At 45.8% G+C, this 1,128,924-nt stretch overlaps 5 protein-coding genes across 22 annotated transcripts; 2 read left to right on the forward strand and 3 right to left on the reverse strand.

Annotated features, from left to right (window-relative positions):
- Positions 1–37,179: 37,179 nt before the first annotated feature.
- On the forward strand, positions 37,180–98,593 carry rnf6 (ring finger protein (C3H2C3 type) 6). 10 transcript variants are annotated; one of them, XM_038819141.1, is made up of 6 exons: positions 37,219–37,278; positions 40,343–40,482; positions 49,152–49,283; positions 76,453–76,666; positions 83,507–83,614; positions 94,195–98,593. In XM_038819141.1, the coding sequence occupies exons 2-6, from the start codon at positions 40,405–40,407 to the stop codon at positions 96,009–96,011; spliced, it is 2,349 nt and encodes a 782-aa protein (XP_038675069.1). In that variant the 5' UTR covers positions 37,219–37,278; positions 40,343–40,404; the 3' UTR covers positions 96,012–98,593. The 10 variants fall into 10 exon arrangements, with proteins under 10 accessions (XP_038675076.1, XP_038675072.1, XP_038675073.1 ...); XM_038819140.1 differs by having other exon boundaries at positions 37,224–37,348; XM_038819142.1 differs by having other exon boundaries at positions 37,224–37,348; positions 49,152–49,235.
- A 67,820-nt stretch (positions 98,594–166,413) lies between these two features.
- Positions 166,414–958,848, forward strand: atp8a2 (ATPase phospholipid transporting 8A2). 7 transcript variants are annotated; one of them, XM_038818743.1, is made up of 39 exons: positions 166,414–166,494; positions 183,022–183,081; positions 196,802–196,861; positions 407,736–407,874; positions 422,663–422,762; positions 427,151–427,249; positions 445,220–445,265; positions 452,091–452,131; positions 463,258–463,331; positions 471,335–471,404; positions 472,103–472,230; positions 476,839–476,950; positions 483,252–483,417; positions 492,579–492,706; positions 493,669–493,746; positions 496,136–496,224; positions 497,489–497,533; positions 509,652–509,724; positions 526,733–526,838; positions 530,212–530,294; positions 530,693–530,742; positions 531,381–531,450; positions 533,666–533,750; positions 535,244–535,383; positions 539,131–539,269; positions 547,799–547,863; positions 645,203–645,375; positions 738,314–738,497; positions 740,071–740,181; positions 796,304–796,378; positions 797,737–797,859; positions 819,345–819,423; positions 843,164–843,225; positions 845,343–845,399; positions 846,582–846,689; positions 898,376–898,464; positions 901,279–901,383; positions 934,427–934,515; positions 956,862–958,848. In XM_038818743.1, exons 2-39 carry the CDS (start codon positions 183,024–183,026, stop codon positions 956,957–956,959), a joined length of 3,597 nt encoding a protein of 1,198 aa, XP_038674671.1. In that variant the 5' UTR covers positions 166,414–166,494; positions 183,022–183,023; the 3' UTR covers positions 956,960–958,848. The 7 variants fall into 7 exon arrangements, with proteins under 7 accessions (XP_038674671.1, XP_038674675.1, XP_038674674.1 ...); XM_038818747.1 differs by lacking the exon at positions 934,427–934,515; XM_038818746.1 differs by lacking the exons at positions 166,414–166,494; positions 183,022–183,081; positions 196,802–196,861 and adding exons at positions 278,168–278,503; positions 304,154–304,310.
- On the reverse strand, positions 338,121–338,432 carry LOC119977616 (ATP synthase-coupling factor 6, mitochondrial-like). Its single transcript, XM_038818751.1, has one exon. It carries the CDS (start codon positions 338,430–338,432, stop codon positions 338,121–338,123), a length of 312 nt encoding a protein of 103 aa, XP_038674679.1.
- Positions 958,849–965,036: 6,188 nt separating the features above from the next.
- Positions 965,037–978,522, reverse strand: LOC119977105 (protein shisa-2 homolog). The gene is made up of 2 exons (XM_038817708.1): positions 977,401–978,522; positions 965,037–966,503 (listed from the first exon to the last, which is right to left on the reverse strand). The coding sequence occupies exons 1-2, from the start codon at positions 977,723–977,725 to the stop codon at positions 965,941–965,943; spliced, it is 888 nt and encodes a 295-aa protein (XP_038673636.1). The 5' UTR covers positions 977,726–978,522; the 3' UTR covers positions 965,037–965,940.
- Positions 978,523–1,018,677: 40,155 nt separating this feature from the next.
- nup58 (nucleoporin 58) lies at positions 1,018,678–1,099,545 on the reverse strand. 3 transcript variants are annotated; one of them, XM_038817705.1, is made up of 16 exons: positions 1,099,134–1,099,545; positions 1,088,911–1,089,062; positions 1,086,048–1,086,083; positions 1,085,723–1,085,866; positions 1,080,679–1,080,813; positions 1,074,994–1,075,104; positions 1,073,794–1,073,824; positions 1,067,252–1,067,317; positions 1,066,976–1,067,150; positions 1,065,319–1,065,398; positions 1,061,442–1,061,560; positions 1,058,394–1,058,476; positions 1,048,458–1,048,656; positions 1,045,105–1,045,203; positions 1,028,628–1,028,723; positions 1,018,678–1,019,832 (listed from the first exon to the last, which is right to left on the reverse strand). In XM_038817705.1, exons 1-16 carry the CDS (start codon positions 1,099,199–1,099,201, stop codon positions 1,019,657–1,019,659), a joined length of 1,770 nt encoding a protein of 589 aa, XP_038673633.1. In that variant the 5' UTR covers positions 1,099,202–1,099,545; the 3' UTR covers positions 1,018,678–1,019,656. The 3 variants fall into 3 exon arrangements, with proteins under 3 accessions (XP_038673633.1, XP_038673634.1, XP_038673635.1); XM_038817706.1 differs by lacking the exon at positions 1,028,628–1,028,723 and having other exon boundaries at positions 1,099,134–1,099,544; XM_038817707.1 differs by lacking the exons at positions 1,018,678–1,019,832; positions 1,028,628–1,028,723 and adding an exon at positions 1,030,172–1,030,341.
- Positions 1,099,546–1,128,924: the final 29,379 nt, after the last annotated feature.

Below are 1,128,924 nucleotides of genomic sequence, written 5' to 3' on the forward strand. Positions count from 1 at the left end.
GGGGAGATGGGGGCATCTGTCTGGGCACCAATCTGCGACAATCATCGGTTTGCCCCCGGGAGTATGAATGGGGGGTTTCGGGCATGGCGGCGGGAGGGTTGGGGAGGGTGGGCGATATGTTCCTGGAAGGGAGCTTTGCGAGTTTGAGGAGCTTAGAGGAGAAATTTGGTCTGGTAAGGGGAAATGATTTCAGGTACCTACAGTTGCGGGACTTTGTCCGCAGACATGTCCCATCCTTCCCACGCCTCCTGCCATTGGGGATCCAAGACAGAATAGTCTCTAGGGGGGGAAGGAGGGGAGGGTAGAGTCTCTGATATTTATAAGGTGCTCATGAAGGAGGAAGGGTCCCAGACGGAGGAACTGAAACTCAAATGGGAGGAGGAGCTAGGTGGGGAAATGGAGGACGGGATGTGGGAAGAAGCCCGGAGTAGGGTGAATTCGACCACAACATGTGCCAGGCTCGGCCTGATTCAATTTAAGGTCGTTCACCGGGCCCACATGACAGTGGCTCGGATGAGCAAATTCTTTGGGGTAGAGGACAAATGCGTTAGGTGCGCAGGAGGACCAGCGAACCACGTACACATGTTTTGGGCATGCCCGATGCTTAGGGGGTACTGGGAGGAATTTGCGGGGATCATGTCCCGGGTGCTAACAACAAGGGTGGCAATGGGAACTGGGGTGGCAATTTTTGGGGTTTCAGAAGTCCCGGGAGTCCAGGGTGAGAAAGAGGCCGATGTTTTGGTCTTTGCTTCCCTGATAGCCCGGCGACGAATATTATTGGCATGGAGTGACTCAAAGCCCCCGAAGCCCCGAAGACTGAGTTGTGGCTTACGGACATGTCGAGTTTCCTGGGTATGGAAAAAATAAGTTCGCCCTGAGGGGATCTGTACAGGGGTTCGCCCGAAGGTGGCAACCATTCATTTACTTCTTTGCGGGAGAATGAGCGTCAGCAGAGGGGGGGGGGGGGGGGGGGGGGGGGGGGTTAGAGTAGAATAGGAGGGATAAATTGGCGGGTGGTGCCGGTGGGAGAGGAGCGGGCATGTGCAGTATGTTACGATTGAAGTATTGAATGTACGCGGATGTTTGCACATTTTTGCCTTTTTTGCTTTCTTTCGGTTGATGTCTGTAACTGTTTACAATGCCAAAAAACTACCTCAATAAAATTGTTTGTTAAAAAAAAAGAAAGTGTTCCTCACAGCTAACCTGGCGACATCCAACTTGCTAAACTGTAGAATGGGCACAGTGCCTGGTCTGCCCTAAAAGCCACTAGCCAGCACCCGTGAGGAGGCATACAAGCTCTCGACCAGGAAACACCAAGCCTGGTTCGCCAAGAATGATCAGGAGATCCAGGATCTCCTTGACCGCAAACCAAGGGGTTAATGAACTGGCAGCTCCACCAAATATCAAGTCAGAGGAAACATACCTACAGGCAACTGAAGGCGAAGGTGAAACAAAGAACTCGCAACCTAAAGCACAGATGGTGGGTGGAAAGAGCGGAGACTCAGGAACTCGCCGACAACCATGATGTGCGCAGCTTCTTCAGTGCAACTGATGGTCTATGGTCCGAGTACCCAGGGACCCACCCCACAGATCCAAAAATGGAGAGGTGCTCATGAAAGACAGAGAGGCAGTCAATGCCCGCTGGAGAGAACTTCAAGAACCTCTTCAACCAAGACACAGCCTTTGACGCAGGTGCCCGAGACACCATCCCGCAAGACACTACCCGCCACCATCTCAGCGCATACCCAGCTCGCTGTGGGGTTGAAAAAGCTCTGACAGCTGAAAAACAAGGCCTCTGGCACAGATGGAATCCCCGCATAAGTATTAAAATGTGGTGGAGAGGCAATCTTAACAAGAATCCACAACCTCTTAACCCTTGTCTGGAAGGAAGAATGCATGCCAGGTGATCTCAGGAAATCACCTTAATTGTGACCATCTTCAATGAAGGAGACAGGTCCACCTGTGGAAATTACACTAGGTCTACGAGCACATCAAAGCTTTTTGAGTCAGGGTCATCTGGCTTTTTATCACACTAAACATCTCGGAAGAAGTAACAAGTAACACATGTGCTCCACATAATGTGCCCAGTCTTCTCCGCGAACTTCATAGGGTTTGAGTTTACCAAACAGGGGCATTTTGTTTCTTACCCGAGAAGACGCTCGTTTTAAATTCTGAATGTCGCTTGGAAAAACTTGTTTTTACTCCTCATCACCAATGTAATAACTTCACCGTGGCCAATTTTTCAATAACAAACCCCTTTATTGCAGGAATGAAAAAGGCCATTGCCGCAGCTTACAACACCTGCTTCCAAACCCGGATACCCACAAAGATCCCAGTCCTAGTTGGAACAGTGAGTTTTAAGCTCCCACCATACATTAACTATTGGGTGAGTTACTGCCCGCATAATAAGGGAATTCATATTCCCTGAAGCACATGGGGAGATCTATTGGCAATCCACCATGACCTTGGTGGCCACCATAACAAAGATAAATTATTTCAGTCTTTATTCAAATTAAATGTACATTTCAGAGGCTATAATTGGATAACAGACCACAAGAAGGGCAAGTTAAAAAAACCATATCCCCATTCGAAGCTGTTCAGAAAACATTTTTCTATTTGATTGCAGTGCTGTCAGGGAGGAAATGTGACACCAACCAGGTCAAAAGCAACCCGCTATTGGCATCCGATCCACCATATTGTGAAAATCATAGTATGGTCAGACAAAGTCAACATTGCTTGATAAAAGGGAAATAAATTGACATATCATTGGAGTTTTTTTGCGGCTGTAATTATCTAAGGGGTAAACAGTAGTTGCAGAATACCTACATTTTCAACAGAGATTCAATAAGGTTCCACACAAAAGGTTAATAAGATATGGGCTTATGGAGCGGAGAGTAATACATTAGCATGGACAAAGGGTTGATTATTGGATAGGAATCAAACAGTAGGCATAAATGGGGCATTTGCAAGTTGGCAGATTGTGCCAAATGGAGTGCTACAAGAATCAGTACTGGAGCCTGAGCTATTTGCAATCGGTACTGATGACTTAGACAAGGAGACAGAGAACAGTGGATCTATATTTTGTCATGTGAGAATGCTTTTAAGAATTGGGTGTTTAAGAAATGTACCTTTAAGAAATGTATGTTTAAGCAATGTACGTTTAAGAAAATCGTGATGTCAGAGAGTGGGTGGAGCTGAGCTCAGTTCGGCCATTTTGAGGTTAGTTCTGAGTTTTAGTTTGAAGAAAGCTTGGGTGTGGCTGTGAGCTGCATTGCTGGTGATCTCTGCCATGAAGGACTATCTCTTAATCCTTTGGTGAAATCGGAATTGTAAAAAGGTCTCAGTATTGAATATAAATCTAATGTGCTTCTGTTTGAAGGATTTGTTAAGTCTTTTGGATGTATAAAGGAACAGTTTGCAGGATTGGGTAGTGTTGTATTATTTTCGGGGTTATCTTTGAAGTAAGGGGTGTTAAGAGATCCAATGTTTATTTAAAAAGTTAATTTGAGTTCATGGAATAACATTGTTTTGTTTTAAAAACCACGTGTCCATAATTGTAATACTACACCTGGGGAACAAGCCGTGTGCTTCAAAAGCAACAATCCATTAAAGGTGGGTGTTGGTTGAACTCCATGATACATTTTGGGGTTCTGAAAACACCTCTCCCATAATAGTTTGCTGACAATACAAAGTTAGTCGGAAATGTAAGCTGTGAGGATACAAGAGATATTGCAAAGAGACATAGACAGAGTGAGTGAGTGCGCAACAAGGTGGAAGATTAAGTGTAATGTGGGCAAGTGTGAAGTTATTCAAAAATAAATACAAAAAATGCTGGAAATATTGACCTGAATCAATAGCCGGAATTCTCCGGCCGTTGGGATTCTCTTTTCTCACCGGCTGTGCACCCCCACCTGTTGGTTTCCCGGTGGTGGGGGTGGCTTCAATGGGAAATCCCATTGGGAGTAGAATCCTGCACCAACGAATGGTGCGCTACCGTAGCTACGTGACCAGAGAATCCCACCCATTAACTTTGTTTCTCTCTCCATGAATGCGGCAAGATCTGTTGCAAATTGCCACTCCTTTCCGTTTTTATTTCTGAATTTCTGCATCCGCAGTATTTTGTTTTGTGTCGTGTGACGTTACTCACTTTGGTCGTAAGAATATATAAACAGTATATGTTTTAAAAAGGCATGAAACTTGTAAATGTTGGTGTTCAGACAGACTTGAGCGTACTCATAGAAGGAACATCAAATTAGCAAACAGGTGCAGCAAATCATTAGGAAGGCAAATGCCATTTGAGCTTTTATTGCAAGGGATCGGAGTACAGGAATATCAAAGTCTTCCTACAATTGTACAATTATACAGGACTTTGGGGATATAGTAGAGTGCTGTGTGCAATTTTGGTTTCCATATTTGAGAAAGGATATGGTTGCATTGGAGGCAGTACAGCAAAGGTTCACTTGATTGCACTCCAGGATGAGAGGTTTGTCCCATGATGAGAGGCTGAGTAATTAGGCCTATACTCTCTGGAGCTCAAAAGAATGAGAGATGATTTTTGAAACACAAGATTCTGAAGGGGCTTGACAAGATAGACACCAAAACATTGTTTCCGATAACTGGGGAATCCAAAATACAGGGCAGTCTCAGGGTAAGGGGATGATTATTTTGGATTGATAAGTGAAATTTCTTCCTTCAATGGATTGTGAATCTTTGGAATTCTCTGTTCTAGAGACTTGTGGATGCTCCATATTTGGCTATATTTAAGGCCGAGATAGACACATTTTTGATCTTTCAGAGAATCAAAGGATACAATAATAATATATTAAAAATCTTTATTGTCACAAGTAGGCTTACATTAACATTGTACTGAAGTTACTGTGAAACGCCATTAGTCGCCACATTCCGGCACCTGTTCGGGTACACAGAGGGAGAATTCAGAATGTCCAATTCACCTAACATGCACATCTTTCGGGACTTGTGGGAGGAGGCCGGAGCACCCGGAGGAAACCCACAGACACGGAGAACGTTCAGACTCCGCACAGACAGTAACCCAATCCGGGAATCGAACCTGGGATCCTGGTGCTGTGAAGCCGCAGTGCTAACCACTGTGCTACCGTGTCACCCCATATATGGGGAGTGGGCACAAAATTGAAGTTGAAATCCAAGATCAACCATCTTATCAAGGACAATTCCGATTGGCAACAAATGCTGCACTTACCGGTAATGTCCACATTCCATGAACGATTAAAAAAAAGTAATTATTGGCCAGAACACTGGCGTGAACCTTCCTGCTCTTCTTCAGATAATGTCATGAGATCTTTTACAGAGCTTGGGTTTAACAGCACATTCAAAAGTCAACAGTTATGACAGTGCTATACTCCCTAAGTATTGCACCAAACTCGAAAGATATTCAAAAGATATATTTCATGGAGTTACTCTATAGTTATCACACAGGACTTATAGATAGGATAGTCGATACGTTGCACGCAAATTGGGAACCACACTATGATCTTTGGGGATCTCGGGATGATTCATCAACAACCTGTGTGGTTTGGCTATGAAAGGAGCATCTAACAGCTTACAGTTATGTTAGTAGGATTAATTCTCTGTGGAGCATGGGGGAATGGAAGCAGGTCTGTAGTCACACTTCGACTATCTTGACAGGAGATCATATTCTATTTGAAAATGTCTTAGACTCTGAGAGTTTCTGACAATTGGGCCCCAAATTGTCTAGTGTTCCTGTGTACCAAGCAGAGGACATTCATACTCTTTTTGACTGGGCTTTGTCCCCTTGTTGTGCGGAAGGTAGCACTCTACCAAACTGAAGTGAAGCATTAACCTGCAAATTCCAGTGACAGATTTGTTGGGATTGTAAGGTCATTCATACTCTTTCTGTTTGTAAGAAAATCCATCACAAGGATAATAACTGGAATTGACATGAAAGTATTATGTCTTTGAACAGTGAAGGAAAACAAGGTTTTTATTGTTGTACTGAAGAGCATTTACAAGATTAAGCTGTACTGATTCAATTACTGATCAGGTTGTGTACACCAAAGGCATGAAATCTGAGGAAGTTGATGAATGTAGACTGAAGTTTCGGAAGACTGGATGGGATTGGACTTCAAGTTATTGAGGTCACAAGGCAAGAGGTTGAAAAAAAGTGTAGCCCTTGTCAACTTCTAGTTAATGGCAAAAAATGTCAAAAGGTGAGATGCCACCCATAAGACCAAAGAACAAAGAAGAAAGAAAAGTACAGCACAGGAACAGGCCCTTCAGCCCTCCAAGCCCGTGCCGACCATGCTGCCCGACTAAACTACAATCTTCTACACTTCCTGGGTCCGTATCCCTCTATTCCCATCATATTCACGTATTTATCAAGATGCCCCTTATATGTCACTATCGTCCCTGCTTCCACCACCTCCTCCGGCAGCGAGTTCCAGGCACCCGCTACCCTCTGTGTAAAAAAAACTTGCCTCGTACATCTACTGTAAACCTTGCCCCTTGCACCTTAAACCTAAGCCCCCTAGTAATTGACCCCTCTACCCTGGGGAAAGCCTCTGACGACCCACTCTGTCTATGCCCCTCATAATTTTGTAGACCTCTATCAGGCCGCCCCTCAACCTCCGTCGTTCCAGTGAGAACAAACCGAGTTTATTCAACCGCTCCTCATAGCTAATGCCCTCCATACCAGGCAACATCCTGGTAAATCTCTTCTGCACCCTCTCTAAATCCTCCACGTCCTTCTGGTAGTGTGTGACCAGACTTGAACACTATACTCCAAGTGTGGCCTAACTAAGGTTCTATACAGCTGCAACATGACTTGCCAATTCTTATACTCAATGCCCCGGCCAATGAAGGCAAGCATGCCGTATGCCTTCTTGACTACCTTCTCCACCTGTGTTGCCCCTTTCAGTGACCTGTGGACCTGTACACCTAGATCTCTCTGATTTTCAATACTCTTTAGAGTTCTACCATTCACTGTATATTCCCTACCTGCATTGGACCTTCCAAAATGCATTACCTCACATTTGTCCGGATTAAACTCCATCTGCCATCTCCCCGCCCAAGTCTCCAAACGATCTAATCGATGTAAATCCTGCTGTAAGACTGATAGCCTCTTGAAAGGAAACTAGATATACCAAACAAAGCTTTGGTGATAATATATATTAGTAGCCAGTTTCAAAGTGGATATTGTCTGACATATAATTCACCAATATCTTCCAGAGCAGTTTCATATGTTAATAATATCGGTTACAAGATCATCAATGAAACAGTCACATATCTATTTCATGTTTGAATTAAATCAGGTTTTACTTTAAAGCTTGGTAAAAGATTTCATTGGAAAATTGTGTTTGCAAAGTGGTTGATAAAATTATAAAAGTATCAAAGCTCAAGAGGCCCGAGAAGGCGAATCCAAAAGTTTAATTAGACAACAAAAGTAAAGGCCGCAACGTGGCTTACAGTTCCACGGTCCCAATTAGAACTTCCGTTCTCACCGGTCCTCGTCTGGGCCGGCTTTTAGAAGACGATTTCTACAAGCCCAGCTGATGGGCCTCCGCCCACTAGTGGGGGAGCTCGTATTCCACGAGTTCCACGGGGAGCTCAGTTGGGGTGTCCCCATGGGTTTCGGAAGGGTTATTATAAAGAGCTTTTTGTTATGGCCTTGAAGATCAAGCAATAAAAGGGACAGTAGTAAAAGGATACAAAGTTGGTTGAGTGACAGAAAACTGAGAGTATTAGTGAAGTCATTTTTCAGACTGGAGGAAGGCTCAGGTAGTTTTAATGTTCAATTTGTGTTGCAATTAAATGCATGCTTTAAATGAAGTATAACTGTTCCTAAACGGAGGCAGATTAGGGAATCATTGTTTGAGTATATAGACTAGTTAGTTCACTCGAGTGTCTTTAATGATATATTAATTACCTTGATTGAGCACCGAGGACCTGGGTTCGATCGCAGCCCCGGATCACTGTCCATGTGGAGCTTGCACGTTCTCCCTGTGTCTGCATGGATCTCACACCCCCACAACCCAAAGATATACAGGATAGGTGGATTGGCCACCCTAAATTGCCCCTTTAATTTGAAAAAAAAGGAATTGGGTACTCTTTAAAAAAAAATAATAATAATTTTTTTATTACCTTGAATTGGGTTTACAATGACAAAATTTGCACAAAACCTCAAAAGTATTTTGAACTGTGAGGAGGACAATGATAGACTTCAAGAGGGTATAAGACAGGCTGATGGAATTGGTGAACCACATAGTTGATTAAATTTAATACAAAAGAAGTGTGAAGTGATACCTTCTGGTAGGAAAAACGAGGAGAGCAATATAAAAGAAAGGGTACAATTCTAAAAGGGATACAGGAATAGAGACATCTGTGGAAATATGCGGACACATCGTTGAAGGTGACAGGGCAGGTTGAAAAAGTGGTTGGAAAGACAGATGGAATCCTGGAGTTTATAAACAGAGCCATGGAATATAAAAACAACAATGTTCTGATGAACCTCTATAAAACACCAGTTTGGCCTCAACTGGAACACTGTGCCACGACACTTTAGAAAGAATGTAAAAGATGTGGAGGGAGTTCAGAAAAGATTGACAAGGGTGGTTCCAGGTCTGATGGACTTGAGTTGCATAGATAGATTGGCAAAGCTGGGCAGGTTCTCCTTGAAGAGAATGCAGAGAGGAAATTTGATGGAGATTTTCAAAATCATGATATCTAGTCAAAGTAGATGGAGAGAAACTGGTCTATCACCAACAAGATCCTTCCAAGGTGGAGAGAAAGTGGAAAGGTCAAGAATCAAAAGACACTGTTTCAAAGACTTGTGGTGGTATACCTTGTCCAGAGAAACAATAGCTTGACTTGGGTAGTTATTTAAAACTGGTATATTTACGCTATGTACAATATTCATACACAAGGTGAGCTACTGAGGAGGTGCATCTCTGCTGAGTGTTGCCGGCTTGGTCTGTACAGCCAAAAAATATATGATGTAAGTTGTTAGCAGCCTCGATGCCTGTTCAAGGGACACTTGCCAAAAAACACCATTAGCATTGAATTTGGTGAAGAGGACACTGTTGGCAAGCTTTGCCAGGCTGTCATCCACAGATGCCAGTTCCCTCTAGACTGTTTTGTTTAATTGAGTGAGGTCCACGCACAGTTCAAGTTGACTAAGTGGTTTGGGAACTGGTACTAGCCCCGCACAATCATGTTGGTTGTGTGAAAAGACACTTCTGTGTAGCATGCAGTCAAGTTCCTCTTTGACTTTTGACAAGAGAGGATGCAGTACCCTCTTGGAGGTGAGTAGGTGATGTACCATCAATTGGACGCGAGACACGATGAAGATCCAAACTGTGGCTTTAATCAGCTAGTTGTTAGCCCGGTGGTCGACTACAGAGAAAGGCCGACCGCCGGGAAACCTGGGTACTTATGCCCCGCCTCGCGACCAATTGGCGATCAGTCACATGACTAGTCCCAGCCAATCAGATGAGAGGCACATGACCAGCCAGAGCCAATGGGAAACCAATGTTCTGCACCAATGGCAGTGCTCCCACTCATATCACCACAGTAGGCGCACAATAGTATGGATTCTGGGAGTAGTGAAATATGGTATTCAATTTTTTTGTTTACCAAGTCCCTGGAAGTGTTGTGGAAATTCTTGGCAGAATTCTGTCCTGTTGTCTGATTGAAGGATCTAATATACTTTTTTGTAGAAGGCGGGGTTGTATGCACACATTTGTGCTGAGTAAAGAGATGCTTTGATTAAGAGGTTCTTCGTGATCTGTCCCTTCTTATGGTATAAAGTGGCTGTGATCTGACCTTCATCGTGCAGATTAGTTCCTCTTGGATCTTGAAGTTTAATGTTTGATAGCTGGACCTGAACTAAGTCGAGCCATGCTGTGATCAACCAAAATGGAAACTCCAGTGCCAGTATCAAACTTAAAAGTGGCTTTTAAACCCTTTGACTTCTAAAGTAATTGACGAGAGGTCCTAGTGATGGTCTGTACTTCTCCCAGGACATCTGAAATGACATTTGTTAGTTTGTGGTCCATATTCTGGGTGAGTTGAAGGCTGCATTTGTTGTTGTTTTCTCTGCTTACTGGAGGCTTTGAAGGAACAGAACCACTGGAATGCCTTGTTCTCCCACATTGGAAGTCTTCTGCATTTCCTGCTGGGCAGTGTTGCCCACATTGTAAGCACTTCAAAATGGTTTCCTGTTTTCATCAGTTTAACGGGCTTCCGCATGGATAGAGCTACTGCATTTGGACCTAAATGGTGGATGGGCAACCCTGACACCTTGGTGTGTCGGCAGGTGAGAGGCCGATTTTACTTACTTGGTTGTTTGATTAGTGCTGTGAAATGGTGGAGCAAGGACTCCTGTTTGTGACTACTGTGAACTAGTTGATCAGAACCAATTTGACCAATTCCCCTGGTTTGTGGGAACCATGGTTGAAACTTGTGCGCCCAGCACCAATGTCCCATTTGGTAGTAAAAAATGCATTGAAGTCTGCAAAAAGTGTCTTAAACCTAGCTTGGAAGGATCTTGTTAGTGATAGACCCTACGGGTAAAGGAACAAATGTAGCTGCTGATTCTACTCTTTGGTAAGGAGACCCAAGATTGCTCTCTATCTCACCACATCTCCCAATGTCAGCCTCTGTGTGGGTCCTTGAGACTTTCGAATGGGCGGGGTAGCAGCAGCAGCAGCTTGTCAAGTGGCACTGTTGCAACTTTTTTGTTGGCTCCTGCATTGGTATAAAGAACAAAGAAAATTACAGCACAGGAACAGGCCCTTCGGCCCTCCCAGCCTGCGCCGATCCAGATCCTTTCTCTAAACCTGTCTCCTATTTTCCAAGGTCTACTTCCCTCTGTTCCCGCCCGTTCATATACCTGTCTAGATGCCTCTTAAATGATGCTATCATGCCCGCCTCTACCACCTCCGCTGGTAAAGCGTTCCAGGCACCCACCACCCTCTGCGTAAAAAACTTTCCACGCACATCTCCCTTAAACTTTCCCTCTCTCATCTTGAAATCGTGACCCCCTTGTAATTGACACCCCCACTCTTGGGAAAAGCTTGTTGCTATCCACCCTGTCCATACCTCTCATAATTTTGTAGACCTCAATCAGGTCCCCCTCAACCTCCGTCTTTCCAACGAAAACAATCCTAATCTACTCAACCTTTCTTCATAGCTAGCACCCTCCATACCAGGCAACATCCTGGTGAACCTCCTCTGCACCCTCTCCAAAGCAGCCACATCTTTCTGGTAATGTGGCAACCAGAACTGCACGCAGTATTCCAAATGTGGCCGAACCAAAGTCCTATACAACTGTAACATGACCTGCCAACTCTTGTACTCAATACCCCTTCCAATGAAGGCAAGCATGCTGTATGCCTTCTTGACCACTCTATCCACCTGCGTTGCCACCTTCAGGGTACAATGGACCTGAACTCTCAGATTCTCTGTACATCAATTTTCCCCAAGACCCTTCCATTGACCATATAGTCCGCTCTTGAATTTGATCTTCCAAAATGCATCACCTCGCATTTGCCTGGATTGAACTCCATCTGCCATTTCTCTGCCCAACTCTCCAATCTATCTATATTTTGTTGTATTCTCTGACAGTCCTCCTTGCTATCTGCAACTCCACCAATCTTTTTTTTTTTAAATAATTTTTATTGAAATTTTTACAAAATATAAACTTCTCAACTCTATTAACAAAACAACCGCGGTACCGCCCCAAGAACAATACCCACCCATCTTCAAAAGCAACTACAAACAAAAGAAAAAAAAACAAAAGAACACCCAAACAACAAAAGGGAAAGAGATAACACCCGCCACCTCCCACAAACCCATGTACACAGTTCTCCCTCCCACCGATCCAAACCCCCCCCCCTCCCGGGTTGCTGTTGCTGCTGCCGGCCTATTTCCCTACCGTTCCGCCAGAAAGTCCAGGAAAGGCTGCCACCGCCTAAAGAACCCTTGTACTGATCCCCTCAGGGCAAATTTCACCTTCTCCAATTTAATGAACCCCGCCATATCATTGATCCAGGCCTCCACGCTTGGGGGCCTCGCATTCTTCCATTGGAGCAAGATCCTCCACCGGGCTACTAGGGACGCAAAGGCCAGAACACCGGCCTCCTTCGCCTCCTGCACTCCCGGCTCCACTGCAACCCCAAAAATTGCGAGTCCCCAGCCTGGCTTGACCCTGGATCCCACCACCCTCGACACTGTCCTTGCTACCCCCTTCCAAAACTCCCCCAGCGCTGGGCACACCCAAAACATATGGGCGTGGTTTGCTGGGCTCCCCGAGCACCTAGCACACCTGTCCTCGCCCCCGAAAAACCTACTCATCCTTGTCCCAGTCATGTGGGCCCTATGCAGCACCTTGAACTGTATGAGGCTAAGCCTCGCACAGGAAGAGGAGGAATTCACTCTCTCCAGGGCATCCGCCCACGTCCCTAACTCCACCAATCTTAGTATCATCTGCAAACTTGGTAATCAGACCACCCATACCTTCCTCCAGGTCATTTATGTAGATCACAAACAACAGTGGTCCGAGCACGGATCCCTGTGGAACACCACTAGTCACCCTTCTCCATTTCGGACACTCCCTTCCACCACTACTCTCTGTCTCCTGTTGCCCAGCCAGTTCTTTATCCATCTAGCTAGTACACCCTGAACCCCATACGACTTCACTTTTTCCATCAACCTGCCATGGGAAACCTTATTAAACGCCTTACTAAAGTCCATGTATATGACATCTACAGCCCATCCCTCATCAATTAACTTTGTCACTTCCTCAAAGAATTCTATTAGGTTTGTAAGACAGGACCTTCCCTGCACAAAACCATGCTGCCTATCACTGATAAGTCTATTTTCTTCCAGATGTGAATAGATCCTATCCCTCAGTATCTTCTCCAACAGTTTGCCTACCCCTGACGTCAAGCTCACAGGTCTATAATTCCCTGGATTATCCCTGCTATCCTTCTTAAACAAAGGGACAACATTAGCAATTCTCCAGTCCTCTGGGACCTCACCCGTGCTCAAGGATGCTGCAAAGATATCTGTTAAAGCCCCAGCTATTTCGACCCTCGCTTCCGTCAGTAGCCTGGGATAGATCCCATCCGGTCCTGGGGACTTGTCCACCTTAATGTCTTTTAGAATACCCAAAACTTCCCCCTTCTGTATGACAACTTGACCTAGAGTATTTAAACATCCATCCCTAGCCTCAACATCCATCTTGTCTCTCTCCTTTGTGAATACCGATGCAAAGTACTCATTAAGAATCTCACCCATTTCCTCTGAGTCCACGCATAAATTCCCTCTTTTGTCTTTGATTGGGCTAATCCTTTCTCTAGTTACCCTCTTGCTCCTTACATACGAATAAAAGGCTTTGGGATTTTCCTTAAGCCTGTTAGCCAAAGATATTTCATGACCCCTTTTAGCCCTCTTTATTGCGCGTTTGAGATTCGTCCTACTTTCCCGATATTCCTCCAAAGCTTTATCAGTTTTAAGTTGCCTCGATCCTATGTATGCTTCCTTTTTCATTTTAGCTAGTCTCACAATTTCACCCGTCATCCATGGTTCCCTAATCTTGCCATTTCTATCTTTCATTTTCACAGGAACATGTCTGTCCTGCACTCTAATCAACCTTTCCTTAAAAGACTCCCACATTTCAAATGTGGATTTACCCTTAAACAGCTGCTCCCAATCCACATTCCCTAGCTCCTGCCGAATTTTGTTATACTCTGCCTTTCCCCAATTTAGTACTCTTCCTTTCGGACCACTCTTGTCCTTGTCCATGAGTATTCTAAAACTTACGGAATTGTGATTGCTATTCCCAAAGTAATCACCGACTGAAACATCAACCACCTGGCCGGGATCATTCCCCAATACCAGGTCTAGTATGGCCCCTTCCCGAGTTGGACTATTTACATACTGCTCTAAAAAACTCTCCTGGATGCTCCTTACAAACTCTGCTCCATCTACGCCTCCAACACTACACGAATCCCATTCAATGTTGGGGAAGTTAAAATCTCCCATCACAACCACCCTATTGCTCCTACATTTTTCTATAATCTGTCTGCATATTTGCACCTCTACTTCATGCTCGCTTTTGGGAGGCCTGTAGTAAAGTCCCAACAATATTATTGCACCCTTCCTATTTCTCAGCTCCACCCATATTGCCTCAGTGCTCGAATCCTCCATCGTGCCCTCCTTAATCACAGCTGTGATATCATCTCTGACGAGCAATGCAACTCCTCCACCCCTTCTACCTCCCTCTCTATCCCTCCTGAAGCATCTATACCCTGGGATATTCAGTTGCCAGTCCTGCCCTTCCCTCAACCAAGTCTCAGTAATACCAATAACATCATATTCCCAGGTACTGATCCAAGCCCTAAGTTCATCTGCCTTACCTGCTACACTTCTCGCATTAAAACAAATGCACCTCAGACCACCTGTCCCTTTGCGTTCATCATCTCTTCCCTGTCTACTCTTCCCGAGTCACAATGAGTTTATTATCTAGTACCTTACTGGCTTTAGTTGCTGCCTCTTTACTGACCTCTAACTTCCTAATCTGGTTCCCATCCCCCTGCCACATTAGCTTAAAACCTCCCCAACAGTGTTAGCAAAAGCACCCCCTAGGACATTGGTTCCAGTCCTGCCCAGGTGTAGACCATCCGGTTTGTAATGGTCCTACCGCCCCCAGAACCGGTTCCAATGTCCCAAAAATCTGAACCCCTCCCTCCTGCACCATCTCTCAAGCCACGTATTCATTCTGACTATTATTGAATTTCTACTCTGACTGTCCCGTGGCACTGGTAGCAATCCTGAGATTACTACCTTTGAGGTCCTACTTTTTAAACTTATCTCCTAACTCCCTAAATTCTGATTGTAGGACCTCATACTTTTTTTAACCTATATCGTTGGTGCCTATATGCACCACGACAACTGGCTGTTCACCCTCCCCCTTCAGTATGTCCTGCAGCCGATCGGAGACATCCCTGACCCGAGCACCCGGGAGCCAACATACCATTCGGGAGTCTCGTTTTCGACCACAGAAACGCCTGTCTACTCCCCTTACAATTGAATCCTCTATGACTATAGACCTGCCAGTCTTTTTCCCGCCCTTCTGTGCAGCAGAGCCAGTCACGGTGCCATGAGCCTGGCTACTACTGCCTTCCCCTGGTGAGTCATTTCCCCAACAGTATCCAAAACGGTATACCTGTTTTGGAGGGAGATGACCGCAGGGGACACCTGCACTGCCTTCCTGCTCTTTCTCTGCCTTTTGGTCACCCATTCCCTGTCTCCGTCACCAATTCTAATCTGCGGTGTGACCAACTCACTAAACGTGCTATCCACGACCTCCTCAGCATCGCGGATGCTCCAAAGTGAGTCCATCCGCAGCTCCAGAGCCGTCATGCGGTCTAACAGGAGCTGCAGCTGGACACACTTCCTGCACATGAAGGAGTCAGGGGCATCGGTCGCGTCCCTGAACTCCCACATTGTGCACGAGGAGCATAACACGGGTCTGGGATCTCCTGCCATTTTTACCCTTTACCTTAACTGATTACAAATATAGTATCAAATAATTAATAAGTGAAAGGAATAAAGATTTTACTTACCAATCACAATACTTACCAACACACAAAGAGTTAAATTTTTCCCAGCAACTGCTAATTGGAGCACTTTCCTTACCAGCCAATCAGGTCACTGCTTTGCTGTGATGTCACCCTTCAAGGTAAGTTTTGTATGCTTGTGAACCATACCAGAGTTCATTTTAGTTGTGGGCGTTCCATCAATGACACAAACTCTTGATTAGATCAATCATCACCACTGCCACTATCATATTTCTTACTCTTGCATTCTGGTATATCTCATCTGACTAGAGGGATAGTAACCTGGCTCAGGCAGATACTTCAAACCAGTTTGTTTACACTATGTGCAATGTATACAAGGTAGGCTAGTGGGTGGGTGCATTGCTGCCTGCTTGGTCTGCTGTACATAGTCTGTAGCACATGACTGTTGATGTCACTGATACGCCAGTCTACATCATGCATCAGTTTGCCTATTTTATTAACCCATTACGCAAGACACTTTTGGGTGGGACAGTAGCACTGCTTTCTCATAGCGCCAGGGACCCTGGTTCCAATCCAGCCTTGGGCAACTGTCTGTGTGGAGTCTGCATGTTCTCCCCGTGTCTGCTCTGGTTTCCTCCCACAGTTCAAAGGTGTGCAGGTTAGGTGGATTGGCCATGCTAAATTACCCCTTAGTGTTCATAGATGTGCAGGTTAGGTGAGGTTAGGGGATTAGGGCAGGGGAATGGCCTCGGTAGTATGCTCTTTTGGAAGGTCGGTGCAGACTCAATGGACTGAATGGCCTCCTTCTGCACTCTGGGGATTCTATGGAACAGGCACCTATATGTGTGAAAGTAAATAAACTAATATTGAGAGAACTAAAATCTTTTTTACACAACCAGTGGGATGCACTGCCCGAATGTGTGATGGAGGCAGATTCAATTCTGATGTTGAAAAGAGAACTGGATAAATTCCTAACTTGAAGACATTTGCAAGGCTACAGGGAAAGTGCTGGGGAGTGAAATTAGCAGAGTTGCTTTTGCAATGAGAACCAACACGGACACGATGGGCCAAATTACCTTCTTCTGTGCTGCATTCATTTTCTCTAAAGTAAAGCCTCTTTAGTTCTGATCCAAGGTCATCCTTACAGATGCCAACAAAAAAAATGTTAAGACTCTAAATGGAGTGCACCTCCAGCTGCTTCCAGCAGTTTCCATGGTGACTTATGCTCGAAAGGGTTCTCATGCACAGGAAGCTTCTTAACTGTTGCTGTCATAAGGTAACTTCCAGCTTCCAGCTCATTTGACACTCTGTTTACAAGCTTGGACTACACAGGACCAATTAATGTATTTGCTTGCCACTCACCAAAAAGATGCATTCAATTACAGGAGGGGGTCCAGCACCACCATTATTTAGGAACCCAATTTGCAGGTGAGGTAATTTCGAATAACATCTGCTATTGTAAAGTCCCTGGAGGTACTGTGGAGTGATTTTGAAGATGTTGTCACAAGTTCACGGATATGTCAGGAAGTCCTTACAAGGAGGTCAGAAGATTTGGTGACTTGTCAACACAAAGGTTGTATGGGAGGTAACAGGTGCAGTGTCCCATGGTCAGCAGGCAACAGACTGATGCATGAGACGTTACACAAAGGGCAAGCTGTGCGCTATGCCCTTAACCCAAGTTGGATCCAGATTGCTCCAGCTTCTTGACAGAGACAGGGAGCAGTAGGCTAGCTAATGCTATCAGTACCTTGTTGTGCATCCTTATCAATTTTCTTCTGTAAGTGGACGATGGGGGGGGGGGGGGGGGGGCGTGGGAGCAGCTCGAGGCAGCATCATGTAAAGGTACTCTGGGAGCTATGATAACGACTCCTTTGCCATTCTCGCCGACCCGTTACTCCACAAGTCCGGCGGTGGTGGCGACACTGCGGATTTGGGGACAGTGGATGAGGTACAAGGTGGAGGGAGCGCGGTCTGGACCCCGATATGCAACAATCACAGGTTTGTCCCGGATAGGATGGATGGTGGGTTCCAGACAGAGCTGGCAGAGGGCAGGCATCAGAAGGATGGGAGATCTGTTCATAGACGGAAGCTTTCCCAGTTTGAAGGCGCGAGAGGACAAATTTAATTTGCCGCCAGGAAACACCTTTAAATATCTGCACGTACGAGCCTTCCTGAAAAAACAGGTAGTGGCCTTTCCGACGCTGCTGCCACTGAGGATACAGGATAGGGTGATCTCCGGCACCTGGGTGGGGGAGGGGAGGGTGTCGGATATCTACCAGGAACTACAGGAGGCGGAGGAAACCCCGGTGCAGGAGCTCAAGGGCATGTGGGAGGAGGAGCTAGGTGAGGAGTTGGAAGCGTGTCTGTGGGCAGAGGTCCTGGGCAGGGTTAATTCCTCCTCATCATGTGCCAGGCTCAGTCTAATTCAATTTAAGGTGGTCCACTGGGCACACATGACAGCAGCGAGAATGAGCAAGTTTTTTGGGGTAGAAGACAGTTGTATGAGCTGCAAGGGCAGCCCTGCAAACCATGTCCACATGTTTTGGGAATGTCCGGAGTTTAGAGTGTTCTGGCAAGGGTTCGCGAGGGCAATGTCCAAGGTGCTTAACACACGGGTGGTGCCGAGTCCAGAAATAGCAATCTTTGGAGTGTCAGAAGACCCGGGAGTTCAGGAGGCGAAAGAGGCCGACGTCTTGGCCTTTGCCTCCCTAGTAGCCCGGAGATGGATTTTATTAACGTGGAGGGACTCGAAGCCCTGAAGTGTAGAGACTTGGGTTACCGACATGGCTGGGTTTCTCAGCCTCGAGAAAATAAAGTTTGCCTTAAGAGGGTGTAAGGGTGTTCGCTAGGGTTCTCTCGTAGCTGGCAGCCGTTCGTCGACTTTCTCGGGGAAAATTAAAATGTCAGCAGCAACAGCAATCCGTGGGGGAGGGGGGGGGGGGGAAAGAGTGCTTCATTGGGATGGTGTGGAAAGACTGGGTCGCGTGGGGTAATGTCTATTTAATTGTTATTGTATATTCTCTTTTTGCACTATGTTAATGTTCACTCTAGTTTGTTTTCTTATTATGGTTACTGCTGTTTTATTATGAAAAATTCTGCAAAACCTGAATAAAGATACTTTAAAAAAAAAATTAATATTCTTCTGTATGTTGCCCCATTGAGTTTCTCATCTGAGTCCCCTGCAACAGAACTTGTCTGCGACCTTGCCTTCCAGTAAGCTGACCCACGTTATCCTTTCCCTTTGGCCTGACTGCAGCCCACTCATGCCTGGTGACTTACCATGTGCATTCCAATTCTCTAAGGCTATGCAGTGCCATTACCTAAATTGGTGGATGAGAGATTCAGATAAGTGATGGTTCAACTGCCTAAATATTATGCAGTTGTTCTCTTTGCTCCTCCTGGTTGTGAAGTGCCCCAGCAGGCAGCGGTTCATGTGTGCCTGTATCAGAAAAGGGAAGAAGGGATGGGGAGGAAAGCAGACGGTTCACGACCACATCATCAGCAACTTGCTCATCATGACAGATAATCGGACAAAGGTCTGCTGGGAGTTAGGAAGGGCATAAAGCACCAATGTATTATCATCCTCAATATTTTCAATGACACTGGATGCCATGGCCTCTGTTGCATTTGGCCCCGTGTCCTCCATGCCCTCTTCCCCTGCTTCTCCTCTATCTGCCAGTTGTAGCACTGCAGCTGCAAACTCCAGAACTGTTGCAACCTTTGTGTGAACAGGTCAGCAAAGCACCTGTATTCCCTCTGAGGATGCAGCAACATTTCCTGCCACATCCCAGGAACTCACCACAATACATTCTCCATCACTGGACCCTAAGAACCATATCCTCTGTAGACCTCAGAAGATGCAGAAGCCTTGCCCTCACTAGTTTTGCTCTGCTTCCTTTGTGTACCACCTTGTCCTGCAAGAGATGGGCAGAATTTCAGTGGTTGTGTTGCACTGTGTTTGATTGATATGCCTGCCATAGTTGAGTTGGAGGTATGTGGAGGAAGGAGGTGGTGGGTGTGTGTTATTGGAATGTATGTGAGAGGTGTAGTATTTGCATGTTATACACAAGTCCTAAATATCAGGGTGTGCTGCTGGGTAGCTGAAGGGGTTGTGGTATATTGACATTGGTGATGGGGGTAAGAGATGACATATGAAGATATATTCACGGACCGTGACTATTTGCCTGAGATTATTTGTTTTCTTATAATGCTGCTGGCAGGTCTTCAGGACCATACTCTGGGATTTGACTTATTTGGTCACCTGCTCCCAAACCGTTTTGAGGGTGGTACTTGATGATCTCCTCGCACCCCCACAGAACTATAACATCTCTCTTTCTGTACATCCTCAAGCCCACGGCCTGCAGTGCCTCATCGGTGAACCTGGCAAACCTCTCTGCCTTGCTGTTCCATTTTCCATCTTTGGAATTGCAACAGTAGTATTCAACAGCAGTCTCCTGCGATTCAGTGCAACATTTGTTTAAGAGGGGTAAGCCAATCAGAGAAGCAAGTTGTCTGTTCCTGTGAACACTGCTCAGCACCGAGCTAAGCACTCAGGCAGCAGCAGTGCATGCCCTGCTTACACAAATACTACAATCAGATAAAAGAGGCAGCACCGAATTTGCATGCTGGCGCCCTCCACAGCAATGGCATGACCAGGTCGCAACTCTCAATCCTCACGCTCAAGAAACAGCGGGGACCAATTTCCGGCTTTAAACTAATTTTTCAATTTATGTTTGGATTTGATGTTAACTAGTTAGCATAATCACGGTCTGTCCACACAGATATTACTTTAAAGGTGTTTTTGTAGACTTTGGGGTCGCATCCCAACTTGACTCGAGGAAGTATTGAGGTACTTGAAAGGCGCAGGTCTTATACTGCTTAGTTAGGTGTGGAGTATAACTACAATTAAGTTGCAAATCTGATTTATAAGTGCTCTGATTCCTTGGACATTTTGAGCATTCACAGTATCATTATGATGCAGGAGGCCATTTGGCCCAGTATGTCTGCAGCAGCTCCCGTCGTTCTTCATCCTGGTCCAAGCACCAACAGTTTATTCCCTCACTACTCTGTGTTCTTATAATTAATTTGGAGTTGATTTCTACCACTTTTAAAATAACAGCTGTGAGGGACGTTTACGCAACATAGAAGTACATAACTCACTCATGAGCAGAATTCTAGATTTAGCCAGCAATATAATTGGGATATTGCCTTATTGGAACTGGCAACTCCTGCAATTAGCTGGGAGCTGCACTATAAATTTGTGAGCTGACCTTTCTATTTTCTTACTAAACTAATGCAGACAATGATAGTTGAGTCTGTAAGAGTCTATGGGATAAGTAGGGAATACAGCTGTGGTGGGGGGGGAGAGTTGTGGATATCTTCATCCAGGATGCTGGTCTGTCTTTTCTTTTGGCAGCCTGTGACTCCAGAATAGTTTCTTATTTCAAATTTTTATAGCTATATTCTCCTGTTAGTTAATTCATGACCTTTTGTTCTCATCGTGTATTTTCTTATCCTTACACAACCTTCTCCATTTCTCATTTTGTTCTATGTTTTGAGTAAAACCTGTCTGCTTCACAAATTACCTCACTTGCTCCCAATGTGTGTTCTATTCCATTAAACAGCTTACTTTACCTTCCATTTACAGTTGGCAAAGGGCCCATAACAAAACCATTACCTGGCATTCCCTTTGAAAAATAGAAGACGTGTTGTGTATTTCAAGAATAATCTGTTTTAATTTCGGATTTCTGACAAGTACATTTTTCCTATTTAGATTCTCCTGATCCTGGGCAAATTTCAACTTTGTTGATATTTAATGCATCTCTGCTGCCATCCACTGGTAAAAAACAGAAATCCCAGAGACAAATGGGAGAAATTTGTTTGTTTTGGTGCCACTTCCACAGGCTATGCCAATTCCCCAGGGGAAGGTAGCAATGATCAAACATGGATGTAGCGTTGGTTACACAGATAGTGATCTCTGGTACTGCCTTCCTGGGGAAATCAACATCAGTCTGAAAGAATTAATTTCTTCCCCAAATGACGCAAAATGTATCTACTTGGCATACAAAAGCCTTTCTCCAGGGACAGACTACACCACTTGATGTTACCTCCGAGGCCTGTGTAGTTTTCTCCAAGAATATGCACACATGCAGGTACATCCCACTCTATGTCACCCAAACCCACTGCTCTTTCGTTCATTGGGGACTTGACGTGCGACAGGTGTGCATCAGGACTCCGCGAAGGTTTTGGCACATGGACTTCAGTGGGAATTTCCCGAGGAGCTTCAAAGTCTGAGACAATTCCCTGAAGCCGGGACCCTGAGCTAGAGACAGAGACTTGGGGCAGATCTGAAGGACTATAAAATCTTCAGGAGTCCCGAGAATGCGATATAGACATAGGTTTACTTGGAAAGCAAAAGTAAAGGCTGCAAGTCTCAGCCGGGACAACCGATCATGCCGGTCCCAATCCGGGCCGACTCTTAAGCATTAGTTTCATGAGCCCCAGCTGCTGGGCCTCCACCCCTCAGCGGGGGTGCTTGTATGCCACAGGCTCCAAAGGAAGATCAATTGGGTCATCCCCGTTCTAACATTGCGGGCCCTCATGATTCCTGCACCGTTGCAAATCTTCTTCCTGGACCTCAGGAGAGATGTCTCATCGGACTGCAGTGACTCTTGGCCAATGGGTCTGACCATGACGTTGCTCAGGTGGCAACTGGGTCCAATAGGCCCTTCTCCTGGGGACGTCATTCGCCGGACTGGGGCAGTGCTATGTATATCCATAATCCATGGAGCCCTGGATTCCCTTTTCTGCATTTTCACGTGAGGGGATAATTCTATGGCTCTTTTTAAGTCCAAAGAAGGCTCTGCCAACAACTTATGTTGGGTCTTCATGTTGTTAATGCCACACACTAGGGAGTCTCGCAACATCTCTGGGAGGGTTGGCCAGCAATCGCAATGCTCAACCAGCTTGAGCAGGGGCATCAGGGTTTTCATGACTGACTCCCCGGGATTGCCTGGCCATGTTGAATTGGCACCTCTGCACGATCCCCGACAGTTTGGGATCATAAGTCTGCAACAAGTGCTACTGATGTATCAAAAGTCTTTGAATGTGGGGCTGCTGGGTAGGTAAGGCTTTTGATAACACTGAAAGTTGGAGCTCCACAGGCGCTCAGGAGTATTGTCTTTTGTCGGTCATCTCCTATAAGAAATATGCCCGAACGGAATACCGCACCTGGTCAGACTACTAGGCGCAATCTTTCACGCCCATGTCGAAAGCCTCAGGTCTCCTAAAAAGCAGCATTTTAAAATTTGCCCTGACCTTGCTCTCATGCTGAGGAATTCGTGTGCAATCCGGCATCTAGAAACGCAGCTGTAGTTTTTGCTTGTCACCGTATAATATCTTCAGAAGTCCCAAGAATGTGATATAAGTATAGGTTTATTTGTAAACAAACGTAAAAACCGCAATGCGCCATACAGCACACAAGACCCAGCCAGGACTACCAATCATGCCAGTCCGAATCCAGGCCAGCTTTTAAGCATTATTTTCACGAGTCTCAGGTGCTAGGCATCTGCCCCTCAGCAGGGGAGCTCGTATTCCAATCAACTGGGTCATCCCCGTGGTTCTCGTGGGGTTATTACAAGGACTTAGCTTGACAGTAACCCAGGAAATGTAAGTTTGAAATCTGGTTTAATTCGTAACTCCACAACCGACCACCCCCTGACCTGACTACCCACCTATCCATCTCACCCACGAACTCATCCAACCACTTACCCATTCACTAATCACATTCAAATTCTGGACCTTTACACTTACCTAGGTACAGCAGCTAATGTCGTAAAAAGTTCTCACTTTTCCCAGCTGTGATGGAGTTCCACAGGAGATGTTGCGCTGCAGAAAGATCCTGGAATACATTTGCAGTGGCAAATCCTTCACAGGCAATGGCAATGAGTGGAGCAATGCAGCTGACCAGAAGATTCAGGCCATTGATTTGGTGCTATCTTGATGTATTTCTTCATATCAGCATTTCATCCATGACTTGAATATTAACAATTTCTCTGACTAGTGCCAGAATATACATTATCCTTGACCAGGGCATGCACAACATTTTGCTTCATTCATTCACGCTGCACAGAACTTGTCATTGTTAAATAGGGCTTTATGGGACATCACTCTTGTGGCTTCGGCAGCCAATACACGAGTAGAAATAGCGAGCCATGAGGACGAATCATGTCATATAATGTGGCAAAGTGGACTGAATTGGCCAAAGAGTTGACTGAATTACTTCAGCCAGTTCATGGTGAATTTTACACACACAAAAAAGGATTCCTTCACCTATGTGAAGATTATCCTGGTTTTTTAAAAAATAATTTTTATTGAGATTTTCAAAAAATATCAAAAACAGAAAATAACAAGAAAACAGTATTAACAAAAAAAAGAGAAAAAACACAACCCCCAAAACGAACCCCCCCCCCCCCCCCCCCCCCCCAGCAACTACAAAAAGAAATAGGTAAGCACATATTCAATAAACACATGTACACATTTCTCCTCTCCCTCGAAACCAACCCCCCCCCCTCTCCCCCCCCAGGTACCTAAAGCTCCTCCGTGCCCTTTTCAGTGGGAGCCTACCAATCCCCTCCTCTTGATCCCCTTGTTGCATGACGAACAGCTCACTCTTACCCAGGTTGAGCTTAGAACATAGAGCATAGAACAGTACAGCACAGAACAGGCCCTTCAGCCCTCAATGTTGTGCCGAGCCATGATCACCCTACTCAAACCCACGTATCCACCCTATACCCGTAACCCAACAACCCCCCCCCTTAACCTTATTTTTATTAGGACACTACGGGCAATTTAGCATAGCCAATCCACCTAACCCGCACATCTTTGGACTGTGGGAGGAAACCGGAGCACCCGGAGGAAACCCACGCACACAGGGGGAGGACGTGCAGACTCCACACAGACAGCTTGTACCCTGAAAAGCCCCCAAATTCCCTAAGAATCTTCATCACCTCCGGCATTCCCCCCACTGGGTCCGCCACAGATAGCAACAAGTCATCTGCGTATAGTGACACTCGGTGCTCCTCCCCACCCCGCTGCAGACCCCTCCAATTCCTCGACTCCCTCAACGCCATGGCCAGGGGTTCAATTGCCAACGCAAAGAGCAAGGGGGACAGGGGACACTCCTGTCTCGTCCCCTGGTACAACCGAAAGTACTCCGATCTCCTCCTATTCGTGGCTATGCTCGCCATCGGGGCCTCATATAACAGCCTCACCCAACTGACAAACCCCTCCCCGAACCCAAACCTTTCCAGCACCTCCCACAAGTACCTCCACTCATCCCTATCAAAGGCCTTCTCCGCCTCCCCTTCTACCGGCGGCATCATTATAACATTCAGAAGCCTACGTATATTGGTGTTCAGCTGCCTTCCCTTCACAAACCCCATCTGGTCCTCATGAATGACCCCCGGCACACAGTCCTCTATATTGTGGCCAAGATCTTCGCCAACAGCTTGGCATCCATATTTAACAGCGAGATCGGCCTATATGATCTACACTGCAGGGGGTCCTTGTCCCGTTTAAGGATCAAGGAAATCAGCGCCCGTGACATAGTCGGGGGCAAAGCCGCCCCCTCCCTTGCCTCGTTAAAGGTCCTAACCAACAGGGGGCCCAGCAGGTCTGCGTACATTTTGTAAAATTCGACCGGGAACCCATCCGGCCCCGGAGCCTTCCCCGACTGCATGCTGCTTATTCCAGTGACCAGTTCCTCCAGCTCAATCGGCGCCCCCAGCCCCTCCTCCACCTTCGGAAATCTCAGCCTGTCCAAAAAGCGCCCCATTCCCCCCCCCCCCCCCCCACCTCCACCGGGGGCGTGGACCGGTACAATTCCCCATAAAAGTCCCTGAAGACCCCATTAATGTCCACCCCCCTTCGCACCACATTTCCTCCCCTATCCTTCATTCCACTAATCTCCCTGGCCGCATCCCGATTACGGAGCTGATGCGCCAGCATCCCACTCGCCTTCTCCCCATATTCGTACACCACTCCCTGTGCCTTCCTCCACTGAGCTTCCGCTTTTCTGGTGGTCAGCAAGTCGAACTTGGCCTGAAGGTTACGCCGCTCCCTCAGCAATCCCTCCTCCGGAGCCTCCGCGTATCTCCTGTCCACCCTCACCATCTCCCCCACCAACCTCTCTCTCTCTCTTTGCTCTCCCCTCTCCCTATGGGCTCGGATGGAAATCAACTCCCCTCTAATCACCGCCTTCAATGCCTCCCAAACCGTCCCCACCCGGACCTCCCCATTATCACTGGCCTCTAAGTACCTCTGGATACACCCCCGTACCCGCCCGCTCACCTTCTCATCCGCCAGCAGCCCCGCCTCCAGGCACCAGAGCGGGCGCTGGTCCCTCTCCTCCCCCAGCTCAAGGTCCACCCAGTGCGGGGCATGATCCGAAATGACTATGGCCGAATACTCGGCATCCTCCACCCTCGAAATCAGCCCCCTGCTCAGAACAAAAAAATCGATCCGGGAATAGGCTTTATGTACGTGGGAGAAAAATGAATACTCCCTGGTCCTCGGCCTCACGAACGTCCAAGGATCCACCCCTCCCATCTGATCCATAAACCCCCTCAACACCTTAGCCGCCGCGGGTCTCCTGCCCGTCCTGGACATGGATCGATCCAATGGGGGATCCAGCACTGTATTAAAGTCCCCCCCCAGTATCAGGCCCCCCGTCTCCAGATCTGGAATGCGGCCCAACATGCGCCGCATAAAACCCGCATCGTCCCAATTTGGGGCATAGACATTCACCAGCACCACCCGCTCCCCTTGCAACTTGCCGCTCACCATCACATATCTCCCTCCACTGTCAGCCACCACCTTTGACGCTTCAAACGACACCCTTTTTCCCACCAGGATCGCCACCCCCCGATTTTTTGCATCCAGCCCCGAATGAAACATTTGGCCTACCCAGCCCTTCCTCAGTCTAACCTGGTCCGCCATCTTCAGGTGCGTCTCCTGGAGCATAGCCACGTCCGCCTTCAGCCCCTTCAGATGTGTAAACACCCGGGCCCGTTTGACCGGCTCATTCAGCCCCCTCACATTCCAAGTTATTAGCCATTTCAGAGGGCTCCCTGCCCCCCTCCCTTGCGACTAGCCATGACCAATCCCCTGCCCGCCCAGGGCCAGCGCCCCCTGCTCGGCCCGTTCCCCACGGCGGCAAACCCCCACCCCGGCCCTCCCTGCATACCCCAGCTCCTTCCTGGTCATTTCAGCAGCAACCCGGTACCCCCCCCCCCCCCCCTCAGGCTAGGACCCCTCCCAGCCGAGTTACGCCCTCCATAGCATTCCCATGAGCCAGCTAACTTCTGCTGACCCCGGCGGCTCCCGCCACACCTCCGACCCCTCCCAACGTGGGGCTACTTCTCCTCCCCATACCCATCAGCAGACCCTCCTCTTCCCTCTCCCGTTCTCGCGCGGGGAAAAAAGCCCGCGCTTCTCAGCTCCGACCCCGCCCCCATCCACCCTCAGCACGGGAAACAAAAGAAAAGCCCGCGCTTTCCCCCTGCCCGACCCCGCCTCCTCGAGGGTAGCCCCCCTTGTCGGCCCCCACCACCAGCTCCCCACACTCCAGGTCTACCCCCCAACTCGAGCCCATCCACCGAACCCACGCAAAAAAGACAGCGCCACACAACCAGCTTAAAACAGCATGAAACAGAGAACCCCCCCACACCAAAAGTTAACACAGTTGTTTACAAACCCCCGACCCTCAGTTAGAGTCCAACTTCTCGGCCTGCACAAAGGCCCACGCCTCCTCCGGGGACTCAAAATAAAAGTGCCGGTCCTTGTAGGTGACCCACAGACGCGCCGGCTGTAACATGCCAAACTTCACACTCTTTCTGTGGAGCACCGCCTTCGTCCGGTTGTACCCGGCCCTCCGCTTAGCCACCTCCGCACTCCAGTCATGGTAGATCCGTACTACCGTGTTCTCCTACTTGCTACTCCGCTCCTTCTTGGCCCACCTAAGCACACTCTCGGTCAACGAACCGGTGGAACCGCACCAGCACCGCCCATTGCGGCTCAGTCGGCTTGGGCCTCCTGGCCAGTATTCTGTGGGCCCCTTCCAGCTCCAGGGGCCCCTGGAAGGACCCAGCTCCCATCAGCAAGTTCAGCAAAACAACCACATAGGCCCCCAGGTCTGACCCCTCCATGAGGCCCAGGATCCGCAAATTTTTCCGCCTCGACCGGTTCTCCATCTCCTCGAACCGCTCCTGCCACTTCTTATGGAGCACCTCATGCATCTCCACCTTTACTGCAAGGGCCGCGGCCTCATCCTCTCTTTCGGAGGCTTGTTGTCGGAGCTCCCGGATCTCCACCCCCTGGGCTGTCTGCGTCGCCAGCAGCTTGTCCGTATTAGCCTTCAGCGAGCCGAGCAGCTCCCATTTTAGCTCCTGAAAACAACGCTGGAGAGTCTCCTGCTGCTCCTGCGCCCACTTCCTCCATTCCTCGAGGCCTCCGCCGGCCGCCATCTTGTTTTTCTTCCCCCGCATTTTCTTAGGCGCTGCCACCACTATTTTGCTGGCCCCACTCCTGGACCAGACCATAGAACACTGGGGATCCACTGCAGACACCTTCCCACGTCGGGAACCGTCGATCAAGTACCGCTGGGGGCCCTTAAAAGAGCCCAAAAGTCCGTTCCTGGCAGGAGCTGCCGAACTTGCGGCTTAGCTCCGCATAGCCGCAACCGGAAGTCCGTGAAGATTATACTGTTAAAAAGCTTGGATAAAATAAAGATTGAAGAATTGGATTAAAGGGAATTGATAAGGTTCAGCTGCTCAGAGATTGCTGATATGCAAATTAGCTTAGCAGCAAGGTAAACTGCTATTTACTTGCATAAAGTGGAGAACTGCAAAGCACAGAATTGGAGGTGTTAAAACTGCAGACGGTAAGAGTTCAAAGTGGAGACATAAGAATGCACGTGACACTAACGTGCATGACTTCTAAGACGAGATGCCGAGATGGGATAAGATCAAAAGGGATAAATGATATATCAGTGGTAGAGTTAATTCTGTAGTGGAGAGAAGCACAGCTGATGAACAACTATGACCATAACCGCACCCAGCTGGAAAAGAAGCTCTCCTGAAAGCAGTTAATTGGGTTTTGTATTGTGGCCTTTCTTGTGTTTTATAGTTTAATAAACATTCTTTTCTGTGAATGATTAAAAGACTGGACCTTTCCTCACTGGTTTCCATATTATTTTTTTCATGTTTTTATTCCAAAGTTTTCAATAATTTTTACAAAACACTACAAAAAAGAAAATAATGCAAAGAGAACAAAGCAATATATCAACAAAAAAAACGCTTAACCCTCTATCCAGCTACGAATTTAACAAACAAAGCAATACAAAATGGGGGATCTGCCCCTACCAATAAAGTTAAAACAGCCCATCCATCCGCCCGCCCTCCCGGTTGCTGCTGCTGCTGACCTCCACCTATCGTTCCGAGAGACGGTCAAGGAACGGTTGCCACCGCCTGGAGAACCCCTGCAGAGACAAGGCAAGGCAAACTTTATCTTCTCCAACCTGAGAAACCTAGCCATGTCACTGACCCAAGCCTCCACGCTTGGGGGATTCGCGTCCCTCCACATTAACAAGAGCCTTCTCCGGGCTACCAAGGAGGCAAAGGCCAGAACTCCGGCCTCTTTCGACTCCTGCATTCCCGGATCATCCGATACCCCAAATATCGCTAACCCCTAACTCGGTTTTACCCAAGTGTCCAAGATCTTGGACATAGCCTTTGCGAAGAGCTTCCAAAATTCCGTAAGTGCCGGGCATGACCAGAACATATGAGCATGATTAGCTGGGCTCCCTGAACACCTCACACACCTGTCCTTTACCCCAAAAAACTTACTCATTCTCGCCCCTGTCATATGCGCCCGATGCATATGACCCGGGGCTGGTTTAGCTCACCAGGGGCTGTTTTAGCTCACCAGGCTAAATCGCTGGCTTTTAAAGCAGGCCAGCAGCATGGTTCGATTCCCGTACCAGCCTCCCCGGACAGGCGCCGGAATGTGGCGACTAGGGGCTTTTCACAGTAACTTAATTGAAGCCTACTCGTGACAATAAGCGATTTTCATTTTTCATTTTCATTTCATGCACCACTTTAAATGGAATCAGGCTAAGCCTGGCGCAAGATGAGGAGGAATTGACCCTGTCCAGGGCATCAGCCCACAGGCCCTCATCCAGCTCCTTGCCCAGCTCCTCCTCCCACTTGCCCTTCAGCTCTTCTACCGAGATCTCCTCCGCCGCCTGCAGCTCCTGATATATTTCCAGTATCTTGCCATCCCCAACCCACACACCCGAAACCAGCCTACCCTGTATCCTCCGAGCAGGCAGCAGCAGGAATTCCCCCACCTGCTATTTCACGAACACACAAACCTGCACGAACCTAAAGGTATTCCCCGGGGGTAGCCCAAATTTCTCTTCCAGCGCCCTCTGACTAGCAAAGGTATCATCAATAAACAAGTCCCCCATTCTTTTGATTACCGCCCTATGCCAACTTAGGAACCCACCATCTATCCTACCTGGAACGAACCTATGATTGTTCCGTATCGGGGTCCAAACTGAGGCCCTCACCTCCCCCCTATGCCGTCTCCACTGCCCCCAGACCCTCAATGTCGCCGCCACCACCGGGCTCGTGGTGTACCGCGTTGGCGGAAGCGGCAACGTCGCCAGTGCCCCCAAGCTAGTGCCTATACAGGACGACGCTTCTAGCCTTTTCCACGCCACCCCCTCTCCCTCCATTACCCACTTCCGAATCATAGACACATTTGCTGCCCAGTAATAGCTGCACAAGTTTGGCAGTGCCAACCCACCCCCCTCACGACTGCGCTCCAAAAACAGTCTCTGAGCCCACAGGGTCTTATTTGCCCACACAAATCCCGTAATACTCCTATTTACCCGCTTAAAGAAGGACTTGGGGATGAGAATAGGCAGGCACTGGAAGGCGAACAGGAACCTAGGGAGAACCGTCATTTTTACGGACTGCACCCTACCCGCCAGGGAGAGTGGCAACACATCCCACCTCCTAAAGTCCTCCTCCATCTGATCCACCAGGCTCGCTAAGTTGAGCTTGTGTAAAACCCCCCAACTTTTGGCTACCTTGATACCCAAGTGCCAAAAGCTCCTCTCCACCATCTTAAGCAGGAGTTCCCCCAATCTCTTTTCCTGGCCCCTCGCATGCACCACAAAAAGCTCGCTTTTCTTCACATTTAACTTGTATCCCGAGAAGTTTCCAAAATCCCTAAGAATCGGCATAACCTCCGTCATCCCCTCAATGGATCTGCAATATACAAAAGCAGGTCATCCGCATACAGTGAAACGCGGTGTTACTGGTTTCCATATTAGATCATTCGCCATCACGCAAATGGACCAAAGACCAGAACATGTGTGTGATTGGCCGGCCCAATGGAACACCTGTCTTCTATCTCCAGGAACAATAACCACTCAACCTAGATTTGGTCAGGTGCACCACCTTAAGCTGGATTTGACCAAGCTGTGCACAAGAAGATGTGGATCTCACCATGCACAGGACCTCACTCCACACCTCATCATCCACTATAGGCCCCAGCTCCGTCTGGAGTAGACATGACCACTGGGATCGAGGAGTACCTAGCTGGAGAAAACGTAAGGGAAGCCATCGCTAACGTCCACAGACGAGGTCCCCATCACAACCTCACCATTGAAGAACTACCCTACGGATCCTTGGAAATCAACCTATTAACTATCCAAAAGAAAGATTTAGGGATGATGATAAGGAGACATTGAAACAAAAGCCTTGGAAGAATATTCATTTTATAGACTGGACTCTGCCCGCCATGGACAAAGGAAGGTTGTCCCACTTTTGCAGATCGGACTTAATCTTGTCCACCAGACTATTCAATACAGTAAATACTTTACCCTTAATTACTATCTCTGTTCCCAATTAAACAAGGAAAAACATACAGCTCTCAATCCACCTAACATCCAAAATGCACAGATTAATACTTACTTTCCAGAACAGATTTGGCTCCTGTTAGAACTCCTGCAGACTCTGGCTGGATGTCTTCAGAAAGCTGTTTGAAGTGGTTTGTTTCAGATTTCTTCTATTCCTCAGACAAGTCTGCTCTGCTTTAAATACTATTTAAAAAAAAAACTATACTGCTGCTGAGAGCGAAAGGCTTTACTTGTGGTCTAAAAGGGTAGCTAGATTAATACTCTACTCAAAATGCTTTCTCAAAATGTCTGAATACCTTGGTTCCACCCCAGCAATTACATCATCTCCCCAAGCTGAAAACAAATTAACTGCCCAAGCTGAAACACATTACTCTGGTCAATTTCATCTCTGGCTCCTAAAAGCTTTCTGGTCTTGCAAAACAAGACTATTTTAAAAATCATAATTGCTGCCGTCAACACATTCTAGCCCCAGGCTTTTAACGCTTAAATTGTTAAATGTTTATTATCCAACATTCGTCACAGATTGGACATGTCTACATTTAGGATCTCCCTTTTCAGTGCTTCACACTGGTTTTCCATTGATTTAATCTCTAACAGTGCTGTCCAGTCCATCTCAGCCAAGTTCCTTCTCATTCTTGCAAAATATGCTTCCCCAGTTCAAAACTTATCCTCCTATTTTATCTCTGTCCTTTTACCTGGTAATACTGAATCTAATTGAATTGTGATCACTCTCCCAGATATGGTTGACAACTGTCACTTCACCCACCTGCCCTTCTTCGTTCCCCAAGTCTCGAATCGCATCTCCTCGCGTTGGGTTTGTCACCAATTGGTTGAAAACATTTCCTTGACACACTGCATGAATTATTCTTCCTCAGTGCCCCTTCTATTGTTTGAGTTCGAGTTGATATTGGGATAGTTAAAGTATCATCTACAAGGTGCACTGCAGCAACTCACCAAGGTTCCTGACATTGAGATAGTTAAAGTCTCCTATGATTGCCCTCGTTCTTACACGCAGAAATTTGCCTACCTAATTGTTCTTTCTCCCTTTCACTATTTGGGGGTCTGTAGAATACTCCCAGTGGTGACTCCCCTTTTTGGGGGCAGTTTAGAACCATTTAGTGTATCATCCCGTCTTATAACTGGAATTGATTATTTGACCATTAGTGCTGCCCCTCCTCCTTTTTGATCTCCCACACTTTCATGTCTGAAGACTCTACAACTAGGGATATTGAGTTGCCAGTTTTGCCCCTCCCTTAGCCAGGTTTCCGTTATAGCAATGACATCCTGCTGCCATGTATCTACCTGTGCCTTGTTTGCAATAGTCCTCGAATTGAAGTATAAACAGTTTAACCCTGTCAATTTCCCTTGCTGGACACTTTTGAAACATTGTTTCTCCTGTAATTCCAAGTATATCACTACATCTTCTACATCACTAGATAATGTTCTGCCACCATTTTCTTGATCTGAATCTGACCCTATTCCTGTCACACTAGTTAAATATACGATGTCATCTGTGTTAATCTTAAAACCTGTGTGTAACTGTTCACCTACGAGGGAGTATTGTATTATAATCCATTTTTTCATGTTTAATAAATTATGTTTTCTTATAATCAGCAGTCGTGTGAGTCATTTAAAAAAAATTCAACTATGGAATGTGGGCATCACGGTTAGGCCAGCATTTATTGCCCATCCCTAGTTGCCCTTCAGAAGGTGGTGGTGAGTTCCCTTCTTGAACCGCTGCAGTCCTTGAGGTGTAGGGACACCCACTGTGCTGTTAGGGAGAGAGTTCTAGGATGTTGTCCCAATGAGTGAAGGAACGGCGATATATTTCGAAGTCTGGATGGTGGAGTGTCTTGGAGGGGAACCTCCAGGTGGTGGAATTTCGAGGTATCTACTGCTCTTGTCCTTCTAGGTGGTTGTGGGTTTGGAAGATGTTGTCTTAGGAACCTTGGTGAGTCGCTGCAGTGCATCTTGTAGATGATACACATGGCTGCCAGTTTTAATGTGGCTAGTCCAGTTCAGTTTCTGATCAATGCTAACCCCCCCGGATGTTGATAGTGGGGGATTCAGCAATGGTAATGTCATTGAATGTCAAGGGCCAGTGGTCAGATCCTCTCTTGTAGGAGATGGTCATTGCCTGGCACTTGTGTGGCGTGAATGTAACTTGCCATTTGTCAGCTCAAGCCTGGATATTGTCCAGGTCTTGCTGCATTTGGACATGGACTGCTTCATTATTTGTGGAGTCACCAATAATGCTGAACATTGTGTAGTCATCCGCAAATATCCCCACTTCTGACGTTATGATGGAAGGGAGGTCATTGATGAAGCAGCTAAAGATGGTTTGGCCCAGGACACTACCCTGAGGAACTCCTGAAGTGATGTTCTCGAGTTGAGATGGTTGACCTCCAACCACCACAACCATCTTCCTTTGTGCCAGGTATGACTCTAACCAGCAGAGAGTTTCCCCCAATTCCCATTGACTCCAGTTTAGTTGGGGCTGCTTGATGCCATGCTCGGTCAAATACTGCCTTGATGTCAAGGGCAGTCACTCTCACCTCACCTGACATTCGGCTCTCTTGTCCATGTTTGAACCAAGGCTGTAATGATTAGAAAAAGGTCAAAGTTACAGTCTTTTCTGCCAGGATTCCATTCTGGGATCTTTCCGTTCAGTTATAACTTTGGGCGGTGGTGTCGCACAGTTGCTTCACAGCTCCAGGATCCCAGATTCTCGGCTTGGGTCACTGTCTGTGCGGAGTCTGCACGTTCTCCCCATGTCTGCGTGGTTTTCCACTGGGTGCTCCGGTTTCCTCCCACAGTCCAAAGATGTGCAGGTTAGGTGGATTGGCCATGATAAATTACCCTTGGTGATCAAAAAAGGTTAGCTGGGGTTACTGGGTTGTGGGGATAGGGTGGAGATGTGGGCTTAAGTAGGGTGCACTTTCCATGAGCAGGTGCAGATTCGGTGGGCCGAATGCCCTCCTTCTGCACTGTAAAAGCTATGAAATTCTATAATAACTTCAACTGGGATTGTAACAGGATATTAAGGGAAACAGTTTAGATAGAGAGGAGCTTTTTTGCCACTGGTTGGTCAGTCTGGTACTCTGAACATAGTCTAAATATAGAGCCAGACCTTTCAGGCGTGAAATTGGAACTGCATAAAAGATAGAAATTTCGAACGCTCTTCTGCAATTGATGCTAGATCAATTGTTAAATTTAAAGCTGAATCATAGTACCTTTGGTTAACAAGAATCTAAGAGATAAGGGGGCAAAACCAAGGAGTTGGGTTACAGATCAGCTATGATCTCATTGGATGGCTCGAGGGTTCAAATGGCCATGCCTTGTTCCTATGGATCAGCTATCGCCTCTGATCTTTATCTCCCTCCGGAATATCTGTTCACTTGTGAAGAAAGATTTTGACATCCAAAGAAATTAGGTCTTTCCCCTTCATGAAACCTCCCCAACTAGTTATACCTTCGAGCAACTTGCCTCACCCAGACCAGACTGCTGTGGTGCAGCCCTCAACATCAAATACAACCATGGTCTGTCCCACCACTCCTCTCGCCTTTTTTACTTTATTTGAGAATCACACCTTATTCAATCGCTCTTGCTTCCTCTTCGAAACCCTCAGTCTCTGCTACCCACCCTTGGACCACACCAAATCTCTCACAGACATGTCTTCCCAGCTTCTTTGGCCTCTGTAGAGAGACTTCTCTTTGTTGTGATTTTTTTTATTATTTCAACCTCTATCTCAACTCATCATCCATCACTGGAGTTCATTTTTCTTCTCTCCTCTGATTGCACAAAGTAAATGTAAAATTTTCATTGGCTGTGTTGGTTTCCACTTGGTGCTCTGTTTTCCTCCCTCAGTCCAAAGATGTGCAGGTTAGGTGGATTGGCTATGCTAAATTTCCTCTTAATGTCCAACGGTTAGATGGAGTTACAGGGTTGCAGGGGACTGGGTCTAGATAGGGTGCTCTTTCAGAGGATTGGCACAGACTTGATGCACCAAATGGCCTTCTTTTGCACTGTAGGGGATTCTATGAAAGCAAACTTTTTTTTTTAATTTATAAAAATAATTAAAATGTGTCAAGCAGGAAAATTAATCAATAACTTTTCAGTTAGCAGAGCTGGACACAGATCAAGCCCCAAGTTGTCAACCGGGAAGGGTTGAGCCAAGATGTTGAATTTAACTAACACTAACATTACATTTGGCCCTGGCAGAACTCATGGGAAAGTGGGGGTCGAAAAGGGGTTGCCTTTCAGTCTGGCTTTTCCTCCATTCCCAGTCTGCTGTGTTGATAGGTTTTTGGAGAAGGACGAGAGGGTGTATGTATGTCCAGCTCACTCCTAGTCTCTGGGTTCTCGTTCTCATGCACGCTCAAAAAGACTTGCTCGCACACACAGGCTCGTTCACTCCCCACCAGGGCCCATGAGGTTTGGACACTTTGCATCCTTGCATTCAGGCCTTCCTGACCTCCACCTGCTCCATGGGCCATGTCGCTGTCTCCTACTGTGCAGGATTTCCCAACTTTTGCTCGATTGTCAAACACGTTGCTCCCAGCTTGCCACCCATTTCACCGCTCATCTTCCCTTGCATGGGAAGGCCCACAGCCCAATAAGGAAGCAGCTTGATTTCATGTTCTCTGCCAACTGAGCTTGTATGCAGATGTTGTTTTTGTTTATTTTTTAATTCTGTGATCAATAAATGAACAAACCACCAAGGGGTAATATTCAGGTGAGGCTAGGAGGCTAGGTGATGATTGTCTAAAATAAACTGGACTTTAAAAAAAATTGAAAGAGAGCAATCACTGTAATGGTGTCAAATTGTGCTTCCTCATCTCACTCGGTCTGGGCCTCCAGCTGCCACCTGGTCAGCAGGTGGCTGGACAGGTGCTGTTGCTGCAATGACTGCTGAAACTTGTGGTCTCCCCAACCCATTCTGCCATCTTGACGCCTGTACTTCTATCGGGGCTGGTGCTGTGTGGGAGGATAAGGGAGAATGTGTGCTGTAAAAAGGAGAAACCACTCACCTTCGCACTGCTTTTCCAATCAAAGACTGCATCTCTCCTGAATTTGCTGCGATGGAGCAGCTCCTCAGATTTTGACTTTCATTCAATTTACCTGCAGTTTCAATAAGGTGCATACAAAGTCTTCGGGAGCTAAGTTGTGGCTCACGGGCTGCACAAGCCTGGGGGAGACGTGGAGAATTTTGTTTTGTGGGGTGCAGTGTCAGGATAAGAGAGCAATATTCAGGACTAAGGAGGGAAATTACTTCAAAGTGTTGTAAATTTTTGGCATTCTCTATCCCAGATTATGGATGTGCCATGTTAAATACATTTAAACTGGGATGGACAGATTTTTTATATCCCAGGGAATCAAATGATATAGGGAGCAGATGATAAAGTTGCTCCTATTTCCAATGTTCTTGTACCTACTTTTAAAGTCGGGATGTGCACTCTTTTCTTGAAATTTATCGGAGGGGGTGGCGAGGGCCGCAAGGCCCGGTGCCATCACGTGCGCACACAAGGCGGGACACGGTTCTAGACGAGCACGCACACGCACGGGGCACAATCCCCGGCCGGCTCGCGCCCGAGCCAGGGTCACGTGCTGCTGTAGCTCCGTTCTCCGTGCGCATGCGCCACTGCCCAGTTTACGACCGAAGCAGCAGCTGTGAAGCTAAATCTGTGTCAGCGGCGAAGAAGCGTCTGTGAGGTATCGCCTTTCTCTAACACATTCGGTGCTGTGTGACTGCCTGGGCGTTTCATTAACGTGAAGTACAAAGGTCGAGATTTATTTCAAAAAAAAAATCGACGGCTCATTTATTCAATCTTCCATTTAGCCGTCCTATTTAAGCGGTTTGTTTTTTCGTGGTCCGTTACGGATCAGTCTAACGTGATGGCCTCGTCCCGCCCCTGGTTAAACGATGGTTGGTTGGGTTGTGTCGCAGAAAATGGCGTCAGAGATTATTTGAATTCCGTATGGTCCGTTCGGATGTCAATCGTTTCCTTGGTCGCTTGCGATCACGTTAGGTTGTATTTTGGCTTGTAACATAGGGGGTCCAAAACTGGATTTAAAAACCTTTTCCTTCACATTTTTATATTTTTTGTTGTGGTTTTAGTTTTGTTTTATCTTAAATTCCGCTCCATTTAGTTGCCCGGAGGACCAAGATTTCCTTTAGTCCTAATGTCAGTGAACTCTGCAAACATCAGTTGTGCCACTGGTTTAAGTGTCGATGCATGAGGAGTGAAAAATAAAACTATCTCTTCAATTTTTTGGTCACCTGATCTTTGTTAGTGTATTTGTGTCTGGCCTAACCAGGTTCATTATCCTGATGCAGAACAATCTGGGATAATCCAACACAGGCTGCATGAAGATTTTTATCCCAACACCTAGTGATTATATATTCCAGATAATCTTTTGGAATCCATCACCCAGTGATTATGTATTTTAGATAATTTCCTGCAATGTTATGACATTTTATGTGAAGAACGCTCAGTAACTTGACATCCTAGTCAACATAAAAAATGATCAATATGAAATGTAAAAGTTATAGTTAGTGAGCAATTAATATTAGTAATTAATTAGGTGAATTATTTCAAGGCTACAATCTAATTTTTGGCTGAGATTACTGCTTTAAGATATTCTAATTAATTTATTTATAATGGATTAGTAATGTCCAATCTTCTCAATTTGAATGTTACCAAATTAATTCCTAATATTTGCTTATGCATCATTTGGGACAGTGCAGTACAATTTGCTGTGCAATTTAAAGGAAAGTAATTGAATTTGCTGTAAATTGAGATCCGTGTTCGCCCTTGGTGTTCATCTGACTATAACATCCAGTATATAAATTGTACCGTAATGGTACTTTTCAGATAAATTCTTTCTTCATTTAGTGTACTATTTTTAAGAAGCATTTACTGTATCTTGTGACCCAGCAGCCATTTTGTTGGAAGACAATGCACAGGTCTTGCAAATCTTTCTTGTTTGACTAGCCTCTGAATTTATTAGCAGACTTGATGTTTGGATCAAAGGAATGCTCTGCGGAGCACTCCTAAAGAGAAATACGTGATTTCCATTACACAATTTTTATGACATTCCCAGATTAAAATGTTCAAATTTTGAAGTGACTTTGCAGATTACAGTGCTGTCTGTATCCTGAACTGCCATTTTTCTTTTGCTGCTCTGAATCCTGATACCCTCTGGCATTGAGTATGATCAGGTTGGTGTGTCAGTGCTTATGCATTGTGGCCCAGCTCCTTACTCTTAATTTGGTTGAGTTTTTTCAGAGTGTTTGTTGATGTTTAACATAGTGCAAGGTTTTTAAATCTTCTGAAGAACGATTGTGTCCAAAATAATTGAATGAAAACTTCATATACCCATGCCGATGCTTTATTAAACATAAGTATAGCTGCATTATTTGATTGTATATCCATTGTTTGTCATTTTCACTCCTAGTAAACATGGGTCATTTGGAGATATTGCTTTCTCATGTCTAACATCCATTAAAGAATACCCTAATCTGTCATGTTATGATAATGCACCTTAGGCACAGCATAGAGGGAAAATCTGGGAGACCACGATGACTTGGACACCTTTTGCTGTTCTTGATAACAAGAAGAAAACGGCAGCACATTCTATATTTATGAATAGCTGCTAAAAAATGAAAATCTTAATCTGCATTACAAGCGATTATTAGGATGATGATTGATCTGTGGAATAAAAGGGCAATACTGCAGATGCTGGAAGTATTTAAGAAGTTCTGGCAAAACCTGTGGATTGCAGCTTAGTGAAGACTAAATGTAATCTTTAAATGAATTATGGTCAGTGGCTGGGAGATAATTGGGCCACAGAAAGCTCATTTGGTTTCCATGCTTTCTGACAATTTTCTATTCCATAAGTCCTTATATGCGCATTTCTAATGTAGCTTCATGTAACTTGGGTAAGCTGTAATTGCATCCTCCTACCATAGTTGTGTAGTAGTCCCACATTTGTGGAGAGGGGATGAGAGTAATTACAGTGTGGCAAATTTATATGATAGTTTCCATCATAAATGTGGAATTAAGAATTTATGATGGAAAATGTTGACAGGTGTGTAGATACATGTATACGGTTCTAATATAGATGTGGTAATCTACTAATGTTCCTGGATGTAATCCTTTCATGCATAATGTCATCATTTATTTAATTACAAAAATAAATTCTGGACGGGACTATTGGTTTGGTTTTGCATAATATTTCAAGTGAACAATTTATTTTGGGAAAAGGGTGGCAGTCGCATAGAAACTCGAGTCTTTAAAATGCTTACGGCCTGCCTCAACTCCATCATGAAAGGTAAAGATTCTCTCGAAGGTGTCACCTTTCATTTTTCCGAGGTGGAATATCACTTGAATGGTAAGCGCTTTTCAGGATCAGAATTTTACCATTAACCTCTGGACAAGTCAGGACCATTACATAAGATTTCATAATAACTATATAGTTGAAGCACTTCTGGATCTAGACAATAAATTATGTTGTTTACTAGCAGTGGAATTTGGGATGTATTTTATTAATCGTATCAGGGAACACGCGTTATTCATGGGGTTGAGGCCTTGCATTTGGCGATCGTTGTACATTTCTTAGAAGTTGCATAATGCTGATCATTAGAGGATCTTCATGACTATGTGCATGTTTCTGACAAAATACTTCCTGACCACTTTTTATGATTCATGATATCAATATGTCAGTCCTGCAGCTTCAAAGATGATGCTCTACTCTCTTGATTACTTTCCCGCAGCTTTTTGATGTCAGCATGGAGTTCAGAGTGGCGCAGTGATTATCGTGTAATTGTGAATTAGCATGTCTTTTGCTGGTTCTGACCAACTACATCCATTATCAGAAAGACAAATCCTGGTCTCAACAGTGGATAATTTTCAGGTGGGAATGACTGATAAGACTTATTCTAAGGATATTGCAGACCAACAAACCAGGCACCAGGTCTATGCAGCTGCCAATGGGACATTCATGACAGCAAATAATGTGGTCAGTGCTTTCTTTCCTTTGTATCTGTAGTCATCAACAAACAGCCTGGACCCTGGTATCTCTTTATCCTACTCTAAAATTAAAGGCAAGCCCATTGAAAGAGTACGCTAACCGGTGAATTGTGTACATTTGCAAGGGCACAACAATTACATAATGATCCTAAATCAATTTTTTGTTGTTACAATCTCTTTTTTAAAAAGATTTCAATTTCCAGTGACTGACTTGAATGATCACACAAGTTTCCAAGTTTTAAGACTTTTACTGTAACAAACAAATTAAAATCAACAGCGACTAAACATTACAATATACTAAACTACAGAAAAGCTATCGGGCAGGATCCTCTGGTCGTCGACTCTGAAATCGTGTTTGGCGATAGGCCATAGAATCCATGTTTACGCTAGAATCGGGGGCGGTGCCATTTTTGTGATGCTCCGCCCCCTCAAAAACAGCGTACTCAGAGCCCTGATGGGCTGAGTCCCCGGCGGTGTGGGGCGCGTGTCGTCACAACGTTCGGGGACATGGTGTGCGGCTGCGGACTGTGTCGAGCGCCACCACTGTCGTTCCGCTGGCAGGCAATTTTTGGTAGGTCGGGTCTGTGTGTGGCCAGCGCCATATTGCACGGCGCGGCCACCGCAGGCTGCTGCCGTGCTCCTACGCGACCATGGGCCTGGCTGTATTCGCAGGTAAAGCCAGGGCTTTACGCTGCGCAGCTACTAGCCCCCCCCCCCATCAGATGCAAGATCAGTGCGGGGGCGGCGCCGACTTTCTGGTCATAAGACCAGAAGGATCGTGTGGATATAGCCGCAGAATCGGAGAATACAGCCCATCTTTTTTTTAAACCCCACCACCCCTTGAAAATGAAATGAATGAAAATTGCTTATTGTCACGAGTAGGCTTTAATGAAGTTTCTGTGAAAAGCCCCTAGTCGCTGGATCACTGTCCATGTGGAGTTTGCACATTCTCCCCATGTCTGTGTGGGTTCACCCCCACAACCCTAAAAATGTGCAGGGTAGGTGAATTGGCCGCACTAAATTGTCTCTCAATTGGGGGGGAAGAGAATTGGGTAATCCAAATTTTAATTAAAAAAAAAAAGATGGTAAGTGGAGTACACTAAATTCCATACAAATCTTTTAACCCATTAGCTTCTATGAAAAGAAAAAGCACGTAAACACAATCAAAACCAAATCCCATATCACTGAACTAAAAAGCTTGAAATGCATAGTGCACAAGGATCTTCCTGAAGGTCAGCGAAAAACGCAGAAGTGTGTATGTTCTTTCCCAGTCACTTGGCAATTCATTCACTTGGGATTCCATGACTACCTGCTGGGAATGTCACCCAGTGACCTTTTTATTCCAGAGAAGAAATTTGTGAGGAACTGAAAGCACAAACAAATCCACACGATAAATTTATGCACTGGGGAAGATGATGCTTAGCATCACTCAACAAAGTGATGCTTCAGGCAAGAAAAGGGCGAAGACCAAGGTTCTGCAGAATGGGATTACGTGCCTGATCCAATCATGTTGAGAGTTGATACTTGTTGTTGCCAGAACTATGAGCCTGGGGGAGACAATTTGTTGTTGCCTAACACAAGCTCTATCTTGTACAAACTGCCAATGTGATATTCTGCACCTCCCCAGCTACTACTGCTAGCATTGAAATGCTACCAGTCAGGGCAGCAAACCAGCACTGCCCTTTTCATAACCCTAGACAAAAGCTTACTGAACAGAGGTGTAGACATTCCAGGTTTGTCACTTTACTTATTTGGACAGATTCTCTCATCAGCTTCAAGCTATCACTGTGTTTGAAATTGTTCTGTTGCTGAGTGGTAGCACTCCTGCTCCTGAGTCATATGGTTGTGGACTCGAGTCCCACTCCTGACACTTGAGTAGAAAATCTAAGTTGACAGGAGTATGAACGTAGGGTTGAGATGGATGACCCCAACTAATTATGGAATAGGCTTAAGGTACAGTGTGTCATACTCCTCCTATTTCTCATATTCTTATGAAAATCCAGTCACACTGCCTTTGGATGAGAAATTAAACTGAGGCTCTGTATGCCTCTTCAGGTGGATGTTAAAGATTCCCCTGTATTATTTCATAGGAGAATTGCTGACCCCCCACCCATGGCAATATCCTGGCCACTATTTAACCTTGAACCAGATAATCTATTTAATAGACTTTAGTTATGATTGTATTGCTCTTTGCTGGACTTGCTTTATTGAAATTCCTTCATGGGATGTGGGTATCATTGGCTCAGTCAGCATTTATTGCCCATCCCTGCTTGCACTTGAGAAGGTGGTAGTCAGCTGGCGCCTTGAAGCACTGCAGCCCATGTGGTGTAGGTATGACCACAGTGCTGTTAGGAAGGGAGTTACAGAATTTTGACCCAGTGACAGTGAAGGAACGGCAATGTATTTTCAGGTCCGAATGGTGAGTGGCTTAGAGTGGAGCTTGCATTTGGTAGCATTCTCATGCATCTGCTGCCCTTGTCCATCTGGATGGTCGTGGTCACGAATTTTGAAGGTGCTGCCTGGGGAGTCTTGGAGAATTGCTGCGGTATAGATGGGGGAAAAACTACTGGGACTGTTGGTTGAGAGAGTGAAAATTTGTGGATGGGGTCCCATTCAAGTGGGCTGCTTTGTCGTGAGTGATATCAAGCCTTTTGTGTTGTTGGAGCTGCAACGCATCCAGGCAAGTGGAGAGTTGTTAAGAAATAGTGATGAACTGAAAACCAAGGAAATTGGGAATGTGTTCTGGTGTTGATATGTTTTAAGAAAATAACTATTTTAAAAGGAAACTAGTAAAGGCAGGTCGGCTGAGTTGATGGAACTAATGTTTTCATGTATTATAAGCCTAGCAACACTAAACAGATTTTTTTACCGAGGGCAAGTTAGTAACATTGGAGGATCGAATGTCAAAGGTGTAAGTAAAGATGTTAGAAGTTCAAAGGAAGTGATGCGTTGTGAATTTCACATTTACATTCTAAAAATGAAGGCAATTAGAATTACTTCTGAGGTTAGTTCAGATAAGGGAAAATCAAAAGGGAAACGATTATTTGGGGCAAATTCACCCGATGCAAGCCAGCTGTTTTTGAAAATTCAACCCATAGTTGGAAGCTGTGTCAACTCAGAAAAAGCTATGCTTGGAGAAAAGGCTGTTTGAGAAACTAGTTCTATCCTAAGTCGGAAGGAACCCCGAAAGGTGGAAGTGTCGGTGTGGTACCATTGCTTATTTTTTGCCTATAGTTTTAAAACCTATGGGGTGTTATTTGGGGCGGTTCAGCTCTAAAGTTAGAAAAGAATAAAGGGATTTGGAATTGGATAAAGATGCAGTGTATAGCCATAAGTTATTTAAGTATATTTCTAGTTGACAATCTTTTGCATTTTATTGTTTATAAACATTCAGTTTGTTTAAAATCATCACAAAAACATCCTTCACTGGTCTTCACATCTTTCCTCACATTACAGCATGGTGGCACAGTGGTTGGCACTGATGCCTCACCTTGCCTGGGTTCAATTCCAGCCTTGGGTGACGGTGGAGCTTGCACGTTCTCCCTGTGTCTGCATGGGTTTCCTCCAGATGCTCCGGTTTCCTCTCCAGACCAAACATGTGCAGGTTAGATGGATTGACCATGCTTAAATTGCCTCTTGGTGTCCAGGGATGTGTACATTAGATTAAGGGGTTATTGAGATGGGACGGGGAATTGGGCTTGGAGGGGGTGCTCTTTCTGAGGATTAGTGCAGATTTAATGGGCCAAATGGCCTCCTGCACTGTAGGGATTCATATGATTATACCAAATTGCGCAAATGTTACTTGCCACCTGTCAAGCCTGGATATTTTCGAGGTCTTGCTGCATTTGGACATGGACTTGTTCAGTATCTGAGGAATCGCGAATGGTGCTCAACATTGTGCAATCATCAGCAAGCATCCCTACTTCTGATGGAAGGAAGATCTTTTTAATAAATAAACTGAGTATCAGAGTAATTTTTTCCAATTAAGGGGCAATTTAGCTTGGCCAATCGACCTAGCCTGCACATCTTTGGGTTGTGGGGGTGAAACCCACGCAAACATGGGGAGAATGTGCAAACTCCACACGGACAGTGACCTAGAACCGGGATCGAACCTGGGATCTTGGCGCCCTGAGGCTGCAGGATTAGCCCACTGCGCCACCGTGCTGTCTTTGGAAGGAAGATCTTTGATGAAGCAGTTACAACAGAAGGAACAGTGAGATAGTTCCAAGTCTGAATGGTATGGGTTTTTAATCTTTATCTCTATAATCTTTATTGTCACAAGTAGGCTTACATTAACATTGCAATGAAGTTACTGTGAAAATCCCCGGGTTGCCACATTCCGGCGCCTGTTCGGGTACACAACAGCATGTCTTTTGGGGCTTGTGGGAGGAAACCGGAGCACCCGTAGGAAACCCGCGCAGACACGGAGAACGTGCAGACTCGGCACAGTGACCCAAGCCGAGAATTGAACCTGGGACCCTGGCACTGTGAAGCAACAGTGCTAACCACTGCTACCGTGGCGCCCTAGAGGGGAACTTGCAGTTGATGGTGCTCTCATGCATTTGCTGCCCTCATCAAACTTCTTGTGGTAGACATTGGCGGATTTAGAAGGTGTTGTCCAATGAGCTTTTGGGAGTTTCTGCAATGCATCTTGCAGATGATGTACACTGATGCCACTGTGAGTCAGTGGCGGGAAGGAATGTTGAAGGTGGTGGACGGGGTGCTACTCGTGGGCTGCTTTGTCCTGGATGGTGTCAAGCTTCTCCAGTGTTGGACCTGCACTCATCCAAACAAGTAGGGAGTATTCCATCACTCTCCTGACTTGTGCCTTATAGATGTTGGACAGATTTTATGTAGTCAGGTGGTTAGTTTATTTGCTGCAGAATCCCTCGCCTCTGACCTGCTCTTTAACAATATATGGCTCGTGCGAATCAGTTTCTGGTTAACCCCAGTATGCAGTTTGCTGATAATTCCATTGAATGTCATGGAAAGATGGTTGGATTCACTCATTGCCTTGAACTTGCGTGGAACATGTTATTTGCCACTTGTCAGCCCAACACTGAATATGGTCCATGCCTTTCCTCAGATGAGGACTGACTGCTTCAGTATCGGAGGAACCACGAATGCTGCTGAATTTTGTGTAACTATCAGCAAACACCCACTTCTGATTTTATGATTGAGGGAAGGTCATTGATGAAGCCGCTTAACATGGTTAGGCCTGTGACACTACCCTGAGAATCCCTGCAGCTATGTCCTGGAACTGAGATGATTGGCTTCCAACAACCACAACCATTTCCTTTGTCCTCGGTATGACTCCTATCAGCAGAGGATTTTCCCCCGATTTCCATTGACTGAAAGTTTTGCTCGGGCTCCTTGATGCCACACCTGGTCAAATGTGGCCATGATATCGAGGACAGTCACTCTCGCCTCACCTCTGGCATTCAGTTTTTTTTTATTATCCATGTTTGAACCAAGGCTGTAATGAGATTGGGAGCTGATTGACCCTGACAGAACCCAAACTGAGCATCAATGAGCAGGTTATAGCTAAGCAAGTGTGCCTTCTGTGAAAACTGACTGCCATATACTTCCTACATTACGACAATACTTCATTGGCTTTAAAGGTTTTGAAATGTGTGAAGATTGTGAAAGTTGCTATGTAAATGCAAGTTTTATTTTCTGTTCCATAGGCCACTTGCTTTGATGAATGAGGAGGAGCCAATGGGGTTGCTCATCATAAGTTGGGAACTCGGTCTGATTTAGTATAGGTTGATGTACTTTTAGCCTTTGCAATCTTGAATTTCTGTTATGGAAGGCTGCACTTTTGGGAGCTCTGTTATTGATTTATAGAATTTGAGAGATTGGCACTGGTTAATATCAGTCATATTTTAATTTGTATCCTATCAAACCTGTTTCCACGCTTTCCTGCCAAATCATCTCTTCCACTTCCATTTGGAGGATGAAATTGTGACCCTTTTCATTGGTCTACCTTCTCTTCAATTCACAACTTAAATAGTGTTCTTACTGATGTTAGTAGACCACTCGCTTTTTATATTGGCCACATCAGCTCACTTAGCATCATAGAATACCTACACTGCAGAAGGAGACCATTCGGCCCATTGAGTCTGCACCAACCCTCTGAAAGAGCACTCTACCCAGGCCCACTCCCCTGCCCCATCTCTAACCCCACCTAACCGTTGGACACTTAACGGGCAATTCAACATGGCCAGTCGACCTAACCTGCATATTTTTGGACTATAGAGCAGCAGGAAGAAACCCACGCAGACACAGAGAACATTCAGACTCCACACACAGTCACACAAGGTCAGAATCGAACCCGGGTCCCTGGTGCTGTGAGGCAGCAGTGCAAACTACTGTGCCGCCCAAACGTGGCAAACAGCTATTTTGATTAATGTGGTTTTAAAGCCCAAGGATGACCAAACACCGTGGAAAGAGTTGGAATATGAATAATTGAATGTATTCTCTATTTTTTTGCACCTCCCAGATAGAGGCTTGGTAAAATATATTAAACTGTGCTCTCAGCAGTGTGAATTCAAGCCCTGCGCCAAGACTTGAACACAACTTAGAGTAATGCTTCAGTGCAATGCTGATGAGTACTGCCAACTGCAGACCCTACCTATTAGTCCAGGTATACTTAAAAGATCCTGATAGCACTATCCAAAGAAGAACAGTAGAGTTTTCCCAATGGTTTTTCTGCAGCTGACAAAAATGAATACTTGTTATCTAATTGGAACTTTGTTATGGACACATTGGCTGATCCTTTGCTTTTGTGGCAGTGACTGGAGAAGTTATTCATTGAACGTTCTATGAAATATTCCTCAAGATATACTATATAAATGCAAGTCTTTTCTTGATTAGATTTAAATTGCAAATGCCTCTGATCTAATTATAACTATCGTTATGTGTAATGTGTAGACATGTGGGTGGCAATAGGAATTACTGCAACTGCTGGCGTAATACATTTTAGATTGTCACTTGCATTTAGTTTGCACCATGTTTCATTCCAAGAATAAGATGATATTTAATCCAATCAAATAGCTGACAGATGCATTTTTGTGCATACCTACATAAGAGCTTTACTGCAAGTGACAAAACTTGCTCTAATGGCAATCGTATAAAAAGTGGAAGATCCAGGAAACTACATTTAAGCAAAGTTGGCATTCATACTGTCAGGATGGAATTTGATAATTAGTTATTCATTAAAACACAAGGAATCCGTGTATTAGAAAAATATCACCATGGTCTGCAGCACTGGTTAGTTGTTTTTTTATGTGTCCTTGGGATGTGGCATCGACTGCATGACTATCCTTTATTGCTCATCACAAATTGTCTTTGAGATGGACATAAACCGCTGCCTTGAATCACTACAGTTTGTGTGGTGCAAGTACACCCATGATTAGGTAGGCCATTGGAGCCACACTCGTCCATGCAAGTGGTGAGTATTCCACCACACTCCTGACCCTAGATGGTGGAAAGGTTTTGGGGAGTCAGCAGGTGTGTCACTCAGTGCAGAATACCCAGTCTTTGACCTTCCAGCTACAGTATTTATATGGTCCAGTTAATTAACTGGTTAGTCATGACCCGTAGAATGTTGATTGTATGTTTGGCGATGGTAATGTGGTTGAATTTCAAGTTTAGAGTCTCCTTGTTGACAATAGTCATCATCTTGCACCTGTGTGGCATATATGTTCCTTACCATTTATCAACCCAAGCTTGATGTAACGCTTTGCTGTGTGTGGGCACAGACTGCTTCATTATCAGAGGAGTTGTGAATGGAACTAACACTGTGATCATCAGCAAACAACCCCACTCCTGAGCTCATGATGGGGTAACGGCAATTGAACCAACTGAAAATGCTTGGCCCTGGGGCACTGCTCCGACGAACGCCTGCAGCGATGACCTGGGGTAAAGATGATTGGATTCTAGCAACCATAACCATTTTCCTTCATGCTAGGTATGACTCCAGCCACTGGAGAGGTTTCCCCCTTTTTCCATTACCTTCAATTTTACTTGGGCTTCTTGATGTCATGTTAAGTAAAATGCTGCCTTGATGACAAGGGACTCTTGGCATACATCAAGGGGTTTTGTTTTCCACGTTTGGACTGTAATCAATCCTAGTGTTTTGGATCATCAATCAGATTTTTATAAAGAATAATTGCCTCAATAAGTCAGCAAACAGTGCCACCACAAAATGCCACCTATAAAAACTCTTGAGAGCACCGAAAGGTATCATAGTTCATCGCTACAGATCAAAGAGTAATCACAACACATCTCGTCTGCAACTGCTGAGAAATCTGGTAAGTCACAGAATAATTTCAAAAAAATAAATGCATAATATTATAAAATTCACAGTCCATTATAATATGTATGCATGTACAGGTTGGAAGTCTTACAAATCCTTCAACAATTCCCTGTATCTTTCACTTTTTGCTGCTGGTAACCACAGTAAGTCATTTTGCTTCAGCTGCAATAGTTTCTTTGTCATATTCAGAATTTTAAAAACCCAAGGTAAAAATATTATTTTGATTTTTACAGATTCACCTTGGTCCAAGTAAGAGTAACAACTTGTCTCAAAGTATGGAGGACACTTCTAACACCGATGTTGAAGTCTCCCTACAGGTGATCATCTATAACATCAAAGGTTCAAATAGGCAGTCTGCCTGCTTGGTAAGAGAAAAATATGGCTTCAGTGGACAGAGTCAACACAAAGCTTTCTCTTCAGTGAAAGCTGCAAGGTTGCCCATTTTATATTGAGACGGTGAAGGGCCAAGGCCATCAAGGCTTACAGAAGGCAAGATAAATCAGAAAAAACTGAGACAATGCCAGACTTAAATTTTCAAAGCTTGAAATTGGAAATTCTGGTATTTAGACTTGCTGACACCAAGAAAGGATGAGTTAAATTATGCGTGTCTTGTTTTCAATATTCAGACGAGAAGAACATGTAGGGTGGAATATTTGGATTTCAAAAGATTAAATGAAATTGTAATTGGAAGAAAGAAGCTGGAGATGAGATACTGCTTATTGGAGGACAAGCGCTTTTGTTTTCATCCTTCCCAGGAGCATAAGGGAAATAAGTACTAGTATTTTTCGAGTGCCTTATTGTGTCCTTGTGATATCCAAAAGTACGTTACAGCCAATTAAATTGTTTTACTCTATGGTTAATGTTCTAATTTGTGTATACCTGACAGCTAGTTTGCACACAGCTAGGTTGTCACAAAAAATAAGTGAATTGAGGAGATAGTTTCTTGATGCAATTATGCTGAAATTACATCAAATTTTATGCTAGTTTGATGCTTACTTTGCTGAAGGGAACTTAGCCTGAATTATTTATTTATTTATATATTTTTTTTGCAGGACTTTTAGGCATGTAAAAGCTGGTGTAAAACTAGCACAAATCTGCATACTATAATAAGCTTTTAAAAAAATACTGTATTCCCATCAGAGAATAAAGACTGAAAAATGTTTTTATTGTTGTTTGGTTGAATTTTTTTGTACAAATGAGGCAACTTGCATGTGTGGGGTGTGAAATACCAGCCAAAATTTATGACTGAACATAATTTGAGTATGACATTTTTTAAGGAGAAAGCTGTCTTTTACAAATATGGCATATCTGTACAGCTTGAAAAACACTTACACATGATACTTTTTAGCTTATTTTACTGACCCAAGCAGTTAAAGTAGATATGTATATGGTGTTTCTGACTTTTTAAATTACTAATCAGAAATGCGATCAGTGACATCTCTCTTCCAAATTAGCCACGTTTAGCTAATGTATTGGACAGCACTGACACAGAGCACTTGGACGTTTCACTAGTTACTTGTCTGACAAAAGAAATACCTAAACATAGTGGAAGTGTGAATCTCAGGTCAGTCGGTGCGAACTCCATTTTCTTGGTACTCTGTTGTCTCGTTATGATCTCTGACATTTTAGCACTGAGCTTATTGGAGAGGAACTTGTTCTGGTTCAGCCACTCACTGTTTGCGTGTGCTCCGTTGCTATGTGCTGTCACAAAACAAATTTATATGGCTTCCTTGGTGTACATTTGGGAAGAATCCAACGGTAGTGTCAAAATGTTATTAATATTGGTGAAGTCTGAATTATATACATAATTATCGAACAGCCCTTGGAACATAAAAGTCCTGTGTTGCAGAGCTGTTTAGGATGACGCTCAACAGAAACCACTGCATCTTTTTTCAGACCTGCTTTGCAAAGGCACATTCCAGAGCAGGTGGATGGCAGTCTGTTGTCTACTGCAACCACCACCTCTTCCACTATTATGCAGAACAGATATATGTCCAGTGAAAATGTTATTCCAGCTGTTTAGTCATGAATTATTTTGGATGTTCTGAGACAGTCGGCATTTTTAAGGAGATTGCAGATCTCAGTTAGAAAAATTCAAAAACAAAAATCACAAAGAAAACCTCCATCTAACTCTAGACATGTATTACACAAATATTAGGTTCAATACCGTCTAAAAATGGGACACAAATTTATGTTGATGCATTTTTTGCATAAATATTCTGTATTGGGGCACGGCTCTGTATTGAGCAGCAGAGGATTTTGGCATATCAAAGAATCATAGGGTTTTACAGCATAGCAAGAGGCCCTTTGGCCCATCGCATCTACACTGACCATCACGCACCTAACTATTGACCCCTCCACTAAGGGGAAAAGTAATAATAATAATTGCTTATTGTCACAAGTAGGCTTCAATGAAATTACTGTGAAAAGCCCCCAGTCGGCACATTCTGGCGCCTTTTTGAGGAAGCCGGTACGGGAATTGAACCCGCGCTGCTGGCCTTGTTCTGCATTGCAAGCCAGGTTTTTAGCCCACTGTGCTAGACCAGCCCCTTCCTATCCACCCTATCTATGTCGCTCATAATCTTATACACCTCTGCCTTCTCTGCTCCAGGGAAAACAACCCCAACCTATCCAGTCTCTTAATAGCCAAGGCGATCCAGCCTAGGCAACATTCTGGTGAATCTTCACTGCACCCTCTCCAGTGCAATCACTCCCTTTCTGTACTGTGGTGACCAAAACAGTACACCATACTCCAACTGGGGCCGAACCAGTGGTTTATACAGCTCCAGCATAACCCCCCTGCTTTTGTATTAAATGCTTTGGTTAATAAAGGTAAGAATCCCATACGCCTTCTTAACTACTGTCTTCAGAGATCTGTGAACCTGCACACCAAAGTTCCTTTGATCCTCTGTACTTCCCAGGATCTGACCATTCATTGTATATTCCCTTGCCCTGTTAGTCCTTCCAAAATGCATTATATCTCACTTTTCATGGTTAAATTCCATTTGCAACTCTGCTGCCCAAATAACTAGCCCACTTATACTGAAGGCCTTGTTCCTCACTATTTACAATACCACAAATTTTTGTGTCATCTGCGAACTTACTTAACATACCTCCTACATTCACATCCAGATCATTAATGTGTACTACAAACAACAAGGGACCCAGCACCGATCACTGTGGAACACCATTGGACACAGGTGTCCTGCAACAAAAACATCCTTCAACCATCACCCTCTACCGCCCACCACTGAGCCAGTTTTGGATCCAGTTTGCCAAAATTCCCTGGATCCCATGGGCTCTTAGCTTCTTCATCAGCCTTACATGTGAGGCCTTGTCAAAAGCCTTAGGAAGTCATGTAGACTACGTCAACCGCACTACCCTCATCTACGCACCTCAAAAAAATTCTATCAAATTTTGACAAATAATAATGCTGACTCTCCTTGATTAATGCTTGCCTCTCCAAGTGAGATTAATTGAGTCCCTCAGAATTTTATCCAGTACTTTCCCTACCACTGAAGTTAGATTCACTAGCCTGTAATTTCCTGGTTCTTTCTTACATTCCTTCTTGAATAATGGCATCACATTAGCTGTCCTTCAGTCCTCTTGCATCTCTGTTGTGGCCCGAGAAAATTTGAAAACTTGTCAGAGCCGCTGCAATCTCCTCCCTTACCTCCCACAGCAATCTGGGATACATCTCATCTGACACTGGGAGTTTATCCACTTTTAGGCCTGTTAAAACCTTCTCTCTCTCAACGTTAAGTCATTCAAGTAAATTACAATGTCCCTCCTTGATTTCTATACCTACATCATGCTTCTCCGCAGTGAACATTGATGCAAAGTACCCATTTAAAACCTCAACTATATCTTCCGGTTCCACATAAATTGCCACGTTGGTCCCTTGTGGGCCCTATTGTTACCCTGGTCAACCTCCTGCCCTTACATAAAATAATTTTCCTTTTATTTTACCTGCCAGTGCTTTTAAATGCCCCCTCCTTCACTCTCCTAATTTATTTCTTAAGTCACCCTCTGCACTTTCTATGTTCCTCGAGGGCTTTCACTGTTTTGCGCCCTGGGTATCTGCCATAGTTCATGTGACATGAAAATTCAGTAAAACTAGTGCAGAATTTTGTGCAGTAATTTTCTCATTCAGTGTCAGAATGCAGCTCGTGCCGCATAAGCACTGAGGCCAATCTATTATGTATTGTGGTGGTGCTGATTACGTGGTTCGAACATCAAAAGAATCTTGTGTTTAAACAGCGTCATTTTCTTTTATCTTTTGACTGAGCATGTAAACATCTCATCTAAAAGATGGCATTTCTGACAGTGCAGCACTCCTTCAGAACTGCATTAATGTGTTAAAGTTTGTTGTGGAATTTGAATCTCAATTTTCTGACTGAGGGTGAAATGCTACCAATGGAGCGAGGCTGAACGTCAGTGTCAAAAAGAAAATCCATACTCCCTGCTAGTATCTTTTAGCAATGAGGAAGTTGTGAGAATCTATCTGAAATCCAAGGAGAGGACTGGTGATGAAAAGAGACTAACAATGGAATTAAAAATCTAAGCAACAACTATAAATATAGTAGCCATGATGTTGAGATGCCGGCTTTGGACTGGGGTGAGCACAGTAAGAAGTCTTACAACACCAGGTTAAAGTCGAACATGTTTGTTTCAAACACTAGCTTTCGGAGCACTGCTCCTTCCTCAGGTGAATGAGGAAGGAGCTCACCTGAGGAAGGAGCTATGCTCCGAAAGCTAGTGTTTGAAACAAGCATGTTGGACTTTAACCTGGTGTCGTAAGACTTCTCACTATAAATATACTGCTACAATGTAATGAAATGTCCTGAGGCATTCACAGAAGCATTACAATCAAAGTATGACACCAACCCACAAAGGGAGAAATGACCAAATACATCCTCAAAAGAGGTAGGTTTTAAGACATGTCAAAGGTGGAAGGGAGGAGGAGAGGTGTAGGGAGGGTATTCTAGAGGTTGGGGCCCAGGCAACTGAAGGTACAACACGAATAGTGGAACAATTATAATTGCTGCTGAGACAAACATGAGGGAAGTTTGTCTTGAAAGGACTTTGAGGGTGTTAAGATGCATGAATCAGTAATTATTAGTGCAAAATGACTGAGAGTCATAAGTACTTTGGCATGTGTTAAAGAATGTTTGTGAAAGCAGAGTGGAATCATTGAAAAAGTGGATGCAGGTGAATGAGGGATACTAAGGAACAGAAAGGAAGTGAGAACAGGGCCCTGGGGAGCTAGGTTTATTGACACACGAGTCAAAGGAGGATCCTATAAGGGATAAATTTTGAGTAACTAGATAGCCATGGAGCACATCTTGTTTGGAAGTCATATAATGGTAACTTGTTGTGAAGTGACTGTTGGCAGATCCCCATGATTTATCAAAATGTTAAAAGCAGCATTCCAGTTGTGTAACAAGGTAGCAACATCTTTGAAACCTCTAGCATCTAGAAGAGCAGGTGCGTGGTAACACCACCACCTGTACATTTCCTCTCATTTGCCATCCTGACTTAGAACTATACCTCTCCAGTCACCTGAAGAAGGAGCTGCGCTCCGAAAGCTCGTGTTTGAAACAAACCTGTTGGACTTTAACCTGGTGTTGTAAGACTTCTTATAGAACTATACTGTCACCCCTTCACTGTTGCTGGGTCACCGAATCCTGGACTTTCTCCTGACAGTGCCTGCATGTACCTACACCACATGGACTGCTTTAGTTTATTTAATGCAGCTCCCTACCACCTCCTAAGGTTAGACAATAAATGTTGGTGATGTCAGTGATGCTCATATACTAAAAATACTTTATTTTTAAACCAGACTGTGAAACAAAAGGGGTACAGCCTCCCAACAGGTGTGCATGTTTTTACAATCCACTTCATAGTCGCACCAAGCTGTAGTAGAGCATTTGCCTGCTTGATTGAGAAACTGTGCATGGTAAGCTGACTCTGCTTTATATTGTTACGCAATTTGATTGAACACATGTCCAGAACAAGTTGGTTCTTATGAATCATGGGTTAGGAGGAAACCAGATCACCTGCACTCTGCAGCCTTAGAATGTGAGCACTCTGATCTCAAAGCTTGTAATTAGTCTTCAGATTGACATTACATCAATCTGCCATCTTATGCATGAAGAGGTTATCTAAGTAATAAGTCTTCACTTAGTTAAATCATGCAAACAAAAATACAATTTTGAAAATATTTAGTTGCAGCTTATTGCATTTCTTTAGATCTTGGTTTGTATTTTTAACCCATTTTTATTGTGTTTTCTTGTGTAATAACTATTCATACTGTTTTGTACAAAAACATGTTTAATCATATGCTTATCAACTGCGATAACTGCAAATTTTATCACTTGTGTGTTTACTGAAAGGATTCCCTTGAGGGGGGCAAAGAGACATTCCATTTGGCTTGAGTTGAGAAGCAAAAAGGCTATGATCATGCGTGTGTGTGTGTTCTACAGGCCTACAAATAATGCAAGAGAAATAGAGGGGCATATCTTCTGGGAAATCGTGGAATGGTGCAAGAGCTATAAAGTCGTGATATTAGGGAGCTTAATTCCAATATCAATTTGAGATCCGGTTGGAGTAGAGTGGAGGAATTTCTGAAGCCTGTTCAGGAAAACCGTGACTAGTATGTTCTCCGTCCAAGTAGAAAGGAAGTACAGGTGCTCAGGAATGAGATGGGTTAAGTGTCGGTGGGGGTATACTTGTGTAAGAGTGATCATTGCATCATAAGATTTAGACTAGTCATGCAGAAGTGCAAGGAGCAATCTAAAGTAGTGTCTAAATTGGAAGCGGGCTAACTTGGATGGAGGGATCTGGTCAGGATTAAAATAAAACCAAAGGTGGAAAGGAAAGCTGGATTGGAACAATAGGTGCTCTCAAAAGGAGATGCTTCAGCTACAGTGTAGAGACATTCCAAGAGGGGCGAATTCTAGGGGAACCAAAAGCAGGGCTGATGACGAGGGAGATGGTGAATGTGATGAAACAAAAGAGGTTGTATATTGAATGTCAGGTGAATTCTTCAAGCAAAAAAAGGAGAAATCCAGCCCAACAAATTAGTCAGAGTTTTACAGCACTGAAAGAGGCCCATTGGGTACATCGTGTTCGCACCGACCATCAAGCACCTCACTATTCTAATCACTATTTACAGCACTTAATCCATAACCTTGTATGCTATGGTATTTCAAGTGCTGATCCAAGTACCTCTTAAAGTTGTGAGGGTTCCCGCCTCTGCCACCCTTCAATAATCTTTATTAGTGTCACAAGTAAGCTTACATTAACACTGTAATGAAGTTGCTGTGAAAATCCCCGAGTTGCCACACTCCAGCGCCTGTTCGGGTACACTGAGGGAGAATTCAGAACATCCAATTCACCTAATAAGCACGTCTTTCAGGACTTGTGGGAGGAAACTGGAGCACTCGGAGGAAACCCATGCAGCCACTGGGAGAACGTGCAGACAGTGACCCAACCCGGGTCCCTGGCGCTGTGAAGCAACAGTGCTATGCTACCGTGCCGCCTTGAGGCAGTGAATTCCAGATTCCAACCACCCTCTGGGTGAAAATGTTTTTCCTCCTCCTCTAAACTCCTTCCCAATACCATAAATCTAAGCCTGTCAAGTCTCTCTTGATAGCTGAGACGATCCAGCCCAGGCAACATCATGGTGAATCTCCTCTGCATCTTCTCCAGTGCAATCACTTTGTTTCTATAGTGTGGTGACCAGAACTACACGCACTTCTCCAGCTGGAGCCTAACCAGCATTTGTACAACTCCAGCATAACCTCCCTGCTCTTTTATTCAATGCCTCGGTTAATAAAGGCAAGAATCCCACAGGCCTTCTTAACCACCTTATCTACCTGTCCTGTCTTCAGAGATCTGTGAACCTGCACAACAAGGTCCCTTTGATCCTCTGTAATTCTGAGGGTTTAACTCTTCATTGTATATACTCTTGCACTGTTAGATATCCCAAAGTGCATTACCTGACACTTTTCATGGTTGATTTCCATTTGCCACTTCTGCCCATATAACCAGCCCGCCTATATCGGTGGGAAGCACCGTAGCACCATGGTTTCCACTGTGACTTCACAGCACCAGTGTCCCAGGTTCGATTCCCCGCTGGGTCACTGTCTGTGCGGAGTCTGCACATTCTCCCCATGTCTGCGTGGGTTTCTGTCGGGTGCTCCAGTTTCCTCCCACAGGTTAGGTGACTGGACGTGCTAAATTGCCCTTAGTGACCAAAAAGGTTAGGAGTTATGGGGGTAGGGTGGAAGTGAGGGCTTAAGTGGGTCAGTGCAGATTCGATGGGCAGAATGGCCTCCTTCTGCACTGTATGTTCTATATCGTCCTGTAATCTAAGGCCTTGCTCCTCACTATTTACCATACCACCAATTTTTGTGTCATCTGCGAATTTACTTATCATACCTCCTACATTCATACCCAAACCATTAATGTATATGGAAAACAACAAGGGACCCAGCACCGATCCATACAGAACACCACAGGACACAGGTTTCCAGTCACAAAAACAACCTTCAAGCATCACCCTCAGCCTCTTACCACTAAGCCAGTTTTGGATCCAGTTTGCCAAATTTCCCTGGATCTCATGGGCTCTTACCTTCATCAGCCTCCCAGCACTGGGGTTGTGCCAATGTCACATGAATTGCAGCAGTTCAAGAAGACAGCTTACCACCACCTTCAAGGGCAAGTAGGGATAGACAATAAATACTGGCCTAGCCAATGATGTCCACATCGCATTCAGCCCCAGAGCATTCACTGGGAAGATGTCACTTTTCCCTACATTCAATTTATAACTGGAACAGGCCCCAAACTTCCCAAATAAGTCCATAATTCTCCCCCAGCTTTCCAATACATTAACCATATAGAACAATAAATCATCGGTGTATAAAGACATCCTATGCTCTCTACCCCCTTCACAATCCTCTGTCACTCATCTGAGGCTCAGAGCGCAATCGCTAAGGACTGAATCGCCAATGCAAGCGACAATGGGCAACCCTGCTTTGTCCCCTTTGCAGCCCAAAATACCCCAAATATGTCTCGTTCGTTCTCACACTCGCCATAGGGTACATGTACAATAGCTCTACCCAGGCAACAAACTTTGGCCCAAACCTCCCAAGGACCTCAAACAAGTACCGCCATTCCACCCAGTCACCTCAGGCACTTGCTCCCCCATCCCAAAGGCGTCATAAACACATTCAACGCCTCTAATATTACTAGAGAGCTGCCGCCCCTTCACAAACCCTGTCTGATCTTCTGAGACCACATCCAACGCACACTCCTCCAATCTCCTTACCAATACCTTGGCCAATAGTTTCACGTCTGTGTTCGAAAGCGAGATGGGCCGACAAGACCCACGCTCCATCGGGTCCTTATCCTTTTTTGGAATCAGCGAAATAGGCGCCTGCGCCAGCATGTCCGGCAGCTACACCTCTCCACCGCCTCATTAAACATACTCAAAAGGTGTGGGAGCCAACTTCGCTGAGAACTGTTTCCAGTTTCACCGGCAGTCCAGCTCCCGCCAAAACCACCTTGCCCGCCACAAAAAAATCAATACGAAAGTATACCTGATATAAATGGGAGAAGAAGGAATAGTCCTTCTCCCCCGGGTGCCTAAACCTCCATGGATCCACCAGCCCCATCTGGTCCAGAAAAACGCCAACTCCCTCTCCATCCCCGACCTGGCCATTGATTTATCCAGCCTAGGCTCCAGTACACAATTAAAATCCCCGCCCATGATCAACTGGTGAGAATCCAAATCCGGGATAGATCCTAACAACTTCTTCATGAAGTCCACGGCGCCCCAATTGGGTGCATACACATTCACCACTAATACCCCGCTCACTATCACAAATCTAAGTCCCGGATCCCACACCTTCCTGGCCACCGCAACAACCGTCTTCAAACAAAACAAAATCACAACACCCCCTCGACTTTGAATCAAACTCCAAATGGAACATTTGACCACCTCGATCCTTCCTGCCACATCAGATCCTTCACCTGTAAATGTGTCTTCTGCAGGAAGGTTACCTGTTTTAATTGGACCATTTAGCCCTCGCACATTTCAGATTCCAACCCTCACTGGGGGCTTCTGCCCCCCCTTGCCCATGACGGCATCTTCCAAACCTATGACTACTACTATCTAGAAGGACAAGAGCAGCAGATACCTGGGAACCCCACCACCTGGAGGTTCCTCTCCAAGTCACTCACCACCCTGACTTGGAAATATATCGCCGTTCCTTCCCTGTTGCTGGGGCAGTATCCTGGAACTCCCTCCCTAACAGCACAGTGGTTGTACCTACACCTCAAGAACTGCATCGGTTCTAGAAGGCAACCCACCACCACCTTCTGAAGGGCAACTAGGGATGGGAAATAAATGCTGACCTAACCAGCGATGACAAATCCCGTAAAATGAATTCATTAAAAAAAAATTAAATGGGGAAATTAGAAGGAAATAAACATGCAGTGTTACAGGGGTAAAATGAGGGAAAGGGAACTGACTTTTTCTCAGCATGGTAGCATAGTGGTTAGCACAGTTGCTTCACAGCTCCAGGGTCCCAGGTTCGTTTCTCGGCTGGGTCACTGTGCGGAGTCTGCACATTCTCCCCGTGTGCATGGATTTCCTCCGGGTGCTCCGGTTTCCTCCCAAATTCCAAAGATGTGCAGGTTAGGTGGATTGGCCATGCTAAATTGCCCATAGTGTCCAAAGAAAGTGGGGGTTACGGGGATAGGGTAGATATGTGGGCTTGAGTTGTGTGCTCTTTGTAAGGGCCGATGCAGACTCAATGAGCCGAATGGCCTCCTGCATTGTAAATTCTATGCTTCCTTAAGAGCTGACGTAGATACAGTGGACTGAATGGCCACCTCCTGTCTGCTGTAAATGACATAGATTCTCATAATCTGCTGAGAAACATGTCCTCATCCAGGGTTGCTATGGGTTATCTGTCTTTTCTGGTGTCCAGTGTAGCTCATTTGTGTCATTTTGGCCTGAGCCATAAGGCTAACAGTGCATGTCCCACTGTAGAGACTTGAGAAGAAGTTCTATGCTACAGTTAGGTTCAGTACTGCATAGTCGGAGATGTGCCATATTTTCTAAGAAGTGTTACTTTGATACTCTGTCTTATCTCAGGCACAGAAGGTCCCACAGCAACATTTCCAAGAACCAGGCAGTTCTTCCTTGTAATAAAAAGAAAATTCTGGAAATAATCAACAATTAAGTCAAGCATCTGCATAGAGGAACAAAATTCATGTTTCAGATCAATGATGACACTTTATCATGAGTAATTTTCTGGATTTTCGAAAGGCCCTCAATAAAGTGCCCATAATAGACTAATGAATGAGGAAAGAGAATGTGGAGTTGGGGGTCAATTGACCCAATTGATTCCTCATTTACTTCAAAACTGAAAGAGAATGGGAGTAAAGGATAATCATTGAGTGGCTGAAGGTGAGATGTGGTACTGCACAAGGATCTGTGCTTGACCACTACTGTTCACCATATATATTAATCATTTGGACTTTGCAATCAAAACTGTTTATAAATTTGTGATGACTCCAAATTAGGGGTTCGGCCTTACGGAGGAGGACTGTAACAATTACAGGAAGACATCAATACCTTTGCAGTATGGGCAAAGTTGAACACAGACTAATGTGAAGTAGTACATTTTGGTCAGGAGGTCACTTATTGAAAGGCGCAGGTCTAGACAAATCAAGGAACAAAGGACTCTCTGAGCTTAGCGACACCAGTCACTTAAAAATTGCACCACAGGTTCTCAAGGCTAATTGGAGGAAAAGAAGCGAATCGAGCAATTGACTTTATTTTTAGACGGATAAACTTGCAAAGGAGGAACTTTATGTTGAATTAGTATCGAACTTTGTTTAGAACACTGAAAAGTACTGTATGCAATTCTGGTCGCCCTATGTTACAAGGATATGGAGACGCTAGAGAGGATGTGCAAGGATGATATCACAAATGTGTGTATACATATCGGGGAAGGATTGAAGGGCTGGGTCCCTTGGAAAAAAGAAGAATCGGGGTGACCGAATAGAAGTGCTTAAAATTATAAAAAGATTTTGATAGAGTGGATGCAGAGAGAATATTTGCTTTTGTGGGGAAGAGCAAAACAAATTCAACAGGGAATTGGAAGAAACTACTTTGCAAGGGTGGTAAGAATATGGAACTTGCCGTCACAAAAAGTGGCTGGAGGGAATAGTGCAGATGCATTAGTTGAAGCAAATAATACAGATACATTTGAGGCAGAAGGGAATTGGAGGCTCGAGTGGTACATGTACACCAGCATGAACTAGTTGGGCCATATGGCTTACTTTGTTTGCTATTTTTTCCTATGTAACCTCTACCTTGAAACACAAGCTAATTACTTCAATATGTCCTGCCAGCAGTAAAGATTTCTGCAAATAAGCCCCGAGATCTCAATGTCCCTGCATATTCTTTAGAAGAATGCTGTTATGTCTATATTGCCCCTCCTTATCCCTTCTGCTAAAATACATCTCCACTTTGCATTAAATTTCACCTGCCACCTCTCTGCCCATTCTGTTAGCCCACTGATGTCAGTTGCAGTCGATTGGTATAATTCTCCCTGCCTGCCGCATCCCCAAGGTTTGTATAATTGTCAATTGTATATATTAGCTAGAAATTTGGTTTCATTTTTTCCTTCATGAAATTGCAATATTAGCAGCATGCACTGACATTAATCGTTACACCTGATTTACAGTCCACAGGTTTGGCATTGGTGTTAAGTGGACAAAAATTTATGCCAACATTCGTGCGCATTGGTACACCGTTCTTTTTTTAAAATATTTTTTATTCTCCTTTTTCACATTTTCTCCCAAATTTACACCCACCAACAATAATCAGTAACATATATGTCAATCCCCATATCAATAACAATGATCCCATCCTCCCACCAAACCCCAAACATTAGCCCGCATGTTCACACAAACAAATGACAAAAAGGAATTGGGGATCATCCATAGTCGCCATTAACATACATAGCCCTCCCACCCACCCGCCCCAACTAATGTTCGATGTTATCCAGTTCTTGAAAGTGCATAATGAATAATGCCCATGAATTGTAGCACCCCTCCATCCTTCCTCTCAGTTCAAACTTAACCTTCTCAAGAGTCAAGAATTCCAACAGGTCGCCACGCCAGGGCACAGGGTGGAGAGGTTGCTCTCCATCCCATCAAGATCCGCCTTTAGGCGATACAACATCTGCCTCCGCACCCGTTTCCAACCCTGGCTGGTCCGACACCCCGAATATGGCCACCCGGGGGCCGGGTCCAGTTTCATGTGCACCACTTTAGAAATTACCCTAAAAACCTCTTCCAGTAATCCTCTAGCTTTGGACAGGACCAAAACATATGAACGTGATTAGCGCCCCCCCCCAAACAACGTTCACACACATCTTCTACTCCTTCAAAGAATCAGCTCATCCTCGCCCACGTGAGGTCTGCTCTGCATACCACCTTCAGCTGTATCAGCCCCAACCTCGCGCACAAGGTGGAGGCATTCACTCTCCGTTGCACCTCACACCAGAACCCCTCCTCCATATTCTCTCCCAACTCTTCCTCTACTTTGCTTTGATCCCTTCCATTGGTGCCTTCTCCTCTTCCAAAATAGCTTTGTAAACCGCCGACACTACCTCCTTCTCCAGTCCCCCTGTCGCCAGCACCTCCTCCAGCAATGTGCAGGCCGGCTCCACCGGGAAGCTCTGTATCTCCTTTCTGGCAAAATCTCGAACCTGGGTACACCGTTCTTTTAATGTGTTTTTTAAAAATTCTAAATAAAACTCAGCAGAACATTAAAATCTAAAATGCTAGTAAAACTGGTTCAAATGATCTGTGTAAAGAACCAAGCATATGACTGTTCTATTGTTACTAAATTTGATAGTACAGGCTGTAGATACTGTTTCTCGGGTGCTTGTCTGCCCCAGTGATGTGTTGCCAGAATAGAATCTTGACAGATTTCATGACGGTACTAAAGAAATAATTAGGTTTTTAAAACCAATGGCAGATTCCTCTTATACATTTGTTAACCAACTTCTAGCCCTTGTTTCTCATTCAAATTGGGTATCACTGGCAAACTAAGTTGAACAGTTGGAATTACTGTTCTTTTAATTCTTTTAATCCATTGGGGCGTTTTTTTTAGTCTTCATTGCTGTTGAATGAAACATGTTTGCATTTTTCTATGCCCACTGTCAGCATTATCAAACACCCAATTGTACAATGAAGTTCTCTTTACTGTTGCATAACTCAAACCACAGAGGAGAGCTGCTTAATGTACAGACATAAATTCTACCTGTGAAAAATGTATTTTTAGTGCCATTGTGACTGAGATTGTTAATTAGTGAGAACATTGGTACAGTTGCACCATGCTCATCTAGCATCTAGCAAAGAGATTTTCTTTCCCATCAGTCTATATGGCGGATTTGAGCCAGTTTGAGGTGAAATAATAGTAACCTATACACTCTTGCTTAAATGTGGAGTCCTGACACATTGAGCCACCTGCTTTGCTGAATCACTATATTGCGTGACCATTGCAGAGTGCACATGGCTGATTGCATCGGAGCATGGAGATATCAAATTATTTATTTCCCTTAAGGAAAAGTTTGGGCAATTCTCCTTTATAATCAGTAGATAAACATATTGATTGTGGACAATTTTCAGAAAACAATCTATGCTGATAACCGTGTTTGCTACACATACTTGTGCATGCGCTCACACACAAACTGAGCTCCAAGTTGGTGTTAATTCCTTCTCGGCATAAGAAAAAATGGGGCTTTGACTTCCGGTGGCGGCCATGGAGTGAGCAGTCGCACATTTGGTAGCTCCATTCAAGGTGGTAGTTTTTGGTCCTTTCCCCGCCTGATGGGCAAAGCTTTGGATGGAAAGAGGTGTAGGACTACCCGGAAAAGGTGTAACTCCTCTGCTGTGGCTGGTGGATGGATCCACAAACTAAAAATCGGTTGAGAAGAAAGGAGCTGTTGGATCAGGAGATTCTTCGTGGTGCACCACAGGTTAAGATGGCAAAGGGCCTGTTCTGCCCACCCAGTGGTCAATGGAGTAGTTGGTGGAATTTCTGAATGCCAAGTTCAGCCAGCAGAGGATGGAAGACCTGGCCAAAGTGGTGGAGCCGGTTAAAGCAGGTTTCGAGAGAGTGGAGCAGAGGTTGGCCAGGCGATCCAGAAAGTGGAGGAGGCGATGGGGGAGTACAAGGAGCAGTTGGACTTGTTGGCGGCCGAGGTGGGGTGATGCAGGACGCCCAGAGAAGGCTGAATGAGAAGGTGGAAAATCTGGAGAACTGCTCCAGAAGGCAAAATTTGAGGATCATGGGGGTGCCCGAAGGAATCGAAGGTACGGAGACCGGCACATATGTGACCAGAACGTTGGAGCAGTTGATGGGGGAGGGGACTTTCGACCAAAGTAGTTGAAGGGGGAGGGGGCCTTTGACTGGCCCCTCGAGGTCGACCGAGCGCACAGGGGGCTTTTCACAGTAACTTCATTGAAGCCTACTCGTGACAATAAGCAATTTTCATTTTATTTCATTTTCATTTTGGTTTTGGTGGCGGGGTGTTTGGAGTGCAGGTCCCTTCGTGGGGGGAATATCAAAGGTGAGTGCACCTTTTCTGTGTTTTCTATTGGGGTGGTAGCGGGCTTGGAGATCTTGGGCAGGGCCCACCATGCTAGCTGGGCAGACTAGTTAACGGGGAGGGGGTTGGGTTATCAGGAGGTAGGGGAGTGGGTTGGCGTTGTTTGTTTGATGGGGGAGGGGTTGCTGACAAGGGTGTGGTTGCTGTGCCGCAGCTGGAAATGGAGTAATGGCGGTGGTCATCTGAGGGAGGGCCGCGTGACTCAGGAGGGGGGGCTGGCCCAAAAAGGGATATGGTTCATCGGCAAGGGGGCCTTTTACAAGAGATGCACTTAAAGGTAGGGAATCAAATATGGTTGAGGAAAGGATGGGTAGGGCAGGTGTTCCACTCCGTACTGGACATGGAAGACGAGGGGGGCGGGGAGTGGTGCTGGTGAATAAGCGGATGGCATTCGAGGTGGGGAGCACTATGGCAGATCTGAGGGAGGGAATGTTCGTGATTATGTGGAGATCTGGAGGGGATGTCAGTAGTTCTGGTAAATGTTTATGCCCCAAATTGGGATGATGTAGTGTTCATGAGATGGGTGCTGGTGAAGATTCCTTACCTGGACTCAACACCGGTTGATCATGGAGGGGGATTTTAATACAGTTATAGAGCCAAGCTTGGACCGTCGAGCCCAAGGTCGAGGAAAGTGACGGCAGTGGCGAAGGAGCTGAAGGGGTTTATGGAGCATATGGGGGCCCGCGTGGAAGTTTTGGAGGGTGAAGGAATTTTCATAATTTTCCCATGTGCACCGGGTGTACTCCCGGCTGACTTTTTTGTGGCGAACAGGGCGTTGCTGGCTGGGGTGGTCGATACACACAGCGCTAGGTGGATTTGCGAGTGGACCCGGGGGAGAGAGGGCCAGTGCCCGCAGTGGAGGCTGGATGAGGAGGTCTACGAGCGGGTGAGGGCTGCCATCCGGGGGTATGTGGAGCTCAATGACACTGGGGAGGCGGGGCTGCTGAAGAAATGCAGAGGCTCCAGATGGAGTTCGGATTAGTGTCCATGGGGAAGATGGTGGGGCAGCTGTGGAGGGCCAAAGGGGCAGTAAATGAGTATGGTGAGAAGGCAAGTTGGATGCTGGCCCACCAGCTTAGGAAGCAGGAGGTGGCAAGGGAGATTGGCAGAGTAAAGGACGAGATGGTGGTCTTGGTGGGGATGAATGGGGTGTTCGAGGCTTTTTACAGGAGATTGTAGGAGTTGGAGCCCCCAGCCGGGAGGGGGGGGGGGGGGGGGGGGGGGGGGTGGAAAGAGAGAAAATTCAGCAGTTCCCGGATGGGTTGGAGATTCCCAGGGTGGGCGAGGAGTTGGTGTGGCGATTGGGAGGCCGATTGGGTTGAGAGATGTGATGGGGAGAGTACGGGGGCAATGCAGGCATGGAAGTCTCCGGGCTCGGATGGGTTCCTGGTGGGGTTTTGTAAAATGTTTTTGGGGGGGGGGGGGGGGGGGGGGGGGGGGGAGAGACCTGAGGCCACTGCTGGTGAAGGCATGCAATGAGGCTAGGGAGAGTGGGAGGAACTCCCCCCTGCACTCTCGCAGGCATCCATCTCTCGATATTGAAAAAGGATCGGAATCTAGAGCAGTATGGATCGTACTCTCCGATATCGCTATTGAATGTGGATGCCAAGTTGCTGGCGAAGGTGTTGGCTTCAGGAATGGAGGACTGCATCCCGTGGGGTGATAGGTGAGGACCAAACCATGTTTGTGCAAGGGAGACGGTTTTTTTTCTGAATTTAGAGTGCCCAATTATTTTCTTTCCAATTAAGGGGCAATTTAGCGTGGCCAATCCACCTAACCAGCACATTTTTGGGCTATGAAGGTGAAACCCATGCAGACACGGGAAGAATGTGCAAACTCCACATGGACTGTGCCGAAGTCCCAGTGCTAAAAACTGCATCACCGTTCTGCCCTTTGAAAGGGAGACAGTTGTCAGCAAATGTGAAGAGGCTGCTTAATGTGATTATGATGCCTCGGGAGGGGCAGGAGGTGGAGGTGACTTTTGACCGGGTGGAGTGGGAATATCTGTGGGAGGTGCTGGGCCTGTTCGGGTTCGGGCAGGGGTTTGTGGACTGGGTCCAGTTGCTGTATGAGACACCAGTCGCAAGTGTGCAGAAGAACCAGGTGAGTTCGGGATATTTTGGGCTGCATCGTGGGACGAGGCAGGGGTGCCTGCTCTCCCTGTTGCTTTTGGCAATGGCGTTTAGATTGTCGAAGAATTGGAAAGAGTTTGTGCGGGGTGGGGGGCTTTGAGCACAGGGTTTTGCAGACCCATTGGGGGCATTATAGGGATTTTGGATGACTTTGGCCAGATCTCGGGTACAAGTTGAACATGGGGGGAAAAAAGCGAAGTGCTCCCGGTGAGACCAAAAAGGACAGGAGAGGAGGTTAGGGAAGTAGCTGTTTGTGGTAGTGGGAGCAAGTTTTAGATACCTGAGCATTCCGGTAACAAGGGGCTGGACGCAGCTGCATAAGTTAATTTTGACTCGGTTGGTGGGGCAGATGAAGGGAGACTTCAAAAGGTGCTGGGCAGCACGGTGGCCTAGTGGTTAGCACAACCGCCTCACGGCGCTGAGGTCCCAGGTTCGATCCCGGCTCTGGGTCACTGTCCGTGTGGAGTTTGCACATTCTCCCCGTGTCTGCGTGGGTTCTGCCCCCACAACCCAAAAATGTGCAGAGTAGGTGGATTGGCCATGCTAAATTGCCCCTTAATTGGAAAAAATAATTGGGTAATCTAAATTTATAATTAAAAAAAAAAAAGATGCGATGTGCTCTCTTACTGTCTTTGGCGGGACGGGTGCAGTCAGTTCAGATGACTGTTTTGCCACGGTTCCTGTTTTTATTTCAGAACCTTCCGATCTTTGTAGAATCATTGAATTTACAGTGCAGAAGGAGCCCAGTCGGCCCATCAAGTCTGCACCAGTGCTTAGAAAGAGCACCCTACCTGAGCCCACACTTCCACCTTATCCCAGTAACCCCACCTAAACCTTTGGACAAAAAGGGCAATTTAGCATGGCCAATCCACCTAACCTGCACATCTTTGGACTGTGGGAGGAAACAGGAGCCGCAGAGGAAACCCACGCAGACACGGGGAGAACGTGCAGACTCCGCACAGACAGTGACCCAAGCCGGGACTCGAACCTGAGACCCTGGAGCTGTGAAGCCACAGTGCTAACCATGTTCTACCATGCCGTCCTTTGCCCTAAAGTCATTCTTTAAAAAGGTTAATGCGCTGATCTCTGGGTTTGTATGGGCGGGGAAGACCGCGGGTCAAAAGGGCTTTTGTGGGGGGGGGGGGGGGGGGGTGGTGGGCATGGGGAGGCCAATGGAAGCGGCTTCTTATAGAGGAACGAGCATTGTTAATAGCACCTCTGCTGTTCTCGCCAACCAGGTACTCCATGGAAGTGTTGGCCTCGAAGGTGTGGAGGCCGCATTTGGGACTGGAGGGTGCCTTGGTGTGAATCTGTGGTAATCATAGGTTTGTACCCGGGGGGGATTGGATGCGAGCTTTTGGGGATGGCGGCAGGCAGGGATTGAGGAATTTGGTGACCTGAAGCCAGAGAAGGTCAAGTTCGTCCTGAGGGGGTCGGTTGATGGGTTCACTCTGAGGTGGAAGCTGTTCATTGACTACTTTAAGGAGGATTGAGGAGTCAGCAAAAGGGGAGTTAAAAGGGAGAAGGCAGGATGGGAGGAGGGGCGAGAGTAGGGAGGGGGAAGTGGGTGTTGGTTATTAAAAATGTTGTATAAGTTTGCTTCTGCTTCGGTTTGTTTTTCATGAAAATGCCTGAATAAAATATTTAAAATAAATGAAAAATGGGCCTTTCACGAAACACCCAGAAAACTAATGTCCTCCTCCAAACAGCTCTTACAGCATAACACCATTTTCTGCTTCCAGTCAATTTACATCAACGGTGAGATGCTAAAAAATGTGGCTCATTTTCCTTGCCATGGGAGCTTCCTTCTCGTGAAGACTGTCAAATGTTGAAATCTATCATCGCTCCGCCAGACTGAGGAAAAGAGTATTTGAGAACCAGGATCTTAAACCAAGACTAAGGTCATGGTTTACGGGGCTGCAGTGATCCGCACACTCCTTTGGAGACTTAAGACAGCCCACAGCAGGTGCCCCAAAGCACCGGAGAAGTACAATCAGTCGTTCTGTCACAAGATCCTCCAAATGCTTTCACAAAAAAGGCAGTCCAAAGGCAGCGTCCTCGTCCAAACCAACTTACCCAGCGCCAAGGCACTAATCACTGAATAACATCACCACTAGTTGGGATATGTCATCCTTATGCTTGATACCATACTTCATTGAAGCCATAGAATCGCTACAATGCAGAAGGAGGCTATTTGGCCCATTGGGCCTGCACCAACCCTCTGAAAGAGCACTCTTACCGAGACCCACCACCCCGCCCTATCCCTGTAACCCCACACATTGATCATGGCCATCCCACCAAATTTGCACATCTTTGGTTTCTGGGTGAAAGCCGGAGCACCCAGATAAAACCCACGCAGGCACAGGGGGAATATGCAAATTCCAAGCAGACAGTCACCCAAGGCTGGAATCGAATCCCTGGTAGTCACTGTGCCCCTCCCAAACAAATTGCTCTGATCAGAAAACTCCAACAGAGTTGGAGACTCCCAGGAGAACAGTGGAAACACTTTAGGGATGTCATCAAAGCATCCCTGAAGAGGTCATATAAAGAACAAAGAAAATTACAGCACAGGAACAGGCCCTTCGGCCCTCCCAGCCTGCGCCGATCAAGATCCTTTATCTAAACCTGTCTCCTATTTTCCAAGGTCTACTTCCCTCTGTTCCCGCCCATTCATATACCTGTCTAGATGCTTCTTAAATGACGCTATCGTGCCCGCCTCTACCACCTCCGCTGGTAAAGCGTTCCAGGCACCCACCACCCTCTGCGTAAAAAAACTTTGCACGCACATCTCCCTTAAACTTTCCCCCTCTCACCTTGAAATCGTGACCCCTTGTAACTGACACCCCCACTCTTGGGAAAAGCTTGTTCCTGTCCATACCTCTCATAATTTTGTAGACCTCAATCAGGTCCCCCCTCAACCTCCGTCTTTCCAACGAAAACAATCCTAATCTACTCAACCTTTCTTCATAGCTAGCACCCTCCATACCAGGCAACATCCTGGTGAACCTCCTCTGCACCCTCTCCAAGGCATCCACATCCTTCTGGTAATGTGGCGACCAGAACTGCACGCAGTATTCCAAATGTGGCCGAACCAAAGTCCTATACAACTGTAACCTGACCTGCCAACTCGTTTACTCAATACCCCGTCCAATGAAGGCAAGCATGCTGTATGCCTTCTTGACCACTCTATTGACCTGCGTTGCCACCTTCAGGGTACAATGGACCTGAACTCCCAGGTCTCTCTGTACATCAATTTTCCCCAGAACTCTTCCATTGACCATATAGTCCGCTCTTGAATTTCATCTTCCAAAATGCATCACCTCCCATTTGCCTGGATTGAACTCCATCTGCCATTTCTCTGCCCAACTCGCCAATCTATCTATATTTTGTTGTATTCTCTGACAGTCCTCCTCACTATCTGCAACTCCACCAATCTTGGTATCATCTGCAAACTTGCTAATCAGACCACCTATACCTTCCTCCAGGTCATTTATGTAGATCACAAACAACAGTGGTCCGAGCACGGATCCCTGTGGAACACCACTAGTCACCCTTCTCCATTTTGAGACACTCCCTTCCACCACTACTCTCTGTCTCCTGTTGCCCAGCCAGTTCTTTATCCATCTAGCTAGTACACCCTGAACCCCATACGACTTCACTTTTTCCATCAAACTGCCATGAGAAACCTTATCAAACGCCTTTCAAAAGTCCATGTATACGACATCTACAGCCCTTCCCTCATCAATTAACTTTGTCACTTCCTCAAAGAATTCTATTAGGTTTGTAAGACATGACCTTCCCTGCACAAAACCATGCTGCCTATCACTGATAAGTCTATTTTCTTCCAGATGTGAATAGATCCTATCCCTCCGTATCTTCTCCAACAGTTTGCCTACCACTGACGTCAAGCTCACAGGTCTATAATTCCCTGGATTATCCCTGCTACCCATCTGATGGGATTCCCTGGCTTGTGACCGACCAGAATGGAGTTGGTCCAGGAAGTTACCAAACCCATCAAGAGGCTTCTTTGGGAACTTGCAGGGGTGAAGTTGAGACATCAGAGGCACAAACCTCCAAAATACCCATCTACCCAACCCTTAAGTACAACCTGTGACAGAGTCTGTAAAAGGCATTGGACTGATCAGCCGCCTTGACCCATCGAACCAGAGAGGAAGCAAGTCACACTAGATTCTTTGGGGCTGCCTAAGATTGGGAGAGGCAAGAAAATTCATCTGGAACATAGGGCAGAGTAATGCCTTAAATGTTGTCTTTAAATACATAGATCAGACTTCAACTTGCATAACACTTTATAAACTTGCTTATCATTTTATGTGTATGCTTGTTTTTCATTTTATGTGGTCACCTCCCCAAACATGCTCATCCAATCTACTTGGATATAAATCTCACCTAGTCACAACGTTAATATAAACTGCTGAGAAAGTAAAAACCCCAAAGGTACCTAGTCATCATACTTTGCCAGCTCTGCCTGAGGAGCAAGTGCTTCCACTTTACACTTCATTGCACTTTATTATTTCGGTTTGGATTTCACCAGCGCTATTGGGGATAGGCTAGGAGGTGAGGAATGGTGGCAGTATGCCCAGCATCTTCCCACCACGTGCAAACAGCACAGAAGGTGGCAGAAGGCCTTCTGGCTCAAAGCCAATTAAATCTCCTACCCAGCATTGGGGATGTGGGGGGGGGGGGGGGGGGTTCTGCCATGCCAGGAGACTGCTACAAAAACTTTGCCAGCCTTCCAAGCTCTAATGGGGAGGAGGAGGGGCACTCTTTGTTTAGCTCATATTGGGGCATCTGGCTACAATGACCTACCTGCCCTTTCGAATCTCATCCTCATCCCCTTGCTGGGGCCTGCCTGTCTGGTCATGGCACACCCAGAGCCTGAGGGCATATGTCCATCACTGCATTCTTCTCTAGTTGCAGACCCAAAAGTGGTCACTGCTCCTGGGGTATGATAGAACTGCTGGCCTTGAGTTGGCTGCCACCGACTAGATGCAGGCCCCAGGCCCCACTGACTACCAAAGCAGCATTGCCACCAAAACCTTTGCTTTTGGGCCCAGTGGAAGATTGTGCGCTGGCAGAACTTGCTCACCATCCATTAAGCTGATGGAAATCCAAATACATTCTTCTACTCAATGCCATGTGTGAAGTACATTGGGACCTATTCCACTTTTCCCCTTCATGGTTAGCCGTCATCTGCAATAAAGCTCTCCTACATCTTTATCGCTTGGACATCACAGCAAAATCTGTGGGTAAACTTTGAGTTTGCAAGATGTTTTGTAACACTCGGATCCATCAATAGTGGAGGCCCTTTGAGACACCCCATGTGGTCAAATATTTGCTTACAAGCTGATACTCCCTCACCATATCAGATCTACCACTACAGGTAGTCAACCAGGACTCGGCCATCAATAAAATAATTAGATGTTTCTACTGATTTCAAATGGGACAGGAATTGTATACCTCAAAGTTTTATCCATGGGTCATTCATGACCAAGATCAATGTTCGTGTGGACAAATAGAACTATGCCATGAATTGTTGATTCATACCCATGAACGAAACTATCTTGTGGTCCATGCTGTTGACATCCTAGTGGTGGTTGTGCATTAAGATGGATGGAATTATGTACTGAGTCTGTAGCAACTAACAAAAATGTTGATGGCCTATCCATAGTTTGAAGCATGAGCCAAGGAACACAGCAGGAACACCCTACAGAATTAATCTCAAAAAAGCAAAACTGACAGCTGTCAAAAATTGACTTGAAGCCAGGAAAGAGTAGTAACAGGAACTTGTGGAAGCATAAGCATTCTCAAAAGGAATTCAGAATAGCATGGGACACTAAATGGCGGAAGACAGGCGCTGTGGGTTTGGCGAGGAGCTGCGGATGAAGCAGGAACAGCTGTAGAATATCTCATGGGAAAATATCAGTTTCTGAAATTGTTTACTTCAGCATAAAAAGAGGTAAACTTAAGCGAGAGAAGAAAACAATGGAAAGTTGTTCTGGGCCTCCCATAGTACAGGTGAGTGGTCACAAGAAGGTGGCCTGGAATTGTGAAGCTGAATAAATATTATTACTAATGGAAATTGACGATGAGGATCTGCAGCTATTGAGCTAATGAAGCTCAATCTTGTGGTAGAAGTATATATCGATGTTACTGTGGTGAAACCCAAATAAGGAGCAATTAAATATCTTGCAACATGGAAATTAGTAATTTGACCCAATTGTACTGGTTGGATCAATTGGCCTGTTTCTATAATTTGTAAAATAAAGGGAGGTGATGAGGGATGTTTCTGAAGGAAACATCAAAATCAGTTGTTCTGAGAAATGTCTGTCCATTCAGTTTTGGGGGAGGGCCAGAGGGGCAGTGTACGAGTATGGGAAGAAGGTGAGTAGGAAGTTGGCTCACCAATGTAGGAAGTAGGCGACGCCGATGGAGATCGGAAGAGTGGTACTGGACCCGGTGAGAGTGAATGGGGTTTTTGAGAAGTTTTCTAAGAGGCTCTACGAATCAGAACCCCCCCCCCCCCCCCCCCCGACTGGGGAGGGGGGAGGTAATGCAGCGATTCCTCGACGGGTTAGAATTCCCCACGGTAGTGGAGGACCTATGGTTGGGCTGGGGCCCCCATTGGACTGGTAGTGGGGATGGAGGGTATGGGGGCGATGCAGGCAGGGAAAGCCCCGGGCCTGGATGGGTTTCCTGTAGAATTGTGTAAGAAGTCTTCCGGGGATGTGGGGCCCCTGCTGGTCAGGGCATATAACGAGGTGAGGGATAAGGGGGAAACTCTTTCTCTTCCCCCCCCCCCACATTATCGCAGGCTTCCATATACCTAATATTAAAGGATAAAGACCCGGAGCAGTGTGGGTCCTATTGCCCGACAGATGCCAAATTACTGGCAAAGGTCTTGCCTCGGAGATTAAGGAATTTGTGCAGGGAATGATGGGGAAGACCAGACGGAGTTTGTAAAGGGGAGGCATTTGTCGGCGAACGTCAGGAGATTACTGAATGTGATCATGATGCCCCCGGAGGGACAGCAGGTGGCGGTTGCAATAGATGCTGAGAAGATATTTAATCGGGTGGAGTGGGAGTGTTTGACGGTTCAGGTTTGGGCAGGGGTTTGTGGACTGGGTCCGTTTGTTGTATGGGGTGCCGGTAGCGAGCATACGGTTGAATCGTGTTAGAGGTACTTGGGGCTACACCGTGGGCAAAGGCAGGGGTGCACACTCTCCCCTTTGCTTTTGCCTTGGCAAAAGAGCCACTGGCAATGGCACTTAGAGCGTCAAGGAGTTGGAGAGGGATCGTGCAGGGGTGGGGTGGAGCACAGGGTCTTGCTATAGGCAGACAACCTGTTGCTTTATATCTCGGACCCACTGGGAGGCATCGGGGGAATTATGAATATTCTAGAGGAGTTTGGCCAGATACAAGTCAGACATGGGAAAGACCTCACTCTTCCCCATCGAGGCCAGGGAGCATGAGAGGTGATTGGGCGATCTGCAGTTTAGGGTGGTGGGGGTGAGCTTTAGATATTTGGGCATCCAAGTGGCGCGGGGATGGAAACAACTGCATGAATTGAATCTGGCACGGTTGGTGAAACAGATGAGGGGGGGATTTCAAGAGGTGGGATGTGCTCCCGCTATCACTTGTGGGGCGGGTGCAAACAGTGAAAAGGACAGTACCCTCGAGGCCCTTTTTTTGTTTTTCAGAATCTCCTTCATCCCAAAATAATTTTTCAGGAAAGTTAATGCTTTAGTCTTGGGGTTTGTGTGGTATGGGAAATCCCCATGGTAAAGAAGGTGCTGTTGGAGCAGGGACGGGGTGGGGGGCGGCTGGCCTTGCCAAATATAATGAACTATTACTGGGCAGCGAATATAGCCATGGTTAGGAAGTGGTGGAGAAGGGGTCAGCGTGGGAGTGGATGGAGGCGGTCTCTTGCAGGGGCATGGGTTTCAGGGCATTGGTTGACGGCGCCTCTGCCATTCTTGCCAGCCAAGTATTCCACGAGCCTAGTGGTGGTGGCTGCCCTGCGGTATGGGGATAGTGGTGGCAGCATTTGACGTTGGAAAGTGCCTCAGTGTGGGCGTCGAGTTGCTGCAATCGTAGATTTTCACCGGGATGGGGGTTGGATGCAGGGTTTTAGGGGTGGCGATGAGCAGGGATCGAACGCTTTGGGGACCTGTTTGTGGGCTGCAGCTTTTTGAGTTTAGAGAAACTGGAGGAGGAGTATAAGCTGCCCGGTGGGAATGGGTTCCGATACTTATAGGTAGGGGACTATGTGAGGAAGCAGGTGCCTTCCTTTCCCAAGTTGTCGCCCCTGGGGCTACAGAATAAGTTGATATCGAAAGCAGGAGTGGCGATGGCAGGACGAGTGGAAATGAACGGCAGGGAAGGTGGGGTATTCGGGTAGTTATTTATTTGTTATGGGGTTTCGGTTTGTTCTTACTCTTGTTTTGGTTTGTGTTTAATGTATAGGCAAATGCCTTAATAAAAATATTTTAAAAAAAAGATCAGTTCTTGGGAAAAATGATACATTTGATTCTTTTTTAAGGGAAGTCCATTTTATTGCTGCATGCTAGTATTTTAAATCTAAACTGATACTTTGCATTTTTTCTGTGCTTTGTTAATTAAAAGCAGTGTTGGAAACTGCTTGCAAAGTTCTCCTTTCAACCACTTTTCTCCCAGCTCCTTACCATGAAAGTGTTGATTCTGTGTTTGGGGTACTGTTCTAATGAGTGATAGGTAGGCACCCTCACCCACATGGCTATTAATATGTACATCAATATGAACAGTATATTTTTAAAAATAATTGGCTGTAGGCGGCATCACAGCTCAGCTGGATGTTATCATCATTTGACCACAAACACCAAATTGGAGCAGGGGTAGATGAATACTAACAAGGAGGAGAAATTGGCTGATGTTTTCCTTTCTCTTGTTTTAATTAGCTGAAGCGTTAATGTGGGGAGGCATTTGCAAATTTGGCTGCCAAGAGGTGCTGCAGGATTATTTGCCTTCCAACCTTTCACTATGCAATATGGCTCAGCAAGAGTTTGGCCAGCAAGATATCCTTGAAGATTGGGTTTTAAATCCCCTGCCGTGGATTGTGTTCTAAGTCATCAAACAATCTATCCTTTTTCCCCTATCCAATCAGTATCAATACTTTGATTTTGCAATAAAAACCATTCTGGTGAAATACAAAGAAATAAATGAGGAACAACTGGTTGTTGTATTTTATAAGTCTACCAACTATTCCCAAGGTCGGCAGTGAGCCCAAAATAACAATTTCAGGAAGTGTGCAGGATACCAGGTTGCTACATTATTCAGGAGCCAGTTTTTAAAAAATGAATTTGCAGCAAGGTGAATAAATTGAAAGGTAAGTAGGCAAGTTACATTGCAACCATCAATAAAAGTAAATCAGGTATATTAAAATGGCAGTTAACTAGAAACAATGCAGCATAATAAATTACTGAAAACATTTTTTTTACTGTGAATATGAAGATTTCCTCTGCAATGTGTAGCGAAACTGTGAAAATATAAAATGAGGGACTGAATGTACTTTTGATTCATTTTTGTACATTGCTTATTTGATAACTAAGATCACTATAACAAGTATGTTTTTGGAGTTTCCTGCTTTGGTAATGATGACCTTGCAGTAAGATATAAACTTTGCCTTATTGGTTACTTTGCAGCTAGTTGGAATTCCCAGCACCATGGACCCCCCTAATCCTGCCAATCACCGAGGAAATCAACAGTCTCCCACACAAAATATGAACCGTAGCGAAGATGAGCGCAACCGGCAATTGGAAAGGCTGAGCCGGGAGGAAGCATACTATCAGTTTATCAATGACCTGAGTGAGGAGGACTATCGACTTATGAGAGACAGCAACCTTTTGGGCACTCCAGGTAAACTAATAGCATGTCCCAGAGAACCAGACTTTTTTTTTAAAGTAAGAAAGAAAACACTATTTTGTTAGATTTTCGAACCAAACTAAAACATCATGCTTCAAATAAACTAAGCTCTGTTTTAAATTATGCGTTACAACTTTGCGAATAACCCCCCAAAGAAATTGCAACATATATATCCAGAATATGTTGAATTCTGTCTGGTACAAGCAAGAGTATGTGCCAATGTGGATCAAAATGTAGTCAGATTATAGAGTCGTCTTCTCAACCTCATTTTCCCACATCTTAAACACTGTGATGTGGAGATGTCGGTGTAGGACTGGGGTGGGCACAGTAAGAAGTCTTACAACACCAGGTTAAAGTCCAACACCTAATGAAGGAGCTGCGCTCTGAAAGCTAGTGATTCGAAACAAACCTGTTGGACTTTAATCTGGTGTTGTAAAACTTATTACTAAAGACTGTATGACCGTTCCAGTCTTTTGCTTTTCATATGACCTTCAACTAATTCAAATACAAGCTAGTGATACCTACTTTGCTTCTTGATTTACCTGGTCTTTTCTTTCACACTCTCCCAATTTGGTGATTTCTGACATTATGAACTTTGGCCCTTCACTTTGGTTGCTCACTTGAAACATATAATTTGCTTTGAATTTCACAAACATTTTGAGATTTAAATGCATTATCTTTTCTGTAGATGCAGTGCCTTAATTTGTAAAGCAGTTCAACACTATACATTGTGTACTACACAATTGTAGAAACTAGGAGATTTGCCACAATTTTGTGCTTGAAATGAAAATGTTTGTTAATTGAATTGTCGCATTGATTTTCATGTTATCAGACACTGAGGTAAGTGATGATTAAACACTGCACACTGTAATATCTACACGCCTATACATATTGACTTTTGACTACTTTAGAATCTAGATTGATGTAGGTAGAAAGATTGCAAGCTTGGCCACTATGTTGCCAAAACAAAACATATCAACCCACACACCTCGTCAGCCAAATTTTTCGACCTCCATGTAGATTATAGGAGAGACTCTGAAATATGTTCAGTGCTTCCCGTTCCTTGGTAGCCACTTCTTTCAAAAGGCCACTATTGACGAAGAGATTTAACACCAGATTGACTGTACCAGCTCCGCCTTCTACAAACTACAATGATGAGTGTTTGACAATAAAAATCTCTAAGTCAAAGTGTACGGAGCAGATGTCATCAACACACCCCTGTTCTGCAGTGAGACTGGAAATCAATGCTTCTGTCACATCCTCTGGATTTAAATGGGTGGACAGTCAAACAAAGGCTAGTGTCCTGCTTGAAGCAAAGCATTCAGGAAAAACTGCAAAATCAACTGCGATGGACAATCTCCCCTGCTTTTGCAACATCAAATGGCCAGCCTTCTGGAGTGGGCAAAGTAAACACTTCAAAGACCCTCTGCTGGCCCACTTAGAAGTATACCAGCATCGACATTAATTACTGGGAGGAGCGAGCTAACAATTGTTCAAAATAGCAACAGCCTATCTATCAAATTGCAACATGTTTTGAGTCCAAAGGATAGAGTGGCAGCAGAAGAAAAGAAGGCAAATCCTGCAATCCATTTCCCACAGCTTTGAGATGTCCTGCCCCATATGCCCAAAGGTATGCACATCAAGAATTAACCTCAATCACATGAAGACCCATGCCAGAAACCCTGGACTCTTGAGATGACATCAACCTTGAATCAAGGGACAGCAGATGATGACAAAATATAGTCAATGATGGAGCACCCAAAGCCCTCTTAGGAAGAGAATTCCCTAGCTTTGCAGCCCTTTGATTGAAGAAATGTATCCTCATTTGAGTAACAAATGATTGACCCCTTCTTGAGGCTGTGTTCCCATGCTCTAGATTCTCCAGCCAATGGAAATTACATCTGTCTCTACTCTGTCAAACCCCTTCAGAATTTTGTACATTTCAATGAGATCTCACCTGATGAATCTAGAGCCTTACTAATTGGACAAACGTCCATCCCAGGGGCCAATTTAGTGAAGCTTTGCTGTACTGCCTTCCTCGTGACCCAAACTGCACATACAGCTCTAGGTGTGCCTTCACTAAAACCTGTACAATTTCAGCAAGACTTTATCCTTTTACTCCAGTCCCCTTGCATTAAAGACCAACGTGTTATTTGCTTTTATAATTACTTTGATGTAAAGGTGCACCCAGTCTTTTTGAAGATCAACATTTACAAGTTTCACAGCTTGTAAAAATATTCTGTTTTTATACTCTTTTTATATCCAAAATATCAACAGCTTCACTTGTTGCCATTCACTTACCTGTCTATTTCCCTTTGCAGCCTCTGTCTTCCTCACAACTTACATTCTCACCAGCTTTGTATCAGCAAACTTAGATACATTACTCTGTCTCGTGATCCTAGCCATTAATATGGATTGGATTGGATTTGTTTATTGTCACGTGTACCGAGGTACAGTGAAAAGTATTTTTCTGCAAGCAGCTCAACAGATCATTCAGTACATGGAAGAAAAGGGAATTAAACAAAATTCAAGAGAATACATAATAGGGCAACACAAGATATACAATGTAACTACATAAGCATTGGCATCGGTTGAAGCATACAGGGTGTAGTGTTAATGAGGTCAGTCAATAAGAGGGTCATTTAGGAGTCTGGTGACAGTGGGGAAGAAGCTGTTTTTGAGTCTGTTTGTGCGTGTTCTCAGACTTCTGTATCTCCTGCTCGATGGAAGAAGTTGGAAAAGTGAGTAAGCCGGGTGGGAGGGATCCTTGATTATGCTGCCCGCTTTCCCTCGGCAGCGGGAGGTGTAGATGGAGTCCATGGATGGGAGGCAGGTTCATGTGATGGACTGGGCAGTATTCACGACTCTCTGAAGTTCCTTGCAGTCCTGGGCAGAGCTGTTGCCACACCAGGCTGTGATGCAGCCCGATAGAATGCTTTCCATAGTGCATCTGTAAAAGTTGGTACGGGTTAATGTGGACATGCGAATTTCCTTAGTTTCCTGAGGAAGTATAGGCGCTGTTGTGCTTTCTTGGTGATAGCGTCGACGTGAGTGGACCAGGACAGATTTTTGGTGATGTGCACCCCTAGGAATTTGAAACTACTAACCATCTCCACCTTGGCCCCGTTGATGCTGACAGGGGTGTGTACAGTACTTTACTTCCTGAATTCGATGACCAGCTCTTTAGTTTTGCTGGCATTGAGGGAGAGATTGTTGTCGTTACACCACTCCACTAGGTTCTCTATCTCCCTCCTGTATTCGGACTCATCGTTATTCGAGATCTGACCCACTATGGTCGTATCGTCAGCAAACTTGTAGATGGAGTTGGAACCAAGTTTTGCCACTCAGTCGTGTGTGTACAGGGAGTAGAGTAGGGGGCTAAGTACGCAGACTGGCGGTGCACCGGTATTGAGGACTATTGTGGAGGAGGTGTTGGTGTTCATTCTTACTGAGTGTGGTCTGTTGGTCAGAAAGTCAAGGATCCAGTTGCAGAGTGGAGAGCCAAGTCCTAGGTTTTGGAGCTTTGATATGAGCTTGGCTGGGATTATGGTGTTGAAGGCGGAGCTGTAGTCAATAAATAGGAGTCTGATGTAGGAGTCCCTAATCCGTAATCTCCACCCATACTGACTCTACTTACAATCTAAACTCAGAAGATAATCTTCTCACTTATGTCCTTATCATCATCCTTTACTCTGAGCTGCCACTTCTTTGGCTTTCTGACTGTCTCTTTAAAATATTGTGTACCCAAGAATAATTTACTCTGGGTGGTGGTTGGGGGGGGAATAAATCTACATTTTTTGTTTTCTCCCCTGTAAACTAATGCTTAGCAGATGCCCAATTATTGATGATCTGCTTTTGTGCGGTAGCAGTGTCACTCAACTCTTGATCAGGGCTTTGTGCCAGAAGCAATTAACATGGAGGCTTCAAAATCTTTTGTGTTCCTTGTCCCGAGTTGTCTAAAAAATGTTTTGCTAACTTGAGGCACAACATATTTTTTCATCTTCCAATTTTGTGTATCTCGTGTTGTGCATCCATTACAGGCTGTTGAGTGTAGACATTATATCTTGGGAAATTCAAAGGACCTGACCAAGTTATGCTGTGCCATCCATTCATCCTCCCTCTTCTTTTCCCCACACAGCCTTCCAAAATATACAGAACTACATTGCGTTTGGCTGAAATCATCTGCCAATCTCAGACTATGGAACTGTTTGGCAACGTGACAGTGGATCTAGATATGGTTGTATGTCGAAAACGTATAATTGCCTCATCAGATAAAGTTTTATCAAGGTGAACTGCACTACAGTCATTTAGTCATCCAGCACCTCTTGGAGACATTAGGAGAAGGTGCTTTCTATCCTTCCATTCTTCCCTGTAAGTAATGTAAAATGCTGCAGTTATGCCACTAATTCACCTGAAACCTTACACGAATCTCAATAGTTCTACTTTCATATTGATAATGTGATGGCTTCACTATTGGGTGAATTTTCAGCTAAGAATGTCTTCACTGCATCACCTCGGGGACCGGGATCAGCAGCACACCTCTCCTGTTCTCCCTCTTTTTCTCCCGACTCCTTCAGGGCAGCCATGCAGCAGGAACTCAACCATACGGAGGCAGACTCCCACGATGGACAATACTCTCTCAGTTGCCAAAACCTCCTTGTACACCTCTATTGTCTCCATAAACACCCTGCAACTCTTTGAAAATGGGCCTTGACGACCTGTACCTCAGAGCTGAGATCTCCATGCAGAGCAGCATCTCTTTAGGCAGCCATCATTCGTCGAAGCACATCGCACCGTGAGAGCGCGAGCCCACTCAAAAGCAACTACATCACTAAAGGCATGGCTCCACCCCAACTCGTTCCAGCTGGCATTAACAAGCGAGGATTTAAACGGTCTAACTCAGCTGTATCATGCAGAAACACCAACAACAATTCTTGGGACATAAGTAAACCAAGAAAAGACAGAAAGGAAACGTGCACAAGGTTGGAAAGACTGATTAAAAGATGAGCAGAGGCGGGACTTTTTGCGCATACAGGTACCAACCTTCCCACTCCTGCTACTAAGGGGGATTCAGGATATGGTGGTTTCTCGAGGATGGATAGGAGAGGGGAGTGTTTCGGACATATATAAGGAGCTTATGGGAACAGCGGAGACGCAGACCGAGGCGCTGAAGCGAAAGTGGGAGGAGGAGCTGGGGGGAGAGATAGAGGAGGGCCTATCGCCGTTGAGTAGAGTCAACATGACCGCAACATGTGCCAGGCTCAGCCTGATTCAATTCAAGGTTGTGCACCGGGCTCACATGACAGTGGCCCGGATGAGCAAATTCTTTGGGGTGGAGGATAGGTGCGCAAAATGTGCGGCAGGACCAGCGAACCATGTCCACGTGTTCTGGGCATGTCCAAAGCTGAGGGGATTTTGGCAGGGGCTTGCTGACGTCATGTCCAAGGTATTAAAAACTAGGGTGGCATTGAGCCCAGAGGTGGCGATTTTTGGAGTGTCGCAGGATCCGGGAATCCAGGAGGAGAAACAGGCAGATGTTCTGGCCTTTGCTTCCCTGGTAGCCCAGAGGCGGGTATTACTAGCATGGAGAGACTCAAAGCCCCCCAAGTCGGAGGCCTGGCTATCTGACATGGCTAGCTTTCTCTGCCTGGAGAAAATTAAGTTCGCCATGAGAGGGTCACTGTTAGGGTTCGCCCAGAGGTGGCAACCATTCATCGATGACTTCGCAGAGAATTGACCGTCAGCAGAAAAGGGGGGGGGGGGTAGGTTACTGTACATTAGGGGGTTAAGTAATGGTGGGACCTGTGGGAGAGGGCGGCGGTATTTGCACTATGTTTATATTTTTATGTACATTGTTTATATTGCTGCTGTTACAATGCCAAAAAAACCTCAATAAAATGTTTATTAAAAAAAAGATGAGCTGAAGCTCATGGAAGGACAGCCGCTCCCATGCTCTCACCATGTGATCCCCCCCCCCAGTGCAGTCTTTAAAAAAAAAAGGGATGCATTACAAAGTCTCTTTCTTTAGCCTTTTTATTCACAGAGGTGACGTACAACTGTCAACACTTCCACATTTACTTTTTGTGATAGAATCCCTGTGAGTTTGTTCTTCTGTTCATAACTGTATTCTCACTTAATTCTTGATAATATGAACCTTTTTTTTTGAGACATGGATGCCATTTAATAATTACAGTAAGAAGTCTTACAACACCAGGTCAAAGTCCAACATGTTTGTTTCAAACACTAGCTTTCGGACCACTGCTCCTTCACCTGAGGAAGGAGCAGTGCTCCGAAAGCTAGTGTTTGAAACAGACATGTTGGACTTTAACCTGGTGTTATAAGACTTCTTACTGTGCTCACCCCAGTCCAACGCCGGCATCTCCACATCATTTAATAATTAGCTGCTGCAGAATAATTCCTGCATGTTAGTATATATGAGATTAACTGCTTCACTTAGATGCTGAACTCTAATTGTGACTTTGTAGTGATTGTGTCAAAACTTGATGCCAGCAAAGTAAGTTGATATATATTAAATTTGCTCTATTTCTGCCAGAAGAATAAATCACCATTCACTGTATACAACTGTCTGAAATATCTTGATGCTCGCAGGTCAGAAAATCTGTCCATATAAGTAAGTTGAAGTAGCTTGGATATGAATGTAATCTTAACCTATTGACACTCATTGCAAACTTTCAAAAGCAACCTTTGCAATTGCTTCTTAAACAAATCAAAATGTAACTTTCAATTTATTTTTTCTCCTCCTATGATTTTACCAAGAACACAGATCAAAGTGCCACTGAATATGCTCAATACATTGTTTTGTTATTGCTTCAGGTGAAATTACAGCAGAAGAACTACAACAGCGTTTGGATGGTGCTAAGGAACAATTAACAACACAAAACGGTCTGGGCAACAATGAACGTGAACGCATTCGGACCCAAGGCAAGTTTTGAGTCTGCGGTTTGAATTATAATAGCGATCTTGATTATTCTCAGTACCGTAATACATTAGGATTAGCCAGATAACTATTGCGGACATCAATCAGCGCCACCAACATGGAAAATTTGCACATGAGCATTTAAATCCATTCTATACTCATTTTTCCCAAGTTTCTAGTGATTCTAAAATTTGGTGGATTGGTTGTGATTGAATCATTGACTTTGTGCTTCTCTCTTAAAAGGGCAGTTGAGAGGATTTGAAGAAACTGCATATGACTTTCCATTTGCAGTTGTATCCTCCAGTATTTATCAACATCATTGTTACCTTGTGGAAGGATCCTGCAAAGAATAGACACATTAAGTGGACAGTTTAATGCTGGTCATTTTGGTATTCAGGCTGAAATAAAAGTGTTTATTTTTAGTTTGGACAAATCCTCTGTGAACAATAATGCAAATCAGTACATTGGTTGGAATGCATAAAACATAAAAAATTGTTTCTGCTGCCTACAAAGCTTTCTCCAGCCCAATGATGTTACCCATTGTCAGCTAGGACTTAAGATCCCGATTGAAGTAGAAATCACTCAGCACAGCCTCTCCAGGCTAAGTCCATTAAGCGCAGGAGTGACAAAGGACAGGACGTGCCCCTTTTTAAAGCACTTACTGCCGTACTTGGGTAGGTTTGAATGACTGAGGTCGGGCCTTAGTCAGGTCAGTGGAGGGGGGTCATGGTGCTAAATTGAGTTGCACAGCTGTTAGATCAGGTTTTAAACTCTCAACGTTTACTGGGTTAGTATGCACTGCTGCTCTGCGCCAGGGACCGGGATTTGATTCTCGGCTTGGGTCACTGTCTGCGGAGTCTGCACATTCTCCCCATGTTTGCATGGGTTTCCTCCAGCTGCTCTGGTTTCCTCCCACAAGTCCCGAAAGGCATGCTTGTTAGGTGAATTGGACATTCTGAATTCTCCCTCTGTGTACCCGAACAGGCGCCGGAGTGTGACGACGAGGCGATTTTTCACAGTAACTTCATTGCAGTGTTAATGTAAGTCTACTTGTGACACTAATAAAGATCATTATTATTATGCCGGTAATAAGAAACTCTCGATGTGGGTCCCTGGAAGCAGGTAATCAGCCCATTGTAAGTTTGAACTTCCCAGGCAATAGGATGCACACCTCCCTGTGAATCCAGAGACTGGAAGATTTGGACCAAGGTTTCAATCTCAACTGAGCATTGTGTCCAATTCTAAGTGCTGTAGCTTGGGAATGAGAGGGTGCAAAAAAATTTTGAGAATGGTTCCAGGGATGAGGGACTTTCAGTTAGATGGATAGATTGGATTTGTTTGCCTTACAGAAGATTGAGAGGAAATATAGGCATTTTGAAAATTATGGGGTCCTGATGCAGTAAATAGGTTAAAATTGTTTCCATTGACAGAAGGTTGAAGAATCAAAGGACATCAATTTAAAGTGATTTGGCCATACAAGAATAGGCGCTATGAGAAAAAACCTTTTTGTGTAATGAATAGTTAGAATAGAGAGACTTCATAAAATCCCTACAGTGCAGAAGGAGGCCATTTGGCCCATCAAATCTATGCTGCCCCTCCAAAAGAGCACTCTCCCTAGGCTCACTCCCCCGCCCTGTCCCTATAAGCCCGCACATTGATCTGTGCATTAACCTGTACATCTTTGGACACTAAGGGAGGAAACCAGAGCACCAGGGAGGAAACACACTCAGACATCGGGAGAATGTGCAAGCTCCTCACAGTCACCCAAGGCCGGAATCGAACCGGAGTCCCTGGCGCTGTGAAGCAGCGGTACTAACCACCGTGCCGCCCAATCTTTAATGCGTTGCCTGAGAGTTTTGTGGACGCAGATTCAATCACTGCTTTGTAAACCAAATATTTGAAGAGAGTAGATTTTTAGGGCTGCAGGGAAAAGGCATTGGACTAATGTGACTTGCTGTTGAACAGATCTGGCATGGGTACTGCCCTCAATTGCCCATGTTAACCATTCTATAATTCTATGTACCTTAACAACTTGAAACCTTGTGTATCTAATTTGTTTGTATCAGAAAATGAATGATTGCAATTCTGAACCTTGTACAAATGCATATTGCTGCAGCAATGCCTAACCAACTGAGTGTTTCCAGCATTTTTTGTTTTTATTTCAAAAAAGCACTTTCTCTATTGTGCAACCTTCACAGGTTACAAGAATACCACAATGGTAAGCTTGGAGGCCAGATGAGTGCAAATATATTTTAGTGTCACAGGTGTTGAACTTGATCCATCTGCCGATCTGATCTGCTACACCAATTCATTTGTCCCAAACTGAATTTTTTGCTCCTCACATTATAAAAGATATGCTTCCCATAGAGGGAGTGCAGATGTACCAGACTGATTCCTGGAGAGAATAGAGCGACCAGGCCTGTATTCACTGGAGTTCAGAAGAATGAAAGGGTTCTCATTGAAATATATAAAATTATGACAGACTGGATGCAGGGATGATGTTTCTCCTGTCTGGGGGGGTTTGGTACGTTTCGGCGTGGCCAGTTGGGCGTGGCCGATTCGACGGAGGAATTTTTCGGCGGAGGGACGTTTCGGCGTCAAATTAGTTATAGTCGCAAAATGTTTGTGCAGCCCATTTCTTGTATCTTTTCCTTCCAGCCGCCTCAGATATCGTGTTTGTGCACCAAACTGGGTCTCTTAAAGAAAGGCACCAACATTAAACCAGTTCGCCAGTGATCTACACTGCTGTCTGACTTTACACAGCCGGTGTTACTGAAGATATCGTGTTTGTGCACCAAGCCGGGTCTCTTAAAGAAAGCCGGTGTTACTGAAAGTATTGAAGAAGCTGCCCAGTGATCTACACTGCTGTCTGACTTAACACATTGTGTAAAGTCACAATATCATAAGTAACACCGGCTGTGTAAAGTCAGACCCGGTTTGGTGCACAAACACGATATCTGAGGCGACTGGAAGGAAAAGATGCAAGAAATGGGCTGCACAAACATTTTGCGACTATAACTAATTTGACGTCCCTCCGCCGAAAAACTCCTCCGCCGAATCGGCCACGCTGAAACGTCCCATTCCAATCGGCTACGCCGAACTGGCCCCGCCGAATCGGCCACGCCGAAACGTCCCATCCCCTGTCTGGGGGAAGTCCAGAACATGGGGTCACAGTCTCTGGATATTAGGTCAGCCATTTTGGACTGAGATGAAGAGTAATCTCTTCACTGAGGATGGTGAACCTGTGGAATTCTCTACTACAGAAGGGTGTGGAAGTCAAGTCACTGAATATAATTAAGAAGGAAATGGATTTTTACATTCTAAAGGCATCAAAGGGTACTGGGGCAGAGCAGGAGTACAGCGTTGAGATAGACGATCAGCCATAATCACATTGAATGGCCAAGCAAGCTCAATGGGCCGATTAGCCTACCCTCCTCTCTTCTCTGTTTCTATGTCGTCTCACCACCAAAGTTCAGGAATTATTCAGCCTTTCAACAAGGCCAGTTAAAATGAATGGAGTTTCAAACATTGTTATTTAATTTGCTATGTCTGGACTTTTTCATGTTTCCTGAGAGTCTAAGATGTTGGCTCTTCAGATGTTGCAGCAGCACTATTATTTGACAAAACTCTGCTCCTTTGGCTGTTGAGAAAGCAAGTAAAGCTACACAAAGAAACAAACTGCACATCCGTATAGAAAAAAAATCAAAGAGGAACTTGGAATTTCATATTTAACAAAGATTTTGCCCTAGCAAAGTTGGGGTCATATGCTGTACAAATGATTACTGACCTGTGTAATTGAATTTGCTGTGTCAAAACAAGCTTAAGTGCATTCATAGTTGAGGAAGATGGTGGTGTAGTGGTAATGTCACTAGACTAATAACTCAGGGACCCAGCCTAATGCTCTGGAATCATGGGTTCCAATTCCATCATGCAGCTGATGGAATTAAAATTCAATTAATAAATCTGGAATTAAAAGCTAGTCTCGGTAACGGTGCCATGAAACTAGTTATAAATTGTCGTTAAAAACTCATCTGGTTCACTCATGTCCATTATGGGATATTACGATCCTGTTTTTGTATTTTTGCTCGCAATTTCCTTACCCCTAAATGACCCCCTACTGAAATCTCATGCACTACCTGCAAAACCTCCTTTCTGTAACCCACTGGTAATACCACTCTATTAACTTCTGTCTGAATATGCTACGGTCTCCATTTTTTCATTGCTACATTTATTTATAATGTAATAACACTTTGGTATACACTCAGATTCTATTTCTGTATATGCTTTCTGATACAACTGCTTTATCTCTGAATCTTTCTACTGTAATTCTACCAACTTTCTTGAACTAAAGATATCCACTTCATCCTTCACATGCTCTTGTTCTTTATCAACCATCTGATCAAATATTGTTTCTGATAACTGAACTTCAGCCATTGTATCAGTACTCCTCAAGTTCTCTTCCTCCTGTTTCAACCTGTGGTTTTGCAATCTCATCACCACACAATCCTGAAACACCCCAGGATATTCTTTTTGCAACTGTCGAACTTTCCACCGGCTTTTAAACGCAGTAGGCATCACTCCCACCTGTGATCCAGCTATATCATTACCCAAGATAAATTGTACCCCTGAAAAAGGTCATTTTTCTATCACTCCTACCACTTTTCATCTGACTCTCTAATCTTATCTTACATGGTGGCACACTACTGCTCTCACTACTAATTCCACATGTTACCATCTTTTCTGGAAATACTCTTTCTGAACTACATATCCCCATATCTCTCACAACTGAAGATTGACTTCCTGCTGTATCCCTTAAAATCTTAATCTTCTTACCTACTCCACATTGTATACACGAGTAAACCTTCCTCTCACAAATAAAATCTTAACGTTCTGGCACCTGCTTATCCACCAATTTCTGAAGACGTTGTACACTCTGTTGCACCTCTTCGACTGGAACCATATTTTTTTTACCATGTTAACGGACCCCACTGGTTTATCTTGTTTTAACGAGTCTGACTTCACAGTACTAATTCAGCAGGGGGATGGGAACCTAAATTGTAGACCCAGTGTACAGGATGTTGAGAGTAGTGAGGTCAGGGATAGGGTTAAAAGTTCGAAAGAGGGCACCGGCAAGCAGGACGCTGGTTTGAAGTGTGTCTACTTCAATGCCAGGAGCATCCGGAATAAGGTGGGTGAGCTTGCAGCATGGGTTGGTACCTGGGATCTCGATGTTGTGGCGATTTCGGAGACATGGGTAGAGCAGGGACAGGAATGGTTGTTGCAGGTTCCAGGATTTAGATGTTTCTGTAAGAACAGAGAAGATGGTAAAAGAGGGGGGGGTGTGGCATTGTTAATCAAGGAAAGTATTACGGCGGTAGAAAGGACGCTTGAGGACTCGTCTACTGAGGCAGTATGGGCCGAGGTTAGGAACAGTAGAGGAGAGGTCACCCTGTTGGGAGTTGTCTATAGACCTCCGAATAGTCCCAGAGATGTAGAGGAAAGGATTGCAAAGATGATTCTTGACAGGAGCGAGAGTAACAGGGTAGTTGTTATGGGGGACTTTAACTTTCCAAATATTGACTGGAAATACTATAGTTCGAGTACTATAGATGGGTCAGTTTTTGTGCAGTGTGTGCAGGAGGGTTTTCTGACACAGTATGTAGACAGGCCAACAAGGGGCGAGGCCACATTGGATTTGGTACTGGGTAATGAACCCGGCCAGGTGTTAGATTTAGATGTAGGTGAGCACTTTGGTGATAGTGATCACAACTCGGTTATGTTTACTTTAGCAATGGGCAGGGATAGGTATATACCGCAAGGCAAGAATTATAGCTGGGGGAAAGGCAATTATGATGCTATTCGGCAAGATTTAGGAGGTATAGGATGGGGAAGGAAACTGCAGGGGATGGGTACAATCGAAATGTGGAGCTTTTTCAAGGAACAGCTACTGCGTGTCCTTGATAAGTATGTACCTGTCAGGCAGGGAGGAAGTTGTCGAGCAAGGGAGCCGTGGTTTACTAAGGAAGTTGAAGCACTTGTCAAGAGGAAGAAGAAGGCTTATGTTAGGATGAGACATGAAGGCTCAGTTAGGGCGCTTGAGAGTTACAAGTTAGCCAGGAAGGACCTAAAGGGAGAGTTAAGAAGAGCGAGGAGAGGACACGAAAAGTCGTTGGCGGATAGGATCAAGGAAAACCCTAAGGCTTTCTATAGGTATATCAGGAACAAAAGAATGACTCGAGTAAGATTAGGGCCAATCAAGGATAGTAGTGGAAAGTTGTGTGTGGAATCAGAGGAGATAGGGGAAGCATTAAATGGATATTTTTCGTCAGTGTTTACACTGGAGAAAGACAATGTTGTCGAGGAGAACACTCAGGTTCAGTCGACCAGGCTAGATGGAATTGAGGTTCAAAAGGAGGAGGTGTTAGCAATTTTAGAAAATGTCAAAATAGACAAGTCCCCTGGGCCAGATGGGATTTATCCTAGGATTCTCTGGGAAGCCAGGGAGGAGATTGCTGAGCCTTTGTCCTTGATCTTTATGTCGTCTTTGTCGACAGGAATAGTGCCAGAAGACTGGAGGATAGCAAATGTTGTCCCCTTGTTCAAGAAGGGGAGTAGAGACAACCCTGGTAATTATAGACCTGTGAGCCTTACTTCGGTTGTGGGTAAAATGTTGGAAAAGGTTATAAGAGATAGGGTTTATAATCATCTTGAAAAGAACAAGTTGATTAGCGATACTCAACACGGTTTTGTGAAGGGTAGGTCATGTCTCACAAACCTTATTGAGTTTTTTGAGAAGGTGACCAAACAGGTGGATCAGGGTAAAGCTGTTGATGTGGTGTATATGGATTTCAGTAAGGCGTTTGATAAGGTTCCCCACGGTAGGCTATTGCAGAAAATAAGGAAGTATGGAATTGAAGGTGATTTAGCGGTTTGGATCAGTAATTGGCTAGCTGAAAGAAGACAGAGGGTGGTGGTTGATGGCAAATGTTCATCCTGGAGTTCAGTTACTAGTGGTGTACCGCAAGGATCTGTTTTGGGGCCACTGCTGTTTGTAATTTTTATAAATGACCTGGAAGAGGGTGTAGAAGGATGGGTTAGTAAATTTGCAGATGACACGAAGGTCGGTGGAGTTGTGGATAGTGCTGAAGGATGTTATAGGATACAGAGGGACATAGATAAGCTGCAGAGCTGGGCTGAGAGGTGGCAGATGGAGTTTAATGCGGAAAAGTGTGAGGTGGTTCACTTTGGAAGGAGTAACAGGAATGCAGAGTACTGGGCTAATGGCAAGATTCTTGGTAGTGTAGATGAACAGAGAGATCTCGGCATCCAGGTACATAAATCCCTGAAAGTTGCCACCCAGGTTAATAGGGCTGTTAAGAAGGCATATGGTGTGCTAGCCTTTATAAGCAGGGGGATTGAGTTTCGGAACCACAAGGTCATGCTGCAGCTGTACATAACTCTGGTGCGGCCACACCTGGAGTACTGCGTGCAGTTCTGGTCACCACATTATAGGAAGGATGTGGAAGCTTTGGAAAGGGTTCAGAGGAGATTTACTAGGATGTTGCCTGGTATGGAGGGAAGGTCTTACGAGGAAAGGCTCAGGGAATTGAGGTTGTTTTCGTTAGAGAGGAGAAGGCTGAGAGGTGACTTAATAGAGACATATAAGATAGTCAGAGGGTTAGATAGGGTGGACAGTGAGAGTCTTTTTCCTCGGATGGTGATGACCAACACGAGGGGACATAGCTTTAAATTGAGGGGTGAGAGATATAGGACAGATGTCAGAGGCAGTTTCTTTACTCAGAGAGTAGTAGGGGTGTGGAACGCCTTGCCTGCAACAGTAGTAGACTCGCCAACTTTAAGGGCATTTAAGTGGTCACTGGATAGACATATGGATGAAAATGGAATAGTGTAGGTCAGATAGGCTTCAGATGGTTTCACAGGTCGGCGCAACATCGAGGGCCGAAGGGCCCGTACTGCGCTGTAGTGTTCTATGTTCTATGTACTTAAACCACCAACATTGTAATAAAATGGGACACAAGAAGACTCGATGAAAACATTTAAGTTTTCTTATCTCTCTTCCACGATCATAGGTTTCCTTTTTAACCCGAGGCTAACACGCCGTAATGTCTCCAACTAGACCCCCTTTGCCTCATTTCCCCAGTTTCTATCCTTCACAAATTGAAATTGTCGAAAACCAAACTTTGCTCTATGACCCAATTCAAACTGGCCATTCCATTTCTGTGGCTTGTCTTGCAGTTTTAACTCTTTGCTCTTCCACATAAGTTCTCACTACTGCGGGAAGTGAATCTTTAAATTCCTCCAAAATAATTATTTCCCTAAGAGCATCATAAATTTGGTCCATTTTTAATGCTGTTGTGCACCTATCAAAATTATTTAATTCATGTCTGGCCTGATTCTTTCCTTAAATTTCTAAACTTCTATCTGTGGGCTCCTGGCACTAGTTCACATAAACCACTATGTGGTTTTTCTCACCTCATCGCAATCCCTAGATACCTCTTCTGATAGTGATGCAAACACTTCACTAGCTCTACCTGCCAACTTTGTTTGAACCAACACTACCCACATGGTCTTTGGCCGATCCAATTGCTTCGCCACTTTTCAAATGAAATATTAATAAAAGCTTCCAAATCTTTCTTGTCAAATCGTGGCAGTGCTTGAATATATTTAAACATATTCCTGCTAGACATTGGTGCAGTAGGGGTTAAAAGCCTGCGTTTCTCCTTTCACTAGACTTTCCTAAGGTTCTGCCTTTAACTCCACAATGTTTTCCGTCGATCTCTTTGCAGTTTCAGAAGTTGGAATTCTCTTTATCCTTTGCTCCTCTCTCTTTTTCTTACCCTTTCTTCCTTTGCCAATTTTTCCATTTCTACCTCAAGCTTCCTCCTTTCCAATTCCTTCTGAAAACCCCTCTTTCCTTTTCTTCTGCCATAGCCACTCTCCTTTTCTTTTTCCTACACCTCTGATTAATTGTTTCATTTGTAATTAAGTTCTAGCTAATTCTATTGATTTCGGCTGTATCTGTTTGAATGCTGAATTGTTGGTTGTATTATCTCTATCTTCCTCACCCCTTCAGATATAGTTGACTGCAGCTGTCTGCCAAACCCAAAAGTTTTGTTTTAGTCACCCTTTGTAAACCAGCCTAAGTGGCCACTTCCACACCCAGGAAAATGTTTGCAACTGTACTTTATGCACCACTTGAAAGAAAGACCTGGTTCCACACACACTCACTCTTTAAATTCAATAATCCCAAGCTAAGCAAGGAGTTATATTTTTAAATCCCGGTAAAGAGCCCCCAATTTTATAATGATAGCGGACCAGACACCAATAGAACATACAGTGCAGAAGGAGGCCATTCAGCCCATCGAGTCTGCACCACTTAAGCCCTCACTTCCATCCTATCCTCATAACCCCTCTTAACCTTTTTGGACACTCATGGTCAATCCACCTAACCTGCATGTCTTTGGACTGTGGGAGAAAACCGGAGCACCCGGAGGAAACCCATACAGACACTGGGAGAATGTGCAGACTCCACACAGTCAGTGACCCAGCAGGGAATCAAACCTGGAACCCTGGTGCTGTGAAGCCACATGTGCTACTGAGCTGCCCGAGGCTAGGATACTGAATGGAAACCCCAACATTTTTTAAATATGCAAGACTGTGAGGAAAGGATACAATCTGAACAATGTTAACAATCTAAACAATGCTAATCAATAGTGTGACACAATAATCCTTAATTGCTATCTTTATTTCCACTCAACAAAATAATCTTGGGTCCCAATCCACTTGTAAATACACATAGCACACAGGAATACTTGCTGTATAGAGATGTCTTGGATACTCCACTTGATAAAGAGAGATCTTTTGAGATGGCTTAAAGAAAAAGACCCAACACCCCTGTCAGAATAATGTGAAATCTCTGGTTGTATTTTTACAGAAATTTTCTCCATTTACCTTCCAGCCCAAAAATGAACACTGAAAACCTTAACATCTGACTGCCTCAACCCTGGCTCCTCCCATTAACTGCATCTTACTAAACTGAACACTGTTTCTAATTAACACTCCGCAAGGATGTCTCTAATTAACACTCCGCAGGGACCTCTTAATATAAATAAAAGTCTATTCACCCAAACTTTTACGATGCTTTAATTGCACCCCATGGCTCTAAAAAGCCTCGCTGTCTTCCAAACCAGGATTTTTAAAAAACATGGCTGCAGCTAACCCAGGCTTATAACCCTACTGCACCAAATACATATAATGTAATGTATTTGAAATTTCTACATTCATCACAGGCAAGATATCTGCCATCCTTACCTGTTCTGGCCTCAAAGTGACTCCAGATCCACAACAGTATGATTATCTCTTAACTGCGCCATGAAATGGCTTAGCAAGCAATTCAGCTCAAGGATATTTTGGGATGGGAAACAAATGTTGGACTTGCCAGTGATGCTCACCTTCTGTGAAAGAATGAGAAAGCATTTAATTATTAGTAAGTCATTATAATCTTGCCAGAGGGTAAGCAAATATTCCTGAAAGATTTAATGATGTATTTTTGTTTCCCCTTTAGGCTCTGAAACACCAGGAGAAAGTTCAAATAGCGATTCCCTTCTTGAGTGGCTTAACACATTTCGGCGGACAGGAAATGCCACCCGCAGTGGACAAAGTGGGAACCAGACATGGAGAGCAGTTAGTCGGACAAATCCCAACAGTGGCGAGTTTCGCTTCAGCCTAGAAATCAACATTAATCATGAGCATGAATCTGGCATTGGTCAGCCTTTGGACACATCTGCACTAGAAAATAACAGGAACCAAAATACAGAAAATGCCCAATCACAAAGTTTGTTGAATCCCATTGCTAGTCGCACAAGAAGTCGAACTCGAGCCCAACTCCAACTGGCTAATGAACAGACAAACTCTGAAAGTAATTTTGGAGGCACGTTGAGGATTGAGGAAGTTGAAACCGTGGAAGTTACTCCACCTTTAGCCCGAAGAAATATCAGAAGTGAAACTATTGGAAGAACCACAGATAGGCAGAGGCCCAGGCGGCAAGGTGTAAATCGACAAGCGGGTTTAAGTGTGGCTATTGAACGACAAATTGGTAGACGAAGAGCAAGGCAACATAGTGTTAGAACAATACCTGAAGATTGGAGTGAACCTGTAGAGTTGCAAAGGGACAACATTCAAACCGGAGAGAGAAACCGTAATGTGCACAGGCAAATGGAACAACGCAGATCTTCTCGAAATTTTCACAACCAACGAAGTCGATCGCCTTTGCGAAGAGAAAGTGTTACTGTAAATTCTTTGGACAGACCTCTATCCCACCAGGAAGATAATTTACATCCAAGACAGAGCACTAGAAGGCAACGGACAATGGACCAATCTACCATGACTACTGAGGAACTGCAAACTGTTAGTAGCAATCCTTCTGCACAGTCAACAACTGGTGGAATGCATAGACAAGAAGCTTTGGATGAAGGAGATTTAAATAATTCCAGTGGATCCTCTGCCGCTGTTCGAAGGCATCCAACTATTATGTTAGATCTTCAGGTTAGAAGGATACGTCCTGGAGAAAACAGAGATCGTGATAGTATTGCTAATAGAACTCGATCCCGTGTCCGAATGGCAGAAAATACAGTGACGTTTGAAAGTGACAGTGGTGGTTTCCGCCGTACTATCTCACGATCTGAGCTTGCAGGTATTAGGACTTATGTTAGTACTATTCGTATACCTCTACGTAGGATATCTGAAACTGGACTTGGTGAACCATCATCCATAGCCTTGAGGTCAATACTTCGTCAGATTATGACAGGATTTGGTGAACTGAGCTCTCTAATGGAGAATGATTCTGATTCTGAACTTAACCAAAGAGTTCAGCAGAACCCATCTGATAACGCTGATTCAATTAGCTCGCAGATCAATCCAAACAGCAATTTCTTGAATCCAAATAATGAATCAACTGGCGCATTCACAGGGGACCGATCAGGAATGAATGAAAGCACACAGAACGAAAGCTTTGATAATGCTGCTGAAAGCAGAGAGACCAGACAAATTCGAGACACAAATAGTTTGGTAGAAAATGGTACCCTACCAATTTTACGGCTTGCTCACTTCTTTTTGCTGAATGACGATGATGAAGAGGAACGCCAGAGAGGTCTGACCAAAGAACAAATTGACAATCTTTTGACTCGGAATTATGGAAACATCAGTGCAGAGAATGAAGTTAGTAAAACTTGCAGTGTATGTATTAATGAGTATGCAATTGGGAACAAGCTTAGAAGACTTCCTTGTGCACATGAATTTCATATTCATTGTATTGACCGTTGGCTTTCTGAAAACTCCACCTGTCCTATTTGTCGACAGCCTATTTTGGGTTCCAGTAATTGATTGGGGTGGACGCTGTACACAGTATCTTATCCATTTTGTAAACTTTAAAGCACTAAAAACCTGAGTTATAGGAATTTGTAAAACAAATGTTATAGATTCTATTATAGAACCATGCAATACATTCGTATTGCTTCTTGCTGAAGCTTTATTTTTTTAGACTTTTTTTGTTGAGCTGAGCACTTTGTCATTGGACTGATTAGAACTGAAAAGTGAACCAAGCTGAAGTATATTGTTGTACATTCTTAATCATATCTAATACATTTGTAGATGCAATTATGGTTTGTAGTGTGCTCTTTTTGTTACAAGATAACAGTGCAAATTAACATAAGGCAATTGTCATTCAGTCTGACTGATAGTACAAATCATCTGATGAGCAGAACTAAATTGCCCTTAATCATTGTTTATGATATATAAAATAAAACTTTACAGATTGATAAAATGAGCTTGGTATTCTGAAAATAAAAAACGAGCAAAACATTTGAAAGAGAATATAGACTGATATTTCTGCCAAATTACAATGAAACTTGCTGACATTTATTGCAAACTCTAAATTTGGAACCAATATTCCAAATAAAGAATTTAAAAAAAGATTTAGAGTACCCAATTCATTTTTTTCCAATTAAGGGGCAATTTTGTGTGGCCAATCCACCTACCCTGCACATCTTTGGGTTGTGGGGGTGAAACCCACGCAAACATAGTGAGAATGTGCAAACTCCACACAGACAGTGACCCCGAGCTGGGATCAAACCTGGGACCGTGGCGCCATGAGGCAGCAAAGCTAACCACTGCGTCACCATGCGGCCCTGATAAAGAATAAGTTGATATATTGTTGCTAATCCGTGCCTATAAATGCAATGAAATTTTGTTCCATTCTTCACTTGTCTTCTTCCCCCCCCCCCCCCCCCCATTCCAGAAAAAGGTTTTAATTTATGCAGTACTGCCATAAGTTAAGCAAACTTAGGAACTTAGAAACTGATCAACCAATCTCAGATTTCTTAATGTTTCCTGAACTCAATGATCATACATGAACACTGTTTTTGAAATTACTTGACAAATTTACCATTCTAGCACCTGTAATGGAAGACCACCTTGTGGATTAGGTGAGGCAGTGTGCTTTTAAAACCTTCTCTTTGGAGTTTCAAAAGCACCTGGAAAGAAAAGCTTTCCTTGCTGTTAGACTTTTTTTTTCTGAATTTGAAAACCTAATATAGGAATGTTAATACAAGGATAGCTTGTATCATAAAATTAAGCAATTGGAAAAGGAGATGTGGGTTTCAGGATCACATGGTAGTTTGAAACGGTCCATCTTTTGAAGAGTTATTTGTCCAATGACTTCTGGAGACATATTATTGTCATCTGTCTAAATTTTGTGATGCATTGTACAATAGCAACTTAATAATTCTTCATTTGTCTCTGCCAGATTGCTGAGTCTAACAGTAGCATGGAGTATTAAAGTCCAGGAACATTTACCCAGACTCCTTCAGCATTGGCTTCTTGGTTTGACCACTAAGGGGTGCACTAAATTACTCTGGCCAATTTATTATTTATTTTTTTTTTTTTTTTTTTTTTTTTTTTTTTTGCTGACATCTGTATTCATAGAACAGTAATGGCATCTGTTGACTTGTCCGTAAATGCTGATTATGTGCATGGTGCTACTTCCACTGGGACCTATTATTGGTAGTATCTTTTTGTTTAAGGTGGCAGACCCCTCAGCAAGCAAATTGAGGTCCTATAACATAGTGCCATTTTAAGTTAAAATTGGTTGGATCCATGTGCCATGCACACTCCAACCAGTTTCAGTAGCGATAGAGACCCTGAAAAGATAAGTTTCAAATTTTTTTCGGGGACCAAGAGAAGCAGGACTACCTTGAAATGGCTCCAATCTCTCCAGAAGGAGGAGGTTAAATGCATTGGCTGTTTAAAAGTTAAAATCTATTCCACTTTCTGGTCACACCAGTTTCCCTTCACAACAATAAATTCAAAATCAGATCAGACTCCAGTTTAAAAGCTGTGAAGATAGTCCCACCCTAGTTTCGATGGAGAATCTTAAACTTTAACATTTAAGAACTGGGCCTTTCTGAAGAGTTGTGAAAGTATTTGGTTTGGTCATAAGCATATTATTCTACCTCAGTTGACCCGCCAGTGTTGCTGCAGGTTTAATTTTACATTTGTCTGAATGACTTTTTCCTTTTTCGTATCAGCAGTGTATTTTGTCTAAACACGGATGTCAACTTTTTTGAGAAGCGCTGGAAATATAAAAAATTAATACAGTAAAATGTCCCCTCCAGATGAGATTCACATAGCTATAACATGTGTCGTGTCTGAAGCCGAGGACAGTTTTGTTATAACACAAAAAACTGAGAACACTCTGCGTGTTTGGCAGCATCTGCGGAGAGAGGGAGAGTTAATGTTTCAAGTTCGTATGACTCCTCTTCAGAGTTTTGTTATTTCGCCCATGTATGAATTTTGCATAACAGTTGCCATCTATGATGGCATGGTAGTTCAACAGCAATTGCCTTACAAAGTAAATTTAATTGTTTCGAAATGTTTCTACATAATTAAAAGTAACTCTTTTTAATATACTGAAGATTAGTTTGTCTTAATTTTTCACACTACAGAATCTGATCAAATACTGACAAATTCTCCTTTGGAAGTAAGACCTATTAATGTACCCAATATTCTTCATTCAAAGTTATAGAAAAAAGGCAAAATTACACATTCCATACAGCAAATTCCATGCATGTCTCCCTTTTAAAGCAAATGCAAGAAACGAGGTTTGCATCTGCAAACATTGACTAACCGACTTAATGCTTTTTTAAAACAAGTATTTTTATTCAGATTTTAACATTTTACAAAACAAACACGTTACACCCTCAAATACAATAAACCCCGCACCAAAACCGCACTCCAACCCCCCCCCCCCCCCCCCCCCCCCCCCAAACAGTTGAGGGTAACTAACTCTCCAAAATACAAAATAAACAAACCCCATCTATTGTAGAACACCTAATTTTCCCCCCTTAGGGCAAATTTCACCGTCTCAAGGTGTAAGAACTCCATTAGATCCTCCAGCCATGCTGGGGCACAGGGTGGAGAAGCTGACCTCCACCACTACCAAACCCGCCTGCGAGCGATGAATGAGGCGAAGGCTAAAACATCTGCCCCCGCTCCCACCTGCAGCTCCGGCACGTCCGTCGCCCTGGGTACGGCCCCCAGGGGACCGGCTCCAAATCCACATGCAGGATCGTCGACGTGGTGCTGAAAAATGACCTTCAAAATTTCTCCAACTTCAAACTGGACCAGAACATGTGCACATGATTAGCCGGGCCCCTCCCATACTTTGCATGTATCCTCTACCCCCTCAAACAGCCGGTTTCCGTGTGCACCACCGTCAATTGCATCAATCCCAGCCTCGCACACGAGTTTAAGGCATTCACCTTCCGCAGCGCCTCACACCACAGTCCCTCCTCCAACGCCATCCCAAACCCCTCCTCCTATGACTTGGCCTTAAACACCCTCCATAGACACTTTATCCTTCTCCAAAATCCTCCCATAAATCGGCGAGATGATCCCACCCTCCAACCCCAGTACTGACAGCACCTCTTCCAACAGGCAGGTGCTATCAGAAAGGTCACAAAAACCTTCCTAACAATGTCCTGCACCTGCATGTACCAAAAACCTCCTCACACAGAAATACAGACTTCCTCTCAACTCCTCCAAGCTTGCGAACCACACCTCCAGAAACATTCTGCATCTTCTTCACCCCTCTCTTCCCATCCCCGAAACCTCGCATCCATCCTCCCCGGCTCAAATCTATGTAGTACAGTGGTTAGCACTGTTGCTTCACAGTGCCAGGGTCCCAAGTTCGATTCCAATTTGGGTCACTCTCTGTGCGGAGTCTGCATGTTCTTCACGTGGTCTGCATGGGTTTCCTCCCACAAGTCCCGGAAGATGTGGTTGTTCAGTGAATTGAACAGTCCGAATTCTCCTTCTGTGTACCCAAACAGGCGCCAGAGTGTGGAGACTAGGGGATTTTCACAGTAACTTCATTGCAGTGTTAAGCCTGCTTGTGACAATAATAAAGATTATGGGTATTATGATTCCCGTGGATCAGCATTAGCCTCGACCTCACTCCCAACCTAAAGTACTGCCAGAATTACCTCCAAACCTTCAACGTGGTCACCACCACAAAACGTCACAATTACTTACCGGGGGCATAAGGAAGTAGTGTCGTCATCGCCAATGGTCGCAACCCTGACTCCGTACAAGAACCCGCCTCCACCTCCCTACTCCAGCCCTGCACATTCTCCACGTTCGCTGCCCAGTAATAATACAAGTGGTACAAAAGACTCAACCCCCCAACTGCTGGCCCCTCTGAAGTGCCACCTTCCTTATCCTGGCCACCTTCCCTGCCCAAACAAACGATGAAACAAACCTGTCCACCCCCTTAAAAAAACGACTTCAGCAAAAAGACCAGGAGGCACTAAAAATAGAAACCGCAGCAAAATGTTCATCTTAACTGCCTGCATCTGACCTGCCAGCAGCTGTCCCACCTCAAGAATCCGCTTTCACCCTCCCAACCAGACTTGTAAAGTTCTGCTTGTGAAGCCATGCCTAATTGCAGGCCACCTGCACTGCCAAATACCTGAAATGGGTGGTTGCCACCTGAAAAGGCATCCCCCCACCCTCCCCTCCAACCCTCACTCCTGGAGAAGATACAACAAAATAGTTGTTTTCCCCTAAATTCAACTTGTAGCCCAAAAATGCCCCAAATCTCTTGAGCAGGCCCGTTATGCCTCCCACCGAAGAGTTCAGGTCCAAAATAGATAACAGCAGATCAACCGTGTACATCCTGTGCTCCAACCCTCCCTATCCACCCTCCCCGCCTCACTATCCCCTTCCATAAATCCGAGCACCTCAACGCAATGGCCAAGGGCTCTATCACTAGCGTAACAGAAGGGGGGGGGCAAGGTTCATTCCTGCCCCATTTCCCGATATAGCGAAAAATACTCTGAATTCATATCATTTGTTCATACACACGCCGTCGCATCCTCATACAACAATTTCACCCATGCCACAAAAGGCCCAATCCCAAACATCTGCAACACCTCCAACTCCCTTCCAAATTCAGCAGTCGCCGCACATTCAACGACAACTGCCTACCCTTAACAAACCTGTCTTATCCTTCCAATCAAAGAACAAAGAAAAGTACAGCACAGGAACAGGCCCTTCGGCCCTCCAAGCCTGCACCAACCTTGCTGCCTGTCTAAACTAAAATCTTCTACACTTCCGGGGTCCATATCCCTCTATTCCTATCCTATTCATGTATTTGTCAAGATGCCCCTTAAACATCACTATCGTCCCTGCTTCCACCACCACCTCCGGCAGCGAGTTCCAGACACTCACTACCCTCTGTGTTTAAAAAAACCTGCCTCGTGCATCTCCTCTAACCCTTGCCACTCTCACCTTAAACCTATGCCCCCTAGTAATTGACCCCTCTACCCTGGGAAAAAGTCTCTGACTATCCACTCTGTCTATGCTCCTCATAATTTTGTCGACCTTCAAAGGCATTCCTCCAACTTTAACGCCAACCTTCGCCAGTATCTTGGCATCCACATTCAACAGAGATATGGGCCGATATGACCCACACTCCACCGGATCCTTACCTTTTTAAACAACAACGAAATGGATGCCTGATCCAACCATTGCGTCCTCAAAACATTTCTACCAACAGCAGTGCCAACTTATCCTTGAACGTTTTATTAAAATTCCAAGGGAAAACCATCTGGTGCCCAGCCAATGCTTTTGCCCCCCCCCCCCCCCCCCCCCCCCCCCCCCCCCCCCCCCCCCCCCCCCCCGACGGGGTCAGAGAATACGGCTGGGACCTATCGACCTTCGGCACCAACACTCCCCACCCCCAGTATCAACCTGCGAGTGTCCAAATTTGTAATGGTGGCCAGCATTTTCTTCACAATTTGAGACATATACGTGAACCAGCACCACCAACCTCCCCTCCAACGAGCACCCGTTACTATCACATACACACACCCCTTATCTGCCACCACCTTCTCCATCTGGAACCTCACCCTCTTGCCCACAAGAATTGACACTTCCAGGGCCCTGCTGTCAAAGCCCGAGTGAAATCTGGCTCACCAAATCCTTCCTCGGCCTCATCTGATCCTTCACCCTCAGATGGGTCTCCTGTAGCAGCACCACATCGGCTTTCAAACTCTTCAAGTGTGAGAAAATTCTTGCTCTCTTAACCAGGCCCCCCAGCCCTGCCACATTCCATATCATCTCCCTGAACACTGTGGGAGGTGGTGGCAGAGGTAGTCAGTGCGGCCAATCTCACTAGGAGGAGATAGCTGGTGGTCTGGAGGAGTAGGTGTCACTGGTGAGCCCTCTGCCCTGAGAGGGGCAGCAAACCAGGAAGTGTATCAAAGGCTCCAGTGCAGGTGCCCTCTGGTTGGGGTGAACTCTGCTGAGCCCTGCTTTCTCTGCAATGGGGGAGCGCTTAATAATAATAATCTTTAATGTCACAAGTAGGCTTACATTAACACTGCAATAAAGTTACTGTAAAAGGCCCCAGTTGCCACATTCCGGCGCCTGTTCGGGTACACAGAGGGAGAATTCAGAATGTCTAATTTACCTAACAGCATGTCTTTCGGGACTTGTCGGAGGAAACCGAAGCACCCGGAGGAAGCTCATGCAGACACGGAGAACCTGCGGACTCCGCACAGACAGTGACCCAAGCCGGGAATCGAACCTGCTGTCAAAGCCCAAGTTAAACACCTGGTCCACCCAGCAAAGCCTCATCTAGTCCTTCGCCTTCAGATGGGTTTGCTGCAGCAGCACCGCATTGGCTTTCAAACTCTTCAAAGTGCAAGAAAACGCTTGCTCTCTTCACCAGTCCGCCCAGCCCTTGCCCGTTCCATGTTACCACCCTGACCGCAGGTGTCTAACCCCCTCACCCCGCTATACCCACTACTCCAGGCCCCATTCATTAGGCGGAACCCAGCTCTAACCCTGGTCACTGTCAGCCCCCTGCCCTTTCCCAGAATCCCCCCCAACCACTTCCTCTCAAAAACACCGAAGCCAGTATCACCCCCCCAACACTATTCACACCTCCCAGGCCCATCGAAACCTATCCATACAGGATCCAATGACTGCGGCCCCTTCCCCCACTTTGCTCCATTCACTAGCCAACCTACGTTTGCTCACGAAGTGACCTCTGCCAGAGTCCCACAGAAACAAAACCAACACCAAATCCCCCAAACCTTTCAAACTCCCCACCCCATAATCCCACAAACACAACATAAAATAACACACAAAATCCCAGCCAATCCCCAAACCCTCCCTTCCCCACACAAAAATACGCAACAACCCCCAAATAACAAGAAAAATGAGAGGGGAGATACGTCAAAAGAAACGAAAAAAGATCACAGTCAAAGTCCAAACTCATCTCTGTCACAGTCCTTCAGCCTTCACGAAAGCCTCTGTCTCATCCGCCGTCTCAAAGTAAAAGTCCTTCAAGTTCTGAGTCACCCTCAGCTTCACCAGGTAGATCACTTCAGACCTCACGTTGCTACTATACAACGCCGCCTTCACCCGACCAAAGGCTGTCCGTTTTCTCACCAGCTCTGCCGTAAGATGCTGATATATTTGAATACCAACACCTTCCCACGTGACCTAGATTCTGCTTCGCCCCTCTCAAGACCTCCCACTTCACCTGGTAGCTGTGGAAGCAGATTATCACAGCCCTCAGTTCATTCATCTTTGGCTTCGGCCGGAGTGAATGACCAATGGACCATGTGCAACTTGTAAAGGGAGAGGTCTTCCTCCTGCCCCATCAACTTAGTGAACATCTCCGCAAAGTACTCTGTTGGTAATCCACCTCCTCGGGTATTCCCCGGTCCTCAAATTCTGTCTTTGTGATCTGTTCTCCAGGTCCTCCAGTTTGGCTCTCAGCCCTTTATTGCTCTCCACCACCCTCCTCAGCTCCTCTCCATAAAGGTGAACTGGTCGCTGTGCTGCAATAATGATTCCTCCACCCGCTTCAACACCTCACCTTGCTCTTGCACCTCCATCGATGTCTTAATCAAACCTGCCTTTATCGGGGCAAGAGTCTCATCTCCATTGGAAGTCTCATTTCCAATGTATGTCGAAGTGCTTGGAGAACAACCATTTAAAACTCCCCCGACACCACTTCAGTCAGCTTTTCCACCATTATGGGAGTGGCCCCTCCCGATGAACTAGCACCCGGCCATCTTTCCTCCTGTTGGACTCACAGCCACACTCGCCGACGGACTTTCTCTCGCTCCTTTCCCCTGATTCTTCTTCTGGAACCTCAACAAACAACCTCCTCAGGCCTTCCAACACCTAATCATTCATAAAATCTTCCCATAAACTGGGCATAAAGGGCCAGAAACTCTAGCAGGAGCCACCAAACGTGGGACCTCCACCTACACATCGTTATCGGAAGTCCCTTGTTGCTTCGTTTCTTAGCTGTTAAACTTTGTAACTTTGCACTGTAATTATTTCATCTGGTGAGTTATTTTAATGATTATAAATTCAACAGAACCGAAAATGAGTGAGAAATTCTCATATTTCAGAAACCACTCAGTACATATTGCAGGTTACTTTCAATAAACTTTGAATTACTTTTGTAACAGTTGTGCATGTTTGCGATTTTAAAGTTTCTTCCCAATTGTTTTGCTTGTGGCAACACTTCCAAGTAGCTGCAAGAAGTATTAGCAGTTATTGGAAACGCTACTAGACTGCACTGGGAGAGAGAGTATTTCAGCTGCCAAGTATCCTGACAACGATAACTTCTTGGTTACTTCAAGCATACCTTGGCATTTACGTTTGAAGCCACTGACATTAAAACCACCTTTAGTGTTGTATACCACCTTTAGCAGCTGTGCAATGTATCTCGGGAACTTGATATTGATTGGATCTCTGACTGATTTTGTTTCCCTTCCCTGTCCCTCTACACAGAGTTATTGTGCCCCATTCTCATTTTAGGTGAGATTATCTAAGTGGCTACAGACAGGGAATCAAAGCTGGGACCTTCTAGGTCTGTAGTTCAATACCAAAGTTTAGTGAATATGTCCATATGAGGAAAACTGTTTTTGCATTCCTGATTTATTTTTCCTGTTTGTCAACCATTGATTTGCATGTATATTAGCATATGTATAATTTTCATTATGACAGTCAATATATATTTAAGTATTGCAATTATATAAAAAATATGATTGATGTTTACATAATCTATCTAAATGCTAATCTTGATTCATGAAATAATTGTATGTTTACTATTGATGTGAAGCATTTTTCTATTGGCCTCAAATTTAAACTTTCATTTTAAGATTTTATTAAATTATTTTTATTGTCTGTTTACAGTTCCCCAGACATTTTACGAAGCAAAGAACCCTGCCCTACACATTCTTGGCTATATGTGTTCAGTATATTTTTGTACAGATTGCATTCATATTGTACAATAGAAATATAGACCGGTACATTTAATTCCAGCAGCGCATAAACAAGTGATATATTTGCCTACTGGCAAATACAATAATGCCTGTTTTATTACCATGGCAAAGTTAAATATTCTGGGGATAGTTCCACAATTGGTGGCACCCTTTTACTTACCGCATTATGTAAAGATTGTAACTTGAGCATCGTCATTGATATGTTTTGTTCATGTAAAAACAGGTAAGTGGATTTAAATATTTCTAGCTCTTCACAGCTTATTTAATTTTCAGTAGGCTACTGATATCAGAATCAGCATTAATTATACATGCAGTGGATAGATGTGTCAGTGTAAGACGTTCTTTTTTCAAATCACATTAACATTTTCAAGTCGAATTTTGCATTTGGGTTTAGCGAAGTTTGGTAACATCTGAAAGCCCTTAGCTTGTGTTTTGAATGGAATGCTGAATGAATTAAGGATCACCTTAGATGTAAAACTCTAACAGACACAGGAACTTGTGGCAATTGTATCATTAAAATTTTTTTTAAACCTCTGTACTCCACATTTAACACCTTTGCCTGTGGGAAACTGACTGAGGAACTTTGCTGCGATATTCCCTTGCTTGTTATCTGTGCCTTAACAAGGGGAGTACTTCCTGTACATGTGCCGATGTGGAAATCCATCCAATAAATTCTGAAAAATAGGAGTCTACCTTTAGCAGAAGAACTTGAATGTGTGTCCTCAGTAATTGTTTGTTCTATTACTATATTTTCAGTGCTAAAGATCTGACTTATAATGGATCTTATTTTGGAGCTATTTTATTCTTTCATGTTGGATCATTGGGGGGGCATGGTGGCACAGTGGTTAGCACTGCTGCCTCCCCGGCAGGGACCCAGGTTCAATTCTGGCCTCGGGTAACTCTGTGTGGAGTTTGCACATTCTCCTCGTGTCTGCGTGGGTTTCCTCCAGGTGCTCCGGTTTCCATAAGGCCACAAGAGAGAGGTGCAGAATTAGGCCACTCGGCCTATCGAGTCTGCTCCGCCATTCAATCATGGCTGATATTTTTCTCATCCCTATTCTCCTGCCTTCTCCCCATAACCCCTGATCCCCTTATTAATCAAGAACTTATCTATCTCTGTCTTAAAGACACTCAGTGATATGGGCTCTACAGTCATCTGCGGCAAAGAATTCCACAGATTCACCACCCTCTGGCTGAAGAAATTCCTCCTTGTCCCTTTAGTCTGAGGTTGTGTCCTCTGGTTCTAGTTTTTCCTACAAGTGGAAACATCCTCTCCACGTCCACTCTATCCAGGCCTCGCAGTATCCTGTAAGTATAAATAAGATCCCCCCCCCCCATCCTTCTGAACTCCAACGAGTACAGACCCAGAGTCCTCAACTGTTCCTCATATGACATGCTCTTCATTACAGGGATCATTCTTGTGAACCTCCTCTGAACCCTTTCCAAGGGCAGCACATCCTTCCTTAGATACGGGGCCCAAAACTGCTCACAATACTCCAAATGGGGTCTGACCAGAGCCTTATATAGCCTCAGAAGTACATCCCCGGTCTTGTATTCTAGCCCTCTCGACATGAATGCTAACATTGCATTTGCCTTCTTAACTGCCAACTGAACCTGCACGTTAACCTTAAGAGAATCGTGAACAAGGACTCCCAAGTCCCTTCGTGCTTCTGATTTCCTAAGCATTTCCCCAGTTAGTATCATCTGCAAACTTAGCAATAGTGCCTTCTTCCAGATTATTAATGTATATTGTGAAAGATTGTGGTCCCAGCACAGACCCCTCAGGCACACTACTAGTCACTGGCTGCCAGCCTGAAAAAGACGATTTTATCCCCACTCTCTGCCTTCTGCCAGTCAGCCAATCCTCTATTCATGCTCTGAACTTATTTAACAGTCTCCTATGCGGCACCTTATCAAAGGCCTTCTAGAAATCTAAATAAATCACGTCCACTGGTTCTCCTTCGTCTAACTTCCTTGTTACCTCCTCAAAGAACTCTAACAGATTTTTCAGACACGACCTCCCTTTGACAAAGCCGTGTTAAGTAATGGGTTAAGAGACAATTAGTTGTCTCATTTATGTTAAGTATCCAATAATTGACACTGATATGTAAAGGGATTTCAGGTGGCCTTTGTGTTAGGTGATGTGAAGATGGAGTTTTTTGCAGAGTCTGTTAAAGTGAAATAAAGGTGTTTGTGAAAAGGAGAAGAACTTTTGACTCTTTATACTACAGCAGCTAAATGCCTAACACTCAGTCCTATTTTATCATGCACTTCCAAGTACTCCACAATCTCATCTTTAATAATGGACTCTAAAATCTTACCAATGACCGATGTCAGGCTAACCGGCCTATAATTTCCCGTCTTCTGCCTCCCTCCCTTCTCAAACAGCGGTGTTACATTAGCCACTTTCCAGTCCTCTGGGACCCTTCCTGCCTCCAGTGAATCCTGAAAGATCACCACCAATGCCTCCATAATTTCCTCAGCTATTGCTTTTAGAACCCTGGGGTGTAGTCCATACGGTCCAAGTGATCTATCCACCTACAGACCTTGCAGCTTCCTCCGAACCTTCTCCTTCGTGATGGCCACTGCACTCACCTCTGCACCCTGATTCTCCTGGAGCTCTGGCATTCTCCCATAGTCCATAAATGTGCAAGTTATGTGGATTGGTCATGGTAAATTGTCCCTTAGTGCTCAAAGGTTAGGTGGGTTTACGGGGGAGTGGGCCTACTTAGGGTGCTGTTTGAGGGTCAGTGCAGAATCGATGGGCCTCCTTCTGCACTGTAGGGATTCTATGATTATAATATGATTTATAACTATATTATGCACTCAGATTGACTTCTTACATTTTCTCTCATCCACCCAACAATTCTTTTAAGACACATCAATCTTCAAGTTATTCACTTCTGTGGCGGGACTGTTGTATGAGGCGGTCGGTTAGGATTATATTAATTAATAAAATCAGATCATAGAATTTACAGTGCAGAAGGAGACCATTCAGCCTATCAAGTCTGCACCGGCTCTTGGAAAGAGCACCCGACTTAAGCCCATACCTCCCCCGTATCCCAGTAACCCCACCTGAACTTTTTGGACACGAAGGGCAATTTAGCATGGCCAATCCACCTAACCTGCACTTCTTTGGAGTTTGCACATAACTGGAGTTTAGAAGAATGAGAGGGGATGTTATAGAAACTTACAAAATTCTAACAGGATTAGACAGGGTAGATTCAGAAAGAATGTTCCCGATGTGGGGAGTCCAGAACTAGGGGTCATAGTTTGAGGATAAGGGGTAAACCTTTTAGAGCTGAGCTGAAAAAAGAATGGTGAATCTGTGGAATTTGCAAGCACACAAAGTGTAATTTCAGGAAGAAATTAGATATAGCTCTTGGGGCTAAAGGGATCAAGGGATATGGAGATTGTCATAATATCCACTCATGTATATAATGAGATGCAGACAAGCAGTGATTGACACATAAGATGACCAATGAACACACAACATAGAACAACCAATCACCAGACAAGACACCACCACTATAAAGCCCACGGGCATTAAGACTCCCACTCTTTACGGGACCCAGACACTGAGACAGTCAGAGTGCACAAGTCAGTGGACGTTATTGCCATGTGGTAGCTAGTAGGTCTGGTCGAGCCAATAAGAGGTTGTCAGTAGGATTAGTGGAGTGTCAACCCACAGCTGAACATGTACAGCAGTTAATAGTTTAAATAAAACTGTTGGATCATCTCCGCTGCTAGACGTTTGTTTCTAGCCTGCCTGCATCTAGTTGCAGACAACATCGAATCAACCCGCCTAACACATCATGGTACCAGAGTGCTATTAATCCTGCCGGACCTACCTCGAGTGAATCTGCAACGACCAGCAAGCGGCCATCCAGCAACATGGAAAACATCCAGCCTCTCTCCGGCAACCTCGCAGCCAATTGAAAGATCTTCAAGCAAAAGTTCCTCCTGTATATCGAGGCCTCTGACCTCGAGCAGCATCGGATGCAAGGAAGATCGCGCTATTTCTCGCGACCGCAGGGATCACGCCATCCATATCTACAACTCGCTTACGTTTGCCGATGGATGGCGAAGACAAGACAAAGTTCAAAAGGTCCTGCTAAAATTTGACAGCCACTGCGACATTGAAGTGAATGAGAGCTTTGAACGGTACATCTTCCAACAGAGACTTCAGGGTAAGGATGAACCTTTTCAGTACTTCCTGACCCAGCTCCACATCCTGGCGTAGTCATGTAATTACAGCTCAGCGGCTGATTCCAAGATCCGGGATCAGATCGTTTTCGTGGTCTACTCCTATTCCCTGCGGCAGCAGCTCCTCAAAATCAAACAGATAACCTCTCCGTCGCTATTGAGACGTGCGTAGTCCATGAGCATTCCAAGAATCGTTACTCCCACATCAGGGCGGCTGAGACTGCAAAACTGGCCTCCCACGAGGCAGAACGGGTGCAGGACATTGAACAAATGCAAGGCCTGAGTATTGAGGAGAGTGGCCGTTTTGCACGCTTTCCCCGGGTCCCTACGCATGCACGCCACAACCGGGTGGGCGACGAGGCCGAAACTCTAATGCGCAGGTGCGTACGTTGGCCGACCGCACTGCGCATGCTCGTTGGCGTACGGAACGTGCTGATGTCAGTGTTATGACGTGTCCGAGTTGTGGCTCCGCCCATTTAAAGCGGCAATGTCCAGCCAAAGGACGGCGATGCCTATAGTCCGGGAAGCCTGGCCATTACGCAGCCTGCTGCAGGTCCGCTCCACCGATTATCAGCCAGCGGTCGCAGATACGGTGCAGAAGTATCCGCTCGGTACAACAAGATATGCTCGATGCTGATCCTGACAGCCTAACGGATCCCGATGCTGATTGCCTCAAATCTCCATATCGGATGGGCATCATAACCACACGCGAGCTGGTCCCCACTGCACCAACAACCTGCCTTTCGATCCTCAGTGTGGATCCCGACGACAAGTGGTGAGCTTCCCTCACAGTCAACCAGGCTCGCATCCGATTTAAACTGGACACCGGCGCGTCTACGAACCTCATATCGCAGTCAGATCTTGACAGCATCCACCAGCACACCAACCCCTCGACTACAATGGCAATGCCATAGCTGCCAGTGGATCGTGTCGGCTAGGGGTATCTCCCAAGGAATTCAAGGCAACTTTACAATTCAAGATCATTCGGCCTGACAGGGCATCCCTGCTCGGTGCTCGTGCCTGCAAATTCCTGAATCTGGTCCAGCGAGTCCACACCATGTCCTCGACACCAATGACTGCCTTGGCCGATGTGAATCTCCAGGCCGAGATAGACGACATTCTCACACAATACCACAATGTGTTTGATGGAATGGGCGCGCTCCCATATCGTTACAAAATTCTGCTAAAGCCGAACGCCACCCCAGTGATCCATGCACCATGCCAGGTGCCGGCTCCCCTCAAGGATCGCCTAACAAAACAGCTCCAAGACCAGGGCATCATCTCAAAGGTCACAGAACCAACAGACTGGGTTAGCTCCATGGTATGCGTCAAAAAACCCTCTGGTGAACTCCGTGTTTGCATTGACCTGAATCGCAACATCATGCGAGAGCGCTACCCATCCCGAAGCGTGAAGAGTTGATCAGTGAGATGGCTCATGCCAGATTCTTCACCAAGCTGGACGCCTCCCGTGGTTTCTGGCAAATACAGCTGGACACGTCCAGTCGGAAGCTGTGCACGTTCAACACTCCGTTCGGCCGCGATTGCTACAACTGCATGCCCTTCGGTATCACATCAGCTTCCGAAGTATTTCATCGCATCATGGAGCAAATGGTGGAGGGCATCGAGGGGGTGCGAGTCTATGTGGACGACGTGATCGTCTGGTCCACAACACCCGAGGATCACATTGCCCGCCTCAGACAGGTCTTCCAGCGGATTCATGAAAACGGCCTCCAGTTCAACAGGGCCAAATGCTCATTTGGTCAATCCGCGATCAAGTTCCTGGGTGACCACATTTCACAGCACGGGGTGCAACCTGACTCCGACAACCTGACTCCGATCAACGCCATGAAGACAGCGGAGGACAAGAAGGCTTCCTCGGGATGGTTAATTTTCTCGGGAAATTCATTCCCAATTTGGCAGCCCACACCACGGCACTCCGGCATCTCGTAAAGAAGTCAACAGTGCTCCAGCGGCTGCCCACGCATGAAAAGGAATGGCTCGAGCTAAAGGTGAAGCTCACCATAGCACCAGTACTGGCGTTCTTTGACCCAACCAGGGACACCAAGTTATCTACTGACGCTAGCCAGGACGGCATTGGGGCGGTGCTCCTCCAGCGAGACGACTCCTCGTCCTGGGCTCCAGTGGCATATGCTTCCAGGGCCATGACGCCGACCAAGCAACGGTATGCCCAGATCGAGAAGGAGTGCTTGGGTCTCCTGACAGGAATAGTCAAGTTTCATGACTACGGATATGGCCTGCCGAAGTTCAAGGTGGAAGCAGACCATAGGCCTTCAGTCCACATAATACAGAAGGATTTAAATGACGTGACGCCTCGGCTACAGCGCATTCTTCTCTGTCTCCACCGATATGACTTCGAACTCGTCTACACACCGGGTAAGGAGCTGATCATCGCGGATGCCCTGTCCAGGTGCATCACCACGCCGTGTGAACAGGGCGACGTCATCTGCCACATAGAGGCACAGGTGCAGTTGTGTGCCAGCAACCTACCAGCCACTGATGAACGAGTGGTCCAAATACGTGAGGAAACTGCCAAGGATCCTCTACTGCAGCACGTGATGCAACACCTCGCTCATGGCTGGCAAAAGGGGCAGTGTCCCCAGTTCTTTAACGTTAAGGACGAGTTAACGGTCATTGAGGGAATCCTTCTTAAACTGGACAGGATCGTCATTCCTCAAAGCATGTTGGCTATGGTGCTCAGGCAGATCCATGAGGGTCACCTTGGGGTCGGAAAATGTTGGCACAGAGCTCGCGAGGCGGTTTATTGGCCGGGAATCAACCAGGACATTGCTGACACAGTCTTCAACTGCCCGACCTGCCAGAAGTTTCAACCAGCTCAGCCCAAAGAAACACTGCAACAGCACGAGCTTGTGGCCTCTCCGTGGTCTAAAGTGGGGGGTAGACCTCTTTCACGCCAATGGGCGTGATTACGTGCTCTTGGTCAACTACTTCTCCAGCTACCCAGAAGTGGTGAAATTGTCGGACCTCATGTCTAGGTCCGTCATCAAAGATGCGTTTGCCAGGCACGGGATACCACTCACAGTCATGAGGGACAACAGTCCATGTTTCTACAGCCAGGAGGGGTCCGATTTTGCACGATCCTACAACTTCAGACACATCACTTTCAGTCCCCATTGTCCGCAATCAAACGGGAAGGCCGAGAAAGGGGTCCATATCATCAAGCGGTTGTTGTGCAAGGCTGCAGACTCAGCATCCGACTTCAACTTGGAGCTTCTGGCCTACAGGGCAGCCCCTCTGTCGACTGGTTTGTCTCCGGCGCAGATGCTCATGAACCGCAACTTGAGGATGACTGTTCCAGCCATTCATATTCCAGACCTTGACCACTTCACGGTGCTGCAAAAAGTGCATCGGTCCAGGGACCAGCAGAAGATCGTGTATGATGCTCATGCCACGGATCTGCCTGCGCTGGCTCCCGCAGATGTTGTTCGCGTCCAGTTGCCTGAGGGAGTTTGGTCGGCCCCAGCTGTTGTTATCAGGAAGGCCGCCCCAAGGTCTTTCATTGTCCAATTGGCTGACGGCTCCATTCTCCGGCGCAACAGGAGGGCGCTGCGGAGAATTCCCCGCCCTCCGCCTAACCGCATTGCTCCGCCGGCTATCGTGCCTCCTCCGGACATTTCCTGCCACGAGGACACCGATCTGCCAGCGATCCCGCCTGTCCACGACACCGCCGCAATGTCAGCAATCCCGCCTGTCCAAGTGCCGGTGTCTCCTGCTCCACCTCTGCAGCGATTCACCAGAATTCGTCGCTCGCCTCAAAAACTGAATCTATAGACTTTACTTTTGTAAATTTTGTTCAGTTTGCTCTGTATCTGCACGATAGACACCTTCCCATGTACATATGTTTGTTAACTCACCACTTGTACATAGTCAGGCATGTATATACCTTCACGTTCCATAACTTTTTTTTTAAACGGGGAAGATGTCATAATATCTACTCATGTATATAATGAGATGCATACAGGCAGTGATTGACACATAGGATGACCAATGAACACACAACACAGAACAACCAATCACCAGACAAGACACCACCACTATAAAGCCCACAGGGCATTAAGACTCCCGCTCTTTTCGGGACCCAGACACCGAGACAGTCAGAGTGCACAAGTCAGTGGACATTATTGCCATGTGGTAGCTAGTAGGTCTGGTCAAACCGGTAAGAGGTCATCAGTAGGATTAGTAGAGTGTCAACCCACAGCTAAACATGTACAGCAGTTCATAGTTTAAATAAAATTGCGTTGGATCATCTCCGGTGTTAGACGTTTGTTTCTAGCCTCCCTGCATCCAGTTGCAGTCAACATCGAATCCATCCGCCTAACACATCAGGGATCATGGTATTGAACTTGATGATCAGCCATGATCATAATGAATGGCAGAGCAGGCTCGAAGAGGCGAATGGCCTCCTCCTGCTTCTATTTTCTATGTTTCATTACTCTCGGATTAAGAGTTCCTTTATCTACCGACTGAGTTAGTCAGGTTGTGTGGGGATTCCCTGCATTTGTTCACTTGTTCAAATTAACAGAAAGATGACATTGGGTTTAAAGAGAGCTCCACATGTGACCCTTTAAATATTTCAAAATCACAAACTTCTGTCGTGGCCAGAAAGGCTTCAGGAACAGCTGCGGCTGCACCAACGGCTGCGGCTGCACCAACGGCTGCGGCTGCACCAACGGCTGCGGCTGCACCAACGGCTGCGGCTGCACCAACGGCTGCGGCTGCACCAACGGCTGCGGCTGCACCAACGGCTGCGGCTGCACCTGCACCAACGGCTGCGCCTCCTCCAACGGCTGCGCCTGCACCAACGGCTGCGGCTGCACCAACGGCTGCGCCTGCACCAACGGCTGCGGCTGCACCAACGGCTGCGGCTGCACCAACGGCTGCGGCTGCACCAACGGCTGCGGCTGCACCAACGGCTGCGGCTGCACCTGCGGCTGCGCCTGCACCAACGGCTGCGGCTGCACCAACGGCTGCGGCTGCACCAACGGCTGCGGCTGCACCAACGGCTGCGCCTGCACCAACGGCTGCGGCTGCACCAATGGCTGCGGCTGCACCAACGGCTGCACCTGCGGCTGCACCTGCACCAATGGCTGCACCTCCTCCAACAGCTGCGCCTGCACCAACGACTGGCTGCACCAACAGCTGCTGTGTGGATTGGGTGCATGTTCACAACTGTTCAAGACTCCTTTTTGGTTGGCAACAAGTATTGCAGTGCTCTATATTAATTCCTTTTCTCCGGAAAAGTGATTTCATTCTCCTGCTTCCTTGTTGTTAAAGTGATTATCTTTAAGTAAAACTAGAAGAGTTTTCACTGTGTAGGGTTGCGTGCTAATTGAATAGTTTTGTCTTGATGGACAACATAAAAAGCTACCTGATCCAAAGTGCTGCATGTCAACCCAAACGCCTTACTCTTGGCTTGCTTGCCATTGGCAGAGCTCTAGGTGATAATGCCATCCACCTGAACTCATCAAGCATGGGAAGCCAGCATTCCTGTGGCGAAAGCATAAACTGCACTTTGTACCGGAGGAAGGCAACAGTGCTCCAGGATAGGTGTGATGAAGAGACTGTGACCCTGTAGTAGACCAGGCTGAAGCAGCAATTATGTTAAATATAGAGGCATCGCCCTGCTGAGCATCATGAGAAATGTATTTGCCTGTGTTGCCCTTGTAAGGCTGCACATTCTGGCTGTGTACAGCCCCCCTCCCCTCCCCCAAACTCCAATGTGGTTGAAGACTAATTGACATGATCTTAGTCTGGAAGTTGCAAGAAAAATGCTGTGAACGAAAGAGACCATGGCAGCCTTCATCAATCTCATCAAAGCATTTGACTATGTGAGCAGACCGCGGTCTATTTAAGCAGCTGGAGAAAATTGGCTGCCCGCCAAAGTTGCTCAATGTGTTCTCTTGCCATGACAACATGATGAGTACAGTGAGCCACTTGATGGGAGGAACATCTGAACTCTCAGAACTGCAGTAGGCACGTAAAGTCTTTGCATGTTCTTTTTGCTGTTGTCATGTACCTTAGGTCATCTACAGGTGGCATCTACTTGCATACCAGAATATCCTGAAAGTTGTTCAGCCTTGCTGGAGATTGAAGACAAAGGTGTGCTCTGTCTTCATCAGAGGGTTACTCTGCGCTGACACTGCAGCACTAGCATTCCATACCAAGGGACACTGGCAAATGGAAAGACTTTTTCATGCCTGTAAGAGTTTGGCTTGACCATCTGCATTGTGAAAACAAATGCCATAGTCCAGGACATTACCATTATGCTTCCTTTGATGCCGTAACACTGGAGGCTGTTAGTTTCACATATCTACACTCCACACCAGCAATCTGTAACTTAGCGTTGAAATCAACATGAGCATTGCAAAAGCTTTACGCCTTAATTGAGTGCGGAACAAACTGACTGAGAATGTCAAACTGAGAGTTTATGAAGCCTGTCATTCGAGCACTCCTCTATAGTGATTGAGACTGGGCAACATATGCTAGGTGGGAGAAAAGGCTGAACACTTTCTCCACTGTGTCGGGTGTATACTCAGCACCTCTATGCAGCACAGTGTCACCAATGCAAGTCCCGGTATGTGATAATTCCTCAGCACACACTCCTTGCTAATTCAAAAACGTCTACGAGGACTTGGTCACATTCACTCAAAGATCTTAAGTACTGTGAACTGGCCACTAAGTCACAATCTCCTGGGCATCCATACTTCCACTACAAGGATACCTACAAGTGAGATGAAGATGGTGGATATTGACACAGGCTACTGGAGGTGGTCATAACCTTTGGAGGCTATTTGCAAGGGCATTGGAAGAGGCAGGAAATGAAATAGTTGTCTGAGAAGAGGGCCCAGAGAAAACATGCCAGTGAATCCTGCACCTTCTCAACCTACTATTTTCTTCTTCAAATGATATGGAAAAAGCCACGCTAGAGTGGAGCTCCTAAGCTACACAGCGATGCTTAACCAACCAATGGACACAAACCATTTCCTTGAGATGGTAGGCTGTCTAAACTTTTCTCAGTACTCTAGATGTGGCCTCACCAGAGCCCAGTACAACTGTAGTAAAACTTTGCCTTACTTTTATATTCCATTCTCTTCAGAATAAACACCAACATTCCATTTATCTTCCTAATTATTGCTTACTGATATTTTTGTGATGTATATATCCAGATATGTCTGGACTGCAGAATTCTGGAGTGTCTCCATTTGGGCAGCACGGTAGCATGGTGGTTAGCATAAATGCTTCACAGCTCCAGGGTCCCAGGTTCGATTCCCGGCTGGGTCACTGTCTGTGCGGAGTCTGCACGTCCTCCCTGTGTGTGCGTGGGTTTCCTCCGGGTGCTCCGGTTTCCTCCCACAGTCCAAAGATGTGCGGGTTAGGTGGATTGGCCATGCTAAATTGCCCATAGTGTCCTAAAAGTAAAGTTAAGGGGGGGGTTGTTGGGTTACGGGTATAGGCTGGATACGTGGGTTTGAGTAGGGTGATCATTGCTCGGCACAACATCGAGGGCCGAAGGGCCTGTTCTGTGCTGTACTGTTCTATGTTCTATGTTCTAAGTAATCTGCCTGCCGCTGTGCACAACCTCACATTTTCCCATATCATATTGTATCTGGCTAGTCACTTAACTTTTGCCCTCACCTGAAGATTTGCACATTTGCTCTCACCTGAAGATGCATAAATAACGACGATTGCTATTAGCTTCACTTTTATTTTGGTGGCAAATTTACGGCCTTAATAATGATCTCTATTATTGTCACAAGTAGGTGACATTAACACTGCATTAACTTGCATTAACACTGCAATGAAGTTACTGTGAAAATCCCCTGGTCGCTACATTCCGGTGCCTGCTCAGGTACACAGAGGGAGAATTCAGAATGTCCAATTCACCTAACAGCACGTCTTTCAGGACTTGTGGGAGAAAGCCAGAGCACCCGGAGGAAACCCATGCAGACACGGGGAGAACGTGCAGACTCCGCACAGGCAGTGACCCAAGCCGGGATTCGAACATGGGACCCTGGCACTGTGAAACCACAATGCTAACCACAGTGCTACTGTGCCGCCCTTTTTTGTGCAAGAAGGACAGGTTTGGTACAAATAAATTCTTTCAACTGGTGAATAGCAAGTAGTTCAAACCAGACAAAAGTTTGGACATCTTAGATTTCCGAGATATGGATGGTTGCTTTTTAAATAGTCTTTGGCACACATTCTTCAACACACTAATGAAGTCAGTTACTGTCATGGTGTTACCGTTTAGGCTGGTTGCAGAGTTTTTAAATACTGACCAGTCCACTGATTCAGAGCAGTCCCGTAGGAGATCATCCGATTCCTCAGACCACAATGCACGACTTTCTTTGACGGATTCTCCCACTTCAGTTTTTGCTTAGAAGCCGGAAGCAGGAGCGCAGCCTTGTGGTCAGATTTGCCAAAATGTTGGCGAGCGGTAGGCATGTTTGATATTTGTGTAGCAGTGACGCTGCAGGTAGACGCTGAGATATTGTTTCCACTGGCTGGGAAATCTATAACAGTCTCAGGATATGGGGCTGATCATTTAGGATCGAGACAAAGATAAATTTCTTCACTCAAAGGTTGTGAATCTTGGGAAAATCTCTACCCTAAGGCTTGGTGTTTCAGAGCATCAAGGGTTGATTGGAGTGGGTAAGAAAATGGAGTTAAAACCCATGATTGTATTGACTGGTGAAATAGAGTCATAGATGTTTACAGCACGGAAACCGGCCTTTTGGCCCAGCTTGTCCATGCTGCCCAGTTTCTATCACGAAGCTAGTCCCACTTGCCCGCATTTGGCCAATATCCCTCTATACCCACCCTGCCCATGTAATTGTCTAACTGCTTTTCTTTTAATAAATTTAGAGTACACAATTAATTTTTTTTCAAAGGGACAATTTAGCATAGCCAATCCACCTACCTTGCACATCTCTGGGTTATGGGGGCGAAACCCACGCACGAGGAGAATGTGCAAACTCCACACAGACAGTGACCCAGAGCCAGGATCGAACCTGGGACCTTGGTGCCGTGAGGCAGCAGTGCTAACTACTGGGCCAGCGTGCTGCCCTATCTAACTGCTTTTTAAAGGACAAAATTATACCCGCCTCTACCACTGCCTCTGGCAGTCGGTTCCAGATGCTAACCACCCTCTATGAGAAGAAATTCCCCCTGTGGTGTCTTTTGTACCTCTCTCCTCTCACCTTAAATCTCCTCTCACCTTAAAACTATGCCTTCTTGTTCTAGACTCCTCTACATTTGGGAAAAGATGGCGGCTATCTACCTTATCTATGCTCCTCATTATTTTATAGACCTCTATAAGATCACCCCGAAGCCTCCCCCGCTCCAGGCAAAAAGTCCCAGCCACTCCTCATAACTCTATCAAGTCCTGGTAGCATCCTCGTAAATCTCTTCTGTACTCCTATTTTAACAATATCCTTCCTATAATAGGGTGGCCGGAACTGAACACAGTATTCCCTGTGTGGTCTTACCAATGTCTTGTGCAACTTCAACAAGATGTCCCAACTCCTGTGTTCAATCTTCTAACCAATAAAACCTAGCATGCTGAATGCCTTCTTCACCACCCTGTCCACCTGCGCCTCCACCTTCAAGGAGCTATGAACCTGTACAGTACTCCTAAATCTCTTTGTTCTGTAACTCTCCCCAACTCTCTACCATTAACTGAGTAGGTCCTGCCCTGATTCGATCTACCAAAATGCATCACCTCACATTTATCCACCTGCCATTCATCGGGCCACTGGCCCAACTGGTCAAGATCGTGTTGCAATCTTACATAACCTTCTTCACTATCCACTATGCAACCAATCTTGGTGTCATCTGCAAATTTACTAACCATCCCTCCTACATTCTCATCCAAATCATTTATAAAGAACAAATAGTGGACCCAGCACCGATCCCTGAGGCAGACCTCTGGTCACAGGCCTCCAGTTTGAAAAACAACCCTCCACAACCACCCTTTGGCTTCGGTTGCCAAGCCAATTTTGTATCCAATTGGCTACCTCACCGTGGATTCCATGAGATTTAACCTTTTGCAACGCAACCTACCTTGCGGTACCTTGTCAAAAGCCTTGCTAAAGTCCATGTAGACAACGTCGACCACATTGCCCTCATCTACCTTCTTGGTTACCCCTTCAGAATGCTCAATCAAATTTGTGACCTGACTTTCCCTAATTAGCCCTTGCCTGTCTAAATGCCTGTAGATCCTGTCCCTCAGAATACCTTCCAACAGCTTATTCACTACAGAAGTAAGGCTAACGGGTCTGTAGTTCCCAGGCTTATCCCTACAGACCTTCTTAAACAAGGGCACGACATTTGCTACCCTCCAATCTTCAGGCACCTCTCCTGTGGCTGTCGATGATTCAGCTAGATAACTGGTTACTTTTTCTAATATTTTTATGCTCCTATGTTTACTCTCCACCCACATCCTCTTTCCACACTCGCTCCTACTAGTTTCTGTATTTTCCCTGGAAAAAACTATCCCCCTATTCACTTACAACTACACTTTAAAAATCCCAACTCTCTATCTTCGGCCCTCCATTCACAATGATTCTTCAGCAACTTATTTGTTCAACAGAACCCTCACCACCATCTTCAGACTGAAAAAATTATTATTCTCTCCCACCCTGGCCAAAGGCCTTGTATAGCTCTAATTTCTGCTCCCCTAAGTAAATGGAAACAAACTTGAACAGATACAGTGAATGACTGGTTTAGCCATTCACCCTCTGCTCCCACCCACCCACTCATTGCCCTGAACCTGTACGTTTCTCTTGTTTCTTTCCTACCTCCCTCATATCGTGCCCATGAGCGCTACTCCCTATACCCTGAACCCTACTCGCACTAAAGGCCATCCACATTTCATAATCCGGGCCTGGACACCAGAGTCTACAAGTCTGCGAGGACAAAGGACCCTGCGACCTCCTTTCAAATTCTGAATCGTTAGGACATTAACAAACTCAGGAATTAAGACAAAGGAATATACCCTTTGTCAAAGTCCAAGTGGGAGTCACATGACATGACCAGCTGCTCTTCCTACCACCCCTTTCCCAGTTGAGAGAACCAGTTATACTGTCTTACTGGACTGAAAATCACTCTGCTTGCGTCCATCCTCGAAGCAGCAGCACTGAAAAAGATCTATGTCCAGGTTTAAATGCCTAGCCCCACTTACACTGTTTCAATGGGAACTTCTTAACCTCTCTACCATTGCCTACAAGACTAATTCATCTGTGTGTCTATCAAATTGTAGAAGTCATTTCTAATCAAAGTGAATTATCCAGCATCAGTCTTAGCCTGCCAACCTCTGTGAAAGGATACACCATTGGACTTTGATGCTGGACTCAAGTGAAACAATATTTTCTCTTGTGGTCTTTGCTCTGTTTATCCCGTTTTATTATATCTGTGTCAATGAGATCACGTTTTGACTCTTCTGTCACGTTTGAGTATATGCAAATCAACTAACCCTTCTGAGTTTCCCCAATCTTGAGTTTGCTGTAGGGCTATTAATGTAGAAGTGGATTTCATTTGGAACTTCGCTGATAGGGTTAATATAACAGTTCTGAAAAGCTCTGTGTAAGAGATGTCAACAGGTCAAGGGATGAAATAAAGGGAGTGTGTTCTGACCGTATCTGTAAAAGCAAAGATGTCAGAAGGTTATGGGATGGAATATAGGGAGTGTGGCATTGGTACTAATTAATGTTCTGACCGTATCTGTAAAAGCAGAGAGGTCAAAAAGGCAAAGAATGGAATGAATGGGAACCGTTACTTTATTGCAGAGATAACATAATTAAGCTCGTTTGACCAGTTGGAACAAATAAACATTGAAATGTTAAAGGAAGGGCCTTGGAATGAGATAAGCCAGATGGCCATGGGATACAAAAACCTTTGTATTAATATTAATAGTGACTTGTGCTAATGATTATGTCAAAAATAACCTCCCGACCTCGAAGAATAATTCCATATATGTACATGTTCTGGATCCTTGCCAAATCATAGGTGTATCTAGGAATTTAAAGGGACCACCCCTAAGCTGTGATTGTATAAAGAGACAGTCCATATTTTGGACTTTGGCACTTCTCGAAGGTGGTTACCCGACTGCTTAGAGATTTGTCCCGGCCGTAAATAAACGAATATTCGTTACTGACGTGTTCGAGTGTTTTACTTCTGGACTGACGATCAGATACGTGAAAGCGCAATTCACATTTGGTGGCCCGTACGGGGATCTCCAGAGGGGTCTGCGCAACTAACCGGCGTAATCGACTGAGCTCGTTCAAAGTAGAGGACGAATTTGGCCCCCAACGTGAGTAAAAATTTGTTTTCCACCTTGGTATTCGCCTACTACCAGTTTGATCGTTGCTCAGCCTTGCCGTTGGTTTGTCGAGAAGCCTCTGCGAGATCCAGGTCAGTCCAGCGAACCCGTTTTAAAGAGGGTAAGTGAGTGAACCCTGTGGTTATCGTCTCTAGGGGCAGCCTGGGACTGCCGCCGTGATTCCAGGCAGCGTTCGCTGGAGTTACGGGCGGGGTTGCCAGGACTGCTGGGGGCAGCCTGAGGAGCCGCCGTGATTCCAGGCAGCGTTCGCTGGAGTTACGGGCGGGGTTCTCAGGATTGCTAGGGGACGGTTAACGGGCTGTGGGCAGCCTGGGACTGCCGCCGTGATTCCAGGCAGCGTTCGCTGGAGTTACGGGCGGGGTTGCCAGGACTGCTAGAGGCAGCCTGAGGAGCCGCCGTGATTCCAGGCAGCGTTCGCTGGAGTTACGGGCGGGGTTCTCAGGATTGCTAGGGGACGGTTAACGGGCTGTGGGCTCTGGACGGGACTGCCGCCGTGATTCCAGGCAGCGTTCTCTGGAAGTTACGGGCGGGGTTCTCGGAGCCTATCCCCCGGTGTAACCCATACCTTCACTGAAGAATTTTACCTACTTACCCCTTAATAGCATTGGTGTCCTGGGTCCTGTGTTATTAAGGAAGTAAAGTAAGCTAATAACCACTTAAAATCTGGTCTTCTTGAGTTGAATTAGCTGTTTAAACTCGGCTGCTTTCCTTGTCTTTCTCCAGCAGGCTGTGTCTCTCTCTCTCTCTCTCTCTCTCTCTCCTGTTGCTGTTGCAGAGTGCTGGTGCTTCTGCTCCCTGGGTTTATATTCTCTTTCGAAGAGTTATTAAGTTTTAACGACTGTATTGTATATGGGCTTGTTTCACTTTGATAGTTTAAAAGTATCTTTGATGTAAACATCTTACTACAACTAATTATTCATTTCAGGCATATCGTCTCCTCTCAGATCTGATTTTTAAAAATGCTTTTGTTTCAATAGTTAACTTTTATTTCTGTGGTTTCAAATCGTTTAATTTTCCAATTGTCCCCAGTTCATAACTTTGCCTTTGATTTTGACTTAAATGATGTTTCTCGTAGCCAGGTCATCTCCAATTTTCTTTTAATTAACTTGATGTTCGTAGAATTTTACCCCTGAAATTGACACTAAATTCGACTGCGCATCTTCCATTCTTTCCAGCTGTTTACTAAGAGAGTTTATTTCAATTAAGGTGTGAAACTTTGCCCTTAGCTGTATGCTAAAATTTAACTTGGTTGTGACTTGAAAGACTTGCCTGTTTTAAACATTCATCACTTAATGCAATTGAAACTCTCATCCATGCTTTTTCAGATGCTTTCTGAGATAGTTACATTCCATGAAGGTGTGAGCCATTGTTTTAGCTTACCACATGAAGCCTGTGTGTCTGCTGAGGCCTGCTTGTGAGCAAGTATCTGCATTTTATAACCCTGCTCTTTGCAGCTGCTATTAACCTTTTGTGGGATCTTTCCCTGTACCCTCTCAAACCAGATATTGCCAGACTTTCATGTTTCAAATGACACATTTTTCTGTATTATCAAGAACCCACCGCAAAGAAATTAATTGCCTTGTGGAGGGAATACTGTCAGTCAGTGAAAGATGCATCTATACTGGCTAGCTGGCAGGAAAATGCCTCAAAATTGGGTATTGGCCTCACAAAAGGGGGAATTGTTAAAACAGTAGAGGTCTTAAAAAGGGAATGTAAAGAATATAAGAGACGTAAGAATGCTAATCCTACCCTGGCGCCGGTCAGCAATGCGAAGCAAGGTTGTGAGGAGGGGGACGATGGGGATGAGGAACATCTGTTCAATTGCGGGGGACGTCAGAAGCCCCCACAGCCCCCACAGCCTCCACAGCCCCCACAGCCACCTCCGCCACCGCCCCTGGAATGTGATCAGTATTATGAGTAACTCAGTATGTTCAGAACTACATTGGTCTCAGAATAAACAGATAAAGAATTTGTGCTGGGCAGTTTCGAAACTGCTGCGTTGAAATTGACACTGCATGGCTCCGCAGGGTCCTAGTGCCCGCAGATCACAAACAGTCACTAGCAGAACCGCCTCAAGGAGGCACTCCTCCAGGCCCCTGCCCTTGGTCGACCCTTATATGATCGCCCTTTTCAGCTCTATTGCACAGTCCTTGCCGACTGCGCCACAGCTGTCCTGACCCAACGCCACGGCGACCGCTGTCGCCCGGTTGCATACTACTCCTCTAAACTCGATCCGGTGGCCCTTGGCTATCCTATCTGTACCCAAACTCTTGCAGCTATCTACAACAGCCTGCTATCGGCTGCTAATATTACCCTCCAACAAGATATCACTGTCTATAGTTCCCATTCTGTTACGGCCCTTTTGGGACAGCTACAGACTCAGCATCTCACGATGGCTCGTCAGAATAGATATGAGATTGCTCTCCTTAATAACCCAAAGGTCCAGTTTGCCCACTGCACCACTATCAACCCTGCTAACTTTTTGACGCATCCTCCCACAGACATGCTCGACCCAACTCATGACTGTCTGCAACTGTTGCAGGAAGTCTCCTCGGTTCGAGACGACCTCTCCGATATACCCCTCCCAAGTGCAGATTGTTCCTTTTTCACCGATGGAAGTTCTTCCGTCGGCGAAAGGGGGGATAGACAATCTGGCTATGCAATCATCGATCAAGACGGTGATGGAAAAACAGAGGATTTCTAACCTCCGCTGGTACACCCATCTCACACCAGCAGTTAGTAACCCAGTTATTGCAGGCCCTTATGCTCCCAGACAAGATAGCGGTGATAAAATGCGCAGCGCATACAAAAGGCACAGGACTGGTGGAAACGGGCAACAGGAGAGCGGACGAGAAGGCAAAAGAAATTTCTAAATCGGGCAAACTAATGGTGCCTAGAATGATGAGGCAGACTAAAACCCCCTCGGGAAAGTCCCCCTCTGAAAAACCTATGCCAACCATTGCTGACATAATCCAAATGCAGGAGGACGCTCCTGCAACTGCTGTAAATATGTGGAAAAACTTAGGATGTATATATGATATCGAAAATAAGCTGTGGGTCACCCCGGTAGGACAAACATGTATGACCGATGCATTAGCAGCCTGGGTGACCGAATTTGTACACTTTGCAACTCACTGTGGAGCTCGTGCCACAGGGGACATATTGTTAAAAAGCTGGTGGCACCCACGACTGCAAGAAATGGCCCAACAAATTAGCAGTCGGTGCCTAATCTGTCAACAGCACAACCCCGGTAAGGCCGTCCCCTGTGATCCTGGCACAACCCCCTTACCTGAGGGTCCATTTGAGACCCTGCAAATGGATTACATTGAGTTGGAAAGATGTCAATGCTATAAATATGTGTTAGTCATTGTGGACACTTTTAGCAAATGGATCGAGGCCTACCCGACTACGGATAACAAGGCCTCGACAGTAGTTAAGGTGTTAATGCGAGAAATTGTTCCGCGATTTGGAATTCCAGCCCGGCTGAGCTCTGACAATGGTCCCCACTTCATAGGTCAAATCAATAAGGAATTCTGTGCTCTGCTTGGAATAAAGCAACAGTTTCATTGTGCCTACAGACCGCAAGCCGCTGGAGTGGTGGAAAGGGCTAATCAGACTCTAAAGACTAAACTCGCTAAACTACAAGCAGACACTGGGGCCACTTGGCTCAAACTCCTGCCTTTAGCACTCTTCCAGCTACGTGCCACCCCCGCAGGAAAAACTCGCCTAAGCCCAGCGGAAATACTATATGGCAGACCCTTTCGAACGCCTTGGGACAGCAGTGTTCCACGGAATGTTCAATTCCATTACATGACTACCGAGATGGCTAATTATATATTAACACTAACTAGAATTTTGAAAGGATTACACTCCCGAGTTCGTGCCACCCAGGAAGAAGTCCCCTCCATTACTCATGACGTCTCCATCAACCCTGGGGATTATGTCCTAATTCGAAATTGGACACGTAAGGGTTTGGAACCTCGATGGGAGGGTCCCCTACAGGTTCTACTCACTACCCCCACTGCAGTAAAAGTGGAGGGCCGGAACGCATGGGTACATATGCACCATTGTAAGTTAATTAAGTATCCATGATGTTCTAAACTTTTCCTTTAAGTCCTAGGAACACGAGTACCAGGATGAGGCCCCTCTTCGCCGTCACAATACTCGCCACCTTGCTCTCTCTCGCTGCATCCGGAAGAAGGAGATGCCCATATGGAAGCCGACGTCCACCCCTGTGCCGAGAAGGAACCCCACGATGTGGAACAACGACAGATCTCCGATGGATCACCACCGCTATCAAAACCTGCCCAACCACCGGTCCTCCCGACGACCAGAAGCCCCGATTCCTGATTACGTACATGGTTCTGATCTACGATCGCCGCACATGCCGGTGGAACCACCGGTGCATTGATAAGGACAGGGTACAAATTTTACCACCAAGGACTACTCACCCCTACTCGCCTTCCAGAAGGAAGCGGGCAACGCACCATGTAACGGCAAATTCTTTTCTGTTTATGTCCTATGTCTGTGCTAAGGAAGTGGGTGTCTCCTCTTGCTGGGTATGTACACAGGTCCCGACCCATGCCCGTGGAGGCGTTCCCTTGATATCTGTTCCTTTCTCGATCGAACAGACGGCTGCATGGGTTATATTCCAGACAGTTCAGAGAATATCACGCGTCTGGTAACCCATATCAGAGATGGAGTACAGCGCTTGCGACTCGCCGGTCAGGCTGACTGGTGGAGCTGGATGTGGTCCAATTCTTGGGCCACTTACCTATTCCATGGGCTCATTATCTTCGTTACCATCTGTTTGTTGCTCTGTATCATAGCTACTGGTGTGAAATGCCTATGCAACCGTTTGGGTGCCACTGCATTACCACAGATGCTTCAGAGATCCGCCCTAGACGAAAGAGAAAAACTGGTTCCACCTACCCCTGACCTATATGAGGAAGTGGCATCCTGCCGGAGCCTAGTAGAGGAGGAGTACCTCCGCCTCGCTCTTATTTCCATCTAAAGTATCCTGAGTGTTATGTGATCAAGGAATGATCAAAGGGGGGAATGTAGAAGTGGATTTCATTTGGAACTTCACTGATAGGGTTAATATAACAGTTCTGAAAAGCTCTGTGAAAGAGATGTCAACAGGTCAAGGGATGAAATAAAGGGAGTGTGTTCTGACCGTATCTGTAAAAGCAAAGATGTCAGAAGGTTATGGGATGGAATATAGGGAGTGTGGCATTGGTACTAATTAATGTTCTGACCGTATCTGTAAAAGCAGAGAGGTCAAAAAGGCAAAGAATGGAATGAATGGGAACCGTTACTTTATTGCAGAGATAACATAATTAAGCTCGTTTGACCAGTTGGAACAAATAAACATTGAAATGTTAAAGGAAGGGCCTTGGAATGAGATAAGCCAGATGGCCATGGGATACAAAAACCTTTGTATTAATATTAATAGTGACTTGTGCTAATGATTATGTCAAAAATAACCTCCCGACCTCGAAGAATAATTCCATATATGTACATGTTCTGGATCCTTGCCAAATCATAGGTGTATCTAGGAATTTAAAGGGACCACCCCCAAGCTGTGATTGTATAAAGAGACAGTCCATATTTTGGACTTTGGCACTTCTCGAAGGTGGTTACCCGACTGCTTAGAGATTTGTCCCGGCCGTAAATAAACGAATATTCGTTACTGACGTGTTCGAGTGTTTTACTTCTGGACTGACGATCAGATACGTGAAAGCGCAATTCACATTAATATAAATTGGACAGCATCAAAACTGAGGAGTTGGGAAATACTCCACCGCTTACAAAGGGGGATATCAAAAGCAAGGCGCCTTTCTGTTTATAGATGGTGATAAGAGGATACATCGGGGCTGTTTAAACTAAATTCCCTCCTGCCTGTGACCAGGTTCTGTCCCTATCTACTTTAATCTGTTGCCATCATCTCTCTCCACCATCCTTGCAAACTACTGTCTATCTCCAACTTTCCTTTCCTCTCAAGGCTATGTGTCATCACCTCCCAAATCTGTGCCATCATTCATGGAATTCAATCAGGTTTCTGTCCTGGACAGAATACTGACACTGCTTGTAAAAATAACATCCAATGTGACTGTTACAAAGGTAAAGTAGCTCTTCCTGATCTGTCGTCAGCCTTTGGCACAGTTGACCACACCACCTTCCTGTTGTCCAACTTGGTGGGACTACACTCGTCTTGTTGCATTCAATCTATGCAATCTTAGTCATAGTATCATCTGCAAAGGCCTATCTTCCCACTCTGACACCATTACTTCTGGTGTGTTCCAATCCTGAGAGCCAGTTGGTGAAGGAAAGTTAGACAGGAACTGGTCAAGGGACTAGGGAGCATGCAGGCGGGGAAGGCACCAGGGCCAGGTGGGTTCCCGGTGGAATTCTACAGGAAATACGTGGACCAGTTGGGCCCGCTGCTGGTTAGGACTTTCAACGAGGCAAGGGAGGGGGGGTCCTGCCCCTGACGATGTCCAGGGCGCTGATCTCTCTGATTTTGAAGCGGGACAAGGACCTTTACAATGCGGGTCGTATAGGCCGATTTCACTTCTCAATGTGGATGCGAAACTGCTGACAAAGATACTGGCCATGAGGATTGAGGACTCTGTCCCGGGGGTTATACACGAGGATCAGACGGGTTTTGTGAAAGCGAGGCAGATGAATACCAACGTGCGTAGGCTCCTGAATGTAATTATGATGCCGGCAGGGGAGGCGGAGGTAGTGGTAGCTATGGACGCGGAGAAGGCCTTTGATAGGGTGGAGTGGGAGTACCTGTGGAAGGTGTTGAGGAGGTTTGGGGAGGGGTTCGTCAGCTGGGTGAGGCTGCTGTACGAGCCCCGGTGGCGAGTGTGGCCACGAACAGGAGGAGGTCGGAATATTTCCGGCTATACCAAGGAACGAGGCAGGGGTGTCCTCTTTCCCCCCTGCTCTTTGCACTGGTGATTGAGCCCCTGGCCATGGCTTTGAGGGTGTCTAGGAATTGGAGGGGGTTGCTGCGGGTCGAGGTGGGGGGGGGGGTATCGCTGTGTGCAGACGACCTGTTATTGTATGTGGCGGACCCGGTGGAGGGAATGCCGGAGGTGTTGAGGATCCTCAGTGAGTTTGGGGATTTCTCCGGGTATAAGCTTAATTTGGGGAAGAGTGAGCAGTTTGTGGCGCAGCCAGGAGACCAGGAGAGGAATCAACCTGGTAAACCTTCGCTGAACTCCCTCCGTAGCAAGAACATCCTTCCTCAGATAAGGGCACCAAAACTGCACACAATACTCTAGGTGTGGCCTCACAAATGCCTCAGTAAAACATCCCTATTCTTGTACTCAAATCCTCTGGCTAGGAAGACCAACGTACCATTTGCCTTCTTTACTGCCTGCTGGACGTGCGCGCTTATTTTCAGCGACTGATGCACAAGGACACCTCTTTCAATTTACAACAGAGATGAGGAGGAATTTCTTCAGCCAGAGGATGGTGTATTTGTGGAACTCTTTGCCGCAGAAGGCTGTGCAGGCCAAATTACTGAGTGTATTTAAGACAGAAATAGATAGTTTCTTGATTAATAAGGGGATCAGAAGTTATGGGGAGAAGGCAGGAGAATGGGGATGAGAAAAATGTCAGCCATGATTGAATGGCTGAGCAGACTCGATAGGCTGAGTGGCCTAATTCTGCTCCTATGTCTTATGGTCTTACATCCATTCAAATAATAATCTGCCTTCCTATATTTGTTACCAAAGCAGATAACCTCACATTTATTCACATTATATTGCATCTGCCATGCATATGCCTCCTCATTCAGCCTATCCAAATCCCGCTGATGTACCTCTACATCCTCCTCACAGCTCACCCTCCCACCCAACTTTGCATCATCTGCAAATTTGGAGATAATACATTTAGTTCCCTCCATATATAACGTGGACAGTTGGGATCGTGGCACAGATCCCTACGGTACCCCACTAGTCACTGCCTGCCAATCAGAAAAATACACATTTATTCCAACGTTTTACTTCCGGTCTGCAAACCAGCTTTCTATTAATTCAAAGAATTCTGGAATTCATGATTTTCCTTTTGTAAATCCATGCTGATTTTGTCTGATCACACCACTGCTTTCCAAATGCTGTGCTATGAAATCTTTGACAATGGACTCCAGAAACTTCCCCACTACCGACGTTAGGCTCACTGGTCTATAGTTCCTTGTTTTCTCTCTAGCTCACTTTTTGAATAGAGGGGTTACATTCACTACCCTCCAATCTGTAGGAACCATTCCAAAGAATTTTGGAAAATGACCACCAATGGATCGACTATTTCCAGGGCCGCTTCCTTAAGTACTCTGGGATGAAGATTATCAGGCCCTGGTAATTTGTCCACCTTCAATCCCATTAATTTCCCTAAAACCATTTCTTTACTAATATTAATTTCCTTCAGCTCCTAACTAAAACTTGTGTTCTCAAAACCCCCGGTACATTATTCATGTTTTCCTCTGTGAAGACAGAAGCAAAGTGTGAAATTAGTTCCTCAGCCATTTCTTTTTTCCCCGTTATGAATTCCCCCGTTTCTGACTCTAAGGGGTTTACATTAGTTTTTATCAACCTTTTTCTCTTTACATACCTAGAGAAACTTTTCCAGTCAGTTTTTACGTTCCCTGCTAGTTTACGTTCAAATTATATTTTCCCCTTCTTAATCAATCCCTTGGTCTGCCTTTGCCGAATTTTAAACTGTTCCCAAACCTCAGGTCTATTGCTTTTTCTATCTGATTTGTATGCCTCTTCTTTGAATCTAATGCTATCCCGAATTTCCCTTCCAAGCCATGGTTTGGCCACAGTTTCCTTTCTGCTCTTGCGCCAAATAGGAATAAACAGCAATTGGAGTTCACCTATTCGTTCCTTGAATGCCTGCCATTGCCTGTCCGCTGTCCTTCCTTTCAGTAATGTTTCCCAGTCTGTCATAGCCAGCTCATGCCTCATACCATCATAGTTACCTTTATTGAGGTTCAAGTCCCTGGTCTCAGAATCAACTACCTCTCCATTATTCACCTTGAGAAATAATTCTACCATATTATGGTCACTCATCCCCAAGGGCTCTCTCACAACTAGATTGGCAACTAATCATTTTTCATTGCACAACACCCAGTTCAAGATGGCCTGTTCCTCTGTTGGTTCCTCAGCATACTGGTGGGAAAACTATCCCGTATATACTCCAGAAATTCCTCCTCCATTGTACTGTGGCTAATTTGAGTGTAGCCATCTAAGATGGCCACAAACGAACACAAAATGGAAGACTGCAAAGAGTGCAGGGGAAACGGACATGTTAAAGAGCAAACAGCTTGCAGAGCAATTATGCATTGAGACAATTGCAGAAACCGGTTTCCCGACAGCTGCAGAGATCAGGCAGCGTTGTAAATGGAAAGCCGTTAGCATATTAATGAGGTGATACCGGGCCAGTCCCAGGTACAATGGACACAAATTAAGTATCAATCGATACATTCAATAGCAGACCAGACACGGTGGAGCCAGAGGCGCCCAGGACAATAAGTCCTAAGAACCGCCCCAGCGATCAAGGAACGGCCCTAGGATTGGGGGGTTCAAACCATATCAATTGGGAAGAGGCCCAATCGATCCCCAGCAGGTGAGGGAGCCCGCCCAAAGGGGCGCGGACCCCCTGGGACCTATAAAAGAGAGGTCCCACACATAGTTCAGTCTCCTGTCTCTGGCCTCCGACTCCAGCCTCCAGACCCCTGTCTTCTACATCAGCCGTTGAGCAGCAGCCGCCAATAAGTAAGTGCCTAACGACGACCGCTACCTGAAACCGGCATTACTTACACCCTTGCCGACTGTAGTGATCCGAAGCCTGCAGACCAGACCAGAACAAAGGCCTTGTTCCCTGACATCGCAGTTCCTTCTTAGCTAAGTATTAGTTGTTTAGTGGTAGAAGTAGGTTTAATCTTTAGCGTGTGCATGAGTGTTATTATAATTGTGTTATAATAAACTCTAATTGTTTTGGACTTACTAATTGGTGTACAGCTTTATTGCTTTGAACTTGACCTTGAAACTTGTGACGGTGTCTTTATGGCACCTGGCGACTCCAGAGCTTAGAACGAGAAACAGAGCCAAGTGAGTGTTAAGCACACTCACCCAAAACGAGCAATATGAGTCACCCAATCTACATGCAGATTAAAGTCATCCATAGTCACAGATTTTACTTTATCACATGCATCTCTAATTTCCTGTCCAATACTTTTCCCAACATTAACACTACAATTTGATGGTCTGTATACCACCCCCACCAATGTTTTTGGTCCCTTGATGTTTCTTAACTGGACCCACACAGATTCCACATCATATGTACTAATATCTTTCCTCAATGTTGTATCACAATCTTCTTTAGCCAACAATGCAACTCCGCCACCTTTTCCTTTCTGTCTGTCTTTCCTAAAAACTGAATAGCCCTCAATGTTTAGTTCCCATCCTTGGTCACCTTGGAGCCATGTCTCCGTAATCCCAACTATATCATACCCCTTTACAGCCATCTTAAAGGAAACTTAACAAATAAAAGTTCTCAAGTGACTGCACAGTTAATGCCATACAAATAAACACAATTAACATGATACCCCCAAGGATCTAAACTTGACCTCCTATTTATTATCTACGTGCTTCTCTTGGTGCTTTCATGCAAAAGAGCATCATTCTTTTTCACACTGATGACACCTAGCCCTTCCTCAACACCATTTCTTTTGATTCTTCCATTGTTAAATTATCAGATTGTTTATCCGACATCCAGTACTGCATTAACAGAAATCACTTCTATTAAATACCTCAACGCCTGTCACCGTTGTTTACTGTCCTCTCTATCCCATCTCCATGCCTCTCCCTGCAACTGTCTGAGGTTAAGCCAGTTTGTTTACAACCTTGGTGTCAGATTTGACTCCTGGATAAGCTTCCAACCACATACCAGAAATGCCTATTTCCACCTTTGTAATCTTACCCAACTTCACACTGCCTTAGCTCATCTGCTGAAGCCCTTATTTATGCCTTTACCTTTGGTACCTCCAGACGTGATTAGTCCAATACCCCCTTGGCAGGACTCCCACATTCTGTCCTCCATAAACTTGAGGTCTTTCAAAAGTCCTGTTCACTATCACCTTTTCTAACTGACATTCATTGGCTTCTAGTTGAGCAATACCTTGATTTTAAAATTCTCATCCTTGTTTTGAATCCATCCATTATCTCTAATCTCCTCCAAAACCTCAATCACCTGCGATTTCTGCACTCAGATAATTCTGACCTCAAGCAGCATGATTTTAATTGCTCCACCATTGGTGGCTTTGCTTTAGACTGTCCCGGCAGTAAGGACTGGAATTCCCTCCGTATACTTCTCCAACGTTCCACCTCTCTTCCTTTTAAGACATTCCTGAACATCTACCTCTTTGATCAAGCCTGTGGGCAACTGCTTGAATATCGTCTCATGCAGCACCGTGTCAAATTTTGTTTTACAGCGCACCTTCAAAAGATCTTGTATGCTTTGTTGGACTAAAGGCGTTGGACAAATATCATTTGTTTTCTGTTTTTAAAAAATTCTTTCATAGGATGTGAATGTTGCTGAGCAGGCCACAATTTGTTGCCCCCTTCCCCCGAACTTCCCTTTAGAAGGTGGTGGTGAGTCATTTTCTTTAAATGCTACAGTTGGTACACTCACAGTGCTGTTAGGGAGGGAGTTAAATGTTTTTGACTAACTGACAAACAAGGATTTGGCAAAATATGAGGCCAAGGATGAGGTCATGTAGGTTTATCTCTCCCATTAATTCTTTCATTACCTTGCGATTGTGATAGATGGAGCCCAATATTGTCATCCCTAAAGCATCATTAGAGGCATTTCTAAGGGCAGTTTCCTCGGTACTACATTGAGCCCATATTTACTCCAAAGTAGATTTGGACTCAATGTTTTGATAAGGGCTCAATGACCTTCCTGACCTTAATGGGACTGAAATAAACCTCACTGAGCCAATGTGAGTAAAGTAACGATTGTTGCTTGTTGTTCACTTGTCCCTTTGTTTCTTTTTATGCTGAAGCAAAGTTGTAGACGAGGGACTTATTCAACCTAAAAATTAATTTGCCCCGTTTTCTGGGCACAGGGTCAGGATTTGTGACCTGCCCAGGCTGATTTCGTTGGAGGTGAGCAATATGCAAACTTGGTTATGATTGGTGTGTGTTCTTGTGATTGAAAGACTCCAGTAGAGTGCCGCAGGGTTCAGTACTGAATCCCCTCCACCTCACCTTCATACAATTACCAATTCAGCACCCATCTCTTTCTGTCTCCACATAGTTCCATTCATTCAGCTAGGGTAGACACATCACACAAACACAGCGCTACACCAATGTTGTTTGTATCTCGTTCATAATTAATGATGAGAGGTGGTGGCATTGGGGTATTATCACTGGACTAGTAATCTAGAAACTTTAGGTAATGCTCTGGGGACCTGGGTTTGAATCCCATCAAGGCAGATGGGGAAATTTGAATTCAATAAAAATCTGGAATGAAACCATCGTTGATTGTCATAAAAACCCATCAGGTTCACCAATGTCCTTTAGGGAGGGAAATATTCCATCCTTACCTGGTCTGGCCTACATGTAACTAAAGCGCTCAGCAGTGTGGTTGACCCTTAAATGCCCTTAGTTTAAGAGCAATAAATGTTGGTCCAACCTGCGATGCCACATCCCATGAATATTTTAAAAAATCAATAATTTGGACAAAATGTTAATGGAGCATTATTAAGAAGTTTGCAGATTATACATGGTTGATTGGAAGAAAGTGGTAGACTGCAGGAAGATATCAAAAGCATGCCATAAATTAGAAAATGGGATGAGATCATGCGTTTGGGTATGCAAACAAGACAAGAGAATGCACAATAAATTGTAGGATACTGAGGAATATAGAGGAAAAGAGACTGTAGAATGCATATCTAAAGGAAGCAAAGCAGGTAGAAAAGTTGGTTAAGAAGACTAACAGGATTCTTTCCTTCCTTGATCAATGTCTAGGATATATTATATATTTCATATCTCCTATAAAAGCAGTGTGGTTATACTAGAACCGAGCTAGATTTCCGCAGTGTATAGTTCTGGCCACTGCAGGAAGCCTATGATTGCACTATGGGTCCAACATCAGTAATTTCATCTTCACATGAAATCTCCTACCACACCAACCTTTCATTCTGTCCCATGCAACACTTCTCACCCATCAGCACTCTCAATATTCAGGACTCGCATCTAGATACTCCACCTCACCTTCACACCCATACCACTGCCTCCACACAGTTCCATTTAATCAGCTATGCCAGGCACATCACAGAAACACAGCACTACACAATGCTGCAAGTGTCTCGTTCATAATTCATATGTTTCAGAATATAACTTTTAGGTTGGAGATTGAAGTGTTAAAGGTAAGATAAATGGGAATAGCCTGGTTAAGAAACTGATAACTCTAATATAAAGGAACTCAAATAAGCCTAGATTTAATTAACCTGCATTTATCTCATGAGGTCAGAGTTGATAGTGGGGGGAAAAGAAACTAGTGGTTTGAACAATGGGTGTTCCATTTCTGGCCATTTCTGGACAAGCAGTTTAGTTTAGGGAGACGACAGCATCAGTTGTAACGTTTCCTTGGTGTAGATTGTATCTCACTGGATTGACAGACTCAACAGGAAATGATAGTCGGTTAGAACTGTCCTTTAAACACTAACTTCATCATTCACAATGTGAAATACGGGTGCGTCTTTATCTAAGTTTAGATTTTGTGAGGGGGAAAAACAGTTGGAAGATTTACTCATGGAAGGTATCCACAGTGGTCTGTACAGACCATTGTGCAGAAAGCAGTCAGCTTGGAAAACTGTTGTAAGGTAGTTGAATATCCGCCAGTAATGCAAACAGGGAGTTTAGCCAGCCACAGTCTTGATGTCTGTAAAGAAAATGTAGAGGGTTGTGTTTTGACGGGTGTTAACTTATTATTTATGTACAGGGGGAGCGGGGTACTGGGGTGTTTTGTTTTGTTTTGTATTTAATTCTATTGGGGGGGGGTTCCATTTTGTTGTTGATATTTTATGAAAACTTTAATAAAAATTATTTTAAAAAAAAGAAAATGTAGAGGGTTGCATCACCAAAAAGCTAATGGAAGGGCCTCCATAGAATCTTACCTTGGGGACAGGTGGAACACTGAAGAAAATTAAAGTGACTTCTGGAGGATTGTGGCACACTTTTGGGTTAGCCTGAGGAAAATGAATGAACCTTCAAGATTTTGTACGGTAAGGGAATTCTTGGATGGCAGGGTGTGGGTAAGTAAAATGCAGCACTGAGTTTATAGTGCAAATCGTCATAAGCTATTGTGTTAAGTTAGTATTTAATTTATCTTATATGAAATAAAGTTGTTTTTGTCTAAAAGCCTGAAACCTTGTGGTGCAGCTGTCAGTTAATTGCCATGTGCTTAGATTTCATTTTTTAAACATTAAAAATCTCTAACATGCTCAGAACAACAATAAAGTGACATCTGCCGTCTCTTGCAGGACAAGGTGGCACACATTAAAAGGGAGAAAAGTAAAATTGGTGGGGTATAAGGATCCCGCATCATGAGCCAGCTGCAACAGAGCCTGTGGCATTCAGCATCATGAGAACTTTGAGGACGAGGGCATGTTCCTACCATATGCCCCTTCTCAACTCCCTGTGCATCCTTGTTCTGCTTGCTGGCATGATGGACAAGTGTTAGATGATGTGACTTCAACTCTCTTCCCCCTTCCACACCCTGTTTCCCTCACACCAACTTTCTTCCAATTTCCTGCTTTCAACCACCTAAAAACTGCCACCTATCCAACCAGACCTTCACCTTCCCTTTTTCTCCCTACTTTTAATTGCAGCTCAGTTGAGTGCAATATCTCAGTGCTGGCCATGGGTTAGATAATGACAAATGCTTCAGTACACTGACTTGTGACAGATGGCAGACCAATGGACTCAAATCGTTAAGCTATGCAACATTATGGAATCTAATCTAGAACAAAAAGCATCAAAGCATTTTCCATTGAAGAACAGCACAACAGTGAGTGCATTAAACAGAATACGTATCACCGTAATGGTATCTTCAGAAACACAAAGCTGATAAAACCCACATGTTCTTTGTCTAACTCTTGATTTACAGAGCCTCAACTATTTGGCTGTACACCACTACTATCCAATGTGTGACATTTAGATGAAGACTGAAAAAAACAGTGGCAATCTGTAATAAAAATGGAAGTACCAGAGAATTTCAGCAGATCCATCAGCATTGGTGGAGAAGTTAGTGTTTCAGGTATAACTCTCAACAGAACTGGAAAAATTAAAGTTGAAAAAAGCCTTTAAGAAGGGCACAACAAAGAAAAGAGGATATGGGAAATCTCACTCGCTTGCGACGATCTTAAGGACAACAGAAGGCAGTTAAATGCCTGAAGTAATTTTAACAATAAGATGAATCATAAGATAACTTAAAGATGTTTGAAAGACACAGAGAACATGTGAATACCTGAGCCACTTGTGAGTTAGACATATTTGAAATTGAAACAGGAAAGCTGGCAATGTGGAACATAATCAAACCCCGAGGAGGAAAAAAAATCAAGGCATCACCAAGGATCCAGACCCCACCTTCCAACAGAGCATCCCAGACTAAGAGCTAGTTCCTCAAGAAATACCAATACACTTTCCAAAAGTATGTGTACTGTATTAAAACCCTTAAATGTCTTCGAAATGGAGCCAAAATGCTGCATACAAAAGAACTGATGAGGAAGAATATCATACTGATGGTGTCATTTCGGTCAAAAAATTCTGTTTTCCTACCGCTTCTGGACATCTAAAATACGGATGAGATTGTGAAGTATTAAGGCTGTCCCTTTAAAGATATGACGATTGGACTGATTCCCTGCCCAAACAGAAAAATGGCCTGTGATCTCAGCATTCTTGTTTGCTCCCCTGGTGGTAGCATGGGAGCCCGAGCCTATTGGACTTTACAGTGTCTGATCATTTACATGCCGTCATTCATTTCCTTTACAGTTTGAATCTACTTCAGGGGCCAATGGGAAGGGAGACACATAGAATGGAAGAATGTAGCCCTTAAGGGCTGTGGTCCAAATTAAAGGGATTTAAAAAAAAAAATTTGGAACACCCAATTAATTTTTTCCAATTAAGGGGCAATTTAGCATGGCCAATCCACCTACTCTGCACATATTTGGGTTGTGGGGGAGAAACCCACGAAAACACGGGGAGAATGTGCAAACTCCACATGGACAGAGCCGGGATTGAACCCAGGACCACGGCGCCGTGAGGCAGCAATGCTAACCACTGCGCCACCGTGCTACCCCCAAATTAAAGGGATATGACTACAATTTATTTTTGGAGGGTGAAGTATGGAAACAGTCTGCAGCCTTTAGAAAGAATGAAAAATGTTAAATATGTTTATCAGCATTTCCATTGCCATATTTGATGGTTGGTGAAGATAACTTGCTGGCTATTTCAGGTAGGCACAAAGAATCTGCCCTGATAGGCACTCCAGTGCACCACATCTCTCCCGAGGGTGACTATGCACCATGTCTGGCAGGAATGGCAGCCAGACGGTAAACGGCCTCTATATAGCACCTGTAAACAGATGTAGAAACAGATGGTGCAGTAAAAGATGGATTGAGGTAATGCTAGCAGTATCATGTAACAGTTATGATGTGGAGATGCCGGCATTGAACTGGGGTGAGCACAGTAAGAAGTCTTACAACAGCAGGTTAAAGTCCAACGGTTTGTTAAAAATCACTAGCTTTCGGAGCACTGCTCCTTCCTCAGGTGAATGAAGAGAATGAATTGCATAGAATGCGATCCCCCCCCTCCCCTGCTGAGGGACAGAAGCCCAACTATGAGGCTTGTTAATTCCCCGAGATAAAAGTGGGCCCAGAAGGAAGCTGGCACCTTCGGATGATCCCGGCTGGGACTAGGTGCTTTTCACTGCTGTGCGTTATTACTGTGAGTGTCAAATTAACTACTTGAAATTGCCTTTTCGAGACTCCTGATTGATTACCATATTGGTGATGAGGACAAAATGGTACTCCAGCTGATGGTGCTGGATATTCAGACCACAGCTGCATCTCACTACAGAGGAGCAAGGTTAGCACTGGTTCAGAAATGCCGCTCTGCGGGAGCTCAAAACGTTTGACGTGAATGTAGAAGACTGGGCTCAGTATGCTGAGTGAATGCGTTACTTTTTCAGGACGAATGCCATTGTTGGGGCTGACCGCCAATGGGGCCCGCCACTGTTAGCGCCATAAAGAGCCTAACCTACCCTGCGGCCCCAGGCTCAAGACGTTTGACTAATTTGTGGCACTCATGGCGGACCACTCTGAGCCAGCATCAAGACCAACCCCACCGGATGAGCTGCCTTTTCAGTCCACCTGTCCCAACACCCAAGGGCCTGTGGACAATACCTCCTAGGGGCCCAGACACAGAAATGCGCGGGGTGGAGGACTCACGGTCCAACATAGAGACTCAGGCATCCACGGTTTTGGACCACAGCCTCACCAGAGAATGAACGTGTCCCCCCCCCCCCAGACGATCGGTGCAAAAGCACCGGGCTGGATTCTCTGCTGGCGGGATTCTCTGCTGGTGGGATTCTCTGAAGGCGGGATTCTCTGCTCTCTGCTGGCGGGATTCTCTGCTGGCGGGATTCTCCGTTGCGCTGGCAGCACACCCAAACCCGGGGATTTCACGATGGCGTGGCGCTGCCAACAATGGGAAACCCCATTGGTCGGCTGGCAGGACGGAGAAAATCCTGCTGCCGGCAGGGGCACCAGAAAACTGGAGCAGCGGGACAAAGAATCCCGCCCAATGATCCCCAGCATAATAATAATAATAATAATAAAAATCACTTATTGTCACAAGTAGGCTTCAATGAAGTTACTGTGAAAAGCTCCTAGTCGCCACATTCTGGCGCCAGTTCGGGGAGGCTGGTACGGGAATTGAACCCGCGCTGCTGGTCTTGTTCTACATTACATGCCAGCTATTTAGCCCACTGTGCTAAACCAGCCCCTAATGCTACATGACCCCTGCCCAGCCCTGCGACAGCTGGAGGTGCTCCCCGCTGAGGCGGATAGCCAGTAATTCCCCGAGATAAAAGTCAGCCCAGAAGGAAGCCGGCATCTTCAGATGGTCTTGGCTGGGACTAGGTGCGTTTTTCACCACTGTGCGGCATCTTCAGATGGTCTTGGCTGGGACTAGGTGCGTTTTTCACCACTGTGCGGCATTACTGTGAGCAAGAAATGAACTACTGGAACTTACCTTTTCGGGATTCCTGATTGATTACCATTATTGCACAGTGTTCAGTATCATTCACAGCTCCTCAGATAATGAAACGGTTTATGCCTCCATGCAGCGAGAACTGGGAAACATATTAAGGCTTGGGCTGATGCGGCAAGTAACATTTGCACCATAGAGGTGCCAAGTATTAAGCATCTCCAACAGGTGAGAATCAAATCAGCTACCTGGTGGTCCAACCAGCCCTGGACCTCCGATCCCCCCCATCTCCGCACCCACCACCCCAGACCTCCAATTACCCCACATCTCCGTACCGCCCCAGTCCTCCTCCACAGTCAGCTAAATTGTTCCCCAACACATGAAACTTCAAAGCAACCTGGGAATAAATAACCTTAAACAATTCATTATTTCTATTTGTAGTAAAAATCTGCAAACTATTTGTAGGGAAGAAGAAATCATAATCTTGATTATTTGAGAACGTGCAAAATTCTAATCCTACATATACATATATAATTTGCTCTGTTCTCATGAAAACAGACACAGTTTTTCAAGTATTTCTCCAGATTTATATATTTTTTTATAAAAGACCACAACCTTGCCAATGTATGTTCTATCCTTTCTTTTGCCTCAATGATGACATCCGACCACCTCAAAAAACAATGGACTGCACCAAGGGTGTATGTCACCTCTGGATTGAACATTGTCTGTTGTGGCTGTCAAGGACAATTACTGAGCAGCAATCCCTTCCGCAGCTGGCACAGATGAATAGGATTGTCCCTCGATCTACTGGTGTTTTCTTCCTTCTGACAGCTTCTGCTGTCCAAAGAACGGTTGGTTCTTTTTGTCTTCTGCTTTTTCCGTGCCCTTCCAGTCTGCTTGGCTTCAGGTACTCCAGTCAGCAATAAGGAATTCCCAGGCATTGACTCTGATCCCGGTCAATTTGTGTCTTGCTTGTGGACACCTTTGTGCCGCAGATGTGGGTGACCTGTTGGCCTTATGCCAATAACAAAGTTCACCTTAGAGAAAATCTTTGGGAATGCAGTTTACATCCATTCAGCTCACGTGAATTCAAGTCCTCATGACCTTGGCAATCCTATGCTGATTTCGGCATCAAGGGACAGGTTGCTGGTCATTGTTGAGCCAAGATATGAGAGACTGTTGACAGCCTCCAGAGCCAGTCTGTCGATCTTGATGGACTCTCCACATCCTGGCCCATAACTTTGGTCTTCCTGGTGTTGACCGTCAGTCCAAACTCCTTGCAGGCCCAGGAAAACACATCGACAAGCTGTTGCAAGTGCACTTTAGTATGGGAGGCTAACACTATGCCTTTCGTAAACAGTAACTCACGGACTAATAAAAAATAAGCCTTCACTTAATATTGATTCACTTAATAGTGTTTCACTTAATGTGGCTAATAAAGTCATTTCAGTATATCTATTTAACGTTGCCGGTTTCACTTGAACGTCCTCTTCTGTGACCTGTCGGCTCACATGGCTTTTCCTGTAGTTCTCCCACCCTTGTCCTTGGTCCCTCTTCCTCCTGCTCCCGGCCTTGCCACTCCCGCCTCCCCTCGCTGACTCCCAACCATGGCTCTCTAAACCTTGCCTCGCCCAGCCTTCCCACTTGTGGCCATAATTACCAATGCCCCTCTTGCAAACTCCCTGCCTTGCCAGCTCCTCCCATGATGCGGCCTTAATTGCCACTCCTCTATCCCCTTGCTTCTCCCAACTTGCCAACTCCTAGCTTTAATTGCCTCTTCCCCCTCACTTAACGACCACTCCTTTGCCTCCTCACCTGTGTTCTTACCTGAGTCCGAGGGTCTGTTCCTCAATCGCTCCCAATCCCAATCTTGACTCCGCACGAGGCTTCACTCCTGAACTTGAACTAAGTCCTGGGTTCCATCTAGTGGCAGCAATTGGACAGTTCAGGTAGCCTCAAACTGCACCAACCAACCTCTGTCACTAGATGGCACCTGGTCAAGATAAAATACCATATACTGAAATGAGTACGATACTTTTCAATAATAATTTAATTTGTATATTGTACTTCTTTTATATTTAATGTTGTATTTTGTTTTGCAAATTTTTTCACCTTGGAATTCACAGTGCTTCACATTCATGGTATAGTATTTCAACTTGTGCTTTGCTTTTTTGTGGGCGAGATGTATTTTTCTGGGTGAGAAAGGACCCAGAACCTAACTTTAGCTTCAACATTGATTCCTATAGAAATCTATGATTCACTTAAAGTCATCGCACTTAAAGTTGTGATTTTATGGAACTCAACCACAAATTTAAGTGAGGACTTACTGTATTGCACATTTTTGTCTTGGCGTGCCGTCTTGCCAAGTTGAACACCTTGCCATCAGCTTCCAAAAGCAGCATGGAAGAAAATATGGTGAAGAGAATTGGCACCAGGACACAGCCTTGCTTTATCCTGCTGCTTTTCTTGGAAGCATCTGATAATGCTCTATTGTAACAGATGAAACTGTACATATAATAATATAATATAATAATCTTGATTGCCACAAGTAGGCTTACATTAACACTGCAATGAAGTTACTGTGAAAAGCCCCTAGTCGCCATATTCTGGTACTTGTTCAGGTACACTGAGGGAAAATTCAGAATGTACAAATTACCCAACAGCATGTCTTTAGGGGCTTGTGGGAGGAAACTGGAGCACCCTGAGGAAACCCACGCAGACACAGGGAGAACGTCAGACATTGACCCAAGCCGGGAATCAAACCTGGAACCCTGGCGCTGTGAAGCCACAGTGCTACCATGCTGCCTACATGTTGTCATCAAAAGAAGAAATGGCCAGGGGGACAGGCTATTTTCCACAGCAGCTTAAAGAGTCAGCCTCTGCTGATGAGATTGAAGGCCTTGGCAAGGTCCACGGAGGCAATGTAGAGTGTTCTGCAGCACTTGTTCTGAACTGTCAATGAGAAAATCATGTCAACTGCTGACCTGCCAGATCTAAAGCTACATTGAGACTCAGGGTAGATACATGAAACCAGGGTTTGCAATTCAATCAGAGCAATGTGAGTAAAGACCTCCCCCATCATACTTAACAAAGAGATGCCTTGGTAATTGTTGCAGTCACTATGATCCCTTTGTATAAGTTAACTATATTTGTATCACGCATGGCTTGAAGCACAAATCTTTTCTTCTCGCAAAGGCACAGAAGTTCATGGGGATATTGCAACAGTGCCATTTTGAGGTGGAATGCCATTGTTTCCTGGGGCTTTACCATTAGCAACACAGTCAATGACCTCATTAAACTCCACCAAGATGGGCTCACTATCCAGCTCCTTCCTAACTGGAAAGTCCAGAATGGTGCTGAGAGCTTCTTCAATGAGCATGCAGATTGAGATAGTGCTCCACCGACCTTTCCATCTCCTTGCTAGGTTGAGTGATGGTCATCCCTATCTTTGTCTTCAAGGGAGCTGAATTGTTTGCTGCTGGGTCTGTTGTTTTCTTGATTCCTTCATACATCCCTCTAGCACCCCTGGATTCAGCAGCCAACTATATGCTATTGCAGAGTCTCAACCAGTAATGATTGGCACAGTGCTGAGCAGGCTACTGAAATTTCATTCTGTCAGCTCTGAGAGCGTCTAGATTTTGTTTACATAGAAAGATACAGAGAAAATAGGAGCAGGAGGAGGCCATTTGGCTCTTCGAGCCTGCTCTGCCATTCATCATGATCATGACTGATCATCAAGTTCACCCTGATCCCGCCTTGCCCCATCCCTTGATTCATTTCTCCCCAAGAGCTATATCTACTTCCTTCTTGAAATTGCACAATGTTTTCACCTCAACTACTTTTTGTGGTAGTGAATTCCACAGATTCACCACTCTCCGGGTGAAGACGTTTCTCCTCACCTCAGTCCTAAAAGGACAGATAAGGTTTACCCCTTATCTTCAAACTATGAACCCTACTTCTGGTCTCCCCCACCATCAGGAACATTCTTTCTGAATCTACCCTGTCTAATCCTTTTAGGATTGTATCAGTTTCTATGAGATCCCCTCTCACTCTTCTAAACTCCTATGAACATAATCCTAACTGATTTAGTCTCTACTCCTATGACAGTCCCGCCATCCCAGGAATCAGCCTGGTAAACTTTCACTGCACTCCCTCCATAGCAAGAACATCCTTCCTCAGATAAGGACACCAAAACTGCACACAATATTCCAGGTGTGGCCTCACCAATGCCCTATACAATTATCGTAAAACATCCCTATTCCTAACTCAAATCCTCTCACTATGAACATACCATTTGCCTTCTTTACTGGCTGCCGTACCTGCGCGCTTACTTTCAGCAACTTATGTTCGAGGACACCAAGGTCTCACTGAGTATCCGCCTCTCTCAATTTACAACCATTCAAATACTAATCTGCCTTTTTATTTTTGCAACCAAAGTAAGTGGATAATCTCACATTTATCCACATTATACTCCATCTGTCAAGCAAATTCCCAGTTACTCAGCCTGTCCAAATTTCACTGTAGTGTCACGGCATCCTCCTCACAGCTCAATCTCCCACCCAACTTTGTACCGTCTGAAAATTTGAAGACACTACATTTAGTTCCCCGTCCAAATCATTAATATATAATGTGAACAGTTGGGGTCCAAGCACAGATCCTTTCGGTACCCCACTGGTCACCGTCTGCCAATCGGTAAGGACCCATTTATTCGAACTTTTCGCTTCCTGTTTGCTAACCGCTTTCTATCCATCTCAAAGCTAAACAAACCACATCTACTGGGTCTCCCTGGTCAACTCTACTAGTTACATCTTCAAAGAACCTCAGTACGTTTGTCAAGCATGATTTCTCTTTCGCAAATCCATGCTGACGTTGACTGATTATACCATTGCTTTCCAAATGCTGTGCTATGAAATCCTTGATAATGAACTCTACAACTTCCCTACTACTGACCTGAGGCTAACTGGTCTATATTTTCTTGCTTTCTCTCTGCCTCCCTTTTTGAATAGCGGGGTTATATTAGCTACCCTCCAATCCATTGGAACCATTCCAGAATCCAAAAGAATTTGGGAAAATGGTCACCAAAGGATCAACTATTTCTCAGGCCATTTCCTGAAGTACTGTGGATGAAGATTATCAGGCCCCAGAGATTTATTTGTCTTCAGTCCCATTAATTTCCCTAAAACCATTTATCTACTAATTCTAATTTACTTCAGCTCCTCACTAAACTTGCGTTTCTCAGAACTTCCAGTACATTATTCATGACTTTCTATGTGAAGACAGAATCAAGTACAAAATTAGTTCTTCAGCCATTTCTTTGTTCCCCATTTCTGAATTTACATATCTATAGAAACTTTTACAGTCAGTTTTTATGTTCCTTGTTAACTTGTTATATTGTATTTTCCCTTCTTAATCAATCCCTTGGTCTGCCTTTGCTGAATTTGAGCTTATTCCCAATCCTCAGGTCTATTGCTTTTTCTATCTAATTTGCATGCCCCTTCTTTGAATCTAATACTATCTCTAATTTCCCTTGTAAGCCATGGTTTGGCCACAGTTCCCTTTCTACTCATGCGCCAAATAGGAATAAACAATTTTTGGAATTCATCTATTTAATGCATGAATGCCTGCCATTGCCTGTTCATTGTCCTTCCTTTCAGTAATGTTTCCCAGTCTGTCATAGCCAGCTCATGCCTCATACCATCATAGTTACCTTTATTGAGATTCAGGATCCTAGTCTCAGAATCAACTACCTCACTATCCACCATGATAAAGAATTCTATCATGTTCTGGTCACTCATCGCCAAGGATTCTCTCACAGCCAGGTTGCCAATTAATCCTTTCTCATTGCACAACATCCAGCCCAAGGTGGCCTGTTTCCTGGTTGGTTTTGCTCAACGCATTGGTCCAGAAAACCATCCCGTACACACTCCAGAAATTCCTCTTCTATTGTACTGTGACTAATCTATATGTAGATTAAAGTCACCCATAATCACAGATTACACGGAATAAATCAATCAATCCTTTATTACATGCATCTCTGATTTCCTATCGAATGCTATTCCCAACATAACCACTGCAATTTGGTGGTCTGTATACCAACCCTACAAATGTTTTTTTGCACCTTGGTATTTGGTAACCCACACAGATACAGTGCTAATATCTTTCCTCAATATTGGATCACTATCTTCTCAAATCAATAATGCAACTCCACCACCTTTTCCTTTCTGTTTGTTCTTCCTAAAATCTGAGTGGCCCTCAATGTTTAGTTCCCATCCTTCGTCACCTTAAGGCCATATTTTAACGTTCCTTGACTGGGGACTTGCTTGTAGTTTATGAGGGGTCTCCTCTTGGTTCCAATAACTGGCTCCATTGAACTTTTTTTTCATGATGTTAAATTTAGAAATGAAGTTTTGTGTTAATTAAAGGCTTTGAATCAGGTTTGTTAAATTACATTTCTTGGAGATATTTCTGTTTTTTTCACAATTGTTGGTCCTGTTAATTGCTTTCACAATTTTTAATAAAACATTACATAACTTGATTTTTTTTTGTGTGGTCATTAAGTGTTTGACTTGAGCAGTGGATAGCATGAAGCAGCCAATACTTATAGAATCTTAGAATCATACAATAGAACTGCACTAAAGGAGGCCATTCGATCTATATGGCTCCCACTGCTTCATTCTTTCCCCATATCCACACAATATTTTCTCCTTCCAGTATTTATCCAATTCTTTTGAAAGTTATAATTGAAGCTGTTTTTTCCACCCTGTCTGATGTCATCGTCTGCATCCTTACATCTACCTGAGATATGTCCGTGCACCAAATCCATGAGCCAATGGAATAAGTTTTGCTAATAGCTAAAGATGCCAACCTCGGAGAGGCACAATTGCCACATGTGACGTGGTTATCAGATGTTGTTATGGATAGGGAGGGTAGGTTGAACCTATCAGACGGTGAGGTGAGTATGACTGCCCTTGACATCAAGGCAGCATTTGACCGAGTACGGCATCAAGGAACCCTAGCTAAACTGGAGTCAATAGAAATCAGGGGGAAACTCTCCACTCCTTGGAGTCATACATGGCACAGAGGAAGATGGCTGTGGTGGTTGGAGGTCAATCATCTCAGCTCCAGGACATCACTACAGGAGTTCCTCAGGGTAGTATCCGAGGCCCAACCATCTCCAGCTGCTTCATCATTGACCTCCCTTCCATCATAAAGATCAGAAGTGAGGATGTTAGCGGATGACTGCATAATGTTCAGCACCATTCGCAACGCCTCAGATAATGAAACAGTCCATGTCCAAAAGCAGCAAGACCTGGACTATATCCAGGCTTGGGCTGACAACTGGCAAGTTACATTCACAGTACACAAGTGCCAGGCTGTGACCATATCCTCCATGAGAGGATCTAATCACCACCCTTTGACAGTCAATGGCATCACAATTGCTGAATCCTCCACAATCAGCATCCTGGGAGTTACCATTGGTCAGAAACTGAACTGGACTAGCCATATTAATACTGTAGCTACCAGGGCAGATCAAAGGCTAGGAGTAACTCACTTCCTGACGTCCCCCCAAAGCCTGTCCACCATCAACAAGGCACAAGTCAGGAGTGTAATGGAATACTCTCCACTTGCCTGGATGAGTGCAGCTCCAACAACACTCAAGAGGTTCGACACCATCCAGGGCAAAGCAGCCCGATTGATTGCTCCCCCTTCTACAAACATTCAAACCCTCCATCACTGATGAACAGTGGCAGCTGTGGGTACCATCTACAAGATGCACTGCAATAACTCACCAAAGTTCCTTAGACAGCACCTTCCAAACCCACAACCACTACCACCTAGAAGGATAAGAGCAGCAGATGCTTGGAAACCCCACCACCTGGAGGTTCCCCTCCAAGTCACTCACTACCCCGAGTTGGAAATATATCGCCGTTCCTCCATTGTCGCAGGAGCAACATCCTGGAATTCACCCCCCATCCCGTAAAAGCATAGTGGGTATACCTACACCTCAAGTACTCCAGGGGTTCAAGATGGCAACTCACCACCACCTTCTGAAGGTCAACTAGGGATGGGCAATAAATGCTGGCCAAACCTGCGACGGCCATATCCCGTAAATTAATTTTTTAAAAATTCCTTTAAAAAAAATTTAGAGTGCCCAATTCATTTTTCCAATTAAGGGGCAATTTAGTGTGGCCAATCCACCTAATCAGCACATCTTTGGGTTGTGGGGGTGAGACCCATGCAGACATGGGGAGAATGTGCAAACTCCACACGGACAGTGACCCAGGGTCGGGATTCGAACCCAGATCCTCAGCGCCATAGGCAGCAATACTAACCACTGTGCCACCGTGCTGCCCTAATCCAAACCTATCATCACTGGTCAAAGTTTTTCCTTATGTCGCCCCGGTTTTTTCCCCAGTCACCTTCAATCTGTTCCCTCTGGTTACTGACCCACCAGCTATTGGAAACAGTTCCCCTCCATTTGCTCTATCTAAACCCTTCATGATTTGAAATACCACAATCAATGTCTTTGTAGCCTTTGCTATTCGAATGAGAACCACTCTATCTTCTCTAGTTTCTTCACATTACAAGCCATCAGTCATGGAATGATTTTAATAAGACCTTCATGTCCTTCTTAAGGTGTGGTGTCCAGAATTGGATACAATACTCCATCTGGGCTGAATAACTGTTTTATATAGATTCAGCATAACTCACTGGCATTTGAACTCTAGGCTAAGGATTAGGATCCCATATGCTATATTTACTGCTTTGTTAATCTGTCCCGCCATTTTCAAAGATTTGTGGTTCAACCATGCCCAGGCCTTTCTTCTTGCACCCTCTTTAGAATTGCACCAATTGTGTGGGGAGGCAATGGCGTCATGATATTGTCACTAGAATAGTAATCCAGAGACGCAGAGTCTTCCTCTGGGGACCTGGGTTTGAATCCTGTCTGGCAGATGGTGAAATTTGAATTCAATAAATATCTGGAATTAAAAGTCTAATGATGGCCATGAAACCTTTGTCGATTGTCGTAAAAGCCCATCTGGTTCACTAATGTCCTTTAGGGAAGAGAATCTGCCGTCCTTACCTGGTCTGGCCTACATGTGACTCCAGACCCACAGCAATGTCATTGACTTTAAATACCCTCAGGAATGGGCAATAAATGTTGGCAGTCAGTGACGCCCATATCCCATGAACGAATAAATCTAAAAAAATGTTTTTGCTTGTACTCTCTTGAAAAGGTTAGTCCTATTTTACTTTATAGAATGTGGGTCTGGTTGGCAAGACTATTAATTACTGTCCACCCTTCATTGTCCTTGAAAGGTAAAGGTAAGGTCTCGTACCACAGGTGTTCATGTGGTGAAGGCACTGCCACAGTTCTGTCAGTTGGTGAGTTTCAGGATTTTGATCCAGCAACGATGAAGAAATGACAACATATGTGCAAGTCAGGTTAATGTTTGACATAGTGGGGAATTTGAAGGAAGTGCTGTGCCCATGCATTTGTTGTTCTTAATTTTCTAGGTAGTAGTGGATACAGGTTTGTGAGGTGCTGTTGAAGTAGCCTTGGCAATTTGCTGCACTGCATCTTGTCAATGTTACACACTGGTGGTAGAGGGAGTGAATGAGGTGAATTCCCAGCTTCTGAACTTTAAAAAAATTATTTCCAGGGATGTGGGCATTGCTGGCTAGGCCAGCATTTATTACCCACCCCCAATTGCCCTTGCGAAGGTAGGCCGCCACCTCGCTCAGCAATCCACCCAGATGTCAGTGATCACCATGAGTCACTAAAATCCTTCCAGCCCTGACTTCCTCATGAGGGATTCCAGCTACTCTCTATCGAGGATTACAGCTTCTGATTCCACTCCAACTTGGACTGCCCAATGATTGCTTGCTGACCAGCTGCTCAATCATTTCTCCCAAAACTACCTCCCACTGGATTAATTTTTAATAAAAATATATTTTATTACAAACATGTATCAAAACAAGTTACAACACATAAACACCCACCGAAACATACTTCCCAGCAACCAACTATACAGTCTGTAGAGATTTTTTCCCTTTTTTTACCCCCTCCCCCCTGCGACGAACAGCTCCTCACACACGGTCACAAACATCCCCCACCTTTTCTTAAACTCCCCTGCTGAGCCCCTTAACTCATCGTTTATCTTCTCCAATCGCAGGAAGTCGTACAGGTCACCGAACCAAGCCATTAACCCCGGTGGAAATGCCGACCGCCACTCCAGTAAAATGCGTCGCCATGAAATCAGAGAGGCGAAGGCCAAGACATTGGCCTTCCTCCTCTCCATGAACTCCGACTTCTCTGAAACCCCAAATATCGCCACCAAAGGGTCCGGGTCCACCTCCTCCTCCACTATCCTGGCTCAGACCACGAACACTCCCGCCCAGAATCTTCCCAATTTTTCGCAACCCCAAAACGTGTGTACATGATTCGCTGGCCCCCTCCTCACCTCTCACACTCATCTGCTACCCTCTGAAAGAACCCACTCATTCTCGCCCTGGTCATAAGCACCCTGTGCACCACCTTATACTGTATCAGGCTCATCCTTGCGCAAGAGGAGGTCCCGTTTACGCTACGCTTCTCATTTCTCCTTGATCTTCACCATCCGCTTGCCTCCCGGCTCCCCCAGCCACTTGTATATGTCCCCAATTATTCCCTCCTCTTCCACATCCGGAAGCAGCATTCATTCCAGCAGGGTGTATCCCGACAACCTAGAGAAGCCCCTCCAGACCTTTCGCACAAAGTCCCTAACCTCTCAATCCCCACTTGCCACCAACACTGAAAACCCCCAACCAGTTCCCCCAGAGCAAACCTGTGATTCCCACAGATCGAGGCCCAAATCGAGGCCCACTCAAGCCTCAAGTGCTGTCTTCACTGTCCCCACATCCTCAGGGCTCAGGGCTGCCACAACCACCGGGCTTGTGGAGTAACTGGCCGGCGAGAATGGCAGAGGCGCCGTTAGTCAACAGCGCTCCCAGACTAGTATCCTTACAAGAGGATGCCTCCATCCATTCCCAAACCGACCCTCCCCCACTACCCACTTCCTTACCATGGCTATATTTGCCGCCCAATAATAATTCATTAAATTTAGCAAGGCTAATCCCCCCCACCACCCCACCCATCCCCTCACCTTCACTCCAACAATGCCTTCTTTACCCGAGGGGCCTTTCCTTTTTTTAAAAAATAATTTTTATTGGAATTTTTTACAGAAAATATAAAATATAACGTCAAACAATGAAATGCAACAAAATAACCCATAATAACTGTAACACCCCCCAGACCGTATCAACGCATGTATCACATCCCCCCCACCCCCCCAACCCCAATGAACAACAAGAGAACTTAAAAATAAATAAAATTAAATAGACAAACATAGTCATCGTCCGCCCCCCCCCTTTTCCCTCCCCCTTCCCCCCCCCCCGGGTTGCTGCTGCTGCTGTCCCAGTACCCTATCGTTGAGCCAGAAAGTCGAGGAAAGGTTGCCACCGCATAAACAACCCTTGTACCGATCCTCTCAGGGCGAATTTGACCTTCTCTAGTTTAATAAAACCCGCCATGTCATTGATCCAGGTCTCCACGCTTGGGGGCCTCGCATCCTTCCATTGTAGCAAAATCCTTCGCCGGGTTACTAGGGACGCAAAGGCCAGCACACCGGCTTCTTTCGCCTCCTGTACTCCCGGCTCCACCCCAACCCCAAAAATCGCGAGTCCCCATCCTGGCTTGACCCTGTATCCCACCACCCTCGACACTGTCCTCGCCACCCCCTTCCAGAACTCCTCCAGTGCCGGGCATGCCCAGAACATATGGGCATGGTTCGCTGGACTCCCCGAACACCTGACACATCTGTCTTCACCCCCAAAGAACCTACTCATCCTAGACCCGGACATGTGGGCCCGGTGCAGCACCTTGAATTGGATGAGGCTAAGCCGCGCACACGAGGAGGAAGAATTAACCCTCTCCAGGGCATCAGCCCATGTCCCATCTTCGATCTGTTCCCCCAGTTCCCCTTCCCACTTAGCTTTCAGCTCCTCTACTGACGCCTCCTCCACCTCCTGCATAACCTTGTAGATATCAGATATCTTCCCCTCTCTGACCCAGACCCCCGAAAGCACCCTGTCACTCACCCCCCTCGCGGGAAGCGAAGGGAATCCCTCCACCTGCCGTCTAGCAAACGCCTTTACCTGCAGATACCTGAACATGTTTCCCGGGGGAGCCCAAATTTATCCTCCAACTCCCCCAGGCTCACAAACCTCCCATCAATAAACAGGTCCCTCAGCTGTCTGATGCCCGCTCTGTGCCAACCCTGAAATCCCCCATTAATGTTCCCCGGGACGAACCTATGGTTCCCCCTTAACGGAGCCTCCATCGAGCCCCCCACTTCTCCCCTATGTCGCCTCCACTGCCCCCAAATCTTGAGGGTAGCCGCCACCACCGGACTCGTGGTATACCTCGTGGGAGGGAGCGGCCACGGCGCCGTAACCAAGGCCCCCAGGCTTGTATCTCCACAGGACGCCCTCTCCATCCGTTTCCATGCTGCCCCCTCCATCACCCACTTGCGCACCATCGACACATTGGCCGCCCAATAATACCCCGAGAGATTGGGTAACGCCAGCCCCCCACCATCTCTACCCCGCTCCAAGAAGACCCTCTTCACCCTCGGGGTCCCATGCGCCCAAACAAAGCTCATGATGCTGCTAGTCACCCTTCTAAAAAAGGCCCTAGGGATAAAGATGGGCAAACACTGAAAGAGGAACAAGAACCTCGGGAGAACCGTCATTTTGACGGACTGCACTCTACCCGCCAACGATAGCGGCACCATGTCCCACCTTTTAAATTCCTCCTCCATCTGCTCCACCAGCCTGGTAAAATTAAGCTTATGGAGAGTCCCCCAACTCCTGGCCACCTGCACCCCCAGGTATCTGAAACTCTTCACTGCCCTCTTAAATGGGAGCCTCCCAATTCCCCCCTCCTGATCACCCGGGTGTACTACAAATACCTTGTTCTTGCCTAAATTTAACTTATAGCCCGAGAAGCCCCCAAATTCCGCTAACAACTCCATCACCCCCGGCATTCCCCCTTCTGGATCCGCCACATACAGCAGCAGGTCGTCCGCATACAGCGATACCCGATGTTCCTCCCCACCCCGCACTAGACCCCTCCATCTCCCTGACTCCCTCAACGCCATAGCCAAAGGTTCAATCGCCAATGCAAAGAGCAAGGGGGACAGGGGGCACCCCTGCCTGGTCCCACGGTAGAGCCTAAAGTACTCCGATCTCCTTCCATTGGTAACTACACTCGCCATCGGAGCCGCGTAGAGCAGCCTCACCCATTTGATGAATCCCTCCCCGAATCCGAACCGCTCCAGCACCTCCCACAGGTACCCCCACTCAACTCTATCAAACGCTTTCTCTGCGTCCAGCGCCACCACTATCTCCGCGTCCCCCTCCACTGCCGGCATCATAATAACATTTAGCAGTCTCCACACATTCGTGTTGAGCTGCCGTCCCTTGACAAATCCTGTCTGATCCTCGTGTATCACCCCGGCACACAGTCCTCTATCCTGGTGGCCAGGACCTTCGCCAGCAACTTAGCATCAACATTGAGGAGCGAGATAGGCCTGTAGGATCTACACTGCAAGGGGTCCTTATCCCGCTTCAGGATCAGAGAGATCAGTGCCCGCGACATCATCGGGGGCAAAGCACCCCCCCCTTCCATGCCTCATTGAAGGCTTGCACCAACAGGGGGCCCACCAGATCCGCATACTTTTTATAAAATTCCACCGGGAACCCGTCCGGCCCCGGCACCTTACCTGACTGCATTTGTCCAATCCCCCTGACTAGCTCCTCCAACTCTATCGGCGCCCCCAGCCCCTCTACCAGCTCCTCTTGAACCCTTGGGAAACATAGCCTGATCATGAAGGTCTCCATCCCCCCTCTCCCCATCGGAGGTTCCGACCGGTACAGTTCCTCGTAGAAGTCCCTAAAGACCCCATTTACTTCTGTCCCCTTCTGCACTACATTCCCACCCCTATCCGTCACTCCACCAATTTCCCTTGCGGCATCTCGCCTACGGAGCTGATGCGCCAACATCCTGCTCGCCTTCTCCCCATACTCATATACCGCGCCCTGCGCCCTCCTCCACTGTGTCTCCGCCTTTCTGGTGGTCAACAAGTCAAATTTGGCCTGCAAACTACGCCGTTCCCCCAGCAACCCCTCCTCCGGTACCTCCGCGTATCTCCTGTCCACATCCAGGAGCTCCCCCACCAGTCTCTCCCTCTCCTTCCTCTCCCTCCTTTCCCTATGGGCCCGGATGGAGATCAGCTCCCCCTGGATCACTGCTTTCAGAGCCTCCCAGACCATCCCCACCCGGACTCCCCCGTGTCGTTGGTATCAAGATACCTCTCAATACTTCCCCGGACCCTCCTACACACCTCCTCATCAGCCAGCATCCCCACATCCAGGCGCCAGAGCGGGCGCTGGTCCCGCGCCTCCCCCATCTCCAGATCAACCCAGTGCGGAGCATGGTCTGAAATCGCTATGGCCGAATACTCGGCATCCTGCACCTTCGGGATCAATCCCCTGCTCAGGACGAAAAAATCTATTCGGGAATAAACCCTATAGACATGAGAGAAAAAGGAATACTCCCGCGCTCTCGGCCTCCCAAACCTCCAAGGATCCATCCCTCCCATCTGGTCCATAAATCCCCTCAGCACTTTGGCCGTCGCCGGTCTCCTACCCGTCCTTGAACTGGACCGGTCCAGTGAGGGATCCAGCACTGTGTTAAAGTCTCCCCCCATGATCAGGCCCCCTGCCTCCAGGTCCGGAATGCGGCCCAACAAGCGCCTCATGAAACCAGCATCATCCCAATTCGGGACATATACATTAACCAGCACCACCTTCTCTCCCTGCAGCCTACCCTTCACCATAATATATCTGCCCTCCTTGTCCGACACCACCTCAGCCGCCTCGAACGCCACCCTCTTCCCCACCAGAATCGCCACCCACCGGTTCTTCGCGTCCAATCCTGAGTGAAAAACTTGCCCCACCCACCCCTTCCTCAGACGAACCTGGTCCGCCACCTTCAAGTGGGTCTCCTGGAGCATAGCCACGTCCGCCTTCAGCTCCTTCAGATGAGAAAATACCCTAGTTCTCTTAACCAGCCCATTCAGCCCCCTCACGTTCCAGGTAATCAGCCGGATCAGAGGGCAACCCGCCCCCCTCCCCCGCCGGCTAGCCATAGCTTATCGACTGCTCGCCCCAGGCCAGCTCACCCCGCCCGACCCGTTCCCCATGGCGATATCGCCTCTCCTCTACCCCCACCGGCCCACACCAGCTCCTTCCTGGCCATTCCAGCAGCAACCCGGTATCCCCCCACCCCCCAGGCTAGGACCCCTCCTAGCCACGACGCACCCTCCATGGTACTTCCGTGAGTCAGCTGACTTCTGCTGACCCCGGCAGCTCCCGCCAAAACCCATCCCCTCCCGGCATGGGGTCATCCCCCTCCTGCCACACCTCCTTGGCACCGTTTCAGCGCGGGGAAGAAAACCAGTAGAGGCCACGCCCCCACCGCCAGCTCCACCCCCCCTGCCCCGCAGCGCGGGAAACCAGAGGAAAACCCGCGCTTTCACACTGCCACACCCCACCCTTCTGACGCAGCTCCCCAAAATCCAGTTTCACCCCAACCCCCAGCCCCGTACAGAAGAGAACATATAAAACACAAACCCCCAACATTCCCCACATACCCCACACCCATACCCAACAGACAGACCCACCCGGAAACAGAGCAAAAAGAAAACCAGCATAAAAAACACGTGTCAAAATTGAAGAACAGCAACAGCGAAAACAGCAACGGCCATAGTGTGTCCCCAGACCCTAGTTCGAGTCCAGCTTCTCCACCTGTACAAAGGCCCACGCCTCCTCCGGGGACTCGAAGTAGTGGTGCCGGTCCTTATATGTCACCCACAGACGCTGCAGCATTCCAAATCTGACCTGCTTGGCATGCAGCACCGCCTTCGTCCGGTTGAACCCGGCCCGCCGCTTTGCCACCTCCGCACTCCAGTCCTGGTAGATTCGCACTACCGAATTCTCCCACTTGCTGCTCCTCTCTTTCTTGGCCCAGCGCAGCACACACTCCCGGTCGCTGAATCGATGGAACCGCACCAGCACCGCCCGCGGGGGTTCATTTGCCTTAGGCCTCCTGGCCAGCACTCTGTGAGCTCCCTCAAGCTCCAGGGGCAAATGGAAGGACCCCGCTCCCATCAACGAGCTCAACATCGTGGTCACATACGACGGGAGATCCAACCCCTCCAGCCCTTCCGCCAGGCCCAGGATTCTCAAATTCTTTCGCCTCGTGCGAACGTCCAGCTCCTCCAAGCGGTCTTGCCACTTTTTGTGAAGTGCCTCATGCAACTCCACTTTCCCCACGAGGACCACGGCCTCCTACTCCCGCTCAGCGGCCTGCTGCTGCAACTCCCGAATGGACACCTCCTGGGCCGCCTGGGTCCCAAGCAGCTTGTTGGTAGTCGCATTCAGGGAGTCCAGCAACTCAGCCTTCAGCTCCGCAAAACAGCGCAGAAGAGAGCCCTGCTGCTCCTGCGCCCACTTCCACCAGTCCTCGGGTGTTCCGCCGGCCGCCATTTTGTCCTTCTTCCCCCACTTTTCTTGGGGAGCTGCTGCAGCTTTTTCCTTTGCCCCACTCCGGGTGAGCACCATAAATTATGGGGAATGCTCCTCTAGACACCTTCCCCCACCGGGATTCGTCGAGACAGCGGCGTTTGGGGCCCTTAAATCGGCCCAAAAGTCCTTAAGTAGCGGGAGCTGCCGAACGTGCAGCTTAGCTCCGCATAGCCGCAACCGGAAGTCCCCCGAGGGGCCTTTCCAACCGACACAAATCCCAATATCAACAAGTTAACCTTCTTGAAAAAGGCCTTGGGGATAAAAATCGGGAGGTTATGGCATGCAAACAAAAACCTCGGGAGCACAGTAATCTTTACAGACTGCACCCACTCCACCAGTGACAACGGAAGCACATCCCACTTTTTAAATTTGCCCCTCATTTGCTCCACCAACAGAGTCAGATTCAACTTGTGTAGTTGCTCCCATCCCCGTGCCACCTGGATACCCAGATATCTAAAACTTGCCCCACCATCTTAAATGGCAATTTGACCAATCTCCTCTCCTGCTCCCTCGCCTGAATCAGAAAGATCTCACTCTTTCCCATGTTTAGTTTGTACCCCCAAAAATTACAAAATTTCACCAAAATGTCCATGATACCCCCTATACTTCCCAGTGGATCCACTTACAGGGACACGTTGTGCTCCACGCCCCCCCCCCCCCCCCCCCCACCCACCAGCACAATCCCTTCCCAACCCCTAGAAGCTCTAAGCATCATCACCAAGGCAAAAAGCAACGGGGAAAGAGGGCACCCCTGTACAACCGAAAGTATCCCAAACTAACTGGATTCATCCTGATACTCGCCACCGGCGGCCAGTACAGCAATCAAATCCAATCTACAAACCCGTGCCCAAACCCGAACCACCCCAGCATCTCCCAGAAATACTCCCACTCTACCTGATCAAAGGCCTTCTCCACGTCCATCGTGACTACCATCTCCACATTGCGTCCCTCTGGGGGGCATCATTATAACTTTTAGCATGCGGCTGATATTGGTCGACATGTGCCTCCTCTTTACAAATCCCATCTGATCCCCCCTCCCCATCACCTCCGGCACACAATCCTCAATCCACCAGGCCAGAATCTTAGCCAGCAACTTGGTATCCACATTCAACAGCGATATTGGACGGGTGTGACCTACACTGCTCCGGGTCCTTGACCATCTTCAGGATGAGCAATATTGAGGCCTGTGACAATGTAAGAGGGAGCTCACCCTTCTCCATCGCAGCATTAAATGCCTGCACCAGTAGGAGCCCCAGGTCACCCAAAAACCTTTTATAATACTCTACTGGGAAACTGTCCAGACCCGGGGCCTTCCCTGCCTGCATCGCCCCTGTATCCTCCAGCACCTCCACCAATCCAGTGGGGGCTCCCAGCCCCTCTACCAGAACCTTCTCCAAAAAATCCTGCATTCCCTCACCCTCAGCTGGGAGCTCCGATTCATAAAGCCTCCTGTAAAACTCCTCAAACACCCCATTCACCCCCACCGGATCCAATACCAGTTCCCCCTTGCCATCTTTCACCCTGCCAATCTCCCTCACCGCCTCCTGAGCTGGTGGGCCAGCATCCTGCTAGCTTTCTCCCCGTACTCAAACACTGCCTCTCTGGCCCTCCGTAACTGCCCCACTGCCTTTGCTGTGGACACCAACCCAAACTCCATCTGGAGCTTCTGCCTCACCTTCAACAACCCCGCCTCCGGGGTCTCAGTGTACCTTCTGTCCACCTGCATAATGTCGTCCACCAACCTTGACATCTCTGTCCGCTCCTCCTCCTCCCTATGTACCTGAATTGATATGATCTCCCCCCTGACCACTGCCTTGAGTGCCTCCCATAATGTGGCGGCCGAGACGTCACCTGTATCGTTCATCTCCACATGCCCCCTGATGGTGGCCCTCATCCGCTCAGAGACCTCCTCCTCCGCTAACAACCCCACACTCAACCTCCACTGTGGGCAATGAACCCTCCCCCTGATCCACTCGCAAGTCCATCCAATGCGGCGCGTGGTCTGAGGCCACGATCACCGAATATCCTGAGTCCACCACCTCCGCCAGCAACGACTTACCCACCACAAAAAGATTAATCTGTGAGTAGACCTTACGCACATGGGAGAAGTATGAAAAATCCTTTGCCCTCGGCCTCCAAAACCTCCACGGGCCGACGCCCCCTATGCGCTCCATAAACCCCTTCAGCTCCTTCACCACCGCCGACACCCTCCCCGATCTCGAACTCGACCGGTCCATCCCTTGGTCAAAGACAGCATTAAAGTTGTCCCCCATAATCAGCCGGTGTGAGTCCAGTTCTGGGAGCTTCCACAATACTCGCCTCAGAAACTCCACATCGTCCCAATTTGGGGCATAAACATCGACTAGGACCACTGGCATCCCCTCCAATTACCCGCTTACCATCACAAACCTCCCCCCCCCCACCACTGAGTCCGATACAGTATTCCCCACATCAAACGCCACCCGCTTAGTGACCAACACCGCCACTTCACGCGTCTTTATATCCAATCCCGAATGGAAAACTTGCCCTACCCACCCTTTCCTTAGCCTTGTCTGGTCCCCAATCTTCAGATGTGTCTCTTGCAAAAAGGCCACAACCGCCTTCAAACTCCTCAGATGCACGCTAGGCTGATAATATTGAGGGAGTGCTGCATTTTGGCTGGGATGTTAAATGAAGGTCCTTTCCGCCTCCTCAGGTGGACGAAAAGATTGTATCACCCAATTTTGAAGGAGACCAGAGGACTGATTCCTGGCTAACATTTATCCCTCAATCAATATTACAAAAAGAAAACAGGTTACCTGGTTATTGTCACATTGATGTTTGTCAGACATTATTGTGTGCAAATTGACTTGCATATTTTGTTTTTTTAAAAATAATTTTTATTCAGATTTTCACAAAATATCAATAACAGAAAATATTAACAACTAAGAAAGCAAAAAAGAGCAAACCCCCCCCCCCCCCCCCCCCCCCGGTAAATACACGTCCCTTCAACCCAACCCACAAAACGACACCCCCCCCCCCAGGGCTGCTGCTGCTGGCCTATTTCCCTACCGTTTTGCCAGGAAATCTAGGAAAGGCTGCCACCGCCTGAAAAACCCCTGTACTGATCCCCTCAGGGCAAATTTCACCCTCTCCAATTTGATAAACCCCGCCATATCATTGATCCAGGCCTCCACGCTTGGGGGCCTCGCATCCTTCCACTGAAGAAGAATCCTCCGCCGGGCTACTGGGGACGCAAAGGCCAGAACACCGGCCTCTTTCGCCTCCTGTACTCCCGGCTCCACTGCAACCTCAAATATTGCGAGTCCCCAGCCTGGATTGACCCTGGATCCTACCACCCTCGACACCGTGCTTGCTACCCCCTTCCAAAATTCCCCCATCGCTGGGCATGCCCATAACATATGGGCATGGTTCGCTGGGCTCCCCGAGCACCTAGTACACCTGTCCTCGCCCCCAAAGAATCTACTCATCCTCGTCCCGGTCATATAAGCCCTATGTAGCACCTTGAACTGTATGAGGCTAAGCCTTGCACAAGAAGAGGAGGAGTTCACTCTTTCCAGAGCATCCGCCCACGTCCCCTCCTCAATCTCCTCACCCAGCTCCTCTTCCCATTTACCCTTCAGCTCCTCCACCAAGGCCTCGTCTACCTCCTGCATCACTTGGTACATGTCCAAAATCCTCCCCTCTCCAACCCACACCCCCGAGAGCACCCTGACTTGCATACTTCTAACATTACAACAGTGACCACACTTCAGAAGTACTCCATTAGCTGTGAAATGCTTTGAGATGTCAGGTATATAAATTCAAGTCTTTGTTTTAAAGTATCATTCAGTATGTGGCGAGTGACTTACGTCTTGATTCCCCACACCGCTTCCACCATGTACAAGGCACACGTCCAGGCTATGATAGAATCCTGGATTCAAAAAGCTCAATTCTATCCAGGTCAAGGCAATCCACTTCCTCAGCGCCTCAGCGCCCCAACCACCACGTTAAACATCTCCACCCAGTGATGGAATTTGAAGTTCTCCATCCAGTGTGTATTCTGTTCCCTTGCTCCCTTCAGGAAGAAATACTGACATATCGGTGGAAGGAAGAAAATAGCAGATAATTATCAGGAGTGTTTTTTGTTCTGGTTCCACGAGTCCAGAGTCAATGTTGAAAACTCACAGCTGCCACTCCTCCTGCTGCTGCTTCTGGTGGTCTGTCCGGCCAGTAGGACAGGACATACTACTACCCAGGAGGCGTCTGATGTTGGCTGATGGCTGTGATTCTGTTAGTATGAATGATGCACGATCAATTACACAAAGACGAGAGTTGAATGCAATCGAGGCTTTAATACACTAAGATGTGTGGCCTCCTACAGCAGCTGGCGAAATGGCTGCTGTACGGGGAGCACACATATTTATACTCCGCCTACTGGGCGGAGCCAGCAGGCAGGGAACTACCCCTGTACCTGTCGTTAAAATTGAGTCCGGCGGGGGTGGAGGAGAATTATATACAAGTACATATTTTAAAATACAGAGAGAAAGAAAATTGAGTCCAGCGGGGTGGAGGAGAATTAGACAGAAGGATGATGTTTCAAGAGTCCCTATCAAGTTACAGGTTCAGTCGGTCCGGAGCCTTGATATGCCGCTGGGAGCAGTGGTGGCGGCGATTCCGGTGTTGGTCTGGTCCTCGGTGATTCCGGGAGCGTGCCGAAATTCTCATCATCCTCGGGCGTGGGCAGGGGGAGGATGGATTGTCCTGGGGCGGGAGTTGCAGCTGGGTGCGCCGGGGAAGGGGGGGGATGGCGCCGGGCTGGAGGGGTGTGTATGTGTGGTCCCCGAGGGAGACAGTATCTTGGCAGCCATCAGGGTACGCTACGTAGGCGTACTGTGGGTTGGCGTGGAGTTGCTGTACCCTTTCAACCAACGGGTCCGCCTTGTGGAGTCGTACGTGCTTACGGAGGAGTACGGGTCGTGGAGCTGCAAGCCAAGTCGGAGGTTCACTTCCTGGGGAAGGCAAAGAGACGTTCATGGGGTGTGTCATTAGTCGCAGTGCATAGGAGCGACTGAATGGAGTGCAGGGCGTCGGGGAGGACTTCCTGCCAGCGGGAGGCCGGGAGATTTCTGGACCGTATGGCCAGCTGGACAGCCTTCCAGAACGTCCCATTCTCCCTCTCCGCCTGCCCGTTTCCTCAGGGGTTATAGCTGATCCTCCTCGAGGCGATACCCTTGTTGAGCAGGAACTGACGCAGCTCATCGCTCATGAATGAGGATCCCCTGTCGCTGTGGACGTAGGCGAGGAAGCCGAACAGAACAAAGATGGTGTTGAAGGCTTTGATGACGGTGGCAGACATCATATCAGGGCATGGGATGGTGAAGGGGATCTGGAGAACTCATCGACCAACACTGAGGAAGTACATGTTATGGTCGGTGGAGGGGAGGGGCCCTTTGAAGTCCACGCTGAGGCGTTCAAAGGGGCTGGAGGCCTTCACCAGGCGCACACGGTCTGGCTGGTAGAAGTGCGGTCTGCACTCCGCACAGACCTGGCAGTCCCTGGTGATTGCCCTGACTTCCTCGATGGAGTAGGGCAGATTGCAGGCCTTGATGAAGTGATACAAACATGTGACTCCCAGGTGACAAAGATTGTCGTGCAGAGTCCGGAGTAGGCCCTGTGCGCTGCCACATGTACCTCAGGATAGGGCATCGGGGGGCTTGTTGAGCTCTCCGGGGCGATACAAAATCTCGTAGTTTTAGGTGGACAGCTCGATCCTCCACCTCAAGATTTTATCATTTTTGATCTTGCCCCGCTGTGTGTTGTTAAACATGAAGGCTACCGACCGTTGGTCAGTGAGGAGAGTGAATCTCCTGCCGGCCAGGTAATGCCTCCAATGCCGCACAGCTTCAACGATGGCTTGGGCCTCTTTTTTGACGAAGGAGTGCCGAATTTCGGAGGCATGAAGGGTTCGTGAAAAGAATGCCATGGGCCTGCCTGCCTGGTTGAGGGTGGCGGCTAGAGCGACATCTGATGCGTCGCTCTCGGCTTGAAATGGTAACGTCTCATCGACTGCGTGCATCATGGCCTTGGCGATGTCGGCCTTAATACGGTTGAAGGCCTGGTGAGCCTCGGCCGCTAGGGGAAAAAGAGTGGATTGGATGAGTGGGCGGGCCTTGTCCGCATAATTTGGGACCCACTGGGCGTAGTAAGAAAAGAACCCCAGGCAACGTTTGAGGGCCTTGGGGCAGTGGGGGAGGGGGAGTTCCATGAGGGGGCGCATGCGGTCGGGATCGGGCCCCAGAACTCCGTTCTGAATCACATAGCCAAGGATGGCTAAGCGGTTCGTGCTGAACACACACTACTCCTTGCTGTAAGTTAGGTTGAGGAGAGAGGCGGTGCGGAGAAATTTGGCAATGTTGGCATCATGGTCCTGCTGATCGTGGCCGCAGATAGTGACATTGTCCAGGTACGGGAAGGTGGCCCACAGCCCATACCGGTCGACCATTCGGTCCATTTCCCGTTGGAAAACCGAGACCCCGTTGGTGACGCCGAAGAGAACCCTGAGAAAGTGGTGGAGGCGGCCAACTGCCTTGAAGGCAGTTTATTGGTGGTCCGTCTTACGGATGGGGAGCTGGTGGTAGGCGGATTTTAGGTCCACAGTTGAGAAGACCTGGTACTGTGCAATCTGATTGACCATATCAGATATGCATGTGAGGGGGTACGTGTCGCGCTGCGTGTACCTATTGATGGTCTGGCTGTAGTCCACGACCATTCTGTGTTTCTCCCCATATTTTCACCACTACCACTTGGGCTCTCCAGGGGCTGTTGCTGGCCTCGATGATGCCTTCCCGCAGCAGTCACTGGACTTCGGACCTGATGAAGGTCCTGTCCTGGGCGCTGTCCGTCTGCTCCTGGTGGCGACGGGTTTGCAATCTGGGGTTAAGTTTGCAAATACGGAAGGTGGGTCGACTTTTAGGGTGGCAAGGCCGCACACAGTAAGGGGTGGTAGGGGCCCGCCGAATTTCAATGTTAGACTCTGGAGGTTGGACTGGAACTCCAGGCCGAGTAGTAAGGCAGCGCAGAGGTTAGGGAGGACGTAGAGGCGGAGGCCGCTGAACTCCACACCCTGGGCAGTGAGAGTGGCTATGCAGTACCCCCGGATCACCACGGAGTGGGACCCGGAGGCCAGGGAGATTCTCTGATTGGCAGGGTGTACCGTGAGGGAGCAGCTCCTTACCGTATCGGGCTGAATGAAGCTCTTGGTGCTCACGGAGTCCAGCAGACAGGAGGTCTCGTGCCCATCGATTTTCACGTTTGTAGAGACGGTTGCTAGGTCATGTGGGCGAGACTGGTCAATCATGACCGAGGCGAGAAGCGACTGGTCATCGATGGTGGCAGACGATGGGGTGCCTGGAGGGCATGCGTCCTGGTACGATGGCGGCGCCCACGGGCCGCACGTGCCGTGGGGGAGACAAGATGGCGGCGCTTGCTGCTCCTGGGGCGGACAAGATGGCAGCGCCCACGGGCCGCACGTGGTGAGGTTCAACAAGATGGCGGAGCCCACGGGCCGCACGTGGTCCGAGGAGGGGAAGATGGCGGCGCCCACTGGCTGTGCGTGGTCCAAGGAGGGGAAGATGGCGGCGCCCACTGGGCGTACGATGGGGGCGGTCGGAACAATAGCGGCGGCTGAGTGGGCCTGGCACACAGCAGCGAAGTGCCCCTTCTTGCCATAGGTCTTACAAAGGGCACTCCGGGCTGGGCAGCGTTGTCGGGGGTGTTTTGGCTGCCCACAGAAGGAACATCTGGGGCCCCTGGTGTTGGTTGGCGGGTGCGCGGCACAGGCCCGGGGTTGGCTGAGTGGGGTCCCCGATGGGGCGGCCGTCGGCGGAGTCCACGATGCATAGGAGGGGGCCGCGTGGCCAGGGTTGTAGGCGTGGATGTTGCGTGAGGTGATTGTCAGTGAGAGCGCAAGCTTTTTGGTTGCCGCGAGGTCGAGCGTGGCCCCTTCTAAAAGGCGCTGGCGGATATAATCTGACCCTATCCCCGTAACAAAAGCGTCCCTCATAGGCAAGTTCGAGTGTTCCGTGGCCGTGATGGCCTGACAGTCACAGTCTCTGACCAGGGGGATTAGAGCACGCCAGAAATCTTCTACTGACTCACCAGGGAGTTGACTACGAGCGGAGAGGATGTGTCTGGCGTAAAGCATGTTAATCCGCTGAGCGTAGTTTTCTTTCAGTAGCGCCATGGCATCGTCGTAGGTCGGCGCGTCCTGGATAAGCAGAAAGATTTTGCCGCTCAGCCGCGTGTGGAGGATCTGAATCTTCTGAGCTTCCGGAATAGGGTCTGGTGCAGACCTGATGTAAGCTTCGAAACAGGCTAGCCAATGTTCAAAGTCCTTTTTGGCGTTGCCTGATTGCGGATCCAGCTGCAGGCGATCCTGCTTGATGCGGAGGTCCATCTTCTGAAAACTTTAGTGTATTAAATTGATGCACGATCAATTACACAAAGACGAGAGTTGAATGCAATCGAGGCTTTAATACACTAAGATGTGTGGCCTCCTACAGCAGCTGGCAAAATGGCTGCTGTACGTGGAGCACACATATTTATACTCCACCTACTGGACGGAGCCAGCAGGCAGGGAACTACCCCCATACCTGTAGAACAGGGCCTTACCATAAATCACCTCATATATACATCAGTGGTGACTACCACAATGAATAAGCAGGCTGTCGCTTGACTGTTCTGTGGGACAGCTTTCCCAATATTGTTGCAAGGCCTCAGAAGTCAGGGAGGAGGACTTTGTCGGATTGTCACATCTGAAATGAAAATTAAATGAAAATCGCTTATTGTCACAAGTAGGCTTCAAATGAAGTTACTGCGAATGCAATCTCGTGCCTCCATTTGAAGCCCGTCTGGTTTAATTCTTCTCTTATTATACTTCTGAAAATGAAAATGAAATGAAAATCGCTTATTGTCACGAATAGGCTTCAATGAAGTTACTGTGAAAAGCCCCTAGACGCCACCTGTCCGGGGAGGCTGGGACGGGAATCAAACCGTGCTGCTGGCCTGCTTGGTGTGCTTTAAAAGCCAGCGATTTAGCCTTGTGAGCTAAACCAGCCCCTACTTGCCCAGTACCCCCAACTGGGTGGCTTGCTTGGCCATTGGAGAACGCAATGAGGGTGAACCACATTGCTGCGGGTCTGGAGTCACACAAAGGCCTGACCAGGTGAAGCTGGCGGATTTCCTTCCTGAGAGAGCAATGAGTGGACGAGATGGGTTTCCCGACAATTCTCTGCCAGTCCAGTAGATGGCGCAGACATTGACAGCTGAGTGCTGTCGGGGTTAAAAGGCTTTCTTTTCGAGGGGAAGCTGACCAACTCCTTAGTAAATAAATGTCAGCTTGAACTTGCTGCACCTAATTACCGCAGGGGTGGACAGGCAGTCCCATTGTGAGTTTTGTTTATGTTTAGGGCACGTGCTGTCATAGTTCATTACAAGGACGTTATGTCAACAGTACATTGGTTTTGTTTTGATGTTTGATATGGAACGTGTCTGTGGAAGTGAGGGAGAGGCCGAGGGTTACCCAGCAACTAGTTACAGAGGCGCTTTTAAATTGAAGGGTTACCAAATTCCGTTCATCGACTGTTGTGCCTCACCATACGAGTCAAATATGTTGGATATGCTGCGATTTCCCCCCCCCCCCCCCCCCCCCCCTAATTGTCGCTATTCTTCTTTATCGTAATTCTCTCGAAAAAAAAATCAGAACTACAGGTAGTTTTGATTGAGAGGTCGACATGTTTTGACCAACAACAAGACATCTCTCGAAATTCTGTAGACGTGTGTATGGGGGGCAGACGCTGTCTGTACTTTTCAAGTTTGCGCCATCCTCTCTGGCTCCTGAACAAACTGTTTTGTTGACTTGTTTTCAAAGTGTCGATTTAAAAAAGTTAGATTTAACAGTGAAAATCCACTGTGGTCCCTGCTAAACGATGTCAAACTGTGCCTTCGTTACTGCAATGGGGCAGAATGTTTTCTGGCATATTCACAGTTATTAACAGTATATAGGAGCTATTTTTCCACAATGAGATTGTCAGGTTCATAGGAAGATTCAAGATGGCTGCTAGGTGGTAAGTGAACTACTTTAATGTGCATCTCTATATCTATGCACTATCATCCTTTCTCCCCTAATCCCCTTTCTTCCACTCCTCAAGTTCCCTTGGCTCTAATAGCTGGATGTATTTTAGCCCTAACTCCCAAGTTCAAACAGCTGTTAACCATCGAATAATAATCTTTATTGTTGTCACAAGTAGGCTTACATTAACACTGCAATGAAGTTACTGTGAAAGTCCTCCAGTCGCCACACTCCGGGTACACAGAGATAGAATTCAGAAAGTCCAATTCACCTAACAAGCATGTCTTTCAGGACTTGTGGGAGGACATCGGAACACCTGGAAGAAACCCATACAGACATGGGGAGAATGTGCAGACTCCGCACATACTGTGACCCAAGCTGGGAATTGAACCTGGGACCCTGACTCTCTGAAGCAACAGTGCTAACCACTGTGCTACCGTGCCGCCCATCCCCTCAATCATGCCTGCTCCTTGATTTCCTCCATGGACAATGGCCATGTCCCTTAAATTTAGCTTTCAATTTCTTGGCCTTCTGTCTCTGATCTGCTGCACTGTTGTTTGAATTTTCATGTAACTTTGATCAGTTTGCAGTCCTTCCCATATTGCAGTTGAGCCTGTGACTGGCGTGATTTATCAGCTTTGGCTAGTCTGGAGCTTTGACACAGTGTCATCCACGGATGCTGTCAGATCTGCTGAGATTGTCCAGCATTTTCTGTTTTTGTTTCATCTAGTCTGGCTCCTGGACAGAGAAATACCCTGGATTTTTTATTGGACTTCCAACTCTGCTACTGTTTTTTACCTTCCTGGAAACTGATGCTGTAGATCCCTGGATCTTCATTCCGACAAAACACCTCCATCAGTATGTCCTTTGATACTCTACCTTTCAAACAGCTTCTGGACTTCACTCAACCACCACAGCTGTCCTGAACTTGGACAAAAGTAGTTTGATGCTCCTTGCTACCAACCAGAGTCTTAACTCTGGACTGCCTCATTTTGTTTCAACTCTAATCCCTGTTTACTAGCATGATGTATGTATCTAAGAATTGCAATTTAACCAGGCCTCTGTAACTTGAATTTTTCCTGTGTCTGTTCATACGCAGGGTTTTATTGTTGCTCTGGGCCTGAGCCTATTGCTTTTATTTCCACTTTTTAAATCTCTTTTTAAACTTCCAGAAGGGAAAAAACAACTTCGACCAATATTCTTATTTTCCTGTTTTACTGGTGTTACAGTTGAAAGTGTACAAGGTTAGTTCAGATCAGAATTCTTATTTCCCTGTTTTACTGTTTTTTTTTTTTCCTTTTGGTCTATTTTTCTCTTTGCCTCTCCTTTACCCCTCTCCTGCCATTTTTGCCTCTCTTCATTTTTATCTCCCGAATATGGTGCCTGCTAAATTCCGACTCCAGCACTTCTTGACTTTCCTATTCTTCTGGTGGCTTTTCAAGCTTAACTCTTCCTTGGATAAGGTTACAGCTTCTCTCTCTGCCTCTCGTGGCATCCTTGTAAAAGCCCATCAAGACGCATTACTGCTTCCTTATTAACAGCAACCCAGTTGCCCTATCTTACTCTCTTGCCAACGTCAGAGAATAATCTTGTTAATCTCCTCCATGTCTACTCCCAGTAGCACAGTCGTTAGCACTGTTGTTTCACAGTGCCAGGGTCACTGATTCGATTCCCGGCTTGGGTCACTGTCTGTGCGGAGTCTGCACGTTCTCCGTGTCTGTGTGGGTTTCCTGCGGGTGCTCTGGTTTCCTCCCACAAGTCCCCAAAGACGTGCTGTGAGGTAATTTGAACATTCTGAATTCTCCCTCTGTGTACCTGAACAGGTGCTGGAATGTGGCGACGAGGAGCTTTTATCAGTAATTTAATTGCAGTGTTAATATAGGCCGACTTGTGAGAAAGATTATTATTATACCAATGCAGACCCTGTAGACAGCTGATTAGCCCTCACAGCCTCTTTCTGCAACTCTCTTTTGTATGTCCATTCGCTTGTGAACGACCACCTTGCCATCCATGCCCTCATTTTGAATGATACGATCGATATCTTGGTTTAATAGCAATCTACCTGAGGAATTATGATTTCGTCTCCTTAAGGGAAACCTCTGATCCTGGCTATACCTTAAACCACTTGCCCTACCCAGTCCACCATAATGCTGGTGTGACTCTTATTACCAAATTACACCTTTGTCCATCCCTACACATTTTTTCTTCCTTTGAGTAACTCGCTCTGTTCTGCTCCTCTTGCCTCTCATTTACAATCCTTGTTCTCCAACGCCCACCCAAGTTCAGAAAACATTTTCTCACCAAGATAGGTTCACTGCTTTCCTCCCTCGACATTTGCAGCATGTGACTTCTCCTCCTTGGTGGTTTTGACCTTGTCTCATTTCTCTCCTGAGTTCACTGCACCCTTACCCTCCATTAATATATTTTTCTCCATTGAAACTCCCCAACCCATATTCATGGACATGGCCTTGACCTTGTCATCTCATCGGGGATTGTTGATTGTTCTGCAAATTTGTTTTTTAATACACTTTGTAATAATAATAATCGTATTTTGTAACGAGTAGGCTTCAATGAAGTTACTGTTAAAAGCCCCTAGCCGCCACATTCCGGCACCTGTTCGGGGAGGCTGGTGCGGGAATTGAACCCGCGCTGCTGGCATTGTTCTGTATTTAAACCAGCGATTTAGCCCATTGTGCTAAGAAAAAGGCCTTCCCAATTCAGATTCCCATCCTGGTCCTATGCCTCTGATTAGAAGTTTTAGACTTTTTAATGTATTCCCGGGCAATCTCAGTGCATCTAGATCAAGTCTCCAATGGAGGGTCAGTGTTAGAGTCAACCACAGAATTGTCAGGACAGTGTATCTTTGACCATTGAAAGTGCATGTTGTGCGACTTAATGTTCACTGTTAATCTGATTGGAAGCTCATGGCCAATATTTCAAAGAAGAGCAGAGGAGTGTTAACCAGTGTCCTGGCGGATATTTACTTTTCAATCAACATCACAAAAACTCTTGATCAGGTCATTAGTTTATACTGTTTATGAGAACTTATTGTGTGCAAATTGGTTTTATTACGGCCGTGACCATACTACAAAAATACTTCTTTGGCTATAAAATGCTTTAGGACAGGGGTGGGCAAACTACGGCCCGCGGGCCGCATGCGGCCCGCCAAAGGTATTTCTGCGGCCCTCCAAGTCATTTAAAAAAAAACATTTTTTTTAAATTTTTTTTAAAAAAATTTTTTTTTAAGGTTAATGGGGGGCTGTTGGGTTACTTACTGGTATAGGGTGGATACGTTGACTTGAGTAGGATGATCATTGCTTGGCACAACGTCGAGGGCCGAAGAGCCTGTTCTGTGCTGTACTGTTCTATGTTCTATATGAGGCGCCCAGAATCATAACCGGGTGAAGTAATTATTTTACTTAACATACTATGCGGCCCTTTGTGAATTGTGAATTTCTGAATGTGGCCCTTGCACGGAAAAGTTTGCCCACCCCTGCTTTAGGATATCCTGAGCTAGTGGAAGATGCAATATAAATTGTTCCGTCTGGTCCACAGGAGAGGTCCCCTAATTGTTAATCTCTCAAACGGGACCCCCAATTTTGTTACATGCCTGGGTGGGGAGGAATTAGCTGGCTCCCCTTTTGTATTCAACCTCCCCTCGGTTGGTCACAAGGCAGTGGAACGACTATTCATTTCCAATTTTTCACTAACTGATAATGCCTTTGCCTCAGGAAAATTTCCTCTTGGTTGTCTGCCCTACATTCAGATTTTTGACATTGAGAAGCAAAGTTCAAAGATAAAGGGAATAAGTTCCTCCTTGCAGATCACCGGGAGCCAGTGTTTAAATGTATAAATTTGCTCTTGGTGGGATTCAGGCATTTTATCTGAGGGCATGGTTCCTGCTGGCAATGGAGGGAGGTGGTAAAGGCTGGATCAGATAGCAAGTTTGCTTTGATAAGTCGCAGTCAAGTTGATAGGTGCATAGTTTTAGGAAAAGCTTGCCGCTGAAGGGAGCACTCCAGCTATTTCTTGAGCAGGAGAATTTATTTTTATTTTCAAAGTTGCATTAAGAGTGCTGTGAAATGCAGTTGATCTCGGTCAAGTGTGCAGGAAAATTGAGTCTACTACGGACTTCCGGTGGCGGCTATGAAGGAGTAGGTCGCATGTTTGGTGGCTCCCGCTCGGGTCAGACCTTTGGACCTTTTCCCACAATTTTTTTACCGGACTTGATTTGGAAAATTGATGGTAGAGGCAATTGTTGATTGCGATTCCCACATCGGTGCATGGAGAGGCGCACTAGAAGTGCTCGCAAAGGGAGAAACAGACGAACAGAGAAGGCTTGGGCTGAAGCTGCAGCGGGAGAAAGCATGGCGGACGACCGGGGTCCTGACTTGTCGACCCAGCGGTCAACGGAGCAGCTGATGCAATTTATCCAGGAGGGCTTCGCTAAGGCAGAAGCAGGACTGCTTGGACCTGGTTAAAGAATCAATTGCGCACCTGGAGCTCAGATTGGACGTCCAAGATCGGGCGATCCAGAAAGTAGAGAAGTCGCTGGCTGAGCAGGAGGAACATCAAACTGCGGTGGAGTTGGAGGTGGGGATGCTGAAAGACCAGCAAAAAAGGCTCCAGGAGAAGGTGGAGGACCTAGAGAGCAGGTCCCGCCGGCAGACCCTGAGGATCGTTGGGCTCCCAGAGGGATCCGAAGGAGCGGATGCTGGGGCATACTTAGTGGGCATGTTCGAGAAGTTGCTGGGGGATGGGAGGTTCTCCCGACCTTGGAGGTGGACAGGGCTCACAGAGCGCTGGCGAGGAAGCCGTGAGTGGGGGACCCCCGGAGGACGATAGTGGTGAGATTCCACAGTTACTTGAATAAAGAGTGTATTTTACAGTAGGCCAGGCAGATACTGAGCTGTAAATGGGAGAACAGTATCCTGTGGATCTATCGGGACCTGAGTGCAGAGGTGGCCAGGAGAAGAAAGGGGTTCAATCAGATAAAGTCGACCCTTTTTAAGGAAAAGGTGAAATTTGGGCTACTGTATCCGGCCCGTCTCTGGGTCACGTATGAGGCGCAACATTTTTATTTCGAGTTGCGTGAGGAAGCAGTGGACTTCGCGGAAAGGAAAGGACTGGTGGCGAACGAAGGACGTTGAACTTTGCTGCCACGTTCACGTTTATTAAAAAGAATTTCTTGTTTTTCGTTTGTTGGAAGTTATTTGTAATGCCTTCTGTATTGATTTGGGACCAGTTGCAAAGCTGAGTGAGTTAAAGTTTACATTTGCACTGATGGGGGATGGAGGTGTGTTTGTTAGATGTTGGATCTTCTGTTTGATCTTTTCTTTGTTTAACAGTCTTTTTTTTTCTAGGGCAATTGGGTTGGGACTGGTTTTTCGTTTGAATATGTGTGTATGAGCGGGGGGTGGGGAAGGAACAATAGGTGGGAAAATGTCTGGTGCCAGAGACAGGGGCCACCAAGCTAGCTGGGCGGGCTAGTTCATGGAAGCGCAATGGGGGCTGAGCAGATTTTAGGCCTATCAAAGGGGTTGATTTACATTGAGCTGTTACTGGGGGGGCGGAGGGGGGAAAATGTTCTGCTGACGAGGAGGGACTTTTGCTGAGGGACAGAGAGGAGGTCAGGGGCGGAGGCTGCCTGGGGGCGGGTCAGTGGAGGCTTGTGGGGTGGGCTGGAGACTGGCCCAAGAAAGGTGATGGCTGATCAGCGAGGGTGGGGGGAGGGCAATGAGCCCCCAACTAGGCTGATCACATGGAATGTACGAGGGCTAAATGGGCCGGTTAAGAGGGCACGCGTGTTCGCGCATCTGAGAGGACTGGGCGGACGTGGTAATGCTACATGGGACTCACCTCAGAGTAGCAGATCAGATTAAGTAAGGGATGGCTCGGACAGGTTTTTCACTTGGGGCTGGACTCGAAGACTAGAGGGGTCGCTTTCCTGATTAATAAGCGAGTGGCGTTTGAGGCGGGAAGAATAGCTACGGATGTGGGAGGCTGATACATTTGTAGGAAGCTGGAGGGGGTGCAGATGGTACTAGTAAATGTGTATGCGCCAAATGGGGATGCTGTGGAGTTTATAAAGAGGATGCTGGGGAAGATACCAGACCTGGATCCGCATAAGTTGGGCATGGGAAGGGACTTCAACACAGTTATTGACCCTGGTATAGACTGGTCGAGTTCAAAGATGGACAGAGTGCCAGCAATGACAAAGGAGCTAAAGGGGTTCATGGAGTAAATGGGGGGGGGGGGGGGTGGACCCATGGGGATCTGGGCAGCCGAGAGTGAAGGAGTTCTCCTTCTAATCACACGTGCATAAAGTGTACTCCCGGGTTGAATTTTTAAAATTTTGAGCAGGGCTTTACTGTCGGGGTGGTGGACACTGGGTACTCGGTGATTACAATCTCAGATCATGCACTGCACTGGGTTGACCTATAGGTTAGTAAAGACAGTAACCAGCGCCCGCACGGGAGGTTAGACGTGGGACTTTTAGCTGATGAAGAGGTGTGCGGGCGGTTGAGGAAATTTATTCAGAACTACCTGGAGGTCAACGACACGGGGAAGTTTTGGCAGCGGTGGTCTGGGAGGCATTGAAGGCAGTGGTTAGAGGGGAGCTGATCTCGATACGGGCCCATTGGAACAAGGTAGACAGGGCAGAGATGGACCGACTGGTAAAGGAGATATTACAGGTCGACAGGAAGTATGCGGACACCCCAGAGGCAGGGCTTTTAAGGAATGGCGGAGGCGACAGGTGGAGTTTGGCTTGTTAACTACAGGGAGGGCGGTAGAGCAGCTGAGAAAGGCCAGCAGGGCGATCTATGAGCATGGAGAGAAGGCCAGCAGAATGCTTGCACAGCAGCTTAGAAAGAGGGAGGCAGCCAGGGAGATAGGGAAAGTAAAGGACGGGGACGGGAACCTGGTTGGAGACTCAGCAGGGATGAATAAGGCGTTTAAGGAGTTTTACAGTAGGCTGTATGGGTCGGAACCCCACAGCGGGGCCGGAGGAGATGAGGCACTTCCCAAGGGGACTGAATTTTCCGAAGTTGGATGGGGGGCTGGTAGAAGGACTGGCCGATCGGGTTGGAAGAGATAGCGGAGGGTCTGAAGGCCGTGCAGTCAGGTAAAGCCTTGGGGCCGGATGGGTACCCAGTGGAGTTTAATAAAAAGTTTTCTGGGATATTTTCGGCCGCTGTTGATGAGGACATTCACGGAGGCAAGGGAGTGTGGGGTGCTTCCTCCGACGATGTCACTGGCCATGATTTCATTGATCCTGAAGCGGGGCAAGGACCCGGAGTTGTGTGGGTCCTACAGGCCGAAATCCCTATTGAATGTGAACGCCAAACTGCTGGCCAAAATCTTGTCCTCTAGGATTGAGGATTGTGTTCCGGATGTTATTGGGAAAGACCAGACGGGGTTTGTTAAGGGAAGGCAGTTGGTGGCCAATGTAAGAAGGTTGTTAAATGTGATCATGATGCCCCCGGAAGGTAGGGAGGTGGAGGTAGTGGTCGCAATGGACGCAGAGAAGGCTTTTGATCAAGTAGAATGGAAATATCTGTGGGAGGTACTGGGACGTTTTGGATTTGGGCGGGGCTTTATCGACTGGGTCAGGTTGCTGTTTCAGCCTCCTGTGGTGAGCGTACAGACGAATACGACAACAATGGACTATTTTAGGCTGCATCGGGGGATGAGACAGGGGTGCCCCCTCTCCCCACTGTTCGCGTTAGCCATAGAGCCGCTAAGAGCCTCCAGGCGCTCGTCCGGGGGGGAGTGGAACACAAGAATCTCGCTTTACGCAGATGACCTGCTCCTCTATGTATTGGACCCATTAGAGGAGATGGAAGCAATTATGAGGATTCTAGGGGAATTTGGCCGGTTTTCAGGGTATAAACTAAATATGGGGAAAAGTGAGATGTTTACGGTCCAGGCAAGGGGGCAGAAGAGGCGATTGGGGGACCTGCCGTTTAGAATGGTAGGTGGAAGCTTTCGGTACCAAGGCATCCAGGTGGCGCGGGAATGGGAACGGCTGCACAAGCTAAATCTGGCCCGACTAGTAAATCAAATGAAGGACAATTTTTGGAGGTGGAACGTGCTCCCGTTGTCACTAGCTGGGAGGGTGCGGACAGTGAAAATGACAGTCCTCCTGAGATTCCTGTTTGTTTTTCAGTGTCTCCCCATCTTTATTCCACGGTCCTTTTTTAAAACGGGTCAACAAGGTAATCACTGGATTTGTATGCGCGGGTAAGACCCCGCGAGTAAAAAAGGGGATGCTTGAGCGGAGCCGGGGGTAGGGCGGGCTGGCGCTGCCGAACTTCAGTAATTACTATTGGGCGGCGAATATAGCCATGATCAGGAAGTGGGTGGTGGGAGGAGGGTCAGTGTGGGAGCGAGTAGAGGCGGTTTCATGCAAGGGCACCAGCTTGGGGGTGTTGATAACAGCGCTTCTGCCGTTCCCACCGGCACGATACTCCACCAGCCCCATGGTGGTGGTGGCTCTGAGGGCCTGGGGGCAATGGAGGAGGCATGTCGGAGAGGAGGGAGCATTGGTGTGGTCTCCAATCTGTCATAATCACCGATTTTCCCCGGGAAGGATGGATGGAGGGTTTCGGAGATGGCGGAGAGCAGGGATTGAGAGGATGGGGGATATGTTTATAGAGGAGAGCTTTCCTAGCCTGAGGGAGCTGGAGGAGATATTTGGATTGGCGAGGGGAAACAAATGTGGGTACCTGCAGGTGCGAGACTTCCTTTTTAAAAAAAAAAAAAATATTTTTAATTCAAATTTTCACAATTTCACAAAAAAGAAAACAATAACAGAAAATTCTAAGAACAAAAAAAACAGAACCCCCCCCCCGCCGTAAATACAAAAGAGAAACAATAAATTAACGCCTGTCAACACCCCCCACCTCCTCGGTCCCAAAAAACCGGCTCATCCTTGTCCCGGTCATATGAGCCCTATGCAGTACCTTAAACTGTATGAGGTTAAGCCTTGCACACAAAGAGGAGGAGTTCACCCTTTCTAGGGCATCCGCCCACGTCCCCTCCTCAATCTCCTCACCCAGCTCCTCCTCCCATTTACCTTTCAGCTCCTCCACCGAGGCCTCGTCTACCTCCTGCATCACCTGGTACACTTCCGAGATCCTCCCTTCTCCAACCCATACCCCCGAGAGCACCCTGTCCTGGACCCCACGCGGCGGCAGCAGGGGGAACCCCGCCACCTGCCGCCTGACAAACGCCCTTACTTGCACGTACCTAAAGGTGTTCCCTGGGGGGAGCCTGAACTTCCCTTCCAGCTCACCCAGGCTCGCAAACTTCCCGTCTATGAACAGGTCCTCCATGACCCAGCCTCCTGACACCTGCCCTGTGCCAACTCAGGAACCCGCCATCAATTCTCCCCGGAACAAACTGGTGGTTCCCCCGTATCGGGGACCCCATCGAGGCCCCCACCTCCCCCCTGTGCCGCCTCCATTGCCCCCAAATCTTGAGGGTAGCTGCCACCACCGGGCTCATGGTATACCTCGTCGGAGGGAGTGGCAGCTTGACTGACTGCACCCTACCCGCCAAAGACAGCGGCAGCATGTCCCACCTCTTAAACTCCTCCACCAGCCTTGTGAGGTTTAGCTTATGCAAGGCCCCCCAGCTCCTGGCCACCTGAACCCCCAAGTACCTGAAGCTCCTCTCCGCCCTTTTCAGTGGGAGCCTCCCAATCCCCCCCTCCTGGTCCCCCGGGTGTACCATAAAGAGCTCGCTTTTCCCAAAGTTAAGCTTATACCCTGAGAAATCCCCAAATTCCTGGAGAATCCCCATCACCACCGGCATTCCCCCCACCGGGTCCGCCACATACAACAATAGGTCATCTGCATAGAGCGACACTCGGTGGTCCTCCCCACCCTGAACCAGCCCCCTCCAATCCCCCGACTCCCTCAGCGCCATAGCCAGGGGTTCAATTGCCAGCGCAAAAAGTAGGGGGGACAGGGGACAGGTGGCCACACTCGCCATCGGGGCCTCATACAACAGCCTCACCCAACTGACAAACCCCTCCCAAAACCAGAACCTTTCCAGCACCTCCCACAAGTACCCCCACTCGACCCTATCAAAGGCCTTCTCCGCATCTAGCGCCACCACTATCTCCGCCTCCCCTTCCACCGCCGGCATCATAATAACGTTCAAGAGCCTCTGTATATTAGTGTTCAGCTGCCTCCACTTCACCAACCCCGTTTAATCCTCGTGGATAACCTGCGGCACACAATCTTCTATCCTCGTGGCTAAGATCTTTGCCAACAACTTGGCGTCTGTGGTGGTATGGATATGAGCACTGCCATTGGTGCAGAGCACTGGCTTCCCATTGGCACTGGCTGGTCATGTGCCTCTCGTCCGATTGGTTGGGACTAGTCATGTGACTGCTCTCCAATTGGTCGAGAGGCAAGTAGGCCCCACCTCCGAGGTGGGGTATAAATACCCAAAGTTCCCGGCGGTCGGCCATTCTCTGTAGTCGACCACCGGGCTAACAACGAGCTGATTAAAGCCACAGTTCGGATCCTAATTGTGTCTTGAGTCGAATTGATGGTACATCAGTGTCCACATTCAGGAGTGAGATCGGCCTGTGTGACCCACACTGCAGGGGATCCTTGTCTCGCTTAAGGATCAAGGAGATCAGCGCCTGAGACATCATCAGGGGCAAAGCCCCCCCCTCCCTCGCCTCGTTGAAGGTCCTAACCAACAGAGGGCTCAGCAGGTCTGCATACGCCATGTAAAATTCAACCGGGAACCCATCCGGCCCCGGTGCCTTCCCCGACTGCATGTTCCCTATCCCTTTAACCAGCTCCTCAAGCTCAACTGGCGCCCCCAAACCCTCCACCCGTTCCTCCTCTACTGTCGGGAATCTCAGCCGGTCCAAAAAGAGCCCCATCCCCCCCTTCTCCGCCGGAGGTTCGGACCGATATAGTCTCTCATAAAAGTCCCTGAAGACCCCATTAATGTCTACCCCCCTCCGCACCACATTTCCTCCCCGGTCCTTAACTCCACCAATCTCCCTAGCCGCTTACGGAGCTGGTGTGCCAGCATCCTACTCGCCTTCTCCCCATACTCGTACACCGCACCCTGAGCCTTTCTCCATTGAGCCTCCGCCTTTCTGGTGGTCAACAAGTCGAACCAAGCACGAAGGCTGCGCTGCTCCCTGAGCAATCCCTCCTCCGGGGCCTCCGCGTACCTCCTGTCTACCCTCACCATCCCCCCACCAATCTCTCCCTTTCTCTCTGCTCCCCCCTCTCCCTGTGGGCCCGAATGGAGATCAACTCCCCCCGAATCACCGCCTTCAGCGCCTCCCAGACCGTCCCCATTATCGTTGGCCACCAGATACCTCTCGATGCATCCTCGAATCCGCATCCTCACATCCTCGTCCGCCAGCAGCCCCACCTCCAAGCGTCACAACGGGCGCTGGTCCCTCTCCTCCCCCAGCTCGAGATCCACCCAATGCGGGGCATGGTCAGAAATGGCTATTGCCGAGTACTCGGCGTCTACTACCCCCGCAATCAGCGCCCTACTCAAAACAAAGAAGTCGATCCGGGAGTAGGCCTTATGCACATGGGAGAAGTATGAAAATTCCCTGGCCCTCGGCCTCGCGAACCTCCAAGGATCCACCCCTACCATCTGGTCCATAAAGCACCTTAGCCGCCGCAGGCCTCCTACCCGTCCTAGAACTGGATCGATCCAGTGGCGGATCCAGCACCGTGTTGAAATCCCCCCCCCCCCCCCCCCCCCCCCATTATCAGGCCCCCCACCTCCAAATCTGGAATCTGGCCCAACATGCGCCGCATGAAACCCGCATCATCCCAATTCGGGGCATATACATTGACCAGCACCACCCGCTCCCCTTGCAGCTTGCCGCTCACCATCACGTACCTCCCGCCACTGTCTGCCACCACACTCGACGCCTCAAACGACAACCTCTTCCCCACCAGGATCGCCACCCTCCATTATTTTGCATCCAGCCCCGAATGAAACACTTGGCCCACCCACCCCTTCCTCAACCTGATCTGATCTGCCACCTTCAGGTGCGTCTCCTGAAGCATAGCCACGTCCACCTTCAGCCCCCTCAGGTGCGCGAACACGCGGGACCGTTTGACCGGCCCATTCAGTCCCCTCACATTCCAGGTGATCAGCCGGATCGGAGGGCCACCTGCCCCCCTCCCCCATCGACTAGCCATCACCCGAGCGCGAGACTTCCTACGTAGGCATGTTTCAACCTTCCCGCTCCTACCACCAAGAGGGATACGGGACAGCATAGTTTCCAGAGTGTGGGTGGGAGAATGGAGCGTCTCTGACATCTACAAGGAACTCATGGGGTCAGAGGGGACGCAGACGGAGGAGCTGAAGCGCAAGTGCGAAGAGGAGTTGGGAGTAGAAATTGATGATGGTCTCTGGGCGGACGCGTTGAGTAGAGTCAACGCGTCCACAACATGTGCCAGGCTCAGCCTGATACAATTTAAGGTCGTTCACCGGGCTCACATGACAGTGGCCCGGATGAGCAGGTTCTTTGGGGTGGAAGATAGGTGCGCTAGGTTTGCGGGAGGGTCAGCGAACCATGTCCACATGTTCTGGTCATGCCCAAAGCTTAGGGGATTCTGGCAGGGGTTTGCTGATGTCATGTCCATGGTGCTAAAAACAAGGGTGGCAATGAGCCCAGAGGTGGTGATGTTCAGAGTGTCGGAAGATCCGGGAATCCTGGAGGAGAAAGAGGCAGATGTTCTGGCCTTTGCTTCCCTGGTAGTCCGGAGACTGATATTATTAGGGGCTTTGAGTCCCTCCAAGCTAAGTCGGAGACCTGGCTATTTGACATGGCTAGCTTTCTCTGCTTGGAGAAAATCAAGAATAACCAGGGGCTGGTTTAGCTCACTGGGCTAAATCGCTGGCTTTTAAAGCAGACCAAGCAGGCCAGCAGCTTGGTTCGATTCCCGTACCAGCCTCCTCGGACAGGCGCCGGAATGTAGTGACTAGGGGCTTTTCACAGTAACTTAATTGAAGCCTACTCGTGACAATAAGCGATTTTCATTTCAATGTTGTTCCTTTGTTTAAGAAGGGTAGCAAGGATAATCCGGGGAACTACAGGCCAGTGAGCCTTACGTCAGTGATAAGGAAATTACTGGAGAGAATTCTTTGAGACAGGATCTACTCCCATTTGGAAGCAAATGGACGTATTAGCGAGAGGTTTTGTGAAGGGGAGGCCGTGTCTCACAAGCTTGGTAGAGTTTTTCAAGGAGGTCACAAAGATGATTGATGCAGGTAGGGCAGTGAATGTTCTCTGTATGGACTACAGTAAGGCCTTTGACAAGGTCCCTCATGGCAGACTGGTACAGAAGGTGAAGTCACACGGGATCAGAGGGAGCTGATAAGATAGATACAGAACTGGCTAGGTCATAGCAGGCAGAGAGTAGCAATAGAAGGGTGCTTTTCTCATTGGAGGGCCGTGACTGTGGTGTTCCGCAGGGATCAGTGCTGGGACCTTTGCTGCTCATAGTATATATAAATGATTTTGGGGAAAATGTAACTGGTCTGGTTAGTAAGTTTGCAGATGTCACAAAGGTTGGTGGAATTGCGGATAGCGATGGGGACTGTCAGAGGATACAGCAGGATTTCGATCGTTTGGAGACTTGGGCGGAGAGAAGGCAGATGGGGTTTAATGCAGACAAATGTGAGGTAATGCATTTTGGAAGGTCTAATACAGGTAGGGAATATACAGTGAATGGTAGAACCTTCCAAGAGTATTGACAGAGAGATCTAGTTGTACAGGTCCACAGGTCACTGAAAGGTGGAGAAGGTAGTTAAGAAGGCATACGGCCAGGCAGTGGGTTAGCCCTGCTGTCTCACGGCACCGGGGTCCCAGGTTCGATCTCTGCTCTGGGTCACTATCCGTGTGGAGTTTGCACATTCTCCCCATGAAAGAAGGCATACGGCATGCTTTCCTTCATTGGCCGGGGCATTGACTATAAAAATTGGCAAGTCATGTTGCAGCTGTATAGAACCTTAGTTAAGCCACACTTGTATAATGTTCAATTCTGGTTGCCATATACCAGAAGGATGTGGAGGCTTTGGAGAGGATGCAGAAGAGATTTACCAGGATGTTGCCTGGTATGGAGGGCATTAGCTGTGAGGAGAAGTTGAATAAACTTGGTTTGTTCTCACTGGAACGACAGAGGTTGAGGGGCGACCTGATAGAGGTCTACAAAATCATGAGGGGCATAGACAGAGTGGATAGTCAGAGGCTTTTGCCCAGGGTAGAGGGGTCAATTACTAGGGGGCATAGGTTTAAGGGGCAAGGTTTAGAGGAGATGTACGAGGTAATTTTTTTACACAGAGGGTAGTGGGTGCCTGGAACTCGCTGCCGGAGGAGGTGGTGGAAACAGGGACGATAGTGATGTTTAAGGGGCATCTTGACATACATGACATGAATAGGTTGGGAATAGAGGGATACGGACCCCGGAAGTGTAGGAGATATTAGTTTATACGGTCGCATGGTCGGCACAGGCTTGGAGGGCCAAAGGGCCTGTTCCTGTGCTGTACCTTTTGTGGTGATAACCACTGTAGATATGCATGCTTGCAGTAGGGGGATGTATGGCTGTACCTGTAATACAGGTTCCTCCGGTAAGCCCCTGCCGGCCAGCTCCGCCCACAGGGAGCTTGTGTATAAATATGCGTGTGAATCACTCAGACCCTAGTCTACAGTTGCTGCCGGAGGAATAGCATCACACAGCAATAAAGCCTCGATTGTACTTGTCTCTCGTCTTTGAGTGCAATTGTTAGCGCCACACTTTTCTTTGTTCTTTGTACTAGCTAGACATCCAGTTTATTGTGAAGAAATAATTCATGCCATAGTCATGGAGTGGGAACATGTGCTTGATGAGAATGAGGAAGAAGATTCACCTCCTGTATGAGTATAGCTTTTGATATCTTAGCTCAGAAAAAGATCCATTTGAGATGCTGCAGTCGTAAGATCCAGTGTTAATTTTATTCTAAATGTTCTTATTTCTTGCACTGTTTGAGGCCGTTGGAGTGCATTTTCTGCTTCTGGCCCAAGCTGTCAGATACTGAACCTTTATGTTCATATATTTGGTTTTAGGGAGGCACGCACGGTGGCACAGTGGTTAGCCGTCTGTGCCTCACAGCGCCAGGGACCCGGGTTCAAAGCCAGCCTTGGGTCATTATCTGTGTAGAGTTTGCATTTTCTCCCTGCGACTGTGTGGATTTTCTCCGGGTGCTGCAGTTTCCTCCCACAGTCCAAAGATGTGCACGTTAGTTAGGTGGATTGGCCATGCCAAATTGGCTCTTTGTGTTCAAAAGGATGTCTAGGTTAGATGAAGGAGTTTATGGCATAGGGTGGGGGACTGAACTTGGGTGAAATGCTCTTTCCGAGGGTCAGTAAGGATTCGATGGACTGAGTGGACTCCTGCACTGTAGAGAGTCTATGATTCTAGATCCAAAATACATTGACCTTGTTCCTGAGAGAATCTGTAAATTAAATTAATTGATGTAAGCTTTTTCCTTACAATGGGGTGAGTTGCTAGAGCTGTTGGTGCTATCCTCAACCGTTTTTAATTTTACTGCCTTCTATTCTGGTTGGCTGATCGCTTCAGGTAGGCTGGTCAAGTAGCTGTATGGGTATTTTGTATCATGTATGCTGTATTTTCAGTCTATTCAGAGCTACATACAAATGATTGCGATACAAATTGTACCAGTCCACAGAACAGAATGCCACAAATGTACATTTGAATTGAGCGATGCAAAAATGTGGATTGTACATATTAGTGTCAAACTGAAACAGATTTTGTGTTTACCTTTTCACTTTCAGAAATGGGGGAGCCGGAGTCTGACAATGAACTGTTGGAATATTCTGAAATGGAAGAGAGTGGTGAGTATAAGCTTCAGTGACTGGTGTATGAGAACACCCAGGTCTGCTTGCACATTCGCGCTCCTAATTTATGGACATTCAGATAATAGTCTGCCGTCTCATTTTTGCAAAGTGGATAACCTCAAATTTATTCACATTTACTCCATCTGCCATTCATTTGCCCACTCGCTCATATTGTCCAAATTACACTTAAGGACCTCTACATCCTCCTCACAGCTGGCCCTCCCACCCAGCTTTGTGATATCTGCAAATTTGGAGATAGCACATTTTCTTCCCTCATCTAAGTCATTAATACATGTTTTTGACAAAACATAAGGCAAATAAAACTCTTCCTAACTTCTGTGTTATTCACCTGCACCTGTAATATCCATCTTATGGATGTCCAAACACTAATTCCTGTGGCACCCTACTAGTCACTGTCTGTCGGTTTGAAGAAGACTCTCTAATTCTTACTCTTTGTTTCCTGTCGGCAAACCAATTTTCTATCCATCTCAGTACACTACCCTTATTCCTATGCGCTTTAATTTTAAACGCTCATATCTTATGTGGGACTTTGTCAAATGCCTTCTGAAAATCCAAATAAACCACTTCCATTGGTGCCCCCTCATCAACTCTACTGGTTACATCCATTTGGTACTTCTAAAATGTGTCCGAGCCGAACTCTTAGAACATCCTGCATGTGTAGAGGAACATTCAATTCCAGCTTTGAAGAAAGACTGGGTAAGCACCTGAAGAAAGAATTTGCAGCACTGGGTGGAAGGCAGGGCATGGAACTAACTCATTTGCTTTGTAGTCGGTGTGGGCTTGATGGACTGTGGCCACTTTGTGCTGCAATTATTCTATGAAATCTGCTTAATTTTATTGACCAGTCTAAACGTAGTATATCTATATATGTTCCCAACACACAATTATGAAGCATTTTGTTATTTGCCTTTTTTGTTTAAAAAAAATGACACAGCAAAGTCACTATCTATCAGAAAGCTGTTTAAATTAAAACATAGCACATGGTTATGTTGGCATGAACTACTAAACGGTAACCTTGTGGAATGTTTGCTAACGGTCATTATGCAAAGTTGGAACGGTTTGAACTTTGTTGGCTTGTCGGCTGGTTTAACACAGGGCTAAAGAGCTGGCTTTTAAAGCAGACCAAGGCAGGCCAGCAGCATGGTTCAATTCCTGTACCAGCCTCTCCGAACAGATGCCGGAATGTGGCGACTCGGGGCTTTTCACAGTAACTTCATTTGAAGCCTACTTGTGACAATAAGCAATTTTCATTTCATTTCTTGTGTTTTGTAGCTACCCACTTCTCTTTAGGGCAGCAGGGTAGCATTGTGGATAGCACCATTGCTTCACAGCTCCAGGGTCCCAGGTTCGATTCCGGCTTGGGTCACTCTGTCCGGAGTCTGCACATCCTACCCGTGTGTGCGTGGGTTTCCTCCAGGTGCTCCGGTTTCCTCCCACAGTCCAAAGATGTGCAGGTTAGGTGGATTGGCCATGAAAAATTGTCCTTAGTGTTGGGTGGGGTTACTGGGTTGTGGAGATGGGGTGGAGGTGTTGACCTTGGATAGGGTGCTCTTTCCAGAGCCGGTGCAGACTCGATGGGCCGGGTGGCCTCCTTCTGCACTGTAAATTCTATGATAATCTATGATATCTGAGTCATTGGCATGGTTCTGATCACCTTATCCCTTTCAGATAAACAGCTAGAATGTTGTCAGTAAAACTGTACCTGTAATGCATAACTCATCCAATGTCACAAATTAGTGCAGGAGGGATGTGCAGTAAATGCTGGCCTAACCAGCAACGCCCACATCCCATAAATAATTTTTAAAATATGTAATTGTAGGATCAGCAGGTCCATTATCTAATGCAATTAAAACTTGTTTATATAATGACTTTAACACAATAAAAGATATAAAAGTGCTACAGTAGAGCATCATAAAAGAAAGTATGAAGCCAAGGCACACTTGAAGCTATTTGGTGAGATGACCAAAAGCTTGTCAAAGAAGTAGATGGAAGAAATCATGAGGATTCTAGGGGAATTTGGCCGGTTTTCGGGGTATAAGCTAAATATGAGGAAAAGTGAGATGTTTGCGGTCCAGGCGAGGGGACAGGAGAGGCGATTGGGGGAGTTGCCGTTTAGATTAGTAGGGGGAAGCTTTAGGTACCTAGGCATTCAAGTGGCGCTGGAATGGGACCGGCTACATGAATTAAATCTGGCCCAACTAGTGGACCAAATGAAGAACGATTTTCGGAGATGGGACGTGCTCCCGTTGTCATTAGCTGGGAGGGTGGAGAGGGTGAAAATGACGGTCCTACCGAGATTCCTGTTCGTGTTTCAATGTCTACCCATCTTTATTCTGTGGTCTTTTTATAAACGGGTCAACAAAGTGATCACTGGCTTTGTCTGGGCGGGCAAGGCCCCGCGAACAAGGAAGGTGATGCCTGAGCGGAGCCGGGGAGAGTAACTATTTCTGGGCGGCAAATATAGCCATGATCAGGAAGTGGGTGGTGGCGGCCCTGAGAGTCTGGGGGCAATGGAGGAGACATGTGGGAGCAGAGGGAACATCGGTCTGGTCCCTAATCAGTAATGGTGTTTGCCCTGGAAGTATGGATGAGGGGTTCTGGATATGGCGGAGAGCAGGGATTGAGAGGATGGGGAATATGTTTAGAGAGGGGAGCTTTCCGAGTATAAGGGTACTAGAGGAGAAGTTTGGGTTGGCGAGGGGAAACAAATTTCGGTATCTACAGGTGCAGAACTTCCTACGTAAACAGGTGTCAACCTTCCCACTCGTACCGCTAAGGGTGATTCAGGACAGGGTAGTTTTCAGAGGGTGGGTAGGAGAAGGAGCGTTTCTGACATTTATAAGGAACTTATGGGTTCGGCGGAGGTGCAGACCGAGGAGCTGAATCGTAAGTGGGAGGAGAGATAGGGGATGGTCTGTGGGTGGATGTGTCGGGTAGAGTCAACGCGTCCGCAACATGTGCCAGGCTCAGCCTGATACAATTCAAGGTTGTTCACCAGGCTCATATGACAGCAGCCGGATGAGCAGATTCTTTGGGGTGGAAGGCAGGTGTGCAAAATGTGCGGGAGAACCAGCGAACCATGTCCGCATGTCCCTGGCTCAGGGGATTTTGGCAGGGGTTTGCGGATGTCATGTCCACGGTGTTAAAAACAAGGGTGGCATCGAGTCCAGAGGTGGCGATTTTCGGGGTGTCGGAAGACCCGGGAATCCAGGAGGAGAAAGAGGCAGACGTTCTGGCCTTTGCTTCCCTGGTAGCCCGGAGACGGATACTATTAGCTTGGAGGGACTCAAAGCCCCCGAAGTCGGAGACCTGGCTATCGGACATGGCTAGCTTTCTCTCTTTAGAGAAAATCAAGTTCGCCTTGAGAGGGTCACTGTTGGGGTTCACCCGGAGGTGAAAACCCTCTTCACGGAAAATTAATCGTCAGCAGAAGGGGGGTGGGTTTAGTTTAGCTTGGGTTAATAAAGGTGGGACCTGTAAGGGAGGGAGACGGCTTTTGCACTATGTTTATAGTTTCATGTACATTGTTTATTTTGTTGTTGTTATAATACCAAAAATACCTCAATAAAATGTTTATTTTAAAAAAAACGATCCCTAGCCATGCCGAGGCACAATATGGCATCACAATTCTCCAACTAAGTAGGATTCAATCACTAAGCAATCAGTGAGACGAATGCCAGGATATCTGTATCCCCACTTGTCCGCAGCTCTTGCAGGTCTGATACCCCGAATATAGCCACTAAAGGACAGGCTCCAGCTCAACGTGTCGGATTGCCTGTATGGTGCTGGAAAAAAAAGAGGTCCAGAAGCTTGGGACAGGACCAAAACATGTGCGTGTGGTTCGCAGGCCCTCTCGAACAGCGCTCGCACCTGTCCTCAACTCCCGCAAAGAAACAACTTATTCTGGCATTGGTGTGGTGTGCCCTAAACACTGGATCTGGATCAGGCTCAGCCTGGCACAGGATGGCATGGGGTCCACATGCAGAGGGATTGACTCTATACCTCCTTCAGTATGGGTCCCAGCTCCTCCTCCCATTTGGCCTTCACCCCCTCCATCGAGACCAGATCCTCTTCCAAAATCCGTCCACACATGCCAGACGAACTACCCTCTTCTGACCCCTGAGCAGGAAATAATCCTCTCCAATAAGGTTGATAGCGGTGCCTCCCGAAATGTCAGGAATGTCCATCGAACAAAAATTTGTACCTGGAGATACCTAAATGCATCTGAGCTAAGAGCCTGACTTTCGCTTTCAGCTCCTCCAGGCTGGCAAGCTGCCCCTCCAGAAATAAATCACTCATTCTCTCCAGCCCCTTTCACCACCCAAATGTGGCATCCAACGTAGCTAGTTCAAACAAATTGTTCATACAAATGGGGGCCCACCTTGATGCTGATGGAGGTGCCTCCATTTTTTAAAGTGGAGACAACCACCGGCTTTGAAGAGTACTTTGCCAGAGCACAAGGAAAACACACCATCACCAGCGCCCCAAACTGGACCCTCTCCACGACCCATACTCCGTCCACACCCAGGTAGAGCCCAGGTCTCCACACCACCCCAACACCTCCGCTTTGGCAGCCCAGTAGTAAAACATCAAATTTGGCAGCGCAAGACCCCGACTGTCTATCCCTCTGTAGGACCCCCCTCCGAATCCTCTGGCTTTTCCCCACCCATATAAAACCCCATATAAGCCTCTCAATCCCCCAGAAAAATGACTTGGGTAGGAATACCAGAAGACATTAAAAGAAAAACAGGAACCTTGGCAAGGTGTTCACAAGAGGGGCTGGTTTAGCTCACTCGGCTAAATCGCTGGCTTTTAAAGCAGACCAAGCAGGCCAGCAGCACGGTTCGATTCCTGTACCAGCCTCCCCGGACAGGCGCCGGAATGTGGAGACTAGGGGCTTTTCACAGTAACTTCATTGAAGCCTACTCGTGACAATAAACGATTTTCATTTCATTTTTCATTTTTCACCTTGGATTGAACCCGGTCTGCCAAAGACAATAGGTGGCTGTCCCGCTTTTGCAGATTTGCTGGTGTAATTCATTTTACGGAACGGCGCCCAATCCCTAACCACCTGGACCCCCAAATACCGAAAGCTTGTCCAGCCAGGCAGAAAGGCAACCCCCCCACCAAACCAGCTTCCCTCCCAGAAGTGTTGACCACAAAATACTCACTCTTCCTTAAATTTAACTTGTATCCCGAGAAGGAGCCAAAGCTCTTCAATTGTCCCATTATGTCCCTCATAACTGGCCCCAGGTCCCTCATGTATAGCAGAAGGTCATCTGCATATAAGAATACACTGTGTTCAACCCCACCTTTAACAATGCCTTTCCACTTATTTGAGGCCCTCAGGGCAATCGGCAGTGCAAACAAGAGGGGAGACCTAGGACACCCCGGCTTTGTTTCCCCTATGTAGCCGAAACAACTCCAAACTCAAGGTGTTGGTATGCAGTCTGGTGGAAGGAACCTCGGATAACAACCGCACTCATGACACAAACCCAGGGCTCAGCCCAAATTTCTCCAAGGCCATGAAGAAGTACCTCCACTCAACCTGATTGAAGGCTTTTTCTGTGTCCAGCAACACAATTACCTCCGGTTCTGGTCCAGCCGCTGGGGTGAGAACCACATTGAGCAGCCGCCTCACGTTGGATGACAACTTTCGGCCCTTCCCAAATCCTGTCTGTTGCACCCCAACTATTTCTGGGAGTCATGTTTCCAACTTCAGCGCCAGGATCTTAATCAAAAGCTTCACGTCGACATTGAGCACTGAAAACTGGAGGTACGACCCACACTCTGTGGGATGCTTGTTTTTTTCAGTTGAAGGCAGATGGATGCCTGCCCCAGCGTCTGGGGGAAAGAACCCTGCTCCAGAGAATCATTAAATATCACCATCAACAACGTAACCAACTGATCCACAAATGTTTTTTTGAAAATATTTTCATTGCGTTTTTAATATTTTATATATAATTAACAGTCAAACAATGCTGACCTGCAAACTTATAAAATTATACCGGGAACCCATCCAGACCCGACACCGCCCCGTCTGCATCTTCCTTTTAAAAAAAAATTTAGACACCACTACCTCCGATGCCCTTCCTCTCAACAGGGTCATGATCATATTCAATAGTCGCCTTATATTATTTCAGAGCTGCCTACCCTTCATGAAGCCCGTTTGATTCTCTGCAACCACCCCCAGAACACACACTTCCATCCTCCCCCCGCCACGAACTTAGCCAACACTTTCAAGTCTGTATTTAACAGTAATATGGGCCTGTATGACCCACACTCTAGCGGGTCCTTCCCGTTCCTTGGTATTAGTGTAATTGTCGCAAGTGTCATTGTCTGCGGTGGCTCGCCCTTCTTCAGCTCCTCGCTGAATGCCCCCAATAGATGTGGCGCCAAATACGCCGCAAACTCCTTATATAAAACTCTGCCGGGTAACCGTCTGGCCCCTGGGCCTTCCACGACTTCATCCCTCTCATGCTTTCCATCACCTCTCTCAACTTTAGAGGCTCCTCGAGCGCCTGCCTGATGCACGGTCAATTACACAAAGTCGAGAGTGGGATGCAATCGAGGCTTTATTACACTAAGATGTGTGGCCTCCTACAGCAGCTGGCGAAGTGGCTGCTGTACAGGGAACACACATATTTATACTCCGCTTACTGGGCAGAACCAGCAGGCAGGGAACTACTCTCATACCTGTAGTACAGGGCCTTGTCACAAAGCACCTACATCGACATCCTCTATACACAATACATACAGCAGTGGTGACTACCACATTCTCCCGCTGTTAAAAAAATTGAGTCCGGCGGGGATGGTGGAGAACTATATACAGAAAGATGTGTTTCAAAAGTACAGATAACATTACAAATTCAGGTGGTCCGGAGCCTTGATCTGTCGTAGAGAGCGCCGCAGTGCTGGTGGTGACTCCGGCGTCGGTTTGGTCTTCGATGACTCCGGGAGCGTGTCAAAATTCTCTTCATCCCCTGGTGTGAGCAGGGGGAGGATACATTGTCCTGGAGCGGGGCTGCCGTGAGGTGCGCCGGGGAGGGGAGGGTGGCGTCGGGTCACGGGGGGAAGGGGTGGGGAACCAGCTGGTGCTAGGTCCCCGAGGGAGACTGTCTTGCCGGCCGTCGGGGTATGCTACGTAAGCATACTGTGGGTTGGCGTGAAGTAGCTGTATCCTCTCAACCAACGGGTCCGCCTTGTGGAGTCGAATGTGTCTACGGAGGAGAACGGGTCCTGGAGCTCTCAGCCACATTGGTAGTGATACCCCGGAGGTGGACTTCCTGGGGAAGGCAAAGACACGTTCATGGGGGGTTTCATTAGTCACGGTGCACAGGAGCGACCGAATGGAGTGAAGGGCATCGGGGAGGAACTCCTGCCAGCGGGAGGCCTGGAGATTTCTGGATGTTGGATCGATGATGGTGTTGAGGGCTTTGATGAACGTGTCAGACGTCATGTTGGGGCATGGGACGGCAAAGGGGAATCGGGAATATTCATCGATCACGCTGAGAAAGTACGTGTTGCGGTCGGTGGAGGGGAGGGGCCCTTTGAAGTCCACGCTGAGGCGTTCAAAGGGGCGGGAAGCCTTCACCAGGCCCACATGGTCTGGCTGGTAGAAGTGCGATTTACACTCTGCGCAGACCTGGCAATTTCTGGTGATCGCCCTGACTTCCTCGATGGAGTAGGGCAGGTTGCGGGCCTGGATGAAATGGTAAAAACGGGTGACTCCTGGGTGACAGAGGTTGTCGTGCAGGGTGCGGAGTCGGTCCACTTGTGTTGCCACATGTACCTCTGGGTAGGGCATCAGGGGGGTCGTTGAGCTTACCGGGGCGATACAAAATCTTGTAATTGTAGGTGGAGAGCTCGATCCTCCACCTCAAGATCTTATCATTTCTGATCTTGCCCCGCTGTGTATTATTGAACATGAAGGCAACCGACTGTTGGTCAGTGAGGAGAGTGAATCTCCTGCCGGCCAGGTAATGCCTCCAATGTCGCACAGCTTCAACGATCGCTTGGGCCTCTTTTTCGACGGAGGAATGCCGAATTACGGAGGAATGGAGGTTGCGGGAAAAGAATGCCACGATCCTGCCTGCCTGGTTGAGGGTGGCGGCCAGAGCGACGCCTGATGCATCGCTCTCGACTTGGAAGGGGAGCGTCTCATCAACCGCGTGCATCGTGACATTGGCGATTGTCAGCCTTGATACGGTTGAAGGCCTGGTGAGCCTCCGCTGTCAGGTGAAAAACAGTGGATTGATTGAATGAGTGGGTGGGCCTTGTCTGCGTAGTTTGGGACCTACTGGGCGTAATAAGAAAAGAGCCCCAGGCATCCTTGCCTGGAGGGCCTTGGAGCAGTGGGGAAGGGGGAGTTCCATGAGGGGCACATGTGGTCGGGATCGGGCCCCAGAACTCCGTTCTGGACCACGTAGCCGAGGATGGCTAAGCAGTTCATGCTGAACACGCACTTCCCCTTGTTGTAGGTCAGGTTGAGGAGAGTGGCGGTGTGGAGAAATTTGGCAATGTTAGCGTCATGGTCCTGCTGATCGTGGCCGCAGATGGTGACATTGTCCAGGTACGGGAAGGTGGCCCGCAGTCCGCACCGGTGAACCATTCGGTCCATCTCCCGTTGGAAGACCGAGACCCCGTTGGTGACGCCAAAGGGAACCCTAAGAAAGTGGTAAAGGCGCCCATCTGCCTCGAAGGCAGTGTATGGGCGGTCCGCCTTGCGGATGGGGAGCTGGTGGTAGGCAGATTTCAGGTCCACAGTTGAGAAGACCCGGTACTGTGCAATCTGATTGACCATATCAGATATGCGTGGGAGGGGGTACGCGTCGAGCTGCGTGTACCGATTCATGGTCTGACTGTAGTCAACGACCATCCTGTGTTTCTCCCCAGTTTTCACAACTACCACTTGGGCTCTCCAGGGGCTGTTGCTGGCCTCGATCATTCCTTCCCGAAGCAGTCGCTGGACTTCGGACCTGATGAAGGTCCTGACCTGGGCACTGTACCATCTGCTCCTGGTGGCGACAGGTTTGCAATCCGGGGTTAAGTTTGAAAATAGGGAAGGTGGGTCGACATTTAGGGTCGCGAGGCCGCACACAGTAAGGGGTGGTAGGGGCCCACTGAATTTCAGCGTTAGGCTCTGGAGGTTGCACTGGAAGTCCAGGCCGAGTAGCAGGGCAGCGTAGAGGCTGGAAAGGACGTAGAGGCGGAAGCCGCTGAACTCCACTCCTTGGACAGTGAGAGTGGCTATGCAGTACCCCTGGATCGCCACGGAGTGGAACCCAGAGGCCAAGGAGATTCTCTGGTTAGCGGGGTGTACCGCGACTGAGCAGCACCGTACCGGTACCGTATCTGGGTGAATGGAGCTCTCGGTGCTCCCGGAGTCCAGAAGGCAGGAGATCTCGTGCCCATCGACCTTCACTTTGGTTGAAGCAGTTGCAAGGTTGTGTGGACGAGACTGGTCAATCGTGACCGAGGCGAGACGCGGTTGGTCATCAGCGGTTGCAGGCGACGAGCGGGCCGGGTGAGGTGCCGGGGGGGCATGTGTCCTGGGTCGGGTAAGATGGTGCCGCCCACTGGCCGCAAGTGTCGTGGGGAAAACAAGATGGCGGCGCCCATTGGTCCTGGGGGGAACAAGATGGTGGCGCCCACGGGCCGCACGTGTTGCGAGTCGTGCACGATGGTGGCGCCCATGGGCCGCACTTGGTCTGAGGGGGGGAAGATGGCGGCGCCCACCGGCCGCACGTGGGAGGTGCCGGAACAATAGCAGCGATTGAGCGGGCCTGGCACACCGCAGCCAAGTGTCCCTTCTTGCCACAGGCCTTGTAGAGGGCGCTCAGGGCCGGGCAGTGCTGTCGGGGGTGTTTGGACTGTCAACAGAAGTAACATTTGGGTCCCCTGGGGTTGGTTGGCTGCCGCACGGCACAGGCGTGGAGTTGGCTGAGGGCGGTCGCTGATGGGGTCCACGATGGGGCGGCCGTCTGCGGAGTCCACGATGCACAGGGGGGTGGACCACCCGGTCGGGGGCGTAGGCCTGGATGTTGAGTGAAGCGACCGTAAGTGAGAGCGCTAGCATTTTGCTTTTCGCGAGGTCGAGCGTGGCCCCTTCTAAGAGGCACTGGCAGATGTAATCGGACCCTATGCCCGTAAGAGATGCGTGTCTCATGAGCAAATTTGAGTGTTCCGTGGCCGAAACGGCCTGACAGTCATAGTCTCCAACTAGGGGAACCAGGGTACGCCAGAAACTTCCACTGACTCACCAGGAAGTTGACAACGTGCGGAGAGGAGGTGCCTGGCGTAGAGTGTGTTAGTCCGCTGAGCATAGTTTTCCTTCGGTAGCACCATGGCTTCTGTGTAGGTCGGCGCTTCCTGGATAAGTGGAAAGATGTTGGAGCTCAGCCGCATGTAAAGGATCTGGATCTTCCGTGCTTCTGGGATTGGGTCTGGCGCAGATCCGATTTACGCTTCAAAACAGGCTAGCCAATGTTCAAAGTCCTTTTTGGCGTTGTCTGCAGCTGGAGGCGATCTGGCTTGATACGGAGGTCCATCTTCTGAAAACTTAGTGTAATAAATTGATGCACGATCAATTACACAAAGACTACCACACTGCTTTCGCTCCTCATCCAGCTGTGGGAATTCCAGCCCATCCACAAACTGTCCCACGTCCCCTTCCTCGCCCCCCCTCCCCCGGATTGGCACTGTACGATTCCTCATAATACTCCTTGAACACCTGATTTATCCTCCCCAGCTCTGACACTACCTCACCCTTCCCTGTCCGTACTCTCAGGATTTCGCTAGACATGGCCTGCCTCCGCAGCTGATGGGCTCGCATGCGGCTAGCATTATCTCCACATTCATACTGCACCCCCTTGCCCTCCATAGATGCATGACAGCCCTTCCTGTCGTCAGCGTATTGAACTGACCCTGTAACTTCTTTCTCTTCGCCAATCCTTCCACGATGGTGGCCCTCGAGTACTCCTTGTCCACCTCGTCTAACTCTCCCAATAATCCATACTCCTCTCCTCTTCCTATCTCCTTGTGCCTTGATCAAGATAATCCCCACCCCCCCCCTGAACCAGGCCGACGATACCTCCCTATTCTGGTTCAACTCCACGTAATGCTTAATCACCAATTGCACCTTATTGCAGAACCCCCTGTCAGCTAACAGCCCTGAGTCTAGCTTCCATCCTGGCCTCTGTTCCTGCCTCGAGCTAAGTCGAATCTCCAGCCAGTGTGGTGCATGGTCCAAGATTACAATTCCCACGCACTCTTACCCCCATGTGGTAGTATGACTAGAGGTACTACAGTACCTGGGAGTGTGAGCTGCTATTGGAGGAGAAGGCTCGCTGCCCATTGGCCCAAGTGTTATCTTCCCATTGGTCGAGAGGAAGGTAGCTCCGCCTACGAGGTGGCGTACAAGAACCCATGTTTCCCAGCAGCCATCGTTCTTTCTGTACTCAAGCTGCTGGGCACACTTCTTGTAGATTAAAGCTTTCGATTCAGACTACTCCTTCGTTTCTGTGTTCATTGATCGTGCATCACCACACCACCCCCACCAAGGGCACATGGCAGCACAGTGGTTAGCACTATTGCTTCACAACTTTAGGGTCCCACGTTCAATTCCCGACTTGGGTCACTGTCTGTGTGGAGTCTGCACGTTCTCCCTGTGTCTGCATGGGTTTCCTCCGGGTGCTCCAGTTTCCTCCCACAAGAAAGACGCGCTTTGGACATTCTGATTCTCTGTGTACCCAAACAAGCACCGGAAAGTGACAACTAGAGGCTTTACACAGTAACCTCATTGCAGTGTTAGTGTTAATGTAAGCCTACTTTTGACAAAAACACCTCATGGCTCACCACAAAACAAAATTGATTCTGGAGTATACCCTGTACACGTGCGAGAAAAAGGAGTACTCTTCTCTGGGTTCTTAAACCTCCACGGGTCCACCATATCCATCCTTTACATAAACCCTCCCAGCTCCTTTGCCATCCGCAGCTTTCCCATTGACCTGGTGCTCGACCTGTCCTCGGATGTTGAGACAGTTCTGGGAGGCAATAGGACCTGCACAAGTTGGAAAGTTTACACCTAACAGAGGGAGAACCAATTTCTTTATGGAGTGATTTGCTAACACTATAGGGAGGGTTGAAACTAATTTGGCAGGAGTGTGGGAATGAGGACGTAATGTTAGTGAGGCAAATAGAGGTGCACTGCGAACTGAGAGAGACAGACAGCACTGCATTTGCAAATAGTATTGTAAAATGTGGGGTCAGAATAGGAGGGAACTAATAAGGTCTAAATGAGGTTTTCTGTGCATTATTGTCAATCTGCGGAGTGTGGTAAATAAGGTTGGTGAGCTGCACAGCTAACCAAATAGGAATATGCTGGCATGGAGATAATGGAGACTTAATTCAAAAAAGGCAGGACTGGATTCCTGGATACAAGATTTTCAGGAAAGATAGAGAAAGAAAGAAAGAAGGTGGGGATTAAATAGAACATTATATTGCTGAAGAGAAATGAAGAGTGTCCCAGAGAGGTTAAGGACAGAGTCTATTTGGTAAAGACTAAGAAAGGAGGGAATGAAGAACATTTGGAAAAAGTATAATAATGAATACTCATATGATTTCAAAAGGGACATCTTGCTTGACAAACCTTTTTGAATTTTTTGAGGAGGCAACCTAGTGAGTTGATGATAGTAATAAAGTAGATGTAATTTATCTGGATTTTCTAAATACTGGTAAGAGACATGATGAAGACAATGGACAGAAATAATGAAAAAGAACTCATTATGGTTTGCTGATTAAATGACTCGCCTGATACAGTGGGCTGAATGACCACCTCAGTGGCTGTAAATGGGAAAGAGACAAAAGTGGAAATGGAGGAGGAGAGACCGAAGTGGCTGAGGGGGATAAGAAGAAAGATGGGGCGGGTGGGTGGGAAAGGAGGACAGACTAAGGAGGGAGAGCAACTGTGGCAAGCAACTAAAGAAACAAAAGTGACTGAAAATGGACGGGTATGTACGGGGTATTGTTAGTGGTGAAGAGACTGGCGTGCACTTGTTTTGCAGACCTTGGAACTACCTGTTTCCTTGGCTAGAGAGGTGGAAGAGGCTGAAAGTGGACTTCAACTGATGTGTTTGGAAAACTGATGTGTCAGATAGTTTTTTTTCAATTTGTTGTCAAGAAATTTGTTGTCACGGTAGCATGGTGGTTAGCATCAATGCTTCACAGCTCCAGGGTCCCAGGTTCGATTCCCGGCTGGGTCACTGTCTGTGTGGAGTCTGCACGTCCTCCCCGTGTGTGCGTGGGTTTCCTCCGGGTGCTCCGGTTTCCTCCCACAGTCCAAAGATGTGCGGGTTAGGTGGATTGGCCATGCTAAATTGCCCGTAGTGTAAGGTTAATGGGGGGATTGTTGGGTTACGGGTATACGGGTTACGTGGGTTTAGGTAGGGTGATCATTGCTCGGCACAACATCGAGGGCCGGAGGGCCTGTTCTGTGCTGTACTGTTCTATGTCTATGTTCTAATACATTTGAGTGTGTGTGTCAGCAGGACACGTTTCAAGCAGGCGCCTGATCTTCAAGCATTTTATAGATAGTTGCTACTGTTCACTGGCAGTTCACTAAAGTATGGAGCATGTTTTATAGTCAGCGCAATTACTGTTGATGTCAGAAGGCTTGTTTTTATTTTTCCTAATACAGATGCACTTGATGACAAGAGTAAATGGAGAAGGTTCTGGAAGAGTTTCATTGATCGTCTTGGTAAGCGTTGCATTGTCAACTACTTGCACAAAGTTAATATAATTTCCATCGTCAGCTTCTGCTATTTGGTAAATACTGAAATGTCCTTATTGTGAAATACTTTTGTTTGAGCATGTGACATTCTCAGTTGAATATTTTGTTTCCAATGTTAGACACAGTGAAACAAAAAAGCATAAGAAGTTGGTAAAAACATTGAAGATTTATAGGTCAGCAAAAGCCTCATTTTATATGTCTTTCAATGTTTTATTGTGTGATGGTAGAAATGGATGAGGACGGGACTTCCGGTAGTGACTATGCTGTGTACAGTCGCACATTTAGCAGCTCCTGCTCTTGGTGGTTTTTTAAACGGTTTTTAAGATGAATTTTCGCGGATATTTTTTCTAACACAGGTGGATAAAAGTGAGAGGAGGAGAAGGTGACCCCCATCCTATGGAACTATGCTCAAAAAGTAATTTCAGAAGAAGGAATCAAAAGCTGGTTGGAAGTGAAGATCTGAGCTTATTGGTTGCAATGGGATAGAAGCGAGATCCGGCCCCGCCGGCTCAATAGTCGATGGATCAGTTGGTTACATACCTGGATGAGAAGTTCGCCCGACACTGTAAGGAGTGTGTGGAGGACCTGACCAAGGTGGTAGCCTCAATTTAAGGAGGCTGTCGACCGGATGGAGGTGACAGTGACGGCCCAGGGACAGTTGATCCAAAAGCTACAGGAGCAGGCGACGGAGCAAGAGGAGCAGTGCACTGGGATAGCATTGCACATTGGCATTCTACAGGATCGGCAAAAGTGGCTGCTGGAAAAGGTAGAAGACCTGGAGAATCGTTCCCGCAGGCAGAACGTTCGGATCGTCGGTCTCCCGGAGGGAAAGAAAGGATTGGATGCTGGTGCGTATGTTGTGAAGTTGTTCGAGAAAATGATGAGGGCAGAGGTGTTCGACAGGCCGTTGGAGGTGGACCGCGCTCACAGGGCACTCATGCGCAAGCCCCAGGGTTGTGAGGCCCCGAGGGCGTTGGTGGTGAGGCTGCATTGATTCCTGGACAAAGAACACATCATGAAATACGGTAGGGAGACAAAACGGTTCGTATGGAAAAAAGCCGAGATCTGGGTTTACCAAGACTTGGGAGCAGACTTAGGGGCTGTTTAGCACACTGGGCTAAATCGCTGGCTTTGAAAGCAGACCAAGGCAGGCCAGCAGCACGGTTCGATTCCCGTAACAGCCTCCCCAAACAAGCGCCGGAATGTGGCGACTAGGGGCTTTTCACAGTAACGTCATTGAAGCCGACTCGTGACAATAAGCGATTTTCATTTTTTTTTTCATTTCAAAACTTGCTAAGAGGAGGGCGAGTTTTAATAAAGTTCAAGTGGCCCTGTATGTGAAGGGAATCAAATTTGGACTGCTCTACCCGGCCCGTCTTTGGGTAACCTATGAGGAATGGAAACTAGATTTTGGCTCGCCGGAGGAAGTGGTGAGCTTTATGAAAGACAACAACCCGGGGGACCCATAAGGACTTTTTAAAAAAAAAGAAAAAACTGGTTGGTAGTGATTTAAATCAAAAAGCTCTGTGGTGCACTGCAACTTGAGTTGCGATGACTGGGAAGAGAAGGATTTATCTGAGTTACTTAACTTTGACCTTTCAGTGTATGTACTAAGGTCTTTGTGTATGTACTAAGGTATGTACAGTTTCTTCCTTTTTTTGTGTTTGTAAAAAAAAAAAGAAAAAAAGTGGGAAAAAATGGAGGGGGGAAATAAGTTCTCAAATTGAGATATTCGAGGAAGGGAAGGCAACTCAAATTCAGATATCCGAGGAAGGAAAGACATCTCAAATTGAGATATTCTAGGAAGGAAAGACATGAGTTTTTGTATGCATAATTTTTTTCTGTCTCTCCATTTATCCTGTTTGTTTACACTTCCATTGTTTGGGGCTCTGTTTGAAGGTGATGGGATTGATAATATGTTGTAAAGGGGGAGGGGTGGGTCATTGAGCCTAGATCTTAAGTGGATGGTGTGTTTGCTTTCTGTGCTTTGTCATGTGAGAGTACCTTTAAGAAATGAGTGTTTATAAATGGGTGTGTATATAAATATCTATAGTGAGAGTACCTTTAAGAAATGGGTGTTTACTACTGCAGTGATGTCAAGAGAGTGGGTGGAGCTGGTCTGTCTGTCAGCTTTTTACTTTCGTTTTTGAGCAGGCTGCAGGGTGTGTGTTTTAGTTTCATTTTCAGTGTTGGAGCTGAAGCCAGACCAAGCAGGTGTACTGCTGTTCTCTCTGCCATCAAAAGACTATCTCTTGATCATTTGGTGAATTCAGAATTCTAAATGTGTTCAGTAGTGACTTTAACCTGATGTGCTTCTAACAAATGTTTTTTTTTAGTCGTATGGATGTTAAAATGGAAAGCTTAAAGGTTTACTTAGTGTTGTAGTCTTTGGGGTTTGTATTTGAATTGATGGTTGCTAAGATGTTCACTGTATGTTTTAAAAAGGTTAACTTGAGTTCATAGAATAAACATTCTATTGTTTTGCTTTAAAAAATACTTTTCCATTTCTGCTATACCACACCTGTAGAGTGGGCCATGTGCTCCCCATACTGCAATCTAGTAAAAGTTGTGGGTCAGGTGAACTCCATGATACACTTTGGGGTTCTCTAAATTCTGGCCCATAATAGCTTGGTGCTATTGTTTTGAAAACTTATGTTAAGAGATGTAGGGTAATGATCCAGCAGCTGGTAGACTTTTAGGCATCGGGGGTGCTAGCTGGTAAGGCTGGCTGGTAAGGCTGGCTGGTAAGGCTGGCTCACGGAAGCAAAGAGGAGGGTGAGCTGAAAAGTGACTGCTGATGATTAGGGGACTTCCTGGAGGCTGGAGATGGAGACTAGATGGTGGTTGCTGCCAAGGGGTGGATATGGGGAGGTGTGAGCCATGGGCTGAAGGCTGGCCGAGGAAAGATCATGGCTGATCAACAGGGGAGGGGGGCAGGTGTTCCATTCAGGATTGGACTTTAAAACAAGGTGGGTGGCCATCCTGATTAACAAAAGGGTGGCGTTTGAGGTGGGGAACATGGAGGTAGACCCGGGAGGCAGATTTATTATGGTGAGAGGGAAACTGGAGGGAATAGCAGTGGTGCTGATAAATATATATGCCCCAAACTGGGATGACGTCGCCTTTGTTCAGAAGATGCTGGGAAAAATCCCGGTCCTCAACTCGCACCGGTTGATTATGGGGGGTGATTTTAACACTGTCTTGGATCCGAGGATGGACCGGTTGAGTTCTAGGTCGGGGTAAGTATCAGCAATGGCGAAAGAGCTGCGGGGGTTCATGAAGCCCATGGGGGGGGGGTGTTGATCCATGGAGATTTGAGAAGCCAAGGAGCAAGGAATATTCATTCTGCTCTCATGTGCACAAGACGTACTCCAGGATCGATTTTTCTTTTTTGTTTGTTAAAAAAATATTGGGCAAAACATTGTTAGCCGGGGTGGTGGACACAGAGTATTCAGCAATCGTAGTATCGGACCATGTGCCACATTGGCTAGACCTACAGGTGAATATGGGAAGTTCTCAGCGCCCACAATCGAGGCTAGATGCAGGATTGTTAGCTGGCGACAAGATATGTGAGCGAGTGAGGGAGGCCATTCGGGGGTATATAAAAACCAATGACATGGGAGAGACCGCGGCTGGGGTGGTGTGGGAGGCATTGAAAGTAGTCATCCTGAACTACGCCTGAAGGAGCGTCAGAAACTTCAAATGGATTTTGGGCTCCTTTCCACGGGCAGAGTGGAGGGACAGCTGAGGTGGGTAAAAGGGGCAGTATATGAATATGGGGAGAAAGCTAACAGGATGTTGGCACATCAGCTGAGGAAGCAGGAGGCGGCGAGAGAGATGGGGAAAATTAAGGCTGTGAGGAGAAAAGTAGTGAGGGACCCGGGGGCGGTTAATGACGTGTTCTGTGAATTCTATAGTCGTTTATATGAGTTGGAACCCTTTGCAGAGGAGGAGGGAATGAACCAATTCCTGGAGAGGCTAGAATTCCCAAAGGTAGCTGAGGAGCTGGTGGAAGTCTTAGGGGGGCCCAATTGGGCGCGGTGAAGTGATAGACAGATTGGGGGCAATGCAATTGGGTACGGCCCCGGGGCCTGACTGATTACAGTGGAATTTTATAAAAAGTTTTTGGGGCTAGTGGGACTGCTGTTAGTCAAGGCTTTCAATGAATCCAAGGAGTTGGGAGTGCTTCCCCCACAGCTATCACAGGCATCAATCTGTCTCATCCTGAAGCGAGATAAGGACCCAGAGAGCTGTGGATCGTGCAGACCAATTTCCCTTTTCAATGTAGATGCTAAATTACTGGCAAAGATCCTGGCCACCAGAATAGAGGACTGTGTCCCGGAGGTAATAGGTGAGGATCAGATGGGATTTGTGAAGGGCAGGCAGCTGACATCCAATATTAGATGGCTTCTTAATGTTATAACGATGCCAGCTGAGGGGCGTGAGGCTGAGGTGGTAGTAGCCATGGACGCGGAGAAGGCTTTCGACCGGGTGGAGTGGACATACCTATGGGATATTTTAGGTAGGTTTGGGTTCGGGCAGGGATTTGTGGACTGGGTCCGCCTGTTGTATCAGGCTCCGGTGGCAAATGTGAGAACCAACCGAACCTGGTCAGAATATTTTAATCTCGGGAGAGGGGCAAGGCAGGGATGCCTGCTCTCCCCATTACTATTTGCCCTGGCCATATGGCCTTTAGCAATGGCCCAAGTGCGTGGTAAATTTGGGCAAAGCAGTCAACCCATTGAAAATGGACTTCCGTAGATGGGACATGCTCCCGCTGACGCTAGCGGGAAGGGTCCAGACGGTGAGGATGACAGTTCTCCCAAGACGGTTTTTCTTTTTTCAATGCCTTCTAATTTTTGTCCCAAAGGCTTTTTTTAGAAAAATAAACGTCGCGATTACAGGTTTTGTGTGGGCGTGGAAAACCCCGAGAGTAAAGAGGGCACTCCTGGAGCGGGGTCGTGGAGAGGGGGCATGGCCCTCCCGAGCTTTATTAGTTATTACTGGGCGGCCAACATATCAATGGTCAGGAAGTGTAGCAGAAAGGGGGGGGCGGAGAGTAGTAAAGTTGGGGGGGGGGGGGGGGGTAAGAAAATAGGAGGCATGGCAGTGTTAGATAAGGACAGGGAACTCGGTATACGGGTAATTAGGGAATAGGGCATGGGCAGTAGGGGACATTGTTTTTTGAGGTTTTTTGCATGCGCCGGCCCACGGGGTTTTTTTTTTCTTTTAAGAAATGTTAATGTGTTAAACTGTGAAAATTACAAATGCTTCAATAAAGTATTTTCTAAAAAAAAAAGAAATGGATGAGGGCTACATTTAGTCATTGTACTTCAAAAGGTGCATAGGGTTGCCAATTCTCCAAGGTTGGCCTGGTGTCTCCAGAAATTGAAAATCAATCTCCAGGACACTGCTTTGTGCAACACGGAAGAAAAATCATCGGGACAATAAAATATATTGTTTTTCTTGAAGTTTGTGGTGGGGGTCATCAACAAGGCAAAGTCGAGGACATCCGCCTTCACCCCTGTCTGCAGCACCGGTGAGTCCGAAACCCCGAAAATGGCCACAAATGGACAGGCTCCAGCTCGATATCAGAAATCCCTGACAAGGTGACAGGTGAAGGAGAGGTGAAAAAGCTTATAAGTTTAGGACACGACCAGAGCATATGGGTATGATTCACCTGTCCTTGAGAACAACGTTTACACCCATCCTCCATCCCCGGGGGAAAAAAACACTCAACCTCGTATTGGTCAGAGGGGCCTTGTGCACCACCTTGATCTGAATCGAGCTGAGCTTGGCACAGGAGGAGGTTAAATTGACCCTATGAAGAGCCTCACTCCAGACTGCTCCTTCAAAAACCAGACCCAGCTCTCCCTCCCACTTCCTTCTCACCTCATCCTGCGCCCCCGACTGGATCCGGCCATAAATTTCCGAAATCTTTCCCTCACCCACCAGGGCCAGAGAGAAAATCCTATTCAGGAGGTAGGGCACAGATTTCAAGGAAAACAAAGAAATTTCCTCATGCAGAAAATCTCACGCCTGAAAAGATCTGAACAAATTAGACCTCGGGAATTGGAATTTATCTGTCAGCTCCTCGAATCCGACAAGCCCACTGTTCACAAACAGGTCCCCAAACCTCTCCAGCCCTTCTCTCCCCCAGGACCTGAACTTCAAGTCCAAACGTGTCAGTCCAAAAATATGTTTCCTACAGATAGGGGCTGATAAAGACATGGAGCCGACCTTAAAATGTTGCCTAAACTCCCTCCAAATCCTCAGTGTGGACACCACTACCAGACCCAAGGTAAATTTTGCAGGGGAAAACCCACTCACCAGACTAGTATCATTTAGTTTATGAAGCGAAGCCCAATCATCGGCTTCCTGGATTCCCAGATAATGAAAGCTAGATCTGGAAAGGTGAAAAGACAATATCCTCAGGTTGGCTCCCTTCCCTGGGAAGTACATCAGAACATATTCACTCTTGTCCAAATTTAACTTACACCACAAGAAGGAGCTGAAACTCCTAAGCAGCTTCATTATCTTGTCAATGGTGGAGACTGGGTCCGCGATATTAAGAAGCAGATCATCTTCATGCAAGGATACCCTATGCTCTCTCTCTCCCCACTTTATCCCCCTCCACTCAGTGGAAAACCTAATTGCTATGACTAGTGGTTCGATTGCCAAGGTGAGAGGAAGCAGAGACAGTAGAAAATCCTGCCTTGTCCCCCTACCCAGCTGGAGGTAATCCGAGCTCGAGTCATTTGTGTGAACACTAGCGGTGGGAGCCCTATACAACAAATAAATCCACAATATAAACTTTGGCCCAAACCCAAGCCTCCATAGGATCACAAATAGATACCCCTACTCGACCCTATCAAAAGCTTTTTCTGCATTCGTTGAAACAATCACCTCCTGTTTGGACACTGGAAAGTGGTGCAGTACGATACTTAATAATCAACGTATATTGGCTGACAGGTACAGACCCTTGACAAAACCATCTGTTCTTCCAAAATCACCTCTGGAAGACAGGTCTCCAACCGCATTGCCAATACTTTTTAACCAATAATTTAGCATCAGCGTTCAACAATGAGAGAGGCCGATGTTACCCACATTCTGCATGGTCCTTATCCTTCTTCAAAATCAGGACATTCGAGACCTGCGCCAATGTAACCGGCAATACCCCCTGGGACATGGAATCATTAAACATGTCTGATATCAATGGGATCAACTGCCCCGCACATTTCTTATCGAACTCAATGGGAAACCCATCCGGACCCGGAGCTTTGCACTGAAGCCATTGGAGCATTGAACCATATACTTCATAACTTCCTCGGGCCCCAATGGGGATTCCAACTCCTTCCTTCTCACCCTTTCCACCATGAGGAAGGACAACCCTTCCAAAAACTGCACACGGGTGCCCTCTCCTTTGGGGGCTCCAAACTATCCAGATTTTGATAAAATGCTTAATACGCGGCATTAACCTTTGATGATGGGCGGAAACAACCTGTCACCCCCGTCCCTTAGATGGACAATCTCCCGGGAGGTAGCTGGAGGCGCTAAAAGCGACTGGCCTTCTCTCCGTGCTCATAATATTCAGCGTCGCAGCTGGCTTACCGCTTTACGAAAATGTTCAAATTGCAGCTGCACCTTTTTCCTACTTACCAACAACCCTGGTGTAGGGGTAAGCGAATATTGGTGATCCACTAAGATGGAATCCACTGGCCTCTGCCGCTCCACCCTCCCAGTCTTTTCCAGTGACGTGTGGGAAATGGAAACTTAAGGGCCTCTCACAATGTAGAACGTGAAGTAGACTCACTTTTGTTAAAAGTAAGGTATGCCCCAATGGTGGAGAATATCCACTCTCAAAAATCTTTATCTGCCAACAAAGTTAAAAGGACCCGACTCCAACACCACATCTACAAAATGTGGGGAATGATCTGAGATAATTACTGCTGAGTAACCCACTCTCTTCACCCCAGGAAGGAGAGACCTACCCACCACAAAATGAATCCGCGAGGGCACCTGATGGGAGAAAAAGAAAGGTTCTGACTACAGAAACTGCCACGGGTCAGCCCCCCCCCCCCATCTGCCCCATAAAAGCTAATAATGCTTTTGCCACCCCTGATGGAATCAGAGACTTGGCCTACATCTGTCCAATTGAGGGTCTAAAACACAATTTCAGTTACCCCCCCCCCCCCCCAAAAGCCCAGGTCAGGAATAGAAGCCATTAGCTCCCCCACCCCCCACCGGCACTATCATCAAAACCTGTCCCATCCAACTCTTCCGTAACTCAGGTCCCTTATCCGCAAACGGGTCTCCTGCAGAAACACCACATCAGCATTCTAGCTCTTCAAATGAGAAAATATCCTCTACCTTTTTATTGAGTTATACAACCCTCTTGCAGTCCAAGTGACCAGCGATTTGGGGGGCCTTCCACCCCCGCTCTGCCCCTCTACCCAAATCAGCCAGTCAACTATTTCCCCCAAAAAAGTTATTCCAACAATCACTTAAAAAAAGTACAGGCATCGAGCCCACCCAAGATGGCCTTGAAACCCCCATCAGGAAAGAACAAAGAAAAAGCTGTCGTTACCGTTGGAAAACCTCCCTAATACAAGAAACCCCAGAAGGTCCCCGTAGCCACATGTCCTCTCCAGTAACACCAGGACCCCATACAAATAACAATTGCGTAACTCACCATAAGCCCATGATTCCTAACAAAAGAATCAGCCTCATCCGGCGCATTAGAAAAATAGACTTTCAAGTTATAAGTCACTCTGAGCCGTGCAAGTATACAATCTTAAACCATATTCCACTTCTATATAACGCAGCTTTGGCCTTGCTAAATGCCGCCCACCTTTTAGCCAACTCTGTTCCTTCTTCCTGATAGAGTCTAATGGCGTGGCCGCCCCATTTGTAGTCTTGGCGATCATCTGCTCACCTCAGGACTCGTTCCTTCTCCTGAAAGCTGTGGAACATTATTATGGTTGCCCATGGTGGCTCACCTGAACAGGGCGTCTGCTGGAGTGACTGGTGGGCTTGATCCAGCTCGGGAGGGGACGACGATCCACCCTCACCCACTATCTTCCCAAACATCTTTGACATATAATCAGTTCTACTCTGTCCAGCAGCTCACTATTCCAAGGTTCTGCCTCCTGGAGTGATTCTCCAAGTCATGCACATTGGCACACAGTGTGTTGTTATTATCACAGGCCAACGTTGCCATCTCCGCCTCCAAAGTGACAATCCGATCACTTTGCTTCGAGAGAGTTGCCTCCTCACCCAGTAACACTACCGTTTCATCTATCTTCGCCAGCGTCGATCGAATGAGAGCAAGAGCCACCTCTGTTGAATTGTGGAGGACCTCTTGAGACAGTCTGCCACTGTTTCTTAAATTCCGCTGCCAAGATACCTGTAAGCATCTCGATTGTCAACAAAGTGACCTAAGTCATAGCAGCAGTCTCTGCCATTATCTCGACAGAGGCTTCCGAATCGGTCACTGACTCTTTGCATGCTGGGCTCTTTGACCTGGACCTTCTGGGCATTTCTCTTGTATGGGATCCTTAATCTATTGAATTATTCAAGTTTCAATCAAAATGCCCCTCCAATAACTGGGCGAAAACGACCAAAAACAAAATCAAAGTACCCAGGCAGGTGCCACCTCGTATGCAACTACTTCCTGCAAGTTGATGTTTCAGCAAATATCTACATGTATGAACTCTTATTGAGAATTTCATAGGGCAGCGCAGTGGTTATAACTGCTGCCTCATGGTGCCGAGGACCCGGGTTCGATCCTATCCCTGGGTCACTGTCCATGTGGAGTTTGCACATTCTCCCCGTGTCTGCGTGGGTCTCACCCCCACAGTCCAAAGATGTGCAGGGTAGGTGGATTGGCTATGCTAAATTGCCCCTCGATTGGAAAACTAAAAATGATTTCAATAATTTGTTTATTGTGATTGAGTAAGTGAAATTGTTTTATTACAAGAAACTTTTCCATTGATTTGTACTCTGCACTTCCATTAGCTTGTTGAACAATAAATTGTTCCATTTTTGTCACATGGAATTACGGTATTCGCTAGAACTGCTGTTTGCATCTTGCAATTCTGTTTTACAATTTTAAAAACTGCAAACTCATAATCTTGCTCTTAGCCACATCCTGGTTCCTCACTGAAAGATTTGATTGAGAACATCTTCTGTCCACCCACACAGTCATTGCCATGCTTCTGTGGTAACAAATAATGGTGTAGGCATCTTGTAAATTGCTTTAAATTGCAAGACAAACGCTAGTCAGAGTTTTGGTAAACTTTTGGGCAGTGTACTTAATGAATTAAAAATTGAAGGATTTTCACAGATTTTTAAAAGGAGCTGAGGGAATAAAAGCAGATGCATAAATGACAGTAATGGAAACAAGAAGGTCCAGAAAAAGATAATAGAAGAAATCAAGTGTTTTCATTTGCAGATTTGTAAACTAGGCATTCATGAACAAATGTGAACAATATTGGTGCTAGTAAAAATACAAAGTGTTTGGCCTTTTAAAAATAATTATTTAAATATGTTGACAGACTCTTAATTAACCTTATTGCGATGTTTCCTTGATGCTGTCTCCAGAATTAATTTCAGACTCCACTTCCTAAAACTTCATAATTTCCTATCCACATCAAGGTTACATGATTATATCTCATTTTTACACAACATCTTTTTCATATATCACTTTGGATAAATCTCTGAAGGCAGACGAGTTAATTATTAGTCCTGTTTTGCAGTAAAACTCCACATCCTGCTTCCTTGATATTTTGGGAACAGTAGTTGGTTTACCTTAAATGGAACAACCTTATTGTCATCTATCTGCTGTATTTCTACATTAAATAAATAAATAGTCATCAACCTACTGAACAAGTTGCCACAAAAAAAGGATTTAAAAACTTAAAACAAAAATTAGATAAGCTCTATGAAATCTCTCAGAATCCGTTAACTGCTTGTGTTTTTTTCAGTACTTGACCCCATTGCTTTTTAAATTTGTATATCTTAGGCCAGTTGAAATCCTTAAGACGAAGGGAATGGGATGGGGCCTTTCTGATCAGGCATCCAGGGCGGAATTCTCCGCTCCTGCGATAAATCGGGAAGGCTGTCGTGAACTCGGCCGAGTTTCACGATTGCCTCGGAGGCCGCTCATCTCACCTTATTCACCCCCACCCGGGGGGCTAGGAGTGGCGCTCCGTAACTCTCGGCCGCCAGGCCTTCCGTCAAGGTGGCGTGCCGAGAATGACGCGACGGCGGCGCCTAAGTGACATCAGCCGCGCATGCTCAGGTTGGCTGGCTCCAGCCCGCGCATGCGCGGCTGATGTCACGACGGCTGGCGGCTCAAACCCGCGCATGCGCGGTTGCCGTCTTCCCCTCCGCTGCCCCGCAAGACGTGGCGGCTTGATCTTGCGGGGCGGCGGAGGGAAAGAGTGCGACCCTTTGAGATGCCGGCCCAACGATCGGTGGCCACCGATCGCGGGCCAGTCCCCCCCGAGCACGGCCGTGGTGCTCACTCCCCTCTCCGCCCGGCACAAGCCACAAACGGCACTTTGGCGCCCATGTTCACGACGGCAGCGACCAGGTTTGGTTGCTGCCGTCGGGAACGGCAGGCCGCTCGGCCCATCCGGGCCGGAGAATTGCCGGTCGCCGCGAAAAGCGGAGATTCTTCCGAGCGGGGGGTGGGAGAATCGCGGGGGGGGGGGGGGGGGGGGGGGCGCCAGAGGGGGCGTGTTGTGAGTCGCCCGGCCCTCCCGCGATTCTCTCACCCGGCGTGGGGAGCGGAGAATCGCGCCCCCGGTTTCCCATGGAAAGTCACCACAGCTGCATGCTGTCCTTGTTGTTTTCTGTTAATGATGCACACAGAACATCTAGTTGTTTGACTAGAAAGATGATGTATTAACAAACACGTGGGAAGATAGCTGACAGACTACTATACAGACAATGGCTACTAAATGAATTCAGTGAATTCTCCTGGAGCTACTCTGTGCGGCTATCTTCTTGTACGACTTGGTACCAACTGGCGGGTGTCTCCAGCTATGTGATGGATCTCTGACACCACCTGCTGGTCGGAGGTCATGCCAATAACTATGTGCATTGATATACAACTATATACATTTTAAAAACTAAATTTAGAGTACCCAATTCATTTTTTTCCCAATTAAGGGACCATTTAGAATGACCAGTCGACCTACCCTGCACATCTTTGGGTTGTGGGGGCGAAACCCACGCAAACACAGGGTAAATGTGCAAACTCCACACGGACAGTGACCCAGAGCCGGTATCGCACCTGGGACCTTGGTGCTGCGAGGCAGCAGTGCTAACCACTGTGCCACCTTGCTGCCCACAATTATATACATTTTTGTGTACATGCATATCACCACAGTCCCCACTGAGCAACTTTTTCTTTGCCATTTAGAATGTCTGGGTGCTGAGAAGGAAAGTTGCTGCAGTGGGAAGAAGATTAAGCAGCGTATTCACTTCTGCGTTTTTTTTGTTGGTGTGCAACTGCTACAAGATTCCAACATCCCTTGTGGTTTTGACATGCCAGCTGGAAGTTGCTGTGTATGCACAGTGGTTTGTGTGTCTATTGACTGTGTCATAATCGTAGTTGGAAGTAGTTGCTTCTCAGACAGTGATCCTTGTCTGGGGCCAATTCCACTGGAGGTGCAATGAATGTCTTGTGTGCGATAGGTTGACGAGGCCTTTGGGGACACTCTGGGATCTGGAACGATGTTGGATAAACCTGCTCCACAAAAGAAGAGAAATCACATGTGAAATCAGAATCTGAATACTCTTTAGTATTTGAGGAGTTGGGACTGGGTTGTTGTGGCCGGCTAATTACTGTGCTAGTCTTAGCATTTTCTGGCAGCTGGAGAAGATTGAGGCTACACTGCTCATAGAGACAGGGAGTAGCTGATTGCGGATGACATACATCAGTTCAAAGATTTGTTTGTCACTATTCCTCAATGGTTCAAACATCATGCAATGATGCAGAGTTGGACTCCTCCACTCCATACAATGGAGCAGCTGTCATTCAAATCCACCGTCCTTGGAGACATGGTTCCTCGTCTGACAGGACTCGTGCTGGCGTGTGAATCTAATTTATAATTTGTTACATGACCATTTACCCAGTATATCAGCATTCCAAAACGAAGAACCACATTGTCGGGTGCCCTCCAAGAAAAAAGGCTGTTTGCTTTGCGGCCCTTCAGTCTCGACCTCATGGATGATCTTTGGACTGTCTGTGCAGTGCTGGGGTTTTGACTTGCACAGTTTGCAGAAACATCCTGTCTGTTGCAGTGGAAGTATTGGTCAGTACTTGCAGGATACCGATCGATCTTGTGAGGACAATACTCACTGTAGTACTGGCAAAATCATTTTGCTGGTCGTTTCCAGGATTGCTTTTACTGACTTGAGTGGTCCCTACGATTTTGTGACTTGATATGGTGAATGGAAGGTTAGCGCATGCCCCATGAAGTGTTCTTGCCCCTCAGCATAGTTCTGTGTTCTTCATGTAGCTCAGGCAGTCGAGCTAACTTGATAGGCTTGTCGAGAGCAGGATCATCATTAATTTGTAGGAGGTCAGAGACTGAATAATGTGTAACAGCCTCCGTTATTCTGTCTCTGATCCGCTCAGACTTTGAATCATCATTTACATACCCTTCTGCCAACATATAGACATCAACATTGAAGGAATTGGCAGGTTTCCTGGGAAGTTGGGCTTTCTTATTAAATTTAGCCCTCCAGTATTTTGTTGGATCTCAGGTTGAAATAGATGTTGAAAGATTTCAAAACATCATCAAGTTTGACAGATGATTCATCAATAACTTGTCATCCAGTGATGTTGTCTGCTATTGGCCCAATCGAGTAAAGAAGTGCACTAAACTGTTATGCCTCTTATTTTTAAAAGATTTAGCCCTGCAGCAATGCTGTATCTTAAATTGCCTATCCTAAAGACCCCAATTCTGTGACTGGTTTGGGCCATGGGGCAATCTCAGTGGACTTGTAAGTGTGGAATTGCAATCCATTTTTGATACAAAGTGTGGGTACATCTTTAAGAAATGACAGGCTTCCAAAATGGCCTCACCAGTGTGGTGAATGAGATTCACACGGTATTATAAGTTACCAATGTTACTCTGTTCCATTGTATATATGTACCGATATTGTAAGTGCAGTTGCACTACCTGACCACCAGGGGGAGTAGCTCTGGGAGTACTCGAGAGTTTGTACTGGGCTCCGCCTTGGCCCCTTGGCTCCGCCCAGAACTCCTCCCCCTGGAGCTGCTGTATAAAGATCCGTGCCACAGAGCCAGCCGGCCAGTTCATCGAAAGTTCAACGGCGAACAGGCTGGCTCTGTTGTGAGTATATTAAAACCGCTATTCTAATCCTACAAGCACGTGTCCGTAGAATTGATGGTTCCATCAATTTAATATACTTACGAAACAGTCGAAGTAAATCATGGAAGCAGCCCTCAAGCCCGGACGCCTAGAACTTGACCCGCAGGATGCAGAGGCTAAAGAAATTTTCTCCCACTGGCTGAGATGTTTAAGGCCTACCTGGCAGAAGCCAGCACCGCTGAAACAACGGAGGAACAAAAGCTCAGCCTACTGCACGTCAGGGTAAGCCACAGAATCTCCACACCGCTAAATCCGGCCGATTCTTACACCGCAGCGCTGGCGATATTGGACAAAATGTATGTTAGGCCCATTAACTAGGTCTATGCACGCCATGTGTTTACGACCCGCCGTCAGCGGCCTACAGAAACGCTAGCCGAGTTTGTATGTGAACTGAACAATCTCTCTAATGACTAATTATTAGGCCGTTACCGCGGCTGAACATAGGGAGCTTGCTGTGCGGGACGTTTTCGTAGCGGGCCTTAGATCGAACTATGTGCGCCAAAGATTGCTAGAAAAGGGGGCCCAGGACTTAGATACTACTGTGGAGGCTGCGACCACTATGGAAGTCTCCTTCCGCAGCCTCACCTCGTTTCCTGCGGACCCCGCAACCTCATCGTGGGCCCCCGACCAACAACTTCCTCAGGCCTGTGCCGCACGGCCCCCCAGCTACCGCGCTGCCAAAGCCAGTTACTCTGCGGCCCCAGCCAGTCACTCTGCTGCCCCAGCCAGCACCCGCGGCAGCACTGCCCAGCCCGATCTGTGACCCGCAGCAGCTGCGGGAAGAAAGGCCACTATGCCAGAGTGTGCCTCGCGAAAAGGGCCCCAGTTTCTAACTCCCCAGTAAAGAGAACAAATCGCTCCCAGCACCAGCGGGCCCGCGGGGCCCGAAACACCCCGTCCCCGCCCCCTCCCGCCACGTGTGATCCATGGGGGCCGCCATCTTGGCAAACCCCCACCATGCGGCTGGCCACGTGCGACTCATGGGGCCGCCATCTTAGACGCCATCTTCCTCGCCGCTCACCACGTGCGATCCACGGGCCCCATCTGCATCTCCATGTTCAGATAGCTCATCAGAAGACTACGACTTCCCCGGGCACTCATCACGCGGCCCACAACTCAGCGCAGCGATCCTGCATCAAGCTCGCCAGAATGTACCGGCATCTACTCGACCGGACGCCCACTCGGAAGACTACGACTTCCCCGGGCACTCATCACGCGGCCTGCAACTCAACGCGGTCACCCTAGATCAATCCCGCCCCAAGCACCTACGAAGTTCGATGGTGGAGGTCCAGATCAACGGGTACAGCACGCCATGCCTCTTTGACTCCGGGAGCACCGAGAGCATCATACACCCAGAGCTGGTAAGACGCTGTTCGCTTTCTATTTTTCCTGTGAGCCAAACTATCGCCCTCGCTTCGGGCTCCCACTCAGTCCAAATCCAAGGACGGACCGTCGCTACGCTCACAGTTCGAGGCGCTAGTTATTCGAAATTTAAACTTTATGTCCTGCCTGACCTCTGCGCGCCACTCTTATTAGGCCTGGATTTCCAGTGCAATCTCGAGCCTCACCCTCAGCTTCGGCGGGCCCCTGCCCCCACTCACTATCTGCAGCTTAGCCACGCTGCGCATCTCCCCCCCTCCTCTCTTTGCCAATCTCACTCCAGATTGCAAACCAGTAGCTACTCGCAGCAGGCGATACAGCCTACAGGATAGGGTCTTTATCCGATCGGAGGTCCGACGGCTGCTCAGTGAGGGGATCATAGAGGCCAGTAATAGTCCCTGGAGAGCTCGGGTGGTGATCCTCAAGACCGGGGGAGAATTTCGCATGGTCGTCGACTATAGCCAGACCATAAATCGCTTTACGCTCCTAGACGCGTATCCCCTCCCCAGAATTGCAGACATGGTTAACCAGATTGCCCAATTTCCACGGTGGATCTGAAGTCTGCATACCACCAGCTCCCAATCCGCCCGGAGGCCCGCCACTACACGGCATTCGAGGCCGATGGCCGCCTCTTCCATTTCCTCCGGGTTCCCTTCGGCGTCACAACGGGGTTTCGGTGTTCCAACAAGCAATGGACCGAATGGTAGACCAGTACGGGCTGCGGGCCACGTTTCCGTATCTGGATAATGTTACCATCTGCGGCTATGACCAGCAGGACCATGACGCCAACCTCCACCGTTTTCTCCAAACGGCACAGAAATTAAACCTCACTTATAACAAGGAGAAATGTGTTTTCCGCACAAACAGACTGGCCATCCTCGGCTACGTCGTGGAGATCGGAGTCCTGGACTCAAACCCGGACCGTATGCGCCCCCTCTTAGAACTCCCCCTCCCTCATTGCCCCAAGGCCCTTAAATGGTGCTTGGGGTTCTTTTCATACTACGCCCAGTGGGTTCCTCAATATGCGGACAAAGCCCGCCCACTCTTTAAGGCCACACGGTTTCCCCTGTCTGCTGAGGCGCGCCAAGCCTTCAGCTGCATCAAGGAGGACATCGCCAAAGCAGCGATGCGGGCGGTGGATGAATCCACTCCCTTTCAGGTTGAGAGCGACGCCTTAGAGGTAGCTCTAGCAGCCACTTTAAATCAGGCAGGGAGGCCCGTTGCATTTTTCTCCCGTACCCTATCCGCTTCAGAACTCCGTCACTCCTCAGTCGAGAAGGAAGCACAAGCCATCGTGGAGGCTGTTCGTCACTGGAGGCACTACCTCGCAGGTAGGAGGTTCACCTTCATCACCGACCAATGATCGGTTGCCTTTATGTTTGACACCTCGCAAAGGGGCAAAATAAAAAACGATAAAATCCTTCGGTGGAGGATCGTACTCTCCACCTATAGTTACGATATTAAATATCGACCGGGAAAGCTCAACGAGCCCTCGAATGCCCTATTCCGCGGGAAATGCGCTTGCGCGCAGATCAGCCGTCTGAAAGCCATCCACGATGACCTCTGCCATCCAGGGGTCAGCCAGCTCGCCCACAACATCAGAGCCCGAAACCTGCCTTTCTCCAACGAGGGGGTAAAAGCGGTCACCAGGGACTGCCCGATCTGTGCAGAGTGCAAACCGCACGTCTATAGACCAGACAGGGCCTACCTGGTCAAGGCTTCTAGGCCCTTTGAACGCCTTGCGATTGATTTCAAAGGGCCACTCCCCTCCACTAACAAGAACATTTATTTCCTCAACATCATAGACGAGTTCTCCCGATTCCCTTTTGCCATCCCGTATCCCGACATGACCTCCCACACAGTCATTAGGGCCCTGCATAGTGTCTTCACCCTGTTTGGTTTCCCCAGCTACGTGCACAGCGACCGGGGTTCGTCCTTTATGAGCGACGAGCTGCGTCAGTACCTGCTCGACAAGGGCATCGCCTCGAGCAGGACTACCAGCTACAACCCCAGGGGGAATGGGCAGGTGGAGAGGGAGAACGCGATGATGTGGAAGACCGTCCTACTGACCCTCCGGTCTAGAAAACTCCAAGTCTCCCAATGGCAAGAAGTCCTCCCAGACGCGCTCCACACAATTAGATCCCTCCTCTGTACAGCGACCAATCAAACCCCTCATGAGCGGCTCTTCATTTTTTCTAGGGGTCTCACTTCCGGCGTGGCTGAGGACACCAGTCCCGGTTCTCCTGAGGAAGCACGTCGGGGCGCACAAATCCGACCCCCTTGTTGAAACGGTGCGCCTCCTCCATTCCAACCCCCAGTACGCATTCATGGAGTTCCTGGACGGTCGCCAGGACACAGTATCCCTTCAGGACCTGGCACCCACTGGATCCAGCCCCCCCCACCCCCACTGAGGAACCCCTTACCCCGTTTCCTATGCTGCCGCCCCCTCGCTCCCCCGATCCCGCAAGCTCTCCCCACCTGTTCCACGCGCCAGCACCAGCCCGCCCCCAGTCTCCGGTCGAGCCAGAGGTGTATGAAGTTTGGATGAGACCCGCCCCGGAGCCTGCCATCGTACCACAGCTCTCAACACCCACCCAGCCACAGCAAGATGCTGCAACCCCGGTGCTCCGCAGATCGCAACGAACAATTCGTCCACCGGACAGACTAACTCTGTGAGCCACCACCACCCCCCGGACTTGATTTTTTTCACAGGGGGTGAATGTGGTGAATGAGATTCACACGGTATTATAAGTTACCAATGTCACTCTGTTCCCATTGTATATGTACCGATATTGTAAATGCAGTTGCACTACCTGACCACCAGGGGGAGTAGCTCTGGGAGTACTCGAGAGTTTGTACTGGGCTCCCCCTTGGCTCCGCCCAGAACTCCTCCCCCTGGAGCTGCTGTATAAAGATCCGTGCCACAGAGCCAGCCGGCCAGTTCATCGAAAGTTCAACGGCGAACAGGCTGGCTTTGTTGTAAGTATATTAAAACCGCTATTCTAATCCTACAAGCACGTGTCCGTAGAATTGATGGTTCCATCAACCAGTTACTGGTGAATAAAGTATCTACATGCCCTTTTTGTTTTTGGTGGGCTTTGCAAAATGGCATTAGAACATTTCTGCCTGAAGAAGAAGGGACCGCATTCGGCAGTATAGTGTTACGAGTAGGAGCTCTTGAAAAAGAAATACAGGCTTGTTGTTTCCGAACTTGGACGGTTGTGAGGCATCCGGAATGGACAAAATTAATCATTTAAAAAAATATTTTTTATTCTCCTCCCTTTTTCACATTTGCTCCCAAATTTACACCCACCAACAGCAAACAATAATCAGTAGCAAATATGTCAATCCCCATATCAATATGGGGATATCAATGGATATCAATATCAATGGGCAGCAGGGTAGCATGGTGGTTAGCATAAATGCTTCACAGCTCCAGGGTCCCAGGTTCGATTCCCGGCTGGGTCACTATCTGTGTGGAGTCTGCACGTCCTCCCCCTGTGTGCGTGGGTTTCCTCCGGGTGCTCCGGTTTCCTCCCACAGTCCAAAGATGTGCGGGTTAGGTGGATTGGCCATGCTAAATTGCCCGTAGTGTCCTAATAAAAGTAAGGTTAAGGGGGGGGTTGTTGGGTTACGGGTATAGGGTGGATACGTGGGTTTGAGTAGGGTGATCATGGCTCGGCACAGCATTGAGGGCCGAAGGGCCTGTTCTGTGCTGTACTGTTCTATGTTCTAATAACAATGATCCCATCCTCCCACCAAACCCCAAACATTAGCCCGCATGTTCACATAAACAAATGACTAAAAGGAATCAGGAATCACCCATAGTCACCAACAACACACACCGCCCCTCCCCCCAACCGTCTCACCCACCCCCCCCAACTAATGTTTGATGTTATCCAGTTCTTGAAAGTGCATAATGAATAATGCCTATGAATTGCAGACCCCCTCCATCCTTCCCCTCAGTTCAAACTTAACCTTCTCAAGAGTCAGGAATTCCAACAAGTACCCCACCATGCCAGGGCACAGGGTGGAGAGGTTGCTCTCCTTCCCATCAAGATCTGCCTTCGGGCGATCAATGAGGCGAAGGCTACAACATCTGCCGCCGCACCCGTTTCCAGTCCTGGCTGGTCCGACACCCCGAATATGGCTTCCCGGGGGCCCTGGTCCAGTTTCATGTGCACCACTTCAGAAATTTCCCAAAAAGCCTCCTTCCAGTAATCCTCTAGCTTTGGACAGGACCAAAACATATGAACGTGATTAGCGCCCCCCCCCCCCCCCCCCCCCCCCCCCCCCCCCCCCGCAACGTTCACACACGTCTTCTACTCCTTCAAAGAATAGGCTCATCCTCGCCCTCGTGAGTGCGCTCTGTATAGCACCTTCAGCTGTATCAGCCCCAACCTCGTGCATGAGGTGGAGGCATTCACTCTCCGGAGCACCTTACACCAGAATACCTCCTCCATATCCTCTCCCAACTCTTCCTCCCACTTTGCTTTGATCCCTTCCAGTGGTGCCTTCTCCTCTTCCAAAATAGTTCCGTAAACCGCTGAAACTACCCTCTTCTCCAGTTCCCCTGTCATCAGCACCTCCTCCAGCAATGTGGAGGCCGGCTCCACCAGGAAGCTCTGTATCTCCTTTCTGACAAAATCTTAAACTTGCATGTATCTAAACATTACCCCCTGCTCCAGCCCATACTTCGCTTCCAAACCGACCCCTAAGAAACAAATCTTTTAGTGACTTAATCCCCTTCTCTTCCCATTTCTGAAAATTTCGATCCCACCTCCATGGTTCAAATCTGTGGTTCCCCCGAATCAGCATTTCCCTTAACCCTGCCCCCCAACCCGAAGTATTAGCGAAACTGCCTCCAAATTCTCAATGAAGCAATTATTACTGGACTCCCTGAGTATTTCCCCAGGGCCATCGGGAGCGGCGCTGTTACTAGTGCTTTAAATCTCAATCCTCTGCACAAACTCTCCTCTATTCTGACCCACTGGGAATCAACCCCTCTGACCCAGCTCCGCACCTTCTCTACATTCGCCACCCAGTAATAATACATCAGGTTCGGAAGACCCAAACCCCCTGCCTGCCTTCCCCTCTGTAGCAGCACCTTTTAAACTCTGGCCACCTTCCCTCCCCATATGAACAAAGTAATCCTTCCCTCAATCTCTCAGAAATAAGTCTTTGGCAGGAAAATCGGTAGGCATTGAAAAATAAACAGAAATCACGGCAACACGTTCATTTTAACCGCCTGTACCCGACCCGCCAGTGACGGAGGGAGACTAGAAATGTTGTACCTGCGGAACCCCACCCCCCCTCCCCCCACTCCCGGGCAACCTGCACCCCCAGGTTCCTAAAGTGAGTTCCTGCCCTACGGAATGGTAGCCCCCCTGCCCCCACCGAGACACCACATAATACTCACTCTTGTCTAGATTTAGTTTGTACCCCAAGAAAGATCTAAACACTCTGAGCAGCTCCAATATTCCCCATATCGACACACTCGGTTCTGACATGTATAACAGCAAATTATCGGCATATAAGGACACCCTATGCTCTATCCCGCCCCCCGCACTGTTCCTTTCCATACCCCCAAACTTCTTAATGCGATGGCCAATGTTTCAATCGCAAACAGTGCAAACAGCAGGGGGGGTCATAGGATATCCCTGCCTAGTCCCATGGTGGAGAGAAAAGTATTCCGAACTGATGTTATTTGTGCAGACACTCATCCTCGGCTCCTTATATAGTAGCTTTACCCAGTTCACAAATCTTGGTCCAATCCAAACAGCTCCAGAACTTCTATCAAGTACCCTCAACTCTACCCGATCAAACGTCTTCTCAGCGTCCAATGCCACAACCACCTCTGTTTCCTTACCCTCCGCCAGTGCCATAACAACGTTCAATACCCTTCTAACTTTTGAAAAGAGCTGCCTCCCTCTCACGAACCCCGTCTGATCTTCACCTATCACCTTCGGGAGGCACTCCTCTAGCCTACCCGCCAATACCTTTGCCAATACTTATGCGTCCATATTCAGAAGCGATATGGGCCCATACGACCCACACTCCGTCAGATCCTTATCTTTTTTTAGCAACAGAGAAATCGATGCCTGCTCCAAAGTTTGTGGCACCACCCTCTTCCCTATCGCCTCTTCAAACATCCTCACCATCAGGGGTGCCAGCTTATCCTTGAATTTTTTATAATATTCCACCGGAAACCCATCCGGCTCCGCCACCTTCCCCGACTGCATCCTCCCAATCGCATCCTTTATCTTCTGCTCCGCTATTGCTCCTTGTAATGTAGCCCTGTCCCCCTCCCCTAACCTTGGGTACTCCAAACCATCTAGAAATTCCTGCATCTCACGGTCTCCCCCAGGTGGCTCTGACCTGTATAACCTCTCATAAAATCCCTCAAAAACCTTGTTAATCAGATCTGTAGCCACCACCAACTTCCCTGCCCTATCCCTCCCCTGCACAATTTCCCTTGCCGCTGCTTCCCTCCGGAGCTGACCTGCTAACATACCATGGAGCTCATGTTCGTAAACTGCACCCCTTGCTCGCTTCAGTTGGTGCACTGCCTTCCTGGTAGATAGCCGGTTGAAGCTCGCCTGTAGTTCCTTCCTCTTTTCCAGCTTTGCTACGTCCCCATCTTCTGTATAACTCCTCTCTACCTCCAATATCTCATCTATTACCCTCTACCGCTGCAACCTCTCCTCTTTGTCCACCCTGGCCTTAAACGAGATCACCTCACCCCTCATCACCGCCTTTAGAGCCTCCCAGACAACGGCCTTCGACACCTCACCCGTACAGTTGAAACCTACATATTCCTTAATTACCTTTTCAATTTTGTCACAGAAAACTTGGTCCCCCCAAAGTCCCACATCTAATTTCCACCCCGGCCTCTGCGCTACCCCCTTCTCCAGTACCATATCCACCCAATGCGGAGCATGATCTGATACTGCAATTGCCGAGTATTCCGACCCCTTAACCCCATCCAGCAAAGCCTTGCCAATCACAAAAAAGTCGATCCACGAGTATACCTTATGGACTGCTGAGGAAAATGAGTCCTCCCGTTCCCTCGGGTGCAGAAACCTCCAAGGGGCTGTTTAGCACAACGCTAAATTGCTGGCTTTGAAAGCAGACCAAGCAGGCCAGTAGCACGGTTCGATTCCCGTAACAGCCTCCCCGAACAGGCGCCGGAATGTGGCGACTAGGGGCTTTTCACAGTAACTTCATTTGAAGCCTACTCGTGACAATAAGCGATTTTCATTTCATCCCTCCCATTTCCACCATTAGTCCAGCCAAAACCTTCGACCCCCCCTGATGGGACCAGCGAACATGGCCGTTGTGTTGATCCTTGTGTCTTAATAAAGCTCGTAGTCTCAAAGTTGAAGTAGATGCTTTATTGTGAGTTTGTTCTGTCTTCAGTGCTTAACTTACAGTTACCTCGATGCTGCTTGCCTATGTCCTGCTACCAATTCCCCCTTTTGTGACGTGTGTCCTCACTTCCTGTTCCTCTGTATTTATAGCTCTCCCGTGCTCCCTCTAGAGCTTGCTCAGTTGTATTGCATCTACACTGATATACAATCGCCACATCCCCCCTTTTTTCTTTACATATTTTCTGTACATTGTTAAAGAAAATTGTACAAAACAGTTAGATTACTTACAATATGTGTATCTATACAAGTGATGGTGCTATTGCATATTTTACAAAGTCAATTTATATTTATGAGTCCAATCTTCATAAAAACATTTATGAGTCCAAACTTGATGAATTTGTTCATTGAGTTTTTTTCTTTTTCGTTGTTGACTTGGTGATATTGCTATTGCAACTCCGTTGTGAATGTTGTCGGTGTTCTTGTTATTTTAAGTAACCAATACGTCATCCCGAGGTGTTTGAATGGTCGAACCACTGATGTTGACTGACATGGACTTCTGTGCTTGTGGTATCGATTTAGAGTGTCATCTGCCTTGAAAGTTGGTGTGCTTGCTTGTTCTGGAGCAGATGTGCATTTGTGAGATTTGTTGTCATCCCATGGCATGTTTGTAGTCTTGTCATTGTTTTGCAGTGTGCTGTGGCATTGTCCTTCATGTGCAGAGTTGTACCATTTTGCACAAGTCGTAGTTTCATTGTTGTTGTTTCTTCCATTGTTGTTTTCGTTGTCGTTCTTGTTGCTGTTTTTGTCGTTTCTGTCTTGGTTCTTGTCGTGCTTGTTGTTGTCTTTTTTATGCTTCTTGTTGTCTTTGTTGTTCTTGTAGTTTTTGTTGTTGTGCTTGTAGTTTTTGTTGTTGCTGTTGTTCTTGTTTCTGTAGTGCTTCTTGCGATTTTTGTTCTTATCGCGCTTCATGTTGCTTTTGTTCTTGCTGTTGTTGTTCTTGTTTCTGCTGTGCTTCTTGTGGTTTTTGTTTTTCTTGTTATGCTCAATGAGTGTTCCGTGTGGATAATTTGAGTCATTGTCACAGTTATTGGTGCAAGTGTCCTTTGTGGTATCTGTTACATTGAACGTTTCGTCTAGAGAATGATCTGATGTTGCATTGATGCTGGTGACATCAGTGATTTGTGGTGGATTTGATTCCTCTTCTTTGCTTCCTTGGTGCTCCTCTTGTGGAGTCAAATTCTTAACAATTTCATTTTCTTGTTGGTCTTGGTGCTCCTCTTCTGGAATCAAAATCTTCACAATTTCTATTGACGTGGTCTCTCTGGACTCTTGGTGCTCCTCTTTTGGAGTCAAAATCTTCATGGTTTCTATTGACGTGGTCTCTCTGGACTCTTGGTGCTCCTCTTCTGGAGTCAAAAGCTTTATGGTTTCTATTGACGTGGTCTCTCTGGACTCTTGGGTGGCCCTACTCTGTGCTTCTGTACAGACGAGCTGAGAACTGTCAGTCTCGCTGTGATCCTGCACCTCCTGTATGTCGAGTGTGATCACCTTGTCACTGTTTTCGCATGCAGTGGGTAGATTTACATTGTTGTCTTCTTGATTATGTGAGCTTGGTAGACTTTCATAGTCTGCTTGTGGTTGCTCAGAGACGGTGGGTTGACGTTCATGGTCTTGTTCATGCATGGTGTTCGCCAGGGAGTGTTTGCTTGCTTCCATTTTGGAGTCTTTCAACGAGTTGTCTGTGGAGGCTCGTGTCACACTCTTTGTGGAGTCTTTCATCACTCTCACTGTGGAGCCTGTCATCGCTCTCTGTGGAGTCTTTCTGTGCTCTCTGTGTGGCGTTGTCTTCGTCTTGGGTATTGCTGTCATCCAATGTATCGACGATCTGCCATGGCACCATGGTGTTGGATTCATCTACCACGAGTAGGTCGTGTTGAGCTTTGCGACCGTGTCGCTGATGCTGTGATCAGCATATGTGAATAACACCGCCATGTCTGAGTAGTATTGTTCGAAAAACAAATCATCTTTTTTTGTTTCGGATTTGGTATCGTTTTCTTCATCTTTTTTTGTTTTGGATTTGTTTTTGTTCTCTTCACTTTGGGTGGTGCAGACTGCTTGTTCCAGGGTGTTGTGAGAGTTATTTTCAACTGCTGGTGTAAGTGCAGGCGTTTTTCTGTCTTTTGAGGTAAGAAAATTGGGTTTTACAGCTTTAAGTATCTTGTTTTTAATTTTCGGGCATTTACCTTTTAAGTGGGCGTAGTCCGGGTCCTCAGATGTCATGACGCTCGTGACGTCATGCTTAGGATTCGATTGCGCATGCGCAAAAAAGGTCTTCCTTTACTGTGCGGTTTTGTGTCCACTGCGCATGCGCGGAACGCAAAACGGCTGATTTTAACTGCGCATGCGCGGCTTCTGTTACCTGCGCATGTGCAGACGCAAATTTCCGTTCTTTGTTCCCCAGAGACTGTGACGTGTGCTCCGACGCCATTTTACAGCGGATTTCAGCGTTTTGTCTTTGTGAAAAGTTCAAGTTACTTTTTCCTTTTGATCTGAACTGGATTTCAGCGTTTTGTCTTTGTGAAAAGTTCAAGTTACTTTTTCCTTTTGATCTGAACTGGATTTCAGCGTTTTGTCTATGTGAGAAGTTCAAGTTACTTTTTCCTTTCGATCTGGACTTTTCACTCGCGATTTCTAGACTGAACCCTTTCTGTTCTGATAGTGATTGTTTGAGTTTTGCATTACTCAGTCCCTGTGCAGTTTGGCCTCTGAGCATACAGTGCTGTTCAAATTCCATACAGTACTCTTCAAATTTTTTTAGTATTATTTCTAAGTTGTTGCTGTCTTCATCTTTCGAGTATTGAAAGCCATCATATACTTCTCTAGCTTCATGTCCTGTGATGAGCAGTGCTATTTTCATTTTGTCTGAGGCTGCTGCTAAATCATTAGCTATGATATATATATCAAACACTTGTTTAAATCTTTTCCAGACATTACTTAGATTACCGGTTATGTTCAGCTGAGGTGGGGTTCCAACCCACCTCATCGAATAAGCGAGGTCTTCCCAAGTCGAATGTCCAGTAGGAGTTTTCCTTGCCATTTTGGTCTTTCTGCGTCTGCAGCTTTTCCTTAAGTAATCTTGTGGTAAGCGTTTGAAGCTACTGCTGGTACCATGTGTTGATCCTTGTGTCTTAATAAAGCGCGTAGTCTCAAAGTTGAAGTAGATGCTTTATTGTGAGTTTGTTCTGTCTTCAGTGCTTAACTTACAGTTACCGCGATGCTGCTTGCCTATGTCCTGCTACCAATTCCCCCTTCTGTGAAGTGTGTCCTCACTTCCTGTTCCTCTGTATTTATAGCTCTCCCGTGCTCCCTCTAGTGCTTGCTCAGTTGTATTGCATCTACACTGATATACAATCACCACAGCCGTGACCTGTCCAACCTTGACTCCTGCACCAAGTTCAGGGTCGTGAGGGTCCAAGTCGGGGATGGCCCCAAACAAATCTTCTTTGCGAATCCCACATCGTCCCAATAGGGACCGTGTACACCTAACAGCGCCACTAACCTCCTCTCCAGTGCCCCTGTCACAATCACATATTTACCCCCCTGATCTGCCACCACCTTCTCCATCAGGAAGCGTACTCTTTTGCTGACCATTACTGCTACCCCTGGAGCCCTTCTGTCAAATTCAGAGTGAAGCACCTGACTAACCCAGCCCTTTTTAAATCTCACCTGGTTCTTCACCCTCAAGTGAGTCTCCTGCAGCATTGCTACTTCAGCTTTCAAACTTTTAAGATGCGCAAACTCCCTTGACCGGATCTCCTAACCGCCTCACGTTCCACGTGACTATCCTAACTGGGGGTCTCTCACCCCCCCCCCCCGCCCCACCCTTCTTATCCACCATCATCATACCACCGTGCCCTGCCCCATGAGCCTGACCCGCCCCTATCCATTATTAACATCAAACCCCTTTCCCCACCCCTTCTCGAAACACCCCCCTACATTTCCGCTCGAAAAAACATCTCCCAGCTTCAATCTCCCCCCCCCCACTCGCTTGCCTCGTAGGCCCATCGAAACTTTCTAACCAGGCTCCAATGTCCGCAGCCCTCCTCTCACCTCACCTCCATTCACTAGCCGACTTTAGTTGGCTAGCGCGGGTGGCTACCCCCCGCCAAGATATACTGTGTCCTCCCACCCACCCGGGAGATTCCTGGACTGTAGGGTCAGTAGGACGGTCTTCAAGACTGTCGCGTTCTCCCTCTACACCTGCCCGTTCCCCCTGGGGTTATAACTGGTAGTCCTGTTCGAGGCGATGCCCTTGCTGAGCAGGTACTGACGCTGTTCGTCGCTCATGAAGGACGAACCCCTGTCACTGTGGACATAGTTGGGGAAACCGAACAGGGTGAAGTCGCTGTGCAGGTCTCTGATAACCGTGGAGGTGGTCACATCGGGGCATGGGATGGCAAAAGGGAAACGGGAGAACTCGTCTATGATGTTGAGAAAGTAGGTGTTACGGTTGTTTGAAGGGAGGGGCTCTTTGAAATCAATACTCGGGCGTTCAAAGGGCTGGGATGCCTTTACCAGGTGGGCCTTGTCTGGTCTAAAGAAGTGCGGTTTACACTCCGCGCAGATCGGGCAATTCCTGGTGACGGCTTTAACCTCCTCGGTGGAGAAGGGCAGGTTGCAGGCCTTGATGTAATGGGTGAGCCGGGTGGCAGAGGTCATTGTGGATAGCCTGTAGTCGGTCGTCTTGCGGCTGGCGCATGAGCCACGGGACAGGGCATATGGGGGCTCATTGAGCTTCCCAGGATGATATACTATATCGTAATTATAGGTGGACAGTTCAATCCTCCACCGCAAGATTTTGTCATTCTTGATTTTGCCCCGCTGCGAGTTGTCAAACATAAAGGCAACTGATCTTTGGTCGGTGATGAGGGTAAACCTCCTATCCGCGAGGTAGTGTCTCCAGTGCCGCACGGCTTCCACAATGGCTTTAGCTTCCTTTTCGACTGAGGAGTGTCGAAGTTCCGAAGCGGAGAGGGTCCGGGAAAAGAACGCTACCGGCCTGCCTGCCTGGTTAAAGGTGCCAGCGAGAGCGACATCTGATGCGTCGCTCTCCACCTGGAATGGGATGGACTCGTCTACCGCACGCATGGCGGCTTTGGCGATGTCCGCCTTAATGCAGTTGAAGGCCTGGCGAGCCTCGGCTGACTGTGGGAAGAGGGTGGCCTTAAATAGCGGGCGGGCTTTGTCTGCATACTGGGGGACCCACTGGGCGTAGTATGAGAAAAATCCGAGGCACCTCTTGAGGGCCTTGGGACAGTGAGGGAGAGGGAGTTGTAAGCATGCGGTCAGGGTCGGGTCCTAGGACCCCGTTTTCCACGACGTAGCCGAGGATGTCTAGCCTGGTAGTGCGGAAAATGCATTTCTCCTTATTTTAGGTGAGATTGAGTTTTTGGGCGTTCTGGAGAAATCGGTGAAGGTTGGCGTCTGCTGGTCATGGCCGCAGATGGTGACGTTATCCAAGTACGGAAAAGTGGCCCGCAGCCCGTTTTGGTCCACCATTCGGTCCATTGCTTGTTGGAACACCGAAACCCCGTTCGTGATGCCAAAGGGAACTCGGAGGAAATGGAAAAGGTGGCCGTCTGCCTCGAACGCCGTGTAGTGGCGGTCCTCCAGGCGGAATGGGAGTTGGTGGTATGCAGACTTATGATCCACTGTGGAGAATATGTGGTACTGTGCAATCTGATTTACCATGTCTGCAATCCAGGGGAGGGGGTACGCATCAAGGTGCGTGAACCAGTTAATGTTTGGCTATAATCAACCACCATCCGGAGCTTTTCCCCGGTTTTGACGACCACCACCTGAGCTCTCCAGGGGCTATTACTGGCCTCTATGACTCCTTCACGCAAAAGATGCCGGACTTCGGATCTGATAAACACCCTGTCCTGCAGGCTATACCTCCTGCTGTGAGTGGCCACTGGTTTGCAGTTGGCGGTGAGATTAGCGAAGAGTGGAGGGGGGTCAATTTTCAGAGTTGCTAGACTGCATATAGTGAGTGAGGGAAGGGGTCCGCCAAAGCTGAGTGTTAGGCTCCTGAGGTTGCACTGGAAATCCAGTCCTAGGAGGAGAGGGGCGCTGAGGTCTGGGAGCACATGCAATTGGAAATTAGAGTAATCGGCGCCCTGTATTGTCAGAGTCGCAGTAGTGCGCCCTTGTATTTGAACTGAGTGCGACCCCGAGGCGAGGGAGATTGTTTGCTGTGTCGGGAATATTGGGAGCGAGCAGCGCCTTACCAGATCCGGGTGAACGAAGCTCTCAGTGCTCCCGGAGTCGAACAGGCACGGTGTCTCGTATCCGTTGATCCGGACGGACATCATGGAGCTCTTGAGGTGCTTGGGCTGCGACTGGTCCAAGGTGTCTGCACTGAGTTGAGGATAGTCGGTGGTGTTGGGGCGGCCCCGCGATGGCTGCCCGCGAAGGTCATAATCGTCGAGTGGCGTAGCGGCTGATGGCCAAGATGGCGGCCCCCGTTGATCGCACGTGGTGGGCGGCGAGAAGATGCCGTCCAAGATGGCCACCCCATGGATCACACGGGGCGAGCGGCGAGGAAAATGGCGCCCAAGATGGCGGCTCCCATGGATCGCACATGGCCGGCCGCGTGGGGGTGGATGGCCAAGATGGTGGCCCCCGTGAGTCGCACATGTTGTGCGGAGGCGGAGTCAGCAGACACGCTGTAACATTGCGGAGTCTGCGGGCCTGAGAGTGGAGAAGCGAGTGTTCGAGTTAGAGTTTGAGTTTTTTGACTTGGCCAGGCAGACCTTAGCGAAGTGCCCTTTACGCCCGCAGCTGCTGCAGCTTGCGTTACTGGCCGGGCATTGCTGCTGGGGGTGTTGGGCTGACTGCAAAAATAGCACGATAGTCCTCCGTGGTGGGCGGGTGGCCGCGCGGCGCAGGCCTAGGGCAGCCTTTGGTCGGGGGCCCACGATGGGGTAATGTGATCAGCCAGGAACGCAGTTAGGCTTTGGAAAGTGACCTCCAGCGAGGTTGCCAGTTTTACTGTGTCCTCCAGGTCCTGGACCCCTTTCTCAAGGAGACGCTGCCGCACATAATTTGATTGGACCCCCTCAACGTACACATCTCGGACGGCGAGTTCCTTGTGCTGAGTGGCTGTCACGGCCTAGTAGTTACAGTCACGTGCTAGGGCTTTGAGGTCGCTTAGATAGTTATCTAGCGACTCCCCAGGGCGCTGGTGACGAGTTGTGAAGATGTGTCGCGCGTAGACTTCGTTCACGGGCCGCACGTACAGGCGGTCGAGTACCGCGAGGGCCTCAGTGTAAGAGTCAGCTTCATTAAGTTGAGTAGAAATACGATGGCTCACCCGTGCGAGGAGAAGACTTAGTTTCTGTTCATCTGTAACAGAGGAGGTCGTCGACGCAGCCAGGTAGGCCTTGAAGCACCGAAGCCAATGCAAAAAAATTTCCTTTGCCTCTGTGGCCTGTGGATTGAGTTCCAGTCGGTCAGGTTTGAGGGCTGATTCCATAGTAGTTATTTATGTCGATTAAATTGATGCGACCATCATTTCACTCTGAGACACGAGTTGGAGTAAACTATGGCTTTAATCGGCTTACGACTGAGCCTGCCTGTGACTGTACTAAACTGAGGGCGGACTCGCAGGACCGCAGCACTTATACTTCCTGAAGGGGGCGGAGCTGAGGGCGGAGCCCTGTACATGCTCCTCATCTCCCCCTGAGGGCAGAGCCGCTTAACTGTTCACAGATGGAGCCCACAGGGACACAGTAATGTACAGTGTGAATTATAGTGGTTACACATTCACCACACTGAGTTCCAAGATATTGTTGCCGTGGTCCACATCATCCACCCTGACATTTTTCTCCGGGAGACGAGGTGTTTGTCCGGAATTTCACCCTTGGTGCCTGCTGGCTCTCGGGGACTGTTATCCATAAGACTGGTGTGCTCTCCTGCAGGGTTCAGGTTGGCAGTCAGCAACTACTGTACCATTTGGACCACGTTGGGTTGCAAAAATGTCCCCTCTGTCAGTTCCTGAAGTGCACCCCATCGAGGTGGATCCGGTTCTGCAATCCGACAGGCTCACTGTGGCGCACGTGAAGACCTCTATATGTGTCCGCAGGATATGGCCTCTTCAGACTCCGAAATGAATACTCGGCCTTCCGTGGCCTCTGAGGTGGAATCCGCAGTCCAACTGCCTCCTGCCACTGTCCTGCTGTAAAAATCATTGTTCCCCAGCAGGGTATTGGCTGTCAATCCCAGTACCTCGGGCACGTGATGTTCCGTCAGGGCCGAGGAGAGTCCGTTGCCCCTCCTCCTGCTTCTCCTTCTTCTTGTCAACGGGCCAGTGGAGGGTCCTTCAGAATTTCATGGGGTGGGGGTGGATGTCGTAACCTCGGAGACTTGTGGGCATCAGGGATCTTGTATTTCCAGAATCCTTGGGAGAATACGCGTTTCCTCGCGAAGTGGGGCAGAGCGACTTGAACACTTCCGGTATAAAGCTGGCTCAGTTGGGTATCACCTAGTCCCATGTACCTAAAGCCCCTGAAATAAATCTGAATTATTGTGTGGACCCCTGCTTTTTTTTTAATTTAAAGTACCCATTTCATTTTATCCAATAATGGGAGATTTAGCGTGGCCAATCCACCTACCCTGCACATCTTTGGGTTGTGGGAGCGAAACTCATGCAAACACGGGGAGAATATGCAAGCTCCACATGGACAGTGACCCAGAGCTGGGATCTAATCTGGGACCACGGTGCCGAGAGACAGCAGTGCTAACTACTGCGCCACCGTGCTGACCTGGACCCCGGCTTCTTGCAAGTACCTGTTCCTGTGAAACTGTATCGGAAAAGTACAATTAGCCCCTCTACTCTGATTCCCAATTCTTTGGTTCAGCACTATAAGCCGGCAAGGAGGCCTCTTCGAAAACACGAATACTATTATAAATGGAACTTTATTAACAGTGGGAAAACCTATAATGAAAGCTATTGCTGGAACTCTGAAATTAAAACAGAAAATGCTGCAAACACAACAGGTATGTCAGCATCTCTGGAGGGCAGTGGCGGTGTTAACTTTCCAGGTTTGTGATATTTGATCAGGATCCCTTCCAGACTCACCTCTTTCCTTGTATTTGTGATACATCCTGACCTCCCCCTCCCTGACCCTGAATGATCAGTCCTTCCTAAAGACCTCAGTTTCACCTGCTTAAACTCTCCTACCTCAATGAATTTCAAACTCAGCGCACAACTTTGTTTTTCTTCTGTTACCTTTGCCTCCAGCTGTTCTTTAGCTAAGAATATTTCCCTTACAAACCAGACACTTTTACCCATCTACAATATTCTCCCTTCATTTGGATCCCTCCCATTGGGGTGCGTTGGCTTAGTTGGCTAGATACCTCGAGTAGTACAAAATGATGCCAATGGCGGGGTTCAATCCAGCTGTGTTCGTTCATGGAAGGCCTTCCTCCTTGCCTTGCCCCATGCTTGATACAGAGTGATATGCCTCGAGCTAGATAACTACTTGTCTCTCTATAAAAGAGAGAGATGCATATGGTTCCTCAGGGACTGGCGGCAATTACCTCTCCCTCTGCTCCTCGGGCCTCATTGGTATGACATCGGCTGTCTCAAATTTCTCTGATTCACTCACTTTAACTATCTCTCTCGCTCTCTCTCTGCAACTGCTACATTTTCTGCTCTCAGGTCCATCCCTCACTTTGTCATCGAAACAACTGAATGGGGTGGTGGTATTGTTGTTTGGTGTACCACCCTCTACCTAGTAAAGGCTGAATGCCAACTCTGACACTTTCCCTGTCCAATGACCCCACCACCAAACATTGTTCCAAGAACCGTTACTGACCTCTTCACTGGAGATTTTCCTTTCAAGGCCTCCAACCTATAGAATTCCAAAAACTGTCAAGCCTGCTTCGAGCACCTTCACAGAATTTGCAAACAGGCCTGCTCTGGTGAATCCATTGTTTCAACATGGTCCTGCCCCATTTAATTGATTCCTTCCCAGCTCCAGGACATCACTGCAGGAGTTCGTCAGGGCAGTGTCCTAGGCCCCGCCATCTTCAGCTGCTTCATCAGTGACCTTTCTGTTATAAAGTCGGAAAGGGGTTGTTTGCTGATGCCTGTACAATGTTCAGGATCATTCGCGACTCCTTAGATACTGAAGCAGACCATGCCCAAGTGCAACAAGACCAGGAAAATATTCAGGCTTCGGCTGAGAATGGCAAATAATATTCATGCCACAAAAGTACCAGGCAATGACCATCTCCAACAAGAGAGGATCTAACTATCGCTCCTTGACATTCAATGGCATTACCATTGCTGAAGCCCCCAATTTCCACATCCTGGGGGTTATCATTGACCAGAAACTGAACTGGACAAGCCATATAAATACTGTCGCTACCAGAGAAGGTCAAAAGCCAGAAGTCCTGCAGTGAGTATCTCACCTCCTGACTCCCAAAGTATGTCCACCATCTACAAGGCACAAGTCAGGAGTGTAATGGAATACTTTCCACCAGTCTAGATAAGTGCAACTCCCACAAAAGTCAGGAAGCTTTACACAAAACATTCAATCCTTCCACCACCGATGAATATTGGCAGCCGTGTTTACCATCTGCAAGATGCATTGCAAAAACTCACCAAGGCTCCTCGGGCAGTACTTTCCAAACTCACGACCACTACCATATCGAAGAGCAGCAGATACCTGGGAATACCACCACCTGGAAGTTCCACTCCGTCACTCACGATCCTGACTTGGAAATACATCGCTGTTCCTTCACTGCCGCTGGATCAAAATCCTGGAACTCCATCCCTAACAGCACTGTGGGTGTACTTGCATCCCAGGGACTGCAGTGTTTCAAGAAGGCAGCTTCACCACCTTCTCGACAGGCATGGGCAATAAATGCCGGCTTAGCCAGCGATGTCCACATCCCATAAATTTATTTTAAAAATCATAGCTCCATTTTTTTCTTCCTCCAGTCCATTTTTTTCTCCATCTGAACATACTTTGTTCCAATCCTACTTGAGCTCCCCCCCCAACCTCTTTTTCTGGTACATTGATAGGTGTATTTATGCCGTACCTTGCTCTTGCCTTGAATTGGAAAATTTAATTGACTTTGCTTCTGGCATTTTTGGGGCAGCATGGTCGCACAAGTGGCTAGCACTGTGGCTTCACAGTGCCAGGGTCCCCGCTGGGTCACTGTCTGTCGGAGTCTGAACGTTCTCCCCGTAATGGAATACTTTCCACCAGTATTGAGGGGACGAGGGTTTGGAGTGCGGCGGGTATACAGAAATAAATGTAGTTTTAGACAATCGGATGCATGGAACCCAGCGGGTGGTTTCCTCCAGGTACTCCAGTTTCCTCCCACAGTCCAAAGACGTGCAGGTTAGGTAGATTGGCCATGATAAATTTCCCTTAGTGATCAGAAAGGTTAGGAGGGGTTACTGGGTTACAGGGATAGGGTGGAAGTAAGGGCTTAAGTGGGTCGAGTTGCACACTTGATGGGCCAAATAGCCTCCTTCTGCACTGTATGTTCTATATGTTCTAATATCCACCCTCTCTTAACTTCATGTGGTTTATCACGGAATCTTTTCTTCCCCATGTCTGGAGATGGGCAATTCACTAAGAAACGTCTCTTTTTGGCTGGTGATCTGTCAAGGGAAAAAGTTAATGTTCCAATGATTGAGAAAAGTTGTTGCCGTTCAGGGAGCTGAAATGAATCTGTTGCACTCCATGAGGTAATTTTTCATGTCCCGCCCACTGCAGGCATCATCACGGGCAGGATGAAAAGTTTTACAGTCCATTGAAAGGCCAGTTGACCTCGGGCAGGAATTTCCAGTCTCTGGGTGTGTGGAACTGGAAATTCCCAGTTGAGAGATTACTGAGGTTAACCATAAAAGGATTATAGCACTGTTGCATTACGACGGCGAGGAAGACCCAGTTTCGATCCAGGCCCTGGGTCAATGTCTCTATGGAGTTTTCACATTCTCATTGTGTCTGCCTGGGTTTCACCACACAACCCAAAAATGCTCGGGGTGGGTGGATTGGCCACGCTAAATTCCCTCTTAATTGGAAAAAAAAGGGAGAGACATTTCTGTTGATCAAAGGCAGTCAAATTGAAAAGTCCCTCAGCTGGGGCCGAGTTTGCAAAATTTAAAATTGGAGTGTGTTCTGGTACCAAGGACAGAAAACACATTTCAAGTTAACAAAACTGGTTTACATATTCTTTATTCAAATATAGATGCTGTTCATGTAATGAACTCATGGTTTTACAAGATGATTATATTTTGGGACTGCCTCTTTAATTGAAGGTACAATGAAAAAGTAAAGAGGGTCATATGATCTGCTTCGAATTCTGCCCAACAACAAGCCTCGGTACTTTGGTTATCATGGAGACCAGGGCCCAGGTTGAGACGAATTAATTTGTTTGCCTGCTTTACTTGCACTAAGAGAGGGGTCACAAAGAGGCAAAAAGTCTGCAGCTGGTCTGGTCAGCAGTGGGTAAAAAGTTGCAGTTCTCTGTGAGCTACAAGATAGCATGTGGGAGGAGAACAGCCTCCGGTCTCATGGCAATCTAAATGTTTACCCTGGCGAAGCCAGGAAGTAAAATTGCTAAAGTGGATCTCTCAGCTTCTTGTCAGTTTGGAAATTCTCTGAAAACTGAGGGAAGTGCCCTGTGGTGAATGTGATTCACACCGGATTATAATCTGTATATACATGTGTCTATATTGTAAGTGCAGTTGCACTACCTGACCACCAGGGAGAGTAGCTCTGGGAATGCTCGAGAATTGTACTGGGCTTCTCCCTTGGCTCCACCCAGGACTCCTCCCCCTGGAGCTGCTGTATAAAGATCAGTGCCACATGGTCAGCCGGCCAGTTCACCGAAAGTTCAATGGCTAACAGGCTGGCTCTGTTGTGAGTATATTAAAACCGCTATTCTAATCCTACAAGCACGTGTCCGTAGAATTGTTGGTTCCAACATGCCCTTTGAAGATCATTCTCAGTGAATCAGGGACACATGAATCCGTTGGAAGCTGGAGAGGCTGTGCAATGTTTCCAATAAAGTATGAAATTCTGTGGAAAGCATGTTAGAATATGACATGAGGGTTATCAGTCATGTTAAAGTATGAATAAGGGTTAATTTTTCTTCAGTTTAGATGATTTATTTCCTTACAGGTAATGTTTAGTTGATGTTGCTTTTAGTTGGTTTGTTACAGAAACACCTTGAAGCTTGAACATTTGTTCTGCAATTCAAATTTATAGGTCTCTGGATCTGGGGTTCTTCTGGAAGAGGAATCCAGAGGCTGGAAATGAGTACATTGAAATTAGCCAGAGTTTAAACTTATAAGATTTCAAAATACCTTTTGTTTCCATTTGAACGTTAACACGGCTATAGCTTGTAAGAGAAGACCTATCTGTTAATGCCTTGTGGCAGTTAACAAAGGGTAATTTGAAGACTGTAGCATGAAGATTAGAAACAGATTTAAAAGTAGGAGCTGGGCGGTAGCACAGTGGTTAGCACTGTTACTTCACAGCGCCAGGGTCCCAGGTTTGATTCCTGGCTTGGGTCACTGTTTGTGTGGAGTCTGCACGTTCTCCCTGTGTCTGCGTGGGTTACCTCCGGGTGCTCCAGTTTCCTCCCACAAGACCCGAAAGACGTGCTGTTAGGTGAATTGGACATTCTGAATTCTCCTTCTGTGTACCCGAACAGGTGCCGGGATGTGGTGACTAGGGGATTTTCACAGTAACTTCATTGCAGTGTTAATGTAAGCCTTCCTGTGACAATAAAGATTCTTTTTAAAAAATGGCACAAATGGTTGAGATATTGGCTCGACACCTGAACCTTCAGGAAAAGAAAAGTAATCCAGATAGCACCCAGGTTGATTCAGTTGATTCAGGGGCTGGTTTAGCTCACTGGGCTAAATTGCCGGCTTTTAAAGCAGGCCAGCAGCACGGTTCGATTCCCGTACCAGCCTCCCCGGATAGGCGGCGGAATGTGGCGACTAGGGGCTTTTCACAGTAACTTCATTGAAGCCTACTCGTGACAGTAAACGATTTTCATTTCATTTTCAGTTACCAATGAAGAAATTTGAATTTGAGGAGAAAAAGAGAAATGTGAAAACTTGAATTAGAATTCTAAACAGAAGAAAAAGAAGAAAGAAGTTTCAAAGAGTAAAACAGCCTTGTGTTTCAGAAACAGAAACTGGAACAAGACAAATTAGCAAGGACATTTGAATGGGTATAGAGTAAGGCTTAGATTATGTGAACAAGGAGTAGAAGAGAAATATAATGATGATTCAGATTTATCTCTTGGTTTTGATTTGGCAAGGAATATTCCCACAGTACCTTAATTCAGTGAGGAAGGAGTTGAAACGTATTTTGTGTGATTTGAGAAAATTACTACAAGGTTATAATGGCTGAATGATGGACAGTGTTACTGTGAAATGTGCTCATCGGGAAAGCACAGTAAGAAGTCTTACAACACCAGGTTAAAGTCCAACATGTTTGTTTCAAACACTAGCTTTCGGAGCACTGCTCCTTCACTGAGGAAACAAACATGTTGGACTTTAACCTGGTGTTGTAAAACTTCTTACTGTGCTCGCCCCAGTCCAACGCCGGCATCTCCACCTCATCAGGAAAGCATGAGAAGCATACTCGGCATTTTTAGATATTTAGCCCACTTCAGTGCTTTCCAATCTTGTTCCCACCATGACCTCATTTTGAGGCCTTGAAATTGCTGCCACCCTTCACTGGGAGCTGTGACAGCAGGGCGGGATGAGGCGGTGTAGTGACCTATGAGAGTAGGAAGGTGGAGGTTTTTAATATTCACAGATTTTTACTTTTGGAGCAGGAATTGGGCCTCCGGCATCAGCCAATTCAGCCTCGCCCACCATTTCAAATAAGCCATTATTGAAGGTTGCCTTGCAGCATTTAACATCCAGATGGAGTTCCATGGCAGGTATTTGCTTCTGTAAAGCTTGCAACCCCAGATTGGGAAACCCTGGTCTAGTGATTATGTTTTTGTGCAGAATGCGGTTCTCTATGCATATCAGTTAGTGCCAGTTTACAGTCAAATATTTAGGAACTTAATGAAGAAACAGAATCAGACTTTACCTGGAAAAAATGATTTTATATTTGATGGGTGGTATTGGGCCAAGAAGATTAAGCCAGATTTTAAAAATTGTAGAGAAGTAATGTTAATGGACAAATTTTAAAATAGTGTCTCTTTGAAAATAAGGTACCACTGAGAAGACCATAACGTTTCTAGGTTAGCGCAGTTAATAACTACGAATTGTCTCAAACACGAGTCAAAGCAGACTATTATTTGCAAACTTGCACAAAAACTGGAGAGATGAGTGATCTGATAACAAACAGAATATTGGTTAGTGTTAAAGATGGAAAAAAATGAAAGAGACATACTAAGCGTCTTTAAAAAGTACAGTATGGGGAATTGGTGTGATTCAAGGGGACCAATATGTCACATTTGTCTTAAGAAAGAACATCTGAAGCCAGATTGTTGGAAATTAAATGCCAAAATAGTAGTATTTTTAGGTGTGCATACTTAACTAAAGAAAATGTTGTATTGATCAATAGTGCTTGCGACAAACCAGTAGCTTTGAATCGATTTACTATCAGAAAAGATCAAGAGCAAAGAAGATTATAAGGATTTTGTATTCATGTGTGAAGTCTACACATTTTTGTCCGGTAAAGTAGGCAAACAAATTAAAAATTATTGATTTAAGGGGAGTAATTGAGGTTTTTTAATTGCTCTGTTGTATAACTTTAATATGTGGCTTTATTTCTGGTATTGTAGCTGTGGGAAATTGATGTGCTATCAATTAACACAAGACGAGTAGTGAACAAAACTGTGGCTTTAATAAGCTAAACAGGAAGCCTCTTGGCCACTGATCCCTGACTGGGGCAGAGCCGGAGGTCAGCCACCTTTAAACCAATTCCCGAGGGGAGAAGCCACAGGTGGAGCCATCAGGCATAATACATGTAGAACAGTAACAGTTTACCACAGTACATATAGTACACTAACAATGGTTTACCACAGAAATGTAGAGAAGTTGCCTCTTGTGTCAATTTTATATTAGGAACTTATCTCACTGGATGTCATACTGCTATCTCCCAACAAGTCCAGTAAAACCGTTTAAATTGCAAATGTATATCAATGGATATCAATTGACCAAAGGAAATGGTGACGATCTATACTCCTGCTGAAAAAAATTACTGTTTCAACTAAAGATGTGCCCAAAGAATCAACAAATCAGGCTGCTGATGTTAAAGAATCACTGGAATATCAGGCTGACTGCAGTTGGCAACAAATGGGAGGGGGTCACGTGATGGAGGTGCAGGAATAGCACTGTTTCCATTGGCTCTGGCACAACTCATCCTTTAATCCCCTCAATTATCATGTTTACCTGTTGCATGCTATGGGTCCTGCAGTGAATACTCCATAGTATGTCCCTAAAACGTTTCTGGCTAAGTGGTATTGAAAATATGATGTGGAATCCTAAAAACATTGCAGATAAAAGGGAACAGTCAGATGCAACTGGGGTGGAGCTGACTTCTCAATATGGCGACCTGATGCTCGAGCTGGCGCTTGAACCTGCACTTTTGAATGCATTGCAGATGGTGACTGTGAACATCATTCAAGTAATTAACAATAGACTTGGCTTATTGGCGCAAAATATCAGTGCTCATGAGACTGAGCTGCAAAATACTAGTAGGAGGTTCGATGAAATGGAGGAGAGAATCCTGACTGTCAAAATTACAACTTCCTCAGTTGAGGCTCACTTGCAATCCTTGGAAAACTAGGTTTGTGGTATTTTGGAAATCCTGGAAGATCTGGACAACTGAGGCCAGAATAAAAATGTTCGGGTTGTTGGTTTGCCAGAAGAACTGGAGACTCTGAAATTCTTTGAGAGCTGGTGGCCACATTTTCGTCAACTGAATACAAAACCTGGGCTTATTAAGTTAGAAAGGACACACTGTATTGTGTCTAGGAGAGACAATCAACGTCTCTGGCCTGTAATTATCAATTTTCATAACTTCAGAGATCGCCAGTGTTGGAAGTGACGAGGCATGGTGGAACCTGGCTAAGAACAATGTAGGTCAAACAATAGCACATTTACACACTCTTCCTGGTCTCTCTCTTCCCAAATCTCTCAGCGGCGACATTGCAGAAGAGTAGAGACTTCAATGAAGTGAGAAAACAATTCAAAACTTTGGGATGAATTTTTCCCCATTTTATATTGGGACACTGGGGGTGGTATCCAACAACTCCATAAAGACATTTGACAATCTGGTCATGACTTTGGCTTATGTGAACTGTATGAAAAGCAATATCTTCTGCAGCTCATTATAAAATTGGGATTCTATCCCTGTTATAATGCTTCTTGTCTGATCGTAATCCCTGTTATAATACTTCTTGTCTGATCGTATGTTGCCAGTTAATCATGCTAGTAGGGATATGTTGCCAGTCGAGCACTATATTGAATGTTTTATCCTTGCGAATCTTGGGGACTTCCATTTATTTTGAATGGAAATTACCCTTCAGCATGCTCCTTGGAGCTCAGGGGTGTGCTGTGTAGGTGGTATAATAATGGAGCTGCGTGATGGATATGTCTTTTCTTCTTATCCATGCTTTATGATTGTATTCTATGCTTGAATCATGATGAATACAAGTAGTGCCACTGCCGGGAGGTGATTGAGTGGTTTAAGTCTTCATGGGTGGGGTCAAAATGCAGGAGGGGCATTTGGCCCATTCTCATTCTGGCTTATCTTCTCTTTTCTGAGGCGTAGGTCTCCTGGATGTAACAAAGGAATGGTTGTAGGGATAGCACTACATGTCCTCACATATGTTGAGGAATATCCCTTTCGAATTAGAATCATCACAAATTTTTTGTACTTTTAAATTTTGGGATTTAAGAACAGTGGTACAGGCAGATCTCTTATCCGAGAAAAAGACGTATTGTATCTATGCTGCTTGATAATTGCTCGCTGGCACAACTGGAAATGGTGGAGATATGATTTGGTGCATGTCCAAACGTGGCATGAAATTCTTGTCCTGTATCTTCTCTGGCTAATTGAGCAATGGCGGAAGCTACATTAAAAATTTGCTCCTGGAATGTACAGGGAATAAATCATCCTATTTGGAGAAAAAAGATTTTGTTATTCCTTAAAAAAGAGAAAGCTGACATTGTTGTGTTTTATGGCTCCCCTGATCATGAAGGTACGCATAGAACACAAAGATATGATGGTGTAAGTATTTATTCTTGACACACTGGGTGGTAACCATGCATTTCAATGTACAAACAATTATGGCTATGTTACTGTGAAACAAAGGTGGAAGATGACTGTCCCCTTGTCCATCCTACTACCAAGTGGCTGCGTCTCTTCCATCCCATGGTAATATATGTCTGTATGGTGTCTGCATTCCACCTGCTGGCGGGAGGTCATAACTGTCCCTACATGTATTGGTCAGTGACTATGTACACTGGTGTTGTTATATTCAAATATATACATTGGTAAACTATGTACAGTTATACATGGGCATGCCTATGCACATATCACCACAGACGGCTTCATTGCAGGAAACCCATTTAGATGACAAGGGACACTTAAGGTTGAGACAGGAGCGGGTGGGGCAAGTTTTTCTCGCCTAGTTCGCGACCAGTAGTCTGGGCATAACAGTATTAGTTAATAAAAATGTTCCTTTCAAATTATAGAACTGTGTGAAGGACGAAGGGGATAGGTATGTGATTGTCAAGGCACATGAAGGAGAAGGTTTTGAACTGGGCGAAGCAGAAGCGGGAGGTGCAGTGAGCTGGTGCTGGAGTTTGCATATACCAGGACTTTACGGTGGAGCTGGCAAAGAGGCGAGTGGTTTTCGGCCAAATTAAGACGGCATTATACAACAGTGGGGTACGATTTGGTGTGGTGTACCCAGCAAAGCTGAGGGTCACCTACAACGCCAGAGATTTCTACTTCAAGGTGGCAGAGGGGTTTCTGAAGGAAGAAGGCCTGGGACAGAAGTGAAGACTGGAACTGGAGAGGGGTTGTGGACTGTGAATGGGGTGCTGGGAAGAGTGTGTAAATGTGCTATTGTTTGACCTACATTGTTCTTTATTTACTTCACACTGTTATAGAGTTATGGAGTGTCATGTGGCTGTACCTTTAAGAAATGGGGTTTTATCAAATAGCTGCAGTGATGTCAGTGTGTGGGTGGAGCTGGACTGTTTTTCTGTCTTTTTACTTTTGGTTTAAGCTATAAAGCTGCTTTGTGACTTTGTTTTTGGTTTCGTTTTCAGAGTTGGAGAGCTACATTCAAACCAAGCAAATGTGAATATTCTCTCTCTCTGCAATCTAAAAAATGCCATTGGAGGACCGTGGGTTCTGTGAAGAGATTGGGAAAGTAATCGAGGAAAATGTGGGATTCAATTGTATGGGGGAAGTTTCGCAGGCGGTGGTTTGGGAAGCTCGAAAGGCAGTGGTGTGGGGAGAGGTGATCTTGTTTAAGGCAAAGGTGAATAAGGAGGAGAGGGTGGAGCAACAGAGGGTAAGAAGATGAGATTCTGGAGGTAGACAGGAGTTATGCAGACGACCGGGATCCAGCGAAGTTGGAAAAGAGGAAGGAGCTACATGCAAGCTTTGACCGGCTGTCTACGAGGAAGGTGGTGCGCCAATTGAGGAGGGCAAGGGGAGCGGTTTATGAATATGGAGAGAAGGCAGGGAGCATGTTGGCAGGCCAGCTTTGGATGGAGCCAGCGGCGAGAGAAATTGTTCAGGTGTGGGATAGGGCAGGGAAGTTCGTGTTAGCTCCGGATCCGATTAATAGGGTGTTTGAGGGGTTTTCCGAGCGATTGTGTCGGTCGGAGCCACTGGGGGAGGGGGTCGGGAGATGCAGGAATTCCTGGATGTTTTAGAATACCCGAGGTTGGGGAGGGGGATAGGGACATATTGGCCGGGGCGATAGCGGAGTAAGAGGTAAAAGATGCGATTGGGAGGATGCAGTCAGGGAAGGAAGCAGGGCTGGATGGGTTTCCGGTGTGGTATTACAAGAAATTTAAAGATAAGTTGGCACCACTAATGGTGGGGATGTTTGAGGAGGCAATGGGAAAGGGGGTGTTGCCACAGACATTGGGGCTGGCATCGATCTCCCTGTTGCTCAAGAAGGATAAGGATCCGACAGAATGTGGATCGTAACGGCCCATATCACTTTGAATGTGGACGCAAAGGTGTTGGTGAAAGTAGTGGCGGGTAGGTTGGAGGAGTGCCTCCCGAAGGTGATAGGCGAAATGGTTTATGAAATGGGGGGCAGGTCTTTTCGAACATTAGGGCGGTATTGAACTTGGTTATGGTGCCTATTGAGGGGAGGGAGGCAGAAGTGGCTGTGGCATTGGACGCCGCAAAGGTGTTTGACCGAGTAGAGTGGAGGTATTTGATGGCAGTTCTGGAGCAGTTTGGGATTGGGCCACGATTTGTAGATTGGGTAAGGCTGCTGTATAGGGAGCCGAGGGCGAGTGTCCACACGAATTACGTGATTTCAGGATATTTGTCTCTGCATCGTGGGACCAGGCAAGGATGCCCTCTGTCCCGCATGTTGTTCACGCTTGCAATTGAGCTTTTGGCCATCACGTTGAGGAGTTCGGAGGTGTGGAAAGGGATAGTGGGGGTGGGGTGGGGGGGCTTGGGGGAGGTAGAGCATAGGGTATCTTTGTATGCAGACAAATTGCTGTTCTATGTATCGGAACCGTGTGGGTCCGGTATTGCTTCGAGTATTTGGGTCTTTTTCGGGATATAAACTTAATTTTTAGAAAAAATTTGTGGTGCCTCTTCCAGGGGTGGGGGCAGGGTCGTGGAGTGGGGACTTACTTTAGATATCTGGGGGTGTAGGTGGCATGGGATTGGGGAGGGGGCTCCGTAGGTACAATATTACTAGTTTGGTGGGGAGGATGAAAGCAGATCTGATGAGGTGGGATGGTCTCCCTTTGTCGCTGGCAGGTCGGGTACAGGCAATTAGAATGAACCTGTTTTTTTGCGATTTTTGTTTATTTTTCATTGCTGGCTGATCTTCCTGCCAAAGGCATCTTTCAAGGAGATTGATTACCACGTTTATATGGGGTGGAAGGCGGCTAGGATTAGGAAGGTGTTCTAACAGAGAGGACGGCAGTTGAGAGGGTTGGGTCTTCCGAATTTACGGTATTATTACTGGATGGCGCCATTGGAGAGGGTGAGGAGCTGGATTAGAGGGTGGGGGGTCTCCCAGTGGGTCAGGATGGAGGAAAATCTGTGCAGGGGTTGGGGCTGAGGGCGTTGGGAACAGCGCCGCTCCCGATGGTCCCAGGGAAATACTCGGCGAGTCCGGTAGTAGTAGCGACATTGAAAATCTGGAGGCTGTTGTGCCAGCACTTTAGGCTGGGAAATGCCAATTTGGGGGAATCACAGATTTGAGCCAGGGAAGTGGGATGGGAGTTTTCGGTGATGGGAGGAGAAGGGCACTAAAGGATTTGTTTTTGGGGTGCCGGTTTGCGGGTCTGAAGGAGCTGGAGGTGAAATATGGGTTGGGACACGGGGAAATGTTTAGGTATATGCAGGTCCGAGATTTTGCTGAGAAGGAGATGCGGAGCTTCCCGGTGGCGCCAGCCTCCACATTGTTGGAGGAAGTGCTGATAACAGGGCAATGGAGAAGGGGGTGGTGTTGGTGATTTGTGGGTGATTCTGGGAGAAGAGAAGGCACCCCTGGAGGGGATTAAAACAGTGGGAGGAGGAGTTGGGAGAGAGCATGGAGGAGGGGTTGTGGTATGAGGTGCTCCAGAGGGTGAATGCCTCAACTTCGTTCACGAGGTTGGGGCTGATACAACTGAAGGTGGTGTGTAGGGCGCACCTCACAAAGACGAGGATGAGTCGACTCTTTGAGGGGGTAGAGGATGTTTGTGAGCATTGGTCCTGACCAAAGCTGGAAGGCTGTTGGAGGGAGGTTTTCAGGGTAAATTTGAAGATGGTACATGTGAGGCTTGAGCAGGGTCCTCTGGAGGCCATATTCGGGCTATTGGATCGGCCGGGGTTGGAAGCGGGTGCGGAGGCAGATGTTGTAGCCTTCGCTTCTCTGATCACCTGAAGGTGGATTCTGTTGGGGTGGAGGTCAGCCTGTTCACCCTGTGTGCTGGCATGGCGGGGGGGATCTGTCTGAGTTTTCAACACTCAAGAAGGTGAAGTTTTAGTTGATGGGAAGGTTGGAAGGGTTCTACAATTCATGGGCTTTGTTCATTATGTACTTTCAAGAATTGGATTACAACGAACATTAAGCGGGCTGGGCTGGGGTGGGGGAGTTGACAGTGTATGTTGTTGATGACTATGGGTGGATTCCTGATTCCTTTTCTTTGATGTTTGTATTTAAAATGTTGGGAGCTGTCTGTGGGTTGGTGGGAGGAGGGGATTGTTGATCAGGGGTTTGACATTGTATTTGTTATTGTTGATGGTGGTATTGTATTCTCTATTCTGTTTTACATGGATGGCTTGGATGCATAGTGTTGAATAAAGAATACAAAGCTTTGTTAAAAACAAACTATACATTTATTACACTACTAACTGAGATTCAATCACATTCCTAGTTAGAAAGTTATTATATAAAACTATGCCATCTCTAACTTATAAAACTCTCACCGAAACAACTGCTCTCTATGCCTGACACTCTTCCAGCTCCCTCCTAACTTTGAACTCCTAATCATCTTCTAATCCCAGAATCCCCTAGTCACATGATATATATGACTGTTCTGTGGTTCCCTCTAGTGGTAAGAAGCATTATCATTTACATCCCAACTTTACATCCCAGTCAATATATATATTATTACAGGTGAGTTTAAATTTGGATGAAAATGTGAAAAAGGAGAATAAAAATATTTTAAAAAAAGAAAAGAGTATGGACCATCCCTCCCAGAGATAGAATCCTTACATTGCAGAAGGAGGCCCATTACTCCATCCTGTCTCCATAACCTCACCTAACCTGCACATCTTTGGACAAGGGGCATTTCTTAAAGCATGGCCAATCCACCTAATCTGCACACACGGGACTGTGGGAGGAAACTGGAGCACTCAGAGGGAACCCACGCAAACACAGGGCGTTGTCAGGCAGCAGTGTTAACCACTGTGCCACTCACTATGGGACCAACTTGTATGCAGGCTACATAATATCACAACCCAGAGGAAACTGCTGGCAGAACCTACCCTGGACCTTAAAGAGGCATAGAATTGGCACTCTTACATGAGAATTATGAAAATGGTGCCCAGGAATTCTAGGGTTCCATAGATTACAGCATCCTCTGCGTCAGAAGAACCTCGATACAGGAGAACCAGTTTCCCCACGGACAGCGCTCACATCACCCACCCACCTCCAAGTCAACAATTGGACAAAAGAGAGGGCGGGGTCAACGGCCGTGAGTCACCAGAAACAAATGGTAAACCTCACCAGACGACTCTGGAGAGCAATCGTAAAGTTGCTGCACTTGTGGTTGTCGGGCATGCCCAAGGCAAGGCTTCCAGAATCGGCAGAATGTGTACCGCCCAGACCGGGAGACAAAACCACCTCAGGCCAGGGCTTTGTAAATCAACTAGTCTGAACAGGAAGAGTTTATGCAATTAAATTGTGTCACTACCCTCCAAAGTGGCTTCACTCTGGATCAAACTCCACGTCAACGGTCGCTCCCTCAACATGGAGGTAGACACAGGAGCCTTCGTCTCTATTATAGGGGGAACAGATTTTCAGGCGACTCCGAATGGGCACTTTGCCCCTGGACCTGCACGATACCAAGGTCAGGTTGGCCATGTACACAGGGGAGCCATTACACATAGTTGAATCCGCCGGTCCACCCATGGGCAGCAGACGGTCCGACTCCCCTTAATAGTGCTGGAAGGACTAGGATCCAGCTCCTGGGAAGAGACTGGCTGCAAAAGATCCACTTGGATTGGCAACAGATTTTTAATATGGGAACCAGCAACATATATGAAGTCAGTGGGAAGTATCCTGAGGTGTTCCAGGAAGGCGTTGGAAAAATTAGTGGCATAAGGGCCAAAGTTTATTTAAACCCAGAGGCCCTACCCAAGCGCTTAAGGGGCACGGCAGGGTCCCCTGCACACTACCACTCGCCAAAGTATGGCAGGGTCCCCTGCACACCACCACTCGCCAAAGTAGAGGCCGAATTGGAGCAACTGGAGAAACTGAGCATCATATGCCCGGTACAGTTATCAGAATGGGCTATCCAGTGGTCCCAGTTTTGAAGCCTGATAAGTCAGTTCACATTTTGCCATGATTATAAGATGACCATCAACAGAGCGTTCTGCCGAGCCCGAAACCCCATGCTGCCCATTGAGGAGCTATATGTGAAACTTGCTGGAGGCCACACATTCACAAAATTGGATATTAGTCATGCTTACCTCCAGCTGGAGCTTGCTGTGGCATCTAGAAAATATGTCATCATTAATACCCACAAAGCCTTTTACGAGTATACTCGCCTACCTTTTCAGAGTATCATCGGTGTGCGCTATTTTCCAGAGGGTGATGGAAAACATCCTTCAAGTATTGTCCAGAGTGGCAGTTTACCTGGACAGCATATTAATCTCCGGAGCAATCGGAAAGGAACAACTTCAAAATTCGGGGGAAGTCTTGCGGTGATTATCTGATGCAGGCAACTGCCTTAAGAGAGAAATGTGTGTTTCAAGGCAAGCAAGCTAACAAACCTTGGGTACCACATCGACAAGGATGGTCTAAATCTACTTTCATCAAACATATTGACACATTATAACCCCTCAAGACCACTCATATTAACATGTGATGCCTCTCCTTATGGAGCAGGAGCGGTACCATCTCACCAATGGGACGATGCCACTGAGCGACCGATCGAGAATGCACCGAGGACCCTGGCAGACACAGAGAGGAGATATGCACAGATTGAAAAAGAGGGATTGGCCATGATATTTGCGGTAAAGAAGTTTCACCAATCGACCGATCGGTGCCATTGTCCCATTGGTGAAATAGTACCACTCCTACTCCATAAGGAGAGGCATCACATTAATATGAGTGGTCTTGACTGGTCATCATGATAAAGGACGACACTTTATCACCATCATGGACCACAAACCTCTACTCGGCCTAATTAAGGTGGACAAGATGATTCCTCCCATCACCTCAGCCCGGATCCAACACTGGGCGCTATTATTGGCAGCGTCCGAGTATACTTTTGAGCATCACACAGAACACAAATAACAAATACAGATACCCTGAGTTCCCAAGCGCTGCCCATGAGCCTGCGCCGCTCCCCCAGTCTCCCGCCTCCCCAGCCTCACCAAGCCAGTGATGGATGAAGTCATTATGACTCTAAATTTCATTGATACCGACCTGCATCAACCAATAGATCCAGACATGGATCCAAATGTACGCTATCCTGGCAAACTCTATACCATGTTGTTCTAAGTGGTGGAGTACAAGGACACAGAGATTCTTCCTCACAAAACACCAGGAAGTGTGGAAGATGGCATTAACCTGTGGGAAGCCCGAGTGATTGTCGCACATCCAGGTAAGCACCTGATATTACAGGAGCTATATCATGACCACCTAGGAGTCTCAAAGATGAAGATTCTCGCAAGGAGACAGGCCTTAGCCGAGTCTTGACGCGGACATTGCGAATATGGTAAGACAGTGCCGATCCTGCCAAGAGAATCAAGATCCTGTGTCGGCTTCGCTGTATCCATATGAGTGGCTAGGGAGTCCCTGGAGAATGACGCATGCAGACCTCACTAGATCATTCATGGGTCCCATGTTTCTAATCTTAATTGGGACACATTCCAAATGAATGAATGTGCATCGGGTAGCCTCCACTTTTTCCAATGCCACCATAGAGAGATTCTGACAGTCATTTCGCACCCATGTAATACTGGAGGTCCTTGTAACGGACAACAGGACCACATTCAACAGTGGGCAACTCCAGGCGTTTATAAAGAATAATGGAGTGAAACACATCCATATGGCATCATATCACCCAACCTCAAATTGCCTAGCTGAATATGCAAACATATCAAGAGTGGCATTAAAAAGCAAACCACAGGCTCGCTCGAGACAAATTTTTTAATTATGCCACATAGAAAAACAGGAGTGGCATCAGTGGAAAAAATAATTTGTCAATACTTCCAGACCAGCTTAATGTTCCCCAACTGAGCGAGAGGCTTAGAAGAAAAACCACGACAGCTGAAGACCAGATAGGGCCTTTAGGATGGGAGACACCATCCACATCCGTAACTTCAGAGACGACTCCCGTTGGATCCAGGGAGTCGTAATAGTGAAAATGGGGTTTGACGATTGGAGGATTTTAATAATATTGGCTTCTAAATAGTGGGTCAATTTAAAGGTTAAAAGCGTGGGAGTAAAGTATGTATGACTGCAATGGTCATTTTGTTCAAAGGATTTTGTTTTGCTTCAGCATGTGAAATTGACCAGAGGAATGTATTTTTGACCAGGGGAGGTCCCTGGGGAGTTGATATGCTTTTGCAGCCCAAAAGCTTAAGTTTGTTTTTTCAGCTTGGGACGATGAGGTCATTGCTGGGTGGAGCCCAGAGAGGCAGTGAGTTCTGCCTGACTGAGTCAGCAATTATGGTAGGATAGTTTTAAAAAAGAGTAATATTTCAAAGCAGAAGAGTGTTGTCTGAAAACCAGGGAGAGCCTGAAACAACCTGGTTGAAACAGCTATTTGAAGATATTCAGCCAGAGTCTGAAGGGGTCCCAATTGTAGCCAAATCTGTTTTGTCAAGCAAATATTACTCCATGGCTTGCTAATTTTAAACTGGATTGAGATGTGTATGTTTCTTTTCTTGTTGTTTTATGGGCAATTGTATAGTGGTGTTAAGGAAGAATTGTAAGCTGGTTATTTTTTGGGTGTGAAGTTAAAAAGTTTAATGTTGTATTCATAATAAAGTTTTTTGTTTTAGAAATATCAAAGCCCTTTTTTTCATGTAATCATTGCTGGAGTGAATCGTTCTTTCCGCACAGTCTTAAAACTCGCTAAAATATTGGGCTTTCGGTCCTGTATCCTAACCACTGTTGGGGTCTGGTCTGAGATCAGGGCCAGTATCATGTAAGGTCAAAACCAGAGATAAGACATTAAGATAGCATGTGGATCCACTGAACAAACTACTTCTGGAGAAATTGTACTCTCAATGCCCTTCACACTGACCTACAGACAGGGGACACAACGCATCATGGTCCCGTGAATCAGTCAGCAAGAGGTAGAGGTGACAGAACCCCGGCCAAATGTTTAGTGTCAAAGGAGCGCTCTTCGCTGATCGCGGAAGAGATGATCCCCCATTCGCTATACGCCCTCTGACTTGGCCCCATGACGGCATGTGAACAGGCAGAGATAGCACATTTGGACTTGGGAGTGGGGGGGGGGGGGGGTGAAATATGATAACCCCTATGAGCACCATGAAGGATCAATGATAGATCTTCCTGTGGGGCTTGTGGAGTAAGCTTTGCTGCTAACGGGCAGAGGTCACAGAACTCGGACTTGTTATCTCAGCACTTTAAATGCCAACTCGAACCTCGACTGGCAGTTCTAGTAGCTTCTGGCTGGGGCTCTATTGTGCCGTGGTTTTACTTTTGAGTTGTAAATAAACAAAGTTAACCTTCCAGGCTGTGTCTCGTGGATTACTACAAACAGTTAAAGTGGAATTATTTCTGTTGTATGCTGCAGAGGTTTAGGTTGGGAAGGGAGTATGTTGAGTGGATACTGGTGCTTTACGGCACTGCTTACTGGCGGTTATAGGTCTGAAAATCTGTGTCTCTAGAAAGGATCTATACAGGGCTGCCAGTTATTCCTGTTGTTTGCAATAGCCATGGAGCCCCTGGCAGTGGCAATAAACAGGATCCTTGGTTTTGGGGTTGCATCGTGGAGGGAAGCAGCATAAGACCACACTGTCTGTGCGGAGTCTGCACGTTCTTTCCGTGTCTCCGTGGTTTCCTCCGGGTGCTCTGGTTTCCTCCCACAGTTCAAAGACATGCAGGTGGATTGGCCACACAGACAAGGGGAGAGTGTGCAAACTCTACGTGGACAGTGAGCCGGGGCCAGTACCAGGATCGAATCCGGGTCCTCGGCAAGGTGCCACGCTCCCACTATTATTGACGTGATGGATAGATTTAACCTTTTCTCAAGATCAATTTCACAAAATCTTGACACTATGCCAATGGGTGAGTTCAGAGGGAGACCGCCCCCTTTCTTAATTTTCCATTCAAATGTTCGGGATCTAGTGGTTAATCCCTCCTTTATACATTTGTTTGGGGCAAATTTCCCCCTGTTAATTGCACCTATCAGGTGGGATCTGCTCTATGGGTCATCCTTCCCAATTTTGGGCAGGATAGTGTTGATTACGACAAATGTGTTGCTCAGGTTATTGTATCCTTTAGAGATGCTGCCAGTCGTGCTTTCTGCTCAGGTCTTAAGGAAATTCACGGGATGTTTAGTTTTTTTATATGGAATAAGGAAAACCCTTGTTTCAAAATAGCCAAACTGCAGCTTTCGCAGTTCAAGCCCTGTGTAAGTATATCAGAAACACTGTGGACTTGGGAAAAGGATTTTTCAGTTGGTATTAATGAGGAGGCCTGGGGAAGATATGGGAATATGCCAATAAAATTTCAGTCTGTAATAAAACAAAAGCAACTCCATTTAAAATATTCCACTAGCTGCATATCACATGAAGCTCGAGACACACGTTTGACCCTGCAATAACTTCATTGTGCCAAAAGTGCAAGGTAGTTGAGGGAAACTATATACATTGCGTGGTGCTATGTCAAAATTAAATCCTACTGGTCTCGTGTACTTAAAAGTTTGATAAGATATTCAGTACGACTTTAGAATGTGATCCTTTGTTCCTAATTCTGGGGCTCCCACATAGGAGAATTATTGACGCTAATGTTAAAATGCTGCAAGATATCCTAGGTGTAGCAGCATAGAAGAACATCCTTTGTCCTGGATTGGTGATAAATTTCCATCAATTCAGAATTGACAAAAATGATCATGGAATGTATCCCTATGGCATTCGTAAGTAGCATACTCCGTTCTCAATCGAATGTATTCCTTAAAGTGTGACACCCCTATTTCAAGTTTATAGGCCCCACTATGTCTGACCCGCTCCTCCAAGGTTTTCCCTAAGTTGCAGCACTGTCTCAAACTTGCTATGCGTGTTGGTGTGTGCCATTTTGCTATGTTTACATAGCCTTTTCCTCTTCTCCCTTGTTCCCTATGTTTATCCGCTCGTTGTTCTTTGTTATTATATAGTTGGAGACACCAAATTTAAAGATTAAGCTGAACCAATGGCGTTGCCGTTTTCTTGTCCTTTTTCTGTATTCAAGTATGCAGAAGCACTTGTACTATACCAGTTTTGATAGTCTATTGCATTATTAGTAAAAATGTAAAATCTCTAATAAAAATACATTTTAAAAAGCTGCATGCATACCCAAAGCCAGAGGTGTCAAAATAGATGACAGCAGCTGATGATTGTGCTTTACAACCAATTAATTCTGGACTTCCGGTTGCGGCTTTGTGGAGCTAAGTCTCACGTTCGGCAGCTCCCGCTAGGAACGGACTTTTGGGCTCTTTTTAGGGCCCCCAATGGTGGTTTTTCGACGTTTCCTGACGTGGGAAGGAGTCAGCAACATTTCCCCAGTAGTGTATGGCTTGTACCAGGAGTGGGGCGAGTAAAAAAGTGGTAGCGAAGCCAAAGCAGGTGCGAGGGAAGAAGCACAAGATGGCGGCGGGCGGAGACCAGGCGGCATGGATGCAATGGGCGCAGGAGCAGCAGGAGGTTCTTCAGCACTGCTTTAGGGAGCTTAAAGCGGACCTGCTGGAGCCGATGAAGGCTTCAATTGATAAGCTGCTGGAGACCCAGATGGCCCAGGGGGTGGCAATCTGAGAGGTCCGGCAAAAGGTCTCCGAAAATGAGGACGAGATCTTGGGCCTCGCGGGGAAGGTGGAGGCGCGCGAGGCGCTCCATAAAAAATGGCACGAGAGGTTTGAGGAGATGGAGAACCGTTCGAGGCGGAAAAACCTGCGGATCCTGGGCCTCTCGGAGGGGCTGGAGGGGTCGGACGTGGGGGCCTACGTGGTCACCATGTTAAATTGGCTGATGGGAGCTGGGTCCTTTCAGGGGCCCCTGGAGCTGGAGGGGGCCCACAGAGTATTGGCGAGAAGGCCCAAGCCTAATGAGCCGCCACGGGCGGTACTGGTGCGGTTCCACCGGTTTGCTGACCGGGAGTGTGTGCTCAGGTGGGCCAAGACAGAGCGGAGCAGCAGGTGGGAGAACGCGGAGTTACGGATCTACCAGGACTGGAGTGCGGAGGTGGCGAAGAAGAGGGCCGGGTACAACCGGACGAAGGTGGTGCTACACAGGAAGGGAGTGAAGTTCGGCATGCTGCAGCCGGCGCGTCTGTGGGTCACCTACAAGGACCGACACTTCTACTTTGAGTCCCCGGAGGAGGCGTGGGCCTTTGTACAGGCCGCAAAATTAGACTCAAACTGAGGGTTGGGTACGGGGGTTTGCATGTAGCTGTGTTACATTTTTTTTTAAAAATAATTTTTATTGAAAAATTTTGAATTTATACAACAACGAACCATAAAAAATACCAAAAATATCAATAATATTAGCAATCATAAACATTCGCCCCACCTCCATGAACAACACAGCATTTTAACCACAATGCAAATTAACACAATATTAAGTTACATAATAGAAACTACAATAAGGAACACCCCCCCCCCGGGTTGCTGCTGCTATTGACCAAGATACCTATCTTTGAGCCAGGAAGTCCAGAAAAGGCTGCCATCGTTTATAGAACCCTTATATTGATCCTCTCAGGGCAAATTTGACCCTTTCCAATTTTATAAATCCCGCCATGTCACTGATCCAGGTCTCCACACTTGGGGGCCTCGCATCCTTCCACTGTAGCAAGATCCTTCGTCGGACTACTTGGGACGCAAAGGCCAGGACACCGGCCTCTTTCGCCTCCTGCAGTCCCCACCCTGGTTTGACCCTGGATCCAACCATCCTCGACACCGTCCCCGCCACCCGCTTCCAGAATTCTTCCAGTGCTGGGCATGCCCAGAACATATGGGCGTGGTTCGCTGGACTCCCCGAACATCTGGTGCACCTGTCCTCACCCCCAAAGAACCTACTCATCCTAGTCCCGAACATGTGGGCCCAGTGCAGCACCTTAAATTGGATGAGACTAAGCCTCGCACATGAGGAGGAAGAGTTGACTCTCTCCAAGGCATCCGCCCAAGTTCCGTCCTCTATCTGCCCCCAAGTTCCTCCTCCCATTTAGCCTTCAGCTCCTCCACTGACGCCTCCTCCACCTCCTGCATTACCTTATAGATGTCAGACACCTTCCCCTCTCCGACCCACACCCCCGAAAGCACTCTGTCCATCATCACCCATTTACGCACCATTGACACATTGGCCGCCCAATAGTACCCCAGAAGGTTGGGCAGTGCCAGCCCGCCTCTATCCCTCCCTCGCTCCAGGAACACCCTCTTCACTCTCGGAGTCCCATGTGTCCACACAAAGCTCAAAATACTGCTAGTCACTCTCCTAAAAAAGGCCTTGGGGATAAAGATGGGCAGGCACAGAAAGAGGAACAAGAAAGAGGAGCAAAGGGAATCCCTCTACCTGTCGCCTAGCAAATGCCTTTACCTGCAAGTATCTGAACATGTTCCCTTGGGGAAGCCCAAATTTATCTTCCAGTTCCCCCAGGCCCGCAAACCTCCCGCCAATAAACAGGTCCCTCAATTTACTGATGCCCACTCTTTGCCACCCCCTAAATCCCCCATCCCTGTTCCCTGGGGTGAACCGATGATTGCCACCCAATGGAGCCTCCATCGAGCCCCCTGTTTCCCCCCTAGGCCGTCTCCACTGTCCCCAGATTCTTAGGGTCGCCGCCACCACTGGGCTCGTGGTAAACCTCTTGGGGGAGAGCGGCAACGGCACCGTTACCATGGCCCTCAGGCTCGTACCTCTACATGACGCCATCTCCATTCTTTTCCACGCCGCCCCTCCCCCCTCCATCACCCATTTACGCACCATTGACACATTGGCCGCCCAATAGTACCCCAGAAGGTTGGGCAGTGCCAGCCCGCCTCTATCCCTCCCTCGCTCCAGGAACACCCTCTTCACTCTCGGAGTCCCATGTGTCCACACAAAGCTCAAAATACTGCTAGTCACTCTCCTAAAAAAGGCCTTGGGGATAAAGATGGGCAGGCACAGAAAGAGGAACAAGAACCTCGGAAGCACCGTCATTTTGACGGACTGCACCCTCCCGGCCAATGACAATGGCAGCATGTCCCACCTCTTGAACTCCTCCTCCATCTGATCTACAAGTCTGGTGAAATTATGTTTGTGAAGAGTCCCCCAGTCCCTGGCCACCTGCACCCCCAGGCACCTAAAGCTCTCCCCTGCCCGCCTAAACGGGAGCCTACCAATTCCTTCCTCCTGGTCTCCAGGGTGCACCACAAACACCTCACTCTTGCCTAAATTTATTTATAACCTGATAAGGTCCCAAACTCAGCTAGCAGCTCCATCACCCCCGGCATCCCTCCCACCGGGTCCGCCACATACAGTAACAGGTCATCGGCATACAACGACACCCTATGTTCCTTCCCACCTCGCACCAAACCTCTCCACCTCTCTGAATCTCTCAATGCCATCGCCAGCGGCTCGATTGCCAGTGCAAACAACAAGGGGGACAGGGGGCAACCCTGCCTGGTCCCTCGGTAAAGCCGGAATTACTCCGACCTCCTCCCATTCGTGGCCACGCATGCCATCGGGGCCTCATATAGCAGCCTTACCCATCTAATGAACCCTTCACCAAATCCAACCTCCCCAACACCTCCCATAAGTACCCCCACTCCACTCTATCGAAGGCCTTCTCCGCATTCAGCACCACCACTATCTCTGCCTCCCCCTCAATCGCCGGCATCATGATAGCATTCAACAATCTCCGCACATTCGTGTTCAGCTGCCTTCACTTCACAAAACCTGTCTGGCCCTCGTGTACAACCCCTGGCACATAGTCCTCTATCCTGGTGGCCAGAATTTTTGCCAGCACCTTGGCACCTACGTTGAGGAGAGATATGGGCCTGTATGAACCACACTGCTGGGGGTCCTTGTCCCTCTTTAAAATTAACGAGATCAGCGCCCGCGACATTGTCGGGGGCAAAGTCCCCCCTTCCCACGCTTCCTTAAGTGTCCGCACCAGCAAGGGGCCCACTAGGTCCACAGACTTTTTATAAAATTATACCGGGAACCCATATGGCTCCGGTGCCTTCCTTGACTGCATCGGCCCGATCCCCTTAACTAGCTCCTCCAGCTCAATTGGCGCACCCAACCCCTCCACCTGCTCCTCCTGCACCTTCGGGAAAGAAAGCCTGTCGAGGAACCTCTCCATTCCCCTTCTCTCACCCGTTGGCTCCGACCGGTACAGTCCCCCGTAAAAGTCCTTGAAGATCTCATTCACCTCTACCCCCTTCCGCACCACATTCCCACTCTTGTCTCTCACTCCAGCAATTTCCTTAGCCGCATCCCGCTTGCGGAGCTGATGAGCCAGCATCCTACTCGCCTTTTCACCATGTTCGTACACTGCGCCTTCCTCCACTGTGCCTCTGCCTTTCTAGTGGTCAGCAAATCAAATTTAGCTTGCAGGCTGCGCCTCTCCCCCAACAGTCCCTCCTCTGCGTACCTCCTGTCTACCTCCAGCATCTTTCCCACCAGTCTATCCCTCTCGCTCCTCTCGCTCCTCTCCCTGTGTGCCCGGATGGATATCAGCTCCCCACGAATCACTGCCTTTAGGGCTTCCCAGACCATCCCCACCTGAACCTCCCCCGTATCATTCACCTTGAGGTACCCCCCAATACTTGCCCGGACCCTCCTACACACCTCCTCCGCCAACAACCCCACATCCAACCGCCACAATGGGCGCTGGTCCCGCACCTCCCCCTATCTCCAACTCTATCCAATGCGGAGCGTGGTCGGAGATTGCAATGGCCGAATACTCGGCCTCCTCCACTCTCGGAATCAGTCCCCTACTCACCACGAAGAAGTCTATCCGAGAGTAGACCCTATGTACGTGGGAGAAGAAAGAGTACTCCCGCGCCCTCGGCCTCACAAACCTCCATGGATCCACCCCACCCATCTGGTCCATAAACCCTCTCAGTACCTTGGCCGCCGCCGGCCTCCTACCCGTCCTTGAACTGGACCGATCCAGTGAAGGATCCAACACCGTATTGAAGTCCCCCCCATGATCAGACCTCCCGCCTCTAGATCCGGGACCCGTCCCAACATACGCCTCATAAACCCCGCATCGTCCCAATTTGGGGCATACACACTAGCAAGTACCACCTTCTCTCCTTGTAGCCTGCCCCTAACCATAACATACCTACCCCCCTTATCTGCCACCACCTCCGATGCTTCAAATGACACATTTTTCCCCACCAGAATCTCCACTCCCCAGTTCTTCACATCCAACCCAGAGTGGAAAACCTGCCCCACCCATCCCTTCCTCAGACGGACCTGGTCCGCCACCTTCAGGTGGGTCTCCTGAAGCATTGCCACAGCTGCCTTTAGCCCCTTCAGATGAGCAAGTACCCTCGAACGCTTCACCGGCCCATTCAATCCTCTCTCATTCCAGGTGACCAACCGAATCAGAGGGCGTCTCCCCCCCCCCCCCCCCCCCGTCGACTAGCCATAGCCCGTCGACTGCCTGCCCCAGGCCAGCACCCCCTGCCCGACCCAGTCCCCACAGCGACAACACCTCACCTCTGTCCCCCCAGCCCCCACCAGCTCCTTCCTGACCCTACCAGCAGCAACCCGGTATTCCCCTTTCCCCCCTCCCTTCCCCCCCAGGCTAGGAACCCTCCTAGCCGCGAAATGTCCTCCATTGTACTTCCGTGTGTCAGCTAACTTCTGCTGACCCCGGAAACTCTCACCAATAACCCGACCCCTCCCAAAATGGGATCATCCCCAATCTATCCCTCCTCCAGGCACCGCTCCAGTGCGGGGAAGAACCAATTAAGGCCCCGCCTCCCCCCGTAGCTGTGTTACATTTTGAGGGGGGGGGGGTTCTCTGTTTATTTTTGGTTCTTTGTTGCTTTGAGGGTGGGTTGGGCACTGTTTTTGCTTGTTTTTGCTTGGGTCTGTCGGATGGGCTCGGGGAGGCGGGGGGCAGGGCTCAGGCCTGTGGTGTGGGGGGCTGATGGCGGGGAGGGGGCATGGGGCCCCGCGAGGGGACTGGGCCGGTAAAGGGAACTGCATCAGAGGAGGTGGAGTCGGGCAGGTGGAAAGCGTGGGCTTCTTCCCGTGCTGAGGGCTGATGGGGGCGGGGCCAGAGCCGGGAAGTGTAAGCTTTTTCCCGTGCTGAGAGCGGTAGGGGGAGGGGAAGAACCTGCTGGTGGGCAATGGGGAGGAGGGAAAGCCACACGCTGGGAGGGGTCGAAGGAGTGGCGGGAGTGGCCGGGGTCAGCAGGAGTTGGCAGCATGGTAGCATTGTGGACAGCACAATTGCTTCACAGCTCCAGGATCCCAGGTTTGATTCCCGCTTGGGTCACTGTCTGTGCGGAGTCTGCACATCCTCCCCGTGTGTGCATGGGTTTCCTCCGGGTGCTCCGATTTCCTCCCACAGTCCAAAGAAGTGCAGGTTAGATGGATTGGCCATGATAAATTGCCCTTAGTGTCCAAAATTGCCCTTAGTGTTGGGTGGGGTTACTGGGTTATGGAGATAGGGTGGAGGTGTTGACCTTGGGTGGGGTGCTCTTTCCAAGAGCTAGTGCAGACTCGATGGGCCGAATGGCCACCTTCTGCACTGTAAATTCGATGTCTATTGACTTACGGGAGTGCAATGGGGGGAGCAATGCAGCTGGGGAGGGGTCCTAGCTGGGGGAGGGTGAGGGGTGGGGAGTAACGGGTTGCTGCTGTAATGGCCAAGAGGGAGCTGGAGCAGGTACAGGGGGTTGGGATGGGGGTCTGCCGCCGTGGGGAACGGGCCGAGCGGGGGGCGCGGGCACGTGGCGGGCTGAGGAATGGTTATGGCTAGTCGGCGGGGGAGGGTAGCCCCCTGATACGGCTGATAACCTGGAATGTAAGGGGACTGAATGGGCCGGTCAAACGGGCCCGCGTGTTTGTGCACCTGAAGGGGTTGAAGGCGGATGTGGTCATGCTTCAGGAGACGCACCTGAAGGTGGCGGATCAGGTAGGATTGAGGAAGGGATGGGTTGGCCAGGTGTTTCATTCGGGGCTGGATGCAAAAAATCAAGGGGTGGCGATCCTGGTGGGAAAGAGGGTGTCGTTCGAGGCGTCGAACATTGTGACAGACAGTGGCGGGAGGTATGTGATGGTAAGTGGCAAGCTGCAGGGGGAGCGGGTGGTGCTGGTCAATGTATACGCCCCGAATTGGGACGATGCGGGTTTCATGCGGCGCATGTTGTGCCGGATTCCAGACTTGGAGACAGGGGGCCTGATAATGGGGGGGGGCATTTTAACACTGTGCTGGATCCGGCACTGGATCGATCCAGATCTAAGACGGGTTGGAGGCCGGCGGCGGCTAAGGTGCTGAGGGGGTTTATGGACCAGATGGGAGGGGTTGACCCATGGAGGTTTGCGAGACCGAGGGCCAGGGAATTTTCATTCTTCTCCCACGTCCATAAGGCTTATTCCCGGATTGATTTCTTTGTTATGAGTCGGGCGCTGATTGCGAGAGTGGAGGATACTGAGTACTCGGCGATAGCCATTTCTGATCATGTCCCGCATTGGGTGGACCTCAAGCTGGGGGAAGAGAGGGACCAGCACCCGCTTTGGCGCTTAGAGGTGGGGTTGCTGGCGGGCGAGGAGGTGAGCGGGCGGGTCCGAGGATGTATTGAGAGGTACCTGGAGGCCAATGACAATGGGGAGGTCTGAGTGGGGATGGTCTGGGAGGTGCTGACGGCAGTGGTTAGGGGAGAGTTGATCTCCATTCGGGCCCACAGGGAGAGGAGAGAGCAGAGAGAGAAGGATAGGTTGGTGGGGGAGATGGTGAGGATGGACAGGAGGTACGCGGAATTTCCAGAGGAGGGAGTGCTTAGGGAGCGGTGTAGTCTCCAGGCCAAATTCGACCTGTTGACCACCAGGAAGGCGGAGGTGCAGTGGAGGAAGGCACAGGGGGTGGTGTATGAATATGGGGAGCCGGATGCTGGCACACCAGCTTCGGAAGCGAGATGTGGCCAGGGAGATCGGTGGAGTTAAGGATAGGGGAGGGAACGTGGTGCGAAGTGGGGTAGGCATCAATGGGGCCTTCAGGGACTTCTACGAGGAACTGTATCGGTCCGAACCCCCACAGGAGGAGGGAGGGATTTTCTGGACCGGCTGAGATTCCCGAGGGCGGAGGAGGGGCAGGTGGAGGGATTGGTGGAGCCGGTTAGGCTGGAGGAGTTGGTCAAAGGGATAGGGAGCATGCAGCCGGGGAAGGCACCGGGGCCGGATGGGTTCCCGGTCGAATTCTGTAAGTATGCGGACCTGCTGGGCCCTCTGTTGGTTAGGACCTTCAACAAGGCAAGGGAAGGAGGGGCTTTGCCTCCGACTGATTTCCTTGATCCTTAAGTGGGACAAGGATCCCCTGCAGTGTGGGTCATACAGGCCGATCTCGCGCCAAGTTGTAGGCGAAGATTTTAGCCACGAGGATAGAAGACTGTGTGCCGCAGGTTATTCACGAGAATCAAACTGGGTTCGTTAAAGGGAGGCAGTTGAATACTAATATACAGAGGCTCTTGAATGTTATAATGATGTCGGCGGTAGAAGGGGAGGCGGAGATAGTGGCGGCGATGGATGCGGAGAAGGCTTTTGATAGGTTAGAGTGGGGGTACTTGTGGGAGGTGCTGAAAAGGTTCGGGTTTGGGGAGGGGTTTGTCAGGTGGGTGAGGCTGCTATATGAGGCCTCGGTGGCGAGTGTAGCCACGAATAAGAGGAGGTCGGAGTATTTCCGGCTATACCGAGGGATGAGGCAGGGGTGTCCCTTGTCCCCCCTGCTCTTTGCGCTGGCAATTGAACCTCTGGCCATGGCGTTGAGGGAGTCGAGGAACTGGAGGGGGCTGGTGCGAGGTGGGGAGGAACACCGAGTGTCGCTCTAGGCGGATGACTTCTTGTATGTGGTGGACCCGGTGGGGGGGATGCCGGATGTGATGAGGATTCTCAGGGAGTTTGGGGACTTCTCAGGGTACAAGCTCAACATGGGGAAGAGCGAGCTCTTCGTTGTTCACCCAGGGGATTAGGAGGGGGGGGGGGGGGGGGGGGGGGGGGGATTGGTGAGCTCCCACTAAAAAGGGCGGAGAGGAGCTTCAGGTACTTGGGGGTCCAGGTGGCTAGGAGCTGGGGGGCCTTGCACAAGCTTAACCTCGCGAGGCTGGTGGAGCAAATGGAGGAGGGGTTTAAGCAGTGGGACATGCTGCCGCTGTCTTTGGCAGTAGGGTGCAGTCAGTCAAGATGACGGTGCTTCCAAGATTTCTGTTCCTGTTCCATCCCCATCCTTATCCCGAAGGCCTTCTTCAGGCGGGTTAATAGGAGCATTACGGGGTTTGTGTGGGCGCACGGGACCTCGAGGGTGAGGAGGGTGTTCCTGGAGCGAGGTAGGGATGGGGGGGCGTGGGGGGGGGGGGGTGGGGGTGTGCTGGCACTGCCCAACCTCTCTGGATATTACTGGGCTGCCAACGCGGTGATGGTGCGCAAGTGGGTGATGGAGGGGGAGGGGCAGCCTGGAAGAAGATGGAGATGGCGTCCTGTGTGGGCACGAGCCTGGAGGCGCTGGTGACGGCGCCACTGCCGCTCCCTCCGACGAGGTATACCACGAGCCCGGTGGTGGCTACCCTCAAGATTTGGGGGCAATAGAGACGGCACAGGGGGGAAGTGGGGGCCTCGGTGGGGTCCCCGATACTGGGGAACCACCGGTTTGTCCCGGGGAGAATTGATGGCGGGTTCCTGAGTTGGCACAGGCCAGGTATTAGGAGGATGGGGGACCTGTTTGTGGATGGGAAGTTTGTGAGCCTGGGTGAGCTGGAGGAGAAGTTCGGGCTCCCCTCCAGGGAACACCTTCAGATATATGCAGGTAAGGGCGTTTGCCAGGCGGCAAGTGGCGGAGTTTCCACTATTGCTGCCGCGTGGTCCAGGACAGGGTGCTCTCGGGGGTGTGGGTTGGAGAGGGGAGGATCTCGGCAACATATCAGGTGATGCAGGAGGAGGACGAGGCTTCGGTGGAGGAGCTGAAGAGTATGTGGGAGGAGGAGCTGGGTGAGGAGTTCGAGGAGGGGACGTGGGCGGACGCCCTAGGGAAGGTGAACTCCTCTTCTTGCGCAAGGCTCAGCCTCATACAATTTAAGGTGCTGCATAGGGCTCACATGACCGGGACAAGGATGAGCCGGTTATTTGGGAGTGAGGACAGGTGTGTTAGATGCTCAGGGAGCCCAGCAAATCACACCCATATGTTCTGGGCATGCCCAGCATTGGAGGACTTTTGGAAGGGTGTAGCGAGGACGCTGTCGAGGGTGGTGGGATCCAGGGTCAGGCCGTGCTGGGGGCTCGCAATATTTGGGGTTGCAGAGGAGCCGGGAGTGCAGGAGGCGAAAGAGGCCGGTATTCTGGCCTTTGCGCTCCTGGTAGCCCGGCGGAAGATTCTTCTTCAGTGGAAGGATGCGAGGCCCCCAAGTGTGGAGGCCTGGCTCAATGACATGGCGGGGTTTTTTAAATTGGAGAGGGTGAAATTTGCCCTCAGGGGATCGGTGCAGGGGTTCTTCAGGAGGTGGCAACCATTCCTAGATTTCCTGGCAGAACGGTAGAAAAAGGCCAGCAACAACCCGGGGCCGGGGGGGGGGGGGGGGGGTCGTCTTTTTGTTTTGCGTGTATATTTGCTCAATGTTGATGACGGGTGTTAATCTATTTCTTTATATATATATATATATATATATGGGGGGCGGGGTTGTTCTCTTCTTTTTGAATCATGGGAATGAATGTAAAGATGGAATGAAGTCAGAGATAAACGTAATCTTGCATTTAAAAAGGAGGGGACAATTTAGCTGTCTGTCTGGTTCGATATTAAAACCGTACAGCCATGAAACAGAATAGAGATCTGGAATTAAAACCTGAACAGCACATTTCCAAATCTGCATTTTAAAAAGTCTGTTTGAAATAAAGAAGAAAAAGAGTGGGTTTATGATATGCATCTGTTTGTACCTGAAGGCCAGAGAGATTATCCAAAATGAGCAATGTTGTTCTTGGCAAAGTTAACCACACAATTTTCCCTCCCAAGGCACAGAAAAGCTGTGAAAATGAGTAAGAAGATTTGCAATGGTCAATGATGAAAAGTGAAGCTATCCGTAGTGAACCTAACTTTGTTCAGAAGAAAATTGGAATTCCGAAACTTCCTATAAACTGAACTTTAAATCTAATTCTCACATGAGATTGGTTATGATGGGTTAATCTTTATGTGCTGCAAGGATGAACTGTTTAATAATGAAATGCAACAAGGCAGAGACTATTACTTGTACTATGTATAATAGCCTTGCTAAAAGGTGACTATGATGATATATTTTGGTTGTGTTGTAGGAAATTACCACAGTAATAATTTTCATCATGGGGGGGGCGGGGTGAAGGCAAGGTTTTATTAGACTATTATGGTTTGGGATTCTCTTTAATTCTAGGTAAAATGGAGGATTGAAGAGGGCCCTTTTATCTGTTTCAAATTCGGCAAGACACCAAACCTGGGTGGCTTGGTTACTATGGAGACTGGAGGCAAGATTGTGGTGGGAGCAGGATCTGAAATGTTCACACCTGAAAACAAGTCATGAACAACTCTTTTGAGAGAGAGAGAGGGGTCTACCAGATCCAAAGGCTGCGGCTGATATCATCAGAGAGAAGAAGGTTGCAAGGCAGAATTCAGGGGTGGGAGCAGTCTCTTAGTGAAGAAACATATCCTGTCACAAGCCAAAGACTCAGGACCATTTGCTGTGATGAAGAAATCACTGGATTGGATCTTAATGCTGGAGGTTGGTTTGGAAGTTCAACAAAAACGGAGGGAAGCACCTTTCAATGGTAACTTGATATTATAAATTTGCGAAACTGGGAGATGTGAACTCATTGGAAGCTGTGGGTGGCTGAGGACTATTTCCTCTAAAGAACTCATTGAAAACTGGGAGTGGCTGTGGACTATTTCCTGTTAAGAATGTAATCATCTGGTGAATGTGTGTTAATGTATTATTATGATTGGGGTTGGAGTCCCACAACTCCACAGGTCGTACCATTGGTTTAAAAGTTTAATTTACTCACTAAAATAGCAAATGGTTACTTTCCCCACTGGTGCCCAGAATAAAAGAGACTTTAACAGGCTTTTTTAAAATAAACTTAGAACAATTGATAAAACCAACCTTTTTAACAAATTGCAAGAACTTGTTAACACACAATGATAATCTGGAAATACAACTATCTATCTCCTCTTAAAGCTTTCCAGCACACAGACTTGGAGAAACAAAGGACACACAAGTAGTCTCTGTAGAGATGGGCAGTTAGAAAAAATATATATAAATGGGGATAAAGTTAGCAGGGTTTGACGTTGTTGATCTGAAGTTTCCTCTCGGATGGACCGCTGGTCCCAGTCGCTGTCTGGAGGTTCTCACCAACAGAGCTTCACTGGAGAAATGTATCGTGTTGGATGAATTATTTTTGTCTCTGCTTCGCAGGTTTCAAAATGCAGACAGGTTGCATGGAAATAAGTATTCTCTGACGACAGGTTGATGATGACACATAGAATTCCAAGCAAGGCTGGGAGAGAGAGTCAGTTAGGGTAGCCTTCTATCTGGCCTTATTTTCCCCTCCCAATTTTTTTTTAAAACAACAGGTTTAAAACATAAAGCTTATCACTACCATGGGATTTCCCCAAAGTCCCTTTGACTTTTTTCAATGTTTTCAGCATCAATTAAAGTGATTGCAATTCAAATCAAAGTAACAGGTCTTCCCCTTCAAGTGCCATGCTGGTCGAGGGATTTCTTTGCAAGGGCATTGTTGCTCTCAGTCCAAAGGTGGAAGCATTTTGTTTGGAAAAAAAAGACTTGAGCATCGGCATGTCCTTCCAAATTTTAAAAGAAAGTCCAATTTGTGAAGATATGGTTTTCCCAACAGTATATTTATGTAGCATGAATGTGATCAACCCTGTTAATAGAACATAGAACAGTACAGCACAGAACAGGCCCTTCGGCCCTCAATGTTGTGCCGAGCCATGATCACCCTACTCAAACACACGTATCCACCCTATACCCGTAACCCAAGAACCCCCCCTTAACCTTACTTTTATTAGGACACTACGGGCAATTTAGCATGGCCAATCCACCTAACCCGCACATCTTTGGACTGTGGGAGGAAACCGGAGCACCCGGAGGAAACCCACGCACACAGGGGGAGGACGTGCAGACTCCACACAGACAGTGACCCAGCCGGGAATCGAACCTGGGACCCTGGAGCTGTGAAGCATTTATGCTAACCACCATGCTACCCAACTTTTTGTACTTAGCGAGTGTTATTTGCTTATTTGGTCATGTTTAGCCATACTATTGTTAGTTGGTTTGTTCCAGTAAAAGCATTAAAACTTGAAATCCTACCTGCAATTCCTTTAAATTAAATAAGTAAGTAAGTTTGCGGAAGAAACAAAGGTTTGTGGAATTGCGGATTGCGATGTGGACTGTCGGAGTATACAGCAGGATTTAGATCATTTGGAGACTTGGGCGGAGAGATGGCAGATGGACTTTAATCCGGACAATGTGAGGTAATGCATTTTGGAAGGTCTAATACAGGTAGGGAATATACAGTGAATGATAAAACCCTCAAGAGTATTGACAGTCAGAGAGATCTAGGTGTACAGGTCCATAAGTCACTGAAAGGGGCAACACAAGTGGAGAAGGTAGTCAAGAAGGCATACGGCATGCTTGCCTTCATTGGCCGGGGCATTGAGTATAAAAATTGGCAAGTCATGTTGCAGCTGTATAGAACCTTAGTTAGGCCACACTTGGAGTCTACTGTTCAATTCTGGTTGCCCTCTACCAGAGGATGTAGAGGCTTTAGAGAGGGTGCAGATGAGATTTACCAGGATGTTGTCTATTGTGGAGGGCATTAGCTATGAGGAGAGGTTGAATGAACTCGGTTTGTTCTCACTGGAATGACGGAGGTTGAGGAGCGACCTGATAGAAGTCTACAAAATGATGAGTGGCATAGACAGAGTGGATCGTCAGAGGCTTTTTCCCAGGGTAGAGGGGTCAATTACTCGGGGGCATAGGTTTAAGGTGTGAGGGGCAAGGTTTAGAGGAGATGTACGAGGCAAGCTTTATACACAGAGGGTAGTGGATGCCTGGAACTCGCTGCCGGAGGAGATGGTGGAAGCAGGGACGATAGTGAGGTTTAAGGGGCATCTTGGCAAATACATGAATAGGATGGGAATAGAGGGATATGGACCCCGGAAGTGTAGAAGATTTTAGTTTAGATGGGCAGCATGGTCGGCACAGGCTTGGAGGGCCGAAGGGCCTGTTCCTGTGCTGTACTTTTCTTTGTTCTTTGTTCAAAGTTTGTCACTGGAAATTCTAATCATTTGTTTTCAGTTATTGGTCTCTCTGGAGATTGTAACATTCGCAAGAAGGTGAGTTTAATTTTCCTTGGGCGTCTGTAAATTTTACTTGCACATAAGTAACATTTGCCAGTCAAAATTGTGCGTGGGAAAATTGAGAATTTGCAGTAATGATCGATAAGTTAATAGTAACAATCAACAGCTGGATCATTCAGTGTGGCAGTTAAATATTAGGAAACTGACTAAGGGCCAGAAACCACTGGCGTTTCTGTTTTGGCCTAGATCATTTGACTGAGTTTAGAAATCTAGACCTGTTGGATCTTTGTCTCAAAACTCAGCTTTGCCATTGGTTGATGGGCATGAAACTCTAAATAAAATGTCAGTTAGCTATAGCGAAGGCTTAGTCACACTTGTTGGATATTGAGCTACCAGAAAATTGAAATAAAATACTGCAAGAGGTTTGTCCAGACTGTCCTATAAACTGTATGGATTTCTTAACAAAAATGACAAAAAGAAGATTTTTTTTCTACGGGATGTGGGCGGCGCTGGTTAGTCCAGCATTTATTGCCCATCCCTAGTTGCCCTTCAGAAGGTGGTGGTGAGTTGCCTTTTTGAACCGCTGAATGGTGAGAATACAAGTATTTTATTTTCCAAGAATGAATTTGATTTCCACTTATTGTGGAGTGCTGACTCTGAGAGCAGGAAAAGAAAGTTGAACCCCATGCTGAGAAAATTTAACCTCCAGCAAAGGTCACAGATTTATTGTGCATGAGGTGAGAACGAGAACACACAGCAAACTATAGTGCTGACATAAACATAGGTTTCTTTCAGAAAAGCATGACCTAATTTGGATTACTTTAAAAATGTAGTGTATATCCACAGAAGAATTATAGTTTTGTATGTACATGTTTGTATATATTATATATAATGCATGTTTGAATGTGCATATATAAATCAATTATAATGGAGTGTTAAACAACATTATACTTTGCTTTAATATGGTTCTGATGTTGGCTTTTTCAATGTAACTTGTGATGATGGTTGGTATTGTTTGAATTTTTCCATGGAACTATGTAATCACTTATGCAGCAACTATGTGGGCAGGGGAGATGAGGATCGAGGGGAAATAAGAGGGTTCCTAAATTCAGTCTAACCTTGCATCAAGCTGACTGTTGGTCAAAAGTTTGAAACCTTATTTCCTTTTTGTTTATATGGCTGAAAAACTGGCAAAATTATTTCACAGTATGTTAACCCTGTAGCAGTTTGTATTATTCGCACACACATCTATTCCTGTGAACTAATTAGGATGAATACCCTAGTCTAGTCAGATACATGAGCATAAATGTTGCAAATCAATCCTTTTTAGAAGTATAAATGGTGTGTTCATATAAACTGTATAATGTGTCTGTACAGCAGAAATATATTACAAGATATACATGTAGATTACATAAATAATATGTATGGACGACTAATTGGCATTTATGCAGTTGAATGAGGAGATTTCAGGCATGTATGTGCAATTTAAGTTGTTTACAGTTCCAGATTAAGAAAAAGATTTGATGGTAGCTCATTAAAAGTGCACAGTCAATGAGGTGTGGCAGTAGGATAGAAAATAGAAATTTAAGATTGTGAAGATTACAGAGTATAAAACTATTCCGATTATGAGGTTTGCAAGACTTATGTTTTGGGACTTTAAGAAGTTGTGTGACTTGTTCTGAAGTCTGCCTGACAGCATGCCTAGGTGGTTTGATTTTTAGAAATAATAGGGGGCATGGATTGTTTTAGTAGGCAGAAAGCGCAAGACGTTTACACTTGGAGACAATGGCAGCAGCTTGTGTGCCAACAGTGGAAAGACTGAGTTTCTCCAAGTCCTGGAAAAGTGCTGAGAATGTCAGGAGAGTTGGGCTCTCATGGATAGCTAATCAGCATTTCTACCTGAATATAAGGCCCATGTTATTCATGTTGCCATGATGATGGGCTTTGAGAGGGAAGCATTTCTAATGTCTCCTGAAACTCTCTCACAGTTTGTCTGCCAGGATCTGAGGGTGGGGAGGTAGGTGTAAGGGAGTGAAACTAGAACCCAAAAGTCTCTGTTGTTCACTGTGCTAGAATTCTGTTGGGAACTCAGACTTCAAATGAAAAGATTGAATTTGTGAGAATTTCGAACGCAGCTGGAAGATTTGCCTAGCCTTAGCTAGCAGGAAAATCTCCAGAGAAAACCCTCACAGGGAAGGACAGTTCTATAGATAAAAGTTACCAGGCTGGGAAAGGAAAAGAATGAATGTAAATCCTCAGGTCAACGCCTGAGTGATGCCAAAGGGAAGTGTTTCCAGGAAAATTGAATATTTACTAAATATCTTTTTTGGTTACGCTAAAGTTCAGTTCTGCAGTATAAAGCAGGGCCTTTCAAACTCAGGGTCGCGACCCATGAGTGAATTGCGGGCGGGTGTCAGGAGGGTCATGGAGTGATTGGTCACGGCGTTCCCAAGCGTGGGAGAAGCACCCAATGACTACGACAGACTTTTGAGACTGGCAGCTGTGACTGGCCTTTAAATACAAACGATGGAGTCTTGCCGCCAGATGCGGAGGCGGAGGTCATGCGCCCTGTACAACTGTGAAAACACAGAGGAGAGATTCCTCCATTTTGTAGCTGACAGCAAGAAAGCAACAGGGCTGTGTGAAGAACTGAAGATGGGTCATTTTGTAATAAGGAAGAGTGGGCCAGAGACACAAACAGGCTAGGATCTCGCAACTGAATCTGTTGGAGAGAGCTTCTAAGGAGAATCCACGGCAGGTCAAAGCAGTGCTAGTGAGATCTGTATGCATAGCTCCAGGGCTTCTGGTGAACAGCGAAAAAGAAGAAACTGAAATCGGGACTAAAGCAACATAAAAATAATTTCTTAAGATGTGGCTTTGTTAATTGTGCCAATGCAAATCAGGATGCAAAGCCCGTGTGTGTTATATGCAGGAACGTACTGGTAAATGAAAGTTGAAACCCTCAAAAGGCATTGAACACTAAGCATGGTGAGTTCAACGACAAACATTTTGATTTTTTTCAAAGGAGGCAGAGAGAACTTAAATCATCAACTGAAGTCCATAGCAGAAATGTAACATTGAATGACAAAGCAAGTGAGATTGTGGGGACCAAGCAGGTTCACATTCAAATTACAGGTGAGAAATAATGGTGTGTCAGAAAGGTTGGCAGATGCCAAAGGTCAGCTGGTGCGGGCTGCAAAGGTCGACCGGCATGGTAAAGGTGGGTCCCGGGGAACAAAGTTTGAAACACACTGGTATAAAGGTTAGGCTGCTTACAAAAGTAGTCAATAGTGTTTTGTTTGTTCCCGTAAAAGTCTTAAAATGTGAAGTCTTGTTGTGTCATTCTTTCATCTAAAAACTGGTTGTTCAAAGATTTTTTTCAAGAACCAGTCTCTGCCAAGAGATATAGACTCTATGGTTTGCAAATGTCATTTGCTGTTGCTGGAATTAATTGATGTGCATGTCCTAAAGACCTGTCATTGACCAGCAGGTATTTACTTTGTTCCTGGTCCCTGTGTGACTTTCTGCACTTTGTCCCTCTCCAAAACACTTCTTCCAGCTTATGCTTCTGTATTATGTTTCTGATCCCACTTTCATGTTTGTGAAATATCTAATGATCAACTAGTGACTATTATTGCTACAAATATTAAGTTTTTAATAACATTGTTATATTTTGGGACTGTTTCTGTAATTTTATGGAGAATGGGAAGCGGGGGGGTGGTCATGTGCCCTCTTCAGAATTCTGTCTGACAACAAGCTTGGGTGGCTGAGTTGGTATGGGACCAAGAGGGGCCCAAGTCAAGAGAGTTACCGAGAAGATGAAAAATGTTCACACCTATGGACAATGGCAAGAGCAGTTGTGCTGACTGTGAGTAGACTGTTAGTCTCCAAGTCTCATTGGGAGCTGTTAGGAATGTCAGGTTTTATAAGCAATTATACTTTGAACTGTCCATCTGGTTCCACAACAGAATGGATTTGGGGGTCCAGAGGAAAACTGGAGTTAAAATTGCTGTGTCATCGCAACAACACTCTTCTCCATCTACCTTGCAGCAACATCGCACCTCAGCACCCTGAAGCTCCCCACTGGAGTGAAGTGAACCTACAAACGATGGAGTCTTGCCACCAGATGCGGAGGCAGAGAACAGGTCATGCGCCCTGTACAACTGTACAACCTGTTCAACCTCTGATGCCTCCAGGCCAGAACCAGGTCCACCCCAACTGCTGTCATTGAGCTACAGTGCACAGATGATGCCTATGTGCACACTCAGAGGCCGAGCTACAAACCATCATCGACGCGTTCACCAAGGTATATGAGAGAATGGGCCTCGGACTAAACATCCAGAAAACAAAGGTCCGCTACCAGTCTGCACCTGTCACACAAAACCTCACTGACCATTAGGATCCAGGGTGGGCCCCTGGATAATGTGGATCATCCCCCATATCTTGGGATCCTTCTCTTGGTGCGAGCAGACATCAACGATGAAATCAAACATCGACGCCAGTGCAGTCTTCAGATGCCTGAGGAACAGAGTGATCAAAGACCGAGATCTGAAATCCAGCACCAAACTCATGGTCTGCAGAACAGAAGTGGAGCCCTCCTGTATGTGTCAAAAACATGGATAATGTACAGCAGACACCTCAAATCCCTAGAGAGATATCACCAATGTTGCCTCCACAAAATCCACTGGTAGGATAGGCATACCAACGTGAGGCATACCTCCCCCAGGCCAATATCCCCAGAATCAAGGTACTGGCTGTGGTGATCCACCACTATATATATATATGTGTGTGCCTGTATTAGGGGATGTACAACAGTACCTGTATTACAGGTTTGTCGGTAGCCCCTGCCGGCTAGCTCCGCCCACAGGAGAATGAGCTCTCCTGAGCTGCCATTCTACAGCTGCAGTCGAGGGAATAACATCTCACGGTAATAAAGCCTCTCCTGTACCGATTCGTGTCTTTGTGTGCAATTGTTAGCGCATCACTGGCCACGCTCAACCAGCTGCAATCGGCTTGGCACATTGCCTGCATGCCCGACACAAGACTCCTGAGACGGCGCTTTATTTCGAGCTCCGCAATGGCAGCGATCAGCAAGAGGGCAGAGGAAACGCTACAAGGTCACTCTGAAAGCCTCCCTGAATAAATGCGACATCCCCATCGCCACATGGGGATCTCTTGCCTTAGAACGCACAAACTGGAGAAGAAGCATCCGCAAAGGTGATAATCTCTTCACGCATCACAGGGTGGAGCACGTGGAGGCCGATATAGCGAAGAGAGTGTAGAATCCAGAGCATCTCACTCACCCACCTCCTCAAACACCACCTGCCAAACCTGTGGCAGAGTCTGGGGATCCAGGATTGGATCCAGCCACTGCAGAACCCACCTCCCAGAAGTGGAAGCAAGTCATCCTCGACCGTGAGGGACTGTCCACAAAGTATTGTCATTTCTATGTGGATATAAGGTTCATATGATTGAGTTTGGCATAGAGATGGGCTTTGGGAAGGGAAGAGTCCACAGCATGCCTTTTGTAGTATCAAATTACAGAGTTTCGAAGGTATTCCTGAAACTCTAAAACAAGTTAATCTGCAAGAATCTTAAAGAGAAAGAGAGAGCAGGAAAAGCAAAGAAAATGTTGATCCGATTATTCACGATGCAGATAGGAGTGTGTGCTTACATCAAACATCAAAGGAGACCAAATTTGTGGATTTAATGGTGACTGGAACATTCGCCATACATAGGTTACATAGGTTCCCTGTAACATAGGTTACAGGGAAGTAATTTCCAGTGTGATTGTCAAAGTGAAAATCAATTCTGGGATTAAATGTTACCCAGCTGTAAAAGACAAAAGGAAGCAGACCATCATGAACGGCGAATAGCTTCAGACTGGTTCCAGGAGAACAATGTGCTCACTTTAAGGGACAGTGTAAAGTATAATCGCAGCAGTGCATTTTTGATCATTTTTGGAAGTTAAAAGGGGAAATATTTCTGTAATTTTGAGTATTAGTTGCCAAAAATAGTTTTCCTTCAGTGTTGTTTTTCATTTATTACAGTCAAAGTGTGGAAATTTGAAGTCTTGTGTGATCTTTTCTTTTTTTAAAAATATTTTTATTAGGGTATTCGCAAGTTTTTATAATAACAATAACAGCGACATAAACATGGTACAATAAACATTTCCACCCCCATCACAATCTTCACACACAGCAACCATAAAACAACAGTTCCCCCCCCCCCCCCGCCGGAATTCTGCTTCTGCTGACATTTTAATTTTCCCTGAGAAAGTCGACGAAAGGCTGCCACCTCCAGGTGAACCCAACCATTGACTCTCTAAAGGCGAGCTTTATTTTCTCGAGACTGAGAAACCCAGCCATGTCACTAACCCAGGTCTCTACACTCGGGGGCTTCGAGTCCCTCCACATTAATAAGATCCGTCTCCAGGCTACCAGGGAGGCAAAGGCCAAGACGTCGGCCTCTTTCGCCCCCTGAACTCCCAGCTCTTCCAACACTCCAAAGATCGCCACCTCCGGACTCGGCACCACCCGTGTTTTGAACATTGCCAAAACTGTCTAAGCTTTGGGCATGCCCAAAACACATGGACATGATTTGCAGGGCTTCCCGCGCACCTCGCACAACTGTCCTTTACCCCAAAAATCTTGCTCATCCGGGCCACCGTCATGTGTGCCCAGTGGACTATCTTGAATTGTATCAGGCTAAACCTGGCACATGATGAGGATGTATTAACCCTGTTTAGGGCATCCGCCCACAGACCCACCTCGATCTCTACCCCGAGCTCGTCTTCCCACTTGCCCGTAAGCTCCTCCACCGGAGTTTCCTCCGCATCCAAAAGTTCCTGGTAAATATCTGATACCTTCCCCTCTCCCACCCAGGTACTGGAGACTACTCTGTCCTGTATCCCCTGTAGCAGAAGCAGCAGGCAGGCCGGAACCTGCCTTCTCAAGAAGTCTTGCACCTCCAAATACCTAAACCCATTCTCTGCTGGCAATTCAAATTTATCCTCCAAGGCTTTCAAGCTGTGGAAGCTCCCGTCTATAAATAGATCCCCCATCCTCCTAATCCCTGCCCTTTGCCATCTCCGGAACCCACCATCCAGCCTACCCGGTACAAACCGATGATTATTATAAATCGGGGTCCAAACCAATGCTCTCTCCACTCTCTTATATCTCCTCCACTGCCACCAGATTCTCAAAGCCGCCACAACCACTGGACTTGTGGAGTATCGGGCCGGCGAGAATGGAAGAGGTGCCGTTATCAGTGCTCCCAAACTTGTGTCTTTACATGACGCTGCCTCCATCTGCTCCCACACCCACCCCTCCCCCACCACTTGCTAATCATGGCTATATTAGCCGCTTACTAGTAATTGCAAAAGTTCGGCAGCGCCAACCCACTCTCCCCCCGACTGCGCTCCAGCAACACTTTCTTCACTTGCGGGGTTTTACCCGCCCACACAAAGCCTGCAATAATCTTATTCAACCGTTTGAAAAAGGCCCTTAGGATGAAGATGGGGAGGCACTGAAAGACAAACAGAAATCTGGGGAGGACCGTCATTTTCAGTTTGTACCCTCCCCGCCAGTGATTTGTGTGATCTTTTGAGTTGGTCAATGATCCTTTTACAAGTTATCAGTCTCCATGGAAATCTTAACATAATCCTGGGGGAGATTGGAAGGGAAGTGCGCCTGGTACCTTGGGAGTCAAGTTGGCTCAATGATAATGTATGGTAAAGAAAGACTGGAGTGCAATTAACCCCCTGTAACACATGGGAGAATCCATGAATGAGCCAGGCAGACCAATTGTACTCTGGGGTATTGTTTTTAAAAAAAAAATAATTTTTATTGAAAAAATGTTGAATTTATACAACAACATCAAACCATACTAAAATACCAACGATAAGAGTAATGACAACAATCATGAACCTTCGTCCCTCCTCAATGAACACCCCAACATATTAACAACAACTTAAGTTAACACAGTGTTAAGTTACATAACCATAGCGATCAAATTTATAGAAACTATAGTAAGGAACACCCCCCCCCCCCCCCCCCCCCCCCCCCGGGTTGCTGCTGCTATTAACCAAGATACCTATCTTTGAGCCAGGAAGTCCAGAAAAGGCTGCCACCGTTTATAGAACCCTTGTACTGATCCTCTCAGGGCAAATTTGACCCTTTCCAACTTTATAAATCCCGCCATGTCATTGACCCAGGTCTCCACACTTGGGGGCCTCGCATCCTTCCACTGAAGCAAGATCCTCCGCCGGGCTACTAGGGACGCAAAGGCCAGGACACTGGCCTTTTTCGCCTCCTGCACTCCCGGCTCCACCGCAACTCCAAAAACGCGAGTCCCCACCCTGGTTTGACCCTGGAACCAGCCACCCTCGACACCGTCCCCGCCACCCCCTTCCAGAATTCTTCCAGTGCCGGGCATGCCCAGAACATATGGGCATGATTCGCTGGACTCCCCGGACACCTGGTGCACCTGTCCTCACCCCCAAAGAACCTACTCATCCTAGTCCCGGACATGTGGGCCCGGTGCAGCACCTTAAATTGGATGAGACTAAGCCTCGCACATGACGAGGAAGAGTTGACTCTCTCCAAGGCATCCGCCCAAGTCCCGTCCTCTATCTGCTCCCCAAGTTCCCCCTCCCATTTAGCCTTCAGCTCCTCCACTGACGATGACTCCACCTCCTGCATTACCTTATAGATGTCAGACACCTTCCCCTCTCCGATCCACACCCCCGAAAGCACTCTGTCCATCGTCCCCTACGAGGGCAACAAAGGGAATCCCTCTACCTGTCGCCTGGCAAACGCCTTTACCTGCAAGTATCTGAACATGTTCCCTTGGGGAAGCCCAAATTTATCTTCCAGTTCCCCAGGCCCGCAAACTTCCCGCCAATAAACAGGTCCCTCAATTTACTGATGCCCACCCTTTGCCATCCCCAAAATCCCCCATCCTTGTTCCCCGGGATGAACCGATGATTGCCACCCAGTGGAGCCTCCATCGAGCCCCCTGTTTCCCCCCTATGCCGTCTCCACAGTCCCTAGATTCTTAGGGTCGCCGCCACCACCGGGCTCGTGGTAAACCTCTTAGGGGAGAGCAGCAATGGCGCCGTTACCATGGCACCCAGGCTCGTACCTCTACATGACGCCATCTCCATTCTTTTCCTCTGGGGTATTGTTAATGATTAATCGCTTTATTTTACAAACCTGTGAAGGCTGGAATTCTTCTCATTCGGCACAATAACCGTATAGTTCAATGCCCTCATGGTCTTGGCTGGACAATCAGCAGGAAGTTTATTAGTCCTATGTCGGGAAATTGTTTGGTTGTGAGACCCCAGCAGGACTACTGTATAAAGTTGGGAAGTCCTTAAGTCTGCCAATATGGACTGAAGCTCACTGGAATAGTGGGGAAATCATGGTGTCAGAGTGTGCACCCTATTTTGGGAAAACAGAAACACTGGGTCATATTTTCCCATAGGATGCTGAGTAAACTCACATTGGGGCTAAAACTGGAGGAATGCGGATCTGCAATCTCAAAGTTGGCAGGCCATTCCTGCTGGATACCATTTCTCCCAGGGTGGGAAACATGGCAGTGGGCAGGCATATAGTTACAGTGATGTTGGGAATGCCATATACATGCCTGTTCCAAATATAATTTATCCTGATGATGGCATTTTCCTTTTGGTGGGTAGGTTCCTGACGGTGGGATTGGATGGGAGGGCAGGGGGGGGGGGGGGGGGGGGGGGGACTAGAGGCCTAACAACCATATGGGCTAATGTCCAAGTGAACAGAAGCAAGCCTTTTAACCTGCCCACCTGTGTTGCTCCCTTTGGCTGCATCGGGAGACAAGTGGCCTCAGTTCCACCCTGAGCCTGACACTCGGAGACTTTATCCTAGTGTGTTTGGAAAGTACCGGTGCTCCCGATGAGATCACTTGTCTTTCAGTGAACATGTTGGTATGTTCATAAAAATTAAAGATGACCTTTTCTTTTGGGATCATGCTGGCTTCACACTTATGGTCATCAGTTGATTAGAAAAGCCTCCATCCTGCCGATTTGTGAGTCTAAGTCTAAAACCCCGAAAGATGGCAGATCCAGAGGAATGTTTTGTAGTTTGAAAAGGATGTGTTTATTTGTTTTCCACACTTACAAAAAATGAAAGCTATGCAAGTTGCTTCTGTTGGAGTCTTAAGAGTTTACTGCAGATTGTGGTTGGACTTGTTCAGCCTGTCAATTTAACTATGGTTAAGTACTTAAGTTTGGAAGTTTTCATATGTAGCTTAGCAGAATGACCTTGAATTTGCGCGCTCAACTCCCTTGATGGTATCGGCATTTGTTTACTTTCATAAATATGATCCATCCCTTACTTTCCGTTTAGTTGGGTATTGATGTGTGGCCTTCCTTCCCATTAGCATGTTTTATTTGTCCATTTCTTGGTGGTGAGTGCCTAATCTGGATGTTCCTTTGTCTGGACTGTTCTTGTAGTCTTCTAAGGCTTAGGTCAATTAGACTACTAGTTTGTTCAAACTTGTTCATTTGATAGATGATATGCTTTCATCATCAGGAGTGGGCTATGTAGCCGATTGAGCTTGCTCCATCATTCAATACAATTATTGCTGAGGTGGACTGCCGCGCGCATGCGTGGCCACGTGGTTTGGCTATCAGGGCCCCGCCGGCAGCAGAGCTGTGTGACGCATGCCGGGGCTCTGCTAGCCCCCTGTTAAACGGAGAATCACCCCGGACCTTCGAGGAAAAAGTCCGGAGTGATACTCGCCTGTTTTCCGGCAGGCGTGGCGACTTAGTCCCCAGAAGGGAGAATCCCGCCCATGAAGTAAGTCGGTATGTCTGAAAATATTTTAGTCGGATATAGAGCATAATATGTCCCGATGAAACGTTATTTAAAACCTTTACTCTATTGCTTTCTCTATATATACTGCCCGACTGGCTGAATATTTCCAGCATTTTGTTTATATTCTAGATTTTCAGTGCCTTCAGTTATTTTGCCTTTCGATTGAAAGTGACAGTTTGTTATAGAATAGAAAAACTGTTATATCTATAAAGGACTGGTTCCTGTTGACCTGTCCTCATTCAACAATTTTCTGTCTTCTAATTCTAAATCTAAGAGAGGCAGTGAACACCCGCTGGAGAAGCACTTCGAACTTCTCAACCAAGACACATCCTTTGATGTAAGTGCCCTCGACACCATCCCACAACATTCTATGTGCCACAATCTGAGCGCAACCCCAGCTCGCCACGAGGCCAAAAAGGTCATCCGACCGCTGGAAACAAGGCTTCGTGCACAAATGGAATCCTCGCATAAGTATTAAAATGTGGCAGAGAGGCATTCTTGACAAGAATCTACAACCTCATCACCCATGTCTGGAAGGAAGAAAGCGTGCCAGATAATCTCAGAGACGCCTTAATTGTGACCATCTTCAAGAAAGACCGGTCCGACTGCGGAAATTATAGAAGGATTTCCCTACTCTCCGCCACGAGAAAGGTCATCACGAGAATACTCCTCAACTGCTTCCTCCCAGTGGCTGATGCGCTCCTCCCTAAGTCTCAGTGCGCTTCTGCCCATCAAGAGGCCAAATGCATATGATTTTCAGCGTGCAAAAAATGCAAGGAACAGCATCAACCTCTGTGCATGGCCTTCTTCGATCTCGCAAAGGCCTTTGACTCTGTCAACTGTGAGGTATTGTGGAATATCCTCAAATTCAGCTGCCTGCTGACATTTGCCACCATTCTCGCCTGCTCCATGATGACATGCAAGCCGTGATCCTCACCAAAGGAACCTCCACAGACCCAATACATGTGCCAAGTGGAGTCAAACAGGTTACTTAATTGCACCAATGCGCTTCTCCATCTTCCTCACAACAACACTTCACCTCGAAACCCTGAAGCTCCTCGCTGGAGTGGAGCTAACTTACCGGACAAGTGGGAAATTGCTCAACCTCCGGCACCACCTGCCAGAACCAAGACCACCCCAACTTCTATCATTGAGCTGCGCCAGTGCAGTCTTCGGATGCCTGAGGAAGACCGAGACCAGGAATTCAGCACCGGGCTCATGGTCTACGGCGCATCCATGGTCCTTGCCCTCCTGTATGCATCAGAAACATGGACAATGTATAGCAGGTACTTCAAATCCCTGGAAAGATACCACTAATGTTGCCTCCGCAAAACCTGTGAATCCACTGGCAGGCTTACCAACGTGAGCATCCTCTCCCAGGCCAGTATCTCCAATATCGAGGCACTGGTCACGCTCGACCAGTTGCGATGGGCAGGCCACATTGCCCATATGCCCGACACGTGACTTCCAAAACAAGTGCTCTACTCTGATCTCCACAATGGCAAGAAATCACAGGGAGGGCAGAGGAAATGCTACAAGGTCACTTTGAAAGCCATGCAAAATAAATACAACAAATGCATCTACATGTAGGAATCTCTTACCTTAGAACACACAAACTGGAGAAGAAGCATTTGTGAAGGCGCCAATCACCTCGAGAGTCACAGGGTGGAGCATGCGGAGGCCAAGTGTAAACAGTGGAAGTGGAGTGCAGAATTCAGAACGTCTCACCCACCCACCTGCTCAAATACCACCAGCCAAACCTGTGGCAGAGTCTGTGGATCCAGGATTGGACTATTCAGCAAGTGCAGAACCCACCTCCTCGGAGTTCAAACAAGTCACCCACGACACTGAGGGTCTGCCGAAGAAGATTCAACTATTTTTTGTCATCTAATTATTCTATCCACCCATCTTTCATTGACTAAATATCAAGTTGACAGGGCTATCATGTAATTAATTTATAATTGTGATGGATTCAATAAAATGCCTGAGTTGGTATCTGCTGGCTGCTAGATTGTCATGGAGCTGGGCTCTGCTCCTAAGTATCTGCAGTCTCAACAGTACTGAAATCTTGTGGTATGTTACTGCACTACAGCTATTCAGCAGGTTTCTCTCGTCCTCTAGTCCTCTTGTGAGTGTTATTATGAGTCTACCTCGTACACTGCAGGAAAGGATGTTCCGAGGCATGATACATTGGCGAGACCATGCAGACGCTGCGACAACAGATGAACGGACATCGCACGACAATTGCCAGGCAGGAATGTTCCCTTCCAGTCGGGGAACACTTCAGCAGTCCAGGGCATTTAGCCTCTGATCTTCGGTAAGCATTCCCCAAGGCAGCTTTCAGGATGCGCGACAACGCTGAATCGCCGAGCAGAAACTGATAGCCATGTTCCGCACGCAGGAGTACAGCCTCAACTGGGACCTTGGATTCATGTCATATTACATTCACCCCCACCATCTGGCCTTGGCTTGTGAAATCCTACCAACTGTCCTGGCTTGGGACAATTCACACCTCTTTAACCTGGGATTACCCCTCTCTCCAGTCGCTCCATCTGGACCTGTAAAGACATAATTACCTGCAAATGCTTGCATTCGAAGTACTGTCTTTGTCTATATATGTGTTTCTGGAACCTACCTCTTCATTCACCTGAGGAAGGAGCTGCACTCTGAAAGCCAGTGATTCGAAACAAACCTGTTGGACTTTAATATGGAGTTGGAAGATTTCTTACTGTGCCCACCCCAGCCCAATGCCGGCATCTCTACATCATAATCCTCTAAACATCGCAACCCCTGTCCCGCCAATGGGAATTACACATAATACCAATTGGCGACATTGCCTTCACAACAATGGAAAGACCATTTTGTTTGGTGTATATGTGTAGCCTGGCCCCAGCTCCCACCCATTCTCGATTGGTGATCTTTCTCCCTCTGAGCAGAAGGCCTAGCCTTCATTTTCTTATATAAATATGCCTTTCTACTACTTCTGAATATCGTCTTGTTTTTCCAATATCTCTCTCCAATTGATACTAGCTACTCAAAGTAACAGGTGAAGTAAATTATCCATGAGGAACATCGAGAGAGCTTGGGAGACTTGGACAGGTAGCAGACCTACAGAGGAGAGGAAACATGGACTAAGAAACTTGAAAACTTGAAGGGAGACGGAGACAAAATAATTATGGAATAGGTGGTAGCAAGAATTAATGAAGTGGGCACTCTGTCTAATTGTCTAGTGGAGAACCAGTCTGTTGGGGGGAAAAATACAGGCATACACTTTTGGTCATGATCAAGGTCGTGGCATTAAGTAAGAATGAGTTATTTGTGGATTAAACTCTTTGATGCAAAGGTGGGGGAACCCCTTGTCTCCGTTTTGATTATTATTCGAACGCACATATATTGTAATTAACTCAAATACTAGCTTTGGTTAGGCTGGAAGTCCAACACGCCTTGAAATTTGAAAGTATGAACTGTCAGGGGAAACCTGGATTATATGAATTACACTAATCCATGCCGCTCCCTGGAATACCCTTTCATATTCTACATTAGAATCCATTGTAAACGAACGGGGAAATGACAGGGCAGGGAGGACTGTGTTCCGCTGATAATCCCTTTTAGTTTAGCTGTCTGTCAATGGCAAATGCTCTTTCTCTCTCTTCTCCCCACTCGCTGTCATCCGATAATGATGCGTAGGTCCCATCAGAGACATGGCGCTACTGCTTGGCGCCAGGGAGACAGCCATTAGCCCGGGAGAAGGAGAGCCGCAGAGAGGCCACTTCTGGCGGACAGGAGCCCGCCACTGACGGCCAGCAACAGCAACCCGCCGCAAGATGTCTTTCCCCAGGAAATCCCCAAAAATCCATTCATCAGGAGGAGGTGAGTGAGGGAAATGGAAGTAGGTGGGGCATCTTTCAACCTGGCAAGAGCAGAAATGGATTGAATCGCAGTGTGTCTGGCTTTTATTTTTGTCAGCATTTGCTTTTGATTGAAGAGGTCGAGCAGTGATGCCTCACCCGGAGCCCCCCCCCCCCCCCCCCCCCCCGCTTTTTTGTAGTATTATTGTTATCCTTATTACCGATCACTCTGGGTGGCCAGGGATTCGCCCAGTGTGAGTGGGTTGGGTCCGGGAACCGGGATCATGAGCAGCTGACGTCCTACCTGCACATTGGAAGTGACATCCCGCCTGTCTGACACTGACAGAAATGTTTTGAAATGGTGCAGTGCGTGAGTACCGGAGCTTACAAATACTCCACTTTGATCCGCTTCTGCTGTTTTCAGGCCACGTACAACAACACCCCTCCCCCACCACCCTCCATCTGCTGTCACCTTCTCGGTGTCAGTTCCACGCCAGCTTTCTGTTCTTCCTGGCCGCCCACCTGCTTTTGTTTGGAGGCGCTGCGATGTTTTGGAGACGACCGGATCTGTTCTGTCACTCCATGTCCTAGTTTATGCAGTGAAATAAACTGGTTTGCGTTCGGATTAAAATGTCATCGCACTTCTCGGTCAACGAAATGAACCGGCGTGTTTTTCTGTGCTTCCTAATCATGAAATGTCCTCTTGTTTCTATCGCCTTTTCAATCAAAACAATGGTCAGTGCAGACCCAAGGCTGAACCCCAGTGTCGGAAAATGTAATCCCGAGAGAAGAGCAGTGGAACTTGCACTACCTCTCATTGAAAGAAGGCAATTGGCGGACTTTGTGACGGTTTATCTGAAACAGTAAATGTTGTAGAAAAGGTAAATTCAGTGCAGTAGTTTACATCATGCCATGAACAAATGGGGCGCAAGTTCAAGCTGGCGATGAGTAGGTTTTGGGCAATTGGTGAACAGTTGTTATTACGAGCAATTAACATCTGGTTACAGTAATCAAGGTCAAAACCTTTAAGTAATTTAATAGAGTATAATTTTTTGAGATGGGTGAGGCACGATGGTATAAAATGGTCTTCGGTGTGGTGATTCAGTTATGAATTGGGCGTTTTGTAGTGTTGCTCCTCAGTGATTACCAAGATTATTATAATTTCTGATCTAGTAATTAGCAGTTCTGTACTTTCAATTAGGAATCATTGTTCCAAAAATAGTTCTTTCATGAGCCTGTCAATTAAAAATGTTACTTCAAAATACACGTCAAAGGATTCAATAGTAAAGCAAGATTACAAACTCTGCTGACTCAGAGGAAAATTCTACCCCATTAGGTGTTTTTTTGTCTTCTTGGATGTCTTTCTCCATTCTTTTTGATTTACCAATCACAGTATTAATTGTCTTGCAAATTTGATGACAGATCGGTGGCTTGCTGCTGATCAATGTCTGTTGATATTAAGGATAAAATCATAAAACATAGGAGCAGTATTAGGCCATTCGGCACATCAAATTTGCGCTGATATTCAATCATGGCTGATGTTTCTCCTCCACATTCTCCTGCCTTCTCCCCATAATCTCTGATTTCCTTGTTAATCAAGAACCTATCTATCTGTGTCTTAAAGACACTGTGATTTGATCTCCAAAGCCCTCTACGGCAAAGAGTTCCACACTTTCACCACCCTCTGTTCTCCTCACATTCTTCTCCTCATCTCCGTTTTACAGGATTATCCCTTCAGCCGGAGGCCGTGCCCTCTGGTTCTAGTTTTTCCGACTAGTGGAAACGTCCTCTCCACGGCCACTCTATTTGGGCCTCTCAGTACCCTGTAAGTTTCAATAAGATCCCCCCTCATCCTTCTAAACTCCAACAAGTACAGACCAAGAGTCCTCAACTGCTCCTCATATGACAAGCCCTTCATTTCTGGGATCATTCTTGTGAACCTCCTCTGGACCCTTTCCAAGGCCAGCATATCCTTCCTTAGATATGGGGCCCAAAATTGCTCACAAAACTCCAAATGGGGTCTGATCAGAGCCTTATACAGCCTCAGATGGTGAGTAGATGGAGAGACTGTTGTGAGTTATGCTGAACTCGATTTGAATAGTCCCAAAGGCAATAAATCAGCTGTACAGAATAATAGATGACTGGTATATAAACAAAAAGTGCTGGTAATATTCAGCAATTCAGGCAGCAGTTGTGGAGAGAGAAATTGGGCTGACATTTCTGGCTGGTGACTTTTTGTCAGAACTAAAAAAATTACAGATGTAACAGGTTTTGATAAAGTCCAGAAGCAGGAGAAGAGGTTGGGCTGGGGTTGGGGAGTATGGAGAGGAAGGAATAAAATAATAGGTATGGGTTTGAGTGGGAGGAGGAGTTAGGGATAATGGCTTAAGACAAAAAAGAGCATTAATGAGACAGGTGAAGAAAGCAACAGCAATACATTGCGAGCACCCAAAAGGAACAAAGTTAGGATTTGGTAATGAAACAGCTTTTATGATACTTTCATTTCAATATACAGTATTTACTGTGTTCTCCTTTCCAGGGGAAGTGAAACATAGTTTAGGAGACCACTTTGTTGAACAACTCCATCTTTATGCAATGTGTCCTTGAGCTTCGGCTGCCTGTCATTTAAGTTTTTGTTTCCTTGTTGCCTATATGGCTCCAATGAAGCTCAATGGAAGCCTGAAAAAGCACACAATCTTTTGATTAGGGACTTCACAACCTTCCAGACTTGACCAAGTTCAGCTATTCCGCATCACCCACCCACCTTCTGCTCCTTTCTTCCCTGCCGCTGAACAATCTAACGGCCTACAACATCTGTAAAAGTTTCCACTGATGACAGGGCATTGACCTAAAATGTTAACTCTGCTTCTCTTTCTGCTCATCTTTCAAACTTCCAACAATCACAGTATTTTGCCTTTGTAATTGCTGACTGGTTGGTGCGTGAGAATGGTGAAATGTGCTTTGAAATTATTTTGGTTGGGTAATTTGATTGCCATTTGATTTTTGTTTGGTTTTGAGGGCATGAGGAATAAAGTTGAATAAAATATTTTATGTTTAAATCTTATTGCTAAAGTACATTGCTTTTTCCAAAGTACTCAGACATTATTTTACAGGGATAAAGCATGTATTACACAGGTACAGATTCCAACATAACATTTTTATCCCCGATCAATTCTGCTCAGAGTAAACTTTATTACAAAATCAGAGTAAATAGCATGAGTGAAATATGACTTATCCTCTCTCAAAAAAAATGTCAGTGAATGATTTTTTTTCCAATAAGGAACATGAAGCTACACACACAAGCAGGTGGTAACATGCTCACTGCCATGAGATGGAGATGTTACACATTTTTAAAGAAGGTAATAAAATTAATGTGAATTTACAGTCCATTTGAGTTTGACTTTGGGTAAAAATATTAAACCTTTGTTAATGTGAAGAATATGGAGGTCTGGATAGAAATAAAATGTGCTTTTGATTGTAAGTTCTTGCCTGTCTTTTGCTTTTCTTTTGAGGGTGTGATGAAATAACTCATTTATGGTAAAGATAGTGCACTTCGATTTCAATAAAACATTGATATAGTTATTTCGAAAAGGCTGGTACAGAGAATAAAATGGGAATCAGTTAATAATTCTGTACATTTATAGATGAATTCATTTGTACCTCAGTGATGTGGATCAGAATACCTGACTTCAAATTGCAAGATAATTTTTAAGACAGTACAGTTAAATATATTGATATGTTTACAAAGGAAAAATGAACTTGCATTTGAAACTTCACAATATCCAAAAGTTTTAAATATATATATATATATATATATATATATTTTCATTCAAATATGGTTTTTATTATAACAAAGAAACAACAATACAACAAATCCCAATCCCGTACTATACCAAAAGTACACCCACCCAATACGCCAGTCTTCCCTCATAAAGAAAACAGAACATGGATAAAAATAATCCCCCCCACGCCCCCACCACCACCAACAGTGATGGCAACCAGTTCCCTGAAAAAGGTGACGAAGGGCTGTCACCTCGAATAGAACCCTTCCACCGACTCCCTGATGGTATACTTGATCTTCTCAAGGTGCAAAAATTCCATCGGATCCCTCAACCAAGCTGACGCCTTAGGCGACATAGAATATCCTAAAGTTGTTCATAGCTGGTAGAGTATCTTTGAAGTGTTGCCACAGTTGTGTAGTGTTTGTTGATTTTTTTTCCGCCCTAAATAACTGTTTATATTTTAAATTTTTTTGTCTCTTATACTTAATGATTCCTGGCAGCAGGTAGCTGCAGTAGTTTAAAAAAAAATAGTTTGAGCGATTCAATTGGAAGGCTTTCCTTGTTGATTTATTTGTAGTTGCTTGTCACCAGATTTGGTTTTCCTATTTGCTTCCCTTTTGTTTGTTGGTATGCTTTCTACCTGTTGAGTGATATTCAAATAATTAGCATTGTTCATTTTGTTTGTTTGCTTTTATGTGATTGATATTTGAGTTGGTTAAGCAAGCATGATGTACAAATTGCGTATGCGACATTGAGTATTTTGGGCTTTCAGCTAAATTCTCTGCCAGTCACTTCTTTCAATGCTTTGTGAATTGTTTGGGCGATGAGTGAAGAGGAAGCTGGCTAATTAACTCTTTCATAAGAGGATTGAAAGCTATAAGATAAACCATGATGATCAAATACATCTTCAGAGCACAATAATTCATTTGTATTGAGATCATAGATGAGATGTTTATTGAAAGCGACTAATCAGAAAGTGCTTTGTAATGTTGAAAGCTTGCTCCTTTGTTTCCTTTATGATGGAGAAATGTTGCAAGAGGATGACCTATGTTTGATTACTTTCATTTGATAATTCTATAGGTTGGGAGAATTCATTCATGACCAAGCAAATGGGTTTTCGGCTGCGAAGGGGTTTAGCCTTTTCCCATTGCTTTTCTCATATTCTTGCTTTTCTTTTATCACTCTGTATGACAGTGTTTCATTTTGCGTTGTAACATGTTCTTCACATCATTTACTATGTTTAATAAAAGCACAGCTAGTTAGACATTGAATTCAAGCACACGTAATAGACCAATCGTGCGTAATACAGTTTGAAAAGAATTTGGAATGTGGAAATTCCTATTGAGATATTAAGCTGTTCTTTCAAGTTCTTGACAGGCTGCTGAGGAGCTTGCCAAGTTCAAATGTTCACAAAGCACATGGTTTGGCTTGACACTTCCTATTTTCATAACATTTTTTGTCAGGTTACTGTATGCTTTAATGAAATAGATACAAATAGACAACAAAGTGAAGTATGGAGTATTAAAATGTCCTAAAAACTAAAATTGTAATCTATCTTGTAATTTCTGTCTTCAACTAGATGTTTTATTTCTGTGGAAAGCAATCTTAACACGAAAAAATATTGTAAAAAGGCAACATGTTTGTAATTTCGAAACTGGATGATAAATGCAAACATTAATGGATCAAGAAAAGAGGGAAGAATCTCAGAGATAAACTTTTAATTGGGGGAAAAGTCAATTGAAGGGAACATGCTTTTCAGTTCACTGAAAAGAACATATAATGTTTGGAATAAATTATTTAACTCTCACTACCAGCACCGAATTAGTTCAAAGTTAAGAAATCTCTGGCGAGAGTGAGATTTGAAAAATACTTTGGTTGAGAATTTCCTTGAAAGTTACCACAAAAGGAATGGAACAGCCAAATGAGCTCCCCTTCCTCTATTACTTGAGAAAATGCAGTGGGTTTTCCACTGCTGTCTACTGCAAGCCTATCTTCACTGGTCAATATACCCATTATACATAGTTCTACATTCTATAAGATAGGCCTTACCAATAACCTCGTAAATAGGGCCGGAGCCATTTGCTCATCATGCAAGTTTGATGCTGAAATAAGGTGCATCAAAGATATTCTGAGAGATAATGGCTACCCAGATCAGACTATCACTTGTTGTATATCACACCAACTCATGAATGGGTCTAAGGCCACCACTTGTGGGCCTGAAAGGTGCGCAGCCTACCTCCGATTACCCTGGAAGGGTAAGGTGTCTCAAATATTTGAGTAAACAGGTTAAGTTATCCATTTCATGCTGTTATTTTGCTGTAGGAACACAAGTGGTATTCTCTGCTAACAAAATGCTGCAATCAAGCTAGAAAGATGTTCTGTCTAGCACAAAATGAGAAATGTGGTATACAAATTTTAGTGCTGGTGTGATGTCAAGTATGTAGGCTGTATGTCCCAATGATTGAGGGATTGTATCAAACAGCACATCCCTTCGGCTGTTTGAAACCTATAAAGTACTGACCATAGCCAAACAGCCCATGCTTACAAGATTCAAAACCGAGAATCACATCTAATGTTGAACATTGTGATTCCACAATATCCGTTAAACAATTCTGATTGTGCTAAGAATTACACTGAAAACCAATTTATGGTTGTCATTTGGACTTGGTGTGGTTCCCTTACTCATGCTTCAAGCCACATATGTTCACACGCACGGCTCTGTCTGAACATGTCCACACATTGCCTTTTTCAACTAAACCAAGGCTTAGAGAACAGCCATTCCTTGGTTCATTCTCCCATGCCTTAACCAATCAGAGTTGACCTCTCTGATTTGAATTTGCACAATGCTGGGCAGTTCACTGTTCAATGCTGCATTCTCAATGATGTGGATATGCCGGCATTGGGCTGGGGTGACATAGACATAGAACATACAGTGCAGAAGGAGGCCATTCGGCCCATCGAGTCTGCACCGACCCACTTAAGCCCTTACTTACGCCCTCTCCCCGTAACCCAATAACCTCTCCCAACCTTTTTGGACACTAAGGGCAATTTAGCATGGTCAATCCACCTAGCCCGCACATCTTTGGACTGTGGGAAGAAACTGGAGCACCCGGAGGAAACCCACGCAGACACGAAGAGAATGTGCAGACTCCGCACAGACAGTGACCCAGCAAGGAATCAAACCTAGGACCCTGGCGCTATGAAGCCACAGTGCTATCCACTTGTGCTACTGTGCTGCCCCCCGTGCTGGGTTCAGTAAGAAGTCTTACAACACCAGTAAAGTCCAACAGGTTTATTTGGAATCACAAGCTTTTGGAACGTAACTCACCTGATGAAGGAGCTATGCTCCGAAAGTTCATGTTCCAAATAAACCTATTGGACTTTAACCTGGGATTCTCAATGGCAATACATTCACCATCAGAATTCACTTGCCAACCAACCTGCACTCTCTTTTCATGCAGTATAATTGTCGTTTCCCCGTTACTGTTTTGTTTTGTGCAAGATAACCTGATAAGTGCAAAACAAAAAGCTTTGATAGCATGCCTTTTTTTTCAGCTAAAATTATTTTTCTGTTCTTAGCCACTTCCAGGCGTTCAGTTTAACTACTAATTAACATTGCACAGACACTATTATTGAACATTTTTGAAGATGGTTTAAGTAACTTGGAGGACAGTGCCTCAAGGAGTTGTGTATATGCAGAATAGAGTGACAACTAAAGCAGTTAATGCCAAGTAAGCTGGCTCAAGGGTGGTATGGTGGGGTAGTGGTTAGCACTGCTGCCTCATGGTGACGAGGACTTTGGCTCGATCCCGTGCCCTGGTCACTGTCCATGTGGAGTGGACTTTAGTTCGAACCCAGCCCCGGGTCACTGTCCATGTGGAGTTTGCACATTATCTCCGTGTTTGCGTGGGTCTCACCCTCATAACACAAAGATATGTGGGGTAGGTGGATTGGCCACACTATATTGCGCCTTAACTGAAAAAATTTAAAAATAAACACTTCTCTGGCTCCTTTTAAGAAACAAACTGGGTAAATATTGGATTTGGGGTGGGATTCATGGTCATTGGGATAAGGATAGATAGGAATATTCAAATGGTCTACTGACTACATTAGTTCCTTTTCTTTTGGGATCATGGACCTGTCTTCTGTGGAAAATCTCCTGGGTTGAAAATGCAGATTGTAAATTTGTTGAAATTTACTGGATGAGGCATTAGTGAGATGTTGTGCAGAACCCAAACATTGTAGTGTTTAAATATGTTAAAGCCATAAACAAATTGAATATGATCCTGGGAGAAACTTTGGATTTCCCCCCATGCGTTCTAACCTTTTAAAACATCTAACTTAGTCATAAAAGCATAATGAAGGGTTAGCATGGTGAGTGTGGAGATGTGGGTGCTTTGATCAAGTGCATTTTAAGGGTGGACTTGACAAGTTTCCATATGATTTGTATATATAAAAGAGGAAATAGAACAATTCAAAGATAACATAGACCATTAGCTTAATGTACTTGGTAAGAAAGGTAATGGAATTCTCACTGTAATAGAAAAGCTCTTAGAAACTGATTGAGTTGACAAGCATGAATTTCAAAAGGGAAGATCATGCTTGACCAAGTTTATTGAATTTTTTGAACAAGTAGCAAAGTGTAAATATGTGTAGAGAAGTCGATGTGTCGTATTTGGATTTCCAAAAGTCAACATAAGGAACCACATAGTAGATTCATAACTCAGCTCAACATGTGGAATCAACAATTTGTATTTGTATAACCACTTTATTGCAGTAAAATGTCCCAAAGTATTTCACAGGAGTGTCAATAATATAGAGACCAAGGTTCTATACAAGTTCAACAGAACACTGTTTTTCAATTCTCGCTCTAGAAACGAACAAGGCAAGCTTATCCTCGTGACTCGACAAGTCCTCCTCCACACCCTTCAGCGTCTCCCCTTGCTCTTTCACAGCCTTGACCACCTTGCCCAGCTGCTCCTGTACCGAGGGGGTGTTTAGAATGTAGAACTTGTTGCTGCGTGGAGTAGTTGAAACAACCAGCATAACTGCACGTCAGGCTGGTGCATGAGGGAGAAAAGAATGGAAATTTATGTTAATGGAATCAGATGCAGAGAGATGAGAGAAGAATAGTGTGGAGCATATATACCAGCATGGACCTGTTAGGGTGAATGGCCTGTTTTTGTTTTGTTTTGAAAATAACTATGTGGTGCTGTGCTTGTCTTTCATACTGAAAAGGTTACAATCCTTGATACTCATGATGTGGAGATGCTGGCGTTGGACTGGGGTGAGCACAGTAAGAAGCCTTACAACACCAGGTTAAAGTCCAACAGGTTTGTTTCAAACACTAGCTTTTGGAGCACTGCTCCTTCCTCAGATGAATCCTGAGGAAGGAGCAGTGCACCGAAAGCTAATGTTTGAAATAAACCTGTTGGACTTTAACCTGGTGTTGTAAGACTTACTGTCCTTGATACTGACATTTTCCATTTTAAAAATGCAATGTGATGAATTCAAAGTGATATAATATGATTGATTTTCTGAGGTGGCAGGTAGGATCAATGGGTATCATTGCCCAGGTAACACAGATTTATGTTTAGCAAATCACAAGCTTTGTACTAAACAGAATTGATGGCGACAATTAGTTTTGATGAAGTTATTGGATTTTGTTAACCTACCAGTTTGTTTTAAAATTTCAGATGAACGAAGACAGAGGTTCAGGTGTTGACTGATAAGAATGATAGCCATGTACTGTTGACTTCTTTATTTCTTTGTGAACCACAAGCTGTTTCTTATATTGACCGAATGACCACACAACTAGTATATTAGTTCAGAAGGCTGTTTATTAATAAACACAAGACTTATTTATTTCTATATGCAATGGTACATGCGGCTATGGATTAAACTATACCTAATAACTAAGATGACCTTTACTTAACTTCGGGTTAACCGGCTCTGTGCGGGAGATAAGGCCTTTATCTGTGTCCACGTGGGTCGGTTGGAAGTCGTCAGGTTCGTCTCGCCTGGGCTCGTCCTTCAGGTAGAGATCACGGGTCCTTGAACTTGGCTGGTTGATATGCTGCAATTGGTTGCATACAGGCCGGTCCAAAAGAGGCTGATCTCTCGGTTTACCCCTGGGTTTTCGCGCCCTTTGGGACGGTCCTAACTCCAGATCCCATGGATCTATAGGGTTTCGATCACCCTCATTGATCCTGGCCAATTAGGGGGCGGATACCTTTGGCTGGGGCGGGTCCTAGCTGTCATTGTCCCCGGCACGTATGCCTTTCCAAATAAGGGGAAGAGGCGCCGCTTAGTCTGCTACTGTTGCTGTTCCTTGATTCGAGTTCTATTGTCCTGGGGAAATGGTGATTGACCTTTAATAGGCGCAAGTTTCTGTCAGGTCTGGCTTCTATGCACAATACACAGAGGCCATTTTAGATGGCTACAGTATCCTGTACACTGTTAGATATTGTGTGCATAGAAGCATTGAGAATGGATTTGTTTTTTTTTGACATATATATTTAATACTAGTATTGTGAATTAAAAGCAAAACAAATTACTACATATAGACATGCAAGTTTTAAAGCTGTGTTGTGACACATTCATGATTTGGGTCAGAATGCAGGTCAAACTGACTTGATTAACGGCTACCAATCAATCCTCTGTTTAGTAGCTTCTCTTAATATTCAACATGTTTTCACAATTGACTAATCACCTTAAGCTTAAGCCAACTGAGTGGCTTTCAATAGTTGTGAGCATGCAACAACGAAGACAGCTTGCATTTATATCGCACCTTAAAAAATTAATTGACTCCAAGGACTCCGCGGGAGTGTTGTCTGTCAAACAAAACTTAACACTGGGCCACTTGAGTTTTAGGAGAGCAGACCAAAAATTTAGTTAAAGAGGGAAATTTTAAAGAACATCCTAAAGCAGAGAGAGAGATTTAGAGAGGAATTTTGAAAGTTTAGAGCCGAGATAGCTGACAGCATAGAACATTCAGTGCAGAAGGAGGCCATTCAGCCCATCGAGTCTGCACCAACCCACTTAAGCCTTCACTTCAACCCTATCCCCAGAACCCAATAACCCCATCTATCCTTTTTGGACAGCAAGGGCAATTTAGCATGGCCAATCCACCTAACCTGCATGTCTTTGGACTGTGGGAGGAAACCAGAGCACCCGGAGGAAACCCGCACAGACACAGGGAGAACGTGCAGACTCCGCACTAACAGTGACCCAGCGGGGAATCAAACCTGGGACCCTGGTGCTGTGAAGCCACAGTGCTAACCACTATTCTACCGTGCTGCCCCTTGCTGCACTGGCCACAGACACTGGAGTGATTAAAATTGGGAATGCACAAGAGGCCAGAATTGAGGGAGTGCAGAGATCGAAGAGGTTTGCAACAAAGGCTGGCCTTGCAAATGATGCTCACGTCATATGAAAGAATACATTACTTGAAAAGTTATTTTTAAACATTACGTTTCCCCCCCAAAAATCGGAAGAAAACGATTAAGTCTCCAGAATAATAATTTAACAATGACTCTGTGCTCTATACCTGATTTCATGGAAAGTTGTGGCACAGAATTCTGTGACGTTGTGACCTCCATTACTTCAAACGCATCCAAATCTCACTCCATTTGCAACAGAACTGCTTAACAAAAGAGGATTCCCTTGTTGGTTTTCAATAAGCAAACTTGCAGAGCAGCGACAGTGAAAGAAGAATTTAAGTTTTTTTTTAAACGGAAGTATGAATGTAACTGTTGAAATTAGTTGATGTTTCAATTTCTACCTAATAACATGCCGTAAGTACATGGTCAAAATTAAGTGTAATGCAGAAAGAGCTAAATTGACCAATTATACCAACATAGTAAATCAGCCATAATCTCAGAGACCTCGTTATCTTCACCATTGTGGCCTTTCTGCTCGCTCTGCTCTTCAGTAACACCATTTCTTCATCTACCTTGTCTAAACCTGTTGTAATTTTGGATACCTTTAAAGACCTCGGGTGAGATTTAGCCACCGCCTTGCTCCCAGCGAGGATATGGGCGTGCCGGTTAAATAGCGGGAAAGGCCAAAATAAAGATTTGCGCCAGCCAAAAATTGGCGCCCTCCCGATCGTGATTTCCGCATCTTTTTCAAATATGGCAAGCATATCATTAACCCCAATCTGCATGAATTTCCACCTCATTAGCGAGATTGAAGTTGAATGTAATGGCCTCCCAGGAATTAACTGGCTCCCCAGCGAGAAATCATACGGACATCGGTTAGTACTTCTTTTTTTAAATGTGAAGCTGACACAATAGCTGCTGAGGAGAACTGAGGACATGAGTAGCCATTTTCATTTTTAGGCATGCAGCTCCAGGTCACTGTTGGGGGCTTTTCATCTTTTGAGGCCTTCAAGACATCTTTAAGTATTGTGCGTCCTCATAACAGGGGCACCTACAACTGCTGCCTTTCTGTCCCACCAAACACTTCCAGGACAGAGCCCTGTTCTTGGTTGGCTGCTGAAGGTCACTTTAATTCCGTTTGACTGTGAGCAGCCTCTAACTTCACAGCTGATGGCTATTGCTAATAATGATTGGCCTGGTTAGTTGTGAGAGCACTTCACAGCTGCAGGTTGTGTTTGCTGCTGTCAGTGGCTGCATATGCCTGGAGGCTGCTGTTGCTGTTTCCTTCCTTTTCTGCAGCCAGAAAGGAGGTCAATTTTTTCTAAGCAACTTGGGTCCTCGAACACCGGGCTCAAGAGGGAGGGGGAGGGGGAAGGAGGGAGGGGGAGGGGGAAGGAGGGAGGGGGAGGGGGAAGGAGGGAGGGGGAGGGGGAAGGAGGGGGAGGGGGGAGGGGGAGGGGGAAGGAGGGGGAGGGGGAAGGAGGGAGGGGGAGGGGGAAGGAGGGAGGGGGAGGGGGAAGGAGGGAGGGAGGGGGGGAAGGAGGGAGGGAGGGGGGGGAGGGGGAGAATGAATCCAGAAGGAAATGAGGTTTGAAGCAAGAAGATGCTGTGGGGACTAATGCGTAATATTGTTCCCATTGGATCACCTGCTAACGCCATTGAAGAAATGTTTTTCCAGATTGCTGGTGCTTTTGTTGCTGGTGTGGTGTATACTGCATGTAACTGGCATGTCACCAGGGTAAAACACGCTGGATATCAAGATGTTCAAGTGCATCTTGAGCGCTGGTGGAATATGTGGATGCCAGGATTCGGTTCCAGTGAAATTGGACCATGTGGGAGAGTCTGCCCAGCTGCGGCTCCTGGAAAGAGAATGGCACTTATACATGGAACAAGTCACACGTTGAATGGACAGATCATTTCTGCAACAAAGTTCTGGACATGATAACACATTCTCAGGCTTATCCTCCCTTTCTGTTGAGGAACCTGCGAGGGTGATACCCTGTGTTCAATTTTTTGTGTGAAAATGAGTTGATATAGTATTGTATTGGTACCAATATGGAACAGTGACGTTTCCTTGTCTAATGGTTAGTGTGATATGTGGAATGTTACGTAGTTGACTGTTTGTTAGGACATTGTTGCCAAACCTTTTGTCTGTCCTGTGTTCCTTTTTATACCTGTCCTGCTGCCTGCTTTGATCTACAGTCTTCTGGTTAGCTGCTACAACATTACGGAACCATTTGGGATTTCTGTTTAAACTACAGGTGTTAGGGAGAGTTGAAACCCCCTGTCCTTTTGCACCAGGTCAAAACGTCCCCTCTAGGTTCTGTGGCAGAACCTGTGATGTCGATTTGATAGACTTGGCGAGCAGCCAATCAATGTATGTAGGATTCTTGGCCTTCTCCTATTGTTGTCTGTGATTGGTGGAGCCAGTCAGAAACTTCCAAAAAGAAGGCGGATCAATTTATAAAGAAATATCAGGACAATGGTCAACCAATCTACCTTTTCCCAGTTCTGCGAAGGAAGCCAGCTAGTAAGGAGCTTGAAGATTCTCTCTCTCTCCTTCTCTCTCTTCGATTTTAAGAGGCATTCTAGCTAAATCTGTTAAGACTTTCTTGATTAAAATACCTGCGATCTCTGGAATGCAAAAGTGGCTTGTGTTATCCATAGGTCGGTAACATTCTAACACTGTGTCCCAGGGCTTAGGAAATGCTCAAATTGAAGCTTAAACTGAGAAATGCCTTAAAGTATGGCCAGAGTTTCTGTGCCGAATTCAGGCAAAGGGAATAAAAACTGTGTTTACTCAGGAAGGCAACTATAGTTATTTAACAGGCGGACGACAGCTCCACCTGGTAGAGTAGCAGAATTGCACTGATCTGAACATCCTGTGTACTGCAACATCTGGTGGCCGGCAATTGGAATTGCGCTGACCTGAACTCCCTGTATCTAGCTCCATCCAGTGGCGGAAATACAGAACTGTGCCGACTGGAATTTCTTGAGCGAATCAACTCCCAGAGACTGCAACCTCAAACTTTTCCTTTTAATCCCCTTTTCTTTTCTGATCCTCTCCTACCCTTCACTTGTGGCTGTCTTGTGTGTGGCTGGGTAGAGGGTGGGGCGGGGTTTGGGAATAAGTAGATTGGTGACGTTTCCTGATTTAAAAAAATAAATATATACATTTTTTCCTCTTGTTAATAAACAGTTTGTTAATGTTTTACTTATAAATCTGGTGTCTAGCTCATTGGAACAGTCCAGGGTTAAAGGCCTTCGGAAAATACAGATTATTGGTTAATTCACTTATGTTGGGACTCGGGGGTCTGTGTGGTTGGAACTAACCGCTCACTTGCCCAGGGTGTGTAACATGTTTAGCAAACAAAATATTCTCCAGTGGCTTCTCCTGGGTATACGTGCCATGCCTCGGATGATGATTATTGCATCGTATTTCAATCGAACTTTGAAGTCTAAACCGTTTGTCTAACTTCTAGAAGTACCAGCACCATGGAAAGACAGCCAACAATCAAACACTCAAGAGCTGGACTTCAGCACTGGGGACTGGGGACAGCACTCCCAAGGGTGAGTGTGTGGATTAGGGGAGGGCACTGCGCATCAATGTTTCCAGCTGGGGTCCAAGGTCTAGGAGCTCCTGATGTGGCCGGGGCTGAGTGCGTAGGTTTTCCAACACAATTGGCTTGCTGAATGGTACTCTTGAGAGAAAGGTGAGAAAGTGTTGGAGGATTTGAGGGTCCCCGGGTGGAAGCCTTAACTGATTGTCGGTCCCACTTCTCCAATTCCTTACAGATACCAAAATGGGTGCCCTGGCAGTGCTGGTGGCAGCCCAGGTGGCCAGGCACCAGAGAAGGCAGCTGTGTAGATGCAGGCTGGAGGCGGCACCCCATGTGCACTGGGTCGCCGCACATCCTAAAGACCCGGCCACTCATCAGACCAAAGAGGAATCCAGAGGGGCGCCAGCAATGGCCCACGGTGACAGGCTATGTTGGCCTTTCAAGTAGATGACGGACAGCATGTGATGCGGGAGAATGCATCCCAACAGAGAGACATTGTGGCACTTGTGCCATGCTCTTGTGGATTTAGCACCCTGTGGAGGAGGAGGACACCTGCTCTCAGTGGCCATGAAGGTGACCGCAGCTCTGAACTTCTATGCTACCTGTTCATTCCAGGGTTCAAGCGTGGTCTTGTACGGCATTTCACAAGCTACAGTCCACAAGTACATCCGTGAGGTCATGGTTGCCCAGGCGTCAGACTTTATTAACTTTGAGCTGGACCAAGCCCACCAACATGCCCGGGCCGCAAAATTCTCTGCCATCGCCAGAATGCCCCAGGTCCAGGGGGTAATTGATGGCACGTAATTCGCCTTGCGTGCACCGGGGCAACAGGAAGTACCCTTCATTAACAGGAAGGTATTCCATTCCCCCAATGTTTAACTAGTGTGTGACCACCACCTCTGGAGCGTGCATGACCGCTCCAACTTGAGGCACCCGGAGACCCCTGGCACCTTCGCGGACCAGTGCTCCTCAATCGTCTTGATCTTGCATGGCTGAGTGCTACATCTAGGTGTGTCGGCAGGATGCAAATCAGAGGTGGAGGTAACCTGATGCTTTTCGCACCCTGTGGCCGTTGATCCCCTTTGTGGACGTCCTCTGGAGGGGCTGGAGCTGGAGGGCCCCGGCCGACTTAGCGGTGCCACTGGCTTTGCCATGCCACCCTGTTCTGCCCACTGCTCTTGTGATGTGCCAGTGTCAGGAGATGGGGATTCGGAAGAACTGAACACGGCGGTCGTTTCCTTGATGGCATGTCCTGGGTTGACCTCCCAAGACATCACTGCAGGAGCTCCTCAGGATAGTGTCCTAGGCCTTCAACTGCGTCATCAATGACCTTCCCTCATAATGTCAGAAGTGAAAATTGCACAATGTTCAGCACCATTCATGACTCCACAGATACCAAAACAGTTGATGCCCATTTCAGCAAGACATGGACGACATTTGAGCTGGTGCTGATCAGTGGTAAGTAACATTCGTGCCACACAAGTACCAGGTAATGACCATCTCTTATTATAGAGAATCCAATCCTCATCGAGTCCCCCAGTATTGACATCCTGAGAATTATCACTGACCAAAAATTAAACTGCACCAGCCATATAAATACTGTGGGGACAAGAGCAGGTTAGAAGCAGGGAATTCACCAATTCACAAGTAACTTGTCTTCTGTCAACCCAAAGCCTCTTCACTATCTGCTATGCATAAGTCAGGTGTGTAATGGAACATTCTCCACTTGTCTGGATGAGTGCAGCTCCAACAATATTCAAGAAGCTCAACACCATCCAGGATAAAGCAACATGCTTGATTGGTACACATACACCAACTTCAACAGCCACTCTATCTATCACCGATACACAGTTGCAGCAGTTTGTATCATTGATATGATGCACTGCAGCAATTCAGCAAGATTCCTTTGACAGCACCGTCCAAACCTACAGCCTAGAAGAACAAGGGCAGTAGATACATGGGAATACCACCACTCACAAGTTCATGTCCAAACTACAGACAATCCTGACCTGAAACTATATTGCTGTCCCTTCACTGTCACTGGGTCAAATCCTGGAACTCCCCACCCTGACAGCACTGTGGGCATATCTACACCATATGGACTGCAATGTTTCAAGAAGACAACTCCCCATCACCGTCTCCAGGCAGCATGGTAGCTCACTGGGGACAGCATGGTAGCACAGTAGTTAGCATGGTGGTTTACAGCTCCACGGACCCGGGTTCGATTCCTGGCTTGGGTCACTGCCTGTGCGGAGGTTACATGTTCTCCTGGTGTTCCGGTTTCCTCCCACAGTCCAAAGATGTGCAGGTTAGGTGGATTGGTAACGCTAAATTGCCTTTAGTGTTCAAAAGTTAGTTGGGGTTGCTGGGTTACGGGGATAGGGTGGAGGTGTGGGCTTAGATAGGGTGCTCTTTCAGGGCCAGTGTAGACTCAATGGGCCGAAGGGCCGCCTTCTGCACTGTAAATTCTATGATTATATGAATTAAGGGTGGCCAGTATATATGCTGGCCTAGTCAACAATGCCCATGTCCCATAGAAAACCGGAGCGGGGAGAGGCCAGTCGGCCCATTGAGCCTGCACCGCCATTCATTATGATCGTGGCTGATCATCCAATTAAATAGCCTGATTCTCTCTCTCCTCTCCCCCCCCCCCCCCCCCACGGCCTTTGACCCCCTCCGCCTCAAGTGCTAAAAAACAGTACTGTGTGTTAGAACTGGACTCACTGTGTTACCAAAAGTCTCCTGTATTTATTCCAGCAAAAGTTCCATTGACAAGTCAGTCCCAGTCGACAGGAATTACCTGTTTTAGCCAGCTAATTCAATTGGGCTGCCTTGTCCTGCAAGGTGTTGAGCTCCTTGGGTGTTCATGAAGCTGCACTCATCCCGGCAAGTGGAGAGTATTCCATTACACTCGTGATTAGTGCCTTGTGGATCGTGGACTGGCATTGGGGGGACAGAAGGTGAGTTACTCACTACAAAACTCCCAGCCTCTGATCTGTTCTTGTTGCCACAGTATTTGTATGGCTGGTCCAATTGAGTTTCTAGTCAGTGGTAACCTCCAGGAGATTGATAGTGGGATTCAACAATGGTAATGCTATTCAATGTCAAGGGATGGTGATTATTACCTGGCACATGCGTGGCGTGAATGTTACTTGCCACTTGTCAACCTAACCCTGGATATTGTCCAGTTATTGTTTCATTTGGACATGGACTGCTTCACTGTGTAACATTCCACTAGCAGACAGCTGTATTTACTGCTAACATGTGAAAACAAGTACTCAGACAACTAGTTCTGCTTTCCTCACCCCCCGACAGCAACAACCTCCCCATAATAAGGAAGTCAATCCTTGAGTACACACGTGCACCGATGAAAACAAGGAATACTCTCTAGCTGCTGGATGTAAGAACAGCCAGCATTCTCTTCATAAACCTGACATCATCCCAATTTGGGGCATACATGCTAATCAACCCCACCAACCTTCTTTCCAATGCACCCATTACACTCACATATCCGTCCCCACTGTTCCCCCATCACCGTCACCATCTGAAACCCAACGCTCTTAACCCACTAGTACTCCCTCGGACAACTAGTTAACTATGAAAACAACGAGTTAAGGTTCTAGTTAAGTGCTAAGTACAAAATGTAACTCAATTTCAAAAGATGTCAACCCTTAAAACCCTCAAAGTTTCCTCAATGACCAAATTCCCCAAGTTTAGTTCTTCTTAGAAGCAGTATTATATATTAGAAATGGACCTCATGTACTTGCTTCATATGCAAACAAAGACAGTTAATTATTAGTGCATGTCTGTAGCACTGTGCTTGTGTAATTCTTTTTATGAATAGGCTAATTCTAACATATTTATTTTTGAATCAACACAAGTTTAGTTGGTGAGTAGGAGAAATAGTGTAATTTTAAGCCTGTAAGTTTGTTCTGAAGGTACATTTGTAAGTTAAGTTCAGATTTTGAGTGTAGACTCTCAGATCTATGTTATTTCTTACAAGGAAAATTTGAATATCACCAACGTAAGAAATGGGAGCAAGTTGGCGACTAGGGGCTTTTCACAGTAACTTCATTGAAGCCTACTTGTGACAATAAGTTATTATTATTAATAAGTGTGGCCATATGGCGGCTTGAGCCTGCAAACCATCACAGCCAGTGAACATTTTTATTTTGTGGAATGGAAATTTAAAATAGTGTGAATATTTCTAAGTGTTTGGTTAAAATGTAGCCTTATCAGAAAAAAAGAATGTAAATTGTAAGCAAGTCAGAATATTGCATTTGCACTGACCTATCTAAGGACACAACTTGTAAGGTGGTGTCCAAATGTAGTACAGAGTTGTCATATTTCTTTGTTTCCACCAAGAGAAAAGGTATTCTCTGGATTCTTGTACAGGACGATAAGAGGTTTATTAAGGATGTTGCCCGTAGAATCAAGGTGATGATCTGCCCAAAACCTCTGCAAATGCTCTGCCGATGTCACTGCACATCACATGACACTAAACCAGCAGGAATATATTCTCTGATACATAACACGAGTCATAAACATAAACCAGTGTTGACCCCTGATCTGTTTATTTTTGCTTGGGTAGTAGCAACCTTGCGCCAGGGAGAGTGCGATAAAAAAATAATTAGGGTGATAACTCACTATGTACTGATCTTGCTAAAAGTGCTTGTGAGTAGCCAGCAGGAGAGTCAAGATCAGGTCTAGCTATGAATCTTGGCGCAAGTAACCTGGCATCAAAGCTTCCAGATAACCAGTGCAACCTGAAGGTGCTTCACAGAGTCATGAGGAAAATGGCCACTAAACTAAACGAGTACAATTTAGGAGGACTGGTCACAGAGATGGGGTTTTGGAGGTGGAGAGGTACACTGATTTAGCAACATTTAAAATGCATAACCTTTGTGACAAGATAGTTGTTGACGAGGATAATCCAGGATATTACAGGTCAGTGAACCTTAATGTCAGTGGTAGAGAAATTATTGGAAAGGATTCTTCGAGACAGGATGTTCTCCCATTTGGAAGCAAGTGGATGTATTAGCATGAAGCAGCATGGTTTTGTGAAGGGGAGGTCGTGAGTCACTAACTTGATCAAGATTTTCGAGGAAGTGGTGAAAATGATTGATGAAAGTAGAGCAGTGTATGTTGTCTACATGAACTTCAGTAAGGCCTTTGACAAGGTCCCTCATGGCAGACTGGTACAAAAGGTGAAGTCACATGGGATCAGAGATGAACTGGCAAGATGGATACAGAACTGGCTTGGTCATATGGAAGACAGAGGGTAGCAGTGGAAGGGCGCTTTACTGAATGGAGGGCTGTGACTACTGGTGTTCCACAGGGATCAATGCTAGGACGTTTGCTGTTTGTAGTATATATAAATGATTTGGAGGAGAATGTAACTGGTCTGATTAGTAAGTTTGCAGATTACACAAAGGTTCTTGGAATGCGGATAATGATGAGGACTGTGAGAGGGTACAGCAGGATATAGATCGGTTAGAGACTTGGGCAGAGAGATGGCAGATGGAATTTAATACAGACAAATGTGAGGTGTGGTGATATGCATCACCGTAGATACACAAGGGGTTAATGTAAGTACACGTAGACTAGCTAGACACTAGAGGGAGCATCAGAGACATGACACACAGACACTCAACCAATAGGTTAGTAAAATAGGACACGACCAATCGGCATTCACGATACACACAGATGTGATATCACCACAGGAGGGCATTACACCAACCCGTATAAAAAGCACACAGCACAAATGATCTTCCTCTTTCCAGTGGAGACACTCGGTGTGTATAGAGGGTTGATTCAACACATCACACCTACCACCTGGATTGTAGCAGACTGGCTAGATAGTCTGAGTAGCTATAGAAGGATTAACAGTAGTGGCGAATCCGAGTAGGAGAATTGTAAATAGTTTAATAAACGTGTTGAAGTCATCTCCACGTCTGAACCTTCCTTTGTCAGAGTGTACATCAAGGAAGCAGCTTATGCTACGCCAAGAGCATAACAAGACATGGTACCAGTTGAGTGACTGTTTCAATCCATATAGTTACAACTCAGCAAGCAGTGACAACCAGCAACAACAGTCAGGCAAGATGATGTTCGGGATTCCGGTTCCGCAGCAGCTCAGGTACCAAGGCAATCTCAGTGAAAACTGGCGTTGGTTCAGGCAGAGGTTTGAGATCTACCTGGTAGCGTCCGACCTAGATGACATGGCGGATGCAGAAAAAATAAAGCTTCTACTCACCATCGCGGGTCCAGAAGCAGCTGAAATCTTCCAGACCTTCAAATACTCAAAGGGGCAAAACAAGAGCTATTTTCAGGCAGTCCTGGACAAATTCCAAGAATACAAGAAAAAAACGGTAAAGGAAGCACCAAAACTCACCACGAGTTTGCAGCAGAAATCTGCAGTTTTGAATTGCAGCCATCTTGGTAAAGGTGCTGCACATGCGCAGTGGAGAAAAAGGCCCCAAGTAAAGGAACATCGATCTGAGCATGCCCAATTGCTTCATGTCAGAGGCCGCACAGACCACGGCCATTTAAAGGGGAAATGTCCCAAAACACGGGAAAAAAAATTTAAAGCTGTAAAACAAGATTCTTTAGCCTGGAATGACAGCACAATGCCTGAAATTCAACCAGTAGCTGAAAGTAGCCTCTGCAGAACCCTGCAACAAGCAGTTAGCACTGCCCAAAGAGATGATACAGTCCTTGAATACTATGACACCGACCTCTATTTCTTCTCTGGACATAGCGGGCCCAATGCCAGCTCCGACACAAAACGTGATGATATGGTCTTGGAAGACAATGACTTCAGACGAAGCTTTCACCTTGAGAGGCTACCCCAGTACCAAATCTGAACCACAACTAGACGTGTTGTACATTCAAGACCCCAATGACGAGTTCTTAGGATTTGAGGATTTTCAGCCCAGGATATACAACATCCCGACTCGTGAGTGCAGGATTATGCTGCAGCCTGACACCGAGAGACAGAGCGTGGTACAAGCCCACAGAGAGCGGCCTGCTGCCACACAGAGAGTGGTCCACGCACCGCTAAGGGATCCCGACTCTACACAGGAAGCGATGAAAGACTCAACAGCGAGACAACTGCACGTCTCCACACAAGAAGCGACTCCAGTGACACAAGCCTCCACAGCGAGCTCGTGGACAGCCTCCATGAGGAAGGGGCTGGTTTAGCTCACTGGGCTAAATCGCTGGCTTTTAAAGCAGACCAAGCAGGCCAGTAGCACGGTTCGATTCCCGTACCAGCCTCCCCGGACAGGCGCCAGAATGTGGCGACTAGGGGCTTTTCACAGTAACTTCATTGAAGCCTACTCGTGACGGTAAGCGATTTTCATTTCATTTCATTTCATGATAGAAGCAACGCAGGACTCCAAAGCGCAGTCCTTGAATGAACAAGACCATGAAGGTCTAGCAACCTCCTCTGAGCAACCAGCAGCAGACGATGCAAGTCTGCCATGCTCAAGTCAACAACAGAAAGACTATTAGTCTGCCACGCTCAAGTGCACAGCAAGAAGACTATGACAGTCTACTCAGCTCAAGTGAACAACAAGAAGCTACTGAGGCTCTATCCACTGTATGTGAGACAAGTGACGACAGCATCCCACTTCCCATACAAGATGTGCAATGTGACAGACCTCAGCTAGTGTGTACAGAAGCACTCGACGATCACAGTGAGACCACTGGTGACTCCGCTGACACCACGTTACTTCAAACCTCATTCGAGCCTCTCCAAAAGCAAATGCATTTCTGGATGTTTTGACTCCTGACGTGGAGCATCAAGAAACCTCAGCTGACTCAAGTGAACCTGAAATGACTCCGGACGGGGAGTATCAAGAAATCTCAGCTGACTCCAGTGACCCTGCTATGACTCCCGACAGGGAGCATCGACAAACCAAAACTGACTGGTGACACAGACCAGACTCCAGACGGGGAGCACGACAAACCAACACTGACTCAAGTGAAACAGACCAGACTCGAGATGGGGAGCAACCAAACGCCAAAGCTGATTCAATTGAGCCGGACATGACTCAAGACGGGGAACGCCGCAAACTCAGTGATGGCACGCTCAAGAAAACAGCAGATGCCACAAAGCATCCTGACATGAGTAACTGTGTGAAGGACTCGTATTTTCCACAGAGTGTGTTCCTTGAGCACAGCGAACACAACAACAGAACCATCTAACACAATATCACAATCTATGAAAACCATATCAAAGACAACGACACGACGTGTACCAAAGGCAACATCGTCGACAGCAAGCACGACAAAGACTACACCAATGGAACTATGACTGGTACGACATGGTACAACTCTGCCCATGAGGGACACTGTTACTCCTCAGCTCAGTACAATGACATACCATGGCAGGACGATGCACCTGCACTACTAACAGGCAACCTGGCTTTGAGGACAGATGCCATCCAACATCACTATCACAAGCATTGGAAGAAAAAAAGACTCCAACTCAGACAACAAAGTGATTTGACCACTTCTTGGTTCCTGATGCACAAGACACTGATGGTGTTCACAAGGACATGCCACCATCAAAATCACCAACTCACTAACCCAACAAGAAAGACATTTTACCATGATAATTGATGGGTTTTGGACTCACACAACTGATTTCGACTTATTGTTTAGTGATCACTGTTATTGTGACTTGTACAGAGCATCGCTTATTTACCTGTTTTTTGTTCAATTTTCTTTAACACTGTACAGAAAATATGTAACACGAAAAAAGGGGGGATGTGGTGATATGTATCACTGTAGATACACAAGGGGTTAATGTAAGTACACGTAGAGGGAGCACCAGAGACATGACACACAGACACTCAACCAATAGGTTAGTAAAATAGGACACGACCAATGGGCATTCACGATACAGAAGAGGTGACACCACCACAGGAGGGCATTACACCAACCATATAAAAAGCACACAGCACACATGATCTTCCTCTTTCCAGTGGAGACATTCAGTGTGTATAGAGGGTTGATTCAACACATCACACCCACCACCTGGATTGTAGCAGACTGGTTAGATAGTCTGAGTAGCTATAGAAGGATTAACAGTAGTGGCGAATCCAAGTAGGAGAATTGTAAATAGTTTAATAAACGTGTTGAAGTTATCTCCACGTCTGAACCTTACTTTGTCAGAGTGTACATCAAGGAAGCAGCTTATGCTACACCAAGAGCATAACAAGACATGAGGTAATGAATTTTGGAAGGTCTAATACAGGTGGGAATTATACAGTAAATGGCAGAACCATTAAGAGTATTGACAGGCTGAGGGATCTGGGTGTTCAGGTCTTTAGGTCATTTAAAGTGGCAACGCAGGTGGAGACGTTAGTCAAGAAGGCATACAGCAAGCTTGCCTTCATCAGATGGGGCATTGAGAATAAAAATTGACAAGTTATGCTGCAGCTGTATAGAAGCTTAGATAGGCCACACTTGGAATATAGTGTTCAATTCTGGTCACCACAATACCAGAAGGTTGTGGAGGCTTTGGAGGGGGTACAGAAGAGGTTTATCAGGATGTTGCCTGGCACGAAAGGCATTAGCAATGAAGAGAGATTGGATAAACTCTGTTTATTCTCACTGGAACGACGGACGTTGAGGGGCGACCAGATAGAATTCTACAAAATTATGAGGGACATGGACAGAGTGGATAGTCAGAATCTTTTTGCCCTAGTTGAGTAAGGTGGGAGTAGGTTGCTGGGAAATTATTATTGGGTTCTGTTTATGTAAGCCATGTTGGCTGGGCTTTGTTTTTCTTGATGTGTGGTTGTTTATTCTGTTAAAATTTATAAATAAATGCCTTTATAAAATATTTAAAAAAGAAAAGTTTTGCCCAGGGTGGAAGAGTCAATTACAAGAGGCCATAAATTTAAGGTGCGAGGGACAAAGTTTGGAGGAGATGTGTCAGGGAAGTTTTTTTACACAGAGGGTAGTGGGTGTCTGGAACTCGCTGCCGGAGGAGGTGGTGGAAGCAGATACGATACTGATGTTCAAGGGATGTCTTGACAAAGGCATGCAAATAGAGGGATATTGGCCCCAGAAGTGTAAAGGGTTTTAGGTTAGACAGGCAGCATGGTCGGTGCAGGCTTGGAAGGCCAAAGAGCCTGTTCCTGTGCTGCAATTTTCTTTGTTCTTTGATGGGGAGAAGGGAAGTGGGATGAAAAAATGGTTGGAGTCGGGCAGGTGGTTGGGTGAAAGGTGTATGCCGAAGAAAAACAGCAAAGGAAGATGTTATAAACCATAAGGTTTCATGGCAAATGTTACTTAATGCGAGTAGTTGTGTCATGAGATTTTTATTATTAATCTTGCTGTGGCAATTTTCAAAACATCAACAAACATTGGCCAAAAAGTTGACTGCAATGAGAGACAAACATTTTAGTTTTCAGTCTATCTTTCTGATGACAAATGCACTCCAGAAGAAGATCAATTGCCAAACATGCAGCGAGCAAAGGGGGGATTTGTGACTATTAAGTTAGGATTTATTTTATCTGAAAAATAGGTTATGGAAGTCTCAGACACAAGAGTCCATTGAGCATTGGAAATAACCTAATTGAATTATGATGGTATTTAACAACTGTTAAACTTTGATAATGTAAATATCCTAACCTGATGATCTGTACGTTTTCTTCTCTGTTCTTTCTGCCATTTAAAAAAGTTATATTTTGCTTTGTTTGGCTCTTGATTGAAATGGAAGTTGGTTTTTAAGTAAATAAACTTGTGACAAAATGCACAAGTCAAACAAACCAGTTACTATGTCGTTGGGTTGACTTTTGCAGAGATTGACTTTTGGGCAGCATTAGTTGGGCTAGCAATAAAAGGTAGTGTGAAATAGCGGACGGTTTTGTGCTGTGGACTTCGAGAGGTAGGTTTTCATTCCATCTTTGTGAACTTGATTCATTTCTAGAACATCGATCTGAAAGAACACTTTGTGCTACTTGATCATCAGATGTTAGTATATTAATACAAAAGCAAATAATTTGGATGTTGGAAATCTAAAATAAAACAGAAAATTCTGGAAATACCCAGCAGGTCTATGGAGAGAGAAGCAATTAACGTTTCAGGTATGTCACTTTCCATCCAAATTCTGTATGTTTAGTTGTGGTTAGTTCTGTTAGTATATTAATATTTCCTTTGGTGAATGGAGATGAAACATGCACACACGTGGCATGGTGCTGACTTAGTGCCAAGGTCCAAGGTTCAATTGAGGACTTGGGTGACTACCTGTGTGGAGCTTGCACGCTCACCCTGCGTCTACGGTTTCTCTGGGTACTCCCACAGTCCAATGATGTGCAGTTTAGGTGGATTGGCCATATTAAATTGCCCTATAGTGTCCAAATGTTAGATGAGGTGTGGAGATGGGGTGGGGGAATGGGCCTAAGTTAGGGTGCTCTTTCAGAGGGTCATTGTAGACTTGATGGGCTGAATGGCCTCCTTCTGCAAGGGATTCTATGATACTTTCTTGCAATAGGAACTTGGCGACCTATTGAATGCTTCTGGGTGGCTCTTTAGTTTATAACCTGAGGAATAACCACTTCCCCCTCATTAAAGTTATGTTTGGCATAATTGCTTCATTGATTATACCGCCTCATTTTCCTTGGCGGAGCACTAATAACCTCTCTGCATTAAATCCCTTCATGAGTTAAAAACTCGAACTTCTGTCAAATGAGAGACAGTATAGCTTCTTCAGTGAGACAGTACCATACTTCATAGCCTTCTTGGATCAGTCTTTTTCTGTAAGTACAATGGCTGAAACTGGTTACAGTATGTCATATGCCCTCATCTATGATTTATGAACTCTCAACATCATATCGTAAACTTGCCATTCGTTGATACTTAACTTTGTAGTTCCTTTTGAAATGTAATTGTGCACTGTAATAATGCTTTGAATGTTAAATCAATTGAAGCCTATGTTTCCACATATGCTGAGCTTCCTGATCTTAGCTGCGGTAAGACAAAGTGTTGGAACAAGGCTTCCCCACATGGAGAAAGGAGGAATAGTAGACAGTAGTGTGTGGTACTGTGAGACGAGGAAGGAAAAATACTTTATTTATCCTATGTTTATCACATCCTCAGGGCATCCCAGAGTACTTCACTGAAAATAGGAAGTGAAGGAAATAGAGACTGGCAAACACATTATTTTAATCATAGAATCTGTTTATTGTATTCTTAAAATAGAAACAATTTTAATAAGGAAGTAAAAGTTCCCATTTTCACAGTTTTACATTGATTGGGTCAGTTCCTCACGTTTTTCCATAATTAAGAAGTGTTTTCCATTACAGATCTGTGCATATATTTTATTCTGAAACATAAATATTTAACAGCAAATTACTCAATTCCGGTGAAATGAAAGTAAGAAATGCAATATAAATGCACATTGTTCTGGCTAACGAGTGACTGTTAACTGAATTATCTCAGACTGTGATGTAGGTATTTCACAATGTGACACTGGTTCCTGTCACTCTAGATGCCTGGTGATTTGGTTGATATTTAATACTAATCATAACATTGTATTCCTTATGCCAAAAGTGAATGGGTTAAAATGTTGATTTGAACCTATGCTGTTGGTTAAATTCATTTAGATAATAAATACCATTTCATTGGCAGTTGGTGCATCCTCCAGCTACCTGTTCTGCAATCACTTGAATGAGTGAAATTTCCTCCAGCATAATATTGACTTAATATCAAATCGCGTTTTGTGCGGGGGCGGATAATCCAATTTGGCGCCGAAATCGGGCCTGGCGCTGGTCCGGCGATTCTCCGGGACCCGAAAATCGGAGTGTGCACGTAGTACTCCGCGCTGCTTGAGGGGCCATTGCCAGAGGCCCTCCCAACGATCCCCTGTTCCTGACCGGCCGAGTTCCAGATGGCATGGAACTAATATGCTATGGCCAGTCTGGACTCTTGCGTCGCGGTTGCGGACTCAGTCCGCGGCTGTCCTGGTGGGGGGGATCAGGAACTGGGGTGGGGGCCCTTATGGGCAGCTGGGGGAGAAATCGGGCCGGACTGATCTTCCGGTGGGCGGCTGATGGGGGGAGGGGCCTATATTCTTCAACTGCCTCCGTGGTCCGAGTCCACCATGACCCTTGGCGCAGCCGTTGGAGGCCGTCGCCATGCGCATGTGCAGACTCCAGACCGGAAGTGCAGGGGCCCGTATTCGCAGCTAAAGCTGCGTGAATCCCCCTGGGTCCCTGCTGGTAAGTGAATTGACTATTCTTTTTTATTGGAAACTCAGGAGTGAAACGCCAGCGTTTTTACGCCGGCGTGGGGACATAGCCCCATTTTGGGAGAATCCAGCCTATGATCTTACACTCTTATCCTCTAAATATCATTACCAGCTCTCTTCGTCTTGCCAGTACCTCCCTATTTTTTAAATCTACATGAAACCCGTTGGTTATTCCCTTGTTTAAACCGTAGAAAAACACTCCACTTTTCCCGTTATCCTTCTACTTGATGTTTACTCTTTTGCCTTTCTAATGTTTGACCTGTTGACTTTCTTTAAAGAAGTGTGGTTTATCCTCAGCTCGCCATCGCAGCAAACCTATGTGTGTGTATTTCTGACTTTAAAAAAAAATGTAGGTCAGCAGTAATATCTTCACGGTTTTGAATGGGAAGATGGTGGCGCCGTGGCAATATCTTTGGACTAGAGTGCTAGGCACTGGGGACATCCCACAAAGGCAGCTGGTAGAATTTTAATTCAGTGAATTAATTAATGGCTCTAACTTCAGGGCTTCCCAGCATTTGATTACAGGGTAATCCCCAAAGCTGCGCTGGAGAATCTGTCTCGAAAGTTCCCAAGTAAGTATTTGCATGGCAATTGTCCAGAAGCACTACCCTCCACTGGGCATTTGCGCCACACTGGAAGCCATCTGAAAAAGCGAATAAATTGCTAACTTCGGACGGTTCCGCCAGGGTTATGTTAATAGTCTCTCTGGGAAACGATGGAAGAAACAAAGCTTCTGACTTCAGCACTGCTATTTCAAAGATCCAGACTGACCCCTGCACTGAACCCCCTGGCCCTTGGACCCAACTCTCATCTCGGACCTGATGCCTCCACCATTTGGTGCAGGTAATTGGGTATGTAGCAACAATCTGACAGTGTTTGCCATTCAGGGAAAATTATGGCCCAGTAAACCTGGAATTGAAAACTATTCCTTGTAATAGTGCCATGAAGCTCTTATTGATTGTTGTAAAATCCCAAAGGGTTCATTTAGGGAAGGAAAGATGCCACCTTTACCTGATTTGTTGTACATGTGACAACAGATCCACAGCAATGTGGTTGACACTTAATTTCTCTCTGAAGTACAGAGCCACTCAGTTCAAGGGTAATTACGAATGGGAATAAATGCTGGCATTTCCACCATTGCCCACACCTCATGAAAGAATAAAGAAATTAAATAAATTGTGCTAATTGAGATTTGAAGCCTGCTTTTTTGGGAGAATTTAAGATGAGGAAATTGTTGTGATGTGGTCCAGTATTTCTGCTGCCTAGTAATCAACTACATTTCCATAGTTAATATATAACCGAATAACCATGCAACATAATATACCAAGATGTCTCTTAGTTATCTGAAGTTGAACACATTTCGGGCCAAATGTCGAACCTTGTGTCCACTATAACTATGTGTAACCCTCGTAAGGTCATAATTTAATGAAGTGTTTATCGAGTTCTGTTGCTGGTGAGCAGATTGTAAAATTAAAATGTAAACCAAATACTTAATAAGTTGATGAAACCATGTAGCTTAAATCATAACTGTTTCTTTGCCTGTCTGAATTAAAAACAGAAAATGGTGGAAAAACCCCGCAGATCAGGAAGCATCTGTGTAAAGACAAGTAGCGTTCATAATTAATTCAGACTGGGAAGAAATAGAAATGTGATAGGATTTAAGAAAATGCAGAGGCTTGGAAAGGGGCTTGGGCGATTGGAGAGAACAATAGTGAAAATAGTGGAGTAAAATCTTACATTGAGTGTACTGATTCTCAGTGAATTTGTCTACTTTCACTGCATTTCCTGTCCAGACTCCATTCAGTTCATCCATTTTCTCTGCCTCTGCCACATCTCTTCAGATGATGGCACCTTCCGTACCAATATTTCCAATATATCGTCCTCATTTAAGGATTCCTCTCCACAGTGGTTGACGGGATCCTCAACTGTGATCATTACATTTCCCACACTATAGCTGTCACCCTTCCCAGAACTGGGGTTAAAGATCAATAACCTGAATCTTTATCTCTGTTTCTATCTCCATAGATGCTGCTTGGTCTGCTAAATAGTTCCAGCATTTTCTGTTTTTATTTCAGATTTACAGTATCTGCAATATTTTCACCTGTTTTGGAATTGTTTGCAGTCACGTAAACATGACTATAAAAGCATGTTAGCGTTTCTTTAATTATTTATATCTTTTTAATAAATTTAGAGAATCCAATTATTCTTTATTTTCCAATTAAGTGGCAGTTTAGCGTGGCCAATCCACCTAACCAGCACATCTTTGGGTTGTGGGGGTGAAACCCATGCAGACACGGGGAGAATGTGCAAACCCCACACGGCCAGGGCCCCGGGATCCAGCTTTTCTTTAATTATAACTTTCAATCTCATAATGGGCACCATTAGTTTAATCAGATACATCCAAATGTGTTAAATCACCAAATAATTTTGTTTTCTGTATGCTTGTTTTATTCTTCGACATTTTCCAATGCTGCTGAATTGAATTTGAACAGATTTCAGATTTTCTTTCATTTAATTAATTTAGTTTCTTTGTTAGAATTACAGATATGCTCCAAAACTGCACAATGTTGCAGCCTTATAATTTAATTGTTTCTTTTTATTAAAGTGGATTTCTACTTCGTGCATTGTCTATTAATGCCATCAATAAGATTTGTTAAAGTACAATAACATTTGAAATTGTCATATTAAAAACATTAGTTAAATGGCCAATTTGCATAACTTGAATACTCGAGTAAAGGTGGAACTCGTGTAAAACAGAATACTTATTTTGGTCAAATGATCCTTCATTTTTCATTTGCCTCATATATATATAAGTTTGACCTCTGACTTCTAGCTAAAAAATTCAAACTCTACATGCCACCTACTTGTTGCTGAAGTCACGCTTGCCCCTGGTGCAAACCTATTTGATAGAATCATAGGTTGGGCATCATTGATGTTAACATGTGGTGTCAAGGCTACTATCTCAATGGTATGCGTTGCCATCCCATCCCCAAGAAGGGTGGTAGATACACAGCACAGTTCAAACTATAAAGTCATTGAGATTACAGAACAGACAAATGATTATGCAGCAGATGGAGAATTTAAGGTATCGGGAGAAGACCGTTAGAGATTGGAGGTAGCTGTACACAGCTTAGCAGATATCTAAGAAAAGCTGCACAGAGTAAAGCTAAGCATGTGGCCACAGTTGGAAAACAAATTTGCAAAATGTGTCAATGAGAATCGCCAGAATGGACTCCTGTTTCTTGAGGATCTTTCCTGAAACATGCAAAATATTTAAGTATTGATTTGCAGATTTCAAAGCCAACCCAGGTTTATGAAGAGAAACAGTTTTGTACTGCGATAGTAGACCAAACTTTCAAAGCATCTCCCAGAAAAACTTGATGACAGGCTTATTCCATTTAAGCAGTTTGCAATAAAGCTTGGATGAAAGAAAAGAGACAGATTGGTTTGTATTGGGAACATGGATAAGTCTCCTGTGAATTTTGACATGCCAACGAGTCAAACAGTGAGCGAAATTGGCGAGAAAAGCAGTGTGAGCATGAAAGGTGGTCATGAAAAGAGTGGAAACACAGTTGTACTGTTGTGTATTTCTACAAGAACACCAAGAAATGAAAGCAGGAGTGGAACGTATGCCTTGTTGAACCTGTCAATTCATTTTGCTGCCCACTCCCCCATATCCCTTAATTCCTTAAAAGACAAAATATTTGTCTAACCTGATGTGTTCTGTGATCTTGTCTATGCAATGAATCTACAGAACGGTAGCATGGTGGTTAGCACGGTAGCACGGTAGCATGGTGGTTAGCATCAATGCTTCACTGCTCCAGGGTCCCAGGTTCGATTCCCGGCTGGGTCACTGTCTGTGCGGAGTCTGCACGTCCTCCCCGTGTGTGCGTGGGTTTCCTCCGGGTGCTCAGGTTTCCTCCCACAGTCCAAAGATGTGCGGGTTAGGTGGATTGGCCAGGCTAAATTGCCCTTAGTGTCCTAAAAAATAATGTTAATGGGGGTTGTTGGGTTACTGGTATAGGGTGGATACGTGGCCTTGAGTAGGGTGATCATTGCTCGGCACAACATTGAGGGCCGAAGGGCCTGTTCTGTGCTGTACTGTTCTAACTGCTGATGACTTGACTTGAATGATGATTTATTGGTGTACACGTGGTAAAGTAACAATCAGAGTTGCTATACAGACCAAATTAAAGTTACATTAGATTCTCCTGGAACTACCCTTACGTGCGACTGTCCTGATGTATGCCTTACAACCTTCTGCCGATAGCCATATGACACATGACTTATGTCTGACGCCAGCTGCTGGTCAGAGGTCGCACCGCTGAGTGCATGCAACATTGCCCACAGGCATATCACCACATATCCCGACAATGGGAATCCACAACCCCCTGTGGTAGAGAATTTAGAAGATTCGCAACCCTTTGAGTCAAGTAATTTCTCCATCTCAATCCAAATTGATCAGCCCCTTATCCTGAGACTGCCCCCATGTTTTAGACTCCTCGACCAACGGAAACAATCTCTTAGTGTTTATTCTTTGAGTCCCTTCAGAATTTTGTAGGTTTCAACGAGATTGCCTCTCATTCTTTTAAACTCCAGATAATATAAGCCCAATTTAATTAGCCTGTGACCATAGGACATCCTCCTTGGCCCAGGAACCAATTTAGTAAACCTTTGCTGTACCACCTCCAATGCAAATATATCCTTCCTTAACTGTGGCGATCAAAACTGCGCTCTTGCTGTAACATCAGCATTCTGTCTCTTCAACTAAGTCATTAATATGGATGGTAAATAGCTGAGGACCCCGCATTGATCCTTGTGGCATTCCACTGTGCACTGCCTGCCAAAAAGCCCCATTTATGCCCAATCTCTGTTTTCTATCTGTTAACCAATCATCTATCCATGCTAAATAATTATCCCTTTGTGTGACACCTTATCAAATGTTTTTTGGAACTCCAGATATACTACACCTGGGCAGCACGGTGGCGCAGTGGGTTAGCCCTGCAGCCTCACGGCGCTGAGGTCCCAGGTTCGATCCCGGCTCTGGGTCACTGTCCGTGTGGAGTTTGCACATTCTCCCCGTGTCTGCGTGGGTTTCACCCCCACAATCCAAAGATGTGCAGGCTAGGTGGATTGGCCATGTTAAATTGCCCCTTAATTGGAAAAATGAATTGGGTACTCTAAATTTATTAAAAAAAAAGATATACTACACCTACTGCTTCCACATTATCTGCCTTCCAGGATAAAGCTTGATCCAGTGGTGATATGCAAGAGAAAACCCCACTCAAAGCATCTATTCCCAAAGGGGGTAGTTTAAAAACAAAATATTTTATTAAAGCATTTGTAATTTTCACAACTTAACATATTGACATTTCTAAAACAACCTCGCAGGTCAACGCACAAAATACCCCCTAAAATAACAACAAACAATAGACTACGTACCCCACTTCTCCCGCCCTATCCCCAATTACCCGTATACTAAATTCCCTTTTCCAAAGGGGGTAGTTGTCCTTGTTCATAATAAAGGATGGATTGATGAAGGAATTTTGAAAATATAGCTGAGGAAAGTGTGGCGTTTCCAACTAGGATGTTTATAAAAAGAAGAAAGCTTTTGACTCTGGGATATGTTCAGATCGTATCTTGTTGATGTTGTTGCTGAAGGTAGATCGCAAACTAGCCTTGTTCAACCATTGGATGGCTCTCAAAGCAAACGTTTCAAGAATAGCATGAGCAAAAAGTGGAATCATTGGAAGAGAGATGACATTCATAGAAAATAGGAGCAGAAGGAGGCCATTTGGCCCTTTGAACCTACTCTGTCATTATTTATGATCATAGCCAACCATCCAACTCGATAGCCTAATCACGCTTCCTGAATCCCCTTAGTCCCAAGTGCTATATCCAGCTGCTTCACCAAGGGAGGCGGTATATTGGTTCCAACATTAGCTTTTCTGTGTGCATGGATTGTAGAGGCCTGAAATATAATCAGAATTGTGATTGTTGTCAAATCATTCAAGAAATGTGGGACACCCAATTAACTTGATTTCACAAAAGATGATGATTTGTGGAATGATATGGCCATTGAAGATGATGTTGATGATCCATATGCTACCACTCAAGAAGCAGATTGGATGCATTATTTGGATCTGAAAACTAGGAGGGTAATTTTGTTTTTTACATTGGATTTTAATTAGTGTTCAGTGCATGTTCTGCTGCTGAGTAGCATTGTTTTCTGTTCTGTACTGTGAATAAATATGAAATTGCAAAACTTTGTATATATGGGTTTTGATTAATTTGCTTAATTTGAATTTTGTGTATGGAAATTAACGTCTGCCTCCATGAAGGTTATGGAAAAACAAAAGTACTTGTGGCTCCTTTTGTGCTATTTTGGGGGTGGGGTTAGCAGGAACAATGTTCAACCTGGAAACTTTGTGATAGTGAGGCACTTGGAGAGGGTGGGTTTCAACCTCTCAAATGTTGCCCATGACAAAGTCAACTCCTTACTTTTTGACTGAAAATTTAGTCATTTAACTTTTAGGCAGGTATATACGGTATGATGTAATAGATTAAATGGGGCTGAGTGAGAGCACATATAAGTTGAGTGAAATGAACGGAAAAATATTTTCATTTAATGGAACAAATGAGGGAACAGAAGGGTACTGGAGAGGTTTTGCTAACTTTTACTCCATTACAAAATGCCAGTTTAAAATAAAGTCCAGGGGGTAGTAATCCGAATGTACAGTACAACCAATTAAATGTATTTTAAGTGAGCATGTCCAAATGAAGAAATGTTTGGGGACCTCTTTTTTTTTCTTTAATAATAAATCATGTGTAACGCATAGCCTCTGACCTAATTAATACATATTTATTACATATAATAAATATATGTATAGGGCGGCACGGTAACACGGGTTGGCACTGTTGCTTCAGCGCCAGGGACCCGGGTTTGATTTCCAGCTTGAGTAACTGTCGGTGCAGATTATGCACATTCTCCCCGTGTGTGCATGGGTTTCCTCCGGGAGCTCCGGTTTCCCCCCACAAGTCCACGAGACGTGCTTGTTGGGTGAATTGAACATTCTGAATTCTCCCTCATTGTACCCAAAGAAGCACCAGAGTGTGGTGACTAGGGGATTTTTACAGTAACATCATTGTAGTGTCATGTAAGCCTACTTGTGATACTAATAAAGATTATTATTATTTCCCTATTTGTTTTTTAAAAATATGCATCATCTGTTCACGAAAGCAAAATGAAAATGAGTAATTTCCAAATTTGAAAAAAAGTAAATGCTTCAAAGTTGAAATTAACACGACAGGTAAATGAGCATCTGAAGGTCTGGTGAATGAAAAGAAAAGCGAGGCTTGCATTTATATAGTGCTTCTCATGATAAATGGATGTCTTAAAGTATTATACTAATGAAGTACTTTTGAAATTTTGTAGGAAATGCAACATACAGTTTGTGTATAGCGACAAACATCAATGCGATAATGATCAGATAATCTGTTATTGTGATGTTAATTAATGTTAATTAAGGGATTAAAATTGGCAAGGACATTGGAGATAATATTCCTGTTCTTTTTCAAAATAGTGCCTTGGAATCTTATAATGGATGGCTGAGACCACTGTTTGACATCTTATCTTAAAGATCATTCTTCCGACAGTGCAGCACTCCCTCAGCACTGCATTAGAGTGTGGGCTTCAAGCACATTTCTAGTACTAACCATTCTCTTTTGTTTGGTCCATTTCCAGCTTTTTTCGTATTTTCTCAGTGGCAGATTAACTAAAAGACACAGTAAAGGGATTGGGTTGTTTGTCCTTTATCTTTGCTCAAAGACTAGTCCTGGCATACAGGTCGTAGTTCAAATAAAGCCAGAACGTACTGTATTTCTACAGTGCCATCAGATTATATTTGCAAGAAAGGTCGAATGGTAAGTGAATTACACCAGTGGCTTTTGTTTTGGGAGGGAAAAGAATTCACCTGTTTTCGCATTGCTCTTTAAAATGTTAACTTCTAGTTCCAGACCAGATCTGAATTTTCAGTAAATTTGTTTCTTAGTAACATGTCTGACATGTGTAATGTTCCGGCCTTTTGCCTGGACTGTAGAAGGGAATTCATTGTTATTTGGGAATTTGCTTAAACAGCGGATCCATCAGTGAATTTTTGCAAAGCGCTGCAAATGTTATATAATCATTTGACAGATAAAACAATGAATAAACTTGTCAGTGATGCTGGCGAAATAATTACAGTTGTACATTACAGCTGATGGTTATGCAGAACCTATTTTGCTGTGTGCAATGTTGATTAAACTATACATAGCAACAACATGATGTTCTTTGGCTAGAATGAACATAAATATAGACAGCATGACTATGAACATAAGTGGAGCATCAGAGTTGAAATACGCACCACCAGCGAGTTGAACTCAGAGGACAGCACAACCAGTATGCAGGATCAGCAAACAAATCCTTGTTTTTCAAAAATGGACCCAAGGTAGATTTATACTGATGGATAGCTTTTGTTTTATTTGACTAAATTGAGATAGTTGATTTTAAAGAAATGGCAAGACAATTGTAAAGGCCCAACTGAGAGATTGGGGAATTAAGTACAGTATGTGATGGATATGGTATAGCTATTTTGCACAATGATCTGACCAAAACTAATGCAATAAATCACATGCAGGGTTGTTTTTGCTGCTGTTAATTTAGGGAGGAAAGTGCCACATTGTCAGACGTGTTCTTTAGATTAGATCAGGCACTCTCCCACCTCTCTCAAAGTGTATCCCTAATATCTGACCTCGGACTGAATTTTGGCCTCGGCATCCAATAATCTTAAGAACTTGTGCGATCCTAAGTCTGTTCCCGACCTAGCTCTCTAGAGGAAGGAGTGTTTTTACCTAGTGACTCATTGTTGTTACTAGCAAGACCAATAATGTGAAATATAAACGCTCAGAGTTTTCCAAATGTGTTCACAAGACAAAGCATGATTTTGCTGCTGCCAGCTTTGGATTATATTCTTCGTGAAACACTTTCAGGAAGAATCGCTCAACTTCCAAAATCACACCTGCAAATTTGGTGTTAAAGCAAAGAACAGATCTATTAATTGGGGCAGATGAGGAGATTTTCAATTTCTGTTATATACTGTCATGGATACTGGCCTGTACCCTGCAAGCAAGCAACACTCTCGGACATGTGAAAATAGGGAACACGGAAAGGTTAATTGGGCCTTCACGTCTGTCCCAATTTCATCATACTGAAATTTCTGCACACCATGACCCTCAACACGTTCCTCCCTCAACCCAACATCCGAGCAACCATGTATTTCCCTCAGAGAGACAACAAACCAGGGAAAATAAACCTAATGCCAGTTACGTTTTCTTTTCACACCTGGAATGCGATTACATAAGTTTCAGGATCTTTTCATCTCCCGTAAATCTCCTTGGACAGTAAATGTTAACATATACATCCTTTATTGCTTTGTTGATTGAAAGCAAAATCCTCAATTTAATTCCCCTCTTGATGTGGTATTTTGTGTTTAGTTTTCAGCTGGTTGTTGAACTAAGTTGACTTCTGATGATATTACTCACTCTTACTCTGCAGTGCACACTATTGCGATGGAATAGTTGTGAACTCAAGCTTGTACCTATAAGGCCACGACTCGGGTTCTCCCTATGATGAAGTGGTCTGAACATCCATTAGAATTCGATTCTCATGTGCTGAGCAAAGTTTTCAGACTTCTAAGTTGTTTCAAATTTTCATCTCAAACAATGACCACATCTGCAGCAAGTGTTGGTTGCTGGAAGATCTCCGGCTCAGAATTGATGATCTGGAGTCTGAGCTTCAAACACTGCGGCACATCCGGGAGGGGGAGAGTTACCTGGACACTTTGTTTCAGGAGGCAGTCACACCTGGGAGATTAAGTAATTCACATTCAGTAACTGATCAGGGACATCAGAGTGTGACTGTAAGTGAGGCAGGCAGAGGGAACCTGAGTTCAGGAGTGCAGGAGCCTCAGCCCTTGACCTTGTCCAACAGGTATGAGACTCTTGCTCCCTGTATGGATGAGGAAAGGGGCTCTGGACAGGATGAGCCAACTGACCACGGTACCATGGTGCAGAAGGCCATTCAAGAGGGGGGAGTAAAAAGACAAGTAGTTGTTATAGGGGATTCTATAATTAGGGGGACAGATAGTATCCTATGCAAGCCGGATCGGGAGTCTCGCATGGTGTGTTGCCTGCCCGGTGCCAGGGTGCGGGACATCTCTGACCGGCTTGAAAGGATACTGGAGCGGGAGGGGGAGGATCCAGTTGTTGTGGTCCACGTTGGGACTAACAACATAGGTAAAGCTAGGGTGGAGGACCTGTTCGGGGACTATCAAGCACTAGGAAGAAAATTGAAGTACAGGTCCTCAAGGGTCATAATCTCTGGATTACTGCCCGAGCCACGTGCCAATTGGCATAGGGATAGGAAAATTAGGGAAGTAAACACGTGGCTAAGGGATTGGTGTGGGAAAGAGGGATTCCACTTCATGGGACATTGGCATCAGTTTTGGAACCGGGGGGATCTGTACCGTTGGGACGGTCTCCACCTGAACCGATCTGGAACCAGTGTTCTAGCGAAGAGGATAAATAGGGTGGTCAGTAGGACTTTAAACTTCTGAGTTGGGGGGAAGGGAAAGTGAAAGCGACAGGGAGCAGGGAGTTAAATGGCAAGATACGCAGGAGGATAACATGTAGGCAGGTGGATTTAAGCTTGAGGCAGACTAGGAATGCAACAAAAAGGAAGGATAACTTTGGACATCTTAGGACTTCCAATATCTGTACTGATAAGAAAGTTAACATTAAGGCACTTTACCTGAATGCTTGTAGCATTTGTAACAAAGTAGATGAACTAATGGCACAGATCATCGTGAATGATTATGATGTGGTAGGCATCACAGAGACATGGCTGCAGGGGGTTCAGGACTGGCAGTTAAACATCCAAGGATATACAACCTATCGAAAAGACAGGGAGGTGGGCCGAGGGGGTGGGGTTGCCTTGTTAGTTAAGAACAAAATTAAATCTATGGCACTAAACGACATAGGGTCGGATGATGTGGAGTCTGTGTGGGTAGAATTGAGGAACCACAAAGGCAAAAAAACCATAATGGGAGTTATGTACAGACCGCCTAACAGTGGTCAGGACCAGGGGCGCAACATGTACCGGGAAATAGAAAAGGCATGTCAGAAAGGCAAGGTCACAGTGATCATGGGGGACTTCAATATGCAGGTGGATTGGGTAAATAATGTAGCCAGTGGATCCAAAGAAAAGGAATTCATGGAATGCTTACAAGATGGCTTTTTGGAACAGCTTGTCATGGAGCCCACAAGGGAGCAGGCTATTCTGGACCTAGTGCTATGTAATGAACCAGACTTTATTAAAGATCTTAAAGTAAGGGAACACTTAGGAAGCAGCGATCATAATATGGTTGAGTTCAGTCTGCAGTTTGAAAGAGAGAAGGCAAAATCGGATGTAATGGTGTTACAGTTAAATAAAGGTAATTACGAGGGCATGAGAGAGGAACTGGTGAAAATCAACTGGAAGCAGACCCTAGCAGGGAAGACAGTAGAGCAAAAATGGCAGGAGTTTGTATGCATAATTGAGGACACTGTACAGAGGTTCATCCCCAAGAAAAGAAAGATTATCCAGGGAGGGATTAGACAGCCATGGCTGACAAAGGAGGTCAGGAAATGTATCAAAGAAAAAGAGAGATCCTATAAAGTGGCCAAAGCACCGGGAAATCAGAAGATTGGGAAGGCTACAAAAACAAACAGAGGTTAACAAAGAGACAAATAAGGAAGGAGAGGATCAAATATGAAGGCAGGCTAGCCAGTAATATAAGAAATGATAGTAAAAGTTTCTTTCAATACATAAGAAACAAACGTCAGGCCAAAGTAGACATTGGGCCAATTCAAACTGATTCTGGAAGGCTAGTGATGGGAGATGAGGAAATGGCTGGAGAACTTAATAAGTACTTTGCGTCTGTCTTCACAGTGGAAGACGTTAGTAATATCCCAAAAATTATAAAGGGTCAGGGGGCTGAGTTGAGTATGGTTGCCATTACAAAAGAGATGGTGCTAAAAAAGCTAAAAGGTCTTAAAATTGACAAATCTCCTGGCCCCGATGGGCTACATCCTAGAGTTCTGAGGGAGGTGGCTGAAGAAATAGCGGAAGCGTTGGTTGAGATCTTTCAAAAATCACTGGAGTCAGGGAAAGTCCCGGACGATTGGAAGATCGCTGTTGTAACCCCCTTGTTCAAGAAAGGATCAAGACAAAAGATGGAAAATTATAGGCCAATTAGCCTAACCTCGGTTGTTGGTAAAATTCTAGAATCGATCGTTAAGGATGAGATTTCTAATTTCTTGGAAGAGCAGGGTCGGATTAGAACAAGTCAACATGGATTTAGTAAGGGGAGGTCGTGCCTGACGAACCTGTTAGAATTCTTTGAGGAGGTGACAAGTAGGTTAGACCAGGGAAACCCAGTGGATGTGGTCTATCTGGATTTCCAAAAGGCCTTTGATAAGGTGCCACACAGGAGGCTGCTGAGTAAGGTGAGGGCCCATGGTGTTCGAGGTGAGCTACTGGCATGGGTTGAGGATTGGCTGTCTGACAGAAGGCAGAGAGTTGGGATAAAAGGTTCTTTTTCGGAATGGCAGCCGGTGACCAGCGGTGTCCCACAGGGTTCAGTGTTGGGGCCGCAGCTGTTCACCATATATATTAATGATCTGGATGAAGGGACTGGGGGCATTCTAGCGAAGTTTGCTGATGATACGAAGTTAGGTGGTCAGGCAGGTAGTGCTGAGGAAGTGGGGAGGCTGCAGAAGGATCTAGACAGTTTGGGAGAGTGGTGCAGGAAATGGCTGATGCATTTCAACGTGAGAAAATGTGAGGTCTTGCACTTTGGAAAAAAGAATCCAAGCATAGACTACTTTCTAAACGGTGAGAAAATTCATAATGCCAAAGTACAAAGGGATCTGGGAGTGCTAGTCGAGGATTCCCTAAAGGTAAACATGCAGGTTGAATCCGTGATTAAGAAAGCGAATGCTATGTTGTCATTTATCTCAAGAGGGTTGGAATATAAAAGCAGCGATGTGCTACTGAGCCTTTATAAGGCTCTGGTTAGGCCCCATTTGGAGTACTGTGTCCAGTTTTGGGCCCCACATCTCAGGAAGGACATACTGGCACTGGAGCGTGTCCAGCGGAGATTCACACGGATGATCCCTGGAATGGCGGGTCTAGCATATGAGGAACGGCTGGCGTTCCTGGGATTGTATTCATTGGAGTTCAGAAGGTTAAGGGGAGATCTAATAGAAACTTACAAGATAATACATGGCTTAGAAAGGATGGACGCAAAGAAACTGTTTCCGTTAGGCGAGGAGTCGAGGACCCGTGGGCACAGCCTTAGAATTAGAGGGGGTAAATTCAAAACAGAAATGCGGAGACATTTCTTCAGCCAGAGAGTGGTGGGCCTGTGGAATTCATTGCCGCAGAGTGCAGTGGAGGCCGGGACGCTAAATGGCTTCAAGGCAGAGATAGATAAATTCTTGATGTCGCGAGGAATTAAGGGCTATGGGGAGAATGCTGGGAGGTGGAGTTGAAATGCCCATCAGCCATGATTGAATGGCGGAGTGGACTCGATGGGCCGAATGGCCTTACTTCCACTCCTATGTCTTATGGTCTTAAGACAATCATATGGATTTCTTAAAATAATTTTGATTATTTGCAATTTTGCAATTGATAATGGGAAAATCTTTACATACTCTCGTAGATCTCATATAATCATGTACTTGGTAATGTAGAGTCATGCCAATATTTTGACAAATTGTCAATAAAAAGGATTTTGTTTTTAAAGACTCTTAAGATATTTATGAAGAAAGTCAATTAAGTGACCATTTTAATTGTTGATATTTTATTGAAGAGTTAATTTAAAAGTTAGCTGGATAACGTTTTTTTAACAGTGAAGGGTGGAATTGTTAATCAGCATTAATGCCAATTGTAAGGGCCCTAGCTGTTAATTCCCTTATTTCCCATTTATTTTACTTTGTCGTCCCGCTGACTTCTTAACTATCCTTGAAGAAGTTGATAAACGTTTCCATCTCTGGGCAAACCCCTCCACAGTCCCCCTCAAGTCGAACTTGATTTTTTCCAATCTAAGGAATTCCGAGAGGTCGCTCACCCTCACCCTGGGTTTCGGGGGCTCCGGGTGCCTCCATTCCAACAGGATCCGTCTCTGGGCTACCAGGGAGGCACCCCAAAAATTGCTACTTCTGGACTTGGGATCACCTTCACCCTCAGCACCTTGGACATCCTGGGCGGATTTTCGCTGGCGTGATGCTCCATTTTGCCGGTGCCTGGGGGTTTCCCTATGGTGTGGGGCTGCCCCACAATGGGAAACCCCATTGACTAGCCAGTGTAACAGAACATGCCGCCGATGTGGTGAAGCAGAAATGTGGCGGGGCGGAGCATCCCGCGCTACATCCGTGAACCCCTGCCAAAGTCCCTCGAGCTTCGGACAGGCCCAAAACATGTGGTCATGGTTCGCCCCCCCCACCCCACTGTGCACTACCTACACCTATCCTCCCCTCCCCCCCACCCCCTCACAAAACCTGCTCACCGTCATGTGCGCCCTGTGGCGACTTTAAATTGAATGAGGCTAGGCCTAGCGCACAATAAGGATGTATTCACTCTCCTCAGAGCCTCCTACCATAACCCAGCCTCCAACACCCTCCCCAGCTCTTCCTCCCACTTCCGCTTAACCTCTCTGATCGATCCCCCCCCCCCCTCCCCCCCAAGTGCATTAAACCCTGTAAATCTCCGACACCTTGCTGCTCTCACCAACCCCTATTTTGACACCACCTTGTCCTGTCCCCCACCCCCGGAACAAACCTGTGATGTTCACAAATCCGAGCCCAAACCGGCTGCCACCACCACCGGACTTGTAGAGAACTTGGCCGGTGAGAGCGGCAGAGGCGGCGTCAATAATGCCCCAAAATTAGTGTCCTTCCAAGAGGCTGCCTCCATCCGCCACACCCAGTACCCACTTCCTGACCATGGCTTTATTTGTTGCCCAGTGGTAGTTCATGAAATTAGGCAGCCCACCGCCACTCTAGCAGCACCTTCTTCACTTTACCCTTCCACACACACACCCCAAATTCAAGGCCTTTGGAATAGAAATGGGAAGGTCCTGAAACATGAATAGAAACCTGGGGAGTACCGTCATTTTCTAGGACAGCGCCCGCCCCACCAATGACAGCGGGAGCCAATCCCACCTCTTAAAATTCCCCTTCATCTGCTCCACCAACTGTGCCAGATTTAATTTATGTTGCTGCTCACATCCCCGCACCTCCTGGATGTCCAGATACCTGAAACTTGCCCCCAATACCTTAAACGGCAGCTGCCCTGACCTCCTCTCCTGCCCCTTTCCTGGATCGGAAAGACCTCACTCTTCCCCATGTTTAGCTTATACCCAGAGGACCGGCCAAATTCTACCAAAATGCCCATGATCCCTTCAATATTTTCCAATGGTCTGATATGTAAAGCAACAGATCTTCTGCATATAGCGAGACCCTGTGCTCCACCCCCCTTCCCCGCACTATCCTTTTCCAACCCCTTGATGCTCTTAGCGCCATTGCCAGTGGCTCTTTCGCCAAGGCAAAGAGCAACGGAGAGAGTGGGCATCCTTGCCTCGTCCCACGATACAGCCTAAAGTACTCCGAACTCACCTGGTTCGTCCTTGCCCTCGCTGCTGGAGCCTGATAGAACAACCGGACCCAATCACCAAACCTCTGCCTAAACCCGAACTGCCCCAGTACCTCCCACAAATTTTCCCATTCTATCCGATCAAAAGCCTTTTCCGCGTCCATAGCGATCGCCACCTCCACATTCCATCCCTCCAAGGGCATCATTATAACATTCAACAAACGCCTAACTTTAGCTGACAGATGTTTCCCCTTTACAAACCTCGCCTAGTTTTCCCCTATCATCCCCGGCACACAGTCCTCAATCTGCAAGGCTAAGACCTTTGCCAACAACGTGGCATCTACATTCAGCAGTGATATTTGGCAGTAGGATCCATACTGTTCCAAGTCCTTATCCTTCTTCAAATTTGTAGATATCAAGGCCTGCGATAACGTTGGGGGAGCTCCCCCTTCTCCCTCACCTCATTAAATGCCCTTACCAGCAGGGGATGCAGGTCTCCCAAAACGATTTATAAAATTCTACTGGGAAGCCATCCGAGCCCGGGGCCTTCCCTGCTTGCATCGCCCCTATACCCTCCATCACCTCCACCAGCCCATAGGTGCTTCCAACCACTCTACCAGGTCCTCCCCCGCCTTGGGAAACTCCAACTCATCCATGAACTGCTGCATTCCCCCCCCCCCCCCCCCCCACCCCCGGCCAGGTCAAGTGCGGCTTGAATTGATTCCTCACACATCCAGGGTGGGTCTGGAATTGACTGTGCATTAGTCCAGGGTGGGTCTGGAATTGACTGTGCATTAGTCCAGGGTGGGTCAGGAATTGACTGTGCATTAGTCCAGGGTGGGTCAGGAATTGACTGTGCATTAGTCCAGGGTGGGTCAGGAATTGACTATGCATTAGTCCAGGGTGGGTCAGGAATTGACTGCGCACTAGTCCAGGGCAGGTCAGGAATTGACTGACCACTTGTCCAGTGTGGTGCTGGAATTGACTGTGCATTAGTCCAGAGTGGGTCAGGAATTGACTGTGCATTAGTCCAGGGTGGGTCTGGAATTGACTGTGCATTAGTCCAGGGTGGGTCAGGAATTGACTGTGCATTAGTCCAGGGTGGGTCAGGAATTGACTGTGCATTAGTCCAGGGTGGGTCAGGAATTGACTATGCATTAGTCCAGGGTGGGTCAGGAATTGACTGCGCACTATTCCAGGGTGGGTCAGGAATTGACTGACTACTCGTCCAGTGTGGTGCTGGAATTGACTGTGCATTAGTCCAGGGTGTCAAATGAATCAAACTCCACAATGATACTCAAAGAAATACGTTGTAGTTAGATAAAGTAGAGTCTAATTTTAGATGGGTACGTGGAGTTTACTTTATTACTTCTGGGAGTAAGAAGGAAATTGAGTTTTATTTTGGAATTGCACACCATGGTTATTCATATCAATCACACGTCTGTGGGTTTTGCTCCTTCATTTGTAACTGAGGTTCAGGTGCTAGTTACTAATGGGAAGGTAGTCTTTCACTGCAGCACAAGGTTGGCTTGTCAACATTAATGGCTGTGTAGGTATATGTACGTGGTCGGGTTTTCTGAAAGTCCAATCAAACTCATGTCCACAGGCTTTTGTCTCCAAACACCTACTGAGTGAAATGAAAACAAAAGTGCTGGATGCACAGCATCCACAAGGGTAGTCAGCGTGTCCTCTTCTAACGTTTTTGGGTTCCTTTATGTTTTGTGTTGTATAAAGTGACACTTAGTGGCAGATAAAAATGGACATTGCATAAATATATTTATATTTATGTATGCAATGTCCATTTTTATCTGACACCAAGTGTCACTGTATATTTATATTTATGAAAGTGTAAATATTATCTCCTATCCCACTTGCATTCGTTTCTAATCATATTTGCAATATGTAACCTTTGTATTTTACATGTCCTATTATCATTTATTTAGCTTCGGAATGTGCAATCACATGAACTTGGTTAATGTAAGGCTCTGAAAAAGTACAGCAATTCTTGTGACTTCTGATAATCAAACAAAAACTCATTTACTGCTTGAGGAAGATGGTATAGCAGAAATAAAGGCGATGATAAAAGTGGAATGAACCGATTTGAGCACAAATTGTCAATAAAAAAGTTTTTGTTTTTAAAGGCTGATGAGACTGAGATATTTTTGAAGAAAGTCAATTAATTGGACATTTTAATTAATTTTTTGGTAAGGCATTGTTAGTTTTTAATAAGTTAGAGACTGTTGTCTCTCAACGTCTCTGATCTGTGATTAATACTTCCCTGCCTCAAGTAGTAGTGCTCCGGATATTATTTTAGTCCAGTAAACCGATTACTGCAAGTAAGGACAACTGTTAATCTTGGGGTCATGCAATTCAGCCTCTTAATTTTAAGGAAACTAGGTCAGTAACCTGGGTAAGGTTAATTGGGTAAATAGACAAAAATAAATGAATAGTGGGCCAAGTTAAAGAAACAAAAATACATTCCGTTGAAGAACAAAAACTCAGCAAGAAGGATCCATCCATGGCTCATTCAGTAAGTTTTTTTTTCTTTCATGGGATGTGGGCACCACAGGCAAGGCCAGCATTTATTGCCCATCCTTAATTGTCTTCGAGGTGAGTGGCATTTAAAGAGTCAACCACATTGCTGTGGATGTGGAGTCACATGTAGGCCAGACCAGGTAAGGATGGCAGATTTCCTTCTGTGAAGGCATTAATCAACCAGATGGGGTTTTGTGACAATTGACAATGGTTTCATGGTCATTATTAGACGTTTAATTCCAGATATTTTATTGAATTTACTTTCCACCACCTGCCATGGTGGGATTCGAACTCGGGTCCCTAGAGCATGATCCTAGGCAGTGGATAACTAGTCCAGCGACAGTACAACTACGCCACCTCCTCCCCCTTATTTAAATTAAGGATAGTATTACATTAAAAGAAGCGGCTATTAATGTTGTAAAAAAAAACAGCAAAAAGTCTGAGGATTTGGGAGTTGAAGAAAGTACATTCATATACATATTGCCTAGCAACCTGTGCACCAGCAGTGACGTGGGGACGTGCACTCCCTCACACCTGCACTCAACAGTATATAAAGTAGTAGAGCAATGTTTTTCGATTTTTCCCAAGGCTCACTTTTGCCAACTGGCTGTCCTTCGGGACCCAAGCCGGCAGTCCTTCTCAACACACGCCACACTCGCATACCTTTTGTTAAAATAGATTTAGAGTACCCAATTAATTTTTCCCAATTAAGGGGCAATTTAGCTTGACCAGTCCACCTACCCTGCACATCTTTGGGCTGTGGGGGCGAAACCGACGCAAACACGGGGAGCGCTTACCTTTAATATGAAAGGGAAGCCTGCTTGGTCCTCACAATCTCAGTCCAATCAGGATCATAGGAGGCGAGGGCAAGCACATATCAGTTAAGCTAGTTCCCTTGTGCCATCTTCATCTTTGTGAGAATGGAAAAAAACACATGTAGGTAACCATGAAGGGCAATAGCAACAAAGTGCTCGTTTCACTCAGCACTGGATACTCCTGGGAGATACTATTCCAGAATGTTGACAGACTCATGGGCTTTTGGTGTGGTTTTAATATGCTGCCACAGGCCAGGTGCAGTAGCTTAGTCTTTTCATTTGGAGTCAGTTGTAAGTTAATAACTGCCTCTGGGGTCTCAAGGAATTTCATCACCCACCATTTTGGTAGAACATGGTTAGCACTGCTGCTTCACAGTGCCAGGGTCCCAGGTTCGATTCCCGGCTTGGGTCACTGTCTGTGCAAAGTCTGCACGTTCTCCATGTGTCTGCGTGGTTTCCTTTGGGTGCTCCAGTTTCCTCCCAGAAGTCTCGAAAGACGTGCTGTTAGGTAATTTGGACATTCTGAATTCTCCCTCTGTGTACCTGAACAGGTGTCGGTGTGTGACGACTCGGGGATGTTCACAGTAATTTCATTGCAGTGTTAATATAAGCCTACTTGAGACAATAAAGATTATTATTATCTTTCAAAATCTGAAACTTCACTCATTTGCTGGTACTTCCCTGCATATAACGCACATGGGCTTTGCATCCTTATTTGCTTTGGCACAAATGACAAGACCATGCCTCCAGTCCAGAAATCATCTTTATACTGCTTTGGTCCCAAGTTAAGTTTCTTCTTTGTAGGCTCTTGACCAGAGGCCCAGGAGCTCTGTTCAGAGATAATTCTATCACTGGTCTGTCCTGCTGTGGATTCTCCTGAGCAGCTCTCTCCAGCAGATTCAGATGTGAGATCCTGGTTAGCAGGTATTCTGCCTGTTTGTGTCTCTGGCCATCTCTTCCTTGTAACAAAATGATGCATCTTCACAGTCTTCTTGCCTTGCTTGCTGGCCACCAGAAATTGGAAGACGTTCTCCTTCATGATTTGGCGGCAAAAGCACCTAAGATTCAGGGCGCTTGAAGCCAAATGTACATGCAGGACGTGCTGACCTGCTCACTGCTGCCGCTTATAGTCAGAAGATCACACACAATCTCATTTTGTTCCAATTTAAAAGCCGGTACCGTCTGCATTTTAAATTTAAATGCAGGTAGCAGCCGTTGGGTGTTTCTCGCGCGATGTGGACCACCATGGAAAAGGCGCAACCTTTTGCTCCAGAACGTTCCAACACCCAACAATGGGTCGTGATCCACACTTTGAAAAATCTGCAGTAGAGTACTGAAGTCAATAAACTGTATAAGCTATCATCTGTGTCATCGTTCACACTCAACCACACAACATCATGTGGTTTCAGGAGCTGGCTGAGATGGCATATGGACTCCAGCGCATCCAATTGTTTATTTTTGATGAGATTATCGCTGACAACTGGGAAAACTCCGAGAATGAGTGGTGCAACTACTATTATACCTGTCCCTCCGATAAGACAAAGAAGGTCCAAACCTGCACGTTGCTGAAGCTGACACGCCCAGAGACTGTGGAGAAATCGGAATCTTTCGCATTCCAGTGTGAGTGATTTAGGATTTCTGACTTGGATAATTAATCTTTCAAGTCTGCTTCTAATTAAGCCACTGAAAGAGGGAAAGTTATCTTCCCAGAAAAAATTGAACAGTTCTCAATAGAAGGAGACAACTCTTCCATCTTTGAAGTTAGTAAAATAGCTTTCAGTTACGTTCTGGTAGGAATTGTTGACGACATCCTAACGAGCGGCTAGGAATTTCAACTTACTCAATGTAACAAACACAGTTTATATTTTTAGTGGGGTTTTATTACAAAAATTTTAGAATATAAAATAGTTAGAGTCTACAAAATGTCAGTCTGCTGTTAATACAAGTTACCTCTGCTTCAAAAATGTAAAAGAGTAGGAGAGACATATTCACAAAAGTTTCGAGAGACTTGTTTGATGAAACAGATGAGAATAGAACTGAGCACCGGCTCTGTCAATGTCACTTTTTATACATTTTTCTCCCCATTCCCGACTATAGCTTGATGGTAAGTATGGTAAATATGTCATATTAGGCTATTTTAGAGATGGCTATTCATATTTGTAGATTTATATTTTTTATAATAGCCTGATGGTAAATAGCCTATAGTGGGCCATCTTGAAGATGGTTAATCACAGGTGTAGACTCCCCACCCATTTTTAAAAAGAGATCGTTTATAGTACAAGTTAGCTCTGCGTTTAATTGCGCTGCTGGTGGCAAAACATCTTGACATGTGGCCAGACTAATGGGTTCGGGCAACATTTTATCTCTGTGGCGCTCATGCTTAAGCTTTTACTAACAATATTAGAAGAATTTTATGTTTATCAATTCAAGATCTTGGAGTAAGATTTATTCTCTTTGTTACATTTCTTGTTTGGGGTGGTTTGAACTATTTAAGTCTCTTTTTATAAACAATTTTCCAGCTGAGGGCCAATTTTAGTATGGCCAATCCACCTACCCTTGCACATCTTTGGGTTGTGGGGTTGAGACCCACGCACACACTGGGAGAATGTGCAGGGCCAGGATCTAACCCAGGTCCCTGGTGGCGTGAGGCAGCAGTGCTAACCACTGCACCACTGCCCACTTTTTAAGTCCTATTCCTAATTCTATTTATTATGTTTCTAACTCAATGGGTATTAGGGATTCTGAAAGCCACTTGTATTATATTGCTTTTACTTGTGTCACACACACTGTGCACCAGAATCAACCCTTGGTCATGAATTTTGACTCTTACAAAAGCTTTTTATTTTACCTGACTTTGTGATCAGTGTAATATTCATCACATTCCCCTCTTGATAAACTTAAATTATTTTTCTTTCTGCGCAACCCAGGGGTGTGGGAAGAAAAATGGGGAAACTGCGCAACCCCGGGGTGGGGGGGGGGGGGGGGGGGGGGGGAAGAGAGAAATGGGGAAACCACAAGAGAAGAGGAAGGGTGCCCGGGGTGGTGGGGGGGGGGGGGGGGGGGGGGAGGAAGGGAAGATGCAGCGGGCAGCAAAATATACATATAGCTAGTCAAATGAAGGACAAAACAAACCTCTCTGTAAAATAAAGCAAATTAGCGCGGGCAAGAAAAATGTAATGTATGTAAGTAACAACTGTTTATAAATATGAGAAAAGTCAATAAAAAGATTTTCAAAAAAAAATATTTTTCTTTACTGAGTTGTTTTACCAAAAGCCCATCCTCTCATCCGCACTAACATTGACGTTTTCCTGATTGTAGAGCCGATTTAACATTCCCAAATGTTTTGTTTCTCAGAAGTTTTTTTGATCTCTATTTCCTCATCAGTTTAGATAATCCCCTTTTGCATTTGCCCAATAAATCATTACAATTTATCTTAAATTTAAGAACTTTTAAGGATTAATCTACTAGGCCCTGGTTTCCTCCTCTTGTCTCCCTCAGAGAGAAATCGCAGGAATCTCGCCCCTGTTAGTTACAAGAGTGTATCCACAAGCTCTCTGCAATTCTTACTCTTTTTGTTGGGGTAGCGACGTGGAACCATTGTAACTAGAATCAATTTTCCATTTTCTTCATATATATGGTCATTTTTTAGACTGTCCATAGGAGATACCAATGGGATTGGTCTCATTTCCATGTCGTCATATTCATAGTTTAGGTGTCTGATTAGTTCCATTCCATCCCTATTCTCTAGTTTAGGAGGATTGGAAGATAATGGTCTCCAAATCACAGATGTTCCACATCGAATAATTGCGATGCCAAGGTAGAATTGATTTGGATTGTACTCCCTTATATGCAAATGGTACATTTTTTTGGAATTGGGGGATTTAATACAACTGTTTACTTACAGGAAAATCAGTGTCATGAGTCTAACCCTGAGTACATTGGGTTAATTCTGGGGTGTGATATTCTCGAACACAAGCCCATCCAGGTTATCTGCGGGATTTCACATAGAGCTCCGCTCAATATTCAGCCTTCAATCAAGCTCCAGTCTTTCCTCGTTGTACTTAGTGGTCATCCACTATCAATCCCCATAGGTTATCCAGATTGTCTATACTCGGGGGGAATCCAAAGATTCACTTTATCCTTTTCTTTGGGAATGGAAAGAGAATAGAAACCTGTACAAGAGAATTCTATATCACATTTATCATCATTAAATTTCAACATGCAATGCAGGCATGGCTTTATTTCTTTCTGGCCATTCTGTTGGTGACAGATTAATCATTTGGTCTTCCCAAGAGGATGTACGGTATTGTTACATACAACAGCAAGGAAGTAAAGAGTTTCTTGATCATTGCTTAACGTGTATTTTCATGTTTGTTCCATGAGGCTCGGATTGTCCAGGCCTCAAAGTATTCTGCTCTCAGTTCAGTCTTTCCTCTATGCGAGAGGAGAAATATTTCTTTATAATTTTCCCAAAATAGGATTTGGATTTTTGTTCATAAGAGCCATATTGACCTACTATTTGTTGTACATAAGCCTGCTGGGCTGTGTTAGGCTCGGTGTATTAATTTAGTTTGTTATAGTCACTAACTAGTTGCCATTTTCCCTCTGCATATTCAACACCGAACATAGACGAGTTGTATCATGAGGGCTTTCTAATTAAGATTCCTTGATGTTCAAGTGAGTCTATTCTTTTAGTTAGTTGAGATTTCCCTGAGGTTTTCGGGGAGAAGACATTGTTTTTGAATGGGAAATGGATTAACACCAAGGGAAGTTGGTTCTTCTTGTAACGTTCCACAGTGCTTATTGTGTTGTTGTAAGATATCCAAGTATTCAAAAGGTTTTTTAAATTTGGCCTCCACGATATTCTAGTTGTTTTAAATCGTGTCCAGTTCTTTCATCTACTTCAGAATTAACTGGAGTCATATTATACCACAATTTTGAGTCTTATAGCACCAATTAGTAACAAAAATTTTTTACCAGAAGGAAATATCTGATTCATTTTTCACATTGCGATGTTTAAATTGTGCAGAATTCTGTTTAATTCTACAGGGCAGTTAAAAATTTGAGTTAGTTGTGATTGACTAGTGATTTCAATTATTTGCACTTGTTCTATGGGTTGCCCCAGCTGGAACTTAGAATTTACATGGGGATGTACAATTGAAAATCTGCCCCTGTGTCAATTATTGCTGGTCCTATAAAGTTTCTGATTTTTTAATCTACAAATGGGTAATAATGTTCCTGGTTCGCACTGGGTGTGCCAATTTCCTATTGTTGGTCTGGTCTTGGGGCTTGTCCTGGAGTTTGTTGGCCTTTCAGTGTTTGATTTTGGCGATTCCCATTCTCTTCCTGTCGTCAAGGGGTTGGGGGAACCTGTCCTTGATTTTCCAATTGTATCTGGAATTAGGAATTTTATTTCTAGAAGGATGTTGTTCGCTGGTTGTTGTCGCGGGGGCTCCCTGTTGATAATATCATTGAGGGAGTCTCCTGAGAATAATTGTCGGTGATGGAACTGAGGTTCCTGTAAGTCCCAACTATCTCTTCTGGGAGACTGTCTTACTCTAGGAGTTGTCGGGCCTGATTGCTGCCGATACCTTTGTTGACCAGAGCCTCCTGAAGGAGTAGTGGGTGGCTGACTATGACTACCTGTGCTCCGGATGGCCCTCGTCCACCTGTATTGCCTCCTCCTCTACTTCCTGGAGTTCCTTGGGAACCTAACTCTGATCTGGAGGACCCTAATCCTCTGTCTCCATTATGGTTCATGTGTTCACTGGACGGTACAACAGGGATACCTGCGGCTCCCAGTAGTTGGGTTAGTGTTTGTCTAACATTGTTGTAACTCATTGTTTCACCTCATTCATTAAAGTCGAGCTTGGCCATTGTCCTAACCAGCTCATTAGGGTAACTGTGTGAAAGGATACTCTGACCTGTGTCCCAATTTCCCTCAGTCAATTTGCTAAGTCATAGGCTATTGTGAGTCCTCTTTCTTTAACAACTTTAAAAAAATATATGTTTGTTAATGATTGAATAAGGATCATTACAAAGACTTGATTAACTTTAATTACAATGTGGATGACTATTTAAGATGAATAATCTGTTCCAATATTGAATTATCAAATCTAATACTCCACTTCAAGAGATAAAAAGCAGCTGTTGTGAAGAAAGGAATCCTATTACAACGCAGATGCTGGTGAGATTTTTCTTGTTATCTCAAAGCCTGAATGATAAGTACTGTCTCTGGATTTTAAAACCTTTTGACTACAGTGTAAGCTGTTAAGCCTTTCAGGGGCATCTGCATTAATTGTCATTTGGCATACAATTCTATGGATACGTCCTTGTTCGTAATCCAAAACCTTGAGAGTAAAGAATTCATTGTTTGCAAATACATGTCGAATCTGTCTCTTTTTAGACATTCTTCTCCTCTTTCTCTATAATAGCCTGATGGTAAATTGCTCATATTAGGCTGTCGTAGAAACAGCTATTCATATTTGTAGACTTATATTTTTATGATAGCCTGATGGTAAATAGCCTTTAGTGGGCCATCTTAAAGATGGCTATAAGCGAGTATAGACTCTCCACCATTTCCTTTTTGAAGAGGTCGTTAACAGGACTTAGCCCTATTTAATTGCAGTGCTGGTGTCAATACATCTTGACATATGGCCAGACTAATGGGTTCGAGCAACATGTTGGGCTGAATTCTCCGCTGTCGGGATGCTCCATTTTGCCGCCAGCGCGGGGGTTTCCCGACAGTGTGGGGCTGCCCCACAATGGGAAACCTCAGTGACCAGCTGGCGAAACGGAGAATCCTGTCGGCGTGCTGAACCAGAAATCTGGCGCAGTGGGACGTAGAAACCTGCCTTTTATCTCTTGTAGGCCTCTTTTGTTTTAAAATGTATTTTATTCCAAACATATATGAAAGGTTGCTAAACATCACGGTAGCATGGTGGTTAGCATCAATGCTTCACAGCTCCAGGGTCCCAGGTTCGATTCCCGGCTGGGTCACTGTCTGTGTGGAGTCTGCACGTCCTCCCCGTGTGTGTGTGGGTTTCCTCCGGGTGCTCCGGTTTCCTCCCACAGTCCAAAGATGTGCGGGTTAGGTGGATTGGCTATGCTAAATTGCCCGTAGTGTAAGGTTAATGGGGGGATTGTTGGGTTATGGGTATACGGGTTACGTGGGTTTAAGTAGGGTGATCATTGTTCGGCACAACATCGAGGGCCGAAGGGCCTGTTCTGTGCTGTACTGTTCTAAATAAACAGTTCGGGGAACAAACTCCCCAACTCACAACTGAGAAGTTTGTACAAATTTTCCCCCTTTTCACCTCCCCCCTCCACCCGTGGCTGACCGCCACTCCGGCAGAAATCTGTGCGGAGTCTGCACGTTCTCCCTGAGTCTGCGTGGGTTTCCTCCGGATGCTCCAGTTACCTCCCACAGTCCAAAGATGTGCAGGTTAGGTGGATTGGCCATGCTAAATTGCCCTTAGTGTCCAAAAAGGTTAGATGGGGTTACTGGGTTATGGGGATAGGGTGGAGGCGTGGGCTTAAGTGGGGTGCTCTTTCCAAGGGCTGGTGCAGACTCGAGGAGCCGAATGGCCTCCTCTGCGCTCCCCCCCCCCCCCCCCCAGCTCAAAGCCTTGCTTATCACACAGCGGTGTAAGCACCGACATCTCTTCTATCTGATAGTGCCTCCTCATCTGGTTCCACACCTTCACCGTGGACTGCACTACAGGGCTCTCCGAGTGCCTCCTTGGCTCCATGTGAATAGCGTCGTCACCATAGCCCTCAGGTTGGACCCCCTGCAGGATTCTTCCTCCATCATAATCCATTCTACCCCTTCTCCTTCCCACCACTGCCTCACCTTATTTATGTTCACCATCCAGTAATAATGTAGTAGGTTCGGCAACACCAACCCTCCCTTCTGTCTCTGTAACACGGACCTCTTAACCCTTGGCTCCTTCCTTGCCCATACAAAGTCTGAAATAATCATATCCAGTTTTCAAAAGAAGGCCTTCGCTACAAAGATCGGGAGTGTCTGGAATATGAATTGGAACCTCTGCAGAATGTTCATCTTCACCACTTGGACCCTCCCTGCCAAAGTCAATTGCAGCAGATCCTCCCTAACCTCCTCCACCAGTTTTGTTAAATTCCATTTGTGTAGCATTGCACACTCACTCGCTACCTGAATTCCCAGGTATCTAAACCTGTCTCTAGCCAACTTAAATAGCATTGCCCCTAGATTGACTCGCCGACCCAACTTGTTCACCGGGAACACTTTGCTTTTTGCTGCATTTAGCTTATATCCAGAGGGTGCCCCAAACTTCCCCAATAGGCCCATGATCTTCTCCATGCTTTCCAGCAGGTCCGAAACATACAATAATAGGTTGTACACGTATAGCAACAGCTGATGCTCCCTTCGTTCCCTCTTAATCGCTGTTGAGATAATGGATGTGCGAGCTTTGATTTTTGTTTCACGAATGGTCTCACTAAATTGGAAGGCAAATGTTACCCTGCTTTTGAAGAAAGGAAGGAGAGAGAAAATAGTGAACTACAGGCCAGATAGCCTAACATCAAAGAAAATGCTGGAATCTATTATTAAGGAAATTTTAACAATGCACTTTGAAAAGCATAGTATGATTAGAATAACTCAATATGGTGGCTAAAATTTTCCAGCTGATGACGCCTTATGGTACCGCTGATGGTGCACCCAGATGCAGGCAGGTGCATTCAATGGGAAACCCTGTTGACAACAGCAGGACCAGAAGATCCCGCTACCAGCCAATGGCAGGGCGCCTTCACCACGGCTAAATACGGGGTAGGGGGTGCGGAAAATCCTGCCCGGTTTTACTAAACAGAATTCCTGTTTGCCAAATTTGTTAGTTTTCGAGGATGTAATCAATAGGGTAGATAAAGGGGAATCAATGGATGTGGTATACCTGGATCTCAAAAAGGCAGTCGATAAGGTACGCACCAAAGGTTAACATTCAAAATATAGGCCAATGGAATTGGAATACCATATTAGCATGGATGGCGGATTGGTTGACAGAGAACAGAGAGTGGGCATAAGGTGGGCTGTTTCAAGGTGGCAGGCAATGCATAACAGAGTGCCACAAGGATCAGTACTATCGGCTATTTCCCATTTTTATGAATGACATAGATAAAGAAACAGAGAGTAATGTATCTAAGTTTGCTGATACCAAACTAGGTGTAAAGGTAAACTGTGGGGAGCACACCGAGAGGTTGCAAAGAGATGTAGACAGGTTAGGTAAGTGGGCAACAAGATGGCAGATCACGTACAAGATAGGGAGTGTGGAGTTATTCACATTGGTTGTAAGAATAAAAAAAGTATTTTTTTAAAAGGCAAGAAACTTGTAAGTGTTGATGTTCAAAGAGATGTTAATATGTTTGTACAAGGTAATGCAGAAAGTTAGCATGCAGGTGCAGCAAATGGCGTGTTGGCCTTTATTACAAGGGATTTGGAAGTACAAGAATAAATAAGTCTTGCTACAGTTGTTGATGGCTTTGTGGAGATTCACATCTGGAATAATGGGTGCATTTTTTCTCTACATTTAAGAAAGAATATGAGCGGCACAGTACCACAGTGGTTAGCACTGTTGATTCACAGCTCCAGGGTCCCAGGTTTGATTCTCGGCTTGGGTCACTGTCTGTGCGGAGTCTGCACATTCTCCCCGTGTCTGTGGGTTTTGTCCGGGTGCTCTGGTTTCCTCCCACAGTCCAAAGATGTGCAAGTTAGGTGGATTGGCCATGCTAAATTGCCCTTAATATCCAAAATAAAAGTTAAGTGGGGTTACTGCGTTATGGGGGTAGGGTGGAGGTGTGGGCTTAAATAGGGTGCTCTTTCCAAGGGCCAGTGCAGACTCGATGGGCCAAATGGCTTCCTTCACTGTAAATTCTATGATTCTATGAATATACTTGCATTGGTACCTGGGATGAGGAGTTGTCCTATGATGAAAGTCTGTAAATCGGGCTCAGCTTCTCTGGAGTTTCGAAGAATGGGAGGTCATCTTATTTCAACCTACAACATTCTGAAGGAGCTTGATCGTGAGGATGCTAAGAGATTGTTAAGGAGCTGATCATTTAGAACTGAGATGAGAAGAAATTTCTTCTCTCAGTTGGAATTCTCTACCTAGAGGATTGTGGATGCTCCATCGTTGAATATATTTAAGGCTGGAACAGACAGATTTTTGGACTCTTGGGGGTATGGGGAGCAGGTCGGAAAATGGAGTTGAAGCCCAGAATCAGCCAAGGTTATATTAAATGTTGAAGCAGGCTTAATGGTTCATGCGATCTACTCCCGCTCATACTTCTTATGTTCCTATTTTCTTATGTTCTTAGTTTTCAGAAGAATCTGTGAATCAAGTTCCATGAGAACTTAGACCCCTTCTACCTTCATAAAATAATTTGGAGAGTCCATGACATGAGCTCAGTTGATCAGCACCCCGACCACTGGACTCTTTATTTACCCCTGTCACCACAAGTTGGAGGTATGGACGTGTTAAATATTATGGGCTGAATATTACATGTCCCCAGTTGACGTGTTTCCAATGAGAAGAGGGGGGGCATGTAAAATTGTGGGCAGCCACCCCTGAAAGAGGCAGATGGGTGCTAAAATCGGCAACGCACCTGCCATATTCAAATGATTAATCAAGGGTCAATCTGGCTTGTTATTAAGTCAACTGACTGTGATAATATACTGTCCATGCTATACTGTCCATGCAATAAAATATTTGGCTTAGGCAGCCTGGCAGGAGTGGTAAACCTGATTTCCCGTTAGGGACCACTGCTCCTTCCTGGGGCTGCTGGGACTGCAAGAGCTCCCAGCCAATCACTTTAGCTGGCAGCTCCAGAAAGTGGGACTTTCCGCCCAATGTGTTTGCTGTTTCCCCCCGCCCCCCAATGTGCTATTCAGCCCAACTCATCAAGGTTATTTTGATAGCACCTTCCCTCCTTGAACATACATTGCTGGGCCAATTTCCTTAGATTCCTTATCTAATGGATGATCCATCACCATGACTGTGCACAAAGGTGGCCCACTATCACTTTTTTCATTCTTTCATGGGATGCCAGCGTTATTGGCAAGTCCAGCATTTATTTCACATTCCTATTTGCTCTTAAGAAGGCGGTGAAGAGCCAGCTTCTTGAACCACTTCAGTACACCTGGTTTAGGCACACTTAAGAATGGAAAGTTTTTGACCTTGTGTCAGTGAAGGAATTGTAATTAATTCCAAGTCAGGATGGTGTACGGTTTGGAGGGGAACTTGCAATAGATGTGTCCCATGTATATACTGTCCTTCTGCTTCTCACTGGTAGTGCTTGTGGGTTTAGAAGTTGCTGTCTATGCTTGCATGGTGAGTTTTTACTATGCATTATACATATGGCACACACTGCTGCTACTGTACACCGATGGGTGATGATGGAGGGAGTGAATGTTCAAGATGGTGGGTGGAGTGCAGATCGAGTGGACTGTTTTCTTCTGGATGTGTCAAGCTTCTTGAGTTTTTTTGGAGCTGCAATCATCCAGCCATATGGAGATTATTCCATTGCTCTCTTAACTTGTGTCTTGTAGATAGCGGACAGGGTTTGGGGAGTTGGGAGGTGATTACCCGCTACAGAATTCCCAGCCTCTGACCTGCTCTTGGCATCAGTTTTATATGGCAAGTCCAGTTATTTTCCATTTCAGATTTTTAAAAATTCAATTCAAACTGCTACTGTGGAATTTGAATTTGTGCTCTCTGGAATAATAGTTTAGTTGGATTAATAGTTTAACCCTCTAGGTTGGTTGCTTGTCCAGTACACTACTGTACCCCCAAATTCCTCACTCCATCTGTGTTTTGCCTGAAGTCCTTTATGTCAGATAATTGCAACTGTGAAGTTTCAGTGCTCTATCAGATTGCACTTTTCATACTGCAATTAAATTCTGGTTGTCGGATAAGAGAAATATTGAAATGCCAAAGGTAAAAGGATCATGAAGTTAGGCCCCAATGTCAGGAGCCTGACATATGATGAAAGACCAGGAAAAGCTTGAGCTTTCTAGAAACCAAAATAATGGGTTTCTGAGATGATTTCATAGAATGATATAAGATGACTGGGGGAATGGAAAAAGTAATTCCAGAATATTATCTGAAATTAAATTGTGAGAGTAGACCAAGAGAACACAGGTTCAAACCAATGAGTGATGAACACTTCGAGAGAGTGGCTGAGGTGAGTATATAGATATGACAATAGGAGTAGTTCATCAGCAATGAGCTGCATCATTTACATGTCTGGCACAAAACAATGTTAAATTGATTAGTTTTAAAAATACCTAATAAAGTTAATTTTCATTTCTAAAATGTATGGAATAAGGTGGTATTGTTTAAAATGCAGAAATTGCTCAGTGCTTCATTCCACATGCATTTGGAAAAATTATAATTCTGATTTGTCTTTTTTTAAGCAATTTGTCTTTTTTAAAACTTTAGTCCAATTAAATTTATTAAGTTACAACTTTACAGTCCCAGGAAACACAATGAAGAACAGACAGTCCCTTCCTTTCTGCAGATTGCAATCACTTCCTCATTTAATCAAATTTGGGTTCCTCAAATTTAAAATCTAAGAATTTGGTGAGGTTTCCTCCCCAATAGAGCCGTTGCAGTCTGGCAATCTCCTCTTCCATGTTTTTCTTGTATTCTGGACCTGCATCAACAGGACCACCAGCTTTCTGGCTTTTAGTATTGTTGTCACGGATCTTATCTATGAAGAGTTTTTGGATCAGGTCGAGGTTTTTGGTCTTATTAAACATCCCTACCGTGAACCCAATATTTCGCTGGAACTCAACAGAAAGGGAAGATCGCATGATGGTGGAAAGCTCGAACAAGCATTGCAGGATCATTGTGGCGCGGTAAAACCGGGCAAAGCTCACACTTGTCCTCACCAATATCATAAAAATGATTAACAGCAGGTAAGTATCTAATTAAGCCTCTTATTAAAGCAGCAGATGTTTCTAATTGCACACATGCTACACATTAAGCCGATTTAGAGCTGTTGAAGGCTTTTGTGTGAGGAGTGGGGGCAAAGAATTACCGACGAGTAAATAATATTCAGCACTACCTTTGATGGCAGGCTAACATTTCAAGTAACTAATGCCAACTTTTGACTATTTGGAAATGTTATGTTTATTTGTGACAACAGGTATACAACTTTTAACGATAACATAAATTTTCAAGTTTTATGAAACTGATGAAACACCGAGTCCAATTATGACCAATTTCCTGCCACAGATTTACCAAATAAGATTATTAGTGACTTTGTAAAATGTTATCATTTGTGGGGGTATGTAAAATAATTTGGAACTGTTGAAGCTAATTTTAAGTTATAAAAGGTTGGAATTATAATTCTAGGTGAGTTTAGATGCATGCTGTTATAATGTGGCATAAATATCATTATTGCATTGGTATATATACTAAGCAAATGTTACTTTCTTCAAACTAATTTATTTTCCATGATGGATTTTGATGGCTACAACTCAAAAATAAGGTTCGGAATTTTCCCTTCATTAATTATGAATGAGAGGAAATTCCTCATCAAGATGTTGCCTCTTTATTGATTCAGTCTTTCAATGGAGCCTGAACCTTTTTAGATGCAAAAGATCTAATTAGACTGATGCATGTTGTGACAGGTTGGATATGTGATTCCAAATGATCTAATTTGTTTTTCAGCTGCTCACTGCCAAGTTAAATCGTTGCAAGGTACAACTTAACTTGGCAGAGTATCTGAAAAACCAATTTGATCATTTGGAGTCACATATCCAACCTGTCACAACATGTCTTAATATTTCAGTAATCACTTTTATTTCTGCTAAAGTTTAGTAACTCTCATCAATGATGATACTCCTGTATATAGGATGAAGTTGGATTTTTCATGCTGGTTCAGAAGAAAGCAAAAATATAGAACTAAAAATCGTAATGATGATAATAAAATGTTTATCTTCTGCTTAAGTACATGTACAGAAACCAAAGATAGCTAAAGGATCTCTATTGGTGAATAGACAGCTTATTATTTTACCGTGGCACATCTCTCCGGAAGGTTGCATGACGTGGTTAGATTTAAAAAAAATGTAAATTTAGAGTACCCAATTATTTTTTCTCCAATTAAGGGGCATATTTGTGTGGCCAATCCACCTAACCTGCACATGTTTGGGTTGTGGGGGTGAAACCCATGCAGACATAGGGAGAATGTGCAAACTCCACACAGACACATGATTAGATATTGGGATCAAATCAAGTCTGACAAGAAAATAACTTTAGCTTCATATAGAAATTGCAGCAGAATTCAAGAATTTTTAATTTCAGTTCATGGAGGTTTTGAGGACTGTGCCATTGGGGAATAGGACATGTTTCATGTTTCAAAATTTGAAGTTGATATAGGGTGGAACTCCAGAGGTTGGAAAGGAGAACACTTCATTCGTTGAGGCATAACTCTGCAAAATCTTCCATAGGCTAAAAAGGATGGTAATCGGAGGAGTGAGGCCTCTTAGTGGCCTAAAAGGGAATTTGTGCGTGGAGGCTGAGATATTGAACAAGTACTTTGTGTTGTGAATGCCACAGAGGCCGATAAATTTTAAAGAGATATACATTTCCTCGTGAGCAACTCAAATGATCACGCAAGATTTCATGTTTTAAGTATTTTACCATATCTGACACCCTAAATAAAATGAGGAACGTAAGGATGGAAAATGCAGGGCATTGGCCATAATATTCCAATCCCCTTTAAATGTAGTGGCAGAGAACTGGGGAACTTCAAATATTACGTCCTTATTCTTAAAAGGGTGTAAGGATAACCCAGCAACTACAGACAAGTTGGTGTTTCCCTTGGTAGTGGGAAAGCTTTTAGAAATAATATTTTGAGACAGAATTAAGTCACCTGGACAATTGTAGATTAGTTATGGAAAGCCAGCATGGATTTATTGAAGGAGAATCTTGTTTAACTTGCTTGAGTTTTTGGTGGGATAAAAATGTGGCTTGACGATATGCTTGATGTGGAGTACATTGCTTTCCAAAATACATTTTATTAAGTGCCACATAATAGGTCCTCCACAAAGTTGGAACACATGGGGGGAAAAAGTGACAGGAGCGGCACAGATATTAAATTGGTTGAGTGACAGGATTCAACAGAGCAATGCACAGTTGATTTTCAGACTGGAATAACGTTTATAGGTGGGTTCTCCAGCGACCAATGTTGGGACCGCTGCTTTAATGACCTAGATTTGTGGTTTGCAGGGCACAAGGTCAAAATTTGAGGATGACACAAAACTTGGAACTTGTGATTTGAGAATAGTGATAAACTTGAAGGGGTTATGGACAGGCTGGTGGAATGAGCAGACAAGTGGCAGATTAAATTTAATGCAGCAAAGCATGAAGTGATTCATACAAATTCATTTTGCGAGAAAGGATGAAGAGAGGAAATATAAATAAAAGGTTAAGTTCTAAAGAGGGTGCAGGATCAGAGGGACCTGGGGATATCGGTGTACAAATTATTGAAGTTGGAGGTTATGATCTCAGTTGAGTTGAGCAGCAACTTCATAAAAGAAATTCAAACTCCCAGTTCTTATCAGAAATAATTCTGCTACAAGGTACAACGTTTTAAAACAAACATTTCACAGCCGAAGAGTTAAACAATACATGTACTGCTGCCTTAACTGACTTGTACTTGTACATTACTTATACTTGCAAATCTCAACAACACATTCCTTGTTCTACTTTTATGTCGCCGTCTCCACCACCAATTACTGTACTTTGCAGGATCTTGAATGTTCCTTCATTTCTCCAGGGACAAAGCTAAGGTATGCCACAGCTCTCAGTAATTTTCAATTTTATTCTCTTCAGTGTTCCTTCTACTCTCAAGGTATGAAATTTCTTTGGATCCTTCCACTGGCAACCAGCTGGACGACTCTCCAATTCTCCTTCAACACATCACAACGTGGATTGCCCAGATCGAGCATTGGCCTTGAAACACCTTTTCTTTGGTGACTCCTCTGCTATTGGTCCCAGCAGATTCTCCCTTTCTGCCTGCCTCAAAGCTGCAGATAAAAAGTCAAAGCTGAAGAAGTTTCCCTGCAATCTACCCCCGCAGGAATATTGCATTACTGAAATGACCTCATAGAAATTTAAATGATTTATATCCAACTTTAACTCTGTCATTTGATCTGAAAAGTATATGGATTTTTAAGACCTTCCTTTCTTTACCTTTTTTGATCTGGAAAAAATATATGAATAATGTAAACCACTTATTCAGACATCCTGTCTCCATAATGGAGCCTAGAGTCACTCATTGTTCAGTGTTTTCACATAAACAAACATTGGCCTTTAATTTGTGATTACTATAGGTCTGTTTACTAGCTTCTCAAACCAGATGCTTTCATTTAGCTTGCATTCAAAAGAAATTCAATCTCCAAACTAAACTACATTCCTAAAACATCTGAACGGTGAAATTAGGTATTTGAAGCAGAGAGCAGGTTGGGAAAGCCATTAATAAAACATGTAGGATCCTGGACTTCGGACATAAATAAGGATATTGAGTACTGTACAAAAGTATGAACAATGTGATAAACCTGTGTAAAACAATGCTTAAGGGCAGCACGGCAGCGCAGAGGTTAGCACTGGGACTGCGGCGCTGAGGACCCGGGTTTGAATCCCAGCCCTGGGTCACTGTCCGTATGGAGTTTGCACATTCTCCCGTGTCTACGTGGGTTTCGCCCCCACAACCCAAAAGGTGTGCAGGTTAGGTGGATTGGCCAAGATAAATTGCCCCTTAATTGGAAGAAAAAAGAATTGGGTATTCTACATTTAAAAAAAAATAAAACAATGATTCAGCCTCAGTTTTAATATTATGTCCAATTCTGGGATTCGCTTTGTCGTGTCTTCTCTGGGGTGGGAATCAGAGTGGCGAGAGGGTGGGGGGGCTGTCATTTCGGGTGACAACGACGCACTTCAGATATTTCAGATTACAGGTGGGCAGGGATTGGGCCAGGCTTCGTAAATTGAACTTTACTAGTCTGGTATTTAGGGTTTAGGCAGGTCTACTTAGGTGGGATAGTTGTCCCCTCTCATTGGCTGGTCGGGTGAAGCCAGTGAAGATTAATATTTTGCTATTTTTAAAATTTCTATTTCAGTGCCTGCCAGCCTTTTAGCCATAGTTATTCATGAAGAGGGTGGATAGGCTGGTTTTGTTGTTTGTCTGGGCAGGTAAGGTGGCTAGGACTAAGAAGACGGTACTTCAGAGAAGGTGGCCATTGGGGCAGAGGGACGGGAGACAGATAGGGTTGGGCCATCCAAGTGTGTACTGTTGCTGGACGGCAGGGTTGGAGTAGGGAGGCAGAGGCTTTGTGGGTGAGGATGGAAGCACTTTCTTGTAGCTGGCTGGGGTTGTGGGCGCTGGTAATGGCACCACTCCTATTTATCCCAGGTAGGTATTCGGGGATGCCTGTGGTGGTTGCCACACTGAAAATATGGAGGCAGTTTCAGCAACACTTTAGGTGCTGGGTCAAGGTTGATGCCGATCCAAGAGTATCATGGATTGGATGGTGGATGGAAGGAAAGAGGGGTGATGGAGATGAAGGACCTGTTTCTGGAAGGGTGGTTTGCAAGATTGAGGGATTTAGGGTGACGTTTGGGTCCCCGTGTGGGGAGGGCTTTAGGTTCATGCGGGTGCGGGACTTTACGAAAAAGGTCTTTCTGACCTTTCCGGTAGCACCTTCCTCATCTTGTTGGAAGAGGTGTTGTGGGTGATGGAGTTGAAGGATGGGCCATTTCAGCGATTTATGGAAGGATTTTTGGAGGAAGATAAGACATCCCTGAAGGGAGTTGAGGAGGAGGAGCTGGGGATGGCGCGAGAGGAGGGATTGTGGTGTGAGGTGCAGCAGAGATTGAATGCCTGAACCTCGAGTGCGAGGTTGGGTTTGATACATCTAAAGGTGGTACACAGGGCATAGGGACGCAGATCGTAGGGACGAAGTCAAGGGTGAATCAGCTGTTTGAGGGGGCAGAGGATATTTGTGAACGATGTGGGAGGGGCCCAGCTAATCACGTATATGTGTTCTGGTCCTGCCCAAAGTTGGAGAAATTTTGGGGATTGTTTTTCAGCACCACGTCTTGCTTATGGACTTGGAGCCTAGCCCCATGGAAGCCATATTCGGGTGTCAGATCTGCCGGAGATGGAGGCGGAACATGGCAGATGTTTTAGCCTTCGCCTCACTGATCGCTCACAGGCTGATTTTGTTGGGGGTGAAGGTCAGCTTCTCCATCCTGTGTCTCGATTGGCTGGGAGATCTAATGGAGTTCCAGCATTTGGAGATGGTGATATTTGCCCTGAGTGTGGTGAATGAGAGGTTCCATAAGGGTAGGGTTTGTTTGTTATGCATTTTAGAGAACTAGTTACCATCAAGTGTTTGGGTGGGTGGGGGGCAGGGGAGGTGACTGGGGGGGGGGGGGGGGGGGGGGGTTGTATTGGTTATATTTTTGTGATGTAATGTTTTTAAAATGCTAAAATGTTAAAAATTTGAATAAAAATACTTAATTCTGGGACTCACACTTCAGGAGGAATGAGAAGGATACTGTAAAGGTTCAGGAGAATGGTTCCAGGGATGAGGAACATCAGTTATGGGGATAGATTGGAGAAGTTGGGGCTTTTCATGGAAAAGTGGAGAGGAGATTTGGTAGAGGTGTTCAAAATCATGAGTGACCTGGACAGAATAGATAGAAAGGAACTGTTCCTGTCGGTAGAAGGGTTGAGAACCAGGTGACACTGATTTGAAGTAATTGACAAAGAAGAAATGTCTACATGAAATTTTTTTAAATGCAGCTGATGGTTATGATCTGAAATGCACTCCCTGAAAGTGTGAGGGAGGCAGATTCAATTAAGGCTTTCAAAAGAGAATTGGAGAATTATATGAAGGTAAATAAATTGCAGGATGGTGGGATAAAAGCGGGGGAGAGTTGCTCTAGTGGAAAGCATGGCCGTGATGGGCTAAATGGCTTCTTTTTGTGATTAACTTATTTTATGAACATGCAATTTGACCAACATTCTGCCTTCCTGCTTCTCCTTTAACACTTAATTCCAAAATGCATTGAATTCAAAATTTTTCTTTGACTGCAAGTTGTTTCACCCTCTTGTTTTACCAGACCGCTAATCTTCTCCAGCCTTGTGCCTCGGTGTGTACTCTATACTACTCTGCTTTTCATCTGCTATTCACCCTCCAAACTCTGGTCCACATGTAGTCAAAGAGACTTGATCCATTTTGAACCCTTCCTGTAGAACGCATCTCTAAACTACTAGTTGTTTGTTTATTTATTTAACTTTTATTTAGCCAGGTGAGTCAGTTGAGAACCAGTTCTCATTCTTATGGTGCCTAGTTAACTCTCAACTGTAACTAAGAGACTGAGGTAGAACCATAACTTTGCAAAGTTTTAAGACGGTGCAGAAAGATTGATTTGTTCCAGGAGTGATGATATAAAAAATGGGGCTTGATTATTTTATAAACAAACTTAATTCGAAGAAAGGAAAACCCAATATTTAAACTTTTAATTCAGCTTTAACACTAACGGATTACAAGCAGTTTCTTAACCTTCACATATTAGTTCCTATTAAACATCACTTCTGAATAAACATGCTGCTCTCAAGCCACTTACACAGACAGGCAGAGGCAATACTTGGATTTACGAAGCAATTTTTCTTCTATTAGTGACATTTGTTAAAAACCCTTTTCCAAAGCCTGCCTCAGTGGCAACTTTCATGATCACTTTGGTCGATTTCCAAAGCCTTCTCCCTGTAACTGTTCAAAACAGCATTCCTCTCTCTCTCTGTAAGCTCTGCCCAGCCCCTCAAACAAAGGCTCTCTGTCTTGGGATGTCCAGACCTGAACACATCACTGTTATCTTGGCTGCTTGATTTCCCACTCCTGTTTATACAAAAGAACAGAGTCATACTATTGATATGCATTTAACTGCCCATTGACAGACGAAGAGGCTATCAGGTTATGGAATGGGCTATTAGCTGGTCAGATAGTAGTGACCCAAAAGATAATGGATCTTGAGCGAATAACCTTTGCTGAACTGGGTCATCCTGTGTTTTCCCACTAACAAGTTAAACTATCAATGGGACAATGTTACTCAGCCAGGTGTGGGCGTATCCCTGTGACTCTGTGCTAGAATGTTTTTTTTTCTCAGTCTGTTTAACCCCTAAACTGCCTGCTACATTGGGGTCTCATTTCTGAACCCAATTTCCGAATATCTCCCTCATGTGACATAATTTATAATAAAACTAGCCAAGAGGTTAATGCTGCAGCAACAGAAATAACACAGCAATGCACAAAATTACAAACAGTTAAACACGAGAAACAATAAAATATAAATTAGCAGTGAAAGTGAATTGACAGTTTAACAAGTACATGTATCAGTCAACCGATCCGTAACCCTTTGGCAAAAGGCATACATGGTAAGAAAATTAGTTGGCTTTAACTTTAGTTGTACCTCGGCAACTGCAAATTGAAATGAATTATGACCAAAGACTGCATTCACTCTTTGACTGATTTGATCAAGTCAAATGTCCTCCGATTATAAGAAGAAACAGTAAAATGTAACAAAGGTTTCAAAGAGGCAGATGTTTCCCCCAGCAAGAATCTATAAATTAACAAACGCCAGTTGAGTTGGTGTGCAATGATGGCCAGTTAATCAGGGAATACAGGTCACAGTGATGGATGTGAAAAGGGTGCACCAATCGCAAACCTAATTACAGAGCTATAGAGAATGTCTAATTTACCAAGAGCGGTTTTGGAGGCCATTTTATAAATGAGGTCACTGTAATCAAAAATTGGCAGGTTAGACATCTGAACGAAGATGCGTCTGGAGAGCGAGTAAAGCAGAACTTACTGCAAGATGGAAAGCAAGTCTAGCCTTAACCTGAGCTTGTAAAATGTCAATGTGGGAATTGGGTCAAAGCATGGGCCAGCCAGATTCTGAGATATTTGTAAGTGAAACTTGCTCAAGTTCAGAGTTATCCAGTATTAAAGTTTTGTGATGGCAAGGAAAGTAAGTTGTTTTTTTTTCTATCAAACAGCATAAACTTGCTTTAGTTTTTTCTATCAAACAGCATAAACTTGCTTTAGTTGAGTTCAGCACAAGGTGAAGAGTAAAAAAAGTGCTGTTGTACATCAGCAAAACTGAGTTGTAAATTATGCAAAACAGAAGGAATGGATGGAGCTACAGAATATAAGATTGTGGTATCTGAATACAGATGGATAAAACAGCTCCTTATTACTTGAACCTCATTGTTTATATAAATAGAAAAAATAACAACCCTGTGATACACCATTTCTAACTTCTTTTTATTTTAAAAATATTTTTATTGAATTTTACATTTGTATACTATACAGTAGATGATTGAAATGGTTATTATTTACAACTTACATGCTTTTCCTTTTTTGCTTCCTCCTCCCTTTTCTGCTATTCTGGCTCCATCTTAGGCCCTTTCTCCCCCTATAGATGTTCTTCGTCATCATTTATCTTGTTTTGTTTCTTATGCCTTTATGGGGGGGACCCTCTGGCCCCCTCCTCAATCTCTCCCTGGGAAACCTCTTGTTTTTTTTTCCTTGGGTTCCTCCCTTGCTGCTCGCTCTCCCCCCTCCCCCCAACCATGTTCCTATCTGCTTTGTGTGGCCCTGATGGTTCCTATTGGTTCCAACCTTCCTATTCGTTATTGGCTTCAAACAGGTCTTGGAACAGGTTGATGAATTGTCCCACACTTTATGGAAAACTTCATCCGACCCTCGGAATGTGTACTTAATCTTCTCCAGATGGAGAAATTCCCACAGGTCTGCCAGCCAGCCTGCAGCTGCGGGTTGGTCGCCGGCCGAGCAAGATTTTCTGGCGGGCAATTAAGGAAGCAAAGGCAAGGGCATCGGCCCTCTTCCCCATATGATGTTCTGGCTGGTTTGATACGCCAAGAATGTCACTTTCAGGCACATCTCTTCACCCCCATAACCTTGGACATCACCTCGAAGAAGGCTGTCCAGAGCCCGCAACCCTGGGGCAACCCAGAACATATGGCCGTGGTTTGTTCTCCACCTCTGGGAAGAACCTGCTCATTTGGATTCTGGTTAGGTGCGCTCTATGCACCACTTTAAACTGCATGAGGCTTCGCTTTGCGCAGGAGGAGGTGAAGTTGGCCCTACTCGGTGCTTCGCTCCAAAGTCCCCACCCTACTTCCGTCCCTAGTTCATCCTCCATTTCTGTCTTGCTTTCACCCTTTCTAAAAGTCGTCCGTATATGTCCCAACAGTTCCCTTTCTCCATACTGTCTGTGTTACAGTAGCTCCTACAACATTGTGTCTCTCGGGGCCTGAGGGTACCTCGTCGCCTCCTTGCAGAGAAAGCTTTTGATTTGTAAATGTCCATTTTTAGCGATGAGGGCCAGAACAAACTTGTCTGATTTGACACACACAACATAATTAGAAAGGTAGTGTTTCGACGATCCTCACAAAAACCAATGTCACTCAATCTTTTCATAAGAATAGAATGATCAACAGTGCCAAATGCCTTTGATAAATCAGAAAAATAGCAGCTCAGGGTTGTTTCTTACCTTAGTCAGTTATAATATAATTTAAAGGGGCAGCATGGTGGCGCAGTGGTCAGCACTGCTGTCTCACGGCACCGAGGTCCCAGGTTCAATCCCGGCTCTGGGTCACTGTCCGTGTGGAGTTTGCACATTCTCCTCGTGTTTGCGTGGGTTTCACCCCCACAATCCAAAAATGTGCAGAGTACGTAAATTGCCCCTTAATTGGAAAAAATGAATTGGGCACTCTAATTAAAAAAATAGGAAACAAAACATAATATAATTTAAAGCTTTTAATGCAGCTGTAATACATCCATGTCCTGAGCGGAAACCAGACTGCATATGTGACAAAATGTTGTTAGTGTCTAAAAGATAAGCTTGCTGCTTGTAGACAATCTTTGCCATAACTTTAGAAAGGCAGTATAAAATAGAAATTGGTCTGTAGTAGTTTGGTTCAGAACTATTACTCCCTTTAAAAGAGATAGGACAGCAGCGGATTTCAGTCATAGAATCACTGCATTCCGTTGCAGAAGGAGGCCATTCGGCCCATCGAGTCTCTACCGACCCTCTGAGAGAATACCCTATCAAGGATCAGGCCCCTACCATATCCCCTTAACCCAGTAACCCCATCTAACCTAACCTCTAATCTTTTGGACATTAAGGGGTAATTGATCATGTCCATCCACCTAACCTGCACATCTTTAGACTGTGGGAGGAAACTGGAGCACCCGGGGGAAACCCACGCAGACACGGGGAGAAATTGCAAACTCCACGCAGTCACCCGAGGCGGGAATTGAACCAGGAGCTGTGAGGCAGCAGTGCTAACCACTGTGCCACCATGCCACCTCAATAATAATCTTTATTAGTGTCACAAATAGGCTTCAATTAACACTGCAGTGAAATTACTGTGAAAATCTCCTAGTCGCCACACTCTGGCGCCTGTCCGGATACACTTGAGGGAGAATTCAATGTCCAAATTACCTAACAAGCATGTCTTTTGGGACTTGTGGGAAGAAACCGGAGCCCCCGGGGGAAACCCACATATAGAATGATTCAACTTGGACCCTAACAGAGCAGCTGGTACTGATGATCTGGACCCTTTTTTTGCCAAAACTGCAGCTCATGTAATTTCTGCCTCTTTATGTCATCTATTTAATCTCTCTATTTAAACAGCAGAAACTCCTTCAGCATCCACAGCATGGTAGCACAGTGGCTAGCACTGTTGTTTCACAGCACCAGGGACACGGGTTCGATTCAAGGCTTTGGTCACGTTCTCCCTGTGTCTGCGTGGGTTTCCACCAGGGAAACGCACCTATTTTTTTGAGCTCATTGTATCCTTGATACCTACTGTCAATTGTCTTGATGATACCCCATTAAACTTCTGACCACTGAACCTCTCCTCCTTGCCCTCATGCTCGCTGACATTGTAACTGAGGCTGCCTCTTTTGGTTCTGTTCCTCTTCCTTTAAAAGCTGTTGCCATCACCCTTCTCAAAACAACAATCCGTGACTCTTTGAGTCTGTCTCCAATCTCCCTTTCCTCCCTCAAATCTTTGAATGTGTTTGTGTTTTCCAAGTTTTGCCCGAATATGTTTGAACCTCTCCAATCAGGTTTCACAACACTGAAATGGCTCTAATTAAAGCCTTGTATTGCATCCTAATTGATGCGAGGGAGTCCTGTTTATTATGGGGACCCTCATCCAGTACTGGATGTTGGGCCAGCAGTATGACAAATCAAAGATAGTGATAGTTTGAGACAGGTAGATCTGTTTTCATCAGCCGTTTGAGACAGGTAGATCTGTTTTCATCAGCCCACATGTGTTTTCAGATGCTGTCACTAAGGGGGCGACAACTGGATAAATAGGAATGGAACTGGGTGACGACAATCTCACCCAGCCGGACAGTGGAGGAGTAGGTTGGGTAGGCTGGTGTGGCCACTCGTGCCAAAATTGGATTGAAAGGATGAAGAAAATCAGTTTACCTTTTTCGCAGTCACATCGGATGTCATTTGAGATTTCAGTGCTGTTTCAGTATAGCATGGGTGGAAACTTGTTTGGAGATGGCTTGGAATAGGGAATGTTACTGCAGTTTAGGAATGTGGCAATGCATTTAAAGACTTTGGAGGGGAAAGGGAGGGTGGAAGTAAGGCGGTAGCTTGCAAGAAAATTAATACATGCTTAGAAACCTGCTTATCTGACAAATACCTGCTTTAAGATAATGCACAATTTATAATGGGGAAGAAAATGTTCTGTCAGCCTCTGTTCTTTCTAACTGGTCTGATTTGATTTGTTTGTCGTTTCTGGAAGAATCTAATTGACAATTCCAGTGAGAAGGGCAGGTTTTTTTTTCTTAAAATGCTAGTGATTTACCGGTACATGTATTTTTAAAGGGTCATGTGGCATAAAGGTCCAATATAGTATTTAAGTATACTGTTAGAAGCCATCAACACAGGTGGCTGCCTGCTTGCTTAACACCCAAATTATTAATAAAATGAAGAAAATTTCCCTTTCGCTCATCAGCCTAGTATTCCAGCTTTCATTTCACAGCATCAATCTCATTTTGCATCTTCCTTTGCTCTCTGATACCATCTCACTTTGTACATTATTCCAATGTTTTATCATTTGAGTATTTCTGAATATTTGTTTAAAATTTATCTTTCACCATCTTAATTTTGTGTCTTCTCTTTCCACCTGCTTTCCTGGCTTAAGTTGAAATCATATGCTGGCATTCTTACCTGTACCATGCATTCACTATCTTACATAAATTGATGTCCTCTTTTGGAGTGTGGCTTTTTGTTTCCTCTATGGCTCTTCATTTGGAAGAAGGGCAGCACGGTGGCACAGTGGTTAGCATAGTTCCTTCACAGCTCCAGGGCCCCAGGTTTGATTCCCGGCTTGAGTCACTGTCTGTGCGGAGTCTGCATGTTCTCCCCGTGTCTGCGGGGTTTCCTCCGGGTGCTCCAGTTTCCTCTCACAGTCCAAAGATGTGCAGGTTAGGTGGATTGGCCATGATAAATTGCCCTTAGTATCCAAAAAGGTTAAGTGGGGTTACTGGGTTACGGGTGTGGGCTTAAGTGGGATGCTAATTCCAAAGGCCAGTGCAGACTCGATGAGCCGAATGGCCTCCTTCTGCACTGTAAATTCTATAAGACTCTTCTGTACTTGTGTTTCTTGTACACAAATACACTCAATAGTTTTGTTGTTCAGCTCTTACCTTGACCCGTGTTCTTCTCTGAATGTAACTTTTAAAATTGACTAGAACTTTCACATAGAATTTTGTCAAAGGCTTTCTGAAATCCAAATAAATTTGATCATGGAAAGTTTAGTTACTTTATTGGTATCATCCAGGAAATCAAGGAGCTATGTTATACTGCATCTTCCACTTCTAATCTTTGCTGCTTATTTCTCTAAATTATTACTATTTTGGTATCTATCCAGCCTATCCCTTTGATGTTTTGGTATTTTTATTGACGTGCCAAAGATTTGCTATTCTGGTGGAGATATATGTTGTCAACTATCTATGATATTTCTCCATGAAATATTATGACTATTTTAAGAATTGTCTTCAGTGACATGAATGTTCACAACGGTGCGGTTCTACAAGTTGTAGTCTATTGGCAAAGTGAAGCAATTGTCTTTAAGATGTTTGTTGTCTGCTTCAGACTCTTTGTTCCAGTGTGTTGATGTTACTTCTAGACATGACTATTCTAATGTACACCTGGCTGGTCGCCCACAACTTTGGCCTAGGTATTACAGTCTCTAGATTTTTGGATTGTCCAAGATCGGATCTGCAACCAAAGATATGTGTCAGGACCCCACAGGAGTCTTGACGTGCTGACTTCCATGGGAATTCATAAAATCCCTTCAGTGCAAAGGAAGGCCATTAGGCCTATCAGGTTTGCACTGACCCTCCGAAAGAGCATTCTACATAGGAACACTCCCTGCCCTACTCCCATAACCGCATTCATTGATCATGGTCAATTCACAGAACCTGCGCATCTTTGAAATGTGGGACGATACTGGAGACCTGGAGAAAAACCACTCTGACATGGGGAGAATGTCCAAACTCAACACAGTCACTCAAGGCTCAACACAGTCACTCAAGGACGGAAGCGAACCCAGTCCCTGGTGCTGTGAGGCAGCAGTGCCACCCTGCCCCCCTTTTCCAGGATGTTTCAACCTTGGATGGATAATTGCCCTGCTCTCCAGGATCCTCCGTGAATGTCTTCAACTAGACTTCGGATAGTTCCAATGTGCTTACCTGGATAGTTACCCAGGAAATGTTAGACAGATTAAAACCTAGGTGACTACAGAACTGATTCTCCCAATAACCTGACTGTCATCTTGGCCCCGACCCTTGTGACCACACTAACCCCCATCTACCCCTGACACATACCAATATACCCACTCACTACTGACCTCAACCACTTACATAGACACATAGAAGATAGGAGCAGGAGGAGGCCTTTTGGCCCTTCGAGCCTGCTCTGCCATTCATCACGATCATGGTTGATTATCCAACTCAATAGCTTAATCCTCCTTTCTCTCCATAGTCTTTGATCCCATTCTCCCCAAGTGCTATTCCAGCTGTCTCTTGAATATATTCAAAGTTTTAGCATCAACTACTTCCTGTGGCAATGAATTCCACAGGCTCACCACTCTTTGTGTGCAGAAATGTCTCTTTATCTCTGTCCGAAATGGTTTACTCTGAATCCTCAGACTATGACCCCTGGTTCTGGACAGACACATCATTGGTAACATCTTCCCTGCATCTACCCTGTCTAGTCCTGTTATAATTTTATAAGTTTGTATGAGATCCCCCTCATTCTTCTGAACTCCAGCGAGAACAATCCCAACCTAGTCAATCTCTCCTCATATGACAGTCCCACCATCCCTGGAATCAGTCTGGTAAACCTGCACTTCTTTGAGAGCAAGAACACCCTTCCTCAGAGAAGGATATTAAAACTGCACACAATACTCCAGGTATTACCTCAGCCTTTCACTTATCCATTTACCACAACCTCCTACCATTCACTCATTCATCTACTAACCCATTCAGTAATATTCAGACTGGACCTTTAAACTTATCATGTTGCAGCTAGTGCCATAATTCTATGGCACTATTAAAGTAGGCCATGTCTTGTCTTCCCTGACTCCATTACAAATGGATGAAGTTCTCTGAGGGATGTTGCACTTCATGTTTCAGGGAACACTATGCTTCGAAGACCTGGCCGCTCCTCAGAAATTCGGAACCCTTATCTTCAGATCCCTCCATGGCCTTGACTGTCCTTCTTGTTGCAGTCTCTTCCAGTCCCACAGTACTTTGAGATATGATCTCCTCTAATTCTGGCCCCCAGTGTATCCCTGATTTTTAATTGCTCCAGCATTGGTGGCTGTGTCTTCCGCTGTCTTGGCCCCAAACTCTGTAATGCCCTCCTCAAACTGTTCCGCCTCTCTACTTTTCTCTTTTAAAACGCTCTTTGAAACCTACATCTTTGACCAAGCTCTTGGTCATCTGACCTAATTTCTTCTTACGTGGCTCAGTGTCATATTTTATTTTATTATTTTCCTGCAAAGTACCATGGGACACTTTTTATTATATTAAAGGGGCAGGCACTATATAAATGTAAGTTGTTTGGGAATTGGTAACATTGTAGACACAGGCTTTTTGTATAAATGCTTCCCATGAAAAGCTTTCTGAATATATTTCGGACATACAAAATCAAACTGTAGATGGTTTGCCAGTATAGCAATTCTTCCTTGCTCTTGATTATTGCACGATGGTTTTCAGATAGCCTTGGTAGCATATTCAACTTCTTCACACTCTTTTCTGCAGATTAACGGTGCCTTTTTTCCCTGTTCTTGATGCTACAAAGTGTTGTCACTCTCTCTCTACTTATCTATCTACACAATTTCTTTCATGCACATTATTTCTCTCTAAGTCATTCCTTCCTCTTCTGGGATAGTGAGGAGTTCCTGGGAAAGGGAGGAATTTATTCCTTTAACATTTTTTTTGTGTCTTTACTGTCAATGGTGGAGGTTATAGAGTCATCACAGCACAGGTCCATGCCAGGTGATTAGGTTTGAAGTGTTTGAATGCTTCTCACTGACTGAAGATTACCATATCTTCGATATATAGTGAAGTAACATTTCTAGTTATAATGAATGCCTACCTAATAAATACTTAGCAGTAATTTAACAATCATAGACTCATAGAATCCTAACATGCAGAAGGAGGCCATTCGCCCCATTGAGTCTGAACCAGCCCTCTGAAAGAGCACTCTAGCTAGGCCTACACTCGAATCCCAATCGTGGAACCCTGTCTAACCTTTCGATATAAGGGGCAATTTAGCATGGCCAATCCACCTAACCTGCATATCTTTGGACTGTGGGAGGAACCATAGGAACATAGAGATTCGGAGCAGAAGTAGGCAATTCAGCCCTTCAAGCCTGCTCTGCCATTCAATCAGATCATGGCTGATCTCTTCCTGGTCTCAAATCCACCTCCCTGCCTGTTCCCCATATCTCTTGAACCTGTTTTTTAAATCAGAAATATATCTATCTCCCTCTTGAAACTACTTAATGATTTAGACTCCACCACACTATGGGGCAGCGAGTTCCACAAATTCTCCACCCTCTGCGAGAAGTAGTGCCTCCTCATCTCAGTTTTAAATCTACCACCTCTCAACCAGTATCTGTGACCTGTTGTTCTAGATTGCCCCACAAGGGGGAACATATGGGACTACAATTGCTCTAATCAGTCCCTTTTAGTATTTTATATATCTCGATCAGATCCCCCTCTCATCCTTCTAAACTCCAATGAGTATCAGCCAAAACTGTTTAATCTCTCATCGTACGTCAACCCCTTCATCCCCGGAATCAATCTGGTGAACCTCCTCTGAACTGCTTCCAACGCCACCACACCCTTCCTCAAATAAGGAGACCAAAACTGTGCACAATACTCCAGATGTGGTCTCACCAACACCCTATATAATTGCAACAGCGCTTCTCTACTTTTATGCTCCAGTCCTTTTGCAACAAAATTAGACATTCCATTTGCCTTTCTTATTATATTTTGTAGCTTATTACATTCTGGAGCATACTTTCTGTGATTCATGAGCAAAGACTTCCAGATGTATTTTGAATCTGCTTTTCATTTAGATATTAATTTGCCGTTCTATTTTTTTCAGCCAAAATGGATAACCTCACACTTATCCACATTAAACTCCATCTGCCACATTTTGACCCCAGCTCCTAGCCTACCGATATCCACCTTAAAATCTGTATCTCCTCTTCACTGCCTGCTTTTCCATCTATTTTAATATTTAGGGAGGAAACCATAGCATCCAAAGGAAACTCAGTCAGAGACGAGGAGAACATGCAAACTCCACACAGTCACCCAAGGCTGGAATTGAACCCAGGTCCCTGGCGCTGTGAGGCAGCAGTGCTAACTACTATGTCACTATGTCACAATATGGTAATAAGATTTACAAAAATTACAGAATTTCCATGTTCATACTGTTATTCCAGCTGTGCCACCATTTCTTTTGGGAAAGTAACACTGTTGCTTCCATTTGTCTTATTAACATATCTGAGGTTCCTGACTTCTGCTTCCTCTGTGCTACTGCCGCCTCTGCCTTTGAACTACTTCGGCAAAGCAAATTGAGCTTTATGATCTGAAGTAAACCAGCTCCATGATACATTATTATGGTCCGCTCCTGGCCCCGACTCCAACTCTGTCATTTTGTCTGCAAATGAGTTATTTTTGCTTTGTGAATGAAAGAGCACAGAACCCCAGAATCACCATCATCTGACCAATTAGCAGAACTCGGATTGTAAACGATCAACAGTGCATGAAGTGAAATCTCCTGGACAGGCATTTCCAGAATCTGCTCTGGAAGCTCCCATGTGCATCGGCCAATGTGGTCCACGTGGCAGCTGGCTTCCTGTCCCTGTGTCCCGACCTAATTAAAAAACGCACCAGTGGCCTGGAGTACCACTCCCGGGATCCATGTGGTGCCGGCACCAAAGTTGCTCAACTCTACAGCATCCCCGGTTTGAGCCTGCGCCGCCATGAGCATCAACCCGTGCGTGTTGTCTCAGTGTGGTCCTGTCGCTGGCGGATCCGAGTACCTATGTCCAGGCTGAGCAAGCTGAGGTGGGGCCGGATTCGACGTCCCATCAGCAACTCTGCTGCTGCCACACCCATGGTGGCATATGTGGTTGTCCAGTAACTTAAAATAAAATGGGCTAGTCGCATCGCCCAAGACCCTGTTTTTTCATTGTTTCTTTGAAATTTTTGACCGCTCTTTCGGCCAAACCGTTCGAAGCTGGGTGATACGGGGCGGTGATACTTACTGAATTCCTTTCGAGGCCATGAACGCTTCGAACTCCCTGCTGGTGGACATGGCGCAGTTATCCGACATCAACACTTATTCTATGGGTGCTGAATGTTTGTCGCAGCAAATCTACTATTGTCTTTGTGGTCACAGTTTATACCTCGTGCACCTCGAGCCACTTCAAGTGTGGGTGTCTACCATCATGAGGAATTTTAGCCCCCTGAAATGGGACGGCAAAATCTATTTGGATGCTGGTCACGGTTTTCCCGGCCATTCCCAATGGTGTATTGGCACAGCTGGTGGGGCCTTGTGGTTCTCCTGGCACGGCCACAGCGCTGCGCCACCTTCTCGATGTCCGAGTCTATCCCAGGCCACCATACATAGCTGCGGGCAAGCATTTTCATCATGGATGCCTCCGGGTGTTCATTGTGGATATCTTATAACAAGAGTGCCGACCGAGGTCCGGGAGGACCACCCGTGTCCCCAACAATAAGATGCCGTCCTCTATGCTGAGCTCTGGGAGCTTTGGCGTATAGGCCGACAGATCATGGGGCAAAGCTCCGTGCTGGTCCCCATACTGGACCGTGTGTCGGACCCTCAAGAACTGTGAGTCAGTCTTGGTCCATTAGTTTACGCGAGCCACCGTGACCGGCATTTAATCCATGAAGTGGAGGGCTGCTACTACTTCTGTGGCTGAGGCGACAGTAGGCAGTCTTGTGGAGAGGGGCAGGTGGCACAATGCATCGGCATGTGGGATCCAGTGTGTACTCATATATTGCTAGGAGCAATGCCCATCGCTAAACCCTGGCAGACACGATTGGGGGAATCACATGATCCTCCTTGAATAACTCAAGTAAAGTTTGTGATCAGTATGGACCGTAAATGCATGGCGGTAGACATACTGGTGGAACTTCCTTACACCAAATACAACAACCAGTCCCTTCTTCTCAATTTGGCCATAGTTCTGTTCGGTGTCAGGCAGTGTGTGCGACTTTAAAGCTATCTGTCGCTCTGGCGATGGAGGTTCAGGACCGACAAGCCCTGCAACTCTTAGACCACACGTTCCGCTCTCTCCTGGGAAATAGGAATGTCCACTGCCCTCTGGAGGGTTATGGCGGCCTCCGTCATGAGTCTTCTTTGGTTATTGGCATCTCCTCTGCCCGAAGGGCCACCCTCTCTGATCTGCACCCAGGTCAGGATTTTTACAAAGCTGTTTCCCCTTGTTAAGGGAAAACCCCACCCCCAATTACCGGGCAAGTTCATACTCCGCTGTGTGAGGGGGAAAGTGAATGGAGCAGAGCCTTGGCCCCCAAGGGGGGCATAACACTGTCCACAGTGTTGGTGATCGATGTTGCTACTGTTGTCTGTAACCATTTATAAATTTTGTTTTGTAAAGATAATGGACTGGATTCTACATTTTGGAGACTATGTTCACCCACCAGAATGGATTTGCACCAGTTTTACGATCCCCTTGGGGTCATAAAGCAGAATGCAATTTAGTGTTATGCGCCATGTAAATTTATACATGGAGGAGGACTGAGTGTCCAGTACTGACTGTGTCTGTGTGTAACAGGACTGAGTGTCCCAGCACTGGGGGGGGGGGGGGGGGGGGGGGTGTGGGGTAAACCACTATTGTATTGTATTGTTCAGGATCCAAGGCCAAAGGCTTTCAGTTTAGTTTATTAAAGCCTCAGTTACGTTTACCACTCGTTGTGTTCATTGATGGCATATCAATTTAATAAACTAAACATCTAAGATGACTTTATCACTCAAGCCTGATCGCCTGGAGCTGGACCCACAGGAAGCCGACGCCACTGCAACATTCGAGCACTGGCTAAACTGCTTCGAAGCGTACCTCGGATCCTTCACCGAACACTTCACCGACCTCCAAAATAAGCAGATCCTCCACGCACATGTGATCCCGCAAGTCTTTCTTCTCATCAGGGACGCGATAATGCGGCTCAAGGGACACTATGTTAAGTCTGTGAACGAGGCGTATGCTAGGCACCTTCTTGCCACGAGACGACAACACCCTGGGGAATCACTAGCAGAATTCCTGTGTGCCTTGCGGGTACTCTTCCGGAACTGTGACTGCCAGGCGGTTTTGGCTAACCAACAAGCGGAGCTGTTGATCAGGGACGCTTATGTCGTAGGCATGAAATTAAACTACGTCCGCCAGCAATTGCTAGAAGGGGGTACACATGGCCTCCTAGAGACAGTGCAGCTCTCAAACCCACTGGAGGTGGCCTTCCAGAACATGGGAGGCCTGCACCCCCGACCATGCGGCACTCTCGTGAACCTTGTGGGCGCCACCATCATTGGACCCGGGTGCGGCGCAAGCCTGTACCGTACAGCAGCCCGCCAACGCCGGAAGCCCGAAGTGCTTCTTTTGCGGCCAGGGTAATCATCCCAGACAACGCTGCCCAGCACGGGACGCGACTTGCAACGAGTGTGGGAGGAAGGGCCACTTTGCGCAAGCCTGCCAGGTCTGATCTCTCCCTAAAACTTCTAGGTCCAGCAGCACTGCCTGCTGCCTGTTGGGGCTGCCCCCAGCTGCCGTGCCACCTGCCACGTACGACCAATGGCGGCCGCCATCTTTAACGCCATCTTGTACTCCACTCACCATGCACGACCCATGGGGGCCGCCAACTTTGATGCCATCTCTGAGGCCACCCAACACGCGCAACTCATTGGGGCTGCCATGTCGGGACCTCTCCGCAGCCTCCTGGGAGCATACGCTGGCCGGCGCTACATCCGACCGGCCTACCCATCACCTTCCGAAGCTTGCCTCCGTCACACTCGACCAGTTCCGGCCTCATCACCTCACAAAATCTACGATGACCATCTGGATCAACGGGCACGAGACGGCTTGCCTTTTCGACTCCAGGAGCACAGACAGCTTCATACACCCTGATACGGTAAGGCCCTCCCAATTTTACCCAGAAAATCTGCCTGGCTTCCGGATCCCATGCAGTAGAAATCCGGGGGTACTGTGTCGCGGCCCTTACTGTACAAGGCGTAGAATACGCTAACTTCAAACTCTACGTCTTTCCCAACTCTACGCTGCCCTATTACTGGGGCTCGACTCCAGTGCCATCTCCAAAGCCTTACTTTAAAGTTCGGTGGACCCCTGTTGCCCCCCTCAACTCTCCTTGCGACCCTTAAGGTCGCCCCACCCTCGCTCTTCGTTAACCTCACCTCGGACTGAAAGCTCATCCCTACGAGGAGCAGATGATACAGTGCCCGGGACAGGGCCTTTATCAGGTCCAGCGACTCCTATGAGAGGGGATCATTGAGGCTGGTACCAGCCCCTGGAGAGCACAAGTGGTGGTCGCCAAGACTGGGGAGAAGAACCGGATGGTCATCGACTAATGGCGGCCGCCATCTTTAACGCCATCTTGTACTCCACCCACCATGCACGACCCATGGGGGCCGCCAACTTTGATGCCATCTCTGAGGCCACCCAACACGCGCAACTTATTGGGGCTGCCATGTCGGGACCTCTCCGCAGCCTCCTGGGAGCATACGCTGGCCGGCGCTACATCCGACCGGCCTACCCATCACACTTCACGAGAGTGCCGCATGGTCGGGGGTGCAGGCCTCCCATGTTCTGGAAGGCCACCTCCAGTGGGTTTGAGAGGGAATTAGCTCATTGTCTAATTTATTTATTTTATTTATTTTATTTTGAAATTGTAGTTGTTTAAGTTTACCAAGGGTTTAAGACATGGCAGGAGATCCCAGACCCGTGTCATGCTCCTCGTGTGCGATGTGGGAGCTCAGGGACACGTCCACTGTCCCTGGCTCCTTCACGTGCAAGAAGTGTGTTCAGTTGCAGCTCTTGTTAGACCGCTTGACGGCTCTGGAGCTGCGGATGGACTTACTTTGGAGCATCCGCGATGCTGAGGAGGTCGTGGATAGCACGTTTAGCGAGTTGGTCACACCGCAGGTGAAGGTATCTGAGGGAGATAGAAAATGGGTGACCAAAAGAAAGAGCAAGAGTAGGAAGGCAGTGCAGGTGTCCCCTGCGGTCATCTCCCTGCAAAACAGATATACCGCTTTGGATACTGTTGAGGAAGATGGCTCACCAGGGGAAGGCAGCAGCAGCCAGGTTCATGGCACCGTGGCTGGCTCTGCTGCACAGCAGGGCAGGAAGAAAAATGGCAGGGCTATAGTGATAGGGGACTCGATCGTAAGGGGAATAGACAGGCGGTTCTGTGGACGCAATCGAGACTCCAGGATGGTATGTTGCCTCCCTGGTGCAAGGGTCAAGGATGTCTCGGAGCGGCTGCAGGACATTCTGGGGGGGGAGGGTGAACAGCCAGCTGTCGTGGTGCACATAGGCACCAACGATATAGGTGAAAAACGGGATGAGGTCCTACAAGCGGAATTCAGGGAGTTAGGAGTTAAACTAAAAAGTAGGACCTCAAAGGTAGTAATCTCAGGATTGCTACCAGTGCCACGAGCTAGTCAGAGTAGGAATGTCAGGATAGATAGGATGAATGCGTGGCTTGAGAGATGGTGCAAGAGGGAGGGATTCAAATTCCTGGGGCACTGGGACCGGTTCTGGGGGAGGTGGGACCAGTACAAACCGGACGGTCTGCACTTGGGCAGGACTGGAACCGATGTCCTAGGGGGGGGTGTTTTCTAGAGCTGTTGGGGAGGGTTTAAACTAATGTGGCAGGGGGATGGGAACCAATGCTGGAAGTTGGAAGGTAGTAAAACAGGGACAGAAACAAAAGGAAGTAAGGGGAAAAGTGCAAGGCAGAGAAGACATAGTCAGAAATCCATAAGGGCGACAGTACAAGGTACAGTGACTGAGGGGTGCACAGTGAATAGGCCCAGTAATAACAAAAGGAATAAAACTGGAGATGTTAAGATTCAAAACAGAGGTAAAAAAACCAACATAAGTGTACTTTACCTGAATGCTCGTAGTATTCGGAATAAAGTAAATGAGTTGGTGGCACAAATCATCGTAAATGACTATGATTTAGTGGCCATTACTGAAACATGGTTAAAGGATGGTCACGACTGGGAGTTAAATATCCGAGGGTATCAAACTATTCGGAAGGACAGAGTGGATGGTAAGGGAGGTGGTGTTGCTCTGTTATTTAAGGATGACATCCGGGCAATAGTAAGGGATGACATCGGTGCTATGGAGGATAAGGTTGAATCTATTTGGGTGGAAATCAGGAATAGTAAGGCGAAAAAGTCACTGATGGGAGTAGTCTATCGGCCACCAAATAGTAACAAGATGGTGAGGCAGGCAATAAACAAAGAAATAACTGATGCATGTAGAAATGGTACAGCAGTTATCATGGGGGATTTTAATCTACATGTCGATTGGTTTAACCAGGTCGGTCAAGGCAACCGTGAGGAGGAGTTTATAGAATGTATCCGCGATAGTTTCCTAGAACAGTATGTAATGGAACCTACGAGGGAACAAGCGGTCCTAGATCTTGTCCTGTGTAATGAGACAGGATTGATTCATGATCTCATAGTTAGGGATCCTCTCGGAAGGAGCGATCACAATATGGTGGAATTTAAAATACAGATGGAGGGTGAGAAAGTAAATCAAATACTAGTGTTTTGTGTTTAAACAAAGGAGATTACAAGGGGATGAGAGAAGAACTAGCTAAGGTAGACTGGGAGCTAAGACTTTATGGTGGAACAGTTGAGGAACAGTGGAGAACCTTCCAAGCGATTTTTCACAGTGCTCAGCAAAGGTTTATACCAACAAAAAGGAAGGACGGAAGAAAGAGGGAAAATCGACCGTGGATATCTAAGGAAATAAGGGAGAGTATCAAATTGAAGGAAAAAGCATATAAAGTGGCAAAGATTGCTGGGAGATTAGAGGACTGGGAAATCTTTAGGGGGCAACAGAAAGCTACTAAAAAAGCTATAAAGAAGAGTAAGATAGAGTATGAGAGTAAACTTGCTCAGAATATAAAAACAGACAGTAAAAGTTTTTACAAATATATAAGACAAAAAAGAGTGGCTAAGGTAAATATTGGTCCTTTAGAGGATGAGAAGGGAGTTTTAATAATGGGAAATGAGGAAATGGCTGAGGAACTGAACAGGTTTTTTGGGTCGGTCTTCACAGTGGAAGATACAAATAACATGCCAGCGACTGATAGAAATGAGGCTATGACAGGTGAGGACCTTGAGAGGATTGTTATCACTAAGGAGGGAGTGATGGGCAAGCTAATGGGGCTAAAGGTAGACAAGTCTCCTGGCCCTGATGGAATGCATCCCAGAGTGCTAAAAGAGATGGCTAGGGAAATTGCAGATGCACTAGTGATAATTTACCGAAATTCACTAGACTCTGGGGTGGTCCCGGTGGATTGGAAATTAGCAAACGTGACGCCACTGTTTAAAAAAGGAGGTAGGCAGAAAGCAGGAAATTATAGGCCAGTGAGTTTAACTTCGGTAATAGGGAAGATGCTGGAATCTATCATCAAGGAAGAAATTGCGAGGCATCTGGATAGAAATTGTCCCATTGGGCAGATGCAGCATGGGTTTGTAAAAGGCAGGTCGTGCCTAACTAATTTAGTGGAATTTTTTGAGGACATTACCAGTGCAGTAGATAACGGGGAGCCGATGGATGTGGTATATCTGGATTTCCAGAAAGCCTTTGACAAGGTGCCACACAAAAGGTTGCTGCATAAGATAAAGATGCATGGCATTAAGGGTAAAGTAGTAGCATGGATAGAGGATTGGTTAATTAATAGAAAGCAAAGAGTTGGGATAAATGGGTGTTTCTCTGGTTGGCAATCAGTAGCTAGTGGTGTCCCTCAGGGATCCGTGTTGGGCCCACAATTGTTCACAATTTACATTGATGATTTGGAGTTGGGGACCAAGGGAAATGTGTCCAAGTTTGCAGATGACACTAAGATGAGTGGTAAAGCGAAAAGTGCAGAGGATACTGGAAGTCTGCAGAGGGATTTGGATAGGTTAAGTGAATGGGCTCGGGTCTGGCAGATGGAATACAATGTTGACAAATGTGAGGTTATCCATTTTGGTAGGAATAACAGCAAACGGGATTATTATTTAAACGATAAAATATTAAAGCATGCCGCTGTTCAGAGAGACTTGGGTGTGCTAGTGCATGAGTCACAGAAGGTTGGTTTACAAGTGCAACAGGTGATTAAGAAGGCAAATGGAATTTTGTCCTTCATTGCTAGAGGGATGGAGTTTAAGACTAGGGAGGTTATGTTGCAATTGTATAAGGTGTTAGTGCGGCCACACCTGGAGTATTGTGTTCAGTTTTGGTCTCCTTACTTGAGAAAGGACGTACTGGCGCTGGAGGGTGTGCAGAGGAGATTCACTAGGTTAATCCCAGAGCTGAAGGGGTTGGAATATGAGGAGAGGTTGAGTAGACTGGGACTGTACTCGTTGGAATTTAGAAGGATGAGGGGGGATCTTATAGAAACATTTAAAATTATGAAGGGAATCGATAGGATAGATGCGGGCAGGTTGTTTCCACTGGCGGGTGACAGCAGAACTAGGGGGCATAGCCTCAAAATAAGGGGAAGTAGATGTAGGACTGAGTTTAGGAGGAACTTCTTCACCCAAAGGGTTGTGAATCTATGGAATTCCTTGCCCAGTGAAGCAGTTGAGGCTCCTTCATTACATGTTTTTAAGGTAAAGATAGATAGTTTTTTGAAGAATAAAGGGATTAAGGGTTATGGTGTTCGGGCCGGAAAGTGGAGCTGAGTCCACAAAAGATCAGCCATGATCTCATTGAATGGCGGAGCAGGCTCGAGGGGCCAGATGGCCTACTCCTGCTCCTAGTTCTTATGTTCTTATGACTACATTCAGACCATCAACCCCCGCCCCCGCATATCTGACATGGCCAACCAGATTGCGCAGTATCGAGTCTTCTCCACAGTTGACTTGAAGTCCGTGTACCACCAGCTTCCTATCCGCCTGGAGGACCGCCAATACACTGCCTTCGAGGCAGATGGCTGCCTCTACCACTTCCTCAGTGTCCTCTTCGGCTTCACCAATGGGGTCTCGGTCTTCCAACGAGAAATGGACCAAATGGTTGACCAGTACGGGCTGCGGGCCACATTCCCATACTTAGATAATGTCACCATCTGCGGCCATGACCAGCAGGACCATGACGAAAACCTCCGGCACTTCTTCCACACGGCTAAACTCCTGAACCTCACCTACAAGAAGGAAAAATGCGTTTTCCGCACAACCCGGCTAGCCATTCTTGGCTACGTTGTGGAAAATGGAGTCCTAGGGCTCGACCCCGACCGCATGTGCCCCCTCCTGGAACTACCCCTCCCCCATTGCCCCAAGGCCCTGAAGAGATGCCTGGGGTTCTTCTCTTACTATACCCAGTGGGTCCCCAATTATGCGGACAGGGCCTGTCCACTTATAAAACCACCACTTTTCCCTTGATGGCTGAGGCCAGCTTGGCCTTCACCGCATCAAGGCAGATATTGCCAAAGCCGCAATACACAATGTGGACGAGTCCATTCCTTTCCAGGTGGAGAGCGATGCGTCAGACTTTGCTCTGGCCGCTACCCTCAACTAGGCGGGAAGGCCCGTGGCTTTCTTCCCCCGTACCCTCCATGCCTCCAAAATTCGACACTCCTCCGTCGAAAAGGAAGCTCAAGCCATTGTGGAAGTTGTGCGACATTGGAGGCATTACCTGGCCGGCAGGAGATTCACTCTCCTCACTGACCAACGGTTGGTTGCCTTCATGTTCAACAATACACAGCGGGGCAAGATCAAGAATGACAAGATTCTGAGGTGGAGGATCAAGCTCTTCACCTACAACTACGATATCTTGTATCGACCTGGGAAGCTCAATGAGCCCCCAGATGCCCTATCCTGCGGTACATGTGCCAGCGCACAAGTAGACCGACTCCATGCCCTCCACAATGACCACTGTCACCTGGGGGTCACCCGTTTTTTTCACTTTATGAAGGCTTGCAACTTGCCTTACTCCATTGAGGAGGTCAGGACCGTGACCATGGACTGCCAGGTCTGCGCGGAGTGCAAACCGCACTTCAATCGGCTAGACAGAGTGCACTTGGTAAAGGCCTCTCACCCCTTTGAGCGCCTCAGCATTGATTTCAAAGGGCCCCTCCCCTCCACTGACCGTAGCGTGTACTTCCTCAACATTGTTGACAAATACTCAAGATTCCCCTTTGCCGTCCCAAGCCCTGACATGACCTCTGCCACCGTTATCAAGGCCCTGCACAGTGTTTTCACTTTGTTCGGGTTCCTCACCTACATCCATAGCGATCGGGGTTCCTCCTTCATGAGCGACGAGTTACGTCAGATCCTGCTCAGCAAGGGCATCGCCTCCAGCAGGACAATCAGCTACAACCCCCAGGGGAACGGACAGGTGGAGAGGGAGAACTCGACGGTCTGGAAGGCCATCCTCCTGGCCCTACAGACTCTAGAGGTCCCCCTGTCTCCCGCTGGCAGGAGGTCCTCTCTGACGCACTCCACTCCATCTGGTCGCTCCTGTGCACTGCCACCAACGAGACCCCGCACGAACGTATGTTTGCCTTCCCCAGGAAGTCCACCTCCGGGTCTCGCTCCCATCCTGGCTGACAGTCCTAGGGCCCGTCCTCCTCCAGAAGCATGCAAGGAGCCATAAATCAGATCCCCCTCGTCGAGAAGGTCATACTCCTCCATGCCAATCCCCAATATGCCTACGTGGCACATCATGACAGGCGACAGGACACAGTCTCCCTTCGGGATTTGACAACTGCAGGTTCCCCGGCGACCATCACCACCACCCCTGATCCTGCACCGTCTCCCTCCACCACTACCCGGCTACTCCAAGACCTGGCACCCGCAGGCCCACTGGTGGCCATCACCACCAACCCTGTCAACAAATCTCCCCCACCGACTCAACTACTGGGTGAAGAAGAGGACGACACGCTCCTGGATGCACAGGTCGCAACACTGCTGCCCACACCACAGCCGGGACTGAGGCGATCACGGCGGAAGGTCAAGGCCCCTGACAGACTTGATCTTTAAGTCCACTTCACCCCGCTGCACTCTTTTTTTCTAACACTGTCTCTGGGAGGCCAAGTGTACCCCCTTCTGGCAATCGCTGGCGGCTGTAGTTTGATTTCATGCCTGCGACTTAGGCATCCCTGATCAACAGCTTCGTGTGTTGCGTAGCCGATACCGCCTGGCAAGCACAGTTCCGGCCGAGTACCCGCAAGGCACGTAGGAATTCGGCTAGTGATTCCCCAGGGCGTTGTCGCTTCATTGCAAGAAGGTGCCTAGCATACACCTCATTTATAGACTTTACATATTGTCCCTTCAGCAGCATTATCGCCTCCGTATATGAGGGGGCGTCCCTGATGAGAAGGAAAACTTGCGGGCTCACCCACGCTTTGAGGATTTGCTGCTTTTGGAGGTCGGTGAAGTCTTTGGTGGAGTATCGTAGGTACGCTTCAAAGCAGCTTAGCCAGTGCTCGAATGTTGCAGTGGCATCGGCTTCCTGTGAGTCCAGCTCCAGGCGATCAGGCTTGAGCGATGAATGCATCTTAGAAATATAGTTTAGTAAATTGAGCTGCCATCAATGAACACAAGACGAGTGGTGAACGTAACTGAGGCTTTAATACACTAAACAGAAAGGCTCCTGGCCTCTGATCCCGAACTGGGTCAGAGGAGAGACCAGCCGCCTCTACCGAGCCCGAGGGGAGGCGGAGCCATCGGGCAGTGGTTTACCACATTACATGTAATACAGTAGCCGTTTACCACAATACACATATTATGCACTACAGTGGTTTAGCACAATGTGTTACAGGACTGAGTGTCCCAGCACTGACTGTGTGGCTGTGTGTGTGTGTGTGTGTAGCTGTGTAGGCGAACCTAAAAGGGAAGGTCGAGGATCAGGGGAATAGGTCCAGGGTCCCAACGGGTTACATCGCCCACATGCCGGGCAATCTAGTTGGGAGGGAAGACTTTCCAAACCCCCCAGAGATGGACAGGTCACACAGGTTGCTCCAGCCTAAACCCAACACTGGGGAGCAGCCAAGGGTGATAATTGCGAAGCTGCACCGATTCCAAGACCGGGAAAAATCCCTTAGGTGGGCCCGACAGACGAAGTCATGCTCGTGGGAAGGGTGCAAAATCTGAGTCTACCAGGATATCGGGGCGGACCTGCCAAAAAAGTGGACCGAATTCAATCGAGCAAAATCGTCGCTCTACAAGAAATGGGTGCGATTTGGCGTGCTATTACCGGCCAGATTCTGGGTGACATACCAGGTGAAGGAACATTACTTCGGAACCCTGGCAGAGGCCATTGAGTTCGTCAAAACGAATAACCGGGAAGGAGATCAGACGCGGCAACAGTGAAAGTTGCAGGGCAGAGGAAGAAAGGGAATGAGAGTGGACGTTGAACCGAAAACAAAAACTGTAATATGGACTATGTTTTTGCGTGGGACTGTGCTGCCTCGTTTTCGTGTTTATTTCTTTTCTCAGTCTGAAGATGGAAAACAGGGAAAGGGAAGCGAGAATAGGGGAAGCTGGCAAGGGCGTGAGACAGGGGTGGAGATGGGTAGAAAAGGGCCAGGGCGAAATCAGCACTGGGAGGAGAGCCACCGTATTAGCGAGGAGGGCCAGCATGGGAAGACAGGCAGTAAGGGAGGCAGCTGCGAACCTCTCAGGGGAGAGGGAACGTCTGGCCAAAAGAAGGGGGGGGGGGGGTACAGGGCAGAAGGAAGGAGAGAACACAAGGGGGAGTCAGAGAGATGGGGACGGGGCGGGGAAGATAGGGGAAGGGAGAAAAGAAGACTGGTGAGGTGGAAATGCGCAGAACAGAAAAGGAACAAAAAGACAGATAATGCTAGGCAAAGAGACAGACACAGGCCTCTGCAGACATGGAGCAGGGTGAGGAACCAAGATAGCGCCACAAGCAGCCTCTCGGGAATGCCCTGGGCAAAGGGAGAACCTGCAGTGCAGGGGCGCACCCACATGGTGTACACCTAGTTGACGACCATGTTAGGTGCCCCTGGATGAAGGGAAACCCTGGAGTTCAGGGGCCCAACCTCATGGTGAGAGCGGCGACCGCAGCCATTTTGGACGGCCCCCTAACAAAGGGAAACTCCGGAGTGCAGGGTCGCATCCACCAGGTAAGTATGGTTGATCCCCCCCCACGACTGGGGGGGGTGGGACAGAAACCCCCCCCACCAGGATTGTTACCTGAAACGTAAGGGGGCTTAAAGGCCCGCAAAGATCCAGAGTCTTCACCCACCTAAGAAGATAGATAAGGCTAGGCAACGAGACTGACACAGGCTTCGGTAGGCATGGAGCAGGGCGACTCTATCGAAGGCCTTTTCTGCATTCAGGGAGACAATAACTTTTGGATACTAAGGAACCAAAATGGCGCAGCAAATAGCCACTCGGGAGTGCCCCTGGGCAACGGGAGACCCCAGAGTGCAGGAGCGCACCCACGGGACGTTTGGTCAAAAGTGGGGGGGGGGGGGGGGGGGGGGGTGGCAGTAGTGGGGCAGAGGGATGGAGGACGGGGGGGAGGGGAAGGGGTAAACGGAGACGGGGGGACGTGCATAACAGAAAGGGAACAAAAATACAGATAAGGCTCGGCAATGAGACAGACACAGGCCTCGACAGGCATGAAGCAGGGCGGGGAACCAAAATGACTCGCTGGCAAGGGGCACTTTTCCTGCTACACTAGAGTCGCCCTGCTCCATGCCTACCGAAGCCTGTGTCAGTCTCGTTGCCTAGCCTTATCTATCTTCTTAGGTGGGTGAAGACTCTGAATCTTTGCGGGCCTTTAAGCCCCCTTACGTTTCAGGTAACAATCCTGGTGGGGGGGTTTCTGTCCCCCCCCCCCCCCCCCCCAGTTGTGGGGGGGGATCAACCATACTTACCTGGTGGATGCGACCCTGCACTCCAGAGTTTCCCTTTGTTAGGGGGCCGTCCAAATCTCACTGATACCCAAAAAGGTTAAAGACCTGGCAGAATGCGGATCATACTCGCAAAGGTTTTGGCCAAAAAGCTGGAATCCCGCTCCTATCCTAACCCAAATCGTTCCAGTACTTCGAGGAGGTACTTCCATTCGACTCTATCGAAGGCCTTTTCTGCATCCAGGGAGACAATAACTTTTGGATACTATGGGGTAATTTAGCATGGCCAATCCACCTAATCAGCACATTTTAGACTGTGGGAGGAAACCAGAGCATCTGGAAGAAAGACATATAGACATGGGGAGAATGTGCAAACTCCACGCAATCACCCAAGGCCGGAATTTAACCTGGGTCCCTGGTGCTGTACGGCAGCAGTGCTAACCACTGTGCTTCTCCTTACAATCTTGTTGTGGTTCTTACTGTATTAAAGGTCTCAGTAAAAGACCTTTATCACTTAAAATATTTTAACAATGTACATTTTATTTCTCCATTTACGCTCTCCCTGCTTACCAGAGGTGGTTGCAGAGGACCAAACGGGCTTTGTCAAGGGTAGGAAACTCACTGCAAACATCAGGTGGCTGATGAATGTAATAAAGACCCCTCCCCGCTCTTGTTTGCGCTAGAAATCGAACCCCTGGCGATAGCCCTGCGGAACGCGAAAAGCTGGAAGAGCATCCAGAGAGGAGACAGAGAGCACAGAGTCCCACAGGAGTCTCACTCTATGCAGATAACCTGCTCCTGATGTCTCAAAGTCGCATGAAGGACTCAAGGCAATCATGTAGATCCTGAAAAAGGTTGGAACCTTCTCGGATTACAAACTCGACTTGGGCAAAAGTGAGGCATTCCCAGTGAACCCAAACAGGGGAGGGACAGTGCTGGAGCGGCTCCCATTTCAAATGGCCCATGGAGGAAATCAAAGGTGGCTTGGCATTACCAAACCTGCAGCATTACCACTGGACAGCAACAGCGGAAAGAGTGAGGGGATGGGTAAAAGAACCCAGTTCAGAGTGTGTATAGATGGAGGAGGCCTCCTGCAAGGGGACGACCCTCCGGGCCTTGGCTACTGCAGCACTCATCCCCTCGGCAAAATACACATCAAGCCCAGTGGTAGTGGCCACACTGAAAGTGTGGGCCCAATTAAGACAGCATGTCCCCCATGGCTCCCATCTGCGGCAATCACAAAGTCCCCCCAGCCATGCTGGAGGCCACCTTCAGGAAATGGAGACAGGACAGAGGCACACTGACAGTTAGGGACTTTTGGGTAGGGCACAGACTAGCGACCACTGGACGAACTGACGGAGGAGTGGAAACTGCCGAGAACAGGAAATGAGGCACTTGCAAATAAAGCACTTCCTGCCTAAAGAGACAGTAGGATACCCCGGGGCCCCAGAAACTACTCTATTAAAGGACCTGATAAACACGTACAGTAAAGAAGGGGAACTATGTGGGAAAATGTACGGACAGCTACTGGACAAAGCCCGAACACTACTGGACGAGACCAGACGGAAATGGGAGGACGAACTGGAGACAGAAGTGGGATGGGAACTCTGGAGCGAAGCACTGAGCAGGGCGAACTCCACCTCCTCCTGCGCAAGGCTCAGCCTCATGCAATTCAAAATGGTGCACAGAGCACACCTGACCAGAACCCAAATGTGCAGGTTCTTCCCGGCGGTGAAGGATAAATGTGAACGGTGCTAGAGGGGCCCGGCCAACCACACCCACATGTTCTGGGCATGCCACAAACTTGCCCAAATCAAAGAGAGGTAAGTGCAGTGAAATGCTCGAGTGTTTGGAATACACTTAGTGCTTGGAATGCATTTGTCTGGCGTGGTGGAGCTCACGGTGGCCCAATGGGGAAATGGTTGCCCCCTTGGCCCACCGCAAAGTCCACCACAATAGGGCCACGCTCGTAAAAACCACAAGTGGACCGTGCCCACATGATTCCCAGCCACGGGGACTGGAGAATCACGGGAGGATGGAACATAGGTCACCAAGCCCGACTTATTTGCATTTATTTACATTCCCTGCTAGTGTGCATTATGGACTCAGTTCACGCCGCCAGTGAGGTTGGGAGCATGGTGTGGTGGTGGTCCTGATTTTCCCCGCTGCTCGGAGAATTCTGCCCAATATTTTAAAAATTATGAGTTACAAATTTAAAGAAATTAAGAACATTGGCAGCAATATGTAAAAGCTGTTGTCAGCAGCAGTTATAGCAAATATCAGTCTCATTACCTCTTTAAATGAAATAGTCCTTACAAAAAAGAGTCAAGGATATTCCCCAGGGAATTGCTGAGCATGCAATTAAAAAGATCCAGGAGCAAATGTTACCTGTGACTTAAGTGGTGAGCTATAGAGATGAATCAGTTCATGCATCATCATACTGATCACCCGATATAAACTTGAGCCTGCTAACACTGCCATCAAATGGCTGGGTTTTCATGCTGGTCAATATAGTTTTAATATCAAAATAGTTGAAAATTTCCATAGATTAAAGCTTAACAATGACATGGAAAAATTGTGAGTTTGGCTGTGAAACTCATGCCTATTCAATTACTAATCATGATCTTTCAATGACTTGCTAATCAAGTCAGATATAGATGTCAGTACTTCTGGAAATCCTGAATGTGTATAATATCCTATTGAATGAGTATACTTCAATTTTCCACAATGATGTGCTCACAGTTTGAGATTTGTAATTCTGTCTGTACTTTATTTTGTAATTGGTGGCTGATGAACATCATTGTCTGGTGGGATTTCAGCTGCCAGCAGCAGCATATTATTCACTGCTAGAAATTACATTGCTACAAGCTCATTGTTTGCTTTTTCAAAGAAACTTATAATGTGAGCAATGTTAGGGTGGAGGCCCAAGCTGTTGAATTACTGATCTCAGCTGCAATGCTGTCAGAAGTCACCAAGCCCTAGCATCATATTACACTTGGGGGGGGGGGGGGGGGACTTGAGAACCCTGTTTTTGGACAATTTTTGGATGGCAGGATTATGAATGGAAGCTAGCAAGCAGAAGCCCCTATCTTTCTAACTGCAGAATCTAGCCCTGAAATACCAAAAGAGCAAAGAAAGTGAAACACACCACCCGGAAATCACTTCAAAGAAACCAATAAAAAGAGCATAGAAAGCATTGCTCTTTTTTAAAAATTTGTCTAGAGCAATACCAGCCTGCCCTGGCCATTTTGGGCTAGGTTTAAACCTATTCTGCAGAATGTTTGGCCTAGATCTTCCGCAAAGTCTTTACAACCTATTGATAACTGCCCATTTCTTCTGGGATTTTCTTTCTACCCATTTGACTTATATATCCCCCGTACCTTAAATATTGATTATACTTTTGGAAGATTAATCACTCTGTCAGTGTGCTACTTTGAAGATGCATATAAGGATTGAGTTTAAAAAATCATTGGTTATGTGCATTGGAGTCTGGGCCAACATTTATCACCCATCCTCCCTAATTGCCCTTTAACATCGTGACACCATTTCAGAGGGCATTCTGTGATCTGGAATCATATGTAGGTCAAACTAGACCAGATAAAGATAGCATATTTCCTTCCCTGAATGACATTAATGAGCGAGGTAGGTTTTTAATGATTGTTTCATTGTCATTGTTAGATTTTTAATTCCAGATTTTATTGAATTCAAATTTCACCATCTGTCGTGGTGGGATTCCAACCTGGATCTCCAAAGTATTATCCTGGTTCTCTGTATTATTAGTCCAATGACAATACACAATGCCACCATCCCCTTATCAGCTCTCATTTCTTGGCCCTTCCGGGTGCTTTCAGCAAGGTTTCCCCTTCAAGCCGTCTCCAAATTTCCCACAGTTGTAGAGTCCCAGTTCAACATAGGCATCACACCTCGGGCCATAACTCTCCTGATACTAATATTCTTTAACTGTGGAGTCTTGCATCTAAAATGCTGCACTCCCTCTCTGTCTGCCTCTCTCTCTATCTATCTGAGAATGTAATGGAGGCTAGTTCAATTAAATCATTCAAGAAGGAATTAGAGTGCTATCTGAAAAGTAAGAATGTGCAGGGTTATGGGGAGAAGGCAGCTGAATGGCACTAAAGGAATTGCTCAATTGGAAAACTGGTGCAGACATGATGGGCTGAATGGTTTCACGTACTGTGGCACTTCTGTGGTCCTCCCAAAAGTGGTTTGAAATTGATAATCTTGCCCATTGTAGGGAATGTTAACTGAATGTGGATTGTGTAATATCAGCCTTTACAATGCCCTCCGTTATTGTTTGAAAATTTAAACAAAAATTGCAGACAAATTTCAATAGTTCCTTTAAGGTAATGTTTCTTTTCTCGCGGTTTTTAAAAAACAGGGTAGAATCTGGTTATTCAGCCTAGCGTCAGTGCGAAAAGTGTGCCGATTGCACAGATGGGATAACGAGAGAGAGGCAGCCTGAATTATGGTTGTAGGTTTAAGAAAAATTGAAGCGGCCTATAATTCACACTGTTATATTGACAGAGAAATTTGAAGACTTTAGTAGTTGAAAGTGAAATAATGTTAATTGTTTCCTTAAATTTGAGTCTTATTCCCAAATAAAAACAAGTGAGTAGAATTGTGATGGTTATTATTAGTGTGGGTATCTAATTTCTGCTTTGGGTTTCTGAATATATCACAACAGTCACAAAACAATAAATCCACTGTTTGCAACAATGCCGTCGCAAACCACAAAGCATTGCTACCAGTTATGGTATCCCTCATTTATTGCTGTTAAATCCTTGACTTGTTTGTCCCTCATTGGCGAGACACACCATGAATCAACCAGTGACCTAAACTTCATAATCACTGTCACTTTACGTCAGTCTTGTCATTCATAGTCCCTTAAACGCCATGTTTGGCATCCACTGAAATGCCAAATCAAAAGATTATCATATCCAGCTGCATCCCAGATATCCCACTATGGTAATGGTAAACTCCAGGAACCTCACCCATGTTCTGCCAAATATCAATTCTATTCCCCTCTTGTGATGCCCAGGATTATCCCATTGTGTTGCCAAAGCTCAGGATTATGGGATTGCTACCAAAACTCCAACAGTAGCTGTTCCCCGTCCCTCATGACTCATGCCAGCCCTCCATTTTTGCATTCATCCTCCTTTGTTCTCCTCAGTCTCTGATGCTCCTTGCTGCCTTGAATTGCCTCCATCGTCTCCTTGCTTCCTTCTGCCCTTTGCCCTCTGGTCACCCCATCTTTCCTCTCCACCTTCTGCTTGCTATCTCTCCCTGCCCTGCTCCCTTTCATAAAGTAACCTCCCATACCCTTTTGCCCCCCCCCCCCTTGTGACCCTACCCACTCCTTCACAATCCTGTCTACTCTCTCTTAACTCTGTCTACTCTCTCCCAACGCCGTCTACTCTCTCCCAACCCACCTGCACCATATGACCCCACCTGTCTCTTATGACCTTGCCCCCTCCACACACTCCCTTTCTCCCTCCTTCCTCCTCCCCCTCTCTCTCTCCCTTCCTCTGTTTTCTCCTCCTCTTTCTCTCCTCTCTCTCTTTTGTCTTCTTTGGGAGGAATGTGCCATGTCTCAGCTGTGCTCCTCAACTCCTGAGTGACAAAATTAAGGCTGGCCAAGAGTAACGAGCAAATCTTGAAACGCACAAAAGCATAATATGCATTCATCCTGATATCAGTCCTTTACTAGCTGAATGCAGATTGTTGGTTGCATTCTACAATTGAACAGCAGATGCAATTGTTTGAAATTTGAGCCAGGACATGATGTACATCTGCCAGTAAGTCTGAGTAAGGGAAAATTAAGAAGACGGATTGGTGATCTATAATTTCCATGTACTTAGCCAAAAGGGGCAAAAACAATCACTCTCTGGCCAGTATAATTCTTGTATTGAATTTTGCCTTTATGTAAATACCATTTTATTTGTAGAATACTTTTTAGCTGTGCTAAAAAGAGCATCATCTGGTTTTCAAACCTTCCACCAATGTGCCGATCATTTCAAAGCCAATAATCGCAGCCTGCTCCACCATTCAATATGGTCATGGGTGGGGAATGCATTCGTAGTTTGGGGCTAGGGGGGCGAGAATCTCTGGCCATGCCTGCCGTTGACCAGAAATTCCCACCCGAGGTCAATGAACCTTTATATGGTCTGCGCCCGCCTGTGGCAATCTTATGGCGGGCATGGCCGAAGAATCCAACCCAAGGGGCTCAACCTTTTTGGACTGAGGTGAGGAGAAATTTCTTCATCCAGAGAGTGGTGAATCTGTGGAATTCACTACCACAAAAAATAGTTGAGGCAAAAACATTGTCTGATTTCAATAAGAAATTAGACATGGATCTTGGGGTGTAAGTGATCAAGGGATATGGGGGGTGTGGGGGGGGGGGGGGGGGGGGAGGGGAAAGGTGGGATCAGGGTATTGAACCGAATTGCTTCCTGCTTTTATTTTCTATGTATGAAGCACGGGTTATTTACTTCAGAATAAAGTCAGAACAGAAAAGAGACAGAAAACAGCAAGAAATAATCCATCTGTGATAAAACACCATGCAAGCATTTGTATTAGGGAGATAATATAAAATGGTGCATTCCAAAATATTTAACCTTTTTTATTAACTTTGTTTTTGTAACCAAGTTAATACAAACTGGTACAATGAAAACCCAAGAACAAATCTAATTTCAGACACCCCTGAAGGGTTCGATGGAGCAGGTAGAGAAATGTTTGGCGGTGCAGGGGTCGCAGATCCGTGAGATTGAAGGGATGATTTTGGATCATAGAGATCGAATGGTGGGGCTCTTAGGGACCTTTGCAAGACGTTGAGGACGAAGGTGGAGGAGCAGGAGAGCACCTCGAGAAGGCAGAACCTGTGGATCGTGGGCCTGCCAGGAGCGGAAAATGTCAGTGTCACGAGGTACGCCTCAAAGATACTGGTGGTGGAGGGGGTGCTGGATAAGAGCCCTGAAGTGGACAGAGCGTACAGGTCTTTGAGGCAGAAGCCTTAAGCTGGGGAGCCGCCGCCAGCGGTGATCGTGAGACTCCACAAATTTCTTTTTGAAGATTTTGCATTTGGCCAGGGAGAAACACATCTGCGAATGGGAGGGGAACAAGGTCCGAATATATCAGGACATTGGAGCCAAGTTGACGAAATGGCGGGTAAGACTCAACAAGGCCAAGGGCGTTGCTGTACCGGCGGCGGATCAGGTTTAAGATGCTCTACCCGGCGAAGTTATGGATGACGTTTGACGGACTTCAGACCCCAGAAGCGGCCGAGGACTTCATCAAGAAGCATAAACTGGGGAAGAACTGAGTTTAACTCCTGGGAATCTGGGGTGTTGGCATTTTATAATGGTTGAGAACATGGTTGAAGTGGGGGGAGGGACTGTTTTTTTTTTTGATCCCTCTGGTTTGGAGGGGGCTCTATTTTCGGTTTGTTGTTTACGTTGGGTTGGTAAGGGGTGGCGGGGTGAAAAGTCTATGTGGGGATAGATGTTCCGATCTCACCCCCCCCCTCTTGTTTCATGGGGCTGTTTGTGTTTTTTGTTTGTTTGATCGCTCTCGGGGGAGGTGGCTTGGAGTTCAGGATGAGTCTTTGGTTGGGTGGAGGAGGGAAGCAGGGAGCTGCCTTCCTTGAGCAGAGGAATGGGGGAAGGGGGAGGGAAGGTCATTGAGAGGTGCCTTTGGGTAGGGCTGTCACACTAGCAAGTAATGCTGGTGGATGGACTTGAGGTGGGGGAGAAGGCTGAGAGAGGTGGTTGTCCGGGGTGGGAGGGTGACACGACGTTGCAGGGGGTGGGTGATGACATGGTCAGGGGCAGAGATGGGGGCCATCTGGGATGGGCTAGGTACAGGGTGGAATTAGCGGGGCTGGAGTTAAGTGGGGATGATGACAGATGATAGAGGAGAATGGAGGTGTAGGCCTCCCGTAAGGCTGGTAATGTGGAATGTCCGTGGGCTTAATGGACCATTTAAAAGATCGTGGGTGTTTGCGCACCTCAGGAGGTTGAAAGTTGAGGTGGTCTTTCTGCAGGAGATGCACCGCCGCGTGAAGGACCAGGTTAGGTGAAGGAAGGGGTGGGGCGGGCAGGTTTTCCACTCGGGATTTGATTCAAAATTGCAGGCAGTGGCAATTTTAATGAGCAAGAAAACGGGGTTTGTAAGTGAGAAGGAAGTGAGGGATCAGGTTGGGAGATACGTGATTGTGAGTGGGGTATTGGAAGGGACACCAGTAGTGTTGGTAAACGTGTATGCACCAAATTGGGACAATGTGGGTTTTATGAGGGGGTTGTTGGCAGCAATCCTGGACTTGGCCATGCACCAGTTGATTATGGGAGGAGCCGAAGGTGGATAGGTCATGCCCCAAGTCGATGGGTAAGGTACGAATGGCAAAGGAGCTGGGTGGATTTATGGAAACGATGGGTGTGGTGGAACCGTGGCGCTTTAAGAACCCGTGGTTCGGGGGGAAATTATCTCGTTTAAGGCTCATACGAATAGGGAAAGGAGGGAGGACTATGACCACCTAATGAGCGAGATAGTGGAGGTGAACAGGGAATATTCGAGGGTGCCCACCGTGGAGGTATTGGTGAGGAGGAAAAAGTTACAGTGGCAATTTGATAGGTTGACAACGGGAAGGGAGGTAGGGCAGTTACGTTGGGCAAGAGAGTTGCAATATGAATATGGGGAGAAGGGGCGAGTTGCATGCCAGCGCACCAGCTATGGAGGCAGGTCACTTCCAGGGGAATATTGAGGACTGGGGCTGGGGATATGGTATTGGAGCTGGTGAAGATAAATGAGGCGTTTAGGGGGTATTACCAGGGATTGTACAAGGCAGACCCGGGGGGAGAAGAGGGGGACATGGGAAGGTTTTTGGACGAGCTGGAGTTTCCTCAGCTGGAGGAAGTAAAGAGGCAGGCGCTGGAGGAGCCCCTGGGGCTGGGTGTGGTGCTGGATAGTATCAGGGATGTGAAGTTGGGGAAGACGCCAGGGCCGGATAGATATCCGGTGGAATTTTATAAGGAGTTCGCAATGGACCTGGCACCGCACCTTGTGGGGGCGTTTAATGAGGCGTTGGAGAAGGGGGAGCTGCCGGAGACGATGACGTAGGCAGTGATTTCGTTAATCCCGAAAAAAGGAAAGGACCATGTAGAATGTGGGTCATATAGGCCCATATTATTGTTGAATACATATGTGAAAGTGCTGGCTAAGTTGTTGGCGGGAAGGATGAAGGGTTGTGTTCTGGGGGTCGTTACAGAGGACCAAACAGACTTCATAAAGGGAAGGCAGCTCTCGAGAAATATAAGCAGGTTGTTAAATGTAGTCATGAATCCATCGGGAGCCCAGGTACTAGAGGTGGTGGTGTCCATGGATGCGGAGAAGGCATTCAACTGGGTAGAGTGGTGGTACTTGTTTGAGGTTCTGGGAAGATTTGGGTTTGGGCCGAGGTTTGTGGCATGGATGCGCTTGCTATATGTGACTCTGGCAGCGAGGGTTCAAGCGTTAAAGCTGAATATTCTGTCGAGGTTCCTGTTTATTTTTCAGGCACTCCCGATCTTTATACCAAAGGCCTTTTTTTGGAAGCTGGACACAATTATTTTGTCTTTGTATGGGCGTGGAAGGTACCACGGAGGAGGATCCTGCTGCAGAGGGTTGGCATTGCCCAACCTGCTTCATTATTATTGGGTGGCGCATGTGGAAAAGGTACAGCGATGGTGGGAAAGAGAGGGTTAGAATGGGTTAGGATGGAGGAGGAATCTTGTAGGGATCCAGCTCGAGTGTTATAGTGATGGGGAGCCCGGTGGTGCAGTCAATGGTGAAGATTTGGAATCAGTTGAGGAGGCATTTTGGGATGGAAGGGATGTCGGTGTTGATGCCATTGTGTGGGATTCATGGGTTTGAGACAGGCAGATGGATAGCATGCGCAGAAGGTTTGGAAGGAGTTCCTTAGGTTGCCAAGGTACATCCTGCTGGAGTGACTGCTGCTTCCGGATGTGGAAGGGGAGGGTAGAATCGGAGATATATTCAGGTGGCTGAGAGAGCAGGAAGGTGAGCGTGTGGAGAAGATCAAGGAAAATTGGAAGGGGAGTTAGAGGTAGAGGGGTGGGGGAAGAAGAGATCAATTGGGGAGTATGGAGTGAGGCACTGCGCAGGGTAAACGTGATCTTGTGCGTAAGGATGAGCCTGATACAGTTTAAGGTCATACACAGGGTACATATGACTTGGGCAAGAATGAGTGGGTTCTTCCAGGGGGTGACAAATGAATGTGAGAGGTGCGGGCGGGGACCAGTGAATCACACGCATATGTTCTGGGGCTGTGAAAAGTTGGAGAAATTCTGGCCAGGAGTATTCGCGGCCCTAGCAAGGACAGTGGGGGAGGAGGTGGAGCCAGATCCTTTGGTGGTGATATTTGGGGTTTTGGAGAAGACGGAGCTCATGAATAGGAGGAAGGCCAATGCCGTGGCCTTTGCCTCTCTGATTGCCCGACAATTAATTTTACTGGAGTGGTGGTCGGCATTGCCGCCGGGGGTAGCGGCCTGGTTGGGCGACCTGTATGACTTCCTGTGGCTGGAAAAAATAAAATATAAACTAAAGGGCTCAGCAGAGGGTTTTGAGACAAGTTGGGGGATGTTTGTGACAGTGTTTGAGGAGTTGTTTGTCATCGGGGGAGGGGGGAGGGTGAAAAAGGAGGGAAAAGTTGTACAAACTGTATAGTTGACTGTTGGGAAGCATGTTTCCGGGGATGTTTATGTGTTTTAACTTTTTTGATACAATTTTGTAATAAAATTCATTAAAAATACAGGCCCAGTCAGTGATGCCCTCAGTCCCTTAGCGAATTTAAAAAATATATCTCCCAGGAATGCCAGCCTGGAAGTTCTACTCACCTATTTGTTGTCCTTACTTTTGTCTATTTCATCCAGTTTATCCACGTTCTTCTTCCCATCATTGCAGTCCTTAATTATCGCTTAAAATATTTCAATATTTCTATCTCTACTACTTCATCCGAGAGTTTGATGGGTTGATCACTCTGTATAAAGGAAAATTTCTGGATATCAATCCTAGTTTGAATCTGTGTCCCTTTCCTTAAAGTAATATTCTGGATTTATCTATTCCCACCTGTCATGATGTCAACTGTTCATAGAGTCAGAGTTTACAGCATGAAAACAGGCCCTTCGGCCCAACTTGTCCATGCCGCCCAATTTTTACCACTAAGCTAGTCCCAATTGCCTACATTTTGGCCCATATCCCTGTATTCCAATATAACTGTTCAAATGCTTTTGAAAAAGACAAAATTGTACCCACCTCTACTACAAGCTCTGGTAGCTCGTTCCAGATACTCACCACCCTCTGTGATGAAACAATTGCCCCTTTAGACCCTCTTGTATCTCTCCCCCTCACTGTAAACCTATGCCGTCTAGATTTATACTCCCCTACCTGTGGGAAATTATGTTTATTCTCTACCTTATCTATGCCCCTCATTATTTTATCAACCTCTAAGATCACCCTCCTATGCTCCAGGGAAAAAGTCCCAGACTACCCAACCACTCCTTATAACTCAAACAAATAAGACCTGATAGCATCCTAGTAATCTTTTCTGCACTCTTTCTAGTTAATAATATCCTTTCTATAATAGGATGACCAGAACTGTACACATGTTCCAAGTGTGGCCTTACTAATATATTCTGCAGCTTCAGCAAGACACCCCAACCCCTGTATTCAATGTTTTGACCAATGAAACCAAGCATGCCGAATGCCTTCTTCACCACCCGGCCCACCTGTGACTCCACTTTCAAGGAGCTATGAGCCTGTACTCCAAGATCTCTTTGTTCTATAACTCTCCCCAACACCCTACCATTAACTGACTAGGTCCTGCCCCAATTCAATCTACCGAAGTGCATTACCTCACATTTATCTAAATTAAACTCCATCTGCCATTCATCGGCCCACTGGCCCAATTGATCAAGATCCCATTGCAATCCTATATAACTGTCAACCAAACCACCAATCTTGGTGTCATCTGCAAACTTACTCACCATGCCTCCTAAATTCTCATCCAAATCATTAATATAAATAACAGTGGACCCAGCACTGATCCCTGATGTTCCTTGGGGAACATTTGCCACTGAATCAGAAGGCCATGGGTTTAAACTCCAAACCATAAATTTAAGCATGTCATTGTGTACGGAGATAATTTTACACAACTGTGGAGTGCTGTCTTTTTGTTGGGCATTAAACCAAAACCAGTGTTAGGTGCATGTAAAAAGTCATGTGCACTATTCTAAGCTGAACAAGGCCATTCTGTCATTATCGTGGTCAATATTTATTCCTTAACTTATATCAACTGAAGTATATTCTATGATTGTTTTGGGACTTTGCTGTGTGAAGATTGCATGCATTGCTTTCCTACATTTCAACAGGAACTGTGCTTCAAAAATGCTGTATATATGTCACTACAAGTGTGGTATAAATGCGAGTTCTTTCTTTCTTAACTGCCGTGTATACTCCAGAAAGATCAACTTCTTTCTAATATGAAGATACCAATTTCTCAATTCTTTCTGCATTGCTTTTAAAATTAGGGTGTCGGTGTGTAGCTCTTATCTAATTTGAACGTCTGCCTTGCGTCACAGTGTGGTCTGACCAGATCACTGTACAGTTTTATTTTGCTTGCCTGTGATTATTTTGACCAAATAATTCAATATTCTATGGGTTCTGTTTGTGATCACCTGTGGATTGGACATATTTAGAATTGGATAAAACTCTCTGGTGTCTTTAAATCATCGTAGCTGTTTTAACATCATTCATTTATATTGTTGGTCGTTCTGGGTGAGTGTGCTTAACACTCAATTTGGCTCTGTTTCTTGTTCTAAGCTCTGGAGTCGCCGGGTGCCGTTAAGACACCGCCACAAGCTTCAAGGTGAAGTTCAAAGCAATAAAACCGTACACCAATTAGTAAGTTCAAACAACTAGAGTTTATTATAATACAATTATAATAACTACCCATGCACACGCTAAAGGATTAAACTTACTCCTACCGCTAAACAACTAATACTTATCTCGAAGGAACTGCTGGGTCAGGGAACAAGGCCTCTTGCTCTGCTCTGGTCCGCAGACTTCAGATTGTTATCAATTGCCAAGGGTGTCAGGAGTGCCTATTTCTGGTAGCGGTCGTCGTTAGGCACTTACTTGTTGGTGGCTGCTGCTCGACGGCTGGAGTAAGAGACAGGAGCCAGGAGAGAGGAGACTGAACCATGTGTGGGACCTTTCTTTTATAGGTCCCAGGGGATCCGCACCCCTTTGGGCGGACTCCCTTACCTGCTTGGAATCGATTGGGTCTCTTCCCAATCGATATGTTTGAACCCCCCAATCATAGGGCAGTTCCTTGGTCACTGGGGCGGTTCTTGGGACCTATTGTTTTGGGCTGCTCTGGCGCCACAGGGTCTGGCCTTCCATAGAATGTATCGATTTGTGCTTAACTTGTGTCCATTGTATCTGGGACTCGCCCGGTTTTGCCTCATTAGTATGTTAACTGGTTTCTTTTCACAGTGCTGTCTGGTTTCTGCAACAGTCAAAACTGGTTTCTGCAGTCGTCCCAATATACAATCGCCTTGCAAGCTGCTTGCTTTCCAACATGTCCATTTTCCCTGCATTCCTTGCAATCTTCCATTTTGTGTTGGGCAGTGGCCACCCCAGGTAGCTACAATATATGCCTTCCTTATGTTTTTTATTACATGCAATACCTTGCACTTGTCTGCATTCAAGTTCATGTGCCATTGACAAGTATTTATTTCTGATCTGTTTCCTCACATTCCAGTGCCGCTATAATTATTAGATTTGACCACATTACATTAAGTTGGTGCTGATTGCTTTCTATCTTTTAGCCACTCTCTTACTTGTTTCTTAGCTCCCGCTGAATTCTCAGACCTTTGAATTTGACCAATAGCTTTTCACTTGGGATTTTGCTAAATGCTTTTTTATTAATGAAAGTATTCTTCAGTGAGAAGTATACCTATATTATTTGTTAAGCATCCAAACAAATGCCTTGGTCAAGACGTGGAGGAATTATCAGTGTTCTTAACCCGATCAAGAACACTTCAACATCAGCTTTTCATAGAAACAGAAAATAGGAGCAGAAGGAGGCTGTTTGGCCTTTCGAGCCTGCTCCGCCATTCATCAGCAACATGGCTGATCATTCAGTTCAATACTGAATCCCCCCATATCCTTTGATCGCCTTCGCCTGAAGTGCTATATCTAACCGCTTCTTGAAAACATACCTTTTGGCATCAATTACTTCCTGTGGTACCAAATTCCATAAGCTCAACACTCTCTTGGTGAAGAAATTTCTCTTCATAGAATCCCGACAGTGCAGAAGGAGGCCACTCAACCCATCGAGTCTGCACCGACCCTCTGAAAGAACACCCTACCCAGACCCAAACCCCTGCCCGATCACCATAACCCCACCTAACCTTTTGGACACTAAGGGGCAATTTAGAATGGCCAATCTACCTAACCTGTACATCTTTGGACTGTGGGAGGAAACCGGAGCACCCGGAGGAAACCCATGCAGACATAGTGAGAAGGTGCAAATTCCACACAGTTATCCAAGGGCGGAATTGTTATCTCTGTCCTAAATGGTCTATCCCATATCCTCAGAATGTGACCCCTGGTTCTGGACACACCCACCATCAGGAATATCCTTTCTATATCTACCATGACTAGCCCTGTTAGAATTTTATACGTTTCCATATGATCCTCCCTCATTCTTCTGAACTCCAATGAATACAATCCTGACCGATTCAATCTCTCCTCATACGTCCGTCTCGCCATCCCAGGAATCAGTCTGGGAAACCTTCGCTGCACCCCCTCTCAGACAAGAACATCCTTCCTCAGACGAGGAGACCAAAATTGCACACAAAAGATAAGGAGACTGAAACTGCACACAATATTCCAGATGTGGCCTCACCAAAGCCCTGTATAATTGCAGCAGGTCATCCCTACTCCTGTACACAAATCCTCTCGCAATGAAGGCCAGCATACCATTTGCCTTCTTTACTGCCTACTGTACCTGCCTACTTACCTTCAGTGACTGGTGTATGAGGACACCCAGGTCTCGTTGCACAATGTCCTCCTTATTTATAACCATTCAAATAATAGTCTGCTGCCTTGTTTTTGCTACCGAAGTGGATAACCTCAGATTTATCCAAATTATACTGCATCTGCCATTCATTTGCCCACTCACTCAACTTGTCCAAATCTCAGTGAAGGGTATCTGCATCCTCCTCGCAGCTCACCCTCCTACCCAACTTTGTGTGATCTGCAAATTTCGAGATAACATACCAATGTAAGCACTTAATGCTATTGTAACCACTTTTCCCCCCAGAAAATTTAATTATTCTATAGCTTTATTGTATTTTGTCAAAATTGGTGATGTCTGTTCACATCACTATTATTCATGCTGCCAAAATTCAATAATGCAATCATTTCTCCATATTTTAAAGAATAAATGGAGCAAACAATTATGAATTACAACGGAAAAATTGAAAATGATTGAACAAATTTAATAGACAAGAATTCAAAACTTTGTTTTTCTGAAAGAGGAAAGTGTAACTGGAAGTAGGACATGTTCTTAATGGAGCATTTACATGAGCATGCAGCACCTGCATATATTTTCTGAATATTGCCTTTCTAAATGTCTGTGTTAATCAGGGCTCCAGATTATATTAGTTAATTAGTATGTTACAGTTGTTGGATGTACTTGCACTGTCACTGTTCTTTCAAAAAAGGCAGACATTTGGACCTCACTTAGAATTGTGATTATAGCCCCAATCAAACATACCACTTATTTTTCCTGAACGATTTATTAACCTAGAATCCTTCAATAGTACGCTGGCTAACCACTTGACTCCTGTCTCTCCTATTTTTATTAGTTAGTATTTACAACAAAAAGAACTTGATGAATCAAAATCAGAAATACAGAAATTTATTTTGATCTGCCTGAATACTGCAAAAGGGACTTAGCTGTTAGCCTGTCAGCCAAACTTTATCACCTTTTATTTCATTATTGAATTATGCTAACGTGTGATGAAACTGAGTTAAAAGATAGCATTTCGAACTGGAAATTAATTTTAGGTAATTCGATCATTCAGGAATTGGAAGTATATTTTCTTAATGATTTAAATATAAAAATGGAGGTGAGTATACTGACGTGCTCTAACATAGTGATTAACTTTCTGATTAACCGTTTAAGTATATGGGGAATGACAAAAGGATCCAAAATGAGCTCCATAATTGCACACCACTGTTAGTATTGAGTATATTTTATACCCATGCAGTTCTAATTGAATGTAGTTATTCAATTGAACACTTGTCCCTACAATATGTAATGACAGCTAGATTAGTAAACCAAGAAGTATCTTCTTCAAATGAAATGCAACAACATGGTGACTGTTTCTTGACACACGTTTAGTTTCGGGTAAATTGGGCTACCTAGTGTCTAGTTTCTTTTCTGTGATTATGTGACCAGAAAGCATTTGGACCTGATGGAGACTTAATCAAAAGTTGAAACGTTATTCCAAAACAGCATCTCTTGTGCCGTAGGTCAATTTCTCCGAACAAAATAATGGGAGCTTCCTGGCGACATCTGTGCAATAATTGCTGTTGCCATATGGTGTACCCTGCTGTTTGCAAATAGGTGGCTCTTGCAACATATTTTGTGTCCTGTATGGTTCATTTTCTCTTTCGGAATCAATGTTAGTAATAATGTGAGTACAGCTGTGTGTGTTTTAAAAATGTGGTTTCAAAATTCAATTGAGCTGTTATTCTACCAGAATAGAGAAATATTTAGCAGAATTGAAACCACAAAATAATTTCACTATATTTTCTCGAAGTATAAAAACATATAGATTATTAAGTGCGTTGCATCTGTATTAATGTGTATTTTTATTGATTGTCAGCTTGGCTGAGTGGTAGCACTTTCATCTGTGTCCGAAGTTTAGGACTCAAGTCCCACTCTCGAACTTCATCACAAAATCCTAACTGACACCTTACTTCATATATGTCAAACTCAAGGCCCGCGGGCCAAATCCGGCCCGCGGTGGAATTATCTTTGGCCCGCGAGATAATATCTAATTACTTTTTAAAAAAATTTAGATTAGCCAATTATTTTTTCCAATTAAGGGGCAATTTAGCGTGGCCAATCCACCTACTCTGCACATTTTTGGGTTGTGGGGGCGAAACCCACGCAGACACAGGGAGAACGTGCAAACTCCACACGGACAGTGACCCAGAGCCGGGATCGAACCTTGGACCTCAGCGCCGTGAGGCGGTTGTGCTAACCACTAGGCCACCGTGCTGCCCTAATAATATCTAATTACTATTAAAGCTGGCCCCAGCAATTGAAGCGCCTATGGCGTATGATATGGCTGATGCCGAGTTGATTCAGCTATAGTGTGAATCACAAAGTGTTGGCCTGTGGAAAAATGTTTTCATTAGAAATTACTCTGGAAAAGCTCCAGATAAAGCAATAAGAAATAAATGCAACTATTTTTTTTATTTATTTAATATTTAATGTTGTTTTTATAGGCAATAACCTAAGCTTTATTAGTTCCAGGTTCAATAAGTTCATTTCAATAAGTTTTGCAAAAAAACATTGAACCAGTCCGGCCCTTGACTTCTCCCGATTTTTAAATTTTGGCCCATGGTGTATTTGAGTTTGACACCCCTGCCTTACTTCATTGCAGTTGCAGTGTTAACGTAAGCCTACTTGTGACAATAATAAAGACTATTAATATTATTAAAATCTCAGTACAACCTGTGCTGAGGGAAAGATTAAAAAAAATTTAGAGTACCCTATTATTTTATCCAATTAAGGGGCAATTTAGCATGGCCAATCCACCTAGCCTGCACATCTTTTGGGTTGTGGGGGTGAAACCCACGCAGACACGGGGAGAATGTGCAAACTCCATACAGACAGTGACCCAGGGCCGGGATTCGAACCCGGGCCCTCAGCGCCGTAGGCAGTAATGCTAACCACTGTGCCACCGTGCTGCCCTTGCTGAGGGAAAGATGAGTGCGAGAGACTCTAGATGCGATCCAACGGCCACGCTGCACCTGAAAACAGCTTGCTGAGGCACAGCGTGGCCGATAGAAGCCAGGCGAATTCGCTCCCGGGATCTATCCAGCTTGCAAGGCCTCGCGAGATCTAATGTGATCTTGCGAGACGTTGCAGTGTAAATCCCACCCATTGTGGGCGGCACCACTTTTTAACAAATCTGCATATTAAAGAAAGGCTCACTTTGATGTACTGACTCCTGAGGTACCCGAGGCGTGGGAATAGTCTCCCTCGTCTCAGAGACCTCAGGCAAGTGCCCTTCAGCATTGGGTCCACAAACAGGGACCAGACGGACGCCTCTCGTGAGGGTCTCCCAAGGGATCGGAGACTCCCAGCTGCATACCCTTTGGGCAGGCTGGTATCCTGGCACTGCTGGTGCCACCTGGCAGGATGACAAACACCTGATGTAATATGCTTCTGTGATGTCACAATTTCAGATAATTGGTGTAGCCAGGACACCGAATGCCCGTGGTAATATGATGCAATAATGTCTTGATGTTTTGCATTGGAAGTTGCTATGCAGAGAGAGGGTCAATCCATGACAAATTGTATCCAATAGCATAGCTTTCAGAGATCTAGAAATTAATGAAATCCTGATAGGTGAAATTATTTGAAGATAATGAAAGGATTGCACAATGTTTCAAGTTTGAGTGGGGAGGAGACCAAAGGAGCAGGAAGTGAGTGTGATGCTCGAGCTTGGACAGGGCAAGAATTTGCTCACTCGAACGAATTATTGGACTTTGAGAGTTATGAAAGGAGCAGTATTGTAGCATGTTCTGACAAAAGGTCGTAGACTGAAAAGATAGCTGTTTCTCTTTCCACAAATGATGCCAAACCTACTATTTCCAGTATTTTGTTTGAGTTACAGCACCTGCAGTGTTGTGGTATTGTTGTGAGTTTGTGATTGGCCTGGTCTGTTTTTTCCTGTAATTCCTGCTCTCAGGTTCACATTTCACTAAATCAGCTACAGGACAATTGTGCGCAGTTGCTGTTTGGATTGGTGACATTAAAATATTTTTTTAAAATTACTGACTCTTTTGAAAATCAAGAAAATAGCATTCTAGATGTTTTATTGAGGAGTTGGTCAACTTTTTTATCATCTATTCCTGAGATGTGAGCTTTGCTGGCTCGGCCAGCATTTATTACCCATCACTAATTGCCCTTGAGAAGGTGGTCGTGAGCTTCCTCCTTTAACTGCTTGAAGTCCACGTCGTTGTCGGTACAGGAGTTGCAGGATATTGACCCAGCAAAAGTGAAGGAAAAATAATATATTTTCAAGTCAGGATGGTGAGTAACTTGAGGGAATTATGCAGGTGGTGGTGTTCCCATATGTCTGCTGCCTGGTCCTTCTAGGTGGTAGCAGTCTGAGTTTGGAAGGCGTTGTCTAAGGAGCCTTGGTGAATTCACTGCAGTGCATCTTGTAGATGGTGCACACTGTTTCCTCTACATTTCGGTGGTGGAGGCAATGAATATTTGTGGATGGAGTGCCAAACAAACGGGCTGCTTTGTTCTGGATGGTGTTGAGCATCTCGAGTATTGTTGGTGATGCACTCATCTAGACAAGAAGAGAGTATCCCATCACGCTCCTGACTTGTATCCTTTAGATGGTGGACAGGCTTTAGGGAGTCAGGAGGTGAGTTACTCGCTGCAGAATTCCTAGCCCTTGACCTCTTGTAGCCAGAGTATTTCTATGGCTAGTCCAGTTTAGTTTCTGGTCAGTGATAACCCCCAGGATGTTGATACACTAATTGTTGTGAGCATGTCACTGCGATTGGAAGTGCATTGCCTGGAGAGATGGTGGAAACAGATTCGGGGAAAACTGGTTAAAGATACTTAGGTGGGGCAGCACGGTGGCACAGTGGTTAGCATTGCTGCCTACGGCGCTGAGGACCCGGGATCGAATCCCGGCCCTGGGTCACTGTCCGTGTGGAGTTTGCACGTTCTCCCCGTGTCTGCGTGGGTTTCACCCCCACAATCCAAAAATGTGCAGGATAGGCAGATTGGCCACGCTAAATTGCCCCTTAATTGGAAAAAATAATTGGGTTCTCTAAATTTATTTAAAAAAAGATACTTAGGTAATGCATTTTATGAGGACTAACGAGGCAAGGGAATACATAGAAACATACATAGAAAATAGAAGCAAGTGGAGGCCGTTCATCCCTTCGAGCGTGCTCCGTTATTCATTGTGATCATGGCTGATCATCAAGTTCAATACCCTGATCCCCCCCCCACACCCCCACACACCCCTTGATCCCTTTAGCCCCAAGAGCTATATCTAATTCATTCTTGAAATTACACAACGTTTCGGCCTCAATTACTTTTTGTGATAGTGAATTCCACAGATTCACCATTCTCTACTTCATTAATTTTCTCCTCACCTCAGTCCTAAAAGATTTACCCCTTATCCTCAAACTATGACCCCGAGTTCTGGACTCCCCCATTATCGGGAACATTCTTTCTGAACCCACCCTGTCTAATCCTGTTAGAAATTTATAAGTTTCTATGCGATCCCCTCTCACTTTTCTAAACGCCAAAGAATATAATCTTAAACTATTTAGTCTCTCCTCATATGGCAGTCCTGCCATCCCAGGACTCAGCCTAGTAAACATTTGTTGCTCTCCATCCATAGCAAGAACATAGTGAGGTTATCCACTTTGGTAGCAAAAACAAGAAGACACACTATTATTTGAATGGCTGGAATATGTACTGAGACCTGGGTGCCCTCGGACGCCAATCACTGAAGGTAAGCAGCAGGGGGTAAAGAAGGCAAATGGTATGCTGGCCTTCATTGCAAGAGGATTTGAGTACATGAGCAGAGATGTCTTGCTGCAATTAAACAGGGCCTTGGTGAGGCCACACCTGGAATATTGTGTGCAGTTTTGGTCTCCTCATCTGTGGAAGGATGCTTTTGCTGCGGAACGAGTGCAGCAAAGGTTTACCAGACTGATTCCTGGGATGGCGGGACTGACGTATGAGGAGAGATTGAATCGGTTAGGATTGTATTCGCTGGAGTTCAGGAGAATGAGGGGGGAATCACATAGAAACCTATAAAATTCGAACAGGATTGGAGAGGGTAGATATAGGAAGGATGTTCCCGATGGCGGGTGTGTCCAGAACCAAGGTCATACTCTGAGGATACGGTGTGGACCATTTAGGACAGATGAGGAGAAAGTGGTGAGCCTGTGGAATCCGTTACCATGGAACGAAGTTGAGGCCAAAACATTGTATGTTTTCAAGAAGCAGTTAGATATAGTACTTAGGGTGAAAGGGATAAAAGAATATAAGGGGAAAGCGAGATCAGGCTATTGAGTTGGATGATCAGCCATGATGATAATGAACAGTGGAGCAGACTTGAAGGGCCGAATGGCCTCCCCTGCTCCTATTTTCTGTTTTTCTATCCTTCCTCGGATAAGGGCACCAAACTGCACGCCATAGTCCAGATCAGCCTCACCAATGTTCTATACAATTGCAATAAAACATTTCTATCCCTATTCCTATACTCAAATCATCTCGCTTTGAAGGCCAACATACTATTTGCCTTCTTTACTACCTAGAATCATAGAATTTACAATGCAGAAGGAGGCCATTTGGCCCATCATGTCTGCACCGGCCATTGGAAAGAGCACCCCACTTAAGCTGGACCTGCGCACTTACTTTCAGTAACTGATGCATAAGGACGCCAAGGTCTCGCTGAATACTCCCTCTCCCTATTTACACCCATTCAAATAATAATCTGCCTTCCTATTTTTGCTACTGAAGCGGATAACCTCACATTTATCCACATTGTACTGCATCTGCCATGCAAATGTTCACTCACTCAGCCTGTCCAAATCCCGCTGAAGCATCTCTGCATCCTCTTCACAGTTCGCCCTCCCAGCCAACTTTGCATCATATGCAAATTTGGAGATAATACATTTAGTTCTCTCATCCAAATCATTAATATATAATGTGAACAGTTGGGGTCCTAGCACAGATCCCTACGGTACCCCACTGGTCACTGCCTGCCAATTGGAAAAAGATGCATATTTTCCAACTTTTTGCTTCTTGCCTGCCCTCCAGCTTTCTATCTGTCTCAAGAATCTATCTGCAATCCCATGCGCTTTAACTTGACATATTAATCAGCTATGTGAGACCTTGTCGAAAATAAACTCGTTCTGAATGTCTAAATAAACTCGTTCCCCCTGGTCAACTCTACTAATTTCATCTTCAAAGTATTCTGGTAGATTTGTCAAGCAAATTTCGTAAATCCATGCTGACTTTGTCTGATTATACCACTGCTTTCCAAATGCTGTGCTATGAATTCCTTGATAATTGACTCCAGCAACTTCACTACTACAGTAGTCCCCCGTTATACCGCGGGTGTTCCGGTCCAAGACAGCCACCCGCGTTGTATCCGAGCCGCGGATATCCAAGATGGCGGATATCCAAATGAATGAACGAGAGGAAACATCGCTGACTGTGCTGAACATTGCTGAATGGAAGGGCGTTTTAAATAAAAAACATCAAAGTTTGTTCAAGTCTTAAATCAAGTTTTAAATTTATTAAAATATATACAATAATATATACATACAATAATATAGTTAAAATTGTACTTACAAGCATATTTTTAAAAATCATTTTAAAAAGTCTGAGAGTTTCTTCTGGCACATCCCCTTCCTCATCTTGACTTGTGCTTGCCTCTGGAGGTTCTTCAGGTGTAGGATGTATATGGGGTCGAAGTCCTGTTGCTCTGTGTATGCTATGAGCCACTTCAGGTGCGTGATGGCATCCGAGTGGCTCTTTGCCACTGTGGGCTGGGGTGGTTCTTCTTCTTCTGCCTCCTCTTGGGTGACCTGGTCGATGATCTCCTCCGCTGTGAATGTTTCTGCGGGTGCCATGTCGTCCTCTGCTGCTGACCACCTGTTCACCCAATCCTGGAGTGTTAGGTTCTCATCCAGGTGGTCCTCTAGCCTCTCCTCAGCTGCCCTGGTCTCTGCTTCAGTAAAGCCTACGAAGTCCTCTTCATCCGGGTAATGTTGGGGTCGTGGGAGTGCTGCTCCTAGGGCCTTGTTCCAGCAGTTGGCGATGGTCTTCTCCGTCACAGCTCCCCAGGCCTTCCCTGCCAGATAACAGGCATCCTTGATGGTGATGGCTTTCAGGTAATCTGGGACAGTGAGAGGAGAGTCTATCATTTCCACGATCAGTTCCTTTTTGTACACAGACTTGAAGGTCTGAATGATGCCAGCATCACATGGCTGGATCTTGCTGGTGGTGTTCTTTGGGAGATAGAGCACTTGGATCTGCCCATCCCTGGTCTTGAGAACATCTCCCTGAGGGTGGGCTGAGCAGTTGTCCAGTAGGAGTGTGGCCTTCTGCGGTAAGTTGCGGGCACTAAGGTGGTCCCTGACACTGGGTACGAAGATCTTGAAGAACCACTCCTCAAATAAGGAAGCTGTCATCCAGGCTTTGCCAGAGTTCCGGTAGGTAATGGGTAGGTTCTCCATGTTGATGTGGTGAAAGCATCTAGGAGACTTGAATTTGCCCACAATCAATGGCTTCAGCTTGTGTGTTCCCGTGGCATTGCTGGCAAACAGGAGCCTGTTCTTGGCTTGCTTGTACCCCAGAGTCTTGTGGGCATCATCCTTGACAACTAGGGTCTTGTCAGGCAGCATCTTCCAGTAGAGCCTTGACTCATCTGCATTGTAGAGTTGCTCTGGGGTCAGCTCCTCTTGCACCATGTAGTTCTTGAGAATGTCGGGAAAGGCTGCTGCTGCTCCTGAGTCGGCAGATCTCTGTTCACCACTGATGGTAACTGCACCTATCCCGTGTCCTTTCTGGAACCGATGGAGCCAACCCTTGCTGGCTACGAAATTGCTGTCCTCTGGGTGGAGCTGGTGATGGAACTTCTCAGCCTGAGTCCTGATGATAGGTCCAGATAGGGGGGTGCCACCAGACTGTTCCTGGACAAACCAGGTGAACACAGCCTTCTCCAAGTTAATGTCACTAGCATTCCTTGCCTTTTTCCTGGTAAGCCCTTCACTCTGAGAAACTGTCCCAACATATGTTCTTAAATTGGGCTCATCTTTCACCCACCCACGGAGGGTTGACTCTGGTACACCAGTCACTCTGGATAATTTTGCCTTTGTTTCCCCGTTTCGAAGCCGGTCTATCAAATGTATCTTTTGCTTCACTGTGTAAGACTTGCGCTTAAACGTTTTGAACGACAGTAACTGAACTCTAAGATACCTGCACTGGAAAAGGTATCCCTTTTATTGCTGGGTAATCGGGCTAATCGGTCGCGGCTACTCATCGCGGCTAATCGTTCTACAGTAATCATCGCGGGTAATCATCGCTGCTAATCGGTCTAATCATCACGGGTAATCATCGCTGCTAATCGGTCTAATCATCGCGGGTAATCATCGCTGCTAATCGGTCTAATCATCGCGGGTAATCATCGCTGCTAATCGGTCTAATCATCGCGGGTAATCATCGCTGCTAATCGGTCTAATCATCGCGGCTAATCATCGCGGCTAAAAAAGGTGCTGTTTCAAAAAGAGTTTAAAATTAGTCAAGTAAGTTGGGGTCCATAAGCCCCCCCGCCATATATCGCGAACCGCGGTATTGTGGAGCGCGGTATAACGGGGGACTACTGTACCAACATTAGGCTCGCTGGTCTACAGTTACCTGTTTTCTCTCTACCTCCCTTTATGAATAGCGGGGCTATATTAGCTACCCTCCCAATTTGTAGGAACCATTCCAGAGCTGAAAAAAGTTTGGAAAATGACCACCAATGGGTCTATTATTTTTAAATTAAATTTAGAGTACCCCATTACTTGTTTTTCCAATTAAGGGGCAATTTAGCGTGGCCAGTTCACCTAACCTGTACATCGTTGGGTTGTGGGGGTGAAACCCACGCTGACATGGGGAGAATGTGCAAACTCCACACGGACAGTGACCCAGGGCCGGGATTTGAAGCCGGGCCCTCAGCGCCGTAGTCCCAATGCTAACGCCTGCACCATATGCCGCTCTGGATCTACTATTTCTAGGCCCATTCCTTAAGTACTCTGGGGTAAAGATTATCAGGCCCAGGAGATTTATCCACCTTCAATCCCATTCATTTCCCCAAAACCATTTCTCTACTAATACTAATTCCTTCAGCTCCTCACTAAAACTTGTGTTTCTCAGAACTTCCGGTACATTATTCATGACTTCCTTTGTGAGGTTAGAAGCAATGTACAAGTTTAGTTCCTTGGCCATTTCTTTGTTCCGCGTTATAAATTCTCCCATTTCTGACTCTACATTCCTTTTTTAGCAATCTTTTTCTCTTTGCAAACCTCTTCGCATACTTTTAGTCAGTTTTTATGTTCCTCGCTAGCTTTCATATTGTATTTTTCCCTTCTTAATCAATCCCTTGGTCTGTCTTTGCTCAATTTTAAACTGTTCCCAATCCTCAGGTCTATTGCTCTTTCTTGCTAATTTGAATGCCTCTTCTTTGACTCTAACACTATCTCTAATTTCCCTTGTAAGCTATGATTTGGCCACAGTTCCCTTTCTACTCTTGTGCCAAATAGGAATAAACAACTTTTGGAGTTTGCCTATTTGTTCCTTGAACGCCTGCCATTGCTGGTCCACGGTGTCCTTCCTTCCAGTAATATTACAAAATCCATCATCGCCAATTCATGTCTCATACCATCATAGTTACCTTTATTGAGATTCAGGACCCTGGTTTCAGTATCATCTACCTCACCAGCATATTATGGTCACTCATCCCCAAGGGTTCTCTCTCAACTAGATTGGCAACTAATTGTTTCTCATTGTACAACACCCAGTTCAAGATGGCCTGTTTCTTGTTGGTTTCTCAATGTATTGGTCCAGAAAACTATCCTGTATACACTCCAGAAATTCCTCCTCTGTTGTACTATGACTAATTTGACTCACCCAATCCATATGCAGATTAAAATCACCCATAATCACAGATGTTCCTTCATCACATGCATCTCTGATTTCCTGTCTAATACTATTCCCAACATTACCACTGCAGTTTGGTGTAGTGTATACCACCCTTACGAATGTTTTTTGCCCCTTGGTGTTTCTTACCTCGACCCATTCAGATTCCACATGGTCTGTGCTAATATCTTTCCTCAATACTGTATCAATATCTCCTTTAATCAACAATGCAATTCCACCACCTTTTCCTTCCTGTCTGACCTTTTTAAAAACTTAATAGCCCCCGAAATTTAGTTCACCTTGGAGCCATGCCACCGTAATCCCAACTATATCATACCTCTTTACATATATCTGTGCAACTAATTCATCCATTTTATTTCAAGTGCTCTGAGGGTTCAGGTACAAAACCTTGAGCCCCTAAACCAGGGGCTGGTTTAGCTCACTGAGCTAAATCGCTGGCTTTTAAAGTAGACCAACCAGGCCAGCAGCACGGTTCGATTCCCGTACCAGCCTCCCCGGATAGGCGCCGGAATGTGGTGACTAGGGGCTTTTCACAGTAACTTCATTGAAGCCTACTTGTGACAATAAGCGATTTTCATTTCATTTCATTGAGGCAAGTCTTTTAACTTTCTTTGTCCCATCCCATCTATTTTTTACAGTGTCATTATCTGACACAGGCCCTTGATTTATCAGTTCCTTATTCTCCTTCCTGTCATTTTCTCTTGTTCTTGATTTCCCCCTTGCTCTAAATCCCATAGGTCCCCATCCCTCTGCCATATTAGTTTAAACCCTCCCTAACCGCTCTGGCAATTACCCCCGCAAGGACATCAGTAACGGTGCTGCCCAGGTGTAACCCATCCAGTTTGTATAGGTCTTACCTCCTCCAGAACCGGTCCTAATGCCCAGGAATCTGAAACCTTCCCCGTCGCACCATCTCTTCAGCCACATATTCATCTAATATATCATACAATCTCTATTCTGATTAGCACGTTTCACTGGTAGTAATCCTGAGATCACTACCTTTGAGCTCTGACTTCTCCACTTTACTCCTAATTGCCCATATTCTACTTTTAGGACCTCGTGTACGATGAGTGGTCAGATCCTAGGAAGTACTGAACATAGAACATAGAACATTACAGCGCAGTACAGGCCCTTCGGCCCATGATGTTGCAGTGTCCTGTGAAACCCTTCTAAAGTCCCTCTACATTATTCTCTTATCGTCCATATGCCTATCCAATGACCATTTGAATGCATTTAGTGTTGGCGAGTCCACTACTGTTGCAGGCAGGGCATTCCACGCCCTTACTACTCTCTGAGTAAAGAACCTACCTCTGACATCTGTCCTATATCTATCTCCCCTCAATTTAAAGCTATGTCCCCTCGTGCTGGACATCACCATCCGAGGAAAAAGGCTCTCAATGTCCACCCTATCTAATCCTCTGATCATCTTGTATGCCTCAATTAAGTCCCCTCTTAACCTTCTCTCTAACGAAAACAACCTCAAGTCCTTCAGCCTTTCCTCATATGATCTTCCCTCCATACCAGGCGACATTCTTGTAAATCTCCTCTGTACCCTTTCCAATGCTTCCACATCCTTCCTATAATGTGGCGACCAGAACTGCACACAATACTCCAAATGCGGCCGCACCAGAGTTTTGTACAACTGCAACATGACCTCATGGCTCCGAAACTCAACTCCACTACCAATAAAAGCTAACGCACCGTACGCCTTCTTAACAACCCTCTCAACCTGGATGGCAACTTTCAGGGATCTATGGACATGGACACCGAGATCTCTCTGTTCGTCCACACTACCAAGAATCGTACCATTAGCCCAGTACTCTGCCTTTCTGTTATTCCTTCCAAAATGAATCACCTCACACTTTTCTGCATTAAACTCCATTTGCCACCTGTCAGCCCAGCTCTGCAGCTTATCTATGTCCCTCTGTAACTTGTAACATCCTTCTGCACTGTCCACAACTCCACCGACTTTAGTGTCATCTGCAAATTTACTCACCCATCCTTCTACGCCCTCCTCCAGGTCATTTATAAAAATTACAAACAGCAACAGCCCCAAAACAGATCCTTGTGGCACACCACTAGTAACTGGACACCAGTCAGAGCATTTCCCATCAACCACCACTCTTTGTCTTCTATCAACTAGCCAATTTCTGATCCAAACTGCTAAATCACCCTGAATCCCATGCTTCTGTACTTTCTGCAATAGCCTACCGTGGGGAACCTTATCAAACGCTTTACTGAAATCCATATACACCACATCAACTGCTTTCCCTTCATCCACCTGTTTGGTCAGCTTCTCGAAGAACTCGATGAGGTTTGTGAGGCACGACCTACCCTTCACAAAACCATGTTGACCATCTCTAATCAAATCCTTTCCAGATGAGGATCAAAGCGACCTTGGTGTGCATGTCCCAGATTTCTGAAGACAGCAGGATAAGTAGATAAGGTGGTTCCGAAGGCGTAGGGATATTTTGTCTTTATTAACCGAGGCATTGAATATAAGAGCAAGGAGGATATGTTGGAGCTGTATAAAATGCTGGTTAGACCCAGCTGGAGCAGTTCTAGTCACCACATTATAGGAATGAACTGATTGCACTGGAGAGGGTGCAAAGGAGATTCACCAGGATCATGCCTGGGCTGGAGAGTTTCAGATATCAAGAGAGACTGGTTGCCTGGGGTTGTTTTCCCTGGAGCAGAGACGGCTGAGAGGGGATCTTATTAAGGCGTATAAAATTATGAGCAACATAGATAGGGAGATAGGGTGGATAGGAAAATACTTTTGGCCTTAATGGAGGGGTCAATAACCAGGGGGCATAGATTTAATGTAATGGGCAGGAGGCTTAGAGGAAATGGGAGGATAACCTTTTCACCTAGATGGTGGTTGGAATCTGGAACTCACTGCCTGAAAGGGTGGTAGAGGCAGAAACCCTCACAACTTAATATTTAGATGATCAATTGAAATGCCATAGCATTTGACGCTACTCGCCAAATGCTGGAAAATGGGATTAGAATATAAATAGGTGCTCGATGACTGGCACGGACGCAATGGGCCAAATGGCCTCTTTCCATGCTGCAAAAATTTTATGACTTGAGGGAAAGATATTTATAGACCTGTGGATTGATCGGAAAGTTCTATCAAGGAGCTACATAAGCACAATGGGTAGAATGGCCTCCTTTTGCATTGTATCATTCTTTGGTTTTATGTTCCATCCTATTCATCATAGAGTCACTTTCCATTGAGGATCTGCTTAAACTACACTGAGATTACCACCACTATATGCCTCTTGAATGCCGCCAATGCTGTCAATGAGTGCACTGCCATTTCCTTCCTCATTGATGATCATGACCTTGTCTAAATTATCTTGTATACTTCACGAGGCAACCATAACTCTTGTACAAAAAATGTAATTAATTATCTGCATCTGTGTTATCTGCCTCAGCAACATATCTGATAGATGATTTAGTTTCTACTTCTATTTCTGATATGTATATGTCCCTGTCAGGCAGGGAAGAGATGGTTGAGTGAGGGAACCATGGTTGACAAGAAAGGTTGAATGTCTTGTTAAGAGGAAGAAGGAGACTTATGTAAGGCTGAGGAAACAAGGTTCAGACAGGGCGCTGAAGGGATACAAGATAGCCAGGAGGGAACTGAAGACAGGGATTAGGAGAGCTAAGAGAGGAGAACTAATTCAGCAGGGGGATGGGAACCTAAATTGTAGTCCCAGTGTACAGGATGTTGAGAGTAGTGAGGTCAGGGATAGGGTTAAGAGTTCGAAAGAGGGCACTGGCAAGCAAGACGCTGGTTTGAAGTGTGTCTACTTCAACGCCAGGAGCATCCGGAATAAGGTGGGTGAGCTTGCAGCATGGGTGGTACCTGGGATCTCGATGTTGTGCCTATTTCGGAGACATGGGTAGAGCAGGGACAGGAATAGTTGTTGCAGGTTCCAGGATTTAGATGTTTCTGTAAGAACAGAGAAGATGGTAAAAGAGGGGGGGGTGTGGCATTGTTAATCAAGGAAAGTATTACGGCGGTAGAAAGGACGTTTGAGGACTCGTCTACTGAGGTAGTATGGGCCGAGGTTAGGAACAGGAGAGGAGAGGTCACCCTGTTGGGAGTTGTCTATAGACCTCCGAATAGTTCCAGAGATGTAGAGGAAAGGATTGCAAAGATGATTCTCGACAGGAGCGAGAGTAACAGGGTAGTTGTTATGGGGGACTTTAACTTTCCAAATATTGGCTGGAAATACTATAGTTCGAGTACTATAGATGGGTCAGTTTTTGTGCAGTGTGTGCAGGAGGGTTTTCTGACACAGTATGTAGACAGGCCAACAAGGGGCGAGGCCACATTGGATTTGGTACTGGGTAATGAACCCGGCCGGGTGTTAGATGCAGGTGAGCACTTTGGTGATAGTGATCACAATTCGGTTATGTTTACTTTAGCAATGGGCAGGGATAGGTATATTCCGCAAGGCAAGAATTATAGCTGGGGGAAAGGCAATTATGATGCTATTCGGCAAGATTTAGGATGTATAGGATGGGGAAGGAAACTGCAGGGGATGGGTACATTCGAAATGTGGAGCTTTTTCAAGGAACAGCTACTGCGTGTCCTTGATAAGTATGTACCTGTCAGGCAGGGAGGAAGTTGTCGAGCAAGGGAACCGTGGTTTACTAAGGAAGTTGAAGCACTTGTCAAGAGGAAGAAGAAGGCTTATGTTAGGATGAGACATGAAGGCTCAGTTAGGGCACTTGAGAGTTACAAGTTAGCCAGTAAGGACCTAAAGGGAGAGTTAAGAAGAGCGAAGAGAGGACACGAAAAGTCGTTGGCGGATAGGATCAAGGAAAACCCTAAGGCTTTCTATAGGTATATCAGGAACAAAAGAATGACTAGAGTAAGATTAGGGCCAATCAAGGATAGTAGTGGAAAGTTGTGTGTGGAATCAGAGGATGTGGGGAAGCGTTAAATGGATATTTTTCGTCAGTGTTTACACTGGAGAAAGACAATGTTGTCGAGGAGAATACTCTTGTTCAGTCGACCAGGCTAGATGGAATTGAGGTTCACAAGGAGGAGGTGTTAGCAATTTTGGAAAGTGTAAAAATAGATAAGTCCCCTGGGCCAGATGGGATTTATCCTAGGATTCTCTGGGAAGCCAGGGAGGAGATTGCAGAGCCTTTGTCCTTGATCTTTATGTCGTCTTTGTCGACAGGAATAGTGCCGGAAGACTGGAGGATAGCAAATGTTGTCCCCTTGTTCAAGAAGGGGAGTAGAGACAACCCTGGTAATTATAGACCTGTGAGCCTTACTTCGGTTGTGGATAAAATGTTGGAAAAGGTTATAAGAGATAGGGCTTATAATCATCTTGAAAAGAACAAGTTGCTTAGCGATAGTCAACATGGTTTTGTGAAGGGTAGGTCATGCCTCACAAACCTTATTGAGTTTTTTGAGAAGGTGACCAAACAGGTGGATGAGGGTAAAGCGGTTGATGTGGTGTATATGGATTTCAGTAAGGCGTTTGATAAGGTTCCCCACGGTAGGCTGTTGCAGAAAATAAGGAAGTATGGGATTGAAGGTGATTTAGCGGTTTGGATCAGTAATTGGCTAGCTGAAAGAAGACAGAGGGTGGTGGCTGATGGCAAATGTTCATCCTAGAGTTCAGTTACTAGTGGTGTACCGCAAGGATCTGTTTTGGGGCCACTGCTGTTTGTCATTTTTATAAATGACCTGGAAGAGGGTGTAGAAGGATGGGTTAGTAAGTTTGCAGATGACACGAAGGTCGGTGGAGTTGTGGATAGTGCTGAAGGATGTTATAGGATACAGAGGGACATAGATACGCTGCAGAGCTGGGCTGTGAGGTGGCAGATGGAGTTTAATGCGGAAAAGTGTGAGGTGGTTCACTTTGGAAGGAGTAACAGGAATGCAGAGTACTGGGCTAATGGCAAGATTCTTGGTAGTGTAGATGAACAGAGAGATCTCGGCATCCAGGTACATAAATCCCTGAAAGTTGCCACCCAGGTTAATAGGGCTGTTAAGAAGGCATATGGTGTGCTAGCCTTTATCAGTAGGGGGATTGAGTTTCGGAGCCACAAGGTCATGCTGCAGCTGTACATAACTCTGGTGTGGCCGCTCCTGGAGTACTGCGTGCAGTTCTGGTCACCACATTATAGGAAGGATGTGGAAGCTTTGGAAAGGGTCCAGAGGAGATTTACTAGGATGTTGCCTGGTATGGAGGGAAGGTCTTACGAGGAAAGGCTCAGGGACTTGAGGTTGTTTTTGTTAGAGAGGAGAAGGCTGAGAGGTGACTTAATAGAGACATATAAGATAGTCAGAGGGTTAGATAGGGTGGACAGTGAGAGTCTCTTTCCTCGGATGGTGATGACCAACACGAGGGGACGTAGCTTTAAATTGAGGGGTAGTAGATATAGGACAGATGTCAGAGACAGTTTCTTTACTCAGAGAGCAGTAGGGGTGTGGAACGCCCTGCCTGCAACAGTAGTAGACTCGCCAACTTTAAGGGCATTTAAGTGGTCACTGGATAGGCATATGGATGAAAATGGAATAGTGTAGGTCAGATAGGCTTCAGATGGTTTCACAGGTCGGCGCAACATCGAGGGCCGAAGGGCCCGTACTGCGCTGTAATGTTCTATGTTCTATGTTCTAGGGCATGAAAAATCTTTGTCGGCTAGTATCAAGGAAAACCCCAAGTCCTTTTACACATATGTGAGAAATATGAGAATGACTAGAGCAAGGGTAGGTCTGATCAAAGACAGTATCGGGAGATTGGGTATTGAGTCTGAAGAGATAGGAGTGGTCTTGAACGAATACTTTTCTTCAGTATTTACAAATGAGAGGGGCCATATTGTTGGAGAGAACAGTATGAAACAGACTGGTCAGCTCGAGGAGATACTTGTTAGGAAGGAAGATGTGTTGGGCATTTTGATAAACTTGAGGATAGACAAGTCCCACGGGCCTGACGGGATATATCCAAGGATTCTATGGGAAGCAAGAGATGAAATTGCAGAACCGTTGGCAATGATCTTTTTGTCCTCACTGTCAACAGGGGTGATACCAGGGGATTGGAAAGTGGCAAATGTCGTGCCTCTGTTCAAAAAAGGGAATCGGGATAACCCTGGGAATTATAGGCCAGTTAGTCTTACTTCGGTGGTAGGCAAAGTAATGGCAAGGGTACTGAGGGATAGGATTTCTGAGCATCTGGAAAGACACTGCTTGATTAGGGATAGTCAGCACGGATTTGTGAGGGGTAGGTCTTGCCTTACAAGTCTTATTGAATTCTTTGAGGAGGTGACCAAGCATGTGGACGAAGGTAAAGCAGTTGATGTAGTGTACATGGATTTTAGTAAGGCATTTGATAAGGTTCCCCATGGTAGGCTTATGCAGAAAGTAAGGAGGCATGGGATAGTGGGAAATTTGGCCAGTTGGATAACGAACTGGCTAACCAATAGAAGTCAGAGAGTGGTGGTGGATGGCAAATATTCAGCCTGGAGCCCAGTTCCAGTGGCGTACCGCAGGGATCAGTTCTGGGTCCTCTGCTGTTTGTGATTTTCATTAATAACTTGGTTGAGGGAGTTAAAGGGTGGGTCAGTAAATTTGCAGACGATACAAAGATTGGTGGAGTTGTGGATAATGAGGAGTGCTGTTGTCGGCTGCAAAGAGACATAGATAGGATGCAGAGCTGGGCTGAGAAGTGGCAGATGGAGTTTAACCCTGAAAAGTGAGAGGTTGTCCATTTTGGAAGGACAAATATGAATGCGGAATACAGGGTTAACGGTAGGGGTCTTGGCAATGTGGAGGAGCAGAGAGATCTTGGGGTCTATGTTCATAGATCTTTGAAAGTTGCCACTCAAGTGGATAGAGCTGTGAAGAACGCCTATGGTGTGCTAGCGTACATTAGCAGAGGGATTGAATTTAAGAGCCGTGAGGTGATGATGCAGCTCTACAAAACCTTGGTAAGGCCACATTTGGACTACTGTGTGTAGTTCTGGTCGCCTCATTTTAGGAAGAATGTTGAAGGTTTGGAAAAGGTGCAAAGGAAATTTACTAGGATGTTGCCTGGAATGGAGAGTAGATCTTACGGGGAAAGGTTGAGGGTGCAAGGCCTTTTCTCATTAGAACGGAGAAGGATGAGGGGCGACTTGATAGAGGTTTATAAGATGATCAGGGGAATAGATAGAGTAGACAGTCAGAGACTTTTTCCCCGGGTGGAACACACCATTACAAGGGGACATAAATTTAAGATAAATGGTGGAAGATATAGAGGGGATGTCAGAGGTAGGTTCTTTACCCAGAGAGTAGTGGGGGCATGGAATGCACTGCCTGTGGATGTAGTTGAGTCGGAAACATTAGGGACCTTCAAGTGGCTACTGTATAGGTGCATGGATTACGGTAGAATGATGGGGTGTAGATTAATTTGTTCTTCAGGGCAGCACGGTAGCATTGTGGATAGCACAATTGCTTCACCGCTCCAGGGTCCCAGGTTTGATTCCAGCTTGGGTCACTGTCTGTGCGGAGTTTGCACATCCTCCCCGTGTGTGCGTGGGTTTCCTCCGGTTGCTCCGGTTTCCTCCCACAGTCCAAACATGTGCAGGTTACGTGGATTGACCATGATAAATTGCCCTTAGTGTCCAAAATTGCCCTTAGTGTTTGGTGGGGTTACTGGGTTATGGGGATAGGGTGGAGGTGTTGACCTCGGGCAGACTCGATGGGCCAAATGGCCTCCTTCTGCACTGTAACTTCTATGATAATCTATGATTAATCTAGGACAACGGTTCGGCACAACATCGTGGGCCGAAGGGCCTGGTCTGTGCTGTATTTTTTTATGTTCTATGTTCTGTTCATATGGTTTATCTTGGAAATCTATCACAGGAAATAAACTGCTTTGTATGTTTTTTTGTCTGAGCATGTTGGTTCTGCACCTTTTTTTGCAAGACAATCAAATGGTGGCATCAATCTTTACTTTATTTTTTTTAGATTAAAATCTCCTTTCTCCAAAAATTGCAGTGCCAACAAACATGACTCTTTGGGAAAGTAATTACACTGGTGATCAGAAACGGTTGCATTAGGTCATTCTGGTTTGGTATTAGCGACAGGCTCCTTGACAAATTTAAATCATGTTTGAGTAATATTAATCAAGCACTCAGATACAATCGATTTAACAACATTCAAGACTTTAATCAACAGAGGAACATGGGTAGACCACTTGGACTCTCTCACATTTCCACCAGTTAATTGGGTCATTGGGTGGCATGGTGTTCGATTTCGATCCAGGTGTCTGTCTATGCGGAGTTTATAAGTTCTCCCCGTGTCTGCGTCGGTTTCCTCCTGGTGTTCTGGTTTCCTCCCACAGTCCAAAATGTGCTGGTTAGGTTGATTGGACATTGCTGAATTATCCAAAACATCAGGTGGGGTTAGTGGGTTACAGAGATAGGGTGGGGGCATGGGTCTTGGCCGGATATTCTTTCAGTGGGCTGTAGCAGACCCAATAGGCTGAATAGCCTCCTTGTGCACTTTGGTAATTCTATGACTCTATGGTTGATCTTTACCTCAACTCCAGTTACCCATCTTTGTTCTGTAATAGTTTTAACAATCATTAATCTGTCTCAGTTTTGAACTTTTCAATTGGCTTAGCCTTGACAGATGTGGTTAAACCATAGCTTTATATCACTGCAGCATAACTTCCAGCCATCTGCATTCCAGTTCCCCTGGGATAAAATCAATTCAACATTTTTTGCATCTGTTCACTACCTTTAAGTTATTACTGCACCTGGGCTCCTAAATATCTCTGCTCCTCCACAGTTCCTGGCTTCTTACCATCTGGAAAATAATCTGATCTATTGTTCTTGAGTACAAAGTGGATGACCCCACTTGCCGTCATTGAACTCCATTTGCCCATTCACATAATCTATCAATGTCCCTTAGCAGCATTTTTTCTCCCATCTACACTACTTGGGGGCGATTCTCCCAAATGGAGCCCAAGTGTTTTCGCCATCATGAATGCCGTCTGTCATGTGAGAGTACCTTTAAGAAATGAATGTTTACGCAATGTACCTTTAATAAAATAGTGATGTCAGAGAATGGGTGGAACTGAGCTCAGTTTGGCCATTTTGAGTTTAGTTCTGGGTTTTTTTAGTTTCAGTTTGAAGAAAACTTGGGTGTGGCTGTTGTGCTGCATTGCTGGTGATCACTGCCATGAAGGACTATCTCTTAATTCTTTGGTGAAATCGGAATTGTAAAAAGGTCTCAGTATTGAATATAAATCTAATGTGCTTCTGTTTGAAGGATTTGTTAAGTCTTTTGGATGTGTAAAGGAACAGTTTGCAGGATTGGATAGTGTATTATTTTCGGGGTTATCTTTGAAGTAAGGGGTGTTAAGAGATCCAATGTTATTTAAAAGGTTAATTTGAGTTCATGGAATAAACATTGTTTTGTTTTAAAAACCACATGCCCATTATTATAATACTACACCTGAGGAACAAGCCGTGCGCTTCAAAAGCAACAATCCTTTAAAGGTGGGGGTTGGTTGAACTCCATGATACATTTTGGGGTTCTGAAAACACATCTCCCATAACACATCGCAATTCACGATGGCGCGAAACAGGCACTGGGACGACTGATTCTGGCCCCCATAGGGAGCCAGCATGGCCCTGGACCGGTTCACGCCGCTCCAGCCTCCCTTCTCGGCGCGAAATGGGCACTGCGCCAGCACGCGCATGCGCAGTTGGGCTGCACCAACCTGCGCATGTGCGGGGGACTCCTTCAGCGCGCCGGACCCGACTCAACATGGCGGCGGTGTTCAGGGGCCGGCCGCGCAGGAAAGTAGGCCCGGGTGGGGGAGAGGCCAGCCAGCCGACTGGTGGGCCCCGATTGCGGGCTAGACCCCGTGGGAGGCTCCCACCCCTCCCCCCCCCCCCACCTCCGACCGTTCGTGCAGAGTTCCCGCCGGCAGCGACCGGGGTGAACGGCACCGGCGGGACTCTGTCGTAGCCGCTCAGCCCATCCGGGCCGGAGAATTGGCGTTCCAGCAGGCCGGGGGCGCGCCAACTGCGCCGGCACAAATGGCGCCGATTCTCTGCACCTCGGAGAATCGCGCGGCAGCGTCATGGCATGGTTGCGGAGATTCTCCAGCCTGGCGCGGGGCTCGGAGAATCGCCCCCCCCCCCCTTATTCCAGCATCTAACTGAACATTGTGAGAAGATGTGGGCATGTGGCTCTCTAATATGACATAATGCATATCCCTGCGATATGCATTAAGCTGCATCTTGTGAATTAGGGTACATGCCCATTATTCCTACTCCATCTTCATATTTTCTAATCACTTCGCTACTCATCATAATTTGTTTTTCCTCTTCTACTAATGCCATGCAACAACTCATGGTCATCGGAATAGATAAATCGCTTTTCACTCTGAGCTGATGCTGTTCAATAGAAAGTGAATAACAGTCACCTTGGTTGACCTTCACTTTCTCCTGCATTCTCAACTCTCTGCTCAACTGAGATTGAGAGGTTATTGTTTGGAAAGAACATCCTTAGTCCTGGAGCGGTGTGTTAATGCACAGCTGGATCTACTTACCATATTTTGTCATTTGTTCTTCCGGAACTAACTTTGCTTGAGCCATTACTTTGTATTTTGAATGAATGTTTGAAATTGCAATGATAACATTTTTGACTGCTCGGAATATTAGAGTATGTGTTTACAGTAGTAGCTGCTGATCCATTATGTTGTTAGACTAACAGAAATGATTATTGAATCAGTCCCATAGTTCAGTATAAAGCTGACAGATTGACTGATTGGTATAAGCTGCAACAAGGTTACTGCCTATGGATCCCAAGATACTGGGAAGGGAAATCCTTAATTTTACATTAGTTGTCTATTTAAGTATTCCTTATCAGCCCTGCATAATTTATTAAACTCATAGAGTGAAAAAGTATTTGGTCAGGCATGCTCTTACGACGCAACCATTTATCTGGCAGTGACACCGACAGTTCACTGATGCAGCTTGCACTTCCATCAATGCTTGTCTTCCCATTGGTCTGGCAAAATTATCTCTTCTGCATTAATAGCCCTTTTGTTGTCCTGAAGGTTATTTATTTTGTAAACCTGAAAGTCTGCTGATAGCTATGTGTGCCTGCCCCACATCCATTGAACAAAGCCTGCCCGTCAGTCATTGTTTACAGATCATTGTGCCGCTCTCAGCAGCATAATTTATTGTGAGCGCAGCCCCGCAGTTTTATCAAACTTTAAACATCTGCTATCGGCAAAACATAAATTCTGTTCACTTAAAGTTACTGAGTGTTTTCTTTCTGGTCTGAACACTAGGAACTGGTTGTTCATCTTCGGGTTACGAGAAAGCTGATGATGAGATGTCTGGAACTACATCTCCAGAGCCAGATCAAGCAGGCCGAGTTATTAATATAAATCTGCCTCCGATAACTAAATTCTGTGACAACCATGTCAGGTAAGAAAGTCTTGTAAACTTTGAAAATTGTGCGTGTGAATGTTAGGATGTTTACAGTCTTATTTTGAAGGGGAAAGCTTCATTTTCTTTCTACACAGAATTGTAGAGTTTGAATTATTTATTGACTTGTAAGTGTGTGTCTGATTCCAAGATACAGTGTTAATTAATAGAAAGAAGTAAGACTTTGTGCCTGTGAGGAGAAAACCTAATTTCACGTCCTGCACAAGAACTCGGTTTCTTCAAGGTATACAAAATTAAGCTAGGCATGAAGATTGTTGAGCAAAAAGTGATTTTAGTGGCAGAAAGAATGTCAAATGTTGCATTGCATTGAAGAATAAATACTTGGAGTATTGCTGATTTCACCTACTAATATGTGCTATTTAAATAAAATGTAATAGAAGCCAGAGTTGTAGATTATCTCCGAACTCCCTGATTATCAGGCGTTTCAGGTCAGTTCCGGTTTGTATTTGGATGCAGTTAATTCTGCTATTGGAGCACTATTCTGTGGAAATTAAATTGCATTCCACTTTTAGGCAGTAGGTTTTTGAACTGGGTTCTGGTGGCTAAGCGTGCAATGTACCATAATATTTTTCTGTTGCTGTAAACTAATTTCAAAAGAAATTCTGTAATAATTTCTTTAGATAGCTCATGGTGTCTTACTGATGTTGGGACCGGGCGACACTTGGGAGTGTATCAGTGTTTCAAAGAGGTATCAAATACACACGTCTCAAAACCACTGTTTTATTTTTTCTGCACAATGTGCTTTATGGTTGGTGAGTTTTGGATAGAGATGGCAGGAGGAGCAGCAACTTGCTATGGAAATGGGTATTGAACTGAAGACCTGATTGCAGTCTTGGGAAGGCAACTGGAAACATTTCAAGAGAAAAATGACTTATTATAAGTTGAGCAGAAATGTGAACACATGGGATTTAGATTGGAATTTCCCATTTGCAGATCTTTGAATTCCAAGTTCAGATTCATTTCCTTCAGTAAGAGACTAGCACATTTTGTTTCTGTGAGATACTAAACAAGTACTTAAACTTCTGATACTGCACTTAAATATCTCCAGAGAACAAATGGAGTAACTTAGGTTAATAATTGAAGTTATAATGCTGGGAAAGGATTCTAAAAGTCAGGGAAATATGAATCTCTATGACTGAATGGTACCTTCTATGCTTTTCCTAGGTGTTATATATTGTACGGCAGAGTGAATATTCCCAGAATGCTGGATATCTGGGAATGATTACAAAGCTTTTAGTTGATCAAAAACAAAAAAAGAAGCAAAAATTACATTTATACTATACTCTCATTACCTCAAAGTCTTCATCCAATAAAGTACTTTTGAAGAATAGTCACTATTGTAGTGGAGAGAAACGTCGTGCCCAATTTGTCCACAGCAAAGTTCCAACCACAGTGTGAAAATGACCAGATAATGGGCGTGAGCTACCGGCCTCGTACATCAATGGACCCGACCCGAGGACTCCCTTATAGGTGAGTTGGGACTTTTGGGGGGGTTCGGGAGTCACGCCAGGGGGTCATGAAATCGGGACACCATTTAAAAATAGGTTCCCGACCTCTTCGTGCACTGAGGAGTTCTGGCGAATGGAGCTCCACAGTTCAGGAAACGAGACTAAGTGCAGCCTTGGCGGGGTGTTCCCAATAGATAACAGTCTGTTTCTCGGCACTGCGAGTGCTGGGCAGCACCGGCTAAATGCGCTCATCACGGACACTGTTCCAATTTGGCTAGATGCGCCCCATAAGTTTTACTGGTGATGGTGGAGGAATGAATATTGGCAAGAACCATCGTCCTGCTCTTTAGAAAATGTTAAGGAATCTTTACTATCTACCTGGGTGAGTAGACATGCCTCAGTTTAACAATCCTGAAAGACTGGAGCCCTGACACTGCTGAGGCTCGAACCCACAACCTTCTCACTGAGAGGCAGGATTGCTATCACTAAGTCACACTGACACCAAATTGCTCAGCTCGGGTATTACAACATATTAGTGCAAAGTACATGAGGTAGAAACATCTAAACTGTAAGAAATCAGATTACAACCTTGACATGATTTTCCTGGTGTGTCTCATTCACCTTAATAATTTTTCTTGTTTGTTTTGAATTCATTTTTTAAAAAGTCAGTTTCATCAGTGCAGAAGTTCTAAATGCCATATATTTGTCTTAATGTGCTAGCAACATCATTCGATGTGTGAATTACAATTTTTTTGTTACCTGAACAAGAGCAACTAAAATGAAGTGGTACTCTAATAAATTAGGATGAAGTTCCATCAAACCAGCAACAGTGTAAACGATAGAAGAACCCCATAGAACTGACGCTTTACCAGAAAAGTATCGGAGATATCTCGATTAAAAACCTCAACTAAGCAGTTTGATGGAGAAATTGGAGATGCTCGTAAAATTAAGTGGAACTAGCCTGAAGGAGTTTTAATGAGGAAGTGAACTGTGAAGTTGGCTATGCCATTGATGGCATTAGATAAACTAATAGTTTAGGAAATGGAAGTTTTGATGCAATCACGTCTGATTAAGTTGAATTTGAGAGATAATGGCCACATATGGGTGCTGCAGTGTAATCACTTTATTTCTACAGTATACATCTTAAATAGATTCTCTGGAATTGCATGATTCACTAGAACTGTTTTAAAAAGAAAAGAACATTGCTAAATCCTTTATGAGCATTTGCTATTGCCTATCCAGCATACTTAATTCTGAAACCAAGTTTTAATGTTTGATTTTTATCTGATTTTTGTTTCAAAAGAACCACTGTCACTTCAGAAAGAGTAGAAAATTGGCTCAATTTGTTCATTTCATAGCATTAGTTACTTTGTATGTTTTGAACCCATGTTTGTTTTGCAACAGTATCTATATTCAGGAAGTTCTGGTATAATTTTTCGATAAAGTGGCTTTAATTTTTGAGCACAAGTAGTTTTTATTGTGTGTATATTGGAATTAGCTGGACATCAAGCTATGTTTTGTAACAACTATGCAATTTCAGTGTTGTTTTCCATAAGCTATGCCCTTGTTTCTACAGAAAATCTTTATTACAAGGCTTCAAAGTTAAGGCTACAGTAAGTACTTCTACCTTTAGAGAATTAGAAACTGTTACATTGTGCTCACTCCCAGGCCCATGGTGTCACCCTCAGCATATCAATTTCACGCAGCCAGCTGCAACTCAGAAGCAAACTTGTTGAAATTCATTAATAGGAATGGCTATAAAAAGCTGTGAATGGTGGATCCTGCCAACCTTACTGAAAACCAGCAGATCTGCTGGTGTCACTGGCAATAGCCTTGATGCAATATAAAAACAGTTAAGTGTTACTGGATCATTGGAAGCAGGATGATTGAGCTCGCAAGTGAGCCAAGTTACTTCTGCAGATCCTCAAAACGATCAATTCTTATGGAATTAAATAAGGGACAAGTCACCCTGGTGCTAGTGACCATTTAAGTGGGACACGGGGGTGGGGGTACACAGGTTACACAATTCAAGTGTTGATTAAGCTTCAAAGACGGTAATTATGGACAAAATTAATTGCTTAAGGATTAATGAAGGAAATCTCAGGACAAATTTGTTAAGGGCAAATCATGTTTAATGAAGTGATTGGAGCAAAATGACTGGGGAGCTGTCAGAAATCATTGAAGGTGGCAGGACAGGTTGAGGAGCAGTTAATAAAGTGTATGGCATTCTTGGCTTTCTTAATAGGGGCATAGAGTACAGTAGCAAGGAAGGTATGTTGAACTTGTATAAACATTAGTTCGGCCTCAGCTGGAGTATTGCAGCCATTTCTCGGCTACGCACTTTTGGAAAAATGTGAAGTCATTAGAGAGAGTGCAGATTCACAAGAATGGTTCCAGGGATAAGAAACTTCAGTTACATAGAAAGATTGGAGAAGTTTCGACTGATCTCCTTCGAGAAAAGTGTTGGTTGGGTGGAGATTTAACAGAGGAATTCAAAATCATAAGGGATCTTGACAGAACAGTTCAGCAGAAACTGTCCCCGTTGTGGAAGGATTGAAAACCAGAAGCCAGCAAAAGTGACACGAGGAAAGATGTTTTCTCGCAGGAAGTTGTTGGGATCTGGAATGAACACCCCGAGTGTGTGGTGGAGGTGGGTTCAATCAAAGCATTCGAGGGATTATTGTCTGAAAAGCAAATATGTGCAGAGTTCAGGGACAATGTGACCAGATGAATTGCTTCTTCAGAAAGGCAGCACAGCCATGTGGGAGCTGACGGACCTCTTTCAGTGCTGTAACCATCCTAAGATTCTCAGTGACATTGGTGGGGGGGTGAATCATATTGTTTGAAGGGCTTGAGATCAACAGATCTCCTCCTGTTCAAAATTGTTCACAAATTACACTGCAGCTCCATGGTGGTTCGAAACATTGTAGTTTGACTGGGCAAGATGCGTAGAGGGGCTAATCCGTTGAACCAAAGCCCCTCAGCGGTTGGGTGTTCTCCCCTCCTTCTTACATGTCTTGTTGGATCTCCTCTTTGAATAAGAGAAAGATAGCATCTATATTGTTACACACATTATTTAGTCACACAGTCCTCCAGACATTTTGCCAGTATTAATGTACAACAGACGTGTTACGGCTCTTAAATACTCTATGACAGCAGCCGTTTGTATATTTCCTGAAAACAAATCATCAGGGACAATTCTTCCAGCTTTAACCCAAATCCCTCCTGGCTACCCTACCAACCCCCTTCCCACCTAAACACACTCGCTCATTTAAACTGAAGAGTTATAGCAATCAAAGAACTATTTGGTGCTGTTCATCTTTCTGGGCCTTCCAGCATCTGGTTACTTTAATTCCACCGTGGGAATAGATGAGCTCATATTTACAGTCATTTTTTCATTTGAGTGTTTTTTAAATATTGTGTTGCTTTGCAACTTATTTCAGTCGTGCACCTACAGCTCCTTCCCCTTTAAGCAGAGTTTTGTTGGTTTCTCTCTGTGGCTACCATCTGATACCCCCTTGAGGATGATGATGGTAGCACATTGAGGCTGTACATAAATGCCAAGAACAGGCAGGGATCTGTAAAACAAGACTCAGGAGTCCAAGCGGACTGCCAACTTTTCAAATGTGGGAAAATACCAGGTTGGGAAGAAAACGTATAGGACACGGGACAATCAGCAATATTAAGGGCACAATCCCCCTTTTTTATCGGTCAACCTGGTTCCTAATAAACGGAAGTTTTCATTTTGTTTGACGAAGGTTCTCTCAGTACAAAGAGCGTAAAGTCAACAGATAAAACACGCCATGGATTCTCATCCATTTTCATTGGATAGTCCACGTAAAGCATTGGAAAAGTCTCAAGAAATGGTCAACAATTCAAAAATTAATTACTATTGGGATGGCTGTGTTGCAAGGCTTGAGATAGTGTTGGATTTGAGCTGAAGTTGTCAGCTATGCCTCAGCAGATGTTTTTCTTTAGAGAACAATGGCTATGATGGAGACAAAAATATATATGAAATCCTACTAAAAATGCTTTCAGCTTAAACATTGTCCCAAAGCAGTTTTAAACATATTCAGGCAAGGAACCATGGTCTCGGCTGTGAAAAGTATCCTGCTTTTTCATCAAATCAGTGACATTTTATTATGCAGTTCTTGGTTTAACGGAATTGTCACATTCTCATTGTAACTGTACGGTTGTTACTAGATTAATGGTTCTGATTCATTGAATGAAACACAACTGAACGGGTAATTTTATGTAGCTACTATAACTGAACAGTTACTGCTACTCGAAGCAATACTAGTTCAAGAATATCTTGGAAATGCATCAAATAAGTATGTTCTGCAATCAGTGCTATTGGAATAGATAGAAGACAAGAATATAAGTAACTCAGCACTTGAGAATCAAGCAATGGATGAAACATTTTTAATTCTACGGAAAGAAGATCGATGCTGTTATATTGGCCAGAAGGACACTGGGAACATCAACAATATATATCCCCATGGGCTTTGTGGAATATGAACTTGCGTATTGAGCGGGTAGGGAAATGGAAAATGAGTAGCAGGAGTTTAAAGTCCACTGCTCAACCCAGGCCGATATTCTGTAGGGCCCTGGGCTTGTACTTGTGTACTGTAAGCCGTGGCTGTGGTCTTTTTCCATTATATAAATAAAAGGGAATGGTGTTGGAAGACTGGCCTTGGCGAGATTATTACAAATACAAACCATCATATGGGCAGCACGGTAGCACAGTGGTTAGTAATGTGGCTTCATAGTGCCAGGGTCCCAGTTTTGATTCCCAGCTCGGTCACTCTCTGCGGAGTCTGCACATTCTCCCCGTGTCAGCGTTGGTCCGGTTTCCTCACGCTAGTCCCGCAGGAGTGCTGTTAGGTAATTTGGATATTCTGAATTCTCCCTCCGTATACATGAACAGGCATCGGAATGTGGCAACGAGGTTTTTCAGAGTAACTTAATTATTATCAACGTGATGTGGAATTCTTGTCCTTGTTCTGGATTCCCCCACTTGAGATAATGGCTTCTCTGCAACAATTCTCTCAAACTCTCTTAGCGTGGTAAACACCTTGATTACATCACCGTTCAATCTCCTAAAATCAGGGGAATATAATATTGAAGACGGTATAATAGTTAGAATTTAACCCTTTAAGCCCTGGTATTATTCTGGTGAATCTGCAGTGCAAGTCCCCAATCTCGAGGACAAAGTGTCTTTCATGAGATGTGGCTCCCAAAACAGAATATAGCACTTTAAATGTGGTCTGACGACAGCTCTGTGATGAGATCTGATTAGAGCACCCAAATCGCTAAATTTGATAGTTAACTATCAAAAAATGTTTTAAACTAGATGACACTTCCCCATATTGAACTTCATTTGCCTTCCTGCTTCCATCCATGCAACATCCATCTTGATTTTTAAAAATTTGTTCATGGGGCTTGGGAGTAGTCGGCTGGGCCAGCATTTGTTGGCCATCCCTAATTGCCAGTTAAGAGTCAACCACATTGCTGTGGATATGGATTCACATGTAGGCCAGCCTGGTAAGGATGCCAGATTTCCTTCCCCAAAGGACATCAGTGAATCAGATGGGTTTTTACGATGATAGATAATGATTTTGTGGCCACCTATGGTGGAGACTTTTAATTCTAATTTATTGAATTCAAATTTCACCATCTGCAGTGGTGGGGTTTGAACCTGGTTCCCTAGAGCATTACTCTGGGTATCTGGTTTACTAGTCCTGTGACAATGCTACTGTGCCACCACCTCCCCATATAGTATTGATGTGGTGTAATCTGCAAACCTGCACACAGCTCACTATTCCTTTACCCTAACACAGTATGCAGATTGTCCGACCAGAGGGGAGGCCATATTGGATTTGGTATTTGGTAATGAACCTGGGCAAGTGATAGATTTGTTAGTGGGGGAGCATTTTGGAGATAGTGACCACAATTCTGTGACTTTCACTTTAGTAATGGAGAGGGATAGGTGCGTGCAACAGGGCAAGGTTTACAATTGGGGGAAGGGTAAATACGATGCTGTCAGACAAGTGGCGAATGTCGTGCCCCTGTTCAAAAAAGGGAATAGGGTTAACCCTGGGAATTACAGGCCAGTTAGTCTTACATGGCTGTTCCGTGCATCTGGATGAAGAATTTGTTGTCGAAGGTGAATACGTTGTGATCTAGAATGAAGCAGATGAGTTGCAGAATTGCGTCTGGAGATTGACAGTTGTCGGTGTTAAGGACTAAGGCTGTTGCAGCAATGCCGTCGTCATGGGGGATGCTGGTGTAGAGTGCCGAGACATCCATTGTGACGAGGAATGTTGCTGGTTCAACTGGTCCATGGGTGCTGAGTTTCTGTAGGAAGTCCGTCGTGTCACGACAGAAGCTGGGTGTACCTTGTACGATGGGCTTCAAGATGCCCTTGATGTGGCCAGAGAGGTTCTCATACAGGGTCCCATTACCTGAAACGATAGGATGGCCTGGTGTGTTGGCCTTGTGTATTTTCGGGAGGTAATAGAGATCTCCAATGCGGGAATTACGTGGGATGAGAGCACGTAGGGTGCTCTGAAGGTCTGGATCCAAGGTCCCGATCAGTCTGTTGAGTTGGCGGATGTGTTCCTTGGTTGGGTCTGCAGGTAACTGTCTGTAGTGTTCCTGGTTGTTGAGTTGTCAGTATACTTCTTTGCAGTAGTCCGTTCTGTTCAGTATGACGGTGGCCCCTCCTTTGTCTGCTGGTTTGATGACGATGTTGCGGTTGGTCTTGAGAGCGTGGATGGCATTGCGTTGTGCTTGGGTGACATTCAGGGCTGCCTTGTGAATGCGACTGATGAATCTGGCATTGACACGACTCCTGACGGCTTGAGCATACATGTCGAGTCTAGAGCAGCGGCCTTCCGGAGGGGTCCAATTCGACTCTTTCCTTTTCGGTTGCTGCACCGCAGATCTCGAGATCTGCTGTTCCGGTTCATTGGTCGTCTCCTTGGGTTCACTGTCGGCCTCTTGGGGTCTGTGGAAGAATTCCCGGAGCCTCATTCGCCTGATGAATTCCTCTGTATCTGCCACGAGACTGATGGGGTCCATTTTGGTGGTGGTGCAGAAATTGAACCCTCTGCTGAGGACTTCGATTTCGTCTGGTTGAAGGGTGTAGTCCGACAAGTTGACAATAGATTTCCCTGTATTGTTTTCTACTGTGGTACCGAGGGAAGCTTGGTTGCTGCTGGTGGTGATGCCGAGTTTCTCAAGCTTCCTGTTCTTGGTGTGCATATAGGTGGCATAGTATCGTTGTCTCATCTGTTTAGCGGTGTTACGCAGCTGGTCTGCTGTTTCCTGGGCGCAAGTTGAGAATCTGGCCTCTATCTTGGTTTGCAGGTTGCGTCGACTGCTGTAGAGCTGGTGTACGAGGTGTTTGAGGAGTGTGACAGGTGCGGCGGCAGAGTCTTTCAGCGTAGTCTGTGTTGTAGGTCGACTTGAGTGGGTTTGTGATCTGTAGCCCTTTCGGGATCTTGTCTGCTTTTTTGCATCTTTGTAGAAACTTAATGTCAGTGTCTGTATGCGCGATCTTCCTGGAGATCCTCTCCACTTTGAGCCGGCAGTTTGCGGTGTCGATGGTAGCCATGATGTGGAGATGCCGGCGTTGGACTGGGGTGAGCACAGTAAGAAGTTTTACAACACCAGGTTAAAGTCCAACATGTTTGTTTCAAACACTAGCTTTCGGAGCACTGCTCCTTCCTCAGGTGAATATCAAGGTATATTCCAGAAACATTTATATAGACAAAGTCAGAGATAACAGACAATGCTTGGACTGCGTGCATTTGCGGGTAATCAAATCATTGCAGATCCAGAGAAAGGGGGTGATCCCAGGTTAAAGAGGTATGAATTGTCTCAAGCCAGGACAGTTGGTAGGATTTTGCAAGTCCAGGCCAGATGGTGGGGGGGTTAATGTAATGTGACATGAATCGAAGATCCTGGTTGAGGCCGCACTCATGCGTGCGGAACTTAGCTATAAGTTTTTGCTTGGCAATTCTGCGTTGTCACGTGTCCTGAAGACCGCCTTGGAGAACGCTTACCCCGGAGATCAGAGGCTGAATGCCCTTGACTGCTGAAGTGTTCCCCGACTGGAAGGGAACATTCCTGCCTGCTGATTGTCGCACGAAACATATTTTTCTATGTTCTAAATCATTAATACATATTTAAAATCACACCAATTTATTAACTTTCATTTGAAATCCAAGTACTCTGCCACTCATCCAAGTACCATACCAATTCACGCAAAAAGCTACCTCCATTGATTTATAATCAGCCCTTGACTTGATATCTCACATTACCATATGTGATAATTGAGCACCTAGTAAATACTGGCAGGATTGGGCAGAGTCAACATCGATTTATGAAAGGGAAATCGTGTTTGACAAACTTCTTGGAGATTTTTCAAGATTGGAGATTTTTCAAGATGAAGCTTGCAGAAGATATGAGGAGGAACTAGTGGTTGTGGAGTATTTGGATTTTCAGAAGGCTTTCAACAAGGTCCCGCACAAGAGCTTAGTAAACAAAATTAGAGCGTATGGGATTGGGGGATTGAGAATTGGTTAATGGACAGAAAACAGAGTAGAAATAAGCAGGTAATGCTCAGTTTGACTAGTGGGGTATCACAAGGATGAATATTTTGATGCAGCTATTCACAATATAGATCAGTGATTTGGGTGCAAAGAGGTTTCAAGGAGAGTTAGACAGGCTAGGTGAGTGGGCAAGAACATGGTAAATAAAGTCGCCAAAGCCCCAGATGACCACAAACTGCTTTCCATCTTTCAGTGGGAAAGCTGACTGATGGTGATTTAGCCTGAGGATGACCACACCTCAGACGAGGGGAAAGGTTGAGAAGGCAGGCCTTCATGAATAACCTCAAGCGGTACGGGAATTTAACCAGAACCTTGCTCTGCGTCACAAACTAGCTGTACAGCCAACTGGGTTAAATCAGCTCCACGTGTAGAACATAATGTGAAGTTACCACTTGAATATGAAAAACGGAAATGCAGAGTTTTTTTAAATGATGAGAGATTGGAAGTGTTGATGTCCAACAGGACCTGGGTGACTTTTTCATGAGTCACTGAAAACTAGTAAAAACAAGGCAGTTATGGTGTAGAGATTTGTAAAAACCTATGGGCGCGATTCTCCGCAAATGCGGAAAATCGTAAAGGCTGCCGTGGGACAGACCGTGATTCCCCCCCCCCCCCCCCCCCCCCCCCCCCCCCCCCCCGGGGCGGGGGTAGGAGTGCGGGCCCGTGCGTCATGGCGGCGCGGCCTTGATGGTCGTCAAGGCCGCACGTCAGGCGTCACGCCGGCTGGCGCGGCCGATGACGTCAGCCGCGCATGCGCAGGTTGGACAACGCCAACCCATGCATGCGCAGTTGCCGTCTTTCTCCTCAGCCTCCCAGCAAGACGTGGCGACTTGATCTTGCCGGGCGGCGGAGGGGAAAGAGTGCGTCCATTTTGGACGCTGGCCCGACGATCGGTGGGCACCGATCGCTGGCCTGTCCCCTCCCGAGCACAGTCGTGGTGCTCCCATGCTAATCGGGCCTCTAGATGCCCCAAATGGGCATCTGGTGCCTGTTTCACGACGGCAGCGAGCAGGTGTGTTTGCTGCGGTGGTGAAACGGGCGTGAAGGGCCGGCCGCTCGGCCCATCGGCCTCGGAGAATCGCCGCTCGCCGTGGGGGGAGGGGGGGAGAATAGCGGGAGGCGTGAAAAATGTCGGGACGCCCTCCCGCTATTCTCCCACCCGGCGTGGGGGGGGGCGGAGAATCGCGCCCTATGTTTTTTAGTAATCTGGTGACAAATATGAATTTCATTAACAGACTTTGCAAGAGTAATAAAACGGGCAAAATTGTGTATTGCCTGGTTTGTATCAATGCCAGTTTTTAGTTTTACATTTATTTTGGTGAGGCCCAGATTCTCAGACCCATGATATACTAACAAAGCATGTCATCAGAATCGTGTCTACTTTGAAATTTGAACTGCGAATTATATACTGGTTTAAATTCAAATGCTAATTTTGAGATATGTACAGCATTTAATGTTGTGGTTCTAAACCTTAAAAGTGATTCCCCCCCCGCATGCCATGACCACTTACCTTACCCCCTCACGCTCCCCACTACCTCACCCCCCCCCCCCGTCGCTTCAACCCCCACCCCATTCTCTCATCTTACCTCTTCACCTCACCTCCCCCACCTCGCCTCACTCATCACACCCTCATCTCATCCTCCACCTCAACCTCCTGACCTCACACCACCACCTCTCCTCCCTCATCTTACCTCGACCCCACCTTCTCAACTCAGTCCTGCTGCCCCCCTCACCTAACTCCCCACCTCACTGTCCACTCCCTCACCTCCCCATTCCCTCACCTCACTCCCCACTGCTTCACCTCACACCCCTACCTTCCTCATTTCACTTATTCCCCACTCCCTCACCTCATACACCTCCCCCACCTCACTTACCTTCCCCTTCTCCTTCACCTCGCCTCTCCCACTCTCTCACCTCACAATCCCCTCGCCCTCTCACTTTACGCCCCCCACCTCATTCGGCCTGCCATGAGCGCACACGCACATATAGCACACACCCCCAGCATCCAATTAACTCTAAAATGTTAAAGCTTCTGATCTTTGGGCACTTTGCGGTCTTTTTGGTGGATTTTTCTAAATCGGAACCAGCAAGCTGCTGAATGTCAGAAGCAGCGGAGCAGCTCACTGAAACTAAGCTGAAAAAATGGCAAAGCTGCAACTCTCATGTTGATGGTTCTGATTTTTAAAATAAAGTTCATCACTCTGGACAATATTACAGTCCGAGCCCCACTCCCCCAATTGTCCCTTAGCCGCAGTGTTTGGCACTGTCTGCAAACCTCTCTTGGACACTGCTCAGTCAAATTGATCTATGTCACTGTAATACTATTAACCATCTCCAGAGCAAAGGTACACTTGTGGGCTAGTCAGTATTTTTGGGGGCACTAGTTTTGCTTCGAGTGTGGCTACGCTTGATCATCATCATAGTCTTTCCACCACTATTTGTTCTTAAAAATGTTTCACCGGGACTTCAAAATCACAAAAATCTTCAGATCTTTCACACTTTCTGTATCCACAGGATGACTGCCTCTTTAACAGACTTGTTCTCTGAGGTGTGAGAGTGTATGTGATTGTTTTATTATGCTGTATTTTTTTTGAATATACAAATTTGCATTGGGTTAGTATTTTACTGTTTGATTGATGAAGGGCTTTCTAGGAATGGGCAGACCAACTGTTTATGTATCAGATGTATGGAGGAAGGATGGAAGGAAGGAAAGGAAGAAATTATTTTAAGTGCTATCCTGTCGGTAATGATATATTGATGACAATGCAAAGTTATTTAACAGTTAATGTGTATCACATTACTGTTCTGAAACTTTCTCCATGTTGCTTTGCAATAATAATAGCTAACATCATAATGTGAGTAGAAAACGTGCTTTCTCCTTGATGCCTTGTCTGCAATTTCCATTGCTGCTGTTACTCCGTATTCTCCTCATGCTACACATTTTTAAATACCCGTCATGAAAGTTTATATACTCTTTTTTTTTTTACCCCCCCCCACCAATTATATAGCGGTGCATTTTATTAAAATAATTTCACATGTCAGCAATTAAGAGCTGATTTCTTTCCCATCAGGCAAAGTACACATTTTTTAAAAAGACTTGCGTGTTTGTATCGTGCCTTCCACAACCTTAGGATATCTCAAAGCATTTTGTAGCCAGCAAAATATTTTTGGTTTGAAGCTGCTGCTGTTATAAACACAACCAGTTTGCACAAGGAAAGATCCCAATAATAGCAATGTGGACAAGATCCATCTGTTATAGTGATGTTGGTTGACGGATTGATTTTGGCCAGAATTCTGGGATGAATCCCCTGCTCTTATTTGAAACAGTGCTGTGGAATCTTTTACATCCATCTGAGAAGGAGGCTCAGTTTAATGTCTCACCTGAAGGGCCGTACCTTGGACAGTGCAGCATTGCCTTTTGCACTGTTGATTCATTGTTGCTCAAATCCATGGAATTGAATTTAAAACCAACAACCAATGATCCTTGAAAGCTGAGCGTTCATACGCAGCCATAGAGTAACCTGAAAAGAAGAACAACTCACCAGCTATTCCATTTATTGTGTGACCACACAACAAAACGTACCAGGCACTAAAATGCACAATGAAAGTATTTTGAGGTATAACCCACAGCCTTCCTATTCCGAGGTGATGAGGCTAATTATACTTCCTTGGCTGTTGCCTAGGTACAGTCAAATCAGATTGGAAATTGAATTTGAGACCTTATAACCTTTATAGCTTATTCTACTTGGCATCTAACAGTCAGAAGTGAAAGGACTAGAAAATGTTGAACCACAGAAATAGTGGGTAAGATTTACTGCGCAACCCACCACGTGTTTCATGGTTGTGGGACGTGAACCGCCATTGGTTGGTGCCTGATAATCTGGTCCCGCCATTATTAACAGGGTTTCCTGTTGAATGCACCCCTCGCCACCATGAAACCTACAGAGGTAATGCACCGTCGGCAGGACTAGAAGATCCCACCAACATGAATGACTGAAAAGTAATCTATTTGATGTCCATGCAACTCCTTATTCATATTAAAATTAAATTACTGTGGATGCTGAAATTCCAGTGGATGCAGCTTTCACAAAGGGTGATTTGGACTCGAAAGGTTAGTTCTTTTCTCTCCCTACAGATGCTGCCAGACCTGCTGAGATTTTCCAGCATTTTCTCTTTGGTTCCTTTTCCATATTTCTCTGTCCAGGTTGTATTCACTCACTTTCTGTCTGTTTCTCTCTCCCTTCTGGCTTCCTGATTTCATGTAACTCTTAAGTGCTTTGACTATGTTAGACGTGGAAGAGAGTATCCTTTGCAGCTTCCTCTTCAGTGTTCCATTTTCTTGATAGAGAGGTTTGTGTGTGGTCTCCCTGTTACCCCTGCTTTGCTGAAACGGGAAATTAATTTAAATTAAAGTATGTTGAGTTTAAAAAAAGAGATGTTTCAGCTGAGACCTTTATTCAGAATTTTCAACAACTCTGATGAAAGTAGCTAAAATGTTGATGAGTATTTTTCTTTTTCAGATGGTGACTTATACTTTTGGGTAATATCTTCCCGGTAATAATTTCCCTATGTGTAGAAGTAATAGTCCTTGGTCTTAGTGGACTGAAGTTTTCTTTTGTAAGGGACTGGCAGAGTTGTAATTGTTCTGTGGTTTTATTTTTCTGACGGAAATGACAATATCCTTCTCTTTATGATCAACAGCACTGCAAAATACAGCCTGATAACATTTCTGCCTCGGTTCTTGTATGAACAGATCAGAAGAGCTGCAAATGCTTTCTTTCTTTTTATAGCCTTATTACAAGTAAGTATAACTTGGACATGTTTGGGTAAAATGCTGCTCTAATTTCTGATTATTTCTCCTGATATTTTCCCCTTCATTGTATCCGAATTTTATATAAATTGTTAAATCCTTCTCACTGACCCTCACCAACCTAAGGATTTTGAGACAAAATCTAGAGCGGGGTACACCAACTGCTTGAGATCAACTGATGCAGCAAAGTGGGATCTCCAGTAATTTAATGAGTCAGTTTGTTATCTCCATTCCTCATATGAAGTCAGACAATTGGCAGTTACATTTTCCTTTCCGCTTCTACTCATGTACATTAAAGTCACTCCATTACGAAGAGTTTTATGATAGAAGCTTTAAACATTTTTGAAGGAAAGGCATACTTAAATAGTTCTGGTGTGGGTTGGCACGTCTCTTTTACTATTTATCATTGTTTTTGAGGAATTGTGCAGAGTGCTGAATAATTTAAAGTTTTGAACAATCGGGTCTGCTTCTTGGTTTGTACTTTTTATTGAAAAGTGTTGATTTCCAGCTAGAGCTTTATGTCTACTGGTGCATCACTTACCACTGCTGAACAAGAAACTGAGGGTGACTTCATTCTTAGCAGCCCTAGTTTGGATATGTGCTAAGGTAAAGTGGCTTTTAACCACACTGAAATTAATGATTGTTGCTTTGAAGGCAAAAACTGGAGTATGATCTGAAATAACCTATTTTACTGTATACTCAGCAGAAATTTATTAGTGATCATTGCAACGTCTGTTACAGCTCTTTTCTGTCTCCTGACTAGTTTAATAATGATCAGTTGAAATTCCTCTTGTCAGTCATCTTAACAAAACATACTTGAATCAGCACTGAAAATAAGCATTATGATTTATGCCACATCGCTCCAGTAAGATTGCTGAGGAAAGGGTGTTTGGTAAGATGAGGTTCTAATTCTCATTTACTTCGCTTTTGCCTTGCTTGGGAGTTTCTTGCATAATCTTAATTTCTTTCACATGATTTTTAAAAATTGAGCTGGATAGGTAGTTCTTGCATGGCTAACAATCTACCTTCTTCTCACTTTCATTGTTCATTGAAAGTTCTTAAAGTCAGCACCTTTGGTGGAGAAAATTCATATGGATGGTGAGATGTACCCTAAAACTGAATGCTGTCTCACATGTTGTTGCAAGTTATCCCAATAAATTGGCAAATAATTATACAATTTTAGGACCAATATTTCTAGTATGCATCTTGAAGGCTTTCTTTTCTAACTGGAATGAAAATGCTTAAGCCTCTTCTCCAATTTCCCCCATGTATATGCAATTACTTCATTTACAGCTAAGAGAATATTTACTATTATCTCAGTAGTTCATTCCTGATCAATGTTTACTTCTGATAGTTGTTTCAGACTCCATATATAAATTGGAAATTACAGGAATCAGCCAAATCCTTGGTTCATACCTGAGTAACCGTTGGATGTGAAGTCATAGGAACTCCTGCCATTCAGCACTGACATGATGGAAGTGATTGATTTAACAATTTCAACTAGCACTGACATGCTGGAAGTGATTGATCTAACAATTTCATCTAAGGGGCTTAATGATTGTCTTAACTTTTCTCATAAGTTTAACTAATATATTAAAGTTTTTTGAGAAAGTAATAAACAAGATGGATAAAGGGGAACCTGTAGATGTGGTGTACTTGGATTTCAAAAAACATTTGATAAGGTGTCACATGAAAGGTTACTACACAAGACAGGAGAACATGGTGTTGGGATATTAGCATGGATAAAGGATTGGTTAACTGACAGGAAACATAGACTAGGGATAAATTGGTCCTTTTCCGGTTGGCGACCTGTAATTAGTGAAGTACCAAAAGGATCAGTACTGGGGCCTCAACTATTTTCAATCGACATCAATGACTTGGATGAAGGGACCAAATGTACGATAGCTGAGTTTGCTGATGGCACAAAGGTAGGTAAGAATGTAAGTTATCAGGAGGATGTAGGAAGTTTGCAAAGCAACAGGTTAAGTGAGTGGGCAAAAAATTGGCAGATGGCATATAACGTGGAAAATATGTGAACTTGTCCACTTTGGCAGGGAGAATAGAAAAGCAGGGTTCTGTTTAAATGGAGAGAAATTGTAAAACTCAGTGGTAAAGAGGGATTAGGGTGTGTTGGTTTATGAATCACAAAAAAGTAGTATGCATGTGTATAGCAGGTGATTCGGAAGGCAAATGGAATGTTGCTATTTCTCGTAAGGAGAGTAGAATATTAAAGTAGGGAGGTTTTATTGCAGCTGTATAGGGCCTTGGTGAGGTCACATCTGGAATACTGTATACAATTTTGATCTCCTTATTTAATTTAAAAAATATATAGTTGCATTAGAATCAGTTCAGAGAAGATTCACTTGACTCATTCCTGGAATGAAGGGCTCATCTTATTAAGAAAGGTTGAAAAGGTTGGGTTTTTACCTACTGGTGTTTGGAAGAATAAAATATTTGATTTTAAGATGTAAGATCTTGAGGGGCTTTGATAGGGTAGATACCAGGAGAACATTCCCACATGTACGAGTGAGTAGAACTAGGGGGCACGGTTTAACAATAAGACACAAAGGACACAGGAGGACAATTTTAGCACGGCCAAACCACCTAACTCAGCTAGGAGGAGCAGCCTCTTGGCATCCAAGATGCAAAGCCCTCTCAGAATTATATATCTTCATTGAGATTACCTCTCCATCTAAACTGCAGAGAATATAAACAAATTCTACTTAATCTCTCTTCATAGGATTAACCTATTATTCCAGAAATCAATCTAGTGAACTTTGTTTGACCCCCCTCTAAGGGAAGTACATCCTTCCTAGGATAAGGAGACAAGCTATAGTTGTGGTCTCGCCTACTAATTACAACATTCCAATCCAAAATTAATGTTTGTTCCTACTCTGTATTCTGTCTGCTACTGATTCCTCAATTCATGGTAACATGGTTCCCCCAAAACCATGAGATATTTGTCTAAACGAGGATGATGTCTGACTTTGAGTAGAGCGGGGAGCTTGAAATTGACAGTGTTCCATTCTTGGTTTAGAACGTGTTGTCTAATAAATCTCGGCAAGTTGCTGCAGTACATCTTGTAGGGGGTATATATTGCAGCTGTAGTGTGCTTTTGGTGGAGGGAATGAATTTTTAAGGTGCTAATCAAATGGACTATTTTGCCGTGGATGATGTTGAGCTTCTTGAACAACAGTTCTCAAACTATTGGTCACAACCTCAATTGGAGTCACAGAAACAGAAAATGTGGTTGAGAAATCAAGTCACACTAATCTCTGGTACCTTGCCCAATTGCTGGTTCATGAGTGAGTTTTAATAGTCAGTATTAATAGCTTGTCAACTGTGGGAGGAGCTAACCCAGCATCACCTCTGACACCGCCCCCTCTATGGAACACATTACAAACAATTTCAAGATATGTTACTAACTCTTTCTTGATGAGAAATGTAAACTGATCTTTCTGTTCCTGCAATATTTATATAATACAAATTAAATTTATTCCTTTGTCTCCCTGTCCTGATATGCACTGTCAGGCTCTCGAGTTAAGATGTTAGAATACCTCAAAGCCTGTGTTAGGAAGAAACCTGTACATGAGAAGAGAAAATCTAGATCAGAACACCACAACCCTGCCTGAAAATGTATTCCAAAGAAGGAATTAGGTGCTGCTGGGTTAGTTCTCCTAAAATTGACGAGTTATTAATACTGACTATTACAATTTTCAGATGAACCAGCAGTTGGGTAAGTTATCCGAGATGGTCACAACCTGTAGAACTGCAATCCGGTATAATAAGTCAATTGTTTGTTTAAAACCAAAATCAGGGTTCTTCCTGACCAGACACATGGCCAAAAGCTTTCCGTCTCTGCACTGAGGACCTGGGATTTTCATCATAGATTTTTATATTTACATGATGTATTGTATATTATACATGCAAACTTTGATAATCATGTACAGAATGTTGCTATGCTGCGTTATTGCTTTTTTTGGCATTTGGGGTGGCACACAAATTTTTCAATTAAAAATGGGGCTGCATTGTTGAATAGTTTGGGAAGTGCTGTTGTTGCGCAATACAAGTAGCAAGTATTACATCATGTTTTTAACTTGAGACTTTCAGAAGTCAAGAAGGGTGTCTCATGCCATAGAATACACTGTCTCTGATCTGCTCCTTCAACCACAGTATTTATGTGACTGGCCCCACTCGGTTGTGGACAAAGTGACAGCCAGGATGTTGTTTGTAGGGGAACGTTGTTTGTAGGTGATTAGACTCTTGCACTCGTGCTTTTATTACAGTAGGTTTTGATCTCATTGTTGCTGATGTGATTTAAATTAAGAAATGTAAGTAAAATATTCTTGTTCAAACTAAGAATTTATTGTTTGTTTTAGCAAATTCCGGATGTCTCCCCCACAGGAAGGTATACCACTTTGATGCCACTTATCTTCATCCTCACAGTTGCTGGCATCAAAGAAATCATTGAAGATTATGTGAGTATAACTGAGATTTTGCTTCTGTTATTAAAAGAATAAACTGTCACGTATCACATTTCTCAATAATTCTATTTTAGTGGGTCTAGGAATTTTAATAGTCTGAAAACCTAATGGATATAATAATCTTCCATTTTAAATATGATTTTTGGTTATAACAGTGGAGGACCTTTATATTTTTGACTGTAGGATCTGAACAAGTTAATATGTGCTGCTAATATTTTTACAAGTAATATTCAAAATATGCAATGGGAGAATCCTTAACATGGGGTTTGTCTTTCTGAATGCTCAGCTAGTGAAAATAGGTAAAAACAGCTAAATGCTAAGGTATTCCTGTGTCTTGAAATCTTTAATTATCTGGATAATGTTCAAAAACATAAGAGCAGTAACATATATTTTTCAGTAGAATAATGCTTACCAAGAAGATACAGGTGAGGAGTTAATAACAAGTAGAGTGATGGGAGATGTTCTATGAAGTGCCTTACTGAGATACTGTATATGATTTCAAAATTTGATATCAAAGAAAAATTCAACTGTAATTGAAAGTTATGTAAAACTTGTGACATCTCTGCCAGTTTCTCTCCTGCTCGAATGTTAACTTTTCCTTCAACACTAATATGATTTTTAAGATATACCATATCTCCGTCATGACTGCAGCATCCCGTCATCAAATTGACTCCCTCTAAAATAGTGTTCACATTGGAAATTAGACATCTTCAAAAATGTGGGCCACGATTCTCTGGTCCGGCGCCAGAGTGCCAGCAACAAAACGGGAGTACTTTACTCCGGCGCCAGTTCCGAGACCCAAATCTCGGGTCCTGGGGGGGCCAGCACGGTGCTGCAGTGGCCCATGCCGCTCCATCTGCTGGTCCCGGCGTCGACCGGGCGCCGCGGGGTCCGCGCATGCAGAGTTGGGTGGGCGGCAACTAGCGCATGCGCAGTGGCCTTCTTCCCAGCGCCGGCCCCGACTCCAAATGGCGCAGGGATCCAGGAGCCGTTGCGGAGGAAAGGAGGTTTCCCGACAGAGAGGCCGGCCCGCCGATCAGTGGGCCCCGATCGGGGACCAGGCCACTACGGAAGCCCTCCCCGGAAAGGCCAAGACGTTGGCTTCTTTCGCCCCCTGAACTCCCGGATCTTCTGACACTCCAAAGATCGCTATCTCTGGACTCGGCACCACCCATGTGTTAAGCACCTTGGACATTGCCCTCGCGAACCCTTGCCAGAACACTCTAAGCTCCGGGCATGTCCAAAACACGTAGACATGGTTTGCAGGGCTGCCCTTGCAACTCATACAACTGTCTTCTACCCCAAAAAACTTGCTCATTCTCGCTGCCGTCATGTGTGCACGGTGGACCACCTTAAATTGAATTAGACTGAGCCTGGCATATGATGAGGAGGAATTAACCCTGCCCAGGACTTCTGCCCACAGACCCGCTTCCAACTCCTCACCTACCTCCTCCTCCCACTTGCCCTTGAGCTCCTCCACCGGGGTTTCCTCCACCTCCTGTAGTTCCTGGTAGATATCCAACACCCTCCCCACCCCCACCCAGACCTGCCCATTTTTTCACGGTGGGGGGAATGGTGTTGGGGCGGCTTGGCGCGATTCGCGCGGCCTCTCTGGTCCGGCGGGGGGTCGGAGAATCGCACCCGTGATCTTTCATGGGATTTGTGCTTTGCTGGCCAGACCAGCATTTATTGCCCATCTCTAGTTGCCCTTGAGAAGGTGCTACTTTCTTGAATCACTGCAATGCATGTAATGTAGACACACTGCTGTTAGCAAGGGGGTTCCAGGACTTTGACTCAGCAACAGTGAAGGCAGGGCGCTACTGTTCCAAATCAGGATGGTGTGTGGTTTGGGGAGGAACTTTTAGGCAAAGAGATTTCCATACATCTTCCGTCCTGATCCTTCTACGTGGTAGAAGTCACGGGTATGGAAGGTTCTGTCCGATGAGTCTGGTGAGTTTTTGCAGTGCATCTTGTTGATGGTACACGCTACTGTCACTGTGCATTGGTAGTGGAATGAGTGAATGTTGAAGGTGGTGTTTGGGGATTTCAAACAAATGGGCTGCTTTGTCCTGGATGGTGTTGAGCTTCTTGAGTGTTGCGGAGCTGCACTCATCCAGGCATGTGAAGAGTAGTACATCACACTCCTGACTTGTGCCTTGTAGAGGGTGGGCAGACATTGGGGAGTCAGGAGTTGAGTTACATGCCGCAGAATCCCCAGCCTCGGTTCTGCACTTTTCGCCACAGTATGTATACTGCTGTTCCAGTTCAAGTTTCTGGTCAAGGGCAACCCCAGATGTTGATAGTAGGGATTGCGATTGAATGTCAAAGAGAGATGGTTAGATTTGCTCTTGTTGGATGTGGTCATTGCCTGGCACTTGTGTGGCGTGAATGTTACTTGGCAGTTATCAGTCTAAGTTTTCATATTGTCCGGGTCTTTCTGCATTGGGCATAGACTGTTTCAGTATCAGGGGAGTCGCAATTTGGATTGGATTTGATTTATTGTCATGTGTTCCGAGATACAGTGACAAGTATTGTTCTGCGTACAGTCCAGACAGATCGTTCCATACATGAAAAAATATAGCACATCGGGAGTGTAGTACTGCTCAGTGGAGAAGATGTGTAAAGCGATCAGTTCAGTCCATAAGAGGGTCATTCAGGAGTCTCGTAACAAGCTGTTTTTGAACCTGTTGGTGCGTGTTCTCAGAATTCTGGATCTCCTGCCTGTTGGATGAGGTTGGAAGAGAGGATAACCTGAGTGGGATGGGTCTTTGATTATGCTGCCCGCTTTCTCAAGGCAGCGGGAGGAATAGACAGAGTCAATAGATGGGAGGCTCTTTCGCGTGGTGGACTGGGCTGCGTTCACGATTCTCTAGTTTCTTACGGTGTTGGGCCAAGCAGTTGCCATACCAGGCTGTGATGTAGCCAAATAGGATGCTTTCTTTGGTGCATCTGTAAAAACTGGTAAGAGTCAATGTGGGCATGCCAAATTTCCTTAGTTTCCTGAGGAAGTAGAATCATAGAATCATAGAATCATCGAATTTATAGTGCAGGGGCTGGTTTAGCACAGTGGGCTAAACAGCTGGCTTGTAATGCAGAACAAGGCCAGCAGCACGGTTCAATTCCCGTACCAGCCACCCCGAACAGGTGCCGGAATGTGACGACTAGGGGTTTTTCCACAGTATTGAAGCCTACTTGTGACAATAAACAATTATTATTATTAGAAGGAGGCCTCTTGGCCCATCGAGTCTGCACCGACCCATGAAAAGAGCACCCCACTTAAGCCCACCCTATCCCCATAACCCAACCCAATCCTTTTGGACACTAAGGGCAATTTATCATGGCCAAGCTAGCTAACGTGCACATCCTTGGACTGTGGGCGGAAACCGGAGCACCCGGAGGAAACCTATGCAGACACGGGGAGAGCATGCAGATTCCGCACAGACAGTGACCCAAGCCGGGAATCGAACCTGGGATGCTGGAGCTGTGAAGCAATTGTGCAAACCACTGTGCTACCATGCTGCCCCAATTATAGGCCCTGTTGTGCTTTCTTGGTCATAGCATCGACGTGGGTGGACCAGGACTGGGTGGAGGCGTTAACCTTGGGTAGGGTGCTCTTTCCAGGAGCCGGTGCAGACTCGATGGGCCGAATGGCCTCCTTCTGCACTGTAAATTCTATGATCTATGTCATCGGCCAGTCGTGATGAGTCAACCGTGTTCATGAAAATCCTTTGTATCAGCCGCAAATCCTTGCAGACCTGAGCACCTAACAGTGACGTTCTTTTGTCGTCCACGATCTCAAAACGTAGTCCTTTTGTGACTTTCTTATGAACTACTTGTAGGTGGCATGATCCCCTCGAGGTGATCTGGTTGCTGTTGTAGTCTGTTAACTTGCATGCAGCAGGTATCATCTCATATGTCCCTGGGATGAATGTGAGATCTTTGCTTGTCATCAAGTTTGCGGATGCTCCCGTGTCAAGCTTGAACGTAATTGGGGAGTTCTTCACTTGCACCTTGGCACTCCATTAGCTTGTGGATTCAACAGTATGCACGTATCGAGGCAATGTGGTCAGCTCATGCGGTTCCTCTGTGGCATTTATGATTCCAACACCGTAAGTGTTCTCCCAGGACTGGAACTCTTCGTGGTCGGAATAATTTTCTTCGGGTGTCCGAGTGTCCATTGCATCTACTGTGCGAACCTTGAAGTTTCCATGCCTTTGCATTGTAGAGTAATATTTGGCTGTGGACACACACTGGGAGGTAAAATGATTCACCTTGGAGCATTTTAGACACCTTTTTCCTTGTGCAGAACATTTCCCTTTTAAATGGGCGGTGCCACAGCGGTAGCACGTCATGACCTCCGTGACGTCACACGCCGGCAGCGATCGCGCATGCGCAACTCGCTCTTCAGGCTGGGGCCAGTATTTTGCATACTGCGCAGGCGCAGCTTCTTGTGCGCATGCTCAGATATGCCCTTATGGGCACCAGCCACCGGAAGAGAAGGCCTGTGAGGAGAGGCCACCATTCTTAGATCTTCTACCTCGTGGACGATTTTCTCCACTTTTTTTCAAGAAACTCCAGGTACTGCTGTTTTTTCTGCTCTTGCTGTAAACATTTTGCTATTGTGATATTTAATGTTAAATCATTTTGCCGCATTAATGATTCCCTTAAATTTTCGTCTGAAAGACCATAGATTAATTGATCTCTGATGATGTAGTCTGCTACATCAGCATAGTTGCAGCCTTGTGCTAGCAAGCGGAGATCTGTGACGAAATTGGAGATAGTGTCCCCATTTTTTTGGAATCTGTTACGCAGGTTAAATCGTTCCATGATTTCATTTGACTGTGACATACAGTGCTCATCAAATTTTGCCATTATCACTTGATATTTAGTTTTATCTTCAGTATGAACATACAGAAACGAGTTATAAATGTCTACCGCCTGCCGGCCTGCCGTTGAGAGTAATATTCCAATCTTTCTCTCGTCGGTGGCTGCATTTAGGTCCGTAGCTGCCATGTATATCTGAAGCTGCTGTTTATACATTTTCCAGTTACTATTTAAATTACCGTCAGTTTTCAGCAACTCTGGAAGTGGCGTGTGATCCATCGCTTCAGTAGGTTGTTTGGAATCAAAATGCTGCGAAGTCTTCCACAGTCGAGCGGCCAGCCCGTTGCTTTTGCTGGTTGCTTTGGTCCTTTCTGGTCTCTAACATAATCTATCTAGTGCTGTTCAATTAAAGCCACTCCTGTACCATGTTTTGTAACATGTAGAGATGGTAATCTGTGCTACTCAACTCAGTTACAGTAGACGCTCTGGAAGAAAGCTCAAAGTTGTCCAGAAGTTTGATAGAAGGTTTATTGAGTAACACAACTTAAATAACTGCGTGAGCTCTTACTTAAAGAACAGCACTAGTAAAAAGGTTACAACTTTTCTATGCTCTGCAACTAGGCCTGACCACACTAGCATCCCTGAGCTAAATTTCTGTTCCTCTTCTCCTCACAGTCACATAAGCCAAAGAGAGGGGGAGGGCTGTCTGCATCCCACTTTTATACATGCCAGTGCTGCCCCCTGGTGGTCTTTCCATTACCCATCAGCCCCTTCTACATACCCATGTAAGGATCACTATAGTTAATAGCCAGTGTTATAGCTGTACTGGTTGGCTTGGCTACCTGCGCCCCGCAGGTAGTTCTGTATTACAAGTCTGTAGAGCGATTCGTGGAATTTTGTCAGGGCCCATAGCCATTTCAGTATCTCATGCCTTCAGCCATTTCTTGATATCATATGGAGTGAATTGAATTGGCTGAAGACTGCCAACCATCAGGGGGAGGTTGAAATTGATCATCCACTCGGCCCTTCTAGCTGACTATAGTTTTGAATGCTTCAGCCTTGTCATTTGCACTGATGTTGAGGGTGGGGATATTTGTGGAAGATCCTTCTTCAGTCTAATTGTCTGCCACCATTAACGACTGGCTTTTGAGCATTGCGGTTATAAGGAATAGGAGTAGATCAGTGGCCCAATGAACTCAGCCACTGTACTAAAGTCCTTATGAGGAACAAGAGATGATCAATGACCCAATAAACCTATTCGATACAATCATGGTTGTTCTTCACCTGAACTCCACTTTTCAAGTCACTCACCATGTACTTTATTTCCCTGGATTTCCAAGAAGCGTTCAATAACATGGCACACAAAAGGTTAATACGCTAGATAAGGGCTTGTGGAGTTGGAGGCGATATATTAGCATGGATAAAGGATTGGTGAAAGACAGGAAATAGAGTAGGCATACAGTGGGTATTTTCAAATTGGCAGGCTGTGATTAGTAGAGTGCCGCAAATCAGTGCTGGGGCCTCAGCTATTTACAATCTATATCATTTACTTAGATGAAAATATAGTAATATTTCTAAGTTTGCTGATGATGCAAAGTTAGGTCGGAATTCACACAAGAAGGTGGACATAAACAGGCTGCAAAGAGATATAAGACAGATAAGTGAGTGGGCAACAAGGTAGCAGATGGATTATAAAGTGGGGAATTGTGACGTTGTTCACTTTGGTTATAAGAATGGAAAAGCAAAATATTATTTAAAAGGCATGAAACTTGTAAACGTTGATGTTAGAGAGATTTGGGTAGACTCATACAAGGAACACAAAAGGTTAGCATGTAAGCACAGCATTTAATTAGGAAGGCAAATGGCATGTTGATTTTCATTGCAAGGAGAGTATTAGAGTTGAAGAATAAAGAAGTCTTGCTACAGAAGTCCAGGGCTTTGCTGAGATTGCAATGACAATGTTGTGTGCAATTTTGGTCCCTTGGCTGAGAGAGTGACAGATGATTAGAGGTCGAGTAAATTGAGTCTATACTCTCTGGGGTTTAGCAGAGGGAGAAGTGATTCCTTTTGAAAGATTCAAGATGATGAAGGGGCTTGGAAAGATAGATAGTGAGACATTGTTTCCCATGTTTGGGAATCTAGAACAAGGGACCACAGTTTCAGGATAAAGGACAATCATTTAGGATTGTGGTGAGGGAAAAAAATCTTCATTCAAGGGTTATGACTCTTTGCCCCTGGGGTTATAGATGTGCCGTCAATTAATATATTTAAGGCCGAGATGGGCAGGATTGGTCTTGGAGAATCAAGGGATGTAGACAGGAAAGGAGTTGAAGCCCATGATCAGCCATGATCATATTGAATTGCAGTCATAGAATCCCTATTGTACTGAAGGAGATGATAAAACCATAAGACATAGAAGCAGAATTAGGTCACATGGCCCAACGAGTCTGCTCCGCCATTCAATTATGGCTGATATTTTTCTCGTCCCAATTCTCCTGCCTTCTTCCCATGACCCCTGATCCCCTAATTAATCAAGAACATATCTATCTCTGTCTTAAAGGCACTCCGTGATTAGGTCTCCACAGCTTTCTGCGACACAGAGTTCCACAGGTTCACTGCCCTCTGGCTGAAGAAATTCCTCCTCATCTCTGTTTTAGAGGGTGGTCCCTTTAGTCTGAGATTATGTCCTCTGCTTCTAGTTTTTCCTACAAGTGGAAATATCCTCTCCACATCCACTCTATCCAACCTCGCAGTTTCTTGTCAGTTTCAATAAGATCCCCTGTCATCCAAACTCCAACGAGTACAGACCCAGAGACCTCAACCGTTCCTCATCCGACAAGCTCTTCATTCCAGGGATCATTCTTGTGAACCTCCTCTGGACCCTTTCCAAGGCCAGCACATCCTTCCTTAGATACGGGGCCCAAAACTGCTCACAATACTCCAAATGGGGTCTGACCACAGCCATATACAGCCTCGGAAGTACATCTCTGGTCTTGTATTCTAGCCCTCTTGACATGAATGCTGACATTGCATTTGCCTTCCTAACTGCCGACTAAACCTGCATGTCAACCTAAGAGAATTGTGAACAAGGACTCCCAAGTCCCTTTGTGCTTCTGATTTACTAGCATCTCCCCATTTAGAAAATACTCTCTGCCTCCATGTCTCCTTCCAAAGTGCATAACCTCACACCATTCTGCACTGTATTCCACCAACACTTCTTTGCCCACTATCCTAGCCTGCCCAAGTCCTTATGCAGCCTTCCAGCTTCTTCAATACTACCTGCCCCTCTGCAAATCTTTGTATCATCTGCAAACTTAGCAACAGTGCCTTCAGTTCCTTCTTCCAGATCATCAATGTATATTGTGAAAAGTTGGGGTCCCAGCACCGACCCCTGAGGCACACCACTAGTCACCGGCTGCCATCCTGAAAAAGACCCGTTTATCCTCACTCTCTGCCTTCTGCCAGTCAGTCAATCTTCTATCCATGCCAGGATCTTAATTTGGGCTCTTAATTTATTTAACAGTCTCCTGTGCGGCACCTTGTCAAAGGCCTTCTGGAAATCTAAATAAATCACGTCCACTGGTTCTCCTTTTTCTAACTTCCTTGTTACCTTCTCAAAGAACTCTAACAGATTTGTCAGACACGACCTCCCTTTGACAAAGCCATGCTGTCTCAGTCCTATTTTACCCTGCACTTCTAAGTACTTTGCGTTCTCATCTTTAATAACAGACTCGAAAATCTTACCAATGACCGAAGTCAGGCTAACCGGCCTATAATTTCCCATCTTCTGCCTCCCTCCCTTTTTAAACAGTGATGTTGCATTAGCCACTTTCCAGTCCTCTGGGACCCTTCCTGCCTCCAGTGATTCCTGGAAGATCATCACTAATGCCTCCACAATTCCCTCAGCTATCTCTTTTAGGACCCTGGGGTTAGTCCATCCGGTCCAGGTGACTTATCCACCTTCAGACCTTTCAACTTCCCCAGAACCTTCTCCTTAGTAATGGTCACTGCACTGACCTCTGCCCCCTGGTTCTCCTGGAGCTCTGGCATCCCACTGGTGTCTTCCACCGTGAAGACTGATGCAAAGTAATTATTCAGTTTGTCTGCCATTTCTTTGTTTCCTATTATTACTTCTCCAGCCACATTTTCCAGTGGTCCAATGTCTATTTTTGCCTCTCTCTTACCTTTTATATATTGAAAAATATATTGAAAAAATCTCTTCCTATCTTCTTTTATATTATTAGCTAGCTTGCACTCATACTTCATCTTCTCCCCCTTATTGCAATTCAATTTGTTCTTCTGACAAAGCTCTTTTATTCTGATTGATTTTCAAATCAACCAATTGTGCTTGGTTCTGATAGACAGCCTGTTTCCTGCCATTCATTTTCATCTCTACTGAGGGAGGGCAGCTTCCATTTTAACTGTAGCTAATTAGTGGGGAACTATAAAAAAGCACAATGATTTTCTATTTGGCACAAAAAAGGTTTATTTTAATTTTCTTTCTGTATCTGATTGCACGTTGTGTTTCTTGAGATAGGGGAATGAATGCTGTTGGTATTGGAAGGTGGGAATGTAGAAAGGGACACAAACCATTAAATGCTCTGCCGTTATTGTCTAACTGTGAATTTTTTCTCAAAACTTTCAAATGATGACCAGAGCTATTCAATGTCAGGACAAACTCACAAAAGGGGTTTTATATTATAAGCCATCGATCAGACATTTTTGTACAAATCCAGCCAAAATCCATTAGATCCACTCAAGAAACTAGAAATCAATTTGTTGAATCCTAATGGACAACTGTACAACAGTGAACGGATAGAATCAGCCATTAAATGTGCTCGGGTAGCAACAATGTAGATTTTTAAAAACAGTTCATTCAATAAGTTCTGTTCGAATCAAAATCAATTTTTACAATTACATTTGGCAGTAAAATCAAAACGAGAAGAACATATTTCCATTGAATTTAGTACTGCTTTGAAGTTTTCATTTCTCAACACATTTTGTAAGATACAACAGCTGATAATGTTGATGATTGGCGGTAATGTCACAGAATTGATGTTAAGAATATATAGCTAAGCTGCATTATTCTCTGCTTTTTTGATCTCCTCCTCCTATTTTGTTACTCTGACATAGCCCAATACTTGTTTCACAATTTCTATCATTCCTTAGCAAACAGCAGAGGGTAGGATGACAGGCTTTGTGATTCCAGGACTGAGGTTGTGCTGTTCTTCAAATTCGATTTCCAGAAGGCCTTTGACAAGCTGCCGCATAGGAGCATGTTTTAAATAAGTTAAGAGCTCATGGTGTTCAGGGTAAGATCCTGGCATAGATAGATGATTGGCTGACTGGCAGAAGGCAGAGAGTTGGGAAAAAGGGGTATTTTTCAGGATGGCAGCCGGCGACTAGTGGTGTGCCTCAGGGGTCTGTGCTGGACCACAACCTTTTACAATATACATTAATGATCTGGAAGAAGGTACTGAAGGCACTGTTGCTAAGTTTGCAGATGTTACAAAGATCTATAAAGGGACAGGTAGTATTGAGGAAGCAAGGGGGCTGCAGAAGGACTTGGACAGGCTAGGAGAGTGGGCAATGAAGTGGCAAATGAAATACAATATGAAAAAGTGTGAGGTTATGTACTTTGGAAGGAGCAATTTAGGCATAGACTATTTTCTAAATGAGGAACTGCTTAGGAAATCAGGAGCACAAAGGAACTTGGGAGTCCTTGTTCATGATTCTGTTAAGGTTAATGTGCAGGCTCTGTCGCAGTTAAGAAGGGATATGCAATGTTAGCATTCGTGTGAAGAGGGCGAGAATACAAGACCAGGGATGTACTTCTGAGGCTGTATAAGGCTCTGGTCAGACCCCATTTGGAGTATTGTTTGCAGTTTTGGGGCCCGTATCTAATTAGAATGTATAGCCCACCTAACCTGCACATCTTTAGACTGTGGGAGGAAACCAGAGCACTCAGAGGAAACCCAAGCAGACACGGGGGGAATGTGTAAACTCTACATGGACAGTCACCCAAGGTCGGAATTGCACCTGGGTCCCTGGTGCTGTGAGGCAGCAGTGCTAACCTCTGTGCCCCCGTGCTGCCCAGGCTGCTGTTTGGGATAACATCAGCACTGGCTCTCTTCCAATGATCTATTGATCAGATCTTGAGTGGGCTATTGGGTGTGCAATGCTACCTGGGTGCCATTTTGATTACAGTTTAAACAATGTAGAGCATGTAAAGAACAGAGAAGCTACTCTTGCAAGGTTGCAACTACATAATCTTAGGGTTAAGAAAGAGAATTGCACATTTAAAAAATCCTCTATTTACTATATTGGACAAATCATCGACCACCTTGGTCTTCATAAAGAACCTCAGAAGATGTCAGAGATCCTGGATGTTCCACGATTGCAGAACATTGACTCAGTTAAGACCGTTTCTGAGGATTATGAAATTACTATGGAAAGTTTGTACCACACTTAGCAACAAGTTCATGGTGAAGTGACTTTGTATTGTCTTGTAACAAGCCAGCTTGGCTCTAGTCAAAAGATTGGGAGGATGCTTACCAAAATGTCAGCAAAATAATAATAATAATCGCTTATTGTCACAAGTAGGCTTCAATGAAGTTACTGTGAAAAGCCCCTCATCGCCACATTCAGGCACCTGTTCGGGGAGGCCGGTACGGGAATTGAACCCGTGCTGCGGCTTTGTTCTGCATAACAAGCCAGCAGTTTAGCTCACTGTGCTAAACCAGCCCCTGGATTATTACAGGGATTGGAGTAATTGATCCATTATAACCCAAAACTGAAGCTGAAGCTTGCTTGTGATGCATCACCCTATGGGGTTGGAACAGTTGTCTTGAATGTAATGCCTTCAGGCAAAGAGCGACAAATAGCATTTGCTTCCAGGATATTGATCAGTGCTCAATCCAACTCTGCTCAAGGAAAGAGCTGAGAAAGAAGCTTTTTTTTTAGAATACATTAGAACAGTACAGCACAGAACAGGCCCTTCGGCCCTCGATGTTGTGCCGAACAATGATCACCCTATTTAAACCCACGTAACCCGTATCCCAACAATCCCCCCATTAACCTTACACTACGGGCAATTTAGCATGGCCAATCCACCTAACCCGCACATCTTTGGACTGTGGGAGGAAACCGGAGCACCCGGAGGAAACCCACGCACACACGGGGAGGTCGTGCAGACTCCACACAGACAGTGACCCAGCCGGGAATGGAACCTGGGACCCTGGAGCTGTGAAGCATTGATGCTAACCACCATGCTACCGTGAGCTCTCAGCATTATTTTTGGTATTCGAAGATTCCACCATTATTTATTTGGCTGCCTATTAGTGACTGGCCACTGTCCCTTAACAATTGTCCTCTGCATAAGGGGGTCCCTTTGCTTGCTGCTCATCTTGTCGGCACATGCTTATGTCATTGAATAACAGGGGCGCGATTCTCCGCACCCGCGACTTTTGCAACGGCTCGACACGGCCCAGTTCCCGACGTATTCACGTCCGGGAAATGGGCTAGGAACGGGGCCGCGTCAATCACGTGCGCGATGACGCTGGAACGCGGCGACGACACAAACACGCCCACGTGACGCCGCCCGACGCCGTAAAGAGGCGTGGGCGAGCACAGAAACTAGGCCAGGATGTCGGAGCTCAGGAGAGCAGCCCCGCGATTCGTGGAGGCTGACGTGGAGACGCTGCTCGAATCAATCGAGCAGAGGAGGGGCATCATCTGCCCGCGTAGAGGGCATCGCCACCCTGCCAGCGTGGTACGCCAGGCCTGGCGTGAGGTGGCTGCTGCCGTCAGTGCTGTGGGGCAGACCCCTCGCTCTGCAGAGCAATGTCGGAAGAAGATGCACGACCTCAGGTCTTATTACACCTTGACCCCCCAAACCGTGCCAGTATCTGAACGGACTGCTGATACCTGCCATATTGTAATGATCTACCTATGCCCCCTCCCCCAACAGGACAAGACCGCTCACAACACTCGTGAGCGGAACAAGACTGGAGGGGGTTCGCCCATCCTGCACCCCCTCACCACGTTTGAGCAGAGGGCACTGGACCTTGTTGGGGGATCTGCCACCCGGGAGATCGCGCAATGCGAGGTTGGCGGAGCTGCAACAAGTGAGACAACCCTGCATGACAAACACCCCCCTCCCCCATCCTCTGTCCCTTCACACCCTGCCCACTGGGACACCTCCCCCATCCTCTGTCCCTTCACACCCTGCCCAATTGGACACCTCCCCCATCCTCTGTCCCTTCACACCCTGCCCACTGGGACCGTCCAGCGCCCGGCCGAGCTTATCTAAATAACCCGTTTCATTCTCTTTCCTAGGACGTGATGCCGAACGACTAGGGCTGTCTGCCTCCAGGCGGACACAGGCATCTGCCCCCCACCTCACCCAGGGCCGCACGACAGAGGGTGCCCGATCAGCGGGGAGTCCCATCCTCCCCAACCGAACCTGTGGAGCAGGACGCCCAGAGGGCGGCGAGAGAGCAAGAGAGAGAAATGGCCCGCGAACGCCCTGTGGCCAATCAGCGGGCCGATGACATAGAGGAGACGACCTCGAGCTTGTGGCACAGCTATCTCCCACACCATCCACCATCCCAGAGACACTCACCCCGGTTGGCCTATTTAGTGATGAGGCTCCTGGGTCACAGTCTGTGTCGCACATCACAGCTGAGCAGGTACAGCAGGTGGAGGTCGGAGCAGCCAAGGGCCCGGACTGGCGGAGGGCAGGCCAGGCCCAGCATGCAGCTGGCTCCCAGGCGTTTTCCGAGTTCCTGGACTTTCTCAACCCACCCGCACAGCCGATGCATCAAGAAACCCAGGGACACAATGACGGGATGAGGGCTGTCTTCCAGACTCTGCAGACGCTGTTAGAGGAGTCGAACCGCGTCCACGAGCAGGGAGTGATGCCGCTAATGACAGCAACCCAGGCCAACACCGCACGGGTGGCATCCGCGGTGGAGGCAATGGGTCAGGTTATGCAAGGCGTTGGGCTTAATGTACACGCGTCATCCTCGGCCCTGGACAGGGTTGCCCTCTCACAGGCAGCAATGCGCCAGAGCTAACACGACATTGCCGGCGCGCTGCGGGCCTTGGCCGAGTCTCAGCAGGTCATGGCCCAGTCGCAGCACGCCATGGCACAGTCCCAGCAGTCGATGGCACAGTCCCAGCAGTCGATGGCACAGTCCCAGCAGTCAGTCGCGGAGAGCATCAACCGCCTGACACGTGCTGGATGGCGTCGTGCACTCACAGGTTGAGATCGCACAGTCCCTGGCGGGAATGTCTAACTCTCTGGACTCCGTCTCTGCAAACCTTCGGATCCTGGTGGATACCGTTGCAGGCCTCCAGGACTGGCAGCGCAAGGTGTCGGTGGCACGACGGGACACCTCTCCGCTCGCACCTCTGTCCCAAAGTGAGGCCCGGGGGCCACCGGGCTCCCCGAGGGAGGAGGAGGTTTCGGGGCCCGTCCCATTAACTCCATTACGGGACGTCCCGGAATTCTCGGCCTCCCCCCGTCCTATCCGTGGTGCATCGGGTGGGCAGCAGGCAGAGCAGGGTAGCACAACATCACCCGAGACGCCCGCAGAGCAGCCTGGCCCATCAAGGCCAGGCCGCCACAGGAAACGCTTGCCGAAGGAGAAACAAGTTGAAGGGGGCGATTTGCAGTAGTCCTCCTCCACTCCTGCTGTATCATCTGGGGAATCACTTAGACGTAGTGGTAGGGCCCATAAGGCAACAAAGAGAGACACTGAATAAGTTGGCACGGGTGAAGGGCACAGTTTAGTTGTAGGGGCTAGGGCACCTGTAAATTATTGTTCACATTAAACGCACTGTTCCACCTTACTTGTAATACCATTTCTTCACCCAAAGAGTGGTGAGCCTGTGGAATTCATTACCACAGAAAGTAGTTGATGCTAAAACATTGAATATATTCAAGAGGTGGCTAGATATGGCACTTGAGGCAAATGGGATCAAAGGTTATGGGGAGAAAGCAGGATTAGGTTATTGAGTTGGATGATCAGCCATGATCGTGATAAATGGCGGAGCAGGCTCCTATCTTCTATGTATATCCGTAACATAACAATGTTACTTACGTCATAACGTGATGGACCTGTGTTAAAGTGTTTGATTAAGTAAAATTCCAAGGACACTAAAGGAGTAAAGAGGGAGGGGTGTTATGAATCAGAATAACACTATTCGCTGATGTAATGTCACGTGTTACACCGTGACGTCATTGGAGCATTTTGCGGGCTTTTGTGGAGTTCACTATTCTACCCTGTTTGAACAGCACCTTGTAAATCAACCTCTTGCACCAATTTATACGAACTCGACATATGCCACCTCTCATTCTTTCTCTTTGCTACGACAATATCGAATATAACAGAAAATAAGTGTGTTAAAATAAATATTCAAAATACTTTCGAGAAACAGTAATAGGTTTCTTAATTTGTTTTATTCCATCGTCTAAGTTTTATTAATGCAATATTTTTTGTTGAGACTTTGAATCTCAGTACTCAATGTGATCAATGGAAGAAATGGCCAAGTACAATACATGAGAATTAGAGGATTGGTGTTAATTGGAATGGCTAAAAGCACCATTCACCCAGATATTGATTTTAATGAAAGATCTGATGCTTTATTGGATTGGTTTAGTCCTTATTTTCTCTCAGTTAGCACAACATGAATTATTTGTCAATTTAGCAAACATGCACTCTGTAGAAGAATAAGTCATAGTTGTATGAAGTGGTTTTGGCATGTCAAAATGAATGCAGGTTTGAGTTTATATTGACATTAACTATGATGAAATAAAATGAAAAATGTAATGATATGAATAGATTTAGGGTAATAATTACCAGCTTTGTTCTTAATACCCCCATGTGGCCTGTGGCAATGGTAAATGTTTAAAAACTTGCCACAAATATTGGTGTTGGTCAATTTGTTGATTTTCCATACATCACCTGGGCGTACCTGTTAAAGCCATCATACTCATAAGACGTAGGAACAGAAGTAGACCATTCAATGAGATCCTGGCTGAACTGATACGATAACCTTCAACTCCACTTCCCCGCTTTATCCCCATAATCCATGATTCCCTTACTTATTAAAAAGCTTTCTTTCTCAGCCTTGAACATACTAACGACCCAGTCACAACAGCCCTCTGTCGTAAAGAATTCTACGGGTTCATCTCTGTCTTAAATAGAAATTCCTCCTATCCTCTGTCTTAAATTTAATTAAAATCAAATTGTCAAACCTAAAATCTTAGTAATAAACTTCATTGTCCTGATGGATAATTGATTATTTATTGAATTTTATTTAGATCAAATCCTGAATTTAAAAAGTCATAATTTTATTGACAAATTTAGCATTTTCCCTGCTGAAGCAATCAAATATCCGGATGCACATTAAGCATTAGGAAGGTGAGAAAGCTGAGCAGAAACTTTTTGCCAAAAATAAACTATTGTAGAATAAACTACAAAGATATTGCCATTGAGGCAAATATTATCATAGATCAGAAAATAATCATTGGGATTATGGAGTAATAAAGGAATTGTGAAATGCAGGTGAGATTGAGATCTGTCATAAAGCAAGAGGTTTATTCAAAAAAACAGTCTTGTTTTCCTGTTCCTAAATGTTTTCACGTTCTGTTACTATTCTGTACAATTCTACCAATGTGTAGTGACTGTGAACCTTGCTAGTTTACATATTAAGTGGAGTCGTTCATCTGAAAAGAGAAGCCTCCCAGTGTTGGCCATTAAACCGAGCGTGTAAGTTAGAGGATATATGTTCCAGCTTTGAACATGAGGTTTTAATTAGTTATCCTTCATTTGTCCGAATGAATAATACACATTGCCAGCTCCAGGGAATTAGTGTGAAAGTCTTCCACTAAATTGCCTGTTAAATATTTTGACAGTCTTGCAAATTGACAGCATACTCGTATTAAGCTGCCATATTTTGTGGTGGTGAAGGCAGCCCACCATTAGCCAGCGGCAACATCTTCCGATCCCGCCGCTGTGAATGGGGTTTCCCAGTGCATGCACCACCTTGCTGCCAGAAAACCCAGCGGGGGTTTGCTGCCAGCAGTACCAGCCGGAAAATTCCGGCGATAGAATCTCGACAATCAAGAACATTAAAATTGGTATCTTCAAATTGATACAGACCAGCTAGCAGAAAAAGTAGCAGTGGCCCTAATATTGAGTGCACCTGTCATATTGATTGTTTTTGTTTGCCAAAATGTGGATTGGTCTGAGCTGTTAAACTACCACTTACCTTCCTTAATTTGCATAATCTTTAATGTGTTCATAAACACATTTTGTTGACACCAAAATCTAACTAATACATAATTCAGATTTTGTAGGAATGACATTTCATTAGCACAGCCACATTGACATTTCTGTGTACTCCCAATATAAAAGAAAAGCTTTGTCCAAAACCTAGAGTTGTCTCCGTCTGTGTTTTCATTTGCAGCTGTAATCAAAGGACTTAACTCGTGCCACATAATTTAGTTGAGGTCTGTTATATGTAATGACCAAAGCACTTGATTAGGCAAGTTATATATATTCTGTGTATGTGATCACACAAGTTTTTCTTTGCTGTTTCAAAAATATTTACAATGTATTAGTAATCAATAGCGCATGCTGTTTGCATATAGCTATGCAAGTAAAAGATGGTTAATTCTTGTACAAAGAGGGTTTAAAGGACCGACTGAAGAAAGGGGAGATGGAGGCCAGATTATAAAATGCAAAATATTTTCACATAATGACAACTAATGGGTTCTTAAATGCTGGTGGATGGATTAGGTTTGCTTTATAAAATCTCAAAAGTGTGTGATTCATTTTACCTGCCAATTATCATGTTATGTATGTTTTTAATTGCCTTTTGGCAGAACTCCGAAATGTTTTTGGCAATAGTGTGAGGGTTTGTCTCTTGTCACTTGTCTTCAGCATCAAAACATTGGGCACTCTTGCCGTGCCTGTGCTAATGACACGATAGGCTATTTTGAAAAATCATGAAATTGAAGTATATCAACAAACTTTATGACTTATTTAATGGGAGGAAATATTATGTCAAAATATTGCAAAGGACCTTTTTCCCCAAAGTACTTAAATTCTCTGTTTTATTTTGTAACAGAAAAGACATAAAGCTGATAATAATGTCAACAAGAAGAAAGCCAAAGGTGAGTGCTTGAGAAGTGAGGCTGAGAGTATTTGAGGGCTACTGCCTCAGACATTACTGTGAATAATAGTAAAGTATGCAAACTGAAAGAAATCCAAGGGGTGTTACAAATCAACATTGCCAAATTTGATCCAGTTGTTATCATATTCACAATGAACATACATTCAGCAGGGATTTATTGGTGTATTTCCTGTATTCCTGCTGTAAACCATTTAGTGTGATGATGAACTGTGAAAACTTCTGCAATTTATTCAATAATGCTTACTTTTTGAAAAATGAAGACTACAGTTCTTTATCCAACACTTCTGAAGCACCCAGTCCAATGACAATATAATAAATACTCCTTCAGTAACTGTTATTACGAACCCGGACCAAATCCCTGCTGTCGCTTGGATGCTGGATGGAAACCCCAATATTTTATTTAATTTGTAAGACTGTAAGGAAAGGATACCTTTCCTCACTCCAGGAGTGATTCCACGCACAAATAGAAATATGGTATATTAAAATAAATTTGATTAATAACACAGTACTTTAACATCATAAAGACAGATATCTTTCAATTACCAGTTAAACAATGCTTAATAACACAATGAAACAATCCTTATTGCTTTCTTGATCTCCACTCAAACAAAACCCATCTCTGGCCATAGTCCGTTTTTAAATACAGTTAGCAGACTCCAGAATACTTGCTTGAAGAGATATCTTGGATCAACCACTTTTTTTTTTTTAATATAATTTTTATTGGAATTTTTTACAGAAAATATAAAACATGACAAACAATGAAATGCAACAAAATAACCCATAATAACTGTGACACCCCCAGACCGTATCGGCGCATGTATCACATCCCCCCCACCCCCCAACCCCAATGAACAACAAAAGAACTTAAAAATATATTAAAATTAAATAAACAAACATAGTCATTGTCGCCCCCCCCCCCTTTTCCCCCCCCCCCCCCCCCCCCGGGTTGCTGCTGCTACTGAGCCAGAAAGTCGAGAAAAGGCTGCCACCGCCTAAAGAACCCTTGTACCGACCCTCTCAGGGCGAATTTGACCTTCTCTAGCTCAATGAAACCAGCCATGTCATTGATCCAGGTCTCCACGCTTGGGGGCCTCGCATCCTTTCATTGTAGCAAGATCCTTCGCCGGGCTACTAGGGACGCAAAGGCCAGCACACCGGCCTCTTTCGCCTCCTGCACTCCCGGCTCCACCCCAACCCCAAAAATCGCGAGTCCCCATCCTGGCTTGACCCTGGATCCCACCACATTCGACACCGTCCTCGCCACCCCCTTCCAGAACTCCTCCAGTGCCGGGCATGCCCAGAACATATGGGCATGGTTCGCTGGACTCCCCGAGCACCTGACACACCTGTCCTCACCCCCAAAGAACCTACTCATCCTCGTCCCAGTCATGTGGGCCCTATGCAGCACCTTGAATTGGATGAGGCTAAGCCGCGCACACGAGGAGGAAGAATTAACCCTCTCCAGAGCATCAGCCCATGTCCCGTCTTCGATCTGTTCCCCCAGTTCCCCCTCCCACTTAGCTTTCAGCTCCTCTACTGACGCCTCCTCCGCCTCCTGCATAACCTTGTAGATATCGGATATCTTCCTCTCCCCGACCCAGACCCCTGAAAGCACCCTGTCGCTCACCCCCCTCGCGGGAAGCGAAGGGAATCCCTCCACCTGCCGCCTAGCAAATGCTTTTACCTGCAGATACCTGAACATGTTCCCCGGGGGGAGCCCAAATTTCTCCTCCAACTCCTCCAGGCTCGCAAACCTCCCATCAATAAACAGGTCCCTCAGCTGTCTGATGCCCGCTCTGTGCCAACCCTGAAATCCCCCATCAATGTTCCCCGGGACGAACCTATGGTTCCCCCTTAACGGAGCCTCCATTGAGCCCCCCACTTCTCCCCTATGTCGCCTCCATTGCCCCCAAATCTTGAGGGTAGCCGCCACCACCGGACTCGTGGTATACCTCGTAGGAGGGAGCGGCCACGGCGCCGTTACCTGGGCCCCCAGGCTTGTATCTCCACAGGACGCCCTCTCCATCCGTTTCCATGCTGCCCCCTCCCCCTCCATTACCCACTTGCGCACCATCGACACATTGGCCGCCCAATAATACCCCGAGAGATTGGGTAACGCCAGCCCCCCACCATCTCTACCCCGCTCCAAGAAGACCCTCTTCACCCTCGGGGTCCCATGCGCCCAAACAAAGCTCATGATGCTGCTAGTCACCCTTCTAAAAAAGGCCCTAGGGATAAAGATGGGCAAACACTGAGAAAGGAACAAGAACCTCGGGAGAACCGTCATTTTGACGGACTGCACTCTACCCGCCAACGATAGCGGCACCATGTCCCACCTTTTAAATTCCTCCTCCATCTGCTCCACCAGCCTGGTAAAATTAAGCTTATGGAGAGTCCCCCAACTCCTGGCCACCTGCACCCCCAGGTATCTGAAACTCTTCACTGCCCTCTTAAATGGGAGTCTCCCGATTCCCTCCTCCTGATCACCCGGGTGTACTACAAATACCTCACTCTTGCCTAAATTTAACTTATAGCCTGAGAAGCCCCCAAATTCCGCTAACAGCTCCATCACCCCCGGCATTCCACCCTCTGGATCCGCCACATACAACAGCAGGTCGTCAGCATACAGCGATACACGATGTTCCTCCCCACCCCGCACCAGACCCCTCCATCTCCCTGACTCCCTCAACGCCATAGCCAAAGGTTCAATCGCCAGTGCAAAGAGCAAGGGGGACAGGGGGCACCCCTGCCTGGTCCCACGGTAGAGCCTAAAGTACTCCGATCTCCTTCCATTGGTAACTACACTTGCCATCGGAGCCGCGTAGAGCAGCCTCACCCATTTGATGAATCCCTCCCCGAATCCGAACCGCTCCAGCACCTCCCACAGGTACCCCCACTCAACTCTATCAAATGCTTTCTCCGCATCCAGCGCCACCACTATCTCAGCCTCCCCCTCCACTGCCGGCATCATAATAACATTTAGTAGTCTCCGCACATTCGTGTTGAGCTGCCGTCCCTTGACAAATCCTGTCTGATCCTCATGTATCACCCCTGGCACACAGTCCTCTATCCTGGTGGCCAGGATCTTCGCCAGCAACTTAGCGTCAACATTGAGGAGCGAGATAGGCCTGTATGATCCACACTGCAAGGGGTCCTTATCCTGCTTCAGGATCAGAGAGATCAGTGCCCGCGACATCGTCGGGGGCAAAGCCCCCCCCTCCCATGCCTCATTGAAGGCTCGCACCAACAGGGGGCCCACCAGATCCGCATACTTTTTATAAAATTCCACCGGGAACCCGTCCGGCCCCGGCGCCTTACCTGACTGCATTTGCCCGATCCCCCTGACTAGCTCCTCCTACTCTATCGGCGCCCCCAGCCCCTCTACCAGCTCCTCTTGAACCCTTGGGAAACATAGCCTGTTCATGAAGCTCTCCATCCCCCCTCTCCCCATCGGAGGTTCTGACCGGTACAGTTCCTCGTAGAAGTCCCTAAAGACCCCATTTACTTCTGTCCCCTTCTGCACTACATTCCCACCCCCATTCGTCACTCCACCAATTTCCCTAGCCGCATCCCGCCTGCGGAGCTGATGCGTCAACATCCTGCTCGCCTTCTCCCCATACTCATATACCGCGCCCTGCGACCTCCTCCACTGTGTCTCTGCCTTTCTGGTGGTCAACAAGTCAAATTTGGCCTGCAAACTACGCCGTTCCCCCAGCAACCCCTCCTCCGGTGCCTCCGCGTATCTCCTGTCCACATCCAGGAGCTCCCCCACCAGTCTCTCCCTCTCCTTCCTCTCCCTCCTTTCCCTATGGGTCCGTATGGAGATCAGCTCCCCCCGGATCACTGCTTTCAGAGCCTCCCAGACCATCCCCACCCGGACCTCCCCCGTGTCGTTGGTATCAAGATACCCCTCAATACTTCCCCGGACCCTCCTACACACCTCCTCATCAGCCAGCAGCCCCACATCCAGGCGCCAGAGCGGGCGCTGGTCCCGCGCCTCCCCCATCTCCAGATCAACCCAGTGCGGAGCATGGTCTGAAATTGCTATGGCCGAATACTCTGCATCCTGCACCTTCGGGATCAATCCCCTGCTCAGGATGAGAAAATCTATTCGGGAATAGACCCTATGGACATGGGAGAAAAAGGAATACTCCCGCGCTCTCGGCCTCCCAAACCTCCAGGGATCCACCCCTCCCATCTGGTCCATAAACCCCCTCAGTACTTTGGCCGCCGCCGGTCTACTACCCGTCCTTGAACTGGACCGGTCCAGTGGGGGATCCAGCACTGTGTTAAAGTCTCCCCCCATGATCAGGCCCCGGATCAACCACTTTTTGAGGGTGATGGCCTTCAGGGCCCAGTTTGCGGATCCTTGCCTATCTCAGAGAAACATAGGAATTAGGAGTAAAAGTAGGCAATTCAGTCCCTCAAACATGCTCCGCCATTCAGTAAAATCATGGCTGATCTCTTCCTGGTCTCAAATTCATTTCCCCGCCTGTTGCTCATATCCATTTAACCTGTTTATTAAATCAGAAATATATCTATATCCTTCTTGAAACCATTTAATGACTCAAGATTCCTCCGCACTATGGGGCAGCGAGTTCCACGATTTCACCACCCTCTGCGAGAGGTAGTTCCTCCTCATCTAAGCTCTAAATCTACCGTCTTTCAACCAATATCTATCAACTTACTATTTAAAATGATGACCTTAGAAATTGATCCTAGCCTGTTCATGGGCAAATCTTTAACTCTGTCTTGAAATCAGCTGCAGGTTGTCCACAGTCAAATCCTTAACTGGCTGTTCCTCCACAAACTGCCAGTCAGTTCACAGACAGATCTTTAACTGAACTGTATTGAGAGCACAGCTTCTTGTCTGTGCACATCTAAACCTGAAACTGAAAACCTCAACACCTGACTGCTTCAACCCCTGGCTCCTCTCATTAGCTACATCATCTTACTAAACTGAACACAATGTCTCTAATTATGTACTCCACAGGGCAGTGTTTTTCAAACTATTGTTTTGTCGGGACCCACTTCAACCGGTCAACCCACACTGACCGAGTTGTTTCCAGGATGTCTTCCTCCACATAGCCAGCAGATCTCAGCTCAACATATTTTCCTCTTTCATCTTCGGTTTTATTGTCCTCTGCACCCCTTTGAACTTTGTTTTTCCAAAATATAAAACTCTTTTCATGTTTTTCCTATTGCCACTCGCTTTGCAAGCTGTAAAAGTCTTACTCCCATGAGATTTAACAGCTCTATCTCTGAATGCAAATTTAAAAACTTATTTACTTAAAAATTCACTTGACTCTTAGTCGCATTACGATTGCATACAAGGAAAGCATGTGGTGCAAGGAAGAGTACAGCATGGATAGAAGATGTTTTGCTTATGCATGATTATAATCCATCAGATGTTTTGTGATTATAATCCATCAGATGTTTCACCAGAAATCTCAACTGATGCCAATATAAAATTAACCCATCAGTTAAGTCTGATTAATTCTAGCACAGATGCAGTGTTCTTTCTTTGGATGGTTGGTATTGAATGTTTAGTATTGTATTTGAGTTGTTGATGTCAGAACAATGAACCATAAAAATACTCTTGTGCTGTCTGGATTGGCACATTTGTTTTTGTTTTTCGATCGACACCGATCAAAACAACAATGAAGTGATTGTGGTCAAACATGATTACAGCTTCACAAACCACTTTCAGATATTAGGTTAGATGGTAGATATTTCACAATAGTCTCATTTTAATTTTATGGTAGAAATGTCACAAAATAGTCTCAATTTTATTGAAGCTACACTACTTTTGAATGTGATAAATTGACACTAAACATGAAGTAAAATATGATTTATTGTCAAGAGAAAACATATCAGGTCAAGTATGCATGAGGCCCAAAATGCCAGAGTAAGTAATTATGTTGTACTTGAGTTAAGAGCCATTAAGTCAACTTAATATATGATCTGCACATGTCAAAAGAGGGATATCAATCACTTAAAATGGATAGAAAGCATCACCATTAATAATGCATGCAAATAGGAAAACTATTCAATGAAGAAATAGTTCCCTGCAGTTCCTTCCACTCATATCTCATGATACACATTATTGATTTGTAGTTTACAGTGAAATAAATTGTAGAATTATTTCCAAAGTGCTGATGAACATCCCATAATTCAACTTGGTACAAGCAAAATTTCACTTTTGGTTCAGTCGTGGCTCAGTTGGATGTACACTTGCCTCTGATTGAGTTCAAAAAATTACACTTCATTGTTCAGTGCAGTAATTGAGAAGAGTTGAATTGTTGGAGGTGCTGCCTGTTGCATGACCCATTAAAGTGAGGCCCCACCTGCCAGTTCAGATGGATGTGAAAGATCCCATGTCTTTATTTCAAAGAAGAGTGAGGGCATCATCTCTTGTGTTCTTAGTGAAATTTATCCCTCAATCAATATCTGAAAAAGAACAGGTTATCTGCTCTTTAGCACATTGCTTATGGGAGTTTTCTGTTTGAGAATTGGCTGCCTACATTACATAAATGACTACACTTCAAAAGTACTTCACTCGCTGTAACGTGTATTGAGTTGCCTGTTGGTCATGAAAAGTGCCTTAAGTCTTTTTTTAAATGTCACTTTTGTGGTCATGTTGATGATTTTTAAAATATGTTTTGTGGGGCAGCAAGCTCTAATTGTAACAGGTGAATAGTTAGATGTGAATATTTAACACGAGCAACAGAAAAAAGAATAAAAAGCATAGTTCCAAGTTTTTTTTATTCTACTTGATGGTAAGAAATATTTGTTATCTTTTCAGTTTTAAGAAATGGCAACTGGAAGATCATTATTTGGAAAGAGGTATGTAATTCATGTGTAGAAAACAATTATGAAGGTGTTACAGAGATCAACAATTAGAAGAACTTCATGAAATCAAATGGATCGTTTTAAACTAAACTTTCAGAGCTTGAAATTAAACAATTAGAGTATTCAGCAGCATTTTGTAGTATCTCCTGAAGTATTTAACACAGTGATGTTTTCAAACCTAATTGCTACACTGCAGGGGAGTGGGGCTATCCTTCAGAGAGAGTGGTATGTCTTGTTCATATGTGCAGTAATAAATCCAGCTTGGATATGAACCAGGGTTCCCAGTGCTTGATAATACCAAATCTAAAAATTAGGATTTTTAAAAAAATTGACTGACACTTAAATAATGCCAAACATTCCAAATCACCGGAATAATGATTTGCCTTCCACTACATTCTGACTTGGTTTATTTTGGAAGAGCTTCACCAGAATTTGGCTGAACAACTGATTGTAACAGTTGGTCAGATTGTGCTAGAATTTCAAGTGAAAACTTAATTTATCAGTACACGGTAATTTTTTTTTAAATTTGGAAATCTTAATTTATTTTACAACAATGGATTCATTGAGGGGACTGTTTACATCTACTAGATTTGATCTCCAGTTAAGCCTATTTATTTATCTACCCCTTTGATCAATAATTACCCAATTACACATTTTTCATATTTACAGTATTGAATATGTGAAATTGCGGTTTCATTACTTGAAATTTATTTTATAATCCAGGACTGTCATTGTTTAGTTGGAGAAGAGCAAATGTTGGAGAAGGATGCAGCAAATTATATAAAACCCGGGCTAAAAGCTTCCGAGTTTAAGTTTAAATTGATCATTGCACTTGAAAAAGATGGCCTAGCTCTCTGCAGTGTGTTACATTTATTATGTATTTGAAATATATGTTCCTTCCAAAGTGTTATTGGAAGTTAAGCTCAGAGGCCCAAATTTTCGCTGCCAAGTCGGTGGGCAGATGAAAACTGGAATTGGGCTTGCCGTTCCCAGAAAGAGTGCAGACACAGCCACAGAGGCTGCCAAATGCAGAGGTGGGCAGTTTAAAAGGGCCAATCTTTTGATTTACTGTTATTATTACAACTGGGATAAAGTCGCTCTGCGGGAGGGGCAGCATGGAAGGAACCCAGGGAAATATCAAGAGGACAAGGGAAAAGACTGAGGACGGGGCAACAGCAACAAACACAAAACAAAAGAGAGCCTACAACATGCACCACAGAAGAAAGGCCCAATAAGAAGGGGGGAAGGAGGAGCAAGGATGGGGAAGGCCAATGAAAGGGGAGCATATAAATTGTACATAAGGGGCGAAATTCTCCGCGGACCGACGTGACGCCCATTTCCGGCGGGAAAAAGCGGTGCGCATGACTCCGGCGTCCGGGCCTTCTTTTAAGCTGGCAATCTCCGTTCCCGGAAGGGCCAGCAGCGGACTGACGCGATAGGCGTCAGTTTCACCAGCTGCGGAAGTGGCGAGTCCCGGCGTTTGTGTGGTGGGGAGAGAGAGAGAGACCCGGTGGGGGGTGGGGGGTGGTGGGTGGGAAGGAGGAAGAAGAGCGACCCGGCATGGGGGGGGGGGGGGGGGGGACGGACGAAGAGCGACCCGGCATGGGGGGGGGGGGGGAGAAGAGCGACCCGGCATGGGGGGGGGGGGGGGAGAAGAGCGACCCGGCATTGGGGGGGAAGAAGAGCGACCCGGCATTTGGGGGGGGGGAAGAAGAGCGACCCGGCATTGGGGGGGGGGGGGGGGGAAGAAGAGCGACCCGGCATTGGGGGGGGGGGGGAAGAAGAGCGACCCGGCATTGGGGGGGGGGGGGGAGGAAGAGGAGTGACCCGGCATTGGGGGGGGGGAGAAGAGCGACCCGGCATTGGGGGGGGGGGGGGAGAAGAGCGACCCGGCATTTGGGGGGTGGGGAGAAGAGAGACCCGGCGGTTGGGGGGGGGGGGGAGAGGAGAAAGACCGGCGTTGTTGGGGGGGGGTTGCGGAGTTGAGAGGGGGAGAGGGAGGGGGGGGAGGGGGAGAGGGGGGGAGGGGGAGAGGGAGGGAGGGAGGGAGGGAGGGAGGGGGAGAGCCGGAGAGAGGGGAGGGAGAGAGAGAGAGAGGGGAGGGAGAGAGAGGGGAGGGAGAGAGAGAGTGGAGGGAGGGAGAGAGGGGAGGGAGAGAGGGGAGGGAGGGAGGGAGGGATTGCGGCGTGGAGAGGAGAGGAGAGGGGGGTTACGGCGTTGAGTTGAGAGGGGGGGAGGGGGCTGCGGCGTTGAGTTGAGAGGAGGGGGGGGGGTACCTGCGTTGAGAGAAGAGGGGGGGGGGGGGTACCGGCGTTGAGAGAGGGGGGGGGTGGCGTTGGAGGGGGTAGGGGTGGTGGGGGGGGTTTGGGGGCAGCGGCGTGCAGAGGGGGGGCGACGGATGGCCGGGACCAACGCACCGTCGTCCCCTCTGCACGCTGCTGCCCCTACCGCAACCCCCCCCACCCCTACCCCCTCCAACGCCCCTACCCCCTCACCACCCCTACCCCCTCACCACCCCTACCCCCCCACCACCCCTACCCCCCTCCAATGCCGCCCCCCTCTCTCTCAACGCCGGTACCCCCCCTCTCAACGCCGCACCCCTCCCCCACTAACGCCGCACCCCCCCCACTAACGCCGCCCCCCCCCCCACTAACGGAGGGAGGAAGGGGGGGAGGAGGAAGGAATGGGGGGAGGAGGAAGGAGGGGGGAGGAGGAGAGAGGGTGGGTGTGTGGGTATCGGCTTTCAGAGGGAGGGGGGTGTGTGGGTACCGGCCTTCAGAGGGAGGGGGGGGGTACCGGCCTTCAGAGGGAGGGGGAGGGGTTGTGGGTACCGGCGTTGAGAGGGGGTGTGTGTGTGTGTACCGGAGGAGAGGGGGGGACCCTGCGTTGAGGGGGGGGAACCCTGCGTTGAGGGGGGGAAACCCTGCGTTGAGAGGGTGGGGGGTTGCGGCGTTGAGAGGGGGGTAGGGGTGGTGGGGGGGGTTGCGGTAGGGGCAGCGGCGTGCAGAGGGGGGGCAACGGTGCGTTGGCCCCGGCCATCCGTCGCCACCCCCCTCTCTGCACGCCGCTGCCCCCAAACCCCCCCCACCACCCTTACCCCCTCCAACGCCCCTACCCCCTCACCACCCCGACCCCCTCGCCACCCCTACCCCCCTCTCAACGCCGCAACCCCCCCGCACCCCTCCCCCGCACTCGCCCCCCCCCGCACTCGCCCCCCCCGCACTCGCCCCCCCCCCCCCCCCCCCGCACTCGCCCCCCCCCGCACTCGCCCCCCCCCGCACTCGCCCCCCCCGCACTCGCCCCCCCCCCGCCCTCGACCCCCCCCCGCACTCGCCCCCCCCCCGCACTCGCCCCCCCCCGCACTCGCCCCACCCCCCGCACTCGCCCACCCCCCGCACTCGCCCACCCCCCCGCACTCTCCCCCCCCCCGCACTCGCCCCCCCCCCGCACCGCCCCCCCCCGCACTCGCCCCCCCCCCCGCACTCGCCCTCCCCCCTGCACTCGCCCCCCCCCGCACTCGCCCTCCCCCCCCCGCACTCGCCCCCCCCCCCCCCACGCCTTCGCCCTCTCGCCCTCCCTCCCCCCCCCCCCCCCCCCCCACGCCCTCGCCCTCGGACACTGAACGGCGTCAACCATCATCAATGGTTGACGCCGTTTTAAAGCTACTCTGTTTTTCGCCGACGTGACCCGTGGCCACGTCGGCGGGACTTCGGCCCATCCGGGCCGGAGATTTGTTGAAACAAAAATATAATGAAATCCCGCCGGCGCCAGCTGTTTTCAGAGGCTGCCGGCGGGATTTGCACAACGCCGGTTTTTGGCCGGTCAGAGAATAAAAAACCCTGCGGGAGCGGGATTAACGCCGCTGCCGGCCGATTCTCCGACCCTGCGTGGGGTCGGAGAATTTCGCCCCTGAACCGCCTCACTCGTACAGATGCAAAATTCAGTAAAACTATATATATTTTTAATTTTCAAAGGGGTACCGTACCTCTCCCAAATGGGAATCTGACTTCTCCAAATAACTGCAGCAGGTTTAGACCTTTTACCTTTTTCTCCATTTAATAAATACCACTAGTTATGTTTTAGAAATCACATTAATGGAAATTGCTTCTAATTGAATGATGTTGCACTTTTAAATGTGCTGCTCCCTCTATGAACCATAGATGTGTGAAATATCTCCCACCCCTGTTCGCACCCTCATCCCATCCAGCATAAATAGTGGGTGCCAGGTTCAGGGGTGGGCCTTCTGGAATTGAGGCTCTGGTGTTATTTTGGCTAAGGCTCGACCAAAAATGCAAAGACCTTCTCTGATTGGATGTTTTATTTTTTGCCATGAACAAAATATACTTGCTTTCTAGAAAAATAGATGCTGAAAATCAAAAGCTCCAGCTATAAATCACTTTTTACACATCAGTCAGCTATTCTTTACAATTCTTTCCAAAAAACACGCGCCATTTTTCTCTTCTGAAGAGAGAAGAATGTGCATGAAAGTACAACCTGTGCACCAGAATTACCAACAAGCAACCATTTAAAAGACTAGTCATTTTTGTTTGTTCCTTGAACTGTGGTAATTGAGGAAATTGTGACAACTTAAAATAAGGTTGTAAAGATGCACCTTCACAGACTTTAGTAAACACAAAAGGTATTTATTTACTAGATGCTCAGCCCTTATTGATTCAGATATAAGGATTTTGTATACTACAAACCATAGTAGCCCCTGTAGCAGACTCTCCTTTAGAATATTGCACGTGCCAAAGGCATGCCATAAGGCAGATGGGTGTACTTGAATAGTATGTTTTCACCTAATTTGAGTTGCGGTACTCATGCCTCATATCCAGCTTTGTGTAAGATTGACCACTTGCCACCTTTGCATTCGGGTCTTCAATTTTCACGATTGGATATTTATCCAGCTTGGCGGCCTGATTAACTGTTAGTTTATAATCGCCGTAAATGCGGATGGTCTTGTCTGGTTTAAAAACAGGGACTATAGGTGCTGCCCATTGTGAAAACTGAGCTGTCTGGATAATGCCTGGTTCTTCCACCCTGTTTAACTCTCTATCCACACTCATAAGACATATGGTACCAGTTCTGCCCGAATCAATCGGGAAGTTGCCTCTGGATCCACATAAACCTTAGCTTATAGTCCTTTGATTTTGCCTAATTCATCACAGAAGAGGCTCTCGTATTTTCTTATCAGTTCAGGCAGTCCCCCTTCCTGCACTTGAAAAATCTCATCCCAGTTCTTTCTTTAAGCCAATCGCGGCCAAGAAGGCTTCGTCCGTCACCCATTGCTACTATCGCTGAGAACTGGGTAGCCTGTTCCATGGCTTACAGGTACCATTGTGGTGCCATTTATTTTATTGCTTCTCCCATACAAGTCTTCAACTTGGCAGGAGTGCTCTTAAAGTTCAGTGGTTGGACTCTCTCTTAAGTACTGAAATGTATGCTCGGCCATCACAGTGGCTGATGCCCCTATATCCACTTCTGTCTTAAGAGGCTTTCCATTTACCCGGAGCATTACAGTAATCGGATCTACCTTGCCTGTTTTAGATTAATCAGATAGTGAATACCAGAATCATAGGTGCTAAGTTCTTCCACATTGTATAGTTATAACATCTTAGTTGATCGATTACTCAGCGATGTTGACTTAGCTCTGCACTGCTTCATCAAATGTCCTCTTTTGCGACAATAAAAACACTCCGCCTCCTTCAATCGACATGATTTAGGTGTGTGTCTCTCTTTAAGCATTACTGACTGATTGCCTATTCTGCAACCTTTTTTTTGTTGGTGGCTGAAATTATTTCCTGCTTTGCAGCTACTTCAGCTGTTTTGGAATCATGGTTAGCTGCAGGTTCCTACCTTAACTGGTGAACAGTGCCATTTTGTGTCCTCTGAAACTCCTGTGCATCTTTTTCAGCGCTTTTTCACTGTAGCGATTCTGTGATTCTATGATTCTACGATTCAGTGATTATTTCCACCCCTCTCTCCATTGCTCATTTAAACTTTAGATCAACCTCTGCAAGCAATCTGCTTTGAATAGCACGCTGCTCATGCCACATACTGTCCCGTAGCCTGTTGTTTAGGGTAGCTTCAAAGTCACAATACTCCAATAATTACTTCAGTTTAGCCATGTAAAGTTGCGATCGATTCGTCTGGTGCTCTCACCTCAAATTAAATTTTAATCACTGGATGGGAGGTGACGAATAAAAACTAAATGACTCATGGTTGAGGTTGAATTGAGCCTCCTAAATGATTGGGAGTCAGGCGCCTAGCGTCTTTAAGACTGCAAATAAGGATATAGGTCTGAGTTCCACAAGCATTTAGGAGAATTGCATTTCACCTCCTCCCCTATTTCATTTGCTTGGAAATAATATCCAAGGTGATCAACATAGTGTGTCCAGGTTCTCTGTGGAGGAGTCAAATTCACCCAAAGGGAGGCATTCTGGTGAGTATTGATTAAAACCAGATAAAACAGGTGTCGGGCCAGAGGCAGTGTCAGGATAATTTATCCTCATCACCAGATGTAAAGATGCACTTTCACAGACTTAATTAGTGAACACAAAATATATTTATAAATAAAAGTTGTACAGCAGTCTCATGGCTGTAGCCAGCTCCCAAAATGTATGCCTATCTCACTATGGGTTCTATGGGCCTGAGTCCCAATTAGTTACAGTCCCGATTAGTCTCACAGTTCAGGTGACCCTTACTCTGCTGCATTGCCCTTGAAGGAACAATCACCATAAAGGTAGAAAAGGGTAGGGACAATCTACCAGGTAGGGCAGCACGGTAGCAATGTGGATAGCACAATCGCTTCAAAGCTCCAGGGTCCCAGGTCCCAGGTTCGATTCCGGCTTGGGTCACTGTCTGTGCGGAGTCTGTACATCCTCCCCGTGTGTGCGTGGGTTTCCTCCGGGTACTCCGGTTTCGTCCCACAGTCCAAAGAAGTGCAGGTTAGGTGGATTGGCCATGCTAAATTGCCCTTAGTGTCCAAAATTGCCCTTAGTGTTGGGTAGGGTTACTGGGTTGTGGGGATAGGGTGGAAGTGTTGACCTTGGGTAGGATGCTCTTTCCAAGAGCCGGTGCAGACTCGATGGGCCGAATGGCCTCCTTCTGCACTGTAAATTCTATAAATAAAGGTAAAAAACCTAGTAGAGCCTAAACCTCTTGAATGCTTCTTTATACATTTTGGACTAGAATTTTCCCTGTGCTTTCCCTCCTTTCCTGGTGTAACCAGTGGAATACCATAAGACCATAAGACATAGGAGTGGAAGTAAGGCCATTTGGCCCATCGAGTCCACTCCGCCATTCAATCATGGCTGATGGGCATTTCAACTCCACCTACCAGCATTCTCCCCGTAGCCCTTAATTCCTCGCGACATCAAGAATTTATCTATCTCTGCCTTGAAGCCATTTAGCGTCCCGGCATCCACTGCACTCCGCGGCAATGAATTCCACAGGCCCACCACTCTCTGGCTGAAGAAATGTCTCCGCATTTCTGTTCTGAATTTACCCCCTCTAATTCTAAGGCTGTGCCCACGGGTCCTCGTCTCCTCGCCTAACGGAAACAGTTTCTTTGCGTCCACCCTTTCTAAGCCATGTATTATCTTGTACGAGTAAAAGTCCTGGAGAAACAACATAAACAGCACAACTTCTTGGCCTTCCGCCATTGGAAATTATTGGCAGTTAAGCCTTTAGTATTTTATATGATGAGGGAGTGTTCTTCAATTTGTAAGATGCTAATTCAATTGCTAATTAAACCATTTTTCCACTTATGACTGTGTGGAAAAGTAAGGGTTACTGACGGTGTGGGGCAGGTCGATGTGGGAATGACGTTTCCACTTAAAAGCATAATATGAAAGTTGTACCTTGATGGGATGGATATTTTAGTCTCTGAACAGTGTTGAATCACTTTTCCATTGCTTTAAATTTTTTAACATTAGAAATTAAAATTGTGTACGGTGACATGCTCCCTCTGTCATATACATTGTGCTAAACTGAAAAGCATTCTGGAGATGCTGCTGATTGCAGTCCCTGGATAAAACCAGCTACATTTATCCATATTCAAACCTGTTTATTGAGCTGGATGACAATGATGAAATACCTGCTTGTTTCCCAGATGTTTTGTTTCCATTACAGTGTTTGACTTCATAAAATATTAGGAAACGTAACAAAATGCAAATAAATATGAACCATGAGGTAGTGCTGTTGTGGTATTTTCACTGGACTAGTTAACCAGAGACCCAGAGTACTGCTCTGGGGACACAGGTTCAAATCCCGCCACTGCAGATGGTGAAATTTGAATTCAATAAAAATCTGCAATTAAAAGTCTAATGATAAACATGAAATCATTGTCAATTGTCGTAAAAAATGAAATCTGCTGTCCTTACCTGGTCTGGTTCACATGTGATTCCAGACCCACAGCAATGTGGTTGACTCTTAACTGTCCCTTCAAGGGCAATTAGGGATGGGCAATATATGCTGACCCAGTTTGCGAGGCCCACATCTCATGAACAAACCAAAAAAAACACAATCATTCCATGGACGCTATGGAAATAAATGTGGAGCACTTATAGCCATGAATATTACATTATTCTGATCCAGGCATTTGTGTGTGAAGCAGGTGAATATTTCATGTAACATAAAATGCCTCCTAGCCGAGCGAAAATAGTCTTGGACACTTGGCTTGTGTCAGCAGTAAGTTTTTTCATACAAATAACCTCTGTTTAAAGCCAGTTCCAATAGCTCATTTTCTGTTCAGCTAGATTTATAAACAATAGAACTTAGCAAAAATAGTGCTGGGTTCATTTTCAATTGCTGCGCATGGACCAAGAACCGCTTTGTAACTGCGCATGTCACTCTTTGCTTTGACACACCGTCGTTTCACTCACCATCTCTCCCAACCTCATTGGTCCCTCCTGCTTGCCGCTTCCCTCTCATGTCCCTATTACTCACTCCTGCCTCCTGTTCGCTGCTTCCTTCTCCCATTCCGCCCGCCGCTTCTATCTCCCACTCGCCGCTTCCCACCAACCGCTGGTTGACACCCCCCTCGCTTCTGCCCCTTCCACTTGCTGCTTCCCTATTCTGACCCTCTGAATCCCTCCTGTTCATCATCTCTCTTTTTCTCCACTGCCTCCCTCTCCCGGCTCCCTCACATTCTCCTCCCACTCGTTGCTTCCGTCTCCTGACCCCCATTCACTGTCTTGTTTGCAACTGCTCTCCACGGGCTTTGGAGAGTGACTACAAGAAGTATGCAGCTAAGGGACAAGGGTCGATAAAGGGGCAGAAAGTAGGAGGGAGCAAGAGAGGCACTAAGTGGGGCAGTGATGAGATGGGAATAGGGGTCGGGAGAGGGCAGTGGGGAGGCAGGAAGTGAGTCAGGGGAGGGAAGTGGTAAGTGGTAACCAGGAAGGAGTAAGGGGATTAGGAAAGGGAAGCAGTAAGTGGATGGCAGGAAGCAGCAAACGAGAGGTAAGTAAAAGCGCTCTAAATTATTAAGATTAGTAAGAATAGCAAGTTGAAAGAGGATTTTTGATCTTGTTATGTTTGAGGCAGCCAGAACCTACGGTCCGTAACGTAACCCACCTTTCTTGTGCTTCGTTCTTGGAAAGTCTTTTTCACTTATCACATTTTCATTTTGCAACCATTGTTTAGGAACACGTTGAAAGTGCCAGACAAAGGATATTGTAATCAAAATTATAATTTGTCTGCAATCTGAAAATAACAATTCATCATTGGACCAAAGTGAATTACTGCAGAAGCTGGAAACCTGAATTAGAAATATAATATACTGGAGACCAGTCAGCAGATCAGGCAGCATCTGTGGGGAGAGAAACAGAATTATAGATTGAATAATTGATCCATCGCAATTTATCTTTGTAAGTGGGGAAGGGAAAGGAGAAATGGCCATTGAGGTTTATTTAGGTAAGTTCACAATGTCCTTCACCGTGAATTCTTTTCCTTCACACCAAGAATCCCCTTCATTGTAAATAGTTGCCCATGGAGAGCAAGCTACAGAATAAAGAGCTGATGTAAATACCATAGTTCTATCATAAAGTAAAGCTATCCATAAAAAAACTTGCTAATAAAGCTAAAAGTTAATTTATAACCTGCTGAATAATGAAGAATGGCTAATAGTGTACTACATACATATATACCATGTATAAAGTTTCTGTAATCTAGCATTATACCAGCTGGCAGTCTCTGGTAATTGGAATTGCTGTGTTCAGTCTGATTTTTGACTGGAGATGTGTCTCCTCCTTCAGAAGCTGGGCCCACCACTTGTTGCTGAGTGGTAATGTTCACTGCTTCCTTTCAGTCCCACTCTCACGCAACCACTAATGATTATTGTTATCGGCGGCCTCTCTCTGGTCTCGCCTCCGGCTATTCTACAGAACCCTGTTCCCTTGACTCCCACACCTTTTGCAAGACCTCAACATCCACATCACTGCAAGATTACCCAACCACTCACTGGACAATGTCAGAATGTATAGAAAGCCTACAGTGCAGAAGGATGCCATTCGGCCTATTGTGACTGCACCAACCCTCCGAAAGAGCACTCCGAAAGAGCACTCCACTGTACATCTTAATGAACCAGTGCTTTTGATTGAGCAGTGCCTCCCATTCCCAGAACATGACAGATATCAGAAATTGTACTCACATATGGGGAATATTTTGAAGGCCAGAAGGAAGAGTAATTGGTGCAATAAAAGCAATCGTAAATAGCACTGGATGGGCACATTTTTGAAGTCCTTCACAGTCTAACAATCTTTATAAAGTAAATATTGGTTTGTGTTTAGAATTAGTGCATAGCTTTAAATGGTCGCAACTCTCAAACCTAACATTCAACATTTGAATTGAAATATATTTCGGGAAGTGAGGAATTGCAACCACGCTAAGTGACTAAAAGAGCTACTTAAAATTTTGGTTAGACAATATTAAGTGTCAAATCCAAATTTGGACTTTATTGAAGAGCTGGATGGAGGCAAAACTAAAGCTTGACATTATTGACAACACCCTGGATAGTCTGTATCTTGAACAGTGTAATTGTGATTTTTGGATATATGTATTGTTTTTTGTCGTCTGCCTTTTCTTTCTTTCCCTATCACATTGTTCTTTTTTTGCAGGTTGCAGTGGGGGATGTTGTGAAAGTGACCAATGGGCAGCGTCTCCCAGCTGATATGATCATTATCTCCACCAGGTGAGGCACCATATGAGGTTGCTCATTGCAGGTTGTTCTGAATGAGGCTTTAAAAGCAATGCTAATTGTTTTCAGTGTTGCAATTTTAACAAATACTTCCATATTCCAAAACTATTAGATGTTGTTAGTTCTGAGTGAATGAACAGACCTCTTGGCATGTGACAAAGTATTTTGAGGACTAGAAAAATAACTGAACTAATTTTTAAAATATCAGAAGATCTCCAGCTCTTAATTTATTCAGAGAATAATGATTTTTATATTTTAACTGTGAATGTTCCTCCTATTAATGTCATTAGTTTAAAAAAACAATTATCTCAATGGAGTACATATGAGAGGGTAACGACCTTTGAAATTCCCACAGTACTGCTCCTGATTTGATATACTTATCAGATTTATTATTGGCACATTTTGTATTAAACTTGTGGTGAACTTGTGGTACTCATCAAGATTAGGAACGGCAGTATTGGGAATGGACTTTTCAAAAGGCAGCACTTTTGTCCCTTAGTACCATTGGGCTGGTTTAGCTCACTGGGCTAAATCGCTGGCTTTTAAAGCAGACCAAGCAGGCCAGCAGCACGGTTCGATTCCCGTACCAGCCTCCCCGGACAGGCGCCGGAATGTGGCGACTAGGGGCTTTTCACAGTAACTTCATTGAAGCCTACTCGTGACAATAAGCGATTTTCATTTCATTTTCATTTTTCATTGCTGAATTCTGTTAGATTTTGCATGAGCTAGAAAGTCCATGTACGGGTACTCTGCACAGTATACCTCAATATCAAGCATGGGAGAGCTCCATCCAGTGTGAAAAAATCAAATTACTCCAGCAATAGCATATTTAACTTCAAAGTAGAGTAGGGGAAACAGTAATCAGGTGATGGGAAGTGTAGTCTCAAAGGAAAGTTTTGAGAATCTTGTTAGATGTGGAATGAGAAGTAGCAAGTTTGAGAGCATAGTGATGAAATAAGTAGCGAAAGACTGTCAACTTTCTCACTGCTGGTGAATGAAGGGATAAACAGAAAGCCCGAGTAAGATAAATAAAGGACATAGATTAGGAGAGTTTGCAGAATTATGGTGAGGTGAAGTGAAGCAGTAGAGGAGCATGTAAATATGTACGAGGATCCTGGCATCCCCTCACAATGGGTGGAATTCTCCTATCCCACCCGCAGCAGATTTGGTGGCGGGTAGGAATGGAGAGTCTGGCAGGAGCCAAAAAAGTCAGAAACTTGCTGGTTTAAAATCATGCTGCAATTCTCCCAATGACAGGTTGATGGTGGGTCGGTCTTGCCGCTGGCTGGTGGCGTGAACATCCTTTGTATCTCATTAATTCTCATTAAAACAGCTGGCTGCTGGTATCCCATAAGGGCTTCCAATCTTGGGGTAAACAAGATGGCCCTCAGTTCGCCAGAGACTTCAAGGTGCTCCTGATGTGCTGTGTACACCACTTTACCGGGGTTCCTGCTGTCCATCCCAATGCTAAACTGGTCTTCATGGGCGGCACCATTCTATTTGACCCATGGACCATCCTGTGTAACTGAAGCAGATGAGTACTGCACCTGGGGTTAGGGAGCACAGAGGTCTCCTCCCTCCAGTGACCACACATCTGTGTCAGTCTGCTGCGGGCTATTTTAGCCACTGGAACAAAGGTCCGAAGATCAACCTGAGATGAGGTGCAAGGCAGGAATGGGCTGGCAAAGACAAGGGAGGCAATGTAGAAGGAGGGTGATGGGGGAAGGGCAATCACGAGGGGATAATGTGTAAGGAAGGCAATGCAAGTGGGGAAGAGTGAGGGCTCATAATGGCAGCCAGGTGGGCAAGGAGATGGTTTAGGAGGACAAACAATGAAATGTAGAAAATAGGAGCTGTAGTATACTATTCAGTCCTCCAAGCCTGCCCCACCATTCAGTATGATCATTGCTGATCCTCTATCTCAACACCAAACTCAATGCTCTCCCCATACTCCTTGACCCATAGAGTCCAGAAATCTATGTATTTCCTCCTCCATAAATATATTAAATGATTTGGTTTCCATAGCCTTCCAAGATAGATAATTCCACTGGTTCACAACCCTCTGAGAAATTTCTCCTCATCTCAGTCCTAAATGGCCTACTCAGTATCTTGAGACTGTGACGCCTTGAGCGGGATTCTCCGACCCCCCTCCGACCCCCCCCCCCGCTGTCCTCCGAATTCTCCGTCCCCAAAAATTGCCTCAGCGTGAATTGTACCGCCCGCCTCGGAGAATGGCGAGGACCGACGCGACTCAATGGGCCCCGGGGCCGCCCGAATTCTCCGGCCTGCGATGGGCCGAAGTCCCGCCCGTTCTTTGCCAGTCCCGCCAGCGTAAATTGGAGTAGGTCCCTTACCAGCGGGACCTGGCGGCCTCCGGGTTCTTGGAGGGGCGTGGGGGGATCTGGCCCCAGGAGGTGCCCCTTCGGTGACCTGGCCCGCGATCGGGGCCCACCGATCCGCAGGCGGGCCTGTAGCGTGGGGATGCTCTATTCTTCTGCACCGGCGGCTGTAGCGGTCTGCCATTGTCGGTGCGGAAACGAAGCCCTCTGCGCATGCGTGGGGATGACACCAGCACACGCTGGCGCTCCCGTGCATGCGCCAACTCGCGCCGGCCGGTAGAGGCCCTTCAGCGCCGGTTAGCGTGGTGCCAAGCCCCTTTCCCGCTGGCCGGCGGGGCGCAAACCACTCCGGGGTGGGCCTAGCCCTTGAAGGTGGGGAGGATTCCACACCTTTGGGGCGGCCCGACGCCGGAGTGGTTCACGCCACTCCTCGGCGCCAGGACCCACCCTCGCCCCGCCGGGTAGGGGAGAATCCCGCCCCTTGTTCCAGACCTCCCCAATCTGAGGAAACAACATCCTGCATCCAGTCTGTCCAGCCCTGTTAAAATTCTTTACATTTCAATGCGATGCCTTTTCATTCTTCTAAGTTCCAGTGAATACAGGTCCAGTTGGCACAATCTTTCCTCATACAACCATTTTGTGCATAACTGATGAGCTTCCAAGTGTATAATCTGGCATGAGATCCCGCCACTCTAGCCAGCTGGAAAAGCTCTGCTGGAGTCTCCCACTACCGCACTTGTCTCAAAAGGGAGAATTCCCCCCGCAATGAAACTGTTTTAAGGCTGAATTAAAATCAACTTTGAGTGGTGAATCAGCAGCCGCAGAGAATTAAAGCAGATAATGTTATTTTCCTTTGTATTTTTAATTGGTGAAGAAGGGATACGATATATCGCAGTGTTTAAGATGACCCAATTTATCTGGCTCCAAAATCATGTTTTTACATATACTCAACTTAAAGGTTAACTAACCCTCACCATCCCCTCCCCCACCCCCTCGACCTATTCAGCCACAACACGTTACACTCTCATCAGTCATCAGTCTCAGTTTTTCAGCCCACAAATGCATGATTTACTTACCAGTACCTTAAAACTGAGAGCAAGGGATCAAGTGGACTATGTTGTGAAAATGCGTGAGAATTTGAGACACAGAGCAGGCCACACATGGCGAACGACCAAGAGAAGTGAATCTTCTAACAAAAGAAAGGAAGTATGAAGCCAGTTTCAAGCTAAAGGTTATATAACATTTACTAACTTGTCAAATAACTATCCTACGACAAGAGAATTTGGTGTAAGTGAAAAATTGGAGAGAGAATTGAAGAAGAAGTCTGCTCTGAAAAATATGCCTAGGACCAAATGCAGCATGCAACAGGAACCAGTCACTGGTCTGAGAAGCATATACCAGAATGGGTCCACTAAAATCGGCGTAATGCATACCTCATCATCAGATGCAATGAGCCAGTCCAAACCCTGAGTTTGTTGGGAAAGTGTTGGTTACAGAACAGAATCACTTGAAGAGGTTTTCAGAAGTCTTCTGTAGGTTAACTAAGTAAACTACCAGGACAATTTACACATGAACAGTAAAGGTTTGGAGGTGCCTCCATGCATAGGTCTATACATGGCCTTGCTCAATGCTATATGGGCCCTGGGTCTGGGCCATGTGCCTTCTTACACCACTGTGGGGCTGGTACTGTGCTTAGTCCCACATTTACCCTGTATGTGCTAGATCCTATACTACCAGACCCTTCTACTACACCCACCCCCCACAAGTCTTTATCCAAAGTATTTGGAGTTATACAAGTTTACATCATATCTTACATTACTATCAGTCTCATACATTTACTTTGTTGTTACTACATTATCACTATTATTACAGTGCATTTTGGAGCTAGATTTCAAAAGAGATTCAATGGAGTCTTCTGCTCCAGTTAAAATTTCTGCCTTCAACATCCAGGTCTTTCTCCAGAGTGTTTTCTGGAGATTTGTTTTCTCTGCACTCTCTAAGGGACAATTTAGCATGGCCAATCCACCTAACCTGCACATCTTTGGACTGAGCAAAAACCCTTCATAAAGAGTGGAAATGCACGTGTTGCCCCTCTTGATGCTTTGTAAGGTTTCATCATCAAGTTGTGGGATGCTGTTAATGCACAAATTCTAATCCGGTCATACATTCATAATAATAATAATAATTGCTTATTGTCACAAGTCGGCTTCAATGAAGTTACTGTGAAAAGCCCCGAGTCGCCACAGTCCGGCGCCTGTTTGGGGAGGCTGGTACGGGAATTGAACCCGCGCTGCTGCCTGTTCTGTATTGCAAGCCAGTGATTTAGCCCAGTATGCGAAACACTAATTACAGAATATCCTATTCAGTGGATGGAGCGGATGATGATTTGTTGTGGTAGGATGATTCTGAAGCTGAAAACACCGCATCCGATCCAGAGTGGGATCCTTACAATGTCAAAGTGACTCTGAATGAATTTGATTAACTCCGCATCGGATGCTGAAGACAATGGAGGCGATTCTCCAAGCCCCGCACCAGAGAATCGGAGCAACCGCACCACAATGCCCCAACGCTGGCGTGCGAATCTCTGAGGTGCGAAGAATCGGTGCCATTTACGGCGGTGCGTTTGGCGCGGCGCCAGCCGCTGGAATCGGCGGGCCTGCCGATTCTACGGCCCTGAATGGGCTGAGCGGCCGCTCTGACACAACAGAGTCCCGCCGGCGCCGTTCACCACTGGTCGCTGCCAGCAGGAACTCAGTGGGAACGCCCGGGAGGAGGGGGGGGCTCCTTCACCGGGAAAGGGAGGGCCTCCGAAGGGGTCTGGCCCATGATCGGGGCCCACCAATCGGCGGGCCAGCCTCTCTCTCTCTCTCTCTCTCTCTCTCTCTCTCTCTCTCTCTCTCTCTCTCTCTCTCTCTCTCTCTCTCTCTCTCTCTCTCTCTCTCTCTCTCTTCCCCCCCCCCCTCCACCCCCCCCCACCGTGGCCAGCCTCTGTACACCGACCCCATGTTGGGTCGGGGCCAGCGCACGTAAGAAGTTCCCCGTGCATGCACAGAATGGCGCGGCCCAACTGCGTATGCGCAGGATTGAGCTGCCCAACTGTGCATGTGCGGGTTGGGAAGGGGTCCGTTTGGCGCCGCGTACGGAGGCTGGAGCGGCGTGAACCGCTTCAGTGTTGTGCTGGCCCGGTCATGCCCGGGCCCTGTTCGCGCCTTCGTGAAACGCGACGGTTTTCACAACGGCGCGAACACTTGGCCGCCATATTGGAAAAATCGTCCCCATTGAATTTGAGGGGTTTTAAAAAGCATTGATCATAGTTGAGGCTAACTTTGTAGAATTAATTAATTCAATAAACCATACCACATTAGTTCAATATAAATTACCTGTGTTATGGTTTATTCACATTTCCAAAAGGTCACCACCCACACGGGTGGTTTACATTTTATATGTGGCATATAAGTTGTCACCTATTTTTGCAGGATTTTTGGAGTTTTCAAAGGTTGACTGACACACCATGATCTATGGAAACTTTTATCTCAGTTCAAGCTGGATTCTGATTCAAATTCCAAAAACTAAAAAAAGTTAAACCTCTAAACCGTCAGTCCCTCTTTTTGGAATTATTTTAATGGTAATGGCGTGTTTAACTTCCTTTTTTAAAAAGGAAATACTGCTACCTTTAAACTCTTATCCAAATATACGGTTCAACTACTTTCAGGATTTGATGTGTCGATTTAATACCAAGCGCATCTACTAAATGTGTTTTCTTAGATTGCTACCAAATAAATGGTTTGGTTCATTCAAGGTCCTTAAGGCCTCTGCTACTCTGTGCTCTCATACAACACCATTAATTCCTACAGTTTCCTTGTATATGTTTGCTTTCTCCTCAAATCCCTCTTAAACACTATATGGGTTATCCGATGCTCTCTAATAGTTTGCTTTGATAAAGCCACCAGGGACACGTTTACTTCCACTGAGAGTACAGAAGCACAGTTTTAAAAAGCAAGTCCCTCATAACAGACCACCAGGACTATAGTTTGCGAATATTATAGGGTCACAGAAGAAATGTCTGTGTGAGGAAAATTACAAATTATAATAGAACAAATTGTAAGTCTTGTTGAACTTTTTAAGGGGCTTTTTAAGTGGCTGGTTTCGCACACTGGGCTAAATTGCTGGCTTGTAATGAAAACAGGAAGCAGCACGGGTTCAATTCCCGTACCAGCCTCCCCGGACAGGCTCCGGAATGTGGTGACTAGGGGCTTTTCACAGTAACTTCATTGAAGCCTACTTGTAACAATAAGCGATTATTATTATTATTATTAATATCTTGGAACATTTAAGGTGATGCAACATTTTCAAAATAGTTCAGGTTGTTTTGAAGAGCTCACTTTTGAGTAGCCTTCAGATTATGCTAAACCTTTCAGAAATAAAACTATGCTACTATTGCTTTAATCCATTATCGGAAAAGTATATAGCCACTTACTGCCTGAACATGCCTTCATTAATATGTAATGAGAGGAAAATCCAGAAATTGTTGCTCAAAAAGTGATGAGATAATTGCAGTTCACTTCTGTTTGTATAGACCTTGAGCTATTCCTGTACTAGCTGAGGTTATTCATGAAAGCCCCGCCTTCTCAACCTTGCCCCTTGCCTGAGGTGTGGTGATCCTCTAGTTAAATCACCACCAGTCAGCTCTCCCCCTCAAAAGGGAATGCAGCCTATCTGGGACTATGGCGACTTTACCTTTATTTATTAAATGTAACTTGTGCAATCATTTTCCTTATTTGGCAGTGTTGAGTATTTTGTTTACCAATTAGATCAGGTTATCTTTATTGGCTAATTTCTGAATTGATGAATATCGAAAATGCAAGTGCACCAGAAATCCTCGCATTTAATTAATCCTAATTGAGACCAACATTTAGGTATTCCATACAACAATAATTATGGTACTGATATAACAATACATAAACCCTGTTTCTGGCTCAGCCTTGGAACATATTCTGTGTGAAATAAAGCCAGGAAGATCCCAAGTTCAGTTGGTCTATCCTGGTTGATTTGATCCAAGGCAGGGCAGAATCTCGGGCCCAAATTTGTCTGATGTTCCCACATACTTGCCCAATAACACCTGCTACATGTCGTATATATAATGGTGAGAAAGCCGTTTGATTTAGATGTTATGTCTCCCGCAGCCTGTTGATACTTCTTCTGAAGACTTGCACAAAAGAGATGTGTCAGGCTGCTGTGCTGGTCAATTGTAGGGCTAAAAATGCTGTAAAAACTTCATCCAGCAAGTGCTGTTAGATTAGGAGAAGCAAAATTTGGGAGGGGTTTCGAGCATGTTCATGTAGTTGTACAGTTGGAAGAGTAATGGGCAAGAATCTGGAAAGGAAATAAAGGAATAAATATAAATCGGGAATCTAATGGCAACAATGATTTTTAGATAAACTCATATCTTCACAATTACCAATCTGGTTTTCTGCTTGAAGAAAGAGATTGACTAAAATCTATCTCTGTCAGCTTTAATGGGTTCTTCTATATTGTTGAATCATTATTTAATGTTAAGTGCCCCTTTTCTGTTTATTGTTGCTTTTATGCAAAACATGTGCACGATGTTTTTGTGCTTTTGCTGTATATCATTGAACTAATCGCTTTTTCATTTCCCAGTGAGCCGCAGGCAATGTGTTACATTGAAACTTCTAATCTGGATGGGGAAACAAATCTCAAAGTACGACAGGTAAATCAAGTTCCACTCCAAATTGGTGTTTCATAGAAATATTTTACTATTTAGGACCTGATGGACACATGGGCCTTCAACTTCCTGACTTCCCAGCATAGGATTTGAGGGGTACTCCAAAGACGCGCTGGGGAATCCCTCTTGGAAATTCCCAGTCAAGGGTTTAACCGGCAAATGTCCAGAAGAGTTAACTTCCCTTCAGACAATTGTGCTGGGAACTATTCGATAAAGCGGTTTAAATTGCTAAATTTGGATGGTTCTGCCAGTGATGTGCTAGTCGTTAGTTCGAAACAGTTCGGAAAAAATAAAAGCACTTCTAACTTCAGCGTAACTACTGTACATACCCAGACTGAGCCCTGCATGGAACGTTTCTCACTCCCATCACCCCACCACAACTGAGCACCTCACTCCCCACGGTGTTCTCCACTCGCAAGGGATTCCCCAGCCCCAATGAGGAACCCATAATTCACAACAGCTAGTTATTGTCGGAAGCTCTATTACCTGAAATGTTTCTGGGATTTTTATGAGGATAGTGAAGTTTTAACTTGCTTTATTTCATTTTAACATAGTAGATGTACTTTAACATTTTGTATTTTCCCATTTATTTGGTTCGTGCCATGAGAAATATTTACTATGTTCCTAGTATTTCTTTTTAAAATGGAATGATCTAAATGTTATTTATCTTTCTTTTTTGTTAGGGTTTGCCCGTGACTGCTAATATTCTATCCACTGCAGATTTAATGAAGATGACTGGGAGTTTAGAATGTGATGGACCCAATCGACATCTCTATGACTTCACTGGCAACCTCCAAATTGGGAGCAATGGGTATTGCTAAATTTTGACATAATTGTTTTTCTCCTCCACTTGTATCATTTTCTCTAACTTCATTAGGCTCTGTTGCTCCCCATCCTGGAGGGTGGGCTTAAGACTGTGGCTCGGGTTATGCCAGTGACCAAGTCAGTAGGAGGTGTGTGAGTAAATCTGGCTAAATTATTACTTTGATAAATTATGTCTTGAACAGTACCAAAAATTGGGGCTTGATTCTGAAAATGGAACTACTAAGAAACATCAAAGTTCTTAACTTTCCAAAGTCGTGTTATCCAAACTCCAATCAAATGGATACAGTAGGTCTATTGTAATGCTTTCTTCAGAAACTCTGCATGCTTTAGGAGGGTTGCTTTGATGGGTAATTTTATTTGCTGCTTTATTAGTCATGGCAACACACATTAATTGCACCTTTAAGCATTACAATTGATAGACACTTTTGCCTTTCATTTTTAACCTTGATTATATTATGTTATCGTAGGAAATGTGGTATCGGAAGATGCTAGTGCTATCTTTTCAAATCTGAGTTATTCATCACAAGATACTTGGTTAAGAACGGGAATTTTTCTCCTTCGTTTACTCATTAGAATCCCTACAGTGCAGAAGGAGGCTATGTGGCCCATCGAGTCTACACTGAACCCCTGAAAGAGCATCCTACCTAGGCCAACTTACCTACCTTAGCCCCGCAACCCCAATTAACCTACATATCTTCGGACTGTAGGAGGAAACTGGAGCACCCGGGAGAACGTGCAAACTCCACACAGTCACCCAAGGCCGAATTGAACCTGGGTCCATGGTACTGTGAGGCAGCAGTGCTAACCACTATGCCACCAAGCATTACGTGTATGATGGCGTTTAATAGGAATTCATCATAATTCATCATGAGAGATTCATTAAATTTATAATTTATTCAACTCCTTAGTTTTCTTTGTTCTGACCTTCCTTCTGCAGCTTTTGACATTGTTGAATAGAATATTCTCCTCCCTTTCATTCTTGAATGGGACTTGGCTCCAGTCTTGTACATCCAGTTTTCCTTCATCCTTTCCTCTTCCTCATCAGTGACAATAGGTGATGTGAGATTGGATGTGCACACTGCCATCACCCAGCTCTATCACTCCGTCATCTCTTAACCTTGCCACTGACCTTATGTTGACATTTAGCCCTGGATGAGCTGAAATTTTATTCATTTAAACATCGGGAATACTAAATCTTTCATATATTATCCTCATTAAAATTTTGCACTCTCACCCCTGATTTCAGCCCTCTCCATGGCTAATATTTCAGATTGAAACTGATTGTTCCTACCCACAGCATCCTATTTGACCATGATCTGCATTTCGTGCCCCATACCCCGCCATCACAAAGTCCAGTGACTTTCACTTTTGCCAAATCGTCTATCTCTACTCTTTCATAAGCCCATCTGCCAAATTTGGCCTGTAACCCAGAATAATACTCGGGGGACACAGGTTCAAATCTCATATTGGAATTTAAATTCAATAAATCTGGAATTAATAGCTATTCTCAGTAATGGTGAACATGTAACCATGGTAGATTGCTGTAAAAGCCCCTGGTTTGTTAATGTCCTTTAGGGAAAGAAATCTCATGGACCTAGGACTGCCATCACCTGCAAGCTCCCCTCCAAGCCCCATACCATCCTGGCTATATTGCTGTTCCTTCATTGTCACGGAGTGAAAATCCAGAAATTCCTTTCCTAACAGCACTGTGTATGTACCTACGCCACATGGACTGAGCGGTTCAAGAAGGTGGCTCATGACTAACTTCTCAATGACAGTTGGTAATGGGCAATAAGAGTTGGCCCATCCGACAACACTCAAACCTTGTGAAAGTATTTTTAAAATGCTCCTTCATGTCTATGACTTAAAGGCTTGACTGTTGCAGTGCTTTCCTGGATACAGTCCAAACCTCCACCCTGCAAGTCCTTCTCAATCATGACTCTTGTGCTTGCTGACCTACATTGATTCCATTGTCCCAAGTCTACAATTTTGAATTTTTATTATTAAGTTGAAATTCATTCATGGTTTTTCCCCTCCAGATCTTAATAGTCTGTGATAAATTTGCAGTTATCCAAATCCAGGCCCATGCTTGCCCTGTTCCCCCTCGCCCATGTTGGCTGTAGTTCTTCCAACAAACTAGGGCTAAAACTCCAGAATCCCTAACCCTCTGTCCCTCTCCATAAAATTATAGAATCATAGAATTTGCAGCGCAAAAGGAGGCCATTCGGCCCATTGAGTCTGCACCGGCCCTTGGAAAGAGCATCCTACCTAAGCCCATACCTCACCCTATCCCCGTTACCCCACCCAACCTTTCTTGGACACTAAGGGCAATTTAGCATAGCCAATCCACCTAACCTGCACATCTTTGGACTGTGGGAGGAAACTGGAGCACCCTGAGGAAACCCACGCAAACACGGGGAAAACGTGCAGACTCTGCACAGACAGTAACCCAAGCTGGGAATCAAACCTGGGACCCTGGAGCTGTGAAGTAACTGTGCTAACCACTGTGCTACCGTGCTGTCCACGTTTAAGGACGAAGAGCATGTATCTATAAAGTATCTCATCATGACCTCAGAACTTCTCAAAGCTTTGTAAGCCAGTGAAGTACATTTGAAGTGTAGTCACTACTGTTGCATTGTCAGGAAAGCAAATAAATCAAATTGTGCATTCTTGCATCCATGAACTGTAATGAGATAACTGACCAATTCAGTTGTTTTGGTGGTGTCCAGTAAGCATAAATTGACTGGTGTTACAATCCTGTAAGGGACCATTAACACCCTGAAAAAGAAAACAGAACACCCTAAAATTAACTGACAGAACTACGCAACAAGATTTTATGTGTTCAAATGAAAAAAAACTATTGTCTAAGAATTAAACAATCAAGCGCTATTATTCTATGGCTTGTAATTACTTATGCTATGAACTCAGATCTACTTTTCCCCCAAAATGTCTTTCTCACAGCTTCCAAGTTAATCCTACTGACTGTTTTCTGCCACAAGGCTCTTTGAGGTGCACCACAGATATTGTTCTCTGGCTACTAACTAGGCAGATCTTACAGCTGCTTTTCCCATCAAAATCCAAACTGAGCTTGAGCCCCACCCATATTCTGTATGGTGGACAATAAAGTTAATATTTTCCTCTGCTTAAAGTGCAGGCCTGACTAACAATCATCCCCTATTGGCTTTCTTAAATCAATTAGATGCAAACTACACCAAAGAAAAACGGCAACTTCTTTCTTGTGAGCAAACACCCAGTTAACTTAAACAAAAGAACCATCTACTCAGTATAGGTCACCTCTATGACAATGTGGCATGCTTTGTTCTCAAACAAAAATATTAATAAATGATTTACCTTCAACAAAACTCTTTGATTATGTAATCTATATGAATAAGCTCTATTTCTAGTGAATGTAATTGCCCTCTCTACAGACTCAACCTACAAAGAGGTTCAGAGGTTGGTCACCCATTATTTAACTTAATTTTCAACTCTGACCCCTTGTAATAAAAACATGGGTAATTAAACCAAAGCTATTTCATTTGTTTTATGATTGTTTATCAGTTTCTCAATCAGGCCTTTCCGTTTATGTTACATTTAAGTCTTTAATTCCTAAAACTGTGAGTTATTCTAAAACATATGAATTATAAACTAGATGTTTGCAACACTCGAACCCCATGGGAACTCTCCTACTCTTCTTTGAATCCTGTCATGCAATCTTTTATAATTGCCTGAGAGATATATTCGCTCAAAAGATGACACCTTCTACAGTGCAACATTATCTTCAGTACAGCACTGAAGTGCCATTTGAGTTTTTGTGCTTAAGAATTGAAATGGTGCTTGAATTCACAATATTGTGACTCATTGCTAAGAGTCCCCTGATCAAGCTTTTATTCGTCCCCCCTTATTATTTCCTCCTCCAATTTCTGTCTGATTATGTTTCTGTCATTGTCTTGGGGTGTTTTTTTTAATTGAGTTGTTCGCCTAGTTTGGCTTTGTGAGACCATTGGCCCCTATTATTTTGGCAAGAAGACGGACAAGTGAGCCAAGTCAAAGGACACTTGCAATCTGATCACTGCAGAGTAATGGATAATTTCCACCCATTTCCTTCTCCTGAAAGTGTGTTGAATTTTATGTGGAAAAGGTTTCTACTGAAGGCTCAAATCCGCCTACTTTGTTGTAGGGCTCACCAGTGGATCCAGCCAACTGATTTCCTGCCATCTGTAAATAAGCTCATTCTCTAATCTTTAGTTTGGATCTTATACAATTTTTCACAGATTCTTGTACTTGTCTCTACATTTTCCCTGAGTAGGGATCACAAAGGCTACTTCATGGGTGCGATGATGGACAAGTGGAGTGCTGCCTGTATTTTGCGATGCATCTTTAGGAAGCAGTAGAAGAAACTCCTGAATATTGTTATTATAGCGTTTGACAGCTTTGACACACAATTTTTCACGTTTTCTGAACATTGCAAACACAGATGTTTGTGGCCTTCGAATTTACATCATTAAAGTTGCAGCTTTGAACTGAATAGCTGTACATTTCTGTAGTGTGCAGAGTTTGGATTTGTGTTTATAATGATGTTATTATCCTGCTGCAGTCCTGTTCCTGTAGGACCTGATCAAATTCTGTTGAGAGGAGCACAGCTGAGGAATACGCAATGGATTCAAGGCCTTGTGGTCTACACTGGACACGACACTAAACTAGTGCAGGTTGTTATCTAAATTTATTGTCTATTTTTTATGAATTGTGCAATTACAGCTTATATTTGCATTTTTAAAAATTATGGTGAAAACACCTGTTCCAAATCTCATGGTTGCATCTAAACAGAAGAGAATTTAAAAAACCATTAGACTGTTGGATGTACCAATTGCTTTTTGTTCCAACATGTCCCCTCATTAACAACATAACCTAATCATTAGAACAGGTTTTCCTGTAAAATCACTGTTAACTATTGTTTATGTTCCAATTTCTGTGATGAAGATTTAAATGCAAAAACCTAGAAATCCTACACTGCTACCCCAGAAACGTCCCCAAAATGGCATCTCCGCAACTGATTCACCATTCAAAAGCATCGAACAAGCATTGAAATGTATTTAACAAAACTAAATCCTGTACTGAGCTCATTGGTGTGGACTAAACTCACCATAAAGGTTAGGATTTGTTCATTCAGTTTAAATACCTTTTCATGGCATAGTAAGTCTTAAAAACTGCCAAACAACCTATTTGGCACTGAAAATCAACTTCTACAAATGTGTAATCTCATTGCTTCTGTTTTTAATTATTGTCAGAGCTTTTAATATTGTAAAAAAATACTTTGTTTCTTTTACCTCTCACTCAGTACAATATTTCTTTTACCCCTCTCTTTTGCTTGTCCTTAACTTTTGAATTCAATATTCAAGTTTATACTACCTGATTCGGACTGTACGGCTCATTAAGATAAGTAGGCCACATAGTCCCTGCAGCCAGCTCTGTCATTCTGTAGATCATGGCAATTCTTTACTCTCAATTACAGATTCCTGCCTGATATCCATATCTCATGCTTCCCTTAGAATCCAAGAACCTATTGATCTTAGCTTTGAATATATTCAACAAATGAGCATCCACCTTTGAGTTAAGAGGTTTCTCCTCAAATCAGTTTGAAATGGCCGACCTCTTATCCTGAGACTGTGAGCCCTCATTCTAGATGGGGAATGACCTTCCAGCATCCTCCTCCTCCTCAAATTATGTTGCAGTGAGATTTCCTTTTCATTCGTCTAAACTCCAAGGAGAAGACCCCACCCAACTCAATACCTCCTCAGAGGACAACCCTCTAATTTCAAGAATCAATCCAGTGAATCTACATTGCACCCCCTTCTAAGGTTAGTATATTCATGTTCAGGAGCAGATGCCAAAACTGTATGCAGTATTCCAAGTGTAGTCTCACGAAAGCCCCGTGCAATTGCAACAAGTCGTTCTCACACTTATACTTTGAACCTCTTACATTGAAGACTAACATACTGTTTGATTCCCTCATTGTGTGATGCACTAGCATGTTAACTTTTTTGTCTACATCAAAATGCATCTGAACGCCAATATTTGAAAGTATACTAACATTTTAAAAATATTCTGTTATCTATTCTTCCTACCAAAAGTGTATAAGTTCACATTTCCCCAGATCTACCATCTTCTTGCCCACTTGCTTAACATTCCTTTGCAGACTACTTGGGTAGAGATTAATGTTCTAGGCAAGGTTCACCTCTACTTATTGAAAAAAGGATGGGAACGCCACATTGAGCACTTCCAGGAGCCCCAGAGCAGTTTTGTGAAAATCAGACATTTGCCTGAATAATGATTTAATTAATTAAGTTATTAGTCTGTGGAATTCTCTTCCTCAGAGATCAGTAGAGGCTGGGTCATTGAGTATATTCAGGGCTGAGTTAGATAGATTTTTGATAAGCAAGGGAGATTTTTGTTCAGCAAAGGAGCCCAGCCGTATGAGTGACGGACAGGAAAGGGGAGTAGAAGCCACAACCAGAGCACCCATGATCTTATTGAATGTTGGAGCAGGCCGAGTGGGCTATTCCTGCTCCTAACTCGTGTGCTCTTGTGTTCATCGGGTATCCTGTAGAATCAAACACCATGCAGGCCTTATATGCTGCCAGCCAATCAGAGGCCAGCAGCTCTCCAGTACTGACAGTGTCAATGGGAACAGTGGCTCTGCCGGTATTGGGCCTTCATCAGGTATTGCTGAAATCTACCTGGAGAGAGATCAGTGGGACAGGATGGAGATACCGGGGAAGGAGATCAGCAGTAAGGGCGATGCCTTCTCGTTGGGTTTCCCTTCCCAATGCCGGGCCCCTTGATCGGGCACAGATCTGTGAGTATAAAGGATTCCGCCCCCTCATTTAGACCGTAGGCAAGACTGATGGAGTTGCTGTCCAGTTGTCCTGCATGGCGAGTTCCTCACTGGTTGCTGGTAAAAATCCAGCTGGCGCGATGAATCCGTTTTTCTGGCGGAAAGTGAGTTGGATGAGATGGGGGGAATGGGGTTATTGCAGTGGGAGACTTTGATTTTCCTCATATTGACTGGAAATATCTGAGTACCAGGGGTCCGGATGATGAGGAATTTGTTAAGCGTGTCCAGGAAGGGTTTCTGTAACAATATGTGGATAGTCCGACTAGCGAGGGGGCTATATTGGACCTAGTACTAGGGAACGAGCCCGGTCAGGTCATTAAAGTTGCAGTGGGGGAACATGTGGCGAACTGTGACCACAATTCTGTAAGTTTTCAGATACCATTTGTTACTCTTCAGATGTTTGTCTTGGATGGTGTCAAGCTTCTTGAGTGTTGTTGAAGCTGCATACACCCAGGCAAGTGGATCACACTCTTGACTTGTGCCTTGCTTCATAGAATCATAGAAAAGAATCCCTATAGTGCAGAAGGAGGCCAATTGGCCCATCAAGTCTACACTGGCCCTCTGAAAGAGCACCCTAACTAAGCCCACTACCCCACCACATCCCTGTAACTCGATAACCCGGCCTAACCTTTGGACACTATGGGGCAATTTAGAATGACCAATCCACTTAACCCACACATCTTTGGACTTTGGGAGGAAACCGAAGCACTCAGAGAAAACCCACGCAGGAATGAGGAGACTGTCCAAACTCCACACAGTTACCCAAGGCCAGAATTAAACCTGGGTCCCTGGTGCTGTGGGGAAGCAGTGCTAACCACTGTGCCACCGTGTTGCCCATGTGGATGGTGGACAGGCTTTTGGAGGTGAAGTTAGTCTTTGCAGAATTGTCAGCCTCTGGCCTGCTCTTGAAGCCACAGTATTTGTATGCCGGTCCAGTCCAGTTTCTGATCAATGATGACCCTTCAGGGGAGATGGTTGAATTCTCTCGTTTGGCGATAGTTTTGCCTGCCGGTACTTGCCACTTATCACCCAAGCCTGAATATTGTTCAGGTCTTGCTGCATGTGGACATGGACTACTCTAATCTCTGAAGAATCACGAATGGTGCTGAATATTGTGCAATCATCAGTGAACACCCACTTCTGATGGAGGGATGATCATTGATGAAGCACCTGAAGATAGCTGGGCTCGGGACAATACCTAAGGAACTCCTGAGGTGATGCCCCAGGACTGAAATGATTGACCTCCAGCCACTGCAACCATCTTCCTTTGTGCTAGATATGACTGATGCATGAGTATCTCTTTGAGTATCCATATCTCTCAATTTACATTCATTCAAATAGTAATATGCCTTCCTATTTTTGCTACCGAAGCGGATAACCTCACATTTATCCACATTATACTGCATCTGCCATGCACGTGTCCAGCCACTCAGCCTGTCCAAACCCCGCTGAAGCATCTCTGCATCCTCATCACAGCTCACCCTCCCACCCAACCTTGTATCATCTGCACATTTGGAGATAATACTTTTAGTTCCCTCGTCCAAATCATTAATGTATAACATGAACAGTTGGGGTCCAAGCACAGATCCTTGTGGGCCCCTGCGGGAAGGGTTTCCTTCCCTGAAGGCCATAGTGAATATGATGGATTTTTATGATGATCAGCAATGGTTTCATGATTACTTGTACTGAGACTAGCTTTAAATTCCATTTACTTGTATTAATTGAATTTAAGTTCTTGTCCACAGAGCATTAGCTTGAGCCTCTGGATTACTAGACCAATGATATTACCACTATGCCACCGCCTCCCTTTAAAACAATTGTATCAGATTGTACTTGCATATTGTAATTGTAAATTGTAAACTGTATCGACTGAAGAAGTTGTAAAATTAGGATTCCAAGTTGGTACACAAAATTGTTCCTCTTATAGACTGGTAATACTCAATACATGAGTGTGATTGAGCTCGACAAAGCTTTGTATGTGATATTACTGTCACAGATATGCTGAAGCAACAAATGTGAATGTTTAATGTTCGTACTGTCACAGACTTAATTGTTTAATTATAAAAAATTAAAATTGGTACAAACTGAATAGAACATTTTTCCAAATCTTTGCCTGCAAGAATCAGAATTTGCTTAAACATAATTTAAAATATCTTGTAGGTAATGGATAAATATGTACGGCCAGTATAATTGAAGACAGAAAATTATTTAACATGGCCTTTACTCCTTGTAGTTTAAGATCGGCCCCCAAATGTATATCTACCTCCCCAGTTTCTCTCTCTCTCTCTCTCTCTCCCCCCCCCCCCCCCCCCCAATCCCACAAACAGATGCTTATGTGTTATAAATAATATTGCCAATTCTACAGAGTTGCTGCTGTTGAGCTGGTGCATAATACCTGACCAGTTATTTAATTTGATTTTTTATTTCTTTATTATTTCTTTTTTTTGGTACGTTTGTGTGTGCTCTATATATATCTTCTGTGCACATAACGGTAAATATACTTTGTTCAGGAACCCAATAAAAAACATTTATAAAAAAACCGATTGAAATGATAAACAGCCTTAATGCCCCTATCAGTTAATTCTGGGAAACTTCTAAATTAAATAGTAGTAGTATCATCCATTGGTTCTACCAAAGTTGTATTAGATACAGTGAAAGGGTGTAACCTCATGTCCTCAATACAATAAAATATTTGGGGAAATGCTTAGGAAATCAGAAGCTCAAAGGGACACGGGAGTCCTTGTTCACGATTCTATTAAGGTTAATGTGCTGGTTCAGTTAAGAAGGCAAATGCAAAGTTTGCATTCATGGCAAGAGGGCTAGCATACAAGACCAGGATGTACTTCTGAGGCTGTATAAGGCTCTGGTCAGACCCCATTTAGATTATTGTGAGCAGTTTTGGGCCCCATATCTAAGGAAGGTTTTGCTGGCCTTGGAAAGGGTCCAGAGGTGGTTCACAAGAATCATCTCTGGAATGAAGAACTTGTCGTATGAGGAACGGTTGAGGACTATAGGTCTGTACTCATTGGAGTTTAGAAGGATGAGAGGGCATCTTATTGAAACTTACCGGATACTATGAGGCCTGGATAAAATGGATGTGGAGAGGATGTTTCCACTTGTAGGAAAAAGTAGATCCAGAGGACACCATCTCAGACTAAAGGGACGTTCCTTTAAAACTGAGATGAGGAGGAGTTTCTTCAGCCAGAGGGTGGTGAATCTGTGAAACTCTTTACTGCAGAAGACTGTGGAGGCCAAATCATTGAGTGGCTTTAAGACAGAGTTAGATAGGTTCTTGATGAATAAGGGGATTAGGGGTTATGGGGAGAAGGCATGAGAATGGGGATGAAAAATATCAGCCATGATTGAATGGCGGAGCAGACTCGATGGGCCAAGTGGCCTAATTCTGCTCCTCTGTCTTATGGTCTTATAACACAACTGCTTTGGTAGTTGTGAAATTAGGAATAGAATCATATTAAACATCTTATTGTGTAGGTTGGAAGCTTGATCAGTGAATGAAATGTGTGTGGAATAAGACGAACTTCAACACGTGGGTTTGACCCAACAATTCCACAATCATCTGTGAGAATAAGATTGTTTTGCGACGTGGATATTAGAGTAAATGGAAATCATTTTTTCACTTTTTACGTAGGTACAGAATTTTATAGGTTCATGCTTCACATCTTTGGCACTGATTTGGGATTCATAATATGCCTGAAATTTTTTTTTAAACTTTCATTTTGAAGATTGCCTAAATGTCAGACTTTCTGAGACTGGATTCCATTTTGCTCGGTTCATAGAGTATCATGCAGCCATAATCCATTGCTCATATCAAAATTATATGCAGCAAAATTGAAGAGTGCAAATTCATAAATTTTCAGAATGGTGAGGGAAGGGTTAATGTTTTAGTGTCTGAAGTTTATACTTTTGGTCCATTTGGCTTGTTTGATATTGCATAGGTGTATATTAAAGAACTTTCAATTTGCCAAAGGATTTAAATGATTTTTAAAATTCCAACAATCATGGAGCATGAATTCTAAAATGTGAAGCATTATCGATTTTCAAAAGTTTGATCATACATTAATTATTTTTGTTTGGTGTGCTTTCTCAAAATGCAGAATTCTACTAAGGCACCATTGAAGCGATCCAACGTTGAAAGGGTTACAAATGTACAGATCCTGGTCCTCTTCTGCATTCTTGTGGCCATGTCTTTGGTGAGCGCTGCAGGTGCTGAGATTTGGAACAAAAAACATACTGATTCAGACTGGTACCTGCGTTCAATCGGTAAGAATTATTACCATCCAGGGCAGCACAGTGGGTTAGCCCTGTTGCCTCACAGCGCCGAGGTCCCAGGTTTGATCCCGGCTCTGGGTCACTGTCCGTGTGGAGTTTGCACATTCTCCCCATGTTTGCGTGGGTTTCGCCCCCACAACCTAAAGATGTGCAGGCTAGGTGGATTGGCCGTGCTAAATTGCCCCTTAATTGGAAAAATGATTTACGTACTCTTAAAAAAAAATTTAAATAATTATTACCATCAAAATTTCCCATCCCAGCAGAAACATTGCTTTGAAAGAACAATATTATTCTCTATGCACTGTATCTAGTAATTTTCAAATGTTCAAATACAGTGCACTGATGCAAAATGCCTCCTCACGAGGATTTCTGTGGAATTCCACTCTGAACAATGATTCAAAGTAACTCTTACTCTTAATTTGTGATTCTTGAGCTGGTAGTACATTTTAACTATTATTAAAGAAATAAAAATTGCATTTATTTCCTGATTGTTTTTCAATATTTAGCAAATGCACAAAGAAACAATAATATATATCTAAATATGTGAAAATTAAAGCAAACTGAAAAGCTGGTTTTATAAGGCAGAGCCTAGATTTTCTGTTACTAATGATGCTATGCTGGAATGGTGTTAAACCCCCCCAAAAGTATTCAATTTGCACCCAACCTTTAAGGTTAGCTCAGTTAATACAACTTTATGTCTGGGTTTGGATAGATCCAACAAGCATAATTTCAAGTTAATTTTAAGACAATAGGCAATGTAATTGTTCCTACCAACTGTCCTGGCTTGAGACAATTCGCACATCTTTAACCTGTGATTATCCCTCTCTCCAGTCGCTCTGTCTGGACCTGTAAACACTTAATTACCTGCAAAGACTCGCATTCAAAAGTATCGTCTTGCATCATTGACTTTGTCTATATGTGTGTTTCTGGAACCCACCTGTTTATTCACCTGAGGAAGGAGCTGTGCTCCAAAAGCTAGTGATTCAAAACAAACCTGTTAGACTGTAACCTGGTATGGTAAGACTTCTTACTATAAACTATGTCTTGAAGGACATAGCGGCTAGGCTGATTTTGCAGGATAGCTGGTGAAAGAACTAACACAATGAAATAACCTATTTAACCTCATCCTCAACAATCTACCTGTCGCAAATGCACATGCCAATGATTGCATTGATGAGAGTGACGACCGCGCAATCCTTGTGGAAAAAGTCCACGTCATCTTGAGGATACTGCCCATTATGTTGCATAACACTACCATGGTTCTATCTGGAATGAATTCAGAACAAATTTGGAGCTCAGAACTGGGCATCCATCAGGTATTATGGGTCAGCAGAATTGTACTCCACATTCTGTAACCTCATGGCTCAACATATTTCCTCATTATGCTATTATAATCACGTTGTGGGGGGGAGGTAGATGTGGCTTAATGAAGAGGGTAGGAAACTAGAGGTTGAAGCAGGTTAAAACCCAGAATATTTTGAAAACACTCAGTGGACCAAGCAGTTTTTGTGAAGAGAGAAATAAAATTCACATGTGACCTTTCATCAAAATCTGTTAGTGAAGTGGGTGTATGGATATTGGCAGGTGGATATAGAGCATCTCCCACACAGCTTGATCTGCCCAGCTTCCTGGTATAGGAGGTCGTCTTTTGCCAAATAAGTAAGATGAGATGACATGGTAGCACAGTGGTTAGCACTACTGCCTCACAGCGTCCGGGACCTGGATTCCGACCTTGGATGACCGTGTGGAGTTTGCATATTCGTCCTGTGTCTGGGTAGGTTTCCTCCGGGTGCTCCAGTTTCCAAAGATGTGTGGGTTAGCTGGATTGGCCATGATAAATTGCCCCTTTGTAGCTAAAAATATGTAGGTTAGGTTGCGGGATGGGGACAGAGGAGTGGGCCTTGGTGGAGTGCTCTTTCAGAGGGTCCTTGCAGAATCGATGGGATGAATGGCCTCCTTCTGCATTGCAGGGATTTTCAGGTTCTTCTGTCAAGGCTTAGGCTCTTGAAGGTCTGAAACTGAGTATAATATTTTCTTCTAATTATTTGAAGAAATGAGAAAAGTACTTCAGAAAATGGTTAACATGTACGGAAATTGTCAATGAGACCAATTTTATGGTCATCGGCAAAGTCATGGTGCATGTCACTGGCCTTGAAGAAAGCTTCCCATAAAGATTTAGTGATCTCTGCGGTGCATTTCACCTTTCCAATGACAATTTACAGGAGAGGACTTTTAGTGCAGAAGTGGCGGCCCCATCTCAGAGCCAGTGTTCTATGATAGAACATATTGGGCAGCACGGTAACATTGTGGACAACACAATTGCTTCACAGCTCCAGGGTCCCAGGTTCGATTCCAGCTTGGGTCACTGTGCGGCGTCTGCTCATCCTCCCCATGTGTGCGTGGGTTTCCTCCGGGTGCTCCAGTTTCCTCCCACAGTCCAAAGATGTGCAGGTTAGGTGGATTGACCATGATAAATTGCCCTTAGTGTCCAAAATTGCCCTTAGTATTGGGTGGGGTTACTGGGGTATGGGGATAGGGTGGAGGTGTTGACCTTGGATAGGGTGCTCTTTCCAAGAGCCGGTGCAGACTCTGTAAATTCTATGATAATGATATTGAATTGTTGACCACAGAAGGAACGTTCATGAGGTAGTGCATCCTGCCACCACTTCCGAAATATTCCCCCAAAGGGAAAAAAGTATCTGAGAAGTGTTATTACTGATGTTACCCAATGGACTAGTTGGATCCCAGGGTGGAACCGGGCTTGAATGATCCTAACTTTTATATTTGTTTAGAAACATGAAAGAGCGACTACTGAACAGAGTGACGGGAGTCGGCTGATGAATGTTAAACAAAAAAAACATTTATTAAACAAGAAAAGGTTAACTATATTACGATATTCCTTCACCCCTAACTATACCTTTACAGATATATACTGATTTGTATGGATAACAAAAGTTACTAAATCCATCCTGTACTTATTAATCAGTCCATGTAAACCAGCAGGAGATCTGTGGTCAGACATCACATACTCTGAAACCATGGATGCCACCCAAAATAACCTCTACGGATTCCTCATCAACCCCCTCCAGATGCTTGTCACACTTCGAACCAGCTGGTCTCATTTGAACACCATCTTTCACATAAGGGTTTCCAATCTCTGCTCTCAAAGAACATGACTTGGAACTTCTCCCAAGTGTTGCTTTCTCTCGGATGTCTTCACCAAGGATCCACCTCCCGTGTTTCAACCTCTCCTTATGACATTCCTCTCCTCTGGATCACCATGTGCATTCAAACTTTGCCTAACATGCAATCTCACATACTCAGCCATACCAGCAGAAAACTACTGCTTCTCAGGCCTGTAGTAAAGATTCACCAACCTTTGGCTTTCTCCTTGGAACTTCTGACTTCCAGCAAGCTCATTTTGCTTTAAATCTGCTTCCTGCAGCTTTCTCTCTTCCCCATCGGCTCCTCACCCCTAACTGAATGGGATCATTTCCAGATTTTTGTTCTTGTTCCTGAACGTAAGTGATTTACTGGAACTTTCTTTCATCCCCACTCCTTGAGATTTCCTTTTGTTTTCCTGGGAAATCGCTCTGCAGCTCTGTCCCGCTCCTTATGTGCCTCTCTGCACAATGGCGTTTTCTTCTGGGTCATTTGATCGTCTTGCCGTTTTCTTATGTTTTTGTTTCATTTACCGCGCAGATGCAGGGTTCCCTTTAAAGCTAGGAAATGTGAAAGAACAAACTGCACATGTGTGCAGGGCCATTTACCAGGTTAACACAGAATACTGACCAACTACACATGTGCAATCATTCTCACACCAGCAGAAGCCAAAGATCATAAAAAAGGAATGATTTACGCATATGCGGCAATTCTACCCACAGCAACGACTGAGACCTACTGGGATTAGTAGTCCCCAGTCTTCAAGTCCAGATCTTCATTTCAAAGCTGAATATTTGTTTTATCTGGGGCCCATAATAAGGTTGGCTAAAATAAAAATCAATTTGAATCAACTGCGAAGTCGAGGGAATCTCCAGACATCCAGCAGTAGGGATACCTGTAGGGCTGGTTTAGTACACTGGGCTAAATCACTGGCTTTTAAAGCAGACCAAGGCAGGTCAGCAGCACAGTTCAAACCGCGTACCAGCCTCTCCGAACAGGCGGCGGAATGTGGCGAATAGGGGCTTTTCACAGTAACTTCATTGAAGCCTACTCGTGACAATAAGCGATTTTCATTTTTCATTTCATCAGGGTAAACAGCCAATGACTTCAGTGACTTTGAACTATTCTCAGACATTAAACCAGTATGTATAAACCACTGAGTTCCCACACTTAATTTTTAATTTTGCAGGTAACAAAATAAATTAACTATGGGATTAAGATAAAAGCTAAAATATCATAAACTTACAAAATTAAATACATGGATTTTTAAAATCATAATAGAGAATTCTAACATTGAACAAATACAAAATTACTATTTTAAAGACCATTATGGGATGTTTGGCAGCACTTCTGAACTTGATGTTTCATAAGAACATAAGAACTAGGAGCAGGAGTAGGCCATATGGCCCCTTGAGCCTGCTCCGCCATTCAATTAGATCATGGCTGATCTTTTGTGGACTCAGCTCCACTTTCCGGCCCGAACACCATAACCCTTAATCCCTTTATTCTTCAAAAAACTATCTATCTTTACCTTAAAAACATGTAATGAAGGAGCCTCAACTGATTCACTGGGCAAGGAATTCCATAGATTCACAACCCTTTGGGTGAAGAAGTTCCTCCTAAACTCAGTCCTAAATCTCCTTCCCCTTATTTTGAGGCTATGTCCCCTAGTTCTGCTGTCACCCGCCAGTGGAAACAACCTGCCCGCATCTATCCTATCTATTCCCTTCATAATTTTAAATGTTTTTATAAGATCCCCCCCTCATCCTTCTAAATTCCAACGAGTACAGTCCCAGTCTACTCAACCTCTCCTCATAATCCAACCCCTTCAGCTCTGGGATTAACCTAGTGAATCTCCTCTGCACACCCTCCAGTGCCAGTACGTCCTTTCTCAAGTAAGGAGACCAAAACTGAACACAATACTCCAGGTGTGGCCGCACTAACACCTTATACAATTGCAACATAACCTCCCTAGTCTTAAACTCCATCCCTCTAGCAATGAAGGACAAAATTCCATTTGCCTTCTTAATCACCTGTTGCACTTGTAAACCAACCTTCTGTGACTCATGCACTAGCACACCCAAGTCTCTCTGAACAGCGGCATGCTTTAATATTTTATTGTTTAAATAATAATCCCGTTTGCTGTTATTCCTACCAAAATGGATAAGCTCACATTTATCAACATTGTATTCCATCTGCCAGACCCTAGCCCATTCACTTAACCTATCCAAATCCCTCTGCAGACTTCCAGTATCCTCTGCACTTTTCGCTTTACCACTCATCTTAGTGTCATCTGCAAACTTGGACACATTGCCCTTGGTCCCCAACTCCAAATCATCTATGTAAATTGTGAACAATTGTGGGCCCAACACGGATCCCTGAGGGACACCACTAGCTACTGATTGCCAACCAGAGAAACACCCATTTATCCCAACACTTTGCTTTCTATTAATTAACCAATCCTCTATCCATGCTACTACTTTACCCTTAATGCCATGCATCTTTATCTTATGCAGCAACCTTTTGTGTGGCACCTTGTCAAAGGCTTTCTGAAAATCCAGATATACCACATCCATCGGCTCCCCGTTATCTACTGCACTGGTAATGTCCTCAAAAAAGTCCACTAAATTAGTTAGGCATGACCTGCCCTTTACGAACCCATGCTGCGTCTGCCCAATGGGACAATTTCTGTCCAGATGCCTCGCAATTTCTTCCTTGATGATAGATTCCAGCATCTTCCCTACTACCGAAGTTAAGCTCACTGGCCTATAATTTCCTGCTTTCTGCCTACCTCCTTTTTTAAACAGTGGCGTCACATTGGCTAATTTCCAATCCACCGGGACCACCCCAGAGTCTAGTGAATTTCGGTAAATTATCACTAGTGCAGCTGCAATTTCCCTAGCCATCTCTTTTAGCACTCTGGGATGCATTCCATCAGGGCCAGGAGACTTGTCTACCTTTAGCCCCATTAGCTTGCCCATCACTACCTCCTTAGTAATAACAATCCTCTCAAGGTCCTCGCCTGTCATAGCCTCATTTCTATCAGTCGCTGGCATGTTATTTGTGTCTTCCACTGTGAAGACCGACCCAAAAAACCTGTTCACTCCTCAGCCGTTTCCTCATTTCCCATTATTAAAACTCCCTTCTCATCCTCTAAAGGACCAATATTTACCTTAGCCACTCTTTTTTGTCTTATATATTTGTAAAAACTTTTACTGTCTGTTTTTATATTCTGAGCAAGTTTACTCTCATACTCTATCTTACTCTTCTTTATAGCTTTTTTAGTAGCTTTCTGTTGCCCCCTAAAGATTTCCCAGTCCTCTAATCTCCCAGCAATCTTTGCCACTTTATATGCTTTTTCCTTCAATTTGATACTCTCCCTTATTTCCTTAGATATCCACGGTCGATTTTCCCTCTTTCTTCCGTCCTTCCTTTTTGTTGGTATAAACCTTTGCTGAGCACTGTGAAAAATCGCTTGGAAGGTTCTCCACTGTTCCTCAACTGTTCCACCATAAAGTCTTAGCTCCCAGTCTACCTTAGCTAGTTCTTCTCTCATCCCCTTGTAATCTCCTTTGTTTAAACACAAAACACTAGTATTTGATTTTACTTTCTCACCCTCCATCTGTATTTTAAATTCCACCATATTGTGAACGCTCCTTCCGAGAGGATCCCTAACTATGAGATCATGAATCAATCCTGTCTCATTACACAGGACAAGATCTAGGACCGCTTGTTCCCTCGTAGGTTCCATTACATACTGTTCTAGGAAACTATCGCGGATACATTCTATAAACTCCTCCTCAAGGTTGCCTCGACCGACCTGGTTAAACCAATCGACATGTAGATTAAAATCCCCCACTATAACTGTTGTACCATTTCTACATGCTGTACCATTTCTACATGCATCAGTTATTTCTTTGTTTATTGCCTGCCCCACCATAACGTTAATTGCTGGCCGATAGACTACCCCTATCTTTTTCGCCTTGCTATTCCTGATTTCCACCCAAATGGATTCAACCTTATCCTCCATAGCACCGATGTCATCCCTTACTATTGCCCGGATGTCATCCTTAAATAACAGAGTTTCATAGCTCAGTTACTTCACATTCATCTAGATCAGGGGTGTCAAACTCAAATACACCGTGGGCCAAAATTAAAAAATCGGGACAAGTCAAGGGCCGGACTGGTTCAATGTTTTTTTGCAAAACTTATTGAGATGAACTTATTGAACCTGGAACTAATAAAGCTTAGGTTATTGCCTATAAAAACAACATTAAATATTAAATAAATAAAAAAATCAGTTGCATTTATTTCTTATTGCATTATCTGGAGCTTTTCCAGAGTAATTTCTAATGAAAACATTTTTCCACAGGCCAACACTTTGTGATTCACACTATACCTGAATTAACTCGGCATCAGCCATATCATACGCCATAGGCGCTTCAATTGCTGGGGCCAGCTTTAATAGTAATTAGATATTATTAGGGCAGCACGGTGGCCTAGTGGTTAGCACAACCGCCTCACGGTGCTGAGGTCCCAGGTTCGATCCCGGCTCTGGGTCACTGTCCGTGTGGAGTTTGCACGTTCTCCCCGTGTCTGCGTGGGTTTCGCCCCCACAACCCAAAAATGTGCAGAGTAGGTGGATTGGCCACGCTAAATTGCCCCTTAATTTGGGGCCTCACGGTAGCATGGTGGTTAGCATCAATGCTTCACAGCTCCAGGGTCCCAGGTTCGATTCCCGGCTGGGTGACTGTCTGTGTGGAGTCTGCACGTCCTCCCCGTGTGTGCGTGGGTTTCCTCCGGGTGCTCCGGTTTCCTCCCACAGTCCAAAGATGTGCGGGTTAGGTGGATTGGCCATGCTAAATTGCCCGTAGTGTAAGGTTAATGGGGGGATTGTTGGGTTACGGGTATACGGGTTATGTGGGTTTAAGTAGGGTGATCGTTGCTCGGCACAACATTGAGGGCCGAAGGGCCTGTTCTGTGCTGTACTGTTCTATGGATTCTATGGATTAATTGGAAAAAATAATTGGCTAATCTAAATTTAAAAAAAAAAGTAATTAGATATTATCTCGCGGGCCAAAGATACCGGGCCTTGAGTTTGACATATATGATCTAGATATAATGTTTTCAGCGACCATTAATAATCCCGCTGATGTTAAATGCAAGGATATCCCAAAACCCAGAAGAGTAACCTGCAACGCCAAGTTCTTAGTGGTATATATTTTCAATATGGTATACTGAGATAGGCAAATAAGGAACAGTCCAGCTGTTTTGTGACCAATTCATAAAGAATATTTATTAACTTGCAAGGAAACACATGGCAAGAAGTAGTATTATACACTACAACAGTACACTTAACTGAATTGATTGCTATATACACGTAGTATCTCATGTAGTTACCCCTTTGTTCCCAACTATCTACTTTTCCTGAACTCTGAGATGTCCCTTGTTCCCAAACAACATCCAATATTATCTAACTTTTTGAGCTAAATCCAGCAGATGGTTACCATACCCAGATTATTTGTCACGTTTGGGAAAACCATCTTCAGTTTCAGCGAAGGCTTAATATTCTCTGTTCAAGTTTTGGAATTTAACGAGCGGCTTTTTAGCAATAACTTGTTTTCAGGGATATTTGCTTTCTGCAGCTGGATGTGGTTGTCATGGTAGCTGCTTGTACTGTGTCCCTTTATCCAGTTATTGTGCTATAGATATATCATTCTTGCCCTTTGATGTTCTGCACCCTGGGGTCCCGGCTTTTAGCATACCCTTATCTCTCCACTTTGAAGTCACCCTATGGAGGCGCTAGGCAGTTCTGACAGCAATCACTGCATTTCTACATGCAACTGTCACGTGTGGATACCAGAATTTGTCCAGTGAAGCCTAAAAAATAGCTAATTAGGCCAGAATAGTATACATGTCATACGATGCATTTAGATTTTGTTCTGATATCTGTGTCGAGCAATTAATTGTAACTTTGTTTCATTTCATAGGTACTGTCTCAGCTAATTTTGGGTACAATCTTCTGACCTTCATCATTCTTTACAACAATCTTATTCCAATCAGCCTGCTAGTAACACTGGAAGTTGTTAAGTTTACCCAAGCACTCTTTATTAACTGGGTATGTGTATTTTTTAAAACATGTGTTATTTAAGATTTATATATTCAAATATTTATAATTCTGTTTTGCTGACTCCCATAATGGCTCAATGAGTTCATTCAGTGGGCCGAGTGATGCAGATGTGGAATTTGCCACGACAGGGAATGGTTAAAGTGAGTAGTGTAGATGCATTTAAGGGGAAGCTAAACAAGCATATTAGGGAGAAGGGATTAGAATGTTGCAATGATAATTTTAGATGAGGAACAATGGGGGGATTGAGTGGAGCATAAATTCACCATGGACTGGTTGGCTAAATGGCCTGTTTTTGTGCAGTACTTCTCATGTAAATGGTTCAGCAAGGTTTGGTTCTTAGTCTGTGCTGACTAACCTAGAAGTGGCAAAACTGCAACTATTTGTCATGTTTCTTAATTAGAAAGAAATTGCTGCTTGCTCTTGTTCTTGATTGTTGTCCAGTGAAACCAATTGTAGTGAGCTGGTGCGAATATTAACTGGACAGAATGTAACATCATCTTTGATGTTTTCTCACAATTGAATGACTCAGACATGAATAATAACAACTTTGGTAAAATACAGGATGATTCCCATGGGACCTATACTTTAACAAGCAATGACTTTGAGGAAGGGAGAAAAATTGTTAGGAAATTGTTGAATTATATCTTTGTGAATATCAAAGGAATGTTTGGGTAATACTTTAATCAGCTTTAAGTAATTTTCTTCCTTGTACAGTTGCAATTTTTAGGGTATTTGCTATATTTTTCTTGTGCTTAAGGCAAATAGTATAATGCACAATATTGGATAACTATTTTTGAGCAATGTGTCTTTAGGTATGGAAACACATTTTTAGTTTCATCATTCAGTTCTAGAATGTTTACCATGTAAAATAAATTGTAGGTACATGTTTAAATTGTAGTACATGTAAGGGGCTCTGAATTGGATGTCTCATTTGTCTTTGGATATTTTAGGATATGGATATGTACCATCCAGAAACAGACATGCCTGCGATGGCTAGAACATCTAATCTGAATGAAGAACTTGGCCAGGTGGGAGTCATCTACAGTTTTAAATAACAGAATCGTTTTCACTGAATTTCATCAAACAGAAAGCAGGATATAATTGACTTTTGCGTTTATTTCCAGGAAAATACTTTGTTTTCAATTTGCCTTGAGCTACTTCAAAATGTTAAAATATGTAAGACTTTGATCTAGAACTTTGGGATCTACATATTGTAAGGATGGGAATAGAGGGATACGGACCTCGGAAGTGTAGAAGATTTTAGTTTAGATGGGCAAGGCTTGGCGCAGTCTTGGAGGCCGAAGGGCCTGTTCCTGTGCTGTACTTTTCTTTGTTCTTTGTTCTTTGTACTGTTCCCCACAATGAACGTTTTGTATTTATGGCTTTATGACTGTCAAAAATCCCCATCTTTGATTCTTGAAACTTCTGTCAAAAATGTAGTTAGAAACCACGTTTCTAGTGTACGTCAGATATCCTTATGGAGCTTTGATTGCCCTCTTCGTGAATAATCTTGGAACATATATAAACTGAATATACTTGAGATGGTTCGGTGCGTTATAAGGATGTATTGTTTCAACTATTCTCTTCTGCAAGCCTTACCCCTTTCCTTTGATAATTGGTGACCATTCTCTCAGCAGTTTAGGCCCTAAACTCTGGAATCTGCTCCTTAAAACTGTCTGCTGCTGCATCTTATTCTCTTCCTTTTAGCCACCCTTCTAACATCTCCTTCCTTGGCTGGGTATAAACTTTTCCCATTATGCTTCCATCAAGTGTCTTGGGGTACTTGCCTCTGTTAAAGGTGTTATTTAAGTGCAAGTTGTTTTCTCTTTTTAGTGCAGTCACATTACTTGAAGGTGTGCTGCCTGTGCAGCTTTGCATGTATTAGATATCAGAGCAACAGTGTTGTCTTAACATTGTAATAATCATCCTAATATATAAGGGAACTTTGGTACTACAGTAACATCATCAAATAATATCAGGCCTATTGCACCTGGAATGTTCTGGTGATGACATCCTGGTATGTTATACTGCATTTGCTGATATTTTATATTACATAGATGACATAGAATTTACAGTGCAGAAGGCAGTGCAAATGCCTAACCATCAAAGTAACTTTACCATTAATTTTGGAACAAAAAGCATTTGCTTATTTCTCGTAGATTACTTCCCATGTTTCATTTTGAAACTTAATGAATGATAATCCTGCATTTTACCTTTGACAATTTTAAAGGTCATGTGTCACTCAGCAATGCAACACTCAATTCAGATTCTGTTGTTGATGAGTTGTGGAGAATATCAGACATTGCCAACTGAAGTTGCATATGTCCTTCAGCATAAGCTTGATACCATCTCCCAAGTGGTTTTGCAGCAACATTAATGTGGCAACTGGCTTATGCATTACTTAAATAGGACCCTCTGAAATTGATTCAATTTAACAAACAATGGTGCTGTATGCCAGCAGTTCATTTTCATAATTCATCCATGAACCTTAACAATGAATATCAAATTATTCAACAGTGAGAGTATCATGGTTAAGCCCAATGATGTCCTCATCTTAAAAAATCAATTGCAGCATTGGTTACTGGATAGTGATCAGGAGAGGGAATGTTGGGCTTGGATTTTTACCCATCTCTCTCCTGAGTTAACAGTGCTCAAAGGGGGCAGCACGGTGGCGCAGTGGGTTAGCCCTGCAGCCTCGCGGCGCCGAGGTCCCAGGTTCGATCCTGGCTCTGGGTCACTGTCCGTGTGGCGTTTGCACATTCTCCCCGTGTCTGTGTGGGTTTCGCCCCCACAACCCAAAAGATGTGCAAGGTAGGTGGATTGGCCATGCTAAATTGCCCCTTAATTGGAAAAATTAATTGGGTACTCTAAATTTATAAAAGAAAACAGTGCTCAAAGTAACATAATGCTACAAATAACTAGCTAAATCAACATCAATCACAGATGGATCCTGACACCTTGGTCTCTATGGCTAAATTCTTAATTGTGAAAGACTTGATCTTATTTTTCTTCACCTGAAGATTTATGTAATAGTACCCTGTCTGTAATATGTTTGTACCCTGTCTATAATATGTTTGGAGGGAAATGCAAAGTGTTATAAAAAAGTTATTAAATAATGGGCAAAAAAAACCTCAGAGCTTAGTAATAAGAATAGAATGTTAAAAGAATCATGTACCCTTCAGAAATTTAACTGAACAACAGGATGTAATCTGGTAGTTTGATCAACCAGTTTAGATTATCATCTAATCAAATATAACCATATTTGAAGTTCAACCTAAAAGTTAGGATCTGCAAAGAGTTGTTATATGTGCACAGACAGTTCCTGCTGTGAGGGGAAAAGCTCCACCTGTTCTTTCATTTTAAACATATTTAAACAGATTTCTGAAAAATTAAATTATTTTTCTTGTTCCATTTCAGGTCAAGTACATATTTTCAGACAAAACTGGAACCTTAACTTGCAATGTCATGCAGTTCAAAAAATGTTCCATTGCTGGCATTACATATGGGTAAGGGCACAAATGAGTGGTCATGCATCTGCATATTTTTAGATTCTACTTTACTTTGAAATTACCTAGATATCAGGAATATATTTCACAAAAGTGTAAGAGGAAATGTGGAGCAAAATTATGCAAAGCACCTAAATAGTCCACCAGTTTACTACACAAAACCAGTAGTGCTTAGAAACCATCAAACGTGCAAAACCAGGGGCTCATTTATTTTTCTATATTTGGTACAATTTGTCCTAATTTATTGTGTGCCACATCCTTCCATATTGTCATTATCCAAGTTACTTGTTACCATTGTTGTGAGTGAGTGAAAAATATACCCCTTTCCCAAAAATAGTAATGAAAATTTATTATGAACTTGAATTCATGGACAAATCAGAACAGCTGAAAATAATTAGCTGACAGTACAGTAGTCGCTCCTGGGATCAGCTGATTTTGGAAGTGAGAATAAACCAGGTTCAATCCCAGGTCTGTACTGAGCTAGCATCTCTCAGCTGGGTGGTAATTGTGGCACTCACTGTGCCTGAGGCAGAATAAAATAAGTCAACATAATCACATTTAATCATTATTCATTGACGCCTGTTGAAAATGTAGATTTATTTTAACATGTTTGGTGACACAATGGTGTGGTCATAGCTTTTCTGTGGTCTCCTCACAACATAAAAAATATAATGGTGTTTACCAGTAAGACTCAGAGGGCTCAGTTGAGTTATGTAACAATACCTAGTTACAATTGGGGGTTTAATGGAACAGGGAGGGGAAAATGAAGGAACGCGGTATCATAGTAAAATAAAATTGGAGATGTGTCAAAACATTTGATCCACTCTGAAAAATGTGCAATAAAAAAAAATCTAATTTACAATGCGTTGTCTGAAGAAGTAGGAAAGATTAAAACAACATTTGTAAATCATATTCTTAGGTGTTTTTTGCTACAGAGAATTTGATGACATCTGGTGTCTTCACACTGTGATGGTAATTCCATTCTTAGAATATTGTAGGAGAAATTCTTTAATATAAGAGAAAAAGTATGAAGGATAAGTTAATTGTTGATCACTTTTATTGCTAATTTGTCATTTGCAAAATTGCATCAAACAGTGTAATTATCCACAGTGTTCTAGAGAGTGAAAGACTCAGATCCATTGCAAGATGAAATCCACAAAACACCCGGTCTTATCCCATGTGGATTTATTATGGGTATTTGCATTTTATGCTTTTAGAGTTGGTGCACTTAGTATACAATAAAATTCTCATCTCTTTCTCCTAGTCATTATCCAGATTCAGACACTGAACGCTCCTCTGACGATTTGGGGTACGAGAATCTTTTTAATGTTTTACCAGTTTCATTTGCAATTTGTAACATATATTGCAGATTATGTTTTGTCAAGGAGGTTTTTTTTAAGTACTTGATGTCACTGAGTTGCTTTAGGTTTGGCATTAAAGGCCGCCTCTCGGTGAAATATTCACAATTGACGAACAGAGGTTAGACATTTAGCTAAACCATAATAATAGCACTTGGTGGGTAAGGATGAATACTGATTTCTCGAAATATCAGAGTATGAATACATGTTACAGCTCCTCCCTCCACATCAAGGACAGAGATTAAATGCACATCCCTGCTATTGATGGCAGAGGTACCATCTGAATCAGATCGGGGAAGTGGTCACATCATGGTAATATCACTGGTAAAGTAATCCAGAGGCCCAAGCGAATGCCCTGTGGAATGGATTCAAAGCCCACCATGGCAACTGGTAGAATTTAAATTCAATTAATAAATCTGTGATTAATAGATAGTCTCAATATAAGTGACCATGAAGCAATTGTAAAAACCCATTTGGTCATTAATGTTCTTGAGGGAAAGAAATCTGCCGTCCTTAGCTGATCTGGTCTACATGTACCGCAGGACCCACAGCAATGTGGTTGACTCTTAATTGCCCTCTGAAATGTCGTAGCAAGTAACTAAGTTGTATCACATCACGATGCAGTATAAAAGGAATGAAACCAGACAGACCACTTGACATTGACCTAAGCAGCGGAAACAATAACAGCAAATACAGTACTGGTGACCCAGCAAAGTCTTCTTCACATCTGGGGATTGTGCCAAAATTGGAAAAGCTGGGCAATCCACCTACCCTGCACATCTTTGGGTTGTGAGGGTGAGACCCTCTCAGACACTGGGAGAATGTCCCGAGAACGAACCCGGGTCCTTGGCGGCGTGCGACAGCAGTGCTAACCACTGCACCGCCGTGCCGTCCTTGTCTGGGTATATCCTATCCTACCAGCAGGCCGATTCACCAGAGGTGGCCCACAGTCAGGAGGGATTTTTCCTGGGAGTCCTCACTTTGTGTCTGGATCCCATGAAATCTCATGATATCAGGTCAAACATGGGCAAGGAAACCTGCAACTTATCCCCTAACTCCTTCCCTTAAGGAGACTGAAAGTGTTTACAATACTTTAGATGTGGTCTCACCAATGCCATGTAGAATTGCAGTAGCAAGAGTTCCCTACTTTTGTACTCTATCCCCCCGTGCAATGACAACAGCATTGCATTTGCCTTACTTATTACTTGCTGTGCCTGTATGATAGCTTTTTGTGCTTCAGGTACGAGGACACCCAGACCCTTCTGTACCACAGTATTCTGCAGTGTCTCTCCATGAAAATAATCTGCTTTTCTGTTCTCCCAGCCGAAGTTACCTTACATTTTATTACATTATATGCCATTATCAGTGGCACGTTGGACAGTGGTCAGCGCTGTTGCTTCACAGCGCCAGGGTCCCAGGTTCGATTCCCGGCTTGGGTCACTGCCTGTGCAGAGTCTGCACGTTCTCCCTGTGTCTGTGTGGGTTTCCTCCGGGTACTCCGGTTTCCTCCCACAAGTCCTGAAAGACGTGCTGTTAAGTAATTTGGATATTCTGAATTCTCCCTCTGTGTACCCGAACAGGCGCCGGGATGTGGCCACAAGGGGCTTTTCACGGTAACTTCATTGCAGTGTTAATGTAAGCTTACTTGTGACAATAATAAAGATTATTATTATCATCCGCCAAGTTTTTGCCCACTTAGTTAACCAATCTATATCCCTTTGCAAACTCTTCTTGTATCCTCCTCAAATCTTGCTTTGCTGCCTGTCTTTACATCATGAGCAACTTTGGCTACAGTATGCTCAGTCCCTTCAATTAAGACATTAATATAGATGTAAATAGTTGAGGCTGCAACGCTGACCCCTGTGATATCCCACTAGTTGCACGTTGCCAACCTGAAAATGACACATTTATCCCCACTCTGCTTTCTGTTAGTTAGCCAATCCTCTATCCATGTCCTTTCCCCTACCACCCTCACCAGCATGAACTTTTATCCTGTGCTGTAATCTTTTAATTTTTTTGTGCAGCACCCTTTTATGTGGAACCTTATTGTGAATGCCTTTTGGAAATTGAAATGTACTAATTACACCGCTATCTTCCTCTTAGAACTCTAATAAATTTGTCAATCACTATTACTCTTTCATACAACCATTTTGACTGCTTGATTTTATTGCAGTTTTCTAAATGTCTAGGTGCTACTTCCTTAACCATAGATTCCAACATTTTCCCAATGATAGATGTTGTGAAACCATCCGCTTGTTGGCCTACTTTCTGTCTCTCTCCTTTCTTGAATAGGGCCATTACGTTTTCAGTTTTCCAGAATTTGTTTAGAATCAAGGAAATGTTGGAAGATTTCAAGCAATGTATCTCTGCAGACACTCCTTTTAAGATTATAGAATGCAGACCATCAGGTCCAAGGAACGAGTCAGCCTTGAGTCCCAATAGTTTTCCTTGTACTTTTTAGTGATCATGTTTGTTTAAATTCCTTCCTCCCTTTTGCCCTCTGATGGGCCACTATTATTGGGATGATTTTAGTCTTCTACTGTGAAAACAGACATAAAATATTTTCCCCAAGTCTCTGCCATTTCTTTGTTTCCTATTATTCATTCCCCTATCTCATTCTCTAAGGGACCAACATTTAGTTTAACTGCTCTCTTCCTTATTATATACTTAATGACTTTTTTACTGTCTGTTTTTATATTTCTTGTAGCTTTACTCTCAAACTATTTTTCTCTTTTTTTTTAGTCACCTTGCTGGCTTCTAAAATTTTGCTAACATTTGGTATTACTATACATCTTTGCAGCATTACTTTCAACTCTATATGATCCTTAACTTCCAAAGTTCACCACAGGTTGTTCATTATTTGTGTCGAGACTGTTTCTCAATAAAATCTATTTTTGTAGAGAATTCTGAAGTAGATGTTTTCTTTCTAATGAAATGGTTCTTATCCTTCTATCTGGATTGGATTGGATTTGTTTATTGTCACGTGTACCGAGGTACAGTGAAAAGTATTTTTCTGCAAGCAGCTCAACAGATCATTAGAAAAGGGAATTAAACAAAATTCAAGAAAATACATGAGAATACATAATAGGGCAACACAAGATATACAATGTAACTACATAAGCATTGGCATCGGTTGAAGCATACAGGGTGTAGTGTTAATGAGGTCAGTCAATAAGAGGGTCATTTAGGAGTCTGGTGACAGTGGGGAAGAAGCTGTTTTTGAGTCTGTTTGTGCGTGTTCTCAGACTTCTGAATCTCCTGCCCGATGGAAGAAGTTGGAAAAGTGAGTTGAAAAGTGATGCATTAGATGATGGGAATGCGGCCTCAGAAACTTGGTGAAGTCAGATGAGACTATACACTTCACTTCTCATGGTGGCTGAACAAGCCAATTCTGGAAAGGCAAAGTCTGCCACAAGTGACACACACAAATTGTCCCTAGTGTTAAGAACCCCGCTGATGTTGGATACTATGATATCCCAAATTCCAGAAGGGTAACTTGGAACACTGGTTCTTAGTGGTGTGTATTTTCAGTTTGGTACACTGTAAAAAAAAAAAAGATACGTAAATCAGGGGGGAATAGTCCAGTCATTTTGTGATCAATTAATAAAGAATATTTGTTAACTTAAAAGAAAAACACACAACAAGAAGGACCAAAGTACACTACAGAAGTACACTTAACTAAACTGATGGCTATAAATACACAGTATTAAATGAAGTTACCCCTTTGTTTCAACTATTTACATTTCCTGAACTCTGAGATCCCCCTTTTTCCCAAGCAATATTATATAACTCTGTGAGCTAAATCCAGCAGATAGCTGCCATGCACAGGTTATTTGTCCATGTTTAGGAAAACCTTCTTTTGGTATTTTAGATTTTAATCAGCCACCTTTTAGCAATAACCTGTTTTCAGGGGAATCTTTCTTCAGCTGGGTGTGGCTATCATGGTAGCTGCTTCTACTATATCCCTTTCTCCAGTTACTGTGCTATGGATATATAATTCTTTACCTTTGATTTGCCCACTCTGTGGACCCAGTTTACACCATTTATGTGCCTATTCCTTTATCTCTCCACTTTGAAGTCACCTCTTCTAAACCCAATGTTCTCCCCATGCCAACACATTTGCTGTTCTCACTGTTGTTCCAATTCGCATATCAAACTATCTCTTCAGTCAGCTGCATTTATTAATCTCCTTTTATCCCAATTTCATTTTTTAATCTTAATTTTCCCCAATTCTTAACACTAGCCATTGGTACAGGATGCTCTCTGCAGATACCTTGTTTGCAGGGCTGGCATCTGCTTTGGAGCTTCTGAAAGTACGTTGTTGTGGCAATATTTTGCCTGCAGCTGGAGTCGCAATTTGTAGCAATCGTTAGATAGAGATTTCACTTGTCATTATTTATGTTGAGGGCTTTCATTTGATTTCGACAGCATCTTTTAATCGGATTTGCGGGCCCTGCTGGGCTCTTGCCATGGGCTACCTCTTTTATAGAATATCCTTGGGATGTGCCCAAGATAGTGGTCTTACTTTGCTTGATTAGGTCTGGCATATTTGACATGTTTGCCATAGAAAGGAGTGCTTCATTGCACAACCAGGGTAAAATTCTGGGCCTAAATTAAGTTGACATTGTCTTTCCATATGATGTCAAGGATGCATAATAGACACCAGAGGCGGAAGTTTTTGAGCTTTTGCTATTGGTAGTAGTACGTCATCCAAACTGCCAGTCATGTGCTAAGGATACAGGCTTTGTAGATGAGCATCGTGTCCTACGGGTTGGTTTGTTGTCCCATGCCTATTTTGGTCAGCCAGAGGTGGTGGCTGCCATTTCCAATGCATGTGCTCAGCTCTTTGTCAAGAGGCAGGTGTTTGGCGTGGTAGATCCAAGGTCGTATAATAGACAATGTGCACCCACTTCCCTCAGCCCTGACAATGTGCACCTATCCTGATGGAACCATCAATTCACCAGACACGTGTTTCCGATATGAATCTAGGCTTTAATCGACTTACTTCAGAGCCAGCCTGTTACCCGTTGATGAACTCTTAGTGATCTCAGGCTGACTCTGGACAAGGGTATTTATACAGCTGCACTAGGGGGAGGAGTCATGGACAGAGCCAAGAGTTGAGCCCAGTACAAGTTCCTGAGTACTCCCAGAGCTACTCCCCCTAGTGGTAGGATAGCGCTACTGCGCTTACAAAGACAGTGTGAATGATCACATATACATATATATATTACATTCACCACATTCACCCCCTGCAAAAAAAATCAAGTCCGGCGAGTGTGGTGGGGGTGGTGGCCTACAACGTCAGTCTGTCCGGTGGTCGAATTGCCCGTTGTGATCTGCGGAGCACCGGGGTTGCAGCCTCTTGTAGTAGCTGGATGGGTGTTGTGTGCTGGGGTACGATGGCGGACTCCAGCGAGGGTTGTGAGAGCTTCATACTCTCCTGGTTCGACCGGGGACTGGGGGTGCTGGGGGCTGGCCGGCGCGGGGGGCGGAACTGGTGGAGCGAGCTCGTGGGCTTGGGAGCGCAAGGGGGCGGCAGCATGGGGTGTAGGGTGAGAGGTCCTTCTGTGGGGGTAGAGGGGGCGCTGGATCCGGCGGGTGCCAGATCACGGAGGGATACCGTGTCCTGACGGCCGTCAGGGAACTCGACGAATGCGTACTGGGGGTTGGAGTGGAGCAGGCGCACCTTTTCAACAAGGGGGTTGGTTTTGTGCGCCCTGACGTGTTTCCTCAGAAGTACGGGGCCCAGCGTCCTCAGCCATGCCGGAAGTGAGACCCCCGTGATAGTGCCCCTGGAAAAAATGAAGAGCCTCTCGTGAGGGGTCTGGTTGGTCGCCGTGCACAAAAGGGACCTAATAGCGTGGAGCGCGTCTGGGAGAACTTCCTGCCACTGGGAGACTTGGAGCTTTCTAGACCGGAGGGCCAGTAGGACGGTCTTCCAGACCGTCGCGTTCTCCCTTTCCACTTGCCCGTTCCCCCTGGGGTTGAAGCTGGTAGTCCTGCTCGAGGCAATGCCCGTGTCAAGCAGGTACTGACGCAGCTCATCGCTCATGAAGGACAAACCCCAGTCGCTGTGAACGTAGCTGGGGAAACCAAACAGGGTGAAGATGCTATGCAGGGCCCTAATGACTGTGTGTGAGGTCATGTCGGGGCACGGGATAGCGAATGGGAAACGGGAGAACTCATCTACGACGTTTAAAAAGTAAACGTTCTTGTTAGTTGAGGGGAGTGGCCCTTTGAAATCAATCGCGAGACGTTCAAAGGGCCTAGAAGCCTTGACCAGGTGGGCCCTGTCTGGTCTATAGAAGCGCGGTTTGCACTCCGCACAGATCGGGCAGTCCCTGGTGACCGCTTTTACCTCCTCGTTGGAGAAAGGCAGGTTTCGAGCCCTGATGTAGTGGGCGAGCCGGGTGACCCCTGGGTGGCAGAGGTCATTGTGGATGACTTTTAATTGGTCGATCTGCGCGCTGGCGCATGTCCCGCGGGATAGGGCATCCGGAGGCTCGTTGAGCTCCCCGGGTCGATATTTGATATTGTAATTGTAGGTGGAGAGTTCGATCCTCCACCTCAGAATTTTGTCGTTTTTAATTTTGCCCCTTTGCGAGTTGTCGAACATGAAGGCAACCGATCTTTGGTCGGTGATGAGGGTGAACCTCCTACCTGCGAGGTAGCGCCTCCAGTGATGGATAGCCTCCACAATGGCTTGTGCTTCTTTCTCGACTGAAGAGTGTCGGAGTTCTGAAGCGGAGAGGGTACGGGAGAAAAATGCAACTGGTCTCCCTGCCTGATTTAACGTGGCTGCAAGAGCTACCTCTGAGGCGTCGCTCTCTACCTGAAATGGGGTGGATTCATCCACCTCCCGCATGGCCGCTTTGGTGATGTCCTCCTTGATGCCATCGAAGGCCTGGCGTGCCTCGGCTGACAGGGGAAATCGTGTGGCCCTAAAGAGTGGGTGGGCTTTGTCCGCATATTGAGGGACCCACTGGGCGTAGTAGGAAAAGAAGCCCAAGCACCGTTTGAGGGCCTTGGGGCAATGGGGGAGGGGGAGTTCTAAGAGGGGGCACATACTGACAATGTGCACCCACCTCCCTCAACTCTGATGATGTGCAGCCATCTCCCTCACCCCAACAATGTGCATCCATCTCCCTCACCCCTGATCTCACCCACCGTCCTCATCCCTGACAATGTGCCCCGACCTCTCTCACTCCGACAATGTTTATCCATCTAACTCAGCACTGACCATGTGCATCCACCTCCCTCACCTGACAATGTGCACTCACCCCTGACAATATGCACCGACCTCCCTCACCCCTGACAATGGTCTCCTGCTTCCCTCACTCGAACAATGTTTCCCTTTCCTCCCTTACTGGAACTGTTTAGTTCCCTTCACTCCCCGGAATTGCTGTCTCTTCTGACATCAGCCAGACAAGAGCCAGAAATTCCAGAAGGTGGGTTAGGGGAGGGGCTGGAGGAGAAAATGAGCACTGTTTGAGTGCAGAGTGGGTGAGCAACGTCCGAGGAGAAGGGAGATGAGGAGTGGTGCTGAGGTGGGGTGTGGGAATGTGGTGAACCTTGTTGGGTTGAGGGTTGAACATTGCTGTGGATTTTTGAATGCTTTGATACTCCAGCTGATTTACTTAGAGTTTTGCTGGTTGTTATTCCTGCTATGAAAAGCTTTCATGCACAAACCAGGGTAAACATCTGGGCCTATATTTTCACAATTTATTTTTCCTCTATTTACTTATGAGATGTGGGCATTGCTGGCTGGGTCAACGTTTACTGCCCATCCCTCGGGCAGCCACAAGAGTCAACCACATTGCTGTGGGTCTGGAGACACATGTAAGCCAGACCGGGTAAGGATGGCAGATTTCCTTCCCTGAAGGACATTAGTGAACCAGATGGGTTTTTACGACTATCGACAATGGTTTCATGGTTATCATTAGACCTTTAATTCCAGATCTTTATTGAATTCAAATTACACCATCTGCCATGGTGGGATTCAAACCCAGGTCCCCAGAGCATGTCCCCAGGACTCTGGATTACTAGTCCAGCGACAATACCACTACGCCACTGCCTCCCCTATGAGCACATAACATTTTAAAATATATTATTTACAATTTTGTCTGTTTTCTGTCTCTTCCATTTACAATTTATTTGCCACAGCCAAAAATCTCTGCAATTCCATACCTTTCTCATATTTTCTTTTTTCCAACAGTTTATAGCCTATTTAAACCCAAGCTTGATGTTCCATTATCAGAATGTCCTTACTTATCTCTGATAATGTTGTGCAGAAAGTTGTAGACCTATTTGACTATCGTCTACTTCACCCTCGCACTCATAAGAAACAAGACAAAGACTCTTGGAGTTGTGAACAAGGCCTTTATTACCATTGTAACTTGGCTGGTGCCATATACAGCTCGCACACCAGACAGCTCTGCTTGCCGCCCTGTTCCCACAGTTATACTTTACATTATGATACAGGAAATTAGCATATACCAATCACTTGTTACCAGTTGTCTGTGTCCAAGTATGATTATCGATTAGGTTTACATTATGCATAGTATATGAGAATACTTAACCAATCGCATCAGAGGTCTGCATGCTTAATTAAACTATCCAATCAATACAAAGGCACGTATTGTCCTGCAATTATTGATATTGGTGGTCTGATTACTAGTGTTGGCTATAAATCAATCCTCCCTGCTGTTATCGGTAGACATCCTGGAGCCTGCGCAAATGGTATACTGTCCTATATTGTTATACAAGCCATGAGAGTTAACACTTGGCTACTTCTGCCCGGGAATTAGCCCCATGGCTGATTGTGTCCTTGGGTGTGTCATGTGAGAGTACCTTTAAGAAATGGGCGTTTATCAAAAAGCTGTAGTGGAAGTACATTTAAGAAATTGATGTTTAGCAAATAGCTGTAGTGAGCGTACCTTTAAGAAATGGGTGTTTATCAAATAGCTGCAGTGATGTAAGAGTATGGGTGTAGCTGGGCTGTCTGTCTGTTTTATTTTCGCTTTGAGCTAGCAGCCAAAGGGCGTGTTTAGTTTCATTTTGCAGATTGTGAGCTGCATCCAGAAAAAAAAACAGATATAATCCTGATTTCTTTCTGCATGAAAGGAATGTCTTCAAATCACTTGCTAATGTAAAAGTTATAACTGCTCTCAGTAGAGAATTTAAACCTGATGTCTGTGTTGAAGAGGGTATTTGTCTTATGGATGTTGCAAGGAAAGATTAAGGATTACTTATAGAGTACTGTATTCTTTCTGGGGCTTATTGGTGTTGAGATGTTTACTGTGGGTTTATAAAGTGTTAACTGGATTCATAAATAAACATGGTTTTTGTTTTAAAAGTACTTTAGATCTCATTTGCACCACACCTTGTGCTCCCCATAACCACAATCTATTAAAAGTTGTGGGTCAGGTGAATTACATGATACACTTTGGGGTTCTCTAAACCCTGGCCGATAACAGGTGCCTTTTTAGAATTGGCAACTTCAGTTAAACAGCTTGGGGGTGTATTACAGATTGATACAGAAGTGTTTAATCCCTTCAGCACTTATTGGATGACTAAAGTTTTTTAAAACTAATTTCCAGTTAATACCTATACTATCATTTTTTCCCTCATCAAGTTCATTACCACACATGTATGGTACATCTGAACTTTAACTGAAGCACTTGAGGGGACAGAGTAGGAAGAGCTATGCTCTAACAACAACAACTTATATTTATGTAGCACCTTTAACATAATGAAACGTAACGTTCAAAGGTGCTTCGCAGGAGCATTATAAAGCAAAGTATGCCACTGAGCCACATATGGAGATATTAGTCTGATGACCGAAGGCTTGGTCAAAGAGGTAGGTTTTAAGAAATGTCTACAGGGAAGAAAACGAGGGCGAGATGACCTGTGCAAGAAGGACGGGTCGCATCTAAACTCGAGGGGCACCAATATCCTGGCTGGGACCTTTCAGAGTGTCATTCAGGAGGATTTAATCTAATACGGCAGGGGAGTGGGAACCAGAGCGTTAGCTTAGAAGGTGTCATAACTGAAGGGGAAATAGAGAACAAAAATAAGAGAACAACATCACCCTCAGGCAGAGCAAAAAAGGTGACAATTGTGAGAAAGGAGGTGGTCAATGCATGACTAAGGGTATTGTACCTTAATGCGCGCAGTATAGGGAACAAGGTAAATGAGCTTGTTGCACACATTGAAATTGGCCGGTACGATGTTGTGGGCATCACAGAGATGTAGCTGCAAGGGGATCAGGGCTGGGATCTAAATATCCAAGGATATGTGTCCCATCGAAAGGACAGGCAGATGGGCAAAGGGGGCAGGGTTGCATTGTTAGTAAGGAATGAAGTTAAATTGATAGCAAGGAGCGATATAGAATCAGAAGGCATAGAATCTCTGTGGGTAGAGTTGAGGAATCACAAAGGTAAAAAGATCCTGATGGGAGTTATGTACAGGCCCCCTCGCTGTAGTCAGGAATGTGGGGCAGAAAATAATTCGGGAGATAGAGAAAGCATGTAAAAAAGGCAATATCTCAATAACCATGGGTGTCTTCACGTGGACTGGGAAAATCAGGCTGGCAGTGGATCCCAAGAAAAGGAATTTGTGGAATGTTTAAGAGATATTTTTTTGGAGCAGCTTGTAGTAGAGCCACTAGGGAATAGGCAATTCTGGATTTGGTGATGTGTAATGAGACAGACTTGATTAGGGATCTTAAGGTGACAATATCATAGAATTTATCCTGCAGTTTGAAAGGGAGAAGCTAGGGTCATATGTAACGGTATTACAATTAAATAAGGGTAACTACAAAGACATGAGGGAGGAGCTGGCCAGAGTTGATTAGAAAAGAAGCCTAGCACAAAGGGACTTGGGAGTTCTTGGTCATGATTCACGTAAGGTTAACGTGCAGGTTCAGTTGGCAGTTAGGAAGGCAAATGCAATGGTAGCATTCATGTGAAGAGGGCTAGAATACAAGACCAGGGATGTACTTCTGAGGCTGTATAAGGCTCTGGTCAGACCCCATTTGGATTATTGTGAGCAGTTTTGCGCCTCGTATCTAAGGAAAGATGTGCTGGCCTTGGAAAGGGTCCAGAGGAGGTTCACAAGAATGATCCCTGGAATGAAGAGCTTGTCGCATGAGGAACGGTTGAGGACTCTGGGTCTGTACTCATTGGAGTTTAGAAGGATGTGCGGAATCGTACAGGATATTGCGAGGCCTGTATAGTGTGGATGTGGAGAGGATATTTCCACTTGTAGGAAAAACTAGAACCAAAGGACACAATTTCAGACTAAAGGGACGATCCTTTAAAAAGAGATGAGGAGGAATTTCTTCAGCCAGAGGGTGGTGAATCTGTGGAATACTTTGCCACAGAAGGCTGTGGAGACCAAATCACTGAGTGTCTTTAAGACAGAGATAGATACGTTCTTGATTAATAAGGGGATCAGGGGTTATGGGGAGAAGGCAGGATAATGGGGATGGGCAAAATATCAGCCATGATTGAATGGCAGAGCAGACGCGATGGGCCGAGTGGGATAATTCTGCTCCTATGTATTATGGTCTTATGGAGAGGTGTAGGGAAGGAATTCCAAAGCTTGGTGGAGAGTGGTTGCTGCTATCTCAAGCCCAATGGTTTTGATGTAAATTTAAGATTATTTCTCAGAAAAAGCAGTGGCATTCTGAAACTCTACATCCCAAAAGGCAATGGATGTGGGGTTAATTAAAACTTTCCAGGCAAGGGGTCTAGAACAAAGGTGGGTAAATGGCATTAATATACAGATCAGCCATGATGTAATTACATAATGGAAAATATTTAAAAGAGCTGATTAGCCTGCAGCTGTTTCTATGTTCTTTATGGATGTTCTGATGATTCAAACAGTCAAGTCCAAACCTTTCTCACTCTGAGCAAATCATTTGGTTTATCTTCACCTTACACTCTTTTATAACAATCTTAAATTATATTGGAACAAGAGGAAATGGAAGGAACTGGGAAATATTACTCTGGTGAGTAAAATGTTATGTGCTGAATTAATTTTATTTTTCCATTTTTCATTTCGCAGGCATTTGGTTTCCTCCAAGGATTCTTTTGAATTTGATGATCCAACATTGTTAGACAACATTCTCAGCGAGCACGTAAGTCTTTATTGGACCAAGTGATACTGCTCCTGTTTTAAGGTATAATTATAGTATGATTAAGACTTGAGTTTGCATAATTTCTTAACCTAATTTCAAGAAATGTCCCAAAGTGCTTCACTTTTAATACATAGAAACATACATAGAAAATAGAAGCAGGAGGAGGTCTTACGGTGGTGGGAAGCATGGTAGCATTGTGGATAGTACAATCGCTTCACAGCTCCAGGGTCCCAGGTCCCAGGTTCGATTCCGGCTTGGGTCACTGTCTGTGCGGAGTCTGCACATCCTCCCCGTGTGTGCCTGGGTTTTCTCCGGGTGCTCCGGTTTCCTCCCACAGTCCAAAGATGTGCAGGTTAGGTGGATTGGCCATGATAAATTGCCCTTAGTGTCCAAAATTGCCCTTAGTGTTGGGTGGGGTTACTGGGTTATGGGGCTATGGGGATAGGGTGGAGGTGTTAACCTTGAGTAGGGTGCTCTTTCCAGGAGCCGGTGCAGACTCGATGGGCCGAATGGCCTCCTTCTGCACTGTAAATTCTATGTATCTATGTACGGCCCTTCGAGCCTACCTTGCCATTCATTATGATCATGGCTAATCATGAAGTTCAAAACCTGATCCCGCCTCCCCCCACCAATACCTTGATCCCTTTAGCCGCAAGAGCTATATTTAATTCATTCTTGAAATTAGACATTTTCGCCTTGTGAATTCCACAGATTCACCACTCTCTGAGTAAAGAAAGGTTTACCCCTTATCCTCAAACTGTGACCCTAGTTCTGGACTCCACACCATCGGGGACATTCTGAACCTGAAGTTTCTATGAGATCCCGTCTCACTCTTCTAAACTCCAATGAATATAATTCTAACCTACTTAGTCTCTCTTCATATGATTGGCCCGCCATCCCAGGAATCAGCCTGTAAACCTTCACTGCACTACCTCCATAGCAAGAACATCCTTCCTCAGATAAGGACCCCAGGTGTGACCTCACCAATGCCCTATTCAATTGCAGTAAAACATCCTTATTCCTGTACTCCTATCCTCTCTCTATGAAGGCCAACATACCTTTACTGCCTGCTGTACTGGCCCGTTTATTTTTAGTGACTGATGCACAAGGACACCAAGATATCACTGAGTTTCCACCTCTCTCAATTTATACCCATCAAATAAAAATCTGCATTCCTACTTTTGCTACCAAAATAGATAACCTCACATTGACCCATATTATACTGCATCTGCCATTCATATGCCCACTCACTCAGCCTGTCCAAATCCCGCTGAAGCATCTCTGCATCCTCTTCACAGTTCACCCTCCTACCCAACTTTGTATCATCTGTAAATTTGGAGATAATACATTAAGTGCCCCAGTCCAAATCATTAGTACATAATGAGAACAGTTGGGGTACTAGGTACCCCACTCGTCACTGCCTCCAATCGGAAAAAGACTCATTAATTCCAACTTTTTGCTTCCGATCTGCTAACCAGTTTTCTACCCATCTCAAGCCATTACCCATGCGCTTTAACTTTACATAGTAATTTGCTATGTGAGAACTTGTCGAAAGCCTTCTGAAAGTCTAAACAAACCACATCCACCTAGTCTCCCAAGTAAACTCTACTAGTTACATCTTTAAAGAATTGCAGTAGATTTGTCAAGCATGATTTCCCTTTCATAAATCCATGCCGAATTTGACTGATTTTACCACTACTTTCCAAATGCTGTGCCATGAAATCCTTGATAATGGACTCTCGCTTCCTGACTACTGACTTTAGGCTCACTGGTCTATAGTTCATTGTTTTCGCTCTTTTTTTTAGAAAATATTTTATTGAAGCATTTGTAACTTTTACAGTTTAACACATTAACATTTCTTAAAAGAAAAACCCGCGTGTGCCGACACATGCAAAAAACCTAAAAAAACAATGTCCCCTACTGCCTACGCCCTATTCCCTAATTACCCGTATATTGATATCCCTGTCCTTATCTAACATTGCCATGCCCCCCCCCCCCCCCCCCCCCCCAATTACTGCTGATGTTCTATTTTCTTTGAAGTCGATGAACGGTTGCCATCTCTGAGTTGATCCCCTCCAGGCGAACTTGATGTTTTCCAGACTGAGAAACCCTGCCATATCACTGACCCACACATCTGACTTCGGGGGCTCCGACACCCCAAATATTGCCAGTTCTGGACTCGGGGTTACCCTCCCTTCCAGGACTTCTGACATAACGTCCGCAAATCCCTGCCAGAATCCCCTCAACTTCGGACATGCCCACACATAGACACATGGTTAGCCAGGCTACCCCCACACCGCCCACATCTATCCTCCACCTCTTCAAAGAACCTGTTCATCCGGGCTACCATCGTGTCAGCCCTGTGGACCACTTTGAACTGGATCAGGCTGCGTCTGGCACAGGACGAGGATGAATTGACTCTCTTCAAGGGTTTTTCCCACTTTTCCATTTCGAGCTCTCTTCCCACTTCCGCTTCACCTCTCTGATCAGGGCCCCCTCCCACTCCACCAACTACTAGTATATCTCTGAAATCTTCCCCTCTCCAACCCCAGTTTTTGACATCACCTTATCCCCTCAGGAGGAGGTGAGGGAAGCTTGGAACCTGCCCCGGACAAAGTCCCAGACCTGAAAATATCGAAACCCATTCCCGCCCGGTAGCTCAAACTCCTCCTCTAGTCCTTCAAGGTCGGAAAGCCCTCCTGGATAAATAAATGCCCAAATCTCTCGATCCCTGCCAGCTGCTACCTCCTGAAGTCCCCATCCAGCCTCCCTGGGACAAACCGGTGATTGTTACAAATCGGAGGCAACATTGTTACAAATCGGAGACATCCCATGTGTTGCCTCCATTGTGCCCACACCCTTAGAGCTGCCACCACCACAGGGCTTGTAGAGCACCCAGCAGGGGCGCCGTGAGTAAAGCCTCCAAACTCAGGATGCCGCTTCCACTCGCTCCCAGGCTGACCCCTCCCCCACTACCCACTTCCTGACCATCGATATGTTGGCCGCCCAGCAATAATTAATAAAGCTTGGGAGGGCCAGGCCTCCTTCTCCACGACCCCGCTCCAGGAGTGCCCTCTTTACTCTCGGGGGTTTTCCCCGCCCACACAAAACCTGTAATCGCCTTTGGGACAAAAATTGAAAGGCATTGAAAAAAGAAAAGAAGTCTTGGGAGGACTGTCACCCTCACCGTCTGGACCCTTCCTGCTAGCGTTAGCGGGAGCATGTCCCATCTGTGGAAATCCCTTTTCATTTGGTCGACCGCTTTGCCCAGAGTTATCTTGTGGAGCTGCCCCAACTCTTTATCCACTTGAATCCCTAAATATCTAAAACTCCCTGCCACCACTTTAAAAGGTAACTCCCTCCGTTTCCTTTCCTGCCCCTGTGCCTGGATCACAAACATCTCGCTCTATCCAATATTCAGCTTGTAGCCTGAAAATCGCCCAAATTCTCCCAGTGCCTCCGTGATTTCGGGCATGCCCCCCACCCCCATCTGTCACTATCCCCCGCCATGCACTCGATGCCCTAAGGGCCATTGCTAAAGGCTCTATTGTCAGGTAAACAGTAATGGGGAGAGCGGGCATCCCTGCCTTGTCCCTCTCCCGAGATTTAAATATTCCGACCGGGTTCGGTTGATTCTCACATTTGTCACCGGAGCCTGATATAACAGCCGGACCCAGTCCACAAATCCCTGCCCGAACCCAAACCTGCCTAAAATATAGAACATAGAACAGTACAGCACAGAACAGGCCCTTCGGCCCTCAATGTTGTGCCGAGCCATGATCACCCTACTCAAACCCACGTATCCACCCTATACCCGTAACCCAACAACCCCCCCTTAACCTTACTTTTATTAGGACACTACAGGCAATTTAGCATGGCCAATCCACCTAGCCCATATCCCATAGGTATGTCCACTCCACCCGGTCGAAAGCCTTCTCCGCGTCCACCTCAGCCTCACGCCCCTCAGCTGGCATCATTATAACATTAAGAAGCCATCTAATATTGAACATCAGGTGCCTGCCCTTCACAAATCCCGTCTGATCCTCGCCTATCAACTCCGGGACACGGTCCTCTATTCTGGTGGCCAAGATCTTTACCAGTAGCATCTATATTTAAAGGGAAATGGGTCTGCACGATCCACAGCTCACCGGGTCCTTGTCTCGCTTCAGGATGAGAGAGATTGATGCCTGTGATAGCATTGGGGGAAGCATTCCCAATTCCTTGGATTCATTGAAAGCCTTGACTAACAGCAGTCCCACTTTGACTAACAACGGTCCCAACTGCCTCCCTTTTTGAATAGCAGGGTTATATTAGCTGTGCTCCAATCTGTAGGAACCATTCCAGAGTCCAAGACATTTTGGAAAATGGCCACCAATGGATTTACTATTTCTAGGGCTACTTCCTTAAATACTCTGGAATGAAGTTTATCAGGCCCTGGAGATTTATCTGATTTCAATCCCAGTAATTTCCCCAACACCATTTCAACTACCAGTACTAATTTCCTTCAGCTCCTCACCGAAACTGTGTTTCGCCGAACTTCCAGTACATTATTCATGGTTTCCTTTGTGAAGACAGAAACAATGTACACATTTAGTTCCTCAGCTATTTCTTTGTTCCCTGTTATGAATTCCCAAGTTTTTGACTGTAAGGGGCCTACATTCGTTTTTAGATTTAGACTTAGACTTAGAACAGTACAGCACAGAACAGGCCCTTCGGCCCTCGATGTTGTGCCGAGCAACTCTTTACATCCCTATGTTATGGGCCGGGGTTTAGAGAATCCCAAAGTGTATCATGGAGTTCACCTGACCCACAACTTTTAATAGATTGTGGTATGGGGAGCACACGGCCCACTCTACAGATGTGGTAAAGCAGAAATGGAGAAGTATTTTTTAAAGCAAAACAATGTTTATTCTATGAACTCAAGTTAACCTTTTTAAAACATACAGTGAACATTTTAGCAAACATCAATTCAAATACAACCCCCAAAGAATATACTAAATAATCCTTAATAACTTCCCAAACAACATCCAGAAGACAAAAGAAACATATTTTAACAGAAGCACATTAGGTTTACATTCACTACCGAGAACATTTATAATTCTAAATTCACAAAATGATTAAGAGATAGTCTTTTCATGGCAGAGAGATCAATAGTACACCTGGTCTGTTTGGCTTCAGCTCCAACACTGAAAACGAAACTAAAACACCCTGCAGCAAACAGCCTAAAACAAAAGTAAAAGGCTGACAGACAGCCCAGCTCCACCCACACTCTGACATCAATGATAAACACCCATTTCTTAAAGGTACATTTCTTAAACACCCATTTGTTAAAGGTACTCTCACATGACACCTCCCCCCAAGAAAAAAAAATAAACCATCAACTTCAGGATGGTTTCATTTTGCACCTTTTTACTATCCTTAAGAAATGCACACAGTAAATATACATTTTCGTTTCAAAAAACAACACGCAAATAGGTATAATAATATAGTCCATTTGTTTTTCGTTCGTCTTCCTCCAACTGAAATCCTTCTCGATTGACAGTCTCTTTGTACAAGAAGGTCTCTGCACGATCCATCCATTTCTCTATGCTTCGGCATTTCTCTTCAAAGTCAGATACTTTAGTTCAATGTGATCACAGAGTCCCTTATAATTCTCCAACACATGAGCATTGGTGATCACAGCTTTCAGGCAGTCAAATGCCTGTTGAAAGTCCGCTGTCCACTGAAATTTTTGACGTTTCTTCATCAAGTATATCAGTGGAGCAACCATGCTACAAAATCTTTTCACAAATGTTCGATCAAATCCACTCATGCCATGAAATCGCATTATTTCCCTTCATCTTGAGGGTATCAGAAACTCCTCAGTAACTGTTGGTTTCACATCCCGTGTGACCATTCGACCCTGTCCGATTGTATGGCCAAGGAAAGTGACTTGGGCTTATTCAAATTCGAGTTTTATCACCAAACCCGCCTCCTGAGGTCAATTGAATAACTCCATCAGATGTTTTCAATGTTCTTTCCATGCCAGGCTGAAAATTACCAGATCGTCGATGTGTACCGCACAATTGGGTAATCCTGAAACAACTTTGTTAGTTAACCGTTGAAATGTGGCTGGGGCGTTTTAAAGCAAAATGGCATAACTTTGAATTAATATATACCATCTGGAAGTCACAAAAGCTGAAATCTCCTTCGCCCTTTCGGATAAAGGTACCTGCCAATAACCTTTAAGTAAATCTAATTTGGACATAAAAGCTGATTGTCCCACTTTCTCAATGCAATCCTCCAAACGTGGGATAGGATAAGAGTCCGTTCTTGTAACTGCATTAACCATTCTATAGTCCACACACAACCGTTGGGTACCGTCTGGTTTTGGTACCATCACTATGGGTGAGCTCCACTGGCTGCAAACCACTTCAGTTATGCCATTTTTAAGCATACTCTCAATCTCTTTGTTAACCTGTGCCAATTTTAAAGAGTTAAGTCTGTATGGATGTTGTTTGATCGGAACAGCCTTTCCCACATCTACATCATGTCTAGCCATTGTGGTAGTTCTCAATTTATCTCTACAAACTTGCCCATGTGATATCAATAACTCTTTCAGCTGAGTCCGTTTTTCCTCTGGAAGGTAACTCAACAATTTATCCCAATGTTTAAGAACATCCTTGTTTTCCAATTTAATTTGAGTTATGTCACATTCATAGTCATCTGGATTTGGTTCGTCACTTTGAGTTAGAATCATTAAAACCTCCCTTTTTCTCTCCTTCCCTTTCAAAGTACCTTTTAAGCATATTCATATGGCACACACGGTGAGTCTTCCTTCTATCTGGTGTTTTTACCACACAATTCACCTCAATTAATTTCTTTTCAATCTGATAAGGTCCACAAAACCTTGCTTTTAAAGGCCACTGGTAACAACACTAAAACTTTATCTCCACTGACAAAACTACGAACTTTGATTTCTTGTCCGCGACCTGTTTCATCACATTTTGTGCAACTTTCAAATGTTGTCTAGCCAATTCACCTGCTCAATTTAATCGTTCCCTAAAATTTGACACGTAATCCAATAATGTAAATTCTGATTTCTCACTCACCAATTTTTTCTTAATCAATTTACGTGGTCCTCTTACCTCATGACCAAAAATTAGTTCAAAAGGACTAAATTTGGTTGACTCATTAGGTGCATCCCTAATTGCAAACAGTACAAACGGAATTCCTTTATCCCAATCCTCTGGATAATCGTGACAATAAACCCTCAACATTGTCTTTAATGTCTGATTCTACCTTTCTAACACTCCCTGCGATTCTGGATGGTACGCAGTTGATTTAAATTGTTTTATTCCTAAGCTATCCATAACTTCTTTGAATAACCTTGAGGTAAAATTTGATTCTTGATCCGATTGTATTTCTGTGGTGAATTTACACAAGTAAATTCTTCAAAGAGATCCATCTTATCAATCACCTCTTGATCAGGCTGTACAATCTTTTGCACCTCCTTCACTTCCCTTGGGCTTTCCTTTACCCCTTTAACAAACCCCACTGTCTTATCCTGTTTTACCACATCAGCCTTCCCAGTGCTTTTCTTTAACCAATACTGTGACTTTACATGGCCTAGTTTATTACAGTGAAAACATTTGAAAATTTTCATGTCTCTTCCACCCTCCTGGATTTCTTTTTTAATCTGAGGTACACTCTCCTTATTATCTCCCATCATATCACCTTTACTTTTACCACTTGAGTATTTCTCATGTCCCTAGTTTCTATCCCTCACAGGCTGAAAGATGTCGGAAACCAAACTTTGATTTATGAACTAATTCATAATCATCTGCCATTTCTGCTGCTAATCTAGCAGTTTTAACACTCTGCTCTTCCACATGAGTTCCCACTACATCAAAATTACTATCAATACTATCAAAATTATTCTGAGCCTTTGAAACTCCATGTATGTTTGACCAAATTATTTCCTTAAATTTCTAAACCTTTGTCTGTAAGCTTCAGGCACTAGTTCATATGCACCTAAGATGGATTTTTTAACCTCCTCATACGTCCCAGATACCTCCTCCGGTAGTGATGCAAACACTTCACTAGCCCTAGCTATCAGATTTGTTTGAATCAGTAATACCCACATTTCCTGTGGCCATTTCATTTGTTTAGCTACCTTCTGAAATGAAATGAAAAAGGCTTCTACCTCCTTCTCATCAAATCTTGGCAATGCTTGGACATATTTAAATGCTTGGTGGTAGATCCCCACCAAGCCTTCGACTATGACGCTCTTTCTCACGATCCTCATCACTATCATCCAACTGTACGTTTCCCTTTACGCCTGCCAATTTTAACTGACTGTCATGTTTCATGGCCATTTTCTGAAGTTCAAACTCTCTCTATCTTTTTCCCTGATCTGTATCTCCTTTTCTCTTTCTTTTTGTTCTGCTAGGGCTATTCTTTGTTTTCTCCTTTCTTCTCTCTCCTTTACTTTTTCCTCTCTATCTCTTTCTCTTTCCGCTCTCTCTTTCTTTTTCCTCTCTTTCATATTCGAGCTGTTTTAATTCTTTCTCATGTTCCATTTGTTTAATTTGTAACTGAATTTTTGCCATTTCCAATGAGTCGAACTGTATCTCAGGCAACTTCCAATGCTTAGCCACCGCCATAATTACCTCACCTTTTTGCATTTTGTCAGATAATTTTAACTGCAATGTTTTTGCCAAATCTAAGAGTCAGCTTTTAGTCTCTGTCCATAAGGTACTGCGTGTGACCGTCTTCACCCCCAAAAACTTCCGAGCTTCTGAAAGAGCCATTGGCCACAACACGCCCCCTACTTAACTGAAATACCACACCTGAAAAGCAACCACAATATGCTCACCCCTCACTGTCTTTAACTTCACTAAGCCAATCCAATAGATAGACTTTTATCCAGGACGAGCCCCCAATTTGTTATGGGCCAGGGTTTAGAGAACCCCAAAGTGTATCATGGAGTTCACCTGACCCACAGCTTTTAATTGATTGTGGTATGGGGAGCACATGACCCACTCTGTAGGAGTGGGACAGCAGAAATGGAAAAGTATTTTTTAAAGCAAAACAATGTTTATTCTATGAACTCAAGTTATCCTTTTTGAAACATACAGTGAACATCTTCGCAACCTTCAGTTCAAATACAACCCCCAAAGAATACAACTCTAAGTAATCCTTAATAACTTCCCAAACAACATCCAGAAGACAAAAGAAACATATTTTAACAGAAGCACATTAGGTTTACATTCACTACTGAGAACATTTATAATTCTAAATTCACAAAATGATTAAGAGATAGTCTTTTCATGGCAGAGAGATCAATAGTACACCTGGTCTGTTTGGCTTCAGCTCCAACACTGAAAACGAAACTAAAACACCCTGCAGCAAACAGCCTAAAACAAAAGTAAAAAGGTGACAGACAGCCCAGCTCCACCCACACTCTGACATCACTGATGACCATCCACTTCTTAAAGGTACATTTCTTAAACACCCATTTCTTTAGGGTACTCTCACATGACACCTATAGAAACTTTTACAGCCAGTTTTTATGTTCCGCACTATCTTACTTTCATATTGTATTTTCCCCATCTTAATTAATCCCTTGGTCCGGTTTTGCTGAATTTTAAACTGTTCCCAATCCTCGGGCCTATTGCTTTTTCTTGCTAATTTTTAATACCTCTTTGAATCTAATGCTATCTCTAACTTCCCTTGTAATTCATGGTTTGGCCACCGTTTCCTTTCCTTCTACTCTTGCGCCAAATAGGAATAAACAACTTTTGGAGTTTACTTATTCGTTCTTTGAATGTCCGCTCTCTCAGTAATGTCTCCCAGTCCATCATAGCCAACTCATGCCATCATAGTTACCTTGATTGAGATTCAAGACCTTAATCTCAGAATCAACTACCTCACTTTCCACCGTGATAATGAATTGTATCATATTATGGTCACTCATCCCCAAAGGTTCTCTCACAACTAGATTGCCAACTAATCCTTTCTCATTGCACAACACCCAATCCAAGATGCCATGTTTCCTTGTTTGTTTCTCAATGTATTGGTCCAGAAAACCATCCCATATTCGCTCTAGAAATTTCTCCTCTATTGTACTGTGACCGATTTGACTCATCCAATGTATATGCAGATTGTCACCCATAATCACAGGTGTTCCTTTATCACTTGCATCTCTGATTTCCTGTCTGATAGTATTCCCAACATTACCACTGTAGTTTGGTGGTCTGTATACCCGCCCCCAAGAATGTTTCTTGCCCCGTGGTGTTTCTTAGCTCGACCCATACAAATTCCACATAGTCCCTACTAATATCTTTCCTCAATATTGCATCAATATTTTCTTTAATCAACAATGGAACTCCACCATCTTTTCCTTTCTGCTTGTCCTTCCCAAAAATTGAATCGGTTCATAATTCATACAAAATGAATTATTTAGAACTGTAGTAATTGTTGGTGTGTTGGTAAAGACATAGGGCGTGATTCTCCGATCCCGGGAGAAATCGTGAGGCTGGCGTCAAAAACGGGCGGGTTTGACGCCAGCCTTCGCCCCCCCCCGATCGGGAACCGATTCTGGTCCCCGGTCGGGGCTAGCATGCCGCGGCCGTGAACTCCGGCATCGCGGGCTTAACGAATTTCGTTAAGCCCGCTTGCCAGAGTTTGCGACGGCTGATGCGTCACATGATGTTAGCCGCGCATGCGCGGATTGGAAGACTCCAACCCGCGCATGCGCGGATGACGTCATCACGCATTTGCGTGAGACCCGCGCATGCGCAGGCCGGTATGCCCCTCAGCCGCCCCGCGAATGGATATAGCGGGGCGGCGGAAGGATAAAGAGTGTGCGGGGTAAGTACCCGCTGCCCGCGATCGGTGGGCACCGATCGCGGGCCCATGGCACCCTTGGCACGGTCGTGGTACTGCCGTGCCAATCGGTGCCATGGTTCCCCAGATCGCGACTTTACGGCCGTTTTTACGAACGGTCAGACCAGGTGTGTTTGACGTTCGTAAAAACGGTCGTAAAGGGCTTGGAATTCGGCCCATCGGCCAGCTGAGAATCGCTGCTCGCCGTAAAAAAACAGCGGGCAGCGATTCGTGTTGGGAGGCGGGCGTGGGGGGGGGGGGGAGAATAGCGGGAGGGCGTCAGACCAGCGTGGCCGTAAAAATTTACGACCCCCGCTATTCTCCGCACCGTCGTGAGTGCGGAGAATCGCCCCATAGTTTGTTAACCTAACAGCACAGATAGAACAGGTAAGCCTTTGAGCACAGCAGGGTAACCCATCTCTTAGAATAACTGTTGTTTGAATTCCTCTATTGACATGTAGAGCATTCTGTGGGGACCAAAAGAAAATGTTGCTCTTTGGAATAAAATTTCAACCTTTCAAATTGATGTTTCCACAAGTTTCACTGTTTTTCCAATTTTCATAACTCATTTTAATAGTGCTCGCTTTTCAGAACTTGCATGATTCCTTTTTGCTCTCAGGCCCCAAACTTGGTTGCTCTTAAATTCACCACTAGGTGGTGTACGACAATGACAAGTATCACAGGGAAATGCCTGGGATTGCTCGCTCAACACATGGGGTGCTGCAGGCATAAACTATTCTTCGTGGCACAACATGTTCATCTTTGGCTTTGTGCTCCACCACCATACTCCCCCATAAATTAAAATGTTTTCACTGTACCATAACGTTATTAACTACTTGGTTGTCTGACTTAAAGGAAACGTTCAAAGTGCAGGATATGTAGTTGCATCTACTGAAGTCGCTATGAGTGTGTTGCAGTGGGTTAATGCATCTGACACTCCGTGAAATCCTGCGCATAGTTACTGTAAAGTTTAGACTGTTTTAAATGCATATCTTCTTCAGCACCACTGTATGTGAGAAATGCCTGATTACGTTTGGACCAATCAGTTATTCGGGAATCATTACTTATATTCTCTTTCACACCACTTTTGTGCTTCATTTTGGCCTGACATACTGCTGTAATGATTGCACCTCAACAAAACATTGAAAAAAATAAATTTCTTGTGTGAGCCCTGCCGGCTATTCAGTGGCTACCACGGAATGTATTCTGCTTGGATGCCAGATATTGCCCCTTGCCTCCCAGGTGGAATGGTTACTTGAATGGGTACTTGTGAAGATTAGCTGCACCCATATGCATATCCCAAAACTGTGGTACTGTATGTAAGAGAAAAAACGGAGTGAGACTGAAGAAGTTTCATGTTTGTTTTAAAAATTAGTTTAATTCATGATATTAACATCAAAATTGTCTCATATCTGTATTGCCTTAGGGATGGTAGAATGTCACAAACAAACATGCCAGTGTTATAAATAACATTGCCTGTAAATAATATCACACCACTCTCATGAGAAAAATCTACAACAATGTCAAGTTGAATGAGATACAAACAAGCCATTAAATCAGGTTTCATTTAACACATGGCTAGAGAATTCAAGTAGAGACCAAACATTCTGTACTGTAATGCAGCTAATTATGGTAACCCAAGCTTGTAACATAATACTCTATTGTGCTTTAATTTTGTGTACATGAAATTGTATAGTTTTATTAAGTTTACACCAGTTTGAGTTTGAAAGCTTTAACAAAATAGATCAGAGAATGTTTCTGTGCAATGTAGTTGATCCTGTTAAAGTAACAGATTTGTGTTTCCATGAACTTATTAAAAATTACTACAATCAAAGTTGTGTTTTGTAAATGTCAGGCTCAGTTTCCATCCTTGATCTGAAGCAATTTGGTCGCTGCTCATTGAAATGCTGAAATTTGCTCCCCTGCATTTCTTTCACAATACTTCAGGATTAAGACAGTAATACTGATGTTCAGGTGCAGTTACAAAAGATGTTTTCTTTTTTTATAGGTTATGCAAATACTTGATTGGTCAGTTGTATTATATTTGCCTAGTAACATAGAATAGTGACTTACAATAAAGAAAATAGTGCAGCTTTTGTCACAGTTTTAATGGGTAATTAGTTAGTGAGGTTGAATGGCTGGGCAATAGAAAATAACGAAAAAGTGTGTCGCTTAAGAAATTGTGATTTGAAGTGGTGTTCCTGGTCTTTATCGTTCACTCTGTCAGTGAGTGATTTACATCAATACACCTAAAGCAACTAAAGCAGTTATGTGGTTCATGATAAGTTAACCATCTCGGTGAAGGAGTGATAGCTAACAATGTTGAAAAACTTTGGTGTTCAGCAGACCAAAAGTGTGTGTGCATTGAATTGCTGGCCACTGGTGAGTGGACAAGGAAAAAGAAACAGTGAGATTTAGTTAAACTTAATCCAATACTTGACAGAACATGTGGATTCTGGTACAGTTGGGAGCCTGTAAATTATATGTGGGAGACGTACATTTAGCCACATACTTAAGTACCTGTCAGCATTCATGAGGGTTGCAGGTTAAGGATACAGGTGTGCCTTGCATTTAACTGATATGATGAATTATAAAGATGGGAAAAAGAAGCAGGGGGAGCGCGATTCTCTGAAATGGAGACAGAGTGTTCGCGACGTGAACACCGTCTCGTTTCACGACGGCGCAAAACGGGCGTGGGGATTACCGATTCTGGCCCCCCCACGTCGCTGGAGCGGTTCACACTGCTCCAGCCTCCCTTCCCGGCGCTGCACCAACCCGCGCATGCGCAGTTGGGCCTTGCCAACCCGCGCATGCGCAGTTGGGCCGCACCAACCCGCACATGCGAGGGGGACTTCCTCAACGCGCCGGCCCCGACCCAACCTGGTGTGGGGGTTCAGGGGCCGGCCGCGTAATAAAATAGGGCCGGGGCGGGAGAGGCTGGCCCGCCGATCAGTGGGCCCCGATCACGGGCCAGACCCCATGGGAGGTCCCCCCAGTGAAGGAGCGCTTTTCCCCGCCCGACAGGCCGCCCCCCCGATCCTACGTGCAGAGTTCCCGCCGGCTGCGAGCATGTGTGAATGGCGCCGGCGGGACTCTGCCGTTTCCTCGCGGCCGCTCGGCCCATCAAGGCTGGAGAATCAGCGGCCCTTGATGAACAGCAGCCCACAACTGGCGCCACGCCAAACGCGCCGGCGCAAATGGTGCCAATTCTCCACACCTCGGAGAATCGCGCGCCGGTGTCGGGGCGGCGTGGCGCGGTTGCGCCGATTCTCCGGCCCGGCGCGGGGCTGGGAGAATCGCGCCCGTTATGCCTACTCCAATGTGAAGGAAATGTAGTATATCAGCTTTTAACTTGCGAGCTGAAGAGATTGAGTTGCATTTTGTGGCAGTTATTGTGAAATAGGAGCCTATTTGTTTACTTTTTTAAGTTCTCAAATCATAATTCAACTGCTACATCGAAATAGTTCTGAATCTGTTATGCATACTTTTATCTTTCTAAAATGTTTGTTGCTATCATCAAACTTCAGTTAGTTCCTTTGGCATATATGTATCTACATTTTTAATGATAGCAATTATGATTGCTTCTTCTGAACTGTGTTACAAACACAAATTAGCAGTACTATGTATACACAGGAAGCCTATCAGAGAGCTCCTGAAGTGAGGGGAGTGGGTTGAAGAGGGGAGTGGATTAATAGGTCAGACCAAATGTTTAAATGACAAAGTTGTATCTAAAATGGGAAAGTTGATGCAGCAGTGACTGTAGAATATAGAATGGAAGATGTGGAGTGCCAGGACTGTTGGAATTACCTGTTCCTCGACAGATTCCTTAACTGTTCATGAATATGTACATTTGTACTTCAAATTTAGAATTGTTAACGGCACCAGTCTAACTCTGTAGTCCGGTTTCAACCTGCCTCAAACCGGAAAGGAACATACAAACAGGGATAGACGACTTAGCACCTTGAGTCTGTTCCTGTCATTCAGTGAAATCATGGCAGGTCTGCAACAAAACTCCACTTTGCTCCTACATCTCTTGATTCCTTTGGTAACAAAAACTGATCAATATTGATTTTAAAATTTATAATTAACCCAGCCTGAATGTCATTTGTGGAAGAGAGTTCCAAACTTCTACCAACCTTTGCGCAAAGAGGTGTTTCCTAATTTCACTCCTGAAAGGTCTGACTCTAATTTTTACTCTATGCCACTTAGTCCTAAATTCCCCTCTAGTGGAAATAATTTCTCCCATTCTACCCTATCTGTTTATTTATTATCTTGTAAACTTAAATCAAATCTACCCTTAACCTTCTAAATTCCAGGGTAAATAACCCTGGTTTGTTTAATTTCTCCTCGTAACTTCACTCTTGCAGTCCAACTATCTTTCTGGTAAATATGCACTGCACACCTTTCAATGCCAATATATCCTTCCCACGGTGTGATGCCCAGAACTGGTTACATTTCTCCAAGAATGGTTTGACCAAGGCTTTGTGTAGCTGTAGGATGACATCTCCTATTCCTCGAAATATGACGGCCAGCATTTCATATAGTACATATTTTAATGGTCTGTGTACTTGGACCTCCACTGTTTTCTAGCCTTTAACCATTTCAAATGTATTCTATCTTTTTTACATCCAAAATGAATAACCACACATTTGCCTGTATTGAAATCTATTTGCTCCAGTTTTGCCCATTCAGTTAAGCTACCAATACCGCTTTGTAATTTTATACAGCTTACAATACTGCATCTGTGTGTCATTGGTAAAGTTGGTTATATGGCTTTCTATCGCATCAACTAATTTGTTAATGAATACAGTGAGTAGTTGAGTTCCTTGCAGGGCACCATGGCCCAAAATTTCCCAACTTGAGAAAATGACCTCGTAGCAAACATCTGTCTCCACTAGCCACATTCTGTTTATTAGGGTACCTGGCCATTATTCCTACTCTCTCCCTCTGCTCTGCCTATTTCCTAATCCGGTAAATAATTTGCCTTTAATCCCATGAGAAGGCAGTTTTACAGCACATATGTTTGACATTGTGTACCATTTCCAAAGGTCTTGGGGTACCATTGGGTTACTTAGGCACTGGCAATTTATCCGGAGCTGACACTAAGGTGAGAGTGCTGATTAGCCCCTGCTCGTGTTACCTAAACACTTAGATTTTAAGATGAGCTATGCATGGGCATAAAATAACGCAGATCGACAGTTGCACTACAAATACATTGTTTTTTGAACTTATTATTGGATTTTCATATTTTATATTCAACAATTCATAATTTACAAACTTCAAAACTGCACCAAAGACACGAGAGATAAAAGAACCAACACATATATTTACAAGCAAGTGTCTTCCCTATAACTATGGCCGTGGCCCCATTTAAATGGCATATGAATTTTTCAACCCCCAATATGGCTATGGCTAAAGCATGTATTTACAATTGTCTACAGTTTGGTTTGGGCTTTAGCGTGCCCTTGGACCAGTCCGCTGCGGCTTTGCCCCATGCCTTTCACATTCTCTTTGCGTGCTTTCGCCTCCCCCCTTCCTCCACCTCTTTCCCCTCTATCTCGTGCCTCATCCATGTCCGCCCCCGAAACAGGTTGGTGAACAGCTTCCATGTCCTGTGGAAACCTTATTCCGACCCACAGATGGCAAATTTTATTTTCTCCAGCCTGAGAAATTCCGCCAGGTTACTCAGCCAGTCTGCACTCTTTTGTAGTGCTGCCAATCGCCAGCCGAGCTGGATTCTCCAGCAGGCAATCAGGGAGGCAAAGGCTAGGGTGTCGGCCCCCCCTCCCGATTATGAGCTCTGGCTGATCTGATACCCCAAAGATCACCACTTTTGTGCATGGCTGCACCCTCTCTCACAACCCTGGACATGGCCTCAAAGAAGGTCGTCCAGTACCCGGCAAGTTTGGGGCACGCCCAGAACATGTGGGTGTGGTCGGCAAGACCTCCCTGGCACCATTTGCATTTAAATATAATTATGCTGTACTGACAGTGAGAAAAGTGTGGATTCTCGACAGTATGTGAAATTCGAACATGTATGTGATCAGATAAATAGATGTTGAGACTGTAAGACAATATAAAGTAACTTGAAAAGTTCTTAACTTGGTTGTTCACGCTGAATATGCATGCTTAATTTCAGCCAACGTCTGCCGAGATCCGGGAGTTTCTCATTATGATGGCAATTTGCCACACGGTAGTTCCTGAGAAAGATGGTGACGACATTAACTACCAGGCTTCATCTCCAGGTGAGATAACTAGAATATGATTGTGACAAACTGCAAGGTATAATTGTAGAACCAAGATCTCAAGTGGAATCCATGCCTTCATTTATTGTGCACCAACTCCTTAAAGAATTTTGGTATACTTCAGTGGAATGTTATGATTTTGAAGGGCGTCTGAACAACGTCTTTCTGAGGAGCCCCTCTTACTAAATTAATTCAGAGCCATTCCATGTGCTTAATTTGCTTCAGCCTTGTTTTACGTATCCTCTCACGACTGCACACACATCTCCCAATTGTGTTAACCTTATAGAGCGGATTCTAACCTAATCAACTGAGTAGCAGCATTCTCTTTTCTGTTCAGTTCCTTTAGTTGCTCTGGCAGTCTGTGCAAGGGGGTTTCAGGGCGGTATGCACTTTTGTTTCAGTGCTCCATTGTTATGCACAAGCCTGTTTTGTCCAGTGTATCATTGGATCAGCTCCCTATGGCTGTGCGAATGTGTGACTTTATTTGGGTACCAGTACTTGTACTTGATCACTTTCTGGTCTTATTGTTATCTTCTAGCCATAGCTACTAACAGCTCGCTGTTCCTCTACTGTATGCCACAAAATCTGTAATTTTAACTGGGATTGAGCAGCAAGGTTCGATACATCATAGGCAGGAACTGCTGACAAACAGAGAACCTTTAATCCATCAAATGCAGGAACTGATTTTTATATTTATGTATCCATTGAGTGTTTAATAGATTTAAACTCAAGTGTTTTAGATATTTATAGTCATTTATGACTTATGATTTTGAATCATTGTGATTCATGGTGCATCAGATCTGCTGAGGTAGCCAGTCCTGTTAAGTGGAATGTTAGTCTGCCTAAATTTATTGCATGTGCTTCGGCAACTGGTAGTTAATTCCTAGGAAGTTATATGTACTCAAATTGTCAAACAGATGATCAGGACGGGCTGCATAGAATACTGTTTCTCAGTAAATCGTTGCTCAGGTAAATATTGTATCACTGTAATACAAATCAAAGGAAATGATTGTAAGGTACAAATTGCATATTGTGAGTTCTGATGTTTATAATTGGTTTTCACATCAGCGCAAATAAAATGCTGGGAAAATTCTAGTCGCAAACAACATAAGTAGAGCTTTGTCTCATGAGCTTTGTCAGTCATATGAGAAATAGGGGATGTTAAAATATCCCTTTCTTCCTTTGCACCTTATCCAGATTTTTTCTGATGTGCGTCATTTGTTTTACAGCCTGCCTGGCCATACAATGGCTGCCTGACATAATTTCCATTGTTCGTCACATATTCGTGTGTGTCTTCCAGATAAATAATTGTTACCATTGAATAGAGCACAAACTCAATGTGGTAGGAATGGGTTGATGTGAGTGAAAGAATAATAAAGAGAGTACCAGTATAAGAAGTGAAGTGGTAAAGAAAAATATGATTTGGTACTGCAGTGATAATTGAGCAACAAATTTGAGAAAGATGGATCTATGTAGCCTACCTACTCAATTACCTGTTTTGACGTTCACATTCATTCATGAGGTTAATAATTACAATAAATTGTATTTATGTGGTGGCTTCAATATAAAAAATGGCTCAAAGTGCTCAGAAGTACAAGGAAGTTATATGTACTCAAATTGTCAAACAGATGATCAGGACGGGCTGATACAAGCTGTACAAAACCTTGGTCAGGCCACATTTGGAGTACTGTGTGCAGTTCTGGTCACCTCATTTTAGGAAGGATGTGGAAGCTTTGGAAAAGGTGCAAAGGAGATTTACCAGGATGTTGCCTGGAATGGAGAGTAGGTCTTATGAGGAAAGGTTGAGGGTGCTAGGCCTTTTCTCATTAGAACGGAGAAGGATGAGGGGCGACTTGATAGAGGTTTATAAGATGATCAGGGGAATAGATAGAGTAGATAGTCAGAGACTTTTTCCCCGGGTGGAACACACCATTACAAGGGGACATAAATTTAAGATAAATGGTGGAAGATATAGAGGGGATGTCAGAGGTAGGTTCTTTACCCAGAGAGTAGTGGGGGCATGGAATGCACTGCCTGTGGTAGTAGTTGAGTCGGAAAATTTATGGACCTTCAAACGGCTATTGGATAGGTACTTGGATTAGGGTAGAATAAGGGAGTGTAGGTTAACTTCTTAAGGGCAGCACGGTAGCATTGTGGATAGCACAATTGCTTCACAGCTCCAGGGTCCCAAGTTCGATTTCGACTTGGGTCACTGTCTGTGTGGAGTCTGCACATCCTCCCCGTGACTGCGTGGGTTTCCTCCGGGTACTCCGGTTTCCTCCCACAGTCCAAAGATGTGCAGGTTGGGTGGATTGGCCATGACAAATTGTCCAAAATTCTATGATTAACCTAGGACAAAAGTTCGGCGCAACATCGTGGGCCGAAGGGCCTGTTCTGTGCTGTATTTCTCTATCTCTATCTCTAAGAGATGCTTACTAGAAGGGAAATGGATTTGGAGCAATAGTTGAAGAGTTAGGAAAGAAGGCAGAAAATAGAGAGATTAGACAATACTTTGAGGAAGTAATGAAGGAAGATAGCAAAGTAGGAGGATTCCAGATAAATTAAAGTTGGTAGAGCTGGAAACTGTACCATCAGTGGAGGGAGGGGGAATGCGCAGAAAGGTAAAGCTTTAGAAGTCTTTGGCGATGGAAGCAGTGGAGGTCACAGGATATTGTGTGGGCCACTGCAGTGTAAGGTACAATTGGTGGAATTTTGAACCAATCGATCAGTAGAACTTGATCCTTGGCAGGCCAATGAAGTGCACACTGATCACATCCAGTGAAGAAAGAGCTCGCAGTTTATAAAGTCTTTGTTCATCGGATATCCAAAAACTTTAAAGTCAGTTGATTACTTTTGTATTATATTATACTGTGGTTATATGGAGCAATGCAGCAACCAACTTGTGCAGAGCAAGGTCCAGAAACAAATAATGGTGGTTCCTAGTGGTTCCTGTTGGGGTACAACTATTTGCCAAGGCACCAAGAAAACTCCCCAACTTTATTTTGAATAGTGCTGTGGAAACATTTACATCCACCTGAAAAGAAACTTGGTTTAAAATTCATATGAAAGTGCAGCAATCCTTCAGTACTGCCCAGAAATATCACTCCAGATTATGTGCTTCCACCTCTGGAATGGGACTGTAAAACACAATCTCCTGTTTTATATGTCAGTGTTGCTGCACTGAGCTAAGGCTATCACCAAAGGTGATTAAACTATGGATAAGGGTGAAAGTGACGAAATGGAGGAATCATGCCATGTTTTGCAGGTGGAGGTAAGTGGTGTTAGCAATCGACGCAGGAAAGGTCACCAGTTGCTTTTTTTACTATTAATTATGGGGGTAATCCTACTGACTGACAGATGTGTTTTTGCGCAGATGAAAACTCATTGGTAAAAGCTGCAAAGAAGTTTGGATTTATCTTCACTGGAAGGACACCTGATTCTGTTATTATCGAAGCTGTAAGTAAACTTATTGATATGATTTTGCTGTAGGTAGGGTGGCTGAGAGTGGGTGGGGTTTGATGGTGCAAGTGGCATTGAACATTTTGGGATGAGGTTGGCTTGATGAACCAGTTGGACTTTTCCTACCTATGTTCATATATTCTCTCATTATTGATTGGGGTACTTCATTACAGAGAATGAAATGTTTATGTATTTTCAAGGTTTGCTATTGAAGAACTGAGGAGCTGTGTTTTTAATTTTTCTGGAAACATCAAAATGAAATATATAAAACTGCATTATTTGTTTTGCCAAGTGTCATGTGTGTTTTGATTGCTGAAGTTTACTGTGAACTACTTGTATGATGTGAGAAGTTAAAATTACAAGCCAGACATATTTTTTTACTTCTCATTTACCAGATGGGAGAAGAGCAAACCTATGAACTCCTTAATGTTCTTGAATTTTCCAGGTAATGCATCTATCATTTAGTACATCACAATGACCAGTCCCATTGAAGTAACTGCATGGGGAAAAACATGCATTTAGAATGCACCTTATTATGACATCAAATACACAAAACCTTCACACAATGAATTACTTTTAGTTGTGATAATTGTTGTGCAGGAAAAACTGTGCACATTGGGGCTAAGAGTAGATATTCATTGAGATCTGAACTTAACTGTTAATTATGAAAATAATGGTCCATAATTTTTCTCTATCTGTTTTGATATGAGACTCTGTAGCGGATGCACTTGGTCAAGTCTCAGTTTATGAGGATGAAATAGGGACGGTTCGAAATAAATGTCAGGGTAATGCAGGCCAAACCTTCTCAAAATTGACTTGTGGCTGTTAAACTTTGTTAGACTGTGGGCTTACTTTTATTATATCCACAATTTGGGTTATATTTTTCATAGAGTCAGAAAGTTTTACAGAAATTGAGGACACATCAGTGATGTGCTCTGTGCACCTTCAACTTTGTCAGTTAGTAATCCTCAATAACGAGGAAGTTATTTATTATGAAGAAAACAGAATTTTGTGGCTTAGCTGGTGTATACTATTTTTGTTCACAATTGTGTAAGTGAATTTGTTTGTTTTTACGACCAATAGCACCAGGAAGCGAATGTCGGTGATTGTTAAAATGCCATCAGGAACGATCCGCCTGTACTGCAAAGGAGCAGTAAGTATTCTGTTCAATTTGTTCAACCACACAAATAGCACAAATCTGTAAGGCTGTTCCCAGCTCTGATTACCATTTAGGTTTTTTTTTAAGTAATCTTTATTTTAACATTTTGTGTTCAAGGAGAATTCAAAGCATTTGTAAATACTGTACATACAAAAATAACACTCATCCCATTCATGTTTCATTAAGTCCTAAATTCACAAAAACTGAAAAGCTTCATATCCTCTGTGCTAAGACAGTTGATATCAGTGGGATGGCAATTTGCATATTTGTGCCTCAGAACTAGTTGCATCCTGTTGGCCAAGCTGTTCTAGTACAGCTACAATACTGGCATCTCCCCAACAATGTGGACATTTCCCAGGATTATCCTGTTCACAAAAAAGGGACAAATCCCATCTGGTCAATTATCACCCCATCAACCTCCACTCTATCATTAGCAAAGTGATGGAAGGTATTGTCGACAGTGCTTTCAAGCAACACTACAGCAATAACCTTCTCGTTGGTGTTCAGTTGGGTTCTGCCAGGTCCACTCAGCTCCCCTCCTCATTACAGTCTTGGTCCAAACACGATTAAAAAATTTGAATCCCAGAGGTGAGGTGGGAATGTCTGCACCTGAAATAGGGCAGCATTTGACTGACTGGAACACTGGCAAATTGAAGTCAGTGAGAATTGGGGGTAAACTCTCTACTTGTTGGAGTCATACCTAGCACAAAGCCACCATCCTGACTTGGAAATATATATTGATTGTTGGAGGCCAGTCTGTCCCTGGACACCACTGCATCACTACTCAGGGTAGTTTCCCAGACCAGACTATCTTCAACTGCTTCATCAATGATATTCCTTTCACTGTACGATAATAAATGGGGATGTTCGGTGATAATTGCACATTTGGTGCCATTCACAACTCCTCAGGCACTGCAATGCATGTTTGATGCATAGCTGACGGGCAGCACGGTAGCACAAGTGGCTAGCACTGTGGCTGCTCAGCGTCAGGGTCCCAGGTTCGATTCCACACTGGGTCACTCTCTGTGCGGAGTCTGCACGCTCTCCCCGTGTCTGCGTGGGTTTCCTCCAGGTGCTCCGGTTTCCTCCCACAGTCCAAAGACATGCAGGCTAGGTAGATTGGCCATGCTAAATTGCCCTTTATGTCCAAAAAAAAAGGTTAAGGAGGAGTTATTGGGTTATGGGGATAGGGTGGAAGTCAGGGCTTAAGTGGGACAGTGCAGACTCGATGGGCCGAATGGCCTCCTTCTGCACTGTATGTTCTATGACGTGCCTGCCATACAAATGCAGCACGGAGGCACAGTGGTTAGCATTACTGCCTCACAGCATGAGGGACCCTCGTTCGATTCTGGTCTTGGGTAACTGGGTTGTGTTTGCATATTCTCCCTGTGTCTGCGTGGGTTTCCTCCGGGTGCTCCGGTTTTCTCCCACAGTCCAAAAATTTTTTTTTTTTAAATAGATTTTACAGTACCCAATTATATTTTCTCCAATTAAAAGGGTAATTTAGCGTGGCCAATCTACCTCCAAAGATGTGCACGTTAGATGGAGTTACAGGGATAGGACATGGGGGTGGGCCTAGGTAGGGCTCTTGGTGGCGTTGGTGCAGACTGGAAACAGTGTCAATTACTGGGTAGGGGGATGCCCTGGGGGTTTGGGAAGGGGGTGATTGCGACATTGGGGCTTGACCCGGGGAGAGCGGTTGAGGTAGGGCCGCAGCTCCCATGCCCAAGAGGGCTGGGCAGGGCACCCCAAATCTGACAGGCCTTCAGATTGAGGCGACCCAGCCTTGCTTCCTGCCTGAGATGGAGAATTGTTCCTTTTTCTGTTTCTCAACCTGCTGGGCAGGGTAAGCCTTTAAGTGGCCATTTTGGCCACTTGAGGGCCTGAATAGTGAAATTGCGGCTGAGTTGGGATGGAGGAACTCACGTCCATGTGATTTTACACCACTCCCGCTTTACAACTCAGCTGGGGAATGGAAAATTCTGCCCCAACAGTCGATTTCACTTTTTAAAATATTTGCCTTTTGATAATGCAAAAGTGCAGATCCTCAACCTACGGGTTTTTCAATTGCATGGATAATAGTTTGCAGTTAGGTTTCCCAGACACCAGAAAATGGTGGCCATTTTCAAAGCAGATCATCTTGCATTCCTGCAGAATTTAGGTGAAATATTTAAAAGATAAAATAAATTAATATTTTGCCATTTAACAGGACAATGTCGTTTTTGAAAGACTTGCTGAGTCATCAGAACATAGAGTTCAGACATTAAATCACCTTGAACAGTTTGCTACAGAAGGTAAGAAAACTGAAATAACATGCACTTGGTGATGTAGATGAGTGTTTGACCACGACCAGCCATGGAATAAAATAGTGGCAAATTTACTATACTAGCAAGCTAAATAGTGGTTCATTTTATTGCCCTATATGGTGAATTAATATTCACAGTCACACCAGTTTCTACACTATCAGAATCTTAAATTCCTAACTCATAATATGGTTAATATGACAGATGTTTTCTCTTTTGTGATTTGGCAAATATCTAGAATATCAAATGTTCCTAAGACTCCTGGTCAATCAGGAAAACTATTGAAAACAGCCTTGAGACCATTAGATTAAACAGAATTACGACACTTAGAAAAATAGAAACATAGAAAATAGAAGCCGGAGGAGGCCATTTGGTCCTTCAAACCTGCTCCGCTATTCATTATGACTATGGCTGATTAAGTTCAATACCCTGATCCCGCCTTCCCCCTATATCCCTTGATCCTTTTAGCCCCAAGAGCTATATCCAATTCCTTCTTGAAATTATACAACATTTTGGCTTCAACTACTTTTTGTGGTATCGAATTCCACAGATTCACCACTCTCTGGGTGAAGATGTTTCTCCTCACCTCAGTCCTAAAAGGTTTACCCCTTATCCTCAAACTATGACCCCTCGTTCTGGACTCCCCCACCATCGGGAACATTCTTTCTGAATCTACTTTTCTAATCCTGTTAGAATTTTACAAGTTTCTATGAGATCCCCTCTCACTTTTCTAAACTCCAGTAAATATAATCCTAACCGATTTAGTCTCTACTCATATGACAGTCCCACCATCCCAGGAATCAGACTGAACTCCCTCCATACAAGTACATGGGGGGTGTGGAGTAGGGCTGGGGAGTAGCATCGCAGGGTGGGAGTTACTGTCGATGGAAGTGTTAGCAGCAAATCAACTTCCTCATTGTAAAATAATTTAACTTACTCTCTAGGCAGGATTTTTATTTTGGGGTCAATACCATTTCAGTGTCTGTGGCCCGTTGCGATTGTTGAACTGCTGGCTCAGCACCCCACAGAGGTTTGTAATCCTGCTGTCCGAGATGGTAAGAGAGAGAGAGGATGCCTCAAGATGAAGCCACTCTTAAAGACTTTTTAATTAAGATGAAAATTAACAGAGGTGGCTACAGGATTGGGGTGGCTGTGGCCTCGATTGCCAGCTGGAAAATTCTAGTCATCTTTGCCTACCCTGTGCCCTTCTTTCGACTCTTTGAGAGCCTTAATTGACTACCAGCTGTTTGAAGACAGGTAACTGTCATCTCATCTGAAGGTGAGAACATATAGGCAAACTGGTCTGGTAGAGTCACACGCCGATTTCCAGCCCTCCCAACTCCATTTTTGCATCTGACACAGATGAAAATTTCCAATCTCTGTCTCTTAAATTGGATTAGGTTAGGTTCATGGCACAATTATTTCCTTAATTTACAGTTTAGTATTTAGTATTGAAATAGTCTTTCTTATCTTTTCCTTTTCAGGTTTAAGGACGTTGTGTTTTGCGTACACTGATCTGGAATTGAATGACTACAAGCAGTGGTCACAGATTTATAAGAAAGCCAGCATAGCTCTTCAGCATAGAACCACTAAGTTGGAGGAATGCTATGAACTCATAGAAAAGGTGAGTTGTGATTACTGCTGTGTTACATGCATGTGCCACAGTTGTGGACAGTGCCTCAAAACTTGCGCATTGGAAAGGCGAGAGACCATGAAAGCAATTTGTTATAGAGTGTTATTAGTATGCTTCATCTTTTTAAAATCCATTGCTGAAGTCATTAGTTGTTGTTACCACCTGTGTATCTTCGTATTTAACTGCCGTTAGTTCTAATTGTATTCAGTTACTGTTATTTCGATATTTAGCCAGCTGCTCCATTTTTGTGTCTATACTGTATTTTAAACTTCATTATTTTTATATATTAAAGAAGATTAACTTTCACCGCATTTCGACTACCTTTTCATGGTCAAGTTACCACACAATTGACATGGCACTGGCCTGTGCTAGTTTCCCACAGAGCTTCATTTATATTGTCCTGATACTTCAGCTCGGTCCCAATTAAAGTGCATCTCATTTCACTGGCTACAACCCAAAAGTGAATTTGCTGATATATTTTTATTGTCTTGCTTTGAGAAGAAGGAGGATCAACTGCTTGTGAAAAGAAGACAACAGCAGCCTTTTGCAGTCCAGATCCAGTCCACAGTTGGAAATGAATATAAGTTGCACTAGACACCGCAATAGAGCAGCTGCAAGAGTTCCTCGAGCCTGCCTCAAAAGCAGCGCACGAGTCATTGATTGTTTTGCAGATTAGCTCTGAGAGAACAACCACATAACCTGGAAGCTTTTTCAGTGACTCCACTATCTTCTTTTCCCTTGAACCATTAACTTTTAACTGCCTTTTATTTTATGATTTTGTGTATCTTGAAGGAGTCATTGGCATACTTTAATAGTTCATACTGTATGTTAATAAACATTGCCTTTCTATTTGATAAGGCTGGATTTATAATACGATAATATGTTTGTTCAATGGGAGAAACCTTGTTGAAGTCTCTTTTATTCTGGGTAACAGTAAGTTAAAGTAAACAATTGACCATTTTGGTGAGTGAATCAACCTTTTAATCTAATAGTGCAATCTGTGCAGCGGGGGGGCTAATTAAACTAGCACTTCTCTCATCTCGATCCTAACAGTATAGAAAACAGAACATGCAGATAAAGTTAGGCTGACTGGTCGTGTGGTGGATTGATTGGGACAAATGGCCTGTTTCCATGTTGTCATTTTTGTGTGTAAAATGAAAGTGTTATTTGAACTATATCCAGCAGAGTGCAGCAGTATTTAAACTTCTGAAGCTGTAAAAGAAAATCTCATTTATTTTTAACAATATGTTGTACCATTTTACAGTACAAATGCTCAGTGAAAGGATGAAATTATACATTAGTTAAGAAAATCTGTACATATCGGGGAAAAATTAGTTTAAAGTACTTTCATGCTTGCGAATTAACTTTAGATCTAGAAGTCAGTGCTGTTCCTTTTGATGGCTCAGTGGATATATATTGTATCATGAGGTGTGGCAGTAAGTCATGCAAACTTGAAGCCCTTGGTCGCCTGTGCTGAGTTAATTGTTTTCAGTGGTAAGAATTGGCCTCAGTGTCCTGTGACTGCAATAGCAATTTGCATTTAAATTGTGCCTTTTTTGTAGCAAAATATACATGAGCAATTACACAGTCAGATTATTTCATTCCCATTCACCATTTGTCTCACTTTCACTCTGATTGAAATAAGTAATTGCTTATGTGAAATAAATTTCAACATATGTTTAATTTTTGCTGAAAAATGAGACATGCTGTCAAATATTTTTGTCTTGCACTCATCAGCACAGCTGCAAGCATGCCAAATTTCAAAGCAAACAACAATTTAAACTGAGAGAGAATAGGGGTGCTGATTGATTGATTTGCAAATGGGCTTTGGTAGGTTGAGGCATTGCCATGGTGACCTCACCAGGGAGCTATTGACCCAATCCTTCTGTTTATTCAAAGAAGGTTCAATGTTTGGGCATATTTCTTTAGTCTACAGTGGACAGGTCCCTGCACATTAATGTCTAGCAAGCTACATTGTGAGCCCAACTGATAATTGTAATTGTTAGTGTGATTCTGAGCACATCCAGGTTGTTCGGTAAGTTCTGCCCAATAATAGAATCACATCTAATGTTAGACATTATTTTCTGAGCTTTAGAAACACAAATGGCTGAGTAGGGTCAGTATTCTGCAAATTGTGAACAACTGATGGGTGGTGGTGTTTCATATGATTCACCAGACATTGGAACGTATGACCTACATATCTGGCATCATGCTGGTACTAAAATTCATGTACCACATTACGCATTTGTGTGGTTTGTCTTTATGGCAGCATCCTGTTACTGGAAAACACCCCACGTGTTGCCACTTCATAGTAGGAGTACGAAAACGGCTAGCGTCAGCCATTGCTGGAATTTTTGCGATATTTTACCCTTGCAGAGTAATTTGAGATAGAAGGGACACCTTGCAGGTCCGAAAGGGGTGGCCATACAGTTCGCTTTGAGAAACAGTGAAGCTAGCCATCTCATGCTGCTACCACGTGGTGACAGCACAAGTGATATTTTCCACAAACCAAATGCTGCTGTCAAGCCAAAAGACATTCTGTCTACCGTACAAACATATAAATCATAGAATCATAGAATTTACAGTGCAGAAGGAGGCCATTCGGCCCATCGAGTCTGCACCGGCCCTTGGAAAGAGGACCCTACTCTAGCCCACACCTGCACTCTATCTGCGTAACTCAGTAACCCCACTTAACATTTTTGATTTTTGGACACTGAGGGCAATTTGGAATGACCAATCCACCTAGCCTGCACATGTTTGGACTGTGGGAGGAACTGGAGCACCTGGAGGAAACCCACGCAGACATGGGGAGAACATGCAGACTCCACTCAGACAGTGACCCAAGCCGGGAATCGAACCTGGGATCTTGGAGCTGTGAAGCAACTGTGCTAACCACTGTGCTGCCATGCTGCCCTGATGTGGCATATAAATTGCAGTGCCCAAAGGCAGCACTGTGGTGCAGTGGTGAGCACTGCAGTCTCATGGTGCCGAGGTCCCAGGCTCGATCCCGGCTCTGGGTCACTGTCCGTGTGGAGTTTGCACATTCCCCCCTCTCTGCGTGGGTTTCGCACTCACAACCCAAAGATGTGCAGGGTAGGTGGATTGGCCACACTAAATTGCTCCTTAATTTAAAACAATAAACTAAAAAAGTAAATTACAGTGCCAGTGTGATACAAAGTACATATGTCCCAACGATGGTGAATTGTGTCAAACAACAATGGGCAGAGTGTTGAGTGTACCCAACAAGACCGTGCTTGCAAAACTCATAACATAATGGCGAACATTAGATGTAATTCTGCAATTGGAAAGCATGTGCTGAACAATCCCAAGTGTGCTAGGAATTACACTAACAACCAATTTAAGAATTTCCGTTAGGCTCACAGTATATCTCACTTATGCTTGATATAGAAGCTACATATATTCATGTGCAGGCAAAAGGAATATGTACAGACATGCATCTTTTTGAATAAACAAAAGCATGGAGGACAATCGATACTTAATGCAATCACAATGGAAATGTCCTGGCCAATCAGAGTCAATCTTCCAACAAGTCAATCAGCACTCTTTTTCTTATGCAGTATAAATTGTTGTTCCCTTGAAATTTGGCTTTCTTATGTATCTCCTGAAGCGTGAAAGAGGAAAAGCTTTGACAGCATGTTTCTTTTTTCAGAAATACTCAGGTTCTGTTTTCCAAGAGACTATCTGTGTAATAAATTTTCTCATGAACCTATTTTTCAGAATCTGTTGCTCCTTGGAGCAACTGCCATTGAAGATCGTCTTCAAAATGGAGTACCTGAAACCATAGCAACACTATTGAAAGCTGAAATCAAAATATGGGTCCTGACAGGCGACAAACAGGAAACTGCAATCAATATTGGTGTGTCTACCTTCTATTTCACATACACTAGTTTTTTTAATGCCAAACATGTCAATAAAATCGTAATATAAAATCCATATATTACATTTGTATATTCTAAATTCCTGGGTATATTTGAAATAAAGTTCAAGATTAGATAGGGTGAACTATGAAGACACAGATGGCAAAATTGCTTTGACTAGATGCTTTGTTTCCTGGATTACAGAATGAGGGGAAACCCAATTGAAATTATTTTGACTATACTCATGAAAATGAATTTAGGTAAATACAATCCTGTACAGAGTCGAAAATTTCAAGTGCACATGAATAAACTGTGATTGATCTAGGCAGAAGTGAACAATCTAGGAACAGTTTGCATGTTGTTTCCAATCAAGTCAATACCTCTATCCGAAAGCATTTTTTGATCAGTCATGCCCGAAATGACTTGCAAACTTGGTATGATGTGTTCAGTAACCACGTCAGATCAAATGAGTCAACAACAAGTGGAAAGATGGTGGGGGAAATGGGGATTCTCAATAAAGTTCATAGCTGGGACTTCTGGTGGCGCAATGTCGGGGAAAGATGTGCACGAGGTGGCTCCTGCTAGAGTACTGCACTTTTTGCCCTTTTCTCTCAGTTTCAGTGGGTATTTTCATTTGCAATCCTACATAATTAATGGGTTAAGGATCCTATATGTCTGAAATGTCCAGATACATTAGGGAAAGAAGGTGGTGAGTGGAAGTTTGTTGATGGAATTGGAGGCCTCTCAGAACTCGCCAACAGCTAAAATGGCAGAGCCAGACTCTAGGGCTCCGGCAACTCCTCTAACAACTGAGGTGCTTCTGAGTACCTTGGCGAAGGAATTTGATAAACACTGGCGGATTGTGTCGGAGGACCTACAGAAATGGATGAAGGAGACCTTGGCCCCATCCGAGTGGCTCTGGAGAAGACCAGTGAAATGGTGAAAGCCCGTGGAGCCACGATAAAAGATATGGAAGTGGCCCTTTCAAGACACAGTGATTGCCTCACTGGGAGCAGAGATGTCTTTGGTGGCCAAAGCGAACAGATCATTGAAGGCCAAGGTAATGATTCAGAGAATCGGTCCAGGAGGCAAAATATTCGAATTGTGAGACTGTTGGAGGGGATGGAAGGCTCAATGCCCAAGGGAGTACTTTGCATAGAAGAAGATGTGAAGATTGTGGGGGAGGGTAGTTTCATGCCCCTCCTGAGTTCGCCGAGCCCACTGTACACTCTGGCAGAGGCCTCGTCCTGAGGATCCATCACATGCAGTAATATTGAAGTTCCATAGCTTCAAAGAGAAAGAGCGTGCTCAGAGATGGGCAAAGGAGCAATGTGACTTCAAATCGGAAGGCCATGCCAGCAGGTTTTACCAAGACGTGGGAGCAGAGCTGGCGAAGAAAAGGCTGCATCCAACAAAACCAAGGCCGCCCGTACAAAAGTGAAGTCCGGTTCGGTGAGGTGTATCTGGCACGGCTTGGAGTGACTTTCAAGGGAAGTGACTATTTATTTGACGTGCCAGGAGAGGCAGACTTCTTTGTTAAGAACCATGGGTTGGGCGCGGTATGATTGAGTGGGTGTTGGGGACATTGAATTGTCGCATTGTTGGGATTCCATGTTTATTTTTGTATTTTCTTGTTCTTATTGGGGTTGAATTTTTCCAGTTTTGGCTTAGGTTTGGGATTTAGTTTTACGTGGGGTTCTGTTCTGATTGTTAGGAAAAAATATAACTCCCTGTGGAGCGGAATGCTTTATAAGGTTTTAGAATTTTGTTGTTTGTAACCATTTTTCTTAACTCTTATTGGGAGCCTCCCTGTTAACCTAAGAGTTAGCTAACCAAAGCTGTGTTGACGGGTTGGCTGCAGCTCATTATAGTAGTTTTTTAGACAATGAGATTAGAGTTCTTGTTTTGTTCAGGTTTGTTAGAAGTTGATTTTTATTGTTTGTGCTTGTCTTGCTTCTATTTGTATGCATATTTAGGTGTGGTAGCATACGATGGCAAGGGGGGTGAAGGGGATGTTGATAGCTATCTGACGGTATCTGCATTTTTTCTTTGTTTCGTCTTGGGATTTGGTGTGGTGGCCATCTTTGGTGCACCTGGTTGCTATGTGTTTTATGTATCTTTTGGGTTATCACTCTCTTGGTGGAAATGGCTGTGTCACATGAGGTAGATATTAGGAAATTGGGTCCAGAAATTAGACTCCAATGTAGCCGGCAATTTAGGCATTAAGCAGACTGAGGGGGAAAAAGATGTGCTAGAACAGAGTCAGAGGGATACACACATGCCTGCCGAGTTGCATTGTCCCAGTTAGACTTAAACCTGTTAGTGGGAATACCCCAGATCCATTGTTCTTCAAGCCACTCCTGTCTAACCAGCCATTACAGTGTCTGATGGTTTCTTGGTCCGTCAATGGGAGGTTAGTTGCACAGCAATAGCACAGTTCTGTTCTTTTGTATAAATGGGAGTGGGCAATCAACAACCACGATGACGCTGATGATTCAAGCCTGGAAACCCCAGCAGAGAACCTTTGTTTGAGGGGTTGGGCGGAGCTTAGAGAGAGAGAGAGAAGGAATGCTATGTTGAACAGGTGCAAGAGAAGGTTTTGGAAATTGACTGAGAAGGTCATGAAAGTTGCCACTGAGGCAGGCTTTGGAAATAAAGATTCAGAGCGTATGTCTCTACCAGAAGAAAAATAGTGTCGTAAACGCAAGTATTGCCTTTGTCTGCTTTTGAAAGTGGTATGAGATCAGCATGTTCAGTTACAGTGTTGTTTACTGGAAACAGGTGTGTTAAGGTTAAGAAACTGCATGTAATCTGTTATTGTTACGGTTGAAGGTTAAAATTTTAAATGTTGTTTTCTTTTCTTTTCTTTTAATAAAGTTTATTTATAAAATAACCAAGCTCTAGTTCTTGTATTATCACTCCTGGAACAAGTCGATCCTTCTGCTCTTTCTGTCTTAAAACTTTAAAAAGTTACGGTTCTGGTTCAGCCTCTTAGCCATTGCTCAGAGCTGACCAGGCATCTGGAACAAATTGGGGGCTTGTGACTGGAATACTTGCATATAATTCCTTGTTTGGCTTGGATTCATCGGACGTAAGGGCAGTGAGTGTGTGGATTGATTGCATTCTTTCCGGGTTTGGAATATTGAATAAGGAGTGAATGGAAATGGCCCTTATGGTTGCAAAGGATGTCCATGAGTTGAAAGAAATCACTCCGGAGAGTTTAAATGGGGAATCGAGGGGCGGCATGGTGGCGTAGTGGTTTGCACTGCTGCCTCATGGAGCCAGGGACCCGGGTTTGATCCCGGCCCTGGGTCTACGTCGGTTTCACCCCTACGAAGATGTGCAGGGTAGGTGGATTGGCCATGCTAAATTGCCCCCAATGGAAAAAAAATGTTTAAAAATAATAATAAATAAAAGGGGAATTGAATGCAAAGCTGTTGAGTTTGGCAGAGAAACTGCAGGTAGCCTTGCCAAAAGGGGCAAAGAAGGCAGAGATAATATAAACTAAGGTTCAATATTTAAACTTACCAGTAACACAGTCTAACCCGTTAGAATTAGCTCAAATCCAATTAAAAATGAAAGAATTGGAAATGAAGCAAAAACAAGAGAGAAATGGAGATGGCAAATGAAGCCAAAGAAAAAGATAGCGTTTTTCAAATGAAAAGGAAGAACATTGAAATGGAAAGGGAAAGATTAGCCAAGCAGGAGAGAGAGAGAGTGGCAATGGCAGAAACTAAGGAAAGCGAGAGATTTTGAACTTCAGAAACTAGTACTGCAATGAGAGCAAGGTTGAAGTTAAAGGCAGGAGCTGAGGAAGGTCTAGAGGAAGAAGAAATACTCCCCAGTCACGAGTTCAGTCGAGGAATTATTATTTTGGAGGAATTTAAAGATTCACTTCCTGCAGTAATGAGAACTCACATGGAAGATCAGAGGGTTAAAACGACTAGACAGGCTGCAGAAATGGCTGACTATTTTGAATTGGTTCATGAAGCAAAGTTTAGTGTCCAAACATCAATTTCCATCTGTGAAGGATAGAAACTGGGGACAAGAGAATTTCACAGGGGGTCTATGTAGAGGAGGTGTAGTTGGTCAGTGTACCTCAGAGTAAAAAGGAAACCACTGATAGTATTAGAGAGATAAGATTTTAAAAATGTCATTGTCATAAAGTTGGACATGTGAAGTCGTAGTGTTGGTGGCTTAAGAAAAATACGGGGAAGACAGGCTTGGTAAAACAGGATAGGCCAATGAGGTTTATTAAAGTGGTAGAACAAACCATTGTCCCAGTGGAAGAGGTGCCACAGGGTGTACAACCAGTTTAGGGGCTGGTGGATACTTAGAAACCAGGGGCTGGATTCTTGTGTTTCAGGCTAAGTACCGTTGGAAAGGTTCACAATAGCAAAATTGGCGGGAACCCCTCACCGAATCCGGCACCTACCGGTGAGGGGCCAGAACCAGCACTGCGTGAAACTCCCGTGGACCGTGCCGTAAAGGGTTGGAGAATGGCCAGGTCCCAGGCCACGCATGCGCAAGGCTGACGACCAGCACTGGTCGCTCCATAAAGCGTTGCGGCGGCAGTGCATGAACCCTAACCCTCCAACCACGACCCCACAGCCCACCCCCTGGCCACCCCCCCACCAATCCCCCCAGCCCTAGCAGAAGCCTCCCCGGCCAGCGGCAGGGATCCCGGATGAGTGTGGCGGTGCTGGACACAGTGCACAGCTAGCGCGCCGGATTCCCGACAGCTGGGACCACACGTGGCTTGTGTTGTCAGGGACTCAACCCATTGGGGGCGGAGCATCATGGGTGGGCCGGCCAATGATGCGCCAACGGCGTTGAAATGGCGCGCGGCGCACACCATGATGATGCTGGTTTGGAGGGGGCAGAGCAAGGTGGACCGGCGTCAAACCCCCAGCCCTGATTCCATCGTCGGAATCCATTCTCCGCCCGATCGCTGATCACGATTCCGGCGCTGGGCTATGGAGAATCCAGCCCCAGACCTTTTGAAGGATTTTGTTTGTGAGGGCAAAATTTATTCATGTGTACAAACTTTAGTAGTCAAGGCAATTAAGATCTTATGGGATGCAGGAACAAGTTGGCTAATGTGTGTAAATGAGAAATAAAACCCTTTGACAGACTGAATGGAGAAAGGAAGGCTAAGAAGCAGCTGGCATGGGAACTTAATTTGGCAGGGGGCATCAGACAGAAGAGAAAACGAGTCTGGAAAGGCAGATTCAGAAAAAAGCTGAGATCCAGCATCAGATTGCACAAGAACTCCAACCTGCCAGCAATCATCTGCATGAGATCGAAGAGGAATGACAACAAAGGACAGAGCTACTCACAAGTTGTAATGAAAGAAACTGCAGGAACTGTGGAGCTCCAAGAGCAGCCAAATTCTTATCATAATAGTGATACAGGAAGTGATGACACTAGGATCTGGACAGGAGGAACAGATGAAAGGCTAAAACTTCTCTAAAATGTCTCATCATTTCACAGAGAGCATTGTCCCTTGTGGAATACGGAATCTGGAGGCTGAAGAGCTGGTACAAAAGTAGCCAGAATAGTCAGCACACTTTTCGACATGCAATGACCGGTGTTTGACACTGTCCAAATACACCAGCTGTTACCAATTGTTTTGGCTATCCTCAAAAAGAAGCAGGATCCAAAACCATTGATAAATATAACAAACTGATGATGAATCCTGCAGCAACGAGCAACAATCTGTCGTATAATCACGTGTAAAATTCTGCTGGTAAAGCCATCTGAATTATTGAAGAAGTTTGTGTCTATGGGGACTATCACTGAGACCACTGTTATGTCTTATAATACCAGGACTACTTGGACAGAACTAATGCATGACTGTGGTATGGGAAAAGACTACAACGGACTATATTCATGTGATTTTGCTTTTTAATTTATTTTTAATGATTTCCTTGCTTAAAAATTGTTTTTAAATGCTATGTACCGTATAGAATGTAAACTGTATATAATCTTAAGAAATGTTTAAAATTGAAAAGGGTTCAGAAAATGAAGCCATCTCTATATATTGACGGTTCATTTTCTCACTAGGAAGTGAGGTGTCACACGAGGGAGATAATTGGAAATTGGGTCCAGAAATGAGCAGGCAACTTACGGATTAAACAGATTGAGGGTAAAAATTCTGCTCGCACAGAATCAGGGGGATATGCCCACACCTGGCCAAATTTCATTGTCCCAGTCCGATTTAAACCCGTTAGTGGGAATACACAAGATGCCCCAGATCTATTGTTCTTCGGGACACTCCTGTCTGAACAACTATTAGCCCATTACAGAGCCTGATGGCCTCTGTCCGTCATTGAGAGGTTCATTGCATGTCAATAATATGGCTCTGTTCTTTTGTATAAATGGGTATGAGCGATCAAATAAACAAGATAACCCTGATGACTCCTAGCAAGGAAACCCTAGCAGAGAACTTAGCCACTGCTTGTTTTGTTTTTTTTTAATTTAGAGTACCCAATTCATTTTTTCCAATTAAAGGGCAATTTAGCGTGCCCTTCACCCCCACAACCCTACCCTGCACACCTTTGGGTTGTGGGGGTGAAACCCACGCAAACACGGGGAGAATTTGCAAACTCCACACGGACAGTGACCCAGAGCCGGGATCGAACCTGGGACCTCGGCGCCGTGAGGCAGCAGGGCTAAGCCACTGCACCACCGTGCTGCTTAGCCACTGCTGAGTGCTGACCAGGCATCAGTAACAGCTGACTCCGGACTGAGGGAGGGGGGGGGGGGGGGTAGTAGACCCCTAATTCGCTTAGTCACCTGCAACTTCAGGCCCAGTAGAATGCTGAGAATATTTGCTCACCTTAGGAGTTTAAATTCCGATGCGGTGGTGTTTTTGTAAGAGACTCATTTGCAGGGACAAGACAGGGCTGTGAACGGGGTAGGACAAGTGTTTCATTCGGGCTTCGATGGTAAGGCCAGGGGTGTGATAGTATTAATTAATAAAAGGGCTCAGTTTTCTGCCTCTAGGATCTTGGCCGACCCCAATGGCAGATATGTTATTTTCTGTGGCTCTTTAATGGGCACTCCTTTGGTTCTGGTTAATATCTGTTCACCAAATGGGGACAATATGAATTTTATTAATAATCTGCTGGCCTCCCTCCCCGATTTGCATTCACATCAGCTTATTTTGGGTGGGGAACTAAATTGTATTCTGAACCCGAGTCTGAAACGGTCCAATCCCAAATCTCTGACTCTATCAGGGGGGTTAGATCCTTGGTTCTTTTTACACCCAGGTGACAAAGATTTTTCATTTTTCTCACGTGCATCAAGTGTACTATTTTGTGGTGGATAGGTCTCTCCTCCCTTCTGTGGTGGCTGCTGAGTGTTGTGATTTCAGACCATGCACCGCACTTTGTTAATTTGACACTAGAGCTTGGCAGGCATAGTTCGGACTATTAAGATGAACGTACTCCCGAGATTTTTATTTATTTTTCAATGTCCCCCCATTTTTATCCCCAAGATGTTTTTTGTAAAAACAACAAATGAATGTCTTCCTTTATTTGGACGGGTAAGACTCCAAGGATCCGTGGGCCTTTTAGTCGGGGGCTTGGCTCTACCCAATTTATTGTTTTACTATTGGACAGCCAATATTCAGAAGATATAGTTGTTGTTCAGTGATCTTGATTCCAAATGGAGACAGATGGAAGTGAGTTCCTGCACTGTTTCTGGCCTTGTTACTGCATCATTGCCTTTCTCTCCGATAAGATTTTCCCTGAATCCAGTGGTGATGTCCACCCTGAAAGATTTGAAGCAGTTCAGGCAGCATTTTAAGCTTTGTTCCCTTTCTTCGCTAGCCCCCACCTGCAACAACTACTTTTTTTCTGCCAGCAAGTTTGGACACGACATTTGAGGCGGAGGGTTTGGAGATATGTTTGTGAGTTTGCCAGTTTTAAGGGATTGGTGGAGAAATTCCAACTGCCTGATTCCAGTCTTTTTAGGTACTTCCAGATTTGTGATTTTATTTGCGCAAGACTTTCCCCTTCTTTCCCTTGGCACCACCCTCTTCCCTATTGAGGAGGATTTTGCCTTCGGTTGGGTCTGAAGGTAGAACATTTTTGGGCACAGTTGGCCATATCTTCTCAGCAGAATATTCTCCACTGAATGAGGTGAGGATGAAATGGGAAGGTGAATTGGGTCCCATTCTGAATGGTGAGGTGTGGAGTGAAGATTTAACATGCCAGCTTCCTCATATGTATGGTTCAGTGCCAAGGTGAACAATGACTTTATCAGCTGAGCCATTAGAAGTTTTTAGTTGAAACTGCATTGATATGATAGTACTGAAAGTTGTTTCTTTGGTCCTGGTGACTTCCATCATAAGTAAACTAGGAGTCCTTTCCTTAGATATTTTTCAAAATATTCATACTTGTGCTTGAAATTTGGAGCGAAAAAGAAACGTAGTACAAGTATTATTCTGCGACTTTTGTAATTGTCAGTGTTGTGTTTAGGTTGTCTGTTTCAACTGGCACGCGCTTCTGTTCTTTTAACAGGTTATTCCTGCAAGCTGGTGTCCCAAAGTATGTCACTACTTATAGTGAATGAAGATTCTTTGGATGTAAGTCATTCCTTCTTTTCAAATCTTGTATTGATTATAAACCTTAAAATATGCATCTTTGTGAGCATCTTTCATTTAGCATCGTAAGCCTTTCCATCATTCAATGCCGACAACATTTCTCACCTGTCGGATTACTGAATAGGCACAGAAATTTTAATTGTCAATAAATTGTGATATAGTATTGTGCTTTTTCATTTAGCATTTCTTCTGTTACGACCAAGTGAGAAAGGATGAACTGGCTTCCCTCTAATCAATCTCCTTGGTTGGTCACAACAAATGTATAAGTTTCTTCTTTACAGTGATATGCCTTTTCCCACTTGGAATGTATTTAACTAAGCTGTGAGCAATAAGGAGCCAATCAAACAAGGTTTGAGTCAAAGAAAGAGCAAATTTATTAACTAAATGCGAGAATAATAATAAATGCAACATTAAGCATTTGGGCACAACATGCTGTCATTAGGGCTCAACATGCATGCATGCACACGTATTGGAAATGAGGGGTATAGAGTTCAGTTTTTTTAAAAGGTAAAAGAATATGTGTTTAGTTGTCCTTTGATTGTCCTTGAAGCGTAAGTTTTTTAACACTGTGGCTGATACAGGTTAGCTGGTTTCTTCGAAGCAGTCAGATAAAGCAGTTGTTGCAATTATTACGAGATCTTCTGCCAAAGACTTTCTGGACACTGCCTGTGTCTCTTGCAATCCTCTCTAGTGGCTGGCAACCTTACCTTGGGATACTTCACCCTTTAAGGATTTCCAAAAGGTTTTGGTGGAGTCTGTCTGTGATAGCCATTGTTTCAATGTCTAGTACTTTGCATTTTTAATGTCACTTCCTTCGAGAGTTCCGAACTTCGATGGGTATCTGGAATATAGGAACTGTCTCTCTCTTCACACTCCCCTGAGGGTGATTTGATGGTTTCTCACCTTCAACCTTGAATGGGGCCTTGCATTTTTAATCTTTATACTGTGTCTCCGTTTGAACTGCAAACGTTCCAGTTATTTTTTTTATATAAACATTTTATTGAGGTATTTTCGGTATAGTAACAACAACAAAATAAACAATATACATGAAACCATAAACATATTGCAAAAACCATTTACCGCTCGTACAGGTCCAGTTAGTTGAAAGTTTGAAAAAAATCATACTTTCTAAAATAAAGCTGCATAGCCTTGTAACATGTACCATCGTAGTAAATTAGGCAGTGTATCAATATGCCATAGAGGGAGGCTATAAGTGGATACTCAATACTTCTCTACATGCAGAGAAGGAAAAGGATTTAGCTTACACCTGATTTGGTGTCTAGTGGTTGATTCCAAATCTTCAGGTCTCACGTTTGAATCTCAGATTCGATATCTAGTTAGAATCACAGACCCTTCAGCAGTGCAGAGGCAGATTCTCTTTCCCACCTTTCTTCCCTGTCTTTTCTCAGTTCTTAAACTGAACCTTCATTATCATAAATATCATAGTGCAGAAGGAGGCCATTCGTCCCATCAAACCTGCATCAACCTCTGAAAGAGCACCCTACCTAGGCTCACTTCCCCACCCTAAACCCAGGGGCTGGTTTAGCACAGTGGGCTAAACAGTTGGCAGTAATGCAGAACAAGGCAGCAGCACGGGTTCAATTCCCATACCGGCCTCCCCAAGCAGGCACCGGAATGTTGTGACTAAGGGCTTTTCACAGTAACTTCATTGAAGCCTACTTGTGACAATAAGCGATTACTATTATTAATATTACATAACTCCACCTATCCTTTGGACACTAGAGGGCAACTTAACATGGCAAATGCACCTAACCTGCACATCTTTGGACTGTGGGAGGAGACTAGACACCTGAAGGAAACCCAAGCAGACACCGTGAGAATGTACAAACTCTACCTAGATACAGTAAGAAGTCTTACAACACCAGGTTAAAGTCCAACAGGTTTGTTTCAAACACGAGCTTTCCGAGCACGGCTCCTTCTTCAGGTGAACGCCGGCATCTCCACATCATGTCTACCTAGATAGTCATCCGAGGTCAGAATCGAACTGGGTCCCTGGTGTTGAGGCTGTGCCGTCCTTGTCTCACAAGAAGATACCAAATAGAAATGATGTACCTCCTTGCATTTAGAAGAGAAAGTAGGTGTACAAATCCTCAGTGGGCTGCTGTTAAGTAAAGAACAGCTGAGATAACAACAGAAGTTGCACCTCCCCCGCCCCCATTCCTCAGCAATGTGATGTGATGTAGGAATTGATTGGTGCTGGGTGTGTGGGAGAAATTAGGGGTAATAAAACCTGTAGGTTCTTTATTAGAAGGTAAATTTACTTAAATATAAATACAATGAAATGGCCTCAACAAATGCATTTTGTTGGAATCTAGATGAAGTTGACATTAGCGCACTCAGTCTTGGGAGGAGGTAGAATGTTGGTAACTATTAGGATTAATTTCACCATTTTTGGTCATGGTGAAATTGGTGTGACTTTGTTGCCCTTCTAATACATCTGACAAGGAAGTGGTTTAAGGATAGGATATAAGAGCTATATGAATGAACAAAAAATTGATCATTTGATACCAAAAATAAATAAACACACGGGTCAATAAAGTAGATACTTTGGCCAAGAATATAAAAATATCTTGTTCGTGCTTTATGGTGTTCATAAATTGTTATGTTGTAAAGTTGGGTGAAGAGTCACTGTACACATAATTATATCTTGACTGACAGGTTAGCCAGTATAATCGCTGTCTGAGCAGTCAGTGACTGAGATAGGTGCAGATAAAGCTCCAATATGCAGATTGCACACACACATTTACTTGATAAAAGCAATCCTTTACCTGCATGATCATTGTATCCTCATTCCTTTCATATGTTAGGTTAATGACACAGGAATGTCAAGTTGTTTGACTGCTATAACTTGGAGTTAAAAAAGTTTCATCTGAGTTTATAATTCACTGCTAGAGAACCGCATTTAAAATTATCACTGGAGCAATGTTTTAAAAAGAATATATTATGGGCAGTCACAGAACATTTTACCAGTTGTCAACGAGGTGGGTGAGGTCATGAAGAGACCAGACCAACCTTTTCCTGGCACAGAAGTATGAAAAATTGGATGTCAAATCAGCTGTGCATAACTCATAAATCTTGCTAAAATGTCAGAGCCAATGTGTCATTTCCACCTCTCTTTTAGCCCACAAAATAGCTCAGGAGACAAACTATAACAATTTGTTTTCAAATTAAATAAATCACTTTATTCAAAGTATTTTGACAGTTGTTCATTACAATGAATGAATGTAAAATGTTTGGGTGAAGTGAATCTATGGAATTCCCTGCCCAGTGAAGCAGTTGAGGCTCCTTCATTAAACATTTTCTAGATAAAGATAGATAGTTTTTTGAAGAATAAAGGGATTAAGGGTTATGGTGTTCGGGTGGGGAAGTGGAGCTGAGTCCACAAAAGATCAGCCATTATCTCATTGAATGGCAGAGCATGCTCGAAGGGCCAGATGGCCTACTCCTGCTCCTAGTTCTTATGTTCTTATGTTTCACTGTATTTCTTAAAGAATTCATTAAATGTATAGTTACATTGCATTGAATTGTATGGAAGCCGCAAACAAAATCAACCCTCTGGCAGATTTTGTAATCCAGTGTATGTCAGCAATATTTCAGTCTACCATTGATTGAACCTGGCTCAGCTTTGGAACTTGGAGAAATAAACGAATGACAACAAAAATAACTTGCAGTTATATAGCGCCTTTAACACAGCAAACCATTCTGAGGTGCTTCACAAGAGGCTTATCGATCAAAATATGAGAGTGATCCACAGAAGGAGCAATCAGCACAGATAGCCAAATGCTTGATCGAAGTAATAGGTTTTTAGGAACATCTTAAAGGATAAGAGGACATTGGCGAGATGATGAGGTTTAGGTCAGGTATTGCAAAGCTTAGGACCAAGGCAACTGAAAACACAGTGACCAATGATAGTGAATTAAAATCGGGAGTACAGGATGCCAGAATTGGATCCCAAAGACTTATCAAGCTGACAGAGTTACAAATATAATATAATTAGGGATCGCTGATGTATTTTTTCACCACCACTGGCTATCATATTTTTGTAACTTGGCACTGTAAGGGCCCTTCTTGCTGTTTCCCTTATTCAACATTTCTTTTACTCTGACGTTCTACTTTTTGTTTAATGGACATATATATTAAAATCGAGCAGAGCAGGTGAGAAACTCAAAAGTTACAATATAATACACTGTGATAGCTTTCGAACAGCAGAACCCAGACTTTGGCATCTGAGCGATAGGAGGGACTCGGTTTGATTGGTTGGCTGGTGGCTAATGAATTGGCCAAAAGACTGTATTCTGCCCGGTAACAGGCAGTAGAGCCTGGGTCCTACCTCAGTGGGATGGATTTCAGAGAATCAAGGAAAGGATAGTCAGGTCCTGGGCGCTCAGCGGAGAAGCTGTGTGAGTCTCTCTCTCTCTTTCGCTAGAAAAGCCTCATAGCTGCTGTATTTCTGAATCTACAGAGAACCTGGGTGAATATACAGTGACAACCATCAAATACTAAAATCATAAACCTCTAGCTGAAAGCTTAAACTAAAGGAAGGTGTACTAGAAGACAGCCATCTGAAACAAAAACTCTTATCCTTTTTGCTTTCATCATTATTTTTACACCTGTCTTTTCCCCTCTCTTTGTATGTCTGTTTTATGTGTGTGTGTGTTTGTTTAGTGGATGAGGCCAAGTAAAGGGGGGGGGGGGTTAGGAGTTAGGTAATAGTTAACCAGTTTTATTTGGTGCACATTGAATTATAGTTATTGTTATTAATAAAATTAATTGTGTTTAAATTTACAAACCTTGTGACTATAATTATTGGGCAGGCAAGGGCCAAAGTCTGCAGGTGTTTCTGAGAGTTATTTGTTCATTTCAATTGTGTTGCGACTCTGAGTCAGGTGGGACTGGAATTGACCGCGCACTAGCCCAGGAAGTTCGAACAGCACCATTATCTCCCAGATAATTATTTAAGCCATTGCACCAGCAGATCGTATGAACTTAGTTGGCCACAATCAAAAACAGCCTTATTAATGCAACTCTTCAGGCACTTAAACACAACACCTGCAACACCTCTGCTTCTGTCAATCTTGACTGAAGATCATGGCTTTGGATGAATGGGATCGTTCTCCCACTCCATTTCAGACCAAGAGAAAGTCCTATAGCCGTGTACAGATTTGTTAGTAACTTGATTTGGAGACTTTTAAACATCACTGACTCAGTTGCCTGGCTTGTCAGAAGGAAAAGAGCTCATTCCACAGACTTATGTTGTTTAAAACAAAGCAAAGTGCAATTTAAAATACCTTGGGAACATTTGGCTTTTCCAGTTTTTCTTTGCTTGTACACGGATCCAATGAAAGAAAATAGGGGAATGCGATGCTGTGATGCCATTTAGAGTCTAATCCATGAGTCTCTTGTAACAGTGGTGATTTCTGATTTATAACTGTCTGATGCGTGAGTGAAGAAAATGGAAGATTTCATGGCCAGTCACAGTTGTTTATCATGAGAAATGTGCACTGTGCTGACTTCAGAGCTTTTTTTAAACCAGATTGTATGTTATATTTGACTTTTACATGCAAAAGTTCTGTGTTACTTGACAGTTAAGATGAGAACTCCAGAGATATTCCGAGGAATGGAATAGCTCTAAAATGCTGTAATGACTGAATTTATCACTCTCATGGCTCGTATAATTTTACAAGCCTGCCTGTATTCTGTTTGCCAATTTGAATGTCTGTATGGTATTCTCAATTATTCTAGCTCATCAAAACCTGATGAAGTGTGCCACGTGGCATTAAAATTTAAGGTCTCTCAGACAAACATTTCAAGAGTTATAAACAATGCAATTACATACGCTCATGAGGCAGTTTCCTCTGTGTCAATATAAATGCAAGTAGATAAACCCATAAGAAAGGTCAATAGAACTTAGCATTTTATAAATATGGACTTAAGGGTATCGGTTATTTGGTCCTCCAATCCTGCTCCACCATTGAACAAGATCACGACTGATCTTCAACCTCAACTCCACTTTGCTCCATTATCCCCTTATTCCTTAATTTCCTTTGTACCTAAAAATCTAACAAGCGCTGAATTGGATATACTCAGCAACTGAGCATTCACAGCTCTCTCAGATTGGGAATTTCTATGACAAATGAAATAACTCCTTATCTCTGTCCTGAAGAGTCAACCCTTTAGTCCAGCTGTTCCCATGCTGGGGTCCGAGGAACCCCAGGGCAAATGTCGGATCCAATGCTCAACATTTTAAAACAATTAGAGAAAACAAATAGGCCAAACAGAATGTTGACAGGCTTACTTGTCAGCTTATTAGCATATGGCCCTCTGAGAGCCATTGCTCTGATTGGCCCATTTGATTTATTTCATCTCACTGTTCCTGGGCCCATTCAATAATGAAGGTGAGCCGGCAGGAGATGAGAAATGGAAGAAAGTCGAAGTCTAAGGCAACAGCAATGACAGGGGAGGCAGCAGCGGCGACAAAAAGAAGCTGTAGCATCGGCTACAGGCAGAGGCAGGGCATCAGGAAAGGAGCGGGGGGATTGGGGGGGGGGGGGGGGGGGGTTCAGGCCGTGGAAGGAGAGAGTGTGTGTGAGGATGAGTGAGTGTGTGTGTGAAAGTGTGAGCCAGTGTGTGATCGGGAGTCAGTTTGAGGGTGAGTCAGTTTGAGGGTGAGTCAGTGTGTGTGAAGGTGAGTCAGTGTGTGTGAGAGTGAGTCAGTGTGTGTGAGGGTGAGTCAGTGTGTGTTAGAGTGAGTCAGTGTGTGTTAGAGTGAGTCAGTGTGCGTTAGAGTGAGTCAGTGTGCGTGAGAGGGAGTCAGTGTGCGTGAGAGGGAGTCAGTGTGCATGAGAGGGAGTCAGTGTGCGTGAGAGGGAGTCAGTGTGCGTGAGAGGGAGTCAGTGTGCGTGAGAGGGAGTCAGTGTGCGTGAGAGGGAGTCAGTGTGCGTGAGAGGGAGTCAGTGTGCGTGAGAGGGAGTCAGTGTGCGTGAGAGGGAGTCAGTGTGCGTGAGAGGGTCAGTGTGCGTGAGAGGGTCAGTGTGCGTGAGAGGGTCAGTGTGCGTGAGAGGGTCAGTGTGCGTGAGAGGGAGTCAGTGTGCGTGAAAGGGAGTCAGTGTGCGTGAGAGGGAGTCAGTGTGTGTGAGAGGGAGTCAGTGTGTGTGAGAGGGAGTCAGTGTGTGTAAGAGGGAGTCAGTGTGCGTGAGAGGGAGTCAGTGTGCGTGAGAGGGAGTCAGTGTGCGTGAGAGGGAGTCAGTGTGCGTGAGAGGGAGTCAATGTGTGAGAGAGAGTCAGTGTGCGTGAGAGGGAGCCAGTGTGCGTGAGAGAGTCAGGGTGCGTGAGAGGGTCAGTGTGTGTGAGAGGGAGTCAGTGTGTGAGAGAGAGAGTCGGTGTGTGTGAGAGGGAGTCAGTGTGCGTGAGAGGGAGTCAGTGTGCGTGAGAGGGTCAGTGTGCGAGAGAGGAAGTCAGTGTGCGTGAGAGGGAGTCAGTGTGCGTGAGAGGGAGTCAGTGTGCGTGAGAGGGAGTCAGTGAGCGTGAGAGGGAGTCAGTGTGCGTGAGAGGGAGTCAGTGTGCGTGAGAGGGAGTCAGTGTGCGTGAGAGGGTCAGTGTGTGTGAGAGGGAGTCAGTGTGCGTGAGAGGGAGTCAGTGTGCGTGAGAGGGAGCCAGTGTGCGTGAGAGAGTCAGGGTGCGTGAGAGGGTCAGTGTGTGTGAGAGGGAGTCAGTGTGTGAGAGAGAGAGTCGGTGTGTGTGAGAGGGAGTCAGTGTGCGTGAGAGGGAGTCAGTGTGCGTGAGAGGGTCAGTGTGCGAGAGAGGAAGTCAGTGTGCGTGAGAGGGAGTCAGTGTGCGTGAGAGGGAGTCAGTGTGCGTGAGAGGGAGTCAGTGAGCGTGAGAGGGAGTCAGTGTGCGTGAGAGGGAGTCAGTGTGCGTGAGAGGGAGTCAGTGTGCGTGAGAGGGAGTCAGTGTGCGTGAGAGGGAGTCAGTGTGCGTGAGGGGGAGTCAGTGTGCGTGAGGGGGAGTCAGTGTGCGTGAGGGGGAGTCAGTGTGCGTGAGGGGGAGTCAGTGTGCGTGAGAGGGAGTCGGTGTGCGTGAGAGGGAGTCAGTGTGCGTGAGAGGGAGTCAGTGTGCGTGAGAGGGAGTCAGTGTGCGTGAGAGGGAGTCAGTGTGTGTGAGGATGAGGATGAGCCCGTGTGTGTGAGGGTGAGGATGAGCCCGTGTGTGTGAGGGTCAGTGTGCGTGAGAGGGAGTCAGTGTGCGTGAGAGGGAGTCAGTGTGCGTGAGAGGGAGTCAGTGTGCGTGAGAGGGAGTCAGTGTGTGTGAGGGTGAGGATGAGCCCGTGTGTGTGAGGGTGAGGATGAGCCCGTGTGTGTGAGGGTGAGGATGAGCCCGTGTGTGTGAGGGTCAGTGTGCGTGAGAGGTAGTCAGTGTGCTTGAGAGGGAGTCAGTGTGTGTGAGGATGAGGATGAGCCCGTGTGTGTGAGGGTGAGGATGAGCCCGTGTGTGTGTGTGAGGGTGAGAGTGTGTGAGGATGAGCCCATGTGCGTTTGTGAGGATGAGTGTGTGTGTGAGAGGATAAGCGTGTGTGAGGATGAGCCCGTGTGTGTGTGAGGATGAGTGTGTGTGTGTGAGAGGATAAGCGTGTGTGTGAGGATGAGCGTGTGTGTCTGTGAGGATGTGTGAGTGAGGGTGAGTATGAATGTGTGCGTAGATGAGCGCATGTGTGGGAGGATGAGCGCCAAGATAGGAAGAGTTTTTTTCAATATATGAAAGGTAAGAGAGATCAGATACAGACAATGGACCACTGGAAAACATGGTTGGAGAAGTAATAGTGGCAGGTGAACTGAATAGTTACTTTTCATCAGTCTTCACAATGGAAGACACCAGTGGGATGCCAGGGTACCAGGAGAATCGGGGGCAGAGGATTGGATTGGGTTGGATTTGTTTATTGTCACGTGTACCGGGGTACAGTGAAAAGTATTTTTCTGCGAGCATTAAGATCATTAAGTACATGAAAAGAAAAGGGAATGAAAGAAAATACATAATAGGGCAATACAAGGTATACAATGTAACTACATAAGCACTGGCATTGGATGAAGCATACAGGGTGTAGTGTTAATGAGGTCAGTCCATAAGAGGGTCATTTAGGAGTCTGGTGACAGTAGGGAAGAACTGTTTTTGAGTCTGTTCGTGCTTGTTCTCAGACTTCTGTATATCCTGCCCGATGGAAGAAGTTGGAGAAGTGAGTAAGACACGTGGGAGGGATCTTTGATTATGCTGCCCGCTTTCCCCAGGCAGCGGGAGGTGTAGATGGAGTCAGTGGATGGGAGGCAGGTTTGTGTGATGGACTGGGCGGTGTTCACGACTCTCTGAAGTTTCTTGCAGTCCTGGGCCGAGCAGTTGCCATACCAGGCTGTGATGCAGCCCGATGCTTTCTATGGTGCACCTGTAAAAGTTGGTAAGGGTTAATGTGAACATGCCGAATTTCCTTAGTTTCCTGAGGAAGTATAGGCACTGTTGTGCTTTCTTGGTGGTAGCGCGACGTGGGTGGACCAGGACAGATTTTTGGAGATGGCACCCCTAGGAATTTGAAATTGCTAACCATCTCCACCTCGGCCCCGTTCATGCTGACAGGCGTGTGTACAGTACTTTGCTTCCTGAAGTCAATGACCAGCTCTTTAGTTTTGCTGGCATTGAGGGAGAGATTGTTGTCGCTACACCACTCCACTAGGTTCTCTATCTCCTTCCTGTATTCTGACTCGTCGTTATTCGAGATCCGGACCACTATGACCGTATCATCAGCAAACTTGTAGATGGAGTTGGAATCAATTGTTGGCACGCAGTCATGAGTGTACAGGGAGTAGAGTAGGGGGCTAAGTACGCAGCCTTGCGGGGCCCCGGTATTGAGGACTATTGTGGAGGAGGTGTTGTTGTTCATTCTTACTGATTGTGGTCTGTTGGTCAGAAAATCGAGGATCCAGTTGCAGAGTGGAGAGCCAAGTCCGAGGATTTGGAGCTTTGATATGAACTTGGCTGGGATTATGGTGTTGAAGGCAGAGCTGTAGTCAATAAATAGGAGTCTGATGTAGGAGTCCTTGTTTTCGAGATGCTCTAGGGATGAGTGTAAGGCCAGGGAAATGGCGTCGGATGTGGACCGGTTGCAACGGTATGCGAATTGCAGTGGATCAAGGCGTTCTGGGAGTATGGAGGTGATGCGCTTTATGATCAACCTCTTGAAGAACTTCATTACAACTGAAGTCAGGGACACCGGACGGTCGTCATTGAGGCACGTTGCCTGGTTCTTCTTTGGTACCGGTATGATGGTGGTCTTCTTGAAGCAGGTGGGGAACTCGGAGTGGAGTAGGGACAAGTTAAAGATGTCTGTGAATACCTCTTGTCAGCTGGTCCGCACAGGCTCTGAGTGCACGACCAGGGATCCCGTCTGGGCCTGTCGCCTTCCGAGGTTTCACTTTCAGGAAGGCCGATCTGACTTCGGAAGCTGTGATGGTGGGTACGGGTGAATTATGGGCTGCTGGTCGACAGCAGAGTGTTGGTTACCTGCTCGAACCGAGCATAGAATACATTGAGTTCATCGGGGAGGGGTGCACTGCTGCCAGAGATACTGCTCTGCTTCGCTTTGTAGCCCGCTATGTTGTTTAGTCCTTGCCACAACCGCCGAGAGTCTGTGACTCTAGCTTGGTTTGATATTCTCTCTTGGCATCTCGGATGGCTTTGCGGAGGTCGTACCTGGATTTCTTGTATAGGTCAGGGTCGTCTGCCTTGAACGCCTCAGATCTGTCCTTCAGTAGGGAGTCAATCTCGCGATTGAGCCATGGTTTCCAGTTGGGGAACGTACGTACTGCTTTCTTTGGCATGCAGTCGTCCACACATTTGCTGATGAAGTCTGTGACGGTGGTGGCATACTCATTTAAATTGGTCGCTGAGTTCTTAAATACAGACCAGTCCACTGTCTCTAAGCGTTCATGTAAGAGCTCTTCTGTCTCCTCGGACCAGCACTGCACAACCTTCTTAGCTGGATTCTCCCGCTTGAGTTTCTGCTTGTATGCCGGGAGAAGAAGCACTGTCTTGTGGTCTAATTTCCCAAAGTGCGGTCGGGGGATGGAATGGTAGGCGCCCTTGATTTTTGAGTAGCAGTGGTCAAGAGTGTTGTCGCCCCTGGTGGGACAGGAGATGTGCTGGTGGAATTTATTTTTTTTAAAGACAATTTTATTGCGGTATTTTTTGGCATTGTAAACAGTAACAATACACATTAGTGTGCAAATACCAATTACAAAAGCATAGCGCAAATAACAGTTCCTCTTTCGCAAATAGACCCGCCTATTCTTCCCCCCTACTTTACACTATTCTACCCCCCCACCCCCGCTGACTATTAGTTCCCCGCGAAGAAGTCGATGAACGGTTGCCACCTCCGGGCGAACCCCGATAGTGATCCTCGTAAGGCGAACTTGATTTTTTCCAAGCCAAGAAAACTTGCCATGTCCGACAGCCATACTTCGGTCTTTGGGGGCTTTGAGTCCCTCCAGGCCAACAGTATTCGTCGCCGGGCTACCAGGGAAGCAAAGGCCACAACGTCGGCCTCCATCCCCTCCTGGACTCCCGGGTCCTCCGACACCCCAAAAATCGCCACATCTGGACTCATTGCCACCCTTGTTTTCGGTACCCGGGATATGACGTCCGCAAATCCCTGCCAGGTACCCCTGAGTTTTGGACACGCCCAGAACATGGTTCGCTGGTCCTTCCCCACATCTAGCACACTTGTCCTCTAGCCCAAAGAATTTGCTCATCCGGGCCACCGTCATGTGGGCCCGGTGAACTACCTTGAACTGAATCAGGCCGAGACTGGCGCATGTTGAGGTTGCATTTACCCTCCTCAGAGCGTCTGCCCATACACCTCCCTCCAACTCCCCACCAAGCTCCTCCTCCCACTTGAGTTTCAGTTCCTCGGTCCCTGTGTCCTCTGCTCCGATAAGCTCCTTATAAATATCTGAGACTCTCCCCTCTCCTACCTTACCCCTGGAAACTACCCTGTCCTGGATCCCCCTTGGTGGAAGGCGTAGAAAGGACGCGACAGCAACATTACATCCACCTTCAGAGCCCGTAAGTGCATGAACACACGCGCCCTCTTCACCGGCCCATTTAACCCTCTAACATTCCAGGTGATCAGCCTGGTTGGAGGGCGCCCTGCCCCCCCCACCCCGATCAGCCATGTGCCGTGCCTCCCCTGGTCCGCCTCTTGGCAGCTCCCATTCCTGTTACCTGATTCAGTTCCCTCCCTCGTCAGCAGATCATCCCCCCCCCAGCAACAACCCCCTGTAACCTAACCCCTGCCATAGACTGGCTGTATACGCACCCCCCACTTCGCTCCTGTTGACTAGCTCAAAGCAGCTAGCCTGGTGGCTCTCAACTCCGGCGCCACCATGTCTACCACCTATTGTCCCCCCGCTTCCCCCCCCCCCCCCCCCCCCCCCCCCGACCCCCATCAACACCGCCTCCCCAGAACAGCCCTGTTCGAGCAATCGCTCTGGGACCGAAACATGAGAAAACATACAAAGAACAAAGCTCGCCCCCACAATAGTGCAATTCAATCTGTGTAATGAGGTGGGCGCTACCACCCACCCCCCTCCGAACATGCCCAGAAAAATAGCAAAAAGAACCCAAACAGCTCTCCAGCACCCAATAACTTAAACTTTAACTATAACTTTAAAACTTTCAAACCGGCAAACACAAACACAAGAACACCCCCAATTTTAAGTAAAAGAACATGCCGAATGACATCGCTAACACGAAGGGCAATCTACAAACAAATGTAAACATCCCTTGAAACACTCTTAACTTGAGTCCATGGGTCCTCAGTTCGGCACCAGTCCATGCCCCTTAGTGAAGTCCATCGCTTCCTCCGGGTCGTCAAAATAATGTTGCTGTTCCCAGTATGTGACCCAAAGCTGCGCCGGAAAAAGTAGCCTGAACTTGACCTTTTTGAACAAGTTTTCTTTAATTTGTCTGCCCTCCTTCTGGCTCAGATCCTGGTAGATGTGCAGGACACTGTTGTTCCATGAGCAGCTCTTCGTGCTCTTGGCCCACTGTAGAACCCGCTCCTTGTCCACGAACCTATGAAACCTGCCCGCCCCCCCCCCCCCCCCCCCCCCCCCCCCCCCCCCACCCCCCTCGCGGCTGCCTCGCCTGCACTCTGTGTGCCCTGTCCAGCTCCAATGGACACGGGAAGAGATCATCCCCCACCAGCTTCTGCAGTATGTCTGCCACATATGCCGTGGCATCCACTCCCTCGGCCCCCTCCAGGAGCCCAATGATTCTCAGATTCTGCCGGCAAGACCTGTTTTCCAGGTCTTCCAGCCTGTCCATCAGCCTTGATTGTTGCTCCTTCAACTTTCTAATTTCCACGTCCGCTACCGTTTAGAAATTCGCCTGCTCTTTCACTGTCTTCTCCAGTGCCTGGACCTTCTTATCCTGAGTATCCAGCCTCTGGTCCACCGCTTTCTGGAGCCGTTCCAAATTATCCCACTTCAGTGCTGCGAAGCTCTCTTTCATGACCTGCAGCATGTTGTCCAGTGCTGTCTGGACCGTCCGTTCGTTGGCCATCTTTCCTCCCACTTGAGCTTCCACACCACCTTTGTTCAGCCCCTTCTTCACCTGTTTTTGCTCCCTTCTGCTCCTTAAGTCCATACAACTCTATATGGATTCAGATCTAGTGTGCTATTGTTTTTCACTCCAGTGCTCAAAAGTTTGAAACAGTCGGGGGAAAAGGTCTAAAAGTCTGACCGGAGCGAGAGCCACCAAATGGGCGACTTACTCCCTCATAGCCGCCACCGGAAGTCGTGCTGGTGGAATTTTGGCAGTACACTCTTGAGGTTGGCCTTGTTGAAGTCTCCGGCCATGATGAACAAGGCCTCCGGATGTTCTGTTTCGTAGTTGTTTATAATTGTGTATAGTTCGTCCAGGGCCTTCCTCACTTCTGCCTGGGATGGGATGTAGACCGCTGTGAAAATGGCTGAAGTGAACTCACGCGTAAGATAGTATGGGTGGCACTTCACGGTCAGGTATTCCAGGTCTGGGGAGCAGTAGGTCGCCGGGGTCGCCACATCCAAGCATCAGGAGGGATTGATGAGGGGCACACCCCTCCACCTTTCGCTTTGCCTGATGGTGCCATGTGGTCCGCCCGGTGAATTGAGAAGCCTTCAGGTTGTATGGCACAGTCCGGTGAGGCAGGGGTGAGCCATGTCTCTGTGAAACAGAGCACACAGCAATCTCTTACTTCCCTCTGAGAGGTAAGTCTGGCGTTAAGTTCATCCAGCTTGTTTTCGATCACTTGGTGCGTGCAGTGGCCATCACTAAGGAGAAGATTCTGGGTAAACTGAAAGATTTAAAGGTGGGTAAGTCACCTGGACCGGATGGACTGCACCCCAGGGTCCTAAAAGAGATAGCGGAGGAGATTGTGGATGCATTGGTGATGATCTTTCAGGAATCACTGGAGGCAGGAAGAATCCCAGAGGACTGGAAAGTGGCTAATGTAACACCACTGTTTAAGAAGGGAGGGAGGCAGCGTATGGAGGCTGCTTCATGCAAGGGCACCAGTTTGGGGCGGAGGTAACTGCACCTCTGCCGTTCCCGCCGGCACGGTACTCCATCAGCCCCGTGGTGGTGGCGGCCCTGAGAGTCTGGGGGCAATGGAGGAGACACGTGGGAGCAGAGGGAGCATCGGTCTGGTCCCCAATCTGTAATAATCACCGGTTTGCCCCAGGAAGTATGGATGGGATGTTCCGGATATGTCGGAGAGCAGAGATTGAGAGGATGGGGGATATGTTTATAGAGGGGAGCTTTCTGAGTACGAGGGCGCTGGAGACGTTTGGGTAGGCAAAGGGAAACAAATTCAGGTATCTGCAGGTGCGGGACTTCCTACGTAAACAGGTGTCAACCTTCCCGCTCCTACCGCTAAGGGGAATTCAGCACTGGGTAGTTTGCAGAGGGTGGGTAGGAGAAGGGAGCGTCTTGGACATTTACAAGGAACTTATGGGGTCAGGGGAGACGCAGACCGAGGAGCTGAATCGTAAGTGGGATGAGAAGCTGGGAGGAGAGATAAAGAATTGTCTATGGGAGGACGCGTTGAGTAGAGTCAATGCTTCCGCAACATGTGCCAGGCTCAGCCTGATACAATTTAAGGTCGTTCACCGGGCTCATATGACAGTGGCCCGGATGAGCAGATTCTTTGGGGTGGAAGGCAGGTGTGCAAAATATACGGGAGTACCAGCGAACCACGTCCATATGTTCTGGGCATGTCCGAAGCTTAGGGGATTTTGGCAGGGGTTTTGAAATGTCATGTCCACGGTGTTAAAAACAAGGGTGCGCTGAGTCCAGAGGTGGCGATTTTCGGGGTGTCGGAAGACCCGGGAATCCAGGAGGAGAAAGAGGCAGACGTTCTGGCCTTTGCTTCCCTGGTAGCCCAGAGATGGATACTATTACCTTGGAGGGTAAAGCCCCCGAAGTCGGAGACCTGGCTATCGGACATGGCTAGTTTTCTCTGTTTGGAGAAAATCAAGTTCGCCTTGAGAGGGTCACTGTTAGGGTTCGCCCGGAGGTTATAACCGTTTGTCGACTTCTTCGCGGAAAATTAATCGTCAGCAGAGGGAGGGGGGGGGGGGGGGGGGGGCGTAGTTTAGCTTAGAGTAGGGGGGTTAATAAAGGTGGGACCTATAAGGGAAGGAGATGGCTTTTGCACTATGTTTATATTCTCATGTACATTGTTTATTGTGTTGTTGTTATAATATCAAAAATACCTCAATAAAATGTTTATTAAAAAAAAAGAAGGGAGGGAGGCAGAAAATGGGAATTATAGGCCGGTTAGCCTGCCTTCGGTCATTGGTAAGATTTTAGAGTCTGTTATTAAAGATGAGATCACGGAGTACATAATAAAATAGGACTGAGTCAGCACAGCTTTGTAAAAGGGAGGTCATGTCTGACAAATCTGTTAGAGTTCTTTGAGGAGGTAACAAGGACGTTAGACAAAGGAGAACCAGTGGACGTGATTTATTTAGATTTCCAGAAGGCCTTTGACAAGGTGCTGCATAGGAGATTGTTAAATAAGTTAAAAGCCCATGGTGTTAAGGGTAAGATACTGGCATGGATAGAGGATTGGCTCACTGGCAGAAGGCAGAGAGTGGGGATAAAGCGGTCTTTTTCAGGATGGCTGCAGGTGACTAGTGGTGTGCCTCAGAGGTCTGTGCAGGGACCACAACTTTTCACAATATACATTAATGATCTGAAGGAAGGAACTGAAGGCACTGTTGCCAGGTTTGCAGATGATACAAAGATCTGTAGAGGGACATGTTGTATTCAGGAAGCAAGGGGGATGCAGAAGGATTTGGACAGGCTAGGAGAGTGGGCAATGAAGTGGCAGATGAAATGCAATGTGGATAAGTGTGAAGTTATGCACTTTGGAAGGAGGAATTTAGGCATAGACTATTTTCTAAATGGGGAAATGTTTAGGAAATCAGAAGCACAAAGGGACTTGGAAGTCCTTGTTCCCTATTCTCTGAAGGATAACGTACAGGTTCAGTGGCAGTTAGGAAGGCAAATGCAATGTTAGCAGACAAGATGGCCAGAATACAAGAACAGGAATGTACTTCTAAGGCTGTATAAGGCTCTGGTCAGACCCCATTTGGAGTATTGTGAGCAGTTTTGGGCCCCGTATCTAAGGAAAGATGTGCTAACCTTGGAAAGGGTCCAGAACAGTTTCAAAAGAATGATCCCTGGAATGAACAGCTTGTCATATGAGGAACGGTTGAGGACTCTGGGTCTGTACTCGTTGGAGTTTAGAATGATGAGGGGGGATCTTACAGGATACTGAGAGGCCTGGATAGAGTGGACATGGAGAGGATGTTTCCACTTGTAGGAAAAAGTAGATCCAGAGGACACCATCTCAGACTAAAGGGACGATCCTTTCAAACAGAGATGAGGAGGAATTTCTTCAGCCAGAGGATGGTGAATCTGTGGAACTCTTTGCCTTAGAAGGCTATGGAGGCCAAATCACTGAGTGTCTTTAAGCCAGAGATAGAGTGGTTCTTGATTAATAAGGGGATAAGGGGTTATGGGGAGAAGGCAGGAGAATGGGGATGAGAAAAATATCAGCCATGATTGAATGGCAGGCTTGATGGGCCGAGTGGCCTAATTCTGCTTCTGTGTTTTATGGTGTGTGTGATCGATTGAGCACGTGTGCGTGAGGATGAGCGTGTTTGTGCTTGTGAGGATAAGTGTGTGTGTGAAGATGAGCGCTTGTGTGTGAGAGGATTATCGAGCGTGTGTGTGAGGATGAGAGAGCGTGTATGTGAGAGGTTGAGTGTTTGTGAGGATGAGTGTGTGTGAGGGGAAGAGTATATAAGGAGAAGAGTGTGTGAGAGGGAGTGTGTGAGAGGGGTTGAGTGTGTGTGTGTGCATGTGCATGTGTATGTGTATGTGAGGATGATTGTGTGTCTGAGGGAGCGAGCTTAATATGTGTGAAATGTGAATCCGCTTTCCAGCATCATTCTTTCCATTAAAAATGACAACGGGAAAGACTTGAGTATTTTTTTAAATAGGGGAACATTTTAATTATTACCAGATTACCCACTCTTAAAGTGGATACTACTTCCAGGGGTTAATTTTAAGGGGGCATGGGAGGAGGGGCCATGTAGCTGGAGAATATATTTGCGACAGTGTGCCTCTTCCTAATTCCTCATTTATGCACAGATATAACTGGAAAAGACTTGTTTACATTTGATTTCTGTGTTTGCAGCTCTTTCATGGCAAAAAACGGACCTTGACATTATGAGGATGCTTGGGGTTCTGCAATGCCTTTGGGAGGACACTTGGGGTTCTACGACTTGAGAAGTATGGGAAGCATTGCCTTAGTCCAAGACTGTAACCTCTTGTTCTAGGTTCCCTAGGCAATACTTCCTCAGTATCTATCCTGCCAATAAAGAATAATTTTGCATGTTAGATCATTTCTCATCTAAAAATCAGGAAATGTAGGCTATGGGTGGGAATTTCCAGCTGCATCTGCTGCCGAGATGGTTGATCCCACTGTAAGTAAATAGACATTTGGCACCACATCCCCTGTGACAGGTCCCACCATGGTGGGGCCGCAAAGTCCCAGCCTTAGTCTACTCAATCTCTCTTCGCGGGCAGTCCCTTCATCACACAAACCAGTCTCATGAACCTTCATTATACTCATTCCTTAGATGAGGAAACCGAACCTGCTGCAGTACTTCCGGTGTGGCTGTCCCAATGTCCTATATATTTATAGCAAGACTACTTTACTTTTAGACTCCAATTCCTTTGTAAAAGAAGATAATGTATTTAGTAATTGCTTGGTGTACCTGCATGCTAACTTCCTTTGGTTCAAGTGCAAGGACATCCAGGTCCCTTTGAATATAATTATTTCCTTGTCTCTCACCATTCAAAAAAAATCATGCTTTTTAAGTTTTCTGATTGAAGTGGATAACTTTATACTTGGCCACACTAACGCTGAAGAAGACTGTATGGCTACACTAACGCTGATGAAGTCGAGATTCTGGAGTATGGATGGGATGGATTTCTAGAGAAGTATGTTGAGGAGCCAATGAGGGGGCTGGCTATTCTAGATCTAGCATTACGTAATTGACATAACCCTCATGATCTATTGTGTTGGAGCCATCGGTCTGTCCGTGAGTCTCGCCGAGAACCTGCTCCCCGCTGAGGGGATGGGGATACCGAGGACATTCATGATTGTGTTCTATATAAAGTCGGCCAGGTATAGAACATAGATCAGTACAGCACAGAACAGGCCTTCGGCCCTCGATGTTGTGCCGAGCTTTGTCCGAAACCAAGATCAAGCTGTACCACTCCCTGTCATTCTGGTGTGCTCCATGTTCCTATCCAATAACCGCTTGAAAGTTCATAAAGTGTCCGTGTGGTGAATGTATTCACCATAATGCATACATGACACTGTAACCTGTGACCTATGACCTGGAAGTGGAGATATGAACTGCTTCCAGGTACTGTACTGTAACCCCGGTATGGCTCTGCCTCTGGCTCTGCCCTCACAGGGGCCATATATAGACTGGCTGCCTGTGGGCGGCATTCATCTGTACAACTGACTCTGGCTAGGCAAGTTCATGACTAATAAAGCCTACTGTTCACTCACTCTCTCTGCCTCTCAGAGAATTGAAGGTATATCAATTTATTAGTCATAGACAGCACTATGGAAGCCGCTTTAAAGCCAGACAGGCTCAAACTCGATGCCCGCGTGTCTGAAGCCAAGTAAATATTTGAACATTGGCTCCGATGCTTCGAGGCCTACCTCAACTCCTCCACAACGCCTCCCTCAGAGACTCTCAAGCTGCGGCTCCTCCACGCTCGGGTGAGCCATCGAATCTCGGTAATGATCGAGAAAGCGGCCACATACGAGGCGGCGGTCGCAACTCTCAAGGAACACTTTGTGAAGCCTGTAAATGAGGTGTTCGCCAGACACCTCCTCACTACTCACCGTCAACGCGCTAGAGAATCGCTGGACGGGTATCTGGAAACCCTGACCCTACTCGCGAAGAACTGCAGCTACTGAGATGTGATGGCGGAGGAACACATGAACTCACAGATCCGGGACACCTACGTGGCGGGGTCCGCTCGAACTATATCAGGCAGCGTCTGCTGGAAAACGGGACCTCCAACCTGCGGGATACGGTACAGCTAGCTACCTCGCTAGAGGTGGCCTACCAGAATGTCAGTGCGTTCCCCGCAGGCCGGACGAACCCCTCGTGGACACCCTCGACGTGGCCCCCGTCGGACCCGACTACGTCGCAGGCCTCTGCTGCGCATCTGCCAGCCCAGCCCGGGAACCGCAGTGCTACTTCTGCAGCCAGGGTCAACACCCCCGGCCCAGCCCGCACAGCGTGGTGTAGCGATTGTGGGAAAAAGGGGCACTTCGCTAGAGCATGTCTGAGCCGGCCTTAGGCCCAGAAATCGAAAACGCACCAGGCCCGACCCATGGGCTCGCAGCCCCACAGATCCCGCTGGCACATGCGCCAGCGCGCAAAATTACCGACTTCGGGCTATCCACAATGGCCTCTGTCACCCGGGGGTCATCCGGCTTACCCACTTCATTAAGGCCCGCAATCTGCCCTTCTCCACCGAGGAGGTCAAGGCCATGACCAGGGACTGCCAAGTTCACTCCAAGTTTACTCGCCTTCTCTGCCTCTCAGTGAATTGAAGGTGTATCAGTCCGACTCAACTATCACAGCAGGCAGTCCGTTCCACACTCTAACCACTCTCTGCGTAAAGAACCTACCTCGGACATCCCTCCTATATCCCCCACCCCGAACCTTATCGTTATGCCCCCTTGTAACAGCCACATCCACCCGAGGAAATAGTCCCTGAACGTCCACTCTATCTATCCCCCTCATCATCTTATAAACCTCTATTAAGTTGCCTCTCATCCTCCTTCACTCCAATGAGAAAAGCCCTAGCTCCCTCAAACTTTCCTCATAAGACCTACCCTCCAATCCAGGCAACATCCTCGTAAATCTCCTTTACACCCTTTCCAATGCTTCCACATTCTTCCTATAATGAGGTGACCAGAACTGCACACACTACTCCAAATGTGGTCTCACCAGGGTCCTGTACAGTTGCAGCAGAACCCCACGGCTCTTAAACTCAACGCTAACACACTATAGGCCTTCTTCACGACTCTATCCACTTGAGTGGCAACCTTCAGAGATCTGTGGACATGAACCCCAAGATATCTCTGTTCCTCCACATTCCTCAGAACCCTGCCATTGACCCTGTAATCCGCATTCAAATTTTTTCTACCAAAATTAATCACCTCACACTTATCAGGGTTAAACTCCATCTGCCATTTTTCGGCCCAGCTCTGCATCCTATCAATGTCTCTTTGCAGCTTACAACAGCCCTCCACCTCATCCACTACTCCACCAATCTCTGTGTCATCAGCACATTTACTGACCCACCCTTCAGCCCCCTCCTCCAAGTCATTGATAAAAATCACAAATAGCAGAGGATCCAGCACTGATCCCTGTGGTACACCGCTGGTAACTGGTCTCCAGTCTGAAAATTTTCCATCCACCACCATCCTCTGTCTTCTATGTGATAGCCAGTTACTTATCCAATTGGCCAAATTTCCCTCTATCCTACACCTTACTTTCTTCATGAGCCGACCACGGGGAACCTTATCAAACACCTTACTGAAATCCATGTATACAACATCAACTGCTCTACCTTCATCTACACACTTAGTTGCCTCCTGAAAGAATTCAATCAAATTTGTGAGGCAAGACTTACCCTTCATGAATCCGTGTTGACTATCCCGATTAAGCTGCATCTTTCAAAATGGTCATTAATCCTATCCCTCAGAACCCTTTCCATTAACTTACCGGCTACCAAAGTAAGACTAACTGGCTTATAATTACTAGGTTCATTTCTATTCCCTTTCTTGAACAGAGGAACAACATTTGCAATTCTCCAGTCCTCTGGCACTATTCCCGTGGACAGTGAGGACCCAACGATCAAAGCCAAAGGCTCTGCAATCTCATCCCTTGCCTCCCAAAGAATCCTAGGATATATCCCATCTGGCCCAGGGGACTTGTCGATGCTCAGGTTTTTTAAAATGGCTAATACATCTTCCCTCAAAACATCTACCTCCTCCAGCCTACCCGCCTGGACACACTCTCATCCTCAAAAACATAGCCCCTTTCCTTGGTGAACTCTGAAGAAAAGTATTCATTCAACGCCTCTCCTACCTCTTCTGACTCCATGCACAAGTTCCCACTACTGTCCTTGACCGGCCCTAACCTCACCCTGGTCATTCTTTTATTTCTCACATAAGAGTAAAAAGCCTTGGGGTTTTCCTTGATCCGACCCGCCAGTGACTTCTCATGCCCCCTCCTAGCTCTCATCAGCCCTTTTTTTTAGCTCATTCCTTGCTACCTTGTAACCCTCAAGCGACCCAATTGAACCTTGTTTTCTCATCCTTACATACGCTTCCTTTTTCCTCTTGACAAGACATTCAACCTCTTTTGTGAACCATGGTTCCCTCACACGGCCATTTCCTCCCTGCCTGACAGGGACATACCTATCAAGGACACGCAGTATTTGTTCCTTGAACAAGCTCCACTTTTCATTTGTGCCTTTCCCTGACAGTTTCTGTTCCCACCTTATGCTCCCTAATTCTTGCCTCATCGCATCATAATTACCTCTCCCCCAATTATAAACCTTGCCCTGCCATATGGCCCTATCCCTCTCCATTGCAATAGTGAAAGACAGCGAATTGTGGTCACTATCTCCAAAGTGCTCTCCCACAAATAAATCTAACACTTGGCCCGGTTCATTACGCAGTACCAAATCCAATGTGGCCCCCCCTCTTGTCGACCTATCCACATATTGTGTCAGGAAACCCTCCTGCACACACTGTACAAAAACAAGAACTGTTTGACCTATAGAGGTTCCAATCAATATTTGGAAAGTTAAAGTCCCCCATGACAACTACACTGAGATCTCCACAACTATCCATAATCTGCTTTGAAATTTCTTCCTCCACATCTCTATTACTATTTGGGGGCCTATAGAAAACTCCTAACAACGTGACCGCTCCTTTCCTATTTCTAACTTCGGCCCATATTTCCTCAGTAGGCAGATCCACCTCGAACTGCCTTTCTGCAGCCTTTAAACTATCCTTGATTAACAATGCTACTCCTACACCTCTTTTACTACCTTCCCTACTCTTACTGAAATATCTATACCCCGGAACTTCCAACAACCATTCCGTCCCTGTTCTAACCATGTCTCCGTAATGGCAACAACATCGTAGTCCCAAGTACCAATCCACGCTCCAAGTTCACCTACCTTATTCCGGATGCTCCTTGCATTAAAGTAGACACACTTCCACCCACCTTCCTGCTTGCAGGTACACTCCTGCGACCTTGATACCCTCCTCAGTACCTCACTACTCTCAACACTGGCTTCTGGACTACAGCTCATTTTCCCATCATAGCATAGTATGGAACCAACATAGCAGACCTGGCTAAGATCTGATGTATATTGTAAATAAACATTGCGGAGCAATAAACGTAGTTTTCTTTCACCTACTCGATTTGGACGTGTCTGTGTCCTACAGAATTGAGGAGCAACTTCTTGCAGAGGGTGATGAATTTGTGGAACTCGCTGCCCAATAGTGCGGTGGAATCTGAATCATTAAATGGTTTCAAGAAGGAGATAGATATATTTTTGATTATTAAAACAGGTTAAAGAGATATGGAAAACAGGCAGGGAGGTGGATTTGGGACCAGGAAGAGATCAGCCATGATCTAATTGAATTGCAGAGCAGGCTGGAAGGGCTGAATTGCCTACTTCTACTCTGAATTCCTATGTTCCTACAAAAGTAATGAAAATTAATCAAATTGTACAAGAGCCTTCAGTGAAGAGCCGCAACATGATAGAATTTTACATCATATTTGAAAGTGAAGAAGTTCAATCTGAAACCAAGGCGTTAAAGTTGAATAAAGAAAATTATGAAGCATGAGGAAAAATTGGTTGCGGTGGATTAGGAAAATGCAATTCAAGGTATGACCGTGCATAAACAATGAATAGTTTTCAAAGCTCTATTACATAGTGTACAGCACCTAAAAAAAATTTCAGGGTGCAAAAGCCCCCAAAAATACAGTCAATCATGGATAACAAAGGAATTTAAGGATTGTATAAGATTAAAAGAAAAGGTTATAAAGAAATAGTAGTAAACCTGAGGATTGGGAGGTTTTTAGAATACAGCAAAGGAAGGCCAAGTAACCGATAAAGGGAGAACAGACTATGAATGTGGTCTAGCAAAAACCATGAGAACAGACTGTAACAGCTTCTATCGGTATGTAAAAAGGAAGCGTTTGGCTGAGAAAAATGTGGGGTACATTACAGGCAGATCCAGGAGAATTCATAATGGGGAATAGGGAAATGGCAGAAAAGGTAAATTATCACTTTGTCTGTTTTCATTAAGGAAGATACAGGAAATCCCCTAGATGTAGAGATCCAAAGTACTTGGGAGATTGCAGGATTGATGAAAATTAGTCTAAGTAAGAAGTTGTCTTGGAGAAATTAATATGACTGAAAGTTGATTCGTCCCTGGGACCTGATATTATACTTCCCAGTGTTGAAAGAGGTTGCTGTAGCGATAGTGGATGTATTGGTAATCATCCAAAATCTATAAATTCTGGATTGGTTCCTGAAGATTGGAAGGTAGCAAATGTCACCCCACTACCGCAGCACGGTAGCATGGTGGTTAGCATAAATGCTTCACAGCTCCAGGGTCCCAGGTTCAATTCCTGGCTGGGTCACTGTCTGTGCGGAGTCTGCACATCCTCCCCGTGTGTGCGTGGGTTTCCTCCGGGTGCTCCGGTTTCCTCCCACAGTCCAAAGATGTGCGGGTTAGGTGGATTGGCCATGCTAAATTGCCCGTAGTGTCCTAATAAAGTAAGGTTAAGGGGGGGTTATTGGGTTACGGGTATAGGGTGGTTACGTGGGTTTGAGTAGGGTGATCATGGCTCGGCACAACATCGAGGGCCGAAGGGCCTGTTCTGTGCTGTACTGTTCTATGTTCTATGTTCTATTTAAGAAGGGAGGGAGAGAGAAAACAGAGATCTGGAGACATGTTAACCTCATATCGGTGGTGGGGAAATGTTGGAATCCATTTTAAAAGTCATGTTTGACGAACTTAGAGTTTTTATGACGACATTGCTAACAAAATTGATAAAGGAGAATTGATGGACATAGTGGGCTGAATTCTCCGCTCCCCGATGGCGAAATCACGTTCGTCGAGGGGGCGGAGAATCCCCGATAACACCAAAATCGGGGGCGGCACCGCTTTAACGATACTCCGCCCCTGAAAAGCGGCATGCTCTTGGAGTACGCCACGCCACGTATCCGCCTGAGGCCAACCCTGCGATGCTCCGCCCCCGACCGGCCGAGTTCAGATGGCGTGGGACATGTGTGGCCTCACCCGTCGTGAATTCAGCCTGGCGGCTGCAGACTCAGTCCGGCATCGCCACAGTTGGGGGAGGGCCGATCCTGTGGGCAGGGGGTACTTCATTTGGGGCTGGGCATGCGAGCGGCCGAAGGGGGTACTATTTTTGGGGTCCATGACTGAGTCCGCCATGAAGCACGGCACGCCCACTGCAGGCAGCCGCTGTGCACATGCATGGCCACAGACCCGGCATCTCTCCAGGCCGTATCGGCAGCTAAAGTTGGGAGTTCTATGCTGCCTCACTGCTAGCCCCCAGCAAAATGGCGCATCGGTGGCCGTTTTGTGCCAGTCTTCCTGCCATAAAACACCACCATATTCATGCCGGCGTTGGGACTTAGTCTCCCAAACGAAGAATCCAGCCCAGTATGTTTGGACTTTGAAATAGTCCCCAAATGCAGGTTAATTAGCAAAATACAAGCACATGGGATCAGGGGCAATATACTCGCACAGATTAAGGATTGGCTAACAGGCAGGAAATAAATGAGTCATTCTTATGTTGGCAGGCTGTGGCTAGTGGGGTACCGTGAGGATCAGTACTTGGGGCCCCAGCTGTTCACGTTATATATTAATGATTTGGATGTTGGTACCCAAATGTAATATTTCCATTTCAAGTGGGAATGTGTGTTGTGAGGAAGATGTCAAGCAGCTACTGGAGAATTTGGACAGACTTAGTCAGTGGGCGAGAAAATTGCAGATGGTATATAATGTGTAAAAATATGAGGTAATCTATTTTGGTCAAAGGAACAGATGTGCAGAGTAATTCCAAAATGGTAAGAAATTAGAGAGTGTAAATGTATAAAGGGATGTGGGTGCCCTTGTGCATAAGTCACTGAAGACTAGCAGGTGTGGCAAGTGATTGGGAAAGCTAATGGAATATTAGGCTTTATCGTAAGAGTATTTGAGTACAGGAGTAGTGAGCTCTTGCTTCAATTATATAAGAACTTTGTTAGACCGCACCAGGAGTACTGCGTGCTGTTATGGTCCCCTTAACTCAGAAACTATATTATTGTCATAGAGAAAGTACAATGAAAGTTCACCAACCGTGTTCGAGGATGGCGGGACTGTCTCCTGAAGACAGTTTGGGCAAATTGGGCATGTATTTTTTAGAGTTTCGAAGAATGAGAGGTGATCTCATTGAAACCTACAAAATACTTAGATGTTTCCTGGTTGGGGACTCTAGAACTAGGAGCACAATTTCAAAATAAGAGGGATGACACGTGGGAGCAAAATGAGAACACATTTCTTTATACAGAGGTTTGTGAATCTTTGGAATTCTGTACTCCAGAGGGCTGTGGAAGTTCAGTCATTGTGTATGTTGAAAGCAGAGAATGATATATTTCTGATTAACAATAACATTAAGGGTTATGGGGACAGTGGGTGTAAAAGACATTGAAGTGTCTGATTATCCATGATCGTATTAAATGGTGGAGTGGGCTCAACAGGCTGAATGCCCTACCCCTGTTTCTATGTATACTATTTGCCATCTTCTTGCCCACTCACCTAATGTGAGGAAAATAAGACAGAATGGGGAAATAAAACATTCCCATCATACATGCTTTATTTAACAGTGATAAAAACAGAAATGTTTCATGTCGTTGGTTTCTGCATTATTTTGCCATTTGTGGAAAACTTATTCATGGTGTGCTTTGGTTATTCTGCTGAGGTGCGAATTAGGGGAGTGGTGACAATTTGTGTTAATAATATCAAGCCACTTGAACCCTTAAAAATGGCTACCCCAGTGTTGATCACTGCAAGTTTTTTATATCATTAAAAAAGAACTGTAGTCTTTAGAATATTCCCTTAATTTTCAGGCTTAAAAATAATAATTTTGGAAACTGCTTCATGGGCAGCTCATTTGCTTCGGGATTTTTAGATATGCAGGATGGAATACTGGCCAAATATAGTCCTTTATAAGATGTGATTGAGTCAGTGATAAGTAGCGGGATAAAAATTATGTGTGGAATCTTCCCGAATATCGGCAAAGCCTTCTAGCAGCGGGCAGGAAACGTGGCGTTTGCTAGTGACGTTCTTCACAGTATGGTTCAGGACATGGTGCAAAAAAGGGGCAGATCCCACGATGTCACGCTGGCAGAGCCCGCCTGTCAGCAACTTTGTTTTTTAAAGATTGGGGCACCATTCCTAAAGGCCACCCCAGTGCACACAAGTTCACGTGGAATCCACCGGCACTGCCTCCAGACACTGGGCATGACCCTCTTTCCCCCTGAGCCATGCACTCACCTGATCTCCTCTGGCAGGTTTACCGGCCAGGTGCATGCCTTAGAAACCAGTTGTAATTCATGCTGGTCGGCCCTCACGCTGATGGAAATGGACTTTCTTACAGGATGGGGGGGTGAAGAAAATGATTCAGCAGTAGAGGCCTAATAATATGCAAATGTATGTAAGTGATGTTCCTGATGTTGAACAACGGTGTCATTGACAGGGTGGGGACAATCACGTCACACTTTTATGGCAGCTTGAAACCTTTTGAACATCACGCAAGATTTTCACCTCCCATCGCCAATCCCTCCCAACAAAAACTACTCCATGCTGACTGGCCTGCTGTATATATATCCTGCATGTTCTATTTTGTTTTCTAGTATTTGCAGGGTTTTTTTGCATTTTATATGTTTCATAGTATATTCTGTCAGAATAGGTTGTGTCGGCATGCTATGTAAAATAGCATTACAGAAGCTTCCCAATTTGAATTTCAATTGAAATCCTGAATTTGGATATGTTTCTTTACGCAATACGTTTTCCACCAAGGCAGTGAATCGGAAATCCACCCCCAGCTATCATATGCACTAACTTTATGGAGGTCTGTTTATTCTTCGATCTTGAACTTACAGATTCCCTGTATAGGTCACTATTTTATGTTGGTGGAATAACTCCAATTCTGATTATTTTGCATTGGATTGTTGCCACTAACCTTTTGTTGTCTGTCCCTTGTTTACTCATGTTGAAAGATGGTGTAACTTTCAATGGCGACTAGTTAGCCTCCATTCTTCTTTCCTGTCTGAGGCATCCTTTCCTGTTTTCCTATTTTTCATTAGCAGACCTCCTCTGCCATTTAACTACTTTATTTGCGCAGCTTGTTCATGCTTGGATCTTCCTCATACAGAAATAACAGCTATTGGTCAGCTATTATTCAGATGTGTTCATGCTGGTGTTTCTGATCCATTTGATTAAAATATATTCAGCAAATGGTATCCTCATCAATCTTTATTAGATATATTTTTAGTTTGACAATTAACTCATCAGTCTTTATTAAATATATCTTTAGTTTGACAATTAATTTCATGCTCATTAGGTGAAAAGTTGGAACTCCTTTCTACCCAGTGACAGCATCAGCAACTCCCCAGGTCAGATACAGTGTAAAATTCCCTCTATAAATGTTACCATTGACTTATGAAGTGAAAAGTGACAGGACATTAGAGTTATGAATTTTGTTTTGCGTATCTGTAAATTATTCTAAACTACTTGAGCTTTACTCTTGCACTTTGTTACAAAGGTGTGAACTTATACCTTATAAGTCAATTTTAGGTATTTTAAAACTATTAGAGAGTACGATACATCCCATTGTTTAATGACTACTTTTTGTTTACAGCGATTGACAGACTTTCAGTCCACATTCTCAATAAATTTTCTCCAAATTATATTTGCAACCTTTACAGCCTTTTATTTCTCCAGTATATTTTGTTTACTCTATCGAGATACTATAACCTTTCATTTCATGTACCCATTGTAAATTTCTATTTCTAACACCACATAAATTTGTTATATTCCATTGTTGATAATATCAGATGTAATCTGGTTGTGGTGTTGTGTTGAATGTTTTGGCGAAATGCACCTTCATACCCATTGTACATGTGGAATGGAGAACGGGAATAAATGACAAACATTTGTGTGGACCTAATAATGGGCTGTGTTTTCATAATATTTGCACTGCGTTTAAATCAGAAACCAAGAACAACAATGTTTGATGCAAAAGATTAGGTAAATCGACAAGTAATAATTAAATAGCTTTAAAATTAGATTTTGTAAGGGTAAGGTTGCAGGAGCAAAGCAAGATTCAGCAGGTCCGTAGCTTTGAAGTCCTAAAAAGCGTGAAGAATAAGAGCGATGAAAACCTATTTATTTGTTTTCACTAGCTGTGTCTTATATATTTGCTAATGCCTCCTAAAGTAGGTTTGAAAGAATTATTCAATTCACAACTGGTTATATTGTATCAGAAATATCTCAACTAATTTAGTTCCAGAATATTAGCAAAAGGAGATCCACTTATTTACTAAATTATTTGGAATCCTTGAATTGACTAAAGAGCTCAATTTATTTGGGGTAACAGAACAAGCTAGGATCTGTTTACGTGTGCTGTACTTTGAGAGGGACTTTTAAACATGATAAACTTTGCAGTAAGAATATTGCAATTTGAACTACCATTATTATAATGATTGAAAGATGCAAATTATGCTGGTATACATGATGTATGTACAGGCCGCTGGGAGGCAGGCTGTTGGAGATTCTATTTACATTAGAGTTTGTGGCCAAAAATTAAGATTGTAATTGGGAGATACTGTTGGGATATATATATGTCTTTCTATGAACTGTGAAATGACTTGAACTTTTCTCATGGAAGTGAGGAATGAGCCTCTGGTAATTAATGGTTTCTCCTACATTTTCAGACAGGCTTTCCCTTGAGAATAAATGCTTAGTTTCAAGTGAGGCATGCTTAAACCATTATAGTCTGTGTCCCTAGAGATGGAATGCCAGAAATGTGAGGTAACCATTATTTGCACAGAATAGCAATGGGTAATGTTCTTTTTGGGTTGGGGGTGGCATGTTGGGGCAGGAGTGGCAGGGGAAATACATAGACTTTATTGTATTTGCTTATGCAAACTCTCTGCTTTGAGCTCACGCTCTTGCATGTTCTCTGGCTGTTCAAATGTTTTGTTTGTTTATGGGGATGTTGCAATGGTTCATTGAATTCACTGCTTCTAGTTATTTATAGCATTGGATTACAGAAACTAATGCTTGTTTATAGGAATGTCGTAAACCTAATCCTTTATCCTGTAAATTATTGTAATGATGATGTCACCTCATAATCTTTAACATACCATTATTATTTTTGTAACACACACTACTGGGCTTTAGAAGCTCTGTTACTTTTTTAAAAATACTTCAGGAGTTCTCTTGGCACACTGAAGGATCCCATCTTGCATCTCCCATTTGGATTAGCTGATCCTATCTGGGACTGCAGTTGAGGGCCTACTTTTATTGGGGTGGGAACATCTATCTTCAGCAACAAAATCCTGAAACTGTGAAACATAAATAATTTTTCCCCTTATTTTCATCTTTTCAAACATACATCAACCTGTGACTCACTTACACAAACAAATGTCCTTTTCAGTAAGCGTAAGCAAATACCATAGTTCTCAAATTGATTTTACAACCAACTCTTATCAGAAACAAATATGCCGAGTTGCTCAGATCTCTGTAGCTAAAATTGCGGCTATAAGTATTTAAAACAAAAGGTTTGTCTCCTTTCGTTCCATTCCTCATTGTGTTTTTCACATGAAGTGCCCAGTTTGGTGCTGATCAATGGTGACTCCTAAGAAGGTAATAAAGGAGGGTATGTTATTCTCTAAGTCTGAATCTAAGTCCCTTGCGAAGCAGGGACCATTATCCGACATCGCCACACGCGGGATTCCATGTCGTGCGAATGTCTCCTGGCACGCCTTGATGACAGATGAAGACGTGAGATCATGGAGTTTCAGTATCTCCGGATAGTTTGAGTAGGAGTCCATGATCAGGACGTAATCACGCCCTGTCCACGGCGCCATTGTGAGTTTCTGTTGCTGCAGTGTTTCTTTACACTGTGCAGGTTGATGTCGTTCACAGGTGTCACATGTCATGACCATGTCCGTTATGTCTTGATTCATGCCGGGCCAGTACACAGCCTGTCGTGCTCGCTACTTGCATTTCTCAATTCCTAGGTGGCCTTCATAAATCTTACGTAGCATCTCGGCGCAGAGTGGCCGGAATCACAATCTGCGCATTGCGTAACAGCAGGCCGTCAACTTCAATCAATTCTGACTTGAAATTCCAAAATTGTGGACATTATCCCCTCGTCCAACCGTACTGGAGTAGGTGCAGCACTCTCCGTAAGGTTGCGTCTTTCTGTGTCTCCTGTCGGATTAGGCGAAGCTTCTCATCCGAAGCAGGCAAATTCTCCATGCATAACTGTCTTTGGGCCTCAATTTCTCTGACCGAGGCCGGTGGTGCGCTGTCAGTGCCAATTGATCGGGACAGTGCTTTGGCAATGGCAAGGTCTCTTCCCGGTGTATATACTAGGGTGAAATCATACCTTCGCAGCTTCATCATGATGGACTGCAAAAGAGGTGTCATGTCATTCAGATCTTGTCTATGATATGGACCAATGGTCTGTGGTCTGTTTCCACTATGAACGTGGGCAGGCCGTACACGCAGTCATGGAACTTCAGAATCCCAGTGAGGAGTCCGAGACATTCTTTCTCGATTTGTGCATCTCTGCACTCAGTTGCGGTCATGGCCCTGGACGCTTATGCCACCGGGACCCAGTCAGACTGGTCGTCCTGTTAGAGGAGAATGGCGCCAATCCCGTCCTGGCTGGCGTCAGTGGAGATCTTGGTGGGTCTGGTTGCATCAAAAAAGCAAGGGTCGGTGCCCTCGTTAGTTGCTGTTTGAGATCCACCCATTCATTCTGGTGACGTTGTGTCCACACAAACGCAGTGGCCTTTCGTAGGAGATTGCGTAAAGCTGCTATCCGAGTGGACAGGTTTGGGATGAACCTGCCGAGGAAGATGACGAAGCCCAGAAATCGTAGCACCGCCTTCTTGTTGTGTGGCGTCTTTATGGTCCATATTGCAGCGATTTTTGCCTCATCAGGTCTGACACCCTGAGATGATATGGTGTCACCCAAAAAGGTTACAGACTCCTTTGCAAATGTGCATTTTGCCTGGTTCAGTTTCAAACCGTATTTATGAATCCTCTGAAGAACCTTCTTCAGACGACAGAGGTGTTCTTGTGGACCATACGATGATATCGCCCATATAGACTCTGACACCCTCGATGCCCTCGGTCATTTGCTCCATTATCCTGTGGAAGATCTTTGACACGGAGATAATGCCAAAGGGCATGCGATTGAAGCAGAAACGTCCAAATGATGTGTTGAACGTACACAGTAATCTGCTCGAGTCATCGAGCTGTATCTGCCAAAACTCCTGCGAGGCGTCGAGTTTGGTGAAGATACCTGCACTCACCATCTCCGATGTCATTTCTTCACGCTTGGGGATGGGGTAGTGTTCCCGGCGAATATTCTGGTTCAGGTCCTTTGGGTCTATGCATATGCGAAGATCTCTAGAAGGTTTCTTAACACAGACAATGGAGCTAACCCAATCAGTCGGCTGCGTGACTCACGATATTACGCCTTGTGACCGTAGTCTGTCGACTTCCACTTTCAACTTCTCCCGCAGTGGAGTTGGAACCCTCCTGGGCGGCTGAATGACGGGTTTGGCTTCTGTTTTCAGCATGATTTTGTATTGGCAATGTAGGGTGCCCATGCCTTTGAATACGTCGGGGTATTCCTGTAGCATGCTGTGGATTATAGCTTCCAGGCTTGATGGATCCTGGGTGTGCATGTAAATGTGTTGCACCAGCTGCAAGTCTTTGCAGGCCTGAGCGCCTAACAGTGATGATTTATTGTCGTCTACAATCTCGAATCATAGCTGCTTGCGTATCGTCTTGTTGTCCACCCGGAGATGGCATGATCCCTTTGAGGCGATTTGATTGCCGTTGTAGTCCTTCAGCCAACATGCAATGGGTATTATTTCATGGTCTCCTGCAATCGAATGGAGATCCTTGCTAGTGAGGAGGTTAGCTGGGGCCCCAGTGTTAAGCTTGAAGACTAATGGAAAGTAATTGACTTTCACAGTCACAGTCCACTCACTGCTGGAATCAATGCTGTTGACCGGGTGAGGCGTGGCGATTGTTGCGTCAGGTTCCTCAATTGTCTCGATCGTGTCCATGACAAATGAGTTGCAGCAAGTAAGGTTGTCCTTGTCCGAGGAATACTCATCATTGGTATTTTTGTGCTCCGTTGAGTCTATGCTTTTTACGTTGAAGTTCATGTGTTTCTGTCTTGTTGTCTTCATTTGCAGTGCAGCTCTGCACTGTGAGGCAAAGTGGTTGTATTTGCCACACTTTAAACATTGTTTTCCAGAAGCTGGACATTGCCCTTTTAAATGGACGCGTCCGCAGCGGGGACACGTCATGACACTCCCTCCGCGCTCGCGCATGCGCAGTAGCCCTTTCTTCCGTGTCGAATCTTCGGGAGAACTGCGCATGCGTGTGGCCTGCATCCAAGTTTGTGCGCGCGGGATTGCCGCTGGAGGAGCACCATTTTGACGGGCTCAACCTTGTGGTGAAGGCCTTGGTCCCGGTAAGTAAATTCCTCATATTCTTCTTTACTATTTTCATAAATAGAGCATCTTTGCATGGCTATTTCTAGGGTTAGATCTTTTCGTTTTAATAAGGATTTTCTAAGTCCCTCATCAGATATGCCATTGACTATCTGGCCTCTGATGAGGGAGTCACGGAGGTTTTCAAAGTTGCAGGATTGAGCTAGAAATTTAAATCAGTCACAAAACTGCTTAAAGATTCCCCTGGTTTTTGCAAGCGCCTGGTGAACTTGAATCTTTCAAATATCTCATTGACTTCAGATTGACAGTGGGTTTCAAATTTTTTTGATGATTATTTCCAGCTTGCCTTTGTTCTCCCCTTCCAGGTAGGTAAAGGAATTATATATTTCTAATGCCTGCGGCCCTGCCAGGGATAAGAGCAAGGCGATCTTCCTGGCATCAGACGCTGAGGTTAGATCCTTAGCTTCTAGATATATATTGAACTGTTGTATAAAATGTTTCCAATTGGAATGCTTATTACCAGTGGTCTTGAGCAGACGTGGAGCTTGGATTGGGTCCATCGTGCCGATTGGTATCTGAAGGGTCCGAATGCTGCGAGGCCTTCCTTGGTCAAATGTCTGGTTTAAGTTCTCTTCTCTTGCTGGTGTCTAGCTAGCTTGCTGAAATCACGCCTGGTACTATATGTTATTCTCTAAGTCTGAATAAAGATTGTAGACTTCCAGTTAACACAAATACTTTATTCAGAGGGTTTATTCTGCTTCCAGAGCTCAACTAGATGTAAAACAGTCAAGAGTCACCAGTGAAACTAAGGTAAACTGCCTATGCTGAGCTGTCTCGATGTGCTGCTGCTCACTAGCCCTGTGCTTCTAAAAGAGGCGGATCCTCCCTTGGGCTCGACCCTTTATACTCATCTCTGATGCTGTCCTCTAGTGATGCTGTGGTTGTTACATCTGTGCTGCAGTCCCTGGTGTATGTGCTGATGTATGTACAGATGTACAGATCACTACAGAGGGAACTTGGGCTTGGTGGTTACATTTAATGTGTATGAGACAGCCAAATTCTATCTCAGATGGCATTTTACATTTTTACACCTTTTGCAGAGAAATTACAACAAAGAAACCAGCAAATTACAAATGGTGTTAATCCTTCACATGAGCAGTAGTTGGAATCTTGTGTGCCTTTCCTGTTACAAATTATTTTTATTTGTTCTTGTAAGTTGATCTGGATATTCTTTCAATCACTAACTCTGGTTGTGCAATCCCAAGCCTTGGAATCCTCTGTATGAAAAATATTTCTCCTACTCTGAACTCCAAACTGCTAGTATGGTGTGTGAATGTCTGCCTGACAGGTGATTGCGGTAAACCTGAATAGACTTCAGCTCAATGTTGACAAAATGGAAACCATTCTGTTTGGCTCTTGCTAGAAATGTTTTCCTTCAGTCGCTGATTCCAACCTTAACTTGAATGCATCCTCAATGCCCTGTTCAACCCTGAAGTGCACAACAAACTGTCACATCTATTCAATCACAGAATTGTTACAGTGCATGAGGAGGCCATTTGGCCCATCATGTCTGCACTAGCTCTCCGAATCAGCAATTCACCAAGTGCCATTCTCCTACTTTCTCCCCATAACCCACCATATTCTTCCTTTCCAGATGGCAGTCTAACTCACTTTTGAGTGCTGTAATTGAACCTGCCTTCACCATGCTCTCTGGCATTACAGATATTAACCACTCATTGGGTAAAAAGTTTTTTTCTCCTATCATTTTTGTTTCATTTGCCAGTTTAAAAACACTGCTACTGAGGGCTGTGCCCTCTTATTCTCTGACCTTTAACAAATGGAAAGAGTTTCTTCCAATCTATTTTGTCCAGACTCCTCATGACTGTGAATTTTTTTTAATTAATTTACGGGATGTGGGCATTGCTGGGTAGGTCAGCATTTATTGCCCATCCCTAGTTGCTCTTCAGAAGGTGGTGGTGAGTTGCCATCTTAAACTGCTGCAGTCCTCGAGGTGTAGGTACACCCACTTGCATATCCCCACTCAACCTTCTTTCCTCCAAGGAAAACAGTCTCAACTTCTCATTTATGCAACTAATGTTTCTCATCCCTGGAACTATTCTTCCGAATTTTTTCAGAACTCTCCACAATGCCTTCACATCGTTCCTGGAGCTAAACCAGTGTCTTGTACATGTTTAGCATAACTTCCTTGTCTTGTACTCTATGCCCCTATCAATAATGCCTAGGATACAGTATATTTTACCAACTACTCTCTTAAACTACCCTACTACCTTCAATGAATTATGCACATGTGCACCCAGGTCCCTCTGCACCTGCACCCCCTGTAGAGTTGTATCCTTATTTTATTTTAATTCGGATTTATGACTCCCACCTCTGAACCTTCACGTATTTAAGTCTATATCTCAGTTCTAGCACTGCCAAAATTCTCCATCACATGTTCACCAGAAACTTCATTTTTGTCGTGCCTAATATACAAATTCTAAACGCAGTGTGAGAACTGGAAGTGACTTAAGTCATCATCCAATTTTGACAGCTGACCTGTAATTTTCCATTGCATAACTTCCATATAGTTGTTTTGAATTCTGCTTTAAGATTAATTAAGAAGGGGATTAGCAGTATTATAGAATCACAGAATGTACAGTGCAGAAGGAGACCAATCTGCACTGGCTCTTGGAAAGCGCACCCGACTTAAGCCCACACCTCCACCCTATCCCCATAACCCTTTAACCCCAGTTAACCTTTTTTGAACACAAAGGATAATTTATCATGGCCAATCCACCTAACCTGCACATCTTTGGAATGTGGCAGGAAACCAGAGCACCCGGAAGAAACCCACGCAGACATGGGGAGAACATGCAGACGCCGCACAGTCAGTGTCACAAGCCGGGAATCGAACCTGGGATCCTGGAGCTGTGCTAACCACTGTGCTACCTTGCTGCCCTATTGGTTTATTAGGAATGAAGGGGAGAGAACTTGGCACATATGTAATCCTTTTTAAATTCTTGGACCACTCCAAACTTTTCATTCATTTCACTAGCCAACAAGTTACTTCAAAAGTGCAGTCACTGTGATATGAGAGAAAGATCAGATAATATGCATACTGTGAGGTCCCACAATAGCAAAGAGATAAATCACAGATTAATCTAGGTTTGGTGATGTTCGGTATATAAAAATAGATGATTCAGCTCAATGTGAAGGATATAGTGTGACCATTTACTTTGCTTCCAATGGACATCAGGGCCAGGATTCTCCCCTACCCGGCGGGGCGGGGGGTCCCGGCATAGCGGAGTGGCGCCAACCACTCCGGTATCGGGCCTCCCCAAAGGTGCGGAATTCTCTGCACCTTTAGGGGCTTGGCCCGCGCCGGAGTGGTTTCCGCTCCGCCGGCCGGCACCAAAACCGGCGCCAACGGCCTTTGCCGCCGGTCCACGCATGCGCCGGTGCATCAGCGCCGCTGACGTCACCACCGGCGCATGCGCGGTAGGGGGATCTCTTCCGCCTCCGCCATGGTGGAGGCCACAGCGGCGGCGGAAGACAAAGAGTGCCCCCACGGCACTAGCCTGCCCGCCGATCGGTGGGCCCCGATCGCGGGCCAGGCCACCGTGGGGGTACCCCCGGGGTCCGATCACCCGCGCCACCCCAGGACCCCGGGGGCCCGCTCGCGCTGCCAATCCCACCGGCACCAGAGGTGGTCCAATTCCAGCCGGCGGGAGAGGCTTGTCAGCGGCGGGAGTTCAGCCCATCGCGGGCTGGAGAATCGCCGCGGGGGGCACGGCGATCGGCGGGGCGTGATTCCCGCTCCCGCCGATTCCCGGGTGGCGGAGAATTCCGGCCACGACGGGGGCAGGATTTACGCTGGCCCCGGGCGATTCCCCGACCCTGTGGGGGGTCGGAGAATTCCACCCCAGGTTTTGCCAGAGATTAATCCTTTGTTTTACCCTGCCCACTTTGGAAATAGGATAGCCCTTCATAAAGTAATTGAAGATTGCATAGCAGCATGGAAGCCGATTGTGTTCAACTATTGTGATTGAATAATACATACTTTGTGATAATTTCTTTCCACCTCTAATATTACAGAAATTACACGCAATTGGGGTTAGTGTTTCTAGCACATTGACAAATTGATGCAATGTCTGACTTCTCTGAGCACTTATTTATTATTAAGGTTGCAATCACGCAGAGGTAAATAAATTTGGTGTTAGGTTTTCATGTTACGTATCGAGTATTTTGTTCACGTTTCAACCTGTGTGACAAGACTTCCTTGGCCTCTGAAAAGCTGGTATTTTATTAGGTGAGTAGAGTTTGAATTCTGAGTACTGCACCTGTTGCCCAGATACTAACTGTTTCTAAGCTGACCTTTATTGAGTCCTCCAGCTACTGTGGGAGGGACGGGTGCAAACATAATGTTTGACTAAAGATTATCTTAGCATGGATCGATTCTGATGGGCGAGTCCGCCACAATCATCTTTTGTCAGCTTTATTTGAGCATGCTTGAGAACAGGTTTCTACCACCAGGATAGTGCATGTTGAGGCTGCTGGCTTGAATTTCACTACCTTTCCGGAGTCTGGAACTTAATTACCAATTAAAAGGGTTTTTGAAAGAAACTGGAGTACTGTGGCACTGGAACAGCTGGAACACCCGGTTCCTAATTAACAAAACAAGTGGCACACCTACTTTGAGAGAGAAAAGATTAAAATCGATTGGATGAGAGTTCAATGGAAAAGTCATGCAAATTGCCGTAAATGCTAATAACGTGAATAGTAGTATTGACTTTCCATGCATTCATGACAGTGTACTGTCTTTTAAAGTCTTTCAATCACGCTGAGAAAATGTTCTGCACACCTGTTTTGTATTTTAATCTTTTACCTGCTTCTATTCTCCAGGAGATATCCTCCTTCCTTTCCTTTCCTAACCAATGCACTGAGCCTCAGTGATGTCAGTCTCCACAGTAGCTCACCTTGTTCTCTCTTTAATTTTATTGACATCCTTTCTTCCCTAACAACTTCCCTCCATATGAACATTCTTACTCATATGCACTGACACCCCTTAATTTTGTGACTGCACATGAACTCTACTCCCTTTGAGTTTTTCACAGGCGAGGTCATTTCTGACCACTTCCCTGTACTGTTACTAACCACACCCATCTACCTGCTTCCATTCCCAATTTGCCTATCTACTGCCACATAAACTCTTGCCAAGTCAGTTGCAATTGTTCAGTCTTTGGCCTTCTCTTCATCACAATATTTTTGCAGTTCTTCATCTGCTCATTAACTCCTAGACCTCCACCTTTAGTGTCCTTGTCATGAGAAAAATCTTTTATCCTTTCCATCCCAGCAATTGCTGCTGGTATGGCTGCCATCTTTGTTTCAAATCCGAGGGTTGTACAATCCAAAAACGTGCAGGTTTGGTGGATTGGCCATGCTAAATTGCACTTTAGTGTCCAAAAGGGTAGGTTTGGTTCCTGGGTTACCGGGATAGGGTGGAGGTGTGGGCTTAAGTAGAGTGCTCTTTCCCAGTGCTGGTATGAGCCAAATGCCTCTTCTGCACTGTAAATTTTATGATTCTATGTGAAAATAGCAGGGTTGGTGTGCTGGGTGATTTTTAATTTTCCCCCATATTGACTGGGGCTCCCTTAGTTCTAGAGATTCGGATGGAGAGCAATTTGTTAGGTGTGTCCAAGAGGGTTTTTTTTAAACAGTACGTTGATAGTCCAACCAGAGAGGGGGCCTTACTGGACCTAGATTCGGGGAATGAGCCCGGCCAGATGACCAAAGTTTCAGTGGGGAACATTTTGGGAATAGTGATCATGATCCGTAAATTTTCGAATACTTCTGGATAAGGACAAGAGTGGTTCTCGAGTGAGGCTGCAAAGTTGGGGGAAAGCTAAGTACAACATAATTTGGCAAGGGCTGGAGAATGTGGATTGGGAGCAGCTGTTTGAAGGTAAATCTACATTTGATATGTGGGTGTCTTTTAAAGACCAGTTAATTAGGGTGCTTGTCCATGCAAAAATAAAGGACAGAAATGGCAGGATTAGGGAACCATGGGCGACGGGGGAAATTGTGTAATGAGTCAAAAAGAAAAAGGAAGCAGACGTAAGATCTAGGCAACTTAAAACAGACAAAGCTTTTGAAGAATATATGAGAAACGAGGAACAAACTGAAACGGGGAGTGAGGAGGGCGAAAAGAGGCCATGAAATGCCATTGGCAAGCAATTTCAAGGAAAATCCCAAGGCCTTTTATACATATATAAGGAGCAAGAGGGTAGCTAGAGAAAGAGCAGGCCCACTCAAGGACAAATAGGTTTTGCGTGGAATCGGAGGAAGTGGGTGAGATCCTTAATGAGTACTTTGCATTGGTATTCACCAAGGAAAGGATCATGACGAATGTTGAGGTTAGGGATATGTGTGTGAAAACTCTAAGACATGTCAGCATAATGAAGGAAGAAGTGTTGGATATCTTAAAATGCATTAAGACCAAGTCCCCTGGACTGGATGGCTTATATCCCAGGTTACTGTGGGAGACAAGAGAGGAAATAGCTGGAGCCTTAACATCATCTTTGACCACAAGTGAGATTCCAAAGGACTGGAGAATAGCCAATGTTGTCCCTTTGTGTAAGAAAGGATGCAGGGATAATCCAGATAATTATAGGCCAGTGAGCCTGGTGTGTGTGGTGGGGAAGCTGTTGGAGACGATGTTGAGGGACAGTATTCATTCACATTTGGAAGCAAATGGACTTGTTAGTGATAGGCAACATGGTTTTGTGTGGGGGAGGTCAGGTCTTACCAACTTGATAAGAGTTTTTTGTGGAGGTGACAAAATTAATTGATGAGGGAAAGGCTGTGGATGTTGTCTGCATGGACTTTCGTTTTTTTTATAACATTTTGTTAGGGTATTTGTAGTTTTTATAATAATTACAATAATAGCAACATAAGCATAGCACATAAAACATTTCCATCCCTATCACATTCTTCGCACCCCGAACAATGAAACAATAGCATAATCCCCCCCCACTAGATTTCTGCCTCTGCTGACATTTTAATAATAGTAAGAATAATTGCTTATTGTCACAAGTAAGCTTCCTTGAAGTTACTGTGAAAAGCCTCTAGTCGCCACATTCCGGCGCCTGTCCAGGGAGGCTGGTACAGGAATTGAACCCGCGCTGCTGGCCTTGTTCTGCATTACAAGCCAGCTGTTTAGCCCACTGTGCTAAACCAGCCCAATTTTTTCCGAGACAAACCCTAACATTGATCCTCTTAGGGCGAACTTTATTTTCTAGAAACCGAGCCATGTCACTGATCCAGGTCTCTAATTTTGGGGGCTTCGAGTCCCTCCACATTAACAGTATCCATCCCCAGGCTACCAGGGAGGCAAAAGGCCAAAACGTCAGCCTCTCTTGCCGCCTGGACTCACGGCTCTTCCGACACTCCAAAGAAAGCCACTTTTAGACGCAGCACCATCTGTGTTTTAAGTATCGTAGCAAAACCCTGCCAAAACCCACTTAAGTTTCGGGCATGCCCAAAACATATGGACATAGTTTACTGGACCTCCCGCGCATCTCGGACACCTATCCTCTACCCTAAAGAACTTGCTCATCCGGGCCACCGTTATATGTGCCCGGTGGACTTCCTTAAATTGTATCAGGCTAAGCCTGGCACATGATGAAGATGTATTAACCCTGCTTAAGGCATCCGCCCACAGACCCGCCCCTATCTCTCCCCCTAGCTCATCTTTCCATTTGTCCTTTAGTTCCTCGATCTGAGTTTCCTCTGACTCCATAAGTTCTTTGTAGATATCTGATACCTTCCCCTTTCTCACCCATGTTTTAGAAACTACCCTGTCCTGTATCCACCGTGGTGGCAGGAGCGAGAAGGTCGGAACCTACCTTCTCAGAAAATCCCTTACCTGCAGATATCTTAACCCGTTCCCTGCTGGCAGATCAAATTTCTCCTCCAACTCCTTCAAGCTGGGGAAGCTCCCATCTGTAAATAGATAGAACATAGAACATAGAACAGTACAGCACAGAACAGGCCCTTCGGCCCTCGATGTTGTGCCGAACAATGATCAACCTACTTTAAACCCACGTAACCCGCATACCCGTAACCCAACAATCCCCCCATTAACCTTACACTACGGGCAATTTAGCATGGCCAATCCACCTAACCCGCACATCTTTGGACTGTGGGAGGAAACCGGAGCACCCGGAGGAAACCCACGCACACACAGGGAGGACGTGCAGACTCCACACAGACAGTGACCCAGCCGGGAATCGAACCTGGGACCCTGGAGCTGTGAAGCATTGATGCTAACCACCATGCTACCGTGAGGCCCCTAATCCTCTCAATTCCTCTCAATTCCTACTCTCTGCCATCTCCGAAACACTACATCCAGCCTTCCAGGCACAAACCGATGGTTGTTGTAAATCGGGGCCCAGACCGATGCTCCCTCCGCTGTCCTGTATTTCCTCCACTGCCCCCAGACTCTCAGAGCCGCCACTACCACCGGGCTTGTGGAGCACTGGGCCAGCGGGAACGGCAGAGGTACCGTCATCAGTGCCCCCAAACTTGTGTTCTTACACGATGCCGCCTCTACCCGCTTCCACACCGACGCGCTTCCCCCCACTACCCACTTCCTAATCATGGCTATATTAGCCGTCCAGTAGTAGTTACAAAAGTCCGGCAGCGCTAACCCACCCTCCGCCGACTACGCTCCAACAACACTTTCTTCACTCGCGGGGTTTTAAGCACCCACACAAAGCCCAAAATCACCTTATTCACCCGTTTAAAAAAGGCCCTCGGGATAAAGATGGGGAGACACTGAAAGGCAAATAGAAATCTGGGGAGGACTGTCATTTTCACGGTCTGTACAGTCCCCACCAGTGACAGCGGGAGCATGTCCCATCTCCTAAAGTCCTACGAGCCGGGACAAGTTTAACTTGGGCAATGTCTCCCATTCCCGTGCCACCTGGATTCCCAGATAGCGAAAGCTCCTTCCTACCATTCTAAACAGCAGCTCTCCCAGTCTCCTCTCCTGCCCCCTCGCCTGGATCGCGAACATCTCGCTTTACCCCATATTCAATTTATACCCCGAGAGCCTGCCAAATTCCCCTAAGATCCGCATAATCTCCCCCATCACCTCTAACGGGTCCGAAATGTACAGGAGCAGGTCATCCGCATAAAGCAAGACCCGATGCTTCCGTTTGAGGATCAATGCGATCGAGGCCTGCAACATTGTTGGGGGAAGGACTCCCCTCCCCCTTGCCTCATTAAATGCCCTCACCAGCAGTGGGCCCAATATCTCTCAGAACCTCTTGTAGAATTCCACCGGGTAGCCGTCCAGCCCCGAGGCATTGCCCGACTGCATGACCTCCAGCTCCTCCGTTATTTCCTCAATTTCAAATGGAGCTCCCAGCCCTTCCGCCAGATCCTCGTCCATCCTCGGGAACCTCAGCTGACCAGGAACTGCCTCATCCCTTCCAGCCCAGCCGGGGGTTCCGACTCATATAACTTGCTATAAATGTCCTTAAACACCTCATTCGCCCCCACTGGGTAAAGGACCACATTCCCACCTCTGTCCTTTACTCTCCCTATCTCCCTGGCCACCTCCCTTTTCCTCAGCTGGTGTGCCAGCATTGTACTGGCCTTTTCCCCATACTCATACACCGTTCCCCTTGCCTTCCTCAGTTGTTCCACTGCCTTCCCTACAGATAGCAGCTCAAACTCCAGCTGTAACCACCAGCACTCCTTCACTAGCCCCGCGTCCGGGGCTTCTGAATATCTCCTATCCACCTGGAGTATCTTACCAACCAACCGATCCCCCTCTGCTCGTTCCACCTTTTCTCTATGGGCCCATATAGAAATTAACTCCCCTCTAAGCACTGCCTTCATAGCTTTCCACATCGTTGCTGCCGAGACTTCCCCCGTAACATTTATTTCCAAATAGCTCTAAATGTACTTGCTTACCCGCCCACACACACCCTCATCTGATAATAGTCCCACATCCAGCCTCCATGACGGGCGCTCTCCATAACCCATAGATCCACCCAATATGGGGCATGATCTGACACCGCGATTGCCGAGTTCTTGGTATCCACTACCCCCGGCAGCAGAGCCCTGCTCAGGATAAAAAAGTCGATCCGAGAAAATACTTTGTGGACATGGGAGAAAAAAGAAAACTCCTCCGCTCTTGGCCGTCCGAACCTCCATGGGTCCCCCCCATCTGCTCCATAAACCCCTTTAATTCCTTCGCTACGGCTGGCACCCTCCCTGTCCTAGATTTTGACCGGTCCAAACCTGGATCACTGACTGTAATGAAATCTCCCCCCCCTGATCAGATTATGTGACTCTAGGTCCGGGATCTTACCAACACCCGCCTCATAAATTCCACATCATCCCAGTTTGGTGCCCCCCCCCCTTCCTCAATTTGGTCTGCTCAAACACCTTACCACAGCGAAAACTAAAGAAAAAAGGAAGGGGCAAACAAAAATAACCCCTTGTTACAGAGAGCACAGCATTTTCAAAACAACACAGAAGTGATTTTGACGAAATCACCAGCGCAATGACCTTAATCCCCTGCTAGCCTTTTGTCCTTGATAAAGTTCATCATTTCGTCCAGTAATTCAAAATAAAGTTCCTGGCCCTCAAACATGACCGAAAGACACGCTGGATGCAACATCCCGAATTTCACTCCCGAGGGTCGATTCTGCCCTGTTAAAGCTGGCTCGCCTTCTGGCCAGTTCTGCGCCCAGGTCCTGGTAGATGCAGTTCTCCCACACGCAGCTCCGTATCTGCTTGGCTCACCGCAAAATCTGTTCCTTGTCCAGGAACCGGTGCATTCGCACCACCATCGCTCTCGGCGGTTCATTCGCTCGTGGCTTCCTTGCAAGAGCTCTATGATGTGCTCTGTCCACTTCCAAGGGCCGCATAAACGTCCCATCTCCCATCAACTTTTCCAGCATACTTGCCACATATGCCCGCATGTCCGAACCCTCACTGCCCTCAGGGAGACCGACTATCCTCAGGTTCTGTCTCCTGGACCTGTTCTCCAAGTCCTCCAACTTCTCCTGCAACCTTTTCTGGTGGTCCTTCATCAGCCCCACCTCGACCTCCAAAGCGGTTAAATGGACCTATTGCTTGGACACCTTTTCCTCCACCTTCTGAATCGCTCGTCCATGGGTTTCTGGACCCTGTTCCACCCGATCGATCGATGCTTTAATCAGGGCCAGCGTATCTTTCTTTAGCTTGGCGAAGCTCTCCTTAAAGAACTTCACCAGCTGTCCCGTCGACCACTGTGCCACCGCACCAGGATCCTGCGACTCCGCCATGCTTTCCTGCGCTGCTGGCTCTGCGCACGTCTTCCTCGCTTGACTATGCCTCCTGACACGACCACTTCTGCACTCACACTGGTGGTGGTTTCCTCCTCACTGTCTCACTCTCCACCGATTTATCCAGTGAAATTCCAAAATAAACGGACAAAACGGTCAAAAAATTTCATTACGAGCTACCAAATGTGTGACCTCCTAATCCGTGGCCGCCACTGGAAGTCTACATGGACTTTAGTAAGGCATTTGACAAGGTCCCTCGTGGCAGACTGGTACAAAAAGTAAAGTCATATAGGATTCGGGGTGTGCTAGCTAGATGCTACCTTTCTCCAGGTTGTTGAGGCACCTCCAGAATACAATTAATAGAAAAATCTTTGAATTGACAAGTACCTCCGCTCTTATGTTTTTAATCTTTCTGTAAGAAGCCTTTCATGTTTGTAATTTGTTGAATGAAATGTAACTGGATAGTGTACCATCTTCATAATTATTTCCTCCCTGGTCTTGAAAAGTTAATTTTGTGGAATGCCTAATTTCTCCATGATGATCAAAAATTCCACTTTTTTTGAAAGAGTTTGTTTATCTTTAGTTTGCTCACTGAAAATTTTGAAGTGAAGGATATTAAAGTGCTTTAACTTCCTGGTTTATCATGTGTGAATAATTCAATTTGAAAGGCTGTTTACTTGCTTGCTAACATCACTGCTGCTATCTGCCAAGAGATCATCTTGACTTGGTGCCTGATTGTCACTAGAAAATGGGAAATCCATGCCACAGAAATTGCTAAATCTTTTGCGGGCAGCTCCCTTTGAGGTCAGTAGTGAGCACTATTGCATAGCTGCTGACCCCAAAATCCAAACTACAATCTATATTCTTAGTTCACGTCACAGATTCCAATAGTATTCCGATTTGGCTGCAGACAGCTTTTACAACCCTTTGTGATTTAGTAATACATGAAATTACCAAGATGAAGTCATTATCTTTGATCTTTTGAATACTTCAGTTTCTTTTGAGGTGCCTGGATTTTATTCACCTTACTTTGCAGGTAGCTTCTCTGTTCTTATATGGTTAACTTGAATTTTGTTTTACCATTCTTGATTGGAGAACACAAATTTAAAGTTGTCACAGTTTCATGAAATGTTATTCCGAGAAATTTGTGTAATACCAGATTTTGACACGTTCAGTCACTGCAGCAATGGTCCTGATCATGAGATTTATCAGCATCGCTGTTCACTGAGTTTGTGCGGCAGCATTTCAAAATCCCACTCCAGGCTAGTCAAAAGCAATGGGAATGGTGTAAAATGCTGGTGGTTATGTTTGTTTTTCAGAATGATGTACAGTAATGGGCTGTGTTGTCAGGGAAACTGAGGGCTGATGGTGCTTGATGTGGCCCAATCAGATCTAATCATGCATATCTAAAGCAGTTGTGATGTCTATTTGGACAAGGAGTGGAAGTGCGCCTTTCAGCCTCTTGAACATGATCCACCATTTCATGTCTGATCTGATAGTAACCTCAAATCTGTTTTTTTTTCCTCTTCCCAGTTGCTGTTTTATACCTCCCGATTACTTTGAGAATCATTGGAGAGTTCTGGACAGAGGAACCATGTGACATATGGCAGTGAGAAAACAAATTGGAAGTTATCTTTGTTTTTCAGAATGATTATGGAGTAGTGGGTTGTGTTGCCAGGGAGAGTGAGGGCTAATGGTGCTTACTAGATAAAGAATATCTAAAGCACTTGTTAGTCCGATATGTTCAAGCCTGTAACCCTTAGTCTTAAGGAGGCCGTACCAAGGAGAATGGCTCAAACGAGAGAGATGAAAGATGTTTGGGGAGGAGGGCCTCAAGGTGGAGGTGAATAGGTGGTTCAGCAAATGGGCAGTTTCAGAGTTACTGTGGGAAAACTAAAGCTAATGGCTAGGTAGTTGGAAGTTTTGAAGTTCAGTTGTGATGGAATTTTTTTTAAGGTCAGATGGCAAGTAAAGTTAGGGTTGGTGGGAGTTATGTAATTGTAGGTGTTGGCAGATACAAGGAGATATTCATGTCTCTGTAAGGTCATGTGAGTAAAGAAAGATGGAGTTTAGAAGAGTCAGTGCTGATGTCATGAAAACTTGATGATTTCCCAGGGAAGATGATGTGACGCTGTTCCAAGTGGCAGGTGAGTTTGGAATTGGGAATCATACTCTCGGGTTAAGTGAGAAGCCATTCTCAATTGAGTTGGGGACAAATTTTGTTAGTCAAAGGGTTTTGAACCTTTGGAATTCTCTCTCCCAGAGAACTATGAATGCTCAGTCTTTAAGTATCCTTAAGACTCAGATCAATAGATTTTTAGATACCAAGGAACCCGAGGGCGATTGAAATAAGGCAGAAGAATGAAGCTGAGTTTGAGGATCAAATGTGATTTTCTTGAATGATGAACCAGACTTAGAAGGTTCTAGGAATTATTTGGCTCCTATCTTATGTTCTCACGGAAATTGAAATCATTGAGGACGTAGAGTCACTCACTCCTGAGGTTAATGAAGGATTTCTCAGTGAGAAACTGAAGATAGAGTTTTGTAGATAGCAGTCGGCAGGATTGTGAAGGAGAGGCCAGAGGGTGGAACAAAGTGAGAGCTTGGAAGTGGAAATGGTACCCAAAGAGTTGGAAATGAGGCCAAGGTAGGATTGGGGTTATGAGCGACACTGCCACTAGAGCATTACGGGTGAGGCGGATGGCCGAAATTATAGTTAGGCTTTAGTAAGAGACAATGTTGTTGCCATCTATGAAGCACATTGCTGTCAAAGCCAGGATGGTGTCAGCTGTGGATCAGTTGATAACATTCTCGCTATTCAACCACAAAGTTTCACGTTCATGTCCCCCTCCTGGGCTGGAGCACAACAGTTAAGGCTGACACTCCAGTACAATACTGAGTCAGCGTTGCACCAGCGTAGGTGCCTTTTTTTAAATGACACATTAACCTGAGGCCCCATCTTCCTGCTCGGGTAAATATAAATAATTGATGGCACTATTTCAAAGAAGAACAGGGGCGTTATTTCTGGGGAACCTGGCCAAATAACATACTCCTTGACCTCATCTCCATGATGGTGATGCAAGATCAGAACTCGGGAAAGAAACTTCAAGCAGTTGATGCAAAAAGCAATTTATATTGGCTGTAGGCGACCTGTTAATGGCAAGACAGTTTGATAAATAGAGCGAATCTTGAATGATTAATAACGTTGTTCTGGTTTTCGTTTGCTGCCAAGTTATAAGTGTTACACTAGCTATCATGCATTTATAAAGAAAATGGATTTAGTTGGTATTGGCTTTTCCATTAGGCTTTGCCCTAATTGCATCAGATTGCAGTGAAACACTAGCATTCATTCAGTATCCATCATCACCTGTCCTCCTTTAAAAGCAAAAGTGCAAAATTTTGTTTATTGTTCCATGGTGTATGTCTTCCATTCAGTTAGCAGACTTCTACTTAAATAATGGACTTGCCAAAGATTTTTCCAGATTGATTTAACTGGAATGAGTTGACCATTTAGTTTTTCATCACAAGCACTGTAAATAAAAGCCAACTAAATAGCCACTGTACTGATACTGTTTACAAGTCTATCTGTTGTAATTGTTACTCCATTTCACATATGCATGAGAAATAATTTATTTTGCGATCTGACCTCCTAATTTCTGAGGAGAGTAGGTGCTGAATTGTAAATGAATGTTAGCACGGTAGCACAAGTAATTAGCACTGTGGCTTCACAGCGCCAGGGTCCCAGTTTCAATTCCCTGCTGGGTCACTGTCTGTGCGGAGTCTACACGTTCTCCCTGTGTCTGCGTGGGTTTCCTCCGGGTGCTCCGGTTTCCTCCCACAGTCCAAAGATGTGCAGGTTAGGTGGATTGGCCATGATAAATTGCCCTTAGTGTCCAAAAAAAGGTTAGAAGGGGTTATTGGGTCACGGGGATAGGGTGGATGTGAGGGCTTAAGTGGGTCGGTTTGGGCCGAATGGCCTCCTTCTGCACTGTATGTTCTATGTGCATGCAAGCTGCTGCTTTACAGGGAAATTTCAAAGGAAAAGTCAATTCCTGTGGGCCTCCCATGGGAGGGGCCAGCTCCAGTGACTGTCCAAATGACTATTCTTTCTGTGTGAGCCTGGGTCAGTGTTGGCTCTTGTAGGGATGCCACAGTCACCCCTGATACTGTAAACCAACACAAAAACCTGTTCACCTTCCAGCAACGGAAGCCAGGAATCAGTGATCACGAGTCAGAACCTTTAGCTGATTTACTCGATCCCCACTCCAACTGTCTGGAGATAAAATCTGAGAACAATCAGCACCCTTCTTAGCCTTAATCACCCCCATTAATATTCCTTTTGTCTTTATGTCCATGGCATCTTTGTCAATCTCCACCCATCGCTGGCCCCCTATCCAGTCCTACCACTCCATGCCCCCCCCCCCCCCCACACACACACACACAACAGTATAAGTCTGACCTTATTTACAGTTCTCTCCAGCTTTGACAAAGAAGTCATCTTGACTCAAAACGTTAGCTCCCTTCTCTCTCCATAGATGCTGTCAGACCTGCTGAGATTGTCCAGTATTTTCTGTTTCTTTCAGATTCCAGAGTGCGCAGTAATTTGATTTTATTTTAAGATCTGGGAACTTCCTGCTTCAAATAGTTTGTTACATATTGCTTTCACCAGCCAAGGCCTAGGAGGAGCAATTCAAACTGAATGTGATACAGAAACTTTTCAACCACTCTAACAAACTAGATCAGGGCACTGTGGGAGTGGCTTTGAGATGTCTGTTCCTTATTTCCTACATCCATTGTCTAATGGGTTGTGGAAGATGTTAACACCACAGCTAGATAGGAAGCTGCGAATTGGTCCACAAAATTGAGGTAATTGAAGTTTGAGTTTTAGAAGACTGCACAAGTGAATAAATATAACAAAAATATGTAAGGGGAGGAAAACAATTAACAAAGCTAGTATATGCACCCTAAATACTATTACGACACCCTGGCTAGTGCACGGTCAATTCCAGCCCCAATTGACCAGGAGTCGCAACACAATTGAATTAACCAATAATTCTTGGAAAAATACCCAAGATTTCTGGCCCTTGGTTGCCCAATAATTACAGTCACCAGGTTTGTAAATTTAAACACAATTACTTTTTATTTAGAAAAGAACTGAAATGAAATATGCAATGAATTCAACCGGCAATTATCTAATTCCTAATCCCCCACTTTAACTTGCCCCCACCCTCTGCACACACACACAAGACAGAAACACAGAAGGAACAGAAGGAAGGAGAGGGGTGAAAATAATAAGTAAAAGGAAAAATAATCTTCATTTCAGATGGTTGCCTTTAAGCAGATCTTCCTTCAAACTAAGCTTTCACATCCAGGTTTCTGTTTGCAGCCTGTAATGGTTTCATTCAGGTGTCTGCAGTTTCAGAAATACAACAATTCACAGCCTTTCAGGAGAGAGAGAGAAGGTCCTTTCCCCTGAGTGTCCAAACTTCAAACTGAGCTTCTTGGGACTCTGAAAATCATTCCACTTGAGTAGGACAAAATCACCACCTGTTACCAGGCAGAATGTGGCCTTTTGACCAAATCATTGGCCATCAGCCAACCAGTTGAATCAATTCCCACTCCATCTCTCGGGTGCCGAAAAGTATGGGTCCGGCTGTCCAAAGCTAACAGCACCATTTACTATGTTGCAACTTCTTGAGATCTTCCTTCTCTTTGCTGCTTGACTTAAAGATATATGTCCATTAAGGATCCATGCATCAAAAATGATAACGGCTAAAATAAAAAAGGGAAATAAATAAAGCAGGAAGGACCCTTCTAATACACTTATCCTGGGAATAATTGAAGAAAATAGGAAGTCTTGCAACACCAGGTTAAAGTCCAACAGGTTTGTTTCGAATCACTAGCTTTCGGAGCGCAGCTCCTTCCTCAGGTGAATGGACTTTAACCTGGTGTTGTAAGACTTCTTACTGTGCCCACCCCAGTCCAACACTGGCATCTCCACATCATAATTGAAGAGAGTCCAAATTCCTCACATTTGTTTGTTAAATCACATCCATGATAACATTAATAGAGAGAACAGAAAGAGCTTGAAGCGTTGTCGTTCTGCCAGCCTGATTTCCAGGTTGTGGATGCCAAATCACAAAAGTAAAGTGAATGAAAAGAATCACAAAATAGTTGAACACGTCAAGGAAAATTAACAAAGTAAAGACTTAAATAGATACCATCTAGGATTTCACAAATATCTATAAACCCTTTGGATGCAGCTCCAAGCTACTAATTGCAGCAGAGAATAAAATCTCTTTGCTTATTTCCCATCTATCTTTTGTGAAGTGTTTTCCTAATTTATGGTTTATGTGTACAGTAATTTAATACTCTTGCATAAGGCCTGGAATTGGAGTACCACCTGAGGCCTTTTTAACTGGCTAGTGGTTTTGATTGGAAAGCAGGAAGTTTGTAAATACAAAGGTGAGGTTGGTAAAACCAGCAACATTCTTTAAGTGTTGAAGTCGTACAATATTTTCCCAAAATGAACAATAATGTTTATTCCATGTGATGTATCTCAATCAATTGATTAAAATAACATAGCAAGATCATTTTTTTGCAAATCTACTTTGCACAGAGCAAGTATTTGTTTCCTATATAAGATGAGGTATGAGATTCAAAATGTGGGAAGCTCCAGTTCTTTGCCAGAAGTTGAAATAAAGGTGAATAGTGTTTGTTTTAATCCAGTCTTTCTTTGTCTCTAAACTCCCCCTTCACATCTTATCCAACTGAAATGGCAGAAAAATGGATTGTGAACTTCATATTAAATAAGTGATGCTAAGGGGCAGCACGGTGGCCTAGTGGTTAGCCCAACCGCCTCACGGCGCTGAGGTCCCAGGTTCGATCCCGGCTCTGGGTCACTGTCCGTGTGGAGTTTGCACATTCTCCCCGTGTCTGCGTGGGTTTCGCCCCCACAACCCAAAAATGTGCAGAGTAGGTGAATTGGCCACGCTAAATTGCCACTTAATAGAAAAAATAATTGGGTAATCTAAATTTATTAAAAAAATTAAAAAAATAAAAAACAAGTGATGCTATCGTGCTGAGGTAGAGAAGGCTTTTGATGATTCATGTACTTCTGGGGCCAGGAAAATGCTTTCTGTGGGAAAAGTATCAACCAGAGCTAAGAAATGAAGATCGTAAGATTGGATTGATTGCAGGCAGTTCTGGAGAAACTTTTGTCAAACTTACCCTTGGGGTAGATAACTGTATCTATGTTTAAAAAATATACATGTTAGGTGAAAGATTGAAATTAATGGACAAGTGACCTCTCTTCATTCTTTGCTCCCTCATGATCATCAAATAAATGTTGTCAACAGACAAATTTCTACCTAAAGATCACACTTGGTGTTTACATATTAGTATGCAGTTGTTTTATGGTATCTTAGGTTAGTGCAGAATTGACAGCTAGCTTTTTTGACCATTCTCCGCCCTGTAAACTGCTCTGAATAATAAAGCTCATTTAAAATTTGAGAGAGAAACCTACTGTAAAATTACAGTGGGATTATTTTCAATTTTCAATTAACAGTCCAAATTACAAATAAACTGTAGACCAAGTGACAATTTTCATAAACAAATGTTTAAAGGGGCCTGATGAACTATAGTTAGTGTTGCATGTTCTGTACCTAATGATATCAGAGTGACCTTGCAAATACAAGAGAGCAAGTGGCTTACTTGTTTCTTTGATTGGAGAATGTTGCATGCAGCAAGAGGAGGCATAAATAAATAGCTAATCAAAATGAGAACTGCAAGCCCAAATATCTCTTTCTTAAATTTAAGCTATGTTTGGTAAACACTTTTTTTGTAAGAATCTTTACAAGGCATGACTTGGTGCATATATGATTTTTATGACTTTTTAAATACGTGCTCTTCCTTTTGCTTCTCACTTGATCAGCCCCAGTTACTTATGAAAATGTAATAATCCCTTCAAAACACAGACAGATGTACGAAGGTTGCTGAAGATCTTTAATTGAAAGAATTTCTCCCTTATGACCCTCAACAGCTGTCAGAAAGAAAGGAAAGCTTTGTCCTCTTTCTCAGAGCTGGATAGAAGAGGTGAAAGATGATGCTTCAGTTTAGTGCACTGTGCCTTACAATGCCAAAAACTATTTGCTGAGCCTATGCATCGGGTTTAAGCCAAACTGTCAACCAACACCCCTCCAACTACAAATAACTACAATTTTTTAAAAATCTTAAAATAGACATGCTCACTCTCAAGGTGTTTGGTCAATTTATAGCATGATATAAACTGCCGTTGTCATCAATCCCGTCTTTGGATTGGACAATGTGGTGTGATGCTGATTCTATGGCGGGAAGAGAAAAACTTATTTTTCAATGCTTTTGCTCATGTGCCTTGTCACAAAAATAAGTTGATAATCATTAATAAGAAAATGATGCCACCTTTAACAAGCACTCCAGTATTTTGAGAAGCTATTTTTAGCATCAAACTGTAATTTTTAAAAACTTGCTTTTGCATAGCACACTTTTAAGTGTGGTCAGGGATATATAGGAAAATGTGGTAGTCACTTTATGCCATAGGTTAGTAGTCAATTTACTTTTGTTTCATAATGTTCATTGGGTAATGATATTAGCCAAGATGCACAGGAGGAACACTGCTTCAGCCCAATATATCATATTTGTTTGGTATTGGCTGGATAATTGTCTGTACGGAAATTTGTTGGTTCCTGTCAAATGACATGTTTTCACTTCAAACGGGTGAATCTGCAGTTAAAGTCTGTTTCTCATGAGAATATAAAAACAGGAAAAGGACATGAGCCTATCCCACCATTCTATTAGATCACTACTATTCTATACTCCAGCTCGGTTTCCTCGCTTTTCCGCCATTTTTGCCCTGGCCTAATAACAATGTATTGATATCGGTCTTAGAACATAGAACATAGAACAGTACAGCACAGAACAGGCCCTTCGGCCCTCGATGTTGTGCCGAGCAATGATCACCCTACTTAAACCCACGTAACCCGTATACCCGTAACCCAACAATCCCCCTATTAACCTTACACTACGGGCAATTTAGCATGGCCAATCCACCTAACCCGCACATCTTTGGACTGTGGGAGGAAACCGGAGCACCCGGAGGAAACCCACGCACACACGGGGAGGACGTGCAGACTCCACACAGACAGTGACCCAGCCGGGAATTGAACCTGGGACCCTGGAGCTGTGAAGCATTGATGCTAACCACCATGCTACCGTGAGGCCCCACGATATCTGCCGCAGGGCCCAATGTGCCCTGTCCAATTCTGGAGCGGAGAACACTTCATCTCCACCCACCAATCAAGAGAACATTTTAGAAAAATATTCTGTTGGTCTCGGGGCCCTCCACCCACTCTGAGGCTCATGTACCTGTTCTCCAGATCTTCAACTTTGGCCTTCAGGCCCTTATTCCTGTCTGCCATGAGCAGCACCTCAGCTTCCAATGAGGCAAGCTGATCCACATTCCTTGACAAGGCCTCCTCCATACCCTTCAGCCTCTCCCCTTGTTCCTTCACAGCTTCGGGAGTCTTGCCCAGCATCTCCTACATTTGGCCCGACGTCTCCTCGATGGTGGCTTTAAACGACTCTTCATTCTCCTTCCCTTTTCGTTCAAATTGGCCATCCATCTGACTGCCAAATTTCTCCAACTCCTGCACTATTACCCCAGCCAATGTTTCTAACGTGATGGGTGTGGCCGCCTCCACCATCATTTCTCTCCCAGATTCTTTTGTCGGGTTACCAGCTGTGGGTTTCTTTCTCGTGGCCATTTTTAAACGAGGCCTTGTAAACTCAATTCATCCACAGCCTTTGGGGAGATTTTTACATTTCCAGTAACTTTGGGGTTGCCATGCAATGGATTTTTAAAAAAAAGTATTATTATTGATTTTTGTTTGTATTTATAGCAAACAAAAGATAAGAGAACACAGGAAGCCTACATAAGCTATATACATGCTACCCCATTGCATTAAAACATACTATGGGTATTATCGAGGCAACAGCAGCATAATCCATTAGTCGCCGTGGCAGCCTAAATGGGTTTTCTCCTCCCTTAGACCTTTTTAATGTCTCTGTGCTTGTTTCCCCTGTATTCTGGGTGTTGTCTCCTCTCCTCTCCCTTCTCAATTTCCCCAGTTCATCCTCTTTCTTCCCCCCACCCACCCATACCACCTCCCTACCACCTCCCCCATCACTAAGTTACTGGTCACAAAAGGTCCTCGAAGGGTTGATGAATTTCCTCCATGTATTCCTATCCTCTGATGGTAATTTTATTTTCTCCAATTTGAGGAATTCCATCAAGTTGGACATGTCAGAGTGCAGCACAATGGTGCAGTGGTTAGCACTTCTGCCTCACGGCGCCAAGGTCCCAGGTTCGATCCTGGCTCTGGGTCAGTATCCGTGTGAAGTTTGCACATTCTCCCTGTGTTTACGTGGGTTTCGCCCCCACAACCCAAAGATGTGCAGGGTAGGTGGATTGGCCACGCTAAATTGCCGCTTAATTGCAAAAAATGAATTGAGTGATGGAACCATCAATTCAGCGAACATGTGTAGTTGGATCTGAACAGAGGCTTTAATACACTTACAATAGAGCCAGCCTATTCGTCGTTGAACTTCAGGTGAACTGGCTGGCTGGCTCGAAGGCACTGATCTTTATACATCAGTCCCAGGGGGAGGAGTCCTGGGCGGAGCCAAGGGAGGAGCCCAGTACAAACTCTCGCGTACTCCCAGAGCGACTCGCCCTGGTGGTCGGATAGTGCAATTGCACTTACAATGGGTAGATAACGAACATATATACATGGAGTGATATTGGCAACTATATATAGTGTGAATCACATTCACCACATTGAGTACAGTAAATTTTAAAAAAAAGTTGGACAGCCAGTCTGCGTGCGGCCTTGGGCGGTGCTGCTGATCAGCAGCTGAGCAGGAGTCTCTGGCAGGCGATCAGGGAGGCAAAGGCTAATGCGTCTGCCCCTCTTCCTGTATAGAACTCTGGCTGTTCCATTATCCCGAAGATCGCCATTAGTGGGCATGGCTCCACCCTCACCCCTGCAACCCTGGACGTGGCTTCGAAAAAGACCATTACCCGACAAGTTTGGGACAGGACCAGAGCATGTGGGTGTGGTTGGCTGGGCCTCTCTGGCACCATTCACATTTGTCCTCCTCTTCTGCGAAGAGCCCACTCATGTATGTTCTGGTCAATTCCTCCCTGTATACTACCTTTATCTGCGTTAGGCTCAGTCCTGTGCATGAGGTGGTGGAGTTCGCCCTATGCAGTGCTTCAATCCAGAGTCCTATCCTTATCTCTATGCTCAGCTCCTCCCCCCACCTTTCTGTTCTGTGGGGCCCTTCCCTCTAAGATTCATCCATACATGTCGGCGTAGTTCACGTCCCCTAATTCAGCCGCGGCCAGCAGTCTGTCCAGTAGGGTGTGTCCGGGGAGGTAGGGGAACGTTGCAGTCTTTTTGTGGTCCCTTAGTTGCGGGTATCAAAGCTAGTTCCCTTTCAGGCGTTGGAACTTTTCTGTTAGTTCACCCAGGGTCGCTCTCTGTTTACGTACAGATCTCTTACTGTCAGCATCCCTTTGTCCTGCCTCCATGGTTTGAAGGAGGCGTCTATTTTTGCTGGGATTAATTCATGTGTTTTGCAGATGGAGGCCGCAACTGACATGTCACCAAGTTTGAAATGGGTCCTGAGCTTGTTCCAGGAACTTAGCGTGGCCATCACCACCGGGCTTCTCGAGTATTTGGCTAGAGGAAATGGAAGTGGGGTCATGGCCAGTTCTCGGAGTGATGTCCCCATCGAGGAGGTCTCCTCCATTTGCAGCCATTTTGCCTCAGACTCTTTCGCCCAGCCCCATACCCTTTCTACATTTGCAGCCTAGAATAGGAGGTTTGGCAGCACCAAGCCCCACATATTCCTCCTCTTTTGTAAGATGCTTTTACAGATTCTGGGGTATTTTCCTGCCCACACAAACGCCATAATTAATTTATCTACCTTGGTGAAGAAAGCCATGGGGCTGAAGATCAGGAGGGATCTGACTAGGAAGAGGAATCTTGACAGTATTTTTATTACTGCACTCTTCCCGCAAGATAGAGCGGGAGCGAGTCCTACCACCACAGGTCTCTTTTACCGCTTCCACTAAGCTCAACAAGTTCTACTTCTGGATCTGTGTCCAGTTGTGGGCTATCCGGATCCCCAGGTATCAGAACTTGGTTTGGGCCAGTTTGATCAATGCCACAGATTTGCGAGAAAAGTTATAACTCATGCAATAAAAGGGGCACTGGCAATGTGGTTAGAAAATTGGCTGAGTAATAGGAAACAGAGAGTAATGATCAATGGATATTTTTGGGGCTAGAGGAAGGTGTATAGTGGAGTTCTCCAGGGGTCAATAATGGGATTCTTGCTTTTCCTAATATATATTAATGATCTAGATCTTCTAGTCTAGTCATTCACTGCTGTATTTTCTTCCTCTACAAAGATTCATAGTAGTGAGGCAAAACCTAAAGTGACACAATTGTATGTCATGCAAGAAATGACAGAATGGAAGTGCTTGCTTCAAAATGCAGCTCCCCAGTGGCTTTTCATTTCCAGTCTAACACCAGATTGGTTATAATATTTATCGCATAGTGTGACGATTGGAAGATTTTAGGAAAATTGGATTTTAAATGTATTGGGCAATTTGAGGGTTAAAAGCCTGGGGTTAGAATGTGTTAAATTGTAATGGTCGGTTTTTATTTTAAAGAATTCTGCTCTGCAGGGCCTGGGTGAATTTAGTAGCCAGCAGGTGAAATTGACAAGGGAATTTGTTTTTCAGTCTGGGGTAATGCATAGTGGTTTGCTTGGGGAAGTTCCTGGGGAGTTGATGTGCTTTCAGGCCCCGGGAGTTGATTTGCTTTCGGTCCCCGGGGAGTTGATGTGCTTTCAATCCCTGGAAAGTTCATTTAGCTTGGGGAGATGAGGTCATTGCTGGGTGGAGCCAAGGAAGATAGAGAGACATTTTGAAAAAGCGGTTAGAGAGACAGGGTTTTGGAGAAAGTCTATTAGGAAGTGAAGTCTTATTTGGCAATACTTGTTTTTTTAGACCACGCACAAAGGCAATTTTCTTTCCCAGCAGGAGAGTTTAAAAACAAGAGTAACAAAATTTTAAAAGTAGAACAGTTTTGTCTGAAGACAGAGAAGAGGCTGAAACAACCCAGTTGAAGCAGCCATTTGAAGATATTCAGCCAGAGTCTGAAGGGTTACCCTACAAGAGCCAGAACCTATTCTGTAATGGAAGTATCACTTTATGCCATGCTGGTTTAAACAGGATGGAAAGCTGTATATTTATTTTCTAATGGGAAATTGAGTAGTAGTATTTAGGAGTCAATGTAAGCTGTTCTTTTTGGGTGTGAAGTTAAAAGAAGTTCAATATTGTAATCATAAAGTTTTGTTTTTAAAATAACCAAGCTCTATTTGTCCATGCAATAACTCCTGGAACGAATCATGCTTTTCATACCATTTTACAAATAAAATAAAACATTGGGGTTTCGGTCAAGTATCCTAGCCACTGTTGGGGTCAGGTCTGGGATCGTACTAACAGTGATTGAGATTATTTTTCTCAGCCAGGAACCAAATCTAATACTGCATTCTAATCAAGTTTAACAACACGTAATTTCCTGTATATGGTGCTTCAAATGTAAAAGACATTTCCTCAACATATAGAAAATAAAAGCTAAGACTGGAAAGAATGATCAGAGAGATGCGATTTAACGTATTTAAAGGGAGAGCGAGGTTTGGGGAGGCAAAAAGGTTTTTGGCACGAGTACTGAGCAGGAGCAGAGAGGTTCAAGGAAGAAATTAAGGAACATGTAAAAGAGCGAAGTCCGAGGAACAGTGTTATGGTTGCAGCGGTATAATTGAGAGACCCATGGAGAGATTAGAAGATGAGAAATTTAAGATATTGGAGGTCATAGGTCCACAATGACTGGAGTGATGAATGAGTGGAAAGTAGTGCAGGAAAAGATTAGTGCAGCAGTGTTTTGGACATACTGGAGTTCATATACAGTAGGTGAATGAAGGTTACCAAAGATACTTAAAAGAGGAAAAGAACTTGAAGAAGGAAATTGTAACTACCGCTTCGGTATATTTAGACGTTATTATGGGATTTAACATATGGAGCTGATCAAAATATTTTTCCAAATTAGCTATTATTATCTGTTATAGAAGGAAATATCTTTTAACTTCAACTTCATTGTGGTGCAGTTGCAATTATATTTGATTTGAGCTCAAACTATGGCCACTTGTGGAGTGTGTCTTGCTGTTACGATTCACACAAGAATGAGGTACAAAAGCTCTCCTGGCACCAGTGGAAGTGAAAGCCAGGTATGATGAGGAGAAAGTATATGGGAGGAGAGCAGGTGTCAAAACATGTCACAGAAATAATAATTTCGCAAAGAGACTAAATGTTAGAAAGGACAGGTCGCAGAAGGAAAATGGAGACAAATATTACAGTCTTCCCCCGTAAAGCTGAGTGCAAGAAGCAATCTTTCACTTTTATCACAGGAATGAATCAAATTAACCATGAAAGCTTATTTGAAGAAACTTGAATGACATTTTAAATTAAACTGTTTTTTCAATACAACCAAGGCATGCAACTAGGCATTAGGGAATGTGACTTGCAGCAAAGTTTCACATTAAATTAACATATAAATTGGCATAAGGTTGAGAAGGTGCAGAGACTGAATCCCAGTCTCTGGGATAAGAAGCGGAATGAAAATGTTAAGTCTGGAAACATTAGAATAGCACTTTGAGAGCCCTTGGGTATTTGGGAGTGTAGAGAGTCAGTGTTGTAAAAGCTACAGAAAACAGCTGCACAAAGTATGAGGGAAATGGCGATAGGGTGAGTGAACTGATACTACATTACTGTGTGACCAGATGAAATGGGGCTTCCTTGCCAAAATAAATTTGAGCACATTAAAATGTGTGATAAAGGTACACTGGATTTGCCCCTTCATTAGTGCACCCACTCTCACAATACAATAGAATGCATGTGGAAGTCATTAAAGTGTTGTAGGAGTTAACAGGAGTGCCTGACGATAGCTGCTGTATGACTGACAATGGATTATTGGACACCAAGATTGGAATGTCTTGAATAAATCGTGTGGAACTTACATTCCTTTAAATGTCTGGGATTTTGAAATGTTGCTACATCCCCAGGTGCAGTAATTTTGTCATGAAGGAAAGTTTTCTTTGTACTATGTTTTTCAAAGTCTATATAAGTAAAGATTCACAGTATATTCTTAGAAGAAGTAGATTTGAACGTTAAGTATAGAAAGGTTTGTTTTGCAGTTTGTTGATCCAGCACGTATGGTATTCACTTCAATTTTAAAATAGTAAATATTTATGGCAGGGTTGCTGTGATAGGGCCCTCTTTGGGAGTGTTAGGTAGTTTTGCAGTTTCTCAACACCGTACGTTACTGATCATGGTTGTTTTTAAATAGAGTCCAGGCAATTTCAAATTGCAGGCGGATAATTGTGGAATTCCCTCAATTGGTGCAATTCAAAGACAACAGATCTGGCACAGAGAATCACAGAGATCCAGAAGGGAAGATCATATCTATGGTCCATCATATCTATGCCAACTTCACAAGCTATCCAATAAGTCCCATTCACCCATCCTTTTCCTGCATTTTTTCCTTTCAAGCATTTATCCAATTTACTTTTGAAACTTGTTATTGAATTTGTTTCCACCACTCTTTCAGGGAGTGCATTCTGGTTTTTTTTACAAAACTCCTCATTTTGCCTCTGTACCTTTCTGCTAATTACGCAAAATCTGTGCCAGCTGGTTATCAAATCCTCCTGCCATTATAATAAGTTTCTTCTGATTTATTCTATCAAAGCCCTTTCTATTTTCTACTTGAATGCCCCATTGGCTTCCTCTATTCTAAGGAGACCCCAAAAAGGAAGCTGTATTTTTAATATAATTATGTTATTTTCAACATCAGTAGTGGTAGATTTGTTGCAATCCTATATTTATCATCACTTTTCATTTCTTGGTTCTCTCAGTTTAGATTTGCAAGTTTTATTTGAGTTCCAGAGAAACAAATTAAATTTTTCTGGTATTTGATTTGAATTGTACAAGTGGTGCAGGTTTATGTACGTTTTAAACACAAAGAAAACCCTGAGCTTTAACCTCTTAACCCTAAAAAAAGGTGGTCCTCATGGACATGGCCCTATGAGGTGGGCTTGACCCACTTTCCCACACAACTAACATCGCAAGAATGGAAGTGTGTTAGATTTTGCCATTCATCGCTTTGCAATGGTACTGACTCAAGTTGAGATACAATTCCATGGGTGCCTCCTGGAACAAGGCTACAGATGTCTTACAGTTGTGTGTTCAGGATCTGTTATCAATAAAGTTGGTTTATATTAATGGTTTCAGTAATCCTGCAACAACAAGACATGGTATCGGAAGTGAACTAAATTAACAGTGGAGACTCTGTGTTATGGTGACCACAAAGGACATGGGGGGATTGTTAATAGATCTCCACCTGGGCTTCATGGGATACAAATTCCCCTTTTAAGTGGGTGACAATGAGCCCAACAGGAAATGTATGGTGGGTGCTTAAAACCCGCTGTTCCTACCTGGATGAGCACCCTGGGCTTGGACGTGTATATTGTGAGCCATGGCGGCAGCCTTTTTTGTTACGTCAATAAAGGGATTTGGTATTGGAAGACTGGCCTTGGAGAAGTTATTACATTGGCTACGAGCAGTAAAAGCAAGTTTTTCTAAGCAAAAACAAGCAGCTTCTCCAGTTTAAAAAAAATGAGCCTCCTCGATAAACGCGAACCCTATGACAGTGGACTGGGCTCAGTATACGGAACACATGCGTTACTTCTTGTGAGCAAATAATATTGTGGGAGATGAGAAGCAGAAAGTAATCCTGCTGACAGTATGCAGGGCCCTGACGTTCAGCGTGATTAAAAAGTCTGACCTACCCAGATGCTCCTGTCTCAAAACCTTTTGATAAGCTTTTGGACCTAGTGCGAAATCTCTGTGACCCGAAGCCCTCTATCATCCTCCAGAGATAGCACTTTAACACGGGAGAACCCCGGGGGAACCTGTCACTGAAATTTTGACCAGATCGAGGAAACAGGCAGAACATTGTGAATTTATCCCATCCCTGACCGAAATATTGCGTGTGGACTAAACAATGCGACAACTCATAAAGAGTTGTTGGAAGAACCCAATATGTATTTTTTAATGGCCATTAAATAGCTCTAAAATGCAGAAAAAGGGGCCTGGGAGCCACAAGGGGCAGCAGACAGCAATGTCCTCTGGTTGGGGGGTTGGGGAGGGCCTTGAGTAAAAGTGACCATTCTTCAAGTGAACGAAATAATCCAACACCAAATCAAAGCTGAGTTCGCATTTCTCCACAGTCAAGGAAATATTATGACAGTCTGGAAGTAGGTAGGGGACCCGCTTTGGAAGGTTGCAGATATCAGACGATGGACTATTGTAAGCACTGTAAAAGGGCACAGCCCAGGCAAAGGTATAGCAAAAGGCAATATGCGTGCGCTACTCGGGGGAGAAGCCAAGTTCAGCACAGGCCCACATCATGCTGGGATACCTACTCCCAGAATCAGAGACAATGAGACTAAACCGTATCATCATGACCAAAGTCATCCCAATAATGGTGGAACTGCTGGTAAATGGTCATCCATTGAAAATGGAGGTGGACACGGGAGCTGCAGTCTCTGTCATTGGGGAGCAGACATTTGATCACCTACAAAGTGGTGTCCAACCCTTGAGTTTAGAAGATACAAGAGCCAGACTAGCAACCTACATGGGGAAACCATTGCAGATTTAGGGCACCCAAACGGCCCCAGTGACCTACAAGTGGAAATCAGTTCATTTTGTACTCATCGTTGTGCAAAGGCAGAGACCAAGCCTTATGCGGAGAGATTGGCTTCAGCGGATCAGACTGAACTGGCTAGAGATTTTCAGGCTGTGCGTGGGAGGACTAAATGAGGTCATCAACAAATATCCTGAAGTCTTCCAGGAGGGTCTTGGAAAAATACAAGGAGCCATTGACAAAATTTATGTCAACCCTGATGCTACACCTAAATATTTTAGAGCAAGATCTGTTCCATATTCTCTGTTGGAAAATGTATAGACAGAACTGAAGTGCCTGGAAAATCGTGCCTGTCATCCCTGCCCTTAAACTGGACAAACCGGTCCACCTCTGTGGAGATGATAAGTTTCCAAGTTGGATAGGCACCCCATGCCATGAATTGAAGACCTATAATCCAAGCTATCAGGTGGCCATTCACTAAGTTAGATATGATCCACACCTAACTTCCCTGCCTTCCCGCAAGTATGTTATGATCAACATGCACAAGGGCCGATATGAGTATACTCGCTTGACCTTCGGGGTCCCATCAGCATGCAGCATATTCAAAAGGATCCTGGAGAACATGCTCCAAGGGTTAGTTGAAATGGTGATGTACTTGGATGGCGTTCTGGTCACAGGGACTTTAGAACAAGAGCACCTGGAAAACCTAGAAGATATCTTGTGGTGATTTTTAAGTTGCGGTACATATGAAAAGGGAAAAATGTATTGTGATCTTTTTGAGCTATTGGGTGGATAAAAGAGGGTGTACATATAGTGGAGGACAAGTTGAGGGCCATCAGTGAAGCACCAACTCCAAGAAACACCACGGAATTGAAACCCTTCCTGGGATTTGTCTGTTATTATGGGAAGTTTATCCCAAATTTGGTATCCTTGCTGTCTCCACTACACATACTCCTGCGAATGTAGCAAAACGGATTTGGGAGACACCACAAGTGGAGGCATTTGAGAAAGTAAAACAACAGCTGCTGTTGTCCAATTTATTGGCCCATTCAGAACTCAAAAAGAAACTCACCGTGACATGTGGGGTGGGATTCTGTGATCCTGAGGCTAACTGTTGATGCTGTCGGAAACGCCGTTGCGTTTCTCGACAGCGTCAACCCGGCCTCAGGATCAGAAATTCTGGCTGGCTTTTTCCCCATAACCGTACACTGCCCCCCTGACCTGCCACAGCTGCCCCACTGCCTTCCCCATAAACAAATGCTCAAACTCCATCTGGAGCTTCTTCCTCTCCTTCTGAACCCCTACTCAGGGATAGCCAAATACCTCCGGTCCACCTCCAAAATGGCCTCCACCAATCTTTGTCTTTCCATCCGCTCCCCCTTCTCCCTGTGCACCCTAATCGAAATAAACTTTCCTTTGATCACCACCTTCAGCACCTCCCACAAAGAGGCGGAGACTTCATCACACATATTGAGTTCCACATATTGCATATAGCCACCCCTATATTTTCGCAGACCCACTTATAAGCCAACAGCCCCACATCCAACGTCCATTGCGGCCGCTGGGAACCCCCGCTTTCCACACACAGGTCCACCAGGTGTGGCGTGTGATTCAACACCACAATCACCAAATATTGAGTCCCAACAATATTTTGCCCAGGACAAAAAAATCTATCTGGAAATACATCCAGTGCACATGCGAAAAAAACAATAATTCCTTCGCCTCTGGCCTACCAAACCACCACAGGTCCACCCCTCCCACCCACTCTATAAACCCAAACAACTCTCCATCGCCGACACCTTCAGAGACTTCGGACACGACCAATCGAGGATCAAGAACCGTATTGAAATCCTCTCTCATAATCAACCGGTGCGTGTCCAAGTCCAGGACCTTCGCCAGCACCCTCCTCACGAAATCTGGATCATCCCAATTGGGGCATATATATTCACCAGCACCACAGGAGCACCCTCAAACCTCCCACTCATCATTACATACCTACCCCAGGGATCACCCACAATATTACTCGCTGAGAAAGCCACCCTCTTGCTCATCAACACTGCTACCCCCCTCGCATTCATATCCAACCCATGGTCTCTGAACAACATACTCGCCTCCCTCAAAGTATCATAGTAGTGTTCCTGTCCCCCATGCGTGACCCACAACCGAGCAGGGTATAACACCCTGAACTGCACCTTGCTCCGAAATAGAGTCACCTTGACCCTATTAAACCAGATCCAACCGCTTGGCCATCTTTGCTTCCAAGTCCTGGTAAATGCAAACCTCTTGTCCATCTCAGGTACACACTCTCGTTTCCTTCCCCCACCGTAGGACCTTCTCGTTATCCAGATAGCGATGCAGCAGCAGAATAATCGCCCTCGGCAGCCCCCCCACTTTCGGCTTCCCCCTCAGAGATCTGTGCGCCCAATCCATTTCAGGAGGTCGGTCAAAGATTCCATCCCCCATCAACCTCTCGAACACCCTAGCTACATATTTTGTGGCCTGCTTTCCTTTGTTCCCTTCGGGTAGCCCCATGATCCTTAGATTTTGCCTCCTCAAGCGGTTTTCCAAATCATCCACCTTCTCTCAGTTTCTTCTGCCCCTCCGCCATCATAGGCATTTCTGCCTCCAACGAGACTAGCTGACTTTCATAATCAGCCACCAACTCCTCCCCTTCTGAGGCATCACATTCTGCATCTCCAGCCTCTACTCCACTCTCCAAGGCAGCCCAAATCGGCTCTGCCACCCTAGCCAAATCTTCCGAGGCTGACTTACTCTGCTGCTGAAACTCAGCTGTCGGAAACTCCACCAGTTGCTCCGTCGACCATTGTGTGGACAACGATGCCCCAGATCTCGCCGCCATCTTTCCCTCTGCTGCCCCATGCCAGTCCTCTTAGCCTGACTGTGGACCTTTGCTCGTTGCACTCCTTGTTTGATAAGATTGAGACATTCCCTGTTGAAGAAGAATCACCAGTTCTTTCTTAATTACAAACACATCAGAAGGCTCAATGAAAGCGCCAAAAAAATCCAACCTCAGGCAGGAGCCACCTGTGTGCAACCACTTACTCCATGGCCACCACCAGAAGTCCTTATTGGGACATTTTAAAGAGGACAAAGTAATCTCCAGATGCAGCATTGGGCCCTCTTACTTGCAGCTTATGAATATTTCTTCGAGCACTGCCCAGGAGTGTGAATAGCTGACACTAATTGCCTAATTGCTGACACTAATTGAATTGCCTCTCACTACTCACAAGCCTGGCACCCTTTCTAGCACTGAAAGAGATTGCGATGACCAGCATCGATAGAGACCAAGTTGGCAAGGTTTTTACGATTATAGAACCACTCTCATACAACAACCGGAATTGCCCCAGCAGAACTGTTAATGGGACAGCGGCTTCGTACAAGATTAAGCCTACTGTTCACAAACCTGGTGGGGAGGGTGGAGTCCCAACAAGAGAAACAGAAAAGAAATGATGATTGTGAGACTCGAAAGAATATTCAAGACAGAATATGAAGGAATATGAGGAACTTTGGAGCTGGTTCCAGCTGGATCCCCAGAATCATAATGGATAAAACAGAGTCAGTGTCCTATAAAGTCAAAGTCCAGGACAGGCCATAGAGGTGGCCACTATTAGTACAGAACAACAGCCCGAAGCAAATAATGCAAATTCCCCCCTCCCCCGATAACGAGGATATAGGCTATGCTGTTCAGATTTGTATTGTGTCTACTCACAATTGGGCAAAAGACTGCCACTTTTGAACCTGAAGAGTACCAGTGCCTGCCTGCCTGATCATGCCACCCGGGCACCCTGCCATCAGTCAGTGCCAAGGCACCAGGCTGGCAGAGCCCAAAATGCCCAGGCCAGAGGGAAAGCCAGGGGACCCCCCGCACTGTCCACGATGACCCAGTGGTCTCCAATGACCTGGAAGATCACCCCAGGTTTTCCGTTATACGTCTACGTTTGTCTGGACCAGTACTAAATGGTGCCTGGTTCAGGTCTAGCTGGGGAGGTTTTTAGTTACCAGACGCTCGGAGAATCTGGTGCAGACATATTTAAATGAGCCGTATACATATCTGAATCTCGCCCAGCATGCGTGATATCCAGATTGCGACGTCTCACGAGTTTCAGATGAAGCTCACAAGATTACCAACCATCGGAATTTTGCGAGAAGCCTCTCACGAGATTCAGTGGCCTCATCGTGTCACCAAGTCAGGTGCAACAAGGCCAGTAAATGGCACCCTTTAATGCTGAAGGTATGAAGATGCATTCTGTTACCCATTGTCACTATAGTTATTTAAAATGTGGAGATGCTGGCGTTGGACTGGGGTGGGCACAGTAAGAAGTCTTGCAACACCAGGTTAAAGTCCAACAGATTTGTTTTGAATCACTAGATTTCGGAGCGCAGCTCCTTCCTCGGGTGAATGAAGAGGTGGGTCCCGCAACCAAATATATAGACAAATTCAATGATGCAAGATGATACTCTAAATGCGAGTCTTTGCAGGTAATTAAGTCTTTACAAGTCCAGACGGTGTGACTGGAGAGAGGGATAATCACAGGTTAAAGAGTTGTGAATTGTCTCAAGCCAGGACAGTTGGTAGGATTTTGCAAGCCCAGGCCAGATAGTTTGTGGTGAATGTAATGCGACATGAATCCAGGGTCCTGATTGAGGCCGTACTGCTCGGTGATTCTGCGTTGTTGCGCATCCTGAAGGCCACCTTGGAGAACGCTCAGCCGAAGATCAGAGGCTGAATGCCCTTGACTGTTGAAGTGTTCCCCGACTGGAAGGGAACATTCCTGCCTGGCGATTGTCGCGCGATGTCCATTCATCCGTTGTCGCAGCGTCTGCATGGTCTCGCCAATGTACCGCGCCTCGAGACATCCTTTCCTGCAGCGTATGAGGTAGACAATGTTGGCCAAGTCGCACAGTATGTGCCGTGTACCTGGTGGGTGGTGTTCTCACGTGTAATGGTGGTATCCATGTCGATGATCGGGCACATCTTGCAGAGGTTGCCATGACAGTTTTGTGTGGTGTCGTGGTCACTGTTCTCCTGAAGGCTGGGTAGTTTACTGCAAACAGTGGTCTGTTTGAGGTTGCAGGGTTGTTTGAAGGCAAGTAGTGGGCTGTAGGAATGGCCTTGGCAAGATGTTCACCTTCATCAATGACGTGTTGAAGGCTGCGAAGAAGATGTCATAGTTTCTCCACTCCGGGGAAGTACTGGATGACAAAGGATGCGCTGTTGGTTGTGTCCCGTGTTTGTCTTCTGAGGAGGTTGGTACGATTTTTTGCTGTGACGCGTTGGAACTGTCGATCGACGGGTCGAGCGCCATATCGCGTTGTTACAACAGCATCTTTCAGTGTCTGTAGATGCATCTTTTGGACGGTCTTTGCGGACTCGATGGGCCGAATGGCCTGCTTCTGTACTGTAGGGATTCTGTGATTCTATGAATATGGTGTACTTGGATTTCCAAAAGCCATTTGATAAGGTGCCATGTCAGAGGTTACTACACAAGATGAAAGTTCATGGTGTGGGGGATAACATATTAGCTTGGATAAAGGATAGTTAACAGGAAGCAGCGAGTAGGGATCAATGGGTCTTTTCTTGATTGCCAAGTTGTAACTAATTGAGTGCCATACGGACCAGTGCTGGGGCCTCAACTATTCACAATCCACATGAATGATTTAGATGAAGGGACCAAATGTTAAGAGCTAAATTTGTTGATGTCACCAAGCTAAGTCGGTAACTAAGTTGCCAAGAGGAGGTATAGAGTCTGCAAAGGAATATAGATGGATGACTGGGAAAAATATTGGCAAATGGAGCATAATGTAGGAAAATGTAAACTTGTCCACTTTGGCAGGAAGAATATAAAGACAGTATGCCATTTAAATGGAGAGAGATTGCTGAACTTGGTGGTACAGAGGGATCTGGGTGCTAGATACATGGAATGATTCAAAAGGCAAATGGAATGTTGTTGTTTATTGCAAGGGGAAAGGAATATAAAAGAAGGGAAATTTTACTGCAGCTGTACAGGACATTGGTGAGACCGCATCTGGAATACTGTGCACAGTTTTGGTCTCCTTATTTGAAAAAAGTATAATTGCATTAGAAGTACATGGAAGGTTCTCTCGACTGGTGAGGTGAAGGGCTTATCCTATGAAGAAAGGTTCAACAGGTTAGGCCTATATCCATTGGAATTTAGAAGAATGAGAGCTGATCTTATTGAAACATAAACGGTCCTGAGAGGTTTTGTTAGAATCAATACTGGGAAGAGGATGCTTCCACTTGTGGGGGAGACCAGAACTAAAGGGCACAGTTTAAGAATGAGAGGGCTCCCTTTTAAGACTGAGGTGAGGACAATTTGTTTCCTTTCAAAGGCTCGTTAGTATGTGGAATTCTGTTCCCCAGAAAGCAGTGGAGGCTAGGTCATTGCAGTTATTCAAAACTGGAGTTGGAAGATTTTTGATAGACAAGGGAGTTGAGGGTTAATGGGGAGGACAGGAAAGTTGAATTGAGCCTACAAACAGATCAGTCATGATTTTATTGAATGGCGAAGCAGGCCCCAGAGACCGATTGGCCTACACCTGTGTCTTTTGTTCTTACTGTTAAGGCCAGGGTTTAGAGAACCCCAAAGTGTATCATGGAGTTCACCTGACCCACGACTTTTACTAGATTGTGGTATGGGGAGCACGCAGCCCACTCTACAGGTGTGGTGCAGCAGAAATTTAAAAGTAATTTTTAAAGCAAAACAATGTTTATTCTATGAACTCAAGTTAACCTTTTTAAAACATACAATGAACATCTTCGCAACCATCAATTCAAGTACACCCCCAAAGAATACAACATTCTAAATAATCCTTAAACTTCCCTTTTAACATCAATAAGACAAAAATCCATTTTACAGAAGCACATCAGGTTTAAATTCTCTACTGAAAGAAGTTATAACTCTGAATTCTCCAAATGATCGAGTGATAGTCTTTAGATGGCAGAGGGATCAAAATTACAGCTTCTTTGGCTGGCTTCAGCTCCAACACTAAAACAAAACCAAATAAACACAGTAACACCCAAGCTTGTCCTCACAGCGAAACTAAAAAGCAGAGCCAGAGCTCAGCTCCACCCACACTCTGACATCACTGCAGCCACTTGAGCAGACAAATATTTCTTAAAGTGACATTCCCATGACACTATGTGATGGTCGAGGTGTTGGTGTGGAGTACAGATTCCGTGCAGTATTAATATATTTTTTAAGATACATTTTTCCAGTACCAGCCTCCCCGAACAGGCGCTAGAATGTGGTGACTAGGGGCTTTTGACAGTAACGTCATTGAAGCCTACTTGTGACAACAAGCAATTATTATTATAATTGTTATTATTATTTTGAAGTAACAAGGGAAAGTTGCTATGTTGCTTCACAGCCTGAAGTGGTTCTGATATTCATTAAGGGCAGTGTTGTAACAGAAGTACTGATTGATCACCAGACTTTCTGTCCACCTACAATTCATAATAGGTAAAACTAGTGCGAAACATTCCAAGTGCGCACACACTCAACATCATGTTTTTGTTTTGTAATGTATTCTCCTTCTCAATGCCTAATAAAAAAGTAAGGTATTTTGTCTTGTCTTCTTTGTGGCTCACCATTAGTGTCTGTGGGCCATACTCGCAGTCCTCTGCTGAGTCTGCTTTATCACACTTGAAGGCAGATCAATCCATCCATGATTTTTCCTCCTTGGTTTTGTTTATGCTTTTCCACCCACTTTGGTGTACCTTGCATGTACTCGTGCATCTCACAGGAGCATGGCTGTCAAAAAATAAATGTGTGGTTGGGAAATCATCAGGCTGAACCCATTACTCACAATTCCATAATGCAATGCTCCAAACTGGCTGTGCTACCGAAGTATTTTTTTTAAATATCAGCGTGACTTTTACCTTCATGTGATACAGGATGGAATTCTGATGAAGACCTTTACCATAAATATATTGTATCAGGTTAAAGGAACAAATGGATAATTTACACCAACTTGTCTTCGGAAACTCAGTTCAACAGAAGCCCATCAACTTTGGTGGGATCCAAACCATGCAATCATTATAAATAGCATTATATGCTTTCACCTTGAAATTGTTTCCAAAGTCCAAATTGTGTGTTCCTTGGTTTCCAGCTAAGAAATTAAAATCATATTTTTAATTTTCATTCTACACATGCACACACGAGAAAATGCTCGACTCATTAAGGTTGAGGCATGTTTGTGCTTGTGAATTGAATACTTCTCCATTTAGTCACGTTGTGGTACAGAACTTGAGTACAGTATTGCTGAAAAAAGAGAGGTGGTGTTGAAGCTTTTCACCTTGCACTTATCCAGACAGATTCATAAGAATACCAAATCTAAAGGGAACAGCAATCTGTATTGCAGCACCCTCTTCTCATTCAATATAAATTGTTGTTCCCTTTAGGTTTGGTGTTCTGAATCTGTCCCTGGTGAGTGAGTGCAAGACAAAAAGCTTTGGCACATGTCTTTTTTCAGCAATGCTTTTCCACTTTTGAACTCCTCAATCAGTTTTGCACAGGGTAGGTTGATGGTTAAGGTGTTCCCACTCTAATCCAACAGTGTACCTTAACCCAACCCAACCACAAGTGAGATGTGCAATCTGTCAAGAAATTGTAAATATTCTTTAGAAATAAATTCATGATTAGAAAATAGTATCTGCAGAAAGTCTTTCTCCCAATGTACTTGAATTGAAACTTCAAGAGCACTTGCTGTTACACAGAGCACCGTTTGGAACTTTTGGAGCCATTATTTGTGCCTTTCTGAATGAGCTAATATCTGCGAAGTTTAATGCCAAATATGGAACTTCACAATTTCACTCCCAAGAAACTCGGGTCGAAATTACTGTGCCATATTTGAACATTAGCCCAGCTTGAAATAGCAGAAATTAGCTTCTGCTACCCTGTTCTGTGCACCAAAGTTTAGATAATCACAGATTCCTGACCAGTGTTTACCCGTTCTGAGCCTTGACTATGATAAAAATGTTTTTGTTAGTTGTGTTCCTAACAAGGTCAATATTTGCTTAATTTTATTTCCTTAAGTTGGTGTTTATTCATTAGTGCAGTAATGACTTTGAGGTATTTTGAACTGTAGCCTGCTCAATTGCATCACATGATGGCCATGTGGATTGAGCTGCAAGAAAGCTTTGAATGATCTTTTGCAAGCATTTGATTATTTACTGTGATCCAGTAAATATGTTTGTTCTCTGCTAGTGTTTAAAAGGGATTAACGATGGCTATAAATCTGATTATGGACTCAAACACATTCTCACAGATTCCACACAAGGGTGATATATTTTTTGCTTTGATATACTTTAAGGACATCCTTTTGATGACCTTCAAGCATCCTCTCCAATAGATCTTTTGTGCTGAAACACACTCTGAATAAAGCTTCACAAATCAACTCTACCTGACATGGTTAGTACAACTGAATGATTGGAAGCTATAGAGCTGGTGCAAAGGAAATTGTAGTTGGCTGCAATCAGAAAGAAATCTTCATCTTCTTTCCAGGTTTTTGCTAATCAGAAAATCAGGCATTTAAAAATGGAAGTTTCACTTCATTCTCTGAGGATGACTTTTTATCAAAAAGTCCCGCCATTGGCAGTCTGAAACAAAAACATTTTTTTAAATCCTGGAATTATTCAGGAGATCAGGCAGCACCTGTGAAGAGCGAAACAGAGTCAAAAGTTCAGACCTTTAATCAGAATTGGGTAAAGATAAAGATATAATAGGTTTTGAGCCATGGGTGGATGGGACAATGACAGAAGGAAGATCTGTGGTAGCGTGGAAGAGATTGAATGACAGAAAAGTCTTGGAGGACAAAAGGGAATGTTCATGGGGCAAGAAAGGAAAAGACATGCCTGGAGCAGGTGTGCTACTGTTAGAAAGCAAAAAGAAGAGATAAAACAAAACACGTGTGGGGTGGCACAGTGGTAAACACTGCTGCCTCACAGCGCCAGGGACCTGGGTTCAATTCGGACCTCGGGTGGCTGTGTGGAGTTTGCACATTCTTCCCCTGTGCTCCTTCAGAGGGTCGGTGCAGACCCAATAGTCCGAATGGCCTCCTTCTGCACTGAGTGATCCTTTGATTCTATGCAAAGCAAAGGAAACAAAAGGAGTGTGTTTGGGGGGCGGGGGGGGGGGGGGGGTTGATGGGAAACGGAATTGATGGTTTGAAATTATTTAACTCCATTATTGAGCCCAGAAGCCTGCAAAGTGCCTGATTGAAAGATGAGCTGCTGTTATTCAAGATTACGTTCAACTTCACTCGAACAGTGCAGAAGGTTAGGACAGTGTGAGAGCAAGGTGAAGGATTAAAATAACAGGCCATCAGAAGTTTGGGGTCATTCTTGCGGACGGAACAGATGTGTTCCATAAAGTGGTCACCCAATCTAATTTTTTATCAAGTTTCTTACGTTTTATTGATTGTATCAAATGATTGCTTGCGTGACTGTGAAGAAGCGTTTAGGCACAACATGTGGAAGTGTATAATTATCCTAAGGCAACCATAATAATCGGTAATGTGATTGATTTGTGTCAGCTGTGGCTCTCACTTGTGAGTCTCAAGGTTCAGGGTTCAAGTCCCAATCCAGTGCAGTGCTGAGGGAGTTCTGCACTCTCTGATCTGCCATCTTTCAGATGAGACCAAGGCCTCATCTGCCTATTTGGGTGAGATTTCATGACACTATTTCAGAGAAGAAAAGGGGGGTTATCACCCTCATTCAACACCAGTAAAACAGGTTATCTGGTCATTATTTCAATCCTGTTTGCGGGAGTTTGTGTATGCAAATTGCCTGATGCATTGCTTATATTAGAACAATGACGGCTCTTCAAAAGTAATTTGTTGACTTTGAGCCCTTTGATTGTGAAAAGTGCTGTGTAAATACAAGCCTTTCTGACTTTAAAGGTATCAACTTGGCAGTAATGGCAATAATTGAAAATAGATATGAATTGTCAGCACAGCATGAGCAGTTACGAAATAAAATGATTCAGGTGAGTTACAGCATACATACCAGTGATATACAGCATAAAGGAGAGAACTTTCATTTATTTGGCACTTTTTGTAATTTCAGGACATCATAAAGTGCCTTATAGTCAACAAAGTATTTTTGAAGTGCAGTCACTTTTATAAAGTAGGAACACATATTGCACATGCTGGTGCAAAACTTGTTTATCTTTCATAGCAATGGAAATAAAGTAGCCTGGAATGTAAGATGGGTGTTCAAGTGTGAGCTGACAGTAGCATTAGTGTGAAGTGAATTTGCTTTGGATTGACTCTACCATTCTAAGAGCTATGTTGTGATACTCGTGAGGGCTATCACTGGTATTGAAAAGATGAGGAAAAACCAAATGGTTTAGTATTCCTTTGTGAAATCACATAAATTTGCAGTGGTAATAATTGACTTAATCTTGAATATAAACTGTGCATGGGGCCAGATATTTGTTTTCATATTCACTAGTGTTGACAACTAATATTAAAAATCAGTGACATCATTGATCATTAATAAAGAGAAACTTTAGCTGGCTGGAGAAGTTCTAATGAGGACAAAGTGGCAAAGTAAGAAAACTTTATTTCAATGATAAAAAGAGACTTTGAACAAATTATTGACCAAAGGAGTGGCAACGAAGTGCATCCACAATGCAGGATCAGAGTTAACAAAGAAAAATCAAGAACCACTGAAGATTGGAAATCATGCTGAGTTATGAATTGCTAAAGACAGCACAAGAGTGATTAGAAGGGTTTTTGTGACAGTGAAAGAGGCTGTGATTAAAAGTGGGACAAGTGGGTCAAAATCTAGAGGATCAGAAAATGGCAGATGTGTTAAATGAATTCTGCACATCAGTCATCACAGATGAAGATCTTGGGCAAATTCCAGATCCCAACAACAGATATAACAGATGTAGAGGTCAGTAAAGCATGTGTTATGAAGGGAATCAAAGCATTAAGTGCCCAAAAGGCATCTGGAGCAGATGAAATGCATCTTTGAATCCTCAAGGAAATGACTGGGGGTGGGGGCTGTCGAGGTGCTGAACAAGGCACCAAGTAAAACATTTTTGAACCTTCAAAGCACTTAGTTCACCTGATATAACTCATTGATGAGGCCACATAAGGAATATTGTGTGCAATTTTGGGCATAGTTTATTTCTGTTTTATTTCCTTAAACTCATCAAAAGTCAATTTGGCTGCAACCTCATTCAAAACAAAAACTTTGTTTTAATCCAAAAATATTCTTTTGTACTTAGTAGAATTAGAAGGTTCCCACATCCAATGGCAGATGAGGCTAACAAATCACTTGCTTAAATCTGTTTCTGTAGTATAGAGATTTGGTTTTATAACTGAACTCTCAGATTAAGAAAATTGTTGTTGCAGCATAACCATATTGGTAAAAAGGACAAAGACTAATTTAGAATGTAAACTAGCATGGTCTATTGGACAATAAAGATTGATGCTTAACATTTCACTAGTTGAGGCATGGTACAATACGTAACTTTAATGTCTGGGACTTTTGCAATCTTCTCTTAGTTCTTTGAACCCTGGTCTCATGATGCCCTTTGTGATTTTAAGCCATCTTAACCCTAGCGTAAATGCAGCTTTAAGATTTCAACTCTGGCGAATCTTTTTCCAAACCACAACTTCCCGGTCTAGCTGAACTACTGAAGTTACACCTTCCACAGTTGCCTGCTGAAAGTTTTCTCTCACACTCACCCTCTCAAGGCAATTGCTTCAGCCGTGGCAATTCTGTCTACAGAGGATTCACTGATCTCTATACTGGAATCTTATGGCAATCCTCAAACTGTGACAAATACTTTAGTAACTAAGACTAGTGCTGTGTTCTTACAGAAACCAACTCTCCAATCTGTGACAAATACCCAAGGGCTGGCAATGTCCTACTCAAACGTTACTTTTCCAGTAAATATCCTGCTTCTGATAAGAGCTCTCTCAGAAGTGTGTTACACACTTGCGTGTACTGGAAGCTCTATATATTAATACATAGGGCCCTGTTCTTTGCAGACAGAAAGAACATGTACACATTGCACCTGTTTCAGCTAAAGCAAATAAGTGACGGCCATTTGCTGACTCATTGCTCGGGGCCATGCCTTTCCAATTGGGATCAAGCTGCCTGGTTTAAATGTGAAACAATTCTTGGCAGTTAACTGCCAGCCACCTGGTACATACTCCGCGGTAATTCCTCTACTAGAGTGTACTTGCACTTTTTTCTCATACAACATAAATTGTTGTTTTCCGTATATAACAGAATTTTTGCGAAGTGTTTTGATGAATGCAAGACAAAAACCTTAGATGTGTCTCTTTCTTTCAGCAATAGACAAGTTCTGTTCTGCCAAATGACTCTTTGTAAATAAGAGAGTTAAATGTACGACTCAAAGATTGATGTGGGAGAAAAGGGTTTAGATTCATGGACATCCAGTAATGCCCAAGGGGGAAAGTGGGAGCTGTGTTATTGGGACAGTCTTCATTGAACCCTGCAGGACCAGTGTTCTGCTGAGTTGTATAACTAGAGTGGTAGAGGAGGCTTTAAACTAAATAGTGGGGACAAGGGAGCAAGTGTGAGAAGATATTATAAATTAAAGAGAAAAAACAAGGCAAAACAGCAAGGTGGCAATAAGGAGAATGAAGGTCAGAGTGTGGCAGGAAAGGACAGAGCATACAAACTGATCAGTGTGCCAGAAAATAAGGCTAGAGGTTACAAAAATAGCAAAAGGACAGAGTTAAAGGCTCTGTATCTAAATGACTACAGCATTCAAAGTAAGGTGAGTTATTGGTCCTCCAATAAAATGTGGGAATTAATAATGGAAGGAAATGGCGCTTGAATTGAATTGAACAGATGTTTTGCACTATAGAAGATACAAATAACACCCCAAGATATTTGTGAATCAAGCAGTAAAAGGAATAGAGGGAAAAGATACTGAGAAAATTATTAAAACTAAAAGCTAACATGGCCCCATATCCCAGTGGACTTCATCCTTGGGGTGGCACAGTGGTTAGTACTGCTACCTCACAGTGCCAGGGACCCAGGTTTGATTCTGACCTCGGGTGACTCTGTGGGGTTTGCACATTCTCCTCGTTTCTGCATCAGATTCCTTTGGGTGCTCCGGTTTCCGCCCACAGTCCAAAGATGTGCAGGTTAGGTGGACTGACCATGCTAAATTGCCCCTTAGTGTCGAAGCGTTAGATGGGCCTCTGGGGATCGGGCAGAGGATTGGGCCTAGGTAGGGTGTTCTTTCAGAGGGCCAGTGCAGGCTCGATGGGCTGAGTGGCTGACTTCTGCACTGTAGGGATTCTATTATACCATTGTATCCTCGGGACTGAAAGGAAATGGCTGCTGTGATAGTAAATACGTTGGTTTTAAATTTTCAAAATTCCCTAGATTCTGGTACGGTCCCATCAGATTAGAAAATGGCAAATGTAACTCCTTTATTCAAGAAAGGGGGGAGACCAAAAGCAGGAAACTGCAGGCCAGTTAGCTTAATATCTATATAATAGGGATTCTGCTGAGATCTGTCATTAAGAAGGTTATAGCTGAGTACTCAGAAAATCTCGATGCAATCAGATGCCGTCAGCATGGTTTTGTGAAAGAGAAATTGCATTTGACTAATTTCTTTTGAATTATTTAAGTAAGAAATTAGTAGCATAGATAAAGCAGAACCTTATATTTCCAGAAAGTACCACATTAAAGGTTGCTACTTGAAGTAAGAACTCATGACGTAGGGGATAACAATTAGAATATACAGGGAGTGATTAGCTAACAGGAAACAGAGTAGGCATTAATGGGTCATTTTCAGGTTGGCAAAATGCAATGAGTGGAGTGCCACAGAGGTCTATGCTAGGGCCTCAACACTTTAAATATATATCACTGATGGGGATGAAGGGGCCAAATGCATAGTAGCTAAATTTTTGGATGTCACACAGATTGGTAGACAAGTAAGTTGTGAAGAGAACATACAGAGTCTGAAAATCAATATGGATTGGTTAAGTGAGTGGGCAAAACTTTGGCCATTGGAGTAGAATGTGGGAAAATGTTAACTTGTCCACTTTGACAGGAAGAATAGCAAAGCAGTATATTATCTATATGGAGAGGGTTCTTTGTGTCCTGGCACATGAATCTCAAAAATGTTAATATGCCAACTTCTTAACAACATATCCCAAGTTTCATGAGTTAACCTAATGACGCATGAAAATTAAGACTTTTCTTCAGAAGCCTATGTACAGTACAATTTAATAACTTAAGCCTTATTCATTACATCAATCTGTTTGACCACATTGTGGGCACGATTCAGTGGCCATGCTGTGCCCGAAAAGCAGCTCACCGCGGCGCAATGTGGCCGTCAAAATTCGGGAGACCCCACTCCTGGGATCTACCCGGCTCGCAACACCTTGCGAGACCTAACACGATCTCGCGAGACATTGCCATGTAAATTCCGCCCATTGTGGATGGGATCACTTTTTAGAAACTCTGCATATTAGAGCGAGACAGATAGTCTCACTTTAATGTGCTGATTCCCAAGGTACCTGACGCATTGGGATCTATCCCCTTCGCCTCGGAGACCTCGGGCGAGTGCTGTTCAGCACTTGTCCCCAACTGTCCTCGACCGAGTGTTGCAGACTGGCACATTCCAAGGTCCAGGACTACGTGCTGAGGGACGCACTCAAGCTTGGGGCAGCTGCCACCAAGTCGCAATGGGGAAAGACCACAGTGTAAGGTCTTACCAACAAATGTACACCGAGGGGTTGGTAACAGTGTAAAACCCCTCGGCCCGGGTCTTCAATACCACAATGTATGAAAGAAGCAAAACAATGTAAATATTTAAGAAAGAACTGTAACTCATTGTAGGATACGTGTGTAACGTTATCCCAATTGAATTGAAGAAAGACAAATGAATGTAACTCGGATGGAAATGCACAGTCAAGACAATTTGAAATGTTCTGTAAATTTTATGATAAATTTTATGAATAAAGTATATTTTTTGAAAAAAAAAACCTGTCCCCACAAACAGGGATCAGACTGAATGGCACTCGGAGTGGGGGGGGAGGGTCACCAGGTGCATGCCCTTTGGGCAGGGTGGTAGTCTGGCACAACTGGTGCCCCCTGGGCAACCTGGCAGTGCCACCTGGGTGCCAGCCTGGCACTGTCACCTGGGTGCCAGCCTGGCACTGTCAAGGTGCCCATGTGACCCTGCCAGCTGGCGGGGCATTTCCAGGGTACCAGGCTGGCACTGCCAAGCTGGCATTTTTGTGTGCTAGCGATCTGGCTAGGGGTGCCTTGCGCGGTCATTGGAGGGAGGAAGCGTGGGGGCATCGGAGATCAGGACGCCATATAAAAATGGAGCCCCGATCTTGCACTACACTGAGGAATTCCACCAAGCAGAGAACCTTGGTGTAGAAAACAAGGCTATATGGGCCTCAGACTCGTTGTGTAATCATGTGCTTCTGGGCGCTGTGAGCACCAGGAAACACACGGCTAAACGTGCTCACTATGGGGCTTTGTTCCCATTTATTTGAATCACTCCCTGTGAATGCTCCTTCTGTGGCTATCAAGTCCCAGAGTGGGTCTTGAGCCTGGAGCTATGGGCTCAAAGGCAGGGCAGCTACCTACTGAGTCTCATGATCTCCCTTGTAGACGTACTAACCCATTAAAAAGTAACCACAAATGTTGTGTGAATTTCCAGCTTTTGTTATGGAATCAGGCAGCGTTTGGCATAATTACTTTAGTTAATGACTTTAGACATGGCATGGCAACTTAAATTGGTTAAAGTGATTTGTCTGGCTTAGCAATGACCAGAAGTGTCAAATTTGGCTCATTGATGAAAAGTCCTGCAGCCTATGGACACTGTCGATGATATATCTATGCTTAACCTATGCTATGGTCGCCTCCTAACTGTTTTACTCTTGGACCCAGATCAGTTTGTTCATCATAAAACATTTCCAAAGTTCTTGCTTAAATTATTTTTTTTTGGCTCTGTTAAACTTTCAACTTTATTTTACCATACTCCTCCTTTTCTCAACATTATTGCTATTTACTCATTGTAATGATATTAAAAGGGTCAGCACGCTGGCACAGTGGATATCACTGCTGCCTCACAGCACCAGGGACCCAGGTTGAATTCTGGCCTTGGGTGTCTATCTGTGTGGAGTTTGCATATTCTCCCCTTGTTTGCGTGAATTTCCTCCCAGTCAAAAGTTGTGCAAGTTACGTGGATGCTAACTTGCCACTTAGTGTCCAAAGGTTAGGTGAGATTATAGGGATAAAATGGGGGAATGGGCTGAGGTGGGGCTCTTTCAAGAGGGCTCAATGGTCTCCTGTTGGGATTCTATGATTTAACATGAAGTTCTTTATGGGGAACTGTTATTTTTACAAAAATGTGCGAGCTTAATGTCAGAAAGGGTGGTGTAAGGAGCATGCACCTACTTATGTTGTCCATTCTGTTCTGCCCTGTGTGGAAGTAACTGATTCAAACCTGCAAAGTAAAATTATTTTAAAAATGAGACAAAATGCAATTGTCTGAAATCTGCTTGACTCATCAATTCGGGCTGCTGCATACCAGTCAGTTGATTAACTATTCAAATCAATATTAAATCAGTTGCCAGAAATAATAATTTCACATTGTAAACAAACAGAAGGGAGTGAAAATATTGAGCTCTTATCTAATATAACTTTCAGAAGAATCAAATCCAGCTCTTGGTTGGCAGCAATGAAAATCTCCTACAGACAGGATCCTCAAATCATATCAAAGCATTTCATTCAAAACACATCTCGTGATAGAAATGCTTAAAAGCTGCAGTGGTCAGTAAGAAAAATGCTAATTATAAAACCCCAATTGTAAGTGAAATGAGAAGAAGGAAATGTAAAAGCACACTTGTTGATACCTCGCACAGTTACATGTTCAGATTTAGCTAGGCAGGACTTAATAAATTTGGCATGCCTGGCAACTACACCATATATATTCCCTTTCTTCTTTTGGCTTTGTAAAATATACCATGTGCAGGTTGCAATTATAAGTTCGTAAGATATAGGAGCAGAATTAGGCCATTTGGCCCATCGAGTCTGCTCCGCCATTCTGTCATGGCTAATATATTCCTCATCTGTTTGCTACAACACTACAGACCAAGAGCTAGATTGCAAAATCAGCCAGCGCTCCTCCTCCCTAGAACACATGGCCAAAGAGCAGGAGTAGGCAATTTAGCCTCCCGAGCCTAAACACCTTCAATGTGATCATTGCTGATCCCATCATGGCATCAACTCCGCTGTCCTGCCCGTTCTCCATAACCTTTCAACCAATTACCAATTAAAAATCTGTCTTTTCCTCCTTAAATTTACTCACTGTCCCTGCATCCACCGCACTCTGTGGTGAATTCCACAGATTCACGACCCTTTGGGGGAAGTAGTTTCTCCTCAAATCTGTTTTAAATTTACAACCTCTTATTCTAAGATCATGACCTCTCATTATAGAATGCCCCATAAGAGGAAGCCCCAGGTCAACTTTATCCATACCGTTTAGCATCTTGTGTGTACTTCGATTTGAACTCCTCTTATTCTTCTAAACTCCAGAGAATGTAGGCCTAAACTTCAATCTCTCCTCATACGATAAAACCCTCATCTCTGGAATAAATCTACTGAACCTCCTCTGAACTGCATCCAATGCCACTACATCTGGGTGGAAATCAGGAATAGTAAGGCGAAAAAGTAACTGATAGGAGTAGTCTATCGGCCACCAAATAGTAACGTTATGGTGGGGCAGGCAATAAACACAGAAATAACTGATGCATGTAGAAATGGTACAGCAGTTATCATGGGGGATTTTAATCTACATGTCGATTGGTTTAACCTGGTCGGTCAAGGCAACCTTGAGGAGGAGTTTAGTTTCCTAGAACAGTATGTAATGGAACCTACGAGGGAACAAAAGCGATCCTAGATCTTGATCTGTGTAATGAGACAGGATTGATTCATGATCTCGTAGTTAGGGATCCTCTTGGAAGGAGCGATCACAATATGGTGGAATTTAAAATACAGATGGAGGGTGAGAAGGTAAAATCAAATACTAGTGTTTTGTGTTTAAAGAAAGGAGATTACAATGGGATGAGAGAAGAACTAGCTAAGGTAGATTGGGAGCAAAGACTTTGTGGTGGAACAGTTGAGGAACAGTGGAGAACCTTCTAAGCGATTTTTCACAGTGCTCAGCAAAGGTTTCTACCAACAAAAAGGAAGGACGGTAGAAAGAGGGAAAATCGACCATGGATATCTAAGGAAATAAGGGAGAGTATCAAATTGAAGGAAAAAACATACAAAGTGGCAAAGATTGGTGGGAGACTAGAGGACTGGGAAATCTTTAGGGGGCAACAGAAAGCTACTAAAAAAGCTATAAAGAAGAGTAAGATAGAGTATGAGAGTAAACTTGCTCAGAATATAAACACAGACAGTAAAAGTTTTTACAAATATATAAAACAAAAAAGAGTGGCTAAGGTAAATATTGGTCCTTTAGAGCAGTGCTTCTCAAACTATCTGATGTGGCATACCGGCAGTTTTTTTTTTCAATGTGCCAGGGACCGGTGAGCGAAACAAGCCAAACCAGTTGGGGGTTCGGGGGGTGGGGATGTGAACTCCCAGAAATTTTTTTGAGATATATCTTAGTGCAGGGGCAATTATATTACATTATATTATATTATTGCAAATATAATGGATATATTTGCAATAATATAATATAATGTAATATAATTGCCCCCCCCCCAAGCATGGGCCGAGGACGCAACCCCCCCCAGCACGGCCCGAGGATGCAACCCCCCCGAAGCATGGCCCGAGGACGCAACCCCCCCCCCCCAGCACGGCCCGAGGATGCAACCCCCCCCCCCCCAGCACGGCCCGAGGACGCAACCCCCCCCAAGCATGGCCCGAGGACGCAACTCCCCCCCCCCCCCCCCAGCACGGCCCGAGGACGCAACCCCCCCCCAGCCCCCAGCACGGCCCGAGGACGCAACCCCCTCCCCAGCACGGCCCGAGGACGCAACCCCCTCCCCCAGCACGGCCCGAGGACGCAACCCCCTCCCCCAGCCCGCCCCGAGGACGCAACCTCCCCCCCCCCAGCACGGCCCGAGGACGCAACCCCCAGCACGGCCCGAGGACGCAACCCCCTCCCCCAGCACGGCCCGAGGACGCAACCCCCTCCCCCAGCACGGCCCGAGGACGCAACCCCCTCCCCCAGCACGACCCGAGGACGCAACCTCCCCCCCCCCAGCACGGCCCGAGGACGCAACCCCCAGCACGGCCCGAGGACGCAAACCCCCCCCCCCCGCCCGCCCCGCTCAGCACGAGGACGGAACCTTGGAACGCCCCAGCTCCAGCTCAGCACTCACCTTTGCGCAAGTGTGAAAGTGTTTCTTTTCTGGGAGTACTCCACGTACCGGCAGACGATCGTTCGCGTACCGGCACCGGTACGCGTACCACACTTTGAGAAGCACTGCTTTAGAGGATGAGAAGGGATTTTTAATAATGGGAGATGAGGAAATGGCTGAGGAACTGAACAGGTTTTTTGGGTCGGTCTTCACAGTGGAAGACACAAATAACATGCCAGTGACTGATAGAAATGAGGATATGACAGGAGAGGACCTTGAGAGGATTGCTATCACTAAGGAGGTAGTGATGGGCAAGCTAATGGGGCTAAAGGTAGACAAGTCTCCTGGCCCTGATGGAATGCATCCCAGAGTGCTAAAAGAGATGGCTAGGGAAATTGCAGATGCACTAGTGATGATTTACTAAAATTCACTAGACTCTGGGGTGGTCCTGGTGGATTGGAAATTACCAAACGTGACACCACTGTTTAAAAAAGGAGGTCGGCAGAGAGCGGGAAATTATAGGCCAGTGAGCTTAACTTCGGTAGTAGGGAAAATGCTGGAATCTATCATCAAGGAAGAAACAGCGAGGCATCTGGATAGAAATTGTCCCATTGGGCAGATGCAGCATGGGTTCATGAAGAGCAGGTCGTGCCTAACTAATTTAGTGGAATTTTTTGAGGACATTACAAGTGTGGGCCCGTTTTGGGCCCACAATTGTTCACAATTTACATAGATGATTTGGAGTTGGGGACCAAGGGCAATGTGTCCAAGTTTGCAGATGACACTAAGATAAGTGGTAAAGCGAAAAGTGCAGAGGATACTGGAAGTCTGCAGAGGGATTTGGATAGGTTAAGTGAATGGGCTAGGGTCTGGCAGATGGAATACAAATGTTGACAAATGTGAGGTTATCCATTTTGGTAGGAATAACAGCAAACGGGATTATTATTTAAATGATAAAATATTAAAGCATGCTGCTGTGCAGAGAGACCTGGGTGTGCTAGTGCATGAGTCACAGAAAGTTGGTTTACAGGTGCAACAGGTGATTAAGAAGGCAAATGGAATTTTGTCCTTCATTGCTAGAGGGATGGAGTTTAAGACTAGGGAGGTTTTGCTGCAATTGTATAAGGTGTCAGTGAGGCCACACCTGGAGTATTGTGTTCAGTTTTGGTTTCCTTACTTGAGAAAGGACGTACTGGCACTGGAGCGTGTGCAGAGGAGATTCACTACGTTAATCCCAGAGCTGATGGGGTTGGATTACGAGGAGAGGTTGAGTAGACTGGGACTGTACTCGTTGGAATTTAGAAGGATGAGGGGGGATCTTATAGAAACATATAAAATTATGAAGGGAATAGATAGGATAGATGCGGGCAGGTTGTTTCCACTGGCGGGTGAAAGCAGAACTAGGGGGCATAGCCTCAAAATAAGGGGAAGTAGATTTAGGACTGAGTTTAGGAGGAACTTCTTCACCCAAAGGGTTGTGAATCTATGGAATTCCTTGCCCAGTGAAGCAGTTGAGGCTCCTTCATTAAATGTTTTTAAGGTAAAGATAGATAATTTTTTGAAGAATAAAGGGATTAAAGGTTATGGTGTTGGGGCCGGAAAGTGGAGCTGAGTCCACAAAATATCAGCCATGATCTCGTTGAATGGTGGAGCAGGCGCGAGGGGCCAGAGGGCCTACTCCTGCTCCTAGTTCTTATGTTCTTATCTTTCCTCAACTAAGGGGACCAAAACTGGGCACAATACTCCAGGTGGGGTCTTACCAAAGCCTTGTATAGTTGCAACAATACTTTCTTACCTTTATCCTCAATTCCTTTTGCTATGAATGCCAACATTCCATTTGCTGTCCTTATTATCTGCTGTACCTGCATGCTTGTTTTCTGTGGCTCATGCACAAAGACACCCAGATCCCTATGCATCGGAGCACCCCGAAGTATCTCCCTATTTAGATAATAAGTTGTATTTCCATCTTTTTTGACCAAAATGCATGACCTCACACTTATCCACGTTTAACTCCATCTGCCACATTTTGGCCCCACTGTATATCCATTTGTAAGGTTCTTATTTTCTCATTGTAACTTACTGTCCCACTATTTTTGTGTCATCTGTGAATTTGACGAGAGATCCTTCTAACCCTGTATCCAAGGCATAAATATAGATGGTAAATAGCTGGGGCCCAAGTATTGAACCCTGTGCCACCCCGCTAGTTGCAACTTGCCATCCAGAAAAAGTCGCATTTATCCCGACCATCTGTTTTCTGTCCGTCAGCCAGTCTTCTATCCAAGCTAATAAGTTACCCCTTATCCCATGTGATCTCACCTTGTGAATTAACCTTCTGGGCGGCACTTTATCAAGACTTTCCGGAAGTCCAGATCTACAGGATTCCCATCAACCATTTTGTTTGTTACACCTTTGAAGAACTCAAGCAAATTAGTCAAACATGATTTGCCCTTCATAAAACCATGCTGACTCTGATGGATAGCTCTTTGGCTTTCCAAATGTCCTGATATTATGTCCTTAATAATTGATTCCAACAATTTTGCAACAACAGATGTCAAACTAACTGGTCTGTAATTTCCCACATTCTGCTTCTCTCCCTTTTTGAATAAGGGCGTTACTTTAGCATTTTTCCAATCCACTGGAATCTTTCCCGTGTCGAGGAAATTTTGGAATATTATAACCAATGGATTCACTATCTCTGCAGCCACTTCCTTTAACTCCCTCGGATGTAGGCCATCAAGCCTGTCTTCCCTCAATCCCAAGAATTTTGTGAATTCTGTTTCCCTATTGATGCTAATTGTTCCAAGTTCCACCCTTTCTATCACCTTTGAATTTCCAGTTCCGAAAGGAATGGTACTAGTGTCCTTCGCCATGAAAACTAAGGCAAATTTATTGATTTGGCATCTTTGCCATTTCTATATTCCCCAGTATTAACTCACTGGTTTCATTTTCCAACGGGTCAACGTTCACCTTAGCGACTCTCTTCCCTTTTATGCACCTTTAGAAGCTTCTGTTATCCTTTTTGATATTCTGTCCTAGTTTTTTTGTGTAATTTACCTTGGCTCTTTTTATCATCCCTTTGTTTATGTTTGAAAGTTTCCCAATCTTCCAGCCTGCCACTGGCCTTTGCAATATGATATAACTTAGTTTTGGTCTTTATAATGTCCTTGAGACCCTTGTTTAGCCATAGATGTTTTTTACCCCTCCTACCTTCTTCCTCACTGGGATATATTTTAGTTGTGAGGATTTGAGTATCTCCTTAAACAACTGCCACAGCTCATCAGCTGTCCTTTTAGCCTTCCTGCCCCACCTATACGGGTCAAATCTGTCCTTAAGCCAATGCAATTTCCCTTCTTTAATTTCAGACCGCTAGTGAGGGACCCCACTTTCTCATCCCCAAACTTTTCTTGCATGCCCCCAATATTTCCTGGTTTATACTGTGCCCCACTGTAGAACTACTGTTTGGGAACCTAAGGATTATTCCTACCAAGGACTTCAGAATGCCTAGATCCACTGCAATTCGCATACCGTTGTAACCAGTCCACAACAGATACCATCTTCCGGGCCCTACACTCATCCCTGTAGCATCTCGGCAACAAGGACTCCTACATCAGACCCCTATTTATTGACTACAGTTTTGCCTTCAACACCATAATCCCAGCCAAGCTCATATCAAAACTCTAAAACCTAGGCCTTGGCTCCTCATTGCATCTGGAGCCTTGATTTCCTGACCCATAGACCACAATCAGTAAGGATAAGCAACATGACAGTCCTCAATACCATGGTCCTGCAAGGCTGCGTACTTAGCCCCCTACTATACTCCCGAAACACACGACTGCGTGGCAAAATGTGGCTCCAAATCCATCTACAAGTTTGCTGACGAGACGACCGTAGTGGGCTGGATCTCAAACAACGATGAGACAGAACAACGATGAGACAGAGGTAGGTAGAGACGCCATTGGAATGGTATAACGACAACAATCTTTCCCTCAATGTGAGCAAAACTAAAGAGCTGGTCATTGGTTTCAGGAAGCAAAGTACTGTACACACCCCATTTTGTATGAATAGGGCCGAGGTGGAGATGGTTGACAGCTTCAAATTCCTAGGTGTGCGCATCTGCTCTGGTCCACCCACGTCGACGCTATGACCTAGAAAGCACAGCAGCGCCTATACTTTCTCAGAAAAATAAGGAAATTCGGCATGTCCACATTGACTCTTACCAACTTTTACAGATGCACCATAGAAAGCATCCTATCTGGCTGTATCACAGCCTGGTATTGCAACTGCTCAGTCCAAGACTGTAAGAAAGTACAGAGAGTCGTGAACGCTGCCCAGTCCATCACACGAAACTGCCTCGCATCCATTGACTTTGTATGCATCCCCCATTGCCTTGGGAAAGCGGGCAGCATAATCAAAGACCCCTCCCCCCCTGCTTATTCACTCTTACAACTTCTTCCATCAGGCAGCTAAAAGTCTGTTTTTGAATCTGTTAGTGCGTGAATCTGTTACTCCACCACCACTGCATGTTGTTATATGTGCAGCTCCTCACCCATCGAGGTGAGTTGATCACTGTGTTGCGATAAGGCCTCTTCCACACCCTTCAGTTTCTCACCCTGCTCCTGCACCTCGGCCGATGTCCTCAACACCACTGCCTTCACCGGGGCAATCGCCTCCTCCACCAGCACCTTCAGTGCTGCCATCATCTCCTTCCTCATCATCGCCATGGATTTTGAGAACTGTTTTTCAAGTTCCACAACCATCACCTTGGTCACCTTTTCTGCCGTGAACAATGCAGCCCCACCCAGTGACTCAGCCTCCGCCCTCCTTCCAGTTGCTGAGCCGATCCTTCCACTCAACATTGATCCTTCATTCGCCCCCTTCTTCATGGCAGCTTTCCTTTAGGTTTTGGACATCTTTCTTCCTTATGTCCTCCTGCACTTATTTTTTTAAAAATTCAGAATACCCAATTCATTTTTTTTTCCAATTAAGGGCCAGTCCACCTACCCTGCACATCTTTTGGGTTGTGGGGGCGAAACCCACGCAAACACTTGGAGAATGTGCAAACTCCACACGGAAAGTGGCCCAGAGCCGGGATCGAACCTGGGACCTCGGCGCCGTGAGGCAGCAGTGCTAACCACTATGCCACTGTGCTGCTCCTCCTGCACTTAGTTAACCAAAAATTGCCCCTGGGACCGGGCATTAAATTCCAAAAAATTGAGCAGGAGTATCCAACGTGCGTCCATCTCCTACATGCCGCCACTAGAAGTGACTCACCAAGGCTCCTTAATAGCACCTTCCAAGATCGTGACCGCTACCATCTGGAAGGATGAGAGCAGCAGAAGCATGGGGAGCACCACCACCAAGAAGTTCCGCTCCAAGTCATACAGCATCATGACTTCGAACTATATCACCATTCCTTCAGTGTCTCTGGGTCAAAATCTTACAACTCCCTTCCTAGCGCTGTGGGTGCACCTATGCCACAGGGACTACAGTGGTCCAAGAAGAGCATCGCGCCACCACCTTGTCACAGGCAGTTGGGGAAAAACAATAAATCCTGGCCTCGCCAGTAATGGCCAAACCCTGTGAAAGAGCAAATAGATAAACACACTATCCAAGATCTGACTGTCTGAAAGTAGGCCATTTTTATGTTACTTCAAAGTGAAGGAACGAAGAGGCCATTCTCTGGCTGATCGCGAAGGACGAACAAAAGTAGACCATTTCACACTGCAAGCTGTTCCTGTTGTTCAGTAAAATCATGGTTGATCTGCGGCCTAACTCCATGTATCTCTGCCTTTGTTTCATCTTGATACTTTTGGTGAACAAAAATCCATCAATCTTAGATTTAAAATTAACAGTGATCTTACATGAATTGCCTTTTTTGGAAGAGAGTTTCAAATTTCTCATTCCCTTTGTGTGTCGAATTGTTTCCTGATTTCATTTCTTAAAGGTCTGGCTCTAATTTTCAGACCTCACTGGCTTGCCCTGGATTCCCCAGCTAGCAGAAATAGTTTCTTTCAATCTTATCTATTCCCCTTACTATCTTGAAATTTTTGACCAAGTCACCCTTTAACCGCCTAAATGCTAGGTTTCTAAATTCCAAACCGAGATTGAGAATTTGTTCCCTGCAATTTAACTCATGGAGACCAGGCATCATTTTGGGAATTCTACACTGCACTTCTTCCAAGGTCAATATATCTTTCCTGAACTGTGGCACTCCGAACTGCTCACAATATTGCAGGCTGCTCTGATGCTGTATAATTGTGGCATTCTAATACTAGGAGAGGGAAGATGGTTGGGTTTCTGAAGAGGAAATTGATATTAAAAGTAATTTAAAGTAAAAGTAAACAATTTATTTCCTTGGAAGTGCCTTAATGATTTTTCAGTAATTATAGTTGGAAATTAACTCGTCTAGTCTACACAAAGTAAATAAAGTTGGACAGCTGCTGATTTATCTCCGAAAAGGTTGCTTGTAAACCTGTATTGTGATACCACTATCCACCCGTGACCAAAATGCTAATCAAAAACGCCAGTCGCTTACATTTTTAAATACAACACTGATACTTCGCAAGAAATCCAGAGCCTTAAAACAGTGACCTGGAATTAGATGCTTTCCAGTATAATAATCAGCATGGCATGACCTTGTATGACAAAAGCAGAGGCAGATGTTGCATATGACTGATGTACATGGAGCTCACATTTTACAACTAAGAATCCATAAATGTCAAGCAGTTAGTTCAACTGACAAGACAAAAAGAAAATGTGTCTGGCTTAATTTGTTGTCTAAAGGTCATAGATCAGTAAGCTACTGTAGCTGCAATAACAGGAGAAAAAGAAACAGTGGTAGATTTGCTGTTGAAGCATTAAATTGAAGATCTTCAGCTATTGACATTTATGGAAATACAGGCTGACACTTTTAGTCGCTGAAACCACCAATTAAAGTTTTTAAGCTGTGTGCAAAGTGAGGCAAAATGCATGGCTGCTAATGAGAGTTGCTTTCAATTATTCCTCATTTCACATGCAGCTGTAAGATTGACCAATAAACTTCAGTTATCTTCAAAGTCCTTTTTTGAGATCCTCAAGATGCAGCTAAATTCTTTGCAATATCACCCCCCCCCCCCCCCCCCCCCCCCCCCCCCCCCCCCCCCCCCCCCACCCTGCGTGGACTATAATTCCAAGCAGTTCACAAATACCTGCACTCAAAGGCCAACTCATTTTCAGGCTTGCCCCGATTGTCATGCTGTCCCACTTCACACCACCAGAACAAAACATCTCGTCCAGTCACCAATGAATAGCCTCTCAGACATTAACAGCTGAACTTGTCATAATAATTTCTACAGTTCCTGATTGTAACTGCATGCATATTTCACTCTTGACATACTTCATTTGTAGTCCAAAAAATACGCACAATCCTAGCCATCTATTGGCGAATTCAGAGTTGGGTCTACTGCTTCTGTGGAATCTAATGGGAATTTAGAAATTCTTTTGAAGATGAATTATAAATGGTTTTGTGCTTGAATCAAGGTGTTTGGAGGCAAGTACACTCGAGTGAAATTGAGGTGTACAATGTAGGTTTGATCTCAGGTTAGGGATCAGTTGACATCTTTACATTCAAATATGATGAGTCCAGAACCTGTGACTTTCTTTGTCCATGTGCAACATCAATTTATAAATTTTTGTCAGAATAATACATTTGTATGGGATCGATATTTAGGATATTCCGCTGATTGATTATTTCAAGATCTGATTTTTCTATTTTAATGGAGTCCAAAGCAGTTTCTTTATTGTTGCCTTGAGGTCTAAGTTCTATTGTTTGTTTCAGTTTTCAACTATTTCTGGGAGTTTTAGCAGGTTCCTTTCCATCTGGTTGTCACAAAGTGAAAAGTGTTAATAGTAAAGCTTTCAAAATACCAGAGATTCCATGCTGTTTTGGTGTCACAGATGTGAATCAATTTGATTGATGGCAAAAAGAATAGGCCCTCTTGCTCATGAGTGATATTCTGTCAACTGTGCAGGAGTGATGATAAATCCATTTGTGTATGTGTATGTTTAGCTGAATAACTCTGGAAACAGTTAATTTGTATACGTTTTTAAAGAAGATGTGGGGGACAATTTACTGTTTACAAAAGTGTTCTAACAGAGTTTTATGCCCCTACTACTAAACACTTGGACAACCACGAATAAAACCTGCCAGAGGCTTGAAATTGAATTGTGCTTCAGTTCTGACTGAACAGTACTCAGTGTACTGTTTAATGCAAAACCACTAATGGTGATTAATCATCTAGTGTCTGGAGGCTCTATTCCACTGCTTATATTTTATTTAGCTGTTTAGTCCCAGAACAGAGAGAACAAAAACTGTTTTCATATTTAATTGTGAACCGAGAGATCTATCCAGCAACCATGGTTAGATGTTTTTTTCACTGCTAATAAAATGTTGGTGTTAATATGGAGCTATACCGAACCACTGTGACTGTAGTAATCCAGGACTTTGGAAGGTGAGAAAATGTAAACTTCATGTCATTACATGATTACTTACAGAGCTTTGGGGTGCAGCCTGCAGCTAAGACCACCCACAACACTTGGACTGTAGGCTGTTCTGATTAGCTAATTGCAAAGGGGCCACGTTCCAATGGACAGATTCACAATGGTAAATCTTTTGTTCCTACCTTGTACTGTAGGGATTTAATTGATTTAAACAGTACACAGAAATTCACAATTCTTTTAACATGGATGCATTTGTCAGCTGTTGACTTAGGAATTGCAATTTCTCTGGTTTGTTGAAATATCCTTTGTGATCATTGTGTATAATAAAGCTGACAAGAGATTTTCTTTTATTTTTGAATTGATGTGACAGGAGGTGCCCTACAAATATTTATCAGAACAAATATCCCATTCCACATGTCTGTATCATTTGCAGAAAATACCACAAAATTGGAATGTGAACTAGTGAACAGTTACTGTCATTTTTACATGTCTTATTTTATTTACGTTTTATTTTGTTCCTTTTTGAAAAGTATTTAATTCCTGATCAGGCTCTTTCCCTTTGCTCTGGGACTAAACAGCTAAATAAAATATAAGGTTGTTGAAGACAATTTCGGAGTGTCACTGGCAGGGTCTGGAAGATCAACCTGTCCTCTCAGAGAATGTAAGACAGATTGGGGTTGCTCTTCTCCAAGTTTACCTCCTTTTCTCCCATTGAAGTATCACTATACAAGACTTTGAGAACATGGATAAAATCAGGGGATCTACATTTAAGAGTGAAGAACCACCTCACAGTAAACTTCACATTGCACTTCTCTCTTACAGGCCAGGGAGAAATCTTATAGTCCCAAATGGAACTGGAAGGCCCACCTTCTGTTAGTCAGAATAAAATGGGCAAATGGTCTATGCGCTGTGGAAGGAAAGGGATTGAATTACTCCTCATGGTTCCACTTTTGTGCCTGTCTATGCATTCTCACTTCCTGACTCGAACCAAGTTGTTCCATCTTGGATTACCATTACTGAAACCATCAGTTAACCCATCTATTTCCTCGCCCTGCCTCCAACTTGGGTACTCATTTTAGTGGCACTAGGAGCTTCAAATCCTACATCCAGCTTATCACAAAGAATATCGACTTATACCTCTTTTCCCCATCTTACCAGCATTGCCGCCAAAACCTTCACTGATTCTGGATTGACTTTTTCAGCATCTTCCTTTTAGGGCTCCTGAGTTCTACGTTATTTCACTTCCACTGCTCCAGAGATCCATTGTCTGCATAAAATCCAGCTTATCTAATCTATTTTTGCTGATTAGCTTTATTCCTCAAAACATGAAATTCCTGTTCTCGCCTTCAGATCCTTCCACATTTCTCCCTAACTTCCTTCTCCAGCCTTATGTCTGTGATTTTTATTCTTCCATGAGACGTGAGCTTCGCTGGCAAGGTCAGCATTTGTTTCCCATCCCTAATTGCCCTTGAGACTGTGGTGGTGAGCCACTTTCTCTTTTTTCCCAACTTTGGTCTGTCATGTATCTCTCACTTTGACATACCTACCAGAGCCATCAGCCTTCTTCCCTTCAAACTCTGGAGCTCCCTCCTTAAAATCTCCTGTTGTCATGCCTCCATGCTCCCCACCTTCAGAAGAGTGCAAAAAGCCAAATTCTCTGACATAGCCTTCAACTGCCTCGCCTACTCCTGGTCACTCCCAATCCCCAGATATGAAAGTTTGCAATGTTTCATTATGTTTCATTATGTTAAAGGAAGTATAGAAATATTTAAAATCACTGACAAGTTTTTTTATTATTTCATGTTTTAGAGTAAATGAGCAATAGTTCGTGAATGAAGAAAAGATTGAATGCATTTCAAGAGAATGCATTGGTTTGTTTTTCTGTGGTTATTAATATAAAAATAGAAGCTAAGAGGACAGTTGGGAAAAGTTGGATATTGAAAATGCATACTCTGGAGTTTTACTTCATTACCTTTGGATCAGGAAATATTTATACAGAACCTTCCATAAAGGAGACTAAATGTGTGGAGTAGAATTCACAACCATAGATCTCAGCTACATGGAAATACAAACTTGATTAATACAATCTTATTATATCCTAGTATGGATAGTATCCGTATCCTACCATGCACAATAACAGGCAGTTTGTTGTTGAAAGAAACACCAAATTGACAAAATAAAAGCATAGTGATGATCTTTCAAATGGTAAAGCTCAAAGTGAATCCAATTAGTCTTCGAGTCCTCCCCCTCCATAACTGATGAGGGCAACACAAAGGTTGCCACCCCTCTTGGCACAAAGTCTCAATTATTACAGTCAGAACTTAATTTTTGGCCGATCCAGCTGCTTCTTAACAAGAGACTTGGCGATCACCATACCTCAAAAATACTATGGCCAAAAGTAACTTTAATGGACGATTTAAACATGAAACACTTTTTGCTTTTTTTAAAATTTAGAGTACCCAATTATTTTTTCCAATTCAGGGGCAATGTGGTGTGGCCAATTCACCTAACATGCACATCTTTTTGGGTTGTGGGGGTGAGATCCATGCAGACATGGGGAGAATGTGCAAACTCCACACGGACAGTGACCTGCGCCACCGTGCCACCCACATTTTGCTTATTTAATAGAACTTAAGAGAAAGGCAATTATAAAAAACCCTTTTTTTTAAAATGGCAGATTATTATTTTGATAATGCAAGATATTATTCTTGCCCAATTTATGCTTCAGGGAGGAAGTATAGAGATGACATTTTAAACTGAGGTAATTGTGTAAAAGGTACAAGTTATGACTATTAAATTTAGCTATGACTGAGCTATCAAATGAACAATATCAGAGATTGTCATGAAGTGTTTTGTGCTGGATGTTCTATTAAGAGTTTGCACTCCCTCAGCAGCTAAGGACCTTTGTGTTCTAACCGCTACTCTAGCCAGATGCATGATGTCCAGGAAAAAAACCTGAAATATTTCAGTTGTCTTCATTAATTGTAGCTTCCAATTTATATCTCCTCTACTGCTTGCACTTTGTAAGTAGGACCTTTCTTAATTCATCTCCTTTTTAAGTTGAATTCTGGTTGGTTCCAGGTGTTCCCTATTATATCAGTTTCCATGCACTTACTGGTAGGTTTACCTTGGTCTACAGGTACCCTGTTTCTCCAACACAAAATTAGCGTTTGTACCGTTTGGCCTTGTATATATTTTTTACTGTTTTAATAAAAATATATGGTCTACAGGTCTGTCAATTAATTATCTTTGGAGGCCTTCCAAGGTCAGATGTGGGGCAGGGTGCAACTTTCATCTCACTAGCGTAAACCTGGTTGAAAGAGCATGGCTGGAAAACAAATGGTCAGCATAATTTGAATAAATTGAACAGACTCATGCACAGTTAATAGTGCGACTGTAGCACATGCCTGACAACATTTGGATGGAGGCTGACTAGTAGGAATTGAAGAGAAATATTCCGGCTTATTTAGTGTGCCAGTTTCTATACTGATTACGCTGTTTTCAAATACAGCAAAGAAGCCCCAGCCTTTTACAATTTAAAATCCTCAGATGCTGAGAGCAACACAGGATATATTGCAGGAATTCCTTGTGCTCAGCAATAATATTTTTGAATATTTTACTCATCTGTCCATGTGGTGGAGGACTTGCTTTGCCCAAAATGGATTGAAATTTTTGCAGGTGGAAGAGGAGCCAGGAACCTTGTATAAACTGGTTTCCCACAAATGCTGTCCACGAACATTAATTCATCTCACCAAAGACAGGATATTTAGTTCCCAGACTCAGGCAGTGAGTTCTGAGACCTGATTCGGGAGCCCATACAGAAAATGCACAGCTCTGTTCAGTTTCTGTTGATGGGCGGTGGCACAGTGATTAGCACTGCTGCCTCACAGCACCAGTGACCTGGGTTCAATTCGGGCCTTGGGTGACTAGACATTCTCTCTGTGTCAGCGTGGATTTCCTCCAGGTGCTGCGGTTACCTCCACTGTCCAAAGATGTGCAGGTTAGCTGAATTGTCCTTTAGTGTCCAAAGATGTGTAGGTTATGTACGGTTAAGAGGATAGGGTGGGGAGTGAGCCTAGGTAGAATGCTCTTTCAGAGGGTCAGTGCAGACTCGATGGGCCAAATGGTCTCCTGCACGATAGGGATTCTATCGTTCAATTCTATTGTTCCATGGTTCTGTTTAGGCAAAAGGAACTTGAGAGGCAGCGTTGGTAAAAATATAACTTCTGATAAACCAAAATACTTACTTTTGCTGTTGAAGGTTTTAATTTTATTACTTAATTTTTTTTTTAAATGTGTAAAAAGCCTTAGATTCCAAGTTTACTAAATTTATTTCCCTGTTCCTTCAGAATGCTACTTATTAATCTGTGTAGTATAAAGTAAATTGAGATTTTGTTAATGTGTTAATCAGTCACCTATCCGTGACGGGAACATCATCTTTTTTTTATCTGGAGCTGAAGAGTCAATGTAATGTCTTTGAAGTCTCATTAGCCACTCGAAGTTTTGTTACATAGTAGCTGTGAGAAGTACAACAGAGGTTTACTTATTCGTATTTAACTTCCTGTTTTCTGTCACGTATTTACATAGTATTTCATTGTGTCTTGGGGCAAGTGTTTCACATGCAGCAAACCATTTGATGTGCAGACACTGTTGGTGTGTTGGCAGACATAGCAATCATTATATGAACAGCAATATCCCACAAATAGCAATGCAATGTGTGACCAGTTAATTAATCTCTGTTTGATCGTGTTGGTTGAAGAAGGAATGTTGTTGAGGACACCACAGAACTCCCTGCTTGTCTTTAAATGGTATTATTGGATATTTAACACTCAACCTGAAATGCCGGGATGGATTAAACGGATGGAATATAATCCAGCCTATTGCACTTGGAACAATGCCGGCTGGGCACACTTACTAACTGAAGAGGACCTACGTCAGACCCCAGCAATGGCAAAACGTCTCCCGCTTAAGATAGAGGGCTGGCAGGCGCTGACGTGGGAATTCCAGCCTATGTTGGGGCTGCCGACGAGGCCTATTACTGCTGAACCAATTACAATTCAGTGGTGGCTTAGGGAATACTGGGAGCCACGTGAGTTTCCCATCCCTCCCAAAGGTTACCCAGCGGGTTGGTTTGCCACTGACCTGCCAGAGAAGGCTTCCCTCATTATCAGCACTCAATGCCAATTCGAGGGACCCAGCATTGTGGGGGGTGGGGTGTGAAGGTGGCTAATCTCGAACAATCAAACTACCCAGGTTTGCTGCCAGGCAAACTTCAGAACTGTTCACACAAGCCTCTTAATTTTATATTAAACAGTCCCAGAGCATCATAATCTTATAAACTTCAGTTGTAATAAGGTTTACAATTTTGCTCCAAGACTGAGTGCAAGCAAATTTTGATTTCAGATTGAATAGCATTCAGAGGAGCCAGTGTTCAGACCTGTAAGAATGGTAAACATTTAGACTAGAGTACACACTTCCGAATTACCCCCTCTAGAACCCAAACATGGTTCAAAGATAACTATGACTTATTTGTCTTATTTTTAACTACTAAATGCACATTAAATCTCCAAGTTATGGCTCAACATGTTTCTTTTATTTTGTGGAGGTTAGGCTGTTTGTTACTTGCTTTCACTTCGGAGTATAGAAGCAGGAACAAAAATGGATGTGATGATCATGGATCAGGAAAAATGTTGGTCAGGATTGTTCATGATACATTTGTTTATTTTTTAGGCAACCAGGGAAACACTTACTCACCATTGTGAGGACCTCGGTGAGTCCTTGAACAAAGAGAACGAACTTGCCCTAGTTATAGATGGCCACACATTGAAATACGCACTATCCTTTGAAGTCCGTCGCTCGTTTTTAGATCTGGCTTTGTCTTGTAAAGCTGTCATCTGCTGCAGGTAAGAATACTGACTACATTGACAATATGACTTCAGGATTTTTTTTAGATTTATTCTTTGGTTATGGATCTCAGTAGCAAGGTAGTATTTATTGCCCATTCCTCGTTGCCATAAGGGCATCAAGAGTCAATTAGCATAGTATGTGACAAGAGCCGTTTCACATCCAGAGCAGGTAGTGAACCAATTGGCTTTTTCTGACAACTTGCCAACTTTTGAAAAGATGTGATATAGTGAAAGTCATAGTAAAACATTTTAACATGTCCTATGCATATGATTGCACTGTGCTGAAGATGTGATGATGAATATATTCCTCGTTCCAGCCCTTTCTAAACATTGTCACATGCTTTTTCATATACACAGTCCCTTTTGAGGAAATGAATTTCTCTTGAAAATTTCACACTGTCCCCTATTACTAATGCAAGATCAGTAGATACTTATTTGTGTTCAAGGTGATCATAATTTTGTTACATTGATTGTAGCAATAAAGTGTTTCCACAGTGCTATGGTGTGGAAGAATTTGTTTAGCATTTAATGCAGTGAAAGAAACCTAAGTCCAGTGGTATCAATCATGCCAATTTTGAGGGCTTCGGCAATATGTATCTAGGATACCCTACTCGTTATATTAAAAGGATATGGTTTCTGAATGGATAGATTAGGTTGAACCTTTGTGTTGTCTTAATGTGTGCAGGGCAGATTCCTGATACTTGTGCAGCCAATCTTCCTGGCATTTCAGCAAAATAGGTGGATATGCATGTCTGAAAGTTTAAATAATAATATGAGGCACTAAAATTACTTTTAATGCTAATACCTTGACATTCAAATGCCGTTCTGTTGATTCCAGGTATCTCTAACTGGGGAATTCATCCTATTTCTTTTAAATAGGTTGGATTAACTGGGTTTCTGTGCATAAAGACTGAAGTTCTACGCAAAAATTAGTAGAGAATTTGATATGCTTTTTTTCAGTAACATGTGATAAAAATCCAAATTTGCTCATACCATATGTAAACGTTTTAATTACTCTTATGTGAACATGTTGGCATGGTCAAGCTGACCGACTCAAAATCGTAACATTAGCTGCTGCTGGAAATGTTTGACTCTGCTGTAGTTATTGTGTTGAGGTAAACATTGCTTTGATGGATCAGTTTATAGTAGTTGTGTTTGATTGCTATTTTTTGTTGGTGAGACAATGCGTGCTTGGGTATGAGTATATGTTGTTAATGCTTTGTTTTTAAAGCAGGCTGATGCAGCTCCACATTGTACTTGCTATCTATAGAGTTGAGACTTATGTGGTTGACCCATCTTACTCAGATTTCTGTAGCAGAGGTAGAGTTCATTATTGGGAATTGCTTTTTGTTAATTTACATTGGGGGCATCACTGGTATTTCCATATTCCCTGCATATTCTGTTTGACACTGGTGACAAGAGATTTTGGATTGTCGCTGGGTATTTGGAATTCTGTTTCTATCTCACAAAAGCAGAAGGCTGCATAATTAATGAATGAAAATAGCAAATGTCTAATGAAAGCATTCCTCATGAGTGTTTTAGCTTGCATTATTTTACTCTTTCTCACTTGTGGGCAGATGTCTCTCAGTGGTTTACAGAATATGCACTGAACAGAAAAAAGCTCAAAAAGCATGAAAGATAACAGTAGAGGCAAAAACAATGAGTCTTTTTAGAAATTATTTTATGGTGAAATTTAAGGTAATACAGTCTTTCTGGGTGGATGAATTAAGATCAGCTGAATGGCCTGTCTCATCAAAAAAGACCAACATCCATATTGTTCACTTTCTGTCATCCTGACAATTGCATGATACAATTATAAGGAATTGTTGATTAATCTCAGCAATCCATCTCTATCTCTTGGTGTACAGCAGACCCCAAAACAACGAAAGGAAAACCATAGTGCAGGAGAACTTTGGGAACCATAGATCCTAACTCACCTGTTATGCCCAACCATAGCACACTTACCATGTCATATTTCAAACCACTCATATGCTGAATCCCAAAATTTTATTTCCTGAAATAAATCTTCTGTTGCACAAATGAGAATATTCGAGGAGAATGGCAAGGTTGCAAGCACGCGTCATAGTTTTTAACTCACCAGCAAGACCTTAGTGTTTTGTGACAGTGCTCAGAGTACAATGCCAAGCTCCAAGTAAGTTAAGAGGGACGAAAGGCTGCACATCAGGAGGTAGGAGGGAAATCTGAATGAGTTCGGAGTGAGTTTTTTCAGCTAAGGATGACGTTGATCGGGAACAGATAAAGGAGACTTTTAATGCCTATGTTGGAGCATCTTAACTCTGCTCTATGCGCCAAACAAATTATATTTATCCCCACCCCACTTTTTCTGAATTTATTTTTAAGGCATTAGCCGCTCCTTCAGTACCTCCTATAAGTGATAGTTCTTAATACTTTAATTTAAATAGTTACTGTCAGCAGTTTACTGAGAATAACAGCCAAGTCTGGCATTGTACTTCAACTTCATACCTCAGCCTTTGTCCAGCATGAGTTGTCATGTGAAGATCACTGGCTTGACATCAACAAAATGTTTCCAAGAGCGGAGGGTTCAACTGCAAACTCGTGATTTGTATAGCTCTGCTATTCACATTCCAGTACACAGTTCCAATGAGCCATCAGTGAAGTCAAGTATGTGTCTTTCCTTTTGAAACACTTCAATTTAAATTTAGTCAAAATATTAAATTTATGAAATGAACACTTTACAGAGGCATTGGATAATCATGAATGGTTGTGGAGTTATCTGCTTGGCTGGACATATTCCGCAAATCATCAGTATAAGTGATGTCATGAAAAGTCGGTGTCGTGGCACGAGTGGATTCTAGGTTTATGAGTTGGCTGGATGAACATAGAAAATCCAAATCATGCCCATCTCTCTTACTGCCCTCGATGTGCAATAATTATGGGGGGCTGAGAGATATTGGAAGCATCAGTGACAATCAAATCTCATTCTCAACTGAGCTGCTCCGTGCCCTCTCATGACCGTATCCAGTCGCTACTCTCACTCTTTATGTCAAGTTCTGGCATTTCGCTTGACAAGTCATGTCACTGGCCCATCCCCCTATCCCTGGTTCCACCTGGGAGTTGAGGGTCTGCTCTCCACCCAACTCCTTACTGCCTGCTGTGGAGGAATGGAGAATCTCCATTTACCAGCTAGTGGTGCGGGACCCTCCATTTTGATTTTAGGGGTTATGATGCTTTTAGGCCAAATGGACCAAACTTATGACATCAATTAAATATTGTTTTAAATTCTCTCCGAAAGTTTTCTTTGACCGCCAAGAGATCAGTGCTAATTCCAAGAGACTCCCAACCATTCTGGTGGGGTTGGCCACCCAAAATAGCCAGCACAGATTTGTAAGAAGAAAGTCATGCTTCAGTAATTCAAATTTTCTGAGCAAACCAGATTGTATAGGTAAGGGTAAACTCATGAGCATTGAGGCACATGGAGTTAAAAGGAATGTAGCCTAATAGCTGAAAATTATTTGAAAGCTTGTTTCCTCTCATGGATAAAGAGACATAAGTTGAGGATTATTACCAAAAGAACAAAGAGAGGAAATTAGAATTTTTAACAAATGGACAAAATTTCATGCCCTTCTTGTGGTGAGTTTGATGACATTTAGTGAGGCATTTAATCAGGCAGGAGAATGATGGGGTGACGACATGCTATGCCACTGGCTCCTTTCTCACCTTCGCCCTGATTAAGCCCATGGATGGCACAATTGAAGCTTTTAAGGGCTTCAAACCACCTTTGATGGGTGTAGGGCTCACCATGCAAGATGTATGACAAGCAAGCCCATGCTTGCAGACTCCTGGGGAGGCCCTTCATTCAAAAGCACTCGGTGCCTGATCAAGGGACCCAGCATCAGAAGCGGGTGACAGCTGAGGGCCCCTCAAAGCTAATGCCAGCCCTTGCTGCCGCTTCTGTTCTCCTTGACCCCTACCTCAATACTCGCTTGTGGACCATCCATGGACAATACTAGGCCACGGATGGGCAACAGGTACCCTTTCCTTGCTAGCCCCGCTGTTCAATCGAGCTGCCAGGCTCTAATTGGCAGACAGCTCTCGACAGGCAGGACCTCTGCTCATAGTGTCCTCAGTGTAGGAAAGGCCTGTCAATGTCCAGCTAAATTCTCGAGTCACACTTAATTTTGGTAGTCTTTCCCTGAAAGTGATGGCACAGGTTCTCCCCAACTTTCCAACTGGTGGAAAAAACCCTATTGCCTCCAGTAAATACCACCCAATATTTTTGAGTGGGTATTGAGACATGGAATATATTGTTTTGAAAGCAATTTAGATAAATATTTGCTGAGCAACTATATAGAGAAAATATAAGGTGCTGCAATTAAAGTAGATGGCTTCAGTTGATGATTTTGCAGTGGCTGCAGCTTACAAACATAGAAAATAGGAAGAGGAGTAGGCTATTCGGTCCTTTGAGCCTGCTCCATCACTCAATATGATTATGGCTGATCCTCTATCTCTACGCCATACTCCTGCACACTCCCCATACTCCTTGACGCCTTTCGAGTCTCAAAATCTATTTATTTCCTTCCTGACTTGGCCTCCACAGCCTCCTGTGGTAGCGAAAAGCACATATTCACCGCCCTCTGCGCGAAGAGGTTTTGCCTCATCTCAGTCCTAAATGGCCTAACCCATATCCTGAGATTGTGACCGCTTGGTCTGGACTCCCACAGCCAGAGGAAACATCCTGCATAAAGTCTGTCCAGCCCTATCAAAATGTTATATGTTTCAATTAGAACCTCCTCATTCTTCTGAACTCGAGTTGGTTGACCCAATCTCTCCACTTACAACAATCCTGCCATTGCAGGAATCATCTGGTGAACTTGTTGGGTTGAATGGCCTGCTTCTGTGCTGCAACTTCACTGGTTCGATAAAAGTGACATTAGCATATGTGCCATATATGAAAATATTCTCTTAATGGTTCTTTGCTCTGAAACCAGATTTCAGCCATATGATACCCATAGCTTCATAACTGCTCCAATTACTTCTGACAAAAGACTTGTTTTGGATTCTTTACATCTTGAGTGAACACTCATAACATGCTGTTATTTGCAAACAAATAGTTGCCATCAGGTCCTCCGCTGCCTTAAATTCACAACACAATCGCATGGACCGCGTCTACCCTCAAATTTTAGAACTGTATACAGTATAAGAACCTTATTAATCATATAGTTTTACTTGAAACAGTAGATGGTGCTCTTCCAGCTGCAAGACTTAAACCATCCTGTTTTGCAGCCATTACTGCCATTGCCATAATGCAGTAGGAGTTGATGTGACATGAATTTTAACGAGTGGGAGTGTTCTTCAGATTTGAAATTATAACATATTTTAGAACTCTTATTTCCAGCGAAATTTATGTATTTAACCACCAGATACTGCTTAATTTAACAACATGACATTGTAACTGGTGAGGAAGTTCAGAATGTGTTATATGTCATCTGAAACTATTATTAGAAACTAAAAATTATTATTATTATTATGTCGGTGCAGTGGTTAACACTGCTGTCTCACGGCGCCAAGGTCCCAGGTTCGATCCCGGCTCTGGGTCACTGCCCGTGTGGAGTTTGCACATTCTCCCCGTGTTTGCGCGGGTTTTGCCCCCACAACCCAAAGATGTGCAGAGTAGGTGGATTGGCAACGCTAAATTGCCCCTTAATTGGAAAAAATGAATTGGGTACTTTAAATTTATATTTTAAAAAATTGTTATTATGTCATCCAAAACCTGTTTAAATTGTGGCAAATGGTTTATACTCAAAAGCTGATGCATAAATATTGGAAATGGATATAACCCTGAACAAGTTCTGATCAAGGGTCACACATAAAATAATAGAATTGTATGGCATAGAAGAAAACCATTCGGCCCACCATGCCAGTGCTAGCACTTTGAAAAAGCATTCCAATGTGACCCAGGCCCTTGCTCTTTCCCACATAGCCCTGAAAATATTTCCTTTTTAAGGATATATCGAATAACACCTGAGACATTAACTGCCATTTTTCTTTCAGGTGTGAATTGACCTTCTGTGCAGGTGTGGCATGTTCTATCTTCGTTTCAGCTTTTGTCAATGGCAGGGTTTTACATTTTATTAGTTAATTGGCAACTTTTTCCACCAATTATCTGACTTTTTGTATGATTAGCAGTTTAAAAGAAATATTCATGGAGCTTTTCTCCCAATAAAGTTTGCATTCCCTTGAATGTTGAAGATTAAGTGGAGGAGCTAATTGAGGTGTTTAAGATTCAAGGATGTTACAGCTGGGGCAAATAGAAAGAATCCATTAGAAAATTCCACAAGAAGGGGGCCCATGGGTGTGTTTCAAGGCACAGGGATATGGAAAATCCATGGGTGGCCTGACTGCTGCCAGTCGCCCTTTCCCTACCCCCATGACAATTTTAACAGCTGTGGGGTAGCAATGTGCAGCTTTGCTGTCAGTGGGCCACTTGAGGCCCTTAAATCAACAATTAATGAAGGGGTTCATCACACAACTGCAAGGATTTTAACTAGTGGTGGGAGAGGCCCACGCCAGTGTCCATCCCAGAGAGATTTCCCTGCATGGATTGGTGGTGGGGGGAGTCTCTCCTTAATGGGCCCTCAGCCCCCCATGTTCTTTTCCTCCTATGGCTGTTACGACATTCTGGGCAAGTGTGTGGTCAATTCTGGCCCCACTTGTCCTGGAGTCACAACACAAGTGAATTAACCAATAATTCTTATAAAAATTGCCAAAGTTTGGCCCTTAACTGCTCAATGATTACAGTCACCAAGTTTGTAAATTGAAACGCAATTACTCTTTATTTATAACAAGAGTAATCGTGAATTATTTAGTAAATACACTTGGATGGCAACAAGATAATCTACTACCCTCCTTTTACTTTCCCACCCTCCACCCACACAGACAAGACAAATAAACACAGAGAAGGGGGATGGGGTGAAAATAACAAGGATGAAGGTCAAAGGTTTTTGCTTCCAATGGTATTTCTTTAATCAGCAGCTGTGCTGCGAGGAAGGCCTCCTAAAGTCTCTGGTTTGCGGCTGGTAATGGTCTTCTTTGCAGAGTAATTCACTCAGTACAATACTTACAGGCAGCAGGTCTAATGGAGAGTTAGTTTAGTACTTATCAAACTGGGCCTTTACCTCGAGGTTTGCATCAGGCCTATTTCTTTCTTGAGACACTTTATCTCACATCAAACGCTGCTTCCAGCTCGTGTTTGACTTTCGGACCCTTCAGCCTCCAGAAAACAGCACTCAAACTCTCTGGAGAGAGAGAGCGAGCCCTCACAGTCACCTTCTGAAGAGAGTTTAGCTGGGTCATTTGGGAGAGAATTAATTTGAACCCTCCATCCAAGCTGCAGAATCAAAAGTGAAACCAAACTGGAACCTCATGACTCAGGGAACATCCCAGTGGGATCAGAGCCAGTCAATACCTGTCACTGGCAAGAGCACAGCATTTTGGGCCCATTCATTGACCACCAGCTAAATCAGTCAAACCAAGTCATCACTGACACTGGCCAAGTCAGCACAGTCTTCTGGGTCCTGCTGTTTGTTAAAGGTACAGGCTGCTTTCCCTTAAAGTCATAGGTCCATTAAACATCTGTGGATCAAAATTATAGCAGCAAAATTAAAGAAAAGGGAAATAAGAGAATAAACAGGAACACACAGGAAGGACCCTTACATGGCCTCTTAAACTCCAGCCTTTCCCACCCCTCCCACTCCCGCTAGAGCCTGATAGGTCCCCAAAACACTTACCAAGTCCCAAACCAGTGTTGAAAACCTCCCCAAGCTGCGAGTAAAGTACTAGCAATTGCCAGCACTTCTTATGGCGTTACTGATATTGAAAAGCTGCTGGCCTGTGATTAGCCAGCAGTTCTCTGAGGAAGAACATGCTGTTCCTGTCAGCGGAAGTCCCACCTACAGAATATTAGCATTCAGTTGGCTGTTAAATGGCTGAAGGGGAAATCATTCTTGCCCTGGACTCCTGACGTTTTAAGCAGGGGAGGGGGTAAAAACAGTGTGTCCTGTAAACTCTAGCCCCATATGGAATCTAATCAGGAACTAGAATTGAAATACAGATCAGCCTAGATATCATGAAATGGCAGAAGATGTTTGAGGAACAGATTGCCCTACTCCTGTTCCCTTGTTCATTGTTCAGGAAATGAGTTCCACTTTCATCAACAACTTGACTATCTTATTTTCCTGGAGACAAACCTTTCAATCTGTGTATTTAATTTCTAACAGGTAATTTTCACGCTGCCATCAGTTGAAATAACACTTCTAAAGATTGCATCTTTATTTCTAAAATGGACCTAGGATTACCTATAATTCACATCGCAACCGTTAGGCTCCCTTCATTCCAATATATTAGAAGAGTTTGGTCAAAGTCATAATTACTCCACTTTGAGGCAATGACTATTATGTTATTGGTGGCAGTCGTGAGAAAATAGTGATCTGAATCCAGCACCAGTGTGACTGAGGGAGACGGTGCCAAGTTGAGCTTCTTTGGGAAAGATGGGGAAGCTGGAAATTATCCAGCTTAACAAACAAATTTTCGATATAAAACCTTTGCTATTGTTTGCTGAACTCCTATTCTCATTCCTTATTGCTAAGTCAGGGGCCTCAATAGTACCTTTTCTGTGTGAATGAATGATAATTGTAGCTGTATCACAATTGCCCTTTGCAAGCAGAATAAAAAACATAGTTCAGATGAATTCAATAAGGTGCAAGAATATAGATTTAGATATTAACTACACAATAAGTGGCATTGTTGTCTGAACCTTCCTTTCATATAATATTTAAACCTCAATGTTGTGTCTTGACTTGGTACCTGCCAGCTAAAATTAGCGACACCACAAAGAGCAAAATCAGTGTTTTGGTTATGTTATTGCATTACATTATTAGGGAAATCTATCAAAGATAGTAACATTTCCTTGTCACTGAAAGTCTGGAGTTGCTGCAATTTTGACTTCGAATCATGGCAGAGAGTCAGAATGGTTACAGAACAAGAGATGGTCAATTGGCCCTTTATGCCTCTGCCAAGTCTCTGCAAAAGCAATTCAGCTAGTCCTGTTTCCCTGCCCTTTCCCTGTAGCCCTGCAAAACTTTTTATTTTCAGATAATTATCCAATTTCCGTTTGAAAGCCGCAATTGAATATGCCTCTACCACGATTGAATATGCATTCCAGATCCTAACCACTCACGATGTAAAAGTATTTTTCCTCTTGTCGCCTTTGGTTCTTTTGATCTTAAATTCATCTTAAATTGGTATCCTCTGGTTCTTGGCACTTCCATCAACCCTGAACAGAGCCCTGATGATTTTGAACACCTCAATCAAATCTCTCGGCTTTCCTTGCTCTGGGGCTGTTCTTCTTAATCAATTCAAATAATTTAAGTTCCAGGAACTATTCTTAAAATCTTTTCTGCACCATTGCTAATGCCTTCACATCCTTCCTAAAGTGTGGTGCCCAGAATTAAACGCAATACTCCAATTGAGACTGAAACAGAGTTTTATGAAGGTTCATCATAATTTCATTCATTTTATATTTTATGCCTCTTTATAAAGCACAGGACCCAAATGATTTGTTAACCACTTTCACATCTTTCCATCATTTGTGCATATATATTCACTTTCTGCTTCTGTATCCTTTTAGAATTATATACTTCATTTTATATTGCCTCCCCTTGATCTTTTTCCAAAAAGTATCACTGGTGTGGGAGAGGTAGGTTTTGGTTAGAGGGGCACTTTCACAAGTGCTGAGGCAAATGGGGGTTGTACTGTTGGGACGGCCTACTCCTGAACCGTGCTGGAACCAGTATTCTTACAAACTGCATAACTAGGGAAATAGAGAGGGCTTTAAACTCAATAGATGACAGCAAGGTGACAAAGTGGTCAGCACTGCTGCCTCACGTGCCAGGGACCTGGGTTCAATTCGAGTCATGGGTGACTGTCTATGTGGGGTTTTCGCATTCTGCCTGTGGCGGCGTGAGTTTTCTCCTGGTGCTCCTGTTTCCTCCCACAGTCCAAAGACGTGCAGGTTAGATGGATTGACCATGCTAAATTGCCCCTTCCTTCTCAAAAGAATAGGTGGGGTTATGGGGATAGGGCGGGGCTGTGGGCCTAGGTAGGGTATTCTTTCAGAGGATAGGTGCAGACACGATGGGCCAAATGGCCTCCTTCTGCACTGTAGGGATTCTGTTGGTGGGGGGGGATTCTGGAGAGGAGATAGGTTTCAGAGCAAAATAATATGGAAACATTGCATAGGTAATGATACTCGGAATGTAACATGAAGGGACAGAGTGTACAAGCATAAACAAAGCCCAACAAATAGGGTCAAAGGGGGAAATAATGATAAAAAGGAAAAAGTGTTGGTTCTTTACTTAAACGCACCTAGTATTTGGCACAAAATAAAGGAATGAATGGCACAAATTGAGATTATTGGGTATAATGCTATAGCCTTTACAGAGACGTGGTTACAAGGAGATCAAAGCTGGGAACTAAACATTCAGGAGTATGTGACTTTTCATGAGGACAGACAGGAAGGAAACGGTGGCGGGGTAACTTAGTTAGTACTAGATGGAATAAGTACAATTGTAAGAAATGATCTTTGAATGGAAGATATAGAATCCATATGGAGGTAAGAAATAACAAGGGGAAGAAGATATTAATGGGAGTAGTCTATAGGCCCCCTAAATGTAGCTACACTGTAGGATAGAGAATAAATCAGAAGATAATACCGATATGTAAAACAAGATAGTAGATTAATCATGGGTGACTTATCGGGAAAATCAAATTGACAGAGGTAGCCATGAGGAAGAATTCATGGAGCGTATTCAGGATAGTTTCCTAGAACAATATGTTGTGGATACAATCAGGGAGCAGGCCATTTTGGATCTGGTGATGTGTAATGAGACAGATTTAATAAACAATCTCAGAGTATCAGGTCCCCTCTGAAACAGTGACCATAACATGGTAGAATTTAGCATTGAGAGTGAGAAACTTCGGTCAGAAGCAACTATCCTAAACTTAAATAAGGGCAATTACAAAGGAATGAGGGTTGGCTGGAGTTAACTGGGAAAGAGTTTAGCAGAAAAGACAGTTAGAACATAGAACATAGAACAGTACAGCACAGAACAGGCCCTTCGGCCATCGATGTTGTGCCGAGCAAATGATCACCCTACTCAAACCCACATATCCACCCTATACCCGTAACCCAACAACCCCCCCTCCCCTTAACCTTACTTTTTAGGACACTACGGTCAATTTAGCATGGCCAATCCACCTAACCCGCACATCTTTGGACTGTGGGAGGAAACCGGAGCACCTGGAGGAAACCCACACACACACGGGGAGGATGTGCAGACGCCGCACAGTGACCCAAGCTGGAATCGATTAGCAATGGCAGACGTTTATGAAAATAAACGCCCTGTACCAGCCTCCCCGGACAGGCGCCGGAATGTGGCGACTAGGGGCTTTTCACAGTAACTTCATTGAAGCCTACTCGTGACAATAAGCGATTTTCATTTCATTTCAAATAATTCATGACTCGTAACAAAGAGGGGGCACGATTGGAAAGTGGAGAAAGTAAAGTTGAAACTGAAAACTTGGGGACTTCCAGTGGCGGCCATGGAGTGAGCGGTCGCACGTTTCGTGGCTCCCACTCAAGTTGGATTTGTTCAGTCCTTCCTCACCCGAGTGTTGTGGTATTTGAGGACAAAAGGTGTACGAGTGCCCAGGGAAGGTAATATTCCTCTGGTGAGGCTGCTGTATGCATCAGCAGACGAGAAGTGCCACGAGAAAGAGAGAGAGCAGCTGGAGCAGAAAGTTTTTGTGGTGCGCCAAAGGTGAAGATGGCAGAGGGCAAGTGGCAGCGCTGCCCACCCAGTGGTCGGCAGATCAGCTGGTTGGAGTTTCTGAATAAATTCCAGCAGCAGAGGAAAGAGGCGTGGGAGGATCTGGCCAAGGTGGTGGAGCCGCTCAGGGCGCCGATTGATCGAGTGGAGCAGAGGCAGGAGACTCGGGTCCTGGCGATCCAGGTGTTGGTGGGGAATCATGAGGAGCGGCTGGCCTCACTGGAAACGGAGCTGGGGATAGTGTTGAACAGCCAGAAGAGGCTAAGAGAAATTGGAGGATCTTGAGAACCACTCAAGGAGGCAGAATTTGAGAATTGTTGGGATTCCAAGGGCATTGAAGGAGTGGAGGCCTCCAAGTATGTGACGAGAAAGCTGGAGACGTTGATGGGGGAGGGGACCTTCAACTGGCCACTTGAGGTGGATCAGGCGCACAGGCCGCTGAGGAAGAAGCCGCAGGTGGGGGAATCACCAAGGGCGATGGTGATGATGGTGGACAAGGAAAAAAATTCTGGTGGGTGAGGCAGACCAAGAAAGGCACCTGGGAAGGGAGTGAGCTGTGGATGGGGAGCTGGCGAAGCAGAGGGCCGGGTACAACCGGATAAAGGAAGCCCTCTTTAAGAAAAGAGTGAAGTTCGCACTTTTGTACCCTTCCCACTTGTGGGTGACACAGCAGAAGCAGGAAGAGGTAGTAATGTACTTTGAGGGACCATGGACTGGGAGGAGTGTGAGGACATTAAACTTTGGAGAGGAGTTTTGTGTGCATTGCGTGTATATGAGGTGAGCAATTTGCAGTGGGTTTCAATGGGGGAGCGATCTTTAGTTTTTATTCATTGGTGGTGGGAAGATTGCGGGGAGGGGTGGACTGGAGATAAGGGGGAAGTCAGAGGCCTTGGGCGGGGTCACCATGCGAGCTGGGAAGGCTAGTTAATGGGAGTGAAGTGGGAGGTTGCCAGGATGAAGGTGGGGGGGGCGGATGAGGTTGGTCTTTTGTATGGTGGGGGGGGGAGGATTGCTGACATGGGTGTGGTTGGTGTGGTGCAGTGGAAAGGGAGCGATGGCGGCGGACATCCGAGGGCCAACCTGGAAGGTGCTTGACGCAGGCTAGGGGCTGGCTTAAAAAGGGATATGGTTGCTCGACAGAGGAGGGAGTGGCCTGTTAAACGTGTGTGTTCACACATCTGAGGAGTCTGAAGGTGGATATTGTGTTTTTGCAGGAGTCACACCTGAAGCTGGGGGAATCATACAAGGCTGAGGAAGGGATGGGTGGAGCAGGTGTTCCACCCTGGGCTGGTCAGGAAGATGAGGGGGCGGTGGTGGTGTTGGTGAATAAGAGGGTGCCTTTCGAGGTGGGAAGCATTGTGGCTGATCCGGGAGCTAGGTATGTGATGATCAGTGGGAAATTGGAGGGAATGCCGGTTGTCCTGGTGAATGTGTATGCCCCGAATTGGGGTGACGTGGACCTTATGTGGCGGGTGTTAAGGAAGATCCCAGACCTGGACATTCATCGGCTGCTTATGGGGGGTGATTTCAATATGGTCCAAGACCCGAGTCTGGATCGGTTGAGTCCTAAGTTGTCACGGGTGTCGGCGGTGGCGAGAAAGTTGATGAGATGTATGGAGCGCATGGAGGTTTGGAAGGCCGAGGGCAAAGGAGTTTTCATACTCCCATGTGTACCTGGTGTACTCCCGGATCGACTTTCTTGTGATGGACAAGGCGCTGCTGGCTGGAGTGTCCGACTCGGAGTACTCACCGATTGTCCTGACCACGTGCCACATTGGATGGATTTGTGGGTGCTTCAGAGGGAGGTCCAACGGCCACAGTGGAGCTTAGTTGTGGGGCTGCTGGTGGATGAGGGGGTGTGCGAGCGGGTGAGGACTGCATTCGGGGATATGTGGAGTTGAATCACAGCCTCCAAGGGGGAATTTATTTTGATTTGGGCGCACAGGGAGGGGCTGGAGCAGGAGGAGAGAGCAAGTCTGGTAGATGATATTCTCAGAGTGGATCGGAGGTACAAGGTGGCGCTGGAGGATGGGCTGTTAAGGGAGAGACAGATGGGCGGCATGTGGCGCAGTGGATAGCACTGGGACTGCCGCGCTGAGGATCTGCATTCGAATCCCGGCCCGGAGTCACTGTCCGTGTGGAATTTGCACATTCTCCCCATGTCTGTGTGGATTTCACCCCCACAACCCAAAGATGTGCAGGTTAGGTGGATTGACCACTCTAAATTGCCCCTTAATTGGAAAAAAAATAATTGGGTATCTAAATTTATTTTAAAAAAGGGAGAAACAGAGGCTTCAGATGAAGTTTAGATTAGTGGCCAGGGGGAAGGCAGTGGGGCAGTTGAGGAGGGCCAGATGGGCAGTGTACGAGTACGAGGAGAAAGTGAGCAGGATGCTCGCCCGCCAGTTGAGGAAACAGGCAGTGGTAGGGTGAGGGAGAATGTAAGGTGGTGATGGACCCAGAGGGGGTGAATTGGCCATTTGAGGCCTTCTATAGGAGGCTGTATGAGTCAGAGCCCCCAACGAGAAAGGAGGGAATGCGGTGGTTCCTGGGTGGGATGAAGTTCCCCAAGGTGGAAGGCAACAGGTTTCAGAGGCTGGGGCCCCGATTGGGCTGAGGGAGGTGATGGATGGCATGGGTGCGATGGGTGCGAAGGCCCCGGGTCCGGATGTGTTTCCAGTAGAGTTTTATGAAACATTTTGTGCGGAGCTGGGGCCGCTGCTGGTGAGGACATTCAGTGAGGCAGGGGAGAGGGGGGAACCTCCCCCGACATTGTCACGGGCTTCCATCTCCCTGATTTTAAAGAAACACAAGGGCCCAGAGTACTGTGGGTCATACTACCCGATATTGCTGCTGAATATTGATGATGGAGATTTTGGGGGGAATTTGGCCAGTTTTCTGCGTGTAAGGTAAGCATAAGGAAGAGCGAGGTGTTCAAGATTAAGGCCAGAGGGCAAGAGAGGAGATTAGGGAAGTTGCCGTTTAGGGTGTGGGGGTGAGCTTTAGGTATTTGGGATCTAGGTGGCGTGGAGCTGGGCCCAGCTACATAGATTGAAATTGGCACGATTGGTGGAGGGAATGAAGGCAGATTTTAAGAGGTGGGATGTGTTGCCGTTGTCACTGGCTGGGCGCGTGCAGACGGTAAAAATGACAGTGCTGCCCAGGTTCTTGTTCGTTTTCCAGAACCTCCCTATCCTTGTCCCCAAATCCTTTTTTAGGAAGGTTAATGGGATAATTTCTGGGAAGACCCCGTGGGTGAGTTGGGTGTTCTTGGAGCCGGGTGGAGGGGGGCGTGGAGAGAGAGGTGCTGTCCTTCTCGGGGCTGCCGCTTCCGTTGTCAGAGGATGAAATAGGGGAGGGAAAGGTGTCAGACGTATACAAGGAATTGATGGAGAAGGACGATGCTCTGGAGGAGATCAAGCGTAAGTGGGAGGAGGAGCTGGAAGGGGCGATACAGGCTGGGACGTGGGCAGAGGCCTTGCGGAGGGTGAATGCCTACCCATCCTGTGTGAGGTTAAGCTTCATCCAGTTTAAAGTGGTGCACAGGGACAGTGGCAAGGATGAGCAGGATTCTTGGACGGATGGAAGACAGGTGTGGGTGGTGCGCAGGGAGGCCCACAAATCACATCCACATAGAACATTTAGTGCAGAAGGAGGCCATTTGGCCCATCGAGTCTGCACTGACCTACTTAAACCCTCACTTCCACCCTATCCCTGTAACCCAATAACCCCTCCTAACCTTTTTGGTCACTAAGGGCAATTTATCATGGCCAATCCACCTAACCTGCACGACTTTGGACTGTGGGAGGAAACCGGAGCACCCGGAGGAAACCCACGCAGACTTGGGAAAAACGTGCAGACTCCGCACAGATAGTGACGCAGCGGGGAGTCGAACCTGGGACTCTGGCGCCGTGAAGCCACAGTGCTATCCACTTGTGCTACCGTGCTGCCCGCAATGTTTCGGGTGTGTCCAAGACTGAGGGGGTTCTGGCATGAATTCTCGGATGTTATGTCCAAGGTTCTGGGTGTAGGGTGGCCCCCAATCCGGAGGTGGCGATATTTGGTGTATCGGAAGACCCGGGAGTCCAGGGAAGGAGTGAGGCCAATGTATTGGCCTTTACCTCCCTGATAGCCTGGAGATGGATTTTATTGTGTTGGCAGGACTCGGAGATGCCGACGGCAGGATTGTGGGTGAGCGATCTGGCAGAATTCCTGAGGTTGGAGAAAATCATGTTTGCTTTGCGGGAGTCGGTAGAGGGGTTCACCCAGAGGTGGAAACTGTTCATTGATTTCTTCAAAGGAGGATTGAGGGATCAGCAAGGGGAGGAGGGTTTGGGGGGAGGGGGGGGGTAAGGATATAAAAATTGAGAAGGTGGGATGTGGTGGGTGTTGGTATCAGGGTGGTTGGGGATCTGTGGTTGTTTGTTTAGGTTGATGTGTTCTTCTGATATTTTGTGTATATATGTAAAAAGCCTTGAATAAAATATAGTTTTTTAAATGACTCATAACAAAGATAATGGGGAACCAGGAAAGTTAAATATACTTTGCATAAGTCTTTATGGTGGAAGGCAGTAACAACATTACAAAAATACTAAATAATCAAGGGGCAAAAGGGGAGGGGGAAATAAATACAGTAACTATCACTGGAAAAAAAAGTACTAAGGAAGCTAACGGGGCTAAAGGCCGATAAGTACCTAGATCTGATGGGTTGCATCCTAGAATATTAAAGGAAGTAGCTACAGAGATAGTTAGTACACTAATCTTGCAAGAATCCTTAAATTCTGGAAATGTTCCAGAGGACTGGAAAACTGCCAATGTTTAATTATTCAAAGAGGGAGGGAGGCAAAAACAGGTGACTGTCGGCCAGTTAGCCTAACATCTGCCATTGGCAAAATATTAAAGGATGTTGTAAAGGAAGTAGTAGCAGAACATTTAGATATAGATAATATAATCAAGCAGCATCAAAATAGCTTCATGAAGGAGAAGTCATGCCTGATAAGTTTACTAGAATTATTTTAGATGGTAATGAGGAGGATAGATAACGGGAACAAGTAGATGAAATATACTTGGATTTCCAAAACATGTTCAATTGGTACCACACAAAGGGTTACTTAATAAAATGTAACCCTGTATAGAACTATTCTGCATGGAATCTGTTCAGCGACTTCAATGTTTTGTCATCCCCAAACCTAAACAAGTTGAACTTTCATATTACCTGACCTTGCTTCGATCCATACTGTTAAACGATTCTGATTAATATTCTAACCAGTCCGATCCATGTACTGTCAATGCGGAACCACTGTCCAACACCATGCAATTAAATGGATCTGAGGTAACTCCTTTAGTCCATTTGCTGGAAGTGGGTTTCACAGGTAAGCAAATTGGCTAAAGGAGTTTCCTGAGCCAAATTTGCTGTGGTTTAGAGGTTTCTGATTCACCTTATAAACATCAACCACAACTGTGACAGCTGAGACTCTGGTAACTCTTTGTTCCTCCATGTGCATTTTTAGAGTGCAGAAGAGGCAATTTATAAACTCTTCTAACAGTACCAGTTCCCTCAACCCATCAAGGATATGCTTTAATTTTGAAGTTGTTTTTATGTTTTGGCATAGGCAAATGGGCTTCATTGGAAATTCCAGCTTATTCCAATTACCAAGATTGGCTCAAAAGCTGGCACAAAGGCAATCCAGGAAATTCAATACGTTTCAGGATGCTATCTGACCATGAAAAATATCATAACTAGCCTGATCTTATTAGCAATTAGCAAAACCCCTGGCTATTTCTTCCCCCGTGCCACTTCTGGACCACTGAGGTTAATTATAGCCCTTCAGCTGCTGATGTAATATAGTAAGAAGTCTTACAACACCAGGTTAAAGTCCAACAGGTTTGTTTCAAACACGAGCTTTCGGAGCACGGCTCCTTCTTCAGGTGAATGGTGTAATATAGACTGGGATGGAACTGGGTCATTTCTACACTGTACGATTAAGAACTAAATTCATTGGACAGCATGCTGTAACAAATACTTTATTCTTAAAGGTTTGAGTGTTTTTGTAATTGTTGGGGAAGTTATTTTCTTTTGCTCAATGAAACATAAAAAATAGATAATATTATTCACAATCTTAGATATAACCAATTATTGACTAGTTTTTCTCTGATAAATGTTTTGATATTGAACAGATCAAACCAAATCAAATTTTTAGGTTCTTTTGTACAGGATAAAAAAATCAAAAAGTCTCAGTTGGACCAGAATTTCATGCGTTGCAGGTTTCATAACTCTCATCTCCAATATTGGAATCTTATCTGGTTTGTGTCCTGACTGCAGAGTGGTTTTTATGGATGCGGTATGCGGCTTTTCACTCATTAGTTATAAAGGTGAAAGTTAAACTGTCCTTCATGTACATTACCATCACTTTCTTACAGTCATGTGTGTGCCTCTCTATTTCATGCTCTCTCTCTCACACACTTTCCCTCACTAACCTATCCACTCAACATTTATTTTTCATGTAACTTTTTATTTATATATGCCTTATTGATTTGTAGTTTTGTTTATCCCTTAAAAGCAGCCGTGTTATCCATGATTAAGATGCACCCATGGAATAGGTTATGACAACCAGCGACAAAATGTTGAACCTTTAGAACAATACAAATCTCACAATTTGATTCTTTGTCAAATGAAGGGAACTTTTCGGCCTGTTTGATTTCATTCTTCAAATGCATCAAGCTATTTTCCAGCTATTTCTTACAATCTTCTGAGAATACTGGACTCGTAAGAGAAAGGAACGCTGCAGGTCATTTGGTCCATTGAGCCTGTCCTGCTACTCAATTTGATCATGGCTGATCTGATTATGGCCTTAGCGGCACTTTCCTGCTTTCCCCACACCACAACCCAACCCCCCCTCACAACACTTGACTCCCTTGTCGATCAAAAATCTGTCTAATTCGGCGTTGAATATGCTCTCTGTGAAAAGAATTCCACAGACTAACGACCCTCTGTGAGATTAAATTCTTCCTCATCTCCACTTTAAATGGGAGACCCCTTATTTTTAAACTGCCCCCTAGTTCTAGATTTCCTCATGAGAGGAAATATCCTCCCAGCATCACCCTGTCAAGCTCCTCAGGATCTTGTGTTTCAATAAGATCACCTCTCATTCTTCTAAACTCCCGTGACTACAGGCCCAACCTGCTAAATGTGCCCAATAAGACAACTGGAATAAGCCCAGTGAACCTTCTTTGAACTTGTTTCAGCGCACATATATCCCTTGTTAGGTAAGGAAACCAAAACCATACACAGTACTAAAAATACGGTCTCACCAAATCCTTGCAGAGTTATAGCAAGACTTTCCTATTTTTGGGTTGATAGAATAGAATCATAGAATCCCTACAGTGCAGAAGGAGGCTATTTGGCCCATCGAGTCTGCACCGACCCTTGGAAATAGCACGGTACCGTGACCCACACCATCCCTGGAGCCCCTCCTAATGTTTTGGATATTAAGGCATAATTTAGCATGGCCAATCCACTGAACCTGCACATCTTTGGACTGTGGGAGGAAACCAGAGAACCCGGAAGAAACCCACGCAGAAACAGAGAGAAAGTGCGAACACCGCACAGACAGACCACCCGAGGCTAGAATTGAGCCTGGGTCGTTGGTGCTGTGAAGCATCAGTGCTAAGCAGTGCAGTAAAGGCTAACATTCAATTTTCTTTCCTCATTATTTGCTTTAGCTGTATATTAACTTTTTATGATTAATTATAAGGACACCCAGATCCTTCTGCATTGCAGCATTCTTCAATCTTTTGCCATTTAAGTAATACTCTGCCTTTCTATTCTTCCTATCAAAATGGGTAATCTCTCATTTTCCTGCATTATACTCCATCAAAGTTTTACCCATTTTCTTAACCTATCTCCTTCTTTCAACTTGCTTTACTACCTATCTTTGTATCATCAGCAAATTTGGTTGCAATACAGTTCGTCCCTTCATCCAAGTAATTAATGTAGCTTGTAAATAGTTGAGCCCCAGCACTGATTCCTGCAACACTCCACTCATTACAATTTACCAACCTGAAAATTACGCATTTATCCTGATTCTGTTTTCTGCTCCTTAGCCAATCCATTCTCCATGTTGATGGATCACTCCCAACACTATGAGCTCTGATCTTGTACAGTAACCTTTGATGTAGCACTTTATCAAATGTCTTTTAGCAATCTAAATACACTACATCTGCAGGTTCTCTTTATTCACCCTGCTTCTAACATTCTCAAAGAGCTGTAATAAATTTGGTAAATACAATTTCCCTTTCACAAAACCTTGTTGACACTGCCTGGTGGTGTTATGATTTTTAAAGTTAGCATTTTCCCAATAACAGATTCTGGCCTCAACTAGTTTTTCTGATGACCTGTTGCAGATGTTAATCATACTCTATGTAAATATCATGTCCTGTTGTCTTTCATAAGCTTCCCCTCCATAACCCTGACCTTGTATTTGTTGCTCTAGTATATTGTTCTGGTTTATTTTTTGTGTTGTTAATCAACTTGTATATCTCTTCCACATCCCATCTGATGCTTTTTTTGCAAATCATTCCATACAACTATCCCTCCAACATGAATCAGCATCAATCTTCATCTTGTTTCATGTGAATAGCCCTAAATGCTGCTCCAAGGAAGTCATGTACTCTTCATTCCAATTTAAGGATGTCATGTACTCTTTATTCCAGGTTTAACCTAAACACAGTTCTCAGTATGCCTGAGAGGAATTTGAGCTCCAAATATTCAGCATGCTATCTGCTTTGTTTATTGCCTCCATTGACAGTTTGAACTAATAACTAATTGATGTGCCTCATTCTCTTTCAATTTCTTCTTTGCCAAGTGCTATTCCCATACATACGCACCCACGACATAGTAGCTTGCATTTGTAGAAGTTCAGTACTTCATTGGCTGTTAAAGCATTTTGGGAGATCCTGAGGTCATGAAAAGTGCTGTATAATTGCTAAATCTTTTATTCAGCTTCATACACCACTGTTGAGCCGAAATGCAATCTGTGTCAAACGTTTTCTTTTAGCTTGTGACTGTCTCCCTTAAATCCATAATTCCACGTTAAAGATTGAGATTTTCTGTAGATACCTTCTCAAGTTCAAGAGCTTCTGTTAAAGATCTGAGTACCTTTGTGAGAATTGACTCTTCTGCTGTCTAATTACTTGAATAATAGTGTAACCCAAGGTTGTAAGAAAAGTATCCGATTGTGACTGAGCCTGAGTCTTTATTTAGTGAGTCTGTACTTCAGTAATCATAGTAGAGGAGGGTCCAGCAAACTTTTGGTGAGGGATGCCAGATATGAATTGTTCAGCTAGTTTAGTTCACTGGAAGTGAACATGCAGTAAAGCAATAAAGCTCGGACTCAGTTAATTCAATCCGTACAGTTATATCTTACTTTTATACATTTTAATTCTCATTCATCTTACTGATTATGTATCAACAACAACCTGCATTTATGTAGCATAAAATCACACCAGAAGCACCTGAAAATAATAAAACTTATGTTGAATTTCTTGCCATGTTGTGCAGCTGGATTACTTCAGTATTAAGTGGAAATTGATCAGTGCTTTTGCCATTTATTGGCAAACTGTCCACTTTTCAAAAATATGATCAGTAGACAGCTTACAAGTAAATTCAGTACTCCTGTACTTGCAGTGTTGAATTGACCTTGATTAGAGTGTGGTCAGAATTGGCTGCAATGCTGTAGCCTTAACAATCTGTCATATGTTCTCTTTGAGCAGAAAGCTAGGGGTGCTGAAATACATTGTGATTTGCCATCATAATGACTTCATTTACACAGTGAATTGGTCACCATTGTAAAGTTAGTTGTAAGTAAATATGGATTAGAATGCACAGGATTTGATTTAAAACATTGAAATTTAACTGTGGTTTTATTTGCATATTGAACTTTTTTATTTTAAGGTTGATTTACTCATGTGGCTGTTGTTATGAGATAAGTTGAACTTTTAAAAATGCTTATGGCCTTTAATCTCCATGGAAGAAATTGATTTTAGACAAGCTAAACAAACTGGTACTAGTTAACTTCAAAATGGTGCCATTAACTGAGAATGGGAAATGTTGGTAATTTTCCCCATTCCTGATCATTGTCCAGAGATCTCTTCTGGAAAATGTACAAGTGCACGCATTGGCTGAGCAGAGGATCGAACAATTGCTGATATACACTATGTATGATCATGTAAAAAAGGACTATTTTGAAGTGAACAGAGGTTAGCCGCTCAGGCCTTTGTAACCCAGCAGGGAGTTAGCAGCTTTAGGGGAGGGGAAGATAACATGGTGGGTATGGACGGATCCTGAAAACTCTTATTTGTAATAGTTTAAACACATTCCATAAGCTAGTCCTTGTCCTGAGTCCATATGAAAAATCTGAATAAAATTCTTGAACTAGTTTTTGTTTAGGAATCCAAAATTGCTAGATAAGTGTGTTATGGATATAAACTATATTATACATTCATAGCAGAGCCTTCATGGAGTGATATGTTTTACCAATGCGGCAGTAGTTATTTAGGAAGCTTTGTGGTATGTCTGATTTTCCTGTACAGCTGGCTTTCTTTTGCCCTCTGTCTGTGATTCCGCTAATTCACCACGAGGGCTTTGGTTCTATACAAGGCAACTGCAGCAGCTGGTCCTCAGTGGGGGGGCCAACGGCTTAGCTAAAGAGGACTGGCTTCATTCTCAGTCTGAAATAACACAGCTGCTAACAGTATGGTGGCTTTCCTCTGCAATATATAGCCTGCCTAATTATACAGGAAGCCACTTTGTAGTTTTTAATAACTTACTAGTATAGGTCAAAATTCTTGGACTTCATCTGGAGAAACGCAGTTGCAACTAGCTCGAGGTACAGGAAAGGTCCATAATGTGTTTCACCTTGACTGTAAACAATAGGCAGTCAACCTGACTGTTGAACAGTTTCTTTATTCATTTCCATTTTGAAACTAGGATTATGAATTTTGTGTTGAATTTTACATGTTATTTTCATGCACTCTGTGATTTTAAATTAGTTAAGTTCACTGAAACAAAACAGAAATGGATACTGAAGGAGGTGAAGGATGAAGATGTAAAGGCTCATGTTTCCCATCATTCTACTTAATTCAGGCATGCCAGAAGAGATTGGTAAACTGGGAAAATCCGCTGTGTCCACATAACATTATATCTGAGACTGAATAGAAAATAAGATATTTGATATTCCATGCTTTATATTCAGTGGTCTCCAGCCTGCAGGGTGTAAAGGGCAATCTTCCATTTACAACAGTATGTTGCTATTTCAGTGTCACAGGGCGTATTTAGGTATGATATCAGGTTGTACCTAAAATCTTCAGTGTCAGTTCGTAGTGGCTATCTGTAAGAGATGCCGAGCAATGGGCAGGTTATAAGGTGTTTAAGACAAATAATGGAATTTACATGTTTATCGGGAACAACACATCTTCCTGATATATCCATAATTAAGGAACTTAATTTTAAAAATAGAGCTAACCTGATTAAAAATGAATCCAGGAGATGGTTCTTGCAGGAGTGAGTCCAAGAAATGGACTTGTGACAATGTGAAATGCAGTGCTTCAGACGTCACAGATGAGGAATAAGTTGGTATATTTAAAATCAATGTAGGTACTTACCCTGGCGATACAGGTATTAAGTTGTGGAGAAAACACAAAGAATTGAGATTAGAAGGAACAGCCATAGTTAAACAAGATAGTCATTTGGGCTGAATTTGCTAGGTGGCCTAATCGTGTCCTTCTTTCCTATGTTTAACTCAACTGGACAATTTGATATGATATGGAGGGGAACGACCTGATAATTTTCAGGAAATAGGGTATTAAAATAAGCTATATCTTGTTAGACTTGCCTGAATCGATACTGCATCCTACAAAAAGAATTCTGTGACAAGTAGAGTTGATGAGGACAGTGTGGTAAATATGATTTACAAGGATTTTAGCAGGCTTTTGACAAGAACCCTCTGATAAAAAAAAATGAAACATTTGGGACCCAAGGGAGAGTAGTAAATTGGATCCAAAATTGGCTTAGTGGCAAGAAGCAAATGGTAATGGTTTTTTTTTGTGGTTCTCTTTTACAATAATTATTTAATTACATGCAGGGCTTACAACAATTAATCGTCTACTCATCCGGGCCACTGTCATGTGGGCTCGGTGTATCAGCTTGAATTGGATCAAGCTGAGCCTTGCACATGTAGCGGTCGCGTTGACTCTGCTCAACCCGTCCGCCCATAAGCTGTCCTCCATCTCTTCCCCCAAGTTCCTCCCCCATTAGTTCTATGTAGATGACCGAGACGCTCCTCTCTCCCACCCATCCCCTAGACACTACCCTATCCTGGATCCCCCTTAGTGGCAAGAGTGGGAAGGATGACGCCGGCCTGCGTAGGAAGTCCCGCACCTGTAAATATCTGAAGTCATTCCCTTTTGCCAGCCCAAACTTCTCCTATAGCGCCCTCAAGCTAGGGAAGCTTCTTCCAGGAACAGGTCCCCCATCCTCTCAATTCCCGCGCTTCGCCATACTCGAAACCCCCCCATCAAGCTCCCTGGGGCAAACCGGTGGTTGTCACATATTGGGGACCAAACCGATGCTCCCACTGCTCCAACATACCTCCTCCACTGACCCCAGACCCTCAAGGCTGCCACCACCGACGGGAATGGCAGAGGTGTCGTTATCAACACCCCCAAGCTAGTGCCCCTACATGAAGCTGCCTCCATCCGCTCCCAAACCGACCCCGCCCCCACCACCCACTTCCTTATCATAGCGATATTGGCCGCCCAGTAATAATTACTGAAGTTTGGCAGGGCAAGCCCCCTCCCCCGATTCCTCTTGAGCATCACCTTTTTCACCCGTGGGGACTTACCCGCCCAAACAAAGCCCAGAATTATTTTGTTAATCCTCTTAAAAAAGGACCACGGGATGAAAATTGGGAGGCATTGGAATACAAATAAAAATCTCGATAGGACCGTTATCTTAATCGTCTGCACCCTCCCAACCAGCGATAGAGGCCGCCCATCCCAGCTCCGGAACTCGCCCCTCATCTGCTTGACCAACCGGGACAAGTTCAACTTGGGTAACCGGCCCCAGTCGCGCGGCACTTATATCCCTAGGTACCTAAAGCTGTCCCCCACTAACCTAAACAGTAGCTCCCCTAGCCGACCCTCCTGATCTCTTGCCTGGACTACAAACATCTCGCTCTTTGTCATGTTCAGTTTATATTCTGAAAACTGTCCAAATTCCCCCAAAGTCGCCATGATTTCACCCATCCCTGCCCCTGGATCTGCTACATATAAGAGCAGGTCGTCCGCGTACAGCGAGACCCTATGTTCCACCCCCCTCCCGAACCAGCCCCTTGAAGCTCTCCGAGCAATTGCCAGCGGCTCTATAGCTGGCGCAAACAGCAGTGGGGAGAGGAGGCATCCCTATCTTGTCCCTCGGTACAGTCTAAAATAGTCCACAGTCATCCTATTCGTCCTTACACTAGCCTCCGGGGCCTGGTACAGCAGCCTAACCCAGTCGATAAAGCCCCTACCAAATCCAATTTGTCCCAACACCTCCCATAAATAGTCCCAATTCACCCGGTTGAACACCTTCTCCGCATCCATGGCCACAACTACCTCAACCTCCCTACTCTCCAGAGGCATCAAAATAACATTCAGCAGCCTTCTTATATTGGCCACCAACTGCCTGCCCTTGACAAACTGGTTTGATCCTCCATAATCATGTCCGGCACACAATCTTCAAGCCTGGAGGCCAAAACTTTGGCCAGCAGCTTGGTGTCCACATTGAGCAGTGAGATCGGTCTATAGGACCCACATAGCTCCGGGTTCTTGTCCCGCTTCAATATTAATGAAATAGTGGCCTGTGACATAATCGGGGGCAGCACCCCTCTATCCCTCGCCTCATTGAAAACCTTGACCAGCAACGCCCTAATATCCCGGAGAATTTCTTGTAGAGTTCCATTGGATACCTGTCTAGCCCCGGGGCCTTACCCGACTGCATTGCCTTCAAGCCCTCAGCTATTTCTTCAGCCCTAATCGGGGCCACTAGCCCATCCACCAGCTCCCTGCCCATCTTGGGAAGGTCAGTCCGTCCAAAATGCATCTCATCCCCTCGGGCCCCGTGGGGGCTCCGAGCGATAGAGTCTGCTTTAGCCCAGCCGAGTCCCCTACCAGATTCCCATCCCCATCAACCACCCTCTCTATTTCCCTGTCCGCCTCCCTCTTTCTAAGCTGCTGGCCTTCTCCCCATGTTCGTAAAACGCAGCCCTCGCCTTTCTAAGCTGCTCCACTGCCTTGCCTGTGGACAGCACCCCGAACTCCGCATGCAGCCTCCGACGTTCCCTTAACAGCTCCACCCCCGGGGTCGCCGCATACCTCCTATCTATCTGTAGGATCTCCTTAACCAGTCGGTCCATCTCTGCCCTATCCTGTCCCTATGAGTCCGGATCGAAATCAGCACCCCTCCAACCACTGCTTTCTGCGTCTCCCAGCCCACCGCTGCTGAGACTTCCCCCGTGTCATTGACCTGCAGGTAGTTCTGCATGCACTTCCTCAGCCTCTCGCACACCGCCTCGTCTGCCAACAAGCCCTCGTCCAATCTCCATTGCGGGCGCTGGAAGCTCTCCTCACTACACTGCAGTTCCACCCAGTGTGGGGCATAATCCAAAATAGTGATGGCCGAATACCCCGTGTCCACCACCCCTGCCAGCAAATCCCCCCCATCCGAGACTATACTGCCCACCCGGAATTGCACCCGCTTACTAATTAAAATCGCCACCACTCTAGTCTTGGTGTCCAGCCCCGAATGAAAGACCTGACTGACACAACCCTTCCTTAGCCTGACTTGATCCGCTACTTTCAGGTGTGTCTCCTGCAACATCACCACGTCCGTCTTCAGAGCCCTCAGATGCGCGAACACACGTGCCCTCATGACCGACCTATTCAACCCTGTAACATTCCAGGTGATCAGCCTGGTTGTGGGGCACCGTGCCCCCCCCCCCCCCCCCCCCCCCCCCCCGGGCCAATCAGCCATCCCGTTTCCTGGGCCCGTTTCCAGCCCATGCACTGTGCCTCCATTGGCCCGCCTCCTGGCAGTCCCCAACCCCGACCTCTTCTCTGTCCCAAAGCCTAAGTCCCTCCCTTGTCAGCAGAGTAACCCCCCCCCCCCCCCCGACAACACCACGTTATAACCTGACGCCTGCCATATATTGAACATATGCACATCCCCCACTGTGCTTCCGTAGACTAGCTCACCCAGCTAGCCTGGTAACCCTCACCTCCGGCGCCAAGAGGACTCCCACTTATTGTTCCCTACTCCCCCCCCCCCCGTCCATCGCAACCACTTCCCTCATCAAATCGACCCCGAACAATCTCCTAATTACCATAACAGACAGCCAAAAACAGAAAAAACTCACAAAGAACCCCCCCAATAGTGCAAATCAAAGTTGTAAAAAGTAAAAAGCCCCCACCAAAACACCGACGATCCATAGAACCGAATAACTTTTACTTCCATCTCCACCCGAACTTAACAGCAGAAGACAAACGACAATCAAAGCATATACACATCACTCAGAAAAGTTACAACCAAAAAGTTCTCAGTTCTGCACCAGCCCTTTCTCCTTGGCAAAGTCCATCGCGTCTTCGGATGACTCGAAATAATGGTGCTGGTCCTCGTGCGTAAGCCAAAGACACGCCGGGTATAGCAACCCAAATTTCACCTTCTTCTTAAACAGGATCGCCTTCACTTGATTGAAGTCTGCCCTCCTTCTGGCCGCCTCCACACTCAGGTCCTGATAGACACGCAAAATGCTATTGTCCCATTTGCAGTTCCACGTACGCTTGGCCCACTGGAGAACACACTCCTTATCCAAAAATCTGTGGAACCAGCCCACCATCGCCCTTGGGGGGTCCCCCGGCCGCGGCTTCCTCGCCATCGCCCTGTACACCCTGTCCACCTCCAACGGGTGGGGAAAAGCCCCCTCCCCCAGAAGCTTCTGGAACATACTCACCACAAACGCGCAGCAACAGCCCCCTCAGCCCCTTCAGGGAGACCGACAATTCTTAAGTTCTGCCGGTGAGCTCTGTTCTCCAGATCTTCCACCTTCTCCAGCAGCCTCTTTTGCTGATCCTTCAGCATCCCCACCGCAAATGGTGATGGTTAATGGGTGTTTTGTGATAGGAAGACTATTACCAGTGAGATTCTGCGGGGCTCAGTGTTTGTACTGACCCTCCAAAAGAGCACTCTACCAAGGCCCACAGCTCTCCCTATCCCTGTAACGCCACATAACCTTTTTGGACACTAAGGAACAATTTTTGTCATGGCCAATCATCCTAAACCTGCACACCTTTGAACTGTGGGAGGAAACTAGAGCTCGCAAAGGAAATCCACAAGATCATAGAATCAGAGAAACGTTATAGCATAGAAGGAGGCCTTTCAGCCCACCTTGTCCATGCCAGCCCGAGGACACCCAGGAACCCTTTCTAATCCCACCTTCTTGCACCCGGTCCATAGAGCTGTACCTTAAACCACTTCAGGTACAGATCCAGGTACTTTTTAAAAGAGTTTTGGGTCTCTACCTCCACCACCAACTCAGGCAGCGAATTCCAGACTCCCACTACCCTCTGTGTAAAGAAGTTCTTCTTCATGTCCCCTCCAAACCTTCTGCCACTCATCTTGAATTTATGTCCCCCTGGTTCTAGAATTCTCCATCAAGGGAAACAATTTTATCCTGTCCACTCTATTTCTTCCCCTCATAATTTGAAGACCTCAATTGAGTCACCCCTCAGCCTCCTTTGTTCCAAGGAAAATGACCCTAATTTATCCAATCTCTCCTCATGGCTACACTTTTCTAACCCTGGCAACATTCTTGTAAACCTCCTCTGCACTCTCTCCAGAGCAATTATATCCTTCCTGTAATGTTCTAAATGTCCATTGATCCTTAACGGTAACAGGACAAGATAACAGATAAGGTGGTCAAGAAGGTACATGGCATTCTCTCCTTTATTACGCGAGGCAGAGAAGCTGTGCTAAAACTGTATACAACACCAGACTACAGAGGGGAGGGTGAGGAGGCGATAGAGAGGACAGGAACAGAACGGGCATAGGAGTGGGTGAGAGCAACCCCGGGGGGGGGGGGGGGCGGCACCACACTAGTGGGGAAAGCTAGCGCTGGGAAGCATGAGATAGGGGGAGGTCGCAGCGCATCTCCCAGCGGGGAGAGAGCACCTGATGGGGGGAGGGAAACACAGGGGTGGGGGGAAGGTAGGGGGACAAATAGATGGGGGGGCGTGGGCAGAGAGGGGGATAGAAGGGAGAATCGGGACTACGGGGCGAACATAGCGATAAGGAAGTGAAGGGCTCTCGACTGGCTTCAGCAGGTCAGTTTTGGGAAGATGGCACCGTAAGCAGCTACTTTGGAGAAGGGAAATCCTGGAGTTCAGGAAAAAGTATGAAAGCTGGCATAGCCTTCCTCCAAGAGATGCACCTGAGGGAGAAGGACCGACTGCGGTAAGGGGCTGGGTGGAACAGACCTACCGTTCCTGCTACGGGACGAGAACTAAGAGGGTAGCAAACCTGATAAGCAAGAGGACGGTGTTCACTTTCGACCAAGGTGGTTATGGGCCAAGGGGGACAGTATGTCATGGTCAGCGGTGTCCTAGACGGGGCACCGGTGGTCCTAGTAAACGTGTACACACCCAACTGGGACAACACGGAATTTATAAAGAAGATCATGGCGGAAATCCCCAACATAGTTACGCACCGACTGATTATGGGGTGGGGGGGGTGGATTTAACTGTCTCCAGGATCCACTGACGGATAGATCAATCCCCAGAGCGGGTAAAATGGCAGGCCTGGCTACGGAACTGGGAACATTCATGGAGCTGATGGAAGCAGTGGACCCATGGCAGTTCCTTCACCCAGGTGAGAAGTAATTTACGTTCTTCTCACCAGTACACAAGGTCTACACCTGCATCGACTTCTTTGTATTGGGGAAATCGGTGCTTACAGAAATCGTCAGAGCGGAATACTCCGCGATCGTAATCCCCGGCCACACTCCACATTACATGGATGTGAGGTTGGAAACGGGCCGTGCTCAACACCCCATATGGAAGTTGGATATGACCTTCTTGACTGACAAGGTCTTCTACCAGAAAAGATTGCAGGTTTAGGCGAGTATGTTACGTACAACCGGAAATGGGAAGTCTCACCTTCCACGTTCTGGCAGGTACTGAAGGCTGTGATTAGAGGAGAAGTGTTTGCCTACAAAGCATCTAGAGATAGGGAAGAGAGGGCAGCTAGGCAACAACTGATCGACAGAAGATACTCCGAGGCCCAGACCCTAGAGTTTCTGATGGAGAGGAAAAAAGCTACAAATGGACTTTAACCTGCTATCTATAGGAAGGCAGTGTTCCAATTCCGTCAGGTCACAGGGGGACCGTCTATGAGCATGGAGAGACGGCGAGCCACTTGCCAGCTCTCCAGCTGGGAAAGCAGGCAGCCACAAGGGAAAAGGCACAAGTGAAGGATAGCAGAGGCAGACCGGTAGCCGAACCAAAAAAGATCAACTAAGCTTTTGAGGCCTCCGAGCCCCCCGGCGGGGACTTGGTGATGCAACGGTTCCTCTAAGAACTGGACATGGTAATCGTGGGGAACGATAGACGAGGGGAGCTGGAAGCACCAATAGGACTGGGAAAGGTCATGGAAAGGATCAACTCCATGCAGGCGGGAAGGCGCCGGGACACGATGGGTTCCCGGCAGACTTCCACAAAACATTTGTCCCGGTCCTCGCCCCGCATATGTGGGAGATGTTCACAGATTCACTAGCGAGGGCACCTTGCCTCCAACCATAACCCGGCTACCATATCACTGATACCCAAAAAAGACAGAGATCCAACGGAATGTGGATCATACAGGCGCATTTCGCTGTTCAAAACTCCTGCACGACACCCCCAAGGTGAGCGGTCGAACCAACACCAGCAGCTCTGGATACTTCCAGTTGTAAGAAGCACAAAGCAGGGATACCTGCTGCCCCCCCTCCTGTTTGCCCTGGCAATTGAGCCACTGGCATTCGACCAGAAAGACACGAGAGGCTGGAGGGGAATCTGAGAGGACGCAGAGGTCACAAAGTCTCGCTCAATGAGAATTACCTGCTCCTCTACATCCCAGACCTGCAAAATGGCATGAAATAAATCACCAAGCTCCTGGGAGAGTTTGGAGCCTTCTCAGGCAAAAGCAAAGTTTTGCTGGTGAACCCGAGAGGAGGAGGAGCAGAGCTGGAGGGTCTCCCATTTAAAATAGCCCAAAACAAATTCCGCTATCTGGGGATCTAGATAACCCATGACTGGACACGAATCCACAAGTGGAATCTGACCAGTCTGGTGGAGGAAGTTAAAAAGGACGTACAAAAAAACAAGGACGTACAAAGATGGGATACACTCCCGCTTTCCTGGGCATGGAGGGTGCAGACAATTAAGATGAACATAGTGCCCAGGTTCCTCTTCCTGTTTAGATCCATACCGATCTTCATTTTCAAGACCTTTTTCCAATCAATAGACAAAATGAGGGGGTGGGGGGGGGAGAGAAATCCAAGAATCCCCAAGACAATGCTCCAAAGGAGAAGAAGCATGGGAGACCTGATCCTCCTGAACTTTCAATAGTACCACCGGGCAGTTACTGCCAAGAGAGTGTGGGGATCAGCGAAGGAACCATACACGGAATGGGTGAGGATGGAGGAGACCTCCTGCACAGGAACCACCCTCTGTGCCCTTGCCACAACAGCACTCCCATCCCCATCAGCAAAATACTCAACCAGCCCAGTGATAGTAGCAACACTGAGAACCTGGAAGCAGATGGGACAGCACTACGGTTTAAACGAGGTATCCACCATGGCCCCCAACGGCGGCAACCACAGGTTTCTGCCAGCCATGCTAGATGCCACCTTTAAGAGGTGGAGACAGGATGGGGGGAGGGGGGGGGGAGACACTAGTGGTTAGGAACTTTTACACCGGGGACAGACTAGCGACTCTAGAGCTGACTGAGAGACTGGGACTACCGAACGAACAGAAACTCCAACAGCTGCAAATCAAAACCTTTCTCCGCAAGGAGACAATGGATCCCGAGAGACACAATGTTGGAGGAGCTACTGGATGCGGACATTCTTGGGAAGGGGATCTGTGGGGACGTACAGGGACACCTGTTAGAAAGGGCGCGCTCCCCACTGTACAAAACAATGGGAAAATGGGAAGTAGGGCTAGACGGAAGTAGGAGGGAGGACTCTGGAACGAAGCACTGAACAGGGCCAACTCCAGCTCCTCCTGCGCAAGGGTAAGCCTCGTGCAGCTAAAAATTATGCGGCCAGAGAGAGACCGACACAGAGACCAGGGAGCCCAACACAAGGCCACACGAGAAAGAACCCTCAGAAAGCAAGCAGACAGCAGGAGGGGAAGAGCAGAAAGAAAGGAAGGGGAGGGAAAAGGAGGGCACTGTCCACAGACATACATCAAACATCCACCCACGGTAAAATAAAGGTCCTATGATAAGACCTGGAAATAGCAGAGGAAGGGAATGGGGGGGGGGGGGGGGGTGACAAAAACGAAAACAGGTAAACTGTAACCGTCTCATCTGTCTTATCTACAGTGTAAACATGTAAAACTTTAATAAAATATTTAAAATAAATAAAATTGGAAAGTATGGATTCATTACTGTCAATTTTATTTGTCACTTGTATGCCTAATATAACTAATTCAGGTAAAAAGGAGTTGTTGCATTGATGTGGACACAGATTGTACACTGCTTCGGTCCAAAGTTCTTAAATGCAGAATGGCATCTGTCAAGAAACAAGTGAAAGTTGAGTTCCTTGGTGGTGTGCCTGACATCTGGCAGCTTGCTTCTATGGCTGCTTGTCCCAAATGCATTATCGCTCTGAGTCGGACGTGAGGTACTCAACATGTTTTTGATGTCTCTTCACCAGCAGCGCTGGAAATTTGAAGTTCAGGAAGTCAGTGTTTACATGGAAGCTGGGTTTGTGCTGCTTGTGAATGATGCATAGGTTAGTTTAAACTCTTGGAAAACAAAAACTGAGAGTTCTATAAAATTAGAAAAACATCTGTGTATTGGAATGGTTGCACAGAAGAGTTTTGATTTTTGCTTTGCTTCTGTCACACAGAAATTTAACTTTTGCTCCCTTGAGGTTCTCTTCCCTGCGCCCTCCCCCAAATGTTTGAGTTTAAAATTAATATTTCAAGGTCATTTACAGAGCATGGATCTGGCTTCATCAGTAAATATGAGATGAGGCTAAATAACTTTTTCAGTTCATCCATGAATCCATAGTTTTATTTACCATGCATTTTTAAAAATGTATTTCATAAAAGTTTTAAATCCGAGAATAAAATTCCGCTTATTAAAAAAAAACTGTGTTGTAGGAATGTCTGGCTCCTGTAGCAATCTTCACGCAATTGGGCTTTGCATTGTTGCCAGACAGAGAATGAGGCATGTCGCCTGTTTCCAAATTTTGCTAAAGCTGCTTTCAACAACTGAATTGGTTGGGCTTGTGATGTAAGGCCAACATGTCCTACCCATTCAATTGAAGGAAATAGTCTCCTAAATGGGATCAGAGCCTCACTCTGTGGAATTTCAGAAATGGAAATTAAGTAGAAGCTATCCACAACTATGACTGAGTAATTAATGCATTGATATAATGCACAGTGACACCGATGGACTTTTGCACAGTCATATAAAAAAAACAATTAGACAAATTGCAATATTTGACACCACTGGCCAGAATGTTTCCAACAACCACAACTTGTGCTTTTGAATTATATAGCCATGGAGGGATTTGAAAACAACAATGGGAGTTTTCAAGTTGAAGCATTCTTAACTGGAAACCAACATAGGGCAAAGTGCACAGAAGTGATGCATGAATCAGACATTAGGCAGGCAAGTTTAGATGTGAACTCCAGAGTTTTGGATGACCTCAAATTTAAGTCGGGTGGAAGGTGGCAGTCAGGCCATGGGAATGTTAAAATATATATATATATATATATAAACACACAAAATAGTTAGAATAGATAGGGTAGTTTCATGTGTCTTTTGTTAGGAAAACAAAGGTAGTTTTAAGGGATTTGTACTGAAAACATTAGAAATGAGGTATAGTTTTAAGTGGGTTTAGTTTAATATTTCTGTGCCTAGTGTCATGATAGAGATATTAGGAAAGTGGGTCCAGAAATGGGATCTAAGATGTAGCAGGCAATTTAGGGGTTAAAGTGGACTCGGAGGGATACGCCCACAACCTTGTCCCATTGAGACTTCATCTCATTAGTGGGTATACACCGGATGCTCCGGTTCAGCCAGGATGGTCCACTCAAGATTCATTGTCATCCGGGACAACCTTGTTTGACTAAGCCATCAGTCCATCACTTGAGTTCAGAGAAGAATGTATATTTGTCCACTGTCATCTTGTGTGCTTAAAAAGGACTTTTTATACGAATGACACCTTTATAGCTTCAGAAATACGTGTAATCCATGTTAATCTTTAAATCGGTGTGAATTTTTTAAATCAAGGGGGAGTAAAGGCTGTGGAGATCGCCCAGAGAGGTCATGAAGGAGCAGCTTCCTTCATGACCTCTCTGGATGATCGCCTCAGCCTTCTGCTGTAACTGTTCAAAAATGCATTTCGTCCTCTCTTTCTAAGGTCTGCCCACCCAATCAAACAAAGGTTCTCCCCTGAGGTCGCCAGACCTGAATCCCTTATTGGGGGATTCTTTTGCATTATAATCCAATTTTTCAATGTGTAATAAATATTTTATTCCTTATTGAAGATAATTAGTCCTGTGACTCTGTACCTCCAAGTTTTATAATAAATAAATAAAAGTTACTGGGCGGGATTTGTCTTTGAAGGCTGCTGTCATACTTTAAATCTGGTTATTGCAATCGTCAACTCAGAACTCTTTGTTTTTCCTTGAATTCCGAAGCCTAAATCGGGAACAGCGATCTGGCAGAGAATGGCTCCCGACGCCGAAATTGCAGCAGGCGCCGGTTTGACACCGGGTCGCGATGCTCTGCCCTCTCCAAATCGGCGTTGTAAAGACGCACGCAGTCGCAACTCCATTGGAATGTCATTAGCAAGCCCACCCATGATGCTCCGCCTCTGATGGGGCATGTTCTTTTTTAAAAAATAATTTTTATTGAGATTTTTGAAAAATGTATAACAACAGAACAATAATAATAACAATAATAATAATAAACATGGGGCATGTTCTTGATGGGGCGGACCACGTGTGGTCTCAGCGGTCATGAGCCTGTCGTGGCGCCTGTGGAGGGAGTGTGAGGTCGTGCGGACACCACCATGATCAGCCGAAATCAGTGCTGCTAGCCGGGGGAGGGCTTCTGCCAGGGCTAGGGCGAGTGGCGCGTGGTGGCCAGGAGATGGGCTGTGGGGTCGGTGTGGACGGGTATGTGGTCCAGCACAGCTGACGCCATCTTTTCCGGCGCGATCGGTGCATGTATGGGGGGTGTAAGCGTACGCGCGGCTGCAGCCTGTCAGGCCTGCGCATGTGCAACACGGACCTGCTGATTCTCCAAACGATTTCCGCGCATTCGCGGGTGCTTGTGACAGCGCCGGTGCTAGCTCATCACCAGTAGTGGAATCGGTGAGGGTTTTGCGTTAGTTTTCCCGTTGTGAAACACTACAGATCCTCCGTTGGCATCGGCACTTCGCCTCAGGAAAGGAGAAGCCAGCCCACTGTCTTTTGAGCCAAAGTTCCATTCTAGAATCTTTCCATCCAGTTATAACATTAATTGGGATTGTAACACTTTCATAGAACCAAATGAACCTTCCCCCCCCCCCATTCATTTAAGTGAAAGGAAAATCAGGCGAGTTCTCCAACCTGCATGCATTCCACTGCACCAGATTTTAATTCCGCCTCTCTGTCTAAAGCCTAGACAGGGAAAACAAAAACCTACCTGTGTTTTAAAACTGACTGTGGTTAATGCATAAAGTGCATCATGATCGGTGCAGGCTTGGAGGGCAGAAGAGTCTGTTCCTGTGCTGTAATTTTCGAGACAGTTCGGCATATTGAACTCTCCCGCCCACCACAAAGATAATTGGATTGGATTGGATTGGATTTGTTTATTGTCACGTGTACCGAGGTACAGTGAAAAGTATTTTTCTGCAAGCAGCTCAACAGGTCATTCAGTACATGGGAAGAAAAGGGAATGAAACAAAATTCAAGAAAATACATAATAGGGCAACACAAGATATACAATGTAACTACATAAGCACTGGCATCGGATGAAGCATACAGGGTGTAGTGTTAATGAGGTCAGTCAATAAGAGGGTCATTTAGGAGTCTGGTGACAGTGGGGAAGAAGCTGTTTTTGAGTCTGTTCTCAGACTTCTGTATCTCCTGCCCGATGGAAGAAGTTGGAAAAGTGAGTAAGACGGGTGGGAAGGATCCTTGATTATGCTGCCCGCTTTCCCCAGGCAGCGAGAGGTGTAGATGGAGTCCATGGATGGGAGGCAGGTTTGTGTGATGGACTGGGCAAAAGAACAAACAAAGAACAACAAAGAAAATTACAAAATTAGCAAAAGTGCTTATGTAGTTACATTGTATATCTTGTGTTGCCCTATTATGTATTTTCTTGAATTTTGTTTCATTCCCTTTTCTTCCCATGTACTGAATGACCTGTTGAGCTGCTTGCAGAAAAATACTTTTCACTGTACCTCGGTACACGTGACAATAAACAAATCCAATCCAATCCAATCCAATTATCTTTGTGGTGGGCTGGAGAGTTCAATATGCCGAACTGTCTCGAGCAAGTTACATTTTTGAACCATTAAAGTGTTTATATGTCAAACACTGTTTTAATCATTTGCTCTGTGTTTTTCACTTATGTGTAATTAATCTACTTGTAATCAAACTTGATCATAGCTATCGCCTGAGCACAATGCCTCTGTCTTTCAAAATTTATTTTCAAAATGGGTAGGAATGCATGGTTTGCTTCCGAAAGACTCTTTAGTGCAAAGTATTGTTTTAAAGTATAATAGGTTTTTGGCACGCTATCCCATTCACGTCACTCCTACTGCTATAAGTTTCAGTTCATTAGAGATGTGGATCTGCTGAGTACTAAGTGCCTTTTGAAATGAACCGAGATTAATAGTGTTGGGAAAAGACTGAATCTGAACACCAGTGTAACATAATAGTAAAAGATAATGAGGTCCTATTGTTTAATGACTGTTAACAAGTTCATATGTATGAACTATCCATGTTAGGCAGTTGAGATATTAGACTTCTTCCACTTTCACTTTGATAGTGTATGTTCAGCAAAAGAATTGTTCCAATTATTGTAATAATATCCGCCCTTAGTGATTTTTGTCGTCAGGTTGCGGTATGCCTTTGAAGTTCAGTGGGTGAAAAGTGCAGAGTTGCAATAATTACTGTGTCCTGGATTGCTGCCAATTCTAACATAAGGTAAATGTGTAGTAACAGTATTTGGAAAACGTAATTGAGGCTTTTTTGTCCCTTTTTCATTTGCCATGGCATTTACCTGATATTTTGATGCATTTTTGAAGAATTTTCACATTATGGTTACTCTCTATCAATGTTCATTCCCTCATTTTCCACCAATTCTTTTACTTAAGACTTTGATTCTTGCTAGCGTACTGTTTGGAACACCAGATTCTCTCCAGGGCATAACAATTATAGAGGAATAGGAGTGGGCCAGTCAGTTCTTTGGGCCTGTCCTGTAGTTATTTCAGATGATGGCTGATTTGTACCTGAACTGCATTTAGCCTCCTTATCTCCCTATCCCTTGAAACCCTTACTGAAAAGTATATTGAAAATCTTGAAAATTTTGAAAGATTCTGTATTTGTTGCCTTTTGAGGCCGGAGTTTCAGACTTCCACTATCCTTTATTCTCACTCTACACCAATATCCATGTAAGTGCACTTGCAGTTAGCAATCAGAAGCAAGAACACTACCCATAATCTATTCTTTAACTCATGGGAACTGAAAATCTTTGTTACCACCCAAACTGAGATTAGCAAACTCAGGGTGGATAGGATCAAACCGAGAACGTCCTTATCTGCTTTTCTGAAGTCACTCAGCTCTTTATTCTTTGAAGCTATTGATAAAACCTCCACCAAGGAACTGGATATTGCAAGATTTTAATATTTTCTATTCCCTGTTTTCATACGCCAGGTCGGAGGCTTTTACAATCTCTATGTCAGGGGTGGGCAAACTACGGCCCGCCAAAGGTATTTCTGCGGCCCACCAAGTCATTAAAAAAAAAAAAAAAAATTTTTTTTTACGTTAATGGGGGGGGGGGGGGGGGGGGGGCTGTTGGGTTACTTACTGGTATAGGGTGGATACGTTGACTTGAGTAGGGTGATCATTGCTCGGCACAACGTCGAGGGCCGAAGGGCCTGTTCTGTGCTGTACTGTTCTATGTTCTATATGAGGCGCCCAGAATCATAACCGGGTGAAGTAATTATTTTACTTAATATACTATGCGGCCCTTTGTGAATTGTGAATTTCTGAATGTGGCCCTTGCACGGAAAAGTTTGCCCACCCCTGCTCTATGTTATAAAGACTTAATGAAACCTTTGCAGCAGGGGACCCCAATGCTTTTCTATTTGTTTACCTGATACTAATGTACATTTTTTGAACAAACCTTTATCTTACTGCAAGATCCTGACAATAGAATCTACTTTTTAATGTTTAAGGGCAATTTTGTTTACATTGTTTGAGACTGTGTTGGAGAATGGCACACTTTCACTTTATTGAGAACTGAGTGTTCTAAATAAGGAATGTCAGCTCTGAGTACCTGATGTGCCAAATCTCCAATCTCTTTCCCTTCTCATAACCTACACTATTAGGAGTTGTTTTCTCTTGCCTTCCAGGTATTTTTGTTTTTTTGAGTCACGATACCAGTATATGCTGATCTTTGTGCAGTTTTATGCTGTGGATTTGCAACTACTCACAACTGTGTTGAGATTATTTGTACCCTATTCAAAGACATGAACAGAGGTGGAAATGCACAATAATCGTTGTAAACCTGCATACACATTTGAAAAACTAGTGTGTAAATTTAAATGTTTTCAAATATTCTCCTTTTTTTCCTACTCCATGTCCTATTATTCTCCTTGCATTCTCCTGTGCTCTTTACAGAAGGCCACAAATACTATCATCATAATGCCTTCATATATACTTAAGGCACGCACAAAAAGCAGCAAGAACTTTCAGCATTTGTTTGCTACCCTTGAAGAGCCTGTGCGATGCGTAAATCTCAATCCACAGGGACATCTCAGAGCATATTTATGTTGAAACTGAAGTCTGAATTTAGCTCTTCTGGTTGCAAGTCCATTGTCTTAACATGAGTTACTAGGTCTCAGCAGTCAGATGACCAAATGCCTCCAAGTTATGGCCTACTCAGTCTAGCTTCTGAGTGGGAATAGTGGGCATTTTTACATTATAAACTGGATACCAAATTCTGATCTGCAGAGCATAAATTCAGTTTTACTATTTAATTCTATGCCTGTCGTTTGTGACTGTTAGATTTTCAGCTAACCAAGCTTTCCTTGAGGTTTCCTCATAAGCAAAGCAAATATCAGAATGCACCATGTTCCTGCCTTATGCCCTGATTCTTTCTGGTTACACCTTGACCAATAAAGTACCATTTTTACTGAACAGTGGGTTGTGCAGTACGTTTGTTGCCATAAAATTTAAAAAATGAGTGATCTGTAAAATGAGGTCTGTTACAAACTGCAACTCTCCGCATAGCCCATTATAAATTGTTTCGAAATTTGACAGGTGACCTTGCCCCTTGTTATTGTGCTTTTGTTTTAACTAAATGTTTTCAATTCTGCATGTGTCATAGATGTTCAAAGAAAATATCTCGTGCACCTGGCAGCTGGAACAGCATTTACACATTACATGGATTAATCAATAAAAGGCAGCGAGGTCAGATACTGCGGTTAACCTAGTCTTATCAGTTTCAAACATACAATAGCATGGACCTTTTAGATCTGATAGTTCTTTTTAAGAAATACACCAGTTGAAATGTGGAGTACAGGATGAAACTTTGAGGGTTGCTATAAGGATTTCTCTATTTACAGCGATATTTCCATAGACTCTATAGTATCCCTACAGTGTGGAAGGAGACCAATCAGTTCATCAAGTCTGCACAGACCGTTCGAAAGAGAACCCTATCTAGGCCCACTCCCCCACCCTATCCCCATGAACGCGTAACCTCACCTAACCTGCACAATTTTGGAGTGCGGGAGGAAACCTATGCAGATACAGGGTGAAGGTGCAAATTCCACACAGCCACCCAAAGCTTGAATCAAACCCGCATCCCTGGTGCTGTGAGGCAGCACTGCTAACCACTGTGCCACCGTGGACACGTTTGTGTGACCACATGTATTATTTTTGCGCCACATTAAATTCCAAGGCCACAACCGTCATCTGATTTCAAAGAGCAACATATTGTTAGTTTATAGATTATAGATCAAATTCTGCTCATGTTGAACTTAATTGGACAAGTTAATACTATTGTGTAAAATTTATACTGTGTTGAGAGTGCTGTTGATGCCAGACATACAGTACTGCCGCTATCAACAACACTCTCTAATACAACACAGCTGTTTCTCCCTGCTAGGTCTTTTGGTTTTAATTATCCGTGCACACATGCAATTGTATTTCAGAGTCACCGATTCTGGCTGATTATTGCACGCAGTTGTATTTCTGCACTCCTGGACTATTGCAGATCTGTACATAACTGGTCCTGGGTTCAGGAGCTTCAGCATCTTCTGATCCAATCCAAGATGCCCTTTTATAAGCTACGCCCACTTCATGATTCCTCATATGGTGTAAAACGGAGCCTTAATTTGCCTTAATCATTCTGGCTGAAAACCAAAAATGCAGAATGCTCGGGGTCTGCATTGAAGCTCTGTTCTGCCAGAAACCTAAAAATGTTGCATCTCTAAAGGTTGCCTTTCTTGTTTTTTTTACTCATTTAAAAACAATTCTAAAATGTTTAGATAAGTCAGACTTGTGCAATCGGAAAGTTTCCGTTGATTGAATGTGAATTGACACCACAAACATGTTTGCACTGGTTTAGAGAGCTGGTTTAGCTCAGTGGGCTAGACAGCTGGTTTGTGATGCAGATCAAGGGCAGCTGCGCGGGTTCAATTCCCGTACCAGCTAAGAATTCTGAATTCTCCCTCTATGTACCCGAACAGGTGCCGGAATGTCGGCTTTTCACAGTAACTTCATTGCAGTGTTAATGTAAGCCTACTTGTGACAATAAAAGATTATTTATTATTTAAAAAAAGAAAATGTAACGTATTTCAACTTTCTATACAAATGCTTTGTTAAAAACTGCTTATTTTCGAAGTGGTTAAAAAGGATTTACTTCTACATGCTTTTTTGGCGTTTTATGACACTTTAAAATACTTTACTGGAACTGATGGAGAATTTACTGAGCCTGTTAGTTTGATGAAAAGAAAAAAGTCAGACTTCATTTATAAACATGAATGCTTTTCACAACTACAGATGCCCCAAAGTGCTTTACAGCCAGTGAAGTACTTTTGGAGTATAGTCACTGTTGTAAAATGGGAAATGTGGCCAGATAATTTACACACAAGCGCCCACAACTGTGATAACGAACAGATAATCTGCTGTTTTGTGATGTTGAATGAGTGATAGATATTGACCAGGTTACTGGGGATGACTCCTGCATTCTTTGAAATAGTGCCTTGGAATCCTTTTACATCCACCTGAGTGGCAGGCCATCACTTCATCTGAAACACTTTCAGCAGTTCACTGCCCACTCAGTACTGCACTGGAGTACAGTATCAGCCTTGACTTTTGGGCTTAAGTGGAAATTGAACCAGGAGCCTTGTGATTCAGAAGCACATTTATTAGAATTAAACCATGGCAGACACACAACCCAAGCTTGTATAATCTCTTCCTGTAATTTAAACATTTGAGTTCATATATCATTCTGCTCAATCTATGCTTATGAATATTAACTCAATTTTCTAAAATACCAAGTTCCAATGGGAATATTGTTTGAAAGTATTGGCACATGAAAACATCCATTTTTAAAAAGCAATATTGTAAATTTTGTGCCCATATGTCAGTGCTACGGGTGCAGTACTGCAGATAATAGGTTAGGATAAAGACAGCTGGGAACTTCGTTGAGAAAAAGGGTGTAAAATTTGTTTGTGTGGAGCTAAGGAACAATAACGGACAGAAATCATTTGTGGGAATAGTTTATAGGACCTTTATTGATATTTGTATTGTGTCAGGCAGGGTAGAAATTGGAAATTAGAGGTGCTGTAACAAAAGTAATATCATGGGGAACTTTAATCTCCTTATAGATTGGGCAAACTAAATTTGTAATAATAGTGTTGAGGGCAGGTTTTTGGGATACATTCAAGACCATCTATTGATCGAGACTTGGTTGTCTGTATCACAATAAGTCCTGTTTTACTCTGTCCACCAGATACACCCGGGTTCAAATCTCTATCCTGCCCATTTTTGATTACAGTGACCAAAACCTCTCGGTAAATTAGATTTCCTCCTTGATTCGACAATTAGATTTGATACTAGTGCCCCTTTTCACAACCATTATTGCCGCCTGTACTCCCTGATTAACTGGCCCTCATTGCACACAAGGCACCAACTCCACTGGCTTCTATTAATTTCTTGAACCTTGCTTGTGAAAACACCTACCTATTTGTTCCAATTTAAGATGTCTTCTTCTAATCAGAGGCCAGGTGACTTGATCAAATTGGTCACTTCAAGAGTGAGCACAGTCATGGATTGTAATTCATTTCAATTTGTAGCTGCCATGGTACAACTAAAGCTGAAGCTAACAAATTTTACAACCATAGTTGCTGCAAAGTCTCAGGCAAGCGACCACTCTGAAGCAATGTCTATAGAAAGATTCTACCTGGAAAAATACCTGGTCTGGGGTATTTATATCCCAGCAGTCCTAGGAACAGTGGGGTTAGCCCCGCACCCTCATCTGGGTAGATTGTATTCAGAATAGGCCAGAGGGCCTCTGATGTTGCAAATCCCTGGACCTCCTGTAGGGTAATAACCCCCCTCCCCCCCACCCTCCCTAAGTCCGATATCCTGTCGACGAAAGGGGGGAAATCTTTTTGCCCTCTTCGCCAAAGGCTGATTATCCAGCACCCGCTGCGCCAGGTCCGGAGAGGTGTAACGGACCGGGGAGCATCATCACCTGGTCAACCGTCTGGGAGGCTCTGCTGTCTGTCACTTGGCGGTCACCTCTGGACGTGATGTCTGTTGGCAAAAACTCCATGTCCGACTCCTGGTCGGACTGGTCGATCTCCCGCATTTCAGCAGGTCCAGTCGCCTCACTGGATACCACTGGCAATTTTTCCGGAGAGAGGGACACCGCTGGATTCAGAATCCGTGGTCGGTCCTTGGGTTCCTGTTCTACCCGGCTCCGGAGATGGTTCACATGCCGATTTGAGACCTTATACCATATACAAGACCAGCCTGGTGCATTTTATGACTGTTCCCGGAATCCATAATGTCCTGTCAGTGAAATTCCAGATGTAAACAGAGTCACCAGCGGTGAATTCTCACACGGGCCTGGCTCATTGCACTCTGGTCCATTCCTGCTGGTCATCGATCCTATCCCCTATGTCCAGCGAAATGAGGCTAAACCATGTGCACAAGCAGTACCCATCAAAAGCTCCGTGGATATTACTCCGATGGTAGCAAATGGCGTGGTCCTATAAGAGAACAGAAAGCGGGTTACTGGTGAGCCCGTGGTCTGTTTTCTCATCACCAGTTTGAATGTCTATATGGCACATTCTGCCAACCCATTTGAGGATGGGTGATAAGGCCCAGTGCAGACACTGACTCCATTTTGCGTCAAAAAATCTGCAAACCTCGAGCTAATGAATATGGGGCCATTGTACGACACAAGGACCTCTGGAGTCCGTGAATGCTGAAGGTCTGACGGACACCTTCGGTGGTGGCACGGGAAGGCCCTGTGAAATCCACATGGGGGCGGGAGCATGGCCGTCCCGGCTATCCCATCCTCATCGCCAGTGTAAAGTCTCAGGCAAGCTACCACTCAGAAGCGATGTCTGTAGAAAAATTAAGTTTTATTCAGGTTACTATACACTCCTCCTGCTTCCCGAAGGGTCTCCCGCACCCGGCCCACACCTGGGCTGGGGTATTTATAGCCAAGGAAGCAGCCAGAAATTTTAAAAGTAAGAATGGAAAGGGGAGAGGTAATCCCGAGGCTGGAAGAGGAGAAGAGGCATTCGAAGAATCATTGAGCCTGAGAGAGGTGATTGAAAGTATTAGGGGAATGAAGCCAGGGAAAGCACCTGATGGAGTTTCGGTGGAGTTCTGCAAAGCGTTTGCAACAGAACTGGTACCACACGTGTTGGGGATGTTTAATGAAGCTACCAGATTCAGGAGTTATCAGAGACACTAACGCAGGCATTGATTACATTAATCCCGAAAAGTGGGAAAGATTCATTTGAGTGTGGGTCATATAGGCCCATTTCGTTGTTAAATACTGACATGAAGGTTTTGGCCAAGGTGTTGGTGGGAAGGATGGAGGGATGAGTGTCAGAGATGGTAGCAGAAGACCAAACAAGTTTTGTAAAAGGCAGACAGCTCTCCAGTAACATCAGGAGGCTATTGAATATGAAAATGACACCACTGGGGGGGCAGGTGCCGGAGGTTGTTGTCTTCATGGATGCGGAGAAGGACTTCAAACGGTTGGAATGGAGGTATTTGCTTGAAATTTTGGATAGGTTTGGATTTCAACCAAAGTTTGTGGTGGGGTGCGCTCGTTATACACAGCCCCAATGGCATGTGTTGCCATGAATGGAATGGGTTCACAAAGTTTTGCTCTATACAGAGGTATGAGACTGGGATGTCCACTGTCACTGTTGCTATTTGTGTTGGCGATTGAACCTTTGGTAATGGCCCTTGGGGTGGGGTTTGTGAGGGGGAGTAGGGAATATTGGATATTGCTATAAGTGGACAACCAGTTGTTGTTTGTGTCAGACACACTTGAAAGCATGGGCAGGATCATGAATACTGGAAAGGTTTGGGGCCTTCTCGGGATGTAGATTAAACGTAGGGAAGAGCAAGGTATTTCTGGTGAACGAGGTAGGGCTGAAGGCCAACCTAAAGATGCTACCATTTAAGGTGGCTAGGGAAGAGTTTAGATACTTAGGGATTCGGGTGACAAGGGAATGAGCCATGATGCACAAGTAGAACTTGGCAACACTGGTGGAAGAGATTAAAGGAGACCTTAAGAGTTGGGATACCCTGCATTTGACATTGGCTGGGAGAGTACAGGTCATAAAAATGAATGTGTTACTAAGGTTCTTATTTGTCTTCCAAGCCCTCCCAATCTTTATCCCGAAGTCTTTCTTTCAGAAATGAGAGGCAATAATCTCAGAATTCTTTTGTGTGGGGAAGGTACCTAGGGTAAAGAAGGCTCTGCTCCAGAGGCAGAGACAGAAAATGGGGGGGGGGGGGGGGGGGGGGGGGCACTCCCGAACCAGTTACGGGGACTTGTATAATTTAAAGTTTAATAACCAAAGCCAAATGAGGAATTATACTTAAGATCCCGAATGAGCCCCCAAGTTTATAACGTTCCCAGACCAGGCCCCAACAGTGGCTAGGATATTGAACCAAAATGCAAATATTTTAGTTTATTTTGTAAGACTTGATGAAAGAATACTTCATCCAGGAGTGAAAGAACTAGGGATTTGGTATTTTAAAACAAAACTTTATTGTTAACACAATATTAAACTCTTAAACATAACATCCGAAAATAGTTTATCATTGCCTCTTACTCAATACAGTAAATATAATATCCTTACTTACTGTCTCTATTCCCAACAGCAAGAAAGGAAAAACATACAGCTCTCAATCCCTCCTACATCTCAAATGGCACAGAGTAATACTTGCACTCCAGAACAGATTTGGCTCCTGTTAAAACACCTTCAGACTCCGGGTGGTTGTCTTCAAAAAGCTTTTTCAACTGGGTTGTTTCAGCTTGTCCTCAGACAAGTCTGATGTGCTTTAAATACTATTAATCTTTTTTCATCCATCCTATTATGAAGGCAGAATACCTTACTTCTGGCCTAAAGGGTAACCAGAGCAGAACTCAACTCAAAAAGTCTCTCACAATGTTTGAATATATTAGCTACACCCTGCAATTACATCTTCTTCCCAAGCTGAAAACAAATTAACATCCCAGGCTGGAAACACATTGGGCTGGATTATCCGCAGTCTGACGCAGAAATCGTGATCGGAGACTGAGCGGAGAATGGATTGCGACACCAGAATTGGGGCCAGCTCTGGTTTGACACTGGTCCGCCATGCACCCCCCTTCCAAACAGGCATCATCGTGACGCGGGGCGCGAGCCATTTCAACATTGTTGGCACGTCATCGGCCGGCCCACCCGTGATGCGTCGCCCCCGATGGGCTAAGTTCCACGTGTGGTCCCAGCGGTCAGTAACCCGGTGTGCCGGCCGTGGACAGTGTCCAGCGCCGCCACCCCCGGGGGGGGGCAGGGCTGTGGGATCACTATTGGTGGGTCAGGGTGCGCACACGGCCAGTGGCATGTTATACGGTGCGTCCAGTGCATGTCGTCAGCCCTGCGCATGCGCGCCCGGGACCCGGCCATTCTACGTCTGTTTTCGACACGGTACTGGAATCGGTGAGAGGTTCGTTCCGATTTTTTGTCGTGGACCTCCCCTGGATTCTCCGTTCGCGCCTCTGTTTCAAAAAGGTGTCTGATCTTGCAAACCACGATTCTTTTAAAGACATAACATCTACAGTCAAACACACTCTATCCCAGACTTTTAACCCTTAAATTGTTAAATGGTTATGATCCAATATATCTAACATTCTGCATTCATCACAAAGTGGAATTTTTTTAAGTGGTGAAAATTGAGAAATGCTGGTGTTCAGAGGGGCCTGGTTGTCTTTACAGATGAACATACTAATTAGGAGCAGTGGGCCAGTCAGCCCCTCATCTGCTCTGCCATTAAATTAAATCATGGTTGTGCTAAATATGGCCTCAACTCCACATTCCACCTACTCCAATAACCTTTAAATCCCCTGTTAGTCAAGAATCTATCTCCCTCTATCTTAAAAATATTTAATAACCCACTTCTCTCTGGATAAGAGAGTTTCAAAGCAACTTAACTGACAGAAACAATTCTACTCCTCTGCATCATAAATCGTCGATCCCTTATTTTTAAGTTGTGTTTCTTAGTTCTAGTCCCACTCACAAGGGAAAACATCCTTTCAGTATCCACCCTGTCAAGTCTCCTCAGAATTCTATGGGCTGGATTCCCGTCGGCGGGATCCTCCGTTTCGCCGGCAGCAAACTCACGTCCGCGGATTTCCCGATGGGATGTCACTGTAAGTGAGCATGCAAGTACAGCAAACAAATTGTATATTAATCTTTATTGCAAGGGGGTTGGAGTATAAGAGTAAGGAAGTCTTAGTGCAGTTATTTAGGGAATTGCTAAGACCACACTTGGAATACTGTGTACAGTTTCAGAATCCCTTACCTAAAGGAGAACATAGTTTTTCTTCCACGGAGTGCAACAAAGGTTCACTAAACTGTTTCCTGAGATGAGGAGATTTTCCTATGAGGAGAGACTGAGTAGACTGGATATATATTTGCCAGTGTTTTAGGAGAATGATAGATGGTCTCATTGAAACATAGAAAAGGTTTAAGGGGTTTGACAGTGTAGATGCTGGGAGGATATTCCCTTGGCTGTGGAGTCTAGAACTAGAGTTCAGAATAAGGGGTCAGCCATTTCGGATTGAGATGAGGAGAAATTTCTTCACACAGTTGTAAATCTTCAGAATTCTCTACCCCAGAAAGTTGCGGATGCTCAGACTGAGATCGATAGATTTTTGAATACTAAGGGAATGAAGGGACTTGGGGATAGTGGAGGGAAGTAGAGTTGTGATTGAAGATCACGTCTGATCTTATTGAATGGTGGAACAGTGTAGAAGAGCCGAGTAGCCTTCTGTTGGTCCTATTTCTTATATTTTTCAAAATGATTTACTGCCATATGAGCTTCAGTAGCAATTAGATTGCATGCCGAAAGAAAAATAATGTTTCCTTTGACGTGGGCTTGTGTTGTAAGATCTAAGTGCATGAGATAGAAACACTAACATATTTTATAGTATCCACAGCCTCACTGGCAATAATAGTTGCAGATTTCTTCGATCAATGTGCTTGCTTCATATTGATTTTTGTTGTCAGGCATATGAAAGAAAGATTATGCAAATACACGAGTTTGAGAGTTTCTCAAGAGGCAGAACCACATTTTTCTACTGCATGTTAATGAAATCAGAGCGTGTCCCTGTGGTTTTTGCTGGATGTAGACTATATCCTATGTTCCTGCAGGCACATTCCTCTCACTCATTCACTCTGCCTCAGTCGGCTTTTGCTGCAAAAGGAGATGTCTTACTTTCTGACCCACTGAAACATAAATTTATTATAGAATCATAGAATCCCTACAGTGCAGAAGACCATTCAACCCATCAGGTCTGCAGCAACCCTCCGAAAGTATACCATACCTAGGTGCCACTGCCCCGCCTTATCCCCGTAACCCCACCTAATTTTGGAAACTAAGGAGGAATTTAGCATGGCCAATCCACCTATGAAAGTAAGTTCAGTTGCCCATAGCTTCTTTTGTTTAGATTCAGAAGTTCCAACTTTTACACTGGAGTATTCAAGAAAATGTTTATATTGGCAATGATGAACTGCAGCCTTTTAATCACTTGTACACAGTGCACAATATAAGAAATATTACTTTTTCTTGCAGATATAATGATAGTGCTTTGTTTGGTGAGCTTAATTAAAATGAACGGGTAAGGAAGAATGTGAAGGCTTTGGAGAGAATGCAGAAAAGATTGATGAGAATGGTTCCAGGGATGAGAAACTTCAGCAGCTTTATGATAGATTGAAGAAATTGGAACTGATTTCCATGGGGAAGAGAAGGTTGAGAGGAGATTTGATGGAGATATTAAAGATCATGAGGCGCAATGTAGACGCCAAACTGTTGGCCAAAATTTTGTCCTCCAGGATTGAGGATTGTGTACCGAACATCATTGTGGAGGATCAGACGGAGTTCGTTAAGGGTAGGCAGCTGGTGGCCAATGTAAGAAGGCTATTTGATCATGTTGCCACCGGAAAGTAGGGAGGTGGAGGTAGTGGTCACGATGGATGCGGAAAAATCTTTTGACCGGTTTGAGTGGGATTATTTATGGGAGCTTCTGGGGCGGTTCGGATTTGGGAGGGGCTTTATTGACTGGGTCAGGTTGCTGTACCAGACTCTTGTGGCAAGTGTACGGACAAGCAGGACGCCTTCGGACTATTTTAGACTGCACCGGGTGACCAAACAGGGATGCCCCCTCTCCCCACTGCTGTTTGCACTGGCTATAGAGCCGCTGGCAATTGCTCTGAGGGCCTCAAGGGGCTGGAAGGGGCTCCGCTCCCGTTGTCTCTAGCTGGTAGAGTCCAAATGGTGAAAATGATGGTCCTCCCGAGATTCTTGTTTGTATTTCAATGTCTCCCCATCTTCGTCCTTTTTTAAGCGGGTAAATAAAGTTATAGCAGGTTGTATGGGGGGCAAATCCCCGCGAGTGAGGAGGATAATGCTGGAGCAGAGTTGGGGAGCGGGGGGTGGGGGGGGGGGGGCATGGGTGCGTATGGAGGCAGCTTCTAGCAAGGGCACAAGTTTGGGGCGCTGGTAACTGCGCCTCTGCCGTTCCCACCGGTGCAGTACTCCACCAGCCCCGTGGTGGCCTTGAGAGTCTGGGGGAAATGGAGGAGATATGTCGGAGCAGTGGGAGCATCAGTCTGGTCCCCAATCTGCGATAATCACCGGTTTGCACCGGGGAGGATGGACCGAGGGTTCCGAGTATGGTGGAGAGCGGGGATTGAGAGGATGGGGGACTTGTTTATAGAGGGGAGCTTTCTGAATATGAGAGCGCTGGAGGAGAAGTTTGCATTGGTGGGTGGAAATAAATTTTGATATCTGTAGGTGCAGGACTTTCTGCGTAGACAGGTACCAACCTTCCCACTCCTGCCGCTAAGGGGGATTCAGGAAACGGTAGTTTCCAGAGGATGGATAGGTGAGGGGAGCGTTTCTGACATTTATAAGGAATTTATGGGATTAGAGGAGAGATAGGTGGGGTGGAAGATAGGTGCGCAAAATGTGCGGGAGGACCAACGAACCATGTCAACATGTTCTGGGCATGTCCAAAGCTGAGGGGATTTTGGCACGGGTTTGCTGACATCATGTCCAAGGTATTAAAAACAAGGGTGGCATTGAATCCAGAGGTGGCGATTTTCAGGGTGTCGCAGGATCTGGGAATCCAGGAGGAGAAAGAGGCAAACGTTCTGGCCTTTGCTTCCCTGGTAGCCCGAGGCGGATATTACTAGCATGGAGGGACTCAAAGCCCCCGAAGTCGGAGACTTGGCTATCTGATATGGCTGGCTTCCTCTGCCTGGGGAAGATTAAGTTCGCCTTGAGAAGGTCACTGTTAGGGTGCGCCCGGAGGTGGCAACCATTCATCGACTTCTTCGCGGAGAATTAATCATCGGGGGGGGGGGGGGGGGGGGGGGGGGGAAGTGTTAGGTTAGCATAGATTAGGGGGTTAATTAATGGTGGGACTTGTGGGGAGGGAGGTGGTATTTGCACTATGTTTATATTTTCATGTACATTGTCTATATTGCTGCTGTTACAATGCCAGAAAATACCTCAATAAAATGTTTATTAAAAATAAAAATTAGGACCCTCATAAAAGATTACTCAAATGGCGGAATTGGTATTGCGGGTGCTAGTTTGATTATCGCTTGAGGTTTTCCTATTACCTGACATGTATGGCAAAATTCCACCGCATCCTATGCTGTCCAGGCCAATAAAAATGTTTTTGTAAAAAATAAAAAAACAATTAAAAAAAATAAAAAATCATGAGGTGCCTGGACAGAGGAAAGGGGGATTGATACTGTTCCCATTGGTGGAAGGATCAGAGGATACAGAAATAATTGGTGAAAGAAACTATGGCGAAAAGAGTATAAACATTTTCACTCATCTGTGGTTAATGCAATCAAGAGGGTATGTTGAATTATTACCCAAAAATAGCAAATGTGCCAGGCAATGGGGAATGTGGGAGTGGCAATAGATAAATTTCTCCTTCAGATAGCCAGCACTGACATGAGCTGAATGATTACAACCCAATAAGAGGCCATTCTGTGATTCAATTAATTCTAAATTTAAGCAAAACACTGCAGATGCTGGAAACCTGAAATAAAAATAGAATATGCTGGAAATATTCAACAAGTCAGGCAACATCTGCAGGGAGAGAAATAGTTTTATAAAAAAATATTTTTATTCATAATTTTTTAATGAATACAAAAACAAACCATAAACCAAAAACAACATCCTTCTCCGATCCTTGACAGCTGACGATGACTAGCTTTTTACAGAACGCAACAAAAGGCCCCCATCTTTTCTAGAGCCCCTCAATTACACCCCTTAATGGATATTAAAAACTCCATGAGATCCCCCAGCCATTCCTTAGCATTTGATGGAGAAGCTGATCTCCACTCCAACAACACCTGTCTGCAAGCGATCAATGAGGCAAAGGCTAAGATATCTGCCCCCTCTCCCGTCTGCAATTGCGGCAGGTCAGACACCTGAATTATGGCCATTAGACGACTGGACTCTAAATCCATCTATAAAATCTCAGGAATGATGCTGAAGAAGGAGACCCAAAATCTCACCAGCTCGGACCGGCCAGAACATATGCACATGGTTTGCTGGGCCCCTCCCACACTGCTCACACTTATCTTCCATTTGCTCTAACACCCGACTCAACCTAGCCCTCGTTAAGTGGGTCCTATGTACCACCTTCAGCAATATCAACCCCAGTCTTGTGCCCGAAGAAGTGGCGTTCACCCTCCGCAAGGCCTCACACCATACACCCTTCTCCAATTCCACCCCCAACTCCTCCTCCCACTTGGCTTTAACTGGGAGCAAAAATAATTAATGGGGTGCTTTTATCAGGTCTTTTGAGGCTGGGATAGGGGAAGTGAATTATAAAACCTGACAGAAATGCCAGCATTTGTTCTGTCTCCTACCACTTTCCCTGGTGGTGTCTTCTCTGCGCAGATGCCAAACTGGCTGCAACGTGAAACCAGTTGGGATTGATAATGAAGCATTCAGCATTTCCTGAGGACATCAGAATTTTACCAGCAGCACATGGGATCCCCACAGTATCTGCCGCTCATCAACTCACAAGAGTTTAATGCATAGTGGGAGGTTGGAGCACCATGAAAATGATATTCCATTTCCATGTTAAAGGTGAAAACTGGCAATCTTGAGGACATCTGCAAGTAGATTTATAATTGCATGATTATCTCTTGGAGATGGATGGCATGGTTAGTACTGCTGGTGACATTTACTTCAGCCTTTTTGTGCCTCCAGTTTGTCCCACCTTCTATTTTCTCATTTACCTCTGCAGCACATTCACTGCAGGAACAGTGAAGACTGGCATCTGGTCTTGCAAACTCACATGTTAAATCTTATCCCACTTCCTCAACCCACCTTTTGTCCCAAATTGGACAGCGACCCGAGAGGTGCCCTCTTAATTGGGTATCTCCCGGAAGATTGTGTCAGCAGTCCTGCTGCTGCAGCGATTCAAACGTGATCCCATCTTCCAGAAAAAATATTTCAGATTGATGACCTTTCAGGAAAAAGATTGCAGGTTCTGAGGAAATAGAGACTGGGGTAGAGGAAGGGGAGGGGACGTCTGTTACAAGGTGGAGAGACTGGGGTAGAGGAAGGGGAGGGCAGGTCTGTTACAGGGTGGAGAGACTGGGGTAGAGGAAGAGGAGAGGAGGTCTGTTACAAGGTGGAGAGACTGGGGTAGAGGAAGGGGAGGGGAGGTCTGTTACAGGGTGGAGAGACTGGGGTAGAGGAAGGGGAGGGCAGGTCTGTTACAGGGTGGAGAGACTGGGGTAGAGGAAGGGGAGGGTTAGAGTACCCAATTCATGTTTTCCAATTAAGGGGCAATTTAGCGTGGCCAATCCACCTAGCCTGCACATCTTTTTGGGTTGTGGGGGCGAAACCCACGCAGGCATGGGGAGAATGTGCAAACTCCATACGGACAGTGACCCAGAGCCGGGATCGAACCTGGGACCTCGGCACCACCATGCTGCCCTTGCATCCCCGATTTTAATCACTCCACTATTGGTGGCTGTACTTTTGGCTGCTGAAAACCTAAGTTACCTTTCTGTCTTACTACCTGACTTTAAGATGCTTCTTAAAACCCACATTTTTGATAAACCTGTAGTTATCTGATCTATCTCCTTTAGTGGTTCAATGTCATATTTTGTCGTATCGTACTCCTGTAAAGCACCATGGGTATTTTATTATGTTAAAAGGCACCATAAAAATATAAGTTGTAATAAAAACCGGTGTAATAATTGTAAGGCCAGTGATTAATGAATGGTTCTGGCAGCTGTTTGGAATACTGTACAAAATTGTTACTTGTATTTCTAATAAAGTAAGCTGAAAATCTGGAAGTAACTCAGCTGTGACATGAGGTAAACGATTATCCCTGTTGATTTAAATTTGATATTGTTTTTCTCTCAAAAGGAGAAATTAGAGTGGAATCTCATTTGAAACAGTTGCTGGAATGTGGCTGCTGCTTCACAACAGGTTCCACCACCCTGTTCAAAGTTAGAATAAGGCGAGTATCAGTACTTCAACATGCTGTGTGGCCACTTGGTAGGATGCTGAGGTCAGACCTGTTGATCTAAATATGGTGAGTTCCCATTCTGAAGCTTGCACTTCGTTCCAGCAGGCAAAATAAATTCAGTTGAATTACATGTATTTAATTATGTTACTCGGGACCTGACAGCTGTTTATGTAACCTCCAGGAAAGGAGCAGCCAAATAAATTTGAAACTCCAATTTTAGTATTAGCAAGATAGTTCACAATCGGCAGCACAGTGGTGCAGTTGTTAGCACTGCTGCCTCACGACGCCGAGGTCCCAGGTTCGATCCTGGCCCCGGGTCACTGTTCATGTGGAGTTTGCACATTCTCCCTGTGTCTGCGTGGATCTCACCCCCACAACCCTAAAAGATGTGCAAGATAGGTGGATGGGCCATGCTAAATTGCCCCTTAATTGGAAAACGATATAGTTGGGTACTTTAAATTTATTGAAAAAAAGATTGTTCACAATCTTCAATGGTAAAATTTTGAGTTTTTGGTTGGCCAATATCCATTTGAATTTCAATCTTTACTGATTTTGATGAGTACGGTTTCCCTGTGGGTTGCACCTGGCTGTCTCGTGAGGCCGTACAAACTACAACTTGCATTTATACAGCTTTGATAGGTATCAATTACAATGTTCTAAGGCACTTCACTAGAGTATTATTACAGAAGATGGGACAGATGACTGATGTTTTGGTAAAGGATGTGAGTTTTGAGGAGCATCTTCAAGGATGAGAGAGGGCAAGAGTGGCGGAATGGTTTAGGGACGGAATTCTTGCGATTAAGACGGCTGAAAGCAAGGGATGTGCAAGAGATGAGGATTGGAGGACATAATCACTGAGTGAAACCCGAACAGAAGAAAATATTTCCTTCCTTTGTGGTTGGAACCTGTCACCATTTAGACTCAACCGAAGACCAGCATTGACTAATTGACCAGTGGGCCAGGGCATACTCAGGATGGCGATGGTAATATCTGGGACATTGTAAGTTTGATTTCATGAGTATGACTTTGTCAGGCTGTTACTTGACTCGTCTGTGGGTCAGCTCTCCCAATTTTGGCACAAGCCCCCAGATGTTGGTAAGGATGACTTTGCAGGGTCAATAGGTCTGAGTTTGCCATTTTTGTTTCCAGTGCCTAGGTCGTTGCCTGGCAGTCTATTTGGTTTCATTCCTTATACAATTTCTAGCGATTGTGATATAGCTTGAGTGACACAACAATGGTTTGCAAGGTTGTTTCAGGGAGAATTCAAGAGTCAACCACATTGCTGTGGGCCTGGAGTCCCATATAGGCCAGACAAAGGAAGTATTGCAGATTTCCTTCCCGAAAGGACATTAGTGAACCAGATGGATTTTTACCACAATTGACAATAGATTCATGTTCATCATTAGACTTTTGATTGCAGATTGGTTTTATTGAATTCAAATTCCACCATCTGCCATGGTGGGATTCAAGCCCAGGTCACCAGACCATTACCCTGGGTCTCTGGATTACTAATCCAGTGACAACACCAGAACATCACTGCCTCCCGCCAAAATGGGCAGCCTTGATCTTGGTTTCAGACAATGCTCGGCACAACATCGAGGGCCGAAGGCTCTGTTCTGTGCTGTACTGTTCTATGTTCTATGTTCTGCTTTGAGCCTGGGCATCAAAGTTGTTCTGACTTCTTTATTGACAAAAAGGGACTTTTGGTCACCCAAACGTTAAGTTGACCCAGATCTTTCAGGATAAATTGATCTATCTTTACATTGGTTTATATGACCACCAAACTAGAAGTGCAAGTTAAATATTTTTCTAAGTTGGGTAAAGTTATCATAATTTAGTGTGATCCATAAGTTTCATCAATGCTGGACATGCTTCAGTATAAAGTAGCCCACAATCCCTATCCCATCCACTTTAAGCATTTACTCCCTCCAACACCAACGCACAGTGGCAGCACTGTGTACCATATGCAAGATGCACTGCACCAACTCGGCAAGCCTCCTTTGACAACATGTCTTAAAGCAAGAAGGACAAGAGCATCAGATGCATGGGAGCACCACCACTTGCAAATTCTCCTCCAAGCCACACACCATCCTGATTTGGAACTATATCACCGTTACTTCATTGTCGCTTGGTCCAAATTCTGGAACTCCCTAACAGCACTCTGGGTGTATCTATATTACATGGACTACACCATCAAGAAGGCAGCTCACCTCTAACTTCTTTTCAGGATGGGCGACAAATAATGGCCCAGCTACCGACATGAAGATTCCATGAAAAAATGCATTTTTAGCAAATCGTTACTGTTTCTGTTTCTCAATCCTCATTGCATTCTAGAACATGAAAGTCTGACCTTGGCCTCAACAAAAATTGAATACTCAACTAGAAATAAACTGCCAATTGACCCAGACACATGCAAAGTTGAGGTGAGCCCTTGCTGAAATACAAGCATGGAGGTTCTGAAATAGTAATGCATGCTTGAGGCTTGCAGTACAGTAATAATGAACTGGTTTGTGATGCAGTGCAACACCAACAGCACTCATTCAATTCTTGTACCGGCTGAGGTTACCATGAAGACCCCACCATCTCAACCTTGTCCCTTGCCTGAGGTGTTAAATCACAACCAGTCAGCTCTCCCTCTCAAAGGGGAGAGCAGCCTATGGTCCTCTGGGACTATGACGACTTTCAATGGGGAAGTGACTAGTGCTGAGAAGTAAGAAAAAACAATTTGCTCATCAAAGACAGAACTGAACCAAAGCTTGCCAAATGCACTTCATGTTTATTCAAAGTTCTGCGTGCAGGACAGGGATAAAATGGTACATGACACCAGATATCTGGTAACTGATGGACTCCACAGCTTGCGTCGGCTCTCAGTAATCAGACCCCTCTTTAGACGTGGAATCCAGTCTCGAATTCTTAAAGAGATGCATACAAAAATAGTCCTGATATCCTGTGGCCTCAGTTATGTTACTGATGCCACACTTGCAGCATATACATTACATTGTCAGTCTTGTCGCAAATTGGCAGCAAGGTTTGAATAGTTACAATTTACTGTTTGCTCCTGTTGCATGCATGCCTTCCATGTCTTTCAAATACATTTTATTGATGGAATATTTCTTCTTCAAATTAAATATTTTTAATTGTATCAAAGTGTGCTTCACTCAACATAAGTTTGAAATGCATATACTTCCAGTTTGCAATATTGGAGAATTGCTAAAATGTGTTGAGATAAAAAGCTGCAGACTAGTGGCAAATACAAATTATTATTAACTCTCAACTCCTTGGGCAGTCCATACCTCATTTTCCTGTGGCGCTGTGAAACAAATGATAGGGACCCATGAACATGGTTACTTTATTCCATTTCAATAATGGGCAACAGGAAATATCCTAAAATCAACTAATTTTCTAATAATTTTCCCATTTCGATCAGAGAAAGCCTAACAAAATCGGAGAAAATTCAATGCAACATTTTCCGCCTCATCTTGATCAAGCCTAGCCTGTTCATGGTAGCATATGATCAAAATCCGATGTATATTCATATTTGTTGATTGTAATACACTTAATTGTCTATAATTATTTGACATTATGACCTGAAGTTTTAAATCAGGTTTAAAAAACTACACTGCCAATCTGTTGTCCCATAACTAAATGTGTCTGATGAAGAAAGGAGATTTTGAAGCAACATGCTAAAGTAATATCTTGCTGGCGCCAACAGTTTATGGAGTTATGAAGCATTCCCAAGTGGAATTCAGCCTCAAGAATATTTTGTGTACCCAGCCTGCTGATCTTAGATCTTCATTGAATTCTTTTCAATGAGTAAACCCAATGGACTGTGCAGAGCAAGCCTGGGACTGAAGTAAACTTGCACTAAACAAAACTGATGGCACAGGAGTAATACTGTTAATAGTTAAGTTTCTTCAACTAGGTTGTTTATTTAATACTTTTTAAAAATCTCTGTATTTAACAACTTGCTTATTTGGATGTACCTTGGAGGAGGCATAAACTCTCTTAAGAGATTTTGCTTGTCAGCACTTCTGATCACCAGTTATTTTTGAAGTTTAACTTGAGGATAAATTATTTAGTTTTCATAACCTTTTCAGTGAACTTGAATAATTTTTTAGCCAAAGCCTAGTTAGGAAACAGTAAATAGGAAAAGTTGGGCTTGTGCCAAAACCTTTTGAGTATCTGTCCTGCTGTTGGTGCACCATAAATTTTTCATGTTCGCTAACTTTTGATGTTTTTCACCAGTTTTACCCGGTAGTTGTGTGTTTACAATGAGACGTCTTAAGGAAGTGTTAAAGTGATCGCTCTTCTGCTTGCCCGTGCACTGACTCAGTGCATCGTGGAGATCTGTTGTCAGATGGATGTTCTCATCTGGTCAATCCAGCTGTTTAATCAACTGTGGTTGGGCTGTTGCTGACAGCTAATAAGTTATAGCAATAATGATGTATGTGTTCTGCTTAGATTTAGACATCTTGGAGCCACAAAAAGCTTCAAGGAATTCTCTTCCACTGGCTGCAGAGATGCTTCTCGGATTTCTTTTGGAATCTTGATTTCCATGTGAAAAAATTGAGTGTGCTGTATTGGAGTATGCTTATTAACAGAGTCGGCCTGCTGTAATAAATACTTTGGTGCTTTTGCCTAATTTTCAACAATAGAGTAAAATATTGTTTTATTTTATTTGGGTTCTGATCGCAAATGGTGAATAGTTGAAAGGAATCTCTGCACTCCTCATACTTGAACTGGAGTTAACGAAAGGTTTACAAATAAAAATTAAACTATTAAGCAAAAATTACCCTTCCTGTTTTCATTCAAATTTTGTCAGTTCATTTTCTTGATGACCATTTCTATAAGAAAACTGAATGCCCTACAATCTACAGCTTGTGTATTTGTCTCTGTCACTTGATAGATAAATCAGAATGAATTATTGGAGGATACCTAGATAATGAATAGATTGGATGCTTGCCATATCTCTTGTTAATTCAGACTTTAATGCTATGCAGGAGCAATGTGGTTTCAGGAAAAAGTCCGCTTTCAATAATTATCTTGCCTTTCCAAAAATGTTGTTAATAGTCTTTAATGTTTTTAACAGAATTTGAATTTGATTCACTGAGGAGCAGAACAATATGCAGAGAAAAGTTTTTGATTTGAAAAATATTTTATTGAGGCATTTACATATTCACACAACAAACATAATCACAAATCAAAACAAGCCAACAGGACTGCAAATTACAAACCCAACAAAATAATTGGCAGGGGTGTGGGAGTCCATAAGAGCAGAATTCAGCCATTTGCCCCATCGAATCTGCTCCGCCATTCATTGAATTCATAGAATTTCATAGAATTTACAGTGCAGAAGGAGTCCATTCGGCCCATCGAGTCTGCACCGGCCTTTGGAAAGAGCACCCTACCCATGTCCAATTCCCGTAACCCAGTACCCCCACCCCAGCTTTTGGACACTAAGGACCATTTAGCATGGCCAATCCACCTAACCTGCATGTAGAGATCTACCATGCGGATCTAGTGTAGTCTTGCAACACTAAAACTCAGTCGAAATTTGAGTTACACTTCTCGGATGCAAACAAGAATCTTTTATCGCCTCTGTTTGATTACGATTAAGAGAAACTTAAATCTATTCTCAAATAAGTCCGGCTAGCAAAAGGACTTAAAGAGAACATAGAACATAGAACATTACAGCGCAGTACAGGCCCTTCGGCCCTCGAAGTTGCGCCGACCTGTGAAACCCCTCTAAAGCCCATCTACACTATTCTCTTATCGTCCATATGCCTATCCAATGACCATTTGAATGCGTTTAGTGTTAGCGAGTCCACTACTGTTGCAGGCAGGGCATTCCACGCCCTTACTACTCTCTGAGTAAAGAACCTACCTCTGACATCTGTCCTATATCTATCTCCCTCAATTTCAAGCTATGTCCCCTTGTGCTAGACCTCACCATCCGAGGAAAAAGGCTCTCAATGTCCACCCTATCTAATCCTCTGATCATCTTGTATGCCTCAATTAAGTCACCTCTTAACCTTCTCTCTAACGAAAACAGCCTCAGGTCCCTCAGCCTTTCCTCGTAAGATCTTCCCTCCATACCAGGCAACATCCTGGTAAATCTCCTCTGTACCCTTTCCAATGCTTCCACATCCTTCCTATACTGTGGCGACCAGAACTGCACGCAATACTCCAAATGCGGCCGCAGCAGAGTTTTATAAGTAACTTATAAACAATTTAACGTTCAAAATAATACAGAAATGGTTTCTTGCTTACGGCAAAACAGCTTGCATTTACTTCAAGAGTCAGAGTGGAAAAGTGGAAATATGAAAATAGAGATGGCGAGTAGTTAGATCAAAGCATAGAATGATCCCGGATAAAGATGTCCGTACAGACCATCATGTTTAAGGAGAATTTTATCAGTAAAAAGCCATCTGTCTACACCTCTGTGTTGTCCCAATTGGTTTGGGTGAGAATCAAATACATTTGATTTAATGGTGAACTGTCAATCCTCAATGTGCAACATAAGTCCTGAATGTTTCATGTTTGAATATTTGTGCATGCTATGGAATGCAATTTTGTGCTATTATCAAAACTAGTTTTTGCTGGTTTTCTGCTGACTTTATCCACATTATGAACAGTGGTGCCTTCATATTGCTATGGTGCTTACTTCGACCTTGATCTAGATTACTGGTACAGCTCATTTCTTCATGTCACACTGACTTTGAAAGTCTATTTATTAGAACAATAGCTTGTTCATTTTGTCAGCAGAAATGTGGTTTTAATCTAGTTTATGCAGGTGTCAGGCTTTTGTGCTTCTGTTGAAGTTATGTGTTTTGTCATGGCCTGAAGTTATGAGTACTGAAATTGTTATTTTAAAATGGATATTAAAACTGGGCTTTAATATTTACATTAAAATTGCCTTTTTACCTATCAGAAAATAGTGCATTACTATCATTCTGCCCTTTGATAAATGGAAAGATTAAGTAAGATATATCACAATAAGATAAAACGAAGGAGTTAATGTGATAGGATAGATAAAAGCGCGAAGAAGAACTCATTCATATTGTCATTGCAGTTTTCAACAACAGAGCGGGCAAGCTTTGCATTACAAGCATTACAGCAAAGATTATTCTAATTCTTAAAGAATCATTATTATAAAACAACAATTAATCAATTAATCAAATTTGATTCTACTGATTCAGTATTAATATATTAGCAATATGTTGTTATACAGTGAAATAATTGATTGATCAGTAACATTGCAACAATAATATTGCAGTTCTATTTCATCTAATGGTGGTGCAGTGGGATTAGTGTGAATCATTCTGACTGTTGGGCCCTTGCGTTCAGTGAATAGTTCTTTAATGCATTTGATCACCAGGAATGTCATGTAAATAATGAATCCTGCTGCACAGAAGAAAAAGATTATTCTTACTGTGGACATTGCTGTGGGTCCCAACCACCCGCAAAGTTTCTCCCAGATAGTGGTATCTGAGGGTGAGTCAAGTTTCTTGATTTCCTTTTGAATATGTGCTGCCAGATCTTTAACTTCCTTTGAGTTATCTGGAATAAAAGTGTAGCACTCCGCACCAATCAGGGCGCAGGTGCCACATTTTTCGGTTCGCACATAGTCAAGTGCCATTCGATTTTGTAACGCCACGGTTCGAATTGCTCGCGTTTCGTCAGAAATTTTATCTAGGGCAGTGGTGGTGTAATCGGTTACTTTTTGCATGATGGTTGTTGTTTTATTTAATTCATCAGCAACCCTTGTCTCCCAATAAAAAGGAATAAGTTTAGCATAAATAGTGTCTCGTAAAGTTATAGCACGTTTATTTCTTTGAGTGGTTGAAACATTAGGGAGATGACAGATGGCAGGTACTATGTATCCTAAATAGCAAGATCCTGACCAGTATTTTGGGAGCCAGGAATATGCTTTGTCATTACAAATAAAATAAGTTCCATTGTAAGCAGAGTATAAGTAAATATCTTCTAAGTACCAGTGATCTGAGAATGTTTTATTATTTGTGATGTTATATATGCCTGTTATTGTTGAGGATGGTTCCGTTCTTTCTAATAAATTTTGCGTACATTTATAAGCTGTGTTAACATTCAAATAATTAGTACAAACACTACTACCCATTTCTTCCCTTTCGAGTGATTACTAGTGAGGCATATTGATCCTTTTTGTTGAATATTAGTTGGAAGGCTAATATATTTAGGATTTTTGTTAGGGTTATATTTAAGTTGTTGCCATCCCGAAAAGGTGTTTAGTGGATAGTCTGCAGATTTCTAAAAGTTAAAAAATTTATTTAAATAAATCTTGTACCTTCCTTTTTCACATGAATATGCTCCAGAACGGACCACTACAGAGCAAGGGACACTTTGATAGATGTACCATTCTGCTGTTTTTGAAGCATTAAAGGGGATAGTTAAGCGAATACCTTCTCCTGAGTTAGTAGGGGTTGCAATGCATATCCAACAATTAGAAATGTTGAAATGTTTAGCATATATCTTAGATGTGTCAGGAATGTGTTCTCATTCAGTTCTGATACAACATTTACAAAGCCAATCAAATAACTAAAAATGAATATTACGGTAAACATTTTACAGATCTTAATACTTATACGCGCGCTTCACATGTGATGTGTGGATCCAACTTTTCTTTCCTTTTAACTTTACAGCGGATTGGGTGGTGAGAAGGATTACAAATGGTCCTTCCCACTTCGATCCTAGGGGTTCTTTCTGTAGTTTTTTAACGTAAACCTCTTCACCGGGCACTAGGTTGTGCCCACCTTCTGGAGGATCTCCCAATGCAGCTAACACCTGTTGAGAGGCAGAACTAACAGCATTTGTTAGATTTTGACAGTAAGTCAGCAAAGTATCACTCATTAAATGGCAGTCTGCTTTCCGCAAATTAGTAGTTCCTGACATAGACATTGGTCTGCCTGTGATGATTTCAAATGGACTTAGGCCTGTTGTTCTGTTTGGTGTTGCTCTAATACTGCACACTACTATTGGCAAGGCTTGGACCCAATTCATGCCTTCCTGGTTGTATTTAGACTTTCTTTCAAAGTTCGTTTCATACGTTCCACTTGTCCTGATGATTGTGGATGATAAGGACAGTGTAAATTCCAGTCAATGTTTAATCGTTTACAAACAGCACCTGTAAAGTGGGTTCCATTGTCTGAGTCAATGCTAGCTGGTACTCCCCATCTGGGGATAAAGTCTTTGCATAGCACTTTGGCTGTATGGGCAGCTGTCGCTCTTCTAGCTGGAGCAGCTTCCACCCATCTAGAGAATTTATCCACTATTACAAGGACGTCATTGTACTTTTGGCATTTAGGAAGGGTGATGTAATGTACCTGTATATCCTGAAACGATCCTGCAGGAGCTCTTAATTGAGGCATTGATGTTATAGGTCTCAAGTTATCCTTTTGGCAGGTTACACAACGGTTTGATACTAATTGTGCATGTTTTTTGAATCCTTTACCACACCAACTTCTATGGAATTGATCCATCATTTGTTGAGGTGATAGATATCCCCATTAATGACTTTGTTGAGCTAAGAAGGGCATTAGTGATTGTGGTGCCACTGGTTTATCAGTTTGAACTGGTCTCCAAATATTGTCATCATGCAGCTGAATACCTGATTCTAACCATGTCCATTTTTCTTCCTTTGTACAATCATGTTGCATTTCACGTAAATCCTGTCATAAGCTGGTTACTCCCAATTTGTAAATGTGATTGAATTCCTTATGCCATTGAGAGGCAGCTTCCCTTGCTGCTTGGTCCACAAGAGCATTTCCTCTTGCTTCCATAGTGTTCTCATGAGTATGGGCTCTACATTTTAGAACTGATACTTCTTTTGGTAGGGCCACAGCTTCGAGAAGATCTCGTACTTCCTTTCCATTTCAGGGGCTGTTTAGCACACTGGGCTAAATCGCTGGCTTTGGAAAGCAGGCCAAGGCAGGCCAGCAGCACGGTTCAATTCCCGTAACAGCCTCCCCGAACAGGCGCCGGAATGTGGCAACTAGGGGCTTTTCACAGTAACTTCATTGAAGCCTACTCGTGACAATAAGCGATTTTCGTTTCATTTTTTCATTTTCAGATAGGTGTACCTGCTGTTGCGAGAAATCCGCTTTTTCTCCCCAGATGGCCAAAATCATGTGCTACTCCAAAACCATATCTGGATTCAATATAGATGTTAGCAGTTTTATCTCTTGCCACATGACATGCTTCTGTTAGTGCTTTTAGTTCGGCCTGCTGAGCTGATGTACCGGAGGGCAAACTTCCTTCTGCTATTACTTCGTATGGGCTTGTGACTGCCCACCCAGCTTTTCTGATACCCTTGTCAATAAAAGAGGAACCATCTGTGAATAGGACTAAATCTGGGTTCTGTAGTGGCTCTTCTTCTACAAAGCGTACTTCTTTCATTTCCTCTATTATTTTCACACAGTCATGCCCTTCTCCCTCTCCTCCCTTTTGTTCCTCGGGAAGCGGGAGCAAAGATGATGGGTTTACAGGAGTGGCTCTGTCAGAATATAGGTTGGGTGCTTCCAAAACTGCTGTCCATCTGGTCCATCCAGCTGATGTAACCTGTGATACTCTGTTCATAGTAGAGAATGGACTGAATGTGGACATTTAATGGTTGACTTTTGGTTTAGGACAAGGCCTGAGGTTGCCATTACAGCTCGACATGTGGCTTCCATGGCTCGTAAACAGCTGCCAAATGCCAATACCACATTGCCAAGTTTAATGGAGTAGTATCCAACTGGTCTTAACTGAACACCATGTTCTTGGGCTAGTACTGCAGTCATGTATCTTTTTCATGAACAAACATGGTAAAAGGTTTTCTGTTGTTTGGAATACCTATAGCTGGTGCTGAACACAGGGCCTTTCTCAAATTGAAGAATGATTCATTTTGTTCTAAATCGAGTTTAACTGTGACTTTTGATTTACTGGTTTCTTTTAAAAGATCATTCAATGGCTGTGCTAACTGAGTGTAAGAATCGATCCAATTTCTGTTAAAATTACACAGTCCCAAAAAAATCTCACTTCCTGAACAGTTGAGGGTTCTTTAGCGGCTTTGATGGCAGCCGTTCTGTCCTGAGTAAGTTCCTTTTTGCCTTTGGATATTTTCTGACCAAAGTAGACAACTTCTTCTTGGGAAAGTTGTGCTTTGGCAAAGCTAGCTTTGTGTCCATTATCACTGAGGTGGTTCAACACCACATGTAGATCTTTTTTGTGATCATCTTTATTGATGACGGCTATCAGAATGTCATCTACATACTGGATAATGGTGGAAGGCAGATCAGGCAGTTGCCTGAGATGGTTCTGTAGAGCCATGTGGTAAACAGTTGGGCTATTGTGAAAACCTTGCGGTAGTCTAGTCCATGTGTACTGTTGTTGATTGACGGTAAAAGCAAACCATGGTTGTACATCCTTAGCTAGTGGTACTGACCAGAAACCATTTGCCATGTCAATGACTGAAAACCATTGCAGGTCAGGTGTTAAGGAGTTAAAGGTGGTAAATGGGTCTGCCACTAAAGGAGCTTTTCTGACAATGAATTGATTTGCTTTTCTATAGTCATAGTCAGGCGCCATGTGCCATTAGCCTTTGTGAAAGGCTATACAGGGCTGTTTGATGAGCTGTGAATGCGAACTAAGATTCCCCTTTCCTCAAGTTGTTTTATTATAGTTAGAATGCCTTGAATTGAAGTTTTGTTAATGGGGGTATTGTTTGGTACAAGGTGGTGCAAATCCAGTGAAGGTGACTGGTTCCATTTTTAAGAGGCCACAATCATTTTGTCATTGGCCCAAATTGGGTGATTTTGTATCTCGTTCTTTTTGATATGTCTGATGGACAAGGTGATTCTTCCATTATTGAAATTAAGTGAAGAATTTTGTTGAGATAAGATGTCCATACCTAGAAGTGCTTGTGTAACCGGATCTGCCCAAATTGATGCCATCAATTGATGTGGTCCAAATTCTAACCGCATTGGATCAGTCTCTCGGAGTGTAAAAGAATCTCCTCCTGCTGCAAAAGCATTAATTTTTCCTGCATTTAGGGGAAATAAAGCAGCACTGTTTTGAGTATGAAAAACGATATGAAAACCTCCCACTCTCAGCAAAATATATAGTCCATCCTTTTTCTGTTCCAGAAGTGCATGTAAAGAAATATGAAAAGAATCATCAAGAGTGGGGTCCATTAGTTTTTTGACGAATCAAACAGAGAACGTCTTTGAGCTGGAATTAAGCTGTTAAACATTTCATTCATGCCATTGTCGTCATTGCGTGCGTCCCTACGTGCGGACGGCTGGGAGGGCCTAGAATCCCTGTCTTGTTTGAACGTAACTCTGGGTGTGTCCTGTTTGTACGTATTACGTGACTGGTCAGTCTGTCCAGACTGGCCACGGGGCGGAAACGTATTGTATGAGTCATTGGACACCTCACTGTCATCTCTTGATTCGAGTCATTGTTTATAATAACATGATATCATTCAATTTCCTAATTTACCACAAAAAAACACTAACTAAATTGCCCATTCAGAGAGTCGGTACAGACATTGATGGACCAAATGGCTGACACCTGCACTGTAACAATTCTGAGATTGAGTTTACCCTAATGATATAAGCCAATACAAAAGGTTGTTTCTTAAGTTGTGATCCTTTGGGTTTCAATTACTTTTGAGTTTCCTATTTTACATGTATCCTGCCGAAAACAACAATATTTCTTATGTAAGGGTCTATGATGTGATGGTTAAATAATAAGCATGCATCAGACCATAATTGCAGATTTTTAATTGACTGAAAACGTGAGGAAAATTCAGGACATGAGAAGAGTTGCATAATAAAGTTCTGAAATTGAAATGAGGCCAGCAGCTTTGGGCCATTGCACACTGAAGCTTGCAAGTCAATACTGACTTCAATCCACAAAACACTGTGTTCATTTTTACAATATTGAAAGGTTCTTGGAGCTGCTGCTGAATAATGTGTCATTTCAGAATCCAGAAGTCACATAACATTAGTTTAGATGTTTGTAATTTTGTTTTAACGTGCTATAAAATGTTGACTGAATATTGAAAAAGATTTGTTAAATTCTGTTTGTTGGTATTTATTTTCTGGGGGTATATTCTGATACATTTGTGAAATAAAAAAGATAAGGAAAGATGTTGGAAGAAAATTGTTCACTAAAATTATGTGATGTGTTTGTACCAGACTGCAAAAATCCATGGTAGCTCACCCTGTGACCTGATGGCATGTAATTGAGACATTAAGTCTTGGTTTGAATTTCCCATTTAAGCTGATCTCAAATGGAAAGACAGAATTGGTAATGGGCAAAGTCTCCCAAATGCAGAATTAAATGTTGACACCGGGACTGAATTGCATGCATTTCACGTTCCTGTTGGGGGCGCTATTTGTGGAGCAATTCAGGGCATGCTAGTGGGCCTGCACTCTGCTGAATTCTAACCACTGGGGCCGGAGTTAGTGTTAAAGAGCCTGGCAACCAGAGCCGTTTTTAAGTGCTCCACTTACCACACACTCACTGCAGCCACCAAGGTGGCTCATAGAAAACCTGCCCCCCCCGAGGTTGGGAGTCCTAGGTGGACCCACAGTGAGGAGTGGAGGGACACCCTCTTCCCTAGTGTGGATCACAGGCTCAAACCTGCCCTTCTGAACACTGCTTCGGTGGTGGCAGTGGCAGTCAGCGCTGCCAGTCTCACCAGTAGGAGATAGCTGGCGATCCGGAGAGATGGCGGTCACTGGTGAGCCCTCTGCCTTCAGAGGGGCAGAGAACCAAAGGCCATTGTGGAGGTACCCTCTGGTTGGAGTGAGCTTCGCTGATCCCCTGCTTCCTTTGCAATGAGACAGTGCCAACACCTGGCGGGCTCCTGAGTGAGCTTGGCTGGGGTATAAGGGTTACCAGAGTGGCAGCCTGGGTGGTCTCCCAGATGACCAGAGGCCCTCTGAGCATTCAGTGGATACAGGCAGCACTCAGCAGTGTGAGCAGCCAGGAGCCTGTAGGTAGCACAAAAAGAGTGCGTTTGTTGGAACCAACAATTCTACGGACACGTGCTTGTAGGATTAGATTAGCGGTTTTCATATACTCACAACAGACGCAGCCAGTTAGCCATTGAACTTACAGTGAACTGGCAGGCTGACCATGTGGCAGTGACATTTATACAGCAGCTTGCGGGGGAGGAGTCCTGGGCAGAGCCAAGGGATAAGCCCCCATAGAACTCGAGCATTCCCAGAGCTACTCCCCCTGGAGGACAGGTAGTGTAACTGCACTTACAATACAGACATGTATGTATAGATTACAATCCGGTGTGAATCACATTCACCACATTCACCCCCTGCGAAAAAAATCGAGTCCAGTGGGGGTGGTGGCTCACAGATTTAGTCTGTCCGATGGATGAATTGTTCTTTTCAATCTGCGGAGCACCGGGGTTGCAGCCTCTTGCGGTGGCTGGGTGGGTGTTGAGAGCTGGGGTACGATGGCAGACTCCGGGGCGGGTCCCGTCTGAACTTTATACACCTCTGGCTCGACCGGAGACTGGGGGCGTGGGGGCAGGCTGGTTCTGGCTCGTGGAACCGGTGGGGTGAGCTTGCGGAATCGGGGGCGCGAGGGGGCGGCAGCAGAGGGAACGGGGTAAGGGGTTCCTCAGCAGGGGTAGGGGGGCTGGATCCAGCGGGTGCCAGGTCCCAAAGGGATACTGTGTCCTGGCGACCGTCCGGGAACTCCACGAATGCGTACTGGGGGTTGGAATGGAGGAGGTGCACTTTTTCAACAAGGGGGTCAGTTTTGTGCCCCCTGACGTGCTTCCTCAGGAGGACCGGGCCTGGTGTCCTCAGCCACGCTGGAAGTGAGACTCCCGTGGTAGTGCCCCTAGATAAAATGAAGAGTCGCTCGTGAGGGGTTTGATTTGTAGCTGTACAGAGGAGGGATCTGATTGCGTGGAGCGCGTCTGGGAGGTCTTCTTGCCACTGGGAGACTTGGAGTTTTCTAGACCGGAGGGTCAGCAGGACGGTCTTCCAGACCGTCGCATTCTCCCTCTCCACCTGCCCGTTCCCCCGGGGTTGTAACTGGTAGTCCTGCTCGAGGCGATGCCCTTGTCGAGCAGGTACTGATGCAGCTCGTTGCTCATAAAGGACGAACCCCGGTCGCTGTGCACGTAGCTGGGGAAACCAAACAGGGTGAAGACACTATGCAGGGCCCTAATGACTGTGTGGGAGGTCATATCAGGGCATGGAATGGCAAAAGGGAATCGGGAGAACTCGTCGATGATGTTGAGGAAATAAATGTTCTTGTTAGTGGAGGGGAGTGGCCCTTTGAAATCGATCGCAAGGCGTTCAAAGGGCCTAGAAGCCTTGACCAGGTGGGACCTGTCTGGTCTATAGAAGTGCGGTTTGCACTCTGCACAGATCGGGCAGTCCCTGGTGACCGCTTTTACCTCCTCGTTGGAGAAAGGCAGGTTGCGGGCTCTGATGTAGTGGGCGAGCCGGGTGACCCCTGGATGGCAGAGGTCCACGTGGATGGCTTTCAGACGGCTGATCTGCGCGCTGGCGCATGTCCCGCGGGATAGGGCATCCGAGGGCTCGTTGAGCTTCCCCGGTCGATATTTAATATCGTAACTATAGGTGGAGAGTTCGATCCTCCACCGGAGGATTTTATCATTTTTTATTTTGCCCCTTTGCGAGTTGTCAAACATAAAGGCAACCGATCGTTGGTCGGTGATGAGGGTGAACCTCCTACCTGCGAGGTAGTGCCTCCAGTGACGAACAGCCTCCACGATGGCTTGTGCTTCCTTCTCGACTGAGGAGTGTCGGAGTTCTGAAGCGGATAGGGTACAGAAGAAAAATGCAATGGGCCTCCCTGCCTGATTTAAAGTGGCTACTAGAGCTACCTCTGAGGTGTCGCTCTCAACCTGAAAGGGAGTGGATTCATCCACCGCCCGCATGGCTGCTTTGGCGATGTCCTTCTTGATGCAGCTGACCTCAGCTGACAGGGGAAATCATGTGGCCTTAAAGAGTGGGCGGGCTTTGACCGCATATTGAGGGACCTACTGGGCGTAGTATGAGAAGAACCCCAAGCACCGTTTGAGGGCCTTGGGGCAATGAGGGAGGGGGGGGTTCTAAGAGGGGGTGCATGCGGTCCGGGTCTGGGCCCAGGACTCCGTTCTCCACGACGTAGCCGAGGATGGCCAGTCTGTTAGTGCGGAAAACGCATTTCTCCTTGTTATCAGTGAGATTTAATTTCTGTGCCGTTTGGAGAAAACGGTGGAGGTTGGGATCGTGGTCCTGCTGGTCATAGCCGCAGATGGTAACATTGTCCAGATACGGAAACGTGGCCCGCAGCCCGCACTGGTCTACCATTCGGTCCATTGCTCGTTTAAACACAGAAACCCCATTAGTGACGCCGAAAGGGACCCGGAGGAAATGGAAGAGGCAGCCATCGGCCTCGAATGCCGTGTAGTGGCGGCCCTCCGGGCGGATTGGGAGCTGGTGGTATGCAGACTTCAGATCCACCGTGGAAAATAGCCGATATCGGGCGATCTGATTAACCTTGTCTGCAATTCTGGGGAGGGGATACGCGTCTAGGAGCGTAAAGCGATTTATGGTCTGGCTATAGTCGACGACCATCCAAAATTTTTCCCCGGTCTTGACGACCACCACCTAAGCTCTCCAGGGACTATTACTGGCCTCTATGATCCCCTCACTGAGCAGCCGTCGGACCTCCGATCGGATAAAGACCCTATCCTGTAGGCTGTATCGCCTGCTGCGAGTAGCTACTGGCTTGCAATCTGGAGTGAGATTGGCGAAGAGCGGAGGGGGGGGGGGGGAGATGCGCAGCGTGGTTAGGCTGCAGATAGTGAGTGGGGGCAGGGGCCCGCTGAGGGTGAGGCTCTTGAGGTTGCACTGGAAATCCAGGCCTAATAAGAGTGGCGCGCAGAGGTCGGGCAGGACATAAAGTTTAAATTTAGAATAGCTAGCGCCTCGAATTGTGAGCGTAGCAACGGTGCGTCCTTGGATTTGGACTGAGTGGGAGCCCGAAGCGAGGGCAATAGTTTGGCTCACCGGAAAAATAGAAAGCGAACAGCGTCTTACCAGCTCTGGGTGTATAATGCTCCCGGAGTCAAAGAGGCATGGCGTGCTGTACCCGTTGATCTGGACCTCTGCCATCGAACTTCGTAGGTGGCTGGGGCGGGATTGTTCCAGGGTGACTGAGCTGAGTTGCGGGTAGTCGGCGGCTCGATCAGCTGTGCTGGAGTGGCCCCGTGATGACTGCCCTCTGAGTTCGTAGTCGTCGAGGTGAGTTTCAGAGTTTGAATGGGATGGATCCCAAGATGGCCGCCCCCATGAGTCGCACATGGCCGGCCGCATGGAGGAGGATTGCCAAGATGGCTGCCCCTATGAGTCGCACATGGCCGGCCGCATGGAGGAGGATTGCCAAGATGGCCGCCCCATGAGTCGCACATGTCGGGTGGGGGCAGAGTCGGCATACAGGTTGCAGTATTTCGGGGCCTGCAGGCCTGTGAATTCAGGGAACGAGTGCTTTGAGCCGTGGGAGGGTTAGAGGTTGGGGCTTTCTTCGCCAGACACAATCTGGCATAGTGTCCTATTCGCCCGCAGCTGCTGCAGGTCGCGTTAAGGGCCGGACAGTGCTGCCGTGGGTGCTGGCTTTGGCCACAGAAATGGCAGGCTGAAGCAGCCGAGTAGCTGACTGGGGCAGCAGAGTAACTGGCTGGAGCAGCTGAGTAGCTGGCTGGAGCAGCTGAGTAACTGGCTTTGGCAGCGCGGTAGCTGGGGGGCCGTGCGGCACAGGCTCGGGGGGGACTTTTGGTCGGGGGTCCACGATGAGGTCGCGGGGTCCGCGGGAAATGAGGTGAGGCTGCGGAAGGAAACTTCCTTAGTGGTAGCAGCCTCCATAGTAGTGTCTAAGTCCTGGGCCCCCTTTTCTAGCAGTCTTTGGCGCACATAGTTAGACCTAAGGCCCGCCACGAAAACGTCCAGCACAGCAAGCTCCCTATGTTCAGCCGCGGTAACGGTTTGATAATTACAGTCATTGGACAGATTGTTCAATTCCCTTACAAACTCGGTTAGCGTTTCTGTAGGCCGCTGACGGCGGGTCGTAAACACGTGGCGTGCATAAACCTCGTTAATGGGCCTAACGTACATTTTGTCCAATATTGCCAGTGCTGCGATGTAAGAACCGGCCGGATTTAGCTGTGTGGAGATTCTGTAGCTTACCCTCGCGTGCAGTAGGCTGAGTTTTTGTTCCTCCATTGTTCCGGCGGTGCTGGCTTCTGCCAGGTAGGCTTTAAAACATCTCAGCCAGTGGAAGAAAATTTCCTTAGCCTCTGCATCCTGCGGGTCGAGTTCTAGGCGTCCGGGCTTGAGGGCTGCTTCCATGATTTCTTCGACTGTTTCCTGAGTATATTAAATTGTTGGAACCAACAATTCTACAGACACGTGCTTGTAGGATTAGAATAGCGGTTTTAATATACTCACAACAGAAGCAGCCGGTTAGCCATTGAACTTACAGTGAACTGGCCGGCTGACCATGTGGCAGTGACATTTATACAGCAGCTTGCGGGGAGGAGTCCTGGGCAGAGCCAAGGGATAAGCCCCCATAGAACTCGAGCATTCCCAGAGCTACTCCCCCTGGAGGACAGGTAGTGTAACTGCACTTACAATACAGACATGTATGTATAGATTACAATCCGGTGTGAATCACATTCACCACAGCATTTAAAAGACAGACTGCAGCAATGGTGGTCTGAGCCAGGCTACTACGATTCCGAGGGGGACACCCCAAGTCCACAGACTTGGCACCAAGTCACTACCCACTACTGCCTCTGGCCCAGGCAGCCATCCCCCAGCAAGCCTGACATTTTTGAACGATGTTTCAGTGTTTTTTAGCCTCCTGCTCTTCCCTCCGCAGTCATGGCGTCCAGTCTACATTTCTCAATACTTGTAGTAATTCACGCCCAGGACTTTCAGTGGCGGTCATGAGCTGAGCGGTCGCATGAAATCCTTGATTATGATCTTTTAACTCTGCAAACGGGCGCCAAAAATATTTACAATCCCCAGCCTAACCCTCCCAAACCGCATCACCAAGTAAAAGAGGGGAAGAAAATTGGAAAAGTCAGCTGCCCAGTCAAAAGGCCAGCAAGGATGAGGGGAGGGAAACCTCTGCCACGGAACAGACAGCCAGACGAGGTAGCATGGAACCGGGAAGAGCTGACCCCACAGAGTTCTCAGCGCAGACCCTGGCGCTGATGGACAAGCTTACAGGCTTCATCTCCTCCGAGCTTCAAAAATACAGGGAGGAGCTGAAGAAAGACCTTCTAGCAGCTGTCAAGACAGCAGTGGAGGCTGCGATGGCCCCCATGAGGGAAGCAATGGCCAAGATGGAGCGGCGGCTTGAGGCCCAAGAAACAACGGCAAGAGACCTCGAGAAGGTCGCCACGGGCCAAGGAGACCGTATCGCGGCACTCAAAGCTGAGGTGGCAAGCTTGATTAAGACCCTGAAGCCGGGAAGCCACTGCAGGCAATAATCATGAGGATTCACAAGTACCAGGACAAGGAGCGGATCCTGAGGTGGGCAAAAGGCCCGAGATGGTGCAAGTGGGAAGGACATTCCATCCACTTGACCAGGTCTGTCCCAATGTCTTGGTACAAATGCCGGGCTGAATTTAACAGCGCCAAATCCGCCCTGTACAGAAGTAAAGTACGGTTTGGCATGCTTTACCCTGCCAAGCTATGGGTGGGGCACCTTTAACTATGCACAGAACCAAAAATTAGACAGAATCAACCCCAGGACAGATAACGTATCGGGTATGGAACGAGAATTGAATGCCTTTATGGAGCAGATAATTTGCCGCCCCTCCTGCATGCATAAGGCCTACTTCTCCCACGTGCATGAGGCCTGCCCACGGATAGACTTTTTGTGGTAGGGAAGAGGGTGTTTCCAGTGGTAAGGAAGGTGGAATACTCAGTGATTATAATCTCTGACCACACACCTCATTGACATGTGCTTGGAGAAGGGACAGGCCCAACTTTTGCTGAGGGCTGTACACCTCCGAGCCCCCGGAGGGGGTCTCGGGGATGGAACAGTTCCTTGACAGACTGGATATACTGGTGGTGGGGAGGACAGGAAACAAGTACTGGAAGTACCGCTAGGACTGGGCGAAATCATAGAGCGCATCAGCTCCATGCAAATGCGGAAAGCGCCGGAAACAAATGGGACCCGATAGACATTCACAAAAAATTCTAAGCAACGCTGGCTCTGCACCTGCAGGAGATATTCAGTGACTCACTGTCGAAGGACGCCTTGCTGCCCATGCTGGCCCAGGCTCGATCTCATTGACAAAAAGGACAAAGACCTGACAGAGTGTGTATCATACAGAACCATTTCTCTCTTAAATACTGATACGAAAGCACTGGACAGGCGATTGGAGAGTTACCTGCCACAAGTGATTGCGGAAGATAAGACCGTGTTTGATAAAGGCAGACAGCTAACAGCGAACATCAGACGCCTGTTGAATCTAATTATGACCCCATCCGGGGAGAGGAAACCAGAGACGATCGTCTCCCTGAACGCTGAGAAAGCCTCGAGCGAGAAGAATGTCGCTACCTCATGGAAGTGCTTCAATGGTTTGGGTTCGGAGTGGGATTCACCACATGGGTGAAACTCCTGTACAGCACCCCTATAGCTAGCGTGTGGAAAAACGCAACCAGCTCCGAATACTTCTGGCTGCACAGGGGAACAAGGCAGGGGTGCCCGCTCCTCCCCTCCTGTTAACATTGGCAATCAAGCCGTTGGCTATCGCCCTTAGATCGGCAGATTGGTGGACGGACATTCAGAGAGAGGGCACTCTATGCGGATAGCCTGCTCCTCAATGTGTCGAACCCCCTAGCCAGTATGGGAAAGATAACCCGACACCTTAGGGAGTTTGGCACCTTCTCAGATTACAAACTCAACTTGGGAAAGAGCAAAATCTTCCCGGTAAACCCCCAAGAGGGAAGAACGGAGTGAAAGAACTGCCGTTTAAAGTAACCAAGACCAAGTTCAGGTATCTGGAGATCCCGGTCGACCATACCTGGAAGAGGTTCCACAAAGGGAACCTCTTCAGCTAGTGGAGGAGGTGAAGAGGGATCTGCAAAGATGGGACTCGCTCCTACTTTCACTGGCCAGAAAGATACAGACGGTTAAAATGAACGTGCTGCCTTGGGTTCCTCTTCATATTCCGCTCACTCCCGATCTTCATCCTCAAATCCTCCTTCACCAGGGTCGATAAGTGGTCTTCGTCTGGGGGGAGGGGGGTTGGGGGGGAGGGGTGGGGGTGGTGGGAAGAGTTCCTCAAGTACGTAGGTCTATTCTACCACTGGGCAGCCAACTCGGAAAGGGTGAGGAGGTGGCTAAGGGACTGGGTCCGAATGGAGGAGGCCTCCTGCATGGGGACATCTTTCTGAGCCCTCCACACACACGCACTCCAGGAGCCCAGTGGTAGTGACCCTAAGGTCATGGAACCAGTTTAGGCGCCACTTCGAACTTGGTGAGATGTCCATGGGGGGCCCCCATCTGGAACACCCACCGGTTCGCACCGGCAAGGATAGACACCACATTTGACCCTTAGAGGGAGGACAGAGCGAGGCTGACAGTAGAGGACATGTACGTAGATGAGATGGAAACCCTGGGGGAACTTCCAGAGAACTCCCAAAAGGGAACAAGCTTAAATACCTGCAGCTGCGCAACTTTCTCCGCAAGGAGACAAAAACATTTCCCCAGAGACCTGGACACACATTTCTGGACACAATGATAGGGTTGGACTGGTTAGGAGACGACAAATATGGCGACATGTACAGACGACTTATAGAAATCAGCATCCCCACTGGGAAATCACCAGACAGAAATGGGGGGAGGAAATAGGCATGGAGATAGGGGGAGTACTCTGAATTGAGGTGCTGCACAGAATCAACTCCACCTCCTCCTGTTCAAGGTAGTGCACAGAGCACACCCTATCAAGACGTGAATGAGCACGTTCTTCCTGGAGGTGGAGGACAAGTGCGTGTGGTGTCGAGGGGGCCTGGCCACCCAGACCCCATGTTCTGATCCTGCCCCAGACTCAAGAGAATTCTCGACGGCCTTCTTCAAGGCCATGTCCAGGATGGTGGGGGTAAAGATGGAGCTGTGCCCCTCTGTGGCGGTCTTCAGGGTGTCAGTGCATCCAGAACTCCAGAGAGGTAGCTGCCCAGGGTCTCAGAATGGCTCTCAGAAAATAAAAGTTGAAGTAAGAGGATCCAGAGGAGGGTGTGGGAGGGTGGTGAGAGCTTGTGGGGAGATAGCTGGGGAATGGGGGTGGCAGGGAAGGTCACCTAGCAGGTGGGGAGCTCGCGAGGAACAGAGTAAAAACGGGGAAGTGAACCACCCACAGGAGGAACACAACCCCTTCCACACGGGGAGAAACCAGGAATTCAAATGGACCCACTCTCCCTTGAAATCTCAAATTCAAGGGGGAAACGGAACCGCCTCCCCACTGATGAAATAAGACAACCATCGACAAGGGTGTAATGAACTCCAATTGGCTTTATTGGTTGGCCAATTGGAGTATGAGCTCCCTCAATGATAGCTCATTGAGGGGGCCCATATAATCACCTGTGTAAGCTTTGTGAGCAGTCTTAGGTTGACTGGACTGCTAGCAGCATGTTTGTAGCTGCTCCTGTAATATCGTTATTGTAAATAAATATTGGTGTGGTGACGGAACTCCTGCCTCCCGTGGATTACTACAGTGGCGACGAGGATGGGATATAAAGTAGACGAGTCAGGCTTACATCCATTAGAAGACAGAGTGAGGGCAATAAAAGAAGCCCCAGCTCCCACCACGGTCCAGGAGTTACGATCATTTCTAGGGTTGGTAACCTATTATGGAAAATTGATTGAAAATAGTGCATCCATCCTAGAACCCCTCCACCAGCTACTAAAAAAGGGGCAAGAATGGAAATGGCCCACCCGCCAAAACCGAGCATTTAGGGACATTAAGGAACAGCTGTCATCCGAAAATGTCCTAGAGCATTATGACCCAAGGAAGGAGTTGGTGGTCACTTGTGATGCACCCCCCTACGGGGTAGGAGCCGTCTTAGCCCATAGAGGAAGGAATGGGGAAGAACGGCCAATAGCCTATGCTTCGAGGACCTTGGCGATGGCTGAGAGGAAGTACGCCCAAATCGAGAAGGAAGGACTGGCGGTGATATTCGCAGTAAAAAAATTTCACCAGTATCTTTTCGGGCGGAAATTCACCATAGTGACGGACCATAAGCCGTTATTAGGGTTATTAAAAGAAGACAAGTCAGTACCCCCAATTGCATCAGCTAGAATCCAATGATGGGCGTTGCTACTGGCGGCATATAGATACGTTCTGGAGCACAGACCGGGAACGTGAGTAGCAAATGCAGATGCTTTGAGCAGACTTCCCCTCCCGGACACTCCGCCGCAAATACCAAAAGTAGAGGAGACAGTAATGACTCTAAATTTTTTGGACACCCTACCAGTAGACGCACAACATATTCGGTTGTGGACGCAAAAAGACCCAATTTTAGCCAAGATGAAGCATTTCCTGCTAACAGGGGAACTGGAAAGACCAGTGGAGCCCCAGATGCACCCATACTGGAGCAGAAGGGACCAAATAACCGTAGAAGACGGTATCCTATTACGGGGAGCCCGGATAATCGTCCCAGCTCAGGGCCATCAGGCAATCTTTTTTTTTATAAATTTAGAGTGCCCAATTCATTTTTTTCAATTAAGGGGCAATTTAGCGTGGCCAATCCACCTACCCTGCACATCTTTTAGGTTGTGGGGTGAAACCAACGCAGACACGGGGAGAATGTGCAAACTCCACACAGACAGTGACCCAGAGCCAGGATCGAATCTGGGACCTTGGCGCCGTGAGGCAACAGGGGTAACCCACTGTGCCACCGTGCTGCCCTGCCATCAGGCAATCTTAACTGAGTTACATCACGGACACCCAGGGGTGTCTAAAATGAAGATGCTAGCTCGAAGCTACGTTTGGTGGCCAGGTTTGGACACAGACATAGCAGCCTTGGTACATCGGTGCCAGGAGTGCCAACAGGGGCAAAGAGTGCCACCAGCGGCGCCATTGCACCCGTGGGAATGGCCAGGCAGATCGTGGACCCGCCTGCATATTGACCACGCCGGCCCTTTCATGGGCTCAATGTTTTTCGTGATAGTGGACGCCCACTCCAAATGGTTGGACGTCCACCGGGTAAACACGGCAAGCACAGCATCGACAATTGAAAAGCTCAGGGCCTCGTTTGCAACACATGGACTTCCGGAGGTATTGGTGTCGGACAACGGAACGGCATTCACAAGTGGGGAATTTGGAAAATTCCTGAAGGAAAACGGAGTCCGTCACATCAAAACGGCCCCTTACCATCCAGCGACCAACGGCCTGGCAGAGAGAGCAGTCCAGACACTTAAAGCGGGACTCAAGAAGCAGCCAGCAGCGTCAATAGACACAAAGCTCTCCCGCTGGCTGTTTGATTACAGGACTACACTGCATTCCACAACGGGCATACCGCCAGCTGAACTCTTAATGGGAAGGCGGCTGCGAATGAGGCTGAGTCTCCTTTTCCCAAATTTAACGGGGTAAGTGGAGAAACAACAGGAGGCCCAACGCAGGGGGCATGATAATAGTCGGCAGCAGAGACATTTACAGGTGGGAGCACCGGTTTGGGTCAAGAATTATGGGAATGGACCAACGTGGGTCAAAGGCACGGTAGAGTCCCAAACAGGGCCCATATCCTCTGAGGTTTCAAGGTGCTGAAGAAACACCTAGACCAAATAAGGGCAGCGGAACCACACCTGGAGGCAGGCGAAGCAGGACCGCCTCAAGCTGGGATAGCCCAGACGGAAAGGATACCCACATCCCAGCCCCGAGAAATTTCTCCAGACCCCGTCATCCAGTCATCAGAGTCGGAGATGGACACACTCGACGAGGCCGCCGCGACCTCTCTCCCCGAGGAGGAGGAAGAACAACTTTCAAGGAGGTCGTCAAGGAAAAGACGGGCACCTATAAGGTACACCCCGCCCACTTCGGAGAACGACCCGGCGGACGACACAGAGGTGACAGACCCAGACATGAGGAGCAGGAAGAAGCTCAGAGGAATGCCAGCTGGCAGGAATTCCTCGGACCTTGGGGGGGAGGGGTGTAATGAACTCCAATTGGCTTTATTGGTTGGCCAATTGGAGTATGAGCTCCCTCAATGATAGCCCATATAATCACCTGTGTAGGCTTTGTGAGCAGTCTTAAGTTGACTGGACTGCTAGCAGCAGTTTGTAGCTGCTCCTGTAATATCGTTATTGTAAATAAATATTGGTGTGGTGACGGAACTCCTGCCTCCCGTGGATTACTACAAAGGGGAAGGATCCTAACAATATTTGTACATATATGGGTAAAGTCCCAGTAGGAACCCATCAAAACATTAAAAATTAACTCTACTGTATAAATGTAAATTAGTTTTGGAGTCTCAGTCATGGTTATGGTGAGAACGAGGGACTCATGTCTTGTTTCTATTTTTGTTATATACCATTAGCGTTGTTGTTGTATTGTCATTTATACACGTAAGTCTGTTTTTCTAACTCCAAATGCCAATAAAAAAAATGTTTTTTTAAGTAATTCACGCCCGCAAGACATACTGTGCCCAATCTGCTAATCACATTTAAACACATACAAATGCCAGTTTTACATGCTGTTGCCGGCACAGGGTGCAAACCTCGTTATCACCACCAGCGAAGGAACAGAGCATGGTGCCCGAATCGGTCGGGCGCGGACTTCTGTTTTGGCCGGTTGCCCAATTCTCCACTCAATTGCGGTTCACATTTGCGGCATTGCAAGGTGGAGAATTGCGCCCAATGTAGATAAGAGCTATGTAAAATATTTCATCCAAAAACCGAATGTCAAGTTATTAGGGTGATATCACAAAGATGGAAATCAATTTTCATGGTTTTGTAACTATCCATAAGACATTAAAAAAAAGGAAAGTAGTCTTACGATTGTAATGTTAGTGCACCCTAAGACTTGTTAGTTAACTATTCCCATCCACCCTTTAGCATTGTGCTAGACTACATGTAGTGTCGCCACTGTGCTCAATTGCAACTGCCTCCTATTCTACACTTTGTGACATTATAGCATTTCACCCTTGCCGCACCACACAAGTCCTCTTCCTAAACTAACTGCTGGAATAGGTTATACTTCTCCATACCAACTGAACAAATTTGAGCCCAGCCCACCCAACCTCCACATTCATCTCCATTCCATTGAAACGTATTTTCAATTTTGCTACTTTGGACATAATCCAAGTTCTCGTAAAAGCACAATTTTATGATCAGTCCAGATTACACATTTGTATATTGACGGGGTTTCATTTTTAACATACCATGAGTCATGAGTCAGAGCTCTTCAATAACTGCACAATGAAAACTGTGATTCTCCCTTTTCCCTCTCAAATCTATATATTAGATTCAGTCATATGATGGTCAGTATTTGCAAAATATTCTAATTCCATTGCATAATTCTGGTTTTATGTTTGTTGGTTTTAAAACATTGTACCAGTCAGATATCCCAAATGAATTCCAGAGGTTAATTGCCTTTACTACCTTTACTACTGGAACTATTCTGCTTTCAGCATATGTGAACATTTTAAAATGCCCATTAGAATATTATTGTTTTTGCTACATGTTTCCCAAATCTTGTATTTATACATCCCGATGAACACATCATTACTGTGAGGAGCTCTGTAGATAACTACAAAAGACTTGCATTCTTTGCTTTTCTTCATTTCTACCCACAATGTTTCTACTGCCTAATCTTCCTTACTAAAATCCCTTCTTTTTACTGCTGTAATTGTTTCTTTTCATCAAACCGCTACTTGTACTTTCCCAATTATCATGTCCTTTCTTTTGCTTGGTCGATTTATCTTGTGATCATGTCTGGCTTGTAGCCAAATCTCTCTCAAGCATCGTATCCTTTCAGCTGAATTTCTGCTTCTAACTCAGTCATTTTGTTTCTTATTCTACATTCATTCATGTACAAAACTCTTATTTGGATAATTGTCCCCAGACTTTCTTTATACCCAGCTGACCTTTTATGCACTTTTTAATCTACATTGTGGATTTTTTCCATCTACAGACCTGACTAGTTTAAATCTTTCCCCACTACAATTAGTACTCTTTCCACACAAACATTGGTGCTTGCCTGACTTAGATGAAAGCCAACCTGTCTATACATGTTTTCCTGATGTCAAAAGTGGCCCTGGTGCTCCAGGAATCTGAAAGGATCCCTGCCAACCAAGGATTTGGCATTCCTAATTTTGCTCTCTTTAATTAGGGCAATGTAATGCAGGATTATTATCCTGGAGATTATGCTCAATAATCTGTTTCCTTGATTGTTCGCCCATCTTTCCAGAATCTTTTATAATTACTTCATGATTTCCTGAACCCAGGCACCTCGCAATAAAAGTTCTGAAATCGGGATTATAGCTACAAAGTAACTATCTGCCCCGACACCAGAATTTACAACAATTACCATTCACCTATTCATCTTACCATATTGTTTCCCCATGAATAGCCACTTGCCTTGTACTCACTTATGCTTACCCTTCTCTGTAACATCCTTTTTTGTCCACATTAATGGTTTCAAAATAAGTAGACTAATTCATCTCTACAGATTAACCCCTTTCTAACCTAATCTGTTGTTCCCTGCCCTGTCGGTGGATGGTCTCCAGTCTCCCTCTGAGCAACCTGTGGTGTTACTATCTTCTTTGACATTTACTCCAGAAAACCTTCTCCTTCCTGAATGCGTGCTGTGTGCCTGGTTGATTTTCATCTTTCTGCTCAAAGAGTGCATTCATTGTAAACTTCACACCCATCTATATTCGCCATGCATGATACGCGAGTCTGAGCAGGTCAACATTATGCATGATGCATACATCATGCTCAATCCTGCCATATCTGTTTGTACATTTAAACCAATTATATCTATTTTGAAGTTACCGCTAGCAATCGCGCTCAGGGCAGCAAAAAATTGGAGGGGGATCCGAAGGGGAGGCAGAGAGCACGAGTCTCACTCTATGCAGATGATCTGCTCCTCTACATCTCGGACCCACAAAGCAGCATGGACGGAATCATCGCGCTCCTGAAAGAGTTTGGAGCCTTCTCGGGCTACAAACTCAACATGAGCAAAAGCGAGATCTTCCCAGTACACCCGCAAGGGGGGTGGGGGGGGGGGGGTGGGCAGCACGAAAGGGGCTGCCGTTCAAACAAGCCCGACACAAATTCCGCTACCTGGGGATCCAAATAGCCCATGACTGGAAAGGGATCCACAAATGGAACCTCACCAGCCTGACGGAGGAAGTTAAAAAGGACCTGCAAAGACACTCCCACTCTCCCTCGCGGGGAGAGTCCAGACGATCAAAATGAACGTACTGCCCAGGTTCCTCTTCCTGTTTACATCCATTCCGATCTACATCCCCAAGGCCTTTTTCAAAGTGCTGGACAAACTTATCATGGCGTTCGTATGGGGGGGTAAAAATGCTAGGATCCCAAAGAAGGTCCTACAAAAAACAAAATCCAGGGGGGGCTAGCCCTCCCGAATCTACAATTCTACCACTGGGCGGCAACAGCCGAGCGAGTAAGGGGATGGATCCAGGAGCCAGAAGCCGAGTGGGTGCGTGCGGAGGAGGCCTCCTGCATGGGGACCTCCCTCCGGGCCCTCGCCATGGCAGCACTCCCATCCCCACCCAGAAAACACTCCAGCAGCCCAGTGGTGACAGCCACCCTCCAATCCTGGAACCAACTGCGGCAGCAATTTGGCCTGACCAAAATGTCGGACAAGGCTCCCATCTGCAACAACCATAGGTTCACACCAGCACTGACTGACGCCACCTTCAAAAGGTGGAGGCAGGACGGGGGGGACACTGACAGTCAGGGACCTATACACAGACGACAGGATCGCAACAGTGGACGAACTGACAGAGAAATTTCGGCTAGCCGGGGGGAACGAGCTACGGTACCTGCAGCTCAAAAACTTCCTACGAAAGGAGACAAGGACGTACCCACAACCGCCACGACTGACACTACTGGAAGACCTACTGGACGCAAGTATCCTAGAGAAAGGGAACTGTAGCGACATGTATGACCGACTGGTAGAAAGGGACGACACCGTACTGGACGCAACAAGAATGAAATGGGAGGACAACCTGGGAATTGAGATAGGGTGGGGACTCTGGAGCGAAGCACTGCATAGGGTCAACTCCACCTCCACGTGCGCAAGGCTCAGCCTGACGCAACTAAAAGTGGTACATAGAGCCCACTTAACAAGAAACCGTATGAGTAGGTTCTTCCCGGAGGTGGAGGACAGATGTGAACGGTGCCAAAGAAGCCCGGCCAACCACGCCCACATGTTCTGGTCTTGCCCCAGACTTGTGGAGTACTGGACAGCCTTCTTCGAGGCTATGTCCAAAGTGGTGGGGGTGAGGGTGGAGCCATGCCCGATAGTGGCGGTCTTCGGGGTTTCAGACCAGCCAGATCTATTCCTGGGGAGGAAGGCGGACGCCATTGCCTTTACCTCCCTGATCGCCCGCCGTAGAATCCTGTTTGGCTGGCGGTCAGCAGCACCGCCCAGAGCTGCAGACTGGCTGTCCGACCTCTCGGAATCTCTCCAAATGGAGAAAATCAAATTCGCCATCCGAGGGTCGGACGACGGCTTCCACAGAACGTGGGAGCCATTCATGCAATTGTTCCGGGACCTGTTTGTGGCCAACGAACAAGAGGAAGAACAGTCGGGTGGCCAGGAATCAGGGGGAAATGGACGGGAATCGGGGGAAGGTAGCCGGGTGGGGGGGGGGGCTAAGGGTTCGTTATGGGGGTTTGATGGCTAGCTAAGGCCCAAAACTAAACTGTAAATAATTGCCTATAAACATGTGCCTCGGCCATATTGGGGAATGTAAAATATGTATGCCGGCTAAAGGGGTCGGCCACAGTTGTTATTATGAAGATGCTTACCTGTAAATATATATGTTAATTTTTGCGTGTTTTTTTTTTCTTTTTTTTTCTCTAATAATTTGTAATTTGTTGGATATGAAACATGAAAACTCAATAAAAAACATTTTTAAAAAAAATCTATTTTGAAGTTATGGTCTGTAGAATTATTTCTATTTGCTCACTCCAATTTATTATTTGTACTTGAATTCTCTTTATCCTTCTCTCTGAAGATTAATAGTTATTTAAACGTTCGGTATTGTTGGGGTCTTTACTGTAAGATAAAAGGAAGTAAATTTAGCTGCTGACATTGTAAGTGTTGATCACTACTAAAATTCCTGGTCTATGATTCGTTGACTCACACTGTTTCCTAATTTGCAAGTCTGAGTTTTATAGAAAAAATGCCAATTGTGTACAGTTTTGATCTCTTTATCTGAGGAAGGATTTTTTTTCTATTTATTCATGGAATATGGATGTTGGTGGCTGGGCCAGCAGTTGTTGCTCATCTCTAATTGTCCTTGAACTGAATGGCTTGCCAAGCTATTTCGGAGGGCATTTGCTGTGGGTCTAGTCACAAATAGGCCAGACACGTTAAGGATGGCAGATTTCCTTCCCTAAGCTGTAAATAATGATATACGGTCCAGGGCCACTGTGGGTGGTGATGTACTGCCCAGGGACCACTGTGAATGGTGATGTACTACCCAGGGGCCACTGTAAATAATGATATAATGCCTTGGACCACTAGAAATAATAATAATTGGTTATTGGATAGACACATGGAGCACACCAGATGACAGGGAGTGGGATAGCTTGATCTTGGTTTCGGACAATGCTCAGCACAACATTGAGGGCCGAAGGACCTGTTCTGTGCTGTACTGTTCTATGTTCTTAAAAGATATTAGTGAACCACATGAGTTTTACAACAATCAACAGTGGTTTCATGGTCATCATTCAACTTTTAATTGCAGATTTTTATTGAATTCAAATATCACCTTCTGCCCTGGTGGGATTTGCACCCTGGTCCCCGGAAGGGTTTCTTGCCCCCCGGGGTGTACTTGCCATGGTGGGGGTGCAGCAACAGGTTCACCAGACTAATCCCTGGCATGGCGGAATTGTCTCATGAGGAGAAATTGAAGAAACTGGTACTGTATTCTCCAGTGTTTCGAAGAATGAGAGATGATCTCATTGAAACTCATTCAGCTCTTAAGAGGACGTAGATGTGATAGGATGTTTTCATGGTTGGTGAGTCTAAAGCAGGGAACAGTGTCTCCAAATATGGGGCAGTACATTAAAGAGTGAGATGAGACTCAGGGTAGTGAATCTTTGAAATGCTGTACCACAGAAGGCTGTGGAAGTTCAGCCATTGAGCATATACAGGACAGAAATTGACAGACTTTCTGGATACTAATGACATCAAGGGATATGGGGATAGTGGGGGAAATGGCATAAGAGTTAGATGATCATCCAAGATCAGTTTGAATGATGGCGCAGACTCGATGGGCCGAATTGCTTACTGCTCATTTTTCCTATGTTCCTATCCATATATTGAGACGTATGTCCACAATTTCAAGGCCAATTCAGGAGATAGCTTTTAGTGAGTCTTTTCCCGTCGGAGAGAGATGGCTGGCGGAGTAATGGTTGAGGGAGAGCATTTCTGAGTGTAGGAGTATACCGGGGTTGGGGGGGGGGGGTGTTGTAGGAGACACAAAAATGACCAGATATCAGTAGAAAATGCACAGGAAATGAGTATCCAAATCTTCCATGTTGGATTCAGTTGTGTATGATGTCAGAACAAAGCATGTTCTGAATTCTAGGGATATTGCTAAACAGTTAATTGAGCTATAGGTTTTGCAATCAGGCCAAATGAATATGCATTACTTTGAAGAGAAACAAATCTATTCTGCACAACTATCCATCAACCAAAAACAGAGATGGCAAAAATTATGAAATTTTAACATTAAATGTCATATCATAAGTACCAATGAGTCACTCTTCCATCTGAACAAGATGGTGTACAACATAAATTAAAGGACCAGTTCTGGTTATCATTCTTTAGATCAATAGTCAGAGGCTCTTTGACCTCTGTCTTTCGGTGAAAACAGCTAATACAGAATAGATTTAAAAACAGAGCCAAGTAACTTGTATAATTGTTGCTCTTCAGCCAACATGAAGATTGTGCTATATCCTTTGTTCAACCCAGAATAATTCATGATGATTATAAATTTCTATGACGAAGGCCACCATGGAATGAAACTTTATTGAAACATATTTATCAAGATAGTTTGATCCATTGCTAAATTTAGAAATTGATTCTTCACCAGCAGTTTACCCAAATTACCATTCTTCATCTGTGTGCCCTCAGATTGCTGGTTGACCCAGGAGGCCTTTACAATTGAGGCCAATCCTGCATGAAACTAATCTTAATCTGATTCACTAATGTCTGGAAGGAAAATCTGCCACTCTCACTGAGTGTGGCCTCCACATGTCTTCCGATTCACAGTAATGTGAAATGACCTAGAAAGCCATTCAGTTGTATTAAATTGTTACAGAAAAGTTGAATGCGAAGAAAACTGGATTCAACATTTTGCTTGACCTAACCACCAGAAACAACTCCACATCCACTGCCAGTCGACCATGCAAAAAGTCCTCACTAACATCTGGGGATTTGTGCCAAAATTGGAAGAGCTATCCCACAGTAGCACAATGGTTAGCACAGTTGCTTCACAGCTCCAGGGTCCCAGCTTCGATTCCCGGCTTGAGTCTGTGCCAAGTCTGCACGTTCTCCTCGTGACTGTGTGGGTTTCCTCCGGGGGCTCCGGTTTCCTCCCACTTTTCCAAGATGTGCAGATTAGGTGGATTGGGCATGTTAAATTGCCCTTAGTGTCCAAAAAGGTTAGGTGTGGTTACTGAATTACGGGGATAGGGTGGAGGTGTAGGCTTGGGTAGGGTGCTCTTTCCAAGGGCCGGTGCAGACCCGATGGGCCGAATGGCCTCCTTCTGCACTGTAAATTCTATGAGTCTATGAACAGCCTGACACGGTCATACTCACTGAATCATGCCAATCGAGCCAATGCCCAGATTCCTGCATCATTCCTGAATATGCCCTGTTCCACTGACAGGACAGACTCACCGGTCAGAAGGGAGTGGCACTTGGAATTCTCAGAAAATTGACTCTGGTCCCCATCAGGTCCTGGCATCAGGTCAAACATGGGCAGGGGAATCTTCTGCTGATCGTCACTGATTGCCCTCCTTCAGCTGATAAATCAGTAGTACTCCATGTTGAAAACCACTTGGAAGAAACACCAAGGTATCAAGGGAACAGAGTGAAGTCTGGGTTGGAGACTCTAGCGTCCATCACCGTGAGTAGGTTGGTAGCGTCACTACTGACCACACTGACTGAGTCCTGAAGGATATGTCTAGCAAACAGGGTTGGCAACTGGTAGTAAGAGGGGGTGAACTTAGTGGTCCTCGTCCTCATCAACCTAACTGTTGCAAATACATCTGTTCATGACCGTACTGGCAGGAGTGACCAGCTGAAGAAGGGAAGTCAGGTGATGACAGCTTATGCCTGCGCAATGTCAGAATGAACCTGTGCATTCCTACATCAGAAAATTCAGGCATTGTTCCTTCATTACTTATCACTATCTTAATGGAAACATTGCAATGTGAAACAAATTGTCATTGTCAACGGTAGTTTTGGTAACAGTAAAACAAATTCAGTGGATTACTGAAATAAATACTTGATGGCTATTAAGGAATTTGAAGCTGTTATTTGATCCTGGGATTTGGACAGTTTGAAAATCTTTGTTTTTTCAACCCATACTGCTTGTGGCGGCATGCTGGTGCAGTGGTTAGCACTGCTGCCTACGGCGCTGAGGACCCGGGTTTGATCCTGGCCCTGGGTCACTGTCCATGTGGAGTTTGCACATTCTCCCCGTAACGGCATTGGTTTCACCCCCATAGCCCAAAAATGTGCAGGTTGGGTGGATTGGCCATGCTAAATTGCCCCTTAATTGGAAAAAAAAAATAATTGGGTACTCTAAATTTAAAAAAGAAAAAAAACATTTTAAAAAACCCAGACTGCTTGAATTTGATTTGATTGCTGTCTTGAAATTGAATAGCAGCCATACAGAGTCGTAGATTCCTCAATGAAAACAGCATTGCGGGTGGAAAATTAGGCGAGAATCGGAAAACGCGATTCTCTCCAACGTAATCATGATTTCCAATTTCCCAGGCCCCTCGCTGGCAAAGTGTTGGGAAATCCGCTGCAGAAGGCAGGAAACCTAATTTTTATATGTTATAATATGTTAGTGAGTAATTCGTCCAGAACTTCCCCACTCAGTGAAACTTTATCATTTGCCAGAATGACCTCACGCTGTCGCGATTTACAAGAGCTGGAGAGGAACGAGAAGCTGGCGACCTCACCTGTGAAGGGTATATCTGTGTGAGCGCCCAGGCCGTCATTACCATTCAGGGTGTCAGTCGCAAAGGGGGCAGTGTAGAGAACATAGGGGCGGGATTGGGATCACCCACAGGCCTTGGCAGCTCTTCACGTCCATGAGCCTCCAAGATTGAAGCTGTATGGCAGCTGGTGTACAGGCAGCACTTCCCGTGTTCTCCTTGCTGGCATCTGGTGATATAACTGCTGAAGGATTGCCCTTCCAGAGTGGCAGCTGTAAAGTGAATGGGAACAGGTGAATGGGAACATAGGCTCAGCACTGAGAGTGACTGTGAGATTCTTGGATGGTGTCAGGGTCTGCTGAAACTCTCGTGGGTCCAAGTGCTTAATTCAGGTGGACTTGAGAGGGACAACTGTGTGGAAATAGCTATTGTGTGGCAGGGAGAGAGTGGAAAGGCATTCACATCGGGAAAAGTGCATGGGTAGATGTCCCAGATGCTCAATGGGCTGAGGATCAGGGCACCGTCAGACATCCTCATTGCTCACTTTGATGTTCTCTTCCTTTACGTTTATGATTCTGGAGAATCATGGAGCTAGTCAAGTTGGTAATTCTATTGATTGCAAATCGACCAGCAGCATTGACATGCCGCTTCTCCTACTCCCTCTGAGGTTAAGGGTGTTGGTATTTTCTCCAGCTACATGGGGTGAAGGGCTAGGGACACCCTCATAGCATGTTGGTTTGGGGATGACTAACACTAGGGTGTGAAGAGCTCTCCCACCAAAGGGTCTCATATCAACCCAGGAAACCCAGGAATGTGATGCCTGCGGGATGTCCTCATGATGGTTCCTATTCATGTGCAGGGTGCGAAAGCCATTGGCCGCACGCTACAGGAGAATGATGGTGACTTGCATTGAGGAAGAGTGATGCTCCTCTCATCCTGAGCGATATGTCTGACAGAGACTCCTGCCTGATAGAGAGCTGACACATCCTGCCAATGAATGGACTTATCATGGGGTTCAGAGATTTTGGATGACAAATCACAGCTCCTCCTTCCCCCTCTGAGGTTAAGGGTGTTGGTATTTTCTCCACCTTACGTACGAGGTGGGCAGGCTCTCAACACTTTGTCAGCCCTTGGCATTCTCATCACTAGAGAAAAGTGGCAGACACGAGAGGCATGAGAATTGATGTTGCAGGGGAGGGTGTTACCTTCCATGGGTGGGGGTTTGAGGAGGTGAGGGCTCTGGGGGAGGGGGGGGGGGGGGGGGGCATGCCAGAAGAAGCACAGTGTTTACTGTGTCATCGGTGTGGGAGATGGAAGAGACATAAAACTGCCATTCTCACTCTCCATAAGGATGAAGCCGTGTGCACGGGAGTTTACGGAGCATGGCACCATGAAATGACAAAGTGAAGAATCTGCTGGTGAACAAAGTGATTTCTAATGCTAGAGCCTTATTGAAATGTTGACCTATCTTAGCTAGTGCCACAGTTCACCCATGCCCATTAGGTACCTATAGTTTCTTACTTTGATTTGATTTGATTTATTGTCACATGTACTGAAGTATAGTGAAAAGTATTTTTCTGCGGCCGAGGGAACCTATACAGTACAGACATAGTAGTCAAAAGAATAATCAACAGAGAACATTGACAAATGGTACATCGACAAATAGTGATCGGTTACAGTGTGGAACAAGGGGGCCAAACAAAGCAAATACATGAGCATCTTCCTCAGAGTGATATTGTTCCCCACCCTCCTGCTACGTCTAGGTGTCTCCCCTGATTCCACAGCTGAGGTTGAGGCAGTCTGCTGCTTTCCACATCCTGTTGCCTGAGATGACATTGGTGGGCAACCCCTGGGGGCCTGGACCATGAAGGACCATGCCGAATTTCAGACTGCATGTGTGTTGCAGAGTTGGCCTCCTTGATGTGCGGGTCTGGAGTGTGTCGCTCACAGGGCGGGGGTGTCAGATGGGTTGGACACCCCCAGGGTCTGCTGTGTGGAAGCCCCAGGCTACGCTCTTGACAATCCTCTTCCCTTGCGGTGTCCGGAGGTCCCTGGGCTCCTCCATGGGAAAGAGGGGCAGCTGGAGTGAGATCCCCACCATCCTCTGGCATTGGCACTCATGGATTCCCACTTGTGCCTGCAGCATGCTGTGGAAGCCCTGCACCATGCAACTCATGCCCTCAGCCATGGAGGTCATGAGCTGAACCAAGGGCCTGACATCCCCTGCCATGGTGTGCATGCCCTGCGCCAAGGTTTCCTCCGTGGTCACCACAGTTGCAATGTTAGCCTTGTTGCATTTGTGTGATGCTACCATCTACTTGGACAGAAGACATGGGACTCCTCCAGGAGGCCTTGCAGTCCAAGGTAAGATGCTTCCTGATGCTCGCAACTCCACCTTTGCACTTCCAACAGCACTGGGACGAATGGACAGAGGGATACATCATTGGCCAGCGGCTCAGGCATCCCTCTGACTGCTGGATCCACTGGGCCATTCCTTCCTCCGCCTGCTGTGGATCTTCAGCTGTGAGGTGCTGACCAGTGAGTGTGCCAGAATCCTGACTACTAGTTAATCCCACTGAGGTATGAGTATCTGCGCCGGAGGAGGGTGCGTGTGACAGCTTTGACACCTCTCGATGCTCGTCTCCAAGATGTCTCCCTCTGAACTATTTAGATCTGTGTGTCCAGAGGAAACGAGGATGGTGCAGGCTGGTAAACAGATTGACTTGCAAGGGAGCAAGGTGGCATTAGTATCACAGAGTATAAATGTTGAGAGAAAATTAACTCACGTGAGGCTTGAACCATGGCTGCATGTCTTGATGGTTCTGATTGTTGTCAGATTTCCTGGCGGTGTGGGGTGCCCACAATGGGAAACCCCGTTGGCTGGCTGCCGGGACGGAGAACCCCGCTGCAGGTGGGGGTGCGCCACACCAGAAAACGGGTGTGGCAGGACGTAGAATCTCGCCCATTATCTGTTTCAAGAACAAATTGAAGGCTGCCATTTGGATTTCTTGCCAACATGGCCATTTACAAGGAATGAGCTTGCTTTTGTTTTTTGACAGCATTCCGTACCATGTCTGTTGGTACATTTTTAAAAAATTCATTTGGGCTCGGGGTATCACCTGGTAAGGCCAGTATTTATTGCCCATCCCTAATTGCCCTTGAGCAGATGCTGGTGCCACCTTCTTGAACTGCTGCATAGGTACTTCCACAGTGCTGTTAGGGAGAGAGTTCCTGGATTTTATTATGCTTCATTATCTGAAGAGGTACAGACAGGTCTAAACAGCGTACAATCGTCAGCAAACATCCCCACTTCTGACCTTATTTTGGAGGAACGATGATTGATGAAGCAACCAATAGTGATTGGGCCAGGGCACTACCCTGAGGAACTATTGCAGTGATGCCCAGAGGCTGAGCTGATTAGTCTACAACAAGCACAGGTGGCATCCTCTGGGCTAGATATGACTCCAGGCAGTGGAGAATTGTCCCTGATTCTCATGGACTCCAATTTTGCCAGAGCTCCTTGATACCACACTTAGCAAAATGCTGCCTTGATGTCAAGAGGGGTAATTTTTACCCCACTTCTGGAGTCCAACTCTTTTGTCCACATTTGGATTAAGGCCGTAATGGAGTCCGGAGCCAAGTGGCCCTGGCAGACTCCAAACTGAACACTGGTGAGTAAATGCCCCTTGATAGAATCCTCGGCGACAGCTCCCGCCACTTTTCTGATGATTGAGAGTAGGGGGAATTGAATTTGTCCTGCTTTTTGTGGACAGGACATTTTTGTGTAATTTTCCACATTATATAAATTACATGTTTATAGCTTTCTTGGAACAGCTTGACTAGGGGCAAGGCTAATTCTGGAGCACATTTTCAACATTACTGCCAAAGTGGGTTGTCAGGGCTCTATAGATTTTGTTGTACGCAGTGTGCTCAACCTTTTCACATAGAGTGATTCCAATTGGCTGAAGACTGGCATCTATAATATAGGGGAGCTCGAGAGGAAGCCAAGTTCGATCATCCACTTGGCACTATTGGCTGAAAAGGTTTGGAAACTTTTCAGCCTTGTCTTTTGCTCTAAAATGCTGGGCTCTGCCTTCATACCATTTTATGCATAACATTAACCATTGTTTCAGACGATATGGGTTAACAGTTTTCTTCAGTACCGCTGTATTTTTAAAAGTTTATATCAGGTGACTTCTTGCTTTAAGACTAAAATAAAGGAATCTTGTTTCAATTTACATTTCAGTTTCCAGTGTTTACCACCATTTCCATTTCCATTTCCTCACTCTGTCCTCTCCCCATCCCCACACATATAATGCATCCAATAATTAGGTATCTCCCTGCTTACCTCTGAAGCCAACCATGAAGCCAGCCATGATGATATGTGTAAATGATGTGGAGATTCACCTGAGGAAGGAGCAGTGCTCCGAAAGCTAGTTTTTTAAAACAAACATGTTGGACTTTAACCTGGTGTTGTAAGACTTCTTACAATATGTGTAAAGACATTGCAAATTCAAAATTTGTTCCTACCCCTTATTTTGGGGTTTTGCCCTTCCGAACTGCTGAATACTCGATGCTCAATCTTCCATGAATATTACTGATCTCCTTAACCAGAGCAGTTACCAAATCATTGATCAGCTGATTGAAATGCTGGTGCATATTATATTTGTTACATGAAATGAGAATCTTGTGCACCAGGCAGAAAAACCTGTACATCCAAAGCTATCAGAGTGACTTACATATTATTTCATTTCAGAGTTTCTCCTCTGCAAAAATCAGAAATAGTCGACATGGTGAAAAACCATGTTAATGCTATCACCTTGGCTATTGGAGATGGAGCGAATGACGTGGGGATGATTCAGACTGCACACGTTGGTGTGGGGATTAGTGGCAATGAAGGCTTGCAAGCAACTAACTCTTCTGATTATTCCATAGCACAGGTTAGACTTTAAGTGTTTTGCCTTTTTAACCATAAATCAAAAATCTCTTTAATTCTTTGTACAAATGCAGTCGAAGTGTGTTTCTGCTGCACTAAAGTTGGTAAAAAAAATTTAAACATGAAAAGCTGGATTATTATACCATGTTTCTAATTCCCCCTTAACAATTACACAGATTTTAAGATTAACATATATTACATTGTACATAAACTACAGTGGTCTCATTAATACACAAAGTCCCTTTTAAGCACACAAGATGAATGTGATAACACACACACCTCTCTGGAACCAAATGAATATCCAAGGATTTCTCCTCCGAATTCCCCCAAATGATTGTCACATGAGAGTTTCCAAATGCCACTTCTGAAAAACAGGCTTTAAAATTCTTGCACATAATAATGCTTTCCCTTGGTGGTTTGTATTCCGTAATCCAATCCAGGTTTTACAAATGATACTTTCAAACAAAGCTTCCATTCCATTTTCAGCAGTGAATCCAGTCCAGGATTTCACACCAGCCCCTTTTGGATTTCTTGGTCTTGGCTGCTGTGCAAACTACTCACTATTTCCTTAACTCTTGATTCCCAGACTATATTAAAATAACATTAATTGTTTCATCTACCTCTGAAGTCTGCTGTCCCATTTTAAATCTAGTGACTGTGATTGTCTCTTTTAACTGAGAACATTTTGTTTATCTTCTTTGAATTCTTCTGAACAATATCTTGGTCTCTGTTCACTTAACTCCAGACTTCTTAGACAATCTTTCTGTCCCAATTCACTGGTTATCTGGACTGTATCTTGTTCCTTAGGAAACCTGCATTTCCCTTGTCCTGCCTAGCTTCTCCTGGCAGAGTTCAGAGCTGTTCACGCCTCAGTCACCTGGCTCCAACTGCTTTGGCTTCCAATTAAAACTAAGAACAAAGGAAAGCCGTTCCCTCTGGAAATGGCCTCCTGTTGTGAAGCACTAATTTACTTCTATTTATTCTTCAGACTGTAGCCCCCTCTAAGCACAATAGAAGCACATGGGAACTTAACCCACCCCCACATGTACAAACACCTTTGTCCAGCATGAATCTGGCCATAGATCTTACCCTGCCAGGCACAGAAACGTAAAATGAAACACCCTTAAAACTACCTTTGTTTTCCAAACAAGGTGGATTAATGTACATAAATGGCCATTAATTGGCCACAAAGGCTTCAACAGGTCTATGGGCTGGTGGGTTAGTGGGTTCCTTACCCACCTCCATATTATAGGGACTGGCTCAGAGGTAGGCAAGAAGGCAAAGGGCTATCCACCCAACATAGTTTAAGTGCACCCTCTGCCAAAAATGTACCGAGCTGGCTGGAGAAGAGGGGGACATAAAATTCAACCTCAGATTCTTAATGTAGAACAATTCCAGGTTTACTGCATTGAGGAAATATATTAATTGCTATATGTTGATCTATGATATTTTAAACCTGAGAAAATATTAGTATCTGAGCAATTTTAGCAGAATTAATCACCCTGTGCATTATTTGCTCTTTAGCGTGGTTTACAAAAATCTTTGTGATATTAATTAAGGCTTTTTTCTTCTTCTAGTTTTCATATTTAGAAAAGCTTTTATTAGTCCACGGAGCCTGGAGTTATATCCGAGTGACAAAGTGCATCCTTTACTGCTTTTACAAAAATGTGGTGCTTTACATAATAGAGGTAAGGAATTGCATCTGTGACTCTGGCGTAATTTTTTTTTAGTTGGAATACAGATACCTTGCATTATGGTCAAAGAGCCATATTTTTAACAAGATCTCAAATGAAGAAAGAGAGGTAAAGAGGCAAGGAGATTTAGGGATGGAATTCTGGAGTTTGGAGCCTAAGCAACTGAAGGGACAACCATCTATGGTGGAGCTATTGATATTGGAGATGTTCAAGAGGCCAGAATTTACGGAATGCAGAGATCTTGGGTGCTTTAATATTGGAGGAGATTACAGAGATGGTGAGAGCAAAGCCATGATGTGATTTTGAAAAAAGAACAACGATTTTAAGTTTAAGGCCTTGCCGAACAGGGTATTGGTACAGGTCAATGAACACAGGGGAGATAAGTGAGCACCCACTGTTGTCGTACAGTCCTGTTTGCCAACCTTTGCTTCCACCTCGCCTCATCTTGGTTCCTCAGCTGTCAAAAAGTTTCATTATCCAGTGTTCAAGTTTCCCTTTTTAATTAGAGCTTAACACTACTATATTCCCAAGCACTCACTCACATTTAGCTCATCTATCTGATCTATTTCAACTACTTAGATCCAGCAATGCCTCTGGTCATGTATCCTACTCATGTACTGCTTGAGGCAGGGGCCCTGAACACATTTTAGGAATTCTATTCTCTTTTCTCCATTTACTCCCCCTGACCCATCAATAAGTGTATAATTAAAATCGTCCAGAACAGTAATATTATTCCAACTCATCTCTTAACAACTGTGCGATACGTCTTCCCCATTGGCTTGAGTGAAATGCATTTCAACCAATGCAGTGGAAACCATTGCAGTGTCACTGCCGTTGATTATTTTTTATTGATTTTTTTAAAATGACAGGCTCATGATAAGTAGTTCTACTTACTACTAAGACAATTCAAAACTCATTCAATTCAAGCTAATGGTAAAGATATGCTGGCGAGGCCTAGGCTTGAAATAAATGCACTCTAGCTGGCACTATCTCAGGTATGGTTTTATCATCAGTACAGTACTGGTAGACCAGTCGCATCAAAGTGAATCACTTTGTCAGTGGATAAGGTAAATCTGTAGTCATTACTACAGCATGCAATATTGCTGGCTCAAAGACCATGTGTTTCCATGTGTTTCATATTCTGTCAGTTCAGTGTAAACACACATCTGGATCAACACCAGAGTTCAACTTTGATCAGGCAATGGAGAGACAAGTGTGATCAGAGGTCAATGAAAAAAGTTCTCGGCTGGGAAAGTGTTCTTCAATTGGACATCATAAAATCACTAAAAGGAAAGCCAAGTCACTAATTTAGACATACATTTCACATTTTACTTTAACCTTTAACCCAGAAATGCATTTTGTCCTTCACTCCTTATTACTAATGCTCTGTTGCAGTTTTGGCTTTGAAATAAAAGAGCGGTAATGCTGCTGGGGTATGCACTTCAGAGTGCTGCTGCACAAGAAATTAACACTATTACTTTATTTGCTTGGTGGTATTGGAGTTGTGAAATACTTCCCAATGTCCCGACAGCTTCAAGTTAAACAACAGATATTAACCTCTGATTTTTACCACTTTCTGCAGTCTGACTTGTTCTTTTCTGAGTCTTTTGGCAAAATGATGCAAGGGGAAAAAATGTACAAATAAACTAAGTATGTTTTATTCTAGTATCATCATTTAACAGACTGGGCTACTGGAGGTTAGGAGGGACAACAAACTTGCGCTATTCATTTGGAACTGGTGTAACTGCATTCCCCCTTTAGTGGATCTTGCATCCCTTATTATGATGAGCATCCCTTTCTTGCTCAATGTTTATGGCGTGCCCTGGGTATATAACATGAACGGGTTACCATAATCATCCTCCACATGTACTTTCCACTTTTCCATAACGTGGACTGCAGGGTGATATATTTCAGTCCAAATTGTTAAGTTGATTCATTTTACAGTCTCTCCTGTGATATAGAAAATGTAATAAAATACATCATATTACTTTGTTATCGGACTAACTCAACTGTTTCTGCTGGACCTTTTCTCTGAATCTGACCCGCTTTGAACTGGGAAGATCTTTCATTTATTTCTTCTGGCTCCCTATCCAGACATTGCTGAGTTGACCCTGGACCTTGTGTTTCTCCTTGGAACTTGGCAATTTATCTTCTGACTGCTTCCCTGTGGGGATTGGCCAATACAGTGGCCAATCAAAACAGATACCACATAACCCAGATGTGGGCCCCCTCAAACAGCTTTATGCTGTGAATGGAACTTGTCTCTCTCAATCAGTATCTCAGGTGAATGCCTACTAGAAATGTTGCAATGTGATGATCCACTTATTATCCATGACCACTTCAGAAGCTGGTTTGTTAACTTTGGGCTTGAATACACATGGCTCACTTACAAAGAGAAGAGTACAGAATTGCATTTATGTTTTAACTAAGAGTAGAGAATGACATTTATGTTTTTATATAATATTCTTCCATATACCAGACAAGACTGATGGGGCTGGTTTAGCACACTGGGCTAAATCGCTAGCTTTTAAAGCAGACCAAGGCATGCTAGCAGCACGATTCCATTCCTGCACCAGTCTCCCCGAACAGGCGTCGGAATGTGGCGACTAGGGGTTTTTCACAGTAACTTCATTGAAGCCTACTTGTGACAATAAGCGATTTTCATTTCACTTCAAGAGGAATATCTTAGATTTACGCGCACATGTGTGTGGCTGGTTGGGTGGGGTTTAGTCAGTAAAAGTATGTTCTGCAAACAGTCCAGATTAGAACAAAGAACAGTACAGCACAGGAACTTGCCCTTCAACCCTCTAAGCCTCCGTTGATCAAGATGCCTGTCTCAACTAAAGCCTTCTACAATATTCCAGACTTGTACGTAATATTCCAAATGTGGTCAAACTAAGATTCTACACAGCAGCATGATGTGCCAATTTTTATACTCAGTGCCCCAACCAATGAAGGCAAGCATGCTGTATGTCACCTTGACTACCTTATCCATCTGCGTTGCCACTTTCAGTAATCTGTGGACCTGTACGCCCAGATCTCTCTGACTGTCAATACTCTTAAGGGTTCTGCCATTTACAGTATAATTCCCACCTGTATTAGACCTTCCAAAATGCAATACCTCATATTTGTCAGGATTAAACTCCACCTGTAATTTCTCCGTCCAAGTCCCTAACAGATCTATATCCTGGTGTTTACTCTGGCAGCCTTCTTCACTATCTTCAACTCCACCAATCTTTGTGTCGTCCGCAAACTTATTAATCAGACCAGCTGGATTAGCACACTGGACTAAATCGCTGGCTTTTAAAGCAGACCAAGGCAGGCCAGCAGCACAGTTCAATTCCTGTACCAGCCTCCCCGAACAGGCGCCAGAATGTTGCGACTAGGGGCTTTTCACAGTAACTTCATTGAAGCCTACTTGTGACAATAAGCGATTTTCATTTCATTTCAGTTACATTTTCCTCCAAATCATTTATATATACTGTGAACAACAAAGGTCCCAACACTCATCTCTGCCAAACACCACCAGTCAAAGTCTTCCATTCAGAAAAGGGCTTTCCATCACTACCCTCTGTCTTCTATGACCAAGCCAATTCTGTATGCATCTTGTCAGCTCACCTCTGATCCTGTGTGACTTTGTCTTTTGTACCAATCTGCCATGACAAACCTTGTTAAAGCCTTTACTGAAGTCAATGTGGACACCATCCACTGCCCTTCCTTCCTTTATCAATCATCTTCGTCACTTCCTCAAAAAAGTCAATCAAATTAGTGAGACACAACCTCTCCTTCACAAACCCATGCTGCCTATTGCTAATAAGTCCATTTGTTTCCAAAAGTGATTAAATCCTGTCCCTAAGAATGTTTTCCAATAATTTCCATACCACTGATGTAAGGCTCACCGGCCTACAATTTCCTGGATTATCCCTGACACCCTTCTTAAACAAAGGAACAACATTGGCTGCTCACCAATCCTCTGGGACCTCACCTGTAGCCAATGAGGATGACATTGATTTGACAGATTTCTGTCAAGGCCCATGAAATTTCCTCCTTTGCCTCCCTCAGTATTCTGGGAAGATCCCATCAGGCCCTGGGGACTTTCCTACCTTAATGCTTTTTAAGATTACATGACCCAGAATATCTATATACCCCTGGACTCATCATCCAGCAAGTCCTTATCTTTGGTGAATACTGATGCAAAGTACTCATTTAGTACCTCACCCATTTCCTCTGGCTCCACGCATAGATCCCCTCCTCTGTCCTTGAGTAGGCCTATCCTTTCCCTGACTACCCTCTTGCTCTTTATACACATATAAAATACTTTGGTATTCTCCTTATTCCTGTTTGGCAAAGACTTTTCATGACCCCTTTTAGCCTTACTAACTCCTTGCTTAAGTTCCTTCCTACTTTCTTTATATTCTTCAAGGGCTTTGTCTGTTCTCAGCCTTCTAGACTTTACGACTGCTTCCTTTTTGTTTTTGACGAAGCTCACAATACCCATCATTATCCAAGGTTCCCAAAACTTGACATACTTATCCTTCATCTTCACAGGAACATGCCAGTCCTCAATTCTAATCAACTGACATTTAAAAGACTGAAACTTTGATCACCTGGCCAAGCTCATTCTCCAATACCAGGTCCAGATCCCTTCCCTAGTGGGACTATGTGCGTATTATTCCAAGAAACCCTCCTGGATGCTCCTTATTGGGGAAGTTAAAATCACCCACCAGCAACCCTGTTGCTTTCACATCTTTTCAAAATCTGTCTACATATCTTCTCCTCTATCACCCACTGGCTGTTGGGAGGCCTGTAGTAAATTCCCAACATAATGAGTGTATCCTTCCTATTCCTGAGCTCTGCCCATATTTCCTCGCTGCATGAGCCCTCTGAGGTGTCCTCCCTCAGTAAAGCTATGATATTCTCCTTAACCAGTACTGCAACCCTCCACCCTCTTTACATCCCCTTCTATCCTGCCTGAAGCATCTAAATCCTGCAACGTTTGGCTGCCAATCCAGTCCCCTCCTCAACCAAGTCTCTTCATCTGCCTTACCTGTTATACTTCTCGCGTTGAAACAAATGCTGTTCAGGCCACCAACCCTGCTGTGTTCATCAACATCTCCCTGCCTGGTCTTCCTCTTAGTATTGCTGGCAGATTCAAAATTACCCAAACCAACAGCTATTCATGGTGGCACCTGGTTTAATTCCTTGGTAGCTCACACAGAAGCAGGGCTGCATTTGGGGTACTAATATTAGCCTCCCTTCTTCTCCCGCCGCCCCCCATTTCCTGTCCTTGACCATGCAGCCAGATTATAGAAAAATTTAGGAGCAATAGGGTGGTTGTGATGGGAGATTTTAACTTCCCCAACATTGAATGGGATTCGTGTAGTGTTGGAGGCGTAGATGGAGCAGAGTTTGTAAGGAGCATCCAGGAGAGTTTTTTAGAGCAGTATGTAAATAGTCCAACTCGGGAAGGGGCCATACTGGACCTGGTATTGGGGAATGATCCCGGCCAGGTGGTTGATGTTTCAGTCGGTGATTACTTTTGGAATAGCGATCACAATTCCGTAAGTTTTAGAATACTCATGGACAAGGACAAGAGGGGTCCGAAAGGAAGAGTACTAAATTGGGGAAAGGCAGAGTATAACAAAATTCGGCAGGAGCTAGGGAATGTGGATTGGGAGCAGCTGTTTAAGGGTAAATCCACATTTGAAATGTGGAAGTCTTTTAAGGAGAGGTTGATTAGAGTGCAGGACAGACATGTTCCTGTGAAAATGAAAGATAGAAATGGCAAGATTAGGGAACCATGGATGACGGGTGAAATTGTGAGACTAGCTAAGATGAAAAAGGAAGCATACAGAGGATCGAGGCAACTCAAAACTGATGAAGCTTTGGAGGAATATCGGGAAAGTAGGACGAATCTCAAACGCGCAATAACGAGGGCTAAAAGGGGTCATGAAATATCTTTGGCTAACAGGGTTAAGGAAAATTCCAAAGCATTTTATTTGTATGTAAGGAACAAGAGGGTAACTAGAGAAAGGATTGGCCCACTTAAAGACAAAAGAGGGAATTTATGCGTGGACTCAGAGGAAATGGGTGAGATTCTTAATGAGTACTTTGCATCGGTATTCACAAAGGAGAGGGACAAGACGGATGTTGAGGCTAGGGATGGATGTTTAAATACTCTCGGTCAAGTTGTCATACGGAAGGGGGAAGTTTTGGGTATTCTAAAAGACATTAAGGTGGACAAGTCCCCAGGACCGGATGGGATCTATCCCAGGTTACTGAGGGAAGCGAGGGTCGAAATAGCTGGGGCCTTAACAGATATCTTTGCAGCATCCTTGAGCACGGGTGAGGTCCCGGAGGACTGGAGAATTGCTAATGTTGTCCCTTTGTTTAAGAAGGGTAGCAGGGATAATCCAGGGAATTATAGACCTGTGAGCTTGACGTCAGTGGTAGGCAAACTGTTGGAGAAGATACTGAGGGATAGGATCTATTCACATCTGGAAGAAAATAGACTTATCAGTGATAGGCAGCATGGTTTTGTGCAGGGAAGGTCATGTCTTACAAACCTAATAGAATTCTTTGAGGAAGTGACAAAGTTAATTGATGAGGGAAGGACTGTAGATGTCGTATACATGGACTTTAGTAAGGCGTTTGATAAGGTTTCTCATGGCAGTTTGATGGAAAAAGTGAAGTCGTATGGGGTTCAGGGTGTACCAGCTAGATGGATAAAGAACTGGCTGGGCAACAGGAGACAGAGAGTAGTGGTGGAAGGGAGTGTCTCAAAATGGAGAAGGGTGACTAGTGGTGTTCCACAGGGATCCGTGCTCGGACCACTGTTGTTTGTGATCTACATAAATGACCTGAGGAAGGTATAGGTGGTCTGATTAGCAAGTTTGCAGATGATACTAAGATTGGTGGAGTTGCAGATAGCGAGGAGGACTGTCAGAGAATACAACAAAATATAGATAGATTGGAGAGTTGGGCAGAGAAATGGCAGATGGAGTTCAATCCAGGCAAATTCGAGGTGGTGCATTTTGGAAGATCAAATTCAAGAGCGGACTATATGGTCAATGGAAGGGTCTTGGGGAAAATTGATGTGCAGAGAGATCTGGGAGTTCAGGTCCATTGTACCCTGAAGGTGGAAACGCAGGTTGATAGAGTGGTCAAGAAGGCATACAGCATGCTTGCCTTCATCGGACAGGGTATTGAGTACAAGAGTTGGCAGGTCATGTTACAGTTGTATAGGACTTTGGTTCGGCCACATTTGGAATACTGCGTGCAGTTCTGGTCGCCACATTACCAGAAGGATGTGGATGCCTTGGAGAGGGTGCAGAGGAGGTTCACCAGGATGTTGCCTGGTGTGGAGGGTGCTAGCTATGAAGAAAGGTTGAGTAGATTAGTATTGTTTTCGTTGGAAAGACGGAGGTTGAGGGGGGACCTGATTGAGGTCTACAAAATTATGAGAGGTATGGACAGGGTGGAGAGCAACAAGCTTTTCCCAAGAGTGGGGGTGTCAGTTACAAGGGGTCACGATTTCAAGGTGAGAGGGGGAAAGTTTAAGGGTGATGTGCGTGGAAAGTTTTTTACGCAGAGGGTGGTGGGTGCCTGGAACGCTTTACCAGGTGGTAGAGGCGGGCACGATAGCATCATTTAAGAAGCATCTACACAGGTATATGAATGGGCAGGAACAGAGGGAAGTAGACCTTGGAAAATAGGAGACAGGTTTAGATAAAGGATCTGGATCGGTGCAGGCTGGGAGGGCCGAAGGGCCTGTTCCTGTGCTGTAATTTTCTTTGTTCTTTGTAAAACCTACAGAGAAGAGAAATCAGCCAAGCTGATTGGTTACACAACAGGATAGGGCTCAGCTGCAATTAACCGATGTGCAAATTACATTTTGAAACATATATGGTACATGCATGAGTAGGAAACATTTCATATAATCCCTGCAGTGCAGAATGAGGCCATTTGGCCCAGCGAGTTTGCACCGACCTCCGAAAAAGCACCCATGCTAGGTCCAATCGCCCACAGTAACCCCATAATGCCACCTAACCACATCTTTGGTCACTGAGGGGTAATTTAGCATGACCAATCCACCCAACCTGCACATCTTTGGTGAGGGACAGAAGGCTTGCTGGTTATAGTAAACTGTACTGCACTATGTGCCTCTGTTCAAAAGAGGCCATGAGAAATGTTACACACAGTGATGAGATTCAACTCATGTTGGAGTTCCACTAGCAAGCAGCTGACCTCCGTCTGTGCTGGCGATTGCAAATGTTTGCAGTTCTTTGAAAATAAAAAGATTTTGAGAATATAATATTCCAGATACTACATTAAAACCAGTTATTTAAATTTTTTTTTTTTTTTTTTTGAAGTTTTTTATTTAACACAAATTTGTAACAGTTACAAAGCGAAAAATGGCCCTGTGCAAAGAGCCTTAACATAGTGAAAACGAACAGTGGGAAAGAATAAACATGTTAATAAATGTTGAAACCAAAAATCCTTCCATAAGGCACTTTCCCTGCCAGCTCTGTTTACCCATGCCACACGTGTTCCACTACACTAAGCTAACGTGGCCCTAACCCTCTTCCCCCTCCCCGCCCCCCTCCGCCTGGTCTCCCCTACTCCCCAAGGCCTGACCTGCCAGGTCAGCCCTGCGCTTGGCCCTAGCTCACCCCGCCCCCCCTCCGATCTCCCTGGTGCCCCCTGACCTACGCTAGTCACACTGACCCCTGCCCTTGGCGCCTACCTGTCTCCCGTCCCAGCGCTCAGGCCCTCCCCCCACCCACCAGGGACCCATTAACCTAATTGTATCCCACCGAGCCCTTTCAAGTCCCGTGACTAGCCCCTAGCCCATCCCCCCATCAGAGGCCCCGATCTCGCACCAGAAGGTACCAAGCACAGGCCCCCCCCCCCCCCCCCCCCCCATTGCGATCCCCCCAAAGGACCCTAAACAGTGCGCCCTCCAACCCCCACTCTCTGTCCAGGCTGAAAACAATCTTAGATAAAACATTACAGTACAGGATAATTTAACAAACCGCCGCCACACAAAATGTCTGAAAGCCCCGAGTCCTTTAGTTCCAGTCCAGCTTCTTTTTCTTAGTAAAAGTCCTAGTCAGAGCAACTTTAAGTTAACAGGCCGCCGCCACTGTACAGCACTGAAAGAACTCAGTGCCCATTAGTTCAAGTCCAGCTTCTTGTCTTTAATAAAGGTCCAAACCTGTTCTGGTGTCTCAAAGTAGTAGTGGAGTTCCTCAAACGTAACCCAAAGCTTTGCAGGATATAGCATTCCAAACCTCACCTCCTTTTTGTAGAGGGCTGCCTTTACCTTGATGAATCCTGCACGCCTCTTAGCCAGCTCCGGTCCCAAGTCCTGGTAAATGCGCACCTCGCAGTTCTCCCATCTGCTGCTCCCCTCCGCCTTGGCCCATCGCAGCACACGTTCCCTGTCAGCAAGCCGGTGAAAGCGGACCACCAAGGCCCTCGGTCGGTCGCCCATCCTGGGCTTCCTTGCGGGGGCTCTATGTGCCCCATCCAACTCCAGGGGTCGAGGGAAGGCCTCCGGTCCCATCAGCGCCTTAAGCATACCCGTCACGTATGCGCCCACATCCGACCCCTCGCAGCCCTCGGGGAGGCCAACGATTCTTAAATTCTGCCTCCTGGCTCTGTTCCCCAGCTCTTCAAGCTGCTCCTGCATCCTTCTCTGACGGGCGTTCAGCTCCTCCACCTCGTGCTCCAGCTCCGTTACCGTGCCCTCCTGACTGGAGAGCTTCGCCTCGACCTCCCTGAGCGCCTTCCCTTGGGCCGCCTGTGTCTCGACCATTCGGTCCATCACCGCTCTCATCGGGTCCAGCGTGTCCCTCCTCAGCTCGGCGAAGCAGTTCTTGAAAAACTCCATCTGCTCCTCCCTTGGCCAGTGAGCCTCCGCTCCTCGGTCCCCGCCGTCCGCCATGCTTGGCCGCCCGGCCTGGGTTCCCCGCTGCTCCCGCTTCGATCCTTGCCGCTCCACTCGACCGCTTCTGGTCCAGCCGCCCATACCCCGGGAAGAAAGCCTCTTCCCTGTCGTCTCCTCCACCGATTCAGGCTGCCAGGTACCTAAAAAGTCCGTAAACAAAGGTCCGTTTGCCCATCTCGGGCGGGAGCGATCCGACCTGCGACCTGCCTCCTCGAGGGCGCCACCGGAAGTCCCCAGTTATTTAAATTTTTATAAACTGTTCTTATGTCTGGAGTTTCTGTAATCTTCCTTTCCCTCAGTACGCACATTGCAATTATATAATAGAGATATCATCAAAGGAAGCTGTGGTGGAGAATGGATTGAGCTGAGAACATTTAAAATCACAGACAATTCTTGTCTGATGATAAACCTGTATGTTTCAGGTGTTCTCAAATCTTAAAAAATAAGATTTAAAGATACAGATAATCTCTAGTACAGGTGATGCAACATACAAAACATTGAAAACATTTATACACTTTGGAAAATTTCTGTCAGCAGCAGTATCTCTTTTTGATGCTAAGCATGGTCCAACTTCAAAACTATTAAAAGTATGTTACACAAAAGCTTCACTGAATGCAGCCCAGTCTCCTATTAATCATCCAAGCATGTTTTGTTTGTCTTGAGCAGATTACAGTACATAGTCTTTAGAATAATTCTGCTTTTGCGCGTCATTGTTTACATGTATCATTCAAAGTAGCCTGAATCAGTTTTGTGCCTCAATGCCACAACTTAGCAGGGAGAAAGGGCATTTGTACTATTGTATTGTCCTCATAATATGTCAAAGAAAGATAATTGTTGTTCTCATCATGTTTTTGCATCTATATTTATGAAAGTTATGCAAGACACTATTAATTATCGAAATTTGCTTCTTCTTGAAAATGGACCTTTTCACTGGAGATTGCTCTAGAATCTTATTATTAAACACTTTGATCACTCCTCGATCTTTTCCACAGACATCTTCAAAGCTTTTGATAATCTGGCACCATGTATTTCTAAACAAGTTATAAATATGTTGGCCTCCCAACAAAGAAAGCTATGTTCTTGGAATGGTTAGTTTTCTCTTGCATAGTTCTACTTGTGTGACAGTTGTTGGTTTCTTTTGCAGTTTGTAACTCAGGAGTGCCCCTGGAATCTTTCTTTGTTAGTAAGCTGCGCATATTGTTGAATCCTCTGCACTCCTACCTATTTTCACCTCTGCAACATTTTTGACTTTGCCCCAGCTCGACTGCTGCTGAAACCATCATTCATGCCTTCTGTATCTCTAGACTCGACTATACCAACACACTCCTGGCTTGTCTCCCACATTTTACCCTTTACAAACATAATGTCACCGAAAACACTGTTGTCCTTGTCTTAGTCGCAGCAAGTACCATTTTAGCTTTTAGCAAACATAAGTGAGCCCAACTGATGATCTTAAATTGGTTGTTAGTGTCATTCTTAGCACACTTGGGATTGTTCAGCACATGTTGCCCAATCGTTGAATCACATCTCACATTAGGCATTATGTTCTTGGTTTTGCAAACATGTGTTTGTTGAGTGCAGTCAGTTTACTGCCTATTGCGAACAGCCAAAGGGACATGCTGTTTGATACAATCTGCCAGTTGTTGGGAAATATGCCCTACATACCTGGGGTCACACTGACACTGAAATTGACACCGAAATAGGGTGCAACAAAGTTATTTTGTGGGACCGTGGCTAACCCAGTCAGATCATTGCTCACAGTGTATTTATTGCGCATACTCAACAAATGGATTTGGGACCTGAATACTGCTCAGTCTATTTCAACTTACCCCAGAAGGGTAAAGTTTCTCAAAACATTTGAGACTAATTAAGAAGGCATTAGTCAACCTACAATATCTACATGCATGGAATATGTTAGTCGTAAGAGATCCACCAAAAATGTAGATTGTGTATGTTACACTGGCCAAAGAAATGCCTCACCACATGCCATTTCTGTCAAGAACAGCTTTGAAATGAAGACTAATAGAAAAGGAGTTTTGAAGAGCATATAATATATATAAACGCACCTGAGTTTTATTCCTCTACATTTAAGTAATTATTTTCACCAACTCCTTTACCAACACTAAACAGCCATCAGATCTTAATGTGCTACATATAGGATTCTCAGAGGCCTTGACAGGGTAGATTCTGAGAGGTTGTTTCCCCTTGTGGGAGAGTTGTGGAGAGAGGGCATAATCTCAGAGTAAGGGGTTGCCCATTTAAGACAGATGATTAAAGAATTTATTTACTCAGAGGATAGTGGATCTGTGGAATTCTTTACCACAGAGGGTTGTAAAGACTGAGTTGTTAAGTATATTTCATGGCTGAAATAGAGAGATTTTTAATCAGTAAGGGAATCAGGGTTATCGGGATAAGGTGGGAAAATGGAGTTGAGGATTTTCTTATCAGATCAGTCATGATCTCATTGAATGGCGGAGCAGACTCGATGGAGCTTACGTCTGCTCCTAATCTTAGAATCTTATGGTAGCTGAGAGTAGGAGAATCAGAACTGAGAAAAGGTGTTGTATGACCTCAGTTATGATTTGTCTTGAAGGCTGCTTCACATTTTCTGCATCTAGAATTCTTGATCTCTTGCCAGAAGCCAAATTAAATGTGAACTGTCTTTTTAAGATTAGTTGAAGATTTTAATTTAAATTGAACCATACCTGGTGATTTGTGGGTTTATAACCAGAAAAAACATCATGAAATCTGATGGCTTGTCAGAAAAATCCAACAGTACACTTAACTGCATTTAGGAGGAGAGCCGAACCACCTCTACTGAGTCTGCCCAACATATGACTGCAGTCCCACACAGTGTGGTCGAGGCCCTCAGGAGAAAAAACAGAGGGGCAAAAAATGCTGCTTTGCCGGCATATCAAAACTGATTAACCAACAAGTAATCTACCCCATTTCTTTTTTAAATTTCAGAAATAATAAATGTGACTTCATCTATTAGTTTCAAATCAGTCCAACCTTTAGAGCCTCATTCTGTGATCAAATCTGATAATGTGTGCTTTGCATCATCCATCATCAGATGTACTTGAGCTTTTCTGCAATTAGTTCTCTAGAATTATTTCTTGCCAACGATTCTCCAGATCTGTTATCCATGCAAGCAAGATTAAAATCCTAGAAGCTTACAACACAGGAGAAGGCCATTCAGCTTTTTGTGTCTGCGCTGGCTTTTTGAAAGAGAAGTCATGTTTATTCATATATCCCCACATTTTGTCCATGACCATGTAAGTTTCCTCAAGCAGCTGCCCCGTTGTCTTTTAAAATGAGATCAACTTCCACCAGCTTTTATTGCAGCATGTTCCAGATCCTGACAAGTCTTGAGTAAAATGAAATTATTCCTATTCACCCTCTGCATCTTTGCAAATGATTTTAAATCTGCAATTGGATAACTTGGGGGATTTCCAGGTTAATAAAATCCTCCTATGGATTATTCATGAAGCAAATGAAATGGTGTCTGCTTCAATCTTAGCAGACAAGGCTGTAGATCAATATCTAGAACTTTGGAAAGAGTGTCAAAGAAGGATGATCAAAAACTAGCGAGCTCTGGGCATGACCAGAACATGTGGGTATGGTCAACAGGGGCGGGTGAGGCATTTTTTGCGCTTGTCGCTTGTGTTGGAGAAAAACTTACTAATTCTGGCCTTTGAAAAGTGAATTCTGTACGGAACTTGAAATTGATTTAAGCTTAACTGAGCAAAGGAGGATGTGGAGTTGACCTTGAAAAGGGCCTCCTCCCACCAGTCGTCCATAAGGTTGAGCCCAAGCTCCGCTTCCTAATCATTTCCTACCTCATAGAGAGGGGAGGGTCCAGAGTATATAAAGAGATCGTGAAACCTTAAAATAGAACCACTGCTGGTTTGAGGCGATGACAAAATCCCTTCCAAAGATGTACTTGGAGGTAGTTGAGGAAAGGATGGACAGTGCAAGCGAACAAAACCACGGTCTTGAAAATAGCGGTAAATACTAGATTCAGGTAAAGTGTATTTGGCTGCAAGCACTAAACCTGGCAAAATTCCCATTCACAAATAGGTCAGTAAAATGTTTGACTCCTTTCTTCCTCCACAAGGCAAACGCAGAGTCAAGCATGGAAGGAAATAATAAGTGGTTATTCCAAACATGACCTAATAGCGAAGGAATGAAAAGATTAAAATGCTGACAAAATTGTTTCCATATTTTAAAGTAGAAATCACAATGGGCTTTGACGTGTATTTAGAGGGGGAAGAGGGTAGCGGAGCACAAACTAAGGCAGGAAAAGAGGATGGTGAACAGCAGGAATACTTTTCCATAAGACACCAGTTTATACTTGGATCATGACAAGATGTTAAAATCTATTGAATATTGGCCATCCAATTACAGTACAGTAGATTAGGAAGAGCTATCCCACTAACCCATGTCCTTCTTTGAAATGTGGCTCGAGGAATTCTAGGAGTTCTGGCTGTCTATGTTGATATCAGCTTCTTAACCATAATCAAGAATGATTTTGGTAGAAAAATAGGGAGACATTGAAAAAGAAACAGGAACCTGGACAGAATGTTAATTTTTATGGATTGAGTTCTGCCAGCTAAGGAAACTATCCCAACACTATAAATCCACTTAAATTTTGGTGACCAGGCTGTAAGATTTGTTCTTTGAAGAGTCGCAAGTGACTGCATTATGTTCACACCTAGGTAGTGAAAGCCAGCATCAGATATACAAAACGGCAAAGTTCTTGGAGGGCACTCGAGTTAACTGGGAAACACTCATTTTTATTGATATTCATTTTATAGTCAGAGAACAAGCCAACTGTGATGAATGTATTTCACCTAACGCATGAGCTGTCTGTACTGTCTGTATAATGATGTGACCCATGACCTGGAAGTGATGATACGGGCTACTTCCAGGTACTGTACTGGAACCCCAGTGGGCTCCGCCTCTGGCTCTGCCTTTACCGGGGCCATATATAGTCCAGCCACCTGTGGGCGGCACTCAGTTGTATACCGACTCTGGCAGGCGAGTTCGTGGATAATAAAGCCTAATGTTCACTCGTTCTCACGGTCTCACAGTGAATTGACGGTATAACACCAATGGTGCTGAAAATATTCATAATGCAGTCAATACAGGCAACAGGTTTAGTGATATATAATAGGTCATCAGCATTTAAGGATACATGGTACTCTACACGAGCTCTAAAGATACCCTTCAGCAGTGTGGAAGACTTTTAAGACTATTGACAGGGGTTCTATTGCCAAGGCAAAGCGCAGTGGGTACAGAGGACATTCTTGAAATACTCTAGAGTATAGAGAGTTGGTGTATACTTGCAGTAGAGGAGGTATAAAGAAGTGACGTTAATTTTGGAGAAAACCTATACCTCATAGAGGTACTGGAGCGGTTCGGGCTTGGAACAGGGTTCACAGCTTGGGTAAAGCTCCTGTACAACGCTCCCATGGCGAGTGTACAGACCAACAATACCAACTCCCAATACTTCCAGCTGCACAGGGGCACCAGACAAGGATGCCCACTGTCCCCGCTGCTGTTCGCACTAGCAATCGAACCGCTAGCAATCGCGCTCAGGGCAGCAAAAAATTGGAGGGGGATCCGAAGGGGAGGTAGAGAGCACAGAGTCTCACTCTATGCGGATGATCTGCTCCTCTATATCTCGGACCCACAAAGCAGCATGGACGGAATCATCGCGCTCCTGAAAGAGTTTGGAGCCTTCTCGGGCTACAAACTCAACATGAGCAAAAGTGAGATCTTCCCATTACACCCGCAAGGGGGGGGGGGGGGGGGGGGGGGCAGCACTAAAGGGGCTGCCGTTCAAACAAGCCCGACATAAATTCCGCTACCTGGGGATCCAAATAGCCCATGACTGGAAAGGGATCCACAAATGGAACCTCACCAGCCTGACGGAGGAAGTTAAAAAGGACCTGCAAAGATGGAACACACTCCCGCTCTCCCTCGCGGGGAGAGTTCAGACGATCAAAATGAACGTACTGCCCAGGTTCCTCTTCCTGTTTAGATCCATTCCGATCTACATCCCCAAGGCCTTTTTCAAAGCGCTGGACAAACTCATCATGGCGTTCGTATGGGGGGTAAAAATGCTAGGATCCCAAAGAAGGTCTTACAAAAAACAAAAACCAGGGGAGGGTTAGCCCTCCCGAATCTACAATTCTACCACTGGGCAGCAACAGCCGAGCGAGTAAGGGGATGGATCCAGGAGCCAGAAGCTGAGTGGGTGCGTGCGGAGGAGGCCTCCTGCATGGGAACCTCCCTCCGGGCCCTCGCCACGGCAGCACTCCCATCCCCACCCAAAAAACACTCCAGCAGCCCAGTGGTGACAGCCACCCTCCAATCCTGGAACCAACTGCGGCAGCAACTTGGCCTGACCAAAATGTCGAACAGGGCTCCCATCTGCAACAACCATAGGTTCAAACCAGCACTGACCGACGCCACCTTCAAAAGGTGGAGGCAGGACGGGGGGACACTGACAGTCAGGGACCTATACACGGACGACAGGATCGCAACACTGGACGAACTGACAGAGAAATTTCAGCTAGCTGGGGGGAACGAGCTACGGTACCTGCAGCTCAAAAACTTCCTACGAAAGGAGACAAGGACGTACCCACAACCGCCACGACAGACACTACTGGAAGACCTACTGGACGCAAGTATCCTAGAGAAAGGGAACTGTAGTGACATGTATGACCGACTGGTAGATAGGGACGACACCGTACTGGACGCAACAAGGAGGAAATGGGAGGACGACCTGGGGATGGAGATCGGGTGGGGACTCTGGAGCGAAGCACTGCATAGGGTCAACTCCACCTCCACGTGCGCAAGGCTCAGCCTGACGCAACTAAAAGTGGTACATAGAGCCCACTTAACAAGAACCCGGATGAGTAGGTTCTTCCCGGAGGTGGATGACAGATGTGAACGGTGCCAAAGAGGCCCGGCCAACCACGCCCACATGTTCTGGTCCTGCCCCAGACTCGTGGAGTACTGGACAGCCTTCTTCGAGGTAATGTCCAAAGTGGTGGGAGTGAGGGTGGAGCCATGCCCGATAGTGGCGGTCTTCGGGGTTTCAGAACAGCCAGATCTATTCCTGGGGAGGAGGGCGGATGCCCTTGCCTTTGCCTCCCTGATCGCCCGCCGTAGAATCCTGTTTGGCTGGCGGTCAGCAGCACCGCCCAGAGCTGCGGACTGGCTGTCCGACCTCTCGGAATCTCTCCAAATGGAGAAAATCAAATTTGCCATCCGAGGGTCGGACGACGGCTTCCACAGAACGTGGGAGCCATTCATGCAACTGTTCCGGGACCTATTTGTGGCCAATGTACAAGAGGAAGAATAGTCGGGGGAAGGTAGCGGGAGGGGGGGGGGGGGCTACAGGTTCGTTACGGGGGTTCGATGGCTAGCTAAGGCCCAAAACCAAGCTAAATAAACATGTTGAGGGGGGGAGGGGGGGGGGGGGGGGGCGCAGTTACTACTACGAAGATGCTTACCTGTAAATATGTATGTTAATTTTTGCGTGTTTGTTTTTGTTTGTTTTTTTTTTCTCTCTCCTAACAATTTGTTATTTGTTCAATATAAAATACGAAAACTGAATAAAAACATTTATAAAAAAAAAAATTTTGGAGAAAACCCAAATTTATCCAAAATTGCAGACAAATAATCCCACTCCGTCTGATCTAAAGCCTCTCCACATCCAGCGAGACAAGGACTTCAGGGACGGTCATGGCAGTCAGGCAAAGTATATTTTCAAAAAGATGACGTATATTTTAGGATAATTGCCGTCGCTTTCCAAAACCAGTTTGGTTATTAGATATTATATCAGGGAGATATGGCTCCAAGTGGCATGCATTTTAAGAAATTACGTTTTCCTGGAGAACCACCTTGAGGGTCTCCCATAATTCTGATGAGGTAGTGGAATCAGATTTGTTTGTTTTTAAAAAATACCTATACTGGTGGATACAGATTTCCAAAATCCTTGTCAGATAGCAGGGTTATGTAAAATCTCCATGGAGGCCGACCATTAGCTTTGGACATGAGAGCCAGGTCAAGGGAGTGGTGCGTCTGTTCTGATATAACTATGGCAGAATACTCGGCAGTTTTAACTGTGGGGAGAAGAACTCTGTCCAGAAAAAAATAGTCGATGCGTGAGTAAGCATGGTGGACATAAGAGAAGTAAGAAAAGTCCCTTGCGACCGGGTGGAGGAAACGCCAAGGGTCCTCGTAACCCATTTGAGTCATAAAGGTGGAAAGAGCCTTGGAAACACTGGAGAGGGCAAACATCTTTGGACTTGAGCGATCCAGCTTTGGATCTATAACAGTTTAGATCCCCTCTAAAAAGAAGGGTGAGTGTCTAGATGAAGATAGAAGCAATGTGATAAAATTTGTATTGTCCCAGTTAGGGGTATAGATGTTCACCAAAACTGCAGAGGTTTGAAAAAGTGCACAACTAACTATTGTAGAACGTCCACCAGGGCCTGAAATTACATTTAAGGGGCCGAGCTGCATTCTTTTGTTCATCAAAATTCCCATCCCCGAGCTCTGTCGCTAAAACTGGAGTGAAACACTTGGCCAGCCTCTGCTTTATGTAATCTGATGTGATCTCTAACATGAAGATGCGTTTATGTAAGGAATGTAACATAATTGTTGAGGCTCTTCAGATGTGAAAACACTTTGGAATGTTTTATTGGGTCATTTGACCCCTGAACATTGTGACTAAACTGATCGAGAGCCCTGTACCACCCTGATCACCTGAGCTAGTCATATGAATAGAAGACTTTGTAAAAGGGTCAGTAAATTGAATGGAAAAGAAAGCAAAGCCAATAGGATCCATTACATAATGAAAATGGCCAAATACAAAAAGGTCTTTGATTACAGTCAATGCAGGAAATCCCTCCCACCTCACTCCATCCCCAGAACAATCATCACACTCCCAAAGCACTGGAACAAAAATCAAAAAGGGTGATAATAAACCTTGAACTAACTTAAACTATGAATCAAATTCCTGAGCTCGCCATTATAAATAAGGCGAGCAACAGGTATTCCATCTTATATGGTGGCGCAGTGGTTAGCACTGCTGCCTCAGTGCCAGGGACCTGGGTTCATTTCCAGCCTCGGGTGACTGTGGCGTTTGCACATTCTCCCCATGTCAGCGTGGGTTTCCTCCAGGTACTCCAGTTTCCGTCCGTAGTCCGAAGATGTGCAGGTTACGGCAGCACGGTGGCGCAGTGGGTTTGCATTGCGGCCTCACGGCGCCGAGGTCCCAGGTTTGATCCCGGCTCTGGGTTACTGTCCGTGTGGAGTTTGCACATTCTCCCCGTGTTTGCATGGGTTTCACCCCCACAACCCAAAACTGTGCAGGGTAGGTGGATTGGCCACGCTAAATTGCCCCTTAATTGGAAAAGATGAATTGGGTACTCTAAGTTTAAAAAAAAAAGATGTGCAGATTAGGTGGATTCACCATGCTAAATTGCCCCTTAGTGTCCAAAAAGTTAGGTGGGGTTACGGGGATAGGATCGGGACATGGGCCTAGGTCGGGTACTCTTTCCAAGTGTTGGTGCAGACTCAATGGGCCGAAGGCCTCCTCCTGCATTGTAGAGATTCTAATTCTATGATTCTATGATAACATCTGTCAACTAAACAACCTTGCTGTTGGGGTATACTCCCGACACATGCGCTACGTTGTATGAGACATCATTGGAAAGTTGTTTGTTCTAAATGCGTAGCAAGAGCTTTCGTATAAACAGTCAAAAATTCCCTTAATATTAAATGGTGTATACAGGTATTCAAACACATGATACAAAATAAAGCCACAAACTTAGCAAGCCGGGCGAGAGTTAAGTATGCGCTGCTGAAGGAAAAAGTCTGTCTCGTCTAGTGTGTCAAAGAAATGATATTCTCTGTTAAATGTGACGCGGAGATGGGTAGAGTGAATCGGCCCAAAGCTAATTCCTTTCATGTGCAGCGTACATTTGATGCTGTTGAATGCTGCATGCTTCCTTGCCAGACCGATCCTGATTGAGTGCCCCTATGCACTCCTGATTGAGTGGCCCAACAAACCAGCTCCTTATCATTGTAGCAGTGGAACTGGACTACAATAGCCTTCGGCTCACCAGGGCAGGGTTTCAGCCGAAGGGTGGGTTCAGTCCAGCTCCAGGTGCTTAGGGAATGTATCTTTGCCCACCACCTATTTGAATTATTCCGACATAAGCTGTGTTAGGGCTCGGCCTTCAATCCCTCCTGGTATACCAACCATGCATAGGCTTTTCCTTCTTGACTGGTTTTCCAGTCATCGACTTTGTCCCAATTAGCTCTCCTTAATCGCTGCAGTTAGCCTGGATTCCAGTGTTCTGATCCTATCATTGTGATCCAAAAGGGCCGCCTCGATGATATCGGTAAGGGTACTGGCGTGAGAGTTGACAGCTAAATGGATGGTGTTAAGGGAGGACCAAATAGGACCCAGTAATTCTGCCAATGAATTTTTCGGTTCCAGAGCCAAACCTCGTCGGGATTTGCTGAACTCAGTGACCAGAATTTCGCTCAGAGTTCCAGCTGTTAGACGTATGGGGGAACCGACCACTATCTTAGTTGTAGCCAACTCGACAGGGGGCCTTTATTACTTAATATTTTCCAGCCTGTATGTTTTAAATTTTTGGGCATATTTTCAAAAACATGTTCCTTGAGTTTTTTAATTCATTTTTGCAGCAGCAAATAACAATATATCAGCGCATTAAAAAATAACTTTTAAAAAGGATTGTCGGGAGAAACACCACATTCGCTTCCCCTACATCACGCAATCGGAAGTCCCCACTTTTAATCTACTCTGTTTAAAAGAGAAGAATTCTAATTTCTGCAATCTCTCGTAACTGAAGTACTTCATCCCTGATAACATCCTGCTAAAACTCTTCTATACCTTTTTTAAGGCCTTTATATATTTCCTAAAGTGCGGTGCCACAAATTTTCTACAATACTTCAGCTGAAGCTTAACCAGTGTTTATGAAGTTCTAGCATGATCTCTTTGCTTTTATATTTGCTTTCTGTGGATGACCCCAAGTAACCGTTTTTCTAACCTTGATTTATATAATGACTTTCGTGCATGCACAATGGCTCCCTTCAATACTGCCATCATGTGACCTTGAGATCTCTCAGGTCTCTGTGCCGATTGATCTCACTCCAATCTCTTTTGCATTTACTTCTGCTCAGAACCTCTATCCACCTCGGATCCCCTCCCACCCTTTCATTCAAGTATGCTGTCCACTTCTAGTAATCTCTATTGGTACTCAGCAATTATTTAGCATCAGTTTAAGAGATTTAGATGTAGTTTTTGATTGACAATTGTGCCTCCTTTAGGGGCAGGGACAATGATTGGCTGTGGCCATTAGTAAATTATTGTGGATGCTGGAAATGAAAAGTAAAAACAGAAAATGCTGCCAATACTCAGCAGGTCAGACAGCATTGGTGAAGAAAAAAAGGGAGTGGCACAGTGGTTTGCACTGCTGCCTCACAATGCCAGGGATCCGGGTTCGATTCCAGCCTCTGGTGACTGTGTGGAGTTTGCACATTCTCCCCGTGTCTGCATGGGTTTCCTATGGGTGCCCTGGTTTCCTCCCAAAGTGCAAATATGTGCAGGTTAGGTGGATTAGCCATGATAAATTTCCCCTTAGTGCTCAAAAGGTTAGGTGGGGTTACAGGGATAGGGTGGGGGCGTGGGCCTTGGTAGGGTGCTCTTTCAGACGGTCGGTGCAGATTTGATGGGCCAAATGGCCTCTTTCTGCAGAGTAGGGATTCTATGAAACAGATCTAATGTTTCAAGTTGATGACTGTTGATGTGAGTTCTGCCAAAAGGTCATCAACCTGGAATGTTACCTCGGTTTCTCTCTTTGTTGAGAGTTGACTGTGGACCTTTGACAAACAGCTCAATGTTTAGAATAATAATAATAGCTTATCGTCACAAGTAGGCTTCAATGAAGTTACTGTGAAAAGCCCCTAGTCGCCACATTCCGGCACCTGTTCGGGGAGGCTCGTACGGGAATTGAACTCGTGCTGCTGGTCTTGTTCTGCATTACAAGCCAGCTGTCTTAGCCCACTGAAGTTTCTAGCATGACCTTTGCTAAGGTTATGAAGCCAATGAGAAGCTAGCCTCATTGTCAGTAACTCAAACGATGTTTACCAAGTAAGAAGTGAACATCATTTTTGAGGCTCAACATTTGTTGAGAGACAGCTCAGGAAAACAATTAGATACTGAACAGAGCAAATTTAGAATCACTGAGATATTTCTTATCCATAATTATCATGCTTTGAGCTCATCAAACGGGACTCCAGCCAATCAATGATCCTGTTGGCTTATTAACGATCTTAGTGTTGGAATAAAAGTCACTCGCTCCAACTCGAGACTAACTTCTGATCTGTGATATTGGCTGGGGATCAGCTTCCCACAACTAATTCAAAATAAAAACAGGAGGTGGTTATGTCCCTCACAATTATATTTCTCGGTAGAGTGTCTCATAACTGGCAACCAGGGAGACCAAAGTTGTGCCAGCTTTTCAGTCAGGCAGTTCATCGAGGGTATATTTGTCAAGCAAGGATGGCAAAGGGAAGTTTTGAAAGAAATAGAGACAATGCTGCAAAATAACCACAAAATTCTTTGGAGCTGCTTCAGATCCATTATTGTTACTTTGCAGAAACTCTGTGCATGTAAATGGAAATCCAGCTACACTTCAATGAAGTGTTGGTGGTGGAGTGGCAGGAGCTTCAAGGAATCTCCCAACAGTTACACCAAACATGTTGGTGAGGAGGGAAAGTCAGATGATGGCAGCTTTAAAAAGTGCCCAGTTTTCAGACATTGCTGGTTTTCGGATTACTGGATTTGAGACCGTGTATCTGTAGATTAATCAACCATTCTTCAATAATATTGAACATGGACAATTTTTCAACTTGATCTGTCTGTGGTCACAGGAACTCAGTGTCTCACCAGACTATATTAACACATGAGAATACCTTTGTTACCTGACGCAATACCACAGTGCATACTTTTAAAAATCTTTTTATTCGCATTTTCAGTGTTATGTACAGTGTCGTTTGTCTTTGTTTATTATACAGTGCAAAAAGGTTTTTTCTTATTTTACTCTATTTACATATTCTTGCCGTCTGATACGGCAAGTCACAGTGCATGTTTGCTCTTCATCTGCCATAACATTTTATGTGTAAAGTAAAATCTGACTGAAGGAAAATACAAAATTAACCTTGTTCATTTAGTAATATGACTACATAAGTTTGACAAATTTAACGAAGGCAACAATTATTTTTTTCTGGTGGATCTTACCATTGTTTACCTAAATATTGGATCAAGTTAAGCATTATGCCCATTTACAGGTGTGTCACATGGATTGGATTGGATTTGTTTATTGTCACGTGTACCGAGATACAGTGAAAAGTATTGTTCTGCGTACAGTTCAGACAGATCATGACAAGAAAATACTTAGGGAAAACATAAAATACATAATGTAAACACAAGCATCAGGTGAAGCATACAGGAGTGTAGTACTACTCAGTAGAGAAGATGTGTGAAAAGATCCGATCAGTCCATAAGAGGGTCATTTAGGAGTCTGGTAACAGCGAGGAAGAAGCTGTTTTTGAATCTGTTCGTGCGTGTTCTCAGATTTTTGTATCTCCTGCCCGTTGGAAGAAGTTTGAAGAGTGAATAAGCAGGGCAGCAGGGTGGGATTATGCTGTCCGCTTTCCCAAGGCAGCACGAGATGTAGACAGAGTCAGTGGATGGGAGGTGGGTTCATGGACTGGGCTGTGTTCACGACTCTGTAGTTTCTTGCGGTCTTGGATCGAGCAGTTGTCGTACCAGGCTGTGATGCAGCCAGATAGGATGTTTTCTGTGGTGCATCTCGAAAGGTTGATAAGAGTCAATGTGGACATGCCAAATTTCCTTAGTTTCCTGGGAAAGTATAGGCGCTGTCGTGCTTTCTTGGTCGAAGTGTCGACGTGGGTGAACCAGGATATGCACACCTAGGAATTATGCCCATTAGGGGCCTCACGGTAGCATGGTGGTTAGCATCAATGCTTCACAGCTCCAGTGGTCCCAGGTTCGATTCCCGGCTGGATCACTGTCTGTGTGGAGTCTGCACGTCCTCCCCGTGTGTGCGTGGGTTTCCTCCGGGTGCTCCGGTTTCCTCCCACAGTCCAAAGATGTGCGGGTTAGGTGGATTGGCCATGCTAAATTGCCCGTAGTGTAAGGTTAATGGGGGGATTGTTGGGTTACGGGTATACGGGTTACGTGGGTTTAAGTAGGGTGATCATTGCTCGGCACAACATCGAGGGCCGAAGGGCCTGTACTGTGCTGTACTGTTCTATGTTCTATGTTCTATGTTGTTGTAGGTAGCTCCGCCTACAAGGCGGGATATAAGAACCCGTGCTTCCTGGCAGTCGGACGATCTTCTGTACGTCTGCTGCCGGGCACACACCTTGTGCATTAAAGCCTATCGTTTGGATCTCATCTACGTTTCGTGTCCATTGATTGTGCATCAATGTAATGCACAAGTTTTTAAAGGATGGAGCTTCGTATCAAGCCGGAGTGCCTTCGACTCAGCCCGCACGCAGCAAATGCAACAGAAGCATTTAAACACTGGCTGGCATGTTTCAATAGTTACTTGAGCACAGCCGAAAATCCCCCGACGAGGAAACAAAAACTGCACATCCTCCACTCGTGCGTGGGCACCGCCGTGTATACGCTGATAGAGGACACAACCGACTATGACGCGGCCATGGACTTCCTTAAAGGACATTTTGTTCGGCCGGTGAACCAGGTCTATGCTTGGCACTTACTGGCCACGAGACAGCAATTCCCTGCTGAGTCTTTAGACGAATTCTACCAGACCCTCCTTGTTCTGGGGAGAAACTGCGCCTGCCCACAAGTTTCTGCGGCCGAACACACCGAACATTTAATCAGAGACGCTTTCGTTGTGGGTATGCAATCTTCCCAGATCCGCCAGAGACCCTTAGAAAAAGAAACTTTAAGTCTCGCCGAAGCACGGGCCCTCGCCTCCTCTCTAGATGTCGCTAATCGCAAAGCCCGCGCGCATGCTCCCGACCGCGCGGCGGCCCCCTGGGCAGCATGGAACGCAAGGTCCCACACATCCGCAGACTCGGACCCCCCTCAGGCCTGCGCCGCAGGGCGTCCCGATAAACCCACGGGGCCCCGCTGCTACTTTTACAGCCCGGCCCGCACTGCAACATGTAAAGGCTGTGGCAAGAAGGGCCATTTTGCGGCCGTTTGCCAGTCCAAGGCGGTCGCTGCAGTCCCGAGCAGCGACCGCGGGTCCTCCCCCACCCCCCGCGCTCCTCAGGGGCCCCGTGCGGCCCGCGGACCTCGCTGCCCCCACCCCCCACCACCACAAGTGATCCCGGGCGCCGCCATTTTGGGCCTCCGACGCCACGTGCGATCCCCGGGCACCGCCATTTTGGGCGCCCGACTCCACATGCGACCCCCGGGCGCCGCCATTTTGTTCACCCCCCCACCACGTGCGGCCGACGGGCGCCGCCATCTTGGATCGGCACCGAGGACCCCAAGTGACCACTCGCTGCCGGATGACGACTCAGAGTTCCTGCTACGACTCGCCTCAGCAACATTGGACCAGTCACGGCCCCGAACGCTGTCCACGGCGACCACGAAGATCCTTCTCAATGGCCACGAGACGAGCTGCCTTCTGGACTCCGGGAGCACAGAGAGTTTCGTCCACCCCGCCATGGTAAGACGCTGCGCACTTCCCGTTTACCCGGTGAAGCAAAGAATCGCTCTGGCCTCCGGTTCGCACTCAGTCCAGATCACAGGGTGCTGCATAGCGGACCTCCCGTTCCAGGGGAGGGAGTTTAAAAACTATAAGCTCTTCTTCCTTCCCCACCTCTGCGCGGCAGCACTCCTGGGGTTAGATTTCCAGTGCAACCTCCAGAGTTTAACGTTCAAATTCGGCAGCCCTATGCCTCCCCTTGCTGTCTGCAGCCTCGCGTCCCTCAAGGTCGATCCCCCAACCTTGTTTGCAAACCTTACCCCGGATTGCAAACCCGTCGCACCAGGAGCAGACGGTACAGTGCCCAGGACCGGACCTTCATCAGGTCCGAAGTCCAAAGGCTTCTGAAGGAAGGGGTTATCGAGGCTAGCAACAGCCCCTGGCGAGCACAAGCGCTGGTGGTTAAGACCGGGGAGAAAAATCGGATGGTCATAGACTACAGTCAGACCAGCAACAGATTTACGCAGCTGGATGCGTATCCTCTCCCACGTATCTCCGACCTGGTCAACAGGATCGTGCAGTATAAGCTTTTTTCCACGGTGGACCTTAAGTCCGCCTACCACCAGCTCCCCATCCGCGCGAGTGACCGAAGGTTCGAAGCGGATGGGCGACTCTACCACTTTTTAAGGGTTCCTTTCGGTGTCACAAATGGGGTTTCGGTCTTCCAAAGGGAGATGGACTGAATGGTCGACCAACACGGTTTAATGGCAACCTTCCCGTATCTCGATAATGTCACCATCTGCGGCCACGACCAGCAAGACCACGACACCAACCTCCGCAAATTCCTCTGTACCGCAAAACTCCTTAACCTGACCTACAATAAGGATAAGTGCGTGTTTAGCACCGACCGTCTAGCCATCCTTGGCTACGTAGTGCGTAACGGAGTGATAGGCCCCGACCCCGAACGCATGCGCCCCCTGATGGAGCTTCTCCTCCCTCAAAGCCCTCAAGCGCTGTTTGGGCTTCTTTTCATATTACGTCCAGTGGGTCCCCAATTATGCCGACAAAGCCCGCCCACTCATCCAGTCTACCACGTTTCCCTTGTCGATGGAGGCCCGCCAGGCCTTTAGCCGCATCAAAGCAGACATTGCAAAGGCCATGATGCGCGCTATCGACGAATCCCTTCCCTTTCAAGTCGAGAGCGACGCGTCTAATGTTGCTCTGGCGGCCACCCTCAACCAAGCGGGCAGACCCATGGCCTTCTTCTCCCGTACCCTCCACGCTTCCGAAATCCGCCATTCCTCGGTCGAAAAGGAAGCACAGGCCATAGTCGAAGCTGTGCGACATTGGAGGCACTATCTGGCCGGCAGGAGGTTTACCCTCCTCACAGACCAACAGTCAGTAACTTTCATGTTTGATAATGCACAGAGGGGCAAGATAAAGAACGATAAGATCTTGCGGTGGAGGATCGAGTTGTCCATGTACAACTACGACATCTTGTATCGTCCTGGGAAGCTAAACGAGCCTCTTCAACCCAGCCCGCCATGTGTGACTCATGAAGGCCGCCATCTTGAACGCCGCCTGACACATGCGACCGACAAGTGCCACCATCTTGGCCGCCATCTTGGGACCATCTCGCTACCATCGAACAAGCCGGCTACCCGCAGCTTGGCACTGTCACTCTCAACCAGTAATGGCCCAAACACCTCAAGAACTCCATGATGACCGCCCGGGTCAATGGGCACAAAACGCCCTGTCTGTTTGACTCCGGGAGTACGGAGAGCTTTATCCATCCGGACACGGTAAGACGCTGTTCCTTCCAGATTTCCCCCCGCGTCCCAAACAATCTCCCTTGCTTCCGGATCACATTCAGTGCAGATCCGGGAGTACTGTGTCGCGAACATCGCGATACAGGGCACCGAGTACGTCAATTTTAAACTCTATGTCCTCCCCCATCTCTGCACTCCTCTCTTGTTAGAACTGGAATTCCAGTGCAACCTCAGAAGCCTGGCCCTGAAGTTCGGCGGACCCCCACCCCCTCTCACCGTATGTCGACTCGCAACCCTTAAGGTGGCCCCCCCTCCCGCTCTTTGCGAACCTCACCTCCGGCTGTAAAACCGTCGCCACCAGGAGCAGGCGGTACATTGCCCTGGACAGGACTTTAATCAAGTCGGAGGTCCAGCGGCTCTTGAGGGAGAGGATCATCAAGGCCAGTAATAGCCCATGGAGAGCCCAAGTGGTGGTCGCCAGGACCGGGGAAAAGAACCGGCTGGTTGTAGACTACAGCCAGACCATAAATCGGTACACGCAACTCGATGCGTACCCCTTTCCATGCATAGCGGACATGGTGAATCAAATTGCAGGAGGTTCGCCCTCGTCACCGACCAGCGGTCGGTAGCCTTTATGTTCAACAACACACAGCGGGGCAAGATCAAGATTGATAAGATCTTGAGGTGGAGAATCGAACTCTCCACCTATAATTACAATATCGTGTATCGCCCTGGGAAGCTCAATAAGCCCCCAGATGCCCTGCCCCGCGGCACATGCACCAGCGCAAGATGACCGACTTCAGGCCATCGACAATGACCTCTGTCACCCGGGGGTCACCCGGCTTCTCCACTTCATCAAGGCCCGCAACCTGCCCTACTCCACCGAGGAGGTCAGGGCCATGACCAGGGACTGCCAAGTCTGCGCAGAGTGCAAGCTGCACTTCTATCGGCCAGACAAGGCCTTCCTGGTGAAGGCCTCCCGCCCCTTTGAGCGCCTCAGCGTTGATTTCAAAGGGCCCCTCCTCTCTACTGCCGCAATGTGTACTTTCGCAATGTCATTGACGAGTACTTCCACTGTATGGAAGGCCGTCCATCTGGCCCTATGGGCTAGAAGTCTCCCGGTTTCCCGCTGGCAGGAGGTCCTCCCTGACGTGCACCACTCCATTCGGTCGCTGCTCTGCACAGCCAAGAATGAGACCCCTCACGACCGTCTATTTGTCTTCCCCAGGAAATCCACCTCCGGGGTCTCGCTTCCGTCCTGGCTGACAACACCGGGGCCTGTCCTCCTCCGGAAGCACGTGAGGAGCCATAAGTCCGACCCCCTGGTCGAGAGGGTCCAGCTCCTGCATGCCAACCCTCAGTATGCCTGCGTGGCGCACCACGACGGACGACAGGATACAGTCTCCCTCCGGGATCTGGCACCCACTTGTTCCCCAGTGACTATCACCAACGCCCTCCCCTACACAGCCTATCACCATGAACCGAATCCCTCACAGTGGGCTACCAGCTGCCCCCCTGGGGATCCTGAACACCGCCCCCGCCCCTACACGGCTTACACCCCCCCCCTTCCCCCATCGCCGACACACCATGATGAAGTTCCAGGCGACATGCTCCCGGAGTCAACGAGTCAAACACCCGTGCCCGCAGCGACGAGTCCAACACCCGTGCCTGCAGCGAAGCTGGAGCTGGGGCGATCACAGAGAACGATTAAGGCTCCGGACAGACTCCCACTTCACCCCTGCTGGACTTCAATTTTTAACAGGGGGTGAATGTGGTGAACGTTTTGCTACTGCAATTCGCCACTGTATTGTACTATATTTATGTTGATGCCCCTGTGGGCTCTGCCTATGGCTCCGCCCCCTCGGGGGTGGTATATAAACCTGTAGGCGGCACTCAGCCCATGAGCAGTCGCAGGCAGGCACAGATATAGCTTATTAAAACCACTGTTCACTGCTACTAATCGTCTTGTGTGAATTGATAGTCCCATCACAGGCCTAGCCACATCCGTGTTGTAAAAACAAAGCAGGCCTGGCAGCATGTTCTAAAAACACAGCAGGGCTGGCAGCATCCGTGTTGGAAAAACACAGCAGGTCTGGCAGTATGCGTGTTGGAAAAACACAGCAGGTCTGGCAGCATCCGTGTTAGAAAAATACAGCAGATCTAGCAGCATCCGTACTGTAAAAACACAGCAGGTCTGGCAGCATCCGTGTTGGAAAAACACAGCAGGCCTAGCAGCATCTGTGTTGGAAAAACACAGCAGATCTAGCAGCATCCGTGCTGTAAAAACACAGCAGGCCTGGCAGCATCCGTGTTGGACAAACACAGCAGGCCTAGCAGCATCCGTGTTGGAAAAACACAGCAGGCCTAGCAGCATCCGTGTTGGTAAAACACAGCAGGTCTGGCAGTATGCGTGTTGGAAAAACACAGCAGGCCTGGCAGCATTCATGTTGGAAAAACACAGCAGGCCTGGCAGCATTCGTGTTGGAAAAACACAGCAGGCCTGGCAGCATCCGTGTTGGAAAAACACAGCAGGCCTGGCAGCATTCATGTTGGAAAAACACAGCAGGCCTGGCAGCATCCGTGTTGGAAAAACACAGCAGGCCTGGCAGCATTCGTGTTGGAAAAGCACAGCAGGCCTGGCAGCATTCGTGTTGGACAAACACAGCAGGCCTGGCAGCATCCTTGTTATGTTGGAAATCACAGCAGGCCTGGCAGCATTCGTGTTAGACAAACACAGCAGGCCTGGCAGCATTCATGTTGGAAAAACACAGCAGGTCTGGCAGCATCCGTGTTGGAAAAACACAGCAGGCCTGGCTGCATCCTTGTTATGTTGGAAATCACAGCAGGCCTAGCAGCATTCATGTTGGAAAAACACAGCAGGCCTGGCAGCATTCGTGTTGGACAAACACAGCAGGCCTGGCAGCATCCTTGTTATGTTGGAAATCACAGCAGGCCTGGCAGCATTCGTGTTGGACAAACACAGCAGGCCTAGCAGCATCCGTGTTGGTAAAACACAGCAGGTCTGGCAGTATGCGTGTTGGAAAAACACAGCAGGCCTGGCAGCATTCATGTTGGAAAAACACAGCAGGCCTGGCAGCATCCGTGTTGGAAAAACACAGCAGGCCTAGCAGCATCCGTGTTGGAAAAACACAGCAGGCCTAGCAGCATCCGTGTTGGTAAAACACAGCAGGTCTGGCAGTATGCGTGTTGGAAAAACACAGCAGGCCTGGCAGCATTCATGTTGGAAAAACACAGCAGGCCTGGCAGCATTCGTGTTGGAAAAACACAGCAGGCCTGGCAGCATCCGTGTTGGAAAAACACAGCAGGCCTGGCAGCATTCATGTTGGAAAAACACAGCAGGCCTGGCAGCATTCGTGTTGGAAAAGCACAGCAGGCCTGGCAGCATTCGTGTTGGACAAACACAGCAGGCCTGGCAGCATCCTTGTTATGTTGGAAATCACAGCAGGCCTGGCAGCATTCGTGTTGGAAAAACACAGCAGGCCTGGCAGCATTCATGTTGGAAAAACACAGCAGGTCTGGCAGCATTCGTGTTGGAAAAACACAGCAGGCCTGGCTGCATCCTTGTTATGTTGGAAATCACAGCAGGCCTAGCAGCATTCATGTTGGAAAAACACAGCAGGTCTGGCAGCATTCGTGTTGGACAAACACAGCAGGCCTGGCTGCATCCTTGTTATGTTGGAAATCACAGCAGGCCTGGCAGCATTCGTGTTGGACAAACACAGCAGGCCTGGCAGCATTCATGTTGGAAAAACACAGCAGGTCTGGCAGCATCCGTGTTGGAAAAACACAGCAGGCCTGGCAGCATTCATGTTGGAAAAACACAGCAGGCCTGGCAGCATTCATGTTGGAAAAACACAGCAGGCCTGGCAGCATTCGTGTTGGAAAAACACAGCAGGCCTGGCAGCATTCGTGTTGGAAAAACACAGCAGGCCTGGCAGCATTCATGTTGGAAAAACACAGCAGGCCTGGCAGACTCCGTGTTGGAAAAACACAGCAGGCCTAGCAGCATCCATGCTGCAAAAACACAGCAGGTCTGGCTGCATCCGTGTTGTAAAAACACAGCAGGTCTGGCTGTATCCTTGTTATGTTGGAAAAACACAGCAGGCCTAGCAGCATCCATGTTGGAAAAACACAGCAGGCCTAGCAGCATCCGTGTTGGAAAAACACAGCAGGAGTGGCAGCATCCGTGTTGGAAAAACACAGCAGGCCTGGCAGCATCCGTGTTGGAAAAACACAGCAGGCCTGGCAGCATCCGTGTTGGAAAAACACAGCAGGCCTAGCAGCATCCGTGTTGGAAAAACACAGCAGGAGTGGCAGCATCCGTGTTGGAAAAACACAGCAGGCCTGGCAGCATCCGTGTTGGAAAAACACAGCAGGTCTGGCAGCATCCGTGTTGGAAAAACACAGCAGGCCTGGCAGCATTCATGTTGGAAAAACACAGCAGGTCTGGCAGCATCCGTGTTGGAAAAGCACAGCAGGTCTGGCAGCATCCGTGTTGGACAAACACAGCAGGTCTGGCAGTATCCGTGTTGGAAAAGCAGACCAGGCCTGGCAGCAGCCATGTTGGACAAACACAGCCGGTCTGGCAACATCTGTGGAGAGAGCAACCAAGTTAGCATCTCAAGTTGAATGTCATATTCACTTAGAAACATTAGCTCTGCCCCTCTCTCTACAGATGCAGCCAGAAGTGCTGAATTTTACCATTACTTTGTTTTTATTCCGGATTTCCAGCATCGGCTTGATTTTGCTTTCATCCATTTTCATTTTGTCTTATTGTGTCCCAGAATATCCTAAAATGATTCATAGCCAATCATTTTGTTCAGAAATGTAGTTGCTGTTAAATGGACTTATTCAACTACCAGTTTTCACAGAGCAATGCTTCATGACAAACATTTTTGATGAATAACCAATGAATTTGTTTTTAATACTGAAAATTGTTGTTGCTGTGAATAATAGCCTGGGAAGTATATCCAGCTGAATAGACCTCAGTTTAACTCCCTCGGTACGAAATTGAGTTGTCAGCCAAGATTATTTACTCAAGTTCACTAATTCAAGTGAAGGGGTAGCATAGCCTTTGCTGCAACCTCACCTTATTTCTGCTCTGTGCACAGAACTGTGTATCCCAGGTTGAAACACATTAATCTTGGAACGGTATTCTTATTTTCCTTTCTCACACTGTGAATACTCCTTGTGGCCGACAGGTATTCTATAATGACCAGTGTGACAATTGCTGAAAAAATGAAAAAAATGAAAATCGCTTATTGTCACGAGTAGGCTTCAATGAAGTTACTGTGAAAAGCCCCTAGTCGCCACATTCCGGCGCCTGTCCGGGGAGGCTGGTACGGGAATCGAACCGTGCTGCTGGCCTGCTTGGTCTGCTTTAAAAGCCAGCGATTTAGCCCAGTGAGCTAAACCAGCCCCTGCTCCTGTTTACAGCTGGTAAGATCGAACATTAAGAACTCTTGGCAGTCCCGGTCCATAAACCTTTGCCCACATGGATCCAATTCGCTGCTTGAGGGATCGGTGGCTGTCGCCTTTTGTTTTTGTTTCTGTCACTTGAAGTAGCTGATGTGATTCATTGTTCAGCAGTAAATGCTGCATGTTTGACAAGTCTACCTTGTGACGTATGGCAGAGTAAAAGCTACCATTCATATAACTGATCCCCATTGTCAAGGATGCCAAAAACAGCATTAATCAAAAGCTAGAAGCTTCTGGCTAATTTTTCCCAAGCTGTCAATTCCCAGTTGCTCATTATTTATACAAGTATGCTGAGTTTGTACTAAGCATCCAGACCCTTTCCAATGTATAAAATAAAAGCTCAAATTAATCGGCTCAATTGAGCACACTCTAATATAAACCTTTAAAATTCCGATGGAACAGGGAATTCTCCTGTACCTTGAAATTCTCCTGTACCTTGACAATGTTGGGAGCTGTGGTTTCGAATGCAAATTGCCTGTCATTTATCTTCTGTCCAAAGTGATTTTTATAAGTAAGCTACAAATATCAGTGAGGCCTGCAGCATCTGCACTGTTGATCTCAATCCTTTGAAGTCCAATCACATGGCATAGAAACTTGGTATTGCAAGAGCTGAAGTTCTCTCACCGGCATCTGCATTTACCTTGACACTCATAGAAGCTGAGTCAGGAGTTGGGCCCTTGTTTACATTGGTATAATACTGATGTCGCCCTATTTCTCCTTGCATTTATATAGTGCTTAATCACATCAAAACACCTCCAGATGTTTCACACAATGAATTCCTTTTGAAGTACCATGACTTTTTAATGAAGGTAGACAAGGCAGCCATTCTGCAACAGCAATTTCTTTCAGATAGCCAAGAGATGAATGATCAATTCATTTCTTTGACAGATAATAATTGATGCAACCATCAATTCACACGAAACAAGGAGTAGAAGTAAACTGTGGCTTTAACCGACTAGAACAGTGCCTGCCTGCGTCTGCTCTACTACTGAGAGCCGCCTACAGGGCTACTGCTCTTTATACCTCACCTCAAGGGGAGGAGCCAGGGGCAGAGCCCACAAAGGCGCCAACATGATACATCACAGGTAATACCTTACAATGGTCCATAGGTGGAGCCCTCATGGGCAACAGCGTGATACAGTTACATACATGGTGAATGGTTAATGCAATACATTCACCACATTCACCACTGTTAAAAAATGAAGTCCGGCGGGGGTGAAGGGTTCACACGTTCAGCGTGTCCGGTGCCCGGATCGTGCGCTGTGATCACCGGAGCTCTGGTATCGCAGCTGGCCTGGGTGTTGAACTCATCCGTGCGGGAGTGGGTAATGACATTGGCGGTGCGGGTACAGACGTGGACTCCAGGAGCGTGTCTTCCGGGGCTTCGTCCCTGTGGGTCAGTGAAGAGGGAATGGGGGGGGCGGGAGGGGGTGCGGGTGCCATGTCGGGGCGGGGGCTCTGGTCAGTGTAGGTTGGGTGGGGTAAGTTGGGGTGGCAGTGGTAGTGGAGCCCACGGGCGCTAGGTCCCGGAGGGAAACCGTATCCTGTCGGCTGTCGGGGTATTCTATGTATGCGTACTGGGGGTTGGTGTGTAGGAGCTGGACCCTCTCAACCAGGGGGTCGGACTTATGGCTCCTGACATCTTTGCGGAGTAGGACAGGCCCTGGTGTCTTCAGCCAGGATGGAAGCGAGGCCCCGGAGGTGGATTTCATGGGGAAAACAAGCAGGCGGTCATGAGGGGTCTCTTTTGTGGCCGTGCAAAGCAGGGACCTAATGAAGTGGAGTGCGTTGGGGAGGACCTTCTGCCAGTGGGAAACTGGGAGATTCCTAGACCGTAGGGCCAGGAGGACAGTCTTCCAGACCGTCGCGTTCTCCCTCTCCACCTGCCCATTTCCCCGGGAGTTATAACTGCTAGTCCTGCTCGAGGCGATGACCTTACCGAGCAGGTACTGACGCAGTTCATCGCTCATGAACGACGAGCCCCGGTCACTGTGGACGTATGTGGGGAAACCAAACAGGGTGAAGACACTATGTAGGGCTTTAATGATGGTGGCGGCGGTCATGTCGGGGCAAGGGATTGCAAAGAGGAAACGGGAGAATTCGTCAATGACGTTGAGGAAATATGTGTTGCGGTTGGTGGCGGGGAGGGGCCCTTTGAAGTCAATACTGAGGCGCTCAAAGGGACGGGATGCCTTTACCAGGTGGGCCTTATCCGGACGATAGAAGTGCGGCTTGCACTCCGCGCAGATCGGGCAGTCTCTGGTCATGGCTCTGACCACCTCAGTGGAGTAGGGCAGGTTGCAGGCCTTGATGAAGTGGAGGAGCCGGGTGACCCCTGGGTGGCAGAGGTCAGCGTGGATAGCCCGGAGTCGGTCCTCTTGCACGCTGGCGCATGTGCCGCGGGACAGGGCATCTGGGGGCTCATTGAGCTTTCCAGGGCAATATACTATATCGTAATTATAGGTGGAGAGTTTGATCCTCCACCTCAAGATCTTATTGTTCTTGATTTTGCCCTGCTGCGTGTTATTGAACATGAAGGCTACCGATCGTTGGTAGGTGACGAGGGTAAACCTCCTACCAGCGAGGTAGTGCCTCCAGTGCCACACAGCTTCCGTGATGGCTTGGGCTTCTTTTACGACCGAGGAGTGTCGAATTTCAGAGGCGGTGAGGGTGCGTGAAAAAAATGCTACTGGCCTGCCTGATTGAGGGTAGCGGTGAGAGCGACCTCTGACACGTCGCTCTCCACCTGGAAGGGGACAAACTCGTCCACCACGCGCATTGCGGCTTTGATTCAGCTGAAAGCCTGGCGGGCCTCGACCACCAGTGGGAAGGTGGTGGCCTTGATTAGTGGCCGGGCTTTGTCCCCATAGTTGGGGACCCATTGGGCGTAATAAGAAAAGAACCCGAGGCACCTTTTCAGGGCCTTGGGGCAGTGGGGAAGGGGGAGTTGCAGGAGGAGGCACATACAGTCAGGGTCGGGTCCGAGAACCCCGTTTTCCACGACGTAACCGAGAATGGCTAGCCTGTTTGTGCGGAAAACGCATTTCTCCTTGTTGTAAGTGAGGTTAAGGGTTTGGGCGGTCTGGAGAAATTTCTGGAGGTTGGCATTGTGGTCCTGCTGATCATGTCCGCAGATGGTGACGTCCAACTATGGAAACGTGCCCGCAGCCCATGCTGGTCTGCCATTCGGTCCATGGTTCCTTGAAAGACCGAGACCCCGTTTGTGACGCCGAAGGAGACCCACCATCCGGGGGAGGGCGTACGCATCAAGGTGCGTGTACCGGTTCATGGTTTGGCTGTAATCTACAGCCATCCAGTTCTTTTCGCCAGTCCTGACGATCACCACCTGAGCTCTCCAGGGGGTATTGCTGGCCTCGATGATCCCCTCCCGCAAGAGTCGCTGGACCTCGGACCGGATATAAGTCCTGTCCTGTGTGCTATACCACCTGCTTCTGGTGGCGACTGGCTTACAGTCGGCGGTGAGATTTGCGAAGAGCGGGGGAGGGTCGACTTTTAGTGTCGCGAGGCTACATACAGTGGGGGGTAGGGGCCCGCCGAATTTCAGAGTTAGGCTCTTGAGATTACACTGGAAATCCAGGCCCAACAGGAGAGGAGCGCAGAGGTCAGGGAGTATATATAGTTTAAAATTGGCGTACTCGGCGCCCTGTATTGCTGTGGTTGCGGTAGTGCACCCCCGGATCTGCACCGATGTGCGACCCAGAAGCAAGGGAGATGATTTGGTGAGCCGGGAAGATTGGGAGTGAGCAGCGTCTGGGTGAATAATGCTCGCCGTGCTCCCGGAGTCGAACAGGCTAGGTGTTTCATGTCCATTTACCCGGATGGTCATCATGGAGCTCTGGAGGTGTTTGGGTCGCGACTGGTCCAGGGTGACCGTGCTGAGTTGCAGGTAGCAGGCGTCGTCGGAGGTGCTGGGGTGGTCCCAAGATGGCTGCCCCGTCGGTCGCATGTGTCGGGCGGCGATGCAGATGGCGGCCAAGATGGCAGCACCCGTTGGTCGCACGTGTCGGGCGGTGAGGAAGATGGCGTCCAAGATGGCGACCACCACGAGTCGCACGTGGCAGGCCGCATGGGCGAGGATGGCCAAGATGGCGACCCCTGTGAGTCGCAGACGTTGTGCGGGCTTGAAGATGGTTGCCACCACGGACAGCACGAGACCGATGACGCGTCCGGGGACGGAGTCGGCAGGCAAGCTGCTGCACTGTGGGATCTGCGGGCCTGTGAGTCTGAGGGTCGGGTCTGCGATTTTGAGGGTTTGGACCTGGCCAGGCAAACCTTAGCAAAATGTCCTCTTTTTCCCGCAGTCGCTGCAGTTTGCGTTCCGGGCCGGGCAGCGTTGCCTGGGGTGCTGATGCTGGCCACAGAGATAGCAGGGAAGCCCCCTGTGTTGGGCGGGCAGCCGTGTGGCACAGCCCTAGGGTACTCTCTGGTCGGGGGTCCACGAGTGGGTTGCGTGATCCGACGGGAACGCGTTGAGGCTTTGGAAGGCTACTTCTAGGGAGGAGGCTAGCCTTACCGTCTATTCCAGGTCTAGGGCACCTTTCACGTGTAGGCGCTGTTTCACATAGTTGGACCTGACTCCCGCCACGTCGGCGTCCCGGACTACGAGGTCCATATGTTCAGTGGCTGTAACGGCCTGGTAGTTGCAACTTCGCGCAAGGATTTTGAGGTCGCGTAGGTAGTACTCCAGCGATTCCCTGGGGCGTTGGCGGTGTGTAGTGAGGAGATGCCGCGCGTACACCTCGTTCACTGGCCTTACATATAGGCGCTTCAACATCGCAAGCGCGTCTGCGTAGGTGGAAGCTTCCTCGAGTTGAACAGAGATTCAATGGCTCACCCGGGCGTGGAGGAGGCTCAGCTTCTGATCGGCGGAGATGGAAGGCGAGGAGGAGACTGCGAGGTAGGCCTCAAAACAGCGGAACCAGTGCAAAAAAATCGCCTTCACCTCCACAGTTTGCGGGTCGAGTTCCAGTCGGTCAGGTTTGAGGGCCGATTACATTGTGGTGTAGTCGATTAAATTGATGCGACCATCAATTCACACAAAACAAGGAGTAGAAGTAAACTGTGGCTTTAATCGACTAGAACAGTGCCTGCCTGCGACTGCTCTGCTACTGAAAGCCGCCTACAGGGCTACTGCTCTTTATACCTCACCTCAAGGGAAGGAGCCAGGGGCGGAGCGCATAAAGGCACCAACATGATACATCACAGGTAATACCTTACAATGGTCCATAGGTGAAGCCCTCATGGGCAACAGTGTGATACAGTTACATACATGGTGAATGGTTAATGCAATACATTCACCACAATAATGTTAGCCAAAACCTTAAGAAGCCTCCCTTCCTGTTCTTCAAATAGTGGGATCATCAGAGTCCACTTGAGTCACAGCAGTTGGCAGTCCTGACTTTATCCAACGTATAATATCAACAAAATGGGAGCCATTCCCTCAATACAACACCGGAGCAACACTTAGGTGAAACTCCCAAGTATGGAGATTAAATCTAGGTCCTTTTAAATCAAACTTGAGAGAGCTTTAGCTGTGTGGTCCTCGTGCCCGAAGGAGTGAACTATCAATTTGATTTTTTTTGGGGGGGATAGCACCAAAAGTAGCACCATACTACACGCTAAAGAACATGTCATCATAGCCAGCATAAACATGGGGTAGCTGCAACAAGTTAATCAAAACTCTGGCATTCTCTTTTTTTTTTTTTTTATTATTTTTTTAAAATTTAGAGTACCCAATTATTTTTTCCAATTAAGTGGGCAATTTAGTGTGGCCAATCCACCTATGCTGCACATTTTTGGGTTGTGGGGGCGAAACCCACGCAGACACGGGGAGAATGTGCAAACTCCACACGGACAGTGACCCAGAGCCGGGATCGAACCTGGGACCTCAGCGCCGTGAGGCAGTTGTGCTAACCACTAGGCCACCGTGCTGCCCAACTCTGGCATTCTCAGCACAAATTAATTAACTAAGATGTAATGTTGACATCAGCATGCAATCAGGAACACAAGGGCACCGTAAGACCCTGTAACATTTTGCCTGACTACTGGAACTGCATATTTATAACTTACTACCATATGTTCAATATGGGTAAATAAATTGGGAGGTTTTTGTCTCGTTATGCTCTTGACATAGCATAAGCTGGTTTAGCTCACTGGGCTAAATCGCTGGCTTTTAAAGCAGACCAAGCAGGCCAGCAGCACGGTTCGATTCCTGTACCAGTCTCCCCGAATAGGCGCCGGAATGTGGTGACTAGGGGCTTTTCACAGTAACTTCATTGAAGCCTACTCGTGACAATAAGTGATTTTCATTTTCATTTCAAGCTGCGTCCTTGATGTGCACTCTGACAAAGGAAGGTTCAGATGTGGCGATAGCTTCAACACGTTTATTAAACTATTAACAATTCTCTCTACTGTTAATCCTTCTATAGCTACTCAGACTGACAAACCAGTCTGCTACAATCCACGTGGTGGGTGTGATGTTCAATCAACCCTGTGTCTGTACTCACTGAGTGTCTCCACTGGAAAGAGGAAGATCATGTGTGCTGTGTCCTTTATATATGGGTTGGTGTAATGCCCCCCTGTGGTAGTGTCACCTCTGTGTGTCGTGAATGCCCATTGGTCGTGTCCTATCTTACTGACCTATTGGTTGAGTGTCTGTGTGTCATGTCCCTGGTGCTCCCTCTAGTGTCTAGTTAGTCTACGTGTACTTACATTAACCCCTTGCGTATCTACAGTGATGCATATCACCACATCCCTTTTTTTGTGTTACATATTTTCTGTACACTGTTAAAGAAAATTGAACAAAAACAGGTAGATAAGCGATGCTCTGTACAAGTTATTAGAACAGTGATCATTAAACAATAAGTCCAACTCATATGTATGAGTCCAAAACCCATCAATTATCATGGTTGAATGTCTTTCTTGTGGGGTTGGTGAGTTGGTGATTTTGATGGTGGCATGTCCTTGTGAACGCCATCAGTGTCCCTGTGCGTAAGGAACCAAGAATTGGCAAATCACTTTGTTGTCTGATTTGGAGTCTTTTTTACTTCCGATGCTTGTGGTGGTGATGTTGGATGGCATCTGTCCTGAAGGCCAGGTTGCCTGTTGGTAGTGCAGCACACGTGAATTGGGAAGATGCACCATCTTGCCATGGTATGTCATTGTAATGAGATGAGCAGTAACAGTTTCCCTCATGGGCAGAATTGTACCATGTCGTACCAGTCGTAGTGGTGTAGTCTTTGTCATGCTTGCTGTCGACGTAGTTGCTTTTGGTACGCTTCTCGTTATTGTCGTTGATGTGATTTTCATAGGTTGTGTTGTTGTGTTGGATGGGTCTGTTGTTGTGTTTGCTGCGCTCAAGGGCCACACTCTGTGGATAATACGAGTCCTTCACACAGTTACTCATGTCAGCGTGCTTTGTGGCATCTGCTGTTTTCTTGAGCGTGCCGTCACTGAGTTTGCGGCACTCCCCGTCTAGAGTCATGTCCGGCTTAATTGAATCAGCTTTGGCTTGTGGTTGCTCCCCATCTGGAGTCTGGTCTGTGTCACCTGAGTCAGTTTTGGTTTGTCGATGCTCCCCGTCTGGAGTCACAGCAGGTTCACTGGAGTCAGCTGATATTTCTTGATGCTCCACGTCTGGAGTCAAAACATTCAGGAATGCATTTGCTTGTGGAGAGGCTCGAGGGAATGAGGTTTGAAGTAACGTGGTGTCACTCGAGTCACCAGTGGTCTCACCGTGATCGTCGAGTGCCTCTGTACACAATAGCTGAGGTCTGTCACATTGCACATCTTGTATGGGAAGTGGGATGCTGTCGTCACAAGTCTCACACACAGTGGATAGAGCCTCAGTAGCTTCTGTCGTTCACTTGGGCTGGGTAGACTGTCAGAGTCTTCTTCTTGTAGCTCATACAATGTGGGCGGACTGTCATAGTTGCTTTGTTGTTCACTGGAGCATGGTAGACTGTCATAGTCTTCTTGCTGTGCACTTGAGCATGGCAGACTGTCATAGTCTTTCTGTTGTTCACGTGAGCGTGGCAAACTTGCATCGTCTGCTGCTGGTTGCTCAGAGGAGGTTGCTAGACCCTCATGGACTTGTTCATGCAAGGACTGCGCTTTGGAGTCCTGCGTTGCTTCTATCGTGGAGGCTGTCCACGAGCTCGCTGTGGAGGCTTGTGTCACTCGAGTCACTTCTTGTTCATGGAAGGACTGCGATGTGGAGTCTTGCATTTCTTCTATCGTGGAGTCTGTCCACGAGCTCGCTGTGGAGGATTGTGTCACTGGAGTCACTTCTTGTGTGGAGACGTGCAGTTGTCTCGCTGTTGAGTCTTTCATCGCTTCCTGTGTAGAGGCTGGGACCCTTCATGGTACGTGGACCGCTCTCTGTGTGGAGTCAGGAACCCTTCGCGATGCGTGGACCACTTTCTGTGTGGCAGCAGGCCGCTCTCTGTGGGCTTGTACCGCTCTCTGTCTCTTGGTGTCAGGCCGCAGCATAATCCTGCACTCACGAGTCGGGATGTCATATGTGCTGGGCTGAAGATCCTCAAATCCGAAGAACACATCCGCGTCTGTGTCGGATTCTTCACTGTAGAACACATCTCGTTGTGGTTCAGATTTGGTACTGGGGTTGCCATCTCGAATGATGAAACCTTTGTCTGAGTCGTAGTCTTCTGAGACCATATCATCACTTTTTGTGTCGGAGCTGGCATTGGGCTCGTGATGTCCAAAGAAGAAATCAAGGTCGGAGTCGTAGTATTCAAGGACTGTATCATCTGTTTGGGCGGTGCTAACTGCTTATTGCAGGGTTCTGCGAAGGTTACTTTCAGCTACTGGTCGAATTTCAGGCATTGTGAAGTCGTTCCAGGTGAAAGAATCAGGTTTTGCAGCTTTAAAAAAATGTTTCCGTGTTTTGGGACATTTCCCTTTTAAGTGGGCGTGGTCCAGGGCCTCTGACGTCACGAAGCATGTGACGTAGTGCATAGGAAGCATTTGCGCATGAGCAGATCGCTGCTCCTTTACTTTGCTCTTTTCTCTCAACTGCGCATGCGCGGTACCTTTACCAAGATGGCCGCCGATCAAAATTGTCGTTCTCTGCTCCGGGAGCTCGGCCTCGTGGTGAGTACTGCCGCCTCTCTTACCGTTTTCTGTTGGTTTGTTTGTGCTTTCCTCGCAGTATTGTTTGAATTTGTCCAGGACTGCCTGGAAGTAGCTCCTGTTTTGCCCTTTGGAGAACTTGAATGTTTTGAAGATTTCTTCTGCTCTGGCACCGGCGATGGTGAGCATTGGCTCACGTCTTGTAGGTCGGCTGCTACCAGGAAGATCTCATACCTTTGCCTGAATGCACGCCAGTTTTCACTGAGATTGGCGTGGCACGTGAGCCGCTGTGGAACCGGAATCTCGATCATCTTGCCTGGGTGTTGTTGCTTGTTATCACTTTTTGCTGAATTGTAACTATATGGATTGAAACAATCACTCACTGGTACCATGTCTTGTTATGCTCTTGACGTAGCATGAGCTGCTTCCTTGATGTGCACTCTGACAAAGTGAAGGTTCAGGTGTGGAGATAGCTTCAACACGTTTATTAAATTATTAACAGTTTTTTTATGTGTTCATTGGTTTTGCTTATCTCTACCCAGGAATATTGTATTCTTAACCAGTTGGATGTTGATGAAAGTTTTCTCCAGCAATGAAATGCTGATTTCATATTTGTCAAAGGAAGCATATTATAGTCCATCTTGCAACATGTAATCTTAGAAAAATACATTTGTAGAAAACATTGATTTCTCCTTACCAAAAAAAGCTACAGATTAACACAATAGCTAGCATCATTCTAAATGAAAACATGCAACAGAAAGTTACTTGGCCCATCAATCAGTGAAGGATAGCTGAGATCAGCTACTCACAGTGAACACTAAGTAGATTGCAGCTCAAGGATTAAACCGGGATATACACAAGCCAGATCATTGGTCAAGGATGTGGAGATGCCAGCGTTGGACTTGGGTGAGCACAGTAAGAAGTCTTACAACACCAGGTTAAAGTCCAACATGTTTGTTTCAAACACTAGCTTTCGGGGCACTGCTCCTTCCTCAGGTGAATGAAGAGGTTTGTTCACCTCATTCATCACCTCATTCATCACCTCACTTCATTCACCTGAGGAAGGAGCAGTGCTCCGAAAGCTAGTGTTTGAAACAAACATGTTGGACTTTAACCTGGTGTTGTAAGACTTCTTACTTGGTCAAGGGGTAGAAAAGTAAAACTTGCACCAGCTGAAAAGGAAACGGCATAAATCACAAGATTTATGTGAGCAGTTAATTGGACTTGTGATTAAGTTTATATTTACAGATAATAGCATGTCAGAAAAATAAAGGGTATACAATACTAAAGGGGTACAAGAACAGAGAAACTGGGGGCATATCTGCACAAAACATTGAAGGTGCAGAGCAGTTTGAGAAATTGAATCCTGGGATTTATAAATAGAGGTATAGATTACAAAAGCAAGAAGTTATGGCAAACCTCTAGTGAACACTGGTTCAGCCTCAACAGGAGTGTTGTGTCCAATTTTGGACAACACACTTTAGGAAGGATGTGAAGGCTTTCGAGAGAGTGCAGAAAAGTTGTATGAGAATGATTCCAGGCATGTGGGGCTTGAGTCTAGTGGATAGATTGGCAAAGCTTGGGTTGTTTTCAAAAAGGACAAGGTTGAGAGATTTGATAGAGATTTTTAACATCATGAGAGACCTCGACAGTGCAGATCAGTTGAAAGATCAAGAACCAGAAGGCATTGATCTAAGATGATTGGTTAAAGAAGTAGAAACATTTTACGTAATGAGTGGTTAGGATCTGGAATCCACTGCCTGAGCATGTGTTAGAAGTAGGTTCAATCAAATGGAAGCTAAATAAGCAGCTGAAGAAAAATAATTTGCAGGGCTATGGGGAAAGGGTAGGGGAAGGGGCCACGCAGTTGTTCTTGCATAGAACCAGTGCAAACACTACAGGCAGAATGGCCACCTCCGGTGCTCTAAAAATTCTATGAAAAGTCGAGTTTCAGTCCTTCAGTGAATTAAATCAAGTCACACAGCAAAATCACGACCTTTTGGAACTTTAGGATAGCAATTAAGATATTCCCAACCCCCCAGGCCCTGGATATATATGTATTTTGGCCCCATCCTCCTTGAGCTGAGGATGTGGCCAAAATGTAGCTTGAGCTACATGTTTGTTTCCATTTTTCTGCATAGTAGCTGACCACAAATACAAAGAAAACAAACTAGCCATTAAAATTCAGTGCAAAGAAGCTGCAAATGATCAGTAATATAAATTGTAGGAAACCTCAGGGGTTATTGTGCTCATCAAGGTAAGATGTTTAATGCAAGGAAAATGGAACAGTTTGCACTTGCGACCCGATCGGTGTCAAACACTCCAGGTCAGTTATAGATTCAGAGTGATGCTCCCTCTACTCTGTCATAAGAATTACTTCAACCAAACCTCTCAAACACCTGCACATTTGTGTGGTGTTCATTCCATTTCCTGCATCAATCATCCTTAGACCTGACTGAATGATATTGCCATTTTGTGCTGACCTAGTGGTAGTATTGGTCTGAATTTGGGGCTGTCTTATAGAATTGTGCAGAAGGCGGCCATCGAGTCTGCACCGACTCTTGCAAAGAACACCCAAGCCCATGCCTGTAACCCAGTAACTCCACCAAACCTTTTGGACACCAGGGGCAATTTATCATGGCCATTCCACCTAACCTGCACATCTTTGGACTGTGGGAGGGAGCCAGACCACTCGGAGGAAACCCACGCAGACAGGGGGAGAACGTGCAGACTCCGCACAGACAGTGACCCAAGCCGGGAATCGAATCTGGGACCCTGGAGCTGTGAAGCAACTATGCTAACCACTGTATGCCGTATCTGTATGCCGAATAGGAACTGAATTGAAACTGAAACTGACGGTAAAGGCCAATATCTAACCTCTCCCCTCAGTTATCCAGTTATCAGCCACATATTGTGACAGTCTTAGTTCTGCTGCCTACTGAGGTTGTCTATTCAGCTTACTCTCTATCCTTTTTACTCTTGTTGGTGGGGATGGAGGAGGATGTATGCTGGCTCAGTTTGCCAGTAAACCAGGTGATAGCTAGCCCAATCAGCAGTTATTATTCTTGCATCTTTTAGCAGTTCCACAATGGGCATGTTTAATGTCTTCTGTCATGCTGAAAAGTAGCTATTATTGATGTAAGCCACATGACCTAACCACTTGAGCATGCTAAGTCCTTGCTAATGAGTTTTCACATGCACGTGCGCCGAATTAAAATATACTGAAACAAAAAACTGTTTAAACAAAATAATATACAATTTTCCTATGCATTACGTGACTAAGACTGCGGTAATCAATAAATTGTGACTGCAGTGTTTCACCGAAAGACATATGTTCGAACATAACTACCATTATATAAACATCATTGTTCATATTTATAACTTGGATTAGAGGAACCTAGAAAGCCCACAAGAATGTCTGATGTGGCAAATGGAAAAATTCATTTATGCTGGAAATATTCTGTTTTCAAGTAAGAGTTTCAGGACCACTATGATAGAGTAGGAAGGGATTTTGTTTTGCCCCTGTCTGCTGTACTCGGCTTGATATGCATTTTCTAATTCCCATCAATTTTCTCATTTCCTCTCCTGAAAGCATTGGATTATTCTTGGAGTGCATTTCTTTCCTGTTTTTAACATTAAAATACTCTGGATGACATTTCAAAGTATGTAAGGGAGTACAATTGTATTAGACATTAGAATCAGCCACATATCATACAACCCACTCAATCTTCCTTTCCATTGAAGTATATATTATCACCAGCCTTTCCCTCTAAGTGTTACTTCAGTCACATCAATATGTGAAATGACAAGTTGCTGGGTGTACAAAGAAGTCCTTTTAGATTGAGGTCATCCTTTCTACCTATTGTCAAGTCCTGAGGTAGACAGCTGCAGGCTGAACCACTTAGGCTAGGATGGCTCTGGTCTCAGGTGCTCCTTTGCAGTTGTGTGGCAGAGGTCCTCACTTCAAGTTATAAATGCAACCTGGTGATGAAATAAGTTACAGAAAGAAATGCAGCCAAAATTTTAAACAGGTTATAAGGGCAGGTTTTGAGGACGGCACGGTTGCACAGTGGTTAGCACTGCTGCCTCACGACGCCGAGGACCCAGGTTCGATCCTGGCCCTGGATCACTGTCCATGTGGAGTTTTCACATTCTTCCCGTGTCTGCTTGGGTCTCATCCCCACAACCCAAAGATGTGCAGGTTAGGCGGATTAGCCACGCTAAATTGCCCCTTAATTGGTAATTTTTTTAGAAAACAGTAAGTTTTCACCAGATCCAATAAAAGAACAACTTGCATTTATTTATTTAAGTTTTTCCAAGGCGGTGATTAAGGGGAAGTAATAGCATACAGGACACTTAGGGACAGGAAGGAGAGGGTGGCCAGACAATGGCTGACCGCTCCATAGTGGAGGTGCATCAGCCCTGACCTTGGAACTACTGGTCAGAGGAAAAATCTACAATTGGAAGTTGACCTTCTACCGGAAAAGCAGTGCACCAACTCTGCCAGACAGGGGGGCCCTTTTATGAACATGGAGATAAGGCCAGCAACCGTGCTGGCTCACCAGCTGAGAAAGCAGGCAGCCACGAGGGAGATCACACAGGGGAAGGGCAAGAACGGTAAGCTAGTCACAGCATCAGATAAGATCAATGAGGCCCTTGCAACCTTTTACCGGGAACTGTACACCTCTGAGCCCCTGGACGGGGACTCGATGAAGCAGTTTCTTGACGGGCTGGACATACCCATTGTGGGGAAGGAAAAGAGGCAGGGACTAGAAGCACCACTAGAACTGGGAGAAGTCATGGAGAGCATCAACTCCATGCAGTCGGGGAAGGCATCGGGTCCAGATGGATTCCCAGTGGACTTCTATAAAACATTTGTGGCAGCACTGGCCCCACTCCTGCGGGAGATGTCTCGCTATCGAGAGGGGCCAGCACAGGCCTCGATATCACTGATCCCTAAAAAGACAAAGACCGGACGGAGTGGGGGGTCATACAGACCCATCTCACTCCTAAACACTAACGTCAAAGTCCTGGTGAAGGCCATAGCAAGGAGACTGGAGAGTTGTGTGCCAGAGGTAGTTGCAGATGATCAGACAGGCTTTGTAAAGGGCAGACAACTATGGCGAAAATCAGCCACCCAGTGAATGTGATTATGACTCCCACCAGGGAGTAAACATCAGAAGTGATAATCTCCCTAGATTCAGGGAAGGCCTCCAGTGATGCTTCCAGTCCCTGCCTCTTTTCCTCTCCGCAACAGAGGTGAATAGAAGTACCTCATGGAGGTACTAGAACGGTTTGGGTTTGGACCAGGGTTCACCTCACTTCCATGATGAGCGTACGGACAAACACCAGCAGCTCTGAATACTCCTGGCTGCACAGAGGCACGAGGCAGGGTTGCCCATTATGAGCTACTATTTGCTCTGGCAATCGAGCCATTGTCAATGGCTCTCAGATCAGCTAAGGGGTGAAGAGGCATCCAGAGGGGATTCAGGGAACTGAGATACTCGTTCTATGCAGATGACCTGCTCCTCTATATCTCAAACCCCCTAGTTAGCATGGGACGAATAATGGAACTTCGATGGGATTTCGGAGCCTTCTCAGGTTCCAAATTCAACCTGAGCGTGGGGTGGAATCGGAGCTGGGGAAGTTGCCGTTCAAGCTAGCCCAACCAAATTCCAATACCTGGGAATCCAAATATCCCACGACTGGACATGGATCCACAAGTGGAACCTATCGAGTCTGGTTGAAGAGATAAAAAGGGACCTGCTGCGGTTGGTCTGGCTCCTGCCCTCCCTGGCATGGAGAGTGCAGACAATACAAATTAACATCCTGCCTATCTTTGGGGCCATGATGTGGAGATGCCGGCGTTGGACTGGGGTGAGCACAGTAAGAAGTCTTACAACACCAGGTTAAAGTCCAACAGGTTTGTTTCAAACACTAGCTTTCAGAGCACCACCTGAGGAAGGAGCTGTGCTCCGAAAGCTAGTGTTTGAAACAAACATGTTGGACTTTAACCTGGTGTTGTAAGACATCTTTGGGGCAGCATAGTGGTTAGCATTCCTGCCTCACAGCTCCAGGGACCTGGGTTCAATTTTGATCTCGGATGACTGTGTGGAGTTTGCACTTTCTCCCTGTGTCTGTGTGGGTTTTCTCCGAGTACTCCAGTTTCCTCCCACAGTCCAAAGATGTATAGGCTAGGTAGATTAGCCATGATAAATTGCTCCTTAGCGTCCAAATGGTTGGGTGGGGTTACTGGATGAGGTTGGCCTGGGTCGGTGCTCTTTACGGTGGTCGGTGCAGACTTGAAGGGCCAAATGGCCTCCTTCTGCAATGTAGGGATTGTACGATTCTATGTTCCTCTTCCTGTTCAGATCCCTCCCGATCGTCATTCCCAAGCCACCTTCGCCAAAGTCGACAAATTAATCAAGTTATTTGTGTGTGTGTGTGGTGTGGAGGGGTTGGGGGGCAGAGAGAACCCCATGATCTACAAGAGTCCGACAGAGAGGGATGAATATGGGGGGGCCTGATCCTTCCGAACCTCTTATTCTACCACTGAGCAGCTAACGCTGAAATAGTACGGAGGTGGATCATAGAGCTGAGAGCAGAATTGGGTAAGAACAGAGGAGAACTGCACGGAGGCATCCCTCCGAGCACTGGTCACTGCCCCACTCCCATTTCCCCCAGCCAAGTACTCAAGAAGCCCAGAGGTAGTGGTCATGCTGAGGACGTAGAATCAACTCAGGCACCACTTCAGTCTGGTTGCAGTATCCAACATGGCCCCCATCTGCAAGAACCATAGATTTACCCCTGTGACAATGGACGCCTCCTATAAAAGGTGGAGATAGGATGAAGGGGTACTGATGATGGGGGACCTATAGGTAGATGGCAGGGTAGCGACCCTGGGGGAACTAACGAACAAGCTCCAACTCTCAAAAGGGAACAAGCTCCGGTATATACAAATAAACAACTTCCTCCGTAGGAACTACGTTACCCCAGTTACCAGGACACTCCCTACTGGACAGATTCTTAACCTCGGGTGAACTAGGGGACAGTAACTACGCTGACATGTACAGACGACTGACTATTAGAGGAGGCACAGTCACCGCTGGGCCAGACACGGGAAAAGTGGGAGGAAGTGCTAGAGATGGGGGGGGGGGGGGGGGAGACACAGAATCGAAGCACTGGAAAGGATGAACTTCAGCTCTTCATGCGTAGCACTGAGTCAAACACAGCTAAAGGTAGAGCATAGGGCGCACTTGACCAGAACACAGATGAGCGGGTTATTCCCGGAGGCCAAGGCCCAGCCAACCACACCCACATATTCTGGTCCTGCCCCAGGCTTGTCGGGTACTGGACCACCTTTTTCAAGATCATGTCTAAGGTTGTGGGGGTGAAGGTGGAGCCATGCCCACTAGTGGCGGTGCTTGGGGTATCAGAACAGCTAGAACTCTTTACGGGAAGAGGGGCAGACGACCTAGCCTTTGCCCCCCCCCCCCCCCCCCCAGATCACTCACCGGGGACTCCTGTTCGGCTGGAAGCAGTGCCACCCAAGGCCTTGGACTGGCTATCCGACTTAGCAGAATTCCTTAAATTGAAAAAAATAAAATTCACCATTTGAGGATCGGAGGAAAGCTCCTGCAACACTTGGAAGCAATTCTCCAGCTTGTTTAAAAACCTATTTGTGAATAGCAACCAATAAGGGAGGGGCCGGGGGGGTGGGGGGGTGGATAAAAAGAGGGATGCGGAGGGAGGACTGAAATCAATAATGGAAGAAGAGGAGGGGGGAGGGTAGGGGGATAGGAGAAGGCTCAGCTGTTTACTCATTGTAGATTTCCATGATTGGAGATGATCTGTTTCTCTGTCATACATCCAGACACACATACATGCGCAATTTATCATTTTACAGCACAAAATTTAAACATCGCCTCCATAAAGCTTTTGTAAAATATCCTTTAGATATCTTTTAAAACTGAAAATAATCTGAAGAGAGACATTATGCCAGTGAGGCAGACTAAATTCGAATGATGTTCTTAGAAAATAGTGTACGCTTTACATGTTGAGATTAATGGATCTGCCTTCAGCTAACGCTTGCATTTAGAAATTACCTTCAACATAAAATATAGTTCAACAGAATTTATAGAGGAGGAGGGAATAGGCAAACGAATAGGTGCTGTGAGAGAGATTGGAGAAGTAACTGGAATCTTCATCAAAAATTAAGTTGTGAGGTGGTCTTAAAGGGAGAGAAGAGGACCTGAACGTGGGCCAAATTTGCTGAAGTTTTTGACAGGTGAAGGAAGGGGAGATGCACAAACAAAACACAAAATTGCAAGACTGAAGGATATGGGAAGCTGCAGGAACCTGCAGAGAGTGAAGGAAGCCAAGTAGGAACATGATGACAAATATATATTTGTTGAAGTTCTGAAAGCTAGTCAGGTTCAGCAAGGGCAGAATTAGTGGACAAGCATACAAGGTGGTTTCATTTTGGGCCATTTGGAGTTTATGGAAGCTGGTAGGCCAATGAAGACCTTTGAGAAAAATGTAATTATAATTTAAATTGCTGAGAAAAAAGTTGTGACCAAATAAACATTTTTGGGATCATTGGAACATTGGGCATAGAGTACTTTATTCAGCCCCTTACCCTGCTCAGCTGTTAGATTCAAGGATTTGAAAGGCTAGGTCGAGAGAAAAACTTTCTTCCAATGGGGGTGTGCAGAACAAGGGGGCCTAACTGAACAACATTCAGTTGTGAGATGGTGTTGGGAAACACTTGTGCAAAAGTTAGTGGAAATCTGGAACTCCTCGTCCACCTTAAGAAAAAAGCTGTTGAGGCTAGGTCAACTGAAACTGTAAACAAAGAGACAAATAGATATTGTGAAGCAAAGGTGTTTGAGAGCCACGGCACCAAGGTTATCACACAGATCATAATTGGCTGGTGAAACGTATTAAGAGGTCGACTGTTGCTACTTCTGTTGTTAAGTTCCTAGATTATGACTATTCTGCATCTCAACTCCATTTACCTGTCTTTGCTCCGTACCTCAGGATTATTTTGCCTCGTAAAAATTTAGCTATCTCAGCTTAAAAGCAGTAATTGTCCCAGCATCCACAGACTTATAATGGGATAGATGCAAATTTCTACTGTGCTTTGTGTGAAAAGTGTTTCCTGAAAGCTTTATTTTGTTGGTAGGTTCTAATGACATTGGCATTCAAGATTGGGCGCCTCCAGAAATACTTAGTATTTTCTCATTGGTGACGTCGCCACACTCTTGTTACTGTTTATTTATACTTCTTTCATATCTTAATTTCTGATTTAATTCAGAATAGTTGAATTTTAAATGGTATATACCAATACATCTCCAGTGAATTTGTCACTTTGGTAAGTGAGATGGTATGCTGCTTTGCAAGGAGAAGTAAGTTATGCTGTTACCTTCATTGCACCATCAATGGCTGGTCAGAGTTTAATTTTTGTACAGTAAGGATTGGAAGATGCTGGCAATTTTCAATCGCTAATCAGTTGTAAGCAATCAGAATATACTTAGCATTTTTTTATTATTCTTGAAGGCCCACCTTCTCAACCTTGCCCCTCGCCTGAGGTATGGTGACCCGCAGGTTAAATCACCGCCAGTCAGCTCTCTCCCTCAAAGGGGGAAGCAACCTGTGGTCATCAGGGACTATGGCGACTTTACCTTTACTAGCTTTTTTACTGAAAAAAAATTGATGGACAGAACGTGCACACACATTGGTTTTAGATAAGTAGACAGATAGATATTATCAGAATGTGAATAGCAAGTTTATTTATTAGCTACAGCCTCTAGCGAGTTAATTGAAGTTTTTCTTTACAGTGTACCAAGTAAGTGGCATAAAATATTGTTTCAATGTAAACTAACTTATTGGTGCTGTGCAGCAGTAGGTGATTAAAATATATGTTATGGTTGTGGTGTTAGTTTATCAGGTAGAAATTTAACACTTCAAGACATTAAAGCCCAAATTTGTGATTGTCTTAATCATATAAGTAAACAATCTTTTTAAACTTGTAATTGACATATTTAGTAATTTAGTTTAATTCCATTATTGCACTGCCTTCTCAGAGTGCTAGCTATATGTAAAGAAAAATCTTGGATTCATGTCTTTTGGACATTTTGAGCTCTTCAAGACCAAATAGGCATTCCTATTAAGCTGATAAACATGGCAGCTGTTGAGTGCAAAGCAAGATCCCACAAATAGCGGTGAGATAATGAGATAAATGACCAGATAAATGTCCATTTTGTTGCTGTTGATTGATTGAAACTAAATGACCATGACATTGCGAGTACTCCATGGCTCCACCTCATATAATCCTGCAGAACCTAATGTCAACTTGAACAGTCGGTAGGGGTTATGGGTGATCGGTGGGGCAGACGGGCAGGGACAAGGTGAATAGTGGGAGAAGCCAAAAATAAGATCCGCGCCAGGCGCCAAACAGTGTGCGATGCAACTGGCCCATTCCCATAGGCAAAATCGGGATCTCACCATAGAAAGAAACCAATTATGACCACTTGAGCTCCATTTCCATACAATCAACAAGAGCAACCCCATAGCCAATGGCCTCGCATCATTCAGCAGCCTCCCCAGCAACTGCTCACGCTGGCACTCATTAGCACTCCTTTGGAAAACGTGAACCTGGCGGAAGGGCTTCTGTTGGGAGCCGAGGAGGTGAGTAGCCATCTTTGCTCAGAAGCAAAGGGTCCAGGGGCACTGGGATTGCTACCCCAGTGCTGGGTGGAGGGGGGGGGAGGAGAGCTCTACTGGGGGTGGGGGACCCTCCACAGAGGTGGGATGCCATGGGAGGGGTGGGGGAGACAGTAGGGGGCAACCGGGGGCAATCGCTCGCGGCACCACCATGCCAACCCCTGGATCGTGTGTACCCATTCTGGGAGCAACCTTGTACCTGCCCGTCTGCCCCATCGATCACCCATAACCCCCACCGACTGCTGAGGCCTCTATTAATAGGGAATTGCTAATTGTGGTTAAATGAGAATTTGACACATGTCAAGTGTATTCCTGTGGGTGGGCGGGCTATGCACGGTAGCATTGTGGATAGCACAATTACTTCACAGCTCCAGGGTCACAGGTTCGATCCCGGCTTGGTCACTATCTGTGCGGAGTCTGCACATCCTCCCCTCTGTGTGCTTGGGTTTCCTCTGGGTGCTCCGGTTTCCTCCCACAGTCCAAAGATGTGCAGGTTAGGTGGATTGGCTATGATAAATTGCCCTTAGTGTCCAAAATTGCCCTTAGTGTTCGGTGGGGTTACTGGGTTATGGGGATAAGGTGGAGGTGTTGACCTTGGGTAGAGTGCTTTTTCCAAGAGCCGGTGCAGACTCGATGGGCTGATTGGCCTCCTTCTGCACTGTAAATTCTATGAATGTAGCATGTGGGAGTCATTATTTAGCATCCCATTCACACACTGATGCCTGGACACTGTGCTTAAACACTGCGGGAAGCAACATCACATACGCAACATCCAAACATCCAGGGGATGGGCACAGCTCCAGGGGCATGTCCATTGCCAGAGGGTGGATGGGTGCCACGGGGAGAGGAGGGGAGAAAAAGGGTCCGGAGGTTGGCCCGCATTGCAGAAGAAAGTGACAGAGGCATGATAATGGTTCTGCAAAAAGGTATTTAATGTGCTATACAATACCCCACTCCCGATGGTGCCGCCCACCTCCCCAAGCCATACCTACCCTCTCCACCCTCCACCCAACCACCAACCTTGGTGCTCTCAGTGATCCTCAACTTGCTTGGCCCTCATAGCTTTACCACTACATATTGGTTGTTCCCCAGGATGCACATCAGAGGTGGAGGCAGCCAGCTGCTTACCTTGTCCCTTTGCCTTCAATGCCTCTGGTGGGCGTCCTCTGGGGCCTGAGGGCCCCGACCCACTTGTTGGCGGGATATGCACAGCCGTGTGCTGACTTTGAGACACGGTCTCAACAGAGGGGTGGAATGGGGGGAGTTGGTGCCCACTGTCGCCACTCCATTTAGCGCTCCCTCCTCCCGGTTGGTCCCCATAGGGCCCTGGGATTCATTTTGAGACAGAGGGGCAGCGGGTTCGAGCCCCTGGTGCCCCTGCGTCATCTGGCTCTACTGGCCCTGGCGGCTCCCCATGGTCCGCACCATCGTGTCGACACCCTCATCGATGCTCCTTAGTGACTGCGACATGTTCTGCAGCATCTCGGCCATGCCCACCTGTGACTGGGAAAAGCTCCGCAACACCTCAACCATGCCCATCTGAGAGGGACGTGTCCCACAGACCTCATTAAGGTCAGCCTGGTGCTGGTGAACATTCCCCAGTGAGGCGGTCATTCGGCCGAGGCCCCCAGTCAAAGGCGTCACCGACTGCGCAGCGCCTTGTACACCTTCACTAATGGTGCCGACGCCAGGCTCTCAACCGTGGTCACCATCCTCAGTGTTGGCCTCGGCACCACGCATTGCCAGTGCTATCTCCTGCGCTGGTAGACTCTGGGAGCCCTCCAAGCTGGAGCGACGCTGACATCTACCTCTGAATGTCCCGGCCGCACCCTATCGTCTCCATCAGCTCCGGGTAACCCACTTCCACAAGCTTAGTATCATGATGGAACCCAGTTGGGTCCTGGGATCCATCAGCCCTCCGACTGCTGCCTCGCCTGGGGTTTCCTGCCTCCACCTGATGTATATCAGCAGCAGTGTGGTGCTCACCAGATTGTGCCCCAGAAGCCTGTCCACTGACATTTCCCACCCCCGAGGTGTGTGTGTATCTGCGCTGGTGGGGTGTGGGGATGACAGCTCTACCACAATCACGGTGGCATCCTCGGAGCTCTCCTCTGAGGTGTTCTCCAGCAGAGGGGGCCACCCAGGATGGAATGGCGCCATCGCTGCAGGACCTGCGGGAGAATGGGCATGTGGTCAGTGGGAGGGATAGGTCAGTCTGTAAGGCAATCACTACTCACATTTGACAGGTCCCCCGTGTGAAGCCCCTTAGTTCCTCACCTCTGCGGTGTCCGCCAACCTCCGCGTGGGTCACCAATCTGTCCTCGGCCGCCCCAGTCACCTCCAGGGCCCACTCTCGAAGGAGGTTAGGATTCTTATGTCTGGCATCCCACCATTAGTCTGGGCCCTCTCCCGCTGATTGTGGGAGAGCTTTTCCTGCGGAGACACAGTGGGGGGTATCGTAAGCCACATGCATGGTTCAGTGGTGGGAGAAGGGGTGTGTAAGTGTGGTGGGGGGGAGGGAGGGCTGGGGGGTCACAAGGAGAGTTGAGGGCTGGATGCTCCTATGTGGGCGGATGGGTCTGCGGGAGGGGGGGGGGGGGGGGGCGGGTTGGTGGTATTGGTGTCTACTCACTCCTGCTGCCCGGTGTAGGTCGTTGACCTTCTTCCTGCACTTCTGGCCAGTCCACTCGGTCATACTATTCGAACGGCTGACACCACCTCCTCCCAGGTAGCACGCGCTACCTTGTGGCTCACCCTCCGGGACCCTCGGGGGACCCGGACATCCATCCTGGCCTCCACAGCAGCCAGGAGCCTCCTCAGGTCAGCATCCCTGAAACTTGGGGCCAGTCTCCTCTGCGCCATTATTGCGAACTGGCTGCGGTTGGCGGAGCAAGTGCAGTTTAAGTGCTGCTCGACTTTGATAGCGTGGGGCTGGTGAGCGCGGTCCCAGCGAATCAGTTGGCAAGCCGTCATTTACAGCGAGAAGCCCGTGAGGCCTCGTCATTCCTCTCAGTAATGATGGGTGTAATTCCACAGAAATTGAATACCATTTCCTTTTGAAGTTAATGACCTTTCTTTCAAAAATGGAATAGAGAAGGAAGAGGGTAGGGTATGTTTTGCAAAGTTGTAGCTGAGTCCAAATGATTTCTTATAAGGGGGGAAATGTTTTCACTGAAAAAGGTATTGTTTTATTAGGAAATAATCTATTTCCTAAATGCCTGTTGTCTTACTGATGATGGAAAATTGATTGTTCAATCAGCAGTAATCTGTTGATATTCTTTCTTTGTTAACAGCTTTGGTTTGCATTTGTTAATGGATTTTCGGGGCAAATTCTCTTTGAGCGGTGGTGTATTGGCCTGTATAATGTGGTAAGTACATTTAGACATTGTTATGATGCAGGACAATGTCTCACAAAGTTAAAAAAGGAGGGAGACAAAAAGCAAGTAACTTAAGGCCAGTTAACTTCTGTTCATGGGAAAATGTTAGAGTCCATTATAAAAGATGTGGGCATTACTGAATGGACCAGCATTTATTTATTATTGCCCATTCCTTTTTAAAAAAATTTAGTGTACCCAATTCACTGAAAACAGGGAGTCATTTATGGAAATCTTCCCTGACTATAGAATTGATCAGGACTTTGGTAATTCTATTATTTTGTTACAGTTCTAGCAAGTGATGTCCAACAAAATAATTTACATTTTTGTTTTATGAGATAGCACAGGGAAATATTTACCAACCTTTTTTTGAAAAAAGTGAAAATTTCCATTTACCATTTGCTGGGACTTTGAGTTTAACATCAGCTGTAGTGTATACTTGCCATTTGTAACTTTTTAAAAATAAATTTAGAGTACCCAATTCATTTTTTTGCAATTAAGGGTCAATTTAGCGTGGCCAATCCACCTACTCTGCACATCTTTGGGTTGTGGGGGTGAAACTCACGCAGCAAACACGGGGACAATGTGCAAACTCCACACGGACAGTGACCCAGAGCAGGGATTGAACCTGGGATCTCGGCCCGTGAGGCTGCAGGGCTAACCCACTGCGCCACCGTGCTGCCCCTTTATTGCCCATTCCTAATTGCCCTTGAGGATGCAGTTAGGAGTCAACCACATTGCTGTGTACCTGGAGTCACATGTAGGTAAGGATCGTAGAATTCCTTCCCTAAAAGGCATTCGTGAACCAGATGGGGTTTTTTATGACAATCAACAATGGTTTCATGGTCATCATAAGATTTAAATTACAGATGTTTTATTGAATTTAAATTCTACCATTTGCCATGGTGGGACCTGAAACCATGTCCCCAGAGTATTACCCAGGGTCTGGGTTACTAGTCCAGTGACAGTACCATTACTCCACTGCTGCTTCCTCTGAATCCCTGTTCCTTAACATCACTTCCTCTCCACCTTTAAAAATGTTCTCAGACAGATGTTTTGTTCAATCAGCTCTCCTAATTGCTCTCTTCACATGCATCCCTTTACCTTACTTATCTCTGTTTTGTGAAGCACCTCTGGACCCATTTCACATTAAACATGCTATGTAAATATAATTTATTTTCGCCTTGGTATTTCTGAAATATGTATAATTTATCAAATGTATACTTTATCCTAAATGTCCTGGGCTTTAATAACTTTTAGTACAGAATTCATGGTTTAGTAACTATAAAGTACTTGAACCCTACACTGGCATTTTTTTTATTCATGGAAGTCTTTTTCAATTCTCTCGCCAGATTTTCACAGTCCTACCTCCCTTCTCATTGGGTATTTTTGAAAGGACATGCAGTCAAGAGAACATGCTGCGATTTCCACAGCTGTATAAGATTACCCAGAATGCAGATTGCTTTAACACAAAGGTAAACATTATGGTACCCCAGCAACGTGTAATGCGCAAAAGGGCAGCTTCAGTGTGATGCTAAAAATTATTTTTTTTATTTGTGTTACAATCGAGCGTTCTCATTGAATCTAGTCAGAAATGTATGGAGGGAAATAACTTCCTCATTAGGTACAGATTATACATCACATCTTTCCACACAGGATGTGATTCTTTTCTTAGCTGGTTTGATTTCCTGTCTTCCCCCACGATAGCAACATAGTAGCACAGTGGTTAGCACTGTTGCTTCACAGCACCAGGATCCCAGGTTCGATTCCTGCTTGGGTCACTGTCTGTGTGGAGTCTGCATGTTCTCCTCGTGTTTGAGAAGCTGTACAGGGCCGATCCAGGTGGAGCGGAAAGGATATGGGATGGTTTCTGGATGGGTTGGAGTTTCCATGGTTGGAGGAAGAGAGTAGGCATGCATTGGAGGAGCCACTGGGGCTGAAGGAGATGATTGACAACAGCATTAGGGGGACGAACAGCATTGGGGAAGGCTCCAGGGCTGGACGGCTTTCTGGCGCAGTTTTAAAAGATATTTGCGGCAGAGTTGGCACCACATTTGTTGGGGATGTTTAGTGAGGTATTGGAGAAGGGGGGCTGCCAGAGACGCTGACACAAGCATCGATCATGCTAATACTGGAGAAGGGGAAGGATCCATTGAGTGTGGGTTGTATAGGCCCATTCCATTGTTGAAGCTGAGCAAGACACCCTCTGTGTTCAAGTGAAGGCAAGCATCCAGCAGAGGGCAGTAGAGCGGAGCTTCTCATTGGCTGTTGCGGGGAAAATTTGCATCAGTGCATTGCGGTCACTGTATCTTGAGGGTGGTTTGTGGAGGAGCTGTTGTCAAGTGACAGTTAAACCCCTAACACTTCTTCAGTGTTTCCCTCCCTATCCTCCTCTAACCGAAAAAAAATCACTGTAAGGATCCCAGCCGAGTAAAGATAAAGAGGGAGACTCGAGGGCAGGTAGAAGTAGAAAGAAGTTGAACCGTGATATCACAGCCTGCAGGAAAGTGATTGGCTGGTGACTGGTAAGTAGTTTTTCTTTTCCCTGAGGTGTTCTCGTGCGGGGGGGCGCAGTGGTTGCTGAGTGAGTGCTTGCTGAGAAGGGGAGTAAATTTTTAAAAAACTTACTGTTGGGAGTTTCCAGCTGAATCCGGTCGGAGTGAGGACAGAGTGACTGCTGGGCAAGTAATAAAGATTTAAATTGTTTGCGCAGGCCTATAACAGCTGATTGCTGTTCTCGTGTGGGGCGCAGTACTTGCTGGTCAAGTGTTTTATTTTTACCTGTATTTAAGTTGGGCAGTTCCTAAACCCTAGACACTTCACTTGTAGTGTCCCCCAGCCTTCCACCTCCTTTAACCGAAGGGGTAGAGTGAATAACAGGTAAGCTCTTTCTTTCTTTCTCTTTTTTATCTAGAGGGGATGGCAGGGAAGGCAGTGCAATGTTCCTCCTGCAGAATGTTTGAGGTGAGGGATGCCGTCAGTGTCCCTGCTGATTTCACCTGTGGGAAGTGCACCCATCTCCAGCTCCTCAGAAACCGCGTTCGGGAACTGAAGCTGGGGCTGGATGAACTTCGGATCACTCGGGAGGCAGAGGTGGTCATAGATAGTAGCTTCAGGGATGTAGTTACTCCGAAGAATCAAGATAGATGGGTGACGGTGAGAGGGGCTGGGATGAAGCAGTCAGTGCAGGGATCCTCTGTGGTCGTTCCCCTCAGTAACAAGTATACTGTTTTGGATACTGTTGAGGGGGACAACCTACCAGGGGTAAGCCACGGTGAACGGATCTCCAGCACTGAGTCCGTCCCTGTGGCTCAGAAGTGAAGGAGGGAGAGCAGGAGAGCAATAGATTTTGGGAACTCGATAGTTAGAGGGACAGATAAACGGTTCTGTGGCAGCGAAAGAGACTCACCAACGACATAGGTAAGAGAAGGGACGGGGATTTAAAACAGGAATTTAGGGAGCTAGGGTGGAAGCTGAGAGCCAGGACGAACCATGTTGTCATCTCTGGTTTGTTGCCGATGCCATGTGCTAGTGAGGTGAGGAACAGGGAGAGAGTGCTGCAGGGATGGTGTAGGAGGGAGGGTTTCAGGTACGTGGATAATTGCACATTCTGGGGAAGATGGGACCTGTACAGACAGGAAGGTTTGCACCTGAACCAGAGGGGCACCAATATCCTGGGAGGGAAATTTGCTACGGCTCTTCGCGGGGGTTTAAACTAATTTGTCAGGGACCTGGGAAAACGAGCTGTAGTCCAGAAGCCAGTGTTGAGAGTAGTGAGGTACTGAGGAGGGTATCAAGGTCGCAGGAGTGTACCGGCAGACAGAAAGGTGGGTTGAAGTGTGTCTACTTCAATGCAAGGAGCATCCAGAATAAGGTAGGTGAACTTGGAGCGTGGATTGGTACTTGGGACTACGATGTTGTGGCCATTACGGAGACATGGTTAGAACAGGGACAGGAATGGTTGTTGGAAGTTCCGTGGTATAGATGTTTCAGTAAGAGTAGGGAAGGTGGTAAAAGAGGTGGAGGAGTAGTATTGTTAATCAAGGATAGTTTACGGCTGCAGAAAGGCAGTTTGAAGGGGATTTGCCTACTTAGGCAATATGGGCCGAAGTTAGAAATAGGAAAGGAGCGGTCACATTGTTAGGAGTTTTCTATAGGCCCCCAAATAGTAATAGAGATGTGGAGGAAGAAATTGCAAAACAGAATTTGGATAGGTGTGGAGGTCTCAGGGTAGTTGTCATGGGTGACTTTAACTTTCCAAATATTGATTGGAACCTCTATAGGTCGAACAGTTCGGATGGGTTAGTTTTTGTGCAGCGTGTGCAGGAGGGTTTCCTGACACAATATGTGGATAGGCCGACAAGAGGAGGGCCATATTGGATTTGGTACTGTGTAATGAACCGGGCCAAGTGTTAGATTTGTTTGTGGGAGAGCACTTTGGAGATAGTGACCACAATTCGGTGTCTGTCCCTATTGCAATGGAGAGGGATAGGGCCATACGGCAGGGCAAGGTTTATAATTGGGGGAGGGGTAATTATGATGCGATTAGAGAAGAATTAAGGAGCATAAGATGGGAACAGAAACTGTCAGGGAAAGGCACAAATGTAAAGTGGAGCTTGTTCAAGGAACAAATACTGCGTGTCCTTGATCGGTATGTCCCTGTCAGGCAGGGAGGAAATGGCCGTGTGAGGGAACCATGGTTCACAAAAGAGGTTGAATATCTTGTCAAGAGGAAGAAGGTATGTAAGCATGAGAAAACAAGGTTCAGTTGGGTTGCTTGAGGGTTACAAGGTAGCAAGGAATGAGCTAAAAAATGGGCTTAGGAGAGCTAAGAGGGGGCATGAGAAGTCCTTGGTGGGTCGGATCAAGGAAAACTCCAAGGCTTTTTGCTCTTATGTGAGAAATAAAAGAATGACCACAGTGAGGGTAGGGCCGGTCAAGGACAGTAATGGGATCTTGTGCATGGAGTCAGAAGAAATAAGAGAGGTGCTGAATGAATACTTTTCTTCAATGTTCACCAAGGAGAGGGGCCATGTTTTTGAGGATGAGAGTGTGATATAGGCGGGTAGGCTGGAGAAGGTAGATGTTCTGAGGAAGGATGTATTAGCAATTTTGAAAAATCTGAGGGTCAACAAGTCCCCTGGGCCAGATGGGATATATCCAAGGATTCTTTGGGAGGCAAGAGATGAGATTGCAGAGCCTTTGGCTTTGATCTTTGGGTCCTCACTGTCCACGGGGATAGTGCCAGAGGACTGAAGAGTGGCGAATGTTGTTCCTCTGTTCAAGAAAGGGAATAGGAATGACCCTGGTAATTATAGGTGGTGGATGGAAAATTTTCAGACTGGAGACCAGTTACCAGCGGTGTACCACAGGGATCAGTGCTGGGTCCACTGCTATTTGTGATTTTTATCAATGACTTGGAGGGGGGGGCTGAAGGGTGGGTCAGTAAATTTGATGATGACACCAAGATTGGTGGAGTAGTGGATGAGGTGGAGGGTTGTTGTAGGCTGCAAAGAGGCATTGATAGGATGCAGAGCTGGGTCGAAAATTGGCAGATGGAGTTTAACCCTGATAAGTGCGAGGTGATTCATTTTGGTAGAAAAAATTTGAATGCGGATTACAGGGTCAACGGCAGGGTTCTGAGGAATGTGGAGGAACCGAGAGATCTTGGGGATTCATGTCCACAGATCTCTGAAGGTTGCCACTCAAGTGGATAGAGCCGTGAAGAAGGCTTATAGTGTGTTGGCGTTTATTAACGGGGGCTTGAGTTTAAGAGCCGCGGGGTTATGCTGCAACTATACATGACCCTGGTGAGACCACATTTGGAGTATTGTGGGCAGTTCTGGTCACCTCATTATAGGAAGGATGTGGAAGCATTGGAAAGGGTGCAAAGGAGATTTACCAGGATGCTGCCTGGTTTGCAGGATAGGTCTTATGAGGAAAGATTGAGGGAGCTAGGGCTTTTCTCTTTGGAGCGGAGGAGGATGAGAGGCAACTTAATAGAGGTTTATAAGATGATGAGGGGGATAGATAGAATGGACGTTCAGAGACTATTTCCTCGGGTGGATGTAGCTGTTACAAGGGGGCATAACAATAAGATTCAGGGTGGGAGATATAGGAGGGATGTCCGAGGTAGGTTCTTTACTCAGAGAGTTGTTATGGTGTGGAATGGACTGCCTGCTGTGATAGTGGAGTCGGACACTTTCGGAACTTTCAAGCGGTTATTGGATAGGCACATGGAGCACACTAGAATGACGGAGTGGGATAGCTTGATCGTGGTTTCGGACAATGCTCGGCACAACATTGAGGTAATGTGCTGCCAAGGTTCCTGTTCATGTTCCAGACCCTCCCAATCTTTCTCCCTAAGGCCTTCTTCAGGAAATTGGAGACAGGGGCTTTTCACAGTAACTCCATTGAATCCAACTTGTGACAATAAGCGATTATTATTATTACAATGATTTCGGAGTTTATATGGGTGGGGAAGGTGCCGAGGGTAAAGTTGGCCCTGTTACAAAGTCAGAGATGGAAAGCGGGGTTGGCGCTCCCGCACCTGCTGCACTATTATTGAGCGCCGAATGTGGAGAAGGTTGGGGGGTGTAGTGGTTCGAGATGGCGGAGGATTCCTGTAGGGGATCCAGTCTGAGGGCAATGGTGACGGCTCCACTGCCACCAGCTCCGTGGAAGTATACGGGAAGCCCAGTGGTACAGACGATGACTGAGGTGTGGAATCAACTGCGGAGTCACTTTAAGTTGCAGGGGATGTCGGGGTTGATACCGTTGTGCGGGAACCACAGGTTTAAGTCAGGAGAGATAGATGGGATGTATGGGAAGTGGAGGAAGGCGGGGCTGGAGTAGGTGAGAGACTTGTATTTGAAAGGGAAGTTTGCATGTCTGGGTGAGTTGCAGGAGAGGTTTAAGTTGCTGAGGAGAAGTGAATTTAAGAAATGCAGGTGAGGGACTTTGCACGAAAGGAGTGGAAGATGTTTCCCAGGATGCCGGAGTACACCCTATTAGAGCAACTGCTGCTCCCGGATGAGTCGGGAGAGGGTAGGATTGGGGATATATACAGGTGGTTGGGGAGCAGGGGCGAGGATCAAGGTAGCAAAGATCAAGAACAAATGGGAGGAGGAGTTGGGGAAATAAGTTGGGGACTGTTGTGAAGAGATGTGTAGGGTGAACTAAATCTCCTCATGTGTGAAGATGAGCTTGATTCAGTTCAAGGTGGTGCACAGGGTACATATGACCTGAGCGAGTGGGTTCTTCCAAGGGGTGGTTGATGAGTGCGAGAAGTGTGGGTGAGGGCCGGCGAATAATGTGCACATGTTCTGGGGTTGCGAGAAGCTGGCGAGATACTGGGAAGCAGTGTTGGGGCATTATCTAAAATTGTTGGGGTGGAGATCAGGCGGGACCCAGTGGTGCTGATCTTTGGGGTATAGGAAATGCCGGAGCTGATGAAGGGGAATGGGGTGGATGTTGTGGCCTCCGCCTCTCTCATTGCCCGGTTAAGGATCCTATTAAATTAGTTTAGTGTAACTAATGACAGACTAATGGGTGGGGAGCGGTTGGAGCAGCAATTGGATGCACTTAGGAGCATGCAGGTGACGGAAAGCTTCATAAATAGGAGTTATAGATGTGTGGTCACATCCAAGGTGCAGGCAGAGAGATGGGTCACCGCCAGAAGGGGCAGGCTGTCAGTGCAGGAATCCCCTGTGGTTGTCCTCCTCTCGAACAGGTATACTGCTTTGGATACTGTTGGAGGAGAATAGCCTATCAGGGGAAAACAGCAGCAGCCAGAGCAGTGGCACCACGGCTGGCTCTGATGTTCAGCAGGGAGGGTCAAAGCGCAGAAGAGCAAGAGCCATAGGGGACTCTATAGTCAGGGCACAGATAGGTGCTTTTCTGTGGACATGAAAGAGACTCCAGAATGGTATGTTGCCTCCCTGGTGCCAGGGTCCAGGATGTCTCAGAACGGGTAGCGGGCATCCTGAAGGGGGAGGGCAAACAGGCAGAGGTCGTGGTACATATTGCTACTGATGACATAGGCAGGAAGGGGTATGAGGTCCTGCAGCAGGAGTTCAGGGAGCTAGGCAGAAAGTTAAAAGACAGGACCTCCAGGGTTGTAATCTCGGGATTATTCCCTGTGCCATGTGCCAGTGAGGCTAGAAATAGGAAGATAGAGCAGCTAAACATGTGACTAAACAGCTAATGTAGGAGAGAGGGTTTCAGTTATCTGGACCACTGGGAGCTCTTCCGGGCACGTGTGACCTTATAAGAAGGACGGGTTGCATCTAAACTGGAGAGGCATAAATATCCTGGCCGCGAGGTTTGCTAGTGTCACACGGGAGGGTTTAAACAAGTATGGCAGGGGGGTAGGTACCGGAGCAGTAGGTCAGAAGGTGAAAACATTTAGGGAAATTAACTTGGAGCTTGGATTAGTACTTGGAACTATGATGTTGTTGCCATTACAGAGACCTGGTTGAGAGGAGGACAGGATTGGAAGCTAAACGTTCCAGGATTTAGATGTTTCAGGCGGGATAGAGGGGGATGTAAAAGGGGTGGAGGAATTGCGCTACTGGTTAGGGAGAATATCACAGCTGTACTGCGGGAGGACACCTCAGAGGGCAGCGAGGCTATATGGATAGAGATCAGGAATAAATGAAATGAAAATCGCTTATTGTCACGAGTAGGCTTCAAAGAAGTTACTGTGAAAAGCCCCTAGTCGCCACATTCCGGTGCCTGTCCGGGGGGGGCTGGTAGGGGAATCGAACCGTGCTGCTGGACTGCTTGGTCTGCTTTAAAAGCCAGCGATTTAGCCTGGTGAGCTGATGCAGTCACAATGTTGGGGGTTTAGTACAGGCCACCCAACAGGCAGTGGGAGCTAGAGGAGCAGATAGGTAGACAGATTTTGGAAAGGAGTAAAAGCAACAGGCTTGTTGTGATGGGAGACTTTAACTTCCCCAATATTGACTGGGAGTCGCTTAGTGCTAGGGGCTTGGACAGGGCAGAGTTTGTAAGGAGCATCCAGGAGAGTTTCTTAAAGCAATATGTAGCTAGTCCAACTAGGGAAGGGGCTGTACTGGACCTGGTATTGGGGAATGAGCCTGGCCAGGTGGTAGAAGTTTCAGTGGGGGAGCATTTCGGGAACAGTGACCACAATTCAGGAAGTTTTAAAGTGTTGGTGGACAAGGATAAAATTGGTCCAAGGGTGAATGTGCTAAATTGGGTGAAGGCTAATTATAACAATATTAGGCGAGAACTGAAGAACCTAGATTGGGGGCAGATGTTTGAGGGTAAATCAACATCTGACATGTGGGAGGCTTTCAAATGTCAGTTGAAAAGAATTCAGGACCGGCATGTTCCTGTAAGGAAGAAGGATAAATACGGTAAATTTCGGGAACCTTGGATAATGAGAGATATTGTAGGCCTTGTCAAAAAGAAAAAGGAGATATTTGTCAGGGCTAGATGGCTGGGAACAGACAAAGCCTGTGTGCAATATAAGGAAAGTAGGAAGGAACTTAAGCAAAGAGTCAGGAACAAAGGGGTCATAAAAAGTCATTGGCAAATAGGGTTAAGGAAAATCCCAAGGCTTTTTACACATACATAAAGAGCAAGAGGGTAGCCAGGGAAAGGGTTGGCCCACTCAAGAACAGGGGAGGGAATCTATTTGTGGAGCCAGAGGAAATGGACGAGATACTAAATGAATACTTTGCATCAGTGTTCACCAAAGAGAAGGAATTGGTGGATGTTGAGTCTGGAGAAGGGTGTGTAGATAGCCTGGGTCACATTGAGATCCAAAAAGACAAGGGGCGGGATTCTCTGAGCCCCGCGCCGGGACAGAGAATCGGCGCAATCACGCCACGCCACCCAGACGCCGGCATGCAATTCTCCGAGGAGCGGAGAATCGGTGCAATTTGCACTGGCGCGGCGCCGGTCGCAGGCCGCTGTCTGCGGCTGGGCCGCCGATTCTCCGGCCTTGATGGGCCGAGCGGCCCCAACGGAAACGGCAAAGTCCCGCCGGCGCCGTCCACACCTGCTCGTAGCCGGCAGGTCCTCTGCGCGCAGGGTCGGGGTGGGGGGGGGGGGTTCTTCACAGGGGTGGGGCCTCCGATGGGGTCTGGCCCCAGTGTTGAGCGTCTTGAAAAATATTACGGTAGATAAGTCCCCAGGGCCTGATGGGATCTACCCCAGAATACTGAAGGAGGCAACAGAGGAAATTGCTGAGCCCTTGACAGAAATCTTTGGATCCTCACTGTCTTCAGGTGATGTCCCGGAGGACTGGAGAATAGCCAATGTTGTTCCTTTGTTTAAGAAGGGTAGCAAGGATAATCCAGGGATGAGCCTTACATCAGGTGGTAGGGAAATTACTGGAGAGAATTCTTCGAGACAGGATCTACTCCCATTTGGGGAGATCGTGTCTCTCTAACTTGATAGAGTTTTTCGAGGAGGTCACAAAGATGATTGATGCAGGTAGGGCAGTGGATATCGTCTATATGGACTTCAGTAAGGCCGTTGGCAAAGTCCCTCATGGCAGACTGGTACAAAAGGTGAAGACACAGGATCAGACGTGAGCTGGCAAGATGTATACAGAACTGGCTAGGTTATAGGAGGCAGAGTAGCAATGGAAGGGTGCTATTCTGATTGGAGGGCTGCGACTAGTGGTGTTCCACTGGGATCAGTGCTGCGACCTTTGCTGTTCGTAGTATATATAAATAATTTGGTGGAAAGTAACTGGTCTGATTAGTAAGTTTGCGGACGACACAAAGGTTGCTGGAATTGTGGATAGCGATGAGGACTCTCAGAGGATACAACAGGATTTAGATTGTTTGGAGACTTGGGCAGAGAGATGGCAGATGGAGTTTAATCCGGTCAAATGTGCGGTAATGCATTTTGGAAGGTCTAATGCAGGTAGGGAATATACAGTGAATGGTAGAACCCTCAAGAGTATTGAAAGTCAGAAAGATCCATAGGTCCACAGGTCACTGAAAGGGTGGAGGGTGGAACACAGGTGGAGAAGGTAGTCAAGAAGGCATACGGCATGCTTGCCTTCATTGGCCGGGGCATTGAGTATAAAAATTGGTAAGTCATGTTGCTGTATAGAACCTTAGTTAGGCCACACTTGGAGTATAGTGTTCAATTCTGGTTGCCACACTACCAGAAGGATGTGGAGGCTTTAGAGAGGTGACTGAAGAGATTTACCAGGATGTTGCCTGGTCTGGAGGGCATTAGCTATGAGGCGAGGTTGAATAAACTTGGTTTGTTCTCACTGGAACGACGGAGGTTGAGGGATGACCTGATAGAGGTCTACAAAATTATGAGGGGCATAGACAGGGTGGATAGGCAGACTTTTTCCGAGAGTAGAGGGGTCAATTACTAGGGGGCATAGGTTTAAGGTGCGTGGGGCAAGGTTTAGAGTAGATACGAGACAAGTTTTTTACACAGAAGGTAGTGGGTGCCTGGAACTCGCTGCCGGCGGAGGTGGTGGAAGCAGGGACGATAGTGACATTTAAGGGGCATCTTGACAAATACATGAATAGGGTGGGAATAGAGGAATACGGACCCTGGAAGTGTAGAAGATTTTAGTTTACATGGGCAGCATGGTCAGCACAGGCTTGGGGGGCCTAAGGGCCTGTTTCTGTGCAGTACTTTTCTTTGTTCTTTTTTCTTTGGAAGTCGGATAAACCATCGGGGTGGCGGCCTGGCTGGGGGATTTGTACCACTTTAATCAGTTGGAAAAGATTAAATTTCAGTTGAGTGGGTCAGTGGAGGTTTTCAAGACACGGTGGGGATTGTTCATGGTAATGTTTCAGGAACTCTTCGTCGTGAGGGATGAGGAGTGGGGGAGGATAGGGGGTAAAAAGGGAAAAATCGTAAAAACTGTGGATTGCGAGTTTGCGGAGTGTGTTGCTGTATATGTTACTGTTTTTTACAGATGTTTGGAATAAAATACATTTTTAAGGGGCACTCCGATCTCAAAGTTACAAAAAAGGTCCCCTACGCATCCCCCACCCCACCCGCATGAAGATTGGGACACCACAGAGATTGAGAACCCCCCACGCCACTGAGATTAACTATTCTTAACTTCCTGAGGGAATCATTGACGGGTCTTCCTTGCTGAGTTTTGTGTATTAATGGAATGTACCATTTTGAGTTTTTTCTTTCAGGGCTTGTGGAGGGAGTGACCTTCCTCCATTCGGGGGAATGCATGTGGGGGTTGTGCTTGTGCCCCCGTGGCACTGCTCCTGGAACTTCCAGGGGGGCAACGCCAAGCCTTGTTCTTCAACTCTTGAGCCTACAGCCACCTCCACGCTCCTTGCGTGGTCATCACAACTGGTCTTTGCTTCAAAAACCAGCAGTGATTTGTGCCGGCATGATGGCACGCTGCGAGCATGCAGGGGGAAGGGATGCACTGTGGCTGGATGTGACAGCATCAAGCTCTTTAATAATATGTTAAAATATGATAATATTTTGAGAACAGGTTCACACTCTTTCTGGGCGTAAACCTGATCACGTCACTAGCAGGGGTCAGAAAGGATCTCAAACTGAGATCTTGCTGCCACAAATCCCATTTTTGGCCATTTGCGAGATTTAGCAGCCATTACGGGATTTGCACCTCTGACTAACGGGGCCACTAGATCATTGCCTTTGCTTCTGTCTGCACAGTAGAAGACGCATGTTACATACCAGAAATGAGGGTATCCTTGAAGCTAAAAGGAGTGAAGGAATTGAGGAAATTAATAACAGCAGAGAAGAAATAGTGGAGAAACCTAAAGAACTAAAATCTGACAAATCCCTGAGACTTGATGGCCTACATTCGAGTGTTGTAAAAGGTGTTGCAATAGTGGATGCTAGCTATCGTTTTCCAAAATTCCTTAGATTCAGGAACATTTCTATTAGCTTGGTAAGGTGCGAGTAGAACACAGAGGACGCAAAGAAGTATAAACAGTAAGTAATCTTTATTAGTGTCACAAGTAGGCTTACATTAACAAAGCAATGAAGTTACTGTGAAAAGCCCCTAGTTGCCAAATTCCAGCGCCTGTTCAGGTACTTGGAGGGAGAATTCAGAATGTCCAAATTACCTACAGTGTGTCTTTCAGGACCAGAGCACCCAGAGGAAACTCACGCAGACACAGGGAGAACGTGCAGACTCTGAACAGACAGTGACCCAACCCTTTGAAGAAATACAAATATATCCTTACGTATAATGACCAAAATTGCACACAGTATTCCAGATGTGGTCTCACCAGAGCCTTGTAGAATTGTAGGAAGATTGTTTCTTCTTGTACTCCAATCCCCTTGCAATAAAGGCCAACATGCAATCTGTCTTCCTAATTGTTTGCTGTACCTGCATGCCAAAGATGTGCACATTAGGTAGATTGACTATGCTAAATTGCCCCTTAGTGTTCAGGGATGTGCAGGTTAGGTTACGGGATAGATGGGGTGGGGTCAGTGCAGACTCAGTGGGCTGAATGGCTTCTTTCTGAACTGTAGGGATACCATACTAACTTTCTGCTTTCCTGTACAAGCACATTGAAGACTCTGAACAATATTTACGAATTTCACATGTTTCAAAATGATTCTGATTTTCTATTGTTATGACAAAAATGAATAACCTCACTTTCCTACAGTATACTCCATCTGCCATCTTGTTAGCCCTTTTGCTTCACAACACCAGATACCAGATGATGGAGGGAGGAGGCATGGGATGGGTGGCAGGTTTCTGTGAGTGCAGAAAGCAGTTTTTCTAATCACTGCTGTCCTGTATGGGATTTGCGAACTTTGCATTCATATACTCCCACACTGCTACCACAGTTGAACTTCAATGATCTGTTGATAGTGGAACCTGACCAGCTTGTTAATAGTTTCTCAGTGCTATAAAAATTGATTTTGTTAATCCACTACAAAGGTCAGAGACTATGTTCCCATAGTCCTTTAAAAAATCCAATAGCCTTTTAGTCCAGTCATTGTCCAATTATTCACTAATATCATGAATCGCAGCTATTTTTTGTAATATCCTCAGGCTTGTTGCGCAGTTGCAGCTATTATTGTCTTTCAGAGGCATGTCTAATTAGGGTCAAAGTACTAAACTGGATCAACTAAGTCTCAGTGCATAGTCCTGATGTCTTTACGTAATCTTTCACCACATGGAAATCCTCTAATCTATATTAATTTTGAGCCTTCAGTTGATTTTTTTTTCATCACAGTGCTTAAATTATGCCTGCCCTGCCTCAATGTTGTTCTCCTGGGGCAAGACTATCTAGCAGCCGCCGACCACAAACACAGTCAGTTCTGCTCTTTGGTTCACCCGGTTTGAATATGCAGGAAGGAGGACGGACTTGTTCAAATATTATCACACTGTGTGCCTTTGTGAATGTTAAATATAGATTCAAAATTGACCAGCACTCTGGCATGAATATATATAATAGCTAAAAAGAGACTTCTTATTCATTACTTTGTTGTGCCTCTTCCAGCTAGTCCAAGGAAATAGTCAATAAAATTCTTCTCTGATTTCAACGTTTTATTTACATTGAAATCTGTATCCACTGAGATTTTTCTAAAATAAATTTTGAGTACCCAATTCATTTTTTCCAATTAAGGGGCAACTTAGTGTGTTCAATCTACCTACCTTGCACATCTTTGGGTTGTGTGGACGAAACCCATGCAAACACAGGGAGAATGTGCAAACTCCACACAGACAGTGACCCAGAGCCAGGATCGAACCTGGGACCTCGGCGCCGTGAGACTGCAGTGCGACCACTGCGCCACCGTGCTGCCCTTTCCACTGAGATTTAGACCTTTACAGCAGTCAATGACAGTTATTTTTTATTTTGCGGGAATGAAATTGTTGCATAGTTCACTTATTCAGAATTGGGCTAATCTGCTATGCTACACCAACAGTGCTCTTACTGATTGCTTCATTTGGACACACATAAGTAGACACAAAAAAACAAAGATCCTGTACATTCTCAACTTCAGTAACATAGAAAAGTGCTTTTTTAGCAGGTAACATGGTGGCATTCCATATTGCATCAGCAGCAGGAACCATCAAAGTGGAGAGATTCCAGTTCAGTCCACCAATTTGTTTAGTTCCCAATCTCAATCATTTTACACAGAAAGATTCCAGACAGTTGAAACCCGAGGGAATGAAAGGGGAATGAAAATGAGTTGTGATGTTCCTGTTGAACCTATCTAGCAGATTTTCTGAAAGCTGCATATTTGAGTATTGTTATTTGTACGGGTATTGGTTAATGCAGGCTCTACGGGGAGTGACAACAAATTAAATTATGTCCTTAAAATATGCACCAGAAGGCCAGTAAATTAAAAACAATAGAATCTCTGAGTCAACTGCCTTTAGAAACACAAAAAAAGGGTGGAGAAATTACAAGGTATTAATGTGAATAAAGAAAACTATAATCTCTGTTGGTCCACGTTCCAATTTTATATGTGTGTTCTGTACGTACTTCCAGTTTTGTAAAATGGGAAATAGAAGATTTTGTGAATAAAGAATGAAAATAAATATTCATGTGGTAATTTATTTTTATATTTCATGTTCCTGTACTAAAAATAAAGTAAAAAAGGAAATTGCTTCTAAACAAGTTAAGCTTGACAGATTTAGAGGGGTGTGTAATCATGATACTCCGGAAACAATAAAGGGTGTTAATTTCCATGCTAAATGACTCGAGGTGACCTGGCATTCCTTGTGCACATGGAGAATGTGTAGTAGTTAATTTTTTTGTAACATGGCTGATCAATGATCCGGATAACCTATGTGCAACTTTGCTCCTCGTGTTTTATTAAGATTTATTGTTGTAGCCATGATATGTTGCATTAATTATTGTGAACTTTGCGTTCATCTTACATGTGCCAGTGGGGAGATTGTGTGTAAGCTATCAGTGCTTGTCACTATATCGTGTTGTTTTAATGTAATTCTGGGGGTTTTCTAGTCCAAAATCTGGGGGTTTGTCCACAAGTCTTTACATATTAGTGAGTTGTATATTGAGTTTTATTTGCGAGTTGTTCATCCAGCAATGCAAGGATCTTCCTTTTTTTTTAACAGGCAATACATCACCTAATTGAAGGCCATTCAACCTCCAATGAGGGATATTCCATTTTCTCTTTTCCTGCCATCTGTATTCCCAGGACTGATATTAGGGTTGCCAACTGTGATTAAATGTATCCCTGAAGGTTTCATCACATAACATCCCCCACACAGCAGTCATTAGTTGGCCAAAATACCCATCCTTGAGATGCATGGTGCCATTCTTTACTCGCTGGAAAACAAAGAGTCTCATTACCCTTTTGGATAATGCTTTGACTGTCAGCCAAACAACCGTTATTCCCATTTTCAATATTTTAATATCTGGTAAAGAGAATTCTTCGAAGCAAATGACAAAATAAACTATCTTTTTTAATTTCCTAATAATTTTTCTTCATGATTTTTAAACATTTTGTCATAAAGAGCTTTTATAAAAGTAAACATGTCAACATAGAAAAATAGGCAAAGGACTTCCGGTGGCGACCAGGGAGTGAGCGGTCGTACATTTGGTGGCGTCCGCTTGTAGTGGACTTTTTGAACCATTACCCCGGCTAACGGCGGAGCTGAGTGATTGTATAAGATGCAGGAGAGGTGAAGACGAGAGTATCCCACCGGTTTATGGATTCGTGGACCAGAAGTGGTCGAAAAAGAGGGAACAACTGTTGAAAGCTGGTGTGGAGCCTGCGACACAGGGGAAGATGGCGGAGGGTCAGGGTGTGAGCCTGCATGCCCAGTGGAACTTCCGCCACGAGACGTTTACCCAGCAGAGGAAGGAGAACGTGGAGGATCTGGCCAGGGTGGTGGATCCCATAAAGGCGGGGTTCGACAGCATGGAAATGAGGTTGGAGGCCCAGGGCCAGGCAATCCGGAAGGTGGAGGAGGCGGTGGGGGAGCACGAGGAGCAGCTTGCCTCGATGGCTGCGGTGATGGGGTTGATGAGAGATCAACAGAAGAGGCTGCAGGACAAGGTAGAGGACTTGGAGGATAGATCGCGCAAGCTGACCTTGAGGATTGTGGGCCTGCCGGAGGGCATTGAGGGAGCGGGCACCGGTGCATATGTGGCACAAATGTTTGAGAAGCTGCTGGGTGAAGGAGCGTTTGCTCGGCCCTTGGAGCACACAGGACGCTTATGAGTAAGCCACAGAGAAATGAGCTGCTGAGGGCGATGGTGGTGCGATTGCACCGGTTCCTGGATAAGGAACGGATTTTGAGGTGGGCCAGGCAGACGAGGCGCTGTACATGGGAAGGCAGCAAGCTGCGTGTCTATCAGGACCTTGGTGCGGAGCTGGCCAAAAAGAGGGCGAGCTTAAATAAGGTGAAGTCGGCCCTCTTGAAGAAGGGAGTGAAGTTCTGCATGCTGTACCCAGCACATCTGTGGGTAGCGTATTAAGGCCGAGAACTCTACTTTGCCCGCACTGGAGGTTGGATGTCGGACTATTCACGGAGGAGGAGGTGCGGGTGAGGGAGGCCATTCGGAGATATGTGGAGATAAACGATATGGGGGAGTTCTTGGCAGATACGGTATGGGAGGCGTTGAAGGCAGTGATGAGAGAGGATTTTTTTTTAATAAATATTTTTATTCTCCTTTTTCAGATTTGCTCCCAAATTTACACCCAACACTAATCAGTAACGAATGCAATGCCAATCCCCATATCAATAACAACAATCCCATCCTCCCACCAAACCCCCAAACGTTAGCCCGCATGTTAACATAAACAAATAACAAAAAGGAATCACCCATAGTCACCATTAACACATACAGTCCCCCTCCCCCCAACACTCCCAACTCCACTCTCCCCTAATGTTCAATGTAATCCAATTCTCGAAAGTGTATAATGAATACTCCCATGAATTGTAGAACCCCTCCATCCTTTCCCTCAGTTCAAATTTGACCTTCTCAAGAGTCAAGAATTGCAGCAGGTCCCCCCCCCCCCCCCCCGCCACGCCAGGTCACAGGGTGGATAGGTTGATCTCCACCCCAACAGGATCCACCTTCAGGCAATCAACGAGGCGAAGGCTACAATATCTGCCTCTGCACCCGTTTCCAACCCTGGCTGGTCCAACACCCCGAATATGGCCTCCCGAGGGCCTGGGTCCAGTTTCACGTGCACCACTTTAGAGGTTACCCTAAAAACCTCCTTCCAGTAATCCTCCAGCTTTGGACAGAACTGAAACATATGAATGTGATTTTAACCGCCTGCACCCAACCCGCTAGTGACAGAGGGAGACCATCCCACCTTGCCAGATCAGCTTTCACCCTCCCCACCAAACTAGAATGGCAGCCCCCCCACCCCTACCCTGCCCCCACCCCCGGCTGAGACACCACAAAATATTCACTCTTGTCTCGATTTAACTTGTAACCTGAGAAAGACCCAAACACCCGAAGCAGCTCCAGTATTCCCCCTATTGACACACTCGGTTCCGACACATATTATAACAGGTCATCAGAATATAAGGATACCCTATTCTCTATCTCCCCCGCACTATCCCTTTCCATATCCCCAACCTTAACCTTAACACGATGGCCAATGGCTCAATCGCGAATGCAAACAGCAGGGGGGCCATAGGACATCCCTGCCTAGTCCCACGGTGGAGAGAAAAGTATTCCGAACTGATGTTATTTGTGCGGACACTCATCCTCGGCTCCTTATATAGTAGCTTTACCCAGTCCACAAATCTTGGTCCAATCCCAAACCTCTCCAGGACTGCCATCAAGTGCCCCCATTCTACCCGGCCAAATGCTTTCTCGGTGTCCAATGCCACAACCACCTCTGTTTCCTTCTCCTCTGCCGGGTGAGAGGGGAGTTTAACTCGATACGGGCGCACAGGGAGCAGGTGGAGATGGATAGATTAGTGAGGGAGAGCCTACAGGTAGACAGGAGGTATTCGGAGGCTCCGGAGGCGGGGTTGTTGAAGGAGCGACAGAAGCTGCAGATGGAGTTTGGGTTGCTATCTACGGGGAAGGCGGTGGGGCAGTTGAGAAAGGTAAGAGGAGCGGTGTATGAATATGGGGAGAAGGCTTGTAGGATGCTAGCACACCAGCTAAGGAAATGGGAGGTGGCAAGAGAAATAGGGAAAGTGAAGGATAAAGGGGGGAATACGATCTTGGACCTGGTGGGGGTAAATGGGGTGTTTCGGGACTTTTATAGCAGGCTATGCTATACAAGTCGGAACCCCCAGCCGGGGTGGAGGGGATGAGGCGGTTTTTGGAGGGACTGGAGTTTCCGAGGGTGGAAAAAGAGCTGGTGGAGGACCTGGGGCCCCGATTGGGCTGTTTGAAGTGGTGGAGGGGCTGGAGGCAATGCAGTTGGGCAAGGCCTCAGGGCTGGATGGGTACCCAGTAGAGTTTGATAAGTTTTCAGGAGTTCTGGGGCCCTTGCTGGTAAGGGCGTTTAATGAGGCTAGGGAGCGAGGGGTACTTCCCCCAACGATGTCACAGGTCTCTCTTTTATCCTGAAGCGGGATAAGGATCTAGAAAAATGTGGGTCGTACAGGCCAATCTTCCTACTAAATGTAGACGCCAAGCTACTGGCCAAGATCTTGGCCTCGAGAATAGAGGATTGTGTGCCCGTGGTGATAGGGGAGGACTAGACAGGGTTTGTGAAAGGGAGGCAGTTAACGGCTAACATCAGAAGGCTGCTAAACGTGATTATGATGCCCTCTGAGGGAAAGGATGTGGAGATGGTGGTCGCCTTGGATGCGGAGAAGGCCTTTGATCGGGTGGAGTGGGAATATCTATGGAAGGTCCTGGGGCAGTTTGGGTTTGGCCAGGGTTTTGTGGACTGGGTCCAGTTTCTGTACCAGGCACCGGTGGCGAGCGTGCGGATGAACCGAGTGAGCTTGGATTATTTCAGGCTGCACCGGGGGTGAGCAGGGATGTCCACTCTCCCCACTGGCAACGGTGCTGAGAGACTCAATGGACTGGCAGGGGATAGTACTGGGATGAGGGGGGGGGGGTGGGAAGTGGAGCACAGGGTCTCGTTATATGTGGATGACCTACTTTTGTATATTTCTGACCTGCTGGGGAGCATTGGAGAGATTATGGGGATTCTAGGGGGAGTTTTCGGGGTACAAATTGAATATGGGCAAAAACGAGGCCTTTGCGATTCAGGACAGGGGGCAGCAGAGGAGATTGGGGGGAATTCCGTTCAAGGTCGTGGGAGGGAATTGGTGGTATTTGGGAATCCAGGTGGCACGGGAGTGGGAGCAGCTACACAAGCTGAATTTGGCTCGGTTATTGGAGTAGATGGAGGACTTTAGAAGGTGGGATATGCTCCCGTTGTCACTGGCAGGGAGGGTGCAGACAGTAAAAATGACGGTTCTGCTGAGGTTTTTGTTTGTATTTGAGTGCCTGCCTATTTTTATCACAAAGGCTTTTTTCAAGAGAGTGAACATGGTGATCTCTGGGTACGTATGGGAGGGAAAAATCCCACGGGTAAAGAAGGTGCTGCTGGAGCGGGGACGAGGAGAGGGGACGAGGAGAGGGCTGGCCCTACCGAATTTTAGGAACTACTATTAGGCTGCGAACATAGAAATGATCAGGAAGTGGATAGTGGGTTGGGGACGGTGTGGGAGCGGGTGAAGACGGCGTCATGTCGGGGCACAAGTTTAGGGGCACTGGTAATGACACCTCTGCAGTTCTCGCTGGCTCGGTACTCCATACGCCTGGTGGTAGTGGCGGCTTTGAGGGCATGGGAACAGTGGCGTAAGCACATGGGAGTGGAGGGAGCGTCAGTATGGACACCAATTTGTGGCAACCACTGGTTTGCACCGGGGGGGGCTTGATGGGGGGAGGTTTTGGAGGTGGCGGCGAACTGGGATCAAGCGGTTTGGGGACCTGTTTATTCACAGCAGCATTCCGTGCTTGGAGGAGCAGTTTGAGCTGCTAGTTGGGAATGGGTTCTGCTACCTGCAGATGAGGAACTTTGCACGGAAGCAAGTTTCGACCTTTCCGTACCTACTGCCCCAGGGAATACAGGACAAGGTGGTGTCAAAGACGGGAGTGGGGGAGGGGATGATCTCAGAAATTTATAAAGTGCTCATAGAATGAGAGGGAACCCCAATAGGGGAGGTAAAGAGAAAATGGAAGCAAGAGTTGGGCAAGGAATTAGAGGAGGGATTGTGGGATGTTTCCTTGAGTAGGGTTAACGTGTCCTCGTCATGTGACAGGCTTAGCCTGATACAATTCAAGGTGGTCCCCCGGGCACATATGACTGTGGCCCGTATGAGCAGGTTCTTTGAAGGGGTGGAGGACAGGTGTGGGCGGTGTGCGGGAGGGTCTGTGAATCATGTCCATATGTTTAGGGCATGCCCGAAGCTTGGGGCATTCTGGCAAGGATTTGCCGATGCCATGATCACGGTATTAAAGGTGCAGGTAGTTCAGAATCCAGAGGTGCAGATTTCTGGTGTGTTGGAAGACCCTGGAGTCCAGGGGACGAAAGAGGCTGATGTGTTGACCTTGGCCTTCCTGGTGGCCCAGAGACGGAAATTATTGACGTGGAGGGACTCGGAGCCCCCAAAATCAGGCGTATGGGACAGTGATATGGCCAAGTTTCTCAGGCTTGAGAAGATGAAGTTCGTCCTGAGAGGGTCGATGCTAGGGTTCGCCCGGAGGTTGCAGCCGTTTATTGGCTTCTTTGGAGAAAATTAAGCTGTCAGCGGACACAAAGGTGGTTAAGGGAAAGAGGGAGGTGACTGAGGCGGGATATAGTTAGTGTGAAAGGGGGACTGGGTAACTGTGTATGTAAGCCACATTGGCTGGGTGTGGTTGTTGGTTGGGTGAGTGATATTTACTTTGTTGTTTTTCCTCTTGAAATTGTTGTTAGAAATGATAAATGCCTGAATAAAATATTTTCCAAAAAAAACATAGAAAACTAGCCAAAGATGATCAACAGCTTGGATTAGGACTTGGAACTATGATGTTATTGCCATTATAGGGACAGGGATTGGCAGCTAAACATTCCAGGATTTAAATGTTTTAGGTGGGATAGAGGGGGATGTAAAAGGGGTAGGGGAATTGCACTACTGGTTAAGGAGAATATCACAGGTGTACTGTGGGAGGACACCTCAGAGGGCTCATGCAGCGAGGCAATATGGGTCGGGCTGAGGAATAGGAAGGTGCAGTGACAACATTGAGGGTTTTCTGCAGGCCTCCCAACAGCCAGTGAAAGGGGGAGGAGCAGAAATGTAGGCAGATTTTGGAAAGGTGTAAAAGCAACAGGATTTTTGTGGTGGGTGATTTTAACTTCCCCAATATTGACTGGGACTCACTTAGTACCAGGGCTTGGATGGGGCAGAGGTTGTAAGGAGCATCCAAGAGGGCTTTTTTTAAACAATATGTAGATAGTCCAACTACTGGATCTGGTATTGGGAAATAAGGCTGGCCAGGTGATTGAAGTTTCAGTAGGGGAGCATTTCGGGCACAGAAACATGTAACTGACTTAGATCTGTCCCTTATTTCTAATGTTTATCAGTACAAATATAAATCCCTTAAAACTACCTTAATTTTCCCAACATACAAGTGATAGATGTTTCACACAGGGGAATACTAAATTAAAATTTTACAGCTCATACACAGTATGACTCATTGTTCACCAATGGATGATACGTGGATTTTAGTTGGTATGTAAGTTTCTCATTAGCTGTAATGTTCCTTTGAGAATAACTTAAAATACCTCGAGCTGAAGAGCTTTAGGTAAAATGTGAATCCACAATCCTGACTCTTTGAAAATGCATTTAGCCACAATAAGCTGTACTGGAGCAATGTTAATCCATTTCGAAATGTTTCCATTAATTGCAAATATTACTGGTAAAGTTAAACAAACGCAGCGCATTTATATTCTGTATAACTGTGCTAATGGAAGTCGGGTAAAATGGAGGTCATGTCTTTGGCTGGCTCCTGACTCTGGAAATTTGTTTTCACCATAGGTTTTCTGGGGTCACTGCATAAATGCCCTGGTTCACTCCATAATCCTTTTCTGGTTACCACTAAAGGCACTTCAACAAGGTAAATGCTCCATTATTATTAATGTAACTGGGGAACAAATGCTTTCTTTCAAATATGCTTGTTTAGAAAGAATGTCACTTTTCATTGGTCTACTGGGACTGTATGGTTGATTTACATAATGAAAATAAAGTAAAATTATAGTTATTTCTTGTCGAATATCATCTAAAAACTATGATAATTTAAAATGTGTGTGAAAAATATTTGTGACAAACTTACAGAATTTGAGCAAAATGAGGGGTTTCTTACCACCTACAGTTATTTAACATTGTTATTATGTACATTTTATGAGGACATTGCACTGTGTAAACTTCTGTCATGCGTGCTTGCAATTTTTCGATTTTCTTCTGACCAATGCCTATCTGTCTTCTGAAACTGCTGACTCTTTGCTGTGGTGCAGTTGTACAAGTATCAGTTACCCCTCTAGTACATTGTATAATTTGTAATTGATTCATTTGTAAATATTGGCAAACTATTTGATGTAGCAGGAATTCCAGAGGGCTGCTCTGGTCCCATCCTCACCTTATGTCCCCATACAAGCACTTGTAGCAGGTGATGCTAAATATTAAGTGGTAGAATTCTTTCCGTTTCCCCTCTCTTTCAAAACAATTAACACTGAGGCTCGTTAATGTGCCCCAATACTGGACTTGCTAAAATTTGTTAACTCAACACTTTTTGGCTCAGCTAATTATGCAGTTCACATGTTAAACCATTCGGGCTGTCACTTTTTTTTTCACACAATTTGATGTTCTACCGGTCTGCTTCTTGCATTCTCTAATATCTGAGTATTTCAGGAACGGTATAGTTAATATATTTTGAAAACAGGGAGTCATTTGTGGAAATCTTCCCAGACTATAGAATTGATCAGGACTTTGGTAATTCTATTATTTTGTTACAGTTCTAGCAAGTGATGTCCAACAAAATAATTTACATTTTTGTTTTATGAGATAACACAAGGAAATATTTACCAACCTTTTTTTGAAAAAAGTGAAAATTTCCATTTACCATTTGCTGGGACTTTGAGTTTAACATCAGCTGTAGTGTATACTTGCCATTTGTAACTTTTAAAAAATAAATTTAAGTACCCAATTCATTTTTTTCCAATTAAAGGGCAATTTAGCATGGTCAGTCCACCTACCCTGCACATCTTTGGGTTGTGGGGGTGAAACACACGCTAACACGGAGAGAATGTGCAAACTCTACACGGACAGTGACCCAGGGCCGAATCGAACCTGGAACCTCGGCGCCGTGAGGCAGCAATGCTAACCACTGCGCTACCGTGCTGCCCCTTGCCATTTGTAACTTAGTGCTGTCTACATATCAAAGGATTATTTTGTATTCAGTTTTGATCCAAATTTTATAAACTCCCATGTAACCACACTTCTCATTTAGTCCCTCCCTTTACATTGCTTTACTTCAACTATTCTCACTTACTACTATCCCCCCTTATCCCCCCTTACTGCTGACATACAGTTTTTGTTAAAGAAATCGATGAAAGCCTGCCAACTCCGGGCGAATCCCTGTATTGATCCTCTTGAAGCAAACTTGATTTTCTCCAGACTGAGAAACTTTACCATATCGCTGACCCACACTCCTGGGGCGAAATTCTCCGACCCCCCGCAGGGTCGGAGAATCGCCGGGACTGGCGAAAATCCCACCCCCGCCATGGCCAGAATTCTCCGCCACCCGGGAATTGGCGCCGATCAGCGAGCCCCCTGCGGTGATTCTCCGGCCCGCGATGGGCCAAAGTCCCGCCGCTGAGAGGCCTCTCCCGCCGCCGTGGTTTCAACCACCTCTGGTTCATGAAGCTCTCCATCCCCTCTCTCCCCCTCGGAGGTTCCGACCGGTACAATCCCTCGTAAAAGTCCCTAAAGACCCCATTTACTTCTGTCCCCTTCTGCACTACATTTCCACTCCCATCCTTCACTCCCCCAATTTACCTAGCCGCATCTCGCCTATGGAGCTGATGCGCCAACATCCTGCTCGCCTTCTCTCCATACTCATATACCGCGCCCTGCGCCCTCCTCCACTGTGTCTCCGGGATAGGCGGCGTGAGCAGGCCCCCGGGGGGGGGGGGGCGCGGGGCGATCGGACCCCGGGGGGGTGCCCCCACGGTGGCCAGGCCCGCGATCGGGGCCCACCGATCGGCCGGCGGGCCAGTGCCGTGGGGGCACTCTTTTTCTTCCGCCGCCGCCGTGGCCTCCACCATGGCGGAGGCGGAAGAGAACCCCCCTACTGTGCACGCGCCGGTGGTGACGTCAGTGGCAGCTGACGCACCGGCGCATGCGCGAACGGGCGAAAGCCTTTCGGCCAGCCCTAGCGTCGGCCGGCGAGCGTCAAAAGCCGTTGGCGCCGGTTTTGGCACCAGTCGGCGTGGTGCCAACCACTCCGGCGCGGGCCTAGCCCCCAAAGGTGCAGAGAATTCCGCACCTTTGGGGAGGCCCGACGCAGGAGTGGTTGGCGCCACTCCGCTACGCCGGGGGCGCCACTCCGCTACGCCGGGGACCCCGCCCCGCCAGGTAGGGGAGAATCCCGGCCCTGATTTTGGGGGCTCCGCTTACCTCCATCTCAGCAAGACCTGTCTCCGGGCCACCAGGGAGGAGAAGGCCAGAATATCGGCCTACCCCCCCCCCCCCCCCCCCCCCCCCCTCCACCTTTGCCCCCGGATCTTCCGACACCCCAAATATTGCTAATTCTGGACACGGAGTTACTCTACCTTCCAGGACTTCTGACATAACATCTGAAAATCCCTGCCAGAATTCCCTCAGTTTCGGACATGCCCAAAACATATGAACATGGTTGGCTGGTCTACCCCCACACATCCCACATCTGTCCTCCACCTCCTTGAAGAACCTACTCACCCGGGCTACCGTCATGTGGGCCCTGTAGACTACCTTGAACTGAATCAAGCTGAGTCTAGCACAGGATGAGGATACATTTACCCTTTTCAAGGCTTTTTCCCCACAGTTCAGTTTCCAGCTCCCCTCCCAACTCCTCTTCCCACTCCCTCTTCACCTCTCTGATAGGGGCCCCTTCCCACTCTAACAATTCCCTGTATATCCAAAACCTTCCCATCTCCAACCCCTGTTTTTGACACACTTTATCCTGTAGTCTCTTCGGGGAGGCGAGGAAAGCTTGGGACCTGTCTCCGTACAAAGTCCCACACTTGAAGGTACCGAAACTCGTTCCCACCCAGCAAGTCAAACTCCTCCTCTCATGTCTCCAAGGTCGGAAAGCCCTGCTGGATAAATAGATCCCCAAACCTCTCAATCCCTGCCTGCTGCCATGCCTTAAAGCCCCCATCCAGCCCCCCCGGGACAAACCAGTGATTGTCATAGATCGGTGACCACACTGACGCCCCCTCCAGTCTCATATGCTGCCTCCATTGCCCCCACACCCTCAGGGCTGCCACCACACAGGACGTGTGGAGTACCGAGCCGGCGAGAACGGCAGGGGTGCCGTAAGTAAAGTCTCCAGACTCGTACCTTTGCAGGATGCTGCCTCTATCTGCTCCCAGACTGACCCCTTCCCCACTACCCACTTCCTGACCATCGATATGATGACAGCCCAGTAATAGTTAATAAAGCTCAGGAGAGCCAATGCCCCTTCCCGTGGGCCCATTCCAGGAGTGCCCTCTTTACTCTCGGGGTTTTAGCCGCCCATATGAACCTTGATATCGCCACATTAATACTTCTGAAAAAAGCCTTTGGGACAAAAATCAGGAGACACTGAAAAAAGAAAAGCAGTCTCAGAAGGACAGTCACTGTCTGAACCCTCCCCGCCAGCGTCAATGGGAGCATGTCCCATCTACCAAAACCCCTTCTCATTTGATCCACTGCTTTGCCCAAATTTAAATTGTGAAGCTGCCCCCAAACCTTGGCCACTTGAATCCCCAGATACCTAAAACTGTTCCCAACCACTTTAAGAGGTAGCTCCTTCAGCCTCCTTTCCTGCCCCCATAGAACATGGAACATACTGTGCAGAAGGAGGCCATTTGGCCCATCGAGTCTGCACAGACCCACTTAAGCCCTCACTTCCACCCTATCCCGACAACCCAATAACCCCTCCTAACCATTTTGGACACTAAGCAATTTAGCATGGCCAATCCTGTGGGAGTAAATGGGAGCACCCGGAGGAAACCCACGCAGACACGGGGAGAACGTGCAGACTCCGCACAGACAGTGACCCAGTGGGAAATGGAACCTGGGACCCTGGCGCTGTGAAGCCACAGTGCTAGCCACTTGTGCTACCGTGCTGCCCCGTGCCTGCATCGAGGGCCGAAGGGCCTGTTCTGTGCTGTACTGTTCTATGTTCTATGTATCACAAACATCTCACTTTTTCCCATGTTTAACTTATAGCCTAAAAATCGCCTAAATTCTCCTAATACCTCCTTGATGACGGGGGCTTTTCACAGTAATTTCATTGAAGCTTACTTGTGAGAATAAGTGATTCTTATTATTATTATTATGAACCGTCGTGAACCTGTGGTTGATGCAGATGGGGGCTTTATTGGACACCACAGCCCGAAATGCTGTCGCAGTTGGTTCCATGACTGGAGTGTTGCTACCACCACTGGGCTCGTTGAATATTTATTCAGTGGGGATGGGAGTGACTCCATGGCTAGGGCCCGGAAGGAGGTCCCTCTGCAGGACCCCTCCATAAGCACCCACTCAGCTCCATTATCCACCCCTTTACTCTCTCTGCGGTCGGTGCCCAGTGGTAATATTGCAGGTTTGGGAGGGCTAGGCCACCCATGGATTGCGTTCTCCGCAGTACACCCTTTGGGGTTTGTTCAGTGAGTTGAAAAAGGCCTTGGGGTTGTGGATCGGGATGTATCTGAACAGGAAGAGGAACCTGGACAGTATGTTCATTTTGATCGTCTGCACCCTCCCCGCCAGGGAGAGTGGGAGTGTCTTCCATCTCTGCGGGTCCTTTTTAACTGCCTCCCTCAGGCTGGTCAGGTTCCACTTGTGGATCCCTGTCCAATTATGAGCGATTTAGATCACATGATAGTGAAATTTGTGTCGGGCCTGTTTAAACAGCAGCCCCTCCAGCTCTGCCCCTCCCCCTTGCGGGTTCATCGGGAAGCTCTCGCTTTTGCTCAAGTTAAATTTGTAGCCCGAGAAGGTTCCGAACTCTTTCGAGAGTGTCCTGATTCCTTCCATGCTGCTTTGTGGGTCCGAAATGTAGATGAGCAGGTCATCTGCATAGAGCGAGACTCTGTGCTCTCTGTCTCCTCTCCAGATCCCTTTCCAATTCTTTGCCGCCCTAAGTGCAATCGCTCATGCCTCGATGGCTAGGGTGTACAGCTGCGGGGACAACGGACATTCCTGCCTTGTGCCTCTGTGCTTCTGGAAATACTTAGAGCTGGTGGTATTTGCTCATACGCATGCCATGGGAACGTTGTACAGGAGTTTTACCCAGGCGGTGAACCCTGTTCCAAGCCTGAACCGCTCCAGTACCTCTATGAGGTATTTCCATTCAACTCTGTCGAAGGCCTTTTCAGCGCCCAGGGAGACGATCACATCAGGTGTTCTCTCCCCGGATGGGGTCATGATCACGTTCAGCAGGCACCTGATGTTAAATGTTAGCCCTTGACAAAGACCGTCTGGTCTTCTGCAACCACTTCTGGTAGGGTCTTGGGCTAGGATCTTGGCCAGTATTTTTGCGTCTACATATAGCAGCAAGATGGGTATGTAGGAACCGCATTCTGTTGGGTCTTTGTCTTTTTTAGGTATCAGCGAGAATGAGACTAGTGCTAGCATAGGAGGCAGTGTGTCCCTCGCCAACAGGTATGCAAACATCTCCCATAGTTGCGGAGCCAGTGCTGTGGCGAATCTTTTGGATAAGTCCGCTGGGAAACCGTCTGGTCCCGGCGCCTTCCCTGCCTGCATGGAGCTAATACTCTCCATGTCCTCCCCCAGTTCTAGCGGTGCTTCCAGGCCCCATTTCCCATCCTCGCCCACGACTGGCATGTCCAGAAGATCAAGGAACGGCTTCATTCCCGTGTCCCCTGCTGGGGGCTCCGAGGTGTACAGCCCATGGTAGAAGGTCTCTTTGAATGCTTTGTTAACCTTGTCCGGTTCCTCTACTAATTTGCCTCTGCTATCTCTGATCTGTGCTGTTTCCCTTGTGGCTGCCTGCTTTTTCAGCTGGTGAGACAGAAGACGGCCAGCCTCGTCTCCGTGTTCGTACGGGTTCCCCGTGTCAGGTGGAGTTAGTGCACTGCTTTCCTCGTGGAGAGCAGGTCAAAGTCCATCTGCAGCTTTTTCTTCTCCACCAGGAGCTCTACGGACGGGGCCTCGGCATATCGCCGGTCTACTTCCAATATGGAGTCAACTAGCTGTTGCCGAGCTGCCCTCTTTTCCCTATCCCTTTGTGCTTCAGAATTTCTCCCCTGATCATAGCCTTTAGAGCCTCCTAGAACGTGGAGGGTGAGATCTTCCCTTTCTGGTTATTAGTAATATACTTATCCATGGCCTGTGATATTTTCTCCTAAAAAGCTTTGTCGGCCAGGAGGGCCAAGTCCAATCTCCAACCTCATATCCATATAATGTGGAGCGTGGTCGAAGATTACGATCACTGAGTATTCCGCCCTTTCTAGTCCTGGATGCATCGATTTTCCCACTACAAAGAAGTCAATCCATGAATAAACATTATATACTTGGGAGAAGAAGGAGAACTCCTCCCCTGTGTGGGTAAATTGCCATGGATTCACCGCCCCCCTCTGCTCCATGAATAGGCTGAGTTCCTTGGCCATGTTGGAAGTCTTTCCCGTTTTGGGATTCGACCTGTCAGTCCGTGGGTCCTGTACACAGTTGAAGTCGCCCCGCCCCCCCCTCCCCCCATGATCAGGTGATGCATATCTTTATCAGGGATTTCCGCCATGTTCTTCTGTATAACTCCGTGCAGTCCCATTGGGAGCGTACACTGCTGACCATGACATACCGTCCCCATGTGTCCGTAACCGTCTTTGTCGTCATGAACATCGTCCTCTTATTTAGCAAAATGGCTACACCCTTGGCCCTCATCATGTAGCAGGAGTGGTAGATCTGTCCCACAGTTGGTCCTTCTCCCTCAGGTGCGACTCATGTCAGCTTTCATGTTTTTCAGGTGGGCGAAGACTCTGTATCTTTTCACCAGGCCATTAAGTCCCCTTACGTTCCAGGTGACTATACTGGTGGGGGGGGTTTGTCCACCCCGTTCCTGCAGGATCCACCATACTTACCTTGTGGACGTGCCCCTGCACTCTGGGGTTTCCCTTTGTTCGGGAACTGTCAAAAATCGTTGCAGTCACCGTTCTTCTCTTTATTGGAAAAAAAAGAATTGTGTACTCTAAATTTTTTTTTAAAGTAAAGATGTTATGCTTCAGTTATACAGGGCATTTAAGGAGGGGAGGGGAAAGGAGACAAGGAGACACCATGGGACAGAGAGGAAAAGGAAATGGGGGGAGGGAAGGGAGCGGGGCGCAGCTGAGGAAGGGAGAGCGAAGGCACTCAAAGGAACAGGGGTGGTACCAGAGGATTGGAGAGTGGCGAATGTCGTGCCCCTGTTCAAAAAAGGGAATAGGGATAACCCTGGGAATTACAGGCCAGTTAGTCTTACTTCGGTGGTAGGCAAAGTAATGGAAAGGGTACTGAGGGATAGGATTTCTGAGCATCTGGAAAGGCATTGCTTGATTAGGGATAGTCAGCATGGATTTGTGAGGGGTAGGTCTTGCCTTACAAGTCTTATTGAATTCTTTGAGGAGGTGACCAAGCATGTGGATGAAGGTAAAGCAGTGGATGTAGTGTACATGGATTTTAGTAAGGCATTTGATAAGGTTCCCCATGGTAGGCTTATGCAGAAAGTAAGGAGGCATGGGATAGTGGGAAATTTGGCCAGTTGGATAACAAACTGGCTAACCGATAGAAGACAGAGAGTTGTGGTGGATGGCAAATATTCAGCCTGGAGCCCAGTTATCAGTGGCGTACCGCAGGGATCAGTTCTGGGTCCTCTGCTGTTTGTGATTTTCATTAACGACTTGGATGAGGGAGTTGAAGGGTGGGTCAGTAAATTTGCAGATGATACGAAGATTGGTGGAGTTGTGGATAGTGAGGAGGGCTGTTGTCGGCTTCAAAGAGACATAGATAGAATGCAGAGCTGGGCTGAGAAGTGGCAGATGGAGTTTAACCCTGACAAGTGTGAGGTTGTCCATTTTGGAAGGACAAATCTGAATGCGGAATACAGGGTTTATGGTAGGGTTCTTGGCAATGTGGAGGAGCAGAGAGATCTTGGGGTCTATGTTCATTGTTCTTTGAAAGTTGCCACTCAAGTGGATAGAGCTGTGAAGAAGGCCTATGGTGTGCTAGCGTTCATTAGCAGAGGGATTGAATTTAAGAGCCGTGAGGTGATGATGCAGCTGTACAAAACCTTGGTCAGGCCACATTTGGAGTACTGTGTGCAGTTCTGGTCACCTCATTTTAGGAAGGATGTGGAAGCTTTGGAAAAGGTGCAAAGGAGATTTACCAGGATGTTGCCTGGAATGGAGAGTAGGTCATACGAGGAAAGATTGAGGGTGTTAGGCCTTTTCTCATTAGAACGGAGAAGGATGAGGGGCGACTTGATAGAGGTTTATAAGATGATCAGGGGAATAGATAGAGTAGACAGTCAGAGACTTTTTCCCCGGGTGGAACACACCATTACAAGGGGACATAAATTTAAGATAAATGGTGGAAGATATAGAGGGGATGTCAGAGGTAGGTTCTTTACCCAGAGAGTAGTGGGGGCATGGAATGCACTGCCTGTGGTAGTAGTTGAGTCGGAAAATTATGGACCTTCAAGCGGCTATTGGATAGGTACTTGGATTAGGGTAGAATAAGGGAGTGTAGGTTAACTTCTTAAGGGCAGCACGGTAGCATTGTGGATAGCACAATTGCTTCACAGCTCCAGGGTCCCAAGTTCGATTTCGACTTGGGTCACTGTCTGTGTGGAGTCTGCACATCCTCCCCGTGACTGCGTGGGTTTCCTCCGGGTACTCCGGTTTCCTCCCACAGTCCAAAGATGTGCAGGTTGGGTGGATTGGCCATGACAAATTGTCCAAAATTCTATGATTAACCTAGGACAAAAGTTCGGCGCAACATCGTGGGCCGAAGGGCCTGTTCTGTGCTGTATTTCTCTATCTATCTCTATCTAACATGAGGGATCGGCAGGGGCAAAGCCGTAAGGGACCAGTCCGAAGGCAAACTAAGGCCCAAACCAAATTGTATAAAAATGCCTGTATATATGTGTCTTGACAATATTGAGGAATGTGAAATATGTCTGTTGGTCAAAGGGGTGTCACAGCACAGTTGTTGTTGTAAAGATATTTGCTTGTGAATATTTGCGTGGTTTTGCAATTTCTTTTTTTTTAAATAATTTTTATTAAGATTTTCAAAAACATATCAAAAGCATAAAATAACAGCAAGAAAACCGTAGTAACAACAACAAAAAGAAAAAACACAATCCCGCCATATCATTGATCCAGGCTTCCACGCTTGGGAGCCTCGCATCCTTCCATTGAAGCAAAATCCTCCGCCGGGCTACTAGGGATGCAAAGGCCAGAACACCGGCCTCTTTCGCCTCCTGCACTCCCGGCTCCACTGCAACCCCAAAAATTGCGAGTCCCCAGCCTGGCTTGACCATGGATCCCACCACCCTCGACACCGTCCTTGCTACCCCCTTCCAAAGCTCCCCCAGCGCTGGGCATGCCCAAAACATATGGGCGTGGTTTGCTGGGCTCCCCGAGCACCTAGCACACCTATCTTCGCCCCCGAAAAACCTACTCATCCTCATCCCGGTCATGTGGGCCCTATGCAGCACCTTGAACTGTATGAGGCTAAGCGTCGCACAGGAAGAGGAGGAATTCACTCTTTCCAGGGCATCCGCCCACGTCCCCTCCTCAATCTCCTCACCCAGCTCCTCCTCCCATTTACCCTTCAGCTCCCCCACCGAAGCCTCATCCACCTCCTGCATGACGTGGTACACGTCCGAAATCCTCCCCCCTCCAACCCACACCCCCGAGAGCACCCTGTCACGTACCCCACGTGGGGGCAGCAGAGGGAACCCCTCCACCTGCCGCCTGGCAAACGCCCTAACCTGCATGTACCTGAACATGTTGCCCGGGGGGAGCCCAAACTTCCCCTCTAACTCACCCAGGCTCGCAAACCTCCCATCCACAAACAGGTCCCTCAACCTCCTAATACCTACCCTATGCCAGCCAAGAAACCCACCATCGATGCTCCCTGGAACAAACCGGTGTTTCCCCCGTATCGGGGACTCCATTGAGCCCCCCACCTCCCCCCATGCCGTCTCCATTGCCCCCAAATTTTAAGGGTAGCCGCCACCACCGGGCTCGTGGTATACCTCGTTGGAGGGAGCGGCAACGGTGCTGTTACCAGCGCCTCCAGGCTCGTGCCCACGCAGGACGCCATCTCCATCCTCTTCCATGCTGCCCTGCCCCGTCCATTACCCACTTACGCACCATCGCTGCATTGGCAGCCCAATAGTACCCACAGAGGTTGGGCAACGCCAGCCCCCCCCCATCTCTGCCCCGCTCCAAAAACACCCTTCTCACCCTCGGAGTCCCATGCGCCCATACAAATCCCGTAATACTCCTATTGACCCTCCTAAAAAAGGCCTTCGGGATAAGGGGGGAGGCACTGGAACAGGAACAAAAACCTCGGGAGCACCGTCATCTTGACGGACTGCACCCTGCCCGCCAGCGACAGCGGCAACATGTCCCATCTTTTAAACTCCTCCTCCATTTGCTCCACCAACCTAGTGAGGTTAAGTTTGTGAAGGGCCCCCCAGCTCCTAGCCACCTGGACTCCCAGGTACCGAAAGCTCCTCCCTGCCCTTTTCAGTGGGAGCCTACCAATCCCCTCCTCTTGATCCCCCGGGTGCACGACGAACAGCTCACTCTTACCCAGGTTGAGCTTGTACCCAGAAAAGCCCCCAAATTCCCTAAGGATCTCCATCACCTCCGGCATTCCCCCCACTGGGTCCGCCACATATAACAACAAGTCATCTGCGTATAATGACACTCGGTGCTCCTCCCCACCTCGCACCAGACCCCTCCAATTCCTCGACTCCCTCAACGCCATGGCCAGGGGTTCAATTGCCAACGCAAAGAGCAAGGGGGACAGGGGACACCCCTGTCTCATCCCCCGGTACAACCAAAAGTACTCCAATCTCCTCCTATTCGTGGCTACGCTCGCCATCGGGGCCTCATATAACAGCCTCACCCAACTGACAAACCCCTCCCCGAACCCAAACCTTTCCAGCACCTCCCACAAGTACCCCCACTCAACCCTATCAAAGGCCTTGTCCGCGTCTAATGCTACCACTATCTCCGCCTCCCCTTCTACCGCCGGCATCATGATAACATTCAGAAGCCTACGTATATTGGTGTTCACCTGCCTTCCCTTCACAAACCCCGTCTGGTCCTCATGAATGACCCCCAGCACACAGTCCTCTATCCTTGTGGCCAAGATCTTCGCCAACAGCTTGGCTTCCACATTTAACAACGAGATCGGCCTATATGATCCACACTGCAGGGGGTCCTTGTCCCGTTTAAGGATCAAGGAAATCAGCGCCCGTGACAGCCTCCCCCCCTCCCTTGTCTCGTTAAAGGTCCTAACCAACAGGGGGCCCAGCAGGTCTGCATACATTTTGTAAAATCCGACCGGAAACCCATCCGGCACCGGCGCCTTCCCCGACTGCATGCTACCTATCCCTTTGACCAGCTCCTCCAGCTCAATCGGCGCCACCTGTCCCTCCTCCACCTTCGGAAACCTCAGCCTGTCCAAAAAGCGCCCCATTCCCCCCGCCTCCACCGGGGGCTTGGCCCGGTACAATTCCCCATAAAAGTCCCTGAAGACCCCATTAATGTCCACCCCCCTTCGCACCACATTGCCTCCCCTATCCGTCACTCCACCAATCTCCCTGGCCGCGTCACACTTACGAAGCTGATGCGCCAGCATCCTACTCGCCTTCTCCCCATATTTGTACACCGCTCACTGTGCCTTCCTCCACTGAGCTTCCGCCTTTCCGGTGGTCAGCAAGTCGAACCTGGCCTGAAGGTTACGTCGCTCCCTCAACAGTCCCTCCTCCGGAGCCTCCGCGTATCTCCTGTCCACCCTCACCATCTCCCCCACCAACCTCTCCCTCTCTCTTTGCTCTCCCCTCTCTCTATGGGCTCGGATGGAAATCAACTCCCCTCTAACCACCGCCTTCAATGCTTCCCAAACCGTCCCCACCCGGACCTCCCCATTATCATTGGCCTCTAAGTACCTCTTGATACAACCCCGAACCCGCCCGCCCACCTTCTCATCCGCCAGCAGTCCCACCTCCAGGTGCCAGAGCGGGCGCAAGTCCCTCTCCTCCCCCAGCCCAAGGTCTACCCAGTGCGGGGCGTGGTCCGAAATAACTATGGCCGAATACTCGGCATCCTCCACCCTCGAATTCAGCCCCCTGCTCAGGAAAAAAAAAATCGATCCGGGAATAGGCTTTATGCACGTGGGAAAACCCCCCCGATTCTTTGCATCCAGCCCCGAATGAAACACCTGGCCTACCCAGCCCTTCCTCAGTCTAACCTGGTCCGCCACCTTCAGGTGCGTCTCCTGGAGCATAGCCACGTCCGCCTTCAGCCCCTTCAGGTGCGTAAACACCCGGGCCCGTTTGACTGGCCCATTCACCCCCCTCACATTCCAAGTTATCAGCCGGATCAGAGGGCTCCCTGCCCCCTCCCCTGCCGACTAGCCATAACCCGTCCCCTGCCCGCCCCAGGCCAGCTCGGCCCCCCTTCAGACTCCAGCTCCTTCCTGCTTCCTGGCCATTTCAGTAGCAACCCGGTACCCCCCCCCCCCCCCCCCAACTAGGACCCCTCCCAGCCGCGTTACTCCCTCCGCAGCACTCCCGTGAGCCAGCTAACTTCTGCTGACCCCGGCAGCTCCCGCCAGACCTCCGACCCCTCCCAACGTGGGGCTACTCCTCCTCCTCCCCCTCCCGCTCTCGTGCGGGAAAAAAGCCTGCGCTTCTCAGTTCCGACCCCGCCCCCATCCACCCTCAGCGCGGGAAACAGAAGAAAAGCCCGCGCTTTCCCGCTGCCCTACCCCGCCCCCACAAAAAAAAGACAGCACCCCACCCACCCTAGAAACAACACATAACCAGCTTAAAATAGCATGAAACAGCATAAAACAGAGATCCTTCCCACCAAAGGTTAACACAGTTATTTACAAACCCCCGACCCTCAGTCAGAGTCCAACTTCTCGACCCGCACAAAGGCCCACGCCTCCTCCGGGGACTCAAAATAAAAGTGCCAGTCCTTGTAGGTGACCCACTGACTTGCCGGCTGTAACATGCCAAACTTCACACTCTTTCTGTGGAGCACCACCTTCATCCGATTGTACCCGGCCCTCCGCTTGGCCACCTCCGCACTCCAGTCCTGGTAGATCCGCACCACCGTGTACTCCCACTTGCTGCTCCGCTCCTCTTGGCCCACCTAAGCACGCACTCTCGGTCAACGAACCGGTGGAACCACACCAGCACCGCCCGTGGTGGCTCATTCGGCTTGGGCCTCCTGGCCAGTATTCTGTGGGCCCCCTCCAGCTCCAGGAGCCCCTGGAAGGACCCAGCTCCCATCAGCGAGTTCAACAAAACAACCACATAGGCCCCCAGGTCTGACCCTTCCAGCCCCTCCGTAAGGCCCAGGATCCGCTTATGTTTCCGCCTCGACCGGTTCTCCATCTCCTCGAACCGCTCCTGCCACTTCTTGTGGAGTGCCTTGTGCATCTCCACCTTTACCGCGAGGGCCGCGGCCTCATCCTCTCTTTCAAAGGCTTGTTGTCGGAGCTCCCGGATCTCCACCCCCTGGGCTGTCTGCGCGCCAGCAGCTTGTCCGTATTCGCCTTCAACGAGTCCAGCAGCTCCACTTTGAGCTCCTGAAAACAGCGCTGGAGAGTCTCCTGCTGCACCTGCGCCCACTGTCTCCATTCCTCGAGGCCTCCGCCGGCCGCCATCTTGATTTTCTTCCCCCGCTTTTTCTTAGGCGCTGCCACCGCTATTCTGCTGGCCCCGCTCCTGGTCAAGACCATAGACCACTGGGGATCTGCTGCAGACACCTTCCCACGTCGGGAACCGTCGAGCAAGTACCGCTGGGGGCCCTTAAAAGAGCCCAAAAGTCCATTCTGGCGGGAGCTGCCGAACGTGCGGCTTAGCTCCGCATAGCCGCAACCGGAAGTGGTTTTGCAATTTCTAAATTGTTGGATTATAAAATATGGAAACTCATTAAAAACATTTTTTTTAAGTTATACAGGGCATTGGTGAAACCACATGTGGAATTCATACTGTGTCTAATTTTTTGGTCTCCTATTTAATTAAGGATGTGAATGAGTTAGTGGCAGTTCAGAGCAGTTTTACTCGATTGATACTGGTTGTCTTATGAGGATAGTTTGGACAGGCTGGGCGTGTCTCCATTGGAGTTTAGAAGAGTGACAGGACACTTGATTGAATTTTAGAAGATTCTGACCAGTTTTGACAAGATGGAAGCCCAAATGATGTTTCCTCTTGTGGGTGAGTCCAAAACTATGGGGCACTGTTTTAAAATTAGGGGGAGTGCTCTTGAGACTGAGATGAAGAGAAATCTTTTCTCTGGGGGGTTGTGCAACTTTGGAACACTGCCTTAGAAGGCAGCAGGGCGAGGTCATTGAATATTTTTAAAGGAGAGGTAGATAGATTCTTGTTGGGCATGGGAATCATAGATTATTAGAGATAGATGGGCATGTGGAATTAGAAACACAGATGGCTCAACCATGATCTTATTGAATGGTGGGTCAGGTTCAAGGGGCCAAATTGGGTCCTTGCGCTCCTATTTTGTATGTTTTCATGTAATCTCTCCCCCCCCCCCCCCCCCCCCTCCCACTCAGTCCATGGTCTTGCCCCTCTCTATTTTACTAATCTCTTCCAACTCTACAACTCTTCAAAATATCTGCACTTCTCCAATTCTGGCATTTTGTGCACGCCAATTTCCTTCACCATGCCTTTAGCTGTTCCAGCCCTAAGCTCTGGAATTCCCTCCCTAAAGCCCTCTACTCTATATCTGTCTCCTCCTTGAGGTTGTTCTTTAAAACCTGCCTGTTTGATTGGGACTGGTTTAGCACAGTGGGCTAAACAGCTGGCTTGTAATGTAGAACAAGGCCAGCAGCGCGGGTTCAATTCCTGTACCGACCTCCCCGAACAGGCGACGGAATGCGGCAACTAGAGGCTTTTCACAGTAACTTCATTGAAGCCGACTTGTGACAATAAGGATTATTATTATTAAGTCGCCTTAAATTACATTGTTCAGCGTTTAAGTTTTATTTGATAATGTACCTGTAAAGTGCCTTGGGATATTTTACTATGTTAAAGGTGCCGTATAAATACAGTTTGTTCTTGTGCAATAATCGGGTGATGGACAGTATCTTCTTACAGTATCTCTTTTCAGAAACACGTCTGGTAATCAATATGTATATTCAAATAACAAATCCAGGAGGGACTGGGTGATGCAAAGCATTAGAAAACTCATTCTCCTTTGGGACACAGATTTGAATCCAACCCAGACTGAGGAGATGAACACTGAAAACAAAATTAGTCTGGACAGTCTCAAATCCCAATGGACGTGAACAGTCTGCACAAAACTGCCAATAATTAAGCACTAAATTGGCAGTTTCACTCCAGTGGGTCAGAAGAATAGCTTATATTGGAAATGGAAATGCCACTGACACTGTTAAGTGTTACCCTCCTGAGATTTGAGTTAAAACATGTCTGTAAGAGTGAGTGGAGCAAGCTTTAGTTGTTTCTAACCTATGCAATGGCTGACTTAGAAATGTCTTATGCAGAAATTAGGTGCAAGAAGCAGTAGAATATATTCCATTACCAAGGACCAAGATCCCTCACCTTAATTAAAACAAATTCATTTCAAGCTATCAAAAAAATACTATTCCAGGTTAAGGGTTTGGAAAGTTTATTAGTTTGTAATCCTTAAAATCTAGCCACTCTGCCTAACAAATCTCAGCTATAACTTGACATCTCAGAGCGCATTACACTTGCAGCTAGTAAATGGCATGACAGCCCCCTCCAGAAATCAAACCTCAGATTACAATATTGGAAGCCGGCAATATTGCCCCATTATGTTATATTGTCTGTAAAATTCTCAGACACTTCAACCAGTTTATTACTCAAACATTTTACCCAGGTGCCCTTAGTCACCAGATGAACAAAGGACAAATACAAGTTTGTATTTTTAACGTTTTCCTTGTCCTTAAAATATGTAGCATGTTTATTATTGTACTTTGTTCCAATACATCAAAACTGGCAAGTGGCTGTGTCTTGTGTCCATAGCCAGATGAATTCTCCAGTCAAGCTTTTGATGATTCTGTTCTTGTGGATGAAATAATACCTTTCTTGGACAACCAAGTAAATTTCATCCTCATTCCTTCCATCTGTAACTCCTCTGTTGTACTGAAGCCTCCGCTCCATATCATATCGTAGAATCATAGAATTTACAATGCAGAAGGAGGCCATTCAGCCCATTGAGTCTGCACCGGCTCTTGGAAAGAGCACCCTACCCAAGCCCACAACCCCACCGTATCCCCATAACCCAGTAACCCCACCCAACACCAGGGGCAATTTTGGACACTAAAGGCAATTTAGCATGGCCAATCCACCTAACTTGCACATCTTTGGACTGTGGGAGGAAACCGGAGCACCCGGAGGAAACCCACGCAGACATGGGAAGAACGTGCAGACTCCGCACAGACAGTGACCCAAGCCAGGAATCAAACCTGGGACCCTGGAGCTGTGAAGCAATACTGCTAACCAATATGCTACCACTGCCGCTACTGAATGATCTTGAAGTTCCCCAATCATTCAGTCCTCCATATTTTGTGACACCGCAGAATGTCGCATTTGTGCCATTAAAACTTCTGGAAACAGCTGCATCCCCAGGAGTTTTTTTTTGAAGCAGCAAACATTTTATCCTAAAGGGTGTCTTTTTCTGAGAACGAACACCAGGTAAGGCCAGTCTATCCATATGTGTCACCTTAGCACAATGTAGAAACTTAAATGCAAGCACTGAATACGGAATTTTAAAATAGAATTTCAAAGTCTGACCATGCCACATAAGCATCTAATAGATCAACATTGTTATAAGTACATTACATCCATGAAGTTTAAGAAAATATCGAAACCTTCATCAGTATCCAACTGATGGGCATCCAGCTCTCAATATACTTTGCTTCTGATTTTACTTTTGTTAAGAAGCAAAACTTCCAATGACATACCTTGTTTTGTCTTTGGTGATGACGCAATGTATGTCCATTATCCATTTCACTTTTCCACTGGTCATTAGGCTTGGATTCAGAAAAAAAATCTTAGTTTCCAATCTTCACCTTTTAGGCAACCATTCTCTGTTACCATGTTAATTTATTCTGAAGCATAAAACCAGACACCAATCCTTTACTTAATCAAGATTTGTTTACAGAATGCTGCATTTAAATGTTTTCCTCCTCCCTAACCAACACTGCGTTCCAAAAGTCTCTCTTTATATGTACTCAAGGTACTTAAATCGGTGCCCAATATATCTTTAACCTTAATAATACAGTATACCATTAACATGAGAGAGGGTGCCGTCAGTATTATGACGAGGGTATCACTGGCAGACTGTTGCTCAAGTAGTTTTTGGGATAGTACCAGCGCCGGCCCTAGGGTTGCTGGCGCCCCGGGCAAGCTGAACTTCGGCGCCCTTGCGGGGGGCGGGGGGCGGGGGGGGGGGCGGGGGGGGGGGGGGGGGGGCCGGGCGGGGGGGGGGGGGGGGCCGGGCGGGGGGGGGCGGACCCGAGGGGGGTGCGGACCCGAAGGGGGGGCGGACCGAGGGGGGGAACACCCTGGGGGAGGGCAGCCACCGCGCATGCGCTGGTTGGCACCGGCCCAACTGCGCATGCGCGGGACCCGAGTCTCTGGCGCCCCCTAGCACATGGCGCCCCGGGCGATTGCCCGAGTTGCCGGTGCCTTGAGCCGGCCCTGGATAGTACCCTCAATGTTTGACACATTTTCAGATATTTCTGAGAAGGACTTGGTGAGGTTAACTGGGCAGGGTGTGCCTTTACAATATCTGGTGTTGAGATTGATACTGGATGGTCCATCTGGTTTTATAATTTTTCAATTTTCCACAGTGGTTTGATACAACTGAGTGGCTTGCTAGGCAATTTCAGAAGACAGTTAAGTGTCAGCCACATTGCTGTGGATCTTATGCCACATGTAAGCTACACTAGTTGACATTCATGAACTTGATGGGTTTTTGCAACACTCCAATAGTTTTATGATTGTCAATGCCAACATTAGCTTTAATTTGTTCCAGATTTTTTTTTAACAAACAATTTTATTGAGGTAGTTTTTTACCTCAATACTGTCATTGTAAACAGTTACAGACATCAACAGAAAGAAAGCAAAAAAGGCAAATATGTGCAATCATCCACGTACATTCAATACTTCAATTGTAACATACTGCACAAGCCCACTCCTCTCCCATCGGCACTACCCGCCAATTTATCCCTCCTACTCTACTCAACTCTAACCCCCCCCCCTGCTGACGCTCACTCTCCCGCAAAGAAGTCAATGAATGGTTGCCACCTTCGGGCGAACCCCTGTACAGATCTCCTCAAGGCGAACTTAATTTTTTCCATACCCAGGAAACTCGACATGTCCGTAAGCCACAGCTCAGTCTTCGGGGGCTTTGAGTCCCTCCATGCGAATAATATTCGTCGCCGGGCTATCAGGGAAGCAAAGGCCAAAACATCGGCCTCTTTCTCATCCTGGACTCCCGGGTCTTCCGAAACCCCAAACATTGCCACCCCTGGACCCATCGCCACCCTTGTTTTTAGCACCCGGGACATGATCCCCGCAAATCCCTCCAGTACTCTCTAAGCATTGGGCATGCCCAAAACATGTGTACGTGGTTCGCTGGTCCTCCTGCACACCTAGCGCATTTGTCCTCTACCCCAAAGAATTTGCTCATCCGAGCCACCGTCATGTGAGCCCAGTGAACGACCTTAAATTGAATCAGGCCGAGCTGGCACATGTTGCGGTCGAATTCACCCTACTCCGGGCTTCTGCCCACATCCCGTCCTCCATTTCCCCGCCTAGCTCCTCGTCCCATTTGAGTTTCAGTTCCTCCGTCTGGGACCCTTCCTCCTTCATGAGCACCTTATAAATATCAAAGACTCTACCCTCCCCTCCTTCCCCCCTAGAGACTATTCTGTCTTGGATCCCCAATGGTGGGAGGCGTGGGAAGGATGGGACCTGTCTACGGACAAAGTCCCGCAACTGTCGGTGCCTGAAATCATTTCCCCTTACCAGACCAAATTTCTCCTCTAAGCTCCTCAAACTCGCAAAGCTCCCTTCCAGGAACATATCGCCCACCCTCCCCACCCCCGCCCGCCGCCATGTCCGAAACCCCCCATCCATTCTCCCGGGGGCAAACCAATGGTTGTCGCAGATTGGCGCCCAGACAGACGCCCCCACCTCCCCTACATGCCTCCTCCACTGGCCCCATATCCGCAGGGTCACCACCACTAGTGGAGTACCTGGCCGGCGGCAGCGGTAGAGGAGCTGTGACCAGGGCTGCCAAGCTGGAGCCCCTGCACGAAGCCGCCTCCACCCGCTTCCAGATAGACCCCGTACCTACCATCCACTTCCTTATCATAGCGATATTAGCCGCCCAGTAATAGTTAATCAGACTCGGCAATGCCAGCTCTCCCTCGCTGCGGCTCCTCTCGAGCATCGCCTTCTTCACCCGCGGGGATTTTCCCGCCCAGACAAAGCTCATGATCATCTTGTTAACCCTTTTGAAGAAGGACTGTGGGATAAAGATCGGGAGGCACTGAAAAATGAACAGGAATCTAGGGAGGATTGTCATCTTTACAGTCTGCACCTCCCTGCCAGCGACAATGGGAGTGCATCCCATCTCCGAAACTCTCCCTTCATTTGCTCCACCACCCTGGCCAAATCTAACTTGTGCAGCCTGCCCCAGTCTCGCGCCACCTGGATCCCCAAGTACCGGAAATTTTCCTTAACCAGCCTAAATGGTAGCCCTCTCAATCTGTTCTCCTGGCCCCTTGCCTGTACCACAAACATTTCACTCTTGGCCATATTTAATTTGTATCCTGAGAACTGACCGAACTTCCTCAACATTTCCAGTATACTTCCCATCCCGGCCAATGGGTCCGACACGTACAGGAGCAGGTCGTCTGCATAAAGAGAGACCCTATGTTCCACCCCGGCCCCTAACCATCCCCTTCCATCCCTTTGCGGCTCTCAGCGCCATCGCCAGCGGCTCTATGGCCAGCGCAAACAGCAGCGGGGAGATTGGACAGCCCTGTCTGGTCCCGCGGTATAGTCTAAAATACTCTGACACTTCTCTGTTTGTCCTGACGCTGTCCTTGGGGGCCTGATATAATAACTTGATCCAATTCCCCAGTCCCTCCCCGAACCCAAACCGTCCGAGCACCTCCCATAGATAGCCCAATCCACCCGGTCAAAGGCCTTCTCGGCATCCATCGTCACCACTACCTCCACCTCCCTGCCCGTCGGGGGCATCATTATCACATTAAGTAATCTTCTCAAGTTGGCCGACAGCTGCCTGCCTTTCACGAACCCAGTTTGGTCATCCCCAATCACCTCCGGTACACAGTCCTCAATTCTAATCGCCAGTACCTTTGCCAGCAGCTTGGCATCTACATTGATCAGGGAGATTGGCCTGTAGGACCCGCACGCATTCGGATCTTTATCCCGCTTCAATATCAGTGATATAGTGGCTTGCGACATTGGCGGCGACAGGGTCCCTCTGTCCCTTGCCTCATTAAAAACCCTCGCCAAGTCCGGGCCCACTAACTCAGAGAACTTCCTATAAAACTCTACTGGGTATCCATCCGGCCCCGGAGCTTTCCCCGACTGCGTGGCCTTTAGGCCCTCCAATACCTCCTCCACTCTAATTGGGGGCCCCAGCTCACCCACTCGCCCCCCACCCACTGTTGGGAATGTTAACCCGTCCAGAAACCTTTTCATCTCCTCCGGTTCTTCCGGAGGCTCCGAAGTGTACAGCTTGCTATAGAAGTCCTGGAATACCTTATTCAATCCTGCCGGGTCCTCCACTCTGCACCCCTCCCCATCCATCACTCTACTTATTTCCCTGGCCGCCTCCCTCTTCCTGAGTTGCTGCGCTAACAATCTGCTAGCCTTTTCGCCATGCTCGTGCACCACGCCCCTCGCCTTCCTAAGCTGTTCCACGGCCCTACTCGTGGATAGCGCCCCCAGTTCCGCCTGTAGTCTCTGCCTCTCCCTGAGTAAAACCTCCCCCGGGGACTCCGCGTGTTCCTCATCTATCCGACACATTTCCCTAACCAATCTGTCCATCTCTGCCCTGTCCGCCTTGGCCCTGTGGGCCCCAATTGAGATCAACTCTCCCCGCACTACTGCCTTTAGCGCCTCCCACAGGGTCGCCGCTGAGACCTCCCCAGTATCATTCACCTGCAAGTAGTTTTGCATACACCTCCGAGGCCTCTCACAGATCCCCTCCTCTGACAACAGTCCCACGTCTAGCCTCCATTGTGGGCGTTGGAGATGCGCCCCTCCGATCTGCAGGTCTACCCAGTGCGGGACATGGTCCGAGATAGTGATTGCCGAATATTCCATGTTCTTTACCTTCCCTATACAGTCCCTGCTTAGGACAAAGAAGTCTATCCTAGAATATACTTTATGGACGTGCGAGTAAAACGAGTAGCCCCTTCCCGTCGGCTGTCTGGCTCTCCAGGGGTGCACTGCCCCCATTTGCTCCATAAACCCTTTCAGCTCCCTTGCCATTGCTGGGAGTCTACCCGTTCTGGGACACAACCGATCCAGCGCCGGATCAAGGACCATGTTAAAGTCCCCCCCCCCCCCATTATTAGCCTACGAGAGTCCAGGTCTGGGATCTTCCCCAGCACTCTTTTAATAAAGTCAACGCCATCCCAGTTCGGGGCATATATTTTCACCAGCACCACTCTTCTCCCCTCAAGTCTACCCCTTACCATCAGGTATCTGCCCCCCCCCTGTCTTCGGCTATGACCTCCGCCTCAAATTGCACCCGCTTGTTGATAATGATTGCCACCCCCCCCTGGACTTCGAGTCCAAGTCCGAGTGGAAGACCTGGCTAATCCAGCCCTTCCTTAGCATAATCTCGTCTGATACTTTCAGATGTGTCTCCTGCAACATAATTACGTCCGCCCCTTAGAGCCCGCAAGTGCGCGAACACCCGCGCCCTCTTTACCGGCCCATTCAGTCCCCTGACATTCCAGGTGATCAGCCTGGTTAGGGGGCACAATCCCCCCCCCCCCCCACCCCACCCCCCACCCCCACCCCCCCCCCCCCCACACACACACACACACACGCCGGTCAGCCATAGCCTTTCTTGGGCCGGCCCCCGGCCCGTGCGTCGCACCATTCTTGGCCCGTCTCTTGGCTGCCTCCACCCTCGACCTCCTTCCCACTGCCTACTTGAAATCCCTCCCACGTCAGCAGAACAACTCCCCCCCCCCCCCCCCCCCCCCCCCCCCCCAGCAACATCCCCGGTAACCCCACCCCTGCCCTCCACTGGCTGTATTCTCTCCCCCCCCCCCCCCCCCCCCCCACCTGACTCCCTTGACTAGCCAATCTGCTAGCCCGGTGACTCATCACTCCGGCGCCCACCTGTCTCATTTCCATTGTTTCCCCGTCCTCCTCCCCACTCCCCGGCGCCCCATCCCCCTCCCCAACCCACTGGAGCAAACTCACTGGTACAGGAAGGCATAGACATCCGTAAAACAAAAACCCCCAATCCACGTCCTTAACCCCCCTAGCTGACCGGCCACCCTTAGTTACAGTGCCGGCTCCAGTGCCCTCAGCGAGCCCAACAAAAAGTAAAAACCCACACGAAAAGGAAAAAACAGGAAAAAGAGGAAGAAAACAAAAACAAAAGAAACAACCAGTAACCAAAAACAAAGAGAAGCATCCCAAATGTCCTGCTTAGCACCTTTAACCCAGCAAACCGTTGAACAGCGGTCCAGACACATTCGGCATCCCTTCATACGGTAGTTCTTGGGTCCTAATTCGCGCCCGTGGGACCTCTTTTCGGGACCAGCCCCTGATCTCTCGCAAAGTCCATCGCTGCTTCAGGCTCGGAGAAGTAGTGGTGTTGACCCTGATGCGTGACCCAAAGACGGGCCGGGAACAGCAGACCAAACTTCTCTCTCTCTTCCTCTGTTTCCTGGACTCCCACGGTTCCATAGGTTGCAGCCCGCTCTCCAGCACTCTCGCGGCTGTCTTTTTACCGCTCCGTGGTCCCGCTATCACGGGGAATCAGGCCCTGAAGTCACGCCGGAGTGAGAGCCCGCCGAATGTGCGGCTCACTCGATCATCACCACCACCGGAAGTCCCGTTCCAGATTTATTTAATTAAGTTTAAATTCCTCAAACCCACCGTGGTGGGATTTGAACTTGTGTCTCTGGAGCATTGATCCAGGCATCTAGATTACATTTACTGTAACATTACGACAATGCTGCTATACATTACAATACCATGAAATTTCATGTGATTTTTAACAATGATGAAGGAGCAGCAGTCTTTTACACTAAAGTATCATAACCACATTTTAATTTTGCCTTTCTTCTTTCAGATTCAGTTTTAATGAATGGACAAGCTACGGACTATTTATTTCTTGGAAACATTGTTTATACAGTAAGTCAAACCATTTCTGCAGTAACATGAAAAGCAAATTTATGGGTAGGAATATTGCTGGTTGTCTTTTGGTGATACATTTATTTTGTGTCTGCTAGCATATGTATCTAGTTGAGGTGCAAATTGTTAAATTGTGACATGCTCACTGCAAAACTGGTAAATTAACATTTGGCATTATAAATCCTTTGCGTGTAACAGACCCAGTACCAAAAACATTGTTAGTTCATTCCAGGCCAGTGGTGGTATGAATGGGAGCACTGCCATTGGTGCAGAGCATTGGTTTCCCATTGGCTCTGGCTGGTCATGTGCCTCTCGTCTGATTGGCTGGGACTAGTCATGTGACTGCTCACCAATTGGTCGAGAGGCAAGTAGACCCCGCCTCCGAGGCGGGGTATAAGTACCCAGAGTTCCCGGCGGTCGGCCTTTCTCTGTAGTCGACCACCGGGCTAACAACTAGCTGATTAAAGCCACAGTTTGGATCTTCACCGTGTCTCGAGTCCAATTGATGGTACATCAAGGCCCATTACAGTTCTAATCGCCGAGCTAGGAAATGGTCTGTTTGATTTGAAATAGAAAGAGAAAAACACTCAACAGGTTAGGCAACATATATGTAGAAAGAAAAACAGAGTTAAAGTTTCTGGTTAACCTTTCATCAGAACTGGGAAAAGTTAGAGATGTAATAGGTTTTGAGCAAGGAGTAGATGGGACAAGGACAAAAAAAGGTCAGTAATATGACGGAAGATAGGATAGATTAAATGACAGAACAGTTAGCCCTCCAGGGCCAAATGGAAAGGAGATAGGGCAAGAAAGGAAACCACAAATGTGCCTAGAGCAGGTGCTGCTAACTGAAAGACAAAAACTGAAATAACCAAAGCAAAGAGAGTTTACGGACTGAAATTGTTGAACTCAAATGTTGAGTCCAGAAAGCTGTAAAGTGCCTAATTGAAAGAATGAGGTGCAAGCTTATGTTGATTCGCATTGGAACATGTAGCAGGCCGAGGATTGAGATGTCAGCCTGAGAGCAAGGTGGCGAATTAAAATGACAGGCCACTGGAATCTTGGGGTCATGCTTGCGGTCAGAACAAGGGTGTTCCTCAAAGCTGTCACCCAACTTGTGATTGGTCTCCCCAGTGTAGAAGAAGCTATACTGTATTGTGAATATAGTAGACTAGATTGCAAGAAGCACTCTTGAATTGCTGCTTCGCCTGGAGTTTTTGGAGGAGAGAGGAGTTAAAAGACCAGGTGTTCGATCTCCTGTGTTTGCATGGAAAGGTGCTCTGGGAACGTGGGGACTGAGGAGTGGCCGATGGTGATGCCATCATGCTGAAGATAGTGGAAATGGCAAAAAATTACCTGTTGAATATGTAGGCTGGTCGGATAATAGTGAGGACAAGGGGAACCCTATCATAGTTCTGGGAGGTAGAGCAAGGTGAGAGAAGAAGTGCAGAAAATGTGGCAAACACAGTGAAGGGGGTGGAATCCCCAGTTGAGAATAAAAGGAGACATAATGGAAGCACAGATGGAAGGTTGCCTTATCAGAACAGATGTGGCAGAGACTGGGAAAGTCAAATTGAGTCTTTTCTATTTGAATTTGACTAGTCTGCTGCCCAACCAATGCCATCTTTTTCTTTCTGAGAACTCTTACAAACACGTACTGTTTGATCTATGCAGCATTCTTGAGTAGGCTCCAGCTGATCGCCTTAAACATTTACAGATCAGCTCTTATTTGGAAGGATAATCAGAAAATCAATTCATTTCAGAACTAATGTTTCCATGTATGAAAGTGAAAAAGACATGTTAACATTCTGGGTGAGGATCTTTTTGAACACAAATTAATCCAAACAGAGCATTTCAAAAAGAGCTGAAGAACTTCAAGACGTTTATTCCAAATATAACTGGGCTGTTGCCATACACTACTCAAAGCTAATTTGACGGACTCATGTAACATTATTGATGGTAATTGCAGTAAAGCCACCACCGTACTTCATTTAATAGATCTCAGTGTCTTTAACTTAGTTTCAAATTAACTTAATTTTTATATTCCTATTACATTATGATATATTGTATTAAAAATCACCTTTGATCATTTTTTGCCATATTTCCATCTTTTTCTACAGTATGTTGTTGTAACTGTATGTTTGAAAGCTGGCTTTGAGACAACGGCATGGACAAAGGTAGGCGCATACTTTGTTGTGAATTTAAGCTTACATATAAAATAATTTAGGTACATCATTAAAATACTGGAAACTTCAGGAAATTTCTGGCTTTCTGTAGCTGTGGTTCTCAAGGTTTTCTTTTTCAACTTTTGTGTTACGCATTGTCTAATTAAGCATTATTAATATTAACCATTGACAAATTTCCTTTTCCCCGTTCTCACTTCCTTATAGAAGTTTTACTTTTGCTAACAAATATGCCATATTTTAGGTAATATATACCAAAGTCTGTAAATAAATTTATTTTACTTTTATAAAATCTGAACTGCTTAGTTCCAACCATCTGTTTTGGAATTATACTCATAAATATGGCTTTGGCGGAATAAATGCTTCAAAGGCCAGTTTTCTGTCAATTACGACCTAGAATTCTAAAGGTTGATTTGGTTGCATCATTGATTTGGTCAGAGCAACAGTGCACATAATTTTGAGTGTATAAGCAGAAAACACAATCACTCGGCTTGAGGGGTCAGTTTGATACAGTTAGTATGGTATAAAATGACTCAGTATGGATTCAATCTCTGTACCAGCTGTGGTAGTTAATTGAGCCCTGCTCCTTGCCTTTCCCCATTCTCGATGTGGAGTGGTACTCCAATTGTACCTCTCTAATGGAGAGAGATGCCTATGCCCCTTCGTGGACTGCAGCTTTATCTGACCAGCTGGCAATTGATATATTGGTGTATTGATTAAGAATGGCACAGTGGTTAGCACTACTGCCTCATGGCACCAGGGACCCGGGTTCGATTCTGGCTATGGATGACTGTCTGTACGAAGTTTGCACACTCTCCCCATGTCTGCATGGCTTTCCTCCGGGTGCTCCAGTTTCCTCCCAAAGATGTGCAAGTTAGGTGGTTTGGTCATGCTAAATTGTCCAAGAATGTGCAGGTTAGATCGACTGGTCATGATCAATGCACAGGGTTACGGGGATAGGGCGGGGGAGTGGGCCTAGGTAAAGGGCTCTTTCAGAAGGTTGGTGCACACTTGATGGGCCAAATGGCCTCCTCCTGCACTGTAAGGATTTTATGAATTCTATTCTATGGCTAATGTAGCAGTCCCACAGCATAAGACACCTTGGGCATGTTGCGGTGTTATTAGTTTGTTATTAATTTGTTTATCCATTTAATAAACTATTTATTCCTTCTTTAGTTCAGTCACTTGGCTGTGTGGGGCAGCATATTGATGTGGTTAGCCTTTTTAGGAGTCTACTCATCCTTCTGGCCCACCATACCGATAGCACCAGATATGCTTGGACAGGTAAGTACGAATGTTTTATACTAAATGATAGCCAATGGATTATGTTATCAATATTAAACATTTACAAGGTTGCTTGCTATTAAGGCCACATACGTTAAAAAAAAAATTAGCTATGAAGTGATTGAGAGGTGACCAGGAGATGGTTGAATGACAGAAGCGATAACAGTATAAGAATAAAGGAAGCGTTTTCCGAGAAATAAGAGACGAATAAAAGCTCCCAAACAATTTGTGAACAGTTAAAACAAGTTAGCTATGTAAAGAGGGACAAAATAGACAATGGTGCCAGAAAAAGGCAGGTCAACATTCGGAGTGCTGTCCACAAGGCCGGTAGTGTATCTTCCCAAGCAACTATTCACTGAAAGCTGGCATATTCATTGCACTTCTGTGTCAAAATGGTAATGGATATTTAGGAAATCCAGGGAATGCATCCGTGAAAATCTTTGAATGCTGACACTAAAACTGTTGTTTTATGGTTCATTTTAAGCTCTTAAATAGTTCATACTGCGCTGTAATGTTCTATGTTCTATAATTGATAGATGTTTGATTTTTTTTAAAAATAGTGGCATTTGGATTTCAGCAAATCAACCGGACCACATTTTACCCAAATATTAACTCAGCAGTCCTCTCCTATATCGAGCCACTTAACTGTTTCAGTTCCCAAAAGCACGCAAGCCATTTCAGACACGTTTACATACATTGTACCCATGCAGCCCTACTTCTGTGCAAACACTACCTTCTTCAACCTCCCCATTCATTCTGGCACTCTTCTCCTCCTCAAATTCAGTTCAATTGTTGATTTGGCTTCCACTTTCCCAGATCAAATTGGTGTTTTTCTCTGTCACTCCCACCCAAAATCATGATGGCACTCTCCTTTCACTCCCTCTGTTCATGCCAGAAGTCCCCCTTCACTTCAGTCTCTTCCCATCTCCCCACCTCTCAAAAGTGTATCTTTCAACTTTTCCCTCCCATGTCTGAGAACACATAGCTATGCTGCTTTCTCTCCAATTCCCCTTTTCCTCTTACCTTCATTGCCATCTATTTAACTCTTCCACTGCCATCCATTCTCCTTACCTTTCCCAAGCACCCACTTGCCACCCAAACCTGACGGTTAGCATTTAGTGCTGAGAAGACGTGTTCTGGTATATCGGCCACTCGATTCAGGGGGAGTGATTGGGGCAGAGAGACCGAGCATCGTTGTTCCTGCCTGGAAATGCTGACTAGGATCCCTCAAAATACGACTGTTGCCATGTGTTAGAATACCCCAAACAACAAAGAAAACATTTATGACCAAAGCTTTCGTAAAATTTTATGTCATGTAAGTCCAAACCCTTTGCACCATTTTGGAAAAACATTTAATAAGTAAATAGAACTGAGATTCCGGGATTCCGGGAGCACTGAGAGCTTTGTTCACCCTGACACGGTAAGGCGCTGCTCCCTTCACATCTACCCCGCATCCCAAACAATCTCCCTTGTCTCCGGATCCCATTCAGTTCAGATCCGGGGGTACTGTATCGCAAACCTCGCAATGCAGGGCTCTGAGTATGCCCATTTTAAACTGTACGTCCTCCCTCACCTCTGCGCCCCCCCTACTGCTTGGTTAGACTTCCAATGCGGTCACCGAAGCCTGACCCTACAGTTCGGCAGACCCTTACCCCCCTCACGGTATGTAGCCTCGCTATAAGGTCGTCCGTCCCCTCCCCCGCCTTCGCTCTTTGCGAACCTCACTCCCAACTGTAAGCCCGTCGCCACCGGAGCAGGCGGCACATTTCCCAAGATATGATTTTTATCAAGTTGGAGGTCCAGTGACTGTTGAGGGAGGGGATCATTGAGGCTAGCAACAGCCCCTGGAGAGCGCAAATGGTGGTCATCCGGACCGGGGAAAAGAATCGGATGGTTGTGGACTACAGCCAGACCATTAACTGGTTCACGCAACTGGATGCGTACCCCCTCCTCCACATAGCGGAGATGGTCAACCAGATCGCACAGTACCGGGTGTTCTCAACAGTCGATCTGAAGTCGGCCTACCACCAGCTCCCGATCCGCCCGGAAGAGCGCCACTACACTGCCTTTGAAGCAGCCGGCTGACTCTTCCACTTCCTCAGGGTCCCTTTCGGCGTCACTAACGGAGTCTCGGTCTTTCAGAGAACGATGAACCGAATGGTGGACCAATACGGGTTACGGGCTTCATACCCGTACTTGGACAATGTTACCATCTGCGGTCATGATCAGCAGGACCACGGCGCCAACCTTCAGAGGCTCCTCCAGGCCGCCCAATCCCTCAACCTCGCATATAACAAAGAGAAGTGTGTTTTCCACACAATCCGGCAATGTGGTGAATATATTCACCTAAGTATGAACTGTCTGTATAGTGCTGTGACCAGGAAATTATAATACGGTCGACTTCCAGGTACTGTACTGGAACCCCAGTGGGTTCCGCCTCTGGCTCCGCTCTTCCCGGGGCGATATATAGACCGGCCACCTGTGGGTGGTACTCATTTGTACAGCAGACCCTGGCAGGTGAGTTCCTGGATAATAAAGCCTTATGTTCACTCGTTCTCACAGTCTCGCAGTGAATTGATGGTATATCAAAGCAAAAGCTGTATGAGAAAATCTTTTTCATGCAGCGAGTGGCTAAGGTCTAGAATGCGCTGCCTGGGAATGTGATAGAGGCAGGTTCAATTGAGGCATTCAAGAGGGAATTAGATGATGTTGAAAAGAAACAGGGTTACTGGGCGAAGGCAGGAAAGTGGCACTAGGTGAAACTTTCATTTAGAGAGCAGATAATATGGGCTAAATGGCCTCCTCCTGTGCCATAAAGCCCTCTGATAAGCTTAGGAATGGAAGCAAGCACCATCAATCAGATAAAGTAGTTTGGATTTGGTGGTAAGACCAACAGTCGGGTTATCAAAGCCCACAGATTTAAGAAGTAAATTGGGAAACAACTTCCTGCATTCACACATGTGCAATTAAATATAGAAGTTTGGAGGTTGCTGTCTTGAGTTGCGCTACTCCTCCAGAAGCTTCACCACACTGGTATCTCATCGCAAGCTGTGGCATTCAAGCACATGAAGTACTAGCAGCTGCAGTACGAATACACAAGATACGCACTAAAAACACCTGAATAATTAGGGCTTGACCACATAAGAGTAAGGGAATTGCAAAATTGCAAGGGGCTGGTTTAGCACACTGGGCTAAATCTCTGGCTTTGAAAGTAGACCAAGGCAGGCCAGCAGCACGGTTCAATTCCCGTACCAGCCTCCCCGAACAGGCACCAGAATGTGGCGACTAGGGGATTTTCACAGTAACTTCATTGAAGCCTACTCGTGACAATAAGCGATTTTCATTTTTTTTCATAAGTCTTAATTACTACCAAACCACCTCTCTAATACTGAAAAATTACTTTGACAAGCCTGAAGTCAAATGCCTTCAGATTTGTATACTATTAACGATTTGTTTTTTAATCAACCTCAAATTTAAAATAATGTTTTTTAATTTTTTTCCAATTAAGGGGACAATTTAATGTGGCCAATCCACCTACCCTGCACACCTTTGAGTTGTGGGGGTGAGATCCATGCAGAAACAGGGAGAACGTGCAAACTCCACATGGACTGTGGCCCGGGGACTGGATTGAACCTGGGTCCTCGGTGCCATGAGGCAACAGTGCTAACCACTGCCCCACCATGTCGCCCAAAATAATGTTTTTACATTTTTATCGCCTCTTTTTTTTCTCCTAATCCCATCTTTCTTCCCTCTCTATTTTGCTTTCTATGATTTCTTATTCAATTAAGTATTTGTCTTGTATTTCCTGACTTAAACTCTGTATGCTTCAGTAAGGATTCTTTAATATGTTTGGTTGAAGAGCTATGCAGTTGCTTTCCTTGTTCTCCCAGGTCTCAGATCTCCTGTATAGGGTGCCACACTGTATCATACTCTCGATTACTGTAATTTGCCATGGAAAGGCGTGTGAAAAATCTGTGGACAGCTGTAAGCATAATGAATGGTCAATGCTATTTGTTGCTGGTTGCAAGGTCTGAGCCAGTATGTTTTTTTATAAAATTACTGGAACCTCCTTTTAATCCTAATTGACAAGTTTTGTTGGTGGAGGTTACAAGGTTAGACTTTCAAGGAGGCTGAAAGTGAGTGAAAATACAAAAAATGTTCATTGTATTTTTGAAGATGTGACAAAGGTTTCAGGATCGTGAGGATTCTGGTGCCACTGCAGAGTCTGAGGCTAGCGCCGTGATGCTTTCAGTGCCCTTGGGCTCATGTTAATTTTTGTTTTGGGTGACTGCTGCAAATCATGATAGCATATTTATGATACTTATGAATGCAGGTAAAAGGTGGTCTCTTCTGATATAAACTACTGAGGCTGTCGTGGGAGGCAAAGCTTTATCAAAGCTTTACATTGCAGTACAAAATTAGGCCAAGCATTGTTGAATGCGTAGATCAGCCTGCACTACATTTGATAGTCTCTATGTAGAATTGAACAACCTGAAGCCCTTTGAATATTTATTTTGGTGGTGAAAGTATTTTACTTCGTAAGAATACCTACAGTGCAGAAGGAGGCCATTCAGCCCATCGAGTCTGCAACGACTCTCCGAAAGAGCATCCTACCTAAGCCCACACCTCCACCCTATCCCTGTAGCTCCACCTAACCTTTTTGGACACTAAGGGGCAATTTAGCATGGTCAGTCCACCTAACCTGCACACCTTTGGAATGTGGGAGGAAATCAGAGAACCTGGAGCAAACCCACACAGACACAGGAAGAATGTGCAGACTCCACACAGAAATTCACCCAAGGCCAGAATCGAGCCCGGGTTCCTGGCGTTGTGGGGTAGCAATGCTAACCACTATGTCACCGTGCTACCCTCAAGGCTGGTACTGAATAAAACAAAGATCCATGAATTATTTTCACCATGACTGTAAAGTTTCTGTCAGGACAAAAATCCCCCTCACAGAACCATCAATACAAAGTGTGCCACCAGCAGCAAATACAAATAATTAGGGATGCTGTTGGTTCAGACCTTCATAACAAGTAGCTGCACTAAAGAAGTGAGGTTTGGTAAGTTCTACATAGGAGTCACCAACCATACTGCAGGTTCCACAACACATACAGGAATGTTTGTCACGTTTTATAATTACAATTACAAGGGCAACACGTTGGCGCAGTGGTTAGCATTGCTGTCTACGGCGCTGAGGACCCGGGTTCGAATCCCGGCCCTGGGTCACGGTCCGTGTGGAATTTGCACATTCTCCCCGTGTCTGTGTGGGTTTCACCCCCACAACCCAAAGATGTGCAGGATAGGTAGATTGGCAGAGTGCTAAATTGCCCCTTAATTGGAAAAAATAATTGGGTACTCTAAATTTATTTTAAAAATTAAAAAATAATTGCAATTACAAAATGTTTCTGCTCTCAAATACTTCAGTAGTTCAAGTCCTCCACAACAGAGATCACCTTTTAACAGTTGTCAGAACAACATTTGCAATTACATTGTGTTTGCAATGTGGTAAAACATTCCAAGCCACTTCACAGGAGCATTATCCAAAAAATTTAAAGTATGACAAATGTGCCTCAAATATCCAGGACAGTAGTACCCTGCAGTAAGATCCATTCCTGATGTTGAGGAAGATCCAAGGTTAGAAACTGAAGTCACACTTAGAACTTTCTTTGGTACATTTTGCACACTCATTGAGTGTAATAAATTAAATGACACCACTCAAAGAGCAGGTTCTCCAAGTGTCCTGACACGTAACCATCATTAGAACTGAAATAAAAACACAAAATGCTGGCAAGAAACTCAACAGGTTGGGAAGCATCTGTATGGAGACCAAAATAGAGTTAATCTTTCAGGTCAGTGCATTTTCATCAGAACTTGGGAAAATTAGAGACGCATTAGGTTTTGAGCAATAGATGGGTTGGACAAGGACAAAAGGAAGATTATTTCTGACCTTGTATGGGCGGGGAAGGTGCCGAGGGTTGGGAGGACCCTGCTACAGAGGCAGAGGTAGCAGGGGATGTTGGCGTTGCCGAACTTGTTTCATTATTATTAGGCGGCGAATGTGGACAAGGTGCGGCGGTGGTGGGAAGGAGAAAGGGTAGAGTGGGTTAGGATGGAGGAGGAATCTTGTAAACGGGTCTAGTTTGGGGGTTATGGTGATGGCACCGTTGCGAATGGCTCGGAGTAGGTATTCAAGGAGCCCGGTTCTGCAGTCCACAGAGAAGATATGGAATCAGTTGAGGAGGCGTTTTAGGGTGGAAGGGATGTCGGTGCTAACGCCGCTGTGCGAGAATCATGGGTTTGAGCCGGGAGGGATGGATAGTGAATACAGGAGGTGGAGGGAAGTGGGGCTGGTCAAGGTGAAGGATCTGTATTTGGAGGAAGGGTTCGCCAGTCTGGAGGAGCTAAGGGGGAAGGGTAGAGTTGCCAAGGGGGAGTGAGTTCAGGTATCTGCAGGTTAGGGACTTTGCGCGAAAGGGCTGGAGGGGGTTATACTCTGCTGGAGTGACTGCTGCTTCTGGATGTGGAAGGGGAAGGAAGAATTGGGGATATATACAAGTGACTGGGGAGCATGGAGGTAAGCGGGTGGTGAAGATCAAGGAGAAATGGGAAGCAGAGTTGGGAGGGGAGATCAATTGGGCAGTATGGAGTGAGGCACTGCGTAAGGTGAACGGGACCTCTTGTGCAAGGATGAGCTTGATACAGTTTAAGGTGATGCACAGGGTGCATATGGCTCGGGCGAGAATGAATGGGTTATTTCAGGAGGTAGCAGATGAGTGTGAGAGGTATGAGCGGGGGCCAGCGAATCACACGCATATGTTTTTTTCCTCCCGCAAGTCCCAAAAGATGTTCTGTTAGGTGATTTGGACATTCTGAATTCTCACTCGGTGTACCCGAACAGACGCCGGAGTGTGGCGACTCGGGGATTTTCACAGTAATTTCATTGCTGTGTTAATGTAAGCCTACTTGTGACACTAATAAAGATTATTATTATTATGGTGCTAACTGAAAGATAAAAGCAAAACAATGTTTGGTGTGACTGAGGAGTGGACCGGGGTATCATGGGGAAATGGGTCCTTCAGAATACTAAAAGGTGAGGGTAGAGGAAAGATGTGCTGGTGGTGACATCATGCTGAATGTGGTGGAAATGGTGGAAACTTGTTCAACACTCTTTATTCATTTCTGGGAAATGGGTTTTGCTGGCCAGGCTAGCATTTATTGTCCATCCCTAATTGCCATTGAGAAGTGCTTTCATTAAAACTGATGTTTGTAAGCTCAAATGAAGTGAGTAGGTGCATCATCATTGAGCAGATTATTAGAAATTGGTCTGATTTTTAGAGAGTGATTTACCAGTACTCTAATACCTGTTTGATAACTGTATTTCCTAGTGAGGTATTGAGCACATGGACAAGGAATGTCCTTGGTTTTATTCCTAATAATAAATTGAAACATAACTGCATTAGTTGTGCCAATGCCCTGTGCCAGGAAGGTATTATATAAATCTGGGTCCATTATGGATGCTATCCAGTGATCCCTGTTTGGAAGTGTGGGTGAGGACAGGATTGGGCTCAATTGTAATCCCCTGTCTATCTTACAGAAGAGATAACATCCTGTCAGCTTTGGCCCTATTCACTCAAGTATCCTTGCATTGAATGGGGTGTAGCATACATATGAGGCTACACAGCAACAGTGAGTCTTGAAAAGTAAGCATGTAAACTGTAGCTCTACACCAGCGAGTAATGTGGTTTATGTCACTCAGTGGCTTACTTTTAAAAATTTGATTTCAAACACATGCAATAGGCATGTTGCAAGCAATGGTTTTTTTTTAATAAATTTAGATTACCCAATTATTTTTTCCAATTAAGGGGCAATTTAGCGTGGCCAATCCACCTACTCTGCACATTTTTGGGTTGTGGGGGAGAAACCCACGCAGACACGGGGAGAATGTGTAAACTCCACACGGACAGTGACCCAGAGCCGGGATCGAACCTGGGACCTCAGCGGCGTGAGGCGGTTGTGCTAACCACTAGGCCACAGTGCTGCCCTCAAGCAATGGTTTTTAATTGTATTTCTTAATCACTACTCGACATATTTTTATTGTCTATGTTCGAGTCAAACACATAATTTTGAAAAGAACATGAAAATTAAATATAAGTGGCACGGTAGCACAACGGTTAGCACTGTTGCTTCACAGCGCCAGGGTCCCGGGTTCGATTCCCGCCATGGGTCGCTGTGTGTGCGGAGTCTACACATTCTCCCGTGTCTGCGTGGGTTTGCTCCTTGTGCTCCGGCTTCCTCCTACAAGTCCCGAAAGACGTGTTTGTTAGGTGAATTGGATATTCTGAATTCCCTCAGTTTACCCGAACAGGCACCGTAGTGTGGCGACTAGGGGATTTTCACAGTAACTTAATTGCATTGTTAATGTAAGTCTACTTGTGACAATAATCAAGATTATTATAAAATATTACCAAATCTTTGCTGACTTAGGTTGAGAAAATTACTGCAAATGTCATGCAGCAATGATATGAACACTGTATAATATGAAGAGAAATGGACATTCTAAATTTAATGGTATATAGTAGCCGGGACACAGTGCAAAACTGGTATATGCCCAGTATAAATGAAATCCAAATTATACAGTATATTTCTATCTGGATACAATGTGAACTGTTGCTGTTAAAAAAACTCCATGATCCATTTCACGTTTTACTACTTACAAATAAACCTTTTATGGAGTTAATTGTGGGCAGTCTCGGACCTCGGCCGGGATTCTCCCCTACCCGGCGGGGCGGGGGTCCCGGCGTAGCGGAGTGGCGCCAACCACTCCGGCGTCGGGCCTCCCCAAAGGTGCGGAATTCTCCTTTAAGGGTTAGGCCCACGCCGACTGGCGCCAAAACCGGCGCCAACAGCCTTGGACGCCCACTGCCCGGCGTCGGGGCTGGCCGAGAGGCCTTCGCCAGTTCGCGCATGCGCCGGTGCATCAGCGGCCGCTGACGTCACCACCGGCGCATGCGCGGTAGGGGGGTTCTCTTCCACCTCCGCCATGGTGGAGGCCGTGGTGGCGGTGGAAGAAAAAGAGTGCCCCCACGGCACTGGCCCGCCCGCCGATCGGTGGGCCCCGATCGCGAGCGAGGCCACCGTGGGGGCACCCCCCGGGGTCCAATTGCCCCGCGCCCCCCCCCCCCCCCCCGGGGGCCCGCTCGCGCCGCCAATCCCGCTGCCACCAGAGGTGGTTGAAACCACGGCGGCGGGATTGGCCTCTCAGCGGCGGGACTTTGGCCCATCGTGGGCCGGAGAATCGCCGCAGGGGGCACGCCAATCGGCGCGGGGACCCGGCCACGGCGGGGGTGGGATTTACGCCTGCCCCGGGCGATTCTCCGACCCTGCGGGGGGTCGGAGAATTTCGCCCCTCATATGCAGTTCGCAATGTTCACCCCTTTCTCAGCTTGACATGAATTTACCTAACTGAAAAGCACCTTGGGATTGTTTTTATGTTGAAGGTGCAAGTTGATTACTATAATCCTGCTGAAGTTTAAACAGAATGGTGCTTCTGAAGCACATCTACTGAAGCAATTTGTACATGACTAACTGAAGCTAAAAAATTACATTGCTTACTGATGCTATAAAATACAGACCTCCAAGACAGTGGACTTTTAATTTCTGATGGCGAAGAGTAGCAATTGAGTCAGATTGCCATTTTAAAGTTCTTAACTTGAAATCCAGCCAATCATATCTTGAAACTCAGGCAAACATATCTCTCCCAATCTCCCAACTCAGGCTGGGTGAGAATTGGGCCGTACAGAACACTCCCGGAGCCTAGCTTCGAGAGCTGTAGAGCTGAAGGTAAGTAAGCCTTTTTTACTGGACTACCTGCCCATGGTGGTGGGAGTGGGGGTTGAAAAGAGTTCCACGGAGGGAGTAACGGAAATGGTTTTAATTCTTTTTAATTCTACTAACTTTTTCTGGGTAACTTTGATAAAATGGGGAGGCGGGTGAGGTAGTGGTACTATCATTGAAATAGTATTCCAGAGACCAGATATAATGCTCTGAGGACCTAGGGTCGATTCCTACCATGGTAAATGGTGAAATTTGAATCCAATCACAATCTGGAAATAGAACTCTAATAATGAGCATGAAACAATTGTCGATTGTCATAAAAACAATCTGGTTCACTCGTATCCTTTGGGGAAAACGATCTGGTTCACTCATATCCTTTAGGGAAAGACATCTGCCATCCTTACCTAGTCTGGCCTACATATTGTTATGTTCTGCATTGTGGCCGTAGCACAGATGCACACAGAACATCTAGTTCTTTAACTAGTAAGATCGTTTTAATAACAAGATGAAAACATGGAAAGATAACTAACGAACTATGATACAAAAGGTAACAAAATAAATTAATTCAGTGAATTCTCATGGAGCTACTTCTAGTGCGACTGTCCTCTAGTACGACTTACTATCAACTGCCGAATCTCTCGAGTCACATGGTGATTCTCTATCGCCACCTGCTGGTTGGAAGTTGTACCAATAACTACATACATTGATGTGCACATACATATCACCACACATATGACTCCAGATCCGTAGCAATGTGGTTGAATCTTAAATGCTCTGTGAAATGGCCCAGCAAGCCACTCTGTTTAAGGGCAAATGGGATGGGCACTAAATAATTTTAAAAACACAGCCGAAGTTCACAATATAAATTTTGAATGATTCCCAGTACTGCGCAGTAGCCCTTGGAGTACTTCCAAGCCTTGAAGCTTCAAGGTTATGGCCCATTATTTGCAATGCAAACTGAAATAAATTGCATGTAACCCTATTGTAGTTACCCTAAACTGCATTTCCAGATATATCCCTGACAATGTTTGGTGGATCTCACATGTTGGATTTGCAAGAGGCAAGTGCTTTAACTGTTTCTTCTGTTCTCAAAACATCCTCCTTTTTTCTTAGTTATATTAATGATTATGAAATATATATTTTGCTTTACTTCTTTACTTCCCATGGTAACATTTTAATACTTGCTGAAACTGTCATTGATGCTGCCCTGTCAAAAATTGTTCTTTCTGTTGTTGAGATTCCAACATAGACATAGAACATACAGTGCAGAAGGAGGCCATTGGGCCCATTGAGTCTGCACCGACCACTTAAGCCCTCACTTCCACCCTATCCCTAAAGCCCAATAATCCCTCCTAACCTTTTTCTGGTCACTAAGGGCAATTTATCATGGCCAATCCACCTAACCTGCACGTCTTTGGACTGTGGGAGGAAACCGGAGCACCCAGAGGAAACCCACGCAGGCATGGGGAGAACGTGCAGACTTCGCACAGACAGTGACCGAGCGGGGAATCGAACATGGGACCCTGGCCCTGTGAAGCCACAGTGTTATCCTCTTGTGCTACTGTGCTGCGGACTAACTTACTGGGCCACACCAAGAGAACTCCACTGCTCTTCAAGTAGTGTTATAGAATTTATCACAACCAACCAAGAGGGCAGAAGATTCTTAGTTGAATGTCTCATCCAAAGTACAGCTCTTCAGACAGTGTAACATACCTTAGTGTCACACTGAAGTGTTAGTCTAGATTATATGTCAAACTCCTGCCTTAAATCAATGGCAAGGAGCGATATAGAATCAGAAGGCATAGAATCTCTGTGGATAGAGTTGAGGAATCGCAAAGGTAAAAGACCCTGATGGGAGTTATGTATATGCCCCCTAGTAGTAGTCAGGATGTTGGCCAGAAAATAGATCAGGAGATAGAGAAAGCATGTAAAAAAGGCAATATCACAATAATCATGGGGGACTTCAATATGCACATGGATTAGGAAAATCAGGTTGGTCGTGGATCCCAAGAAAGGAATTTGTGGAATGTTTTTTTTTGGATCAGCTTGTCGTAGAGCTCACTAGGGAACAGGCAATTCTGGATTTGGTGATGTGTAATAAGGAAGACTTGATTAGGGATCTTAAGGTGAAGGAACCCTTAGGGAGTAGTGACCACAATATGATAGAATTGACCCTGCAATTTGAGAGAGAAGTTGGAGTCAGATGTAACAGTATTACAATTAAATAAGGGTAACTACAAAGACATGAGGGAGGAGCTGGCCAGAGTTGATTGGAAAAGGAGATTAGCAGGGAAGTCAGTGAAACAGCAGTGGCAGGGGTTTTGGGGGGTTATTCAGGAGGCACAGCAGAAATTCATCCTAATGAGGAAGAAACATGCTTAGGGCAGGACAAGGTCGACAAAAGAAGTCAAGGACAGCATAAAAGCAAAATAAAAAGCATACAGAGTGGCAAGTATTAGTGGGAAGCAAGAGGATTGGGAATTCTTTAAACGCGAGCAGAGGACAACGAAAAAAGCAATAGGGGGAGAGAAGATGAAATATGAGTGCAAACTAGCTAGTAATATAAAAGAAGATAAGAAGAGTTTCTTTCAACATATAAAAGGTAAGAGAGAGGCAAAAATAGACATTGGACCACTGGAAAACGTGGCTGGAGAAGTAATAATCGGAAATAAAGAAATGGCAGACGAACTGAATAGTTACTTTGCATCAGTCTTCACGGTGGAAGACACCAATGGGATGCCAGAGCTCCAGGAGAATCAGGGCAGAGTTGAGTGCAGTGGCCATCACTAAGGAGAAGGTTCTGGGGAAACTGAAAGGTCTGAAGGTGGATAAGTCACCTGGAATGGATGGACTACACCCCAGGGTCCTAAAAGAGATAGCTGAGGAGATTGTGGAGGCATTCAGGAATCACTGGAGGCAGGAAGGGTCACAAAGTCAAGAAAGTGGATAATGTAACATCACTGTTTGAGATGGAAGGGAGGCAGAAGACAGGAAATTATTTGCCAGTTAGCCTGACTTTGGTATTTGGTAAGATTTTAGAGTCTGTTATTAAAGATGAGATTGTGGAGTACTTGGAAGTGCATGATAAAATATGACTGAGTCAGCACAGCTTTGTCAAAGGGAGGTCATGTCTGACAAATCTGTTAGAGTTCTTTGAGGAGGTAACAAGGAAGTTAGAAAAAGGAGAACCAGTGGACGTGATTTATTTAGATTTCCAGAAGGCTTTTGACAAGGGGCCGCATAGGAGATTGTTAAATAAGTTAAGAGCCCATGGTGTTAAGGGTAAGATCCTGGCATGGATAGAGGATTGGCTGACTGGCATAAGGCAGAGAGTGGGGATAAAGGGGTCTTTTTCAGGATGGCAGCCGGTGCCTAGTGTGCCTCAGAGGTCTGTGCTGGGACCACAACTTTTCACAATATACATTAATGATCTGGAAGAAGGAACTGAAGGCACTGTTGCTAAGTTTTCAGATGATACAAAGATCTGTAGAGGGACAGGTAGTATTGAGGAAGCAAGGGGGTTGTAGAAGAATTTGGACAGGCAAGGAGAGTGGGCAACGAAGTGGGAAATGAAATATATTGTGGAATAGTGTGAAGTTATGCACTTTGGAAGGAGGAATTTAGACATAGACTATTTTCTAAATGGGGAAATGCTTGGGAAATCAGGAGCACAAAGGGACTTTGGAGCCCGTGTTAACGAGCAGGTTCAGTCGGCAGTTAAGAAGGCAAATGCAATGTTAGCATTCATGTCAAGAGGGCTAGAATACAAGACCATTGATGTACTTCTAAGGCTGTATAAGGCCTTGGTCAGACCCCATTTGGAGTACTGTGAGCAGTTTTGGGCCCCATATCTAAGGAAGGATGTTCTTGGAGAGGGTCCAGAGGAGGTTCACAAGAATAATCCTTGGAATGAACAGCTTGTTGTATGAGGAACGGTTGAGGACTCTGGGTCTGTACTCGGAGTTTAGATGAGGGGATCTTATTGAAACTTACAGGATACTGCGAGGCCTGGATAGAATGGGCGTGGAGAGGATGTTTCCACTTGTAGGAGAAACTAGAACCAAAGGACACCATCTCCGACTAAAGGGACAATCCTTTAAAACAGAGATGAGGAGGAATTTCTTCAGCCAGAGGGTGATGAACCGTGGAACTCTTTGCCACAGAAAGATGTGGAGGCCAAGTCAATGAGTGTCTTTAAGACAGAGATAGATAGGTTCTTGATTAATAAGGGGATCAGGGGCTATGATGGGGAGATGGCAGGAGAATGGGGATGAGAAAAATATTAGCCATGATTGAATGGCGAAGCAGACTCAAAGGGCCGAGTGGCCTAATTCTGCTCCTCTGTCTTATAGTCTTGTGGTCTTATGGGACCTTTAGATTCTTGAGGCAAGAGAACCAGGGCAGGCGGCATGATGGCGCAGTGGTTAGCGCTGCTGCCTCACAGCACGAGGGACCCAGGTTCAGTTTTGGCCTTGAGTGACTGTACATTCTCCCATGTCTGCGTGGGGTTTCTCCGAGTCCTCCAGTTTCCTCCCACAGTCCAAAGATGTGCAGGTTAGGTGGGTTGGCCATGCTAAATTGCCCCTTAGTGTTCAGAGGTGTAGTGTCTGCAACAGGACAGTTAAAAAATATATTTTAAAACAAAAAATTTTTTCCAATTAACGGCAATTTAGCGTGGCCATCTTTTTGGGTTGTGGGGGTGAGACCCACGCAGACATGGGGAGAATGTGCAAATTCCACACAGACAGTGACCCGGGGCTGGGATCGAATCCGGCTCCTCAGTGCTGCAGACAGCAATACTAACCACTGCGCCACCATGCCGCCAAAAATATATTTTTAAATTTTGACATGACATGGGTTAAAACGAGAGTGCTCTTCCCAGTTCAGTAGCATTCTGGAGAGCCCATGACCAACCCTCTAACTGGGGAGTACTATTAATTTTAAATACACCCCCACTATATTTCCAAAAAATATAATCCAGAAAATGTATTCTCATTTTACAAAATGGAAGTGTCAAATCTGAAACAAATGTTCACCTGAATAGAACTTTCTGAATTGCTTTTGGCTGCTGTGTGCCTTGCAATGTGGAAGTAACCAGCAGTCTAAAGTGTATTAAGGCTGAGACTTTGGATCAGTCAGTTAAACAGTCCAGAGCGACCTAACTCCAGAACAGCTGTCCTGTTGTTTTTTTAAGAAACTGAGAATTTGGGATAGGTTTTCAAATAATTAATAGGCCTATAAGACATGCTTGCAATCTGTCTCTTTTGCTAACATTACAGAATGCTACATAAACTTTTTCCCACTACATTTCTCTTCTTCAATTTAGTGCGACTATTGTCGACTAACTTTGAGCTGGACTAAAGGTAGCTGATGGGAGGAAAAGCTGCCAAGTGGAGGAAGAAAAGTAAAATCCAGCCAAATCACTCTCATTAATTCAATTAGTGTCAGAAATCCATGTAAATAAATCCTGACAGCTGCAGCAGGTTTCATTTCGAAAGGGCTTTGATAGGAATGTGGAGACCAGCAAATTGTAAAATCTGCATGTATAAAATAGAGTAAACCGTTGACTATGCAGGGAGGGAGAAAAAGATACTTATTGCAGTGGAACATTGTTTTGTGGTGACCTACCAAAGCCAGACACTAGTGCTTGCTCCAAGCATCTGTGCTACCCCTGTGAGGGGATGTGTTGAACAGCTGGTACATTTTAAAGGCTTGTCCGCACATTGCAAATTCCTGCCATCCCATACCTAATGCAGTTGGTGAATTGTGAGGATAGGGTCTGTTCACTACAAGTCTCTTGAGAATTTTGTTTTGCATGGCTTATTGTTTCTAGAGCCAGCACTAAATATAGCAAGTGTTCTTAAAATTTTGGTACATCATTCTTAAGCTGTAAATTGGCTTGAGTAATTTTCCAAAGCTGGTCAGTTAGAGAGGGGAATTTTGCAACAACTTTAATGTGTCAATCTTGTAAATGAAAACAAATCTCCCTGTGTTTGCGTGGTTTTGTCCCCACAACCCAAAGATGTGCAGGCAAGATGGATTGGCCACATTAAATTGCCCCTTAATTTTAAAAAAATGAATTGGCTACTCTAAATTTATTTTTAAAAAAGAAAAACAAAAGTAAATGTAAACAAAGTACCAAAATACATTTGTATGAGTTGCTGATTATTTTTCAGTGATAGTATAATTTTATTACACTACTGTCCAATTATCATGATGTAAAATGTCTCAATCAGATAATGGCAAATAAACTGCCTAATTGCTATTAAACTCCAATATTCAGAAGCATACAGGTAGAATTTGAGACCCGTGCTAAGTTCTCAAGAGGCTGTCCACAAAAAGGTCACTAAACCTTCTGAAATTGCTTTGTGATGGTTTCTCACGGTTTTTCAAGCGATCCAAATGGGAACATGTTGACAGTGATAAACGATGGAATATTCTGCTTATTTCCTTTGACGAACATCCTTGTTTGCAATCACTGGGCTTGAGTGCACAGGTCAGTTTGGCAAACAAGGCTCAATAAAGTTAATGATCACCTCGTGCAAATACCCATAGGTTGAAAATAGCATGTTATTCATATTACAGATAAAACAGTTTAACTCTTCTGTGTAATATATACACAATACTTCATAACTGTTGATTTCAGCATTCATACTGGCCTGTTGCAACCAGAAAAAAATGAAATAATTTTTGATAGCTTTAATATTCAAAAGTGACGTTCATAGAACTTAACAAAATAAACTGTACTGCTATGTAGAAATAGAAATGTTAGATTTTGGAGACAAAATGCTTCTCAATTATTGAAATGAATAATGAAAATACATAATAGTACTTAGCCTCCAAAATGGAGTAACACTGGAGCCTGTATGCAGCACGATATACCTCACAAGGTATGGATGAATGAACTACGCTATGGAGAATTGTATTGTGCTATTTTGGATATTTTGGATCTGAGCAATTTATACAAATGGGACGGCAAATCTTAGAATTTGAACCTTTTACATCTCAGCGAATATAATTTGTTGCATGTGGGTGGTGCCCTATTATTACTGGAGAACTAACCATTGCCAGAGGTTGGGCTGCAGCTGATCAAATAAACTGAAGACATTTGGAAAATTTGTTTTGAGAAAAATTACAAAGTTAAACACATTTTGTCATGAGTTATGGGGAAAGGGAATGTCACAAAAAGTAGGCTTACAAGCCAAACAACTTTCCAGGTTTCAAAAAAACTACTCTGTACGGCGGTCAGTATTCCTTTTCATAAATCGGAGCCTTAGACCCCAATATTACCAAGAAGGCTAGTAGTAGCAGTGGGGGGAACAAGGTCAGAAACATCTCGCAGGACCTTGTTATAAACTTTTCTTTTGTTGTGTGCCCGGCAACCAGTCAAATTGGCTAGCTGCTGGCTGGGAAAACCAGAGCAGGAGGCTGAAGCTGGGGGCCTTTGGGAACAGCACCTGGAAAGGAGGGCAGATGGACCTTGAGATAGGGGCTTTGGGGAAGGAATTGGAGCAGGGACAGTGTGACCTGCTGTCCCGCATTTTAAGGCATTGACCCTTATTTTGATTGTTTTTCCCATGTTCTTAGGAATGTGTTTTGTCCTAGATTTCCAAAATAGCCAGTGGGAGACTGACCCAGAAACACTCAGGGCAGGATTCTCCAAGTGTGGTAGCGGGGGCGAGGCCGGCAACACTATTCAACGTTACTTGCACCACTTAAGGAGGCCTCACGGTCTTCCCGCTGCAAATAAAGGCTCGCGAGCTGATTCGCCAGGAACGTGCTCGCCAGTCCCCGTGAACAAGGTCGAGCTGCACTTACTCAACCAACCCCACCAGCTCAAAACAATGGCGCCGAGGAGACTAGCCCCAGAATTTGGGGACGCTGACCTGGGGAGGCTGCTAGATGCAATGGAGGCCAGGAGGGATGTCTGTTCCACCGGGGGCCTAGGGGGGTTAGCCATAGGGCAGCCAGTGCTGCCTGAGATGAGGTGACGGCGGCTGTGAGCTCAGGGAGTGTGACAAGGAGGACTGGCCTTGATGCAGCAAGAGGGTCAGTGACCGGGCAGCACGAGTGAGTAGACACCAGCCTCCCAGGAGACTACCTTGGAGAGAGCTCCGAGGATGCCACCGTAATAGTCGTCGTACAGCTGTCATCCCCACCCTCCACTAGCGCAGATACATGCACCTCGATGGGAAATGTTAGTGGTCAGGCTTCTGGTAAGTACCACATTGCTGCTGATGTACATCAGGTGGAGGCAGGAACCTCCAGTCAGGGGGCTGCTCAATCCTAGGACCCAGCTGGGTCTCAGCCTGATGCAGAGCCTGTTAGCCGGAGCTGATGGAGGCGTTACGGAACACCCAATACATTCAGAGGGAGACGGCAGCGACACCCCAGCAGATCCATAGCCACTTGGAGAAGTCCCAGAGGTTATGGGTGCAGACAATGTCGGCGGTAATGCGGGGCACTGAGGCCACTGAACGTGGCGACTGCAGTGGAGAGCCTGGTGTATGATGTCGGCACACTTAGTGAAGATGTCCAAGGCGTTGCGCAGTCAATGATGGCCATGGCTGAATGTCTCGAATAAATGTCTGCCTCGCTGGGGGATGTCACCCAGTACCGGGCTGACCTTGATGAGGTTCTGCAGGACATGTCCCGTTCTCAGCTGGGAATGGCTGAGGCACTGCAGAGCATGCCCCAGTCACCGATGAATAATGCTGAGGGCGCCGACATGATGGTGCAGACCATGGGCAACTGCCAGACCTGGCAGAGCCAGATGATGCAAGGGCAGCCGGGGCTTGAATCAGCTGACCCTCCGACCCAAGGTTAACCCCAGGGCCCTATGGGCACCAAGCAGGAGGAGGGGGCACTGAGTGACAACCTGGACCTGTCCCATGGAATGGGGATGGTGGTCATCAGCTCTCCCAAGTTCCACCCCTCTGATGAGGCCCCGTCTCATGGGCATGTGCCGCGACAAGTGAGCCGGTGCATTCCGGCCTCAGAGCCCCAGAAGATGCCCGGCAGGGACATCGGCCACGGGACGAGGTAAGAAGCTGGCTGCCTCCAACTCTGATGTGTATCCTGGGGACACACCGAGACGTAGTGGTAGAACTAGGAAGACAAAGCACATCGAGGATCACTGAGGGCACCGGGACAGGGGAGAGGGGTGGGAGAGGAGGGGGTGCGGCACCATCAGGAGAGCGGGGAATTGTCAAACACAAACACCTTTGTGCACAACCAATATGATGCTCTGTCATTTTCTTCTGCAATGCGGGCTGACCTCCGAACCCTTGGCCCATCTATCCAGGTATCTCCCCCTCCCCGAGGCACCCACCTATCCTCCGGTCGTGGACATGTCCCCAGAGCGGTGCCCCATCCCCTGGGTGTTCGAATGTTGGCTGCTGCGTGTGTGCTGCTACCTCCTGCTGTGTTCAGGCACAGTGTCCAGGCATCAAGGTGTGATTGGGAAGCTAGGCAATGACTCCCACATGCTACATGGCCCGCCCACCCACAGGAATCCATTTGAGTTATATGGAATGCCCACTTAACCCATGATTTTTTTTTAAATTTGTTTTTATTCAAAGTTTTTCAATAATTTTTACAAACCACTACAAAAAGAAAAAACAACGAAAAGAAAACATAGCAATAAGACAGAAAACAACTTAAACCATTTAACAATTTAACAAAATAAGGTGAGTACCTGTCCCTTACAAATGAAATCCATCCACCGCCCAAGCCACCGCCCCTCTGGTTTGCTGCTGCTGCTGACCTCCACCTAACGTTCCGCGAGAAAGTCGAGGAATGGTTGCCACCGCCTGGAGAACCCCTGCAAGGACCCTCGCAAGGCAAACTTTATCTTCTCTAACCTGACAAATCCCGCCATGTCACTGACCCAAGCCTCTACGCTTGGGGGATTCGCGTCCCTCCACATTAACAAGAGCCTTCTCCGGGCTACCAAGGAGGCAAAGGCCAGAACTCCGGCCTCTTTCGACTCCTGCACTCCCGGATCATCTGATATCCTAAATATCGCTATCCCCAGCTCGGTTTTACCCGAGTGTCCAAGACCTTGGACATAGCCTTTGCGAAGCCTTTCCAAAATCCTGTAAGTGGCGGGGATGCCCAGAACATATGGACATGATTTGCTGGGCTCCCTGAGCACCTCACACACCTGTCCTCCACCCCAAAGAACTTACTAATTCTCGCCACTGTCATATGCGCCCGGTGCACCACCTTAAACTGAATCAGGCTAAGCCTGGCGCAAGATGAGGAGGAATTGACCCTACCCAGGGGGTCAGCCCACAGGCCCTCATCGAGATCCTCACCCAGCTTCTCCTCCCACGTGCCCTTTAGTTCCTCCACCGAGGCCTCCTCCGCCTCCTGCAGCTCCTGATATATTTCCGATATCTTGCCATCCCCGACCCACACACCCGAGACCACCCTGTACTGTATCCTCCGGGCAGGCAGCAGCGAGAATTCCCCCACCTGCTGTTTCAGGAATGCCCAAATTTGCATGTACCTAAAGGTATTTTCCGGGGGGTAGCCCAAATTTCTCCTCCAGCGCCCTCTGACTAGCAAAAGTTGCATCAATGAACAAGCCCCCCATCCTTTTGATACCCGCCCTGTGCCAACTTAGGAACCCTCCGTCTATTCTACCGGGAACGAACCTGTGATTATTCCGTATCGGGGCACAGACTGAAGCCCCTACCTCCCCCCTGTGCCGTCTCCACTGCCCCCAGATCCCCAATGTCGCCGCCCCACCACTGGGCTCGTGGTATACGGGGCTGCTTTAGCTCACTGGGCTAAATCGCTAGCTTTTAAAGCAGGCCAGCAGCACGGTTCGATTCCCGTACCAGCCTCCCCGGACAGGCGCCGGAACATGGCGACTAGGGGCTTTTCACAGTAACTCCATTGAAGCCTACTCGTGACAATGAGCGATTTTCATTTCATTTCATCTTTCATACCGTGTCGGCGGAAGCGGCAACGGTGCTGTTATCAGTGCCCCCAAGCTAGTATCTTTACAAGACGCCACTTCCAACCGTTTCCAAGCCGCCCCCTCTCCCTCCGCTACCCATTTCCGAATCATGGATACATTCGCTGCCCAGTAATAGCTGCAAAAGTTCAGCAGTACCACCCCCCCCCCCCCCCCCCCCCCCCCCCCCCCCCCCCCCGACTGCGTTCGAAGATCAGTCTCTTAACACGCGGGGTCTTGTTTGGCCACACAAATCCAGCAGTAATCCTATTTATTCGCTTGAAAAGGAACTTGGGGATGAGACTGGGAAGGCACTGGTAGACAAACAAGAACCTGGGGAGGACCGTCATCTTTACGGACTGCACCCTGCCCGCTAGGGAAAGCAGTAGCATGTCCCACTTCGTAAAGTCCTCCTCCATCTGATCCACCAGCCGCGCTAAATTGTGATTGTGCAGGGCACCCCAGCTCTTAGCCACCTGAATGCCGAAGTAGCGAAAGCTCCTCTCCACCACCTTGAGCGGTAGCTCTCCCAGTCTCTTTTCCTGGCCCCTCGCATTTATCACAAAAAGCTCGCTTTTTCCAACATTCAGCTCATACCCCGAAAAGTCTCCAAAATCCCGAAGAATCTGCATAACCTCCCCCAGCCCCTCCACCGGATCCGCAATGTACAGGAGCAGGTCATCCGCATACAGTGAAATACGATGCTCCCCCCCCCCTGCCGAACCAGCCCCCTCCAGTTTCTGGACTCCCTCAACGCCATGGCCAGCGGCTCAGTTGCCAGGGCAAACAGCAGGGGGGACAGGTGCACTTCTGCCTCATCCCTCGATGTAGCCTAAAGTACTCCGACCGCAGCCGGTTCGTCGACACACTCGCTACCGGGGCCCGATAAAACAACTTGACCCACCCTATAAATTTCTCCCCAAACCCAAATCTGCCTAACACTTCCCACAGGTACTCCCACTCCACTCGAACGAAGGCTTTCTCCGCGTCCATTACCGCTACCACTTCTACATTCCCCCTTTCCGAGGGCATCATGATCACATTCAGGAGCTCTGAATGCTAGTCCTCAATCCTAGTGGCCAAAATCTTGACCAACAGCTTGGCATCCACATTAAGGAGCAAAATCGGCCTATAGGAGCCACATTGCAACGGGTCCTTATCTCACTTGAGGATAAGCGAGATCAGGGCCTGCAACATCGTCGGGGGAAGGGTTCCCTTTTCCTTAGCCTCATTGAAAGTCCTCAACAACAGCGGACCCAGCAGTTCCGAGAATTTCCTATAAAACTCACCGGGTACCCATCCGGTCCCGGGGCCTTGCCCGCCTGCATGCCCTCTCTCTCTCTCTCTCTCTCTTTCTCTCTCTCTCTTCCCCCTCCCCCCCCCCACCCCCCCCCCCCCCCCCCCCCACAGCTGATGCACCAGCATCCTACTTGCCTTCTCCCCATACTCGTACACTGCTCCCTGTACCTTCCTCAACTGAGCCTCAGCCGTCCCCGTGGTAAGCAAGTCAAACTCCTCCTGCAGGCTCCGGGGCTCCTTCAACAACCCCTCCTCGGGGGATTCCACATACCTCCTGTCCACCCTGAGTATCTCCCCCACCAGTCTCTCCCTCTCCATCCTATCCCTCTTCTCTCTGTGGGCCCTGACCGAGGTTAGCTCCCCTCTGACAACTGCCTTCAGCGCCTCCCTGACCACACTCACCGAAACTTCGCCATTATCATTGGTCTCCACATAGCTTTGGATACACTCCGAACCCGCCCACAGACCTCCTTGTCCGCCAGTAGTCCCACGTCAATTCTCCACAGAGGGCGTTGGTCTCTCTCCTCCTTCAGCCCCAACTCCACCCAGTGCGGGGCATGGTCCGAGATCGCAATGGCCGAATACTCCACCCCCTCCACTCTCGGGATTAGCGCCCTACTTACCACGAAAAAAATCAATCCGCGAGTACGCCTTGTGTACATGGGAGAAGAAGGAAAACTCCTTCGCCCTTGGACTGGCAAATCTCCACAGATCCACTCCCCCATCTGGTCCATGAAACCCCCTCAGGACCTTGGCCGCTGCCGGCCTTTTACCCGATCTTGATGTAGACCAATCCAGTGCCGGGTCCAGGACCGTATTAAAGTCCCCCCCATTACCAAATTGCATGACTCCAGATCCAGAATCCTACTCAACATCCGCTTCATGAACCCTGTATCGTCCCAGTTCGGAGCATACATATTCACTAGCACCACCTGGGCCCTCTGCAACCTGCCACTCACCATAACATATCGACCCCCTTTATCCGCCACAATACCGCCGCCTCGAATGCCACCCGCTTGCTCACAAAAATTGCGACCCCCCTGTTCTTCGCATCCAGCCCCGAGTGGAAAACCTGCCCCACCCATCCTTTCCTCAGCCTGGTTTGATCCACGATCTACAGCTGGGTTTCTTGTAGCATGGCTACGTCTGCCTTTAGCCCCTTTAAGTGCAGAAACACACGGGCCCTCTTGACCGGCCCATTCAGGCCTCTCATGTTCCACGTGATCAGCCTGACCCCCCCCCCCCCCCCCCCCCCCCCCCCCCCCCCCCCCCCGCCGACTAGCCATCTCCTTTTTTAGGTCAGCCACGTTCCCGCGCCTCCTGCACCTTCCAGCCCCCCAGGCGGAGGCTCCCCGTCCCGACTCTCCCCTTTAACATCAGTTCCCCCTCAGTCAGCACAGCAGCATCCCAGTCAAGCATCCGCTTAATCCCCTACCCCCCCCCCATTGCACTCCCGTATATCAGCTGACTCATGCTGACCCCAGCCGCTCCCGCCCCCACCTCCAATCCCCCTGTGGGTTCCCCTTGCAAGTCTCCAACCCCCCCCCCCCCCCCCCACCTAAGTGGGGTAGGGAGAATCCCCCCGCCTACACCCCGTGTGAACAGAGAGAGAAGAACAAAACAAAATACTGTGCACTCAAACCCCCAGCTTCATAGAACAGTACAGCACAGAACAGGCCCTTCGGCCCTCGATGTTGTGCCGAGAATTGTCCGAAACCAAGATCAAACTATCTTCCTCCCTGTCATTCTGGTGTGCTCCATGTGCCTATCCAATAACCAATTATTATTATTTCTAGTGGTCCAAGGCATTATATCATTATTTACAGAGGCCCCTGGGTAGTATATCATTATTTAAAGTGGCCCCTGGGTAGTACATCACCATTCACAGTGGTCCCTGGGCAGTACATCACCAGCCACAGTGGCCCTGGGCCATATATCATTATTTACAGCTTAGGGAAGGAAATCTGCCATCCTTAACGTGTCTGGCCTATTTGTGACTAGACCCACAGCAAATGCCCTCCGAAATAGCTTGGCAAGCCATTCAGTTCAAGGGCAATTAGAGATGAGCAATAAATGCTGGCCCACCCCCACCATTTCGCGGGTAAACCGCGCTCCCTATCTGGGCCGACCCCCACTCCTGTGACGCAGCTCTTCCCAAATGCGACCTCGCCCAGAGCCTCGAGGGCCCAGGGCAAAGGGGCCACAAAAACACAAGAAAGCACGGGGAAAACCCCAACATAACATCACCCCCTCCTCCCCCTCCAGCAACCCCCACAACATACTGCAGTCCATTAACTCGAGTCCAGCTTCTCATTCTTGATGAAAGTCCACGCTTCGTCCAGCGTGTCGAAATAGTGGTGCCGGTCCTGGTATGTAACCCACAGCCTCGCCGGTTGCAACAGTCCGAACTTCACCCCCTATCCGTGGAGGACCGCTTTGGCCCGGTTGAATCCCGCACGCTTCTTGGCCATCTCTGCACTCCAGTCCTGATTAATACGGATCTCGGTGTTCTCCCACCTGCTGCTCCGCTCCTTCTTCGCCCATTGTAGGACACACTCCTTGTCGGTGAAGCGGTGGAACCTTACCACCAGAGCTCTCGGTGGCTCATTCGCTCTTGGCCTGCCAGGACTCTGTGCGCCCTATCCAGCTCCAGGGGGCGCGGGAAAGCCCCCACGCCAACGTACCCACCATCGTGGTCACATACGCCCCAGCATCCGACCCCTTCACGCCTTCAGGGAGACCCAGAATCCGCAGGTTCTGCCTCCTTGACCTATTGTCCAGGTCCTCCAGCTTCTCCTACCATTTTTTGTGCAGCGGCTCGTGCGCCTCCACTCTAACACCAGGCCCAGGATCTCGTCCTCATTATCAGAGGCCTTCTGCTGCACCTCCTTGATCGCCGTCCCCTGCATCTTCTGGGTCTCTACCTGCTTTTCAATCGACGTCTTCATAGGGGCCAGCATCTCCGCCTTTAAATCCACAAAGCAGATTCTTAAAAACTCCTGCTGTTCCCGTGACCACTGGGCCCACGTTGCCTGATCTCTGCCCGCCGCCATCTTGCTTTTTCGCGCCCGTTCTCCTCTCTTCTCCAAAGCCGCTTTTTTGACCGCCCCACTCCTGGTCCACTCCATACAGCGCTGGGGGACTCTCGCTGTTTCCATCCCACACCAGGAATCATCGTCAAAGTGTCGCTGGAGCTCCTTAAAAGGGCCCAAAAGTCCGTTATCGGCGGGAGCTGCCGACCGTGCGACCTACCTAGGCATAGCCACAACCGGAAGTCCACTTAACCATGATTACCAATTCCCTATTAGCAAAAGCCTTCTGCCACGTGGCCAAATGCCTTGGCAGTCGGTGGGGTTATGGGTGGTCGGTGGGGCAGAAGGGCAGGAACAAGGGTTGCCACCGGAACGGGTAAACACGATCCAGGGGTTGATATGGTGGTGCTTCGAGCAGTTGCCCCTCTTCCCCTGGTTGACACCTCCCCCCCCCCTTCCCATGGCGACCCACCCCTGCAGAAGGTCCCCCATCGAACACTGGATTGGCAAGTCCAGCGTCCTTGGCCTCCTTGCCAGATACATTTGCGGCAGGTTAGGTGCAATCCCCATTTTTTCAGTTTTATTATCAAAGTCTTAGTTACTGACTCCAATGACACCTTCAGCTATTTTTCAGACACTTCATTCAACTTCGGCTCCAAAGCAGAATGTGTGACTTGTCCAGTCTCTGGTCAGAATGTATCGTTCCTTGCAACCAAACCATGTTCAGCAGCAGTAACATAGATCTTCCAATTTAATGAAAATAGTATCTTGATTGTCCTCTTGAAGTATCAAAGCATTTCACATCCAATGGATTACTTTTCAAGCACAGTCATTTAAACTCTGGGCAGCATGGTAGCAAACTGGTTAGCACAGTTGCTTCACAGCTCCAGGGTCCCAGGTTCAGTTCATGGCTTGGGTCACTGTCTGTGTGGAGTCTGCACGTTCTCCCCGTGTGTGCGTGGGTTTCCTCCGGGTGCTCCGGTTTCCTCCCACAGTCCAAATGTGTGGGCTAGGTGGATTGGCCATGCTATATTGCCCTCAGTTTCCCAAAAGATAGGGGCTGGTTTAGCTCACTGGGTTAAATCGCTGGCTTTTAAAGCAGACCAAGCAGGCCAGCAGCACGGTTCAATTCCCGTACCAGCCTCCCCGGGCAGGCGCCGGAATGTGGCGACTAGGGGCTTTTCACAGTAACTTCATTGAAGCCTACTTGTGACAATAAGCAATTTTCATTTTTCAATTGGGGTTACTGGTGTAAGGGGATGGGGTGGAGGAGGCATGTGCTTGAGTGGGGTGCTCTTTCCAAGGGCCGGTGCAGACCCAATGGGCCGAATGGCCTCTTTCTGCACTGTAAATTCTATGATTGATTATATGATTGATTTGATGATTGTTGTTGATGTTTAAAGTAACCAATTTCTAAAATTAAAAAACACCTGTATTTATGTAGAGAATTTTACAACCACCGTTTGTCCTAAAGCTTGCTAAGTACCACTGCTGCCTCACGGCTCCGAGGTCCCAGTTTCGATCCGGCTCTGGGTCACTGTCTGTGTGAAGTTTGCACATTCTCCCTGTGTTTGCGTGGGCTTCGCCCTCACAATCCAAAAGGTCTGCAGGGTAGGTGGATTGGCCACACTAAATTGCCCCTTAATTGAAAAAAAATAATTGGGTACTCTAAATTTATTTTTAAAAATAGTGACCTCAGTACATTTGAAGTACTGTATAGTCAATGGTGTAATATACACAGCAAAGTACAATAAGCAAATCACGTAAATTCTGAACTTAGTGGTTTTGGTTTGTGAGAAAAAATGACAGCTTGGAATCTCATAGAATTTCCTACTCCTCTTTGAATTGTGTCATGGAACCTTCACATTCACCTGAACGGGGACACAGCTACAGTTTAATGCATCATTCTCAGTACAGCACCTTGGCATCGAGGCACTCCCGAGTGACATCCTAGATTATGTGCTCCAGAACTTTGTTCTTGGGACATGGGTGTCGCTGGCTGGGCCAGCATTTGTTTCCCATACCTAATTGCCCTTGAACTGAGTGGCTTGCTGGTTATTTCAGAATGGGGCAGTTAAGAATCAACCATATGTGGGTCTGGACTCACATGTAGGCCAGACCAGGTAAGGACGGCAGATTTCATTCCCTGAAGATGGGTTTTTACGTCAATCAATGGTTTCATGATCATCGTTGGACTTTTAATTCCAGATTCTTATTGGATTCCAATTTCTACATCTGCCATGGTGGGATTAGAATCCGGGTCCCCAGAGCATTACCCTGGGTCTCTGAATTACTAGTCCAGTGACAGTACCACTACACTACACTACCACCTCCCTGTGGCTTAACCCACAGAGCTGAGTGTCCTAATGTATTTTGAGAAATGTATGAGACAGTTCAGAAATGTACATGAGCTGGAACGTCTGGCTTTCCTGTAGTGAAATACTACACATGCAGATGCAATTATAGTTGCACGTGATGGGACCTTTTAGGGTATGGAGCCCCTGGTGAGAGCGTATTTGGGAAAAATTAAATAAGCATACTGCCGGATAGATAGAACAATGCCATGGGCTGGGTTTGTGGGCTTTGCATTGTGTAGGTGTGCTCCAGAGAACTTTGTGTGGCCACTCTTTGTTTCTTAGCAAGAGGACCTTTTTCCTGTGTGTGCATTTGTTCAATACAGGACAATCCTAGAGGAAGGGATTGCCTCATTCAGCTAATTAGCGTGAAAGCATACATCTGGCTTTCTAATTACTGCTCTAGGCTTGCCAAGACCCAAGCTGTTACCTTCATTAAATCGTAGCGCTGTCTTTTAAGGAACTTATACATGAATTCCCTCCAAGAATTGTATCTAAATTAGTATCTGACTGGCCTCTTTTCATTCTTTACCGATACCAGCTGACAGAGATTGGCAAAAGTTGCTAATTGGTTAGGCCTAGTCAAGAACAATAAATCCGCCTAATATAACAAAAGGACTAATGTGCCATTCAACACCAACCAGATTGTGTGAGTACCTTGTGTAATTACTACAATTATCATAAGATGAAGACAATACCATAATTGAGCCTAGGCAGCGGGAGTGCGTCGTTAAATTAATAATGACACCGGGCTGATTAAAAGAGCAAGTAAAAGGTGATTATTCCTGAATTGAAAGCTCTTTTCACCTTTGTTTTAACCAACACTAAAACTGTAGGGATTGGTGCAGAAAGACAATGTTGATTTTAACTGAGAAGGAATTTAGTAAACCTCCTGGGCTGAATCATGGGATAGTAATAAAACAAAGAAAACAATATCAGGTTTAGCAAAAGCAAGACAGACAGTGCTTCTGTGTGAGGATTCTGGCTCGAAAAACACTTTTTGTAAAGACCATTTCCTGATCTAAGGAGGTGAAAAAGTAGTAAATAACGTTGTGACTCCTTGAAAACAGTCTGCCTGCTTTGCTGTACTACTTGAAGATGTTAAACTGTATTTTAGACTACCCCACAAACTTTTTAATTCGCAATCATTTAAAATTTGTTTTCATTTTTTTTTTGCCTTTTTACGTTAGAGATTTTTTTGTTAGATTGTTCTCTGTTAAACCGCCAGATATTTTGCCTTTTTGGAGTGAGTGGAAGAGTGACTGTGCTTACATTCATGGTTCTGGATTAATGCTGCTTTGGCTGGTAGGAGTTGGAAGAGCAGCACAGGTTATCTTCGCAATTTCCGTTTCTTTCAGGAGAGTGTCATACCTCTATTAATGTTCAGTAATGGCAAACAATCCACAATAAGTCATAGTAATTTTCAAAGATGTAAGATTTTGAAACATTTTCCTCAGTCCACAATTCTGTCTGGTCGTTCCATTTATTAAAATATCAAACAAGACACCATCCCCTTTGTGTTGTACAATCGAGCAGTGCATCAAGTCACATGAGGCAAATAAGTAGAAAAGACAATGCAATAATTGTTTAATGAAGAGCGTTCCAAAACCTATACAACTTCTATTTTGATTTTATTCTTTTAAATTGGTCTTTCAAAGTCAGCTTCTAACATTTTTATGAAGTAAGATATGGCTGCTCTAAATCACAATTGCAGCTTTCATATTAAAAGAGTTTACCCAGTCTCAGGTAGATTTCTACAGTGCGATGTTAAAGATGAGAAACACAGGGCAGCACGGTGGCCTAGTGGTTAGCACAGCTGCCTCACGGCGCTGAGGTCCCAGGTTTGATCCCAGCTCTGGGTCACTGTCCGTGTGGAGTTTGCACATTCTCCCCGTGTCTGAGTGGGTTTCACCCCCACAACCAAAAAATGTGCAGAGTAGGTGGATTGGCCACGCTAAATTGCCCCTTAATTGGAAAAAATAATTGGGTAATCTAAATTTATTTTTAAAAAATGAGAAACACCCAGAAACTTAATTTTTAGAAGATTTGCAACGCAACTAAAACATTTTTCACAATTGTTCTTCTACAATTGTAACTGTAAAACTTCTCAGGAAGAACTCCAGGGGCTAAGAAATCAACCCTTTTTAAATTTACAAATCACTTCTGCCTAATATTTTCCTTTCTGTTTTACCTAAAACAATGGTTCAGGTGCTCCAACATTCTCCTCTTCCTCAGCATAATGTTCATTCTTAAAGGTATGAACATACACAACCAGGAATGTCAAATAAAGTGGCAAAATTTAGAGCGTCACATTTGAGCCGAATTCTCTCGTAATATGATGTTAACGCACAGAACTTTTCATCAAGGGTAATGGACAGTGAACAGTAGATTGAACTCTTGTTTGTGTTTGTTTTTCTTCCTATTGTTGGACAGCTGAGATAAATTGTGGCAACTCTGCCATTGCACCAGCTGAGACCAGCTCAATCTGGGGATTGAACCTGTGTGACTCACTGCAAGACCAGGGAGCACGTTCTTTTTCTGATCCGTGACGAGGATTCCTCGTCTCTTGATGCTTATTTACACTGTGCTTTCAAAATTTGCCCTTCCTTCAGCTGAAGACTACACTGAATCTTGATCAGCCCAAGTGCAATACAACAGAGAATTAACCTGTTCAAATAATGTGCACTCATGGATCCTTAAGCACCTCAGAGAGTAAATGCATGTACATTATCAGAAATGTTGAATTAGCTGTCACCTTTGTACTTTTGATAGTTATACACGCAGCTTGTTATCCATGCAAGTTTCTAATAACCTGTCCCAGCCGTCCCATATTTCTGAGCCTTAAATCCCAACAGACCATTTGGATCCTGCAATTCTGGCTAATTTTCCCTTGGACCAATTGTCTCGGTCATGATATTTCACAGCCTTTGTAATAGTGCGAGTATCACTGAGGGGGCTTCTTGTATAACAAAGAAGTTTATTGGAAATGACAATGAGGTTTAACTATATACAGGCACAGAGGTACATCATACAGGTCTTGACTCTTGGGTCCACACTCCCAGGGCCCCATGATTTTTCCCCATGAGTTGGTGTTCACGCACTCTTGCGCAGCAGGCCCCAAGCAGGTCATGTGGCCTGTGAAAGATTGCCCCTTAAAGGGGCCACGCTATCACCGTTTTAAAATAAGATTTCTGTTAATATTATAGTATAAGGGGTTAATTCTTACTGTGTGATATGCTAATGTGGCACTGTTTACATTGTCACAGGAAGTGTTGCAACATCTTATGATTTTGCTCTTGTAGACCTCGTGGCAAGCTGAAGCCACTGTAAAATGGTTCTCAACAAAATTAACATTTTCCTTAACAGACTGTGTATATATTCTGTTCGCACAAGGAAACAAAGAATATTATAAATATAATCTAATATTGGAAAATTGTTATCTCCAGAATCATAGAATTGTTCCAGCACATAAGACGACCTTCTGACCCATCATGCACATGCTAGCTCGCCAGGAACAATTCACGCACAGCCACTCCTATACCCTCTCCCCACATTCCTCATTTTCAGATATTTAGAAAATGAAGAAACATTTACAGCACAAAAGGAGGCCAATCTGTCCAAAAATAAGCCATCCAACCTAATCCCATTTTCCAGCACTTGATCCGCGCCCTGGAGGTTATGAGATTTCAGATGCATATCCAGCCACCTATCAAATGAGCTGAAGGTTTCTCCCTCCACTACCCCTGCAGACAGTGAGATCCAGACCCCTACCACCCCACCCTCTCAGTAAAAAAAATATTTTGTTCATCTCCCCTCCAATCCTTTTACCAATCACTAAATCTATTCCTCTAGCCTCTTTGCTAAGGGAAATGGGTCCTTCCCATCCACTCTATCCAGGCTCTCACAACTTCGTATACCTCAATCTGTTTCATCATTTCCTATGTGCATCAAATATTGTTCAGGTTTTATTGATGAGTTATCACGATAATCATCATAGAATTTACAGTGCAGAAGGAGGCCACTTGGCCCATTGAGTCTGCACCAGCTCTTGGAAAGAGCACCCTACCCAAGGTCAACACCTCCACCCTATCCCCATAACCCAGTAACCCCACCCAACACTAAGGGCAATTTTGGACACTAAGGGCAATTTAGCATGGCCAATCCACCTAACCTGCACATCTTTGGACTGTGGGAGGAAACCGGAGCACCCAGAGGAAACCCACGCACACACGGGGAGGATGTGCAGACTCCGTATAGTCAGTGACCCAAGCCGGAATCGAACCTGGGACCCTGGAGCTGTGAAGCAATTGCGCTAACCACTATGCTACCATGCTGCCCTGATAGAAACATGTAGGCCACTGGCAGGTGGGGGGTGCAGACGGTGAAGATGACAGTCCTCCTGAGACTGCTGTTCTTTTTTCAATGTCTCCCAATTTATGTCCCGAAGGCCTTTTTTAGGAAAATGAATGCGGCGATCTTGGGTTTTGTGTGGGCTGGTATAACCCTGAGAGTGAAGAAGGCACTCCTGGAATGGGGCCGCGGGGAGGCGGGCTTGGCCTTCCTGAGTTTTATTAATTATTACTGGGCGGCCAACATATTGATGGTCAGGAAGTGGGTAGTGGGGGAGGGTCAGTTTGGGAGTGAGTAGAGGTGGCATCCTGTAAGGGTACGAGTTTGGAGGCTTTATTGACGGCGCCCCTGCCGTTCTCGCAGGCTCGGTACTCCACACGCCCAGTGGTAGTGGCAGCCCTGAGGGTGTAGGGACAATGGAGACAGGACATGAATTTGGAGGGGGCGTCAGTGTGGTCACCTATCTGTGACAATCACGTTTTGTTCCGGGATGGCAGGATGGGGGCTTTAGGAGGTGGCAGTGATTGAGAGATTTGGGGATCTCTTCATTCAGGAGGGTTTCCCGAGCCAAGAGGCATTAGGGGAGGTGTTTGAGTTGCCGGGTGGGAGCGGGTTTCGGTACCTACTTTGTCCGGAGGCAGGTTCCAAGCTTTCCTTGCCTCCCCCTGAGGGGACTACAGGATAAGGTGATGTCAAAAAAGGGGTTGGGGAGGGGAGGGTCTCGGAGATATACAAGGAGTTGATGGAGTGGGAAGGAGTCCCTATCGGAGAGGTGGAGGAAGTGGGAAGAGGAGCTGGGAGGAGAGTTGGAAATCGAATTATGGGAAAAGGCTTTGAAGAGAGTCAATTCATCCTCGTCTTGTGCCAGACTTAGCCTGATCCAGTTCAAGGTGGTTCATAGGGCCCACATGACGGTAGTCTGGATGAGCAGGTTTTTTGAGGAAGTGGTCGATAAGTGCGGAAGCTGTGGGGGAAGCCCGGCGAATCATGTACATATGTCCGAAGTTGAGGGGTTCTGGCAGGGATTTGCGGACGTTATGTCAGAGGGCCTGGAAGGGAGGGTGACTCCGAGTCCAGAATTGGCAATATTTGGGGTATCGAAAGATCCGGAGACCAAGGGGTGAAGGGAGGCCGATGTTCTGTCCTTCTCCTCCCTGGTGGCCCAGAGACGGATTTTGCTGGGGTGGAGAGACTCGGAACCCCCAAAGTCAGGAGCGTGAGTCAGCGACATGGCAGGGTTTCTCAGGCTGGAAAAGATTAAGTTTGCCTTGAGAGGATCAACTCAGGGGTTCGCCCAGAGATGGCAGTCGTTCATCGACTTCTTGAAGGAAAATTGAACGTCAGCAATAAGCGGGGAGAGGAAAAGAGGGGGGAGGAAAATGGGAGTGTAAGACAAGGACAAAGAACTTAGTACAAGGGTAATTAAGAAATAGGGCGGGGTAGTAGGGGACATGGTTTTTAGGTTTTTTGGATGTGTCAGCGGTTGTTTAAGGAATGTTAAAGTGTTAAACTGTAAACTGTGAAAATTACAAATGCTTCAATAAAATATTTTCTAAAAAAAAGAAAAGTGTAGATAACACAAGATAAATATAAAGATAAATACCAAGATAAATAAAACAACCTGCTATATCTTCACACGTAGCAGAGCTGGAAGAAATTGTGATGTTATAATGCATCATTTCAGCAGTAAGATGTAAATTCTTCCTGCATCATTTCTCAAATGCTGAATTGTTGGTCTTAACCAAGGCAGTTGATATTACCACGGATAGAAAGCAACCCCCCCCCCCCCCCAAAAAAAAACAGAAAGCAAAACCTATGGTTCTGTTGCACCCATTTTGATGCCCAACTCAGCAGGGATATTAGCAAAAGACTGAGAGACATTAAATAACAACAACAACATCTTTTATTAACACTCATTCTGTAAAATGCTCTAAAGTACGTTATCGGAACACAATAGCTACCATCGTGTGTTCCAGGAAAATAAATGAGGAACCAATAGGAATACAGAGACAAATACTTGCAGAATGGTGAAAATAGAAAGAATTAGGCAAGTTAAAGTCGATAAATATGTCATCACCAATCTTTAAATCCAACCTGAAGGAAGATTGTGTCGTTTATAGTAGTTGGAAGGAATGCTGTATTGAAGAACATTTGAGAAGAGCCCATTCCTTTTCATTCCTTTCTTTATTTGATGTAAAATTATTTTTGGACTCCTATGTGGTTTTCAGTGTACTTTAGGTTGGTAGCTTGTGCTCTAATGCAGCCTGTGAGTATTTCCATTTAACCTTTTTAAGTAACTAGTTCCCGCAAAAGACATTTAAATCTACTTCTCCCCAATGCTGGCAGACAGATGCAATCCGAACAGGATACATCATTAAAGCTGTGTTGTCAATCAAAGTGTTGATCCTAACTAGACTGAAGATGAAAATTAAGCATTTGGAAACCATTCTTCTGGGGGGGGAAAGAAAAAGTGCATTTAAAACCTTTTGCTTGAGTTCCTTTTAAGTTAATCTAATAAGTAGCTTTATATTAAACTAATATTAAAATATTTTAGTGGGACAGCACAATAAACATCTTTTATTCTCGAATTAGATATCTTTCATCCAGTTGAAAGTCCAGGAGCTCCCTTTCTGCCATTTGATTAAATTCATTAGTTGAATCTCAGTCACTTCAGCACCATCGTTTCCCCAAAGCATATCACTGTCAGTCGAAGTTGTAACAGGATCATTGTCTCTTTGGGGCTCAAACCTGTCTAAGACAGACAGCTGTGCAGTCTTGTTGAAAGATATGTCGAAGGAGAATGTTTTGATTAACCAAATCCAAATCCCAATTTCCCACACTAAATTTCCATACCTTTTGCTCAGCATAATAATTAAATTCACTGATTGGGGAGAGTGTGTTGCAGCAAACTCCAGTTTGCTTATGATTAGCTGCTACAGATTTCATTTTTATTCTTGCATCTGAATGAAGCTTTATATCTGGACTTTACAGTCTCATTGAACAGTTATTTTCTTTTAACCAGAAATATATTTTAAAGCACATCTGTTGAAAGATCCCTTTTCACCATTATTATTGATTCTGGTCACTAAAAATTTGCATTTTGACTGTGGCTTTATTTGAAAAAAAGTTCTTAGATTATATTTGGTCCTAATACACTGTGACAAATTTTCTCTAGTGATTAAGTGATCTAATCAGCAGTAATGACTTACAACAAGATTCCCAGAATGTCCTTCAGATTAATGTACTGTCATGATATGCAGACATGCAGATAATGATATACAGACAGGCACAGACAGGCAGCTAATGAACATAGAGAACAGGACATGACCAATGAGCAGGCAGGATACTCAGGGGTGGTATCTCACTATAAAAGGCACGAGGCACTCACATTCCGCCTCTTTCCACTGATGAACATCTACAGAGTGAGTCAGGGTGTATTTACAGTATCACACCTCCAGCACGTGGCTAAGAGCTAGTCTGGTTCAGTCAGACAGAGTAACCATATTTAGCTTAGCAGAGAGTCAAACTCATAGGGAACTGTGCTAATTGTGCTACTGGTTCAATAAATCAGATTGAACTAACTTCAAGGTCTGGAGTATCTTTTGGTTAAAGCTGCATCCAGTTGCAGCCTGTGTTATCCCAGAGTACATAACACAACATGTACAACTTCCTTTTTCTTATGAGAATTCTCATGCAAAATGGAACTGCAACCAAATAAGTACAAAAAAAGAGTGGTTATTGTTTCGAGCTTTTATCCGAGTTTTATCCCAGAGTTTTCATTATTACATTGACAGCCTTTTAGAAGAACCTCGAGTCAGACAGCAAGACAACTCCTTGTTAGAAAAGTGAATGTGCTATGAGCACAATGTGTTTACAACGAATGGCAGTTTTTACTTAGTTTACATTCAGGAATTTTCTGCAATTTTGATATTTTCTCTTGTACAACTGTGTTACTGGAACTGCTACCTTACAGTTATAAGAAGAAATACCTTACAGGTGGAAACTGCAGTTAAGAATTGTTCGGAAAGCAAAGGTAGTTTACGGGATTTACATTTGTATTGGTAAACATTAGAAATAAGGTTTTGTTTTAAGTGTGTTTAATTTAATGTTTCTGTGCCTGGATGGGTAAAACCTATAGTTAGATCCATGCTGGAGAAAGGTGTGTGGGGGTTGGTTAAGTTCCAACTGTGATTCTATTGGGCTTAGGGAGGGTTATGGCATAAAGAATAAATAGAACTAGCAGGGGTTGCTTAACAACTGGAGGCCTGTGTAAGGGTAAAAAAGCATTTTTTAGTTTTAGCTGAATTTGTTGGCAGTTCAAGACAGGACACTGGGAAGTGAACACTCTCAACTCTGCCAGAAGAAATACTGGACAGGACAGGAACTACAAAGAGGCAGGCTTCCTAAACTACAAGTTACAGACCGGATAACCAGGGAATTGGGACAAAAAGAATGTTTAAGATGACTGGAGTTAAGTGAACAGAGACCACGGTATTGTTCAAAAGAATTCAAGGACGAGTAAACAAAGTATTCTGAGTCAAAGAGACAATTGCAGTAACCAAATTTAAAATAGGACAGCAGTCTTCAATGGTAAATCAAACGTCTGATGCCATTTTAATACAATCTGGGAATCGAGAGTTAAAGCAATTGTAAGCATAGCAGTCAAGACAAAGATATCCTAAAGTGGTTGCTGAAAAATCCTGGGCTGGATTCACTGCTAAAAGTGGAATGGAAACTTTGTTTAAAAGTATAATTTGAAAAACCTGGTCAGGATTTTGGAATGCAACCCACTAAGAGAAAGCATAATTATGAGAGAAGATTTTAAAGCATGTTTTGGAAGTGGAGTTTGGAAGCTCTTGTGACAATTTGTGGAATTCTGAGTAGACATCCACAAACATTCACTTTGTGCACAGTCATCTTGTGTGCTTAAAAGAGATTGTGTTAATGAGCCCATTATAATCCTAAAACCTACGTATAATTGTTAAGCTAAGGGGGGTAATCCAATTTTTTCACGTTTAATAAATGTTGTTTTCTTGTTGCTAAAACTAATTAGCGGCCCCGTGACTCTGATCCTTCACGTTTTAAAATAAAAGTTGCAGTCTTTTGAGCCAGATTACATTCTGAAATCTTCCCATCCGGTTATAGCATCAACTGGGATCATAACTGAATCCATTTCTTCAAATCTCCCAGCATCTTCAAGTCCTCCAAACCTTGAGGATATAAAATTTGACCGTTATTTGTATTCATTGCATTTACGGATGGACTGAACATTGCCAACATTTGGTCAGAGCTGGTGAATGGAGCAGTTAACAAAATGGCTGCTTTGAAAAAGACTGATGGAACTAACCCTATCCGATAAAAATAATAATCCCTCTTGAGAGAATTTGGGAGTTAAACTCCATTAAGGATAATAGCTTGGGCCATCGTGTACTTGTAGTTAAAAGACAAAGCCAAATGATAAAATGTAACGGAAAGAGGATGGACTTAGGTGGAGACTTTTTGTATTTATGCCAGGTTATGCTGAAGAGGCATGAAACAGCTGCTTTCTGTGCATTCTGAGACCTACTAGTCAGAGCACAGTTCCTGTCCAGAGTTTCCAGCTGAAGTCACTTGAGACACAGATACTGCCTATTGCATGTTTACTCATCTGTGAGAATGCTGACAGCAGGCATTTGTAAATTCCCACAGTTGGCCAGCATTGGACATAGAACAGATGCAAGGATTATTTGACTGATTCGGCTAGGCTTTTAGAGTCTGTGGTTATAATTCATTCTATGTCATGGACAGAACTTTCTGAAATTTTGTTTTGTTAGGAGTCACAAACTTTGCAAGCATAATTGGAGTAATGTTATATAAATCCGCCTCAAACCAGATATTGCCATCTCGGCATCTGACCCTTTTCAGGAATCAAATGAGCAATTTAAATTGAAGAATAATAGCAGTAGGTCTATGAGGAGGGAGATTGCTGAAGCTACCAAAAATAACTGCTATGTAGCAGGCCCACAACTGATCGTTTTAAAGCTTAGGAATGCTAAGGTTACACGTAGCATTCCTACGCCAACTTTGCCACAAACCAGTTCTTTAGTTTGGAATTCAACCTGGACTGAATGTTCTTATACCAAGTGAACTGCAGACAGAGCATAATCCTATCTATGAAGCTAGAGCAGAGAATTGCTGGATCATACGAAGATTCAGCACCAATCGCTTGTCAAGAGATTTTGGCTACAAAGAAGTTTGTTTTCACAGAATTACCCATAAATTGAATATCTTAGATCTGTTTTTGATTCCTTTATCAATGCTGATGAAACAAGAAAAATTGTGAAAAAGGAGAATAGAAATATATTTTTTTTAAATGCTGATGAAACAGTATCAAGGAATTATGACCCAGACTTGGCCGATTTTGAATTTGATCATGATTTGATAAAGCTTCTCAGTTGAAAGAAAAGCCCCTAATTGACTGCTGCATGCACCATTTACTCTACGTACTGAAATAATACTTTATATAGCCATTTACCTCTTGTTCCAGCTGCTGGAAATGTATAGAGTAAAAAGAAGATAATAGCATACCTCAGTGATTCAAAATGTTCCATTTGGGAGAAGTTTTGAGCATCTGAGAAACATCTATGATCATGAACAGCAGATTTTTGAAACTTATTATAAAAGGTTCTCTGTGGTATCCCGAGACATTGTTTTACTTCCTGATACTCTGTCAAAGATTTAATGAACAGATAATGTTTTTTTTTAATAAATGTTTTTTTATTGAGTTTTCATATTTTATATCCAAAAAATTACAAATTATTAGAGAGAGAAAAAGAGAAAAAAAAAACACGCAAAAATTAACATGTATATTTACAGGTAAGCATCTTCATAATAACAACTGTGGCCGTCCCCTTTAGCCGGCATACATATTTTACATTCCCCAATATGGCCGAGACACATGTTTATAGGCATTTATTTACAGTTTGGTTTTGGGCCTTAGCTAGCCATCAAACCCCCATAACGAACCCGTAGCCCTCCCCCGATTCCCGTCCATTTTCCCCTGATTCTTGACCACCTGACTATTCTTCCTCTTGTATGTTGGCCACAAACAGGTCCCGGAACAATTGCATGAATGGCTCCCACGTTCTGTGGAAGCCGTCGTCTGACCCTCGGATGGCGAATTTGGTTTTCTCCATTTGGAGAGATTCCAAGAGGTCGGACAGCCAGTCTGCAGCTCTGGGCGGTGCTGCTGACCGCCAGCCAAACAGGATTCATGTTGAGTTTGTAGCCCGAGAAGGCTCCAAACTCTTTCAGGAGCGCGATTATTCCGTCCATGCTGCTTTGTGGGTCCGAGATGTAGAGGAGCAGATCATCTGCATAGAGTGAGACTCTGTGCTCTCTGCCTCCCCTTCGGATCCCCCTCCAATTTTTTGCTGCCCTGAGCGCGATTGCTAGCGGTTCGATTGCTAATGCGAACAGCAGCGGGGACAGTGGGCATCCTTGTCTGGTGCCCCTGTGCAGCTGGAAGTATTGGGAGTTGGTATTGTTGGTCCGTACACTCGCCATGGGAGCGTTGTATAGGAGCTTTACCCAAGCGGTGAACCCTGTTCCAAGCCCGAACCGCTCCAGTACCTCTATGAGGTATTTCCATTCGACTCTGTCGAAGGCCTTTTCTGCGTCCAGGGAGACGATCACCTCTTGTGTTCTCTCCCCCGAGTGGGTCATTATCACGTTCAGCAGGCGCCTGATGTTCGAGGTAAGCTGTCTACCTTTGACGAAGCCCGTCTGGTCCTCTGTGACCACCTCAGGTACACAGTCTTCTAGCCTTTTGGCTAGGATTTTGGCCAGTATTTTGGCGTCTGCGTTCAGCAGAGATATGGGTCTGTATGACCCCCACTCCGTTGGGTCTTTGTCTTTCTTAGGTATCAGCGAGATTGAGGCCTGTGCTAACGTGGGTGGCATTGTGCCCCTAGCTAGCGAGTCTGTGAACATCTCCCGCAGGTGCGGGGCCAGCGCTGTCGCAAATCTTTTGTAGAAGTCCGCCGGGAATCCATCCGGTCCCGGCGCCTTCCCCGTCTGCATGGAGCTAATGCTGTCCATGATCTCTCCCAGTGCTAGTGGTGCTTCCAGGTCCCGTTTTCTGCCCTCTCCCACGACTGGTATGTCCAGTCCATCAAGGAACCCGTTCATCCCAGCCTTCCCCGTTGGGGGCTCTGAGGTGTACAGCTCTTGGTAGAAGGCCTTGAAGGTTTTGTTAATCCTCTCTGGTTCTGTTTCCAGCGTGCCTCTGGTACCCCTGATTTGCGCAATTTCTCTGGTGGCTGCCTGCTTTCTCAGCTGGTGTGCCAACAGGCGGCTGGCTTTGTCTCCGTGTTCGTACAGGGTCCCGCGTGCCTGGCGGAGTTGGTGCACTGCTTTCCTGGTGGAGAGCAGGTCAAAGTTCCTTTGTAGTTCTTTTCTCTCCGCCAGGAGCTCTACGGTCGGGGCCTTGGAGTATTTACGGTCCACCTCCAGTATGGAGTCGACCAGCTTCTGCCGAGCCACCCTTTCCATCCTATCTCTTTGCGCTTTGAAGGCAATGATTTCCCCTCTTAGTACGGCCTTTAGCGCTTCCCAGAACGTGGAGGATGAGACCTCCCCATTTTGGTTGTTTTCCGTGTACTCCGCTATGGCCCGCGCTATCCTTTCGCTGAAGGCCTTGTCAGCTAGTAAGGCACCGTCCAACCTCCATGTGGGGCGCTGGGCCCTTCCCGTCTCCAGCCGCACGTCCATGTAGTGTGGAGCATGGTCTGATATCACAAATCCGGAGTATTCCACTTTGTCTATCCCTGGAAGCACCGTTTTCCCCACCACAAAGAAGTCAATTCTGGTGTACACGTTGTGTACTGGGGAGAAGAAGGAGAATTCTTTCTCCCCCGGGTGGGCGAACCTCCAGGGGTCCACTGCTACCATCTGCTCCATAAAGTGACTGAGTTCCCTTGCCATGCTTGAGGTTTTCCCCGTTTTGGGGTTTGATATGAACAGATAATGTTAACAGGTTAATGTAAACCTGGTTATTTTCTTAACTATCTAATCATAGCTAGAGTATCACCTGTAATGACTTCTCTTCCTGCTTCCACACCATTACCTTTGGGATCACTCAATGACCTATCTGTGGCCCTTCCTACTCCTCGCTTACTGTCCTCAACAACATCATCCAAAAAAGAATTAGCTTGCACATGTACGCTGACAACACCCAGCTCTACCTCGCTATTGCCTCTCTCAAAACATACACATTGCTAAATTATCAGACTGCTTATCTGATGTCAGTACTGCATGAGCAAAAGTCCTTCCAATTAACTTTGAGAAGATAAATATTGTTGGAAGTATTTTTGCATAATTTCTCAGTGTCAGGCTGTGATTGAAAACTGTCGTGTATCCCTCCAGATGCACTGCCGAGTTTTCAGACCAAATTTGTTCTGATATAAATTTAAAGTATCCAATTTATTTTTTTTAATTAAGGACCAATCCGCCTACTATGCAAATCTTTTTGGGTTGTGGGGGTGAGACCCACGCAGACACGGAAAGAATGTGCAAACTCCACACGGATAGTGACCCGGGGCCGGGATCGAACCCTGGTCCTCGGCGCTGTGAGGCAGCAGTGTTCAGACCAGATCTTGAGCTACCTTGAAAAAAAAAATTGGGGGTGGGGGCGGTTCTGGCTTGCACTGTCAGCCTGGCGGGGCATGATAGAGCCAGCAAAGCTGACTCCACAGAGATTGGGGCACCATCTTTAAAGGGCGCCTCGATTAGAACAGTGCCAACCTGTGCCAGGGCAGTGCCCAGGCTTGCCCCTATTCCCCCCCCAGGGGGCTGTACTTACTTTGTGCCCTCGGTGGGATCTCCTTGATTGCTTCACATTCTTAAATAGCTGCTGTGAGCTTCGCTCATGTGACGTCTCGTCAGTGAGGTATGAATATTAGTGAGGGAGGATATATGGTTAGCAAGCCCTTTAATCATATTTAAATTTAGTGAAATTTATTCATTACATCACCGGTGAGGGGCGGGGAAATCGGAAAATGAGATCTCGCCAGCGAGAATCTCGTTTCCCGACTCGTGAGATATTTTGCGCCTGTGTCACCGTTCTCGCATACGGTGAACGCGGCGCAAAATCATCCCTATTATCTTCGGTCCCTACTATTAACTTTACTTCCAAGCTAACAATTCCATCCCTCTCCCTGGCAACCGTCTGAGGCTGTTTGCAACCTTGGTGTTTATTTAAAGTCGAGGTGAACTTCTGACCACATTTCCAAACCATTATTCAGACTGATTCAGTCTCTGCATCTGCCCATCTGCTGCTGAAACCTGCATCCATAGCTTTGTTACCTTGAGACTTGATTATTTCAATGCACTGCTGGCCTGTCTCCCATATTCTACCCTCCTTAAACCAAAGCTCACCCAAAGCTCTTTTGCCTCTGTCGTTGTTCGCACCAAGTCCCATTCACCCATCAACTCTATATTTGCCGTCCTACACTGATTCCCAGTTAAGCAACACCTTGATTTTAAAATTCTCCTTGTTTTCAAATCTCTCCATGGTCTCACCAGCCTCATAACTGTTGAGATATCTGAGCTCATTTAATTACCGCTTGAGCGTTCCTGATTTTAATTGCTTCACCATTGGTAACCATGAACTGCCTAGGCCCTAAACTCTGAAATTGCCCCCTGAAACACTCCACCTCTCTACCTGTCTTTCCTCCTACAGAGGCACTTTAACATCAAACTCCTTGACCAAGCTTTTTGACGTCTGCCCTAATATTATCCTTTTGGCTCAAAGTCAAATTTTGCTTTATACCATCCCAATGTAATGTCTTGGGATGTTTCATCATGTTGAAGGCGTTATATGAGTACAAGTTCTTGTTTTTTTTTAAAATAATTTTTATTCAAATTTTTCAACAACAAATTTTCTCCCAACAATAAAATAAACAAGGCATAGAAATAAACAGAAAGAAAAGCCCCTGCCCCCAATACAAAGCAATAAATTAATAACAAAAAAGATAGTAACAAACATATAGTTTCAAAAACAAACCCCCTTAACAGACCCATAATCCCCCCCCCCCCCCCCCCCCCCGGCAACACTCCGCCAGGAAATCAAGAAAGGGCTGCCACCACCGGAAGAACCCTTGCACCGACCCCCTCAGGGCAAACTTAACCCTCTCCAGTTTGATGAACCCAGCCATGTCGTTAATCCAGGATTCCGGGCTCGGGGGGCTTTGCGTCCCTCCACTGTAACAGAATCCTGCGTCGGGCTACTAGAGACGCAAAGGCCAGGATGCCGGTCTCTCTCGCCTCCTGCACTCCCGGCTCCGATGCTACCCCAAAGATCGCGAGAACCACCCTGGAACCGACCACCTTGGACAAGGTCCCCGCCACCCCCTTCCAGATCCCCTCCAACGCCGGACACGCCCAGAACATGTGGGTGTGATTCGCCGGGCCTCCCGAACACCTCCCACACCTGTCCTCACCCCCAAAGTACCGGCTCAGCCTGGCCCCAATCATGTGCGCCCTTTGCAGAACCTTCAGCTGAATTAAGCTGATCCGTGCGCAAGAAGAGGACAAATTCACCCTCCCCAGGGCGTCCGCCCACGTTCCCTTGTCGATCTCCCCTAGCTCCTCCTCCCACTTCGCTTTTAGCTCCTCCACCGAAGCCTCCTGCCCCTCCTGCATCACCTGATAAATTGCCGAGATCCTACCCTCACCAACCCACGTCCCCGAGAGCACCTTATCCTGTCTTGGCGGCAGCCGCGGAAACTCCGGCACCTGCCGTTTAACAAACGCCCTAATCTGCATATACCTGAAAGTATTCCCAGGGGGGAGATCCCACTTCCCCCCCAACTCCTCTAGGGTCGCAAACGTCCCGTCAAGGAAAAGGTCCCCCATCCGCCTGATGCCTGCCCTATGCCAACTCAAAAACCCACCATCTATTCTCCATGGTGTGAACCGGTGGTTGCCCCGTATCGGGGTCCAAACTGAGGCCTTCACTTTCCCCCTATGCCGCCTCCACTGCCCCCAAATTTTGAGGGAAGCCACCACTACTGGACTCGTAGAATACCTTGCCGGGGGGAGTGGGAGCGGGGCCGTCACCAGTGCCTCGAAACTCGTGCCCACACAGGATGCCACCTCCAACCTCTTCCATGCGGCACCCTCCCCCTCCATCACCCACCTACGAATCATTGCCACATTCGCAGCCCAGTAGTACCCACACAGGTTGGGCAACGCCAAACCACCTACCTCCCTACCTCGTTCCAGGAATACCCTCCTCACTCTCGGGGTCTTCCGCGCCCACACGAACCCCAGAATACTCTTATTACCCTCCTAAAGAAAGCCTTCAGAATCAAGATGGGGAGACACTGGAAGAGGAACAAAAACCTCGGGAGCACCGTCATCTTAACCGACTGGACCCTGTCCGCCAAAGAGAGCGGCAGCGCATCCCACCTCCTAAACTCCTCCTCCATCTGTTCCACCAGCCTCGAAAAGTTTAGCCTATGCAGAGCCCCCCAGCTCCTATCTATCTGGATGCCAAGATATCTAAAGCTCCTCTCCACCCTCTTCAACGGGAGCTCCCCTATCTCCCTCTCCTGGTCCCCCAAGTGCAGCACAAACAGCTCACTCTTCCCCACGTTGAGCTTATAGCCCGAAAAGTCCCCGAACTCCCCAAGTATCCTCAACACCTCTGGCATCCCCCCCGCCGGATCCGCGACGTACAACAGTAAATCATCCGCGTACAGTGACAATCGGTGCCCCCCACCCCGACAATCCCCCTCCAGATCTTCGAATCCCTCGGCGCCATGGCTAGGGGTTCAATCGCTAACGCAAAGAGCAGGGGAGACACTGGGCACCCCTGCCTCGTCCCCCAGGACATCCGAAAGTCCTCCGACCTCCTCCCATTCGTCACCACGCTCACTACTGGGGCACTATACAGCAGCCTCACCCGGCTAATGAATCCCTCACCAAACCCAAATCTCCTCAACATCTCCCACAGGTAGCTCCACTCCACCCTATCGTCCATCGATGCTACTATTTCAGCCTCCCCATCCGCCGACGACATCATCATAACATTAAGGAGCCGCCGCACATTAACATTCAGCTGCCTCCCCTGCACAAACCCTGTTTGGTCCTCATGGATAACCAGCGGGACCAAATCTTCCCGTAACAGCCTTCCCGAACAGGCGCCGGAATGTAGTGACTAGGGGCTTTTCACAGTAACTTCATTTGAAGCCTACTCGTGACAATAAGCGATTTTCATTTCATTTCATTTTCTTCCACCCTCCTGGACAGTATCTTAGCCAACAACTTTGCGTCCACCTTGAGGAGCGAGATCGGCCTATAAGACCCACACTGGAGGGGGTCCTTATCCCACTTCAGAATCAGTGAAATTATTGCTCCCCCCCCCCCCCCCCCCCTCTCCCTCGCCTCATTCAGGGTCCTCACTAACAACGGGCCCAGCAGGTCTGAGAACTTCTTATAAAACTCCACCGGGAACCCGTCAGGCCCCGGTGCTTTCCCTGTCTGCATGCTCCCCAGCGCCTCCATCAACTCCTCCAACTCGATTGGGGCCCCCAGACCCTCCACCCGCTCCTCCTCCACTCTTGGGAACTCCAGCTTATCCAGAAAGCGATCCATCCCGCCCACCTCCCTAGGGGGCACCGACCGGTACAGCTCCTCGTAGAAGGACCTGAACACCCCATTAATGTCCCTAGCACTCCGCACCAGGTTCCCTCCTGTATCTGTGACTCCCCCTACCTCTCTCACTGCCTCCCGCTTCCGGAGCTGGTGGGCCACCATCTGACTTGCCTTCTCCCCGTACTCATACACCACCCCCTGCGCCCTCCTCCACTGCTCCTCCACATTCCGGGTGGTCAGTATATCGAACTCCGCTTGGAGACTGCGACGCTTCCTCAAAAGCCCCTCTTCCAGGACAGCCACATACCTCCTGTCCACCCTTACCATTTCTTCCACCAACCTCTCCCTCTCAATCCTCTTCCCCCTCTCCCTGTGCGCACGAATAGATATCAGCTCCCCTCTCACCACTGCCTTCAGCGCTTCCCAAACCACCTCAACTTGCACCTCCCCATTGTCATTAGCTTCCAAATACCCCTCTATGCACCTGCGGACCCGTCCACATACTTCCTCCTCTGACAGAAGCCCCACATCTAACCTCCACAGCGGGCGCTGATCCTTCCCTCCCCCAGCTCCAGGTCCACCGAATGCGATATGACTATCGCCGAATACTCCGCCCCCACCACTCTCGGGATTAGCGCCCTGCTGAGGACAAAAAAAATCAATCCGGGAATAAGCCTTGTGGACATGGGAGAAAAAGGAGAACTCCCTCCCTCCCGGCCTCAAAAACGTCCAAGGGTCTACCCCTCCCATCTGATCCATGAACCCCCTCAGCACTGAGGCCTCCACCGGCCTCTTGCCCGTATTAGACCTCGAATGATCCAGAGATGGGTCCAACACAGTATTAAAATCCACTCCCAAGATCAAGCCCCCCATCTCCAGGTCTGGAATCCGGCTCAACATTCGCCGCATGAAACCTGCATTGTCCCAGTTGGGGGCGTACACATTAACCAGAACCACCCGCTCCCCTTGAAACCTACCACTCACCATTACGTATCTACCACAGCTATCCGCCACCACACTCGACACCACGAACGACAAGCTCTTGCCAACTAAAATCGTCACCCCTCGATTCTTCGCATCTAGACCCGAGTGAAACACCTGTCCAACCCAGCCTCTTCTCAGCCTCACCTGATCCGCCACCTTAAGGTGCGTCTCCTGGAGCATAGCCACGTCCACTCCCAGGCCCTTCAAATGCGCCAAGACCCGGGACCGCTTCACCGGTCCATTCAGCCCCCTCACGTTCCATGTGACCAGCCGAATCTGGGGAGGGTCTTCCCCCTCCCTCGGCGCCGGTCAGCCATAACTCTCCCTCGGCTCACCACGTGCCCGCAGAATTCCCCCAGGCCTGTTCCCCACGGTGACAGACCCCCCTCCCAACCCCCCCTCACCAGCAGTTCCCCTTTGGCCCCTCCAGCAGCAACCTGGTACCCCCCCTATTCACTCCCCAAGCCCCCCCACCCCCAAGCTAGGGCCCCCCCCAGTTGCGTAATCCCTTCCATCGTACTTCCATAAGTCAGCCGACTCCTGCTGACCCCGGCTGCCCCCACCACCCCAACGACCCCCCCCCCCCCCCGGTGTAACACAACCACCACTCCCCCCACCCAGTGCCGGTCCCGCCCGCTGCGCCTCCAGCGCAGGAAGAAAGCCCGCGCGTCCATCTCAGACCCCCCCCCCCCCCCCCCGACCCAACACGCGGGAAAAAGAAGGGCGCGTGACCCAGCGGGCCCGCGAACAGCTCCCCAGCCCTCCACCAGTGAAAAACAAGAAAGCACCCAAATAAATAAATAACAGCCCCAAAAAGTGAAAAAGCAAAAAGGCATCAACAAACACAACCAGAAAAACGAAAGGATACCCAGGAGGACAAGGCCTCCGGACTATGTACATCAGCCCCCAGCCCCCCAGTCCTCAGTTCGAGTCCAACTTCTCTGCCTGGACGAAGGCCCAGGCATCCTCCAGGGAATCGAAGTAAAGCTGGCGATCTTTGTAAGTGACCCAGAGGCGAGCCGGCTGTAACAGGCCAAACTTCACCCCCTTCTTGTGAAGCACTGCCTTCGTCCGATTAAAACCAGCCCTTCTCTTCGCCACCTCCGCGCTCCAATCCTTTTTTAAAAAATAATTTTTATTGGAATTTTTTACAGAAAATATAACAACAAACAATGAAATGCAACAAAATAACCCCATAATAACTGTAACACCCCCAAGACCGTATCAACGCATGTATCAGATCTCCCCCCCCCCTCCCCCCCCAAACCCAGTGAACAACAAGAGAACTTAAAAATAAATTAAAATTAAGTAAACAAACATAGTCATCGTCTCCCCCCCCCCCCCCCCCCCCCCCCCCCCCCCCACCCCGGGTTGCTGCTGCTGCTGTCCCAGTACCCTATCATTGAGCCAGAAAGTCGAGGAAAGGTTGACACTGCCTAAAGAACCCGTGCACCGATCCTCTCGGGGCGAATTTGACCTTCTCTAGCTTAATAAAACCCGCCATGTCATTGATCCAGGTCTCCACGCTTGGGGGCCTCGCATCCTTCCATTGTAGCAAGATCCTCCACCGGGCTACTAGGGACGCAAAGGCCAGCACCCCGGCCTCTTTCGCCTCCTGCACTCCCGGCTCCAACCCAACCCCAAAAATCGCGAGTCCCCATCCTGGCTTGACACTGGATCCTACCACCCTTGACACCGTCCTCGCCACCCCCTTCCAGAACTCCTCCAGTGCCGGGCATGCCCAGAACATATGGGCATGGTTCGCTGGACTCCCCGAACACTTGACACACCTGTCTTCGCCCCCAAAGAACCTACTCATCCTAGACCCGGACATGTGGGCCCAGTGCAGCACCTTGAATTGGATGAGGCTAAGCCGCGCACATGAGGAGGAAGAGTTAACCCTCTCCAGGGCATAAGCCCATGTCCCGTCTTCGATCTGGTCCCCCAGTTCCCCCTCCCACTTAGCTTTCAGCTCCTCTACTGACGCCTCCTCCACCTCCTGCATTACCTTGTAGATATCAGATATCTTCCCCTCCCCGCGCTCCAATCCTGATAAATCCTGATCTCTGCATTCTCCCACTTGCTGCTCCTCTCCTTCGCCCATCTCAGCACACACTCACGGTCAATGAAGCGATGAAACGGACCAGCACCGCCCTAGGCAGCTCGTTCGGCTTGGGCTTCCTCAACAGCACTCGATGGGCACCCTCCAGCTCCAAGGGCCCCTGGAACGACCCCGCGCCCATTAACGAGTTCAACATCATGGCCATGTAGGCCCCCAAGTCCGAACCTTCCAGCCCCTCCGGGAGGCCCAGGATCCGCAGGTTCTTCCGACGGGAGCGGTTCTCCATCTCCTCCATCCTCGCTTTCTTCTGGAGCGCCTCGTGCGACTCCACCGTCACTGCCAGGCCTAGGAGTTCGTCCTCGCTCTCCGAGGCCTTTTGCCGTCGCTCTCGGATCTCTGCACCCTGAGCCGTCTGGGTCGCCATGAGCTTGCCCAGCGAGGCCTTAAGCAGTTCCAAAAACTCAGCCTTCAGCTCTGTGAAGCAGCGCTGAAGCTGCTCCTGCTGCTCCTGCACCCACTGCTGCCACGCTGCCGGTTCCCAGCCCGCCGCCATCTTGTTTCTCCTGCCTCGCACCTTTCTCTGCTCCAAAGCCGATTTTTTAACCGCTCTGCTCCTGGTCCAGTCCATCCACCGGCAGATAACCTTAGTGGATGTGTTCCCACACGGGGAAAAGTCCAGCCAGCACCGCTACGGGCCCTTAAAAGAGCCCAAAGGACCGAAAATAGCGGGAGCTACCGAACATGCGGCTTAGCTCCGATTCACCGCAACCGGAAGTGTACAAGTTCTTGTTATAGCAGCACGGTACCGTGGCAGCACGGTAGCATTGTGGATAGCACAATTGCTTCACAGCTCCAGGGTCCCAGGTTCGATTCCGGCTTGGGTCACTGTCTGTGCGGAGTCTGCACATCCTCCCCGTGTGTGCGTGGGTTTCCTCCCACAGTCCAAAGATGTGTAGGTTAGGTGGATTGGCCATGATGAATTGCCCTTAGGGTCCAAAATTGCCCTTAGAATTGGGTGGGATTACTGGGTTATGGGGATAGGGTGGAGGTGTTGACCTTGGGTAGGGTGCTCTTTCCAAGAGCCGGTGCAGACCCGATGGGCCGAATGGCCTCCTTCTACACTGTAAATTCTATGATAATCTATGATAATTTCAAGTTTTATCGTGAACAGGTAAGGGAGATAATTCAGATGTAAAGAGTGTTGTCTAATTAGTTCTGTTTGTATATTGCTACAAGTTCCTTTTGAAATTTGACCGTTGGGTTTTCAAGTCCTCACGTTCTGGGATATAAAAAAATAATAACTTTTATTCAAATAAAACTCTTCTTGAGAGCCAATTTGAATATATAAATTTAAAACTCCTGGAGAGAAAATAATTTATTTGAAGAAGCAATGTAGTCAGATTAAGCTCTGGTGTTCATAAAAAATTCAAAGAAAATAATCTATCATTAAAAAAATGATTTACAAAGAACTAGCTTAGTTCTTCAAATTACTATCTCTTCATTATTGTATCCACTTTGGTGGAAGAATGTCTAATATAAATATATGTAGTAACTATGTTAAATGACTGTTACTTTTTCCTTCATCTTCCATTAAATGAATTTGCTGATATCTTTATCTGAAAAAGAAGTCTGATGTGATATGTTGCTGATTTCAAAGACTGACTCAAGATATTTTGGAGTCGTCAGATAAGTCTCCTTTGCAAAGAGCATTTACCAGATGGGGTAGCTGTTTTCATCAATTACTGAAAGCTTACCGAGAACTCGAGGCAAGGAAACATTTCTTGAAATTAAACGGAGTTTGTGCTCACCCATTAAAGTGATGCAGGATACAAGAGTACAAGAGCTAAAATAATGTTTAAAAAGTTTAGAACGGATCAAGAAGGCACTGAACATTTGTCAATCAAGAATTGTATCATTTATCAGTTAAGGCACTGGATCTGCTCGCCTTCCATCCACCCTTTGAATATATGCTCTCAATGTGCTCAATTTTATGTGTGATCACAGAGAATTTTCGGGTATTTGCAGCCAAACATTGCAACTAATATTGATCTTTCCTTCCGTCACTTGGCATCTACATATGTTCTTTTCACAAAGGTCACTGGATTTGATTTATGGAGCTACATACTGACTTTTCTTTAGGTGAATCAGAGCACTATCACTGTAGCTTTAACTTTGTTCAACCAATTTAACACCCACCAGTGACTGACCTAGACCTTTCATAGACTATAGATGAGCACCACAGTAGGCAGTGCACCTCACTTACTGTGCCTGAAATAAAAGATTACTTTGTTATTGCAAGGAAGGGCAGCACGGTGGCCTAGTGGTTAGCACAACTGCCTCACAGCGCTGAGGTCCCAGGTTCGATCCCGGCTCTGGGTCACTGTCCGTGTGGAGTTTGCACATTCTCCCCGTGTCTGCGTGGGTTTCGCCCCCACAACCCAAAAATGTGCAGAGTAGGTGGATTGGCCACGCTAAATTGCCCCTTAATTGGAAAAAATAATTGGGTAATCTAAATTTATAAAAAAAAAGTTATTGCAAGGATTGTGTCATTTCAAACTGACTGCAGCTTAATAACATCTGCTGCATCTGAAATTATTGCATAGCCAATGCTAACTTCAGTGAACTGTTCGGAACACGATGTTCCCGGATCTTAACCTGCTTGAATTATACAGCATGATAACAATCGCAAATGGAAGAGATAAGGGCTTTGATAACGCATTGTAAAATGTGTAACTTATGGTTTTTTATTGTAAGTTAGTCCATATATATTCAAGGGCCTTGGTCTCCAAGTTTTGGGTGTGGAACAGCATAAAACGAATGTCACACTGTTATCATTCACAGGGTTATCACCTCAAAACTGACAAATGAGCTTTTAAAACACCTCATCAGTGTGGCGTGAAACAGCTAAAGCTACTTTGTGACTAAATTGGGATTAGTGACCTTTCCACCCAGTTTAGACTGTGTGAAAGAATAGCTCTTTTTAGCCAAGTAGAGAGCAGCTAGCAAAACTTCTGCATATACATCAGTCCTCACCTTCTGTGATCTGTTCCATTAACTCCCACCACCAACACCCCCCCCCCCCCCCCCCCCTCCACCCGTATTGCCTACACACTACTTTTTGCAATGCATGATGAATATTTCATATTTCATTCTCTCTTTTGTAGGCTGGGATGATGGTGAAATGTGCGACATTCTGGCTTGGACTGCTTGTGGTGCCCATTGCATGTCTGCTAAAAGATGTGGTTTGGAGAGCGTAAGCATTACTGAACTGCAACAGCTTTTATATAGCTTTTTTAGCATAGTAAAATGTTCCAAGATGCTTCACAGGAATGTTATCAAATAAAACCAACTTTAAGGGCATTTAAGTGGCCACTGGATAGACATATGGATGAAAATGGAATAGTGTAGGTCAGATAGGCTTCAGATGGTTTCACGGGTCGGCGCAACATCGAGGGCCGAAGGGCCCGTACTGCGCTGTAATGTCCTATGTTCTATGTTCTAAAATGTGACACTTGTCCACATGAAACAATGGGATAGGTAACTTAAGGTTTGGCAGGAAATGTTGGTTTTGAAGGAGAGAAAGATAAGAGAATTTCAGAGCATAAGGCCAAAACAACTGACAGGCACAGCTGCTTGTGGTGGATTGATAAAGATTAAGGTTATGCAAAAGGCCAGAACTGGAGGAGCACAGCGATCACAGAGGGTTGTTCCACTTGAAGAGATAGAAAAGGGAGAAGCAGTAGTGAGATTTTTGAAAACAGAGATGAGAAATTAAAAATAACAATTTGACTGAGATATGAAACTGCTCTGGAAAGTCACTATTATTGAGAGACATGTTGCCAAAGCTTTTTGTCTTACAAGAATACCAAATTTCAAAGCATACCGCAGGACTGCTGATAGATACACCAATAGCCAGTTTAAATAATGAATCAAGCTTATAACATGGCGCTTACTGGAAGCAACATGCTTTCATAAACAGGGACCATTCCCTGGGAATATGTGCATTTTTGAATAGCCCAGAAGCATGGGGAGCCAAAAATTCCCCATTGCTTTCTCCAAGGCAGTGCCTTTACCAATCAGAATTCATTTACCAACCAATCAGTGCCCCTTTTCTCCGGCATTATAGATTGTTGCAATCATTTGAAATTTGGCATTCTTGCATTTGAAAAAATGAAATGAAATGAAAATCGCTTATTGTCACGAGTAGGCTTCAATGAAGTTACTGTGAAAAGCCCCTAGTCGCCACATTCCGGCACCTGTCCGGGGAGGCTGGTACAGGAATTGAACCATGCTGCTGACCTGCTTGGTCTGCTTTAAAAGCCAGCGATTTAGCCTGGTGAGCTAAACCAGCCCCTTGCTAAACCAGCCCCATTTGTCCTGATGAGGGAAAGACGGAAAGCTTCGGCAGCATATCCCTCTTTCCAGCAATATTAAAGTTCTGTGTTACCAAGTGAAAGTCATTATTATCATTCATTTCATTGCTGCTTTTGGGACCACACTGCATAATTTGGCTGTCACATTTTCCTGCGGCACAACATTGGCTGTACTTTAAAAATTACTCAACTGACTGCTAAGCATTTTGAGTCATTCTGACGTCATGAATAGTGACATATAAAGACTTTTCAAAAATATTTTTCCTCACTCTTTCTCTTTCCTGTTGTGCAAATTTAGCCATCTGAGCCATGGTTTAGCCACCTATCACTAGAGCTGGCTGAAACCTGTCATTCTCTACAGAACTTTTTATTTTTTGCCAAAACCACCTTGATACCCTCAGATCTTCAATCCTTTCTCTTTCAGCTTTTCCCATATTATATGGAGTCACCACAATGCAGATCGATCACCCTTCATATCAAGTATTGTTTTTGGGGGGGGGGGGGGGATTGACAGCTGGTTTTACAGCCAGATGCCCTTCCTGCTGTTAACTCTCCCCATTGATCTGGGCTGAAGACCGCCACGAGATATGCTAGTTTACCTTCACCAGTGGCCAGGTTCACCCGATACCCTGGAATAAGCCACTCCAAACATTGTCTTTTTCTTCAGCTCCAAGATGGATGGACAACTTTAACCAAAACTAGAGGATTGGGTAGAGCACCAATTTTACATCCAGTTCAATTTTACTTACAAGTAGTTTCAGTACAGAGTAAATTGATGGCCAAGGACATGGAGGCCCTGATCATTTAATTGGAGGGCATAATTTAGTTAAAGAATGGAGTGCCCACCCGAAAGCCAGTCAGCAGGGAAGAGCAGAGATATGCGGCAGGAGCCTTCAACTGAGGTCCAGTGGAAATTGTTCCTGACAGGCAATGGAATACTGAACATGATCAGGGAAAGAGGGGTAACACTGGCTGTGATCAGGAAGGAGAGGGGCAACACTACTTGTGATCAGGAGGGAGAAGGACAACACTAGCTGTGATCAGGACGAACCGGGCAACATTGGGTATGATCAGGATTGAGAGGAGCAACACTGGCTTTGATCAAGAGGAAGAGGGGTAATTGACTGTGATCAGGGGAAGAGGCGCAACACTGGCTTTGATCAGGAGGGAGAAGTTCAACACTGCTCATGATTAGGGGAAGGGAGAACCATTAGCCATGATCCCTGGTTGGGGTGGGTGTTCCTTTAAGCCCGAGTGGGGAGTGGGTATCTGGCCATGAGAGGAAAAGAGTTGCCCTCAGTGCAAGGAAAGTCCAAGGTTTCTTTGTGAGGCCCAGAGGACCTCTTTGCACTCCCGTCCCTCCCACCTGCCCGCAATGGACTGAAAAACAGATTCCGCTCATGGCCGGTTTGCCTTACTGGGAGACAGATACTAATATTCCCCCACCATGCTCCTGCCCCATTGCCACCTTTCCTTCCCCTAGCCCACCTTCTCTTGTAATAGGAATATTATTCCAAACACAGTGGGTGATTTGGGAATTTATTTCACTTTATCTAACTTTATTGATTATCTTTTTCAGGTACACAATTTACAGACAAACCATTCTAGTTGAACTCTACATGTTTTCTCTCAACTTTTAATAATACATCTGTTTGTTTTGTGAAATAAACTCTTGAAATTTATGTGCTCCCCAGAGGCTGGCATTCTTACCGTAAAACTTTGCTGGAGGAGGTTCAGGAGCTAGAAGCCCGATCTCAAGACCCATCAAAGGCAGTATTGCGCGGTATCAGTACAAAGAGGTAGGAAAAATAAATCAACAGTGGTACAGGCACTCTAACTAAGCAGGCTAGCAGTTCTTCATGAACTGTTTATTCAAAAGAAGAAAGCAGAATCTGTGCCTAAATTCCTGACATGGCACAGCGGCATCTATTTTTGTGTGCTATAAAAGCAGAAAAAGCTGGCAATGCCAAGCAGGTCAGGCAGCATCTGTAGAGAGAGAAACAGGAGTTAACAGTTTATGTTGCTGACCTTCCGTCGGAACTGTCGATCTCGGTTGGTGCTGTTTTTGTAGAGTTGTGAAATTCTAATCCATGGACACAATTTTCTTCACTCTTGTCCCTGCTCGCTCAACCTCGCACAAAAATGTGTGAAAGCATTTATGAGCAAAGTTAAAAGAGGAATAATTCTGAAAAAAACGCCACTATATTTATTTTGATCTGTTCGGCAGAGGAACTTCGCTTGGGCAACTCCTTACCTTAGCTGTGCCTGCTGGTCACCAAACCAGTCCTTGTATTGTATTTTGCATCCATTCAGTCAAAATATTATTTCCTCCTGCATTGAAATGTTTAAAAAGTCTGCTCCTTTTCAACCAATTTATTCAGTATGCATTTGCTCTTGTGAAGCAATTCCAGAGTCCTTTCCTCATGTTGTTGTTATTGCAGTTAATCATGTCAACTGCCCTTTAGTTACCTTTATACTTTGCAGATTTTTCATTGCTTTGCTCAGACTTTGTTAATTTGTTAGTTTGCTACTTACAGCACAGAGGGAGGCCATTTGGCCCATCGTATTTCCGCAAGCTATTAAAAGAGCGACCTAGCTAGTCCCATTCCTCAGCCCTATCTTCGTAGCCCTCTAAATTAATCACTTTCAAATATATATCCAGCTCTCTTTTGAAACCTCCCAGGTGGTGCAGTAAACTTTGGGAACTACATTGATATTGTTAATGTCTATGTCTCTTTATGTATGTATATGTTTGCACAAATATCTATGTTTGTGTGAGTGTATAATTTAAAATAGATATGTTGCATTATGAATCACCAACTATGCATTTCAGACAACATTCCAGGAATATGCCATTTAAATGAGTCAGGGCACTGTGCAATGGAGTGGTAGAACACTGGGTCTAGCTAGCAACTTCTCCACAAGCATGGGGAAAAAATTAGTGAGACAGTCTCTCTGCTGCACCTCTTAGGAAATGCGACAGAAATGGTTGAGGTGAAAAAGAAGAATAAAAATGAATTATGCTTCAGAAGCTATAATAAAAATAATTTGAAAGGAAAAATTATATCTTCTCTTTCTCCCTCCATCTTGGATTCTCTGAACTGTTCTAAACACAGGAATTTATTGTATACAAGTTATTAACCTAATCACCACCCTCATCAGTTTTTGCAGTAATTAATAATGCAAGACTTGCTTTGAAACTCAAGGGCATCTCTTGCACAAATGCTTTAATAATCCTGCTATAAATACCAAGATATTTGACAGAAGAATCAGAGATACCATGTTTGTCATGCAAGTATGACTGGCGTCATAAAACTGCATCAGCAGGACTTTGAGGGCTACCCTCAAAGTCTGATCAATGCTGTATTGCACTGCATATTGTGGTTGTGTCTGTTTTAATTGTCTCAGCTTCATAATGTTGAAAGATACAAGTACTAGCAACTCCATAACATTGAATGAAAATTGGGTTTCCAAAACATAAATTTGTGTCAGTCAATCTGTCACATTTCCAATTCCACAAGAATTTAACAAGTATATGTGAAATAGTTTTCTATTTATTTATCTTGTGAATTGATTTGGGTTTGTGAAAGAGCATTTAATATGAGTTAAATAAAGTTTAACTGCAGCCTTTAACCTTCTTGAAAAAGTGTAAAGAAAATGACTACACAGCTGGTAAAGTTGAAAGTGACTGCACTGATATTACAATTGTGATTTAATTGAGTTCAATCAGATGTTTTATGACCTGCCATCATGAAATTGTTTAAGCGGGTAGAGACAACATCTTGTAAAGGCACGAGTCTGGAGGCTCTGTTAACGGCACCTCTGCTGTTCTCACCAGCTCGGTACTCCGCAGGCCCAGTAGTAGTGGCAGCCCTGAGAGTGTGGGGGCAATGGAGGCAGCACATGAGACTGGATGGGGTGTCGGTGTGGTCACCGATCTGTGACAATCACCGGTTCGCTCCGGGAGTCTGGATGGGGGCTTTAGAAGGTGGCAGCGGACAGGGATTGTGAGATTTGGGGATCTCTCCATTGAGGAGAGGTTCCCGAGCCTGGAGGCAGTAGAGGAGGAGTTTGAATTTCCGGGTGGGAACGGATTTCGGTACCTGCAGGTACGGGACTGTCTCTGGAGGCAGGTTCCAAGCTTCCCTCGCCTCTCTCTAAGGGGATTATAGGATAAGGCGATGTCAAAAATGGGTTGGGGAGGGGAGGGTCTCGGAAATATATAGAATTGATGGAGTGGGAAGAGGTCCCAATAGGGGAGCTGAAGAGGAAGTGGGAGGACGTTCTGAGGGGGCGGGGGGGGGGGGGGGGGGCGTTGTTGGAAGTCGGGGGGGGTGGGGTTGTTGGAAGTCTGGCTGTGGGAGAAGGCCCTGAAAAGAGTCAATGTATTCTTGTTGTGTGCCATGCTCAGCCTGGTCCAGTTCAAGGTGGTCTACAGGGCTCTCATGACTGTGGCCTGGATGAGGAGGTTTTTTCAGGAGGTGGAGGACAGGTGTGGGAGGTGCGGATGAAGTCCGGCGAGTCATGTACATATGTTCTGGGGTGCCCGAAACTGAGGGGATTTTGGCAGGGATTCTCAGATGTCATGTCAGAGGTCCTGGAAGGGAGGGTGACTCAGAGTCCAGAGGTGGCAATATTTGGAGTGTCGGAAGATCCGGAAGCCCAGGGGGGGAGAAAGGCCGACGTTTTGGCCTTTGCCTCCCTGTGGCCTGGAGACGGATTTTGTTGGGATGGAGGGACTCGGAGCCTCCAAAGTCGGGGATGTGGGTCAGTGACATGACAGGGTTTCTCAGGCTAGAGAAGATTAAGTTCGCCTTAAGGGGTTCATTACAGGGGTTCGCTCGGAGGTGACAGCCGTTCATCGACTTCTTTAAGGAAAACTGACCGTCAGCAGAAGGAGGTGGGGTGGGGGAATCGGGGAGCAGAAAGGGGAGGCATGGAAGTGGAGAATAAGGGCAGGGAATCTAATATATGGGTAGCTAGGATTTAGGGCGGGGGGAAAGTTGGGTGTGTTACTGTGGGGTTTTTCCTTGTGTCGGACCGCTCTGTTATTTAGAATATTGATATGTTAAAATGTTAAAATTATAAATGCCTCAATAAAATGTTTTCTAAAAAAAAATGAATTGACTGTTTAACATGATTTAATCCAGTCACCAGTACAATCACTAACCAGCAACTGAGTGCTGATAGGCACAACAGTTTGTTACAGGTGTATGGTCATGGGTTTTCAAGGAAAAGTTGCAGAAGCCTTAGATATGATTTAATAGGAAATGATGTGGATCTGATTGCAGGCATAAGTTCCAGCTTCAGTAGTAACTCTGTGAGAAGTCTAATGTGGTTATTCTTGAAATGCTGCACATAGTTTGACTGGTACTTGGGACAGTGAGGCAAGAACATGATTTTATGTTGTAAACCTGCTGATAGCCCTTATTGCTATAGAAATAAGTTAACGCTGCATGCTGCAAATGTTTAATTGTCCTAAAATGTACTTGCATAGAAATTCAGCACTGCTTTACTGTGGCAAAGTGTGAATATTTTTGGATGTGAAAATGGCAGGACTCAAAATGTTTGCTAACTTGAAGTATTTGATTTTCTGGTACACTGTTGACAAGTTTAAAGTGAGTCAGAGTTTGATCTTCTTTATTACCTCTGATTGCAATTAATGTCTCTCTGGACAGAATTAAAGGTGATTAGACACTGGACAGACAAAACCTTGGTTTATCAGAGTTTTCGATTGAGGTTAAAGGTTAAGCTTTTCCAAATTGCTCCTTGCAACTGAATGGTCGTAGCCAGTTCACAGTTTCTCACAATGAATGGGAACTTTATGAAGGGACCACTTGAAATGCTGGTTTATTTTTCTTTCTTTCACTGGTAGTTTTAAAGCTCCTGAGCTCTGTAAGTACTATTTTGTTCGAAAGTATTTTAAAGTTTAATTTCTAAAGCGTATACAAAGAATTGTTTGAAGCCTGCTCAAAATCCAGTTATAGTCAAGTTTTTTATGGGCATATTTAAATCTTCTGCAGCTTATTTATGTTCAGCTCATTAGGGATCTCTTGTCAGTATTCTATTTTTAAACAAGCTACTTAAAAATTGTAGCAGATGAACACTAATTTACTTCCAGTTGGGGCCTTAATTTAATTGTTTTAAAGTATGGTTAGCATGCTGTCGGTCAGCTATATTTCACATGCTAATCAACTTTTTAGGATTTTCCAAGAGTTGGAGCTAAAATTCCCTTTCAGTTTTATTGGAGTTAAAAAATTATTAATTTTCCGTCATTATTTGGAAGTGGAGTTTAGTTTCCATTAGTGTAGAGTGGTAAGATCATAAATTATTGTGGATGAATTTTCTTTTTTTAAATAAATTTAGAGTACCCAATTCATTTTTTCCAATTATGGGACAATTTTAGCATGGCCAATCCACCTACCCTGCACATCTTTGGGTTGTGGGACGAAACCCACGCAACACGGGGAGAATGTGCAAACTCCACACGGACAGTGACCCAGAGTCGGGATTGAACCTGGGACCTCGGCTCTGTGAGGCAGCAGTGCTAACCACTGCACCACCGTGCTGCCCCTGTGGATGAATTTTCAACCATCTATAACCAGTGCAAAGGGGCAACAGCACCTCATAAATAATGAGCAATGACGTACTCCATTGTTGTTATACCCCTTAGCTACTACTGGAAACATCCTGAGTCAGGCAAGTAGGCAGTTTAAACGGTAATCGGAATGTTATGATGTGCCTAGAACCTGGGATGAAATTCTCCCTTACCGGGCAGGGCGGGTGGTCCCGTTGTAGCGGAGTGGCACCAACCACTCCGGCATCGGGCCTCCCCAAAGGTGCGGAATTCTCCACACCTTTAGGGGCTAGGCCCGCGCCGGAGTGGCTCCCGCTCCGCCGACCGGCGCCAACGGCCTTTGGTGCTATGCTGGCCGGCGTCGGGGCTGGCCAAAAGGCCTTCGCCGGTCGGCGTGAGTCCGCGCATGCGCCGGAGCGTCAGCAGCCGCTGATGTCACCACCGGCGCATGCTTTTGTTTGCAAAAGGGAAAAAAAAAATAGAAAATGACAGTACATCACCTTCCAAAGAGAGTTAACTGGACCTCTCTGATGTTTTGTTGAGTAAATGTCCCATATGGCATGACATTGACTAAAGCAAACCAACGAAATTTTCACAACAACAGTTGGCACTATAATCTGAACATCCCTGAGCAAGGAAAATAAAAACCGACTTGTGATCATCACATGTGAAACATGGTCCCTTGGACAAGCATAATAGCAATACAATGCAAAAAATGCTATTGTCTCTGTTGCGATTATTAATACAAATTATTGAGAACGAATCTGAACACATTGGGCTGTATCCACTGAGGGTGGGCTACTTGCACTGCAGCACAGATTTTGGGGGTGAGCCTGCCTTGCTTAATTGGCTCGCCCTGTTCTAATTTCCCAGGTGACTGCCCTTTAATTAGGATGAGTTTGGACTTCCATCCATCTCACGAGGCCAGCTGCCCTGCACACTGACAGCACCACCAGAAGCAGAAACTTCTGGTACTGCTGGTAGGCCAGGGAGGTGTGGTTCACTCTGGCGTTCGGGGTTTTCTCGGATTCCACTGAGGCCAGGTTTGCAGGCCCTGGCAAAGGGTGGTGTGTTGAATAGGGCGGTTGTGTGGTGGGGGGTCCTTGATTGGCACGAGGGGCCAGCAAGAGGAAGAGGCACCCCCATCTGATTAACTGACTTGTGGTATTAAACTTGTCAGGCTGTATGGTGAGCACCAGTTTCTCCTGCTACTTGTTAAGTCAGAGTGGCAGCAAGATGGGGCATTAATTGAGCTTTAATAGCCCTCAAGGACCACTGTGGGCCCTGTATTGGGGGGTGGGGGGGGGATGTTGGCTGACCCACCCAACCGAACCCACATGTCACCCCCTGCTGCTTGTAAAATCTCAGTGGGCAGGCAGCAGGCAAGTTGCCAATGGTAATGTGCCCTAAATATCTGGCCCCCTCCTGCTTTTCCAGCCGCAGGTGACCTGTAAAATTCAATCCATTGTTATCGTTGGTATCTTTTAGCTTTAGTCTTCTTCTGATGCAGGTATTTGAATGCATTTGCTTTTTTCTCTTGGTGACTAAATTGTTAAGTGGTCTCAAATGTCTCATCAACTTAATAACATCAATTTAGATGAAATTCTTACGCACATGTGCAAAGTACATCGGGTCAGGTAAATTGTAGCTGTCAAAAGAGGCTGGTACACCTAACATAATCTAGTCCTGGAGGCAAATTCCAGACAATTGCACTGCAACAGCTGATGCTACTGAAACAGTTTTATTTCTCGTGTATTTACTTGCATACAATTATTGCCTTTTGACAATTAAAGTCTTTTTATAGATTGAAAACAACTGGAAATTCCATCGCTGGGCAACAAGACAGCACCTGCATTGTACGTCCTAGTTGTGCAGCAGGAGCCTCAATCCAGCAATTTACATTTATTGAATGAAGTTCCATTTTGGGCCATCAGTGCAAATATACATGGTTTATTTACCGTGTTTAGCCTTGGTTTTGATAGATTTTGGCAAATTCAAAAGTGACATTTAAGGCAAATTTCAATCCCATGGCAGTTCGCTCTCTTCATTGGCCACAACAAAGTACCTTAAAAACTGTTGCCCTACAATTAGAATAGCTTAGTTATGAAACTGGAAAATTCTGGAAAAATTCAGCAGGTCTCTCAGTATCTGTGGAACAAAGAACAGTACAGCACTGGAACAGGCCCTTTGGCCCTCCAAGACTGTGCCGGTCATGATACCACCCTTGGCCAAAACCCTCAGAACTTCCTAGTGCCATTTTCCTCCACACCCATCCTATCCATGTGTTTGTCAAGATGCCTTTTGAACGCCGTTAATGTATCTGCATCCACAACCTCCCCTGGCAACGCGCTCCAGGCAGTCACCACCCTCTGTGTAAAAAAAAAAAAACCTGCCTTGCAAGTCTCCTCTACATTTTGCCCCAAAGACCTTAAACCTATGCCCCTGGTGACTGACTCCTCCACCCTGGGAGCCCATCCACTCTATCCATGCCCCTCATAATATTGGAGACCTCTATCAGGTGATCCCTCAATGAAAACAGTCCGAGTCTATTCAGCCTGTCCGCATAGCTAACACCCTCCAGACCAGGCAACATCCTGGTAAACCTCCTCTGCACCCTTTCCAAAGCCTCCACATTCTTCTGGTAGTGTGGCAACCAGAATTCTGCGCAATATTCCAAGCACGACCTTACCAAGGTTCTATACAACTGTAGCATGACTTACCAGTTTTTATACTCGGAGCTCTGTCCAATGAGGGCAAACATTCTGTATGCTTTCTTGACTACCTTGTCCACTTGTGTTGCCATTTTCAAAGATCTGAGGATCTGCACGCCCAGATCTCTCTGACTTTCTATATTCCTAAGAGTTTTGCCATTTACGGTATATTTCTCCTCTATGTTAGACCTACCAAAATGCATTACCTCATATTTGTCCCAATTAAACCCCATTTGCCATTTCCATGTCCAAGTCTCCAAGCTATCTAAGTCCTGCCATATCCTCTGACAATCCTCAATACTATCTGCCACTCCACCAACCTTGGTGTCATCCGCAAACTTACTAATCAGACCAGCTACATTTTCCTCCAAATTGTTTATGTATACTATAAACAAGAGGCCCCATCATAGATCCCTGTGGAACACCACTAGTTACAACCTTCCATTCAGAAAAACACCCTTCTACTGCTACCCCCTGCCTTCTGTGACTGAACCAGTTCTGTATCCATCTTGCCACCTCACCTCTGATCCCCTGTGACTTCACCTTTTTTACCAGTCTGCCATGAGGCACCTTGTCAAAGGCTTTACTGAAGTCCATGTAAACTCCCCTCATCAATCATCTTTGTCACCACCTGGATTATCCCTGCTACCTTTCTTAAACAGCGGTACCACATTCGCTATCCTCCAGTCCTCTGGGATATCACCTGTAGCCAATGAGGATACAAAGATGTCAGTCAAGGCCCCAGCAATTTCCTCCCTTGCTTACCTCAGTATTCTGGAATAAATCCTATCTGGACCAAGACGTATCTACCTTAATATCTTTTAAAAGACCCAATACCTCCTCCTTTCGATATCAACATGACCCAGACTGTCCATGCACCCTACCAAAGAATCACGTTCCACAAAGTCCTTTTCTTTGGTGAACACTGATGCTAAGTACACATTTAGTTTAGTGAAATATAGTTAACAGGCACGATTTAATCAAAGAATTTCAAAGTGTTATTTTGGGTGGGTTCGGTGGGCCAGCTTTTCCACACTGGTATTTACCCATACTTAGTCATTTTCTGGGCCTTTGGGACTTTCTCCCGTCCAGCCCACAGATCTAAATTTTTTGCAGCAATGGGGAGCTGAACCTGCCAATGAGACCGGGTCCTCAGAGATTGGGCAGCAATTTTGAGGGTGCGCCAATCTCTAAGTGAGCTTGAGGGTCCCATCACAACACCTACCCACAGGCAGTCATCGCCCGCACACATGGGCATTACCCACCCCCCACCCACCCAAGTGAGGACACCCCGCTATTAGGTTGCTGAGGGACCCCCTTCTCAGAGTTCTATCCCCCCCTTTGGGACTCCCCTTTCAGGACCCCCACCCTTCAGCCCCCAACCTTTAGGAGACCCCTTCATACCAGCCTTCACCCCCTCCTACCGTTATTACCCCCCTCATCGCCCCCCTTTCATGAGCATGATCCCCCTCGGGTCCTGACCCTTAGCAGTGCCACCCTGGAAGTTCCTTGCCAGCCTGGCAGTGCCATCCAGGCATCTTGGAAGTCCCAGGGTGGCAGTTCCAGAGTACCAGCCTGGCATTGCCAGGGTGCACACTGCCCTGTCCCTGAGCACCTGGGGGATATCCAATGGCCTGGTAGACCCCCAGGTACCGTTATGCCTGGTCCACATTTGTGTTCGTTCCTGGGATTTGGGAGAATCAGGCGGCAACATATTTAAATGAGCCGAGTGGTTCATTTAAATATGTTCATCGGTGGGCGAGATCCAGATCGTGATGTCTCGCGAGATCTCAATCAAGTTACCGAGTCGGGTACGGCAATGCCATTCGATCACACCCGACATTTGAGTCTGTATGACTCTTCTTCAGAGCTTTTTTGTTATAAATTTAGAGTACTCAATTCATTTTTTACAAATAAGGGGCAATTTAGCGTGGCCAATCCACAATGCACATCTTTTGGTTGTGGAGGGCGAAACTCACGCAAACACGGGGAGAACATGCAAACTCCACACGGACAGTGACCCAGAGCCGGGATTGAACCTGGGACCTCGGCACTGTGAGGCCGCAGTGCTAACCCACGTGCTGCCCTTCTTCTTCAGAGCTAAAGAGAGGGGGAAATGTGATGGTTCTTAAACTGTTTAAGAGGGACTGGAGCAAGTGGAGCAAAATAGAAGGTCAGGGATAGGTGGAAGCTCAGGAGAGATTTGACAAAGATGTAATGAATACAAGACAAAGGGAGTGTTAATGGTAGTGGTAGAGACTAAAGAGGACGCTGATGGTAGCATAAAAGTCAGAAACAGAATGTGCTAATGTGTCGCATCGTTATTCCATCTACATTCAGTAATCTTATACGTGTTGGGCGCGATTCTCCGGAAAAAGTTCTAAGTGTGGTAACGAGTTGCCATGAGCTTCCTGGTGCTTGGCCCAGTGAGGCCGGCAATGCAACTCCACGTTAATCGGTCCACTTAACAAGGCCTCATGGAGGGCAGCACGGTGGCCTAGTGGTTAGCACAACTGCCTCACGGCGCTGAGGTCCCAGGTTCGATCCCGGCTCTGGGTCACTGTCCGTGTGGAGTTTGCATATTCTCCCCGTGTCTGCGTGGGTTTCGCCCCCACAACCCAAAAATGTGCAGAGTAGGTGGATTGGCCACGCTAAATTGCCCCTTAATTGGAAAAAATAATTGGGTAATCTAAATTTATAAAAAAAAAACAAGGCCTCATGGGCTTCTCATCACAAATGAAGGCTCACCAGCTGATTCACCAGGACCGCGCTCACCAGCCTCCCCACTAACGAGGTCGAGCAACACAAGCTGCACTTGCTCAGCCAACCCCAGCCTGCTCGCAACAATGGCGCCCAGGAGACCAGCCCCACGATTCGGGAATGCTGACCTGGGGAGACCAGGAGGGATGTCCTGTTCCCCCGAGGGTCCCGGAGGGTGAACCGTAGAGCAGCCAGTGCTCCCTGGGACAAGCTGGTGGCAGCAGCTGTGAGCTTGGGGAGTGTGACCAGGAGGACTGGCCTCCAGTGCCACAAAAAGGTCAGCGACCTACACCGGGCAGCATGAGTGAGTGGACACCAACGTGACACCCCCCCCCTCCCCCACCCCAAGGGAGCATTCACTCCCCATGCAAACCCCCTCCCCTTCAACCCCCCTCCCCCCAGCCCTCCCTCGACACCGCTTCCCACCACTGTGAACCACGCGTATGTCTCCTCAGGAAAAGCTCTCCCATGAAAAATGAAATGAAATGAAATAATTGGCAGGAGAGAATCCAGAGTAGCAGTGGGGTGCTGGACTTGAGAAACCTCACCTCCTTCGAGGAACGTGCCCTGGAGGTGACTGCTGTGGCCAAGGACAGGCCAGTCACCCACGTGGAGGCTGCATGACGCCGCATAGGTGAGAAATCACCAGGCTCCACCCGGGGGACCTGTTAAACGTGAGTTGTTATTGCCTTACTGATTGACCCATCCCTCCCACTGATCACATGTCCATTCTCCCACTGGTCTTCCAGCCGACGGCACAGGCCCATCCCAGGCGGCACACTCTCCTGACTCCCACAATACCACCGCAGAGGAGAGCTCCGAGGATGCAAACGTTATAGTCGCTGCACAGCTGTAATCCCCACCCTCCATCAGCGCAGATACATGCACCTCGGTGGGAAATGTCAATGGACAGGTTTCAGGGGCACAATCTGGGAACACCCAGAGTTACCCGGAGCTGTTGGAGTCGATAGGGAGCAGCCGGGACTTTCAGAGGGAGATGTCAGCGTCACTCCAGCAGATCCATAGCCGCTTGGAGGAGTCCCAGAGGTTATGGGCACAGGAGATGTCGGCGGCGATGTGTGGCACTGAGGCCAACGCGGTTAGGGTGGTGACCACAGCGGAAAGCCTGGTGCATGACATTGGCACCATGAGTGACGGTGACCAGGGCATTGCATAGTCGGTGGTCATGGCTGAGGGCCTCGACAGAATGTCAGTCTCACATGGGGGATGTCCCAGTACCAGGCTGACCTTGATGAGGTTCTGCGGGACATGTCCCGCTCTCAGATGGGAATGGCCGAGGCACTGTGGAGCTTGTCCCAGTCGCAGGTGGGCACAGCCAAGGCGCTGCAGAGCACGGCCCAATCACTGACGAGCATCACTGAGGGCGTTGACACGATGGTGCAGACTGAGAGGAACTTCCAGGGCTGGCAGAGCCAGATGATGCTGGGGCTTGAACCAGCTGCCCCTCCGTCCCAAGGTGAACCCCAGGGCCCTATGGGCACCGACCGGGAAGAAAGGGCGCTGGGTGCCAGTCCGGGCTGTCCCATGGAGTGGCGACGGTGGCCACTAGCTTCCACGAGTTCCACCCCTCTGATGAGACAACGTCTCAAAGTCAGTACACAGGACAGGGATTAGCCGCCGACAAGTGCACCGAGGCCCTCCGGCCTCAGAGCCCCCAGAGGACCCCCACCAGGGGCATCGAAGGCCACGAGACGTGGTAAGCAGCTGGCTGCCTCCACCTCTGATGTGCATCCTGGGGAAATGCTGAGACATAGCGGTTGAGCTCGGAGGGCAAAGCACATCATGGATCACTGAGGGCACCGGGGAGGGGGGAGGGTAGTTGGGAGCATGGAGGTTGGGAAGGTGAGGGGGGCGGCACCAACGGGAGAAAATGGACTTGTATTACACATATTTAAAACCCTTGTGCACAACCAGTATGATGCCTCTGTCACTTTCTTTGGCAATGTGGGCTGACCTCCGAACCCCTTGCCCAGCTCTCCGAATCCCCCCCCCCCCCCCCCCCCCCCCCCCCCCCGCCCGCCCCACCTCCAGGCACACCGCATGCAGGTGATGGGTGTGAGCAAGCACTCAGCAGACAGGCGGAGGTCAGACTACAACATTGAGGAGCACTGGCGTTCTGCTCTCTGTGGGTTATCATCAACCCCGTGCCCTCGATGGTCAGGACACAATCCCAGCACCCTGGAGTGATGTGACAGACCCTGGGAGGATGGGAATGGGGGGGTGGTGATGGACCAGACCATGTCCTAAGTGAATCGGGCGAGTATGAGGGCCTCCATGACCCTCCGGGATTGCCGGACCCTCACTGCTGGCTCCTGGCCTGCGCCTCTGGCTGGCCCTCAGGTTCCTCCCCAGCCTTGTCCTCCAGCCCCTGCTGGTGCGACGCCTCCTTGTCCTCATCCTCCTTGGAGGTTGCCACAGATTCCTCATCACCAACCTCCAGGACGTCACCCCGCTGCTGTGCGAGGTTGTGGAGGGCACAGTAGGCCACCACAAAGTGGGCGACCCTCCAGGCAGTGTACTGGAGTGCAATCTTGGAGAGGGCGAGGCATCGGAACCTCATCTTGAGCAGTCTGATGCACCGCTCAATGACAGCCCGGGTGGCCACATGGTCACATTGTACCGGGTCTCTGCTTCGGTCACTGGTCTCCGTACTGGCATCATTAGCCAGGTCCATAGCGGATACCTCTTAACCCCCCCCAAGAGCCAACCAGCTGTCCTGGAGTGCTCCTCGAAAAGGGCGGGGATGACCGACTGCCCCAGGATGTAGCTGTCGTGCACACTCCCCGGGAAGCGTGCATATGTGTACATTGTCTTCATCTGGTGGTCGCATACGAGCTGTAGGTTGAGGGAGTGGGACCCCTTTTGGTTAACATAGGGCACCCCCAGATGGCCCAGTGAGCACAGGGCAACATTCATGGCATCTATTATCCGCTGGACCTGAGGCATCCCGTCGATGGCAAACCTGCTGCCTAGGCATCTTTCTGAGCTTGGTCCATGTCAAAGATGATGTAGTTTTTTGTCCGGGTATATAGGGCATCCGTGACCTGTTTGATGCACTTGTGACCTGTGAGATGCCACTGAGCTCGCCGCTCGAGCCCTGGAATGATCCCAAGGTGTAAAAATTCAGGGGCGCGGTGACCGTAACGGCCACAGGAAACAGGTGTCGTCCTCCTCCATGTGGTGCCAAGTCCGCGAGGACATGGCACATGTGCTGCACTGTCTCCTTGTTGAGGTGGAGTCTCCTGCGCCACATGCTGTCAGTCACCTGCTCAAACGACCAGCGACGCCTGTAAACCCTGGTCTATTGCGGGACACCCCTCTGGGTTTCTCCCTGATGGGTGGCCAGGTCCTCAGGGTGTGGGGCAGGTTCATGCACATGGTGCGCCGCCTTGAACATCTGCAGACGCTCCTGCTGCTGCTGCCGCTGTCTCCGGCATCTGGCTGCATCACCCAGCTGCAGCACCATTAGGGCAACTTCTACATCCAATATCCCTGCCATAGCGTTCAATATCTGTAAGGAATTGGGAGAGGGTGTTATACTAACAGACGGCGGTGGCTCCCACCCCAGGACCCTCCATTCCCTCATTGATCACCCCCTCCCCACACTTGGAGCACTCTGCCCCCACACTCTGGCCGCAGCGGGCTGCCCTCACCAGACCCCAGACCGTGTACCCTGGACACCCGGTCGGAATGTCATCGGGACCAGACGCTCGTCCCCTCCCAGTGGCACTCAACCACTCTCCTGCCGTGGATATGTCACCAGAGCTGTGTCCCATCCCTGGGTGTTCGGATATTGGCTGCTGTGTGTGTGGTGTTGCACAGTGTTCAGGCATCACGGTTTTATTTGGATGCTAGGCAATAACGGCCACATGCTACATGGCCTGCCCACCCACGGAAATCCACTTGGGGTTTTGTGGTGATCACTTAACCATGGTTGCCAATTCCCTATCAGCAATAGCATTCATCCAGAGGCCTCAGCAATTGGTGGAGGTTATGGGTGGTCATTGGGGCAGACAGGCAGGGACAAGGTTTGCCCCCAGAATGGATACACACGATCCACGGGTTGGCACGGTGGTGATGTGAGCAGTTGCCCCTGGGCGCCTACCCCCCCCCACCCTCCCATGGCCCTTGGCCTTTTTGCCTGTGAGCAAAGGTGGCTACCCACCTCCTCGGTTCACCACAGAAGGCCTTCTGCCAGGTTCATGTTTTTCAAAAGGAGTACTAATCGGCGCCAGCGTGGCCACCTGCTGGTGGCTCTCGTTAATTGTACAGAAATAGGGCTTAAGTGGTGATAATTGGTTTCTTGCCTCACTATGGCAAGATCCCGATTTCGCCTACGGGAGTGGGCTGGTTGCATCACAACCTGTTTGGTACCTGGCGCGCCTCTTATTTTTTGGGCTCCCCTGCTATTCTCCGGCCTCGTTTCGCTTGAGCGAGTGTGTAACGAGACCGGAGAATCGCGCCCGTTATGGCTTCAGAACAAACAATACTTGAACCACCTGCAGTTCAATGACTTATCCCAAGATTCCTTTAAAATTAATTCAGATAGATTTCAACCCCACTCGACTTCAGTGAAAGGCAATCCAGGTAAACACTATGCTATTGAGAAGGTTACGTTTTCAGACACTGCAAATATCAAAGAATTTAAAGGAGAGAGATCATTACACACTCATATTTTGAATACATTGTTGGAACTTCTGTGTTTGTTTTTGATCCGCAATGCTTATGTTTCAGAGCTGTTTGGTTTCTTCAAATATTTCAATAATCTGCTCTGTCTTTCATAAGTGCTATGATTACTGATTGTGTGTTTTAATAATAGCCTATGTTTCTTTTGTGTCTAAGATACTTCATTTAATATCCAAACTTTGGTAGAGATGAAATGCAGGAGCTATTGCAAAACTCCCAAGTATGGTAGCTTCAAATATACCACTCCCATGCCTTTTGTTCCATGACACCTTTATCGTTTAGTCTCCTCTACCCTATCCCAAACCTTCCCTTTTCTTCATTCTGCCCCTCCCCCATTAGATTCAAAATGTTAACTCTATTTTTCTCTTCAGAGATGCTGTTAAACCTGAGTATTTCCAGCACTTTCTGTTTTTATTTCAGATTTCCAGCATCCACAGTACGTTTTGTTTTATTTATGGCAATTTCTAATGTGTGTTGAGATTTTTGAGGACATCCGGCTGTCATGGAAACTGCAGAAGCTCACCATCTATTAGCATTTCGGACTCCATCTCCATGATTCAATTGACCTTAGGGAACAGTGCATTGCTTAAAAAATCAACTAAGTGAAGCCAGTCTGTATTTCTTTCACGCTGGAACTTTGCGGTTGAATTTCATTGTTTAATTATTGGTAGGACATTTTTGTGTTCCAAAGCATACTATGATTGGAATAAATCCTTTAGAGGGGAGAACATTCAGCAGGCCAGGTCGTATGTGCAAAAAGAGAAAAATAGTCACATACTAGAAAGGCTGATTTCACAGTTACATTAAAGAGATATTCTTCACCAGAGAGATGTTTGTATCACTTTTGAAACAGCCGAGACCATTCTTTGATGTCATACACAGAACTGAAAGGAAATCTTTATGCAGTGGCAATGGGACATATACAGTGTGGACTCTTTGTCTCATCCTTGTGCCATCATTTTCCTTATTTCTCCTCTAACTTCCTCTAGAGGAGTATCAGTGTGTTTTTGTACAGTTTGTTTATATTTCAAAATTGTTTAATATTTGAAATGTTTACCCTGAAAGACGTAAGCTATATGAATGCAATTTATTTTTCTTCTCAGTGACTTGGCAATCACATTTAAGAATTTTTAAAAATGTTTAAAGTGCATTAAGGCATTTCATGTGCAATTTCTCCCAACAGATTTTCATTTGACAACTGTAAACTGTCTTTTGTTCAATTGCCAATTCCTTAGCACCAGTGACAAAATATATCGCTGTTCCTTCACTGTGGCTGGATCAAAATCCTGGAACTCCCTCCCGAACAGCACTGTAGGTGTACTTACACCTCAGGAACTACAGCGGTTCAGGAAGGAAAGGCTCCACCATCTTTAGAAGGGCAACTAGGAATGGGCAATAAATGCTGGCCTAACCAGCCTCACCCACATCCAGTAAATGATTTTTTTAAAAAGCAGAGTTGAGAACCATACTGGAGGAAACAGCCAAGGTGAGAACAGTAATGGATTTAATGGATACTGAAACGTCTGTGAGCCCTGGCAGTATTCGTAGAATCATTCGGCCCAATCGTTTTACAGTGACCCTCATGAAAGAACACTCTAGCTAGGCCCACTCCCTCGCTCTTTCCCTGTAACCCCGTAACCCAAACTATCTTTTTTTTTTAATAAACAATTTTATTGAGGTAGTTTTTGGCTTTATAAACAGTTACAGACATCATCAGAAAGGAAGCAAAAAAGGCAAAAATGTGCAAGCATCCACGTACTTTCAATACTTCCATCATACCGTATTGCACAAGCCCGCTCCCCTCCCACCCGTACTACCCGCCATATTTTCCCTCCTACTCTACTCTAACCCCCCCCCCCCTCCCCCCACCCCCCTGCTGATGCTCACTCTCCCGCAAAGAAGTCAATAAATGGTTGCCACCTCCGGGTGAACCCCTGCACAGATCCCCTCAAGGCGAACTTAATTTTTTCCATCCCCAGGAAACTTGACATGTCCGCAAGCCACCACTCAGTCTTCGGGGGCTTTGAGTCCCTCCACGCCAATAATATTCGTCGCCGGGCTATCAGGGAAGCAAAGGCCAGCACATCGGCCGCTTTCTCCCCCTGGACGCCCGGGTCTTCCGAAACCCCAAAAATTGCCACCCCTGGACTCATCACCACCCTTGTTTTTAGCACCTGGGACATGACCCCCGCAAATCCCTCCCAGTACCCCCTCAGCTCAGGGCATGCCCAAAACATGTGCACATGGTTCGCTGGTCCTCCCGCGCACCTAGCGCATTTGTCCTCTATCCCGAAAAATTTGCTCATCCGAGCCACCGTCATATGGGCCCGGTGAACGACCTTAAATTGGATCAGCCCGAGCCTTGCACATGTCGCGGTCGAGTTTACCCTACTCAGGGCCTCTGCCCACAGCCCATCCTCCATTTCCCCGCCTAGCTCCTCCTCCCATTTAAGTTTCAGTTCCTCTGTCTGGGACCCTTCCTCCCTCATGAGCACCTTATAAATACCTGAGACTCTACCCTGCCCTTCGTCCCTCCCAGAGACTATTCTGTCTAGGATCCCCATTGGCGGGAGGCGCGGGAAAGATGGGACCTGTCTACGAACAAAGTCCCGCAGCTGTAGGTATCTAAAATCATTTCCCCCTACCAACCCAAATTTCTCCTCCAAGCTCCTCAAACTCGCGAAGCTCCCTTCCAGGAACATATCACCCACCCTTCCCGCCCCTGCTCGCCGCCATACTCGGAACCCCCCATCCATACTGCCGGGGGCAAACCGATGGTTGTCGCAGATTGGCGCCCAGACAGACGCCCCCATCTCCCCCACATGCCTCCTCCACTGGCCCCATATCCGCAGGGTCGCCACCACTACCGGGCTGGTGGTGTACTTGGCCGGCAGCAGCGGTAGAGGAGCCGTGACCAGGGCTTCCAAACTGGAGCCCCTGCACGAAGCCGCCTCCACTCGCTCCCAAATAGACCCCGTACCCACCATCCACTTCCTTATCATAGCGATGTTGGCCGCCCAGTAATAATTGACCAGACTCGGCAACGCCAGCCCTCCCTCGCTGCGGTTCCTCTCCAACATCGCCTTCTTCACCCGCGGAGACTTTCCCGCCCAGACAAAGCTCATGATCAGCCCGTTAACTCTTTTGAAGAAGGACTGTGGGATAAAGATCGGGAGGCACTGAAAAATAAACAAAAATCGAGGGAGGATTGTCATCTTTACAGTCTGCACCCTCCCTGCCAGCGACAGCGGGAGTGCATCCCATCTCCGAAACTCTCCCTTCATTTGCTCCACCACCCTGGCCAAATTTAACTTGTGCAGCCTGCCCCAGTCTCGCGCCACCTGGATTCCCAAATACCGGAAATTTTCCTCAACTAACCTAAACGGTAGCCCTCTCAATCTGTTCTCCTGGCCCCTTGCCTGTACCACAAACATTTCACTCTTGACCGTATTTAATTTGTATCCTGAGAACTGGCCGAACTCCCTCAGCATTCCCAGTATAGTTCCCATCCCGGCCACTGGGTCCGACACGTACAGGAGCAGGTCGTCTGCATAAAGAGAAACCCTATGTTCCACCCCGCCCCTCACCATCCCCTTCCAACCCTCTGCGGCTCTCAGCGCAATCGCCAGCGGCTCTATGGCCAGCGCAAACAGCAGCGGGGAAAGCGGGCAGCCCTGCCTGGTCCCTCGGTACAACCTAAAGTACTCCGACACTTCTCTGTTGGTCCTGACGCTGGCCCTCGGGGCCTGATATAATAATTTGATCCAATCCACCAATCCCTCCCCGAACCCAAACCGTCCGAGCACCTCCCATAGATATTCCCACTCCACCCGGTCAAAGGCCTTCTCGGCGTCCATAGCCACCACTACCTCCACCTCTCTACCCGCCGGGGGCATCATTATCACATTGAGCAATCTCCTCAGATTGGCCGCCAGCTGCCTACCTTTCACGAACCCCGTTTGATCCTCCCCAATCACCTCCGGTACACAGTCCTCCATTCTACCCGCCAGTACCTTTGCCAGGAGCTTGGCATCTACATTAATCAGGGAGATTGGCCTGTAGGACCCGCACACCTCCGGGTCTTTACCCCGCTTTAATATCAGAGATATGGTGGCTTGTGACATCGTCGGCGGCAGGGTCCCTCTGTCCCTTGCCTCATTGAAAACCCTCGCCAAGACCGGGCCCACCAGCTCAGAGAACTTCCTATAAAACTCTACTGGGTATCCATCCGGCCCCGGGGACTTCCCCGACTGCATGGCCTTTAGGCCCCCCAATACCTCCTCTACTCTAATCGGAGCCCCCAGCTCTTCCACTCGCCCCCCCCCAACTGTTGGGAATGTTAACCCATCCAGAAACCTTTTCATCCCCTCCGGTTCTTTTGGCGGCTCCGAAGTATACAGCTTACAATAGAAGTCCCGGAATACCCTATTCAATTCTGCCGGATCCTCCACTTTGTGCCCCCCCTCGTCCCTCACTCTACCTATTTCCCTGGCCGCCTCCCTCCTCCTAAGTTGCTGCGCTAACAGTCTGCTAGCCTTTTCCCCATACTCGTACACCACTCCCCTCGCCTTCCTAAGCTGTTCCACGGCCCTGCTCGTGGATAGTGCCCCCAGTTCCGCCTGTAGCCTCTGCCTTTCCCTGAGTAAAACCTCCCCCGGGGACTTCGCGTGCTCTTCATCTATCCGGCCCATTTCCCTGACCAATCTATCCATCTCTGCCCGGTCTGCCTTGGCTCTATGGGCCCCAATTGAAATCAGCTCCCCCCGCACTACTGCCTTTAGCGCCTCCCACACGGTCGCCGCTGAGACCTCCCCAGTGTCATTCACCTGCAGGTAATTTTTTATACATTTCCGAAGCCTCTCGCAGATCCCCTCCTCCGACAGCAGTCCCACATCTAGCCTCCATTGCGGGCGTTGATAGCTCGCTCCCCCGAACTGCAGGTCCACCCAATGCGGGGCATGGTCTGAAATGGTAATTGCTGAGTATTCCGTGTTCTTTACCTCCCCCCTACAGTCCCTGCTTAACACAAAGAAATCTATCCTGGAATATACTTTGTGGACGTGCGAGTAGAACGAGTAGCCCCTTCCTGTTGGCTGTCCCTCCCTCCAGGGGTCCACTGCCCCCATTTGCTCCATAAACCCTTTCAGCTCCCTTGCCATTGCTGAGAGCCTACCCGTTCTGGGACACGACCGATCCAAAGTCGGGTCAAGGACCATGTTAAAGTCCCCTCCCATTATTAGCCTGCGAGAATCCAAGTCCGGGATCTTCCCCAGCACTCTTTTAATGAAGTCCACGTCATCCCAGTTCGGGGCATATATATTCACCAGCACCACTCTTCTCCCCTCCAGCCTGCCCCGTACCATCAGGTATCTGCCCCCCCTGTCTGCGGATATGCCCTCTGCCTCAAATTGCACACGCTTGTTGATCATGATTGCCACCCCTCTGGACTTCGAGTCCAAGTCCGAGTGGAAGACCTGGCTAATCCAGCCCTTCCTTAGCCTGGTCTGGTCTGACACTTTCAGATGTGTCTCCTGCAACATAATTACGTCCGCCCTCAGGGCCCGCAAGTGCGCGAACACCCGCGCCCTCTTAACCGGCCCATTCAGTCCCTTGACGTTCCAGGTGATCAGCCTGGTCGGGGGGCACATCCCACCCCCCCCCACCCCGCCGGTCAGCCATAGCCTTTCTCGGGCCGGCCCCTGACCCGTGCGTCGCGCCCTTCCTGGCCCGCCCTATAGCTGCCTCCACCCTCGACCTCCTTTCCAGTGCCTATTTCAAGTCCCTCTCCCGTCAGCAGAACAACCCCCCCCTCCCCTAACCCCATCCCCCGATACCCCCACCCCTGCCATCTACTGGCTATAGCTTTCCCCCCCATCTGACTTCCTTGACTAGCCAATCTGCTAGCCCGGTGACTCAACACTCCGGCGCCTTCCTGTCCCATTCCCCTTGTTTCCCCGCCCTCCTCCCCACCCACTGGGGCAAGCCGGCTCCAGTGTCTTCCGCGAGCTGCACAAAAAGCCCAAACAGGAAAAAAAAAGGGAAAAAACATAGAAAAAAGAGAAAAAGCACATAAATGTCCATGAACAAAGGAAAGAGTCTCAAATGTTCCGTTTGGCCCCATTGGCCCAGCAAACCATTGAGCAGCAGTCCAGGCACATTCGGCGTTCCTCCCCACAGAAATCCTCGGGCCCTAACTCGTATCCTTAGGGCCTCCTTTCGGGGCCATCCCCAGGTCCCTCACAAAATCCATCGCTTCTTCGGGCTCGGAAAAGTAGTGGTGTTGACCCTGGTGCGTGACCCATAGCCGAGCTGGGAACAGCAGACCAAACTTCACGTGCTTCTTGAACAGCACCTCCTTGACATTCTTAAAGGCTGCTCGCCGCCGAGCCACCTCCTGGCTTAGGTCCTGATAGATGCGGAGCACACTGTTATTCCACGTGCTGCTCCTGGCGCTCTTTGCCCACTGCAGCACCCGCTCCTTGTCCACGAACCTGTGGAACCTAATCACCATCGGGCGGGGGGGTCCGCCCAGCCGCCCCTGCCTTGCCTGCACCCTGTGTGCCCCCTCCAGCTCCAGCGGTCGCGGAAAGGCTTCGGCCCCCATCAGCTGCTTCAGCAGGTCTGCTACAAACGCTGCAGCATCAGCTCCCTCCGCCCCCTCCGGGAGGCCGACCATCCTCAGATTGTTCCTGCGGACTCTATTCTCCAGCTCCTCTACTCTGTCCAGCAGTCTTCTCTGCCGCTCTTTCAGGCCGTCCACTTCTAGCGCTGCAACCGTTTGCGCATCCGCCTGCTCCTCCACCGCTTCTCCCAGCTCCTTAACTTTAACATCCTGGGCGTCCAGCCTCTGGTTCAGCTGATCCACCGCTTTCTGGATTGGGTCCAAGCTGTCCCGCTTCAGCGCTTCAAAACTGGACTTCATTACCTGGAGCATGTTATCCAGCGCCAGCTGGATTGCTGAGTCCGGGTTCCGTGTGTCCGCCATCTTAGGTCCCAGGTAATTTTCTTCCGGTCCTTGTCTCTGTCCCTTTTTCTCCTTCTTCTTCTGCTTTCTGGAATCCCGCTGTTCCATATGCCGCAGCCCGCTCCTCAGCGCCTCCGCTGCCGCTTTCCTTCGCCCAGCTCCTTCAATTTTACCTCTTGGGCATCTGAAGTGGGTCCAAGCTGTCCCTCCTCAGCAACTCCAAACTTTTTCTTTTTCCCTTTGTCCTGGAGGAAGGAAGGTCCGTGGGTCCGCCATCTTAACCTGCAGGTCAGCTTCCTCCTTCTCTCTCTCTCTCCTTCTTCCTCACCTGCTGGCCTCCACACTTACATCCTCTGCAGCCCGCTCTCCTCCTCTGTTCCAGGCAGCCTTTCTGCCGCCTCCGTAGTCCCGCTATCGCGGGGAAACAGCTGTTCCAGCCGGCCGGAGTGAGAGCCCACCGAATGTGCGGCTCACTCGGACATCGCCGCCACCGGAAGTCAACCCAAACTATCTTTGGACACTAAGGGACAATTTAGAATGGCCAATCCACCTAACCAATACATTTTTGGACTGTGGGAGGAAACCGGAGCACCCGGAGGAAACCCACGCAGAGACGGGGAGAATGTGCAAACTCCACACAGTCACCCAAGGCCAGAATTGAACCCTGACGTTGCGAGGCAGCAGTGCTAACCAATGTTCCACCGTGCCGTGTATTCCGGCATGAACATTGAAGACTCCAGAATTTGCCACACCCCTAGCCAAGCTGTTCCAGTACAGTTGTAACACTGGCATCTACCCGACAATATGGAAAACTGCCCAAGTGTGCCCTGTACAAAAAAGCCAAGATGAATCCAACCCAGCCAATTACCTGCCACCCCCCCCCAAATCTACTCTCAATCATCAAGAAAGTGATAGAAGGGGTTATCAACATTGCTATCAAGCAGCAGATAAGCAATAGTCTGCTGGGTTTGGGTTCTGTCAGGGCCACAATTTCTGACCTCATTAAACCCTTGGTTCAAACATGAAGACAAGAGCTGAACACATAAGATGAGGTGAGAGTGGCTGCCCTTGGCATCAAGACAGCACTTGACTGAATGTGACATCAAGGGGCCCTAGCAAAACTGGACTGAATAGGATTCAGGCCAAAAACTCTCCGCTAATTGGAGTCATACGAGCACAAAGGAAGAGTGTTGTGAAATGGCAATCATCTCAGTTCCAGGACATCACTGCAGGAGTTCCTCAGGGGAGTGTCCTAGGCCAAACCATCTTCAGCTGCTTCATCAATGGCCTTTCCTCCATGTTAAGGTCCGAAGTAGGGATGGTCACTGATGATTGCACAATGTTTACCATTTGCGACTCCTAATATACTGAAGCAATCCATGTCCAAATGCAACATGACTTGGACAATATCCAGATTTAGTCTGGCAAGTGGCAATATTTGTGCCACATAAGTGCCAGACAATCACCATCTCCAACAAGAGAGAATCTAACCATCGCCCATTGACATTCAATGACATTACCATGGCTGAATCTCTTATTATCTTTTTTGTTTATAATATTTTATCATGGTATTTGAAAAGTTTTATAACAATAACATAAAGAATGACATAAACATGGTAAAATAAACATCCCCCTCCCCCCCCCCCCCCCCCCCCCCCATCCCAATCTTCACGCACCTCAACCATACAACAACAATATGGCCCTCCCTTGGAATACTGCATCTGCTGACATTTTAATTTTCCCCGGGAAAGTCAACGAACGGCTGCCACCTCCGGGTGAACCCTAACATTGACCCTCTTACGGCGAACTTTATTTTCTCGAGATTGAGAAACCCAGCCATGTCACTAACCCAGGTCTCTACACTCGGGGGCTTCGAGTCCCTCCACATTAATAAGATCCATCTCTGGGCTACCAGGGAGGCAAAGGCCACGACGTCAGCCTCTTTTGCCCCCTGAACTCCCGGATCTTCCGACACTCCAAAGATCACTACTTCCGGACTCGGCACCACCCATGTTTTTAGCACTGTGAACATTGCCTGAGCAAAACCATCTTAAACTTCGAGCATGCCCAAAACACGTGGAGATGATTTGCCTCGTTCTACCCCGTAGAACTTACTCATCCTAGCCGCTATCATGTGTGCCCGGTGGACTACCTTAAATTGTATCAGGCTAAGCCTGGCACGATGAGGATGCATTAACCCTGCTTAGGGCATCCGTCCATTGACCCGCCTCTATCTCTCCTCCTAGCTCCTCCTCCCACTTGCCCCCAAGCACCTCCACCGGGGTTTCCTCCGCCTCCGAAAGCTCCTGGTAAATATCCGATACCTTTCCCACCCAGGTACTGGAAACTACTCTGTCCTGTATCCCCCATGGCGGCAGCAGCGGAAAGGCCGGCACCTGTTTTCTCAGGAAGTCTCACACCTGCAAATACCTAAAACCATTCCCTGCTGGCAATTTAAATTCATCCTCCAAGGCTTTCAAGCTGGGAAAGCTCCCATTTATAAATGGATCCCCCATCCTTCTAATTCCTGCCCTTTGCCAACTCCGGAACCCGCCATCTAGCCTACCCGGTACAAACCTATGGTTATTATAAATCGGGGTCCAAAGCGATGTTCCCTCCACTCTCTTATATCTCCTCCATTGTCCCCAGATTCTCAGAGCCGCCACTACCACTGGACTTGTGGAGTATCGGGCCGGCGAGAACGGAAGAGGTATATAGAATTATAGAATTTACAGGTGCCAATATCAGTGTTCCCAAACTGGTGTCTTTACATGACGCCGCCTCCATCCGTTCCAATGCCAACCCCTCCCCCACTGCCCACTTCCTAATCATGGCTATATTAGTTGCCCAGTAGTAATTACAGAAGTTCAGCAGCGCCAACCCACCCTCACCTCAACTGCGCTCCAGCAACACCTTCGTCACTCACGGGGTTTTACCCGCCCACACAAAGCCCAAAATAATCTGATTCACTCGCTTGAAAAAGGCCTTAGGGATAAAGGTGGGGAGGCACTGAAAGACAAACAGAAATCTTGGAAGGACCGTCATTTTCATGGTCTGTACCCTCCCCGCCAGTGATAGCGGGAGCATGTCCCATCTCTTAAAGTCCCCTTCCATTTGTTCTACCAACCAGGATAGGTTTAACTTGTGCAGTGCCTCCCATTCCCGGGCCACCTGTATTCCCAGATATCAAAAGCTCTTCTCTACCATTCTAAGTGGCAGCTCTCCCAGTCTCCTCTCCCGTCCTCTTGCCTGGATCGCGAACATCTCACTTTTCCCCATGTTCAATTTATACCCCGAAAAATTGCCAAATTCCCCTAAGATTCGCATTACTTCCCCCTCCAACCAGTCCGAAATATACAAGAGCAGATCATCTGCTGAGAGCGAGACCCCCCCCCCCAACTAGCCCTTTCCAGTTCCCAGAGGCTCTTAACGCCATGGCCAATGGCCAGAGCAAACAGTAATAGGGAGAGGGGGCACCCTTGCCTCGTCCTTCGATGTAGCTCGTACGGATACTCACTACTGGGGCCTGATAGAGCAACCGCACCCAGTCAATAAAGCCCTCACCAAACCCAAACCTTCCCAGCGCCTCTCACAGGTAATTCCACTCCACCCGATCAAACGCCTTCTCCGCATCCATCACTACCTCCACCTCCTGTCCTTCTGAGGGCATTATAATAACATTTAAAAGCCTTCGAACATTGGCCTTGAGTTGCCTGCCCTTTACAAATCCCATCTGGTCTTCCCCTACACCGTCCCCCCCGGATACAGTCCTCTATCTTTATGGCCAGTATCTTAGCCAGCAGTTTGGCATCTGATGTACCATCAATTGAACGCGAGACGAGTTGCTGGACAAAAGTATGGCTTTAATCAGCTAGATGTTAGCCCTGCGGTCGAAGAGGGCTCACGTGTTTGCGGATTTGAGGGGGCTGAAGGTGGATGTGGCAATGCTACAAGAGACACACCTAAAGGTTACAGACCAGATGAGATTGAGAAAGGGGTGGGTCAGCCAAGTATTCCACTCAGGGCTGGACTCAAAGACCAGGGGGGGTAGCGATCTTGATCAGCAAACGAGTGGCATTCGAGGCAGGGTAAAGTGCACAATAACTACCCTCATTGACTGAAATGGGACATGTGTCCTAACCCAGAGGAAGCATGATGCATAACAGTCAGGCACACAGTGGACACGATTCTCTGGAAAGATTTCTAAGTGTTATAGCATGCGGGAATTGCCGTGAACTTCCCAGTGCTCAGCCCAGCGATGCCGGCAATGCTATTCAACGTTAATAATAATTATCTTTACTGTCACAAGTAGGCTGGCAGGGGCTGGTTTAGCTCACTGAGCTAAATCGCTGGCTTTTAAAGCAGGCCAGCAACACGGTTCGATTTCCGTACCAACCTCCCCGGACAGGCGCCGGAATGTGGCGACTAGGGGCTTTTCACAGTAACTTCATTGAAGCCTACGCATGACAATAAGCGATTTTCATTTCATTTCATTTCATTAACACTGCAGTGAAGTTAACCAGGCCCCATTGGCTTCTCACTGCACAAGAGGCTCACCAGCCGATTATTTGGTACTGCGCTCGTCAGCCCCCTGCTAACAAGGTTGAGCAGCACTTAAGCTGCAGTTGCTCAGCAAACTCCAGCCAGCTCGCAACAATGGCGCCAAGGAGACAAGCCCCAAGATTCTGGGACGCTGACTTCGGAAGGCTCCTAGATGCGCTGGAGGCCGGGGCGGATGTCGTTCCCCGAGGGTCCTGGAGTGTTAGCCGTAGGGCGGCCAGTGCTGCCTGGGATGAGGTGGCAGCAGCTTTGAGTGCTGGGAGTGTGACCAGAAGGACTGGCTTCCAGTGCCAAAAGAAGGCCAGTGACCTACAATGGGCAGCACGAGGGAGTAGACACAAACGCCCACCCCCCCCCCCAACTCTCCATGTGACCCCTAACCCTCCTTCCAACCCCCCAACCTCCTTCCCCCCCTTCCCATTTAAATCCCCCCCCCCCACCCCCCCCCCCCCCCCCACCACCACTGTGAACCACACATGTGGGTAACGATGCTCTCTCTGTGACTCCTCAGGAAAAGCTCTCCCATAATCACCGGAGAGGGCCCAGACTGGCTGTAGTGTGCCAGATCTAAGAGTCCTCACCACCGTCTTGAAGCATGCCATGAAAGTGACCGGTGTGGCCGAGGACACAGCAGTCACCAGCGCGGAGGCTGGTGGATGCCGCAGAGGTGAGGAACCACCAGGCTCCACCTGGGGGACCTGCCAAACGTGAACTGTTATTGCCTTACTGACTGACCCATCCTCCACTGATCACATGTCCATTCTCCTGCAGGTCCTTCAGCCATCGGCGCCAGCCCATCCCAGGCGGCACCCTCTCCAGCTCCCCAGGGCACCACCTCAGAGGAGAGCTCCGAGGATGCCACTCTAATAGTCCCGGCAGAGTGTCATCCCTACCCTCCACCAGCACAGATACAAATTTCTCGGTAGGAAATATTAGTGGTCAGGCTTCGAGGGCACAATCTGGTGAGTACTATACAGCTGCTGATGTACATCAGGTGGAGGTGGGAACCCCAGGCAAGACAGCAGTTGGAGGGCTGTCGGATCCCAGGACCCAGCTGGCTGTGAGCCTGATGCTGAGCCTGTGATACCGAGTTAATGGGAACTGATGGAGACAATAGGGAGCAGCCAGGATATTCAGCATCACTCCAGCAGATTCATAGCTGCTTGGAGGAGTCCCAGAGGCCATGGGCGCAGGAGATGTCGCTGACAATGTATGGCAACAAGGCCAACACTGCTAGGGTGGTGACCGCAAGTGGGAGCCTAATGCACCATTCGTGAACGTGTCCAAGGCATCGCACAGTATGACGGCGATGGCTGAGGGTCTCAACAGAATGGCTGCCTCATTGGGAGTTGACACCCAGTACCATGCTGACCTTGATGAGGTTCTGTGGGATATGTCCCGCTCTCAGATGATAATGGCTGAGGCGCTGCAAAGCTTGTCCCAGTCGCAGGTTGGCATTGCCAATGCAAGGCAGAGCGTGGCCCCAATCACTGAGGAGCATCACCGAGGATGTTGACACAATGGTGCAGACAATGGACAACCGCCAGGGCTGGCAGAGCCAGATGATGCAGGGGCACCCAAACTCGAATCAGCTTCCCCTCCATCCCATGGTGAACCCAGGGCCTTATGGGCACCAACCTGGAGAAGGGGGTGCTGAGTGCCAACCTGGACCCGTCCCGTGGAGTGGGGATGGTGGCCACCAGTTCCTCCGAGTTCCACCCCTTTGATGCAGCCAAGTCTCACAGACAGCACACAGGACAGATTGGCACAGCTGTGTATATGCCGCCGACAAGTGCGCCGGGGCCCTCTGGCTTCAGAGCCCGCAGAGGATTTCCTTCAGGGGGCAAGGTAAGCAGCTGGCTGCCTCCATCTCTGATGTGCATCGTGGGGATACACCTAAATGTAGAGGTAGAGCTAGGACGGCCAAGCACATTGAGGATCACTGAGGGCACCCGGGGGGGGGATGTGGGGGGTTGTGGGGTTGGGAGCGTGGAGGGGTGGCACCATAGGGAAGTGGGGAATCTTTTACACATTAAACACCTTTGTGCACAACCATTATGATGCCTCTGCCACTTTCTCCCGAAATGCGGGCTGATCTCTGAACCCTTGGCCCATCTGTCCAGGCATCTCCCCCTCCCCATGGCACGCACCCACCCTCCAGCCATGGACATGCCCCGGGAGCTGTGTCCCATTTCCTGGGTGTTTGTATGTTGGCCACTGTGTGTGTGGTGTTGCCTCCCGCAGTGTCCAGACATCAACGTGTGATCAGGATGCTAGGCAATTACACCCACATGCTACATGGCCCGCCCACCCACAGGAATCCACTTGGGTTGTGCGAAGTGCTCACTTAACCATGATTGCCAGTTTCCTATCAGCAATAGCCTTCAGCTGCACGGTCAGAGGCCTTGGCAGTCAGCAGGGTGCCGCAAGTGGTTGCCCCCCCAATGCCTCCCCACCCTCCCATGGCCCCCTGCCCCAATGCCCCCCCCGCCCCAATGCCCCACCATGCCTCCTCCCATGGCCCCCACCCCACCCTCCCATGGCCCCCCCACCCTCCCATGGCCCGCCCCCTCCCTCCCATGGCCCCCCCACCCTCCCATGGCCCCCCCCACCCTCCCTCCCTCCCATGGCCCCCCTCCCTCCCTCCCATGGACCCCCCTCCCTCCCTCCCATGGACCCCCCTCCCTCCCATGGCCCCCCCCTCTCCCTCCCATGGCCGCCCCCCCCCGGCCCCGCCCCCCCCCCCCCCCCCCCCCCCTGCTAAAGCGGTGATAATTGGTTTCTCACCACACTATGGCGAGATCCCGATTTTGCCTACGGGAGTGGGCCGGTTACATCTCAAAGTGTTTGGTGCCTGGCACGATTTTCGTTTTGGCCTCTCCTGCTATTCACCGGCCTTGTTTCGTTTGAACGAGAGCGTAACGTGGCCTGAGAATCTCGCCCAGTATTTTCAATCAAACAGAATGTATGTACTCTTTGAAACCAAACATGCTATAAATGTCTTATTGGCTACTTTAAAAGAGAGGCCTTCAGAGAAACAGTGAAATAATTCTAAAGAAAGGTTATGGAATTGTATTTTATTCAAGTTAAAGTTTGTACTTATTGTTTTTAGAGAATCTCTTTTGTGTTCAAAAATTTTAACTAGTGCAGGACAATTTCATGAGGCTGATCTGTAAAGGAATAATTTTTCTGCCAGTTATTAAGCATTTTCCTGTTTATGCATTTTATGGAGGAACAGAGGGAAATGAGTCCAAGAACTTACAATCTCCTAAATTGTAGCTGATGGAGTATTGCCTCCTGACATCATCATCTGAGGCTGTATAGCAATTAATGGATCCTGTCCGTTAAGTGGAAAAACTCCACTTTGAAGTTTTTAAAACTCTGCAGATGAAATAAGAAAACAAATGTGCCTGTGCAAATAGTTATTGAGAAACTATTTTGTGTTAATTGTATGTTCTTTGGAACCTGGTGTTTGCTTTAAATTTTATTTACTGCCCTGCAGAAAATGTTTGCAAAGTTTTGAGCAGATTTGTATAGAACTTCAAAGTAGCCATTTGCACAGCAAACTACCATAGCAAAACTTAGTCTTTGTTTCTGTTACTACCACTGTTTTATATATTTTGAAATGCTAATGCCTCTGTCTAATGTCAGTATGCCAGTGTGGGAATTCGTGCTAGAACTCTGCTCCTGTTATTAAGCTGCCATGGTGTTTTCAGCACATTGTTTATTGTTGCAAAGCAAAGGGCTCTACATGGTTCTGATTTTCCTCTGTTCGTCAACGCATGGATAATATCACATACACAATAATCTGCCAACGCCCAGTGTGCAGAACAACTTTGTTTTGTAAACATGTAGAGTGCACATTAGCCCACTCTTAACCCATTTGGTAAACACGTATGAGAGAAATAAATATGTTTAACCCGCAATACTATATTGCTGCTCTCTCATACAACAAATTAAAGAATTAAACAAATTGGACAACTTTTGGGTAGGACAGGAAACATTGAAGATGTCTGAGGAGAAGAATTTTTAAAAAATCTGACTTCAACCTGCAACATCTATTATCTGTGCTCAGAACCAGAACTTCTTTTATGCACTTCAAGAGAAGCTGGTTCATGTCCAAAACAAGCAACAGGTGTGAAGTTCCAGAAACAACACCCCCTGCCTGCCTCTATACAATCTTCCTTATACTGACATTTGCTTTGCTATGATGGTGGGGGTGGGGGAAGCAAGAAGTACCAAATACTTGAAAATCCTTTTTTAAAATAGGTATGCATTGCACAGAAGCAAAATTTGCCCATTTGCGTACATATCTGCTGCTTATTACAGCTAGGTACATGTTTTAGTTGCCAAGTTTGCATGTCCACTTAAGAACCCTTTTCATCTACATGCTTCCATACAGACTCGCTTCGTTATCAAAATGCCTTCATGGAGATCATGTAAGATTTGCATCCCTACCACCCAGTCTTGCTCTGTATTGTTTTTATTTCGCTAATTGCTCACAGATTCTCTGGGTGGTCCATCTGTGAACTAGATAATGGTGTGGCTAAATCTGTCAAAGGTTTTCATGTCTCTTTAACTTGTGGTGCTGTGGTTTCCAACTGGGTCTAATCACTGTGATGTTCCTTTCCTTTGTTCTTTCACAATTCCTTCACACCTGCTTATACTCTGCTGTGGAAGAATTCAGACAGGCTTCTGTTGGATTTCTCCTGCCCTCATTTAGAAGATTCTCTGAATTCTAAGTGACACAGCGGTCAGGGAAAGACATGGGCTGCATTGTCTGTGGTTTTTGTGTGTGTGCGTGTCCCACATGCAGCCATCCTTTCCTTCAGTGGTCTTGCTGGGTATTCCTGCTGGTTTTTGTGATATTTTGTGTGTAACCCTGCACTCTCTGAAGATATGTAACTGTAGTCTGCTTGTTTCTAATTGGTTAGGGTCACACTGTTTATATTGGTTGGACTTCACAGGTTTCTGTAACTTTAAAAGATGGTGATAAATCAAAGCATCATATTCCCCGTGTTTAATAAAAAATGCTTACTTTGGATGTAAACACAACACCACTGTCTTTCTGACACTTTTTCAGTTGTTCTGGCTAATGTAATTTATACATGTTTGGCACTTTGTCAAACCAGGGCAACAGAAAAATGCCAGTCCTGCTGATCTGTATATAAGTCTTGGTCAGTAAGCTCATGAATACCAAAGGGGTATCTCATTTTTTCAGTAGCTCTGACCCCCAGCAATGACCTACCCGCTACTCTGGGTGCTCTTGTAGTGCTATTTTCTGAAAGCCCTTATTGTGTGTGTATAGGGGGTTGACTACACAAGCATTTTTCTCAAGGCCAATACAAAACGGTGGTATTAAAGCTATTTTTAAAATCTTTGTTCATTCAAGGTTTCAGAGCTGCAGCTTTCTTGATGGTGAGGATGGGGGAGGTAATTCCCTTTTAAATGTTGTAAACAAATAATTACAGTTAAGCCCCTGACACCAAATTGAAATGAAGGAATTATTTATTCCCTTTATTTGGCCTTTGCAGGCTGTATTCAAAAGCCACCAGCCCTACACAAGCTTTTTTTTAATGTTGTGTACTAGATTTTCTTTAAGTTGTTTCTGCACTTTAACGTGATTAATTGTAATACAGGAGCTGTTCGGCGCGGGGGGGGGGGGGGGGGGGGGGGGGTGAAAAAGGAGGACAATCTGTACAAAGTGTGTAGTTGATTGTTGGGAAGAATGTTTCCTGGAGTGTTTATTTGCTGTAACTACTTTGATACAAGTTTGAATAAAATGCGTTTTTAAAAATAAATAAATAAATAATGGATCATAACTTCTTAAATAGATATATCTCACTGGTAATATTGGTTTGGAGATTGCTACCTGTGGTTCCACAGAGAAATAATTAACTAAGATAATTTTAAACTTCTCTGTTTAAAGTAATGTAGCGTGGTTACAGTTCTTGCGTTTAAGGCTGCCCTGTAGCAACAGGACTGATGTTATATTCGGTGTGAGTGGCTTCATATTCAATTTTTATTGAGAGAAGGATCCATAAAAAACGAGCAAGATACTAATAGGACACCAAAAATATACTTTGGATTTTAATGATGCAGAAAATGTTTGAAATCTATAATACATTACTTATTCTCAGCTACAGCCTTTGTCCATTTCATAAAGTAATTAACAGCAACTTATTTAATTGACTTCATGAACCAAATTAGTGTAGGCACCAAGAGATTTATAAAACTGGTATTCAGGAGCTGTTAAACTGAAGTTTTGTTTTATTTGTGGTCAGCTAATTAACAGAAATCATGCTCATTGTTAACATGTGCTAATTACCACCTGGTATGTTAATTGCTGACTAAGGAGATTGTCTCTTTTTAATTACAAACCCAATGTGTCACCTGGACCTTGCAACTAAGTGTGAACATTTCCCTTGGTTTTCTGCTATTTGAATTTATATGCTCAGATATTTACTCATACAGACCTATATGCTGGTATCAAAAAATGTCAAAAACCTGGCTTTCTACTTCCTAGTATGTGGGACTTACATGTGCTTTGTTTTGCTCTGTAGTCTGAATGAACGTGCTTATCTGCTAAAGAGAGTGTTTAAGAAAACCCCCTCAAGCCTTGTCCGGACCCATTCTGTTCATGGTCAGTCACGTAAGTATGCCACTACCTTGTGCTACTTCAATTACATTTACACGGAAAGAAAATGTTCTTTCCATGAGTGTAAATAGGAGGCTGTACTAATTTTCACTGATTTTTTTTTCAACCATGCACTCAACTACCAGTCAGGCCTTTCTTGACCAATATTTTGTATACTTCATAAGAGAGAGAAAATCCATGTGTAAACATCAAGAAATACAAAATATGAGAACCCACGGACTAGTAATATAGCCTCAAGATTAAAAATGCATTTATTTGTTTTGTGAAGGCCACGAAGAGTCCATGACAAGTTTGTGTCAAAACAAAACTTAACTTTATTTACACTAATATTTACACAGCACCAGTACTTTGCTACTTCTCTCTAACGGGTACCTACCTGGCCAGCTCTATTCATACAGCCGAAAAGTAATAATAATAATAGCTTATTGTCACAATTAGGTTTCAGTGAAGTTACTGTGAAAAGCCCCTAGTCGCCACATTTTGAAAAATCTTTGTGCTACTTTTAATATTTGAAAGGTTTGTTCTGGGACTCTGCTTTGTTTGGCTCTCTTGGATCCTTTTTTCCTGTTCCACTTCCCCTTGCCACCTATGCCACCTTTCATCTCCTCCATCACTTTTTTACCCCAATACCATCAGTGCTACTCAGCCTTCCTTATGGGCACAGTAGCACAGTGGTTAGCACTATTGCTTCACAGCCCCAAGGTCCCAGGTTCGATTCTTGTTTGGATCCCGAAAGACATGTTTGTTAGGTGAATTGGACATTCTGAATTCTCTCTCAGTGTACCCGAACAGGCACAGGAGTGTGGTGACTAAGGGATTTTCACAGTAACTTCATTTGCAGTGTTAATGTAAGCCTACTTGTGACACTAATAAAGACTTATTATTCTTCCTACCTCTCCAAGCTTTCTGTGAAGGACCCATGTTATGCATCTAAGGCAGGGACAAAATTGGGTGACACCATGGAGGTAGAAACAAACAGTCCTAGTGATTGAAAGCTTACCTCAGTGTCAAATATGACACCAAGGTTGTGAACAGTCTGGTTGAGCCTCGGACAGTGGCCAGTAAGAAGGATGGAGTTGGTGTCCTTGGGACAGAGATTGCAGAGGCAGCTGAAGACAATGACTTTGATCTTCCCAATATTTTTATTAGAGGAGCAGACTAAAGGTACTGAGAGTTTGCAACTTGCTCCAGATTTCTGAAGAGCAAATTTCTTTAAAATGGGGTGACTAAGGGCAGCACTGTGGTGCAGTGGGTTAGCCCTGCTGCCTCACGGCACTGAGGTCCCGGGTTCGATCCCGGCTCTGGGTCACTGTCCGTGTGGAGTTTGTACATTCTCCCCGTGTTTGTGTGGGTTTCGCCCCCACAACCCAAAGATGTGCAGGGTAGGTGGATTGAACACGCTAAATTGCCCCTTAATTTGGAAAAAATGAATTGGGTACTCTAAATTTATATATTTTTTTTAAAATGGGGTGACTAACCTGACCTTGTGGTAATGAGGCCGATGTAGAATGCAAATGGAAAGGTTTTAAGAACAGGAATAAAGAATGTGGAAAACCACTATGTACCCAAAATCGAAAGAAAGAAGTAAAGTAAGAAAAAGCCATGGTCATGTACAAAAGAATATAAGATGTAAACAGAAATGTTTTTATAACTTAAATGCATATAATACTTAACTGAACAGAGTTGAGTATATGGAACAGCTGAATAAAACAAAGGCTGCTGTTAAATCAGCTAAAAGGTTTTGGAAAATAGATATTTTCGGAAGTAATGGGAAAAGCTTTTCAGTTATGTGAGGAGTTTGGATGCTGTGGAAGACTACACAGAAGAATGTTCAAGAACAGATGACAAAGGATTTGCTGCATATGTCAGAAATGCTGTTTACCACACTCTGGAAGGTTCCTTTGGACTGGAAGGAGGCTAATGTTTGCCTCTTCTTTTATTTTATTTTTATTTTTATTTTTTTAATTTAGAGTACCCAATTCATTTGATCCAATTAAGGGGCAATTTAGCATGGCCAATCCACCTACCCTGCACATCTTTGGGTTGTCGGGGTGAAACCCAAGCAGACACGGGGAGAATGTGCAAACTCCACACGGACAGTGACCCAGAGCCTATTTTATAACGAAAAGCAGACAAGACAGATCCAAGTAACTATCGGCCCATTAGTTTGATGTGGCAAGTAGGAAGAATACCAGGGTCCCAGGTTCGATTCCCAGCTTGGGTCACTGTCTGTGCGCAGTCTGCACATCTCCTTATGGACGGCACAATAGCACAGTGGTTAGCACTATTGCTTCACAGCCCCAGGGTGCCAGGTTCGATTCTTGTTTGGGTCACTGTCTGTGCGGTATCTGCGCATTCTCCCTCCGGGTGCTCCGGTTTCCTCCCACAAGTCCCTAAAGACATGCTGTTAGGTAATTTGGACATTCTGAATTCTCCCTCTATGTACCTGAACAGGCGCCGGAATGTGGCGACTAGGGGCTTTTCACGGTAACTTCATTGCAGTGTTAATGTAAGCCCTACTTGTGACAATAAAGGTTATCCTAGTATTATTATTATGCTTGAGGAAATCCGCATATCCATGTTTGGCTAGAAAGGGATATATTAGGGTCTTAAAATTTAATTGGTTTTTTTTTGAAGAAGTTATGAAATTGGTGGATGAGAGGAGGCCAGAAGACATTGTCTACTTAGATTTCCAGAATGCTTTTATGTAAATAAATAATTTGGATGAAGGGGACCAGTGTTATGGTTGCTAAATTTGTTGATGGCGCAAATATCGGTAGGAAAGTAAGTACTGACGAGGAGATAAAGAGGCTGCAGAAAGATATAAATAGGTTAAGTGAGTGGGAAAAGTCTGGCAAATGGAGCATATTGCAGGAAAATGTGCAATTATCCATTCTGGCAGGACAAATTGAAAAAAGAAGCATATTATCTAAATGGTGAGGGACTGCAGAGCTCTGAGATGCAGAGGAATCGGAGTGTCCATTTGCATGAATTGCAAAAGACGAGTGTGCAGATGCTAATAGAATGTTATTGTTTATTGTGAGGGAATTGAATACAAACGTATGGAGGATATGTTTCACTTATACGGGGTATTGGTGAGACCACATCTAAAGTACTGTGTACAGTATTGATCTCCATATTTAAGGAAAGGTGTAAATGCATTTGAAGCAACTCAAAGAAGGTTTCCTTGATTAATATCTAGAATGAGCAGGATGTCTTATGAGGAAAAGCTGGACAGGCTAGGCTTGTATCCATTGGAGTTTAGAAGAGTAAGAGGTGACTTGATTGAAACATACAAGATCCTGAAGGGACTTGACAAAGTGGATGTGGAAAGGATGTTTCTTCTTGTGAGAGAACCTAGAACCAGGGGCCAATATTTAATTTAAAGAGTTACCCATTTAAGACTGAGAAATATATTGGGCGGGATTCAACGGGACAAAAACCGAGTCCTGTTTTGGGTGCATTTAGCAGGATGTTTTTTGGCGCAGCACCAAGAAACATCAAATTATTTAACGGAACTTTGCAGTTTTCTTTGGCCTTGGCAAGGAACACCCTGCCAAGGCCACATTTTTGGCTCATTTCCTGCACTAATCTTTCTTTCTCTTTAAAAAAAGATAAATTTATTGTATCCAATTATTTTTTTACAATTAAGGGACAATTTAGCATGGTCAATCCACCTACCCTGCACATCTTTTGGGTTGTGGGGGCGAAACCCATGCAAACACTGGGAGAATGTGCAAACTCCACGCAGACAGTGACCCAGAGCTGGGATTAAACCTGGGACCTCGGCGCCGTGAGGAAACCGTGCTAATCACTTGCACCACCGTGCTGCCCTCTGCACTAATCTATCCACCTCCCTCAGCTACCCCACCGCAGCCTCTGGACCCCCCACAAAACACCCAACTAATTCCTTAGGGGATCCTCGAGCCCCCCCCTCACCCCATCTCTTTAAGTGCAAGGCACCCCGGGGCCTAATCCCTGGCACGTGCAGCCTGGCAGTGGTGTTCCACAGGATTCAACGTTGGGATGTATGTATGATCTTTACTATTTTCATTAATTGTCTGGATGTAGGTGTAGAGGGCACCATCTGCAATGTGTAGATGATACTAAGAGCTATGCAAGTTGTTAGAATTACAGACGATGCTCGCTACTTCAGGTAAATCGTAATGCTTTGGGAGATTGGACTCATGACTGGCAAACCATGTATAATTTGGTGCAGTGTTATGTATGAGAGCAGGACAAATGCATAACATTCTTGTACCCTTCGGGGAAAAGTGGCAAAAAAGAGATTCGAGCCTACAGGTCTCTAAAGGTGCATAAGCAATAACACAAAGTGATAGACCAAACAGGATGTTGGATGCATTTATATAACAATTATATCACAATTTATATCACAATTAAGTATGAGACGAGGATGTTCATTTGTCTTTGTGTAAAACATTGGCCAGGCCTCGCTTGGCCACTGTGTCCCATTTTGGTCTTCTCACATGATAGGTGATATTGAGGCTTTTCCCATATTCCCAGTATACAGCATCTTAGTTATTAAAATGAATTAGAAAAGTTGAGAATCATAATCTATTTCATGGGGTCAAAATGATCACAATTTTAAGATGTAGAAGACCAAATCTAGGTTACATGTCAGGAGACGGTTCTTTTCCTTGAGAATGTTGGATCCCATGAGCAGGCCGCCTTCTCGGGTGCTGGAAGTCAATTCGCTGAATTCCTTCAAGCAAGGACTTGGACCTGCTTCTGGTTTAGGTGACATCATTTCAGTACTTTAGGGAATTCTGCACTAGAGTGATCTTTTTTAATTTGTTGTTGGGATGTGAGGCCAGCATTTGTTGCTCATTAAGTGAGTTGCTTTGTCCTAGATGGTGTCAAGCCTCTCGAGTGTTGTTGAAGCTGAACTGGAGAGTGTTCCATCACATTCCTGACTTTTGCCTTGTAAATGATGGGACAGGCTTTGCGAAGTCAGGAGATGAGTTATTCGACCTGTTCTTGTATCCAGAATATTTATATGGTCTAAGTAAATTTCTGATCAATGGTAACCTCCAGGACGATGATGGTGGAGGGTTTCAGTAATGGTGATATTGTTGAAATTCAAAGGAAGATGCTAAGATTCTCTGTTGTTAGAGATGGCCATTGTCTGGCACTTGTGTGATGCGAATATTAAGTGTCCATGCCTCAATGTTGCTCAGGTTTTGCTGCATGCAGGCACAGACTGCTTCATTATCTGTGGAGTTGTGAACATTGTGCAATCATCAGTAAACATCCCCATTAAAATTTTTTTAGAGTACCCAATTCTTTTTTTCCCAAGTAAGGGGCAATTTAGCGTGGCCAATCCACCCACCCTCCGCATTCTTTTGGATTGCGGAGTGAGTGGTGGTGGGGGGGGGGGGGGGGGGGGGGGGGCGTGCAAAAAAATATATATATATTTTGGATTGTGGGGTGAGACCCACGCAGACACGGAGAGAATGTGCAAACTCCACACGGCCAGTGACCTGGGGCCAGGATCGAACCTGGGTCCTAAGCACCGTGAAGCAGCAGTGTTAACCACTTGCGTGACCGTGCCGCCCTAAACATCCCCACTTCTGACTTTACTTGGGAGGAAAAATCATTAATGAAGCAGTCGAAAATAATTCAGACGAGGACACTACTTTGAGGAACTCCTGCAGTGATATCATGTAGGTGAGATGATTTGACCTACAACAATCACAATTTTTTCTTTCTTCTAGATATGACTCAAACTTTTGGAGAGTTTTGATCATGTAGATGGGTTGGGCAGGAATTTCTTTTTCCCAATTTGCCCTGGGTTTGTATTTTTTCTGGTCTCTCCCAGGCGATCACATGGTTTCAGATGCGGTGGGAAGTATATATTATGCACCGTGTGGTGAATGTATTATACTAATAATCCATCAGTATATTTGTATTTGTATCTGTGCTATGCTGTTGCCCTTGTGGGCTTCTCCTATGGGCTATTGTATGGCATTATCCATAGGGGAACATGTTGGGGCATGTATGGGCTCCGCCCATGGCTCCTCCCCTTGAAGGGAGGTATAAAGAGCAGTCGACCTGTAGGCAGTTCTCAGCATTGGTTCAGTCGCAGGCAGGCAGTGTTCTAAGTTGATTAAAGACCGGTTTACTTCTACTCATGTCTTGAGTGAATTGATGGTCACATCACAACGTATTGAAATTGTGCAGGACAGGCTGGATAGACCAGATAGTCCTTATCTGTCCATCTTTGTTTATTGTTTGTAGTGTCATTGTGACTGATTCATATTGGGATCTAGCTCTGACTGACTAGTGAGGCACATGTTGCAACATCCTGTCCCTTACTGAAGCCATCCCTAATCTCTTCAAATTACCACAATGATAGTAGAGCCCTTAATACCAAATTGAACCTTGACCAGACTCTATCTGCATCTCCCAATTTCCCTTCTAACATTCTGAATCACAGAAGTTCAGGGTTCAAGTACAAAAGTCAAAGCTGGCACTCTAGTACAATACAGAAGGAGCACTCCACTGTTAGAGGTGCCATCTTTCAGATGAGGTGTTAAACTGAGGCCCCATCTGCCTGCTCAGGAGAATGTAAAAGGTCTCGTGGCACTATTTCAAAGAAGAGCGGATTAGTTACCCCCGGGTCCTGATCAATATTTATCCCTAAATCAATATCACGGAAACAGATTATCTATTCATTATCACATTGTTGTGCGTGGGAGATTGTTGTATGTGGGAGCTTGCTGTGCGTAACTTTTTAAAAATTAATAATAATCTTTATTATTGTCACAAGTAAGTTTACATTACCACTGCAATTAAGCTACTGTGAAAATCCCCTAGTCGCCAGACTCCGGTGTCTGTTTGGGTACATTGAGGGAGAATTCAGAATGTCCAATTTACCTAAAAGCACATCTTTTGCGACTTGTGGGAGGAAACCGGAGCAGCCGGAGGAAACCCACGCAGTCACAGGGAGAACGTGCAGTCTCCGCACAGACAGTGACCCAAGCAGGAATCGTACCTGCGACCCTGAAGCAACAGTACTACCCACTGTGCTACCGTGCCGCGACCATTATTCCTACATTACAACAGTGACTACACTTCAAAAGTAATACATTGATTGTAAAGCTCTTTGAGACATCCAGTGATTGTACAAAGCGCTATATAAATGCAAGGTTGTCTGTCATTCTTTCTATTGCTTTTACCCCACCATTGATAGCCAAACGTTCAGTCACCTTGATTCCACTTTGTCTCCTCCTCCACCTCCCTCCCCTTTAAAACTATCCAGTTTAACTGAGCTTTTGATCACCATTCCTAACATCTCCAATGGGTAAGCCTTCCCCACAACCTTCTGACTCAGATGCTAGAGACTGCTAACACTGAGCCACAGCTGACTTCTGAGTCAGAAGGTCACTGATTCCAACCCCATTGTAGAGATGTAGCCACATAGTCTAGGCTGATGCACCAGTGCGATACAGAGGGAGAGTGCTGCTTTTGTTTCTGCTTTAGCTGTGTCAGCACCACAGACTATTATTCATATTCTGCCAAATTTATATGGATAGTGCTAGCTAAAGCAGACATAACCTTTTGAGATGGTAGCCTTGACACTGAAAACTTTTAAATGGAAATAATGGATCTTGAAAGTTTCAAGTGATGCGGCTTTTTAGTTGTTATCTCAAAGATTCTTCCTCAGAAATCCAACACCCTTTTTGCTCTGGGTGTTATCAGCTGAATCTGGAATCCCCCATTGAAGATTGTTTTTAAGATAAACCCATAGGTATTGTTGTGTGTCTGTTGGAGAATTTGATTACAGAGCTTAAATGTATCCATGGATCCTTTTTGTTGGTGATGCACATGACATGGCATCTTTCCCCCCAACTTGATTGGTCCTGCCATTTTCCCATTTTCAGAAGATCATCTTGAAGTGAAGTAATAGGATCTTGAGTTTTTCCTGATGTGTAAACCAAGGTCATCTGCGAATAGTCACACCCTGCCTTTTAACTTGTTGGTAAGGTTTTTTGTGTATGTCAAGGAAAGTAAAGGTCCCAACATAGTTCCCTGGGGCATCCGAGAGAGGCTGCACCTTGGGAGGCACTGAGCGCGATCCAACAGCCATGCTGCACCTGAAAAGCAGCTCGCTGTGGCTCAGCATGGACGATTAAAGCCGGGGACCCCACTCCCGGAATCTACCTGGCTCGCAATGCCTCGCGAGATCTAACATTGTGGGCAGGATCACATTTTAGCAAATCTGCATATTAAAGCGAGACAGCGAGTCTCACTTTAATGTGAAGATTCCTGAGTTACCTGAGGCATGGAATATATCTCCTTCACCTTGAAGACTTTGGGCGAGCGCCGTTTGGTACTGGTCTCCACAAACGGGGACTAGACGGAACGGCACTGGTGGGGGTCCCCAGGGATGCAGAGGCCCCTAGGTGCATGCCCCTTGGCCGTCCTGGCACGGCCAGCCTAGCACCCTGGCAGTGCCACCTGGGTGTCAGCCTGGCACTGCCAAGGTGCCCGGGTGGCACTGCCAACTGTCAGGGGCACTGCCAGGGTGCCAAGCTGACATTTTCTGTGCACTGGCGATTGGACCAGAGGTGCCCTGCACAGGTGTTGGGGCAGGGGGATCCTCCCAGTGCATTGGGGCTCGGGAGGGGTCGGGAGTCACATTGGGGGCCTCAGAGATTGGAACACCATTTATGTCTCTCACTGCACTGAGGAGTTCCAGCAAACAGAGCTCCTCAGTGCACGAAACGGGGCTACCTGCAGCCTCCTGCTCAGCCCTCTTATCTAATGCAGGTGGCGTTTTCTTGGCGCTGCGGCTCCGGGAAACAAGCAGTTAAATGCGCTCACTGTGGGACTTTGTTCCCTTTTCGTTAAATCGCGCCCACAGTCTTTCAAAGGACATCTTAAACCAAGACCCATGTATACTCTTGGATTAATATGAAAGATCCCATGGCATTGTTCGAAGAAGAGTAAGAGTTCATACAGTATCCTCGTATTTATCACAACCGATGTTACTAAACTGATTATCTGGTTATTCATCTTAATATTTTTGAGACCCAGCAGTGCACGTGATGTTACTTCAAACTTCGCCTACTGGTTGTAAAACAATTTGGGATCTCCTGAGATCACGAAAGGAATTCCCTAAATGTGACGTTCGTTATTTTATTCATTTGTTCTTTCCCTTTCACCTTACTCCACCCCTCACCCCAATAATTATTTTACTCATGTTAAGTAATCCTATAGATGTGTCTGGGGATCATAAATAATATCTAATGAAGAAAATTTTACAGACAGTTGATCTAGTTTTTCAAAATATTAAATCAAGGTGACTTATGGATATTAGATGTAGCATTGTTACAAACTCGGTATATTGAGTAAACTGTCCAGCTGGAATTGAATGAACTTTCAGTTTGAATTAATAAGTGTATGTAGTGGATGCACTGAAGCCTCTAAACCAGTGAAATGACCTGTCAAAATTATGTTAGTTCAGTGAGGGAAAGCTGTGGGAATGTCCACCTGAAATTGAGTTCAAGTTCATTGATGTTGATTGATTCAAAAAAATTGAAAATCGTTCAGGCAGAAGCAGCATCAACAGACCATAAGAACTATTCTAGAGTTTTCTCCCCCCCAAAAATGGTGCTCTAGGGAAAGGCCATTGTTCTCCAAAACATAAGTGAAAAATATTCCTTTGAATGGCAGAAAACACTTGTCCTCTAAGCTTTAGGTGCTACCAACTCAGACCCTCATATAAATAATTATCTTGCAATCCAGAATTGCCAATGAAATTGGCTGTTTTCTATATTTTGCTGAATGGAGAAGCAGGCACTAAACATCATCAACCATTGCTGAAAATCACTTCAGATACCTGGTGACAAAGTGATTTTTTTTTTTGTTTCATTTCGTTAGTCCCTTCCCTAAATTCAGGGATATTTTATTATTAATTGTGTTATGGTTATATTGCCCCCCCCCCCCCCCCCCCCCCCCCCACATCCCTTATTACTATTAAAGTGCTAGAGAGTTTATTTTTTTTGTCGTCCCCAAAAGACTGTAGACCAATTGTATTTTCTTTTTTTAAAATTTAGAGTACCCAATTCACTTTTTCCAATTAAGGGGCAATTTAGTGTGGCCAATCCACCTACCCAGCATATCTTTGGGTTGTGGGAGAGAAACCCACGCAAACATGGGGAGAATGTGCAAACTCCACACGGACAGTGACCCAGAGCCAGGATCGAACCTGGGACCTCGCGCCGTGAGGCTGCAGGGCTAACCCACTGCGCCACCGTGCTGCCCAAGATCCATTGTATTTTCAACCCAAACAAACTGCTCAAAAAGTCAGACAAAAGCAATCTTCAATGGGGATTCCACATTCAGTCGATAGTATCCAAAACAAACAATGTTCTTGGATTTCTGAGGAGTAATCTTTGGTATTACAATATTACAATAAAAACAATCAATGTCAAGGGCAGCACGGTGGCACAGTGGTTAGCACTGCTGCCTCACCGCGCAGAGGACCCGGGTTTGATTCCGACCCAGGGTCACTGCCCTTTTGGAGTTTGCATATATTCTCCCCGTGTCTGCGTGGATCTCACCCCCACAGCCCAAAAAAATGTGCAGGGTAGGTGAATTGGCCGCACTAAATTGCCCCTTAATTGGAAAAAAAGAATTGGGTGCTCTAAATTTATTTTTAAAAAGATCAATGTCATACCTGACCAAACATTTATTTGTCCAATCTGTGGCCTCATGTAATTTGCCCAGGAGTTTATCAAGGAGTTGTAGATCTATTAATGCTTACTTTTACTTTGCAATTGAGTAAACTTCCTTCACTCCATTTAGCTGCCAGGCATTTGCTGAAAATGCAACTGCTGTCCTTTCTCCCAGATTCAATTTCCTCGGTAGTATTTTTTAAAAAAGAATTTCAGAGATAGCTGCCTGTTTATCTAAACGCGTCTTATGTTCATACCTAAATATCTGGCTCATGGGAGCCCTCGATGATATTGCCAGGCTTTGCTTGTTGAAGATCATTGGGGGGAGGGGATTAAAGGCAATCTCCGTTTGCTCCAGGCCAAAGCCCGCACACATGTACTTTCCAACAAGTATCTTGGCTAGTCTTTCGGGGCAGAGGTGCAGGTCACCTAATTTTCGCCCCCACCCCCAGGCTATATCTCTGGTTTCCCGGCCTGCACATCTCTGAGCAATTCTTTTAATTGCATGTATTTGGGGACTTCCAGCGGAGTTACGTTGGGGAGGACGTGCATGAGGTGGCTCCTGGTAGAATACCTTTTGCCTTTTTCTCTTAATTTCAGTGGCATGATAGCACAGTGGTTAGCACTGTTGTTTCACAGCTCCAGGGTCCCAGGCTCAAATCCCGGCTTGGATCACTGCCTGAACGGGTCTGCACGTTCTCCCTGTGTCTGCGTGGGTTTCCTCCGGGTGCTCCGGTTTCCTCCCACAGTACAAAGATATGCAGATTCGGTGGATTGGCAATGCTAAATTGCCCTTAATGTCCAAAAAAGATTAGGTGGGGTTACTGGGTTTGGAAGGAGCTGTCTAAGGAACCTTAGTGAGTTACTGCAGTGCATCTTGTAGATAGTACACAAGGCTGCCACTGTTCGTCGGTGGTGGATGGTTTGAATCTTTGTGCAAGAAGGAGCAATTGTGGGCTGCTTTGCCCTGATGGTGTTGAGCTTCTTGAGTGTTGTTAGAGGTGCACTCAACCAGGCAAGTGGAGTGTATTCTATTACCCTCCTGACTTGTGCCTTGTAGATGGTAGACAGGCTTTGGGGGGAGGGGGGGCGCCAGGAGGTGAGTTACTCGCTGTAGGGCTCCTAACCTTTGACCTGTCCTGGTAGCCACAGTATTAATGTGGCTAGTCCAGTTCATTTTCTGATCAATGGTAACCTTCAGGATGTTGATTAATGGGTTACGGATTCTAAATGGGTGAAATGTCCAGATACATCAGGGAAAAATGGCAGACAGCAGACATTCGTCAATGGATTCTCGGAGCTCGTCGGCAGATAAAATGGCGGAAATAGCCTCTGGGGTTCCGGCCGCTCCACTACAGGCCGAGATGTTTTCGAGTACCTTGATGAAAGAATTCAATAAACGCTGGCGAATTGAGTTGGAGGACCTCCAGAAATTAATGGAGGAAGCCTTGACCCCCATCCGAGTGGCTCTGGAGAAGACCAATGAAACAGTGAAAGCCCATGGATCCACGATAAAAGACATGGAAGCAGCCCTTTCGAGACATAGTGATCAAATTGCCTCACTGGAAGCGGAGATATTTCTGGTAACCAAAGCGAATGAATCGCTGAAGGCCAAGGTAAATTATTTAGGGAATCAGTTCAAGAGGCAAAATATTCGAATTGTGGAGCTGCCAGAGGGAATGGAAAGCCCAACGCTCTTGGAGCGCTTTGCAGAGATGTTCAGGAAGGTGGTGGGGGAGGGTGAATTCATGTCCCCTCCTGAGTTGGACCGAGCCCACCGTACATTCCGGCAGAGGCCTCGTCTTGAGGATCCATCGCATGCAGTTCCATAGCTTCAAAGAGAAAGAGAGTTTTCTGAGATGGGTGGCAGGGCATCGTGACTTCAAATGGGAAGGCCACACCATCAAATTTTACCAAGACGTGGGAATGGAGCTGGTGAAGCAGAGGCCTGGGTTCAACAAAGCCAAGGCCACCCTTTACAAAGTGGAGTCTGATTTGGTGTGGTGTACCTAGCTAAGAATGACTTTCGGGGGAAAGGACTATTTATTTAAGGTGCTGGGAGAGGCGGGCTCCTTTGTTAAGAAACACAGTGTGACTGATTTTTGGGGGGTTTGGGGACAATGTTTTTGCATTTTCCTGTTCTTGGGGTCGATTTTTACATTTTGGGTTTGGGTTTAGGTTTGGGGTTTAGTTTTATGTGCAGTTTTAATGGCTGATGGTGCATGAAGATTTTTCTTTGTTAGTCTTTTGACTTGGTTTGGTGGCCATCGTGGGTAGACCTGGTTGCTGTATGGGTAATCTCCCTTGGTGGGAGTGGCTGACTCCGGATTGAGGTGCGGTGGGATACCCCCAATTTGGTTGGTCACCTGGGTTGTCATGGGATTGAATGGCCCAGTGAAAACGTCAACCGTATTTTCTCATGATAAGAGTTTAAATTCTGACATGGTGTTTTTGCAAGAGACTCATTTGTGGGTCAGAGACCAGACAAAGCTGTGCCAGGGCTGGGTGGAACAAGTCTTTCATTTGGGCTCCAATGGTAGGGCCCAAGGTGCAGGAATATTAATTAATAAAAGGGTTCATTTTTCTGCTGCTAAGATCTTGGCCGAACCCAATGGCAGACAAGTTATTGTTTGTGGCTCTCTGGCAGATACTCCAGCGGTTCTGGTCATAGAATCATAGAATTTACAATGCAGAAGGAGGCCATTCGGCCCATCAAATTTTCACTGGTCCTTGGAAAGAGCACCCTACTTAAACCCACACCTATACCCTATCTCCAAAACCCAGTAACCCCACCGAACCTTTTTGGACACTAAGGGCAATTTAGTATGGCCAATCTACCTAACCTTTGGACTGTGGAAGGAAACCAGAGCACCTGGAGGAAACCCATGCAGACACGGGAAGAAAGTGCAAACTCCACACAGACAGTCACCCATGGCCGGAATTGAACCTTGGTCCCTGGAGCTGTGAGGCAGCAGTGCTAACCAGTGTGCCATCGTGCTGCCCCCGTTAATATCCATGCTCCAAACTGGGACAATACAAATGTTATTAATAATCTGCTCGCCTCCCTCCCCGATTTGGATTTGCATCAGCTTATTTTGGATGGAGACTTAAATTGTGTTCTGAACCATAGTCTGGATCGGTTTAAGCCCAAATCTCTGACCCCAACAAGGGTGGCCAGAGTTTAGCTGGTTTTCATGGAACATGTTGGGGGAGGGGGTGCGAGGCAGGGGGATAGATGCTTGGCCATTTTTGCACCCAGGTGATAAAGATTTTAAAATATTCTCACATGTGCATCAGGTATTTTTCTTATGGCTGGGTCTCTCCCTTCTGTAGTGGCAACTGGTTACTCTGCGGTTGTGATTTCTGACCATGTCCTGCATTTTGTTGATTTGGCACGAGAGTCAGGTCCCTCCCAGCTATGGATGTTGAACACGACATTATTAGCAGACAAGAAATTTTGTAAACGCATGCCCATCGCCATTGAGGAATATATAAAATTTTGTAAAAGTGAGACCGTCTCACCTACTAAGCTGTGGGAAGCCCTTAAGGTGGTCCTTAAGGTGAAGATCATCTCCTACACAGAGCACATGGTGAAAACAGCCATAGTGGAGCAGCAGAGGCTGGTGGATACCGTGCTTGAGATGGACCAGCAGTATTTATTTGCCCCAACCCTGGATTTGTTGGCAAGTAAGAGAAAGCTGCAGACACAATTGAGGGCAGCACGGTAGCATTGTGGATAGCACAATCGCAATGAAAATTCTATGAAGCTATTGTCAACAGACAGAGTGGTGGGACAGTTGAGACACTCAAAGGGTATGTTTTATGAATACGGGGAGGTCAGTCGCCTCTTGGCTCACTAGCTGAAGCGACGGGCGGCTTCCCAGGAGATTATTCAGCTAAGTACCTCAAGAGGCAGCCTGGATTCTGTCCCAACTCAGGTTAATCTGGCTTTTTTAAAAAAAAATTTCATTGAAGTTTTTACATTTTATACACTGTACATTCAGCATAGGTATATGCATCGGTTACAAAGCTATTTTCCTCTGTATCAATCCACCCTCGCCCCCTCCCCATGTTGCTTCAGGGCCCTTTCCTGGGTCGCCTATTATACAATGGGCAATTCTCTTTAATTTACATATGTGTGGTGTTATCCCCTCTCCCCCCCCTTTTGTCGATTGGCTTCACTCTTCTCCCCCCCCTCCCCTCCACTCCTCTTCTCCCCCCCCCCCCCCCCCCCCCCCAAAGTCAGTAAATGAATGTCCTTCTTTATTTAGGCGGGTAAGACTCCAAGGATCCATGGGGCTTTGCTTAAAAGAGATAGGCAGTCAGGGGGCTCGGCTCTACCCAATTTATTGTTTTACTATTGGGCAGCCAATATTCAGAAGATATTGTTGTGGTTCAGTGATCCTGGTTCCATATGGGGACAAATGGAGGTGAGCTCCTGCACGGTTTCTGGCCTTGGTGCAATATCGTTGCCTTTCTCTCTGGTAAGGTTTTCCCTGAATCCAGTGGTGGTGTCCACCTTTGGAATTTGGAAGCTGTTCAGGCAGCATTTTAAGCTCTGTTCCCTGTCTCCGCTAACCCCCATCTGCAATAGCCACCTTTTCCTACCAGTGGGTTTGGACTAGATGTTTTAGTCATGGGAGGGGAAGGGTTTGGATTGTTTTGGAGACCTATTTATGAAGTGGAGATTTGCCAGTTTTAAGGAGCTAACTGAGATACTCCAACTGCTTGATACCAATCTTTCAGATTTGCAATTGTTCGCACAAGGCTTTTCCCTCCTTGCCCTTGGCACCTCCCTCTTCCCTGTTGAAGATGATTTTGTCTTTGGCTGAGTCTAGTGGGGGGACTATTTTGCATGGCTATATCCTCTCGGTGGAGTCATCTCTGTTGAGTGAGGTGAGGGCGAAATGGGAGTGGGAGTTGGGTCGCATTCTGGGTATGAGATATGGATTCACAGGTCCCTTGAGAGGAGGCGGTGGCATAGTGGCATTGTCAATGAACTAGTAATCCAGAGGACTCTGGGGTCCCAGGTTCAATGGTGCCACTGCAGATGGTGAAATTTGAATTCAATAAAAATCTGCATCCTTACTTGGTCTGGCCTATATGTGACTCCAGACCCACAGCAATGTGGTTGACTCTTAACTGCCCTTCAAGGGCAATTAGGGATGGCAATAAATGCTGGCCCAGCCAGCAACGCACATGCCCCATGAACGAATTTTTAAAAAATGTCTTCATGTGCTTGGCTAAGTCTGATCCAATTAAAGTGCTGCACAGGCCGCATTTGACCAAAGTGAGGATGAGTGGATTTTTCTCTGGGGTGGAGAACAAGTGTGAATGTTGCTGTCTGGGGCCAGCTAACCATACTCATGTTCTGGTCTTGCCCAAATTGGTAAGCTTTTGGGCATATTTCTTCAACACCATGTCAGAGATACTCCATGTTGATTTGGATCCATGTCCACTGGTGGTCATATTTGGGGCATCAGACTCATTGGTGGCTTTAGTTGGGGGTGAAGACGGATGTCCTCACCTTCACCTTGTTGATAGCCCGGAGAAGAGTTCTGCTTGGGTGGAGGTCTCCTTGCCCAGTCCTTTGGCTTGATTGGGTGACCTCAAGTATTTCTTACATTTGGGGAAGTTTAATTATACCATTAGAGGGGCAGCACGGTGGCTCAGTGGGTTAGCCCTGTAGCCTCACGGCGCCGAGGTCCCAGGTTCGATCCTGGCTCTGGGTCACTGTCTGTGTGGTTTGCACATTCTCCCCGTGTTTGCGTGGGTTTCGCCCCCACAACCCAAAGATGTGAAGGCCAGCTGGATTGGCCACGCTAAATTGCCCGTTAATAAGAAAAAATGAATTGAGTACTCTTTTTAAAAAATATATATATATATTTTTATGTGCTTTTCTTGGTAGTCTCGTTTTTTAATTGTGTAACTTTGGTTAATTTTTTTGTACGATTTTGTTTATTTTTTTATTAAACATATTTTTTATGTATTTCTGGTTAGCAGCAAACATATCACAAACCTTGGACCTTCTATATAATTCAGTACCATTGGGTGTATTTACCTACTGATCCATTGGAGCTGCATGGAACTGCGTTGATTAGGCTTTTGGGTATTCTTTCCATTTAGTTAGATTGTAATTTTTTTCTTTACTGTGTTTGATAATTCACAAATGTTAACCTCTGATGCTAAATGCAAATTCCAGACTGTTTGCAGAGAGGCCATTTAGTTTTAAGTTAGAATCAAGAAGGAAGAAAAACAGTAATAGGTGCAAGCTTGTGCCCTGCTATTTAAGATTCAGGAAGGGGAAAGAGTTGCATAGTTCCTCAGGAAGGTTTTCTAAGGAATAGACATCCCTCAAGATTTCCCACACCTGACCTCACTAATGACATTTGAAGGATAGCTTCATTGAAATAATGAATACTAGACTAAAGTTGCATAATGTATCTTTATTCCACATTCATTCAGGATATCCATTTCAAATAGCCCATAGCATCACAGCATGATACATATCAGTTTTCATCCTGTATAGGTCTAAGGCCAAGACGCCAGGCCTGTCCAAACCTTGAGCAAGTCTCTAACCTGCAATACTGACACCTCTAAATGAATGATTGTAAGAGAAGGCATACATATTTCAACAGCACAGACACACATGTATTCTACTTTGATACAAAAAATGCGATCTCTCTCTGATGTGAGGTAATTAAGTAATTGAGTTAGTAGTTTGCTGCACACCTATGTTCCTGCAGATGATGACTGAGCATTGTTGTTTTTGTGCACTGTTCGAAACACTTGGTTATTGATACCAGAAATCAGTGTGAGGCAAATTGAGTAAAACAACTGTAAAGCAGTGCAAATTGTCTTTATCTGGTCAGGGATGTAAGACATTTGGAGAGGGATAGGGAAGGAAAGGCTATTTATGTACTTTAAAACTTAAAAATAAATAAATTTAGAATACCCAATTATTTTTTTCCAATTAAGGGGCAATTTTAGCGTGGCCAATCCACCTACCCTGCGCAGCATCTTTGGGTTGTGGGGGCGAAACCCACGCAAACATGGGGAGAATATGCAAACTCCACACAGACAGTGACCCAGAACCGGTATTGAACCTGGGACCTCGGTGCGGTGAGGCAGCAGTGCTAACCACTGCGCCACCGTGCCGCCCATGCTTTAAAACTTGAATAGAATTTTGTGGCTTAGCAACCTTTTGATTCTGAGATACATTTATTCTACATTATAGAATCTCATTACGTTGCAGTGTCAGAGAACCAGCTCCAAAGATGTATTGTAAAAAGAGATGTAATAAAATCCCTATTTCTATCATCTACATTTTGCTGCACTGCTGTAAAGACCAACAGTGATGTTTTCAACCTCTGAGTCAGAAACAGTAATTTATATAACTAATCAGGGAAGTTAATGCTGCAAAATACAACATTTAATCCACGTAGCTTCGGTCTCCTTAGGCAGTCCCTCAGATTCGAGGATGACTTGCCTCCATTGCAGTTTGATAGGCTCTGAGATGACTGATAAATCCAATGTACGATCTGCAGACTGCCACAAGATGGCCCAGTAGTGCTTGAAAGGTTGGGCAGATGAGTTGGTGGGAGGTTTGTGTGCTCTCTCTGACGCTCTCTCACTTCTGTGTGCTACCAACAAAGTCCCTTGATATGTTGGGTGTCTTCTCAATAAACCTCCATTTTTGGCTGGCCACAAGCCAGGACTCCCATAAATCGGCGCTGAAGGAATGCTGTAACAACATCCCTGAAGCGCTTCCGCAGTCCTGGGAATCTTCTGCCATGACCAAGTTCCAAATAGAGCAGTTGCTTTGGCGCTCTTGTATCAGGCATATGAACAACATGTCCCACCTGGTGGAGTTGGTTTTGAGTGACTTGTGCCTTGATGTGGGCATGTTGGTTTGTGAGAGGATGCTGTTGTTGGATTTGGGAGGTTTTGCAACAGTGAGAGTATTTCTCCAGTGCTTTAAGGCACCTGATGTGGGGTGTCCAAGTCGCCAAAGCATAAAGAAGCATGGGAATTACTGCTGTCCAGTAAACCATAACCGTATGGGGCGAAACCCACGCAAACATGGGGAGAATGTGCAAACTCCACACGGACAGTGTCCCAGAGCCGGGATCGAATCTGGGACTTCGGTGCCGTGAGACAGCAATGCTAACCATTGCGCCACAGTGCCGCCCTAGTTCAGTACCTTTGAGTTAGGGACAGGAGATCAAGTTTGTTGATGGTTATCAGTGACTAGTCATCCCTAAAGCAAAGGCTTGCATCTGGAAAGCACATTATTTCAAGTTTTAGAAGCATCCCAAATGTCTTTGTATGCTCTTAATTACTTTGAAGTTAACATTATGTTTGTGGACACGACAAGTCAATTTGCAAATAGAAAGATTCCACATTGATCAGATCAATGACTACTTAATTTATGTTTGTCGGTTAAGGGAAGAATGTTGGTGGATTGTGTGCTCCTACTTGAACAAGTGAATAATTAGACACGGCCCTAGTTTCATCCATTAAATGACATTTCCAACAATGTAACAATCCCTCAACACTGCACAGAAGCTTCAACCTACCTTTTCTGCAGAAGCCTAGAGGGTGGATTGAACTCTCAATCCTTGAGCAAGATGATGGTTACTAACTAAACCAAGCTATTGCTGCTGGAAAATGCAAGTAATTTAGGACCAAATCAGCCAGGTAGACTATCAACACTCACTCACTTATGTGAAGAGTGACCTCCAAGATGAGACACCAGAGACTGACTGGGCAGCATGGGAGCTATGCCACTGCATTTGTCACTACTCACACGTGAAGGGAGGAGAGCAAAGGAAATAATATATTAAGGAAAACCGTATAATGGAAGCTGGAGGAGGAAATGTGCTGCACAGCAAAGAGGAAAGTCCTGTTTATAAAGAATAGCATTTGTAGGAGCAAGAGCAGGCTGTTTAGACTCTAGCCTGGGTTTTCCCATTTGATTAGATCACAAACACCTTCTCACCAGATTTAAGGGCAGCATGGTAGCACAATTGGCTAGCATTGTGGCTTCACAGCGCCAGGGTCCCGGGTTCCATTCCCCGCTTGGGTCACTGTCTGTGCGGGGTCTGCACGTTTCCCCTGTGTCCGCGTGGGTTTCCTCCGGGAATCAGGCACGATTCCGGCGCGGAGGGTCGGAGAATCCCGGCCATGGCATCCATTATCCCATTCATTACGTGGCTAAACGTAGTGTATAATATTGTTTCCAGTTTGGTTAAATCAGCAAAAGAAACCTTAAGTTTAGGCATAACGTATCCATTTCTGTTAATTTTTTTTGAGTTTACAACCAAATTATTATTGTCCAAACCCCACTGGAATTGAGGCCAATAAGATGAAACCACTGTTGGTAAACTGACATTGTTAACGAGCTGGCACTGTTGCTGCCAGATGTCATATGGACATCAAAGACAGACATATTGTTTGGCCAGGAGCCAGGTGACCTGCTTAGCTTTCCCATACAAACCAACAGCACACCTAGCACTAGTTAGCTTGTGTAACATTTTCCTCTGCCACATATAAAGTAGCTGACTTCCTTAGAAACTGCCCCACAATGTACGCAGTTGATTTGAAAAGCATATAGAGCCTAAGAATGACATAATAACAGGAGAGGATTGGTAGGCTCAAACAAGCCTTTCCTTCCTTTATAATTCAACCCCCGCTCAACAACGTTTATACAATACCTTGATGATAGTAAATCATTCCAAGGCCCTTCACAGGAGCATTATTGAACAATAATTCGACTCTAGTCACATAAGGTCAAAGATTTTTTTTTCTTTCTTTTTTTATAAATTTAGAGTACCCAATTAATTTTCTTCCAATTAAGGGGCAATTTAGCGTGTTCAATCCACCTACCCTGCACATCTTTGGGTTGTGAGGGCGAAACCCATGCAAACACGGGGAGAATGTGCAAACTCCACACGGACAGTGACCCAGAGCCGGGATCGATCCTGGGACCTCGGCGCCGTGAGGCTGTAGGGCTAACCCACTGCGCCACCGTGCTGCCCGACATAAGGTCAAAGATGTAGGTTTTAATGAAAAGAGAAAGGCCAATGGGCAGAAAGGAATTCCACAATTTGGGGCATGGTCAATTGAAGGCATGGCCATTAATGTTGGAGCAATGAAAATTAGGAGAGGCCAGAATTGGAGGAAAACTGGTATCTTGGAAACTCTTGGGGCTGGAGGAGGTTACATAGATGGGGAGCGGCGAGGGCATGGGGGGGAATTGAAGCAGAAAGATTAAAACTGAGACATTGTCAGACTGGTAGCTAATTTGGGTTAATGAGCAAAGGGGTGAAGAGTGAACAGAACATAGTGCAGGTAGGTTATGGGCAGCAGACCTCTGAATGTTTATGGACAGAATTATGTTGTCCCTGGGCAGCAGGTTTGCCAGCGAGGGAGCCTGTAATATTCTCAGGGTAGCCTGTCGGCCCCATACCAGTTTGCAAATTTACAGGGGTGGCGAGGCCATGGGACGCCAGCCTGTCTGAGCCCCGAACAGGCAGGTGGAGTTCAAGGGCCCCGGTAGAGCCCAGCAGAGATGGAAGCCTCACGGACCCTCTTACCACATTGGACCAACCTCTCTCCCCCCCCTCCCCCCACCACCACCACTCCCCTTGCAATTACTCGGACCTCCAGAATTTAGGAATCTGCAGATTGTTTGTAATTCCTGTCCTTGCCACTTTCTGGGACTACAGAGCTGAGATGGGGCCTTCACCTTGGCGCTAAATGGCTGCAGGGCTGCAGTGATTGACAAGCATGTGTTCCCAGCCAATTCTTATGGTGGTGGAGTGGGAAACCCACCGTTCGAAAAATTCTGTCCTCTAGAGTACAAGAGGGGTAGCAAGAGGTATGGATGAGGTTATCAGTAGCAAATAAGCTTAGGCACGGTTGGAGATGTGTAGTGTTGTGGCAATGGTAATAGGCCAACTTGTTGATGGAGAGGACATTGCGTCGGAATCTCAGTTTGGAGTCAAATAGGATGCCAAGCTTGGGAATAATCTGGTTCATTCTCAGTCAGTAGCTAGGGCGATGGATAGAATCAATGTCCAGGCAACTGGATTTGTTTGGGATGTCAGCGCATTCCTCCATCCCCTGTCTCTTCATAAATGCATCAAGGATCCTTGAGCCTTTTAAAGGTTTCACTTTCTGTGCTCTTCTGCCTGGTTTGTTTCTTACATTAAACTTCCTAGTTTTTACCTTTTGCCGTAGTTATTTCAACCCTTCAATGTAGGAAAGAAGTTGCTTGACACTGCTTTTTCAACGCTCTTTCTATAATCTTGAACATTGCAAATCAATCACATTTTGTTTCCAGAAAACATTATTGAACACACATTCATTAAGCTTTCTTTATACCTTAAACCCTTGGTCTTTTGAATCATCTCTTCTCATGAAGTACATCCTACCTCAGTATATGTGGATGTAGGACATTAGATTGCTGCAGCAACCAATGTAGTATGTTGCTATATAAATCAAGAAGGATCCATTAATTAGACCTGGAAGTGGTTTCACAATAATAATTTTTATTAGTGTCACAAGTAGGCTATACAAATACACTATTAGATATTTATATCAGTCGTGTTTAATAACTCTGTTCTATTTCAGATGGCTATGCGTTTTCTCAAGAGGAGCATGGTGTGGTTTCACAGAGTGAAATGATCCGGTCGTATGACACCACCAAACAAAAAGTTGCTGCAGATTGAACACCAATTCCTTCCTCCCGCATTGGACTGGTGGAAATTTTTATCAGACATTTGAGCATGCTGACCAAAAATAGTGGCAGCCAAACTAATGGATTCCTCATTTCTGTGGCCTTAGCCTACTAGCTTGACTTATATTAATTCTCGCACTGACTTCTGAGATCTAATGCTGTACCTAAACCTATTAGTGTTGCTATTCTAGTCAGACTTTAATAATGTAAAATTGTAGGTGCTTGTGAGAAATAATTGTTTAAAACAGTACTGTATCTTATGTGGAACAGAATCAAACTGCCAACGCTGCCCCCCCCCCCCCCATTCACAGTCAAACACATTAATAAGCTAATTTTACTTGAACTTAAGATGGTGGATGAGGCAATTGTATATTTAACTTATTTGTCCCACATAAGCTGAAGATTGTTCTACGTATGCCTCAGGTAGTTCAATATCTTGGGAAAGGTTGTGAATGCATTTACTCTCCCGGTGGAAGTCACTGCCTGTGTGAGATCTTGTGATTGTTGTAAAATGCAAGCCCAAAAGCAGCTTGACAATTTGAAATAAAAAGATGATATCAGAGCTATTCAGCCATACCTCAAGGAGGCCATCAAAATGAGTACGCATCTGGGACTCTCTTTTTGAACCATTTGGAGTTGTGGTGGGTTTGTTTAATGCTTTTGTAGTATTCTCATGTTATAACATTCCCCAACAATGTTTCCATATAGCATTCTAATTACTAAATACAGAAAAATCCATTTGTCATAGACAAATCATTTGGTGGTTCAGCAAGTTGATGTGCTGGGATTGGAGTGGTACAATGCAAATCTCCACCCACGGTCCTTTATGCAATAATCACCTGATTTCAGCTTCCCTCTCGGGGAGAGATTGAGAGGGGCTTCCCTCTCAGTGAGAGACTTAAAGGGTGCTTCCTCACATGGCATAAGCACCAATGTAGGCTGCTGGCTCACCTAGCCGGTCACAGGATTCCAAGCCAGAGATTTTGCAGTAGGTTACAATTTGCAGTAGCTTCCAGTTCACCCAGCCCAGTCTGTGACCCAGGGAGACCATGAATGAAGAAGAAAATGAATATTACAATTTTTTTCTCCAAAGTATGGAACTCCCTTAGAATTCTGGTTCAGAGATCAACTGAAACAAGGCAAAAGAAATCCTGTCTGTGCCATAGTTGGTGTCTGCAGTTTTTTTTTCATTAGTTGAAAGGGCATTCAGATATAGGCCAGGTAAAATCGACATTGTATAAGAATTATCAAAATGTGCAAATGTTAAAGCAAGGAAGGTTACACAATTTACATTGTCTGCACAATGTCTTTTCATCACCATTAACAGTTTTTCTATTTAATGTAATAATATGGTGACTGTACTTTTGTTTCACATTAACCATGGCTTTGAAAATCTCTTGTGTATAGAGAATTGCAATTTCCTTAAACCTGAATACAAGGGGCAATTACGAGCTGGTCCACTAACAAATTCTGGATGTGTTACTTATCGGCAGATTAAATCGTGCATTTTGTGTGTCATTTCTAAATTTGGTCTGTTTAAGTATCCTTTTGGACGCAACTTTGTAAATTGTGTCTGCGGAATGGAGTGATGCTTTGGAGAGTAACATTAAATTAATTCCCTGTCGAGCAGCGGGGCTTCCATAGATCTGCATATTTTTCTAGCAGCGCTCCAGTTTCCCTTGTCCTGTTAATGTTCAATTTAATACAAGAAATAAATTGCAGCGGTTCTTTCCATCACTTGGAGCAAATTCCTATGAACTTTTAACTGCTTGACAGTGGTGTTAATGGATGCTTTGGACAATAATTTAAGAGCTTTTGGAACAGTGTGGACCTGCTTATGTTACACAGAAAAAGTTGCCAATAAACATTTTATAAGCTGTATACCTCTGGTTTGGATTTTCTCCTGTTTTCAAATCGCAGCTTAAATATTTCTCCAAGAGAAACTTAAGACTTGTATTTGTTTCATTGTTAAATGTTTTAAATAAGCACCTGTTGCCGATTTTAAATGGTAACATAACTGTCATACATTTTAGGCCAAAATGACAGAAAATATTATCTTTAGAGCCGTGTTCTATACTCTTCTGTAAACTATAGAACGGCATATTTCAAAGTCTGAGTCAGAATATGAGAGATCCTTTTAAAATGGTCATGGTGGGATGGAGAAGATCCAGCATCTAAATTTATCTTCATATCAAAATGCTCCTCCCCTCCTTTCAATGGTATGGCCAAGAAAGAGAACTCTCTATGTGTCTCTGGCCATGAACTTGAAATTCTTAACACAGTTGGAACAACATGCTGTGTCAGCAAGCCTCCCAATTCTTGAATAAATGATACATGTCCAACTGATGTTTACCCTTGCCTTGCCAATATTCTCCTCTCCCCCACTCTTGTAGATGTTGTCCATTTGTTGGAATCTAGTTCCACTGTTTTTGTCATTCGGTATCTCACACATGTCTAGTTTTTCATGCACGAGCCAGGCAATGACTAAACTATTCAATCGCAGGAGTATGGCACCCACAATTGAACCCATTCTCACGCACCACTACATGTGTATTTTCATTGAGTGGCTGCTTTGTGAACCATGAATATTGAAGCTAATTGGTGAACCCTACCACTACCCTAGCCGAATCCGATTCGCAGTGAAATCAGGAATCAAAACAGGGCCCTTCCAAATGTATTCATCTTTATTATTGTCACAAGTAGGCTTATTTTAACACTGCAATGAAGTTACTGTGAAAATCCTCTATTCGCCACACTGCGACTGTTCGGGTACAATGAGGGAGAATTCAATGTCCAATTCACCTAACAGCTCGTCTTTCTGGACTTGTGGGAGGAAACCAACGCAGACATGGGGAGAACATGCAGACTCTGCACAGTGTCCCAAGCTGGGAATTGAACTGGAACCGTGGTGCTGTGAAGCACTAGTGGTAACCACTATGCTACCGTGCCGCCCGATAATACATTACTTAGCCTCTCACTGGATAATACTCTGATCCACCAACACAGCACCAAGCAAATTTAAACAATTTAGAATCTGTAAAGTTGTATGTGATGAAGTATGCATTTTAGCTTTGTGAAAATTATTTTCTACTGTAATTCACATAATGCGATACTGTTCAGTATATTGCCTGGTGTATGTAACCAGATGCATGTCCAGAATAAACTTTGAAATATTTTGATCAAAAGGAAGATTTTCAAAATATATGATCGTGTATTTCAATTAGCAATTGTTAGACTGTTGTAATCTGTATATTTCATGTAGAAAAAGATACCTGCATAAAGTTGATGGGCCAAATGGCCTTTTCCTATTTGTAAGTGGTTCTATATTTACAAGGCACAGTACACCATATCAAACTGTAAATCATCTTGTACCTTTTTGAGTCCTGTGAAACATTAGTGATATTAAGAGAGCGAGGAGCTCTGTCTACTCGCCCCCTTACCAGGTTGATACTATAGTTTACTGCCGTCACTGTCAATTTAGACTTACTGCTTAACTCTTCAAGTTTAATTCATTAGTATAACCACAATCGATGTTTAATTCTCTTGTGACGTCTACACAATCATAGAATAGTTACAGCACAGAAGACAATTTGGACCATCGTGTATATGCTGGCCTTCTGAAAGAGCAAATGTTAGTATTAGAATATTTTTCAAACCTTTTCATGGTTCAACTGATGTATCGTTGCCATTCAGTACTAGTCCACACAAAACCGGGGGATCACCCAGGCCATCGGGGGGCCCTGGGTGGCTAGGAATAGTGCAGGGTGGCCCCCTGACCTGCCACTTGGAATGTGGGCACCTTGACACTACCAGGTGCCCAGGTGACACTGCCAGGCTGACAGGTGCAATGCCACGGTGGCACTGCGAAGGATCAGGGTCCAATGGGGCCACCCCATGAAAGGAGGGTGGAGGGGGTATGACGGGTGGGGGGGGGGGGGGGGGGGGGCTGCAGTGCACTTAAGAAGAGGACTGAAAGATTGGGGGGTGACAGGTGGGGATCCTGGAATGGAGGGCCTGTAAGAGGATGTGGGGGAGCCTAAAGAGATGGGTGCTCAGGGACCGATAACAGGGTGTCCTCACTTGGGGGTGTGGAGTAATGTCCATGCGTGTGTGGGGTGACGTTGCCCATAGGTGGTGGGTGTGGTGGACACACAAGCTCACTTAGAGATCGGGCACCCTTTCAAAATGGCAGCCTGATCTCTGAGTTTAGCTCCCCAATGATGGAAAAAATTCCAAACGTGGGCTCAACCAGTGAGAAACTCCCCAGGGCCTTTAGATAGCGGTGGGGAACTCACCGGCAGAGCCGGCGGGAAGCTCCCAGCAAAGCCTGCCACAAATTACCCTTAGAAACTTTTCCGTTTAATCGCGCTCAGCATTTTTCTTGTTAATGTCAATCCACAAGCAGTTGCGTTTCAGATGGAACACATGACTTTTCAAAGATGAAAATGACTAAAAATTTCACATGGTGAAAACCAAGCATTCTAATAAATTTGATTTTAGACGTTCCTAACCTTAAAAGAACTGACAACTGGAAAAAAAATGATGTAAAAACTGGGCTATATATCCTTGTGAACAAAGCCAACTTAGTTCAATCTAATAGGAATAACCTTTGAAAACTGCTTTTTAATTGACCAAACCGTTCAAATGTGAAATATCTCCTAACCAGCCCAGATAAAGTGGCGATTACCCACTCCAACCAGGATTTCCAGTTTTACATACTTGGGTCACAAAATATGTCCTTGAGTGATTTATCACTAAAGGAAACTCATTAAAGGATCTAAAAATTAAAAGAGGGACAAACATCTTGTAGGTCCTACCTGAGCTTGTAAAATTTCGCAACTTGGCAGATCCAACTGATTAGGAAATGCCTCATCAGACTCAGTTTTCCACGCCGTCTTCACAACTCGGGGGAAATCTGAACCAATGTCTCAATTTAAATGTGAGAGAAGAAATTCTGTTGCCACATAATTAACAGTTTATTATGAAAATGCAATTTTGATTCTCTATCAAAAAATACACTGAAATGACCTTTGGAATATTACAGACTTGTCTGTACCTTAGTCTGTGGTATGTTTTGCACAAATAAAATGTGTACAACATTAGCATAAGGGAAATACACTGTACAATTCAGTTTCTCTTTCACTCGCAACATTTCTACACAATAAAATTTATATTAGTTCTGTAGTACAAAAAAGGCTGTAGCAAAGAATTTCACTGGTGGTGGAGGTTCAGAGAAATTGTTGAAAACAATGTGAAATACACACTGGCCACTGTGGTCCATGAGGCTCTGTCCTTTTTGCAGCAAGTGCTCAGTTGGGTCTTTCTAGACTGAACAGAAAATTGGACCAAAGCCAATAAAGTTGCTCCTGTTCCAAAGACTAACAGAAGCTCTCAGTCTCCTGAGCCAAGAATTTCCTGTTCATTTTGGGTCAATCAAAAGACTGTTTTAGTCACTGATCATTAACACATGCATCCTAGCATCGCTACACTCTGAAATACTAACATTTCCCTGAATTTCCAAGTACCCACAAGCAAGACACAAGAGTCCAGGTTGTGCAGCATAATGGAACATCAACATACTACCCCAGCCCACAACAGCATCCAAGTTCAATTCCTCTGACCAATCTCTTCTACCGATTTCACACATTGTTGTGGATAGCTCATGCAACACTCAAATAAGACATGGTAAAGGTGGGGGAATCACAAAACCACCCAGCTGCACATGGTGAATGGACAGGGTGGAGTGGAGAAAGTGGATTGATTTGATAACCCGGTGAAAGTTAAAAGGAAGGAAGTATGGGCCCTCCAGCCCGAGTTCACATCCACGTTGTCCACTTAACGTTCCTCTGTGGGGAAGAATTATACCAGCGTCGGTCGGGGAAAACTGAAGATGAAGGTGAACAAGAGGTAAAATGAAGACACTTGTGTTTTCAATAATTCTCCAAAATACAGGCAGGAACCATGTGCAGCAGAATATTATGTCTATAACTTGCTGAATTGAAGGAAATTAAGGATGACACTACTGAATAAATAATTAATTTTCAAATACATGTCATTTAACCTCACCAGTACAAATAAAATGCCTGGAATGCAAGTTAACATGATAACAGTTTATTTACAAAAAATTAGTTTTAAATAGAAAGTGATGATAGATGCTCTCAATACCCAAATGCTATCCCTCAGGATTTCAGCACTGAGTTTTAAAAAAAAAAATTTTATTCAACATTTTCAACATAGCACTGAGTTGGATGCATGTTTTCACTGCAAAAACTGAAATAAAGCTGAGTGTTCAAGCATTCATTGGTCTATATTTTGTTCACTTGGCAAGGTAACCCAGTATGAAAGCTGCTCCATTGTATTTATTCATACAGTTTCTACCACAGTATCCACCTTTAAAATTGGGGATTATACACTGCTGCAACATACATACCATATTTTACAGTACAATTTCAAAAAAAGGTCAGCATTTGTGTTCTGTTTTGGACTTTTGAAGATTTTGTTGAGAGGTGAATATTATAAAATGCAGGTAGCTTGAATACTATCAATAGTTGAGTATTCAAAACAAATTGATTCTGAACTAAAATCTCCACTTGCAGTCTACTGACAAGGGTTCCAGTAAATACAATCATCACAACTAAAATTATCTTCTAGACTATTTGAAACAAACGAGAATGAACTAAACATCCCCTAGATTTATTTGGAAACTTCTCTGAATTAACTGGGAACGAAGGCCGAATTAAATGTACTGAGCTGGGAACGGACACAAACTCACGATGTAACTAAAATTAGATTTTAGGTTCATTTATTTTTCCTTAAAAATTGGTACAACTGTTCAATTTTAGACACATTTAGTTGTTGAATGAAATGACGGCAAGTGCGAACCCCTTAAACAGTAGTTAATTTATTAGAAAACTTGAATTTGATGAAAAGATTATGTCACACCCCCCTCCTGTTAGATGGATTGCTGTGAACAGAATTGGCCATGTAAAGGCAATGTTTTTCCACTGCTGCAGCCAAGGTGCAAGAAAGCCTCACAGTTCAAATTTGTAGTCAAAATTGCTTAAGAGGTCAAAATATTTTGACTAACATGTATTTGAGTTTTTCTTATTTTTTGGACTGAATTCTGATCCTGTACAACAAAATGAAAATTGCTATACCCAAGACATTCTCTCACTCGCGAAAGTAATTGATTGACCATCTTTGGGAACAGCAATGTTGAGGCTGGCAAGTATAAGACATTCTTGACAATCCGCACGTGGTTTTATGAAATAGAACTGTTTTTGGTAAAGAAGAGGTAAACACAGATAGCGTGGTCACTTATCAGATCAGTTATCTATTTAATGTAGTGACCACGCAAGGTACTGGCTCAAATCATCTGATCAGGAATTGAAGCCCTATTTCTGACTCCTTGAATGCTAAAGAAAATACCCACTTACCTGCCTCCAATTTTTCTGGGCAGTCTGCTAAACTGACGCAAGTGCAGGAGACCTCAGAGAATCTGAGAAGCCCCTCCACCTTTTTTTTTTTAACAGCACCAATTACAATATTTTGTAAGTAAAGCATTTAAATGTCCCAAAGCTTCTTTGAAAAGCGAGAGAAGTAAATGTGTAAAAGGGTGGATGGGGAAAATGGGTATGGGGGTAGGGTGGGTAAGATGAGGGGTTAGGATGGCTCAGATAAATGGGTAAAAGGGGTCAGGTAGATAAGGTAAGTAGGTAAAGAGGTAGGATGGCAGCTGGGTCAGGTGGTAAGGTTGGGCCCGGGGTGTTGGGTGGTCAGGCTGGATTGGGGTGTCTGGGGGCTGTTGGGGTGGAGTCAGGTGCTGCAATTGGGTCAGCTTGTGCTGGGGCCAAGGAGGTGGGGTGGTCAGTTGTATAATTACCCAGCAGATAAACAAGGATTTTTTTGTGGCACAGTGGTTAGCACTGCTGTCTCACAGTTCCAGGGACCTGGGTTCAATTCCGGCCTTGGGTGACTGTGTGGTGTTTGCATGTTCTCCTCGTGTCTGCGTGGGTTTCCTCTGGGTACTCCGGTTTCCTCCCACAGTCCAAAGATGTGCAGGTTAGGTGAGGATATAGGGATAGGGCAGGGAAGTTGGTCTAGCTGGGATGCTCTTTCAGAGTGTTGGTGCAAACCCGATGGGCCGAATGACCTCTTTCTGCACTGTAGGGAAGCTATTTATTTTTTTCTGAATATTTCCGAGGTAACTATCCAGGTAAGGCCTGAACTGTCCAAAGTCTCCAACTCTACTTCAGGGTTGCAGATTTTTTCAGAGGATGCTGGGGACTAAGGTAATTCCCACTAAGTCATTACATTTTGACTTCTGAGGGGTCATGGTGCGCACCTTTGGGGCTACATCCAATCTCCAACTATTTGCGAAGCCTGGGAGATCTAGCCTGATGTTTTACTGCCCACTCTCACTATGAACTCTTAACGTGCGGCCATGAGTGCTGTAAAACTGTCTGCTTATAAGCAACGGAAGAGGACTAACTGCATGGACTGCCACAGCCATCGATGAGACAATATTATAATTTACATCCACGGTTTTCAGTGGGTTGGTCTCATTAGTGGGCAACAATGACCATGTATACTCCCATCATTGAGCATGTTACAGTACTCACCAGCAAATGCTTCCAACACCGACATGAGCAGCACTGACAATCCCAAGAGCAGTCATTGGACAGCACTCACCATCAGATATTCCCAGGAGCATCAATAGGACAGAACTAACCATCAGCCCCTCCCATAAGCATCAACATGACAGCACTAACCATCAGATAGTCACAGGGTCATCAATGGGGTAGCAAATTTTAAAACATTTTTTCCATATACACAAAGTTTTTCTTGCCATCTCACCTGAGATAATTTTGACAAAAGAATTGCTTACAAAATACTCAAATCGAGTTATGTTACTCACATTTCAAAAAAGTGGCCCTCTCACAGCAGATATTACAAAGATTGAGAAGCATCTTTCTAAACAGTTACTGTTGTGTACACTATCTGTTCAGTATTCCCACTGACATGAGGGAAGGGAGTCTGCATTTGTCGGAAACCATTCTGCAGTCCATCTATGTAAGGAGGCGTAGGGGTCATTGCCAAAGAGTCATGTTGAACAGCATAACCCAAATACTGAGGGTGTAAAAACTGAGCCTGGTGTGGCATAATCTGTGTGGCTTGCTGGCAGTTCATCATTGAGAAATTGGGTGGCATATTCAAGTATATATTATTCATTGTCCCTTCTGTCGGCAGGCAGCAGTTTGTCTGTGTTCTTAGAGGGGGAGCCCTCGCCCCGGAGTTGCCGCTGGAGCTGGAGCTGGCAGCGGTGCTGGATTGCCGTGATGAGGATCCTCTGGGATTGCCAGAACTCGAGATCATGGGGATAGTTTCCATGAGGCGATTTTCTGTTGGAGCTCTGCTTTGTTGTGGTTCTTGCTTGGGCTTGAGACATCTGCAGCAGCAAGCTGCCACAAACGAGCCTACAATGACAAAGGCCACAAACACCGAGCCAACAATGAGGAAAGGCACGTATATTGGCACTGGAGGAAAAGAAACATACCATATTATTAACAAATAAATATTACAGGATGAAAAAAACACAGCTGACAATAGATGTGGAACACATTAGCCTAGCAGGAATGATGTTCTCCTCGCCTAAATGACTAACAGTAATACTGAACATGATTATGACAAGTGGATGCACAAGTATTAAGATACAAATATATTAAGATGGCATAGTAAAACAGTATGTGTTACAGAATAACAGTTCTATATACTTCAAAACTTTAGAGAACTATACGTGACCCATTGGAATAAATGAGATTCCTGGATGCATCATTTGTTTTATAGGATTGCTGCATTATATGGAAGGCCTTCAGGATCAGAAACAATTCTTGCAAATGTGCAACTAGTTGGTCAATTGCTAATGTGATTACTTCCGGCTATGAATAATTATGAAATTGACTCCAGACTCCCCCGCCACCCTGTCTGCAGGCAGCAGAGTGCATGAAAGGTGCAACACAAAACCAAGTCACTGGGCCCAACAGGACTATGTCGGTGCTTATGCTCCACACATGCCAACTCTTTCCTCTCTTCATCTAATCCTATCAACATAGCCTTTTATTCTTTTCTCTCTCGTGCTTTTTACCTTCCTCTTCATTGCATCTATGTCATTCGTCTCAACTACTCCTTGTAGTAGCACGTTCTGCATTCTAACCATTCTCTGGGTGAAAGAGGGTTCTCCTGAATTCTCTACTGGGTTGGTGGTTTGCAATACTCGGGATACAACTGAGGAGAGGGAGGAAAGGAACTGTGACAGGAATTCAAATACATCCTGTTACAGCTAGAGTCTGCTGCTTTTAACGAAAGCAATGAGCTACAAGGCTCATTGAACATTTATATATTCCGTGCTATTTCTGCTTGCTTTGTGAAATATAGAAATAATTCAGAAAACAATATTTTCATAACTGTTACTCAACCATTTTAACATGTTTTAGACTGCCTTTATTTCCAAATGCAAGCTGTTCTGGTGTTTAATTGGTTGATTTTATCCCTGCAGTGAAACAAGTTTGATAGGAAATTGCCATTCTATAAGCTGCATAAGTGCACAGCACAGAGTGCACGAGACTATTCCCCTTTCACTTCTTTGATTTCAGGATCAAATTGGATTTAATTTGATTTTCAAAATGTATTCAAAGTACACCCCTGGTCAGAAATATACATTATCTGTTACCCATGTCCATATAACCTTTTGTGTCCATTTCAATGTGGGTTATGGCTGCTGCTCCGGACCGCAGTCCATTACATCTTGTTCTCTTTTCTTTTCTTGGCCCCTTTCCCCTTCTCTCTCCCCTCTCTGATACTTTGTGCCCCCCCCCCCCCCCCCCACATTACATTGCCTCTATTGAAACCAATCACTACTCCTTAGCCTTCCTACCCTGTCCCCACCACATGTTTGAATCCCATTAAATAAGCACATGCCCCTCTTGGCATCAGCTAAAAGGCCCAGAGGTATCCTAATCAGTAGCAACCCCAAATGTTCCATTCTCCTTTCTTGTTCACCTTCCCAACTCACTAAACTCATTCCGATCTCATTCACTCCACCCACTGCTTTGGGCTCTGCCTCTCCACATTTTCCGTTGTCCACCCACTCAAGATCATCCTGAAGAGTAAGTATACCCCGTGCTTCTTTTCTCTGCTGACTAATCTCTTTAAACTCCATTCACCTACCCACTACCTTTAAACAAGAGTGAGGAGCTCATAAGAGTTTTTTGTCACCATGGTAGAGACCACCCATTGAGCTTCCTCTAGTGCATCTCTCCTCTTCCCCTTGCCAACCAAACCAACTTTCCATCCTGCTTGTATCCCCATCTCCCTCCAGTTTCTTCCCTTTCTTCCCAGACTCTTTTCAAATCCATCCCAAAGCTGAGACCAACCTCAAGACTATCAGGCAAGGAGGCAAGGACGAGAACAGTTATATGCCTGACCCTGAAAGTTCTGCCGATAGAGTGCAGAAAGGTGAGTGTAAACCTCTAACAAACTGATATGAGACAGTGAATTTTGTTTGTTGCTGTCATCTTCCTATAGCTTGGTTGGTGATCTAATGTGAACATGTACAGACAATGCCACTCTCTGACTAACTGGCAGAAGCTGCATTTCATGTTTTTTCTCCTTTTAAATATTTAATTTGCCTTCTTTTGAAATCTGTCAGCACTGACAGAGCATTTCATAGAACATATAACTGTACAGAACAGTAAGGCCCCTCGGCACACGATGTTGTGCCGAACTAGTCTGAAACTAAGATCAAATCAACCTACTCCCAATCATTCTAGTGCACTCCATATGCCTATCCAATAACCGCTTGAAAGTTCCTAAAGTGTTTGACTCCACTACCATAGGCGAGAGTGCGTTCCACACCTCAACCACTCTAGAGTAAAGAACCTACCTTTGACATCCCTCAGAGATCTTCCACTATGAACTTTATAGTTATGCCCCCTTGTAACAGCTACATCCACCCGAGGAAAAAGTCGCTGAACGTCCACTCTATCTATCCCTCTCATCATCTTATACACCTCAATTAAGTCACCTCTCATCCTCCTTCGCTCCAATGAGAAAAGCCCTAGCTCCCTCAACCTTTCCTCATAAGACCTACCCTCCAATCCAGGCAGCATCTTGGTAAATCTCCTTTGCACCCTTTCCAATGCTTCCACATCCTTCCAATAATGAGGTGACCAGAACTGCACACAATACTCCAAATGTGGTCTAACCAAGGTCTTGTACAGTTGCAGCATAACCTCACAGCTCTTAAACTCAATCCCCCTGTTAATAAATGCTAACACACTATAGGCTTTCTTCACGGCTCTATCCACTTGGGTGGCAACTTTCAGAGACTTATGGACATGAACTCCGAGATCTCTCTGCTCCTCCACATTCTTCAGAACCCTGCCATTAACCCTTTAATCCGCATTCAAAATTGTCCTACCAAAATGAATCACCTCACACTTATCAGGGTTAAACTCCATCTGCCACTTTTCAGCCCAGCTCTGCATCCTATCAATGTCTCTTTGCAGCCTACAACAGCCCTCCACCTCATCCACTACTCCACCAATCTCGGTGTCATCAGCAAATTTACTAACCCAACCTTCAACTCCACCATCAAGTCATTGATAAAAATCACAAATAGCAGAGGACCCAGCACTGATCTCTGTGGGACACCGCTGGTGACTGGACTCCAGGATGAAAATTTACCATCAACCACCACCCTCTGTATTCTATGTGATAGCCAGTTACTGATCCAATCGGCCAAATTTCCCTCTATGCCATGCCTCCTTACTTTCTGCATGAGCCGACCATGGGGCACCTTATCAAACGCCTTACTAAAATCCATGTATACGACATCAACTGCTCTACCTTCATCTATGTACTTAGTTACCTCCTCAAAGAATACAATCAAACATGTGAGGCAAGACTGACTCCTCACAAATCCGTACTGACTATCCTGAATTAAGCTGTATCTTTCCAAATGATCATAAATCCTATCCCTCAGGACCCTTTCCAATAATTTACCTATGACCGAAGTGAGACTAACCGGTCTATAATTCCCAGGGTTATACCTATTCCCTTTCTTGAACAAGGGGACAACATTTGCTTCGCTCCAGTCTTCTGGCACTATTCCTGCAGATAGTGAGGACATAAAGATCAAAGCCAACGGTTCTGCAATCTCATCCCTCGCCTCCCAAAGAATCCTAGGATATATCCCATCAGGCCCAGAGGACTTATCTAGCCTCAGGCTTCTCAAAATTTCTAATCTTCCTTCCGGATATCTACCTCCTCCAGCCCTACCAGCCTGTACCGCACTATCATCCTCAACAACATGGCCCCTCTCGTTTGTGAACACTGAAGAAAAGTATTCATTTAGGGCCTCTCCTAGATCTTCAGACTCCATGCACACGTTCACACTACTGTCCTTGACTGGCCCTAACTTCACCTTGGTCATTCTTTATTCCTTACAAAAGTGTAAAAAGCCTTGGGGTTTTCCTTGACCCTACCCGCCAAGGACTTCTCATGCCCCCTCCTAGCTCTCCCAAGTCCTTCCTTGAGCTCCTTCCTCGTTATCTTGTATCCCTCAAGCGACCTAACTGAACTTTGTTTTCTCATCCTTTCATAAGCCCCCTTCTTCTTCTTGACAAGGCATTCAACCTCTTTTGTAAACCATGGTTCCCTCACTCAACCATTTCCTCCCTGCCTGACAGGGACATACATATCAAGGACATGCAGTATTTGCCCCTTGAACAAGCTCCACATCTCAATTGTGCCTATCCCAGACAGTTCCTGTTTCCATCTTATGCACCTCAATTCTTGCCTAATCGCATCATAATTACCCTTCCCCCAGTTATAAACCTTGCCCTGTCGTATGTTCCTATCCCTCTCCATTGCTATTGTGAAAGTCACCGAATTGTGGTCACTATCTCCAAAGTGCTCTCCCACAACCAATCTAACACTTGGCCCGGTTCATTACCCAATACCAAATCCAATGTGGCCCTGCCTCTTGTCGGTCTATCCACATATTGTGTGAGGAAACCCTCCTGCACACACTGGATAGAAACAGCCCCATCCAAACTATTCTACAGTGGTTCCAATCAATATTTGGAAGTTAAAGTCACCCATGGCAACGACCCTGTGACTACCGCACCTACCCAAAATCTGCATTGCAATCTTTTCCTCCACATCAGCACGGTAGCATTGTGGATAGCACAATCGCTTCACAGCTCCAGGGTCCCAAGTTCGATTCCGGCTTGGGTCACTATCTGTGCGGAGTCTGCACATCCTCCCCGTGTGTGCGTGGGTTTCCTCCGGGTGCTCCGGTTTCCTCCCACAGTCCAAAGATATGCAGGTTAGGTGGATTGGCCATGATAAATTGCCCTTAGAGTCCAAAATTGCCCTTAGTGTTGAGTGGGGTTACTGGGTTATGGCGATAGGGTGGAGGTTTTAACCTTGGGTAGGGTGCTCTTTCCAGGAGCCGGTGCAGACTCGATGGGCCGAATGGCCTCCTTCTGCACTGTAAATTCTATGTAAATGTAAATCTCTGTTACCTTTGGGGGGCCTATAGAAAACTCCTAACAAAGTGACCGCTCCTTTCCTATTTCTAACTTCAGCCTACACTACCTCGGTAGACAGATCCTCCTCAAACTGCCTTTCTGCAGCCATTATACTATCCTTGATTAACAATGCTACTCCTCTACCTCTTTTACTACCTTCCCTAATCTTACTGAAACATCTAAACGCCGGAACCTCCAACAACCATTCCTGCCCCTGTTCTATCTATGTCCCCATAATGGACCCAACATCGTAGCCCCAGGTACCAATAATTATCTTTATGTTAAAAAATTCTCGTAACCCCTTTGTTCTTTTTGTGACAATTTAAAATTAAAATCTAATTACTGTCTCTCTAACCAGTTGCATAATTGTCTCCCCTTAACCACTTGCCCTCACTCTTTGTTCCAATGAAATAGCTAGTTTCTCTGGCCTCTTAGTACCAATACAGCACTTAAAATTGGACGCAATATTCTAATTGTAGCATAGCAATTATTTGTGCAGGTTTAGTATTGCTTCTGTGTGTTGTCAACTTTTCCAGTTCTCAGATGTGGAATTATTCTTCCTGCAAACAACAATCCACAAGGGCTCAGTCCAGCACTGATGGTTCTGGATGAGAGGCAGCCCAAGGATTTCAGCCTCAGTATCTAATTGAAAGTCAAATGACCATCAGTTCAGCTTGAATAAAAACTATAGCACAATCACAATGGAATATGATGGTGGAAATGTTTCAGAGTTGGCGTTGGGTGTCAAAACTCAAAAAAGCAAGATATCTCTCTGTTGCTGCCAATTATGGCAAGTTTGAGTGAGAGATCTCTGTGTGAGTTGTAAAGGGCTTTTTTCACACAAGTGAAACAAGATCCGGAGCTCATTGTCACTGTCATCAAATATTCTGTTTGTTTTACAAGCTCACATGCCCGGATAGATTCCCTATGCATGTTGTCATAGAAAATCCCAACGCATGAAAGGAGTTATGACGCAGTGCACATGAATGCCAAAAGTTAAGATCCCTTTATTTATCACAGAGCTATAATTAGCTTTACATTTTCATTGTGCAAGTATTCACGCTCTGCCAGTAAAGTTGAGAAATTAGCATTTTGGGTATTTTGTCCAATCAAAAGTCAGCAGTGTAGCCTGCAGAAATACCCATGCACAAGTCCCAGTGCATGTTGGGGCTGTAATGGCCTCAAAGTCCAATTTCAGAATGCAGCATAAATAATACCATTATTTACATTTATATGGCACTGTATCACATTGTGAGGTATTTTAAAGATATTTCAGTGAATTACTTTTAAAATGCACCAACAAAATGCAAGTGCACCTGCAGCCGCCATTCTGTACTAACAATGCTCCACAAATAGAAATTAGATTTATGGATAGAGTGGATGGGCAGGCACTCTATCGCAGGGTGGAGCGGTCAGTCACCAGGGTGCATAGATTTAAAGTCAGTGGGGCACAGTTTAGAGATGTTCCAGGCAGTTTGTTTTTTACACAGAGGGGGTGAGTGCCTGGAACACGTTGCCAGGGGAGGTTGTGGAAGCAGATACATTAACGGCATTCAAAAGGCGTCTTGACAAACACATGGGGAGCAAAGAGAAAATGGTGGAAAAGCTCAGCAGGTCTGGCAGCATTTGTAGGGAGATAAAAGAGGTAACGTTTCGAGTCCAGGTGACCCTTTATCAAAGCTTTGACAAAGGGTCATCTGGACTCGAAACTTTAGCTCTTTTCTCTCCCTACAGATGCTGCCAGACCTGCTGAGATTTTCCAGCATTTTCTCTTTGGTTTCAGATTCTAGCGTCTGCAGTAATTTGCTTTTAAACACATGGATAGGATGGGTACAGAGGGATACGGCACAAGGAAGTGCTGAGGGTTTTGGCCAAGGTATCATGTACAGGCTTGAAGGACAGAAGGGCCGGTTCCTGTGCTGTATTGTTCTTTGAGATAACTGAACACGCAGTCTGTTTATCCGATGATAAATTGTCCATTAATGGAATAAAGAAAACAGTAAAACACCTTGGTTTTCATTCTAGGTCTGGTAGCATCAGAGCTTCTAACTATTTGGATATCTAGTGAGATTTGCATTGCAGCTTGATACATCTCAACCGATGGAGATATGATAGTATAAAATAATTTCATTGGACCATGATAACGGACCAAATTACAAAATCCACACCAGCATGGGTGGAACTGCAATTATCCTTGAATCTGGGGGCAGCACGGTGGCACAGTGGGTTAGCCCTGCAGCCTCACGGCACCGAGGTCCCAGATTCGATCCCGGCTCTAGGTCACTGTCCGTGTGGAGTTTGCACATTCTCCCCGTGTTCGCGTGGATTTCGCCCCCACAGCCCAAAGATGTGCAGAGTGGGTGGATTGGCCATGCTAAATTGCCCCTTAATTGGAAAAAGTGAATTGGGTACTCTAAATTTTTTTTAAATCCTTGAATCTGAGCAGCAAAAACCAAAATAACAAATGTACCAATCTAATATTTTCTTAATCCTTCGCATTTGGATTATATTCCAGGTTACACTCCAGCTCTTTCTTTAGATTTCACTATTTACTTGAAACCCGGGAGGAATGGACAGGTTTTTCTTACTGGACTAATCAAATGACTGGGCTTAAGTTATTCCTTTTCTATTAATTTACTAGTACGGCTTAATATGTTGGTATGGGAGGGAAAATTAAATTATTTGGCTGTAAGATTAGAAACATCAATTTGAACAGGTTTTCTCAGCAAAAGGCAAGGCTAATAAACTTTGAATATAGTGGTCACATAACCTATTTTAACTCATTTGATCAAAGGGGAAATATGCTGACTATTATATTTAAATTATTGTATTAACAGTTAGGTAATGACCCTCCGAATAACATAGCATTTTGGGTGAACATCAGTGTGTCACTTTACCAATATTTAGTGGACTTACATTTCTACGTCACTGTGGCTCAGGAACTCTCAGAAACATGGAAAGATACAGGAACTCTCAGAAACATGGAAAGATACAGGAACTCTCAGAAACATGGAAAGATACATCACAGGAGGAGGCGATTCAGCCCATCAGATGTGTGTCAGCTCTTTGGAAAATCCAATTAGCCGCACTGCACTTTCACCGTGACTTTTGACCTTTTTTTCCCCTTTAAGTATTTATTGAATTTCCTTTTGAAAGTTACTCCTGACTCTGCTTTCACTACACTTTCAGGCAGTGCATTCCCAATTGCAACTTGCTGAAATGTCCTGTCCAGAATTGAACACAATATTCCAGCTGTGGCCTGACCGGTGTCTCATTGTTGCACTCCTTTCCCCAATGGTAAAACCCATAAGATTCCTTTCATGGCCTTCTATTCTGTTGATGTTTGCTACATTTCCAAGTTTCATGTCCTTTGCAAACTTTGAAATGATTACATGTATTCCCCAGTCCAGGATAATAACATACAAAAAGAGCATTGAACCAACTGACCACTGCAGTACATGATGGTACACTTCAAAGATATTGTTCACTATTCCTCTCCACTTCCTGTCCCTTAGCCAATTTTGTATCCCTGCTGCAACTGTCCCTTGAATCCCCTGGGACTTAATGTTACTGACAGGTGTGGTGCTGTATCAAGACCCACATATAACATCATCAGCACTCTTTGTTATTTCATCAAATAATTCAATCAGTAGTCATACTAATTGTTTGGAAAAAAAAGTAAGACCTGTAGGTGACATCATTACAGCAGTGTGGTGGCTGACAAACTACTTTTTTCAGTCGATTGGATCTAGTTCATGCTGGAATACAGGCTGCGAAATGTTTCTGGTGAACCAGCTTTATTACTGAAAGAAGGCGCTCCTAAGCTCACTATGAAACAAAGCCTTTGGACAAATCCTTACAGGGATCTGAAATGTGTTTACACTAGCCCTTAATTAGTTCATTTGCACCATTGTCTCATATTTAATTTCCTTTTCCTGGTGATAAAATAATGGATCCTCTTCATGGTTCTCATTCTGTGTCCAGGAATCATCTGAGCAATGTAAACACTGGGAGCCAACACACTAGCCTCCTGGGATCTGAATGATTATAGGAATGCCCTATAATCAGATTTTTAAAAGAATCCCTACGTGCATGAGGCCATTCGGCACATGGGGTCTGCACTGACCCTCTGAAAGAACACCCCACCTAGGTCCACTTCGCGCCCTATCCCCCTAACCCCATCTAACCTGCACATTTTGAACACTAAGTGACAATTTTTGAGCATAACCAATCCACCTAACCTGCACATCTTTGAATGTCAAAAAGTTGCTGATTAACTCCAGAGCAAGAATTGCATGTCAGATTTGTTACTTATTTAATTATTTATTTTAGTTTATTATTTAATTTATTATTTAATCTCCTCATTAAAACTTTTACAGCTTATTATTTCATTGCATGGACTAGGATAATAGACTACGGGTAAGGAGGGGGAAATCAGTCAAAATTGAAGGAAATGAAAATAATTTGAGTTGGGGTTGATTGGGGAGGATCCTTCGCCAATCGCTTTATTCGGAGGGTCAGATGTAGGAGGGCTGTCAGGGTCTGTGCCCTCAGCAAAACCCCGAATGGATCAAACTGATGGTGAAACAAACTGTGCCAAAATGAAAAGGGACTCAACATGAGACAGGCGGATTGGATTGGTTCACTGTCTGACAAAATAACTCTTTGAGCAGCAAGTGGACTTTTCAAGAGCTCTACCTCATATGGAAGTAAATCCCGGGTGAGTTAAAATGATCTCGCTCCAAATAACTTCCCGTTCCGCTGGGGCTGGAAGCCATGGGAAAGTTACGATGCCACGTTATTTATTTTGTCTGGTTAATTTGTTGTGTTTTTGTCTGGATGTTTTTGGGGCCCCGGTTAACTTGTGTGGTCTTTGAATCACACTGTGAAGTGCACCGCTGGCCATGTTAACGTTGCAGTTATCACTTGCCGCAATCTGGACAGGTTTAACTTTTCCACATAAATTAATGGTCTAACAATTTGAAGGCCGGAGTTTACATTTTGCATGTACCGGTTTCGAGACAGGACAATAAGCTAATGTTAAGATAGCATCTACACTTTCTAACACAAAAATGCAGTCGATTAGTTGGTATGCAGATTAATTTGTCCATTCATTTATAATGGAGAACTGTAACTGGGTGAATCGTTATTCACAGTGCAAGAACTAACGTGTGACCATGGCCAGTCTTCTTTAACATGCAAACTCCCCCTGACTGAGCTCGGCACACCCCGCCACCCTATCCATTCGCTGGCAGGTTGATGTGGAGCTGCTTTCCCGGAGTGAGCAGCTCACATTGCTGCAGCATGAAGGATCCTCACTGCACCTTGCCGCTACATTATTACACTCCCCCTCCCACACACACTCTCCCCTGGGATTGTACCTCACACAGTAACCGGTGTGAACAACCTTTCATCTGCCCTCCCCCAGTGCCCGGTTCTTTATAATCGCGGCGACCGATTAAAACTTCCGAAGGCACAAACTTTTCATATCTTTTAATGTGATCTTAATCTCTGTTGAGGTTTCCCGACAGAACATTTTTCACCGGGTTTTTTGTTTTGCTGAAGGTGGGAATCTGAGGAGTTTTGTCCCCAAATTGGTGAGGAGACAGAAGGAAGGACGCGCACTCCATTACCCCCCCCCCCCCCCCCCCTTACATTGAATTTACAGCAGGAACAGGCCATTCGGCCCCACATTACTTTACCTAATCCCCTCACCATATCCTCTATCCCGCTGCCCAAAGGCATGGACCGTCACCCCAATGTCCCTCTTTTACAAAGTGTTCCGTACCCCCCCCCCCCCCCCCCCCCCGGCCCGCCCGCCCCGTCCTCCGGCTCTTACCTGCCGAGTCGCCGCTGCTGTCTCTGCCCTCACTGCCGGGGGGCCCGTCGCTGCCCAGCGCCGGCTGGTCGTTGTGACAGTGACCCTGGTCGAGCCTGGCCTCGGTGCTGGAGCAGCAGTAACGCAGCGAACAGGAGCCGCAGCAGATGGTGGCCGTGGCCGAGTCGAAGCGCTCAGGACACTGGAAACCTTGGTGCCAAGACCCCTGAGAGTCCAGCCAGCCGTGGCAGTACTCCCCAGTGGCACTGGACGGGGCCGGGGCCGCCAGGAGAGCAGCAAGAGACAGGAGGAGGCAGCCCGGGTACACCCTGCACCTTCTCATCATTAACCCCGTCCAAACTGGCTGCAGCTTCAACAATAGACCCAACAATGCGGTGACCCTCCACAAACAGCCCTTCCCCTCCTAAAACATCATCAGCAAAAGTTAGAACAGAAACGCAGAGGTGCCCCAGCATCAGAGCCAGGGGAAAACAATCTTCAAACAGCAAAGCAAACAGCAGGTAGACAGACTTCACTCCCCATCTTCAGCCGGCGGGGTGCAGGGTGGGGAGACACAGCGGAATTTAGTTTAGTTGTTGGTTTTCACGGGACGGGCAAGGTGACACTTTCCCCTTCGCCAACATTTCCACGTTGCTTTCTGGCCCGCAGCAACAACAAGAAGGACACGGGAGCCACCTGGTTCAGGAAGAAATGAAGCGCCGTTTTAATCCCAAATGTGCAGCGGGCGTGAGGATCGGCTGCTCCGTCTCCAGTCAAAGCTCCGTGTGCATGGCCTTGGACTCTTCCTGCAATGCTCAGATTTATAATCCCGCAGACCCGGCTGGAGGACCCTGTTCCATTTCCGCACAGGCTCCCCGAATTATCTGTGCACAAGGGAATTGACAACTTTTATTTGTTGCGGAAAAAAGAAACAAAATTGCCACTTTGCCCAAAGGCTGCCAGTTAGCACAGGCTGGGGGAGATTCTCTGTCTGGTGCTTGGAAAAATAAAGTTGGCAATGCTGCAGTGTGACCCCCCTGAGCTGCAGTACCCCAGGTCACACTCGTTCCTCCCTCTGCCTCGTCTCAATACTTGGGACTGTCGCCTCCTACAATGCTGCTCCTTCACTGCCTCTCCAGCCTCCGCCACTTCCCAATATAAGGGATTCAATCATAGGTCTGAGTCTGCGTGGAAAAAAAAGCACCGTCCCATGGGAATTGGAGTTTCTTCAATGACCAAACTTACTTAGTTGCCATTTATTCGCTCAGTGGGATTGGTGTTAGTAAACAGTCAGTCTTAAAACTGAGAATTCGCTGGGCATATGTGCAATGTTTTAAAATATATTTGACCATGTGCAGGTAGAGTTTACTGGGCGCCTCGCCCTGCTGGCGCTGCATCGCAAGCTGCACAGAGAGGGAACACGTTTGCAAACGTTTGGCTCGGTTTCCTGACTCCGTCCCGTGTCCGAACCAACATATTGTTGGGTGTAACATGCGGACACCTACCTCCCTGCACACTAGTGTTGAGACAGGTAGCAATTCTAACGCATGGTTAAGCTAAACTTTTGTCAGTGGACATGATTTGAATTATTACAAATACAAAGCGCAGATTTGAAAAAAGAACACTGGAAATCAGGGATGAAAAACGTCAAGTGCCGGGATTGGTCATTCTAGTCGGGGTGCACAGTTATGGTGGCAGCAATGCCCAGTTATGATGATAGGAATGCAGAGTCATGGTGATATCAATGCACAGTTATGGTAATAGCAACGCACAGTTATGGTAATAGCAATGCAGTTATTGCACAGTTATGGTAATAGCAACGCACAGTTATGGTAATAGCAATGGAGTTATTGCAGTTATGGTAATAGCAATGCACAGTTATGGTGATAGCAATGCAGTTATTGCAGTTATGGTAATAGCAATGCAGTTATTGCAGTTATGGTAATAGCAATGCACAGTTATGGTGATAGCAATGCAGTTATTGCAGTTATGGTAATAGCAATGCACAGTTATGGTGATAGCAATGCAGTTATTGCAGTTATGGTAATAGCAATGCACAGTTATGGTGATAGCAATGCAGTTATTGCAGTTATGGTAATAGCAATGCACAGTTATGGTGATAGCAATGCAGTTATTGCAGTTATGGTAATAGCAACGCACAGTTATGGTAATAGCAATGCAGTTATTGCACAGTTATGGTGATAGCAATGCAGTTAAAGCACAGTTATGGTAATAGCAATGCACAGTTATGGTGATAGCAATGCAGTTATTGCTCAGTTATGGAGATAGCAATGCAGTTATGCACAGTTATGGTGATAGCAATGCAGTTAAAGCACAGTTATGGTAATAGCAATGCACAGTTATGTTGATAGCAATGCAGTTATTGCACAGTTATGGTGATAGCAATGCAGTTAAAGCACAGTTATGGTAATAGCAATGCACAGTTATGGTGATAGCAATGCAGTTATTGCACAGTTATGGTAATAGCAATGCAGTTATTGCACAGTTATGGTAATAGCGATGCACGTTCCGCAAGTTAAAATGGAGCCTTCATTGTCAAATAGGAAATGGGACCCCGTTGATTTTTTTTAAATTTAGAGTACCCAATTATTTTTTTCCCAATAAAGGGGTAATTTAGTGTGGCACATCTGCGGGTTGTGAGGGCGTAACCCACACAAACACTGGGAGAATGTGCAGGCTCCACACGGACAGTGACCGAGAGCCTGGATCCAACTTGGGACCTCAGCGTTGTGAGGCAGCAGTGCTAACCACTGTGCCACAGTGCTGCCCCTCTCGGTGATTTTATAATGTATTTCATCACATTAATGTGCCTAGATAATAGGGGTTATTACTAGAACATGCCAGTCGGATAAAGTTATACACATCTATAGAGTTGTGGCTTTTCGATGTGAATCTTCTAGTCGAGCTGTGTTTCACCACAGCATTTCACCACAGGTCAATTTTGTCTTTGTGTTTGGACCAAAAGCACAATTGCAGTCTTCCACAACCAATCAAATCAGTGGGAAGGAGAAGGCAGCCTAACCTTTCTCTCATTGCACAAATGTGATGTGAAAAGACTTTTAAGGTGAGCTCATGGTTTCTGGGAATTACAGTGACAGGTGTTGGCTTTTACAATGTGTTCCCAAAGGAGTTGGTGCAGAACAAATGATCGGCTTAAACGAGAGTTTAACATTTCCTTTTGAAGGAACTACCTGAGAATGCCCAGAAATAAGGAAAATCTGCTATGAACACACAAACTGGCTTTCTTAACCATTCCCATCACTGTGAATGGCCAAGAATGAACAAAGAGTGAGGACAAAATGGCAATGAGTTTTATTTAATGTAGGCTATTTGAAATAAAATTCCCATGTTTAGGGGTTCAGAGCAATGCACCTTTGTGGTGTGCAATACAAACAGCTGGCTTGTTTGTGTGTGTCACAGTGCCAACGCCATTCAATAAGCCACATCTTCTTGGAAAAATAACAGGGAGCTCACAACATTGTTAATGTCCAAATCGGCACCAGTTTCAGGGAAAGCAGAGAAAGGTCAAGAGTTGTGAATCTGCAGAACTTCCTGCATGGCATATGACACTCTGACATTTTCCACACTCAAATGCCATCTTATTCTTAACCCTGTTATTTCTAAGAACTTGCTGGATCTGCACATTGATTGCCCAATAAATTCACAACAGAAAATAAGGGCACAGAATTAACAATATAGGTAATGCAATTCCCATCACTCTCTCTGGGCCAGTAAGGGAACAATTTAAATCATTTTTTTGCAATGAATAACTTCTGGGGCTATAAAAAAGTCAACTTTTATTTTTACTTTCAATTTTTTCTTGCCTATCAGCTATAATTAAGTGGCTAGCACTCTTGTCTGTGAGTCAGAAGGTTGTAGGTTCAAGTTCCACTCTGGAGACTTGACCATTAAAATCTAGGATCAAACACTACAGCAGTACTGAAGAAGTGCTACACTGTCAGTAGATGCTGTCTTTCAGTTTCAACATTAAACTGAGGCCATATTTGCTGTTTATTGGATGTGAAAAATTTCATGCTGTTGTTTTGAAGAGGAGCAGGAGAGTTATCCCCAGTGGGACTGGAGGTTGTAGTGGTGTTCCCCAGGGGTCAGTGTTGGAACCCTTGCTTTTCCTGATGTATATTACTGACCTAGATCACAGAATTGTTACGGTGCATGAGGAGGCCATTAGGCCCATCGTGTCTACATTGGCTCTCCAAACGAGTACCATGGCTTAGTGCCATTCCCCTGCCTTTTCCCCGTATCCCTGTACATATGTTTACGAGAATATGAAACACTCAAGTCCCCTTGCATGCCTCGATTGAACCTGTCTCCTCCACACCTCCAGCCAATGCATTCCAAACCCTTAGCATTGTGGGTAGCACAAATGCTTCACAGCTCCAGGGTCCCTGGTTCGATTCCCAGCTTGGGTCACTGTCTGTGTGGAGTCTGCACATTCTCCCCGTGTGTGCGTGGGTTTCCTCCGGGTACTCCGGTTTCTTCACACAGTCCAAAGATGTGCAGGTTAGGTGGATTGGCCATGCTAAATTGCTCTTAGTGTCCAAAATTGCCCTTAGTGTTGGGTGGGGTTACTTGGTTATGGGTATAGGGTGGGGGTGTGGGCTTGGGTAGGGTGCTCTTTCCAAGAGCCGGTGCAGACTCAATGGGCCAAATGGCCTCCTTCTGCATTGTAGATTCCATGACCAAAATTCTATGACCAAGTAGGCTTACATTAACACTGCAATGAAGTTATTGTGAAAATCCCCTAGTCGCCACCCTCCGGCACCTGTTCGGGTACACAGAGGGAGAATTCAGAATGTCCAATTCACCTAACAAGCACGTCTTTCGAGACTTGTGGAAGGGAACTGGAGCACCCGGAGGAAACCCATGCAGACACGGGAAGAAAGTGCAGACTCCGCACAGACAATGACCCAAGCCGGGAATCGAACCCGGGTCCATGGCGCTGTGAAGCAACAACGCTAATCACTGTGCTCCATGCTGCACCCCTTTTAGAATTTTACCCATTATTTTGTGTTGTCTCTCCATGTTCATCCTGTCAAAATACATCACCTCACACTTCCCCGCATTGAACGTCATCTGTCACCTACCTTCCTACACCACCAACTTGCCTATGTCCTTTTGAAGCTCTACACTGTCCTTTACATAGTTTACAATACTTCCAAGTTTTGTATCATAAGGACAGAAGGAATAGGAACAGGGGTAGGCCATTCGGCCCCTCGAGCCTGCTGAATAGGATCATGGCTGATCTGACATCCCTCATGTCCACCTTTTTGCCCTTTCCCCGTAATCCTGGATTCCCTTACTGATCAAGAATCCATCTACCTCAGCCTTGAATATACACACGGACTCTTCCCCTACAGCTCTATGTGTCAAGGAGTTCCAAAGACTCACAATCCTCTGAGTGAAGAAATTCCTTTTCATCTCAGTCTTAAATTGGCACTGCTTTATTCTGAAACTATGCCCTCTGGTCCTAAACTCTCCAAGAAGGGGAACATCTCAGCTTTTACCCTGTCAAGGCCCTTAAGAATCCTGTATGTTTCAATGAGGTCACCTCTCATTCTTCTAAATTCCAATGAGTAGAGTCCCAACTTGTTTAACCTTTGCTCATAAGACAATCCCTCCATACTGGGGGTCATCCAAGTGAACCTTCTGTGAACTGCCTTCAATGAAATAATATTTTTCCTTAAAGTAGGGGACCAAAACAGCTCAGTACTACAGATGTGGTCTCAGCAGTACCTTGTACAGTTGCTGCAAGATTGCCCTACTCTTAGATTCCAACCCCTTTGAAATCAGGGCCAACATTCCATTAGCCTTCCTTGTTACCTGCTGCACCTGTGTGCTAACTTTCTATGTTTTGTCCACGAGTACCCCCAAGTCCCTTTGTGTTGCAGCTTTCTGCAGTTTGTCTCCATTAAACAATATTCTGTTCACCCTTCCAAAATTAATAACTTCACATTTTCCCACATTATACTCCATTTATCAACTTTTTGTCCACTTACTTAACTTATCAATATCTTTTTGCAAACTGTTTGTATCCGTGTCGCAACTTGTCTTTCCACTTATTTTAGTATCGTCTGCAAATTGGGTTACAGTACGTTCGCTTCCTTCCTCCAAGTCATTAATATAAATTGTAAACAGTTGGGGTCCCAGCACTAATCTGATAGAGCTTTTCAAAATCATGAAGGGTGTAGACAGAGTAGATAAGGAGAAACTGTCCCCACTGTGAAAGGATCAAGAACCATAAAATACAGATTTGAAATACTTAGTAAAGAAGCTAAAGAGACACAAGGAAAAACCTTATCAAGACGTGCATGGTTAAGGTCTGGAATGTACTGCCTGAGAGTATGGTGGAGACATTCAATTGAAGCATTCAAAGGAGAATTAGACTGTTATTTGAAAAGGAAGAATGTTACATGGAAAGGGCAGGAGAACATCACTAAGTAAATTGCTCATTCGGAGAGCCAGTACAGACATAATAGGCCAAATGGCCTCCATCTGTACCATAACAATTCTGTGATTCCACGTCCTGGCCAATATTTATCTCTTAAACAATATCACAGAAACAGATTATATGTACACTATCATATTTCTGTTTGAGAACATGCTGTGTGCAAACTAGTTGCAGTGTTTCCTACACGACAATAGTGACTACACTTAATAAGTACTTCAATGGCTGTAAAGAAGTCATAAATTAACATTTTCTAATTGACCCTTCTTCTTTGTTCCACTGTTTCTTTTAAAATTGGGATTTATGATCGGAAGGAGAATAACGCATCGACCCAAAATCAGGATTCGCGCCGGGCATCAGACCCGTCCCGTGTCTCCGAGCCCACCCTGCTGGCCATAATTGGTGAACCGATTATTAAGCAAAACCCCTTTTCTACATGTCATTAGTGGGCGTTAAGCCTGATTCAAAGCCCATGATGCTCCCTGCCCCCACACACCAGCAGGAGGGTCCTGGGGGTTGGGTAGGCTTAGGCTGGGGATGAGTGGTTGACCTTGGGACTCCCCCATGTTGGGGGTCTCGTGGCTAGACTGTCCCTTCTAACTGCGGAAATCCTGAAGATCACTCCTAGTATGGTGATTTCAGGCAGCTCCCCGATCAAAATCTTCATTCTTTTCTGTGTACCGCAAAATCTTTGATGTGGCCTGATCACTTTTATTCTCCATTCCGCCTGGAAAGCTGGAAGGTTTCCAAATCACAGCAGCACACCATTCTGCAGAATGGATTCCCCATCTTTCTAAAGCTGCTCTGATAGGAGAAGTCTGGTTCATGAGGAGAGATTTCCTTTTCTTGGCTGTATGAGCAACAGGTGCAGCCTGGCCACTTTGAACTGCTCCACCTGGGAGGCACTGCCAGCACCAGTAGGAAGCAATCTGGTTTTCCCACAGGTGTGAGCATTTAGTTTGCAAACAGGAGAATCACACCTATATGGAACGCTGCAGGTTAGAGGAGTTGATGTTAACTAAGTTGTTCATTGTAGTTGCTGGTAATAAAATCACTAATATTTCAAGTATATTAGCACATTTGTGTGTGTACTAGGCAAACCACTACCAATTGTTAACTAATTTATAATTAAAATAACCATACTGTCAAAACAGTTGGGGATATATTAGTTTCTCATTCAAAAAAGACTCAATTATGCCTACCTGTATCAGTATTGATATGGGAGGTTCCCTGGCAATTGTCGCTAACCTTAAAAGTTTTTGTAATATTGACAGTTGCCTATAGTGGTTAAGTTAGCTGCATGGAACCAACCTGATTCCTGGAGCAAAATGGACCCGTTGCAGCTCCTCAATGTAGCAACGATGAAGGTTGGCATGCAAGTGAAGTGAGTAATTGGATGATGAATGTTTTATGCTTCTTCACTGCTGGCGGACAAACTGTGGCTCAGAAGAAGTTATTCAATGGCTAAGTGAATACATAGAATGAAGTGAATCAACATATTATTGCCAATGACTTCAATGCTGCAAATCTAATATCATTGCTGGCATAAAAGTGATGATTATATGGGAGTGAGATGCTCTGTGGATCGATCTTTTATAAGATTTTGATGATTGCTATGTGGGAACCAAGGACAACTTAGATGACATCAGTTTCTTTTTTTAAATGTTTGCATTAAGTTTTTAATTTTTTTTACAAAATTACCAAACACACAATCAAAAATCTTTAAGAAAAAAGAAAATCAAAACAAAAACGCCAGAACCGCCCCCGCCTTGTTCCCCAACATCTAACAGTGACCAATTCTCTGAAATATATAAATGGCCGCCATCTCTGTAGGAACCCTTCAATCAACCCCATCAAATCCCCCCAGCCACATCAAAGCACCGCGCGTTGCCAACCTCCAACCCAACAGAATCCGCCTCCGCACCACTAACGAGGCGAAAGCCAAGTCTTCTGCCGTTGCACGGGTCCGCACATGCAAAACTCCAAAAATAATCACCGGGGGCAGAGTTCTAGCTTAGTATTTAGGATTGTCAACATGGTATCAAAAAAGGACTTCCAGAAACCTACCAGCTTAGAACAGGACCAATCATGTCTGTGTGGTGTGCAGGCCTCCTCACATCTATCCTCCATCCCCTCAAAAAAAATGAGTCATTCTTGCTTTATTGAGCCTAACATCGGTTGTGGGGAAAATGCTTGAATCCATTATCAAGGATTTTATAGTGGAACATTTAGAAAGCAGTGGCAGGATCAGTCAGAGTCAGCATGGATTTATGAAGGGAAAATCATGCTTGACAAATCTGTTGGAATTCTTTGAAGATGTAACCAATACAGTTGACAAGGAATATAATTTGGATAAGTGAGATTATTCACTTTGGAAGCAAAAACAGGAAGGCAGATCACTACCTGAATGGTTGTAAATTGGGAGAGGGGAGTGTGCAGCGGGACCTGGGTGCCCTTGTGCACCAGTCGCTGAAGGTAAGCATGCAGGTGCAGCAGGCGGTAAAGAAGGCTAATGGTATGTTGGCCTTCACTGCGAGAGGTTTTGAGTATAGAAGCAGGGATGTGTTTTTTTATAGACTTAGAGTACCCAATTCATTTTTACAATTAAGGGGCAATTTAGCATGGCCAATCCACCTATCCTGCACATCTTTGGGTTGTGGGGGCAAAACCCACGCAAACACGGGGAGAATGTGCAAACTCCACACGGACAGTGACCCAGAGCCGGGATCAAACCTGGGACCTCGGCGCCGCGAGGCTGCAGTGTTATTCACTGCGCCACCGTGGTGCCCTTAGAAGCAGGGATGTGTTGCTGTAATTTTCCGCACGACCAGGCTAGCCATCCTCGGCTATGTCGTGGAAAACGGAGTCCTGGGCCCCGACCTGGACCGTATGCTCCCCCTCTTACAACTCCCTCTCCGTCATTGTCCCAGGGCCCTCAAGAGGTGCCTAGGATTTTTCTCATATTATGCCCAGTGGGTCCCTCAGTATGCGGACAAAGCCCGCCCACTATTTAAGGCCCCTCTTTCCTCTATCAGATGAGGCTCGCCAGGCCTTCACCTGCATCAAGGAGGACATCGCCAAAGCGGCCATACGGGCGCTGGATGAATCCGTTCCTTTTCAGGTAGAGAGCGATGCCTCAGAGGTCACTCTCGTAGCCACACTAAATCAGGCAGGGAGACCAGTCGCCTTTTTCTCCCGGACCCTCTCCGCTTCGGAACTTTGACACTCCTCGGTCGAAAAGGAAGCACAAGCCATCATGGAAGCTATACGTCACTGGAGGCACTACCTCGCAGGTAGGAGGTTCACCCTCATCATCGACTAAAGATCGGTTGCCTTTATGTTTGACAACTCACAAAGAAGCAAAATTGAAAACGATAAGATCTTACGGTGGAGGATCGAACTCTCCACCTACAAGTATGATATTATGTACCGACCAGGGAAGCTCAACGAGCCCCCAGGGGCCCTGTCCCGCGGCACGTGCGCGAGCGCTCAAGTCGACCGCCTGAAAGCTATCCACAATGACCTCTGCCATCCAGGGGTCACCCGGCTCGGCCACTACATCAAAGCCCGAAATCTGCCTTTCTCCACCGAGGAGGTAAAAGCCATCACCAGGGATTGCCCGATCTGTGCGGAGTGCAAACCGCACTTCTACAGACCAGACAGGACCCACCTGGTAAAGGCCTCCCGACCCTTTGAACGTCTAGCAATCGATTTCAACGGGCCACTCCCCTCGGCCAATCGGAATGTGTACTTCCTGAACGTCATTGACGAGTTCTCCCGCTTCCCCTTTGCTATCCCGTGCCCCGATATGACCTCCCACACAGTCATTAGGGCCCTGCACAGTGTCTTCACCCTGTTTGGTTTCCCCAGCTACGTACACAGCGACGGGTTCGTCCTTTATGAGCGACGAGCTGCGTCAGTACCTGCTCGACAAGGGCATCGCCTCGAGCAGGACTACCAGCTACAACCCCAGGGGGAACGGGCAGGTGGAGAGGGAAAACGCGACGGTCTGGAAGACCGTCCTACTGACCCTCCAGTCCAGGAAGCTCCCGACCTCCCATTGGCAGGAGGTCCTCCCCGACGCGCTCCATGCTATTAGGTCCCTCCTATATACAGCCACCAACCAGACCCCTCACGAGCGGATATTTGTTTTTTCCAGGGGCACTACCACGGGGGTTTCGCTCCCAGCATGGTTGAAGACGCAGGGCCCGGTTCTCCTCTGGAAGCACGTCCGGGCACACAAAACTGACCCACTCATTGAGAGAGTGCTCCTACTCCACTTGAACCCCCAATACGCGTTCACCGAATACCCTGACGGCCGTCAGGACACTGTTTCCCTCCGGGACCTGGCGCCTGCAGGATCCAACTCCAACACTACTGCCGCCGAGGTACCCCTCACACTACACCCCACCCAACCCCCCGCGCCCGGCGCCCCCACACCTACAGGTTCGCTGCCCGTGCTCCGCGCCCCCGCGCCTATGGGTTTCCCGTGCTCCCCGTCACCAGTCGAACCAGTTGGGTACGAAGCTCGGACCGAATCACCCCCGGAGTCCACCATCGTACCCTCGCCGACCGCCACCACCCGGCCACCAGAAGAGGCTGCAACCCCAGCGCTTCGTCAATCTCAGAGGACGACCCGACCGCCGGACCGACTCAATTTGTAGACCCATCACCCCCGCCGGACTTGATTTTTTTACAGGGGGTGAATGTGGTGAATAACAATCCTAGTAATTCACACTGTGTTATATTGTATGTGTTGTGTCTTTGTAAGATCGGTATACGAGCAGTTGCGCGGCTCTGCCCATAGGGAGCGGTGAGGAGTTTGTACTGGGCTCCACCCTTGGCTCCGCCCATGGTTCCGCCCATGGCTCCTCCCACTAACTGGAAGTATAAAGATCTGCAGTTGTGAGCCTGCTGCCAGTTCTTCTCGTTGCAGGCAGGCTCAGTTGTAAGACTATTAAAACCACTGTTCACTTCCAACCACGTGTCTTGTGAATTGATGGTCACACCAACTACCTTTAGCTGAATAAAGCTCAAAATGCACACAAAGAAATAGCATTCACTCCTGCCAATGGGGATCCAAGACAGAATAGTCTCTAGGGGGGAAGAAGGGGAGGGTAGAGTCTCTGATATTTATAAGGTGCTCATGAGGGAGGAAGGGTCCCAGACGAAGGAACTGAAACTTAAATGGGAGGAGGAGCTAGGCAGGGAAATGGAGGATGGGCTGTGGGCAGAGACCCTGTGTGGGGTGAATTCGACCGCAACATGTGCCAGGCTCGGGCTGATTCAATTTAAGGTCGTTCACCGGGCCCACACGACGGTGGCTCGGATGAGCAAATTCTTTGGGATAGAGGACAAATGCGCTAGGTGCGCGGGAGGACCAGCGAACCACGTTCACATGTTTTGGGCATGCCCTAAGCTTAGGGGGTACTGGGAGGGATTTGCGGGCGTCATGTCCCGGGTGCTAAAAACAAGGGTGGCGATGGATCCAGGGTGGCAATTTTTGGGGTTTCGGAAGACCCGGGAGTCCAGGGGGAGAAAGAGGCCGATGTTTTGGCCTTTGCTTCCCTGATAGCCCGGCGACAAATACTATTGGCGTGGAGAGACTCAAAGCCCCCGAAGACTGAGTTGTGGCTTGCGGACATGTCGAGTTTCCTGGGTATGGAAAAAATTAAGTTCGCCTTGAGGGGATCTGTACAGGGGTTCACCCGGAGGTGGCAACCATTTATTGACTTCTTTGCAGGCGAGTGAGCGTCAGCAGGGGGTGGGGGTGGGTAAAATGGTGGGTAGTACCGGTGGGAAAGGAGCAGGCTCGTGCAGTATGTTACGATTGAAGTATTGAATGTACGTGGATGTTTGCACATTTTTGCCTTTTTTGCTTTCTTTCTGTTGATGTCTGTAACTCTTTACAAAGCCAAAAACTACCTCAATAAAATTGTTTATTAAAAAAAAAGAAATAGCATTCACCCTCTGCAGCACCTCACTCCAGTAGTTGCCCCAATTCCTCCACTCATTTTGCCATCACCTCTTCCACCGAACTGAACTCTTCCTCCGCCTATGCGCGCAGAAATGCCGGACGTACTGCCCTCCTCCGACCCGCACAGGAGAGCATCTGCTCCAATCGGGATATTGGCTGCACCACCGGAGAAGCCGAAAAAAACCTTTCAACAAAACTCCACACCTGAAGGTACCGAAACATGTTCGAGTCCACCAGCCCAAATTTATCCTACAGCACCTCCAAGCTGGCAAAACGCCCTCCCAAAAAAAATCCCCCCCCTCTCTCAAACCCTCTTTTACTCCACACACAAAAGCCTGCTCAAATAGATGGTTAGCACAAGGGTCGGTTAGGTGGTGCAGTGGTTAGCACTGCTGCCTATGGCGCTAAGGACACGGGTTCGATCCCGGCCCTGGGTCACTGTCCGTGTGGAGTTTGCACATTCTTCCCGTGTCTGGGTGGGCCTCACCTCCACAACCCAAAGATGTGCAGGGCAGGTGAATTGCCCACGCTAAATTGCTCCTTAATTGGAATAAAAAATTGGGTACTCTAAATTTAAAAAAAAATAGCTGGTTAGCACAAATGAGAGCCGGACTTGAAGCTGTCCCCAACTTAAAATGCTGGCTCAGTTGCCTCCATATTTTTAATGTGGCCACCACTACTGGATTCATTGAGTACTTTGCCGGCACCAATGGAAGTTGCGCCGTTACCAGTGCCTCCAAACTTGTCCTCCTACATGACTCCGAAACCATCTGAGCCCAGAGAGCCCCCAAGTCCCCACACCATCCCAGCACCTTCTCTGTGTAAACTGCCAGTAATAATACAGCAAATTGGACAACACTAAGCTCCTGCCTGTCTCTCCCTCTGACACCTCCCTCTGGAAACTTTGGGGCTTTACACACCCAAATAAAACCCTGGAAATAAGCCGCTCGACCTTTCAGGAAAATGACTTAGGCAGGAACATTGGGAGGCACTGAAATAAAAATAGAAATCTCAGCAATTGGACCCAGCCTGTCAACGATAACGGGAGACTATCCCACCTCTGCAAGTTCACTTTAAATCTACCCACCAGGCTTTTATAGTTCAACCTCCAAAGCTGCCCCCAATCCCCTGCCACCTAGATCCCAAGGTATCAAAAACTAACCCCCCCCGAACCAAAATGACAACCCAATCCAGCTCTCGCCCTAATGCACGCACCACAAAATACTCACTCCTCACTACATTCATCTTGTAATCAGAGAAGGCCCCAAAGCGAAGCAAAATACCCATAATATCCCCAATGGACAACCCCAGGTCCCTAATGTATAGCAGTAAATTGTCAGCTTGTAATGACACCCCAGTGCTCCATCCCACCTCTAACAATCCCACGCCACACCTTGCGGTCCTCAATGCAATGGCCAACAGCTCAATTGCCATCACAAACAACAAGGAAGACATCGGACACCCCTGCCTCATACCCCAATACAACTGAAGAGGCCCGGAGCTCATGGTGTTGGTACAAACACTAGTGAACGGTGCTGCATACAGCAACCGCACCCACAACAACAACCCGGGACCAAACCCAAACTTCTTCAACACCACGAGAAGGCACCCCCACTCCGCCTAGTCAAACACCTTCTCCGCGATCAATGAAACAACGATCTCCTGATCCGGCTGCAGGGGTAAGCACCACATTCAGCAACCGATGCATATTCAATGACAACTTCCACCCCTTCACAAACCCGGTCTGATCTTCCCCTACTACCTCCTGGAGGCAATGCTCCAACCTTAATGCCAGTACCTTGGCCGATAACTTGGCACCCACCTTTAACAGGGAAATCGGGCGATATCACCTACACTCTGTCAGGTCCTTGTCCTTCTTCAGGAGCAGCGAGATGATTGTCCCTTGAAGGGTGCCCCCTGAAAAGGAGTTCCTGAACATGCCCAACAACAGACCCAACTCATCCAAAAGCTTCTTAAAAATTCCACTGGGAACGCGTCTGACCCCGGTGCCTTCCCTTTCTGCATCTGCTTCAATGCTGCCTGTATCTCCTCCAGGGGCAGTGGCACCTCCAGCTCCTCCCACACCTTGGAAAACCAGACCCCCAAAAAAACTCTGCCATCCCTCGTTTGTCTTCCTGTGGCTCAGGCTTATGCAACCTTTCATAGAAGGCCCTAAACACCCCATTCACCTTCTCCGGGGTGGAGGCCACCCTACCCTCCAAATCCCCAACCTAATCAATCTCCCTGGCCACCTCGATTGGTGAGCCAAAATATGCCTGCCCCTTTCACCCGCCTCAATTGCTGCAGCGCACTATCCGTGGACAGCAAGTCAAACTGCATTTTGAGTTCTTTCCTGCATGCCAAAAGCTCTGGATTCGGATTCCTCGCGTACCTACGGTCCACCCCAAGAATTTCATCCACCAGTTTCTGTTGTTCTTCCCTCGCCTCTGCGTCCACGTGTCTTAAACACAATAATCTCCCACCTGACCACCACTTTCAACCTCCCACAAAATCGAGGGGGAAACCTCCCCATTATCATTATCTCCCCTATGGCCCTTGCAATCTCACACAAAAACCCCAAGTCGGCTAGCAACCCAATGTCCAACCGTCACCTACCAGAACACCACGTCCACCCAATGTGAAGCATGGGTCAGAAATAAGACACTAATTTCAAGCTTGTTGGTGAGTTCAATAAAGGAGAAATGAGAATTTCTAAAAGCTTTTCACCATTGTTTTCCACTTGTTGCCAAGTACTATTGCCAACTTATGTGACGCATTTAAGTAGTTGAGTAAAGTTTCCATCATTAGGGTTGTTGTGGATTAATTGATGAGGATTGAAAACATTGATTGGTCAACATTATCACCGCATCATGTGACTTCCAGGATGGAAGATGGAACTTAGGAAATGCTGGACGGAAAATAACCATTTTCTTATGTTTCAATCAGTTCAAGTTGAAGAATATCATCTTGTGCTGCTATTCAAAATGATTTCTGTTGATGATTAGAGTTTTATTGGTATCATGGTTCAATGTAACTAGTTCATACATAATTGAACAGAAATGGTTGTTAATTTGTACAGACCAAGATCACTTCTGGTGACGGCGGGCGGGAGGCAGCCGCGTGTTGGAGGGCTCCCATTCGGGAACGGCATTGTCGGGGGTAATGCCCGGTCCTAAGGGCAGCGGAGGCAGCAAAAGTCGGGAGACAGCACCGGGGGGGGGAAGATGTTGAAGATCAACAAAAAAACGGCCGTGAAAAAAGCGGCTGAAAGTCCGTCGGGGAGTGGAAAGGTCACCGCGGGGTCAATAAAGAAAATGGAGGCTGGAGCACCAGGGGAGGCCGCATTGCTTACAGCTGAAGAAATAACTAAGGTGATGGCCGTGGAAGTCGAAAGGCAGTTTACAAAACACATGGAGGCGATGAGCAAGGAGAAGGGGGCGATTTTGAAAGTGCTGGTGGAGGAGGCGATTACCCTGGTGAGGACGGCGGTGGTGAGCGCAATGGCGGAGGTGCGGGAGCAAGGTGAGGCGCTGAAGGAAGTGGAAGAGACATTACTGCAGCACAGTGATCAACTTACCTCAATGGGGAAGGAGATGCGGAAGGTGATAGAGATCAACAAGGATCTGCGAGGCAAAATGGAAGACCTGGAAAACAGATCCAGGCGACAGGATTTGAGGATTGTGGGGCTGCCCGAAGGAGTGGAAGGCCCGAGGCCGACTGAGTATTTTGCCGCGATGTTGGCGAAACTACTGGGGGAAGGGGAGGATCCCTCCCGATATGAACTGGATCGGGCTCATTGGTCATGGAGGCCTGTACCAAAGGCGAGTGAGCCACCAAGAATAGTGACTCTGTGCTTCCATAGGTACAGTGTAAAGGAGAAGGTCCTGTGCTGGGCCAAGCAGAAGCGGGTGGTGCAGTGGCCTGGAGCTGGTATACGTGTGCACCAGGACTTTACGGTGGAGCTGGCGAGGAGGCGGGCTGCCTTCAACCGGGGGAAGAGGGCACTATACATTAGCAAGGTGCAGTGCGGCATTGTATATCCAGCGAAGCTGAGGGTGACTTATAAGTTCAAGGTCTTTTATTTTGGGACGGCGGAAGCAGTCGAGGAGTTTGCGAAGGCAGAAGGACTGTGGCAGAATTGAGAAATGGTCTTGAACTGTTGTAGCCTCCTGACTGTATTTTTTCTTTTTTTTTGTTTCACTGCTTGCTGATGTATGGGCTATAGGAGCCAACATTATATGTATTTGGACAAGGGATGAAATGGGACTTTCAGTCGTAATGAGGGTTCTTTGGGGTGTGGGTGTGTATGCAGGGTTTGTGTGCTAAAGGGAACTTCTCGGTTTTTCCTGAGGCCGGGCAAGGGGGAAAGAGACCCGGGCGGGGGCCTCCACGCTGGCCGGTTTAAGCCGGCCAGTGAACGGGGGTGAGGTGGGGGGGAGGGGCTGCGGCCATCAGAGCCTGGCAGAACAGGGTCCAATGAGTCTAGCTGGGGTGGAAAGTTGGGGGAAGGAACTGAGGTTGGGCGGGGGGAGGATTTTTAGAAGAGGAAGTGGAGGGGAGGAGTTGGGGAGGGGGGAGTTTACAATTCTTGGGTGTCATTTACGGTACGCTTTCGGAGGTTGGATGGCATTGAATGTCGTCGGGGGGGGGGGGGGGGGGGGGGGGGACGACGACTCTACAGGTTCATGGTGACCACGGGCGGTTCCAGACTCCTTTCTCTTTCTCGCCTTTTTTTTTTCCACCGTGGGAGGGTTTGTTTTATTTGATGCATATATTGTCAGGTGGGCCGTTGGTTGGAGTGGTGGGAGGATGGGATCATTGTTGATGTTAAGGGCATTGACTTTGTATCTGTTATCGTTTACTGCTTGTTGGTGGGGTGTAAATTTTGAAGGAAAATGTGAAAATGGAGAATAAAAGCAGTTTAAAAAAAATTTGCACAGATCAAAAAACATAGAAAATCGGAGCAGGAGCTATTTAGCCCAGCGAGCCTGCTCCACCATTCAGTGTGATCAAGGTTGGTCCTCTATCTCAATGCCATATTCCTGCTCTCTCCCCTACCCCTTGACGCCTTGAGTCTAGAAATCTATTTATTTCCTGAATACATTTACTTGGCCTCCACAGCCTGCTGTGGTAGAGAATTCCACAGATTCACCACCCTTTCCATAGGTATATCAGTTCTTTAATGAGCACACTTACATCACAAAGATAACACAAAAGCACTGAGGTTTATCCATACAGAAAAAGAAAACTTGAACTAGGCCTAACATGCAAAATAAGTAATCTGCAGCTGGTGCCTAATGTCAGTTCATTGTTCCGATGATAAGAGAGAACTTGACATCCAAACCATTGAATCTCAACTAAATGCCACTAAACGCCACCAGCAGGCTAGCAGCACTGGCCGCGGCCTCTATGTTCCCCAGACACTACCTACTTCTTGCTTATTTACAGAGTAAGTCTGACCTCCATAGTCACTAGGTCAGTGCCTTGCCATCTCTTCCTGTAGCAAACCTTAAAGAGAAGAGTGATAAGCTGAAAAAAAAACATACTTTGAAGCAATTCAATACCAGCCCCAAGTATCATAACTGGAGTTGCCTTTATCTTACAAACTGAAAAAAACTTTCCTGCTTAAGGAGCTGTTGTCATTCAGCAATGCGGAAAGCATATTGTAGTTATTAAACACTACTTAAATTTATATATCGACAATTAAAATTACAATTTTTAAAATTAGAGTTACTTAATTTAATTAATTAACAGATCATTTAGTTTGAATATTGTAATGTAATACCCTGCCTTTCATAACAGACGTAGTCATGGACTGGATTACGTAACTGATGGTTATTTTCTAATATATCAAGGGGCCAGTTTAGCTCAGTTGGCTGGGCAGCTGGTTTGTGATGCAGAGCGAGGCCAGCAGCGGTGGTTCAATTCCTGTACAGGCTGAGGTTTTTCATGAAGGCCCCACCTTCTCAACTTTGCCCCTCACCTGAGGTGTGGTGGCCCACAGGTTAAATCACCACCAGACAGCTCTTCCCCTTCCCTCTGAAGGGGAATGCAGCCTATGGCCATCTGGGACTGTGGTGACTTTACAATATATTAACAAAAAATTACAAAAGGCGAAAAACCATGGAAGCCGAAAGGACTCTTCTTCCAACCTCCACACAGTAACTTCATTTGAAGCCTACTTGTGACAATAAGTGATTTTCATTTTTTTTTAATTTTCATTTGAGGAAATGAGTAATGATTGGTAAGGCACAAAAGTGAAGATAAATTACTTGACCAAAGTAAAATGGTGAAAAGAGCTTGGACATCAATACAATAACAACAACTTGGATTGGATTGGATTGGATTTGCTTATTGTCACGCGCACCAAGGTACAGTGAAAAGTATTTTTCTGCGAGCCAGCTCTACAGATCATTAAGTACATGGGAAGAAAAGGTAATAAAAGAAAATACATAATAGGGCAACACAAGATATACAATGTAACTACATAAGCACCGGCATCGGATGAAGCATACAGGGTGTAATGTTAATGAGGTCAGTCCATAAGAGGGTCATTTAGGAGTCTGGTGACAGTGGGGAAGAAGCTGTTTTTCAGTCTATTCGTGCGTGTTCTCAGACTTCTGTATCTCCTGGCCGATGGAAGAAGTTGGAAGAATGAGTAAGCCGGGTGGGAGGGATCTTTGATTATGCTGCCCGCTTTCCCCAGGCAGCGGGAGGTGTAGATGGAGTCAATGGATGAGAGGCAAGTTTGTGTGATGGACTGGGCGGTGTTCACGACTCTCTGAAGTTTCTTGCGGTCCTGGGCCGAGCAGTTGCCATACCAGGCTGTGATGCAGCCCGATAGGATGCTTTCTATGGTGCATCTGTAAAAGTTGGTAAGAGTTAATGTGGACATGCCGAATTTCCTTAGTTTCCTGAGGAAGTATAGGCGCTGTTGTGCTTTCTTGGTGGTAGCGACGACGTGGGTGGACCCGGAAAGATTTTTGGAGATGGCACCCCAAGGAATTTGAAACTGCTAACCATCTCCACCTCAGCCCCGTTGATGCGGACAGGGTTGTGTACTGTACTTTGCTTCCTGAAGTCAGTGACCAGCTCTTTAGTTTTGCTGGCATTGAGGGAGAGATTGTTGTCGCTACACCACTCCACTAGGTTCTCTATCTCCCTCCTGTATTCTGACTCGTCATTATTCGAGATCCGGCCACTATGGTCGTATCATCAGCAAACGTGTAGATGGAGTTCGAACCAAATTATGCCAAGCAGCCGTGTGTGTACAGGGAGTAGAGTCAGGGGCTAAGTACGCAGCCTTGCGGGACCCGGTATTGAGGACTATTGTGGAGGAGGTGTTGTTGTTCATTCTTACTGATTGTGGTCTGTTGGTCAGAAAATCGAGGATCCAGTTGCAGAGTGGGGAGCCAAGTCCTAGGTTTTGGAGCTTTGATATGAGCTTGGCTGGGATTACGGTGTTGAAGGCGGATCTGTAGTCAATAAATAGGAGTCTGATGTAGGAGTCCTTGTTTTCAAGATGCTCTAGGGATGTGTAGAGGGCCAGGGAAATGGCGTCTGATGTGGACCGGTTGCAACGGTATGCGAACTGCAGTGGATCAAGGCGTTTTGGGAGTATGGAGGTGATGCGCTTCATGATCAACCTCTCGAAGCACTTCATTAGGATTGAAGTCAGGGCCACCGGACGGTAGTCATTGAGGCACGTTGCCTGGTTCTTCTTTGGTACCGGTATGATGGTGGTCTTCTTGAAGCAGGTGGGGACCTCGGAGTGGAGTAGGGACAGGTTAAAGATGTCCGCAAATACCTCTGCCAGCTGGTCCACGCAGGTTCTGAGTGCACGACCAGGGATCCCGTCCGAGCCCATCGCCTTCCGAGGGTTCACTTTCAGGAAGGCCGATCTGACTTCGGAAGCTGTGATGGTGGGTATGGGTGAATTATGGGCTGCTGGGGCACTCAACAGCGGATTGTTGGTTACCTGCTCAAACCGAGCATAGAATGCATTAAGTTCATCGGGGAGGGGTACGCTGCTGCCAGAGATACTGCTCGGCTTTGCTTTGTAGCCCATTATGTTTTAAACTATCAAAATACTTAATGGTGCTTTACAAGCATTATCAAACAAACATTTGACATCAAACTATGTAGTGAGATGTTAGGCCAGATGACTAAAAGCTTGGTTAAAGAGCTAGGCTTTCAGGAGAGATTTAAAACAAGAAAGTGAGGTAGAGAGAGACAGAGACGTGGAGAAGAAATTCCAGAACTTAGGACCTGGGCAGCGGAAGACACAGCCACCAAATGGTGGTGGAATTAAAATCAGGAATGCTCAGGAGACCAAAATTGATGGAACACAACAAAGCTCAGTAGGCTTTATGGCTGGAGATGATTAGAGAGATAGACATGGGCAAGGGGACATGGAGTAATTTGAAAACAATGAGAGAATTTTAAAATCATGGTGTTGTTTAATCAGACACTAATATAGATCAGCGGTCATGTAACACCACAATCCATATTATCCTGATTTGTAACATTATGTCAATGTTTTTTTAAAAAATCTTATGGTTACAGCGTTTATAAAGTATTTGCTTATTCTAAGATTTAAAATTCTTCTGAAAGTGCCTTTTACAGTACTATTAACATTTTCATGGTAAATTTCTATTTGTATTATAGAACATAGAACATAGAACAGTACAGCACAGAACAGGCCCTTCGGCCCTCAATGTTGTGCCGAGCAATGATCACCCTACTCAAACCCACGTATCCACCCTATACCCGTAACCCAACAACCCCCCCCCCCCCCCCCGTAACCTTACTTTTTAGGACACTACGGGCAATTTAGCATGGCCAATCCACCTAACCCGCACATCTTTGGACTGTGGGAGGAAACCGGAGCACCCGGAGGAAACCCACGCACACACGGCGAGGACGTGCAGACTCCACACAGACAGTGACCCAGCCGGGAATCGAACCTGGGACCCTGGAGCTGTGAAGCATTTATGCTAACCACCATGCTACCGTGCTGCCCAATATTACTGGAGTTAACCTACTTATTACGCAAATGCACCCAGAGGAGTTCAAACCCCCAATGTCTAAAATCCTGCTAAATATAATCTGCCCTCAATATCAGCTATACGTCCAGCAACATGTCAAACAAATCCATTAGTTTATTTTTTTTTTCTAAATTTCGAGTACTCAATTTTTTTTTTCCAAATATGGGGCAATTTAGCATGGCCAATCCACCTAACCTGCATATCTTTGGGTTGTGGGGGGTGAAACCCACGCAGACAGGGGGAGAATGTGCCGGGATTTGAACCCGGGTCCTCAGCGCCGTAGGCTGCAGTGCTAGCCACTGTGCCACGTGCTGCCAAGTTGGGAGGCTAATTTAAATATTTACCTGCGAGTTGAAGATGGGGGAAACGGTCTGAGGTGTGTGGTTTCAATGCATGTATTTTTGAGATCGACCCAAATTGAAAAGGGAAATCGAAAAAGGTAACTGAGGAATAAAACTGACCCTCCCAGTTGCTAAGGAAACTAATGGAAATCAAAACTTCTGGTTGAATCTATATGAAAGGAGCCAGAACCATTAGAGCTCACACAAAATCCTTGATTAGTTCAGTACTGCAGTACAGGCAGACTGAACAAAACTGAGGCTAGACGCAAACACAGGGAGAATGTGCAAACTCCACACAGACAGTGACCCAGAGCCGGGATCGAACCTGGGACCTCAGCGCCATGAGGTAGCAGGGCTAACCCACTGCGCCACCGTGGTGCCCTTGTAAATACACAGTTGTTGCAGCTGTTTCTGTTACTTGACAACATTGGTGGATCTGTGCCAAGTAGACTAAATGATGAGGTTCCGCAGACATGCGCCGTTTTTAGTGAAGACCATACTCGTGGAACCTGGGTTGATTGAGCGCTGCTGTTGGCTGGGGCTCAGGTGAAATCCTGGAAGAAGGGAAGCTGCAAGTCTTTATAAAGAAGTCAGAATTTTGAAGGACTTTGTGACGAAGTGTGATGACATGCATCCTGTGTAGTATGCTGAGCTAATTTGTAAGATCTGTTCTAGTTGTATTTGTCATTTAATATGTAATTTACAGTTTACAATTGACCACACTTTGCCTGTTAATTCATGCTTAACTAATGTTGACTTTGGGTTTTAGAGTATGGGTAATAACTAAGTTAGTAAGTTTGCATTGTTTGACTCTTGTATAATAAAAATCTTCTGTTTTAAAGTATGGAATCATGTGGCTTCATTCTTTAAGTAAATAACTGGGATTTCAGATTTCTTCTCTTTAAACTCCTCAAATCTTATACCATAGCTCATTCCCTTTACAATTTGAATCAATTTAAATTATATCGCTCTGTACCTTGTCTAATGCTGGACACATTTTTTCCACATTGTGACCAGAATCAAACACAGTAGAGTCCAGTGTGGTTTGGTCAATGCTATAACTCGGAGCTAAATTGCTTACGGATGCTCGATACCATACTCTTTTAACCAGCTTTTCTCCTGTTCATAATTCTAACCTGGATTCTCGTGATTTTTAATTTAATTAAACATCTTTCATACAGATCATATCACAAAGATTTCTTCAAGTCTAAATAGACTTCCAATGTACGTTGGCTGTAATGTGTTCAATGAAAAAGGCAAATTACTGTGGATGCTGGAATCTGAAACATAAATGCTGGACAATCTCAGCAGGTCTGACAGCATCAATATTGGCCTCAGGTGACTGTGTGGAGTTCGCACTCCCTCCCTGTGTCTGCGTGGGTTTTCTTTGGGTGCTGAGGGTTCCTCCCATGGTCCAAAAATGTGCAGGTTAGGTGGATTGTCCATGCTAAATTGCCCTTAAGTGTTGTTGTATCTGCTAAATCAGGCATTTTCAAAGTGGGGGTCGCGACCCACAGGTGGGTCGTGGGCAGGTGTCAGATGGGTCGTGGAGCCGTGCATCGAGACGTTCCCGATCGTGGGAATTCACGTGCAACAGCCACAGCAGCTAGCTTTTAACAATGCCAGCTGCGAGTGGCTTTAAAAATAAGTGCTGCGACCAGATAAAAAAATGGGGGCGCACTGCGCATGCATGCCCGCTCATCGGTGCACATGCGCAGAACCAGAGCGCGCTGACGCAGGAGAAGATTTTTGTTTTTAATTCATTGTAATCTTCCTGCCAGAAGCGAGGCAGAGAGGAGGTCACACGCCCCGAATGCTGACGTCACATGCTTTGGGAGCGATTGTGATTCCTCCATTTTGTCAGCAGCAAACAAGTAAAATTTAAAATGGATCGTTTTGTTATAAGGAAGAGAGGACCAGAGACACAAACAGGCCAGGATTTCACAACTAAACCTGCTGGAGAGAGGGGCTCAGAGGAATCCACAGCAGGACAAGGCAGTGGTGGTGTGAACTGTTCAGGAGAATCCACAGGAGGACAAAGCAGAGCGAATGTGAGCTCCAGGGCCTCTTGTGAACAGCCCATTAAGAAGAAGCTGACATCAGGCACAAAGCTATATAAAGACAATTTTTTAATGTATGGAATTATCAATTTTTAAAATAAATTTAGAGTGCCCAATTCATTTTTTCCAATTAAGGGGCAATTTGGCATGGCCAATCCAACTAACCTGCAAATTTTTGGGTTGTGGGGATGAAACCTACGCAAACACGGGAAGAATGTGCAAACTCCACATAAACAGTGACCCAGAGGCAGGATCAAACCTGGGACCTCGGCGCCATGAGGCAGTAAGGACTAACCCACTGCGCCACCGTGTACGGTCATAGATGAGAAGTTTGTTGAAAACATGAAATGCATCCCACTTAGTGTTAACACAGTGACTCGCCAAATTTGTGATATTGCTGATATTTTAGAAGCCCAGCTAATTTTTTGTTTAAAATCAGTGCAGGAGTTCCCAATACAACTGGATGAAAGAACAGACTTTTCAGATTGTGCAACCTTGCAAGTTTACATTAGATATGTTTGGCACAATGAATTTGAAGAAGATTTTCTGTGCTACCTGACTTTACCAACCCACATGACTGGCGCAGAAATTTTTGAAGCGTTGAATAGTTTTGTGGTTGGAAAGTGCGGGCTCGACTGGGTAATTGCAGAGGAATCACAAGTGATGGAGCAGCCAACATGACTGGAAAACAGAGCGGAGTTATAGTAAGGATTAAGGAGGCAGCTGGTCAGGACATTGTTTGGAATCATTATTTTATTCACCGTGAGGCACTTGCATGGAAAGCAATTTCATCCGATCTTGAAGTGGTGTTGAAAGGAATTCTGAAATTTGTGAATTTCATTAAACGCAGCCCACTCAATACCAGGCTTTTTGACACTCTGTTGGGAGATGGGGGCTGAGCACACATTTATTGTTCCACACAGAAGTATGTTGGCTGTCAAGGGGTCGGGTGCTACTCAGAGTTTACGAACTGAGGTACAAAATCCACACTTTCCTCCTCAAGAAATTGTCCTCTCTGGTTGATTTGTTTGCTGATGAAACTTGGATGCTAACTATGTCTTACCTTGCAGACATCTTTTCAATTCTAAATGAACTGAACCTCAAAAGACAAGGGAAGGATGATGATTGCTTTTGGCACTGTGAAGAAATTGAAGCTTTCCAAAAGACATTGAAAGTTTGGCAATTGCGAGTGCAAAGCCAAAATTACTACATGTTTCCCACACTACTTCGACACATAAGGAAACTGTAAATGGACTGGCAAGCCTTATTCAGTTGCATCTGGCTGCACTGATCAACAATTTTGGTCGCTACTTTCCAGAGGAGAAGTTTAAGATTTTGAGAGAGAAGAGGTGGGTGAAAGATCCCTGTGAAACCCAGGCAAACACAGGGAGAATGTGCAAACTCCACACAGACAGTGACCCAGAGCCAGGATCGAACCTGGGACCTTGGCACCCTGAGGCAGCAGAGCTAACCTGCTGTGCCACCATGCTGCCCAATAATAACACTGTTAACGCTTAAATTACCTACATAAAATAAGAGGATAACCCAGATTCAAATATACTACCTGCAAAGATGGCTTGGTAGGCTGTGGATCTGATCACTGGAATTCCTCTGGCCCGTCTTCACAAAGGTGATTCTCGCTGGCGGTCTCGTCCTTCTGGTCTGGTCAAGGGCACCTCGCACGCCTAGTCTTTGCTGTTGGTGTGTCTGAGATGCGTGCCTTTATCCCCCTCCCCGCTTTCCAGAAACCTCTCTGACTTTCAGCCAGTGAGGTCTTGGGACAGGGTCCCAATACTCAGTGGGTTTCTTGATGTCTGCCTGACAGGACACGGGGCCCGCCCCCAGGTGTCCATCTCCATGGTGTTGCTTGCATGTAACCTGTTGCCATATAAGGTAACGGCAGAAACTCTAGGTGACAGAACTCTGTTGGTTGTGTGTTTGTCTTTGGTCAAGTCTGAATTCCAATAGCCTGCCTGTGGTTTTACTGCAGTATGATTTTAAAATGCCCAATTCTTTAATTTAGGATATCCAATTTAATCGGGCGACTTCTTGAATTTAAAATACCCAAATTTAATCGGACCCAAATCCATGCCTTGTTAGGTCACTACAGTGTCCAAAAGGTTAGGTGGGGTTACTGGGCTACAGGGATTGGGTGGAGGCGTGGGTTTAAGTCGGGTGCTCTTTCCTTCGATGGACCGAATGGCCTCCTCCTGCACTGTAAATTCTATGAATCTATGGACAGAGAACAGAGCTAGCGTTTTGAATCTGGATAACTCTTCGTCCAGTTACCTCAACTCAAAATGTTAGCTCCGTTCTCTCCCCACAGATGCGGTCAGACCTGCTGAGATGTGTTCAAAGAGGTCAACTAACCCAGGAGACATGTTACTCTCAAGTTCCTTTCACTCATCAAGCGTCACCCACACAGACATCAAATTCCTCAAATTGGATGGAGAATTATTGCAAACTTCTTGATGGTTATCTCTGGAAAATATTAATTTGAGATATCAATAATTCATATTTTCAAATTCAGTACCTTGTTTTATCTTTTTGATCTCTCCAACTATTTTATATTTTTGAAAACTGCAATCATATTGATGTGTTGGGTAATCTGGGTCTACGAGGACTGTGTTTACTGCAGTGGTGAGAGAGACAGGCTTCCAACACTTGAAGAAATGCAACTCGATTTTATTGAACACTTAACTAAAATACATACTTTAACTGTGGGTTGACGCTATGTTAACTTGACTGGAGACCTGAGGCTCACCTGACCAGACTATCTTACTACCACATGGCGTTTGTTCTAGTTGCTGCTCACGAGCTCTGACTGTCTCAGAGGCTGGATCCCGAGAGAGCGGGAAAACCAGTGCCCTCTGGCTTTATAGTGGTCGTGTCCTGTCTGGTGATTGGCTGCTGTGTTATGTGTGTTCACTGGTCATCATGTGTGTCAATCACTGCCTGTCTGTGCACCATCATATACCTGGATGTATATTATGACAATATTTAGCAAGTCTCTTGAATTTTTATTATACCTACCTGTTTAGCTATTTCTTTTACTTCTCAGAGTTATCCTTATCCCTATCTTTTCCCTCTTTACTTTGATATGAATGGGGGTTTTTTAATTTTGGAAAGGGACTGCTTAGTATATATTTATTTCTGTGGAAATGCTGTTGAATAATCATGCCTTTAGTGCCACTGGCAGTTTGAATTCTGGTGTCTAATAATGTTTCACAATCAAACCTCTCTCAAATTAGAACAATTTCAGATCTTTTAGCCTATTTCATCTAGCTTTAGTGCTTGAAACAGGCATCCAGATTAAGGCATTGATGTAAAACCTTGATTCTGCACAGTTAATCATGATCTGATTGATATTGTCCTTCAGTTAATTGATATATTTTAAAAATAGATTGCTATTCAATATGAAGAAGCTAGTAGTTGTCAAAGTTGTAAAACTGAACTCACCCAATCATCACCACAAGTTTTCTTTACTGAGGATACTTGGCAGACCAACATGGCAGACATCAATGGCTCATAGATCTCATCTGGAAGAACTCATAAACTGTCTTATCAAACAAAGTTTATCTAGCCATGGATTGAGCCCTGCCAAATGCTTTACTGATTGATGCTTCATGACTGATGTAGTTAAAAAAAAAGTATTCCACAGCTATTTGATCTTCCCTCCTTCCTCCTCTCACCAGCATAGTTACTTTGGCATATTGTGTTTTGAAAGGGAAATCATTTTTAGGCATGATTGTAGAATATTGCAGCAACTTGCAGTAGATAAGATAAAACTATCAGAGCCATTTCAATTTGATCGGTATCAAATATTATAACAAAAGCTTTTATTTCAGCACATCCAATGCAAAACAGGTTTAATTGGTAGTGAGTTTAAAGAAATTGTCTCCATGCCACCTATGATTTCCTCAATATGTGCTGCCAGTAAATGCAAAGTACAATCAGGCCTTGAGTGCATTTTGCTTTATAACAGAATTCACCTAAGAGTTTAACACTCAAGCTAAATCACTGATGCAAGAACATTTACCATTCCTTTGTTACTAGTTGATCCATAAACGGGTACAGAATTTTTTTTTATTGATCGGAAAAATTTGATGAAACAATTTTTTTTCAGCAAAGACATTTAAAAAAAAACTAGCAGTGACATTCTTATCCAAAATAAGAACAAATTTGCATATAAATGTTTTGGAGTAGTAAACAATCTGAGTTTTCCGGTGCGCCCCGTGATGGTTTAAACCTTCCTCAGATTTGTTCTCAATCCTGAAGCAACTCAAGAGTCCTGGAGCTCACTGCTCACTAAGTCTAATGGACACCAATTCCAAATGCTTAAAATTTGGCAATTCCCCCCCCCCTCCACCCCACCACCACCGACACTGATTTTTCTTTAAACTTCAAATTTTCTTTTCAATTCCAACATATTAGTCAAGCTCAGATAGAAAAATATTACATGGAGGGTAATGGGGTCAGTCACATGAAGCAGGCAGGATATGATTGTGCAAGAATATTAGCCATTAAAAAAATGTAAGAAAAGTGCCAATCCTTAACAAAATGGAAGATCCAAAAACGAGATTCCTGAACAAGCAAAAAATGGCGGCCCCAAAAGGGCTTTTAAAATTTTTTTAAAGTACCCAATTCCTTTTTGTTCCAATTAAGGGGCAATTTAGCTTGGCCATTCCACCTACCCTTTCAATTTTGGGTTTGTGGGGTTGAAACCCATGCAGACACAGGGAGAATGTGCAAACTCCACACGGACAATGATTTGGGGCCGGAATTGAATCTTGGTCCTTGGCGCCGTGAGGCAGCAGTGCTAACCACTGTGCCGCCACAAATATATACATTATATAAAAAAAGATTCCACATTGCAGAAAAATGCGAGGCTTCCATAAACAGATGGAAAAAAACGATGAGCTCGCTACTCCCAGTTCGATTTAGTCAGTGGTATCCTTAAATTTGAATACTTTACACTGAAACTATTACCTTCCAATTTATGTGCAGCAGGGTAAGGTTGCTCAAAGGACTCTTACTGGTTGTCATGAGGATGGAGAAAAAAAGCTTTGAAAAACAATTACATTTTTGGTTTTAGATTGAGGTTTCTGATTCAAAGTAACACATGGTGAAAATAAAATGAAATGAAAATCGCTTATTGTCACAAGTAGGCTTCAACTGAAGTCACTGTGAAAAGCCCCTAGTCACCACTTTCCAACGCCTGTTCAGGGAGGCTGGTACGGGAATTGAACCGTGCAAACCATTATTTGTATGGGTAATGTTGATAAAGATGAGCCAAACGATTTCCAAAAAACAAAGAAAAGTACAGCAGAGGAACAGGTCCTTCGGCCCTCCAAGCCTGTGCTGACCATACTGCCCGTCTGAACTAAAATCTTCTACACTTCCTGGGTCCGTATCCCTCTTTTCCCACCCTATTCATGTATTGGTCAAGATGCCCCTTAAATGTCACTATCGTCCCTGCTTCCACATCGTCATACCTTAGGATTTGTATGTTTCAAGGATGTTTCCTCTAGTGGGAGAATATCCAAGAGGAAACGTCTCCTCCTCCAATGTCAAAGTGGAAAAGAAGTGGAACGACGGAGGACTCACCTCCTTTTGAATGGCACAAGCTGCTGTAAAGCAGGCGAATTCAAAATATCCCATTGAAAACGATAGGCTGGGAGAAAGTAAGGTGTCCATGTGGATGGTGTGTGGGTGAATCAGAGTCGGACGTCAGGGAGGGGTGAGGTCCCGTGCGCGACTTAGTATATTTAAAATAGTTATGATGAAGTTAGAAATGCTTTTATTGACACTAACTCTTTCAAAATAACTATGAGTGTAGCATAGAACATAGAACAGTACAGCACAGAACAGGCCCTACGGCCCTCGATGTTGTGCCGAGCAATGATCACCCTACTCAACCTCATGTATCCACCCTATACCCGTAACCCAACAACCCCCCCTAACCTTACTTTTAAGGACACTAAGGGCAATTTAGCATCGCCAATCCACACATCTTTGGACTGTGGGAGGAAACCGGAACACCCGGAGGAAACCCACTTAGCAATTTAAATTGCTTTGGCGAATGGTTCCTAGTGCAGTGCAATTGTCATGGGGAAGGGGCACTTCTGGTAAATTGTCGCATAAACATTTGCCTGGGAACTTTAGAGAGAGATTCCCTAGCTTATCTTGGGGACACCCCCCCCCCCCCCCCCCCCCCCCCCCACCCCCCCCAAATTCCACACTGGGGACCAAGAGGTTACTGCCCAATATCTACCCAACAATTATCGCTCAAATCAACATCATAAAAATCAGGTAATCTGATCAGTATCTTGCTGCCATGTCCTAGAACTTCCTACATGCAATTAAGCTGCTGTGGTTCCTTTATTAAGGCAACAACAACACTTCAATGACTGTAAAGCGCAGAGGGACACCATGAGGTTGTGAAAGGCATTAGAATGAGTCTTTTTAAAAAACTAATTGAAGCCGAAAGCAGCATTCTTCCAGTGCTCTACCAATATTACTCCCTCAATCAATATCACCAAAAGATATTTAACTGGTTTATTGTTGGTGCCAGCATGTTTGCTTAAATAACAGCCCAGAAAGAGGCGGAAGAATGATCAATGCTAGATAGTTTAAATAGAAGAGCTTAGAAGATACAAAGAAAGGATAGCACAGTGGTTAGCACTGTTGCTTTATAGCACCAGGGTCCCAGGTTCGGTTCCCGACTTGGGTCACTGTGTGTGCACAGTCTGCACCTTCTCCTAGTGTCTGTGTGGGTTTCCTCCCACAAGTCCCAAAAAATGTGTGTTAGGTAATTTGGGCATTCTGAATTCTCCCTCTGTGTACCCGGAAAGGCGCCGGAATGTAGTGACTAGGGGATTTTCACAGTAACGTCATTGCAGTGTCAATGTAAGCTTACTTGTGACAATAAAGATTATTATTTAATGTTTAATCTCTCACAGGTGGTTAACTACACCTCCATTAAGAGGACCAATCTCTTTCAGAGAGCAATGATGAATCAAAAGGCCTTCTTCAGTATTGTAAAGTTCAATGATTCTATCATTTTAAATGTGTGGATTGCATTTTAGCATCGCTATATAAATGCAAGTATTAACTAATTGAAAACGTTTTTACTGCCAAACAATTTTGCAGTCAATCATGTAATCTGGACAATTCCTTCTCTCCTTAAAATAGGGCTCATTTACATTCATCCGAGTGCAAGCAAAACCTTGGTTGGCATTGTACATGAAGTCCTCAGGCAGTGCACTGCTCCTTAAATAACATAAAAGGCACTAGGCGACAGCTAAAATGACATGCTGAAGTCTCGGGCCAAGATTTATTGGAAGCTCACTTTGTTGGCGTAACTATATGGAAGAGTGGCTATGGCCCCATAGTTTACTGCAAACATAAAAGTTTGTTTTTCAGCTATATTTGATGCATGCAAAAATACAAAAGGTGTATTTTATATGTGCTCTCAATTAAGTTAGAAGAAACTCTGGGTTGGATTCTACAGGTGCAAATCGGGTAGGCTCGCCCACCATACTTGCATAAAATATGGCATGATGATGTTGGGTTGGGAATCCGATCTCATCTCGCCAGTGTCTGATAATTCAGAAGCTGAGCTAAACAGAATATTCTCTCCTGTCCTTTTAGCATAACTGAAAACATACCAGAGATATAGGCTGGGATTCTCCGCAAACTGGCGGGGCGGGCAACTCCGGCGCGAAGGAGTGGCGTGAACCACTCCGGCGTCAGGCCGCCCCGAAGGTGCGGAATCCTCTGCACCTTCAGGGGCTAGGCCGGCAGTGGACTGGTTTGCACCACGCCAACCGGCGGCAAAGGGCCTCTGCCGGACGACGCGAGTTGGCGCATGCACGGGAGCGCCAGCGTGTGCTGGTGTCATCCCAGCGCATGCGCAGGGGGGTTCATCTCCGGGTCGGCCATCGCAGATGTCCACAGCAGCCGACGCGGAGGAATAGAGTGCCTCCACGGCACAGGCCCGACCTTGGATCGGTGGGCTCCGATCGTGGGCCAGGCCGCCATGGGGCACCCCCCGGGGCCAGATGCCCCCCGCGCCCCCCAGAGGACCCCGGAGGCCACCCTCGGAGCCGGGTCCCGCCGGTAAGTACCTACCTTAATTTACGCCGGCAGGAGGGGCCTAAAATGGGCAGCCGCTTGCCCCATCGCAGGCCGGAGAATTCGGGCAGCCCCGGGGCCCATTGCGTTGCACCGGTCCTCGCCATTCTCCGAGGCAGCCCACGCGATTCACGTCGGGGGGATTTTTGGGGGCCGGAGAAGGCGAGATTCACTCCGACCCGGCGGGGGGGTCGGAGAATCCCGCCCATACTTCACACTGTAGTAGACATCCAATTCTCCCAGAACTATTCCACGGTGATTTATAGTTTGTGAGGGTTCACTTGTTATTTTCCTTTCTCAGCCTGAAAACTGTTTCTCACAATGGAGGTTCTTTCCCCCCCCCCAACCCTCCTCCTCCTTGAGAGAGTCTTCCTCTCACGCAAGCCAGACAATCTTCCAGCCCTCATGAATCTGGTCTTTTCAATCCAAGTATGAACTCCCACCCGAATGTTGAACTGCATCTTATAGAGCTGCTCTCCCCTTCTCCCAGATTAATCTTGTCCGAGTTTTTAACCTCATCTTAGAAACCCATATCCCTCTGAAGCCCATTACCGTGGCAACATGAGTAACATGGGCCTTGTATCCAGGTAAAAATGCTGATTAGCTATCTTCCAACTCTCTTTTATCTTGGCCATAAATGGACAGTTTAAAGTGCAACTGCTTACAACTAGATATTCACAACATTTTTCTGGGACTTGAGACTCAGTCTGTGTAATGTTTTTCTTTCATTTTTTATATTTAGAGTACCCAATTATTTTTTTCCAATTAAGGGGCAATTTAGTGTGGCCAATCCACCTAACCCGCACATCTTTGGGTTGTGGGGGTGAAACCCACACAAACATGGGGAGAATATGCAAACTCCACACGGACAGTGACCCAGGGCCGGGATTCGAACCCGGGTTCTCAGCGCCGCAGTATAAGTGCTATCCACTGCACCACATGCCACCCATGCAATGTTAATACAAAGGCTGCTGCCATTGTTTGCAAGTGTAAACTGTTACAAGTTGTTGGCAGCACAGTAGCATAGTGGTTAGCACTGTGGCTTCACAGCGCCAGGGTTCCAGGTTCTATTCCCGGCTTGGGTCACTGTCTGTGCGGAGTCTGCACGTTGTCCCGGTGTCTGCGGGGGTTTTCTCCGGGTGCTCCTGTTTCCTCCCACAGTCCAAAGATGTGCAGGTTAGGTGGATTGGCCATGAAAAATTTCCCTTAGTGTCCATAAGGGTTAGGAGGGGTTATTGGGTTAGGGGGATAGGGTGGAAGTGAGGGCTTAAGTGGGTTGGTGCAGACTTGATGGGTCGGATGGCCTCTTTCTACATTCTATGTTCTATGTAAACACCTGGCACCTTCCTCCAAGTAAACCAATCTGCACCCCCTTGAATCTCCAACAATAAAGCCACCTAGGCTTGCCCTCACACAGACTTCAGAACAGTCAGGTCAATTTTACCTGAGTCACAATCCCAAAACATCATAATCTTAGAAACCTCATAATTGTAACAAATAACTCATATTACATGAAAGTGATGGCTTGTACGAATTCAACATCATTTTGAAAACAAATTGTGAACTACTTTACAAAAATATTGAGAATTCTGTTTTCTGGGATATCAGAACCAGCCCTCTCAGAGCCAATCTCCATGGCTCATAGCGCTCAATGAAATCACTTGATAAATTCATATCGGAAGTAATTTCCAAAGAAATACAAGGTGGCGAAATCTTATCATGCAATTATTTAAGTAATTGAAAGGAAGAATTTGAACTTTAGTCATTCTAAGGGCATGAAAGACACTATAAGTACTTTACAGCCAGTGAATCGCTTCTTATTCTGTGCACACACGGGCTCGCAGACAGTAATTAGATGAATAAGCAGCTAATTGGATTTTCATAATGTTGTTTGAGAAATAAATCTTGGCCAGACACCAGGAGAATTCTCTTGCTTTTAGATTAATACAATGAGACCTTTAAACCTACAGGAACAGGTAAAGCGTTTTGGTATAACATCCAATTTGGGCGACAAGGTGGCACAGTGGTTAGCACTGGGTCCAGAGTCCCTGGTTCAATTCCGGCCTCGGGTGACTGTGTGGAGTTCGTACTTTCTCCCCGTGTCTGCGTGGGTTTCCTCTAGGATCTCCGTTTTCCTCCCACAGTCCAAAGATATGCAGGTTAGGTGGATTGGCCATGCTAAATTGCCCCTTAGTGTCCAAAAGTTTAGGTGGGGTTGCTGGGTTATGGGGATAGGCTGGAAGTGTGGGCTTCAGTAGGGTGCTCTTTCCAAGGGCCGATGCAGACTAGTTGGGCCAAATGGCCTCCTTCTGCACTGTAAATTCTAACCATCTATATCCTATCCAAAACACAGTCCCACTTGATAATGCAAAGCTCCCTCAGGACAGCACTGAAGTGCCAGCCTGTATTACACATACACAAATCTAGGGGCGAAGTTTGAATCCAAAATTATTATTTAGCAGCAAGAGTGCCGGCACCAAGTTAAGGCTGATACATACCTTGGATTACTGTGGTGTAACAGCGGTTAGCATTGCTACCTCACAGTTCCAGCGACCCCGGTTCAATTCCGGCCTTGGGTGACTGTGTAGAGTTTGCACTTTCTCCCCATATCTGCGTGGGTTTCATCTGGGTGTTCATTTCCTCCCACAGTCCAAAGGGTAGGTGGATTGGCTATGCTAATTTGCCCCTTAGTGTCCAAAAGGTTAGGTGGCATTACTGGGTTACAGGGATAGGGTGGAGGCGTGGGCTTAAGTAGGATGTTTTTTCCAAGGGCCAGTGCAGACTAGATGTGCTGAATTGCAACCTTCTGCACTGCAAATTCTACGATTCTAGATGATACCCAATCTACACTAAGTGGCAATGCTATTAATGCTACGATTCAAAATACAGGACTTTCTACATTAATATATAAACATTGCATTTGTTTCTCCAGTTATTAAAACAAGTGGAATATGGAGGGGGGAAATGAAAGCCTGAGTTTGCTGCTGTGGTGAAGTGCCAAAAAGATGTTAGATATTTTTACTTACTTGGAAGCAAAACATTTTTTCAAAATGTCGCACAGGTTACCAGTCTGCCTCTGCTATCCTTTACCTGCGCTATTTCCCTTGTGGCTGCCTGCTTTCTCAGCTGGTGAGCCAATAGGCGGCCAGCCTTGTCTCCCTGTTCGTAGAAGGTCCCCCCTGTCTGGCGGAGTTGGTACACTGCTTTCCTAGAGGAAGTGAAAATTGAAGGAAAAGCAACAACAACTTTGGTGGAGTCCTGGGGCTTGACTCTTGTGTAGGTTCACCTGAAGACCGAAGAAATGCTGCATTTATGAACCCAAACATTCCGATGCAGACAGTAAATGTGACTTTGTGGCCCAGCCAAAGATATTTATTTTTAAATGTCCAGCAAATGTTCCTGGTCCTAGAATCATGCATGATGTGTTGGAAGGTTTCAAACCAAATAAAATCTATTTGTCTAGTGAACAGCACTCATGTTTTCTTGAAAATATATTGCAAACCAATCATCTATATATGGAAACGGTGATGTACAAGTGAGTAGATATACATTCATATAAATCCTGGGGACTCAAGGTTATATCACAGAAAAGCTCCTTGTATTGATCACATATGCCTACCATCTGGCGCTATGGAAAATTCCCATGGTCCTCCATGATATGCAGAACTGACAATTTAGACCTTAGCTTCCAGCCAAACCTCAGCCCAAACTGCTTGGAGGTTCACAATGAGTAATCTGACCATCTTGTTTCTTCTCCAGGAGCTTGCTTAAGTTTCTTAGGTCCTCCCTGTGTTTGCATGGGTTTCACCCCCACAACCAAGTGTTTGCATGGGTTTCACCCCCACAACCCAAAGGTTAGGTGCAGGCGAGGTGGACTGACCACGCTAAATTGCCCATTAATTGGAAAAAATGAATTGGGTGCTCTTAAATATTTTTTTAATATAAAGTATCTTAGGTGCATGATCCCACTGTTTTTCTTTGACAACTACAATGCTGTGAAGATCCACCCCTCAAACGTCTTAACTCCAGCAAATACAATCCTTTGTTTTAATTTTAAAGTGCTCAATTCTTTTTTTCCCAATTAAGGGGCAATTTAGCGTGGCCAATCCACCTACCCTGCACATCTTTGGGTTGTGAGGGAGAGACCCACGCAGACACAGGGAGAATGCGCAGACTCCAAACGGACAGTGAGCTGGGGCCGGGATCAAACCCGGGTCCTCGGTGCCGTGAGGCAGCAGTACTAACCACTGTGCCACCATCAACGAAAATAATCCTAACCGATTCATCCTGTCATACCAGGAATCAGTGTGGTAAACCTTCGCTGCACTCCCTCCATACTAAGAACAGCCTTCCTCAGATATGGAGACCAAAACTGAACACAATATTCCAGGTGTGGCCTCACCAAGGCTCAGTATAATTGCAGCAAGACATCACTGCTCCTGTACTCAAATCCTCTCACAATGAAGGCCAGCATACCATTTCCTTTTAATGCCTGCTGTACCTGCATGCTTACCTTCAGTACAAGGACACCCAGGTCTCGTGGCACATAATTTATGACTATTCAGATAATAGTCTGCCTTTTCGTTTTTGCCAAAGTGGATAATGTTGCATGTCTCCAAATTATACTGCATCTGCCATTCATTTGCCCACTCACTCAACTTGTCCAAATCACACTGAAGCATCTCTGCACCCTCCTCACAGCTTACTCTCCCACCCAACTTGGTGTCATCTGCAAATTTGGAGATATTACATTTTGTTCCCCCATCCGAATCATTAATATATATTGTGAAAGCTGGGGTCCTAGCACTGATCCCATCGGTACCCATCTAGCCACTGCCTGCCAATTTGAAAAAGACCCATTATTTCCTACTCTTGTTTCCTGCCTGCCAACTAGCTTTCTAACCATCTAAATACACTACCCCTGATCCCATGTGCTTTCATTTTACACAAAATCTCTTATGCAGGAATTTGTCAAAAGCCCTCTAAAAGTCCAAATATATCACATCCACTGGCTCCCCCTCGTCAACTCTACAATTACATCCTTGAAGAATTCCAATAGATTTGTCAAGCATGATTGCCCCTTTATAAATCCATGTCCAATCTTACCACAGATTTCTAAGTGCTGTTATAAAATCTTTGATAATGTATCCTAGAATTTTCCTCACTACCGACATCAGGCTTACTGGTCTACAATTCCCTTTTTTCTCTCTACCTGTTTTTTGAATAATGGAGTTATATTAGCTACCCTCCAATCTGCAGGAAGATTCCAGAATCCTGAAAGATGACCATCAAATAAAGCATTCACTATTTCTAGAGGCATTTCCTTAAGTACTCTGGGATGCAGACTATCAGGCCCTGGGGATTTATCAGCCTTCAATCCCATCAATTTTCCCAACATCATTTCTCTGCTAATATTGATCTCCTTCAATTTCTCCCTTGCACTAAACCCTGCGTTTCCCAACATTTCTGGTATCTGATTTGTGTCTTCATTTATGAAGACAGAACCAAAGTGTGTGTTTAGTTGCTCAGCCATTCCCTTGCTCCCCATTATACATTCCCCTGTGTCTGACTGCAAGGGGCATACATTTGTTGTTTCTCTTCATGTACCTATAGAAACTTTTACAGTCAGCTTTTATGTTCCCTGCAGGCTTAATCTCGTACTCTATTTTCCCCTTCTTAATAAATCCCTTGATCCTCCATTGCTGAATTCTAAACTGTTCCCACTCAGACGTGTTTTTTTTTTTGGGAAATTTGTATGCTTTTTCCTTGGATCGAATACCATCTCTAATTTCCCTGGTAAGCCACGAATTGGCAAACTTTCTCATTTTACTTTTATGCCAAACAGGAATAAACAATTGTTGCAGCTCCCCCATGCGCTCCTTGAATGTTTGCCTTGCCTATCCCCTGCCATCCCTTTAAGTAATGTTTCCCAATCTAGCATTGCTTCCTTGCGATTCAGGACTCTAGTCTCAGAATCAACTAATTCACTCTCCATTTTGATGAAAAATTCTATCATATTTGTGGGTGGCAGTGGTAGGTACTGCTGTCTCAGCACCAGGGGCCTAGGTTAGATTCCGATCTCGGGTGATTGTTTGTATGGAGCATGCACATTGTTCTAGTGTCTGTGTGGGTTTCCTCCAGATGATCCGGTATCCTCCCAAGTCCAAAGATGTCCAAGTCAGGCGGATTGGCCATGTTAAATTGCCTTTTAGTGTCCAACGGTTAGTTTTTAAAAGAAATATATAAATTTAGAGTATCCAATTCATTTTTTCCAATTAAGGGGCAATTTAGCGTGTTCAATACACCTACCTTGCACATCTTTGGGTTGTGGGGGCGAAACCCACGCAAACACGGGGAGAATGTGCAAACTCCACAAGGACTGTGATCCAGAGCCGGGATCGAACCTGGGACCTCGGCACCGTGAGACTGCAGTGCTAACCCACTGCACCACCGTGCTGCCCTGTCCAAAAGGTTGGTTGGGGTTACGGGTATAGGGTGGGGAATTGGGCCTAGGTAGGTTGTTCTTTCACAGGATTGGCGCAGATGGGCCAAACAATCTCCTTCGGGATTCTATTCTATTTTGGTTGCTCATCCCCAAGGGGTCTTGCATAACTAGATTGCCAAGGATTCCGTTCTCATTACACAGTACCCTGTCTAGGTTGGACTGTTCTCTGGTTGGTTGAACATATTGGTCCAGAAAACAATCTCGTATACACTCCAGGAATTCTTCCACTATGGCTAATTTTTTGATTTGCCCAATCTAGATGCAAATTAAAATTGCGCATAATTACAGATATTCCTCTATTGCATGCGTCTCTAATTCCCTGTTTAATGCCATTCCCAACATCATTACAGCAGTTTGGGGTCTATATACAACACCCACTAATGTTTTTTGTCCCTTGGTATTTCTAAGCTCCACCCATACAGATGTCACATTATCAGAGCTAATATCCTTCCTCACTATTGCATTAATTTCCGTTTTAACAAGCATTACCACTCCACCGCCTTTTCCTTTTTGTCTGTCCTTCCTAAATACGGAACATCCAGTTTCCAACCCTGCAGCCATGCCTCCGTAATCCCAATGAAGTCATACCCGTATACATCAATGTGCATGATTAGTTCACCCACTTTATTGCAAATGCTCCGCTCCGCAGGTTAAGGCACAAAGCCTTTAAGCTGGTTTGTTTTAACATTACTTGCCTGGCTCCCAATATTTTTCACCGTGGCCGTTTGAATCTGGCCCTTGGTTTCTCTGCCCATCACTTTTCTCATTCCACTGTCTGTCTTTTGTTTTAGTCTTAGTTTCCTCCTCCTCTGATTCCCTGCATAAGTTCCCATCCCCCTGCCATTTTAGTTTAAACCCTCCCCACCACTCTAGCAAATATTCCTCCCAAGCCATCAGACCCCCAAAGCCATCAGTCCTTGTCCTGTCCAGGTATAACCGGTCCAATTTGTACTGGTCTCACCTCCCCAGAACCAGTACCAATACCCCAGGAATCTGAAACCCTCCCACTTGCACCATCCCTTCAGTCACGTATTCATCCAATATATCCTGCTATTTCTACTCTGACTAGCACGTGGCACTGGTAGCAATCCTGAGATCACACTAAGGTCCGACTTCTCAACTTCCTTCCCAACTCCTTATCTATTCCACTTACAATTGAATCTCCTATAACTATTACATTCCCACATTTACACCGCCCCTCTGCAGCAGAACCAACCATGGTGCAACAAATTTGGTGTTTGCTGCTTTCCCTAGAGAGGTCATTCCCCTCAACATTATCCAAAGCAGTACATCATTTTTGCAGGGAAATGGCCACAAGAGATTCTTGCACTGCCTGCCTAGCTCTCTTGCTCTGCCTGATGGTCACCCATTCCCTTCCTGTGGAGTTTGAGCTCGTGGTGTGACCACCTCTCTATATTTACAACACTTTCCACCTCGCGGATGCTTCACAGTGTCCCCAGCTGCTGCTCCAGCTCCAAAACCTGGGCTTCCAGGCGCTGTAGCTGGTGACACTTTCTGCACACATACTGGTCCCAGGCACTGGAAATGTTCCTGGCTTCCCACATTGAGCAAGAGGAACAAACCAAGGCTTTGAGCTCTCCTGCCATGACTTACCCCTTTCAATTAAACCTTTGGAAGATGCATGATATCAGATTAAATCCAATTCTCTATGGCCCTTCTTTCCACAAATTATAGCCCTTACAGATTATAAATCCCAAAATGTATTTTCAACTCCAAGTGATAAAAGTTGTAAGGACTTACCAATCTTTCCCACTACTTACCAATCAGCGCTCTCCCTTGTAGCCCCAGCTGCAGCAGGGCAAGAACATTCTGAAGATTTGAAAGTTACGAAGCAAGGAGAAAAAGCAAAGAGTACCTCTTCCCGCTCAGCTCTGCACAGAATTCCCACTGTTCCAAATTCCGAAGTTTAAAGCTCAATATGGCTGTGCCTCACTCCGGATGTGGCCCCTCCACCTACTGCCTCAGCGTGGTTAGGTGACTTAATGGAGTTCTTGTATCTTGAGAAGGTCAAATATACCATGAAGGGATCAATTGAAGGGTTCCACTGTAGATGGCAACTGTTCATATTGTATTTTAAGGAATTGGTCACTGTTAGCGATTTACTGTTGTTTGTAATTTTGTAGTTTATGTATGTTTCAGTACAAAATTCTAAAAGATCAATAGAAATATTTTTTTTAAAAGAATTTAAAATCCAAACAATTGGTCACTAACATTAAGCCAAATGCAAAAGTGTTAGCGAGAGTGGGAGGCACGGTAGTTAGCACTGTTCCCTAACAGAGCCAGGGACTTGGGCTGGCCTTGGGTGACTGTGCGTGGAATTTGTATGTTCTTCCAGTGTCTGTATGGGTTTCCTCTGGGTGCTCCAGTTTCCTCCCACAGTCCAAAGATGTGCAGGCGAGGTGGATTGGCCATTCTAAATCGCCTCTTAGTGCCCAATGTTGTGTAAGTTAGGTTACGGGGATAGGGCATGGGTGTGGACCTAGGTAGAGTGCTCTTTCAGAGGGTCAGTGCAGACTTGATGGGCCGAATGGCCTACTTCTGCACGGTCAGGGTTCTATGGTTTGTCTGCATTGAGTTATGCTACTGTGGTAACCCAATGAAAACGTATTAAGAAAGGGATATTACTTTGATTTCAAACTGATCCAAGATTAATTTTGCAGAATCGGTTGTATCATTATCCCTAGATTTAGTGGCAGGCCTAAAGCAAAAAATACAGCAAGACAATACTTGTGAAAGATGTTTTATTTTAACCAAATTATCATTTTCCCCCCAAATACAAGTCAGTTTTCTTCGAAGCCAAAACTTACAACAATTTTCAGACATTGTCATATCAGTGACTACTTCACTACACAGTTTTGAAACAAAATATATAAATAATGTGAAATCACAAAGAAAACAATTTTCAAAAGATTTGGCTTTCAAAAGTCACTGAAAGATGAATCATAGGTCAAGTCTGCACAATGCATGTCCTCATGCAAACATACATAATGAAATTCAGGACTGTGACATTCCCTAACAACCTCCTCCAATTCGACAAATCTCAACTTCCCCAGCTCGCTAGCAAAAGCATTCAACAACTGTATCCTCTAATCTTACAAAAATAGACATTAACTGTGTGTTGAAGGAAAGTCACCACTACTAAAGCTTTCACCCAAAGTACCTTGACTACTCATCATCAAAAGTATGACATTCTATTTTTTTTAAACTTCAAAGACAAATATTGGGCAGTACCTATTGTATAAAAAGTGCAATGTTTAAAGGCTATGATAGTTGTGAATTTCCATATTAAAACATGTACATCATTGACTTTACACAAATGAGTTTTGCAGTTATGCAGACATCTGCAGCACCCATGGTTCAAACTCACTTACATAGCAGCTGTTCTTAGATAAATTTGAAACCAATTCCTGAAGTAGAAAACAGATACACTTTGCATTTATGCTTTGTGTTTACGAAATTATCCAGGTACACAATCCACCTTGCTTTACGTTCAAAAATATAATCTTCAATTTTTAAAACTGATCGCTTTCAGAATCCTTTTGGAAACTGAGGAATTTCTGATTAAAGCTCACCTGCTGAAATATAAACGTTCTATTTGTTGGTAATTTTGTATCTACAGCTATTAAAAAAAATATTTAGGACATAGAACCACAGCCATGCCTAATTTAAGAAAATATATCCCCCTTCCCACATTGACAGTTCCCTATCTTTTGCCTCGCTTGTTTCCAGCTGGAGGTTTCTTCAGTTGCAGAAGCTGTCCCCCTAGATTATTGGCAAAGCCTGATGTTGAAGGATTGGACACACCAAAGGTCAGCCCAGCAGATGCTGTGATCCCAGGATTATTGAAGTTAAATCCAGATGTAGATGAGCTGCCAAAGCCTTGCACAAGAAAATAAAAACAAAAACCTACTCATGAAGTATTTGACAACATCCAAGCAAATCATTGTGATTATGAAATATTAACACATTAAGGTCCATTCAGGGTTTTACCAAACTGCAGGCATTAAACATCAAAAAAATGAAATCATAATACTGAATACACTTGTCTCAGGAATACAAAAAGAAGCTTTAAAAAACAAATATATTACTAATACATGGTAAAAAGCAGACATGTATTGGCCGAGATTCTCTGGCCTCCTCTTGGTGGCGGATCTTCTGGCCCTGCCGCTGTCAATGGAATTTCTCACTGAATCCATGCCATGCCACCGGGAAACCCGTGGTGGGGGTGAGCCATTGGCAGGATCGGAACATGAACAGCCAGAAGATGTTGCCCATTATCTTTCAGCTTTCTATGGATCTGGTTTCATTTCAAGTTTTGAATACTCGAGGTAATGGCCTGGATTTTGCAGGCAGCAGCAAAGCAAGGGCACACTGCTGACCTCAAACAAAGCCTCGGTGAGAGATCTAGCGATCTCGATGGCTATAACTTTACCTCTCTTTAGAATTCTTCTATAGGGATTCCAAGCAGGGAGATGCAGTGATATCATCAGGCTGTCTAAGCAGCAAATAACAATGACGTGTCACAAGAAGCCAATCAGGAAATGGAAATTAGTAAAAATCAAATCACTTTTAACACAGAGACAAATTCACGTCGCCGAGGACCCAGGTCATTGTCGGTGTGGACTTTCAACCTTCTTCCTGTGTCTGCGTGGGTCCCACCCCTACAACCCAAAAAGATGTGCAGGGTAGGTGGCTTGGCCATGCTAAATTGCCCCTTAATTGGAAAAAATAATTGGGTACTCCTAATGTGTATAAAAAAATCAGAGCCAAATAGTGATTAGGACATACACATGGGGTAGAGGTAGAAGCAGAAATAGCTTGAAGGAAAAAATGTTTTCTAAACATCCAGTAATTAATCATAAATGAGACATTTAACAACACATCACACATACATTTATTTTCATGGCCAAATATGTTAATCATAGAACTTACAGCGCAGAAGGAGGCCATTCGGCCCATCGAGTCTGCACCGGCCCTTTGAAAGAGCACCCTCCTAAGCCCACACCTCCACCCTATCCGCATAACCCAGCCTCCCACCCTTTTTGGACACGAAGGACGATTTAATATGGCCAAGCTACCTAACCTGCAAATCTTTGCACTGTGGGAGGAAACCAGAGTACCTGGCGGAAAACCACGCAGACACGAGGAGAACGTGCAGACTCCACACAGACAGTGACCAAAGCTGGGAATCGAACCTGGCACCCTGAAGCTGGGAAGCAACTATGCTAACTACTGTGCTACCATGCCCCCCCAGTAGCAGCAGCTATTATTCATATTTCTATTAAAACCCCAGATACACTGTGTGCGCATTAATGATCTTTAATTTTTAATGCAATCTTTAATTACATCAATTAATCTCAGATGACCGAGGCATCTATTTGGAAGATTCAAATCCAATATATGGCCAATTACAGTTTCCTTAATGAAAACAGGCAACCAGAATTAAGGTCACTGAATAATCAGTGCATTATTTGTAAGAATAGCCTGCGCATTTAGCAACCGCCACAGTTGGATGTGATACTTAACGTTGAAGAATTGGATCTATCTCGTTGTGTATTGTTCTTATACACAGCACTATATGTTTAATAATAATCTTTATTGTCACAAGTACGCTTATATTAACACTGTAATGAAGTTACTGTGAAATGCCCCTAGGTGCCACATTACGGCGCCTGTTCCGGGTATACAGAGGGAGAATTCAGAATGTCCAAATTACCCAATAGCACGTCTTTCGGGACTTGTGGGAGGAAACCGGAGCACCCGGAGGAAACCCCCCGCAAACACAGGGAGAACATGCAGACTCTACACAGACAGTGACCAATCGGGAATCGAACCTGGGACCCTGGCGCTGTGAAGCAACAATGCTAATTACTGTGTTACTGTGCCGCTCATTGAGTGGATTTGCGATTTACATCAGCTGTGCTGATCATATGAATTTTCTCAATGCAGACAGTAAAATGAAATGAAATGAAAATCGCTTATTGTCACAAGTAGGCTTCAAATGAAGTTACTGTGAAAAGCCCCTAGTCGCCACATTCCGGCGCCTGTTCGGGGAGGCTGTTACGGGAATTGAACCGTGCTGCTGGCCTGCCTTCAAAGCCAGCCATTTAGCCCTGTGCTAAATAGTGGCAATAAAAGAAATGCTGTTATATCAAAGACCTTAAAAAAACTATATCAAATTCATATTAAGAATTGCAGTGAAGAGCACCACGTGAAATGAAATGAAAACCGCTTATTGTCACGAGTAGGCTTCAATGAAGTTACTGTGAAAAGCCCCTAGTCGCCACATTCCGGCACTTCTTCGGGGAGGTTGGTACGGGAATTGAACCGTGCTGCTGTCCTGCCTTGGTCTGCTTTAAAAGCAGTGTGCTAAACCAGCCCCATTGTGGCATAGTGGTTAGCACTGCTGCCAACAGCGCCGAGGACCTGGGTTTGAGTCCCGGCCCTGGATCACTGTCCCTGTGGAGTTTTCCCATTCTCCTGTCTGCGTGGGTTTCACCCCCACAACCCAAAGATATGCAGGTTAGGTGGATTGGCCATGCTAAATTGCCCCTTAATTGGGAAAAAAAATAATTGGGTACTCTTAAATTTATTTTTAAAAAAAGAATTGCAGTTAAGCTTTACCTACGGCTCAACAAGTTTACTTAATGTACAGCAGGCCAAGAAGGCTTGTTCTCTTGTAGATGCTGACTAACTTGCTACATCTTTCCAAAACTTTCAGTCTTTGCTTTTTTAAAAATTTTATTCAGACCAGGAAGGTGCCAACTTAATTCATCTCAACTAAAAAAGGGATGACAGAAATGCTACCACGAATTAGGGAGGTGAAAAATCAGCCAGGATTCCCCTACAGTTCCAGTGATCCCTGCTGGATCTGCATGTGTGGATCATAAGCAGGCCAGGGTCAAATATTTGGCTGATACACATTGTCTGGTTCACAACGAAAACACCACCAAAAGCTCATGGAGGTGAATACCAAGGCAGGGAAAAACAAAAAATTCCTTCGGGAACAGCAAGGGAAAATAAGTTTGTGTGTGGGGGGGGGGGGGGGATTAAACGTCAGTCACAGTAGTACCTTCAATAATTTCTTCCATATAACTAATACCGAAAGAAATCCTCCGGTAAACAGAATACCTTGAATCCCAAAAATATCCCCGATGTAAAGTCATTTTTCAATCTATTGATTTTTTGAATTATATCCACACCACTCTCATGAAACAAACATTGATTTTATCCCAGAGAACAACTTGAAAGGAAACGTGCTGTTCACAAAGCATGTGGTTGGTCCTAACAGCAGAGGAACTTTGTAAAATCGTTGTGGTATGTGGGCACAAATCAAAGTTTAGCATAAATTTGGTTCATTAAAAGATGATCTATAAACCTCTGAAGTACTATGTTAAACTGTCCAGATTATTGCGGCTATAAGTAGCAGTTTCCAGTTTAACATACTGTTATTTATATCAAAAGAATATTTTCCAGTGTCAAAACAATGGGCTGTACAATTAGTAACCGAAGATGAAAGCGAAACCAATCACTCAAAAAAGTTAATCTGAAGAGTATTTCTGAACTATAATGACTAATCAACTTTCAGCAATGTATCTTGAGGAATATAGTCCAGATTGGACGTACTAAATAAAGAGACAAATAGAGGCTTCTGTGAGTGAAGTTATAGAATGCTTGTACAATTACCATCTCCTGTCATTTTAATGGAGATGCAAAAATGTTTATTTGAAAGGGTTTAATAACTAATACTAGAGAGAGAAAACAACTCTGCAAAATAGGAATAGGAGTGAAAGAATTTGGTACAAATATGGTAAGTATTCATGAAACATTGCTCACAATATTCAAACTCCCTGCTTTTCTACCATGTTCTGCCCTATGCAGTAATTCTCATTGTGCCGGAAATGTTACGCAAGTGGTCAGTTAGACAACTTTATTCTGGCTTGCTATTGTTACATGCATTATCAGTTAGACAGCTTTTTCCGGACCTGTTTTTATGTATAAAATTGCATCAGATTTGGTCTGTTCCATATGTTATTGTCATGCATCATTATTTTGGCTTTAACTGGATAAAAGTGGCTAGAAATGAAGATTTAAAGCAAATTAATGCCACATTTTTGAAAGTTACTCTTTTTAAATGAGAGAATGCAAACAAAGAGAAAGCAGGTGATAGTGAAGTTGGAAATTTAAAGAGCACATCTGAGATTTAGTAAAAATTGCATTTATCTTGTAGTTTGGTATTAAGTAATAGAACAACAGCAATAACAAGTAATAGAACAGAGGTACCTCTGGCATTGGAGTAGTTTTATGACAGTAACTGTTTGTTTTAGAGTGACAGCATGAGCTGAAAACGATCTTCTTTAAAAAGCAAAGTGACCCTTGGGATAGGGATTCTACTGCACATATCAGCAATGAGTTAAAAGCTAACTTTTAGAGAAAACAGCAGTGCATGACTTAGAGCACTTGGGTTTCATTAAAAAGTCACAGGAAAATGGTCTTTTGCATTTCTAAGTTTAAAAAGTTGTAAAATCCTACATGTTCGTTAGTCTCTCAATTTCAGTGACTGAGCCTCTCAAATGCTTCACTGAAAGCAATAGCCAGCAAGCAACGCTGGGAAACCATTTAACAACACATATTTCTTCTACTGCAGAAAAACTTGACAAGGCGACCAGACACAAGATGATGAACATTAAATCCTAGTTAGGTGTTTGATGAGCTGAATAAAGAAGAAAATCAAGGTCTTCAAATTCTCAACAGAAGGCGACAAAGCAATAACACTGTTGAGAAGCGGTTAGTACTTAACTCCAGTTAGTGTAATGAATACAATGAATACAGGGGCTGGTTTAGCACACGGCTAAATAGCTGGCTTTGAAAGCAGACCACGGCTGCCCAGCAGCACAGTTCAATTCCCATACCAGCCTCCCCGAACAGGCGCCGGAATGTGGCGACTAGGGGCTTTTCACAGTAACTTCATTTGAAGCGTACTTGTGACAATAAGCAGTTTTCATTTTTTCATTTCGAACAGCAACACCTAAACTCTTCTATGCATTAGTGCCTCAGCAATAAAAATATTACCAATCACTGGAACAAACAAGTGTACAACCTTGGTTAGATACTAAATTAACCTCTAGAATTTTATCCATTTAAAATGCAAACATTTCACTAACAATGAACAGATGAAAACATGCTCCAGTATTTAGAAATGTTATTGGTCACCAATATAAACCTATCACCATGTTTAATTATGTGGAATCATATAGAAATTACAACACAGAAATGGGCTCTTTGCACAACCAGTCATTGTTGGTATTTATTTATCACATCAGCAGTAATCCTTATCCCATTTAAAAAAAATGTTTTTTTAAAAAAATACAGCACAGGAACAGGCCCTTCCGCCCTCCAAGCCTGTGCCGACAATGCTGCCTGTCTAAACTAAAATCTTCTGGACTTCCAGGGTCCGTATCTCTCTGATCCCAACCTATTCAGTATTTGTCAAGATGTCCCTTCAACGTCACTATCGTCTCTGCTTCCACCATCTCCTCCGGCAGAGAGTTCCAGGCACCCACTACCCTCTGTGTAAAAAAAAACTTGGCTCGTACATCTCCTCTAAACCTTGCCTCTCGTACCTTAAACATATGCCCCTCGTAATTGACTCCTCTACCCTGAGACTATCCACTGTCCATGCCCCTAAATTTTGTTGACCTCTATCAGGTCGCCCCTCAACCTCCTGCATTCCAGTGAGAACAAACCAAGTTTATTCAGCCTCTCCTCATAGCTAATGCCCTCCATACCAGGCCACAACCTGGTAAATCTCTACTGCACCCTCTCTAAAATCTCCACATCATTCTTGTACTGTGGCGACCAGAATTGAACACTATTCTCCAAGTGTGGCCTAACTTAGGTCCTATACAGCTGCAACATGACTTGCCAATTCTTATATTCAATGCCCCGGCCAATGAAAGCAAGCATGCCGTATGCCTTCTTGACTACCTTCTCCACCTGTGTTGCCCCTTTCAGTGAACTGTGGACCTGTTCACCTAGATCTCTCTGACTGAAGGTTCCACCAATCACTGTATATTCCCTACCTGTATTAGACCTTCCAAAAAGCAATCCACACAGAATACTTCTGCTTGCCATTTATATATAGTTTCAGAAATATAAACTCCATGGCTGAGGGCCATCAGGAAAATTGTATACAATCACAATCTGTACCTCGTGGTAAAGCATATCCCCAACACTTATTACCACTAAGCCAGGTGATCAACCTTAGTTCAATGAAGAGTTCAGGAGGGCATGTCAGGAACAGCACCAGACATATCCAAAAATGTGGCGTCAACCTGAAGCCACAACACAGGGCTACTTGCATGCCAAACAATGCAAGCAGGATGCAATAGACAGAGCTAAGCGATCCTTCAACCAACGGATCAGATATAAGCTTTGCAGTCTGTGCAGATCCAGCTGTGAATGATAGTGGACAATTGAACAATTATCCAGAGGAGAAGACTGCACAATTATCCCCATTTTCAATGCACATCAGAGCGAAAGACGAGGGCTGAAGCATTTGCAACTATCTTCAGCCACAAGTGCCAAGTGGACGATCCACCTCTGCGTCCTCCTGAGGTCTCCAGCATCACAGATGCCGGTCTTCACATAATTTGATCCACTCCACGTGATATCAAGAAGTGGCAAAATGCACGGAATACTGCAAAGGCTTTGGGCCATGACAACTTGTGCTCCAGGACTAGCCACGTCCCGAGCCAAGCTGTTGCAGTACAGCTACAACATTGACATCTACTCAGCAATGTGGAAAATTGACAAATCCAATTACTATCCCATCAGTTTACTCTCAATTGAAAGGTGATGGACAGTAGTCAACAGGGCTGTAAAATGGCATCTACGCAGAAATAACCTACTCACGGAAGTTCAGCTTGGGTTCTGCCAGAGTCACTCAGCTACTGGTCTCATTACAGCATTGGTCCGAATATGGGCAAGAGTTGAACTCGAGATGAGGATGGAGTTACTGTTCTTGATAACAAGGCAGCATTTGACCGAATGTGGCATAAAGGAGCCCTCGCAAAACTGGAGTCAATGGAAGTCAGCAGGGAAACTCTAGTAGGAGTCATATCTAACACAAAGGAAGATGGTTGTGGTTGTTGAGAGGTCAACCAGCCCAGTCCCAGATCACTGCAGAAGTTCCTCAGGGGTGTCCTGGGTCCAACTATCTTCAGCTGCTTCATCATTGATATTCCCTTCATAAGGATGTTCTGCAACATTTGCAACTCCACAGATGCCGGTTCAGTCCGTGCCCTTATGAAGCAAGACCTGGACAAAATTCAAGTTTGGGCTGATGAGTGGCAAGTTTCATTCGAGCCACATGAGTGCCAGGCACAGATAATCTTATAGAGAGAGAATCTAACTATCTCCCCATGATGTTCATTACCATTGCTGAATTCCCCATCACAAACATCCTAAGGGTTACTATTCACCCTGAAACTGAACTGGAGTAGTCATATAAATACTATGGCTACAAGAGCAAGTCAAAGACTAGGAATCCTGCAGTGAGTAATTCACCTCCCGACTTCCAAAGCCTGCCCAGCATCTACAAGGCACAAGTCAGGAGTGTGATCGAATTCGCTCCACTTGCTTGAATGAGTGCATCACCAATAACGCTTAACACCATATTGAACAAAGCAGCCCACTTGATTGGCACTCCCTCCACCACCGACATACAATGGCAGCAGTGTACATCATCTACAAATTCACTCTAGCAACTCGTCAAGGCCTGTTCAACAGCACCTTCCAAATCCACAACCTCTTTATCACCTAGAAGCACAGGAGCAGCAGACACCTGAGAACATCACCACCAGCAAGCTTCCCTCCAAGCTACATAACATCCTGACTTGGAACTTTATTGCTGATCCTTCACTGTCACTGGGTCAAGATCCTGGAACTCCCTTCCTTTGTACACCGTGGATGTACCTACACCAACCCACTGCAGCAGTTCAAGAAACCAGCTCATCACCACAATCTCAAGGGCAATTATGGATGGACAATAAATGCTGGCCTAGCCAGGGATGCCCACACCCATGAAAGAATCAATAATTTATAAAGCTTTGTGTTTAGATGCAGACAAGCAAAAGCCAAGGATTCAGAACCCTCAAGAGTACAATGGGGCAGTGGTTGGGGCCCAAATTCTTAAGAGAAGAATATTGGTTCTTATTGCTTATCCAGTCACGGCCACCCTGCCAATTCGGACATTAAGCCAAGTGAGAAGAATTCTCGTCCTCAATAACAGGTTTTATCCACAAGTCAGGCTGCTTGGTCAATTGACAGGTTATCAAATACTGCCATGTCATCTTTGAGACAACTTACCCCAAAGGGCAAGAAGTTTCATTTTAAATGGCAATGTCCAAATCATTTCAGGGTAGGGCATATCTACAAGTGAGTAAATCTGTACATTTAGTTTCATTGCGATGCAATTTTGCTATCATGCAAAATGTTTAGTACAACTACAGCTGGACCATGAGGTCAGGGGTTTGTAGATCATTATCTTTCGGCAATATATTTGAAAACTCAAACACTTCCTGCTGTACTGTGCAAGAATGAGTTACTTCAAATCAATTCCTGACCATCCTATCCACTGCTGAGCATTGACAGATACAAAATTACAAACAAACCTGCACTGAGGCTTCCTGAAGGTTTAGTGGCTGATCCAAATCCAAATGTGGTGGTGCCTGAAGTATTACTTCCAAAGCCAGAAGTACTTCCAAATCCTACAAGAATAAGCACTGAACACTTAATATGATTTGTGCTAAAGAAGTCACAGCATGAAAGAATAGCTAACATGTAACCAAATGGGAATGGACCAATTTTACTTTACGAAAATCCATTAAGAACTGCAGCTGAAACAAATAATTCAGATACCATTTCACGTGGTTTATTTCCTAATAAATTCAAAAATCTCAGAAGACGCTTAAAAATCAAATTATAGAAACTTGGCACTTTAAAAAATACATGAATGATATTATAATACTGCTACAAGGCAAGACTTAAGAGTTTGCAGCCCAAACATACTTGATTATTTTTCAATGTTAAAAAGTGTGTGTATATCTATCTATATTTAATATATACTTACATCCTTGTGTAACTTATTAGATGTACATAACAGAAGCATATGAAAGCAAATTTCAAAGTTTTAACTCTATACAACTAAAAATTTAAGCTTCAATATATCCCCCATTTTGAGATTCATTGTTGAGTTTGATTTTCCTACAGTTCAGCTTTTCTTCAACTGTTATCGTGTTGTTACCGCATCATTAACAGATGAAAATGATCGAAAATTTCAGAAGAAAAGATGAACTATTGGAAAAATAACGCATCCCAAAGATGGAAATTGTTAAAACTTTATGAATTATGCTTCCATATGTGGTTTACAGCTTGCTGTCACGTGTACATTCAAAGGTATTAAAGTTTAAACTTGCACAAGGACTTCATAAGCATGTGTACACACAGTTTAAAAAATGAATTCTTCCTCTTTTATCATCTAACCTTCCACTGATATCAGACGTTGTCTTGGTGCTCAGTAGGTCAAGTTCCAGGTTAAATTCCAGAACCTGCTGGCCACAGAATGAGCTTTCATGGCATCATTCAAATAAGTTTAAAGAAGTGTGCGGATATGAAACAAAAATAAATGTAACTATTTATTTCCCATTGTAATTTATTTTCTGTGTTGTAGATTTGGAGGGGCACCATAGGATTACTTTTGTCAAGCCCCCATTTTAGAACCGAGTGTACGAGGACATCTAATAGTTCTTTTTTTTAAAAAACAAGGTCAATGGCTGAATCGACTGCAAAATATGCTGTAGCTTTCCTGTCTCGCTTTTCTCCCAATTTCAGTTTTAAATTCTCTCACTTTTGGCTTCTTTTCCTCCAGCCCATTTCTATTGGAATCAGATGCTTCTAATTATCTCTACTGAACAGCACAGATTACTCACAATCAAAGTATATATTGAAGAGTTGATCGCTCATGTGCCAATATAATTGAAGAAATCACACCATTTGTCAAAAAAAAAAAATCAATTCATGACACCTTTCAGAAAATTCAATCAAATAAAATTACTAGTGCTTTTAGGAGAATCAAATGGCTATTTATTTGATTAATTACTATTTTGGCATAAGAAAATGATTATTCATGCTTTATTGTGAACAGCAACTAGCATGCATCTTAGGGTGAGACAATAAACTGAAGCAGAGAGGCCCTAGATTTTCTGATCAACTGATGTTAACTCAAGTGATTTGGAGTCAAAATTGACAAATCTAATGCAGAATTGCTTCATGGTCCAGTTGTCACCTGAAGCTGTGCTCATCTTGACTTGGCATTTTCAAGTGACCCTAACAATATACAGAAAATGGACAGAGTGATCTCCTTGGGGGACAGCGGCCACAGAATGACAAAAGTTCAACATGGGCTACAATACACAAATATCAAAGAGCAAAAACTAAGTTTAAGATGTCCAAAACATGGAACTTATGCAGAGGCCCGGATTTTTGCCAAGTTGGGATGAATCTGGACACTTCTAAATAGCAGCCGGGACCAAGATAGTATAATAATCTACATTGTCACAAGTAGGCTTACATTAACACTGCAATGAAGTTACTGTGAAAAGCCCTTTGTCGCCACATTCTGGCACCTGTTCAGGTACACGGAGGGAGAATTCAGAAATGTCCAAATTACCCAACAGCATGTCTTTCGGGACTTGTGGGGAGAAACCAGAGCACCTGGAGGAAACCCATGCAGACACAGGGAAAACGTGTAGACTCCGCACAGACAGTGACCCAAGGCAGGAATTGAACCTGAAACCCTGGAGCTGTGAAGCAACAGTGTTACCCACTGTGCTACCATGCCACCCACGGTAGATGCAGAAGTCCGACTCCCAATTCCATAAGATGCCATTTTTGCCGAGAGGGTGAAGGGTGTGAATTTCACAGGCAGGAAATACTATTCTACTGGGCCATATGAATAAGTGCAGAGTTCAAACAGATCCTAATTTGGCTGTTCCAAGGGCAAAAACACAGGGTGTGGGAACCACAAGTTTAAGGAGGTGCAAACATATTTGAAAGGGTGGATTTAAAGGTCTGTACAAGTGTCGTGATCTGAAGTGATTTAGCTCCACAGCACTTTAAAAATAGAGGCAAAAAAACAGGCTGGAGCGTTCATATAGAGTTTTTAAAAATTCAGATATCTGCTGCTGGAGTGCATTGATTGACTAACCACCTGGTGTAGTTCAGAAAAAAAGCATGAGCCACCTATGATTACAGTTTCCGTTGGCTTTGAGGTTGACATTTTCCAAGTGCTGTTATTACAGCTGAGCCCATTATGAATGTTTGGCTGAGTTTCAATTCTGAATGACAGTTTTAAGAGATCATTAACATATTATCTGTCTTGATGTTGTTATTGAATAGAAGTTTGTTTTTACAACAGACTGACCACTTGAGGGGATTTTTCTTTTAAATGGGTTTCAGTGTCAAGTGTGTATGAGTGAGAGTTCACATGTATTGTGTGTTAGAAGTTTAATTTTTCCATCTCCACGTGGCTGTTGAGGTCTGCCCACAGTGGATACTGGAAGTGGCTATGGGGGGACATGGGGGTAAGAGAGCACAGAGATAGCATGGGGGTAGGTGGGTGGGGCGGGGGAAGAAACAAGACACGAGGGGTTTCTGCTAGAAGGTCTAACAGTTTTTAATATAACTGGGTCAAAATCTCTGCCTCGGTTCTGTAACATGCCCATCTCGACACTCAACTTGTTCTTTGGCCATTTTAGAACTGCCTCCAGGGACGACGGGCCTGATTGCATCTCGCCCTACCTTTGCAGAACAAAAATTGGGTGGAAAGGGGTGCTTTTAAACATGGGTCTGCCAAGTCGGAAAGTTTCACGGCTTGACCTTCCCATCTCTTCCACAAAACGTTGGCCCAAATAATTTGACAGAGATTACTTAACAACATATCAAAGTAAGGCTTCACCAGAAAGCAGGTTAAGTAAATGGTTATCAAGTATTTCACTTTTTTTATCCCTCTCTAAACTAAGGCATTGGTTTAAATTAAGAGCCAGGAAATTAAAAATTTGAAATTGGGACAAGAATAACATTAATTGAATTAATAATAAGAGCAGAAACCTGCATAAAGCCAGTCTAAAGACATTAATTAAAATCAACAAGGTACTAACTTGATTCTAAAGGAAGGAAAAGCTTTTAAAACAACATTATGGATGGGCAGCAAAGCCTGTTGCAGGCAATGTCTGTGTTTTGCACAACTTCAAAACACTACATATGCTTTGGGGGTGGGGGTGGCAGTTATATGTGAAGAAAGTGTCTCCAGGTATGAGCTCAGAACAGCTGGAGTCAACATGGAACAGGAAATTTGAGACATTATTGGACTGTTTGTTCCAGGACATGGCCACCTCACAGGCAGCAAGAGCTCAGGATAGTTGATGAGTGACCGTCTGGATCAGTACAGTCTTCAGGGAGGAAGCAACTCTCAACCTGGTACTCAGAAGGAGACTAACTGGAGTGACAATACCCTGACGTACAGGCCAGATTATGACACCAATAGGTAAGGTACTGCACAGGAGGGAACAGCATAAGACACATGAGCAGAATTAGGCCATTCAGCCCATCAAATCCACTCTGCCATTCAATCACAGCAGATATGTTTCTCATTCCAATTATCCTGCCTTCTCCCCATAACCCTGATCCCATAATCAAGAACCTATCTATCTCCGTCTTAAAGACAATAAGTGATTTGGCCTCCACAGCCTTCTGTGGCAAAGCGTTCCACAGAATCACCACTCTCTGGCTGAAGAAATTCCTCCTCATCTCAGTTTTAAAGGATCGTCCCTTCAGTCTGAGGCTCTGCTCTCGGGTTCTAGGTTTTCCTACTTGTGGAAACATCCTTGCCACGTCCACTCTATCTCAGCATCCGGCAGGACTCCATAGGATCCGCCCCCTCATCCTTCTAAACTCCAACAAGTACAGATCGAGAATCCTCAACCACTCCTCACATGACAAGCTCTGCATTCCAGGGATCATACCCACGAACCTCCTCTATACCCTTTCCAAGGCCAGCACATCCTTCCAGCAAAGAGTAGAAATGCAGTTGCTACTCGAGATTCCATTGTTAGGAGAGCAGGCAGGTATTTCTATAACTGCATCATGGGTCCTGCAAGCTGTATTGCTCCCCCTGGTGCCAGGGTATAGGACATCATATCACAAAGATGGTTCAGAATATTCTGCAGGAGAGAAAAGTGGGCCAGAAGTTATGGTATATGTTGGTACCAATGCAGAGAGGACAGGTATTGAGCCCTGGGGGTTAGACTTTCAGGAACTAAGGAGCAAGTTTAAAAAGTAGGACTTTGAAGGCAGTAATGTTGAGTTACTCCCAGTGTCACATATTAGAGAGTAGGTATAGGAAGATGGGCTGGATAAATATGACATTTGAGGGTAGGTACAGGATAAAGGGTTAAAGAAGAATGCGCTGGCCTTGAGAGGGGATCCAGAGGAGGCTCTTCATATAAGGAGTGGTGAGGATTCTGGGCCTTTACTCAATGAGTTCAGAAGGATATGGGGTGGGGGAATTTCATTGAAACTTACAGGATACGGAGAGACCTCGAGTGGACATGGAGAAGTGGACTGGCAGGAGAGACTAGAACCCAAGGGCATCAGACGGAAGGGGCAATCCCTTAAAACTGAGATGAGGAGGAGGAATTTCTTCAGCCAGAGGATGGTGATCTGTGGAACTCATTGCTGCAGAATGTTGCGATGGCCAAGTCACTGAGTACCCTTAAGACAGAGATAGATAGGTTCTTGATTAATAAGGGAATCAGGGGTTCCAGGAAGATGGCAGGAGAATGGGAATGAAAAATATAGCAGCCATGATCGAATGGCGAAGTGGACTCAATGGGCCAAATGGCCTAATTCTGCTTCTGCATCTTATGGCTTTAGATTCTTGGGGCATTGGGACCAGTTCTGGGGCAGGAAGCATCTAGTCAAAGGGATGGGTTGCACCTCAGCAGGACAGAAACCGATGTAATCACTACTGTGATTGGGGTGGGTTTCAAACTAAATTGGAAGGGGAAGGCCATCAGCATAGTAGGAAAGAGGATTAGGATGCATGAGGAGCAAGAGTGTTGGATAATATTAGAGAAGGAAGTTGTGACATATTAAATAGGAGCAGATTAAGGAGGACTACAAGGGACGCAAAGATAGGTTTACAATGCACAATGCACATATATATAAATGCACAATGTATGAATGAATAGGGTTGGTAAGAAATGTTACATCTCACACGGGTCTTACGGGGTAGGGATGATCCACTATCCCGTGGAGCTTGCAGAATAGGGGCTTCCCCGATAAGGTGGCGGTGGATCCTTAAGAAGGTTCATGTGTCTTCATATAAATAGAGTCAGCCAGTCAGGCACCAACTACAAAAGATCTAGTAGGGAACTACTGGAGCTGTACATAATAGTTAATGTATTAAATAAAATAAATTGAATGTTTTTTCTACAACTCCGTATGGACTCTTCTTTGCCCTTCACAAAAGTTTTTTTTTCTTTTTAAATTCTTTTTCCAAGGGGCGTCGCCAATACCCTGCACATCTTTGGGTTGTGGGGGTGAGACCCATGCAGACTTTACAAAAGTAAACCACAAGCACAAATAGCCATGTAAGAATACTATTGGCAATAATGGAAACAAGGTGTCAAAGTAGTGAGGACTGAGTGCTTAATTTTCAATGATAGAGTGCTCAGTAAATAGGGAAGTGGGATGGCAGTCTGATTAGGGAAGGGGAAAGACAGAATCTGATTAGATTAATGAAGCAAGAAAAGTATGATCAGCCTCGAAATAATATGACAAAGAGAAAAGCAAATCGAGGAAATCACTGATGTGCAACTGTTTAAAATTTCATTTACGGAACGAGGGCATTGCTGGCTGGGCCAGCATTTATTGCCCATCTCTAGTTGCCGTTGAGGTGGTGAGCTGCCTCCCTGACCCGCTACAGTCTTACGGTATAGATTAACCCATAGTGTTGTTAGGAAGGGGTTCCAGGGTTTTGACCCAGCAACAGTGAAGGAACGGCGATATATATCCAAGTCAGGATGGTGAGGGATTTGGAGGAGAACCTTCAAGCGGTGGTGTTCCCAGGTATCAGTTGTCTTGTTCTTCTAGTTGGTAGCGATTGTGGGTTTGGAAGGTGCTGCCTAAGGAGCCTTCCTGCAGTGTATCTTGCAGATGGCATTCACTGCTACCAGTGCTCGTCAGTCATGGGGGGATTGAATGTTTGTGGAAAGAGTACCTGTAAAGGCACTTCCTGCTGATTCCTTTATTTCCCATTTCTTGTGCTTATCATTTTTAATCCATGGATGTTTAATGGACATATATACCCTTAAGTCGAGCGTGGAAGTAAGGAACTCAAAAGTTGCATAATTGTAAGTGTGCTATTGGAGATACAGTCTTTTGAACAGCAGAACTCAGACTTTTTGGCACTGGAGAGATTTAGTTTAGTTGGCTGGTGGCCAATAAATTGGCAAAAGGCCATATGCTGGCTGGCAACAGGCGGTGATTAGGTCATGCCCATGTGGGATGGTTTTCAAAGGATGCAGCATGCAGGAAATGACAGTCGGATCCTGGATGCTGAGAGGAGCAGTTGTGATTGTCTGTCTCTCTAGATATATTGTCTATCTGCTGCTTTTCTGAATCTGCAGACACATTTTGGTGACCTGAATGAATCTACAGTCCTATCCCAGTAACCTGCTCATATTTGGATACGAAGGGCCAATCCACCCAGCCTGCACATCTTAAGACTGTGGGAAGAAACTGGAGCATCCGGAAGAAACCCACCCAGACATGGGGGAGAAAGTGCAAACTCCACACAGTCACCCAAGGCTGGAACCGAACCCGGGTCCTGGTGCTGTGAGGCAGCTGTGCTAACCACTGAGCCAACCACTGCAAAGAGTATCCAGGGAGAGGGGATCTTGTGGGGGTTATGCAAATGGAGCTTTGAAGCTGGCAGGGCAAATTCAGAGAGTAGTTAGCAAAGCACATGGGTTCTTACGCTTCTTAAATAGAGATCCAAGTATAAAAGCAGGAATGCATATTGAATCTTCACAAAACTCTGGTTAGACGACAACTAGAGTGTTGCGTGAAATTTGAGTCACCACATTTTAGGAAGTATGTGAGGGTGCAGCAGAGATCTACCAGAATCATTGCAGGGATGAGGGGTTTTAGCTACAAGGTTAAGTTGGAGAATCTGGGGTTGTTCTCCTTGGAGTAAAGGACGTTGAAGGGAGATTTGACAAGAGGTGTACAAGATTATCAGAGGTTTAGATGAGGCAGACAAAGAACATCTATTTCCCATTAGCCAATGGTGCAAAGACCAGGGAGCAAAGATTGAAAATTTTTTTTGGGGGGAAATATGGCAGGGTTGGGGGGTAAAAGAGAGAGGGGGGGGGGGGGGGGGGGGGGAAGGGGGGGGGGGTATTGTTTACGCAGCGATACGGACCTAGAACACGCTGTCTATAGGTTGGAGACAATCTATAATTTCAAAAGGTAATTGAATGGACACTTGAGATGGGTAGAATTTCAGAAACAAAGGAAGAATAAACAGGTCTCTTTCCAAATGGTAGGCAGTGACTAGTGGAATATCGCAGAGATTAGTGCTAGGACCTCAAGTTAGTCACAATTAATAATGATTTATAGATGAGGGAACTAAATGTAATATCTCCAAATTTGAAATGAAATGAATGAAAATCGCTTATTGTCACGAGTAGACTTCAATGAAGTTACTGTGAAAAGCCCCTAGTCGCCACATTCCGGCACCTGTTCGGGGAGGCTGGTACGGGAAATTTGCAGATGACACAAAGCTGGGTGGAAGCTTGAGCTACGAGGAGGATGCAGAGATGCTTCTGTCTTATTTGGAAGGTTAATGAGTAGGCAAATGCATGGCAGATGCAGTATAACGTAGATAAATGTGAGGTTATCCTCTTGGGTAGCAAAACAGGAAAGCAGATTATCTGAATGGCTATAAAATAAAAATGGGGAAATGCACAATGAGCCCTGGGTGTCCATGTATACCAGTTACTGACACTAAGAATGCAGGGGTAGCAGCTGGTAAAGAAGGCAAATGTTATGTTGGCTTTCAAAGCGCGAAGATTAGACTACAGGAGCAGGGATGTCTTGCTGCAATTATACAGAACCTTGGTAAAACAGCGAGAATACGGTGTGGGGCTTTGGTCTCTTTATGTAAGGAAGGATGTTCTTGCCATACGGGGAGTGCAGCAAAGGTTTACCAGACTAATTCCTGGAATGGCAGGATTGATGTTTGAGGAGAGATTCTGTCAGTTAGGATTACATTTGTTGACTTCCGGTGGCGGCGATGCGGAGCTAAGCCACACGTTCGGCAGCTCCCGCTTTTTTCGGACTCTTTTAAGAGCCCGCAACGGCGCTGTTTTAACTTTTCCCCGGGGGGAAACACAGCCAGTGTGCCCAGCGGCTGGTGGATAAACTGGACTCGCAGTGGAGCGGTCCAAAAGTCGGCTTTACAGCAGAGGAAGGAGAGAGGCAGAAAAAGCAAGATGCCGACGGGTGGGGAAGCAGCAGCAGCGTGGCAGCAGTGGGCGCGGGAGCAGCAGGAGCTGCTTCAGCGCTCCTTCAAGGAGCTCAAAGCTGAGATCTTGGAGCCGTTTAAGGCCTCGCTGGACAAGCTGGTGGCGACTCAGACGGCCCGGGCCGTGGAGATTCGGGGGCTGCAGCAAAAGGCTTCGGACAATGAGGATGAGGTTTTGGGCCTGGCAGTGAAAGTGGAGTCGCACGAGGCGCTGCACAAGAAATGGCTGGCGAGGATGGAGGAGATGGAGAACTGCTCCCGCCGGAAGAATCTGCGGATTTTGGGCCTCTCGGAGGGGCTGGAAGGCTCGGATTTGGGGGCCTATGTGGTCCTAATGTTGAACTCGCTGATGGGTGCGGGGTCGTTTTGTGGTCCCCTGGAGCTGGAGGGCACCCACTGAGTGCTGCAGCGGAAGCCGAGGCCGAACAAGCCGCCCAGGGTAGTACTGGTCCGTTTTCACCACTTGGTCGACCGGGAGTGCGTGTTGAGATGGGCGAAGGAGAGGAGCAGCAGGTGGGAGAACACGGACGTTAGGATTTATCAGGACTGGAGCGCGGAGGTGACGAAGAGAAGGGCTGGCTTCAATCGAGCAAAGGGAGTGCTTCATAGGAAGGGGGTGAAATTTGGCCTTCTACAGCCGGCTCGCCTCTGGGGCACTTACAAGGACTGCCAGCTCTATTTTGACTCTCCGGTGGAGGCCTGGGCTTTTGTCTAGGCAGAGAACTTGGACTCGAACTGAGGACTGGGGAAAAATGTACTTTGTTTGGAGGCTTTGCCCTCCTGGGTATCCTGTCGTTTATATTGGCTGTGTTTGCTGATTGATGTTGCCTGTTCGTTTTCGCTATTTTGGTTTTTTCGGGGTTGTTTTCTGGGCTGTTGTTTATTTACTGTGGTGTTTTTTTTTTGTTTTATCCACTGGTGGGTTGGGGAGTAGTTTGGGGTCCCGATGGGTCATGTGTCCGTCTTTTTCCCGCGTACTGGGTTGAGGGGCGGAGCTCGGGTTGGAAGCGCGGGCTTTCTTCCCGCGCCGGAGGAAGTGGGGGCGGGGCTGGCGCTGGTAGGGAGGGATTGGTGGCTGTGTTGCATCGTGGTGGGGGCGGTCGTGGCTATGGCGGCAGTAGCCGGGGTCAGCAGAAGTCAGCTGACTCACGGAAGCACAATGTTAGGGGTAACGCAGCTAGGGGGGCCCTAGCTTGGGGGTGAGAGGAAGAAGGGGGGGGGGTTACCGGGTTGTTGCTGCAGGGACTGTGAGGGAATGGATGGTGAAGGGGGGGGGGGGGGGGGGGGGGGGGTTGGGAGGGGGGTCTGCTGCCAAGGGGAGCGGGTTTGGGGGGTTCCCTGGGCGCGTAGCGGGTTGGGGAAGAGCTATGGCTGATCGGTGTAGGGGGAGGGCGATGGCCCCCCGGGTTCGGCTGGTCACATGGAACGTGAGGGGGCTGAATGGTCCGGTGAAGCGATCCCGGGTCTTGGCTCACTTGAGGGGGTTGGGAGCGGATGTGGCTATGCTCCAGTAGACGCACCTCAGGGTTATGGATCAGGTGAGGCTAAGAAAAAGTTGGGTGGGACAGGTGTTTCACTCGGGGCTCGATGCGAAGAACCGTGGGGTGGCAATTTTGGTCGGTAAGAGCCTGTCGTTTGTTGCGTCCAAAGTGGTGGCGAATAGTGCAGGTAGATATGTGATGGTGAGTGGGAGACTTCAGGGGGAGCGGGTGGTCTTGGTTAATGTTTATGCTCCCAACTGGGACGATGCGGGCTTCATGCGGCGAATGCTGGGCCTGATCCCGGACCTGGAGACAGGGGGATTGATCCTGGGTAGGGACTTTAACACGGTGCTGGATCCGGCTCTAGATCACTCGAAGTCTAGGACGGGCAGGAGGCCGGCAGCGGCCTCGGTGCTGAGGGGGTTCATGGATCAGATGGTGGGGGGGGGGGGGGGGGGGGGGGGGGGTGGACCCTTGGAGGTTTTTGGAGCCGGGGGTTAGGGAGTTCTCCTTTTTCTCCCATATTCACAAGGCGCACTCCCGGATTGAATTTTTTGTGCTTAGCAGGGCGCTAATCCCGAGAGTAGTGGGGGCGGAGTATTCGGCGATAGCCATTTCCGATCATGCCCCACATTTAGTGGATCTGGAGCTGGGGGAGGGGAAGGATCAGCGCCCGCTGTTGAGGCTGGATGTGGGGCTTTTGGCAGAGGAGGAAGTGCGCGGGCGGATCCGTAGGGGCATAGAGGGGTATCTAGAAACCAATAATAACGGGGAGTTGGGGTGGTTTGGGAAGTGCTAAAGGCAGTAGTCAGAGGGGAGCTGATATCTATTCGGATGCACAGGGAGAGGGGGGGGAGGGGGCCGAGAGGGAGATGCTGGTGGAGGAAATGGTACGAGTGGATAGGAGGTATGCAGACACCCCGGAGGAGGGGCTTTTGAGGAAGCGGCGCAATCTCCAAGCGGAATTTGACATTTTAACCACCCGGAAGGCGGAGGCGCAGTGGAGGAGGGCGCAGGGGGCGGTATATGTACGGGGAGAAGGCAAGTCGGATGTTGGCTCACCAGCTCCGGAAGCGGGAGGCAACTCGAGAAATTGGGGGGCCACGGATGCAGGAGGGAACTTGGTGCGGGGTGGCAAGGACATCAATGGGGTGTTCAGATCCTTTTACGAGAGGCTGTACCGGGCGGTGCCCCCCCCAGGGAAGCAGGTCGGATGGACCGCTTTTTGGATAGGCTGGAGTTGCCAAGAGTAGGGGACGAGCGGGTGGAGGGTTTGGGGGCCCCAATAGAGTTGGAGGAGCTGGTGGAGGCGTTGGGAAGTATGCAGACAGGGAAAGCACCGGGGCCTGACGGGTTCCCGGCGGAATTTTACAAGAAATTTTCAGATTTGCTGGGTCCTCTGCTTGTGAGGACCCTGAATGAGGCTAGGGAGCGGGGCGTTCTGCCCCCAACGATGTCCAAGGCAATTATTTCTTTGCTCCTGAAGCGGGACAAGGACCCCCTTCAGTGTGGGTCTTCCAGGCCGATCTCGCTCCTTAATGTAGATGTCAAGTTGTTGGCAAAGGTGCTGTCCAGGAGGGTGGAGGATGTGGTCCCGACGGTGATTCATGAGGATCAAACGGGGGTTGTAAAGGGGAGACAACTGAATGCCAACGTGCGGAGGCTCCTTAATGTCATGATGATGGCGCCGACGGCTGGGGAGTCAGAAAGAGTGGTGTCCATGGATGCGGAGAAAGCTTTTGATAGGGTGGAGTGGAGTTACCTGTGGGAGGTGTTGCGGAGGTTTGGGTTTGGTGAGGGGTTCATAAGTTGTGTGAGGTTGCTGTACAGCTCCCCGGTGGCGAGTGTGGTGACGAATGGGAGGTCGTCGGCGGACTTTCGGCTTTCCAGGGGGACCTTGTCTCCCCTGCTCTTCGCGTTAGCGATTGAGCCCCTGGCCATGGCGCTGAGGGACTTGAAGAGTTGGAGGGGGTTTGTGCTCAGGTTTTCACTGTACGCCGATGATCTGCTGTTGTATGCCGCGGATCCGGCTGAGGGGATGCCAGAGGTGAAGATACTTGAGGAGTTTGGGGACTTTTTGGGCTATAAGCTCAATGTGGGGAAAAGTGAGCTGTTTGTCCTGCACCCGGGGGATCAGGAGAGGGAGATAGGTGAACTCCCATTGAAGAGGGCTGAGAGGAGCTTTAGGTATCTTGGGGTCCAGGTGGCTAGGACCTGGGGGGGGGGCATGCATAGGCTTAACGTTTCAAGGCTGGTGGGGCAGATGGAGGAGGAGTTTAGGAGGTGGGACGCGCTACCGCTTTCGTTGGCGGGCAGGGTCCAGTCGATTAAGATGACGGTGCTCCCGAGGTTTTTGTTTCTTTTCCAGTGCCTCCCCATATTGATCCCAAAGGCTTTTTTCAGAAGGGTGAATAAGTCGATTCAGGGGTTCGTGTGGGCGCGGAAGGCCCCGAGAGTAAGGAGGGTATTTTTGGAGCGAAGAAAGGAGGTAGGGGGCCTGGCGCTGCCCAACCTGTGTGGATATTATTGGGCGGCGAACGTGGCAATGATTCGCAGGTGTGTGACGGAAGGGGAGGGTGACGCATGGAAGAGATTGGAGGTGGCGTCCTGTGCGGGTACGAGTCTGGAGGCTTTGGTGACGGCCCCACGTCCACTCCCCCCGGCAAAGTACTCTACGTGTCCGGTGGTGGTTGCGTCCCTTAAAATCTGGGGACAGTGGAGGCGGCATAGGGGGGGAAGTGAAGGCCTCAGTTTGGGCCCCGATACGGGGTAATCACCGTTTTGCGCCGGGGAGAACGGGTGGGGGATTTGGGAGTTGGCACAGGGCAGGCATCAGACAGTTTGGGGACCTCTTCCTGGATGGGATGTTCGCGACTCTGGAGGAGCTGGTGGGGAAGTGGAACCTTCCCCCTGGGAACGCTTTTAGATATATGCACATCAGGGCATTTGTTAAGAGGCAGGTGCCGGAGTTTCCGCGGATACCGCCAAGGGGGGTGCACGATAGGGTGCTTTCGGGGACGTGGGTCGGTGAAGGAAAGATCTTGGCTATTTACCAGCTGATGCAGGAGGAGGAGGAGGCCTCAGTAGAAGAGCTCAAAGCAAAGTGGGAGGAAGAGCTAGGGGAAGAGATTGAAGATGGAACGTGGTCGGACGCCCTGGAGAGGGTGAATTCCTCCTCCTCTTGCGCACGGCTCAGCCTAATTCAGCTGAAGGTGCTGCATAGGGCTCACATGACAGGTGCAAGGATGAGCCGGGAAAACAGGTGAGGGAGGTGTTCAGGAGGCCCGGCGAACCACACCCATATGTTCTGGGCTTGTCCGGCCTTGGAGAGGTTTTGGAAGGGGGTGGCGGGGACTTTTTCGGAAGTGGTCGGGTCTAGGGTCAAGCCGGGCTGGGGGCTCGCGATCTTTGGGGTAGCTTCGGAGCGGGAGTGCAGCAGGCGTTCTGGCCTTTGCGTCTCTAGTAGCCCGGCGCAGGATTCTGTTGCAGTGGAGGGATACGCGGCCCCCCAGTTCGGAGGCCTGGATCAATGACATGGCTGGGTTCATCAAGTTGGAGAGGATGAAGTTTTCCCTGAGGGGGTCGGTACAGGGGTTCTTTCGGCGGTGGCAGCCCTTTCTCGACTTCCTGGCGAAGGGGTAGAGAGTGGTCGGTCTCAGCAGCAACTTGGGGGGGTTTGGGGATGGTTGGGGGTTTGTTTTTGCTATGTTGTTATTTTCTTCTTTCTTGTATTGCTGTTGTTTTTTTGTTAATATTTATTTTGGGGGGGGTGAGTTCTTTTCTTGTGTTGGTGTGGAAACACACCTTGTTTGTTTTAAATTGTGGGGAGAAAATTCGTTATTAAAAAAAAAAAGGATTATATTTGTTGGAGTTTAGAAGAATTGGATGGTGGTGGTTGGGCAAAGGGTGGGGGGATCTCATAGAAACATTACAGGATTAGACAGGGTAGATGCAGGAAAAGTGTTCCTGATGGAGGGGAGTCCAGAACAAGGGTGTCACAATCTAAGAACACAAGGTTTGCATTTAGGACTGAGAGGACGAGAAATTCCTTCACCCAGTGGGTGGCAAGCCTGTGGAATTCTCTACCACAGAAAGCAGTCAAGGCCCAAACCATGCATGTTTTCAAGAAAGAGTTAGATAAAGCTTTTGGGGTCAAAGAGATCAAAGGACATTTAGAGGGAGGAAAGAGACAAGAAGGGGAAGAGGCTGCTGAGTTGGATGATCATCCATGATTATAATGAATGGCAGAGCAGGCCCAAAGGGACGAATGGTCTACTCCTGCTCCTCTTTTCTATATTTCACACGGGATGATATACCTCTGAAAACAGAAATGACCCAAAGGAAATACCATTGGCTGGTACAAATCAAGTGAAAGCCCTCAGCATGTTAAATGGTTCAAAAACCAATAAATCTCCAGCAATAGTTGGTGTCTATTCCTGAAGGCTATAGAGATTAGATTGAAGGCTGGAGAGATTAGATTGTTGATTTTTGTGGCATTGATAATCATTGTAAAAGGACATGGAGGGGTACTGGTTAATCGGAACAGGGTTTACATGATGCCCATGTTTTAAAAATGGCACCACAGGTCCAGGCTATTAGATATCCATTGGTCTTACTTCAATCTGGTGTAAAATAATGAAGCCAATCAAAAGTAGTAACGGCATAATTGTCTATACAATAATAACTTGGCATGAAACTGTCAACTTGTATTCAGAACTGGAGGATCTGTGAGAAAGAGACATCCTAAGATGGACATGGATATACAGGTCATGATTATACGGTCAAAAATGCAGTAACAATTGAGGATAGTAGCAGACTTCAGGAGGTCGATGACGAACTGTTGAAATAGATTAAATTAAACGTAGACATGTGCAAAATAATTGATTTTGGCAGGAAGAATGAGGAGGCGCAATACGAATTAAAATTGTATATTCTAAACAGGGTGCAGGAACAGAGACCCAAAGTTCACAGCCAAAGTTGAGATGGCTGTTAAAAGACACAAGGCATCGTTGGCCTGTAAATTAGACATAAAATGCAAACTCAAGGAAGTTATGCTGAACCTTTATAAAATGTTGGTTAGGCCCTGGTTGAAGCACTCAAACCAATTCTGGGCATCACACTTTAGGAAGGATGTCAAACTTTAGACAGAGTGGAGATGACATTTACCAGAATGCAGCCAGGGATGAAATACTTTAATTATGTGGAGAGACTAAAGGTGGCAGTTTTCCTTAGAGAAGGCAAGGCTTCAAGGGGAGATTTAATAGAGGCGTTCAAAATTATGAAAATGAAGAAACAAAAATAAATAGCAGACTCATCATCAACTGATGTTAAACTGGTTTTTGCTCTGTTCAAATACTGACAGACTTGTATATATCTATTGTTTTCTGTTTTTACTTCAATTTGCCTTTTCAGCTTTGATATTGTATATTTGTGACTATATTGGATAGTTGTGATTATAATATTGTTGAGACGGCTTCAGGAAAGGACAGCAAATAAGATGGAGAAGAACAAGATATAAAGTTTGCAACTGCCCTAGAGTCAGAAATCAGTTTTAAATGGCTAAAAAGCCAATTCCACCATATATGTGATTTCTTAAATAAATTCCACATCTGTCCAAAATACTTGTTAAAAATATTTAAAATTATATGACGTTTAAGTAATGAAATCAAATTTGTAATGGGTATAGAAGTGATCAAGTAATTTCTAAATTTCCCTCATAATGGAGGGCAAAGAAAAAGGGAAAATCCCTAAAAGAAAGTTTATTAAAAATTGAGTAGACACGTTGCTCTCAAATATGGACAGTTAACAACTAAATATGGACAGTTAACTACAAAGCGTAAGACAATGATAGTTCTCAGACATATACACATTAGAGAGGCGATAACTATTCATTCTTCGAAAGGAAACTGCATTTCGGATCTATTTTGTAGTCACGGAATTATCAATGCATATGAAAACCAACATTTACTAAATATTAAACTGGAAAATTAGACAGTAAAAAAGGTTTTAAAATGGTACCTCCAAGGGTTGAAGAACCTAAGCCACTTGACTGCAAGCCTGCTCCAATACCCGAGACAAACGGTGTTCCAAAATTAACTCCCAGAGCTGGTTGCGGTCCTATTATAGAAAGATCAGAAAATTTGCCTTACTCTTAGAAATAGTTTTTTTGACTATATAAAACTCTCCAATTTTTTATGTCTGCTATTTGTAAACAATGGAAAAGTACATCAATCAGACTTAAAATATTATAAAAATGATTAGTTTAAAACTGGACCAAAGATTGTTAACCTAATAAAATGTTAAAAATAGATTGATCCATATTCATGCTATTTAAATTTTAACTCAACTCTTTGTCTACGCCAATTCATCTACCTTAATGGTACGCAAACTGAATCATATAAAACCCTATCAAAACTATTCTACCAACAATTTTCTCCCTGCTTTTTCATGAGTACTGTAGTATATATAATATGGTCAGCATAAGCTAATGGTGTGTTCCAAATGTTACTTTTTAAAAAAGCTTAGATCCAGTGACAAAACCCCAATAGATAGATTTTACATGCATTGCACTTATTTGTGAATGAATTTAGTAATACTTCTTACATGAACAAAATACATAAAGAAGCAAGACAATAAGATCTTTCACGGCTCAATTTATTGTTTAGTTTTGAAACATCTCAATTACATGGCAATATAACAATGCAATTTTCATTTTTTTTAAACCATAATTGCTATACTCTTGATTTTAGTGCACTACAGTTTGAAATTAGGCAAACTTTTATAAACTGAGGGAATAAATCATCCATGTTCTCAAGGCAGTTACAAACGAGAAGTGAATTTCTTTGCGTGCGCAGTTTGAAAAGGCACCACTGAATTTACACTCCAAATGTAGATTTAAACATATCCAGACTTTCACAGTTCAACCACACTACTTATTTTGCCCTGCTTAAAAGGTAGAACATAATATTGCTTTTGTATTCTGATAATCTAGAAGACTTTTAAGTGTCAAAGAGAGAATTTGGTGTAGAGAACTAGAAAATAGTAAATTAAGCCAAAAGAAAAGCCAGGAAACATAAGCGAATTATGGATCAAATCCTTAATCAAAGAGACAGAATCATTTTATGTGCCTATTTAGGCTTAATTTTAAAACTTTTGACTATTCTTAAACAATTTCATATTATATATAAAATATATTTTTTAATAGCTGCGGCTATCAATAAATATTTCAGTTTAAAATTAACATATACAGCAAATCATTTTTGAATATTCAAATAAGGAATACTAGTATCTACCTTTTTAGGTACTGCTGGTACGCTAATTGTAAGATGGTTCAAGTTGAAGAGATCTAAGCAAATTTGATCTTCAACATCATTCAATAATTCAGCCTCCATATTAGGTCAAGTAAACTGACACTGTCTCTTTTTATCATATAAAGATTTCAATGAACAACGAAAAGAGCCAAACGCACAAATGATTTTAACATAACAGTTTTACAGATATTGCAGTACTGTATAATATATAATTTACAAAGACTGATTTCATAATCAAACCAGTATCATTATCTAGTGTTATACGGAAGGCAACTGTGGCACTGCGTGTTTGTATATAAAAGAAATAGTATCGCATAGTGCGTTTGTAACATTACAATACCAGGCAGAAGTGGATTTTTTTGGCCATTAAGACATCTTACTTTTCAGTAGAACAACAATTTTGTTACTGCTTCATCAGAAAGCAAAGTTATAAAAATTGTATTTACGGATTAAAATTTAGCACATATTAAGTGCATGAACTTACCTGCGCATTATTTTAGCAGCTTCATTTTGTAAATACTATACCAAGTTAAATTAACTTAAATGTTTATATTGCTGTTACAGCAATGATTACTTTTCACATTTGATTAAAGAACCTTGATTTTGATTTATCACACATACTAACCAGCCAGTTTTACTGGTGGGGGGGACTGGGGAGCTAACAAGTTAATAAATATTTAAATCTGTACAAAACTGAAAGATTGTGGTTGAAATTGCCAATTTCAGTTACTTGCATTTTAAACGCTGCTCTGGAATATGTTAAACAAGGCAGAATCTTATTGGTGCAAGTATATGAAAATGCAGCATGTTAATACTGGTTAATTACTCCTTTACCTCCTTTCTTTTGTAAACATAATTTACTTTCTGCTGTATCTAATTACTTATTTTAAAAAAGACCAACATGGTAATACTATTGTAGAACCAGCCTGGTATAAACTTTTGTTACACCTTCACACAAGATAGACATATAGTATTTTTATTCACTGTATTTTCCTAAAATTATATCCCTGAAACTTCAATTTAAAGAAAAAATGCCAGTTTAATTTTGTACCTCTGGCACCTGTTTCAGTTTGGAATAGCACCTGCAATGGGAATCTGCTACCTTTATTGAGGAGTATTTCACTCAAACATAATCAAGGCCATTTAAAAATTCCCTGTCAACCCATTGCGCCACTGATGGGCATAGGATCTGCCATGGCCTGTGACAGGTTTTCCATGCTGTGGGGTGGGTTGCAGTTAGGTTGGAATGAGCTACTCCTCAAATGATATCCTTATGGAAAAAAGTGTCTAGCCTTTGCAGGTCACCTTTCACCTCCAATCAGGAATATACCACGTGGGAACCTAAGCCCAAATCTATCTCTTGCAGAGTACATTGTTATACCAATATATTATACAACACTCTTTGAATAAATGAAGGGAAAAAATACCTCATTGTATAAATATAATGGATATGGTATGTAATATTGTCCTTCAGTAGTATCAGGCCTATGGGTTAATTAAAGCAAAAATCAAACCCAAAACAACTTGGAGCTCAAGATGCCCAAAATTCACCCATTAGCTATCCTTTAGGTCGATATTTTGATCAAGTTTTTTTGAACAAAAACAATAAATATTTGAAATTTTCTGAAATTAGTCAGAATTTGGCAACTCAACAATTCAACACTCAAAAGCCTCACTGGTCACTTCAAACTAAATTCTTAGTCATGTTTACAGTATAAAAAGTCACTTCACATTTTCTAAATTACTGTAGTAATGATCTTCGAAACATCAATTTAAGAGATTAAGTACTTTGTAGCTTTAAGATTATTGCTTTGTATACTCTGCATAATCAATTAGCAATTTTATATGCAGGTATGAATATTTAATTTTATCTCAATCATTTTATTTAAATACAAAAGTAGTACAAAGTCTTAGTTGCTTTCTAATACAGCAGTAAGACCACGGAGATGTATCCAGGAAGACGAGAAAGAAAGAGCAATACTTGTTCACTATATGGTATGACCCATTGTAACCAGATATTTGTCTCAACACTATTCATCTATAACTTGAAGACATTCAGACCTGTAGCAGGCTGTTGCTGCTGTGATAATGTTGCAGCCATGGCAACTGCCGCTGCATTTGGTATGCTGAAGGGAGTTGGCCCAGTTGTGACACGTGGAGCGTTTTGCCATTTCTTAGTTTCAGCACGCCTTGCTTCAAAGACATCAGTAGCATCTCCAAGGAATGTTTTCCGATAGCCAAGATACTGTTCTCTTAGAATCTGAAGAAAAATAAGTTTCACCACTGCATAACTCCAAACGATATTACAAGTAAAAGAGGCTTACTTTGCGTTGAAGCTAATAGAATGAAAGCAATAGATCGCTTATTACAGTGCTAACAAATAAAGTATATTACAACACCTGATCATTCTTAAATATATCTATTCCATCAGTGAAGACAACTACATTATGACATCAATTAACTGGTTTCTGAACAGTATTTCACTACAAAATAACAGAAACTGGGAATTTAGTGCGCAAAGGAAGAAACGACCAACCACACTGCATCACCATTCATATCATGACTCGTTAAACCTCCGTGGCATTGAACATGTTTGGATAAGACAAGGGCAACGTACAGGTCAAGATGAGTTATTTGGAGAAAAAAAAACTAGAGTAAGAGGAAAGAGGTTAGGAGAGAGATGAGAGAGGAAGAATGAGAAATAACGGGTGAGGGAGGAAAGGGAAGATGCAAAGGAACAAATAGAGGGTAAAAGATGAAATGAGAGAGGTGGAAAGCAGCAAGTGAGGGACTTGGTAGGGACATGGTTTGCAAAAAAATAATTAAATTAATTTATGGGATGTGGCTGTCATTAGGTAGGCTAGCATTTATTGCCCATCCCTAGTTGCTCTTCAGAAGATGGTGGCGAACTGCCTTCTTGAACCTCAACAGTCCCAGAGTTGTAGGTACACCCAGACCGCTGTTAGGGAGGGAGCTCCAGGATTTTGATCCAGTAACAGTGAAGGAACGGAATATATTTCTAAATGGGGATGGTGAGTGACTTCGAGGGAAACCTCCAGCCCAGGCCTGGATATTGTCCAGGTCTTGCTACATTTAGACATGGACTGCTTCATTATGAGTTTGTCACGAATAGCACTAAACATTGTGCAGTTGTCTGTGATGTGCAGTGATCTTCGAATATCCCCACTTCTGACCTCATGATGGAAGGGAGGTCTTTGAGGAAGCAGCTGAAGATGGTTGGGACTGGGACACTACCTTGAGAAACTCCTGCAGTGATGTCATGGAACTGAGATTATTGACCTCCAACCACCATAACCACTTACTTTGTACTAGGTATGACTTCAACCAGCAGAGAGTTTTCCCCGATTCCCATTAACGGCAGTTTACAGAGGGCTCCTCAATATTATACTCGGCCAAATGCAGCCTTGGTGTCAAGGGCAGTCAGTCTCCCATTACCCCTGGCATTCAGCTCTTTTGTCCACATTTGATCCAAGGCTGTAATGAGGTCAGGTGCTGAGTGACCCTGGCAGAACCCAAACTGAGCATCAGTGAGCAGGCTGTTGCTGAGTAAGTGTCACTTAATAGCAGTTTTGATGACTCCTTCCATCACTTTGCTGATGATGGAGAGTAGACCAATAGGGTGGCAATTGGCTGGCTTGGATTTGTCCTGTTTTTTTAACAAGGCACACCCGAGCAATTTTCCACATTGCCGGGTAGATGACAGTTTTGTAGCTGTGCTGGAACAGCTTGGCGAGGAGTGCGGCAAGTTCCAGAGCATAAGTCTTCAATACTATTGCCGGAATATTGTCAGGCCCTATTGGCTTTGCAGTATCCAGTGCCTTCAGCCATTTCTTGGTACCATGTGGAGTGAATTGTATTGGCTGAATACTGACATTTGTGGCGCTGGGGACCTCCAGAGGGCACAGAGATGGATCACCCACTTGGCACTTCTGGCTGAAGTTTATCACACAGATATGATGGGCTCCTCCATAATTTAGGATGGGAATATTTGTGGAGCCTCCTCCTCCAGCGAGTTGTTTAATTAGCCACCACCATTCACAGCTGGATGTGGCAGAACTGCAGACTCGCTTAGCCCTGTCTATTAGTTGCTGTTTATGCTGTTTGGCACGCAAGTAGTCCTGTGTTGCAGCTTCACCTCATTTTCAGGTTTGCCTGGTGTTGCTCCTGGCTTGCTCTCCTGCACTCTTCATTGAACCAGGGTTGATCCCCTGGCTTGGTAGTAATGGTCGAGTGGGGGATTGCCAGGCCATGAGGTCGCTGATGGCACACAGCACTTCATCGATGCTCAGTCTGGGGTTGCTAGATCTATTCGAAGTCTATCCCAATTAGCACAGTGGTAGAGCCGCACAACACGATAGAGGATAACATCAATGTGAAGACTATTTAAATCCTAGACCAGATCCCCACTGGAACCTCATGCATTACCTGAAACACATCCTTTCGATAACCCACTGATAATACCACTCAATAAAATTCTGCCCTTTTCTCATCTGCTTGAATGTATCTCCATTTTCTCATTAATACATTATTTCTAATGTAATAACACTCTGGAATATGCTCTGATTTTCCGTATGTTTTCTGATACAACTGCTTTATTGCTGAATCTTTCCGTTGCAATTCGACCAATTTGTTTGAACTAAAAATATCCACAACCTGCTCGCAATCTTTACCAGCTGATCAAACATGGTTTCTGACGACTGAACCTCAGCACCCCCTATCAGTATGCCTCAAGTTCTCTTCCTCTTTCTCAACCTGTGGCTGTGATCTTGTTACCACACAATCAGGAAACACTCCAGGATATACTTGCAACATTTCAGTTGTTTGTCTTTCCACTGGCTTTTCAACCACAGTAGGCTGCACTCCCCCTGCGATCCAGCTATATCATTACCTAGGATAAATTGCACCCCTGAAAAAGGTAATTTTTCTATTACTCCTACACTTCACCAAACTCTCCAATCTTATCTTACATAGTGGCACACTACTGCTTTCACCACTATTTGCACATATTACCACCTTTTCTCGCAATACTCTTTCCAACCTACATAGCCCCTTATCTCTCACCATTAAAGATTGACTCGATGTCGTATTCCTCAAGATCTTAATCGCCTTACCTACTCCACCTTGTACACCGGAGTAAACCTTACCCTCACAAATAAAATCCTTAAACGTTCTGGCACTTATTTATCCACCAACCTTTGAACAGGCTGTACACCCTGTTGTCCCTCTTCCACTGAGACTGTTTTTTCTTCCCACTTTAATTTTTTCTTTATAAATTTAGAGTAGCCAATTATTTTTTCTTTTCCAATTAAAGGGACATTTAACATGGCCAATCCACGTCTTTTGAATTGTGGGGGTCTTCCCACTTTAATAAAACCCACCGGCTCATCCTATTTTGCCAAGTCTGTCTTTCCAGTACTTTTCTGAATTCACCAACACTGCGACTTCACATATCCACCTTTATTACAATGAAAACACACCTCATATCTCAGCCACTTTCATAGGTTTCCTTTTTAATCTGAGGAAAACTCTCCTTAACATGACCAACTAAATCTCCTTTGCATTGACCATCTGTAAATTTCTCTTTTCCCCATTTTCTATCCTTCATCTATTGAAATTGATGTCGGAAACCAAACTTTGAGAACAAATTTGAAGTAATCTGCCATTTCTGCTGCCTGTCTAGCAGTTTTAACTCTTTGCTCGGAGAACATAGAACATACAGTGCAGAAGGAGGTCGTTCAGCCCATCGAGTCTGCACTGACCCACTTAAGCCCTCACTTCTACCCTATCCCCGTAACCCAATTCTAACCTTTCTTGGTCACTAAACGCAATTTATCATGGCCAATCTACCTAACCTCTTTGGACTGTGGGAGGAAACTGGAGCACCCGGAGGAAACTCATGCAGACACGGGGAGAACGTGCAGACTCCGCACAGACAGTGACCCAGCAGGGAATCGAACCTGGGGCCCTGGTGCTGTGAAGCCACAGTGCTATCCACTTGTGCTACCATGCTGCCCAATAATTAAAATCTTTATTTGTGTCATAAGTAGGCTTACATAGGGCAGCACGGTGGCTCAGTGGGTTAGCCCTGCTGCCTTACGGCGCCGAGGTCCCAGGTTCGATGCCGGCTCTGGGTCACTGTCCGTGTGGAGTTTGCACATTCTCCCCGTGTTTGCGTGTGTTTCGCCCCCACAACCCAAAAAGATGCGCAGAGTAGGTGGATTGGTCACACTAAATTGCCCCTTAATTAGAAAAAATGAATTGGGTACTGTAAATTGTAAAAAAAAAGGCTTACATTAACACTGCTATGAAGTTACTGTGAAAATCCACTAGTCGCCACACTCCAGCCCCTGTTCAGGTACACTGAGGGAGAATTCAGAATAACTAATTCACCTAACTTTTGGGACTTGTGGGAGGAAACCGGAGCATCCGGAGGAAGCCCACGCAGACATCGGGAAAACATGCAGACTCTGCACAGACAGTGACCCAAGCCGGGAATTGAACCTGGGACCCGGGAGCTGTGAAACCACAGTGGTACCCACTGTGCTACCGTGTTGTCCACACAATTTCTCACTACTGCGGGAAGTAAATCTTTCAATTCCTCCAAAATAATTGTTTCCCCAAGAGCTTCATACATTTGGTTTAATTTTAATGCTTTTATCCACCTAGCAAAATTATTTTGTTTAATTGTTTCAAATTCTATACATGTATGACGTGGTTCTTCCTTTAGATTTCTAAACTTCTGTTTGTCGGCTTCTGCCACTAGTTCATATGCACTCAATGTTTTTTCTCGGGTCGCTGTCCGGGGGGAGTTTACACATTCTTCCACAACCCAAAGATGTGCAGGGTAGGTGGATTGGTCATGTTAAATTGCCCATTAATAGGAAAAAATTAATTGGGTACTCTAAAACTTAGTTTTAAAAAATATGGTTTGTCACACCTCATCATAATCCCTAGATGCCTCCTCAGATAGCGACGCAAACGCTTCACTAGTTCTACCTACCCACTTTGTTTGAACCAACACTACCCAGAGCGTCTTTGGCCAATGTTGTTTAGCCACTTTCCCAAATGAGATGGAACGGGCTGCTCAATCTTTCTCATCAAATCTTGGTGATGCTTGAATATATTTAAACATATCCCATCTAAGCTTTTCAGTAAGAGGCATTCCTTCCTCCTCTAGGCCATCCTTAGCTTCTGCCTTTAACTCCAACCGTTATGATGTTCTCTTTGCAGTGCCAGTTTCTGAAGTTCAAATTCTCTTTTCCTTATCCCTTTCTTCCATTGCGAACCTTTCCATTTCTACCTCAATCTTCCTCCTTCCCAGTTCCTTTTGAAAAGCCCTTTTTTTCCTTTTCTTCCGCCATTGTCAATCTCTCCTTTTCTTTCATTTCTAATTTCATCACTTCTATTTGTAATTGAATTTTGGCTTATTCTAATGCTTTAGGCTGTGTCTCTGGCAAATTTAAATATTGAGCTATTGCTTGTGTTATCTCTACCTTTCTCGCCCCTTTAGATAAGGTTAGCTGCAGCTTCTCCGACAAACCTAAGAGTTTTGCTTTAGTCTCTCTTTGTAAACCACCCAAGTAATCTCACCCACAACCAGGAAAATTTGTGCAACCGAGAGAGCCATCCATAGACACTCCCTATTTAAATTTCAAAACCTGAAGAATGCAATCGTTCCACCTATACTCATTGCCTTTAAGTTAAATAACCTCAAGCCAAACAAGGAATTATACTTTAAGACCCTAGACAAGCTCCAAAATTCCCAGACCAGGCCCCAACAGTGGTTAGGATACTGGATCGAAACCCTAATATTCTAGTTTATTTTGTAACAATGATTCACTCCAGGACTGATTGCATGAAAAATAGGAATTTGGTATTTTAAAACAAAACTTTGTTATGAATACAGTATTAAACTTTTAACTTCACACCTGAAAAGAACAGCTTACAATTACCCCGTAACACTACTACTCAGTTCCCCATTAAACAAGAAACATACAGCTCTCAATCCAGCTTAAAATCAGCAGGGCATAGAATAATATTTGCTTTGCAGAACAGATTTGGGCCTCAGTTCGAACCCCTGCAGACTATGGCTGAATATCTTCAAATAGCTGCTTCAACCTCTTCTTTGTCTTCAGAAAGATTGTCCTGCTTTAAAATATTACTATTCTTTTTTAAACTACCCTACTGGGAGAGAATTGTCTTTTACTTCTGGATTCTTGTGGCAGCCAGATCATATCGCTTCAAAAGCTTTTTTTAAATCTCTCTCCTAGCTCCACCCAGCACTGACATCATCTAACAAGCTGAAAAAAAACATTTCCAGGTGCTGAAAACACACAACTCCCCAGAGACTGTCCCCAGTCAAACCCACAGTGCATTAGCAGACTGAAAAATACATTCCTTTGTCAATTTCACCCCCCCCTGCTAAAAGTTCCCAGCATCTGCAAAAGATAATGCTTTTCGTTGAAAACAGGACCACTGCAGCCAATCACACTTTAGCCCCAGGCTATTAACCCTTAAATTGCCCAATACATTTAGAAACAAATTTTGCTAAAAACCTCTATTAGTCACAAGACAGGACTTTGTCTCCAAAAGGACTGTACGGTGGTCACTTTTACAAATATGGTCATGGACAGATGCATCCGCAGCATGTAAGTTGGTGAGGATGAGGTCAAGTATGTTTTTCCCTCTTGTTGGCTCCCTCACCACCTGCTGCAGTCCCAGTCTAGCAGCTACCTCCTTTCGGACCTGACCAGCTCGGTCTGTAACAGTTCTACCGAGCCACTCTTGGACATTGAAGTCCTCCACCCAGAGTACATTCTGTGCCCTTGCCACCCTCAGTGCTTCCTCCAAATGGCATTCAACATGGAGGAGTACTGATTTATCAGCTTGTGGTGGATGGTACGTGGTAATCAGTAGGAGGTTTCCATGCCCATGTTTAATCTGAAGCCATGAGACTTCATGGGGTCCATTCGATTTGAGGACTGCCAGGGCAACTCTTCTCGACTGTATACCACCACTTCTGCTGGGTCTGGAACGCTGGTGCGACAGGACATACCCAAGAACAGTAATAGTGGTGTCTGGGACATTGTCTATAAAGTATCATTCCATGAGTATGATTATGCCAGGTGTAGCCACGTCCCGATTTCAAAATGGATACTCGCAAAGAATGCAGGGAAAAATGGACAGCACTAGAAAAACAAGCAGGTGCAAGGTTCCTGTGGATTGGAACTTGCAGAACCCAGACAGAACTGAAACTAGTAGCCATTAGCATTGTAATGAGCTATCTCAGGGGACAAAAAGAAACATTGAAACAATCGGTACCAGGACAGACTTCCCGGCGCCAGTGGAGGCCAAAACAAAGGCAGGCCAACGGATAGAGCCCGCCCAACGATCAGGGAACGACCCCGTTATTGGAGAGAATCGATACAAATGATTGGGACATGGTCCAATTAATTGGGACCAAGTCCAGGGTCCGCCCAGAAGGGCGCGAAACCCTGGGGGCTATAAAACAGAATCCCCAAGGTCAGTTCTCGCTCTTGAGAACTCTTAGCTTCTCCATCTTCACCTTGGCATTTGGCTCTCAGTGACGAGAGGCCCGCCAAGCACCAGCCAAGTAAGTCTAAGGTCAACGCACGCTACGAGATAGACGCTCCTAGCTACTATTCTATACCAGTTCGAAGCCAAGTATAGGCTTTTAGTAGTAGTTGTAGTTTAGCGAGTAGAGTTTATGCATGAGTAATAATTGACTGTGTGTGTAAATAAATGTGCATTGATTTCAAACTTACTAACTGGTGTATCGAGTCATTGATCAGTATTCGGTTTGAACCTTGTGGTGGTATCAGAAAGATACCTGGCGACTCTTGAGCAAAGGTAATTAAAACAGAGCAAATTAAGGGAAAGCATAACAAGCAACACAGGCTGTTGCTTGACTAGCCTGGGAGATAGCTCTCCCAACTTTGTCACAAGCCCCCAGATGTTAGTAAAAAGAGGACTTTGGCGGCAGCACGGTGACGCAGTGGGTTAGCCCTGTTCCCTCACGGCACCGAGGTTCCAAGTTCGATCCGTGCTCTGGGTCACTGTCCGTGTGGGGTTTGCACATTCTCCCCGTGTTTGCATGGGTTTCACCCCCACAACCCAAAGATGTGCAAGCTAGGTGGATTGGCCACGCTAAATTGCCCCTTAATTGGACAAAATGAATTGGGTACTCTAAATGTATTTATTTTTTTAAGAAGAGTTTGCAGGGCTGAGTTTGCCATTGTCGTTTCCAGTGCCTAGGTCGATGCGGTGTGGTCTGCCCGGTTTCATTCCGATTTGTGTTTTCTTTGCGGTTGAATACAACGGAGTGGCTTGCTAGGCCATTTCAGAGCGCATTTAATAGTCAACCACAATGTATTACAGCAGAAGTGGTTAAGGAGGTCCCCAAGTGGGATAGATGTATTTTGAAAAGTGAATGTTGGACAACTTCAATGGGTGGAATGGGTAATTTCATGCCAAGTGAAGAGTTCCCAATTTTAGTAAAACTGCATGGTCTCCTATTATAATTAAAAGCAAGGATCGTGATCTCACAACTTAAGAAGTCTCTTCTCCTCTCTTTCACTCCCATTTCACCTTCCTAACCCCATACCCTTCAGTCCAGTTTCTCTGCTTGACCTAAATAAGTACTTGGCCAAGACTAGTCATGTACAATACCACAGAAGATTGATTAATCAGGATGATGAATGATGGTGCTGTAAGAATTGTTTTGCATGCAGATTCAGTTTCTCCCTTCCCAAATGGAATATAACCAAAATGCAAGAAATCAAAAATTATCATTTGGTCATTGTGCCTATGCTAGCTCTTTGAAACCGCAATACAATCAATCTCACTCCTCTGTTCTTTCCCTGTCATTCTGCAAGTTTTCTTCAGGTATTTGTCAAATTTTTAAAAAAAAGTTATTATTGAATTTGTTTTCAGTGCATTCCCAATCCGTTTTTAGAAATTTAAAGTACCCAATTCTTTTTTTCTCCAATTAAGGGGCAATTTCATGCTAACCACTGGGCCACCGTGCAGCCCTGCAGCCCCCAACCTAACAACTTGCTACAAATATGTTTTCCCCTCATATTGCCTTTGGTTGTTTTATGATTTACCTCAAATCAATGTCCTCTGGTTCCTGATCTTTCTGTCATTGGAAATACTTTCTCTTATTTACTCTGGTGACTATTCACTAAAATGGAAAGTGAATCCTTGGATCCTTGAATGTTTTCTCATGCTGCTTTTTAGAAGTGTTACTAACTATGATTTTAGGAACATTAGTGCTTCAATGAGGTATTGCATAGATTACTGCTGAGGAGGCTCAATTATTCAAACTCGTAGCAAGCACTGGCTTTCTCAAAACTTATTAAAAGGTCACCGTTTTTAATGGGACTGTAAATCATTTTTATAATGAAACACTCCAAATTTATCTAAAAAAAATAACGGGGAGCAGCGTAACACTAAGCAATAAGAATTCTAAATAATTTGCACATCAACTGATAATCATAGCACGGGCTTGAGCAAATATTTTTGTCAAGTCACTAAATGGAAAGGATGTGAACAATGGCTTACAAACTGAGACCAGTTACATACCAGGATTGTTATTATGATAGCATCACAGCACCACCTTCAGGCATTGATTTTTGGGGACACAAAGTTGTCATAGGGTTTTTAAAAAAAGTATTTTGAAATGGAATATGGTGAAATACCCATTGATTTTAATATACAAATACATATGAAATCAAACCTCAAGCAATATTTTCTTCAGTAGTACCATAACTTCCTGGAATAACTTTTCCATAGATATTAGCTTTGTTCATGAATATATGCTAAACAGGAAGTTAGCATACTATTCCACTAAATATTATCAACAGCTACTATATATATATATTTTGTTAGCCTTCAAAAATATTAACTTTTTCGGATTTTCAAGACTATAAGCAAATACTCAAACTCAAGCCCTACCTTTGCACTTTCGTGTATTGACTGGAGTTGGGCAGCCAAAGCTACAAATGTCTGGTATACTTTCTGCATTGCAAGAGATAAGTCTGTAAGAATGACAAAAATAGTTAAACAGCAAAAATCAAAACAAATATTTTGTTCATTTAATGTTTATTGCCATATGTTATCCCTCTCTCCAAAGATGATGATTTCTCTGAGGCATGGCTCATGGGCACTCTCCAACGACACATTGGTCATTATTCAGGTGCAAGCATTGACTAAGTATTTTATTGTGGAGGAATGATAGACAAATACAATTATATTTAATCAACATTCATACATTTTCAAGAATCGCACTGTCCGATTGTTATACTGATTTTTTTTCTGTTCAAGGGGGAAGGTAATTACGAGTAATAGCTACTTTGTGAAGTTGAGCCAAAATGTTGGAATCTCCTCTTTAGGATGTTTGTTCTATTACTATTCCCACTTTCCCAGCTACTGACACAGCCAAGTTTTATTTTCCTCTCAATTCCTGACAAAAATTGAAAAAAGACTGTTGGGAAAATGGAAGCTTTACTTTTGTAAACACACTCCTCTGACCTGGCAAGGCCTGATATTGAAACTGGGAAGTGGAGAGAAAGTATACAATATCGTCCCACTGATTTCCCTCAAGTTCAACAAATAGCAATTTTTCTTCAAATTATTGGTTTTGTCAGAGACAAATTTTATATGTAGGTCTCCATGTAAACAACTGCTCTAAATAAAATCTCTATCCAGAAAATACATTTTCCAAGTTCCTATCCAAGAACATTTCCAGGACTTTATAAAGGAGTAAAATAAATAAAAACATTTTCTGCACAGAAAGAAACCACTTTGGCCCATCAGGTTCATGCCAGCCAGAAAAAAGCTATCCAGTCTGATCTTACTTTCCAGCTCCCCATGCTCGTCTTATCTTCTTAGGGAAATAGGTCGTCACAATTTTATACACCCCAATGATATTTTCCCTCAGCCTCCTCAACATTTCCAGTCTTCCAGCTCTCCAGTCTTGGAAAAACATTCTGATAAACCCTCTGTAATGCAGTGATCAGAATTCTACACAGTAGTCAAGCTATGGTCTAAAGAGTGCTTTTTACAGTTCCAGCAAACTGTTTTTTAGATTCTACGCCTTGGTTAAAATGTATCCAGTATGCCTTTGTAACCTTTTTGAATTTTTTCAACATGATAACTAAATTATCCCCAACCTTCTAAACTCACGGGAATACAAGCCAAACCCATGGAGCCCATCTTTAAGCTCTAGTATCATTCTGGTGAACCTGCATTTTATCACTTCCAAGGCAAGTATAACTATCCTGATGGTTGACACCTAAAATTGAATGCAAAATGTCAGAGAGGATGTAATCAAAGCTCTTTACACATGAATCATCACTTCTTCACCTTTGAATTCCAACTCCCTTGAGATAAAGGCCAATATTCGATTAACCTTTTAGATTACCAGTTTATAGTGATGTGCACATGAACCTCTCTGCTCATGGTCCCTCGTCTCTCACCATTGAAATAAATATTTCACCTCATCTCTTCTAGATCAAAAATGGGTAACCTTCCTCATAGGTTTGCACTCTCATCTAGTCTGACCATATCCTTTCCTGTTCCCATCCACACAATTTACTGTGACTCTCAACTGAGTGTTATCTGCAAACTAAAATGTAAATTTCTATGTATTCATTCAAGACACTAATATATGGTGACATTGAGACTTGTCACAAACTGCCAATCGGAGACAAGCTGAATAGGGTTCTTTCTGTTCTGAAAAGATTTGTGGTCCCATAAGGAGCATTAATTACTTCTGACAAGCTGCTCTTAAATGCTGCACTATTATTTTTTTCTGCTCTCTATCACGAACCTCACTAAGAGCATGTGATTATAAATTTCAACAGAAGCTTTGGAGAAGAATGAAAGCAATTCTGAGATTTAAGATGTTAAGCTATAGTAGACTAAAAACTGAATTTATTTAAATGATGAAAGCGATGGATATGATCAATGCAAATTGGTGTTTTAAAACTGTGACTGCAAAGTAAAAAGACATATACAAAATTGGGTCAACTGTTATGCAAGGCTAGAACCTTTTTCTTCCACGAGTGGATGTGTATACTTGGACAATTAGCTTTGGGTCAACTGTTATGCAAGGCTAGAACCTTTTTCTTCCACGAGTGGATGTGTATACTTGGACAATTAGCTAGAATGGGACACAAGTTACAAGGATATGCTGCACGGATGATTAAACAGGTTCTGATCATAAATTGTATAGTGCAGGAGATCATGCGGCCCATCGAATCTGCACCAGCCTTGGAAAGAGCACCCCACAAGTCCACACCTCCACTCTACCCCCTAACCCATTAACCCCACATAACCCTTTTTGGACACTAAGGGCAATTTAACATGGCCAATCCACGTAACCTGCACATCTTTGGACTGTGGGAGGAAACCGGAGCACCCGGAGGAAAACCACGCAGACAAAGGGAGAACGTGCAGACTCTGCACAGACAATGACCCAAACCGGGAACCTGACCTGGGACCCAGGAGCTCTAAGCAACAGTGCTAACCACTATGCTACCGTGTCGCCCATAAACCTGTAATATAAACTCTATTATCTTCTCCTCACAGATGTTACCTGACCGGTGGAGAGCTTCTGTTTCACAGTACTCCAGATTAGCAAGTTTGTTGCGTGTTTTTGGAAGTTCTATCTTTAAATGTTCTAAAGAGGAAATGCAAATACAAATTGCACTTGTCAAAGGGTGTGGGTGGAAGCTCAAACTCCTGATTTCCCTTTTTTGCATTTGACTCTTTGCTCTGTCTTAACCACTGAGAATTTTTTATTTGTGTTTCAACTTAACCCTCCATGGGGGAAGAACAGTTTCTCACTCCACTACAGCAAACAAACTTAATTACATATGCACCTATACATTGGGGAAGTCAGACACCCTATAGTAAAATGGTAGAACATATTGTTTCGTTAACATTCATCACCATTCTACCTGTACTGCAAAACATTTGAACTTTTTTAATTATCCAAACCTTGTGGGGTCATATGAGAACTGTTAGCCTGAGTAGCGAGGTGATTTTCCAATTCCTCTATTTGTTGTCGGTACTGCTGTAACTGAACCTCAAACTGTTCAACCAGCTGTCTGAAATAGCTGTCAAAACATAATTCAAAATTAGCTGTTAATATTCACTATAGCATGACTATTTTCAAGTGCATGAATATTTGTTTGCACCAAGTTTAAAGGCTACTTTGGGAACTAAAATGAAATACGCTCAGTGGGCAAATGGAGAACCTTGGCGAGAAACAGATAACTTGTAATGGGTGGAGGGATGGACTGTGGTTGAAGAAACAAGATGAAGGAGGAACATTCCCGGAAGCAATTGATGGTACTTACTCAAAGATTTATTTCAAAAGTTTACTCTTTTGTTTGGAATATGTGAATGATCCGGGCAAGACCATATTTAATTTCCATTGACAGTTTCCATTAGGACACAAAGGTCCAATTTTAACACTTGTGATTTGAAGGAATTAAAGTCTTGTCCCAAGAGTAAACCCCTAACTTTCCACAAAATTACCACAATTACTTCCAAAGTTTGCTCGTCCTGTACCTTAACCACTATGCTATGGTGTCTGGAGAAATTTGTATCCCATGTTTGTGCATGACTTCCAAGGCTTTATGGATACTGGGAAGTGACCAGAAATGTTGTTGAAATGGGTGAAAAACGCCACTTAGACACTGCATAGAGGATATTGATGAATTGCTAGCATCACATTCTGAAGAACTAACTAATGAGGACCTCATTGAATTGGAATAGCAAATAGCAGCAGAGGAAGAAGATGTACCCGCTATAGAAGAGATTCCTCCTCATAAAGCCTCAACAGCACTGAGACTGAGACGTTTCAACGTTCAGAAGCTGCGATGGCCCAGTTTTAGGAACATGACCCAAACATTGAATGCAGTGAATAGGGGCACATACAACATGTACAGCTGCTCCAGAGAAATTTACAAAGAGGAGAATATTTGTCCAAACTTCCTTGGACACTTCTTTTAAGAAAGCAGAGAAGACTCCAGAAAAACCTGAAGCCAAGAATCCCAAGAAACCTCCAAACAACAACCCTTCAAAATCTCTAATCAAAGCCCAGTCCAACCCATGAGCCCAAGAATGAAGATGATAAATAACTTTAAGGTTTTTTAAAAATCTGCACTTTATTTAATTTTTTAAAATTTAGAGTACTCAATTCCTTTTTTCCCCCAATTAAGGGGCAATTTGGCATCGCCAATCCACCTAGCTTGCACATCTTTTGGGTTGTGGGGGCAAAACCCACACAAACACAGGGAGAATGTGCAAACTCCACATGGACAGTGACCCAGAGCCAGGATCGAACCTGGGAGCTCGGCGCTGAGGCCGCAGTGCGACCACTGCGCCACCGTGCTGCCCAAATCTGTGCTTTTTAGATAATTTGTAGATGTACAGTGGACAAGACTGTACAGTACTATAGAGTATATACCTGTACATTAAAATGTCAATATGTTACTGTTGATTCATTATGCGCCTTTAATTGATCTAGAACAAGCTAATGAATACAAAATTCTGGATTATTTTGTTGAAAATAGGGTATGTCAATACCCCCCATTTTGTAGCATTGTAAGTTGGTACAAAATTATGAGAGCATAGACAGCTGCGATAGTCAGAGGCTGTTTCCAAGGGTGGGAGTGTCAATTAGAAGGGGCACAGGTTCAAGGTGAAAGGGGGAAAGTTTAAGGGAGATGTGCAAGGTAAGTTCTTCACGCAGAGTGGTGGGTGCCTAGAACACGTTGCCAGAGGATGTGGTGGAAGTAGGCACATTAGCAATATTTAAGAGGCACCTGGATGGGTACATGAATAGGGAGGGAATATAGGGATACGGACTGAGTAAGGGAAGGAAGTTTTTTTTTTAAAAAAGGTAAAAAAAATTTTTTAGAGTACCCAATTCATTTTTTACAGTTAAAGGGCAATTTAGCGTGGCCAATCCACCTAGCTTGCACATGTTTGGGTTGTGGGGGCGAAACCCAGGCAAACATGAGGAGAATGTTAAAAATCCACACGGACAGAGACCCAGAGCTGGGATCGAACCTGGGACCCCACAGCCGAGATCGAACCTGGGGCCTCGGCGCTGTGAGGCAACAATACTAACCACTGCACCACCGTGCTGACCTTTTTAAAAAAAAGTAGGGCATCATGATCGGCACAGGCTTGGAGGGCTGAAGGGCCTGTTCCTTTGCTGTTCTTTCCTTGGAACCGATTTTCCCTTGAGAAACAATGTTTTAACTTGAGATGCATTTTTTAGTCGTGTTGCAAGTCCGAGGACTGCCTGTACTTGCATTCAAAACAGCTCAGTTCATTAGACTGGTTCCTGGGATGAAGGGTTCGTCTTATGAGGAAAGGTTAAGCAGGTTGGGCCCATACTTCGAAATTCAGAAGATTGAGAGGTGATCTTATTGAAATAGAAGATTCAATAGGATAAATGCTGAGAATGTTTCCCCCTTGTGGGGAACTAGGGGACATGTTTTCAAATTGAATCCAATTCATGGTCCCCACAAGAGACATACCAGATCTGAGCCAAAAGGCTACAAAGTAAAGAGATTCCATTTTTTTAAAAATGAGAAATAATTTATTCCCTCATATGGTGGCTAGTCTTCTAAATTCTGTTCAAAGAGAGTAGTGGAAGCTTCGTTATTAAATATTTTCAAGGCCGAGTTGGACAGATTTTTATTCCCCACAAGTGAGTCAAAAGTTATAGGAGCAGGCAGGAAAGTACATATATATCACAGTCAGATATATTATTGAATTGTGGGGCAGGCCCAAAGGGGCAATTGGCTTATTCATGCTCCTATTTATTTTTAAGTTCAACTATCAATTATTTATTAAGTTACAAATTTAAACTGCACTTGCTATGCTATTAGTGTAGCTAATGTAAGAAACAAATAGCTGTGAAAATTACTAGATAGCAAGCACAAATTTGAGCATGTTTCTTTTAAAATCCCTTTAGCACAATCACAGTATATTCAGGAGAATATACAATTAATACTTTATGAAGACAATACTATCTAATCAATGAGTTTCATATTCAAACAATCTGCAAGTCTACAAGACAATTTAATAAAATAAACTAGAAGCAGCTAGCTATGTAATTTTAAAAGCAAAGCACATCATCCCCTCCTGCCAGTTTGAGATTGGATCTACAATGGACAGGGCCAGAAAACTGCTTGGGGAGGCATTGAGCAATTTTTCTCCCTTCTCAATCGGATTTGTGTGCTGGCTGCGTTATCTGCTGTTTGGCATATTTGAATGCGGAACCTCAAAAGGAGCCTGCAAGGAGCCAGGTCCAGAATTCAATAGCGAGCAGAAAGGGTGCTGCAGTTATTGTCTGGAAAGAGGTCTTTGCAATTCTCTTCCCCAGCACGTCTCTGGCCTCAGTTCTACAGGTCTCTAAATGAAAGCTAGGAGATATTGCATGCAAATGAACACAGGGCAGGAAATTTACTGAGGATCAGGTGGCTATCTCCATGGAAATCAGAAAATCCTCACCTTGCTCCAGAGGCACACAGAATCAGATAGCCTAGGCTGTGATTTCTTGCCATGGTACTTTCTGAAAGTACAAATTGTCACTCACCTTCTCATCAGCTGAAGTGAGTCAGCCTATTGCTTGTCACTTAATTTTGCACCGGCAGTGAAACTGGACAATGCAACAATTTTTTAAAAAGCAAAGTGCAGCCAATTAGCCAATTAATTAGCAAAGTAGTAACTAAGCTCAACAGACCTTATTGCCAATGTATCATTAAACAACCTTTACCATAAACTGATTTCAGTTTAAAACTGTACAACCATATCTTAAACCACTCCTTTTCCAAGACATTCACAAACTTACTCTGCAGGTGCTGTATTTTCATGCTGAAGTCCTGGTGGTATTTTCTGTGTTCTTAATGCTATTTCAGCATTTTTAAGCTCCTAGGAGTAAATTCAAAATGCCAACAAATTTAAAGTTGTTTTTCTCTGATCTTTGACTCTCCATTCCCATGATAGTTTCAAAGTTTTTCTTTTTACCATTGGTCACTTCTGGAAATATGGCATGAGAATTTCTCAGTTTGGTGGCTATGTGGGAAGATACATCCATCCAAAAGATATGATGCTCATGCTGATGAATTTCTTCTAGTCAGGGTAATTTAGTCTTTCTTGGCAGACTCCAAGAAGCCTTTTCATCTGCATACAGCAGCTTAAATAGTCTGTTTTTCACCAGACCAGGACAAAGCATCTGACCTCTGCAATACGTCACATAAAGTGGTCACAAGTGATCTCAAGTCAACTGTTCCTCTGCAGAGGAGGTAGTTTTAAAATTTTCAAAACGCCTCTGGTTTCTGTGGTAATACTGGATAACTGTTTGAAACAGGTATTCTTATGTCCCATGGTGTTATAACTGATAATATAGCATTCCACTCCATCACGATATTACATGGTTATGGATTTAAACCAGAAGATAACGGGATAGAACGAGGTGGAGACTCGTTGGAACAGGTGCCTATTTAATATTTAACCCAACTTAAGTCACACAAATAGCTGATGTAACTGGAGAGGAAAACCTTCCCTATGGTATTGAGAATTCACGTTCTTTTTGCCCTCAGTCTGGTTCAGTAAATATACTGATTCGGAATTGTAGGTAAAATGAGTTACTTTATTTGCGCGGCCCGCTGGCGGACGTACTCTGATACAATGGCACTGACTCCACCGGAGTCTGTTGAATCCACCAGAGTAAGTAAGTAAAAAAACGAACATGCTTCTACATATACATCGTTATCTTCTCAGTAAATTGAATGATGTTTCATACATGACCAAATAAGGTAACTTGGCAACTATAGGGTTCCGATAGGTTCTTCTTACATTCCTTTTGTCTAACGGTCTTTTGCCAGTACCTGTCTTCACAGAGCAACTCAGTGGCTACCCACTCCGCGTCATACATTCTCAGAATTCCACAGCTGCAGAACTGCACCTCTTTGCAAGCACAAGCCAGAGATCTTTGCAAAGTCCGACAACCTAGCTCCTCACTCCCCTACAGCAAGTTCCACTCCTGACTTGGCCTAATTACCCATCAAGCTCTAGTGCCATGCCTTTCTGTTCATTTCCTCAGTATTAGTAAGTATTGTCAAGAGTCACTAATTACCTCTTTCTGTGCTGGACTATTCAACGCTATGATTCTGTGTCAACCCCTATATTCTTGTGGGCATACACAAATAATGTTATTTGAGAATAAAAAGATACTTCTCTCAATGTCAGCATGCCAAAATTATTTTCACAATTATTTTAACAAAGCATTTGCCCATATAAAATCAGGCTTCCATTAAAATAATGGATAAAAACTTTAATACAGCTCAATAATCATTTGTAAAATATTACTGACTGTAATCAGTAATTGAAGTTACAAATGTATCAGATTTTACCTCTTTGGCAGCAAAAATGATGAGTCTACTTTATTTCTTCAAACTGATTCCATTACATTCCTACATCAAACAATTCTGGCAATTTTCATTTACCTGTGCAGATTCTATCTTGAGTTTGTCGATGGCGAGTGAATCTCTCTGAAGCCCACTGGCAACTACTGTTAACAATTGTTTCAATGCCTTAATATCCTCTTGTACTTTCAGCATAGCTTTAAACGACATTCGACTAATTTCTTCTTGGACCTGCTTTTGTTCTTTCACAAACTTCCTGCAGAAGAGCAAACAGATTCACAACTTTAAATCCTGATACATTAAAAAAAATGGTGAATGAATTAATGATTGTTTGGATGTTAAACTTGACAAACTCACTGAAATTGCTCCACATCTTGACAGATAACAGGTGGCAGATTTTCATCCTTAAGAGCCTTGCTATCACTGTAAAACAAAAAGGGACTAAAAAGTTAACACTTTGTAAACAGCCATACTACAATATAATAAGATTTGTCAAAACATGTTTTTCAGGAAAATTTGAAGTTTCACAGCCAAACAACATTATTTCACTACATTATTTTTAGAAACTGGTAAGATGGTGCGTGGTACATACATCCCATGAAAGACCTTTTCCATAATTTTATATAATGCAGCAATGTGACTTTTGCACCATATTAAAATTACAACTTCCACTAATCGGGTATTGCAATGCCAAAAACACAGCATCAGTTTGCACAGATACTTTGATGACATCCAGCCCAAACTCACCGCCTCTTTCGACTCCTCCACTGCTGGTCTGACAAACAGTACTGGATGATCAGAAATGTTTTCCAATTGAGTATAAAGAAAATGGAAGCCATTCCATTCTGATCATTGCTACAAACCCCACTCCCTCTCTCAGTCAGATGAATAAGACTTTTGCAACCCGAGTGTTGGATGTGTCTCAAATATGTATTTTCAACTACATATGCACCATCACTGCATATTTCAAACTCTGGAACACTGCCCAACTCTGCCCTTGCCTCAGCTCACCTGGTAATGAAACTCATCAATACCTTGGTTTCCTCTAGATGGGACACTCTTGGCCAGCCTCTCACATTCTACCCTCTGCAAACTTTTTTTAAAAAAAAGAAAATGTTTTTATTCTACATTTTCACATTTTCCTCCAAAATTCCCACCCCGCCCCCAAACAGTAAACGGTAACAAATACAAAGTCAATCCCCTTAACAATAACAACGATCCCATCCTCCCACCACCCCAAACAACGGCCCACCTGTCAATATGTGCATCCAATAAAACAAACCCTCCCACGGTGGAAACAAAAAAACAAGGGAGAAAAAAGAAAGGAGTCCGGGACCGCCCATGGTCACCCTAGAGACCATTTCACCCCCCCCCCCCCCCCCGCCACCCTAGACTCCACCCCCCCCACACTCAACGCCTCCAACCTCCGAAAGAGTACCCTTTGTGATACCAAAGAGTTGTAAACCCCCCCCACCCTCCCTTCCAACTCCTCCCGCCCACTGCCTCTTGTAAAACTCCTTCCCCCAACCTCGGTTCCTTCCCCCCAACTTTCCACTCCGGCTAGACCACTCGGACCCTGTTCTGCCAGGCTCCGATGGCCGCAGCCCCTCCCCCCACTTCACTCCCATTCACTGGCCGGTTTAAACCGGCCAGCGCGGAGGCCCCCGTCCGGGTCCCTTTCCCCTTGCCCGGCCCAAGGAAAGCCCAGAAATCCCCTTTTAGCACGCACACCGCGCATATCCACCAACACCCCAAAGAGCCCTCGCTTCGAGTGCAAATTCCATCACTTCCCTTGTCCAAATATATACACCATTGGCTCCTTTAGCCCATACACCCGGACGCAGTGAAACAAAAAAAGAAGAGACAAAAAAGAAGAAAATACAGTCCTGAGGTTACATCGGCACATGGCCATTTCTCAATTCTGCCACAGTCCTTCTGCCTTCGCAAACTCCTCCGCTGCTTCCGCTGTTCCAAAATAAAAGTCCTTGAGCTTATAAGTCACCCTCAGCTTCGCTGGATATACAATGCCGCACTGCACCTTGCTGATGTACAGTGCCCTCTTCACCCGGTTGAAAGCAGCCCGCCTCCTCGCCAGCTCCACCGTAAAGTCCTGGTATACACGTATACCAGCTCCAGCCCACTGCACCACCCGCTGCTGCTTGGCCCAGCACAGGACCTTCTCTTTCACACAGTACCGACGGAAGCACAAAGTCACTACTCTTGGTGGCTCACCCGCCTTTGGTACAGGCCTCCCCGACCGATGAGCCCGATCCAGTTCATAGCGGGAGGGATCCTCCCCCTCCCCCAATAGTTTCGCCAGCAGAGCGGCAAAATACTCTGTCGGCCTCGGCCCTTCAACTCCTTCGGGCAGCCCCACAATCCTCAAATTCTGTCGCCTGGACCTGCTTTCCAGGTCTTCCAATTTTCCTCACAGATCCTTGTTCACCTCCATCACCTTCCGCATCTCCTTCCCCATCGAGGTAAGTTGATCACCGTGTTGCGCCACCGTCTCCTCCACTACCTTCAGCGCCTCCCCTTGCGCCCGCACCTCTGCCATTGCACTCGCCACCACCATCACTGAGGAAATCGCCTCCACCAGCACACTCAAAACCTCCCTCATCTCCTCCAGGTGTTTTGTAAACTGCCTTTCGAATTCTGCAGCCATCACCTTGGTTATTTCTTCAGCCTTCAGCAATGCGGCCGACCTAGTGCTCCAGCCTCTTTTTTCCCAGTGACTCCGTGGTGACCTCTCCACTCCCCGACGGGCCCTCAGCTGTTCTTTTACCGGCTGTTTTCTTGCTGATCCTGGACATAATCTTCTACTGTGCCTCCTCAGTGCCTTCTCCCTGCCTTTGACGCCTCCGTGGACCCTGGGACCGGGCTTAAAGCCCCGAAAATGCCGTTCCTGATCAGGAGCCCTCCGTTGCGCGGCCGCCTCCCGCCCGCCGTCACCTGAAGTCCCCTACCCTCTGCAAACTTGATGCCATCAAAAGCCTGCTGCCCATGTCCCAACTTGCAATGTTCACCTAGCACCCCTGTGCTCTTGACCCACATGCACCGATACAAGAAATACCTCCATATTCAAATTCTCATTTTTGTTTTCAAATCCCACGATGACTGAACCTTTCCCTGATGACTGCACAATATTCAGCACCATTCACAACGCCTCAGATACTGAAAAAGTCCATGTCCAAGTGTAGCAAGACCTGGACAATATCCAGGCTTGTGCTTACAAATGCCAAATAACATTCACGCCACACAAGTGTCAGGCAATGACCATCTCCAAAAAGAGAGGGTCGAACCATCACCACCATCAACATTTGTTGAATCCCCATTATCAACATCCTGGGGGTTACAAGTGACGAGAAATTGACTGGACTAGCCATATAAATATTGTGGCTACCAGAGCAGGTCAAAGGCTAGGAATCTCGCAGCAAGTAACTCACCTCCTGACTCCCCAAAGCCTGTCCACCATCCACAAGGCACATGTCAGGAGTGTGACGGAATACTCTCCACTTACCTGGATGACTACAGCTCCAACGTCATTCAGGACAAAGTAGCCCGCTTGATTGATACTCCTTCCACAAACATTCACTCCCTCCACCACTAACGAACAGTGGCAGCAGTGTACTATCGACACGATGCACTGCAGGAACTCACCAAGGTTCTACGGTATCACCTTCCAAACCCATGACCACTTCCATCCAGAAGGACATGGGCAGCAGGTACCTGGGAACATCACCTGGAATTCCCCTCCAAGCCACTCACCATCCTGACTTGGAAATATATCACTATTTCTTCAATGTCTCTGGGTCAAAATCCTGGAACTTCCTCCCGAACAGCACTTTGGGTGTACCTACACTTCAGGGAATGCAGCAGTTCAAGAAAGCAGCTTACCAACACCATCTCAAGGGTAAATAAGAATTGGCACTAAAAATGCTGGTCTAGCCAGTAATGTCCATAACCCATCAAATTATTTTTTTAAAAACAGGAGTTGAGAACAATATAGCCATCAGAGTTTTGGATGAACTGACGTTTATAGAATGAAAGACAAGCCAGTGAGATATTCTGTGTAATGTTGGAATAGGGAGTAACAGTCTTTATGATGGGGAAGATATTCTTTTCAATTTTCAAATTTTTATCAATTAAGGGGCAATTTTGAATGGCCAATCCACCTACCCAGCACATCTTTGGGTTGTGGGGGCGAGACTCACCCAGACATGGGGAGAATATGCAAACATTCACATGGACAGTGACCTGGGGCTGGGATCGAACCCAGGTTCACAGCGCTGTGAGGCAGCAGTGCAAACCACTGCACTACATTGGGAAAGATATTCTTGAATTCCAGAAGGTAAGGACGTGAAGGACAGACCTCAAGCAAATTAAAAAAATTTTTTTTATAGATATTTAACTTGCACTGCCTAATCCACAGTTTGGCTGTTCCCATTGATAGCAGCAGAAGTGAATCCTGACTAATACCCACAAGCTGCATATAATTAACACATACGGAGTGAGAAACTCTTCTTGGAATCGAAAAGAACTTTGGGGTGTAAAGAAATACCCACCGTATTGTTGGATGGGTGAAGTTACAGGAATGCAAGAAATCTGGCACTGCCAGGATGGCGCAGTTTGTTTCAATAGAGCCATGACATCGAACAGAATATTCCCTGACACAATGTGGATGTGATATACAAGATCTGCAGGAAGCACTGCAATAACTCCCATAGATCACTTTAATAGATTGTGAGCAGTTTGAACTGGTCTGTGATAATGGTGGGTGAGTGGGATCAGGGGTGGGTGAATTATCTTTTTGGCCGAGACCAAGAGACCAAAGTTAGCACATCTCATTTTCATTTTAAAGCTTCTGACTTTATTCTCCATGAAAATTCCAGTGAACACATAGGATAGCCTTCATCTTAATTTTACTTCCGTCAAATACCAGCCTTTCAGTCTTGTTTCTCCCATTTGTTCACTTGTGTAAACTTAAATTATATCTAGTGCTTCCCGCTGATTTTCTTGCCTACTGTGTCCACCTGATTTTTACTTCGTTTCAGTATTTATTTTTTTAAATATTGGTTTGCCTCAGCAAACTCCTTCATTAGTTTTACCATCAGGTGATATTTTGCAGCTTGACACCTGTCCCCATATAATTTACATTTAAAAAAAAATAACTTTCTTTAAAATTTAGACCACCCTATTTTTTTTCCCAATTAAGGGGCAATTTAGCCTGGCCAATCCACCTACTCTGCACATAGAACATACAGTGCAGAAGGAGGCCATTCGGCCCATCGAGTCTGCGCCGGCCCACTTAAGCCCTCACTTCCACCCTATCCCTGTAACCCAATAACCCCTCCTAATCATTTTTGGTCACCAAGGGCAATTTATCATGGCCAGTCCACCTAACCTGCACATCTTTGAACTGTGGGAGGAAACCAGAGCACCCGAGAGGAAACCCACGCAGACGAGGGGAGAACGTGCAGACTCCGCACAGACAGTGACCCAGCGGGGAATCGAACCTGGGACCCTGGCGCTGTGAAGCCACAGTGCTAGCCACTTATGCTACCCTGCTGCCCTAAAAACTCTGGGTCTGGAGTCACATATAGGCCAGATCAGACAATCGGCAATGGCTTCATGATCCTTAGAATTTTATTGAATTCAAATTTCACCATATGCAGTGGCGGGATTTTAACCTGGGTCCCCGGATCACTAGTCCAGTGACAATACCACTACGTCACCGCTTCCCCATCTTTGGGTTGTGCGGGTGAGACCCACAGACATGGGAGAATGTCCGTGTGGAGTTTGCACAGTGACCCGGAGCTGGGATCGAACCCGAGTCCTCGGTGCCATGAGACAGCAATGTATCATTTATATTATACCTTCCATGAAATATGCTTATATTTGTAATATTAGTATAAACATAACAGAATATTTTTAAATAATCTTTATTAGTGACACAAGTAGGCTTACATTATCACTGCAATGAAGTTACTGTGAAAATCCCAAAGTCGCCACACTCCGGCGCCTGTTCGGGTACACGGAGGGAGAATTCAGAGAATGTCCAATTCACCTAACAGCACATCTTTCAGGACTTGTGGGAGGAAACTGGAGCACCCGGAGGAAACCCAAGCAGACACAGAGAGAACCTGCCAACTCCGCAGTCAGTTAATTTCATTTTACTGAAATTGACAAAACCAAAAGAATACATGAGCTTTAGAAGTAAATTAACTACACCATTGACCAAGATTTGAAAAAGTTTATACACACAAATACTTACTCAGTCTATTATTGTTTATTGTTATTATTACTGTTCTGGGGGCCCAGCAAACCACACCCACATGTTCTGGGCGTGCCCTGCGCTGGAGGGCTTTTAGAGGGGTGTCGCAGAGACGCTATCAAGGGTGGTTGGTTCCAGGGTTGAGCCGGGCTGGGGGCTCGCAATTTTTGGGGTAGTAGCGGAGCCGGGAGTGCAGGAAGCGAAAGAGGCCGGTATTCTGGCCTTTGCGTCCCTGGCAGCCCGGCGCAGGATTCTTTTGCAGTGGAAGGACGCAAGGCCCCCGGGCGTGGAATCCTGGATCAATGATATGGCTGGGTTTAATCAAACTGGAGAGGGTCAGGTTTGCCCTGAGGGGGGCGGTGCAAGGGTTCTTCCGGCGGTGGCAACCGTTCCTAGACTTTCTGGTGGAGTATTAGAGGATGGTCAATTTCAGCAGCAGCCCGGGGGGGGGGTTCCTTTATTGGGTATGTGTGTTTGTTCTCATGGTAATTATTTTTGTTAATTTATTGCTTCTGTATTTGAGAGGGGGGTTACTGTTATCTCTCTTTTTCTTCTGTTTTTGTTGGTTAAAACTTGTTGAAAATTTGAATAAAAATTATTTTTTAAAAAATAAATAAATACTTACTCAGGCCGAACTCCAGTTGAACATTTATCATCTGTAAAGGATAAATATACAATCTATTAATGCACCCAAATATACAGGACAAATAGAATAATTGTCGCTAAGAATGGAGCACTCCATTTTTCTTCCAAAGGAATCAAGAACATCCAAGCAATTTCATTTAATACTGGGGACAGCAATGGTGCAAAACCATTAGTTGGTTGTTATTTGTTCTTGATTGGAAGTTAAAATGTCAAAATTACAAAGCAAGTTTTATATTTACCCGTTTCCCCACATGATACCTCAAAAATCTCTAATTTATCCATCATTTACACCTATACACTACACCTTTCATCTGTCGACAGTAATACTTCCGAAACACTGGCATGGGTTTTTGTGGTCCTCATTTTGAAATGCCACTGGCAACTGACACAAAAAGTGGGTGTTTCTTAAACTCCCACACATCTTCACATCACAGCCTGTATACCCTGCTTGATCCTTTGCGGTAGTTTTAAGGTACTGTAAGTAAAGCATGCATTTGTGTGGGTGAAAATTAGTAACGTGTGTCTAGTATGTCCTGGCTGTGACTATGGGGTCGACTACACGCCGGGTGGTTGCAAAATCATAGTTCTTGGGGCCCATTGCATGCCACTTATGCACCACAATATATCGTGTTTATTGTCTCTCACCAAATTAAGAGTTCTTAAATCTATACAGCACACTTGGGCAGCACAGTAGCAAAGTGGCTAGCACTGTTACTTCACAGCACCAAGGACCCGGGTTTGACTCCCGGCTTTGTAACAAGAGATCTGTTTGTTACATCATAGAATAGAACATTACGGGGAGAATGTGCAAACTCCACACGGACAGTGACCCAGGTCCGGGATCAAACCTGGGACCTCGTTTCAGTGAGGCAGCAGTGCTAACCACTGTGCCGCCGTGCTGCCCGACTCCGAATATCTTTAAGGATTAGGTAGATATTTTTGTGATAAGGAAGGGGGTGAAAGTTATCGGTAATGTGGAGTTGAGGTCACAATCCGAATTTATTGAAAGGCAGAGCAGGCTCGAGGGCGGTGCGTGGACTTCTGCTCTTGAATTTGTATGTTCGTATGAATCCTCCATCTGATATTCAAGACATATACACAAATTGTTTATCCCAGAATAGGTAGTTATTTAATCTTAGATTAATTTTAAAAGATATGAAGTCCAGTAGATATTACTCACTTTTCTTATCTGAAGATCCACTGAAATCTATTCCACCAAGTCCTTCACTAGCTGTAGTGGTTGGAACAGCTGTAGCTAGTGCAAGATTTAATCCCAGTGTTTGACCAAGTCCTAAATTTGAGAAAATCATTTGATTACTGTCAAAGCTTATAACTGTTCCAATTAAATTACGTAATACACAATTTAAGCTTTCATCTAAAAACACAAAATAAAACATACTACCTGAATTTAATCAGTGTGCTTCCCATTATTTTAAACACTCAACAGCTACTGCAGGATACTTAACACCATGAGGAAGCAAATCTAGTTACGAAATGTCTGCCGCTATCTAACCACTCATCTTTGTATTAAATGCCTCTGTCCTTAGCAGATTCCTGACTCTCTTCCACCCTGGTATGGTCCCCGTTATTTCTCCATCAAATCCAAAGGGCATGTAAATCAATGTAAATGGTTCACAACTGGCTTTCCTATTTATCTCTGCACAAGGCAGCCCCTGCTAAAGTATAGCACTTCCAGCCCTTTTTGCTCAGTTTCAGGGGATATTTTCCTTTGAAAACCCACATATGTAAATGAGATATGGAACCAACATAGGTGAAATGGCCAGAAAAGACAAGGGAAAAGAGACAGAGTAGAAGTTAATCAACAGAGTCAGAGGTTTTCAGAGGCTCATTGGTGAAAAAAATGGTGGAGCAGCCTTTGGGGCTCCAGCCACTCCACTGACGGCCAAGATGCTCAAGAGCAAATTGGCGTTGGGCGTTTGATGAACACTGGCGGGTTGTGTCGGGAAGCCTCTGCAAATCGATGAAATAGACCTTGGCTCCCATCCTTTTGTCGTTGGAGATGACTAACGAAACAGTGAAGGCACAAGGAGCCACGATAAAAAGCATGGAGGAGGTGGCCCTTTCGAGGGATAGTGATAAGATTGCCTCTCTGGAAGCAGAGATGTCTCTTATGGATGAAGTGAATAAATCACTGACGGTCAAAGTGAGTGAATGATTTGGAGAATCATTCCAGGAGGCAAAACATCTGAATTGTGGGGCTGCCAGAGGAGATGAAAGGCCCAACTCCCACAGAGTTTTTGTGGAGATGTTTGAGGAAGGGGGGGGGGGGGGGGGGGGGGGGGGGGGAAGAGAGAGAGAGAGAGAGAGGAGAGAGAGAGAGAGAGAGAGAGAGAGGAGAGAGAGAGAGAGAGAGAGAGAGAAAGAGAGAGAGCCATGTCTCCTCCCGAGTTGGACCAAGCCCACCGGACACTCCGACAGAAGCTTTGTCTCGACGAACCACCAGGAGCGGTAGTCGTGAAGCTTCACTACTTCAAAGCAAAAGAGCAGGTCCTGAGAAGGGAGAGGGAGCATCACAACGACAAACAGGAAGGACACGCCATCAGGTTTTACCAGGATCTGGGAGCGGAGCTGCCGAAGAGGGCTACATTCAACAAAGCCAAGGCCGCCTTATATAAAAGTGGAGCCCTGTTTGGGGTGGTATCCCCGACGTGGCGAAGAGTGAATTTTGAATGAACAGACATTTTTATGCACCGGGAGAGGTGGATTCATTTGTAAAGAAGCATGGGCTGGGCACAGGGTTGTAGAAGTTTTTGTATATTTCGGATGGGCAGGTTGAATTGTTGGGGATCGTTATTTATGTTTTGTCAGATCTTGTTAGGGTTAAATGTTTTCCAATTTGGGCTTAGGTCTGGCGTTTAGGTTTAGATGGATTTTTGTTCTAACTGTGTATCTCTCTGTTGGAGTACTGTGTTTAAGGGGTTTTTATACTTGTTATTTTTTGTAGTCATTTTTCTTCACTCTGGGTGGGAGCCGCCGTGATAGCCGAAGAGTTAGCTAACGGAAGCGGTGTTGAGGGGTTGACAGCAGCTCATTATAGTAGCTCTGTTTTTGTTCATTTTGGAGTTAAGTTTACTAAAGTAGGTTTAGTTGCTCATGACCTGCTGTATTTGTATGCGTATTTGGGTGTGGCAGTGCTTGAGGGTGAGGATGAGGCGGGGTAGGGGTAGTTTGCTGACAGTGACTGCAGATTTTTCTTTGTCTAATCTTCGTGGGTCTGCTGGCCACCTTGGGTGGGCCTGGTTGCTGTACCTAAGTAACTGTTGGATATTCCCTCTTGCTGGAAATGGCTGACTCTGAATTGGGGGAAGGGGGGTAATTCGCCTGATCATCTGGAATATCAGGCGGTTGAATGGCCCCATGAAAAGGTTGAAGGTATTTGCTCACCATAACAGTTTAAACATCGATGTGATGTTTCTGCAGGAGACTCATTTGCGGGTCGGAGACCTCCCAAAGTTACGGAAGGGGTGGGTGGACATGCTTTTCATTCGGGCTTTGATGGCAGGGGCTTGGGGTCCAGCATTTTAATCAATAAAAGGGTTCAGTTTTCTGCCACTATGATTTTGGCTGAGCCCAATGGTAGCTATGTCATTGTCAGTGGTTCTTTGGCAGGCACCTCGGTGGTTCTGGTTAATATCTATGCTCCACGCTGAGGACCCGGGTTCGCTGTCCGTGTGGAGTTAGCACATTCTCCCCATGTTCCTTGTTGGATCTGCATCAGCTTATTTTGGGTGGTGACTTAAACTGTACTCTGGAACCCAAGCTGGATGGTTCCAGGCCCAAATCTCTGACTCCATCAGGGGTGGCCAGGGCACGGGAGACAGCAGGTTACTCAGCAATTGGAATTTCAGACCACGTCTCACATTTTGTTGATTTGGCACTGGAATCAGGTCCCTCCCAGCATCCGTCATGGAGAATGGATATGGCATTATTAGCGGATAAAAAATTGCGAACGAAAGTCCACTGCCATTGAGGAATATATTAAGTTTAATAAAAGCGAGTCAATCTCACCTTCCACATTGTGGGAACCCCCTTAAGGCAGGCATTTTCAAAGTGGGGGTCGCGACCTGTGGGTGGATCACGGAGCCAGCCATCGCAGCGTTCCCGATGGCGGGAATTCACGCGCAACAGCCACAGCAGCCGGCTTTTATCAATGCCAGTTGCGAGCGGCTTTGAAAATGCCGGCTGCAACCAGCTATAAAAATGCGGGCACACTGCGCATGCAGCCCAGGAGTGTTGGGACTTGAACCCAGGGTCAGAGTGTGATCGCGGCAAGGTGGTGACTAACTGCATGGTGATCACCGATGAAGAACAAGGCTATGACCTTGATCTGTTTTGCATCCCTAAACATTGCTGTAATGATCTGGAGAGAGTATATATTCCTCATGGTTTAATCATGGACAGAATTGAACGTTTGGCAAGGGATATAATGAAAGCCATGGGAAATCATCACATCGTCTCCCTCTGTGTACTGAAGGGTGGCTATATGTTTTTTGCTGACCTTTCAGACTACATTAAAGCACTGAATCGAAACAGTGACCAGTCAATCCCAACGACAGTGGATTTCATCCGCTTGAAGTTACTGTAATGATCAGTCAACAGGGAAGCTACACACACTTTACGGCCTGAGGTACAAAATCCACATTCTCCTGCTGTGAACCTGATTGGAGTGAGATCATGAGGACCAAGCAGGCTCACCTCTCGCACTACCAAAAGGACATGGAGGTTTTGAAGAGAGTACAGAAAAGACTTACTAGGATGCTGCCAGGTATGGAGGGTATTAGCTACGAGGAGAGATTGAATAAACTGGGATTGTTCTCCCTAGAGAAATAGAGGCTGATGGGCGACCTGATAGAAGTTTATAAAATTATTAGGGGTATTGACAGGGTGAACAGTTGAGGCTTTTTCCCAGGGCAGAAATAACAATTATAAGAGGGTACAGGTTCCGGGGGGGGGGGGGGGGGGGGGGTTCAGTGGAGATGTGCAGGGGAAGTTTTTTTTTTAACACAGCAGGTGGTGGTGGCCTGGAATACACTGCCAAATGAGGTGTTGAGGCAGATACGTTAGCGACCTTTAAGACTTATCTGGTAGGCCCATGAACAGACGGTGACGGGGTATAGAAGGATACAGGTGATTGGTCTAGATAGCATACGTGATCGGAGCAGGCTTGGAGGGCCGAAGGGCCTGTCCCTGTGCTGTATTGTTCTTTGTGAAGACCAATTACCCCATAACATGAAATCTTTATTAACTAAAGTGTGTGGAAACAATGATATGGAGGAGAGTTGCAACAACAGGTTAGCAGATGCAGAGCAGATATAGGCAGAGCGATCTCAGTGTTACAGATGCAGTTAAAGAACTCAGTGAAAAAGGACATCAGGTCTGTGAAAGCTAAATGTTGAGCCACAGATTGTGGTCAGGGAAACAAATACTGCCTCAGGAATAGAGTTTATGCTGGCAATGGTGGATAGAAACTAGAATTGTCGTGGTGACTAAAGACAATGGCTTCACCTTCCCAATATTTAATTGGAATAAATTTCTGCTCATCCAGAGCTGAATGTAGGACAAGCAGAGCAATACTTCAGAGGCAGAAAGGGGATCATCAGCACACATGTGGAATCGGACGTGGTGTTTTTGGATGATGTCATTGAGGGCAGCATGTAGAAGAAAAATAGGAATAAGCCAAGCATAGATCATCGCGGGGGGGGGATGGAGAACCACAGTAAAATTGTGTTGCTCTGTGATTTGCATTAGGGCCATTTCAGTACTGTGGCAGAGATGGAAGCGGATTCAAGGGAGCTTCCAAGATTCCATAATAGGCTGAAGACCTGAAGTGGAATTTCTACCAACAATTGCCCGACTCAGTCATGCCACCAAATGAAATGTAACACACTTTTGTGTGAAACCCAACTGCCACATAACACGAAACAGTGATTAACCAAAGTAGTAATAATAATAATAATCTTTATTGTCACAAGTAGGCTCACATTAACACTGCAATGAAGTTACTGTGAAAAGCCCCGAGTCGCCACACTCCGGCTCCCTCCGACACAGAGGGAGAATTCAGAATGTCCAATTCACCTGACAGCACGTCTTTCTGGACTTCTGGGAGGAAACTGGAGCACCCGGAGGAAACCCACGCAGACCTGGGGAGAACATGCAGACTCCGCACAGACAAAAGCAAATTTCACATTTTTGGAACAAATTTTCAAACTGCAGATTCAAATTTATTTCAAATTCCATCTCTCTGAACAGCTGAAAATGAACAGAGAACAGTACAGCACAGGAACAGGCCCTTCGGCCCACCACGCCTGTGCCGACCATGCTGTCCGTCTAACCTAAAACCTTCTATAATTCTGGGGTCCCTATCCCTCTATTGATCATGTATTTGTCTAGGTGCCCCTTAAATGTCACTATCGTACCTGCTTCCACCTCCTCCGATATGAGTTCCAGGCACCCACTGCTCTCTGTAAAAAAAAAAAATCTTCCCTTGCACGTCTCTAAACTTTGCCCCTCGTATCTTAATAATCCCCCAGTAATTGAGTCTTCCACCCTAGGACAAAAGCTTCTGACTATCCACTCTGCCCATGCCCCTCAATTTTGTAGACTTCCATCAGGTCGCCCCTCAACCTCCATCATTCCAGTGAGAACAAACAGAGTTTATCCAACCTCTTCTCATAGCTAATGCCCTCAATGCCAGGCAACATCCTGGTAAACCTATCCGGTATCCTCTCCAAAGCCTCCTGGTAGCATGGCTCAATAGTTTCAAGAAATTCATAGTTTCAGCTACATCTGATATTTGACAAGGAACACACTGACCACACACACAGGTCTATTATAGCATACCAACCTGCAGTGGAGGTTCCTACACCCTGAAAGAGGCTGCCACCTAAACCAGTCAAAGCACCTCCCAATGTTAGGCCTGTTGGAACTGATGCGGTGGCTGTGGGTGCTCCACCTAAATTTAATGCAAATCCTGTCGATCCTGCAAAAGAACAAGTTATTGCTAAATTCAGAAGGAAAATATGTAGAAGTAACCAAATTAGCTTTTAGAATGCATATTCTTCAAAGCCAATTATTTCTGAACATTTCTAATCACACACAACTAAATGTCATCCTTTGACTTAAATTTATGCTGGGCCAGATCTTCCAATCAGCAGTAATATCACAGTGACTTCTCCTGACTGTTTAAAAGTGTACCCGTCTGTTGGTAAGGGCATATAATGAGATGAGGGAGAAGAGGGAGCTTCCCCCTACATTATCGCAGGCTTTGATATCCCTAATTTTGAAGGATAAGGACCCAGAGCAGCGTAGATCCTTCCGCCTGATCTCGCTGCGAAATGTGGATGCCAAGCTGTTGGCAAAGATCTTGGCCTCGTGGATCGAGGACTGTCTGCCGGGGGTGATAGTGCAGACCAGACGGGCTTTGTAATGGGGAGGCACCTGTTGGTGAACATTAGGTGCTTGTTAAATGTGATTACGATGTCCCTGGTGGGCCAGGAGGTGGAGGTTGCTATGGATGCGGAGAAAGCCTTTGATTGGGTAGAATGGGAATATCTATGGGAAGTACTGGGACGATTTGGGTTCGGCAGTGGTTTGTGGATTGGGTTCAGTTGCTATATAGGGCACTGGTAGCAAATGTTGGACGAATCGGGTATTTTGGATTGCATTGTGGGACAAGACAGGATTCCCACTTCATCCTTTGCTTTTTGCCTGGCGATAGAGTCATTTAGAGCATCAAGAGTTGGGGGGGGGGGGGAAGCACAGAGTTCCGCTATACACGGCCGATCTGTCACTTTACATTTTGGACGCATTGGGAGGCATTTTGGGGGGGGGGGGGGGGGGGGGGGGGGGGGAGATCATGAACATCTTAAGAGGAATTTGGCTGGTTTTCTGGGTATAAATTAAACATGGGGAAGAGTAAGGTCTTCCCGATTCAAGGGGACAGGAGGGGAGCTGCGCGAGCTGTTGTTTAAAGTGGTGGCGACGAACTTTAAATACTTGGAAGTTCAGGTGGTGTGGGGATGCGAACAATTGCACAAATTGAACCTGGCAGGGTTCGTAGAGTAGATGAAGGGGAATTTTAAGAGATGGGACGAGCTCCCACTATCACTGGCAGGTGCAAACCATGAAAATGACCGTGCTTTTGAGGCTCCTATTTGTTTTTTTAGAACAATCCGATTTTTATCCAAAAGGTCATTTTTAGGAAAGTTAATGCCTTGATTTTGGGGTTTGTTTGGATGGGGAAATCCCCCCCGGGTAAAGAAGGTGTTGCTGGAGCGGGGTCATTGAGGGGGATTAATTGTCACATGTGCCGAAGTACAGTGAAAAATATTTTTCTGCGGCCAAGGGAACGCACATAGTAGACAAAAAAGAATAATCGACACGAGTATGGTACATCGACAAACAGTGGTCAGTTACAGTGCGGAACAAGGGGCCAAACAAAGCAAATCCATGAGCAAGATTAGCTTAGGGCGTCGTGAATGGTGTTCTTACAGGGAACAAATCAGTCCGAGGGAGAATCGTTGAGGAGTCTAGTAACTGCGGGGAAGAAGCTGTTCCTATGTTTGGATGTGCGGGTCTTCATACTTCTGCCTGATGGAAGGGTCTGGAAGAAGTCAAAGCCTGGGTGGGAGGGGTCTCCGAGGGTGGAGGGTGTCTCGGTTTCTGTGAATCATAGATTTGCTCCAGGAGGTGGGACGCGGGGTTCCAAGGGTGGCAGTGGGCAGGGATCGAGCGGTTTGGGGACCTATTTGTGGGGGGCAGCTTCTTGAACCTAGAGGAATTGGAAGAGGAGTACGAGCTGCCCAGCGGGAGTGGGTTCCGGTACTTACAACAGGATTATTTCAGGAATCAGGTGCCTTCCTTCCCCGACTGGCCGCTCCCAGGATTGCAGGACAAGGTGGTGTCGAAAACAGGGGCTGGCGAAGGTAGGTGTCGGAGATTTATAAGGAATTAATGGACTGGGAGGGAGCCCCGATAGGAGACGTTAAATGGAAGTGGGAAGAAGAGCTGGGGAGGGAGGTGGAGACTGCATTATGGGAGGAGGCTGAAGAGAGTGAACGCATCCTCTTTGTGCGCTAGGCTTAGCCTTAATCAATTCAAAGTGCTTCACAGGACGCATATGACGGTGGCCAGAATGAGCAGGTTCTTTGAGGGGGTGGAGATGGGTATGGGCAGTGCGTGGGGTGCCCGCAAACCACATCTTTTGGGCTTGTCCGAAGCTGGAAGGATTCTGGCAGGGGTTTGCTGACTTTATGTCGGAGGTACTGGAGTTCAGAGGTGGCAATTTTCAGAGTGTCGGAAGACCCGGGAATCCAGGAGGGCAAGAGAGGCCGCGTCTTGCCTTTTCGTCCCTGGTAGGCCGGAGACAGATCTTGTTGGAATAGAGGGACTCGGGTGGCTGAAACCGAAGGTGTGAGTGAGTGACCTCAGGGGGATATAGGGGCATGGTAGGGAGGGTGGGGTGGTAGGGCGTTACTTATGGACTATGGACTTTGGGTTTACTGCATCAAGCGCAAGTCTCCAATACTATGCTAAGTGTTGAAGATATTCTTAGGAGGGACTTTTTTTTTTTTAAATTCATTTTACGGCACACGAGGGTCGCTGGCTGGGCCAACATTTATTTATTTATTTAAAAATAAATTTAGAGTACCCAATTCATTTTTTCCAATTAAAGGGCAATTTAACGTGGCCAATCCACCTAGCCTGCACATCTTTGGGTTGTAGGGGCGAAATCCACGCAAACAGGGGGAGAATGTGCAAACTCCACATGGACAGTGACCCAGAGCTGGGATCGAACCTGGGACTTCGGCGCCGTGAGGCAACAGGGCTACCCACTGTACTACCGTGCTGCCCCAGGGCCAGCATTTATTGCCTGTACCTAACTGCCTAACATTTCAGAGACATTTTGAGAGTCAACCATATTACTTTGAATCTGGGGTCACATGTTGGCCAGACCAGGCAGATCCTAAAGCACATTAGTTTCTATGACAATTGACAATGGTTTCATGGTATTCATTTAATTCCATTGAATTCAAATTTTACCAACTGCCAATTACTAGCGACAATACTACTGCGCTACTGCCTCCCCAGGACAATATAATTCTATCTATTGGATTTTTGAACTTGCCGGTTAAATATCACACATACACACAGGTTGGAACTTCCTCCGGATCCTAATGCACATCGGCCAAATTCTTAAACATCTGCTGCTGTTGCCGTTGGAAGATCCAAGCCATTATTTATTTATTTAAATGCTTCCAATCTATATTTTAATGCTTTCAATTTAAATTTATGCCGTGACCTGTGCCAATTAATGTACTCTTTGTGCTTAGTGTAGGGGTAAACCAAACTTTTGAGCCAAGCCACACAACAAACGAAAGGGGGATTGAAAACTTTGGCAACCCCACCCAATATGGAATTACATGATAATCGGGATAACTGTATTCTAACTAAAATGCATACTAATACGCTAGTCACTAGTATCGCTGTTCCAGTTGTCAAGTCCAAGAGGTCATCAAACATGTATGGTCAAGATTGTATGCAAACAGACCAACTGAACAATTGTTGCTACCTGGCATAGAGTCATGAAAACATTAAAAATAATGTTACTTTATGTACCTTGGGCGGGATTCTCTGATCCTGAGGTTAAGTGTTGACTCCGTCATAAACGCCGTCGCTTTTCCCGACGGCATCAACATAGCCTCAGGAGCAGCAATTCTGACCCCTACAGGGGGCTAGCACGGCACTGGAGCGACCCACGCCGCTCCAGCTGCCGATCCCTGCGTCAGATGGGGGCCGCAGGTCTGCGCATGCGCAGTGGGGCCGGTGCGATTTGCGCGCAAGCGCGGTGTCTCCCTTCTCCGCACCAGCCCTGACGCAACATGGCGTAGGGCTACAGGGGCCGGCGCAGAACATAGGAGGCCTCCAGCCCGAGAGGCCGGCCCGCCGTTCGCGAACCAGGCCATAGCGGAGGACCCCCCTCCCCCCACACAGGCCACCCCCGGATCCTCCCACACCGAGGTCCCACTGGCTAAGATCAGGTTAGAACGGTGCCGGCGGGACTCTGTTTCTTTTTGTGCGGCCGCTCAGCCCATCCCGGGCGGAGCATTGCCCCCGGGCGGGGGCGTAAAGCGGCCCCCTGACCAGTGCTGCACTGGCGTTAATGGCGTTGGGGCGCGATTCGCGCCAATTCTCCGCCCTGGCCCCGGGGTGAGAGAACCCTGCCCCATGTGTCTGGATTGTTTAAGGTGATCGAGCAGTACCATTTCCAGCTTACAATAGTGAAAGAACCTGTAATGATGAACATGTTAACACCAAAGGAATCAGGTGGATCTAGTGGAATTGCTTTTCTTTAAATAGGGAGAAATAAGGCACATTAAGGGGTCAATTATTTTTGGAACGCAATGTTCGTTGTATCTGTTGGTATTTTATTACATTTTGCCAAGTTCAGTTAATTGTAAACTGATTGAAACTGCCTACCAATAAGAGCTCCAATAAATTGGTCAAAATTTGTCCAAATTACACAATTAAAAAGTATATACACACTATTTTATATGAAAGGCTAGTTCGTGGTAAACTTATGTATGTTTACCGCTTCATACATTATAAAAATAGTGTGACTTATTTGAAACCCTTCAACACCCAATGTAAAATTTGTGAAAAATATGCATCATGGATATCCAGACTGCTTTCCAGAAATATTTTACCAGAGAGTTCAGCAAAAGAAAAAGGCTACTGGTATCGATAGTCTAGAAGGAGTCATTTTTTTTTCTTTTAAGTACTCAGCCTGGGAAGGTGAAAGAGAAACAAGAAACGCATATTGGAAATCAAAGTCTGAACAAAAGTTTAATGACCAGGAAGAATTAAACTCAAAGTCTGCAAACCTTTACCTGCTGTAGGTGTTGGCAGTACAGATGAAAGGCACAGTCCTCCAGCCGTAGAAGGTGCAATTGGCATTGCAAAAGGTGTTGCTGAACTAGCTGGTTTGCCGAATCCCAAGCTAAAACCAGTTGAAGTTGCAGTCACAGGTGCTCCTAGAAAATGAATTGATTAAAGCCCAGTATCAAGTACAACAATTAATGTCACAATACACCAAGTCATTAGGATGTCTAGATTGCAAATGATTTGCCATATTTAATCAAAGAAATGTAATGAAAATATTTATCAAAATAATTTCTCAACCAGATTATCATTTTGCCATTTGACTAAACTTACCTAAAGTTAGTCCTGTAGATGCTGCTGTTGTAGCCCCTGTAATTTAAAACAAATGTCACACAGAAGTAATTAGGGGCAGGAAACTTTTGTTCTCCCCAATTTGAAGATACAAAAGTCAAACCAGTCACCCAAACATATCAGATAATCTAGAACAGAGTGAAATGCAAAGTCTTTCAATCTGTACGGTTTAGCGAACAAGAATTATTTTAAGGTTCAACTCCTCAGTTATGCTTTTCTTACAATACCATGACATAGTAATTCACAGAGGATTTTATCCACAGAGGCATTAAATATAAAACAAGGTGGTAATGAAGATTTGTACAAGACACTGATTTGACTTCAGCAAAGTGCTTGCTTGCAGATTTTGGAATCCCCATTATAGAAAGTTTCGATAACAAGATTATAACTGTTTATAGTATTACAAGTTATGGAAAGGGTAAAATGTAGAATCGTTAGAGTAGAGAAGTATTAGCTGTTCCAGAAATTTCAACACAAGTTACAGGATTGCATAGCTGTTCAGAAGGTAAAAAAACAAAAGATTATTTCCACTTGTCAATTATCTGGAACATGAAGGAGTTATACATTTAGGAATTAGTACTAAAGCATGATGGGGCCGTTAGAAGAACCTGTGGCGAGCGATCAAAAAATGGAATGCATTATAAAGATTATTTATTGAAGCCAAATCAATCAAATATTTAAGAGGACAGAAGGAAAAGCATTCCAGGAAGAAAGATATGACGGGTTGTAGACAACAAACAGTTTTAGTAAACAGTCACAATGTGAACTAAAAGCAAAAATGCTTCAAATACATAGTTCAGACAACATCTATGGTGTGTTGGGTTAACATAGCAAAGTGCATGTTTTGATTAAAGGCCATCAAAGAATCCATTCCCTTTTCCCGATCTCTTTTGTGTCTGTTCTGATGCCACTTCCCAAACCAGTGTTTCTGAAACATCCTGGTTTCTCTCAACCAGGGTTCTGCTCCATTGTGGCCCTTGACTGATCCCATCCATTGCCCTACTTCCACCCTGACATTCTCCTTCCTCTCAAAACCATGTGGTAACCTGACAGGACCTAGTTTAGAGCCCGATTGTATTGGATATCATAAATTAAAGAATTGAACAGTTTTAAAATAAACTGCGGTCCAAACCTCAGGCAGGTTGATGGGAATTCAGACTTGACCAAAGTATAATACACAACCCGAAGACAAACTGCCAGTGCATGTCTGGACTTGCCCCATCAAGAGTTCCTGCAACAGGCCATGTGCAAGCAACACCACAGGGTGTGTGTGTGTGAGAGTGAGTGAGTGTGTGTGAGAGAGTGAGTGAGTGTGTGTGAGAGAGTGAGAGAGTGAGTGAGTGAGTGAGTGAGTGAGTGTGTGTGAGAGAGTGAGTGAGAGAGTGAGTGTGAGAGTGTGTGTGAGAGAGTGAGTGAGTGAGTGAGTGTGAGAGAGAGAGTGAGTGAGTGAGTGTGTGTGAGAGAGAGTGAGAGAGTGAGAGAGAGAGTGAGTGAGTGAGTGAGTGAGTGAGTGAGTGAGTGAGTGAGTGTGAGTGAGTGTGTGTGAGTGAGTGAGAGTGCGAGAGTGTGAGAGTGCGAGAGTGTGAGAGTGAGAGAGTGAGAGAGTGTGTGAGTGAGTGAGTGAGTGAGTGAGTGTGAGTGAGTGAGTGAGTGAGTGAGTGAGTGAGTGAGTGAGTGAGTGAGTGAGTGTGTGAGTGAGTGTGAGTGAGTGAGTGAGTGTGTGAGTGTGAGGCGCCTTACCAGAGGCAGAAGGAAGCAGTGTGCGAGACTCACCTTTGCATCAACGGACCCGAGAGCCTCAGAGAATCATGCCCACGGTTCAACCAAAGTCATCTTTAGTTAATGTTGCTGGGTTAACTGAAGGGTAAATATTGTTGTTCATTAAAGTTGGTTTGATTTTACACTTCTGTTGTCTTGTTTGCCTCGTCAATAAAGACAACTGGGTAAAACTTAATACACCAGTCGAAAGTGTCTGAGATTCTACGGATACAACAACCATGATTAGGTACACCTTGTCCTCACATTTCACTCCTTAAGCCTCTGCAGTTGACAAACCATTCCTCTGTCAATTCCAACATAAGCACCTCGTCCTCTCTTTTCCTTTCAATATTCTGAAGGGGTTCCCACCATGACAACCTAGTACATTGCCCCATCTCTACATCTTTGAAGTGGCGAGGGACAAAGTCTTGTCTTTTCATTTCTTCCCATACTACTATCTTGGAGCCCCATTACTCTCCTCAGTAAAAGAGTGGGAATAAAAAGCTCAGGTGTAATGTCATGAAACCAAAGTTTCACTCTCTACAGATGATGCCTGTTTCCAGTGTTTTTCTCTTTTTACATCGGAATTCCTGAACCTGCAGTATTTTGCTTTCCATTTGGTTCCAGAAAACATGATCCAAATGGCCTCCTAATGGAATTTCTAAAATCACAAAATGGGATTTGTCTTCATCTAAACCTTTTGTCCTCCATCCAGAATATGCAATTTCAGAATGTACATTATTCCATCTACTTGTTTCTTCTTTGAACCCAATATCCTGGCTTCAAACACACTGCTTTGCAATCTATCCAGCTATGGAACAAATTTACAAGCAAACGTTTTATTGGTTGAGTGAGAGTAGTGTTTGAAGGCAGAACACAGACAGAGCAGTGGGATAAAAAAAATTAAGTCAGAAAAGATTTCCAGGCAATTTTTGAATAAAACCCACCTACATGTTCTGATCAATGCGCTATTCTATTGCTTGCATATGCATCTGCCACATTAGTGACAACCTTTTTCTGTGGTATATAAATTTCATGAGTAATACAGGGGAGCATAAATTTGGGTGCTAAAGCTACAATATCCTACCTGTTGTGGTAGCTCCAAATGAGAATCCAGTAGCTTGCTTCTGCCCAAACAGTCCACCCCCAAGACCCCCAAATGTTGATGCAGCTGTGGTTGTGGTTGGAGCTGTGGTACCAAGGTTTCCAAAACTAAATCCTCCTGTGCCACCAGGATTGCTGCAATAAAATGAAGGGCAGACCGTTATTCATCAGGAGGCCATCTACTTTTGTGACAAGCCAGTAAATTTCTGGACATCTATTTGTAATCTCTGCCAGTATTTCAACAGCTGTTTGCAGCATGGACTGGAGCAGTGCTTCTCAAAGTGCGGTACGCGTACCGGTGCCGGTACGCGAGCCATCGTCTGCCGGTACTTGAGTGTTTCCAGAAAAGAAAGAGACAGTAATCCTGGATTGGCTTGTTTCGCTCACCAGTCCCTGGCACATTGAAAAAAAAAACTGCCGGTACGCCACATCAGATAGTTTGAGATGCACTGGACTAGAGAATTAAAAAATCACCTCCATCCACTCGTTTCAGTAATTCAGAACAAATTTTGGGAGAAACAAGTGGGATAAAATTGTTGGTCTACTACCAACCTTTAAATTCTAAAACTGATGAGGCATTTCCCAACCATATAAAGCATTAATGGATATTCCGCAGCCACCATGGTATTTTACGATATAACTTATATAAATGGAAAAAGGTGGAAGATAAGAACACATCATGTAACCAACCAGCTGCAAATGATGAGAATCTGAAACAATACCAGAAAATGCCAGAAACATACAGCAAGTTAGTATGCACCTATTGTTAGAAAAGATAAGATGGTTCTTCAGCTGGGAAAAATGTATGATAATACCAGAAGAAATTAAAATTTTATAAAACATTCAGATGAGGGGAAATTAATAGGTGACCTGCAACCTCCTTAAACAAAAAGGCATTGTTCAATTATATAAATGAACACCGCACACAGAAAAACATTAAGGAAACAAGGGACTGTGGAATAGCCAAAGAAATGTAAAACACACACTAAACAGGGGAAGAAAATGGGTCGGGGAAGGGAAGAAGCTACAATAAAGAAATAAAAATGCAGCAAATTTGTTATCTTCTCTTAATTAACAAAATGTTAGTATGGTAACCAACGGTAGCCATTAATTAAAATAAATTTTTAAAATAACTTATTTTGTAAAATTTATTCACTAAAATTACTAATATGAGTGACAACCTGCATGCACCTTGCATTACTTGGCCCGAAACACTTCCTCAATGTAATACGTGAAAGAGCAAAATCTCCAGGATTGGTTGCAATTCAGGTGGATACTACGCATCGTATCCCCATAAACACGTGGCCATCTTTATGCTTTACTGAAACCCTAGTGATGATATTGCATTGGTTTGGGTGGCACGGTGGAGCAGTGGTTCGCACTGCTGCCTCACGGCACCAAGGACCCGGATTCAATCCCAACCCCGGGTCACTATCTGTGTGGAGTTTGCACATTCTCCCCATGTTTGCATGGGTCTCACCCCCACAATCCAAAGATGTGTAGGGTAGGTGGATTGGCCACACTAAATTGCCCCTTAATTGGGAAAAAAATTGGGTACTCTGAATTCAAAAAAAGATTTTGCATTGCTTTGAAAGCCATCATTATGCTATAGACAATAGGCATGCAATTGTGACAGTCTGCTACCAGCAGGGAGTTAGAAGGGAGTCCCAAATCTTCTCCTGGCATATAAATAGGAAGAGAAGGGTCGATCAGTGACCAAAAAGGGAACTGACAATGAGTTTACATACAGAGACAGAGGGCATAGCTGCGGGAACAAAAGAACATTTCACATCTGTTTTTGCCAAGGAAAAATGTGCTATCCAGGCCATGGTGAAAAAGGAGGTAATTCAGACACTAGAAGAGGTGGCACGATGGCAGAATGGTTAGCACTGCTGTCTGACAGCACTGACGACTGGGGTTCAATCCCAGCCCGAGTCACTGTCCATGTGAAGTTTGCACATTCTCCCAGTGTTTGTGTGGGTCTCACCTTCACAATCCAAAGATGTGCAGAATAGGTGGATTGGCCACGCTAAATTGCCCCTTAAATTGGAACAAAAAATAATTGGCTACTCTAAAAAAAAAATTTTTTTTTTTTTTTAAATTCAGACACTAGAATGGGTTCAAATTGATGAGGTGGTGGTATTAATACGCTATCTGTACTAAGCAGGAGATGAACCAAGGATGTTCAGAGAAATGAGTGTGAAAATTACAGAAGCATTGGCCATAATATTTCAGTCATCCTTAGTTTCAGGGGTGGTGCCAGGGGACTGGAGAATTTTAAATATTACATTCTTGTTCAAAAAATGGTGTAAAGATAAGGCCAGTAACCACAAGCCTGTCAAACTTTGGTGGTGGGTGAACTTCCAGAAACAATAATCCAGAACAAAATTTAAGTCACATGGACAAATGGGGGTTCATTAAGGCAAGAGAGCATGGATTAATTATGGGAAAATAGTGTTCAACTAACTCGCTGAGATATTTTGAAGAGGTAACAGAGGTTTGATGAGGACAATGCTGTTGATGTGGTGCGCATGAACTCCCAAAAGACATTTGATACCACGCCACATGACAAACTTGAGATTTTAGCTCATGGAATAGAAAGGGCAGTAGCAACACGAATACAAAACTGACTGAATGACAGGAAACAGAGTAGTGGTTAATGGATGTTTTTCGGGCTGGAGGAACTTTGTCGTGGAATTCCCCAGTGGTCAGTATTAGGACTTGTGCTTTTTTGATACATATTAATGACCTAGAATGCTGTGTACAATTCCAAAGTTTGCAGATAAGACAATTCTTCCAAGTTTTGTAAGCTGTGAGGAGAATGGTGTACAACTTCAAAAGGACATAGACAAGTTGGTGGAATGGGCAGACAGGTAGCAGATGAAAGCCAATGTGGAGAACTGTGAAGTGAATCATTTGGTAGGAAGAACATGGACTGGACAAACAATATAAAAGAAAGGGCACAACTCTAAAAGGGGTGCAGGAGCAAAGGCACCTGGGTGCATAGATGTACACAAATCATTGAAGGTGACGAACAGTGGGAGAGAGTGGCTAATAAAGCATATAATATCCTAGGATTTAATAATTGAGGCATGGAGTAAAAGAGCAAGGAGGTTATATTGAACTTGTATAAGACACCAGTTTAGCCTCAGCTGGAGTATTGCGATCAGTTCTGGGTGCCGGACTAGTGTGCAGAAAAGATTCAAAATAATGATTCCAGCAATGGAGAACTTTAGTTATGAAGATCCCGAACAGGCGCCAGAATGTGGCGACGAGGGGCTTTTCACAGTAACTTCATTGAAGCCTACTTCTGACAATAAGCGATTATTATTACATTAGATTGAAGAGGTTGAGACAGATTTCCTTAGAGAAGGCGGAGAGGAACTTTGATAAAGGTATTCACAACGACGAGGGGTCAGGACAGACAGATAGGTAGAAACTGTTCCCACTTATGAAAGGGTTGACAGACTTAAAGTAACAGGCAAAAAGTGATTAAGATTCGGAAGGCACTGCCCAAGAATGTTGTGGAGGCAGATTCAATGAAGGTATTCAAAGGGGAATGAGACCGTTATCTGAAAAGGCAGAACATGCAGGGTTTCAAGGAGAAGACGGGAGAATGGCACTAGATGAAGCGTTCTTTTGGAGAGCCAGTGCAGATATGACGGCGCGTTCCGTGCTGTAAAATTGCGTGAATTTTGTGATTGTGAATACTCAATGGGAGCACACATCAATGAACTGGATGTGAAGCTCATGAAAAGAATCATCTCCACCCAAATTAAAATAATTCTTATGATATATTCAGAAAAATGTTTTGCAACAGCTGCTGAAACTCTCCACATTACGATTTGGAAAAACACAAAAAATATTATAAAGCTGCGATGTCCCATTATTCTTTTTAATAAGATGTTGTCCTTTGGGTGGGGCTGAGAAAAGTTCTGGCAAAGGCACATTTATTGCTCATTATTTGATGCCTGAATGGGGGTGGTAGATGCCCTTGGCAATCAAGGAGATTGTAGTAAATTGCAGGTCAGGATTAACAGTAAAGTCCTCCAAATCTACAGTCATAAAAGGCACAAAGAATGATGGCTATTACTAGCAAGAGGTCAATCACTCCAATCCAAGCTGCGGGAATTTAAAGGAAACATTTTCAGTCCAACCATAACATTTCCTGTGACACAAGGTCAGGTGTGGGTCTGTTGGAAGTAGTTTTCAGTTTCATGCTCAACTCCTCCAATAATTAAGCAGTGATAGTTTTCAGCAGGACCTGGACGACATCCAACCTAGAGCTGGCACCACAAGTGTAAGAAGGCAATCTCAGAGGCAGCACGGTGGCGCAGTGGTTAGTGCTGCTGCCTTACGGCACAGAGGTCCCAGGTTCGATCCTGGAGTTTGCACAGTCTCCACGTGTTTGCGTGGGTTTCGCCCTCACAACCCAAAAAGATGTGCAGGGTAGGTGAATTGGCCACGCTAAATTGCCCCTAAATTGGAAAAAATGAATTGGGTATGCTAATAAATTATTATTATTTTTTTTAAAAAGGCAATCTCCAAAAAGAAAATGGCCAACCAACCACTTGCCTCTGAGTTTCAATATTATTATATCCCCGCACCCCACCTCAACCACCACCATCAGTATTGCAGAAGTTACCAATGACCAGAACTTAATTGGACAGCCAGACCATGGTTACCAGTAATCTGAATAAGGGAGCAGGCATGAGCAAATAGCGCCCAAGAAAGTGGGATATGATTAACAGGAGCCTCGAAAGCTGGAAGATGAACACATCGAACAAGGACAACATGAAGAAAACCTAGGCAAACAGAATCAAAAAGTTGAGATGAAGCCATCTATCATTACAGTGTGAACACAAACCTGGCAATCATATTTAATCAGCAGTAATTCAAAGTACTACCAAGCAAACACAGTCACAATCCTATCGACAGCCAATAAGATTGCTTGAAAAATTAAGCAGCATGATGCAAACTGACCAACACAGAAAAAATGGTTACAATGATTTAAGAGTACACTCTTACTGGCCAATGAAACCTGATCATTATTGCCTATTAAGATTGGTCAAATGAAACCAGTTTTATTATATATTTTCTTTGAAATTAATACTAAAGAATTTGGGGAAAAAAACAGGATTATTTTTGTGGTACTCACCTATAATTTATATTTCCACTTGGGAGTAGTTCCAATTTACCCAAAATTCTATATTCAAACTATCCCCATATTTCAAAACTGGCAGAACTCTTAAAGGAAGTACTTTTTATATAACCTGTAAAAGTCTAGTTAGGATGCAATGGACTGGGTGAATATTGCTCCGGCAGAGAGCCGATGAGAATACGAGGGGTCGAATGGCCTGCTTGTGGTGCAGCAAGTTGTATGATTCTTTTATCCATCTGCTAAGCCTCATAAGAAAGAAAGCTTTGACAATTTAATGCACAGGATGAAGTCTGGTGCATCACTTCACAATGTTGTTTGCACTGAGTGCTGAATTTGGGTGCATTTGAGAACTATAGTGGGAGTTTGGTGACTGAGGGAGTAAGGTCCTCCTTTCATTTCCTCAAAAGAGCAAGAAGGGAGCCGGGCGTTTACAGAGAGTACAGCTGACTGGGAGCAGAGTCGGAGAGCAGAGTTCCAGTTGGTCCACAGTGCAGCTAGATTCTGTAAGGTAAGAGGGGATGGAGGCTAGGGCAGTTGCATGCTCCTCCTGTAGGATGTGGGTGGTGAGGGATACCACCGGTGTCCCCGCTGACTATACCTGCAGCAAGTGCACCCAACTCCAGCTCCTCAGGGATCGTGTTAAGGAACTGGAGCTGGATGAACTTTGGATCATCCGGGAGGCAAAGGGGGTAATAGAGAAGAGTTACAGGGAGGTAGCCACACTTAAGGTACAGGACAAGAGTAGCTGGGTTACAGTCAGGGGAAAGAAAACGAACGGGAAGACAGTGCAGGGATCCCTCATGGCCGTTCCCCTTCAAAACAAGTATACCGTTTTGGATGCTGTTGGGGGGGGGGGATGACCTACCAGGGGTAGGCCCTAGCGGCCAGGTCTCTGGCACTGAGTCTGGCTCTGGGGCTCAGAAGGGAAGGGGGAGAATAGAAAAGCAAGAGTGATAGGAGACTCAATGGTTAGGGGAATAGATAGGAGATACGAGCGAGACTCCCGGAAGGTACGTTGCCTCCCAGGTGCCAGGGATGTCTCGGATCATGTCTTCAGGATCCTTAAGGGGGAGGGTGAGCAGCCAGAAGTTGTGGCGCACATTGGTACCAACGACATAGGTAGGAAAAGAGGTGTGGATGTAATAAACGAGTTTAGTGAGTTAGGCTGGAAGTTAAAAGCCAGCACAGACAGAGTTGTCATCTCTGGTTTGTTGCCGGTGCCACGTGATAGCGAGGTTAGGAATAGGGAGAGAGTGCAGTTGAACACGTGGCTGCAGGAATGGTGTAGGAGGGGGGCTTCAGGTATTTGGATAATTGGAGCGCATTCTGGGAGAGGTGAGACCTGTACAAGCAGGACGGGTTGCATCCGAACCAGAGGGGCACCAATATCCTGGGAGGGAGGTTTTCTAGCACTCTTCGGGAGGGTTTAAACTAATTTGGCAGGGGAATGCGAACCGAACTTGTACTCCAGCAACTAAGGTAGCCGATGTTCAGGACGTCAAAGCGTGGAGTGAGGCAGTGGGGAAGGTAACACTGACAAAGGAGAGTACTTGCAAGCACGGAGATGGGTTGAAGTGTATATACTTCAACGCAAGAAGCATCAGGAATAAGGTGGATGAACTTAAGGCATGGATCGGTACTTGGGACTACGATGTGGTGGCCATCATGGAAACTTGGATCGAAGAGGGGCAGAAATAGTTGTTGGAGGTTCCTGGTTATAGATACTTCAATAAAATTAGGGAGGGTGGTAAAAGAGATGGGGGAGGGGGGGGGGGGTTGCATTGTCAATTAGAGACAGTATAACAGCTGAAGAAAGGCTGTTCAAGGAGGATCTACCTACTGAGGTAGTATGGGTTGAAGTCAGAAATAGGAAAGGAGCAGTCACCTTGTTGGGAGTTTTCTATAGGCCCCCCAATAGCAGCAAAGATGTGGAGGAACAGATTTTGGAAAGGTGCAGAAGTCACAGGGTAGTCGTCATGGGTGGCTTCAACTTCCCAAATATTGAGTGGAAACTCTTTAGATCAAATAGTTTGGATGGGGTGGTGTTTGTGCAGTGTGTCCAGGAAACTTTTGTAACACAGTATGTAGATTGTCCGACCAGAGGGGAGGCCATATTGGATTTGGTACTTGGTAATGAATCAGGGCACGTGATAGATTTGTTAGTGGGGAGCATTTTGGAGATAGTGACAATTCTGTGACTTTCACTTTAGAAACGAAGGGGGATAGGTGCGTGCAACAGGGCAAGGTTTACAATTGGGAGAAGGGTAAATACGATGCTGTCAGACAAGAACTGAAGTGCATAAGTTGGGAACACAGGCTGTCAGGGAAGGACACAATTGAAATGTGGAACTTGTTCAAGGAACAGATACTACGTGTCCTTGATAAGTATGTCCCTGTCAGGCAGGGAAGAGATGGTGAAGTGAGGGAACCTGGTTGACAAGAGAGGTTGAATGTCTTGTTAAGAGGAAGAAGGATACTTATGTAAGGTTGAGGAAACAACATTCAACAGGGCACTGGAGAGCTAAGAGAGGGCATGAAAAATCTTTGGCGGGTAGAATCAAGGAAAACCCCCAAGGCCTTTTACATATATGTGAGAAATATGAGAATGACTAGAGAGAGGGTAGGTCCGATCAAGGACAGTAGCGGGAGATTGTGTATTGAGTCTGAAGAGATAGGAGAGGTGTTGAACGAGTACTTTACTTCAGTATTTACGAATGAGAGGGGTCATATTGTTGGAGGACAGTGTGAAACAGACTGGTAAGCTCGAGGAGATACTTGTTAGGAAGGAAATGTGTTGGGCATTTTGAAAACTTGAGGATAGACAAGTCCCACAGGCCTGACGGGATATATCCAAGGATTCTATGGGAAGCAAGAGATGAAATTGCAGAGCCGTTGGCAATGATCTTTTTGTCCTCGCTGTCATTTGAGGTGGTATCAGAGGATTGGAGAGTGGCGAATGTCGTGCCCCTGTTCAAAAAAGAGGATAGAGATAATCCTGGGAATTACAGGCCAGTTAGTCTTACTTCGGTGGTAGGCAAGCAATGGAAAGGGTACTGAGGGATAGGATTTCTGAGCATCTGGAAAGACACTGCTTGATTAGGGATAGTTAGCACGGATTTGTGAGGGGTAGGTCTTGCCTCACAAGTCTTATTGAATCATTTGAGGAGGTGACCAAGCACATGGATGAAGGTAAAGCAGTGGATGTGGTGTACATGGATTTTAGATTAGATTACCCAATTATTTTTTCCCAATTAAGGGGCAATTTCGAGTGACCAATCCACCTACTCTGCACATTTTTGGGTTGTGGGGGCGAAACCCACGCAGACACGGGGAGAATGTGCAAACTCCACACGGACAGTGACCCAGAGCCGGGATCAAACCTGGGACCTCAGCGCCGTGAGGCGGTTGTGCTAACCACTAGGCCACCGTGCTGCCCTACATGGATTTTAGAAAGGCATTCGATAAGGTTCCCAATGGTAGGCTTATGCAGAAAGTAAGGAGGCATGGGATAGTGGGAAATTTGGCCAGTTGGATAACGAACTGGCTAACCGATAGAAGTCAGAGAGTGGTGGTGGATGGCAAATATTCAGCCTGGAGCCCAGTTACCAGTGTCGTACAGCAGGGGTCAGTTCTGGGTCCTCTGCTGTTTGTGATTTTCATTAATGACTTGGACGAGGGAGTTGAAGGGTGGGTTAGTAAATTTGCAGACAATACAAAGATTGGTGGAGTTGTGGATAGAGAGGAGGGCTGTTGTCGGTTGCAAAGAGACATAGATAGGATGCAGAGCTGGGCTGAGAAGTGGCAGATGGAGTTTAACCCTGAAAAGTGAGAGATTATCCATTTTGGAAGGACAAATATGAATGTGAAATACAGGGTTAATGGTCGGGTTCTTGGCAATGTGGAGGACCAGAGACATCTTGGGGTCTATGTTCATAGATCTTTGAAAGTTGCCACTCAAGTGGATAGATCTGTGAAGAAGGCCTATGGTGTGCTAGCGTTCATTAGCAGAGGGATTGAATTTAAGAGCCATGAGGTGATGATGCAACAGTACAAAACCTTGATACGGCCACATTTGGAGTACTGTGTGCAGTTCTGGTCGCCTCATTTTAGGAAGGATGTGGAAGCTTTGGAAAAGGTGCAAAGGAGGTTTACCAGGATGTTGCCTGGAATGGCGAGTAGGTCTTACGAGGAAAGGTTGCGGGTGCTCGGCCTTTTCTCATTAGAGCGGAGAAGGATAAGGGGCGACTTGATAGAGGTTTATAAGATGATCAGGGGAATAGGTAGAGTAGACAGAGACTTTTTCCCCGGGGTGGAACAAACCATTACAAGGGGACATAAATTTAAGGTGAATGGTGGAAGATATATGGGGGGGGGGGGGGGGGGATGTCAGAGGTAGGTTCTTTACCCAGAGAGTAGTGGGGGCATGGAAGGCACTGCCTGTGGAATTAGTCGAGTCGGAAACATTAGGGACATTCAAGCGGCTATTGGATAGGTGCATGGATTACGGTAGAATGATGGGGTGTAGATTAATTTGTTCTTAATCTAGGATAAAAGTTCAGCACAACATCATGGGCTGTATTTTTCTATGTTCTAATGTAAAATAAAAGCAAAATATCAGTAAAGTGGTGTGACAAGAATTTATTTATTTTTCTTTTTTCTTAAACTATTTTTTAAAATTTAGAGTACCCAATTCTTTTTCTTTCCAATTAAGGGGCAATTTAGCATGGCCAATCTACCTACCCTGCACATCTTTGGGCTGTGGGGGTGAGATCCACGCCGACATGAGAAGAATGTGCAAACTCCAGACAGTGATCCGGGGCCGGGAGGGTCCTCGGGCGAATAAGAGGATTTAAAAGCTGATCATCAATGCCGAGCATGTGTTTGCTGACTGGAATAGTGTTTACTCTCCTGTTAGATACACGCGCTGGTTAACTTAGTTACTCAGATACCACAGGTTTGCTCTGAGCCTCAAGCCGACAGCTTTACTCTTGATGATAAATCAAACAGAACAAAGCCCGCACCGGATCCGCGTCGCCATCAGTTACCTGGCAGCTCCGAGCGTGAAGCTGCCGGCAGCAGCAGCCGGAGTACCGAAGCCAAATCCAGTTGTCATCCTGTATTTATTGACGAGCTGAAGCCGAGGTGGGGCCTTGGTTTCCGCCCTCTTCGGTCCGGTCAGCGCCGCTTTCTCCCGGTTAACAACAGGACTGAAGAGCCGCAGGCCTGCCTCTGCTCAGAGAGGGAATACAACCCAAACACCGCTTCGAGGACAAAATATCCGCAAACTAACAACCGAATAGAATCCGCCGTCAAATCGGAAAAAAATATTCGGACATACGGGCCGCCGATCAATTATTTTAAATGGATCATCGATTCCGCGGGTTTCCTGCGGCTCGGATCAGGCGGGCCGGAAGTTGCTGCTGGGGCACATCGGGATACTGGAGGACCTGGGTGAGGGAGGCGGGAGGAGTGCTGGTCCTTGAGAGGGGAGTGGATGCGGCTGGACGTTGGGGGCGGGGCTTTGACACAGGGCCTTATGAGGGGATAACGTGGAGGATGATCTGTTGGGGATGAAGACACTAGAGGACCAGTTATGGACAAACACAGTGAAGGACCAGTCAAGGGGTAATACTACTGCAATAAAAACAGAAAACGGTGGGAAAACTCAGCAGGTCTGGCAGTATTTGTGGAAGGAGAAATAGAGTTAACATTGCGAGCCCCGATGACTTCTTGACAGCGTTAACTCTATTTATCTCTCCACAGAAAGAACACCACCACCTGTAACTTCCCCTACAAGTCACATAATATCTCTGACTTGGCCTAAGTTTCTCGTCAATGGTGACCTAAAGGATGCTGATGGTAGGGCATTCAGTAATAACAATCCTGTTGAATGTCAAGCAAAAGTGCTGAGAATCTCTCTTGTTGAAGATGGTCACTACCCGGCATTTAAGGTGGCACAAGTATTACTTCCCATTTATTAGTCCAAACTGGAATGTTGTCCAAGTCGCGTTGCATGCAACTACCGACTGCTTTATTATCTGAGGAATTGTGAATGAAACTAAACACTAATGATTGGTGATCATCCTAACTTCTAACATTATGGTGCAGGGAAGGCCATTGAAAAAACAACTGAATGGTTGGGAATAGGACACTTGCTACAATTAAGAGGTTTTTAAAATTGTGTTTCTGGCCTGTTTCTCCAATCTGGAGTAAAATTAAGGAATGAAGGGAGGTCATGTGATCTGAGTGAAGTTGATTGTAAAGTTAAAACAAGTGCCGAGGTTCGCTCATTGGGAAGAAGGTGCAGGATATCACACCTGTAAACAGTGACTCGAGCAGGATATGCCGCGGACTCAAACCCGCCCTCCTGAACAGTGCCCGGGGGGGGAGATAGCACAGACAGCACTGTTAGCTTCACCAGGAGAGACAGCTGATGATCATGAGGGGTAGAGTCACTGGTGAAGTCTATGCCCCGAGAAAGGCAGAGAAACAGGGAGGGTTCCAAAGGCAACATCGCAGGCGTCCTTTGGTTGCGGTAAACGTTGTTAATCCCCTGCTTCCTCTGCAGTGAGGCAGCGTTTCTGAGGAGCGCCAATACTTGGTGGGTCCCTGATTGAGCTTGGCCATTCTCATCCGCTTGAATTTTTTTTTTAAATTTAGAGTACCCAATTTTTTTACAATTAAGGGGCAAATTAGTGTAGCCAATCCACCTACCCTGCACATCTCTGGGTGTGTGGGAGACCTATGCAGCCAGGGGGAGAATGCGCAAATGTCACACGGATAGTGAACCGGGGCCGGGATAGAACCAGGGTCCTCAGTGTTGTGAGGCAGCAGTGCTAACCAGTGCACCAGCATTCCACCCTGCCCATCTCCTTGATGTTACAGCTGGGGTATGAGGGTGCCCAGAGGAGTGGCCAGGTGACAAGAGGTTCTCTGAACAGTCACAGGACACAGTGAGCACTCAGCAGTGTGAGCAGCCAGGAACCTGTAAGTAGCACCAGAGGGGTGCATTTAAAACACATACTGCAGCAATGGCAGTCTGAGTCAGGTCACCCCAATCCCATGGGGAACACCCCAAATCAGATTTGGCACCAAGTCATTCCATGCTACTGCCCCTGACCCGGGTAGCTACCACCCAGCAAGCCCGACAATCTTTGAGGCTTTTTTAGAGTTTCCTTAGCCCCGTGCCCCCTCCACAGCGATGGTGTCCAGTTCCCGCTTGTAAATACTTGCACTAGTTTTCCCCCACCACCTAAGTGGAGCGGAGCATTGCTGAGGGAATACGAAGTGTCCAAGCCGCCAATGATATTAAAATCCATGCACATAATGGTTTTGCATGGATCTGCCAGCACGGGGAGCAAACCTCAATATCGCCACCTGTGAGGGACTGGGGCATGGCGTCGGGCACAAAATGGATGTTTCGCATTTCGTACGATTCTCCACCCTATTCCGATTCTCGCCTCCAGTGTCCCAAAGCAGAGAATCCAGCCCAGCATCTCTTGCCAAAGGTCTTCCTGAGGTACCTATTATGTCCGGAGGATTGATGTTAGGAGGCACAGAGACTGACAAACTAAAGGAGCTTTATTTTTAAAAAAATTTAGAGTACCCAATTATTTTTTCCAATTATGGGGCAATTTAGTGTGGCAAATCCACCTACTCTGCACATCTTTGGGTTGTGGGGACGAAACCCACGCAGACACAGGGAGAATGTGCAAACTCCACACAGACAGTGACCTGGGGCCGCGATCGAAGCCAGCTCCTCAGTGCCGCCCAACTAAAGGAGCTTTATTAATGAGGTGTGTTCAACACAAGCTACTTCTTTACTCTGCACAGTTACCCGGGCTAGCGATTGGTGATGTCATTTCCAGTGATGTCATGCAGTCATATATCTATGTCGTTATACAATGCTCAGAGCAGCTTCTGAAATCAATACGAAAAAATAACAGTATCTACCATTATTGACAGCTTAGTTCATTTCATGAAGCATTAAGAATCGACTGAGTGTATTTGACGCAACAACGTTTGGGACTGTGACCACATCTAAGTTATGATGCTGAAGAGGGACACAAGCACGGGTTGTGGCTCTGACCAACAGGTTCAAGTATGGCCATGATCCTTCCACCGGACAATGCAAGAAAATGCATGGATAAATTTACATAGGTATATCCTTTCCGAAAAAGATAAAATCCAACCCAGGTAATTACTACTGTTACAGAACTGAATCCAATTCTTATTGCTATTTCTTATTTTGAAACTGAACTTTTCTACTGAACAAAAACAATTGAGATGACTGACTCTGTGAAACCAGAAGAAAATAATTCACTCAGTTTCAGAAATGTCACACTTTATTCTGTCTGAGGAGATTCTTTTTGTAAAAATAATTTGTATTCAAAATTTTCATAAAATATCAACAACAAAAAGTAATTTTTTTTACAAAGAACAGAAAAAAGAAAAAACAGTACCCCCCCCCCGCCCCGCACGCATACACAAAGGAAGAGGTAAATTAACACCCGCCGGAACAGGAACAGAAACCTCGGGAGCACCGTCATTTTGACTGACTGTACCCTACCCGCCAGAGACAGCGGCAACATGTCCCACCTGTTAAACCCCTCCTCCATTTGCTCCACCAACCTCGTGAGATTAAGCTTATGCAAGGCCCCCCAACTCCTGGCCACCTGAACCCCCAAGTACCTGAGGCTCCTCTCCGCCCTTTTCAGTGGAAGCCTGCCAGTTCCCCCCTCCTGATCCCCTGGGTGTACCACAAACAGCTCGCTCTTCCCCAAGTTGAGCTTGTATCCTGAGAAATCCCCAAATACCCGGAGAATCCCCATCACCTCCAGCATTCCCCCCACCGGGTCCGCCACATACATCAATAGGTCATCCGCATAGAGCGACACTCGGTGCTCCTCCCCACCCTGGACCAGCCCCCTCCAACTCCCCAACTCTCTCAGCGCCATAGCCAGGGGTTCAATTGCTAGCGCAAAGAGCAGAGGGGACAAGGGACACCCCTGCCTCGTCCCTCGGAATAGCCAAAAAGACTGCGACCTCCTCCTATTCGTGGCCACGCTCGCCATCGGGGCCTCATACAACAGCCTCACCCAACTAACAAACCCCTCCCCAAACCCGAACCTTTCCAACACCTCCCACAAGTATCCCCACTCAACGCTATCAAAGGCCTTCTCCGCATCCAGCGCCACCACAATCTCCACCTCCCCTTTGATGGAACCATCAATTCACTAGACACGTGCTTTAAGATATGAACAGTGGTTTTAATCTACTTACTACAGAGCCAGCCTGTTACCCGTTGATCTCTCGATGAACTGCAGGCTGGCTCTGGACAAGGGTATTTATACAGCAGTCCAGGGGGAGGAGTCGTTGGCGGAGCCAAGGGTGGAGACCTGTACAAACTCCTGAGCATTCCCAGAGCTACTCCCCCTAGTGGTCGGATAACGCTACTGTGCTTACAATGGTATTGGTAAATACAGTGTGAATTACTAAATTACATTCACCACATTCACCCCCTGCAAAAAAACAAGTCCGGCGGGGGTGGTGGTCTACGAAGTAAGTCTCTTCGGATGGTCGAACTGTCCGCTGTGATCTGCGGAGCACCGGGGTTGCAGCCTCTTGTGGTGGCTGGATGGGTGTTGTGTGCTGGGGTACGATGGCGAACTCCAGAGAGGGTTGTGTCCGAGCTTCATACTCTTCTGGTTCAACCGGGGACTGGGGGTGCTGGGGGCTGGCCGGCGCGGGTGCATGGAACTGGTGGAGCGAGCTTGTGGGCTCGGGATGGCGAGGGGGCGGCAGCATGGGGTGTAGGGTGAGGGGTCCTTCTGTGGGGGTAGAGGGGGCGCTGGATCCGGCGGATGCCAGATCCCGGAGGGATACTGTGTCCTGACGGCCGTCAGGGAACTCGACGAAGGCGTACTGGGGGTTGGAGTGGAGCAGGCGCACCTTCTCAACAAGGGGGTTCGGTTTTGTGTGCCCTGATGTGTTTCCTCAGGTGTACCGGGCCCGGTGTCCTCAGCCATGCCGGAAGTGAGACCCCCGTGGTAGTGCCCCTGGAAAAAATGAAGAGCCTCGTGAGGGGTCTGATTGGTCGCTGTGCATAAGAGGGACCTAATAGCGTGGAGCGCGTCTGGGAGGACTTCCTGCCACTGGGAGACTTGGAGCTTTCTAGACCGGAGGGTCAGTAGGAAGGTCTTCCAGACCGTCGCGTTCTCCCTCTCCACCTGCCCGTTCCCCCTGGGGTTGTAGCTGGTAGTCCTGCTCGAGGCAAGGTACTGATGCAGCTCGTCGCTCATGAAGGACGAACCCCGGTCGCTGTGCACGTAGCTGGGGAAACCAAACAGGGTAAAGATGCTATGCAGGGCCCTAATGACTGTGTGGGAGGTCATGTCGGGGCACGGGATAGAAAATGGGAAACGGGAGAACTCATCTACGACGTTTAGAAAGTAAACGTTCTTGTTAGTTGAGGGGAGTGGCCCTTTGAAATCAATCGCGAGGCGTTCAAAGGGCCTAGAAGCCTTGACCAGGTGGGCCCAGTCTGGTCTGTAGAAGTGTGGTTTGCACTCCGCACAGATCGGACAGTCCCTGGTGACCGCTTTTACCTCCTCGTTGGAGAAAGGCAGGTTTCGGGCTCTGATGTAGTGCGCGAGCCGGGTGACCCCCGGGTGGCAGAGGTCTTTGTGGATGACTTTCAGTCGGTCAATCTGCGTGCTGGCGCATGTCCCGCAGGATAAGGCATCCGGAGGCTCGTTGAGCTTCCCGGGTCGATACTTAATATCGTAGCTATAGGTGGAGAGTTCGATCCTCCACCAAAGTATTTTATCATTTTTTATTTTGCCCCTTTGCGAGTTATCAAACATAAAGGCAACCGATCTTTGGTCGTTGATGAGGGTGAACCTCCTACCTGCGAGGTAGTGCCTCCAGTAATGAATAGCCTCCACAACGGCTTGTGCTTCTTTCTCGACTGAGGAGTGTCAGAGTTCTGAAGCGGAGAAGGTACGGGAGAAAAATGCGAATGGTCTCCCTGCCTGATTTAGTGTGGCTGCTAGAGCTACCTCTGAGGCGTCGCTCTCAACCTGGAATGGAGTGGATTCATCCACCGCCCGCATGGCCGCTTTGGCGATGTCCTCCTTGATGCAGTTGAAGGCCTGGCGTGCCTCAGCTGACAGGGGAAATCGAGTGGCCTTGAAGAGTGGGCGGGGTTTGTCCGCATATTGAGGGACCCACTGGGCATAGTAGGAGAAGAGGCCCAAGCACCGTTTGAGGGCCTTGGGGCAATGGGGAAGGGGGAGTTCTAAGAGGGGGCATACGGTCCGGGTCTGGGCCCAGGACTCCGTTTTCCACGACGTAGCCAAGATGGCCAGTCTGCTTGTGCGGAAAACGCATTTCTCCTTGTTATAAGTGAGGTTTAATTTCTGAGCCATCTGGAGAAAACGGTAGAGGTTGGCGTCGTGGTCCTCCTGGTCATAGCCGCAGATGGTGACATTGTCCAAGTACGGAAACATGGACCGCAGCCCGTACTGGTCCACCATTTGGTCCATTGCTCATTGGAACACCGAGACTCCATTAGTGACGCCGAAGGGGACCCGGGGGAAATGGAAAAGGCTGCCATCGGCCTCGAATGCCGTGTAGTGGCGGTCCTCCGGGCGGATTGGGAGCTGGTGGTATGCAGACTTCAGATCCACCGTGGAAAAGAGCCGATACTGGGCGATATGATTTACCATGTCTGCAATCCTGGGGAGGGGATACGCGTCGAGGAGCGTAAATCTATTTATGGTCTGACTATAGTCGACAACCATGCAGAATTTTTCCCCGGTCTTAACGACCACCACCTGAGCTCTCCAGGGACTATTGCTGGCCTCTATAATCCCCTCACTGAGTAGCCTTCGGACCTCTGATCTGATAAATACCCTGTCCTGCAGGCTGTATCGCCTGCTACGAGTGGTTACGGGTTTACAGTCCTTTGTGATATTGGCGAAGAGAGGAGGGGGGGAGATTCACAGCGTAGCGAGGCTGCAGATAGTGAGTGGGGGCAGGGGCCCGCCGAAGCTGAGGGTGAGGCTCTTAAGGTTACACTGAAAATCTAGGCCTAATAAGAGTGGCGCGCAGAGGTCGGGCAAAACGTAGAGTTTAAATTTTGAGTAGCTAGCGCCTCGGATTGTGAGTGTCGCGGCGGTGCGCCCCTGGATCTGGACAGAATGGAAGCCTGAAGCGAGCGAGATAGTTTGCCGCACGGGGAAAACGGGGAGCGAACATCGTCTTACCAGATCTGGGTGTATGAAGCTCTCAGTGCTCCCGGAGTTGAAAAGGCATGGCATGTTGTACCCGTTGATTTGGACCTCTGCCATCGAATTTTGCAGATGCTTCGGGCGTGATTGATCCAGGGTGACTGCGCCGAGTTGCGGGCCGCGTGACGAGCGCCCAGGGAAGTCGTACTCTTCCGATGAGTTGTCCGAGCGTGGAGATGCAGGTCGGGCCCATGGATTGCACGTGGCGGGCGGCGAGGAAGATGGCGTCCAAGATGGCGGCCCCCATGAGTCGCACATGGCCGGCCGCGTGGTGGAGGTTTCCCAAAATGGCGGCCCCATGGATCGTACGTGGCGGAAGGGGTCGGGGCATAGGCCGCAGCGTTTCGGGCCCCGCGGCCCTGCGGGTGTGGGGAGCGATTACTTCATGCCGCTGGGGAGTTGGAAGCTGGGGCCCTTTTTGCGAGGCACACTCTCGCGTAGTGGCATTTCCGCCCGCAGCTGCTGCAGGTTGCGTTGCGGGCCAGGCAGTGCTGCCGCGGGTGCTGATTCTGGCCGCAGAAATGGCAGGCTGGAGCAGCATAGTGGCTGGCTGGAGCAGCATAGTGGCTGGCTGGGGCAGTATGGTGGCTGGGCGGCCGCGTGGCACAGGCCTGGAAACCCACGCAGACACAGAGAGAACGTGCAGACTCCGCACAGATAGTGACCCAGTGGGGGATCGAACCTGGGACCCTGGCACTGTGAAGCCACAGTGCTATCCAGTTGTGCTACCGTGCTGCTGCCCATGATGGGGAGATATTAGGAACTTGGGTTCAGATATGGGGTCCAAGATGTAGCAAGCAATTTAGGGGATAAATAGACTGAGGGAAAAGACTGCTAGCATCAGACTCAGAGGAATACACCCTGAGTTACCTTGTCCCATTCAGACTTAACATCTTTGGTGGGGATACGTATGATTCCCCAGTTCAGCCAGAATGATCCACTCGAGATCCATTGTTCTTCGGGACAACCCTAATTTGACCAGCCATTAGTCCATCAAAGAGTCTGATAACCTATTTGTCTGTCAACGGAAGGTTAGTTACATATCAATAGCACAGCTCTGTTTGTATAAACGGGTGTGGGAAATCAGCCAAGATAACGATGATAGGTTCAAGTCTAGAAACCCGAGAGAACCTTTGTTTGAGGGGCTGGGTGGAACATAAAGAGAGAGAGAGAGAATGCTGCTAAAAAGTTACAGGACAGAAGGAAATCAACCAGAGAGGCTGTAAATGTTCTAACCGAGGAAGGCTTTGGAAAAGGGTTCTGAACAAATGTCCCCAACAGTAGAAAAATTGCTTCGTAAGTACAAGTATTGCCTTGGCCAGTCTGCAACCGGCATAAGAGGGACATAGTTATTTCATGGGAACTAGTGTGTTAAGGTTAAGAAACTGCATGTAATTTGTATGTGTTAGAGTTGATTGTGTTCTTTTGTTTTAATAAAGTTTGTTAATAAAATAACCAAGCCCTGTTCCTTAGATTATCACTCCTGGAACAAATCAATCTTTCCACTCTGGCTTAAAACTTAAATAAAAGATATGGGGCGCGATTCTCCCAGACAGGGAGAAATCGTAAGGCTGGCGTCAAAACCGGGCGGGTTTGACGCCAGCTTCCCCCTCCCCGACCGGGAACCGATTCTGGTCCCCGGTCGGGGCTAGTATGCCGCGGCCGTGAACTCCGGCATCGCGGGCTTAACGAATTTCGTTAAGCCCGCTTGCCAGAGTTTGCGCCGGCTGACGCGTCACATGACGTCAGCCGCGCATGCGCAGATTGGAAGACTCCAACCCGCGCATGCGCGGATGACGTCATCGCAAATTTGCACGAAACCCGCGCATGCGCGGGCCGGGGTGCCCCTCAGCCGCCCCGCGAATTGATACAGCGGGGCGGCGGAAGGACAAAGAGTGCGCGGGAATCGGACCCGCTGCCCGCGATCGGTGCCCACCGATCGGGGGCCCATGGCACCCTTGGCACGGCCGTGGTACTGCCGTGCCAATCGGTGCCATGGTTGCCAAGATCGGGACTTTACGGCCGTTTTTACGAACGGCCAGACCAAGTGTGTTTGCCGTTCGTAAAAACGGCCGTAAAGGGCTTGGAATTCGGCCCATCGGCCAGCTGAGAATCGCTACTGGCCGTAAAAAAACGGCGGCAGCGATTCGTGTCGGGAGTTGGGCGTGGGGGGGAGGGGGGGAGAATAGCGGGAGGGCATCGGACTAGCGTGGCCGTAAAAATTTACGACCCCCGCTATTCTCCGCACCGTCGTGAGTGCGGAGAATTGCGCCCATGGCATCTGGTCCATCTCTAAGTCACTGTTGAGAGCTGACTAGGTGTCCATACGCTATGAAATGATTGTTTTATGTAGTGTTATGTTATCGAGGTAGCTATGGACATTCGAAAAAATAATTTAATCCCTTCCTAGCTGAAGCATCTCAAAAGACCCTACAATTCCCTGCACAATTTGCTTTTTAAATGATGGGCAGGGTTTAAGGGAGGCAACAGGGATCTCACACGCCAGCTGGAGAGCCAGCAAGAGCACCACATTGCTTCTTTTATGCGACAACCACTGAATTAACTGGACAGTGATGTGCCTTCCCTCAGATCAAGGAACTTGGGGGTGCAAGTCATGCCCGTCAAGACCAGCTGGCCAATCAGAGGCCAGTAGCTCTACTAAGAGAGCCACCAGAGAGGTGATCCTTGCTGCCACTATGACACCGCCCATGGTGGAGGGTTGTCGCAGGATCCCTGGCCACAGGTAGCAATGACAGGGTTGAGGGGACAGCGGGGGTGGAGTCAGCAGCAATGGCAGGGGGTGGGTCTCATCCGAATGTTGGATGCCCTAATCAGGCACCGAACCTTTGAATGCCACTCCGCACGAGATTGTGTGTCGTGCTCCCCACATGGAGAACCCTCAGCTGGTTCTGGGTTCATACCAGTGGTGGCAGCTTGAGGCCCTTAAATGGCCATCAATTAGCAGTGGGGCAGGAAGCTGCTGCCTTGCTGCTTTGAACGTATCGGACTGCAGGTGGCAAAGTGGCAGGGTCCCATCTGCCGACTCACACCTGATTAAAAGCCACCTGCCACAGGAAGGGTGTTTAATACCGTCTGATGTATGGGTGTTTATCTTAACAAGAAATGCATTTAGTTAATCTGATTTGTCTGAAATCAAACTTCATGACATCTTTCCAAAATATGCTTTTCATCATATTTATCAACCATGGTTTAACTTCTTGTACGATTCTATGTGTGTGCGTTTATTTTTTTAACATAATTTGCTACTTGCTGAGTCTCTGAAATGTCCTTCTTATTGCTTCTTTTAAAAGTTGAAGAGCTAATTTCTGAATCTCTCCTGATAATTCAGTCTTCTGAAGCTAGGAAATAAGCTAAATAGCTCTTCTTCGCATCATCTCCAACATAGGGGAAAATGGATACAATATTCAGCAGAGGTGTGATTATATCAATACTATTTTAACACACCTCCTGTGACTTTACTTCATTATTTTGATTAATTAGATTTACTTTGTTGGATGCTTCTCCCGTGCATTTGTGTGTCAAATTTGGCAATAGCTGTATAATCAGAAAAGGTTACAGTACAGAAGGAGGCCATTTTCAAAAATTTCATTTACAGGATGTAGGCATTACTGGTTAGGCCAGCATTTATTGCCCATCCCTACTTGCCCTTCAGAAGATGGTGGTGAGTTGCCTTCTTGAACCACTGCAATCCCTGACGTGTAGGTACATCCACAGTGCTGTTAGGGAGGTAGTTCCAGGATGTTGCTCCAGCAACAGTGAAGGAACAGCGATATATTTCCAAATCAGGGTCAGGAGGTGAGTTATTCCCCGTAGGATTCCGAGCCTTTGACCTGCTCTGGTAGCCACGGTATTAATATGGCCAGTCCAGTTCAGTTTCTGATCAATGGTAATCCCCAGGATGTTGACTGTGGGAGATTCAGCAATGGCAATGCTGAATGTCAAGGGACGATCGTTAGATCCTCTCATGTAGGAGATGGTCATTGTCTGGAACTGATGTGGCACAAATGGAACTTGCCACTTGTCAGCTCAAACCTGGATATTGTCCAGGTCTTGCTGCATTTGGACATGGACTGCTTCATTACATGAGGAGTTGTGAATGGTGAACACTGTGCAGTCATCTGCAAACATCCCCACTTCTGACCTTATAATGGAAGGGAGAATGCAATAATTAATACAATTAATTGATGAAGCAGCTGAAGATGGTTGGGCCTAGGACACTACCTTGAGGAATTCCTGCAGTAATGTCCTGGAGCTGAGATGATTGACCTCTAACCACCACAACCATCTTCCTTTGTTCCAGGTATGACTCCAACCAGTGGAGAATTTTCCCCTGATTCACACTTACTCCAGTTTTTCCAGGGCTTCTTGATGCCATACTCGGTGAAATGATGTCAAGCACAGTCACTTTTACCTCACCTCTGGCATTCAGCTCTTTTGCCCATGTTTGAACCAAGGCTGTAATGAGATCAGGAGCTGAGTGATCCTGGTGGAACCCAAACTGAGCGTTCGTGAGCTTGTTATTGCTGAGTAAGTGCCGCCTGATGGCACTGTTGCTGACTCCTTCCATCACTTTGCTAATAATGGAGAGTAGACTGATAGGGCAGTAATTGGCTGGGTTGGATTTATCCTGTTTCTTATGAAGAGGGCACACCTGGGCAATTTTCTATGTTGCCGAGTAGATGCCAGTGTTGTAGCTGTACTGGAACAGCTTGGCTCGGAGTGCGGCAAGTTCTGGAGGACAAGTTTTCAGTCCTATTGATGGAATATTGTCAGGGCCCATAGTCTTTGCAGTATCCAGTGCCTTCAGCCATTTCTTGATATCACATGGAGTGAATCGTATTGACTGAATACTGACATCTGTGATACTGGGGACCTCCAAAGGAGACTGAGATGGATCATCCACTCGGCACTTTTGGCTGAAGGTTGTTGCAAATGCTTCAGCCTTGTCTTTTGCACGGTTGTGTTTGGCTCCTCCATCATTGAGGATGGGGATACTTGTGGCGCCTCCTCCTCCAGTGAGGTTTAATTATCTACTATCATTCGCAGTTGGATGTGGCAGGACTTATATCCGTGCGTGAGTTGTGGAATTGTTTATCTCTGTCTATTACTTACTGCTCATGCTGTTTTACACACAAGTAGTCCTGTGTTGTAGCTTCATGATACCTCATTTTAGGTTTGCTTGGTTTTGCTCCTGGCATACTCTCCTGCACATTCTTGAACCAGGGTTGACCCCCTGGCTTGGTAGTAATGGTAGAATGGGGATGTGCCAGGCCATGAGGTTGCAGATTGTGGTTGAGTACAATTCCGTTGCTGCTGACGGCCCACAGCGCCTCACGCATGCCCAGTCTTGAGTTGCTTGATCTGTTCAAAGTCTATCCCATTTAGCACAGTGGAAGTGCCACACAACACAATGGAGGGTATCCTCAATGTGAAGCCGGGACGTTGTCTCCAAAGGTGGCCACCTACTGATATTGTCATGGGCAGATGCATCTGCAGCAGGCAGGTTGGTGAGGATGAGGTCAACTATATTTTCCCCTCTTGTTGGTTCCCTCACCACCCGCTGCAGTCCCAGTCTAGCAGCTATGTCCTTTAGGACCTGTCAGCTTGGTCTGTTATGGAACTACTGAGCCACACTTGGTAATGGACATTGAAGTCCCCCACCCAAAGTATATTCTTTTTTTTAAAAAGGCAATAAATGAATGGTTCTTTTATGAACTATCTTTACTGTAGTTGGTTAAAGACCAAGACAAATTAAGCAAGCAGGATTTCTAATCATTATACGTTTGGGAATACTGGTAAATATACATTTAAAAAAAACTTTGTTTGCTTTGTAACATTCACAGGAAATCCTCAAATTATTGAACTGAAACTGGCAACAGTGAAGCATCTGATCACAAGAGATGTCTTGCAGCTGTGCTAAGCGACACATTGAAACAAATGTGAAAATTACTACAGGTATCAAGAGAATCACCTTCTGGAACCTCGTGGTTAGTCAGTATTCAAAACATTTAATTTCCTTACCTGGACCTCCAACCCTCTGCTGCAAATCAAAATGGTTTGAGCTTGTTTTAAATAACTAATGGGATCTCTCATTAGATTTGCAGATTGTTGTTGGGACTACTACTTTCAGATCAATGCCAGTACTATTTCAACTATCAAAATGTTCGGTCTTTGTACTTCTAACAACTTCAAGCAAACAAAATGCAAAACACTTCTGCTACCTTTAAAATGCAGAAGTTTGAAACTTTGTTGCAATCAGAATGAAAAGACCTGCATCAAAGCTGTAATCACAAAGTTAATTTTGTTCGATAGACATACTCAATTGACATTTCAACATCTTGGAATGCACAATGTAATGTAAGCTTGTAAACAAGGTTTGAAAAGGAATTTTTATTGATTCGTAGCTGTTGCCCAAGATGTCCAGGTATTTTCTTGTAGATGGGTGCTGAATTGTAGTATGTCTTAATTTGGGCTTTTCCTAAGCACACCGTCCTTCCTCAGCACAGTAATCAAGGTTGAAATCCTTATATCCTCAAATGCAGGGTTGTTGGCAGCTGACCCAGATAGCGTACTAATCGTACTCTCATCGATTCCACAAATAGTATTCAGTAGTGATGGGGTCCAGGGCATATTCTACGCCCTCATCACCCTCCAGGTGGTGTTCAACATGGAGATGTACTAATTCAAGAGCTGATAGTGGATTATATGTGATAATCAGCAAGAGGCTTCTTTGCCCGTGTTTAACCTGAAGCCATGAGACTTTATGGGGTCCAGAGTCGATGTTGAGGGCTAAGAGAGTGTGGTGATCTACCACTGTATATATGTGTGTACTTGCATTAGGGGATGTACGACAGTACCTGTATTACAGGTTTTCCGGTAAGCCCCTGCCGACTAGCTCCGCCCACAGGGAGCAGTATAAATATTCATAAGTTTCCCTGAGATGCCATTCTACAGCTGCAGCCGAAGGAATAGCATCTCACTGTCATAAAGCCTCTCTTCTACCGATTCGAGTCTTTGTGTGCAATTGTTAGCGCCACAATTTATTACAGTCAGATTTTCCAACATCATGGACATCAGAATTAAGCCTGATCGCCTGCAGCTGGATCCGCAGTTGCCGCACGCCAGGAAAGACTTTAACCACTGGCTGGCTGTTTTCGAGGCCTACATCACCTCAGCGGACCCTACACCATCGGAGGCTCAGAAGGTACAACTCCTATACTCAAGGTTGAGCTTCAGCGTGTTCCCGCTGATTTAGGATGCGCCTAACTACGCCCAGTTAATGGAACTTCTCAAAGAGAATTACGCCCAGTCGACGAACACTCTGTTTGTGAGACATGTACTCGCCACTCGCGTTCAGCAATCGGGTGAGTCGATTGAGGACTTCTGGCGGGCCCTTATCCCTCTAGTACGGGACTGCGACTGCCAGGCTGTCTCGGCTACGGAACATTCGAATCTCCTCATGCGAGATGCCTTTGTGATGGGTATTGCATCGGACCCCATCCGGCAACGACTGCTGGAAGGGGCCGCTCTCGACCTTGCGGCAACAAAGACTTTAGCGCTCTCAATGACGGCTGCTTCCCGTAATGTGCAATCGTACCCCGCCCACCCATCCTACTGCGCGGCCCACCCATCCTACCCCTCGTGGACCCCGCAACCGACCCCCCCGACTGGGGCCGCTCCCGCGCAGTATGCCTGCGCTGCTCACCACACCATGCACCCTGGGGGTCCCCGCTGCTACTTCTGCGGTCAGCAGAAGCACCACCGCCAGCACTGCCCGGCCCGCACCACGACCTGCAAATCCTGTGGCAAGAAAGGCCACTTTGCAGCGGTGTGTCAGGTCCGCGCAGTTGCCGCTATCGCGCCCGAACTCTCCCCCTCGCCTCAGCCGATTGCGCAATGGGCCCTGCCGTCCGCTGCTCCCGGGGCTACGTGCGATCAATGGGCACCGCCATCTTCTTTCCCCGACTCCGCGTGCGATCAGTGGGCACCGCCACCTTTCGCCGCCCCCGCCATGTGCACACCATGGACACCGCCATCTTGATCCTCCGACTCCATGCTTGTTCCATGGTCGCCGCCATCTTGTCCCGCCCCCACAACGTGCGCTCCATGGTCGCTGCCATCTTGCCCTTCCCCCGCAACGTGCGCTGCATGGGCGCCGCCATCTTCTTCTCCGCAGGTACCCCAAACACCGCCATTTTGTCCTCCCCTCGGTACTGGACCACGGGACCCGGGTCGCTGCTGCTACTCATCGGACTCGTTGGACACTTCGGTCGATCGCCCGCTACTCGCCTCCATGACGCTCGACCAATCCCGTCCTTGCAACCTGGCCACCGCTTCTACGATGGTGCTTAACAACGGCCACGCGACCTCCTGCCTCATCAACTCCGGGAGCACGGACAGTTTCATCCATCCGGACACGGTAAGGCGCTGCTCCCTCGCGGTCCATTCCGCCAACCAGCGGATCTCCCTGGCCTCCGGATCCCACTCTGTCCCAATCCGGGGCTTCTGTCTGGTCAGACTCACCGTACAGGGCGTTGAATTCAACCGTATCTGCCTGTACGTTCTCCCCAACCTCTGTGCGACACTTTTACTGGGCCTGGACTTCCAATGTAACCTCCAGAGCCTCACCCTCAAATTCAGTGGACCCCTGCCTCCCCTCACCGTTTGTGGCCTCACGACCCTCAAGGTTGACCCTTTCTCCCTCTTTGCCAATCTGACTGCAGATTGCAAGCCCGTCGCCACCAGGAGCAGACGGTACAGCACCCAGGACAAGGCCTTCATCAGGTCCGAAGTCCAGCGGCTGCTTCGGGAGGATATTATCGAGGCCAGTAACAGTCCCTGGAGAGTCCAAGTGGTGGTGGTTAAAACTGGGGAGAAACACAGAATGGTCGTGGACTACAGCCTGACCATCAACCGGTACACGCAGCTCGCCGCGTACCCCCTCCCTCGTATATCTGATATGGTCAATCAGATTGCACAGTACCGGGTCTTCTCAACAATTGACCTGAAATCCGCCTACCACCAGCTCCCCATCCATAAATCGGACCGTCCATACACTGCCTTCGAGGCGAACGGTCGGCTCTATCAATTTCTTAGGTTTCCTTTCGGCGTCATTAACGGGGTCTCGTTATTTCAGCAAGAAATGGACCGAATGGTTGACCGGTACGGACTGCGGGCCACATTTCCGTACTTAGACAATGTCACCATCTGCGGCCACAACCTGCAGGACCATGACGCCAACCTTGCAAAATTTCTCCACACCGCATCTCTCCTCAACCTCACTTATAACACGGAGAAGTGCATGTTCAGCACAGACCGCTTAGCCATCCTCGGCTACGTAGTCCAAAACGGACTACTGGGGCCCGATCCCGACCGCATGCACACCCTCATGGAGCTCCTCCTCCCCACTGCCCCAAGGCTCTCAAACGATGCCTGGGGTTCTTTTCTTACTACGCCCAGTGGGTCCCACAATACGCGGACAAGGCCCGCCCACTGATCCATCCACACAATTTCCCCTCCCAGCCGAGGCACAACAGGCCTTCGCTCGTATTCGCTCATACATAGCCAAGGCCGGGATGCACGCAGTAGACGAGACACTGCTCTTCCAAGTAGAGAGCGACGCTTCAGATGTCGCCCTTGCCGCCACTCTAAACCAGGCTGTCAGACACGTGGCATTCTTTTCCCGCACTCTCCATGCCTCGAAATCTGACATTCCTCTGTTGAAAAGGAGGCTCAGGCAATCGTTGAAGTGGTGCGGCACTGGAGGCATTACCTGGCCGGCAGGAGATTCACTCTCCTCACTGACCAACGGTCGGTAGCCTTCATGTTTAACAACACGCAGTGGGGCAAGATCAAGAATGACAAAATCTTGCGGTGGAGAATCGAGCTCTCCACCTATAATTACGAGATCTTGTATCGCCCCGGCAAGCTCAACGAGCCCCAGACGGCCTCTCCCAAGGTACATGTGCCAGTGCACAAGTGAACCAGCTCCGTGCCTTGCACGAGAGCCTTTGCCATCCGGGGGTCACTTGATTGTACCATCTGGTCAAAGCCCGCAATCTGCCCTACTCCGTCGAGGAAGTACGGACAGTCACCAGAGACTGGCAGGTCTGTGCCGAGTGCAAGCCGCACTTCTACCGGCCAGACCGCGCGCGCCTGGTGAAAGCGTCCCGCCCCTTTGAACACCTCAGCGTGAATTTCAAAGGGCCCCTCCCCTCCACCGACCGCAACACCTACATCCTTAGTGTAGTCGATGAATTCTCTAGGTTCCCCTTCGCCATCCCATGCCCGGATATGACGTCTGCCACCATCATCAAGGCCCTTGATTCCATATTCGCTCTGTTCGGTTTCCCCGACTATATCTACAGTGACAGGGGATCCTCGTTCATGAGTGATGAGCTGCGTCAGTTCCTGCTCAGCAGGGGTATCGCCTCCAGCAGGACGACCAGCTACAACCCCCGGAGAAACGGGCAGGTAGAGAGGGAGAACAGGACGGTATGGAGGGCCGTCCAGCTGGCCCTACGGTCCAGGAACCTCTCAGCCGCTCTCTGGCAGCAGGTCCTCCCTGACCCGCTCCATTCCATTTGGTCACTGCTGCGCACCACAACTAACAACACACCCCATGAATGTGTTTTTGCCTTCCCTAGGAAGTCTACATCCGGGGTGTCGCTCCCGACTTGGCCAGCAGCTCCAGGGCCGGTCCTTCTTCGTAGGCATGTCAGGCTCCACAAGGCAGACCCTCTGGTGGACAATGTACGCTTGCTCCACGCAAACCCCCAATATGCCTACGTGGAGTTCGCCAGGATACAGTCCCGCTCAGCGACCTGGCTCCCTCGGGTGCCGATCCCATGCCCACACTCCTCCCTACCCATGCACCACCCTCCTTTTCCCCGGCGCCCCCAACTTCAGCCCCACCAGGTCCATCCCTCGTTCCCCTGCCCACACTAGAGGACATGGAAGATTTTGGCTCGCACCCGGAGTCATCCAGCCACTGGCCAGCACCAACACCGCCAGCACCAACATCGCCAGCACCTACGCCGTCGACGCCGACACCGCCTGTGCAGACGTCGCCACCACTGCTGCGTCGCTCACAACGGAACATCCGACCGCCGGTCCGACTCAACCTGTGACGGGCACCGGGGTTGCCCGATGGACACTTGGTTCTTTCCCCCCCCCCCCACCTACCTCTGTAAATAGATCATATTTATATATTCTAGTTTCACTTCATCCCCGCCGGACTCATTTTTTACAGGGGGTGAATGTGGTGATCTACCACTGTATATATGTGTGTGCTTGCATTAGGGGATGTACGACAGTACCTGTATTACAGGTTTTCCAGTAAGCCCCTGCCGGCTAGCCCGGCCCACAGGGAGCAGTATAAATATTCATAAGTTTCCCTGAGATGCCATTCTACAGCTGCAGCCGAAGGAATAGCATCTCACTGTCATAAAGCCTCTCTTCTACCGATTCGAGTCTTTGTGTGCAACTGTTAGCTCCACAGAGAGCAACTGCCTCCCGACTGTATACCACTAGGCTCTCACCTCTGCTGTGTCGTCTTGCTGGTGAGACAGGAATGGTGATAGTGGTATCTGGGTATTCTTTGTAAGGTATGATTCAATGAGTATGACTATGTCAGGCTGTTGCTTGACTAGTGTGTGACACAGCACTCCCAACTTTGGATTTATTCCTTTTCCATGTTTTTGTAGTGGCTGAATTTTAAAAAATGTGTTCCTGGTCTAGCATTTGTTGCCCATTCCTAATTGCCCTTGAACTGAGTAGCTTCACTGGGGGGGTGGGGGGGGGGGGGGTGCAGTTAAGAGTCAACTGTATCACTGTATGGGTCTGAAGTTACATGTGGGCCAGACCGGGTAAGGACAGCAGATTTCCTGAAGGTTAGTGGACCAGATGGTTTTTACGACAATCGGCAATGGTTTCATGGAGATCATTAGATTAATTTCAGGTAGTTTACACCTGCTGTGGTGGGATTCGAACCCAGGATCCCAGATCATTACCCAGGGTCTCTGGATTACCAGTCCAGTGATAATACCACAAAACAATCACCTTCCCCCATTTATCCATGTGTTTGTGCTGGCTTAAAAGAGGCCTAATCCTACTTTCCAGCTTTTGAACCATAGTCTTCGAGTGCACATTCAAATATTTTTTAATGCAAATCAGGGTCATTTATATTCAGTTGGCTAGATGCCTAGTGCATGCAGAATGATGTGTTAAATCCCCAAGCAGGCTGTAGTTGTTTATGGAAGGCTGCATCCTTGCCTTAATCCATCCCAAAGGGAAGTTCCCATAGTACTGGCACCAGAAGGGACCTTTTCTGAACAGGGAAATGGTGGGCATCTAATATTCCAGTAGAAACTGCTCATTCACAATTCCAGAAAGCCAATTGGCAGTGCCCGTGATACTAGTGAGATAGCTCATCCATATTAGTTATTTGCCACTTTATTTGATGCTCTATTGCATTTTTTTTTTTTGTTTAATTTATTTGTCCCATTTGTTGCTGCTGCAGATTTGGCTAGACAGCTGGTTTGTGATGCAGAGCAAGGCCAGCGACTGTTCACAGGAGAGCAGGCTCAGCTCCAGTAGACTCTGCTGTGCACGGGACAGAGGGCTCAGCTCCAGCAGAGAGCCTGACGAACATGGAGAGCGGGCTCAGCTCCAGAAGACTCTGCTGTTCACTGGAGAGCGGCCTCAGCTCCAGCAGAGACTCTGCTGTTCACAGGCGAGTGGCTTAATTCCAGCCAAGACTCCGCTGTTCACGGTAGAGCATGCTCAGCGCCAGCAGACCGCTGTTCACGGGAGCGGGCTCAGCTCCAGCAGAGAGCCTGGCGTTGAATGGAGAGTGGGCTCAGCTCCAACAGCGAGCCTGTCGCTGAATGGAGAGCGGGCTCAGCTCCAACAGCGAGCCTACCGCTGAAAGGAGAGCGGGCTCAGCTCCAACAGCGAGCCTGCCGCTGAATGGAGAGCGGGCTCAGCTCCAACAGCGAGCCTGCCGCTGAATGGAGAGCGGGTTCAGCTCCAGCAGAGAGCCTGGTGCAGAATGGAGAGCGGGTTCAGCTCCAACAGCGAGCCTGCCGCTGAATGGAGAGCGGGCTCAGCTCCAACAGCGAGCCTGCCGCTGATTGGAGAAAGGGTTCAGCTCCAGTAGAGAGCCTGGTGCAGATTGGAGAGCGGGTTCAGCTCCAGGAGGGAACCTGATGCTCATGGGAGAGCGGGCTCTGCTCCAGCAGAGAGCCTGGCGCTGATTGGAGAGCGGGTTCAGCTCCGGCAGAGCCTGCCGCTGATTGGAGAGCGGGCTCAGCTCCCACAGCGAGCCTGGCGCTGATTGGAGAGCGGGTTCAGCTCCGGCAGAGCCTGCCGCTGAATGGAGAGCGGGTTCAGCTCCAGCAGAGAGCCTGGTGCAGAATGGAGAGCGGGCTCAGCTCCAGGAGGGAACCTGATGCTATTGGGAGAGCGGGCTCTGCTCCAGCAGAGAGCCTGGCGCTGATTGGAGAGCGGGTTCAGCTCCAGTAGAGAGCCTGCCGCTGATTGGAGAGCGGGCTCAGCTCCAACAGCGAGCCTGGCGCTGATTGGAGAGCGAGTTCAGCTCCAGCAGAGAGACTGGCGCTGATTGGAGAGTGGGTTCAGCTCCAGCAGAGCGCCTGGCGCTGATTGGAGAGCGGGTACAGCTCCAGCAGAGAGCCTGGCGCTGATTGGAGAGCGGGTTCAGCTCCAGCAGAGAGCCTGGTGCAGAATGGAGAGCGGCTCAGCTCCAGCAGAGAGCCTGCCGCTGATTGGAGAGAGGGTTCAGCTCCAGCAGAGAGCCTGGCGCTGATTGGAGAGCGGGTTCAGCTCCAGCAGAGAGCCTGGCGCTGATTGGAGAGCGGGTTCAGCTCCAGCAGAGAGCCTGGCGCTGATTGGAGAGCGGGTTCAGCTCCAGCAGAGAGCCTGGCGCTGATTGGAGAGCGGGTTCAGCTCCAGCAGAGAGCCTGGCGCTGATTGGAGAGCGGGTTCAGCTCCAGCAGAGAGCCTGCCGCTGATTGGAGAGCGGGTTCAGCTCCGCAGAGAGCCTGGCGCTGATTGGAGAGGCGGTTCAGCTCCAGCAGAGAGCCTGGCGCTGATTGGAGAGCGGGTTCGCTCCAGCAGAGAGCCTGGTCGCTGATTGGAGAGCGGGTTCAGCTCCAGCAGAGAGCCTGGCGCTGATTGGAGAGCGGGTCCAGCTCCAGCAGAGAGCCTGGCGCTGATTGGAGAGCGGGTTCAGCTCCAGCAGAGAGCCTGGCGCTGATGGAGAGCGGGTTCAGCTCCAGCAGAGAGCCTGGCGCTGATTGGAGAGCGGGTTCAGCTCCAGCAGAGAGCCTGGCGCTGATTGGAGAGCGGGTTCAGCTCCAGCAGAGAGCCTGGTGCAGAATGGAGAGCGGGCTCAGCTCCAGGAGGGAACCTGATGTTCATGGGAGAGCGGGCTCTGCTCCAGCAGAGAGCCTGGCGCTGATTGGAGAGCGGGTTCAGCTCCAGTAGAGAGCCTGCCGCTGATTGGAGAGCGGGCTCAGCTCCAACAGCGAGCCTGGCGCTGATTGGAGAAAGGGTTCAGCTCCAGTAGAGAGCCTGCCGCTGAATGGAGAGCGGGTTCAGCTCCAGCAGAGAGCCTGCCGCTGATTGAAGAGAGGGTTCAGCTCCAGCAGAGAGCCTGGCGCTGATTGGAGAGCGGGTTCAGCTCCAGCAGAGAGCCTGGCACTGATTGGAGAGCGGGTTCAGCTCCAGCAGAGAGCCTGCCGCTGAATGGAGAGCGGGTTCAGCTCCAGCAGAGAGCCTGCCGCTGATTGAAGAGAGGGTTCAGCTCCAGCAGAGAGCCTGGCGCTGATTGGAGAGCGGGTTCAGCTCCAGCAGAGAGCCTGGCACTGATTGGAGAGCGGGTTCAGCTCCAGCAGAGAGCCTGGCGCTGATTGGAGAGCGGGTTCAGCTCCAGCAGAGAGCCTGGCGCTGATTGGAGAGCGGGTTCAGCTCCAGCAGAGAGCCTGGCGCTGATTGGAGAACGGGTTCAGCTCCAGCAGAGAGCCTGGCGCTGATTGGAGAGCGGGTTCAGCTCCAGCAGAGAGCCTGGCGCTGATTGGAGAGCAGGTTCAGCTCCAGCAGAGAGCCTGGCGCTGATTGGAGAGCGAGTTCAGCTCCAGCAGAGAGCCTGGCGCTGATTGGAGAGTGGGTTCAGCTCCAGCAGAGCGCCTGGCGCTGATTGGAGAGCGGGTTCAGCTCCAGCAGACAGCCTGGCGCTGATAGGAGAGCGGGTTCAGCTCCAGCAGAGAGCCTGGCGCTGATTGGAGAGCGGGTTCAGCTCCAGCAGAGAGCCTGGCGCTGATTGGAGAGCGGGTTCAGCTCCAGCAGAGAGCCTGGTGCAGAATGGAGAGCGGGCTCAGCTCCAGGAGGGAACCTGATTTTCATGGGAGAGCGTGCTCTGCTCCAGCAGAGAGCCTGGCGCTGATTGGAGAGCGGGTTCAGCTCCAGTAGAGAGCCTGCCGCTGATTGGAGAGCGGGCTCAGCTCCAACAGCGAGCCTGGCGCTGATTGGAGAAAGGGTTCAGCTCCAGTAGAGAGCCTGCCGCTGAATGGAGAGCGGGTTCAGCTCCAGCAGAGAGCCTGCCGCTGATTGAAGAGAGGGTTCAGCTCCAGCAGAGAGCCTGGCGCTGATTGGAGAGCGGGTTCAGCTCCAGCAGAGAGCCTGGCGCTGATTGGAGAACGGGTTCAGCTCCAGCAGAGAGCCTGGCGCTGATTGGAGAGCGGGTTCAGCTCCAGCAGAGAGCCTGGCGCTGATTGGAGAGCGGGTTCAGCTCCAGCAGAGAGCCTGGCGCTGATTGGAGAACGGGTTCAGCTCCAGCAGAGAGCCTGGCGCTGATTGGAGAGCGGGTTCAGCTCCAGCAGAGAGCCTGGCGCTGATTGGAGAGCAGGTTCAGCTCCAGCAGAGAGCCTGGCGCTGATTGGAGAGCGAGTTCAGCTCCAGCAGAGAGCCTGGCGCTGATTGGAGAGTGGTTCAGCTCCAGCAGAGCGCCTGGCGCTGATTGGAGAGCGGGTTCAGCTCCAGCAGGCAGCCTGGCGCTGATAGGAGAGCGGGTTCAGCTCCAGCAGAGAGCCTGGCGCTGATTGGAGAGCGGGTTCAGCTCGAATGGAGAGCGGGTTCAGCTCCAGCAGAGAGCCTGGTGCAGAATGGAGAACAGGCTCAGCTCCAGGAGGGAACCTGATGCTCATGGGAGAGCGGGCTCTGCTCCAGCAGAGAGCCTGGCGCTGATTGGAGAGCGGGTTCAGCTCCAGTAGAGAGCCTGCCGCTGATTGGAGAGCGGGTTCAGCTCCAACAGCGAGCCTGCCGCTGATTGGAGAAAGGGTTCAGCTCCAGTAGAGAGCCTGCCGCTGAATGGAGAGCGGGTTCAGCTCCAGCAGAGAGCCTGCCGCTGATTGGAGAGAGGGTTCAGCTCCAGCAGAGAGCCTGGCGCTGATTGGAGAGCGGGTTCAGCTCCAGCAGAGAGCCTGGCGCTGATTGGAGAGCGGGTTCAGCTCCAGCAGAGAGCCTGGCGCTGATTGGAGAGCGGGTTCAGCTCCAGCAGAGAGCCTAGCGCTGATTGGAGAGCGGGTTCAGCTCCAGCAGAGAGCCTGGCGCTGATTGGAGAGCGGGTTCAGCTCCAGCAGAGAGCCTGGCGCTGATTGGAGAGCGGGTTCAGCTCCAGCAGAGAGCCTGGCGCTGATTGGAGAGCAGGTTCAGCTCCAGCAGAGAGCCTGGCGCTGATTGGAGAGCGAGTTCAGCTCCAGCAGAGAGCCTGGCGCTGATTGGAGAGTGGGTTCAGCTCCAGCAGAGCGCCTGGCGCTGATTGGAGAGCGGGTTCAGCTCCGGCAGAGCCTGCCGCTGAATGGAGAGCGGGTTCAGCTCCAGCAGAGAGCCTGGTGCAGAATGGAGAACGGGCTCAGCTCCAGGAGGGAACCTGAGGCTCATGGGAGAGCGGGCTCTGCTCCAGCAGAGAGCTTGGCGCTGATTGGAGAGCGGGTTCAGCTCCAGTAGAGAGCCTGCCGCTGATTGGAGAGCGGGTTCAGCTCCAACAGCGAGCCTGCCGCTGATTGGAGAAAGGGTTCAGCTCCAGTAGAGAGCCTGCCGCTGAATGGAGAGCGGGTTCAGCTCCAGCAGAGAGCCTGCCGCTGATTGGAGAGAGGGTTCAGCTCCAGCAGAGAGCCTGGCGCTGATTGGAGAGCGGGTTCAGCTCCAGCAGAGAGCCTGGCGCTGATTGGAGAGCGGGTTCAGCTCCAGCAGAGAGCCTGGCGCTGATTGGAGAGCGGGTTCAGCTCCAGCAGAGAGCCTAGTGCTGATTGGAGAGCGGGTTCAGCTCCAGCAGAGAGCCTGGCGCTGATTGGAGAACGGGTTCAGCTCCAGCAGAGAGCCTGGCGCTGATTGGAGAGCGGGTTCAGCTCCAGCAGAGAGCCTGGCGCTGATTGGAGAGCAGGTTCAGCTCCAGCAGAGAGCCTGGCGCTGATTGGAGAGCGAGTTCAGCTCCAGCAGAGAGCATGGCGCTGATTGGAGAGTGGGTTCAGCTCCAGCAGAGCGCCTGGCGCTGATTGGAGAGCGGGTTCAGCTCCAGCAGACAGCCTGGCGCTGATAGGAGAGCGGGTTCAGCTCCAGCAGAGAGCCTGGCGCTGATTGGAGAGCGGGTACAGCTCCAGCAGAGAGCCTGGCGCTGATTGGAGAGCGGGTACAGCTCCAGCAGAGAGCCTGGTGCAGTATGGAGAGCGGGCTCAGCTCCAGGAGGGAACCTGATGCTCATGGAAGAGCGGGCTCTGCTCCAGCAGAGAGCCTGGCGCTGATTGGAGAGCGGGTTCAGCTCCAGCAGAGAGCCTGGCGCTGATTGGAGAGAGGGTTCAGCTCCAGCAGAGAGCCTGGCGCTGATTGGAGAGCGGGTTCAGCTCCAGCAGAGTGCCTGGCGCTGATTGGAGAGCGGGTTCAGCTCCAGCAGAGAGCCTGGCGCTGATTGGAGAGCGGGTTCAGCTCCAGCAGAGAGCCTGGCGCTGATTGGAGAGCGGGTTCAGCTCCAGCAGAGAGCCTGGCGCTGATTGGAGAACGGGTTCAGCTCCAGCAGAGAGCCTGGCGCTGATTGGAGAGCGGGTTCAGCTCCAGCAGAGAGCCTGGCGCTGATTGGAGAGCGGGTTCAGCTCCAGCAGAGAGCCTGGCGCTGATTGGAGAGCGGGTTCAGCTCCAGCAGAGAGCCTGGCGCTGATTGGAGAGTGGGTTCAGCTCCAGCAGAGCGCCTGGCGCTGATTGGAGAGCGGGTTCAGCTCCAGCAGACAGCCTGGCGCTGATAGGAGAGCGGGTTCAGCTCCAGCAGAGAGCCTGGCGCTGATTGGAGAGCGGGTTCAGCTCCGGCAGAACCTGCCGCTGAATGGAGAGCGGGTTCAGCTCCAGCAGAGAGCCTGGTGCAGAATGGAGAGCAAGCTCAGCTCCAGGAGGGAACCTGATGCTGATGGGAGAGCGGGCTCTGCTCCAGCAGAGAGCCTGGCGCTGATTGGAGAGCGGGCTCAGCTCCAACAGCGAGCCTGGCGCTGATTGGAGAAAGGGTTCAGCTCCAGTAGAGAGCCTGCCGCTGAATGGAGAGCGGGTTCAGCTCCAGCAGAGAGCCTGCCGCTGATTGGAGAGAGGGTTCAGCTCCAGCAGAGAGCCTGGCGCTGATTGGAGAGCGGGTTCAGCTCCAGCAGAGAGGCCTGGCGCTGATTGGAGAGCGGGTTCAGCTCCAGCAGAGAGCCTGGCGCTGATTGGAGAGCGGGTTCAGCTCCAGCAGAGAGCCTGCCGCTGATTGGAGAGCGGGTTCAGCTCCAGCAGAGAGCCTGGCGCTGATTGGAGAACGGGTTCAGCTCCAGCAGAGAGCCTGGCGCTGAATTGGAGAGCGGGTTCAGCTCCAGCAGAGAGCCTGGCGCTGATTGGAGAGCGGGTTCAGCTCCAGCAGAGAGCCAGGCGCTGATTGGAGAGCGAGTTCAGCTCCAGCAGAGAGCCTGGCGCTGATTGGAGAGTGGGTTCAGCTCCAGCAGAGCGCCTGGTGCAGAATGGAGAGCGGGCTCAGCTCCAGCAGGGAACCTGATGCTCATGGGAGAGCGGGCTCTGCTCCAGCAGAGAGCCTGGCGCTGATTGGAGAGCGGGTTCAGCTCCAGTAGAGAGCCTGCCGCTGATTGGAGAGCAGGTTCAGCTCCAGCAGAGAGCCTGGTGCTGATTGGAGAACAGGTTCAGCTCCAGCAGAGAGCCTGGCGCTGATTGGAGAGCGGGTTCAGCTCCAGCAGAGAGCCTGGCGCTGATTGGAGAGCGGGTTCAGCTCCAGCAGAGAGCCTGGCGCTGATTGGAGAGCGGGTTCAGCTCCAGCAGAGCATGGCGCTGATTGGAGAGCGGGTTCAGCTCCAGCAGAGAGCCTTGCACTGATTGGAGAGCGGGTTCAGCTCCAGCAGAGAGCCTTGCGCTGATTGGAGAGCGGGTTCAGCTCCAGCAGAGAACCTGGTGCTGATTGGAGAGCGGGTTCAGCTCCAGCAGAGAGCCTGGCGCTGATTGGAGAGCGGGTCAGCTCCAGCAGAGAGCCTGGCGCTGATTGGAGAGCGGGTTCAGCTCCAGCAGAGAGCCTGGTGCAGAATGGAGAGCGGGCTCAGCTCCAGGAGGGAACCTGATGCTGATGGGAGAGCGGGCTCAGCTCCAGCAGAGAGCCTGGCGCTGATTGGAGAGCGGGTTCAGCTCCAGTAGAGAGCCTGGCGCTGATTGGAGAGCGGGTTCAGCTCCAGCAGAGAGCCTGGCTCTGATTGGAGAGCGGGTTCAGCTCCAGCAGAGAGCCTGGCGCTGATTGGAGAGCGGGTTCAGCTCCAGCAGAGAGCCTGGCGCTGATTGGAGAGCGGGTTCAGCTCCAGCAGAGAGCCTGGCGCTGATTGGAGAGCGGGTTCAGCTCCAGCAGAGAGCCTGGCGCTGATTGGAGAGCGGGTTCAGCTCCAGCAGAGAGCCTGGCGCTGATTGGAGAGCGGGTTCAGCTCCAGCAGAGAGCCTGGTGCAGAATGGAGAGCGGGCTCAGCTCCAGGAGGGAACCTGATGCTCATGGGAGAGCGGGCTCTGCTCCAGCAGAGAGCCTGGCGCTGATTGGAGAGCGGGTTCAGCTCCAGTAGAGAGCCTGCCGCTGATTGGAGAGCGGGCTCAGCTCCAACAGCGAGCCTGGCGCTGATTGGAGAAAGGGTTCAGCTCCAGCAGAGAGCCTGGCCGCTGAATTGGAGAGCGGGTTCAGCTCCAGCAGAGAGCCTGCCGCTGATTGAAGAGAGGGTTCAGCTCCAGCAGAGAGCCTGGCGCTGATTGGAGAGCGGGTTCAGCTCCAGCAGAGAGCCTGGCGCTGATTGGAGAGCGGGTTCAGCTCCAGCAGAGAGCCTGGCGCTGATTGGAGAGCGGGTTCAGCTCCAGCAGAGAGCCTGGCGCTGATTGGAGAGCGGGTTCAGCTCCAGCAGAGAGCCTGGCGCTGATTGGAGAACGGGTTCAGCTCCAGCAGAGAGCCTGGCGCTGATTGGAGAGCGGGTTCAGCTCCAGCAGAGAGCCTGGCGCTGATTGGAGAGCAGGTTCAGCTCCAGCAGAGAGCCTGGCGCTGATTGGAGAGCGAGTTCAGCTCCAGCAGAGAGCCTGGCGCTGATTGGAGAGTGGGTTCAGCTCCAGCAGAGCGCCTGGCGCTGATTGGAGAGCGGGTTCAGCTCCAGCAGGCAGCCTGGCGCTGATAGGAGAGCGGGTTCAGCTCCAGCAGAGAGCCTGGCGCTGATTGGAGAGCGGGTTCAGCTCCGGCGGAGCCTGCCGCTGAATGGAGAGCGGGTTCAGCTCCAGCAGAGAGCCTGGTGCAGAATGGAGAACGGGCTCAGCTCCAGGAGGGAACCTGATGCTCATGGGAGAGCGGGCTCTGCTCCAGCAGAGAGCCTGGCGCTGATTGGAGAGCGGGTTCAGCTCCAGTAGAGAGCCTGCCGCTGATTGGAGAGCGGGTTCAGCTCCAACAGCGAGCCTGCCGCTGATTGGAGAAAGGGTTCAGCTCCAGTAGAGAGCCTGCCGCTGATGGAGAGCGGGTTCAGCTCCAGCAGAGAGCCTGCCGCTGATTGGAGAGAGGGTTCAGCTCCAGCAGAGAGCCTGGCGCTGATTGGAGAGCGGGTTCAGCTCCAGCAGAGAGCCTGGCGCTGATTGGAGAGCGGGTTCAGCTCCAGCAGAGAGCCTGGCGCTGATTGGAGAGCGGGTTCAGCTCCAGCAGAGAGCCTGGCGCTGATTGGAGAGCGGGTTCAGCTCCAGCAGAGAGCCTGGCGCTGATTGGAGAGCGGGTTCAGCTCCAGCAGAGAGCCTGGCGCTGATTGGAGAGCGGTTCAGCTCCAGCAGAGAGCCTGGCGCTGATTGGAGAGCGAGTTCAGCTCCAGCAGAGAGCATGGCGCTGATTGGAGAGTGGGTTCAGCTCCAGCAGAGAGCCTGGCGCTGATTGGAGAGCGGGTTCAGCTCCAGCAGAGCCTGGCGCTGATTGGAGAGCGGGTTCAGCTCCAGCAGAGAGCCTGGCGCTGAATGGAGAGCGGGTTCAGCTCCAGGAGGGAACCTGATGCTCATGGGAGAGCGGGCTCTGCTCCAGCAGAGCCTGGTGCTGATTGGAGAGCAGGTTCAGCTCCGGCAGAGAGCCTGGCGCTGATTGGAGAGCGAGGTCAGCTCCAGCAGAGAGCCTGGCGCTGATTGGAGAGCAGGTTCAGCTCCAGCAGAGAGCCTGGCGCTGATTGGAGAGAGGGTTCAGCTCCAGCAGAGAGCCTGGCGCTGATTGGAGAGCGGGTTCAGCTCCAGCAGAGAGCCTGCCGCTGATTGGAGAGAGGGTTCAGCTCCAGCAGAGAGCCTGGCGCTGATTGGAGAGCGGGTTCAGCTCCAGCAGAGAGCCTGGCGCTGATTGGAGAGCGGGTTCAGCTCCAGCAGAGAGCCTGGCGCTGATTGGAGAGCGGGTTCAGCTCCAGCAGAGAGCCTGGCGCTGATTGGAGAGCGGGTTCAGCTCCAGCAGAGAGCCTGGCGCTGATTGGAGAACGGGTTCAGCTCCAGCAGAGAGCCTGGCGCTGATTGGAGAGCGGGTTCAGCTCCAGCAGAGAGCCTGGCGCTGATTGGAGAGCGGGGTTCAGCTCCAGCAGAGAGCCTGGCGCTGATTGGAGAGCGGGTTCAGCTCCAGCAGAGAGCCTGGCGCTGATTGGAGAGTGGGTTCAGCTCCAGCAGAGCGCCTGGCGCTGATTGGAGAGCGGGTTCAGCTCCAGCAGACAGCCTGGCGCTGATAGGAGAGCGGGTTCAGCTCCAGCAGAGAGCCTGGCGCTGATTGGAGAACGGGTTCAGCTCCAGCAGAGCGCCTGGCACTGATTGGAGAGCGGGTTCAGCTCCAGCAGACAGCCTGGCGCTGATAGGAGAGCGGGTTCAGCTCCAGCAAGAGAGCCTGGCGCTGATTGGAGAGCGGGTACAGGCTCCAGCCGAGCGCCTGGCGCTTGATTGGAGAGCGGGTCAGCTCCAGCAGAGAGCCTGG

The sequence above is a fragment of the Scyliorhinus canicula genome, chromosome 14 (assembly GCF_902713615.1).
Source record: "Scyliorhinus canicula chromosome 14, sScyCan1.1, whole genome shotgun sequence".
NCBI lineage: Eukaryota > Metazoa > Chordata > Chondrichthyes > Carcharhiniformes > Scyliorhinidae > Scyliorhinus > Scyliorhinus canicula.

Excerpts from the sequence above, each read along its gene's own strand:
- rnf6 (XM_038819141.1), top strand. The coding sequence starts at position 40,405 with ATGTCTTTTGCTGGTTCTGACCAACTACATCCATTATCAGAAAGACAA. Across the intron at positions 49,284-76,452 it reads ATAGGCAGTCTGCCTGCTTG|CTAGTTGGAATTCCCAGCAC; the intron begins GTAAGAGAAAAA and ends GTTACTTTGCAG. Across the intron at positions 83,615-94,194 it reads TGAACGCATTCGGACCCAAG|GCTCTGAAACACCAGGAGAA; the intron begins GCAAGTTTTGAG and ends TTTCCCCTTTAG.
- atp8a2 (XM_038818743.1), top strand. The coding sequence starts at position 183,024 with ATGGGGGAGCCGGAGTCTGACAATGAACTGTTGGAATATTCTGAAATG. Across the intron at positions 445,266-452,090 it reads CAACAAGAAGAAAGCCAAAG|TTTTAAGAAATGGCAACTGG; the intron begins GTGAGTGCTTGA and ends TTATCTTTTCAG. Across the intron at positions 934,516-956,861 it reads TTCTGTTCATGGTCAGTCAC|ATGGCTATGCGTTTTCTCAA; the intron begins GTAAGTATGCCA and ends GTTCTATTTCAG.
- LOC119977616 (XM_038818751.1), bottom strand. The coding sequence starts at position 338,432 with ATGATCCTGCAATGCTTGTTCGAGCTTTCCACCATCATGCGATCTTCC.
- LOC119977105 (XM_038817708.1), bottom strand. The coding sequence starts at position 977,725 with ATGATGAGAAGGTGCAGGGTGTACCCGGGCTGCCTCCTCCTGTCTCTT. Across the intron at positions 966,504-977,400 it reads CAGCAGCGGCGACTCGGCAG|TGCCAATATACGTGCCTTTC; the intron begins GTAAGAGCCGGA and ends CTTTTCCTCCAG.
- nup58 (XM_038817705.1), bottom strand. The coding sequence starts at position 1,099,201 with ATGACAACTGGATTTGGCTTCGGTACTCCGGCTGCTGCTGCCGGCAGC. Across the intron at positions 1,058,477-1,061,441 it reads TTCTCATATGACCCCACAAG|ACTTATCTCTTGCAATGCAG; the intron begins GTTTGGATAATT and ends TCATTCTTACAG. Across the intron at positions 1,028,724-1,045,104 it reads AGGTTCTTCAACCCTTGGAG|GATTTGGAAGTACTTCTGGC; the intron begins GTACCATTTTAA and ends TTATTCTTGTAG.